General features: G+C 37.4%; 6 protein-coding genes, 5 long non-coding RNA genes, 1 other non-coding gene and 2 pseudogenes across 37 annotated transcripts; 5 read left to right on the top strand and 9 right to left on the bottom strand.

Annotated features, from left to right (window-relative positions):
* Nucleotides 1-10,771: 10,771 nt before the first annotated feature.
* Nucleotides 10,772-31,139, bottom strand: AFP (alpha fetoprotein). The gene is made up of 15 exons (XM_036078037.2): nt 31,055-31,139; nt 30,003-30,054; nt 28,945-29,077; nt 26,497-26,708; nt 25,244-25,376; nt 24,240-24,337; nt 21,899-22,028; nt 19,768-19,982; nt 18,039-18,171; nt 17,426-17,523; nt 16,688-16,826; nt 14,072-14,295; nt 12,798-12,930; nt 11,463-11,517; nt 10,772-10,902 (listed from the first exon to the last, which is right to left on the bottom strand). The coding sequence occupies exons 1-14, from the start codon at nt 31,137-31,139 to the stop codon at nt 11,473-11,475; spliced, it is 1,830 nt and encodes a 609-aa protein (XP_035933930.1). The 3' UTR covers nt 10,772-10,902; nt 11,463-11,472.
* A 13,575-nt stretch (nt 31,140-44,714) lies between these two features.
* Nucleotides 44,715-61,162, bottom strand: ALB (albumin). The gene is made up of 14 exons (XM_078068764.1): nt 61,028-61,162; nt 60,062-60,119; nt 58,860-58,992; nt 57,129-57,340; nt 56,431-56,563; nt 55,754-55,851; nt 54,253-54,382; nt 53,123-53,337; nt 51,819-51,951; nt 50,345-50,442; nt 49,164-49,302; nt 48,358-48,581; nt 46,792-46,924; nt 44,715-46,164 (listed from the first exon to the last, which is right to left on the bottom strand). Exons 1-14 carry the CDS (start codon nt 61,104-61,106, stop codon nt 46,123-46,125), a joined length of 1,827 nt encoding a protein of 608 aa, XP_077924890.1. The 5' UTR covers nt 61,107-61,162; the 3' UTR covers nt 44,715-46,122.
* A 2,863-nt stretch (nt 61,163-64,025) lies between these two features.
* LOC144381351 (uncharacterized) lies at nt 64,026-172,424 on the bottom strand. 10 transcript variants are annotated; one of them, XR_013446367.1, is made up of 6 exons: nt 171,610-171,936; nt 171,015-171,071; nt 140,230-140,269; nt 137,148-137,308; nt 116,600-116,679; nt 64,026-65,049 (listed from the first exon to the last, which is right to left on the bottom strand). It is a non-coding gene; the product is annotated as an uncharacterized LOC144381351 (long non-coding RNA). The 10 variants fall into 10 exon arrangements; XR_013446372.1 differs by lacking the exons at nt 64,026-65,049; nt 137,148-137,308; nt 171,610-171,936 and adding exons at nt 112,751-113,301; nt 172,113-172,423; XR_013446369.1 differs by lacking the exons at nt 64,026-65,049; nt 137,148-137,308 and adding an exon at nt 112,751-113,301.
* Nucleotides 172,425-172,531: 107 nt separating this feature from the next.
* On the top strand, nt 172,532-332,099 carry ANKRD17 (ankyrin repeat domain 17). 5 transcript variants are annotated; one of them, XM_036078040.2, is made up of 34 exons: nt 172,532-173,099; nt 247,462-247,615; nt 255,813-255,969; nt 259,541-259,688; nt 259,927-260,074; nt 261,888-262,121; nt 264,777-264,871; nt 266,788-267,025; nt 268,541-268,732; nt 269,113-269,222; nt 270,974-271,061; nt 272,569-272,696; nt 272,952-273,095; nt 273,509-273,611; nt 275,078-275,830; nt 280,143-280,288; nt 288,484-288,595; nt 288,748-288,893; nt 292,923-293,065; nt 293,637-293,850; nt 294,341-294,516; nt 295,882-296,044; nt 298,349-298,444; nt 299,969-300,085; nt 310,672-310,843; nt 312,210-312,657; nt 313,141-313,296; nt 315,424-315,573; nt 316,864-318,500; nt 322,421-322,618; nt 329,449-329,697; nt 330,076-330,254; nt 330,612-330,776; nt 331,497-332,099. In XM_036078040.2, exons 1-34 carry the CDS (start codon nt 172,674-172,676, stop codon nt 331,554-331,556), a joined length of 7,845 nt encoding a protein of 2,614 aa, XP_035933933.1. In that variant the 5' UTR covers nt 172,532-172,673; the 3' UTR covers nt 331,557-332,099. The 5 variants fall into 5 exon arrangements, with proteins under 5 accessions (XP_035933933.1, XP_035933932.1, XP_035933938.1 ...); XM_036078039.2 differs by having other exon boundaries at nt 280,140-280,288; XM_036078045.2 differs by lacking the exon at nt 275,078-275,830.
* Nucleotides 332,100-337,311: 5,212 nt separating this feature from the next.
* COX18 (cytochrome c oxidase assembly factor COX18) lies at nt 337,312-350,189 on the top strand. Of its 3 annotated transcripts, none has more exons than XM_036078054.2 (6): nt 337,312-337,841; nt 339,008-339,108; nt 341,216-341,379; nt 342,890-343,011; nt 345,115-345,222; nt 347,861-350,189. In XM_036078054.2, exons 1-6 carry the CDS (start codon nt 337,500-337,502, stop codon nt 348,032-348,034), a joined length of 1,011 nt encoding a protein of 336 aa, XP_035933947.2. In that variant the 5' UTR covers nt 337,312-337,499; the 3' UTR covers nt 348,035-350,189. The 3 variants fall into 3 exon arrangements, with proteins under 3 accessions (XP_035933947.2, XP_035933945.2, XP_077924887.1); XM_036078052.2 differs by having other exon boundaries at nt 342,887-343,011; XM_078068761.1 differs by having other exon boundaries at nt 342,887-343,011; nt 345,115-345,226.
* Nucleotides 340,221-340,361, bottom strand: LOC118526685 (U4 spliceosomal RNA). The gene has a single exon (XR_004912725.1). It is a non-coding gene; the product is annotated as a U4 spliceosomal RNA (small nuclear RNA).
* A 1,835-nt stretch (nt 350,190-352,024) lies between the features above and the next one.
* LOC118526665 (uncharacterized) lies at nt 352,025-374,198 on the top strand. Of its 3 annotated transcripts, XR_004912716.2 has the most exons (4): nt 352,025-354,753; nt 355,695-355,918; nt 371,495-371,660; nt 372,259-374,198. It is a non-coding gene; the product is annotated as an uncharacterized LOC118526665 (long non-coding RNA). The 3 variants fall into 3 exon arrangements; XR_004912715.2 differs by having other exon boundaries at nt 371,495-374,198; XR_013446365.1 differs by lacking the exon at nt 355,695-355,918 and having other exon boundaries at nt 371,495-374,198.
* Nucleotides 374,199-416,403: 42,205 nt separating this feature from the next.
* ADAMTS3 (ADAM metallopeptidase with thrombospondin type 1 motif 3) lies at nt 416,404-948,289 on the top strand. 5 transcript variants are annotated; one of them, XM_078068759.1, is made up of 28 exons: nt 416,404-416,904; nt 495,873-495,935; nt 595,394-595,440; nt 597,231-597,287; nt 608,744-608,821; nt 673,553-673,635; nt 699,078-699,105; nt 716,237-716,643; nt 810,508-810,664; nt 884,631-884,830; nt 906,354-906,437; nt 908,288-908,444; nt 909,209-909,314; nt 909,705-909,848; nt 910,491-910,623; nt 912,643-912,756; nt 914,773-914,918; nt 916,109-916,284; nt 917,520-917,653; nt 919,709-919,832; nt 924,130-924,210; nt 925,903-926,066; nt 930,785-930,950; nt 933,193-933,324; nt 933,731-933,863; nt 937,410-937,617; nt 939,397-939,514; nt 945,568-948,289. In XM_078068759.1, exons 7-28 carry the CDS (start codon nt 699,093-699,095, stop codon nt 946,122-946,124), a joined length of 3,654 nt encoding a protein of 1,217 aa, XP_077924885.1. In that variant the 5' UTR covers nt 416,404-416,904; nt 495,873-495,935; nt 595,394-595,440; nt 597,231-597,287; nt 608,744-608,821; nt 673,553-673,635; nt 699,078-699,092; the 3' UTR covers nt 946,125-948,289. The 5 variants fall into 5 exon arrangements, with proteins under 5 accessions (XP_077924885.1, XP_077924882.1, XP_035933942.2 ...); XM_078068756.1 differs by lacking the exons at nt 416,404-416,904; nt 495,873-495,935; nt 595,394-595,440; ... (1 more) ...; nt 608,744-608,821; nt 673,553-673,635 and adding an exon at nt 697,626-697,763; XM_078068757.1 differs by lacking the exons at nt 416,404-416,904; nt 495,873-495,935; nt 595,394-595,440; ... (1 more) ...; nt 608,744-608,821; nt 673,553-673,635 and adding an exon at nt 698,487-698,623.
* On the bottom strand, nt 584,809-585,258 carry LOC118526664 (peptidyl-prolyl cis-trans isomerase NIMA-interacting 4 pseudogene; annotated as a pseudogene).
* Nucleotides 667,518-668,061, bottom strand: LOC144381350 (uncharacterized). The gene is made up of 2 exons (XR_013446364.1): nt 667,895-668,061; nt 667,518-667,793 (listed from the first exon to the last, which is right to left on the bottom strand). It is a non-coding gene; the product is annotated as an uncharacterized LOC144381350 (long non-coding RNA).
* Nucleotides 696,059-697,390, bottom strand: LOC118526666 (uncharacterized). Its single transcript, XR_004912717.2, has 2 exons — nt 697,260-697,390; nt 696,059-696,432 (listed from the first exon to the last, which is right to left on the bottom strand). It is a non-coding gene; the product is annotated as an uncharacterized LOC118526666 (long non-coding RNA).
* LOC118526667 (uncharacterized) lies at nt 820,361-844,027 on the bottom strand. 2 transcript variants are annotated; one of them, XR_004912719.2, is made up of 6 exons: nt 843,899-844,027; nt 843,444-843,504; nt 842,295-842,415; nt 821,507-821,630; nt 820,949-821,140; nt 820,361-820,668 (listed from the first exon to the last, which is right to left on the bottom strand). It is a non-coding gene; the product is annotated as an uncharacterized LOC118526667 (long non-coding RNA). The 2 variants fall into 2 exon arrangements; XR_004912718.2 differs by lacking the exon at nt 843,444-843,504.
* On the top strand, nt 875,739-875,899 carry LOC118526683 (U2 spliceosomal RNA; annotated as a pseudogene).
* Nucleotides 948,290-1,046,636: 98,347 nt separating the features above from the next.
* NPFFR2 (neuropeptide FF receptor 2) lies at nt 1,046,637-1,150,595 on the bottom strand. Of its 4 annotated transcripts, XM_078068752.1 has the most exons (6): nt 1,140,534-1,140,809; nt 1,066,582-1,066,690; nt 1,065,274-1,065,371; nt 1,060,519-1,060,853; nt 1,052,724-1,052,823; nt 1,046,637-1,047,599 (listed from the first exon to the last, which is right to left on the bottom strand). In XM_078068752.1, the coding sequence occupies exons 4-6, from the start codon at nt 1,060,844-1,060,846 to the stop codon at nt 1,046,720-1,046,722; spliced, it is 1,308 nt and encodes a 435-aa protein (XP_077924878.1). In that variant the 5' UTR covers nt 1,060,847-1,060,853; nt 1,065,274-1,065,371; nt 1,066,582-1,066,690; nt 1,140,534-1,140,809; the 3' UTR covers nt 1,046,637-1,046,719. The 4 variants fall into 4 exon arrangements, with proteins under 4 accessions (XP_077924878.1, XP_077924880.1, XP_077924881.1 ...); XM_078068754.1 differs by lacking the exon at nt 1,065,274-1,065,371; XM_078068755.1 differs by lacking the exons at nt 1,065,274-1,065,371; nt 1,066,582-1,066,690; nt 1,140,534-1,140,809 and adding an exon at nt 1,150,511-1,150,595.
* Nucleotides 1,150,596-1,153,433: the final 2,838 nt, after the last annotated feature.

The following is a 1,153,433-nucleotide window of genomic DNA, read 5'->3' as shown; positions in this document are numbered from 1 at the left end:
GCTTTAATAGATAGAGCAATAAGCAGATTATCTAGTTTTTCTTGACTGAGCTTTGTTAGTTTGGTAGTTAATGGCATTTGCCCATTTCCTCTAAGTTGTCGAATTTATTGGCAAAATATTTTTCAAACTAGCCCCTTATCATTTTAACTTCTAAGGTGATGTCTCCTCTCTCATTCCTGATATTGGTAATTTATCTCTTCTCTTTTGTTTCCCTTGGTAAATCTGGTGAGAAGTTTATCAATATTATTGATCTTCTCAAAGAACCAGCATGAGGTTTCATTTATCTTTATCTGTTTTTTTGTGTGTGTTTTCTATTTTGTTGATTTCTCTTTTGATCTTTATTATTTCCTTTCTTCAACTTTCAACTTACTTTGTTTTAATTTGCTCTTTTTTTTTTTTAGTTTCTGAAGGTGGAAGCTGGGTTCACAGTTTGAGATCTTCCTTTTTTTCTAATATATGTGCTATAAATTTCCTTTAAGCACTGTTTTACTGGCATCCCACAAATTCTGATATGTTGCTTATTTTCATTCAGTTCAAAATATTTTTAAATGCCCTTTTTATTTTCCCTTTGATTCATGAGTTCTTTAGAAGTGTATTATTTAGTTCATGAGCATTTGGGGATTTCCAGAGATCTTACTATTACTCTTTATCAATTTAATTCCATACTATCAAGCAATTCTCTGGAATCTCTCTTAACTCTTTGAAAGCAGCATCACAGGGAGAAGACAAATTCATTACACGGAAATCCACCAGTGCTAGGGAACTGGGGAGTGGTAGGGAAGAGTTGGAAGATCTAATTCAGGCTGGTCTATATCCACCAGTTTTAATAATTTGTCATCCCAACAGTTTAGTCCTATCCTGATATTATGCTGTGGACACCAGGCAATCTGGGCTACTGCTTCTGATTTATGGCAATGGGACAAGTGACAGTCTCCTTTGCAATTTAGCATACAGACAAGAGCACAAGTTAAAATCTATCCCCTTCCCAAACCCTCTTACACTGTTGGTGGGAATGCAAACTGGTGCAGCCACTCTGGAAAACAATATGGAAGTTCCTCAAAAAGTTAAAAATAGAGCTACACCATGACCCAGCAATTGCACTACTGGGCATTTACCTAAAGGATACAAAATACTGATTCAAAGGGGTACATACACCCCAACGTTTATAGCAGCAATATCAACAATAGCCAATTATGGAAAGAGCCCAAATGTCCATCGACTGATGAATGGAAAAAGCTGTACACACACGCACACACACACATACACACACAATGGATATATATATATATAGTATGTATATAATGAAATATTACTCAGCCATAAAAAAGAATGAAATCTTGCCATCTGCAATGACATGGATAGAGCTAAAGAGTATAATGCTAAGTGAAATAAGTAAGTCAGAGAAAGACAAATACCATATGGTTTCCCTCATATGTGGAATTTAAGAAACAAAACAAATGAACATGGGGGGGTGGGGAGAAACAGAGTCTTAACTCTAGAGAACAAACTGATGGTCACCAGAGGGGAAGTAGGTGGGGGAGGGGTGAAATAGGTGATGGGGACTAAGGAGGGCACTTGTTGTGATGAGTACCAGGTGTTGTATGGAAGTTTTCAGTCACTAAATTCTACACCTGAAACTAATATTATACTGTATGTTAACTAACTGGAATGTAAATAAAAATGTGAGAAATAAATAAATAAATAAAATCCACCCCTCCCCCCATCACCTATCCACTGTCTTTGAAGCCAGCTACCCTAGACTGCTACACACACCAGATCTTAAGGGACTTTAACTTCCTCAGTGGTTTCTCACGTTTTTATATTAATTTCTTAGACCTATGTTTCTCCTTCTTCCTGGTGTGACCATTAGAAGATGGACCTAGCAAAAGAGGAAAAGATGGCGGAGGAGTAGGGGACCCTATTTCAACCAGTCCCCCGGAACTGAGCTGGGTATCTACCAGACCACTCTGAACACCCACAAAATCAGCCTGAGAGGTAAGAAGATATATTTGGATCTCTAAAAACAGAATATCGGAGGCGGTTGGCTTCAAGGTATGAAGCGGGGAGCTGTGATTCCATGGGCAGATATCCAAAAATAAACGGAAGGGGGAGGGAGCCATGGGGATCCTGCACCCCTGCTGAGCACAAGCCTCCTGCTCTGGGGACAGGGCACAGACTAGCAGACCGGTAGCAGTGGGGAAAGGATGTTAGGGCAGCCCCTTGGACTAAAACCCGGAGCAGTGGGCCGAGTGTGTGAACTGGGGGTGGCTAGCGGTTTTAGAAGCAGAAAGGGCAGAGATGTGCCCCGACCTGGAGGCAAGGACTGGGAGTGCTGCTGAGGGGCTCACAACCCAGGACGCTGAAATTTATAGCAGCACAGACAGAAACGGAGGTAGTGTGGCCTGGAGACCTCACTGAAGAATAGACTGTGATCTCTCTGCTCTGAGGCAGAGGGTTGGAAACGATCTCTTCTGCTCTGACTTTTGGAAGAGATGTGGAAAGCCGCCAGGGTAAGGCACCAGAGAACAAAAGCACCCCAAAACCGGTTTTCACTGAGCCCATCCCCCACCACAGGGGGCAGGGCAACTCTGCCCAAACAGGGTTGCCTGAGTAACAGCATGGCAGGCCTCTCCCCCAGAAGACAGGCTGGGAGAACAAGAGGCCGACAACCCTAAGGTCCCTATAAAACAGGTGCATCTTCCTTGGGTTGTGGTCAATAATTTGGAATCTGTACATTCCCTCAACCACCCCTCAACAGAATGACTAGGAGGAGGAACCCCCAAAATAGGAAAGACTCAGAGACTGTGACCTCTGCCACAGATTTACAAATGGATACAGATACAACCAAGATGTCGGAGATGGAATTCGGGGTAACAGTTGTGAAGACAATAGCTAGAATGGAGAAATTGATTAATGGCAACATAGAGTCTCTAAGGGCAGAAATGAAAACTGAACCGGCAGAACTTAAAAATGCTATCAATGAGATCCAATCTAATCTAGATAATCTAACAGCTAGGGTAAGTGAGGCAGAAGAATGAATTAGTGATCTAGAAGACAAACTGATAGAAAAGAAGGATAAAGAGAAGGCCAGGGAGAAACAACTCAAAGTCCATGAAAACAGAATCAGAGAAATAAGTGATACCATGAAACGTTCCAATGTCAGAATTATTGGGATCCCTGAGGGGGTGGAGAGAGAGAGAGGACTAGAAGATATATTTGAGCAAATTGAAGCTGAGAACATCCCTAATCTGAGGAATAAAACAAACATTCGTGTCTTAGAGAGGAGAGGACCCCTCCCAAGATCAAGGAAAACAGGCCAACACCCTGGCATGTAATAGTAAAACTCGCAAATCTTAGAACCAAGGAGACCATCTTAAGGGCAGTTGGGGGGAAGAGATTCCTTACGTACAGAGGGAGGAACATCAGAATAACATCAGACCTATCCACAGAGACCTGGCAAACCAGAAAGGGTTGGCAAGACGTATTCAGGGTACTAACCGAGAAGAACATGCAGCCAAGAATATTTTATCTGGCAAGGCTGTCATTTGGAATGGATGGAGAGATGCAGGGCTTCCAAGCCTGGCAGAAACTGAAAGAATATGTGACCACTAAGCTGGCCCTGCAAGAAATATTAAGGGAGGTTCTATAAAAGGAGAAAGACCCCAAGAGTGATATACAACAGAAATTTACAGAGACAATCTATAGAAACAAGGACTTCAAGGGCAACATGATGACAATAAATTCACATCTTTCAATAATCACTCTCAATGTAAACGGCTTAAATGCTCCCATAAAATGGCACAGGGTTGCAGATTGGATAAAAAGACAGGACCCATCCATATGCTGCCTACAAGAGACTCATTTTGAACCTAAAGATACATCCAGACTGAAAGTGAAGGGATGGAGATCCATCTTCCATGCCAGCGGACCTCAAAAGAAAGCTGGGGTAACAATTCTTATATCAGACAAATTAGATTTTAAACTAAAGACTGTAGTTAGAGACACAGAAGGACACTATATCATTCTTAAAGGGTCTATCCAACAAGAAGATCTAACAGTTGTAAATATCTACTCCCCCAACACAGGAGCAGCCATCTGCATAAGCCAACTGTTAACCAAAACAAAAAGTCATATTGATAACAATACATTAATTCTAGGAGACCTCAATACTCCACTCTCAGCAATAGACAGATCATCTAAGCAGAAAATCAACAAAGAAACAAGAGCTTTGAATGACACACTGGCCCAGATGGACCTCATAGATATATACAGAACATTCCACCCTAAAACACCAGAATATTCATTCTTCTCAAGCGCACATGGAACTTTCTCCAGAATAGACCACATACTGGGTCACAAATCAGGTCTCAACCGATACCAAAAGATTGAGATTATTCCCTGCATATTCTCAGATCATAATGCTTTAAAACTGGAACTCAATCACAAGAAAAAATTTGGAAGAAATTCAAACACATGGAAGCTAAAGACCACTCTGCTCAAGAATGTTTGGGTCAACCAGGAAATCAAAGAAGAACTTAAACAATTTATGGAAACCAATGAGAATGAAAACACATCGGTCCAAAACCTATGGGATACTGCAAAGGCGGTCCTAAGGGGGAAATACATAACCATCCAAGCCTCACTCAAAAAAAAAAAGAAAAATCCCGAATTCACCAATTAACTTTACACCTTAAAGAACTAGAGAAAAAGCAACAAACGATGCCTAAGCCACACATTAGAAGAGATATAATTAAGATTAGAGCAGAGATCAATGAATTAGAAAGCAGAAACACAGTAGATCAGATCAACGAAACTAGAAGCTGGTTCTTTGAAAGAATTTTAATAAGACTGATAAACCACTGGCCAAACTTATCCAAAAGAAAAGAGAAAGGGCCCAAACTAATAAAATTATGAATGAAAGGGGAGAGATTACGACTAACATCAAGGAAATAGAAACAATTATTAGAAATTATTACCAACATGCCAATAAATTAAGCAACCTGGAAGAAATGGATGCCTTCCTGGAAACCTATAAACTGCCAAGACTGAAACAGGAAGAAATTGACAACCTGAATAGACCAATAACCAGTAAGGAGATTTGAAGCAGTGATCAAAAACCTCCCAAAAAACAGAGTCCAGGGCCTGATGAATTCCCTGGGGAATTCTACCAAACATTCAAAGAAGAAATAATACTTATTCTCCTGAAGATGTTTCAAAAAATAGAAACAGAAGGAAAGCTTCCAGACTCATTCTATGAGGCCAGCATTACCTTAACCTCCAAACCAAGCAAAGACCCCATCAAAAAGGAGAATTTCAGGCGGATATCCCTGATGAATATGGATTCCAAAATTCTCAACAAAATCCTAGCTAATAGGATCCAACAATACATTAAAAGGATCATCCACCACGACCAAGTGGGATTTATCCCCGGGATGCAAGGGTGGTTCAACATTCGCAAATCAATCAATGTGATAGAACACATTAATAAGAGGAGAGAGAAGAACCATATGGTCCTCTCAATTAACACAGAAAAAGCATTTGACAAAATACAGCATCCTTTCCTGATTAAAATTCTTCAGAGTATAGGGATAGAGGGAAAATTCCTCAAGTTCATAAAATCCATCTATGAAAAACCCACAGGGAATCTCATCCTCAATGGGGAAAAGCTGAGAGCCTTTCCCTTAAGATCAGGAACACGACAAGGATGCCCACTCTCGCCACTATTGTTCAACATAGTACTAGAAGTCCTAGCAACAGCAATCAGACAACAAAAAGAAGTAAAAGGTATTCAAATTGGCAAAGAAGAAGTCAAACTCTCTCCCTTTGCAGATGACATGACACTTTATGTGGAAAATCCCAAAGATTCCACCCCCAAATTACTAGAACTCATACAGCAATTCAGTAATGTGGCAGGATACAAAATCAATGCACAGAAATCAGTTGCTTTCTTATACACTAACAATGCAACTGTAGAAAGAGAAATTAGAGAAATGATTCCATTTATAATAGCACCAAAAACCATAAGATACCTCGGAATAAACCTAACCAAAGAGGTAAAGGATCTATACTCTAGGAACTACAGAACACTCATGAAAGAAATTGAAGAAGACACAGAAAGATGGAAAAACATTCCATGCTCATGGATCAGAAGAATAAACATTGTTAAAATGTCTATGCTACCCAGAGCAATCTACACCTTCAATGCCATCCCGATCAAAATTCCAATGACACTTTTCAAAGTGATAAAAACAAACAATCCTAAAATTTGTATGGAATCAGAAAAGACCCCGAATCACCAAGGAAATGTTGGAAAAGAAAAACAAAGCTGGGGGCATCACATTGCCCGATTTCAAGCTATATTACAAAGCAGTGATCACCAAGACAGCATGGTACTGGCACGAAAATAGACATATAGACCAATGGAACAGAATAGAGAACCCAGATATGGACCCTCAACTCTATGGTTAAATAATCTTTGACAAAGCAGGAAAAAATATGCAATGGAAAAAAGACAGTCTCTTCAATAAATGATGCTGGGTAAATTGGACAGCCACACGCAGAAGAATGAAACTTGACCATTCTCTAACACCATACACAAAGATAAACTCAAAATGGATGAAAGACCTCAATGTGAGACAGGAATCCATCAAAATCCTAGAGGAGAACATAGGCAGTAACCTCTTCGACATCGGCCACAGTAACTTCTTTCAAGATACGTCTTCAAAGGCTAGTGAAACAAAAGCAAAAATGAACTTTTGGGACTTCATCAAGATAAAAAGCTTCTGCACAGCAAAGGAAACAGTCAACAAAACAAAGAGGCAACCCCCAGAATAGGAGAAGATATTTGCAAATGACACTACAGACAAAGCGCTGATTTCCAAGATCTATAAAGAACTTCTCAAACACCCAAAAAACAAATAATCAAGTCAAAAAATGGGCAGAAAACATGAATAGACACTTCTCCAAAGAAGACCTACAAATGGCTAACAGATACATGAAAAAATGTTCATCATCATTAGCCATCAGGGAAATTCAAATCAAAACCACATTGAGATACCACCTTACACCAGTTAGAATGGCAAAAATTGACAAGGCAAGAAACAACAAATGTTAGAGAGGTTATGGAGAAAGGGGAACCCTCTTACACTGTTGGTGGGAATGCAAGTTGGTACAGCCACTTTGGAAAACAGTGTGAAGGTTCCTTAAAAAATTAAAAATAGAGCTACCGTATGACCCAACTGATGCAATTGCACTACTGGGTATTTACCCCAAAGACACAGATGTAGTGAAAAGAAGGGCCATATGCACCCCAATGTTCATAGCAGCATAGCAGCAATGTCTTCAATAGCCAAACTGTGGAAAGAGCTGAGATGCCCAGCTGAGATGAATGGATAAAGAAGATGTGGTCCGTATATACAATGGAATATTACTCAGCTATCAGAAAGGATGAATACCCACCTTTTACATCAACATGGATGGGACTAGAGGAGATTATGCTAAGTGAAATAAGTCAAGCAGAGAAAGTCAATTATCATATGGTTTCACTTATTTGCAGAACATAAAGAATAGCATGGAGGACATTAGGAGAAGGAAGGGAAAAATGAAGGGGGGGAAATCGGCGGGAGAGACAAACCATGAGAGACTATGGACTCCCAGTAACAAACTGAGAGTTTTAGAGGGACGGGGTGTGGGGGGATGGGTTTGCTCGGTGATGGGTATTAAGGAGGGCACGTACTGCATGGAGCCCTGGGTGTTATACAAAAACAATGATCATGGATCACTATATCAAAAACTAATGATGTTTTGTATGGTGACTAATGTAACATAATAAAATAAAATTAAATTTAAAATAAAAAAGAAGATGGACTTAGTAACCCCTCTAGTTCACCATGTTATAAAAAAAAAAAAAATACAGCCCATGGCATGTGCGATTCACCCACATATCCAACAAATATTTATGGAATGCTTATTATGTTCCAGGAGATGTTCTGTATGCTGAGGATAATAGAAGTGAACAAAACAGACCAAATTTGCTCTCCTCAGGGCCTTACACTAGTGTGGATAGACAGAAAATAAATAAACAAGTAAAATCAAGTGTATGTCAGATGGTGATAAGTGGTGTGGAAGGTAGGTAAAGGGGTACAACTTAAAATAGGTCAGTCAAGGAAGACATCATCCTGCAGATGATAATGAGTTGAAGCCCGAGGAGGTGTTGGAGTGAGCCCCATATATCTGAGGGCAGTTTTCCAAGTGAGAAGAATCACAAGGGCAAAACTCAGCAGGAAATGAATTGGTAACTTGAAGAACAGCAAAGAACCAACCATTGTGCCTGAGCAAAAAGATCCAATGGAAAAGGGGAAAGAGAAGAGGACAAAAAGGTATCATCATGTAGGGTCAGTGGACAGACTTTTCATTTTACTCTGAGTGAGATGGGAAACATTAGAGGTTTTAAGCGGAAAAGTGGTATAATGTACTTAGGTGTAAAGGATCATTTCAATTACCATGTTGAGACCAGAGCTGGGGGTTGGTCAAGGGTACTTGAGGGGAGACCAATTAGGAAGATATTGCAAGAATCCATGTGTGGTATTATTGTGACTGGTACTAAGGGTATGGAGAAAGAGTCAAATTCCAGATATACTCTGAAGGTAGAACCAACAGGCTTTGCTCATAGGTTGAATGTAGGGGTGATATGGAAAAAGAAATCATAGATGACTCTAAGACTTCTGGCTGGAGCAAAAAGAAGGATGGACAAGACAAAGGGAGACACAAGTTTGGGACAGGATGGAGTCCAGTTTGGAATGTGTTATGTTTGAGTTGTCTCTGCATTATCAACATGAAGATGTCAGGGAGAAAGTGACACAGGAGCCTGGAAAGAAAGGAAGAAATCCAGGGTGGAGATAAAAATATGTGTTGTCAACCTCTAGATGGTATTAATACACTAAGTCTAGATGAGATCGCCTAGGGAGCGAGTTTAGATTCAGGAAGAGTTGCTCTGGGACACTCCAACATTTATAGGTCAAAGAGTTGCAGAAAATGCAGTGAAGACCGAGGAGACACAGCCAATAAGATTGGAAGAAAATGCAGATGCCAAGTAGGTGAATGTTTCAAGGAGAAAGGAGTGATCAAATGTGTCAAATTGTGCTGCGAGAAATCAGGTAAGGACTGAGAATTGACCACTGCATTTTGCAGCATGGAAATCATCGTAACCTTTACTATGCACTTTTCTACTTTATGGTTTACCCAACTTGTTTTTCCAAAGAAGTAGAAATGCTCTAAAATTTCCAGTTTACTCTTGTGTTTGTGATACTTTGTCCTCGTGTTTCCAATCATTTTCTTTCTTTATATATGTCAGTGAAATGTCATTTGGCTCATAAATTTTCCTAACAGTTTTATCTTCATTGAACTTTCCTCTTAATAATAAAAAAAATTTTTCCTGTTTAAAGCTTTTATACTGAATTCTACCTTGCCTTATTGTGATCTCTGAGTTAATACCTTTTAGAACTACACCAAAATCAGACAAGGTCCACAGATGTGACAATAGAACTGAAAGAAGAATATCAAGTACTAAGCAATTGAGTTAGATCTGAAAGCTCATTTTGTTGGTCTGGAGCAATTGTTTTCTCCTGGAGCAGAGGCCAAAGCATGAATGTAATTTTTAGATTTCTATTTAGAACTAAAAGGATAAACAGCCTCCCTATTGATGGGCTAATCTTTTTGTACCACTTGCTGACCTTGCCCCTCTTCTTCCCCCCCCCCGCCCCCGCACATACTCCCCATCCTCCATATCTCATGAGTTATCTTCCTAAAAACTAACCATGGTCACTCTTCTCTGCTTAGATATCACTTTGATCCCTGTTACTTATAAGATATTGTCCAAACCCTTTGGAATAAAACTTATGAGAATCTTCTCAATCCTACAGTTTATGTATCTTGCTTCATCTTCTAGATCTATATCCTTCCTACCCACCTAGTACTGCCCTAAAACAATTTATTGTGTTTTGTCATAGGCTATGTTTTCCTCTCTAATGAATTGGACTTCTCCTTTACGTGAACTGACGAATGCCCACTCATCTTCCAAGGTTCTTCTTAAAAGTCTGTCTCTTTCAGTGTGAACCTTTCCCCAGGCAGAGCTGGCCTCATCTACCCACTGATTTGCTCCACAATTTGTTGCTACCTCTATGGTGACCATAATCTCATTGCATTGCTATTAGTTGCTTTCTTCTCTACTGGAGCACCTGGAGGACAGTGACCACACCCAGAACGGGAACTTGTACCCAGTGAGTGCTCAATAAACACTTGTGAACTAAGAAAAGTCAATGGCTAAATATATTAATATTTAATCAAAACAACTACAATAAACCCTTACTTATATTTTAAAATGTCTGTGAATAAAGAACTGAACAAGATGGAGAAAAAAAGATGTTAAATTTTGAGTAGTATCATTCTTGATGGATCCCATAAAAGCATAATAATTTCTTTTTTCATCTCCAGTGTATCTGTTCGAATATATAAGTGGTCATTTAATGAGCAAAGTGCCCTGGCATCACAGTGCTTAACTTGAACATCTTTTTAGTGCACCAAGGCATCTAGTCTTTAGGGTTGTAAATCCATCCTTGAGTGGCTTTAATCTCCTATAACAACCAAGACCCAATGTTTTTTTATCAGAATCTGCTTCAGACAATGGTATACATAACTATTTTTAAAGGTCATCTATAAACTTTCATAAAGAAGCAGGCTAGGTAAAAAGGAAAAAATTGGAGATACTTTATTTATATGATAGAGAAATCTCACATTAAAGTCTTCATCATTTCATTAATTCACAAAAAGCACTATCTCAGTTACAATTAAAGGAAAAGATTCACACCAAACCATAAAGACTTATTTTGTCTTCTTTTCTTCCCCCTGTAATAAGAACAAAAATATACTAAGTACCGATTCAGTGAATGGGTGCAGAAGGTAACTGGTTCTATTATTTTACATCAGGGAAATACTAAGTAGAAGGGAAGGTCTTCTGATGGCATTTGCTGAAACCTTAGAAATAACCTAAAAAGAAATAACCTAAGAGAATTTTGAGGTTGTTGAGTCACTGATTTACCATGGTGGACACAACTTTGTTCCAGTGTTTTTAAAATAAACTTTCTGCTGCATTGCATTTATTTTTTAAGAAAAGAATTTAATGGGGGCATCTGGGTGGCTCAGTTGGTTAAGCGTCTGCCTTCGGCTCAGGTCATGATCCCAGCGTCCTGGGATTGAGCCCCGCATCGGGCTCCCTGCTCTGCGGGGAGCCTGCTTCTCCCTCTCCCACTCCCCCTGCTTGTGTTCCCTCTCTCTATGTCAAGTGAATAAAAATAAAATCTTAAGAAAAGAAAGAATTTAATGGTAGGTCTCAGGACATATTTCACTATGGATCAGTACTTTGGGAGAATGATCATTATATTTATCCTTGTCTGAATTTTTGTTACCTGAAGTAATTTAAACTCCCAAAGCAGCACGAGTCTTTGCAATCAGTTTTGGACCCTGAAAAATATAAACAAATAAGAATCAGCCGACGAAGACATGGATGACTGTGTCAGTTACACAGTGAACTCTCCACTATCTAGGGGTGAATTCAAGTACATCTCTGATGCCAACAAGCTGGGACAATGGAAGTCAGAGAAAAAAAAATCCACTCACCCCTACAGTATAGATAGTGTGTTCTTCCTATGCCAATCTCCAGATTGTGACCAATCGTCACCACACCCCTCACCTCCCTCCACATGTCAGTCATAGCAACTGGAAGGTTTGCAGAGAAAGTATAACCACTGTGTGCTAATGGTCTCTATATCTAAATGAATGTCTTCTCTCATCAAGGGACATTTTTCTTTTTGTAGCATATATATCAGAAATGGTTTGCATCAAACCTATGTTATCAGTTTTGTTTTATCTGATTTGGTTATCGGTGTCCCACCCTCTTCTACTAAAAACACAGACATATACTGGTAAGTGTACACTTGACAAAAAGGCAGAATTACAGGATATCTTTCAAAATTATAATGATGCGTGGCGCCTGGGTGGCTCAGTCGGTTAAGCGTCTGCCTTCGGTTCGGGTCATGATCTCAGGGTCCTGGGATCGAGCCCCACATCGGGCTCCCTGTTCATGGGGAGCCTGCTTCTCCCTCTGCCACTCCCTTTGCTTGTGCTCTCTCTCTCTCTCTCAAATAAATAAATAAAATATTTTTTAAAATAAATAAATAAAATTATAATGATGCTATATTCAAATATATCTAGTAACATAAACTAAAGGCTTACTAAATGTAGCCAATTATAAATCCAGTTAAAATTGCTAAATAATAAGATTAAGATAATTCCTAATTACTAGTCTGTTGGAATACCAAGGTATGCTCCTAAATGAGTTTAAAAATATTTTTAATAAATATTCCCCCAATATCTTGTTTGCACAATTAATTTGCTATTAAATCCTCTTAATCCATTTAGCTGAATTGATCAGTCTTTAGGCCAGAAACTGTCTAAATTATCTTCAATTAATTACATATTCACTTTATAGTTTACTCTACCAGGAAATAAATCAAACTTACTAATTCTCTTAACATATTTGAAAATTATGCTTCTTCCTAATATTTAGTGAGAAAATTGGGATTATTTCTTAAATATCATAAAATCCCTTAATCTATTTCTAAATTAATTTAAATCTCTCTGGCATTATTTTCAAGTTATAGATTAGTGGAAAATTCTTTTCATTATGCATTACAGGAAATGCCCTCCCAAGGATTTCGAATGTGAAAATGAGCTGCACGTACCTCTTCCTCAAAGCAGGCTTCCTGCTCTTGGCCTTGGCAGCACTTTTCCAGTAGACCAGAGAAATCTGCAATGACAGCCTCAAGTTGTTCTTCTGTTATTTGTGGCTTTTGCTTCACAAGGTTAATGAGAAACCTATAATTTAAACAAAATAAAAGAGAAATCTGTTATGCAAAGGTATTTTTCTAAAGCCTTCCTAGTGGAGAATTTTTAGGGCCCTCTCAACCCTCTGCCCCCAAACCTTACTCCATCAACCCATCACCAGACTTACAACCCCTACTCTGTCCAATGCCTTCATCAGAAAGACTGAGGCTAGAAACAGACAGGTGTTCTACTGGTCTGGATTTGTGCAGATTATAGCTGAAACATGATTTTATAGTTCCACCGTGCTTACGTGTGGTAAGACACGGTCTTTTTCTTACTTACCTGGAATATCCTTTCCAGTTCTCCACTCTAGAGTACATCCTATCCATACTCAAAGGCCCAGATTTCCAAACTCCTGCCGTCCATAATTATCACACCCTTACCTGAGCACTGGCTCCACCAATCATCTGTGCTACTCAGTTAGCAACACTTTCATATGGGAATTGATGTTGACCGGGGAATAGGGAAGAAGACCTGTCAGAGGAGGCAGCATTCTTACTGTACCTCAGGACATGACACGGATTGTGACAACGGAAAAGGGAAGAACAGGTTTTCTGAAATGAAGGAAGACCATTTCCAAAGCAAGTGGCTATTAAAATGCATGGGAATTTGGAGAACATAAGTTCCATTGACTTGGATTACCATCACCCCATTACAGGATGCCTCATACAATGAAATGAAATGTGCATTCTATCTCATAACACCCATACTTCATGGTTGAATCAAATATTATGGTTATTCTCTTCAAAAAGTAAACAGTGTGAAAAAAGGTTCAATGGTGTTTTTCCAGTGTTTTGGAATGGAAATACCCAAACTTACTGCCAAGACATATCCCAATTCTCCAAAATAGATTGCCCACTTTCCCTCAGTCCCAACACATATCACAACAATAGTCACAATGGAGACTATTTTTACAAACAAAAAATCGTCTGCCCTTGTGAATTTTTCCAGACCTATGTTCCAAGGAGGCTGTGAAGACACTGAGACAAAACTATTTTAAAAGCCACTTTCAGTGCTTTGGGGCAATAATTTCTCCTAATGAGCCCAAGATTGTTGGGTGTGTAAGGCAGAAATCTCAACTACTATTTATTGTTGTTAGTCTTCTCCATGCTAACAAATGACAATTTCTTACTGTTGCTTCATTCTTTGCAGTGCTACACCCTGAGCTTGGCACAGATCCTTATGGAAGATGAACTTGTCAGAAGAGAAGGGTGAAGGGGTATATGTTTCATCCACCACTAAGCTGCTGAAACACGGCCTCCTGTTGGCGTATGAAGAAGTGCAGCACTGACCAACACCAGGGTTTACAGGAGTCTCCTCGTGCCTGATGCATAATTGTCCAATAATAAGGTCAGCCTGGTTAGGAGAATGAGAAAGAAGACAGCAAAGCAACTCAACATTAGCCACTAAGTTGATTCAGGTTTCCAGAGAATCGTTGCGATTTTTGATGCCCAGTAATTTATAAATATTACAGAAAAATTTGCTACCTGTGTAGGGTCATGTGTTGCCACATTGCAGATTCTTTTTTACCCATTTGTTTGGGATAAACCTCACCATTTAGTGGCAGATTTTCCATAGGTAATGTTGAAGATAGTCCTTTCAGCTAGTTCTGTCAGCTATTTGAAATACACTTCCACTTACACACCTACTTCCAAAGGGGAAAAAATTATCTGCCCTGACCTAGGAAATCAATACATGGCTTAAATTTCTTACGTATACCTAGCTGAGCTTTCTATTTTATTTTGCAGATCCAGAGAATCGCTTTCTGAAGGTAAGAATAGCACAAGCCTAACGCATTCATATACATACATACATGCACACATGCATGCATACAGCTAATATATAATCCTAATTGAAAAGAAGTAAGGCTGGGGCACTGGGTGGTTCAGTCGGTTACGTGTCTGACTCTTGATTTCGGCTCAGGTTATGACCTTAGAATCTGGGATCAGCCCATCTGCGGCTCTGTGCTCAGCTCAGAGTCTGCTGGAGATTCTCTCTCCCTCTGCGCCTCCCCACCCCCTAAAATAAATAAATAAACCTTAAAAATAAAGAAGAAAAGAAAGAAGGCCAAAATGTGTGTGTGGGGGAGGTGTCTTTTAAGGCTCTCCTAATGTAGAATCCTCCTACCTTCCACATGTCAGAGATATTTCTTAAACACCTAGCAATAACTTGTAATAAGGGTCAACATGTTTTGTGTGTATATTGTGTATCAGGCCAGTGCTGAATGAGTTACAAGGATTACCTCATTTAAGACAGTGTGGGTGGTAACAATTCTTATTCCCAAATGTCAGATGAAAAAGCTGAAGCCTAGAGAAATAACTCGCTTTCCAGAGTGACGCTACTAACAAGTGGTGAAAGTGGGATGAGGACGTGGGCAGGAGGCTTCCAGAACCTACACTTCTGATCTGTTATGAAGTCCTGTGTCCCTGCAGCCTCTCAATGCGTGGAATTCAATAAATGATGAAGATGATTCTGAATCACAGGAATCCTTTCACTCCTAACTTTTGGTGGAAAATTCCAAGACACGATGACTAGCTAGCAAATAAGTCCTCAGTATCAGAAAAAGGAAAAAGAGGATAAGGGCAACAATAAATGTACAACTTTGTTCACAATTGTGATTTTAAGGGAAAAAATAATGAAAGAAAATTCAGACTATAATCTTACGTGTGATGCTAGTGACATTAGAAAATAAAGATGACTGGCATTACTAACTAGAAAGTCATGTTATTATTCAGAAGGACTTACCCTGCTCTATACTCTTTGCCTTGTTAAAGGGGGAAAATGTCCCTAATATAATAAGATTATACTACAAAAGGTAAATACGTAAGTATGGCTGAAAATAAAATGACTAATTTTCATCTCTCAGAAGTGAAGCTTTCTATTTTTTTAACTCAATGCACATTTTTTTCACTGCATCCATTAGACCAAAGCAGTGCTCATGGGTGCACAATGGCGTAACTCAGATACATGGGTGAACTAGATGCAGGGGGATAATAGCAGCAGTGGAGGTGTGTGAGACAAGCAAGGAAATTCTGAAGAAGGTATGGCCTTGGGTGCTGGAGCTTGGGCTCCGGGAAGAGGTGCATATACATTCAAATATCAGCCCCATCATTTCCTACCTGGGAGACATTGGTCCTAACATAACTTCTTTGAGCTTCATTTTCTCTATCTATAAAATGAAGATGATAATGGGGCATTTCAAAAGGGAGTAGTATAATCGTTCAATGAGAGAATACATTTTTTAAAAGAAGTGCAGTGTGGGTCTTTAGAATAATCCTGAAGAATTGCTATGTTGTTATTAGGGTGAAGTGATGGTCTCCATGTTGGTTTAGGAAAGGTGGCTGGTGAGAAGCAGGGCCTCAAGGTGTAGGGGAGTTTGAAGTCCAGTAGGCTCACTCCTTGGTTTTCTTTTTCTTCTTCTTTTTAACAATAAAGTATATAGTGAACAAAAAGAAGAAATCTTGAATTGAACGACTTGTTGGTTGTTATATCTTTCCCGTCCATAAATCTTGCTCAGACAGTGCTGGATACCCCGGCCCCACTCCCACCAGCCATTCTAGAAGGACAGGCGGCCTAGCCACATGCCAACTTTTCTGAGCTGAGTTCATGCCCTCTCCAACTGTAACGAGTTGAACAAGCCTGGTAAAGCCATCTCCACAGTGGTTTTTACCATTTGCCCTAGGTGGGAATCATGAGACTATTTCAAGCCACACGGGGCAGAAACAATGGGACTAAACAAAACACTCACCGCTCCCTCGCCACAGGCCAACTGTTTGTCCTCACTGAGTTGGCAACAAGTAGCTGCTGCGGTTGCCATCTTCCTGGTGAAGGCCATCAGCTCAGGTGGGGTCAGCTGAGGGGCCTTCTTTGTGTACGCAACAAGGAACCTGGAAGAAACATTTTTCACCAAATCCTGAGTCATTTGTGAGTTTTGGGACTCCTCACTCCTCAAAGACCCTCTTTTGGTATCAGAAGCCATGAGGTCAGCTCATTTGCTTTATCCACACGGCACTGGGACCACCTTTCGAGATGCATTTACTCTAACAACCACCCCCGTACTTCTATTCTATCAACATATCACAATGGGAAAACAAACGCTGGATGATAGGCTGACTTCTATTCCCAACCTCAAAGCTTCACTGATTGTAATTTTGATCTATTCCATGTTTTGACGATGACAGACTGCAACAGAATAAATAGCTTTTCTGCAAAAATCTGCACAATTTGGGGAACCCAAAGCCAGTACCAAAGATCAGACCTTCACAAATCATTCTTCCTCCTCCCTAAAGAGGGAAATGGGGATCCCCACCTTCTCCCAAGGGAAACTGGGTGATCAGATTACACCGATTTCCGATCTGAAATAGGGGCTGAAATTAGAGTAGTGTTGGGTGACTAATTTAGGTTGCTATTTCCCCTCACCATTTCATCATTTTAAATCACTAAAAATACTGTTAAAAAAACATACGCAAAAAAACAAAAAACATACGCATTTTGTAAGTAATATTCTCCTAGCTTCTGGAAGAGGCCACAGCTTCGTTTTGCCAATGCTTGGCTTTCTTGGATGTATTTCTCTAATTCTTCTTCCTGAAAATACAAGCATTATTACATACTTTTTTCTCTCCCTGAACACAAAACTTTGTAAAAATTGATCAATAATATGTTATTCTATTATGACACCAATCTTAGAAAAAACAATTTTAGAGGTTTTTTAATACTAAGGATAATAAAGTGTGAATTGTGAGAATTAAAACAAATGGACTTTGGGGAGATTAAAATTTTATGAATCACACAGAATTCAATCTTTGGATAAAGGACTACAGTTCTTTCTGTATAAATTCCTGCTTTTCTGGAACTGTTCAACAATGAATATTATTTTTATTCTGTGTGTCAAGGAACTTTTGGTTAACATTTTTACTTCTAAAGTAGGCCACTAGTTGTTGACTACTAGTTAATAACTACTTAATGTCTAGATGACTACTCCATAGATATAACTCGTTAGCTACTAGTTAATAACTAGATGCTCTCAAAAAAAACCAGTATTTTTAATGGGTAATATCCATGCAGGTTTTCAGACTGTCCCTAAAGCTAGAGCAAATTACCCCTTTATCCTGGCATTCAAGACGGTTTTCAGACTGGGAGCACTTCTCCAATAACTCCTGGTATCCTTTAGCGACTCTTAGAACAACTGGGACAGCAAGTTTCGTATGTCTTCTCGAATATTCATAAGTAAATCTGGAATATGTGTGAAAAAATATCATGTTATTGGAATTAAGAGACAATATATACCTGGGTTATATGGCATGTAGAAGTTAAAATTCAAATACATAAACCTGGAAATCAAATTATGACTTGAACTATATGCATGGTAAAACTAATACAAATAACAATCCCTCCAACTGTTTTAAATGGTGTTTTGTTTTCTTCTGCACTCTTCACCTGGGTTTTTCAATTATGAGCTTCACAGTCATTCATTCAACAAATGTTTTTCCAGTGCCGACTCTATGCAAGCATTTCTCTAAGCAGTAAGGATTCAATAATGTATAAGATAAAATGCCTGACTTCTCAAAAGCATACATTATTGAATAAATAAAGCATACAGAATTGAATAAGCAAGAAATAGGTCATCAAATTCAGGTGGTGATAATCAGTGAAGAGAAGATACAACAGAAGGGGAAAAGTGACTCCTGATTGACAGCATTGGTTAAGAAATGTCTCTTTGGACTGCTCTTTTGGAACAGAACCTGGGTGAAGGAAGCTACATAAAGATCTGGGGGAAGACCATTCTCAGCTGAGAAGATTTCTACTGCAAAGAACCTTTCTAAGTGAAGAACTGTTTCTGTTAAGCAATTAGCGTTGGATGTGTGGGTGGGTGAATTTAAAGATAATTCTTGGATTTACTAACTGTATTTCCAAGTTATAGAAGTAAGTCATATTTAGTTCTGCCACCAATAAATTGTCAATGCAGGTTTTTTCAATCTGGACTTTGTTCTTGTGTGCGTAATTTTATTTAGCAAATGATGTGTGAATGTCCAATCTGAAAGCAACGATAAAGTGATATCCTTAGGGAATATTAAAAAGAAAATCGGGCCATTATTTTCATTCTTACATTAGAACCAGACTCTTAAATGTATAAAGACTCTTGGAGATCATTAGGCATAATATCCTAAGAGTTGCAAAAATCTCTCCTCTGATGGTGTCCATAGGACACTGTACAATAACGGGCAATGTATTAACTTGACTGCTTGCTTCCCTTAAAGGCAAATAGAATGAGAACATGTGCTATCAATTATGTCGATACAATTAACTACTATACTGCAAGTGACTCAACATATGTTTTGATTTTCTTACAAAAATAAAACGTACATTAAATAAATAGCAAATAAACTGTTCTAATAAAAGCCCTTCTATCTACCATTATCTATTGAGTTATACTTTGGGAGAAAGTTCTTAAAACATGCACAATGAAAAAGCACGTTCTTAACCATGAGCCCTTCTTATCACAAAATACTCGGATCTTATTTGGAAGCTCAGTGGTGGTCTTTATATGAGTAAGCCATACAAAGATGACAATGCTTCTGATCCCAGAGAAATTGATACAAAATAAAATATAACTTCAGTTAATATAGTGAAAGTCCCATCAGTGTAAGATAGATCCCATTTCCTTATTCCCTACTCACCTGCTTAATATATTTTGACTCTACATTCTAGTATCACCCTCACATGCTGAGCTCAAAAACCATAGCTATCATTCCCCATGTCAGCCACACAAAGCTGTCAGCTACATCCTAATCTTTACTTATGTGAACATACATTTACCGAGTGTGTTACCTTGCCATGAAAAGATCTTTTTCCCTTGAAGAAAATTGGTTGAAATCTCTTTCTCCTAAAAACCTATTTAGATTTGGAGATAAGCCTTCAGGTTTGTCATCATTTTCTGCATGAATTATGCATTGACCCAGTTCAAGTATGGGCAATTTGCAGCATTCTGCTATTTTGCTTGACAGAATATCTTGTTGAGAACATATGTAAGACATAATTTTTTCCTGTAATAGGAAAAATGAAGTATAAGTTTTAAAGGTTTATTCTTTAATGCGGGACCTCAGGGCCAATTCTAGGAAGGAAGGGAGGGAGGGAGGATTGAAGGGTGGGAGGAAGGGTAGAAGGGAGAAAAGGGGGGGGAGCAAAGAACTAAGGAAGGAATAGAAAGAAGGCATTTTACTTTGTCTCCCATTTTAGTGCTTTCTCCCTAGTCTGCCTTTCCTCACTCCTTTTCACCTACCCCTGTTTGTTCAATTCTTCCTTTCATAGCTGTCAACTAAAACCTATTTTATTGTATTGGGAAGATTTTTAAAACAAGAGAGAAATATACGCTCCAAGCCAAATGACATGCACATTGGTATATATCTTTCTATTACTACTGAAATTTGCTACTGGACCTTTGCTGTTGACGTCCTAATACGGAGAGCAAACTTTCTGCTCCATTGTTAACAGAACAATCTGCAGTGACCCACTGTGACCTCCAGAGGGCAGGCTATAGATAATGAAATGGCAGCTCATCTAAGTGGCCAGAATGAAGCCGAGCTTACATATTCCCGTCACGGGACCAAAAATGCTATGCATTCTCAATAGGGACAATTAGAAAGCATTATTCAGCCATTAAAATCAATTTACATACCATACTGAAATTAATTTTGCCATTTTAAAGGAAAAGGGTGATTATGAGCTCCAAAAATGGAAAAATAATTTTTTAAGTGCCTATAGAAATTAGTAAAATTGTCAATTAAAACCAAGAAAACTAACTTCAAAAAAAAAAACAAAACAAAATAGTTCTTATTATGGTGCCTACTATGCAGGTAAAAACTTTTAAAAGGAAAAATAGGTGAAATCGGAAATCTGTCTTTGGGAATCTTCCCGGGCTCCTCGCACCAGGATCTCTGCCCGTGCTCAGAGACCGTGCCGCCCAGGCCTCTTCCAGCCTCAGCTTCCGGCTGCCTTCCAGGACTCTTTCAGCCAAACTGCGGAGGGACCGGCTGAAATAAGCATTTTATCCTCACGTTCGATCTTTTGGAAACCATGTTCAAGCCCAGATTTTCGAGCCATTTGAATATCTAAGAGCAAAAATTTTAAACCTTCTTGGAGAAGAAGGTGTCTCACCAGGGACTGGAGAGGGAGTAATTTGGGGATAGACGGGCCTCTGGTACAGTATCAAAGAAGCCTAAGGTTGGCCCAAAAGAGACCAATGCCACGCTGCTTAAATGGTGACCAACTATGGCATGCTTGAGGATTCTGTGTTGGGGGTTTTGGGGTTTTGGTTTTTAATTCTCCTAGAGCCCAATATCCACACCTCTCTTTGGCGCGGTTAGCTTTGTACCTTGTAGAACAGTTTCTTGTGTTATTTTTGTTGTTTCTTGTGCTATTTTGCTGTATTCATATAATAGATATCTCTATATGATAGAGCCCCTTCTGTGTGCCAGGCATCCTGCTGTCAGCCTTTGGAGATTAACAGTAAACAGAAGACAGTCCCCGAGCGTCTCATCTCTATCAGACTATAAATTCCCTGAGCTTAGCTTGTGCCTTCATAACAAGTGTCCTTCACAGTGTCTAGCACACAGAAAGTATTCGATATATATTTGTCAAATGAAATAATAAATGGATGGAAAAACAAATTTGTTAAAAGAGTCTGTCCCTCCCCCACCAAGATACTATGTGGAATTTACAATCTCCTTCAGAAGAAAGAATGAATGAACGGGGCACTAGTCTCATGAGAGGAGAACATCTCTTAAGTGAAAGGTAGGATCAACAGAAGATGGTTTCAGTTTCACTATCAAGAAGTCTGTGACTTTCCTCAGCCAACTAGTTACCCTACCCTGTGACCAACTCAAACAGCCTTCTCCCATTTAGAATGAGAGCAAAAGAAAGAGAAGTTAGTGGAATTATGTCAGGAGGCAAGACTCTTTACCCCATCCTGCAGACATTCCAGCACATTTCCTCTACAACATTCCTCATGTATGTGGGCCACATCCAGGACCAGTTTCTGAATTTCAGTAAAATTAGCTTTGGAAAACTTCTGACTCAGTTTTGTAACCGTTCTAAAGGAGGGAAAGAAATAGAAGTCAATCCTGGTTATCTACCAACATTAAATAATACTTAGAGTATTAGTGTAGTTGCTGCTCCAAAGAGAAAGAACTGAATGAAGTGTTCCTGCTGTCCCAAAAGAAAAGGAAAAGCATTCTAAGTCCAGTATGTTCCAGCCCAATCTTTCAACGCAGTGGCTTTCTAAATTGACCTGTCCCCACAAGTAGTTTGGACATGATTTATTTGTCTTTGACAGCTTTCCTGTGAATTGGGATGAAATCTGTCTTTTCGCTGCTCATCTATGATGCTGGGTGTTTGGAATCACCTTAGTGAGTGGGCAGGAAAAAATTAAAAGGACACACAATTAAGAAAGAGAAAATTCCATGAGAATAACAATCATTTTTTACTTGGGAGAAAAAAACACTTGTGGGACTACAGGAAGGGGTGTCTATGTGCAAATCAACGAAGTGAGACAAGAGAGTAGAGCAGACTAAACATCCAGACGTGTCAGCACGCCAAGCCACATAGTGTGTGGCCCAAAAGGGAAGTAAGAAGGAAAAAGTCGTGTGACTTCTACATATTTCCTTAAATTTTAAGAGATGTCTAGATGAAGGCTCTACTCCCTAGAGCAACTGGTGGTGTTGCTGCTTCTGATAAGGGTAGATTTTCTTTATGAATGTATAACATTTAAGTGTAATCACTTATGGATAGTAAATGATAAATACAGTCATTATAATAATATTTTAATTCATATTTTGTTAGTAATTCATGAGTCAATCTATGTTTCCAGTAGAGTTGGAAGGTAGTTAAAGCAACATCTGACCTATTCCAAGAAAAATTTCAGGCAGTCTTGGAACTAACTCCATAACTACAAACCTTATCCTAGATCTCCACTGTGTATAGTATGTTTAAATGTGTAATTTACCAAGCAAACAAATAAATAAACTGTGAATGCATGGACTTAATAGTCTTCCATTAGCATCTCAGATACTTTCCTCGACTAGAAACGTCTCATCATAAAAGTTGAAGAGCACTTCAAACCAGTGACGTAGTTTCAAATTTTCTAGTAGCCACATCAAAAGGTAAAAAAGAAACAGTTAAATCCATCTTAATAATATTTGTTGATCCCAATATATCAAAAATAATACCATTTCAACATATGATTTCCTTCTTCTGTGGAAGCTAAAAAATAAAACAAATGAGTAGCCCAACAGAAAACAGAATCAGACCTCTAAACACAGAGAACAAACTGATGGTTGCCAGAGGAAAGGGGTATGAGCATGAACCTGAGCAACATGGGGGAAGGCGAGTGGGAGATACAGGCTTCCACTTAGGGAATGAATAAGTCATGGGAATAAAAGGCACAGTAGAGGATAGTCAACGATAGTGTAACAGTGTTGTGTGGTGACAGATGGTAGCTACATTTGTGGTGAGCACAGCGTAAGGTAGAGAGAAGTTGAATCACTACGTTGTGCACCTGACACTAATGTAACTTTGTGTGTCAACTACAGGCGAATTAAAAAATTCTTTAAAGAAGTTATTTCAATATGCAATTAACATAAAAACCTATTAAGAAGATATTACACGTTCTCTTTTTCATACTAAGTCTGTAAAATCTAGTATGTCTTTTCCACCTGGAGCACAGTTCCTCATTCACATCAGGCAGATTTCAAACGCTCAGGAGCTGCACGGGGCTAGCGGCAGCCATGCCGTGTAGCGCAGCCTTCAACCATTGGTAAGTCTGATTTTTACATCTGATGTCCAAGTCTCAGCTGTCAGGAGACAGACAATTCAAGATCACTGACCTAGCAGACAGTAAGGAAAATAAATCCTGATCAAGACCTAGAAAACTGGGCTCTGCTGACTCGCAGTGTGGTCCTGCATAAATGGCTTTCATCTCTCTGGGTCTCAGTTTATTCACATGTAAAAATGAAGAGGTTGAGCTAGATGATTAACTGTCTGGGGGTTTTTTGTATTCCTCTTTATCCTAACAACAAAGATAGAATATGAGACAGAGGTAAATTAAGTAGGCTTTAAAAAGTGTTAAGCAGCAGACTATCAGTTAGCTTCCTTCCAATCCTGGGATTTCATGATCCTAATCGCATCAGCTCTCATCAAAGGAACCTTCATTCTTTACAACAGTGACAATGAGAAAAATGAGCTCAAACGGCAAAATGGTAGTTTTGCAGATCTCACCTTCTTCCCTAGATACAGCTTAAACTTACATGGCTCGGAAGGTTCGGGGTCCAAAATTTTTCATTACTGCACATATATGTTGATTTAACAAACTGCTGTCTCTTAATTCTTTTATAATCAATGCTGTCTAGATACAGAAGAAACAAGTTGTCAGGAAAGGATGTATTTTCCTTTACAGGCGCTAATATTTAGAAAAACAACCAATACAGGTAAAACATCAAACCATAAAAAATTTTACTAAAATTATAGATGTGATACATTTGTACAGAACTTTATCCATTCTTTCTTTCTTTTAGATTAGTTTATATACATCGAAGCCAGACAGATTTATTTAAAATACCTCAAAACAAGAACGTTATAACTTTCTTACTTGGGATAATGAGTAAACAACTGTACTTTTAAACAAATTGAAACCTGATAATTTCTTAAACGTTTGCTTTATCACAAAAAAAGATTGTCACAGCCTGTTCTGGGAATAGTCACAGTTCTTAGGAAGTTTTTCTTGTAGGACTTCTGGTGGCAAGTGATTACTTGTGGATGTTATTCTAGCTCTCCAAACCTAAGAAAGCTACTCACTTCTCTAAACCGAAGTTTCCTTTTGTTAGATAATGATGTTTACACCTCAAATTTGTTCTAAGGACCAAAAGAAATAATGAGCTTAAAGTGTTTGTTTTCTTTTTCTCCTCTCTCTCCTTCTGTACCTCCTTTTCTCCTCCTGCTCCTTCTACCCCATCTTCTTTCACCTCTTAGTCCCCTCTCTTTCGCTTATGTTATCACCCATACCCTGTCTTCTTTCATCTCCCCCCCCCCAATCTCCCGTCCTTAGTCTTATAATAATTATTGACCAAAGGAATGAATACAAAGCAGCAAGTCTGGCTGTTTTAGCCCAAAGAATATCAGACTGCTGAAATATGCTCAATTCTGAACATGGTATTCTGCATGCAAAGCATATTTCCATTTTTAACTTTGTTTGGTTTTAATGAGTCATAGTTAGATTAAAGTATTAGTTCAGATATCTATACAAATAGAATACCTTTGTTTGGAAGCATTCAACTGCATTTTCAGCTTTGCAGCAATGTGGAATTATTTTGCTATAGTGGGCAGCCAAAGAAAGAATCGTGGGTGCATACAGAAAAGGGTGCCTTCTTGCTATCTCATAGATGTACCTATGAAATGAAAAGGACCTGTAAGATTTGCAAACATATAAAAATAGGACTACTACTAGAACTGGACTCTGGAATTTGCTTAAAGAGTCAGAAAACAGCCACATTTTTTTCCACATGCTGAGAAAAATTTTACTTACTAGAGATCCCCAGGGCGAGAAACAACCTGACCACCAATACCATATTTTATTATGAGAACCAAATAGGCAGAAATGCTGAATATGATTCTTATCAAGGTGTCCTTTTCAATAAGCACATTCAGACATGCTTGGGGAGTCAGTAAATCCAGACCTCCACTAAGTAAGACAGGAAGGTGGAGTTGTTTTTTTTTTTTTCTTCATCAGTACAGAATGGAATCATCCTCCTTGACAGTCTCCATAGCAGAGATGGTCTAAGGGCAGGCTCTCTATTTCTCTGGCTCAGGCGTGCAAGAGAGCAGCATGCAAGACAGACGTGATGGAGAGTCAGATATAGGACTCCCCAATGGAGAACATGAGTTCAAGTCCCTGCTTGGGAATGTACAAGCACTGTGCCCTCAGCCCGCAGTGTGAATTATCTTAACCTTCTAAACCTCAGTTTCCTCATCTGCAAAATGGGAGGAAGAATGACAGGAAAAAGGACAATAGACTTCAAAGGCAGGTCATGAGCATTAACCCAAGCAGACGTGCAAGAACACATGGTCCTACAACATCCTAAGTGCTCGGTAATTGCTAGCCTTAAACCTTCCTGGAGCTCTAAAATTTTTTTATTTCCAGGCATTTTGGTGAACATGAAACACCAAATATTTGACTCCAGAAGGAATCACTTTGCGTGGTACTAAAATATTCTTAGGCAAGCTAAAATGGAAAGATTAAAAGGGGGGGGGAATGTACATCTCAAGAGACTAAGGGAAAAACTGGTGGGTCTGGTGTGTGGTCTGTACCACATCTACCACTCATGCTGTGGAAACAGAGTTGCACTCAAAATGGCTCACCTAATTTCCCAGGGCAGGACCTCAGCAGGTGCAACATTATTGCCACTTCTCCACATTTTAGAGTATATCCCTAAATTGCAGTAATACTAGATTCTGCTTGATACTGCTCTCCTACGGGAGTTTTAATTTACCTTTAAATTGGATCTTTACCTGTTCATGAACATATCCCTGTTTTCTTCATATGCTTTACAACTGGTGACAGGTTCTGGAACTTGGAAGGGTGGGATCGATGCTGGAGCAGCCTTTTTGTGTGCTAGTAAACAGTTATGTCTTTCCTCTTCACTTTGGCTGCAGCAATCTGAAAGTCCGTACTTTTCAGAAATTTCCTTCTCATGGCAAATTTCTTCCAGAAAGATAGATAGCTATAAGAAAGATTTGGATTTTTTGATTGTTTGTTTGTATGTTTTTTAAATGTATTCATTTGAGAGAGAGAGTGGGCGAGTGAGAGAGAGAGAGCATGACTTGGGGGAGGAGCCTAGGGAGAAGAAAAAGCAGGCTCCCCACTGAGCAGGGAGCCCAAGCAGGCTCCATCAAAGGACCCTGGGATCATGACCTGAGCTGAAGGCAGACGCTTAACCCACTGAGCCACCCAGGCGCCCCAAGAAAGATTTGCTTTTAATGAAAGACAACTAAGTTTACTTTGAAATTCTGTAAAACACATGAGAAGTTTTCTAATATCCAAAATCAGAACTACAGATTAAAAAACAATTCCCTAGGGGCACCTGGGTGGCTCAGTCGTTAAGCGTCTGCCTTCGGCTCAGGTCATGATCCCAGGGTCCTGGGATCGAGCCCCGCATCGGGCTCCCTGCTCAGCGGGAAGCCTGCTTCTCCCTCTCCCACTCCCCCTGCTTGTGTTCCCTCTCTTGCTCTCTCTCTGTCAAATAAATAAATAAAATCTTAAAAAAAAAAAAAAAAAAAAAACAATTCCCTATACAAATCCCAATATATTTAATTTCAGCCTATGAGAGCTTTCTTTCATGCCTTTTTGGAAATGGAATTTTGGTTTCCAACCTTGAGAAATACACATGACTATTAGACAAAATTACTTTATCTTAAAAGGAAAAAGGCCAGGCAATATTTTATTTCCCCCCAAAAATATTTGAAATATTTTATTTTTCCCTTTTATATTATCAGCAGTTTGGCTCCATGATGTCTAGAAGCTATTTAAAAAATACATAAACCACTTTTTTTGTTGCCTTAATTTTACCAAAATCAGATGATGACACCAGTAGTCTAAAGAATGCCTCTGAGAAATACAGGCTTCATTTTTCTCAGGGAAGTTTTATTTAGCTTTTATAACTGCTAAAATTTAGGAAACCCTAGAAATTTTAAGTAAGACTTTCAAATCCCAATCCACATAAAAATCATGCCTTTTAGTTTACAATGATAAATCATCAACCTATAACATTATTGTGAACCTCGCATTGGACATAAAATTGCAATACAGAATGTATTTTGCTTCTTTTATATATGCTGTTAGATTAGCAAGACAAGCCAAAAATAAAGATGCCAAACAGGGAGTTTAATTAAATCATCAATTTCAGAGTTGGAAAATATTTTATATCTTTAAAAGGGCATCTCCTCTACAATATTCCAGATATAATAACTTTTGGCCATTCATCAATTCCACCATGACAGAAGATTCTTTGGGCCTTTCATTCCATAACTGGGTCACTCTAATCATTATAAAGTTCCTAGTGTTCTCCATTGAGATAAGATAAACAATAAATGATTTTTTGACCTTCTACATTAAGATATACTAAAAAAACTATTCATTGTTTAACTGAAATTCAAATTTAAGTGAGTTTCATAGTTGGTTATGGCTTGTTTGCTAATCCTGGCAATCCTCCGTACATGCTGTGTTCCTCACATTCACTATCGTGTAGAGTGCAGCAAAGCCGCTTAAGGTGGTACTTTTGGAGCCTGATGGCCTAGTTTAAATCCTGATTCTGGGCTCCCTTAAAAAAGTTACCTCTCTGTGCCTCAGCTTCCTCAACTGGAAGAATAGCATTTATTGTAAATATTTAATAAATTTATATTTGTAGGCAAAGCGGATATTCTACCAGTGAGCCCAGCAAGGGTCTCCTGGCTCGCTGGACATCCACCTGATTCATCAGTGCTATGCTCTAGGTCATAAAATATTTTTATTATCAATGGGTATGTAACACTCTCTAGAATAATGCCTGTCACATTGTGTGATTAATAAAAAGTACCTTCTATTACTATTATTATATCTATCTTAATGACAACCCTGAAATGGAAGCTATTATTATTCCTTATTTTATAGGTAAGGCAACTAAATCTCAGAGAAGTTAAGTAACATGTTCATGGTCACCCAGATACTCGAATTTCAGAACCTTAGCTCTTAGTCACCGTGCTTATATTGTCTCTTTACAACAGGCACCCACTCTTTTCCGCCCTCCTCAGCAATTCAGAGTTAACCCAGTTCCTCTTTCATGCAACAGCTCTTCAAATATTTAAATGTATTTCTCATGCCTTCCCTGTGTCTGCTCTTCTGCCTGCTAAACTTTGGTCAAATATCACAGTGGGATATTATTATTATTATTGTTATTATTGTTACTATCATCATTCACTCACCTGGTTTTCTAAACACTCTACAGGATGCACACTGCCAGTGGATTTTTCAATTACAGTCAGCGTATCTTTCACCATTTTGCTTACTTCTTTGTAAGTGGCTTCTTGAACAAACTGAGCAAAAAATATGGTAGCTCTGAAACAAAAATACATATGAATGCTTAAGGAACAGACATGTCAAACTGCTTTTGCTCAAGAGTAGTTTTTGTTTGTTTTGGTTTTCTGTTATGTGACCTGTTTAAGGGGTGACTTTTGCTAAAAATGTATGTGAAATTAGGTTCTAGTCATCCAGAAAGAAATGTCAGTCTTTTTGCCCCTCCCCCTAAAATATACATATATCTATTAAAAAATCAGAGTGGATTTCCCATAAGAGTGGTTCCTGCTTTTGTGGTCACCTACCCACTGCAGTGTAGCTATAACTGAGGGCGTCTATCTTCTATAGTTCCTTTTAAATTTAAGCAAAGAATTGGTCATTAAACCTCTACCTGTATTGACTCCCAGCGTGATCAAGATCTGATCCAAGACAGTGCTCATGGATTGACCCAAAGAATTGTTTTAACAGGTTTCTGGGTGCAAGTAGTAGCACTAACATACTACTTTAAATTCCTTATTAAAAACTTCAGGAGTGTGGAATGGACAGCACTCAAAAGAAAAACACTCTCTACAAACAACAGAAAGTAGAATGTTTTACTTCTATTATCTGCTACTAGGATTTACATAGCATTCAGAATAGAGCATATTGTAATATCAATCTATCAGTATTGATGTGGGAAATTCCTACCTTTATAGATGGTGGTCACCACTGATTTGATACTAATCTTGAGTTTCTAAAATCTGATTTGGTTTTTCCCATGGAGTTTCAAGGAATCTAGAGGTTAATATCTAAGGCATGGGCCAACAGTTCAACCTCTTCAATATCAATTTGATATCCAATAAAAGAAACGTCTTCAATTCGCTTTTGTACTTTCCAGAACTCATAGAGCTATCCAACTTCATTGAATTTCCCCACTAAAATTATCATTGCTTCATATTTGAAGTGCATTTATATGAGCAAAACTTACAGGTCAACTAAATTCATCTCTGCAGAACATTGGGAAGAATCCAAAATGGAAGCTGAAAAGCAAAATAAACTCCATGAGAAATGGCAACTGCACCAGGAAAATGGACATTGTTACACAGAAATGTTTGTGTTTAAGTTAGAACTATACAATTTTGGAACCATACAACTGAGAAGACATTAAGGAGCATCTCTCCAAATACCTTAATTTTGTATTTGAGAAAACTAGGAGACTAAGGAATAGCTAAGTTAACGAGAATAATTTATGGTAGAGCTAGCACTAAAATCCAATTGTTTGGTTTCCCCCTGTACTGCGACGTTCTAATTAGCTTGGAAATCAGAGGATTAAAAATACATTTCAGGGGCGCCTGGGTGGCTCAGTCGTTAAGCGTTTGCCTTTGGCTCAGGTCATGATCCCAGGGTCCTGGGATCGAGCCCCACATCGGGCTCCCTGCTCAGCGGGAAGCCTGCTTCTCCCTCTCCCACTCCCCCTGCTTGTGTTCCCTCTTTCACTGTGTCTCTCTCTGTCAAATAAATAAAATCTTTAAAACAAAAATACATTTCAGTCCTCCTTTTGAACATGATTACACCACAGTTCGCTTGCCAATTTATATCCCAGTCACACCGTTTCTTCTTTAGTCAAATAATGGTCCATTTTTCGGAAGTAAAGAACAAAGATGTTACTTATTTTACCAGTCTGAGGGGGTTTTGTAGGTAGAGGAACAGGATTATAGACACATATATAGAGCTAGATAGAGATATAATATAGATACACATATTTCAAAGTTAATATGTATACTAATTAAATAAATAATATACAAAACATTAATTCAATGTTAACTATATAAGCCATTCATAGATAATGTTAAGCACCCCATGATTTTGTAAACCTCTTGTAAAGTCACAAGTTTATCATTCATTTAAAGATATTCACCATTAAATATTTTTCCTCCGTGTGGAACAGTAAATATAAATAAATCAGGACAAATGAATAAATGCAAATTTAAGAACTTTGATATAGAGAAAAGACAAAAAAGAAAACACAAAATATCTTACCAATTCCATATGCATTTCTATGCATTGTTCTGGATTCAGAAAAATTTAGTAGGAAAATTAAAGAAATTGATACCACCCACTTCATGGTTGCTATTTTGTTGTTGGCAATGGTGGGGGGGGAGAATATTGAAAATCATGCTGTAATTCTTTTATACCTTTCTCAAGCAATGCCTGTTAATTAGTAATCTTTTGTTAGTGTATGGGGATATCTGTTACTTTATTTCCTTAGGTTGCAAATGGGACAACTTGTCGATAATTAACAGCACAGGGATTATTTGCATTTTATGTTCAAGGACACAGACTTCTTTTGGGAGGGGAAAAAAAAGGGGAAAAAACTTGCAAGTTCATCCCATTTTGCAAATATAACAAATACTCTTCTCAATCTACAGCATGTTTAAAGAAATCTTTTTTTCCTAAATTGCATAATAATTAATTCCTTTCAAATTAAAAAGTTAATGGAGCCATAAAGATAAAATCCCCAGGCTTCTTATGAAATTCAACTAAAGGCAATCATTCATTTTAAAAATATTAATTGAATGCTTATCATATGCCAGGCACTGGACACCATATTTGACCAACTCAGATTTCATTGAAGAATACATTGCTTGATTATTACATTGTTTAGCTCAAAAATCCTTTTCACCTGATTTTATGTCAATAAGGTCCATTTTTAAGTAATCTATACTGTGTATGGCTTAACAGAAAACTTTGAGCACACACTCTGGTGAACGAAGCCCTATAATAATTTTATTTGTTACAAAATAATTTTGCATGTATATTCAAACTGAAGTGGATCAGTTGCACTGTTCATTCAGCAACTCAAAATGATTATGTTAATACTAAGAAGAACTTACGAACACCTGCCTCACTCCAGGAGCGGTTCCCCTCCTATCTGCCCTGTCTGTCAGGAGCTCTCTATCTTAGCTGCACATTTAAATCACTAGAGGAACTTTTAAAATCCCCATTGCCTAGACTGCACCCCACACCAATTAAATCAGAACCTTTGGAGGTGAGACCTACACGTCAGTATTTTCTAAAACTTCACAGATTATTCACTCTTCCAAAGTTAAGATTAAAAAAAATAATGAACTACAGGTAAAAATAAATAATATGGTGCCTTCATTGAGTACAGTAATACACAGCCATCAAAATAATTTTGTGGAAGAATATTTAATGATATGGAAATAGGCTCATAGTATGTCGCTAAGTAAAAAACAGGGAAAAAGATATCAAATAATCCCATTTTTTGTAATTCTCCTGTCTTTGCCCCTGCTCCAAAAAAAAAAAAAAAAAAAAAAAACAGTGTAGAAGATCACAAAGTTTTAACACTGGGTTTCTCTAAATGGTAGAATTACAAGTGAATTTCTCTTCCTCACTCTTTTTCTCTTTCAAAACTTGTTCAATGAAAGGTTGATTATATAATTTAAAAATAAAGTTTAAAAAATTGAATGTATTTTAAAAAAAATAAATTATATTGCATAAGTCAGAGAAAGATGAATACCATATGATTTCTCTCATACACGGAATTTAAGAAACAAAACAAAAAGCAAAGGGAAAAGGAGAGAGAGAGGTAAACCAAAAAACTCTTAACTCTAGAGAGCAAACTGATAGTCACCATAGGGGAGGTGGGTGGGAGGCAGGAGATACAAAGATTTAGCATAGCAAGATAAGTTCTTCATTGCTGGTCAAGTAAAATTCCCATTTGTTTGATAATTTTTGTTTATTTTCTGCTACATGTGGCCCCCCCCTAGGTTTTGTCTCCTAAGGAACACGCTGACAGGCACAAACCTTGTTCCTTCCTCCGTAGTGAGAGGCATGGCTGACCTTGTCTGCCCATTTGAGTATGAGTGGGTCACCACTCTCCTACTATCCTGAAGAGGGCTCTTTACTCAAATATATGAAAGAAACAGCATTGATTATGAAGAACTGAACGCATTTTATGGAACAAACTGTAAACAATGTTGCTAGGCAGGGGCAAAATATCCCAAAGCCTTTCACAGTGCCTGGTCCATAATTCACCCTTAATAACATTTACTGAATGAATGCTGAATGTATTTGTTCAAAGACAGGAACTAAAGGTAGAGGATGAGAGTGCATCTGGCAAATCTCAGATTCTATAAGCTCTGATATCTTTGTGACTTGACAAACCATATTTCAAGTTTTATGCTAATGTGTGTATATATATTATATATATAATCTGATTATTATTATATTATTATCTGATATTATATATTATATATATATATAAAATCTGCAAGGCTGGACCATCTAATCTCATCCTTTCATCAAAATATTAGAGGGTCATATGCAAAATGCCTGGCAAGTAGTAGGCATTTACTAAACGTGGTTATTTCAATATAATAAATAGACACATAGCTACAAATAATAGGTGCACATCAAGCTGAGGCATATTCTGTCACCACTGACTCATCAGGACTGACAAGACTAAACCAGGACTAACAACTCACCATCAGTCCAGGTCCTATTTGAATCTTTCTTGTGATAATGAGCTGGTTTGGTGCCGTCCTTTGATCTCCTTCCACGTTCTCTCTTGCGGAGCAGGTCTTTGCTCTTCCCTGCCCTGTGATCAGAAAGGCAGTGCAGTGTCACCGTTAGACAAGCGAGCTCAGGCACCCGGTTTGAATTTTTGCCCTACCCCTTAGCCCAGCATGACTTCGAGTGAGTTATTTAATCCTTCTGAGCTTTATTTTCATCATCCATAAAATGAAGGTAGTGATAATGCCTCCTTCGTGACTGAATGATTAATTAATGAATGTAAATGGCTCAGAATAGGGTCTTGCCCCGAGTAGCACTTAATAAATGGAAGTTTTATGTATTCATTCAAAAGTTGAAGTCTGCATACCAGACACTGTTCTTTGATGGGAATAATCAGCAAAACCTCTCAGTGGGGAGTAAAGGGCAAGGACTGTTTCTGTTAGCCTGTTCCTTAGGAGATGAAACCTAGGGTGGCCATGGGGAACAGAAAATGAACGGAAACCATCAAATGAATGGGAAGTTTACTTGACAAGTAACAGGCGCCATCACCGCTGTCACTGAACTACACCTAATAGGAGAGACAGACAGTTATGTTGGCAATCACAACATGATGATGGATACAGTGAGAAGAGGAGTGAAAAGAGGAACACCTGATATTTTTCAGGGGGGTTAGGGAAGGCTTCACAGAATAAGTAACCTCTCAGTGGAGACCAGGAGGAAAAAATGGAGGTGGGCCAAATAAAGAGAGTGAAGAATGTCCTGGACAAATGTAGAGAGCAATGCAAAGGCCTGGAGGTAGGAGCATGGCGTATTTAAGGAACTGGAAGAAATGCAATTTCTTTTTTTTTAATATTTTATTTATTTATTTGTCAGAGAGAGAGAGAGCACAAGCAGGGGGAGCCGCAGACAGAGGGAGAAGCAGGCTCCCCACTGAGCAGGGAGCCTGATGTGGGACTCGATCCCAGGACCCTGGGATCATGACCTGAGCCGAAGGCAAACGTTTAACCGACTGAGCCACCCAGACGTCCCAAAATGCAATTCCAATGAAACACAAAGGTTTAAAGATGGAGAAATTTACTCTGCAAAGGGAATTTCTGGCACAGTTTGCAGGGTCCCATCTCAAAGACCTTTTATATCAAGTTTACACCTCATCCTAAGAGAATGGCAGACTAAAGAGGGAACTGATAAAAATCACATTTGTGTTTTGAAACCATCTCTCCTGTTATAAAAGGGAACAAGACTATGAAGGAGACCACTTAGGAAGTTTTTGCAATAAAGCGGTCCAGGAAGCAGCCTGGATGAGAGTGGTACTGATGGAAAATGTCAGTGGTGGATAGAGTCAAGTGACACGAGTGAGACAAAACCGCAGGGACTTACTTACTGAACACACATGCAGTTTGGGATGAGCTCACTGAGCTTAAGAGAGAGTGGCCAGTTTACTCAAAAAGTCAGGGTTTTAGCCTATTGACTTAGTGTAATTATTAAGCCGAACACCTTGGTTTTGCATGTGGAGGTATCTTTAAGACCTCCAGGTGGAGAAGTGGATGGGCAGTTGAATAGTGCTCCTTGTCCTTTGGGACAAGATCAAGGCTGGAGATGGAGATTCAGGAATCATCAACTTACAGAGGGTCTTTGTAGCCATGTGATTGGAGGAGAAAAAGAGATCATCGTGAAGAGAGGTACCCTCTCTTTTAAGAGACAACAAAAAAGAAGAGCTTTGAACCATAGTTTGCCTACTAACTGCAAACAACCCTTGATCTATATGTGTCATTGCTCAAAGTGTAGCCCTGAGTACACAGTTCAGGTCAAACGCTTTTCCATTGCTGATTCTGTTTACTTTTTCATAAATCTATGAAAATGCTCCAAAGCAACATAGCATGGTAAACTGGATGTTGGTATCAGACAGATTCTAATCTCAGCTGTGCCAATTATTAGTCATATAACATTAGGCAAAGAATTTCTGATTCTTAATTTTCTTTATAATGAAATTATAATATTTCCCTTGAATTTTTTTATATATAGATGAAATAATGTATTTAAAGTATCTGATACCTAAAGACATTTTTTCAATAACCATAATTATTATCATGATTACCATTGCTATCAGTGTTAAGTATTAGATGTACTCTTCTTCCAAGCAGTTAAGCTGTACATGTGGTTACTAGAAAAATGCCTTCCCCTCAGACAATACCAGACGACTTATTCTTCTGGGATCTATTTTGATCCTTGTGGGTTTGAGTGGGTAGTTGTTTGAAAGTTTGGTTTTCATCTTTTAAATTTTATGTCACTTCCCCTCCTCATCAATGCTTGTAAAAACTTTATCCATCCTTTAAGATCTGTATCAAATAATTTTCCATGAATGTATATCTGATTACTCCCTAACTAGAAAAGAACCCTCTCGGGGCACCTGGGTGGCTCAGTCGGTTAAGTGCTTAAGCATCTGCCTTCAGCTCAGGTCATGATCCTAGGACCCTGGGTCGAGCCCCTGCTCAGCAGGGAGTCTGCTTCTCCTTCTGCCCCTCCTCCCACCCCCTCCTCGTGCTCCCTCTCACTCTCTGTCTTAAATAAATAAATAAAATCTTAAAAAAAAAAAAAACCCTCTCACCTTTAGATTGTTTTCACATGGGACTTCTTTGACCTTCTATCATGGTTGTAAGCTTATGCGATTCTTCCTAAATAGTTGACTTCTTGGATTCAAGGACTCCTCTTGGTCACTCCTACGATGCTTAGGACACTGTCTGGCACAAAGCAGACCTTTATAAGTAGGAAATGCATGGCACTGAATTAGATTGTTGCAGCCAGGATTTATGTACTAACTGCCCTCATGCATTCATTTGACTCAAATACCCTTCTCATGTTGGCATTTATATTTTCTCTGATATTTAGAGTCTAGAGGCCCTGGGACAGATCTAAGAAGAGGACAATACCTAGGGTCTCGGGAGGAAGCTGATGAGTCTAGCTGCAAGTCTGTAGCTTAAAATAAACTCCACAGAGCAGACATAACCCACATTCCAGTAGGATGAATGTCTTCAAAGACCTCCAGTCCAATTGGGTCCTCCCGTCCCTTCAGATTTAATTACATTTAGCCCCATGCTATCCTACCTATAGCGAGCAACCAGAATTGCCACCATCACCCTCCCCAGTTTTCTAAGAATCCAAGAGTAGGGGAGGACTGCTTGCATTTATCCTTGAAACCTCTGGCTCTTATTCCCTGGTGCTGCTAAATTCTCTTTCTCTGTGCTTTATCTTCTCTCCTATACGTGCTGTCTCTTCCCTGTCCTGCACCCCATATTGCATATCCCCCAATCGCTTTTTCAAAGAGCCCCCAACACAAGTTTGTATCAAAGAACTTGAAATCAAACATAAAAAGGACTTTTCAGCTATATCAACACCACCTGACTCCTCATAGAGCCCTGACCAACCTCCTCTTTTCTTGTGCTCTCTCCCCTGCTCTTTTCTTATCTTTTCTCATCTAGCTCTGCCTCCTACTCCCCTTCTTATTACTGTCTTCAGGCAGAGCATATCATCTCTCCCTTTGTTTCATTTGAGCCTGTCTAAATCATGCTTTGGAAGGAGGAGGCCACCTTTCACATTTGCTTTCCCTCTGCCCACACACGCCCCATGAAGCTATCAAAGTATTTTCCTCCATTCCTTCATCAAAGGGATTTTGCCTCTGGTTTTCAGGGAGAAAACATGTTTTCCTTCCCTCCTAGACCAAAAACAAAGTGAGAGGGTCAGAGTCAGAAAAAGCTGGCAATCTGCCTGCCCAACTTGAAAGGATCACAGTGTCACAAGGTCAGCAAGGTGAAGTAAGACATCAGTGTGAGTCAAGCAGAGATAGAGCAAAGTCAGTTAAGGGTCAATTGGAAATACATTTCACAAAAACCTATGTTCCATTAACAGCATCTCTCCTTATATGGGTCTGCTGCTCCTGCTAGGCTAGTCATGGGTCCTTGGAACAGCTGAGCTGGCCCACATACTCAAACAGATGATAAACTACTGGAGGGAAACCATCATACTTTGAGACCATCTCCCAAAAGTCCCAGCACAATAACTTGTACAGAAAAAGCACTTTCTATGTACTTTTTGGCAATGGCATATACTTTCTCTGATGAGGAAATACTTATGGCCCCTCTCTTCCTACCTGCTGTAGCCATGGCACATTATGAGTAATAGCAAAGGGAGTCTTTGGCCTTCTGCCATCATCAGGGTAATTGTTAGATACTTCCTTTCCATAGCAAGGTTGAGAAAAGGCTCATTGTCATAGGAAATGTAGAAAAATCATCTACATGATCCAGAGATTTCATATAACTGTTATGGACTGAATGTTTGTGCCCTCTCAAAATTCATATGTTGAAGCCCTATACCCCAATGTGATGATATTTGGAGATGGGGAGGTAATTAGGTTTAGACAAGGTAATGAGGGTAGGATATTCATCATGGGATGAGTGTACTTATAAGAATAGACACAAGAGAGCTCTCTCTCTCTCCTGCCATGTGAGGACATTGCAAGAAGACAGCCATCTGCAAGCCAGGAAGTGAGTGCCCACTGGAAACTGAATCTTGGACTTTCCAAAACTACAGGAAAATAAATTTCGGGTTAAGCCACCCGGGCTATGGTATTTTGTGTGGCAACCTGAGCAGACTAACACACACACACACACACACACACACACACACACACACACCCCTGTAAATATACATTCTTCTCATAGAAAATATATGGAATAAAAAACCTAGAATTATTATCTATTGTTCTTAAGCAAATCACACTGCTTCCCAGAACATAGACTTTGTATTTCTAAACAAGTCCTCTTTATTTAAGGCAATGTTGCTTGATTTTGATGTTCCTAAAAAAGAATAAGAACATACGTGTTTCCAGTATTGTGTAGGAGATAAGAAGTTTGTGAGCGGATTGCATTGTGGCCCCACAATTTCTGTCATGAGAAAGGTAATAAAACGGGCCAAAGCAGACCTCCAATTCCCTCCTCAGTATCTCACAGTCATCCTTGCATTGAGTCAGTTTTGTCTCAAGCAATGACTCTGTAGTCCACCCCATCACAAAGTTAGAGAGGTCAGCTCTCTTATCCAAGACTGTTCGGAATATAGAAGAGCTAATCTTTCAGCATTAAAAGAAAGCAGTGGATCCAATATCTGGGTATTTTTGGTGATGATCTACATTTTTTTCTTACTGCAATTTTAAAAAACAGAAATCAAGGGATCGTCTTTCCAGTAACGCAGAGTCATCTTAATTTTGGCACACATTCTGCTTGATAGCCACTGGAGCTAACTCTGCATGCTGCTCCCTCATGGCCTCTACTCTTGTGCCCAAGGGCCAAGCCCAAAGGCATGGGTTAGTCATATCTGAAACTTCAGAGTGTTCTCCTGCCTTGTTGATGTCTCCTTCCATCACTGGAAGTGTTTGTGACTCCTGATACTCAGCTGTGTGGCTCCTCACATCACCAAACTAATTACTTTACCGGAAGTGGGTAAGAGCCTTCATCCCCCCAAACAGGATGGACTTCCTCTCTCTGCCACTTACTACACCCCCAGGGATACTGCTCCTTAGTTTCCAGTGACACTGTCTTTAATTCAATTCCTCCCTTGAGATTCTTAAGACCAGCTCTTTAAGGAACCAGCCCTTAGGGTGCAGGTATCAATTGACTAAGTGAATAAAGGAAGAAATATGCAACAGACAGAACTGAGTAAGACCTGAGTGGAGACAAAAAGTAAATATGGAAAAAGAATCTGTTCATTTGCATGAGGTATTTTTCAGATGTTGTCCTCGTAACTGCTAATAGTCCAGTGTTAAAGAAATTACACGAGGTTCACATGAACTAAGTGGACAAAATACATCTATCTACAGGTCAACCATCATATGTAACATTTTATAAACAAAAACAAATTTATTAGTCAGAAAAAATATTCTACCTTTCCCAAAAGACATATCTCAAAATGCTAAAACACTTTCTTTGGTGTCATACAAGTATTCATGTACTTATTTGTCAGTTACTCACCTGAGAGATAACTTGGATAATTTTAGATCAATTGAGCTGATGCAAAACTGACACCATCATATGGGACATTACTAGAACTTTCAGTTCTTGAGGTATCATAATTTGGGGTAATCTTCATTATTTCACATTTTTTTAAAGATTTTATTTATTTGACAGAGAGACAGAGAGAGAGCACAAGTAGGCAGAGCGGCAGGCAGAGGGAGAGGGAGAAGCAGGCTCCCTGCTGAGCAGGGAGCCTGATGCGGGGCTCGATCCCAGGACCCTGGGATCATGACCTGAGCTGAAGGCAGCTGCTTAACCAACTGAGCCATCCAGGCGCCCCTTATTTCACATTTTTAAGTAAAATGTATCATTATTATTATCTTAAAGCACAAACTTGCATGATTCAAATTCGCATAAAATTCATTTTACTATATCTACTGTTTTGGAAGTTTGAGAAATTATTGTAACCCAGATTCCATAATTTGTAGTTTAGAATATTTATAGCCCTTAGCATAAATCAATTTATTCATCTAATTTTTATTGAATATGCATTATGTACCAGGTTATGTTAAGTGCCAAGAGAGACACATGAACTTCCAATTCGTGTCCCTTCTGGTGAGAAACACTATCTAGTTGAAGAGAGATATAGAAGTGAACTGATACCATTAAATGCGCTTGCTCTCAAGAGTCAGCACCATGTGTGTTCAAATTCCAAGTCTAGGTCTCAGATTTTACGTGTTTAAAGTAGTATACTGTGTTAAATAAAAGATATTATTAAAATTTTAAAAAATAAATATAAAATCTACCATAATTATAATAAAGTGCGAATGCTATAATAATTCAAGTTCAAAAAGTGAAGGGGCATCAGGGAAGGAAGTGACTAACCTAATGCAGGGAAATTTCCTCAAAGAAGGTGACCTTTGAGTTTAATTAAGCAGATAAAGTAGAGAGAGAAAGACATCCCAGGTAGAAGGAGAAAGCATCCATAAAAAAGCATGGTGTGTTAAGGAATAGCATGAAGTTCAAACTGCTTAGAATCTTGAAGGGAAGGTGAAAAAAGAGATGGGGACGATAATCACTTTATAAGGTGCCTGAAGAGGAGCAAAGAGAGTCATCAGGTGAGAAGCAAGGGTGGAAACTGTGTGATTCCATGTGTAATGTCCACATAGCCCACACATCTGGTATAAAACAGTGCTCATCACACTGTCAACCACCCTTTTGGAAACCAAATCCTTATAATGTTAACAATAGTGATAAAAATAACTGGACCCATGCTGTTCAACTCCAAGTGGCACTCTTCACATCTTAGTCCATATTAATGATGTCTTCTGGATTTATGCAACACCAGCATGAGCCCATGTGATTATATTAATTTATTACTTAAGATGTAAAATAGTGAATAGAGAGAGAAGTGATACTTACATGTTTGTTTATTGTCCAGTCAGTGCACAAGAAGATTCTTCCTAATGTCCAGAGAGCATATCTTCCTGTTCAGGTCCAGATACCATCTCTTTGTTGGTATATCTTCTTCATTCAAATGCATCTCATTCCTGGCTAATTTTCTATCTGCCATCTCAAGAAAAAGGTGGCAATGCTGTTACTATTCATGATATGATGGCCCTTTGGAGCCTATTTGTATTGAAACAAATAAATCTCCCTCCTTGCCTCTGTAGTTCTCAACTATCATCTATTTAATGCAGTATTGGTTACATCATTATTCACAATGATGCATCATTCATCATGTCACCATGAATTCTGGCTTCCAGTGATTCCCTTGAATGTTATCATTGTGCTTCATTGATGATAACCACAAATGCAAGTCTCTGGTCACCTTAAATTTATCATTATGACTTTCTTAGCATAAACATAGATCAGCACATCTTCCACCCATATTTTCTACTGAACTCTTAGATCATAATCACTGCATTTCTAGGAATGCAATCTCTTTCAATGTTAACTACACTCCTGGTTTCCACACACAGCCACCAACAGGGATGATAGGTGAGGGCCCTGTGGTGAAGCAAGAAGAGTGATTCCATTCCTATAAGGGATATTTGGCAGGGGAGCATGATATATTTTAAGTTTTTAAGATATTTGGCAGGGGAGCATGATATAACCAAACTGACAGAGGCAAGAGAGGACATCAACTGGAAAGGCCCAGTGGCATTGCAGAGCAATTGTCTCCAAAGCCCTTGGAAGAAATAGACATGTCCATTCCTGAAGACTACATGACACTTGATGTGGAGTTTGTGGAGGGACTGGAGTGACCATCCTGGGTGCCAGGGGAAGGGAGTACATAAAGGACTCCTGTCACCACCTACCACCTTTGCGTATAGTAGACAGAGGCTATCCTATTGGAACACACACAGGAAAAATCTGCTAGGTAAGCCCATGCATGCAGCTCAAGCCAAAAGTCAGTCAACCTCCCAGACCCTATATTCATCTTGTGTCCAATGTGAGTGAGTGAGTCACCCAAAACTCACCAGTCACAACCTCACTGAAGAAGGTAGGAGAAAAATGGAACTAAGTAACTTTGAAAAATAAGGTTTTGACTGGAAATTATAAGGCATATAGACACTGTACTCTAGTTGGTAAATTTGTTTTATATGGAGGTATGGGTCAATAATTTTGTATCCTGGGTTGAACAAATAAGTACATGCATGGTAGGTAATGGGAGCCAAGTTTCTCACTATCAAAAAGGGAAGTAATAAATATGCAAGAAAGGAAGGCTTGAGGGATGCCTGGGTGACTCAGTCGTTAAGCATCTGCTTTCGGCTCAGGTCATGATCCCAGTCCTGGGATCGAGCCCCGCATCGGGCTCCCTGCTCTACCAGAAGCCTGCTTCTCCCTCTCCCACTCCCTCTGCTTGTGTCGCCTCTCTCGCTGTGTCTCTCTCTGTCAAATAAATAAATAAAATCTTAAAAAAAAAAAAAAGAAAGGAAGGAAGGCTTGGATGAACTTTGTGGTTCTGGGAATAGTCAGAGATATCAGTATGAACTCATATGTAGATAGATAGATAAATGATGATAGATAGATGATAGATAGATGATAGATAGATAGAAAGATAGATAGATAGACAGATACAGAATAATTACAGGTATGTGTGTGTACATGGATTAGTCCACAAACCCACATTTCTTAGCTCTCTTCCCTGAAAGAGTCTAGAAGTGGTGAGACCTCATTAACAAGTACAACCAGTGCTCAGATTATTGTTTAAACACCATTATCTAGTCGATAGAACCAGAACTCCTTGAAGAAATGGCTGTTTCCAGGTCTGGGGAAGGGAAAATAACAAGATGAACTTGGATCATCTCAAAGTGCCAGAAAGTAAAGAAGTGCTCAAGAAACAAAATATGGGGGGCCAGTCAGAGGGACACAGAAGCCAAACTAAAAGCACTCACAAAGGCCAAAGCTGAAATAATTTGAGCAAAAAAATACATTATGTAGCATTGAATTATAACCCAAAGTACAAAGTAAATATACATGAATTCATACTAATATACAGTGAATAAATAAATAAATGGAGTGAAGTGACAAATCTTTCCTACAGAAGGATTCTAAATAATATATGTCAACACTCCCCCTTCGAGGAACTTCATCCTCTCCCTCCCTCAGTTTGAGTGTAGGCTAGATTTAGTGACTGCCTTCCAAAAATAGAGTATGAAAAGGGAAAAATAGTAACTTTAGAGTAGAAAAACCTGGCAAACACTACCTTAACCATGTGCTCAATCCTAACATCCCTGGCAATAAATCATATGAATATCATGTGCTCCTTCATATGAAAGGAAGAGAAGAGCATTTCTCACACACACACACACACACTCTCTCTCTCTCTCTCTCTCACACATTAGTGTGTCTGCACCATTCTGGTGGCCCAAATTCCTGCACTGTGAAGCAAAGGCGTACTGCAACAGCCACCCAGCCAGAACAATGTGCTTCCAAGGCTGCCCTGTCAGATGTAGAGCAGGCCTTGGGCTCCTAGACCACTCAGATTCAAATGTCTGAGCTCCCCAGGGGAATCTGACCCCTCAGGAAGCAGGGAAGCTGAACTCTGAGAGTTCTATGTTTTGGAGCATCTTTCTCCAAAAGTTTTAAGTCCCCCTTCGCTGGCTGAGTGACAATGCCATCCAGACAGGGCACCCAGACCTGGTCCTGTGTGGGTCCAGTTCTGTGAAAACATCTTACTCAAAATTTTCTAGATCTGTCTCCAGGGTCTTTGACGAAGTGCCTACCATCTCCACTTCTCCCCTTCCGGGCTCCCTCCCACCTTTGTGATGATTGCATCCAATGTGGAAAAGTATTTGATATAGTCAGCAGTGAGGTTAAAATGAGTGGTAGGTGGGAATGGGTAGGGTTAGGGAGTTGGGGGGCTGGGGGATGCAACATTCCAAAAATGGAAGGAGACTTTTTTAACTTGGTACCAAAACCTTTTGCAAGCATCATACTTAAAATGAAACTATAAAGCATCATTATTAGGGAAAAATAAGCAGGTTGTCAATGGCAGGTACATATGAAACCAATTTTATAAAAATTTCTAAAATACACAAATTAATAAGGCTATAAATGACTTTAGGTATGTAAATTCATAGATAATTGTCTGATATCAGTGGTTACCTCTGGGAACAGGGACAAGAGGTTCAGTTTTGAGTGTAACATCTCAGTTCTTACAAGAACATTTTACATGCCAACTCTTGAGCTCCCTCAGTCTTCTACATCTTGCTCACTCTCTATTGTACCTTCGTCCAGATCTCCTGATTCCCTCCTCCAACAAGGCTTCTCCAACCTGGTTAAGCTTCTTACACTGTTCATGTATTGCCATCCTAAACTTCCTTACATTTTTTTGAGGCTCAGTGTTTTTTTTCCAGTTCAATTAACCATCCTTACAATCATCTCTATCTTCTTTGTCCCTCACATTTCTTAGTCCTTAGTAAGGAAAAGCCTATACCAGTTTTCATTCTTTTATCAGAATTATGATAATGTTAAAATATTCCTTTGCATGTTTATGATCCATAACTCAGAAGATCATTAATGTTTCTTTTGATCAGTCAGTCCCTAAAGAACTAGACTGAAGTGGGAAAAGAGAGAACAGTGGGACATTCACAAAACCTACAAAATTTCCAGGATGGCAACACATCTGTGAAAAATAACAGTCCTGGACAATAATGTTAGATTCTTTTCATTTTTTATTAATTACAGCACAGAGAAAAGAGGCAAAACGTTTAAAGAAATTTGTGTTCTTTAGACAGAGGGTTGGTTTTACACCAACAGAAAAGAAAAACAGATGAATAAGCTCTAGGTCTTCATTTCTCTTTCTTTCTCTTATTCCTCAGGGCAGGCTGAAAGACAAAAAGACAAATATAAGTACTGTTTGTAAAATGGTATGAGTTTTTGAAATCTATTCAAATAAATGTTGAATTGCTTAGATTGTCTTCCTGCAATTTCCACCAAAGAAAATCATTCAGCCTGTCCTGGACTCTGAATTCTTCTGTTGGGCTGGGGGAGAGGACACACCAATAATATTGTAAAGTCCTCTCTTTGTCTCTGATGTCATCAGCTCCTCAGGTTTCAAAGTCCCAAGCTTTTCATCATCACTCCTCAGAGTCACTTGCTTAACACCTACTTCTTACCTAAATTAATTACCAATAAAACAAGTGTCTCTCAAAGACCTTTCAGAAGAAAATCTTGCCATTTAGGATGAAAACAAATCACATTTTGAAAAGATCAAATTTACAGGAGATACGAAGTTGCTTCCTCACTTGAATGCACAATATGTAGGTATTATCAGGTGGGCAAAGAGTAAGTGAAAACTTCATAGTGGGAACAGACCTCAGAGTTTGGAAAATATGAAAATAATTCACGCTAGAAAATAGTCGGACAATTTGTTTTAAAAAAGAGAGTTGATACTATCTTTTTTAATTTCCCACAAAATATTACAACCAAAATGGGTGAAACATGTTTATGTTCAAAGATTTAAATTTTAAAGTGGGCCTCAGTAGCAAGTTATTCACTACAAAGTGCAAGTTCACATAAGGCAGATCTGTCATACTCTCCAATGAAATTAATTTGTTACTGGGCTGTTCGATTGAACCATGTGAAATCGTTGCTATTCAACTGTTTTTTACCTTAAAAAATGCACTTTCATATGGTCCAGCCTAATACCTAGAAACCCCACTGCTAAGCCATTGCTCAGTTGAATGATTCTGTCTACTGTGTCACATTAGGTCAGAACAGGACACTGGTTAACTCTCAAGCTTTGGTTTGAATTTTGAATTGTGGCTCCACCCCTCACGAGCTGGGTGGTCCTTGGGTAAATTATGGAACCCATGTCTATCTGTGCCTTCATGTTCTCATCTGAAAAATGGGAAAAATAATGACACTCAACTTAGGCAACTATTTTGAGAAGTAAGTAAGTTAATACATATAAAGATCTCAGAACAGTGATTGGCACTGGTCTATATGGCTCTTGGTAAATGATTGGTCAACCTTTGCTATTTTAATAGTAACTATTATAATTACTTTTTTAAAACAAAAATCCAAAGTATAGTTACCTGAGATGCTTGTGATGGTGTTCTTTTAGGCTAAGGCAGCTTGAGCTGTGGCAACAAGTTTTGGACCCTGAATACCAAGAAATGACAGATTTGGGGAAAATATTAGCATTACTATTAAGATGAAAAGTTGATACTTATACAGCCATTTGTAATTACAAACTAATTTTACATGAATCACATTCTTTAATTCCAGTTTAGTACTAGAATCTCTACAAGGAAGCTTACTGACACCCATTGTTCCCAAAGGAATAAAAATATTACCCTCAAGTCACAGAGGGAATAATAAATGATTCAGACATTTAAATATAAACTTCCTTCATTAACCTATAAAATCAAACTCAGATTCAACCAAATCACAAACCAGCATTTTTCAAGAACATGTTTCAATAAATTAATGTTTGGCTCAAAGACTTGAGCCTTACAAATATTTCTCTCTATATTCATAAACATCACAACTTTGGAAACAGAGCAAATACTATGAAGATTTACTAATATACTCCAGTGCAGCAGGAGATTAAAAAAAAAAAAAACGAGAGCTATTTAAGTAATTTAGTCAGATAATTTTGTATGTGGAATAAGATTCTGGTCCGGAATGTACAGAGTGTCCTTCAGATATATAAACCCCTAAGCCCTGGTCAGATCAAATGCGACAAGAAAGGAAATTAGCCATATTGCAATGAAGAGACTCCAGTACCTCCTCGGCAAAGCAGGCCTCTTTGTTTTCAGCTGCACAGCACTTCTCTACAAAGGCTCTGAAATCCCCCATAACAGTTTTCAGTTGTTCCTCAGTTGCTTTGGGCTTGTGTTTCACCAGCTCAGCAAGTGCACTGCATTTGAATGAAAACAAAACAACAACAACAAAAATCAGAAAAAAAGTTTACTTACATAAAGAAAGTAATGGAATGAGTAAGTCTCGGGATTAAAAGGCACAGCATAGGGAATATAGTCAGTGGTACTGTAATCATATTGTATGGTGACGGATGGCAGCTAAACTTGTGGTGAGCACAGCATAATGTATAGACTTGTCAAACCACTATGTTGTACATCTGAAACTAATTTAACACTGCATGTCAACTACACTTCAATCTTTTTAAAAAAAGGAAAAAGAAAAGTGGAGATGGTAAAGACAGTAGTAGTATTGTTGGAGATTATGAGTCTTGGCCAGGCGACTCTGAGCTTGAGGCCCAGGCTTACCACTATAAGCTTTAATATTCTCATCTGCATAATGAGGACAATAAAAGTCACCTTCATAGGGTTGGTGGAAGGATCAAATGAGATAATCAATGTAAATTGCTTAACATCTCTAGTACCAATAAGTCTCAATAAATCAATAGATCTCTTTTCGGTAAGTCTCTGGAAAGGATGTCATTGTATTTATACGTTATTCAGATTTTAGAAATTATGCCATAGTAAAAAGAAAAAAAAGAGTTATACCACATCGAATTGAACTTTTAGTGATTTAAGAGCTAAACTGATCCTTAAAAGCTTAACTATCTTGTTGGACTCCATTAAAAAATTTCTAACCTGAGAGTCTTTATATTTGGTCTGTGAAATTTACCCCATTCAGTTAATACTGGGGAGGCCATAGGTAATAAAACTATCCAAACTTATGGGAGCTGGTGGTTTTCTTTCATTGACATTCACAGAGATAATAGTGCTAGAGGGAGAGGGGGTTTTTGCAATATTACTCACAAGTCTATGGCTATGATTAAAATCCCTGAGATGATAAATTTATGGTGCTAAATTTCATGCATTTCTAACCCCTGTGACAGCAATAGGGTGTCGAGCCTCAGAACTCATTTTTCTAGATGTTTTTCACCCAAGTTCCATTCTCAAAAGTTATATGTTGAGGATTTGCCTTGCCTGTGGGTTGCCATAGAACAAACTTAAAATAACCATTCATGCCTAGAAATAAATTCTCCTATGATTTCTACTAACTAATTTGCTATTTGCATAAATGCATCAGTTAATCGTTCATATTTTTCTACTGGACTTATGTTAAGACATTATTCCACTGTAGCTTTTAGCCACAAGATTATTCTGAATGATTTGTAGGCAAGGTTATAGTATAGAGGTTTTTTGCTAAGAAAACAAAAAGTTATCCATTTTATTCTTGACATTTTTATCAGCTTACTAACACCAATACTTAAATACTATTTTCTAAAGAATATAATCACTACTTCAGAAAAAGTTACCCATTTCAACTTAAAATTCTCACTCTCAAGACTCTAAATGCTTACAATAATGAAATAGTACTCACGATTGTTTCTTGACTTGTTTCTCAGCCTCAGGAAGTGTGCATAAGTCTGCATGGAAGGTGAATGTTTCAGCGTTAAACTCTTTGGGAACATATGCCTCATCAACTTCCAGGGCAGAAAAGCATGGTCGTCTGTTCACCAAGGATTCTGTGCAGCATTTGGTGACTCTCTCACTCACTGGGGTCTTCTCATGCAACACGCACAATCGGTTCAGGACCAAGGACAGCTAAAGGACAGGTGGGAGACCAGACATTCAAAAGAAGGATAATAAAAGTTTTCCATGAACTCCTACTTTCCAATGGACCAAAAGACGTGTTATATTTTAACTAGCAATATTGAATCCAAGGTTGATTTGAGGAAGTTATTTGCTTCACTTTAGAACTACAGATAATGAGGGACTTTTTAAAGTATTTTCTCTTTATGTCTACATTTTAATAATAGTTCCCTTGAGAAAATAATTGATTGAAATAATTTGACGTGAGTCCTGAGATATGTATTGGAGTGGGAATGAAACAGTCTTATATGGACACATATTTTTAAAAGACTCCAAAGAATATGAAAGGTTTTTTAAATGCCAGGATGAAACATTGAAAACTCATGGAATTTTTGTCAATTTATCATTTTGGGGATCTTATACAAATCCTCATTCAAGATAATATAGGTGACCAAGTCCTGGCTGCCACTACCAAATACACACACACGTGCATGCACACACATGTTAATTCACCCCTGTTTCTGAAAGTTAGCTTTGTCCTTACCTAAAGGCAAAAATTCATCATTATTCACTTATTATACTTAAATGACTCACATAGTCTTCAGCACAGGGCATTCTTTCTGAGTCAGGTTTCTTACAACACCTGGTGCCCACTTTTCCTAGTTTTCTTGAGACCTCCACGAGAGTTGGAGTTGACACTTGGGGTACTTTCTTGGTGTAACGAACTAAGAGCCTGTAACAAAATAGTTCATGTGTTTTCAGCCAGGCATGTCTTTCTCTAACATAGTAGGTCAAGCAGAGAACACTTAGGCAAAATTAACTAAAATGACTTTCCATCCATAAAATTACCTTTGTCTCCAGGTTGGTTGAATGGTATGGGGGAAGACCTTGTCCTGAGTAACTAGTTAAGCTTATCATTGTTTCCAGCTGTGCTGTATCATCTTAGGAAAGTGACTTATTATAATTCAGTGACATTAATATATTTATTTATTGCTTCTTTCTTTCCATAAAACCTACTGAGGTCTTAATATATATCAACACCATGCTAAATTTGAAAGGTATGTGTAAGTTTTTTCATCTATAAAACAGGAAAAAGTATATCTGACTCATAGGGATGGTGCAAGTATTAAATTAAAATAAAGTATGCAATCAACCTGGCATGGTATCTAGCACGTAATAATCACATACTAAGAATTCCAATCACCACTGAAAGTCATGTGTGACTACAATCTACTCGAGGGAAAAGATGATATCTGGTTCACTCTTGTTATCCCTAGCACCCATAGTTAGAAGAGTGGTAACATATTTAAACCAAACAATAAATATCTACTGAATGATGTGTCTCTTATCTTTACCTCCGTAGATAAGACTCTATGTGGATCAGGACATTAGTCTGTCAGCTTATATATTACTTCTTGAGCTACTATTATTCAAAGGCTACCATTTCCTCCTTTGTAAAGCATTGCTGCATTTTGTTTGCCCACAAGCTATTCCTTAACCTTCAAGGGGCATCCTCAGTTCCTATATTCCACGATTTGCTATTTTCCTTCCTGATCTCAAGAGGCCAATTTTTTAAACTACACTCAAATATAAGCTTCTCCATCCCACTAACCATTTTATTTCTCCCTCTCTAGTCTTTCTTGATGGAAAGAGATTAGAAGTATATACTGTATTTTCATGATTAAAATTTCTATCATAGGTGGTATATATATTAAGTCTTAAATAATTACAAATTGATCAAGAAAAAAAATCAGCTGATAAACAAAAATACTTACGCATTTTGGAAGTCATACTCTCCAAGTTTTTCAAAAAGTTCACAGTTTGTTTTGACTAAATTCTGAGGCTCTTCCACAAGAGGTTTAAATTCATCAAGCTGAAAGATAAAAGAATTGTGTTGACAGAATTCCACCCGAGGACCACATGCAGGTTCTTTTTCACCACTCTAGGCAGAATGAGATCCTCCCTCCTTTCTGCCCAAAGTCATGTAATTAGATCTTTGATGCCAAATCTATCATAATATGTCCAAACTGTTTATTTTATTTGGCAAGGGTGTATAGTATAAGAGATTAAGACTACTCAGGCTGTGGAGTGCGACTGCTGGTGTTCGAGCCAGGCCATCTGACTCATTTTCTAATTGTGTAATTATACCTCCTATCTCCAAGCTGCAGAACCCTCACCACTAAAATGGAGATTAACAAAAAAGAAGGGAGAAAAAGAAAAAGAAAGAAAGAAAATGGGCATAAAGATGGTACTCACCTCGAAAATTGTTCTACAAACCACCTGAGCTAATGAAATTAAAACAATGCCTGGCAGATAATAAAAGCTTAATAAATGATGACTATGACTGTATCATTATTATTAAGCCCTCTCTCCAGTTGGATTCTGAGCTCCCTGAGATAAGAGATTTTACCTTGGTCATCGGCTCTAGTCTGGTGCCTGGCATATAGTAGGTTCTTGATAGAGGAAAGAATTACTTTCCTGTGATTCTGAAGTTTGGAAACCACTACACATGCTGGGAGTGCTAAATATCTTAAACATGTTAAAATCCTCTTAAAGCATAGCTAAATATGGCAAAAATCCTCAAGGTTTCCTCTCCTTAATGACTTGTAAAGCAATTCCTACACTTTTCCCCCGAAATTTGAAAATATTCTAAATGAATAGATTTCACAATCTTCTTTAAGATGCTAATTCTTGATATTTGATAAATCTTGGAACCTGGTTAACTTTATATCTAAGTTAAGTCTCTTAACTAACATTTCAATTTATCAATTATTTTGTCCTCAGGAGTATAAAAAAGAGAAAAAGCATCGTCAAGATTTTGTGAAATTAGAGATTGCTCCCTTCAGATCTTTCCTTTCTAGACTCTTCTAGGTCTTATTAACCATTCCATTTAAAGCTATTTTTTCCTGTAAGGTTTAAGAGCACAGGATTGAAACCATGTCAAGAAAAGATCTAAATTGCACTATGTAGCAATTCACATTCTTGGGTTACTTTTCTTTCTCATTATTAAAACTGAGGGTTCTAGAGGGGAGGGAGTTGGGGGGATGGGTTAGCCCGGTGATGGGTATTAAAGAGGGCACGTACTGCATGGAGCACTGGGTGTTACACTCAAACAGTGAATCGTGGATCACTACATAAAAACTAATGATGTATTGTATGGTGACTAACATAACATAATAAAATAAAATTAAAAAAAAAAAAATGGATCATCCGCCGGAGCGCTACACTGTTTCCCTTTAAGAAACCTACCACTTTGCCATAGCAAGTAGGAGGATCATCGGTGGCACAACACTTCTCCAGAGTGGCTTCATATTCCTTGGCAAGTCTCAACAGCAAAGAGATAGCGTACTCAGGATGCCTTCTTGAGTATTCATACAAAAACCTAATTCAGATGAAAATAAAATAGATTTCGCTGGGTAAAGGAGCAAGAAAGATCACATAACTCACCTCAAGAGTAACTCATCTCCCACAGGTCTGAATTTGACTAGACCCCATGCAGGGAAGATTAGTGGCTAAAGGGTTGCAGTTCAGAATTAAAGCTACCTGCATTCAAATCCTGCCTCTGCCACTTAGTTTACTATATCACCTTAAGCAACTTATTAAAACCATCACAGCCTTAGTTGCCTTCTCTGTAGCACGTGGATAATAACACTACCGATCTCATAAGGTGGTTTGTGGGAAATACATGATGTAATCTATGCAAAGCACACGCTGTCTGGCACATATTAAATGTTTGATGAGTGACACCTGTTATTATTATGTATATTTTTATAATTTGGACTATACCTCAAAAGGGTTCTGATAGATAAATAGAGATGAATTCTTGAATTGTTCTTTCACCTCTTTGTAGGAGTGAAATCTTGAAGGGTACACAATTATGTAAAATATATTAGGGCACATTACACTATTATAATCCAAAAATAAAAATGCAAAGTTTATCACCACACTTACTGACTATATATAATCATTTATTTTGTCACTTAATTTCATGCTGCCCTGCCATGCTACTGTACTCCTGGTCTGTTCAACCAAATATAAAGCACCTGGTAGCAGACTGCATACTTCCTCTTATACTTCCTTATATAGATAAATAAATGGCAGGTAAATAGATCCAGAAATACAGAGATATAAAGATGTATTACGTATATTCACACATATCTATTGTAGTAAATTCATTCTTTGAATGAATAAATGAAGGAATAATATGTCTATAATTTATGTATACACAAAATGTTCCTAGAGGTATTTCCAGGAATATCCCTAAGGAGAAAATGAATGGGGCAGGAATAAAGATAGAAACTTTTATTTCTTCTCTTCCCTTCTCTATTCTCTTCTCTACTGATTGAGTTTTTGCCATAAGCATGAATTAGTTTATAATAATTTTTTTAAACTAATTAATTTTTCCCCCAAAATTTAAAAGCTAGGAGAGGGAAGGATAAAGAAGCATGTAGACAACATGGAAATTGTAGCAATGTCAAAGGAAAGCCTAGTTTATCTTCCTGAATCCTGAGGCCATATAAAAGCTATGGAAGGATTATTCTTGATCCACTTACGTGCCCAGGAACACGTCTTTTGCCTCCTGATAGTTTTTGCAAACCTCCTTATCTTCAACAAAGTCAGCAGCTATCGGGGACAGGTCAGCGGGCAACTCATCTTTTTCCACCTCAGTGAGGCAGTGGGATTTTTCCAACAAAGGCTTATCACAGCATTCCTTCATTTTAGCAGAGATTGAATCCTGATTCTCACACATATACTTGGCCAGATTCGCCTATAAGCGAGTTGATAAAAATTTTTCAATGTAAATTGACATCACTGCACTTTCTCCCCAGACCTTTATTCTGTTGGCAAAACATGTTTATTGTATTCTAAGACCATACACATAAAACATGACTTCTATAAATACTTTCAGTCCATGTTCCTAAGACTAGAGACTCAGAACTACTAAAATATTTCCACTTAATTACAAAAAATGGTCAGTAACAGGGACCCATCTCGGTTATTATTAATTTTATATCTCGACTGTCAAGGCACTTAAGTTTCTAAATTAAAACTCAGTACTATTTTTCCAAATACTCCCTTCAGGCATTTTGAAACCAAATAACTAAATAAAATGTGAGAGATCTTTCGATAATTAGTCAAGACCATAGTCACAGGCCCTACTTACACATGTAAAATCTTTGCCTTAAATTTTCCAGAAAGTATCCTGAGAGATTATGATGCTGGTATTTGGCCATATTTTTAAGTTTGGAGAAAAGTGATATCATGCTAAATATGTGTCTAGTTAACACAGATGGTTAACTGAGAGAGAATATAAAGGGGGCAATGAACTACATAATTTCCCAAGATCTCTGCAGGTAGTAGCCCTTCTCCAACTCCACCCACCTCCCAAAAATGTCTTCTTAGAAATCTCCCTTTGTAGCAGCCATCCTACTTCAGTGTAAGCCTTTGTTCTCACAATATGACTGAAAGGGTTACAAATTAGTGAATGTGTTTGTCAGATCATTTAGTGAGTGGGAAGCCAGGTTAAGAAAAAAAAAAGTACCACAAAGCAGGGAAAGAAGTGAGCAGATTGGGCATAGAATACAATCTCAACCCACTGCCGGCTTCGAGGATAATACTAAGCAAATTCATCCTACCAACTGAAGCATGTAAGCTACTACAGAGCATACTGCGGATTCTTTACCCTGTCATCTGCACATTCAAGCAGGTCACCGTGGCAGCATTCCTTGTGGATTTTGGTAAGATCTGTCACCAACTTGGAAACTTCTGCAAAGTCAGCTTTGGGGAATTTCTGGCTCATGCGAGCTACCGACCTAAAAAGAAAATTCCCCCATGAAAACGTGATTAACACGCAATATTTTATGTCAAAGCATTAGGAAAATAGTACTTATAACATGAAATTTCAGGACAAAATAGCATATAGATATAATTTGTGAAATCCATTTGTCCTTACTTTACTGCTAGTTCTGAACCACATGGTTATCTGAGGGCAAAATGTTTCCTTAGGGCAGATTTAGCCATTGTAAGAGTGTGTGTGGTGGATAGAAGGCCAGTGATTCATAAAAGTGGAAATCAAAGAGAGATTCAAAAAGAGGCAACACGTGGAGAGCCATCAGGTTTAGAACCCAGACCTGGCTTCTAGATCTGGCTTTATCACTCATTAGCATTGGGACACTAGGCAAGTTACGTAGCCTTTCTGACCCTCAGCCTCTACTTGGTCACAACAGCATGCTAAACTGCAGGACTGATGTGAGGATTAAATTAGTTAATCCATATGAAAGCCTTTTATAAACTGGAACCAAGACATTGATCCAGCACAGCATCTAAGCTTTCTGACAACATGGAAAAGGCTAAAATCCACATGCTTTCCCAAATCATGTCAGCGTCTCCTAATCGGATCAAAGCTGCTTCTTCCCCCAAACCAATCACAGCCTCTTTAACCGCATATCATTTCATGTTGGGGTTGTTTTGTTTACTGATTTAGGTAGTTGATCTTGGTGGTTGTGTAGGGGGTAGGGATGGCAGGCAAAGATAGCTCAAACTATGGTTTCTAGAGAGTTTACAGGATGTCTATTATTTTCATTTTATCTCCTGTTGCTGTGGATTCATTGTTGACTAGCAAGTGAGCGGTGGGGGAGGGGATTTTTCTTGGCTTAGAAATTGAAGGATGCTCCTAGAACCAGCTAAGTAATATAAAAACAGAGACCCAGACAAAACCAAGGGATTAACCACAGAGCTAGAGCTATGAGAAAAGGAGAACTAACCCTGATGGCTAAATTTAATTATCAGAACATAAAAGAACAAACATTTCCAGATAATTAGTGTTGTTTGGGGGGATAAAATTAAGAAATTAAGAAGACCCTCACGACTGCTCTATAAAAAGAGTGGATCATTAGAATAAGGTCCCTAGTCTTTCTAAATAAGTGGGAGTTTAAATCCCCGTCCTAGAATGACAAAAAAAAATACCCTATAAATTCTGTGACTACCTAGAAAAAATATGATAAAAAATAATGAGGAATTGTCACTGATGCTCTGATTTTCACCACTGTTAAATTTCTACCTTCAAAACAACCAGAAAGATGTATGCAAAAGCACCACATAAAATGCCATATAAATGTACATTTTTGTCAACTGAACCATAACCATTTACATCATTATAAAGATTCAAACTAAGTTTAAAATACCATGCTTTGAAGGCTCTATCTCCGAATTTCTGGAGGCTGGCACACTTGAATCTTTCTTTGGCAGATGAAACCAGTACTTTTTCCCTCAAAGCATCAATCTGCAAAAAGAAATGATTTTGGAAAAATTAGAAAAGGAAAATTCTATACAAAACACCCCTTCATTAGTTCAGATGAGACTGTGCCAAATTAAAATTTAAAGAGATAATTTACACCTAAATTCCCAAGTGCCCACTATTGGCAAATAATTATTTTGCAATGCAGGGGGAGCAAAATCAGTCTGGTCCTAGTGGAAGCCCCTAGGTAGTTAAGAACCGGAGTGGAGACATTGCCAAGGAAAAGGGAGCTGACAGGAAATGTGGAAGAACAGAGTCCACTAACATCCCAGAAAATATAACTTTGCTGACTTCTTAATTTTGCATATAATTTATCTCCACCCCTCCTCCACCAACTCTCCCAACATCACTAAACTCCCTAGAAGAGGGAGGAAGGGTTTTTTTTTGACCATGTAAAGGACTTTGTATCAGAGACATGAATTCCCTAAATCTAGCCATAAGGGTTTTTTTTTGACCATGTAAAGGACTTTGTATCAGAGACATGAATTCCCTAAATCTAGCCATAAGATGCTCAAAGTCTGAGGTTTGATGATGAATTGCTCCTCCTATTCTTCTGGGGAATACCTTGGGTGTCAGGCAGGCAGCCTTATCAGCAGCTTGGCAGCATTCTGCAAAAACTTGTTTATATTGCTGAGCATAGTAAAGGAGTTCTGGGGCATAAAAGTAAGGATGTCTTCTGGCAACTTCATACAGGTATCTACATTTTCAAAAAAGAAAAACAGGCAGTCACTTTTCTATAGCGAACAGTGGTATGGGAACCATTGTAATCAACCTTCTCATCTAATTTACCAGTTACTCTCAATTTGCACATGATGACCTTGCCTTTGTCATTCTAGAAGTCAGTGAAAGGTTGAACTTCTATATATAAATTGTGTACATACATATATATGTTTTATATATATGTACACACATATACACACACATAGATATAAAATAAACTTTGGTAATGCAATGTTTTTGACTAAGATGAAATCAATTCTGAGAATAAATACATATCTTCATAATATTTTAACACAGGCCAATCTCTGTTTTTCTTACACAGATCACGTCCTGTTTCAATGAACTCCAAAAGATCTTGGATCCAATTCTTTTCACCATGGAGAATTTTGTGGCATCAAATATTACTGCTTTGAAAACTGTCATTAGAACAAACGCTTCTAAGCCTTAATGTCCAGAATATTTTTTATTGTAGAACTGCCTATAATAAGTCTCGACCTTTGTCGTAATTTTTCATTTTGAAGCGTAAAGATCTGAGGACTTACTTTCCCAGAAACTTCTGTTCATTCTCCTGAAAGGCGGTGCACATGGCGTCCGGCTCCGGGGTCACCAGCGGAGGGAAGCCGGGGTTATCGTCTTTGTGAGTCAGGAAGCACTCATTTCTTTCAGGATCCTGTTTCTCACAGCAGTCAGCCAGCTCGCCATACTTTTCGCGAAGAGAGGCGACTGTACACAGTTTGTCTCCGAAGAGCGTGTGCTAGGTGGAAGAGAGCAGGCTTCGGGTCACCGGGGGGTATTTTATTTCCTTTGTACCCAAAGAACAGTATAAAAAATTGAAAGCATCGCTAAGCCTTGGTTGGGAACTCATGTACACGTACACTTTTTTCTCAGGTTTAGAGTTTCCCTTGATTTGACCATCCATGGGATTTTCCTAAGAACTGACCGTCACCCGATTCCTTAGGGTGGGTACAACAGAACGGCAGCGCGAAGCCATGAACACGGCTCCTATTTCTACCTCACGCTACAGGCTAGGAGAGCTGATAAAAAAAAAAAAAAAAAAATCGGAGCGCTTGGGTGGCTCAGTCCTTAAGCGTCTGCCTTCGGCTCAGGTCATGGTCCCAGGATCCTAGGATCGAGCCCCGCATCAGGCTCCCTGCTCCGCGGAAAGCCTGCTTCTCCTTCTCCCTCTGCCCCTGCTTGTGTTCCCTCTCTCGCTATGTCTCCATCAGTCAAATAAATAAATAAAATCTTAAAAAAAAAAAATCAAGGGAAAATAATCCTCTAAGTTGCAGGTGAATTCACATTAGGGAAGAAAGTATTCAGATAGTTTCTCATTTGATCTGCTTCTTTCCGAAAGGTCCAACTTTTAAGTAGGTACCATTCAAAAACTGAGTAACACAATTTACTGTATATTATTTATTATGTTAAAATATAGATCTTTTTTAGTCTAGAAACATTTGCCTCAAAACACATTCCATTAAATGTATTCTTCCTGTCCCCATTAATTTTTATTATGAAAGTAATTGGATCTTCAGGGAAAATAATACTGCTGACGATGGAATTTATTAATTTTCCCCCAAAAAATATTTTTTAAAATTCATGTTTACAGTGCTAACTCTGTGTTAAAAATATCGAGTTAAAGTACTGATTCTACCTTGAGGGAGAGATACATAGAGAGAAAGAAATAAGAGGGGGAAAGATTTCAGTGATACACAAACCCTGGCCTTGCCCTGGAAAGGTATATACAGGTCTGAGTGGTGAGAGAAACATAAACCTCTCCCTGAATTGAACACCTACTGGAAATACCAAAATTTCAAAGTCCTTCAAAGTGAATAAATGCCCTGATTTTTTATTCTATGTAAAAATATAACTATCCCTAAAATGAGGACTATATAACTGTACTATTATTTTACCAAAGAAACAAAATCAACCCAGAAATCAGATGAGTGTCTCCGGAAGATAAAAACCACGCTCTCACTGTTAGCCTCAATGAAAAGAAATCAAACTTCAAATTCTAAAAAGAGACTTTTACAAATCACAAATTTCCATTTAAAGGCACTGTTACTGTTGTGTGTGGTCTTCATAAAGAAATGTCTTTAAAACTGTGGGTATAGCTCGAACATCTGTGTCATAGAAGAAATAATGGCTACCCTCACTTTTGAGAGTTGCTTACAAATTCATAATTGAGGAAACAAAAGTGGGATTGCTCTTCCTTTGAAATAATCAGGACTACTTACAAAAAGAAGAAATAACACTCAAACTCAGAATGTACTTACCAGGGATTTACCACAGTCGGCCCCCGACGGGTCAGCAGCACAACCTTTTGCAAACTCAGTCACTTCCTTCGCTAATTTCACATGGTCTTCAAATGGGCACTGCTGGAGATACTGAGAAAAGGCAACCAGCACCCTGAAACAAAGGACATAGAAAAATGTAACATGGGGCGCCTGGGTGGCTCAGTCGGTTAAGCTTCTGCCTTCAGCTCAGGTCATGATCTCAGAGTCCTGGGATCGAGCCCCACATTGGGCTCCTTCCTCAGCAGGAAGCCCACTTCTCCCTCTCCCTCTACCCCTCCCTTCCACTTGTGTTCTCTCTCTCAAATAAATAAATAAAATCTTTTTTAAAAAAGAAAAATGTAACATGGTGAAATGTTAATATAAAGTAGCTTGCTACGCTGGACAACAAACTGTCTGTATATGTTCTACATTTTAGACACCTCACTATTAGCCAGAAAGTCTATTCAGATCAGCTGTTATCTGAAGCCTAAACACGCATATGTGGCTTCCTGAGCAAAGAGGACATGTATTTACACCATGTTTAAACACATGTGTGCGCGTGTCAGTAGATGCACAAACATAGAGCAGGCAAGCGAAATGTATTCTAAATATATCTTATCATTAAGACTAGGGACATTACATAGGCCCTTTGACTATTTAAAACAAAAAAACAAAAACCACACACACACCTCTCATTTAATCAGGCTGTAGCATGAGATTGACCTTTAAAAACTAAACTGTTTTCTCATTTTGTACTAGATTAAAAAATATTAAAATGCTCTCAAGAAACCACAGACCTATTTACTAGGTAAAGGAATTTAGTAAGTGAGCTGCAAAAGGAACCATATATTAAAGTCTTTCTTACCAGCAGGTTATGGAGGCGTTCTGGAGCTACACTGTCCAATACGGTAGCCAGTAGCCACACGTGGCTGCATAGATTTAAATAAATCAAAATTAAATGCAACTTTAACTTCTGACCCTCAGTTGCACTTGCCACATTTAAAGTATTCACTAGCCACATGTGGCCAGTGGCTACCTTACCGAACAGCACTGATATAGAATATTTCCATCAATGCAGAAAATTCTATTGGATAGGATGGTCCTAGAAGCTGGACTCTGATGACAAGGGAATATAAGAACTTCAGAGTAATAACCAACATTATTAGAAACATTAAATTTGACTGTTCAGTATTTTAACTTACAGGCCTCTGAAATGTTCTTCTCCCAAATCATTGTACCGATGAGCAACCTCACTCTGTTCTGGAGAGGAGAAAAGAAAAAACAAAACAGATTTGTTTACATTCTGAAGAAAACAACTTAGTTATGGTGTTACTTTTTGTGTTTTTCTTCATGTGACTTAGGTATTCATTTGCTCCAAAATATTGACCTCAGATCCCTACAGAATATCTTGAGATGATGATGAACTATTTCTTCTGCATTTAAACAGATGAGTTATTCAATCACTGATGGTACTATTTGAAAAATCATTAAAATCGTTAAATACTTTTAGTTTTATATTCAGACTTGGATAAGATCTAATGCTCTTGTGGTGTCTACTAACAGCTTCTGGGAGGACAGTCTGAAATGAAAAATATAAATACAAGTTCTGTTTATAAGATGAACAACACAGGTTTTTGTTTTTTATAAATCAAGGTGCAATAGCCTTTGGGAATGTGGAGCTATGAATTCTAACATCAACTATATTCTGTGAAGTTTAAGTCACTCTGTCTAAGTTCTTTCAGGTGCAGAAGGAAGTTACAGCTACTAAATCAATTCTCACCATTTTTTTTTCACCTAGGATATTAGAAATGTATTAATAAGATAACTTCCTGGGCGCCTGGGTGGCTCAGTTGGTTAAGCCTCTGCCACCAGCTCAGGTCATGATCTCAGGGTCCTGGGCTGCTCAACGGGGAGTCTGTTTCTCCCTCTCCCTCTGCCTATCCCCCACTGGTGCTCTCTCTCTGCTCTCTCTCTCTCTCAAATAAATAAATAAAATCTTTTTTTTTTTTTTAAAATAACTTCCTGAGGGATCACAAATACAAAATATCATCACACCTAGAAATAAATGCTAAAAGAAAACACTTCTTTAAAGATGCAGGGTTTTCTAAAATTTTCTCTCACTAGGAAAATAAAGTAAAAGCTGAACAATAGGAAAATAGAATTCTTACGTGCTTCTCGACGAATCACGCCCCTGGAATAAGCAGAGCTAAAGAGAAAGAGTAGGGAAATAAAAGTTACCCACTTCATTGTGCCAAAGGCTTGTGGGGTTGATACAAGAGAACAGGTAGGACGAACAGAGGGAAATTTGCACTAATATACTTCTTTAACCAATAATTGTAGATTATTAACCAGACTCATCTTTGTATTTCATTGGCCCCCGACTGATTACAAAATTCATATTATTCTTGCCAAAAAAATTGTTTGACTAAATCCGTTGCGTATGTTTGCCATCTGGACCTGTTTTCTCCACAAGACCTTGTCAATTCATTAGTTATGTAAAACACCTTATCAAATTTTACATAAGAGTTTAAACAATTTGTCCCTATTATTCATTACCATGTTCTTTATCTGTGATTTACCATTTGACATTTTAGTTTTTAATATTTGCAAAATTCTAACCAAACCAATGACTTAGCTTGAAAATAAGACTTACTAAAAGAGCTAAGGTTTGAACTGTATCTATTATTAACTCCAGGTATGCTTTTGTCAATAAGTAATGAAAAATTCACACACACACACACACACACACACACGAAGCCTCCCATGTCTTTTTCACTCTCCTAAAATTGTTCTGTCTAAAAAAAGCTGATGTTGCCTCAAATGCAAACTAAGAAAAAGCCACAGGAACAATAACAACGAAAATGGATGTTCAGAAGTTCCACACTCCCATCCCAGCTCTGGCCCACATGTGATTCAGGTCCTCTGGTAGGATACTTAGATGTAATGTAGGCATATCTCGTGGAATTTTCAGTTAAGGAGACATGGGGAAGAAAATGGGGGCGCCTGGGTGGCTCAGATGGTTAAGCATCTGCCTTCGGCTCAGGTCATGATCCCAGGGTCCTGGGATGGAGTCCCACATCGGGCTCCCTGCTCAGCGGGGAGTCTGCTTCTCCCTCTGCCTCTCTCTCTCTCTCTCTGTCTCTCATGAATAAATAAATAAAATAAAATCTTTAAAAAAAGAAAAGAAAAGAAAATGGACGCAATGACAGTAATGACAATCTTTGCCATAAAAATATATATAGGATAGGAGCGTCCTGGTGGCTCAATCAGTTAAGTGTCTGACCCTTGATCTCAGCTTGGATTTTTATCTCAGGGTCGTGAGTTCAAGCACCATGTTGGGCTCCACACTGGGCATGGAGCTTACTTAAAAAAAATGTAGGTTGAGCCTTGATTACACCTCTAGAGGTTGTAAGAATCCTAAACCTTCACCAGTTATCATATTCTTTCCATCCCTTCTTCACACTTTTTTCCTTTCTCCTTTTTAATGAAAACGTCACATGTTCTTCTTTAATGTTACTTTTTTATTTCAAAATAAATTTAACATTATGTCTGAAAACAAAGCGAACCAAAGATGATTATCAAAAACATTTTTTCAAACTGCTTCCCTTACTCTCCCCACCCAAGATTCTGATGTCTACCTATGAAGGGCTACTCTATCTCTGCCCTTTTGCTTTAAAGATAAAGAACCACAGATTTCAACCAGTAGGAAAATTGACTTTCTCTGATACTACAAAACAATAATTAGTTTCAAGCCGGTCATTTCACTTAATGAAACAACTGAGTCAGTCAAAACTGTCAGTCAAGTGCCCTATGGCACAGAGGCACAGACACTAACAAATACTGAAGAGAAGCATTACTTTTTTTCAGTCACATGATGGAAGAAATATACTTTCTATGATCATATTTTATTTCATGTCATTTTCAGGTATGAGTGCTAATTAAATAAACACAGAAGAGACTGTAGATACATAGAAGATAGGAGATAATAGGTAATAGATGGTAGATAGATAGGTGATAGATGATAGATAGATAGATGAAGATAGATGGCCTTTTCCTAAGCAGCACAAGGGAGTCCTAATAATGGAGTCCGACTTATCTTTTATGCCACAGATGAACAGAAATAAAAGAATGTCTGCCTGCAGAATTATTCCCATTGGAGAAAACTATTTTATTTAAGTCTGAAAGCCTATATTAGAAAAGAAAAAAAGGATCCTATCCTAGCTTTCTAACTTTGTAAATAGAAAAAATAATTTTTTTTCGTAAATTATATTTAATTTTTTTGGCTTCTGAGAAAGAGTAGGCATCTTTTATTTGAAGTCAGTGTCCAACCCTAGCTTTTTCTTTATATAAATCCTTGGGGAAGGCCTGATCAAACATGCTGTCCTTATCACTGAACGTAATTGTATTGCTTATTCACAAAACCAGGCCTTTGTCGTGCACACATATACTTTGTGCATGTTCTTTCATTTAACAAATGAAAATAATATTAGTCTCTCCATCTACTTTGTACAGCAATACTATACTGTAATACAATGCTAAATATAGAACACCAAAAAAAATCAAATTCATCATTGTTCTAGAAACTTAGAATTGATCTTCCTATATTTAATGAAGATCCCATAGTTTTCAATCTCATAATCTCAAATATAAAATTGAAAACACCTGAAAGAATTTTCCCTTACAGTGTCAATAAGGAGTTTCCATGGATGTATCCTTATTAGATATTAATAGATGGTTAAGAAATTAAAACATTTAATTCATAACATTATCTACATGCTTAAAATCCATCTTAATTAATAAGAAACCCTTGAACATTTACATTTTGTGGATTCCCAAAGTAAGAGTTCCTATATTTATCTTCTATTAGTTCTGCACGTACATTCTATACTGAAAGAAATAAAGCCACAAAATTGTTAATTATTTCTAAATCTTCTGTTCTTCAAGCTTTTAAACTCTTATGTCATCAAAGTTAGTCATCAAAGGACTCTGGCATGCGAGTAAATGTAAATGTTTAAACCAGGAGTTATAAATATGGCCTACAGAATCTAGTTTCTAAGTAAATAGGAAACTAGCTCCAATGACTTTTAAACATTTTTCCATTTTTGTGGGAGAAGTTTAAAAAGAGTGAGTGGTTAAGAAAATTACTTCATATGGAAAAAATAATAATATACTGATCATTTAGAAGAGAAAAAAATAGCTCAGTTGAAATATAACTGGAAATTAAATCTGAGTCTTAATCCCTTTTGTCCTGTGTTTTGTTTTGTTTTGTTTTTTGACAGGATAGAAAAGGCACAGTTTTCAAGCATATGAAACATCTCCTTGGACTAGTCCCTCACTTCCTTGTCACCTTAATCATAACCTTAAACCTATACCTTTCTACTACCTTCTGGATGCCAGAAGGTTCTCAGCAAGTCATTCAAACCAGGTTTCCCTCTAGCTGGCCATCTTCTTAGTCCAGTCCTTAATGCTATCTCCCTCTGAAATAGATTACTACTTCTGAATTACTTTCTCCTGGAAATAAAATGGAACATGCATAAAAATGTGAAAAAAAAAAAGTCTAATAACAGTCTCAGTATTTTAACAGAGACTTTCTAGAAACAACCGCTTAACCCAAAGTCACTCCAAAATACACGAAATGTGGATCCATTTGGAAAGATAATTAGTGACAGGAAAATCTTTCCTTAGCTTTCTTCCTACTATCCTATGGACACATGCAGATCCTTGCTATCATGAAGGACCTGGACTGCTATGTAAGGAATACAGAAAGGAGACCAGTGAAGACCATGAAGCATCAAACTAACCAGTTGAAACACTTAAGCAGTTTAATTTCTTATTCACTTGTGAAGGTACATTTCCCATTAAAAAACAAGAAAATAAATTGTCCAAGATGTATAGACTTTCATAGATGTTTCTAACGCAAATTAAAAAATTGTAATGTAATCCAAATATCAGTTGTCCCCTTATCTTCCTCCATAAGCCAGTGTTCCCCAAAATACCCTCTTGCATTAATGAGAAATGTAGAATTTGCTGGAGATATCACAGAAGACAATGGAAGGAAGGAAGAACACTTACATTATAAAAACCACACTAGATAACCATCTTTGGTTTGTTCCGTCTCTTAAGTATCTCTCTCCAAAACTCCCATGACAGAAGGATCCCTTTTTCTGCCTTTCCTCATGGTACAATGGGCCTGTGGAATATACTTCAAATTTCACAACTTTTTACTATGCAGTTTAATTCAGCTCAATGTCAATTTCTAGCTCCGAACTCGAACACACAGATCCATATAGACCTCCATGCCGTATGGGTCAAGTTGGATGAAATTATCTTTAAGAACTCTTCACCTTGAGCATTTTCTGATTCCATATTTCCAATGTAACAGTCTTATAGAATGACAAAATGGACTCACTGGTAGAAGGTAGAATTAATATATTAAGTTAGGGAACTGAGATCCAAAGTTGAGAATTTGTTCATTGCTGACCTGCCCAATGGCTCCTCGGGGATTACTCTCTATCTAGTTCAGGTTGTCATTTTTAAAAAATATAAAGATCCTTTAAACTTGCCTTGTACAAGTAAAATGATACTTTCCCATATCTTTTTATCATCTTTTCCATTCCAAGAAAAATATAGCTAACGTCTGAAAGCCATGCTTATTCATTCTTCATATAAGTTAACAACCAATAGAATCTATGAACATATAAATTGAAGTTGATGCTAGTGATTCTTCTCTCATAATAATAGCTACAAATGGAAATCAAATAAGTGAATACGCTACTGAGAGTTTAAATGTGCTTAGTCTACTCATAGTCTATATTTTTTTCCAAACATAATTCAAGAGACTTACTACATAAAAAGAGGTTAATTTAAAGTTACAAAATTGGACTTCTTAAAATCTCTTGCAAAACAACAAAGGTTAGGTAGCTAAAATATTCCTGTGCTAAAACTTCAGTGGATCATACACCTGAAACTAATGTAACATTGCATGTCAACTATACTCAAATTTAAAAAACTAACACAATAAATGAACGGATAAATAATCTGTGATACATATGTGTGTGTGTGCACACATATATGTATATATATAATGAAATATTATTCAGCCATAAAAAAGAATGAAATCTTGCCATTTGCAATGACATGGATGGAGCTAGAGAGCATAATGCTAAGCAAAATAAGCCAATCAGAGAAACACAAATACCATACGATCTCACTCATAGGTAGAACTTAAGAAGCAAAACAAACAAGCAAAGGGAAAAAAAGAGAGAGTGAGAGAAAGAAACTGAGAAACAGGCTCTAGAGAACAAACAACTGATGGTTACCAGAGGGAAGATGGGTGGGGGATGGGTGAAATAGGTGATGGGGATTAAGCGTACACTTATCTTGATAAGCACTATGTACTATATAGAATTGTTGAATTACTGTATTGTACTCCTGAAACTAATATAACACTGTATGTTAACTACACTGGAATTAAAATAAGAAACTTAATTTAAAAAACTAACAAAAACTAACAACAACAGGGTGCCTGGGTGGCTCAGATGGTTAAGTGTCTGCCTTCAGCTCAGGTCATGATCCCAGGGTCCTGGGATCGAGTGCCGCATCAGCCTCCCTGCTCAGTGGGGAACCTACTTCTCCCTCTCCCTCTGCCTGCCACTCCCCCTGCTTGTGCTCTCTCTCTCTGTGTCAAATAAATAAAATCTTAAAAAAAAAAAACTAACAACAACAAAAAAACTTCAGTGGATCAAGTTTAGAAAGTTTTCATTAAAGTATGATTTTTTTCTTGATGTGCTCTAAAGCTTAGAATTTGTTAGATGTTTTGTAATCTCCAGTGCCAGACTCTAACTAAAAGTTCTCTGGCCCACTACCCAGCTAAGTCTTGGAAGTTAAGTCTTGAAATTCTCATCAAATTTTCAAGCATCTGTGTATGGGCTAACATTAAGAAGTGAATTATTTGATCCAAAAAAACTTGTAACTCTTAAAAAATACATTAAATAAATAATCGACCTAGTTCTCTTTCAAAGAGAAATTCATTTGTAGCATAATTATAATAAACTGTATAATGTAAATGTTTTCAAAATTATATTTTTAAATATAATGGGGTGCCTGGGTGGCTCAGTCATTAAGCATCTGCCTTCGGCTCAGGTCATGATCCCAGGGTGCTGGGATCGAGCCCCACATGGGGCTCCCTGCTCCACGGGAAGCCTGTTTCTCCCTCTCCCACTCCCCCTGCTTGTGTTCCCTCTCTTGCTGTGTCTCTCTCACTGTCAAATAAATAAATAAAATCTTTAAAAATAAGTAAATAAATAAATAAATATAATTATTGCATATTTTGAATTTTTCAAAATTAGTTTTTCATTATATAGACATTGAAAAGAACAAAACTCTTTTATTAAAATAATATTTACAGGACTAAATTTTTTGTATGTAAATATAGTTCATTTAATAATTTATTACAACAAAAATATACATTCAAGTAGCATAAAGAAATAATTTCAGTAACATATGATGTGGATAACGGCACTCTCTTTCCAAAACACATCAATAGCTTAAACTATTAGACAAAATACATACAATTACTATTTTAATTTAATTTTAATTGTATATTCACACTAAATATTCATTCATTAAAATTACATGAATTAATCTCACGGCATTTAATGTCTTAAAGGCAAATGACTGTTATTGATGAGTCCAAATCTCTCTTTGTGGTTACATGAAAAGTTGGCAAAAAAAGGCACATCAAGAAAGATGGTATCTAAAGCAAACATTGTCCTGGCATCAACAAACCCAGTATTTATTTAAGAACACCAGTGTTCTTGCTGACAGGGCACAATCCAGAAAATAATTCTTTATACTTATTTTAAGTAGCACAATCTAGTCTTTCATTCATGCTAAAAATGGATTGACCACTGAAGGTCAAGTATTTGCTAGGTTATGAAGATACAAAAGATTAATAAGACAGTTGCTGACTTCAAGGAGCCCACAATCTAATAAAGGAGACAGACACATAGAAAGATCATTATAATGCAACATTGTAAATCACTGTGCATGTAGGATACAAAATACGTTATCCTGGGGTAGTAAAGTAGTAGTAGAGAAGGTCTAAACACAAAGGCAATCTCATGCGTAAATAAGATGTGTGGGCTCTTAACCTCTTAACTAACTATAACTCAACAGACTATAAAGCTTCAAATTTGCATTCTCTGAGTTCATTTTTGCTTATGAATTAACTCTTCCCAAAGAAAAGGAATGAGTAGGTATAGGACTAAGGGAAATAAGGAGTGTATGAACATATGTAATTTCTAAATGTTTGATGAAAGGCCAAAATGCAGAAAACAAAGAGTTAGGCCCCAATTTAGATGATGGAAATTCTTGCAGGAGGTAAGAAAGAAAAGAAAGGCAGACTAGCAGGCAGAAAAGAAAAGCAGAATTTGCAATTATTTGGATTTCCAGGTAAAGCTAAGGATGAGATTGGCCATTTTAATATTACAAGCACACACAATAAAAATTGTTTTTATGGAGAGTTACAAAACGTCCATGGGAAAATAGTTTATCTAAGATGATTGACGAAGTTGTAGAACACCCAAATATTTAGTGATGAAAAATTATTCCCGATTCAAGACCTATTTATTTAACAATACTATGTGCCTAGAAGTCAGAGAGGGCTTTTCTAAGGATCTAACTTTAAACTGAGAATTTTTTTAAACGGACATGAAGAATGAGGGAAGAAAATAGCCTTCCAGGCACAGGGGATATCATGTGCAAATGCTTGAGGCAAGAGAGAACATGAAAGAAACTGAGAAACTAGGCAGAGTTGGAGGGAAGCACTGTGTGAGATGAGATATAAGACTAGATGCCTTTGTATGTCATCCTGGCTACAATATTTTTGTTTTATTCTGAAAGCAATGAGAAGAAGTTGAATGATTTTATTAGCTCAATGATATAATCTTATTTATGTTTCAGAAAGATTAACTTGGCAGCAGCATAGGGAAAAGACTAGAGAGCGCAAGCATATATTTAGGAAGACTAGTCAGGGGACTAATGCAGTAGTCCTAGCAACATATGGTTACATCTTGAGTTACATCAATGATGTAGAAACAAAGACAGGTGGACAGATTGAAGAGATGGTTAGGGGTGGCACTGGCCTTGGACCCAAGCAAGAAATCCTCTTCTCTAAAATCCGTGATTTAGAAGGTCTCCTCTGGCTATGTTCTGCCTCAGAGGGCATAGAGTCAGTAAAACCAAGGGTATGTGCCCACCAAAACCTGTCTTCCTCCTTTCCTGAACCATGATACAGCACCCAGACTCTAAAACTCCCTGTCTAAACAACCCTGAAATTTTTTGAGAGCCTGAGAGGGCCTCTAACTTGATTATATCTTCCCAAAGGCAGACCATGTCACTGATGTATTTACTCTTAGGCCTGAGAAGTGGCCAAGAGACAACTGTTTGGAGGAGGTGTGGATAGAGCTGGGACATATGAGGAGGCATTTCCACATGTACATACCTGAGACCTCTTCATAGTACAGAATGAAGCCAGAGGTAGGCAGAAAGGAGAGATGGGCCAGAGGTTGGGGCTTGTTCTTCCCAGCACAAAACTCCAAGAAGATAAAATTAGCAGGATTTGATGGATTGAAAATAAGCTGTGAGAAAAATTGAGGTGTCATAATGATTTCTAGCTTTCTGCCTTGTATAATTCAATGATTGTGGTATGACTCACTGGTCTATGGCACATTGGACAAAGACCAGAGCTATGTAGAAAGATCATTAGTATGATTTAAACATGTTTGATTTCAGGCATCTTTGAGACATCTAAGAAGAGATGTCAAGTAGATGGCTATAGAGTCTAGAGGTCAGTGGTGAGGCCTAAGCTTGGAATATTATTTGTGAGTCATTAAGCAGTACAAGATTGAGATAGCCTGGGGAGAGTGTAGCATGAAACAAGGAGAGGCCCATTATGGAGTCTTGAGAAAGACCAAAGATCAAAACAAAGAACAGGTAGCCAAAGAAGAGGGGGAAAAAAAATCAAAGCAATGTTATACCAGGGAATGTAAGGGAGGAGGGTATTTAAAGTGGAATAGGTAAAGAGTTACAAATATTACTGACAGGGACAGTAGATAAGAATTGAAAAAAAAGCATCTGTTGCATGGGGGTTACTAATGTCCTAAATAGAGCTGTGTTTGGTAGAATGATGAGACTGAAAACCAGATTGGAATTGCTAGAGAAGTAAATAGGAGGTGAGGATAAAATCTGCAGTATACATAACTCTTCCAAGAAATTTGGATGTGAAGGGGGGCAAGGAAACAGGGTTGAGAGTCAATGACAATGATTACTTGTGATCATTTAGAAGCCAGTGAGAAGGGTTCCACTGATTGTGACTTTATTTTCTCTGTAAAAGAGTGATTGTTAAGAATGAAGTGTTTGGGTGTCAACTATGCTCAAAAAGCAAAAACAAACAAAAAAAATTAATAAAGGGCTTGGAGTTGAATATTTGGGGGAAATGGAGAAATCTGTAGTCAGAAGAAATGAGAGTGTGCACTGAGCAGAGACTTATTGCCTTGGGCTAAATTGAAAAGTAAGAAAAGTTCATCATGGCACTCATCTTCCTTTCTGACCCCTCATTGGGGCTCATAATAATCCCTTTCTCACATTCCACTGCCCTCTGCAAACCTCAAACATATGGCTTAGACTCACCCCAGCACTACTCTTCTTGTAGGTACCTCAAGCCTCCACTGGTACCCTGCCTCCAAGTTCCATGTGCCCCCGCTCTAATGGACACACCATGCCGAACCTGTCATGTCTGAATTTACAGGCAAAGTCAGGTAGGTGTTAAAGATCAACAATCGTATGAAACTGAATCCACAAAATCTAAGAGCCTCTCCTTATCTCAGGCCCATGCTCTCAATCTTCTCAACACTGTGTTTCCTCCACAAAACCACACCTAACTTTCCTAGAAATAGAGCCATTTTAGAAGGGACTGCTGTTCTGTCAGTGAATTCCTAGTGGATGGAATCTCAGAGAGCTAACAAAGTGAAGGAAAGAACCTGAGGCAGGGGTCCCATGGTTCTTCAAATCTCACCAGGTAGGTCCTAACCTACTAGGACAGAATATTCACTGACCTTATAAATACCACTGGGGCCTGAACAGGTGTTTGTACTTTGGAATCTCTATTTGGTTGTTCAGAAACTTCTCTCTCTCTTTCTCTCTCGCTCTCATTTGACCATTAAGGTTGTTAGGTCAATGTTTCTTTACAGATGAAATGCTGCAATTTATGTCCTACATCCCCAACATAATAAGGTCCTTGAAGGCATAAACCATGTCTTCTGCTCACCATATCTAACACTGGATCCAAGCATTCCTTGGTTATAGGAGCCATTCAAAACTTTCATTGAATGTCAGTTTAATTTGACTAATCAAGAGGCAACTCCACCCATATGATAAGAGGCCTTGAGTAATCTGATATTCCTACTGTATGTCCTCCCATACTCTTCATTCTCGTTGAACTTCAACGTGGGAATTCGTTTAGTTGGAGAGAGAAAATCAAGGTAAACAGGCTAGCAGAAGTTGACTTACTTTGATCTTGAACAATTTAAGAAACTAAAAACATTCTGTCCAGTAGGCATACCAGGTCTATTTAAATAGCTCAGTGATATACCCTGTTGGCCCAGGAGCCACATTCATTGCCCAGAATGTTGCTCAATTCTCAGCATATGCCATACAGCTGACATTTCTTTGCCATCTCCATCCATATCCATAACCATGTCCAAAGCCAATACTAATTCACATTTATATTCTTCTGTATTCAGTGTAGGTGAGTAAGCAAAGTTCAAATATGGAGTTCAAATATGAAAATCTTTCCAATGACTCAACCACCCTGTGAAGCAAGGCCATCTGTAGAGAAACTGTCTGGGCCACTGACCACATGAGTGCTACTGCTTCTTCATTAGCCAAATGAAACTGACAGCTAAGTTAACCTAAATCAATCCATGTACAAGTTATTCTTCAGTTCGTTCTAACTATACCTTAAAATTCTAAGCACTATCCTGGGAAATATAAAATATGAAATGTGTCTACCAGGATGGGGAGGGGAGGATATGAGGATCATTCCTTTACTCAGTAAGAAAAATCTGGTGCAATCAGACATTAACACAGACACCCTTCTTTTTAAACTCAAACATGTTTTTATAGGGAAAAAGTATCATATTGCATACTATTTTTAATATTATTTTTTATCCACACTCTGTGGTGTGTGTAACTAACTTATTCATATGTTGGAGTCTATTTGTAGCCATGATCATTTAGGAAGAATTTCTACACCCTGTGCACTTTTACTTATTTCCTGATGCCCTATATCACAATCCTAAATCTATATTAGCTTGTTCCTTATTGCCAAAAATCTCTGCAATCCATCAACTACAATAAGATACTGGTTTTCAACTATCTTTAGAACAGTTCTTCAAACAAAGTCATGAAATAAATTTAGAGTATCATGGTCAATATTTTTTAGTAAAATAAAATGAATAGAATGGATCAGAGTGCATTACATATAGTAGGGTAAATATTGTTTTGTGAAATTTTTGCTATATACATCCATATTAGGTCACCATGTAAAATGTATTTCTTACTATGGTCACCATCAAAACACTTAAAGATCATTTCCTACCTTTAAAATCTATTTCAAATAAGCTCAGTATGTCAGTAGGTTCAAAATCAATTTGGCATTTTCCCACCATGACCCTCAATCTAATTCTTCTCCAAATTTATCCATGTGGCTTATTATACCATAATTCTCCATGTCACTCATTTTATTCCCTGATAGTAATTTCAACACCTCTTTCTCCATAACCTCAAATATCCAACCTGTCCCTAAATAGTTCTGATCCATCCTCCAAAATCTCACATTTATCCTTATCCCAGGACACTGACACACCTTTGGTTCAGGCTCTCACCAAATCATGCCTGAGTTATTATAATAAACATTAGTTAATGTTCATACCTCGAGTCCCTATAGACTCTGATTAATCCTAAAATTTTCCTCTCCCTAAAGTCTTGTAATGTTTATTTTAAATAAATTCCAGGCTCCTTTCCCTAGTATTCAAAATATTCAAGAATCTGATTAGTTTATAATATCCATAAAAGCAGAGGCTCTATCTTGCCCCATCACTGCAATATTCCCAGTGATATTATGTGTTCAATAATATTTGTTGAATGGATGAGGAAATGAATGAACAAATAAGTGAAGAAACAGTCTCTGTAGCGTATCTTTTCTTTCTCCGTCACATGTCAGTTCCCTCATTAAGTCAGTGATATTCACTGTAACATTTTTGCAAGCCTACACAAAGTATACAACACTGTATAGGTGAGAAGGCTGTGTAAGGTGCTGAGAAGGCATCCCCATGGCTTCCTAGAATGCCAAGTTCATTTCCAGACCAAAGTGTCTGCATGTTAGGTTGTCTTCCACCATGATGGCTGCCCCCTGCTTTCTATTTATAGAAATCCTCCTCCTCTTCAGAACATACCTCAGAACCTTCTTTCCCTGGTCTCATTCTTTTCACTCTCTTCTGATAATCTCTATTACTTTTTTAGTTCTTAGTCATATATTTTGTATTTTTATGATTTTATTAAAAGTTAATTATTTTATGAGAATAAGGATTTTTTTCAATTCATTATATTCTCGGCAAAATCTCAGTTTAGTATTAGATACTTCGTAGATAGTTGTTAAACCCATGAATTAAATCAAATGAGTAAAAATTTGCCAAGTTATTATATTGTGGAAAACACTGAGGAAGGTTATTGAGTATCCATCTCTAGCAAACTTAAGATTCATGTAAATAATCACATATACTCCTGGCATGTAGTAGGTGATCCACAATTATTTGTTGCATGAATGAATGAATAGTTTCCAGTCTAGGGTCCATCAACTCCTTGATATCCATCAAAGCATAATAAAAGTTCATGAGCTTATTGTCAAAATTGCAAATAATGGTAATAGAAATTTTATGTTTATTCATGGTAAGGGTGCAAATGCAAAAATCTCAAGTTACTTTACATTAGGTTAAAACCATATCAACTCTGGGGTGCCTGGGTGGGTCAGTTGGTTATAAGCGCCTGACTCTTGATCTCAGCTCAGGTCTTGATCTCAGCATTGTGAATTCAAGCCCCGTGTTGGGCTCCACGCTGGGCATGGATCCTACTTAAACAAACAAACTATATCAACTCTGCTAAAGCAGTGCTAAATATGTCAGAAGGAAAATGACAGCTATTTATTCCACATTTATAAAGTGCCTACGATGTGCCAGTCCTTATTCTCAGCAGTGCTCAGCATTAGCTCATTTACTCTTCAGAACAAACTTATGAAGGCAGCACTGTTATTATCTCTATTTTGCAAATGAGGAAACTGAGGCTAAAGTAAAGAAACTGAGATTAAGTAACTTGCTCAAGGTCAAAAGTTAGTGAGCAACAAAGCAAGGATTATGAACTCACGCAGTCTTGGGACAGGAGGGTATAGATCTAATCTATGTATAGATTTAATCTAAGTATAGATCTAATCTATGATGTCTTTCAAAAACTAGGGCAGTTATTCTCTACTGATAGTCCCTAAAAACTTTCATTCTTTTCACAAAGCTACATCCCTTGGCACTGGCAGCTGAAATATGTTTTCCTTGGGTCTGAGCATGAGGATATATTTGTTTTATGCTTTATTCCTCATTCCCCTAAAATAAGGTCTCCAAATGTCACACAGGCCTTGCTTTTTATAATCCCAGTGGCTACAGCAGCAAGATAGATAGCTGGTAGAGGTGACACTGTAAGCCAGAGAGGAAGACAGGCAGCAGCTACCATGTTGGGCATTCAGCACTAAAATATCCATGAGTATTTCAAATTTCAGGTAATCTGACATCACGTTAAAGCTGGAATCTACTATTTCAAATTGTTTTATTCTACTCTTTTTAAAACAGTCATGCAAAGCTTTATTTTAAAAATATCTTAACCAATATTCTCTTCAGTTATTGCTTTCCCACTTCTAGAAGAAGTAGATGTAGAAAGAACACTCTTTCATAACTCTAAAAGCAAAGTCTTCTAACCCACACAAAGACCTGGTCCTCTAGGAGATTAGGTTTGAGTTTATTTTCAGTTTAGCTGTACTGATGATTGCCTTTTAAGCTGAGTAGGCTAGATGAGACATCTGTGGAATTTGTTTGAAGACAGATGGGTGCTCAGATACAAAAATGCTGGATTAAGCAGAAGCAGAGTGGACTGGAATGATAAATACAAATGTAAGCCACAGCAAAGGCAGACACCAGAAAAAAAACAAGGTACTCTTGGTAATGAGCATCTTTTTCATAATAATTCTCTAGGAGTGTTCTGAGTGAGATACACAGGCACTTCATAGAACTTCATAGAACTGCTACTGCATATTTTTCTCTCTCTCATTTTCATTCAGACTGGAGCAAAATCTTGGGACTGGAAATGTCCTTAGAGATAATTGGTTCCAGGCCCTCTGTTTTAAAGGTAAGAATATAGCACTGAAAAAAATAAATAAATAAAAAATAAATAAATAAGGTAAGACTATAAAAACCAGTTAGCCAGCCCATCAACAACTATTTTTTGATGGCCTACCACCACCAGCTTTTACTCTAGGTGCTAGAGATTGAGCATTGAGTAAAACATACATATTCCTTGACCTCAAAGAGATTATATTCCAGCGAGAAAGACAACAAACAAGTAAATAAATGAATAAAGAGCTAATTTCAAGTACTGATAAGCTGAAGGTCATAAAATCAGGTACTGAGAGAGAATCTGACCAGTGAAGGGCTACAGCTTTACAAAGTGGTATCAGACAAGGCCTGCCTGAGGAGGTGACATTTCACTTGAGTCTAAATGATGAAAAAGAGACAGGCATGGTGAGATTGGGGCAGGAGGCAAGGGATGTTCAAAGGAAAAAATATAGTAAGAGAGAAGATTCTAGAGGGGCTGGAAAGGAGGTCAGCATGGCTGAAGTACAGTGAACAAGAGGAGAGTAGGAGATGAGGTCCAGAGGAAGGCACAAGTTAGGTTCTCTAGACCTCAGTAAAGAGGCTGAACTTAATTCTGGCAGTTGGGCAAAGTCATAGGTCAATCTCTAAGCAACAGCATGGCAAGATCTAATTTAAGCTTTAGAGAGACCTCTGTCTAGATGTCCTAGAACACAGTGGGCAAGAGTGGATGTGAGGAAACCAGCACGCCATGGCACTAACCCAGAAGAGAGATGGTGGTGGTTTAGACAAGGATTCTAGCAGAGGAAATGGTGATCAGTGGACAGATTCTGAATATATGTTAGGAATAGAGCTGTCAGCTCCTACTGACAAACTGGATGTGAGGTGTGAGGAAAAAGAAACATTCGGTAATGAATCTTAGATTTTGACCTAAACAAATGAAAGAATGCTGGAGCCATTTATAGGGAGGGAAAAGGTTTAGGGGAGGGATGGAGATGGAAAGGTGGGAGAAGATACACCAGGTTTAAGGAAGGTAATTGATAGCGCCATTTGGCCCTGTTAAGTTTAAAATACCTGTTAGACATCATGGTAGAAATATCGTATTGTTTAATATGTGAATCTGGAATCAAGGGAGAAGTCCTGGCTATAGATAAAAATTTGAAAAAATAATACAGAGATGTGTCCAAAGGCATGGATTTAAGTGAGATTATCTGATCACCCAGGAGGAGAATGTGGACAGAGAAGAGATGGGTGCTGAGGACAGAACCCTCAGTACTATAAGATGTAGGGGTCTGAGGGTGGAGGAGGAACACTCATTAGTGGCTATGGAGCAAGAGGAAAACTCGAGAGTGTCTTTGATGTAGCAGTCTAGAAAAGAAGACCCAGACACTTATGCAAAGTAATGTTGCTGGTTACTGGCAGTTAGGACAGCTATTGTTACTTTGTAAGTACCTTGAAGACAGCGGAGGCCTTAAGTCTCTACTTCTCTTATTTCTGCATCACCAACAGCACTACAGAGCTAAATATATGGTGATAACTCACTAAGTAATTGTTGATTGATTATACATATATGTGACACAATCAAAACCAAGTTTACCTTGATAGGAAAGATAATAAATTTCTATTTTTACTTATCTGTAGTTCTCCTGAATTGCAAATGGATATCTCTGTGTAATCTCATTTGGTTATCTTTGTGAACAATTATTAATTATTGATTAGTCACATCACACTCTCTGATATAGTGATGTAATTGGTGACCAGGCCTGTATATCTTGACCCTAAGATTTAAATAGCCTTATGTAAAAAATGAGATTGATTTATAGTTATGTTTGACTTGGACAAATAATTAATTCAAAATCTTTCTTGAGAATATACACTATATTAAAATCAATTGGGGGCCTTTTTGAAATGCACAGCAATTTCTCCTAACAATTTTACAAATTAAAAAACAAAGATGGGCCAAACAAAATCTATAATACAAAACATTAGGCTATGAATGCTAAATAGAGATACAAATAATATGCACTTTTGCTCGTTCATGGTGCCTTAAAATTTTAATATATAGAAATAGTCAACCACTTAAGCTTTAGAATCACATCTGAACTTTTTCCTAATTCCTTTTGCACACAACCAAGTATCCTGAAGAAATCCTACAATGTATTAAAGAATGAATTCACTTAAAGATTTTTAAACTATAATATCAGACCATCCATTGCATTGAGGGTCAATGACCTGATGTTTATACTTAAACCTTTACCACAGATAATTTGCAAAACTCAGGTGGACAGCAAATACTTTACAACTCTAATCAACAAAGAGTGAACTATGTTCATTGAAAAGTATACTCTGGGCAAATGAATTACAGAAAGTCCACACAAAATAATGACCCTCAGGGAGTAGCCTAGCTTTTGGGGGAAGGGGGAGAAATGCTGAGTTCAGTATTTGTATTATCAGTAGGGGAGATCTTATGGGCAGAGACTCAACAAATGAGTCCCAACATTCTATAATGTGGGTGACAGCTAACTCTGAAAAGCACAAATGATAAATACAATAAAACAATCACTGACTTAAATATGATAGTGACCTAATTTGCAGAAATACTAAGAAATATTCGTTATGTCTCACAAGGTCTGCTAAGCACATTTTAAACATCAGTGGAAAGACATTTGTAAGGGACAATGTGGTAAGTAAAACCAGGGATTCTAATATTAGTTTTCTCTACCTGGGAAGATCGCTCTACCTTTTCCAACGTGAAATTTTTTAAAATATTGCAAAGGGTGGCCATAGTACACCCAAATTAGAGAAACAATTCCAGAGACATTAAACTTAGCTTGTAGAATTTCTTTCTCCCTCTAATCTGCTGTCAAAAACCCATGATGTGTTACAAGGAGAACACGTAGGTCTTACTTTGCCACTTTTTTTTTTTTTTTTTTTTTTTAGAATTTTATTTATTTATTTGACAGAGAGAGACAAAGCGAGAGAAGGAACACAGCAGGGGGAGTGGGAGAGGGAGAAGCAGGCTTCCCAACGAGCAGGGAGCCCGATGCGGGGCCCGATCCCAAGACCCTGGGATCATGACCTGAGCCGAAGGCAGACGCTTAACGACTGAGCCACCCAGGCGCCCCTGCCACTTCTATATTCAGATAGGGAAGTGACTAAGCACAGGGACTGTCTGGATATGATCCTGCCTCTGCCACTTGGTAGCTTTTGACATTGGACAAGTTACTTAACTTCTGTATGCCTCAGTCTCCTCAGCTATAAGTTGGAGATATGTATTAGTTTGAAAGGATTCAGTGATTTAATGCATGTAAAGTGCCTAGAAAGTACCAGGCACATAGCAAGTAACCTAATAAACTCCATTATTATTACATCTATTATTATTGTTACACATTGTCTGCACACAAGTACATGTGGATGTGGATATTTTGGTGTCTAAAAAAAACCAAGCAAACAAATGAGAACAAAGAGTCTAAGATGTTTAGCAAGCAGAATATACTTTAGCTGGCAAGAGGGAGAAAGAGGAGAAAATACACAGGCCCACTCACATATATCCTGTTCTTCATTACTACTATGTGGAGAGTAACTCTAGGAAATATTTGCAAGGTTAACCTACATACTCCTTGTAAAGAACCTTTACATTTTCCATTTCAAAGTCTTAGAATGATACATTTAAAAGCAGCCAGATAAACAAAAAGCCAGACTCTTAAATATAGAGAATTGGTGGTTGTCAGAGGGGAGCTGGGTGGGGGGATGAGCAAAATAGATAAAAGGGATTAAGAGGTACAAACTTACAATTATAAATAAATAAGTCACAGAGATGAAAAGCATAGTATAGGAAATATAGTCAAAAATGTAATAACATTGCATGATGACTACACTTATGGTGAGCATTGAGTAAGGTATAGAATTGTTGAATTAGTATGTTGTACACCTGAAACTTATATAACACTGTATGTCAACTATACTTCAATTTAAAAGAAGCAGCCAAAATTAATCTGGAATCCCTAAGGGGGGGTAATTAAAAAAAAAAACTAGAAAATCTTTTTATTTGTTTTGTTTTGTTTTGTTTTCTATATACATGCTAAGTGCCTAGAATAGTGCCAGACACCTAGCAGAATCCTAATATGAGTGTTAAAACACTTCTGACTGCCACTAACAGGCTGTGACCTTGGAGTGAATTACTTCTCTGATTCAACATTACAGCAACAAATGCAAGGGATAATAGTTACTGTGTATTATTCATAAGTTTCCTCTGGTGTTCAGCATTATTTAAATTTTTTTAAATAAGCTAAGGCTCACTGTTAGACAGTCCTATTTTATCATTCTCCCAATTATCATAGGAGAGATCATTTCTCTAAAGATTCTTACCTTCTATCCTCATGTGACAATAAAGAATGACTCAGGATCCCCTTATTTTTTATGGGGACTCCCAAAATCTTTGGGGTTGATGCTACTTTATATGGGGACTCCCAAAATCTTTGGGGTTGATTCTATTTCTATAGAAATAGAAATTGAAACTGAAGATGACCCATCCCCACAAAATGAAATACCAGTACCTATGCAGTAGAATAACATTTGATCTGGTAAATTTTCTTCCTTTCCCCAAAAAAATGTTGATTTTTTTTTTTTTTTGGTCATACATAGGCTACTCTGTTCTGAACGCTTAGGAAGAGGGATGTTACATGATGAAAAACATGGACAGAATTCCTTTTGATGTTGGCTTTTAAAACTTAAGCTCTTAGAGGAGCTGAAAGTATTCCTGAAGTAGACAAAATGCTTGGGAGAAATACTTGAGGAAGAGCAAAGGACATGGGAAGATACTAAAAATAACCTATCAGGCTGGGGAGAGGGAAGTGCAAGAATATGGATATGGTCCCTGGAGGATGGAAAGAAAGGCTTGCCTGAGAGACTCTCTTTTTCTTTAAGAGCAGAGGAAAGGTAAAGAAAAAATTAGTATCTTGAGAGAGAGGGGGGCCCTGTGTTCTACCCCAGGAAGGGCTTTGGGAGGGTACAAGAACTTAGAAGAAATAACTGTGTGGTGTGTCTTAAGCAATTTTAAATTGATGAAGATGAAACTTTCTCCACTTTAGCAGGTTCAAAATTGAAATGAATTTGAGCTACAAAAAATTTTAAAAAGTTACATTCTTACACAGCTACTTTATTTACAAAACACACACATAGACACATACACACATATACACACACCTACATATATTTAAGTAAATTAAAACTAATTTTACTTTGAAAATTGATCTATGTCACCCCCAATTTTTAGCAAATTCCAAGGTTTTCACAAATGCATGATACATGTAAGAACCAAGATATCACATATAATGAAAAAAATCACTTAAATAATTATTCAGATTCATTTTTTCTATTATTTATAAATTATATAATTTTGTGGAAATACATAATATTCAAACATTTTCAGAAGAAACCAGATGTAAGTGCCATTTTCAAAAGCTCCTTCATTTTGATTACATTAGTATCTTCAAATCAACCTTTTGAATATATAGTCACAAAACTACATATATTTGCACATATTCAATGACTACACATAAAATTTTTCAAGTTTCTACTAGTTATTATCTTTAAACAATGAGAATCAGATTTCTGATTCAATCTGACAACCTAAATTTGCTACATCTTTCTTTTTTATTTTACTAAGTATATTTATAGAATTTAATCATATACTCTTAGTTAAGGTTTTAGAGAAATCTTTAGTTCATTTGAAATATAGTAAAGATTCACTGTTTTAGTTAATTATCTCCCAAATATTTACCGAGGGCTTGCACAGTAAAGTAAGTAAAATGCTTTCTTCCCAACACACAACTGTTGAATAAATAAAGTTAAGAGTAAATATTTTCAACATGAAGTTTTTAATATGTTTTCATAAAATCCAGTGTATACGTAAAGATTATAGCAACATGAGATTAACTGCCAGAATTCTGTAATTTGCTAAAATTGTGGGAAATTGGAAATGCTAATGAAATGCCATTTATTTGAAAAATCCATAGAAATAACTGTTCAATTTGTCTTTTGAACTACATATAGTTCATGAAGTTAAAATGAAATGAAAACTGATCATCTCATATTGCATTTTATTTACGTTATTCTTCCATTTTACTATGACATCAGTTATAGACTTAATTTAATAATTTAATAATAATTTAATTTAATAGTAACCTTTAGTAACCTTTAATAGTAACCTTTAACCTTTATTTAATAGTAACCTTTATTATTATTTAATAATAAAATCCTTTAGGGGAGGAAAGAAGAGAAAAAGAAAGCACTAAAAAACACATCAAAAAAATAAAATTAAAAGCACAAATCAACTGATACTTCCAAATTTTAGAAATGTTACAACAATAAAACAAATGCACATCTTAGATTAGGGAACTATGGTATTTTAAAGGCCATCTTTTGAAGTTAGTATTTTACTTCCATCCAAGAGGATTATTTGTACTGTTCAGTTGAGTGCAGAGAATATAAATCTAAATGACCCTGTTCCTTAAAAATTAATAGACTTAACTTTCCTCCGGGAAAAATCTAGCAAAACAGGAAGCTTCAGTGCTTCAAATCACAAATCTTTTTGAACTTATCCATTGCCATCAGAATTGCTCAGCTGATTCCAATACCTAAGAGATCACACATACCCTCTTGTATACTCTATCAATTTTGAGTATACATCAAATTCATAGATCATTGTAGTATCTGATATTCTGGTCTCAATTTTGAAAAATTTTAAAGATTTTATTTACTTATTTACTTGAGGGAGAGCGAGAGAGAGAATGTGAGTGGGGAGGAGCAGAGGGGGAGAGAGAAGGAATCTGAAACAGACTCTGCACCCAGTGTGGAGCCCTACGCAGGCCTAGAGCCCTAACCAAGAGCCAGAGGCTTAACCAATTGAGTCACACAGGAGCCCCATAATTTTTAAAAATTTTAGAATAAATTGTAGAAAACCTTATGTTTATAAGCACACCCCATAGTAAACTTGCTATACCAACAGAGAAATTATAGAGCTAATGAGTTCAGGACATTTTAACAATTTAATTCAATTTGATTCAATTTAACACAAAAGATGGGATTCCAGGTGCTAGGAAAAAATAAACCAAGAGGTATGTGGTGCCATTCAAATAATTAGAGAATCAAGCAACAGAAATAGTGTATCAAACCCAATTCATCAGACCTAGTCACAATGACTCTTCCATATTAAATATCCTTTTAAAGACTGAACTATATGAGAGAATGTACAGTCGATCTTAAAATTACCTCCCCATCAATGAATTTGCTAATACCACACTCACGAGTCACTGGACAAAGCCATGAAAACTAGAAACACACAAAGCAATATTGAAGTATATGTGGGGCTGGCTAGACCTCTTAGGTGATTGGTCGGCATATAGTAAATGCACAACAAAACCTTGTTCAGTGAATAAGAAAGTGAGTGACTCACTCCACATACCAACATCCTTAATTAAAATGTATGCCTCGGGGCAGTGATAAACCTGTATATGCAAAGGACCTTTGGAGTTGCTTGAAAATAGTTAAAACTGTGAATGTTAAATCTGCAATTTCTAGAGATCCACCATCACAGATATGTATTGAACTCCAGAGAATGACATAAAAGTAAGATCGAGGGTCCAGAGACTCAACTGACTCCAACAAAGAACTAACAGATATCAAAATTTTAGGGGAAAAATACTTTTCTGGAAATGCTCCTTATAAATAATAGCTGTCCTTTAATACAACGCCACTGTTACTGCCTCTCTCTTCATGGGTGCTTCAGCCAGTATGGCAGGCAAGATTTCACATGGTCAATTGAATCAAATTGAATTTAGTTAATTCACACTTAAAAGTTTTCATGCTGACACAAGCATTGCAATAAAGTTACTTTTCCTGTTTTATCTAATACAGTGAGGATATTTTTTACTATAGATTTTTCTTGATCTTGCTATAAATTAACACATTGATAAAGTAAATTCCTTATATAAAATGTCTTAGACACCTACTGCTTTATCCTCAGTGTTCTGTGATTTTCATAATCCACCAATCCCTCTTGTTTTTTGGTTTTTGGTTTTTTATCAAAGAAAGTAGAAGTATTTCATTTAGCTGATCTGTTTTCAGCATCCGTAGCTTTACACTGCTCCGTCTAAACAAAGGTTCTCATCTTAGGACTCACGTAACCCACCAGAAATACCAGAAAACAAAAGTCAGAGTTGACCTGGAGAAGCACCACAAAGTAGGGGTTTTGAAATCTGAAATTCTGAAAAACATATGGACAAGGTTCTCTGCACACATAAAATCTAAATGCACAAAAAGAGCATCTTGAATCAGAGAAGGATGATAAATGCATATTGGGGAAACCTGAGGTTTGCTTAGGTTTTCTTATCTCCTCTGTTGCCTTGGGTAAATTGAAGCTCTTAGATCTCAGTTCAACTTTGTGGGTTTTTGTAATCCAGGGGGTGCAAGTCATTTGGATATTTTATAATCCCAGCTAGATTAGGATGACTATCAGTAACAAAGCTATATCAGGTTTACCTGCCTAACAGGAGTTTATTTAAAGTGATGTTGGACAAGTAATTCACTTCTTCGAGTCACAATATCCTCATCTATGAAATAAAGAGATAGAGCTGGGGGCGCCTGGGTGGCTCAGTCATTAAGTGTCTGCTTTCGGCTCAGGTCATGATCCCAGGGTCCTGGGATTGAGCCCCACATCAGGCTCCCTGCTCCACGGGAAGCCTGCTTCCCCCTCCCACTCCCCCTGCCCGTGTTCCCTCTCTCACTGTGTCTCTGTCTGCCAAGTAAATAAATAAAATCTTTAAAAAAAAAAAAAAAAGAGGTGGAGCTGGATGATTCAGAAGGTTCTTTCCACAATTTTGATTCCCCTGAAACTACTAAAAAGTGAAGAATTTTCTCTCCATGTCTAAAAAGTAGTAAGTCCCTAAGAGTCAAAGCTGGGTAGCATCAGGCAGGGGAAATGAGATTTTATTCCTAAGAAGAAACAATTAAAAAGCACTTATGACAGATCAGACTCTGTCCTAAACACTTTCCACATATGCATGAATTTAATCCTGACAACTGAGATGGGTACTATTATTACGTTCATTTAACAGATGAAAAACTTAAAGCATCAGGTTTAGTAGTTTAGCTTGTTCAGGGGTGTACACTAGTACGTAGAGGGGCCAGGATGAAAACCCAGTCAGTTTGCCTTCAGGAATCAGTTCTCTTAATTACTCCACTCTGCTATATGCCTAAGATTTGCAGAGCCCACAGACTTTATCCACGTAGTTAATTGGTTATTTAAGATGCATAGAATTCTTCCAGATTCCCTACATATTAACCAAGGTCAAAGGGCAAGGTTGATTATGTGTGGGTTGTCAGAACTCTGGAAGGAAATATCTCAAAACTCCTGATGTTACAAATTTGATCTAACTGTTGTTAAAAGTAACCTATCCTTGTAAAAATATCATAACCCTGAAATTCCATTCAACATTATAATGATATTTGCTATTATATTTTAAAAATGAAAGTTCCATGAGGAATTCAGCTCTTGGCCATTCTTCTTATTACAGTCTGAATTTCATCTGACTTTTCACCCTGCCTTTTAAAGGTCTTCAGTGGATTTGTCCTCACTCTTAATTATAAAACAACTCTCACTTTTTTTTTTTTAAGATTTTATTTACTTATTTGACAGAGAGATAGAGAGCACAAGTCGGCAGAGCGGCAGGCAGGCAGAGGGAGAGGGAGAAGCAGGCTCTCTGCTGAGCAGGGAGCCAGATGCAGGGCTCTATCCCAGGACCCCGGGATCATGACTTGAGCTGAAGGCAGCCGCTTAACCAACTGAGCCACCCAGGCGCCCCAGCAACTCTCACTCTTGACTGTAGGCTCCCTGAGAATTGAAACTTTATCCGTCTTGATTCTCACTCTATCCCCAGTGTGTATGATACTGGACATTTAATAAATATTTGTTAAATGAGTGAGTAGATGTCCAACAAGTGTTTGTTGAATTAATAATATAAAACATGTAAAATTATTTTTAGAGAAGTAACCAATTTCTTCTGCTCCCTCTTCTTATGACAAAATAACTACATTTAATGGCAATCTGTATTACCTCCAGTATTTTATTGATCAATTTACTGCTTTTGGAACCAAATTATTTGGTCCCTGTGTATAGCAAATCATTACTTGAATTTTCTGAGACAAATTAATTTTTATTTAATTTTATTCTGTTCAATATTGTTTTCACTTAAAAGAATAACTGAATATGATTTAATTTAATACATTTTAAAGCTTGCTATTTATAGTCACAAATAAAAATGAAATTGTTAGACCATGAGTATTTATTTTTAGTTCAAAATATGATCCACATAATTTAATTAACTAGGTACTAGTCTTCTATTCCAGGACCTTATAATGACTATAATAATGCTATATATCAATGCAACATAATTTCTTGTATAATTTTAAATATAATTCTTCCAACAACACTGGGAGACAATGAGAATAGTCCAGAGAGAAGAACAAACTTGTTTAAAATTAAAACGCAAATAGGTGTAGAGACAAGACAAAACACTAGGTTCTTCTTGTTGGGGTCTAGTAGTTTTCCATTACCCTAGTTTTCATTTAAAATACCTAAAATAGATAATCTATGAAAGAATAGTGTTGGGGAGGAAAAGTTTTTCTCTACTTTTTAAAGATTCTTCTGGCTCATCTCAGAATTAAACTGACATGAAACAGACTAACAAGAGAAAATAAAATTTAATTTCTTATGTATGGAACCCCACATACATGAAAGGTTCAAAGATAGAGAGGTATAATGAGGTATATATGCATCCTGAACTAAGGAATAGAGCAGGGGCCTGGGCCTTCAAAGGGGAAGAGGGCAATTCACAGGGTAATAAGTAGAGATGTTTGGTAGTTAGATGTTTGCCCTACCAAATCCTGAGATGGGCCTTTCAGATAAAACTTCTCTAGTAATAACTCTTATTCTCAGAAAGATCCCCAGTTTAGATTCTTCTATGTAGTTAACAGATAGGCAAAAGTTTCTCTTGTGCCCACAGGGTCTCTCAATTGCCTTCAGCTCAAAATAGTTCACATGCCAGAGTCATATATTTTGGAGATTCTTGTTCTGAATCCCTTCAATAGGAAGATTTACCAACTACTACCCAAATATCCAAGAAATATATATTTTAAATATATATGTCAAATAAAATATCTTAAGAGCAACATTTGAAAAAAAAAGATATATTTTTGTGTCATGTGAACGGATGAAATCAGAAGATAATTGTGGTTTGGTTATGCATTGTAGAATAGAAAGGCAAGTTTGTTCTTTTGGGAAATTTAAAGAAAACTCAGAACCTATCACATTAAAACTGGGAAAAGGGAAACTTGAATGAGCTTTAGGAGGTACTCAATGAGTAACTAAATGTGCTTGCATACTAAGCATCTATTAAATGAGTTTTGATGGCAAATTCAACCCAAACCAATTATTGTTGGTATGTTTTCATTGAAAGATCAGTCTTTGTTAACCAATGAGCAAAAGATCTCTTCATTTAAAAGTGAGATAACCAGTTTATAGAATAAAATCAAGTTTTATTTATCTTTCAGCGACTAAGAAACTAAACACCAGAAAGCCTAAACTTGAGTTCAGCAATTACGTTGCAAGCCTAATCCTATTGTCTGCACAGAGACTGTTGAAGACCCCTATTAACTATTTTAGGCCACCTGACATTGAGTTGAATAAATGGCATTAAAATTAAACTTGAAAAAGAACAACTTAAAATGGCAGGGCACGAGACAAAGCAAACACAAAATATAGTCACCCAGCTCTAAGAACCACATAAGCCATAGCAGAATATGATTACCTGACTCTTGAGGTAAACATTAATGATTAAATTGTGGATGATGGGTCTCAGATGAATAAATTTGTACTTTCACTGAAAGAGAGTCAAGGTTATCACTGCTTCTCTGAACAAATTCTAAAGCCCACGCATAGTAACCTTTGAAATTTTAACAGAACATCACCAGTCTTGCACTGATTGCTTCAGCTTACATGCCACTGGTCATAGAACTTTGAACTGGCCATTTTTGTTTGGAAAACTTGTAGATACTGTATCTCCTTAAGTTAAACAAACCCTTGGACATACACACATGCTGTTTAATGAGATTGTCCCCTACAAATGGAAAATTTCACTGGTAAGGAATTGAATGAAATAGTACAAACCAAACCTAATAGTCCCAAACTGAAGAAAAAAAAATACATTTCCTGTCTTTTCTCTCACCTACACTTTATTTGAAAAGACATCTCTACCTTCCTGCTATTCTTCAAGAGAATGATCTTGTATGATCTGGAGTTATACCTATTTAAAATTAATGTTAAAATATCTTACTACAATATCATAAATATCATAAAACTTCATTATTTTTGCTTTGCAATATCTTTTATTCAAATACAGAGGTGTTTCCTAAGTAAACTTCTGGTAGTGTAATTCCATTTTTCTATTGGATTTCATGAAAAATCATAGGCAAATTTTTATAGGAAAAAATATAACCCCTTGAAAAACTAAAGCCACATTTAATTCTGTAACAAATAAAATTTGAATTATTTAATTAAATAAAAGAAATTAATTTCCCATAAACATTGACAATAATGTTCAGAATATTAATAGCATTATTGGCTTATAATTACAACAGCTTGGAATAAAAATACTAAAGAGAAAATAAACAGCCATGTTAAACTTTAACGGTATTCATTTATATTTTTGTCTTCCATTGAGGTTTTAAATACATTTGCTTTTACTTTTTGTGTAGGTTTTTCTACTGCTTCAGACTAGGCTAGACGAAGATGGAGGTTAGAATGAATTCAAGTATTAACAATGTAAAAATTAACCTATCCCAAGCCCTAGCATAACACTGTGGCTAATCATAGCGACAATTCAATGAATGATTTTTATTGCTTTTTCATTTCCTAAACTTTTAACTCAATCACAAGCTAAGATGTGATATAAAAGCTGAAGTCACAGGGAGCCTGGGTGGCTCAGTCAGTTAAGCATCGGACTCTTCATTTAGGCTCAGGTCACGATCTTGGGATCCTGGGATCAGCCTGGGTTGGCCTCCATGCTCAGTGGGGAGTTTGCTTGAGGATTTGTCTTCCTTTCCCTCTGCCCCTCCCCCCTGCTCACTCTCTCTCTCTCTCTCTCTTTCTTAAATAAATAAATAAATAAATAGATCTTTAAAAAAAAAAAAGCTGAGGTCCAACCTGTCTATCCATATAGGGCATATTGTACGACTAGCCCGTAATGTCACAGTAGCAGAAATTCAGTGGGAAGTCCTTCCCTCTACACTTCAATCCAACGCAAGCAGTATTAAAACATGTTGTTCAAATGCATATATTTTCATGTTGTTTATAGTAAAGAGTATTTTAAGAGCATTTTAATTTGTACACCATTGGGTGAGGCTTCCCTTATCCAGTTTACTACTGGATGGCCAATCCCAATAATCTTACATCTAGCCTAATTCAGACATTTGGGCCACATCTGCCTGGTCTTGGTAGACAGTTGATTTTCCAACTCTTGTGTTAAACTGACTCATATTCCATCAGAGCAAAGACAACCTCAGGAAGATTCTCCTTTATCGTGACAAGTAAGAAGAAATTGATTGTTTAAAAATCTAGAAACATTTATAATTTTTTAATTGCCCCAATTAAAAAAAATATATATATATATGTAGCCACAACCAACAAGGGGAGTCTCAGGGCACCTGGAGCTTTGCAAACCTCACTCCTGCTCTGGAAAAGGAATCCTGGGAGTACAGGATGCCTGGACAGCAGCAGAGGCAGGCTTCCCTAAAGGTGACAGATTATCAAAATGGGAAGTCCTTCAAGGCACATGAATCAACACATAGGGCTCAGTTCTTAACAGGAATTTTCAGCTCAACTTGAAGTAAGATCCGACCAAAAGAAAAGTGTGTCATAGCCATGGATCCTGCACACACAATTATCTGCTAATGATGGCTATATGACAACTACTCATTTCCCCTTTAATTCCCTCCAAGTGGTTCCTGTCTCCACCACTGCTGGGAAATTGCATCTCATGCCAAGGGTTCACCTCCAGTAGGAAAGTTTTTGCTACGTGTTTCATACCAATGAAAGGACTCAGTCAGTGGCATTTGATTTGCCTCTATTATGTTGACCCCCATGAAACACCATTTATTCTAGTTCCTCATCTTCTTGAACCAACTGTTCTCTTTCTTATATGGTAACAGCTCTCCTTTTTATTTTCCAACCAAGGGCTTCTTTGTCTTCTACTGATTCAGTCAGAAATCATTTAGCTCTTTCTGCTTTCAGTCTCTTGTTTGCTCTCATTTCTGTTTTGCTGTTGTAATGTATTAATGGATGTACATACTTCAAACCACAAGGAATTCTGCACATTGCCCCCACAAATATCTTCCCAGAATGTCACGTGTTATCATTACTCTCCCTCGGCTCAAAAATTTGTATTGACTCTCCATTGCCTGTAAAATAAAATCCAAACTAATAATGCGCTGAACCCTGTGTTTGGTGCACAAAGAAAAGCTGCTTCTCTTTAGCCCAGAAATGAAAGCCTTTCAGAATCTGAATCACTCAACCAACTGGGATAAAAATGCCTCTTTTAAGGCAGTGAAAGCCAATGGATTGGTGACATACAACATGCCAAAAAGAGAAGATTGTACATAATTGGTGTTCAATGAATGCTCGTCCATGAACTGGAGAGCCAGCTTTCAATTAGGGGAAGAAAGTATATAGAAGATATAAGAAATATGCTTGGGATAGGTTGAGGATCCAATGTGACAGATTAAAAAAGGGGGGGTAGATAAGAGGAAACAGTGTACTTAGAAACAGCATGAGCTAGATGACGGTAAAAGAAGTAATATCCATAAAGATCTGGATCTCAACAGTAATCCACAAGTATCTCACAGAGACAGGGAGAGGAGAACCTTGAAGTGAGAGCATACAATTATTTCTGAAGCAAATGTTAAGGAATAAAGCCAATTTACTGAAGGCAAGAAAGCAGAGACAAGATAAATAGACACAATCATTAATATATATACATATTTAACAGGATGATTTTTTTTAATATTTTTGTTTTTGGCTTCCTTGTATATGATATCACTATTCAATGCCTTGGGGAGGATTAAAACTGTGATAGCAAGAGTGCAAAGAGAAAGAAGTGTTAATATTCATCTATCATTATTAGATTTTCAAGTGACACAATAATCTTGAGAGATTTTTGTTCAGAGAAAAGATTTACTTTAGTTTTGTTCATCCAAATATCAAAAGCAAAACTTGAATGGTCTCAACCTACATTGTCTTTTCTTCTTCTTCTTCTTCTTCTTCTTCTTCTTCTTCTTCTTCTTCTTCTTCTTCTTCCTTTACAGGCTTTAAATAGAACTCTGAGTGTGAATAAGGGACATTCCATTCTATCTAGCAATAAAATGTGGAGCCGCTTTCCAGGGGAAGAAGAGAAGGAGCAAAAGGGAAACTCAAAAGGAATGAATTAGGATGAATACATAACTAATGTCACTTGGAGACCTATTTTCCCCAATAAGGGTAATAAGATGAAAATAGAAACACAGCTAAGTTGAGGAGAAAGCCCAAAACAGTTTCTACTGCTTCCCATTTGAACTCTTAGAAGAGAGGGTGTTCACCTGGGCCAACATGAGGATGCCCTTGCAGAGCAGAAGTTAACACAACAGCATAATGACAGAGTTCTTTTTATGTGATCTACAACATTGTTTTGTTAATTTATAATTACATTTTACATGAATAAATGAAGTATGTGCAGTAAGCTTATATGTCTATCTCATGGGTTTGAAGTTGGGGTAGGGCAACCCTATTTGGTGAATTCATCTGTTACTGTATCTGAGTGTAGCCAAATATGGCCCTCACAGAGCTTTATCCTAAGTACATAAGGTTGAATTTAGCATTTTTTGCCCTGTGTGGACAGCACACTGTAGAATCTTGTGGAATAGGACAAGTAAATTCAGGAATACTAGAGAAAAGACTAAAAAGAAGTCTACAGCAATAACATTTGGGAAGCTAAATCCTAATTAATTATTCCTTTAAGTTAGTACCAAATCAAAAAGCAATGAAGTTCTGAACAGTCACCATCATTTTGATCATCAATACTGACCTTCTAGAACTGCCTTGTGATAAGAACATGTTGTTCTGGGCAGGTCTCAAGCAGAGTAGCCCAAACCACTAGAGAGTAATAGTCCCTTTGGCAACAGTTTAGTCACTAAGTCCAATGTCACATGGAAAATAGAGAACATTCACAATGTGTCTTATTGCAGAGAACTCACCCACACGTTTGTCTACTATGTGTTCTACCACAAAATTTTACTACTCCTACAGATAGCCTGTTGACTCTGGTCATGAAATACTAACCACGGGGTTAGAGGTCACATACTACCTCCAGGTAGAGCTCACTCACTCCACCCTCCACCACCCTGCTCTGAACACAAAGAAAGAAAGAAAGAAAGAGAGAAAGAAAGAGAGAGAAAGAAAGAAAGAAAGAAAGAAAGAAAGAAAGAAAGAAAGAAAGAAAGAAAGAAAGAAAGAAAGGAAGGAAGGAAGGAAGGAAGGAAGGAAGGAAGGAAGGAAGGAAGGAAGAAAAGGAAAGAAAAGGAAAGAAAATAAAAGAAAAAAGAAAAAAGAAAACCACCCGGGACAGGCATCTCTTTCTTCTACTTTTCCCACTCTTATTGCCAATATTTTCCCATCACTCTGAACAAAATGCCATATCTCCTTTTTTAAACAGACCTTTGGTATTTACTTTTAGACAACCTACAAGAATTACTAACTTTCCTTGTTTTTTTTTAATATGAGTAAAATATACTTTACTCATATACTAAAAATATACTAAAAATTAACTTTTCCTATTCTCACTTGCATGGAGAGAATTTCCTCTCTCTGACCTTTTTTTTACTTCTAAATTGCATTCAATGGGATTTTAAAATATCTGGCCACGCAGGAGAGAATATAAATGGGAAATAACCAATAGCATTTACCATTCTCAAGCCACCAGATAAAAGTGAACTAAAGCAACCCATGTGTGATCCCACTACCATTTTAAGGAATAGGTCTCAATTTTTCACGTGCTTAAAATCATCAATGGGGTGATAAGACTTCTCTTAGCAAATCATATTTTTCCAGCAATATTCTACACTAATAATTATTTATTCCTGACTTTAAAATGATTGCCCAGGAGGAGAGGAAAGATGGCAGAGGAGTAGGGGACCCTATTTCAACTGGTCCCCGGAATTGAGCTGGATATCTACCAGACCACTCTGAGCACCCACGAAACCAGCCTGAGATGTAAGAAGATCTGGATCTCTACAAACAGAATATCGCAGGCGGTTGGTTTTGAGGTACGAAGTGGGGAGCCGTGATTCCGCCGGCAGATATCGGAGGATAATTGGCAGAGGGAGGGTGCCTGGCCGTGGGGATCCTACACCACCGGTGAGCGACAGCCTCGCGCGCTGCAGAGGGGGCGCAGACTCGCAGACGGTAGCGCGGGGAAAGGACTTTAGGGCAGCCCCGGGGGCGGAAACCCTGAGCGGCGGGGTCGCGCCTGCAATCTGGGGGCGGCTGGAGGTTTTAGAAGCACAAAGGGCAGAGAGGAGCCCCGACCTGGAGGCAGGACTGGGGGCGCTACGGAGGGGCGCATGACCCAGGACGCTGCAGTTTATAGCAGCACGGACAGAAACGGAGACAGTGTGGCCTGGAGAGTTCACTGAAGAACAGACTGCGGTCTCTCTGCTCTGAGGCAGAGGGTTGGAAACAGTGTCTTCTGCTCTGACTGGCGGAAAAGACGGGGAAAGCCGCCAGGGAAAGGCGCCAGAGAACAAAAGCCCCAAAGACTGATTCCCGCTGAGCCCATCCCCTGCCACGGGGGGGGGGGGGGGGGGTAGAGCTACTCCACCAAAACAGGGTTGCCTAAGTAACAGCGCGGCAGGCCCCTCCCCCAGAAGACAGGCTGGGAAAACAAGAGGCCAGCAACCCTAAGGTCCCAAGAAAACAGGTGCATCTTGCTTGGGTTCTGGTCAATAATTTGGACTCTATACATTCCCTCAAACACCCATCAACAGAATGACTAGGAGGAGGAGCCCCCAAAATAGAAAATACTCAGAGACTATGACTTATGCTGCAGATTTCCAAATGGATGCAGATATAACCAAGATGTCAGAGATGGAATTCAGGCTAGCAATTGTGAAGACAATGGCTGGAATGGAGAAATCAATTAATGGCAACATAGAGTCTCTAAGGGCAGAAATGAAAGCTGAATTGGCAGAACTTAAAAATGCTATCAATGAGATCCAATCCAATCTAGATAATCTAACAGCTAGGGTAACTGAGGCAGAAGAACGAATAAGTGACCTGGAAGACAATATAATAGATAAAAAGGGAAAAGAGGAGGCCAGGGAAAAACAACTCAGAATCCATGAAAATGGAATCAGAGAACTAAGTGACACCATGAGGCGTTCCAATGTCAGAATAATTGGAATCCCGGAGGGAGTGGAGAGAGAGAGAGGACTAGAAGATGTATTTGAGCAAATCGTAGCTGAGAACTTCCCTAATCTGGGGAATGAAACAAACATTCGTATCCTAGAGGCAGAGGGACCCCTCCCAAGATCAAGGAAAACAGGCCAACACCCCGGCATGTAATAGTAAAACTTGCAAATCTTAGAACCAAGGAAACCATCTTAAGGGCAGTTAGGGGGAAGAGATTCCTTACGTACAGAGGGAGGGACATCAGAATAACATCAGACCTATCCACAGAGACCTAGCAAGCCAGAAAGGCCTGGCAAGACATATTTAGGGTACTAAATGAGAAGAACATGCAGCCAAGAATACTTTATCCGGCAAGGCTTTTATTTAGAATGGATGGAGAGATGCAGAGCTTTCACGACCGGCAGAAACTGAAAGAATATGTGACCACTAAGCTGGCCCTGCAAGAAATATTAAGGGGGGTTCTATAAAAGGAGAAAGACCCCAAGAGTGATATACAACAGAAATTTACAGGGACAATCTATAAAAACAACGTCTTCACAGGCAACATGATGACAATTAATTCATATCTTTCAATAATCACTCTCAACGTGAATGGCCTAAATGCTCCCATAAAACAGCACAGGGTTGCAGATTGGATAAAAAGACAGGACCCATCCATATGCTGCCTACAAGAGACTCATTTTGAACCTAAAGATACATCCAGACTGAAAGTGAAGGGATGGAGATCCATCTTCCATGCCAGCGGACCTCAAAAGAAAGCTGGGGTAGCAATTCTTATATCAGACAAATTAGATTTTAAACTAAAGTCTGTAATTAGAGACACTATATCATTCTTAAAGGGTCTATCCAACAAGAAGATCTAACAATTGTAAATATCTATGCCCCCAACACGGGAGCAGCCATCTACATAAGCCAACTGTTAACCAAAATAAAAAGTCATATTGATAACAATACGTTAATTGTAGGAGACCTCAATACTCCACTCTCAGCAATGGACAGATCATCTAAGCAGAAAATCAACAAGGAAACAAGAGCTTTGAATGATACATTGGACCAGATGGAACTCATAGATATTTACAGATCATTCCACCCTAAAACAACAGAATACTCATTCTTCTCGAGTGCACATGGAACTTTCTCCAGAATAGACCACATACTGGGTCACAAATCAGGTCTCAACCGATACCAAAAGATTGAGATTATTCCCTGCATATTCTCAGACCACAATGCTTTAAAACTGGAACTCAATCACAAGAAAAAATTTGGCAGAAATTCAAACACTTGGAAGCTAAAGACCACTCTGCTCAAGAATGTTTGGGTCAACCAGGAAATCAAAGACAAACTTAAACAATTCATGGAAATCAATGAGAACGAAAACACATCGGTCCAAAACCTATGGGATACTGCAAAGGCGGTCCTAAGGGGGAAATACATAGCCATCCAAGCCTCACTCAAAAAAATAGAAAAATCCCGAATTCACCAACTAACTCTACACCTTAAAGAACTAGAGAAAAAGCAACAAACGATGCCTAAGCCATGCATTAGAAGAGAAATAATTAAGATTAGAGCAGAGATCAATGAATGAGAAACCAGAAAAACAGTAGATCAGATCAACAAAACTAGAAGTTGGTTCTTCGAAAGAATTAATAAGATCAATAAACCGCTGGCCAGACTTATCCAAAAGAAAAGAGAAAGGACCCAAATTAATAAAATTATGAATGAAAGGGGAGAGATCACGACTAACACCAAGGAAATAGAAACAATTATTAGAAATTATTATCAACAACTATATGCCAATAAACTGAGCAATCTGGATGAAATGGAGGCCTTCCTGGAAACCTATAAGCTGCCAAGACTGAAACAGGAAGAAATTGACAACCTGAATAGGCCAATAACCAGTAACGAGATTGAAGCAGTGATCAAAAACCTCCCAAAAAACAAGAGTCCAGGGCCTGATGGATTCCCTGGGGAATTCTACCAAACATTCAAAGAAGAAATAATACCTATTCTACTGAAGTTGTTTCAAAAAATAGAAACAGAAGGAAAACTTCCAAACTCATTCTATGAGGCCAGCATTACCTTAATCCCCAAACCAGGCAAAGACCCCATCAAAAAGGAGAATTTCAGATGGATATCCCTGATGAATATGGATTCCAAAATTCTCAACAAAATCCTAGCTAATAGGATCCAACAATACATTAAAAGGATCATCCACCACGACCAAGTGGGATTTATCCCCGGGATGCAAGGGTGGTTCAACATTCGCAAATCAATCAATGTGATAGAACACATTTATAAGAGGAGGGAGAAGAATCATATGGTCCTCTCAATTGATGCAGAAAAAGCATTTGACAAAATACAACATCCTTTCCTGATTAAAATTCTTCAGAGTATAGGGATAGAGGGAAAATTCCTCAAGTTCATAAAATCCATCTATGAAAAACCCACAGCGAATATCATCTTCAATGGGGAAAAGCTGAGAGCCTTTCTGTTAAGATCAGGAACACGTCAAGGATGCCCACTCTCGCCACTATTGTTCAACATAGTACTAGAAGTCCTAGCAACAGCAATCAGACAACAAAAAGAAATAAAAGGTATTCAAATTGGCAAAGAAGAAGTCAAACTCTCTCTTTTTGCAGACGACATGATACTTTATGTGGAAAACCCAAAAGACTCCACCTCCAAATTACTAGAACTCATCCAGCAATTCAGTAATGTGGCAGGATACAAAATCAATGCACAGAAATCAGTTGCTTTCTTATACACTAACAACGCAACTGTAGAAAGAGAAATTAGAGAAACAATTCATTTACAATAGCACCAAAAACCATAAGATACCTCAGAATAAACCTAACCAAAGAGGTAAATGATCTATATTCTAGGAACTACAAAACACTCATGAAAGAAATTGAAGAAGACACAAAAAGATGGAAAAACATTCCATGCTCATGGATCGGAAGAATAAACATTGTTAAAATGTCTATGCTACCCAGAGCAATCTATACCTTCAACGCCATCCCGATCAAAATTCCAATGACATTTTTCAAAGTGCTGGAACAAACAATCCTAAAATTTGTATGGAATCAGAAAAGACCCCGAATCTCCAAGGAAAGTTTGAAAAAGAAAAACAAAGCTGGGGGCATCACGTTGCCCGATTTCAAGCTATATTACAAAGCTGTGATCACCAAGACAGCATGGTACTGGCACAAAAACAGACATACAGACCAGTGGAACAGAATAGAGAACCCAGATGGACTCTCAACTCTATGGTCAAATAATCTTTGACAAAGCAGGAAAAAACATGCAATGGAAAAAAGACAGTCTCTTCAATAAATGGTGCTGGGAAAATTGGACAGCCACCTGCAGAAGAATGAAACTCGACCATTCTCTAACTCCATTCACAAAGATAAACTCAAAGTGGATGAAAGACCTCAGTGTGAGACAGGAATCCATCAAAATCCTAGAGGAGAACATAGGCAGTAACCTCTTTGACATCGTCCACAGCAACTTCTTTCAAGATACATCTCCAAAAGCTAGTGAAACAAAAGCAAAAATGAACTTTTGGGACTTCATCAAGATAAAAAGCTTCTGCACAGCAAAGGAAACAGTCAACAAAACAAAGAGGCAACCCACAGAATGGGAGAAGATATTTGCAAATGACACTACAGATAAAGGGCTGGTATCCAACATCTATAAAGAACTTCTCAAACTCAACACCCAAAAAAGAAATAATCAAGTCAAAAAGTGGGCAGAAGAGATGAAAAGACACTTCTCTGAAGAAGACATACAAATGGCTAACAGACACACGAAAAAATGTTCATCATTAGCCATCAGGGAAATCCAAATCAAAACCACATTGAGATACCACCTTACACCAGTTAGAATGGCAAAAATGGATAGGGAAAGAAACAACAAATGTTGGAGAGGTTGTGGAGAAAGGGGAACCCTCTCACACTGTTGGTGGGAATGCAAGTTGGTACAGCCACTCTGGAAATCAGTGAGGAGGTTCCTCAAAAATTTAAAAATAGAGCTACCCTATGACCCAGCAATTGCAGTACTGGGTATTTACCCCAAAGACACAGATGTAGTGAAAAGAAGGGCCATATGCACCCCAATGTTCATAGCAGCAATGTCCGCAATAGCCAAACTGTGGCAAGAGCCGAGATGCCCTTCAACAGATGAATGGATAAAGAATGTGGTCCATATATACAATGGAATATTACTCAGCCATCAGAAAGGATGAATACCCAACTTTTACATCAACATGGATGGGACTGGAGGAGATTATGCTAAGTGAAATAAGTCAAGCAGAGAAAGTCAATTATCATATGGTTTCACTTATTTGTGGAACATAAGGAATAGCATGGAGGACACTAGGAGAAGGAAGGGAAAATGAGGGGGGGCGGAATTGGAGGCAGAGATGAACCATGAGAGACTATGGACTCTGAGAAACAAACAGGGTTTTAGAGGGGAAGGGGGAGGAGGGATTGGTTAGCCTGGTGATGGGTATTAAGGAGGGCAAGTACTGCATGGAGCACTGGGTGTTATACGAAAACAATGGATCGTGGATCACCACATCAAAAACTAATGATGTATTGTATGGTGACTAACATAACATAATAAAATTTAAAAAAGTAAAATTAAAAAAAATAAAATGATTGCCCATATCTAAAGGTAATAGTTATTCAATTCAATGGAATATCATGCCTTGTACAAAGAAAGAAAATCCCTGTAAAAATGTATGAAATAATATCTAAGGTGTATCATTCAGAAAAAAAATATGTATGATGAAATAAGGACAGATATTAAAAAGGGGGAGAGATATATATAAAATAAGAGCAGTGTATAACATTCTACCACTTAGGTTAAAAGGGGGGGCATGTTGGGAGGGACAGACTTAGAAATACTGACTAGTTCATGATAAAGCAATCTGTGGAAGGATATGCAACAAAATGGTAACACTGACTCCTTGGGGAGGAGCTAGATGACTATGGAACAGCTATGGAATGGATACTTTTCATTGAATACTCATTTATGACTTTCTAAAAACTTGAATTATATTAATGTAATGTCCATTTGAAAATACCTGAAACTGAAATTGAGCAAATATTTAAGACAAAAAAAAGATTGAAACTAAAATTAAGTAAATATTTGTCATAAAGTAGTCTTACAAATCTTAAGAACTGGCAAATTTTCTCCCACCATCACGTTAGTCCTAGGAAAGTATGGATGACGTCTGAAATCACATATTTCGGATACCTTCTCATATGGTTGACAGAAAAAAATTCTGGTCTCCTACTTTTGACAAAAACTGCCGGTGGGTTTGGTCCCACACATTGTCCTTTTGTTACCCTGGTTATAGGGACTGGGAAGTAGGAGAAACTTCAGGAACAGCTTTCAGAAATTAAATTCAACAATTAAATCGCAATCATGGCACATGATTTTTTTTTTAAATTTTATAGGCACTGAAGGATGATAAAAATGGTGTTTCAGAGAGTGAGGAAAAACAAAACAGAAAATGTACCCTTTCACTCTAGTTGGAAACTAGCCTTCAGGCTATATGGATGGGCACTTTATTGAGCAGCCCTCTAGGACTGTATGGTTTTCTCAGGTACTTACCACCTCTTATTCATCGCAGTTTACCCAGTACCCAGAACAGTAATTTTCAAGTTCTGTTCTATGGAACCCTGGGGTGTTTCAGATGTTTTGCAAATACTTGATTTGGCTTACTTCTTTTAAGATATATATAGTTTTACACATATAGAATTTCAGATATAAACATATATATGTAAACATGTTTTATATCCAAATTAGAGACTTGGGAGACAATGAAAAATTAACTTTTATGGTAAGGCAGCTCATTTTTATACAAATCAAGGAAAAATCTTCTCTTTGCATCTATTTGAACTTCTTGAAAACATCAATGCTTAGGAAGGTTGAAACTCTGTAATAGTATTTTTCTAAAATTCGGAACTGAACATATCCTAGTATATAAAATTCTATGTAAAGGATTTGTTTTGCTCTTCTGCTCTCCCAGCTGAGTAAGCAATTTCAAACTGATTCTATCTAGTCCCTCCTGGATCAAGAAGAAGATATGGCTTCAAGCCAGCATCACTCCCAAAGCTGGCTAAAGTCTTCACCTTTTTTGAGACTGTGTATTTGCAAGTGTCCTGGGCCACTTTCAGGCAGAAGATTATCTGATTGGTGGCTGAACAGAACCTTAAGGTACAGAGGATGTCATTCCAAACTGGAAAATGTGGAGAACAGACCATGTGACATTAATAAGAACAAAATAGAACTACCCAAGTTCTGTGCAGCTTCCTGATGCTGGAACATGTGATAAAGGGCACTGCTTTGGCTGGTTGATGGGAGTGGGCAGTGTATATCATTCCTTCTCTTCCCTCTTCTCTAGCTGTATTTCTTCTCTTAAAGATAAAGAAGTTTACTCTTCAGTTACCCAAATTTTTCTATATTCTGCACCTCACTCCCCTCCCCCCAATAATAGTGCACTGGCAGAAAGGAAAATAGCCTTAGGTTATGAGTGAAAAAATTTTGTGAGCCCTGGTTGACAAATTTGGGAGGAAAGAAGATACAAATTAATACTTAGAAATGCACGTGCCAAGTAAATGTCAATCATCCTTTATGTATATCGGCCTATTACCTACTTCTCTCAAATCGTAATAATCACATGTGCAAAGACCAGTGAACATCTAGCAGGTAGCATTTTGAGAGTATCATAGTTGTATCACTCACTGTAAATTTGGTTGGTTCTTGTATGACATTTATGATAAATAATGTAAATGATTACTAAATATTGTTGGTGAAATAGCTATGAAATAAAATTATTGCTCTTCTTATTAATGATATTTACTTTGAAATTGAAAACTTTTATTTTTCCTTTTGTCTTATTTTCTTTTAGAGAAAAAGAGAGAGATGGGTGGGCAGAGGGAGAGGGAGAGAGCGAATCTTAAACAGCTGTGATCAGAGCCGAAAACAAGTGGCTTAACTGACTGAGCCACCCAGGTACGCCCTTTTTGTTTTATTTTTAACTATTGCCATTTGCAACTATTTTTCTTTTTCTCCAGGTTTATCAAGGTATAATTAGCAAAATGGTAATATATTTAAAATGTATAATGTGATGATTTGATATATGTGTACATTATGAAAGATTCCCGCAAAAAGTTAATACATCCATCACCTCATATAGTTACCTTTTTTCTTTTATTGGTGAGAATGCCTAAGATTTATTCTCTTAGCAAATTTAAATTATACAATATAGTGTTATCAACTGCCATCAGTATTATAATCATCATGCTATATAGTAGATCCTCCAAATTTATTCATCTTATAACTGAAAGTTTGTACTCTTTTTCCAGCCTGTCCTCATTTTCCCCACACACACCCCTACCTGCCACTTGCAATCACTATTCTATTCTCATTGTTTCTATGAATTCAGTTTTTTGGGGTTTTTGGTTGGTTTTGTTTTTTGTTTTTTTTTGAGATTCCACTTGTAAGTGATACCAGGCAGTATTTGTCTTTCTCTGTTTGGCTTATCTCACTTAACATAATGCTCTCCAGATTTATCCATTTTACTACAAATGGTAGTAATTTCTTCTTTTTTAAGGCTGAATAATAGTATATTATACGTATATTTTATTATCATTATATTTTTATATATTTATACTTATATATATATCACATTTTCTTTATCCATTCATCCATCTGTGGATACTTATCTATGTTTTGGCTGTTGCAAATAAAGATGTAATGAATATTGAAATATAGATATCTCTTCAAGATAATGACTTCTTTTTATTTAATGTGTCATTTTGTTGTTGTTGTTGTTTCAAATTTTTATTTAAATTCTAGTTAGTTAACATATAGTGTAATATTGGTTTCAGGAGTAGAATTCAGTGATTCATCACTTACATATAACACCCAGTGCTTAACACAGGTGCTCTCCTTAACACCAATCACCATTTAGCCCAACCCCCCCACCCACCTCCCCTCCAGCAACCCTCAGTTTGTTCTCTATTGTTAAGAGTCTCTTATGATTTGCTTCCCTCTCTTTTTTTTTAACTTCTCATATGTTCATCTGTTTTGTTTCTTAAATTCCACATACAAGTCAGATCATATGGTATTTGACTTTCTCTGACTGATTTATTTTGCTGGGCATAATATCCTCTATCTCCATTCATCTCATTGCAAATGGCAAGATTTCATTCTTTTCAATGGCTGAGTAATATTCCATTGTGTATATATACCACATCTTCTTTATCTATTTGTCAGTCGATGGATATTTGGGCTTTTTCCATAGTTTGGCTATTGTTGATACAAGATAAAGATTTCATTTCCTTTGGATATATACCCAGAAGTGGGATTGCTGGATCATACAGTATTTCTATCTTTAATTTCTTGAGCAACATCCACACTTTAGTGGCTGAACCAGTTTACATTTCCACCAACAGTGTACAAGGGTTCCCTTTTTTGCTACATCCTTGCCAGTATTTATCTCATCTTTTTAAATAATAGCTATCCTAACACATGTGAAGTGATATCCCACTGTGGTTTTTATTTGCTTTTTCCTCAGGCTTAGTGATTTTGAGCACCTTTTCACACACCTGTTGGTCATTTGTATGTTTTCTTGGAAAAATGTATATCCAGGTCCTTCGCCCTTTGCTTTTGTTGTCAAATCCAAAAAATCATTGCCAAAACCAATATCATGAGACTTACCCCCTGTGTTTTCTTCTAAGAATTCTATAGTTTCAGGTCTTATATTCACATCTTCAATCCATTCTGAGTTAATTTTTGTGTATTGTGTAAGACAGGGGTCTAACCTGTTTCCTGTATGTGGTTATCCAATTTTCCCAGCATCATTTATTAAAGAAACTGTCCTTTCCCCATTGTATATCCTTAGCTCCTTCATTGTAAATTAATTGATCATATACGTGTGGGTTTATTTCTGGGCTGTCTATTCCATTCCATTGATCTGTGTGTCTGTTTTTCTGCCAATGTCATATATTACAGCTTGTAATATAGTTTAAAATCAGGAAGTATGAGGCCTCCAGATTTATTCTTCTTGTTCCAGATTGCTTTAGTTATCCAGGGTCTTTTGTGGTTCCATACAAATTTTAGGATTGTTTTTTCTATTTCTGCGAAAAGTACCATTGAAATTTGGATAAGCATTGCACTGAATCTGTACATTACTTTAGGAAATATGGAGATTTTAACAATACCAATTTTTCCCATTCATGAACACACTCCCACAGAAAATGCTTGCATGCCACTGAAAAACTGCTTATTTGATTGCTATGGTCCTGTGGGACTTACAAGTGTGAAGCCCCATTGGCTATCAGAGCTAAATGATTTTGGAGCCCTTTCCTCTGATGGTAGCCATAGAGTTGGGACAGTAGATGTGTGGACAGACTCCTTCCAGGAAGAAGCTGGTGACTGGGTTTAATTGTTGGAGTGAGCCGATGGAGAAGGCAGGAATAGTGCCCACATGCTCTTTCAGGATCCCAGGAGGATCTCAGCCGGCAACTAGATACAGGCTGATTGGAAGTCAGACTCTCATGCAGTGGCTAAAGAAGTATGCAGACCTCTTTGAGGCAAAAATTGGGAGGCAGTTATTTTTGCCTCTTTGCTCTGTGCTGACAGGGGACAGAATAGAAGAAGACCAAGGACTGAGCTCTGGATTTATACTACTAGTTCAAGCCCAGATATAAGGGAGGAGTCCAAATAAAAGAGAAGTGGCCAGTGAAGTAGGATGAAAATTAGGAGAGTGTGATATCCTATAAAAGATTAAGGATAAAGAAGTGATCCACCATGCCATACCCTCTTGAAAGTTTGAGGAAAATGAGGTCTGAAATTTGGCCATTGGTTTTGATAAGATGAGGGTCATGGTTGACATACTTCTAAGCTATGACTGCGATTCTTACTTCTCTCAGGATATAGACACAATCAGAACAGAACTACCTCATCTTTTCAACTCAGGAACTATGAGCCCACATGCCCCTATCCTTAACCTTTACTTTCTCCTGTTCAGTGACTGAACTATTCTGGCTCCAGTCTAAAGCCTATTCTTCAGCTTGCATGTTGGATCCCATGTCATCTGGTCTATTCAATAGTTTTCTTCTTTATTAACTCCTTTCTCCTGCATCATCAGTTTTTGCTTTTTCTTTTGGATTATTCCCATCAGAATATAAATGTCACCACCATCTTTGAAAGTACTCACTTGGCCCAAGACTTCTTCCAGCTACAGCCTCATTTATCTCCTCCCCTTTATAGAAAAATTCACCAAAAAAAAGTTGTTTTTACTTACTATTCCACTTCTACTTCCTCAGCCCTGCTCCCCACTTCTCTCTTCTATGCTTCAGTCAGGCTGATAGCCACATGACTCCACTGAGACTATCATTGTAGTCTCCCATTTATAATGATAGCCTAAATTCTGTGGCATATATCAACTTGATTTTCATTGACCTTTACATTAGTTTTCTAGGGCTGTCATAAAAAGTACTAAAAACTAGGTGGCTTAAAACAACTGAAATGTATTGTCTCAAGAATAAAGCCAGAAGTCTAAAATCAATGTATTAGTAGGGCCAGTTTCTCTACAAAGACAGTAGGGAAAGATCAGTTCTCTCCTAGTTTCTGGTAGCCTCAGGCATTCTTTGGCTTGCAGATGTATCATTCCATGTCTTCACATGACACTGTCCCTGTATGTTCTCCCAACTCCTTCCCTTTGTGTGTGCCTGCCTCTGTGTCCAAATCTCCCTTTTTTATAAGGACAACAGTCATGTTGGATTAAGGCCTATACTAATGACCTCATTCATCTTAATTTGGTTAATTCTGCAAAGACACTATTTCCAAATAAGATCACAGTCTGAGGTGATAGAAGTTTGGACTTCAGTATGTCTTCCTTTGGAGGACACAATTCAACCTATAACAGCTTTTCTCCCCATGTCTCTTAGGTTTCTGCTTTCTCCAGTTAAATGTTACATCTTTTCTGTCCACTTTCCAGATCTCAGAATATCGTTACATATTTCTTCAGTGCTGTCACTTACTTTCCAGTTCTCTTTGGCCTTGTAAGTTTATATTTTTGTTATTTTTTTTTTTTACTATTTTGATGGGGAGTACAGATAAGTGTGTGTGTTCAATGTTACATATAACAAGAATATCCAGAATAATCTTCTTGAAACTTAAATCATATTACATCATGACCCAGCTCACACTATCCAAAGACTTCCCATTACACTTACAATAAAATCCAAAATCCTTATCAAAGATTAGCACCAGCCTAACCCTCCAAAGGCATCTCCTATCACTCTCCCCTCACATGCCCCACTCCAGCCAGACAGTCTCCTTGCTATTCTTCAAAATTTCCAAGCATGTTCCCACCACTGGCCTTTTAGGTCTGCTCACTCCTCTTCCTTCAGATACTCAGAAGGCTTGCTCACAATAATGAGGCTTCTATTCAAAAGTCTCCTCCTGAGAAATAAATTCTCCTGGACCACTGTCTGACTTTGATTTACCCCAAACAGACTCAGGGACAAGGACTGGATGCAAAGTGTTTATTTGGAAGGTGATCTCTGAAGGCAGAGTGAGAAAAATGGAAAGTAAGACCAGAAAGAGAGGAAAGCTAATGAAGGATATGGATGGGTAGGTTGCTACTGTGGGGACATCAGGCTCAGTCTCACTGGAGACTCCTTGAGAGACTGAATGTAAAACACTTCAGAATTGTCATCATCTTTATCCCTCATTGAATGAAGATTGTTTCTGGGAACATGAATACCTGGACAGTCCTCATAAGCAGTCACAGCAGGTACTTAAGGATGCAACACATAATAGGCTCCCAACAAACATTTATCAGATGAATAAATGGGATGTATAGAATTTTCTGGAGACACTGGATAGAATAATAATAGAAAAGAAATATGAAAAGAAGATTTTTAAAGTGTATTAATAATTTAAAAACTAAAGATATAGAATAGTGTAAGAGTGCGCTTCTGTTTGTTTTTCTTTTTTTTAAGATAGATATGTATAATATTATTTAGAATACTAATCTTCTGTAACAAAAGGGCCTCAAAATACAGTGGCTTAAATAACATATTAACTTTATTTATCTGTAAGTAAGCTTACAGATAAATCTGTAAGATATAAGCAGTCTGGGAGTGATAGGGTAGCCATCCTTGACATGAACTCAAAGTAGTCATTCCAATCTTTCCATTCTCCAGCTGTGGGAAGATGGGAAAGAGCTAAAGGGAAGTAGCTCCTTTCATTTTAAAGGCATACGCAGAAAAGGCATAGGTCATATTTTACTTATATCCCGTTGGCCAGGGTGTAATTACATAGACAAACCCAGTCCCAAGATTGGCTTGAAATATAGTTGTTATCTAGGCCTAGAAGCTAAGTTAGAGACTAGTTTACTTGTTTGGTAAACCATTTCACATGACTTGGAATAATTGCCATATATGTATACCAGTGTAGCGGTATTAAAAGTATGCACCACCCAGGTTCAGAAATTATCAACATTTTGTGCTGATGTTTCATCCATAACTCATCTTTTTCTTCTGGGCTATTTGAAACAAATTCCAGATATCATATTAATTTTCTTTTCCTTTACATTCCTTCCATAAGTCCAAATTCTATTAAAAGTCCCAAAAAATAACAGTTAGGTTCCTTGGGCTATCTAGGATGAAAATTTTGAGCATGGAAATGCAAGAGAAAAAACTTTGCTGGCAAATTGGAGAATCACCAAAAGACCCATGGTTTTCATTGTTAAGTGCTTTACATAAAAAATATTTTTATTTCATTTTTACTAGTAAACGCTATTTTGTAATAATTTTCTCACTTGGACCTAACAAGTGTCACTTAAAAGTCTTTCATATTTAAAGCTTTATCATCCTTTCAGTGACCAATTTGTAATTGACTCACAGTTAAACAAAAATTATCTGAAAATATAATTTTCCCTTTTGAATTTTTTCATTTGAAAGTATAATGCTCGGGGCGCCTGGGTGGCTCAGTTGGTGAAGCCTCTGCCTTCAGCTCAGGTCATGATCCCAGAGCCCTGTGATCGAGCCCCACATTGGGCTCCCTGCTCAGTGGGGAGTCTGCTTCTCTCTCTGCCCCTCACCCCACTCGTGCTCTCTCTCACTTTCTCTCTCTCTCAAATAAATAAATAAAATCTTTTAAAAAAAAAAAAGAAAGTATAATGCTCATTATGTTATGATACTAAGTAAAGGAAATTCAGAATGGAAATTTTCTGTGTCCTGTGAGTATAATTGTATTTTTTAAAAAATAGATATATAGAGGAAAAGTGTGTGTAAACTAGAAGACAAAAGAGTGATGTGATAACATTTCTTGAATTGAGGCAGAATTTTTCCTCCCATTGAATTTTTCATAGATTCTACAATGTAGCTATAGCACTTCTATAGAGAAATATTATTTTTTAAATAGAAAAAATATAGTTTCTAAGGACTTTCTTGATGTAATTCCCTAATCCCTTTGTTTTTCACTTCATCTGATGTCTCACCAAATTACAAATTATTTCCAATGTTTACCCAGTTATGCAATGTATACCAAGAGCTCCAGGTGGCTTTTTACAACAAAATTAAGGCAATCTTGTTTCTATTAAACACACTTCATGAAAAATTTCAAAAGATAAATGATGCAAATATATTTTGACAGGGAGACCAAACACTTTAAAATACTTAAATCTCTTATTTGCCCTCGAGGGTATGTGAAAAGGCTCTGTACTACTATTCACATGGTGAGAAAATTCTGTTGAGTATACAAAGGAGACTGAACGGGGAGTTAGGGAACCTGAGTTCCGATCTCTGACCTGCTCCAAATGCTCTGCAATTTGATGAGTTTTCTAACCCATCTGGGCCTCAGTCCCCATCTGTAAAGCCTAAAGCTTATCGGCCTCTCTCACATCAGAGTGCTAGCAGGCAGACAAAGTTAGAGAACATTATCGTTATTTTAACATTATTGGTTGTGAATCACAATCCAAAGGCGACTGAAAAGGTAATGATGGAAAGTGTCTGATTAGCAGCCATCCTCAAGAGGCCTAATTGAGTTCTACAAGCTTAATGTAAATCAGAGTTTTGAGAGAAAAACAGCATGGTTAGTGATGAAGGGATAAGAAGGAGAAAAATAAGTTGGAAACTACCACAGAGTGCTCAAAAGAAAAGCATGGAATCTTTCAGAAACATTAGCTTTAATTAACAAAAAATGTGTATATTAATTATTCATAAATTGTGTTTGCTCAGAATGTCTCCCCTTTACTAAACTGATACCACCTGATGGTGGTTTAGACTGGTGAACTCTGCTGTCTTTGTCCATCAGTCCGTGCCCATGAATGCCAGTCCTGTCTGCAAGGCTCTTTGGCCTGTTCTAAGTGCTCAGATCACCTTTGTGGAAAGAAACTGAACTAATTACACACGTCTTTGCTGCTTAGTATATAGGCTTGTACAAAGAAAGCTACCCAGTTCAATAGGGGCTAAGGGCCCAGGAGAATTGCTGCTGCTTCTTGAAGACAATTATTTAAATGTCTAATACAGGGGCGCCTGGGTGGCTCAGATGGTTAGGCATCTGCCTTTAGCTCAGGGCCTGATCTCAGGGTCCTGGGATCGAGCCCCATATCAGGCTCCTGACTCAGCGAGGAGTCTGCTTCTCCCTCTGCCTCTGCCTCTCTCCCCTGCTCATATTCCCTCTCTCTCTCTCTATCTCTCTCTCTCTGTCACATGAATAAAAAAATAAATAAATTTAAAAATAAAAAAAATAAATGTCTAATACATTTTAAGTGGTACATAAATTATAAGGCAAGAAATTTACAAGTAATGTAATTCACATAAAAGAAAAATCTTTAAGATTTTAAGAAAAATCACTATTAAAAAATCTTTCTCTTGGGCTTCTAGGAATCAAAAAACTCTCAAGGTGAGCAAAACCTATACACTTACAATATAAAAATATCTTATTTCCCTAATTGTTAGGTACTTAAGAAAGAACTTAAAGGTAAAAAATATCACACCTCTAAAAAGAATGTTTTGCATTGCCTTTGTGCACCATTAAGCAACTCGAATTATGTTGTCAGCCAGCTAATATTTCAACCACCTTTGACTTTCTTGGTGTTTATCCAAATATTTGTTTTTTCACATAATGTTCACTCCATGGCCATGATAGCTTTTAAACATTAAGTTCCTCTACCTTTAGACTTCAGGGCATTAATAGATGATAGGCATTTCTACAGTGTTTTATATGAGAGGAAAAATATTCCATAGTGGTTGGGAATGTATAATTATAATAAAAAAAAAACAGCATTTACTGAGCACTCATCATGTTCCAAGCACTGACTTTTTACAGATATTATTTCATTTAAGCCCTCACAGCAAATAAGGACATTGAGGCTTGGAGAAGATAGGTAACTTACCCAAGGCCATAGACCTAGTTAGTAAGTAAGTCAGGATTCAAACCCAGATCTGACTTAAGCTCCTGGCTCTTAGCACTCACCATGCTGTTAGCGCAGGAGCAGTTCATTAAATCTTGCAGCAAATGCAGTGTATCAAGAATGCCATGTATACTGGGAAAGACTTGGATAGCATAACCTTTCCAATTCTTCTATATATAACTATTATTTTACTTGTGTCTAGAGCTAGAACAAAAGAAGGAGGGGGAGGACAAGGGGGGAGGTGGGGACAGAAGACGGGGAGAGGATAAGGGGAGGAGGAGGGGGAAAAATTTTGTGCCTTTCTCCCCTGGAAAATAAAAGTTAAATTCCAAAAATACATTATTTGGATCATATTAGCTGGTTTTTAAGGGATTGCTCTAAGATCCAAACCCATTCTTCTCTTCTCTATTTTGTAAAGCTGGGACCATGACTCTGAAAATTTCATTTCTCCTTTGCAAGCAAATTCCTGTCTGTCAAAAAGGGCTGCAGAAGGAGTTTAAAAGGCAGGAAAAGGACTAATATATAAAAGAAAGAGACAACATGGATAGAAGAAGAAGCCGGTGGAATAGGAAACAAAATGAAACAGAGAAATTCAGTAAACACAAAAAATGGTTCTTTAAAAATACAAATAAAATTTTCCAACCTCTGACACAACCAATCAAGAAAAAAGAGGAAAATACACACACAAATTGAACAGAAATGAAATGATGATAATAACGGGGGCTTCTGCCTCCAGGCATGATGCACCAGGTGAGTTAACTCTTACAAATCAACAAAACTCCCAACACCTAATGGAAAATGGACTAAAAATAAAAGGAAAATGTGAGATCATCAGAACATGTGATGGGAAACTTCAAACATATACAAAGTAGGGCGCCTGGGTGGCTCAGTCGTTAAGTGTCTGCCTTCGGCTCAGGTCATGATCCCAGGGTCCTGGGATCGAGTCCCATATCGGGCTCCCTGCTCCGCAGGAAGCCTGCTTCTCCCTCTCCCACTCCCCCTGCTTGTGTTCCTGCTCTCACTATGTCTCTCTCTGTCAAATAAATAAATAAAATCTTTAAAAAAAAAACATATACAAAGTAGAAGAATAGTATAGTGAATCTGGGAGGAGGCTGGGACCTACACGTCTAAGGAGAGGGCACCACTGCAGCTGTTCCTGCTTCTGCAGCGGCACAATACGGTGGTTCTGGAAATATATAAAGAAGGTGGACTCCCATCCAAGTACTAACCAGGCCGACCCTACTTAGCTTCCGAGATTGGAAGATAAGATCGGGCGCGTTCAGGGTGGTATGGGCATAGACATAACACAAGATGAAACCAGAGAGGGAGACAAACCATAAGAGACTCTTAAGCATAGGAAACAAACTGAGGGTTGCTGGAGGGGAGGAGGGTGGAGGGATGGGGTAACTGGGTGATGGGCATTAAGGAGAGCATGTGATGTAATGAGCACTGAGGGTTATATAAGACTGATGAATCACAGGCCTGTACCTCTGAAACCAATAATACATTGTATGTTAATTAATTGAATTTAAATTTTTTTAAAAATGAAAAAAAAAAAGGTGGAAACTGGAATCAACTTCTGTGGTCAGGGTAAAACGGCTATAGAGAAACTGACCTAACAGGAAGGAGGAAACAAAAATTAGAAAGTATCAAAAATATATTACTCACAGTAATAGTGAAAGCATGTGACATTTGTGTACAATAATGTACAACGTTTCTGAAGGCAATGTGGCAATATGTCTCAAGAACCATAAAAATGTTCATGCCATTTCACATGGTAATCCATACTTTGTATTTTATCCAAAGACAGATTCAGAAATGTGCCCCAAAATTTATTCCAGTGAGTGGTTCATGACAGGATTAAAATTTAACTACATGCACAAACATGTCCAATGAAGATCGGGCACTCCCTTTTACCCTAGTTCCCTGATTACTTGCATAAGTAGGTTCCACCTACGTAGAATTTCTTTAGCCCAGCTCCTAATTAAGCAATTCTAAAAACACTAAAATTTTCCCCAATAAAATTGGTCAAATAAAATAAGATCACAATGGTCATTCCAAGTGCAAGATGATAAAAATAGTGCCAGAGATTTGTATTGTACAAATTGCTGATCTCCATTTCAAGCAACTGATAAAGCATAACTAAGAATTAAGAGGGTAAAATTGGAAAAGAAACAAGGAAGAAAACCTCATAACCAAATAACTGACTATAGATCTTTGAAGGGTTAAATAAGAGTTAAATTAACATGGGGAAAAAAGAGAAACTAAATAATTAAACCTGACCAAGGCATTTGCCCAAATCACCTCCTCCAGGAAGCCTTCCCAGATAACCTCTAATCTGGGGGGTCACCGTGTCTGTGAGCTCATATTGCCCCTGTGCTTCCCCTAATTCATTATTGCTTAAGTGCTCTATAAGGTAAAGGTTGGTTTATTTCTCTTACCCCCTACCTAATGGTGACCCTTGAGATTGAACACTGTGTTTATTTCTGTGCCCCCAAAACCTGCTCAAAGAAGGATTTGATGGATGTTGATGGAATGAATTACAGATGGAAAAAGTAGGGAGGAGAGGCTTTTCTTTCATGAAAGGGGGACAGACTTGTAGGCAAGACAACAAAGCATAAGGATAAATTCATATTTCTTTCAGTTGCAAAAATATGAATCGCTACATTTCCCAGTTTCTGAACAAGACCTGTGCTGAGTTTCTTCCACTTGCTCCTCAGATCCATGCTACACCCTTCTCCACGCTGATCTCTGGCACAGGAGGCTGGCCTGTGTGAACTGCTTCAACTGAGTCTCTTGTCCTCTAGAGGCCAGGGGCTTCTGTCAATAGGAAACCCTGGGGCAGACTGGGATTGGTAGGAGAATGAGGTGAGGATATTAATTTCCCAGACTCCCTCCCCGCTGGTCACCACGGACTGGCTGCATCTCCCCATGGAAAGTTCAGCTCTGGTAAGACAGCCCCCTCCCTACAGCTAGCCTTTTTGGGTCCCAGTATCTGCTCCTTCCGTTTCTTCTTGAGGCCTTAGAGGAGTACTGTCCCCCCATTTTGCTAACCCGGGAAGAGTATGTTTTCTAAACCCTGCCCACACCCTTACAGCAGTCCTCCTCTCCAATTGCCTATTTGAGGTGCCTTCTGATTCTTGCTGGCAAGAATCCTGACTATTCAAAGGCCTTAGTACACAATCGTGCATAAAATCTTGAAAAAGGGACAGATTTTATGGTTGACATTAGGGTCCTCTAATGGGTTTTGGGAGGTTTTTTAATCAAAAGATATAATAATGAATATGAAGAGTATATTTTGAGGCAGCATTAATTAGCAGAAAAGTGTTAAGAGAATCACTGTGAGCAAAGGTTAATGCATTTGGGAAGTACTAACATGAACTATTAGAAACTATGACTGTAGTTAGAAAACAGTGGGAAACAACCTATCAGTTATAATCCAGGAAAAAAATTATTATTATAAGTATACCATCACAACTATGATGCAATTTAATCTTTTAATCTTAAAGAATAATAAAATATTAAGAATCACTATACAATAAGCTTCTCCATTATGCCGTCCATTTTTAAATCCTATACTCTCAGTGTTTAGAACAGCACCTTGTACATAGGAACTGAGAAAGTATTTATTGAATGAAATAATCAGGAAGAACAAAACAGAAAATGCCATCTAATACTTGCATATGGCATTCTGCTCATTATCTAACAATAAAAACATAACAGACCTGAAAACAAACCCAGAAAGTAGTAAATGCTCATGAATAAATAAAGGAAAATAATTGGTATATAAATAAAATTAAATTATCGGACCTGTACCATAACCACAGATACCATTTATTAGGTATCCATACTCTGTTAGGTACTTTAGATATGTTAACTTCAATCCTCACATTCCTGCCCAATTGAGGAGGTCAAGGAAGGCTTCCAGGAGGAGGTGATATCTTTGTTGACTTAAGAAGGAGGAGCAGGAATCATCTATGAAGATGAAAGGACAAAAAAAAGCTTTAGGTAGAATAATATCAACAAAATCACAGAGACAAGAGAACAGGATGCATTTCAGAAACTTTAGATATGTCAGTAATGAGAAAGTGTAAAAAGATTGGAAACAAAGTGGAATTTTATCCCAAATACCACGAGGAACCATTACTTCTACCTAGAAATGTCATTATCTAATATTTGTTTTAAGCATGCGTATGGAGCAGCAGTGAAAAGATGATTGTTATAAGGATGAAAATGCATTATAAAGGTAACTAATAAGTATACTATAAAGCACTGTCCAGACACTAGGTCTCATTTTACTTAGGCTGTCACCATGCTAAGTGACCCCCTGCCCTCCTGGACCAGTCTACTTTCTCAAGCCCACCTATGGCTTTGTGCTTGTTAACTGTTCAGTCAATCAGGCAGACTCCCAAAGGCATTCAGACCAACCCTATCTTTTGAAGTTGTGTGTCCTTTGTCTAATGTACTGCTCTACAGAACTCAATGGGACAAGAGTGCCACCTTGTGTTGCATCATTGACCATTCACAATCCCCAGCATGCTTTCTTTTTCTTTTCACTTGAGCTCCTTGTGGATGAGGCCATTGAAGTTTCCTCCCAGGAGTTAACTTGGAATAGAAAAATGTTAACAACTGTTCTCACAAATATATCAGAGGGGGAGCCCAGGACCTTTTCAATACAGTGATAATGCTAATGCTTGAGTTTAGTAGATTAGTTGCTACATGCTAGAAAATGCTTAGCCTATGTGCTTTAAATGCCTGCTATTATTGTTTTTAACATATTTATGGGTTTTTAAAAACTTATGTTTAAAAATACAATTGGAATTATAATGTAGGAACTGAAGTAGGTTGAATAAAAAGCTGCCCTGCTCTCTCTCATAAAGGCCCATACTCAATAATAAGTTCTGAGAAGGGATTCCAAGAGATTGTTTGAAAGTACATTCCTTGATGTCTGCAAAAGAGGCTGCAAGCCTTTGCAGGCAGACCAACTATTTAAACTATTTTAAAAGAATTATTGGAAAAAGAGTTTCCTTAAATTCCTGGAGAAGAACCATGCATGGATTCTATTTGCCTCCTCCTCCCCACACTTCTCCACAGACTGTTTTACTTTATTTTTCTCCTAGTCTAGCTTCATTTTTTCTCATATTTATTGAAAAAATGAGCTCCCAAAACCTGGGAGTTTATTGCTATTTCTTAATCAAAATATAAGCCAATATATTGTTACTGTATACACATGATGAACATGTAAATGCAAATTAACATCTGTCCAAGAAAATGAAAACTATCTTCACTGAGCACTTTCCATATATTAATTCATTTAATCCTCACAGAAGTCCATGAATGTAAGTATTACTGTTCTCATTTTAAAATGGGAAATTGAAACTGAGCGAGGATTATGCAAGTTCACACATCTAGGATATAGTACAATCAGTTCAAATCCAGGTTTCTCTGATTCTAAATACCTATGCCCATAACAATTATGATTTATTGACTCTAACCATAAAACCCCAAATCACAAGCATATACTAGTACCAACAACTTCTTAAGTATAACCAAAAGATAATCAAATTATGTGTAAATGTCAACACTTACATAAATTTGGAAGTTAGATATCATTCAAAACTTACTGCAAAACTATAGTAATCAAGATAATGTGGTAATGGCATAAAGATAGACATAAATTAACATAATAGAATTGAGAATTCAGAAATAAACCCATATATCTATGGTTAACAGATTTTAGGCAAGAGTGCCATGACCAATCAGTGAAGAATAGTCTTATCAACACATGGTTCTGTGGCAACTAAATAGCCACATGCAAATAGTAAGATTGAACCCTACCTCACACCGTATACAAAAATTGACTCAAAATGTATCAAAGACCTAAATGTAAAAGCAATGATTGTTAAACTTTTAGAAGAAAACATAGGCATAAATCCTCGTGATCTTGATTTAGGCAATGATTTCTTAGATGTGACACCAAAAGCACAATCAACAGAAGAAAAAAACAGATGAACTGGACTTCATCATAATTAAAAAATTTTGTGGCTCCAAAGTACACCATCAAGAAAGTGAAAAGTCAACCCACAGAATGGGAGAAAATTTTTTGTAAATCCTGTATCTGACATATCTAGAACATAAAAAGAATTATTATAACTCAGTAATAAAGTCATATAACCCCAATTTTAAAATGAGCAAAGGATCTGAATAGACAGTTCTCCAAAAAATATATACAAGTGATCAGTAAACACAAGAAAAGCTGCACAACATCATTAGTCGTCAGGGAAAATGCAAGTCAAAACCATAATGAGACACCATTTCACACCCAGTAGGATGATTATAATCAAAAAGACAGATAATAACAAGTGTTATGAATGATGTAGAGAAATTAGAACCCCCATACATTGCTTGTAGGACTGTAATATGCTGCAGTCACTTTGGAAAACAGTATGGAATCCCTCAAATGGTTAAACATAGAATTACTACATGATCTACCAGTTCCATTCCTGGGTATATACCCAAGGGAAATGAAAATATAGTCACTCAAAAACAGGTACACAAATCGTCATGGCAACATTATACAATGGCCAAAAAGTGGAAGAACCCAAATTTCAGCAATTGGTGAATAAATAAACAAAATGTGGTATATCCATAGAATGGCATATTATTCAGTAGTAAAAAGAAACAAAGTGATGATACATGCCACAACATGAATGAACCTTGAAAACATTATGCTAGGTGAAAAAAGGACCACATATTGCAGAATACATTTATAAGAATTGTCAGGAATGGATAAATTGATAGAGACAGAAAGTACATTAACAGCTGTCTAGGTCTGGGGAAGATGAGGAGATTGAGGGGTGACAGCTAAGGGGATGCAAATGTTTTTTTCAAGATAATGAAAATGTTCTAACATTGATTGCAGCAATGGATCCATAATTCTGTGAATATACTAAAGGCCCTTGAAAAGTATAGTTGAAATGGGTGAATTGTATTGCATGTGAATTGAGCTCAAGAAAACCATAAAAACCAAGTTAGTTGTATGTGATGGTCAATCAGGAATATTTTGCTTTGAACACAGAAGCAGAAAATCACATGCTGATTCTGAGAGAATGTCATAAGTCAAACATGAATGTAAAATATCGCAAGTCTCTCAGCCTCACGTAGCTGTCATTCAGAAACGTATTAAAGACATTATCGGTTTCCAAAAACAATAGAGTTAATGAGCAAACAAAGGAAAGGTACAAAAAGTAGTGAAACTGCTGCAAAACATAACCTTGGTGATATTGAAGATACAAGTTCATTCAGATAAGTCATTGCCGTAGACATTTAGAGTTTGCTTTCAGGGTCCCTTTGCTGTGGGAGTAAAGAGGAAAATGAGTCAATATTTTTGTGCCACAAAATGAAGCACTGGTAAGCTTGGAGACTTTTTAACTTCTTTAATCAACTTTAAAATTACAACAAATAGAGGATCAAGAAATCATATTACTTCAGGAGAACTGCTCTTGAATTAATATTTGGAAATCATGAATTGCTAAGGAACACTGTAATTTAGAGTAGATGAGTAATACCTTAATGATGAAGAATTACTTTTGAAAAATATTCACTTTTCCTTGGAAGAACCATTCAAGGATTCAAGGCAGAAATTACAAGGAATATTCTGAGTAGGTATATAGAATATTTATATATAATAGAAGTTACAGAAATATAGTATCTATAGTAGAATTTAATGTAAATTCCATATTTACAACATTTTAAGTGGCTTTATTTTATATATATATATAAATATATATATAATCATATATATATTTATATATCATATATATAATATATTTATATATAATATATATTTATATATAATCATATATATATATATATATATATATAAGAGATCCTGAAGGAAAGAGAAGGGCTGGGGGAAATGAGGATATTGAAGGGTGATGGCTGGGGATGCATATATGTACTAAGATATAAATAGATGCATATATTTATTACCTTTTTTCACTTACATTAAATTTTAATTGGAAGTTATTTTAAGTATGAACTAACATTCAATTATTGATGAATTTATAAACTAATTATCTTTTGCTAGATAATGCTACAATAACAAAAATCCCATTCTCTCAGGGGCTTACAATAACAAAGACATTATTTTATTTGTCAGTTGGGGGTTGGCTGTGTGCTACTCATTCTCTCCCCTTCAAGATCCAGGTAGAGAAGCAGCCTCTATGTGGAGCTTTGTCATTGTTGTGGCAGAGTGAAAAGGGAGAGAGCAGAACCTAGGATGGCTCTTAAAGCTTCTGATCAGCAGTGGCACATATAACTTCTGCTATGTCCCATTGACCAATGCATGTTGCCTAGTGATGCCTGGTATCACTGAGCTGAGTGTAATCTTTCCACAGGAAGGGTACTACTGGTCACATGGCTGAGCCTGACATCACAGGACAGGGAATTATCAACTTTTCACAGGAAGAAGCAGCAAGTATGTAAAAACAATAATCTACCATCACTGAATCATAGACTCTGTAGGAAACCTTAGAGATCATCTGTTTCATCTCATTTAATCTCATCTGTGGTTGAGAAGTCAGAGGGCCAGAAAGGGAAAAGTGATTTCCTTAGTTCTATAACTAACTCAAGACCGAATCTCTGATAATCTCTCCCCCTAGTAAGATTCACCTTTTTGTTTACATGAACAATCTATAAACAAAAAAGGAATGGTTGGGTGGAACAACTACGGAACCTGCACAATAGAAAAAGAGATGCCGGGGCGCCTGGGTGGCTCAGTCGTTAAGCGTCTGCTTTTGGCTCAGGTCATGATCCCAGGGTCCTGGGATCGAGCCCCGCATCGGGCTCCCTGCTCCGCGGGAAGCCTGCTTCTCCCTCTCCCACTTCCCCTGCTTGTGTTCCTGCTCTTGCTATGTCTCTCTTTGTCAAAAAAATAAAATAAAATCTTTAAAAAAAAAAAAAAGAAAAGAAAAAGAGATGCCAAGAGTAACTACTTTCAAACAGCAAATTCAAATTTATGCTACTACTGATGAGTATCATTTATATCCAACAGGGTACTTAAATAGAAGAAGAGAAATTATTTCTATTTATTTTTAGAAACACTATAAATCAGGTCTTGATTTGTTGTTTTAATGATAGATCTTAAACTTATGGAGATAATGTTAATAATGCAGATTCAACTTAGAAGTGCGTCATGTCATACCATGTTGTGAATAGCACAAAAAAATTGGAGAAATATTCTTTCAGCATTTGTAAATTATTATCTGATTCAGTAAAGAAGTCACACACTATTGAAAAACAAGCGAAGTTCTGACATCGGTCTTTGGGTTTTGAGTCTTTTTCTATCTTACTTGTTAAGGTATATGAACGTTATCAACTGACATCATGTTGTAACGCCTGTTCATCAGTTGCAACCATAGTGCCGCTATGGATATAAGAGTTTGGTAAAAATCAATGAAAGAATTCTGAGAATCAATTGGTTATATGAAATTCACAGTAAAGAACATTATTTTATTATTATTTATATTATTTATAAATTGTGTGCTATACATCCTTCATGTCAATAAACAATAATGAACTTATGTACATATACATGTATCCTTTTTTTCAGAGAGCTTGTTGTTTAACATTTACCAGCAAGCACTAGGAATATAGAAATCTGATATTCATCAAATGCTTTTTCTGTTCATACATTTAAGTACCTACAAAGTGGTAAAGATCTGTTTCCAATTGCTATGTCAAATACAAAAATGTAGTCTCCTTAGGGAGTTAAAAATCCAACAGAGGAAATAAGTGCCATAAATATAACTATAGTGCAAAGCAGTATGAGCAGCCGAAAAGAGCAGCAGAAGTCGTAATGAAGCAACGTTCTAATGCACTTTTATTAGAAACTTCAAATCTAGAATTAGAAATGATGTTTATACACATTCCTAGCCATGAGAACAGTTTTACTGCAAACTAATAATTAGAATTAGTGCTTATCACAGTGTTTTGTGCATAATAAATGATCGACATACGTCTCTTGAATTGTGCTAAAGGTCAATGTTCCAGAAAAATAAATAAATAAATAAAAATAAAACTGTAGAGTGAGAGAGGCTGGCAAAGATTGGGTTTAAAAAGAGGCCATGGGCGGGGGGTGGGGGGAGATGATATTTGAATAGGCACACCTGTGGTAAGACAGATGGTAGAACCAACTAATCCAGAAGGGAGTAGGTAGTTGGCATCCTCAGAAGTTCTAGGAACTGGGCTCTAGTTTGAGCAGTTTCTTCAAAGGAGCAGGCTTGAGGGGAGAGGGGAGATAAAGAGAGATAAATCAATTTGGCCCCCCATTTCAAGTTACACCAAAAGAGAAACTAAATATTAATATAAATAATAATAAAATAATGTTCTTTACTGTGAATTTCATATAACCAATTGATTCTCAGAATTCTTTCATTGATTTTTACCAAACTCTTATATCATAGCGGCACTATGGTTGCAACTGATGAACCTTTATAAACCTACAAATAAAGAGTAGGACTTAAATGCAGATGGATGGTTGAAATTCAAATTAGCTTCAGAATGAACATAGCCAGACAGCAAATAAGCATCAATGATAAATGGTCAGATTTTTCCTGGTTTTGATGGGATGAATAGATAAAGAAAAGAAAGCTTGAAGAATCTGAAGAAGGGAAAAGACTGCAAAAAGAAAATCTAGGAACCAAAAAACTCTGAGCCTTTACATTTTGACCTCAAAAGAAATTGTGAACACTGGATGTTGTACATAAGTGATGAATTACTGAACTCTACACCTGAAGCCAATATTGTACTGTATGTTAACTAGCTGGAATTTAAATAAAAAACTTGAAAAAAATATAAGTGAACTAAAAAAAAAATTGTGGACTAGGTTATTTTATGACAAAACTGCAATGATAGTATAGTATAAGCTTCATAAAGATTTTTTGTTTTTTATCTTTTTTAAGCTGAGAAATCTCCCTGGGCATTTAACTGAGGTATTAAAATTAGTAGATTGATTTTATTTCCTTGATTTCCACATCAGAATGATGTATCTATCACTCTGTTTTATAATGTGATACATGGAAATAAGATGCCATAATATATAGAGTCTAGTGCATTTAAAAGATTAACTTACATAAACAACAGAATTTGTTAACTTGTTAAAATGAATAATAAAAATGGCTTTGACAGTTTAAAAGACAATGAAGTGAAGTACTATATATTAAAGACACATAGGATGCACCCAGAGTGCATCTAAAGGGAAATTTAAAACTTTAACTGCATTCATGGGGAGTGGGAGAGAGGGGAGAAGGAAATTTGTTAAGTAAGTATTCAAATTAGAGAGATAGGAGAGAAAACCCAACAAAGTAGCTCCAGGAAGGAAATAATAAAGCTACACCCCAAACTGAAGAAATGGCAAAGACACAAAAAGAATAGAAAATCTAAAAGCTAGTTGTGAAAAGCCTAATAAAATAAATAAGTTTTTAGCAAACTAGGGGAAAAAGATAAAAAAAAAGAAGTCAACAAAAACAGTATTAGGAATAAGTGAAGAGGAAATCCTTAAAATCATAAAGAAATAGCATGCCAATACTTATTATATATTTCAATAGGTAGTGTTCACATGATTCTAAACTCAAAATACTCCCAAGTACATACAGTAAAAATTCTCTCTCCCACCATATTCTCCAACTACCCTGTATCTTTCCCAAAAGGATCTTAACATTTATCATTTATTTGTGAATGCTTCCAAGGACATTTTATTCATTTCCAAATTAATATAAATATGACTTCTCTTACCCCTTTTCTCACATATAAAATAAATTAAACTGGGGGGTTTACACTTTATTTTTTTAAGATTTTATTTACTTGAGAGGAAGAGAGGGAGAGCACAGAGGGAGAGTGAAAGGGAGAAGCAGTGCCGGGAGCCCGATGCGGGGCTCCATCCCAGGACCCTGAGATCATGACCTGAGCCGAAGGCAGACGCTTAACCCACTGAGCCACCCAGGCACCCTAACCTGGTGGGTTTAAAAGATTCTTCAGGACAAAATTTACAGGTATATCACAAAACCTTATAGAAACAAATCATTCCTGTCCGATACAAGTTGTTTTAGATCACAGAAAATAAGGGAGAATTACACACGGACACCAATGTGGATTGGCTCATTTAATACCTATTCCACCTCCTTAGAGCAGGCAGAAACCATATAAAACATTGCATTTCCCAGAATCTCTCTTGCTTAAATTCCAGATATGATTCAGTCTCTTCCATGTAACTTAACTTCTATGAAACTTCAATTTTGAAGTGAATCAAATGGGGAAGGAGGCAGGGTGCAGGGCATCCACTATGCTGCAAGTGGATTGTGACAAACTCAGGGTTGGTTCCTGAGCCAGTAGCTAGCAGCAGCATCTGAACCTTAGATGACTTCGTGATTAGCAGAAGTAATGTGATTTTGGACCTGGCAATAGAGAAGTCTCTGTATCCCAACCGGCAGGTAACTTCCTGAGTCAGTGGCTTCCTGATCATGGCGGAGATGGCGTCTTCTTAATTTTTCAAATTTTTGATTGCATCATTGGCATCATCTATCTTGATGACCCAGTTCTGCAATATAGATTTGAGTGTAATTCCTGGAAATTCAGATAAAAATCTCTTTCAGCCCTACTGATGTATCTCTAAGTAAGCCATTTAACATCTTACTGGATAAATCTCTTTTTGTGTAGCAGAGAACCTGTTGTTTTAAACTGAACCCTAACTAATATACTATCCAATTTATCTTAAAACTAAAATTGGACAAGAGCAATATGAGAATGGAATACTGTATGTGAATGCCATTTATAAATACAGGTGCAAAATCTAAATAAGAAATTAACAAGTCACATTCGACACTGAATAGATAGACATAGAGGTGGCCAAGTAGGGCTTATTCCAGGAACTCCAAAATGATTCAACCTCAGAAAACCAATTGATGTGATTCACCACATTAATAGATTAAAGGAATAACTTATGATTATTTCAATTAATGAAAGGATGCTTTAGAAAAAGTCAATACACTTTCATGATTTTTTAAAGTAGTAAACCAAAAATAGAAAAAAGTGTACTTAACTAAAAGTCTTTTTTAAAAAAACCTTCCATAAACATCAAACTTAGTGACAAAAAACTAGAAATATTATTTTTAAGGTTATAATACACAGATGCCAACTAACACCCCTACTTTTCAACAATGTACTGTAGCTCTCAGAAAATGAATTTAAAAGAAATTTTTTTTTAAATTATAAAAGTTATAAAGAAAGGACTTTATCCATATACTTCTTTGCCTTCATTGTGTAGCAATAACCTATTACCCTTCATAAATAGCATGGATCACCTCTGCCAACACCCAAACCTCCTTTTTTTTCTTCTTTTTCCAGTGGCATGAATTGCCCAAATGGCCAGTGGCCCTGTGCACTTTCAATTCAATTAAGCTTTACTTATGTTCCCTGATGACAGCATTTATTTTAGATATTAAGACCTCTAAACTAGCAAAAACTAATGTTCTGAAGACAAGATGCCAAAAAAATTATAAGTAGAGCATTGGGTATAATTTTGTGAACCACCACTTAAAAATGTTGCATCAGGGAAATACAAATCGAAACCACAATGAAATGCCACCTCACACCAGTCAGAATGGCTAAAATTAACAAGTTAGGAAACGACAGATGTTGGCGAGGATGCGGAGAAAGGGGAACCCTCCTACACTGTCGGTGGGAATACAAACTGGTGCAGCCACTCTGGAAAACAGTATGGAGGTTCTTCAAGAAGTTAAAAATAGAGCTACCCTAAGACCCAGCAATTGCACTATTAGGTATTTACCACAAAGATACAAATGTAGTGATCCAAAAGGACACCTGCACCCCAATGTTTATAGCAACAATGTCCACAATAGCCAAACTATGGAAAGAGCCTAGATGCCCATCAACGCATGAGTGGATAAAGAAGATGTGGTATATATATACAATGGAATATTATGCAGCCATCAAAAAAGGAAATCTTGCCATTTGCAACAATGTAGATAGAACTAGAGGGTATTATACTAAGTGAAATAAGTCAATCAGAGAAAGGCAATTATCATATGATCTCACTGATATGTGGAATTTAAGAAACAAGGCAGAGGATCATAAGGAAAGAGAGGAAAAAATGAAGCAAGACAAAAACAGAGAGGGAGACAAATCATAAGAGACTCAATCATAGGAAAGGAACTGAGGGTTGCTGGATGGGAAGGTGGTGGAGGGATGGGGTAACTAACTGGGTGATGGACACTGGGGAGGGTATGTGTTGTAATGAACACTGGGTATTATATAAGACTGATAAATCACAGACCTGTACCCCTGAGACAAATAATACATTATATGTTAATTAATTGAATTTAAATTTTAAAAAATGCCATGTGACACTGAAAAACAAAAACAAAAACAAAAAACATTGCTTCCAAAATTTGTGCATTCTGGCTGTGAGAAAAACAGCAGCACATATTGATTGCTGGTTCCAAGCCTATAATGCATCATACAAGACAATATCCTGACCTCTCAAGAGATGGCATTCCCACCTAGCACTATATGTTGGTGTTTAGTAGTACATTTTGACAACCTATAAGGCAAGTGGTAAGGGATAAACTATTAACTATAAAATCAATTCCTCAGAGGCAATGCTGTGTGGAATACAACAACTGTAAATAAGACAGTCAGAAACTCCATGCAATAGAGCATGGCAGGTAGAGATATCTGATCTATATTCTTTCTAGTGACCTGCCCTCTACCTACTCTACTCCCATTTTGGTATTGTAGGAGAAAGACTCCAGGGGTGGCCCTCATGATCCCCACCTCCTTGTAGTCATGCCTTTTTGTAATTCCTACCCCTTGAGTGTGGGCAGGTCTTGCGACTTGGTTCTAACCAACATACTATAGCAAAGGTAATGGGATGTCACTCCTGTGATTACATTACACAGCAGAAGGTGATGGATATCATTTTTGTGATTACATCATGTTATAAAAGACTACATCTTAGCATACTAAAGCTAGAGATTCTCCTTGCAGGTAGGACTGACTACATAATTTGTGAGGCTCAGTGCATAAAGCAAAATGTGGGACTCCTTATTCAAAAACTGTTAAGAATTTCAAAATGGCTACAGAAGAACATTAAACCAAGTGTGGGGCCTTTTAAGCACAGGACTTGTGTTACAGCATAGAATACATGCCCATAAAGCCAGCTCTGCTTGTGGTTTGACGAAATAAGTGCCCATGTTCATGAAGACTATGTCAAAGAAGTGTGGACAGCTTCCAGACAACAGTCAGCAGAAAGCCAGGGCCCTTAGGCATATAGCCAACAAAGTGAATCAGCTTGGAATTGCATTTTTCCCAGGGCACCTGGGTGGCTCAGTCAGTTAAGCAGCTGCCTTTGGCTTAGGTCATGATCTCAAGATCCCAGAATTGAGAGCTGTGTCTGGCTCCCTGCTCAGCAGGGAGTCTGCTTCTCCCTCTGCCCCTCCCCCCATCCCCACCCCCCGCTCATGCTCTCTCTCTCTCTCTCCCAAATAAATAAATAAAATCTTAAAAAGAGAGAGAGAGAAAGAATTGGATTCTTCCCCAATCAAGCCTCCAAATGAGAATGCAGTCTGTTCAACACCTTGCTTGCAGCCTTGTGAGACCCTGAGCAAAGGACCCAGCCACACCATGTGCAAACTTATGACCCAAGGAAACTGTGAAATAATAAATGTGTGTTATAAGCTGTGATCATTTTTATGCAGCAATAGAAAACTAGTGGATTTATCACATAAAAGGTTGAGGATAAGTTGCTGCTGTTGGCAAATTAGGCATTGAGTAATGGTGACAATTTCACCCTTCAGGAGTAAACATTGATATTGTTGAGTTCATGTATAGCCTCTATTCCTGCAGGATGGCCATTTTATTCACGAATGCATTGAAAAAGTAATAATGTGGCCATGGAAAAAGGTTGACTCACAGTTAAAGGAATTATCTTTTTGTCCATCTGATTATTAAGATACTCTTGAACGGTAAGAGCTTTTTGATGAACATTCACTCAGGACAATACTCTTATGTTTTAGGTCAATTAAAAAAGGTCTATCCATGTATTTTACTTCTCAAACCACCTTATCTCTAAGATTACAATCTTCTTCTTCCCAGTTCCATTAGCCAATGACCATGAATAAGTGTAGATTTGTGACTGAAACCACCCCTTTCATAAAAATTGGAAAATGATCTGAAATACTAAAAATTCCACCCATTAGGAGGAATTCCTCCTTATGATCCTTACGGGCCAACCCTGAATGGGGTTGTAAGGCAGTAGCAGTTCACTTCCACTTGGTGCCAACAAATCATCTAGACTAATCTGTTAACCAGAGTCACATATTTAGGTAATAAAGAATCTCCTATGATTCCCTAAATAAAGTTGAGGGAGAAATGACAGTGTTGCAGGAGTAGCATAGTCAGAATGTTGAGTCATCTGCAACTTATTTGTGCCTCTAGATATTCTGAGGCTTGGTTCCATATATATTACTTCCATTAGATGATGGAATACTGCTGGGCATGACCAATTTTTTGGTTATTTTGATTTGATAACATATTCATCACGGGCAGCTCTGATCAAATAGTTACTTGGTCTTATGGTCAAGAATTTATTATTACTACTGTGTCAGATACAATGCTAAGCACTGTGGACAGACACTGGGATGGGATGAGGAGATATTTAGAAGTACGAATTTTTAGTAAGACTGCCTTTGGGACTGTCCCAATGGAGTGGGAAGATAGACACATAAGTTTATCACCAGGACATATGTAACATATCAAAGGCTCAAATGGATCATGTATATGGTACTATGATGGTGCAGGGGGAAGAATATAACTGCCTGCATAAGTGGAAGGAGCATCACAGAGGAAAAAGATACACATGAAGTGAGACCTCAAAATGTCTACAGGAGTATGTGAGGTAAAGGAGGAGAGGTGCATTCGAAGCAGTACAAATTCTATTTGTGAAATCACTAAAGCTTGTTATATATAGCACAGTGTTGTTCTGAAAAGTACTTTTAAAGAGTTTTCCATGCTTGATGTTAAACAAACAATACTTGGTGGCAGTACTGTGGCATGAGGGAAAACCTCTAGGAAGAAATTTTAAGTTATTCATAAGAACTTATCTTTAACCTCAAACTAAAGTAAAACATAAGGTACACAGAAAAAGCAACATAATACTCCAATTTTTGTCTACTTAAATCTCTGCCATAGTTATATTACATCATTGAAAAACTTTCCTACAAATAAAGCAATTATAATTTGTTCAACCAAAGATAGTTTATTCAAGGGCACCTGGCTGGCTCAGTCAGTTAAACGTCTGCCTCAGGCTCAGGTCATGATCTCAGGGTCCTGAAATTGAGTCCCGCATCAGGCTCCCTGCTCAGCGATGTCTGCTTCTCCCTTTGCCTTTGTGATCCCTCTGCCTCTGTGATTGCTTTTGCTCTCTCTCAAATAAATAAAATCTTTTTTAAAAAAAAGATAGTTTTTTCATAGAAAACCAATCAGTAATAAAAGTGATGTCAACAAAGTGGAAAACCTAGAAGAAATGGATAAATTCCTAGAAACATACAAGCTACAAAACTGAATCATGAAGAAATAGAAAATCTGGACAGACCAATTACGAGTAAGAAGATTAAATAAGTAATCAAAAACCTCCCAACAAAGAAAAATCCAGGACCAGATGGCTTCATTGTTGAATTCTATCAAACATTTGAAGAAGAACTAATACCAACAAATAATCAAGGGGAGGAAACAGTTTCAAACTTATTTTATGAGGCCAGTATTACCCTGGTACTAAAACTAGTCAAGAACACTACAAGAAAAGAAAATTACAAGTCAAGATCCTTGATGAACATTCAAAGGATCATATACCATGATCAAGTGGGATTTTTTCCTAGGATGCAAGGATGGTTCAACATACATAAATCAATCAATGTGATATACCACATTCACAAAATGAAGGATAAAAACTATATGATTATCTCTTTATTTTTTTAATTTTATTTATTTATTTGAGAGCATGTGTGAGAGAGAGAGAGAGAGCACAAGCAGGGGGGAGGGGTAGAGGCAGAGGGAGAAGCAGACTCCTCGCTGAGCAGGGATCCGGATGTGGGACTCAATCCCACAACCCTGGGATCATGATCTGAGCCAAAGGCAGACGCTTAACTGACTGAGCCACCCAGGGGCCCCTGATTATCTCTTTAGATGCAGAAAAAGCATTTGACAAAATTCAATATCCATTCCTGATTTAAAAAAAAAAAAAGAAACTCTTCAAGGAAGTAGATATAGAGGGAATGTACCTCAACATAATAAAGGCCATAAATGACAAGCCACAGTTAACACCATATTCAATGGTGAAAAACTGAAAGCTTTTCCCTTAAGATCAGGACCAAGATAAATATGCCCATTTTTGCCACTCCTATTCAACATAGGACTGGAAGTCCTAGCCAGAGCAGTTAGGCACAAAAAAGAAATAAAAGACATCCATTTTGAAAACAAAGAAGTAAAACTGTCTCTATTTGCAGATGACATTATATTATATGTCAAAAACCCTTTAGGACTTTACCAAAAACTATTAGAACTAATAAACAAATTCAATAGGGTTGCAGGATACATAATCAACATACAAAAATTAGTTGCTGCTCTATACACTAAAAATGAACTATCAGAAAGAGAAATTAAAGAGACAATTCCATTTACAATTGTGTCAAAAAGAATAAAGTACCTAGGAATAAATTTAAACAAGGAAATGAAAGACCTGTGTACTAAAAACTATAAGACACTGATAAAAGAAATTGAAGAAGACACAAATAAATAAAAAGATATTATATGCTCATGGATTAGAAGAATTACTATTTTTAAAATGTCTATACTAGCAAAGCAATCTGCAGATTCACTCCAATCCCTATCAAACTTCCAATGGCATTTTTCATAGAAATGTAAAAAACAATCCCAATATGTGTATGGAAACAAAAGACCATGAATAGCCAAAGCAATCTTGAGAAAGAAGAACAAAGCTGGAGGCATCACACTTCCTGATTTTAAACTATATTACAAAACTATAGCAATCAAAACATATGGTATTGACATAAAAAAGGACACATAGATTAATGAAACAGAATAGACAGCCCAGAAATAAACCCACACATATGTGGTCAATTAATTTACAACAAAAGAGCTAAGGATACACAATGGGGAAAGGATAGTCTTTTCAATAAATAGTATTGGGAAAACTAAAGAGACATATGCAAAAGAATGAAATTGTATCTCATCTTATACTATATACAAAAGTTAAGTCAAAACAGATTAAAGACTTGAAATAAGACCTGAAACCATTAAACTCCTAGATGAATATAAAGAGTTGACTCCTTGACATTGGTCTTAGCAATGTTTTTTTTTTTTAATTTAACACCAAAAGTGAAGAAAACAATAGCAAAAATAAATAGGTAGGACTACACTAAACTAAAAAAGCTTCTGCAGAGCAAACGAAACCACAAACAAAATGAAAAGACAACCTACAGAAAGGAAAAAAATGTTTGTAAATCATATATCTGATAAGGGGTTAGTACCCAAAATATATGAAGAACTTATAACAGTTCAATAGCAAAAAGCAAAAATTCCCAATTTAAAAATGGGCAGAGGAACTGAGTAGACATTTTTCAAAGAAGACATACAGATGTCCAACAGGTACATGAAAAGATGTTCAGTATCACTAAACATCAGGGAAATGCAAATCAAAACCACAATGAGATATCACCTCACACCTGTTAGAATGGTTATCATCAAAAAGCCAAGAGATAACAAGTGTTGGCAAGGATAGGGAAAAAAAAGAACCCTTAATCATTGTTGGTGGGTATGTAAATTGGTGTAGCCGCTATGGAAAACAGGATGAAGTTTCCTCAAGAAATTAAAAATGGAACTACCATATGATCTGGCAATTCCACTTCTGGGTGTATATCCAAAAGAAATAAAAACAGGATATCAAAGAGATATCTGCATTCCCATGTTCACTGCTGCATTATTCACAATAGCCAAAATATGGGAACTTAAGTGTCCATCAATGAATGAATAAAGAAAATGTGGGCTGTGTGTGTATATATTATATATATGTTGTATGTATATATTTATGCATATATTTAGTATGTATATATACACACATATACAATTGTATATATAAATGTAATATATACATATAAGAGTACATATATGCATAAGTATGTGTATATATGTATATATATGCAATGGAATATCACTCAGCCATGAGAAAGAAAGAAATCCTGCCATTTGTGATAACACAGATGAATCTCGAGCATCTCATGCTAGGTGAGAGAAGCCACACAGAGCAAGACAAATACTGCACGGTATCACTTATAAATAAATCCCCCAAAAAAGACAAACTCATAGAAACAGAGTAGAAAAGTGGTTGCCTGCAGCTGGGGGGTGGGGCAAATGGGAAGAAGTTGGACACATTTTCAGCAGTAAGATAAGGTTTGAGGATCTAATGTAAAACATGGTGACCAGAGTTGATAACACTGTATTGTATAATTGAACTTTGCTAAGAGAGTAGAACTTAAGAATTCTAAATAAAATTAATTAATTAATTAATGGGATGATGGATGTGATAACTAGATGGGGAGAATCCTTTCACAATTATACATTTATCAAATCATCACGATGTACACTTTAAATATCTTACAATTTTATTTTTAATTATACTTCAATAAAGCTGAAATTTTTAAAATGAAAATGAAATAATAATAAAGTTTAGTTACTTTTCCACCTTAAATTTTCAAAAGTTTTATTAAAGCTTTTGAAAATGTTGCCATCTAGTGGTGTCAAACTTTTTTTAAAAAAAGTTAATAATTAGTAAATCATTCACCCATGTTCCCTAGGAAAAGTTTCCTTAGCATTTTTCAAAGAAATGTTACACTTGTGCCTCTGCTTTAAGAGAAAGTACTCCGGATTTAGGCTACTGGGTTTTAGAATTTCACTTCCAAATGATCAGAGGCAAGTTGCTTAATCTCTCTGTAAACGTACATAATAATAGTACATACCTCCCAGGATTGTTAAGGAGAATTAATGGGAAAATCCATAGAAAGTTGTTTAGCACAGTCTTTGGCTCATAGTATACACTCAATAAGTTATAGTAATTATTCTATTACTTTATGGGGAAAGAGTTGCAATCTTTGGGCTGTCCGCGGAATTGAAGTTTGAGTGATACAGCACTTAAAACTATGGGACTTTATATTGTCAATTCTGATTACAGTATTATACTTTTTTCTCGGAGTAGTAGAAACATTGTATTGGCATAAGGTTGCTATCTAGATGGCATGTATTAATGACTGGTATTATCTAATTTTGAAAGATTCCTGAATCAAACTATGATTGTGATTTACTGTTAAAATGTTTATAAAGTATAATTTACCCCTGATCTGGTCTGTTAGCTATTCTACAAGAAAATATAAATCATTCTATGAGAGCATGAATGAAAGTAAAGGAAAGACAGCTTCACTAGTTGGCTAAAAAACTTCAGGCTCATATAAGATGCAGTCAGCCCTAAAACTGCCTGTCAAGAATGCAAGGCAGATGGAACTGGTCCTCTTTATTTATGACATCCTTTGAGCTCTAGTAGTGCTGTGATTTATTTTATTCTTCAAGACAGTCGTTGAATCTTATTTTAACTTGATTTCACCTATCCAGTGAAGCATAAATAGTGTAATTTTAAAAATACGTTTGACAAAATTGTCTCCTGAGATCTCCAAGGATATGAAGACAAAATGTTAGTCCAATCACACCGGTATCGAGAATGTACAGCTAGGCATCCAGCAATATTCATAATATTAGTTAGTGGACTGGAGTCAGTTTGGAGGGTAAAACATGCCATAAGACTCTGTCATGAACACCTCTTCTCTAATATTTTTATCAAAACCTTGGATGAATAAAGCATGCTTTGTTTAAGTGGCAGAAAATTCTGGATGGACTGACGTGGTAAACAGCCTGTAAGATGGCCCCAGTGATTCCTGCCTCCTGGCATTCATACCTTCATGTAATCCCCTCCCCTTGTGTGTGAACTGGTCCTAATGACTCACTTCTAATAAATATAATAGAGCAAAAGTGATGGGAGTCACTTCTGAAATTAGATTACAAAGAGATTATGGTTTCCATTTTGCATCTTCTTTCTTATTCTCTCTTGCTAACTTGCTGTGATGGACTCTAGCTGCCTCATGGAGAGGCCCGTGTAGAAAGGAACTGAGGGAGACCTGTACCCAACAGCTAGTGAGGAGCTGAAACACTCAGCCCAACTAGTGAAGCTGTCTTTCCTTTACTTTCAAAACACATAGCCCATGAGGAACTGAATTCTGCCAACAACCATGTGAGTGAGCCCAGAACCAGATCTTCCCTCACCTGAGGCTTCAAATGAGACTGCAGACCCAGACAACACCTGCAGCCTGGTGAGGGACTTTGGTGCGGAGGCACCCAGATAAGCCAAGCCCTGGATTCCTAACCCACAGAAACTGGGAGATAATAATGTTTGGTATTTCTTAGCCACTCAGTTGTGAGCTGATTTGTTATACAGCAATAGATAACCAATAAAATTCACCAGGAGTCAGTGAACTATAGTCTGTGACTAAATCTGGTCAGAGGTCTGCATTATATGGCCTTTGAGCTAAGAATGCTCTTTACATTCAAAAGATTCCTTCCTTTCTCTCTCTTTTTCTTTTTCTTTCTTTCTTTCTTTCTTTCTTTCTTTCTTTCTTTCTTTCTTTCTTTCTTTCTTTCTTTCTTTTTCTTTCTTTCTTTCTTTCTTTCTTTCTTTTCTTTCTTTCTCTTTCTTTTTTCTTTCTCTCTTTCTCTCTTCCTTCCTTTCTTTCTTCTCTCTTTCTTTCTCTCTTTTTCTTTCCTTCTTTCGTCTTTCTTTCTTTCTTCCTTCCTTCCTTTCTTTCTTTCTTTCTTTCTTTCTTTCTTTCTTTCTTTCTTTTCTTTCTTTCTTTCTTTCTTTCCTTCCTTCCTTCCTTCCCTCCTTTCCTTCTTTCTTTTTTGGAACATGTAACAAAGACCTCTGGCCCACAAAGCCTAAAATATTCATGATCTAGATTTTACAGATCTAGATAAAGCTCACCAACCCCTGCAGTAAATAATATGACTGATAAAAGAATCAAGATTCAAAATGATTACCTTAATTGACTAAAATAAAGAAGTAAAGTAAATGAGATAAAATTTGGCAGTAGTTCAGAAAAAGTTCTGCCCTTAAGGTGAAAAATTCAATCTCAGAAACATCGGATAATGATCCTGTGAAAACAGAGAATTTTAGTAGACCCCAGGCTCACAAAGAGCTAAAATATAATGTAGATGTTTAAAAAGGTTAATATAATCCAAGATTGCATTAACATAAATATAAATCCAGTTCATAGAGAAATATAACCTTAAGACTATTCTGCATTTGGGGCGCCTGGGTGGCTCAGTCGTTAGGCGTCTGCCTTCGGCTCAGGTCATGATCCCGGAGTCCCGGGATCGAGTCCCACATCGGGCTCCCTGCTCAGCGGGAAGCCTGCTTCTCCCTCTCCCACTCCCCCTGCTTGTGTTCCTGCTCTCGCTGTGTCTCTCTCTGTCAAATAAATAAAATCTTTAAAAAAAAAAAGACTATTCTGCATTTGTCAGACCACATGTAAAGTACTTCAACATAGATCATTTAAAAACTAGAGACAATGGAAAAGGCTTTTATATTTATTTTGCTAGAAAAGGCTTTTAAATATATTTCTTTAAACAATTGCAAGATACAATTTTTCAAACCAACATGATAGTGGAATCACTAGTATCCAAAATTAAGCATTTTATCTGTATTAATTTCTCTATTTTTTTACTCGATTCTTCTTCTGATACCAATTTGTATTATATAACATGTTTATTCTTGTCTTCCTGTTTTCTTTCCAAGTATGCCCAAAGTTGTAGAGGGGAACGGAAAGACATCTAAGGACACACCTGTGTTTAACTATGGAGGTGGGAGATGATTTGCATATTTAAGGGTATTGTATTTTATGGCGAGGTGTGGAGAAAAAGGAACCTTCATGCACTGTTGATGGGAATGTAAATTGGTGCAGTTACTGTGGAAAACAGTATGGAGGTTCCTCAAAAATTTAAAAATAGAAATACTATATGATCCAGTAATTCTACTATTGGGTATTTACTCAAGGAGAACAAAAACACTAATTCAAAAAGATGTATGCACCCCTATGTTTATTACAGCATTATTTAGAATAGCCAAATATGGAAGCAACCTAAGTGTCTATCAATAGACTAGTGGATAAGGAAAATATGGTGTACACACACACACGCACGCACACACACACACAGACACACACACACAGAGGAATATTACATAACCACCTTTGATAAGATCATGGCATTTGAGACAACATGGATGGAATTAGAGGTTATTATACTAAGTGAAATAAATCAGATTGAGAAAAACAAATACCATATGATTCCACTCATAGGTGAAATCTAAAAAACAAACAAATGAATAAACAAACAAAAAGCAGAATCAGACCTGTAAATATAGAGAATAAACTGATGGTTGCCAGAGGAGAGAGGGGTGGAGGGTTGGGCAAAATGGGTGAATGGGAGAAGGAAATACAGGCTTCCAGTTATAAATAAATAAGTCACAAGAATAAAAGTCACAGCGTAAGGAATGGGTAATAGGGAGGTAATGGAACAGATGGTAGCTTCCCTTGTGGTGGGCATAGCATAATGTATAAACTTGTCAAACCACTAGGTTGCCTGAAACTAATGTAACATGTGTATCAACTATATTCAAATTAAAAAAAAAAAGAGAGTACTGTATTTTATAACCTCCTAAAATCGGGTCTATCTCTGAGTGCCTATGTTTGCATATGCTGTACACATCTGTGTTTACAAAAGTATCCCAGAGTTTTGAGGTAAAAGTCATTGCAGAATAAAATGCACCCAGAAACAAACAAAGAAAAGATAATTTTAAACTAACTCTAAATTCACATTTCTACATGTCATGAATGAGAAGCATAGAGATTAACCAAGTATGTTTCAACTTACTTGGATACAAAGTGTTTTAAGACTGACCCAGGATATAATATACCCCAGAGACTCAATTAGCTCCCTTCTTTCCTTATTTACAATAAAATCTACTCTCTCCTTGCTTTTCTAGAAAGCTACTGCAGTTTATTTTAATTTTATAGTCCATGACTCCTTGTTTACTCTTACCCGTGAGAAATTGTTCTGAATGTAGTAAGCAGTGCCTGACTCACATCTAGTCAGCTTCCACACCAGCCAGAGGGAGGGCAGTCAAGGAGGACTAGTGATAAAAACAGCTTTTGATGCTGAACCTTGGAAAGCAGAACTGTGGAGGCACTAACAAAGTTCCTTTGGGAAGATTATTTCTCCCCCAAAATGAGTGAAAAGTGACTGCTATTTTCATACCCTAGAGGGAGGTGCAGACTTGCACGAAGCTGACTCAGTGGTTAAAAAAAAGCAAAAAAGAGATTAAAGGAAAAGAATAAACACACCAAAGAAAGGAAAGAATTGGAGTGATGACATTTCTGCTTATATTGAATCCCTATTTGAATAAAATTACTTAAATACTTAAGGTTAAAATTTTAATTTCAAGCCTCCATTTGGGTAATGCTTACCTTTGACTTTATTTTGTTCTACTAGCCCAATACTGGTGGCCCTCAACAGTAAACTTTATTTAATATTTATGTCAGAGATCACGATACTCAAAAACCAAAAAATCCTTTAACTGCTAAGGGTGTAGATGGAAATCACCATATGATAAGCTTTTTAATTATGAGTGTCTGTGTAAACAAATTATTTCTTATAAATTTCAGTTTGATCATGAGAAACTAGGAGATGCAAATATATATATTCTCATATATATATAAATTATATACAAAATATGTATATTATATATATATTCTTTTAAATTGTTTTAATAATTGAGGGGAAAAAAGAGAAAACCAGGAATGAAATGAACCAGTAAATTAACCTGCTTGCTCAAAAGGAAAATTACAAGCATATATGGCCAGTCTTTCTATTTGTATATTTATTACAAAGTAATTCACCAGAAATTATTCAACGTCTTTAATGCATTTAAAAGATGACTCTTACTGCTCAATATGATTTCACTTTTCTGAAAATTGAGAAGCCACATGTCCACAAAATACTCTTTTTGTTTGTTTGTTTTAAAAATTCTATTTATTGATTTGAGAGCGAGCATGAGTGGGGGTGGGGGGCAAGGGGTGGACAAGCAGATTCTGTGCAGAGCCCCATGGGGGACTTGATCCAACAACCCTGAGATCATGACCTGACCCCAAATCAAAAATTGGAGGCTTGAGCCATCCATACGCCCCGGGAAAATATTCTTTTTGGTATGAGGTATATAGTTATGTAGCTATTCCAACTTCATTTTGAATTTGAGTTTTCTCTGTTACCATATTTGGCCTTAGCAGATTCATAGGTAAATTAGAAATGAAAATGCCTCTAAAATTAGCATTGCTTGATATATATTTTATCACTTTATTATTAAATATGCCATGATTTGTATTATTAAATATCATATTGTTATAAATTTTATATCCATACAATGCAGAACTTTTTTCTCCTGATTTTTATGATGTAAACAAAATAGCAATAAAGGAAATGAAATATTGGTATGCCCTTCTAATATAGTCACTGTTTCCTTTCCCTTGTTCTTTTATTTTTATGCCCATATTCATGCATATTTTAAGTTGTTGCTTTCATAATAGACAAAGTGTTATGCCTTACCTTTTTCACTTAAAATTATGTCAAAACTGTTTTTCTACTTGCTGTATGGTTCCTAATTATCATCTTAATGTGTAGATACTCAAAGACATTGTAAAATGAGATAAGGTATCACTTGTGGAAGGCCAGGTGACTAGCCATGTCCACAACATGCCACTTACCTTGGTAAGTTTTTCACTGTTCCCTTCTTTACAGACTGGGACACCCAATTTGTTCCTTGCCCCAGAATTAATTGGATACAGGGATATCAATTCATTCTATCAGTCCTCTGAGACTGACATATGATGAGACTAAAATAACAATTTATTAATTTACAATGGGAAGTAAAGAAGTAAAGGTACAAACCTACATCCCTGTGTTTGCTTTGACCTATCACATTTTCTCCCTTCAGGCAAGCTACATGGGAGGTTGCTTGATTAGAATGGACTACAAACACTGAGTCTCTAATGTAATTAAATGCCTGTCCCCATAATGGCTTCAAGTACTTCTAAGCAGGATAATAAAGTCCTAATCAGTGTTGAATGGGCAGACCTGTTTTGTCTTTAAGACTCCTCCTTTTCTGTTGCTTCAGTTGGGGAGCAACCCTATCTTCAATTGACACGTTCGTTAGAAGTGTCAGTAAGTTCATTCTGGTTACAGTTATATTCTTTAGGCCTGGCAGCCATTTTCCTTCTTCTGACTTGATCCATTATGTTTTAATTTTATTGTCTCCTTGCAAAAATATTATTTTTCTTAAATCTTAGTTATTGAAAAACACCTTACTGGGCGCCTGGGTGGCTCAGTCGGTTAAGCAACTGCCTTCGGCTCAGGTCATAATCCTGGAGTCCTGGGATCGAGTCCCGCATCGGGCTCCCTGCTCAGCGGGGGGTCTGCTTCTCCCTCTGACCCTCTTCCCTCTCGTGCTCTCTGTCTCTCATTCTCTCTCTCTCAAATAAATAAATAAAATCTTTAAAAAAAGAAAAACACCTTACTTATTGTATCCATGTGTCCCAAATATCCCTTACAAATGGCAGCATAGTATTCCATCGAGTTTCTCCATCATTAGTCATTTGTAGTTTTCCCTTCCCCATCCTATGCAATTATAATGCATGTCATTTTCTTCTTCCTTGGAATTTTTCAAAAGAACAAATTCCTATGAGTATTAGAAAATAAAAAAGAGAAGACATTATGTAACTTTTTATATTACTACCTAATTACTACACAAAATGGTTTGAGCAGTTTATCCTGATACCAGCAAAATACAGCAATTTCAAAATAATCTCAACATTAGTCAATTAAATTTCTCTGAAATTTTACTATGTTAATAGGAATAAAACTAGAATATGTTGCTATTTCAAACTGCATTTTTTTGAGGTAGGCTCCATGCCTAGCATGGAGCCCAGCATGGGGCTTGAACTCGTGACCCTGAGATCAAGACCTGCACTGAGATCAAGAGTTGGGCGCTTAACCAACTGAGCCACCCAGGCTCCCAAATTGCATTTTTAATTACTACTGAAACTGGTCACTTTTGCATGTTTCATTATTAATTTTTTCTCATTAAATAAATCAAATCACATTTTTTGTTCATTTTTTTGAGAACTTGATATTTAGCTTATCACTTTCACTGAACTCTTTATAAGATATAGATACTGTTTCTGTCAACATAGAGGCTGAAATTTCCCAATTTGTTGTTTTAATTTAAAATATCCAGATATATTCTTCTGTGTTTTATAAACCTCTTCAAATTCTGTTCTGGTCATTTAATACATTTTAACTTTTACCTTTTTGATAAAATCTTCCTCATTCACTTCTCCACTGTTTAGAAATACCTGGGTTGTCATATATTAAAATAAATGATTACATATAGCTAGTTTTCCTCTCCAGTATTGCTTAGGGAATTTATCAACCATCCTTAATTAATGAATAAATCCCTGCAGTCTCACATTGTACCATCTACTACATAGAGTTGCCCCTGAAAGAAGCAGCTCAGTTGCAAATCAATGCCCAAAATCAAAACTTCCTTTGTGAATTTTGATTGAAGCTCATATTCAAAACTTCTGTCTGTTCTCTTTGTTCATTATGTTTTAATATGTTTGACCTGTCTCTCACAATTGCAGTAGCATGGGCCTCGATTTCAGTTGTTCCAGAGAATGACTGTCTATCTTTTTGAAGTGCTCTCCACGAAACCCTCGAAAGTGATTTATTTAGATTGGGTCTTTCTGGGTTTCTTTTTCTGAATACATATTATATCATAACATATTTATTATGTCACATTATATTATATATTACATAATATTTTAGACACTTAAATTCTTTTGCATTTTGGTTTGCATCTCAGTAGTCTAAGGGAATCTTAAAATTAATAATTATACATATTAAAACATGTTAAGGATAATATTCCTCAAAGTACAGTAAATTCTCTGTTACTTAATCACCTAATCAACTCAACAGACAGATAAATGGATGGAAGGAGAGAAGAAGAGAGGGAGCAAGGGAGAATGAAAATAGAATTTACAATTATATTCATATAACTTTTTATAACATATAAATGAAACATAAACTATATTTCTTATATTATTTGTATATGACTACTGTTTGTACTTCTACAATGCAAGGCTCTCTATCATTCCCAATAATAAATACTGTATTAGATTCCAATCACGCTTAGACATCCTGCAAGTGTAAGGTATGATTTCGTGTATCTTCCAACCCTTGTATTCCCAAATTCTAAAAACAGGAATGTATAGATTTAGATATATACTGCCCAGGGCAACAAAAAGAGCCTTTCAGCTATGCAAAGACAAGTCTTTTCCTGTTAGTCTGGTCTTGTCTGTTTCACTAAAACTCTTATGTGTTTCTCTAGATTGCCACAATGTTCATCAGTAATGTAGTACCTGAGTGGGGAAACAGTGAAAAAAATTTAGAACAGAAGACCCTGGGATAATGGCTCTAAAATAATTAAGGCACTTAATATATTATTATAGTAAGGAGATATTGTTATAATTTCTCACTCTTAGTGTAATATATGTAAAAAAGGGAGGGGGGTGGGGACAGGGTGGAGAAAGCAATGGAATGCTATGATGCTTACACTACTCCTGGGTAAGCCCCATGACCATGTTTAAAGATCCGGTATTCACCTAATGCAGTCAGATTACTTTGGAGGACAATGATTTTTAAGTCTTTACCACCCTCAGCAAACATACTTGAAGGTGGAATTTCACACTTAGAGATTACAGCAAAGTTTTCCAGTTAAGACACTGGGCCAATACATGGCTTTGTCTGCAACAACAAAAAAGTCTTATTTGCCTTGTGAACATGGAACCAACAGAAGGTATTAAAAGTTATAGATAGTCACAGTTGATTTTATTATTTTGGATTTAACATGAAGCTTAAAATCCTAATTGAAAAAAAAATGTTTTAATAAGAGAAATCTGTCAAAAATATACACATACAAAGAGCTTTGGTAATAACATGTAACTTAAATTCTCAAAAAGATATGACTTGCTCCTAAACATCCTGTAGGAAGTGATTTTTTTAAAATCTATTTGTTTTTAAAATATAAAATATTAATAATCATGCCATAAACTATCTGAAAAATATACTTTCTTAAATGTATATGACCTTCAGTTAAAGGAAACAAAACATCAGCCTTTAGATTTTATGCACTATTACATAATTTTTCCATTAATGTTTCATCATGCCTTTTTCTAAATGTTCTAACTTCAAGTTGAAGGTTGAGGTAGAAGGCACAGAATAGAAGTTGCGCAAACTGTTGCCAATGTAATCTCGTTTTAAAAAGTGTTTTCAACAATGAATCCCTATTTCCAACCACCTCCAGTCTAAACTACTTCTCAGGGTCCTAGAGTTTCCATAATCTGGATCTAACTTTTCCACTTTATTCCCAATAATCCTCAGTGCCCTTCTTTTCTCCTGGTTGGGCCTATTAAATTCATGCATTCAATAAATATTTGTTGAGTGCCTACCATGTGGCAGGCATCAAGCCACAATGTAATGGTGGCACAGGCTCCAGAATCAGATAGACCAAGTCAAAATACAAGCTAAAATGCCACCTACTGTGAGATTCTTTAACCTCCATTTGCCTCTGATTTCTTATCTGTAAAAAGAGGATAATATAGTATCATAAGTTTATTGTAAAGATTATAGGAAATAATATGTGTCGAGTGTGTACAATCATTCCTGACACCTAGTAAGCCCTCAAGAAACATTAGGTGTTATTAGGGAGTGCATAGTGTTTAAGAAAATCAAAGAATTGAAACAAAATTGGGTAAGTGCTATTCCGGGGAAAGTATGGGGTGTTATGGCAGGGCCAAACAAAGCAACTACATTGTCAGGAAAGGTTTTCCAGAGGAAATGACATTGAAGGTGAATCCTGAAATATAAGTTGGAGTGACCTTGGTGATAGCAGAGAGTGGTCTAGGCAAGGAGAGCTATATGTGAGAAGGCCCAGAAGTACATTAACATGGTATTTTGGAGAAACTGAATGAAATTCAGTAGACCTGAGTAATGAGAGATGAGGACAGAGTAGGGGAAGCTGCAAGATCCAGATCTAGACATTAATATCCAGGTCCATATTCTTTAAGAGAATTTCAACTTTATACCAACAATAATGAGAAGCAATTTGGAGACTTTAAGAGGAAAGGCGGGGCACCTGGGAGGCTCAGTTGGTTAAGCATCTGCCTTCAGCTCAGGTCATGATCCCAGGGTCCTGGGATCAAGGTTCCCTACCTCCCCCGCCCTGCTCAGGCTTCCTGCTCAGCAGGGAGTCTGCTTCTCCCTCTCCCTCTGCCCCTCCCCCTCATTTGTGCACAGGCACTCTCTCTCAAATAAATAAATAAAACCTTTAAAGAAGAAGAAGAGGAAGAGGAGGAGGAAAGGCAATATGATGTTATTTGGGTTTGAAAATGAATGACTACAGATTGGAGAATAGATTGGAGGAGAAAAGTGAGAACAGGATCATGACATGATCTACTATCTTTCAAAGACCAGATAAATACCATGGTCCTTGCAAAGCTTTTCTTTATAGCTTGAGCTCTCCTTGATCACCACTGATTGCTTTCTTTCTTCTAAACTCTAATAGCACTTTTTTGGTTTTTGTTTCTTGTTTTTTTTTTACTTTGGCAATATATCTTGAAACCATAACCTCACCACAAGGTTAGTATCTGAGGGGAGACAGACTGAAAGAAGAAATATTCACCTGTCTTTCCAAGCATAACCCCGAGAGAGACTCACACCTATACAGGGGCTGCCTGTTGGATTCCTAGAAACAGTCTCAGATTGAGTTTAGTGTATAGGGAGTATTCATGGGACAAAGGAGTACCCATGGGATTGACATTTGTGCAAGAGAGGAAAAGGAAGCAGGAGTGGGGAAAGGAAGAATTCAAGCAACAGTCCCAACCAACCTCATTGGAACCTTTGGAGTTAGAACGGCCTCTCAGATGTCAAGGCCTTTATACCCCACATCAATCAGCTATTGGGTATAGGACTTCCCTGTGGCTCTCTGTAACTGAGGCCATCTTTGAAGGCTATTTATAGATAGTTCCTTCAGCAGCTGAGGCCTCAATCCTTCACTGACAGGGGATCCAGGTGGTATATCAGAGTGTCACTACATTGGGATAAGATAGCCTGGACTGCTTATTCAAAAAACCTGACCAAACCCAACAAAATCTTCATCAGACTTTATACATAGCCATCTTATCATACTTCCTAGTAGCCATGACCTCCTTCTCAGGAGAAAGATGAATTTCCAGTGTAAATAGACAAGTGAAGAGGAGGACTATGGAAGAGAGGAAAAAGAAGAAGCTGAGTTTGTACTGCGCTCCAAATTTAGCTAGAATATTTTGGGAGAATATGTCCAGGAACATATGTTAGATAGGCACTTGCTGTTAGAGGGCTATTGTCATCAACTAATCAGAGATACACAATGCTGTGAACTTCTGGAGTACTTAGACACTGAACTTCACCTGAATCTTATCTAGCATTCCCACAGGCCATGCACAGGACAAGTATTTTACGTGATGCTCTCATTCTTGAGGAGATAGATAGATAGATAGATAGATAGATAGATAGATAGATAGATAGATAGATAATAGATGATAGATAGATATAAACACACACATTTGTCCTATTAAATGGTGTTTTTGAAATAGGAAGCAGATATTAATTGTGAATAAATAGTTGACTGCATGATCCAGTTTGCATCTGTGGCTCAAACCCAAAAACAAAAAAGGAATGTAATCCACTCTTAGAAGACCTATATGTCCCTTAGAATTCCATAGATGAAATATCTATGACAACCTCTCAACCCTCTTTGCTTCTTTGCTGGCACCCTGGTACTCTTTAAGAGAAGAGTGAGAAACCCCAATTCTGCCAGGAACTGTTGCAACTGCAAATCTGTGCTGGTATGAGAATGTCCAACCCCAAGACCTTAGACCAGCTCAGAGGGAACGTGAAATCTAATCCATATTCAAGAGAACATTATCAGGAAGATGGTCTTCAGACCCACTTGGAGCAATTTAAGTATTGGGTAATTCTTGTTAGCCATTGGACCTTTTTGATTCTCCATGATCTAGATATATCAAAAAATGTAGCCTTATAGGATTGCCTGGGTTTTGTGGTCCTAGCACTACCATACCATCTCTGAGGAAACTCCAGTATATGTATCTTTGAGAGCTTTGGGTTTGAATGTCTGTGCTGGATTTTGTCATGTGAATTTAGACAATGCTGAAAACTACATTTCCCAAAGTTCTTTTCCCTCTGTGGTACAAGTTGACCAAAAGAGGAACCACATGAGATTTGGGAGGCAAAAGTGAAACAGAAGTCATTACCCTTAGAAGGTCACAGCAGTCAGACATGGTGACAAAAAAGACAGAGTATTGGCAATTCCCAACTTGTCCTCCCCTGCATTTGGCTCATCTTCCCAGCTGCTGGTTCTGCTGGCCAACTGTGACTCCAGGCCCTCCACCAGGTGCTTGCCTGTGGACCCATTGAGGCAGTAGCTACATAAAGGCAATAACTTCCCAGAACTAGCAATTTCCATGGACCTTACCCTCATTGTTGTGCTTTGGCTTCCTGAAGGGCTTGGTTTCTTGCTTTTCCCTTCAAGCTTTGACTTGTCCACCAGGCAAGTATTTAGAAAGTACAGATTGATGATGATTTTTTTGAGTCTCTAACTCTTGTCTTCCAGACTTTCATTTCCACAGGCTCCCTTCACATTTAATAAATTCCTTATTCTTATAAATTTTATAGTGGTTTTGTTATCCTGACAGAATCCTGAATGATATCCTTTCTAGCCAAGTAAGTTAGAGAAACTAGATATGATATTAGGGTCTACAAAAGGTAATTATCTTTCAGGAATGGAAGAGCTTCTTCACCTCAATCTCGACCATACCCTGCCTTCCATCTCCTCCTCTCATAAAGAGAGCCCTCCATCATCTCCACGGAGGAATCCCTGCCATATGGGTACCTCAGATTAAGGTGTACTCTGTCTATGCACATATTTCTAGAGAAAGCTGTTGATGGCAATAATTAATTACACAATATATGGGACTGGACATGTTTCCTATAAACATTGCCTCTAAGACCTGGATACACCTACTTGAGAGGTCTTAAAACTCCTCCGTGATGTTCTTAACAAGGAACAGCACAAATGACAAGAGAGCTAAGCATATGTCAGGTGCAGGTGTCATATTCTTCTTGAAAGTCAACTCCATATCATATATATGTCAGGTTCATATAAGACAAGAGGAACCTATAAATTTATCGATGTACAAGTTTATTCATGCCTGAAAGTCTTTGCTCAAAGACTGACATGGCCCTACAACCACAGCTAGAAGTGGAAAACTTCATCAGTGGGTGAGAGGAGGCTGACACATGGACCAAGCAGCATCTGAAGGAGTTGTAGAATTACTGGAAGCAGTCCTGAAGAATCAAGGTGTTGCTTGCACTAACATGAAGCCCAGACAATGTGGCCTGGTTGGATACTGAGGTCCATTCAAGCCCCTGAACATGACCCATGAGGATGTCTAGTAATCCTTTTTCTGACAAAACTTTCTGATGCATAGCACTATTTATAAGATTTGCATCTAGAAGCAAAGCAGGCTCAGGATGCCCTGGGAAAACTTATACCCTGATTCCTCAGAGCTCATTAAAAAGGGTTTGTCCTAGGGGTGCCTGGGTATTGCAGATCTCAGGGGCATGAGATCGAGCCCTGCCTGGGTTCTACACTGAGTGTGGAGTCTGCTTAAGACACTCTCTCCTTCTGCCCCTCCTCCCCCTAAAATAAATAAATCTTAAAAAAAAGTTTGTCCTAGCCCTTCCCTTTCATATAGATTTAGTACAATTCTTAGTGCTTCCACCAAGATGGGGCACAAAGTATTCTTTACATTGGATCATATTCTGCTTCAGAGCCTGCTGCCTTGCTGATTGAAAAGGTGTTTCCTCTCCATAAACTACCTGATAATTTACAGTGAGACCGTGTACAGTGACTAGTCTTGTGTTTTTAGAGTGCATCCCTTAAATTCTTCAATGTCTTAGTTCATGCCTCTCCTACTCACTATCCACAGATAGAGGTTAAAAGGAGTGACTAACCAGACACAGAAAGAAAACTTCTGTGGCTACATATCAAATAAATAATATGACTATGTCATCCATCTTACAACAGAGAAACTGGCCTTTAACAATTTTTATATACCCCTTCTTCAATAAATATGGATTTCATGTCCACTGCTTTCTTCTATGCCTAGCATCACCATAACCTTTGCCTCAACTCAATTCCTGGAAGAAATCCAAAACAACCCAGAGGAGTTATGGACATCTCCTGATACAAGGCTTCTGTGGTTTTCATATCCACCGTCACTCAGGCCCTGTAGCATGTGAGTCTTCAGTTTCTACAGCCAGACCTTCTAACGGATGGGTTGCCAATTTCTATGTCTATGACCACCTAAGTCAAATCCTCTGGCTACTTCCCACTGTCTGTCCCCCTCAAAGAAATTCCCCATACCTTTCTCTCATGCTTCCATTACGTGACAAATTGTATGGTCATCATCCTCTTCACCATCATCACCATAACACTTTTCATTTCCTTCTTCAGATAAGTCCCTGTTCTTTAACTCAAATCTGGATCTCCCTTGAAGATAACAGTTCCCCTAGGCCCCTCTCAAGTGCATGTTTTTGGCAGGTAAATGAGAGTTTTTGTCTAATGACTTCTATTCTCCTAATGAAATAGGAGATAAGATCATCTTCTAAAGTGATTTCAAAATATATCTTGAATCTAACCACTTTCAGCTACCTCTACTACTAACATAGTAGTCTAAACCAGCATTACATCTTGCCTGAATCTACTAAATAAGCATTCTGACTAGTCTTCCTACATCTTTTGGCCTCTTCCACATAAGCAACTAGGATGATTTTGTCAAAACACCGATCACAGAACTTTCTCGCTTAACACACTTCAGTGGCATCCTATCTTTGGGTAAAGACAGAAAGCCTTACAATGGCCTTCTATGATTGGCCTTTACCTGTTTCTTAGACTCATTTGGCAACATGCTGTTCATAGCTTTCTGACACAATGGCCGCAATAGCCATCTTTCAACTACTTGAAGCCACAATAATTCCTTTTATCAGAAGGAATTAGGGTAGGCATACTTTATCCATTCTTTATCTAGTTATCTCCTATTTCCCCTTATGATCTCAGATCAACCATAATTTCTCAGGAAAGCACTATTATACTCTCTTTCTTCCCTATAACATTTAACATAGAGTTTTCCATTAATTGTTTTAATTAATTAATAATTATTAGTTATTCTCATTAATTAGTATTATATTTATATTTGGTTATATGGATCATTACATTATCATATTATATTTATCATTATATTAAATAATTTTGGATTGATGTATAATGTCTTTCCCCCACTTAGCTTGTAAGCTGAGTAACAGTAAGGACCATGTTTATTTTTGTTCACCATTGTATTCTAATCCAGAGCCTAATACATATATAATAAGCATTCAATAAGGATCTGTTAAAGAAACAAAAGCTTAAGTTGACAGTTTTGAACACTAAGAAAGACAATACAGAGAAGAGACTCTGTGGCTCTTCATAATAGATATGTACCACCCATCACTACTTTCTAGCCTATATAAGAACAAGATTTCTGACTATAAAGTAGGAGCCTTCTACTTCCAGGTTTACCATTCTTGCATCCAAAATTCATTTTCACTAATCCCTATACACATGACACTAGAACTCCCCTCTAAACCCAATGCTTTGCAACTTACCCCAACTGCCAGAGACAAGGAGCCAAAACACACAGTAGGAAATGATCTGGACTTTGCCATTATTATAGCTAGCCCTGGTACTTCATCTGGTGGAGACGGTACTTAGTAGAGAAAAACACATCTGAACAACCACTGATGTGGACCTCCCGTGTAAAGTCCAGTGGTTTTGGTTGAGACACGGCTCCATGACCAAAAATGACGGTTATGTTTCCTACAGAAACAGGGGTTGAGTCCCTATAGAATAATGAAGTCGTTTGAAGTGGGAATGATCATTAGAACACACTTTTGAGAGCAAGCCAAGAATCAGAAAGAGGAAACCAAATACCAAAGTCTAGTTCAAAGGACAGGAGAACTGGGAATGGAGCCACAGTCAGAGGTTAGATGGACTATGGAATGAATGGGTGCAGATTAGGAACCAAGGAGTTGTGTACAAAATATCACAGTGAACAGATCAGAGTAGACAAATGCCTGGGGCCATGGCCATAAATGACTGATGTAAGGCACATAGGTGGACTAGAACATCCTACCAAAGAGAATTGATATCTATCAGGGAAAACCCTGGGAAAGTCTTCCCTTCCTTGAGAAAGAAAGCCTAGGTGTTTATGCAGGGTCAGAAGGAAAATCCCTCCAACCAGCTTCCTTTAATTGAGGCCCCTCACATATTCAGCTTGTGACCCATACCCAATAACAATTAAGCTTTAATAACGAGTATACTTCTCTGGTAACTAATAGGGAGATTCAGGTAATATAGCCCTTCTCACATCAGAAGTACTAAATCCTCTAGCTTCATTGCCATCTTGCTTCTTTCTCCCACTGTATTCTTGTGTTGACATAATTCATGACCTCTGATTTGTCTTCTAGCTTTTGGCCTAATATTTATTCTTTGTATTTGACAACAGATTGTTTTATCAACATTTTTTCTTGGGCCATGCTTTATACTTACTTTTCACCTCTTTTTTCTTCTAGCTATTCCAGATAATTAACTAATCTACTTGATACTTACTACCTCTGGAGTCCCTTTTCCACCTTAAATTTGAGTGGCTGATGTCTCTACCTAACCTGCCCTAATCCTTTGCACTCTTAGAGTATCAAGGGCAGGACTTATAGAGTATACAACTTAATATGCATTTAGTTATTATCTTATAATTATTTGGTCAATTCCTTGTTGTTTCCTGTATTTGAGCCCTATTTTACTAAATAAATCTTAGCTTTCTTGAGGAATGAGATTGATTTTATATTACCTCTCTGGTGCTGATAATATTAATCAATATACTGAATTTGAAATAATAACAAATTGTTGGTGAGGTGCATTGGGTATGGCAATGTATAACTTCATTCGAAGAAGCCTTCCTGAGAAGTTAAATGCTACCAAATCCCATTCAACACTTCTACAATTAAATTTAATAAAATATTGGGGTGCCTGGGTGGCTCAGATGGTTACACGTCTGCCTTCAGTTCAGGTCATGATCTCCAGGTCCTGGGATCAAGCCCCATGTCCTGGGATTGAGCCCCATGTCCTGGGATTGAGCCCCACGTTGGGCTCCCAGCTCAGCGGGGTGTCTGCTTCTCCCTCTCCCTCTGCCTCTCTCCCTACTTGTGCTCAGCACTGTCTCTCTCTCTATATCCCTCTCTCTCTCTCAAATAAATAAATAAAATCTTTTAAAAAATTAATTAAAAAATACTGTAATCTTAATAAGTAAGATAGTTTTCAAAATGATGTATTTGTTTTTAAAGAACATACATTGTATCAAATCATGGACATTTATAATTGGAAAGACCCTCAGAAATTATTTAACATAATACCCTGATAAATTAGAGAGTATCTCCTTAATGTTGATCTCTCGGCCTATGGGGGCAATCATTAAAACATAACTTAGTGAAAGAAGCCAAAGACAGTTTTGCTGAAAAAAGTGGCATTCAAGACAAACTGATTTATAGGTATGAGTTAGCTAGGCGAAGGGGGCACACAAAGTATGGGGTAAAAGCTGGGGAAGGAGAGGCGGAAGTGTCCACTGAGTTTGAGCAACCAGAACAAAAAGAATAAGGGGAGAGTAAGGGCACAAGATAACCTAGAAGCAGCCAGATTTTGAAGACCTTGTTGAGGATTATGGACTTTATTCTAAGAACATTGAGAAGCCATTAACAGGTTTTACGAGTAGCACAATATGAAAAGATTTTCCCTTTAAAAAACACCACTCTGGACTTTTGCTTCTGGTCAAGATGAGTAACCAGGATTAGATTTACCCTTCTGCCTGAAATAACTAGAAAAATAGATAATATTTATAAAACAATGGCTTTCAAGATACTGGTTTTCAGTCAATGAAAGACATTTATTTATTCCCTGTCAAATGAGAAGAAATAAGGTAAGCTATACCGTAGTCCCAGCTTACTCAAGAAAGTTTTCAGGCTGCAATGCAGGGAGGAATAACCCTGAGTTGAGGAGAAGGACCTGGGAGTCTGAGGAAGTCAAGTAGGCTAGAAGTGGCAGGAATAGTACTGGGAAGGAGAGAACTACATGGAGAAAGAATTCTAGAGATCTGCAGAGAGTGCCTCTTGAATATTCAGGTAAGTATTCATTAGCACATGTGTGTGAAGAAGCTACCTGAGGCTGGGGGGAGAACCACCCAAAAGGATTAGAGAAAACAGTATTCATAGTTCACATAGGGACTAGGATAGTGCCTGTTCCCAACAGCCAGAGTGGAAAACTTTATATTTTATATTTATATTTTTTATATTTATATATACTTAAATTTTAGAAGACATCATATCGGATACTAAGAAGAATCTTGCCTTAGTGGTGGGTATTATTTCATCTTGGACTAAATGTTGTTCTGGTCCTATCTAACACAGGTTGCAGCAAAATTTCTTAGAACTAGTAATAATAAGCAAATCTTAAAAGCAGCCAGAGGAAAAAGACTATCACATAAAGGAGACTAAAGATAAAGATGAGAGTAAATTTCTTATCAGAAGCAATTCAAGCTGATTATCTCAGCAGTCCTTGCAACAGCTATGAACTCTCTGCAGCTTTTTAGTGTTCATCAACACAGACTCCAGTGTCGTGGTCCACATAGGACACCCATATCTTTTTCATCGAGGTGACAAACAGCCACAGTAGCCAAGGACCTCCCAGAAAGGGAAATGTTGCTGTACCTCCCTCCCACAAAGAAACTACTGTGTCCTTCCCCAAAACTGGGGCTGCCATCCTCCCCACAACCTTGCAATTGCCCTGCACCCAACATTGGAGTACCTAAATATATAAAGCAAACATTAACAGATATGAAGGGACAAATAGACAGCAATACAAAATAGTAGTGGACTCAAGCTCCCATTTTCAACAATGGGTAGATCATCTTGACAAAATCAACAAAGGAACATCAGACTTGAGCTACACTATAGAACAGATAGGCCTAGCAGACCTACACAACATTGTATCCAATAGCAGCAGAATACACATTTTTCTCAAGCGCACATGGAACGTTGTCCTAGGCCACAAAACAAGTCTTAACAAACTTAAGAAGAGTGAAATCATATCAAGCCTCTTTTTTGACCACAACATTATGAAACAAGAAATCAGTAACAGGAGAAAACTGGAAAATAGAAATTAAACAATACACTCCTGAACTACCAATGGTTCAAAAAAAGAAATCAAAAGAGAAATTTAAAAATATCTTAAAGCAAGTGAAAATGGAAACACAGCACAGCAAAAGTTATGGTATGTAGCTAAAACACTTGTAAGAGGGAAATTCATAGTGATAAATGTCTACATTAAGAAAAAAAAAAGATCACAAATAACCTAACTCAAGGGAACTAGAAAAATAAGAACTAAGCCCAAGGTTAGCCAAAGAAGGAAATAACAAAGATCAGGGCAGAAGTAAATAAAATACAGACCAGGGGCGCCTGGGTGGCTCAGTCGTTAAGCATCTGCCTTCGGCTCAGGTCATGATCCCAGGGTCCTGGGATCGAGCCCCAGGGTCCTGGGATCGAGCCCCAAGTCGGGCTCCCTGCTCCGCGGGGAGCCTGCTTCTCCCTCTGCCACTCCCCCTGCTTGTGTTCCCTCTCTCGCTGTGACTCTCTCTGTCAAATAAATAAATAAAATCTTAAAAAAAATAAAAATAAAAATAAATAAAATAAAATAAAATACAGACCAGAAAAACAATAGAAAAGATCAATAAAAAAGTAAGAGCTAGTTTTTGAAAAGATAAACAAAATTGACAAACCTCTAGCTAGAGTAAGATAAAGAGAGAAGACTCAAATAAATAAAACCATATATGAAAGGGGAGACATTACAAATGATAACCCAGAAATACTAAAAATTATAAGAAACTATTATTAATAATTATATACCATTAATAGTTAATAATTACACACCAACAAATTGGGTAACCTAGGAAAAATGGATAAATCCTTAGAAAGAAACAACCTGTGAAGACTGATTCATGAAGGAATAGAAAATCTTAACAGACCAATTATTAAGAAGGAGATTGAATGAATAATCAAAAACTACCCAGCAAAGAAAAGCCAGGGACCAGATGGCTTCACTGGTGAATTCTACCAAACCTGAGGAGAAGGGAACACTCCCAAACTCATTTTACAAGGTCAACATCACTGATTCCAGAGCCAGATAAGAACACTACAAGGAAAGAAAACTAAAGGCCAATATCCTTGATGCATATAGATACAAAACTTCTCAACGAGATAAATAATAAATAAATAAATAAATAAACAAATAAATAAAGCAAGCAATATCATTTGAAGGTAGAATGTGATAAATTAAAGATATGTAATATAAACATTAAATTAACAACTAAAACTCTGTATTTCTTTATTGCAAATAATAAAGAGTCCTAGCTAAGAAGCCAATGAAAGCAATAAAATGGAATAAAAATTGAACAACTGTTCTAAAACAGAAAAATAAGAAAATGGGAAGAAAGAACAGATGGGACAAATGGAAAAAAAATGTAAGACAACATAAATCCAAAGACATCAATAATCTCATTATACGTAAATGTTCTAAATAATCTAAAATGAGAGATTGTAAGATTTGATAAAACACAAGACCAAACTATGTTAACATATAGGTTAAAAAGAAAAGGATGGGAAAAAACAAACAAACAAACAAACACCATGCTAATACTAATCAAAAGAAAGCTGGGGTAGTCATATAAATATCAGACAAAATAGATTTCAGAACAAATAATATTACCAGAGCTGAAAGAGGGCATAAAATGGACAAATTCTTTAAAATACACAAACTAGGGGCACCTGGGTGGCTCAGTCGTTAAGTGTCTGCCTTCGGCTCAGGTCATGATCCCAGGGTCCTGGGATCGAGCCCCGCATCGGGCTCCCCGCTCTGCGGGAGGCCTGCTTCTCCCTCTGCCTCTTTCTCTTTCTCTCTCTCATAAATAAATAAATAAAATCTTAAAAAATAAAATAAAAAATAAAATAAAATAAAATACACAAACTACACAAAACTCATTCAAGAAGAAATAGATAACCTAAATAATTCTGTAGCTATTAAAGAAATTGAATTTCTAGTTAAAAACCTTCTCACAAAGAAAACACTAGGCCCATATAGCTTCATTGGAAAATTCTACCAAACATTTAAGCAAGAAATAATACCAATTCTACACAAACTCTTCCAGAAAATTGATGAGGAGGAAATACCTCCCAAATCACTCTGTGAGGACCACATTACTTATACCAAAACCAGAAAATGACATTATAGAAAAAGAAAACCTCAAATTTATCTCATAAATATACATGAAAAACATCTTAACAAAATGTTATCAAATCAAAAACAATAATATGCAAAATGGATAATACATCATGACCAAGTGGAGTTTATCCCAGGAATGTAAAGCAATTTTAATATCTAAAGCCAATTAATGTAATCATTGTAATAACAGCCTGAGAGGACAAAAAGATATGATCATTTCAATAAACACAGAAAAAGCATTTGAGAAATACAAAATCCAGGCTTGATAAAAAGTCTTGTAAAGCTAAGAACAGAAAGGAACTTCCTCAACCTGAAAAACAATATACACGAAAACCCTACAGTGATAAATTGAATGCTTTCTTCTGAACAAGAAAAGAATGTTTATCTTACCACTTCTAATCAACTTTGCACTGCTAGCTCTCATCAGTAAAATCAGGCAAAAAGAAGAAGAAAAGGGAAAGGGGAAGGAAAAGAGAGAAAAAGAAAGAAAAAGAAAGAAAAAGAAAGAAAGAAAGAAAGAAAAGAAAGAAAGAAAGGAAGAAAGAAAAGAAAGAAAGAGAAAGAAGGAAGGAAGGAAGGAAGGAAGGAAGGAAGGAAGGAAGGAAGGAAGGAAGGAAGGAAGGAAAGAAAAAAGAAAGAAAGAAAGAAAGAAAGAAAGAGAAAAAGAAAGAAAGAAAAAGAAAAGAGGGAAGGAGGGAAGGTAGGAAGGAAGGAAGATCCAGACTGGAAAAGAAATATAACTCCCTTTATTCACAGACAACATGATTTCTGTGAAGACAAATCATTAGAACTAGTATGGGAATTTAGCAAGGTTGCAGGATATCAGATTCATATACAAAAATCAATTGTATTTCTATTTAAAGTAGAACATCATTTCATGTGCTTATTATACATATTCCTTAGTGAATTGTCTAGTCAAGTATTTTGCCCACTTTTAGAAGGTAAACATATACCTACCATATGACCCAGACATTTGAAAACATTCCTAGTCCCATCCTAATCTCAGGAACCTGTGAATATGTAATGTTACATGGCAAAGCGGACTGGGCAGATGTGATTAAGTTAAGGTTCCTGGAATGTGGAGCCTATACTGAATTATCCACATGAGCCCAATGTAATAATCCAAGGATCTTTTAAAAGATAGAAGAGAAAGAGAGTCACGGGAGATATGATAATGGAAACAGAGGTTGGAGGGATACTTCTTAAGATGAAGAGGCCACAAGCCAAAGAATTCAAGCAACTTCTAGAAGCTAGAAAATTCAAGTAAACAGAATTCCCCCAGAGCATTCAGAAGGGATGAAATTCTGCCAATATCTTGGCATTTTAGCCCAGAGAAACCCATTTCAGACTTCTGACCTCCAGAATTGTAAGATGATAAATTTGTGTTGTTTTAAGACACTGGGTTTGTGGTAATTTATTACAGTGGCAATGGGAAACAAGTACCCTTGACTTCTGAAAAGATTCTTCTGTGGAGTCTCTATTTTTACTTGAATAAATTTATATTTTGTACAAGAATGGAATGAAATTGAGAAGTTGCTTATTATTGTATAACATCTAAATTCAATATAATATTCAAAGAATCATAAAATAGAGATAATTTATTTGATGAGTTTTGTCTTATAAAAATATTGATCAAAGAAAGATACTATGAGGAAAGCAAAAAAGACAGTAACTGAAAATATTTGGGCTGAAATATTTATATATTTAATAAAACAAAATCTAACTTGAGAATATACTCCATTTGGAATAATTTGCCCTGAGTTTACCACGTACCTATATTAACTTATAGAGAGAGTACTTTCCCAAAGAAAAATACTAAGATCAACAGAGGACCGTCAATTGAGAGCATCAACAATTTTAAATTTGTTTACTACAATGTTAAAGAAGTTTAGAGATATTTTTATTAAAAATTACAAACATAGCACCATATTAAAATATATTCTTCACAAGCACTGGGGTTGGGGGAAAATGGGGGGATATTGGTCAAATGGTATAAACTTCCAGTTGTAAAATAAGTAAATTCTGGTGATCTAATGTACAGCATGTGACTATAATTAACAGTAACGTATTGTATATTTGAAAGTTACTAAAGGGAGTAGATTTTAAGTGTTATTATTACCAACAACAGAAAAAGGTAATAATGTGAGGTGATGGGGGATGTTAGTTAACTTTATTGTGGTAGTCATTTTGCAATACAGACAGTCTCCAACTTATGATTTTATACCATTGACTTTACGATGCTATGAAAGCAATACACATTCAGTGGAAACCATACTTCAAATTTTGAATTCAATTTTTTTCCCCAGGTTAGTGATATGCAGTATTGTATCATGTGACAGTGTGCCACAGCTCCCATCAGCCATGTAACCATGAGGGTAAGCAGCCAATATGCTTGCAATCATTCTGTACCAATATAGACATTCTGCTTTTCACTTTTAGTACAGTATTCAATAAATTACGAGATATTCAACACTATATTATAAAATAGGCTTTGTGTTAGATAATTTTGCCAAACTGTAGCTCATAGGAAGTGTTCTGAGCACATTCTAGGCAGCCTAGACTAAGCAATGATGCTGGGTAGGTTAGGTGTATTAAATACATTTTTGACTTACAATACTTTCAACTTCGGGTGGATTTATCTGGATATAACCCCATTGTAAGTTGAGAAGAATCTGTATGTATGTGTATCAAATCATCATGTTGTATACCTTAAACTTAACACAATGTTATACATCAATTATATCTCAGTGAAGTTGGAAAAAAATATATTCTTCAGAAGTTAAAAAAATACATGGTATAAGGGACAGATGTAGTCAATAAACTGATGAAAATGCATGAATATGTATAGAATAATTATTGATCATTATTTTTAATATACTGATAATCAGTATTAAGCAGTTTGTTTTTATTTTTCTCTAGTGTATCCAGATTTATTTTTGAAAATAGTTTTTAAAGAGTCTATTTTATAGGGCCACCAATATAATAAAACTAATTTGTCAGTTAATACATGTTTTAAATTATTATATAATTTTAATTTTTTGATGCTCTATTTCATTCTTAAAAGTGTCTAAGTCTGGCCAATAAATTGTATAATCCCTCCAGCCATTAGGTGTAATAGTGACTGATGCCATCCCACTGCCACCCCTTTGTTCTCAGACCCTTGTGTTCTGTTACTGGGAGAAACAGTATTTGAATCTTGTAAGACAGTATTTCCCAACTTGTTCCCTGTATCATAAATGAGTTCTTCAATAGATCATTCCACCATTCTATAAAGTCATTGCTTTATAGTTCAGTAATCACACAGGTTTATAAACCATTTAAAATCAGTGATCACATGGTTGTTATCCTTTTGCTTTAGTTCATTTACAGTAAAACTAGTTCTTTGGTCAGATGCAATGTTGTGTGAGGTTCCCTAATGGGGAATGAGGCGTTTTGTCATTTTATAAATAGCGTTGCTAGAGGAAGTATGGCAAGCAAGAAAGACAAATACAGCTGCACAATAATGACCCATTCTATGAGGACAAATTAATGCTACCTCCATGATAGAAGAAGTCAAATAAAATCAACCTATTACCAGAGGCCGACTGGGCCCCCTGGTATATGATGTTACAAATGTACAGCATTGCCTCTCTACTGCTGGTAGATTAGGCTCCCAACTATAGCAATAGACAGGTCAGCCTTGCAGTAGAGAAGTCCATGTTGTTCTGAGATCATAAATAACTTCTATCTATCTCTGCCATCATGATACTTTGTTCAGGGAACAATTGAACAAGCACTGACTAACTGGGGAAAAAAGCTAACTAACTGGTAGCCACAGAAGAGGTTATATTGGCTACCTACTTAATGATAAACCTCCCCGGTTGGCCTCTTTTGTTGTTATTGTTATTGGTATTTACATGAGATAAAGTATCCTCACACTTGCAGGATGCAGGAGTTCCATCTGCATATTGTTTCTCCAAGTTTATTTATCCTTCAATCTTTCAGTCTTGTTTTTCCCATGTCCCTGTCTGTCCAGCCAAACTATTAACCATTGCCCATAAATAGGCATAGGACATCGCTTGGACAAAGTAAACAAATTGGAAAAAGAGATACACTGACCAAAGTTCTTCCCCTTGGAGAATTTTCCCTTCTGTGTGTATTTCAGTCACCTCTGAATGACTGTAATATTACAGCATTCTGCTTCTGGCGGGGGCCGGCTCATTTTCCAGAACTATCTGCAAACCAGGCTTGAATTTTTACTTCCTAAGTCAACTGGTAATAGAAAATTCCCCATGTAGTCACAAGTATGGGTTGATGGAATGGTGGCAATATAGAAACAGTAGGCAGCTGGTAATGTGAACCACCTACTTGGTTGTGGTATTTACCAGTAGCTTCAGGACTAGCTTTGTTCCAATCTTCTATATGTCACTTCCAGTTGATTTTGCAGTGATTCTGGATGTATTCAGCTTTATGGCTTGTTAGATTACATAAAACCAAGTTTGTGATGGTTATCTAAGACCCCAAGTCCTTAAATTCTCATGGTAAGGTGTTAAGTCTCTACCAAGGCTCACAAAGCCAGCCAGGGACTGTTTCTCAAATGGAGAGTAGTTAATCATATGACATTGATCCAAAGCCTTAAGGGCCTACATTGTGATTCTCCTAATGGGGCTGCCCACAGGCTCCAAAGAGCATCTTCATCTGTTTTTGACACTTAATTACTGGTCATGCTACAGCATAGGCCAGCTAGAAATTTCTCTTGCTTTTGAGGACCTTTCAAGGTTGGTAATTTTCATTGAAGAAATTGAAGTAGTACATCCAATTATAGTATACGTTACTTAAAAAGAATTCAGAGGCTCATCAGGTGTTCTATCTCTCTCTTACTGATATGGGTAAAAGGTGCAGAACTTTTCCTATGCACTGGAGAGAATATCTTAAGATGCTCAAGACTGCCTTATCCCCAGAAATTTCAGTGAGGTCACAGTTACCTGGATTTTCAATGGAGTTCATCTCCCATTCTCTGAAATCTAGTCACTAAGCCCAATGAGCACATCATCAAAGTAGTTGACCAGTGTGATGTTTTGTAGGATTATGAGATAGTAAATGGGAAAGGTCTCTGCAGAATAGTTTGTAAGCCAGAGCTGGAGAGCTAAAATAGATCAATGAAAATACATTTGTGTTACCACAAGGTAAAAAACAAGTACCTTCCGGAGATCTCTTCTTATCGAGATAGGGAAGAAAAGCCAGATTAGTAGCCTTATTCTAACTGCTAGAGGTTGTGTTGATTTGCTTTATTCAAGAAGCCATATCAGGGATAGCAGCTGTTACTAAAGTCACTACCTGATTATATTTACAGTAATCTACTGTTATTCTCTAAGATTCATCTGTTTCTATGTAGGCCAAAGGGGATAGATAAATCTGAATAAAAAGAAATCATTGACATCCCATCTTTCAAGTCTTTTATGGTAGCACTAATCCTGCAATTTCCCCAGGAATGCAGCTTTACTAATTTTGTTGGGGAGAATAGTTCCACGGGCTTCCATTTGGCCTTCCTCCTTAAATGTCCTCATTCTACAGGTTAGGAAGGCAATCCTGGTATTTCTACAATGTTAAATATATCCATAAAAGAACTGGAGAATTAACAAGAGGATGAGTTTGTGAGCCATCATGAGGCAGACTCAAGCCCAAACTCTAATTTATTACCTGACTTCCATAAGCAACCCTTCTGACTGGTAGATCATAGTGGCATTTCAAGTCCTGGGGATTCAAATATGCTAAGAGTCAGTGTCCAGTAAATTCCTGAATAGTTCCCTTTTCCCGGTGCACAGGTATAGTATTGATCCACTACTGTTGCATAACAAATTGCTCCCAAATTCAGTGGTTCATACACTTATTCTTGCTTACATCAGTGCATGGGTCAACTGCTCTAGGCTGGATTAAATAGGTTGGACAGCATACAAAAATGCCATTTGTATCTTCAAAAATCCAAAAAGACCCACGGGTGGTGTTCTTCTTTTTTAGTGGTAAGTGTGAATAGACTTGCCTGGGTAGGTCTGGTGATCTCAGCTGGGCTTATTCCTATATCTGTAGTTTAGCTGAGGTTAGTTCTGCTTTATGCTACAGGTTTGCTGGTGTGGGTTTCCTCCACTGTCTCTTTTCTCTTGGATCAGTGAGCTAGCTGGGATGTGTTCTCATGACAATGACAGAGGAGCAAGAAGTCAAGTAAATGTGTGCAACTGCTTGCATAAGCTCAGAATTGGCACAATGTTACTTCCATCTATATGATGTTGGCCAAGCAAGTCATATTGCTGAGGGGGCAGGAAAATACACTCTGGCTATGGTAAGGACATAGCAAGAATGTGGAGGGAGATAGAGGTGAAGAAATAGGGTGAAGCATTAATGAATGTCTATGGGTTCCTTATGGAAAGTAAGGAGAAAGATTTATACCATGTACCTGTGATACACGTATCTTTCTCATGTGACCTTTTCTTGGGGTTCTTAGATCTAGAGATTAGGTAGAATATGCAATATTCAATTTTTAAGTTTTATCAGGGCCACCATTTTGCATAACTCACAGGTGCACAATTCTCATTGTAGGGGGTCTTATGCTCCAGGAAACTCCATCTGTAGAGACTACAATGTAAATATTGCTAAGAGCTATGTGCAAAGTGGCAACCCTGGTTATTCTTGTGAGCTGCCTATTTATTTTTAAATTTAATTTTATTATATTAATCACCATACATTATATCATTAGTTTTTGATGTAGTGTTCCATGATTCATTGTTTGCGTGCCTATCTATTTAAATCCTAAGGAGCTTCATGGTCAATTTGCCATTACCAAAGATCCTTTCATTCTCAATATCAATTGTAGTCTTACACTTATGGAAATCATACCTACCTTGCCTCTATTGCTTAAATGTTATAACTTGATCTGTGTTACTGTGGGATAACATCATTTTTATTAAAATCAGAGAGGCTTGGGGCACTTGGGTGGCTCAGCTGGTTAAGTGTCTGACTCTTGATCTCAGCTCAGGTCTTGATCTCAGAGTTGTGAGTTCAAGCCCTGCGTTGGGCTCCACACTGGGTGTGGAGCCTACTTAAAAAAAAAATCAGAGAGCCTCTTCATAGATCCTCAACAGCACTAAAAAATTTTTTGGCCCTAGATGAAAGATACTAGAGTGCTGAGCTTTTTAAGACTGCTGACCCTTTTCTCACTGCCTTCTCAATACCTTGCTGAAGGGTGTATTCTTTGAGCCTTTCTGGGAGAAGTGGAAAGTAGGAGAAAGAGTGAACATGATAAATCCATTCAAGTTTTCCTATTTCCTTAAGTCTTTCTATTCCTTCCTCTACATTTTGCTAAGGAAATTGTGATCTCAAATCCACATAACATTGTCCATCAGTGAAAACACATTTCAGTCACTCAAGCAAACAAATGATTATAACTACTCCAAAAGAATTATAACTACATTAAATTAAAAATTCTGTATCAATAAATTTGACTCTGTAAGAAGCTCATTGGTTGTGATGAGCACTGGGTGACTTATGGAATTGTTGAACCACTATATTGTACACCTGAAATTAATATAACACTGTATGTTAAAAAATGATCCGTCCACTAAGGGATACTACCCAAAATATATAAATATATAAAGAACTTAGACAACTGAACACCAACCCCGCCCCCATATAATCTGATTAAAAATGGGCAGAGGACCTGAATAGACATTTTTCCAAAGAAGACACACAGATGGCTAACAGACACATGAAAAGACACTCAATGTCACTAATCATCAGGGAAATTCAAATCAAAACTACAATGAGATATCACTTCACACTTCTCAGAATGGCTAGTTAAAAAAAAAAACACAAAACAAGAAATAACAAGTTTTGTTGAGGATGTGGAGAAAGAACCCTTATGCACTGTTGGTGGGGATGTGGTCACTGTGGAAAACAGTATGGACATTCCTCAAAAATTGAAAATAAAAATACCATATGATCCAGTAATTCTGATACTGGGTATTCATTCTCCCAAAATGAAAACACTAATTCAAAAAGATATATGCACCTCTCTTTATTGCAGCATTATTTACAATAGTCAATATATGGAAGCAACCTGTGTCCGCCCATAGATGAGTAGATAAAGAAGTGGTACACACACACACACACACACACACACACACACACACACACACTAGAATATTACTCAGTTATGAAAAAGAATGAGATCTTGCCATTTGCAACAACATGGATGGACCTAGAAGGTATAATGCTAAGTGAAATAAGTCAGTCAAAGAAAGTCAAATATCATATGATTACACTTATGTGGAATTTAAAAAAGAAAACAAATGAACAAACAAAGAAAAAAAGACACAGACTCTTATATACAGAGAATAAACTAATGGTTGCCAGAAGGGAGATGGGTGGGGGGGGATGAGTGAAATAGATAAAGTGGATTAAGAGGTACAAACTTCCAGTCATAAAATAAATAAGTCACAAAGATGAAAACAGGCAATCAGTTTGTAATAATGTTACTTGGTGACAGAGGGTGACTACACTTACTGTGGTGAGCACTGAGTAATGCACAGAATTATTAATCATTATGTCATACACTGAAAACTAATATATTGTATGTTAATTATACTTCAATAACTTTTTCTAATTTTAAAGAAAGGAGTGAGGGGGAAAATAATGGGTAATTATAAATTAAAGATTAAATATTTTGAAATAAAGATTATAATATAGAAAGAATATTTTAAAATTAAAATACTTTTTACTTAAAAAAGTAAAATGATCATTGATATAGTTGGAGTAATATTAACCACATCTGCTACTGTTTTCTACTGATTGCCCTTTTCCTTTGTTCCTATTTCGTCTTTCACACTTTTTCTGTCTTTTGTGGTGTTAACTGTGCATTTCATTTGATTCCATTTTCTCTTAAATCTTAGCATATCAATTAATTTTTTCTTTTTTTTCTTTTTTTAGTGGTTTTCTTAAACTTTCCAACATACATTTACAACTAATCCAAGCCCACTTTCAAATACCACTATACCACTTCATGGGTGGTGTGAGTACCTTTTAACAAAATATTCCTAATTCATCCTGCCCACCCCTTGTATCATTTCTGTCATTCATTTCACTTATACACAAGCTTATATATATATATACACACACACCCTACACACACTCACACATTAGTATACATAAGCAAATACTTTGTTGGTATTATTATTTTGAACCAACCATTATCTGTTAGATCAATCAAGAATAAAAAAATTTTATTTTTCCTTCAATTCATTCTCCAATGAATTTCTTTATGCAGATCCATGTTATCTATCTATATTATTTTCATTCTCTCTGAAGAACTTTCTTAAACAATTCTTACAATGCAGGTCTACTGGCAACACATTCTGTCAATTATTGTTTGTCTAAGGAAGTATTTCTCCTTCACTTCTGCAGGATAATTTTTCAGGGTGCAGAATTCTAGGTCAGTGGGGTGTTTTTTTTCAATGTTTTAAATATTTCACCCCACTCCTTTTTTGCTTGCATGGTTTCTAAGGAGAAGAACATAATTCTTATCTTTGCTCCCCTGTAGGTAAGATATTTCTTTCCCTTGCTTCTTTCAAGACTTTTTCTTTATTTTTGATTTTCTTCAGTTTGAATATGGTATGACTAGGTATAGTTTTTTTTTGTTGTTGTTGTTTGGTTTCTTGGGTTTTTGTTTGTTTGTTTTTTGCATTTATCCTGCTTAGTGTTCTCTGAGCTTCCTGGATCTGTAGTTTGGTGTCTGACATTAATTTGGGGAACTTTCTCAGTTATCATTGCTTTAAATATTACTTAAACCTTTCTCTGTTTTTTCTCCTGGTATTCCCATTACATGCATTTTCTACCCTTTGTAATTGTCCCACAGTTCTTGGATATGCTGTTCTGTTTTCTTGTTTGTTTGTTTGTTGTTTTTTTCAGTCTTTTTTTCTCTCTGTTTTTCAGTTTTGGAAGATTCTATTGTCATAACCTCGGGCTCAGCAATTCTTTCTTTAGCTGAGTCCAGCCTACTTATGAATCCAACAAAGACGTTCCTCATTTCTGTTGGTGTTTATTTTTTATTCCTTTATAGAATTTTCATCTCTCTGCTTACATTATCAGTCTGTTGTTGCATGTTGTCTACTTTTGCCATTAAAGGTTTTAGCATATAATCATATATTTTTGTTAAAATTCTTGGCCTAATAATTCCAACATTCATGCCATATCTGACTCCGGTTTTGATGACTGTTCAGTCTCTTCAAACTATTTTTTGGCTTTTAGTATGATTGCAGGTTTTCATTGAAAGTGGACATGATATACTGGGTAAAAGGAACGTAATAAATAGGTCTTTAGTAATGCAGGATAGGATGTGGGGGAATGGTTAGTGTTCTGTAGTCCTATGATTAGGTCTCAGTCTCTGTGAGTTTGTGCCACTGTGAACTTCAATAGTGCTTCTTAGCCTCTCCCCTTCTCACTCCACCTCACATGGGACAGGATGGCCAGAGTGACCTGGCATTAGGTTAGGCTCTGATAAAACCCCAACGGGTTAGGTTTTGGTAAAATACTTTCTTCTGAGGACAGGCGTTGTTAGGAAGAACATAATGCTCCAGTGTATTTCAAAATGGTTATTTTTGAAAGTAATCAGTAATATTAAATTTTCCTGCAATAGTCACTGTGAGGACCTAGTAAGGCTCCTGCAGGTAAAACTCATCAAAGCATGGGAGCCCCTATGATCGGATCCCCCTAGAGTTTTACACTCTCAGCTTTGTCCACACTAAGCCTCCAGCAACTTCTCAATTACACTTCAGGTTTTCCTACCCCAACACCAGTTGCCATGAAGATTTCTGCTCCAGTAAGTTGTGATTCTCTGTCCATTTGTCTGTGTCTTCAATTTTGGGGGCAGTGATTGGCTCTGTGACCTCACTTCTCTGACAGATCTAAGAAGAGTTGTTGATTTTTAGTTTGTTCAGCTGTTTACTTGGTTTGTTGTTAGGATGGAGTGGCCACTTTTAAGCTCCTTACATGCCAGACTAGAACCTCTGCCTATTTTTAAAACTTATTGTTACATGTGAAAATATAAAAGACTGGTTATAATTTACTGTATTTTCTGGGTTAAGTTATGTGATATAAAATACTTGCATATTTGAGGATTCAAGGTCACTGGGAGAATCCCTTATATGTCAAAGGTTTATTATACTATTTCTTGCATATAATGCACTCATAAACTATGTACTTTTTAATGAGCTATACCCAGTGTTCTAAGTAGTGTATATCACATAGTAGTTAAAAAATGTCTGTGGAATAATCAGTAAATGAATGAATAAGTTCCTTGGGATTCTGTCTTGTATTAGCAGATCAAACTTTTTAACAAGCTCAATTTGTCCTGAGAAAGATACATGGCAGGAATTGTTCTAATTTTTAATATTTCTGCTAGTTATTAATATACTTGCTTGCTCTACGTCTGAACTCTGAAAATGTTTCTTTTGATGTTCAATTTGAAAGTAAAAAATTGGGAACTCACAAATCTCTACGTAGGAGTTGTTCTATGAAATAACCACTTTAGGTTCTCCAAACTAAGAACAAAAATTGTCAAACTAACAGACATAAAATGGAGGACAAAAATTAAATGTGTGTAGCTTATTTGTTTAATAACCGATAGTTAGTACACATTATTTCGTTGTAGATTATCCTTGGTATATTTTAAATCTCAGACTGGCTTTCTCTTGCTATACAGGAATCTTTAAGTTTTCCATTCCTATGTTCCCCTTTACCCAACCTAGAACTACATGCTATAAGCAATATGATTTTAATTTTAACCGAAATAAACTTTAAGATATGAGACATATTTTTGGAAGAAAGTTTAGTGTAAAATATAAATTCATTACCCAATAACATTTAATTAAATTTGAATTGTGTAGCAACTGTATTCTACTAAAGTGACCAGTAGTAATCACTATTTGTGCTAGATTGCCATCCCCCTAGCCCTCAGCTTAACAATTTCTTACTTGGCTCTGCTTCCAAGCAGTAGACTAAGAAAATTTTAAGTTCCAAAAAAGAATGATTGGACGGTGAAAGAGATCTCAAAATCATGTCATATGAGTAACTGAAAAGAAAGAAAGAGAAAACTAGGGTCATTGGATGGATAGCAATTAAAGGGAGGCACATTTTTGTCTCAACATTGGTCTCAGATTCCTTCACGTGGTCCACAATGTCCTGAATGATTTGGCTTTTGCTAACTTCTCCAGCGTCATCTTGCAAAAATTGTTCCATTCACTTCTTGTGTTTCAGCTCTTTTCACACAATTTGATACCTCCCCTTTCAGGACTTTTGTACATATACCACTTTGACCAGCAATATTCTCTATTTTTTTGCCTAAGTGATTTCTACTATAGATCTCAGTTCAAACATTATTTTCTCAGGGAAGCCCCACCCTCAAACAAAAGTCCTAGGTCAGGTTTCTCTTTTAGTAGTTATTTCATTTATATGTCTCTCACATTAGACTATGTGTCAAGGTATAAGGGACCATGTTTGTGTTTTCACTATTTTCTTGCCTCACATGGCGACTAGTGCATAGTAGGTAGGGAACAGATCCCAGGTGGATTAATGAAAATCCATTCTTATGTTGGATAAATTGTCCATTTCAACTTAAATGCCAATATATATAAATGTATCATATATAATATCATATATTATGTTATATATTATATGACTATATATTATGTTATATATTATTATATGCTATATATATGTATTATAATATATATGTTTTTGAGAGAGAGAGTGCATGTGCATGACCTGGGGGAGCGGGGGCAGGGCAGAGGGAGAGAGATAATCCCAAGCAGGTGCCACGCCCAGTGCAGAGCCAATGCCAGGCTCAATCTCAAGACCCTCACTCAGACCATGACCTGAGCCGAAATCAAAAGCTGGATGCTTAACCGACTGAACCATTCAGGTGCCTCCAAGACAGTTTTTGAAAAACCACCAGATGAGCTGGGATCATTCTTTTCTCTTTGTAATAAAAGCTGAAAATTTAAAAAAAAAAAAAAAAAACCCACCGGAAGATAGCAACAACAAAATAAAAACACATAGGTGACAAAAGTGAAGGAATAACACTGGATAATAGGAATTTGTATAAACTGTGGGGAATTGAAGAAAGTGTGTGTTATGTAAAGGCATTCAAAATTCAAAGAACTTTGAAATGCTGTAATGACAGAATACAGCATGTCCATATAATGGTTTTGGTTATAGATTAGTATTTTGCAGTGCTTGTATTAAAATGATATATCCATTATATATTCAATACAAATGGTATTATAGAGAATACATAATGGCATGAAACTATGCTCATAAAATAAGTTTAAAATAGCATGCTTTTTAGATGTTTTACAATGAACATGAATTGTTTTTGTATTCAGAAATGAATTTTTACAAGGTAAAGAAGTAACTCAGGTGGCAATGTGGAGGATAAAATGGAGGAGACTAGGACCAGAGGCAGAAAGATTGACAATTGAAATAGTATGTGTGAAAGCGGGTAGAAGCCAAATTAAGGTAGTAGTTGTGAGCACAAAGAAAGTAATTAGATAGGAGGACATAGAATGAATAGGATTTGGTAATCTTAGATCTGTTTAGGTTGGAGATAAAGGTTAAGGAAACATTAGCTTAAACACAGTAATTCCACTGATAACCCTGAATCTAAATGGGTTGGAGATAAGGGTTATGAATTCATTAGGCTTAAACATGGTAATTGAAATGAGATTCCTTAGGGAAAGAATATAATATAGAAATAGGGCAGTGGCCTGAATCATGGGGAAAATTGTTCAGAACCTAGGCAATAAGAGGGAATTATTTTATTGAGACTCCTTGGAAAATGGAACAATTGATGTCAAATTCCACAACAGTCAGGTAAAGTAGCGGCTGAAAAGAGGCTAATGACTTTGACAATTAGGAATTAATCATAAATCATTACCTTCCTTAATAAAGTCAGTTTCTCCCAGGAAGGCAACTGAGGGAATGTCTCCATTGATGGTGTTGGTGGGGCATCTATAACTACTGCTTCAATCCTTGTTCTGTAAGATTCTCTAAGAATGGAACTATACCCCCCAGGGGACTACATTAGTCAGGGCTATTTTAATTGCAAATGAATAAAACCTACCTTAAAATAGCTTAAAGGAAGCTGTCAAGGGTGGGTGAAAGAAAAGGCAGAAGTTAGTGGCCACTTAATGGACAATGGATCTAATCCTGGATTTCAAATATCATCTGGACTCTACTCTCTATTGCTAATACCTGCTTTCTTTTGTCTTTGCTGTATGGTAAGATAGGCTCACTCCATGTTATGTCAGCAGCTCTAGCCTCAGTAAAATTTCATAGATAACTGGAAAGATTGACCTGGCTCATCTGCCTATCTTTATGACAAGGAAAAAAAAAAAGAGTCATATAATTGACAGCTTTATCAGGTAGAGAAAAGGCATTTCCTGAAGAGATGGACATACAAAAAGTAAGAGTTGGAGTCTTCTCCACATTCCATCCCTTGGCTACCTAGCATCTACACTTGTGCTTCTTCCAGTACATATAATTTCAAAAATGTCCTAGCCTAAGACAATGTAATGATCCCATGGACAACTGAAATACTCTCCTGGGAAACATGCCAAAGTCTCATCCAATTATCGCATCTTGCTTGAAAATCAAGAGTTCTGATGTGCATTTCTTTTGGTCATGTCTGGATGTAGCTCTTTGTGGTACAACACGGTAAAGATAATTTTATTGGATGGTGGTATAAACTTAACAAGGTGAGTTAAGGGCACTCACACCGGGCTTGATCTCACAACCCTGAGATCATGACCTGAGCTGAAATCAAGAGTCCGACGCTTAACCAAGTGAGCCACCCAGGCATCTCAAGGGCACTTTTAATTAGCTAGTGGATGAGGTCCTTGGTCAGCTAATATAATGGTCCTGAGTTTGCTCTCTGAAAGGTGCTCCCTTATCCCTTACACAAAAGAGGGCATTGGAATTAAGCAATCACAGGCCCTTGTTTGCAGGAGTTGGTGTTTCTTTTTTTTTTTTTTTTTAAGATTTTATTTATTTATTTGACAGAGAGAGACACAGCGAGAGAGGCAATACAAGCAGCGGGGTGGGAGAGGGAGAAGCAGGCTTCCCGTGGAGCAGGGAGCCTGATGCGGGGCTCAATCCCAGGACTCCGGGATCACAACCTGAGCCGAAGGCAGATGCTTAACGACTGAGCCACCCAGGCGCCCCAACAGTTGGTGTTTCTGTCAATACAATTCTCTTGCAATCTTAGTTAGCTGCTGGTCACTTTGCTTTTTGGTAACTGTGGTTTAGAAACCAAAAATGGAGATGGTATATGAACCTGTTTTCTGTCCTTAAGCAATGGGTTGCAAGGTTGGAATACATCTATCCTCCAGCCAACTAAATTTAACTACATATTTATCTATACTCCACTAAACTAAACTAAAGTATTTCTATTTTGGCCTTTGCATCCAAAATTTTAAACTGAAGAATGAGTTTAGGGATAGTGCAGCTAGGTTTTATCTGTCCCCTTGCCCCAAGTCACATCTCAGGGAATGGCTCCTCACAATAGGACTAATTTGTCAATCTTTGTCAGACAGAATACAGCAAGAGATGCATGAGGTGATAAAGGATCAAGTTTTTTCCAGGGTTCCAATTATACCTTTTACTGGGTGTCCAACTCCCTACCTTTATCTGCACTAACTTTAGCTCAGGATAAAGAATATGGGTTTTCCAAACCTGCAAGATGCAAGTTTATTTAATTCTCAGGCACATGGATTACTGAGTACACACAGAAAGAGTGTCTTAGAAATAGATTCTCTTTCTTCTGCATTCAGATAGCTAGCTTGGACTGAAGTGCATCCCTTTCTTGTAGGACCTCACTAAAAGACACACTCCAAAATCCTGACGTTTTCCTATCAATTCTCCTAGAATTTCCATCTTAATATAGACATTGCCTACAACCTAAAATTCAACAGGTTGTTGCTTGCTATATGTTAAGTACTGCCAAACCTCCTAGCTAGGGCTAAGGAAACTTATTACTGCGCATCCCACCTAGACTCACTGGTTTTACGTTTCAGACTGTGTCATTTGTTGACACCGGTACTATTTTATGCACTAATCAGGAATAAAAACAAGAACTTTGCCATTTTGAGATTCTTACTTGCTTCCAGTTTAACAGTCTGTTTTGAATTTCATATTAATTTTTTATTCAAATTCAGGGAATTCAGAAGTTAAGGTATTATGATTAGACTATTCTCATTTCTCCTCTAAGATTTTATCTGGTTGCTAGAGGTAAGTTCTTTACCATCATGGCATTGGCAGAGGGAAATATGGTTTGCTTGGTGTCTAAATTTGTTGCTGAAAGGTCTGTTGTTGATACAACTTATAATCTACTCTCTCAGTCGAAGTGTGATTGTTTTCCCTCTGCCCTTACCTCAAAATGTATGGATATTAGTGTCTTCTCAATAGGATCCTCTATCCAATCCATGGATTCATAGCACAGCCTCTGCCATGAGTTTCCATCACCCTGTCCTGCAAGCAGTTAGGCTTACTGTGAACCAAGTTTACATACCTCTTAAGAAATTCTGTATTTCCTTTTCAGTCCACTGTCATCAAGAAAGATGCAGGAGCGGAGTGGTTATCAATATTGCCTGGTCCACTCTGCTTAAACAGAGTATGTTGTTTCTTCTTGAGTGTAGTTGCCTGTGTTGGACAAACTTCCTAGTAGGAAGCAGGGCACAAGCCATAAGCTCTGTTTTTGAATTCTGGTCTTCCTGGCAGTATCTGCCCTATTTCTTTCTTATGCAAGCTTGGGGTTGAACAGGTTAATGATTTGATTAGTAATAAAATTCCTTAAAAAATGTAGTCTTATGATCCATTTGCTTCCAGTAACCATACCCAAAGTTTATTTGTTCTTTTTTCTTTTTTAAGTTTATTTATTTATTTAAGTAATTTCTATACCCAACTTGGGGCTTGAACTCATGACCCTGAGATTAAGAGTCACATGCTCTTCTGACTGAGCCAGTCAGGCACCCTGACCCAAAGTTCTTTCTTATATAATTCTCAAACCTGATTTACTTCTTTGCTTCCTTGACCCCATGTCTGTTTCTCTAGAACTTCATCCCAGCCACCTTCAGGCCATCTAAAATAATGGCTTTGGATGGGAACACCAAAGCCTCGATATGTTCTTTGTTCCTGTACTGTACTCAAGGCTTCCCCCATTTCATTTTTTACCACTCAAGGTCTAGAAAGTCAGCATTTCCAATCCTTCCAAGTATTCTTTTTTTTTTTTTAAGATTTTATTTATTTATTTGACAGAAAGAGACACAGCAAGAGAGGGAACACAAGCAGGAGGAATGGGAGAGGGAGAAGCAGGTTTCCTGCAGAGCAGGGAGCCCGATGCAGGGCTGGATCCCAGGACCCTGGGATCATGACCTGAGCCCAAGGCAGATGCTTAATGACTGAGCCACCCAGGCGCCCCACCTTCCAAGTATTCATATGCATTTTCATTTCTGCGATTCTTTCCTTGAGCTTATCTTTTTAGTAAAACCTTGCTAAAAGCAAAATGTAAAATTCAAAATACACTATTACTTTTATTCTTTTGAACTATTTCCTCTGGAGCTAGTCTCAATAGATAGGTGATATGCTTTTCAATTATGCTGCCCCTACAAAACCTGGGTCTCCTTCTTCTGGCCTCCTATATCAATTTCTCTAACATCTGCTATATCATTACTAAGCCAATGCAACATATTTTAGATTACTGTCCTAGCAGTATTCCCCTTCTGGTACCAATTTCTGGATTAGTTATGGTCATTCTAGCTCCTATAACATATAAATTCTCAAATCTCAATTTTCTCTCTTATAATAAGTCCAAAAAAGAGTTTTTCTAATTTGGAGGTGGTGATCTTCTAAGTAGTGATTTAGCTAATCATGCACCTCTTTTGTGGCACTGGCATCTCCAACATATAGTTTTCAAGGTTATGATACTCACTTGCTACAAGCTGACGGAAAAGAGTAAAGGAGGATGGAAGGAAGTTTAAGCCTGGAAATGAATGCATCACTTCCATTCACATTTCACTGGCTAAAAGTCAACCACATGGCCCCAACTAACTGCAAAGGAAATTGGGAAATTTAATCTAGCTGTATGTTCAGGAAGAAGAAATGTTTCATGAATGGTTAGTCAAGTCTGCCACAAGGCTCTAAAAAAAAAAAAAAGCTAGTCAAAAATAACAGAAAGTCACTGCAGGTGCTCTGTATTCTAACAGGCTGGCTTGACTGTATCCTACTAGTCCCAACAAAATAATTCATTTCACTACTACGTAAAAGAGCAAGAGTTTATTTTCTTTTAATAATGGGATTAAAGAGTATTTTTGACAGTGTGATAGGTACAGAAGTTAGAGTGTAAAGGGTTAATGAGTTAAATTCAGATAACAGAGACAATGAACAGAGACAATGAACATAGAATCCTCTTTAAAGAATTGTGAGGGAAAGGAAATGGAGTGGAACCAAAAATGTGTAGGATTGAAGACAGAAAAGTTAATAAATGGAAGAGAAAGAAGCAATTGGAACTAGAGTGCTGATAATTCATCTCCGCAGAGAATGTCTCATTCCTCTGATACTGGAGAAAAGGAAAGTTCTGAAAGTATCTAAGTCTACAGCATTTGTAAAGTTGAAGGAGTTAATGCCTAATAGCATCAATCTTCTTTTGACTTTTGAAGTAAAGTCATATAATGAAATGTGGCTAGGACTTAAGACTGTAAAAAGTATTTTGGTGGGAAGGGAAAAGAAGGTGCTGATGGATATACAGCTGAGATTCTAGAACCGATACCTGCAGTGGTATGATGCACAATGTAGTGTAATGTTCTGCACAGGAACTCAGCAACCACTGTAGGAGAGGAACAGGCAGATAGTTAGCTTAGTGTGTATATTTACTATAGCACTTATTATACCAAACAGCCCCTGGAAGCAGAGACTTTGATTTCAAAAACTATGCACACAGTAGGAACATGATGAATTTTTGTTTGAATGAATTGATTCAGTCATTGCCAATTCTGCCATAGTACTCTGTAGAGTACTGGCAACTGCCCACATTTCATATGGTATGCCAATGCTAAAAAGAAAAAAAAATGCTAAAAAAAAATTCAGGCACACTCAATTAAACTTAGCAGTCTTAAAATGGCAACTATGTCAGCTGAGACATACTTTTTATCCTGTGCCAGTACATCTGCCTTTGATGTTTTCATTTTCCTTATGCCACTGTACTCTTATTGGACCAGAAAGGGATAATTCTGAGTTCAATAAGCTACGCTATTATTTCAAAAGTCCTGGAAGTCCTTCATACATCTACAAATGAACTCAAACCCCCCTTCACCATACTCCTTCCAAGAGATGCACAGACAAGGATGATTATTTATAATGCTCACTCCACAGATAAAAGCTGAGTCGGTGAGGGCTGGAAGAACTAAATCAGGGTCATTCCGTGAATCGTCTGCAAACTCTGGCACAGATCCTGCTTCCTTCTCCTGTCTTCTCCCCTTTGGAAACTTCAAAGTTGTGGTAATCTCAGCCATCACCTAATCAAACTCCGTATCACACAACTGTAAACTCAGGCTCAGGAAGTCTGTAAAACTTAGGCAAAGAGGGCTCTTTCCCTTACACGACGCCACCTCTCAAAGATCCAAAGCCCTAATCACGATTTGGCGGTGGAAAAAATGGCCAGGAATAAAACTACATACGACAGCCCAGAAAGAGGCCCCACCTCCCGGATCTGGCGGTTCTGGCCTCCTGCTAACAAAGTGTCAGGAGCGCGCTTCCTCACCGGCTTCCCACCCGACCCCGGCCGCTCTTCTCCAGCCTGCCCGCCCGCCGCACGCACCGCAGCACCGCCCGCCCGCCGGAGCCCGGAACCCAGCCCTCGAAATCTCACTTTCGTCTTTCGGCCACCCGCGCGCCACCGCTCTGGCGACGGCTGATGGCGTCACCCGCACTTCCGCCTGCGGCTGCGTTCTAGTCAAAAGCGAGGAAGGAAGAGGGGAGGTCTGAAGGGCTGTATGTGTGGGGGAAATAGCGAGGAAAAAGAAGAAATCCGGGCGCTCGCCGGCGCTACGACAGTAATCGCGGGCCTCTTCTGCCCCCGCCGTCCCCCCATCGGAAGTCGCCCTAGGCACACTTCCCTCGCCTCTCCGTAGTCTCCCCTCCTCTGGGTCTCCAGACACCCGGCTCTCTCCTTACGCCTCACCCCCCCCCCTTTGCTCCCTCACACTCCCTCCCTCTCCCTCCCTCCCATCGTCAGGCTCCCCGCCCTTAGTATCGCGAGACGAGGTGAGAGCTGGCGGAGCGGCGGCGGCGGCGGCGGCAGTAGAGGTGACCGAGGCGGTGGCGGCGGAGGCGGCACCGAGCGCTGTGTCGGCCCCGGTGCGGCCGAAGTCGCGGTAGAGCGTAGCCCCCACGCCCCTCCCCCGTCCGCGCCCTCCCTCTTTCCCTGGGGATGGAGAAGGCGACGGTTCCGGTGGCGGTGGCGGCGGCGGCGGCGGCGGCGGCGGCGGCGGCTGAGGGAGAAGGGAGCCCCCCGGCGGTGGCGGCCGTGGCGGGCCCCCCCGCGGCGGCGGCGGCGGCGGCGGAGGTCGGCAGCGGCGTTGGCGGCGGCAGCGGGGCTCGCTCGGCCTCTTCTCCTCGTGGGATGGTGCGAGTCTGCGACCTACTCCTGAAGAAGAAGCCGCCGCAGCAGCAACACCACAAAGCCAAGCGTAACCGGACTTGCCGACCCCCCAGCAGCAGCGAAAGCAGCAGCGACAGCGACAACAGCGGCGGCGGTGGAGGCGGCGGCGGCGGCGGTGGAGGTGGCGGCGGCACCAGCAGCAACAACAGCGAGGAAGAAGAGGACGACGACGACGAGGAAGAGGAGGTTTCTGAGGCAAGGGCCTGGTTTCAAAGGAAGGAGGGAGGAAGGGACCGTAAAGGGTAGGGGCTGAAGGTGGGAGGGGACTTACGGTGGGACAGATTCCTGTGGGTTGATCTATCTTAGCGGCCAGGCTTTCCACTGCCCTCTTTCTTTCCCCGGCCTAAATCGTGAGGTGTGGGGATGTGGGGGAGGGTAGCTGACACGTGGGGGTGGGAGGACCACAGAGCCCACAGAGTTGGTGAACAGCAGGTTATCCTGGGATGGTTCACACGGTTAAGGATGGAGGGAATTGGTTAGATTCCCTCTTTGCACACCCGGCGGGGTCTGACTGGGGTCAGTAGGGCCATGTTATTCCTGGGGCGGGGGCGGGACCAAAGCGGGAGGGATAAGATAATAGGTAGCTGAGTCTCTTGGGGAATGACTAGGAGGTTGGTAAATTTCTCCCACTTGTGAGGTGGTAGGGAGCAGTTTTGAGGGGAGGTAGGGTTGTAATGGACTCAGAGCTAAGTATTTGTGTATGTGAGAGACACGTGAGAAGCTGTACTTTTCCATACTGTTCTGCAGGTTTTTGGTTTTGTTTTTTTTTTTCATAATTATTGTGGCTGCTGAAGTAGCCTTTAGTTCTTTGATCTCTCAGGGATTTTGGATGAACTGATCTTAGATCCATATACATTTATATATAACTCAGTGGCTGAAAAGTATATTTGACTCTTACATGTATATACATATACATCTTCAGATGCTTCCTTAGTGAGGAAAAATTAAGCCAGGCTGTGTCGTTTTCCAGATAATATGGGACAGCTGAAGAGTGCTTTGAAGCCAGCCTTGGTTGTGGTGAGTTGGAATAGGAAGGCCTCTTGGTTTGTCCTAGTGATCTGGTTTCATAACTGTTTATAATTTTTCCTGGGTCCACAGACAGGCGGCGTTGCAGGACCTTATTCTTCAAAGGCCACATATAACCCAAAAGCTCAGTAAAACATACCATACTGACAGAAAAAACTAAGAGTTAGCCTTATTATCAGCTCTTTTGTAACTCTCTTGTCCACTCCCTGAAATGGAAGCTAGAAAATCTTGGAGAACGAAGTTGTAACTTAAGGCAGCAGAAGGAAAACAGCTTTAAAAGCTGATTTTAAATCTTTTGTAAGAGAACAACTGAATTATCTAGAAGTACCACTTGCCATTTATTCTCTCCCACAGAGTTTATCTTGGTGCAAGGCTTGTTTTTTGAAAATTGTATTATTGGATCTTGAGTTCTGTTCAAATAGAGAAATACCTTTTAAAGAGTTTGAGACTTGTCTGTTGGAAGACCAGATTCTCTTTTACCTCAGATTGGATGAAGTTATATAGGTAGAGATGTAATAGTTCAAGTATGTATACCAAAAAGATGGACACTCCCTGCTATTCCATTATCCTATTGAATTCTGAGAATAGGTTTGTGTTGATAGATTTTGTATTGATTTTATAGTTGGACCTTTCCGTATAGGGTGTTGCTTGGGCTGCATTTGAAACAATGAAGAGGAGGATGTGATGGGATTCTTATTTCCAATAAAATCTATTATGGTAGTGAGAATCTTTCATTTGTATGATTCTTTGCAGAGATGAGAAACATTTTAGAAGTAATCTAGTTCAGCCTTTTTATTTTAAAAATGAGGAAAACAAGGCTTAGAGGAAACTGTGGTGGATAGTAGCAGAAGTAGAAATCAAAGTTTTCTAATGGTTCAGACCAGTACACTTTTTATGACAGCTTATTTCCCCGCCTGACATCTTTGAAAAATTAGGCAGTAAATTGCAAGGTAACACAATCATGCAGCTGTGGGCAAAATGCCAGTATTTTATTAAGATTTTAAATTCTCCCACAAAATATCAAGCTGTGGTTTGGAACTTGGTATAAAGTTGAGTGCAGTACTTACTGGAATATTATGCTGTAAACTTCATATACCTAGGTAGTTTTGTTCATTAGAATTTGGCCTAAGAAGCAAAACTTTTAGTAAGTTTATAGGTGTGTTAATTTTCTGAGTCAGGTTTATTTTCCTCAGAAAATGGGAATGATATATGTTGACTTTCATCAACTAGGGGAGTTTCTTTGTTTTTAGTGTGCTTTATTTTGTTTTGTGCACAGTGCTGTAAACAGTAGGTTTGTCAATTGTGAAGATGAGTCAGGAGAAATAAGTGTAAGAAAGTGCAGCCATTAAAAATAAATCTATATAGGTACATGATGAGGGATGAGCAGGCAGAAAGGAGTACAGTATGTCTCTGCACCTGCCTCTATCCTTGACCAAAATAAAGAAGTAAATAAACTTCACAGTCACTGTACACTATAAGCTAAATGGATGAGTTGTGCAGTGTTTTTCATTTCATTATCATTTTATTGACATGTCAGCACAAGTTTAACTTTCTACAGCTAGGAAATCTTGTGATTAATACTCATTGTATTTAAGTACATTTTCTAATTCATTCTGTTATTGGCTACACAATGAAAAATGTGGATAACATGATCCTTGAGATTATCCTTCTAGTAAAAGTCATCAAAAGGTTAAAAAGGAATATGAAAGGTTATAGTTTCTGTATATAGTTGTGGTTTCAGGTACTTAACCTGAAAAATTGAAGGAAAATTTAGCAAAAATATATACATTTGCTATGAAGAAATGTTAGCTGGATATTCTCTATATCTGCTGAAAGAGGAAAAATTGGAAGGAAAGGAAATTTAATTTAAATAAGAGTCTTACTTGAATCTTGAAGAACAAGCATCTAATTCTTATTAAATGTTGGAGTAGCTTATTGAGAATTGGATTTTTCTCTTCAATGTCAGAATAGGATAATCATGTTTTAGATAATTAATGTAACTTCGGCTATACCTGGAAACAAAAGTATAAGACCAAGAGCTCTCCTTTTCCCTCTCCTACTCTCCCACCCTCCCATTTGACTCAAAAATCTTAGATCAAAATGAAAAATGCGTAATTGCCTTGGCTTTCAGTGGGTGACTAATATGGAAAATACACAGAAATGTATTTCCTAACATAAAATTGTAATGCGCTTCTTTTCAAATTAGTGACTGAATTGCTTACTTGAATATTACAAGAAAAAAATGTTAACATCGCATGAGTTGATACTCCATTTCAGAAGAAACATGCATTCTATTGAATGCATTTTGAAATGTAATTGGATGATATCAGTGTTTGCTAATGCAGAATTCAAAGGGGAAAAATTTGCTATTAAAGGTAGGATTCGTGTTCAAAAGTAACTTTTATTAAAGATGAATAAAATATAAAGACAATAGGAGTTTTTCAGAATTCTGGCTATTTTTGGTAGGTAACTTGAGGCTTTAAATTTAAGAGACAAACCTAGTGGTGAAATTTTAGACAAGGGGAGCTCCCAGTGCATAAATTAGTACTGACTTACTCACTTTTGAAAGGATTTGCAAGGCCAGGGAGAATCCGTTTGTAGACATGGAAGAGGTAGGGTTGAGAATGAGAGAGAAAGAAAAATTATTTCAGTAGATTTTGTTCCCTCAAATTCACTTCTAAATCTTTTTGTTGTTGTTCTTTAATGGAAAAATGCCATCCAGGTTCCTTTGTTATAATGGTAGAATCCCAGATGAGTCCAGAGAAGCTTATTTGTTCCCCAGTTTCATCTCTTAATTGATAAAGCAGTATTTGTAAACTAGAAGTTAAGCTCTTTGAATAGTTCTGTCGTAATTATCTTGTCTCATAGTCTGCTTAAGCACAATACTTGATAAAAAACATTTTCGGTGAATAACTAGTATTTAAGGAGAATCCAGAATTCATTTAGGAAACCAAGAGAAGGAATAGAGTTTCTCCCTTCTTGGATCCAGGGCTGCCAAATAGCTGAAGTTTGTATTTCAGTATCTTTCAGTTACTAATTACTTCTCTTAGTGACAGTCCTCTTCAGTAGGGATCCTCTTCCATAGGTATTAACAGGGAAAGCCAGTTAAGCCAATATATATTGATTGTTGAATGCCTGATAAGTACCTTAAGTGTCCTAGGTATATTTACATTTTAAAAACATAGGAAACTATTACTTATTCAGTGCCTCCTGTGTGTCAAATCTAACATAATGGTTAAGAGCATGGACTAGAGCTTAGAGTCAGATATGATCCATCACTTACTAGCTTTGTGATCTTGGACAAGTTATTTAACCTCTCTGCACCTCAGTCTCCTCTTATGTAAATGGTGATAATGTAGATTCTGTTGTATATCATTGGTATGAGAATTATTTAAATAAGATAATACAGGTATCATGTATTCTCATTTTATTTTCACCATATCCCTATGAAGTAGGTGTTCTCATATTTGTTTCGCTATTCAATACATGTTTAGAGTTCCTACTATATGCTGGGCATTTTGTTGTACTGGGTAAGTAATGGTGAGCAAAACTATTTTAAGACACATTGATTTAAAAGTGCAGCAATGATTAAATACAGGTTTTGGGAGGTACGATAGTGAGAGTAAATGGTTAAACATAGATCCTAAATAAAATGGGTGAGTTTCAGAAGTATACAAATATACTTGAGTTGTTAACTTGGGATCTAGATAGGCTGTGAATACCTGAAATTAAACCCAAGATTTTGTTGAAGGTGCTTATAAAGTGTTTTATTCTTTCTCCCCTACCCCCATAGTGTGTGTGCAGAACTTTTTATAAGATTCTCAGAGAGATCTGTGACTGCCTCCTTCCTCCCTCCCACCTTGTTATTTTGAAATATTCTCACTGCAGTAGTAGTGGGGAATCAGGCAGGCATTTATGTGCATTGTTTAGAATTGGGAAACTACTTGTAACCAAGGTAATGTAGTAACACAGAAAGTCTATGTGTGTTGTGAAGTCTAAGACTTAACTTGTTCTTTCTGATAAACTAGCTCTATGCTTACTCTTGTCTTAAATCCTCATATTTTGCCTTTTAACTGTTTAATTAGTGAAGCCGCTTTCATCTAGTCTGCTATGGACTATCATATCTGAAGATGTGATGAAGATGAAGATGAAACCTTGCCTTACACATCTTTATATCTCCTCCTGCACTGTACCATATATGTTATATAAGTCCTAGTGTCTTAACCTCTGCTAGGCTTTCATGAAGTCAGATCTCTGAAGTAAAAATAAATAAGTAATAAATGAAAAAATATTTCTTCTTTAACCACTTACTCTGGAAATATTTGGAATCATCAGAGGAATACATTTTAATTCCCTGAAAGTTTCGAGACTATTTACTAGACTGCTTCTACTGGTGTCCAGTTATACCATCTGGTTGACTAGAAGTCTGGTTGACTAGAAGTTCAGTTTTTAGGTCTTTGAGGCAGCATATTTGCATTTATGGCAGTGGTTTACTCTGCATTATTATAAAGATGATTTAGTGGGTTAGGAAATGTATATGTAATGAATTTCCATATAATTTTTACATACTTGACCATAGATGAAAAAAATTTCACTTCATAGTAGTATGTGAAGTAGTGCCTGTTGATACCGTTTATGTTTTTGTTAGGACCAATAGGGGGCACCAACATCCATGGTAATCTATGCTCAATCTGACTAACTTCCTTCAACTTTCACCTTTTGGAAAAAAATCATTAGGAAATTGAAGGTGAAGGGTAAATATGAATACCCTTCTGGTCCCTGGAACCTTACCAGTCTGGTAGTTATGCCTATCCACTTGCCACACAGAATCAAAACACCCTTCCTCACGTATGGTGTTTAACTTCTTAATGTGTATATATTTTTGTCTTTAAAAATATCTTTTCCAGTCATGAGGGGAAGTGGAATTGTGGAACGAAATAGGTATCATTTTATCATGATTTATAATTTAGGTTTTAATTATTGAAAAGAGACATGTTGGATTTTATTTTTCCCAAAAATGCTTTGAAACTCGACATTATAATATAGACCTGATTGAAAGCACAATGCAGATTGCCTTCTGTTATTTTATAAAACTCATAAACATTACCTTGATCTTTTAAAAGAGTTGACTTAGGTTTACTTCTGGGTGAGACTAGACATAAAAGAGGGTCAGTTACCAAAAAATGTAAACTTCATAGTACTTTAGGAATTCCGTTTGCACCCAATATTATTTAGTATGTTTATAAACAATTTTGACAATATGATGAAATCCTTCTCAAGGTGTACAGATAGGTCAGACTGAGTTGTGTTTAATGAAATAAGATTGTTGAGAATAGGTTAAAAATGTTAAATAGGTTTTTATGAGTCATGGGTAAAAAATGTGCTTTTTTTGGGCAAATGATCTGAAACAAAGCATATTTTTTCAGTATGGTGTTGAACAAGATGAAATGAGGTATTGGAGAATCATAACTCTTAAATAATTCTTTGATACATCTGTACAAAATAGATTATATATATTTCTGCCTGCTGTACCATGAAAATGATGATTAAAACTAAACAAGTTCTAGAGTGGGATAGTTAAAAAATGATTGGATGGTTAGGGATGGAATCCATGATAAAGGAAAACTGCAGATTATACTTAATTATATTCTTACTGCTTGTTATTTAATGTTCAGATTAATCAGTTACTCAAACTTGAGTCATGGAGAAAAATGTGAGGTGTGTTAGATAATGTTATTTCAAATTTGAAAATAAGTAAATTCCTTATTTCTTATTTCTTGAGATTATTTGGAAGTACACACTAGACATGACAGATTTATGAAACTAGTCTGTATGTTTGCATCTCCAGCCGGACATATTCCCCTCCTGAGCTATCATTGAGTTTCATTTAATCTTTTTTTTTTCAATCCTCCCATACTCCCCAAAAAGAAAGGAACAGAAAAGAAAAAAAAAAAAATGAAGAAATAACCTGTCCTAAAATTAATTTGTGGTCTGGGTTTTTCCTCTTGAATCGTCTTTTAATTAAAGAACCTTTGAGAAATATCTCAGATCTGTAGAAAAACTAGTTTCATCAGTTTTGAATTTCGAATAAATAAACATTAACATATAGTTCTATTTTCCTTTCACTCTTTCCTATCACCCTAAATTCGAGACCTGAGAAGAAAAGGAATTCTTCTTTGTGTTATACCAGCTTTATTTCCAGTTCAGTCTTTGACCTCATTATTGTCTCTTACTTTCTCCATGCGGTTTCCCTCTTATTTTTTATTTGAATTTAATAACAGAAATAGTCCTGTTATAAAGGCTCTAGTACAGTTCTTACTAGTTCAAGATGTGGTGTAGGAGTTAATTTTTTTACATGACAAACATTTATTGAGTCTCTCCTATGTGTGGCTGCTTTCAGTATATAGTAATCTCAACCATTTCCCTCTCAGTGAATTGTTAAAAAGTTAGCTATATTTAAAATAATAGCTGTATATGTTGAGTTAAATGATTTTATTTACCTTGTAGGTTAGTAAAACTTAAATTTACATACATGAAAAATTAGAGTGATGGAATGGTTTTTTTTATGGTTTTTAGAAAATATCACTATTTATACTTTGCTAAATAAATTTAAAAGGCATTATTGAGACCTAGCAAAATCAGGGATTATGAGGAATTTGAAGAAACTGAAACATTGGGGTGCCTAGGTGGCTCAGTGGTTAAGCGTCTGCCTTCGGCTCAGGTCATGACCTCGAGCCCTGCATCAGGCTCCCTGCTCTGTGGGAAGCCTGCTTCTCCCTCTCCCACTCCCCCTGCTTGTGTTCCCTCTCTCTCTCTATCTCTCTCTGTTAAATAAATAAAATCTAAAAAAAAAAAAACACCTGAAACATTATTCCTAGTTCCATAAAATTTAAGTCATGTTGAGATAAAATTAATAATAATTTAAAACTGTGAAGATGGTTTTAGTCCTGTATAATTAATTTATTTGGGAATCTGTGTTAGTTTTCAGTGTAACTGTTCCTTTAGAATTGGTCTCATTATAGGGATTGTTTTATTTCTGTTTTTGAATATAAGTTGGGTAGACTTTACATCTTTTATGAGTGCCTCTTGTAATACTCACTAATTTGTGGTATCATGTTCTGATTTTTTTTTAAAGGTGATGTCTGTATGTGCTATTTTTCTAGAATATCCTTAACAATTAAATGACACCAAAGACATCCGTTCTAATTTTACCGTGAAGATTTTGTAGTGAGAATAGGGGTTATAAAGGTATACTTGTGGTTAATGTAGGTACAAATATGTTAAAATATGAGAAATTGAGTTATAGTAGTATAAAGTATAATGTTAAATATCTTCCAAATTAGATTTTAAATATAGTATTTCTATAGTTAAACATTATTAATTAAATGTATACATATTTGTAGAAAATTTGACAAAATCAAAAAGATCTAAAGAAGAATACAAAAATTGCCTATAATTTTACCCTCCAGAATTAATCCTTATTTGAAAATTTTTTCTTTTTTTCCCCTTGGTGTATGTTAATCAAATTATCGGTCACAGAGAACAAAGCTATCACTTACACATTTTGTCTGCTAAAAGTTTTATTGCTTGCTAAAAGATTTATTGATACATCAGTTGAAGAGCTAAGTCTTCAGGTAATGGTTACATACTTATTTAACTATAAAAACTAAGGAATGCATTCATACTTTAAAAAAAATCTTATACATAAAGGTTTTTATCTTATTCTTTCTCAAAGTAAATGCTGCTAACAGCTTGGTATATATCAAACATTCTAGTTTCTTTCTTGGTGGGAGTGAATGAATGAGTATGGGGTAGAGAAGGGGTATGTGTGTCTGACAGAGTGCATTAGATTTTGCCTCATTGTTCTTATTTACTTACGAATGTTCCATAGTATGAATGTTCATAATTTATTTGCTCTTTTATACTGGTAGACATTTTCTGAAAGATTGATTGATTTTAGAGAGAGAGAGAGTGTGCGCACTTGCAGGGGGAGGGGCAAAGGGAGAGGGAGAGAGGGAATCTCAAGCAGACTTGGAGCCCGATGTGGGGCTTGATCTCACAACCCTGAGTGAGATCATGACCTGAGCCAAAACCAAGAGTTGGATGCTTAACCAGTTGAGCCACCCAGGCGCCCCTATGTTGGTAGACATTTTGATTGTTTTCAGTACATTGCTGTTTCAGTACATTGCATGTTCACTTCATGAACGTCCTTTTACAGTTATTTTTGGGTATAAAAATATTTCTTTGGAATGGATTCCTGGAAAGAATTGCTGGGTCGGAGGTTATGGACATGTTAAATTTAATAAATATTCCCAAGTTTTACTTCTATCAACAGGGTATTAAGAATATTACTAGAAATGAGCAATCTTAGTTTTTAAAATGTGTTAAACAAAAAATCGTGTTTTGTTTTTGTTTTCGTTTTCCTGAGTACTATTGACATTGAGTAAACTTTAATTTTTATTTTTCATTTGGATTTCTTTTGGAAAATTTCCTGTTATATCCTTTACTTATTATTCTATTAGAATTGTCTTTTTCTTAGTGATTGTTGGTGCTATTTATATTTATGCATAATAATCCTTCACAGTATTATTTGTTCTTCTCTGTTTATAGTATTTTCACAATATAGAAACATTTTTATTTTTGTGTAGTAAAATGACTTACTCTTTTTTGCTTTCTGGAGACCTTCACCCCAATATTTTAAGAAAATATTCTTAGAAATTTTCTTTTGATACTGCTGTGCTTTGTTTTTGAAAGATACACAGATATCTTTTTGGATATAATATTTAATTGTTGTGTCCATTTCTTATTTACTCTTTTTAGTAGTATTTGACCTTGTTGACCAATTTTTGCCTCTTAAACAATGCTATTCTCTTGCTTATGTAATACCACCCTCTTCTGTTTCTACATTACTAGCTGCTTTTTTTGGTCTTCTTGCTTCCTCCTACTCTCCTCACTGTACATTCTTTGATTATTTAGTACCTCATTGCTCAGTCCTGGGCCCTTTTTGGTCTTGTATGTAGTCTCACTTCTTAGGTGATCTTATCTAGTCTTGTGTATTTATATATATGCTAGTGACTATCAAGTGTGTATTTCCGATTTAAACCTTTCTTCTTGAGTACTGGTATGAACCTTTTGGTCACCCAACATTTGTACAGACCTTTCTTCTAACATACTTTTCTTCCTTTCTCAAGAGTATCACTCCAAAGTTCCATCCAGTTACTAGGCATAGCTCAACACAACAGATATTTACATACTTCTTTTTCTCTTAATTCAGCCAGTAATCTATAAAACAATAAATAATGTGTCTCTCCTTTTGCCCAACCCATTGCACAGGGGTGAATAGGAATAGGATAATCATAATGATGCTTCTTTGGAGAAGGAAAGAATAGAAGTAGAGAGCAGTTGTTGGTCCATATTAATGGACATTAATGGCTGAAATCCTGATCAGAAGACTCTGCTTTGGCAACTATATAAATCCCTTGGTTAAACTTTGATTTTGCTCTGTGGGAGGAATGCCCTTTTGACTATTGTGTGTGTCCTTGGTTTTGTTCTTAGGTGATTCTTCCTTGTTTGTTATTTTCCTTTGCTACATCTGAAGTAGTAGGCATTCAAGAATATGACTGCCCTAGAAATTGCACAACTTTTATAGCTCCCTGCTAGTTGGTATAGATTAAGGAGCTGCAGGGTTATTTAAGGTTCATTCATAGGTTTTTATAGGCCAGTAATGTAGTTCGGTGGTAAAACTCTTTTAAAAACTTAATAGACTTCTATTCTGTTTTCTTTAAGTCAGTACCATATGACATTATCTTCAGCAGAAGATCTCTTTTAGTCGTAACTTGTGAAATCTACTCATTCCTGTACTAGTCTCTGTGCTAGGCCTGTTCCTCTTTCCTTATGTTACTGGGCTACCTTGAGGGCATCTGAAATAATAGGCTTGAATAGTCTATCAGTCAGAGTTTAACCAGAGAAGTAGAACAAATAGGAGATTTATATATGAGAGAGAGAGGGAGGTAGGTATTAAGAGATTTATTACAGGGAATTGGATTACAATTCTGGGAGCTGGCTAAGTAAGTCTGAAATTTGTAAGGTAGGCATTTGGGAAGGGAAGATCTCAGGCAGGCTAGAACCCGTGGGCATATGCTGATGCTGTTCTCCCTAGGAAGTTAGGAGAGGAGGATCCAGGGAAGGAAGAACAATTACAGACTCAGCTGCTATTTGGAGTCTCATTTGCCAGGAAGAGCCCAATCTCTTTTAAGACCTCACCTACTAGGTCAGGCTCACTGAGGATCATCACCCTAGTTTAAAAGTCACCTGATTAGGGACTTTTTTTTTAAAATAAATTCTTTTCTTTTTTTTTTTTTTTAAGATTTTATTTATTTATTTGAGAGAGAGAGAGAGACAGAACACAGGTAGGGGGAGAGGCAGAGGGAGAAGCAGACTCCCCCCTGACCTGGGAGCCGGATGTGGAGCTGGATCCCAGGACCCTGGGATCCTGAGCTGAAGGCAGACGCTTAACCATCTTGAGCCACTCAGGTGCCCCCTGATTAGGGACTTTAATTACATCTACAGATCCCTGCACAGCAGCACCTAGATTAGTGTTTGAATACCTGAGAGAAAGTATTTACAAAATGGCTGCTTGCCTTCCCTTCCTCTTAGTTTAGCCTAACCAAGTTGACACATCAAAACCCATCACAAAGGGACCCTCTTCACATGTTCTTTGCTACAAAGTTCTCTTGGTATATTTGGAGCACAAAAGTCCTGCCTTTCCTAACCTGAGAGGCCTCGATTTACTGGACTCAGGGTCGGGTTTGCTACTGAGAGAGCTTCTCTCAGTGGCTCTGTATTTATGTCTATCTCTGTTCACAAACTGCCTTACACTTGGTTGAGCTGATCTTTTTGCCAGTTCTTTAAACAGCCAATACCCACCAATATTCTGAGTTTTTCTAACTGCTTTTATTAGAGCTATACACACTTGTTAGTCATGTAATGTGCCCTCTCCATTATGGCAGGCAAGAGTTTTACTAAATGGTTTGGTACTGCATAACAGAGGTGGTTAGTTTTCCAGCCTGACATGTTTCCTTGCTATCTGTCCTCTGAGCCTTACCAGAGTTTTTAGGAATTTGTTATGGCAGCACTCTACTTCTAATTTACTGTATTGGTTAAAATAGAAGATGGGTTGTTGGAACAAAATGACTCCAAAACACATGTGGTTGAAGCAGGATAGATTATGTGATACTCTGGGGGTAGTCCTTCAGGTCACGCCTAAGTCCAAGTTCTCCTGTTTTGTTACACCATCCCTTAACCTGTGCCGTCGAGTATGGTGGCTGTGTACCACATGTGGCTACTCAGTGCTTGAAATATGCCTAGTACAACAGGATCTAGATTTTTAGTTTTATTTAGTTTTAATTAATTTAAATAGTCACATGTGGCTAGTGGCTACCATCTTGGAGAGTGCCAGATAATAGAACATATACATCATCACAGAAAGTTTTATTGCACAGCTTTGCCTTAGGGTGTTGACTTCATCTACAAAGTCTAATTTGGCTCACTAGCATCACATCCACAGTCCAGTTTGGTTATGGGCTGAGTTGTGTCCCTCCAAAATTCATGTTGAAACCCTAACCCACATTGTTGGTGGGAATGCAAACTGGGTATGCATACCGTGGAAAATAGTATGGAGTTTCCTCAAAAAATTAAAAATAGAGCTACCCTACGATCCAGTAATTGTACTACTGGATATATACCCCAAAAATACAAAAACACTAATCCAAAGGGATACATGCACCCCTATGTTTATTGCAGTATTATTTACAATAGCCAAACTGTGGAAGTAGCCCAAGTGTCCCAAGATGAACGGATAAAGAAGATATGATACACACACACACACCCCACTGGAATATTATTCAGCCATAAGTAAGAATGAAATCTTGACATCTGCAATGACATGGATAGAGCTAGAGAGAATCTAAGCGAAATAAATCATTCAGAGAAAGACAAATACCCTATGATCTCACTTATATGTGGAATTTAAGAAACAAAACAAGTAAAGGAAAAAAGGGAGAGAGAGTGACAGGCCAAAAAACAGACTCTTAACGATAGAGAACAAACTAATGGTTACCAGAGGGGAGGTAGGTGGGGGGGATAGGTGAAATAGGAAATGGGGATTAAAGAGTACACTTATGATACAAAAAATAAAATTGATAAACCCTAACCCCCAGTATTTCAGAATGTGACTGCGTTTAGAGGTAATGCCTTAAAAAAGGGAATAAGGTCAAATCAGGTCATATGGGTGGACCCTAATCCAATCTGACAGGTGTCTTTATAAGAAGAGGAAATTTGGACACAGAAAGAGACACCAGAAATACATGCACACAAAAAAGGTCATGTGAGGACACAGCAAAAAGGTAGCTATCTATAAGAAAAGGATGGAGACCTCCAAAGAAACCAAACGTTCTGACACCTTGATCTTGGACTTCTAGCCTAAAAAACTGCGAGAAAATAAGTTTTTGTTGTTTAAGCCACCCAGTCTGTGGTATTTTATAAGAGCCCTAGAAAAACTAATACACAGCACATGAGAAATAAGAAACAGAAAGGCAACCACAGATAGCTTCCTTTTAATGAATTGGCCAAGAAATTGCAAACATCACTTCCTGACCAGAACTTAGTTGTATGTCCATTACTAGGACCCAGCTCTTGCTAAATGGCCATCACACCCAGATATAACTTGTGGAAAAGTGTTTTACTAAAAGAAGGGAAGTATGGATATTGGAGGATAATTAATGTCTTACGCCAATATAATTCTAGGATTACATTGTTTTTATGGCTAGCAATCCAAGGAAAAAAAGTTACTCCTGACTCCTGAAATAATCTTGTTGGCCTAGCTTGGGTCATGTGTCCATGCCTGAACCAGCCATTGAAAAGGAAAAAGATGCTTTGTCTAGGTATAAGTCATGTCTTTCTGCCTCTCTAGGAGGTAGACTAGGAGAGGTCATTTTCACCTGAGTCTCATGGGATAGTTTCCCAGAAAGTGTTTCTGTTGCCAGAAAGGTGAGGTGGTAGAGTGGGAAGGATACTGGACATAAGACTTCCAAAGTATACCTTGAAACTTCCCACTTCTCTCCATCTTTGCTACCATCACATTAGCCCAGGCTGTTATCTTACTTGGACTTCATAGTAGTCTCCTAATTTGATCTCCTAGCTTTCTTTCTTGTCTCCTCACACTTCAATTCATTCTTCATGCAGCAACTAGGCCAATCTTTCTGAAATGTAAATCATTATTTGACTTCTCATTGCTCTTAAAATAATACCCAAACTCCTGCGTTGGCCTGTAAGACCTTGTATGGCTGATCCTTCTTATTCTAGCCTCATTTTATATCCTTTTTAGTTTATTCACTATCTTCTAGTCCCACTGGCCTGTTCTTAGAGCATGGAGACTTTCTCACCTAGGGTCTTTTACTCTCTTTCTAGGATATTCTTCCCCTGGTTCTTTGTCTCTCCTCTTTTAGGTTTCAGCTTAGGTATCCTTTCCTGTTCAGGGTTGTTGAAAGAAACTTTTCCTCCCTACACTTCTTCTCTTCTCCACCCTCCCTTTCAGTTTTCTGCCTGTGACTGCTACTGGGGTAAGAAATAGGAGGCCCTCTTGGCCTTTAACCAAGCTTTATTAGTATTAAATATTTTAGTGGACTCCTCTGTTTCTTAACACTTAGAAAGGGATTTGTGGGTGGTGGGAGTAGGGAAATTTGAGTGTTTAACATTCCCAGATTAATAATAGCTGTTTTTTTTTCTCCTATGTCCACATCAGTTTTAGTTATTAGGTTGGACCTTTTGATACTGTTCTTTTTATACATGGAGAGTCCTCAAATCTCTGTGATTTCATATGGCTCAACCTAGTATGTTAGAATGCTTTGATGTCTTAGAAGGCAGTTCTCCCTCATTGATCTGTCAAGAGTTTTAGATATTGTGCATTTAACTTGTCAGATGGCTTTTGTAAACTGCCATAAAATATGCCCATTGAGATTTTAATTGGAATTAGATTGAAATATGGATTAATTTGAGGAGAAATAGATGTATAATACTGAGCATTTCCATCCAGAAACATGGCATGCCTCTATTTTCTTCAGGCCCTTCATCTGTCTTTAATAAAATTTTAGAGTTTTCATATAGATTTTGCACATTTTGGGGGGTTTATTTCAGATTATTTTATAGTTCTTACTACTGTAATGCATGGTATTTTTTCTTCCATTACACTTTGTAATTTGTTGTTGTTGGAGTATAAGAACCTATGGATTTTGATATTTTGATCTTGCGTATATGGCTGCTAAACTGAATTCTTATATTATGTGAGTTTATTCTGGTGAGTTTTCATATTGACTCCCAACAGATGATTGTCTTTTGTCTCTGCCTTTTCAGTGCTCTTGTTTTTCCTCTTGTTGCATCAGTTTTGAACACTCCCAAAATGTTGAATAAAAGTGGTAATAGAGGCAATCATTATCTAGGGAGTGCTGCTGTGTCACTCTTAAGTATAATGCAAATATCCTCTATTTAATATATCTCTTTCTCTTAGCTCATTAAGTTTTATCAGAAATGTATACTAACTTTTATCAAATGCATTTTTGACATCTATTGGAATGAGTATTTCTTCTCCCCTCCAATCTATTCATATAATGAATTGTAATAATAAATTTCCTAATATTAAACTGTTTGGAATATTTAGTATGATCTAGTATTCTAACATAGTGTCGGATTTGATGTCATTAACATTTCAATTGATATTTTCTGGGAGATTATCCATTTCATATTAGATTTTTAAATTTCTTGGGAGAAACTGTATTTCTTTCCTACATCGTCTTGTAAAGATTTGTGCTTGACAGATGCAATTTTACGCATTCTTTTTCTTTTTAATCTTTGATGTTGTATTTTTAGCCATATTTGCCACTTGGATGTTAGAAAGGAGTTTGATCAAGCACTTTATTTGATCTCTTTATAGTTTCATAATTTTTAAAAGTGGCCTAGGTAATTTAATGCATACCTCTTAATTCTTTCATAATTGAGAAAAATGTAATTTTGGTAAACAACACAACAAAAAAAATTACACATTTTAACCATTTAAGTGTACAGTTCAGTAGTGCTGAGTATATTCACATAGTCGTGCAACAGATCTCTAGAACTTTTTCATCTTGCAAAACTGAAACTCCCCAGAAACTTAAACAGCTCCCCATTTACCTCTTTACTCATCTCCTGGTGACTACCATTCTCCTTTCTGTTTCTATGAATTTGACTACTTTAGATGACTAATATAAATGGAATCATACAGTATCCTTTTTTGTGACTGACTTATTTCACTTAGCATAATGTCCCTAAGGTTCATCCATGTTGTAGCATATGGAACATTTCCTTCCTTTTTAGTAAAGACTGAATAATCCTTTGTATGTATATACCACATTTTGTTTATTCATCCCTCAATGTACATTTGGGTTGTTATTCTACCTTTGGCTATTGTACCTCTTTTTTTTTTAAAGATTTTATTTATTTATTTATAGGACAGAGAGAGACACAGCCAGAGAGGGAACACAAGCAGGGGAAGTGGGAGAGGGAGAAGCAGGCTTCCCGCCGAGCAGGGAGCCCGATGTGGGGCTCGATCCCAGGATACTGGGATCATGACCTGAGCCGAAGGCAGACGCTTAACGCCAGAGCCACCCAGGCGCCCCTGTACCTCTTGTTTTTTTACACTTAATTCGTGTCCTTTAAATTTAAATTGGCCTATGGAGGGAGATAGGAACTTAATCTTACATTTCTGAATGGTTAATCATTTGAATTGGCTATTTCAGTCTATCCTTTCCTACTCTTTGAATTACTACCTTTATTTCATATATTTGGACAATAGAACAGTAGACTGGATTATATCTGCTCATTATATACATCTTTATGTGTGCTGCATTTGTATAACCTTAAGGCCCACATACTAAAATTAGTTGTTTGTACTAAACAGTTTCCTGTGCTTTTTGACACATAGCTAACATCTGCAGGGGTTTATGGTTAACAAAGTAATTTTCCATATTTTTCGTTTAATATAGTCAGTGGTCTTTTGAAACAATTTTTTTTTCCTCCTAACTCTAAAGCTCTATGCATGCTTGGATTCTTTCTTTCCTTTCTTCCCTCCCTCCCTTACAAATTTCTACTAAAGAAGTAAAGGTGCTTTTTTGAAGAAGACAAGAGCAGTGACAGCATCTATATAGTTTTTTTTTTTTTTTTTTTAAGATTTTATTTATTTGACAGAGAGAGACGTAGCAAGAGAGGGAACACAAGCAGGGGGAGTGGGAGAGGGAGAAGCAGGCTTCATGCAGAGCAGGGAGCCTGATGTGGGGCTAGATCCCAGGACCCTGGGACCATGACCTGAGCTGAAGGCGGACGCCTAACGACTGAGCCACCCAGGCGCCCCTCTATATAGTTTTCTTATTAATCTGTGATGTCATTAGTCTTAACCCGGCTGTCTTTGGACTCAAACATCTCCATACACATTTAAGGCAGGACTTAAAAATTCTCTGAATGTGTTTTAGTTCTTTTGTATTATCATTCCAGTGTTTAGTTTTGTTTCAATGTTTTTGAAGTATATTTCAAATAAACTAGGAATAATTTAAAACTTAATGTAGTTGATTTTCAAGAAATGCCAGAATGGAAGAGCTGCTATAAGACTCAAGCTAGATAAGTTGTAATTCCATTGACGGGATGACACATTCTTTTGAATCAAACCTGTGATAGAGTATGCATCCATGATACTAAACTGTGGTATTTTGTTTTGTTTTGTTTTCTTTCTAATTTTTTTGTGTGGGAGGAATCTTAAGGGAAATTGCATTATATCTTTTCTATTTTTATTGTCATGTAGTAAATGTAAACTGTAAAAATTTAAATAGTAGAGGAAGATAAGGTATAATAGTTGAAAAATCTCCCTTCTTTCATATCCTAAGGTATAAATCTTAAGTGTATGTAATTTCATGCTTTTTCTGTGCATTTTTACACATTTATCCACGTGTATATTTATGTAAAAAATTCTTGTTCTGTATGAATATGGTCATGATAAAAATCTTTTGAAATTTTTTTAAATTAATAGTTTATCATACTCTTTCCACATAAATACACATATAGTTTGTTTCCTTTAATGGTTGGGGAGTATTCTCTTTCAGGAATCATGACTTCCTTGGTTTTATACAGTGTTTGTGGCCAGTGTTTTGGTTGTACCCAGTGTTTTACCATTACAAATAATATTGCAGTGGGCTCTTTTTGATATACATATCTTTGTGTATATGTTTCTGTATTTTGGTAGGATATATTCCACTGGTGAAAGTGCTAGACCAAAGGTGAATGGGTCTGTTTCTATGATTCCTATTTTATTATGTGTGTCAATGCTGTATTTTTTAAACTACAGTGGTTTTGTAGTGGTTTAGTATGTTTTGGGATATGCTAGGTCAAATGTTAGCTTTCAAGCCCTATTAATATCTATTTTTTCTGGGTGTTGCTCTTGGTTGACTGCTTTATCCATAAAGAGCCAGATGAAATATCACTGCTTCCCTGAAGTTGTTCATAACATTTAGCACATTGAATAATTGTAATCTCAATAACTAATTTTATTTTATTTTTTTAAAATTTTATTATTTGAGAGAGAGTGAGTGAGAGAGAGAGAGAGAAAGAGGAGGGGGGAGGGGCAGAGTGAGAGGGAGAAGCAGACTCCTCACTGAGCAGGGAGCCCGATGTGGGGACATGGGGCTCGATCCCAGGACTCCAGGATCTATGACCTGAGCTGAAGGCAGACGCAAACCGACTGAGCCACCCAGTTGCCTTCAATAACTAATATTTTTAATGAGTGCTTACCATATACCAGGCACAGTTTGAATTGCTTTGTCTCATTTAATCCTCACAGCAACTCTATTTCTTGAGTTCACAGATTGCCAATAAAACTCTTCAGCTGTAATTGTGCACGTGGGTTAATTTATTTTAGATGGAGCCAATGTTAATAGGGAATGAGAGTCTATAACAGAGATTCTGCAAGTGATAGTCACATGGGTTAGATGCCCTTTTAGGATTATATTCTGAACTCATTAGATCTTTAGTATTTAGTATATGTGCTGCTGAAGCAGGCACAGATCTTTAGTATTTAAATAGAATATGTTCTTAAGGGGCGCCTGGGTGGCTCAGCCGTTAAGCGTCTGCTTTCGGCTCAGGTCATGATCCCAGGGTCCTGGGATCGAGCCCCGCATCGGGCTCCCTGCTTTGCGGGAAGCCTGCTTCTCCCTCTCCTCCTCCCCCAGCTTGTGTCCCCTCTCGCTGTGTCTCTCTCTGTTAAATAAATAAATAAAATCTTTAAAAAAAAAAAGTATGTTCTTAAATTCCCCCAGAATTAAAAAACTTACAGTATTTTGTCATAGTGTTGTTAATAAAGAGGGATTGATAAGAGTAATGCAAAATTCAACATCCTTTATTTACTTTTTAGCTCCTTTTCTGGGAATGGTGAAGCAATCCGTATTTCTGTGACTTCTTTGCTGTAACCTTAGCAGATGATTCTGTGATTCTAGATAAAATGGCAGAGTATCAATGCAAAGATTTGACCATGATATTTTCTAAATCTTGGAACCTTTAAAACACATCTCTAACTTGCTTTGTGGATTGTTTTTTCATTTGTACTTAATTTCTCTTCTTATTTTGCCCCCATAAAACCATTACCTCACGATCCAAGGTCCTCTCCCCCATTTGACCCAATTTTCTGCTCCAACCCAAACTCCAGTACCTGAGTTCTCTTGGCCAGATCCAAGTACTAGAATATGTTTTTAAGTTGTGAATGTGCCTTAGTGTGTGGGAGGTCTTTTCATATGTGGAAGTTCTTACTTTAGCCTTATCCGCAGATCCTCTTGTCTTTTATGCCAAAATATAAAAAAAACCCCAAGGGTTTGGCATTTCAGCTTTTTGTCCTTCATGCATGAACAACTTCGTTGTGTAGCCCATGGAACCCGGAAGAGTAGCTTTGCTTGGCTAGAGAACCCATTTGTTGGCTTAGGCAGCCTTCAGTGTTAAGATTCATACATCTTAATCAAATAGTAGGGTCCTCCTGACTTCACTACCACAAGCACAAGTTTTCCTGAATATCTTAATCAAAGGGCAATTAGGAATAAGGGTCAGATTCTACTTTCATTAAACCATAGGCATGTTAGTACTTGACAATTTCTGTGCCAGACATAAAATTACATTTCATTATGAAATAACCCATTGCCTTTGTATTTCTTTTCTTAATATTTCTCCTGGAAAAAAAGCATTTGTGAAAGAGTTTGAAATCAAGTTGGGAAACTTGCTTTTGAATACTGCTTTAATACCATGTGACTTTGGGAAAGTTACTGTTTAACTTCATTATTTTCATTCATATTGGGGCTAATGATTTTCTTCCTAACAGTTTTTTTTAAAGAATGGAAATAATCTATATATCTAAAATATGTTTTACATATTTTACATGTTGAAGGTATTCATTAGGTGTTTTTCTGGATTTAATCATTACATAAAATTCTTGAATGAAGTTGTCATTGTTCTTTTTCAGTCAGGAGCAGTTTTCTTTACCTTTTTTAGGTTATGAATTTTAGTTATTAGATTCTGATGAAAACTGTGGACCTATTTTTCCCCAAAATTTACTTAAACATAGATACAGCATTTTGCATATTGTTTTAGGAGGAGTTCTTAAGGCATAAATCTGTGAACCATGAATTATGAACCTTAGGTGAAGAGTACTGGATTTCATCTTTTATCCATTGAGGAGTTCAGTGACCATCTGTACTTTTTATTACCTCTAAAGTTAAAAACAAGCAACACTTTCCCTACCTCTGCCCCAATAATCACACCAGCAGCTACAGAATTTTTCTTTCAGGGGTTGTCACTATATAACCATTCAGAGAGATTTTTTTTTTTTTTTTTTACAGTACTAGATTAGAAAATTTTAAATTACTATCACCTTTCCTCCTTTGCTCTTTTTCTTTTTGAAACCACTGGAATCTTGACTCACAGAAAAACTCTTTGAGAGATAATTGGTTTTTATGTCTGCTTTTTTACTCCCAAGACGTATGAAGGATGTCTTATGGAATGATAACATATACTTAATAAAGTTTACAGCTTATTATATGTTTAACAGCAAACCATAAAGCTTTATTTTTATTTCTTCAGGCTTATTTTATAGTTATTGTCCTGAGTTTTCTTTAAATATGATGGATTGAGCACTTTCCTTTAACTTTTTTTTCCCGGTGTCCCACTGATACTGTATAAGGATTGAATTAAATGACAGTCCTGAAAAGCAGGAACAGATGTTATTATATTAGCCAAACTACCTTGAAGAGGAGCAAAAGGACCTCATTAGCTCTATGACTTTAAATGTATGTTTGCATGTATGTGGGGAACGACGGGAGAAGATCCAACCTGGATGTGGATAAATCCAGATTTGAATGATGTCATCAGTACTGTTTCTCTCAACATTTTTAGTCTCTCTTTTCTAATGTTTTAGCTTTATTTTCAGCCAGGCAATGGTGGCCACCAAAGGAAAGAGGGATGGGATATTCTAGCCAGACCTAAGTTATGTGGTCACCCCTGTGGTGGTTGGGAAGAAATCACCTCCTAAATCACATGGAATATTTTCCCCACAGACAAGAGGGATTATGTTACTAGAAAAAGGGGGAGGGGAGAAAGCATGTTGAGCAGCAAAATTACAGTTCACAGTCCACTATAGGTACCATCAGAGGACCAGAAATTTTGAAGAAGATAGAAAGTTCATGGGATCGGATTGACAGCAAAATCTCAGAAAAAATGGAACCCAAAATACCAGAGGTAAGCTCAGGTTTTCCTAGGGGAACCTCGGAAAGGCTCCAAGCTTGAAGTCAACAAATACAAAGAACAGTAGTGGGTAATTGGGTAATAATCAAGAATTTTTAGAAGAATTATTTACCAAAATGCTTTAGTTGGACCTCCTTCCCGCCCTTTCTCCAGCCTAAACTCTCGTGGCAGTGATGCCTGTCCTCAGGCCTGAAATCGAAGGACTATGCCCTTAGGAAGGTAGACCAACAATTCAGTAGGACATCTACTGAGATGTTGGAATCTGAGAGAGAAGCAGAGCCACTAAGGCATGCTACTCCAGAGGAAAACAGTTTTGACAGTACCCAGCGAGCTTGACTTCCTATGTAGGTGCCTTGCTTGGATGCCTTATTTATATGCCCTGCCTGCTTAAATAGTGCTACTCTCCCTTTTAAGGGAGAAGTCACTTGGGTAAACAAACTTGAACAATTTCAGAGAAAGCCCACTTTGGCTTCCAGCACTCTCTAAAGTAATCTTTTCATTTGCCAATATAAACAGACAGGGATAATCAGACAATTGAGGAGAATCAAGATGGAAGAGGATTAAGATGAATAAAAGAACAACTGATGTCAGATATAATTCAGAAGAAAACTTCAAAGAAAAACTGTAATTGGTATTTCACTTAAGATTTAAGAAAATGTTATAATCATTAATTGTAGTTTCATTGAAAAAAGGGGCAGAGAACCAGAAAAGATTTTGAAAATTATAAAGAAAAATTTTAATGGATTGGCTAAATAACAATTTAGCATGAATCAAGACTGAATTGTTGGTTTGGAGCGAAAGAGGCGGAAATCTCTGCATATATGAAGCAAAAAAAAAGATCTGGAAAAATTGAGAGAAAATTAAAGAGGTCCGGAAAATACGTTATATCATAAAGTTTTCACATCCATAAATATGAGTTCTAGAAGCAGAGAACAGAACAGTGGGAAGGAGAAAATAATGAAAGAAATAATTGAAGAAAAGGTCATGAGCTGGAAGAAAGATAATGAATTTCAGATTGAAAGAGCCCAAGCAGGATGAATGGAAAAAGATCTACATCTAGACACATCTGGTAAAATTTCAGAACTCTAAGGGTGAAAAGAAAATCCCCAATTACCGCCACAGAGTGGGAATAAAAGATGGAAAATGAAATGACTGAGTTCCTAGCAGCCTTGATGAATGCTTGAAGACTGTCGAACAGTATCTTTACATTTGGGGGAAAAGAAATTTGGACCTACATTTTCTGTACTCAACCACACTACTTATCATAGGAGGACAAGTACATTTTTATACTTGGAAAAACTATGCACCTTATATGAAAATATTTGAGATACTAGAGTACAATGAAAAATACAGTCCAAGATAGAGAATATGGTGGTAGAGCAGTGTGGGTGGGAGGAAACTGGTAGTTACAATGGCAATCTTGGGCCTATAAAAAGAACTGAAGAAACCTAGGAAAATTCAGGAGTGTCGTCTGACTGGGATACATGGACCGTTCTCTTTCAATCAGTAACGTCTAAATGATATAAAATTATATTTCCCTTGGTGATTAGTATTTACCTAAGCACATTCTAAATGTACTTAATTGATTTTTAGTTTTTAGAATCCCCTTAGAAGATGTATAAAATAGGTTTAATTAAGGTTATGGAGTAGAATGCATTATAAAACTTTATAATATAAAAAAGAATAACATAAAATTAGTAGGAGATTGAGGGCAATCGAAGAAGGGTTAGTGCTCATTTCGTCAGTGGACAGTCAATAGATAACATATAAAAATGCTGAATTAGGAAACAAGTAAAACAGTATTAAAGTTAAGCTGGTAACCACACTAGAAGTCCATTAACAGTGTAACAGTGTATTGCCAATTTAATGCAGGCAGGTACAAAAAAGACCTCATTTTGTGTTCATTTTGTTCATTTTGTGCCTTTGTGGCCTTTGAATTTTGAAAAAATCTTGTATGCATCACATTTACAACATTAAAAAGATTACAGAAGTTGCATCTACCTAGTTAGATAATAATGCTTTTATTTATGAAGTGACATTTCAGGGGTACATGGTTTTTAGAAACTGAGGTAGAAATAGAAGACACATAGGGATTAATTCCAGGAAATTAGCAAGTTGCATAGAATATGAATGTGGCTATTTTTATATAGAATGTGTAATTATTTATTGACTGGCATATATTCTTGATTTTATATGTCAATTCCTGAAACCTTTCCATGATTCTTTTTTAAAAAAGTATTTATTGTTAAAAATTTGGATATATAGGAACATTTGGAGCCTTTCTTCCTGCCAATGACTCTTAGTAAGTTGACATTTTCTTTGATATATTGAAGACCAGGATTAGAAAAAGCCTACTTGTATGTTTTGCAGATTTGATTTTAAAGAATATAAAATTTTATGGTATTATATGCCTTTAAGTATTGTAAGTGTAAACTGCAGAAGATTCTAAGACCCACATATAGTATCTACTTAAATTGTACATAGTTTTTAAAGTAAGTTGGAGTGCTAAAAAAAAAAAAATCAAGTTATGTAAATGTATACCTTTAAAATAATTATGAGAAATACTTTAAAAATTAAGTGTTTTACTGGAAATTGTGGAATTTGTGTAAGAGGGCAGTGGTTTCCTTAAGCATACAAAAACATACTAAGTATAAAATTATGTTTGGCAGTTAAGTTATGCTTTTAAATAATCTGTAAGCTTATTCAGTGTCTACCCTTTAAACTATCGACTGCCTTCATTGAGGGACATTGGCATATATGTGCTTTAGGAGTATGGGAGTTGATAGGCTTTCTAAAAATACTTGATTCTGATAAGAAATTGGTGATAAAGGAATCGAAAAATATGAATGTGGGTTAAATTTGATTTCATTAAGCATGCTAGTGAGATATCCATCACAGACATAAAAGTTGGTAAATACTGCCTTCTGTTTTCTTATATTGTGTTATTTTTTGTTGGAGATTTGGTAGTAAAACTGGATATCTGAAATTTGTGGGGGAAGTTGAAAGTAATGGTAACAGATAGTTGTGTTGTGAGATAGCTTCATAAGGACCAAAGAAATATTTCAGTTACATAGAATGAAATCTGTGTGTGTGTGTGTGTGTATGTGTATGAGGGTTGTGTTGGAATCCTATCTGTATATCCACTTTGGGAACTTTGGAAAGTCACTTATGCTTTGAGATCTCTTTATGGGAAGATCCTTAAAGATTCTTTAGCTATGGTCAGGATTAGGTTAGTGGAATAAAGAATGATACTCTATTTTGTAATTTTTGGCCCAGCCTTAGGTGGATAAAGAGAATTTAATGTAATGCATTTCTTAGGAGATGGAGTTGTGAATCTGAAAGAATAGTCAGTCTTTCGATATTTGCAGTAATTGCTTGCTGACAAACCATTCAAAATTTTTTATTAATAATTAGGCTAGAAATAGAGTGGTAACAGGCATCATGAGAGACCAGACTGATTGGAGCTTGTTGCCTGTGACCCCAAACCATCCAGGAACCAAAGGAGAAGAGCCAGTGACGGTATTAGAACGACCCACGGTTAGTTGGATAGTTTTTACACCCTAATTATTTTCCATGCCTTTGAAACTATCTTAAGCATGTTACCTGGAGCTGTTTCTTCAGTCTCCTAGAGTAGGATAGTTGTCTTTCACAAGGGTGGAAGAAATTGGTGACTCTAAAAAGTTGGTTTTGGACTTAAGTCTTTTCTTGTAATTTTTATTTTTATCCTCAGCCCCTCTTCTTTCTCTACCACTCTTCCTGTGTGATATGTATGTGTGTGTGTGGCGGGGTGGTTGTGTATGTGGCGTATTTCTTTTTGTTGGAGATACTTGTTGCTTTGGAGCAGAGGACAGCTGATGTATTGCTGACCAAATTGAGAGTGCTGTACTATCAGTAGATTTATCCTGTTTGGAACAAAAATAAACAATATTGAAATAGCTAATTTCTTTTATATATGTACTTTTTAAAATTTTATTTGAGAATGCACAGTACAGACAAATTTGGGGAGGTGAGTGTGACCTAAAATCAATAAATATTTTATCAATTTTGTATACATAGAACCTGTTGTGAAATACTGGAAAAAGAATGAATTCATGGTGTGACCCATCCTGGGTGGAGACAACAAATGCAACTGTCCAATGGGCACACTGTGCAAATGTGAAAAGAGGGACAAGCTGCTTTGTTTCTTACTTTGCTTACTATGTTATTTATGTTTGGACAAGACTGTGCTTGTATTCCATTCTATACATAGGACACATCTGGATGAAATATTTTGTTTAAATATATTGAAATTTTCTCTCCTATTCAAAGTGGAGTTTTGGGTTTTAATTATTAGTTGGATTAAAGGAAAATGGAAAGGGAGTATAAATCAGAGAAGAGGAAAAAGTCATGGAAGATTTTGATTTGAAACTTTGTGGAGAAACAGGTTCAAGTTTTTCTAGATTATAGACTCTTGGAGGTGGACTAACTTTGTCAATCTATATCCATTACGCAGTATAAGGCCTGTCACCTAATAAGCACAAAAATATTTTTATAAATGCATGATGAAAATGCTAATGATGATCTTTCCAAAAAAACGTTTGCTAGGGCTTTTTATAATATTAGCCTTGAAAAACATTATGCAATAAGATAAATTATTATAAAATAGTTCATACCTTTAGCCTCAATTTAAAATATACTACTGGATGGGCTTTGCATTATTTTATTTATGAGGTTACAATTTTAAATATCCTTACTTAATCACCATTTAGGTATTCCTGCACATATCCAGAAGCATGTCCAACTGTTAACATTTGGTATGGAGGTTCTAGTGAAGGTTTAATCATTCTTATTTTTAAATATTATTATCAAATTTGGCCCTGGAATGTGTGTCAAGAAACTAAGATAGAAACTGTTAGTGCTCTTTATGTTAATAGAAATTGCTTATGTGTGGCTCTCTCTTCTTATTGTGTATTAGATTTTTTTTTTATAATGATGGAAGGATTACTTTAGAATTTTTGCTTTAAAAATGAGTAGTTTGAAATAAATGTGGAAGGGAAACAAATATATCCAACAATATTTAATTAATTTACTTTAGTGAGAACATACCCAAAGAATTTTGTATCTTTAGAATACTAAATTCTGGCAAAACTTCACAGTTTAGTCCTAAGTTAAAGAACCATTAAACCTGAATGGATTTTGTATTTTAGCAAAAGTAGATGTAAAAAAGTTTTTTTAAATTTTAGTTTCTTATTTTATTTTATTTATTTAAAGTAGGCTCCACACCCAGTGTGGAGCCCAGCACGGGGCTTGAACTCATGACCCTGAGATCAAGACCTGAGCTGAAATCAAATTGGACACTTAATTGACTGAGCCACCCAGGTGCCCCTTTTTTAATTTTTTTTTTTTTTTTTAAGATTTTATTTATTTATTTGACAGAGAGAAACACAGCGAGAGAGGGAACACAAGCAGGGTGAGTGGGAGAGGGAGAGAAGCAGGCCTCCCGCGGAGCAGGGAGCCCGATGTGGGGCTCGATCCCAGGACCCTGGGATCATGACCTGAGCCGAAGGCAGACGCTTAACGACTGAGCCACCCAGGCGCCCCCCTTTTTTAATTTTTAAAAAGATATTTTCCTCCCCATTTTTTTCTCTTCTCCAAATACATGTATATAGATAGAATCTGCATTGTTGCCTTTTTTCTTTCTTTAATTTCTTTCTTTTCTTTTCCTTTCTTTCTTTCTCTTTCTTTCTTTCCTTTCTCTTTCTTTCTTTCCTTTCTTTCCTTTCTTTCCTTTCTTTCTTGTAAATAGCAATTGAAGTTCCTAATCTGTTGGGGAATGAATATATGTGATTTATTTTGGTAAGGGCAGAAATTAAATGAGAGGAGGTATAACTTTAATTTGAGATTACTTGAAAAGTGGAAATGATGAACTAAGGATAAACATAGATATGTGTTTTAAAAACTGTTGCTGATTTCTGATCTGGGTTTTTTAATAGATTTGTGTCATTAATACTTAATATTTCTATAGAAGTAGTCTCATTCATTGTCAAAATATAAATTAATTCAACTTCTTTAGAGTATGGTAGCATAAAAGTTTAAATAGATATATCTATCAAGAAATGCACCATACAGTTATATTTAGGCATGTGTATTATGTGTGCCCTTGCTCTGGGCATGCTCATCGCAGCATTATGAAACATTAGAGACAACACAAATACCCATCAATAGGGAACTGATTAAATACAGTATAGTTCTTCAGTGAAAATTTTAGCAGCTATCAAAATCAAAGTGATAGACCCACATGTGCTAACCTGAAACAATTATCATGGAGTGTTAAATTTTAAAAATGGGGATGCAGAAGAATATGCATAATATGCTTCCATTTGTATAAAAAGTAATCTTACACTAAAATATACATCATGTATGTAGATTATTTCTAGAAGAATACACTAATTGTGCCTTTTAAGAGTTGCTAAGAGGTAGGTTTACTGTTCTCTTTATTTTCTTATATATGTGAATGTTTTCCATGAACATGTATTACTTTAAACACCATAGTTAATAAAAAAGAAAGTAAACAATGGTCGTAATGAAAAGAATATCACTGTGCTACATTAAACTTCTAGAACCTTCAGTTATTATTATGGCATGATTGGTTCAGGAGAAATATAAGGTAAAATCATGGAGATAGTGTTGTTTTTTTTTTTAAGATTTTATTTATTTGTCAGAGAGAGAGAGAAGCCAAGTAGGGGAAGCGGCCGAGGGAGAAGCAGTCCCTGCTGAGCAAGGAGCCCGATGCAGGACTTGATCCCAGGACCTTGTCATGGGATCATGACCTGAGCCACAGTCAGACGCTTAACCAACTTGAGTCACCCAGGCATCCTGAGAGAGTGTTGTTTTAATAAAGTTGCTTTCAGAAATTTGACCAGATTTTATTAGTCTTTTGAGTTCTATTTAATTCTTTAATATCTGTATCATTTATGCTTGGTCCAGGTTATTTCACACTTGGGTTTCATATTTCTGCTAAAATATAACTTACAGGTAGAAAAGAGAAAAAGATACTACAAAGTAAGATTATATTTCACACATTTTGAGAGGTGAAGTTGTATATTTTTCTAGTAGTTTGCTTTTATGTAGGTGGGTGAAATTGTTACATTTGTCCTACCACCAATGATCTGTCCTTGCTTGGAAATGTGGATTTTGAAAAGAAACAAAAAAAAAATTTGATGCGAATAAACTCCCTTTACAAGGAATTTTTGATTAAAAATAGTTTTATATGGGGGAACAAACATCAAAGTGTTAAGTCACAAAATAATGTTGCTTGCTTGTCCTCAACACATTTCTGTGTGTGTGTGTGTGTATATGTGTGTGTGTATGTGTGTGTGGTTTTCTTGTTCCTTATTCAAAGAAACCAGTGCTGGTCCTAAATAAAATTGTAATATTAGAAGATTTCCTTCATCCAGTCTTGGTATTTATTGAGCTTCTTTTGTCCTTTCCCCTCTTTTTTATGAGAGGCTTTTCTCTTCATTTTGGACATTTGAATCTTACTTTTAGTATTTTCTTTTATGATTTGTTATTTACATATGTTGGCTTGCATTTGTTTGCATAACTGTTCTGTGTTAATTACTATTTGCACTTTAATGCTTTTGCTCCTGGCAAAAAATGAAAGACCTTGTGCCATTGAAATCAGTTTAGGCAACTGGAAAAACAGGGTGTTTTTTTTTTTTTTTTTTTTTGCCTAGGTGATGAGGTTGAACTAGAAGGAAGGTGGCTCACTTTAGTATGTAGGATTTTAAGGCTGATACATATGAATCACTTTCACACCCTTTGCCCAAGTATTTCATGCTGTGGCATAGGTCATCATATTAACAAAAAGGACCAGAAAATAAAAATAAATAATTGTTTTGCTTGTATAATAAAAAATTACAGAAATTCTGAAATATATATTCTGCTTGTTGTGTTATTTCTAATATCTTATTTCAGTGACCTAGTCACAGAACAAATGTTTTTGTTATGAGAAATTATTCCTAATGGTAGCAATAATTAGGATGCATTACTGGCTATCCAACAATTCCCAAATTCATGGCATTTGTTGTTCAACAAATGCTTAAGTGCCTGCTCTATGCCAGAGACTGCTGGCCCTGGGTATATATTGGCGACAAAATGTTACCTGCTTTCATCAAACTTCTGATGTGTAGGGGAGAGAGATGATAAATGGACATAAACATCCATAATCTTGGAGGAAAGCTGTAATCACATATTTTTTCATAAAAACTTAACAATAATTATCTAAAAAGATAAGAGAAGCACCCTGTAATCCTAGAACAGAAGGGAAGGAGAGAGTAAATGGTTTAATTGGCTTGAGGCATAAGGGCCCTGATTCCTTAGCATATAAAGTTGGAAAGCCTATTGGTTTGTGGGAAATAAAAGTGACCTAACATAAGAGTTCTTTGAACTCAAACCTGTCTTTGCTTGCTTATGTTGGAGAAAGGTTTGAGAAAGAAAAACATTGTCATTGACTTCTTTTAATCTAAGGGTGAAGCAATTTGATGCATAAAAATAATTGACCTTGAAGAAAGGAAATAGTAAAAGCCCTTTTGCTAGTTTCTCTTAAGCTAGGTCTTAACAATGCAAATTATTTTGTTTCAGAAGCCTCCACAAATGCCAGGCATACCCATACTTAGATGTAATCACTATATATGGCCTGAGGGAAAACCTTATTTTTAATATCATTTGTTTTCCATTAATTTCACACAGCCTTTGGAGTCAGACTGTTCTGGGTTTGAATTCTTACCCTGCTATAAAACTGTGCACACTTTCTGAGACTTGATTTCCTTATTCATAAAATGAGAATAATATTACCTGGAGGAAGTATATTAGATAGAGGACAGACTCTTGAGCCAACTTCCTGGGTTTAAAGTTTAGCTTCTCAGCTTAATTATCTTAGTTGGGAATAAGTTGGGCAAATCTCTTAACCCCTCTGTGTCTTAGTTTCTACATATGTAGAATGGAGATAATAGTTCCTACCTTTCTTTTGGGATTATTGTGAGAATTAAATGAGTTAATACATACAAAGCACTTAAAATGGCATGTGGCATATAGTAAGCATGATGTAATTCTTAATGTTATTTTAAATTATTATCACCTAGCAGGGTTATTATAAGGGTGAAATAACATGTTTATTAACAAAAAAGCCTCATTTTTTCTGACACATTAAGGGTACCCCCAAAATATCAGATATTAAGTAGTAGCTAATTTTTCTTATTCAATATTCATATATTAAGAAATCTTATGCCTTAAGAAAGATGCTGTTAAGAAATTTTACGCTTTACTGACTATATCTAGAATAGTTTCTAATATGCAGAAGATATTCCATGTTGAATGAATGTTATACTGTTTTAGAGGTAAATAATCTGAGGCCCAAGAGAACTACAAAATCCTTTTCCACTGAAACATGACATCATTTTGAGGAGACATTACTGGCAATGTCATTTGCTTTTCTCAGCTTAAATTTGGCCATATGTGTTAATAATAACTCCCTCCTCTAATTTTTTTCCTATATTCTCCCTTTCCTTTAAAAATTCACTTTCCTTAGGAAAATTTAGGCAAGAAAAACTGTTCACCTTAGAATTATAATTAGATTGGTTAATCAGTACATTGAGGAATCACTTCAGTTTTAGTTTGTGTGGCACTCCTACACGTGCACAGTTATTTTATTTCTGCCACAAAGCGTAAAGCATTGTTCCTTTTCCATTGCATTTTTTTCATATTCTAGATTACATAAGGAAGAAATTTGACAAAGTAACAAATTTTACTAAATTGAGGATCAGTTATACTAGTGAATATAATATAAATTGGCTCTGCTGTCAGTCACCAACTTTATTTGCTGTTTAATGGTCCAGATAGTGTTTCTGAATTTCATTTATCTGAAATCTCTTAGTCTCTTGTAGTATTTATGATAGGGGGTGGGGGAAGGGCCATTCCTCTGGTTAGTAAATGAAGTTAAAGACATTCTTAGAAAATGAATATAACCATGATGTGTTATGTCTTGCTTCAGTACTTGTAAGTCAGTTGAATGTTGATCTCATTCTCTTAGATATTTCCAGATTAGTTTCTAGAATACCAGTTTGCTATTAAAAAAATCTACATTAAAAATTATTTTTGACACCCTTAAGTCAGCACCTGTAATGTATATGTTATGTAATACATTTGCCTGATGTAGCAAATTCCTAATTTGGTATTACCTTGCCTCCTTCTTTGCGTATTTAATACAGCCATTAATCTCACTACAAGGCTTTACTAAGGATAAATTGCTACGTAACCCACTTCAACCTCTTTTGTTCAACCAGGAAGCCAGACGTGTTTAAATAGCTTTTAAAAAAATGTATAATTATTTCTTTTTTTGAAATTTTAGGATTTTAAAATTTGGTATGGTAAAATAGGGGACTTTATTTATTTTGTCTGTTGAAATTACTTGACAGAAGTTTGCTTTGGAATAGAGTTTCTGTATCTTTAAAAAATACACAGTGAGTCACCCCCTGCTCTTTTGGTAGATGCCTGGCTAGTGAACAGCTAAGCTGCTTTAGGCATGTAATAGAACATTCCATTTCCTGTTCCCTTGCTGACACAGAGGAGTGTTCCTGCTGGCAATGATCTAATCATAGTGCAGTAAGAAACATGGCAGTTTGATAAAACATGGTGGAGACAGCGGCTGAAATGGAAGCATATGTTCTAGAAGACATTCTTGAGGTAGGGCTAGGTTTGTAAATGAAATGAAAGTTGAAATCTGAACAAAGAAATCTTATCTGCCGGAATTATTTTACAGATGAATAGATTAGAGGAGAGAGCAAAGAGAGACAGAGCATAAAAAAGCAAGATATGGTCAGACCTTATTCCTTGTGAGAATTTGCCAGTCTGGTTCACATGATTACTAAACAAGTCTAGAATTATTTTGTTTAAACTTCATGTTTTGTAAATTGTAAATATATGTTTGATAGAAAAAAAAAAGAAAGGGCCTCGGACTTAATAAAAAACGTTGGCTGGTGGTGACCTTTAGATTAACTCATTAGAAGGTGGGGTCTACAAAGCAGCTTTGAGTAGGTTTAGTGTCATATGTCTTAGAATTCATTTACATATTTAAGCCCAAAGCTCTGCTTGCTGTTAACTATTAAAAACAGCTGATTATTTTTGTTTCTGGAATAAAATTAAGCATATATATCAATCTGATGCTTAATTTAGCTGGTACATTCTGGTTCTGGATTTTTCATGTGACTTTGACATTAGAAAATAAATTATTAAGTTAAAAAATAAAAGACCCTAAGATTAAGGCATTATGATTGAGAGCTCACAATAAAAATCTGCATTTTGAGTCATGAGAATTTTAAATTAATTTTCTTTTTTTCCTTGGTTGTATCAATTTTATAAGAACCTATTTGAGTATAAATCAGTTCCAGGAAATACATGTCAAAGTGAAACTATAATGGGCTTTGGCTTTGGTTGTAGTATAACTATCAAACATTTGTATTTGTAGATATAGATATATTTAATGCCCATTTTTAAATCTATGGATGTGTAGAGTTTTTCCCTCCCTCATTAAAAAAATACTAATAAGATAAAGAGGCTCATGATGGTGAGTGGTATTCCTAATACTTATACTTTTAAGACAATTTATTAAATATTTCACTATCTGCAGGAAGAGATTGTATTGGGGGAGAGGGCTTGGGAAAATAGGCTGCAAAGGGAAGCTAGGCGGGGTTAGCAGGAGAAAAAAAGCCTATGCGCATTATAAAGTGCTGCATGATCAATGAGCATTTTCTGGAGTCCCTCAGTGTGTGCTTGGAGCTGACATTGCAGCAAGTCTCATGGTTGTTCTGCAGAATGAAAACTGATTCCATTGTATTATCTCGCTCCTTGCAGACACCTGCCAACATACTTTTCCCCCTCTCCTAAGAGCTTATTGTCTGAGTTGAATCTTCTGGTTAATTTCCATTCTTTTTTCTCTCTCTCTCTCTTTTTAAACTTTGATACTACTGAGTTTTCTTTATTTTTTTTATACTATTGAGTTTTCTTAGAAATGGTATGAATTACCTACTTAGAAATAGTGGTATGTACTCTCGAGAGAACTTCAGTAATTAGGAATGGTCAGTGACTTAGTGGTTCAGTTTAAACAAGTCTGATTAGATTATAAAGTTCTAGTGGTATATTTTAACGTGCTTTTTAATTTTTGTGTGGATTTTAAAGAACAGTATTTTACAGATTACAATAAATCTATTTTTGATGTTTTCTTTAGCCATTTAAAATTTCAGTATATAACAGATTTTACAAGTCTTATTTATTTTCTGGGAAAAACCCACTTGAGCATAATTTTGTGCCTCTTATATAGGTTTTTCTAATACTGTCTCAGAAATTGGCTTTTCATTATTTCCACTAAAATTGTTTAATATGTTTTTACAGTACCTAATTTGTTCATATTACTGGTTATTAAAATAACCTCTGTAACTTTAATTGTTCTAATTTTCAATCTCAGTTTCTCATATACCTGTTGCATTAAATCATACTGAGTAGTTTTCTCTTTATTTATATTATTTAACTATTTGTCAATAATTGGCAGACTAAATGAGAAAAATTACCAAGTAGTAATAAAATATGTTTTTTTTCCCAAAATTATAAGTAGTCATAATGACCTAAGAGAGTAAACTTGTTATCTCTGGAGCTAAATGTACCATTTTTAAAAGTACCTCATATTGCAAGTGAATAGCATTTTACACTACAAGCTTTCCAGAGAATTATTTTTTCTTCTTTTGAAAAGAGTTAGCTCCTTGTATAAATGTCCAATAATGAATAATGAAGTTTGTCTATATACCACAGTGACAATTTTATTATTATACCTAAAATTGAGCTATTTTAAGTTTGTCACCATGATGTTCATCTTTGTGACTTTATTGAACATCTGGAATTTTATGTAGATTTCTGCTTATTTACATTAAACATTGGACCCCTTCTGTTTTTTTGTCTTCAAGTATAACGTGGTCCTTTGAATCAAATTTTTTGAAGGTGCTCTTATTAAATCTTAGTAAAAAGAAAAAAAATCAGTATCAGTGAATATAGTGCAGATTAATTTTCATGATGCTATAGTTTACCTTTTAAATTGGAATTGTTTATTATATATCCCCATATGTATTTAACTTGAATTTTTAAGTGATCTTCAATATCTTAAGTAAAATATTGTAAGTTTCTGAAACTTAAACTGGAAAAGGTTGTTTTCAACTTAATATCATTGCTTCTCAACTGCCCAAGATAATGGATTAAATTGAATAATTTCTTTATTTAAATTATCCATATAATCCAGTCAGTAATTTTCTTTTCCAAACCAAAGTGTTTGTGTTTTTGCTCACCTTAACTAATACTTGGGAAAATAGCCAAATACAGATGATAGAGCGAGCTTAGGAGTCTATATAAATCTCTTTCCCTCTCTCTTTTTTTTAATTCGTTAATGTTGTTTTTGCTGAGACAGGATTATAATTTTAGAAATTTGATGCTTTTCCTATAGGTCATATGTAATAATGGATCTTAGTACTTAGATCAGTGAGAAGAAATAGTCCTCCAAACTTTTTTTGTATATTTCAAATTTGTGTGACCAAATACTGTGTATATAAGCCAGAGAGGTTTATGTATAAGCTCTTTATATGAAAACATGAATCATATGAGAGGTCATTTCAGAAACTTGATTATATATATTCTAGTTTTGTTTATAATTGAACCAGTTTTGATAGTTTTCTGTAAAAATTATTTTAGAAATGAGAAAATTTCACAAATATTTTTATCTTAATTTTTATTAAATTCAGAATGCTTTTTTGATATATTTTTTATTTTAAAAAGTAGCAATTTTATGAAAATAAGAATGCAGTATTAAGTATAGTAACTCTAATGCCCAGTCTTGTTCCTTCATCAGACCAAAGCCACGGTTTCTAGCTTCATCTGTACTTGATTTTATAGGTTGTATATAAGCTAAAAGCCCCAACTCTGTTTTTTCCTTACAGAAAGATCCAGTGGGTTGAGCATTTGGCTGAATCCTTTAGGGTAGAACTAAATTAAGGGTCAGATTTAAACATAGGAAGTAGATTTATTATGAAACCATTTCTTACTCTGTATTTATCATGACATCAGAGGGTTTTTTGCTTTTATTTTCGTTTTTAAATAAGATTGAAAGAGTCGCAGGGAAGTTGTTTCCTTTTGATTTGTCAACATGATGGGCTAATGGTAAATAGTGCATTTTAGTTCAAACGGGTAATCCGCTTTCTATTTCCCATGAAAATTATTTTTAGTAATGATACAAAATCTCCATGAAGTAGACTCTTTGAACAGGTCCTTGCTATATATCTTTTTATTCTATAGAATATATTGGTTTGTGTAATACACATCATTTATATATTGTATCAGCAAGTCTTCAGTGGATTTCTAAAGTTCTATATTTAGTATAACCATGGCAACATTTTTCACAAGGAAGAATTGTAGTAACTCTTAGGACATAAGTATAAATTGATCTAGAGGCAGAAAAGTTAAGTTAAATATGTAAGTTTTTGAATTGATATAAGTAACATTTTCCATTCATTAAGAGGTTTTGGAAAGATTAGACATGTTGAACAGATTGAATCTTATAATTTCACTCCAGTATTTATTGAGTACCTTCAGTGTGCTAGGTACTTGAAATTCAATGAAATTAGTCCAGCTAATTTTGCTTCACAAACTAAAAGTTCAGAAGACAAAATATCTGCCATTGGTATTTAAATATTCTTGAATTCAGGATGCATTCAACTGTGTATTTGAATACTAGTATTTTACTTCATTTGTTCATTTGAATAATTTGAAACCCACGTTTTCAGCATTCTGAATTTTTCAGTAAGCATATATTTTCCTTAAGCACCTGTAGGTTATCTTTTTTATGCTTATCTATGTAATTGTTGAGCATATTTATGAATGTTGGGCTGTCCAGAAAGTCTCCTGGGTCCTGTTTTCTGTTTTTTGTCCTTAAAGATTTTTCTATTGCCATTTAAATCAGTATGTTATGTATGAGTGGATGTGTATGTATACATATAACACACTCATATATATGCTTCATATACTCTACATACACACATTCATGTTCCTGCTATATTATGCACTATGCATACTTTTATTTGAAAATTGTGTTTATCTTGGAGGGAGGGGCAGAAGTTGCAACATTGCTTTCATACACCAACTTTGGGGGAAGCATGGGGGAATAGTAGAGGATAGCTAAAAGATGCACTTATATTAGTTTATAATCCCTGTAAATACTAATGTTTCAGTAGAGTGTGAAAGCTCCAGACAGCTTGCAAAAATATAGTGTAACTAGAAGTGTATGAATTAATCTATTACTCTCATATGAGAGTAAGGGCAGACTTGTCCAGATGCCACTAGTCCCATGTTAATCCATCATAGTGCAGTAGTTAATGCATGCTGTGGTGTGTGAATTAAGAAGGGTCTACATCATGTATCATCTGCATATACATGCAAAAACATTGACACTTTCCTGGTTCCGCGTTGTTAGGGGTCCTTGTTTCGACACCTGACTAAAGAACTCATTCTGATAGGAAGTGAACTGGTCACTACAGAATTGGTGAGCATCAAAATTCTGCTTAACCACTGATATTTGGTTTATATAGCTTCCAGATTTTGAAGACAAAGGCCTTTCAGGAGGTGTTCATAAACGTTAAATGTCCATCAGATAACTTTTGGTTTAATGAGGGGTTAAATCAATATTGGTCATTAATAATTTGGTCTTGGATAGAATCAGGCTTCTAACTAGCTGGTTATATATGGATATATGTTGTACGTTGGATACCCACATAGTTTTATGGTGGCAGTAGTAATTGAGCACATTAGTTACCATTTATTGAAATTTTAAGGTGTATACAGAGGGACTATTCCAAGTACTCCACAAGCATTGTTTTATTTAATCCTCTAAATGACTCTCTGAAGAGGTAGGTATCCATTTCCTAGAATGTTTGTAAGGTATAAATGAGATAATTGGTATAAACATTTAGCACAGCTAACAGTTAATACTTGACTGTTAGCTCTTTTTTAAAGTGATGATAACCCTCATACACTATTTTATGTTAGTATCATCCCCCATTTGACAGACCAAGAAAACTTTAGCCTCAAAGATGATTAGAGTAGCAGTTCTCAAATTTTTTGATTTCAGGACTCTTTTACACTCTTAAAAATAATTGGGGACTCATTAGGATCTCTGTTTATGAGAGTTATATTTATCAATAATTATATTAGAAATTAAAATTAAGAAAATCTAAAAACATTAACATTTATTCATTTAAAAATAATTGATATAAATCCATTACATGTTAACATTTTTATAAAAAATAATTTCCAAAAGAAAAGAAAACTGTGAGAAGAGTGGCATTGTTTTGCATTTTTACAACTATTTCTGAAGTCTGGCTTGATAGAAGATAACTAGATGCACATTTGCTTTTATATTCAATCTATTGTAATACATTATTTTGGAGGAAGTCTAAGAAGATCTGATCTTACACTTACATGAGGATAAAAAAAGGAAGAATATTTTCATATTCTTTCAGATAATTACGGATATTCTTCTTCGATATCACTCCTAAAACTACACAAACGCTACTTTCCTAGAGGTTAGTTGCAGTGTGGAATATAAAAAAAAAACATTATCAGGGAGTTTTCTGAACTTTATTAGATTAAAATCCACTGGTTTAGTGCACATTTTGAATGGATCTTGTACTCATGCATGAGTTTGTAACATCATACATTGGTCATTTGGAAAATAATTTCTAACATACTTATTGACTTCCAAATATTGCTACATTTCATTCTGCAGTGTAAAAAAAAAAACACACATTTGCTAATATCAGCACTTACCTTACAAAAGTCAAAAACTGGGAAGCTGTCACATTCACAGTGTCAGGGGTAAATTTTCCAAAATTCTAATTTTTTGCCTGAAGGCTTGAATTTACTACTGATGACAAAGAAAGTGCGTTCTTTTCCTTGAAATAATAGGCTCACTTCATTCATTTTTGAGAAAATGCCAAATAAATATGAATAACCATAGTCTGTCTCAAGTAAAAATGGTATTCCACGAAAAAAGCTATTGGTTTAGCTCACATTTATACAAGTGTTTGTCTTGACATAATCACCATACATGGGTATTTAGCAGAAATGTTTTCCATTTTGTCACAAAGAATATTAAAATGTCATATATTCAAGGTTGGAAATTTAAAAATTAATACTTTTTACTACTTCATAATGGAAACTGGCTTTCTATCCTGCCACCCCCACCCCCTCCGCCTTTTTTAAATTATGAGTGCATGGCAGAAAGAATATGGTTGGTACCATGGCCTTGATTCGTGTTCAGGAGCCAGCAGTTTTACTCACCATTATTTCTATATCATCAGTGCAAATGTCAACACAGTAAGGCAAATAACATCTTAGTATTATAAGAATAGTTTTGACCTCACAGATCCTCTGGAAAAGTCAGGGATCCCCATGGATGTTGTGGACCACACTTGAGTAACTACTGGTTTACAGTATATTGCCCAAGTTCACAATCAGTAAGGACATAAAATTAAGATTTAAGTCTATTTGATTCAAATGTTTCTTTTACCATTTTATCAAGTTTCTTAATTCATCACATAGTCCCAACTTCTTTAATCTCTTTTGACACTCCCTCTAGGATTTCTTTACTCTTCAACTATAATAAAGCAAGTTTAAGAAGTGGGAAGAACTTTGTGTGGAAATTTAATAATTGCTTAAAATTTTAAGTCCTAGGTTAGGATTTTGCAATATAAATTCAGAATTTATGAAAAAGGAGTTTGAGGACTCCTCTAAGTCTGAGTGAAAGGAGAAGCTAGAATTAAGTAGAAAATGGTTTTGCTTGTAAAATAACATTAAATAGTAACACTTTTGATTTTGAAAAAGACAGTTATTAAAAACTGAAATGGATTTGTAAATTCTCTCATGTCTTGTTATGATTCTACTGAATAATTAGGAAAGCAGTTCATAAATTTATTTGAATACTCATATTTTAGCAAATGAAACAAATATATGAAGTAGTCAAATTTGAATATTTTTTTTAAAGATTTATTTATTTATTTGAGAGACAGAGAATGCAAGAGCAGAGGGACAGACTCCCCACTGAGCAGGGAGCCCAATGTGGGGCTCTGTCTCCCAACCAGAAAGATCATGACCCTGAGCCAAAACCCAAGAGTCAGGTACTCAACCAACTGAGCCACCCAGGCGCCCCTTGAGTATTTTTCACTTTAAAGGCTATTGGCTTCTTTTCTGTGTCCTATGACAGTTTGCAGCTGGTTTTCATCCAGTCAAGAGAAATTTTTTCTATGGGACTAGTTTTATTTTATATTGTCTATGAAAATGAAAAATACGATTCAGATAATCTACAGCTCGGTTATCCAAAGGCTAAGCTGTTTGTTTCAAATTCCTTTGCCTACTGCAAAATTATTTATTTTTTATTTTTATTTTTTTTAAAGGTTTTATTTATTTGACAGAGAGAGCACAAGCAGAGGGAGAGAGAGAGAGAGAAGCAGGCTCCCTGCTGAGCAAGGAGCCCAATGTGGGACTCGATCCCACGACCCTGGGATCATGACCTGGCCGAAAGCAGCCGCTTAACCGACTGAGCCACCCAGGCGTCCCAAAATTATATTATTTAAAATCTAATTTATACCTTTGTATTTATATAAACATGTATATTTTGTATGGCCTACATTTTTGCCACAGTTTAATTTTGAAATTGGCATTGAAATCATGTGTTCCCATAGGAAATGAGGAATGTCAGTAACATCTGTACCTCTCTTGTCTTTCCCACTTACCAAATGCTAGTAACTCTTCTCTGCTTCCAAATTCTAAAGGATTGTTGAGATGAGGAAGAGTGTTGAGCCAGTGTTAAACGGCTTGTTGGTTTTCTCTGCTGTCTTAATTTTTGTTTAGTTTCTGACCTTTTATGATTTAGCCTCTTTGAGTTTGGATACCTGCTGCCCACTTCATTTGTTTTTTTTTTTTTCTTCTACAAATTGTCTAGATTCTGATCCTCTACTTGATGTTTGGATATTGTGGTCAACCTGGCTCTTTGATTTCACACAGATACTCTCATTTGTTGACCTTCTCATTCCTCTAGCTAGTGTTTATCCTTAGCTAGTTCTAACCTTGAATTTGTCCTGTTGACACTTCCCCAGTCCTTGTCACATGTTCTGCATTTTTAATTTATGCCCTGTCATCATAACAAAGACCAATATATATTTGTGTGAACTGTTTAAGCAAGTTTGAGAAGTAGAGTTTCTAAATTCTTATATTTCATAAGGAAATACTGGTTAGGATTTTGCCAAAACATACTGGTGTTTAAGTGTTCACACATATTGGGAAGTTTTCCTTCTTAATATTTTGTCACATTTGTATAATATTTTGTTATCTTCTCAAAATATCTTTCTCAGTTTCTTTCCTGTTGTTCTTAGTTTTCTCTGTGAAATAAAATACATGGAGACAACAGTGGGTAGAAAGTTGCTCTCCCATAACTGTATCCATTTAAAGAACCAAAATATTAAGATTAAGCCCCACATATGTCATTTAAAAATATCTTGGCAGGTGAATCATCACTTTATAAATATTTTATGAATTATAAATATAAATCTTTTCTAAAGTGAGTGAGTGCTGAATTATGTTGACATTGATTTTTAAGTATTTTTAAATTATATTTAATGGGCTTTTTCATTGTCTTGAGTTTATAGTGTTGCCATATGATTTCCTGTGAGTAGTTTTATTCTTGGTGTCTTTAGTGACTTAGCATTGTATACTGAGCACTTAAATGCTTGTTTCTCATTTTAATTTGAGGTATTCTTGTACAGTGAAGGAGCCACTTCTTTTTCCCTTTAGAAGTTCTTTGAACTCTTAGCCTTGCTTAGGTGTATACTGTACATGGAATGAGGAAGAAGAAATAGTAATTCATACTACTCAAATCAACCCAGGTGATCAATAGGTTATAGTTTTATGGTATATAATCTTTCTATGTTATTTGAAATAAATATTTTTTTATTCTTGATTTTCTTACTCTCTGAAGTTAAGTTGTACCATATAGATTCTCTACAATCCCTTCTAGATGTAAAAAAAAAGTCTGTAACTAGTCCTCTTAAAGAATTGGCTTTAATAGCTTCCAAACAAGAAGTTTGAGATAATGGTCCCATATATTTCAGAAGCTTTATTACCCGTTTTACTGCTTTATTTTACATTAAAGAATCAAGTCCAAACTCATTTTTGCACTTGATTATTTGACTTCTTTTTACCCACCCATCTTTATCTTTACCATATCTTTTCTGAACTACTTCAGATTGCTAAATTTAGATCAAATTAGCTAGCAATCAGAGCTAAATTGGAAATTTGATGAGTTTTGAGGTTTGGATTGTCCATAAGTTCCTTAGGCATACTAGATGATCTGGAAAACTGATAAGTTTTGTGTACTTTAGGTCTCAGAAATAATTTCTGTTTGGGCCCCCCATAATGGAGGTACTTCATGTTATAGTAAATAATGTCTTAAGCATTCCAAAAATAGACAAGCTTCATATTGTTTCTATAGAATGTAAGCCTAGGATTTATGATAAAATGCAATTGGGTTTTTTAAAAAATATATATATATAATCTGAGTACTCAGTTTTCTGATGATCTGGTTTGTTCCAAGCATAAAATTGAGAACATCCGGAGCAGAGGTTGCAAACTGGTGGGTTCTTGGCCAAATCAGACTTAGAAATGTGTTTTGGATATCAGACATAATGTTGGCCCACAAGATGACCATTAATTTACATTTTCTTTAATTTCTTTCAGCACTGTAGTATTTTGTTTTTGCTTTGTTTTTATTTTTGTTTTGATTCCCATATCTGATTGAGATGTTCTCTTCTATTACTAATTTGCTAAGAATTTTTATCATTGGGCACCTGGGTGGCTCAGTTGTTAAGCATCTGCCTTCCGCTCAGGTCATGATCCCAGGGTCCTGGGATCTAGCCCTGCATCTGGCTCCCTGCTTGCGGGAAGCCTGCTTCTCCCTCTCCCACTCCCCCTGCTTGTGTTCCCTTTCTCACTGTTGTCTCTCTCTGTCAAATAAATAAATAAAATCTTTAAAAAATTTTTTTTATCATTGTATCATCAGGTACTTTTATCTGTATCTTTTGAGATGATCTTATTATTTTCCTTCTTTATTCTGTTATTTTATGAATTATATAAATTAACTTTTAGATTTTAAGCCAGCTTTGTATTCTTGGGATAAACTCCTTTGTGGTCATCATATATGACCCTTTTTTGGATATGGCCAGGTTTGATTTACTTGTTAAGGATTATTGTTCTTCACAAGGCGTAGTGTTCTTTAGTTTCCTTTTTTAAATAAAACCTTTGACCATTTTTTTGTATCAGAAAGATGTTAACTTCATAAAGTGACTGGGAGTGTATCTTTCTGTTCTGTTTTCTAAAAGCTTGTGTATAAATGAATATGTGATTGAATTGACCAGTGAAGTAATCTGCAATTAGTGTTTTGTTTGTGGGAAAATTGTTAATTAAAAATTCAGTTTCTTTGGTAGATATATAGAGAGCTATTTAGCTTTTTTCTCTGTCAGTTTTGATAATTTGTAAATCTTGTAAGGAACCTATTTCAATCTAAGTTGTTGAATTAATTAAGAGTTGTTTATAATAGTCTTGTACTCTTTAAATGATGGTAGGAACTATAATAGCATTCCTTTTTTCAGTTCTGGTTCTGGTAATTTACATTTTCTCTTTTTTTCTTGCATAGTTTAATATGAAGTTTGTCAGTTTTATTTTTGATAAACTAAGTTTTTCATTTCATGTCATCAGTGTTTCTGTTCATTTTCTATTTCATTAATTTCTGCTCTTATATTTCCTCCTTTGTACTTTCTTTCTATTTAATTTGTTACTCTAGTTACTTTAATTGGAAGCCTAGATTACTGTTTTTAATGTTTATTCTTTCCTACTATGAATATTAAAAGCTATAAATGTCTTTTATGCACTAATTTAGTTATATATATACTACAAATTTTGATGTGTTTTATTTGCATTATCATTTAGTTCTAAGTATTGTATAATTTTTCTTGTGATTTCCTCTTTGACTTAGTCTGCCTTTCTTACCTGGGGTTTCATGGGTGAATTAAGCTCTAATTCTTAAGACATCTCTCTTTCCTGTGCATGTAGAATAATACTGATTATCTATCATTCTTGGGAGAATTGAGAAAATAGTCACTCAAATCATTTTTGGTTATTTGTGATTCAGATGAGGAACTCTTCTTAAGAAAGGTTCTGTGAGTTATTAAAAATGGCATATTTCATTGTAATATTTTGGGATACTACAGGTTTCCAGTTTAGTTATGTGTGGTCAGAGAATATACTCTGCTTTCAGTTTTTAAAACTGTACTGAAACTTGTTTCATTATCCAAAATATGGTCCATTTGGTGAATGTTCCATGCACACTTAAAAAGAGCATGTTTTCTGCAGTTGTTGGGTGACTATTCCATAAATGTCAGTTAGATTATGTTAGTTAATAATGTTCAAGTCTCTTATATCCTTACTGATATTCTGTGTATTTGTTCTATCAATTACTGAGAAATGAGTTTTGAAATCTTCATCTGTAATTGTGGAGAAGCTCATTTTTTCTTTTGGATCCATCAGTTTTTGCTTCATGTATTTTGGAGCTATGTTAAGAGGTATATAAACATTTAGGATTATTATATCTTCTTGCTAAATTGATTCTTTTATGTAATTAAATGTCCCTCTTTATCTTTGTTAGTATTCCTGGTTTTTACTTTGATATTAATAATCGCTTGACCAGCTTTGAAACAACTAATGTTTTCATAGTATATCTTTCTGCATGCTTTTAACCTCTTTGTCTTTGTCTTTATATTTGAAGTATGTTTCTTGTAGACATCATAGACTTAGCTCTTGCCTTTTTATCCAGACTGTCAATCTCTGCCTTTTAATTGGTGTATTTAGTTCATTTTTACTTAATGGTAGTTATCAATATTTTATGTTTGAAATTACCATCTTGCTAATTGTTTTGTTTGTCCCATTTGTTGTTTTGCTCCTTTTTTCCTTTGTTCATGTCTCTTTTTTGATTATTTTTAGTATTTCATTTTATCACCTGTATTGCCTAATTACCTCTTTTTATTATTTTTTTGAGTTATTGTTTTAGGCTTGTAATGTACATGTTTTAACTATAGCTACCTTCACATAATAATATACCACTTCACATATAATATTAGGAACCTTACATGAGTGTATTTTATTTCTCATTTTATGTCTCTTGTGGGATTTTTGTCATATATTTTATTTCTATATGCATTGTGAATCTCCAGAATAGATTATTATTACTTAAGGGTATTTTTTTAATAAGGAAAAGGAAGACATCTATTTTTATATCATTTCTGATGTTCTTCATTACTTTGCATGAATCCAGTTTTATCAAGTATCTACTTGAATAATTTCCATTCACGTGGATGATTTCCCTTAATGTTTTTTTTTTTTTTTTTAATAATGCAGGTCTGCTGGCAACAACTTCTCTCAGATTTTATCTGCAAATGTCTCTTTCCCCTTATGTTTGAAGTATATTTTCACTGCATATATAGTATTCCTGATTGAAAGATTTTTTTTCTTTCAGTGCTTTAAAAGTGTCTTTCTTTTGTCTTCTGGCTTCCATTATTTCTTTTATTTTTTAATTTATTTTTTTTTTATTTTTTAAAGATTTTATTTATTTGAGAGGGTGAGCGAGAGAGTGAGCACAAGCCGGGTGGTGAGGGTGGACAGAGGCACAGGGAGAAGCAGGCTCCCCACTGAGCAGAGAGCCCCATAGGAGACTCAATCCCAAGACCCTGGGATCATGACCTGAGCCGAAGGCAGCCGCTTAACCACCTGAGCCTCCCAGGTGCCCCTGGCTTCCATTATTTCTGGTGAGAAGTCAGCAGTTATTCTTACCTTTCTTCCTTTTTTTTTTTTTTTTTTTAAGGTTTTACTTATTTGAGAGAGAGTGAGAGCGAGCATGCACAGGGGGAGGGACAGAGGGAGAAGCAGACTCCCCGTTGAGCAGGGGGAGGGGCAGAGGGAGAAGCGGACTCCCTGTTGAGCAGGGAGCCTGACGCAGGGCTCTGTCCCAGGACCCCGGGATCATGACCTGAGCCGGAGGCAGATGCTTAACCGAGTGAGCCACCGAGACGCCCCATCTTTCTTCCTTTTTACATAATGTTTTTTTACCCCCTCTGGCTGTTTTAAATTTTTTTTCTTTATTATTGATTTTCAGTAATTTTATTGTGACATGCCTTGGTGCAGTTTTCTTTACATTTATCCTGCTTGAAGTTTGTTGTGCTTATTAGATTTGTGAGTTAATATTTTGTGTCTAAATTTTGAGAATTTCTAGGCATTATGTCTTCAAATATTTTTTTTACCCTTCTTTTTTCCTGGGATTCCAAATACACACTATATTATATTCTCCTAAACATAATGTTGCCTCTGTACTTTTTTTTTTTTCCAGCCTTTTTTTCTCTTCATGCTTGAGTTTGGATAATTTCTATTGCTGTATATCAGGTTCACTGTTCCTTTTTTCTGCATTGTCATTCATTGAAATTTAATAACAAACACTGTATTTTTCAGCTATGGAAATTCTCTTTGATCCTTTAGGTTTATAGATTTCATTTCTCTCTTCATGTTCACATTTTTCTTTGAATTGTTGAGCACACATAAAAGAGTTTAGAAGTCTTTGTTAATTCCATGCCTGTCATTTAAAGGTCTATTTCTGTTTTTTTTTTTTAATGTTTTATTTCTGTTTACCTGTTTCTTCCCTAGTTATGGGACATATTTTTTTGCTTCTTTGCAGTCTGAGTAAGTTTTATTTGATGGTCGACATTTTGACACTACCTTGTTAAATGTCTGAATGTTATTGTCCTTCTTTAAAGAATATGGAATTTAATTTGGGCTAGCAGTTAGGTTATTTGTGAATCAACTTTATTCTTTTTATTCCCCCCCCTTTTAAAAAAATTTTTTTAAACTCTTATTTTTTATTAAATTTTTTCTTTTAATTCCAGTGTAGTGTACTCTTTAATCCCCATCACCTATTTCACCCATCCTCGCACCCACTTTCCCTCTGGTAACCATCAGTTTGTTCTCAGTTAAGAGTCTCTTTTCTTGGTTTGTCTCTCTTTTTTTCTTTGCTTGTTTGTTTCTTAAATTCCACATATTAGTGAAATCATGTGGTATTTGTCTTTCTTTCAACTTTATTCTTTTGAGGTTTTGAAGCATTGTTATAGCATCTTTCTAGTAGCCTGTACTCTAAAGTTAGAGTAGTCCTACTCTTATGTGTGGCCTTTCTGGATCCTCTACCAAATATCCGAGGTTTTCAGTTGAAATCCCTCTCTGGCTGGTTGGATATGGATATATCGTAATCCTGTGGGAACTCCTGTAGTTGTTTAACTTACAGTTCCCTAGTAGTTATTTTCTCAATTCTTCTCTCCAGTTTTTTCACACATACTAGCTTTCTTAGCTTTTCCAATCTCTGATCTTTGTCTCCTGAGCTAATAATAAGTAGCACTTCATCAGTTCTTTGCTTTGTTTTTTCAAATAGTGCTGGATATGGCAAAAAGATGGAAAGTAGTAGAGTTCACTTCTTTGTTTTTTGGTTTTTGTTTTTTTAGTTATCATTCCTCTGTTATACCTGTTGTACATTGTTTGAAAAGAGGTGGGACGCCTCATTAGGTGCCAGTTACCTTGTTATGACTATAAACTGTATAGTCACTGTATTTAAACTGCCAGGCTGTGGAGAGAATTATATTAAATAGACTGAGTAAGCTGTGGTAAGTTTGCAATGAAATATCTTTCATGACTAACAGAGTGCCACATCCTATAGTCTTCTAGCCCTCATCTATTTAGTTGTAAAGTCATTTACTCAAATGTAAGCAATATGTACTCAATAGATGCAGTGTCATTGCAGTTCCATTGCAGATGCTCCTGCCACAGATGACTGCCAATGTACCATGTTTGTATAGCAGCATCTAATATGCTTATGTTTCATATTTCATAGTACATTTTAAGAAGGCCTAACCCTATTTAGTTAAAAATTCTGAAAATTGCTCTCAACTATGTTTAGAAAAGTGAACACATTTTGAGGTAATTTAAAATAAACTGTTTCAGGTTATTACTAATGGCAAACATTCTATTGTCAGCTCTTTTGTAATGGGATGGAAAACTTGTGCTATGATGAGCGCTGTGAATTGTGTAAGACTGTTGAATCACAGACCTGTACCTCTGAAACAAATAATACCAAAAAAAACCACAAAAAACAAACTGTTTCAGGTTATTACTAATGGCAAACATTCTATTGTCAGCTCTTTAGTAATGGGATGGAAAGCTTCATTAATTACAATAAAATCTCATAGGAAACTTTGAATAGAATGGTTCAAAGAAAGTTAAATGAATGATGTTATATTCTGGTATATTTCCTTTCAGTCCATTCTTTATGCCTGATATGGGTATACACACATTTTTAACAAATTGGGATCATATTTAAAAAAAAATACTGTATGTCTTGATTTTTTCCCCTCATACATTATTTATATTTTTCTCTCTTAAATAAATGCTGAAAATATCAATCTAAAAATATGTCAAATTTATTTTTATATTTTTCTATTATAAATAATACTACAGTGAGTATTCTGTTTTCTTCTGGATTTCAGAAAACTGTGATTAATTTTTCTTAGAAAATTCTTTTTCCTTCTGAAGATTAGATAATATTCATCTATATATTTTTTATTTTATTTATTTTATTTTTTTTAAAGATTTTATTTATTTATTTGACAAAGAGAGAGAGCACAAGCAGGGGGAGCAGCAGAGGGAGAGGGAGAAGCAGGCTCTCCACTGAGCAGGGAGCCCGATGTGGGGCTGGATTCCAGGACCCTGGGATCATGACTTGAGCCGAAGGCAGACACTTAACGACTGAGCCACCCAGGAGCCCCAACATCTATATATAATTTTTTAATCAAGTCTTGCAAGAATTTATTTTGAATTGTAATACATGACCTGATAAGAATCTTAACTTTTTTTCCCTAGGGCCATTTAAGCAGATGATTAATTAGTGAGATCATACCTTTTGTATTCCAGGATATCTATTTTTTATAGAATAAATTTTTTTTCTTTAATATTAACAAAATTCTGTGACTAATCCTTGAGTAAAAACAGAGCTTGACGTGCAATAAACCTGTAGTTCAACCCCTGAACACTGGTCCCCAAAAGATAAACATTTGGCATTATAGTTGTACTCCTAATATAGTCTATCCCTTGATGGAAAGGAGAGAAGGATCATAGTGGTGGTTGAGATTGGGACATCTGAAATGTAGAGATTGATGCCCGATTATAAGAGTACAGGAATCTAGTTTCCTCATCAGTGCTTAGCATAGTGCTGAGTGCAGGTATTTTGAAGTGTTCGTTTAATACCCAAGAGAAAGCATGAGAAGGAAAGATTCTGATGTCTTCTATGTGACTTATAAAATGTTTGACTATTTTTGAGTATAAACAAAGCTAATGGCAGGCAGAATGATCAAATGCTTTTCCAATTAAGAAAAGTTATTTTTATCTTCATATAATAAAGCTTTCATGATGTATCTATTAATTCTTATCTGTTAAGCAGTAGTTTAACCTTGGTCTTGCATTAGTATCACCTCAGGTACTTAAATATTTATGCCCAAGCCAATCCCTAGAATGATTAAGTCACAATATCTGAGGATATGACCCAGGCATTAGTACTTTTTGTTGTTGTTGTTAATTCTAGTGTACATCTAAAGTTGAAAACCACTGCTCTAAGACTATGGATAAAGAGAATTTAAAGCAGTGTGTTCCTAAACTCTCCAAGTGTCTTAGTCAATTTGGGCTCTAAAACAAAGGAACAAAGACTGGGTGCTTTATTAAACAACAGAAATTTCTATCTTATAGTTCTGGAGGCTGGACGTCTGAGATCTCAGAGTGGCCCATGGTGGTGGGTTCTGGTGAAGACCTTCCAGGTTGCAGATTGCCAACTTCTTGTACCCGCATGTGGTAGAGTACAAAGAGAGGAAGCAAGCTGTCTCATGACTTATAAAGGCTCTACCCTCATGACTTCTAATTTTAATTACTCCACCTCCTACTGCCGTTATCAATCTTCATTACTGATAGGATTTCAATGTTTGACGTTTTGAGGGAACACAGCAAGTTTAGTCCATAACACCAAGGAAATAAAATTGCTTCTTTGTTAAATGCTGGATGGAAATAGACCGTTGAATTGGCTGGTGCTTTCTAAAAATTCTCAGATGGGGAGATTCCATAGTCTGTCATGGTAGACTTTTTCAGTACTTAGATAATCTGGAGAAAAGTGTTCCTTCTCTCTTTATTTTATTTTGTAATCCAAATTGTTTTATTACATAATCGATGCAGATAGAGACAAAAGCTCTTCTTTGTTTCTTTTTTTGGATTCTGAAATTCATGATGGATTGAAAATTTATGTAAATCTCAGTTAGCATGAGAACATTTTTGGTGTTTTACGTTTTTGTAGCTTCAAAAAGGATATATACTAAACCAATATAAATTTTCATTGCAATAGTACTCCTCTAAATGCAAAAGATACACTTCATAGATATACTCTGTTGTCAGAAACTGTTTTAAGGAGATGAAAAATACAGGAGGCATAGAAATTATTTCCAAGTCTCCAAATAAAGGACTTGTCAAAGTTAAATATCTTAGGTGATATAATAGTCATTCAGGAAATATTTATTGACCGCCTCCTAGGTGTTGTGCACTGTTGTTCTTGGCTTAGACTACAGCAGTGAAAAAGATGAAGTTCCTACTTTCATAGAATTTACATTGTTGGAAAGACTAACAGTGTACAGTTTGACTAGAAAATAATACAATTTATAGTCATTAATACCATTAAAAAATAAAGCCAAGGTGATGGGGCAGACCGTGACAGAGAGGAGGAGATACTGTTCATAGGGTCAGAAAATACCGCTCTGAGAATTGACAAATTTAGGTAGAAACCTGAATGTTGAGAAGAAGCTGGCCATTTGAAAATCTTGGTGAGTTCCAGACAGAGGGAACTGTAATTGTGAATTCCTGGGCTATGATCTAGTTAATGTTTTGAAGGACATTAGAAGAGGCAGAGTTAATAAGGGTATTTCGTGTAAGATAATGGGAAATTGAGACTGTTTTCTTCAATTAACTAGAAGACTTCTTTTTTTTTTAAAGATTTTTTATTTATTTATCTGAGAGAGAGAATGGGAGACAGAGAGCATGAGAGGGGGAGGATCAGAGGGAGAAGCAGACTCCCCGCTGAGCAGGGAGTCCGATGCGGGACTCGATCCCAGGACTCCAGGATCATGACCTGAGCCGAAGGCAGTTGCTTAACCAACTGAGCCACCCAGGCGCCCCCTAGAAGACTTCTTGCCAGGAGGTACCTGAGAGCCTGACTTTCTCTTTGTCCTGGGTTTCTTTCTTTTTTTTTTTGTTTTTAAGATTTTATTTACTTATTTATTTTTAGAGAGGGAGTGGTGGGAGGAGAGAGGAAGAGGGAGAGAGAATCTCCAGCAGACTCACACTAAGCCCAATGTTGGGCTCAATCTCACAACCCCAAGATCATGACCTGAGCCACAATCAAGAATCAGACACTTAACTGACTGAACCACTAGGTGTCCCTGTCTTTCTGGGTTTCTTTTTGTGTTTTCTTGTTTTACTTTCCTTGTCTCCTTTATCCCGATCTTCCCCCTCCCCCTACCTCCCACCCCCACACAACCAGACTATGTTACTTATTTAGCAGCCTATGGAGAAGGGCCCGGGGCAAGCATGGGGATGATTTCTGTAATAATCTTGAGGCATAATTTGAGGCAAATGAAGCCAAGACTAGAATGAGGTATGTTGGGAAGAGACTGGGAATTTTTAGGATGTGCTATAGCCACTTTCTCTTGAATTTGCTCTTAGGGAATAGGAGTTATGTGTTAAGTTTTTTGATAATGAACTCTTCAAATTCTTGTGTATCTTTTTATATGTTAAAAGTTTTAGGTCACCTTCCTTAACCAGGATGTTTAATCTTCATAGTTCCTAAAATTTACAGTATGTTTTTATCATGATTCATCTAATTTATTATATAATTCATGGAGAACATGTGTTAGTATTATTTTAGAAGTAAAGGATGACTTTGATCTTGTTGGGGGATATATGGTGGGGGCCAGATGTCCAACAAAAGGAATGATACAATTTTGGTTTAATCTCGTTGGTGAAGTTATAGTATACTAAAGTAAATTATCTTTTTTACTCTGATATTAGACTTTTTATACTAAAAAATTGAGGGTATAATATTGAATTATGTGACAGCATTCCAGTTCTCTTTTTCTTTTACAAAAATATGGATTTTGGATGAAATTACACATTTTGTATATATTTTAAAGCTATTTTGTCTATATACTATGTAGACAACTTAGCCACATTTCATAGGAATTCTTGGGTTTTTGAATGTCAAGTAGAGCTGTCCGTAAATAATCTAAGTCTTTATCAAATGAAACATTACTGATGGCTATTCAGTTAATTTGTTTAATGTACATTAGCAGTGTACCAAATGCGATTTTTCATTTGCTGTGAGAAACTAAAGTAAATGATGTGTTTGGATAATTTAAGGGTTTCAGTATATAGTCATATATTTTTATTGCTAATTAAATGATAAGTCATATTATTTTGTTATGACTAGGTAATAGATCAAAATTGGTGATATTTTAGCAAAACTGTTTTCCATCGAATGTTTCTATAAAGCAAATGTCTATATACAATTAGTAGGTATATGGAGTACCCATATGTTTCAGTTCACTTGGGACACTTCTAGTTTATACTTGTTTTCCTGGGGCAGTTTCAATAATGTTTTGATTTAGTTTATATATGTGGATACTCTAAAGTTAGGGAAATGCTGGCAGTATAACTCTGAATTTACATTAGTTCATACAGTTTTTCCCAATATTTTTAGGTTTTGTATCACCAGGTAACAAGTGCTGAATGCCAAATATACAATCACAGTTGAATACATCAAGTCAAACAGTAAATAATATGTTTAATGAGATGCTCATTCACCTGATTTCTTCGCCTTGGCTCAGTTTGGCTAATAGTTCTCTCTTGAAAGTACTTTTTACAGGGTTCTCTTCTTTTAAAAGTTATGACATATTTACTATGTAATTTCTTATTTGTGAGAACTTAATATGTTTTTTTAAGTATGCTAGTATTTTTATTACAGTTGTTATTTGTTTTTTTGTAATGTTTTGATTACAATTGCATAAGTTTTGAATGTCCCCAGTTCTATTTTTCCCTGAGCCATGTTATTTTAATGTGCTGTTTGCAGAATGTGAAGTTTGTCAGGATGCATTTATTGCATTACAGCACAGTTGTCTCTATTGCTATAAACATTACGTAATGTAAATACCATTCACTGTATGACTATAGGAATATAAGACTTGAGTGGTATCTGCTTTTCCACCTTCTACCACAAGAAATCTTACTGTAGATGGGATGTATTAGCAGCATAAGATCTAACAACTATTTCAGAGCTGCTTAATTTAGAGTGATTGGTGGGAAGTTGGGGGCTCAAAGGGTGCTACTCACAATACATCCTGAGTTCTAAATAAGCAGCAGACAAACAGAACATTTGAGTCAGAGAATGTTTATAGATCTCCTTCTGAAAATTGATTTTAATTTCTTTCAAACATTTTAAGTGCAGGAAATAAAATGTGCTTTTATGTTAAATTTTACCAGCATTTATGTATGACCTGTGATGTGTGAAGTGCTGTGGTAAAAACAGAAATGACATAGACATAGACCCAGACATAGACCCTACAACCCAGGAGTTATTGATCTTATCATTGAGACTCATGTCTAAATTAATTAGCTAAACAATATCCATTAAATTACTCATGGAGATTCTTTTTTTTATTTTTATTTTTATTTTTTTTTAAAGATTTTATTTATTTATTTGACAGAGACACAGCGAGAGAGGGAACACAAGCAGGGGGAGTGGGAGGGGGAGAAGCAGGCCTCCCGCTGAGCAGGGAGCCCAATGCGGGGCTCTATCCCAGGACCCTGGGACCATGACCCGAGCTGAAGGCAGACGCTTAACGACTGAGCCACCCAGGTGCCCCGAGATTCTTTTAATAATGCGAATGATAATTGATTTTTAATCTTTGTTATTTAAGATATTTTCATTTCATATTTGCTTAAACCAGCTGCAAAATAATCCTATCCCTAGGATGAAGACAGGTCTTTTGTGGAAACACTGTGTGACTCAAACCACATGCTTACTGCTTCTTGTCTGCCTGCAGACAACAAAATCAGTGAATTAAAAAAGTAAGATTTCAGTGGGGAAACCAAGACAGGGCAAGTGATGATGAATTCCCTTGGGCATGTATTTTTGTGATTGTGATTTTATTTATGTCCAGTAAAATTATTCCAAAATAAGAGTTACTTAATGATAGCTTGCAAGGAGCAGTATGATTTCCAGTGGCCATTTGAATAATGTTGTGAGCATTTTATTTGGCTTTGCCAAAAAAAACCCCACAAACTTAGTTATGGAAAGCTATTAATATATTTTAGTCCTTGGAAATGGTTCTTGAGGTCAGATGCTAAATAAGCAGGGGATCTAGTAAAGTAACTACTTAAATATAAATGTTAGGATATGGAGGAACTACTTAAATGTCTAACTATTTTATAAAGTAATTTTGAGAAATATTGGTTTTTGTCCACTCTAACATTTTATAAAATATTCTGATTCTTCACATACACCTTTGACATTAATGTCTTTAACACTAAATCAATGTTTTGGGTCATTAGCACAGTTTTCCAAAGCACATCTTCCCTTCAATTTAAGATGTGTAAGATAAAGTACTGTCACAGCTATGTATGATGATTGTATCTCAAGCCACAGACACCTATACCTTTTAAGACACTTGGAGTTTTCAGTTTTCTTCTGTGTAGCTATCTGTTTTTGACCTCCACAGTGAAATCATTTACTGATAGTTTTTTTTTAAAGTGGCCTTTAGGGACGCCTGGGTGGCTTAGTTAAGTGTCCAACTCTTGATTGTGGCTCAGGTCACGACCTCAGGGTTGTGAGATCGAGCCCCATGTCAGCTCTGCGCTGGACGTGGAGTCTGCTTAAGATTCTCTCTCTGTCTCCCATTCTGTCCCTATACCCCCTTCCCCTCTCTAAAAAAAAAAAAAAAAAGTGGCCTTTAAAAGGTTTCTTTATAATGATATCTGGCATTTAGAATTGAAGACCAGGAATACATTTTTAATCTTGTTAATTTGCTTGAAAAAGGTTGGCATGTGAATTTTATATATACTTTACTTATATCCTAGATATAGATACTATCCTTAGACTCAGATAAAATTAGCAGGTAGAGAAAAGTATTTATTGTAATAGACAGCAGTTATCTGTTTTGGTAATTACTGAAATTTATCAAGTATTGTACATATATACTCACTACGAGTGAGCAGGTCTCTTAGTGTTCTAATGTTATTTGTGTTCACTACTATTTGGTGTGTCAAGAATATTCTTTTCTGTTGGATTTCACCCAAGCTTGGAAATTATTCATTTAACAAATATTTTGGGTACCTATCCTGTTCTTGGAGTTTGGGTTACATAAGTGACTGAAACATAATAATCTTTGCCATCTTGAGACATTGTAAAAACTTTGGTCCTGATTTAAGTGTAATGGAAGCCATTGAACAGTTTTAAACAAAAGAATGATAAGATCTGACTTACATTTTAAAGGGAGTTGGAATACTTGGAAATCTGACTTTTAATTATTATTTGAGCTTGACTAAGATTTAGATACTTTCTCTCTCTCTATATATAAATCACATATATATGAAATTTAAGATAGGATTCAATCGTTTATTTGGGTATGATAGTCTATTAGAAATCTCCTGCTTTGCTGCCCTCTGTAGAGTATTCTTTGATCAGTGGAACCAATGAGAAGATCAAGATAGTAAAGGCAAGGCTCTGTATTTTCCTCTGAGAAAAAAAATCCCTGAGGAGGAAGAGCTCTCTTTTCTTGGAGATGAGGAAGAGAAAAAGAAAGATAGTATTTTAAGATGGGCTTAATTGAGGTATCTATAGCACATCCAGAAAGAAATTTCAGCAGTTTAGATAATACAGAACTGAAGCTCAGCAGAGAAGTCTGTTTGGGAGAGAAAAATATTTCAAAGTTATCAGTAGAATAAGTTATAATTAAAACTTGTGTTTATAGATGACATTACCCTGCTGTATAGGTTAAATAAAAAGGTGAAGGTGGAATGGAGGGAGCATATCAGTATTTGAATGCCAAGGAAGAGAAGCTCCAGAAGGGCCTGATCAGAAAATACTTGGAAAAACAAAAAAAGAAAAAAGTAAATACTTGAGGTGATGGGCACATTTAATTGTGAACCAGACAGGAAAAAATGATCTATAAGAGAACAGGTAAACTGAATGAAAGAGGAAAGATTTAGGGCCCTAGAATGCAGTTAAGAACAGATTTAATAGAGAATAATAAAATGAGAGAATTAGAGAGGCTAGATGTTAATAAAATGTAAAACTTCAGAGTTAGAAAAAGATACAAGTATTCAACCGTGAGAATATGTTCTTATTTTGACGAGGTTATCTTTAAGATACTTTCCTCCTTAAAAATTTTAGGATTTTTGGAATGGAGCATTCATATTTTTTCTCTTTCTTTGTTGAATTTAAAAGAAATATTGATACCAGCAGTCTTTTTTTTTTAATTGACTTTTTAACTTCCTTCTTAAATTTGGTGTATATTGAATAGTAAAATCTGCAAATCAACAATTATTTTTTTCCTGATTTTTTATGGTAATGTGTACATAACAAAATTTACCATTTTCACCATTTGGTTTTGGTACAGTATGCCTTTTTGTCAATTATCTTTATATTAACTTTATTTAAAATTTCTATGAACTTGAAAAATATTTTTATTTTGGTTAGAAATGTTCTTTGAGGGGTGCCTGGGTGGCTCAGTCAGTTGAACGTCCAGTTTTTGATCTCAGCTCAGGTCTTGATCTCAGGGTCGTGAGTTCAAACCCCATGTTGAGCTCCAAAAAAAAAAATGTTCTTTGACCATAAGGGAATTAAACTAACATAAAAAATAGATCTCTGGAAAATTCCCAAATATTTGGAAATTAAACAGCACATCTTAAAAATAACACATGGTTCAAAGGAGAAGCCACATGAGGAATTAAAAAATATTTTGAATTGAATGAAGTATATCTGAATTTGTGGTATGCAGCAAAAGCAGTGCTTAGAGGGAAATTTATGACATCAAATGCTTGTTTTTTTTAAGAGTTTTCAAATCAATGATTTAAAGTTCTGCATTGAGAAACTGCAAGAAGAACATATTAGATCAGAGCAGGCAGAATAAAGATAATAATAAAGATAAAAATAGAAAATGAAATTGAAAACAAAAATAATGAAGAAAATAAAACTGAAATTTGGTTCTTTGAAAGAATCATTAAAACTGATAAAGTTTTAATCAGACTGATGGGGAAGGAGAGAGAGACAGACACACAGGTTACTCATATCAGCAATTAAAAAAAGGGATGTTATCACAAATTCCACCCTTATACATTGAAAGATTAATAAGGGACTATTATGAATAACTTTGCCAACAAACTTAACTGAGATGAAATGGACAAATTCTGTGAAAAAATGCAGACTACAAATTTCACTCAATAGGACGCCTGGGTGGCTCAGTTGGTTAAGCGACTGCCTTCGGCTCAGGTCATGATCCTGGAGTCCCTGGATCGAGTCCCACATCGGGCTCCCTGCTCGGCAGGGAGTCTGCTTCTCCCTCTGACCCTCCCCCCTCTCATGTGCTCGCTCTCTCTCATTCTCTCTCTCTCAAATAAATAAATAAAATCTTTAAAAAAAAAAAAAATTTCACTCAATAAATAACCTGAATAATATTTTATCTAAGAGAAATATTTCTAATTAAAAACCCTCCAGCAAAGAAAACTCCATGTCCAAATGGCTTCATCTGTGAATTATATGAAACATTAAAGGAAGAAATAATTCTAATTCTGTACTAACTTTTCCAGAAAATAGATGATGAGGGATTACTTCCCAACTCATGTTATGAAATTAACATTATTCTGATACCCTGATAAGCAAAGACGTTATAAAAAAAGAAAATTACGGTCCAATATATATTATGAGCCTAGATGCAAAATCCTAATAAAGTATTAGCAAATAGAATCTAGCAACATATAAACAAGATTACACAACATGAACAGATGGTGTGTATATGCAAAGTTCATAGCATTTGCCAACCAATCAATGTAATTAACTATATTAACACTAAAGAAGAAAAATTATTTTACAATCTCGATAGATACAGAAAAGAATTTGTTAAAAATTAACATGCACTAATAAAAAAATTCTCAGTAAACTAGGAATATTTAGAGAACCTTCTTAGTTCTGATAAAGTGCATTTATGAAAAACCTATAGCCAATATCATACTTAATGGTGAAAATGAATGCTTTTCCCCTAAGATTAAGAACAAGACAGAGATGTCCATTCTCATCGTTCCTACTCAATATAGTACTGGATTTCCTAGTCAGGTAAGTTAAAAAAAATAAGGCACAATTATAGGAAAGAATCAAATAAAATATCTTATATTCACAGATGACATGATTGTATGTACAAAGTGTGATGGAACCTACAAAAAAGATAATAGAACTAATTCGTGAGTTTAGCAAGGTCTCATATTTCTATATATTAAGAATGAACATTTCAAAAATGAAAAATTTAAAACAAAATAAAAACAAAAAACATGCAACATTTAAGGTTAAACAAGCTAAGTATATAATTTATATGCTGTAAACTACAAAACATTCATGAGAAAATTGAAGGTGATGTAAATAAATGAAAACGTATATACTACATTCATGGTTTGTAAGACTCAGTACTTTAAGATGTAAATCCCCTCCTTCTTACCCCTCAAAATGGCCTGTAGAATTCAACATAATCTCAGTCAAAATCCTATCAAGGCCTTTTTGGTTTTGGTTTTGTTTTTAGTAGAAATTGACAACTGTTTCTGATAACTATATAGAAAGGAAAAGACCCTAGAATAGTCAAAACAACTTTGAAAAGAACAAAGTTGAAGGATTTCAAGACTTAACTATAAAGCTGTCTTAAACCAAGACAGTGTGGTATTGATGAAAGGATAGACACATCGATAAATAAAACAGAATAGAATATAGAAAAGATCTGTGTGTGATCACTTGATTTTTGACAAAGGTGCCAAGGCACCTTTTCTCAATAGAGAAAATGTAGTCTTTTCAGTGAATGGTGCTGAGACATATGGATATCTTTTTATGGAAGGAACTTCAACTCATGCCTTGCACTTTATACAAAAATTAACTTGAATTGGATAAGCCTAGGTGTAAAAGTTAGAACAATATAAATTCTGGAAGAGAACATAGAAAATCTTTGTGGCCTTGGGTTAGGCAAAACTATTTTAGATAGGGCACAAAAAATGCAAACATAAAAGAAAAAATTATAATATGGATTACATCAAATTTAAAAAGTTTTGTTCTTCAGAATATACTGAACAGATAAGCCATCAGCCTTCACAAAGTATTTGTATGTCTGATAAAGGATTTGTGTTCAGAATATGTTAAGAATTTTCACAACTCATTAATGAGGAAACAAACAACTGAACAGAAAATGGGGAAAATGTTCTTAACAGATCCTTTATTGAAGAAATACACTGATGGCAAATAAGCAGAGGGAAAGATGCTCAAAATCCTTAGCCATTAAGGATTTGCAGAGTAAAATCAGAATGTGATTCTGTCCTATTAGAATAGAGAAGAGGAATAAAAGAAAGGAAAAAACTGATTATACTGAATACTAGTGAGAAGCCAGAGCAACCAGAACATACATTGCAGGTAGGAAAGCAAAATACTACTGTCATTTGGAAAAGTCTGTCAGTTTCTTATAAATTTAAATATACAGTTGTCATAAAGCATGTCCATCTCATGTATGTACCCAAGGGAAATTAAAACATGCTCACATAAAGTTTCGTACTCAAATGTTCATTAACTGATGAGTAGCTAAACAAATTGCAGTACAGCCATATGATGAAGTACTATCCAGCAATAAAAAGGAATGAACTACTGTTGCATGCTATAGCATCGATGAATCTCAAAGGCATTATGCATTTGTGAAAGTTGTAGTCAGAAGTCTGGATGATTCCATTTCATTTTGGAAAAAAAATCTGAAAGTAACAGAAAATGTCATGGTTGCTAGGGGCTGAGGGTAGTGGTAGGGAATTGCCTACAAAGGGACAAGAGAAATTTCTGAGTGATAAGAAATAATTATCTTGATTGTGGTGGTAATGACATAACTATGAATTTGTCAAAATTCATAGATTTGTACAACTAAAAAGGTGACTTTTATTCTAAACTATACTTCAATAAACCTGACTTTCCAAAAAAAAACTTAATTGGATACAGAAGGAAAAAGATTGAAGAAAGAGAATATAATATTTTTCTGATTTTGCTTCTCTTGAGAAACAAGCAGTTGCTTTAATTGAAATTTACTATGACTTGATTTTGCCAGGACTTTTTTCATTCATTTAAAAATAATTAGGTTGCATATGCATACTTCAAACTGAATTACATATACCAGCAAGTTAATTCTGTGTATCTAAAAATAATACAAATTGTTAATGATAGCTCTTTTGGAATTTTTGTTAGAAATACGGAAATGGTCAGGTTATTCCTGATATTTTTCTTTAAAGGTCTGAAGGGTGTTTTTTTTCTTAATTATTTGCTAAAATCACATGGTAGGAAACTGCATGGTCTTTTTTTCTCTTAAGGTAAGCAATATAGAAGGGTACAGACAAATAAAAAGGTAAAATTCTGTCATTGATTTCACTCTTCAGTTACCACTGTTAATAACTTAATAATATCCGGAAATTTTTTTGTTTGTGTTCTTGCACATGCATACATTTTGGTTTTAAAATCAACTTAAAAGGATACGTACCATGGGCTTGTATTGCGTTTCTGGGCTTGTATTTTTCACCTAAAGTAATTTGGGTATCTTTCTGGATCAATATCATATATTCATTCAGTAAGTATTTTTAAGTACTTGATGTTTAACGCTAGCAAGGAAAAAAATAGGTTCCTTGCCCAAGCAACTGATATTCAAATAAGAAGATAAATTGGGGGAAAATGTTACTATTGATAAGTTTCATGAAGGTAATTAGTGAAGGCTAAAAAGATGAAAAGTGCATTAGATGGTTGTGGTATAGGATGTTATATCTAAATCTGCTTTATTCTGCAGATAAGTATTTACTATTTCATAGTATAATTTATTTAACCATTATTCTGTTGATGGGCATGTGGATTACTTAGAGTTGTTTTCTGTTATAGTCAATACTGTGATGAACATCCATGTACATATTTTTTTGCTTATGTGTACAAGTCTTTCTGTAAACTAAATTCTTAAAAAGGAACATTGCATTTTTAAATGTTGATTATACATTCTGCCAAATTACCCTCCAAAACATTAGACATTATCTGTCAATAAATGAAAAATGCCTCATTTTAATTTGTATTTACCTGAATCCCAATGAAATTTAGCATGTTTACTAGTCATTTGTTGTTTCTCCCATAAATTGCCTACTCATATGATTTTACCCATTGTGGGGTTTGTCTTTTTCTTACTGAGATTTTAGGATTTCTTTATTATTCTGTTTATAATACATACATCGTATTTTATAATATTTTCTCTTAATCTGTCACTTGTCTTACTTTACGGAATCTTTAGATTTTTCATTTTTATACTGTCAAAATCTATCACTCTTTTCTTTCCTAGCTTTTAGGTTTTGTGTCTTTCCAGAAAAGCCTTCTTATATTAGTTTAGTCTCATATTTTTTTCCTATGACTTCTTTAGTTTTATGTTTCTAGTAGATTTTAATTCATCTGGAATTTTATATATATATAAATGTGTTATAAATATATATACATATATATATGTATATATATTCTGTGGTAGGGACCTAACTTTTTTCCAGTTTCCTAACCATCCTACCAAAATAATTCATTGAACAATGTCTTTTTTTCCCCACTGACTTTTGAAATACTACCTCTATCATTTTAAAAGTCCAAAATATGTGTTTTCTGGATCTAATACTCTATTGTTTTAATTATTTTCATTTTACATTTAACATCTGATAGGGTACCCCTCCCCATTGTCTTTTTCAGAAAAATTTTGGCAATTTCTGTGTATTTTCTCTTCCAGATGAACTTTAGAATCAACATGTCAAGTTCCATTAAAAATCCCTTTGGGATTTTGATTGGAAGTGCATTGAATTTACAGATTAATTTGGGGAGAATTGACATCTTTACACTATTGAATCTTCCCATCCAGGAACATGGTATGCCTCTCCATTTCTTCAGGTGTTCTTTTATGTCCTTAGTAAAGTTTTATGGTTTTTTTCATGTAGGTCTTAGACTTTTCTTGTTAGGTTTATTCCTAGGTGTTTGTAGTTTTTGTTGTTACTGTGAATTACATCTTTTTTTCCAGTTTACATGTTGTTTTTCAATTGGTTATTGCTAATATATAGGAAATCTATTGATTTTTGTTGTTGATCTTACCATTTACTTAGTTTTCATTGGATTATCTTGAAATTTCCAGAAGGATGATTATGCATTCTGCACATGATGGCATTTTGTTGTTTCCTTTTTTTCAGTATTATATGTCTCTAGGGGATTTTTTAGTTTGTTTTTTTCTGGTCATATTGCATTGGTTAGGTTTCCAAATCTGTTCACTACTGGCTCTGATTTGAGCATCTTTCCTGATGGCATCCTTCTGATTTTTAAACTTTTACATTTGTATGTGACTTAGATTTCTGGTAGAGCATATTATCTGGAACAAAAGTTTCCTTCTTGACTTAATTATTTTCATGATAATGAATATTATGTTTTATTATGTGTTCTTGTTGAGATGATACATATTCTTATTACTTTAAATTTTAATGTAGTGAATTACAATAATACATCTAACCTACTACTGGTTATGATGTTTTTCATTTTTAACATGTATTCAGCAAGTATTTATTTGGATATTGCATTGTGCCAGGAACTTTGCCACACACTGGTGATAGTGCTAAATCTGAATAGTTCCTGTCTTTAATTGGAGAAGAGAGATAATAAACAGATACCCAAGAACAAGATAATTTTTACACTGTGGTGGTACTAAGGAGGAAATAAAGTTAGTGGTGTGGTAGAGAGATGAGTAGAGTACTTTCTTTGGTAGTACAATCTGAGAAGGTAATTAAGACCTGAAGAATGAAAGCTTTGGGAAAAGCATTCTAGGCAAGGGAAAATCACTATTTCTGTATGTACAAATAACTGTATTTCTTAGTACTCTCTTTATCCCCTTTCTTGTATGTGTTGTATGATATTCTTTACACAACTTCTGTATTTAATTTTCTAACAATGTGTTTCATTAAGTTTTTATTTTGTTTATTTTGTTATTCCTGTTCAGGTTTGCTATGAGGGTTATTTATGCTTATGAACTAGGGAGTTTTCCCATCTGTTTTCTGGGCTTTGTAAATAATATAATGTTCTGTTCCTTCTAAAGGATAGATCTGTGACTACCCTAAGATTTCTTCTATTGTTTCTACCTTTTCTTGAAAACCATCCATTTTGTTCAGACTATTCCTATTTCTTGATTTATAGTTTTGCTTAGTTTTCTGATTTTAATAACTCATTTTTTTTTTCTCTCATTTTCTGTAATCAGACTTGCCAGAGGCTTGTTTGTCTCTTTCATGCTAGACCTACCCAAGAAGCAGTTACTGGTCTTATTAATTACTTCTGTATCTCTTTTCAATTTCTTCATTTCTGTTATTATTACAAATTATATTGATAAATTTTGACTTGGATTTTATTTTTGAAGATTTTTATTTTATGTGTTTTAAATCTAAGGCTCTAAATTTTTCTTTAAGGACAGCTATGGCCAAATCCCATAGGAAATAATATGCTTACTAATTTTTATTTTTATTTTCTCTGTATTCTGAGAGTTAATTAGTAGGGTTTTTTCTTTTCTTTTTAAATTTCTAAGTAGAGTATTATTGTTAAATTTTAGTTTCTCTTAGCTTTATGGACTAAGAATGTAACCTGTATTTTTTTTTTTTTTTAATCTTTTGAGATTTTCCTTTGTTTAAGGTATGGTTAGGCTTTTGTTTGCTATAGAATACTGTGTATTCTCTGTTCATGATACATTAAATTCCATTTCACTATGATACATAAGTATAGTTCATTACAGAATCTATTTCTGAATCATCCATATCCTTGCATAATCTACTTGCTCTCCTCATTTTCTGACATAGGTATGTAAAGAGTTTCCTGCGAAGTTGTGTGAATTTTCCAGTTGCTTTTATTTCGAGTATATTTACTTTATATATTTCAATGTTATATTGTTAAGTACATAAAAATTTGGCTATTACACACTCTGGTGTATTAAATCTATTAATCATTACAAAATATCCTTTTTCTGTGTAATGCTTTTTGTCTTGAGTTCTTTGATATTAATTGCATCCTTGACTGGGTTTGCTTTTTCATGCTTCTGTTTTTAGCCTTACAACTAAAAATTTTAGCTCTCTTATGATAGCATATATTTGAGGGTTTTTTCTTCTTTTTTTAATCTTAATCTGTGTGCCATTTTTTCAAATAAGAGAAGTTTTCCCACTTGCTTTTATACTAACTTGATTTCTTGGTCTTTGGTCTTTTTCCTCACATTGAAGGTTATCGTGAAGAGGTCTTTTCCTGTTATCACTGCCCCCCGCTCCCCACCCCCCCATTCATGCCTGCTACTCCTTGTCTTTAGCTGAATTTATTGAGTTTTCTTTATTTCGTTTACTACCCATTTTGAAAACTATGTGTTTCATTTTTCTTTTTCAGCAGGCATTGAATTGAATTAAACCGTATCTTTAACTAGTTGGTCTCTTTGCTGAACATAGGCTTTTGGCATTGTATCATTCAGTCTTGGCTTAACTGATATTTTAGTAATATGTTTATGTTATAATATGTTTTTACTTTTCTAACTTTAAGGAATTATTTATTAACCTACCTGACATGATAAAGATAGCTTGTATTATACTGGTTTCTTTTCCAGATGCTTAGTGTTCTGATTCCCAAGGCTGTCCTTTTCTTAGATTAATTTTTGTTGTTGAAGGCATACATTCTCTAAGTTCAGAATTATTTGTGGTTTTAAAATTGTCAATTTGCTTACATATCTAAAAAATTACTTTATTCTAAAGTTTAGAATTTTACTTTCAAAATAATTGTACTTCAGAACTTTTAGTTGCAGAGTTGTCTTCTAGCATCTTGGGTTGTATTTGAGAATCTGATACCAACCTGATTTTTAATTCTCTAATTAACCACTTGCCTTACAAACTTTCTACACTTTATATCCTTGGAATGCTCAAATTCCACCAGGTTATGACTGTGTGTCTGTATTTGAGAATGAGTGTGTATATCTGCTCAAACATTTTCAAGCCATCTCATAAGAATCATTTTATTCTGAGGCAGTTTTTATGATAATTGATGAATAATGATAAATACCAGAGACAGGTTAAATTTATAATTAGATTGCATCGTACTATGGATATCTAGAGTTGGGGTAAGTTTTTTTAAATCTGTAGCCTTAATTCTATTACAGAAAAACCACTTACAAACTAGATTTGAGAATTCCATACAATTTTACTTACTTTAAACACTCATAATTGGTTCACTTTATGAAGTTTACAATTAATGTTAAAAATTTCATATTGAATTATAATTTCATACTGAGTTGTTATAGGCAGATAAGTACTTTGAAGCTTAAGAAAAGAAGTCATGTTTTGTATTAGCTCTGTGAGAACAGTGCCATGTTAACTATTGTATCACCAGTTTTTAGCACATTCCTAGATCTTAACTAAAATTTATTAGATCGGTAGATGGGTATGAATGAAAGACTGTAGGAATAAATCAATGTCTTCTTAATAGATTTTTTGAAAGCTAAATTTATTTTTAGTCAGGTTCACTTTAGTTTTATTTACTTGAATTTCAGGATACTGAAACCATAATGAATCATACTATTAATTGATACTCTTTTTACAATAAGGACTTTAAGTGGTTTTTATTTTATGCTATTTTATTTCAGCATATACATAGATCAGTGTTCAGTTACTGTACTGAAGGTTTTATCTTAATGGTACAGAAAAACTACATCTAAATATATTAATTTAAGAATTGTAGTATTTGGAGCACCTGAGTGGCTCAGTTGGTTAAGCTACTGCCTTCGGCTTGGGTCATGATCCCGGGGTCCTGGGATCGAGCCCCGCATTGGGCTCCCTGCTCAGCGGGGAGCCTGCTTCTCCCTCTGCCTGCCGCTCCCCCTGCTTGTGCTCTTCTGCTGTCTCTCTGTCAAATAAATAAATAAAGTCTTAAAAAAAAAAAAAAAGAATTGTAATATTTTAGCTAAAGTTTACCCTATTTAAGACTTCAAAAAATACAGATCAAAGAAATTTTTATTAGGTTTTGGAGTCAAGAACAAAAGAGAAGAAACTATTGTTTCTTTGAATTAGGTTTACATAGCCTGTTCTGCATATGACTGATTAAGTGACAACACTTGAGTTATTAGGTAATTCAGTCCATGATGATGACTTCAAGTCAAATCGTTCTAATGAATCTTTATTTTTGGTAGGTGAAGTGGTATCAGTTGTTATCTGTGTTCTTAAAACCCACTCGCTATCATTGAAATGACAAAATTGGTCATAAAAATCAAACACTGACATTTACTAAAAGTAAAAATCATACACAGTGTAAAAAGTTCATCATAAACATTGTTTTGGAGGGATTTTTCTGCATTGACTTGCTTAAGAGCTCTTCAGATTTTAAGTATTTTGAGTTTTGGATTGAAGATACTGTGTTTTCCTGGAGCAAGTATGAGAATTTTTTGTTATTATAAAAAATGTTTGTAATATAATCAAGATCTAGATTATCTTTCTTGGAATATAGATTATCAACTTGAAATTTAGATTACCTGCTTTAAATTGAATGAAAATGGACAGGGTAATTTCCAGAACAACAAAAACAGTAATTGGTGAATAGGGATGGGATGGGAGGATGGGCAGTGTTAAAGGTCAAGAAGTCCAGATTCTGGAGTTGATAGCATTCTCATTTTTTAAAGTATGTTTATCCTTAGAGACTGACTTTTTCCTGTCCCCACCTTGCATAATCTCTCATTTGATATATTGAAGTAAGTTATAAATAGATTTCTTTGTCTCTGCTGTCACATCTATATAAAACCATCTTTCGCATGATCTCTAATTGTCTTTTTAAAAAAATTGATTATTTGGGGTGCTTGGGTGGCGCTGTCGGTTAAGCGTCCCACTCTGTTTCAGCTCAGATCACGATCTCAGGGTCATGAGATCAAGCCCCGTGTTGAGCAGGCTCCACGCTCAGCACGGAATCTGCTTGAGACTCTCCCTCCCTCTGCCCCTACCCCCACCCCCACCCCTCCTCCCTGTCTCTCAAATAAATAAATAAATAAGTAAATCTTTTTAAAAAATTGATTATTTATCTTAATACTTAAATCCTTCAATAACCTACCATATAAATTCTGAACTGCGTACAATATTGAAAGGCCCCATCTTCCTTAAGCACTGTTCTTTTTACCATTCTCATTCAGAATTGTTTTTTCCTTTCTCTGTACAATCACTATATTAGTGTCTACCTTGTACTGTTTTTCAGTCTTCTTTGGTATAGTTCTTTGCACATAGAGTTGCCATTCCATTTTGTATATTTGTAGAATGCATTGATTATAATAAAATCATTTTTGTATTTCCTTTCTCCTTTGGTTGCCCTACTGCTTTTTGCACATTGTATGTAATTGGTGGTGAATATTTGTTAGATTGAATGGAACTCGTATATATGATGTCTAGTTAATCAGAATATATCTTTATCCTTTGAAATAAATGCCAGTTTATTACAAGATGGACTGCTGTTCTCTAATATAACAGTGTACTCTATTTGTTTTGACAGGAAGTTAGTTTGAAATGTAATGATAATGTTCACAGTTGGTCCAGATGGCCCTACATTTCCAAATTTTTATATGACTTTGTGTTTTACTATAGAAGGACAGGGAGTACCATTAATGGCATAAACAAATTCCTTCAGTCCTGACCTTTGTTAAAAGACCTTGGTTTTCATTGTTGAGTGTTTGTGTTAAGTTTATTTTGGGGAGGAAGTAAAAAAGAATTTTAATTACTTTGTTAATCTAAATAGTATTACTGTTAAATAATAATTTTTGTTTGTTTTTTTGTTATGTTATGTCAGTCACCATACAGTACATCATTAGTGTTTGATGTAGTGTTCCATGATTCTTTGTTTGCATATAACACCCAGTGCTCCAGGCAATACGTGCCCTCCTTAATACCCATCACAAGGCTAACCCATCCCCCCACCCCCCTCCCCTCTGAAACCCTCAGTTTGTTTCTCGGAGTCCATAGTCTGATCATTCATCTCCCCCTCCGATTTCCCCCCCTTCATACAATGGAATATTACTCAGCCATCAGAAAGGATGAATACCCAACTTTCACATCAACATGGATGGGACTGGAGGAGATTACGCTGAGTGAAATAAGTCAAGCAGAGAAAGTCAATTATCATACGGTTTCACTTATTTGTGGAACATAAGGAATAGCATGGAGGACATTAGGAGAAGGAAGGGAAAAATAATTTTTTAAAACAAAAGCAACCTCTGCAGTAAAACATCACCTTTAGTCTTCCAAAACCAAAAAGATTCAACTTGCACAAAAGCATAGAGACAGGTATGATAAAGAAAGCCACTATAAATCTTATTCTCAGATTCAACATTATCAAGAATGTGCCACACAACTTTGTTTTCCAGAAATATTTTATGGCAATTTTCTGACTCTATTTTTATATATGGCAGTATGCATCTCTAAAAGATAAAAGCGTTTTCTTACCTAACCAGAATCATTGCTTTATACAGTCTAATACCCAGTGCATATTCAGATTTCTTCACTTGTCTTGAAAATTTCATATAAGGTCTGTATTGTTTTGCTAGTTATGTCTTTGGTGTCTCTTTAATTTAGACCTTTTCTTCCCTTTTACTTTCTGTCTTTTTTAAAAAAACAAAACATGTTCCACATTTTAGTTGTGTCTGTTTTTTCCTATTTAACTTTGTGGTTTTCAACTTGTCATACTCCAGGGTCTTTTTGTTTGTTTCTGTTTTTCCTCTAAGGGTGCATTTGGCAATGTTTGGAGGTTTTTTGGTGTCACAACCTGTGGTAGAGTTGCTACTGGCATCTAGTGGGCAGAGGCCAGGGATGCTGCTAAACATTCTGAAATGTATAGAGCAGCCCCCAACAACAAAGAAATTATACCCCCCAAAATGTCAATAGTGCCAAGATTGAGAAATTGATTTAACTTGTTCCTAATATTTGCCTTATTAATTTTTATAAACTAGAAATTATTTCTAAGGGCTCTGTTAGATTATTGTTTATTTTCAGAGGGGCAAGAATACTTCATAGGTGGTACTGTGTATTTTATGTTACATAAATCAGAGGCATATAATGTTTAGTTACCTTACTTTGAGTAATTAGACAGTAGGTTCAGCTTTGTCCCTAAATACAGAATTTCAAGTCAGCTTTTCTAGAGCAGAGTGAAAAAAACCTCTTTTTACTCCAGCATGGAATTTTCTAGTGGAAAAAATATTGAACTAGTTAATTGGATAACTGGTCTCTTGGTACTAGATATTTAGAAACTTGCTATTTAAATAATGGTACTATGCTTCTATTTTCTCATCTATAATAATGAATTGAACCTGGTGATTTCTAAGGTCCTTGCATTATGATGGTTCTTTATATTAGACAAGAATTTGATGTCCAAGCACCATTTCATAAAATATCCATCTAGTGAAAACAATACATCCAAAATAGCTTAAATATAACTTGTCATGCTTTCAATTATTGGTAACTTTGATGTGTTATTTCCCTTAGGGAATAAATTTAATAAGGACATACCTTTCCTTCTGTCTTTCCCCTCTTCATGGAAATTATTTTTACATTTCATTTAAAGAAAACGTTTCAAAATATTTATGTGAATTTCTTATTCAGAGAATTTTTAATGTTCCAGAATTTGGCTGTGGTTCAAAATGAATCTTTTTTTCAGTAGAAGTATAATAAAAATGAGTCCGGTTTCAATGGGAAAACATAGTATTTAATCTGAATTATCTTAATTCAGTACATGGTAGAGCAGGATTTGCTCATAACTTAGTTGACCTATGAATAAAGGATTATTTTTGTATTTTTATGACTGCATGTCCTTATGTCAGTCTCTCTTCAGTTCTGTAATGTAATGCAAGAATCTTTCCAGTTGGGGAAAGAGGAATTACTGTTAAAGGAGGAAGTTCTCTTCTACTTCCTCTTTTAAATTCCTACAGCTTTCCCCCACTCCCATTACCTTCTATACTTTTTACCCTGTAATAGTGTTCATTTATGCACATACTTTGGCTCTCTCATTAAAGAAGTAAGTTCCTAGATAGTGGAGTTGATTTTACATGTCTCTCTATCTCCTCGTCTAGTAAACTGTAGTATCTCTTGCACAAAGACTGTTTGCCAATGATGGACATTTTGCCCTACCTGTTACTTAATGTACCATTTTTCAATAATCTGTAAGATATACCTTTAAATTTATTTTTTGTAACTACCTCTCCCTTCCCCAAATACACTATATAGCCTTATAGCCTTTTAGAATCTGAAAGGGAAGAATCCCTAAACCATCTTTTATTTACTCAAATCCCTGTTTCCATGGAGTTTAGAAAGGCAATAAATATTATAATAACTCATATGCAATGAATTTATGAAAAAATTATGTAGAATAGGGATCTAGAGATGGCTGAGAGACTTGCTTAGGTCACATAGGTGGCATCTGAACCAGTAATGGTACCTAGGTCTTTAGATCCTAACAGCATCTTTGAAATTAATTTCTTCATTAGTATTAAAGTGGGGGTGGGGGAGATAGAAATCCATTCCTGTTCTTTTCTTTCACCCGAATACATTTAAATCTATATATAAAATTTCATAGTCATTTGAATTTACTGTTTTTAACTTAAGTTTTTCACAAAGTAAGAATAGTGGACTTAAAAATCAATATAACTTTTGTGGAGAAGTTTAAAATCAGTAAGAAAACATATTTCTGTAATTAATATCCCTCATGAAGAGATTGAGATGCATTTTTCATAATAAATTTTCATCAAGCTCAGGACACAGTGTGGCATAGGGGACTTTATGTCAGAGAATCACTTTTAATTGAAATTTAATATCTCTTATGACCTAACTTCTAACTTTCTGACCTTTCCTATAGTAAATACTCTGTTCTATCATAGAGAAATTTTATAGCTTGTCTACCAGTGCCACATTCCTTCTTCTATTGTCTTATATAAATTAGTTAATTTGGTCAAAATCTTTTCATATTTATCTTTCTGTATGCAGTGTCTCCTTTGATTTAAATAAATACCTCTGATCTATACTTTTGACTTGGCACTTAACCATGCCCTGATCTTTGAAATACTTTTTCTAAAACTCTAGTCTGAAATATTATTTAATTTTTCATTTGTTTATTTTACCTATGTTCATTTTTCCATGTTTATTTCCTTTGTTTTCTTTCATCTTCTCCCATTGTATTGGAAAATTGTAGATACTTTCACAGAGAAAATTTCACTGGGAAGCAACTTTTTCTTTAAAGACTCATCTTCTGGACCTTTGTTGAAGATAAGACATAGTTTTTGTTACACTATAATTTTTTTTATAAATTTTTTTTTTTTTAAGATTTTATTTATTTGAGAGAGAGAGAATGAGAGACAGAGAGCATGAGAGGGAGGAGGGTCAGAGGGAGAAGCAGACTCCCTGCTGAGCAGGGAGCCCGATGTGGGACTCGATCCCGGGACTCCAGGGTCATGACCTGAGCCGAAGGCAGTCGCTTAACCATCTGAGCCACCCAGGCGCCCTACACTATAATTTTGAATCACACCTTGCTATGGCCAACTCATGTCCCAAAAGTTTACTTATTTTTTTTAAAGATTTATTTATTTCTTTCAGAGTGAAAGAGAGAACATGCAAGCAAGGGGAGGGATAGAGGGAGAAGGAGAGAAAAGCAGACTCCCTGCTGAGTTCACTGAGCCCTGGGCGGGCGCGGGGGTGGGGGCGGGGGGGGGGGGTGCTCAATCTTCAGAACCTGAGATTATGACCTGAGCAGAAACCTAGAGTCAGAGGCTCAACTGACTGAGCCACCCAGGTGCATCACCCCTCCCCCCTTTTTAAGATGTGTTTATTCCCAAAATCTACTTCTTAAAGTATAACACTTATGCTACTACCTTAAAAGATAACTTAAAACTAAAAAGAGTATATTCTTGTTGTTTCTTTTTTTTTTTTCCTAACTCCCTGTCATTTTAACAGGGAGTTGTTATTTGATGGGTTAAAGTTAATATACTGCAAAATTTTGTGAAAATTTTCAAATATTTACAGAGATTATTTACAGAGTATCCAGTGTCTATTGTATTTGAAATATTAGAAATCTGAAATCATGTTAAACTGTGTTAGTCTAATGGAAATTTGGAGAGAAACATACTATTTCCTCCCAGATTTAACATTCAGTATGAAATATGTGTTGGTTAAATATAATGTTTGTTCCTGGTTACTAGATAGGTGACTTTTAAAGATGAAATGACTCAGAGTTTCTCATGTTATAATAGTTAAAATTTTATTCCTTAAGGTTTTTTTCATATTTCTTACATTTAGATACTAAGTATGAGCATAATTGTGTTCTAGGTTAATAATTACTTTTATATCTATTTTAGTTATTAGTGTTAGAAGTACCTTAGATTTGTGAAGTAAATATCATGTAAAATAGTGGCAGTTTATGTAATGATTATCAACTTTTTCTCAGCAAACAGGAAAGAATATAGCTTAGTACTTATTTGTATAGCACTATAATAAGGGATATCACAACAAAACTTTTCCCCATGTCTTCGGTGTTTGCTATGTTCTAATTCTTTAAATATTTTTTAATTGAATCTGGATTGAATGGAACATTGGTTCTCAATGAATGATCCACAGGTCCCTCAGGGTCCCAGAGACCATTTCAGCATATCCAAGAGGTCAAAACTCTTTCACCACAGTACTGAGATGTTATTTGCCTCTTTTACTGTGTTGACATTTGCACTGATGATGCAAAAGCAATGGTAGATTAAACTGCTAGCCCCTCATTTGAGGCCATGGCACCAAATTGTATTAGTGTGATTATATTCTTCAATTCTCACAGTTAAAAAAAGAAAATAAAAAGCCAATTTTACCTTAGGAATAATCTCGATAAAGCAATAAATACTAATTTTATGAATCTGCACTTTTGAATACATGTCCTTTTAATATTACGGTGTGTGACAAAATGGGAAGTACACATAAAGCACTTCTGAGGTTCTTTTTGTGGTTTTTTTTTTGAGATGCAAGGTAAATTAGCCATTTTTTTCCCATGAAATACCATTGTTACTAGAAAATATAATTGACAGACCCACTACACTTATCAAACTTGGATATTTGGCAAATGTTCTCATCAGAAATGATGGGAATGAGCTTGCCACTTTAAGGAAAACGATTGGCAATATTTGTTGCCAATGAGAAAATTAAGCTTTCAAGCACAAATTAGAATTTTAAATTTTATTCACCTGGGCTTTACAGTACTTAAAACTTTCGGATGAAAATATCACTGGTGGTGATATTAACAAGTGTGATTTTTTGATATTGTAGTTTGTCTTAATATGGTGAATATTAATAAATTTAACCCTTATCTGAAGGTCTTGGGTGGGCAGTACTTTATAAGTGCATAAAAGGGTCCTGAGCAAAACATTTAAGTCCTGAGAGCAGAACATTTAAGAACAGCTGATTTATGGAAGGGAAGATGAACCATGAGAGACTGGACTCTGAGAAACAAACTGAGGGTTTTAGAGGGGAGGGGGTGGGGGGATGGGTTAGCCCTGTGATGGGTATTAAGGAGGGCATGTATTGAATGGAACACTGGGTGTTATACGCAAACAATGAATCGTGGAACACTACATCAAAAACTAATGATATAATGTATGTTGACTAACATAACATAATAAAATAAAAAAAAAAAGAACAGCCGATTTAGGTCCTCTACAAAAGTCAAATGTTTCAGTCTAATCATTAACCTCTTAGCTCCCCCTATCTCACCCTTATCCCACCAAATTAAAATAGAAAAGAATACATAATTTCAGTAAAAAAAAAAAAAAATGAGACTATGCTGCATATGAGTAGCACATTCTTAAATTCTTCTATAAATATAATTTTTTCCTTTAAACAGTGGGCTTATGTATCGCATTGAATTTATTTAGAATTGCATTGTATTTATCATGATATTTACATTAAAATACTTTTTCTCTCTTCTCCTTTTTCTTCTATTTCTCTTATCACTTTGCCTTTCTCCTTTTATTCCTCCCTTCCTTCCTTTTTTTTTGTATTTGTTTTCTAGGTGGAATCTTTCATTTTGGATCAGGATGATTTGGAAAATCCAATGCTGGAAACGGCTTCCAAGTTGCTCTTATCAGGTACTGCTGATGGTGCAGACCTCAGGACAGTAGATCCAGAAACACAAGCTAGACTGGAAGCTTTACTAGAAGCTGCAGGTAAGTCTGCAGACCTTACATACGTAATTAGACTATCTAATTTTCAAAGTTACATATAAATGTAATAAAAACTACTATGATTAGGGGCACTTGGCTGTCGCAGTTGTTAGAGCATGCGACTTTTGATCTCGGGGTCATAAGTTCCAGCCCTGCGTTGGGTGTAGAGTTTACTAAAATAAAAAAAAACTACTATGATTATAAATGTAAGGTCTTGGGGCGCCTGGGTGGCTCAGTCGTTAAGCATCTGCCTTCGGCTCAGGTCATGATCCCAGGGTCCTGGGATAGAGCCCCGCATCGTGCTCCCTGCTCAGCAGGAAGCCTGCTTCTCCCTCTCCCACTCCCCCTGCTTGTGTTCCCTCTCTCGCTGTGTCTCTCTCTGTCAAATAAATAAATAAAATCTTAAAAAAAAAAACAAAATAAATGTAAGGTCTTGGACATTTAGTCTAATACTATTCATAAGGATTAATGGATAGCTTTCTAGAGAATTACATGGAAATTTCATTAAAGAGTATTTTCATTACCCAAGTAAAATCCACATGTTGCTGCAACCTTGAAGAGAGATTTCTCCTATAGTCAATTTTCTTTAGTCCCACATTCCATATTCGTGAATTTGCCTCCTTGATAACATGTATTCATACCCTAAAATTGGTGCTTTCAGCACTTTTTCAGTCTTTCATAGAAATGCACATAATAGTGAAAAATTGTCCGACACACGTTCCCTGATGAGATGAAATGAGGTGAAGCTCTCAGTTCTCATACTGTAAACAAGTGTCCTTTTCACCTACTTAGAGCCATTTTTTTCACATTGTTGTGCCTTTTGTTGGCGATTACATTGTTTATAATGGTCCCCAAGTATAATGCGAAAGTGCTATCTAGTGTTCCTAAATGTGAGAAGGTAGTGATGTGCCTAATGGAGAAAATACATGTGTTGTTAGATAAGCTTCTTCAGCATGGGTTATAGTGCTATTAACCATGAGTTCAATGTTAATAAATCAACTATACATTAAATAAGGTCATCTTTAAACAAAAACATACATAAGACAGTATTTGGTTAATGCAAATGCTGTGTGACCAGAGGCTCACAGGAACCTAGACCTGTATTTTTCCTAGGAGCAATGGTTCAGTTATTCATTAATTCAGTGTTCCCAGTGACTTTATAGAATATAACTACCATGAATCATGAGAATGACTGTATATAATTTCCCTTCTTTTTTGTCATAGACTATCTCTTGAAACCTTGTAAAGTGAATCATTGTATTTTTGTAAAGTGGATCATTATTATATTGTCCCTATAAGAAGTGTTTTAATTAGAGATTATATATATTTTTAATTAGAGATTATATATATATATATAATATATATATATATGATAGGCCTAAAGTATAAGGGAATAGTAACTCTCAATCTCTGTGATCATTTTATATAGCCATATATTTTCTTAACTTTTCTAAAGTGGACATAAATATATTGTGAACATTAATTGATCATTTTTTTTTAGCACCCTGATTTGCTATATAGTGTACATACAATGCGTGTAAACTGCTGCTTTATTATAGCATAAAACCAACCTACTACTCTTTGGTAATCCTTTCAATAAATCCTTGTAACACAGCATCTAAGTATTTGAAGGACTCATGGTTAAATTTGATTTCTGTCCTGAGTAAAATTCTAGAATGGATTATTAAAGGGATCTAGACCAAGTACAAATGAAAACATAGTAGGGCACATGCAAGGTCCTGTCCTTGAGTATAAAAAACTATTTATTCAAAAGAGTAGATACAGGGGCACCTGGGTGGTTCAATCAGTTGGCCTTTGGCTCAGGTCATGATCTGGGGGTCCTGGGATCGAGCCCCATGTCGGGTTCCCTGCTCAGTGGAGAGCCTGCTTCTCCCTCTCCTCCCAGCTTGTGTTCTCTCTCGCTATCTCTGACTCTCTCTCTCTCAAATAAATAAAATCTTAAAAAAAGAAAAAAGAATAGTAGATACAGAATTTAGCATTTGCCAGAATTTGGTGTTGCTATAGAAGTTTATGTGAGAGAAATGAAGATTGTAAAATTATTTGAAAATGTGTCATAAGAGGAAAAGAGAATGTTTCTCCTGAAAATGAGAAAACTCAGGTTGCATATAAGAGGGATATTTGTTTTTGTGCACCCCAAGAGGCAGAACCAGGTTGAAAAGTGCTACAGGAAAGTAGACTTCGGCTGAGAGGAGTTACTTTTGGAGGTAGAGTTCCTTTTCATAGGATGCTAATAGTTGTCTCATTTTCTCATTTCTATGTTTGGTTTTTTTTTTCTGTTTTCTCTACAGTAGCCTCCCTCCTCCCTCCCTCCCTTCCTCATCTTCTTTCTCACTTCTCTCCCTTTCTCCCTTATTTCCTTCTTTTTTAAATGAAAAATGTTAATGTATAAGCCCTGAGGGAATACCCATCGTCCAGCTTTAACAGCCATCAGTGTATGGACAATCTTGTTTCATCTTTACTTATTACCACCTGCTGATGCCCCACCCCAGCAAGTTAATTTAAAGCAAACTAAACATTATATAATTTCATATATAAATACTTCAGTATAGGGGCGCCTGGGTGGTTCAGTTGGTTGAGCGTCCAACTCTTGATTTTGGCTCAGGTCATGATCCCAGGGTCCTGGGATTAAGCCCTGTGTGGGACTTTGCATTCATTGCAGAGTCTGCTTGTCCCTCTTCCTCTGCTTCTCCCCCCACTCTTACATGCTCTATCTCTAAAATAAATAAATAAAATCTTAAATAAATAAATAAATAAATAAATACCTCAGTATATACTCTAAATTAAGAACTATTTTTAGATTTATTTATTTATTTTTAGATTAAGAGAGAGCAAGCAAGAGCTAGCACACGGTGGGGAGGGGCAGAGGGAGAGAGGGAGAGAGAAACTTAAGTCCTACAGGGGGCTTGATCTCACCACCTTGAGATCGAGAACTGAGTGGAAACCAGGAGTCGGTTGCTTAACCGGCTGCACCACCCAGGCACCCCAAGAACTTTTAAAAAAATAAACATAACCATAATACCATTGCATATCTAAAGAAGAAAATAATAGTAATTCCTTGATATTGTCAAATATCCTGTCAGTGTTTATATTTCCCGAATTATTTCATAATGGTCTTTTTTTAAAGGTTGCTTTATTTTTTTTTATTTATTTATTTATTTTTAGAGAGGGAGGGGGAGAGAGAGAAAGGTGGGGCAGAGGGTGAGGGAGAGAGAGAATCTTAAGCACGCTCCACGCCCAGTGTAGAGCCCGGTATGGGGCTCAATCTCACAACCCTGAGCTTATGACCTATGGCAAAATTGAGAGTTGGTGGCACCCCATAATGGTCTTTTTATAGTTAGTTTATTTGAATTAGGATCCAAACAAGTTTTACATTTTTTTATTAAATTTTTATTTTTTTTAAGGATTTATTTATTTATTTTAGAGAGCGTGTATGTGTGAGTGGGGGGAAAGGGCAGAGGGAGAGAATATTCAAGCTGACTTCCCACTGAGCCGGATCCCGCCTTGGGGCTCCATCTCACCACCCATGAGATCATGACCTGAACTGAAACCAAGAGTCCAATGCTTAACCGACTGAGCCACCCAGACACCACCAAGTTTTTGATTTTAATTTCAGTAGTTAACATACAGTCTTATATTAGTTTCAGGTGTACAATATAGCGATTCAACAATTCTCTACATACTCAGTGCTCATCATAAGTGTACTCTTTAATCTCCTTCACCTATTTCATATTTACATATTTTGTATGTAAAATTTGATATTTTTCATGTTAATTATTTAGTTTAAGTGTCTTTTAATCATAACTTTTTCCTTTTTTCCCCGAACCATTTATTGAAGAAATTGATTGATGTGTCCCACTTTATCAATTTTGCTAGTTGCCTCTCTGTATGTTGTATTCCTGTAAATCAAAATTCAGATCCAGATATTGACCAGATTCAGATTCATTTTGTTTTTAGCAAGAATAGTCATTCATGGTGTATATATTTCCTGTGTATCACAGAACTACTCTGGTGGTTTCTCTTTTTGTGGTGTTGAGATTGACCATGGTTTAAGTATCCTGAGAAAGGATGCTTGAGAAGTAAAAGTTTTTGAGACTGTCTGAAAAATGCCTTTGATGCTATCCTCATACTTGATAGTTTGAAGGTATAGAATTCTGGTTTAAAAATCTCTTTCAGACTGTTGAAATTATTGCTCCATTATCTCCTAATTCCTGTTGTTGCAGTTCAGGAAGTTAACACCACACTTACTTATAGTAGTCTCTTATCTCTGCAACTTTTCCTTTCTCATCCTTCTCCATAGCATTAGAAATTGGGGCATTTTAAAATTTTGCTCACATTTTGAATATTTTTGGCTGTCCTTTACATTTCAGATTTTCTTCAAATACCTGGTGAATCCTAGCCTTTTTGTAGTCAGTAGCAATGCCATAAAACTAAAACGGAAAGTATATGTGCATGTTTTGTCAACTGGTGGGTTTCACTATGAAGTATTTATTATATATTATAAATTAATACATTATATAATTACTTTACTACTGCAGCATAACAATTTATTATAAATATAGCGGCATGACACAACACCCATTTACTCTCACTTAGTTTTTATAAATAAGACATCTGGGCACATAGTGTGGCTGGATTCTCTTGCCCAGGGTCTCCTGGGCTGAAATCAAGGTATCTGCTGAGTTGAGTTCTCATCTGTAGGCTGTCAGAGAAAATCTGCTTTCAGGTTTATTGTTGTTGGTAGCAGAATTTAGTTCCTTATAGTTACAGGACTGAGTTCCTGATTTCCTATGGACTGTCAGCTGGGGGCTGCTCTTACCTTCTTGAGGTTGCCTACCTTCTTTGGCATGTGGCCCCCTTCATCTTCATGTAAGCACAGTAGAATCCTTCTAATGCTTTAAATCTCTGACTTCCTTTTCTCCAATTAGCCAAAGAAATCTCTTAGTTTTTCATAGGCTCATGTGATAAGGTCAGGCCCACCCAAATAATATTCCTGTCTTCAGGTCAACTGTACCATATAATGTAACCTAATCATGGGGATAAAAGCTATCAAATTCCCAGTCCCAAGGATTACATAGAGTGAGTATACCAGAGCTGGGTAAAGTTGGTAATATTTTAGAATTCTAGTACACAGTGATTGGATAGAGACCCTTCCCTTTCTTTGAGAACTCTCCAAATGTCAGTATCTTTAAATCTTTTCTCTGGGGCTTTTCAGTTTCTTGAGAGACACATCTACCAGTTTTTATCCGGTAAATGATAAACCTGGCTACCTGTATTTTGGGAGCTTAGAGTGGGAGGGGGTTGAGGATCTCACTGTTTATAATGCATATATTCACTTAATCCTTATTTCCCTTTAGTATATCATCTCTTTTTCCTCTTTATCTAATGACTACTAATCTTGGGCCTTTCTGGTTTGGTTTCTATAGAGAATAATCATCTGGCTGTGCAGTTTGGAAATAGAGTCTTCAAGCATCTGACTACTTCTCACAGGTGTTCAGCTAGTCTCTCTGTTTTCTGGCCCAAGCCTCACCCCTGTGTCTGGTACCTATAATTTCTGAACCCTGTTGGGCTGCTCACCTTGTTTCTCTTTGATGTCTGTGTTTCTGTTTGTTCTGCTAAGTCAGTTACATCTCCTCTTAACTTTGTCTTCATAAATAGGAATTAAGTTGAGTAAGTTCTAAGAGGAAAAAAAGGGAGAAAATAATAATCTTAAAATCCGAAATCTAGGTAATCTTTAATGCACTGTTTCTCTTCTATCGTTTATAAAGCCTATAATGTCTTATTAAGACATTTTTGGTCACAAGTTACGTGGTTCTGTTGTTCAGTTGATTCAGTATTAGAATTGGGAAAGAATAATCTGATCATCACGTATCTTTTCTGTTTTCGATCTTCATTGATTAATACGTAGTAACTGGTTAAGACTAGTAAAAAAGGATCATCATAATCCAGAGTAGCTAGAATAAATTAATTTTCAATCACTATTTATTCATTTGAAGGATTACCATGTATATCTTAGGTTAATTCCTAATTATCTTTACTAAAATAGTTATCTTTACTTATGAAGACATGAGAAGTTCATAAAAATTTAATATGGAATATTTTGTTTTTGATGCTCTTTCTTTTTAAGGCAGTGATTACTTTTTACTAATCCAGATATATCTTCTTACCTAGTTCTGTTGCTGTCATTGGCAAATAGTTGTTATATGGCTGATCTGAATTGGCTAAAAAATTGGAGCTCATTCTCTCATGTGAAAATGCATCTGTGATCTTGGTTTCCATAGCGTTAGGATACTTAACTAACCACAGGTATCTTACTGAATAAATACTGCTATAGCAGATTCAGACTGTGGTTGGTTTTTAATATTAGTGACACAAATTATATAGTAGGATCAGTTTTATCAGACCGAGACTGTCTTTATTCTTTGCGCATCTTGATTGTAACAGATACCAACTTTGACTGCTCTGAACATTTGTTATATCTAAAACCATAAAAGCTTTCTGTCATTTATTTTTGGTTCCATAAAGATACAGTATTTGATATCTTGGATTTTTCCAGTAAGAAAACCAAACAAGTACAAACTTTTGTACACTTTAAACACAAAGTTATATGATGTTATTAAGCCCTTCTACTGTAAAAAGAAATCTGCACAGGTATGTTTATTATTACCATTTGAGTGGGGTTTTTTTGATTGATGTCTTAGGTAAGTAGTTTGTTTTAAAACCTGTGATAATACTTCTTAAACTTTAATGTGCATCTGAATTGCTTGGGAATCTTTTTTAAAAATGCAGGTTTGGGGTCAGAAAATCTTGGGGCCTGAGATTCTGCAGTTCTTTTTTTTTTTTTTTTTTAAGATTTTATTTATTTGAGAGAGAGAGAGAGAATGCATGTGTGCACAGGAACAGAGGGAGGAGCAAGGTGGGGTGGGGGAAGAATCTCAAGCAGACTCCGCTCCAAGAGCAGATCCCACACGGAGCCCTGACGTGGGGGCCCCAACATGGGCTTGAGGACTCGACCTTATGACCCTGAGATCATGACCTGAGCCAAAACCAAGAGTCGGATGCTTAACCGACTGAGCCACCCAGGCGCCCCCAAGATTCTGCAGTTCTAACAAGCTCCCAAATGATAACAGTGTTTGTTCTCCGTGTACCACTTACTGAGTAGCAGGGATCTATAATATGCATTATAACATTAGGTGTTTATCTTCAAGTTGGAGCAGAGGTTTTTAATCCTGGCTATGCATTAGAATCTTCTTAGTGCTTTAAAAATATTTAGATGCCTAGGCCCCACCTCCTACTTACTGAATTACATCCTTAGATGTAGGAGAGTTTAGCATCTTTATTTTTGAAAAGCTCCACTGATGGGCAGCACCACAGAGTTAGAATAATAAAAGTTAGAGAGAAGTTTGTTTTGTAGTGATAATCCAGAAAAGCAATAAGATATATTTCATGCAGATAGTTATTAACCAGTTCTACTTTTGAATTTTTATTCTTTTACTGTTCTGAATGTTTTTTAGATATGATATTGAGTACATGTAATAAGTTATAGACATAATTTGAAATAAATAGGTACTCATGTTATCTTTTATATGGCCTGTAATGTCTTATTAGGCCATTTTTGGTCACAAGTGGTAGTAGGCCACCTAAACAGTCTTAAACAAAAGTGGGCATCTACCAAAAATAATGGGCATTGTTCTGGCTTCTGGCACTATTGGTTTCAATGAGTCAAAAATGACTTTTATCTGAACTGTCTTCTTTCTGTTTCTCTGCTCTGCTCTCCTCTATATTGACTTATTTTGGATAGTCTTTCTCTCTTTGTGATCATGAAAGTGGCCATTAGCTCATGACTCACATCTTAGCAATTCAGTAACCTTTGAACATAGAAGTTCTTCCAAACCTATGGGAAAAGTCTGACTGGGGACTCCTAGTTGTCCCAGCATAGGCCAAAGACTCATTTCTGGCACCAGAGAGTCATGGGGTCAAGCACTTCTAGACCACATGGGAGGAATAAGGTTATTAGAGAATTGGAGAACAGTGATTTTCCAAAAGATTCCAGACAGACAGTATATATGTGAAGTGTAACATTTAAAGGTTATTCGTTAAGATACATAGAGTTAAGTAACTTGACTTTTGCTTTGTTTCTCCTTTTGGGTATATTCATATTGGTGTGAAAATCATGTAATAGGAATAGGCAAATTATCTACGGCTGATGGTAAAGCCTTTGCAGATCCTGAAGTGCTTCGGAGGTTGACATCATCTGTTAGTTGTGCGTTGGATGAAGCTGCTGCTGCACTTACCCGTATGAGAGCTGAAAGCACAGCGAATGCAGGGCAGTCGGACAAGTAAGTACATTTTCTCTGTGATCAGTATAAAAACATTTTCTTAAAAATAGCTAATGTTCACAGCCTTTATTTTGTGCTTGGCATGGAGCTAACCACTTTATTTGTAATATCTTGTTTTTACTCACAAAAAGCCTTAAGGCAATGGATTTTGTTTCTACTTTCCTTTTATTCTGAAAAGCTCAAGAGAAGTGAATAATTTAATCAAGATCAAATAGCTGACAAGTGGCAGACCTGGGGCACCAGTGACTGCAAGTCTGACTTCTTAGCCAATATGTTATAAAAACCTTTTGCCTCTTTAGATTTTGTTTTCTTTTAATGTTTTGGTGACAAAGAAATAAATGCTTTCTAATTAGTCATGCCATTTTCTAGTTAATATGTATAATTCTAATCATTTTAAAGAGCAAGTTTTTTATTTATTTGTTCTATTCATGTTCAACAAATGTCATAGATCTAGTTCCCATAATTTGAATGTAAGTGAGTCTCAGGTACTTTTTGTATGCCCTACGATTCTTTTTATATAGTACTTTACAGTTAGTAAGGACTCAGTTTATATTTTGTGACTTTGCTTTTTTAGGTTTTTCTGATGATCTTACACAATAAAAGTCACACCATCTCATATAAAAAAAACAATTATGGATAGTATATGAAAAATGGATATAAGCTCCAAGAAAACAAATGGAAGAGAATTATTAATATAAATTACCTTTTTTGCTTCCTCAGAGGCTTGTTTTCCTCTAACTAAAATGACGCCATTTTATTTATTTTAGCAGTTGCCTTTAAACACTTGAGAATATGGGAGGATTCTTTTATATATGGGTTTGGAGAATTAAAAAAATAGAATTTAAGGATTATCTTTTATATAATAGTGTTTTTATGTGACATCTTTAAAGAGCATGAAAGAGGGCGCCTGGGTGGCTCAGTTGGTTAAGCAGCTGCCTTTGGTTCAGGTCATGATCCCGGGGTCCTGGGATCGAGTCCCGCGTTGGGCTCCCTGCTCAGCGGGGAGTCTGCTTCTCCCTTTGCCTCTCCCCCCACTCGTTCTCTCAGTCTCACTCTCATGTTCTCTCAAATAAATAAATAAAATCTTTAAAGAGCATGAAAGAAAGGTATAGTATTAACAAGAATATGAATTTGCTCTTCCTCTTGGCTCTGTATTCATCTTCATTTGTCTAGATTTTTGTGTTTTTCTTAATTTACTATTCTCATGGATTGACTCTCCTTCAGTTAACTTCAAGTTCTATTTCTGAATTAATGATCAGTTTTACTACCCTGTGGTATTACTAATATTCTCTTAAATGTGGTGCCTGCTGAGACTGGCAAGAAAGAAAGTTACAAACACCTTGAAGAGTATATTAAAGCTAGTTCAAGCAGGAAATAGAATAGAAAAATAAAATGTTACAGATTCTTTGGCATTGAATATACTAAAAGAATAGTAGAGCATGTTTGTGACAGTCATTTAGTCAGCAAAACTTGAGAAATACAGTGGAGTACAGTGATGTTATGTGTTAGATTTTACATTAGTTAAGTGTGGTGCCATGTGCTAGATCTAATGTACCCTTTGCTCATAAGTTCGGAGTTTCAACTGTTGCTACAGTAGTTCCCATAAGCTTGTTTTAAAGCTAGCACACACAAGGAAATTGAATGCCAGTCTAAATGGGATTGTAGTGGGAAGGTATGTGTGTGCCTCAGGAAGAGAAAAAGAGTAAGAGCCTACTTGAAAGAGAGAAAAGGTATGTTCTTTATAAGGACATGTCTTATGGGAAAGATTTGTCTTAAATTTGTTTAAAGGTAATAGAGAACACTGGGTCTAGGGACTGTCGGTGTCCTAAAAAATGGGAAATTATGAGACAAGCATACTAAGTGCTATTCAAGACTTTGACTTTGGTAAGGGGATAATACAATTAACCAGTAAGTATAATATATAACATGGCACACAATGATAAGAACTGTGGGGAAAAATTGAATGGGGAAGTGCTAGAGCAGTATTTGGGGTTGGAGATCACAGTGCATTTTTAAGAGAGTAGTCAGGGAAATCCTCACTTAAAAGATGGTTTTTTAGCAAAGACCTGAAATTGGTAAGGGTGTGAGCTGTGTCTGACAGAGAAGCTGTCTTGGCAGAGGGACAGCGAATACATATATCTTGGAGTTGGAGCTTAATTAGCAGTTTTTATGGAAAGCAGGAAAGCCAATGAATGTGGCAAGAGTAAGCGTGAGAATAGTAGGGGATGAAATCAGAGAGGTAAAAATTAGGACTGTGGGACCCTACCACTGGAAAGATCTCATAAGTACTTTGGCTTTTAGTGTGAGTGAGATTAGAGGCCAAATGGAAGATTCTGGGCAGAGGAGTGACGTGATCTGCTTTCCTTTAAGTAAGATCTCTCTGGCTGCCTTGTTGAAAAGAGTCTGAAGGAAAACAAAGGTAACAGCAGGAAGACTGTTCAGGAGACTTTGCCATAATCTTGGCTAAACATGATGTTCTTGAATCTGGGTGGTAGTAATAATAGAGGTATAGAAAAGAGGTTACCCAGGGCGCCTGGGTGGCTCAGTCGTTAAGCATCCCAGGGTCCTGGGATCAAGCCCGCATCAGGCTCCCTGCTCCGCGGGAAGCCTGCCTCTCCCTCTCCCACTCCCCCTGCTTGTGTTCCTCTCTCACTCTCTCTTTCTCTCTGTCAAGTAAATAAATAAAATCTTAAAAAAAAAAAAAGAGAAGAGGTTACCCATGGATGCCTTTAGTATCAGAAGTGACGGGACCTTCAAGAGGATGATACATGAATTGACTTATATTTGAAATGAAGAGAGTATTAATAGCACTGGATTTAGTGTTTTTCTTAGGATGGATTTTATCCAAGAGTAGAGAGAATCTTTAGAAATGTCCATAGTTGGAATTATTTGGGGATGTTTATAGGGCAAACACTTTACTCTCAGTCTAATTTCTGTTGCTTCACTTTCTCCACCTTCCTTTTGCTTGAATTTAGCCTTTGCCTTGCCTGGATATTTTTCAGGCTTCACCAAAATATGCACAAGTAAATACTTGAAAAAAAAAAATCTCCTTATCAGTTATTCATATTTTAGTCAAAATTACATGCTCACAACTTTCCTGTCTGATTTCCCTTTAGTTGATTGAAGGACTCAGGTAGACCTTTATAATTAGTACAAGTTTTACCCATTTTATTAAATACATTTTTATTAACTTTTATATAAATTTTCTCACGACTGAACAAAGGGAAGTAAAATTATTACCTGTATTGTGTTCATGTGATTTTCCATAAATTTTATGTTTTAGAATTTTGGTTTTTTCCCCCAGGGATAGTAAACTGGACTTTATCCTTCTGTTGCATAGCTGTAATCATCTTATAACGTTGATAATTCTCATTCAGTGACTTTTATATATAGATTTTAAAATGAATTCAATTCAAGGAACTGAATCATTTTCAGTTTTCTTTTTGTTATGGATCATATTGAAATAATCATTCTTGTTTAGCACTACTGTTCAGAATTACCTCAAAAGCCAGTACACTGTGTAATTTTTCATATTTTTATATCCTGATATTATAATGTTCTTCCCCAATAGCCGCAGTTTGGCAGAAGCCTGTTCAGAAGGAGATGTAAATGCTGTGCGAAAGTTACTCATTGAAGGGCGAAGTGTAAATGAGCACACTGAGGAAGGGGAGAGCCTCCTTTGTTTAGCTTGTTCTGCTGGATACTATGAGCTTGCACAGGTTTGTATTATAAAAATAATCACATGGGTTGTTTTTGTTTTTTAATCTGGCCTACTTATTATGGAAATAATAAAACTCCACCGTTAGGCTCATTTCAACACATAGTTTTGTTAGATACACTTTGTGGTTGTTGGCTCTTTTACTTTAAATGACTAGGTAGGTGTTAATGTAAATATGTTCCACATGTTTTGATGAATATATCATTTTCTAATACCATTTAAACTTTTTCTTTCATAAGGTTTTGTTGGCAATGCATGCAAATGTGGAAGATAGGGGAATCAAAGGTGACATCACACCTTTAATGGCTGCTGCTAATGGAGGACATGTCAAAATTGTGAAGTTGCTGCTAGCTCATAAAGCCGACGTCAATGCACAGTCTTCAACAGGTTATTCTTTTTCAGTTTTGTTAAATATGAACACCCTTTGCTAGTAATTATTTCACATGAAAATCATCACTAGTAAAGCTCTTGCAGTTCTCTAATTATAAAGTGCTACATGTTTGTATAAGGCTATGCATTAGGTTTAAAGTAAAGAATATATTTTGAATAAAATTTTTCTTCTTTGGTGTATGAGGACGATTACTTGGCCTTTTAAAGTTCTTTTAGATTAAATTAAATACTGGCCCAGTTAGAAGGACTACATTCTTGGAAATGGGCTACAGTTCTCCAACCCAGATTTCCTGTGTCTCAGGGCAGAAGGGAAGGGAAGATAGGGAGAACAAGAAGGCTGTGGAACAAAAGGCAGGTCTGTCATTGTCTACTGATACTAAATTGTGGCCTACAGAAAAAGAAAGTATTATGAAAACATTGTGTCCCACAAGGGACATGACTTTAGTTTAAACTTTTATTTTTTTCAAGCTTGGCATAGATGGATTTATATGAAAGTTCTAAAATTACATGAAAATATATTTTGTGTATCTTCTTCATTTAAGATTTTTAAATTTGTTAAGTATTTTACTTATTTTTAAGGATTTTATTTATTTGAGAGAGAGAGAAGGAGCAGGGGAAGGGGCAGAGGGAAAAGCAAACTCCCCGCTGAGCAGGGCCCAATGTGGGGCTGGATCCCGGGACTCCCCAGGATCACAACCTGAGCTGAAGGCAGACGCTTAACCAACTGAGCCACCCAGATGCCCCAAATTTGTTAAATATTTTAAATAATTTTTAGGATCTTACAGGTTCTGGTTTGAAGGGGTTTTAGAAATCCTTATTTTACCCAGAATGTTAACATTTTTTTCCTTGTAACATGGGAGATTTTTATCATCAAGAAAGAATGTTTTTGAAATACTTTAGCTTTGATCAGTTAGCTGGTGATCACAGTGAAAACAATATGTATGATTAGTGAAAACAAATATGTATGATTAAAGGGACAGTATGAGATGTTGCTACATATGATGAATAATTACAATCACAAAAAAATCTTGTGAAACTTCTCTCTAATTAAAGTTAGAATGAACATAACTTTTTTCTCATATGAAGAGTTAAAGTTTTAGAATTGCTCAGTTCTTTTTTAACTCTACAGTCATGGCAAGCGTATCTATTTTCCACATGTATTTGACCCTGATACTAAATGGGGAGAACTGGGAGTTGATTTCAGTAAGCTAAAAGGCAATGGGAATGGAATTATATATATTATCTAAATTTACTAAGATTATAGTCTCCCCGTCTGCCTTCAGCTCAGGTCATGATCCCACCATCCTGGGATCAAGAGTCCCGCATTGCATTGAGCTCCTTGGGCTCCCTGTTCTGTGGGGAGCCTGCTTCTCCCTCTCCCTCTGCCTGCCACTCCCCCTGCTTGTACTCTCTCTTTCTCTCTGACAAATAAATAAAATCTTAAAAAAAATTATAGTCTCCCATTTCAGTTTTCTTCTTGATGCTAAATGAGGCTCTTTTTATTTTGGTATTTTATGTTAATATCTTTTTGTTTTTCCTTGAATGGGAAGAAATCAGAGAGGGAGACAAACTGTGAGAGACTCTGGACTCCAGGAGCCAAACTGAGGGTTACAGAAGGGAGAGCGGGTGGGGGAATGGGTTAACCAGGTGATGGGTATTAAGAAGGGCACGTGTGGTAATGAGCACTGGGTGTTAATACACAACTTATGAATTGTTGAACACTACATCAAAAGCTAATGATGTACTATATGCTGGCTAATTGAACATGGTAATAAAAAATATATCTTTTTGTTTTTCTTTATTAAAATAGGCAATACAGCACTTACATATGCTTGTGCTGGAGGCTATGTAGATGTTGTAAAGGTGCTCTTGGAATCCGGTGCTAGTATTGAGGACCATAATGAAAATGGTCATACTCCTCTTATGGAAGCTGGAAGTGCTGGACATGTGGAAGTAGCCAGATTGCTGCTAGAAAATGGGGCTGGCATTAATACGCATTCCAATGAATTTAAAGAGAGTGCCCTTACATTAGCTTGTTACAAAGGTACGGTATAAAACATTTTTTTAAAACAAAGTTTTTAAACACATGATATGACTATTATTTAATATAACATAGTTTTTAAATTAAAAAATAAATTAAGAGGTGGTAATAGAATATAGTATGTATTTAACTTAAAGAAATGTGTTTAAAGTGTTTCAGAATTTAATATGTAAACTTTTAAAATATAGACTTAATATTATAAATATATTGTCAATGAAAAATGACTGTTAAATGATTCAGTTGTTTTACCAGAAACGGTTAATTTTAATTATGCACTGTACTTTTTCATGGTTTTTGTGTCAGAATATTTTGCGTGGTTCTCACAAAAGAATCCTATTGACTCCAGAAGTATTCAGCCTGTAAGTTTAAAAGTAAATACAATAAAAGTAGCTAGGATGATCTATTAATAAGAAGGTGCTTAAGCTATTTCATGTGACACTAAGAAGGAGAAAAATTGAGACGAGGAGATTTGAGAAATGAAAAGTGGTGTGAGGGGAGTTTGAATTCTAAAGAACAATGTTAGAGTATCATCAACACAGTTAATAAAGTTAGAAGGAAGAGCTGGTTGAAACTGAGAAAAACACCTACCTATACATACGTAACTGTACAAAAGGGGTATATGATATTTTAAATGATGTCAATCAACCTGAAAATACTGGTAATACTGAAAAATGCCGTCCTTTGAGAGGGCAAGACAATTGTCTTAGTCTTCAGCTAGTTAATGCTCTAGATTCTAGATTCTAAAAAGATAGCCAAAGAGCCACATACTTCTCAGACTACCTTTTTGACAGGTAAATGGCTATAAACCAAGGAACTTTTTTAAAAGGCAAATTTTATGTCTGCATAGCCATTCAGTTCAGTGTTTCATACCATCTGCAGCTGTGTCATGTTTGTATCATAAAATAAATGATAAATTCTTGAGGCATCAAGAAAAAACTCTTATAAGACAAGATACAAAATTTAAGGGGGCACTCACTCTCAATGGCTGAATCACTTTCCCCACCAAGCTTGTGAGGGAATACCTTCTTAAATTATATACCTAAGGCTTTGATTGCCACACCCTAGTTGTGGCCCTAGTGTTGTTTTGTTTTATTCTATTTCAGAGTGACCAAAGTTGTGTGAGGTCCCCTGGAATAATTTCCTTTAAAAACATGGTTAAAATACATAAATGACTAAAATTTAAGTTAAATGTGAAAATATGCTCTATCTAAAGTGCTTTCGGTTGTCTGGTGTTAACAGAGTCTCAGATTAAGGAAGGTTAGGAAACACAGCTGAGGTCCCTTACTTCCCCAGTACTGTTTGGTAATTAGCAGAGGCTTATCTTCATCGGGAGGAGAGGAATTAAAGCCTTGGGACAGCCTTTCCAGGGCAGGCTGATTGATTGGGTGGCTCTCTCCCCTTTTCACAAATACTTTTGAACCTGGAACTGGCTGTATTTTACTACTGGGTCCCAGCTGGCCAGAAGAGCTTTGAGATGGGGCTACATATAACTACTCTTCCCTCTCTCCTTTGCTTGTAGCCCCACCCTGCTTTCCAAGGGGCGTCTGAGGTTGGGGCTTGCAGGCTTTAATTAGAAGCTGGATATAGAACTGAGCTGGTGGAGAACATCTCTACTACTTACAAGGATCCATGGACCCTCTCCCTTTCCTCTATTTCGGGTGAGGTCTTCTAGGACATAGATTGACAAGGAGGAGATGGGGAAGGGCTAGAACTCAGGCTGAGACTGTACGTTGATGTGGATCTTTGGGAAGGGAAAAGGACTGAGAGGAAAGGGAGGTAGGTAGTTAGCACAAACAAGATACAGCAGATGTTACAGTTACTTACTGAAGTTAGTTTTAGTTGTTTATGATTTTACCCTCCACTCCTTCCCCTTAGTCCTAATTGAGAATTGATTGCAACTCCTTCCTAATAAAGTTGGAAAAAAATTAGTCATTTTTCTACTGTTTCTTGCATAGTGTCTGAAATCCTTTTTAAAAAATACCTTGTCTTTTTAACTACTCATAAGGTGTCTTTATTTGAACTGAAGCATATGGTTTATTTGAAACTACATAAATATAAATATGAGTGTGTGTATATATGTATGTGTATATATGTTTATATCTAAATAGGTGAATAAGTATAAACTAAATGATGTGGTTTCAAAAAAAAAAATATATGCAGTTCCCAACTTATAAACAGATGTTCTTAAAAAGTTTATGAGTTAGTATGGTGATTAACATAACAATAAAAAATTTTTAAAAAATGTTTATGAGTTAGTAATTGAAACTTAAAACACATTTCCTCCTAGAAATAACTTCAATTATTATTATCCCAGGCTATTAATTCACGGAAGCTAATCTGTTCTGTAGCATAAATAAATATAGCATGCCCTGGCTCTTAAAAGGTTGTAGAGGGGATATTCTGGGTTTTGGATTTTAATAGCATCTTTGCTCACCTGCAGCAAGGATTGTAGTATTGGCAACAGAGTAAGGAGTAGAACAAGTATCACTTGTATAATTTATGTGTGACAGTTGAGGGTGGCTTGCAGCTGACTTTAGTATTATGCTTATAAATTTATTACTCTAAGTTAAATATAAATTTTCAAAGTATTATAAATTTTTCTTATGTTTTTTGGAATAATAAAATATTTTAAAGTAATCTTGCACATTTTTGGTTTAGGACACCTAGAGATGGTGCGATTTCTTTTGGAAGCAGGCGCAGATCAAGAGCATAAAACGGATGAAATGCACACTGCTCTAATGGAGGCTTGCATGGTAAGACTGGTGAAATACATACATGAAATATATCTATATATAATTCATAGAGACAGTGTTATTGTATGATGAGCGCCTTTTCCTTGAGTTGAAAGATTTGTTCATCATAGATTTATTGTAGAGCAGAACCTCAGCTGTCTGAATTTGTCAATAGCGTTCAGAGCCAGTTGGGCAACGTTAACTTCTTTCTATTAAAGGTGCTTTCTGGAGCTTTACAGCACTACTTTTATTTTCTTAGTCTCATATAACTATGCTGGTATTACACAGTTGGCACAAAAAGCAACTATTTAAAAAGTTGATCAACGATATTAAGAATATAGTCCACAAAGTATGTACATAATACTAAGCACAGTACATTCATCAAACCGATAATTTAAATTTGAATGAAAAATGAAAATTTTGAAATTAGAGTGTTATTTGTGTAACATAATTCCCCCCTCTGTGTATGGTCTTTTCTGAGCCCTTAATTCCTTTTTTAAGAACTTTCTTTTTAGGGTTTGTACTTAGAAACAGGTAATAATAGTACTCTTAAACTTCTGTATCTTAGTCTCTGATTTGTGGCACAGGAATGGATGAGAATAATATTATAGGCTGATTTATGAGAAAAACATGCCAAAGATAGAAAAAGGCCCCAAATGAATTTGTTTCGTATCTCAATGAAAGGATGTTAAATTTTAATTACTAATTTTTAAAAATATCAGATAGTTAAGACTTGAATTATCTTTGTTTTCTTTATTGCCATGCCAGTGTTTGCTTTAATAAATTATCCTTTGAAGAAACATGAGTTTTCTTTGAAGGTTTTAAGTTCTTATCTGTTAAAATTAGGGTAATATCCTTCTCTTAGGTTGTTGTGATCATTAAATAATATAATGTATTTAAAACACATCAATAATATCTCCATGGTAAGGAACTTAAAACATCCTTGTGACCCCCACTAGAGAACTATGTAGATTAAGAAATCAAAATGGAGCATTCTATAGACCTAATCTGCATGTACTGGAAGTGTTATAAGTAGAGGTAAGATATTGGTAGTGGCCAGACATTTCAAAGCTTGCTAAGGGATTGGGATTTTAAGCTGGACTTTAAAGGAAATGTAGGAGTTAACGATGGAGGGAGAAAATTTGGAGCCAAAGGAACACAAAGTAACCATTGTAATGGGGTATTAAAGTTGTGCAATATGGCAAGTACAGAGCTAAAAATGGGTGTGACATGTTCAAAAGAAGATGAAATGTCTGTGAGGTAATATTTAGAAGGAAAAATTACATCAAAGGCAAAAAAGAAAAGAGAGCCTTGGAGTTGCCTATAGTTAGGAAAGCTGTGGGAAAGGGAGACCAACAAAGGAGACAGAAGATAGTAAGAGAGATTCCTTTTTCTTTCAGTTTTCACTGGCATTTGAATGTTGAATAACAAAAGGAAGTACCGTGTACAAATTGTGTTCCCTTTCCCCTAACACATCATCCACATTCTCTGCCTTCTCCAGAAAGTATTGCATTTTTCTTTTTCTACCTAATCAAAAGTTTGCTTCTCCTTAAGGTTTCTACAAAAATTCTACTTTCCCTTTCTAATCTTTATCCATGTAGCATTTAAGTATATACCATGCGGGCTGTTGTTTCATAGTAGTCTTTTGTTGCATGTACTTAATGTCTTTTTTTCCCCAAAGGTTAATAAGCCTCTTGATTGAAGGAAGGTATTATTTTTCTATAAGTTTCATAGCCTCGATCGTTGTTTCATGGTCTATGCCACAGAAATATAGATGGTCTTACTTAATACTTGCTTTCTCAACTGTTAAATGTAGATTAATTCTTATTTGAATGGCGATCAGTAAACCTTCACTGTATAGTAATCAAGAAGTGTTCATATTTTTAATGATTTTTTTAATGGTGCTGATTTAATTTTTTTAATTGCATTGTAATTAGGATGGCCATGTTGAAGTAGCTAGGTTACTTCTTGACAGTGGTGCCCAAGTGAACATGCCTGCTGATTCATTTGAGTCACCATTGACTTTGGCTGCGTGTGGTGGGCATGTGGAACTTGCGGCTTTACTCATTGAAAGAGGAGCTAGCCTGGAAGAGGTCAATGATGAAGGTTATACACCACTGATGGAAGCAGCTCGTGAAGGACATGAAGAAATGGTGGCGTTACTTCTAGGCCAAGGTAACCATACCAGTGAAAACACTAAAGCACAAATATTTAAAATGTAAGATTACAGTATTATAAAACTGGGTTTTTGTGTTTCATCTTTTTAGTAGATTTGTAACGAGATGTTGTCACAAAAATGAATGAGAAAGTATTTGCTTTGAAAATAGCTCCAAACTGTGCTAAACAAAACCAAATAGACTTCTTTAATATAGAGCTTTCAGGCATCATGTGCTTTGTGAGTAAAAACAGAACTGGGGATGAGGTAGGGTTGTAGATTATGTAGGGGCATATAAGAGATTGAACATTTCTTAAAGTAATATATTGAGAGAATTGCTCTTGGGGCTGAACACCTATTAATAAATACTTAATATATCTAGTGTTTCATGAAACACAATGTGGGGAATCCTACCATAAGGACTAACTTGATGAGAATGCAAGAATGCATTTATAAGAAGCTGTCAAGGAGTCAGCACATAGCAGACTTTATGTTTGGGAAAAGTGACACAGTTATTTTACATTATTAAGATACCTTTAGTTTAGAAGTAATCTCCTATCTCTATATATTTGTAGCCAAGTTTTATATCTCTTTTAGTAGTAAAGTTTTTGTTTGGACAAATTTAAGAGGAGTGGCACATTTTTAAAAAACCATATTGGCTAGAACTTTAAAAGCAGAGGTTTTGTAGCACACTTCTTCCATTTGAATCACAGCTCCAATGCTTGCCAATTTTGTAACTTCAGGCAAGTTCCTAACCTTCTGTGCCTTAATTTTGTCATCTGTAGGGTTGTTGTGACGTTTATATATATTATATATAAAGCTTTTTGAACGTTGTTTGTCATATAGTGCCTATTAAGTGTTAGCTATGGTGATGGTGGTAGTAGTGATAATAATGTGGCCTTGGGCAAGTTAATGAACTTCAATTTCCTTAGCTGTAAAATGGAGCTAATATAGAACATGTAAAATGCTTTCAAATATTACCTGGCAAATAGTAATAGTGTATTAAATGTTAGCTGTCATCATCATCATCATCATTAATTTTGAATCTTTATAAAAAGGGAATGTAGTTTACTTTTCTAAGTCCTTTTATCACCTGGTTTGTACCTTCTGGCTGAATAAATCTTACTGCAGCTGTGTGCATCAAATACCGACTCAGGATGTATTTTTAATTTCTTTTTTTTTTTTTTTTTAAGATTTTATTTATTTATTTGACAGAGAGAGAGAGAGCGAGAGCAGGAACACAAGCAAGGGGGAGTGGGAGAGGGAGAAGCAGGCTTCCTGCTGAGCAGGGAGCCCGATGCGGGGTTCGATCCCAGGACCCTAAGCCGAAGGCAGAGGCTTAATGACTGAGCCACCCATGCGCCCCAATAATTTTCTTTATTTGTAATCGCCTCTCAGAGTAGGGGAGAAGCACTTTATTATTTAGTAAAATAATACGTTCATTTTTGAAGTATAGTTATTAGGAAACAACATGTTTTGCTTATCTCTGGAATAAGTTAATGACTTTCTTAAAATAATTAGAATTTTTATTCTAGGAGCAAATATCAATGCACAGACAGAAGAAACTCAAGAAACTGCCTTGACTCTGGCTTGCTGTGGAGGCTTTCTGGAAGTGGCAGACTTTCTAATAAAGGCAGGAGCTGATATTGAACTAGGGTGTTCTACCCCTTTAATGGAAGCTGCTCAAGAAGGTCATTTGGAGTTAGTTAAATACTTATTAGCTGCAGGTAGGCATTTTTGCATTTGGGAGGAGTTTTTACATGATTTATTCAAGTAAAAATGTTACAATACAAATAATTTTTTTCTTACACATTGAATGTGTATTTAAAAATGTGGTAAAAAATGTGGTGAACTATTGTGTGTATTCTGCATAAATAATTTACCTTATTACGTTTGAAGTATCTGTAGCTTTAATTTCAAGCAGTAATCTATTTCTGTTTTTTTCTCTTGCTTTTAAAGATGCCAGTAATATTCTCTGTTTCTAGAAATGGATAGGGCTATTTTATCTAATTTGAGGAGATAGGGCTTATGTAGAAGAAATTTATATGTCCATCATTTATGTCTTATGATTCTTTTATTAAGTCTCTATTGTTTAATACTACCACAGGAGCTAATGTTCATGCAACAACAGCAACAGGGGATACAGCACTAACATATGCCTGTGAAAATGGTCATACTGATGTAGCAGATGTCCTACTTCAGGCAGGAGCAGATCTGGTAAGCTTTGTCACTTTTTAAATCCTAATACTTAAAGCCAAGGCAAGAAATTAATTTAAAGTTCTATGGAGATTACAGACAAAAAGTATTTCTTCTAATTTTGTGTTGGGCTTTTTGCCATTTTTTCTCTCATTTGATCATATTTTCTTTCCACATTGTTTGGTGTCTGTTGTTATTCTTCTTGTTAACAGGGTTATCCAATCTATTACCCCTTGTCCATAATAAAGGGGAAATTTTATATTAATATTATAGTACAAATTAATTTTTTTTAGGTACTTAGCTATTTTTGGAAGATAAGTATTTAATAAGTAGTCTTTTCCCTCAGATAACTTATAATTTAGTAAAAAGGATGAAATACTGAAGTCATTGTAGGGTAGATTATAAAGAGATGTCATAGGGAAAGTACAGACAGTAAAGAAGCTCAGGGGAGGTCAAGAGGTCACCTGAGATATTATATTTTGGGTTGGGTAAGGTTTAAAAAGGTAGATAGGGCAATGTTAGGACAAAAGAGATATTCCAGTTGGAAGAAATAGTGTGAGTACAGCCTGAGAGGTAGGGAAGCAAAAGCAAATGTGTGGGGAAAATACTCTTCCAGTTTAGCATATGAGAGAGTAGAAGTGAGACATGAGAAGGTAGTTAAAATTTAAGTAACCATATGTTCATGGGGCTGAGATTAACAAGCAAATGTATATTCCTGCAGAAGTTCATAGTTTATGACAAAAATTCACACATGCAAGCAGAAACAGACTCCTCCATTGACTAGTTTTGTAAACTTTGTTTCATTTCTCTTTCCTCATTTATGGAAGGAAAGGGTGAAATTGGAAATTGGATTACTATTGTGGTGTCTATCAGTTCTATGTGTGTTAGTAGCTTTTGAAGTGGTTATGACACATGTTATACTCTTGTTAGTTGTGAGCATATTTCTTCCATATTAGATTTTGAACTTTCAGCTTAAGAACTGTATTTCCAGTGTTTACCACAGTAGCTGTGAAACATATAGCAATGTAACTTTGCTTAGTTCATTGCAATTTGAACAATTTAGTGTGTGGCTTAAGAGAAAAATCAAAAATTATTCATCAGATGTGAATGTTTATATATATAATGCTTTATAAACTATATTTTTTTCCTCAAACCTTTATATTCTAAGATCTGAAAATTTCTCCAGTAGTGTTCTCAATTACTCAGCAATCACAAGAATGCAATAGATTCTCCATCCTTTTGAGACCCACAAATCTCTAGTAATACCTTATAATTGGTGGTTTTCCAGATATTAGATCATTAACTTTGATGTTTTCATATAAAGTAACATGGAGTTAATGGGAATTTGTAAAGAAAGGGAATGATGTACTGCAGAAATTCATATAGGTAGGATACAAACTAACAAAAGGAAAATCACTTGGAGTGGATAAGGATAATGCTGATAATGCCGATTGGAGAGGGCTGTGCTAGAGTGCCATTCACTGTTCAAGTTACACAGTCCTTTTGGTAGAGAGAGAAGGAAAAATTACCCAGATGGATTTAGATGAGGGCGTCACAATCACATGAATATAACTTCAGTTCTTAAATTATATCTGTAGAGCATGTTTCTAATTTGAGATTTTTAAAATTTAAAGATGTATTCCTTAATTTGTTTCAAAGCATGATATTTAATATATTTAGATTCAGAAATTAGTGCAATTCTTTTCCTTTTGATTTTCATGAAAAAGAGCAATTGTTCACTAGCAATTAAATATCTGTGTTTTTTTTAACAGGAACATGAATCTGAAGGTGGAAGGACTCCTCTAATGAAAGCTGCAAGAGCTGGTCATGTTTGTACTGTTCAGTTCTTAATTAGTAAAGGTAGGTTTGTGTAAAACAGTAGTTTTTTCCCCAAAGATGTCTGTTCCCTGCCCTGGGGTATTTAGAGATTGAATTTTGGGGGTTATCACTGGTGGAGGGATGCTACTGAGATTTTGTGAGTGGGTGGTTGATAAACATCCTGCAATGCATAGAACATTTCCAAAAACTAGGGAGAATTGTCATACTGAGTACCACCCTTGTTGAGAAACACTTTTATAAAGAAAAATATCTCTATGTAAAACTTTGAGGGTTTAGATAACCTAAAGTCTGTTCTGTTCACTTAATAATATATCTTGAAACCTGGATTTTTATGTTTATGCCACTGAGATACTTAAGGGCAAGTTGCTCTTCAGCTTTACATTTCCTTGGCCTAAGTTTCCTTCTTTGTAAAATATAGAGAAATGGTCATAAATATAGCACAAAAAGTATTCAAAATTGAAATGTGACAAAAATGCCAAAATGCATGGAAGATTTCATCTATGGTCAGTAATTCTACTTTGAATATCAAAAACCATTTTAAATGACAAAAGTGGCATCTTATTCCTTTATTTGTTAGGTGTTCACTACATAAGCTCAACTTAAAACAGTTTTTAAGCAGATTTCATCATATTCTTAAAGTCAGAAGATGAAAGATTTTGATTCAATATTCATAAAAGAAAGGCTGTGCAAGCCATGTATAATTAAAAAGGCAATATATACTATTTCCTTCTTAGCATAAATACTAAAGAAATCTCAAGTTTGTAATTGTTTATAGGAAAAGAAAATAAATCAGAAATAACTTACTGGTCAGATTGTTTTAGGCAATTCGAACACTTACTTGTGATACATGTTTATACTATAGTATTATCAAGAACGGAATTATTTACATAATCACTATCCTCTCTCTTCTCTGATAAATTTCAGTGAGTCTGGTTCCATTTTCTTCCTGCTACTTTATTTCCATTTCCCACATTGCCTAGCACAATGCTTTAAATCAGGGATGAATTCATATCGAGGGCGCGGTGTACCCATTTTCATTCTCAGATATTTCCCAGTGAAAGAAATTGATAGTACTATTACTCTCTATTCGGTAGTACTATTACTTTGTATTCCTTGTTAATTCTCTACATAGTTAGCCTGTAGAGGGCAGTGTAATTTATTTTTATTGCTTTTTAATCTTTTTTTTTTAATGAAAGAACATGTAGATAAAATTTTTTGCTTTACTTTTTAGAACAGTGATTACATTAGGAGTAATGTATACATTTAGCCTTATCTTCTACCAGTGCATACTGAAATGTTTATGGATGAAATTATGTCATGTTTGTCTGGGATTTGTTTTAGAGTAATTCAAGATGGGAGAGGAGAATTGATAAGGGTTTATGTGAAATGAGATTGTGTATTTATAATCACTGAAGCTGGGTAAGGGGCATGTGGATTTTCATTATGCTATTCTCTCTTTATGATTTTGAAATTTACCATAAGAAATAGCAGTCTACCAACATGATTTTCCATGTCTTGTCTGTTTTAGGAGCAAATGTGAATAGAACCACAGCTAATAATGACCACACTGTACTGTCCCTGGCTTGTGCAGGGGGTCATCTGGCAGTGGTGGAACTACTTTTGGCTCATGGGGCAGATCCTACTCATCGTTTAAAAGTATGTAACTCATATGTTTCCAGTAACATTGTGAATTAATTCTTGCTCTTGAGCATTACAAGATATCATCTACCAGTTCCATTTATAATGGCATTTTAAGCATATTTATTTTTTTCTGTTTTATTAGAAGAAAATGTTCTTTACTAAACCTAAGATTTGAATATATCTGGGGCCTGTTGGCTTTATCTTCCTTAATGGTTCTGTAAATTAACTTATTTTTTAAAATATTTTTTCTCCTTCCATATCCACTCTTAGGATGGCTCAACTATGTTGATAGAAGCAGCGAAAGGTGGCCATACAAGTGTTGTTTGCTATCTTTTGGACTATCCTAATAACTTGCTTTCAGCCCCTCCACCAGATGTCACTCAGTTAACCCCCCCATCCCACGATTTAAATAGGGTAAGATTCAAAACTAAAGCATTTTATATCTTCTTTATCCCTCTTTGGCTCATAGTTTCAGTTTAAACTAGATTTGACTATTTTTTGTTATAATATGTAGTTCTCTTTATAGCTATGTAGTTGAAATGGTTAATGATATAATCTGGTATAACATTCAGATTGTAGATTGATGTGATTTTGCTTTGCTTTCTTACTATGGCCAGAATAACCATTTGAATTCAAAGTCCATTAAAAAAGTGTTATGGAAAATAATTTGGTGCCAACATATTTTAAGTAAATATGTCAATGTCTGAGATTAATACCATGTTACAAATATTTTGAAGAAGTCTTTGTAACTTATTCTTAATTTGAAGCCTATTATTTAATGGAGTATGTAGGAAAAGCAGAAATATAATCAGTTTCCTTTGTCTTAGGCTCCTCGTGTCCCAGTTCAAGCACTGCCCATGGTTGTCCCACCTCAGGAGCCTGACAAACCACCTGCCAATGTTGCCACTACTCTTCCCATCAGGAATAAAGGTCAGTTATACTTCTGAAGACTGTCTTTTACATGTTATCTGGGTAAAAATGATAAGATTACCAAAAAAACTATCCATTTATAATTATTTTTCCACAAAAAGTGAATTTTACTAAGTTGACAAAAAGATTTTTTTTACTGATGAATAAGGCATGTTATTGGGAGAGAAGATAGTTAATAGCACTAATTTATGCTAGGATTATCAATATTAGCAGGAGAAATTCAGATGCTCATCTTTGATGCAGTTCTGATTATCCATGATTTCCTCTAATAACTGGTCATTTCTATTCATGTTAAAATATTAGACCTGGGTATAGTTGGATGACATTTTTGTAAATTACTTAAATTTCTGTAGTGATATAAAGCTTAGCAATTTAGATCAAAATTAAAATATATTTTAGAATAACTGGTTTAATATAGATTTTATATCTGGGCTACCTTTTCTCAACCAATAACTGAAAGTTACTTCAGATATGCTTGTTTGTTTCTCTAGAATTCTGAGGTCCATATTTGACTTGTGGATGTTACACCATGCATGTTCTTAAATTACGTCCCAAAACATTACAGCTACCAGTTTCAATCAGTTTTTCTTTTTAAAAGTTTCACCTGAAGAACCAATGCAGTTTTAATTTTTTGGTTTTTGGTTACCTATATTATTTTACCAACAAGAATACTAAGTATTTCCACCAGCTCTTTACAGTCACTACTACCAATCTAGAGCCTTGGCACCTTTTTCAGTTGGTGTAGCAAACAACTGATTGCTATACCCATAGCCAGATCTGTTTATTCACCTGGCTGTCAGAAGATACAGTGGATGGCGTAGTCCAACATCTTTTCTTCCAGGGAAACTGAATCCCAATTCTCTACTGGCCAGGTAGCTGTGTGAATATGTGAATTTATATCTTGCCTTTATCAGTCTTGAAGATGGTAGGCCCCCAACAAAGACAAATTTTAGTTGGATTTAAATTTCCTGGTACTTCTCAGTGGTTTGGGTACTCTTTGTGTGTATGTGTGTGTGTTTAAAAGGCATAGACTATCAAATGTGGAAAAACCTTGACTTAGAGGTCTAAGTTTTCCCTACATCTTAATAATCTAGCATTATTTTTCTGTTCTTATGATAAGTTTTTACATCTTTATGACCAGATGAAGTGTCTACACATAGCCTTAGATTTTACTTTAATTGCACCACTTCGATATCACAGACCTGCATCCCTCTATTGTCTAATTTTAGCCATGTGATATTTTTAAAATTAATTTCCCAAAGATTACTCTATGCACATAAAATACATACATTCTATATTTATGATAAAGAAGGTGGATTTGTTTTTAAACTCCTTAACAGTGCATTTTCACCTTGTATGGATATGATAACTTGGTGCATAACTGTTGGCACTAAACCTCCCAACAGTAACTCTGTAATGAGGATGCCATTCATGTGCACTTCTGAGGGGGTTTCTTTTTCACACAGCTGCTTCTAAACAAAAGTCCAGCAGCCATTTGCCAGCAAACAGCCAGGATGTACAGGGTTACATCACCAATCAGTCTCCAGAGAGCATTGTAGAAGAGGCTCAGGGAAAGTTAACAGAACTGGAACAGAGGATAAAAGAAGCCATAGAAAAGAATGCACAGCTGCAGTCCTTGGAACTGGCTCACGCTGACCAACTTACCAAGGAGAAGATCGAGGAGCTGAACAAAACAAGGGAGGAACAAATTCAGAAGAAACAAAAGATTTTGGAGGAACTACAGAAAGTAGAACGAGAGTTACAACTGAAAACTCAGCAGCAGCTAAAAAAGCAGTATCTAGAGGTTAAAGCTCAAAGAATTCAACTTCAACAGCAGCAGCAACAGTCTTGCCAACATCTGGGACTACTAACTCCTGTTGGGGTTGGAGAACAGCTTTCCGAGGGAGACTATGCACGGTTACAGCAAGTGGATCCCGTTTTGCTTAAAGATGAACCCCAGCAGACTGCTGCTCAGATGGGTTTTGCACCAATCCAGCCTCTGGCCATGCCTCAAGCTTTGCCTCTGGCGGCAGGTCCCTTGCCTCCGGGGTCCATCGCAAATCTTACAGAACTGCAAGGAGTGATAGTTGGACAGCCAGTACTGGGCCAAGCACAGTTGGCAGGGCTGGGGCAAGGAATTCTGACAGAAACACAACAAGGGTTAATGGTAGCCAGCCCTGCTCAGACCCTCAATGACACGCTGGATGACATCATGGCAGGTGGGTTTATATTGTTATGAGCAGGTATCAAATATGATTTGCTTAAGGCGAGTAAGAGTGTACCAGAATTTTTTGCCGTTACCCAACTTGAGAACTATTTTTGGACTCTTGACTCATGTATATCCTTAGAAATACTAGTTCAATCTCAAGTTCTCAGACGGATACAGGTCGAATTAAAGATTAGTTCATGCAATACAAGTGACTGAAACTTTTTGGCTTAGCTGGGTAGGCTGGGAATCTAGGTTTTTTTTAGGAGTGGGGTTGATGTTTGAGTTTTTGTTTTTGTTTTTCTTTTTTCTCTTTAAGTTCAGAATACTAAGATTGAATTTTGGCTTTTGTGCTTCTGTATTCACACCAATAAACTGGGAAATTGATAGAAGTTGAAGTACAAAACTACTAGGACACATCAGGAAGCTTATTTGTGAACAGAAATACTTTATATCCTAATGGATCAGACTTCAAACCTGATGGATATTTAAAAAACAAACAAACAAAATTTAAACACCTTTACAAGAATAATAAAGTACCAAACCAAATAGGGTTTGATTATACTGTATGTCAGTGGTTTTATCCCCTGTGAATGTTAATGTGTAGTCTCTTTCTAATTGTATTGTGGGAAGGTGTGGTTCCCTGACAGTATCATAAATGATATATCTTTAAATGTGTAGCCAAAGAAATTTTATTCCATTATAATTAGTTTCATTGGCAAGAGGAAATATTTTAGAAGGTTGTTTTAATGATTCTAATTTTTGGTACTTATTTTTCACGAGTTCTGTAACAAAGTAGAATGAGATTTTATAGGATTATAAACCATAAGCATGCTATACTAAGAAGGATAATTTTCTTTATTTAAGAAAAAGGTAAAAAAAAATTCGAAAAGGAAGGAAAAGGGAAAAAGAAAGGTAGTAAATTGTTACATTTGGTGGTTTTTATCTGCTGTCTTCCCCTTTTTTTATTCTTTGGTCTATACTTAAAAGATGATTGAGTTTTTCTAATTTTGAAACTGTTGTGGCAGCGTTACATATTCTGATGAAATTATATATAATTTGTCTTTCATCTTTTAAAAGAATAAAAGAAAATTAAATTGTGTAGTGTTGAGATATTTAGCCAACATTCAGAAACTAAGCACCAGCTAATGAGACAGATTTTATACTTAACAAATTGCTCTTAAGTTTCCCAGTTTTCTTTTAGTATCACCCCAGCAGTATTATGTGGAATGAAGGTCTCTGCTAATCTTAGAGGGTGTAATAACTACCTTGGAAAAAATGCAATTAATCATTAGTAAGAACTGTAAGGATTCTTTTATTGATAAATATAAAACTTTTCTATAGATTTGAGAATTACTGTTAATCACCATTAGCTGGTTAAAATAATTGGGAATACAAGAAACATTAGTATCTTATGAAAATTGGAGCACAGTAGCCAAAAGTCCCAAATTTGCTATTACTTACATGGCCATTAGTCTAGGTCATCATGGTGTTCTTTTCTCTTATGTCAGTTGAACTACCAAAGAATGTATAGAGTTAAGTATTATTTATCCAATTAAATCAAGACTGGACATTCCTGCCAATGAATACTTAAAAATTTTTTGATATGCTATTAGAATTTACATGATGTTCTTGGGCATACTTATCAACGTTGATTTGCCAGTTGTACAATTTTTATGCTGATCAGAATTACCAGAGATTTGTAAAGTAGTTTTTCTGTTGATTGGTTTACCAAACAAAAACAATTAAATTCTGCCTATGTGTTCCAGGTGTTTTCATATACAAGAATTTCAAAAGCACATAATTTTTTAGGAAATATGACAAATACTTCTCATTATAAAAATACTTTACCCCTTTATTGTACCCATTTATATGGAGAGAGGAGAGATGACCAGAAGGAAGAACAGGATTAAAAACATCTAGCCACTTACCTGCAATCCATCCCTGTCATCATGCATGTGCAGATGCATAAACATACACATATACTCATGCACTCACTTCCACGACTTTTCGTTAAACAGCTTCTGTGTTAGTACTTGTTCTTTAGGTCGACTAATGATCATTTCCATTTCTTTCTTTGGGTTTCTTGATATTTTATAACCTCTTTAGGCTCAGTCTTCCTTCCCCACTGCAGCATAACTTGTTCTGTATTCTTTAGTTCCCATTTATTAGACTGCTCTTGTAAGGTTCAGTCTCTTTTTCTAGTACTTGGCTGGTCCAAATCTTCTGTCTTCCCTGTTCTCTGTACTTACCATAGCAAAATCAGTTCCTGTTTAATCAGTCTTAACACCTTGCCTTTGCTGTGCTCTCAAGTTCCTTCTTTCCCTACCTGATGTAAAACTTTTCTAGAGCATCTGGTTCTCCTTCTCTAAAATCTAACCCTAAAATGAAGTACCACATAAAAAGATCTGTACCAGAGTTCCTTCAGATCCCTGCATATTTACAAGTTGTTACTTTTCACTGTAGGGCATGGATGAGTGACAGGCAGTTATTTCATTTTAATAAACCAATTTCATAAGTACCCCAAAGGAAATGAAATGAGGAAACTGGTTTTTCCTATCTCCTTTTAGATGAGATGATAAGAACAAACTATTTGACCAAAAATAAGAAAACTCATTTTTGTATGTTCTTTAAAAGAACTTCTTCCAATTAAAATGTAAATAACAATATAGTCATTTAACAATAAAGCTTAGACTTTTTGTTCAGTATCATGAAATAAAAACCAGTTCTTTGGACAGATTGGTGTTCATTCTGTTTAAGCTAATTTTGGTATTTAGCATTTTCATTTGTGAAAATCAATCAGGAGATTATGGAACCTATTTTAAGAGGCATAGATTTTATATGGTTTTGAAATTTATATCTAGAATATGTGCATTTAAATTATCTTGATTTTTTTTTTCTTAACATACAAAACTATTTATATGGATTAACAATATCAAGGTCATTAGATGATCAATTTAATATATTAGTACATGCCCTTTCCTATTAATCTGGATCCCTAAGGATTCAAACAGTGTTTTGTTTTGTTTTGTTTCCTTCTTTGTTTTTCCTTTAGCTTTTAATTGGACTTAAAAATGTATAATTATAGAATGTGTGTTGCTATAATGTATATAGTGTATGTTTGTGCCTGAACTAAGGATTTCATGTAAAACAGATTTCTTAATTGACAATCATGTTTATAATTGTTAAATAAGGTCAATTTCAGTTTTATTCTTGGCAGGATCATAACCTCTTTTGCCTGGTTTCAGATCCAGTTGTGAATCATGATTGTTTTCTGTCTGATGTAGTTGATAAGTATGTTGGTAACACACATCCACACTACTGTTGACCATTCAAAGATTAATGCCCAGACTTCAGTGCTATAGCATTTTTAATTGGGGGTGGGGGGAAGAAAGGATTGATGTTCACATATCAACTCCAGAAGTGAATCCATGAGGGAGTAAAATACCCTCAGTTGCCACCACCTTTGGAGTTCTCCCACCCCAAGTACTGACCTAATCAGCCCCTTCTTAATTTGCATATATTGGTTAAAATAATATCAAGGCAAAATTATACTTAGAACTGACAATAATCTATATTTGAAGGTTGATTGCGTGCATACATTTATTTCTACCTTAATCTTTTAATTTTGTCCTCTTAAGTCAGTGTGATTGCTGGATTGATTGGTGGGCATTTTAACCCCCTCAGAATAATTCTACGTGTGAGAAACTATATTTCTGTGTAAGGATCAAATTTTTATATTTTACTATGCTGTCATAGTAAAGGGCTACCATTCAGAATATAATCATCCCCTTGTCTGCAGTTAGTAAAAGAGTAGGGAGAGTTTTAAATGATTCGAGAGTGAGGTTCACCCCAAACAATGAAATTACTTTCATTAGAATATGAGGTGTGAAAGTGGTAGGTTAAAACTCATACTTTTCTCCCTCTGAACTTGACTATTTTACCTTTTATTCCTTTTCTGATTAAGAAGATACAGTGGACAACTATCCATTTGCATTTATATTCAATTTTAATTCATAAAAATATTTTTGTTTTCAGGGTTATTTTGAATTGAGGTTTTATGATTATATACTGTAAGAGGGGAATTTTATTTTCGGATGGATTATTATTTAGAAAAAGGGTTATTCTCAATATAATTCCTATTTTTAGACTGTTGTCCAAAGTCAGAAATAAAATAACCAGAAAAATGAGTTATTAGTGCTATGGCAGTCTACTTATAGACATTTTGTTTTAAGAAGTCTTTAAATATTTTCTAATAATTATTTCTTACTGTTACCTAACAGTGTTTCATCCTTATTAAGTGCAGTTATTTTGTTCAACAGCAGTCAGTGGAAGAGCATCTGCAATGTCAAACACTCCTACCCACAGTATCGCTGCTTCCATTTCCCAACCTCAGACTCCAACTCCAAGTCCTATCATCTCTCCTTCAGCCATGCTTCCTATCTACCCTGCCATTGATATTGATGCACAGGTAAGCTCCAAATTCTGGAGGGATGGTTTTTAACTAAAATCATACCATCAGTAAAAACATTAATCAGTAATTTAAATCATCTTAGACTGCTTTTTCTCTAGGCAGAGATCTGAGCCACGTTATGAATAAATTAGAATCCACATTTTAAAAAGTTAAATACTAAGTACAGATTATTATTGATAATTAATGTGATGGTCTGGTTTCCAAGGTCATCAAGTAACTTTTTTTTTAACTTTAGAAGAGGATGTTAAAAGAAATAACTTATTTAAGATTAGTTTGTATTTTCTTCTGATCTTGAATTAGAAGGTATGCTTCTAATTCATAATGGATCACACAGAAAAGAAAAGATTCTTCCATTTATGTATCGTATATACTCATTTGCATTTATATTGTCTTGGAAAGTTCTGATCTTGCTGACTGAAACATGTAGTGAATCTGTGTGTCTATGTCTGCAGCACTAAGTCAAAACAAAACAAAAAGCCCAATTTTTAAAAAAATTAGTTTACCATGTAATCTCAGGGCAGAATGAAGTTGGAAAGGGGAGGATAGCTGGTGTTTTGTCCTGAAGAAATGCTAAGAGGCTTAGTTTAGAAGACTGCTGAACAAGGTAAAGAGTATATGGCCTTATTCAGGACTGAGAAATGTTTGCAGTTTAGTTTTGTGTTTTGATTAATACCTGGGGCAGGGAGGGTGGCAGTATACATGATAAAACTTTTTATTTTGTAAATGATCAGTTCTTTATAAACCTGAATTTCAGGAAGGATGTGTGTGTGTGTGTGTGTGTGACCTATTAACACCGTGTACTCTTAACCTATGAAAATAAAGCTTCCTTTTCATTAAAGTGTTTCTTGGTAATATTGTGAAAGAAAAAGAAATTTCACTTCTATTCTTAACTTGCTTTCCAAATTTTCATTGTGTTGTATGTGCTAACTTTTTTTTGAGCACTTAGAATTGTCAAGGGCAATTTTAAGGCATTGTCTAATCTTCAGACCACATATATGAAGTAGCTACTTTTAAATATCCATTTCCCTGATGAAGAAACCAAGGTTAAGAGAGAGATTAAACATTTTGCTTAAGATCATTTCATTTAGCGGGGCGCCTGGGTGGCTCAGTCGTTAAGCTTCTACCTTCGGCTTGGGTCATGATCCCAGGGTTCTGGGATCGAGCCCCACGTCGGGCTCCCTGCTCGGCGGGAGGCCTGCTTCTCCCTGTCCCACTCCCTGTGCTTGTGTTGCCTCTCTCGCTGTCCCTCTGTCAAATTAAATGAAATCTTAAAAAAAAGATCACTTCATTTAGCTAAGAAGTGAGGGTTGAGAGTCAAACTTAAGTGGGTCTGATTTTAAAGGCTCCCTCCTTAACTACCATACTCTATAGCCTTTTAAAAAATTATGAAGTATTCATTTGATGAACCACAGTGATTTATATTTAATAATGACATAGCATTATAGGGGTGCCTGGGTGGCTCAGTTCGTTGAGCATTCGACTCTTGATCTCAGGGTTGTGGGATAGAGTCCTACGTGGAGCTCTGTGCTGGGTGCGGAGCCTGCTTAGGGTTCTCTCTTTTCCTCTCCCTCTGCACCTCCCCCTGCTCATACTTTCTCCCTCCCCCCTCAATCAATCAATCAGTCAATCAATCAAGATACAGCATTATCTTCAACTGGGTTGAACTTGGATTGAATCTGTATTATTTTCCTCCAGTCTTTTGTGCTCTGAGGCTGTTAGGTTGTAACCTGCGGCTATTATGTTTTAAGGAGAGATACATGTTTTAGTTTTTATGGAATCAAGAATTGAACCATAAGCAAAACTAAAAACTTCACCAAAATATAAAAGGATTTTTAAAAAATGCGTTTGAATAAAATAGCCACAGAAAAAGTTCTTCCAACTATGATCATGATTTTATTAAATTTGAAATTCTTATAGTGATGGTGAAATTTTACTGGACTATAGTACTCAACCAGCCATTGCTCTATTATAAACTAATTTTTAAGAAACATAGAAATATTTTTAAATTTTTTTTTATTTCAAAAAAACTTACATTTGGGGCACCTGGGTGGCTCAGATGGTTAAGCATCTGCCTTTGGCTCAGGTCATGATTTCTAGGTCCTGGGATCTAGCCTTCTGTCAGGCTCCCGTCAGGCTCCCGACTCAGCGGGGAGTATGCTTCCTCCTCTCCCACTGCTTCTCCTCCTGTTTGTGCTGTCTCTGTCTGTCTCAGATGAATAAATAAAATCTAAAAACAAAACAAAAACCAAAAAACCTTACATTTTAATTGTAGTTGACATGCTTATGTAAAAAGATTTGACTGTATTCTCCTTAAATATCTGTTCCTTCTTATCTGGTCTCTATATCAAGATTTTTGAATTCAGTTAGCCTATCATGAGTTATACTACTTGTCGTGGAGTTTAGAAAGTTCCTGCTTTGGAAAACGTAATACCAAGTAAATATTCAGAAGTAATAGTTCACTATTTTTCTTCAGTTTTTGATGTTTTTAAATTTTACTAGTTTTTATGATACCAAGCAGGCATGTTAAGCAGTAAAAATAAAGATCCTTTTGTTCTCAGTTCATCTGAAGTTTTTTCTAGATTCTAAAATAAAAATTCCATGAGATTTTACATAATAGGTATTTTGATTTATGTGTGATAGTACTGTGCCGTAACAGACAAGTGATATGATAAATTCATACCAAGACTCTTCCTCTGTTTAGAAAGATTAAACTTTTTCTAATATTTGGATCTTTTTTTTTGTTTATTTAACAAACCTTAACATGTACATTCTTAACACTTTTGTAGATACTAATTTCTTTAACTTTATTACAACCTCATGAAGTGTAGATACTGTTATTATTCCCATTTTACAGGTGAGGAAGGTGAGACTTGTAGATATTAACTATTTGCCCAATAGGTAATTTATGGTGGAGCCAGCTTTCAAACCACCCTAGCATTCTGGCTCTAGAATCTCTGCTCTTAACCACTGCACTATGCTACCTGTTTTTCAATTTTTATCTTAGGTGTGAACATTGATTTTAATTATATTAAATCCTGGTAAATTAGATTATAGAAAATAGGTCTACCACCTAGATGGCAAAGGATCGCGTGTCTTTCATCTTTGCAGCTTTTCAGCATGTTTCCTTGGCCATACCACATATTTATATCAAATCTTAATTTAAAGAAGGACAAAAGAAATGTTAATTTTTTTAAACCCTCAGTGTGTCTCTTTTTAAAAATGCTAATGATTCTTAAAATGGTCATACTTTAAACTTCTTTAATTGATCATTATATGCAGAAACTAATATTTTTAACAAGGATTAGCAGAAGTCATGTTTAATTTCTGGAACTTGAAGAATGCTGAAGATGAGAGTTTGTATTCTTTATAAGGTCCTTCAAATTTTATGTAATATAACTAGTAGTTACCTTCAGTGTGCACATATGTGCCACAGGCTCTCTACCTTTCATGTAATGGTTTTATTGAATCAAGTTTGTCTAGATGTATTTTTTTTAATCCTTTTTTTTTTTTTTTTTAAGTAAGTTCTGTACCCAATGTGGGGCTTGAACTCCTGACCCTGAGATCAGGAGTTGCATGTTCTACTGACTGAGCTAGCCAGGCGCCCCTTGTCTAGATATTTTTAACATATTTATATTATTATATATATTATAATATATTCTAATACCATATACTGTACCATTATCAAAATTTATTGTAGGAAACATCAATAAATGATAATTTGAAGGAATTATTTGAGACTGTTTTACTATCTTTTAATAGCATAGCTCCAATTTTTATTTTGCTAGAATGGTATAAGAAATTTATATCTGGGTATTCTGCATATAGAAATTAGTAATCATTTACAAATTTTTAAGAACTGTTGGTTTTGTATGAAACAGTAAATCTGGTTCAAGGTTAGAGTTGAATACTGGTGAGTTAAGTATTTTCTGTATTTTGTGTGAGATTTTGATTGACTCTAACAGCCACTAAAAGTGAGAAAGTACCAGTTGTTCTGTTCATGGGTATAAAACTTGTGTTCCCATCCCCTCCTTCCCTTTTTCTTATCACATGTTTTTCATGTATTTCTGAACTGCTTGTCTTTTTTATTCACAAACTTCTAAAGGCTTTCCTTGAACATGGAATAAAAGGTTCTGGTACATTTCAAAAAAGAGAAAAATAAATACTGCCTTATGCAATTTTGCCTTTTTTCCAGTTTTTAATAAATAACATATATCCATGATTATTTTTTAAAGAGGGTAGGCATTAAATTTGACTTAGATGCCAAGACTGAAATTAGAAACTATATAAAATTATGTTTTGCCTTTAATGGTATAAATATCATTTGGACATTTTTCTCTTGTTTTGCAATACAGAGAACAGTTTAATCACAATATTTTAATGAGAAAAATTGAAGAGACCAGGAAAAATGAGTTAATGGTGATATGTAATATGCTGCCATTAAAGCATTCTACTTAAAATGCATGCATTCTGATTGTTTATGTGAGGTTTTAAGTAGGTTATTTGCTATTTTACTGAATATTCTCATTATTCTCATTCTCCCTAAATGCTATCCTTTTTATTTTTTTATCTTTTTTGAATCTTACATGTGACCTCTGACATGTTTAGAGAATGAGATGTCTAGAATTATGAAGGTTATGGAGGTCTAAAAAAAAGGTTAGCTCTTGAAGTCCTAATGATTTTTGAAGTAAATTAATTACTTAGATGTAATTGTTTTTTACAGACAGTTCAGGTGTGTTTTTTCGCCTGCATTCCAACTCAATCAAAGTTGCTTTTTCCAGTAATATTGCATCTGTCTTATGATTCCTTCTTATTTTTCAGTCTTACAAAATTGAATAGCCATGTCAATTTACAGAATACTTTCACATTGAATATAATTTTAGCATTTTTTATAAGCCAGAATCATCATAACAACATCTGTCATGTAAAAAATGGTATATTTTATGGCGTCATGGGCTAAATGGAAATTTTCTTTAGAATGTAAACCTGAATGAGCTCTTAAGAAACCTCTGGGCACCGGTCTCCCTTTCAGGTTTCTTTTAGTTATAGGTATATGACAATGTATGTGGCTTGTTAACCAGTATAACATAACATGACTTTAGTGATACATTACCTTTCAGAAAGCCATCACCTATATTGTTATCATTACTTCCTTGATTAGTAATATTCAAAACACATTTTTTTTAATTCTATATCATGTTAGCCATTGTTACTTTAACCCAGACTTCTGCTTCAGTTAATTTGTTTCTTGACATATTGCAAATCAGGTTAGTGTTTCTCACCATTTGGGGATTATGTAGGTGTTTATTAGGAAGGTGGAAACCTTACTTCAGAATGTTTAAATTTTTTCATTATTGTCCTTAGAAGATTATCATAAGGTATTAGTTAATGAAGTTACCCACTCTTAAGTTCCCCAAGGAATTTGACAAGCCCTCTTTACTTAGTTTTAAATATTTTTTCATTCAACTCTCATAATTCCTTGTTTATATGTCTTTCATAGTTTGAACCTAAATTTGCCCTGTGCTGTAATCACTAAGCTCCTAGTGAACAGGAACTGTATTTACTTATATTTGTCAACCCTGGAGTACCTCGCAGAGTACTTTGAACATAAAAGGTGCTTAATAAATATCAGTTGAACTGATGTTTTATAATGTGGGGGAAAAAACCCAATATTTTACTAATCCACTAAAATCTTCCATGCTTATCTTTTTCAAATTTTGTTTGTCTCTTCATTCTCTATTTAAGATGGGCACTGCTTTCCTAAATTACTCTTTAACCCCCAGAAGACTTCGAGAAACCTAATAAACTTCATCATAAAGCAGATTCTTCATCATAAAGTTGACTTTCTAATTGTCACTAATATAGAAAGCATATAAGGTAGATAGATTTAACATTATATTGACTTCAGTTGGCTGTGCCTTAGGACTGCTTTATGATGTAATGGGGAAAGCAGGATTTTGTTATCCAAGATCTCCTTGGTTTTTTTAAGCCAATCTTTATCAGTTATTAGCTTGTATGACCACTGGAGGATTATTTCTCTAAGGCTTTGTCTCTTTTTTTCTGAAATCAAGCATAATAATTCCTTCCTAATAAACCTGAAATGAAGATCAAATACTGTTAGACAGTCAGAGCTGTCACTCATTTAAGTATTCATGTCCTTCTTCATTGTTGTAGTTGGTGCATCTCTCCCTTGTGGCCATCCCTGATCTCTGCAGTCAGTAGCTCTGCTCTCTGCCAGCCTCTTCTGCAGAGCAGCTTTTGCGGTCTCCCTCTTCATCACTGGCTAGTAGGCTTTTTCTTATTTCTCGACTCTATCGATTTTGCCTTTTGTCTCTTGTTACTCATTTTTTATAATAGAGTTTGGTTTTTAGAGTTATTGACCTTCTGGGAGAAAATGCCTTTCCTTTTTGTATTTATTACATAAATATAATAAATATTACATAAATACATAAACACAATAAATATATTTCATATATGTAGCCTTTTGTTTTATTAGTAATAGCCTTTGAATCTGTGACCCTGCATAGCCGTTGTCATTCGTTGAACTTAACTATCATTTATTGTTTCCTAGACAAAGCATCACTTACAGGTGGAGAATGCAAACATGAATAAGACATGTTCATTACCTCCCAGGAATTTATAGTTCTCTGAGAGTGATAGGCACATACTAATGTTAGCATAAGGAAATTGGTGATAAGTATTGTAATAAAGATGTATATGTAAAAATGAGGGAAAGTAGCTTAGAACAGTGCTGTGTAGTAGAAAAATAATGCAAGACACATGAAATTTAAAATTTTCTAGTAATCACATTAAAAAAAGCAAAACAAAATAGGTGAAATACGTTATAAGAATATATTTTATTTAGCTTCATATATCCATAATATTATTGTTTAAACATGTAATCCATAAAACCAAAAAACTGAGATATTTTACATTTTTATTTCATCCTAAAGGTCTTCAAAATTCAGTCTATCTGTTCTACGTACAGCTTAGAGTGGTCACATATATAGCTATATTTCTAGTACAATAGCCACATATTGCTAGTGGTTACCTTTCTTCAGTAGCACAAGTTTAGAGTACTAAGTATGAAGACTTTGTTCATGAAATAAGCATTTTAAACTATAACGGAGTATGGCCAGTAAATCCAGTACTGGTCACTATCATTAGCAGAAGTCAGAGGTAAATCTTATATAAAGCATCGTGTGTCAGTTATGATTGTCTTTGTCTTTCAAAATATTCTGTATATTACGTATTTTTCTTTGTTGTTCTTCCTTTAAGTATTTTGGGGCTTTGTTCTTAACTGCAGTTAAGTTACTTGGAAGCCCTTTTTTCATATCAAGGCTTGCTTTTCAGCTTTGTTAGGTGGGCCTAGAACAGCTAATTTGGCCCCACTGCTGAGGATTTTACTTGATGTTCTGTGTGTTTTGATGTATCTCTGACTCTGGCTGGTGGGAACCAAACTATTGCCGGCCCTGTGTAAGCTCTGAGTGTTGTTATGCCTTCTGGTGGTCTCTCCTTGGCCTCTCATAATTTTCCTCATGCACATGTGCTGATCAGAACTCAGCTGAAAGCCTCAGCCGAAGACCCTCTGCAGATACCTAGAGTAAAAATTTTTCGTGCTTTCCTCTCCAGTAGTCCGCCCCATGAATTCTAGCCATCCTGACCGCTCCAAACTCTGTTTTCTCAACTCAGGGAGATTGCCAGGCTGTATTTGGGTACCCTCTCTGCACACAGCAGCCTTGAAACTCTCCAGGCAATAAGTTGAGTTTAATCCTTTCTACCCTTGGAGATCACTGCCATGCACTGCTTATCTAAACACCATCATTTCAAATAGTTTGTCCTTTTCTTTTTGGTTGTTTGAGATAGGAAGACAGATCTTTTCTATGCTACTCCATTAATGGCTAGAAGCAAAAGTGAGTCCAACGCTATTTCTTTTAATCATGTAGTTGTAAATAGCATATGGTTGAAAATCATACTTTTTTTCCTTCATGCTTAAGAATTGCCCATAAAGTTCAAATGTTATTTTATAGCCTTTACAAAATCACAAGTTAGCCACTGATGGAAAAAAACAACTTAATATCCAAATGTTTGATACAGTAGAATGGTACATCTGTGTCTGTATTTGGTATAAGTATATATTATATAATCTGTTATTTTAAAATTAATAAGCTAATCAAAAAATTAATTTTTTATAGACTGAAAGTAATCATGATACGGCGCTAACACTGGCCTGTGCTGGTGGTCATGAGGAACTGGTACAAACACTGCTAGAGAGAGGAGCTAGTATTGAGCACCGAGACAAGAAAGGTAGGGCTTAGGTTTGTTCATTTTTTTTCTGGAATATTTGTGTTCTGTGAAGAAATACTACTTCCAGCCCTATTGTGATAGTTAGATATAATGAAAAACAGTGGGGGTTTTTTGCTTAGCATGTAGTAAGAAGATCATTATTTTTTTTCCAGGTTTTACTCCACTTATCTTGGCTGCCACAGCTGGTCATGTTGGTGTTGTGGAAATATTGCTGGACAATGGTGCAGACATTGAAGCCCAGTCAGAAAGAACCAAGGACACACCGCTATCTTTGGCTTGTTCTGGGGGAAGACAGGAGGTAACATTTTCCCCAGTGAAATATTTGTCCATCTGTTTAGCAAATATATATTTTAACTTACATGATTTGATGGGAATAATGGATTGACATCTGGATTCATTTATCACAGTAACTGTTTTTTTTGCTAATAGGTAATAATTTCAAGTATTTTGTTAGCATAAGCCATCATGTCTGCAAAGTCATGTTTAAACATTATTATGTTCATCTAAAAGTAGTACCTGCCATAGGAATCCCTGTGTGTTACATTCAGGCTAAGGGAGTGATTAAGCCATTCCAAATCAAATCTGTAAACTCCTGATAAGCAGGGCCTATAGTCACTCATCTTTTCCTATCCCAGAGTACCTGGCATGAAAGGTACTTAAGCTCAGCTTCTGTTGCTCTCTATCTATAAGATTAGTAGGGAATTAAGAGAATTCAATTTTTAGTTGTTCTTTTCATTTTTCCCCCACTCCTTCTCAACTCTGGAAGAAAGATTCTCAGATAAGATTATACGACCTTTTCATTTTTTAAGTAGGGTAGAACGGCCGGTGCAATCAGGTATAGGCCCAAGAAGTTATAGCTTTATACCCATGTGTGTCTTCTTCTGGAATTTAATGATCAGCTGGACAACCTAATTTTTTAAATCCGTTTTTTAAATCCAGTTTTAAGGATTTTGATTAGCTGGTTGTGCTGTCTCTATGGACTGACAACTTCTCAGTTAGGGAGTTGTTGAATCTTAGACTTAAGAAGTACCCTAGATCATGCAGGTCAGTTTCTTACTCAGCTTAAAAATGTCTTGCTTTTTTTTCACCATCCTGTTACAAAGGTTTCCTGTTTATCAAGCCTGAGTTATGCCTTCCCTAAGTTTCCCCACTATTCTTAATTCTATTCTTTGAATTAATGGAAAGAGGTTTATACCCTCTTGTATCTACAGATATTTGAGTCTGTATCTGCCACTTACCTATTCTCTATTTGAAGTGTGTCCTGTCTTTTGATTGTTAGCTTGAAGATATCTTTTCCAAATCCCTCACCTGGCTGTTTTACCCGTTATGTCTGTATCCCTCCTGAAATATTGTGTCTAAATTATTCTGTCCAGTGAAGTGGTAGATTATTACCTCCCTGTTTGTGCATCTTAAACTGCCCCCCCCGCCCCCGTCCTTTGCCTATCATATCACATCAGGTTATATTGAACTCGAATCAGCTAAACCCACTAGAGTTTTTTAGTAAACTAGAAGATAAAAGTTCTTTAAGAGATAGAATAATTCTTGCACAGAAAGAATGGAAAATCTAATAAAATGGTACATGGATAGAAAGTGATCCTTTATCTTGTGGATTAAAAAGAATTGGAGCCTAGTGATAATACAGTTTTTTGTTTGTTTTTTTCATAAAATTTTTGCTTTGGCCGATTTATAATTTTTAAATGTATGATTTTTGCTCCTTTATATTTGGAATAGATAATTATATGTGTGGACAATTAGATGTACTTGTTTCTACAGATGTTCTGCATAGGAGACATCTCTGTCTCTACTATGCTGTTCCTTCTGGTTGATAATGTGAATACATTTGTATCATTTTTTCCCCCTGTATTTCACAGTAGAGGTGATTGGTATATTAAAAGAATTTTAACCCAAATGATAGGAATTAAAATAGTAAAAAAATAAGCTACTTGAATTGATAAATAATCTCTGCCACATCAGACAATGTAGAGATCCCCATTAATCTCAAATTGAAATGTTATGGCAGAACTTTTTACAATTAATAATAACATTAAATTGAAAAACTTAGTTGGAAATGTAAATGCTTCGGTTTTAGAATATAATGAAAGTAAAATTTTGATTTAACTGAAATTTTCAATCATTACATAGCTTGAAATAATTCTTGCTTTACATAAGAAATTTTTCAATGTTGAATTAAAAAGAAATCATTTGATTTCCTTCCTCTCAAAGCAATATTAAAACCTATAGCATACTATAATCTTTATATATTCTTATTAAAATGTAACAAATGAGGTTGTAACAGATATAGAAGTCTTATAGGGTAATAATTTTGCCTATAACACTCCGTTGCTTTGATTTGGTGTCATTGGAACAGTTAAGTATTTTGAAGTAATTAAACAGTGGAAACTGATTTTACTATAAAGTCACAAACTAATTTATATTGAGTGTTTATTACTTTCTCGGAATAGACCATTCCCTTTGAGAGATAACTAAGGTCAGTTATCTTTGCATAATGGAATTAATAGCTTTAGAAATTTGATTACGGTTTTTTACTTTCTTGCTTAAGGGACTCTGTAAAATAAAACAGCATAATGCCATTTTTTGGTCTTGTTTTTATAACCTTGTAGCATAAGCCACCTAGTGTTATTGGCTCTAAGAGCAAAAAAGTGATGGACAGAAGTCATAATCTAAAATTGGTCATAGCTTTATTCAAATGAGTAAAGTTTCAGCTTATATGTTAAGACAAAGCACTGTTCATTAACATTTATTTGTTATTTCCCAGTTAGTATTTTAGGATATTTTACTAGTACTAAGAGAAAGGTAAGAGCTGCGATCTTGGATAATCTTTAACTTTTCTTTGCCTCATTTGTAAAATGAAGGTGAAAATACTAGTACTTGTGTCAAAGAGTTGTTTTGTGCATTAAATGGCATAATGGAAAAAGATGCCAGTAAGTACTTCAATAAATGGTAAATATTTTTTAGCTATCAGGGAATGCAAATTAAGACCCCAGTGGGTTACCACCACACACCCAACTACAATGGCTAAAATGATAAAGACTGGCAATAGCAATCTTGCCAAGGATGTGGAGCAACCAGGACTTACTTATTATTTGTGGGAGTGTAAATGGTACAACGCTTTTGGAAAAGGTCTGGCAATTTCTTATAAAACTAAACATACATCCAGAAATTCTACTAGGTAGAACCCATGAGCAGTGAAAATGTATTTCTGAAAGAACAGCAACTTTATTCAAAATTGCCAAAAACTAGGGACTTCAAAGGTGTTCATCAGTAGGAGAATAGATAAATTGTTGTATATTCATATAATGGAATGCTACACAATACACAGAAATGACTCTCAAACACTGATTTCATCTATATGAAGATCTAAGATAGATAAAACTAATCTATAGGTGGGATTAACTGGGAAAGGGGCATGAGTAAATAACAGGGATTTAGGTTACATTAGCTTTATGCATTTGTTCAGTACTCAGTAAATGTACACTTAAGTTTTGAGCGTTTGCTGTAAGTTACAAATTTTACCCCCAAAATTTGAAAACAAGTAATATTCTAGATAACGATACATATGCTGATGTATTTTAAGGAAAATTGCAGCCGTCTACAATTTACTTTGAAATGAAATGTATCAAAAAAATGGACAAATAGATAATGATAAAGTAAGTGTAGTAGAATATTAATGGTAGAATCTAGGTAGTGAGTATATGTAAATTTCTTAAACTTCTCTGTATGTTTAGAAATTTTTGTAATAAAATGTTGGGGAAAAAATAAGCGTTAGCTTTATTCCAAGTTTTTAAACATTTAGCTATTGATTATAAATTTAAAAAAATATTTTAAAGAGGGGCACCTGGCTGGCTCAGTCGCTAGAGCATGAGACTCTTGATCTCAGGGTTGTAATTTCAAGCTTACAAAATCTTAAAAAAAAAAATCTTAAAAAAAAAATCCTAAAGACATTTACATATATAAATGAAAAACTCTTATTTTATTTTACCACTATGTGATATAATAACATAAATAGTAATTTTTAAAATAGCATTGCACAACAGCACACTGAGATCCAGCAGATCTGAGATCCAGACCTTGCATGAACACACTGTGTCATTTTAGCAAATTCCAAAATGGATATTAATTGAGAAGCTAGGTTTCTGTTGCTTCTAAGACCTATTGCTATCATTTGAGGCTGATTTTGTGCAAAGGATCAAAAAAGGACTTTCCTCTTTTTTTTCTTCTACGATATATCAGAAAAATAAATCAGAAATGCACACCTTGCAAATTGTTTCACCATAAGAAAACACAACTTTTCCTCTTTTCTTTTCAGGTGGTGGAGCTATTGTTAGCTCGAGGGGCAAACAAAGAGCACAGGAATGTTTCTGATTATACACCTCTAAGCCTGGCTGCTTCTGGTGGCTATGTGAACATTATCAAAATATTACTAAATGCAGGAGCTGAGATTAATTCTAGGCAAGTTTTATTCTCTCTCTATAAGCCCCTTAAGAGTGTTACGATAAAGCTATTTGTAGAACACTTATATTTTTAATGCCATATTTAGGAAATGCCTTCATTACAAATTTAGAATCCAAATTGTTGGAGATTATTTTAAGATTAATTTTATTTAAGTATTTAAAACTATTGATATAAACTTGAAAAAACATCACTTACTCTATTTCTAATGGTGCTAAGAGTAAACACAGTTTTCTTAGGAGTTTTTATTAAGCAAGTATATGCTTTAGGATGGAAAATTCATCTTAATAATAACTTAATAATTTAATAATCACTTTTCGGCCCAAGTCATTATGTTGAATGAGATACAGAAAGTATTCGAGTTCTAAGGTGGTAAACGATTTCTAGTGGAGTCTTGGTAGTATCTCACAGACTTACTAGGGCTGAGAAAAATTATTATTTTAAATAATCCTGTAAAACAAAGAATCTTAAATAAATCCTGGAATAGAATTCTCTAGAGTTCATCCAATTTTTCTGGGACATTTACAATTTTTATTCTTTCCCTTTGTTCTCCCCATACCTCCACCCCCAGAACTGGTAGCAAATTGGGCATTTCTCCTCTGATGTTAGCAGCTATGAATGGGCACACAGCTGCTGTTAAGCTCCTGTTAGACATGGGCTCTGACATAAATGCCCAAATAGAAACCAATCGGAACACTGCCCTTACCTTAGCCTGCTTCCAAGGAAGAACTGAAGTGGTTAGTCTTCTGCTTGATAGAAAAGCAAATGTGGAACACAGAGCTAAGGTAAGAAAAAGTCTGAGATTTATACATGGATTTATTGCTTTAATATTTAAGGTGTACAGTAGCATTATGCTAATTATATTATTTTCTAGTAACATATTTATCTTACATGTATTTAATCAGAAATCATTCTGTGTATTCAAGCACTCTTGAAAATACCTCAACAATAAATTTTTATAGGTAATAATGACATTAGGGTTATCAGCTAGAAAATATGTACTATTAGGAAAGAAGAGAGGAAACATTTATTAACGCCAGTTATATGCCAAGTGCTTTCATCTTACACAATTTTTTTTTTCACAATAAATTGGCATTGCATAGAATATCGTTCAGTAGATCACACTGTAACTCAGGCTGGTGGTGTCAGTGCTGAAATTTAGTTGTCAATCTTTGCAACAACTGTATCATGTTGCTCCCCAGATTGTTCTTTAAACATTTTAGCTCTTTTCAGTCTCTTATGTGTAGTTGTTGTTGTTGTTTTCACTAAACCTAGACTGGCCTCACACCACTAATGGAAGCTGCCTCTGGTGGATATGCAGAGGTGGGCCGAGTTCTTTTGGATAAAGGTGCTGATGTTAATGCCCCTCCAGTGCCCTCTTCGAGAGATACAGCTTTAACCATAGCAGCAGATAAAGGGCATTATAAATTCTGTGAGCTTCTCATTGGCAGGTATGATATTACCATACTCTTCATACATGACTGTGGTGTTACTAGTGATTTCTATTCTCTCTGGTCATATTGTACTATTAAAAAATCAAATGTGATTACTTCCTCTATAAACTACAAGTGCATGTTTTGTTTTATTTTTTAGACCTACTTCTGTTATTTCCCACCTATCCAGAGCTATGCTACATTGTCTGATTTATTTCAGTGCAACCTAAAAATACTTTTCTTCCTTTCTTGGGTGTGTATATACTTTTAAAGCACTATAATAAGCTATTTGAACATCCAGCTGTTGTCCTCCATATTCACATCTCCCACACAGTTTGAGTTTTCGAAAAAGAGTATCACTTGAAATCTTAAAAGCCTAGCAGCAGTCTAAGGTTTATTGTTGATTTTCTTGTTTTTTGTTTGGTTAAATAACAGGGCTTTTAAGTGACAGTTTTGGAACTGTTCAAGGTATCAGAAAGAATCCAGGAGAATTCCCGCTTTCAGTCACTTAGAAGTTGCCTGCCAGTCTTCCAGAGATGCTTGTCTGCGTACTTGGATTTCCTGCTTTAACAGTCTTGAAGACATTTGCATGGTGTCCTAAGCAGTAGTGTTTAGTAGTGGCTCCTATCACCTGTTATTCACCTTGAGTCTTACTTACCATGATGCCCACTGTGTGCTAAACCTGCATGTTATTTTTATTTTTATTTTTATTTTTATTTATTTATTTTTTTTAAAGATTTTTATTTATTTATTTGAGAGAGAGAATGAGATAGAGAGAGCATGAGAGGGGGGAGGGTCAGAGGGAGAAGCAGACTCCCCGCTGAGCAGGGAGCCCGATGCGGGACTCGATCCCGAGACTCCAGGATCAGGACCTGAGCCGAAGGCAGTCACTTAACCAACTGAGCCACCCAGGCGCCCCTGCATGTTATTTTTAGATTCATTCTTTTTGGAAGCCACATAATACAAATACATGCATACAAGTAATATGAGATAGATACAAGTGCCTCATAGGATACTGTTTATGTCTCTTTCATACTGTTTATTTAATGTATCGATTATGCTATTAACAGGATGTACTTTTTTATTTTTTACTAAATAAAATTCACATTTTCTCAGGATTGAAACTCAGAATTATGCAGTCATTATTTTTAAAATAAGAAAAGCAATTACTAGCATATGATTATTTTTTAGTTTGATGACTTTTAAATTTGATGATTAGAAATTCTTTGTAATTTTGAGAGAAGAATGTATTTTAGTCCCTCAATATTATAAATAATTTTTAATTTTCATAGAATATTTTTCATAATTTTATAGTTGATTTTTATTGTTAATTTCTGTCACTCCATTTCATTTTAAACAATGACATCTGTGTCATTCATTTAGGGGAGCTCACATTGATGTACGTAACAAGAAGGGGAACACTCCATTGTGGCTAGCAGCAAATGGTGGACATCTTGATGTGGTTCAGTTACTGGTGCAAGCAGGTGCAGATGTGGATGCAGCAGACAACCGCAAGATAACTCCTCTTATGGCAGCATTTAGGAAGGTAGAAGTCTTTCATCCTCATTCACTTGAATGTTTTTCACTTAGGCTAGAAGGTGTATAGTTTAGTGATTACTATGAAAGTGGTAAAATAATATGCAAATAAACACTGATGTGTTTCAGTGTTGATGGCAACACTTGAAAGGTAGATACAGGTATCCCAGAAAAACCATTAATGTTGATACTGATAAATAAAGCTAAGTAAACTTGTAAAAAGTTGTTCTAAGTATTTTCAAAATCTAGTTGCAAACTTAATCTTTCACAAAATGTAAATCCAATTAAGAGTAACTTATTACTTACGGATGAATGTTTTCTTGTATTAGCACAGCAGGGAAAAAATTAACTTAAATTGATTTTATTTATAATCATTTGCTTTAATTACTAGGAATAAGAGAATTAAATAATGAAAACCCAGCTACCAGTATTTTGAAATGACTGAAAATCGAACAAACTACAGTCAGAAGTAGAAATAAATTTTGTGAAAGAGAAACTTTGTTTTTCTTCCTATAATGCATAGCACAGAGCTGTGTATAAGTAATTTCATTTAATGATTTGGTTGGTCTCTTAAATGCAGTTTTAATTTGTTACTGGGAAAACTGGGTTACTATTTTAGGGTTTATAATTTTGAGCTTTGTCATTTTGAGGCAGGTAGGTAAAATCCCTTGGTAGATTACAAATTATTTGTTGTATTGAAAGTTTTTAATATATAATTGCAAAAAATCATCTTTCTCCTTTTTCTCTTATAATTCTCTCTGGCTCCTGTGCTTTATACCACCTCTTCCCTAGGTTTTCTAGACTACCTAGACACTGACTCTCTGTATGTTTTTTTCCCCACCAGTCAAACTTATGCTTTATCATTGACTATCTACCTCTTCTCCAAGCAAGCTAATATATCGTTATCAAGTTAATCTTCCTAACCTCTCCACTATGTTAGTATCCTCTTCTAGAACCTTTTCCTTTTTTGTCATCCTTTGAAATCCAATCTTAGTTTGTTATTCACAGCCACCATAAAGCTAGTGCTCTTCAAGCTCATCTCCCATTATGAGTCCTTGATGTGGAGAGTCTTCTCCTTGCTTGGTCTTTTCATTGTTGCTGTCTCTCACATCACCTTTGTTCTCATCTCAGAAATACTCATGTCCTTCCTCATTTCCAGAGTTATTCATTCTTTGGGTATAGTTTAAATCTCCCCTTCTGCAGAAACTCTTCCAATTCTATTTGAGCTCACAGTAAGATACTTAATCACCTAAAAGTTGTAGAAGTTCTGCAATGTTATTTCTGTCATTCATTTTGACTAAAATTGTCTTGTTATTACTCTAACATGCATATATCTTATCTTTCCAAATAGACTTAGTTCCTTAAGAACAATGTTCATCTTTTATATTCTTTTGTATTCATTCCATTATTTTTTTAGTACCTTATGCCATGTGCAACTGTAGTGGTTGGGATATTACATTGTACAGAGTGCAGCAGTTGCACTTTTTAAGAAATGTAGAATTTAATTGGGGAGGTAAGATCCACACACAAAGTCAGGTAACTGTGTGAGGTGTCCCATATAGTTTAAATACTGTAGAAGTGTTGGCGAGATAGCAAGGAATGATGCAAATGGCATTGAACTATTCATTAAAAGATAGGAATAATTTAAAAAGATGTAGGTGGTGGAAAGGAAGAGATAGAGAAATATACTAGACACAGTCTGTTTAACCAGACTGGCTAATTTGTAGGCGTTGTGTTCAGAGAGTAATAGCGTAGATTGGAGAAAGTTAGAGTCTCTTGAGCGCTGGTCTAAGGATTTTGAGCTTAGTGAACTGTGAATAATATAATCATAGCTCATGTTTTAGGAAAGTGTATTTTATTCCTCTTATGCTTCTAGTACAGTGCTGTACATTCCATTTTTATCTGAAATAAAGAACAAAATTGTTATTTCTACTATTTTAATGCTTAGAATTAGGATGCTCACTTATGAGTTAGCTAGAAACAAATGAGGTTTTGTTTTTGTTTTTTTTTTCTTTCAGACATACCCCCATTTCTTCATACTGATTTTTGGTTTATTGTTTTTTTATTAATTGTTGTTTAGAATTTTAGGTCAGGTTATTCTGTACTACTTGGAGGATGGGATGAAAATGAACAGTGTAGATTTAACTTATCAGAACCAAAGTCTGTCTCTTTTTCATTTACAGTGCAAATAATATCTAATTAAGACTTTATTTTGTGGCACTGATGTCAAAGTAATCTTAGATAAGACAGACTATAGATATACTGAATCCTGTTAGAATCTGTTTTCAATCTGACATTGGTATCTATTTTTTAGGGTCATGTGAAGGTGGTGCGCTACTTAGTCAAAGAAGTCAATCAGTTTCCATCAGATTCTGAATGTATGAGATACATAGCAACCATCACTGATAAGGTAATAATACTGATTAAACTCATCCCACTATATGAGTTAGGGATCCCATTTGGTTATACACACACACACACACACACACACACACACACTTGTATACATACACATATATACATATATATGTGTGTGTCTCGCACTAAGAAAAAAGCCTTAGTCTAAGCAATAATGTGTGTATATAGCAATTTTCATTTATCTAGTATTTGGAGATGAACTATTCTATTTCATAGATGCTTCAGATTATTTACTTACCTAAAAAAGCAATAAAACAGTCTCTGTAATAGAATTTTATTTTTTAAATAGTACTTGAACTAATTAAATTTTTATGTAAACACTAAACAGTCTAAAGCAAATATTGTCATTATTCATCAGTGTTATAATTTATATATATATGTTTATCCAAACTGATAACCTTTTCTGAGAGGAACAAGCCCAGTAGGTTTTTTTTTTTAAATACCTAAACAAAACTGAGCATAGTTCTATTTACAGTCATGGGCAAGAAAACTTTAATGTCTTCAGTATTGGAGTAATTGTCAGCTTAAGAATGAATTGGCCAGAATTTTTGCAGGAAAAGTAAAGAAGGTTAAATAAATCCTATTAGACCTCTAATTGGGATATTCCCCTGGTGATGTTTTGACTTGGGGTTTATACTTAGGTTTGAATAAAATCCTAAGACATGGCTCTGAAAATGCAAAGAGGTCAATGAATCCAAAAATGTCTTTCTACTACATAATAGTGAGCACTCTTTTTTTCATGGATTTTATTTAACACAGCTAATTCACTGTCTTCCCTGCCTGTACATTCCTCTGTGATAATTAACATTCCTGTTTTTTTTTTTTGTTTGGAGAGGTGGGGAGATAAAAAATAAGGCGTTAGTCTCAATAGGGAAATAGCCCTTTCCTGTTAAGTAGTGTGTTCTAAGAATGAAATCACTGAGAAAAGTATGTAAGTACCCATGTCTATGATTTCTTTAAGTGCGATTCTTGCACATGAAGTTGTAGCAACAAAGCTTAAATCTTTGAGAACAATTCCTGCCAATTAAGTACTTTAACATTTTTTAAACCCATTTTTTTGTTGACATTGACCTTTTCCTTTAGCCCATTAACCAGCTGGCATAAAGTATTGCAGCTCTGTTTGCTCTATGATTTTTTCCATTGAAATGTTAGGAGTAAATAATTTTAGTTTCCAAAGTACCAGTCAAATGGATATTATTTTGAAGGACAGTAGAGGCTCTTTGCTTGTGTATTTTAAAAAACATATACCAGGGTGCCTGGCTGGCTCAGTCAGTAGAGCATGAGATTCTTGATCTCAGAATCATGAGTTTGAGCCCCATGTTGGATGTAGAGATTATAAAGAAATAAACTTACAAAATATACACCATTCATATTATAATTGTACCCTTTTTTGCCCTACCACTAATTTTTATTGCTTATGTTCATTCAAGTACCTTAATTATCATCGTGTTTTCAGGAATCTCTCTAAATGTGAATTGTTTTTTGAGGCTGCAAACATCTTAATTTTTTATTTTAGGAGATGCTGAAGAAGTGTCATCTTTGTATGGAATCAATAGTACAAGCCAAAGATAGACAGGCTGCTGAAGCAAACAAAAATGCCAGCATTTTATTAGAGGAGTTAGACTTGGAAAAGGTAATGATAACCTTTACATATAAAAAGTTCCTTTTCCTCTTTTGCCTTCCCCCTAATTGTAATCTATTGTTTTTTGGTTTTATTTCATTTTGTTTTTGCTTTAACCAATGCACATGTTTTTTCCTCCCAAGTTTGGCTCAGGTAGAGAGAATTATGACTATTTTAAATATCATTAAAATAACTTTCTTTGTAATCAAATTAACAAAATTTTATTATAGGAATTGCATTGATCTGGAAGTCAGAAAACCTAACCTCAATAATCAAGTTTAGTCTTACCTCAACGAATGGTCTCTTAATCCCCATCCAAATTGATCTTTCATTGATCCTAGACCTTGTAATTTATTGCCAACAGATTTATCAGACGTACCGAATGCATTACCATCACATAACCAACCAGTGAATTACAACCACTTGGTGGAATGTTTAATGAGTACATTTTTTAAATGGATGATTTGTGTTATACTTTTCTCTTTCAGGTAGAACAGCATCATTCCCATCTATTTCCATAGGGAGTAAAATACTATAAACATTTGGTTTTGACAATCCTGTAGCTCCTTTCTCCCCCTTCCTATCAATGACTCTATATTCTAGAATGTAATACAAATAGTAATCACAGCAGGAAAAGAGTTGGAATACATATTCTGCCATATTTCATCTTTTATAAAAAGGTTAAAAATGCTATAAAAATTTTTTAACTGCTATAAAACTTAACAAGTACTGTTTAAATTTATAAAGGGTATCCAGTGATAATTTTAACTTTTTGACTTGAGTCAGTTCCCTTCTTTTTTACTGTATTTGCTGACTTTGTTAAACTATAAATTTCAACTTATGTAAACAAAAAATGAATTATTTTAAAGATTTTATTCTAATTTAAATGTGAAAATACACTGCTGTTTTTCAGAAAATATATTTAATATTGGAGGTTCTTCATTTAAAAAGATCTGGTTTAAATTCCGATCAAACAAATTAGCTTTTTTGGCCATTTTGAAATTTTAAAAGAATATGAGCACATTGAGAGGTAGATATTTATAATCATTATAACAATTACTTGACCTATTTTCATATTCAGTCTTATACTTATTTAATGCCTACTAAATACCAAGCAATATAATAAGGCCAAGTTGTATGATAAAATATGTATTATTTTAGTCTTCTCACTAAAAAATATTACTACCTTCCTCTTACAGATGGAGAAACTAAATCTGTGGGAAATTAAGTAACTTGCTTAAGCTATAGTAGGGTTTGAACCCAGTTTTTTTTTCATTCCAAATTCCCAGGTTCCCACTCTTAATTGAACATAACCTACCTCTTGGTTCTTTGTTCCCAAAGTATTATAATATCCTGTTTTGGCATTACTCTCCTATTTTTACATCTTAGAACTCTCCTGTCTCTAAGTTATTTCATGATACTGTTTCTTTTTGCATTTTTATAAATCTAGAAAGCATCCTTTCTATAGCTGAGACATACGTATCTGTTTTTACATAAAATCTTTAATTTTTTCATGCCTTGATATTTATACATTACAGTAAATACATCTAGGAATTTATTGCATACCTGTAGATTATAAAGTCAGGAAGCAATTTATAGGAGACATCTTTTTTAAAATATCTGTTCTCAATCAACTTCAGTTTTTTTCTTTATTACAATGTGTTCAGTTTAAACTGTGAAATATGCAAAGATAACTAAAGAAAAACATACGTCACCATTGTAACATTTAACGAAAGTTAAAAACCTGGTATGGTAACTGAAGTCTACACCTCTACAATTACCTTTTAAGAATGTACGTGGTCTGCCCACCCACAATACTTCTTACACCTCCCAGATCTTATATATATATTTTTTATTACTTTCTTTGGTCACTTAGCTCCATCCATACTGACCATCCTCTTTTTGCTCTTTCTGTGCCGTCTGCCTTAAATGTCCCTTCATTTGCCTCTTTTTTTAGTCTCCCTTCCCCAAGCACTCTTACTACTCTTCTTCCCTTCTCTATTTTCACTGTGTAACATTCTAAATACTGTATTTTATTTAGTTATCTTATTTCACTCTACCACTACAATGCATGTACCACAGAATGGTGCCTCGTATGTCATAGGCGCTCAATAGGTAATTCTTGAGCGAATGAATATTCACACATATGGAGATGGTGCACTTTTTTTAAAAAAAAGAATCATGTGAACACATTACTCTAATACTTGCTTTTCCCTCTCCCAGTAATTGATGGATATTGTCAGTTGATAGTGCTTTAAGTAACTGCAGAATATACTCCGTAGTAAGTTTGTTTCCAGTTTTTTGTCACTACAAATAATGTTACAATAAAAATCCTTATACATATTTCCTTGTATTTTGGTGCTTTTATTTTTATAGAATAAGTTTCTTCACTTGAGTCAATATATTTTAAATTTGATACTTCTAGAATATTTTCCTACGATTATCAACAACGCAAGTGTCATTTCCTTGAATTCTTTGCAGTATTTCTTAACCTTGATGTTAACGCTTTCAAGAACCTCAGATTTAAAGCAAGTCAAAAGGAACTTCTTTCAAATGTCATTTCATATTTTTCCACAATATTAAAACTCAAAGTGATAAATAATTCTTAATCATAAACTAATTAGATGTAAATTGATTCTTTTGCATGCACTGGTACTTTACAGTTTTGAATAGGGGTGGTGTAGAGATAAAATTCTAGATTACAGAGGAGGTTCTTCTCACCTGAACTCTAGACCAGTATTTCTATTTGAAAAATTATCAGACTGGGGCGCCTGGGTGGCTCAGTTGTTAAGCGTCTGCCTTCGGCTCAGGTCATGATCCCAGGGTCCTGGGATCGAGCCCTGTGTCAGGCTCCCTGCTCCTCAGGAAGCCCGTTTCTCCCTCTCCCACTCCCCCTGCTTGTGTTCCCTCTCTTGCTCTGTGTCTCTCTGTCAAATAAATAAAATCTTTAAAAAAATAAAAATTATCAGACAGATCTGATAGGGTTTGGTTCACTTATTTTTACTTATGACTTGTATCTGGGAAAATACACTTTTTTTTTTTGCCTTTGAAACAGTGTATTCTGGCTCCACCATATCTGATTTAGGAACATCACTGGAGTTGGTCTTGTCTGGTCTAAGTTGCATGTTCTGTATAGGTAATTTATTGCTTATATAAAAGTGCTTATTTGATCAGCCTTTCTAATTTGAAAATTTGGGTTAATAGGTTTATAAAAACTGCTGCTGAAAATACTACCCATTATATTTATCAGATTCCCTTATCCTTGTTCAGCAAACATTTATTTACTGAGCATTTATTATGTGAAAGAATCCTTGCTTTGGAGCATTTTATCTGGTCAAACTGTGGAATTCTCTTGCAGTTAATTGTTTCTTCTTTTAGGGTATTAACGACTAGGTTATACTCATGGCTGTTGGTATCCTTAGTGGATATTGTTGGTCTGCGTTTTTGACATATTTGTTTCACCCCTCCACTTTATTACTTATTGTTTCTTCCCCTACTTTTTTCTTTGTAAACTTGCATTACCTTTTAGGGAGCTGTATAGGGTATATTTTTAAAATATTCCTATTAGATGTTTTCAGTTGGGTTTTTTTGCCATCACCTGAAGCTTTTAATATGCCAATTCCACAATCTTAATTTTATACATTTCATTCTCTGATCATCTTTTCAGCTTTACTCCCTCTGGAATTCCCCCTCCAACAATCCAGACAACACTGCCTACCAATATATTGTAGGATTCATCTATCCTACCACTCTTTGCTGTTCCTTACTCTTTTCTTTCTTCTTATTCTTACCTGTATCCTAGTAACTAAATGTGTAGGAAAAAGAATTCAACCCTGATGACGAATTTTACTTTAAATGGGTGACAATAAATTCTTTAATGCTGCCTAGTAGTTATACTGTATTTCCCTAATTTAATTCATTCTCCCACTCATCTAGACCATTATTACTTTTTCTTTTATCCTCTGACTTCCAATACATCCTCTCCTTCACCTTCAGTTAATGACCTTGCATTCTACATCAGTGACAAAACTGAAGCATCAGAAGTAAACTGTCAGACTTTCCCCACCCACGAATTTCTATCCATATTCTTCCTCCCATTTACTAAGTAAACTTTTTGCAACCAGTCCATCTAGTGAACTAGATCTGGTTTCCCTTACTCAAAAACGTTGTGGCAATTCTTTTTTCTTTGTCCTATATCATTTTTCTTCTTCTCTTGGGTCATTCTTATCATCATATAAGCTTAGTTTCCAGCCTTAAAAATCCTTTTGATTCCTCCAACTCCCTCTTCCCAGTTTTCAGCTACAAGCCCATTCCTTTGCTCCCCTTTGCAGCTAAACAATGACAGCAAACTCATCTATTTTAGCTATTTCCAATTCTTCATCCTTTTTTATTTTTTTAAGATTTATTTATTTGAGGAAGAGAGAGCATAAGCGGAAGGGGCAAGGAGAGGGAGAGAGAATCCCAAGCAGATTCCATGCTGAGCATGGATCCCAACACGGGGCTCGATCCCACAACTCTGAGATCAAGACCTCAGCAGAAACCAGGAGTTGGACACCCAACCAACTCTTGCACCTAGGTGCCCCAAATTCTTCATCCTTTTCAAATCTATTCCTGTCAGGCTCTTACTCTCACAACCCCAACAAAACTGCTTTTATGGTCCCCAGTGACTTTCATGTAGCCAAAAGCAGTGTTCAGTTCTTTATCCTTATCTCACTAAGCCTAATAACACTTGATGTACTCTTTTCACTTGACCTCCATTGCTCTGCACACTCTTGGCTTTTCTCCTGCCTCCCTGGATGGTCCTTCTATGTCTCCTTTACTACTTCCTCCTTTTCTCCTACCTTAGTTGGCAAGCCCCTTAGCTCTTTACATGATCATCTTCGTGCACTGTTCATCTCATTCTGCTTCTTAAATTTAAGTATATACCAGCTGATCCCAAATATGTATCTTTAGCACAGACCTCTTCCCTAAACTCCAGTCTCATATCCAACTAGCTACTCAACCTGTCCATTTGGATACCAATTAGAGATCTCATAGTTGTGTCCAAATGTCAACTCCTGATCTTTGCCTACCCCAGACCCACAACTCTGTCTTGTAATTGCTTATGCTAAAAGCCTTGAAGTCATTGTTGATTCCTTCTTATCCTCCACTGTGTTGGAAAATCTTGTTACCTTTGCCTTAGAATTATATCTAGAATCCTAGTCACTTTTTTTTTTTAATCACTTTTCACCCTGGTTCAAGTCATTAATACTGTCTTTTACCTGTATTACCCAGTAGTAATTTAACTGACCTCCCTGATTCCATCAGTGCTTGGCAGTCTATTCTCCAACCTCTTAAATCATTTAAATCAAATCGTATCACTCTTCTGCTCAAACCTTACATGCTATTTCTCTCAGAGTAAAAGATAAAGTCTTTAAAACACCCTGCCAGGCCTTAGGTGATCAAGACTTCTGATACTCTCTTAGGAAGTCATTTTCTACTAGTCTCAGCCACAATGGCCTCCTTGAACATAAAGCTTATGTACTGGCTGTCCTCTTTGCCTGAAATACTTCACATCTTTTAGATGTTCACTTAAACCTTTCCTTCATGAGGCTTACACTGATCACCCTGTTTAAAATCGAAACCCCTTAGGGCGCCTGGGTGACTCAGTCGTTAAGCGTCTGCCTTCAGCTCAGGTCATGATCCCAGGGTCCTGGGATTGAGCCCCACATCGGGCTCCCTGCTCCGCGGGAAGCCTGCTTCTCCCTCTCCCACTCCCCCTGCTTGTGTTCCCTCTCTCACTGTGTCTCTCTCTGTCAAATAAATAAATAAAATCTTTAAAAAAAAAAAAAAATCGAAACCCCCTGGGACTTCTGGGTGGCTCAGTCAGTTAAACATCCAACTCTTGATTTTTTAGCTCAGGTCATGATCTCCAGGTCATAAGATCAGGCCCTGTGTTGGGCTCGGTGCTGGGCGGTGAGCCTGGTTGAGATTCTTTCTCCCTCTCCCTCTGCCCCCACCCCACCTCGTTACTGTCTCTCAAAAAAAAAAAAAAACCACCCCAAAATCAAAACCCCTTACCTGTCCCCATATACACACTTCTCTTCCCCTTCTCTAGTATCTTATATTGTACTTAACACCTTTTTGAAAACTGTGTAATGTATTTATTATGTTTGTCATCTGTGTGCCTCCCCTCCCACCCAACTAAATGTTATGTTTTATAAGCTTCATGAGGGTAGGGATATTTTATCTAGTCTACTGATTAGTTCCAAGACTAGAACCGTGTTTAGTACATAGCAAATTACCAATTGATTTTTGTTGGATCCTGCCCTTCCCTTCCCCTGATCCTCCCTGACCTCTTTTTCGGTTACTGGTATCGCTACTCATAAGTCAGTAATGAAATCTTGCTATCACTTTCAGCTGCTCATTTCATTCCCTATATCCATCAAATGAATTCATGCAGTAAATTAACTTAATCCAGTGCCTGGTACATTTAAACCCTCCACATATTAAACCATATCATTGTCATCATCATCGTTACCTTTAATTGAGCTTTGGCAGTCACTCTATGAGCCTCTGTTCCATCCTCTCCTCTCAGTTACCATTCCTCACCTGAAGTATTGCAGTGGGCTTCTTAATGGTCTCCCTATATAAATAAATATTTTTGTCTCTGTCACCTTTTGCCTTCATTTTAATCCTTCTCCATTCCAATGTAACTTTTCCACAGTTCCCATAGTTTTCTTATACACAGGTGGGATTACCTTATACCCTCCTCAAAAACTTTCAGTCTCTCTTCATTGTCTGCATGGGAAAATCCAAACATTCAGGTCCTCCTAGCTTACTACTTCTCCAGGCTCATCACTCATTATGGTTTTCTCCTACTTGCATTATCTCGTTTACTTTCATATATGTAAATTTGCAGATGGTATTTCTTTAGTCTGGACTGCCTTTCCCCAGATTCTAAAATTCTCATCTTAAAAAGCTTAACTCTCAAAGATCACTTTGTTTCCTGAAACCTCAATTAGAAATCACCAGTTGAGTTAGGGCCTTTTCCTTTTCCACAGTGAGGTTATTCTACAACTTGACTCTTTTCTTCAAAGCCTCTACCCTCCCCCATATATACTCAGAAACATATAGCAGTTCCCCAGTAAGTGAAATGAGGTCTAGGTTTGTACCTTGTGAAAAAATAGAGGATGTAGACTGAATTTCTAACCCTGTTTTCTGTACCTCCAGACTTCCTTGAATCTTCATGGTTTATTCTGCTTTCATCTGTTCTCTTTGGGATCTTAGTATCAGTTGTTACCACCTCCCCCATATTCTTTTATCTTTAGTGTCTGCAGTTTCACTAACTCCTACCCTCTGCCTACAACTTAATCAAGGTAACTTATAATTATAATGAGACTTTACCTCAGACTTAGTATTTTGCTCTCCTTCTCCAGATATTTTAAGAGAATAATCTATGTCTTGTTGACTCTACTTTTAAAATTTATAGTCCTCAGCCCAGGATCACTTGCCTACTCCCCCACTACTCCAGTGAACTAACTATAAAGGGATCACCAATGGCATCTTAACTGCCAAATTTTATTACCTCTTTTCAGTTCTTACTGATACTTAATGAAACTTATCAGTGTTGATCACTTTCCTTCATAAAACTCTTCTCACTGAAGCCATCTTCTCTTGATTGTCTTCCTCTATCTGATTATGCCTTCCTAAAGTCTCATTTGCTCTTCCTTTGGGTATCTCCCTCCTACATATATAATACACATACATAAATACACATTCATTTAGTTAATAACTTTTTCCCTTTGGTGATCTCATCTAATTGTTAGTTTTATATACCACCTGCAAACTTATGATGCCTCTTAATAAATGTGTATCTATATTTCTAATTCTGCCTAATTTTTTTTAGAGACCTTCATGCCTTTGTAGGTTCTTTTACAGCCATAGTCTGAGATATGTCCTTCAGAAAGCATTTTCTTAGGACCTCTGAATTTGTGCTCCACTTTTTAGTGAGTCGAAAGGGTTAGTACATCTGTGGGATTACCCAAATACTAGCCATAAAACTTTAAGATTTAGAGAGTAAATACCTTGCCTTAAGGGCTGAACTCATATACTATGAGTCTGATAATCCAAACTTATTATTGTCAAAGGACCAGCCTCCACTGATGGAACTCTCTAAGGCCTGAGGGTACTTGCATGCCTAAGACCCAGCTGCACCTACAAACTAAGACCTACCTTAGCCCATCACCCCCACCCACATCTAGGCCAAATGGGTCTGCTTTCTGATTTAAGTTTTTCTATTCTTAAAATAGTTCTTTTCCCCGTTGATAGCAGTCACAGTGACCTCCTACCACCAGACAAAAAAATCCAGCAAATCTAAAAATCCATCCTGGTTTAACCAAAAGTCTTTTTTTTTTTTAAGATTTTATTTATTTATTTGACACAGAGAGAGATAGCGAGAGAGGGAACACAAGCAGGGGGAGTGGGAAAGGGAGAAGCAGGCTTCCCGCCAAGCAGGGAGCCCGATGCGGGGCTCAGTCCCAGGAACCTGAGATCATGACCTGAGCCGAAGGCAGTCGCTTAACCAACTGAGCCACCCAGGCACCCCATGGTTTAACCAAAAGTCCTAAACTTCACTTGTTATTTTGATCCCCTATATACCTTTCCTAAGGCTTTTCTGTCCCCACAGACATGATATAGATAAAATGTTTTATTTGGCCACAGTTGCTTTGAAAATATTTTTCTTGGCATACCCTTCACCCCACTTCTACTCCTTCTTTTTCCCTTCCACTTAACCTATTCGTTTCGTCAAAGTCAGATCCAGACAGGACAACGTCACTGGAGTTCAGAGATAGAAAGCACATTTCCTGAGGGCAGGCAGCTAGCTCCATTTAAGCAAGGCCCAGTGAGCAGAGTCACATATGCTTACTTCCTTCTTTCAGACACTTCAGTCAGATATTATTCCTCTCCCTGTGTAAGGGAGTGAAGGTCACCAGTTTTCTTCTCAGTCCTTCTGCAAGGTGAAAAGCTGCTCTTTTACTGGTCTTCAGACTGGAGTTTGTGTACTTCTGGAGGACTAGCAAAACTTTCTAGGGCTACCATGCAGACAATTTTTAGATCTTTAACTTCCCATTTGTATTCTTTCCTGAAATCCCTCTTCCTGAGAAAGTATCAGTGTTCTACAGATTCTCTTTAATTATTACCCTTTTCAGGAACAAAAGATTTTTCTCTCACCCAAAAGAATGTAATTATGGTGCACTGCCCCACGGTGTAAAAGCTTTCAAGGTGGACAAAACCTTGAAAAAACCTGAAAGGTATCTAACAGGGATAATTTGAAAAGGCAGGAATGTCTAGCAAAAGCAAAAACTTAAAAAATCTTAAAAAATGAAACAAAGTCTGATTTGCCTTTTGAGCCCATATTTGAGCTCTGGTTTCATTAGTTAGGATATTGTGACATTTTCCATAAACTATGTGTCATTGTTTTGATACATATATTTAAAATACACACACACATAATACACAGAACACTGGATTATGGGCAGGAAGTACATAGTTTGAAAACGTCTTTTAGAGGACATGGAAATGAAAGCATTTGAAGATGATTTTCTTACTTTATGAATCAAAGGAAAATTTAATAGAGGACATGGAAATGAAAGCATTTGAAGATGATTTTCTTACTTTATGAATCAAAGAGGAAAATTTAATAGTTAACATCACTTTTAAGAGATGTTATACTTTTAAACTTATTCTTAATTTTTTTGACTATGAAAGTAACCATTTTCACAAATAGAAACAATGAACAACTTATATTAAGTAAAATTGAAAGCCACCATCTTTCTGCTACCCTTCTTGCAATCCCCCACTCTAGTCAGTAGCTTTGATTTGTATCCTCTTCACCTTTTTTCTCTATTTCTACAAATAGAGCCGCATAAAGGGTTCCTTTCCCAATAAGGGGGATCATTGGTCTGCGGTGTGTATTCTTTTCTTCTAACCAATGTAATTTGGGAGCATATTACCAAGTATATAACACTTTTAATGGCTGCCTCGTATTTTGTGAATGTATACTGTTGTTAATTTATTCCCCCTACCCTTGGCATTGATGGATTTACCTGTTTCCACTTGCCATTATAATCAGTTTTGCAGTGGAAATTATTTTTTCACTATGGTCATTTTATAGAATAAATTCTTAGGATAAACAGTTTGTAATTTTCATAGGAGGCTTTCGAATTACCTTTCCTAAAATATAAATATTTATAGCCACAGCAGTATAGGAAGGAACTTATTTGCCCGAACTTCTGTTGATATATGATATCTTTTTTAATTTTGCAAAATTAATGAACAAAACAGGATAACTTATTTTAATTTACATTTATTCAGTGATTAAGAAGCTATGTATCATTCTTCCGTTTTAAAATTAGATTGTTTTTATCATTAATTTGATCTTGACATTTAAAAATATTATTTTCTCTTTACAGTGATTTGACTATGATCTTGATCAAACAATAAATTGAACTAGATGACTTCGAATTTTATGGTATTCTAGTTCCCTTATGATAAAATGACATTATGTGAAAACTTTTTTTTTACAAGGTAAATCTGTTTTATCGATCCTTTAACAGTTAAGAGAAGAAAGCCGGAGGTTGGCTTTGGCTGCCAAAAGAGAAAAGAGAAAGGAAAAGAGACGAAAGAAAAAGGAAGAACAAAGAAGAAAACTAGAAGAAATTGAAGCCAAAAATAAAGAGAACTTTGAACTCCAAGCTGCTCAAGAAAAAGAAAAACATAAAGTTGAAGGTATTTTCTCTAAATTACCATCTAATTTGATTCATGTAATACATTGTATTCAAAATTATATTTCCTTAAATATCAATAACTTAAGGTAAAAGTAGATTGCTAAGTCATTAAGCCCTTGAAGTACTTATACACTTTTTTCATTTATTGACTTCTCCCTAGCTTTTTATTTTGAAGAATTTCTTTTTTTTTTTTTAAGAGTTTATTTATTTATTTGACAGAGAAAGAGACAGCAAGAGCAGGAACACAAGCAGGGGGAGTGGGAGAGGGAGAAGCAGGCTTCCCGCTGAGCAGGGAGCCTGATGTGGGGCTTGATCCCAGGACCCTGGGATCATGACGTGAGCCAAAGGCAGACACTTAACGACTGAGCCACCCAGGCGCCCCTATTTTGAAGAATTTCAAAGCTACAGACAAGTTGAAAGAATGATAAAATGAATACCTCAATACCCTCCACCTAGATTTTTAAAATAAACATTTTACCATATTTGCTTTATTTTTTTCTCTCTAAATATATATGTATATTATTTCTAAGCTGTCTAAAAGTAAGTTGCAGACATTCTGACATTGCACCTATAAAACTTCAACACGTATCCTAGGAATGACATGTGCTTATATAATCACAATACCTTTTATAATACCTAAAAAATTAAGAGTAATTCCGTAATATCATTTGTTATTCTAACCATATTTAGATTTTTTCTCAAAATGAGGGAATTATTTTAACTAGATTCTAACTAAACAATTATTTGATATGAAGATATTGTGAGGAGAAACCATTGCTTTTAAACCACCAAATATATATGCAATGTGTGTGTGTGTGTTTGTGTGTAATTTCCCTCTCCTCCAGCCTTTTGATTTTGAAAATGTCCAAACTGTAGAAAAGTTTATGGAATAGTATGATGAACACCTGTCTGTCACCTAGATTCCTATAACATTTTGGCACATTAGTTTAGTTTATCTTTTTTCCTCTCTTTTTGAACAGATTACATGTAAGTTGGACACCCCATGCAGTATCAGCACTAAATACTTAAATACGTATTTCCCAGAAAAAGAACATTATTTTATGTAACCACAGTAACATTACACCCATAAAATTTAATAATATATGTAATATACAGTACATATTCATATTTCCCAAATCGTCCCCAAAATATTTTTTATAACTGCCTACTCTACATTGTTTAGGACTTGAGCACAGAGAGGAGAATAGATGTCATATCCGTCTCATTACTAATGAATGCTGGAATGATTGATAATAGTTGCAGAGTAACTCCTGACTTTATTGTTCTTCAAGTGCTTGAAGCTAAATATACTCTAAAAACGCTTAGAACTTGCTAATTTGGTATTGCTGGTGTTGCTACCTTTACAGATGAGCCTGAAGTCTTGACAGAGCCTCCAAGTGCCACAACCACTACTACCATAGGTATATCTGCAACCTGGACAACTTTGGCAGGTTCCCATGGTAAAAGAAATAACACCATAACTACAACCAGTTCAAAGAGGAAAAACAGGAAAAATAAAATTACTCCAGAAAATGTTCAGATTATATTTGATGATCCACTACCAATCTCATATAGTCAGCCAGAGAAGGTAAACGGAGAGTCCAAGAGCAGCAGTACCAGCGAGAGTGGGGACAGTGATAACATGAGGATTTCCAGCTGCAGTGATGAAAGTAGTAACAGCAACAGCAGCCGAAAGAGTGACAATCATTCACCTGCTGTGGTGACCACCACTATGACCAGCAAGAAGCAGCCATCAGTTCTGGTTACATTTCCAAAGGAAGAGAGAAAATCTGTTTCTGGCAAGGCTTCAATAAAGTTAGTTCCAATCTTCATTTTTATTATTTATAGTATCATCATGAAATTCTTTGTTGCTGAATTTTTCAGTAAAAAAAGGCAAATTAACAACTGGCAAAACAAGGGTTTGTCTTTGTGCTAAAGAAGTCACAATTTCATTTTAATGGAATAATAGGCTATTTTTGAAGTTTTGTGTTAAAAATGAAAGATAAAATTATTTTTACTATGTAACTTCTTTATTTTGGTTGTTAAATTTTAGCCCATGAAAAATATTGATGATGGTTTCTCAGGGGTTATTACTATAATTCAGCTCTGCTAATTTTGACCTCTAATTGACTCTTCATGTTATGCTAAATATTGAAAAGTGAGAAATAAGTTACTCATTTGTTTACTATATTTATTCCAAGAATACATAAAAGAATAAAATTATGTAATAGATTGCCTCTTTCATTTAAAATTCTACATTTGTTCTATATTTAATGTATTTTCCTCCCTCTGTTAAAGATTGTCAGAGACTATCAATGAAGTAACCAGTAATTCTCTGTCTACTTGCACAAAATCTGGTCCATCTCCCCTTTCCTCTCCAAATGGGAAGTTAACAGTAGCAAGTCCTAAGCGTGGACAAAAAAGGGAAGAAGGATGGAAGGAAGTTGTAAGAAGGTGAGTGATTGTTTCTTTAATTGTTTTTCTCATTCTTTTTATGTGAGGTGTTGTTTACCTTACCCTTAGATTCCTCCAACTATCCCAGAGGTTGCAAACGAACTGGTGGCCCAAGGCTGAATCTGGCCAACAGAGATAGTGTGCGTACACTGTATTTTAGATGGGAAAAAAAAAAAGTAGATATTAGTACTTCTAAAATCAGGAGATTTTACATAAAAAGTACGTAGACTTTCCGAAAAAATTACATGGATGATTGTGGTATTTGCTTGACCCCCAGGTATTGCTATTTGGTAGAGAACTAATTTAAAGTCTTTAGGGTGATAGAGTGTGTCTTACTCAACTTTGTAATCTGAGAGCCCAGTATGTGGTATCTTTTACATACTTGTAAATATTTGAAGAATGAGTAAGTATTGGTTTCAAACTATTCTTGTCTTTAAACCACAGGATGCCTTTATTTAAAGGATTTTAGGACTGAAATGTTTAGTTATATTTTGTTTGGGATTTTTAGAATTATATATATCAAAAAGTAAAACAGTATCTCAAACTAAAAGGTGGTAAGATACCACAGAGGATCTATTGTAAATCTCTAATAACCTATTCTAAAGAACTTCCCAGAAATTTCAACAAAAATTTAAGCTTTTGATTATTTGAAAGAAGAGCTATAATGAACCAAACTTATTCCTGTTAATCCCAATCTTTCATATTTTTGACCAAAGCCTCCCCCTGCCACTATCTCTATCTTCATCTGTCTCTGTCTCTGTCTCTCATTCACATATACACACACACTCATTCACATATACACACTCTGTTAAACTAACTGAAATCAATCACATTAGAGTACTATCTATCTAAAAGTAAGGTAATGCAGTTTTTCTGCATGTATTTTATACTGTGGTATACTAAGAAATTCTTAACTAATTTGAAAATAATGATCGCTATTTTGCCCTTTAGAAAAAAAGGAATTATCAAGTAACTTAGTTATGTATATTAAAGGGCAGGGGTCATAGCTAACCTTTTAAAAAATACAATATTTTAATTTACTATTTAATCTACCATTCTAGGGGTGCCTGGGTGGCTCAGTAAGTTAAGCGTCTGTCTTCAGCTCAGGTCATGATTCCAGGGTCCTGGGATCGAGCCCCACGTCGGACTCCCTGGTCAGTGGGGAGCCTGCTTCTCCCTCTCTCTACAGCTCCCCCTGCTTGTGCTCTCTCTCTGTCAAATAAATAAATAAAATCTTTAAAAAAAAAATAATCTACGATTCTAAATAAATAATTTACTTGTTCAATAAAGCGTAGCTGGCTCATTCTCTTTATTGAGAATTATACTGTATTTCTTTTAGGAGCATCCTTTAATTTAGGCTGGTCAGAAATGTATATGTACCTTTTCTGAAATGTGAATGTTTAGAATTGTAAAGCAATTTTGCAAATGTTAGATGGGTTTTGCTTTTTTAAAATTCCAGCAGGCTCTTCTCTTTCCTCACACGATGAAACATCCTTTAAATGAGTTTCCATGTTGATGGATAATCATCTTAATGCCTCTAAAAGAATGAAAGGAAACAATGCATTTTTAATATCATCCTTTCAATTTTAAGAGAATAAAAAGAATGTGAGTCAAACACCCAGGAAGTGCCCACAAGAAGCCTTTCTTGTTTCCTCAGTCTGGATTAGGTGCCCCAACCAGTGTGTCTTTATGATACCCTATTAGAGCACTCATGGCATGGTGTTGTGGCTTTCCTACTTGCTGTCTACATAGTCAATATATGTGGGCAGGAACCTATGTTTATCTTATTTGCCATTAATATTTGCATTAACACAGTGCATGTGTATATAATATGTGCTTTATAGATATTAATGAAAGATGAAAGTCAAAAAAACCAAACCATCTTTGGTAATGAGATGAGAAGCTGTGGTAACATGCTCGCGCACTCTCTCACTCTGTCTGTCTCTTCTGTCACTCTTAGTTGCCTTTTATCACCTAGAGTAAGAATAGATAGAAGAGGCTGACTCAACAATAATCTATTCTGTATTTACAGAAATGTATTTTAGTATAAGCCTCTTTCCTCATATTTTAATCATAACCACTGATACTAATGATAAATCTTAATTTATCTTTGCAACTTTTAAACAGGTCAAAGAAAGTATCTGTTCCGTCAACTGTGATATCCAGAGTGATTGGAAGAGGAGGCTGTAATATTAATGCTATTCGGGAGTTCACTGGTGCACACATAGATATTGATAAGCAGAAAGACAAGACAGGAGACCGGATAATAACGATAAGGCAAAACTCTGTCTCTTATGTTTTCTCCCTTTGTGTTTTATTGCACTGTATCTTAATGAAATACAAGTATTTTGAGTTTTCAGTGGATCTTTATGTTTAATAGCATACTTTTTAAAATGGGAATTTGATTAGTATGAGAGAAGATAACCTTTACAATTTTTTTTCTCTAATTCATGTGCTCTTATGAAATATTTCAAAGGGCTTTTAAAGGAATTTTTCGTGTGTGTGTGTGTGTCAAAGGTTTAGATAATCTTTTCCTTACATAAACTGTTCATATGACATTCTTAAAATTTTATTGAGACTTTTTAAGAGGGAATAGGGGTTTCTCACCCATTTTAAGCAGTAGGCTTCCCTTTTTCCCCTTATTGGCTTTTGAGATTTATTATTCTGTGATTGTATCCTTAGAATATAAGCTCAGTCATAGATATAAATCTGAAGTGGATATTTGTCTTGTATTGACTATGTCTATACCTGAATACTCTTAAAATAAAGATATGATATTCTAAGAAATCTTAAGTTTGGTTGTGAGAGGCAGGTACCCCATTGCAGAGTCTGATATTTATATAGCCTACTTCGAAGGAAGCAGTTAGCTATTTCTATCTTGCACTTATCCTCCTCTCCTATCTTGTTTTTCCCTCTCCTGGGATAGGTGGGTAGTGACAACCTGCCTTATCTAGAGAAGAGGGAAGCAGATATCCTTTATGAGTAATTTCCCCCTTAGGGTTTCCATAAGGCTTTCCTTGCAGTCAAATATTTTCTTGAAGATCTAACATTAGGGTTTGACCTTTTGGCCATTGTTAGCATTATCAAGATTCCACTCTCATTTTGAGACATCTTTCCAGAGGAATTGTAACAATCGTTCTACTAATAGAGATTAGTCATAGATGGGGTCATTTTAGGTAGCAGGATTTAAAATAAAATACTGTTTTCTTACTCAATTTTTTTTTGTTCTTTGTTTACTTATATTGCTTTTAATAAAACATTGATCAACTGTTTGACTTTACAGTATCATTATGGATTAAAAGTACAGTGGTTTTTCTGACTAATATATTTTATAGATAGGAAAAGGACATCTTAGTGTAAGGAAACAGTATTAAAATGCATTTTTGAAAAGGGGCACGTCTGGACAGTTTATTGCTTTGCAGAATATCTCAAGAGTAGTCAGAAAATTGCTGCTTAACTTTTATTATTCTCTATATGTATGTGTACACATTCACGAATGAATTTAGGCTTCGCCTATTAAAAAGTAGGAGAAATTGGGCCTAATTCCTTTTTTTGGTCAATTTATAGGGGTGGCACTGAATCAACAAGACAGGCAACTCAGTTGATCAATGCTCTGATCAAGGATCCAGACAAAGAAATTGATGAACTTATTCCAAAGAATCGTTTGAAAAGCTCCTCAGCAAATTCCAAAATAGGGTCATCAGCACCTACCACCACTGCTGCTAACAGTTCCTTAATGGGAATTAAAATGACGACTGTAGCTCTGTCATCAACATCTCAAACTGCCACAGCACTCACTGTGCCTGCAATTTCTTCTGCATCTACTCATAAAACCATTAAAAACCCAGTGAATAATGTGAGGCCTGGTTTTCCAGTTTCTCTTCCATTAGCATATCCTCCTCCACAGTTTGCACATGCTTTGCTTGCTGCTCAGACTTTCCAGCAGATCCGTCCACCAAGGTTGCCCATGACCCACTTTGGAGGTACTTTTCCACCAGCTCAATCCACTTGGGGTCCTTTTCCTGTCAGGCCTTTGAGCCCTGCCAGAGCTACTAACTCGCCTAAGCCTCACATGGTGCCTCGCCATAGCAATCAGAATAGCAGTGGTTCTCAGGTGAATTCAGCAGGTTCTTTAACTTCAAGTCCAACAACTACAACCAGTTCATCAGCTTCAACGGTGCCTGGTACATCTACAAATGGCAGTCCAAGTTCACCTTCTGTCAGAAGGCAGCTTTTTGTCACAGTTGTGAAGACATCCAATGCCACCACCACAACAGTCACAACCACAGCAAGCAACAACAGCACTGCACCCACAAATGCCACATATCCTATGCCTACTGCCAAAGAACACTACCCAGTATCATCCCCATCTTCCCCATCACCACCAGCCCAGTCAGGAGGGGTTTCTAGAAACAGCCCTTTGGATTGTGGAACAGCATCTCCAAATAAAGGGGCATCTTCCTCTGAACAGGAAGCAGGTAGTCCACCAGTAGTAGAAACAACAAACAGTAGACTTTCAAACAGCAGCAGTTCTTCTGGGGGTTCATCAGTTCATTCTGCTCAGCAACAACCTCCGGGTTCTGTTTCTCAGGAGCCAAGACCACCTCTTCAGCAGTCTCAGGTTCCTCCCCCGGAAGTTAGAATGACTGTTCCTCCTTTAGCAACAACAAGTTCTGCTCCAGTGGCGGTGCCTTCTACTGCCCCAGTGACTTACCCTATGCCTCAGACACAAATGGGATGCTCCCAGCCTGCCCCTAAAATGGAAACCCCTGCTATTAGACCACCCTCTCATGGCACAACTGCCCCTCACAAGAATCCAGCTCCAGTGCAAAATTCATCTGTTGCAGTCCTCAGTGTCAATCACATTAAAAGACCTCACAGTGTTCCCTCTTCTGTCCAGCTACCTTCAACCTTAAGTACACAAAGTGCTTGTCAAAATTCAGTACATCCAGCAAATAAGCCTATTGCTCCCAATTTCAGTGCCCCCTTACCATTTGGGCCCTTTAGCACATTGTTTGAAAACAGCCCTACTTCTGCTCATGCCTTCTGGGGAGGATCTGTTGTTTCATCTCAGTCAACACCAGAATCTATGCTATCAGGAAAATCCTCATATTTGCCAAATTCAGATCCTTTGCATCAGTCTGATACTTCCAAAGCTCCAGGTTTTAGACCACCATTACAGAGACCCGCTCCAAGTCCCTCAGGTGAGTTCATATTTTCTCACATTCTGCAGCTTGTGATTTATGCAAGTGATAGGAAAACTCTTGGTCATTTTCTAATTTTTTTTTTTTTTAAAGATTTTATTTATTTGACAGAGAGAGACACAGCGAGAGAGGGAACACAAGCAGGGGGAGTGGGAGAGGGAGAAGCAGGCTTCTGGTAGAGCAGGGAGCCCGATGCGGGGCTTGATCCCAGGACCCTGGGATCATGACCTGAGCCAAAGGCAGACACTTAACGACTGAGCCGCCTAGGCGCCCCTCTAATATTTTTACTCAATGACTGGGCCAGATAGACAGAGATTGTTGAATTCATTTACCTGAAATGCTGTTTGAGTATTAGATGTGTTGAGTATGGCATTTAAAAAAAAATCTTTTTAGAAGCCGCAGTGGATTTTATCTTGAATTTACCATAAATAAATTTCATTATCAGGTATATTTTTCTCTCTCAAATAAAACCGTCTCTTATGTTTAAATTTAATAAGGTAATGCCATGAAAAGTTTATTTAAAAAATAATAAAGCTCTTAAAAATTTGATTTCATTTCTTTTTTTAAAATACTGAGAAAAATATAGAGCCACATAGTTTTAATAAGGTAGCTACTAATCATATGCACTATTTAAATTAAAATTAAATAAAATTAGAAATCTCCTCTCAGTCAAGCTGGCCATATTTTTTGAAATTTGTTTTCCAGTTTTATTGCAATAAAACTGACATCACTATAGGTTTAAGGTGTACAGCATAATGATTCGACTTACGTATTTTGTGAAATGATTACCGTAATAAGTTTAATTACTATCCATCACCATATAGATACAATAAGAAAAAAGGAAAAATATTATTTTTCCTTGTGATGAGAACTCTTAGGATTTTACTCTCTCTTCACAACTTTCATACATATCATGCAGCATGTTGTACATTATCATGTTGTACATTACATCCTTAGTACTTCTTTATCCTGTAACTGGAAGTTTATATCTTTTGATCACCTTCCTCCAGTTTCCCTTCTTCCTACTCCGCACCTCTGGTAACCACAAATCTGATCTCTTTTTCTTTGAATTGGTTTCTTTGTTTTTAGATTCCACATACGTGAGATCATACAGTATTTGTCTTTCTCTGTCTGACTTATTTCACTTGCCATAATGCCCTCAAGGTCCATCCATGTTGTTGCAAATGGCAGGATTTCATTCCTTTTTATGGCTGAGTAATACTCCTGTGTGTGTGGGTGTGCACACACGTATGCATGTGCATCTGTTGATGGACATTCATTCATCTGTTGATGGACACTTCAGTTGTTTCCATGTCTTAGCTCTTGTAATAATGCTGCTATGAACATGGGAATGCAGATATCTTTTTGAGTTAGTGCTTTTGTTTCCTTTGGATATATTTCCAGAAGTGGAATTGCTAGATCATATATACCAGTTCTATTTTTAATTTTTTGAGGAATCTCCATACTGTTTCCAAAGTGGCTCTAAGTGCTTAATAAGCACATATGGCTAGTAGCTACCATAATGGACAGTAGAGATATCAAATATATCCATTATCTTAAAAAGTTCTACTGGACAATGCTGATATTTATAGAGGATTTAAAGATCTCCTGGTTTTGAGTGATTGCTTTTTTTTTTAATTTTCTACTTTGAAATGTTTTTAGATTTATGGAAGAGTTTTTCTATAATTACCTCAACTTCCCCTAATGTAAATATTTTATATAATCCTTTATTTATTAAAACTAGGAAATTAATACTGGTACAGTATAATTAACTAGACTACAGACTTTATTCAGATTTCACCAGTTTTTCCAGTGATGTTCTTTTTCTGTTGCAGTGTCCAATCCAGGATACCAAGTTGCATCTAGAGCTATGTGTTTTAGTATGAACATTTCAAGTAATTAAAGATAAGCCATGCCAGAGATAGACAAACTATCGCCCATGGGCCAAATATGGCCTGCTGCCTGTTTTTACATTTGTAGCTTTTTAAAATTGAGATTCAATAATAGTGTAAGATTTTTTAATGACTTAAAAATTTTTTTTAAATAATAATACATGACACAAAAAAATAGGAAATTAAAAGTTCAGTGTTCGTAAATAAAGTTTTATTGGGACACAGCCATGCCCAGTCATTTACATATTGTGTTACAGCTGCTTTCATGCTGTAATGATAGCCTGGAAATACTGCTATTCAGCCTTTTGCAGAAAGGTTGCCAACCTGTGTTATTGAAGAGGTGACATTCTGGGACTAAAAATTTCTAAATTTAATGTGGACTGGGTATTATTTTTGCCTATTTCTATGACATGTGAATACAATGTAATGAACATGGTCAGTAAATATTTCTTTGCTGGGGACTGATTGAAATATTTATGTGTACTTTCAAAATAACATCATTTCTCTTAGAATAAATATAATTTTAAAAGAACATTATATGCTAATGCACTGGAAATGTTTTTATATTTCGTTTTTATGATAGTTGAAATTTATTGAAAATACTTCACTTTTCAGGAAATCTAGGTACTGTGTTGAGAAAGACTAAAATTAAGATTTAGAGAAAAAAATAAATTCTTATTTTGTGGAAAGGTATAGATAAAAGGCCAGCTCTATAAGGGAGGTGAGGTTTGGGGGGTGTACAGTTGATTAGAGCCAAAATTAGCATTGAAGTTTAATTGTAGAGCCCATTGGAGGGGAATACTACTTGATTCAGGTAAACAGAACAGGCATATTTGCCTTTACAGCTCCATCACTATTACTACACTCAAGAAAATTAACATTAATTCAGCAATACCACCCAATATTCAGTACCATCATCCCGGATATATCCATTATGTCTGTATGTTCCTTTTTTTTTCTGATTCAAGATTCAGTCAGGTTGTACACATTGCTTTGGCTGTTATGTCTCTGAGGTCTCCCCCAGTCTAAAATATCTCACTACCTTCCTTTGTTTTTCTTGACATTGAATCCTTTGAAGAGTCCAGTTGTTCTGGAGAATGTCCCACATTTTAGATTAGATTCATCTATTTCCTAAGTCTGTGATTACATTCAGGTCAAACATTTTTGGCAGAAACATCAGATGGGTGATGTTTTGAACCTCACACTGCGTTACATCAGGAGGCATTCAATGAAGATTGTTTCACTATTAGCTATTGCAAAGAATGGCCACTTAGTTAAAGCGCTGATCATCAGATATGTCCATCATATAAGTATAGCCATGTTTTTTTCCCTCTAGTTTTTTTTAAGACTTTATTTTTTTAATAGCACATTTAGGTTCACAGAAAAGTACAGAGGAGGTTGAGAGAAAAGTACAGACATTTCCCGAATACCTCCTGCCCCTAACAGGCATAGCCTCTTCCATTATCAACATTCCCCACCAAGAGTGGTACATTTGTTAGAACTGATGAACCTACATTAATGTATCATTATCATCCAGAGTCTATAGTTTACATTAGTGTTTACTCTTGGTGTTGTACATTCTGTGGGTTTGAACAAATGTTCAATGACATGCATCTACCAGTATAGTATCATACAGAGTATTTGCAGTGTCTTAAAAATTGTGCTTTGCCTAATCATTCCTTCCTTCCCCCTGAGTTTTTTAAAGATATATTTTTTATGTAATTCTTTGGCCATTAAGCCTATTTAAATTCCAGTGTTGATATGAAATCTACATGTATTCTGTAATAACTAATTAAAATATCAGATTAAAATTAAATATAAAAATAATTTTCCTTGATAATTGTCCTTTTTTTATAGTTATCTTTATAGAGGGGGAAATGACTAGTCAATAGACTGGAAGAATAAGCAAGGAGAAATTTTTTAGCCATCTAAAATATTTGGGGGTATTAGGGACCTCTTGGAATTTTAGGGTTTTTTTTAATTTTTTTCTTCTACAGGTAACAATTATAAATTATCTTCTAATTATAGGTATTGTCAATATGGACTCGCCATATGGTTCTGTAACACCTTCTTCTACACATTTGGGAAACTTTGCCTCAAACCTTTCAGGAGGTCAAATGTATGGACCTGGGGCACCCCTTGGAGGAGCACCCACAGCTGCTAACTTTAACAGACAACATTTTTCCCCACTTAGTTTGTTGACTCCATGTTCATCAGCATCAAATGGTGAGTATTATACATTGTAATTCCATAAGAAGAGTTTGTATATATGTTTCCTTAAAAACAAAAGGTTTTTAAGTGGGAAAAGACAAAAGATGATTTAAGAGCTATGAGCAAGTCTTGAACATATCAAGACTAATGAAATGGGAACAGAGGAGCAAACATTTTTGTAAATAACAAATGATTAAAAAGTCTGAAATAAAAATTTAAAAAAAAGTCTGAAATACATCATAATTTTTGAGTGATTTTACCTGCTTAGTTTTTTCTTACTCCTCTTAAAATTAATTTTTATCCCTAAATATATAACAGATCTAGGTTAGTGTCTTCTGTGTATGTTGAGCTGAAATTAAACCATCATAGGAATAAATAGATTCCTTAAGATACTACATATAGGTGATTCATATTCACCTATTTATATATAAAAATAAGGATAGTTTTTTATTTTCATGTTCATGAAAAAATAGGAATTGGGAGAAAAGGAGTTAAAATTGCAACATGACTGCTCATTGTAAAATGTTAACCTGAAATTTTTTGATAGTTAATCTTTAAAATAGAATGGATTCTCAGAAGCAGAGAATGTTTTTAAGCACAACTGGTATTAATGTTTATTACTTTAGATATTAATATTTATTTAGGAAATAAACTCAGAAATTTTTGGATGAAATTCACGAAGTATGATAGGTTGTTTTGCCCTATAAGTTCAGTGTGTGGGCTTTTCATTGTTTTTTGATTTTTTTTTTTTTTGTGGTTTTGTTTTATGTTCACTTGATTTTTGTTTTTGTTGAAAAACATTGTGCTTTTTGTAACAATGCAACCAATATAGGTTAGGTTTTCTACTACATTGCTAACTGATACAGAATGTCATTGAAGTCATTAAAATTTTCATTGATGCATTCCAACAACTTTTTGTTTCAAAAGTTTCATTAATTTTCAGACTTACAGAGAAGTTGAAAGAATAAGAAGCATCCATATTCCTTTGAATTGGTAATTCCTTAAAATTACCAATTTTTTAAACATTTTGCTCTATTTTATCTCTTTGCTTTTTTTATTGTTGAACCATTTAAAAGTAAGATTCAGATATAACACTTAAGACCTAAAAACTTTAGTGTGCATCTTAAAAATAAGGATTTTCTTACACAGCCACAATACCATTATCAAATAGCTAATGTATTAATATTAATTTAGTAATATCATGTGATATGCAGTCCCTATTCAGATATCCCCAGTTGTCCTAAAACATTTTTTATAGATGTTTTTCCTCTTTGAACCATGAATCACTCAAGGTAAACGTATTACATTAGATTATGTCTCTCAAGTCTAACTTAAAAAATAATAATAATTTTAAACACAATAGTACAAAGAACCCTTGTATATTTTTATCAGATTCATCCCACTCTCCCCCTACAGTGTATTTCTGGGTGTGTGGATGTATAGAATTTTTTTCCTGTACCATTTTAGAGTTGTGGATATCAAGCTATTTCCCCCTGAATACTCTAAATGATAGTATTTCTTAAAAACAAGAACATTCTCTTCCACAGCTATGTTACAGTTAGCAAATTCAGCAAATTTTACATTGGACAGTATTATCTAATAGCCCATATTCGCATTTCACCAAGTGTCCCAATAACACATTTATTATTTCCTCTCATCCAAGATTCAAATCAAGATCACAAATTGCATTCAGTTCCATGTCTTTTTAGTGTCAAATAATCTGGAACTGTTCCTTCACCCTTCTTTGTCTTTCAAAGAAAGTCTTTGGAAGATTACAGGTCAGTGGTTTGGTAAAATTCCCCTTAATTTTGTTTTTCTGATGTTTCATGATTAAATTTAGGTTATTTGTTTTTGACAGGAATATTACTATATAGTCAATGTTGTATCCTTCTTTCAGTACATGATATTGCATAATATGTTAGTTTGTACCATTATTGGTGCTGTTAACTTTGATCATTTGCTTATGATCATGTATGCCAGGTTTCTGTACTTCAAATTATCATTTTTCCCTTTGTAATTAATAAGTAATCTGTGGAGAGTTTCTCTGACACTGTGTTCTTATTCCTCATCAGACTTTGAGACACAGAGTGTAAGGGAATGGGGGAAGAAGTAGCACTTGTCTGAGTAAAAATAATAGTTTTGCTTTTGTAACCAGGTTAATGTTTATAAATTTCAAAAAGAAAATCAAGTTTGATGAAGGAAAAAATAAATGGATAAATGGAAATAAACTTATCTGTGTTTCAAGTTATTAACATAAACCTACTAAAAGAAATCCAATAAAACTCTTAAACCATAGTACTTTATATACTCTCAGTCTAAAGAAAAATAGATTTCAAACAAATCTTCAGTTCTACTTAGGACATTGGATTTTTATAATGTTATGGATAAGCAATTCTAAAATTATGGGGTCTATTGTAGGATTGGGCAAGTAAGTATATTTTAATGATGTAATCCATGGTCCTCACTGTGAGAAGAGGAGATGTGAAATGGGGTAAGGCAAAGAAGAACCCTATGGAATTGGATTAGAATTAGAGGATTAGTGTGAACTCAGGATTTTTCATTACCTGTATATTGGAGTAAATCCTATGAAATTGCTATTTTCCCACCAGCTCTATCTACTGAAAGGGCCTAAAAGCAATTAATTTTCATCAGGAGTGAGCATATCCAGTGTCCAGATCCATCTGTTAAATATTTTTGTCCACTGAAAGAAATAGGCTTTCTTGAGGAAATAGCTGATTTGAGAGCTGGGGCGTATCGGGAACTTGCAAAGTCTTAACGGTGTCAGAGAGTAATTAAGTGCTCAAAATGATGGGGACATGTCAGGAAACACAAAGCAGCTTTAAAGAGACTCCCACTGGCCAAATTCAGGAAAATCTGACCACCAAAGTGAATAATGGCAGCACACTGGATAAAATCTAAGAATCCATAAGTCCATAATGATTAAGATTTAAAAATTTTTTTTTAATTTTTTAAATTTTTATTTTTTTAAGAATTTAAATTTTTAGAAGGGAAGGGAACTCTCTTCCTTACAGTATAGGGACAACTCATACATGTAGAAGGAATTGTAATTAGAGTCATTGTTTTGTAATCATTAAAGGATTGATTTAGGCAAGACTCTCACTTTTACTTCTTTTTTTGTTGTTTTTGTTTTACAAATAATTTTGTTTATTTTATTATGTTAATCATCATCTCACTTTTACTTCTAATACTGAATTTTTAACTAGTCTGCATTTTCCCCACTTAATATAAATCTTAATACTGTTACTTTTTAATGACCATTTAGTTTGTTTTGTCAGACTTTCAGCTCTTTTTAGGTAATCTGTTTGCTTTTTTTTTCTAATTATATAATTAGAGATGAGAAAAGAAATTATAATAATTTGGCACTTTTCATGACAAGGAACATAGACCCACCAAAGGAATCTCAAGGAAAATGGTATTGACTTTTAAAGCTATACAGGACTGTCTGCAGAACCATGCAGGATTTGATCCAGGGCCGTCTTCAGAGCCATCCAGCTATTCCCTCCATCTCTCTCTTTAGAGGATTTATGACAGACTCGTGGTCTGTGTCTTGTGAGTCTCCTCTACGTTTAGCCTTCTTCATAATCTCATCTTGTATATGGTCCTCAAAGATTCAATTCATAATTAGTTAAACCAGTTTTTCTTTGTTTATCAATTGTACCTTTCTGAATGAGGAATATAATTTGCTTAGCTCCTACGTTCAAGTCGGGCCATGTCAGTCATAGATTACTGCTAGCCTGAAATGGATCATTCTTCAGTCAGACACCTGTCATTAGTCCAGTAAGCTTGCAGGGAGGAAGCAGAAAACAGTCATCTGATAAAAATATGGCTAGTGAGATGGCAGAATCTGTGAAGAGGGCAAATCTCTTAAGTGGGGCTGGTCAGCAGACAGGCCTAGTTACTCCATTCATTTAAACAGAATATGGAGGGTGTTTTGCTTTGCTTTGCTTTGCTTTGCTTTGCTTTTGTTTTTGGAAGGATTCGGGAAAGGAGAGAGAAACCAGATCTAACACTGACAATAGGGCAGGTTTCCAGGGATGAGTGTGGGAGAGGTAGAATTCATTTGTCTGACCCATCCATCAGTCCTTGCCTGCTTGTCACCTTTGACTTTGTCTTGGCATTACTTGTTCTGGGTTGATCCTTTTCAGGTGTGTAATTGTGTCCTTTCAATACATAGTTTAAAAAACAAAACCCACAACTTTCTTTATCCCTTGTGTTTACACCTTCTGGAATATTCTTTCATTTCTACTACTTTCCTGAGTTTTGTCATTGTTTCCAGTTTTACTAATTCTGAATTATGCTGTTCTTGCCTATGTTTTTCTTTCATTTCTTTTAGCTCACATTGGAATTTTAGAGTATAGCTTTCTTTCTGATACACCTTTGGAATATTAGAATACAGCTTTCTTTTTGGCATGCTTTTATTATCTGTAAGATATTCTGGATCCATATCTCTTAGTTCATATAATAGCTTTGTATGGAATTTGACTGCATTTCTATTCTGTTTTACATTTTAAATTAAATGAGTTTTCCTGAACTTTTAGAAAGGATAAGTGGATCAGTTATCTTCTCTAGCTTAAAGGCTCTAGAATTTCATCTTTTAGGCAAGTATGCAAAAATATGGCCTTAATACTTTATTAAATCTGGCTTTGTTATCCTTACCCTCCCACCACTCCCACCTTTGCCCCACTCTTGACTGGATCTTGTGTTTGCTTTGCATCTGTTGTCCCTTTCCTGCTCAACTTGGAATCCATTCCCAGAAGTTTCTTAGCAGTGTGAGGCTTTATCATGGATTGAGGCTTCAGCAGTATTTTTGAGAGTTCATAGGGTCACTATTGCTCCAGCTGCTTCAGAACTTTTTGTAAATCCCTTGCAATTACCCATGCATAGGCAGAACTCTCCCAGTTTCACCCACTCTTCTCAGATTGGCCTTCTCTCTGCTTTCCTTTGAGTACCTTTGACTGTTTTGTTCTCCTATTCTGTTATTAAGTCTGGAGAATTGCTTCTTTCCACACAGATTCTGATACCACAGAGGTCTTACAGCTTTTGGTGATTTGTCCCCATTCACTTGTATCTTTTGATTCATTTGGATATTTTGTTAGTTTTGTTATAGATGTTATCCAGGGGTGTTTGGCTTTGCTAACTTAGTAGCTTGTTTTTATGGAAAGGTTTGGGAAGAATCAAAACTTGTGCTGCTACACCTCCATCTTAGAATTCCTTCTTATACCAGTGCAGTTTTAAGGTGAATTTAGAAATATGTATAATTACTTCAAAGACACATATATGGCTTTTCTGTTTTCTTATGATTTATTAAAAGTAATACTGTCAAGAAATGCTAATGGATCCATGACCACAGAAGATATATTTTAATTTTTCATTAGAGACTAACAGTTCTCTTGGTTTACTTATGCCGATAAGCTCGTAAGTTTCATGTTTTTGTTCCCCAATAAAATCTATATCCTTATAATAAATTATAATTTATAAAGTACTTTCATATTCTTTTTTTTTAGTTAATAATATTACTACGATTCATTGAGAGAGGTGGTACTATCAGTTTAGCCAAAATAGACTTCTGCAAGCACTAGTAAGATGAAATTTATCTCCGCAGTACTTTCCAAATCTATACAATTCTAAAATAATACATGGCAAATCTTTTTTTAAGCATATTCAGACTAATACTATTACTGAATTTTTCTTTGTCTTTCACATTCCCTGAAAAGTACCTTGGGAAGTAGAGGCACTATGCTTTTGTGTATGTGTGTGTAGATAGATAGGTTGATTGATTTTGCAAATTTATTAGCTACCTGAATCCCTTTGGAGGAATATACACATACACACAGAGAGAGAAAGAGAGAAAACTTAAATGAGAAAAGATGGTTAAATGGAAAAGTATTATTAAGTGACTATCCCTAGGGCTTCTAGGGCATACAGTCAGGCAGTTATGAGTAAATTGTAGATAAGCAGGTAACTCTTTTGACTTTTAAGCTTCAGACTCCACCATTTACACCCTATTTAAATTTAAATGTGCTTGATATTTAAACTTCAAATGGGAAATACAATTTGGGTTGTTCTTGTTTTTTCCTCTCTCTAGTACATGAAGAAATTGAATCACTAAAGTATACTCCCAAATATTAAGAACCCGCCTTGTTTTGATACGTAAAGCTTAAATTGTCATTTTGAAAAGCTTGTTCTGTGGAATACCCATGTGATACATGATACAATAAAACAAGTTGGGCAGTGAGGCATAGCCCTCTGTTGGTATTTTATTAGCATACTAAGTTTCTGTAAAGTTCTGATTTAAAGAAACTTACTTTTTTTCTCAAGTTAGATTGTCCAAATTTGTTGGCTCCTTGAATCCCTTTGTTTTCGTCATAGTATACCAAGAGACTTGTGTTCTCAAGGAAACACTTCAATTGTTTGGAAATTGCCAATACAGGCATGATTTTCCCCACCTCTCTTTTGTTGTTGTTTAGCCTTTTTAATTTAAACATTGTCTTCTCATTGTTGTGGTGTTTATTTTACTCAGTGTCAAGCATTTATTTAAATATTAATTAGCTTAATGGGTTATATTACCTGTGTAGTTGGACATCTTCACAGTCTGCTATCACATAACTAAATGGAAAAATTGTGAATCAAATTAAAAAATGACTGCAAAATCATAGAACTTAACCAAATTATTTAATATGCATAATTTTTAAGCATTATTCTCATATTTCATTTTTCCTCAGAGAACACATATATAAGGTGTCTTCAGAATGTAAGATTTGGTTTTACAAAATTACACCCTCTGTAGATGACATTTATACTCTTTCAAAATATTTTTTCTCTAGATTCTCCTGCACAGTCAGTATCCTCTGGAGTTCGTGCACCTTCGCCTGCCCCATCATCAGTACCTTTAGGGTCAGAAAAGCCCAGCAATGTCTCTCAGGACAGAAAAGTTCCAGTCCCTATTGGGACTGAACGTTCTGCACGTATCAGGCAAACTGGAACTTCAGCTCCATCTGTTATTGGGAGTAATTTATCCACATCAGTAGGGCATAGTGGCATCTGGTCCTTTGAAGGGATTGGTGGCAATCAAGGTAAGACATGCTATTCTACCTACCAGAAATTAAGTTTTAAATTTATGCATTTAACTAAAATATTGTAAGTAATATTTAACAGTCATTCTTAAAAGATCTATATTCATATCTCTTGGTTTTCACTAATCAGGTTTATCTCACCTTGGCTTTTTTTCTTTTGTAACACAAAGTGTTTAGGTTATTTTATTAGGCTATTATATCACTACCTACACACATGGAAATACTGCAGTAAATATATAAAAGTAGGTCATTATTCCGAAGGAATGCACAATTCAATGTAGAAAATTCTAGATAGAAATATATTAAATATTTTATTTTACTGTCTTCTGGTTTTAAAGATCACCAGCTATCTTTTTCTACCATTTTGTTTTCCCTCAGACAAAGTAGACTGGTGTAACCCTGGGATGGGAAATCCTATGATTCATAGGCCAATGTCCGATCCAGGAGTGTTTTCACAGCATCAAGCAATGGAGCGAGAGAGTACAGGAATTGTAACTCCTTCTGGTACATTCCATCAGCATGTTCCTGCAGGATACATGGACTTTCCTAAAGTTGGGGTAATGGTGACTTAAATAAGCACTTTCATATTTCTAAATGTTTTTCTTATTATTAGCTTCATTTTACTTCCAAGTGGATAAGTGTGAAATAATGCACGGGCTTCAGCTTGTAATTATAGGTGAAAATCTGGCTAGAGAAATGTTTTTTGACCAAATATTTTGGCTGTAGTAGGCTTACATATAGTCTAATGCTAGAAGAAATCATATAATGGAAAATAATTTTTAGATTACCTAGATAACATACTTTTTCAAAATAAGATGAAGTTTCATTTTTAAGGCTATGGATTATATTGGGAAAAGTAAGCAATGACTTGAAGATATGACTGTGTGCATAATTTTTTCTTCTCCTTTTTTAAGGGTATGCCTTTCTCTGTGTATGGGAATGCAATGATTCCTCCAGTAGCACCTATTCCTGATGGTGCTGGAGGACCCATATTTAATGGCCCTCATGCTGCAGACCCCTCTTGGAACTCCCTGATAAAGATGGTTTCAAGCTCCACAGAAAATAATGGCCCTCAAACGGTAAGGCTGATCATTCAGGGAACATTTCTTTAGTGTTTATGAGATGCCAAGACAAATAGGATACAGGTAAATCATGGTAGTGAGGGAGTATGGTGAATACGGGTAATTGAGAAAGTTGAAGGGAATTTAATACAGCAGGAGGATATGGAAAATGGTACCAAAGGTAGTGATTGGAGCAAAAATTATAAAAGGCATAATATATTTCATTGGGTAGCAGATGGTAAGTAAAAGATTTTAAATTACAAAGTGTTGTAACTTTATACATCAGAATTTACTAGTGGTATGAAAAGGACCATCTAGAGGTTATTTATTATTATACGTATTATAAATGTCAGAACAGTGTATAATTAAAACTCCAAAAATTCACAGAAATGATTAGTGATTAGTATATTTTAGCTTATGTTGGTGTATGCTGAATATCTTTGACTCATTTTCTTTCTTTAATCAATCAGTCTGTATGCATTCAGGTAATGGTTTTTAAAAAATGACAATAAATCAGATCCTGTTTGAGAAATAAGAGGAGAGGCAGGAAAACAACAAATAAAAGTGGCTTATCATTGTTTTTCTTCATTGTTTCCAAGTATGTTGCAAATTGAATGAGATTTAGCTATTTTAGCTCATAGATATTAAGAGCACTTCCTTAGTTTTTAAGAGTTTTGTTTTAATCAAATATGTGTTAAATATGTAATACTTAATAAAATGCATGCTCTACATTCATAGGTGTGGACTGGACCCTGGGCACCTCACATGAACAGTGTGCATATGAACCAGCTTGGCTGATGAGGATCAGCTTGTTAGCCTGCAGATTCCTTTTCATTCAGAGGAAATCACAAGTGGCCGAAAAAAATTTATGCTCCCAAATCATTCTACTGATGTGCTTGACTGAAGTGTGTAGGCTTTTTGCAGAAGAAGTTACTAACTGACCTATTTTCTGTGAACATTTGTGACTGCCCATTCCCCACCAACATCCGTTTTACCTTAGTTAGCATTTTTCTTATCGTTTTTCTTTTTTTCTTTCCCTCTTCCCCTTTGGACATAACTTTCTGTTGAAGCTGTTCTTTGGCTGGTTGGTTTTAGTACTGTAAACTGCTTCTGAGCAAACACGGAAATTTAGCAAAATTATGTAAACTTGATCCTGAAGTTTTAGAATGGCAAATAAATGTACAATTGTTTACATAACAGAAAAGGCTAAGCAGAAAGTAAATTTCAATATGTCAGTATAGAGGCTCTACTTTATGTAGACTTAAATTAATGTGAGATATGTACCTTCATATTCAGAAATCTGGATGTTTCCTTCATACATTAAACTATTAATAAGCATAACTTTTCTGCTTGTGTAATTTAAGTATAAAGTAAACCAATGGGCATTATCAGTGATGTTTCCTGATGTTGGCTTTTAAAATACCCATCTTGCTCTCTTTTTTGCGTTTGTTTGCAGCAGGGCACATATAGAAGAAATTTATCACCTCTCCATGTCTTTTTATTACCTTGCCACACTTTTAAAACTAATACACACTTCTCTCTTCATTCTTCTCTTCTCACCTTTACCGCTAATAACAGTAAAATTCTCTTGCTGATCGTGAAATAATGTTTTATAAAGATTTTTATTGTAATGGCTGCTACAGAGAAGCGGAGCACCTTCATCATCACCTGTGGTTCTTCTAACCATAAGATGTTTAGTCTTTCTGAGAATTTAAAAAGCCACCACTGGTTCCTAGTCAGCATATACAAGCTCTTACTATACTGTTTATTATTAAATAATTCAATGTACTATTTTATATTGGATATATTGATTCTTAACATTGGCTTTCCAGTCATCAAGAGTCAACATAAAAATTCCAATTTTCAGTAATTTAGTGGAAAGTATCTTTTTTCCCCCCTAATTTTAAAGGCTCCTTATTCTCTACACTTGTATATTATCAGTGAAAGGGATCAACAGCTAGGGGCAAGTAATAAAGGAAATTTTGCATTTGTCATTAAGACAATTTATGGTATACATGAATATACAGAATACAAAATAACGTCTTCATTTAACCTGTTTATATAAGATACAGGGCCACACTAAACTACTCAGTGAGATTTATCTATTCCATTCACTTGAAACAATAAACAATAACATATCCAAGAAGAATATGTGTCCTACCCTGTCTCATATGGAAAAATAAATTATATGGTTGAAATAAAAAAGAAAGTAAGCATAAAAGTGAAATAATGAATGCATCAATCTGCCCTTTTTTTTTAATTAAAAAAATTCCACAGTAGTGAAACTCAAATTCAGATAAATTGCCCAGAGTTGACAATATTAATATGGTTCCTTGGCTGTAAAGTAAATGAAATGATTTCTTTACTCTGATAGCCTGAATAAAGAGTAAAAAGATTTCTCAAACATATCTAGAAGTTTGTAAACAACACATATATATTTCAATTTAGGAGGTGATCTTAAAATATATAAATTTGTTTTGCTACCTATGATCGATATGACCAAAGTTAGGGCAAAAGCTAAATGATATCCTGCAAACATACCTCTGAAATAAAATTATAGCACTTTACTAAGAAAGGTGTGTAATGCTGTTTAACAGAGTATTTTATATATGACTTTTGCCACTATCCTATAATTTCTTGTTTAATTTTTTTCCTGAGTTAATTATAATTAAAATAATCCTGCTAGATAATAGATACCACCCAGTATTTATTACAACACATGAGTTGTGTTGATTCACAAAACTGAATTTGTTAAGATGGGGGGTGTCTTAATAAGAAATAACCTATATTTTCTTGACTTTAAACCTATGGGACTGGGGAATATAGATTGCATGCTCCATATTTAGTTTTGGAGCTCCATCTTATTGAGTACAATACCATGATTTTAGAAGTCTGTATTAGGAACATTTTTCAAACACATTTTTTATATTTCAGATATACAACAGTGCATTTTTATTTGAAAGATTAAAAAAAAACCATAATCTTTTGAGACCATGCAGGTCTTTCCCCCTTTTGAAAGTATATGCTATGTGTAATTGCAGACTACATAATGTATTTCTTTCATTCTTTTTTTTTTTTTTTTTTTAGAGACAGTGTGCCCACGACCTGGGGGTTGGGGGGGTGGTTGGCAAAGGAATAGGAAGAGAATCTTAAGCAGGCTCCACTCCCAGCATGGAGCCCAACACGGGGCTTGATCTCACAACCCTGAGATCATGACCTGAGCCTGACACCCGACTGACCCACCTAGGCACACCTTTCTTTCATTCTTTTAAGAAGTGACTTAACTCTTCGAAATAATATTTGGCTTAGCTCACACCTTAAATAGCAAAATAATTAATATCCCAATTGTGTAATCTTTTTATACCAATCATTTCATTTTAGAGATGATTTTATTTACCAGAGCCAACAGAACCCCCATTTCATGAGTTTTCAACATGTATCAACATATTCACAAAAATTGATTGTAGTATTCATGTGAAAGATAGTTTTCCCTTCTGTTTATTACTGTAAAAATAAGTCATTAGTAGTTGAAAATTAACTTTTTGTTAAATAACTATACTTACTGTCATTTTTTTCTCAGGAAAAAAATGGAGCGGGGGGTAATTTACTTCCAGATCCTGTCTTGTTCATGAAAATATTATTCCATCTTTCTCTTGACTCAAATGACCTAAATACACATTTCATAAAAATTATTTTGCACACTATTTTATTCACTTTATACAAAGTGATAGACTAAAGAGGGAAACTCAAAATCACAAAACCTCTTCAGAGCCCCTGTTTTATTTCATCTGTTCTTCATTTTGAGCTTTTTAGCAACACTCTCATTCATGCAGATCTGGCATTACAGAACTTCCTTAATGCCAAGTAGTATAATGCAAACTTTTGGAAAGGAGGGATAACTCTGCTTTCCACTATTTGGGCCTATGAAAGATTTGGTAGGAAAGCTCTACTTTGAGATAGCGGAGAAACCTGTATACATCCCACTGATAAATGCTTGCTTCAAGTCGCAACACTCAATTAACTGGTGCTAATGCCAGGTGATGAATTTAGAATGAGAGCTTCATTAGTGCTTAATATGACTTACTATGTTACATACCTTGATTGCAAAAATACTATCACTTGTATTTTGGGTAAATGAGTGAAAAGTGTGCAACAATGGCTTGACATAAATAAGAATTCCTTTGTGATAGGACAGTTGGAATACATGACTAAGAGGTTTCATATTAGACTTCTATCTTTAAATGCATTCACACTTTTGAAAGGTAAAAGTCAATTTTGCATGCTAAGTAAGAACCATGATAAAGATGAGAGGATGTTTTTCAATAGAGATGAAAGGCTAATTTTACATTAACTTTGGTTTTAAAAAGCAATGCATTAAATAAGTAGGAAAGAAAAAGAAATTCAACCTAAATCTAATTCCAAGAGGTCACTTTAACAATTGCTCATGAAAATTATTTATCTTTTAAAAGTTCTTTTATCAAACATTTCAGAGGGCATATTTGGGAAATGAAAAATTTAAATGTACGTTTACACAGTTTATATGTGTAAATAGCCTGTATTCAAATTTTGAATTTTTGAGCCCACTCTGTTCAGCACTGATTCAGAAACTGCAGAAAGAAAATGAAACAAGTCTCTATTTTTAAGGAGCTTAAAGTTAAAAAAAATTAGTTGTGTGACATAGTAAAGACAAGAATAGGCTAATTACAAATGTTGAACTTTAAAAAAATGTTCTAGTATGCTGCACAAGTTCATTTGCAGTGTTAGACTTGACAAGATAATCAGTTGGTTTGTTCAATGTTTGTATGGTCATTTCATACTGTACTCTGCGATTCAAAAGAGGTGTTACCACAATTTTGGATAACCAGTACATGCACATTAGTGCTAACACTCTCCTTTTGTATTGTTTTATAACTGACAAATACTTCCCCCAGCATTCTTTACCAAGTAGAGAAGTTCTGATCATCCCTATTATATGAATTTAGAAATGTATGTTAATACATATGAAATTAGCAGAAGTTAAATATTCATAAATTTTTTTAGTTCACAATATTGAAACTTAAAGCAATGAAACACTCTAAAATGAGAATATAATACGTGACTCCAGAAAAGGTGACCTAATCAACTCCCTTTCTCCTGGGTATTAAAAGGTCAGAGTCCCTAGGCTTAACTGCTACTGTGGAAGGACCAATTTCCAATGACATCAGTTCTCCGAAAGGAGAGAAACGCAGTAGCATAGAATTTGCTTCTTTACTCCCACAATCTGTAGGCAAAGATATTTCCATTTAAAATTTGTTTCCACTTTGAAGTAGTCACTAGCTACCGGTGGCTTTTGTTTTTTGCTTTTTTAAAATATTTTTTAAAGATTTATTCATTTATTTGAAAGAGAGAATGTGAGTTGGGGGAGGAGCAAAGGGAGAAGGAAAGAGAATCCTCAAGCAGACTCCCCACTGAGCACGGAGCCTAAGCGGGGGCTTCATCCCAGGACCTCCACCGGATCCGCTGTGAGCCACACAGGCGCCCTGGTTGCTTTTTTTTTTAACTTAACAAATGGATAGGGAGATAGATTTGTACGTTTTTTTCTTTTAAAAAGGAACAGCTGTGTATAGCGTAAATTGGGATTTGTGTGTTTAAACACATTTCAAAATTCGTGTAGGTGCGTAATGAAACAAGAACCATAGTTGCAATTTAGCATTATCCCAACATTTGCCGGAGGCTTGTTTTAACCAGCATTTTATTCCGCACAACACAATTTGGGCTCTAGGTTTAGGGCTGACCCTTACGTAATTAAACTCCTTCACTCCATTCCAGTTTGTATACTGTTGCCAGGAACACAAAAGTCAAAACTAGTCCGTATAGATTTGGCGTATTCTTTTTAAGCCGAAGACGCTTAATGTTACTGTTCAGGCTCTTGAACCTTTATATAGGATACATGTAATCTCTAGTGAAGAATTGACCTCCCTACCAGTGATAACGCCTCAAGTAAGAAGATGGTATAGTACCCTTGAGTTTTGCTCTTTATATTGGAAGATGAAACACTGAAGGACACTCAGTTTGCAGTTGGGTTTGAAAATGTTAACTGAACAGATGAGCCAATTAAATCTTTATACCACAGACTGAACTACGCCTAGTGCATAATGGATGCTCATTAAAACTCAGGTCAGCCAGAAACGCATGCCTTTCTCCAACCTGGCAGTTCAGCAACGAGTTGACTCTTTGGCAGTGTAATCCATTTCAGTCTCCAGCAGAAGCAATCCGATTGCACGTAAAGAGGTGGGGGACTACCTTCTGGTCACAAAAACCACCTACCCAGTTTAATCCATTACAAATCAAACGACTAGTTTTAAGTAGAGGAATGCAAAGGCACACGCTTAAGACCGACTTAAAAAGGCGAGAGCTTCTAGAGACCGCCCAGTCGGGTGCGAGGCAGCAAGTCCCGCCCCTAGCTCTGCAATTCCGGGCGGGCCTCTGAGGAGCTCCAGGCCCGCAGCGGGGAAGTTTTGTGTCTGCGCAGTAGGCCTGCCCAGTGCCGCGTGGGAAAGGCGGGACTGTCCTACCAACTGCGTCATCGCCAGTGCGACGCCAGACATCACTGCCTTGACTGGGAAGGTCAATAGTGCCTGAGGGAAGGCGCGTGCCGATTTTTCGCCTGGGGTTACGGGCGCGTGCGCGTGGCTCCCCTGGCAGAGCGGAGCCCGACAGTAATCTGTGAGGTCCGTGGTTTGGCTCAGCCCTGGCGCAGACATGCTGTGCCGGCTGGGCGGTAGGTGGCTGAGGCCGCTGCCTGTACTGCAGCACGGGGCCCGGGACCGGCCGCTGGCGCCAACCTCAACGGGCGGCGTTAAGCGCTCTGCTCTGCCGGTGTGGGCGGTGGCGTCAGTCTCTGCAGTTGGCTCCGGCGGCCCCGGCAGCTGGTACGAGGCCCTGGCCACGTCGGCGCCGGTGCATGGCACGGAGGAGGTACTGCTCGGCGTGCACACCGCCACCGGTCTGCCCTGGTGGGCCTGCATCGGTCTCACCACCGTGGCCCTCCGCGGCGCCGTCACGCTACCCCTGGCCGCCTACCAACACTACATTCTGGCCAAGGTGAGGGGCACCTGCACCCTGCGCATCCGCTTTGGCGGTGAGGTGTGGTAGGCGTCTACCGGGGGCTAAAATCGCCGGGTGCTTCTGGAGTGCTTAGTGTAAATCATCGTGACCACTTTCTTGCTAAGAAATTTAACTAGCACTGGATATGTGAATTAAGAGATGTTTGGTGACACATGTACTTGTCATTTCGTTTACCCTACTGGGTTTGTGCTCAAAGCCCAAGGGGTTACTAAGCTTGCTGTTAGAGAATGAGAGAAATAAAGGAAGCGGTAGCAGAGTTGTTGTATGGAGAAACCTGTGAAATTGCTGTCGTAAAGACTGTAACAGTCTGTATGTCTGCAGCATCTTTTGTCCCCAAGTATTCCAATTCATCTTTCTTATTAGAAAAAAAACTGCTAAGCTAGCCATTTGCAAACTTGATTTCCTTATTCAGGCTGTACCACCTACAACTCTGGTAAGTCGCAGCCACTTGGACTTCAGTGCTTCTATCTCTTCTGTGGAATCGGGATAGTAATACCGTCCAGGCCTACTTCACAATGTTAAGAGATCAAATCAGATAATATGGGTTAAAATATTATTCAAATGTGAGACTTCAAAAATAATGGTTTCCATGTTTTCAGATTATTATAGGGGATGGGGGACCCAGAAACAAAGGGAATCATCAGCACCCTTAAGGCAGTGAGGTACTTTACAGAAAGAATTCCCACAGAGCAGAAATAAATGCAAACTTTTTGTGACTCTGTGGCTGTCACAGAGCATATTAAAAACTTAATTAATAATAGACTTCTGTTTTTTCAGTTACCATTACTCAGAAGTCCAAGGATGAAACACTAAAATATAGGGTTCAGTTCTTATTTAATCCTTATAAGAATTCTGTGAAGTAGGTGCTATTAAACATTTTATATATGAGGGAACAGGGTTTTAGAACTTAAGTAACTTGCCCAGGATCACATAGCTAAGAGTATAAGCTGGAATTTGAATTTGGTTGTAACTGAAGATATCTTAAGCAAATTTAACACCTTATCCTTAGACTTAAATTTTTTTGAGATGATCAGTAAACCACATTTTTCAGCGAGTTAGAAGAATAGAGGGTAAAATTATGAGTGGTTATGAATAAAGATCCTTTATGTGCTCGTAACAAATTCTACTTTTTCTTTAGCTAGGTGGAAAATTTACAGCCAGAAATAAAAAACATTGCAAGGCATCTTAACCAAGAAGTTGCAGTTCGTGCAAATCAGTTGAGATGGTCCAAAAGAGTTGCCAGGTAAGCTAATTCTATGAATATAGACTATATATGAATGAATATATACTGCATAAGTGATTATATTAATTATAGGTTTGGGTGTTCTATAGCTTTAGCAGCAAAGTAGTCCTTCCACTCCTTAATATTTTAATAAGTTTGTGTGGTATGAGTTTTTGTATAGTGAAAGCAAGAAATGGAGAAACAGAGCAAGTTCCTTCTTGAGGGACTCCAGCCTCCTGAAAAAAGACCTGTAATCAAATAATGACTAAATTAAGTACTATAACAAAGGTTATGTACAAGGAGTTCAGTCATAGTGGAAAGTCAGGGAAGGCTTCATGGATGAAGATACTGTGCCACTCTGTTGGGATTTTAGTCAGTAAATGATACAGATTATTTACACACTTGACCAGTTTGGAAAGAAGGGTACAGCAGCCCATAAGAAAGGGGAGGTAGAAAATGTGAATGCTCTGGTAGAAGAAAGTAGATAGCCAAGGTGCTGTCTGTCCACTGTGGTTACCCTGTGTAGTTGTCTGTCTGGGCTCTTCGAAAGCCCTTAGAAGGTGCTTGACCATGCATGCTGCAGTTCTGTGTCTGTAGTCATCCATTGGGAGCGTCTAAGTCCTCCTGCTTCAATCAGCCTAAGTTAGTACTTAGTCAAATTATAATCCTTACCAGGCTGTGACTAAGTGTTCACCAGTTCACAGCAATGAGAAAAATAAGGGCTTTATATTATGTATATATAATGTATATATGGTTATTGTATATTTTTACCTATATGTGTATAAATGTGCCAACTCTCTTCAATATGAAATTGCTTTTCTCTTTAATGTTAAAAAGATCTGACATTTAAAAAAATCATTATGGTAGCTTAATATCTTTACTTAATAAAATAAAAGTTGACAAACTTAACAGTTTTGAAGTTTTACTGATCAGAGAAATCTAAGAGTGACAACTCCAGGCCAAAAGAACAGATTAGTAAGCTGCTCGTCTGAATTATAAATGCAGCCTAGACACGACTGGTACCTTGTTTATGCAGCATTGGCAGGATGATTGTCCAGACACATCCTTGCACAGATAGATGACTTTCTAGGAAGACACATCTAAGAGTTTCTTGGATTTTCAATGGAACTGAGTCTTGTAGGGTTAAAGAGAGTTTGTCAGGTGGACAGCCAGGTAAGTGGACTGTCCACACAGATGACTTAATGACTTCCAATTAGCAACAATCGCGCCTCGGATAAACCTCATTGGCTACGATACTGCCACTGTGCAAAGCTTGACTTAATGACTTCCAAAAGCATGCTGATGTAGAAGTCTGATTTATTGGGTAGCTTGTGCGTGTAGGCACCAAATATACAGGTGTCTGTAGAAGAGTAACAAGAGATAAAGTTGGAAGAGTAGGCAGACTCTAAATTATAAAGCCTGGAATGTCTGTGTACTGTCTTAGTGCAATAATACACTATAGTTCTATTGGCTTCAAGTCCCTTGGATGTCTACATTGTAAAAGACATGCTACAGGAGATTTAAAGATGAGTAAGATCCAACAGTTGATCTTCAAGGGGCCTATGGAAAGGGACTTGAGACGAGAACGGGAATAACGAATAAGGTTAACAGAGAAACAGATTAAGAAAATCTTCATAAAAGAGTTGGCTGAAGGATGTAAACCATTTTGATAGGTCAAGAGCATACATATTACAAAACCACATTGCTACAAAAAGTATATTCAGGGATCAAGTAATTGAGCTTGGCTGGAATGGAGGGATTTGAGTTAAATGTGCTTTCACCTCTAGAATTTTTGATACAAACTGTAGTTATACCATGCCAGTAGTAAAATTTCGCTTGTTAAAACCTAATTAGCCAAAGACCACCAGAGCCAAAGCTTGTAGTTTGATAATGTCAGATTTATCAAATTGTTATGTAATTTGTGTACATTGCTAGAGAATTTTCAGTAAAAGACTTTTTTGCCTTTTGTAAGGCAACCCTTTAGTAAAATCTATGACAACTAAAAATCCGACACAGAATTTTAGCTAATAACCACAACATGGGTGTGTTTGTGCTACGGGTATGATGCACTATTAATAGTCAAATGATATTTTCTCCTTTCCCTTTTTCCCCCCTTCCCTCAAACTAGGCTCACTTATCTAAAGAATATGCGGAGGCTTGTTTCAGAGCTGTATGTTCGGGATAACTGCCACCCTTTCAAAGCCACTGTTTTGGTCTGGATTCAGTTTCCCATGTGGATCTTCATGTCTGTTGCTCTCCGGAATTTTAGCACAGGGGCAACACATTCAGAAGGTAGTTATTATAGAAGTCTGTTTCCCCCAAATAAGTTATCTAACATTGTCTTTGTACTCTAAAGAAAAAAAAAGGGCAAAAAAAAAAAAATCCCTATGCTTTTCATAATTAGAATGTTTTTACCATCTTTCTTACAAGAGTATAGATTTTAAAATATTAAGTGTAAGCAAACTAGCCGTGTTGAGAAAACATGAATGTAGGAAGGACAACAGTAATACAGTTGACCCTTGAACACAGGTTTGAACTGGGCAGGTCCACTTACAGGTATATTTTTTACAGTCCCGCACTGTAAACGTATTTTCTGTTCATTATGATTTTTTTTTTAATTTGGGGGGGGGCAGAAGGATAGGGAAAGACAGAATCTCAAGCGGACTCCCCGCTGAGCGCAGAGCCCCACCCAGGGCTGGATGAGCCCCATCCAGGGCTGGATCTCACAACCCGGAGATCATGACTTGAGCCAAAATCAGGAGTCAAACACTTAACCGACTGAGCCACCCAGGTGCCTCTCATTATGATTTTCTTAATAACATTTAGTTTTCTTTAGCTTTCTTGTAAGAATACAGTATATGATACTTACAGCATATAAATGCTATTGATAAGGCTTCCAGACAACAATAGGCTTTCTGTAGTTCTTGGAGAGTCAAAAGTTATGCAGAGGTTTTTTTTTTAAGATTTTATTTTTAAGGGGCGCCTGGGTAGCTCAGTCGTTAAGCATCTGCCTTCGGCTAAGGTCATGATCCCAGGGTCCTGGGATCGAGCCCCACATCGGGCTCCCTGCTCAGCAGGAAGCCTGCTTCTCCCTCTCCCACTCCCCCTCCCCTGCTTGTGTTCCCTCTCTCACTGTGTCTCTCTCTGTCAAAAAAATAAAATCTTAAAAAAAAAAAAAGATTTTATTTTTAAGTAATCTCATACCCAATGTGGGGCTTGGACTCACAACCCTGAGATCAAGAGTCACCCGCTTTACCACTGAGCCAGCCATGTGCCCCGTACACAGATTTTCAACTGCTCAGAGGGTCCGCACCCTTAAGCCCTGAGTTGTTTAACGGTCAATTATACTTCTTCATGGAAGTCATAATAAAATTCATGTTACAATTCCATGATTCAGTTTCCTGGCCAAGAATTTTTTCCATTTCTAAAATTAAGGGACCAGAAAAGCATTCACAGTTATAAATGTAAACATTTATTAAGAAACTATAAACTAAAGCATTTGCTTAAAGGCATTTCCAACCAGAAAATATCTGAACAGACTTGAAAGAAAGTAGCCTATGGACAAATAGTTATATAAATATAAGTTTGAAAAGAGTACTGCTATGTATCTTTATGCTCCTACATCTGTTTGCTACAGAGAGCTTCTTCTTTCTCAGTACAGGAAGACTAATTTATGTTGTGGATTGAAAGTGAATAAAATCAATGCAGGTCTCTAGTGTGAAGGACACCTTATTTGATTCAGACTACTAATGTGTTGTATATTTCCTTCTGCTATGTTTTATTTATAAAACTGTCTTAGCAGGTTTTTCTGTTCAGGAACAGTTAGCTACTGATGGAATCCTGTGGTTTCCTGACCTCACTGCACTGGATTCTACTTGGATTCTGCCTATCTCCGTTGGTATCATCAATTTATTAATAGTGGAGGTCAGTGGTTTTAAATGAGATTTGTTTGCCATTTAAATTATTGGGATTTTTGTTGCTGTTCCAACATCAAATATAAATGTGTTTGAGTTGGTAGTGATATTCTAGCTTTGAGCCATAATTGAGATTCCTTGGTTTCTGGTCATAGATCAGCTGTTGGCAAGTCTTAGGCCAGTTCCTTAACCTCTCTGGGGGCCAGAATGCTCATAATTAAAATGGAAGAGCTGAATTAGAACACTTCTAAAGTCTCTTTCAGCTTTACAGTTATATGAATCTAATACACACAATTTTGTGATTTGTTTTTGGTAAAGACAGTAATTAAAATGGTTAATCAGTCTGGTTTTATTCTCACATTAGAGTGGTATTTTGTGTATATGTTTAAAATGTAAATTTGCAAGTAGGAAACATAGTATCTGACTTTTTTTTTTTTTTTTAGCTGTATGACCCTAGAAAAGTCAGTACTTTATGTGATGGAGTAGAAAAACACATACATATAAAATATGATCTGTCAACTATGTCTTACCATTATCCCATGCTGTGTTACTCAACAGTTTAGGGGAAGCAAGCCTTTAATTGTATAAGGAGCTATTCTCAGTTGAGTAGAACATAGACTCTTTGAACTAGAAGAAACCTTAGAAATGATCCTTAGAACCTCATCTCAGAGACCCATCACTGGTCTCTGTTTCAGAAATCGAATACACCCCTTATTTATTTTTTTTTTTTTTTTAAGATTTTCTTTATTTATTTGAGAGAGAGAGAGCACAAGCAGGGGGAGCGGCAGAGTGAAAGGGAGAAGCAGACTCCCCACTGAGCAGGGAGCCCGACGTGGGGCTCCATCCCAGGACTCCGGGATCACGACCTGAGCCAAAGGCAGATGCTTAACTGACTGAGCCACCCAGGTGCCTCAAACCCTTTATTTTTTCAAATGAGAAGAATGAAGATGATACTCTAATGTTTTGGGTTAGGGTTTCTTGAGAAAAGACTCCATGTGTAGTCTTAAGTGTGTTTCCCTAAGGTCACCTAGTACCATTGAATGTGGTTGGTACTTAGTGAATATTTGTTAGAATGAAGAAAATGATCAACACAAGGTCACAGTGAATTAATGTCAGTCTTCTAGTCTTTCCTTTTACCAACTAACAACCCAGTATACGTAAGTTTAATAAAAACTTATTCTTGGGACGCCTGGGTGGCTCAGTCGGTTCAGCATCTGCCTTTGGCTCAGGTCATGATCCCAGGGTCCAGGGATCGAGTCCTGCATCCGTCTCCTTGCTCGGTGGGGAGTCTGTGTCTCCCTCTGCCTGCCACTCCCCCTGCTTGTGTGAGTGCTTGCTCTCTGTCTCTCTCTCTCTCTCTGACAAGTAAATAGTAAAATATTAAAAAAAAAAAACTTATTCTTACACAATATACACCATGTGCCAGGCACTATTTTAAACAATTTATGTGAGTTAACTCATTTAATTCTTAGAATAATCCTGTGATATAGGTACTAATATTATCCCCATATTAAGGTAGAGAAAGCGAGACACAGAAAGGTTAAGTAACTTACACAAAATCACATAACTATTAAATGCAGGGCTGCCATGTGAATCTAGGTAGTTTGGATCTGGAGTCTGTGCTCAAAATCATTTCATTATTCTATCTCTTAAATAAGTTATTTATAAGTCATAACTGCTTTTCCTAGCCTGGTTCTTCCCCTTATTCCATATAGCCAGATCACAAACCTTTGAGATTCCTATTATGATCCTTCTTTATGCCAGGCACTGTGTTTAAGTACCAAAACAAGGGTAACGATTCATACATAGCACCTATCTTGAAAGGACTTTCAGTCTTACAATCTTTAAAAAACATTGACTTGTAAAAATTATGCTCTTTAACATAGCTGAATCCCCTTTATTGCTATTGATTAAAGCTCCATTTAATAATTCTGCATAATTATTAAATTTTTCAGAAACATAGATCGTCAACTCTACATTTATCAGTGTTTTAATTTTTTTGCTTCTATTAAAATATAGGTGGAGGCCAGTCAGAAACAAATTGTATTTTAAAGCTTGTCTGATTTAATATGCTCAATAATTATTGTGTGTATTTATTATTCTACCCTCTCAGATTTTTGCTCTGCAAAAAATTGGAATGTCTCGTTTTCAGACATATATTACATACTTTGTTCGTGCGGTATCAGTGTTGATGATTCCAGTTGCTGCAACCGTGCCTTCAGTGAGTAAGCACCCACATTGTGTGTAGCATGTGCTAAGTCCTCTCTGTGCTTAGACTGGCTAGGATTCTGTGTCTTCTGTTGAGCTTCCTTTGACTGCTAAGTCCCTTATTGGTTTCCGAGTTTCTGTAGTAATTAATATCACCAAGTGACACTTCATATTTCTTGGGATTAGTTAGTCTTCCTTTGTGTGAATGTGAGTTAACTCTCAAACTCCTTTCTCTTTCTTTCTTTTTTTTTAAATCTTGCACAGTGCTTTAAACATAGTATTTGTTCTGTTTGATTAGTTGAAATATTGAATTCCTTCTGTCTGCATAGACTGGGCCAAGGAATTTAGCTCTTAAAAAAGAAACAAAACTTTGTGCCAAGTCCATATGGGTTCATATGTGATATTATTTAACCTCAACAATTCAGTGAGGTAGGTACACCGGCCCCCATTTATATGTCAATACACTTTGGTAGAAATAGAAAAAAAATAGTTACATTTGCAGTTATTTCACATTTTTAGCCTTTTGCTTATTTCCCAATGATACTTAGTGCAAAGAGGGCAAAAGCTGTCTTAGGTATTATCTCTCTCTGCTCAGGGCCAACACACTGACCATGAAGTAGAATTCATTTACTGGGGATAGATAGGGTTCATTAGCATATATCAAAGTACTTCATTGTCTTAGGAATCTGAAACAGTGCATTTTCAGCATCAAAAATGTATTTTTTAAAGCTGTCCCTTGGTCTAATACTGTCACTAATCCTGTGTAAAATAAGTCAGTTTCCACATTTCTGAAGTAGACCTCATAATGTCTGTGAGAACTAATAAAGTAGCATCAAGTGCTTATTATAGTACTTTTCATGTGAAAATAGAACAGTACAGATTCACTGCATTTCTGGGGAGAAATAATACCAGTTTATATATTATCAGGAAACTCCTGATCAAATGAAATAGGAGCAGTGAATTTTCAGCGAGGGATTGGGTTTAAAGTGAATAACAGAGATCTCAAAAGCAGTGTCTTAAATACCCAAGTTTATTCTCTCAAATATAGGAAATTCCGAGTTAGGCAGTTTAGTGTAGAGCTGATGTGGCAGCTCCATGAAGATACATGAGGAACGCAGCCTGCTTCTCTCATTATGTTCCACCATCCACTGCCTGTAATTTCTATCCTTAAGGCCACAGTATGGTCATGATGGCTGCTGGAACTTATCTTGCAGGAATGGTAAAAGGGTGCTTCAAGTGCATTTAGCCCCTTTAGGGAGCCTTGACAGATGTCACACCAAACACTTGTGCTAACATCCTAGCTACTTGGGCGACACCTGGTTGCAGAAGAGACTGGGAATTAGTCCTTTTTTTTTTTCTGATGGCAGTATACCCAGCTTAAAATGAGAATTTTACTACTAAGGAAGAAGAATTATTCTTAGGCAGTTCATAGTCTACCATAGTTGGTTTCAGAGTACTTTTTTTGTACTGGATAAGTCAAATGATGATGATGGCTAATAATCAATATTGACTTTGTGCCAAGCACTGTTTTAAAAGGTTTACATGTATTAGCTCATATAATTCATCCAGTGTGCACTGAAGTAGGTGCTATTACAGTCTCCACTTTAGTGATGAGGAAACAGACACAGAGAGGGTAAGTAGCTTATCCAAGGTCACTCATCCATTAAGCGACATGTAATATCACTTAAGTATCTAAGACCCATCCAGGCAGTTTAGCTCCTGCCCGTAACTACTATGCTAATCTGCTCTGAGGATGTGGTACTTTCTGCCCTGAAAAATTTGCTTTGGAACAAATCCAAGTGCTTAATATAGGCCACCTACTGTGCTTACCAGTCTGTGTGAGTTATCTCCCTTTTTCCTCACAGCAGCCTTCTGAGGCAGGTATAGTTCAGTCCCCATTTTATAGATGAGGAGACTGAAACAGAAGGAAAATAACTTCCCTGCAGTCAAATAAATGGAATTCACATTCAGGCAGTTCAGCTCCAGGACCTGGACTCAACCACCACAGGCTCGTGCCTCTGGGGCCTGATCACATTCTGATGCCAAAGAAAAGTTTGCAACTCCCAACTGTGGGAATATTTCAAAAGGCTATAGAACTTAGTCAATAACCTAAATAAATCACTCTGAATGGAAGTACAAAAGAAAGTTGAAGATAATGCTGAGACTGTTCATCTCTGAAAAAGGCAAAGATAATTCATTCCTAAGAAACCAGTTACTGGGAAAATTTGGGGTGATCACTATGTAGAGGAAAACGGGGTCTAGGGAGCCTAAATGGCTGTGCCCCCAGTACCTTACCTCCAGTATAGCAGCTTGTCAGGCCTCTTGATTGGGAAAAAGCGTGCTTACTTGCCAAAGAGGGGAGGGGAGATCTCTCTTGAGACTCTGCCTGGCGCTGCTCTCTGTCATCCACTTGCTATCATGAATACCTCTCCTCTTGACTTTCTTTTCACTTTTTAATCCTTTTAGCCTTCTTTCTTACCTAGTAGAATCGTCACAGGTATCAGATAGCTGCCACAGGTCTTGTTCAGTCCCTGTCCACGGTTGCTTTCCCACATTGTCATTTTCTCTTGTACTGCCTACCCGTCTCTGGACGTCAGTGTCCTTGGAGAGTTGAGAAGTACTAACATTCATGTCCTTTCTTCTCTTTCTAGTCGATTGTGCTCTACTGGTTATGCTCCAGCCTCATGGGCCTTTCACAGAACTTGCTGCTGCGCTCTCCTAGGTTTCGTCAACTTTGCCGAATACCGTTGACCAAGTCAGATTCAGACACTCCTTATAAGGACCTCTTTGCTGCCTTTTACGCCAAGTTCATTTCAAAAAAATGACATGCTTTCCATTAATTTTGAAACAATTGCCAGTGTCATTATCACAATATATTTAGGTTTAGAAATTCAGATTTGATTTAATTTGTCTTTAAAGCCATGAACTGTGTAAAGTACTATGGGTTAAGATATAGTCCAAATATATTTGACAATACTTAAAATCCTTTAAGTGCTAGAAATATATGTTTAATTGTATCTTAAAAATACAAAAGTAGAATCAAAGTGCCTGGTTCTGCTTATAAAATTACAACTTGGTAGAGGTGCCAGAGCTTTGGAAAATAGGATTAGATACTGAATGATGTCGAATTACACTGACCAATCTCATACATTAAAGTTTTTTAAAGAGAATACAGTGAGGTGATTCTTAAAATTTTGGAGGTGTGGAGGATCATAAACCCGTTTGCACGTCTGCTAAGGCTATGGTTTTCTTTTCAGAAAAATCCTGGGACTCAGAACATGGGGGCCTTGGTTGATGAGCCTCCCTTCCCATGCCCCGAGGCTTTCTGGTAATTCCTGGTTGAGAAATCTTATTCTAATGGAACACACAATGATGATGAGTTACTGTGTGACTTTTAAAAAATGGACTTGAGATACATGCAGTAGAGTAATCCTTAAAGAAAGTACCTAATATGGTAGGTGATACTGCCTTTCAGCCCTGCTCTGAAAGAATACAAGAAGGGTACATTCCTTTTTATGTATCTTAAGACTGAAAAAAAAAAAAAAGACTGGACTAAGTATAGCACTAAGTACTGATAGAGCCCAAAGTGGAAAATCTTAAGCATTAAGTTTGTTTTAGTCAAAGGAAGAAAAACTGAAGGGCAGCTATCTGTTATGGAGGTGATTTTATAAACTTCTTTATTTGGAAGGATTAAGTATTCTAATGGCTTTAGACTATGGTAGATGGAAAAACTAACAGGTAATACAAAATGTGGATCCAGTATTTTGTTTGTTTGATTTGAAAGGATGATAAAACTAATTGTGGTTGGGGTATTTATGAATAAATTTGACAGTCATTTGAAAAGATTATAAATTACAAGTTTTCATTGAGTTGGAATATGAAGCTCATTTTTGAGAGGCCCTGTATCCCATCTCGTGTTTTACAATAAAGCAAAAACTAAAGCAGAATTAGTCATTTTTTGAATAATGTCTATTAAATCTTAGCCATTTTGGTTGTCACCTCACCGGGTATTTAAAGGTAGCTGTTGGGACCTGGTTCTCTTTTCCTGACTTCCCAGTCCTGGTTCGTGACTGCCCTGTTGAGGTAACTGTCTTTCTAATCACAGTGAAGGAATTGAAGCCTCCGTACAGTAAATCCTCATTATTCTCAGACTTTGTATTTGCCAATTTGCCTACATGCTAAAATTTATTTGTAACCCCCAAATCAGTACAGGGCTTTTGATGTCATTCTTGGACAAACATGGAGTGCCAAAAAATTTGAGTCATTCGAGGTATGTGTTCCCAGATAGGTCAAACAGGGCAACACTGTGGCTTGTTTCAGCTGTCAGACTGTATAATAACCAAGTGTCCTTTTCATGGGCTAGTGCCATGTTTTTTCTCATTCAAGGGCTTTTTGTTGGTGATTTTGCTCTTTAAAATGGCCTCCAAGTGTTGTCATGCTGAAGTGCTGTCTAGTTTACCTAGGCACAAGAATCCTGTGGTGTTCTTTAAGGAGAAAGTAATACCTAAATAAACTTCATTCAGGCATGAATTACGATGCTGTTGGCCATGAGTTTACCATTAATGAATCAACAATATATTGTATTGATGGGTTGACAAAAATGTGACAACAGGCTCACAGAAATGTACCCCTGTAAATTCTCTAGGAGCAATGGTTTAGTGTTGACTAATTCAGAGTTTGTGGTAATTTTATAGAATATAACTACCTCAGATAACAAGAATTGACCTTTCGGAACATGTACAATCAGGGAAGGAAAGGCAGAAATGTGTGTGCTGGTTGTATTACACAAAAAGAGGAAAGAGAATTTGAGAAAAATTTTGGCTATCTCGAACAAGTTGTCTCGCCATGTGTATCATTGGGTACTGATTCATATATTTTTCTCATAATGGGATGAAGGAAATCAGCCCTCTTCCCCCCATTTTACTCAAAGAAGTTTGTCACTTTCTGAAAGTAAGAAATAAAGGAATGCTGTGACTCCCTTTTCCAGTAGGTGAATCTTCTTTCCATGAGCATGCTTTACCTTGTTTACTTGGATTCCCCTCGATTTCTAAATGTACATTTAACATCTTTTTTCAAGGGATAGTTTACCTTGTTTCCTATTGCTTTCCTGTTTTCAGACATTTTGAATTGCTTTGAAAATGTATGTAAATTTATTTGAAAATACAAGGTCCCTCCTCCCATATCTCAAAATAATTTCTGGTAGAGCTGAAGGTGGCTGGGATCTTAGAAAATACTCATGAATAAAGAAAACTGATACATTATGAACTGAGGTGAATTAGTCACCTGACTTCAAGCTGGTAAATATTCCTCTCATTTCTTTCTCCAGGCAGATTTTTTAGTAAATAGCAAGTCATGGTTCAGAAATCCCAAGTCTGTGGTCTTTGATCTTATTTCCCCAGCAGTTTGTCATAGTCAGGAGCACTTCCAGAGCCTAAGATTAGGGGAGGTGGGTACTGGATGGGAACAAGAGGACACATACACACTGTTGGATGCTTCTCCCTCCTCTACTGCTGAGGGACTGGCAGAGCTCTGTCTTGGACCCTACAGAGTTCAGGAAATCTTTTTTGTTTTTTTTCAGATGGAGACCATAGTCTATTTGTCTGTGACACCCTTCCTCCTCTCTTGAAAGGGAGTATTTTTTTTCTTTCCTCCAGGTGGGCCTTATTTTTGTCTCTAGGCCAGATTCACTTTTTTATCGGTGTGTCTCAGCCCAAGAGTTAGGAAAGGAAACTCCCTCCTGGATCAATTTATATTCTACTGTGATACTAGTGCTCAAACATATGTTAGGAGATGAAACTGGCATAACCAAACAACCCAAGTTTTCCCTGGAAGCATTGTAAGAGAAAACCTGAAGAGTCCTGTCTGGGCCAGATGTCGTAGGTGGGAAGATTTAAAAGCAAAATCCTTGATTGCCACCTTCACAGATAACGCAGGAGAGGTTTCCAAACCTCTTGGAGAGCAAGCCTTGCTAAGGTACCTCTTTAGAAGTACTCAAGAACTAAAAACCAAACCTTCACATCTCAGAAGAGGTACAACCAGTTCTCCTAGACCATAGTGGGGAAATTGTTTCTGGGGAAAAGTGGAAAAAATGAGGGCCCAAATGAGCCTCCATAATTTCTCTATTTTCCACCTGTGCTTAATTCATCCATATGTCTTCATAGGTTCCTCCTCTGAGGATTCCAGGAATATCTATCTATCTATCTATCTATCTATCTATCTATCTATCTATCTATTTTTGAGAATCACCTTTTAAATTGCTTCAATACCAGATTAAGCTCCAAAAGCAGTAGGAACTCAGATCTTAGAAACAAAGAATGTTGTTTGTTTTTCCCCTGGGTGATAAGTGAAGTTACCACAGAATGCAAAATTTAAGATTTCAGGTAATGACCTATGAATCCATGCAAGAATTTAGGTTCCTGTCTTAAAGCTAAATATGCAAATGTGACATAAAACATGAGACTAGTTACAATAGGCCATCATTACTGATGCTCTCTTCTTTTATGAGCTGATTCTACCAGGACACAGATTATGTGGAAATTATAGGAATCCATAGAAAGTTTTCCATTTGAACCTTATGAATATAGTTTTAAAGTTGTAATAACGGATATTTTTCTAATTATTGTTTTCCTTATATTTTTAAATACCGAATTTCGTGGAATCAATATTAGCTTTGGGACATTTGAATTTGTGCAGTAATAAAACCATAGATATTTCTGAAATTTTGGATTTCTGTACTGTGTTTCAACAAGTAAAATAAGAATTTATATATATATTCATATATGTTTTTAATGTATTCATACATATGAATTTTCATCCATGAACATTTCAAGCAAAACCTAAAGACTGAATTTACATGTATTCTTTTTTTTTTTTTAAGATTTTATTTATTTATTTGATAGAGACACAGCGAGAGAGGGAACACAAGCAGGGGGAGTGGGAGAGGGAGAAGCAGGCCTCCCGCTGAGCAGGGAGCCCGATGCGGGGCTCGATCCTAGGACCCTGGGATCATGACCTGAGCCAAAAGCAGACGCTTAACGACTGAGCCACCCAGGTGCCCTGAATTTACATGTATTCTTTGTAATCATATGAAAGACAAAGATACCAGGTACCTCTCATAATCTAAGAAAGTGAAAAACTAGTACTAGGGTCAAGCTAATGCTAATTGGGGGAATCCTTTATTTTATTTTATTGTTTGTCATGTTTTGTATTTTCATGATATTGGTCAAATTATTTTACGTTTGTATAATTCTTTTATTGTTTAAGATGTTTCTGTATCCACATATTTTTAAAAATTTTAATTCCAGTATAATTAACATACAGTGTTACATTGGTTTCACGCATACAATATAGTGATTCAACACTTCTATTCAGGATGCCTGGGTGGCTCAGTTGGTTAAGCGTCTGCCTTTGACTCAGGTCATGATCTCAGGGTCCTGGGATTGAGTCCCACATTGGGCTCCCTGCTGAGCAGGGAGCCTGCTTCTGCCTCTGCCTACCACTCCCCCTGCTTGTGCTCTATCTCTCTCTCTGATAAAAAAATTAAAAAAAGAAAAAAAAATTCTATCCATTTTTCAGTGCTCATCACAACAGGTGTACTCTTAATCTTTAATTGGGGGAATCCTTTAGACATGTAAACCGTGGTATGATAATACATAACATTAAGGTGGTATAGGGATGGGTCTTAATATTACAAGATTTATAATATGGCTTGGAAAAAGCAAATTAAATTTAAAAAGCTTGGAAGATCAGGATAGTACTTAGCAAATTTTTTAAAATAATGGCAATATATAAAAGTACATTGATTTTACTACTCCTAGAAATTAAATAATAGGTGAAGAATTAGCTTATTCAGCCAGAGAGTATGCATATGAATCATGTATTTATAACTATGTAGTCCGTCATTAAAAAATGTACGTAGATCACATAATTATGAAATAAGATTGTTTTGCAGATTCTGGAGACAGAGTTGTTTTGCGTGTTTTACATCATCTCAAAGTACAGTAGACCCTTCTCTGTCCTGGCTGCAGCAGACAGCCACAAAAGAAAGCCACCTTGTAAGAGCTTTGAACTAATCACTCCTATAATGCCAAGAAACAAAGCAAACTGAAACCTCATCAGATAAGGATGGACACTGCCGCAGAGAGGAAGCGATTTGGTGAACAAATTTACTTGAGGATCATTAGTGGACTATAGTCCAAAAGCAAAAGGAATTATTAGAAAATTTTTAACTTTATTCAGTAATTGTATTGCTCTTATTAATATTGCAGTGTTATTTTGGAACTTATTGTTAGGTAAAATATATAATGTCTATTAGGTATCTTAGTTTTCTTTGGATGCTGTAACAAATTCCTTCCTGCTTATGCTACCAAAGGGAAGATACTATTGAATGTATTTTTTGGAGTTTTTTTTTTTAAACATTTTTAAGTGAAGCATAGTTGACATGCACATATTAGTTTCACGATATTGCAACACAGTGGAGATACAGAAGATACTTTTTTTTCAAGTTTTTCTTTTAAGATAGCTTCAGGGATTGCCCCTGAGTAAGAAGCTGGCCCCACAGAGGGTCCTCTCTCCCCACAGTTCTCCACGCCCACACTCAGAAAGCCTAGCCTTCATATCTGTTTCACCGAAGACCTTCCACAATCTCAATTAGGAACAATACATAAAAGCATTTTGATCCTGGTTGATTCCCATCTGTAGGAACCACAAGGCTTGGCCAATATCACAAGAGAAAGAAGAAGTTACCAGCTGAGAAATGGCAGCAAAATCCCCAGGAATCCACTAAGTCAAGAAAGTGTGTTCATACAGAGGCCTTGCCTAGTTCTTAGAACAGTAACTTTTTGCTTTGCTGTAACTTGAGCATGAGGGAGATCTTGACACAACTATCCCAAAGAAATAGGTGCTGAGAGAACCTTGGCCCCTAGTGTTCTACCACTGACTGCCTTCTTGACCGCCCTGTATTTTGGTAAGTTTTACAAAGTAGCCTTACCTTTAATTGCCTAGTCCTGTACTGCTGGTTTCATTTAATAAAATGGACTTCTGGGTGTTTGGCAACAAAAGCATTAATGGACAGACCTGAAATAAAACTAAAAGTGCTCCAAGAAAACAGTCACTGAGTTATTCTACCTAAGGTAATGAAAAGAAATTTCTATCCTTGAGAATCTCTGCTAACTCCAGAGGGCCAAGAATTTCATGAAAAAGAGGCCTCTTGGAAAGTGCCCAATTTCTATCTTTTCCATTTTGAGAAAATATCACAGGTGTGCTTCTTTCTCTTTGTGTCCCTAAAAAGGCAATTTACATTTGTTTTGCCTTGGTTGGGAAGGCAGCACTGTATTTAATTTAGCTCTGATTTTTGTCTTCTGGCTAAATTGTAGCTCTCCAGGGAAACTTAAAAAAATGGATTGTGAAATATACTTAACCATATTCTTTTCATTGCAGCTGCATTTCTGCATGTTCCAACCATAGCACAAATAATTTGAGGAATTTCTTCTAATTATAACCTCAAGCTTCCTAGATCATCTTTGAGTGATGGATGCTTCTGAGGGTAAGGAGTATTAAAAATATAAATTCCGTATCTATGAAAGAATTTGCAGTTTCATATTCCATGCTATTTAAGATTTATCCTATGTGTTGCTACAGGTAAGAAACTCTCATAAAGTTTTATTATAAAAGCTTCAGTTGTGCTTGAGTTTTCAAATACAAATGGTCTATTTTGGAGTCCAAATTAAAAACTATGGTTCCCATTTAAAATTATAGTTGCAACCAAGTATAAATTTTGAAATGAATTATTTTCTTCCTCATCCTTAACTCTCGCCTATCTGATAGTTATTTTACTTTAAAATACAGCTGATCCACATTATTCACAGATTCATATTTGTGGGTTCATCTACTCACTAAAGGGCATTTGTAATATCCTCATGATGCTTTTTCTGGTATTAGCAGACATGCATGCATGCTCAGAGCAGCCAAAAATACGAATGGTGGGGCGCCTGGCTGGTATGTGACTCTTGATCTCAGGGTCCTGAGTTCAAGTTCCACACTGGGTGTGGAGTCTACTTGAAAAAACAACAAAAAAACCCAACTGTCCAATGCTCACACTCAGCTGAGATCAAATGAGGTGATGCTCTGCCTTTTTGTTTCACTTCGCGTACTGTAAATAAGTATCTTTCTCACGGTCTATTTAGTGCCATGTTTTTCTCATTTTTTTTTTTATTGATGATTTCTCTGTTTAAAATGGCCCCCAAACACTAAGTGTAAGAAAGGTATGGTGGTCTCACAGAGAGAATACGTATGTTTGATAAGTTTTGTTCAAGCATGAGTTATAGTGCTATTGGCCAGGAGTTCAGTGTTAATGAATCAGCGATATATATTAAATAAGATGTCTTTAAACAGAAACACACACATAGGACAAGATTATGTCTTGATTGGTTGATGAAAATGTTATGAACACAGGCTTACAGGAACCTAACCCTGTGTTTCCTTTAGGAACAACCATATTGATGCTGGATGGGCAAGGCCCCGAGAGGGCCTCAGGCCCCTCTCCAAGAGGGTTCTTGGCTTTGCACAAAAAAGAATTCAAGAACAAGCCATTTGGAGAAAGGGACAAGGATTTATTAAATATATAAAAGTAAGAAAGGAGCTGCTTCACAGACAAAGTTGTTCTGTCCTCCCAGGTGAGGAAGAGGACACCCCCTTTGCCTCTAAAGAAGGTTTGTTTTTTTTTAAGATTTTATTTATTTATTTGACAGAGAGATAGCGAGAGCAGGAACACAAGAAGGGGGAGTAGGAGAAGCAGGTTTCCCGTGGAGCAGGGAGCCCGATGCGGGGCTCGATCCTAGGACCCTTGGATCATGACCTGAGCTGAAGGCAGACACTTAACAACTGAGCCACCCTGGTGCCCCTCTATTGAAGGGTTTTATAAGTTTTTTTAAAATTAGCTAACTGGATAGGAGGGGCTTACTCTTTAACTTTGGGTTTATCACTTACATTGGGTGGTTGGTTTTTCCAGTGTCTTTGGGTTGTGGAATTACCCACAGGGAGCAATTTTAAGAATGTCCAGCTTTTATGACTTTTACTGTCAGAGGGAGTGGGGTCTTGTGGTCTTCAATGAGTTGGATCTCATGACTCTTTTTATGACCTGCTGACTTTCAGGTTAAGGGTCAGCCTAAAAACCAAAATGGCTTTACTTTGATTGACTTGCCCAAGCCTCCTTTGCCTCCTGCGTTAGTACAGTAGTCACAAATTCAGTGTTCCCAGTGGCTTTACAGAACAATACTACCATGTGTAATGAAAATTTACTATACTTCAACCTGTGTCTAGGGTATGATATTCATATGATAGTTTAAATCAGGGGTCCTCAAATTATGACACTGGGGTCAAATCCATCTCACCGCCATTTCTTGTACAGCTTAAAAGCTAAGAATGGTTTTTACATTTTTAAATACTTGAAAAAATCAAAAGAGTAATTTGTGACGTACAAAAATGATATGAAATTCATATTTCAGTATCTATAAATAAAGTTTTATTGGAATACAGCTGTGCTTATTTGTTAACATATTTCTGTGGCTTTCACCCTTCAGCTGCAGAGCTGACTGGTTGTCACTCTGCTCAGCTCACTCCAGTTTCAGTGATGCAGCTTTCATTCCACAGCATTTAGAGTGCGTGTGTACCGCCCTACTCTGACATTTTATTTATTATTTTAACCAGTTCATATTCAGTCAAAATAAGAAACGTAGACTTCAGATGTCATGCATTTAAGGCACAGTACAGTGTGGATTATGGTATCAAATTAGATGGCAAACATTGTGTTTATTATGCAGTGATACTATCACTGTGCTAAAAGTATACAGTATATGTTGACATTACCAGGCATCACGGTATTCCCAATTTACAGGAAAGTAATGGTCAGAAAAATAGAAAATTTAAAATGGGACAGCTCATTATAGCAGAATGGTTTTAAAAGAAAAATTCCAACTAACGGAAAATTCTGCTTCTCTCTACTACCCTCAGAACGCTTCTAGCCCCCAAATATGTGTATTTTTTCCCCACAACAAGCAATTCTCGCAGTTCTCTGCACCAATTGGGTGTCCTACAGTTCAATTCAGTTCCAACACTTCCTGGAGTTAGTGTCAGATTGCACAGGTTAAGGGCTCAGTCCCACAAGACTGCTGCCCCTCCTCAGACACCAGTCTCAAGTAGTGGATCTTCGGGTTACCCACAGCTTCTGTCTGACTTGGTTGCAAATCGAGGGTTTCCACAGCCTCTGCCTTGGGTTCCATAATATGCTAAAATGGCTCACAAAACTCAGGAAAGCACTTAGTATTATCCATTTATAATAAAGGGTACAACTCAGGAAAAGATGGATAGAGCAATGTATGGGACAGGGTGCACAGAGCTTCCATGCTCAGTATGGAGGCATCATTATGTAGGCACCATTGATTAAATCATTGACCACTCATTGGTGATTGAATTCAATCTCCAGCCCTGCCCTCCTGTGAGGTTAAGGGATGGGGCTGAAAGTTCCAAGTTTCTGGTTACCTTGTTGGTTCCCATGGCAACCAGCCCCCATTCTGTGGTTATCAAGGAGGGGCTTTCCTTTTTTTTTTTTTTAGATTTTATTTACTTATTTGACAGAGCGCAAGGACAAGTAGGCAGAGCGGCAGGCAGAGGGAGAGGGAGAAGCAGGCTTCCCACTGAGCAGGGAGCCCAATGCGGGGGCTCAATTCCAGGACCCTGGGATCATGACCTGAGCTGAAGGCAGACACTTAACCAACTGAGCCACCCAGGCACCCCAAGGAGGGGCATTCAAAAATTGCCTCATTAATATACATTTAGGTGTGGTCAAAAGGGCCTTTTTATTATGAATAACAAACTCAGCTCCTTTAAGAGCTGTTTCAGGAGCACAGAAGGCCAAATATAACAAAAGATGCTTCTATCACTTTTCACTTAAGAAATTACAGTGAGCGGGGCGCCTGGGTGGCTCAATCCTTAAGCATCTTCTGCTCAGGTCATGATCTCAGGGTCCTGGGATCGAGCCCCATATAGGGCTCCCTGCTCAGCGGGGAGTCTGCTTCTCCCTCTCCCACTCCCCCTGCTTGTGTTCCCTCTCTTGCTGTGTCTCTCTCTGTCAAATAAATAAATAAAATCTTTTACAACAATTTTAGAAACTGTGTGCCAGGAACCATGGATGAAGACCAAATATGTGTTTATTTTATCACAATATCACAGGGTTTTAGTTGATGAAATTGGCATTTTGCTCAGACAATGGATTATTTAAAATGGATTCTCATTGGTCAGATTAGTTGTATGAAGGCATTTGGATTGATTGAGATGTATTTAAGAGACATGCCTACATTTGAATGAATAGGGGATAAGAATCTGGTAAATCCTCAGGGATGGTCCTGAGGCTTAATCTGTATAAATTATTCTGTTCCTTCTAAGGATAACAGAATCCTGCCTGTATTTAGTCTTCATACAAGATGGGATGAGATCACCTAAAGGGGAGGGGCAGGGTTTTCTTTGAGCTCAGAGCACAGAATTATGAACTGTTTCTCTCTACACACCCTGCCTAGGGCACTGACATTAACATCCCACACAAAAATTAGAGGGATTACTCTAAATAAAAAAGCTGCCCTTCTCTCCCTACCACCACCATTGTAAGCAAACTGGGGGCTAAAGATAGAGAAAGGGAGGAGATAGAGATGGAGGGACTCCTTGCATCTGGAGAGTGCAGGATTATCTACCACTGTGACATGGAAGATAGAGTAGCTTTTCACCAGGTGATGACAGTTTGTACTCTGCAGGCCATAGATAACTGGATCTGGGTTGTTCATGTAGCCCAAGTAGGACCATCAGATCTCTCTAAAATTTGACCTAAGAGATACGAAGAGACCAGGTCAATTGGGTAAGTGGTTCATGCTAGACCAGCCATCACACCAGCCTAAACCCACAGGCATTATACAGCTAGGATGTTACTTAGAAAACAAGGGTAGCAGAGAAGGTTTACGTAAGAAGAGAAGAGACAAAATAACACCATCTTGAAAAGCTGAGACTGAGAGACCCCTCAGTCTACCCCCATAAGAGATAGAGTGGCCAAAATTCTAAAATTTGAAATTGCAACCACTCATTACTTTCCTATTGCTGCTGTAGCATATTACCATAAACTTAGTGACTTGAAAACATACAAATTTATTATCTGACAAGTTCTTGAGGTCAGAGATCTGACGAGGGTTCCATAGGGCTGTGTTCATTCTGGAGACCGTAGGCAAGAATCTGGTTTCTTAAGTTTTCCAGCTTCTGAAGTTTCCTTCGCTCCTGACCTGCCTCACTCTGTCCTTTCTTTCTGTTGTTGCATCTCCTTTCACTCTCACCCTCCTGCCTCCCCCTTATTTTTTTAAATTTTTTTTATTATTTATTTTTTTATTTTTTATTTGACAGAGAGAGACACAGTGAGAGAGGGAACACAAGCAGGGGGAGTGGGACAGGGAGAAGCAGGCCTCCCGCTGAGCAGGGAGCCCGATGCGGGGCTCGATCCCAGGACCCTGGGATCATGACCTGAGCTGAAGGCAGACACTTAACTAGACTTAGCCACCCAGGCACCCCCCCCTTATTTTTTTTTTTAAAGATTTTATTTATTTATTTGACAGAGCACAAGCAGGGGAAGCGGCAGGCAAAGGGAGAAGGAGAAGCAGTCTCCCCGCTGAGCAGGGAGCCTGACTCGGGGCTCCATCCCAGGACCCTGGGATCATGACCTGAGCTGAAAGCAGCCACTTAATGACTGAGCCACCCCGGCACCCCTGCCTCCCTCTTATAAGGACTCTTGTGATTATATGTGGCCACCCTGATAATCCAGGATAATCCTCCCATCTCAAAATGCTTATTCACATTTTAATCCTCCCATCTCAAAATGCTTAGTCACATTTATTGATCTTGTTCTTCAGGTCCGAGCACTTTTTGATTCAGATCTGTGGAGATGAACATGCTTCTCTATCTTCCACACCACAGTGGTAGATAATCCCGCACTCTCTAGATGCAAGGAGTCCCTCCATCTCTATCTCCTCCCTTTTTCTATCTTTAGCCCCCTGTTTGCTTATAATGGTGGTGGTAGGGAGAGCAGGGCAGCTTTTTTATTTAGAGTAATCCCTCCAATTTTTGTGTTGGATGTTAATGTCAGTGCCTTACTGCACTGGTGTGTTCTCTTCCTTGGGCAGGAGGTTATTAAAATGCCTTATTACCAAGATAATCCTGACCTTGATCTCTGATGCCGTCCATCTCGGGGAGACTGCCCCATTCTACCACAGGTATAATGAGCTTCCAGTGGTCAGTTATTTTTTATGTCTGTAATGTACAAATGCCATAATCTGTCTTGCCATACCTGGTGCTACACCTGAGTGACAGATATCATCTATATATAATATATTGGCTGCAGGAGTCACATCTTAGTCAAAATGGTCAGTTCTCTTTGGCCTGAAGAGTCATTCCTACATGAGCTCACAGTGTTCATTTGCTCCCCTACTTACACACAGAATGCTTGCCTTCAGGCTTCCTCCCACAACAGGACCAGGATAGAGTGACTCCACTCCTCCTCCAGTGCCCATGGCCTTCAGGGGTCATCAGGAGAGAGAAGACAAGGCGAAAGGGTAACCTCAAGTCAAAATAGAGAAATTAGAAATCCAAATTCTTGAAGAAAAAATAAAAAACCCCACCTGTAACTCCCAGATGTAATATCTCTAGTTTTCTAAAGTGAATGGGACAGGGCCAGTGTTTGAACAGAGGTCTAAGGGACTGTGTTTGTCCTTGGCTGAGATCATGCTGCCCCACATACTTCACAGGGAAACAGTGAATTGACAACCACTGTGGGAAAGTTTCAGATTTGCCTCTTGAAGGTGGTCTGCTGCTTAGAGTCTCCTCTTGTTCTTCCAAAGACTTACCAAATATAATGAGATTGTTTAGATATACCATTGTTAGATATACCATTGTTAGATATACCATTATGTCCATGGAATTTATATCCCCAAGCACTCTCTCTAGCTCAGCTGCTAAAAGAGATACAACTTCGAGATTTGGTGTTTTTGTTCCACCTTAAGTAGGGTTAGCACTTTTTTTCTGAGCTAGACCTTTATTTTATTTTAAGTTTCTTTTCTTTCCATAAGACTTCTGTTGATTGGTCTATAGGGTTATTCTTTTATTTGCAGGTATGTTCAGATACTAAATGCATACTGCCCTCTGTCTAAGGCAGGCGTCTTCAAACAGGTCTAAAATGGTGTCAGTTCAATTGGTCTGAAGGGTCAGATCTCAGGCCTGCCACCATCAGTCAGTCCTTTGTGTGCTGCTGGAAGAAAGTGTTCTTTCTTGCTTTCTTTCAGAAAGAAAGAATAGACCTGGGGAGATATTAAATCAAAATGTTCTTACCTTATTCAGTATCCTGAAGCAAAAAGGTTTTCCCCTCTCCTTCTCTTGTAGACAGTAACCACGCAGAGAGCACCATTAGCATAAATCTTGATTCGAAAATGCTGGGCCTAAGAACATTCTAACTTGGGGGGAGGGGACCGGGCATAAACTTTTTATTGAGGTTTACAGGAAGGGGCACTTGACAATTAGGTAGTTCTGAGAACTAGGCAAAGATGTTCTCCTAAGAGGGAGGAATAGTCTGTAGAATAGTAGCCATGGTTTGGGCAATTTGGATTTGATCAAGAGGAGTGGAGAACAGTGAGGGGTTAAGTCATTGTGTAGGAGGGAGTAGAGAAGAATAGTGGCAGGGTCTCAGTGGAAACTTCTCAGTTCTTCAGGGTCTCTTAGACTATTTTTAACATAAAAGAAAACAAAAATGTTTTGCAGATAAAAAGAAGGCTTTTTCATAATATTTTTGCAAGCATTATATATTCCCTTTCCTTGTAGCATAGGTACCTCTGGCAGGGACATACATATCCTTGTAGTATATTGTTGAAGAACAAGAAACAGTATTCACAATCTACCAACTCATTTAATTTCCATGCGAGGAAAGAATTGTTATATGGTAATAGCTGAGTGTCCCAGTGTTTCCCATACAATAGGATGAGTCCTCTGGGAAAAGACCCATTTCTTAAATTTAGAAATGCCCCTACCACCAATCACCACAAATGCCGCTACTAACATCACCACCACCACCACTGAGCACCTGGCTCAGCAGTTAGAGCATTTTGAATTCCCAATATGAAATACTAATCTATTTTAGCCAATTTGTCACATGCCATATTCTACATATATCTTAATTTTGCAGGCCTCCAAAATCTAAATACTCTGACATTAATACATTATTAATATGGTTTTTAAGTCAGCAATTTTCTCTAATGAAACAATTTTTTTCTAGGATACTCCCTAAAAAGTGGAGGGCCTTCATATTACTAATGTTCTTTCTCTTTAACACATATCAGATTCAGCGGTGGATAAATGATGATGGGTAAATTCTAATTGATCATTTGCTTTCCCATTAGTTCGATCACAAAGCCACTTCTTATTATAATGGATAGCAGCCTAATTCAATCTAACTTCGGCAAAAAGGGAATATTCATGTAGCTATAGAGTCTATAGGTAATGTTGGTTTTCAGCATGGGTGGTCCTGGGAGCTTAAACAGTATTCTCAGGACCATTTTCCTTTATCTTTCAACTTTACTTTCCCTTTGGTTGGCCTGATTCTTGAATCTCAAATGGAAAATATGGGCACTAGTAGCTCTAGGCTCATGATATCTCTTCAGTTAGTGCTTTTTATACTTCTAGAAAATGTTCTAGGAAAGACTTTGATAGGCTTGCATAGTAGGTGGAATAATGGCTTCCCAAAGATATCCATGTCCCCATTTCTAGAACCTGTGAATATGTTATCTTACATGGCAAAAGGAATTTTGAAGGTGTGATTAAGTTACGGCTCATAAGATGGGTGAGCATCCTGGAGTATCCAGATGGGCCTGAATTAGTCCCAGGAGGGAGGCAGGAGGTCAGAGAAGAGAAAAGATGCTAGCTTTGAAGATGGAAGAAGGGGGCCATGAATCAAGGAATGCAAGTGGCCTCTAGAAGCTGGAAAAGGCAAGAAAACACACTCCCTCCTAGAGACTCCAGAAGAACACAGACCTGAGGAACCATTATAGATAATGATCTTCAAAACTATAAAATAATAACTTCTTTTCTAAGTCACTAAGTTTGTGGTAATTTCTTACAACAGCGATAGGAAACAAATACAGCTTTTGATGATTGCCCATCCCTGAATTCAGCAACTGGTCAAACCTTGGTGTGGGAGTGTTAGGATAGTACACTGCTCAGATATGGGTTATGTGCACTCCCAGAGCCAGGGTTGGGGTAAGTCCAACCTAAACCACATGCATGGAGTTTGGGGAAGGAATGAATCCAGCATGCTTCTTAGCTGCTCTGCAGCATGCATATACATACGTGTGTGTGTGTGTGTGTGTGTGTGTGTGTTTATATATATTTATAGTCTCATGATCTAATTAGCAGTCTCTTTGTCCTCTCTTGCTGAGTGATCAGGCGGTATGAAATTTCTCAATATTCTTTAGTCTTGTATGAAGGCCACCAGTCCATTGCTCATCAAGGCCAATACATTTGTGGCATTTAACCCACATATAACTTTGAAGGCAGAAGCTGCCAATGTTTCATAGCCCTCTTCTGTTTATAGTTCTGATATATTTTGTTCTTACTCCTTATTCTTACCACAGCCCATAGTTTAGATTTAGCCGATCTGAGAACTATTTTGTGCTCCTGCCAAATACCTTTAGCTTTCTCTATCTAGTAGCATACAACATAAGCAACCTTACCTCTTCCCCTGACGATCACAGGCCATCACATTGGTTCTGATATAATCACTGCATTTCTATCCCCTGGTCAAGTTGTGTGGATGGATCTTCTCTTTCCAGAAGTGATCCAGATTTCAAAAACAAATTATTAGTCTGATAATGAGGCTCTATATACCACTTTCCATATATTGCAAGAAAACTCAGTATTGGGTTTGCAGAAGGCATGGTTCCAGTCTTCTCAATTTATATACTCACTTACTGGTTCCAGTGACCAGATCATAAATGATATACTATTTCTCTCTCCCTCTGTCTGAAAATTCTAAACCCCCAAACCACTTTATTCTGGAGCCACTTCTCTTGGTACCATTTTGCTAATATTTTGGCTGCCATGGTGGATTGTCTCTTAGTTCCTTTTTATGATTTGATTCAGGTACAACTGGACACTCAAAATGCCCCTGGAGACACCCCTGTGGGAAGCCGTGAACTATAACTCGGTCTCTCTGCCTATTATCTTGGGGGTGGAGGACTGTGATGGTAAGGTGAAATTGTTAAAAGACAGGCATTTGTTCCAACATACGGTTTTTTTTCCACTGGAGAAATGCAGGCATTTAATTGATGAAGGAAATTAAATGTTAATTGCTGTTAATTGATGAAGGAAAGCATGCCCTACCTCTTTCTCAGCTGGAAAAACACGTAACAGAGTTGCAAAGGAAGTCCATTCCGTTCTTAGTTTAGGTTTGCACTATATTTTAACCCATATAATATCCATAGGGGGTGAGAATTTAGGAATGGCTTTATTTTACTCATTTCATTCTGCATTCATGTAAGTGAGCTTTCACTTATAAACTCTAGGAGGTGGCTATAGGGTCTCTCTTCTGGACTCTCCTTCTTGAGCTATCCCCATAGACCTTGATCCTCATTAACTACTTCTCTTTCATCCCAATCCCAGCCTACTCTGCTCTGGGTGCCCCTGAAATAGGTGTCCTTTTCTGTTCCACAAGATTTCTGTGCTGAACAGAAGATAGGAGAGGTAGGTAAAAGTGCTAGTCTGACCTGAAAGTAGAATATAAATTTTAAAAACATCTGACACTTTATATTATAGACGTTTAATTCCTGTCAGCACATCCCTTTTCTCTTACATCTTATGTTAAGAGACTGTCCTCTGCCCACCAGACACCCACCATTCTATCACCTAGGTGTAGAAGCCTTCAGCTTCCAGGAAGTAGGGGTGGGTGGAAGAAAAACTCATCTCACTATGGGTTTTGTTTTTGTTTTTTTTAAGATTTTTATTTATTCATTTGAGAAAGAGCATGAGCGGGGGGGGGGTAGGGGTGGAAGGGGGAAAGGGAGAAAGAACCTGAAGCAGACTCTGCATTGAGCCCAGAGCCCACGCGGAGCTTGATCCCACGACTGGGAGACCATGACCTGAGCCGAAACCAAGAGTTGGATGCTCAACCAACTGTGCCACCCAGGCGCCCCAAAAACCCATCTCACTATGTTAAAAAAAACAAGGTGGTATATGTTAGTTTCCACAACTTCCTGACGCCAATTTACAAACTTCATATCCTCTATCTTTCCCCCTCTTTCTCTCCTGTACTCTAAAACATATGTCTTTTTTGTTACCCATTTTTGCTTATCATTAGTTATTCCTCCAGCAGGGACCTCACTGCTCTGCTTAACTTTATGGTGCTCCTCCATCATCCAACACTCCTTAATTCTGCACCTCTCAGTATTTCCATGTCATTCTCTCTCTCCTTCCATCTCTCTTCTCCCACTCAGAGTCCTTTTATTTATAAGTCATTCTTACCAGCTGCCTCCACTCTCTTATTCTTCACTCCCTCCCACTTTTCATCACTTTGACCTTTGGATTTGTGCTCTGGTTTACTAATTTGTTCTTCAGCTGTGTCTGTTCTTCAGGCACATCTACTCAGTTTATCTACTGTGTTTTATTTCAGTTCAGAATTTAAATTTTAATTATTCTAATCAGTTTTTACAACAGCCTATTTTGCTACATGGATGTGATATCTCTTTTATTAATGCTTCTGAAGATATTAATTATCCTTTAAAAACCACTCTCAGTTTGTTGTATTGTTTTTTCCCCTCAGGAGTTAGTTCTGCATATTTAGGTTGATGCTTATATTTTAGGGTGTGATTTTCTTAACTATTTGGTTATTCTTGGTTGTGTTCTTGCCTTTGACTTAACTTTCTCTGCTAGCTTCTGTTATTGTAGAACCTTCCAGTAATTGTGAGGAAAAGATATGCTATAAGGTAGAGGGTGTCAATAACAAGTCTTCTACAGAGAGTGCTCCTTGTGCCTCTTGGGTGTAGCTGGCCACTCAAGACACAGCTTTACTTTGTGTGTGGACATGGCAAGAAGACAGCTGTCTGGGAACCAGGAAGTAGGCTCTCACCAGGCACGGAATCTCTTGGTGCCTCATCTAATCTTGAATTTCCCAGCCTCCAGAACTGTGAGAAATAAATTTCTATTGTTTATAAGCCACCCAGTCCATGTATTCTGTTATAGCAGCGGAATGGACTAAGACAGCATCTGAGTTGGTGTAAGTCAAGATTAGAAAACTGTCACCACCAGGCTTCTTCAAGTATTCAGGAATCTACTTAAAGCAGTCTGTCTGAGACAAAGACATCTGAACTTTGAAATGACTGGAATTGTTGCCCAGTTTTTAAACCTACAGTTATGCTCAGATGGCAAAGATGTATCAGAGGCTTATCAGTAAGGATATTCATTTCTGTGTTGTGAAATTAGAAATATCTTAAGTTTACAAAAAGGCAGTTGACTCAGTTTTTTTCTATCTCCATAATGTAATACTGTGCAGACACTAACAAGGCTGATGGAAAAGATAATGTCATGGAAATATTCATGACATAATTAATGGGGGAAAAGCACATTATAGAACAATATGTGCAGAGATTCTTTAAAAGCAAAAGTTAAATGCTTATACAAAGGAAAAACCACAAAACATAAAGTATTTTCAAAATGTTAAGATTTGGTTGTATTTATATAGCCTTTTCCATGAAGTTAAAATTTATTGAGTGAAATGTATTACTTTTGTCATCGTAAAAAGTGTTATACCCATATTTTCAGAAACACATCTATTTGGATAAAGCAAGAACCTATATAATTGCTCTAGATCATTAAATAAGATACTAATTATTTCTTGAACACTTGTAGTTTTAATGAATTGATATAATAATTGAAGTGATTAATTAAAGAAGGAACTAAAACTAGTAGAGTGGAGTGGAGACTAATGATCAACTTACGGTGGAAAAAAAACCCAAATTCTAATGTTGAGCCTTTTATTCTTTAAATTTTGGTTGGTGTATGTATATAGCAAACACAGGATAGCGATTGCAGCAGTGGGTAGGTGGGCTGCAGACAATTCTGAGAAAAATATTGCAGAAGTTATTCTTCAGTGCTAGAGAAATCTCATTGCTCACCTTGCGGGTGTCTTAGGCAGATAGCCCAACACTGCCCACTAGTGATTTGTAGGAACAAAGCATCAATGCCAAAAAAGGGTAGGTGTTTTGTCTAAGCTTTTTTATACCTAAGACTTTTGAATTATAATGAACAATTTTTTATGCTTATAGAGTTTTACAATTCATAATAAACATCCTCTTTATTTTATATATGAGAAAAACTGAGGAGGTAAATGAATAGCCTTAGATCCCACAGCTACATCGTGACAAAGATGGGACTAAAACCGGGGACTCCATTGTCCCTTGCCAACATAATTTTTGCCCATCTGAGCTGCCTCAGCTTTAAATTAGTTTGCTGGTATCCTGGAAGTCCAAGGTATTTGTCAAACATATTTCTGAACTGCAGACTCAATTACGCATCGGAAGCTCATAGCTCCTCATTAGTTTCAACTCTCCCTTAACTTTGCCTGGTGATCTGTGATACTTTGGTTATAGATAGGCCTTTGAACTTGGGACACCTATTTATTTATTCCAGTTAATGCTACATAGATAAGATGTGCAGATGGTTAATTTAAAACATCACCCAGATATTTGGTTATTGCTAATGAGATAAAGCCAACACGTGAAGGCTGAACTTTCTGGAAATGCATTCCTTGTCCCTGATAGCAATGGTAACCGGCAGGATCTAGTATCATTTATTGCAGACATATTTTCATTATTAAAAGGGCATGTCGTTTATTGAGTTAAGCCTTGTGGTTTCAGTTTCTTGATCTCCTTGACACCCAAAGGTAGAATTGTGGCCTTTATGTCATGCATTTTCTTGTGAACTAGGCAGCAAGTGAAACCACAGAGGTGTTAATAAATAAGATGGTGATACAGTAAGTCTAACAATTTGACAGGATGTGTATATCTGCACATCTCCTCTTCATTTGGTCTTACTCCCTCCCCCTGACTGCATTTAGGTATGAGAGCACTTTACTTGATTAATTTTCAAGTCTGTGACTGGAAGGAAACTCACCTGCGTTTTGAACTGATTTGTATCAGAGTTCACTGAAATGAGAGACTTATGATTAATGCCTCTAGGTGGTGCCTGTGACCTGTATTTGGATTCAGTAGCTTTGTATGTCAGGCAGAGGAAGAACACTATAAAGGAGAGAAAGAGAGAGGGGGGAGGGAGAGGGAGAGAACGAGTGTGTGTGTGTGTGTGTGTGTGTGTGTGTGTGTGTGTGCGCCACTTTCCAAACTCTGTAGGGAGGCAGTGTTAAAGACCAACGAGTGAGCTCGGGTACCCTACGTGATTATTCAGTCCTCATTTTCCCAATATCCTTTGTTTTTTCCCTCCTTGGAAAGAGAGTTCACAAAGTTGACCTAAATAAGGGGGTGAAACCCAAGGAGGAAGTTTGGAATTTTTAAAACTTATGACTAGCAATTTATGTTTTTAGGGGTGATAAAATGACTCTTTCATGTATATATCGCATATAAAATTTGTCTAATGAGCATACACAGTAGGCATTCTGTTAGCATTTTACTGTCTTTCTTTGTAATGCATATGCATAGCCAGTCTTTTCCTCTCCCTTTATGTTTTAGCCCTCTTCACTGCAGCTTGGGGAGGTTGATTTGATCACTCAGGTGTTTTTTCTAAGTTGACATCATGTGATTGGAGGTTCTGTTAGTGTTACAGTGTAACTAAGGTGAATGTCCATGTGTCACTTTAGAAAGCAGAGCTGGAAGGACCTTTAGAGATCAGCAAGGAAAGGAGTTTTCAAATCTTTGGTTTTTGTGATCAATAACCTTTCAAGCACAGACTGCCTAATCACATCTTGGGCTTAGAATAATTAAACAAACAAGATCACGTAAGTCTGTAATTAACAGAGCCTGGTTAACTGTCTCCAGATTTCACTGTCTTTCTACCATATCCACTCTTTCAGTTGATTTCAGTGGATTTTCAGTGATTTTATAGACCCAAAATGTGGGGGGTCAGTTTAGGATTGGCAGTGTTTTACTTAGTAAGGACATTAAAGCCACCCCTAATATCATGTCACCACTGTTTCATGGAAGGATTTTTTTAAAGATTTATTTATTTATTTGTGAGAACAAGAGAGTGAGAAAGAACACGAGCTGGTTGGGGAGGGGCAGAGGGAAAGGGAGAGAGAGAATCCCAAGTAGACGGGCTGGGTGTGGAGCCCAACATAGGTTGAAACGGGGCTTGACTTGGGGCTCAGTCTCAGGACCCTGAGATCATGACCCTGAGATCATGACCTGAGCCGAAATCAAGAGTCAGACACTCAACTTACCTGAGCCACCCAGGTGCCCCAAAAGAAGGGATATTTTAACACCATGTGGGTAAGAAGGATTGAATCTCAGAATCGATGGCAATCTTTTAATTTAATAATTTAACTTTATGTAAAACTCTGCATTGTTCATTTTACCAAGGACAAATGAGCTCCTCTTAGTTTGTTGGTAATCCATGAACAGCAGTGGAGAACTACTGATCTAGGACAATCTCTTCATTTTTTGGATGGAGAGTTGAGGTCCAAATAAATTAAGTGATTTGTTTAAGGTCATATGTCTTGCATGTAGCAGAGAACTGAGTTTTTCTTATTAGTTCAATAGATAGAAACTTGGATGGCTCTCTCCCCATTTTTCTCTTTTTTCAACTTTTGCTGAGTGAAGTACACACACAAAAGCTAAGAAGAGGCAGTATATGGCAGGCAGAAAATAGATCCCATAATGAACTTTTCAATTCTGTGACATAATGGCATTTTTATTTTTGTGAAATCTAACTTGTTTCTCTTTTCTACTTGTCCTGTTTGCTTCTTTTCCATTTTTTCCTTCCCTGGCTTCATAGAGGTATAATTGAAAAATAGAAGTGGGTATATTTAAAGTGGACAACGTGATGATTTGATATGCATACACAATGTGAAATGATTATCATAATCAAGATAATGAACATACCCATCACCTCACATAGATACCATTTTTGTGTGTGTGGTCCATTTTGTTTCTGAGTCCTATTTAGAAATACATCAGTATGAATTCAAGGGAAAGGAATAATGTTTACTGAGTACTTGCCCTGTGACAGCGATTTTGCTAGGTGTTTTGCATGGTTATTTAATCTTTGCCTGTCTCACAGCGACGACTGAGATCTGGGTGAATAACATTAAATGCCAAAATTTTCCACACCATTGAGCTTCCTCGTATTTGTTCTTTTCTTTAGAAATACAGAACATACAGAACAGTATCTTCTTGCCATCTGGAATTAATGATATTATTGCCTATGTATCTACAAATTCTCCCTTGTTCTTCATTTTACTATAGCTGTGGTCAAAAGAGGGGCTTTTTAGAATTGCCAAACAGTGCTGGTGGAGGGAACTAAATCTAGATGAGCCACATGTGTATGCAAATTAATGAAGGGGAAGGAGAATCAAGTCATTGAATGCCATTTCATCTTTTGAAATCATTTCCCGTATAGAAAAATGGGTGAAAATTCCCAAGTAGCCAGTCTTTACTAATATGACCACCAGGGGGTGTTCAATACTGTCAGATTTTGGTGGTTCTGTCTCCAGTAGAATCACAGCACCACAGGTTTTCTGTAATTACGCCTTTTCTCTGTCCATCCTTTCTTCTTCAGAATGTCCATCCTTTCTAGGCAGATATTTTATCTTTAGTGTGTTGACTTTTGGAGCTTCAATAATATTCCATGGAAAATAAATAGTCCTCTTATGAGATTAGACTATATATTATATATCAAGTATTGAACTTACTGGTTACCTTGACCATTGCTTCTCAAGATAACCTTTCTAGAGCCTTCCATGAAATGATATAGGATAAACATGCCACAGGAATGCCCTCTGCCCCTCACCTCTAATTTTCTCATTTTCTTTGGTTCCAGCCCATCCTTTACAGCCAAATTTAAATTCCTTTCTCCTTAAGAAAATGTTTTCTGGCTGTTTGATTCTAGGGAACTTTCTTCTAAATTCTTACAGCATTTAGGGGTCAGTTCCTAATTCCCCACTTAGTCCTATATTGTCTAACACCATTAACGTCTTCATTGCTTTCCTTCCTCTGTAGGGTTAAGAACTCCTAAAGGAGAAGCAGTTGAAAACCTTCTCCCCAGGGCACAACGGTATCAGAGTGAAACTAGGGTCTCAATGACAATGGTAAAACGTACATCAGGCTCCATCCTCACCCACTGTGTGAGAACGCTAGCTGCCCCGGATTCTTCCAAACTAGCTCTGTGAGTCGGCCTGGGTTTCCTTCCACGGGCGCATCTCAGTCAGTTGCTGTCAGGACGAGTTGGTGCCCCCGGCCCCCCGGCAATGACGCTATTGTTGCTGCCCCCAAAAGCCTCTAGAGTCTCTGCTGTGCAGTCTCAGTGCTGCCCATCAAACTGGCCCCCTCTCCGGCTCCTTTTGCAGGAAAATATCTTAGTGTTTGTTGCCTTTCATTCACCCTTTTTTTTAAATGAAAAGCCGTGTTTTATTTTTCCCCCCAATTTACAAAATCCAAGGTCCTTGAAAGGTTTTAAATACAGAAATGTTTTTCTCTATGTTGAGATATAAGTGTATGTGTATGTGTATATACTTGTGTGTGTTTACGTTAGACTTTTTGTTTTTACAAAACAGGTATATTACTGTATAATTTAAATAATTTATTTCACAAAAGTCTGTGTCCACAAAATAAAACAATCTGTCTTTGAAACATCCAAATAACAATGGCTTGGGCACCAACCAGAGGAGCAAAAAGTTCATGCTTTTCCCTGGGTGGTTTTTTTCCCCTAGTGTCCTGAAACTTACCCAGGTCACTCACACCCCTACCTCAATTCTGTCTCCTAGTTACTCACCTGCAACTGCAGCCCTGAGGGCCACAGGCTGCATCCCCCTAAACCCAGGAGAATCCTGCCAGGAACTCAGCTGCCCCAGGCATTTCCTCGGTGTGGAGGCACCACTGTCGTGGTGTTCCTCAGACCCTACTTGCTCCTGGTGAAAATATCTACGGATCCACACTTTGAGGTGTGAAAGAGGATACTTCTCAGCATCCTGCTTCACGGAGGTGCCCACAACAAAAATGCCTGCCTTAAGGCGGACAATTTTCGATTTACTTGATTCGTTGACTCACTCATTTTTTTCTTTCCTTCAAGAAAAATGTTTGTTGAGTACTAACTCCGTGTCAGGGACAATGCTAAGAGCTGGATAGACATTTCCCACCTGCTGTCCTCAGAGGGCCTGAGGCGGGTGGGGAGTGGTGGTGAGAGTCTGTGTTGGAACAGGTTCCAGCATTAAGTGCACACTGGTCCTGAAACCCACATTCCCTTCAATGACTTTGGCCCTAGGTCTCAGTTCTGGTGATCTGTGGCCTAAGCTTTCTTATGTGGGTTTCCTTGTGGGCAGCAGCTTATCTTGTTGACATCTGGCTTTGGTTTAGATATCTCCCATCCTAGTTCATCAGACAAGTTTTTATATCTTTGACTCTCAAGAGTATGGCTTTGGGATTCGTGTCATTTTTTTACCAGGAGGCACCTTTTATTTCATACACATTTATAAAAGCAGATAGTTCTACTCAACTCCACCAAACAGACCAGAGCTCTAAATTCAATTGCTATGTTGAGAGAGAAACATAATTCTTTTAATCTACAGAATCTGAGTGTGATTCAGCTGTAATATCCTGTAATAACTATATATATATGTAATTTTGAATTATTTTCTCCTCCTCCTCCTCTTCCTCCTAACTTAACTTTATATATAATAAATGCTAGCAGATATTACTAAATATTCCTTGAAAACAGATTTCAAAACCTGTATAATCACCCACTGTGTGAATGTCCCATAAATGATTTCACCATATTTTTGGGGAGCTTGTGTTTTATAAATTTTTGCCGTTATATAAAATGTTGTGATGAGAAACTTCAGATATAAATCTCAGTCCACATTTGTTTCTTTAGGAATGGCTTCTATGAGTAGAATTACTGGGTCTTATTAAACAGGAAATTTTCTTTCCATTATTTTTCACCAATTTTCCTTTCTCAGTAATGTATGAGAACTATCCCACTGTATCTTTACTAACAATGACTTTTAGCCTTTATTATTTTGGCATTTTGATAGAAGCATTGTTTTAATTTATATTTTTTGGTTACCATTGAGAATGTACTATTTAATATGCCTGTTGGCTATTATATTTCTATTAGCTTTAATGCTTTTCGTGATGGTTTATGAAATTGTTTTATATGGTAAGCATAATGGCCCTTCATCATAATTGTGCCAAGAGTTCTTTCTCCATTATGTTGTCTTTTCATATTGGCTATAGCATTTTTGATAGGTATAAACTTAACATTTTTTTTTTAATTTTTTTTATTGTTATTAAACTTAACATTTTTATATGTCCATTTTTCTCATATTTTTTGTGATATCCTAGCAAGTATCATTCACATCCAAATATCAGCAAAATATTCACATATATTTTTCCATTTAATTGTTTTATTTTAAAGCATTTTAAAAACATGAAGTTTATTAGATTTTATAGAATAGCCTCTTTTTTTTCTCAAAGGTTGAAGTAGTATACCTTACATTCTTTGTTGAATGATTAATTTTTCCTCTTGTCTTAATGATGTTGCCTTTGTGATATATTACGTTCTTTTATGAACTATGGTTATTTTGGGTTTGTCAGTTTTGTTTGACTGTTGGTTTGTCTCTTTCCCAGTACAACATTGACTCAATTACTGTGATTTTAAAATAAATGTTAAGACTTCTTTATTACTGCATTAAAAAATTATTCTGCATTCTTGTCTATTTATAATTCTAGGCTAAACTTAGAATAATTTTGTAATGTTATCCAGTTAGGATTTTTCAGTACTCCATTTGATAACTTTTTATGGAGTCCTTCACTGTGCCAGGCATTCCTTATTCTAGGTGCTGGGGTTGGAATGCAATTGTGTACAAGATAGGCAATCACTGCCGTCATGGGGTTCCCAGTCTTTTAGAGGAGAGAGATGATAGACAAAAACAGGAGTAGCTATATAGCACAATGTCAGGTGGTGAGAGGTGGGACAAACAAAAAAGCAGGCAAAACAGAGAATGACAGAGATGGTATTAGGTAACATTGTTCGAGAGCATTTCTGTGAGGAGATGGTATTTGAATAAAGTGAGAGAGAGTGCATGGAAAAGAGTAGCCACAGGCAGAGGGGTCACAGGTGCCCGGTGGTCAGAGGAACGGGAAGAAGGCTTATGTGACCCGAGGGAGTGACGGGTGTGGTGATGAGGTCAGAGATGTAGTCAAGTGCCAGATCATGTGCAGCCCTGTAGGGCCTGGAAAACACCTTGGATTTTAGCCAGAGAATGGATGTATTTTCAGAATTCCATTTTTCCATTAAAGAGAAACCATAAGAGACTCTTAACTCTAGGAAACAAACTGAGGGTTGCGGGAGGGGAGGTGGGGGGGGGTTGGGGGAACTGGATGGTGGGCATTAAGGAGGGCAGGTGATGTGATGAGCACTGTGTGTTCTATGCAACTGATGAATCACAAAACTCTACCTCTGAAACTAATAATACACTATATGTTAATTGATTGTAAATTAAAAAAAAAAGAAAATATGTCTCTCACCATGTTTTCTTTTCCTCTTATTCCCTCCACTTCCTTCTTTTTCACACTTTATAGTAAAAATATGTCATGTTTTGAGGCACCTGGGTGGCTCAGTAGGTTAAGCTTCGGACTCTTGGTTTTGGCTCAGGTCATGATCTCAGGGTCCTGGGATGGAGCCCCTGCCTCAGGCTCTGGGCTCAGCAGGGGAGTCTGTTTGGGTTTCTCTTCCTCTCCCTCTGCCCCTCCCCCACTCTCTCTCTCGCTCTTTAAAAATAAATACATAAATCTTTAAAAAAAATGTCATTTTTTTATGTAGTTCCTCATATTTTTAGGGTATTTCTAGATATTTTATATGTGTTTAATAGCACTGTCAGTAGAATATATATTCTATTGCATTTTTCTAACATACTTTCTGGTATACAAGAAAATGTGGATATATATTGTATCTTAGACTTGAATACTAAAGTTGAGATTTTCAATTAATTATCTATCACTTTTGTGTAAACAGTTTTATTTATTTTTATTTTTTTAAGGTTTTATTTATTTGAGAGAGAGCACACATACTTGCCCATGAGCAGGGGGAGGAGCAGAGCAGGAGGGAAAGGGAGGGAAAGGGAGGGGGAAAGAATCTCAAGCTGACTCCCTACTGAGCCCAGAGCAGTCAAGGGCTTGATCTCATGACTCTGAGATCATGACCTGAGCTGAAACCAATAGTTAGACATTTAACTGACTGAGCCACCCAGGCACCCTTATGTAAACAGTTCTGATTTCATCTTCTAGTATAATGATAATTTGTCCTCTCCATTTGCATAGCTCTACTAGATCAAGGGTGATAGTGGGTAGATATCTTTGCTTGTTTATTATTTATAGAAATGACTCTAAATATATGTTTAACATAAGGTTATTATTTTAAAATATTTGCACATTAAATAATTTCCTTCTAGTTCTAGGGCTTTTTTTAAAATTATTTTTGCGAGAGAGAGAGAGAGCACGTGCGCCTACGAGCATGGGGGGGAGGGGAGAGGGGCAGAGGGAGAGGGAGAAGCAGACTCCCCGCTGAGCAGGGAGCCTAATATGGGACTCGATCCCAGGACCCTAGGATCATGACCTAAGCTAAAGGCAGACACTTAACCGACTGAGCCACCCAGGCACCCTAATTCTAGTTTTTAAGTTACTTTTTTTTCCCTTAAGAATGGGTTTCTGACATTCAGATTCCTTGTTAGTATCTTCTGATGATTGTATGATTTTGTTCTTTGACTTGTAGGTTTAAGGAAAGATTTATAGATTTTCTAATATTAAACAAGTATTGGACTCTTTAAATCAATGTTATTCGATTATGTTAGATGTTTGCTTCAGTCTGCTGATCAATTTACTTTGTTTTTATTTTGCCCTTTTCTAATCCATATAAGTAAGACTGATTTATAACTTGTATTTTGGACTCTCTTTGGTCACCTTTGCTATTTTGGTCATACTAGCTTAATAAAATGAACTAGATTACTTACCAGTAAAAATATCTGGTCCTAAAATCTTTTACTGGAGATAATTAGGTGATACCTTTCAGTTTCTTCAAAGCTTATTCATTTTTTCTTGTTTGATATTTGATTACATATATTTTCCCTCTCAACCTTTTATTTCGTTGAGATTTTGAGATTTATCAGCACGGACTTATACATAGTAATTATCTAATTTCAGGAAAATTCCTTTTCATTGTAAGGCCTTTCCTGTCCTTGTGATTTAGGCATGAGAGCACAGAGGCAGGATTGGGGCAATTTGAGACTAAAATTGGCTCTACTCATTTGTCCTTATTTCATTATCTATGAATGAATATATTCAGATGGAAGCAAAGGGAGGCAAAAGTAGATGTTTAATTATTCAACATGGATTTCAAAAAGATGCATATTCTGAATATTTTAACACCACAAGGGCTGGTACATGATGTAGACTAGCATGAGATTAAGATTGAAGGTTTTGTTGGCAGACCGCCTGGGTTTAAAACCAGACTTCATCACCGACTGTTTGACTTTGGGAAAATTACTGTGCTCCTCTGGGCTTCAGGTTTTTCATTTGTGAAATGAAAATGAATTCATTTACTGATTCAACAAATATTATATTTATTGAGAGTAGACACTGTTTTAAGATCTGCAAATTCAGCAGTAAAAAAAAAAAATACTTGATCTTTGAGTGTATCCTACTTGGAGTTCTTGGGCTTGTTGGATATGTAGATTAATTTTCCCCAAATTTATTGAGCTATAATTGACATATAACATTGTGTAATTTTAAGGTGTATAATGTATTGATTTGATGTATTTACATATTGTAATATGATCACCATCATATTGTTAGCTAAGACCTCCATCATGTCACATAATTACCATTTCTTTTTTGTGGTGAGAATATTTAAGATGTACCGTTTCAGCAATTTTCAAGTGTACGTCATAGAATCACAGTGCTGTGCATTAGATCCCCAGAACTTATTCATCTTCTAAGTTTGTACCCATTGACCAGCACCTCCCTATTTCCCCTACCTCCCAGCCCCTGTTAACTACCATTCTACTCTCTGTTTCTATAAGCTCAGCTTTTTTAGATTCCGTGTACATCATACAATATTTTTCTTTTGTGTCTGACTTATTTCACTTAGCTAATGTCCTCAAGGAACATTCATGTTGTTGCAAATGAAAGGATTTCCTTCTTTCTGATGGCTGAATAATATTTTATTATGTATAAATATAATATTTATATATCATTAAATATATTTAATAAATAAATTTAATATATTATAGAAATATACTAAATATGTTTAACATATAAATACATACACATATAAATATATTTAATTATATATTTAATACATCTTCTTTATCCATTGATATATCAGTGTTCACTTAGGTTGTTTCCATATCTTGGCTACTGTAAATAATGCTGCAATGAACATGGAAGTGCAGTATCTCTTCAAGATCCTGTTTTCATTTCCTTTGGACATAGACCCAGAGTGGGATTGCTGGATCATATGGTTGTTCTATTTTTAATTTTTTGAGGAACCTCCACACTGTTTTCCATAGTGGTGGGACCAATTTACATTTCCACCAGCAGTACACAACAGTTCTCTTTTCCTCACATCCTCACCAAGGATTTTCTTGAGGATAGCCATTCTAACAGGACTGAGGTGATATCTCATTGTGGTTGTGACTTGCATTTCCCTGATGATGACTGATGTTGATCAGTTTTTCATACTTGTTGGCCATCTGTGTGCTTTCATTGGGAAAAATGTCTATTCAGTTCCTCTGCCCATTTTCTAATCAGATTGTTTGCTTTTTGCTATTGATTTATATGATTTATTTGTATATTCTGGATATTAACTTCTTATCTGATATGTGGTTTGCAAATAGTCTCTCCCATCCCATAGGCTGCCCTTTCACTTTGTTGATGGTTTCTTTGCAGAAGCTTTTTAGTTTGATGTAGTCCCACTTGTTTATTTTTGCCTTTGTTGCTTGTGCTTTTGGTGTCATATCCAAGAGATCATTGTCATATCCAAGACTTAGGTCAAGGAGATTTTCCCTATGTTTTTTTTTCTAGGAGTTTTAGTTTCAGGTCTTAAATTTATGTCTTTAATTCATTTCAGGTTAATTTTTTGAGTGCTGTAAGACACTCAATTTCATTTTTCTGCTTGTGGCTGTTTGGTTTCCCAGCACCATTTATGGAAGAGACTATCCTTTCCCCATTGATTATTCTTGGCTCCCTTGTCAAATAGTAGTTGAACATTAGATCAACTTTTTTTAAAAATCGAATTTGAGAAGTTATTGGCCACTATTTCTTCACATTTTTTCTGCCCCTTAACATTCTATTCTTTCCTCTGTGATTCCTATTGTACATACATTGGTAGCTTGAGAGTTTCCCACAGCTGTCAGAGGCTCTGTTCATTTTTTTCATTCATCTTCCTTTCTGTATAATCTCAGATGACCTACTTTCAAGTTTTCTGATTCTTCTACCAGTTCTACTATGAAAAAGCAGTTGAGAGTCACTTTGATGTGGGCACTACTTTACCTATAATGTATATGGAAGGCCTCTGAGGAGGCGACGTTTGAGTTGAGGCTTGGTCATAGTAAAATCTGTTTCCTAAAGATGGTGGGCTATTCTCCAACTGAAATGCAGACTCTGCTTCCATGGATTGGAGAAGGGTTGATCCTTCCCTGGGCATCTCCATGAACCAGTGCACTTGATGGGAATTTCTGTGTTCCTACTTTAGCTCTCCAGATGTGCAAAACAGATAAATGTTCTAGTTCTGAGAACTTAATTTTTTTAATAACTCATTGCCAGTTGTTCTAAATCCCCTTCATTTGCAAAGGAACCTTCATTATTTAGGCAGTCTTGAATTTTTCATGGAGAAGTGGGAGGACTTAATTATAGTTTCAACACACGTTAGCATGCTTGGAACTATTCAAAACGAAGTCAAAGAATTTTGAGAATTTAAGCCAAGATACTTATTTCATTTTAATAATGTTGTGACTTGATGTTTATTTTACCAGTAAATATTCCCATGAGTATCAGGTAATTGGGCTTTATTCTATGGCCTGAAGGCCAATATTCCTGAACTTGGTGAAACCAACTGAAAAAGTGAATTCCAAAGATGGACTTTCTCCATGGAAAATATGTTGCTTCCAGCCCTTGGTATTCACACCTAAGGCCTGTTGGCAGCTGTTCTTTGGCCAGCTGAAACAGGCATGGTGGTACATAAAGGCAGTTTCTATGGAAACCTGAACCCAAATGATACCGGGGCTTTGAAGATCAAATTGTTTGGAGAGACCAGTGAAGGTTTCAGAACTTTATTGTTCTCCACAGAAAACACTATAGCCAAGACTTTGAAATGTTTTCTTCTCCAGGTGCATTAGAACTATGTGCACAGAATAGAAATTTCTAGTTTGCTCATGAATTTATCTGTTCTAATTATTTTACCAGGTATTTTATGACATCCATCTCTGCCATAAAAAAAATTATCTTCCATTTTTACTTTTCTCATCTTTATTTTAATAAATAGGTGAAGCAATAAGACACACAGAATATGCTGAGCCTATAAATTTGGTAGCAGATATTGATTTCTTTTCATAAATCACGGATAATCTATTCAGTATATTATTTTTCCACACACTCTTCTTAATATATACAAATGACCATGTTGCCAGACGCACATACAGCTAAATTGCAGTTCTACCTGTAAAGATTCCTTGTTTCTTTGTTTAGTATTTTGGTACAAACCCCATTATCACAACATTAGTAGAAATTAAAGTGGCAGAAAATATTTTCCCATGAATGTATCTTCCAAGAGTGCATTTTGTTTTTTATTTTGTGGAGCTTGATTTAGACTTGTTTCTTCTGATAAGTTCCCATTTTATAAAAGTCCTAATGAATGACAATGAGGCATTTTCTTCTTGGCTGGTGGAGACTGTCAAGATAAACTATCTGAACATACCACATTTGTCTGTGGGGATATGCATCCTTGATTTCAAGGATTTTAGAGTCAACTGGATAGATTATGGTTAGTTGCAGTAGTCAAAAGCATCATATTCATCATGAAAACTGGATATATTACACCAAGATTTACAATTATATTAATCTGTACACAGGAAATATGGAGAGAGGGGATGGTATAATTTGAAGAAGCTCTCTATGAATTATTTATTTAAACTTTCAAGGCCTTTCCTTCTCACAGACATCCGGAACCAAAGTAATGAAGCTACCTGGACTATATTTACTAAAGTCTACTTTTCTTACCATTCCTGAAGGGAGCATGCCATCTCTGCTCCTCCTCTCTGAGACAGATCCATTTACTGCCAGCCACGTTTCCAGGCTAGTTCTACACATTTTCTTTACTTTTCACTCCTGCTTTCTTCCCTCACCTGTGGGAGTGCACAATTGCCAGAATCTCCTCGCATCGTACTTCTGTTTCTTCCTTTCCCTACCACAAAGAAAGGACTTTTGACTAGGATTGTGATATACCTCAATCAGGGATTTTACCTTCTCTCCATGCAAAGCATTATGTTTTAATAGTGAGCTATAACTAGGGTTTAAATCAAACTGGCAAACTTGCTGTTTTCCATTTAATACAGAAGAATCATAGGATGAAAAGATATAGAAAGGATTTTGGAGAGTATCAGTATTTTGCCATCATTTTTCACTAGAGGACTTCTATTGCAGAGGAGAAAGGGCCAATTCAGCAGATGTATGGAGGCACAGAGAAAGTTCCACTCAGAATGAGCATAATATATAATGTCTTTGAAGTTCACTATTTTATCTTTAAGTATTTCTGCAACTTTAAGTTGATATCAAATTATATCTTTACTTGTTTTCTAATAAAAGTAGTTTTTAAAATTACTTACCATTAAGTATAATGGTCCCTATTTATCCTGCACCTTTGTGTAGCATCTAGCACATATCCACATACCTTGAAGAGTTTGTAAACCCTGATACAAAAAATACAGACTGGACAATTATGTCCTATGGTAGGTGAGTGAATTAAGATTTAGAAATGTAGAAATTTGCTTTAAGATCACCATGGTAGAATCAACATGAGAATTCAAGTCCAGTGACTTCCAGCCCAATGAATTTCTCATAAAACTCAGACATATGTTTCAACCTGATAACTTTTTCATCTGGGTTCCTAAGAAACTAAGGTTCCTGTAAGTCAGGAAAAGTTTTGGAACCTGACTGACCCTATTTAACCTGGTTCCGTGCTATGTAAGTATACCTGAAAAACTACTGTAAGAGTAATTGTGCATCTGTATATGCCTCTGTCAGCAGCCTTGCTCAAAAGGGGAGATGTAAGGATGTGTGTGTGTGTGTGTGTGTGTGTGTGTGTGACAGCAGATGAGAAGGGGACTGGTGAGTGGTGGTGGTGGCAGCAGGGATGGGTAGCATTCAACACTATATCATCATATTTTCTCATTTTCTGAAACCACGACTCTTTCCTGAAACCCATTAGACTGGTTTTGGCTTTAAGCTGCTGAAGGAAAGCATTATTTTTTTTTTTTAATTTTATTATGTTATGTTAGTCACCATACAATACATCATTGGGGTTTTTGATGTGGTGATCCACGATCCATTGTTTTCGTATAACACCCAGTGCTCCATGCAGTACGTGCCCTCCTTAATACCCATCACCGGGCTAACCAATCCCCCCTCCCCCTCCCCTCTAAAACCCTGTTTGTTTCTCAGAGTCCATAGTCTCTCATGATTCATCTCTCGCTCCAATTCCCCCCCTCCATTTTTCCCTACCTTCTCCTAATGTCCTCCATGCTATTCCTTATGTTCCACAAATAAGTGAAACCATATGATAATTGACTTCCTGTGCTTGACTTATTTCACTTAGCATAATCTCCTCCAGTCCCATCCATGTTGATGTAAAAGTTGGGTATTCATCCTTTCTGATGGCTGAGTAATATTCCATTGTATATATGGACCACATCTTCTTTATCCATTCATCTGTTGAAGGGCATCTTGGCTCTTTCCACAGTTTGGCTATTGCGGACATTGCTGCTATGAACATTAGGGTGCATATGGCCCTTCTTTCCACTACATCTGTGTCTTTGGGGTAGATACCCAGTAGTGCAATTGCTGGGTCATAGGGTAGCTCTATTTTTCGATTTTTGAGGCACCTCCACACTGTTTTCCAAAGTGGCTGTACCAACTTGCATTCCCACCAACAGTGTAAGAGGGTTCCCCTTTCTCCACAACCTCTCCAACATTTGTTGTTTCTTTCGAAGGAAAGCATTATTTAGTGAGAACTGCAGGGGCTGATTCTTGTGGAACTCATGAGAGTTAGATTTGGCTGATATCAAAATTTTCATAAGATTTTGAATTTTCAGAGACATTTTGTACTCTACTTGTGAGATTGATATTAAAAGTCTTGTTCTCTGTCTCCCAGATAAAACTCATGGATAAAAAGAAGAATTTCATTTGTTCCACATGGAAGATACAAAATATATTTGAGTGACTGAATAGATGGATGAATCTGTGGATAATCATTAATCAAACTTATGTAGCGTTTTCATGACTAAGGGAAAATATGCTCTTCTAAACTAAATTGATTAGAAGAGGTTAAATTATGTCCCTTGAAAAATTATAATAAAAGTAAAATGTACACACTCTCACCAACCAAGCAGAAATAAGGAAAACCCTTATTGCTTCCTTTCATAGATGAGATTAGAGAGTTCTGGCTCCTCTCTTTGGTCAGGTGAACTACTCATAGGTATTGATTATGTGAATGCATTTATCAAACAATCCTGGACTTCTCAGGATACCTATTTCAGTGCCAGCCACCCAGGTAGAAGTTGGGAATATAAAAATAACTAAGGTCAATTGGCCCCAAGCTTCTTACAGTCCAGTGGAAAGACAGCTACGTGAATAATAACACAACAAAGTTTCATGCTGGTGATAAAACCAGAAGAGGGATTGCATTAATTGCTGTTATCTCGGGGGGCTAAGGAGGGTTTCACTGAGAAGATAAGTTGAAATGCAAGGATGTATAAACACTTTCTTCCAGGCAGAAGAGGGAAAAGTGATCGTTGAAGTGGGAGAGTGCCATGATCTATTGGGGGAACGACAAAGAGAAAAGGTAAGTGCAGGTCAGATTGAGAAGGGTGCTTATGGCATGCCAGCATAAACCTGGGAGCCAGCCAAAGTTTTCAACCAAAAAAATACATTGAGTGGGTTTGGGCTCTTTAAAAAGATATCTCTAACAGGAGCTTGTAGAATTGATTGGGTGGTGTGAAAAGATTGGAGAGAAGGGGACCAGTATTACCTAATTCTGCAACTCTTTCTTTCATACAGACTCAAAAAAAAGTTGCTAAAAATAAAGGCAGATTTTAGAAAAGCTGATTTCATCTCTGACTATTAGGCAATGTGACAATAAATGGAGACAAGTTGCATGCAACGAGGAGACGTGTAGGTGCAGGAAATGTGTGAGAAAAGACTACAAATCTCTTTAAAACAAGACATTCAGAAACAGTGATTTTTCCAGGGATGCCTGGGTGGCTCAGTCGTTAAGCATCTGCCTTCCGCCCAGGTCATGATCCCAGGGTCCTGGGATCAAGCCCCATATCCGGCTCCCTGCTCAGCGGGAAGCCTGCTTCTCCCTCTTCCTCTCCCTTTCCCCCTGCTTGTGTTCCCTCTCTCGCTGTCTCTCTGTCAAATAAGTAAATAAAGTCTTAACAAAAAAAAAAAAAAAGAAACAGTGATTTGTCCAAAGTTGTAGGGATGTTGGAAGCCATCACAATGTGATCCCTTAGCCATTTAGAGAAGAGTTTGAGAGCAGCGAGAAGACGTAATGTAGTTTATTCCATATGATGTAATATTAAGTGAAAAAATATCCAGATAGAAAACTTTTTTTTTAAGTAGATGTACTCCCTGTCCTCCCATACTCACAGCCTCCCCCAGTATGAGTATCCCACAGTAGAGTGGCATGTTTCTTGCAGTTGATGAACCTGCATTGATACATCATTGTCACCCAAAGTTTTATAGTCTACATTAGGATCCACTCTTGGTGCTGTACATTCTGTGGGTTTGGACAGATGTACAATGACGTGTATCTACTATTACAGTTTCTTACAGAATAGTTTCACTGCCCTAAAAATCTGTGCTTTGTAAACTTTTAAATAATAATCATAACATTTTAAAGACATATATATGGCAGATGAGAATTAAATTCAGCTGCATGTTTTAAGAGTGCTGACTCAGATTTCCTGCTCACTTATAGATTCATATTTCTTGCTTGCCCACAGGGCATACTACTGTCTTTTCCTATGATCTGGCGCTTTACTAGATCACTCTAGGCCCATTGGGCATGTTTTATCATTTGACCTAAATAACAGTGAAATAGGATTACTCGTGTCAGGAGATAGTTCTGTTTTTTCATGAAAATTTACAATTCATTAAAACGTACTATATGCTGGCTAACTGAACATAATAAAAAAAAAGTGGGGGTTGAGGCTTCACTTGATTCAAGAGCAGTGAAATAAATGTGTTAAGAATGTCTAAATAATTTCAACATATTCATATTTGTGTTGGGGGAGGGCAGTCATTTAGAGTCCCAGACTCTCATATCTCCCATACTCTCAGACCCTACAGCAGCAGTGTGAATGTGTTAAGAAATCCCAGCACACCTGTTCTCCACAAAGCAACTATGGTAGTGTTGTGGTGGTATGGAGGGGATTGTATATGTGAAAAATCAGGTTCTATGATTTTTTTTAAAAAGTGTAGTTATCTAAATGGGAGCAAAAAAAATTAATGAGACTTTTTAAAATTTTTTAAATGATTTTATTTATTTACTTGAAAGAGAAAGAGTGAGCGCAGGAGTTGGGGGAGAAGCAGAGGGAGAGGTAAAGTAGAAGGCTGGATCCCACAACCCCAAGATCATGACCCTAGCCCAAATCAAGAGTCAGAAGCTCAACCAAATGAGCCACCCAGACGCCCCTTAATTTTTTATTTAAATTCAATTTAGTTAACATATAGTGTATTATTAGTTTCAGGGATAGAATTTAGTGATTCCTCAGTTGCATGTAACACCCACTGCTCATTACATCAATTGCCCTCCTTAATGCCCATCACCCAGTTACCCCATCCCCCATCCACCTCCCCTCCAGGACCCATCAGTTTGTTCCCTACAGTTAAGAGTCTCATGCCTCCCTCTCTGTTTTTATCTTATTTTATTTTTCCTTCCCTTCCCCTATGTTCATCTGTTTTGTTCTTAAATTCTACATGACTGAAATCATATGGTTTTTGTCTTTGTCTGACTGACTTATTTTGCTTAGCCTAATACCCTCTAGTTCCATCCATGTCATTGCAAATGGCAAGATTTCATCCTTTTGATGGCTGAGTAATATTCCATTGTGTATATATACTGCATCTTCTTTATCCATTCATCTGTCGATGGACATCTGAGCTCTTTCCATAGATTGTCTATTGTGGACATTGCTGCTGTAAACAGTGGGGTGCATATGCCCCTTCAAATCACTATTTTTGTATCCTTTGGATAAATACCTAGTAGTGCGATTGCTGGGCTTTAAGGTAGTTCTATTTTTAACTTTTTGAGGAAACTCCATGCTGTTTTCCACAGTGGCTGCACCAGTTTGCATTCCTACCAACAGTGTAAGAGGGTTCCCCTTCCTCTGCATCTTCACCAGCATCTTTTGTTTCCTGAGTTGTTAATTTTAGCCATTCTGACAGGTGTGAGGTAGTATGTCATTGCAGTTTTGATTTGTATTTCCCTGATGCCGAGTGATGTTGAGCATTTTTCATGTGTCTGTTAGCCATTTGTATGTCTTCTTTGGAGAAATGTCTGTTAATTTAAATTAATTAAATTAAATTAAAAAAACATTTAAAGGGAAAAAATGGTGCAGAGTAAAAAACATTCTAGAAAAAAAAACCTAATGATCTAAATAAAGCCTATCTCAGACTCTCATCATCGTTTGATCCTTTTAGTTTTGGGAGTATGCTCACTGGACCAAGAGAATAAAAATGAAGAATAAAATATTGTTCAGTAATGAATGGGGCAAAAAAGGATTTCCATAGCATTCTTTAAATAGGAATGATAGCTTTATCTGAAGATAGATGGACAGTTGTAGGGTTACAGCTGGGATAGACCATGTTCAGGGGTAGTTTTGGAAAATAAGAGGCTGATATTTTAATTAAATACAAAATTGGAAGGTTAAAAAAGAGGAAATGATTGGTTGTGTTTTGCTGCAAGAAAGAAACGGAATACTTCTCTTTTGTTTATTTACCATCCACTTTCCTCTGAATTAAATATGGGTACAGTTGTCTTCCTCAGAGACATTGGACAGAGACAGACATTGGAATGCCACTTTTTGGAATAATTTCCATTTTTTGGTAATGAGAAAGCAGGAAAGATTTGGCTATATGGAAATTTATATTTAGCTATAAATCCAGTATCTTTATCTCTTGATTTTTAAAGGCAGTGGTGAAAGGAAGCACAGCATATGGTGAATTATGAATGAAGACATGAAAGGACTTCTTGGTCTGATTTGAAGCCAGTTCCTCCCCCATCCCACCCCATTTCTGGAGTTGTCTTGAGTCCATTATAAATATGACTCTAGTGAACCATACAAATATGTCCTTTGGAGTGTGGTACATGGGCTTAATAAGTATTCTATCCCTGAGATGCTTTCATGCAAATAAGAAGTGCTACTTAATAAAAATCAATGTGTGCAAGGGTATAAACTAAATATCAAGTCTTCAAAATTCCTTCATGACATAGATTACCAATGATGACTCTAACTCATTATTTATGTAGCAAAAGCATGTGGATATGAGTATGTGTGAGCAGCCCTAGAGGAGTGGAGAGAATCTTTCTGTTCACATCAAAGATGTTAGGGTATCAGGGACTGTTATCAGGACTCCTTCTCCAAGACTTTTGGGGAAAGCTAATTAACTAACTAGCCAACTAACTAACAACAGTGAATGGATTCACTGAACTGGACACTTTGCTGTGAGTACTTTTCTGAATATACATTATACTTACCAAAGTTTACAGTAAAAAATAGTGGAGAATGATTAACAGGCACCCAGGCCACTGGGATTAAGGCATCTTAAGCAATTAAGAAAGACAATTATTGATTGCTAGTTTCTGGTGAAAATAGGTAGGCAACTCAGATGGAGATAGCTAACAACTGGTCCTAAAGCTTAGGATCTGGTTTGTTACAGGGGAGAAATGTTTTTGAGAATATCATTTATATATACTCTCCAACATAGCTCTGGGTGAATGTGTCCCACATTCCACCAGGAAGGGGACTGTAAAAATTGAAAGAGCAGTTTTGCTCTTTAGTTGCCAAACAAATACTTTTACACTTGGGATGGATGCTTTTATGCTGGAAATAGGAATTTATCAAAGGTGAGATAGGCAAATTAGTTAAAAAAGTGAGCTAACAATGATGGTAGAAGCATGGCTGCCAGGAGAAAAGAATGCAAGGGACAGTAGCAAAACCAGAAGTGGTTGGAGGATATAATCCAAGGAGAAAATGATCCCTGCAGGACTCAGTGAGACCGAGAAGTGTTAAGGATTTGAAAGAATAATCCAGAGCTCAATACTCAAACACCAGTAGGATTCTTTTTTTTTTTTTTTTAATTTAAATTCAGTAGCCAACACATAGTATATCATCACTTTCAGATGTAGTGTTCAGGGATTCATCAGTTGCATATAACACCCAGTGCTCATCACATCACATGCCCTCCTTAATACCCATCACCCAGATACCCCATTGCCCCACCCCCCTTCCCTTCCCTAGCCCTCAGTTTATTTCCCAGAGTCAAGAGTCTCTCTCTCTCATGGTTTGTCTCCCTCTATGATTTCTTTCCATTCTGTTTTCCCTCCTTTCCCCTGTGATCCTCTGTGCTGTTTCTTATATTCCACATATGAGTGACACCATATGATAATTGTCTTTCTCTGACTGACTTACCTAGCATAATACCCTACAGTTCCATCCATGTCAATGTAAATGGTAGGTATTCATCCTTTCTGATGGCTGAGTAATATTCCATTGTATGTATGAACCACATCTTCTTTATCCATTCCTCTGTTGAAGGACATCTTGGCTCTTTCCATAGTTTGGCTATTGTGGACATTACTGCTATGAACATTGGGGTGCAGATGCCCCTTCGTTTCACTACGTCTCTATCTTTGGGGTAAATACCTAGTAGTGCAATTGCTGAATTGTAGGTTAGCTCTATTTTTAACTTCTTGAGGAACCTCCATACTGTTTTCAGAGTGGCTGCACCAGCTTGCGTTCCCACCAACAGTGTAAGAGGGTTCCCCTTTCTCCACATCCTCACCAACACTTGTCGTTTCCTGTCTTATTAATTTTAGCCATCCTAACTGGTGTAAGGTGGTGTCTTATTGTGGTTTTGATTTGTACCCTGATGACAAGTGATGTGGAGCATTTTTTCATGTGTCTGTTAGCCATTTGGATGTCTTCGTTGGAGAAATGTCTGTTCATGTCTCCTGCCCATTTCTTGACTGGATTATTTGTTTTTGGGGTGTTGAGTTTGATAAATTCTTTATAGATCTTGGATACCAGCCCTTAATCCAATATATGATTTGCAAATATCTTCTCCCATTCCATAGGTTGCCTTTTAGTTTTGTCGATTCTTTCCTTTGCTGTGCAGCAGCTTTTTATCTTGATGAAGTCCCAGTAGTTCATTTTTGCTTTTGTTTCCCTTGCCTTTAGAGACATGTCTTGCAAGAAGTTGCTGCGGCCGAGATTGAAGAGGTTGCTGCCTGTGTTCTCCTCTAGGATTTTGATGGATTCCTGTCTCACATTTAGGTCTTTCATCCATTTTGAGTCTATCTTTGTGTATGGTGTCAGAGAATGGTCCAGTTTCATTCTTCTGCATGTGACTGTCCAATTTTCCCAGCACCATTTTTTGAAGAGACTATCTTTTTTCCATTGGATATTCTTTCCTGCTTTGTTGAAGATTAGCTGACCATAGAGTTGAGGGTCCATTTCCATTGCTCTATGTGTCTGTTTTTGTGCCAGTACCATGCTGTCTTGATGATCACAGCTTTGTAATATAGCTTGAAGTCCGGAATTGTGATGCCTCTGTCTTTGGTTTTCTTTTTCAGCGTTCCCCTGGCTATTTGGGGTCTTTTCTGGTTCCATACAAATTTTAGGATTATTTGTTCCAGCTCTGTGAAAAATGTCGATGGTATTTTGGTAGGGATGGCATTGAATGTACCACTAGGATTCTTATCTACACACTTGATTGTCTCTATAACTTCCTTCTTCCCATGATAGCCCTTCTCCTACAAGTGACCTGGGAAAACAGGGATCACATTCTGATTGCCATTTTAATTGTCATCAAATCTTGGTTGTGTCCTGAATTGGAATGATTTCAGAAAATAAGGTTTATATTTTAAATTAAAATAGAGTATGGAGGATGGACTTTATTTAAAATATGTATGTGTTTAATAAATATAAGTATATTTTATATATTTATAAATAAAAATATAACATTTATATTATAAATATACTTATTTAGGGTATTGTGCTAAGTGATGAGTGGAATATCAGGACCTAGTCTTATCTTTCAAGAAATCTAGTGAAAGAACTGGTAACTATTAATCTGTTCCCAGGTTTTCAGTTCTAGATTGGGTGGTAATTTGTGTGGTGAATTATTCAAGATAGGTTAACTGCTGTAAAAACAAAACAAAACAACTCCCAAATTGAACTGCTTACATATCATACTTTATTGCAGATCGGTGAGGGTGGAAGGATAATTTAGGACCTTACACTCCTGTTCCATGCCTCTATTTTTTTTTAAGATTTTATTTATTTATTTATTTGAGAGAGAGAGAGAGAAACAACATGAGAGGGGAGAGGGTCAGAGGGAGAAGCAGGCTCCCCGCTGAGCTGGGAGCCTGATGTGGGACTCGATCCCAGGACCCTGGGATCATGACCTGAGCCGAAGGCAGTCTCTTAACCAACTGAGCCACCCAGGCGCCCTGTTCCATGCCTCTAACATCACATAGGGCTTTGGAGTGTTCTATTGGATCCTCTGCATTCAGATAGGGGCCAGGACTGGAAGATTTTTATAGAGGCTAAGCCTGAATGTCACTTCTACTATATTCTAATGGCCACATGGCCCACTGACTACAAGGAGGTCTGAGAAATGCAGTCTTTCTGCATTCCCAGAGGAAAACAAAGTGGGATCTAGATGATACACAGCATAGTCTGTGCCATCAGAAGGGATCTCTCAGGCTGACCTTTTCTAATTTCTGGGAAATTGAATTAGAATTGGTCATCAGCCATTAAATTTCCCACCTCTTAAATGGAATGGAAACAGGGAAGACAATGAACACTTATCAGATAAGTCAATTAGCCCTTAAACAATCTACTGAGATGGGTATGTTTCTGGATTACAGAAGTAGTTGCTGAGGCTGGGAGAGGTAGGCAGCTTGCTCAAAGACACCTAGCTAGAGATCAGTGGATTAAGTATTTAGATCCACATGTCTATTTCCAAGGCATTTATTCTCTCATTGTCTCTGAAGTAGAAGTTTGGCTAAGGATGAACAAATATTTGTTGAATTAATTAAAAAGATAAAAGAAGTTATGCAGAAATGCAAAAGTAAGCAATGAAGAAAAAAATTTAAGAAACATTTATGGGGTTTAATAATTTTTTAAGAAAGTAAATGTGTGTGCTTAGAATTATAAGAAAAGGTACTCAGCACTTAGCTATTGTCCCACACTAAACTAAACCTAGGGAGCAGTGATTGGTTCTTTTTGTTTTTTTGAACCATTCATTTATGCATTCAACAACTATTTAATGAAAGCCTAGCGTGTGTGCTTCATGAGAATCAGGGATGAAGAAGACAAACATAGTTCTTTCACGAAGCAAGCTTATACACACATGTGCCTTAAAAACCACTCTCATGTAGCTTTTGTTGTGTTTGGGTAGCCCTTTCTTTTCTTTAGGTGCTGCATTGAAATCTGCTAAGTAATATCTTTGTTCTTTTCAAGCCAATGGGAGAACTCCTTCTTATAAAGTAGTATTTTGAGAATTCTTTCTGTGGGAAAGCACAGTAATGAGTTGTTCCGCATTACTGAAGGCTTCCAAATACCAGTCTGCTTTTCTAGAAATTGTTGGATGACTCCTCCCAGGCACAGGGGGGAGCTCAACATTTAAGTATCATACCAAAAAGCATCTTTGGAATGAGGTGGTTCAGTAGGTTCTCAGAGGTCGAAATGTGTCTTTTCAGCTTTGCAAAATCAGCTTCCTTCACGCTTATATTCCTCCTTCTCAACCAAATGCTGTGATTTTGCACTTGCTAAACTTATCTGTGGCAGAAAGGAGACTGTCCCTAAAGCTGGGGATAAAGAGGAGGAAATGTCAGGCGCTAGGCAAGATATTTTCATTAACTCTGCAGCTAGTGAGTCCCTGAAAAAAAACCATACAAGCAAAATTCAACATTACAAAAGAATTGTCATTATTTGTTTTAAAGATAAGATTCTAATTATAATTTTAATACATATTGAGGTACTAAAGTAATCTATAATACAATTTTTAAGTCACATTATGTTTAATATACTCAGTAGCCAATGTAGATAATCCTTCTAGATATAGGCTGTCTCTTCCTGAAGTTTTCTAAAATGTCAGTTTGGAAAAGCACTTTTCTCTTGTTGAAATAATAATCAGATGTATTTAACATTTCTGTCGCTTTTACAAATTATTAAATCTTACCAGCATTTCTTGAATTTTCCCAGAGTCACTTTGTCTTATTGTATAGTTAAGTTATTACTTCTTTTTCAGTCATTCAACAAATAATCATTCAGCATTTCCTCTATCTCAAGTCCTGTACTATTTGCTTGGGAGCCATCTATGAGCCAATTGGAAAAAGTCCTTATCCATTATCTTGGTTCCAGCAAAGGGAGATAGACAATAAACAATAAAGGTATTAGGTAGATGACATAGTTCACTTATTTCGGGGTAAGCCTCCTTCATTGAAAAGGTGACTGTAGAGCAAAGTCTTGAAGACAATGAGGAAGTGGCCCAGTGGATACATTGAGGGAGAGACTTCCAGACAGCAAGAGCACTCATTGCAAAGGCCCTGAGGCAGGAGCATGCTTGGCATACTTGAGGAACAGTGAGGAGATGAGTGCCCAGATCAGAGAGCCAGGGGAGATGAGCTCAGAGTGGTAAAGTGGGGTAGATGGAGGGATTAGATGGGTGTAGGCCACTGTAAAGATCTTGGCTTTTGTTCTAAAGGGAATGAGGACTCATTGCAGGTTTTATTTTCTTTTTTAAATATCTATTTATTTACTTTGGAGAGGGAGAAAGAGAACAAGCGGAGGTAGGGGCAGAGGGAGAGGGAGACACGCAGACTCCCTGCTGAGTAGGGGCCCAAAGACACTGGCTTGATCCCAGGACCGTGAGATCATGATCTGAGCTGAAATCAAGAGTTGGTGCTTAACCGACTGAGCACCCAGGTGCCCCTCATCGCAAGTTTTTGACCATAATAGGAACATGATCTTTCCCTGTTTTCCTCTATTCTTATGATTCTTTGCTTTTGGACATTTTAATAATATTTATAATAGTGTTATTAGTAGTCTCATTTTTATAGTTGTTATATAGTTAGTAGTCTCTAGTCATGAGTAAATTCACATTTTTATCTGGTATGTTGCCTACAAAATGCAAAACCAGATATTGTGACAGCTTAGTTATGTAAACAAACGATTCTTTTGTTCTGTGGATTCTAAGCGGTTAGGGAATTTCTGTGTTCTGATTGGTTGACTTTGTGACTCAGTTTGTCCAAATATCAGCTCTGATGCACATTTGCAGAGTGCAGATTTTAGTAACCAATCTTACAGTGAAGTGATGTCTGTAAAAGATTTTATTTATTTGTCAGAGCACAAGCAGGGGGGTGTGGCAGGCAGAGAGGGAGAAGCAGACTCCCCGCTGAGCAGGGAGCCCAATGAGGGACTCCTTCCCAGGACCCTGGGACCATGACCTGAGCCGAAGGCAGACGCTTAACTGACTGAGCCACTGATGTTTGTATTATTGTATAATTTTTCTGATTCTTTTTTATCTAGATTGATCTCTGAGCATTTACATTTTAATAAACCCCCTCAGATGAATGCATTCTTCCCGTACACAGTGGCTCCCTTACATGTTTGCAAATATGAGCAAGTTTATATTTTGTATTTGATGCCCACTGCCTGTCTGTCAGTGAAGTGTGTGACTTCACATTCTGTATTTTCCAGCTACGTTCGGAGGGTGTTTTTGGATCTTGCCCTAGGCCCGTGGTCTGGAGAGGTTGTGGTCTGGTTCACCTCACAGTAATGGCTCATAGTAAGGTGTGTGGATTGAAGTGCTCCTGACTTGGAGCACTGGGCCTGTCCAAGAAGAGAAGTTTAATATAATTCTGTTTTCATAGAAGGAGTCGAATGATTAGAGTATTGAACTAGGTCTTAGATATTTCTAGTAATGGAAGCAATTTTATTTTGGTAGCTGGTAAGATAAAGTGGTGTAGGGAAGGAAAAAGTTTTTCCCAATCCTCTTAGGATACCCGGCTTGGTCTGAAAAGTAAACTGATAAAGACAGATTAATAGGATAAAAGCATACTTATCTATTAACTTTTTACATGTATATAGAAGCCCTTACGAGAGACTGAGTACTGGAAGAAATGACCAGAGCAGGAAGCTTTTATACCTTTGAGGCAAAGAAACAATAAATTTGTGAAGAATTGAGGAAACAGAGGGGTTTGGGCTTGGGGTAGTCCTACTGGGGCTAGGTAGTTCTTATCTTCCTTAAGTAGGGCTAATTTAATAAGGTTTGTTTACAGATTCCTCTGGTGCCAACTCTGGGCTGATAGGAGTTTGTCTCTAGTAAAAGGAGAATTTATTTTCTGCCTTTAGAAAGTAGAAAACAGGGAGCTTTTTTCCCCCTGTATTTACTGCTTAATTGCCTTTAATTCAAGATAATTTTTATGTTAAAGAGGCATATTTTGAGGTGACATATTCTGGTTTCCTTTGCTGACAATCCCTGTACAAGTCTCAGACAAAGGGTAAGAGGAGCCTCAGTCTGCCCATCTGCAGGCCTTAGGCCAAAAGCATGGAAGCAATCCTTATGGAACCATATAGAAAACCATATGGAAATATGGTTCAACCCTCTCACCAGGAGTAGGGGCTCCATCAAGGTCCAGAGGTAGTGAGATGATCCCAACTCCTTAGCCTTGTCCTCTATGCATATATCACTTTTGAGACGCTCAGACGTTTTTGATTTCAAAAGAAATTAAAACATGTTCATGGGCTTCTAAACCTGTTGTGGACCCTGGGCACTGAGCTACTACAGGACCTAATGGGTAAATTGGTCCTGACCCTTCAGGGATGGCCCTTGTTGTGGACAGAGGTTAAGTACTCAGGATCCTGGTCTCAGCTAAGTATGCTCTGATAATCACTAACAAGTTGAGCATGAGAAGAGTCTAAAGGATTAAGCAAGATCAAGCTTCCATAGATTGTTAAAAAATAGCAGAATCTTCTAACAACTGTGAAGGGAAGTGTTTTTGTTGCTGTTCATCTTTTATCCCAGTTTCTTTCTTTATGCAATAGCTGCAATGAATTTGTCTTTTGCCAAAGTATAACTACATATAAATGGTCAAGGGGTAAATAGGAGGATTTGGGGAATCAACACCTGAGCCAAAGACTTTTCTACCTCCACTCCTGCAGCATGGGATATTTTAATTGACTAATAGACTGATTGAATCAACAAACACTGAGCACTTTGCATATGCTTTTTGTATGGTGTTAGGGTCATGGTGAGCAATATAGGCATGCTTCTTGATCTTAGGGCATGTAGTCCTGGGTTGGGGAGGCGGGTGGAGAGGATTAGACAGAGATGAGTGATGGACAATTATAACACAGAGTGTTAACACTTTATGGAAGGAGAAAGTGAGGGTTCTGAGAAAGAGCATGGGAAGGGAACTTAACCCAGATTTGCAAAGCACAGGGGCAGATCAGGCTCTCCAGATAAAGTGAAATTGGAATTGAGGACCAGCAGGATAAGTAGGAGTTAGCAAATGATGAGAAGAAAGAAAAGGAGGAGAGGGAAGAGAAGGAGGAGAAGTTGGGAAGATCTCAAGCAACCAGGAGAGAGCTTAAAGAGTGCAGTGGGAGTCAAGGGAGGGGTCAGGGGAGAACCAGGACACACTGGAGAAACTACAAGTAGTTTGGCATGGATGAATCATAGAATGCATGTGGGAAGAAGAGAAGAAGCTGGAGAATTAGGCAGAAGCCATAGAGGCAGGGTCTTGAAGGCCCTTTATTATAAAAGTATCAGGGAGCCATGAAGGTTTTTTAAATTTTATTTAAATTCAATTAATTACCATATGATGGTTATTTGTTTCAGTGGTACAGGTCTGTGATTCATCAGTCTTATATAATACCCAGTGCTCATTACAAGACATACCCTCCCCAATGTCCCAACTCCTAGTTACCCAAACTCTCCACCCCCCTCCCCTCCAGCAACCCTCAGTTTGTTTCCTATGATTAAGAGTCTCTTACGGTTTGATTCCCTCTCTGGTTTTGTCTTATTTCATTTTTTCCTCTCTTCCCCTATGATCCTCTGCCTGTTTCCTAAATTCCACATATGAGTGAGATCATATGATAATTGTCTTCTCTGATTGACTTATTTAACTTAGCATAATACCCTACAGTTCCATCCATGTCATTGCAAATGGCAAGATTTCATTTTTGATGGCTGCGTAATATTTCTGTGTGTGTGTGTGTGTGTGTGTGTGTGTGTGTGTGTGTGTGTGTGTACCACATCTTCTTTATCCATTCATGTGTCGATGGACATCTGGGTTCTTTCCATAGTTTGGCTGTCGTGGACATTGCTGCTATGAACATTGGGGTGCAGGTGCCCCTTCGGATCATTACATTTGTATCTCTGGGGTAAATACCCAGTAGGGCAATTGCTGGGTCATAGGGTAGCTCTATTTTCAACTTCTTGAGGAACCTCCATACTGTTTTCCAGAGTGGCTGCACCAGCTTGCATTTCTACCAACAGTGTAGGAGGGTTCCCCTTTCTCCGCATCCTCGCCAACATGTTGTTTCCTGACTTGTTAATTTTGCCATTCTGACTGGTGTGAGGTGGTATCTCATTAAGGTTTTGATTTGGATTTCCCTGATGCTGAGCGATGTTGAGCACTTTTTCATGTGTCTGTTGGCCATTGGGATGTCTTTTTTGGAGAAATGTCTGTTCATGTCTTCTGCCCATTTCTTGATTGGCTTATTTGTTCTTTGGGTGTTGAGTTTGAGAAGTTCTTTATAGATTTTGGATACTAGCCCTTTACCTGATATGTCATTTGCAAATATCTTCTCCCAGTCTGTCGGTTGTCTTTTGGTTTTGTTGACTGTTTCCTTTGCTGTGCAAAAGCTTTTTATCTTGAAGTCCCAATAGTTCATTTTTGCCTTTGTTTCCCTTGCTTTTGGTGATGTTTCTAGGAAGAATTTGCTGTGCCTGAGGTTGAAGAGGTTGCTGCCTGTGTTCTCCTCTAGGATTTTGATGGATTCCTGTCTCACATTTACATCTTTCATCCATTTTGAGTCTATTTTTGTGTATGGGTTTTAAGCAGTCAAGTGATATGTTTATGTTTGCATTTGAGAAAGACCATCTTTATTATAAAATAAATTAGAAAGAAATAAAAGTGTGGGAGGAGGGAAGGGAAGGAATGAGAAGGGACCATTATCATTAATTCAAGTGAAAGAAGATGCTGATGACTAGAGGTACACTGATGGCAATGGTTATGAAGAAAAACAGATGTATCTGAGAGAGTTACTTAGTAGCTCTTATTGACAGGACTTGTAATAGACTGGAGGTGGAAGCTAGGGATACCATTTAACTTAATGGGAAGAAATAGGGGGAGAATTGAAATAAAGATCACAGAGAAGATCCTCTTTGCAGGTTAATACTGACCACAGACTGTTCACATCTTGGTATGATACCCTATAAAACTGCTGCCCAATTTGGTCTTTGTTATGACCACATTGATGGAAGCAGCATATCTAGTGACAGTTACCCTCTCTTCTTCTTCCTCTGCTTTTTACGCTATAACCGTCCAAATTTTTGTCCCAACTCTCATCGCTTTCTAGAAGAAACAGCCCTGGAATGCCAATCTCATGGGACTGCATTTCAGCAGGAGACTTGACCTGTAGCCTCCGGCGGCACCTTGCTTTGGCTCTTGGATGAGAAACAAGAATGTGCTGTAGTTTATTTGGGCATCACCTGATCTTTGAATTAGCCAAGGAACACCATTGCCTCAGCAATTTGCAGAGGAAAGCAGATTGTTACTAAGTTGTCATCGTTCAACCCCAAAAGCTGCCAAACTTGCCTTCGTCTGGACTAGAAGTGATTCCATCTCTTAGACTAATTTTAGGGACAAGAGCCCTGGAATGGTGGGGAAGAGGAAGGTGTGTGGAAGTTTGAGGGACAAATCCTATCAGATGTTCTCTCTGAAGAGGATGTTCTTCTCTGAAGAAGATTTTTCTTCTTTTTTTACACATACTCTCCACCTCCTCTAATTGTAAAGCCATGCAATCCACAGATGCTGGCTTGGCAAGTGTGACGATGCAGTCAGAAAAGTGAAGCAGCAGCGGGTTCATTTTGCCAGGTACCAGGGCATGAGTTTTCAAGGAAGCAATACCTTCCCAGTGCACTGGTGAACAGTCAAAACATTTTACCCTCTCTCCTCGTTTTTCCTTTGGGGTGCTAGAAAAGGGTTAGGTGGAAAAGTTGGGTTGGACTGGGGAAGACTGCAAAGGCATTTTTCTGTAGAACAGCTGAGGTCTCTGTATCATATCTTGTGTTTGGTTTGGTTTTTATGGGTCCACGGTTGAAATACACAAAAGCATAGGTGCCAAAAGGATTGAAAAGTCATTTGGAATAAGAATAGGAGCTTGAACATGACTTCATGGGAAGAATGTTGCTCAGTGGAGACAAGTGGGAAACTTACATAGATGTGGGGGGCTGACACATTGTTCACTTTCCAGGGGAGAATTGGGGGGGCAGCATGCCAAATGCTGGTAAAAATGTTCTGGAGGGCAAATCTTACGTGGCCTGAGCATTTGGAATTTTTTGTTGGCTTCTTTCTACTGCTATATTTTCCAACTCTTTGGGTGTAGGAAAGCTCTTTTCATTCCCTTGCAGGCTGTTAATTCCCTAATATGTAGGCCTTTGTCTCATTGACTAAATCCAAGCCAAAGGTAAGCAAATGAGAAATTTATTATCTCACAGTTCTGTGAAGATTGGAATTCCGCTGCCACAGGCCAGAAAAGTATCAGAAGGGAGGAAAGAGGTGGGGAACAGATCCTTCCCTAGCACCTTCAGAGGGAGCATGGCCAAGCTGACACCTTGATCTCAAACTTCTGGCCTCCAGGAATGTGAGACAATACATTTCTGGTATTTAAGCTATTCATTTTGAGATACTTTGTTACAGCAGCCCTAGGAAACTAACACACCATCTGAACCCCTTTAACAAATTGAGTGCCTGAATCTATGCTTCAAGAGCCTTTCTTGCTGCCTCTTTTGCAAATGTTTTTTTACTAGATCATAAAGATACTAGCTCAGATGGAGTCTGTTTACAGTATCACTCCCAGTGGTTATGTTTCTGTGTGTACTCTGCATTTGTGGTTGAGGTGAACTTTGCTGAGTTATATGAATCTAAGTGTTTCAAAATGGACCTCAACATGAACTCTGGATGTGCTTTATTTTTGAATCAAGAGAAATAGTCTTTAAAAGATTTAAAAAATACTTTTACATTTTTAGATAGATTTCAAGGAATCAAATGTTTCCCACATTAACTGTCAGAATGAGTGTAATTGGGCAACCTCAGATAAGTCATTTACCTCTCTGAGTCACGTATTTTAAAAATGGTGGTAACAACAGTTCCCTGTTTCATCAGAGAGTTGCTTTAAAAAAACCAAACTAAAGAGTGTGAAACTACAAAATACTATACACTTCTGTTGACATTAACCAGATTTATGATTATGGTTTTATTTATAATTTGCACTCTGCATTCATTTAAAATAAATTTGAGACATAATGAAATACAGATAATTAAAATAGAAAATAAAATACAAAACCATCTAGGGGAAAGAGAACACAAATATACTGTAAGTCCTAAACTAAAGTAGTATGGTAGAAACTGCCTTAGCAAACAGCTAAATTACAATTCCCAGCCTTCTTTGCAGTCAGATGTGGCCATGTGATTTGGTTCTAGCCACTGGGTCCTAGTAAATGGAAATGATCTGTGCCACTTCCAGATCTGACTCAGAAAGCGTCCCACAGGGTGTTTTTCACACCGTAACCCATTCACAAAGGATGGAAAGGTGACCTGAAGACCAGAGTGATCTTGGAAGCCATGTGTTGAATATGGTAGAGGTGTGTTAGCCTAGAACGCATGTGTGAGGAGCGGATAGAGCCTTTCTTTTCTCCAAAGGTAGTAGAAGTACCTGCCCTGGGCTCCTCTCTGAGTGTGTAATGAACTTCTGCTGTCGTTATATTTTGGATCTGTTTTGTTATAGTAGTTTAGTTCAACTGATACATACAGTTACTGTATTTGAGTATTAAATTCAGCTTTCAACATTTCTAAATCACAGACTGCTAAACCTGGGACACCTTAGAGATCTAGTCCACCCCACTCATTTTTCAGGTTATCATCTTTCTCTGTTAATCCTGCAGTGTCTCTAGATTGCCTTCAAAATGAAATTCAAAATCCTTCACATGGTTCACAGAACATGTTCCGATTTCTCCCTACTTTTCCACCTTGTTTCTTGCCATTATTTATTTTGCAGATACTTCTCCAATTAAACAGAAAAACTTGCCTTTCCTCTAACTTTCTTATTTCTGGGTTTCTTGCTGTCCCTGAACTGCTTTCTTTTTTTCTTGCCTATTTTGAGATTATCTCAATTATCACCTCTGGAAAGCTCTTCCTAATTCTCCCTACTCTCCTCACTATTTATCTTATATTTTCTTGGATTTTCCCACAGCACTCCATGCTGTTCCTATAATACTTATTTTGCTCTATTGTAATCGTTGGTTTGATTTAGGGACTTGTCAACTAGACAGGAGTTCATTGATGGAGAAGACTTTCTTTGAAACATTTTTGTATCCCTGGTTTCTACCACAATACCTAGAATGTTTTGTTTTGTTTTTAAAGATTTTATTTATTTGACAGAGAGAGACACAGCAAGAGAGGGAACACAAGCAGGGGGAGTGGGAGAGGGAGAAGAAGGCTTTCCGCAGAGCAGGGAGCCCGATGCGGGGCTCAATCCCAGGACACTGGGATCATGACCTGAGCCGAAGGCAGATGCTTAACGACTGAGCCACCCAGGCACCCCAATACCTAGAATGTTTTTCAAATAAGTGAGCAAATTATTTCAGCAATATTTATTGAGTGCTTCACATGTGCCAGGTTCTTTAAGTGCTAGGGATCCAAAAATTGACAAGGCCCGGCCTTCATGGAGATTACAGTCTAGTGGAGGAGATAGACATCAAACAGATAATCATACAAAAAAATATGACCTTGGTAAATGCTGCACGTATACACATATCAGCCATTAGTAAGGTACTGTCTGATTTCTCAGCACTTGACACGTATACACATATCAGCCATTAGTAATGTACTGTGTGATTTCTCAGCACTTGACTACAAGAAATTTGTGATTTGGCACTCAAAATTATCATAGTTTCAGATGTTGCAAAATTATTGAATCCTATAAGTAATAATCAAACCTATCACATATTGAGCCCTTATTATGGGTGAGGCACTTCAAAAGGATTATCACCTTAAGATTTTGTTGAATCCTCAGGAAAACCCTCTCAGTTATAGACTATTATTACAGAGGGATGAATTTATAATTATGGTCTCTAGACCAAACTCAGAATCAGAACCATCTACCCAAAGGTGTAGTCAGGCACAGGTTGGGTTAGTTTTCAGCCATGACTTGTACCAAGCTCTGATCTGGGTAATACCCAGGGTTGTCTGGAATTGATCTACAACTTGCTTTTCTTCACAGAGGGAATTAAAAAGTGAGCTGCTTCTTGGATCTAGTGAAATTTCAACTCCAAACCATTGGAATCTGTGTATTCCTGTGAGTACTTGGGGAAGCCTGGGAAAATGTACCTACATGTGAGGGTTTACTGCATGTTTCCTCCCCCACCTTTCTTTTCTTTTTTCCCCACTGTCTCATTACAATCATCCCCCGTTTTCAGATAGGAAAGTTGGGGCTTAGTGGGATAGTAAGTAGTATATCCAGAGATGTGATGTGATTTGCCTTAATTCAGCTATGAAAAATAAAGCTCTGTTTTCATATATATAAGAATCAATGACTTATAGAGACAATTAGAAAAAATATAGGCTTATAATTTCAGATGTTTAAAAAAAGGAAGCACTCAAGTTTTTCAGGTGATACATTTCTGGCCTTTAATTGTAGAAGAAATTGTTTGGAATTTTATGATCATTCATTCATTTACATATGGGAGTCAAAATGTTTCCTAGAACACTGTCCTTGCTTTGGATTAGAATGAAACAGATATACCAGCGAATGTAGAAAAAGTACTAATTACTATGACAGAGTAGCTATTATATATTATGAACATGCATAGAAAGTGGTAGCTATATTTCCACGGATGGTCAGGAACAATGTTACTGAGGAGGTGACATTTGATCTGGTCTCATTAGTTTGAGTAGAAATTTGTGGAACTGAGAGAGAGAAGGTATATACAGAGCAGAAGTACAGAGTGTACAAGGGCTTGGAAGTGTTACAGGGCACATAGGAAAAGAGCAAAGAGTTGAGTTTGCTTGTTATAGAGGATGCATGCTGGGAGAGTGGTGGTGATGAGAGAGTGGCCAGAGGGAAGGTAGACCAAATCACAGAAGGCTTTGTAGGCTATGACTAGAAGTGCAGATATCATCTTATGTAAAATATAAAATGTGAGGTTAATGAAAACATTTAAGACAGGGAAAGGACATAAATATATTGGTGTTTTCAAATGGTAACAGTGAAGATAGGAAAACAGAACTGCTTTGAGAAGGCTCTTCTCAAGAAAAATTTAGGAGATAGAAACTATGAGAACTCATGGCAAAAATAATTTAGGTGAGAGAAAGAACTGGAGCTGTGCTTTCCAGTAGGATAGCTGCATGTGACTATGTAAATTAACACTAAATACAGTAAAAAGTCATTTCCTCAGCCATACTAGCCACATTTCAAATGCTCTATAACCATGAGAGTCTTGGACACCACATTGGGCAGTACAGACATAGAACATTTTCATCATCACAGAAAGTTCTATTGGACAGCACTGGATTAAAGACTGTTTTAAATTTGGGCAGTGAATGACAATGGCACTTAAATAGGGAGTATAAGAGAAAGTTGAAAGAAAAAGAAAAGGACTTCCATTTTGACACAATGCATTTAAGATATTGTTGGGCATCCAGGTGAAAATGTTAAGCAAGCTGTTGGAAATTAGGTCTGATACTCAGGATTAGAGACAGATATTTCAGGGCCTCCAATTTATAACTACAGGCTGAAACCATGGAAGTGGTTTGAAAAGAGGACCAGGAATACCCCCATAGACCTCCCTCACTTAAAGGGAAGCAGAGAAATAGTAATACAGTATGAAAAGTGATCTAAGGAGGGCAATCTGAAAAGGCAGAGAAGAATTCTGAGGGAGTGATAAAGTCAGTAATGACAAATTAGGCAAAAATGTCCAAAGCTGGGGTACTTGGGTGGCTCAGTTGCTTGGGGTTCTCTCCCTCCCTCTTCTTTTGCCCCTACCCCCACTCTCAAATAAATAAAATCTTTAAAAAAAATGTTCAAAGCCTTAGAGCATCCAAATAGGATTAACCCTAAAAAGACTCCTCTGGTTTGGAGGTCAGGAAGTCATTAGTAATCTTGCCTACAGTGGTTTCAATGAGTGGTGGGAGAAGAAGCCAGATTTCAGCAGAGCTGGAATGAAATTGGTGTACTGGGGGGAGGGGTGGTATAGAAGAGACCAGCCCTCCCTCCTTCGACAAATTTGGCTGTGAGGATGGCAAAGAGACGTAATTATCTTGAGGGACAGGAAAGGATAAAGAAAAATTCTTATTCTTTAGGAAGTGTGAAACTTGAATTTTTTTTACCTGTAAGGAAGGAGTGGGCGGAGTGGAAAAGACTTAAATGGCCTTGGAGTGAAGGTATAAATACTGAGCCAAGTGTCAGAGATAGTGGAAGGAAAGATGGGTGAACCTTGGGAAGGGAAGAAAGATACTTCTGTTTCTCAGAGCCAGGATGGATGGAGAGAGTGATTAATAGTTGGGGGTGGAGGTAGAGAAATTTGGAACTGTTCACATCTTAGTTTTGTAATGTAATGTTCTCAACTATGATTTATAGACTATACAGAAATAGTATATATGTGGCTGATATTGAACCTTGATAAAAGCCAAAGGCATGTCAACAGTGTGTAACTCAATTCGTATGATTTTGCATCGGGGGAAGCTAATGAAGTCTAAATGGACAATTTTCCAGACTGGAATGACTTATAGTAAATCCATTAAGCTAGCTTCTGATATGTCTGTGTCTAAATAGGACTTCTGTAGAACAGGTTAATAATCAGCTCAGGGTTGAATTTTGTGGTAAATAAGCTCCAAGGAAGACAAAATAAATAAATGAATAAGTCTGTACTTTATACATCAGAGTCAGACTGCAGAGCACCAAATACAGAAAATAAAAGAAAACCTAAAACACTAACAGAGAAGAAAAAAACATTAACTACAAGGGTAGTTAATTAAATTAGATCGGCAACAGACTTCTCAGTGGCAACAATAGAAGACAGAAGAAAGAAGAGAAATATCTTTAAAGAAAACATAGTTGCCAATCTAGTATACCCAACTAAACTATGATTTAAGGGCAAAGGTAAAATGAAGACATTGAAAAGTAATCTTGAAAGAATTTACTAGTTAAACATTCTCATGGAAAAAATGACTCAAGAACACACTTTAGGAATAAAGACTTGTGAATGTATAGAAGGAAAATATGAGAAGCAAGAGGCAATGTGATAAAAAGAAACTGGTAAATATGGCAGTATCTACATAATCACTAACTCTATAAAACAATAAAAACAGTACTGATTAGTTTAAAGATAAAACATATGTGGAGGTAAAATACTAAACAATAATAATGTGTAAAATAGGAGGAATGTGAGTAGAGTGAAAAGTTCTGCAGACCTTTTATTACCCAGGAAGAAGAGAGATAAATTATTTCAGATTTTAAGTCAAATTATGCATGTAGAAACTATAAGGGTAACCACTAAAGTTATAGAAATAGAATATATAAAATTCAAATAACTCAAAATCTGAAAACAAAGATCAAACTTAAGCCAAGTAAGAGAATAAAAAAAGAGAGTTGTAGAGAATTTTTCATATTGTGCCTACTGGCTCTTTTTTATTTTACTTTAAAGATGTTTCACTATCAGTTGTGAATGTCTTTGAGTTTACGGGTTTAGGAAAAGGGAGACTATGTAGTTTCCTCCATACCTGTGACATGCCAGCCAACATAGTGCTAAATGTTAGTGTCACATAGTGTCATTTTGGTGGTGAAATGATCATATACATAGAAATTCCAACAGAATTAAGAGAAATCTATTAGAACTGAAAAGAGTTCAGCAAAGCTTTAGGTATACGACCTATTTATAAAAATCAATAGTATTTTCCTATGCAATTATCCACTAGAAAATATAATTGAAATATGATGCTTTTTATAATATTACCCAAAATGAATAAATATCTAGAAACCAACCTAAAAAAGAAAGCCAGTATCTTTGTGTAGAAATATTTAAAGCTCCATTAAAAACATAAAAGAAATTTTGAATAAATGGATAGGCTGATTTAATGTGGTACAGATGTCAATTTTCCTCAAACAAATCTACAAGCTCAATACAATTCCAGTCAAAATTCCATTTATATTTTTTGAAGAACTTGAAAAATCTTTATAAAATCTGGGAGAATAAAAGTCTATGAATAGCTAAGCCACATTTGAAAAAGAAGAGAAAAGAGAGAGGATTTACTCTATCGGATATTAAGACACTTGACAATTATGTGGTTTAAATTTTTTTTAAATTATTGGTTATGGAACAGACAAACAGATCAGTGAAATGGAATATAGACTCAGAAATTGAACTGCGTATATGGGGAATTTATATAGCTGAGAGATAAAGTGACATATTAAAAAAGGATGAAAGAACAGATTATTTTAGCGTCACTGGAAAAATCCTCACATACGAAGAAGAAATTGGATCCCTGTTTTACACTGTTTAAGAGGCAATTCTGCATGAATTAAAGACATCACTTTGAAGGTTAAAAATTCTAAAGCTAATAGATAAAAATATTTATAGAAACATTTATAGAAAAACAACCACAAAAAATAGGTTAAGGATATGAAAAGGCAATATAAAAAGGGAAATCTGAATGGCTAACAGAGTCATAAAGAGCAATTTCAAATGTTGTAATCAGAGATGTTAAAGCGACAGTGAGATGCCATATTAAAGCTATCAGAACAGCAAACATTAGAAATGTACATACAAGTGTAGGTCAGGATATGTCACAATAGATACTTTAATGTTCTCCCATGGATGTGTGGAGTGGTATGTTCATTGCTGTTATGCCGTATGGCCTGGCAGATTCTTGGGTGTTTAAACCCAGAGAATTTCTTGCACATATCTATGAAGATACATATAAGTAATGTTAAAATAGGAAATAACGTGTGTGTTAGACCTGATGAAAACATAAAATATTTGTAGAGAAGAGAAAGTAGGGCAGCAGGTTGGTGAGATGTCTATAAGCTTGTTATTCTTTCTTTTGGGTTTGAGTTTTGAGGGAAGGCTATAAAACCATCTGGATAGGTATGGGGGAATCAAAGTGACTAGGCTATCTGTGCAGAATTTTATGCAAAGCCTTGCCTTTGGCCTGAGCCACATCTAACATGGTGAGAGAAGGAAATAAACACAGATGGAGGATGGTGTCTAGAGGAATGACCCTGAGGTCTTGTGCCTGATTCCACACTGCAGATGATATGGGGGCAATGAGAGGACTGGAGACATGGGCTTAGGACAAAGAGGCAGCAATGTGCAGGGACTTCCTGAGAACAAACTAATGGCTGTGTTTACTGACTTCAGCAGTGGGTGTCTGCATGATGCTCTGTAGGGCTAGGAGTGATCAGCCACATTTCAGGAGATGTCATCATAGAATTCCCAGGGGCCAAACCATATCCAACTACTTCATAAACCCAGATACCAAGAAAAGGCATAAAGACCTACAGGTGAGGAATGTAAGCACCCCTTCCTCTGATAGTTAAAATCACAAGATTTCCCTCATACCCACAGATAACATATTGGAGAGCAGAAAGGGGGAAAGGAGGTTGGCTACAAAGATGAATAACTTACCCCAAAGAGAGTTAACCTGAAAGAAATAGTTAAGCAGGAAGAGATGTCTTTAATTGGCATGGGAGATTAGAGCAGTTTTAAAATAAGAAGATGCTGTGTTTCCCCCCCTGCATATCGGGGTGTGAAGTTTGTGGCATGACCTTGTTACGTTGCCATATGAATTGTCATTGCACCAAATTAAGTATGGGATTCAGGCAGTTCTTTTTCACACTTGATCTAAACAAATGGAAACCCTGTGGAGCAAATTACAGGATGAATCAGAGCAGGAAACACACTTTCACAAGGAAACAAGAATCATAAGGCCATGGTAATCGTGTGTAATGGGTTCACCCACAACTATTAAACAGAGGCCGTTGTGGGATAAAAGCAGCTTCTATGACTCTTAATGGTTTTGACAACCTGAGAAACTTGAGTCAGCCTCACTCAGGTGATTTCAGGACTCCAGTGGCTTTCCTCATGCCCCTGCCTTTTTTTTTTTTTAAATCTCCTGACAGATGCTACTCTTTGCTTTTCGGTTCTTGGCTAATGCCTCTTTTTTTCCCTTAAAATGCACATACCTTAATTTAACACTGATTTAAAGCAATTTTCCCCCATTTCTTTTTGGTCACCAAATTTTCCTCTGATTATTTCTTCCTACCTTGTTTTGAGTAATAATGTCTACCAGCAGGGAGAACTTATTATAAGATAGTTGTTTCTCATTCTTAATTAATCAAAGATAAAGAACAGTTCAATTTAGAACTTCTGGTCTGCTTCTAGAGCTAGCCACTACCACTTCACTGCCTTAGGATATTCTAGGCTTACAGTTTCCCTTTATGCTCATTTATCACTTCTGGGACCTCCAAAATGGAGACACAGTAAACGAATAAGGCAGTACAGTACAGTTTGGGTGAAAGAATGTGACTGGTTATTGAATGAGTTCATATCCTAGTTTTGTTTTTCACTTAGGCAAGATACTAAACTGAGCCTCATTCATTTAAAAGATGTTGGAGGGGATGTGGAGAAAGGGGAACTCTCCTACACTGTTGGTAGGAATGCAAGCTGGTGCAGCCACTCTGGAAAACAGTATGGAGGTTCCTCAAAAAGTGGAAAATAGAGCTACCATACGATCCACAATTGTACTACTGGGTATTTACCCCAAAGATACAAGTGTAGTGATCCGAAGGGGTACATGCAGCCCGATGTTTATAGCAGCAATGTCCACAATAGCCAAACTGTGGAAAGAACCAAGATGTCCATCGACAGATGAATGGATAAAGAAGATGTGGTATATATATACAATGGAATATTACTCAGCCATCAGAAAGGAATGAGATCTTGCCATTTGCAACGACATGGATGGAACTGGAGGGTATTATGCTGAGCAAAATAAGTCAATCAGAGAAAGACATGTATCATATGATCTCACTGATATGAGGAATTCTTAATCTCAGGAAACAAACTGAGGGTTGCTGGAGTGGTGGGGGGTGGGAGGGATGGGATGGCTGGGTGATAGACATTGGGGAGGGTATGTGCTATGGTGAGCGCTATGAATTGTGTAAGACTGTTGAATCACAGACCTGTAACCCTGAAACAAATAATACATTATATGTTAAAAAAAAAAAAAAAGAAGAAGATAGTAGGAAGGGAAAAATGAAGGGGGGGAAATCAGAGGGGGAGATGAACCATGAGAGACTATGGACTCTGAGAAACAAACTGAGAGTTCTAGAGGGGAGGGGGGTGGGGGGATGGGTTAGCCTGGTGATGGGTATTAAAGAGGGCATGTATTGAATGGAGCACTGGGTGTTATACTCAAACAATGAATCATGGAACACTAAAAAAACAAAAAAAAAGATAAGACTTTCTGCATTATTGTGGGAAAATTTAGATGGTTCAATATGCGTAACAGTGAGGAGGGGAAAGCTATTTGATTTCCAATATTTAGGGTTATTTTACCGTAGTTTTATCTAACTCTAGCTCTGTAAACAAGAAGTTTCCAAATAAGAAAAAAAGGTAAAGTTAATAGTTACTTGAGAAGTTTGGGTAGATTCTTTGGTGGAATTCCTCCCAGAAAGTGAGAAAATGAATGACTCAAGTGAGTAACAAATGTTTCTCAAAGTAAGGTAGTTTCCAATTCTTTAACAAATCGGCTGATAGATCATTAAGCAAATTTTGGTGATAGACCACTGTATTAGTTTCCAGGGCTGCTGTAACAAAGTACCAAAACTGAGTAGCTTAAACAACAGAAATTCATTGTCTCGTAGTTCTAGAGAAATCTGAAATCAAGGTGTCAGTAAGGCCATATTCTCTCAGATCTGTGGTGGAGAGTCCTTCCTTGCCTCTCCCAGCTTCTGCTCTGTGTCAGTAATCCTTGGCACTCCTTGGCTTTAGGTGAATCATTCCAATCTCTATTATCAGATGGCTATCTTCTTCCTGTGTCTTTACCTCATCTTCCTTCTGTGAGTGTTGGGTCCAAATTTCCCCATTTTATTTTTTTAAAAGATTTTATTTATTTATTTATTTGAGAGAGAGAGAGGGCACAAGCACGAGCTGGGGGAGAGGCAGAGGAAGAGGGGGGGGACAAACAGACTCCCTACTGAGCAGGGAGCCCAATGTGGGGCTCAATTCCAGAACCCTGAGATCATGACCTGAGCCAAAGGCAGCTGCTTAATCAACTGAGCCACCCAGACGCCCCTCCCCTTTTTATAAGGGCACCAGTCTTATTGGATAAGGGGCCCATCCTGTTCCAGCATGACCTTATCTTAACCAATTATACTTGCAACAACCCTATTTCCAAATAAGGTCACATTCTAACGTATTGGGAGTTAGAGCTTCAACATATGAATTTTGGGGGACACAATTCAACCCATAACAAGAAGAAAGAATTCTAGAGGAAAGAAATTGCTAACTCATAGCCAGAGAACCTTGGTAAGTTTGTATATTCTGTTTTCTTTTAGTCCTGAGTCAATAAAAATTGGGGGTTCAACCGAGGCTTTGGGTATTCATTGCTTGTTGGAGAGCTGTTTGGAGGCCGGGCAGGTCCATCAGAAGCATAATTCCTTTCCAGAGGTGGCTTGGCATATGGAGCTCACTAGGGGTAAAGGCAGTCATAATGTGTAAGTGAGCCAGCAGGAGAGGTAGACAAGTCCAGACACAAGTTGAAAAGAACCTTTCTATTATGGACTCACTTCCCAACACATTATAGAAAGCAGTTCCTACTGGACCTAGGGAAAGCGCCTTCTCAATAGAATGTGACCTTCTCCTTCCAGAATCACAGATTTATGAATTTTCCTGTTGGTTTCTTTATTTTCATCTCCCTAGTTGCTCAGAGGAAAATCAGGATAATTCTGACAGTAGAACTTTCAACCTAAGGCCTTTTATTGCTCCTGGGTTTGTGGTTTTGGGTATTATTCATACATTTACATCCACAAAGTAACCTTGAGTTGTTGAAATGTAGTCTTTAATTAATCAAGTAATCTAAGTAAAATCTTCCCTGTTAGGCATTTCTTGTATCATTTTTCCAGTGAATTTTGAAACTGGGTTTCCAATAATTTTCTGATCATGAAGGATCCTCTGGCTTCGGACTCACAGTAGAAAAGTTCATGGAAAGCCTAGGGTGTTAACTTCTTTCTGGGCTGTATTCCAGCTGGTTTTAAATCACTCTGCTTGCTTTGGCTTTCCCACATTCCCTCTTTATGTGGGTGTTATAGGAACCTTCCACTAGTGTCCAGTAAAACTCACCCCTCGCCTCTCAATCTTGCTACAAAAGGTTGGAAAAAACCTGGTGGTAATCTTACCTTAAAACTCGGGCCAAAGGATAGACAGAGGTAACTGGAGGGGGAAGTGAGGTGTGGTGGTCATTTTTCACACTTAACTGTTTGTGAGGAACAATCAGGAAAGAGCTCCACAGAGGGAATGGCCCTTATGTAGTGAGCCCTCTGGAGGAAATAAGAGTCCCATGAGAATTCGAGGTTCACCTAGATGTTTAAGAAAGGATTAGCAATTCATGTGTGCTACCAGCCAAAGGCAAAAAGGAAGTTATTCTTGTGTTGTGGGTGGCCAATGTCCATGGAGCTATGGGATTATCTGACAGAGATAAATAACAATGAAGAAAAACAAATGAGGGATTATTTCTAAGCAGACAGCTCTACTATTAAGACATCTAGGTAAGCAATGAGCACATAGGGGGATGTTCAAATGTAGAAAGCATCACACCCCTCATAATATATTTTCATTAAAAAATTATTTTACCTCCCTTTTATAATTATGAAGGTAATACATGTACGTTGAAGAATAATCAGACTGTATGGGAAAAAAATTAAGGAACTTAGAAAAAATATAAACCTACCACAATTATTTTCATCATTGCGCATTACCTTTTAGTTTTTGTCTAATGCTTTCATTTTCCTTGAGTTGTAATCTGCTTAATATTAAATCATAAACATTTTCCCGTGTTGTTACATAGTCTTTATCATTATCATTTTACAAGGTAATATACCAGTTCATCGTATTACGTCTGTTAAACCATTTTCCTATGGTGAGATATTAAGAAACATGTACTTTTATGGGTAAGTTGAATTATATTCTTCATAGATGGTATTTTGATTCATTGCATTTGGGGGGAATGCATTTTCTAGGAACCATCTTGGGTTCATTAGACATAAGAATTTATTAAAAATGAGAATTACCCAGTACCTGTTCCACCAGCCATTTGTAGAAGTTGATACCATGGAGTTAGTATTCTAAAAAAAAAAAAAAAGAAAGAAAGAAAAAAGAAAGGAATGAAAAGTGCTCTTTGGGTGTCAAAGAGAGTCAAAGAGAAATTTAAGGCGTTAGTAGAGAGATTAGTGACTATAATAACGTATTTCTGTGTTCCGGATAGGAAGGCATTCAGCATGGTCCGTGCAAAATGAAGCCAGAATTAATTCCAAGTAGAAATGCAATTAACGTTAAGAAAACTTTTCTTGGCATTATAAGCTAACACATGTACTTTTATATGCTGCAAAGTTGAAAAAAAGTTAAAATTCTGAAGTATTGAGGCCACAGCTATAAAAAATTAAGGTTTTAAACTAGATTTATGAAAGTAAGAAAATATATGTTATGGTATGCTAAATGCTATTCTAAATAGTGCTGGCAAATGTTCAACTTCTGCCAATGTGAACAATTATTTTTGCTGGCCAAAACAGTTCAAACAAAAACAGAAGTAAGCCACCATTTCTTAACATAGTAAAGTTGAAAATTTCAAACATTTAATGGAAATTATTTTCACGTTTATTTCATTGGTATTCAAAGGAAGTAGTAGCAATTCCTTAAAAGTTTGTGTTTATGACAAAAGTAAATTGCTAGTGTAAAGTTATTTGGAGGTTAGAAGTATGATAAATGGAGATGGTTTAGAAAGAAACAAGTATAACTGTTTTAAAAACATTATTATTAGCTTCTTCCTTCTTTGGCCCTCACAGACTGTGTAAGGGTCTGAAAAGGATGCAGTGAGTGGACTACCAAATATTCGCTCTTTTTTCATGTTTAACAGAAACTGAATTGTTCTCAGTGACTTCCATGGATCCAGCTAAAATACTTCCCCAGACTTGCTCACAGTTTGGGGTAGTGGCATGACATTTCAGCTGAAATAATTGACAAAAATCTCCTAGATTCTACTTCTTTACTCTTCTTTCCTTCTTGTTCTTGCCTGGAAAGCACATAGTGAGGTTGAAGGTAACAGCCAACTGGAGATATCCCACAGTAAGGATGAGGAATTAGGCTACGTAATGAGAATGAGGAGTGAAAAGGAAGTAGGATCCTGGGCACTGATGACACCATGGAGCCACTGGGCTGTTTGTCTCTGCACTTTTTTTATGTGAGACAAATTATGCAAGGCAGTTTGGTTAAGCCACTGTCATCAGATTTCTGTTACATACAGTGCACACAAATGCTAAATGATGCAGAGCCCTTGATATAGCCTCTTTTTGTATCCTGTACTTTTATTTACAAACTATCCATAATGGATAATAATGTGCTTAATGGTTTTTGTCCTCAAATACTATTGAGTTATTAATTACATTAATGACAATATTTGTAAAGCATTCTCTCTTGCTCATCATTGTATTAAATGCTTATAAGTTTCTGACACATTGTGTGCACTTAATAAATATGTATTTCCAGGTAATTTGGAAAGCTGTTTTGACTCCAAAATGCACACCCACACACCCACACCCCTCCACACACACATGCACATCTTTACATAAATGTATGTATGTGCAAACATTCTATATAAGTTATGTGTTTTAAAACACTTGTATGGCTTTGAAATACTTAGATATTAAAGAAACACTCTATGAGAATAATTGTCACTATTTCTTTTCCAACTAGGTTTTGTATATTACTGTAATGATGGACATTTATGTGTCTCACTGAACTCTAAGGTCTTAGGGAAATGTAAGGGAACTGATGTGGCTGAAAGGGAGATAAGGAAACAGTGACTTTAAATCTCCAGCAGCATTTGTCAGGCCACCTGAATAAGCATTCTGTAAAAACAAAACGAAACAAACACACAGGATTTTAGACTCAAGGAACTTTTGGAAATACAGCATGTTACACCATCTTTTTCCTGGTGATTTATGGGTCCATTAAAATTGCCTACAGTAGAGAAATCTGTTTACTTTGTGTAATCTGGCATTTTCCAATCTTATGTGCCATGAAACCCTTCTATTCAAGTTATTCCTATTAATAATGCCCAGTGGAAATACTTCTGTGACACATACTCTGGGAAACCCTGCAATATAGGGACCAGAAACATGAAAAATCTCCATTATTCTATGGTATTGATCTAGATTTTTTGGTGCAATTGGTTAGTAATCAGAAATAAAACATATGACTTTTGGAAAAGAGAAGAAAAACGAAGCCTTTTTACAGAAGACCGAAATACCTAGTTTACTATAAAGGTGAGACATTTATTTTGTTCCTTATTTTAGCTCTGGTGGCCAGAGTATCTATGTGTAACACAAATGTGTTCAATAAGTTCTTATTGATGGAAGGAAGGCTTCATGGAAGGAAGGATTGATCGAGAGAGGGTAATGAATCTCATGGGATACCAGTATTCTAGAGAAACACCCTGGGGAAGCTGCCTAAGAGCCATGGTTTGATAAGCTTTCTGGAGACTTGAACATGCCTCACATATTGCTTTTTCTCCAAATTCTCATTGCTTAAAATTTTGAGTTTTGCGCCAATGACAGAAAATATGTGTACTTGATATCTGTCAATCAGAATTTTCTCAACATAGTACTCCAAGCAACTACTACCAGTTGATTGGCATAAGCAAGAGAGCTAAAATCATTTCTAATATAATGGCTGCCATCCCTAATGTAAGCCTTAATATTCCTTTTTCCCCAGTCAAGTAACTTATACTTATTTCATAATCACTAGCCTCATGTCCCTAGCATTATCTGAAGACAGATTATTTACTTTTTCCCTCAGGTACTATTGTTGTGGTTTTAAAATGACCACAAATTTGATATTTATCTTCACTAGATGGAAGATAATTCCTTGTCCACCTAGTGTGGGCTGGGGTAGACTTAGTGAATCTCTTCTAATGCAAAGAATATAATGAAAGTGATGGTGTGAGACTTGAAAGACAGGATATAAAAGACACTGTGACTTCCTGCTTATTTTTTCTCTTTCTCTTTCTATTTCTACTTTTCTCAAGCTCAGATAATTCACTGTGGAGGAAGCTAGTAGCCAGGCTAGAAGCCCATGTGGTGAGGAACTGAGGCGTCCCACAGACAGCCATGTGAGTGAACAATCTGAAAGTGGCACCTTCAGCCCCAGTCGGGCCATCAGATGAAACTGCAGTATCAGCCAGTATCCTAACTACAACCTCCTGAGAGGCTCTGAGCCAGCGCCCCCCAGGTGAGTGACTTCTGGTCTCCTGACCCATAGAAACTAAGCAATACATGATTCCTATTTAAACCATTAGCCTTCCTAATGGTTTAAATAGGAATTCTAGGAGTTAGGAGCTTTAGGATAATATTTAATATATAAATGGATAACTAATTCAGCAATTTGAAGAACTTTTAAAGAACTAGGACTCATTTACAGCCGCTTTTAAAACCCACCCTCCTCTACTCCCAATTTCTCCACTTCAGTATGACCAAGTTAGCTAGTTATCCATCAATTCCTGTTTTTTTTGTTTTTCTTTCTTTCTTCTAAAGCAAATGTCAGAAAGTTCTTTTAATACATGGCCAGATAGTAAATATTTTAGGCCTTGTGGGCAATGTGGTTTTTGTCACAACTACTGAACTCTGCCCTTGTAGCATGAAAGCAGCTGTAGATAATATTTAAATGAATGAGTATGGCTGTGTTCTAATAAAAGCTTATCTATGGACACTGAAATTTGAATTTCACGTAATTTTTACATCATGAAGTATTATTCTCCTTTTGATTTTTTTTCAACCACTTAAAAATGTAAAAATCATTCTTAGCTTATAGGTCACTTAAACCCAGGCAGTGGGCCAGATTTAGCCCATGGGTATAAGTTTGCTGATTCTTGTATTAATAGAATTCTTGATATTTAACTGTCACATAGTGCCCAAAATAAATACATATTTCAGACAATAATCATGTGACCAAATTATGGTTAAGGGGATGTAGGTGAAAATGATGTGTGCAAATTCTGAGTCATGCTCTTAAGGGAAGTGGTGGACTTCCCTACCCTTCCCCCACCTTTATTCCCTTTTCCCACTTCTCATTGGCTACAGTGAAGATCATCTTGGACCATGTAGATGACAGAAATGTCCTTGGGATGGTGGAACAAACAGAAAGAGCCAGCATTCCTAGCTTTGGATCATGCGCAGTCATACTGTTATAAGGGTGAGAAATAGACTCTATGTTTTTAGATCCCTTTCACACCTCATCAAATGTTAGTTCTCACTAATTTAGCTGGTTAGTCTTTGGCTACCATCTCTTAAGTAATAACGTTAATGTGTTATACGTTCAAGAATCACTGCAGACAGTGGTTAACAGCTATGTGTGGAGTTAAAATTCATCCTAGGATACTTATCAAGTCAGGGTAGCCTGGACATAGGATAGCTTTAACTTTTTAAAAAACCCAGAATTTCTAAAAAATTGCAGGTATTTGCCTTTTCTTCTGATTGTTGATTTCCTACAATTTGGACCTGAACAAATGTGCCTTTGTATCCCTTTTCTCCCACCTCTATCATATTATGGCCAAGAGTGGAACATTATTAATCGAGAGAAACATAAACAGTTCACTCTTTATAATCGCTGAGGAAGAATTAATTCGTATTGTCCTTTGTGGAGCTTATTTATATAAATGAATGGGTTTAAAATCCGCCCCCCCAAGATCCCATGGTTCTATGGATCTTCTCATTCATATCACTGAAAGAAAATGTAGTCATAATAGATATACTTATTTTGTAAACACTTTTTTATTTTCCATAGCAGAACTTGGGGGTCCCAGGCTGTGAACCACAGTGAACAAAAATCCCACAGCCAAAGTCTGCAAACCACTATGAGAATCATCAGCCATCACTTGGCAGCACCAAAGCATCAGGCATTGTCCAAACACAATTGTTTGAGTTCTTGTGCCGACACAGTGTTTCCCATTCATCCGCCCACCGCCCCCCGCCCCTCCCGCACTGCCACCCCTTCTCTCCCTGCCAAAAACCCAACTCGCTTTAAGTAGGCACAAGCTTCCAAGTCCTGGCTGTTAGTGTCCCCAAGAGATTTCAGGGAGATGCACCCTTGGCTGAGGGTTAGAGCCAGAGGCCAGCCAGTGAAGGGAACAGTGTCTGGGTTTTGAGAACAGCTGGAGCTTTGGAGGGAGAAAAGCAGTTTGGCAAATGAGGAAAGAATGTACTTGTCACTTCAAGAGGCAAGAAACTTGGATTTCTCTCCTGCTTCTGCCAGCAAGTGTTTATTGGAAAGGAGAGTGGTGGTGATGGCAGGTGAGTTTTGCTTAGGACTTGATGGAATGTTTCATGTTTATTTTAACTTTTCAAAGAGCAGATAAATGTACAAATTTGTGATGAGCATCACATCATGTGACCAAATTATGTAACCAATGTAACCAATAGTTATTCTGAATTCTGCTCTTGTTTTTATTGGATAAGTGAGTGTTGTTTTCAGAGTTATTTTTAAGAATGCTGCCCCTGGCCCATTTTGAAACTCTGCTTGCTTTCCTTGTATGTGAGCTAATATTTGTTGTAGGGATTTTGGAGAAAAGTAGCAGAGGGTATTAAATGGAAGGTGAAGGCCTAAGGGAGAAAAAATCCTGTTCTGAGAACATAAGCTGAATTTACGGATGGGGGAATCAGATGGGCCTGTTCAGACAAAATAGGGACGTGTTAGCTGATACCAAAGGTGAGCTTATGAAAAGTTTGATTGATGAAGTTGGGGGCAAATAAAGTTTTTAAGATGTCATATTCTTTGGTTGTGTCTTGAGTTCTCTGATTTTCTTGGATTCTTATGGAAATGGATAGAACAACAGAGACTATTTTCTATCTCTGAATTCCCCTTGTTAGACTTGGAAAGTGTCACCTAATTTTAAGTATCACTTACAAAATGAACAAGAAGTACAATATTAATATTCAAAAAATAATAATTGTTACCATTTTAAGGTCTCTTATCTCCCTTTCTCAATTCCCAACATTTTTGTCTACTTCAGGATTCTTCTTTTAACTGTATCTGCTGTGTTTTTCTTTTTGTTGTTGTTGTTGTTGTTGTTTTTTAATTTGACAGTGAGAAAGTTTGTTAGCTAGGTTTGGGAGCACAAATACATCTAAAGTTAAAATAGGGAATCAGTGGGAGTATTGGAAGGGCAACAAATATTTCTTGAGTTCTGTCTGTGTGACAGACCCCTGTACTAGTTCCTCTCCTTGTAAGAATCTGTGAAGTATAAAATATTATGCCCATGTTAAAGAAAGGGAGACTGAGGCTCATAAAGGGTCCTCATAAATTGCCTGATATTATCTGATGTTCTGTTAAATGGTAAAGTCAAGGTATCTGGATTTAAGCATGATTTTTATTCTGAAGTCCATATTATTTCCACTGCCACACTTTTTCTACATGATAAAAATCTGGGTCGATTATGTTTAAATTGATTAATCACTAAAAACTGATTGGTCACAAGTAATCTGTATATTACTCTTCTCTTGCTAGTGCGTTGTGATTCTAGGTAATGAGACTTAGTTGCAAGGATGCAAGGGACCACAGAGTCTTCAACTATATAGTCCCTTTGTGTCCCCAAATTTTCCCCAACTAGTAGTACTTCTTGAGAGAAAAATAATACACCATGGTCTATTTGTCACTAACCACAGTGAATTTCCTGGCCTGGCAAGGTTCATGCAAGCCACTTCAGAGGTATGGCCTCCTCCACATCAAACTGTGTGGTAGCCTAACCTTTAACTTGGGTACTCCTCTCTGAGGCCAAAGTGCCAGGTTTCACTCAGCATCCATAGTATGAATCGTAGCAACTGTTTTCAAAGTATCTTTTGGGCTGCTGTTCTTAGAAGGGGCTTGTGAGCAAAGCAGGAACTTAGAATTTCATTGACTCCTTCCCAGCACAAGAACAGACAATGGGCATGTGAAGAAGTCAGTGAACTTCAGGGAATATCCTTGTAGCAACATCTTTTGCAGTCTTCTTTCTCCATTCACCAGTATCAAGAACATCACCAGTGGGTTGATGTATTGTTGTTGTTTTTCTTTTTAATTTTTAAAAATGTTTAAATATTATTTCCTTATCTCTTAATTAGATTTTTCATTTTAATTCCAGTATAGTTAACATACAGTGTTATGTTAGTTTCAGGTGTACAGTATAGTGATTCAACACTTCCATTCAACACACGATGCTCATCACAAGTGCCCTCCTTCATCCCCATCACCTATTTCACCCATTCCTCCCACCCACCTCCCCTCTGGTAACCATCAGTTTGTTCTCTAGAGTTAAGAGTCTGTTTCTTGGTTTGTCTATCTCTCTCTCTCTCTTTTTTTCCTTTACTTGTTTGTTTTGTTTCTTAAATTCCACGTATGAGTGAGAGCATATGGTATTTGTCTTTCTTTGACTGACTCATTTTGCTTAGCATTATACTCTCTAGTTTCATCCATGTTGCTGTAAATGGCAAGATTTCATTCTTTTTATGACTGAATAATATTCCATTGTACATATATACCACATCTTCTTTAGCCTTCATCTATCAATGGACATTTGGGCTGCTTCCATATCTTGGCTATTGTAAATAATGCTGCAGTAAACATAGGAGTGTATGTATCCCTTTGAATTAGTGTTTTTGTATTTTGGGGATAAACACCAGATTGCTGGACTGCAGGGTAGTTCTATTTTTAACCTCTTAGGAACTTCCATACTGTTTCCCACAGTGGCTGCCCCAGTTTGCATTCCCACCAGCAGTACACAAGAGTTCCTTTTCCTCCACATCCTTGCCAACACTTGTTATTTCTGTGTTTTTTATTTTAACCATTCTGACAGATGTAAGGTAGTTTTACTGTAGTTTTGATTTGCATTTCCCTGATGATGAGTAATGTTGAGTATCTTTTCATGTGTCTGTTGGTCATCTGTATGTCTTCTTTGGAGAAATGTCTGTTCATATCTTCTGCCTGTTTTTTAATTGGATTACTTCGTTTTTTTGGTGTTGAGTTGTATACATTCTTTATATATTTTGGATACTAAACCTTTATCAGATATATTATTTGCAAATATCTTCTCCCATTCAAAAGGTTGTCTTTTAGCTTTGTTGGTGGTTTCCTTTGCTGTGCAGAAGCCTTTTATTTTGATGTAGTCCCAATAGTTTATTTTTGCTTTTATTTGTCTTGCCTCAGGAGACATATCTAGAAAGATGTTGCTATGGCTAATGTCAGAGAAATTACTGCCTGTGCTCTCTTATAAGATTTTTATGGTTTCATGTCTCATATTTAGGTCTTTAATTCATTTTGGGTTTATTTTTGTGTATGGTAGAAGAAACTGGTCCAGTTTTATTCTTTTGCATATAGCTATCCAATTTTCCCAATATCATTAGTTGAAGAGACTGTCTTTTTCCCATTGCATATTATTTCCTCCTTTGTTGAAGATTAATTGACCAAATAATTGTGGGTTTATTTCTGGGTTTTCTATTCTGTTCTATTGATCTATGTGTCTGTTTTTGTGCCAGTGCCATACTGTTTTGATCACTACAGCTTTGTAATATAACTTGAAGTCTAGAACTATGATACCTCCAGTTTTGTTTTTCTTTTTCAAGATTGCTTTGGCTATTCAGGGTCTTTTGTAGTTCCATACAAATTTTAGGATTGTTTGTTCTAGTTCTGTGAAAAATGCTATTGGTATTTTGATAGAGATTGCATTAAATCTATAGATTGCTTTGAGTAATATAGGTATTTTAACAATATTCTTTCAGTCCATAAGCATGGAATATCTTTATATTTCTTTGTGTCCGCTGATGTATTGTTTTGAGTGTCTACTTTGTGCTAATCATGGTGAGAATATTAATAATTTTTAGAAATTAGAAAAATCCTTAACTCTCAGAGATTGTCACTTTGCTGTGTTCACAAATATAGTAGTCAACACAAATACTGCCTAAGGAGTCTCTCAACCACTATAGAAATGTAGAAGTATTTCTTATAATCCAGAATGTTTAATTAATCAGAAATCTTATTTTCCAGGCATTCTGAGTAATCAATACTTCCTATCATTTGCACTATGACACATCTGGGTTGTTCAGTACACTTTATTCTGAATCTTTAACATTATGTGAGATATACACAATAAATATGCATTTAAATAGTCACAGCAGTGATCATAATAAATTCCAAGTGGGGATGGTGTGCTCTAATTCTCATGAATTGAGGGATAATATTTCTATATTATTGTTTTCTATAGCAAGACCTAAAAACAGCTGCATGTGTCTGGCAATTTAAAAGTTTCAGTAAACTGGGGCACCTGGGTGGCTCAGTCAGTTAAGCATCTGACTCTTGATTTTGGCTCAGGTCATGATCTCAGGGTCTCATTGATTGAGCCCCACATTGGTCTCCACACTCAGTGGGGAGTCATCTTGAGATTCTCTCCCTCTCCCCTTGCCCCTCCTGCTGCATGCTCTCTCTCTCTCCCCGTCTCTCTCTAAAATAAAAATAAATAATCTTTTTTAAAAGTTCCAACAAACTAATCCTTGATAATAATACTTATTTCTCTTAAGGATTAAATAACTGGAAGTTTAATTTTGCAACTACATTTAAAAATAGCATATATCACATAGAATTGCTGATATGGGTACAGTAGAACTTTGCTATTAAATCTACTGGATAAAATATGTAAAAAGATTTGTCTCTTGACCAAACTGTACTTATAGGGCAAAGTGGATCAGAGGAGTTATCCAGGGTAACACAACTCTACAGGCTCACATTGCTGTTGCTTTATTGTAAAATTGAATCTATTGTAATAGATATACTTTTATGTGTCTAAAATTGAACCTGTTTATAAATATTATACTCCAATATGTCAGTGATTCACTGAATTATTAAATAAAAGAATATTTATTAAAGGACTATTTTTAATAGGTTTCCTAGTTTGGGAGAAGATAATTTGCAAATGGTATATCTGATAAGGATATAAAGAACTTATATAAAGAACTTACACAACTTAACACACATAAAAAATCGAATTAAAAAATAGGCAGAGCTTAACTATACTTCAATTAAAAAACATGGGCAGAGGACCTGAACAGGTATTTCTCCAAAGAAGACATACAGATGGCCAACAGACACATGAAAAGATGCTCAACATCATTAATCATCAGGGAAATGCAAATCAAAACCATGATGAGATATCACCTTACACCTGTCAGAATGGCTGGAAAAAAAAGACAAGAGATAAGTGTTGGCAAGGGTGTGGAGAAAAGGGAACCCTTATGCAGTATTGGTGGGAATGTAAATTGATGCAGTCACTGTGGAACATAGTATGGAGGTTCCTCAAAACATTAAAAATAGAAATACCATATGATCCACTAGTTCTACTACTGGGTATTTACCCAAAGAAAACAAAACACTAATTTGAGAAGATATATGCACTCCCATTTTTATTGCAGCATTATTTACAATAGCCAAGATATGGAAGCAACCCAAGTATCCACCAATAGATGAATGCATAAAGAAGATGTGGATATATACACAATGGAAAATATTACTCAGCCATAAAAAGAATGAAATCTTGCCATTTGTGATAACATGGGTTATCACAAAGATAACCCATTATCACATTAACAAAGAGGGTATTATGCTAAGTGAAATAAGGCAGAGAAAGACAAATACCACGTAATTCCACTTATATGTGGAATCTAAGAAACAAAACAAAGCAGAACAGACCCATAAATACAGAGAACAAACTGATGGTTGCCAGAGGGGAGGATGATGGGAGGATGGACAAAATGGGTGAAGGGGAGTGGAAAGTGCAGGCTTACAGTTATGGAATGAATAAGACATGGGAATAAAAGGTACAGCATCGGAGGGGATAGTGTCAATGGTATTGTATTAGCATGGTATGGTAACAGATGGTAGCTACACTTATGGTGAGCATAGCATCAGGTATAGACTTGTTGACTCATTATGTTACACATCTGAAACTGATATAGCATTGTGTGTCAACTATACTTCAATTAAAAAAAATATAAATGTTGGGTATATCAAGTAGTCAAAACCAAGTCTGGGCTTTTCTAGGACTCTGGATTACCACCAAATGTGGTCTGGACCTCGCCTTTTGGCCTAGGTACTCAGTTTTGTTAATCCTTGAATTTCCTGTCATCCAGGAAACAGAGCTTAGCAAATCCGCCAAAGCTTTGTGTATAGCAGCATAGCAGAGAGATTAACCACGTGGGTTGCTGGAGATAGACTGCTTGATTAAACCTTGACTTTGCTTTTTACTAGATTTTGACCTTGGTCACAGTATTTGACCTCTGAGTCTCAGTGTCATCATCTGGAAAAGGTAGGGTAATAATAGTACCTCATATATTACTATTGTAGTGAAATAATGTGAATAAAATGTGAAGTGTGAATGAAATGATGCTTCTCAAGCACTTAGCCCATTTCTGGCAATACTAACCACTCAGTAAATGTTAGATGGCGACAATTATGTTATGTTGTGGATTTTCATCGTTTTGTTATTATCATGACTATTTTTATTATGTAAAGCAGGAAGTTAATATATAAATTTATAATAAAACGTAGTATAGTACCTGGAATGCTTGGGTAGCCTCTCAGTAGTACTTAATTTCTTGGTTTAAGGGTAATTTAGATATAGAACCGGTAGTTAGAAAGCTGTCTGATTAATGAGGTCAGAACAGATGAACATAGGGGAAGGGAAGGAAAAATAAAATAAGATAAAAACAGAGAGGGAGGCAAACCATAAGAGACTCTTAACTATAGGAAAAAAAAACTGAGGGTCGCTGGAGGGGAGGTGGGTGGGGGGAAGGGATAATTGAGTGATGGGCATTAAGGAGGGAACTTGATGTAATGAGCACTGGGTGTTATATGCAACTGAGGAATCACTAAATTCTACCCCTGAGACTAATAATACACTATATGTTAACTAAATTGAATTTAAATAAAAAATAAAAAAAAATCTTTAAAAAAGATTAGATTATGTACAAATTAAAGCCTAATTTTTTTGTTTATTTGTTTTGTTTCATTTTTTGCTTTTAGCTGCCATTACCTCACCTTAACATAGCAATCTCTGGTTATCCCTGCTGGTAGAATGCTGATTGGCCACTATATTTATTGTTGATTAATTCTTTTTATTGAGGTGAAATTCACATAACATAAAATTAACCATTTTAGAATGTATAATTTATTGGCACTTACTATATTCATAAAGTGCAAACGCTTCCTCCTAGTAGTTACAAAACATTTTTATCACTCCAAATAAAACCTCATATCCATTAAGTAGTCACTCCCTATTTCCTGCTCCCCCTAGCCCCAGGCAACCACCAATCTACTTTCTGTCTTTTGGGATTTATTTATTTTGGATATTAAATGTAGATGGAGTCATACAATATGTGACCTTTTATGTCTAACTTCTGTCACTAAGCCTAATATTTTTGAGGTTCATCTGCACTGTAGCCCGTATAGGTACTCCATTTCTTTTTATGGCTGAGTAATATTCCATTGTATGTATAGGCAATATTTTGTTTATCTGCTTATCTGTTGATGGTCTTTGATTAATTTTTAAAAGTAGAAAATTACTTAATAAATACAGCCCAGTAGAAAGATACTTTCAACATGAGATTCAAAAGGGAAAATGTTAGGATCATGAAACATAAGTGCTACATTTACCTAGCAACCATTGGATCTCCAGTGACTAGTACAGAATGTGACACACAGGAGGGACTCAATAGATATTTATTCTATGCACGAATGAATAAACTACTGTAATATGATGTTAAAAACTGACTTATAGGTAGAATCAGTGCTCCCCATTGCACAAAGCCAACTAAAAGGCAGAGGGTGAGGGAGCTCATTGATAGAGTCCGTGCAAGCCAGCCATAGAGGCACAGAGCAGTAGGGAGAAAGGGATCTGGAGGGGCAAACTAAGAAAGCCATCATATGCACCAAAAGTCACTCAGGTCAGAGAGGGGCAAGTAGCTGCCTCTCTCATCTTATCAGGGCCATAGAAGAATGAGTGATGAGTACCATACACTTACCCATGCTTGTGCTTTCCTCCATTAAACCTTACATTCTGGTTATAATACAGGAATGCCAAAAAAGTAATATATAACAACTAATGATTTTGATTAGTATACAGTTACAATTTTGGAAATTGCTGAAATTTAAGACCCACAGAGTGACAGTAATGATGCTAAATTTTAAGAAAAATTGAAACTTGCCACACTATATATATCATATGCCCTAGATCTGATTGCAAAGAAGTAAAATAAACTTTATAGAAACTGTGCCAGTTTAAGGAGTTTGGGAAAGGATCCTTGCTGAAAGAGCTCACCACACATTTGCAAACATAAATCAACTTTAAGACAAAATTTTCCTTGAATGTGGTAGTTGAAGAATGAATTTTCTTTGTTAGCCTATTTATGAGCATAATCAGAATACTTTCACCACCCAAAACACCATTTAGTTATTCTCAAGATTATAATGAATTTACTCTGCTTCAGGATTGCTTTATATCCTACATGCTATCATTTTTTTTTAAATCTGGGAGTAATACTTTTATCTGGCTAGCATAATTCAAGATTGGAACGTAAGTGCTTATGCATAGTTTTCAATAATAGTTTTGTGATTTATGGACTTGCCAGGAATTAGATGAGGTCTTTACACCCAGCAGTTTGACATATTTTATTAAACAGTATGAAAAATTAAGAGGTGGGGAGACAGAAACATATGTGAGTAGAAGATAGGAAAGTAAGTTCTATGAGGAATGGCTGAAGCAATGAATATAATTTAACTTAAAGAAGGGGTATTTGAAGAAAATGCTGACTAACTGGATCTTTCTCTTTATTGAGCACATGGGATAATGAACTTAATCAGTATAAGTTAAGAATATGAATACTGGATTCGAAGAGACTTAGGTGAGAGTCCCATCTCCAAACACTTATTAGCAGTCTATATAACTTTGGGCAGTTTCCTTAACTTATCTGATTTCGGTTTTCTGATATGAAAAATACAGATATAACAATAATTATCTGATAAGGTGGCTGTGAGGATTAAATGAGCTCAGCTTTGCACCCTGATGCACAGTAAATGTCCACGAAGCTATTTTTATTGTTCGAAGTCAAGGACATTTAAATATTGGACTAGATCATCAAAGGAATGGATGCTTCCCTTGAGAGCCGTGAGACTATGAGGGGGTCCCCTCTGCCTGCAAGCAACATTCTCCACATAATCCATTTATGTATTTTTCTAGCTCACAATCCTAGCAGCAAACTATAAATAAAGAGCAGCTGCTGTAAAAATCCTTTTTACTCTTTCATGTTGGCTTGCTACCTCTGGGAAGAAAATTTTTGCTATTTAAATTCCTTGTTTGTCACCCTGAATGTGGGTTGGAATCGGGGCCTTGCTCCTGATGGGGCTACACCAAAGCTTCCAGGGGGGAGCCACTACTGAGAGGTAGTCTGCTCTTGATGCCCTGCTCTTATTTCTCAGGCAAGCCTCACACCTCAGTAAGACAGATCAACTCTGCCTGATACTTTCTTTAAAGCCAAGGGTGGTTACTCTGCCAAGGCATGGGCCAGGGACTTGACATTCTCCAGGAGCAATCTCCCCCAGTGACTGTCAGAGTTGGTGGATGAGTTCTTGAGCTCCTTTACTCGTCAGGTGAGACATTTTTCTTTTACACTGTTTTCTCATAGGACTCCACCCCGGGCACCCACGTGGGATTCACTTTTATTTGCCGCTTCCTCTTTCTTGTCTCACTTCTCCCACTTTCCTCTTGGTGTTTTGGGGATTACCTCTCAAATAAATTGCTTGCATTAAAAATTCTTGTTTCAGAGTCTGCTTTTGGCGGAGCCAAACTGAGGCAGGGTGTCAGTTGCTATCTTTCATGATTTGTTGATTTGTGTTTTCCAGCTTTATTGAGATACAATGGACACATAATTGTGTAAGTTTTAGGTGTATAAAGTGTTCATTTGGTACACATATATAGTGTGTCTTCATCTTTTCAGAGCAGTGAACATCAAAATAGAGATTATGGGAGATTTGATGTGAATGGGAAAGGATGGGATTTATTGGGGGAACTGAGAAGATGAGTGTCCATTTACTTTAATTACAAACATCTTATTAAATATTAAGTGCCAGACACTGGTCTAAATCCTACTAGCATAAAAGATGGGTGCTGTCCTGGACAGAATCACGCTCTTCTAGGAAAGACAATCCTAGCAATTCATCATTAAATTCCAAGATGATCCAAGACTTAGAAAGCTGAAAACAAAGTGCTAGGGGAGTACAGAAGAGAGAGAAGCTCAGAAGGCTGATGGAGATGTACTTCAAATTCACAAAAGGAGTCTATTTTTGCTAAAGGATGAGCAGGACTTTGGTGGACTCAAGTTGGGAAGTGCCTTTGAGGCAGGAAGAGCAACCCGCACCAGCATGAAGTTTGAAGTTGCATGGAGTGTTTGCGTGGACAGTTGGAGAAAAGCTCATTGTGGGGTGGAGAAGAGGCAGGAGACCAGGGTGAGAGAATGTGAAAGGTCTGATTATGAAAAGTCTTGTCTCCTTCAACTGTAGAACAGATGACAGGAGAGGGAAGGGTTCATGCATCAGAAAATGCAAGTGCGATGCCTTGTCCCAGCACTTCCTTTTCTGCATGTCTCTAGTGCAAGGAGAAAAGAGAGAGAAGAGACTCAGGAGAGAGGCTGTGTATTTTCAGTTACATTCATTACTGATTATCACATGCCAGACACTATGCTAGTGTGTCCTTTCCAAACCTTATCCCATTTCATCCTCATGGTAAGCCTGTGAGGTAGGACTATTAAGCTGTTTTGCTGGGGAAGACATTGAGGCTTGGAAGAGGTCCAGAAAATTGTAAGATTTGGCATCATGACTACCTGATTCAAAAGCCCTTAAACACTGTACCATACTACTTCTCTCTTGGAAGAAGCAAACGTAGAGTGGGCAGAAGCTGCTGAGGTCACCTTTCCAAGACTGGGGTGACAGCTAAGTGGAGAGCACTGAGGGCAGAGGCCCACTTGCTGAGTTCTGCTCATCTGGAGCACCAAAAGTCAGAAGACACCAGAAGGAGTAGCCATCATGTTGAAAGTCATTTGTTTTGTTATTTACTTTGGCGAAGTCTCCAGAAAATATTTTGGATTTGGAGTATTTGTTTTTTCATTGGATTCATCCTTAACAACTGCTAAAAGCATCCAACAGATGACAAGAGAATAAAAAAATCACGTAAGCCACCAACAGGGGCAATGCCAGTGCCACAGAGTAGGTGACTGTTGGCTTTGGTTAACCATTTCCTGCACTTGCCCTCATACAGCACTATCATAATTCTGTAACACCTCAGAGTTGGTCTTTTCTTTTGCAAAAGTAAACAAAATTGTGGCTTTTCTGCTATGCTCCCAGCATTTTTGAACTACGTAATTTTTGTGAACTTTAACATTTGTCTTAAGAACACAGTTACTTGAATGAAAATGTTTGTCATTAACCTGTCATTTAACACTTGAGAAAGTTGGGCCTAATTGGTGTGACTTAAAGTTTTTTCTACAAAGAGAATTCTGAAATCTAGATAGATGAGACATATAAGATGGATCCTATGTTTTCATAAATAAATAATGGAAACCAGACATATAAATGGTTTTGAAAATTTTAAGCACTGTGCATTCTCTTGCTATGCTAGAATAGAAGAGGGAAGGAGTACGGAGACAATCTAGAAAAGGTCAAAGTACTTTTTTTTTTTTTTTTTTTTTTTTTTAAATAGGCTCCATGCCTAGCATGGAGCACAACACAGGGCTTGATCGCAGGACCCTGAGATCAAGATCTGAGCTGAAATCAAGAGTCGGACACTTAACCAATTGAGCCTCCCAGGTGCCCCCCAAAAGCCAAAGCATCCTTTAAACATGTGACTGAAGCATTAATGAAAAAGCTCTAAATTTCAGAATAATCAATTATTAATCTTCTTCTTCTAGATTAACAATCTTATTTTTAACAGAAGTCTCACAGTGGGGGCACCTGGGGTGGCTCAGTCAGTTAAACGTCTGCCTTCAGCTCAGGTCATGATCTCAGGGTCCTGGGATCCAGCCCCGCATTGGGCTCCCTGATCACTGGGGAGTCTGCTTCTCCACCTGCCCCTCCCCCCCTCATGCTCTCTCTCTGAAATAAATAAAATCTTAAAAAAAAAAAAAAAAAGGATTCTTACAATGGTCAGTGCAATGTAAAACTTTTTTTTTTTTTTTCAAATAAAACATTATTTGAAACATCCCATTTCTGTAATGGATGTTAAAACACCCACATCATCCGATTCCCTAAAAACTGCCATCCATAGTTATAAGACCATAGCATATGGGGACTGGACATTTTGAGCAGTGATTGTTTCAGGCAACAATCTTATAAAAAGGATTTAAGTCATTTTTCCATCAGCTACTTGACCACTGTCTCTCTGTTAGAACCGGAACAATGTTTACTCTGTATCAGACTCCCAGTGGTCTTTGAGAATCAACCTGAAAATGTTAACTGGTGATGCTTGATGGTTATTCCTCTTTAGACTGAAGAGGGGAAAATCTAATGCGTTCATCTAAAAACTTTATTTGCTATGGGAATTTGCTTTGGCTAATGCAATGTTTAAGACCTGCTGGTTCACTCAAAGGTCAAGGAACATTTATGTAAGGAATCTTCAATAACATTCTTTCAGCTTGGCGAGCAGAGAATACCCTGATGCCAGTTTTCCCCTCTTTTGAGTATTAAATTTGTGTGTGCCTTCATTTAAATTCCCACTAAATAGTGAAATTGTTTTCAAAATACACAGATAACATCATGTAAAGTTAGAGCATTTGTTTTACTTTCATTTCCTTTTCAGTGATTTTTTTTTTTTTTTTGGTTTATCAAAAGCACTGTTTTTGAAACATTGATCATAACCAAAGCCTGCATTATGAAAACATCTTTTACCAAACAAGTCAGTTTGCATTAAAATGCTCCCTAAGAGGATGTTTACCTGCATTTCCCAAAGTATGTTCTGCAAACTTCTAATTCTAAACCCTGGTTATTAGGATGGTAACAGTTGTCCTTCAATGAAAATATTCCTTCTGTGATTAAATAAGTTTGAGTGACTCTAGGAACGGGGTGACACAGCTTGCTTTCTTCTACTTCCAATTTGAAACCACTTGACAACCAAAAAAAAAAAAAAAAAAGAAACCACTTGACTCCCCTGAGCCAGGTATCTGTTGAGCCTGTGGGCCTTGGGGTGTGGGTGAGGCTTTAGGCACCGTCAGCTCCTTTTGGTGAGAACTGGTACGGGGCTTGCCTGGATTACAGAGCACCTGGTAAGCACGTGGCAAGCACAGGGCACTTAATCCTCAGAAAATCTTGGGGGAACATCCACCTCAGTTTCAGGTGAGTGTGCTAAGTCTCCCCTTCCCTAAGTGTCCACAGACCAAGAGAGAGCTGAAAGGCTAATTTGCGTCTTCCCTGCCATTCAGAGTGGGAGATGACAGGGAAATTCTGCAGGACTGGTACCCTATTTTTCATCACATGCCCCAGGTCCTGAGAATGCTTTGCCTATCACTGCCCATGGATCTCGCTGCCTTTTGTGCTTTCTCAACAATAAAATCCAAGTCCCAAAGATGCTACAAAGAAAGATAGCAGCCTAGCTGAGAGCCATCCAAGAGAGAAGGAACAAGTGGATCTATCAGAACAAATGCCACAGAAGTACAGAAATAGAAGCACTGGGGAGGAGATTCCGGTTCAAGATGGTGGTGTAGGAGGCTACCCAGCTCCCGACCTCCCATGGACAAACCCAGCCTGCAGCTACATATGGAACAAATTCTTCTGGGGGAAAAAACCAAAAAAACCTAAAAATTATCTGAGCAACTCCTGTGCATCTGGTGAGTGAGAGAAGTCCCACCTCAAAGCAGGTAGGAGAAGCTAGGACACAATCTTGCCATAAGCCCTGTCCCCAGTGCAGTGACCCACAATTGGGAGTGAACTCCAAACCCTGAGTTTCCTCCTGAGGAGGAGGGGTTGAACCCCACACTGGGCACCACAACTTTTAAGACCTGAGAGACAAGCCCCAAAACATCTAGCTTTGAAAAATACCGGGGCTTATGTCCATGGGACCCACAGGCTGTGAGGTTCTGAGAAACAGCTTCTGAAGGGTTTGAGCACTTGGACTTACCTGCCTTGGGGCTCAGTGCAGAGGCAGCCGATAGAGAGGTACCCAGACTTTGTGTTCATGAGGCTCATTTGCTAATTTTAAGGCCTTGGTCTGAGGGGCAAGCATCTAATTCGTTACACATCTAGGGGCCTGCTGGCTGGTGGGTACCGTCTTCACCCTCTTCCTCTGCCTCCCTCTAGCCAGCAGGTGCTATCTTTTTTCTCTTTTTTTACTCTTTTTATTTATTTTTTTCCCCTGCAGTCACCATCTATATGCTTCCCTTGTGTCCCATTCTGGCTGGCAGGTGCCTTCTTCTTCTTCTTCTTCTTTCCCCTTTCTCCCCAGCAGGCAACATTTGTATGTTCTCTCTCTGCCTCATTCCAGCCAGTGGGCACCATCTTGGTGCTCTCCCTCTGCCTCACTCCAGAGCATCAGTATTTTCTGGAAGGGAGCTTTTACATGTGTCTGGTGCTCCTGGTTTTATAGCTGCCACCCAGGGGACACCCCTTGATCACCTGGCTCTGGAGGCCAGGCGTGCTTATGATCCTGAGTCCCATGGGACTGTACAGATCAGAGAGACAGTTCTTGGCAGGCTACCACTCCTGGGTCACTGCACAGACAGCAGACGGAGACACACTCCAGTCTTTCTGTCAGAGAGGCCTGCTTGCTTGTGCTTGTCCTGGAGCTTTGGTCTGAGGGGCAGGAGTCTGGTTTAGCACACAACTAGAGGCCAGCAGAGGTGCTCTCGGGGAATGGAGACTGATGACATCATCCTCGAACTCTTCCTCTGCCCGTATCTCCCCCAAACAAGATATGCTTATCTGGTGCCCTGATTTTTGCAGCTTGCCACCAGGGAACATCTGTACATTGCCTGACTGGTGGCCAGTGGGGCTTACGCTTGCAGTCCTACAGTACTGTATATATTTGCATACTTTAAAAGCTGCTGCCTGAGGGTCTGGCTTGTAATCAGCTAGATGGAGATTATGATGGAAAAGATAAAATATTGGAGGGTAAATCCAGGAAACTGAACATATGGGTAGTAGGTATTCAGAAGCGGAAAAGAAAACAGATGGAGGAGACCCTGTCAAATTCCAGGGGAACGTTTCTCAAGGCTGAGCTGTCTGGAGCCGGCGGATTTAACGCACTCACAGGGTTCCAGGCTGAACTGTTAAGAAAAGATACCCAATTATTTTCTGGTAAAAACTTTTTACAGTCTTCCAGGAAGAAAGATTAAATTATCCACTGAGAAAAAAAGAATCATAACACCACTAGAGTACCATCTGTAAACAAAAGAAACTAAAAGACAATTGAATAACATCAGAGAAAAAGAATACCTCAAGAATGCTATATCCAGCCAAGATATTATTCACCTGAATAAAGACATTCAAGGATAGGTGACAAAATAGAGTCATCCAAGTAACCCCTCTGAGAAAAATACTTGAGATAGCTAACTGAGATATAAATGAACTCAAATTAAGAACGCAAGCCAGAAGAAAGATGAAGAGGACAGGAATAAATGATGAACAATGAGCCTTGCCATATGAACAGATTCACTCATTCAGTTGACAGGTATTTACTGTGTGCCTAATACGTGCCAACATAATTGTTGACAAGGGGGATACTGCAGTGAATAAGATAAACAAGAATTAAATCTTAATGGGTGAATATAATCTATCTGAGAATAAATAACATAATGTTTAATTAAGGATGGCTGAAACACAGGGAATACATTGTAATGGATTTTAAAATAAATACTAAAATATGCCCACAAAGCCTAAGAGAAGGGGGTGGGGAAGAATGAATGCATTATGAAATCCTCATGGGGGAGAGGGAAATGACAGGTGTTGGGGACTGGGAGGGTGAAATTAAAAATAAAGAACTTTTTCTACTGGGGAAGAGTGACAAAGCAGTTGTTTTAATTGCAGATATCAACTGTGGTTGGCTAGAATCTAAAGATGACTTTAGACATCTCTTGCCCTAATCTCTAGTACTGAACATCGTGTGTGTGATTCTGTTATCTTACATGGCAAAGACATTTTGCAGATGTAATTAAGGTTGCTAATTAGTTGGTTCTGAGTTAATCAAAAGAGAGATCATCAAGGTAGACCTAATGTAATCACGTGAGCACTTTTTTTTTTTTTTTAGGGAGGGAGGGACAGAAGGAGAGGGAGAGAGGATGCTAAGCAGATTCCATGCACAGAGCAGAGCCCGATGTGGGGCTCAATCCCACAACCCTGAGATCATGACCCCAACCAAAATCAAGAGTCAGACTGAGCCACCCAGGCCCCCCAAATCACAAGAGCACTTTAAAAGCAGAGTTTTCTCCATCTGATGGCAAAAGAGGAAGTCAGATAGATTGAAAGCTCAGGAAGGATTTGATGCACCATTGATGGCTTTGAAGATGGAAGGGGCCACTTGCAAGAACTGAAGGGTGGCTTCAACTTGCTGAGACTAAACTTTGGCCAACAGCCAGCAAGTAAATGAAGACCTCAGTCCTACACAGGCAAGAAACTCGATTCTACCAACAATGTGAAAGAGCCTGGAAGCAGATTCTCCTCAGACCTTCCAGATAAGATCCCACCATGGCCATCACCTTGATTTCTGCCTGTGAAACTCCAAGCAGAGATTCCAGGTATCCAGACTTCTGACATATAGAACTGCAAGCTAATAAATGGATATTGTCTTACACTGCTGAGTTTGTGGTAATTTGTAATGCAGCAATACAAAAACTAATATGTCAGCTTGTGAAAATATTAACTGATACTTGACCTTTCTTACATCGTCTTGATGCTTTTGACTAATCACAATTTTATAACTTAAACTTAATTTAATAACAGTTAAATAGTTTATAATAATTTGATAACAAATATCTAAACTGAAATAAATAATAAAGTAATGTATTTGGAAGCCCTTTATAGACCATAGAGTGGCATATAGTCTCTAGAGGCATATATAGAAATTTAGGAAATGCATACAGAGCATTATTCTTTAGTTTGTTGGCTGTTTTCCCTCAGCATGACACTTAGTAACATTAAGTGTGTTAACTCAAATGGAAAGTGGCCTTTAAGTTAATACGAAGTGTTTTCATGCAAACCTATAATTAACACAGAAAAATGTTAAATGCTTTTTACAGAGATTTGCCTGGTTAATAGATTTTTCTCATGCTTTATTACTGTTGTCTTTTATATTTAAGTATATATTTTATTTAAATTTTCATCCTGTCATTCTCTTATCATCTTCAGCTTTGTTTTCACTGTAATGGTTTATAGCCTCCTCAATTTTTACAAATGCAAATTAACCTTATTATTATTTCTATCTGGAATCTGGAGTATAGTATTTCTTAAATAACTAATATACAATTTCTGGGTTTACCTAATCTCATGGCTCCTTAATTCAAAGACCTTCCAAAGTTATCCAAAGCTCAAGAGGTAGTGTGAAATGGCAGAAAGAATATTGTACTATATTAGAAGCTGGAGAACTGAGTTCAGTCTTCAGACTTCCATTAGCTAGTATTGCCATCTTTGGCAAATCTCTTCTCTTCTCTCTCAGGCTCTACCTTTTAACATTTGTAATTCAGATCTCCATTTCTTTCTTTCTTTATTTTTAAGTAGGCTCCATGCCCAACGTGGGGCTTGAACTTACGACCTCGTGATCAAGAGTCGCATACTCTACCCGCTAAGCCAGCCAGACGCCCCTTAACATTTCTAATTCAAAGGAATGATTTCCACACTGTAGAACCGTAGGCCCTTCTTGGAGGTCCCCATGTTTGCTCTGGAAATCAGTCAGGAGCCAGTGGGGTGGCTTGTGGACGCCTGCTCCTGTTTTAGTTGGTATAGTTCTTGTATGTACTTCATGTAGTGGCTTCTGTATCACATTTCATTTCGAGAAATAGCTGTATAGCTTTTAAAAAATGAACACCAGAGTATTAGATGATTTCTAAGATTTATCCTGGTTTAAATATAAGTTCCCTCCTCCACCTGCATTTTCTTTTCTGAATTCGGTAACTGAATAGATTCAGATAGCAAGGAAGATACATTATACTATATATCAGTCATACCCCTAGAAACAGAACCAACAGGATGTGTTCATTTTGAGGAATTGGCTCACCTGATTGCAGAGGCTTTACGCATCCAAAATCATCAGAGTAGGCCAGGAGCCTACAGACTGCACTGTGAGCCAAGGAAAGAGCTGTACTTTGGTCCAGGCTGTTGACAGCATTCCCTCTTGGTTGGGACGGGATGGCGCTGGTGATGGTGTCTGTCTTTGTGCTGTTAAGACCTTCAGATGATTGGATGAGGCCCGATCCACAGGGTCATCTGCTTTACCTGAAGTCCACCCATTTAAGTGTCAATCTCATCCAAAAAACTCCTTCACAGAAGAAATATCCAGGAGAATGTGTGACCAATTTCTAGGCACTGTGGCCTGGACAAGTTGACACATACAATTAACCAGCACATACTATGAAGGGAAGAAATAGGGCATTATAGCTATGTAATTACTCTCTTGCCAATAGAGGAGAATATACACTAATAAAAGATAAAATAATGCATTTTATTTTGTGGAAGATGACAGAATTAGAAAAATCAAAGTTTCACTTGGAGAAGTAAAGCATGCTATTTTGGGCAGCTAAAATGACTGTGGATTTTTTTTTTTTTTAAAGATTTTATTTATTTATTTGACAGAGAGAGACACAGCGAGAGAGGGAACACAGGCAGGGGGAGTGGGAGAGGGAGAAGCAGGCTTCCCGCCGAGCAGGGAGCCCGATGCGGGGCTCGATCCCAGGACCCTGGGATCATGACCTGAGCCAAAGGCAGACGCTTAACGACTGAGCCACCCAGGCGCCCCCATGACTGTGGATTTTTAAGTTAAATTGCTTGGACAAAAAATTTCTCCTCTTTGAGTAAATGTTGGGCATAGTGTTATAAAGAAATAGCTCCTCCTAAATGATACCTATTTCTTTCAGTGAAGAACTATCTCTGTGTTCCTTAGAGATCATGGATTCATGATGTCCCAGTCTTTACTTCATCTCTATTTCTAAGTCTCTGCTTCCTATATCTACTTACTCTTTCCCTTTGTCATTCCTCCCATCTTTGTTCATTTGTTGCTACTGTCTTCAGCAACTTTTCAGTAAATCAGGGCATTCTGAAGAAATAAATGGACATGCTCTTAGTAGATTGTTCTATGTAAAGAATGTATGTATCTTTTTAATATTTGTTTATTGGTAATTGTCTTTGAGGCAAAACAAAGGGGCAAGGTACATTCATCTTACAGAACAACAGAGAAATGGAGCATTTGTTCAAATTTAGTGATAAACATAATGAATCTATTATTCAAAAGGTTCCCTTTTTTCTGAGGGCCAAATGAAACTTACATAATTTAGCAATGTATATCATAGAATAAAAAATAGGTTGTGTAGTACTGTAGCTCCCCTTGAAATAGGTTTTCCCCCACAGAATGACATTTTATTGCTAATTTTTTTAAGATTTTATTTATTTATTTGACAGAGAGAGATAGTGAGAGAGGGAACACAAGCAGGGGGACTGGGAGAGGGAGAAGCAGGCTTCCCACAGAGCAGGGAGCCCAATGTGGGGCTCAATCCCAGGACCCTGGGATCATGACCTGAGCCAAAGGCAGACCCTTAACTGACTGAGCCACCCAGGCACCCCATTTTACTGCTAATTTAATTATTCTCTTCTCTGTACCTTAAGAGTTCTAGTGCTATCCGGATGTTAAATATGCCTTAAACAAAGAAGTGTTTCATTATGGCAGGATGTATTTGCTTATAATGACACCATAAAGCGAAATTCCCAAAGCAGCAACAATAAAGTTTCTTAGGCCCTCCTAACAACTCATTTGTATTCTTTCAACATGATTCCTTGCTTATACGCTGCTTCCTTGTGTTGGGCCAAGGTTATAACTGATTTATCTATTTTGCAGCCTCAGGTAGAGACTGATATTTTATCTCCTAAAAAAAAAAAAGATGATGAATGAGACTTTCAGCATTTTTTAAAGACCGAAAAGATTGGACATAAAACTCTGGAATAGAGAGTACAACTTTTTCATGCTTCCAAAGTAAGTAAGTGCAAGGAAAAATACTTGGTCAGACTGAGCTGTGAAGACAACAGTCTGATGAGCAAGAGTGATATTCCAACTGTCAGGAAGTGGCCAAGGAGCCAACTCAAAACATCACCAGCTTTTAAGAAAGACACCATCACCTGTTAACTATATTGATTTGAGGTTCCTTTAGAGATGAAAATGGTATACTCACAGTTATCTTTGAGATTGTTCTAGAAAAAAAAAAGAATTTACCCATTGCCAGAGGTTCAAGGAAAGAGGAGCAGATCTTAAAAATTTGAATACAGTGTTCTGTAGTTTGCATTTCTTTCTCTACAGGACATTGTCTTCCCTCCTGCTCCCCTAGCTTCATTTGGACAAGGTCTGTTTTATTTACTGTTATGTCTCTGGAACCTCACATTGGTCTTGGATAAGATTGCATATTAAAGAAATATTTGTTAAGCTGAGCTAACTAAACTGATTTCTCACTATTAACATATTATTTATTCTAGCTTTTGCTTATTGTGCTATATTGTGAGATCTTAGAATTACTGTGATTGATATTTTTAAGGCCCAGTAGAAGCAACTAAGTAGCAGTAACATAATGGTAACATCATTTGTTTTTATGAATCAACATACAAAAGAAGACTTAGAGGCAAATTTCAGGATTGAACATAGGATGTCCATCTCTAAATAAGTTTACAGCTACAGAAACCTTGACATACTTCCAGCCCCTACCCAAAGAAGATAAAATGTTGATTTCTAGTGAGTTTAGTCCAATTTAAATTCCTCAGAATTTTTTTCCTAAACTTTCTCCTGAAGGCAACTAATAAATAGCTATGCCCCTTTGTGTCTACTCTTGCATTAGTGTTCCACTGTACCACCTACATTTGGTTATTTCTAACTTGTTAGGGGTTAGAACTAGAATCAGAAGTTGCAGACTAATGGTCTGCATCCAAATAGGGCTCGCATAGTTGGTTTTGTTTGGTATTTTAAAAATTAGTATTTGTATTTGGGGGTTCCTAAAACCATCCTTGGGTTCAGTGATTTTCTAGAAGGACTTACAGAACAAAGAAAAACTGTTATACACCTGGTTACAGTTTATTACATCAAAAGGATAAGATTAGAATTAGCCATGGAAAAAGGTATATAGGGCGATGTCTAGGAGACTCCTGGAGACTCACCAGCTTTCTTACTTTCCAGACTATCTATAATTTAATGCTTATGAGAGATGAACAAGTCATGTAATTGAGTGAAACAAACTGGGTATAATATTGAAGGACTGTGGTGTGCTGGAAAGACCATGCCTTTCTAAAGTAAAAACAGCTGCTCAGCTCCCATCAGTGGTGGCCAAGTTGACACATGGGCCAGTTTCCAGTTGTCCTATCCTAGTAGTCATGGGAACAGTGCTTAATTCTCCCAGCAATGATGTATGACAGCATGCATGAACTATTGCCAGCCAGGGACATTCACCTGAATCTTGGTGTCCAGTGTTTTTCTTGGTTGGTCAGGCTGATATCACAGAACCCTGCATCCATACCATAAATCACATTGTTGGCATAGACTCTCTGACATGGTCTAAGGCCCTTAGGTAAACAAAACACCCTTATCAGGCAGGGTATTCTATGGGCTTACAGGTCACCTTCCAGGAACCAGACAAAGGCCAAACCTTTCTTTGTAATGTGCAGAGTGTAGTCAACCCAGACCACCAGAGTGAATCTTTGGCCACATAGTATTAATAGTAAACCTATGAGGTTTAGGAAATTTGACATTAAATATGGATTTTTGGATTCACTTCAAAAACTGGACAAACTGACCCATGTGTCAACTTGGCCACCACTGATGGGAGCTGAGCAGCTGTTTTTACTTTAGAAAAGGCATGTTCTTTCCAGCACACCATAGTCCTTCAATATTATACCCAGTTTGTTTCATTCAATTACATGACTTGTTCATCTCTTTTTTTTTTTTTTTTTTTGAAGATTTATTTATTTATTTGAGAGAGCGAGAATGAGAGAGAGAGAGAGTACATGAGAGGGGGGAGGGTTAGAGGGAGAAGCAGGCTCCTCGCCGAGCAGGGAGCCCGATGTGGGACTCGATCCAGGGACTCCAGGATCATGACCTGAGCCGAAGGCAGTCGCTTAACCAACTGAGCCACCCAGGCGCCCCTTGTTCATCTCTTATAAGCATTAAGTTATAGATAGTTTGGAAAGTTAGAAATTTACTGAAGATTCAGAATCAAAAAAAGATCATTCTTTTACCTACTGAATTTGTCATGTGTCTCCTCAAGTTGTTTTTTCTATGCTACTTTGTTCACCATTTAATTGCTTAATGCATGGGATAAATTGTTATTCCTGAGAATATCATCGTTATCCAAATAAGAAACCCCCAGAAGATTACTCTGGAGCAAGTTTTCAAAATTTTTTAGTCCAGTGATGACTGCAACAAAGTAATTATAGATCATCTACTTTTTCTAACCTTACTCATCCTTTTCTCCTAAACTACCCTTACCTGAATCAAGGGAATAAATGTTGTTTCTTATTTTAATAAGATTTTATTCAATATCACATAGAAATTTTAGCTTGGAAGCCAGGACATAAACTTTTAGGCTACATATGGCCACTTTTTATTGGGACCTGGTCTCAGTTAATGCCCTAGAACTTGACTACTAGGTTAGAATGAAAGCAATTTGCGAACAAAAATGCCACATATTCAGGTACTTCTTAAATAAATGTTCTTTAGAAAATAGGTACAAAACATGGGGCACCTGGGTGACACAGTCGGTTAAGCATCCGACTCTTGGTTTCAGCTCAGGTCATGATCTCCGGGTTGTGGGGTTGAGCCTCGCATCAGGCTCTGGGCTCAGTGTGGAGTCTGCTTAAGACTCTCTCTCCCTCTCCCTCTGCTCTCCCACCCTCCCAAATAAATCTTAAAAAAAAGAAAAGAAAGAAAAGAAAATAGGTACAAAGCATTTTATATTCTTTGCTTGGTAAGCTTGATGCAGTCCCAGCTCTGTGTCCTTCTAGAAGCTTTGGCTGCTCATTACAAGAACAGTTTGCTCAAAGCACACATCCATCAGTACAGAGGCAGGAATAATGCTACTGAATTCCTTCTAATCCAATGGCTCAGATCAAGCCTTAGCATTCCCCATAGGGGTGCAGCTATAGTCTGAATTTTATAGAGTAATTGCTTGCCTTAGAGTTGAAGCTTAAACTAACTGGCACATCCATAATTCCATATCATCTCTGCTGAATTATTTTAAAGTAAATTACTAATATCTTAACACCTTTCCAGATTTCTAGTGATGATGATTACCTATTGAGGGAGTAGATATCATATGATCTGTCTCCTAGTCCAAAGCAGGAGTTGCACTTAAAATATCCATGTGTACAGGTATCTGTCATATCCTTAAACTTCTGTGGGCATTATGGAGGAAGTAGAGACTTTATTAGTGAGTTGGTGGTTATTATACTTTAATTCTTTTGCTGAAACTCATTTTGAGAGGAAAAAACATGCCAGTTTTCCAAACTTAAAAAGTAATGATTAATAAAGGACCATGACTTACATTACATAGAATATATGGATATGTGGTCATAATGAAAATGAATGTAGGGGTAAAAAAACCTCTTTGCTTGCAGCAGCTCAATTGACTGGCTTTGAGATTTGTCCTTAACAATAGGCAAAACAAATATAAAAATCTAAGAAATACTGTGTTAATCAGTGCAACATTATAAAAGCACAGTCTTTCTCTTGAGTTAGTAATTATCAAGAATTGGAAGTTCCATTTATAGCTATATATATATAGCTTAGAGCCATTAAAAAGTCAACTTTATTACTGAGAGTCCTGTAGGAAAACTAAATTCGTTGTTAAGACTCTGAAACTCTCTAGCTCCCAATCTCTTTTCCCTCCACTGAAACAATTGTTTTTATAGCATGATTTTAGATAACTAAGGTTTCTTAGGAACATAAGGATCACATTATAACAGAATAGATGGTATTTAATGCAACACTAATAGTATATATGGGACTAGTAAGAGACAGGTGGGAGGATTTGTGAATATCTGAGCCATTTCCTTTAACCCTGTGATTTTGTTTCACATGCAGGCTTTTAGCTTATTAAGCATTCGTTCTTTTGATGTTTAAAAACAGAATGATGATTTTTCTTTGTTTAAAATTTATATCAAACAAGTACTTGAGCTTACTCTTCTCTGTGGACATAAATTGTTACATTCTGTGTATGTGTATACTCACTGTACCCAATATACATATAGTTCTGCATGTACCGGTTCCGAAGGCTCTTTTCTTCTCTCAAAAGTTCTCCCTTCACATACTCAAATTGTATCCATCTTAGGGATTCTTTTCTTTGCCTACTCATGCAGCAACACTCCCGAAAGGGTTGAAAGATAAATGTGATTGGGAACATGCATAAAAATACAGTTGGCAAAGGAGCAGGGGAAAAAAGAGACACAGAAAGAAATTCTGTGTCAGGGAAAGGGATATTTTATGTGCAGAAACTACAGAAGGCAATAAGATGCTGGGTAGTATTTCTCCGTCGTTCGAAGGAATGTCATAAAATGTGTTAATCATTAAAGGAGCCAAATGCTTTTAGATACCTCATTCATGTGTTATCTTTAAATAAATCTGAAGCTGGTGCTTGTGCTGCCAGTGATTTTCTGTCTACGATGAGGAGAAACAAGTTACTATTCTTAATTATATGATAGTGAAACCCTTAGTCAGTAGGGCACATTGCCTTCATTTGAGAACTGTTTTATTGTTTTTATTTCAGGGATGTTAACAGCACATTTTGTCAGTTTTGAAAGTTTTCCAGTTAAAGGTTTAATGATGGGTGGGGTGAGGCTGAGGGGTAAAAGAGCCAAAATAGAATAGGTCTCAAAATTCTCTTTCTAGTGCTACCCAGAAAGTAGTCTGTATTTTGAATTCTCTACCTCTAGACAGAGAATCAGGGGAAATGAGGTATGTATTTTTAAAAATATTCATTAACTGAATAGGAAAAAAATTAATAGGGTATCAGTTATTTTTATTTTTTCAAATATGAAGATGCAGAGTCCCAACATTTAGAGAGAACTCTCAGTTCTCAATTAAGCCCGATCAATGCCTATTCATTGCTTATATTTTAAATTTTGATACTCTCCTAAGTATACCCTTTTATATAATCATAACGTTATTCAAATGTATGTCCTGAAAACTTCTAGCACATAAACACAATTGGCAGTCATTTGTGGGATTATTATTATGACCTGAAATTTTTAAGTGTTCCATTAAAGAGCCTGGTTAAGAATGGTTATGGAGAAGGGGACAAGACTGTGAGCTCAGAGAATGAGTACCGTGTGCATCATCTTCGCCGCTGTGTTCCTGGCACCTGGGATGGTGCCTGGCGTGTGGATAGCAGGAGTTTAATACCTGTTTTAGTTTGAATAACTGGAAAAGAAGATCACGTAAATGCTGTGAATGCTGTGATTGACATACACAATGCATTATCTCATTTTTTCCTCAAACCCCTCAAGTAGATACCATTTTTATCTGTCTTATTAATGAGCCTAATAACTTAATGACTGGTGAGTGTTTGTGGCTTGAGAAAGGTCACAGAACATAACAAGTGGTAGAGCTGAAATCTGAAGGCAAATTCTTTAACCTTCTGCTGCAATAACGTGCTTTTGCCACAGAGTTCTGAATACCTAAACTGTTTTAGAAGGAAGGGAGAAGTTCAAGATTTGCAGCCAGAGTGCTCTTGAGACCCAGTGGTTTTGCTGTCCCAGCGCAGTGATTGTTGCCTAGAATGTACCCAAAAGATTTTAAACGGATATAGGAGTGCTCTGAGTTTTTGCTTTGGGCAGGAGACTTTTTTTTTTAATACAAATATTTCCAAATGGGAGAGGAGAAAAAAAATCTTAGAAATCTTTATTCTTTCGTGAAAAGCCTTTTGAATACATGGGAAGAAAAATCTCGGCAACGTGAGGCAGGGGCTCAAATGGGGATGCCGATGACTGTTGATAGGTCACAATTACACCATTTATTCTAATAATGACACCAACTTATTTTCTTTTAATTTTCTACTCAATTTTCTGTTCTAAGTTTAGATTTTTGTAACATTAAACTGTTTCTGAAGCAGTTTCTAAGGAAACCTCTCAGGCGAGGCACTTAAATCAGTAATTAGAAAGTCGTTATGTGTAAATTAAGTGAAACAGGCTGCGTGCCTAGAGGAACAGATGGGAAGGGGCAGTTGCAGAGATTTCAGCTAGAGTGGCCTACGTGTTTTATTCCTTTTCTGACAGCACCCTGGAAAACAAACTTTCCAAGGTCCCTAAGGATGTTCAAGGTCAAAATGTACGAACAATTTTTTAGTTATCAAAACCATCTCTGCCCGCCTCCCCCCCTCCACGCCCCCCACAGTGCTCTTGCAGCCCCACCTTGTCCCCAGAACTTTGTACCATCCCTGATCCCTCTCTCTGCCACCCTCCTGCACATGTGCGATTTCAGCAGTAGGAAGGGGCTGCAGTGTCCCAGGCTTGGATCCTCTCCAAGTACTCCAGCTTTCTGGGATTACTTTACCTGTCAGATTTAACTGAAATTGATGCAGCTCCCTTGCTGTAATCTTGCATCACATGTTGGTGGAAACTCAAGACCGGTCCTGATATTTTGGGCAAAACCATCTTTTTTTTTTTTTTTTTTTTTAAGTGCCAGGGTTGGGAGGTATGGAGTACGGTTTCCCTTACTTCCTCTCTGGCTCTGAATGCCGAGCACTGCTCTGTGGAACCCTGTCTGCTCTGCATTTTGCTCCTCTCCACTCCATCCTTTGCTGACTGTCCCCAGATCAAAAATTCATCCTATTCTATTATTCAGAGCAATTCCACTTTCTTCAGCCATGACTGCAAACTTAAGCCCAGACCTACATTTGCATACTCAAAAGAGTCAAAAAGCTTGCTAAAACAGAGCCTCTGTGCTCTGTTAGCAGCATGAAGCACCCTCAGAGGCTTTGCAAGGAGAGATTTTCCTTCATCTTAGGCCAGCTCACGTTCTTGGGTATGGCCTCCTCTGGAAGGTAGAAGGCTACCTACCTTTGTTAATGCAGTATGCTTATCCCCGAGGTTTCTTTTTTCCAGGCAGAGGGACATTCATTTAGGTAACACATTTGGCCTCTCCTTGTCCCTTTGTCCTGTCCTTTGGCGAATCTGGGACAAGAGACTGGGCACGTGCAGCCCATATCCTTCCTGCTCCTGAGTCTTGGTGTTTGCCTGCCTGGAGGGAGTGCACATTCTGCACCATGCTTCCGGAACGTGAATTTTAAGGGGCAGGTTCTCCCCGCTCACTTTTTTTTGTTTTTTTACTCTGCTCACCTAAGGCATGTTCTCACATAGCTCCCAAAGTAATTTTTAAAGGGAACGATTCTGATCTCAGTTTATTTGACTTTTACATGTCACTCTCTCAGTTATTTTCAAACCTATGTGGAGAAAGGAGGGACTATTGGTTCCCTCAAAACCCATCTGGCTTATTTTTTTTTAAGATTTATTTATTTATTTACTTTAGAGAGCGAGCAAGCACAGTGGAGGGAAGGGCAGAGAGAGAATTCCCAGCAGATTCTGTGCTGAGTGAGGAGCCCAACATGGGGCCCGATCCCACAATCCTGAGATCAACACTGCAGCCGAGATCAAGAGTCGGGCGCTTAACCGACTGAGCCATCCAGACAACCCAAACTCCATCTGTTTTAAATAGCACATTGCCCCTCACCACTAATGTCATGTTTCCCTTTTAACCAATATCCGAAATCCCTAAAGCCTGACCCTGGTACCCATCAGTCTCAGAAGACAATATAACCTCCTACTTCACAAGAAAAATTAAGCCAACTGCCTCTTCCTTTGCCTCAAATCATGTACCTCCTTCCTGTCTTTCCTCTAGTCTTCAAAGAAGGTGTTTCACCCTGAGAGTAACCACTTTACATCATTTTTTTTTTTTTTAGAGTGAGAGAGAGAGAAAGAGAGAGGGTGGGGCAGAGGGAGAGAGAGAGATTCTTCTTTTTTTTTTTTTTTAAAGATTTTATTTATTTATTTGACAGAGAGAAAGAGAGAGCGAGCACAAGCCGGAGCAGGGAGCAGCAGAGGGGGAAGTAGGCTCCCTGCTGAGCAAGGACCCGACGTGGGACTCCATCCCAGGACTCTGGGATAATGACCTGAGCCCAAGGCAGACGCTTAACTGACTGAGGCACCCAGGCACCAAGAGAGAGATCTTAAGCAGGCTGCATGCCCAGGGTAGAGCCAGATGCAGGACTTGATCTCATGACCCAGAGATCATGACCTGAGCTGAAATCAAGAGTCAGACACTTAACTGACTGAGCCACACAGGCACCCTCCATTGAATTCTTAGTTACAAAATCCAATGCATCTTTTTTATTTATCATTCAATTTTCCTCGCTGCATCACTTAAAAGTTAACCAACTCCTTGAAATTCTTTCTTGGATTTCATGGCACTACTCTATAGTGCAGCCTCTGGAATCTACGAGACCGAGTTTTGTGTTCTGCCTCTGCTACTTACTCACTGTGAGGCTTTGCACAGGATTCTCAACCTTTCAAAACCCCAGTTTCACCATTTGTACGATAAAGGTAGTAACAGTATCCTCCTCACAGGGCAGGTGTGAGTAAAATAGAGAACAATACGTGCTAAGCTCTTTACCCTCGTTCGGGGCACTAAAGTCTTCAGACCCAAGCTTCCCTGCAATGACTCGCCCAGTACAGTTTGTGATTCTGTGTCCAGAAATCCCAGGCATTGTTCCTTCTCATCTCCTTGAACTCTCACAATACTCAATAATTTTGACCCCTCTATCTTTATGTCACTTGCTTCTCTTGGTTTCCTGGACACCATACTCTCTTTTTTCACTTAGCTCTCTGCCCCTCCTCCACTTTCAGTCACCTTTTCTGGCTCATCCTTTTTTTATTTTGTATTTAAGTGGCTGGAGTTTCTTGAAAGCCTCTTCTCATGTTTTATTCTTTCCCCGGGTGATTTCATCCATGTCCACAGATTCAGTTCTTAATCTATCCATTGATGGCTCCCAGATTCATTTTTCTAGCTCGGGCTGTCCTCTGAGCTACACAGTCACCTATCCACCTATGTGTGGTCACAGGCGCCCACAAACTCTGTGTGCCTCAAATGAAACTCCAGGTGTTCCCTTTCCTCACCAAACCCTGACTTGGATCCGAGTTTTCGAACATCCCAGAAATCCTTCCCAAACCTACCAGACTGGGCCAGGCTTCCTGGTAGGGCTCCCTGTTTCCCTGTCAGACTGCTCCCACAGTTACAATCACGTAACTAGTTCCTCCCCAGGTTGTACAAGCTCCAGGACAGCAGAAGTGTCTGTCTTGTTAACAACTAAATAAACAGCACGTGGCATTTTACCTCACATAAATAAACATTTCATGAGTAGATACAATATATTGTGTGAAGAAACAGTTAATAGAATCCCTGGCACGTAGCCATCACTTGAAAATGTTAGCGATTGCAGTTTTAGCCACCAGTCTGTAACTTCTCTCTATCCCTTCAAACACTGGTGTTTTCCAGGGTTTCTATCACTCATGTCATACTTTACACATCTTTTTTAAGCAATATAATCCTCTGGTTTTACCTATCCCCTATGTGCTGACATTTTAGTGGGGCACTTAATTTATACCAAAAGACTAGGGAGATTCTCTTTGAGGAGTGACATTAAGTCCTGAGACCTTCAGAATAAGTCTGAGACCCTCAGGATAAGTATGGGCCAGAGGTCTTTATGACCACTATAGGAAATTAGTTCTAAAAGGTTGCCCTGCCTTTAAGTCAGCCACCAAGCACAAGGTATCTGAAACGCGGCATTTCAAATACATTCATCGCTTACTGCCTCTGTCTCTTCCTGTGTTGAAGTCCTATCCTCTTTGATTTGGTGAAGCAATGTCGCTGGGCTTGACTCTGCCTTCATCTTCTATTTCTACTCATGCAGGCCATTCATTAAACTGCAGTGATTCTGCTAATCTGGAACACAGACAAAAGAGAAAGAAGTGTTAAATGTTCATGTAAAGAAATATTACTATATACCCTGAATGATGTAGATCAAGGCTTGCCAACTTGTTCTGTAAAGAGGCAGAGAGTAAATTATTTTAAGCTTTTCAGGGCCAAAAAAAAAAAAGAAGAATAAAAATAAATAAATAAAATGCATGCCCAGTGGCCAACAGGAAAAAAAACAACAACAAACTTGCAGTGATTCTTCCAGATGTTGGGAGGAAAAATTCCTCTCACCCATGGTCAGTGCTATAAACAGTCAAAGTGAGACATATCCATATTGTTCTGGGTTCCCAGTGTTAAATCTCTTTAACTGATAGTCATACACATAGCCATTTTTAGCAAAGCAAAAATTACTAATAGTATCCCCTTTCACTCTCAAAAATATCTTGATTTGGATAATAAATTATATGATCACCTTCCTTAAAGTTCACCCAACCTAGAGTGATAGGGTGATTGATCCCATAGGGGGGATGGGTTCTAATTTTGGCTTTTTGACAAGCTCAAACCCCGCCTCCCTCATGACAACTGAGGTCCTGGCATTGAGCCAAGTTCACCAATCCTTGACCATGTCTTGTCACCCTTAATGACTTCTTCACAGCCCTTAGTATACTTTGTAGAGAGAACTGGCCTAAACTGGGACCTCCTCAATACTGCAGAGATGTTCTATTTACATTTAATTCTAAGAGATGGAGAATCAGTTTCAATCTCTTTCATACAGGGATGCTCTCAAACTCCTAATGTGAATTCAAGCATCTTTTCTCTGGTATTATCAGATTCAGCATGCTAGGGAGTGTAACTTGGCGAAACCTGGAAACTCCAGTTCTACTTTCACCTTACATCATATGATCAAAATAGTCCACTGATAAGATTCAGCTAAGAATGAAGATTTGTCCAAGGTGACAGGTCATCATCACTGAGAGACTTCGAAGCAGCTCACAACTTTAAAATATCAACCTTTTGAGCTTTCCTTATGCACACATATTCACACACACATTCATAAATGCATAGAAATAAGCATAGAAGTCTGGAGGGTTATTCATTAAGTAATAATTATAAAAACTGTTTGTTTTCAAGTCAAACTGAAGAATGAAAAAAACATAAAAATCATTCTGGTTACATTTTCATCAAGAAGCATACCTGGAGTACCGGCTGTACGCTGGGCACCATGTAACTATTTTGAAATAGCATAAGCAAAAAAATGATGTAATCTGACAAAAAGTTGATTTTTTTTTGGTAGTTTGTAGCTCTCTGACCAAGTTAATTGCACATTTATCCTTCTCCCATAGAACATCATACTCCCTTCTAGTATGGCATGCATCACCCTACATTATAGCTCTCTGCATCCATTTTTATTGCCTCTGTCAGACTGTGATCTCCTTGAAGGGAAACTCTATCTTTTCATCTTTATAATGCCAACTATTAGCCCAATGCCTGGCTTATAATTGGTGTACTATTTTTTTTTTCTCTTGTTGCTATTTTTTTTTAAACTTTTCCTTATATAAAGTCAATTTAGAGCTAAAATAATTGAGTGGAGTTGAAATCTGTGTGGCATGATTTCAATAGCAGGCTAAGAAAAAAGATAGTTCCAGAAATACTTTCCTAAGTGAACTGAATTGAAAATAAACTCCCAGAACTTGATGTGAAATTAGCTTAAGTTTAGAGAACAATGTGTAAGTTTCAGAATGATTATAGGTTCCAGCAAACTTATCAGAGTTGGCATATGATGAACTTTAAGTTTATTTTGAGTAAGAACCATATCTCATCAGGGGCAGATTGGTGGCTCAGTTGGTTAAGCGGCCACCTCTTGATTTCAGCTCAGGTCATGATCTCAGTGTCCTGGGATTGAGCCCCCTGTAGGCAGGCTTTGTGCCCAGCGAGGAGTCTGCTTCAGGATTCTCTCTCCCTCTGCCTCTCCCCCCTGCTCGTGAATGCTCTTGTATGCACTCTCTCTCAAACAAATAAATAAATCTTAAAAAAAAAAGAACCATATCTCATTGTATCTGTCTAGTCCGTCTAGATAGTACCTTAAAGTAGGTGTTAAGCAAATGCTCATAGAATGAATGGGTCTACATTTATCACAGAATTTGTATTAAATGTTCTATTAGAAGTAGTATTTGTTTTGATGTTTAATATTTATCTAATAATAAGGAAAGCTATTACTTATAATATGGTTATAAATAAAACACTTGCTTAGGAGTTAATATTTTCTCATTAGCAGAACAATTATTAAGTGCTCAAAAAATATTTGGCAAAATAACAAAATCAAATGACCACAGTTTCCTCCTCTGTGACTGGTCTAGCAAAATTGGGCATTTTCCCTACTGCCATTTCTTATTCTATATCTATTATAGTTCTTAATTTTATGCTGATATTACTTGTATTTATTTACTTGTTGATTTTACTCACTAGGAAACCTTAAGAGGCCAGTAAGTGGCAGCCTCAGACTGTGGCACAGCCACATCCTGGCTCTAATGCCCTTGTCTCCTAATTCCATTAACTCTGTTATTTCCGGATTTGTTTCTATTGGTTGGTATTTTTCTTACTTATGGGTCATACTTTCCTGTTTCTTTTTGTGCCTGGTAATTTTTGTTTTGATGCCAGATATTGTGAATTTTATGTTGTTCGTTTCTGGATTTTGTTTTATTCTTTTAAATATTTTTGGGCTTTGTTCTGGCAGGCAGGTAAGTTACTTGGAATTTGTTTGATGCAGTTGAGGCTTGCTTTTAAGATTTGCTTGGGCATGTCTAGAGTAGGCTTTAGACTAAGGGTATGAAAGTACAGTTTTGAGGACTCTACCTACCGTCTCCTATTTTATGAGATCTTTTCAACCTGGCTTGTGGGATAGAAACTATTCTTAGTGCTGAGTGAACCCTGTGAATTGTTTGTTTGGCACACTCCCGTTTGGTGGTTCTTAAGATTATCACCTTGGGGAGTATGACCCATGCAAGCACAGATCAGTATTGAGCAAAAGAGTCAAGAAGAACTCTCTCCTCTCAGGTATTCTGCCCCACAAATTCTAGATGCTTTCACCTTCCCATATTCTGATCTGTATTTCCTTAACTCAGTGAGATGACTCAGTGCTCTGTTTGTGCTTCCTCTCCATATATTGAGGCATGGAAATTTTCCAGGCAGGAAACTAGGGTATATCTCATTCATTTTCATATTATCAGAGATCACAGCCCTGTAGTGTCTGTTGTCCAATGTCTGAAAAAGGTTGTTGATGTAATTCATCTGGTTTTCTACTTATTTAATGTGGGAGGGTAAATCCAGTCCCTGTTACTTCTTCATGGCCAAAAACAGAGATTCATATATTATATCCTCTAAAATTTGATGGCTGTAATAGGATTAAGAACTATTAATTTGCTGATTAAGAAAACAAAAGGAGGGGCGCTTGCTTGGGTGGCTCAGTCAGTTAAGTGTCAGACTCTTGATTTTGGCTCAGGTCATGATGTCAAGGTGTTGAGATCAAGCTGGGCTCCATGCTGGGTGTGGAGCCTGCTTAGAATTCTCTCTCTGCCCCTCCCCCACCCTCACTCACGATCTCTCTAAAAAAAAAAGGAAAGAAAAGAAAATGAAAAATTTATACTATCACCTTCATTTCATAGAAGAAAGGCTATTTAACAACAAAAATTTAAGAAATACCTACTCTCAGTATATAGGATAATCCCTTCTTTTCTATTTTTTTTTTTTTAAGACTTTATTAACTGTAAGGGAGAAAGAGAGAGAGCGGCAGGCAGAGGGAGAAGCAGGCTCCTGGCTGAGCAAGGAGCCCTATGTGGGACTCGATCCCAGGACCCTGGGATCATGACCTGAGCCGAAGACAGACACTTAACCAACTGGGCCACCCAGGCGACCCTTCTATCCCTTCTATTAAATAAATTTAGTACGTGAAAAATTTACATTATTCATTTTCCCCTTGTGACATATGAGTAGAGTTTACTTATGACCAGCTTTAATCTGTTGGTTTGTGGTCAGAAGCCACTGATCCAGGCCATGCCTTCCTTTTGCCATTTTACAGAAAAAGCACTGAGATTCAGATAAATTAATGAGAAAGTGATAAATGTTTAGCAATAGGCCAAGGCAAAAGCTCAGATCTCCTGACTCCTAGTATAGTCCTATATCAAAACAGGGTTTTCCCTGTGTGTGAATGTAGTCAATTGAGCTTCTAGACACTCTAGACATTATCTTCCCATTGAGGTGTTACATCTCACAAAGTTGTTTTGGCCCTTTGTCACTGGTCTGTACTCTGAGTTAAGTACAATTACTTTGATTAAAATGCTGACTGATACTATCTTCAAGAAATTAGGAAGTATGCTCAATGAAAAAATTAAAAAAAGAAAATTTAAATCTGTTCATGATTTGTGCCAGAGACAGAGATGCTCACCAAAGCTTCCATCTGCTCCCTAACATTTACCAGCCCCCTGCATGAGGCAGGCCATGTGACCAGTTCTGGCCAATTGACTGTGGGCAAAAGTGACATGTGTTGGTTTCATGCAGAAGTATAGAAAAACTGGAGTCTGACTCACCAAATACTTTTCCTCTGCTGTAGGGACCGTGGCATTTGCATGTTCCAGATGGTGAAGCTACAAAACAGTAAAATTTCCTTTAGCCTGGAGTTTTGAGTGACTCTTTGGAGAAGAGTCTCTACGAGCCCACAATAGGCATATAGCATGAATTATAAATACATTTGTTTTTTTCCTTAAGCCACTGGGATTTGGACGTTACTATAGCATAATTCAGCCTATGCTGCATTCTCATTAGTTACGGGATGCAGTCCTGAATTACTGATGAAGCAGTGAATGATTCTGAACATACCTGCCAGTCTCCATTTTCATCACCCCTCAGTCACTCTGATTTTTATCTGTCGAATATTCTTTCCTTCTTAGGCTGCTGCATATCCTGGCAGCTTTGAGGGTAACTGAGTGTCATCTTTTGTATACTCTTAGTCACTGTGATTGTGCTAATGGATTGGGGTAATTATAGCATGTCAGCATATATTGAGTGAAATTTTTATCAAATTGTGTATTTTTCTTGGCTGTTATAGAAGTGGCCTTGTGAGGCCATGGACTGACATAAATAGTTCATAGGGGAGGATGGGAAACACAGTATAACATGTATTTTTAATGAATAAAGCCAATCTGAGATAGTTCAAAAAATCAATATCAAGAAAAAGAATGTATTGGAAAATATTTTGCTATTTCATAGAACCCAAGAATATCTGCATGTATGGCCTACTGGAGCAGGAATTGAAAAGATAAATCTCTAATCCAGGCAACACTCTTTCTCTTCAGTCTCTGGTCTCTGATCTGCTCATCATTCTGCTTTATTCTTTTCTATTAACTGCTTCTTTGTGTGCATGGGGGGAGATGGCTACCCCCAGTTCTTAAGTTGGCATTATCTTGGTTCTAGTCATGTGGCAGAAGTTAATTAGCTGTGTCTGAGCCTTTATTGCAAATTCCTAAGAAAAGTATGATTGGCTAACATAGGGTCAGAAGTGTGTGTGTGTGTGTGTGTGTGTGTGTGTGTGTGTGTGTATTGGAAAGGTGGTGTGGTGTAATAAGCGGTTCTTAAAGAAGTCAAATCACTGTGAAGTGAGCAGAGACCCTGAAGTTATTTCCATCCATTTGAGATATGGGAAGCAGTCTCAAGAGCAAATCAAGGAGTTGGTAGACAAAATTCACCAAAAGCTTACCTAGAAAAAATGAAAAATCTTAAAATTAGCAACAGTTTATTTAAGAATGAAGGTAATTGAATTATCGATCATTAACTACAGGAGCAGAGGATGAGATACGTAGTAAATTTTGCTTAATTTATAGAGGCTTGTCTCGATTGGCGAAATGCTTATTAATTTAATGAGCTAGAAGAAGCAAAATGCGTGTCATGGAGAAAACATTCCTTAGTTTTACTTCTCCTCTCACACTCCTCTAACTTGGCTTGTCTTAAGGGAGATGCATAAATGCTGCAAGGGTTATTGGTTATGTGGATAGTAAAAACAACCTCCCCCCGCCAAAAAACAAAAAAAAACAAAGGAGAGGATTAACAGTCTTCAGAGTCTCCAAGAAAGGAATTATTGTGAAGGTGAGCCTGATATTTTAGCCAGGGGGCTCCAAAATGGGTGCAGACCCTGAAGAAGGATGAAATGCTGGGACACCAAAAGAAAATATTTATTTTCTATTTATACTTATTCTTTACCTAAAAATTAAGAAAGAAATGAAGCTTTGCTGATATATAAATCAAAGCTGGTAGCCTAACTTGGATTGCATGTTGGACTTGAGGTATCATGTCTGATATATGAGGTAGATACTGTGCATCATGGTTAGGATCACAGACTCTGCAACCCTATGTCTGGGTTTTAGTCCATCTCTTAGAGCAACTACTTATGGGACCTTACATGAATTTTTTAACTCCCTGTGCTTCTTTTGTCTCACCTATAAAAGAGGAATAAAAACAGTAGTGTTTGTTTCATAGAATTGTTCTGAAGGTAAATGAGCTGATGCATGTAAAGTACTTGGAAGAGTTGCTGATACACAGAAGCATGATGTGAGTGGTAGAAATAACTTTGATCCTGAGAAAAGAAGGGGAGTACTGCAGTATGGAGGAGCTGACGGTGGTACCTCCCCTCATTTGTTCAATTTCAGCATTATGTAACATCCTGCCATTCAGATGCACTTTATTAAATACCACAGATTACATCATTTAGTTCCAATGAGGGCAAAAAGGCTTTTAGTACCATTAATATATAGAAATAAGCAACAAATCATTTTTTTTCATGTAAACTTAGGATAAGAGCTCTTGATTTTGGCTTTCAGTGATTCTTTCTAAATTCCTTTCTTTCTCAAAATGATAGTTTATAGGCTACCACTTGTCATTCATATTCTCTTTATTTGGGATATATTTTAAGGCATTCCACCTAATGCAAGGAAAGAGATTGGAAAAGAATGCAATCACCTTTATCTATGAATCAGACTGATTGTGTCAAGCATCAGGACTATGATGGAATTTTTCATTTGGGGTCAAATTAAAGAACAGACATCATCTTTTCCTTGAAAAATGAAAACAGACTTCAAGGATAGAATGTGTGCATGTAATTGTAATGATTAGGAGGGCCAGAATGGGTTGGATTGTTCAGAGTTTGTTCTGCCTGGTTCGGAGTAGGAGCAGGTAATTCCCAGTCACGTAAGGGAAGCCTGTGCTTGCTAAACCCCTGGGTGCCCGTGCCGTTGTGGCATAGACAGGTAGGCGAAGAAACATTTCATGTTTTGTAGAAAAGATAAAAACTCAGCAGAACTCAGGATGCCTGGGTGGCTCAGTGGGTTAAGTGTCTGCCTTCGGCTCAGGTCATGATCCTGGGGTCTTGGGATCCAGCCCCACATTGGGCTCTCTTGCTCAGTGGGGAGCCTGTTTCTCCCTCTCCCTCTGCCTGCCACTCCCCCTGCTAGTGCGCTCTCTGACATAAATAAATAAAATCTTAAAAAAAAACAACTCAGCAGACCTGATATTGAGAAGTCTGGAAAATAGTAGAAAGTATTTTTACATGGTTTCCGAAGATTAAGGATCAGGGAGACCATTCTGGGTTGCTGTCCCTGTGTGGCCCTGCCATTTTCCTCCATGAGCAGAAAAACTAGAATTTGGTTCTTGGGAAGAAGAACCAAATCAAAGGATGTGCTCAAATGTTGTGATGGTCAATTCTGTGTGTCAACTCGATGGAGCCTCCGGGTGCCCAAATATTTGGTCCAACATTATTCTGGGTGTGTCTAGGAGGGTGTTTTCTGATGAGATGAACCCCTGAACTGGTAGACTGAGTAAAGCTGATTGCCTTCCCTTGTGTGGGTGGCCCTCGTCCCATCTGAAGTCCTGAAGAGAACAAAGAGATTGATCTTCCCAAGAACAACATGGAGCTCCTCCTCCCTGACTGTTGAGCTGGAACATTAGTCTTTTTTCCTACCTTTGAACTTAAATTGAAACATCAGCTCTTCTTGGGTCTCAAGCCTGCCAGCTTTCAGACTAGAAGTAACACCTTCAGCTCTCTTGGGTCTGTAGCTGACTGCAGGTCCTGGGACTTCTTAGCCTCCTTATGTGAGTCACTTCCTTATAATAAGTGTCTTCATATAATAAAACATACATATGTAATATGTTACATATGTTATATATATATATATATATATATATATATATATATATATTCTATCAGTTTTGTTTCTCTTAAAAACCCTGACTAACACAAGTGTCAACAGTACTAAGAATGATGATTTTCATTCTAATACATTCTGATAGGATTAGAATGAAGAAAAATGGCCTACATACTGGCTTAGGCAAGATCCACTTAAGAAATTTAATTTAGTGTAGAGATCTGAAAAACAAAAAACAAACAAACAAAAATAATTCTGAATCAAGACTACAAGGCATTCCAGAATACTGCTTTTCATGCTAAATAACACATCTTGGTGTTAAAAACAGCATATGACTGCTTAAATCATTTTATAGTATATTGATAAATAGAGAAAAGGAATGTAAGTCAAGCTTAAATGAAATCTATATGTGTATAAAAAGTGAATAACTTGATCTTTTTTTTTTTTTAAAGATTTTATTTATTTATTTAACAGAGAGAGAGACAGCGAGAGAGGGAACACAAGCAGGGGGAGTGGGAGAGGGAGAAGCAGGCTTCCCGCGGAGCCGGGAGCCCGATGCGGGGCTTGATCCCAGAATCCTGGGATCATGACCTGAGCCGAAGGCAGACGCTTAACAACTGAGCCACCCAGATGCCCCAGAATAACTTGATCTTTTAATAAGACAGGCTACTCTTCAGAATCACACCTTATATTTTTTGTGCATTTTATGGAGTTGAATGTTAAGAATAGTATTATTGAGTATTTTTTATTTGACTTTGTCTTTTAACAATTAATATGGATTTCACTGTTCACTTAACAATATGGCACTGTGATTTGGCAGTGCAGGAAATAAACACTCGTACCGTGGCTTTTATTATTCCCTAGGCAGCCATGAAACTGAATAAAGCAAAGATAAGACCCTGTGCTTTGAATTTTACCTCTTTTCCTATGTGTAAAATGGTCTGGGTTTAGTGAAAAAATGTTCCCCTGAAACCTCAGAAAATGTTTGCTTGGACTGAGCCTCAAGAAAATTTAGAGTTAGAGTAGGAAAAAGATGCATATTAATAATTTAAGTGAAAAAAAAAAGCCTAGATCCAATAAGCTCTCAAACGGGGCATATTGCATGTTTTCTATGACTTCTGTTATCTTGGCCTTTGAAATAATTTGGGTAGGGGCCTTGATAAGCAGCCAGACAATGGTGTTAGCGAAATTGATCATGTGGGCACTAACCCCAACTCTAGCTTTACCAGCTGTACTTGCCCGGGCTTTTCCACCATCTCAGGTATGCTTGTAATAGCTGGAGATTCTGGGATCAATTTCCTACGTTTCACGTAGCCAAAAGCCAAATAGTGTTCATATTTCATTCCCAGCTTCACCACAAGTCCAAGCATTTGCCAAATATCCCAGTACCTGAATCCAGAATGTATTCCTTACAGACTTTCTTTCTCATAAGGCTAAGTTATTTATGTGACTATCTTGGGGTTGGATAACATGACTTTTAATTTAACCAAAAGGCAATGGCATTGCAACTCAATGCTACTTGTGAGACATCGTCTATATGAGAACAGGGGTCTCTGGAGGAAGAATTAGACATGCATGTGTAGGAATAGGCTGCCTGACCATAACATAGTTATTCCTAACAATCAAGTCAGACTTCTTGGCAAACGAGCTCTGGGTAATATGTAGCTTACAGTGTCTTTTTACTTACAGATTGGCAGGGCCTAGCTGATCTGCCTGCTGATACATTACATTCCTCTTGAATAATAAGGAAAATCGATCCAGGAAAATAGAGTGTGGAGGAGATTGTTGCTATTTTCCCCAAATAGGCAACTACAAAGTACCAGCACCAATGGGAATGCTCCACTCTGAGAGCCACTTTAGTTTCTCGGTGGGTCCTAAGACACAAAGGTCAGGTAGGATATTTAATGCCAGAAACTGAAGTTGAATAGTTAGACTGGATGGACCTCATGGGGAAGGAGGAGCCAGGGCTTGCAATTTCATTTGTTAACAGAATCTCTGCCCTATTTTTAAAGATATAATGATGATTATATGGAGCAAGAAATAATTAAAATCATGGGTAAAAGAGCAAATTGATCAAGTAATTTTCCTCAGCTTCTTTCTCCTTTACAAAGCTCTACTCTCCTTTCCTGTTACCCCGAGGCATTACCCTTCATCATAATTACTCTTCCTGTGTCATTTTCCCCGAGGCTCTTCCAGATTCCAATGATAAAACTGAAAATTCTATTTTGGTGACAGTGTCAGTGATCGATTATCATTCAATGTGTTGTTCCTCCTAGGTAAGATTTGTAATTTAAACAATAGTTTTCTGCATCTCTATCCATGATAAGCAGTTTGGGCTCATTTTTAGTGTTATTCTAAATACCACACCTTGACCCTGGAAAGCAGATAGATTAAAATATTCTTCTGGGTCTTAGGATGAATTCAACACATGTTTAATAAAAACTACCATTTCCCAGAGACTGTTCTAGTCACATGAAAACAAAGATGAATAAAATACAACCCCTTGCCCTCAGTGAGCCACCGAAGATTTTACTAGAAAGGAAGTGTCATATCTTCTGTGCATGGTCTGAGTCCCCAAGTTGGAAGGAAGTCATGAACTGTGAGGAGACGAAGCACCTAAGCTAGAGGTAAGAGCTGTGAGGTCCGATGGGATATGCTAATCGCTCCTCTGCTTACCACCGCGCCCCCTCCACCACATCCTCCACGCGGCGCTGGGAGGTCCTTGCTCAGGAAACAAGTTACTCACGTTCGCACTTTTGGTACTTGCTGTCAGAGAGCCAATCTGATAGTTCAAACCTTGGATCTACAGCTTACCAACTATGACCTTGAACACCTTTATTTACCTCCGCAAGCCTCAATTTCCTCATCTGTGAAAATGAGGAAATGAAAATCTCTAAATGGCTTATTTTGGGGGAGGATTTAATGGGATAATTCATGCAAAGCACTTAGTGCAGTTCCTGGCACATAGGAAGCTCTCAAAGAATGTTGGCAAATGTAACATAAATAAAAATCGATGTACCACGTGGCTCAAACTTTACACGGAATTAAATAAAAGGAAATAGAAGAGGCATCCAGAAGCCTTGATGAATAATGTAGGCATTTGGTGTCATTTTCTGAAAGAAGCAGGCCCAGAGATCTTAGAGGGTCTAACGCATAAAGACGCTTCTAAGAAATACTCTAGAATATTCCAGTCATTTGTTCCATTGTCTCTCCAAATTCCATGCCATTGATGACAGCTGCTAAGAGCCTCTCTCACTCTCTCAGCTAAATTTGTCTTCCCATTAATTTCCCCCTGCCCTCTTCCCTGAAGAGCCAAGTCACAGATCATGTGATCGTGCTCATGCGCACACTTTCCACACTCAGGCACTGCCCCCACCCCTGAAGTGTGACCATGCCTATGAGGTGCAGCCCCTGGGAAACTTAGGTTTTTCTCTCATTCAGATTTATTTTCTCATAAGTGTTATTTCTCTTGAAATTGTGATGAATCAAATGTTATATATTACTGCATAGTACTAATAACATTATTATGAAATGAATAATCAATGCATGACTCTGCCATTGTAGCATGAAAGAAGCCTCAGACAATACGTGAATGAATGGGATATGGCTGTGTCCAAAACAGAGCAGGTGGATTATAATTTGCTGATCCCTGATGTAGCCATGGTGGGGACTTTGGCTTTTACTCTGAAGACAGAAGATGCTAGTAGAAGTTTCAGGGCAGACGGGTGACACGATCTTACATTTGAAAAGGATCCTTCTGGATCTGTGCTGAGGAGTGGCTGTGGGGAAACAAAGGTAGAAGGTGGAGAACAGGTAGGGGGATTATTGCAACAGAGAATGATAGCATGAAAGTGAGAAACAGTGGAATTCTGGAGATATTTTTGAAGATAAACATTTGTTTATGGATGTGTTTATGGATTGCATGTGGGGCTAGAAGTAGTAAAAGTCTGGGAGTGGGATGGCCAGTTAGAAAAGCAGTTAGGTAATACAGATGAGGGGTGATGCAGGCCGGAACTAAGGTGTGGTTTATGGGTTTTATGCAAAAAGCTGGCTATGCGTAGTTGTAAAAGGGTGTGGATACGGCGGGGAGGTATTCCCTGATACTCTTTACGTGGTAAAACTAGTCATCTGTCTCACTTCATACCTAAGCTTTCTTCTGGGCTGCCAAAGCACCTTGAAGAGACTAAAGAGAGAATGTGAGGGGTTCTTAATAACATCCCTCCTAGTTCTGCGCCTGCAAATTCTAGTCAGAGTGGAGAGAATCTTCTTAGCCTGTAGGGGGTGATGGTTGTCTGCCTAATAAAAAGGGAGTCAGCTACTGTTGACTTGGTTTCTTGTCTTTATTCCACAGTGTAGTATATGGAGTTCTGAACCTTAGTCACATTCCTAAGACATTATCTAAATATTATCAAATTTATGATCCTTTGCTTATGTGAGGCACCTTTATTTTTTACCCACTACAAAAGAAAAAAAAACACTGGTAATTGAAACACAATGCTTCCTATCACCTCAGTTGTGAGACACATCCTGATTTTAGAGCTGTCAAAATGTTAAAAATATGAATCTTAAAGATCAATGAAATATAGCATGCTATAAAAAACAATTGTGGGGGCGCCTGGGTGGCTCAGTCGTTAAGCGTCTGCCTTCGGCTCAGGTCATGATCCCGGGGTCCTGGGATCCAGCCCCACATCAGGTTTCCTGCTCCGCGGGAAGCCTGCTTCTCCCTCTCCCACTCCCCCTGCTTGTGTTCCCTCTCTCGCTGTCTCTCTCTCTCTGTCAAATAAATAAATAAAATCTTTAAAATAAATAAATAAATAAAAAACAACTGTGTAAGCTGAAAGCCGAATACAAATAAGGGACTTCTGTACTGGGTGTCTATATTACATCAGAGCACTGTTTGGAAACTCCAGTATTCACCATCTATGAATTTTCAAAATAACTGGGATAACTTATAAAGCCTACTTAAATTATATTTTAGTGAATATCTTTTTTAAAAAAAGATTTTATTTATTCATTTGAGAGAGAGCACATGAGTTGGAGGGGCAGTGAGAGACGCAGACTCCCCACTGAGCAGGAAGCCCGATGCGGGGCTCGATCCTGGGACCCCAAGATCATGACCTGAGCCGAAGGCAGATGCTTAACAGACTTAGCCACCCAGGTGTCCCTATTTTAGTGAATATCTTGTTAAAATGTAGATGTATTTTAACTAACCCCACCATTATATCTTAAAAAGAGCATACTGAATAATATTCCATCTTTTTATCAGTGGCTTAAAGTCATGATTATACATAACTTTGGTTTCCAAGACCCCACTCTCTGTTTGACTCCAGATTTAGTGGCTTCTCTGTCTCCTCTGAGGGTTCCTTCTTGTTTCCCCAAGTCCTAAACTTTCAAATGCCCCAGGCTCAGCCCTTCTGTGTCATCTTCTCTTGGTGAAGCTTCCTAACTTCGTGGGTTTCAAGCGCTTTAAACACCACCAGCCAGAACCTCCCTCTGAACTTCTCTCTTATGTTCAGTTACACAGTTGTCTCTTTCACTTGATGCCTAATGAACATCTCATACCTGACCTCTCCAAACGAGCCCCTCTCTTTTCCTTCTAAAAGCTCTTCCTCCTACTGTCATTTTTATTTCAGCAAATGACATTTCCACTCTTCCAGGTGCTCAGGTCAAAACATTTGGAGTCCTCTTTGGCACCTCTGTGTCTCTCACCCCACATATCTAAGCCATCAGTAAATTCGTTCTATCTTCAAAATACATTCAGAAGCCCACCCCTTCTCACCCCCTCCGCCAGCACCACCACTCTCTCTCTGTTGGAGTTCAGTAGCTAATCCCTGCTGTCACCCTTGCCTCCCTCGCACCCATTCTCTACATTCTCTAGGGTTCCTTTAAAAATGTCATCAGACTATGCCACCCTTCCGGTCAAAACCCTGCAATGGCTTTCCAACTGTTGCAGAGTAAAATCCAAAGTCCTTACCATGATCTACAAGGTTCTGCGTGACCTTGGCCTCTGCCTCCTCTCTGACTTCATCTTCAGTCTCTCCTCCACTGGCTTGCTCTGTGTGCTTCTGATACAGAGTTTCTCCATCTTGGCACTATTCGCATATGCTTTGTTCTGGAGGGGTTGTCCTGTACACTGTAAAATGTTTGCTAGGGTCCCGGCCTCTACTCAGTAGATGACAGTAACATCCCTGCATTGTGACAATAAAAAGTATCTGCAGATGTTGCCAAATGGTCTCCAAGGGTTGGGGGGAAAATGGATCCTGATGGAGAACCACTGCTCTAACATATCAAACACGTTTCTTCCTCAGGACCTTTGCATCGTCTGTTCTCTCTGCCTTCTTCCAGATACCACACAGCTTGCTCCCCTACTTGGCCAGGTCTCTGTTTCAAGTATCACGTTAGCCATCCTACTGTCATTCCTTTTGTGTGTGTGTGTGTGTGTGTGTTTAAGAGAGAGAGAGCACGAGCCCGTGGTGGGGAGGGGCAGAGGGAAAGGGAGAGAGAGAATCTCAAGCAGGCTCCATATCCAGTGTGGAGGCCAATGTGGGGCTCGATCTCATGATCCTGAGGTCATGACCTGAGCCAAAATCAGGAAGCAGGCGCTGAACTGACTGAGGCACTCAGGCGCCCCTCACTAGCATTCCTTATCAAGCTGACATGGTTTTATTTCCTTTGTTCCATTTACTGTTGCCTTGTTTTAGCCACTTACTCTATCCAGGTGTTTCCTTTAATGTGGAGGGAGCACAATTAGAGTAAAACTCTTGTCCTCTTTGTTCACTCCACCCCAGGGAAGGTGGAATGGCTTAACTGATTGGCATATTGGGTAAGAACAAACTGGGTGTTTTTGGCTCGTCTCTTTTTTTTTTTTTTCTCTTGGTGCGTTTCTCTCCAAGAGCAGGTGAGGTAACCTGCTCCCTTTAGTGCTGTCTGTGACGGTGTGGGTAAGTTTGCCTCAATCTGAGGTTTGATGACTTTTTGGCCTGTTTAGCCAGACCCTCTTATTTAGCCTTTATCAGTAACAAAGGTGCTATTTCAGCCTCTGTCTGCTTTGTCATTATATATGTTAATTTGTTCAGAATTTAGGGGAAAAGAGTGATATTTCCCGGACCCCTTGAGACCCTAATGTTTGATGCACTGAGAAATAAAGAAAGGACTGGAAACTGGGGGAAGCACAGTAATATGTGAACAATTGAGGTTTCTGGTGTGGTGAGAGTCTGCAGCTTTTTTTTTTTTTTTAAAGATTTATTTGTTTGAGAGAGAGAGCACACGTGCACACACACGAGTTGGGGGAGGGGCAGAGGGAGAGAATCTTCAAGCAGACTCCCTGCTGAGCACCGAGCCCCATGCAGGGTTCAATCCTCCCACCCCCACCACCACCCATGAGATCATGACCTGAGCCAAAACCAAGGGTCAGATGCTTAACCAACGCTTAATGGACTGAGCCACCCAGGCACCCCAGAGAGCATGCAGCTTTTGATTGGGGATTTTATTGTGTGGATAAGGTATAATGACTTTAGCTATTTGTAGAGGATTATACATGGGCCGTTTTTAACTGCTGTGGCTGAGGCAAGAGGCTTTTAGCCTTAGGCCATGCAATATTTTACCTTGGGTGGATGATTCCCTTGTAGACAGGTATTTCCAGAGTCCATTCTCTTTCTACAGTGTCAAGACTGTGGGTTGTAGGTCTCTGAAAAGAAGGGCTAAATAGGGGCCTCAGCAAGGGCACCGGGTTCTCGTGGGCCTTGGCACATGCTGACTGTGTTAGCCCTCACAAAAGTGGCAAGCAAAAGGGTAGGAGGTGCGGGCCCTCCTCAGGTGCGGGCAAGCTCGAGGACCTCAGCGGATCTGTGGGGCTCCGGTGTAGGCCACTGCCACTCAGCACACAGGTGCAGCTCTGCCTTGCATAGTGCTGGAGCGAGGATCCCGCAGTATAAGCGCTGGAGCGAGGATCCCACAGTAGGCTGAAGTGGTTTTCCAAGTGGTAGTCCTTTATGACATTAGGGGAAGGGAGCGCGTTCATTACCTTTAAACAGCAAAGCAACCAAGTCCCACAGACACTACAGAGCATTACTGGGGGAGGGGAGGGCGGAGGGCTGGGTCTAGTTTTAATTGTTAGTGCCAGGCCTGACAGGCAGTATGACATTCAAGGCCCCAAATTCCATTCAGGAAGGGATTGTGGAAGGTTAAGTTTGGATGTATGTGTTCTTTCCATACATAGGTCAAGAGTGCCCTCTCACTTCCTGGTCTCAAGTTGGTTCTTGATCGGTTAATTTTGTCTGAGGGAGACATATTCTCCAGGAGGCAGCTTTTTCAGGTCTAACAATCCTTTGATGAGAAGTAGAGGAAACAGCTATTGTGGCCTAGGACCAAAAAATATCTGATTTCAAGGGCCTGTGAATGTGACGATCCTGGGTTCTATCTAATGGGGTGCCATAATTGGGGTTCAAAGGGAAATGGAAATTAGATATGTACAAAGGGAAAATAAGGGTCTTTGACAAAGAACTGGTGTCTGGTTCTCTCACCAGCATAAAATTTCAGCCTTGTGAGAAGACAGTAACTTCTCAATGCCGCATACCTCTCTCCTCCTCCTCCTGCTAAATGTTTAATGCCAAAATTAACCAAACTTAAGTTCTCCTGACCCAAGGTAAGTCTCCAGGTCTGGGGCTTTGGGTACCAGGTTTAGCTGACTAACATTCTGGGAAAACTAGCCTCATTTTTTAAAGATAACATTGAGTCTTTGCAACACTAAATATTTAGTTTCAGAAACATAATTTTTCTTAAGATAACAGTTTTGGGGATGGGGGTGGGGATTTGTTTATTTTCTAATTTAGTGGGTGCTGGCTGGTGCCGTGATATACTTATGTGTCCAATTAACTTTTTGGACTCTATAATAAGGGAAGTACTTCAAAGACTTGGCATTGCGCTGAGCAGCCCTGAGGCAACCACTCTCTTCCCGTAAGAGACAGCACACACTGCGGCTGATTAAAGGACCCCCAACTTCACCCAGGCAACAAGAACCCCTTCAAAGCAGAGTGAGACACTTTGGAGGAAAAATTTGGATCTGAATTTTGTTGGCCTTTAACTTACATGGGCGAGAGTCTTTGGTTCCACTGAATTTTAGTACTTTTGGACACTAAGTCACAGAGTTTTAATCTCTGAACTTTGCATTTTTCTCTGAAATTACACAACAGAAAGGAGTTTATATCTAATTGTGGGGCATCTCCGTGTTGGCATATTATTATAGAGTGCTTTAAATTGTTTATTTTTACTAAAAAATCTCTGATATGCTTTCTTAGATAATGTGGCTTATCACAGTTGGGTACGAGAAATTGAATAGGGAGCTGCCAACCTTAGTACAGAGTGACTTGGAGTTGGTTTAATTATATTGTTGTAACCCGTTTTAGGGTTTTCTGGGAGAAAATTCTAAACCTCCCAAAAATATCCTCAAAAAAGTGGATGGTATTGGAGGTGTGGCCTCAAGAAGCCAACAGCAGGACTGTTCTAGTAAATTTCTTACCATGACTCTGAGAGAGATAGCAAAACCCATGGTTGACCATAGACTTACTGGTTAAGCCTAAGATTAAAAGATCAAAAAGTGAGCAACTGTTGGAGAAAAAGGTAGCAAATGCTTTTTCTTTAATGCTGATGTCGCCTTCCATGTTGAGGGAGTTAAATTAGTGTAATACTAACAGTGCCTCTCCAGTCCTCTGCTCAGAGCACAGCTAAGGAGGAAGAAATGACTTACCTAATTTGAACATTTGGAAAGAATAAACTGTGCATGTGTGGGGTTCAGCTCCTACACTTCTCTCTTGGGAGACAGATTCCTACTCAGCAGTCAGCTTTGTCCTGGTTCTACATGCCCTAAGTCTTAGCCTAAGCACTTCCCCCACAAGACGATGCCTTCCCTTGTCTAGGCTTGCCTGTGACTGGGTGGGGAAAGCCTGTCCGATTTGGGAGCTTAGAATTACTGGCTTATTTACTTGTCAGCCACATCCCGCAACTTAGTCTTTATCCATAATAAAGGTGATACTTGACCTATTCTCAATCTCTCATTTTTGCTTATTTTTCCATTTCCTCAGAACCACAGCAGAGGGAAATACTCACACTTGAAAATATCCCTATTTAGCACTTTCTGACATATTCTTTCTTTATGTAATGTCTCTCTTTTGTAGAAGACGAGTTCCAAGGTAGGAATGTGTTTTCTTCTCTGTTGTATCCACAGTGTCCCCGACTAACACAAGGCAGGCTCTCAATAAATATTTGCTAAATGAGGACCTCAATTATGATGCCTTATGAACTAGGGTAATGACCTCAGGGATGATTGAGTTTTTTTCTGCATTAAATATCTCCATGTAAATTATGGATTTTTAATTTCCTATCTCTGTTCTTTCTTATGAGTACTATAGAAGGGCATTCTTTTACTCGCTCCCCACATCTTATTTTCTAATCTTCTATATATTCAGGGTAAACAATTTTAAAAGAAGAGCCCAATGGGGCACCTGGGTGGCTCAGTCAGTTGGGCTGAGCTTTTTCTTTAATGCTGATGTCGCCTTCAGCTCAGGTCATGATTTTGGGGTCCTGGGATTGAGCCCTGCATTGAGCTCTCCGCTCAGCGGTGGGTCTGCTTCTCCCTCTCCTTCTGTGATCTCTCTCACTTTTGCTCTCTCTCAAATAAATAAATAAAATCTTTAAAAAAAAATAAAGTAAAATAAGAGCCCAAGAATCTTTCTTAGTAAAGTACATGCACCTTGTATATTTACTGAGGCTGTTCTGTAGTATTTCTCTTTCTGGTGTTTTGTTGAGTTTCAATGACTTCAGTTTGTTGGATAAATGACATCTGGGTAAGTGAGGTGTTCCATTTCATTATGGTGAAATGGAGAATGGCGCATACATGATCAGAAGTTAACAAGAAGGAGATTGTTTTGTCTCCATCAAGGCCAGCAAGCAGTTATCTTATCACATTTACATGTTTGGCTTCCATTCACATTGGGCTTTGTCTTTCAAATGTCCTCTTAAAACTCTCTTTGTCAGACTCATTTCCTCTTTTGTTTTCTGGATTTAGGCATATATAGTATTTCCCCCTTATCCACAGGGGATATGTTCCAAGACCTCCAGTGGATGCCTGAACCCATGGAGAGTACTGAACCCTATATATACTGTTTTTTCCTATACATACATACCTATGATAAGGTTTAATTTATAAAATAGGCACAGTAAGAGATTAACAACAATAATAAAATAGAGTAATTATAACATTACACTGTAATAAAAGTTATGTGAATGTGGTCTTTCTCTCTCTCAAGCTACCTTGTTGTATTGTATTCACCCTTTTTCTTGTGATGATGTGAGATGATAAAATGCCTACGTGATCAAATAGCATGAGGTAAGTGACATAAGTATTGTGATGTGACGTTAAGCTACTGTTGACCTTCCTACTATTTGTCAGAAGAAGAATCATTTGCTTCTGAACTGTGGTTTCAGCTTTGTTGTCCGAGTTTCCAGTTATCTGTTTAGTTATCACAGTTCAGAAGCAGATGATCCTCCTTCTGATTTATCATGAGAAGGTTAACAGTAGGCTAACGTTTTGTCACAATAACTATGTCATTTGCCTCATGTTATCTGGTCATGTATGCATTTTATCATCTTACATCATCACAAGAAGAAGGGTGAGTACAGCAGAATAAGATGTTGAGAGAGACCACATTCGCCTAACTTTTATTACAGTATATTGTTCTTATTGTACTGTTAGTTGTTCTTAATCTCTTGCTGTGCTTAATTTAGAAATTAAACTTTATCATAGGTATGTATGTAAAGAAAAAAAACAGTATTTATAGGGTTTGGTACTCTCCATGATTTCAGGTACCCACTGGGGGTCTTGGAATGTGTCCCCCGTGGTTAGGGGGACTATTGTATAAATTTGGGCATGTTCATGAGTATTCTCAGGTACTTTCATCTCTTCACTTTTCCTTTCTTCCTACATGGCCAACTCTTAGTAATGTTAGGGTTTTGAATTAGGAATTATTTTGAGGGAAAACCATAAGCTTAAACTTACTAGAGTGTGTGTGTATGTTTGTGTGTGTGTGTGTGTGTATGTGTATGTGTCTAGGGGTTTTCAAGTCCAGTTAAGAAAAAAATTTTACATTGCCTTTTTGTTGTCTTTGTTATTGTCCCTGAAGCTTATAATTCTATTTGGAACATCAGGAAAGGGGTAGCTCAGGGCGCCTGGGTGGCTTAGTTGGTTAAGCGACTGCCTTCGGCTCGGGTCATGATCCTGGAGTCCCAGGATCGAGTCCCGCATCGGGCTCCCTGCTTAGCAGGGAGTCTGCTTCTACCTCTGACCCTCCCCCCTCTCATGCTCTCTCTATCTCATTCTCTCTCTCAAATAAATAAATAAAATCTTAAAAAAAAAGAAAAGGAAAGGGGTAGCTCTGTTAGAATCTGGTATTCCCACATTTCAGTGGGGTCATGATGCCAACTTAATATCATCAAAACTCCACAGCAAACTAAATTAGACCATTGTTGTTGTGGTTATTAAAAACAACAGAAACAAATCTGTGGTAGGCAGCTTTTAAGCTAGTCCCAACTGACTCGCACCTCCCAACATTCACACCTTGTGTGGTCCCTTCCTCTTGAGTGCAGGCTAAACAGTGACTTGCTTCTACTGAATGGAATGACAAAAGTAATGTGGGTCACTTCTGAGATTAGGTCATAAAGGACTGTGACTTCCATCTGGCACTCTCCCACTCTCTCACTCACTCACTCTGATGAAGCCAGTTGCCATGCTAAGAGCTGTCCTAAAGAGAGGCTCACATGGCAAGGAACCACAGCAGCCTCTGGCTGAGAGCCAGTGAGGAACAGAGGCCCTTAGTCCAGTAGCCTCCAAGGAACTAAATCCTGCCAACAAGCACTAAATAAGCATGAAAGTGGATTCTGCCCCAGTTGATTCTTCAAGATGACATTAGCATTGCTGACACTTCGATTGCAGCCTCTTGAGATGCCCTCAGCTGGAGGACCCAGCTAAGCCATGCTTGGACTCCAGACCCATAGAAACTTTGAGCTAATGTATGGTGTCTCAAGCCACCAAGTTTGGGGGAAATTTATCACTTAGCAATAGATAGCTAATATACATCCTAAAATCTATCATGAAAAATTCTGTGTTAGATTACATCTCTTTCAACTTTAGTTAAAAGCAAAGACTAAGAAATCACTTGACTTGTAAAAGGATTTGTTATCCAGTCATTAGAATCATTTACTTTCTCAGTTCCTGGGAGTTCTACCCCAAAAGGCTCTACCAAGACTTACCAAATAATTATCAGTAGTATATGCTGCTTTTTAAGTTAGAAGCTCCTTGTTTAATCCAATATACTAAAAAGGTGGGAAATTTAGAATGTTAATTTTATGCATCTTTGCCAAAATAACATTTTTTAAAATTGAAGTGTAGTTGACATGCAATATTATATTAGGTTTAAGTGTACAACATGGTGATTTGACAATTACATACACTACAAAATGCTCATCACGCTGTGTGTACTCACCATCTACCACCATACAAAGTTATTACAGTTTTTTGAGTATATTCCCTGTGCTGTACTTATCATCCCCGTGACTTCTTTATTTTATAACTGCAAGTTTGTGCCTCTTAGTCCCCTTCACCTATTTAGCTCATTCTCCCCACCCCTGGCAACCACGAATTTGTTCTCCATATTTATGAGTCTCTTTCTGTTTCCTTTGTTCTCGTTTTATTTTTTAGATTCCACATGTAAGTGGAATTATATGGTATTTTCCTTTTTCTGTCTGACTTATTTTGTTTAACATATCTTCTAGGTCCACCCATTTTGTCACAAATGGTAGGATTTAATTTTTTTTATGGCTGAGCAATATTCCAGTGTGTGTGTGTATGTGTGTGTGTGTGTGTGTGTGTGTGTCTATGATGTATCACATCCTTTTTTTATTTAAGGGAGAATGTTTATTTATTGTCTCTTTTATTGAAGTATAATTGACACACAATGTTGCATTAGTTATTGGTGTACAACATAGTGATTGAACAAGTTTATACATTATGCTATGCTCACCCACAAGTGTAGCTACCGTCTGTCACCATACAACGTTATAATAATACCATCGACTATATTCTCTATGCTGTACCTTTTACTCCCATGACTTATTCATTCCACGATTGGAAGCCTGTACCTTACACTCTCTTTCACCCATTTTGTCCATCCTCCCATCCCCTTACCCCTGGCAACTATCAGTTTGTTCTCTGTATTTATAGATCTGTTTCTGCTTTGTTTGTTTTGTTTTTTAGATTCCACGTATAAGTGAAATCACATGGTATTTGTCTTTTTCTGACTGACTTATTTCACTTAGCATAGTACCTTCTAGGTCCACCCATGTTGTTGCAAATGGTAAAATTTTATATATGTATCTATCTATCTACCTATCTATCTATCTATATAATTATCACATCATCTTTATCTGTTCATCTATCAATTGACACTTGGGTGGCTTCCACATCTTGGCTATTGTAAATACTGCTGCAATAAACATAGGGGTGCATATATATTTTTGAATTAGTGCTTTCATTTTCTTTGGGTAAATACCCAGTAGTGGAATTCTGGATCATATGTTATTTGTATTTTTAATTTTTAACCTCCATACTGTTTTCCACAGTGGCTGTGCCAACTTACATTCCTACCAACAGTGCAGGAGGGTTCCTTTTTCTCCACATCCTTGCCAACATTTGTTATTTCTTGTCTTTTTGATATTAGCCATTCTCATTGGTGGGAGGGGTTATCTCATTGTGGTGTTGATTTGAATTTTCCTGATGATTAATGAGGTTGAGCATCTTTTCACATGTCTATTGGCCATCTATATATCTTTGGAAAAATGCCTATTCGGGTTCTCTGCCCATTTTTTTTAATTGGACTATTTGTCTTTTGGTGTTGAGTTGTATAAGTTCTTTATATATTTTGGATATTAACCCCTTATCAGATATATCATTTGTAAATATCTTCTCCCATTCAGTATGTTGCCTTTTTGTTTTATTGATGGTTTCCTTCACTGTGTAAAAGCTTTTTGTTTTGAAGTAGTCCCAACACTTTATCTTTGCTTTTATTTCCTTTGCCTGAGGAGACATGTCTAGAAAAATATTGACAAGGCTGATGTCCAAGAGATTACTGCCTATGTTTTCTTTTAAGAGTTTTATGGTTTTAGGACTTGAAAAAATATTCTAATCTTTTCACATTGCCTTAAATATATATTCCCCAAAATGTTGAAGTTGCAAATTTAGCTCATTTAATTTATAGAACATATTTGCCAAAATCTTAATTTGCAAAGTCAGCTTTATGTTCAAATTAATTAACCAAACTGGATTTACTTTCTGTTGGAAAAAGCCTGACTTTATTTTAAAATTTTAAGCATGATAGTACACATTTAAAGAATATTATATAAAGTACTGAGAAATAAATTGTGGTGCACATCTTACAAGATCCTATTCAAGAAGCAACTAGAGAGTGCTGGGTTTCTTTTTGCCTCAAACAGCAAAAAGATAGATGGATCTCTGATGGAAGAAGAAAAAAGTGTTTCTGCAGGCATTTACTTGGGAAAATGAGCTCCAGGAAGAATTTCTCAGTTGGGTAATAGAGACTATTAAGTTTCTTTTCTTATCACCAGTGTCACAATGTATAACTTTTCATAGTGACAGTCAAATCTCTTTGACATTTCTGTCATTGGGGAAAATAAAATTGTATAAAAAATAATGCCATTAATCTTATTCATAAAAATAAATTATTATACCTATTCTGTGGAGAAAGATATCCCTTATGGAATAGGAAGACATCCTCCAAAGAACATATATAATATTTTTTTCTCATTAGGTTGTATGAATTAGGTGGGATGCTCTATGTGAAAATGCCTAGTGTAAGTCCTAACACTTTGTAGGTACTAGTTTTTTTTTAATTAAGTTTTCAATTTATTTTAATTTATATTTTAATCTAAATTTAATTTAATTTTTAAATTTAATTCCAGTATAGTTAACATATAGTGTTATATTAGTTCCAGGTGTACAATACAGTGATTCAACAATTCTCTACATTACTCATTGTTCATCATGATAAGTGCATTCTTTAATCCCCATCCCCTATTTCGCCCATCCCCCCACCCACCTCCCCTCTTGTGACCATCAGTTTGTTCTCTGTAGTTAAGAGTCAGTTTCTTGGTTTGTCACTCTCTCTCTTTTTTCCTTTTCTCATTTGTTTTGTTTTTTAATTCTAAATACTACATGATTTCATGTAGTATTTATCTTTCTCTGACTGACTTATTTCACTTAGCCTTATACCCTCTGGATCCATCAATGTTACAAATGGCACAATTTCATTCTCTTTTATGGCTGAATAATATTCCATTGTATGCATATACTACATCTTCTTTATCCATTCATCTGTTGATGGACACTTGGACTGCTTCCATAATTTAGCTATTGTAAATAATGTTGCAATAAACATAGGGGTGTATGTATCCCTTTGAATTAGTGCTTTTTAAAAATATCTGTGTCTCTATCTATCTCTAGTTCCTTGTTTCTTGGCACAGGAGTATCTTTTGTTCTTTTTTTTTTTTAATTTTTAAAATTTAAATTCAATTAATTAACATGTAGTATATTATTAGTTTCAGAAGTAGAGTTCAGTGATTCATCAGTCTTATATAACACCCAGGGCTCCTTCCATCCTGTACCCTCCTTAATATCCATCATCCAGGTACCCCCTCCCCCCACCGTCCTCCCCCCCGAATTACTGCTTTTGTATTTTTTTTTGGGTAAATACCCAGTAGTGTGATTATGTTGTTTTGTTTTTTATGCATTGATTTAAGGCCATTAATCTGTGTTCTACAGGTAAAGATGATGGCAGCAAGGGGTTAGGATGTCTGGGGACCAAAGGTTCTGAGTGAAGCTTTGAGATTTCTGAGGATATTTCAGTCTCCATAGTTTATAACCAATATACATATGATGTCCAAGAGCCTAGGCTTTTTTTCTCTAGAAAGAACAAAACACTGGCCATAAGATAGTGTGGGAGAGAAAACTGGCTGACCCAATGGACTGTGAAACTTTGGAGTGAGCTACTGAGGTTGTGAAATCCCATCCTCTGGCTGCCTACAGAAGTGGAGTATTTTCTCATCTGTCTGGTATGTTAAGACAGAGATGGGGTAAGGGTGTAGGACAATGGCAATGACCTCTCAAGGTCTATCCAATACTAAAAGTGACTAATTTTTGCAAAGGAATGAATAGTATTGGGCAGTAGGGAAATAAAAACATCTATCTAGAAGACATGATATGAATTAGAATTTGTAATTCTTGGGGATTATTTCAGGAACTGATGAGTAAAATATCTATAATATATCATTACCTTTATTTGTAATCTCAATTTTAAAATGGTAGTGCCTATTTTATACCTTGCACATGTTGTGTTTGTACATAATTTGTATAGTGCATCTTATTGCCTTAGTATATACACAGATCCCTTTTCTCTACTAGCCTCTGTGCACTTCTAGGAAGGCACCATGTCTTTATCTTTACATTCCTAGAACCTGACATAAATCCTGGAATGTAAGGGGCTGAATGAACTTTTGATGGACCGAACTGATCTCGTCAGACCTGTTCTGAGCCTACCCTATAACACTCTGTACCTTTTCTTGTAGCATTTATTTTACTCATTTTGGGGTCATTGTCATTTCTATTTACTTTATCTTCAACATTAAGTTTTGCTCTTCTTTCGTCTAAGAGAAACAGTATATTTTAGTGGCAAAGGCACATACTCCACCAGACTAAAAATCTGCTTGGGTAATCTGCTGTGTAACTTTGTGCAAATTACTTAATCTCTCTATGCCTCAATATCTTCATCTGCAAAATGGAGTATTGACAGTACCCGTCTCGTAGGGTTTTGTGGAGGACTAAATGTGATGAAGCATCTAACAAGTTTAGCACAAGACTTGGCAGATGACAAGTGCTCAAGAAATGATGCCTATTTTCAATTTACCCTGTAGGCATACAAGCCCCTAATTCCCTATGGATGAGAGGCATGTAATCCAGGTTGAATTCAAATAAATCAGAATTTGGGGGAGAAATAGTCAATGGTTGCATTAGGTAGAGATTTGTAAGAGATGATTACTAAGTTAACGTTTGACTTAGTGTTCAATATATTTTAATTAAATGTGTTTTAGTTATTATCATGATAATCACTACTTGTTTAAAAAGTTGCCCTTACCTAAACTATCAGTCTTTTCTATATTCTACAAGATATATACAACCACACTTCATCTCATGTGTTTCCATGTGAGCTTTCTGAAGTTAGTACCTTATGCTTTCATAGGCGATCCATTCTCCCAGGCTATTATGGAATGCAAGATTTTCATTTCAGAGAAGCATAATTGCTATAACATATGGGTACATTTATGATGCTACATAAATTTTTAAAAATGCTGGGGTATATTTTCCCATGGCTGTACTCTGGGAATAGCTTTAAAACAGTTTTTGTTTCTAAGATAGGAATACTTCATATATAAGAACTGCTGATTCATTCATTAATCTTTAAAACTTAAATTAAGCTCCATGTATCCCATTGCATTTTAATGTCCCCAAAAGCATTAAAAACAAAAACTAGGATGAAAAGTGAGATGACTTCTACCGTAGAAGTGTTATCAACAATGAGCTGCTCAGAGTGGCCTATTTGTTCTTAGATCCATTTTCCCAACTCCCTTCTACCCACTCTATTTTTTTCCTTGCAGACACTTTCTGGCTAGTTTTGGCCAATGGAAGATACTGGTGGGAGATTGGAGGACAAGATGCCTGGGCATTTACACCTCCCTCATTTGCTTGGGTTGGGGAGAATCCCCTCTGGCAGGGGTTGTGTCTCATCATGGTTACAGGCTTTTGTAGGATGGCCCTCCATCATTGTTCCAGCTAATCCTGGGCAGTCAGCTCATGAAACCAGCCCTTACCGCATAGCTTGGCTTTTGGGATTGGTCCCCTCATCTTCTTCTCTTCTAGTCCCTCTAGACCTAAAGGTGGTCACAGATTCCTTCTGTTACTAATTTCTGGGTTGTCTCAAGGACCCATCCTTGGTTTTTCAGCTCTTCCAAACACATTTACATCTTTCTGTTGGATTACTTGACATAGACCTTGATCTTTACAGCAGGGTGTTTAGTGGTTTTAGCAATTTGGATAGATAAGCAGAGACCTTTGAGTTTTTTTCTATATGTAACAGGTACATAGTAGGTGCCTTAGCCCATTTGGGCTGCTGTAACAAAATGTCACAGACTAGGTGGCTTATAAACAACAGAAATTTATTTCATGCAGTTCTAGAAAGCTAGGAAGTCCAAGTCAGAGTGCCTGTATGGTCATGTTCTGGTGAGGACCTTATTCCTTGTTCATAGCTGATGGCTTCTCACTGTGTCCTCACATGTTGGAAAGGGCTAAGGAGCTCTATCAGGTTTCTTTAATAAAAGTGCTGATCCCATTCATGAGGGCAAGACCATTATGACCTAGGCACCTCTCAAAGGGGCCCCCTCCTAATACAGTCACATTGGGCATTAGGATTTCAGCATGTATTTTGGGGTACACAAACATTTAGACCATAACAGTAGGCAATGCAGAAGTTTCTGGAATCTTATTGCTTTGAATGCAGGGAGTAAAACTTTGTTTCTTAGATCACTTCTAAGGACTTGCATGCTTTAGACAAAGATTTATTAGGCTCTAGCTCTTTCCTTATCAAAATTCCTGCACTCCTTCTCTGTAGCTGAAATTTACACAACAATTTTTTTTTAGTTGATAAGCAAAAGGACAGAGGAAGAGAACATGAAGGTTCTGTACATCCCTCTTGTCAGCTCGGAAAATTTCCTTCAACTCAGGCTCTTCTGCATGGATTTTTAACTTCATGGAATAAGGAACAGCTCTTTTCAAAAAGTAGTAGGAGTGTTGGTGGACTGACTAACAGGTGCTGTTAGCTGTAATAAATTCTAGGGAGGAGGCTCATCATAGGTATGAAAGATCTTTCTCCTCCTGCTCTGATCTTCTCTTTCACAGGGGATATATTAAAAGTATTGATTTATGCCATGAGAATGTTATCAATAATGAGTTGCTCAAAGTGTCCTGTACGTGTAATAATCTTAAGCAGTGAAAGTGCCAGAGGAATGTTCAAGAACACCAGGTTACTTCTTGGCCAAATAATTCCCTTATTTACTGTTATTTGATAGCTATAATCCCAGGGATTGGATTGAGAGCATTTGCTGCCAGGCTCTACTTTTGATTGCTTCTAATTTCTTTAGGCTCCTTTGAAATAGCACAAAATCAGTTAATTAGGCAATGGTGATTCCAAGCAGATGAGGATTAATTTCTTCAATTTAATAGTATCATTCTTGATAAAAGAGGATGCTATTTTGGAGATAAAGGGCCAGAGAGACAGCATCTGTTAATTTCCAAGATGCTCAAGATTCACAGCCCAGCACATAATTTCCTGTGTAAAGAGAAACTCACAACAACTATGACAACACAATTCTCCTAAGTTTCAATGAGAGAATATTTCCTGCCAGTAACTTCATGACCCTCACATAACTTAAATTTATGGTTTGAGATAATTTTTTTGAAGGGAAAAATAAATTGGTACTAAACTCTGGTATTGGCTCCATGTTTCTTGGACATACTCTGTAAACATTTTACAAAGATGTTTTGGAAATGTTCTTCACAACTTTATATACATATTTTTTACTAGTTTCATTGCCAAAATAAATTAGCCCAGGGTCAATGGCTGTCCTTCAGTCTCTGTCTTCTTCTTTTTATTTTTTTCAAACATTTGGGAAACTTATCTGGGGAAGTTACCCAGAAGACTAGAGGTGTTTTTATTGAATTAAAGACTTGGAAGCTAACGTTTCAGCTCAGTAAACATTTGCTTATCATCTACTTTGTGTTAGGTATTTGGGATATGAGTAAAGCAAGTCCTTAGGACAGTAGGTTCTCAAATTTTAGCATTTATCAAAATCACGTGGAGAGCTTGCTAGGCCCCAGCCCCAGAATTTTTGATTCAGCAGCTCTAAGGTGGGAATCCCAAATTTGCAAATCTAAAAAGTTCCCCAGTAATGCTGGTGCTGTTGGCCTACAACTCACAAAAAAAACATAACATGTGATTAAAATGTGATTTGTATGCTTGAAAATTCACAAGGATATAAAGTGGGATAAATGAAAGAATAATTAAATCCATTATAGGAGGGGGATGTTGATCAGGAAAAGCTTCAGGAAAGGATGACACCTGAGCAGGATTTGGTAGCATGAATGGGAATTCAGAGAGGAACAATGGAGGATAGAGAGGGAATTTTTTTAAGCACCAACATATAGAAATATGCAGAGGCATGCCAGAGCATGATTTATTCATTCATTTAACACATTTTAGTACTATCCGTTATATCTTGAGAATAAATAGTAAAAAATAATGTGTTTACAAAAATACTCAATGATAGATCACTTGGCTGAAGCATGAGTAGCTGAGCGGCATGATAGGAGATGAGCCTGGAAAAATGGTTGAGGGCCATTAGGGATTCGTGGATGACATGAACCATGCTAAGGAGCTTGGATTTCACCCTGTAGGTAGTAAGGTGTATTTTGGGAAGATTACTTTGGTAGCAGTGGAGAATGGATTGGAGGGAAACAGAACAAGACCAAAGTAAGAAAGATCAGTAGGAAGGTTATTGCAGTAATCTGATCAAGAGATGATGAAGGACCCAGCAAAGTTTTATTTCATTTTCAAGTTATATGACATATAAACACAGTTTTTGTGCATCTTCTTTCTCCGTAAACTCACCACCTAGTTTCCTCTCCCATTAGAATATAAATTGTTTAGCGGCTAGGTGATGAGTTTTTTATTAAAGCCTACATGGTTACACATGTGTTCAATCAGTAGAAAGGAAAGAGTATTCTTGCATAACCACCTAAGCAAGTAATATGGAGTAATTTAGACAATAAGGAAAAAAGAATTGACTAGGGATATTTTTTGAAAACCGCCTTTAAAGAAGTTATTTCCTGTTAAGTTCTTGACCCTACATTTAGCCAGTGGCCTATTGTCATTCTAAATTTAAAACTGTCTTCAGATTTATGGAATAGCTGAGGCCTTTGGTAAAATGCTATGTAGAGTACAGAACAGAGCCTGTCTTTCCTCCTGCTAACTCCAAAGAATATCCAATCAGGGTGATGAGAACCACATGGGAGACTGTCCTCATACCCAAACTCTTCTAGGTCAATTCATGTCTGATTATATTTTTTATTTTTGGCATGCCAAAACGTTCCATTTGATGAAAATGTAGCTTCAGTATTTGTGGTAAGCAGAGTTTGTAAAATGACGTTCCAAAGATGTCCTGCTCTAATCCCTGGACTCTGTGGGTAGGAGTTGTCACTCTGACTAGACTATGCTGTGCGGCGTAGTTGACCTTAAGATAGGGAGAGTATCTTTTTGGACCTGATCTAATCACACAAACCCTTAAAAGCAGAGAGTTTTCTCCAGCTGATTGCAGTAGGAAAAGCCAGGGGAACTCAAGGTATGAGAAGTATTCAAGGACCAAATGCTGGTTTGAAGATGAAAAGAACTACATGAGAAGGAATATGGGTGGCCTTTAGGAGCAGAGAGTGGCCCCTTGTTGACAGCCACTAAGGAAAAGGGAGCCTCAGGCATACAAATACAAAGAACTGGAATCAACAGCAACCTGAATTAGCTTTGTTATGGCCTGAATTGTGTCCCCCAAGATTATATACTGAAGTCCTATCCCTTAGTGCCTCAGAATGTGACTGTATTTAGAGATAGGATCTTTAAAGAGGTAATTAAATTAAAATGACATCATTAGGGTGGGCCCTAATCTGATATGGTGTTCTTATAAAAGGAAATTGGGACACCAACAGGCACATGGAGAAAACCAAATGAAGACAAGCAGAAGATGGCCATCTGTAAACCACCCCTGACAGCACTGTGATCTTCGACTTCTAGCTTCTAGAGCTATGAAGAAAATAAATTTCTGTTGTTTAAGCCACTCAGTCTGGTGAATCTTTGTTATTGCAGGTTTACCAAACTTGGAAGTGGATTTCTCCCCAGCCAGGCTGACACCATGATTTTGGTCTTGAGAGACCATGAGCAGAGAACATAAAAAAACCCATCTGGACTTCTGACCTATAGAACTGTGAGATAATAAAAGGATATTTTAAGCCCCTAAATTTGTGGTAACTTGTTATACAGCAATAGAAGACTAATACAATATCCTAAATTATTAATTCATGAATATGCAATTTAAATATTTTAAATTGTATTTTAAGATTTTTACATCTTGAAAATGTGAATAAAATGTATTATTTACTTTGGGTAGAAACTTAACTGACTTTAGAATTAGTAGACTTGTTCAAATTAAAAAATATGTTGACATTTTTCTCTGTGGTAAGAACAAAGGGAATCCCATAGTGATCTTTATTGCTGTAAAACAAGTTTATGCTCAGGCTTCTTATGGAAGGTGGTGATGCCAAGACTGAATCCAGGTTGAATTGAAGTAAGTCAGGATTTGAGGGAGAAAGAGTCAGTGGCTACAGTTGGTAGAGATTGGTACTAGATGATTGCTAAATTAATGTTTAACTCTCTGTAATTCAACATATTTTAATTCTCATAGTCTAATTATTACTTTTTAAAGATGTAACTCAGAAAATCACAAGTTACTGGATCAATTAAAAACACATACTGGAGTGAGTATCTTTGCCGAGGCCCACAAATCCGAATCCCAGGACAAATTCAGCAAAGTTATACCATGAAGTGTATCACCTATGACCTGTAGCTTTCCAAGAATTTCCTTCTAAAATGTATTACAGCCATGAGGATTGAATTGGCCCCTCCTAAGTGGTTGACTGACCATACCAAGTTAAAGATAAATTTGTAGTTTTAGAAATGAAAACCAATGATCAAGGAGCACTTTTAGTTCTGGTATAAATCACCACTACAGAGGAGATGGACAGCGTCAAGTGCCAAATTTGTAGGACTGTAGGGAATATTTGAGTTTTTGTCACATACTGCAATTTCCTCTGAATAATTTTGGAGCCTGAGTAAGCAAGTCATAGACATTTATCAAAATAACATGTCTGTCTCATTTTTCCTAAAAAATGACTTATCTTTTGACTATCTATTTAGGAGTAACTAATTTTCTCACTTCCTGATCATTGTTCACTTACTCATAAAGTTGATGAATTTCAGTTAACTAGTCCCATATGTTTATCTACTTTGTGGATTATTATGCATAATTGCTCATTTTTCATATTCTATCTTTGAGTACTTTCCTAATCCTAAGCTTTTTTCACAAGATTTCAGGAAAGAATAAAAAAATGAGAGTGAGAAATATACTTGGCTGTTGTGAGGATTAATGACAGCTCTAGAAGAGATCTGAGATAGAGAGTGATATCATTGGCTTACCTTTGTTTACTGATGTATTATTATCACCTAACATAGCACATAGAAGGCACATGGCATTTATTGCACCAATGAATAGGAATTCTGGGTTACTTATGGGCCTTATTTCATTATTGAGCTTGAATTGTTTCTCAGCTATATATTGGCTTATATGTATATTTTCTTTTTTGTGAATTTTCTATTCACATATTTTGTCATTTTACTGATTGATGTTTTTATCATTAACCTGTAAAACATTACATATATATATATATATATATATATATATATATATATAGTAAAACTGTACCACAAATGTTACAAATATTTCTTTTAGCTTAGTTTATGTCATTATTTTTTAAATTATAGAACTCTTTTATTCATGTAAGAAATTTTTACTCGACATCCAAGAAAGACCTTCCCTATTCAGAGATCAGATATTCACCTATATTTTTCTCATTTTAAATATATTATTTTTAAACAGTTAATCCATTCATCCATTTGATATTTGGTGTATGCTTTGACATTAGGATCTAAATTGACCCTTTTTTGGTAAATCAGCTAATGTATTTAGTTGCAGGAAATTCACTCTGGCTGTTTGAGCAGAGAAGCAATTTATTAAATGGCTATTGGGTAAATCACAGAATCACCAAGAGGTTTGGAGAACCAGTGTGGAAGCTGTGCAGATAGCAAAGTCCAATACTAGGCTTCAAATCTTTCTAAGGGCCCACTGCTTCTCTGGCTGAGCGCTGAAACCTGTAGGTCCCACAATTAAACGACGAGCACTGAACATTGGATATTCCAGGCACTTGCAGACCAGGACACTCAATCTTGCTGCAGAAGCACTGCAACGAGAGAGAATTCTCTATGTGTCCTATTTCTTTGGTGTACTGGTTCTCCGTTCAAAATCTAGGGCAAGCATGTGTGTTATCTACCAGAGTCTAGGGCATAGCTCATACCCTAGCCGCAAGGAAATTAGTAAATGCCTGCATTTTCAATCACAATTGTGGGAGGTAGTTTTTTCCTGTCTCCAAAACTCATATGGTGGAGAGATTCAGGTGTGAGATTATATACAGTTGACCCCTGAACAACATGGGTTTGACTGTGTGGATCCATTTTTACATGGATTTTTTTTTTCAATACAGTACAGTACTGTAAATGCGTTTTCCTTATGTTTTTCTTCATAGCATTTTCTTTTCTCTAGCTTTCTTGTAAGAATATGGTATAGAATACATATAACAAAATATGTGTCAATCAACTGTTTATGTTATCAGTAAGGATTCTGGCTAATGGTAGGCTATCAGTAATCACGTTTTGGGGGAGTCCAAAGTTACACATGGATTTTTGACTGTACCGGGGTCGGCACCCCTAACCCCTGTGTTGTTCAAGGGTCAACTGTAGTTTTCTTTCTTGAAACTATAGATAAGTACATCATAATACACATTAACCATACTTGCAAAACACTTTTTAAAAAGGATTTTATTTACTTATTTGAGAGAGAGCGAGAGAGCACAAGCAGGGGGGAGGGGAGAGGGAGAGGGAGAACCAGACGCCCCCGCTGAGCAGGGAGCCCGATGTGGGACTCGATCCCAGGACCCTGAGATCATGACCTGAGCCAAAGGCAGATGCTTAATGGACTGAGCCACCCAGGCTCCCCTTCTTTTTTAGTTTGTGAGGAATACTGGGTTGTAGGGAAGGGGACCATGGATTTGAGTATATGCTACCCCTAGTGAAGAGTTGAAAATAGGATCTTTGTACTATAACTTCTGGCTTTGAATTCTGTCTCTGCCATATACTAGCTCTGTGGTCTTAACCAAATTAATTAACATCTCTCTTAGCTGTAGTTTATCTGTTAACCAGATATATCAATATCCATTATGTTGTGATGATTATAATTGAAATGAGGGTAAAGTGCATCATAGCACAGTGCCTGGCACAGAATATGCACTTAATGAACGTTATCATTATAAGTTTCGATCTTTATGGGTTCTGTTTCTTTCTGCTGCAGCTGGACTATTGTCTTTGGTCATCTACTTTGTCCTATTAAAAATATCAATGAAAGATGCAATTCTTTTTTTTGAAGGGTGGGGAGGGGCAGTGGGAGAGGGAGAGAGAGAATCTTAAGCAGACTCTACGCCCAGCACAGAGGCTGATGCCAGGCTCAATCTCACAATCCTAAGATCATAACCTGAGCTGAAATCATGAGTTGGACGCTTAACCACCTGAGCCACCCAGGCGCCCTGAAAGATGCAAGTCTTATTGTGAGAGGCTGGTGACAATTCCAACAGATACCAGATTCAAAAATCACTTCTCTCATAGTGTTTTAAGGTCTGTGTAACCTCGTCATGCCATCATGGGGCCATATTTTGGGGTTTTAAGATATATAGGAATATAAGATGTATCCCAATTCTGCATGACAGTTATTTTTAATGACAAAATTTTCAACTATACACAAAATTAGACAAACTAGTACATTGAATCACTATTTTTCACCCAGATTTAATGACTACCAAGATTTTGCTATATTTGCTTTATCTAAGTTAAATTAATATATTACATGTGATCGGAAGTTAGCTCTAGAAGTTTTCATAGATACATGTTTAATTTTTTTGGTAAGAATATTTCAGAAGTGGAACTGAATGCTTCATATTGTATCATGGCAGGAAGCATACAACATCTGGTTGTCTCACTTTTATAATGCTAAGATTGATCATTGATTTCAGGTGGTGACAGCCTGATGCCTCCATTATAATTCTTATGAACACTGTCATCTAATGGTTTAACACACTGATGACTTCTTCCTGACAAATATTACTTAAAAGGTACAAAATGGTGATTTTTCTAATTCTATGTTTTCTTGCACGTTTAATAGTTGGAATTTTCTTATCATTTAGAGCTGTTTGGCTACTCTGATATACAGGAAAAAGGCAAGATAAATGCTCAGTATTTTATTTAGTAGCTAATATTCAGATAGTTAAAATAAGGAGTTAGTGTCCTAGTTGCTTTCACTGGTGTCCAGTATGGTGTTTGTTTGCTTGTTTGTTTATTTTTCAGTAAGATATAGAGAGAAATTTATTTACAAGGCAAATAACAAACCATTCAATAAACTTTTATACTTTTTTTCCTGTTTTTTGTTTTGCTTTCCAATCGTGTTTATTCATTTACATATATACATCCTATGATTCTTTTTTTTATTGAGATACATTTGACATATAACATTATATCAGTTTCAAGTGTATAACATAATGGTTCAATATTTGTGTACATTGTGAAATGATCACCACAATAAGTCTAGTTAACATCCGTCAACAGGCCTAGTTACAAACATGTGTTTTTCTTGTGATGAAGACTTTAAAGATCTGCTCTTTTAACAGTTTCAAATATGCAATACAGTATTATTAACTATAGTCACCATGCTGGACATACTGTCCCTAGGACTTATTTATTTTATAATTGGAAGTTTGTACCTTTTGGTCACCTTTACACATTTTACCCACCCTCCACCTTGCCTACCAACACCTGCAGCCTCTGTTCTCTGTGTCTATGTTTCTTATTTGTTTTGTTCTGGTTTTCTTTTAGAGTCCACATATAAGTAAGATTATATAGTATTTGTCTTTCTCTGTCTGACTTATTTCACTTAGCATAATGCCCTTCAGGCCCATCCATGTTGTTAACTGGCAGGATTTCCTTCTTCATAATGGCAGAGTAGTATTCCATTGTATATATACCTACCTCTTCTTTATCCATTCATCCAGCTATGGACACTCAGGTTGTTTCCATGTCTTAGCCATTGTAAATAATGCTGCAATGAACACGAGGGTGTTCATTACTAATTGGTGATCTAACTAGTAATTTCTTTTTGAAATAGTGCTTTTAGTCCCTTTGAATATATTCCCAGAAGTAAAATTGCTGGATGATATGGTAGTTCTATTTTTAGCTTTGGGGCGAGCCTCCATACTGTTTTCCATAGCAGCTATATCAGTTCACATTCCCACCAACAGTGCACAAGGGTTTTCTTTTTTTCACATCCATGCTAACACTTGCTATTTTGTGTCTTTTGATAAGAGTCATTTTAATAGGTATGAGGTGATATCTCATTGTGACTTTGATTTGCATTTCTTTGATGATTAGTGGTCTTGCATACCTTTTCCTATACGTGTTGGCCATTTATATGTCTGCTTTGGAAAAATGTCTATTCAGATCCTCTGTGTATTTTTAAATTGGATTGTTTGGTTTTTTGCTATTGAGTTACATGTGTTTTTTAAAAACACATTTTGGATATTAAACCCTTATCAGATGTATGATTTGCAAATATTTTCTCCCATTCCATAGGTTGCCTTTTCATTCTGTTGATTGTTTCCTTTGCTGTGCAAAAGCTTTTTAGTTTGATATACTCCTATTTTATTTTTGCTTTTATTGCCTTTGCTTTTGGTATTAAGTCCAAAAAGTCTTCATCAAGATCAAAGTCAAGGAGCTCACTACCTATGTTTTCTTTTAGATAGTAGTTTTATGGTTTTAGGCCTTCTTATATTTATATCTTTAATCCATTTTGAGTTGATTTTTGTGTATGGTGTAAGAGAGTGATGCAGTTTCATTCTTTTGCATGTGACTGTCCAGTTTTCCCAACGCCATTTATTGGAGAGACTATCCTTTCCCCATTGTGTGTTCTTGGCTCCTTTGTCATAAATTAACTGACTATATATGGGTGGGCATATTTCTGGGCTCTCTATCCTGTTCTGTTAATCTATGCATCTGTTTTTATGCCAAAACCATACTGTTTTTCTATAGCTTTGTAATATAGTTTGAAATTAGGAAGTGTGATGCTTCTAGCTTTGTTCTTCTTTCTCAAGATTGCTTGTCTATTCAGAGTCTTTTGTGATTCCATACAAATTTTAGGATAGCTTGTTCTACTTTTTTTATTTTTGGGGGGGAGGAGTAGCTTTCTCTCTTTTATATGAATTTTTATATAGTTGATGTGTTTTAGTCAATAGCATTCAAAGTTTTTTTGATGCTCAGATTGTTCCATCTTTGGTTAATGGGAGCTGTTTCATATTGACTCCCGTGTTCTTTTGATATGGCCTATTAGAAATGAATTACATTGTACATTGTACAGTATACCAGAGTCTAGTAGTAAGTAATAAATTCTGAGTATGCAGTAATTTTCGATAAATTAGACAAAAGTATAAAATCACATAGTTAAAAAGAAATATATTTGTAGTAACACATGACAGTCAATAAAATGTAACAGATTTACTGATAAATTGAGTTCCACAGCACACATAGTACACATTCTAACACTTTATCTCAATGAATATTGGTGACTAAAAAGCAATCCACAAGATAAAATAAATGTGGACAAGTCTACATAAATTATGCAAGTAATGAAATACCTCAGTAAACTTTGTTACACATTAAATAGCAAAATAAAATACATTTACATGAATTCCTACACAGTCAGCAAAAGTATGTGAAAACAAATGATTATTCTTTAAAGATTTCTTTATTTTAGAAAGAGAGAGTGCATGCATGCATGTGCAAGTGTGGGGAGGGTTAGAAGGAGAGGGAAAGGAGACTCCTCACTGAGCTTGGAGCCCTATGTGGGGCTTGAACACATGACCCCAAGACCATGACCTGAGCCAAAACCAAGAGTTGGTTGCTTAACCTACCAAGTCACCGAGGCACCCCAGAAAACAAATTATTTGCTGAAATAACAGGTACAAAATATAAAGCAAAAAATTTTGAAGGAATTACAGTGCTATTCTCATGCATACACTAAAGGCAAATATTGCAAGATATATCAGAATATTTCATTGAATATTAGTATGAAGCCAAAAAAGGAAAAATGTTAGAATTCTAATGGAAATTTGTGTTCAGTGAAGATCATGCTATGTAACAAACAGTAAACAATAAAGATTTTAATTATATTCAAAAACTAGAATACAATAATCTTCAAAACCATATATAATTCCAATCACAAAGCTAGATAATCCATCATCTCTGTAGAAATTCTGTCATCACTATCTTCAAACTACTGTTTTGTAAGTATTCTCACTGTGTCCAATTGAAAAATCTATACCAATAAACCAGAACGTAATTTTATAGTGTATCCCATTACTTTTGAGAGCTGGATAATAGGGATGATAAATAATAAACCTAAATATAGGGGAAAAATCCAAATCTAATTTTGATGAGTTGTTTGGTTTATGGCTTGCTATTTTTGGTGAAAACAACAATACAAACTTATACTAAAGAATGTGAATTTCTTTCTTTGCTGTGATGTTTTCCATTGCTCTGTTCCTCTTTTAAAGATTTTATTTATTTTAAAGAGAGAGAGGGAGTGCATGAGCAGGGGGAGGGGCAGAGGGGAAGAGGGAGACGGAGCCCACAAAGGGGAAATTTAAGGGGGGGCAACGGGGCAGTGGGGGGGGGTTTCAATCACACAACCCTGAGATCATGATCTGAGCCGAAACCAAGAGTTGGGCACTTAACTGACTGAGCCACCCAGGCGCCCCATGATCTGCTCTCCTTTTAGAGGTAATATTATCACTGTGATTTTGGAATTAGTGGGTTAGTAGTCTTTGATGACCATCCCAGACCTATCAGCTGTGGATGGCCTTCCAACCATAATACGAGCTTTTCACATGCAGTTTTTGTACTTATTGTTGAAAATACTGGTGGTATGCTGGAAGATAGAACTATTTTCTTCAAAGTATCCAGATGTAGATCTTGTCAGGGATAATCATATATTCCCTAGTCTCATACAAATTAGCCCTGTATGCAGTAAGTTCCAAAGTCAGTGTTCCCCAGAACAGTATATAAAACACCCTCTTTAAACTTATGAAGAAGATTTTAAAAATATTGTTACAAAAAATGTTATTACACGATCAAGGCACAGATCAGATTCTTAGCTTTAAACAATTTCTAATATTCCAGTGAACCTTCTCATTTTAGTTTAAGATAGTGTATTAGTAAGGGTTCTCCAGAGAAACAGAACCAATAGGATACACATACAAAGCGATTTATTATGGAGAATTGGCTCACAGGGTTATGGAGGCTAAGAAGTCCCATGATCTGCCATCTGGAAACCCAGGACAACTGGTGGTGTATTTCCGGTCTGGGTCTGAAGTCTTGAGACCCAGGAGTGCTGTTGGTGTAAGTCTCAGTCTGAGGGCAGGAAAAGACGGATGTCCCAGCTCATTCAGTCAGGCTGAGAGAGCAAATTCTCCCTTTCTCAGCCTTTTTTGTCTTATTCAGGCCCTCAACTGATTGTATGTTGCCCACCCATATTGGAGATGGCAAACTGATTTACTCAGTCTACCATTCCAAACACTGATCTCATTCAGAAACACCCTCACAGATATGCCCCCAAATAATGTTTAACTAAATATTTGGGTACTTTATGACCAGTCAGGTTGACCTATAAAATTAATCATCACAATTAGGTTGATTAAGTTAAACACAGTAAGATATATATGTACTCCTATGTTATTTTCCATGTCTAGATCATCCTGAGAATTTTTAAGCTCTGGGATATTTGCTAACAAATTCTGAAACTGCAATGCATCCTACAAGTTCAGGACTTCCTCATTCTCTGTGTATCTTTACAAACATGGTATTCTAGGGAAATCCAGTGATTCATCAACTTTGATGCAAATGGATTGTTCTCACATTATCACTCAATATAGTGGGGGTTATTTGTGTGAGTATATGTTCATGTTCATATACATTCTTTTGGGGGTGGGGGAATATCATGCAGAAATTGATGACTTCTGAGTGGAAAAGCACGCAAGTCAATTCAAATTGCACAAATAAAACCAAAAGTGAATTTTCATTCTTAGTAATACATTTCCAAAATAAGGAACCTCCATACTGTTTTCCAGAATGGCTGTACCAACTTGCATTTCCAGCAACAGTGTAAGAGGGTTCTCCTTTCTCTGCATCCTCACCAACGTCTGTCATTTCCTGACTTGTTAATTTTAGCCATTCCAACTGGTGTGAGGTGGTATCTCATTGTGGTTTTGATTTGTGTTTCCCTGATGCCAAGTGATAGTAACACATGTGATTTTAATTTTTTGGTCCACAAATCAGCTCAACAATATATATATGGCACATGTGTTAACACAGTCTCTAATCATGATCTGATGCTTTTATCGGTCAATGTGATCAGTAACTTTGTAGGTTGCTTCAAAACAAACTTTGGGGGTTGGGGCAAATTGATGTTTCAGTAAAACAGTATTCTTTTCAAATTGAGTCTTCTTTTCATGGTAAATCCACTCTGCCCTTTGTACTTTCAGGATGGTGGTCACGGAGAATCATCTCTGCTTCTCTGACTAAGTACCAGTACAACCTCCCAAATCTCCATAGCTCAACAATATACATTCATTTTTCTCCTTAACAGGTCTGCAGGTCAGCTGAGGCAGCTGTTTTGCAGACTGCAGAGTGGGTTTGGCTTTGCTCTACTTGTTCTTCATTCTGGGACCAGTAGCTCCCCAGAGCCTGATTTTTTATGGCAGATGTCAGGGGCACTACAGGCCAAGACAAACTGAACGCCCTTTAAAGCCTCTGCTGGAGGCATGCTGGCTAGCACTCCATGCATGACTTTACCTCTTAACATTCTCCCCTCCTCTTCAGTGTCTTAATTATTTTAATTAGTGTAGCTATATATTCAAGTCTTATCAAGTAATGTGATTCCTCCCACCTTATTCATTTTCAGAATGTTTGAGCTGTTGTAGTTCCTTTACAGTTTCATATAAGCATTAAGATAAATTTTTGATAGAAATTGCATTGATCCTCTGGATCGTTTAGGGAAGTGACACCTTTATTATGTATTAATGTGCTATGTATGAAATACCTAAGCTATGACAAAGACCTCTGATTTCTTTCATCAGGGTTTTGTGATTTTCAGCATACAGACTCTATTCTTGCTTAGTTAGGTTTATATCTAAGAATTTTGTTTTCTTTGGAGTGATTGTATATGGCATTGTTTTCAGTTTTATTTCAGTTGCTTAGGAGCTTGTTTCTCAAACTTTTGCTGTATACTATAGGGTTTATAAATATATATAATATATATATAATGTGATCACACAATAAGGCCTATATAATTTTTACTCGTTTGAATTTAGGTAATTTTTCTGGCCTGGTACTTAATAGTTATGTATGTTCTCTGGATGTTTGCAAAGAAGGTATAAATCTGTTTATAGGATATAAAACTGAATCTGATCATTTTGAATCTGACATTATCACTTAATAAACTTCTTTGTGATCTTAAAATATGGTCTTACCTATTTCTAAGTACAATCTATAAAACAGAGTGATAGGTTCAAGTACCTGATTAAAATTAGTTTTGTTTTATTTATAAATTTTATTTCACAAATCTAATGTCTTGCTTTCTGCATGGCTTCTTTTTCATATGGTAATAATACATGTATTTCAACCAGTGAGTATCATTTGGTTTGTGCCTATTTTTTATAAACACATGTATTTGTATCTTATTCTTGCTTTTCTCTCAAAGCCTATGTCATTTACCTACGAGTTTAAGCTCTTTTAGTTATTGTATTTATAATCAAAATTTACAGGTTAAATTTTTTCCTCTTTGTACTTGATGTGTTTTCTTTTCTACATTGCCATTGATTGCCAACTTTCCATCTTTTTATGTAGGGACAACAGTTTGCTTCTTTATTTTTGAATGATATGAAAGATGTCTACTCGTAGTTCTCTCTATGGTTACCATGAAGTTTTCCAAAAAAATAATTAAGCTTTCATTTTTCCAAAAAATAAAGACATCCCTACAGGACAGGATATTTATTCACCCTATGTATCCCTCTTTCAACTTTCTTTTTCCCCTCTGTTTCCTGGTCATTAAGATAATCAGTAAATATAAATCTAGATTTTGTTAATGATGTAATACTTTATTTTCTGCATTATTATCTTTAAAAGTACACTATTTCACATTTTCATTCATTATGTAACCATTTTAACTATAATAACAACTACTTCAAACTAATTTTATGACTAAGACTTTATTGTTCACCACTCGCCCTTTGTAACCTGAATTCCCTATTTTTGAATTCTTCATTTTAATCCATCCCTTGATTGACTGGAAGTACATTTTTGAGTAATTTAAGAGTGGTACATATCCGGCCCATTTATGAAAGTAAAAGGAATTTTTTTCTATTGTCCTCACATGACTGATTTCTTACCTGAGTATATCTTTTTGGCAGCTCTGCAAACACAACTTGGTTGTCTTCTGAAATACTGATAAGGAGACATAGTGTTACATAGTCTAGGGTGAGATTAATTTTGTTGCCTTTTCCATTTGGCTGTCTGGATATAAGAGAGAAACAGAAGAGCAGAAAGGGAGAGAGAGAGAGACAGAGAAAGGGAGGGAGAGGAAAAGTGGGGAGGAGACAGATTTATTCTTGTATATTTTTATATAAACTATTTTGCTAGAATTTATCTAGGGATAGGTTACTTTTTGTCATCAGTTTTGACAAACAAATAGAGAGCATTTCTAATCTGGCCTCTTTTTCTTCTTAGAAAAGTTGTTTGTTTTTTTAACCTATAATAATAATTCTATTTTATTAATTTCTAGGGTCTTCTTTAGGACTCAGTAGTACCTCACAGGTTGGGTGTTTGTTCTCCTTTTCCCCTATCTTTCATCTTCTCTCTCAGATTTTTCCCCTTTACCTTTGTCTTCTCTGTGCTGGGAGAACTTTATAAGCTATACATTGACAGTACCTTTGACTTTTGACATGTGTAATTTCTACTCTTCAGTCCCGTCATGAAGATTTCAAATATTGAGTGTACTTTTATCTCCTTGTGGAATTTCTTTGTGTCATCCATCTTCTTTTTCATGTCTGTTTCTATCTTTGCTTCTGAGCCAATGGTCTCTTTTTCTCATCTTGATTTTTCCATATAAGAAATTCCTATTTTGGGGCATCCTTTCCTTTTCCTTAATTAAATATGAAGCAGTTCGTTTCTAAAAACTAATTTCTGGGTTTTATAACAAATCAATTTCAAAAGTAATCTTTTTGCTCTGAACCTTCTTACCTTTTTTTCAACCCATGGTAGATTGTTTTCTGTATACTCACTTAATTGCCCATGCATGAGGAAAGATTTACACAGACTCAGTATTTGTGAAAACACAGTTTGTAGCTATTTCAAAATGGCCCACTGTCTGAATAATGGGCATAATTTCCATGCCATTTTTTTCCCCATCAAAGATTCAATCTTTTCAGGTCTTCAGGACTGGGATGTGTAAGCTCTCTAATTCTCACTGTACAGTTCTCTGAATCTGTGAGTAGATGGAGTGTGTTGAATACCTCAGCCCGCAGCACACATTGCCCTAAGTACTCTTCTAGTCTATTCCTCAGGCCATTTTGGTTGTCTGTGAGGATTACAAATTGCAGAGTGGTAACACCCACCATGTTCCTCCACCTCTGGCCAATAATGCCAGAAATGCATTTTCTGAATGTGTATAAAAAGAGAGATTCTGAGAGCACATGGAAAGGAAAAGGAATATATCACTGAATGCCCCACCAGTGCAATTTTCATATGATAAGGTAATGGCTCTTCCTTTTTCTGTTTGGAACAGACCCAGCATCTGAGTTGTGATTAGATGGTGGAGGACTGGTGATGGTGGGGTTTAAGTAGACAGATGTGAGCTGATTAAAGCTTCCTTCAACCCAATTTTAGGATAGCTAGCTTCTACCCTTTGAGCCTATGAAGCATGCATAAACCTTTTATTGTGTTTCTCAACCTGGGTACACCAGCGTTATACTTAGAAATTCATCCCAACTTCTGGATTAGTGTCTCTTCCCTTAAAATTCACTGGGGCAGTGAATATTTTTTACTGTACTATTTTAGGTATTTTACTGGAAATTTGAAATAGGGGCTATTAATGAAATGCCATTGTTCAGATGTCTTCAAGAGTTTAAAACATTTGCTCCATTTCTGAACTGAGATTTTTTTTCTCTAAAAGAAGTCTCTAGGTTTAGTTCATCTGGATGGCATAGACTTATATAATTTTCTCCTAAAAAAATTTCCCCCTTGATTTATAGTGTAATTGAATTTAAATCGACAGGTTCTGGGCTTACACAAAACTTTCATATCCTGTCAGCAGTTAACTGTTGCTTGCTCTTTCTGAAGAGCCATGGGATTGACTCCACAGTGGTTTGCCAGATTTGACCTTAGAATTAGCCCCCATTGGATGTGTGATACTAGCTAATTCAACCATGCCTGACATCCCCGATTCTCTTGCTCATTATTGCAAATGTAGTCTCCTCTGTTAGCTCTTTTCTTCTCTTTGTTTCTCTTCATATTACCTTATGCTTTTTCTTCCCAAGTAGCTATTCCCCTAATTCTCACACAGTTGTACATTCTGGAAGCACTATTTCTTAGTAGCAAATTCTCCTCTATTTGCAACCTTTTCCCTGAGTGCTAGAAAGAAGAAATTTCTTTTATTTTCTTGCTTTAATTATTTAGTAATCAGAAGGTTGTTTCAAACACATATCCCCCCCCCCACACACACACAAGCTTCATGTTAGCCGTTTATGAACTCATGGGATGGCTCATCCACTCTAGTCATTTCTGTAATTAGTGAGCATTTATAATCAGAGAAATTGGCCTGTTTCTCATCATAAAGAGATATTAAAGGGATACTCAGCAAAAGTTAAGCAGGCCATATAATTCTTTCATACACTTCTGATTTGAATGCTACATTCTTACTTACTTTAGTGCTTTCTTATGGCATTTGTTAGTGTGCGGTGTAGCCTTGGCAACAGCCCTAACTTTCTCTGCTGTATTAAGCCTTGCTAAGGGCCCAAGTCCACCATTATTTATGTGTTAGCTAGCAATTACAAGAACATTTGCTTGGATTGACCAAATAAAAAGTGGCCAGGGAACAGTTCTATAGATTACCACTCCCCCACCCCCCAACATACACTGTGGTTATAACTGGGACCTTATTCTCCTTATGTCATCTTACTTAAGGGCATCTGTGTGATCTTGTGATTTATAAGAAATATATATTTGGGCTTTGTCCTCATTTCTGGTGCAGAGCTTCTAAAACCCTTGGTATTTCCTAAGCATTGAGAGCAATAAAGGTGTCTTTTGTTTTGTTAATGAGGTGACTTTTGGAAAGCACCTAAGGGTGGGGGCTGGTTGTCAGAAGAGCCAATCCTGTAATTAGAGGGTTAGAGATTTCACTCCCACCTTCAACCTCTGTGTAGAAGAGAGGGGCTAGAGGCTGAATCAATTGCCAATGGCCAATGATTTAATCAACTATGCCTATGTGCCCCTCCCCATACTTTGCCCTATGCACTTCTTCAATCTGGCTGTTCCTGAGTTGTGTCCTTTTATAATAAACAGTGATCTGGTAATTAAAATGTTTCTCTGAGTTCTGTGAGCCACTCTAGCAAATTAATCAAACCTGAGGAGGGGGTTCCTGGGAACCTCTGATTTATAGCCAGTTATTCAGAAGTATGGCTATGTGACTGGCATCTGAAGACCAAGGAGAGGGGTCATTGGAACCTCCAGTCTATAGCTAGTCAGAAGCATAGGTGATAACCAGGCTTGTGATTGGCATCTGAAGGGTAGGGGATGGCCTTGTAGGACTGAGCCCTTAACCTGTGGGGTCCTATGTTATCTCCAGGAAGATAGTGTCAGAACTGAATTAAACTCGACACCCAGCTGGTGTAAAAGCATTGCTTGCTTGGTGGTGTGATGGGAAACCCCATTCCATACAATGGAATTGGTGACCAGAACCTTTTAAATCTGCCTTTGTATTCTCTTCTTGGCTGAAATCCAGTGGCTGGGTGCTGGTTAGCTGACAACTTTAGTAAGGACCAACTTTTGTTTCACTCCCTGCACTTCTGCTTGGACATTTGTTGTCCTGACTGAAATGAAAATCTCTGTTAACTTGATGGTTAATCACCCCTCCTTCTTGAAAATTGACTCTCTTGGTTTCCATGGTACTACACTCTCATGGTACACGACTCAACAGAAGGGCTATTTTTTTCCAGGCATGTCTCCTTTCTTAAACATTGGTGGTTGTTGGGGTTTGGGGAGTGATAATCATGTCTCTTTCCAATGTGGCTTCTGAACCACTGGAGAGGTAGACACAGGACACAGATGGAGATCAACATACCAGTTTTATTCGGATAAGGCTGAATTGGCAAATGCAGCCTGAGACCACAATTGCATGACTCAGTCTTTTGACAGAATTGGATCAACCTTTTCACCCAGTTCTAGGCAGTGAAGCAGGAAACCCTCAGGCCTCCCTTTGCAAGGCAAAGCCTGTCTCTGCAGCTTCTAACAGGAGAAGTAAGAATCTGTACCCACGCGATACACCAATTAGTCTGAAGGTGAAGGAAGGTAGGACCCTGGGCCATACTTGTGCAGTCAGATATTTTGTTTTCTCAATCTGATAAATCACTACTCCTTCCTTGATGACTTCTCTGAAAGTGTGTGAGAAATACATTTTTAACTTTGTAGGAGGTCCAGCCTGATATGCAGATATTCTCCAAATATCTAATTAATTAATTCCGCTCCTTATTCCACAATAATAAGTCATGAATTCTTCATACACTCCCAATGATGGTGTCTGCCCCAACCCTAACTCCTCACGTTTACATCTAAGCTTGATGATCGTTCCTTTAGGTCTTTCATATTTATGTAGTCGTCATTCCAGATTTTATTCAGGTGTAATATGAGGATGTTTTCTTGAGAAATTATGCCATACTTTCCTAGGGACCCTTGTGCTAGGGTTTCTAATGGAAATAGAATCTCATCAGGCCCCAGAATATTGGCATTGATGGAGCCTTGTATTTTACATGAATCTGAAGCTAAATTTGGGAGGAGTATTCGGAAATCTGGGAAGATTTGTGATTCTGAGTAGAAAGTATGATATAACTAGGATATTTTTTAGTATTCCCAAATGAGTGTCAGCTGAGCTGGAGAAAGGATTCTGAATCACCTTTTTCTTAAAGACTGAGACATTGAATTACATTTTAACCTTTTTGCTTATAAGGCTTTTTTTTTAGACCCCAAACCTGAGCACATCCATGCATGTGTAGGATTTGAGCAATTTCCTCCATGTTGGAAATGCCCTTTCCAGTGTGAGATCCTTTTCTTGACATGCAGTAGGGTAGAGACCTACTTTGTATGGGGCAAAAAGCAAGAGACAATGAGCACTTTATGGCAGTTCAGGCCTGGAAGGCAGGAAATTACTAAGTGGCTGAATCAACATTTAATGAGCTTCTCCTGTGTGCAGAGAATGATTCAAGCCCTGAGGGGAATATAGAATACTCCATTAGTTCATGTTCTCTTCGTGTCAAATGCCTATTTTCTGATTGAAAATTTACATAAAGAGAAATTCTTATAAGTCTCTGTATTTATCACTCTGTCCAGTAATATTCTCAGATGTGGGTTACTGCACTAACTCCTGAAAAATATGTGCCATCTACCCAATCTGCAACATCACTCAACTTCTTGTGGTATTCAGGGTTTCCCCCCTCTAGATTCATGGATGCTTTTTAGATGAGCCATAAGAACAAATAACCCATTTGAGTGTCTCTTTTATTCTCTTGGTTGGAAACATATCTACAATCATTAGGACTAAATTTGACTTTGCAGTGCCTGACCAAAATTCAAGGTCTGCCTTTCACTAAGTTGCTAGATACCATACTGGTTGTATAACACCTCTTTCCCATTCTTTTTCCAGGAAATCCATTCAAATATTGACATATATGCTGAACAATTCACTGATTTCTTCATTCATTCATTCAATAGTATTTATTGAGTATCTTTTGTGCCTGGGCACTAGGGTTACCAAGATATTACTATATATGGCCCCTGACTTTGAGACACCATCTATGAGGGAAACAGACATAGAAACCAGCAGCGACAGGATGATTTGATGTGTAGGTTAACAAAGGTATGTACAAAGGTGAAGGAGTCAGCTGCCTTGGGATGAGAAGGGGAAATGGGATATTTTAATCTCATCTTAGACCACATATATGGAGTTTCCCAGGTGGAAGGAGGAACCTAAGGAAAGGAAAATGTGCTAAGGAATCAAGTAATTATTGAGCCTGTCATAGTGTTTCTTTGGAAATAAACAACAAGTGTTTAATTTACAAATTCGTAAACACTGAATGACAGATTTTCTTCTCAGTAGAGTGAGATCTCTAGAGCAAAAGGGGAGAAGAATGGTTTTTATCCAGAGAAACATTGCAAAATCAAGTCAGCTAAAGACAGTTTCATATTCGTGCATTTGGATACTTGTTTTGCACTTAAGTTTATTTATCAAGTTCTAATTTAAAATTACTTCAAGGCCCAAATATTCCTCTGGTTGTGCATATATTATTGAACTGGGACAGCATGACCAGGATAATCTTGGTTTGACCATATCTTTGATTTTTCTTTCCTTCTTCCAGGATTATACACTGAGTATGAGCAGCCAGACCAAAACCTCTGATGTGGCCAAGAACAAGGACTGGGTGAGCCAAAAGTGAAGGGGCGAGATGTTCGATGACTCTGTGGTCAAGCCAACAGCATGTTTGGCCTCGTTGCCATGAATGATTGCTGAATTCCTTAGAATAGGGGAACTCGGGTAAATGAGTGCTCTTGTACTCAATTGACAACTCTGGAGATTCATGTGGCCACTAGCCCTCAGCTATCTTGGATAGACTGAGAAACCCAAAGAACAGAGGAAGTGGGGACTTGGTACTGTTTGGGTTTTCTTTGTACAGTGAATTTGTTGTTGTTTAAATTTGTTTTTAAAGATCTTTCCCAATCCTGAGATTTCTTTCTACTCTCCTATTGAAATGGAAATTCTCCACATAATTGTGTAGGTCATTGGATATTGCTAAGGAGATAAGCAACATCCAATGTTTTGTAACAAAATTTAATGCTTGTTGTCATAAAATGTAATATAGTTATCATTTTGGGTGGTCAGTAAGGTAGATCAACTAACACACTTGCATATGAACATTTTTGCTCTAAATGTATTAGTTGAGGTGGGAACGTAATATGTCACAGAATTCGTAAGTTGCTTTTACTTCTGAAAAGATGCTGGTGCACTACGTTGGTGATATCAGCAACAAAAATTTCTATGTGAAGTATTTTTCAGTCTTTCCATCCTCTTTATCTCTAAGCATATTTTTGTTTACCCTGCATGATTGTAATGAGACTCCATAATCTCCCTGTTTACATAAACACAGGTAAAAATTGCTTCAATAATCCATGGTACCTTTCATTTAATAAATGATAGATACATTCTGGCCATTCTTTCTCTCCTCTTTATTAGGACAGCCATCATTTCTATCCCCTAAGAAAAATTGATAAAGAGAATGAGGAATCAGAATCAAGGCGCCAAAGCACTTTGCAAGACCTGCAGTGGAAATACACACATTTCAGTAAGCAGGATCAGATGACACACTCCTGGAAGAACTCTACATTTATTAATTCAATTCCTATAACAACCCTAATTCCCAATTTATAACTCCTAATTTTCAGATGAGGAAACTGAAGCCCAGAGATTTTAAGTAACTTTCTAAAGACACAGTGGATTTGGGGAAGCTTGAACTCAGGCACCCTGGTCTCTCAACCATTATGCTACAAATAGCTTTTGATTTTAGTGGAAAAAAAACCCATATTACTTTGCTTGATTGAGTTAACTGGTGAAAAAATCATTACCTTTTAAATCTATTTTTATTTTAATTCTTCTGATTTTATAAAGAGGACTAATTTAAGTGTACTTACAGCTACTGGACTTAGTTTCAGAGATATGCAATCAGGTGGCTTGTACTCTATGGTGAACTAAGCAACTGTATTGAGGCTCAAATGACTAACACTTGGCTGGACCTCACATCTGGTACTGGGCCACAGTAAACATGCCCCCCTGGCTGAACTCAGAGATTCAAAACATTCACTCTTTGCACATTAGCAGATTCTTGCTTCTTTCACACAAGTGGGGATTTTGCATAAAGTACAATGCAAATATGTGTGATATTTTTCAGAGAGAGATTGTATTCTAGGGATATTTATCTTCAGATTATATTAAATTGGACACTATTAGGTATTTAGTTAGAACAAATGAGAACTTACATATACTGTGTAAATTAGAAATTGTGCAAAACAATACAAGAGTGGCTATCACAACTCCCATAGAAAGAGAACATTAAATGGTGTATAATAAAGGGTGATATGATTGGATCCTTGGCTCGAAGTCCATCTGACACTTGCTGGCTACGTGATATTGACGTCATTTAACCTCGTGACTTAGTTTCTTCATGTGTAAAGTAAAGATTATAATAGCAACAATATCATGCAGTTATTGTGAAGATTAAACCAGGTAATATATAAAAAGCCTGAGCAGAGTGCCTGGTACATAGTAAGCCCTCGGTAAATATTAGCAATTGTTGCATTCTTGAGAATGTGTATTACAGATTGCTATTTGTCTTAGTTGAGCCATAAGTGACTTCAACCAATAAGAATTTATTCATGAGTCCTTTTTTAATACCAGCTATCAATACTCAGCCAATTAAACAGAGGTGATAGTTGATGTTCTATAGGTATGTTTACAGAGTAAATTACCATAGTGAGTGCTTATGATATACCTAAAAGGGCATATTCCCTCCCATAAAGTTCTATAATGAGGCCAGAAAAAAATTGAATTGATATATGTGAAATGTGAAAGTAAGATAAGTTTGGGAAAATGCAATTTGTCTCATGTCAGATTTTTGCCCAAGGCTAGGCTGGTTGTAGAGTTGACTCCAGCTTTAATTATTTTAGTCTATATTCCACTGGACAGGGAGGCATTTTGAGCTCAAAGATATTTTGGCTTAGATGATGATAATAATTTATAGGCCTTAAAAGTGTTCTCTTAACCATCCCAGAAAAATATACTTCCAGTAGTGCTAGTATTTGAGAGCAATCTATGAGAAATAGAATAGGCTTGTTTGTCTGTTAAAGCCCTTACTTCAAAGTGGATTAGAGGTGACTATACTAAAAAAAGACTGCAATGTTCCATATTTTGTGCATTGGTAATCAGTCCACTTTAAAACTTCAGGCTCCATTTTCAATGTTACATATTTTATCTGCTATTCATTAACATTTGCCAATGGTTACTACATAAATAAATAAATGAATGAAAAGAACAAAAAGGGTTTCATATGCCACAAGTGTATTCCGAAAAAGTTGGCCAAGTCGCCTGAAAATTCAGACTACTAATAGAAAGTATTGAAAATAATAAACTTTTATAGAATTCTTGCTTTATTGTACTTCTTTGAATTTTACTAAAATGCTTGCCACATGTAACTTATTAGAATCTTTGGATCTTGGTCAGCATACTGATTTTTCTCTTGTATTAGGAAGTTAGTCACCCCAATACCCAGGTGGGAGATACAACTCCTGTTTACTTGAACTTCTCAGAATTAATTTTGTATAAGCTGTGGATTTATAGCTCCTTGCCAGATTATAGGAAAGCATCTGGAATGCAAAAGTTAAGTGATTTCTGTAACAAAATTGAGCCATATATTGAAGGTGAGAGTGGGCTGGTCCCTTACAGGACATACCAGACTTGGAATGTATTCTGCATGCCCTCCCAGAATGGCTTAAAGACTTCTTTTCCAGACCCCGCTATTGTGCCTGTTCACATTTTAACTGTTGTCATTTTATGGGTGCGGGGTGCATTTGCTAATTTGGAGAAGAGAGAAACTAAGAAACAATTCACACCGTCTAAACCAATGTTCCATAAACAACATTATTCTTGAAAGGAGAGATGAGGACTGAGTTGTACCAAATGGAACGTGTATGGAGAAAGCACCCTGCCGACCCAATTGTTTGTGTGTGTTCTTTAGTAGACAGAACAGAAAAATGAAGACTTTTCCTTCAATGCTGAACTACTTAATTGCATACGCAAAACTTAGTGTGAAAAATTGACAGCCTTAATCTGAATAGACTCATCTACAAAGGGATGGAAGCCTAAAGTATGTGATTCAATACATGGAGAAATTGATTCAGGACTGTTGCTTATTCTCTCAGCAAGCCAGCAGGAATATTTTCCAGGTTTCTTTAGTAAAGCCATATGCTCTTGAAGGGAAAAAGTATCTTTTTGTAGTCATGTAGCATTGTAATGCTATACATTACCACATACAGTTGTAGGGTCTCACTTTGTATACATACTACCAAAACAGGATAACGATGATCTTATAGTGAAAAACCAAGGAAAGCAAAAAAAAAAAAAAGTCTAACAATCCTCTGCCTACTTTGGTCACACACTGTGCTAAGTGCTTTTATCTTCTATTTCAGTATATCCTCAGTATAAAAGGCCTATTATATTTCTCACAAGTAACTGATGTATTAGCATTATTGGATCTATTTTTTCAGTTTAGGAAATATTTGTATGGGGTATAAATTATTGTCCTAGGCAGTAAAGACTACTGCTAATCACATTTTACAAATGAAGGCACTGAAGCTAAGAATAATAAGAATAACTAGAGATAGCTAGTGTTTGATTCTGAGACTGGATGGACAATAGCCAGACTATATATAACAATTGAACTCTGACCCACAACTTGTAACAACCAGCTCAGGAAGCCAAATCACTCTCTGTAGGATGGCAGACTCATAAAGATTTATTCTTAAATTCTCTTCTAAAGGTTTTATAGTTTTATTTTCTACATTTATATCTGTGATACATTTTGAGTTAATTTTGTGTATGTTGTTAGAAAGGGTTCCAACTTTTTTTGAATGTAGATATCCAGTTCTAGCAGCACTTAATGAGAAGACTATTTTTCCTCATTGAATTGTCTTGGTACCCTTGCTGAAAAAATCAGTTGATAGTAAATGTGAGCTTTTATTTCTGGATTCTCAATTTATTCTACTGATCTGTATGTCTAACCTTGTTCTGGTACCACACTTGTTTGATTACTGTAACTTGTGATAAGTTTTGAAATTGAGAAGTATATGCTCTCCAAATTGTTTTTGTCATTCAAATAATTTTTTTTCTTCTTTTTGGCTATTCTGGGTCTCTTGAATTTTCCATATAGATTTTAGGATCAGCTTGTCAGTTTCTGAAAAAAGAAAAAAAAGCTAGGTGAAATTTTGACAGAGATTGCATTGACTCTATAAGACCAATTTGGTGAATACTGACAATATTAAGTCTGATCCATGAACATGGGACATCTTTCTGTTTATTTTTGTTTTCATTAATTTCTATCAGCAGTACTTATAGTTTTCATAGCTAAATTTTGCACTTACATTGGTAAATTTATTCTAAAGAGTTTTGTTGTTTTGATGCTATTATAAATAAAATTATTTTCTTAATTTTACTGTAGGGTTATTAATTGCTAGATATAGAAATCCAATTAATTTATGTATATTGATCCTTTACCTTACAAGTCTGATGAACTTATTAATTAGTTCTATTTTTTTTTTTTTTTTTTGGTGGATTCCTTAGGATTTTTTTATATAAATGATCATGTCATTAGTAAATAGAGATAGCTTTACTTTTTCATTTCAAGTCTGGATGCTTTTTATTTCTTTTTCCTGCCTAATTGTGCTGGCTAGAACCAGCAGTAGAATGTTGAATACAAGTAACAAGAGTAGACTTCCTTGTAATGTTCCTGAATGTAGAGTGAAACATTCAGTCTTTCACCATTAAGTTTGATGTTAACTCTATTTTTTTATAAACATCCTTTATCAGGTTAAGAAACTTTCCTTCTTTTCCTGGTTGAAGTTTTTGAAATCATGAGAGACAATTGGATTTTGTTAAATGCTTTTTCTGCATCTATGCAGATAATCATGTAATTTTTGTCCTTTATTCTACATATGTTTTATTATATTGATTGATTTCTAGATATTAAGCAAACCTCACATTCCTGGAGTAATTTCCATTTGATCATAGTATATAATTATTTTTATATGCTGCTGGATTCAGTTTGCTGATATTTTGTCAGGGTTTTTTGTATCTATATTCATAAGAGATATTGATCTGTAGTTTTCTTTTCTTGAGATGATTTTGTATCAGTGTAATACTGGATTTACAGAGGAAGCTGGGAATTGTTTTCTCCTATTGCATTTTTAGATGAGTTTGTGAAACACTGGTGTTAATTCTTCTTTAAGTGTTTGGTAGAACTCATCAGTAAAGTCATATGGCTTGGGATATCCTTGTAGAAAGTTTTTTCATTACTAATTCAATTTCTTTATTTGTTATAGGTCTACTCGGATTTTTTGTTTCTTCCCAAGGAGTTTCAGTAACTTGTACCTTTCTCAGAATTTGTCTATTTCATCAGTTATTTAATTTGTTGACATATTTTTTTAGTTTTCCATTACTCTTCTTATTTCTTAAGGTTGGTGATGAACTTTTTATTCTGGAGTTTAGTAATTTAAGTGTTTTATCTTTTTTTCTTGACTTACCTAAAAGTTTGTTATGTTGATTTTTTCAAAGAACCAAATTTTGGTTTTGCTAATTTTCTCCATTTTTTTCTCCATTCCATTGATTTCTTACTTTTGTTTGCTTTAGGTTCAGTTTGCAATTTTTGCCAATGTCTTTAAAAGTTATTGATTTGAGAGCTTTCTTCTTTTTAAAAAATATAGTCATTTATAGCTATAAATTTCCTTCTAAACACTGCTTTAAATACACTCCATAAGTTTTGGTATGTTGTGTCTTAATTTTTATTCATCTCAAAGTATTTTTCTGATTTCACTTGTGATTTCTTCTTTGACTTATTGCACTGGTTATTTAGGAGTGAGCTGTTTAATTTCCACATATTTATGAATTTCCTCAACTTCTCTTTACTGTTGATTCCTAATTTCATTTCATGTCAGTTGGAGAACATAGTTGGAATTATTTCATCTTTTAAAATATACGGAATCTTGTTTTATTGCCTAGCATATACTCTATGCTAGAGAATGTTTCATGGGCACTTGAGAAAAATGTATATCCTGCTGTTCCAGGATGGAGGCTGTTAGGTTGAATTGGTTTACACTGTTGTTCAAGGCTTCGCTTTCATTGTTGATCTTCTGTCTTATTATTGTAGCTATTACTGGAAGTGTGGTATTGAAGTCTTCAACTATTAATGTTTATGTATTTTCCCCCTTCAGTTCTGTCAGTTTTTGCTTCATGTATTTTGGGGCTCTGTTGTTAGGTAGCATATGGTTTGCAATGGTTATATCTTCCTGATGGTTTGACCCTGTTATCATTATAAAATGTCCTTCTTTATCTCTAGTGCCACTTTTAATTTTAAGTTTATTATTTCTGATAGTAATACAACTTCTTTTAATTATTGTCTGGGATTACTTGCTCTCAGCATAAAGAATTTTCTATAGTGTTTATTATAAGCAGAGTCTACTAGCAATGAATTTTCTGTTTTGGGAATGTCTTTATTTTACATTAATTTTGGAAAGAGTTTTACATGGTATAAGATTCTTAGTTTCTTGCTTCATAATCTTTTATGCTTTTCAACACTCTGAAAAATGCTATCCCATGGACTTCTGGCTTTCATTATTTCTGATGTGATGTCAGATGTTAATTTTATGGTGGTTTCCTTGTTTTGTTTTTTTCTCTTGCTGCTTTCAAGTTTTTTTTTTTGTTTGTTTTTTTTTTTTTGGTCTTTAGCTTTCATCATTTTTATGATGACATGTCTGGGTATGGATCTCTTTGTTTTTATCCTATTTGGACTTTAATAAGCTTCTTGGATATGTAGATTGTTTAAAAAATCAAATTGGGAAGTTTAAGCCGTTATTCTTCAAATATATGTCTCTCTATATATTATTTTGCTGCTTTCTCTCTCTCTCTCCTCTCCTCTGGCACTCCCATTATGTGTATGCTGGTGTGCTTAATGGCATTTCACATTTCTCTGAAGCTCTGTTTATTTTCTTCATTTTCTTTTCTTTCTGTCCTTCAGATTGCATAATTTCTACTGATTATCTTCAAGTTTGCTGATTATTTCTTCTGCTGGGTCAAAGCTACTGTTAAGCCCCTCTAATGAGTATTTCACTTCAGTTATTCAGTTTTCAAGTCCAGAATTTCAACTTATTTTTTTAAATATAATTTCTTTATCTTAATTGATATTCCCAATTTAATGAGACAGTATCATCATTACCTCTTCCATTACCTCTTTACTTAATGATAGTTGCTTCAAAGTCTTTTTGCTACATCTGGGCTCTTCTCAAAGCACTTTCACTTGCCTGCTTTCTCCCCCTTGTGTATGGGTCATACTTTTCTGTTTGCTTATACATTTTCATTGAAAACCAAATGTTTTAGATAATATATTATAACACCTCTGTATACAGATTCTTTTTCTTCCCCTGACACTTACTCTATGGAATTTGTTGTTGCTTCTTTATTTATTTAGTGACTTTATTGGAATATTTTAATGTAGCACTTTTCTTCCCACACTGCACTATTTGTCTCTTTCCATTGCCTTTCTGTTAGCCTGTCTGCCTATGTGGGTGTCACACCTAGCAGTTAAGCTTCACTGATTATGTTCTTGTTTTTGATAATGCCCTGGGACATAAATTGCTTCACAATTTGATCCAATTAAATTTGGGCCCCTTGGAAGGGGAAGTTTTTGAGTTGGTCTTTCAAGTTTGTTTTGACCCCAGGAAGGCTCTTCCTTGCTCTATTTTTCCCTGGTTTTCTCTGATTAACTTCTAGCTGACCTATGGTTTAACTTGTTGCTCTATGATGCTACTAGCCTATTCTTAATTACTTACTACCAGAATCCCCATCACTTTTGAGAGTACCCTCAGGTCTGAACTTCCCACTCTCTATTCCTAGTAAAGTCCATTCCCTTAGGGAGCAATTTGGAACTGTTTGTTCTTATATCTTGTCTCTCTCCTGGGCAAAACCTCTGCACCACTGCTCCAGAATGGGGGGAGGAGATAGTGGCTTGATTCTCTAGGAATGACACCCCGGATTTACAAGTGGCATGCAGTGCATGGGCTGTGCCTCTGGTTTTTCTCAGGCTACCTCTCCTGGCTTGGCATCTTTGCCCTATGAGTGAACTGGAGCAATAATCTTGGTCTGCTGCACCTGAGGTAGAACTTCTGTCATATGAATAAATATTGGGTAGAGGAAGTGAACCTCACACCCTTCAACTATTCTTATCTATGATAGAGCTTTTGCAACATGGATTTGAGGGAGATGGGGATGAGAAATGCTAGTGGCCTGCTTTCCTGGGACATACTGTAGCCCTTGGCTGGGAGCTTGACAGGGAAGAGAGCCCTCTGTTCTTGGCTGCTCCCACCCAGAATGGATTTTCTGTCACAATGAGCTGGGAGGGAGGTAAGGATGGAACAGATTGTGGTTCAAATGCTACAGACTCTCATTGTTGTTACTGAGATTTAGTAGATTTTTTTTCCAATAAATATGTCTTCATTTGCTGTATGTCCTTAAGACAATTTCTATAGAGTTTAAGTGGTATTGATTTTTTTCTTTTTGACAGTTATTATTGTTTTGCTGGGGATTATGTCTATGGAAATCCTCATGCTGCCCTTCTAGATCTTATCTGTCTCTAGTCCTTATTGATTTTTCTCTTTTCACTTTTTTGGCAGTCCCATTCTCATTGATTGTCTAGTCCTTGTCGGTGCAAGTTCATTGTAAAGTATATTCACTTGTCTTCTTCCAAGATAGTCCATCCACCTATTAATTGATATGTAGAAGATTTTTATAAAGATAGAGAATATGTAAACATTTAATAATTCAAATATCTTGTATTATGTGGTAATTTTCCCTTGAATAATCTGATGTTACTGGGATCAATTAACTTGGTTAAAGATACAGTTGAGTGGGGCACCTGGGTGGCTCAGTCGTTAAACATCTGCCTTCGGCTCAGGTCATGATCCCAGGATCCTGGGATCGAGCCCCATGTTGGGCTCCCTGCTCCATTGGAAGCCTGCTTCTCCCTCTCCCACTCCCCCTGCTTGTGTTCCTGCTCTTGCTATCTCTCTGTCAAATAAATAAATAAAAATAAAAATAAAAATAAAAATTCCTTCTAAAGATACAGTTGAGTAAGAAAGTAGAAGAGATTTTAAAACCTCAAATAAAACTGGAACTCCCAATCTAAGGAAATACTTCATATATTATTGAAACACTCCTGTGGCTTATGAGTTTACAAAATGATCAGAGGAGCATTCAAGTAGAAAGAAGAAATGACCAAAAAAAAAAAAATGTTAGAGGAGTATATCAGTTTGGTGTTGCATAACAAGCTATGTCAAAACTTAAAACAGTAATTATTACTTTTTATGACTCTGCCAGTCACCTTATCCAGGCTGAGCTCAGCTGGACAGTTTGGCTGGTCTTACCTGGATTCACTCTCATGTCTACAGTTGGCTGGAGGTGGCTCTGCTCATGTATGTCTCTTTGTCCTCTTCCTATGACCAACAGATAGCCCCAAGATGCTTCTTATAATGATGGAAGAGATGTAAGAGAGTAACTGGAAGCATGTAAGACCTCTTGAGGCTTAGGTTTGGAACTGGGCACCATGATTTCTACCTCATTCTTCTGGCCAAAGCAAGTCACATTGGGTATGGAAATATACTTTGCTTTAATGGAGGAACTTCAAACTCACATAATAGAGAAATAAAGAATTAGGGTCAGCAGTGCAATCAGTCTACCAAAAGGAATTAGGGAGGAAGTAAAAAGAGTTTTTCCAGTTCAGTTATTTCTGTCAAATATAAGTTAAGAGTTCCATTTGTGTTATATTAGAAAAGAAAGGAACAGCCTTTTGCAAAATACACTAATTCTGTCTTGTTGAGGGAATATGTACAATATAGGGAACTAGAGGAGCATGGAATGGAGCTCACCAACCATCATACAAGTGAGCAGACTGATTCTTACATGTGCCCTTTCATGATAACAGATGCTTATTTTGTGCTTTCTTATGTGGCCATCTTTTATATGGGCATAGAGCAGGTTACTTTGGGAAGCAGATAACTAAGCTTTTCTAATTCTTGGGAGGTTTAATCTTTACTTCTCTCAGGAATGTGCAGCATCAGCAGGTTTTGTTTGTCTTGAAAATGGGGAGGATTCTAGTGAAGCTGACTTGTTACTCCCCAAATAACTTAAAACTGTAGAACCTTCCCTCTGGAATTGTATGTGAATGGATTCCTACATTTTACAATGGAAAAGCATGAAATCATAGCCGGCTTGGCTACTACTATTATTCATTTAGCAGGTTTTATTCTTTTAACAGTTAAACTTCCATTATGTTTTACTATTTGTTACATACCATTTTTATGTGTTTCACAGTTTTATGCATTCTGCAGTTAACTATTTGAAAGGATGGGTTCAGACCTTGAAAGCAAGAGCGATTTACCATTCTTGTGTTTTTGTCCTTACTAATGCTGTATTTTTAAAAAGGTAATGATAAATTTTGCTATCAAAACAAGTCTAAATGACACTTTATTTTATTTTTTGCTACCAACAAGTCCTAATGTTTTAAATATGGTGGCTGTGTGTTGGGAATGTATATATAACAACATACATACCTGCAAATGTTAGATGCTGTATCAGCACACAGACAGCCCCAGGTGAGAAGGAACAGAAAGCTCTGTTAATCACTACACAGATCTTTAAAAAACACACACATACACACACAAACAAAAAGCTAAGTCGATAGTGGTATTCTATAATGCTAAGTATAGCAGAAAATAGATACAATTTTGAAGGAATTCTTATTTATTTATCAGAAGTTTGTTATTCATAATTAAAGACAGAATGAAATTTTTAAAAAGATTTTATTTATTTATTTGACAGAAAGAGAGAGAGAGAGCATGCCTAACCAGGGGGAGCAGCAAGCAGAAGGAGAGGGAAAAGCAGGCTTCTCGCTGAGTGGGAAGCCCCATGTGGGGCTCAATCCCAGGACCCTGGGATCATGACCTGAGCTGAAGGCAGACGCTTAACCGACTGAGCTACCCAGGCGCCCCATGAATTTTAAAAGCAGGCTAATTCTGATATTAGAAACAACTTGTTTACTTAGAGAATTCATGTTTTTATGCATTAGTAACAATAATTTGTAAAATTGTAGAAAAGTGAAGGGCTACTTTCTTCTGTTAGCTTTATTTTTATATGTTAATATATGTAAGCTATGACCCTAAGGTAATGAGAATATTGTACTTGTTAAAAAGAACAAACATCCTAGCATGTATACTTCAAAGTATGTGTTGTCATCAGTCTATCAAAGGAAGAAATCAAATCTTTTCTAAAAAAGAATTTTTAAATTGTCCATGAAGAATTAATTTGTGGGTTTCATAAGAGAATTGCTCTCATTTCCTTATTTTCAGTCTCATTCATAAATTTTTTTTTTTTAAAGATTTTATTTATTTATTTGTCAGAGAGAGAGAGAGAGAGAGCACAAGCAGGGGGAGTGGCAGGCAGAGGGAGAAGCAGGCTCCTCACTGAGAAGGAAGCCCGATGCAGGACCGGATTCCAGGACCCTGGGATCATGACCTGAGCTGAAGGCAGATGCTTAACCGACTGAGCCACCCGGGCATCCCCCCCCCTTTTTTTTTTAAAGATTTTATTTATTTATTTGACACAGAGAGAGAGATAGCGAGAGCAGGAACACAAGCAGGGGGAGTGGGAATGGGAGAGGGAGAAGCAGGCTTCCCGCTAAGCAGGGAGCCCAATGTGGGACTTGATCCCAGTACCCTGAGATCATGACCTGAGCCGAAGGCAGATGCTTAACAACTAAGCCACCCAGGCGCCCTCATTCATAAATATTATTTAGCTTGCTTTCTTCACTTTATTCTTCAGACTTTATTTGTAAAAACAAAACAAAACAAAAACCCCTTGATTTCATTAATAGTGAATACATTTACAAATGTTTGCTGTGTTTAAGAGAATCTGACACGTTAACTTTGTGATTTTGATCTTTTAAAAAGTGTAAGAGAATGGGATGCCTGGGTGGCTCAGGTCATGATCCCAGGGTCCTGGGATTGAGTCCCACATTGGGCTCCCTCCTCAGTGGGGAGTCTGCTTCTCCCTCTGCCTGCCACTCCCCCTGCTTGTGCACGCTCTCTATCTATCTCTGACAAATAAATTAATAAAATCTTAAAAACAAAAAAAAACAAAAAAAAGTGTAAGAATGAATATTTTAAAAAGTATTGGAATAGAAACTATTTAATACAGTTAAGAATTTAATTTATTAATTTAAAAAGAGTTATCTGACTACTTTGGGAAGTTCTGGTTGTTATAATTGTAAGTTTGTCCTGTCTGATACATTATAAAAATGTCATGATGTGGGTTTATTTTTATCCACTGTCCTGGGAACTTTCTAAGTCATTTTAATCTAAAAACTTATATGGGGAGTTTTCTTGAGTTATTTCATTAATAATTTCCTCCTATTGTTTTCATTCTTCTCTCTTTCTTGGGCTCTTATTGTTGAATATTGAATATTTTCCTATTTGTCATTTAATTTTATCTTCTATTTTTCCTCTATTTTCTATTCTTTGTCTTTTTGATTTACTTTCTGGAAACCTTCCTCTACTTTACCCTCCAACTTCTCTATTGAGTTTTCAGTTATGCTATCATATTTTTAATTTCCAGGGTCTCTTTTTATATTTGGAATTTAAAGAATCATTATGTTCTTATTTCATGAATGCCAACTCTTCTCTTAGCTCTTTGGAGACATTAGTAATAGAATTTGATTAGTTCATAGTCTGTATTTCCTTCAAGTCACATATTTCTGTTAGTTCAGGCTTCTGTTTTACACATTAGAGACTTTCTTCAAATGCCTATACATATTGGCTGGCAGCCAAATCTTTGGCTGTTTTGTGAGGTATTCAAGTGCTAATTGGGACCTCTGTGCCTGTAGGTAGGTCTTGTTGATCTGGTTCCATTGTCAGGTGGTTGATCCAGATCATTTCAAAGGAGAGCTTCAATGTCAGTACTTGTAGGCCTTTTTTTCTTGGGCAAGCAGGTTCTCCAAGGAAGATACTCTTGAACCTTTGTCTGGAGATCAGAATCTTCACTGCCAACAACAAGGGTGTCCTGTGCCTGGTGTGGCCTGGCTTCATAGAATTTTCCAGAGAAGAAACCTTCAGTCTTGTGTGGAAGAGAATTGTCAAAAAGATCTGGTTGTTTAATTGCTTCTTAGATCTTCAGCAATATTTAGTTCTACTTCTACTGTCTCATTTAGCAGTATCTGCATGCCACAAAATTGTAGTATTTTAGGGGCCATGTTTTCTTTCTAGGGTCTACATTCTTGTGTCTGTTAAGGCAGTTGCCACTTTCTATCTCTTTTTTGTTTCACTATAGACTCCTCTTCTATTCTCTTGGTCCTTGTAGATTTTTATTTTATCACTTTACTATCACTTTAGTGAAGTTTTATGACTGAGCATGAGTTTACCTATCATATTTTTTTAAAAAGACTTTTTATTTATTTAACAGAGAGAGACAGCCAGGGAGAGAACACAAGCTGGGGAGCAGGAGAGGGAGAAGCAGGTTTCCCGCTGAGCAGGGAGCCCAACGCAGGGCTCAATCCCAGGACTCTGGGATCATGACCTGAGCCAAAGGCAGACACTTAAGACTGAGCCACCCAGGCACCCCTTATCCATCATATTTTTTTTTCAATAGCATTTCTTTTTTTTTTTATGGTTTCATTTTTTTTTTTTAATTTTATTATGTTATGTTAGTCACCATACAATACATCATTGGTTTTTGATGTGGTGATCCACGATCCATTGTTTTCATATAACACCCAGTGCTCCATGTAGTACGTGCCCTCCTTAATACCCATCACCGGGCTAACCAATCCCCCCTCCCCGCTCACCTCTAAAACCCTATTTGTTTCTCAGAGTCCATAGTCTCTCATGGTTCATCTCTCCCTCCAATCCCCCCCCCCATTTTTCCCTTCCTTCTCCTAATGTTCTCCATGCTATTCCTTATGTTCCACAAATAAGTGAAACCATATGATAATTGACTTTCTCTGCTTGACTTATTTTACTTAGCATAATCTCCTCCAGTCCCATTCATGTTGATGTAAAAGTTGGGTATTCATCCTTTCTGATGGCTGAGTAATATTCCATTGTATATATGGACCACATTCTTTATCCATTCATCTGTTGAAGGGCATCTCGGCTCTTTCCACAGTTTGGTTATTGCAGACATTGCTGCTCTGAACATTGGGGTGCATATGGCCCTTCTTTTCACTACATCTGTGTCTTTGGGGTAAATACCCAGTAGTGCAATTGCTGGGTCATAGGGTAGCTCTATTTTTAAATTTTTGAGGCACCTCCACACTGTTTTCCAAAGTGGCTGTACCAACTTGCATTCCCACCAACAGTGTAAGAGGGTTCCCCTTTCTCCACAACCTCTCCAACATTTGTTGTTTCTTGCCCTGTCCATTTTTGCCATTCTAACTGGTGTAAGGTGGTATCTCAATGTGGTTTTGATTTGGATTTCCCTGATGGCTAATGATGAACATTTTTTCATGTGTCTGTTAGCCATTTGTATGTCTTCTTCAGAGAAGTGTCTTTTCATATCTTCTGCCCACTTTTTGACTTGATTATTTGTTTTTTGGGTGTTGAGTTTGAGAAGTTCTTTATAGATCTTGGATACCAGCCCTTTATCTGTAGTGTCATTTGCAAATATCTTCTCCCATTCTGTGGGTTGCCTCTTTGTTTTGTTGACTGTTTCCTTTGGGCTTTGCGGAAGCTTTTTATCTTGATGAAGTCCCAAAAGTTCATTTTTGCTTTTGTTTCACTAGCTTTTGGAGATGTATCTTGAAAGAAGTTGCTGTGGCCGATGTCAAAGAGGTTACTGCCTATGTTCTCCTCTAGGATTTTGATGGATTCCTGTCTCACATTGAGGTCTTTCATCCACTTTGAGTTTATCTTTGTGAATGGTGTTAGAGAATGGTCGAGTTTCATTCTTCTGCATGTGGCTGTCCAATTTTCCCAGCACCATTTATTGAAGAGACTGTCTTTTTTCCATTGCATGTTTTTTCCTGCTTTGTCAAAGATTATTTGACCATAGAGTTGAGGGTCCATATCTGGGTTCTCTATTCTGTTCCATTGGTCTATATGTCTGTTTTTGTGCCAGTACCATGCTGTCTTGGTGATCAAAACTTTGTAATATAGCTTGAAATTGGGCAACGTGATGCCCCCAGCTTTGTTTTTCTTTTTCAACATTTCCTTGGCAATTCGGGGTCTTTTCTGATTGCATACAAATTTTAGGATTGTTTGTTCCAGCACTTTGAAAAATGTCATTGGAATTTTGATCGGGATGGCATTGAAGGTATAGATTGCTCTGGGTAGCATAGACATTTTAACAATGTTTATTCTTCCGATCCATGAGCATGGAATATTTTTCCATCTTTTTGTGTCTTTTTCAATTTCTTTCATGAGTGTTCTGTAGTTCCTAGAGTATAGATCCTTTACCTCTTTGGTTAGGTTTATTCCGAGGTATCTTATGGATTTTGGTGCTATGGTAAATGGAATCATTTCTCTAATTTCTCTTTCTACAGTTGTGTTGTTAGTGTATAAGAAAACAACTGATTTCTGTGCATTGATTTTGTATCCTGCCACATTACTGAATTGCTGGATGAGTTCTAGTAATTTGGGGGTGGAGTCTTTTGGGTTTTCCACATAAAGTATCATGTCGTCTGCAAAAAGAGAGAGTTTGACTTCTTCTTTGCCAATTTGAATACCTTTTATTTCTTTTTGTTGTCTGATTGCTGTTGCTAGGACTTCTAGTACTATGTTGAACAACAGTGGTGAGAGTGGGCACCCTTGACGTGTTCTTGATCTTAATGGAAAGGCTCTCAGCTTTTCCCCATTGAGGATGGTATTTGCTGTGGGTTTTTCATAGATGGATTTTATGAACTTGAGGAATGTTCCCTCTATCCCTATACTCTGGAGAGTTTTAATCAGGAAAGGTTGTCGTATTTTGTCAAATGCTTTTTCTGCATCAATTGAGAGGACCATATGATTCTTCTCCCTCCTCATATTAATGTGTTCTATCACATTGATTGATTTGCGAATGTTGAACCACCCTTGCATCCCGGGGATAAATCCCACTTGGTCGTGGTGGATGATCCTTTTAATGTATTGTTGGATCCTATTAGCTAGGATTTTGTTGAGGATTTTGGAATCCATATTCATCAGGGATATCCGTCTGAAATTCTCCTTTTTGATGGGGTCTTTGCCTGGTTTGGGGATTAAGGTAATGCTGGCCTCATAGGATGAGTTTGGAAGTTTTCCTTCTGTTTCTATTTTTTGAAACAACTTCAGTAGAATAGGTATTATTTCTTCTTTGAATGTTTGGTAGAATTCCCCAGGGAATCCATCAGGCCCTGGACTCTTGTTTTTTGGGAAGTTTTTGATCACTGCTTCAATCTCGTTACTGGTTATTGGCCTATTCAGGTTGTCAATTTCTTCCTGTTTCAGTCTTGGCAGCTTATAGGTTTCCAGGAAGGCCTCCATTTCATCCAGATTGCTCAGTTTATTGGCATATAGTTGTTGATAATAATTTCTAATAATTGTTTCTATTTCCTTGGTGTTAGTCGTGATCTCTCCCTTTTCATTCATAATTTTATTAATTTGGGTCCTTTCTCTTTTCTTTTGGATAAGTCTGGCCAGTGGTTTATCGATCTTATTAATTCTTTCAAAGATCCAACTTCTAGTTTCGTTGATCTGATCTACTGTGTTTCTGGTTTCTAATTCATTGATTTCTGCTCTAATTTTAATTATTTCTCTTCTAATGCGTGGCTTAAACTTCGTTTGTTGCTTTTTCTCTAGTTCTTTAAGGTGTAGGGTTACTTGGTGAATTCGGGATTTTTCTATTTTTTGAGTGAGGCTTGGATGGCTATGTATTTCCCCCTTAGGACCGCCTTTGCAGTATCCCATAGGTTTTGGACCGATGTGTTTTCGTTCTCATTGATTTCCATGAATTGTTTAAGTTCTTCTTTGATTTCCTGGTTGACCCAAACATTCTTGAGCAGAGTGGTCTTTAGCTTCCAAGTGTTTGAATTTCTTCCAAATTTTGTCTTGTGATTGAATTCCAGTTTTAAAGCATTGTGGTCTGAGAATATGCAGGGAATAATCTCAATCTTTTGGTATCGGTTGAGACCTGATTTGTGACCCAGTATGTGGTCTATTCTGGAGAAAGTTCCACGTGTGCTCGAGAAGAATGAGTATTCTGTTGTTTTAGGGTGGAATGTTCTGTAAATATCTATGAGGTCCATCTGGTCCAATGTATCATTCAAAGCTCTTGTTGCCTTGTTGATTTTCTGCTTAGATGATCTGTCCATTGCTGAGAGTGGAGTATTGAGGTCTCCTACAATTAACGTATTGTTACCAATATGACTCTTTATTTTGGTTAACAGTTGGCTTATGTAGATGGCTGCTCCCATGTTGGGGGCATAGATATTTACAGTTGTTAGATCTTCTTGTTGGATAGACCCTTTAAGAATGATATAGTGTCCTTCTGTGTCTCTTATTACAGACTTTAGTTTAAAATCTAATTTGTCTGATATAAGAATTGCTACCCCAGCTTGCTTTTGAGGTCTGCTAGCATGGAAGATGGATCTCTTCACTTTCAGTCTGGATGTATCTTTAGGTTCAAAATGAGTCTCTTGTAGACAGAATATGGATGGGGCCTGTCTTTTTATCCAATCTGAAACCCTGTGCCGTTTTATGGGAGCATTTAGGCCATTCACGTTGAGAGTGATTATTGAAAGATATGAATTAATTGTCATCATGTTGCCTGTGATGACGTTGTTTTTATAGATTGTCCCTGTAAATTTCTGTTGTATATCACTCTTGGGGTCTTTCTCCTTTTATAGAACCCCCCTTAATATTTCTTGCAGGGCTGGCTTAGTGGTCACATATTCTTTCAGTTTCTGCTGGTCATGGAAGCTCTGCATCTCTCCATCCATTCTAAATGAAAGCCTTGCCAGATAAAGTATTCTTGGCTGCATGTTCTTCTCATTTAGTACCCTGAATATGTCTTGCCAGGCCTTTCTGGCTTGCCAGGTCTCTGTGGATAGGTCTGATGTTATTCTGATGTCCCTTCCTCTGTACATAAGGAATCTCTTCCCCCTAACTGCCCTTAAGATGGTTTCCTTGGTTCTAAGATTTGCAAGTTTTACTGTTACATGCCGGGGTGTTGGCCTGTTTTCCTTGATCTTAGGAGGGGTCCTCTCTGTCTCTAGGACTCCAATGTTTGTTTCATTCCCCAGATTAGGGAAGTTCTCAGCTACGATTTGCTCAAATACATCTTCTAGTCCTCTCTCTCTCCACTCCCTCCGGGATTCCAATTATTCTGACATTGGAACGCCTCATGGTGTCACTTATTTCTCTGATTCTATTTTCATGGATTCTGAGTTGTTTTTCCCTGGCCTCCTCTTTTCCCTTTTTATCTATTATATTGTCTTCCAGATCGCTTATTCGTTCTTCTGCCTCAGTTACCCTAGCTGTTAGATTATCTAGATTGGATTGGATCTCACTGATAACATTTTTAAGGTCTGCCAATTCACCTTTCATTTCTGCCCTTAGAGACTCTATGTTGCCATTAATTGATTTCTCCATTCTAGCCATTGTCTTCACAATTGCTAGCCTGAATTCCATCTCTGACATCTTGGTTATATCTGCATCCATTTGTAAATCTGCAGCATAAGTCATAATCTCTGAGTCTTTTCTATTTTGGGGGCTCCTCCTCCTAGTCATTCTGTTGATGGGTGTTTGAGGGAATGTATAGAGTCCAAATTATTGATCAGAACCCAAGCAAGATGCCCCTGTTTCCTTGGGACCTTAGGGTTGCTGGCCTCTTGTTTTCCCAGCCTGTCTTCTGGGGGAGGGGCCTGCCGCGCTGTTACTTAGGGAACCCTGTTTGGGCAGAGTTGCCCTGCCCCCCTGTGGCGGGGGATGGGCTCAGCGGGAATCAGTCTTTGGGGCTTTTGTTCTCTGGAGGCTTTCCCTGGAGGCTTTCCACGTCTCTTCTGCGAGTCAGAGCAGAAGAGACCATTTCCATCCCTCTGCCTCAGAGCAGAGAGACCGCAGTCTGTTCTTCAGTGAGCTCTCCAGGCCACACTGTCTCCGTTTCTGTCCGTGCCGCTAAAAACTGCAGCATCCTGGGTTGTGCACCCTTCCGCAGCACTTCCAGTCCTGCCTCCAGGTCAGGGCACGTCTCTGCCCTTTGTGCTTCTAAAACCGCCAGCAGCTCCCAGTTTGCTCGCGCGACCCTGCCGCTCTGGGTTTTCATCCCGGGGGCTGCGGTTTGCAGGCGCAACCCCGCCGCTCAGCGTTTCCGCCCTGGGGGCTGCCCTAAAGTCCTTTCCCCGCCCCTACCAGTCTGCGAGTCTGTGCCCGATCCCCAGCGTGCGAGGCTGTCACTCACCGGCAGTGTAGGATCCCCACGGCCAGGCACCCTCCCGCTGCCGTTTATCCTCCGATATCTGCCTGCGGAATCACAGCTCCCCGCTTGGTACCTCAAAACCAACCACCTGCGATATTGTGTTTGTAGAGATCCAGATCTTCTTACATCTCAGGCTTGTTTCATGGGTCCTCAGAGTGGTCTGGTAGATATCCAGCTCAATTCCGGGGACCAGTTGAAATAGGGTCCCCTACTCCTCCGCCATCGTTCCCATCAATTCCTTATCCATCATATTTATTGGGAAGTTTCACAGTACTTTTCAGACATGCTCATATTTATAAATAAAGAGATTTCCTAGCTAGTCGTGATGACATTTACTTCATTAACAACACCAATTGTAAAGACTAATATTTATTGTTTTGCATTTTCTCAATGCTACTTGTATACTTGGCAGTAGCCCATATATCTGTGGACATGCACAATGTGTTAGACTTATGTGAATGGTCATGTCAACATGATTGATGAGAAGTATTTTCATCAGTCATTTGAATGATGGCCAAATGTATGCAGTGCCCATGCATTAAATTCACTGACAGCATGGGTCATTGGATTCTTGGACAGTAGTGTCAAGAAGCAGAAACAAACATATAACTAGTCGAAAAGAGAGTCAAAGGACAGAAGACCATAAAAAATAAAAAAAATAAATCCATATTCATTGGTTATTGGAGATTGGTTGTATTTGAGAATAGAAGGAAAAGCTTGTAACTGATGACAAACTAAACATAAATCAACAATATATAAATTTTCACATATTTTTATAGATTAAAGCAAGTTATTGGTTTTTGTCATCAAGAAAACAGTTTGATTTAAAAAAAAAAAGCTCATTAATTCTTCTAGAATCAATAGTCAGACCTTTATCACAATTTTGTTTAGGAGCCCGCTATTTCAGAAAGATGTGGAAACTTTGGAAAGACTTCGGAAGAAAGTTGTGAAAAGACTTAATCTGTCTAGAACTACAGTTGAAGAGGAAAGCATAAATGATTTGTGGTCGTTTAGTCTGGTAAGGGAAAGGCTGAGAAGGCATAGATCAACAGTGTTTATATAAGTAAAAGAATTTGGTTTTAGGGATGCAAAGCATTATTTTCCCCCCACTTACATCATAGATTGGATACGAGGGAAATTTCTAGCCTATAGTCTCCTAACTTTGTCTTCAAATAAGGGATGCATAGTTCTCTCAGAGCAACGAGTGTTTAATGAGTTACTGACTGAGTTGGGGTGGCTGGAGAGGTACGAAGCCATCAGATGCAAAGGACACTGAGCATGAGACTGAGGAGGCTCAGATCAATCGCCTTCTCAGGCGTTAACAAATTTCATGATCTTTCATGAACCACTTGACCTTCCAGTGCCTGAGTTTCTTCTACTGCAATGCAAGAAACATCCCTACATCCCCATTTGTATACCATCATTGTGAGAGAAATGAGATGACAGCGACGGAATCCCATCTCTGTCACCTGCCAGAAATACAGAAAGCCATCCCTTTTTTGGGACAGGCTTTGGCTAGGCATCCCAACTCAATGGAGACTTTCCCAAACTAGGCAGTACAGTTAAGCATGCAGGCTCTGTGTGCTTAACTGATATATGTTCTACCTAGCTGTATCTATATCTGTATCTATCTATGTAGTAGATATGTATCATCTATGTAGCATATCTATTCTATATATAAAATCATGTCATCTGCAAATGAGACAATTTTGCTTCTTCCTTTCCAATTCTGATATCTTTTATTTCTTTTTCTTGCCTGTTTTGTCTAGCTGGGACTTTTAATTGAATAGGAGTAGTGAGAGTGGACACCCTTGTCTTGTTTCTGATCATAGAGGAAAAGCTTTCACCCTTGAGTATGATGTTAGCTGTGGGCTTGTCATATATGGCCTTTATTACATTGAGGTATGTTTATTCTATGCCTAATTTGTTAAGAGTTTTTATTTTGTATGAATGCATTGTGTATGAATGTTGAATTTTATCAATGCTTTTTCTGTATCTATTGCGGTAATATGGTTCTTTTCTTTTATTCTATTAACATGATGTATCACATTGATTGATATGCATATGTTCAACCATCCTTGCGCCCCATGGATAAATATCACTTGATCATGTGCTGTTGAATTTGGTTTGCTAGTTTTTTACTGAGAATTTTTGCATCTATATTCATCAGTGATATTGGCTTATAGTTTTCTTTATTAGTACTATCCTTTTCTGCTTTTGGTATCAAGATAATGCTGGTCTCATAAAATGAGTTTGGGAATGTTCCCTCCTTTTCAATTACTTGGAAGAGTTTGAGGAAGATTGGTGTTGAATCTTTAAATGTTTGGTAAAATTCACCAGTGAAGCCATTTGTTCCTGGGGTTTTCTTCATTGGGAGATCTTAGATTACTGACTCAATCTTCTTACTAGTAATTGGTCTATTCAGATTTCCTATCTCTTTCTGCTTCAGTCTTGTTAAGTTGTATATTTCTAAGAATGTTTCTATTTCTTCTAGATTGTCCAGTTTGTTGGCACATAGTTCTGCATAGTAGCTTCTTACAATCCTCTGAATTTGTGTGGTATCAGTTATATCTCCTTTTTCATTTATAATTTTGTTGACTTGGATCCTTTCACTTTTCTTTCTTGGTTAGTCTAGCTAAGGATTTGTCAACATTTTTTATCTTTTCAAAGACCTCTTAGTTGGTTAATCTTTTCTATTGTTTTACTGTTCTCTATTTCATTTATTTCTACTCTAATTGCTATTATTTCCATTCTTCTGGTAGCCTTGGGCTCAGTTTGCTCCTTTATCTAGTTCCTTAAGGCATAGAGTTGTTTATATGAGGTCTTTTTTTTGCTTCTTAATTGTAGACGTTTATTGCTATGAATTTCCCCCTTAGAACTACTTTTGTTACAGGGTGCCTGGGTGGCTCAGTTGGTTGGTTAAGCATCAGACTCCTGATTTTGGCTCAGGTCATGATCTCAGGGTCATGAGATTGAGTTCTGTGACAGGCTCCACGCTGGGCATGGAGTCTACTTAAGATACTCTCTCTCCCTCTCTGTCTCCCCCTCTCCCCCATGCGTGTGCACCCACACCTGCACACGTTCTCTCTCTCTCTCAAAAAAAAAAAAAAAAGAACTGCTTTTGCTTCGTCCCACAAATTCTGCTTCTATTTGTATGTTGAGTCCGTTTTCATTTCTCTTAAGAAACTTTTTTTTTGCCTTTTAATTTCTTCTTTGGTTCTTTTGTTGTTTAGGAGAGTGTTGTTAATTTCCATGTCTTTGTGAATTTTCCAGTTTTCCTGTTACTGATTTCTAGTTTCATGCCATTGTGGTTAGAGAAGATACTTGGTATGATTTCAGTCTTCTTGAATTTGCTAAGACTTGTTTTGTGGCCTAACATATGGTCCATCCTAGAAAATGTTACATGTGCACTTGAAAAGAATGTGTATTTTGCTATTGTTTGGATAGAATTTTCTATATATGTCTGTTAGGTTCATTTGGTCTATATTGTTATTCAAATCACTGTTTCCTCATTGATTCTCTGTATGAATGATTTAGCCATTGTTGAGAGCGAGGTATTAAAGTCTCCCACTGTTATTGTATTACTGTTTATTTCTTCTTTTAGCTCTGTTAGTTTTGCTTTATATTTTTAGGTGTGCCAATATTGGGCACATAAATATTTTCATTTGTTGTATCTTCTTGATGTATTAACTCCTTTATCATTATACAATAACTTTCTTTGTCTCTTTTTACCATTTTCAGTTTAAAGTCTATTTTTTTTCTGATATAAATATCACAACCCCCACTTTTTTGGGGGCAGGGGGAGGTTACCATTTGCTTGAAATATCTTTTTCCATCCCTTCATTCTCAGTCGATGTGTGTCTTTAAGGCTAAAGTGAGTTCTTGTAGGCCCTATATTGTGGATCTTGTCTTTTTTTAAATCCAATTTAATCTGGTTATGTTTAAAGTAATTATTGATAGGTAAGGAGTTACTATTGCCATTTTGATAATTGTTTTCAGGCTGTTTCTTGCAGATCCACTGTTGCTTGTTTTTTTGTCCTGCTGTCTTTTTGTGTGTATGTTTTGGTATCAGTATGCTTTGACTTCTTTATCATGTTCTTTTGTGTAATTACTTTTGTGTAATTACTATAGGATTTTCCCTTACGGTTACCATGAGGCTAACAAAAAATAACTTAAACTTATAGCACCCTATTTTAAACTGATAACAGCTTAACTTCAATAGAATTCATAAACGTTATACTTTTATTCCCCCCATCACATTTTAGGTTACTGCTGTTACAATTTACATGTTTTTTAATATTGTATAACTCACAACAGATTATTGTAATGGTTATTTTTACTATGTTCCTTTTTTAGCTTTCAAAGTAGAGTTTTGAGTGAATTAAATGAATTTTAAGTAAATTATATAACACTATTAACTGCACTACAAAATCTCAATGACAATATATTTACCATTACTCAAGTGAGATTTACACTCCCTTTTTATATTTTATGATGTTAATTAAATTCTTCTACTTCCACTCAAAGAACTTCCTTTAGCATTTCATGTAAGTCAGGTCTAGTGATCATGAACACCCTCAGCTTTTGTTTAAAAAAGCCTTCAACCATTTTTCATTTCTTAAGGACAGCTTCACCGGGTTTAGAGTTCTTGGCTGACAATTATTTTCTTTCTGTATTTTGCACATGTCATCTCATTCTCTCCTGGCCCCAAAAGTTTCTGTTGAGAAATCCACCAATAGTTTTATAGGGGTTCTCTTGTATGTAACTTCTCTCTTTTCTCTTGCTGCTCTTCAAATTCTTTCTTTGTCTTTGAGTTTTGATGATTAATTATAATGTATCTCAATGTGCCCTATTTGAGTTCAACCCATTTGAGGTCTTTTGGGCCTCATGGACCTTCCCAGGTTTGGGAAGTTTGCAGCCATTATTGGAGCTTTCTTAGTTTATAGTGGTGTCATATTTATCTGATTTTTTGTGATTCTTGATTTCTTATGTTGGCATCTGTTCACTTGAGTAAACAGGCTCTTCCAGACTTTACAGTTCGATTTGGCAGAGAAATTTTTCACCAGTCAGCTCAGTTTGGGTTTCTGGGTGTGTCTGCTGGTAATATTCTTGGTCAGGTGGGGTCTGCTATTAAGGTCTATTTTGGGGTGAGGCAGCTGCTCAAGCTCTGAGGATAGGGATGGTGGTTGTGCTGCTAGCTGAGAACAGGTGAATAGGACTGCTGGTTTGGTTCCCTACCCAAGTAAGGCTGTAGGATGGGTTCTGTGGTTGCCTGGATTCTCTGGTCAGGCTTAGTAACTCCTTGGGCCTAGGTACTATATTCAGTAGCTGGGGTTATGAATTAGCTTTCCTGTCCTGTCAGGGCAGCGGGACAAAACCCAGGGCCTCTATAGCTCATTCTTTGGGCACCCAAATCAGTCCAGAGTGTGCACTGAATTCTCGGGTCAGATGAGGCCACTAGCTTTGGTCTACAGATGAGGGAAGCCACAGGCTGTGCTCTCTGTTAAGTGCCACTGTACATAGTACTGTTGAATAGGCGATGAAGCTTCCCACGTGCTCTGGTTAGGTTCCCTGGTTGGAGAGGCTGAAGTCTGTATTCAGGGATGAGCAGGGCTCTGAATTAGATTCCCTGCCTGGGCACAGCAGGGGAAGCAGCTCTAAAGCCAGTAAAGCTCTTTGTTTCTTATCTTAATTTAAGCCAATTTGCACTCCAAGATCCCTGACCACACAGGGCCAATGGCTTTGCTTGGCCCATCTCTCACTCAAGAGCTGCTGGGCCACACACCCTCCAGGAGTTGTTTCCAGCCTTTCTGGTCAGATGGGGCTGGAAGACACTCTCCACAGTGGGTGGGGCTGTGATTCAGCTCCTTGCCTGGGTGTGGGCAAACTGGGCTCTAGGGCTGCCAAAAGTCCTTGTTTGAAGATTTGAATTAGGCAGATCTGAGCCCTGCCACGAGAGTGTACCACTGATTTGGTTCTGGAGAGGAGCAAAGCGTCTGGTTGGGATTACTACTTGGGCACTGCAGGTATGAATTTGGTCTGCCAAGATCCATGTGCTGATTGTTGCAAGCCCCTCCCCACTTCTCTGTCACAGTCAGATTCCCAGTGATTGAGCCCTGTGGATTCCGTTGCAATTTCTCTGGTGTGAGATCAGAGTAGGGGCTCCTGTAAAGCCCCTAAAATGCCCCTACGATGCTGTTTGATCACTGGTTGTCCTCACAGGTTCTTTTGTCCAACTGAAGGAACCGGAGGCTCTGGGGAGACCTCTCTGTGTGGTGCGGCGCTGGCCTGCAGGAGGGCGGTGCAGTCAGTATGGGGCCACTTCTCTTACTGTTCTAATGCAGTCTGTCTTAGTCTCTGTGGTGCACAGTGAGTGCTTCAGTCTCACCAGCATATTCTAGGATTCTCTCATTGGTGTCTTATTCTTGAATAGTTATTAGTTGTTCTTCTTGTTGGGGGTGGGGGGAACTCCAGTCAGAAACAACCTATGTCATCATTTTGGTGATATCACTTCTCAAAGTACTTTAAGGACGTGTGAAAGTGCTGCTGAAAGGAATTTCACTTGCTGGAGGAAAGCACCCCCTGAATGCCAAGTATGACATCAGAAGGTGGTCACAGATGTGTGTCAAGTGCCACTTTTACTTAATACTTCAGTATTTGCTGTTTACGTAGCAGCCATTTTATTTTATTTTATTTTATTTATTTATTTATTTTTTATTTTTTATTTTTTCACAGCAGCCATTTTATTTTATTATGAGAAAGTTTAGCAGGAGAAAGAAAACGCATGTAGTTTCAGTGATGTGTTTATTCATATATTAGGAACTTGAGGTAGATATTTATCCCTGGAGTGTAAGTAATTGTGGACTTTCAAAAAATTTTAAATTTAAAAGAAATTTTTAATTGTTTGGTCCTTATGTTACTTTCCTTCTCTGTTGTTTTAAATTATTATAATTTGTGGAACTGCCATTTCACCTAAATTTTTTTTTAAACTGTCAGAAAAACTTTGGAATTTGTGAGGAAAAGCAATAAATATTTCATATGCAGTTATTTTATAAAAGTTGACATTCTAGTTGTGAAAGGAATGCAAAATCTTTGTTAACTCCAAAGGGAAGGAGAGGACACATTTAGATCTGAGTGTAATTTAAGGCAGAATACTAGAAGCAAAATAAGCCATGTACAAGGAGACTGGTATATTCGGAAGTAGTTCATTTTCTGTATCCTTTTTGGTTCCTGAGACCTGAAGTAAATTTGTCCTCTGATTTGGAGGTGAGGCAGGAAATAAGAGGTGTGAGAGTGCTTTCTCCCTCTCCAGCCATCGCTAGAGCAGTCCGGGCACCGACCTTGTGGAAACCACACTGCCAGTGGTCTGGAGACATCAGCCGGAGCCTCACAAACAGCACATCTGAAAAAAAAAGATAAGGAAGATGTTGGCAATGGTTGAAGTTGGGTGATGGCTCATGAGGGGTCTCTATGCTACCCTTCTTTACTTTTGTGTATGTTTGAAGGTTTCCATAATGGAGGGAAAAAAGGGGGGGGCAGCCTCAGGGAACCTGGGTACTTGCTGTGAGAGAGCACATTTTCTTCTAACTTCTATACCAGGCTCAAAAATACTTATGGGGGAGAATGGTGTTTGCTTCCTTTCCCCGCATAAAGCCCCAGGAGATGGCAGCATGGTCCTCTGAGGGCCAATGACAGCCCTCTCTTGCCCTGTAGTTATGAGATTGGCTGGTTGATACTTCGTTAATGGAGTTTACATCTTATCTGTAGAGTCTGTGATGCAGCAGGTAAAGCACGACATTGGGAACTGGAAGACTTGGCTTCCAAGCCCTGTTCTGCCACTTGCCAGCAAATTTTGGAGGACATGAAACACAGTTTACTGTGTCCTCCCTCTGGGCCAGATGCTGTTCTCTAGGAAATGGTCATATATTACCTTGTGTGTGACGTTTGTAGGCTAGAGATCACCTCCACTTACATCAATGGATTGTTTGGTGACACAAGCAAGATAATACATGTAAATGATTAGAAAATTCATACACCTCACAGCTTATAAATATATAAGATATAAAGATTAACATTAGCATGTATTATTTATTAGAAGTTGAATATTTTAAAATAGCCTATAAATAGAAACTTGCCAGTAAATAGTTCTTCAAAATAACTAATGTCACATCCTGAAGTTTCCACATGGTCTTATTGAAAGGGTTTTCTTTTCAAGTCGCAAACCAGTAGGTATGAATGATGACTAATTAAGCTCTTATATATTTAAATGAAAGCATCATTACATATATGGGTAGTAAAATGGACTTAACTAAGAGTTTTCTAAGGATTTATTTCACAAAATTGTAGAGCATGCTTGATTTGCATGTAATACGTTATTCTTGTCCCAGAGACCTTGGCAGAAGCTTCATCCCGCTGGTGTTGCTCAGTGATTTTTCTTTAGTTGAAAGGAAGAGGAGGAAGCCAGCTGCAGCTTTGACACTTATAATTGCACCCCATGTAATAGCAATAGTTATGTATGGGCTGTTTAATTTGAAAGCAACATCCATCAGTCATGCAAATTTCACATCAACTGAAAAAGAAAGGAGAAAAATTTCTGTCAAACAGCAAAAGAGTTAAATTACCAGGATTAAGTGAAGGAAATTATTTCTAATATTCTGTGAAAGTGTAGCTAGCAAGTAATGCAAAATAAAAAATTAAAAAGTATTTTGATGTAAAGTTAAATGATACCTAATTACTAAATTGGGCTCATTTCCGTTTAGCAATTCAGAAAAATCTGGTAACTCTGGCTGGTGTCTGCAGCGTTTCTCAGAGAAAATTTTAATCCCTGTTTGGAAAAATACCAATTGTTATGATGTTTCTCCTTAACATAAGTTGGCTGTGGACCATAAGATTCTGAAGCCAGCTAAACCCACACTGATGTGAGGGTGATTATTTGGAGACATTCTATTGAGCTCTGGGGGTTGGAGAGTGATGGTAGCATGAATCTGTGAATCAAGTTTATGCATCTTGGTATACAATCTTTTGTTTCCTTGCTTAGAAAAGTTACTGTATTTTTCATTTTATAAGTGTATCTAGTTGGGCTGAAAATATGACATGTGTCTGTAATTTAAAAGAAATTTTCTTAATCTTACAGGAAATCAGATAATAATAAAAATGAAATCTGCAAACCACGGAGAAACCAAACCTAGTGCAGGTACATGGTTCACTCAGGGTCATCCAGCTCCTTAGTACTAAAGCTGGGCCTCAGAATGAGAGGGTTGGACTGTAGCCTGGCCGGGCCTCACTTGCCTTCACTGCTATGTGAATACTGAGGTCCTTTCTTGTTATTAGAGTACTATAGCCCACAGTGTAAAGCTCTCTTGCTTCTTACTGCTCTTCTTTCTTTCTTTCTTTTCCTTCCTTCCTTCCTTCTTTCCTTCTTTTTTTCTCTTTCTCTTTCTCTTTTTTTCTTTTTCTTTTTTTTTAATGTGGGACCCAGTGCAGGGCTTGAATTCACAACCCTGAGATCAAGACCTGAGCTGAGATCAAGAGTTGGACACTCAACTGACTGAGCCACCCAGGCATCCCCTGCTTTAGTTTCATTTTTAAAAGAATGTATTTTGAAAGAAATTATACTTAGATTGTACTTACTATAAAATAATGCCTTCTTTTATAACTCAGGGAGAGAGACGGAGAGGCTGGTCCTCACCTTTGGAGGATAGAATGTGCAACAAATCCGTGTCTTCTGTATTTAGAATACCATAGTGAATCACATAATTCAGCTTAAACAAGGAAATTACTTGGGTGGTACTACCAAATATCTGGGTGATGCTACATTAAAGAAAACTCTGAACAGTTTATCATAGACGCACAGTGGTTTAGGATTTATCATTCTGGGTCTATAGACAAAGATTTTGTTTCTTTTGAAAATCATTTAAACTGTAAGAGATTCAGTTTCCTCATTTGTAAAATGAGGGTCTCAAATTAGTTGACTTTAACATTTCTTCCAGGTCTGTGATTTGGGAGTTTTGGGATTTATATCAAATTAGAACACTGTAGTATAATGATATTTATTACGGATATTTATTTTTCATTTATTTTTGAACTTAATTATTGATACCTTTATCTTTAAAACTGACAACAGGAGCACCTGGGTGGTTCAGTTGGTTAAGTGTCTACCTTCAGCTCGGATCATGATCCCAGGGTCTTGGGATCTCGGCAGGAGCCTGCTTCTCCCTCTCCCTCTCCCTCTGCCGCTCCCTGCTGCTTGTGCTCTCTCTCTCTGTCAAATAAATAAATAAAATCTTTTAAAAATAAAAAAAAAGTGACAACAGAATATTTTTTAAAGTGACTTCAGGATATAGTTGAAAGGACTCCTTCCACATATGCGTTGTCAGAGCCTCACGCACTCTTCTTTCTCCATGAATCTATGGGACAGAGAGGTGCCTCTTGAGCCCTAAGGGACTCCCTTTTGAAATTAGGAACAATGGGTGCTCGCTTCGGCAGCACATATACTAAAATCGAAATTGGGAACAATGGTAGATCTTTAATACAAGCTTCCATGTTATAGAAGATTCTTTAATTAGAATAAAATAGAGTTTTACATATCTTATGTTGGGCACAATGAAGCAAGTCAAATTTCAGGAGCTTCGAGTTTGAATTAGAAACAGAAGGCTAAATAGAAGTGAAGGCTGAAATAACCCGGATGCTTACAAGACCAGAAGAGGAAGACTCAGACCCAAATACCCAAGTGCACACACACGTACACACAGACACCACCTACAAAATAATAAAAAAGGGAAAAAACTTACTCTAGCATTTGCCCCAGGATAGAGACACAGAAGGGTAACTCTCACAGCCTGCCTGGAGTCCAGGGAATTAGGACGTCCCGCAGGGAAGGGTGAAGGCTGGTGTCTGTGAGCATGCCCCAGCAAGCGTCACATATTGACTGCCATCTACTCTGATCATTAGTACTCTTGCTGCACTTGTCTTCTTTGTTCATATCACCTCATGGTCTAGGGGAAGAATTCCCTTGCCTCCAGTGGTAAGCTATATTCACTCATCAAGTTGTCTTTATTGTTCCTCTCTTAAAATCATCAGGGACTGGCTAGAGTAACCAGAACGATCATCTGGGTGAATAAGATTCTCAAACACAACGAAGAGCAAACGACTGAGAATTGCAAACAACTGAAGGGACACTATTATCACAAGAGCTGCCAGATTCACAAGTGGAGAAACTAACATTGAGGAAAGGGAGATAATAGAGGAGTAAAGAAACCTAAATAATAAGCACAATTAATATTCTTAGATTTAAATGGATAATGCATCCATAAAAGACAAATAGTCCCCTAAAGGGGGGAGGACCAGTTAGAGTTCTTGCAAATAAAAGCAATCATCACCAAAACACAACATTTCCATTGATAGGTTAAATAGCTGAAAGGACAGAGCTGAAAACCAAATGCAACAGTAGGGTATGAAACAAGTATTCCTGTAGAATGCAATGCAGAGTAACAAAGGGTTGATTAGAAAGTGCTTTAGTTTCCTATTCCTGGTGTAACAAAGGGCCACAAACTTTGTGGCTTAAAATAGACCAAATGTATTATCTTACAGTTCTGGGGGCTGCATTCCTTCCGGGGGCTCTAGGAGACAGTCTTTCCCAGCTTTTAGAGGGCACCTGCATTCCTTGCCTTGTGGTCCCTTCCTCTGTCTTCAAAGCCAGCAACATAGCATCTTCAAATCTCTCTGTCCTTTTGTCTCTGATCTCTGCCTCCGTTGTCACATCTTCTCTGGCTCTGGTACTACTGCCTCCTTCTTTGAAGAACTCTTAGGAGTATATTGAATCTACCCACATGATCGTGGATAATCTTCCCGTTTTAAGATATTTAACTTAATCACAACTGCAGAGTCCCATTTTCCATGTAAGGGCACATATTTGTAGATTCTGGATAGCACTTTGGTAGGGGGGTCGGGGACCTTATTTTGTCTACTATAGAAACTATGAGAAAAACATTGAAAGGATAGAATATAGATCTTGAATACCCATATCTGTGTAATAGCAATGCCCAGGAAGGTGAGGAGAGAACAGATGGGAGAAAAGGATGAATTAAATAAGAGGAGAAAATTTTCCAGACCTGGAGAAAGCAATAAGACTTTAGATCGAAAGGACCATGCAATACCAAACAGGATGTATAAAAAGAAACCTACAACGAGACACTAGTGAAATGTTAGATCTCCAAGGATGAGAGATGTCTCAAAGCTTTCACAGACAGAAGCTTAAACACAAATGAGTGAAAATCAGATTGTCACCAGGCTTTTATTAAGCAATACTGGGTATAATAAGCAAATAAATAAGGTCTTCAAAATTATTTTAAACTTAGAATTCTATTCCCAAAGTAGCATTCATGAGTGAAGGCTGAGAATATTTTTGGGCATGCTTAGAAAATTTTCCACCCACAGATTCCATTTGAAAGAATTACTTGAGGCTGTATTCTAGTAAAAACAAAAGGAAGTAAAAGAAAGAAAAAGACAAGGGATGCAAATAACACTGGAGAGCAAAGGTACCCGCAAATCTTATAAAGTCTAAAAGTTTGGTGCATATGACAAAAATAATAACAACCTGTAATTTAAACCACAGATGATTCTAACATGGATGCTGGCAGAACTGATAGGGGCAGGGTAGGAGGGAAGTGAAATAAAGCCAAGGTATTTTTTGTCTTGCTGGGGGTGAAAAAATATCTTAATATGGTTTATTTTTGCATTTTTCTTGATTAAAATTTTAAAAATTAAAAAGATTGGATTGATATTATTCTGTGTTAGTATATTTTGAAAGAGAGATTCTCATATGCTGTTGGAAGGTGTATATTTTGTTTAGTTTTTTAGGAGGGAAATTTGGTAGTTTCTTTCAAATTTTAAAATGAAGATATACTTTGCTCTAGCACTTTAATCTCTAAGAATTTATCCTGTAGAAGTTTTTTTTTTTAAGATTTTATTTATTTATTTGACAGAGAGAGACACAGCGAGAGAGGGGAACATAAGCAGGGGGAGTGGGAGAGGGAGAAGCAGGCCTCCCACTGAGCAGGGAGCCCGAGGCGGGGCTCGATCCCAGGACCCTGGGATCATGACCTGAGCCGAAGGCAGACCCTTAACTGACTGAGCCACCCAGGCGCCCCTGTAGAAGTATTTTTATATCTCTGAAAAGATTTGCAAGAATCTGTATATGGCATTGTTCATGACTGTAAAAAAATGGACAGTTATCTAAACCTATATGGACTAATTATGGACAACTATGTTCTGATTTTAAAAATCAAATAGTTTTGGGGTGCCTGGATGGCTCAGTCGTTAAGCGTCTGCCTTCTGCTCAGGTCATGATCCCAGGGTCCTGGGATCGAGCCCTGCATCGGGCTCCCTGCTCTGCGGGAAGCCTGCTTCTCCCTCTCCCACTCCCCCTGCTTGTGTTCCCTCTCTCGCTGTGTCTCTCTCTGTCAAATAAATAAATAAAATCTTAAAAAAAAATCAAATAGTTTTGAGTGTTTGCAGACATAGAAATATCTTCAGGTCATATATTTTTTAAAGATTTATTTATTTATTCTTAGAGCGAAAGAGTGAGAGAGAGTGCAAACGGAGGTGAGGGGGAGAGAGAGAGAGAGAGAGAGAGAGAGAGAATCCTCAGACTCCCCGGTGAGCCCAGAGGCCAACGCAGGACTGGATCCCACAATTCCTGAGATCATGACCTGAGCTGAAACCAAGTCAGACGCTCAAGCTCGACCGACTAAGCTACCTAGGTGGCCCCAAGTCATATTTCTGAAAAAAAAGCAACAGAATTACTGCTATAATTCTAGTTATTGCATATGATCATATATATATATATTCACATATGTATGCAATTATAGAGTTGTGTCTAGAAGAATCCAAACCAAAATGTTAACAATTATTATCTTTGGGGAGGAGAGTTATTTGGGAGAAGATTTGCTTTTAATTTCCACTTCCTTTTTTTTTACAATAAGAATATTTATGTATTATGTATATTACTCCTATAACATTTTAAAATTTCGAAAAGAAAATACCAAGATTCCTTGAAATCCCACACCCAAGGACAATTACTGTGAACAGTTTGGTGAGCATACATCCAGACTGCTTGATTACACATACGAGTATGCAGATATATTTAATTCTCCATAATTGGAAGCATACATAATACATTCTAAAGCCATTTTTAGTTAAGCTTTTAAATTTTGACGTAATTGTAGATTCACATGCAGTTGAGAAAAGTACTATAGAGATATTCTTTGTACATTTTACCTTGTTTATCTCAATGGCAACATACTGTAAATTGGTACAGTATTACAACCATGATATCAACATTGCTGTTGAAATAGAGAACATTTCCATCTCCAAGAGGATACCTCATATTGCCCTTTTATAGTTACACCCACTTCCTCCCACCCTCCACTTCCTATTTAACCCCTGGCAATCACTAACATGTTCTCCATTTCTATAATTTTGTCAGTGTTACATAAATGGAATCATACAGTATGTAGCCTTTTGAGGTGGGCTGTTTCATTCATAATAATTCTGTAGAGATTTATCCAGGTTGTTGCATGTAGCAATAGTTTATTCCTTTTTATCGCTAAGTAGTATTCAACCATATGGATGTGACCATTTGTTTAATTAATCACTTGTTGAAAGATGTCTGGATTGTTTCCAGTTCTTGCCTATTACAAATAAAGCTGTCATAAACATTGGTATACAGGTTTATTTTTTCTTTTAACATAAATCTCCATTTTTCTGGAATAAATACCCAGGATTGCAACTGCTGGGTCATATGGTAGTTATGTGTTTAGTTTTTAAAGAAATTGCTAAACTGTTTTCCAGAGTGACTGTACTATTTTACATTATTTCTTCCTTTCCAATCTGCATACCTTTTATTTCTTTCTCTTGTTTTATTGCACTGACAAGAACTTCCAGAACTATGTTGAATGAGAGTACTGGGAGCAGACATCCTTGCCTTTGTCCTGATTTCAGAGGTAAAGCATTCAGTCTTTCACCATTGAGTATCATGTTAGCAGTAGAATTTTTGTGAATATTCTTTATCAAGTTTAGGAAGTTACTCTATTAGTTTTCTGAGATTTTTTTAAAAATCATGAATTGCTGTTAAATTTTGTCAAGTGCTTCTGCTGAATCAATTAATATATATGATTTTCTTTCTTTTTTTTAAAGATTTTATTTATTTATTTGACAGAGAGAGACATAGCGAGAGAGGGAACACAAGCAGGGGGAGTGGAAGAGGGAGAAGCAGGCTTCCTGCAGAGCAGGGAGCCCGATGCGGGGCTCAATCCCAGGACCCCGAGGTCATGACCAGAGCAGAAGGCAGACGCCCAACGACTGAGCCACCCAGGCATCCCTATGATTTTCTTTCTTTAGTCTGCCAATAGTATAGATTATATTGATTGATTTTCAACTATTGAACCAGACTTGCATCACTGGAATATACTCTTTTTTAACTTAGTGTATAGTCCTTTAATATTATACTATAATAATAGAATAATATTAGAATATTACTTAATTCTATTTGCTAACATTTAATTAGGGATCATCTACATTGATAAGAGCTACTGGTCTATAGTTTTCCTTTTTTCTTTTTGTATTGTTTTTGTCAAATTTTGGTATGAGCTTCATGAAATGAATTAGGAAGTCCTTGCTCCCTCCTATTCTGTTTTTGGAGAGTTTGTTTTTCTTTTTAATTGGTTTTACTTCTTTAAATGTTTGGTAGAATTCTATAGTGAAAACATCTGAGCCTGGAAATGGCTATTTGGGGGAAGTTTTTAAATTATGATTTAAAAGTATCTATTTAAATTGTGTTTTAAATTATGATTTCAAAGTATCTATTTCACACTGGTTAGGTTGTATTTTTTGAGGAAGTGGTCCATTGTGTCTAAGTCAAATTTAGATGTGTAGAGTTTTTTTGTAGTATTTACTTATTATCATCTTGATGTTTGCAAGATCTGTGGTGATAATCCTGTTACATTGATAGTATCCATGATTTGTATCTTCTCCTTTTTTATTTGTCAGTCTTGCTGGAGGTTTGCAATTTTACTGTTTTTGTTTGGTTGGTTGGTTGTTTTTGGAAGAAACAGCTTTGTTTCATTGATTATTTTCTATTGTCTTTTTATTTTCCACTTATTGATTCTACTCTTATTATTTTCTTTCATTTGCTGACTTTGTGTTAATTTTGCTCTTTTTGTACTTCCTTGTGGTGGGAGCATAGATTATTGATTTGAAACTTTTCTTCTTTTTTAATGTATGCATTTAATTCTAAAAATTTATTCCTCAGCACTGCTTTAGCTATGTCTCCCATATTTTGACATGTTGTATTTTCATTTTCATTCAGTTCTGTCTTCTTTAAATTTACTTTGAGACTTCCTCTTTGATTATGGTTTATTTAGAAATGTGTTGTTTAGTTTTCAAGTGTTTGGTGATCCTCCTGTTACCTTTTTGTTCCTTAATTTCTAGTTTGAAAAAAATAATGATAATTTATAGTTTGATTCTATTGTGTACAGAGAACATAGTATGCATGATTTCAATTTTTCTAAATTTGTTGAGGATTGTATTATCACCCGGGATATGAATTTGTCTTGGTATATATTCCAAGGGCTCTTGAAAAGAATATACATTTTGTTGTTGTTTACTTATAAATGACTTTATAACCTGTTTGTTGATGGTGTTGGCTTTTTTCTCTGTCCTTTCTGGTTTTCTGTCCAATTGTCCTACCAGTTTTTGAGAGAGGGGTGTTAAGGTTTCCAACTATAATGTACATCTGTCTGTTCTTCCTTTCCGTTCCACCAGTTTTTTGCTTCATAAATTTTACAACTTTGTATTTGGTGCGTTCACATTTAGGAATGATATGTCTTCTTGGTGAACTGACCCTTTTATCATGATATAATATTCCCCTCTGACTGTGGTAATGTTTTTCTCTGGAGTCTACTTTAGTATTAATATAACCATTTTTTTTTTTAAAGATTTTATTTATTTATTTGACAGAGAGAGACACAGCGTGAGAGGGAACACAAGCAGGGGGAGTTGGAGAGGGAGAAGCAGGCTTCCCGCAGAGCAGGGAGCCCGATGTGGGACTCGATCCCAGGACCCTGGGATCATGACCTGAGCCGAAGGCAGATGCTTAACAACTGAGCCACCCAGGCGCCCCAATATAACCATTTTTTAAATTTCCTTTGATGTTTGCATAATTTATTTTTCCCAGCCTTTGACTTTAAACCTGCCTATATCATTATATTTTAAGTAACTTACATGTAGATAGCATTTAATCTACTTCACTAATCTGTCATTTAATTACAATATGCAGAGCATCTACATTTAATGTAATTATTGATACGTTAAGGCTTAATTCTGCCATTTTGCTTTTCTTTCTTGTTTGTTCTCTCTGTTTTTCATTTTTCTGATTTTTTTTTTCCTGCTCACTGTGAGTAATTGGAACATTTAGTTCAATTCAATTTTGATTTATTTAAAATGCTTTCAAGTGTATCTCTTTATATAGCTTTTTTTTAGTGATTGCTTCCCCTCTCCTCAGTCCACTGGTCTTGTTATTTTACCAATTTTAATGAAGTATAGTGGCCTTACCTCCATTTATGTCCCTTTACCTTCCCCCATTTATAATTACCTTAAATATTTCCTGTTCATATATTTAGAAATACATCAGATAGTGTTATAATTTTTGCTTCAGCCATCAAGTATTAAAAAAATGCAAGAGAAGGGAAGTTTATTGTGTTTACCCACATTTTTGCTTACTATGTTCTTTCTGTGTTTCTGATATTCCAAGGTTCTTCTTTTATCATTTCCTTTTTGTTTAGAGAACTCCTTTCAGCCTTTCTTTTAGGGTAGGTCTGATGGTAACAAATTTCTCTTCTCCTTCATCAACAAATGTGTTGATTTCTGCATTTCTGAAGGATGTTTTTACTGGGCGTAAGATTCTAGGTTGCCAATTCTTTTCTTTCAGCAAGTAAAAAATATTACAGCACTTCATTCTGACCTCCAAGGTTTCTGATGAAAAATCTGCTGTCATTCTCATTTTTTTTCCCCCTGAGAGCTCATCTCTTTTTCACTACTTTCAAGATTTTTTCTTTGTATTTAGTTTTTAGAAGGTTGATTATAATATGTCTTGGTGTGGATTTTCTTTGGTTTTTACTATCTGGGATTTGCTCATCTTCTTTAATCTCCACGTTTACATTTCTGGCTAAATTTTGGAATTTTTAGCCATCACTTTTTCAGGTACTTTTCCAGCCCTGCTTTCTTTCCTCTCTGTGTTAGATAATTGTAACATCTTGGTTGAGTCAGTATTGGCATCTCATTGATTGTCTTTTTTATTTAGTGTGAGATTTCCTTGGTTGTTGGTATTATGAGTAAGTTTTTACAAGAAACCTGGTCTTTTTCATATTATGTTTTGAGTACTGTGTTTTGTATGCTGTGTCTTATTTAAACTTTCTGTTTTAACTAACTTCTTTGGATACTGCTTCAGTGGGGGAAGGGTGACTCCACTTCATTACAGTCTCATGCCAGGTGGAGGTAGAAGCTCAAGTTCCCCATTTGGTCTGTGTTGATACCCAACAGTGATGATACTTTTCCTTACTACTGGGCAGGGGTAGAAATTCTGGCTTTTCTGTGGTCTCCACTGACTCCTTGGTAGGGGTGGCCTTATTACTGCCAAGGGAGTGACAGTGAAAGTCCTGAGTCTCTCCTAGGCCTCCTAGAAAGAGGTAAGGGGTGACTCATTAATGCTAGAGGGGAGAGGGAGGTAGGTTCCCCACATGATACCTACTGTCATCACAGTGAGTGGGCCTCATTATCAGCCAGCAAGGGCAAAGTTCTTTACCTGACCTTCTTTAATACTTGGTGAGGTATTGGAGAGATTCATTATAGTCTCCTGAAGCTAGAAATCTAGAGTCCTCATTCCACTTTTACTGCCATGCGTAGTGGCGGGATCAGAAGTTTTCTGTTGTGTTTGACTGGAGGAGAGCAGTATTTGTCTAAAAGTTTTGCTCTTGATTGGCTGCCCCTTTCCTGGTTATTTGGCCAGAGAGAATAGGTATTTGTTGAGGCTATTTTTGTGTGCAGCCATTGACATTATTGGATTGCTGGGTTTTTCTGCTCCAAATCTGAGATGAGGCAAAAAGAAAATTCAGGGACCTCACCATTATGTCCTTTCTGGGTCCTGGTATCCTCAGATTGTCTGACTTCTTTCTATTTTTCAGAATCTTATTATGTTTGTTTTATTTATAATGTACAGGGTTTTTCATTTTATTTAGTAGGAGGAATAGGGAAAAGTATGTCTACTCCATCATCCTAGAAATAAAAATCCTGATAATAAATCCTGGTAAAAATAAATAAATAAATAAATAAATAAATCCTGGTAAAGCAAAATCCATTTCGCAACCAAGTTTTCACTCAAAAATATGTTGTGAAGATCTTTTTATTCCAATGACTACTGGTAGATATTTCAGTAGATAAATATTCCATAGTTTCCTTTTAACTAATCCAGTAGTAATATACATTTAGTGACATAATAAAAAGTGCAGTGATGGACATATCTCAATTTTGAGGCCACATTCTCTAGTCTATATTTCTGAAATCCAAAAAGCTATGTAAACAAAAATATTTTACAATGTTTGGTGCAAATTTATTTTGTACAAAATCTTACTAGAATTCACATAACGCTGTTTATCATCTTAATTCATCCAACTTGCTTCAATACTTTATGGTTGCTAAAAAATATTAAGTTGTTTGATTATGGTTTGCTCTCCAGCCTGCTGGGGTTGTCAAGAAACATGTGATCTATGTATCTTATTACTTTCTAAGATGCAAATTTTTTTTTTTTAAGATTTCATTTATTTTTTTGACAGAGAGAGACACAGCGAGAGCAGGAACACAAGCAGGGGGAGTGGGAGAGGGAGAAGCAGGCTTCCCGCAGAGCAGGGAGCCCGATGTGGGGCTCGATCCCAGGACCCTGGGATCATGACCTGAGCCGAAGGCAGACGCTTAACGGCTGAGCCACCCAGGCACCCTAAGATGCAAATATTTTAAATCTAACACACGTCTTTCAAATTGTCTTTTCAAATTATCCCAGGAAAGTGCTTGTTAAATTTTGGGCCATGCTGTCAAATTGTACCCTAAAATGTTGTAATATGTGTTCTTAACAGAACATAAGAGTACCCATCATTTCTTCATGTTTTTGACAACACTGGATATTGTCATACAGTAGTTTAAACTTGACTTTATTCTTTGCAAGATTATAAATAGAATCTATAAATGTGCATTTCAGAAAAATCTAGAAAATAAAGAGCAGTATAAAGATGAAAATTAAAAGCACTTTAAAACATTTCATTTTGGAGGTAATAACTTTTAATATTTTGGCTTATTTTCATTGTATCTACTTTTAAAATACAAAATTGGAATTACATGTAGTTTACTTTTATCTTTTCATTAGTGTTGTATTGTGAACAATTTCCTCTTTCTCTAAATATTTTTATAAAGTATAATTTAAATGATTGCATAGCTTTATTGAATAGATATACCATAATTCATGCAACCAATTCCTTATTGTTGGGCAAATGGATTGTTTCCAGATTTTCCCCATGTAATTACATTGTAATAAATGTGGTTATATACATTCCAAAGCATGAGACTTAAAAGAATGAGGGTTGGCCTCTTAAAACTGAAATTCTCTCTTTTCCAAAGATGTTCCAGTTCACTCTGATTATGGTACTGTTATTTTCATATGTAACCCAGAGTGCAAATTGAAAGAAATTAGTTTTAGTTTCTTTCTCTCTCACTCCCTTTCTTCTTTCCCCTTTCTCTCCATCTGTCCCTCCTTCCAGAAATGTTTAAATACAAGTAACTGATTTCTTTTGTCAAAAAGCTAAACAAAGAAAAGAAGAGGAGATAGCCTTTTGGTTCTCACAATAACTCATCTTGGAACTGGGGAAAATTACTCGAATTTCTTCATGTTCTTCAACTATAAAGTGAAAAAGTTGAGTTTTAGTAGCTATCTAAGGTTATCCCCAGCTCCTACACCCTCATGTTTGTCCTTTTGTTAGGCCATCATAATGTCACCGAGGTGATATCTCCACCATTTTTCCAGTTTTTTCTGTTCATTTGTATGATTGGTGGGGGGGAATTATTGTTTTTTCTTTTCTTTACCACTAGTTTTCAGTTTTCTGGCAGGATTGTTTTATGTGTGAGGAGTATAAGCAGAATATTCCTCAGTTATACTGCCTTACAGAGTATGAAATATGAACCAGCTCTCTCCTTTTGTAGCGATTCAGTCTATCTGGGCTTCAGTTTCCTTATTGGTAAAACAGAGAAAATTATCTTGCTCACAGCTTTCCCTTAAGAAGTAAATGAGGCACTGAGTGGGAAAACCAACCCTTCATGAAAAGAATAGAAGTGGAGACAGAGCAGGAGCTGAATAACAGGCTAGAGGGACTTCTCACCACTAGATGGCAGAGTGGAGGCATCAAGTTTGTCCATCCTGCATTGAACCAGGTTGACCTTAGCTATTCCATACTCTTAGACCAGCATCTCTTTCTTTTCCCACCTTCATTAATCCACCCTTCTGATTCTACCTCCTTAGCTCCCAAGACCTCCAGACTGGTATTTTGAAGTTGTCCTCCCATTAAGCTGTCAAAGGAAGAATTTTTAGTCACATGTTTGCAATTGCCTATCCCTACTCCCCAGATACTTTGTTGGCTCACTAGCCTTGACTACTCAGGGAGGAGGCCAAGCATCTCAAGCCAGAAGGACTTGCTGCCATTCCTGCCAAGTTAAGGGCCAATGCCATAAAGCTTTCTCACATATCCCCATGTGGCTCTTGGCATTTTTTTGGAGGTCTGACATCAAGGATAGCCCTGAGGGACAGAGTGTCAAGGTAAAGAACACTCTACTCCCAGCACTTGGGAAGTCAGTTCGCGTTCAACCTGATCTCACTGGTGTGTGGGTGGTTTAGTACTTTATAACAGATTCCAAAACCTTCTGTAGTTTATGTGTAATTAGGACAGTTGCAGACAGAGTTTTCCACTGTTTGTTTTTTAGATAAACTTCTCATTGGCAATCAATACAATTAAAGCATAAATGGAAGAATACAGTTGCTTTTTTATTTGCTATGGTTAGAAGACATGCAGATATTCAGTGGTAACTGTTAGTCCTGGATCAGGACTGAACACTGACAAAAGTGCTCCAAACCAAGGGCTGTCTGTCCAAAAAGGCAAAGTAAGATGGTCCCCCAAAGATATGACCTACAAAAGAAGTGCTAAAAATTTCATTTCTAAAAATGTCTTCCTCATAGTAGAGCTGGGATACTCAAATTTCCACTATTTGAGTTTAAGGCGTTATTTCTGTTTGTGTGCCCCATAAAAGTGCATATCTCTTGGGGTTATGTTTTCATATGAATTTTTTTTTTCTAGATTTACTATGTTAGCATGAGGAACTGAATCCATGGATCTAGTAAGCTAAATAAATTAAGCTAAGTAATAGCTAAGCTCAAGTTAAGGTCTTGTAAACACAGTTAAAAGCTGTGTTTTGATGGGGTAAGAGCACAGGATATTTCAGAGGAAGAAGAGAAATCAGAGCACCAGATGGTATCCAACAACACTGAGTGTCTACAAGGAAGCAGAGTAGTGTAGGCTTAACAGTCATCAGCAAGTTAAATAAGATAATGCATATGAAGTCTTTAGCCTGGAACCTGACACAAGGTACATCCTCAATAAATGTTATTGTTACAACAATGTGCCCTGTACATTGATGCTAGGGTGACAACAGAGAACAGTACAGACTTGGTTCTAGCCCTCAGGAAGCTAAAGTTGAGTAGATGAGCAACTAACTAAAAATTATAGTAGAGTGAATGGTGAATACCCCTCCAGAGGAAGGTCAGAGTGGAGTGCTTGAGGAGCATGGAGCAAGGCACACAATTCAGTATTCTGATGAAGAGGGCTTTCCACAGCAGCTGATTTTCTATTCTGTGACCTCAATTAGGAATGGGTGATATGGGGAAGGGAAGAGAGGAGAGTTTCAAACACAGAGAACACGCACATGAAAATCCAGAACTGAGACCAAGCAAGGCATGTGCTGAGAGCTGAAAGGAGCTTAGTTGTATTCAATACAATGGGTCATTGTACCGAATGAGGCTGAAGAGGTTGGCAGCAGAAGGGAGAGTGGAAAGCAGCAGACATAAAGGACATACCTATAGTTGGTGGAAACTGGAACTGGCTGCTCCAAAGTGAGAAAAACCTTAGTCACCAGCACAAATCTGCTAACTGTTTCTGGAACTTTGATGCAGCAGTCAGCTTTTATTGAATTTGGGAGAAAACTGTGTATTCTGATTACCACTTTTATGCTCTGAATTATGTGCCACAATTGGAATGTTGGTGCTTTTCCCCTTGCAAATCTTCCTTTTCTCCTCTCCTCAGAAGGGTGAGAGCGATCAAAGGTCACTTCACTTGTATTTCTCAATGTCCACCATGTGTGGAACTACAGAGAAGAACAAGCAAGTGTAGAGGAGACAGAGCTGTGGGGTACCTGGGAGGTGCTGTTCATTGGGCGTCCGACTCTTCATTTTGGCTCAGGTCGTGATCTTAGGGTCATGAGAAAGTAAATAATATAATTCATCTCACCTTCACTCCTATCTTCTTGCTGAGTAAAGCAATGTGACTAGATTGGTGTGTATCCTTTTATACCTTTCTCCAAGACCAAATACATATAAAACTATGCATATAGAGGGGCACCTGGGTGGCTCAGTCGTTAAGCACCTGCCTTCGGCTCAGGTCATGATCCCAGGGTCCTGGGGTCGAGCCCCACATCAGGCTCCCTGCTCGGCAGGAAGCCTTCTTCTTCCTCTCCCACCCCCTCTGCTTGTGTTCCCTCTCTCGCTGTGTCTCTCTCTATCAAATAAATAAATAATTAATTAAAAAAAAAAAACTATACATATATAGAGAGCTATTTCCCTGTTTTTAAAAGGGGCTAAACTTCACACATTATTTTGAAACTTGCATTCTCATTTAATAATACATCATGGATAACATTCCAGTTTTGGACACAAAGATTTATTCCAATCTTTTTAATGCTGCATACTATTTTATAGTATAATGTGCTATAATTTAATTAACCACTCCACTCCTGATAGACCTTCAGATTTTTCTCAGGTCATGCTATAAAAATGCTATAATAGGGGCATCTGGGTGGCTCAGTCATTAAGTGTCTGCCTTCGGCTCAGGTCATGATCCCAGGGTCCTGGGATTGAGCCCCACATTGGGCTCCCTGCTCCATGGGAAGCCTGTTTCTCCCTCTCCCACTCCCCTGCTTGTGTTTCCTCTCTTGCTGTGTCTCTCTCTGTCAAATAAATAAATAAAATCTTAAAAAAGAAATAAAAATAAAAATGCTATAATAGTGGGTATATTTATAAATTCTTAGTTTTTGATTGGGTTGTCATAGTGGGTGCCAAAAAGTGGGTTGAATGAGTCAATGTGTGTATAGGAACTCCATATTTTCTCTTTTGAAGGTGCCAAGGGCTTTTCTTTCTTCTGAATCTTTAGGAGCAGCCAATACTTCAGTTTTGGGTGGAGGGAGTAGTGATTTTCAGCTTTGACTCTATTCAAGGCATCCTATAAGCCAGCAGCACCCAAACTTGGTCTCAGGACCCTTATGCTCTCCAAAATTAATGAGAACACTAAAGAGCTTTTTTTGTTAATAGGAGTAATATCTATCAATATTTACCATACTAGAAGTTAAAGCTGAGAAATTTAAAAATATTTATGATTTTCTTTTAAAATAGCAATAATAAATACATTACATATTATATAAATAATATATTTTTATGAAAAGAAGTTATGATTTAGTTAGATTTCCAAAACAAAACAAAGCTAAAAGAATGGCATTTTTTTCTTTTGCACATTTCTTTAATATTTAGCTTAATAAAAGACAGCTGGATTCTGATAATCTGCTTCTGCATTTTGGTAAGTTGTTTTGGTTGAATGATATTAAGAAAATTGGGCTCACACAAATATGTAGCAGGAAAAGAGGAGTACTTTAATAGAAAATTCAGATTATTGTGGATATTCTTCTTTGATTCTACATCAAAACTTGACAAACAGTAGTTTCATAAAAGTTATATACAATGTGGAATCTGAAATCATATCAATAAATGTATACTCTGTTACATTAAGGTTCATTATTCTATTTTGCTTTTTGAATGGATCTCTTACTCATACATTGGTCATTTAAAAAAATATTGGTTCCCTGAGTTATTTAGGGCTTTCAAGTGCAGTTGTCAAGCTCACCACCAATCTTATCAGAAAAGTCTTACAGTAGTTGGAAGATGTCAAGATGCTTGCAGTAAATACTAGTTTTCTAAAATCCTAATTTCCACTTTAAATCTCAAAGGTTATCATTGGAAACATATACTGTTAATTATTTTCCTTGAAGCTACAGACTATTCATTTTGAATAAAATATTTGCCAAATGCCCAATTATGAATAACCATAGTTTGTCTATCATTGGTTCTTTCAAACAAATGATGCTCCACAGAAAAGAGGCTAGTTTAGCTTGTAACTCAAACAATCTCATGAGTGATTTTTCTTCAGTCAATCTTTATACTTCCATGCTTTAAGCATACTTGTTTATTTCTTCCCACAGAATATGAAAAAGATGTCTATTCAGTGGTCAAGATTTAAGAAAATCTGTATGTTTTCCTGCATCATAAAGAACATTTTTAACTGTAACTAGGTTTTGTTTTTGTTTTCTTCCTGAAAGGGTGTAACAGTGAAGAAATTAATGATTACTTTAGTGGTTTGGTGCCAGTGCTTTGATTCATGCTAAGGCTTCAAAAGTTTTATATTCCATTGCTTTTATACCATCAGTGCAAATGCCAATAGAGTGAAAAAGGCAATGGATTTTGGCCTTATTTTGAAAATATTTTCACTTCATTAACCCCCTGAAAAGATTTTAGGCTTCCTCAAGGGTGCATCCAGTGTTGAAAACCACTCTTTTAGATCAGTGCTTCTCAAATATTAATGCACACACAAATTGCTTGGGGATCTTATTAAAATACAAATTTGAGGAGTGCCTGGGTGGCTCAGTCAGTTAAGCCTCTGACTCTTGATTTCGGCTCAGGTCATGATCTCAGGGCTATGAGATGGAGCCTTGCATCGGGCTCCACGCTGGGCATGGAGCCTGCTTAAGATTCTCTCTCTCGGGCGCCTGGGTGGCTCAGTCGTTAAGCGTCTGCCTTCGGCTCAGGTCATGATCCCAGGGTCCTGGGATCGAGCTCCGCATCGGGCTCCCTGCTCCACGGGAAGCCTGCTTCTCCCTCTCCCACTCCCCCTGCTTGTGTTCTTGCTCTCGCTGTGTCTCTCTCTGTCAAAAAAATTAATAAAATCTTTAAAAAAAAAAAAAAGATTCTCTCTCTCTCTCCTTCTCCCTCTGCCATGCCCCCCCACAATAATACAGATTTGAATTCAGTAGTCTTGAAGTGGGACCTGAAAGTTGCTTTTGTAACAAGTTCCCAGGTGAAGATGATACTTCCTGTAGATGGCACACTTTGAGTGGCAAGAACCTAGACCTGCACAGTTTTAAAGTAATTAAAATAAAATAAAATAAAATATTCAGTTAATCAGTCATATTAGGCACATTTTGAGCACTCCAAGCCACGTGAGGCTAGTGGCTATCATATTGGCCAGAATAGAGAATATTTCCATCATCACAGAAAGTCATCGGGTGGTTCTGCTCTAGATTGTTTACATGGAGTTAATAATGACAGGCTCACATAACTGAGTTCATTCAAATATCAATCAGAAGCTATTCTTCAAAACATATGTGGGGATAACTTCAGTATTTTTCTGATCAGTGCAACAGAGGCAAATAATTTAGAATTTTAAAAAATGGTTTAAACTCAATAGCTTCAAGTTGCCTGATGAATTTCTTACAAACTCCCTCGTGCCATGCCGTGTTCTTTATGAGCTGTGTGAACTGATATTGCCAAGACTGGTGCATGATATTCCACGTTTGTGGAAGGAGGGAATCTATTTAAAAGATAAAATGATTAAGAGTAACCGATATGGAGATAGAAAAATCCTTACTCCCTGTAAATGATTTTCATAATAAAAACACGGTCCTCCATACAACTCTCAAGTACCAAGTTCAGTGAAAAAAAGCTCCACTGGGGAGAATAAAAGGTTGTGCCTCAGAGGTTAGCGGGCGGGATAGTGTTTCTTCTGGGCAAACGCCAGTGCAGACAGCGTGCTGAGAGGCATTTCTTGGAGTTCACTTGGGCAGCTCTTGATCTGATGAGAGCTGGCCAAACTCTGCATACCCCACCTGCCTCAAGGAAACATTCCAAGGTAGGCTTTCCAGAAGCATTCCTCGTCTGCAAAGTTCGCAAGCTGAGACGAGCCTAGTTGGAGGGAAGAGCAAGTAAAAGCTAACAAAAATAAGAAGAGGGAAGTCAGGGAGGCTGTTCTGACTGCACTATGGGCTCTTCTCTAGGTTATTTTCTGTCACGTCTATATCCATAAGTACAGTTTACTATAGACTCATAAGGAGTAAGTTGCAAATGTAGCACACCTGAAACGTAGCTGGTTATTTGGGGCGATAAGAACATCCCAACAGCAAAGCAAGAAGGCTTTTGTCAAACATTCCAGTTTTAAAAAAGTGAATATGGTGCTGGATGTCCTGGGAGAAATGAAAATTCCTACCCTGCTATTGGTCTCTCTTTATGTACCTAACATACTTCCATTAAATTCTTCAGTGAGAACTAAGAGGAGGAAAAGAGAGTGTTCCATCCATCTTGGTACTGATCTGCCGGTGTCCAGAAGCACGAGATTAGCAGCTCTTGTAATTTCATCCTCCAGGGTAGGTGCAGATGTTGTTCTTGTCAGTTCAGTTCTCATTTGGGTAGATGTGTCTTGGCTTCGAAACTTCTCAGACATCAGTAAAATACCCCCACGAGGAACTGACTGATGAACTCTGCTGGAATTTACGTCTAGGAAACATGTTTTTCTGCTGCCGCATTAGCTGTCACTCTGTGGTTTTGAGAGTCTGGTACCACCATTCCCTCAGTCTCTTGGCTCCCATGTTCACAACTTCAGAGCCAAGACTTAACTCTGGGTTCTGTCTTGGACCCTGGAGTCAAATCTCAGTGGTCACCATGAATGTGAGAGACCGGGCTGGGGGCATTGTTTTTATTTACTTGAGACAAAAATAGGGACATTTTAGGTGAAAAGCAGGATTTCCTTTTGCTCTCTGGTGTGGAGGTGGGGGACGATGGGAGGCCGGTGGGCTGGCATGTTTACAGACAACCAGCTGGAGGAGCTCTGCGCACGGTGCCTGCCCCTCTCAGGCAGGTGTGGCCCCTGGTTCCCACTAGTTCCCACCTGGGTCACTTGCCTCAGTTACTCTATCTGCCTGGGCCCCACATTTGCTTGTGTGATTCCTGCATTTAGTGAAACACCGATCTCTTGTCAGTTTCATAATCTAATCTGCCTCTGGGTATCAGAGTGACAACTGTTCAGCAGTGACGTGGTAAGAAAGGCCAGTTTGTAAAGACAAGGAATTGGTGGCCAAGTTGTCCTCTGCAATTTCTCAATGAACAATTGGCATTTACTAAGAACCCACTATGTGCCAGGCCATGAGTTAGGTGCCAGCACACCTTTCAAACTTATTTGTCAAAAGAAAGCAAAAAAATAAAGGGATATCTTGTGGAATTTTTACAGCAACCAAATCCATGAATGTGTATTAGGACCAGAAAGGCTTAATGTTAAATATAGTGGAAAATAAACCCTGAAGGCAAGCAGGAATATTTTTAGAACGCTCCACCTTTTTCTTTTTAAAGACAAAATGGTTTGAGAGTTCACATGTCTACATACAGAATTTTCTTTTGTTTCTTGTTGGTTCAGCATCATTATCTTAAACTTTAATGTGCTTAAAAATATTGTATAGAATAGTGTATAAAACCATGGATTCTCAGACTTTATAGTCTACTTAAGGGATTATGCAAGGGTAATTTTCTCCCTAACCAAGTTTTGCCTTAAAAGATAATTTTCATTTCTACCCTTGAGTAAGGTGCTATTACACTATATTTATGAAAGATTCTAGGCATTAGCATTACTTTAAAATAGTATTTGAAGAGATTAGACAAGATTCTTGGAATAGGTGAAATTTTAATCCTAAGTAGTTTGACATGAGACTGTTAGTCCTTCTCCCCTTCCCAAAGTTTACATCACTTGGTACAATTATTAGATAAATGTGCTTGTTTTCCAGCTGAAACCAAAACACCATAAGCATTCTCTACACTTGCAAATGGGTTTAATTTTTTTTCAGTTAGGAACAAATGCCATAAAATACTTCTGTTCAGAAAGAGCAGCTCATCATCAGCGATAGAAAAACAAAGATGACAGACATTTGTGAATGTGTTAAGTGATTGTTCTAATATATTTCTACCATAAAAGCAATTTATTCAACTACTTAAGAGTGTGTTTTGCAACCATTTCAGTCTTCAAAGATGAAGTTCTACCTAAATTTGGTAGATCTCCAGGAGGCACTCCTGAGGTCATTTTGGCCAATGCAGTTGATTATTAGTAGAAGCTCTTAAAATGTTCTAGGAGAAAAATCATCCCTTCCAGTTTCAACCAAATCCTTGTCTACTGCTCACTCCACTCTAAGAGCTCATTTCTTAGTTACAGCCATGTGTAGTAGGTTGAAATTAAACTGGTTCTACCTGAAGGAGCACTTACAGGGCACCTTCAGGGGCCAACGAAGGTGTGCTAGGAGGACTTCACATTTAGACTTTTGCTGTCATCTTTAAATAATGTTGCACATCATTTAAAGGAAAATGAATGAAGGTGTGTGTCATTTATGTCCTTTGACTAGACAACATTGCCTAAGGTGATATTAACCTATTCTCTTGAAACTTGCTATTCACTTGTTAATAGCACAGTTATATTGCATTGAGTTTTTCTGTGTTAGAGATGTTACTTTGTCTACCATAAAGACTTGAAATATATCATAGTTTTTGAACCATATTTTGGTGTTTTTTATTATTAAATATGAATGACCTCAAAAAATAGAAATGCCCTGAGCCCGTCTAGACCTCTAAGTAGCCCTGCTTGCGATCTAAAGCAGGCAAAGTTATTTTTATTTTGTATTTTTATTTATTTATTATTATTATTTTTAAATTTAATTTAATTTTATTATGTTACATTAGTCACCATACAATACATCATTAGTTTTTTTTAATTTTATTACGTTATGTTAATCACCATACATTACATCATTAGTTTTTGATTTTTTTTTTTTTTAATTTTTTTATTGTTATGTTAATCCCCATACATTACATCATTAGTTTTAGATATAGTGTTCCATGATTCATTGTTTGTGCATAACACCCAGTGCTCCATGCAGAACGTGCCCTCCTCAATACCCATCACCAGGCTAACCCATCCTCCCAGCCCCCTCCCCTCTAGAACCCTCAGTTTGTTTTTCAGAGTCCATCGTCTCTCATGGTTCGTCTCCCCCTCCAATTTTTTTTTTAAGATTTTATTAATTTATTTGACAGAGAGAGACACAGTGAGAGAGGGAACACAAGCAGGCAGAGTGGGAGAGAGAGAAGCAGGTTTCCCGCTGAGCAGGGAGCCTGATGCGGGCTCGATCCCAGGACCCCGGGATCATGACCTGAGGTGAAGGCAGATGCTTAACGACTGAGCCACCCAGGCACCCCACCCCCTCCGATGCCCCCCCTTCATTTTTCCCTTCCTTCTCCTAATGTCCTCCATGCTATTCCTTATGTTCCACAAATAAGTGAAACCATATGATAATTGATTTCTCTGCTTGACTTATTTCACTTAGCATAATCTCCTCCAGTCCCATTCATGTTGATGTAAAAGTTGGGTATTCATCCTTTCTGATGGCTGAGTAATATTCCATTGTATATATGGACCACATCTTCTTTATCCATTCATCTGCTGAAGGGCATCTCGGCTCTTTCCACAGTGCGGCTATTGTGGACATTGCTGCTATGAACACTGGGGTGCATATGGCCCTTCTTTTCACTACATCTGTGTCTTTGGGGTAAATACCCAGTAGTGCAATTGCTGGGTCATAGGGTAGCTCTATTTTTAGCTTTTTGAGGAACCTCCACACTGTTTTCCAAAGTAGCTGTACCAACTTGCATTCTCACCAACAGTGTAAACCGGTTCCCCTTCCTCCACAACCTCTCCAACATTTGTTGTTTCTTGCCTTGTCAATTTTTGCCATTCTAACTGGTGTAAGATTGTATCTCAATGTGGTTTTTGATTTGAATTTCCCTGATCGCTAATGATGATGAACATTTTTTCATGTGTCTGTTAGCCATTTGTATGTCTTCTTTGGAGAAGTGTCTGTTCATGTCTTCTGCCCATTTTTTGACTTGATTATTTGTTTTTTGGGTGTTGAGTTTGAGAAGTTCTTTATAGATCTTGGATATCAGTCCTTTGTCTGTAGTGTTATTTGCAGAAATCTTCTCCCATTCTGTGGGTTGCCTCTGTTTTGTTGACTTTTTCCTTTGGGCTGTGCAGAAGCTTCTTATCTTGATGAAGTCCCAAAAGTTCATTTTTGCTTTTGTTTCACTAGCCTTTGGAGATGTATCTTGAAAGAAGTTGCTGTGGCCAATGTCAAAGAGGTTACTGCCTATGTTCTCCTCTAGGATTTTGATGGATTCCTGTCTCACATTGAGGTCTTTCATCCATTTTAGTTTATCTTTGTGTATGGTGTTAGAGAATGGTCGAGTTTCATTCTTCTGTATATAGCTGTCCAATTTTCCCAGCACCATTTATTGAAGAGACTGTCTTTTTTCCATTGCGTATTTTTTCCTGCTTTGTCGAAGATTATTTGACCATTGAGTTGAGGGTCCATATCTAGGTTCTCCATTCTGTTCCATTGGTCTATATGTCTGTTTTTGTGCCAGTTCCATGCTGCCTTGGTGATCACTGTTTTGTAATATAGCTTGAGGTTTTATGGTGAAAAAATTTATATTTATATTTATATTTATTTATTAGATTTATTTAGATTTAGCCAGCTGGACGGAGTTTAGATGATCCCAATTTTGTTGGCAACACCCAAAGCATCATAGTCAGGAGCCAGTTGAACATATGCCTTCTTCTCTCCATCAGGTCTGATCAAGGTGTTGACCTTGGCCACATCAATGTCGTAGAGCTTCTTCACAGCCTGTTTGATCTGGTGCTGGTTGGCCTTGACATCCACAATGAACACAAGCATGTTGTTGTCTTCTATTTTCTTCATGGCTGACTCAGTAGTCAGAGAAACAAGCATAATGATCAAGCTTGTTTCTCCTGGGGGCACTCTTTCGAAGATATTTGGGCTGCCTTCAGAGACACAGTGTCTTGGGTTGTTGGAATGTAGGTGATGGGCAGGTCTTTTTTATTTGTGACTGTGTACACCTTTCAGCACCACTTTCTTGGCCTTCAAAGCCTTTGCTTTGGCTTCCGCTTTGGGAGGGGCAGGGGCTTCCTTCTTAGCCTTTGGTGCCATCTTCATGGAAGGGATCCAGGCAAAGTTATTTTTAATTGACAACTTAGAATATTAGTGTCTAAGGTACATTTAAATAATTTAGCCACAAATTAATTACCATATATTTCTTGCCAGAAGCTCTTTTAGAGGCAGGCTAATGAACATGTTAACTCTCTCCAACTTTGTTCTTTAGCTTTGTCCCTAAGCTACCTGAGTAACAGTGATGTCAGCCAGGCTACGTTATTCCTGAAGAATTGTGTTAAGATTTCTTGGCTCTCAGCTTTTGTAGGATGCTAGAGACTCATAGATATCATTTATTCCAGTTCCTACATTTTAGAAATAAAGAAATTGATGTCCAGAGATGTGAAATAACTTATTCAAAAATCACAAAGGTAGTAAGTGGCAGAATCAATACTAAAAATTCATCTTCCTTTTCCTTTATGTGGCAACCCATTGGAAATGGCAGGCTCTCTTGCTCTCCTCCACTGTGTTTCCTTCCTCCTCCATGCACCTTATCTGTAGCTTCTGGTTTTGAACACCTTGAGTTAGCAGTGATGAGTAGAAAACATTCATTCTGCTAAATGTTTAGGAAATTCTTTAAGATGTTCCACATATCCTTGTTCATTCATTGCCAACAGTTACTTCCCAAAGGAATCTACACTCCACACATTGAGGGGAAACTTTTGACTGGAGAGTCTGTGTTGGGCCAGGTACTATGCAATATGTTTCTTTGATTGACTTTGAAATTAGTAAAAATTAAATGGAGCATAAAACTTAATATCACCACTGCCTCTATAACGAAATCATTCTAATATAAGCAGTACAACCAGACTATGTGGCTTCAAATATATTCTATCACATTAGGCTTGGGATCCTGAGTAAGTTACTTAACTTCTCTGTGACTCAGTTTCCTTTCATAAAGTGGGGCTATTAATAGTTTTTATCTAATAGAATTGACGTAAGGAATAGAGTAAACATTACATGCAAAGCTTTTGGAATAGTGCCTGGCACCTAGCCATTATTGGTATTTTTATAGTCCAATACAGGTTTTCTTACTGCAAGGCATGCATAATGGGAATTTTGGAGTATGCATCTCAAATCAATATTTATATTTATAGCATTGTATTTTTATGTGTCTTATATAAACTACAAAAATAGCACTTAAAATTGGTGAGATAAAAATTAAATCTTTTTGGATGACTGTCTTGCATATCCATTCCTACTGGAAACTCTGGACACCAGTGGTATATTCTCATGCCTTTTGTTTTATGTTATTGCTTGCTTCAACTTTATTTCACAGTCTACCATCAACCACAAAAATTCTTTCCCAAAGCAATCGTGCTTATGATAATATTGTTAACTTTAATCAAATTTAGTGGTTTAAAGTGCTGATAACCTTACAACATATATCTTCAGTAATTAAGGATTTTTCTCTCCATCTGGTACCAGTGGAATTATTCTGTGGTGATTAGTCATAGGCTGTAACAAATTACATTGTATGCTTAGTGGTTAGGTTTTTTTTTTTTTTATTGCTTAAATATGAAGGCTATAATAGTTTTTTTCAGTGTCTTTGTTTTTTTCTACAATGTTTTGTTTATAGATGGAAATGCATCAAAATTTTTCTCTCTTTTTTTTTCATATGTTAGTTTGTCAGTGGAGGATTGTGCATATGGTCCTAGTTACCATAGGGAACCAGAGACATTCTACTGAGGTCTTGGATGTTCCATATGTCAGAGTCCCAGATGGGCTGCAGATGACACTAAAATGAAGGTTGTCTTTGCATATCTTTCTACTAAGACATATCAAACACAAATTGTAGGATGATTAATGTTATAGGGGTTATTTTTCTAATTTTTATGTGGTTATGGAAGTTGTTGGTGTATCGCCAAGATGATAAGCAATTAAAAAATTCAAATCCATTTTTTATTTAAAGATTTAAGTTGAATACTCATTTTCATTTTGGAGGAAGAAAAAACACTCTCCACTTAATAATGATATAGTAAGTATGAATGTGTTATTGGGATTGTTAGGAAGTTTATTTCACAACTTGTCTTAGCCACAGTTTTAAAAAGCAATTATTCCATACTATTTTAGAATTATACTAGGATTATCCTAGATTTTATGTATATTATTTCATAAATAATATTCTACCTCATGTTACTTTAAGATAAAAAAGTTTTTAGTTAGCTAAGATTAATTCAATTATTGCAATGATAAATATTTTTGGGGAATTCTATGGAGTTTGCAAAGAATGTAGAAGATGGGGCACCTGGGTGGCTCAGTCGTTAAGTGTCTGCCTTCAGCTCAGGTCATGATCCCAGGGTTCTGGGATCGAGCCCCACATCGGGCTCCCTGCTCTGTGGGAAGCCTGCTCTCCCTCTCCCTCTGCTGCTCCCCCTCCTTGTGCTCTTCTCTCTCTGTGTCAAATAAATAAATAAAATCTTTAAAAAAAAAAAAAAGAATGTAGAAGACATAGTATACAACCTCATGTGAGTAAAAATTATATACAGAGATAAAATGCTTAGAAATACAAATAAACAGAATCTAAAAACATATACATAATTACATGTAATGATGATTATCTAAGTACAGAAAGCAGAAAGGTGGTTGGTTCAGACAGTGAATTGAGAATATAGTTAATGGAAACATTTGAATACAGCTATGATTAAACTAGAATGACTTTATGACTGAGGAGGATTTTTAATAAGTATATTTATGGTTTAGAGGAGAAGAAGAAACAAATACCTCTGCCCTTAGAGAGTTCATATGATCTAGTGTGGCCCAGGACTTAAATTTGTGCAGACCTCATATGTTGGCTATGATTTGGTGCCAGTCTTGCATAGGAAGGCAAGAGTAGGCTCCATCACAAATGTTGATATTCGCGTGAAACTATATTCTCCATTTAGTTATCTAGGCACTGTATTACAAAAAATTATGGTGTTGTTGCTAAGCATTCATAAATAATCATAAATGGTGATCCAACTTTGTTGGAGAAGATCAATGTAAGCCTCGGTCTCATTTTAAGGATAGTTTATGTGATGATTAGTTTTACACGTCAGCTTGGCTAGACTATGGTACTGAGTTGTTTGATCAAACATAAGGCTAGATGTTTCTGTGAAGGTACATTTTAGATGTGATTAATATTTAAATCAGTAGACTTTGAACAAAACAGATTATTCTCCATGACATGGATGGTTCTATCCAGTCAGTTGAAGGCCTTAAGAGAAAAGATAGATCCCATGAGGAAGAAAGAATTATGCGTCCCTACGGCCTTCACACCTGACACTGCAATATCACCTCTTCCCTGGGTCGCAAGCCTGCCCTGCAGATTTTGGGTTTGCTACCTTCCACAATTGCATGAACCAGTTTCTTCAACTGAATCAATCACTCTTTCTCTCTTTTTCTGTATATATATCTTATTGGTTCTGTTTCTCTGAACATTTGCTATTACTCATGGTGATTGGTCTTTCCCCCAAAGCACAGTAAGATTTTATCTTTTAGTGATCATACTACCTCCATCTATTCAAGAAACAATGTCAAAAAAGCAATCACTCAGTGACCTCAGTGACCTCTAAAAGTATATATTTCTTAGTTATAATTTGATATTTATTTGTAGCATGCTCCATAAAAATGTATTCCTTGAAATTAAAAAATATTTGATATCGTCTATTTGTGTTTTTATTACTTTTCAACTTAAGTCACATAGAGTAGAAGCATTATGTATTCACATTTTATTTAATTGTACATGGAACTGTAGTTATATTTTTCCTTCCTTCCCTTTTTCCTTCCTTCCCTCTCCTCTCCCCTTCCTTCCTTCCTTCCTTCCCTTCATCAGTTCTGTAATAATATTCTGAGGTCTGTTTATCATTTTTTAATATATGAACATTGTATTTGCCATTAATAGAATACAACATATTTTAATCACAACTTAATTTCCTGATTTTAGGTCTTATTTAAGAAATAATTTACTGGAAAAGTATGGAATCATAGATGATCAAGTTTCAAAAATTTTATTCTACCAAGTCCCCTGATTTGTTACTTTGAATTTTATCTTCAAATTTACTATGTTGAACCATATGAAATTGCTGATATTTAACCATTTATTATCTATAATTTTTTATTACAAAAAATGGTTTTTTTGTAATAAAAAATTGGTAAAAAAATTGGTAGTAATAAAAAATTCCAAATATTTGCTTTGGGATGGTTATTTATTTATGTTTCCTTTTTTTAATTAATTAATTAATTTTTTATTATGTTATGTTAATCACCATACATTACATCATTAGTTTTTGATATTTATTTATTTTTCTTTACTAATTATTGTCTTCCTCAACTTAAATCACATTATTAGTCCACACACAAAAAGAATGTTCTAAAAAAGATAAATAGGGTGAGAGTGAAATAAGAAAAAGATGATGATTATGTTATAATGTAATACAGTGTAAGTTTCCTTTTGGGGTCAGATAGGGTGCTGCTCTGAAAATATGTGGGTGAGCTATAATATTTGTGTTAAAATAATGCTCTTAATTTTGCTGTACTAAAACTCATCATGTAACATGTGGTTCACTGAGGGTCAATTCCCTCAAGTACATTATGTGCTGTGTGAAGTTTGAAACTAGTAATCTTAACGGTACATAAAATGGTAGGATTGAAATGTGGTCTGGACAAGATGCCACAAGATGAAATACCAGAAGGAAAGATGTTACCACAGTGCTGTTTGCCTTGTAATCATCCCTATATCCATTTACTTTAGTTTTTTGTTCGTTTGTTTGTTTGTTTGTTTTTAACTCAAGGATAACCTAAATATTTGAGTTAATCTAGTAGATTCTTAAAGCCATCTGCTTATTTGATTTTTGCCATATAAAAAATATAGCATAATTGTAAAATGTTTACATTAGCCAAGGAAATATAGATTAAGAAAAGAAAATTAGGAGAGATATCGTAAGTATTTTTAAATTCTGGATCCTCCAAGGGAAGATGGAGAAGGCTTTTTTATGATGCTTTGGACTAGAAGTTTATCAACCAACAGTCTTCAAGTTTTGATGTAGCCATATAGGGTTTTTTAAATGGAGACATTTCCCATAAAAATCTGTTCTTCAAGCTTCTCTTGAAAACCGAGAACACTTTGGCAACATTCAGTCTGCTTCCTTTCATGGCAACAATCATCAATTTTGGAATGGTAGTGACCTGCTTTAGACTAGGCAAGTGCTCTCTTGTTTGCCCCAATGCCACCACTCCTGGCCAACTTCACATAACTATTATTTAACTGATTTCTGTAGATATCTGAGTTTGTGACTCAGAAAAGAGGCATATTTTAGTTTAGCATGACAACTTTATTTTTTGAGGCATAATTGACATATAACATTATATTAGTTTCAAGTATACAACATAATGATTTGATATTTGCATATATTGTGAAATAATCATCATAGTAAGTTCCATCACCATATGTAGTTACAGAACTTTTTTTCTTGTGATGAGAACTTTTAAGTTCTACTCTATTAGCAACTTTCAAATATGCAGTACAGTATTATTAACTATAGTCACCACAGCTTGATGACTTTAACCTTCTAACAGTGAGACAGACTGCCTTATGAGGTAGTGGGTGCCCCTGCTCTAAAGTGTTAAAGAGGGTCTGGTATAGTGGGAATCAAGAAATAAGTGTGAGTGGGGCGCCTGGGTGGCTCAGTTGTTTGAGTGACTGCCTTCGGCTCAGGTCATGATCCTGGAGTCCCGGGATCGAGTCCCGCATCGGGCTCCCTGCTCGGCGAGGAGTCTGCTTCTCCCTCTGACCCTTCCCCTCTCTCATGCTCTCTCTCTCTCATTCTCTCTCTCAAAATAAATTTTAAAAAATCTTAAAAAAAAAAGAAAAAAGTGTGAGATTTGGTAGATGGCCTCTTAAAATTCTTTTCATTTCTGAACTCCTTTAATTCACTTCATTAACATAGCATCATTTTCTGAGAAGTGTTAGTCTTTACAAATTTCTTGTCATTTATTTAATACTTTAATTTTATATATAAGAAATCAAAACATACGACTAGCATGTTTTATTTTTTTTTTAAGATTTTTTATTTATTTTTTGACAGAGAGAGACATAGCGAGAGAGGGAACACAAGCAGGGGGAGTGGGAGAGGGAGAAGCAGGCTCCCCGCGGACCAGGGAGCCTGATGCAGAGCTGGATCCCAGGACTCTGGGATCATGACCTGAGCTGAAGGCAGATGTTTAACGACTGAGCCACCCAGGCGCCCCTAGCATATGTTTTAGATAATGAATGGAAAGTGTCTATCCATGAACCCAAGACCTATTGTCCCACATACATATTTGTTCATTTGGCATTTATTCATTGAGCACCTTATATGTGTTCAGGATCCTGTGGATGTAGGACTACAGTGAATAGACAAAGTATATGCTTTTATGGGAGTTTATATTTGGGCATGAGAAATAGAAAACAAATGAGTATATAATTTCAGAGAATAGTAGGTGCTATGAAGAAAATAAAACAGAGTGAGACAATCTGTGTGCTCCTTTAGAAAAGGTGGTCAGAAATGCCCCCAAGGAAGTAACATTTGCTCTGCGAGTGAATGATTAGAAAGGGTGAGCTACACAAGGATATAGGATTAAGGAACAGGAATGAGTTGACTTCTTCAATTCACAGCAGGAAAGCTATCATAGATGTTCCCTAGTGAGCAAGGGAAAAGGGGAAGAAATGAAGCCATACTGTAGGGAATGTTCTGAGTACAATGGGAAGACATTAGAAGATTTTAATCTGGGGAATGATGTGATCTGATTAGCGTTTGAAGGATTACTTTGGCTGACCTATAAAGAATAAACTGCCAGGGACAAAAGAGGATGCAGGGAGACCAACTGGGAAAACTGTTCCTGTAATCTAGGATGGGTTGTAATGGTGAAGTGGTGAGAAATGATGGTACAAGATTTACACTGAATATGGAACCAACAGGAATTGATCAAGGATGAACTGGGAAGAGAAAGAGAAAGAAAAGAATCAGAGATGACTCCTATATCTTTGGATTGAGCAACTGGATGAATGATTGCTAGTAAGTGAAATAGTGAAGATTGAGAGAAGCAAGTTCTCCCAACAAAAACCAAGTAACACACTAAATCTTTCCTGGAAATGGCAGGACATAAATACACAAGAGAAATATATTGGGTACTAAACACAAATATACAGTAAGAATATGGCACAGTCCCTGGGCCTGGAGGGCTCACAGTCTAGTAGAGGAAATACATGTCAAAAAAAGTCAATAAAAATTTATATCCAGGGATGCCTGGGTGGCTCAGTCGGTTAAGCATCTGCCTTCGGCTCAGGTCATGATCCCAGGGTCCTGGGATCGAGTCCCGCATGGGGTTCCTTGCTCAGCAGGGAGCCTGCTTCTCCCTTTGTCTGCTGCTCCCCCTGTTTGTGCTCTCTTGCTCACGCTCTCTCTGACAAATAAATAAAGTCTTTAAAAAAATTATATCATATGACAGAGATGTGAACAAAGTGGAAGAGGAAGGAGCTTTCAGGATTCTCATTTCCTTATGATAAAAGAGGTAAGCAGGCAGTTTTAACAATGAGCTTGATTGGATGTCTCAGAAATGGCTAGCAGCACGACTTGTGAACTTACAAAAAACATTGTTTATCACTGTTAACCTATTCTTTTATGGAGAAAAGATTGGATTTTATTTAGTCTTTTACCAAAGGCCTTATTTTCTCACACATCAATTATCCCAGTAATTCTCTGATTATCCCTTTACATCACATCATGGAAAGAATATGAAACATAAAAAAAAAAATTATTTCAGTCTGTTTCTTTCCTCTACAAATTCTAATCGTGTTTCCACTCCCCTATCTCTTTTCTGTCTCAACAGCAACCAAAGCCTACCAAGTGTTTCTTAAGAGTCCATTATGAGCTAACTACTTGTTTCTTTCCACATTTTCTTTACTTTCTGGCACTTTAAACTTTGAGTATGCTAAAATTTCCAGCTGTTATTTTAAAAGCATTCTTAGACTTCCTCTCTTCCTGACTTGAAGTTTTATTTTCCTCACCATCTCCTATCTGTCTCTTTCATCTTGTTCTTCATTTCCCTCTTTTGGCTTAAGTCACCAATAACCTGATAGTCAGCCATGGTTTTGCTTCCTGTGATTAAGCCCACTCCTTTCCCCCTGCCCCCATGCTCATCTTTCCCATTTCTTATTCTTCAATTGGAGCTTCCATATACTCCTTAGTTACCATTTCTCTTTATTTTTCTAGGTTGTTCCCTGTCCATATCACTTAATTCTGTTTTCTCTAACATGCTCTCTGCCAACCATTTCTTCAGTAAATCCATAATAAAAAATTAATACATGAACTTTTCATGCAACTTAAAATAATTTGATACATCGATTAAAGATGTTATGAACATCATCATGAATAGTTAATAATGCCAAACTGCAATGCCTACATTTTTTCCTTCTTGCTCACTGGGGTTTCCACTGATGTATTTTCTTAAAAAAAAAAAAAATCTTACAAACAACTGATCTGCTTGTCTACTTGGCTGGTTTTAGTTGGGCAGGGGCTGAGTACAGACTGTAATTAGGTGTGATCCAATAGTACCCAAAAAAAATCCAAATAAAAGGTTAACAAAATTAGATTTAGAGAATATAAAATGACATAAATGAAGACACACATGAAGAAAAAAAGAAAACAAAGAGTGAAGTACATTTCCAAGGTCCTTACTTTTTTTTTTAATTTAATTTTATTATGTTATGTTAATCACCATACAGTACATCATTAGTTTTTGATGTAGTGTTCCATGATTCATTGTTTGCCTATAACACACAGTGCTCCATTCAATACGTGCCCTCTTTAATACCCATCACCAGGCTAACCCATCCCCCCAACCTCCTCCCCTCTAGAACCGTCAGTTTGTTTCTCAGAGTCCACAGTCTCTCATGGCTCGTTTCCCTCTCTGATTTCCCTCCTTCATTCTTCCCTTCCTACTATCTTCTTCTTTTTTTTTTTTTTTTTAACATATAATGTATTATTTGTTTCAGAGGTACAGGGTCCTTACTTTTTAATGGATATTTAAGAGAGCCCTTTACTGGAAATTTCTGTAGATTCAGGAAGAATTGCATTTCTTTGTAACTGAAGAGTTTTCCTCTTTTCCTATGCACAGCTATAAAGACTAAAGTCAAATTAATGGTTCAAATTATCTATTTATGTTTCCACTACCCTGAAGACATTTTAAGCCTAAATAATTTGGGGGGTTTTCTTTCTCAGTTTACTTATTTTTAGTTAGTTTTTTTTTTTTTTTTTAACTTTAGTTGACACACAATGTTGCATTTATTTCAGGTGTACAATGTAGTGATTCAACTTCTCTCTGTGTTAGCAGCTCTCTGTCACCATACTATAGTACCATTGACTCGACTCCCTGTGCTCTGCCTTTTATTCCCTTGAATCCCATTAGGGCCCAAAACACTTTGTTTCCTTATCTATTGCCTACTTTTAATTTGTTATCTTGTTGCATAATATTTATCTCTTTAAGCCCCTCTCCCCCAATCGTTTCTGATGAGAGATGGGATATAAACACCCTTTCTTAATAAACACCCTTTTCTAACCATTTGGTGTCACTGTTCACCCTGTTTCTACTTCAGTCTTAACTGACTAGAATATGAGCCATTTGGTTAGAAAATCTGTCACATTTGGAAAGCAGGAGCCAGTCAGAGAGAAATTAAATTGTTTTTCTTTGTCTGCCTACTGTTCCAAGTTTCTGCTGGTGTTGCCAGTCATTTGGAGAGAGAAGTGTGGAGCTTGTTCAGCTGTCAGTGAGTGTGAAGGAGGTTGGGTGGAAGCATGCCAACCTCCACTTTTTGCCATGGAGTCAATAGCTGAAGGCTGGGGAGGCTCTCGGGAGGCTCCACCAGGTCATTCTTGAAGAAAGCAGCTGATGCTTTCTGAGGAAAGAATGCTTTGTCACTATTGTGAAACTGATGGCGTTGGTCTACTAGGCAAAGCTCATATTTTCCACTTTCATATCTCTGCCTTTGAAAGTCTTTGTGGACAAAACAACCCTAAGGAAGACTATTCACTGAAGCTGAATTTGCCATATGGTTAGTTCAGTCATCCGACATTGAGGAGATGCTGAAATAGTAAGAATTTCTTTGTGTGAGTCAGTCCCTTAAGATGGCCAGGGAGCGTTAGGTCAGATCCCTTTGTATTTGTGTGAGGAGAATGTGGCAGATATTAGAGGTGTAGCTCTCAAGTGTGAGATGGGAATGAGAAAGGCATGGATGGAGTGAATACATACTGGATTGAGAGAAGTTATTGAGGAAAATCTAGTCCTGTGGAGAATCGTGAAAAATATATGAACAATGGAGCTCACTAAAAAATACAGAAAGCTAATACGTGATATTTAAATTCAGAGACCAGTTTGTCAGACATTCAGTGTTAATGTATATCTATTTTCAGATCTGTAGCAGCAATCAGTGACTCAATTGCTGGGAAATTAGTCTTGTTGGCTTTAGGACTGTGACTCTTCCTATAGGTGAAGCATGTGTTGGAAAACTACTGTAGGGAGAAATTTCTCTCCCCCTTCCTTTTTTTTTTTTTTTTTAAGATTTTATTTATTTATTTGAGAGAGAGAATGAGATAGAGAGAGAGAGCATGAGAGGGGGGAGGGTCAGAGGGAGAAGCAGAGTCCCCGCTGAGCAGGGAGCCTGATGTGGGATTCTATCCCAGGACTCCAGGATCATGACCTGAGCCGAAGGCAGTCACTTAACCAACTGAGCCACCCAGGCGCCACTCTCCCCCTTCCTTTTGATGTTTATTTAGTGATTATCTGTATTATTATTCTAAGGGCTTTGGATGCATTATATCATTTAATACTTAGAGAAAGTTTAAGAAATCAACTCTGCTATCGCCTCCATTTTCTGAATGAAGAAATTGAAGCTGCAAAAGTTACTGAAGCAACTTGCCCAAGGTTACAGCTGGAAAATGGCCGAGCCAGGTTCAAACCCAGGCACCACTCAGGTTGTTAACCATTGTGCTATATACTTTCCTTCATGATATAGGTGCAAAAATGAAGGTAGAAAGTTAATCTTACCCCTAAATCTGTTAGTCATAAACTAACATTTGAAAGGGATCATTGAGACATTGATACATTGCTAAGGAACTGATGAGACACAGAGGAAAATGCCCTCAGCATAGAACTTTGCAAGACAATGTCAAACATGACTGCAAGATAAAACAGTTTTCATGCAGATGTTGGAGCTTGGCAAGGTATCATATACAACATTTATTAAGACCTACTCATGTACTAGGCTTATCTGCATCAGGTTTCATGGTTTTGAAAATGGATTCTATCACTTATTAGATGTGTGACCTTGTTCAGTTTACTTCATTTCTCTGGATTTTATTTTTCTCATTTGTAAAATAAGGATAGTAACTAGACAATGCTTTAGAAGGTTGTTGTGATGATTAAATGAGGTCGTATATGGTCTGATGCCTGGCAGGTTCTCAAGTGTTAGCTACCATCATTTTTAGCAGCAGCATCATCATCTCACTTAATTCCTTTTAATTCTCACAACGTTACTTACTACACGACAGGCAGCATTCTAAGCACTTCGTATTTATTAACTCAGTTCATACCTGTGACCTATGTGGTGGGCGCTCTTATCATGTCCATTTTATAAGTAAGAATACTGAGGCAGCGCTTCAAGATGTTTGGCTCTGGAGTCAGGTATTTTAACCACCACCTACGGCTCGCAGATACTATAAGCAGTCATTCCAACCTCAGACAGCTAGAAAGGGCCAGAACTGGAAATGGACTAGTATTTTCCCACTATGAGTCTAGAGTCTGCAGCTTTTTGCTATAATTTGGAGACCGATGAGAGTTGAAGAATTAAAAGCAAGATTCTCCCTAACAATCAGAGATGTACTAACATTGAATTCCAACACATGGTACCTCCCAGCATGCCCAAATCAGATTGTCTGGAAAAGAGAAATTAAATACACAGAAAAAATTAGCAAATAAAATACTCAAAACAAACAAGAAGATAAACTGTATTAATGAAACAACATAAACTAACAAGATGGATCAAAGTAATCTAAACAGACAGATTCCCAAATCTAAACCCTAAAAGCTCATTTTAACATGGCAAACCAAAGCAGAAGTAAAATAATTATATTCTGTTTGTTTGCTTTTTTAAAAAAATTTAATTCCAGTAAACATATAGTGTTATATTAGTTTCAGGCATACAATATAGTGACACTTCAACAATTCTATACATTGCTCAGTGCTCATAATGATAAGTGTACTCTTAATCCCCTTCACCGATTTTACCCATCCCTCCACTGAACTCCCCTCTGGAGGTATCTGGCAATCACCAGGTTATTCTCTACAGTTAAGGGTCTATTATTTGGTTTGTCTCTTTTTTCTTTGTCCATTTGTTTAGTTTCTTAAATTTCACATGTGAGTGAAATCATATGGTATTTGTCTTTCTCTGACTTATTTCACTTAGCATTATACCCTCTAGATCCATCCATGTTGTTGCAAATGGCAAGATCTCATTCCTTTTTATGGCTGAGTATATTCCATTATATATTTCAATATAATATACCACATCTTCTTTATCCATTCATCTATCAATGGATACTTGGTTGCTTCCATAATTTGGCTATTATAAATAATGCTGCAATAAACATAGGGGTGCATTTATCTCTTTTAATTTGTGCTTTTTAGTCTTTGGGTAAATATCCTGTTTGTTTGCTATTATGTTTTGTTTTTCAGATGATGCTGAGTAAGAATATTTATCAAGTTGTAACAGTCTTACAGAGACACAAAATAATTCAATTCTTAGATCAGTTTTTGTTCTCTTTGTCCAAGTTGATTTAGGGTGACTTTTATAAGCATGAAACTATTTTATTGAAAAGAAAAATATATACACCCACATACCAGATCAGTTTTTGTAACAGTTCAAATTCATTGAAAATGCCTTCCCTCTACCTTTGTGAAGATTAGAATTAGAAATTTCTGGGGCGCCTGGGTGGCTCAGTCGTTAAGCGTCTGCCTTCGGCTCAGGTCATGATCCCAGGGTCCTGGGATCGAGCCCTGCATTGGGCTCCCTGCTCAGCGGGAAGCCTGCTTCTCCCTCTCCCACTCCCCCTGCTTGTGCTCTCTCTCTCACTATGTCTCTCTCTGTCAAATAAATAAATAAAATCTTTAAAAAAAAAAAAGAGAGATTTCTTAATGTTCTCTTTAGACCAATTGGCACTTACTGAGTGTTCAGAAGACTATCAAAATTTCTCCAAATATAGTGCCTACAAAAACCAATATATAAATAAGACGAATGATTCTTTTACTCCAGATTTCTGCCTCCCTTTTCTGTCTTTGACTCCACTCTGCAAAACCAGGAAAGATTATTCTTTAGACATTTTCTTTTGTGTTGTTATAGAGGCTGGGGATCCAGTGATAAAAAAGACAAAGACAAACCAAGTCCCTGCTCTCCTAAAATGAAGGAGAAAAATAAAGCACTGAAAAAAATGTCTAAATGCAAGACAACAGTAACAAAAATGCAGGCAGTAATCTTTTTAATGCTGCAACTACTGAAAATAAGAATAATAAGATATAATATATATATAAGAATAATAGTACTAATAATAATAATAAATGATAGGTAACATTTATTGAGGACTTAGCCCTGCAAAGTACTGCTAAGCATTTTATATACATTATGTCTTTGAATACTCACAATTCATTCATTTAGTAAATACCTGTTGAGAGCCTGCTTTATGCCAGGAACTCCTCTAGAATCTCAGCCTTCCTCAGTGAACAAACGAAAGACTGTGCTCTGCTGAGGTTTATATTCTGGGACTAATAAGTAGTAAAAAATGTTTTTTTAAAAAGATCTTATGATAAGTGTTCTTATTACACACACAAAAATAATAAAAGAGGAAACTTTGGGAGGTAATGGGTTATGTCTACAGCCTTGACGATGGTGATGGTTTTATGGGTGTACACTTATCCCCAAACTCATTGAGTTATGTATATTAAATATGCACAAATTTTTACAGGTCCCTCATACCTCAATAAAGTGGTTTGATAAAAGATGTTTTGTGAGTTGGCAAGCTGAACTAATGGTGAAATCAAGGAGAGAAGTGGAGTGCTGGGGAAGGAGAGTTAATCTGGGGAAAAGATGAGGAGGTCAGTTTCTAATAGGTTGATGGTTGAATTTAAGATTATAGCAGGTCATACAAATGGAAATGCCCTGTGGCTGTTTGTAAGGAGGGGCTGGTGGGAAAATAAATAGTGATGAAGACTTGGGGATTATCTTCTCAGGAGATAGTTGATGGTGTTAAAAACTCACTGACTGAAACAGTATGAGAGAAAAGTATGGAGCACAAAGGACCTTGAGAAACGAGAAACAGCAGGATTGAGGAGCGGAGGACTATCTAAGAAGAGAGAAACAGAGCAGTCATCAGAGAAAGAGGAAGAAATCAAGAGAGTTTTGAATGCAGCAGGAAACTTAAGAGTAGAGAAGATAGGGGAACATCATTATTTTTTGGCAAGAAAATGGCTGCTGGTAATATCAAAAGAGCACTTTATGTTGAAGGGAAGCAGAGGAGTGCAGAAACCGAACGCCAGGGATGGAAGGGGGTGGGCAGGCAGGAAATGGAGGCAGCCAGTACCAGGAAGCAGAGATAGGATAATAGCTAGAAAGAGTAGAAGGACCCATTCCAAGAACAAAGTGGCACCATTCTCTTTACATCTAGTTTCTGGGTACATAAGGCGATTGAGACAGAAATTGGTATTAGCTCAATGAACACAGTTCCTAATGAAATATTGAAAAATCCTTTTTTTTTTTTTTCCTGTATAGCACTTGGCTCTCAGAACACAGCCAAAACCCCAGAAGAGACCTAGGTATCAGTTCTTGAATATGAATTGGAAATCTGTGCCCTCCAACGTGAAAGCTTTATTTTCCCATCTCCCTTCGCATAGAGATTTATTTTTGCTGTCAGTCAGAAGGGAAAATTGTCCTCTGGTAGCTAGCAGGGTTTGAAATAAGGGAGAAAATGAAACATACTCTGTCACAAGGTTGCATTTGTATTAGGAAAATGTCATTTTGGCAGGAGAGACAGTGTAATTTGTCAAGCAGATTAATCTCAGGAATGGAAAGTCCTGATCAAATGACAAAGACTTTAATAGATCCCTTGGATAGATAGATTGGCCACAGCTCTGTACCTGCTATGGTAGTGAAACGAGACTATCTGTAAGACTCTAATGGGTGGAAATCATGATAAATTTGGAGAATCTATATAATTAGATTTGTTCAGAGATGGTCCGTTCCCACTTTCAGCAATGCAGTAGAGCATGTAGAAAATGCTCATTTAGAGCATGGCCTATGTATAAAACATTCACATCCCTTCGATCTATCTATAAGTTCTTAATGGCTAGAAAAGTAGAGAAATAATCAGAATAATTTTTTCTCTTTCACCCTTAGTTATATTTGTTATATTTTTACAATAAGCAAAAACTAACTGATGGAGAAAATTCAAAACAACACACAGAGCTAATTTTTTTCTCAAACATTTTAGTGCTATTCCAACCAAAACTACATATTATTGGCAAACTGATACCAATTTTACTCTCTAATCGTTGTCTCATTAGGAAGTCTTTCAGGAAATATTTGTTTACTGATAGATGCACAAAAGCTATGCTTTATATGCGGGCACTTTTCCTCTTTTTAATTACTAAAATGGTGGTAGAGGTAGAGGTAAGTGGCTCTAGACCACTGAGGTACTTGGCTTTGTCAGTTTCATTTCATCTCCTCAAGGTTAGTGCCCACTTCTGTGTATCCTCCTGGTAGTTAGCAGAGGACTTTATGGGTAGGAAATAGTCATGAAGCATAGTTCAGCGTATTATCACAAAGAACACTGTCACATTTTCAACTGTAATAAAAATAGTTTAAAAATCCCATAAAGAAGCCAAATGGACAGAATTTGAGAGCTCAATATGTATTGCTAATTATAACATAATCATTATCCAATTCCTAGTTATTGCTGATTTGAGGATATGAAATTACAATTTGAATACAGACAGATTATATCCAGTGTTTCCAGCTCACTGCGGACAGAAATGTGACACTGTTTGAGGGATGGAGCCCCTGGGGGCAGGGGGCAGTCTACGGGAATACAATACATTCGCTGGGTGTTGCCTTAATGTCCAGAAACGGCCACTACTTTATCAAATTGTAGTATCTCTCCTTTCAAAATCTTAGACAGCTTGTGCATGCCATCTGCTCTTTGTCTGTGTTCCTTCTGTGCTTTTCTTCATCTAGAAGAATGGTTCTTGAAATTCTTACAGGACTCTTTAAAACGTTTGCCACATATTTTGAGAAGCATCTGGCTGGAAGAAGTCCTGCTTTCTGTGTTTGTTCCCAGTCGTCTGCTGTGTGCCATGGTTCTTGTGAATCTAGTTTTGTTAACTTTGGGGGTAAATGCTTTTGCATCTGCTTCAGCACATATTTACGGTGAGACTAATAGCCCAAAGCAAGTTGCTAAGGGTTGTGTAAGTGAAAGACTCAGTGTCAGGAAAACTTGATTAATTTACCTGCCATCTAATTTGCACAAGGTTACCTGGAAATTGGTGTTTGTTTCTTTTGCTTGATGATTTCAAGATGGACCTTGTCCCTTTAAGGGATCCTGGATACCCTGAATACTTTCTCAAACATCTGCTCTGGTTTCATCAGGGAGACTTCGGGAGAGCTATAATTCACATAGCTTTCCTTCAGCAAACAAGGCAACTTACCTGTCAGTAAGACAAATTTTCCAAGGAGCTAAAAAATGGAGAGCATTATAAAGGAACTCTGAATCTTAATAGGGACAGAACTTTCAGTTAAAGTAGAGTGGCAGGATGTCTGTTGCTGGTTACTTTTTATTATTTTCACAGTTGTTTTTTTTTAAGATTTTATTTATTTGCGATAGAGAGAGAGAGAGAGAGAGAGAGGGTGAGCATGAGCGGGGGGGAGGGGAGGGTCAGAGAGAGAGGGAGAAGCAGGCTCTCCACTGAGCAGGGAGCCAAATGTGAGGCTCTATCCCAGGACTCTGGGTTCATGACCTGAGCTGAAGGCAGACTCTTAACTGACTGAGCCACCCAGGCGCCCCTATTTTCATAGTTTTTTTTTTTATTAAATCATTAAATTAACATACATATATTCAAAATTTGGAAATTTTGAAGTATGTAATGAGGAAAATTAAAATAATATGTATTGCCTAAAAATAATCATCACTATAGGATGATAGCTAGCACTTATATGGTATTACCATGTAACAAGCACTGTTCTAAAGTCTTATATTAATTCTTTTAACTCTCATGATGATTTTAATGAGATAGATACTATCATTGTCCTCATTATAAAGATGAGGACATGGAAGCGCAGGTTAAGTTACTTGCCCAGTGCTCATTTGGTTAATCAGTGGCGTGACCAGGATTCAAATGCAGGCAGCCTAATTCTCAGGTCTCACGCTTAACTGCTATGCTGTGCCATCAACCCTTATTTATCACTATGCACACTTGGGTGAAATTCCTTCCAGACTGCTTTCAATCAAGTTTTTAAAATAAGGTTGAAATCAGAGACCATGTTTAATTATTTGTCTTAATTTTGTTTGTTTAATCTTATAACAAGTTTTCCCCTATGCTATCTATAAACTTTTGGTAAGCATCTTTGTAATAAAGATATTTTAATTCAGTAAGGCTGCTGAGACCCCCTTCTTCACATATCACCTATTTACAAAAGTTTGCTTTGCCTACTGAGCAGTAACAGCACAGAAGAAACAGTGCAGCAAGCCCAGTCAGTGCAGGGCGGGCTGAGTGAATGACCTTTGGTCAATCCCTCAGCCTCGTTAAGTCTCAGTTTTCTCATCTTCAAATGGGGCAGTGATATTGATAACCTGGAATGCAAGGTTGTCATGGCAACTGAGATATACCTGAGAAGTGTGTTTAGGAAAGTGTATAGCCATTTACAAATGTCAGTGATTACTTTTAATAAAAATGAACTTTTGCTGTGTCTCTCTCTGTCAAATAAATAAATAAAATCTTTTAAAAAAATGAACATGTTGAACCATAGCTGGCAATATCTAGAGGAAATTCTTAGGCAAAGGAGGTAAGAGAGGTTTGTTAAAGAAATGAACGTAAAACATTGTCAGAAACGACTGTAGAATACTTCGACAATGATGATGGAAGCACTGAAAAGAAAAATCACCAGCATAAATAAGATTTCCAAGTATTTCGTTCCAGCCTTTTTTCTATCAACTTATAAAACTTTTTAATTGAAAATTTTTTATTCAAGTATAGTTAACATATAGTGTTATATAGTGAGGTGTACAATATCATGATTCAACAATTCTATACATTTCTCAGTGCTCATCAAGGTAAGTGCACTCTTATTTCCCTTCACTCATTTCCCTTCACTTATTTCACCCATCCCCCACCCACCTCCCTTCTGGTAAGCACCAGTTTGTACTCTGTATTTGAGTCTGTTTTTTTTTGTTTGTCTCTTTTCTTCCTTGTTGTTCATTTGTTTTATTTCTTAAATTCTACATATGAGTGAAATTATATGGTATTTGTGTTTCTCGGACTTATTTCACTTAGCATTATACCTTCTAGATCCATCTATGTTGTTGCAAATGGCAAGGTTTCATTCTTTTTTATGGCTGAGTAATATTCTATTGTGTGTATATATCGCATCTTCTTTATCCATTCATCTATCAATGGACACTTGGATTGCTTCCATATCTTGGCTATTGTAAACATGAAATAAATACAGGGGTGCATATATATTTGAATATATATATGATATATATATGAATTAGTGTTTTTGTTTTCTTTGGGTAAATACCTAGTAGTGGAATTACTGGACATATAGTAATTCTATTTTTAATTTTTAAAGGAACCTCCATACTGTTTTCCACAATGACTGCCCCAATTTGCATTCCCACTAAAAGTGCTCGAGAGTCCCCTTTCTCCACATCCTTGCCAACACTTGTTATTTTTTGTGTTTTTGACTTAAGCCATTCTGACAGGTGTAAAGTGATACCTCGTTGTGGTTTTGATTTGCATTTCCCTGATGATGAGTGATGTTGAACATCTTTTCATGTGTCTGTTGGCCATCTGTATGTCTTCTTCAGAAAAACATCTGTTTAGGTCCTCTGACCATTTTTTTAAAAAGATTTTATTTATTTATTTGAGAGAGAGAGAGAGGAAAACCGAGAGAATGAGCAAGGGGTGAGAGGCAGAGGGAGAGGGAGAAACAGACTCCCCACAGACTCCTCGCTGAACAGGGAGCCCGATGTGGGACTCAATCCCAGGACCCCAAGATCATGACCTGAGCCAAAGGCAGATGCTTAACCGACTGAGCCACCCAGGCACACCCCTGACCATTTTTTAATAGAATTGTTTTTTGGGGGTGTTGAGTTGTATACATTCTTCATATGTTTTGGATAGTAACCCCTTATTGGATGTATCATTTGCAAATACCTTCTCCCAGTCAGTAGGTTGCTTCTTCGCTTTGTTGATGGTTTCCTTTGCTGTGCAAAAGCTTTTTATTTTGGTGTACCCCAATAGCTTAATTTTGCTTTTGTTTCCCTTGTGAGAGGAGACATATTTAGAAAAATGTTGCTGTGGCTGATATCAAGAAAAATAAAATAAAAATAAAGTTATGGCCTATGTTTTCTCCTAGGAATTTTATGATTTCAGGTCTCACATTAGGTCTTTAATCCATGTGAGTTTATTTTTCTTTATGATGTAAGAAAGTGCTTCAGTTTCATTCTTTTGGTGTAACTTTCCAGTTTCCCCAACACCCTTTATTGAAGAGATTATCTTTTCCCCATTGTATATTCTTGCCTCCTTTGTCATAAATTGATTGACCATATAAGCATGGGTTTATTTCTAGACTCTATTTTGTTCCATTGATCTACATGTCTCTTTTTGTGCCAGTAGTATACTGTTTTGACTACTACAGTTTTGATTATTACAGCTACTATATTTTGAAATCTGGGATTATGATACTCCAGCTTCATTCTTCTTTTTCAAGACTGTTTTGACTATTTGGGGTCTTTTGTAGTTCCATACAAATTTTAAGATTATTTGTTTTAGTTATGTGAAAAATGCTGTCAATATTTTGATAGGGATTGCATTGAGTCTGTAGATTGCTTTGGGTAGTATGGACATTTTAACAATATTGGTTCTCCCAATCCATGAGTATGGAATATCCTTCTGTTCGTTTGTGTCATCGTCAATTTCTTTCATCAGTGTTTTATAGTTTTCGAAGTATAGGTCTTTTATCTCCTTGGTTAAGTTTATTCCTAGGTATTTTATTCTTTTTGGTGCAAAAAAAAATGAGATTGTTTTCTTAATTTCTCTTTCTTCTACTTCATTGTTAGTTTATAGAAATGCAATAGATTTCTGTATATTGATTGTATCCTGTGACCTAACTGAATTCATTTTTCAGTTCTGGTGGTTTTTTGGTGGAGTCTTCAGGGTTTTCTGTATATAGTATCATGTCATCTGCAAATAGAGACAGTTTTACTTCTTCTTTACCAATTTAGGTGGCTTTTATTTCTTTTTCTTGTCTGATTGCTGTGGCTAGGACTTCCAGTACTATGTTGAATAAAAGTGGCAAGAATGGACATCCTTATCTTCTAGCAACATTTTTTAAACTTGTTATTTGGCTCCTTTCAACTATATGGTCAATAAATTGCTGAATCAACTGCTTTGATTTTCCTCCCTTTTTAACTTGCTACTGGCCTTTTAATTTCTCCCATTTCTCCCTTTTTAAATTTGTTCCTTGCTTACCTAATTTCTCCCTTTTCTCTTCTTCCCTACCCTTCCCAGCATCATCAGTGTACGAAGTGCTTCTGTTTGTAGGCAAACCAGGTTAGGACCTGCGGTTTTGTCATTGACCTTTGAGAGGTGCTCGTCCATTCTTCTTCTCCGCCTTTGCACAGGACCGCACCCAAGTGGTTTCAGACAAAAAAGGCTGGGTGCTTGTTATTGAGCCCTCTGGGGAAGGAGGCCTGACTCTACTCCCAAAGTACAGCAGCAGCAAGCAACCTATAACCACAAGAATCAACTTGATTTGTAACTGACCTGGCTTACCAACTTAAGGCGATAATATCCAAAATGCTAATAAAATAATGAAGAGGATGGATTGTTTTTAACTTCCAGTTTCTTCTAAAATTGGTTGAAAATAGCTATAAAAATTGCAGTAAGGACATTTTATATGAAACATTCTATTCTAATTCTCCAGCTTTTGCCATCTTTGGATATTGTTGGTAGTAGCTTAGCACATATGAACATGCTTTTATATTTTCTTTTAATTTGGGGCTTGACACTTGCCTTAGAAATACTAGCAAAACTGAATGGTAGATCCAACTGAGGTGGAATACCTGTTTTATAAACTTGTTATGGAGATATGCTTGAGGATATGTGAAAAGAGAACCTACCTTCTGGGATGATACCATCAGTGCCTGCCCACTGCCTTAGATCCGTGTTGCCCTGTCCAAAGAATGTACCATAGAAAATTTTGCAGTGGGTAAGTCTAGACAAAATATTTTTGGATGCTTTGAGTATATCCCTCCAGATTAAACACTGTTGCCAAAGGGTTAATTGGATTCAAAGATCCCTCCCATGAGGTTTGAGAGTCTGTGATATAAATTCCATCTGTTTCTTGAAGCAGTTTATGGGTTTGGCAATATGATGTGTTGGCCTGACAATTGTTTAAAAAATCCTTTTTAGCCTGATACAGGTATAGTTTTTTTTATAGTGTCCAGATTTATTTTCTTCAACATCTAATTTTAAATTAGAAACCACTCCAGCTCTGTGTCTGGGATACAAAATTTGTTCTGAATGTGAGTACTACATAGCCATCTCTTGACCGAAGAGGTGTTAACTTTTATACAGTCGTGTAGGAGTAGAACGATCTTTCTCCAACTTTAATGCTATGAGAATTGGAATATTATAAACAGTGAAAGTCAGTCCTGAAATATTTTTTGACTATACTTTCTTTGCTGCAAGGGATTATCTACAAATTGTCTTCAGTTGATTATGGGATCTGAGATGACCTCTAGGCTTATGTAGACTATGTGTGCTCATTTTTCATGAGTAACTTTCAAATAGCTAAAGCCAGGTTTAAACAAATAAGTAAAGCCAGATTTAAAAACAAAACAAGCAAACTCAACTTTAAAGGGTTAAAACTGGGAAAAGTCAGCCTGAGAGAGGGTGAATGTTGGAAGAGGAAAGAGATGGTTTCATCTCTTTGCCTTAGTCATGGAAGGAATCTACGTCCTTTTTGCCCCTTCATCACCTTGGATATATTAATTCTTGAATAGGGAATTCCTTTACGTCTGTCTGTTTCACCTTCTTCGTTTTCTATGAAACACTGAGCTTTTTCTCATGCCTCCTCTCCTCTTATACAGACCTATTTAGGCACATGATCAGAGTATAAACCTTTGTTTTGACCTGACTTCCCCTTAAATTGTAATTCTAATCAAATAATCTTTCCCTGGCTCCACACACCTCCACTGCTGGCAAGGGGTTCTGTTCCTTCAGTCTTCAGCAACCACTCAGGAGGTTTGCTGTCTGGACTGATATCAACCCTTAGGCTTCATTTATATGAAGAAGAAGATTAGAGAACATTCACTAATTGCTGTTCAGTTCTCAGAGAGACGGGGTCCCTGGGTTTTGAGAACAGTGTACCAACTTCTTTAACTGCTTACCCTACCAACAAAAGGTAAGAAGCCTTAGGTCTCCCTCTGTACCACAGGATGTATCATGTTCCATTATTTAGAACTAGGGGTAGCCAGCTTTAGAACAAGATAATGATGATCTCAGGAGACTCAGCTAGTTTTTTGAAACAAGTAAATAAACCTGGAACATCAATTTCTGGGAGAAATATTTGACTCTAACCCCTTACAGATACATGAGGATGCCCTATTAAGGACTAGTGCCCCTTGAACTCCTGTCCCCTTCTGGTCTTTTTAACGTATCTCTTCTTCTTTAGATCATAATTTGACATTAGCAATATTTCCTCACCATCAGTCCCAATTCCAGGATTTCATATTAATATGTTTATTAATATTAATATCCTGTTAAAAGGAAGAAAACAGTGTCCTTAACTCTATGAAGACTATTAGAACCATGACAGCGTTAGCATCTGGAACTGTAACCTGCTTTTGTGGATGCCTCTTGGGCTAATGTTTATTCCACCAGATGCCCTTTTTAACATGCCCAGCCTCCCAAGAGCCAGATAAAAAAGCTCTGTGTCCACCTGCTTTTTGACTCAGAACTGTCTCCTGGCTCCATTCCTCATCATCTCCTCCAAACCTCTCTCTTATTAGCCATCACCAGTCTCCATGTTCTTCAAATGTCACTAGGCTCCCCCTCTTTTCCTAGCTCTCCTTTGAAATAGTAGCTGGATTTAATACTGTCATGCTGGCTCTCATCTAATATCCCTTTGAGGTGGTGTTTTGGTAAATGCCTCCAACAAAAAGTCTCAGATCCATGATGCTATAACTATGCCTTTGGCTTCTTTGTGACTTTAGACACCAATTGAATACTGTGTTCTTTTATTGGTTAACTAAAAAATACAGTGCTGAAAATCATATGGCAGTTTCTGCCTCTAGGTCTAAGTGACAATCTACTCCAGGGCACTGATTCTATGTGATCAGCTGCATCTAGTGTGAGCAGACATTAAACTTCTGTGTGGCAATGGTTTTTATATGCCCGTCACCCAGTGTACGGTCTGGCAGACAGAATGTCAGCTGAACAGCTTCTGAATGAACAAACATATCCCAGGGACAGTTTGAGGGCATATGTGGAACTGTAGACTGAGCTCTGCATTCTATCAAAAACCTTAATTATGAATTTATAAAAAGATGATAAAAACTGAAGCTTCAACTCCAGTGAAATTGATATTCATCAGACATCAAAGTGAGTATGAAACAGATCTCCATATGCAGCTTTACAATTTTATTAAAATTATACCTGGGATTTAATTTATAGAGGCATGACTGAGGGATGAAAAAGAATGGCCAATGCCATTGAAAGAAAATTTATTATTTATGTTTCCCAAGGAAAGGCTGCATACCATGCCTCATAAGGTCACAAGCGAAACATCAGGTTTTGGTCAGGAGGCAAAGGAGAAAGCCTAAGTCGGAACCTTTATTGGGGTTTCTGGAAGAACAGCCAAGTGGGGTAGGGTAAATAGCTCATAATTGGCTGTTTTGTATAATGTCAGTGGGCTCTGGGCTGCAGGGATGGTCTCTAGTTACCTGGCCATGGGTTACTTAATGCAGGAAAAATAATGGCTTGACGGGTGAGAGTTTGATAAGGAGATGATTGAGGGTATAGGCTCTGAATTGGTTTGTTTGAATATGAACGATGTTCTTCCAAGTAAGTTGTTTACCATATTTAGGAACTGGCTAGCCTGGAAGGGGCAGTTTCTTCCCATGTCTGTAGGTCTCCCCAGGAAGTCAAAACGTCACACCACAGAAAATAAAAAAAACATGATCAATACTATGGAAATGGTTGCTTGCCTGTTCTATGATCCTTGAACCCCTCAGCCAAATCAGAGCTCTTAGAAGAGATCAGGAAGTGACTTTTGAAGATATTTGTTTGGAGAGGAAACTGTTACTATAAAGTGATCGTTCCCTTGCCCCCACATACATGCACACAAAAGAGGTGGAAGGATTAAGGGGTTCTGCTTTCTTCCCCTCAAACACAGTGCAAGGAGCTGCTACAAGATCCCTCTGAGGGCTTGTGGGGGGTGTTCACAGAAGATGGGTGCCTGACCCATGTCTGAGAAAACCAAAGCATTCTGTGTCCAATTTTTCAGGTCAAAGAAGCATGTAGACTTTGCTATGGAGCAGATGTGGGCAGACAGGAGAGAGAGCCAGGGTGGTATCATCTTAGGTCCTCTCCAGTGGGGCTGCCTGGAGGAAAGGAGGACTCTGGCAGCAAGAAGTTCCAGGTGAGCCCTGAATTCCTAAGGGCTGCAGAATGAGTTGCAAGGACTACCCAAAACAGAGACACATCTGCCTAGGTCAAGAGAACTGCAGGACAAGGGCTCTGAGAGATGGAAATCACCACAGAACCCTCAGACACACCCACTGAAAAAAGACCTTCAAATATCTGCCAGTCCCAAGGAGCCTGAAGGCAGCTTATAAGAGTATCTATTTAAATAAGACCATTCTCCCTTAATACTTCCTTCTTTCTGTATCTTACCTGAAAGGATCCAGAAGTGGTTAGTAAGCCAGGCAGGGTGGAGATTGAGTACAGAGAAGTAGGGAGGAGGCCATTCACTTCACCCCATTTCCACTGCAAGTTTCTAGCCTGAAGCATACTAGGAACCCAATTTTGATTAATTTCCTGACAGGACACTTCTAATTTCTGAATGAAGACTATGTTTTTTATTTTAAAGTGACTGTAGTACTGTCCATTACCAAAAAGCAAGCAGACAAGTCATGAGACCTACCAAAGTTGTCATTAAAGGACAAGAGGATCAAAGCAACAGAGGACACAAGGAAATAATCTGCCATATAAAAAAAGAGGTACAGTACCTTAACAGAGTTGAGGTAAAGCGTGTTTTTGACAAAGATCTGCCACAGGAAGGAGAAGAGACCAATAGAAGGTTCTGCTTGTGCCCCCAATGAAATACCAAGAACATGTGATCTCTCTGAAAGCAAAAAATTAATTGAAAAAACAATAAATTGGGAAGCAGGTTGAGAGAGGTAAGAGATGAGTGAAGGAATCAACTAAAGAATTAGAGAATTAAAATACCAAAAGAGTACATAAAGAACCAAAATCACATGCAGAAAACAAAATTGGTGAGGTAGAGGACTAACTGGAAGTGCTCAAAGAATACTGAGAAAAGAGGGCAATGATGGCTTCTGTTGAATGACTACTTCCTGGACACCAATGCGTTACAGAGGAAGAAGCAGAGACCTGGGGAGGTCACCTAATGGGTCCAGGAAAATAGCCAGGAGGTGACAGAGCGGAATTCAAACTCAAGTCTGTCAGACTCCAACACATGTCTGTTAACCATGACACTTTGCTAAACACAAGGATGAGACATTTAGACCTGAGGGAGAATGAACAAAGACCCAACTCATAGTTGATGGGTACTTAAAGGGAAAAAAAGCAGAATAAATTGAGCATGGACAAAAATAAAAAATAGAATAAAACTTTCTTTTACTGAAAAAAATAATTATACAAATGAAAGATCTTATTTAGTTAGAAAATTGGATAATTGATCTAAACAAATAAGAACTGGCTCCTTAGGCAGAAGTGAGGGTAGGGAATATGGAAATACAATAGTTAAACCATTTGCAAAAGAGATAGCATTTACTGCTGTTAAGAATGTGGTGAGACAGGCATTCATATTTATGGAATTATCAAGTAGTATATAAAAAATATTAGATTGTAAAAAATAATCTGAAATGCAGACAAGAAATCATCTAAAGGAGGGCGCCTGGGTGGCTCAGTCGGTTAAGCCTCTGCCTTTGGCTCAGTTCATGATCCTGAAGTCCTGGGATTGAGCCCCGCCTTGGGCTCCCTGCTCAGAGGAGAGCCTTCTTCTTCCTCTGCCCCTCACCTCGCTCATGCTCTCTCTCTCGCTCTCTCTCTCACTCCCTCTCAAATAAATAAATAAAAGCTTAAAAAAAAAAGAAATCACCTAAAGGAGGCAGGTATTAATTTTATAATCAGAAAAAAAGATTTAAAATAGATAAAAAGTTAAAAATGTAAATAGAACTAAATAATATTTTAATGTTTAATATGATTATTAAAATACAAAAATACTTATTAACAGAGCCTAGTATCTGAGGCTTTTCATCAGTGGAGAAAATTGTGGTATTCCCACAAAAATTCTAAGAGGAAACTATGGACACATTTGACATGATAAACTAACAGTGTATGACTATGTTGAGTTTGGCAATAATCTTTGAATTCCTTGCCTTGATGTAACCCTAGAGAAGCAGGATAGGGCAGGGGATGGTGGCTGGTCTCTAAGACAAAAGATGTGAGTTCTTTCTGGTCTGCTATTTACAGTGTTACCTTGTGCAAATCAGCTTCTCACTCTAAAAGTCTAATATCCAGCCTAGAAGACTCTCAATATTTTTCTTGCCCAAGTCACTCGTCCAAGGCCGCACAGGTATTTAGTGTTGGAACAAGTGAGGTTTGGTGGAGTCAGGCTGGCTGGAAGATAATCAGATTTAGGAAGAGAGGAAATTCCAATTAGAGCAGTGTGAAGAAAAGCTGGATTTCCCAGCCAGTACAGACATATATATCTACATAATATCTCAGCATAGTAATAATATCTCATAATAATAATATATTTATTATAATATATAATATATACTACCTCAGCTTTCTATTATGATTTATAGTTTTACAATCTAATTACTTATACATTTTTCTTATTTGGTCATCAGGAAGATCTTCGGAGTTTGGAAGAATTGTTACTATCATCCTCTGTCCCATCCTTGAATTACAAATAAAAAAAACTGAGGGACCAAGAATTGAAAATACTCTTTCCTAATTCTTTCTCTCCCTCTGTCCCTCCTCCTGCCCCCCAAAATACTCTTTCCTTAGTAAGTAGCAGGTCAAGAAATTCAGTTAGGCAACTCATGGCAATTTGATGGACAACACTGAAACACTGGAAACCAACTTAAAACTCAGTATTTGCGAATGATGGAGACTCAGTGGCACGCCCCAGAGGAGTGATTGACAGATGAGGAGGCAGCGCAAGTTTATATGAAGGTATTGACATATGAGGAGGCTCAGGGTCAGAATCCAGGACTGTGGGTAGTGTAAAGAAAAAAGAAAACAAACAATCCCCAAACAGCATCCTAGAAACTGGGTGGTAAACTTATCTTCCACAGTTCGGAAGGTATGAATGAAACAAATAGAACCATTCAAAGAGGAGATTGATTTGGCAATACTCTGAGTCTCAAAGACTGATGATTTGGGGAGACTTTCCCTTTTACCTTAAGGCAAGACCACACCTTAGCCATCTCAAACAAATACAAATATTCCCTAAGAAGACATCAAGAAGAGATTTCTCAGCCTTATACACTTCAAACAAGTCTTTTTTGGGCCAAGATGGGTCAGAATGATCCAAAGTCTGTCTGCCTCTTCTGCCTGAGCTTCAGCCAGGTAGGATCTCAGAAACCAGCTCAGGCATGATTGATATTGGATACAGACCCCTGTCAACCAAGAGGGCCCTGGTGCGAGCTCCAGAGCAGGGCAGGCTGGGCCTCACCTCTGGGTCCTGGAGGCACAGCTAACTCTTCTGTGTGTTTGTATAGGAGGCCTCTGGTGTCTGAGATCCTGCATTTCCCCAGTTGGGTGCTCATCCATTTGAAGCAAAAGTGTGGTCACTTAATTCCACAACTGACCAGAGAATGCCAGCCAGTATAAACATACTTTGAAAGTATATATTTTATTTACTAAGTACAAATATATTTGTACTGGTAGAGAAAATATCAATAGAGATCAAATAAATTTTTAAATGAGTTTCAATAATGTAAATATACCTACTTATACATACGAAGTGTGCACATACACACAGATCTATTGGAAAGAGGGCCTACATGTCTGTTAATTGGTCATGTGCTCAATGACCTGAGAAGTCATCTTTTTGTATTAGTTTGGGGGACAGAAAGTATAAAATGCAGTGGAGTTATGCCACCCATGAAATCCTTCCCTAATGGTAAGGGAATTTCCCCAGTCTCTTTTTCTAACTAGCAGAAAGTCACCAAGCAGGTGATATGCCAACCAAGTTTCTCCTTCCCCTTTGGATCACTCATATCCTTCAATCATCAATATTTGGAAACATCCCTATCGTTACTTGAAACAATGGTCTCCTCATTTGTTGGCTCTTGGGTGAAGAAATACTCCTCTTAGAAGAGAAGTAGTTTAGTTATGTTTTTGTTCAACAACAAAGCAAAAGCCAAAATCTTATTTGATGTTTAAAATTAAATAGCCAAGCAGTAGTTCTTCCTTACTGATGATTTGATAGATTCTTTTGAGGTTTCTCAAGTCATTTCATGTTGATTCCTATTTCCTGAAAAGCATCATGCATCCCACACTTGATCATAGTCCAAAAATTAAGAATTTCCTTGGAAATTCTGTAACTACATAAAAGCTGTAATATTAATTTCTTCTGATGCTATATCAGCATTCTGAAAAGTTTTCAGGTAAAGAGTCTGTCATTTCTGATGGAACATTTTACCATGCAAGAGGCAACAAACAGATGGAAGTAAATGTGGGTTTTGTTTGTTTGTTGTTTGTTTGCTTATTTCTAGATAATTTTACTAGAACGAGAGGCAACAGAGTACATACAAACTTAGAATCCTCTAAATGTTTGAAAATAGTTTTTATGGTTTCTATAAAAGTTTTTCCAAAATCTCTATTTGCCCCAAACACAAATAAAGTCCCAATTGCTAACCAGCTAGCCCTCGTCTGTAAGGAAAGAGTCAGCTGCTGAGTTTTTCCTTCATATGAGGGGCTCTTTCATTCTTCATTTAGATCCTTCCAAAGGAGTTATAAATATCTGTGCGGTGGCCGAGTACAACGCTCCACATGGCAGCATGAGTAAGGAGGTAGAGAGAGAAGGCATATTCACGTTGTCTGATGTGGTAAGAGTGGCTGAGGCAGCAGCAGTAAGATTCCCATTCATCAGGCCATGAAATAGCATTTACCTTTTCACTTGCCCATAAAGAGGTTAGTTATGGATCAGGTCAGGTCAAAGTCTTGCTGGGTCTCACCTGCCCTCTTTGTCTAACTAAGGCCACCTGTTGTGGTAGCTCTATAAAAGTCCTTAAATATTGATTTGTTCAAGTAGTGAAGGTTGGTGCCTAATTGCCTAGAACATGATTTTCCTTTTTCAAGTGATGACTGCTCTGAGTTGGTTGGCCATTATTTCTATCTTGGCCATTTTTCTCAAATTTGCCCTCTTCCTTTTTTGAGATCCTGTGGTACCTTTGTCTTTGATTTCTTGGCAGTAACATAGAATAGTAAAGAGTACATTGGATCAGAAACTAGGAAACTTGAGTTTCCCTTCAGGTTTTGCCATTACCAACTAGGTGAACTTCAGAGGAATCACCTAACCCTCCTGGGTCTCAGTTCCTTCATCTATGAAATTAGGGTGTTGAACTAGATGGCTTTTCCAGAAATCAAATTCTGCAAGTGGGCACAATCTCACACCACCCTTTGTTTCCACATTTTTGTGCGCTGGCAAATTTTGTATTACTATTTTTAAAAAGGAGATGATAAAGTAATACGTATATCTTGTGAAAATTTTAGAATAATACAGAAAAACAGAGGAAGGTAATTTTTTTAAAAGATTTTATTTATTTATTTGACAGACAGAGAAACAGCGAGAAAGGGAACACAAGCAGGGGAGTGGGAGAGGGAGAAGCAGGCTTCCCACGGAGCAGGGAGTCCAATGCGGGGCTCGATCCCAGGACCCCGGGGTCATGACCCGAGCCGAAGGCAGACGCTTAACAACTGAGCCACCCAGGCACCCCGAAAGAAGATAATTTTAAATACTAAAATCATTCCTACTCTAACCAGAGATAACTTCTGTTAACATTTGTTGTATTAGTTGCCAGTGTTTTTCTTTTGCATATGCACGTATGTATTTGACTTCCAGCTTGTAAATATATAATAAACATGTTTAATTATAAATATATTTTGTAGATAAATAAAATATATATTTACAAAACATGGAATCATACTGTATATATCATTTCATATGCTATTTATTTCACAGAACATTATGTTATGACTATGTTGTTAAATGTTCTTCAAAAATATTATTTTTAATAGCTGTGGAATATATCCTCCTAGCACAGTGCCTGGAGAGAGAAAAGATCCAGTAAATTTTAGCTTTAATTATGATATTGCTGTAAAATAATTCATTAAAAAATCCTTTCTATTTGGACACTTAGGTTGTTCCATTTTTGCTATTATAAATTAAGCTGTGTTGAACATACTTGTACATGAATCTTATTAGGTAACCTCTCTGATTATTACTTTAGGTGAGTGTATTAGTTATCTTTTGCTGCATAACAAATTACTCCAACATTCAGTGTATTAAAACAGTTACAAACATTATCTTGCGGTTTTTATGGTCAGGAATTTGGGAGCAGCTTGGCGAGGTGATTCTGGCTCAAGGTGTATAATGAGATTGCAGTCAAGATGTTAGCTGGAGCTATGAAGGCTTGAGTAGGGCTGGAGGAGCTGCTTCTAACATGACTGACTCTCATTTGCTGGTAAGGTGATCTTTGCTGTTGATAGAAGACCTTAGTTCCTCATCTTGTGGGCCTCTCCATGGGCTGCTTGTGTGTCCTCACAACATGGAGGCTGTCTTGCTCAGGGCAAATGACGTAAGAGAAAGTAAGGCAGAACCTACAATGTCTTTTATGAAGTTACCTCAGAACTCATGCTCCCTAATTTTTATTTTGATTACACAGGTCACCCTATTAAGTGTAGGAGGACATGAACATCAGGAGATGAAAATTATTGGGGGTCATCTTAAATATTGGTTACCACAGATAGATTCTCAGAAATGCAATTATGGTATCATATTAACAAGTAATTTTGTTGGAAAAAAATCACATTTTTGGGATCATATTATTTAATATCTGTGTATGCCTATATAATCTAAGTGTGTACAGTCTTACAATCTGAAGCTTTCTAGCCTTCTTCTTAGGCCACTTTGCCCTTTAATATTTAAAACAATTGGTTGAATCTCCTGTCCACATAAGGATATCGTGAGAAACTTGGAATTCTTCCCCTCCCACTAGCCAAGGAATTTTGTAAGTTTTATAGTATTCTGGTCACCTTTTCTTGTAATTTTATAAATTCACTGAATTCTCAGTCCCTTCTCTATATTTCTCTTCCTGCAATTGTTTTCTTCTGAGATTGCTTTGCCCAGCATATGCTATGACCCCCATTCCTATTTCAATCAAGGTGTTTCAAATAAAAGATGGTTATAAATAGCAGAATTTTATTAAATGTTTGGGGGTAGTGAGGAAGATTATAGTCTAGCATGATATAAAAAAATAACTTAAAGTTTATTATTAGACATCAGTGTACAGAAATTTCATTAACTGCTCTCTTTTCAAGACATTTCTTATTAGCTATTTCCTTAGGCCCCAGTTTTTAAGTTTTTGGTCTTTTTTCTTCCCTATTGCTTACTCACATTCTTCTCTTTTTTTTATTTTTGAGCCCCTGTCCTGTTTGTTTGCAGAAACTAAAAATTTCTCTTGCTTCATTATGCAGAATAATTCAGCTATTATTAAATTATACCATTTTCTTCTAAATTCTTTCATGGGAAGCTTCACATATGCTTCCCAAGAGGCCCATAAATAATTTCCCTAAGCAAGTAACTACCTTTCCTGGTATGAATTATACCAATCCTCTAGTATGTTAACATAACTTCAGTAATTTTCCTTCCTTCTATAGACAGAAATATTACTTTATTTTTCTCTTTTTTTTTAAGTTTTTTTTTTTTTTTAATTTCAATATGATTTCAAACCTCCAGAAAAGTTGCAGGAATAGTAGAAAAAATTCCTATATATACTTCACCAAGTTTCCCCACATATTAACAGTTTACCACATTTGCTTTACTTTCTTTCTGTGTGTGTGTGTGTGTGTGTGTGTGTGTGTGTAATTTTTTTTCTAAACCAGTTGAGAGTAAGAGGGGGACATGATGAGTCTTACATAAATACCTCAGCGTGTATATCCTAAAAACAAGGTCGTTTATTTGCATAACCCAAGTACAATTATCAAAATTAGGCAAATAGCATTGATATACTATAATTGTCTAATGTACAGTCCTTATTCAGATTTTTCAAATTGGCCCAAGAATGTCCTTTTTAGAAAAATGAAATCCGAGATCATGTGTTTCATTTGGTTGTCATGTCTTTTCATCTGGAACAGTTCCCCAGTCTTTGTGTTTCATGACATTGACATTTTTGAAGTATGTTGTAGAATATCCCTCAGTGTGGGTTTGTCAGTATTTCCTCGTGATTAGATTCAGGTTGTGTACTTCTGGCAGGAAGTGCAGAGGGATGTGTTTTTCTGAATGGACCATATCAGGAGACACATGGTGTTGATTTGTCCCATTGCTGGTATGGGAGATTTGTTTCTAATACCAATTTTTTCCTTAATGCTCATAACATGATTCTAATTAGTTATGATGTAATGCTTGGTAGGTTTTGCAATTTCTTCATAAAGTCACTTCACTGTAGCCCTATTTCTTAAAAAACAAAAAATTAAGCTTCTTGCTTACAACGTTCTTTCTTTTTTTGTACCTATTGAAACCTTTTAAGGTTTACTTAAATTCCATCTCCTCTTTGAGGTTCTTTTAGCTCATTCAGAGTAATTTTTTGTGAACTAAAATCTTTTAATTATTGAATATAAAGGACCTAACTTGAAGTCCGACATATTGTAGGCACTCATTAAATATTGCTTTTTTTTGCTTCTTTTCAACTTCTCATGTGACATCTCATGTATACTATGTTTTAAATATTTATTTGCTTCATTAGATTTGAAAGGAAAATCAGTAATAAGCTAATCTCATTTTAGTTTACATGTGAAGAAATTGAGCAAAGAGAGGTTGTATAATATTCTTATGTTTAAAAGTTAAGTTTTAGCACTAGAACTTGTATCTAGAGTTCCTAGATTCTTAGGATTTTAAAATTGACCAGAGATTTTATTCCTTGGAGATATTATAAGGGCAAAGGGAAGGGTTTGGTCATTGTGGATCTAGGTTCCTGCCAGCCAATTCAACAAAACTTCCCTGGTTTTATCTGTTTTATACGTTGGGTTCCCATGTTTGAATTCCTATTAAAAAAAAAAAAAAAAAAAAAGATTCTGCTACTAAAAAGAAAACAACAATTAAAAATTTGAAAACAATTGCTCTATTCCATATTAACCCAATGCACAAACACCCTGCCAGGAATCTATCTAATCTATACTTCAGATCCCAGAAACAAGGAATTCTGACTTTTCATTCAATAAATATTTGCTGACTATTTTGCATGTACCAGGCATTTTGTAGGCATTGGACTACAAAGATAGAAAGACATGAATAGATACTACTCTCACATAGCTGATAGATTTGACACTTAGAAAGTATTTCTTTATATTAAGTTGAATTCTCTTTATTTGTAATTCTCTCCTCAGGGTATACAAAGAAAAGTCAGTGGCTTAATCTACATAAAACTCTTAAATTTACTGAGGCAGGTTGATAGTATCCCAAGGCCTTTCAACTATTTTTTTTTTTTTTTGTCTGACATTTTCTTTTCTTTAAAAAACACAAACAAAAACAAACTATTTTTTTAGAGCAGTTTTAGGTTTATGATAAAATTCAAAGGGAGGTACAGAGATTGCCTGTGTAGCCCCCTTCCTGCACACGCATAGCCTCCTCCATTAGCAACATCCCTCACCAGAGTGGGACATTTCTACCAAGGATGAACCAACATGGACATATCATAATTAGTCCATAGTTTACCTTAGGGTTCGTTCTTGGTGTTGTACATTCAATGGGTTTGAACAGATGTATAATGACATATATCCATCCTTATACTATCATACAGAATATTTTTACTGCCCTAAAAATCCCCTGTGCTCTGCGTATTCAACTCTCTTTCCTACCCCCTATCCCTGGTAATCACTGATTTTTTAAAACTGTATCCATAGTTTTGTCTTTCCAGAATGTCATATAGTTAGAATCACACAATATATACCCTTCTCAGATTGGCTTTTTTCACTTAGTAATATGAATTTAAAGTTTCTCTATGGCTTTGTAGCTCATTTCTTTCTAGTACTGAATAACATTCCATTGTCTGGATACACCATAGTTTATTTATCCATTCACTTAAAGGACATCTTGTTTGCTTCCAACTTCTGCAATTGTGAAAAAAGCTGCCATAAACATTCATGTGCAGACCTTTGTGTAGATATAAGTTTTTAACTCCTTCTGTAAATACCAAGAAACACCATTGCTAGATTGTATGGTACAAGTATGTTTAGTTTTGTAATAAACCACCAAACTGTCTTCCAAAGTGACAAAGTACAATTTTGCACTCCTACCAGCAATGAATGAGATTTCCTGTCACTCTGCATTTCGGCCAGCATTTGTTATTGTCAGAGTTCCAGATTCTGGCCATTTTAATAGGTGCATAGTGGTATTTCAATGTTCTCTTTTGCATTTCCTCGATGACGTATGATGTGGAGCATCTTTTCTTTTCATGTTTATTTGTCCTCTGTATATCTTCTTTGGTTAGATGTCTGTTAAGGTTTGGCCCATTTTTTAATCAGGTTGTTTATTTTCTTATTATTGTGCTTTAAGTGTTCTTTGCATATTTTAGATAACAGTGTTTTATCAAATGTGTCTTTGCAAATATTTTCTCCCAGTCTGTGGCTTGTCTTCTCATTCTCTTGGCATTATTTTTTGTAGAGCAGTTTTTAATTTAAATGAAGTCATAGCTTATAATTCATTTCTTTCATGGATCATGTCTTTGGTGTTGTATCTAAAAATGCATCATTATAGCCAAGGTCACCTAGGTTTTCTTCTACATTACCTTCTAGGAATTTTATAGGTTTGCATTTTGCATTCTATGTGTATGGTATTTTGAGTTACTTTTTGTAAAGGGTGTAAGGTTTACATTTAGGCTCATTTCTTTGCAGGTCGATGTCCAGTTGTTTTGGCACCATTTGTTGAAGAGTATTTTTGCTCCACTGTATTGCTTTTACTCCTTATCAAAGATCAGCTGACTATATTTGTGGGATTCTATTTCTGGGCTTTCTATTTTGTTCCATTGATGTACTTGTCTATTCTTCACCAGTACCACAGTCTTCATTGCTGTAGTCTTATAGTAAGTGTTGAAGTTGGGTGGTTTCAATCCTCCAACTTTGCTCTGTCTCAATATTGTGTTGGCTATTCTGGGTCTTTTGCCTATCCATATAAACTTTAGAATCAGTTAATTGAATTCATAAAATAACTTGCTGGGATTTTTATTGGAATTTCATTGAATCTATAGATCAGGCTGGGAATAACTGACATCTTGAAAATATTGAGTCCTCCTATCCATGAACATGGAATACATCTCCATTTATTTCTTTGATTTAATTTGAGTTTTGAAGTTTTCCTTATTTATGTCTTGCATATATTTTGTTAGATTTATTCCTATTTCTTTTAGGGGGTACAAATATAAATGGTATTATGTTTCTAATTTCCAATTCTACTTCCCATTGTTGGCATATAGGAAAGCAACCAACTTTTATATATTAACCTTGTATACTGCAACCTTGCTATAATTACTTATTAGTTTCAGGAGGGTTTTTTTGGGTTTTTTTTGGTCAATTCTTTCTGATTTTCTACAAAGAAAATCTTGTCATCTGTGAACAAAGACAGTTTTTTGGGGTTTTTTTTTTTTCAGTCTTTCATATAACTTTATTTTCTCCCTTCAACCATAATAATATGATATCCAAATTTTGTCTTAGCCAGAGGGTCTGTAAACACAGGCTTATCCATCCCACTCACAGGCAAGGCAAATGTTGCTTCCTGAAATGGTCCCACCATGGAACCTCTGGTCATCCAACCCAAGTTGCTCCCTTGCCTGGCTTTATCTTCACTATACTGTGTGGCCACTTCATTCAATCTCATTCCAGACTTCAACTTTTCCATGGCTTCCATGATTTTCCCATGTTTTTCACACAGAATGTGTCTGACCTTTACTGCATTGCCACCACCTTTGGGACCCTGAGCCTTCTTGTCAGAACTGTCACTCCCAGAGGATGCTGCCCCTTTCCCCCCTTTCCCGGAACCACTTTTTCCCTTGGGTGGCATCTTCCGAACCTGCAGCAGAACCCTCAACGGCCAACAGTTTTAAGTAATCATTCTCAATCTGTATACCTTTTATTGTCTTTTCTCACCTCATTGAGTTTGCAAGGCCATCTAATACGATGTTGAAAAGGAGTGGTGAGAGAGAATATCCTTGTCTTGTATCTGATCTTAGCAGAAAAACTTTGAGTTTCTCACTATTAAGTATGTTAGCTGTAGGTTTTTTATAGTCTTTAGAAAGTTGAGAAAATTCCCCTCTTTTCCTAGTTTACCGAGAGTTTTTGTTATTAATGGGTGATGGATTTTTGTCAAATGCATTTTCTGTATCTTTTGTTATGATCATGTGATTTTTTAAAAAGATTTTATTTATTTATTTGAGAGAGAGAAAGAGAGTGAGTGAGTACACAAGCAGGGGGGAGCAGTAGAGGGAAAAGCAGACTCTCCACTAAGCAGGGAGACTGACACAAGGATTAATCCCAGGATCCTGGGATCATGACCTGAGCCAAAGGCAGAGGCTTAATTGACTGAGCCACCCAAGTGCCCCTGATTTTTCTTTTTTAATCTGTTGACATAATAGATTATATTAATAGATTTTTGAATGTTTAACCAACCTTGCCTACCTGGGATAAAACCCATTAGTTGTCATTCTTTTTTATATTTTTCTTGGATTTAATTTGCTAGTATTTTGTTGAAGATTTTCATATCCTTATTCATGAGGGATATTGAGCTATGGTTTTTTTTTCTCTTATAATATCTTGTAATGTCTGGTTTTAATATTAGGGCAATTTTGGTCTCATGGGATGAGTTAGGAAGGATTCCCTCTGCTTCTATCCTCTGAAAGAGATTATAGGAAATTGACATAACTTCTTCCTTAAATCTTGGCCTGGTGCTTTCTTTTTTGGAATATTATTAATTCTTTATGTAGATTTGGGCTTTTGACCTATATTATTTTTCTTCCATCTAAAGAATTCCTTTTACTATTTATTATAAGGCAGGCCTACTGGCAACAAATTTCTTTAACCTTTGCTTGTCTTTACTTTTCCTTCACTTTTAAAGGATAATTTTGCAGGACACAGAATTCTAGGTTGGTGTTTTTTTTTCTCTCAACAGTTCAAATATTGCACTCCACTATTCTTGCTTGCATGGATTTTGAGAAGGTGGATATAATTCTTATCTTTGTTCCTCTATAAGTAAAATGTGTTTTCCCCCCTTTGGCTTCATTTAATATTTTTTCTTTATTTTTGATTTTCTGTAATTTGAAAATGATATACCTAAGTATAGTTTTATTTATTTATTTATTTATTTATTTATTTATTTATTTATTTATTTATTTTTATGTTTATCCTGCTTACTGTTCTCTGAGCTTCCTGGATTGGTTGTTTGGTGTCTGACATTAATTTGGGGAAATTCTCTGTCATTATTGTTTCAAATATTTCTTCTGTTCCTGCCTCTCTTTCTTCTCTTTCTTGTATTCCCTTTTTTTTTTTAAGGTTTTATTTATTTATTTGACAGAGAGAGACACAGCGAGAGAGGGAACACAAGCAGGGGAGTGGGAGAGGGAGAAGCAGGCTTCCTGCGGAGCAGGGAGCCTGATGCAGGGCTCCATCCCAGGACCCTGGGATCATGACCTGAGCCGAAGGCAGACGCTTAATGACTGAACAACCCAGGCGCCCCTGGTATTCCCTTTATACATATGTTAAACCTTTTATAGTTTTCCCATAATCTTTAGATATTCTGAAATTTTTTTCAGTTGTTGTTCTCTTTGCTTGTTAGGGATTCTATTTATTTATCTCTAATGCAAAGATTTTTTTTTCTCAGCTGTGTCCAGTCTACTAATGAGCCCATTAAAGCATCCTTCTTTTCTGTGATAGTGTTTTTTATCTCTAGCATTTCTTTATGGTTCTTTCTTAGGATTTGCATCCCTCTGTTTACATTGCCCATCTGTTCTTACATGCTGTCTACTTTATCCATTAGAGCCCTTAGCATATTAATTATAGTTGTTTTAAATTGCCAGACTGATAATTCCAAAACCCTTGCCATGTCTGGTTCTGATGCTTACTTTGTCTCTTCAAATTTTGCCTTTTGATATGCCTTGTAATTTTTTCTTGACAGCTGGACATGATGTACTGGGTAAAAGAAACTGCTTTAAATAGAATGTTAGTAATGTGGTGGTGAGATATAGGGGGAAGGGAAGTGTTCTATATTCTTCAATTAGGTCTCAATGTTTTAGTGTGTCTATGCCTCTGGGCTGTAAATTTCACATGTGTTTTTAAGTTTTTCCTCCCCTTCTGAAGTGGGCTAGAGTTGGGTATTTCTCTTCTTTGTATCTATTAGACTCTGATAATACCTGAGCAGGTTAGGCTCTGGTTAACTACTTTCTCCTGAGGTCAGGACTTGATTATAGGAACAGAGTGTTCTGGCATATTTCAAAGTCATTCTCTCCCCTCCCTCCACTCCCATCCCCCACTTGCCAGAAGCCTGAGATGATTTTTCTGAAATATTGGCTATGGGAAGCTGGTAAAACTCCTGGAGGCAAATCTCACAATATGACTGGTTCTCCCTGGAGTCTTTAACTCTCAGAGTTGTCTGCACTGAGCCTCTAACAATTCATCAATTACAGTTCAGGTTTTCCTATCCCTTCACTGTTTCCCATGGTGGTTTCTGCTTGTGAGTCTATTCAGGTAAGCTACTACTCCCTGTTTTTGTCTGTCTGTCTCTCCAGTCTTGTGGGCAGCAGTTTGTTCTATGTCCTCCTCTCTCCTATGGAACCAAGAAGAGTTACCGATTTTTGTCTGTTCAACCTTTAACTTGTTGTTAGGATGGAGTAGTGACTTCCAAGCTCCTTGTGTGTGGAATTGGAAATTGGAAGTCCCTTCAACTATTTTTTAATGACATGACATCAAGTTGATACACCACTGGAGACACTTAACTCTATACATGTTCCATTTGCCAACATATCTCTGAATTATGTGATACTTAGACCTTTACAGAGGTAATCAAATTAAAAATGAGGTCTTTAGGGTGGGCCCTAATCCAACATGATTTGTGTTCTTATTAAAAGGGGAAATTTGGATACAGACAGACACACATAGAGAAAAGACCATAAGAAGAGACATAGGGAGAAGATGGCCATCTATGAGCCAAGGAGAGAGGCCTAGAACAAGACCTTTCCCTCACAGCTCTCACATGGAACTTACACCGACGACTTAAGACTTGATTTCAGGCCTTTAGGCTCCCAAACTATGAGACAATAAATTTCTGTTATTAAAGCCATACAATTTGTGGTACTTTGTCATAGCAGACCTAGCAAGCCCATACAGGCTTATATGGAATTGTTCACAAGTATTAAAAAATGCTTATTACAGATAAGATTTACTTAATTATGTCTATGTGCTAAGTTATTAGGAATATCTAAGAAATCTAAATATATCAACACATTTAATCTTTATAACAATCTATTTGAGGTAGGTACTATTAATCACTTCCTTTTTGTAGAAGAAAAAACCCACTCTCAGAGAGATTTATAAAATTGTTCTAAGTCACCCAGTTTAGATTTAGGTAGCTAGCGTGCAGAGTCTATACTTTTTTTTTTTTTTAAGATTTATTTATTTATTTGAATGAGAGAGAGAGTGGGGGGAGGGACAGAGGGAGAGAGAGACAAGCACACTCCCTGTTGGGTGGGGAGCCTGATGCGGGGCTTGACCCTGGGACCATGAGATCATGACCTGAGCTGAAATCAAAAGTTGGATGTTTAACCGACTTAGCCAACCAGGCACCCCCAGAGTCTATACTCTTAACACTACTTTGGATACTACCCATTGTCCTGAGAGAGTTTGCCAAATTATAGGATTATTTATTTATCTTTCCAGAATTCAGGAAGATCCCATTTTAATTGGTGAGTGTTAGTGCTTATATTAGTTTTCCGTGGTTGCCATAACAAATTGTCACAACTTGGGTCACTTAAAACAGAAATTTATTCTCTGACAGTTCTGGAGGCCAGAAGTCTGAACTCAAGGGCTACAATCTCTCCATAGGCCCTAGAAGAGATCCAGTTTTTTTTGCATTTTCCAACCTCTGGTGAATCTTTGCATTCCTTGGTGTTCCTTGGCTGCATTACTCGGATCTCTGCCTCAGTGATCACATTGTCTGCTGCTCTTATGTCTGTGAGCATCTCCTTTGTATGCCTCTTATAAGGACACTGCTCATTGGATTTAGGGCCCAGATAATCCAGGATGATATCTTCATCTTAAGATCTTTAACTTGATTACATCTGTAAAGACTTTTTCTTAAAAATGAGGTAACATTTACAGTTTCCAGGGATTTGATTTGACATGGACACATCTGTTGGAGGGCCACCATGCAACCCACTACAATGTTGTCTTGTATTTTTAAGTCAGCATGCTTTTCTTGTGATCATAGTGAACCAAAACCATTTAGGTAAACTAATGAGGAAATACAGTGACAAGAAGAAAGGAAAGGAGAGAGAAAGAGAAGGATAAGATGAGAGGAGAGGAAAGAGTTACCTCTAGGGAGAGTGACCATTACAAACCACTCTATGTTTCAATATTTGCTACCAAAGTTGAATCCCTGTTATTTGAGAGTAGTTTAAAACAAGTGAAAAAGTTATGGATTTGTTTGGGGAAAATATAGTTAAGTGTTTGAATAAAAAATGGGGGAAAAGGATTTTTAAGACAGCTGAGATGATCTATTTTAAAATTATAAGCCCTTCAAAAGAGCATTATCATAAAGAAATAGAATTTAAATCATCATCATAATCTTCAGTAGATCTGTCCCCCTGCCTCTGTTTCTATGGCAAACAAATAACATTTCAGCATAGTTTCATACTATTACTACAAGACTAAGAAACAGTTTGTCATTGGCAAGCTTTCCAAATGCTTAGTGAGTCTTCTGCATATGAATGTTCATACTAATTTGCCAAAACTTAGTTTAAAATCCAGAATTGTAAGAAACTGAAATGTTATTCATAATAAGAAAGTTGGAACTTTCTTAAAAGCTTTTCACACCCTAATAATAATATAACAACGAGCATGAACAGAAAATTCACAAAAGGAGTCCTATAAACCCTAAAAATAAAGTTCAAACTCAGTAATAATCAAAGAAATGCAAGTTACATATTTTTATCAAACATAGTGGCAGTGATTAGAAAGAATAATGATATCCAGCATTGTAAAATATGTGAACAAAAGGGCATTTTTATAATTACTGGTGGGATGTAAACTAGGACAAATTTTCCAAAGTGAAAGTCTTCAAAATGTGCAGATACTTTGACCCAACAAATCAGTTCTAGGCAATGTATCCTAAGAATATAAAAACACGTGAACTCAAAGATGTTTGCACAAGGAGGCTTATTCTGATATGCTTATATTAGTTACACATTATTTGTATGACGCCTTTGCTCATGAAAAAGGAAGGATACAGAAGGATATGAATCAATTTTGTGAAAAGCATATTTTATTTATGGATCTTATTCAAATATATATAATTCACATATTTATTACACAGAAATATCTGGCAACAAAGGCATTACGAATATTATCTAGAATAGATACTAAGGTTATGTGAAACTTTTAAAGTATTTATTATTGTTTTCTAATTTTTTAATAATTTGAACCACATGTAAAATAAACAAGAAAGTGTTTTAGAGATATTTAAATACACTCTTTAGTGGGTTCTCCATCATAGAAGGAACCAATATGTTAGGCATTGGTTTTATAAGCACATTTTTTAGATTTGCTCCATTAAATTTTGCACTGTGGACATACATAGTTTATAGAAAACACACATGGGGATTTTTTTCAGGTAAAAATTTGTAATTTGTTGCCATAGAGAAAAATAAATTTCCAAAACTAAAAACAAATCCCAATAATATGTTTCTGCTTGCTTCAAAAGGAAAGGCATTAAAAATTTACAATAGATATATACTTGGCAAGTTAAGAATGTTTAGGACTGGGCGCCTGGGTGGCTCAGTCAGTTAAGTGTCCAACTCTTGACTTTGGCTCAGGTCATGATCTTGGGGTCGTGAGATTGAGCCTGTGTCAGCTCCTCTCTGGGCATGGAGCCCACTTAAGATTCTCTCTCTCTCCCTTTCCCTCTGCCCTCCCCACCCCCAACTCATGCATGTGTGCACTCTCTCTTTCTCTCTCTAAAAAAGAAAAAAGAATGCTTAGGACTCAAATAAGATTAAATGAAGGGGAAATAGTCAAGTACTAAAGTAGAGATTTTCTACTTGCTACTGCTTGCTTTATATTGTAGAATAAGATATTGCAAGGACATTTCTTCACATTCAACTCAATTCAGTAAATATTTATTGAGCTCACTCATCATGTTCAATAATGAGGAGGTTAATGAGCCATAGTCACTATTTTCCAGGAGACCACCCCTGGACCCTCTCATATTCAAGTAATGTCCAGATTCACACAAGAGACACTTCACTAGTAGCACTCAGAAACACTGCCTAGGCAATGTGACTCTATGAAATTCTAATTTTTGAGTTATTAGTTTTCTTTCGTCCATGTACTGAATGTCATTATAAGCAGAAGGTTAATGTTAAAATCCAATACTTCCTCCAAGTAAACATTATGAAGGCTCTGTTCCTTTTCCTTCTTCAATAGCATATTGCTCTTAGTCCATTTGGGCTACTATAACAAAATAACACAGACTGTGTAGCGGATAAACAACAGAAATTTATCTCTCATGGTTCTAAAGGCTGAGAAGTCCAAGATCAAAGTACTGGCATGGTTGCATTCTGGCCCATGGACCCTCTTCCTGGTTCAAGCTGGCGCATTCTCACTGTATTCTCACATGGTGAAAGGGGCTAGGGATCTCTCTGGAGTCTCTTATAAGGCACAAATCCCATTCATGAGGGCTCCGCCCCCATAGCACTTCTGAAAGGCCCCACCTCCTCATACCATCATCTTTGGCATTTGGGATTGTAACACATAAATTTTGAGGGGACACAAACATTCACATTGTAGCATGCTCTAAGAAGAGCCATAAACATGACAGGTAGCTCTAAGGAATGGATTCTCTCTCAGTATCGGATATTGTGGTCTTCATTTACTTTGAACTTGATCATCAAGTTGAAGGTGATTATAAGTATAACACGTCTCTATCGTCTCATGCTTTGGATTTGTTTAATTAAACATAATTTAAATATTTATACAAAGATACACACACATTAGAAAGTAAAATAGAACCCAAAAGAATTAAAACAAAGGGGAAACACTTCTATTTTTTTTACTCTTTCCCACCCTCAATACAGTTGCTATAGAGGCAACCATTTTAAATTATTTTGTTGCAGTTCCCTCCATGTTGCTAAATAATACATCTATGCGTATTGCATTCTCTGCTTCCTGTTAGGATATTGAGGATTTAATTTCTTATACCTCCTTCCAGCTTTACACTGATCCTTGCGAAATAATCGTGTATCTTAATTTTAGGTACATCATTTAACAATATTTCCATTAGAGAGAAGAAATAAATGTTTCCCATAGTGTCAAGTATTGACCTTGGATTGCATTTCTTTTCTGGTAAAATTTTGTCCCCTAAAGTTGCTAATTGTTTTACATTTTGTTAGAGGACTTTCTTATCAAAATGATTATATTTCCTAACAGAGCTTCATCAGAACCATTTTGCTGTAAAAAAAAAAAAAAAAAAAAAATGGGCCCCAGTATTCTTGTGTTGCACTTTGGGCCAGTGGCTCTAGGCTGTAGCCACAGTATTAGGAGTTCCTTCATGTTTGACCCTGAATAAGATCCACTGTGTCTGGGGTCACAAAACTTTTCTTTCTTGGTGTACTCCTTGGTGTAAAGATTACTGCCTCCTTAAATACTTTCTAGAAAGGGTGCACAAAAGGCAAGTATATGCAGCCATGCATGCCTGAATATGTTTTTAATCAATCCACACTTAAAATTGATAGTTTTTTAGGATATAGAAACAGGCAAAGAGCTCTAAGATTTATGAAAAAAGTAAGAGACAAACTAGAGCTATCTAACATTTGACTAATAGGTGTCCCAGGAAAGAGACAAAAAGAACTTGGGGCAGGATGTTGTAAAAAGAAATAAAGAACCATAAAGCTCCAAACTGAAAGAGCAAGCTGCAATTTTTCCTTGGAATTTTGAAGAAATATCCCATTGCCATATAACATCCAGTGTTACAGATGACAAGTCTGAGGATATTCAGGTTTTCATTTCTTTGCAGTTCCTTCTACTCCCTGGAAGATTTTAAGATCTTCTTTTTGCCTCCGGAATTCTAAAATTTCATAATGATGTGCTTTGCTGTCAATATTTTTAAAAATCATATTCCTAGATGTTCTCTTTGCCCTTTCAAGGTGGGCCTTCGTGGTTCTTTAGCTCCAGCAACGTTTTGTTTTTGTTTTGTTTTCTCTTTTCCTTTTCTGAAACTCCTATCAACCAGATGTGAGATCTCCTAGATTTGTCTTTTATGTCTCTTGCTTTTTAAAAAAAAAAAAAAAAAATGTTTTCAGCTTTTGTTGTTGTTTTTTTTCTATTTTTGAGAGATGTTTTTAATTTTATTTTCTAAACTTTCTGCTGATTTTCAAATACTTAGTTTCCAAGAACTCTTTGTTTTCTTTCATTGCTTTTCGTAGTGGCATGATTAATGACAATCAATCTGTTTGGTATACACATTGGAGGGTATCATTTTTGTTATTGTTACTATTATTCTCTGATCTCAGTTTTTTCTTTTTCTTCTGGGATTTTTCCCCCTGTTTATCTTGTTGAATGTCTTTCACATTGTGGCCTTTTTTTTTTTTTTTAAAGCATGATTTTCAATTGCCCATTAAAAATCTGGCTGTGACCTCTGTGTTTGATTCCATTTTCAGTTGGCAGCCCTGTTAGTGATCAGAGAGCCAGAGAACTCACAAAATGTCAAAATACCAGACATATTTTCTCTGGGATTCTTTATTTTCTCTAGAAAAAGCCTTCATCCTCTTTTCTAAAATTAGATTCCCGACTCCTCTTTCTCCTGTTCCATGAGAAGTGGGGTGTGTTGGTGTGGACATGGGGTTGGGACAACAGTATGCAGACCTTCAACTAATCCCAAGTTTGTAGCCCATCATCTCCTTACCACTCCTAACATTGGTTTTCTGTCTGCAGTTCTGCCGGATATGTTGCTTCCTTTCTTCTGAACCCTTTTTCCAAGCATTTATCCAAGCTAAGGTCTCCCCTGAGGGGCTGCATCAGTTACCACTCTTCCACCTGCTTTTCATTTTTCAGTTTTGTGAAATCTGTCATCCATTGACAGCCCTCTCCTATCTTTTGGTGATTCTTGGTTTAAAAGCATATTTCTTAATCATCAACTATTCGTCAAGTACCTGGTTTGCTTATGTGCTCTGAAAGATACAAGAGAAGCTCAAGGGACAAAGACTCTGCCCTGAAGAAACTTATAACTAATGGAAGAGAAAAGACTGATACAAGTGACAGTGAGCAATGGATGGTATTATTTAGCACTGAATTATGGGCCCCAGTCTTACAGTGCTGTGCAAGTTCAGAGCACTTGGACGGAGCTCTGAGAGAAATATTTTGAACTTGTAGAAGAAAGAGAATTTACTGGAAGTACATATCATTGATCTTTCTGGGTCTTTACTCAGGAATGTGACAATTTTATAGACTAGTAAGGAGGCTGACTGGCTAGTGCAAAGGTTAAATGTTGAAGAGTAGTAGCAACAGATAATCAAGCTTTATGGCTTAAACTTCATGGGATAGTAGTGATGATAACAAAAAAAATGTAAAATTTATATATTGCCTGGAGGTTGATTTCTTATAACTCTGTTGAATAGATAAGAAAAAAAAGTGCTGATACTTTAATATGTCCTTGAGTAACAAAGGAAGGGATCCAGGAATCCAGCCTGGGGATGTAGACATTCCTGATGTATGGCCTGAGGCCCTTTTCAATGCAAGTGGTCTAAACCTAATTTCTGATGATAATTTATAGGTTCTGTTTCTTTTATGTAAGAATTCTTACACATACCCAGAGATGTTACTAGCTGAATATTATAATGCATAATTGTAAAGCAGAGGCATGCTTTATACAAAATTATTTTGAGTCATATCTCTTGCAGGCTTCATTGATCCATTCATTTGCTCACTAATGCATTCAATATTTTATTCATTCTTTTCACATAGGTGCTGAATGCTGGGAATACAAATATCAGTGAACCAAAGAGCTCATTGTATGTATGTAAAGAGACAATATTCATGTTTCTTTGTTTTATATGATTCAAACAATAATTTAGTTCTTTGGATTATTAGGGTTATTTCTAGCCCATGCTAGTGTTTCTTCTTTTTAAAATAATTAATTAATTAAAATTCCAGTATAATTAATATACAGTGTTATATTAGTTTGAGGTATACAATATCATGATTCAACAATTCTACATATTACTCAGTGCTCATCACAATAAGCATATTCTCAGGGCATCTGGGTGGCTCAGTCGGTTAAGCGACTGCCTTTGGTTCAGGTCATGATCTCAGGGTCCTGGGATCGAGCCCCGCATTGGGCTCCCTGCTCAGCGGGAAGCCTGCTTCTCCCTCTCCCACTCCCCCTGCTTGTGTTCCCTCTCTCGCTGTGTCTCTCTCTGTCAAATAAATAAATAAAATCTTAAAAAAAAAAACAATAAGCATATTCTCAATCTCCTTTACCTATTTCACCCCCACCCCCACCACCTACCTCCCCTCTGGCAACCACCAGTTTATTCTCTATATTTGAACTGGGTTTTTTTGTTTGTCTCTTTTCTTCTTTGTTCATTTTTTTTTTGTTTCTTAAATTTGGCATATGAGTGAAATTGTATGGTATTTGTCTGTCTCTGACTTATTTCACTTAGCATTATACCCTCTAGATCCCTCCATGTTGTTGCAAATGGCAAGATTTCATTCTTTTTTATGGTTGAATATATATATATATCCCCTATATACATATATCCCCTATATATATATATATATGTATATATACATATATATATATATATACACGTATCTTTTTTTCATGTTGATAAGGATATTCAATTTGAGTTTAATTATAAAGGATAGGACAACAGCCTAAATCACAAGAAGATAGCAAAACAAATTTAAAATATGGAAGATTCAACTGAGGGTTGCTGGAGTGGGGGGTGGGGTGGGAGGGATGGGGTGACTGGGTGATGGACACTGGGGAGGCTATGTGTTCTGGTAAGCGCTGTGAATTGTGCAAGACTGTTGAATCTCAGATCTGTACCTCTGAAACAAATAATGCAATATATGTTAAGAAAGAAAAAAAGAAGAAGAAGAATGTAGCAGGAGGGGAAGAATGAAGGGGGGGAAATCGGAGGGGGAGAAGAACCATGAGAGACGATGGACTATGAAAAACAAACTGAGGGTTCTAGAGGGGAGGGGGTTGGGAGGATGGGTTAGCCTGGTGATGGGTATTGAGGAGGGCATGTTCTGCATGGAGCACTGGGTGTTATGCACAAACAATGAATCATGGAACACTACCTCTAAAACTAATGATGTAATGTATGGGGATTAACATAACAATAAAAAAATTTAAAAAAAAATAAATAAAAATCTTTTAAAAAAATAAATAAATAAAAATAAAATAAAATAAAATATGGAAGATTCAGCAGAACAAATTACATGGAATCTTCAGCAAGTCTAAATGTTCTCACAAAAGCAACTATTGAAAATTTTTTTGAAAGTTGAGGCAAAGCTATGCAGCTGGTGTACCACATATTCTTTATCCATTCATCTATCAAAAGACATGGGTCGCTTCCATATCCTGGCTATTGTAAATAATGCTGCAATAAACATAAGGGTGCACTTATCTTTTTGAGTTAGTGTTTTCATTTTCTTTGCATAAATATCCAGTAGTGGAAATACTGGATCATATAGTCATTCTATTTTTAATTTTTTGAGGACCAGCAGTACATAAGGGTTCCTTTTTCTTCACATCCTTGCCAACACTTATTTCTTGTGTTTTTTATTTTAGCCATTTTGACCGGTGTAAGGTGACCTCATTGTGGTTTTAATTTGCATTTCCCTGATGGTAAGTGATGTTGAGCATCTTTTCATGTGACTGTTGGCCATCTGTATGTCTTCTTTTGAAAAATGTCTGTTCATGTCTTCTGCCCATTTTTTAATCAGATTATTAGTTTGTGTGTCTGTGTGTGTGTGTGTGTGTGTGTGTGTTGAATTGTATAAGTTCTTTATATATTTTGGATGGTAATCCCCTATTGGATATATCAGTTACAAATACCTTCTCCTATTCAGGGAGTTGTCTTTTTGTTTTGTTGATGGTTTCCTTTGCTTTGCAAAAGCTTTTTATTTTGGTGTAGTTCCAGTAGTTTGATTTTGCTTTTGTTTTCTTTGCCAAAGGAGTTATATCTAGAAAGATGTTCCTACAGCTGATGTCAAAGAGATTACTGCCTATGTTTTCTTCTAGGAATTTTATGGTTTTAGGTCTCACATTTAGATCTTTAATTCATTTTGAGTTTATTTTTGTGTATGGTATAAGAAAGTGGTCCAGGTTCATTCTTGTGCATGTAGCTGTCCAGTTTTCCCAACACTGTTTGTTGAAGAGAATTTTTCCCATTGTATATTTTTGCCTCCTTTGTCATAGATTAATTGACCATATAATCATGTGTTTATTTCTGGGATCTCTATTCTGTTGGATTGATCTATGTGTGTATTTTTGTCATTTTATTGTTTCTGTTTTGTTTTTTCATTGAAGTCTACCTACAATCTGAAAACCAGAGTTCACTTTTCCCTCTTCCCGATAACCCTCAGCAAGAACAACACCAGGGCCAGGTATTAGAGTTAGCAAACATATCCCAAAATATTTTTTCCAAAATATTTAAAAATTGTTTTGGATTTAGTAGAACCCAAAACACAATGTATTCAGAACATTTTCCCTCTTGATTTTTAAATCCTGACTCATTTTCATGTAACTCAGTGCTACATTATTTTGTGAGAGTGGTTCAATGTCCAAGATTTTTCAGGATTTTTTGGCATTTACTCTTTCTCAGTACTAACCTCCAAGTACCCCCACCCCACCCCACTCCCATCCAACCAGGAAATCTATTATATTTACACAGCCCTAAATATTCAAGTCCTGCTTAAAACCAAAAATACAGAAAGTTTGAAGTGAAAGGCATATATTCATGGCCCCATTCCATATCTGTCCCTTCCAATGAATGAAGAATATTTCAGAAAAACAAGGGGTAGGGAAGGAAGGGAAGGGCAGTTTCTTTCTACTAATATTTAGGCAGATAGGTGTACTGCTGGATTTTCCCCACATGCAAGTGTGATCATGAAGACAGAGCAGGACATTCTTTTTCCTTGAAGAATATATTGGCATGGGTATTTTTATTGGAACCTGGGCTTTTGTAAAAGCTATGCAGAACCAGAAGAAGAAACAGTGGTGGAAAGTTTCAGCCTCATTCTGTCTTCTCCTTTCCATCCCCAGGCCGGGGCAGGGTGGGGGGGGGAGGGACCCGCAGAGAATATGCAGCACATCCCAAGAGAGTTGATCATTACTGTGTTTTAGCAGTCCTTCACACTTATAAAGAAATACCTAAATTAACCTGGTGGAGCCTGAAGTTTCATATCCTTTGCCTTCCAGTTGCCCCTATTATTACTATGGCCATTGCCATTGTCATTACTGCAGACATCACACTGTGTCTTCAAACAAAAGGCTGGCTCCCATTTCTGAAAATGTCATAAGAATTAAGCTCTCTGTAAAATTTTAAGGAAACATTTTAAAACGAAAACTGCACAGGTTCAATCTGAACTTCATTAATGGCCTCCTTGGAGCCAAACAGAGTCTTGTGAGGCCTATTAGTGTGATCTGGAGATGCTGAAGGCCCACATAGTTTCTTAGAGTCCAAAAATGCCTCCCTTGAGCCGGCATCATTCCTGAACTGTGTTGTTTGAGGCCTTTGCTGGGTCCAGGTAAAATTCACATCTTGTTTTTTTCTCTTGCTTCTGTCAGCTAAGAGAAAATACAAGACAGCACTACCTTGCCTGGAGAATTAGCAGCCAGAGGAAGGGCCTTCTTTACTGGCAGGACTGAGAGGTTTTCTGCTTCCATGTAAGCAGAATGTCCTGATGTTGCCCTGTGTGCACGCATTTATGGTTCCTTAATTAAAAATGCACATTCCCTCATTCTATGGCCAAATACATTACAAGGTATTCATGGGAAATAGAATTCTTTACGGAGCCTGGAGTGTATCTTCATCTTCCTGGAAAGGAAAATTTATGAAGGGACTTCTGATCCTTAGGTTCGAGGATCACACCCAGCGATGAACAGTTGAATTTCCAACTCTAATAGTAATGACTTTCATTTACTCATTCAACTAATACTCATAAATGACTTCCTATGTACCAAGCACTATCCTACATCCTGGGAGAATGGTGGTAAGCAAGACAGACTTTTTTATAGATTCCTCAAGGAACTTGAAATAGAGTGATGGAGACAGACCCAGAAACACACAGTTGTTTTTTTTAAAATAATGCTTTGGGTAATTCCTCTAAAGAAAATGAAAGCAAGATAACAGGATGGAAAATAATGGGATGTATATATGGGTGGTAGGTGTGGCAGCTATTTTAGATATGGCAATCAGGGAAGACTTCCTAAGGAGCTGGCATTTAAGATGTATCTAGATACAATGAGAGAATGAACCATGGAATATCTAGAAGAAACCCATTCCAGAGGGAGAGAAAGGTAAAAGCCAGGGCCCTGAGGTTGGGATGAGCCTCATAGACTAGAGGAGAAACAGAAATCCCAGTCTGGATAGAGGGATTAAAATAGGAGAAAGTATTAGAAGATGAGGTTAAAGCATGTGATGTATCGAATGACTGGTCCCGATTCTGTACCTCTCTCACTGTCTCATCAAGATTAAAATATATCTCTTGCTCCTTGATCTGGGAATTGTCCAGAGAAATTAGATGATTTTCTTTGGCTAATGGCAAGTGAGCAGAGACAACAGGATGGCAGTTCTGAGCAGAGGATTTAAGAGGCTTGGCACATTTCCATTTCTACTGCAGCTAATTCACTGGTCCCAGGAGAAGGATGAGAGAAGCTGGTGGGACCTTCCAAATTGCTTCAACCTGAACAGTTCTGCTTCAGGAGTGCCTGGCTGAAGCAAATCCACTAGCCAACTCACAGATGTGTGAGAATAAATTGTTGAAGTCCTTGCGTTTTGTGGTTGTTTAATGCAGCACTACTGTGGCGATGACTAATCAACACATACCTGATCACTTAGGACCTTGGGAGTTAAAAAGTCAGACATTCCTGTAAGTGTAATGGAAAGCCATTTGGATGGTTTTAAGTTAAGAAATGACACGAATTGAGTTAAGTTTTTAAAAGATTATTGTTTTAAAAGATCTTCACTTTCTGAAGAATAGACTGTAAGAAAAAAGTGGTATCAGGCGGTTCAGGAGCTGTGATTCAAGAGGAAGATGTTGGTGGCCAAGATACCCCCTTGTTTATCAAAAAAAAAGTAAAAATAGTAAATTCTGATTTCTATCTTAGAAACTTGGCAATTATATTACAGTCAGTGAAATCAAAGGCATTAATTTGTTTTGTGTTAGAGATCTGTGCTTTACAACTAGTATGAGTGCTACCGTAGCATCATCATCAGTCAAATCTAGTAGAGCTATTATGTCTTTTCACAGGGGAGACAAGGGAACTCAAGAGTTTGAAATTAGGAAGAATCTCTTCTGATGGCAATTTTTAAGTATAAAAGGGACAAGTCAGGGCATGGAGAGAAGAGACCAAGACTTTCTGGTCTTAAGAACTATACAAATATAATGTGGTAAGAAGAATAGAACAGGAGAGAGAGAGAAAGAGAGCCCACTTGGTCAGTTAGACAAGATAACTCATGTCTACCTAATGTCTCTCTAAATAATCTTGAGCAAGTGGTAGTCTTAGATCTTCCTCAGGTTTCTGTTTACCCACCAGAAAGATGGGATAATAATTGCCTAACCTGCTTTTTAGTTTATCCTGAGTATATTCATATGCTAAAGTACTTTAAAGAAAAGTATAAAGTACCCTATCTATGGAAAGTACAATTATAAAACTTGAAAACTAGTCAAGGTCTTTGCTTTAGTACTATACATGCAAACATTCCTGCTAATTTACTTCAAATGCTGTAATTACTAACAAATCTAGGGAATTTCCATTTTTACTGAATGTAGGTTAGAATAATTCTGAGCAAGTGTGAACCACCATGTCTGCTCTTACATTTAAATTTTGAGCTAATATGTCCTAACACTGTAGCAGAAAGTACACCAGACTTTAAAGGTGCTTTGCTGTTGTGGAGGTATTAAGGAAGGATTTGAATTGTTCCAGACAGTGAAATTTAAATGCTTTTTTTCTCCCTCAGAAAAAAAAATCTACTAAAATTACAGATAATTCCCCAAGTCTAGGACTTCACCCACAGCACACATGAGTTGTCTATTCTAATGTTTGTGCTAAAAGAGAAGCAAGGAATAATGCGAGCTCTCGTGCATGCTTTTTTAATCTCTCCTGCCCACTTCTCTATAATCCTCATGTCCTTTGAGGGAAAATTCTCCTCCACCTACAAAGACAACTGTAAAATCTTCATGTGAACCGACATTTGCTAAACCAAACTGCCACTTATATTTTATTATTTGGTCAAAAATATTCTTGGTCTTGTGTTCCAAATTAAATGAAAATGAGGCCTTAATTGGAGAAGTTGGGTCAGGCAGTGAGGACACTGTCCCGAGGAGTGTGACCTAGCCAGCTGGCTGTCCTTCTCAGGTAACAGGGAATTTCAGATTTGCCAGCAGAGGTGACCAAAAGGCAGAAGTGTTTCTTCTGTTCCTTTACCCTTTCATGTCCAATAAGGTGGAAGGGAGTTCTGGAGGGAGCCCACCATCCAGTTTGGGGTTCAGCCTTCCTACTTTGCACTGTATTTATGACTGTTATTGTGGCCCCTTGCCTTGTTATAAAGCTGACAGCAGACTCTATGTTGGTTCTCCTGGTGAAATAGCTACAGGTTCTTCCTCTCCTTGGCATTCTGGCCTTCACATCATCAGATCTTGAGGGAAATGATAGGTGTATAAATCAAATATTTCCGTGACGGCTGAGATACTCACAAGTGCAGGTGTTGCCATGACTACCATTTCTCACTGGTAGCTGGAGGGCAGCCACGGTGACATGGATGGCTTTTTCTTTTAAGATATTAAGAGTTTAACACTCTTGTCCCAACTGAGTTATTTCTTGATTTCATGTTTGCTTTTGACTTTTTTTGGCACTAATACTGTTTATAGCACTTCATGAGCTGTGGCCTTTGAACTTTAAGGAGAATGCACAATTTTGTGTGTAAATGAATATGCCTATTGGGGTAGATTGACGATCAGAAGCTTTCATGATATTTTCAAAGAGATCTGTGATGCAAAAATGGGTTAAGTACTAGTAGCCTTGCTATTAAAGGTGTCACTCATACAGTTAGCCTTAAGCCATTAGGGCACCATCTGACCCACACTCCAGTGGGATATAATAAAATCTGGGGCAGTTACCAGTTTGCTCAGGGAATTGCTCCAGTTTCCATTACCTAACTATTTTTAGACCTGAACTTTGTATCCACCTTCAGATTTCACATTCTAGAATCTTTTACTTAAAAGCTAGATATTCTTTTTAAGCATACTACCTTATTATTGATAGGTTGTTTGACCAATTTATTGTTTTGACTTGAACCTTCTTTGCACCAGGATCAAAAGAGGGGAGAGGAATTGGGAAGGGCTAGCGGGGGGCTGAGGGGAAGAATGAGAAACTAGAAATGTTTCCCTTGTTTTTAATTAGGCTTCCTGGATGTCGCTCCCCAGTTCTGAATCCAGAACCACAGATTTCAAGGTTCCAGGGCCTCTGACTATATGAGAAAAAAATTTGGACTTATAAGTTTTGGTGGTTCTAAGAATAAAAAGGCCTTCAAGACCTATCTTTCATCTACTTCTAATTGAAAGACTCTATTCCAACCCTCCAAGCCATATGGAGCCTGTTTCTTTCTATGTCTAACAGATGAAATGGGTTACTTCCCTCTCTTTACTTGGATTGACTAGATTGGCCCCAGAAGGCATCTTTACTTGGTTTGCTGCTTCCTGTTGTCTAGTTTCTTGAAGATGATCCTTCCTTTCCAGGACTACTTAGACTATAAGAAGGTTGTATCTAGCCTTCTTTCTATCTTTGCTCAATCCTCCTCTTGAAATGCTTTATCAGACAGGATCTGACAATAGCTCTCTTTCTGATCTCCTGAAAGAAGTCTATTTAGCAGGTTATATCATCTTTTCCTGATCTTCTCTTTGAAAGTAATCCAGTGGATGGAAGAGCCCCAAATGCTTAGGCATTTCCTGCCTTTAGATATTCTAGAAATAAGCTACTACTCATTAATTTAGCACTTCTCAACTTTGTTTAAAAAATTTACAAATGCCAAAATGAACAAAGTTGGAATAATAATAAAGATTTTTGTGAAGCTAGGAGGAAAATGAAAATCACTTTTTCAAATATGTATCAGTGGAAAAAATAGGGTGAAAGTTTGACCATATAATTTATTCTCCAAAGGGAAGTGAGTCCTGTATCCCATGTTAAGTATATATATTTTTATATATGCATACTTTTTCCAGATTTTCCTCCATGTACACAATATTCAGCTACTCACTTTTCTTCCATTTATTACCTAGTCCTATTTTCTTTTTGTTTCTTTAAGTAAAGTATTTCCATTTTCCTTACAATATTAACTATTAGTATACAGCCATCCAAAGAATCAGTCAGTTGTAAGGGGAGGGTAGTAAGAGTGGCAATATATTTTTATGGCATTTATATTGTCTTCCTTTAGAGAACAATTAATAGGGGTGCCTGGGTGGCTCAGTCGTTAAGCGTCTGCCTTCGGCTCAGGTCATGGTCCCAGGGTCCTGGGATCGAGCCCTGCATCGGGCTCCCTGCTCGGCGGGAAGCCTGCTTCTCCCTCTCCCACTCCCCCTGCTTGTGTTCCCTCTCTCGCTGTCTCTCTCTGTCAAATAAATAAACAAAAATCTTAAAAAAACAAAAAACAAAAAGAGAACAATTAATATACCAAATGCTGGCATTCACGATGATTTCTTTTTCAAGAAGATTGTAGCCACTTTTTACTCAAAATTATCTAAGATGTTTGTGTATCTGGTACCTGTTCAGGAGAGTATTTTGTGTAAAGAGGGAGAATATAGATAGTGGATATGGATACATAGCTCTAGAAACAGCAAGAGGCAACCAGGCAAACTCTCCATTCAATTTTAAATTTTAATAACTTCTCCAATAATTGACATTTTGGGTTTGTGATGTGAATGGATAAACTCATTTAACTTGATAACACATATTTTACTAATTAACACTTTACTGTCATTCTGGGGTAATTCTAAGTTTTGTGGGGCTGGAGGCTTACAAAATTTAGGGGGCCCCCTTTTAAGAAAAAGAATACATAATTATATGTAAAATATTAAGTTACAGAAGTGAATAGCTATTTAAAATAAAAATACAACAAATTACAAATTTTACAAAGCTGACACATAGCATAAGTGTTACAACATCTAGAAAAATAACGTAACAATTCATACTGCCTTTTCATATGAAGTCAATTTTGTAAAAACATCTTTTATACAAAGGATAGAAAGATAATTTAATTTTTCTTTTAGAATGATTAATAAAATTGTTTTTTATGACTAATAGAAAATTTTCTCTCAGCTTCATAACTTATTAGAAATGTCATGTAAATTGTCAAATCGGGGAAAACCTCACTCATATTTCCTTCATACATGAGCTATGGGATTTCAAGTTTTTTTTGTGTATAATGATTATTTGTAAATACTCTCTGAATTGGTACTCATTAACTAATGTGTCATTGATATCCTCATTGTAGTGACATGTAAGTTTTGTATTTTCTTTGTCAATGTCAGTGTCTTATGTCAAATCAACAAGAAATCAACAAGAACCAGCGAAATAAAATAATTAGACAAAGAAAGAGAAAGAGCAAAGTATGTTTCAGAATAGGCGAGCAGTCCAGTTTGGATGGAGTAGAGTGTGCAGGTAAGATAGGAGGGGACAAAGAGGTGTAAAAAAAATGTCTCAGAGCCAGAGAGGAGTAGGGAAATAATATCACTTCCTGGAAGGAGCTTGAAGATAAACAATCATAAAAAGGTCTGTTGGTGGATCATTAAGCATATGAAGGGCAGTCTAATGGAAATGTTAAGAGCATTATAAAGTCAGACAAAGCCAAGTGTGAATCCTAGCTCTGCTACTTACTAACATAGGAGACCTTGCTACCAATAACTTAGGATACACGGAAATGCCTGCAAACCACAGACATATATCCCACTAAACCAAACGAACTGTCTTCACATCGCTCTTAGCCAGATGCCCAAAATGCTTGTGGCTCTTCCAATACCACCCAATATAAGGGGAAGTGTGACAGACGAGAAATTCGAGTGGCAAGAGTCCCTGGTGAATTCATCAACTGCAGTGAAAATATCTTACATTTTGCAATTTTTTTTTTTTTACACATTTCTAGGGCTCCTCACGTGGCCTTAGCATGGATTGTGCAAGGGAGAGACCCCGAAGGTTACGTTTTATCAGCTTCACAGTAAGTGAGGCTCTGTTGGCAATGTCATGGTGGAAACAGAATTTGGGTGTTTCCTATACAACCATGAAAACCACACGTCAAGGTAGAGATTGAGGCTACCTCTCAAATGCCTGCACGCTTGCCTTTTTCATCCCGTGCGCTTAATAGTAATATCACCTTTCTCTGTGTGGCAAAGATCTGTCTTTTAGCTGCCATAGAAAGTAAAAAGTGCTTGTTATGGGACAACTGAAAAGAGCTTCCAGAAATCACCGTATTCGTTTGCTGCTTCTGGCAAACTTCAATTGATTGGAAAAGGCAAGGGGCCGTGGGAGGTGCACACTAACAGATTGCCTGTAATACACGGTTGCTCTTAAAAACTCGACACATTTTTTTCAGGCCTGAGGAAGAGATTTTTTAAAATATAAAACCAAAATCTCTTACTTTCCAAAAATTAGGCAAACAGAACCATGTTTTTATAAATGAAAAACATTGTCTGCAGTTTTGTCTATCGGATGACATGCTGAAACTCACAAATGCTTGTTATAAAAGGCTTTTATTTTATGATATTACTGCTCCTCTGTGTTCTTACTTCTGAATGTGTTTTCTTTCCTCTACCAGGCCAGAGCTTGTTAATCTTGGCTGTAAAATAGTCATGGGAGTACTGTTTTAAAAAAATACCCATTTCCTAGGGTACCCCTAAGTATTTGCAACTTAAAAAAAAAAAAAAAAAACAACCTAAATGAGTTTGACCCACAACGAGGGCTGAGAACCAACATACCGAACAAATATTGGGGCAAGGTATCTCTAGGCTAAGCTTGAGCCGTTCCATTACTGTGCTCAGATTTAGAAAGAGGAAACAGAGTCAGGATTGCTTGTCCCAGTCTACTAGCATTATAGCTCCACCTACTGGGAGGACAAGCCCTAAAAAAAATCAGTATATACTCTATTTTCCATAAATACAGTTGGTTTCATTTAAGCTACTGGCAAAATAAATTCAATCTTGATTAACAGCAGCAACAACAACAACAATTACCAAATACTGTTTGGTAAAATATGGTTACCAAATACTGTATTTTATAAGTTAAATAGAATTCCTAGTTTTGTGGCCATGGTAAAAGGTAAGGCAGATTTGGATAAACATACCAACGTATTTCTTCAAATATTGAAGATTATTTGAAGCAGGTATTGCATTCTATCTTTACTTCATATCTCAATCTGGTATTTATTCCAAAGAATTCCAACCCGTACTTATGGATGCATGAAACAATTTTATCACAGAAAAATAGTAAAGAAGATAAAAACTTGCACTTTGGCTCCTGACCTATCCAACACATCTTCTTCCTCTAACAGTCCATTTGGAAAAGGTACTCTGACTTCGACCTCTACTGTTTTGCTTAAAATCAGTTTTGAAAGTCCTCCAACTTTCAACTCCACTGTTGGGGGGGAGAGAAGAAACCACAGTCCCTTGCTTCCCTTTTCCCTTGGGCCAGAGCACAAGGGACTGATGATCAGAGTTGAATCTTATTCATTTACATCCAACAAGTACTATACTATAGAAAATATAAAATAAAAATATGATCTGGTCCCCTTCCTAAGAAAATGCGTGCTAACATTTATTATAAGGAGTAGTATAATGTGGTAGTGAAGAGCAGTTTCTGATACCAGGCTGCTTGACCTCCAATCTGACTTCATCATCAACTAGCTCATCCCAAGCAAGTTACTTAATACAGGCGTGCCGTGGTTTCCTCATCTGTAAAATAAAACCAATACTGGTACCTATTTCATAGAGTTGCTGTGAGGATTAGATGTGGTAATATTTTTAAAAAATTATACATAGATCACTGCCTGGTACACAATAAGGGCTATATTTATTAGCTGTTTTCATTATATTACCTAATGCTTACTTAGTTATTTCCCTATATGCCAGGTACTCTTCTTAGCATATATTGCTGTATATTATTTTAAAATATTAACTTTTTTCTTCTGTGTATTTTCCTGGTTTGCTACCCGCCCCCCAATTCAGTCAATTTGCCTGCATTATGCTTATGACCTCAAGGGACACATGTGCGACTATAAATACATAGTTTTGAATTGGATCCAAATGATATTCACACATTGTGATTGGTTGGTGTGTCTCTTTTATTTATAGAGGTTTCCCTTCCCTTGTCTTTTTATTAAAGATACCAGATTTTATGTTCTGTAGTTTCTCATAGTCTGGATTTTGCTAATTGCATCTCTATAGTATCATTTCATATGCTCCTCTGTCCCTTGTTTTTCCTGAAATGTGTTATTTCTTTCTAGAGGATTGGTAAGATTCAGGTTCAATTCTTTGTTTATTTTTGCAAAACTACTTCATAGATGGTATGTTCTTTTTTTTAATCAGGGGGTACATGATATTTGGTTGTCTCTCTTGTGCTGTTACCAACCTTTAATGATCACTACCTGGATTTTTTAGTATCAATGAGAGTGAAAATTCTATCTTTTCTTCTTCATTTATTATCTGGGAGTATTTCTTTAAAGAGAAAATTTTCCTCATTAAATATTTGCTTGATGTTTGTGTAGGAAGACATGATAAATGCTTTATTCTTTTTCTTTTTTTTCACTGTTTTCAAAATAATGAATTGTTCCCTAATATCCTTCAGGACCAATCAGGGTCCTTTATAAGATCAAAATGAACATATGAATTTACATGTAAAAAAAATGAATGTATGTATCAATGTTTTCTAGTTATTATTTTTATTAATGTTCAAATTATTTCTATTGTCACCCATGGGAGCCTCTTGAGGATGGTTTACGAATTCTTTAGACTTAACCTCAGGAGACTTTGATGGCCTCCTTGCTTTCTGGCATGACTAGATGCTCTAACTCATATTGCATTTTTCTTTCTTAGATGTGGAATCAGCTATTTCTTCAAGGGGCTCTGGTTCCTTTTAGTGGAAAACAGTACAGAGAATAATCAGGATAACAGGTATTCTCTTTGTCATTGGGTTGTCATTGTTTCTAGGGAGATTCAATGCACAGAGTTTAGATTACATATATATATATATATATATGAAAAGATTATATATATATTATATATAATATATAATTATGAAAGATTAAAAGATAAAAGATTATATATATTGTTATATATATAATAATATATATATATGAAAGATTAAAATGTAGTATAAGTTCATTAGAATATTATCCAGATCATATTTTGGAGTTGTCTTAGCTTGGGCTGCCATAACAAAATACCACAGACTGTGTGGCTTACACAACAGAAATTTACTTTCTCACAGTTCTGGAGGCTGCAAGTTTGAGATCAAGGTGCCAGCATAGCTGAGTTCTAGGGAGAACTCTCCCTGGCTTGCACACTGCTGCCTTTTTGCTATGAACTAACACGGTCTTTCCTTGGTGCATTCAGAGACAGAAAGAGAGAGAGAGAGAGAGAGAGAGAGAGAGAAAGAGACTTCTTATAAGGCCATGAATCTCATCATGAGGGCCCCACTCCCTGATCTAATCTAACCCTAATTACCTCCCAAAGACTCCATCTCCAAATACCATAATATTGAGCCTTTGATATTATATTTCCAAAATCTGCACATTGACTCAACCTATGAATTTTGGGGTAACAAACATTCAGTCCATAACAGAGCTGCAGAGTTTTAATTAAGTTTCTTAATTTCTTAAAGATACCAATAAAATGGTAGACAATATGATAAACAACATAAATCTGAATTTATTTAAGATTAACCTTATTAATCTTAAATAAATGCCTCATTTATTTCACATCAAAAATCCTGGTTCTCAATTACATTAACATAATTACTTATTTGCTATAAGAAAAATCAGTGAGCTTGTTCTACTTTTCATATACTTTCCTCTTCTCTCACATTCTGATAGTTGTAGTGAATCTATATCATCAGAGCATGTAGCCACTTCATACTATATTACTTCCTTATACTATCCATTAATCTGAAGTTTATTCTCTAGCACATTCCTCAAGAAGTGTTCATGAGAACAACATTCTCTGAGTCCTTGCTTATCCTAAAAGGCCTTTAGGCCTTTATAAAGTTTCAATTTGATTAAAGTTCTTTGCTCACACTTTCCTTGAAAATCATAAATTTGGGGGGCACTTGGGTGGCTCAGTTGGTTAAGTGTCCGACTCTTGGTTTCAGCCCAGCTCATGATCTCAGGGTCATGAGATGGAGCCTCTCATCAGACTCTCTGCTCAGTGGGGAGTCTGCTTGAGATTTTCTCTCTCTTTCCCTCTCCCTCTCTCTCTACCCTTCCCCCTGCTTGCACTCTCTCTCTGTCTCTCTCTCTCTCTAAAATAAACAAATAAATCTCTTTAAAAAAAAAAAAGAAAATCATAAATTTATTACTCCATTGTCTTCTGGAATAAAGAATTTCTGTTGAAAAATATGATGATGATATCATTTTCTTACCTTTATGGGAGTCTTGTCTCCTTGGCTGCATGTCCAGGGCATTTTTCTTTTCTTTGAAAGTCCAGTACTTTTAGTAGAATATATCTTGATATTAACTGTTTTGTGTTGGTTTTCCCAGATATGAAGTATGCCATTTCAAAATGCAGTTTTAACTTTTTTTTTTTTTACTGTTGTTTCAAAAAAGTGTTTGGTGTTGGGGTTTTGAGGGTTTTTTTTTTTTGGTTTTTAATATTTGTTGTATTCAGTTTTTTTTCTTCAACTCCTATTATACACACTTAAACATACACATTTACATGTGTGTTAGATTTTATTTATCTATCTTCTAAATCTGTCCATTTTGCTTGAATAGTTTTCCATCTGATAGGTCTCTTGAAGTAGTTACCATTGTGTTTATTCACTCTTGTATTGCACCTAATTTAGTTTTCATTTCTGAAATAATTATTTCTATTATTATAATTCTTTCCTGAGTTTTGTCAGCTCTCTTCAAATCTTCCTTCTCTTCAGTCACCTCATTTTGGAGTTTTCCTCATTCAGATTTAAGTTGTTTTTCATACCGTCTGTCATTTTATTGGTGTCTGTAAGAAATTAAGAAATTGCTTCAAAATATGGTATTACAGTGTACCTATGTCTGATTGATATATCTTCCTGCTATGCTTTTTGTACTGTAAGCAAGGACTCAGAGAATGTTGTTCTCATGAACACTTCTTGAGGAATATGCTAGAGAATAAACTTCAGATTAATGGATAGTATAAGGAAGTAATATAGTATGAAGTGGCTACATGCTCTGATGATATAGATTCACTACAACTATCAAAATGTGAGAGAAGAGGAAAGTATATGAACACTGTAGGGACAGTGTTCCTCCCCACCCACCTTTGTTTTTGTTATGATACCTTTGTTTTGAATTCCACTGTGATCTTTTTCACTTCAAGTGAAATGGATTTTTCTGAACTTATAGGCAGGAGAAGTAGGCCAGGTTAGCTTCTCCAGCTCATAGGCCTAGAGGTCCCTGTTCTTTTGTTTGTTTTAGTACAGAACCACAACCTTCTCTTCTGTACAAACTTCTGTTGTAGTGCTCTCCTTGTACTAACCCAAAAAGTGGAACCCGCCAAACTGCTGTTTCAGCTACTGTTCTCAGAATAGCCCATTGTGCTTTTGCTGATTTGGGGTTCCTCTATCTCATGAACATCATATGCCTTATTTCCTTCCCCCCAATTCTTCTTACATAGACACTGATAAAGCAGTTCAGGTAGTGGTTTGATTCTACCAGCTTATGTGAGGATAGCTTGTCCCTAGTTTTGTGGGAGGTGATGTCTATGGATTTTTGGTTTTGCCATTGTTATTGCTCCATACAGTTTTATGGGGAGATTTTCAGAAATTCAAAACCACCTCAGCTAGTATCTTCTGAGAATCTGCTCTGTCAATTAATCCTTACTGCTGTTATGTGGTACAGGGTCCTACTCCTTTTATTTTGTAGTTCCTGATCTTTTCTGAACTGAAAAGTAAGCTTGTATGTAAATCAACATTAAAAAAGTCCTGAAAAATCTCAGGGAGAGGGCTATAAGCAAACTACTTGCATAGTGGTTAAGACTATGGATTCTGGAATCGAGAAAACTAGGGTTCAAATCCTATCTCTGTCACTTACTGTCTGTGTGATCCTAAGCAAATCACTTGACCTCTCTAATCCTCAGTTTTCTTATACTTAGTATACTTATTTCCTAAGAATATCATGAAGATTCATAAACAAGACATGTAAAGTATTTGGCATAGAAAGTACATAGACATCATAGATGTTAAGGTTTTAAATTGTCATTTGTATATTATTAAGGTCTTTTTTGATATCTTAGTTTTGCTGAGGATATATCATTCAGAGTGGAGAGAGGCATATAGACAAGTGTTACTTTATATTTGTTTAGCTACTGCATGAGGTTCTGCAAACATCTAATGTTTGATTGGTTAAGTTATATGATTAAGTAACTGAAGTAGCTTAAAACACAAAGGTGTAGGTTCTTTGCGAAGGTCATGTTTTTTAGTGGCAATGATCTACTTTTTAGGTATAATCTGAACAAGCTACTTGATTCTATGAAGCCTCATGTCCTCAATATAATTGAGATAGTGGACTGAATAATTTAAAAAATGCTTCTAGTCTTCAAGCCCTTTGATATTATATTTTTATGAGTTTTTGCTATTATTTTTAGCCACAGATTTCTCAGCTATCTGGGAGTAGAGGGTAGAAAAGTGGTATCTGGGAATGGGAAGAGCTACCTCACTATTGTGGGAGGTGACATAAAGATAGGTGAACCTGGGGCACCTGGGTGGCTCAGTCATTAAGCATCTGCCTTCGGCTCAGGTCATGATCCCAGGGTCCTGGAATTGAGTCCGGCATCGGGCTCCCTGCTCAGTGGGGAACCTGCTTCTCCCTCTGCCTGCCGCTCCCCCTGCTTGTGCACTCTCTCTCTCTCTCTGACAAATAAATTAATAAAGTCTTAAAAAATAAACCAAAAAAAAAAGATAGGTGAACCTGGAAATGATGAAGAAATCCTAAATGCCTGAAATATAGACCACTGAAATAATCAGTGGGTGATTTGGGTATAAGATTTGGGCAAGGAGTGTAAGAGAAGATAATATACTCAGTAGAAAGCAAAGATATTCCTTGGCTTGGCAAAGCAACCTCCTTGGAGTCTTCTAGAACTAGCATTCTAAACTCTTTAAATTTACAGAGTTGTTTGCTTAAGGTCAGATTCTTTGATCCACCAATGTCTATAAGTTCTAAAAGAAAATTTAAATTGCTCCAAGTGTATTACAAGGAATGACATAACTTTGTAATACATACAATGAAAATAGGGATTTCCCTGTATACAGTCTATAAAGGTAAAACTCTGTAGTTTCAAAAACAGGTATAGGGAGCCTTAAACTAGGACTGTCAACTGAAGACATTTGGAATTTGCTTTCTAATATGTTATAAAAAAATATCCAAAATGGTTTGGGTTTCAAAAGCACTAGACTAGAAGTCACAAATAAATCACCTGGATTTTCTTTTGTAAATCTGACCCTGGCCAATTTGGGCTATCCCAGAGGAAGCTGGAATATGTCCCCTGTTCTGGCTGTCTGAGCAGCTCCATTATCATTTCCAAGACCCAATTAGTTTCTATTTTCTTTTCCTTTTGTAAGACCTCAGCTAATATTAAAAAAATTCTTAAGCATTTTTATTGTATAAAGGTATAAGAGGTCATTTCCCTCTGCAGTACATCATTTTGAGCTCTAGAAAAGGAGACTTTTCCTTATTTTCTCCATGAAGGCAGTCTTGCCATTGGCTATTAAAGGGAAAATGTTGATGAATACTGTGGTGAAATAGAGTATGTTGAAATAAACACTAAACAAGTAGAGTGGGATAAGAATTTGGAAAAATTGGAACAAAAGCAAAGCTGGCTGTAGTTATAATTCTTTCCCCAACCCAGTCACTGGTTGTACAAAGGGGGATACAGAGCTTGAGGTGGGAAAGAGAAGAGAACAATGCATTCTGGTTCTATGTTGGCAACCATCATACCGTCTCCTGCATTTAGTGTTTGTGAATTCTCTGGGCACCTTCAACAGACGTTCTTTCCATTTTAAATTTATTTCTTTTCCCTTTTTCCACTTCTGCTGCCTTCATGTTACTTGAATCGGAAGTGGATGGGTAGGGAGGATTTGCACATGCCTTCCTTCATCAGATAGGTATTAAGTGCCTTCTACATACCACACACTATGCAGGGGGTGGTAGGTTTGTTGGGGAGCAGAGATGTGGGAGGTTATTTGAGTTCCTTTCTATCTTCACAGTTTAAGCCCAGAGGGATGATGACTAAAAAGTTTAATGAGATATTGGAAATTACTCAGACCTATCCATTTCTATGATGATCTTTTTATTTGGTGAGAGCATGAAGATGAAAGAATAGTATTAATGTGATGTGTACAGTAACAGCATATTAAAATTCTCCTAAGCAATATAAAGGGGGGGTTCCACCCCACCTTGAGCCCAAGTTGCATCTACCACAGATTCATGCAAACACAGGAAAATTTAATGAGCTAATATCATGGGTGGTCTGAAGGTATCTAGTTGCATGATTGATTAGTAAGGGAAAGACTGACTGCCAAAGAGGAGAATGGGATGGGCTACAGCAGAAGGCGGTAAGGTGTCTGTTTTAAGTACTTGTATCCTAGTACAATGTCATGGAATTTTTTCTGAGACTTAAGGAAAGAGAGACTTGAAGCAAATCCTGACCTTGTGACATCAAGGAGGGCTTTTTGGGCAGCACACAGTAATCTGGATGAGACAGTAGTAGAAAGAAGACTATTCCCCCCACCTCTGCTCAAATATAGCACCCTGGAGTTAGTAATATCAGGAGAATCAGGAGATAGTAGTCCTAGCACAATCATTAGAAATCTTTCTGTGCTTCCCACCATACTTTCAATGTTAAGGCAGCCTCAAATAACTTCATAGGCAGTAGACATGGAGGAGTGAGTGGAAGCAGGAAGAATGAGTCAGATTCCAAGTACTTAATGTGACGGACAGGATGGTGGTGACACATGTGACATACTATCTGAGCATTAGTAAACATAAATAGGTGAAACTCATAGGAAGATAAAGTCTTTTAAGATATGAATCATTGTTATTAACATGAAATTTAGATTACATATACCTTCAAAAAGTACTTGTATAGAAGGATAAAAAATATTCAACTTGTTCTAATTTGGTTATTTACCTTTTTTGTCTTTCTTATTCTTTTCATTGGCGGGATCTGAGCATTCCGAGAGCCTCAGTATTTCCCCCACCCCTCTAACTCCCATCTCAACACCCAAGCTCTGTCTTCACTTCTGGGAGCATTTGAGAAGTAAGCCTCTCTCTTTGACTTCAAAGAAAGACAAACCAGCTTTTTGGTAGTTAATCCTTTGGGTCTGTTTATAATGTGCCATCAAGATCTGTTAAGAAAGCAACAGGGAGAATTGACTAGGAGATGGGAGTAGAAGGATTAAGAAGCTATGACAGAAAAAGCAGACAGAGAACTGTGGGTAGGAAAAATAAGTGAGAAGACATTGGCCCCAAAGTCTGGAAAACTATCCTAGAATATTTGTTTAAGGAGCATGGGTGGAGTTTGAGAGAGAAAGCAATTACTGCCCAACAACTTCCAGGCTGATGAACCTAAGAAGACCACTTTGAGGGGCACACAGTTAGAAATCATAAACATCAAGAACAAAACAACAACAAAAAGCCCTCCAAAACTTAGTGACTTAAAACAGTAACTATTTTTTTTCTCACCAGGTTATAGGTAGGCAGGTGGGCTATGATGATCAGGTCTCATGGCAGAGACAGGGTTCCAAGGGAGGAAAAGGAAACGTGCAAGTACTTTTTTTCAAATAGCTATTTGAGTAAAGCTTGTACTCCCCATTGGTCAGAGTATGTCACACGGTCAAGCTGAGCATCACTGAGAGAGGGCGCTATCGAAGGCATGTATACAGAAAGAGAGCATTATTTAGATTTGCAGGTGCCATTTGGGAAGTTGACCTCTCGCTGTTTATACAACAAAGAGCCTCTCACCACGTGCACTCAAGAGCTGCACCAGCCGTCCGTACGGACTATAGCACAGGCACAGCAGGATGGTGGACGGGCTTGGCCCCTGTATCGCACTTTTGCCCTCGGCTCATGATGTTTAAAGATTTTGGTTTCATGTTTTGGTTAATATAGTTTAGTAGAAAGCTAAACTATACTGGTAATGATATAATCCTTCAAATACATTTAAAAAATTTATCTCATATTTTTGAATGGCTGAAAAACCTTAGTATTAATTAATTAATTAGCTAACAGTTTTGAGGCAAAACTGCTTTCTTAAAGATATTTGTCTTGTTCTTTCCATTCAGAGTGAAAGCATAATATTAGCTATCATCTTGGGCCAGCTTCATTTGAATTTAATAATAATATTTTCAATACTATACAAATGTGTTTAGCTGATATATGTCATCCATTTATTCTTCAAAAAACAATTTATAAGAATATAAAGTTTAAAAATTAAGAAAAAAAGCTTTAAAAGAGTCAAAACATAGAAAAAAAGTTTTATCTACAACTGACAATATGGATGGATGTTCATATAATACATAATATTTGTTAAAAAAAATTCCAGAACATTATATACAATATGATATACATTTAAAAACTTAAAAACAACAAAAATAAACAATATTTCTAAAGGAATACTTATAAAATAAAACTTTAGTATTTATTTATTTAAATTTTTAAAAAAGATTTATTTATTATTTATTTATTTATTTTGAGAGAGAGAGAGAGAGAGAGCAAGAGGCAGAGGGAGAGAATCTTCAAGCAAACTTCCTGCTGAGTACGGAGCCTGATGTGGGGCTCAGTCTCACGACCCTGAGATTTTGACCTGAGCCAAAATCAAGAGTTGGATGCTTAACCAACTGAGCCACCCATATGCCCCAAAACTTTTATTTTTTTTAAAAACAAGGGAATGATATGCAAGGGATTCAGGATAATAGTTACTTTGAGTGGAAGTTGAAGGGGAACAGGATGAGGGAGAATCATAGGGATATATAAATTATTGTTAAAATTCTAGTTCTCATGATGGATGTAGGAATACACAGGCTAATATTATTAAGAATATATTCATACATGTGTACCAAGGGGGGACCATATATAGATCAGTGGTGAGAGTATATCAGGAACCAAATATTATGATTAATTCAAATCTGTACATCCAAGTTATATATATATACATATATATACAGGAACCAAATATTATGATTAATTCAAATCTGTACATCCAAGTTATATATATATATACATATATATACACACACATATATATATAAAGCAGCAGGCTTTGGTATATATAAAATAGTCTATATGAAATAGCTTTAAATATCATTGGTCTTTAATTGCAACAAGTACCCAAACTATTAATAGCAATGATTACAAACCTTTTTAATTTGGTTTTATAGACTATGAGCAAAATGTGAATTTTATAACCATGGTTTGTTTATTTTCACATTAGCCATTCTAAGACAATATTACACACAAAGTCAGTTTTCCACATCCTACCATTTGGCAGTCATGGCTAATGAAGTTACATAGATTTGCAAGTTTATTTTTCTTAGATTTTAAAATAACGAGGAGAAAGACTTGGTTACTCTCCACTTGAAATTTCTATTTAAAACAACAAAGAAAAGGGAATGTAAGCAAAATGCTTACAAATGATTACAAACAATGTCAGTAGGACAAACAGAAATCAAAGAAGTGAATTGAACAACTGTTCATTGATTAAATTACGTGAGTTTTATTCCCAGGAGATGAAAAGGTATCATCATCTACCTCACCAACACAACCCCAAGTAAAGAAGAGGGAGATCAAGGCTGGGAGAGACCAGAAAAAACCCAAACCAGGCCCTCACCCTGAAGGCAAGAGCAGATGTTTCCCTTCAAAGATGATTACAACTGGGGAGCAATTAGTGACAGTAAGGTCCTACAGAGAATTTCCTCATTTAGAGGATGATTTAAAATAAGTTACTGAGAGAGGCACAAGTGTTACTGTGTGGTACTAAAATTAAGCTGAGTTAATTCCTCCAGGAACTGACCATAAGAAAGGCTCCAATGAAAAAGCACCCTGGGGACTCGAACACTACAAATTAGACAACAGGGGAAGCCTTTCCAGAGGATGGGCACCCAGTGGTTCATAAAGTTCACTAGAGATAGTGAGGGCAATTGTAAGAGCAGTGGAGGAGACATCTAAGAGCTCTGCTTGTGAAGACTGCTTTCCTGTTTGAGACATTCAGCCAGTTAGGAAAGAATACAAATGTGTCATACTCTGGTTTGTTCCAAAGGGTCTCTCTTCTGTGTTCTGTGCCATTTTTTTTCATTGCTCTCAAATATTCATACACATGACTATATATATATGTATATATTATATATACTACATATATGCGTATACATATTACAACAAACAAATTACATATTTATATTTATATTCATCTATATACTCACATGGGAAGTAAGTCTACTCTCAAAAAGACTATGATGGCTTAGTGTTTAATGTCTCTTTAGATTTTCTTTTCTTTTCTTTTTTTTTAAGTATCACTTTCCATCCTGAGCCTTGCAAGTTTGCTAAGGAAGGTGAGATTAAATAAGAAATCTCTCGGGCTCATCTCACCGACTTCAAACAAGATAAAAATTATGGCACTTGGCAGCAGATGCACAAAATGTCTTGATTCTTTGGCTTGTATCAAGGAGTTGGTGACCTCAGAAAACAGAGTACTAAACATGGTGATGAGACACTAGAGTATGGTCTTTTTAAAACAATGACAGACAGGCCCAACACTACATGGCAGTGACTCTGAAATCAGATCTTTCTTGATGGGAGGCAGCAATTGCCGATGCCCACAGGGGTCCTTTCAGAGTCAGTGTGGAACAATGCACATTGACGAGGTGCATATGTGCCCTGGAACAAACTGATTATCATCAGAAACACTAAATCAGCGTAAGCTAGGATTGAGAATTTTCCAAAGGATTTAGGCTTCACTAGGAATATGGAGTAAACCGGAACATGGAGCATTGTTGGAGCCTATGAGAGGCCCAAATAAACAACTAATTAATCATGAGAATGTGCAGGTCAGAAGTCTCTTAGGTAACAAACCTGGGAACTGAGACTTGATTTAAAAAAAAAATTCTGAATGTGAACTCCTAGATTAGCTTTGACAGGAACCAGGGTAGAGAGGGTTGGGGTTGGTCACGGTGGTACCATCTTTCTTCAGTGGTCATAGATATAGAAAAGATGGCTAACCTATGGGGTCAAGAGAGAAGCCATGGTGATTTCTGTGTTGTTACTAAGAAGATTGACACCAGGATGAGAAACATCTCTACTTGCTGATCTCTCTATTTGTAGTATTCTTCCCCAGGCTCACCTCTACCATTTGATGGCCCTGGCGAGACTACAAATGGAGGCCTTGCCAATGGTCTGACCCTTCTCTTCCCACCTTGGTCTGTCTTACACTGTGAAGGACCTTGTGTGTATACATTTGGACAACCCGTTGTAAGTTCATGTTCTATCCCAATTCCTCTCCACTAGGTAACCAGTAGCCTCTTGGCTACACATCTGCCCCAGGGGTGCAGAAGTGGTTCACCTCAGAGGTGAGAATCTGGAGATAAGGCCTGCACAGACCCTGAGCTTGGCCATTTGAGCATGAAATGTGGTCTATAACAGATAGGCCTGGACTCTGGTGGCCACCTCCCTTGGTCCTATAGACGTTTTGCCCAGTGAGAAGAGCATGACTGCACGCCTGAGTGGGGTCCTCTCAAGTGTAGACCCAGAGCAGGGGCCCTCATTGCCTGTTACCTGCTATATCCTCATGGTTCTTTCCCTCACTTGTCTTACTTTTTCTTCAGAGTGTAGGAAATTGGGATAATCTGCAATTGCTGTGGACTTTTTCCATTTCAGTTCTGGAACCATTTACTCCACAGAGTTGTCATCTGCAATGTTTGACAATGTAAACACAGAATATGCTCATATTTCAATAGTAAATGCATTTTTCAGAAATTAAAAAAAATTTTTTTTCAAAACATACTGTGCGTGATAAGGATCAAAGAAGTGTGTGTCAAGAGAAGTGGAGCACAAAAGAAGAAGGCTTGGTGAAAGTCTGCCATCTGGGTCTCTGTGGTATGGGCTAGCTCTAACTGGGTGAGCACCATAGACTATGAGAGCATTTTTCATTTCATGGAAATCTTCCATGCTTTCTACCCTGGGTAGTAAGTGTAGTCATGGTAAGTGAAGAAGGGGGGGTAAGATATTCTCTCTGCCAACGATCTAAGGTCAAAATTGAACCAATTCACAGGAGCTGATTGTTAAAATTTTGGGAATTTTGCAAGCCAAAATTGTGTTCAATGCAGTCATTATTAAAAAGTTAACCTATGGGGTGCCTTGCTGGCTCAGTCGGTAGAGCATGCAACTCTTGATCTCGGAGTTGTAAGTTCAAGCTCCATGTTGGGTGGAGAGGTTACTTAAAAATAAAATCTTTAAAAAAATGAACATATAAACTTAACCATTAAGTTATTTATATTCAAAACAAAGGTAGTAAATACTAAGACCTCACTAGCTTCTAATTATTAGGCTATATTTTATTCTTTTCTATGCTTTAGAAGTTATTTATATCTGTTGTATGTACATGGTAGAAATACTGCAAAATGATGTGCTGCTGCATTTCTCATCCTCACTTCATGTTGAGTGTTACATCCTAGACCACTGAACCCTAAAAGTTCATTGATATGGTGGGTTTATTTCCTATATATCTTCTAAGTCTTGTGTATATATCTTGTAGGTCTTGGTCTGATTAACATAATGTCACTGATATAATGCATCAGTGGAATGTTCTGCAGAACATTCTGACAATTGGATCCCTTTGAACTATATTATGATAGAAGGTAAGAGAGTTTAGCAAAGCTGTAGGGTAAGAACATAGGTGTTCATCTCACATGAACACAAACTGCTTCTGATCCTCTTTTCTGATAGGAATGGAAAAGAGCAAATTTGCTGGATCAACAGCTGTATACCACATGCCACAGCTGTGTTAATTTGCTCTTGTCAAGATATCACATTTAAACTGTCACAATTTGCAGATGACATGATACTGTTACATAGAAAACTCTAAAGACTCCATCAAAAAACTATTAGAAGTCGGGGCACCTGGGTGGCTCAGTTGTTAAGCATCTGCCTTCAGCTCAGGTCATGATCCCAGGGTCCTGGGATCGAGCCCTGCATCGGACTCCCTGCTCCGTGGGGAAGCCTGCTTCTCCCTCTCCTACTCCCCCTGCTTGTGTTCCCTCTCTCACTGTGTCTCTCTCTGTCAAATAAATAAATAAAATCTTTAAAAAAAAAAACAATTAGAAGTAATAAGTGAATTCAGTTTAGTAGCAGGATACAAAATTAATATCCAGAAATCAATTGTGTTTCTATACACTAATAACAAAGTAGTAGAAAGAGAGATTAAGAAAATAATTCCATTTGCAACTGTACCAAAAAGAATAAAATCTCTAGGAATAAACTTAACTAAGGAGGCAAAAGACCTGTACTCCAAAAAATATAACACACTGATGAAAGAAATTAAAGATGACACAAACAAATGAAAAAATATTCCATGCTCATGGGTTGGAAGAACCAATATTGTTAAAATGGCTATACTACTATAATACACAAAGCAATCTACAGGTTCAATGCAACCCCTATCAAAATACCAAAGCATTTTTCTAGTTCAAGAACAAATAATCTTAAAATTTGTATGGAACCACAAAATTTGTATGGAACCACAAAAGGCCCCAAATAGCCAAAGCAATCTTGAGAAAGAAGAGCAAAGCTGGAGGCATCACAATCCCAGATTTCAAGACATACTACAAAGCTTTAGTAATCAGAACAGTATGGCACTGGCACAAAAATAGACATATAGATCAATGCAATAGAACAGAAAGCCCCAAAATAAACCCATGATTATATGGTCAATTAATCAATGACAAGTGAGGAAAAAATATACAATGGGGAAAAGATAGTCTCTTCAATAGATGGTACTGGAAAAACTAGACAGCTACATGTAAAATAATGAAACTGGATCACCTTCTTACACAACACACAAAAATAAACTCAAAATGGATCAAAGACCTAAATGTGAGATGTGAAACCATAAAGCTCCTAGGAGAAAACATAGGCATCAGCTGTAACAACATTTTTCTATATTTATCTCCTCCAGAAAGAGAAACAAAAGCAAAAACAAAGTATTGGGACTACATCAAAATAAAAAGCTTTTGCTCAGAGAAGGAAATTATCAACCAAATGAAAAAGGCAACCTACTGAGTGGGAGGAAGACATTTACAAATGATATATCCAATAAAGGGTTAATATCCAAAATATAAAGAACTTATGCAACTCTACACCAAAAAAACTATAAATAATCCAATTAAAGATGTGCAGAATACCTGAGTAGACATTTTTCCAAAGAAGACATACAGATGGCCAACAGACATATGAAAAGATGTTCAACATCACTAGGGAAATGCAAATCAAAACCACAATGAGCTATCACCTTACACTCGTCAGAATGGCTAGACTCAAAAAAGGAAATAACAAGCATTGGCAAGGATGTGGAGAAAAAGGAGCCCATGAACTATTGGTGGGAATGTATCATTGGTGCAGCCACTATGGAAAACAGTAGGGAGTGTCCCCCCAAAAAAATAAATATAGAAAAAGATATCACATTCAGCACAACAAAAATGGAGGTTTCTTTGCTTAAGCTTTTATTCATCCACTTTCATCTGTCATGATCCATGTGGTTTTTGTAAGGACCAGACTTATGTATTAATTGGATATGATGGGACTATCAATTCTTTTAAGTCTTCAAGAGTGAAATTGATATCTACTATTCCCCTCAGCATATGATAATTTAAAAAATGCATTAGCTTTGTTGGAGTGGGCCAGTTTCAGACATTTCCACTTAGCCTTCACCACTAGGATAATTCTTACTCCACAGGTCGAGGAACTAATGTGGGGTTGTATGAACTTTCAACTATGTCCACCTTTTTTTTTTTTTAGTTCATTTCAATATGCTACAGCTTTCAAGGAAATGTCTACCAGATGGTTCTGTGGATCCAGTGGACCCACTATGAATTTCAGGTACTCCATGAGCTAGCTTACAGGTAATGATGTCGGTATGGTAGCACTGTGGATATCTGGGTATCAGTATCAGTTGATACCCCATATCAAATAACTTTTGAAACAACCTGCTATTATTCTTTCCCCAGTTCATGGTTACCCAAGTAAATGCCATAGGCCCCGGTATTTCAGGATCTCTCCTCATAGGGATCTGGCCTCTCCCTGAGTTACTGGATTTGAGGTGTGGACACTAGGTCAGACCTGGGAACTGGGCCAGGGATTGTGACTTTTTCATCAGGCAGCTTCTTTCAACCTCCTGAACATTCCTCCTCAATTTCTTGTCATAATATAAATTAAGCAATACCTATGTTGGCTGCCTTTGCACCATGCCTCTAGGAAGATCATATATTTTTAACCATCTCTATACTTCTCCATAGTTTGGGCCACTCCTGGCTACCACTTCAACCTTGCCTCTCATTGCAATAACTGCACACAGTTTGCTTCTAATGGTTAAATACCATCACCTGGCTTCTATTGCTTTGGGAATTTAGTTCTGTAATAACATCTAATGCCCCTGTCTCTGTTCTACAGAGGACACCACCACCGACCTTCCCAGTAATGTGGATGTCCATCTCACCACTGATTTCCTTACCCATTTACTAAATGGGGTTTCCTCTGGTCCTTTACAGATGGGTTTTATAGCCTTATGTAATATATCCACTCTAGAGTATCTACTTTTCTGAACATTTTAATCCATTTCTCCAGCATCTAACACAGTAGTTCTGCCATTTATGTTTCATTTATAGTGAGCCATTATATTTCTCAAGCTTCCAAGAACCATGCTAATGAAGTATTCTTTTTTTTTCCTCTTTTTTAAAATTTTATTACGTTATGTTAGTCACCATACAGTACATCATTAGTTTTTGATGTAGTGTTCCATGATTCATTGTTTGTGTATAACACCCAGTGCTCCATGCAATACATGCCCTCTTTAATACCCGTCACCAGGCTCACCCATCCCCCCACCCCCTCCCCTCTGAAACCCTCAGTTTGTTTCCCAGAGTCTCTCATGGTTCATCTCCCCCTCTGATGTCCCCCCTTCATTTTTCCCTTCCTTATCCTAATGTCCTCCATGCTATTCCTATGTTCCACATATAAGTGAAACAATGTAATTGTCTTTCTCTGCTTGACTTACTTCACTTAGCATAATCCCCTCCAGTTCCATCCATGTCAATGCAAATGGTGGGTATTCATCCTTTCTGATGGCTGAGTAATATTCCATTGTATATATGGACCACATCTTTATCCATTCATCTGTTGAAGGGCATCTCTGCTCCTTCCACGGTCCGGCTATTGTAGACATTGCTGCTATGAACATTGGGGTGCATGTGCTCCTTCTTTTCACTACATCTGTATCTTTGGGGTAAATACCCAGGAGTGCAATTGCTGGGTCATAGGGTAGCTCTATTTTTAGCTTTTTGAGGAACCTCCACACTGTTTTCCAAAGTAGCTGTACCAACTTGCATTCCCACCAACAGTGTAAGATGGTTCCCCTTTCTCCCCACCCTCTCCAACATTTGTTGTTTCCTGCCTTGTTAATTTTTGCCATTCTAACTGGTGTAAGGTGATATCTCAATGTGGTTTTGATCTGAATTTCCCTGATCACTAATGATGATGAACATTTTTTCATGTGTCTGTTAGCCATTTGTATGTCTTCTTTGGAGAAGTGTCTGTTCATGTCTTCTGCCCATTTTTTGACTTGATTATTTGTTTTTTGGGTGTTGAGTTTGAGAAGTTCTTTATAGATCTTGGATATCAGCCCTTTGTCTGTAGTGTTATTTGCAAAAATCTTCTCCCATTCTGTGGGTTGCCTCTGTTTTGTTGACTTTTTCCTTTGGGCTGTGCAGAAGCTTTTTATCTTGATGAAGTCCCAAAAGTTCATTTTTGCTTTTGTTTTACTAGCCTTTGGAGATGTATCTTGAAAGAAGTTGCTGTGGCCGATGTCAAAGAGGTTACTGCCTATGTTCTCCTCTAGGATTTTGATGGATTCCTGTCTCACATTAAGGTTTTTCATCCATTTAGAGTTTACCTTTGTGTATGGTGTAAGAGAATGGTCAAGTTTCATTCTTCTGTATATAGCTGTCCAATTTTCCAGGAAAAAAATATCCAATGGAAAAAAGACAGTCTCTTCAATGAAGTATTAATTCTAACTCCCAAAGTCTTTGCCTGAGTGTTAAATGCTGTATTATGACAAAATTCTCCCATTTTAATTGATGCTTCTTTATCCAACTTAATGTTTCACTCCCTTGATCTAAAACCCTCAAGATACAGTTTATTGCATAAATTCCAAGTTCCTCCTGAGATATGTTAGACAGATACTATAGCAACGTCAATATAAAGTCCCTCTACTCCCTTATCTCAAATTGGACTAGGTTGGGATTTTATCCTTCCTATTGGCTGGGTCACCAAGAGAGGCTGTAGAGGTAGATCTTGAGGGGACAAGCATTGTCTTGTAAGGCTCCTGCCTTATTTGAGGCCTATTTCAATCTTAAGCAATGGGCCCAGTATTTTTGTATAAGATGAAGTTGGCTGTTCATGCAGGTCTAGCATATCCTCCCATAAAGGATATTTGGGACTTTACATTTCTCAATGCATCTATCCAGATATCCCCATCCCAAGTCTCTTTTGTTCCACACTTTCCTGATTGGAATCCTGACCTTGACATAAGGGACCTGCTAGCATTGAGAATTCAGCCTTCCATGAAACTCTGCTACTCTTACAACTAAGTCCTGAGCCTCTTCTTTTACTCTGTCCTTTCATCTGCAAAAGATTATGGGTTTTATTAAATGCTGCCAGGACACCCCCTCCTCTGGCTTTTGCATGTTACCTTGAATTTTGATTTGTCACCCTGCACCTCTCATTATTTCTCTTTAATGACTCAACGATGCACCCAGTTCCCCAGTTTATTTTTTCCCTCATATCTCAAGCAAGTGAGTCCTTGTAAATTAGGGTGGCCAAATAATCCAGTCCTAGCCAGGCATGGATGGGGGCCAGGGAAGAATGTTTGGTGCTCAGTTAATCCATCAAGGTGTCTCTTGGTGCTGCCATACCCAGTTTTAACAGTGAGCAGTGAAGAATAGCAGCCATGGCCTATGCAAGGGCATGGTAACCCCAAATTCAGATTCCCCAGGGATGACAGCACCAGCAGAGGTGCTAGGCTCTAGCTGAAGCTGAGGGCTTCCAGACTGAGTTGTGGAAGAGGGGAATGGTAAGCACTAGTTACTGATTGCAGATCAATTACAGTCTTGAGGTATAGTTCCTACACTTGCTTACTCTCTTTTTGTATTTCCCTGGGAAATGAGAGCAACCAGCATCCTGGAGAAGCTGTTTGCAGATGGGCAAACTTGCTGTAAGAGCAAGTGGATCTGAGCAGGGAAAGGACACTCTTGCAGTGCATATGGTGGCATTCAGCCCTGAGTCCTTCTTCAGGGTGACATACCTATCATCTGCTGGCAAGTACAGCTACTGACTACTCAGAGATGTGTCCCTCACTGGAATAGCTATCAGCCATAGGAATTTCTGTGCTCAAAATTATGTCACCTCAAAGGGGGTGGCCTACAGGCAATGACTGTTGGATGTGGGGACACAAAAGCCCAAGCCCTTTGCCTTAAGTTGGGGCAACTTTGAAAGATCATTCAGCTCCAAAACTTGCTGGGGGACTGGCTAGAGCTCATTTGTAACCTTGTAGATTTGCTGCTTCTCTGCCCAACCTTGCCTTCCTCACTTTCTTACAGGTATACATCCTCAGAGGATTTTCTAGTTAAATCTTCCAAATGCAACTCTCCATCTACGAATCTGTTTCTAGGGAATCCCATTAAACCAGTGTCGTTGGGTTTCTCTTGATGCAGCCAAATACACTCCCCAATGGGGATAGAGTTTGAGAAATGGGGTCCTTACTGGTACATTCCAAATCAAAAATACCTATGTCATTCTTATTTTTAAAAGTAGCCTTGGGGTGCCTGGGTGGCTCAGCCATTAAGCATCTGCCTTCGGCTCAGGTCATGATCCCAGGGTCCTGGGATTGAGTCCCACATTGGGCTCCCTGCTCGGCGGGGAGTCTACTTCTCCCTCTCCCACTCCCCCTGCTTGTGTTCCTGCTCTCACTAACTCTCTCTCTGTCAAATAAAAAAAAAAAGTAGGCTTTAGTTAAAAGAGCCAAATCTCTTATAATTTAAGTGGCAGGTAATTGGTAAACTGAAATAAGGCAGAGACATAATTTCTTAGACTTCGGATCAAATGGGAGAACTCATGACTGAGTAGACTTCTTATAGACCCTGAGCAGACACACCCTGAGATAATTATGACTTAATTCAATTGTTCTTTTCTTTTCAATTAGCTCAAATTAATTTCTGCGTTTATATTTATGAATTACTTCTTCCTGCTTTATAAGAAAATATTTTTTCCTCTTTCTAGCTCTCAAGTTGAATGCATAAAGCATTTATTTAAATTCATATATTGGGAAAAATCAAAACCATAATTTTTTGGGAAATCAATCACATTTTATCTCAGAGAACACTAAATTGATTATTTCAGATATAACTTAAACAGCATATATTGGTGGATGTTAAGATAAAAAGATGTAAGCTCGCAGTTGGTTTTTTTTTTTTAATTGTTTCCATGACCTAACCACAGCTTCAGTATCTCAAAAAGATATTGTTTCATTTGTGTTTTTGCTTTTGCCCTATTTTTATTCCCACTGTATTTTAAGCAGTGTAGTCACTTGAAAAAGTCTCTCCTATATAAAATAAATTAATTTCAAAGTGTATGAAACTTCAATATAGTGTATAGTAAATCCAACATTTCTAGAATTTTTAAAGTTTGGATTTTATTACAGTGAATCATAGCAAGATGCTCAGCTCAGGACAGTATCTCTAGTAAGCTTGAAATCTAAAAATAATATTGATTTCTACCACAGTTATTTTAGTGCATTCACTAATCATTATTTTCACTCCCAAGAGAAATTGTGAAAAAAATATTGTGAATAAAATACTTTTAAGAAAAACTTCTGCAAACATCTGAAGATACTTTCATATTTGTTAGAAACTTTCTACAAAGCAGTGTTTGAATCTGAGATGCTTCTTTTGACAATAATATTTATAAATCCATGTATTTATATTCTCTGCTTCTTCCTTTCTTGTTTCCCTTTTGATTCCTGTTCTCTTCCTTCATTCAGTCTTTCCCACCACCAATTGTATTAATTCTACTAGTTGATGTCTAGGCTTGTCACTTTCATGGTAATGGTAGCCAAAGTGGAGGGAAAAAATTTTTAAAAAAGCAAACAAGAGAATGGAAAAAAGGGAGAAAAAGATCTCTCCTAGTATATTTTAATCCATAAGTGTATCATTTTCACAAATCTCAATATTCCTTATTCTGTTGTGAAATCCTTCCTGAGTTCAAGAACCCAAGAAATTGACAAAATATGCAATTTGATGTTGGATAGGCATAGAATTGAATCCAAATAGTAAAACTTAGTAGTGATGTGACCTTGGGCAACTGGATTTCAGTCTTCTGGTTGAGCTTATAATGATTTATCTGAAGACAGATTGAACTCTGACTGTATCGTGACTATTCAAATAGCCATACTTAAGAGTTTCAGTGTGGAAGGACAGCATAGTCAAGTGAATTGTCTGTGTTGGTAATTTTGACAATGTACACTCTTTCCATATGATTGTAACATAATGTTAGTTATTTCTCCAATTATTTGTGAATTCTAAAGCCTTTTTTCTCCAACACGTAACTGATTTAGCCTCCTTTTAGCAGCAGCAGTTGACTTGTGATTCGCTAGCTGCAAGAACAATTGTAGCAAGCCTCAGGTTTGTTTTGGAACAAAGAGTTAGCTTTGCCTGTATAAGGAAAGGAAGTCTACTAGAGGCCACCTTCCTAAATTACCACTGAATTTCAAAATGTTCATTTGCATGATTTTGGGTGTATATGTGGGTGTTCTTTGTCTGATATAATTATGTCTTGTCATTTCATTATGGAGTAGATAGCATCTCAAACATGGAGGGGGGTAGTCATTTGAACATCGCATGGCTTATGGCAGGCAGCTGGCATATCTTACAATTCAGAAGGTCAATAGCAAGCATGGGGGTGCCATTTGTTCTGAAAATCAAGGGACTTAGTTGTTAAATTCACCATCATACATACTTAACCAATTATGGTATTATGAGAAAACCTGACTTCCGGAAGGAGGCTACTTCACAGATTTAGAGCCAAGTACTGTATGGGGTGGGAGGATTACCAAATGCTGGGGTGTCGGCTCTCAAGTTTAACTCCTAAATCACCAGGCTGGGAATAGCTTATCAAGTTTCTCTCTCCGTTTCCATATTGATCTCACAGTAGAAATTATTCTCATATGGCCCAAATCCAGTCACTGCAGGGAGCTGGAGAGCTACAAAAACTGGCATTTACTACTATTTCACATTATCATTTTTTTTTCTCAAAAATTAGCAGAATTTTAGCTTAATTTGTGGAACCAAAGGATACCTGGCATATTAATGATGCTTACCACCGCCCCCTTTTGTATGTTTACAAAAGGGCAACATATCCTAAGTACCTTCTTTAAAAGATCCTCTGGTATCTTGCAGATACTTCCTTTTTCAGAGGAAAAATGTTAAAAATTTGTAAAAAGCATCTGACAGATGCCACGGAGCCGACTTCACACTCTGCCAGTACTAGGCGAGGCTGCTGTGGTGGAGTGATATTGGATGGAGGTGAGGAAGTTAGGAGTTGCAATAATTATCAAAGACTTAAGGCTAGAGGGACAAATAACTTTGCCCAGTGGCAATCAAACTCCAAGGCTCTGGGGCCACCTACATATAAAAGGATATTAGGTGATGCGTGTGTATGAGCACGGCCTGTCATTAAATCGCTGAGGTCAAGAGTAGTTCTTAACCTGGAAGAGGCATGTAGTCATTTGGTGTTGGAGCAGGCTCCGTAGGGCTGTTTCTCCAAGTTGTTCTCCAGACCGGAGGACGGCAGGGGAAGGTCGGTTTCTGAAGTAGCATTCCAAAGGGGTTTCCTAGTTTTTTTGATTCGCTAGTACCCCAAGCACATGTCTGTAATATCATTTACCGCATTACCTTAAAATGGCCTGCAGGTCCGCTTAAAGTACTCCAGAAACTCGAGCGCTACTTGAGATGGTTTTCTAGCTCCGGCACCTACCGCGTCTTTGCACCTCCGTTTTCTTGCTGTGAAATGGGGAGTAACCAGGTACCTCCCTTGTAGGTGGAGGTGAGGCTCCAGGGAGCCATATGTGCGCATGCGCGTGGACAGCGCCTGAGGTAGACACCTGCTCCGCCCCTCCCTTTCCCCTCACGTGCCTTTTTCTTCCCCCCGAGCCGGGCTGCGAGGGCCCCCAGTGGGGAGGGGGGTGTTGCCCGGAAATACTCTTCTTTGTGTTCTCAGTGAACTGTCCCGGCATTGCGGAATTTTCGTTTTAATCGGAGAGACCGTCTTGTATTGCGGGTTTTCTTCCCGTCTTGGGCATTTGCCGGGGAAGTGGTGCTCTGGTGGGGACTGGCGGGGGAGGAGCGGATCCCAGCGCTAGGGCAGGAACAGGCTGACAGCTTGATGCCCACACTGAAAAGTTTTCTGTTTTCTGTCTTCCTCCTCCGCATGCCTGCTGTGCAGCTCGGGAAGAATAAAAGAATAAAAGGAGAAGGACAGTGGCCTCTGGGTTGGGATTGAATGCGTGGGAACGTGGGAGGTAATGTGAGAAGGAGAATGGAGAGCTTTGGCTGTTAAAAATCTGTAAAATGAAATTTTAGAAGCATTGCAGCTATTGATTGCCAGTCTAGCCTGAGGGACCAATTAATCTTGATGGGATTTCCCAGCCAGTGTGGGGTTAATGGATCCTCATGGAAATCAGACAAAGGGCATCAGTTAAATTCAAATACCAAGTCTCAGGGGCATCTGTTTTACAGTCCTCCACGCTTGTATATCTATCTGTACTATGTCATGGATTATTTTGTACTTATTATATGTCACGACAGATATCACAGGATCATGACGTCTTCATCTTTTGATTCCCAGCGTCTAGCAGGATACCTTGCAAATAATAGGGACACAGTATGTTTGAGGAGAGAAAAATAAGAGGAAAGTTAGGAAAAGAAGGGAATGAAAAAGGACAGGAAGGCAGAAGTTAAAAAGGAAGGGAGGAAGGAAAATTCAGGCTAGTGTTTATTTTTATAGCTGTTGTAAATGACTGCAGACAAATTATTTTCTTAAAGAGTTCTAGGAAGGAGTATCATATAATCTTTCCCAATAATATATTCCAGAGAGCAACAAACTATTAAGCAGAGATGTTATGAAGACCATAGATCTTTATATAATTTAATCTTTACTCTGGAAGAGCAAGTTTTAGGGATATAAGAAATGTATTAAAGAGAAGTTAATCTGATTAAATTTAGACAGTACATACATATATAAAAAAAAGCCATGTTCAATGGGGGGAGAAAGGTGATGTGATCCAGCAAATATTTTGCATAATGCAATTGAAATGCTATTGTATTATTCATCAAGAGTCCTTCCAGAGTACAAATATGAACTTTTCACCTATTTTTAATTCCTTGGTACATTGTATAAACTAAACCATTGTGCTTTTGTTAAACCAGAACACCTTTCAAAATTTTCTTAGCCTCTTGAGGTTGATGAATTATTTATTGTTAACCAATTTAGTTGCCAGAAGGAGACATTCTAATGAGATTTTGGAAGCTAAATATGAAAAGTTTCATGATTTTGAAAGAAAATAGTGCACTTGTTGAGAAGTGTTTTTACTCCTATTCAGTGATTAGCTCAGCAATGTGCCATTTCTCAGCTCTATTGCTAACTATCTTAACTCCAACCTTGTAAGGGAGAAGCGGCACTGCCCACTGCTATTTCTACCAGTGCTCATTGAAAAATATCTTTTTAAAAAAAGTTTAATATTGTAAATGTCTGCTAGAGGTAAAATGGTGATTAGAAAGAAAATACAATTCCTTCATAAAGATGTTAGTTCAAAATAAGATGTCAAGATTTTAATTATAAAGGAGAGTATGCCCCTCAATTCTAGTTCCCTTGGATACTAGGACAGACTTCTAGACTTTTACAGTGTTTACTCCTAGATTGAGAAAATGTGAATGGGGTCAAAAATATTTTAGCGAACTCTTCAGTAGAGTGTTTGTATCTTTAAAGGTGGGATTATAAATGCCTACTTCCAACTCTTCTTGCTTTCCTACTTTAAAGGGGAAACTGGAGGCTTTTCCATGACATGTAACTCGTAGCTACATACTAATGGAGTGTGACTCTAGCTGTATATATATTTTTTACATATGGATACTTTAAGCACCCCAGCCATCCCAGGCACACAAGCAACATTCAGTAATTGTTTGTTGAGCTGAAATTAGTAGTTATACGTACTGTTTAAATGAATGAATGCTTGATTCCTCCTGAGTTATTCCCCTTGTGTTGCCAGTCACAGTTATTCAATGTGCATTAGCATGGAATATTGAAAATTCAGCCTTGTTCTTGGAGTCTGTTCATACAAAGTTTCTCTCTTTAAATTCAGTAAGTACCCCAATTTCAGGGACCCTAAATATATACTCTATAAAGCAAATAGCATTTAGTGAATAAAAACAGAACACACACTTGGCCTTCCCATCAACCATGTACCTACTTTTCCTAAGTGGAGACTCCTGCGCATGACTTTTTACATTCATTGGAAGAAAAGAAATGGTAAATGATCATTTTGATAATGGAGGAAAGTCTATTTCATTTTCTTGGAACTTAAAGATTGTTTAATTGATTCTCCTCACACTTTTCAATATGAAATTGGCAGGGATTAAACATGGAATGTTTCTGTTTAAAGTGATTGTTTTTCAGGAGTAACAGCCAACTGTGTATAAACTATGAGAATGGCAATCATATCCTCACCACACTGGTGTCTTTGCAAGATGCTATCCTTGAATCCTTTCCTGGGAAGACTTCCTACAGGTGGATATATATCAGCTTTGAGATACTCGGGTTAGTAATGACCTTGGATGGGGTTCAAATTAAGACTACCTTAGCAAAAGGTGTTATATCACATGTTCAGATTATCAGTAGCAATATTAGTGACTCCTGAATACATCCCACAGAATACTAAGCAGGCTAAGACAGGTTCTTTGAACAAAATTGACCAGAAAATGCTTTTTTAAAATGGGCTTAGTTTATACTTTGGGAAGTACGTGCAGAAACATTCTCATCTCTATTGGTCCGTAAATGTTTCAAGAAAATGACAAAAGAGAGTTTTAAAGAAAGATGATTTAATAATGGGGATGGAGAGTCTGTTTATCCATACTGAAGGAAAAAAGTGAAATAAAAGGAGAATATTAGAGTTGGAAAGGGCAACGGAGCTAATTTACATGTCGTTCAACTCCTCCATTTTGTAAGTTACCAAAATGAGTTCTAGGAAGACAAATGACTTGCCAAACTTAGTCTGTGGTGAACAGAGCTGGGACTTCAATTCTGAACTTCATGTTACTTCTTTGTAATAGGACACCTTAAATTAACGTAACCCCAAGCATCTGGAGTTTTTAAAGAATTATGTGAAACTGCGTGTGAGATATTTAGTCCTGCTGAGAAAATGGAGCCATTCATCAATGTTCTCATACTAGTGGTGCTGGTGTTGAGAGAGGAAAGAAGAATTGTTCTATTAAACATGAGTAAGCAGGTGGTAGGATAAATGTGACTCTACCACAGACTTTAGGACTGATAGTAGGGTGGATAAGTTGAAAGTATGGCATCCAGTGAAGAAAAGTTAAATTAAAAATAACACTACATGTTGTTTAATGCCCAGATAGTATATAAATAAAGAACTGCATGGAAATAAATGACACGCAATTCAGATATTTTTTAATTTAAGGGTGAGAGAGAGTGGCTCAATCTGGGAGAGGTAACTGGAATATTTTATTATAATAATATTTCATTTTAAGCTGCAGATGTGATTCTTTAAACCTGCATGTATCTTAAATATTGTATAATGACTTTTTATAAGTTTGTGCAAGAGCAGTCTTTAACTTAAGATGAGGTCATAAATGTTACACATGCCTGTGCTCATATGCATTCCTTTTCCCATCCCACCATGCAAATCCTGGTTTTAACACACAAAGGTATAATATTAATATATAATATTAATATTGTTTAAGTTGTCAAAACTTAACATTTCACATTATCAGCCTAATGTTCAGACTCTACTGAGTGGCCTTTCCTCTGTCTCCCACTCCAGTTGTCACTACCTATTTCCAACACATTTGTCCCCATCCACCAACTTGTACTTGTGTCAGCCTGGCACTCTTGGGCTCACACACTCACCATCTCATACAAATTCAGATCAGTACATAAACATGCTTACTTCTTGCCTGTCTTCCTTTCTCAATGATGGGGAGAATCCATTTCACTAGGTTCAAACCTCTTCTAGTATAAACACTTGAATGCTACAACCTTCAGATCTACATTCTTCATAGAATATACATTCTTCTTGATAGTTTCAATATTGATATATCCTCAGTTCAGTAAATTGAGTCAGTACAGTTCTGAATGCAAACAATACGAAGATTCACAAATGACTATTTTTGCACAATAAGTCATGAATTAACCTAACAGGCATGTGTTTTCAATTTCATTGAAATCTTCTCAACTCTCTGATTCCTAAAGCTCCATTGAATTAATGTTCGGAAAGTATCAATTATATACCAGGACATCACTAAGCGTTTCATCTAATTTTTTCATGTCAAGAATAGAGGCTGCTCCCTGTCTTTATCATCCAGCTCCTATTTTAACTGAGCCATCTGAGAAGAAAAAATGAAATTCTTCTTAGGTGCAACCAAATGTCTATCCAGGTTTAAAGATGTTATAATGCAGATTCCTGTCTCAAAAATCTCATGGGAGTGATCATACAGAGTGAGACTATGTGAAAGCACATGGCATTGCATTGCCTTCCAGACACAACATCGCAATGGTCTGACTTCTCAGGAAACACCAAAGGTACACAGGCAGGAATGAAACTGGAGGCCAAGTTTATGCCATGTCACGGAGGAAAAACCTAGTTGCTAGCAGAGTGATATCAGAAAAGAGACACTAGACCTGATCTCTTATTTTCTGTATCTCTTCTATCAAATCTAGCACGGGTAGCCTGTGTCATGAGGCAAGCAAATACCGTAAGAAGAGAGAACTAGTTTAAAATCTTAACTATGGCACCACAAGTGCAAGGTCAGACATTATAAACTCTGGAAATTCCAAGGAGTCCATGTTCTGCTTTGAGATTATCCACTCAAAAAGGACACAAAGGGGATCAGCTCTCCTGATTGGCCTCGACTGCTGGCCCTGCTTGCTGTTAACGACAAAACCGTCGATGCCCTCGTTTCCCCTCTGCTCGTCTCTGAACGCCATTTGTATGGAGACCATTTTCAGTGGAAGCATTCCTCTTTTACGATCCCATATTATTTTGGTTTAGCAGCCTGTGGCATCATAAAAGTCATTATTCAAAACAACGGGTAGCTAAACCACAGAGGCATGGGCTTTTTCACATTGCCAGTTGGGAGGGGCAGTCGAGAATTTGGCCTGATGTGGACTTCTAACGGGATTAAGCTGGACGGGAGAGACTATCTCAGCTACCCTCTAGTAGCTCTCTGGCTTGAAAGTTGGGAGCATCATTCAGGGGGCAGTCGGCTCTGAGAACGGATGCAGTATCACCCTCTGGCTTCTTTAATGTCACCTTAGGCTAATTTCCAGGCAGTGATTATTAATAAGGGAAAGAGAAATTATTAATAATGGAGGCAAGATCCCTGAGAAGCTTCTCAAGCTGTATGTTGGTTTTCGCATTGCTCACATAGGGCCTATGAAGGAGTTTCATGATGATGTTACGAGAGACGGCTTAGACCTTTTAAGATATAGATTTTTATTTTCAAACACTGACTTTTTTTCCTTGTTTGTAAATTATCAATTTTTTTCCTTTAAGTTTTTGTCTCCTATTGATTTAAAGAGTTACGTGTGTGTATATATATAGAGAGAGATTAGTATGAGTGTGTTTATTACTCGGAAGTTGTGACTCAGCACTAAAACCCAGGCACTGATTTACTCTAGCCACAAGAATAATATATTGCAGTTCTCACAAAAATCTCACAAAGATGTGAGATTTTGATATTTTGATATTACCACCACTATCTTATGAATGAAATTGACTCAGGGAAGTTAAAGAAGTTATTCAAAAATACACAGCAATTATGTAAAGTGCTGGATTATAGCTAAAGGAATCTAATTTTTACTTAGTTAAAATCTGTAGCCTTTAAAGTACCTAGATATTTATGATCGGGCAAATATTCCTCTATATGTTTAGGTTTTTTTTTTTTTTTTCTCTTTCTTCCTGTAATGGAAATAGAGTTAAGTAGTAAGTGAAATGTCTAAAGAATGGATAATTTGAGAGTTCTGCTTTCTTCCTAGTTTCCATCTGTACATGTGCAATTCTGTGTCTAATTTTTTTTCAACTAACATTATAACATAAGCATTTTCCATGTTGTTATAAAATCTTTGTAAACATCATTTTGCATGACAGTTCTTCAAAGAGTTATAATACCAGTTACCTATCCATTCTCCTATTCTGTAAATGTGTACAGTTTTGAATTTTTCTCTGGCACAAATAATGGCACAATAAATATCTTAGTGGCAAATATTTCTTGTATATTTATAATTACTTCCTTAGAACAGATCACAGAAGTGGAATGAATGGGTCAAGAATGAGTATTTAAAAACTATTGATGTACATACTAAACAATTTTCCTGTGTGCTATAAAAATAGTATGTGGGTGTGAGTTAGCTGCCTTATATTATCTGTGCAATTATATATATCTATATATCTGAACATATATACATATACATACTATATATATGTATATATGGGTGTATATATACACAAGATACATGGGTATATATATATATATATATATATATACACTATAGATATATATATCTGTGTTCTATTACCTGTACACTTATTTGTACAATTACACAAATTTGTACAAAATTAAAAGTAATGTTGTCAGTATATTCCAGTTTAACTAATAAGAGTCAAATGCTGATTGATGAATGAAACCCATGGAATATTTCTCAATAAATAACTGAAAATTTAGAAAAAGACACATTTGGAAAAAAACCTAAAATTATATTTAATAGATACACTGCTTCAGATAAACATCTATAGCATTGATCAAGGACCTATTTTTATCCAATTAAATGTCTACACCATATTAGTAAATAAATATGTTAATCAACCACAGAAAATTAGATAAGATTTTAGAAGTATTAGAACACAGACCACATAGTGGGCTACAAAACATAATAATTTGAAATGAAGCAAGAATTTTACTTATTTATTTATTTATTTAGAAGAAGGAATTTTAAAACTCTGATTGGAACTGAACCACTGTGAGTCACTCCTTAGCACTTGTGGGCACCCCACATTCATTGTTTTTCCCTGCAAGCAGGGAAATTCCCAGGTATGTGATCCTGAAACTGTCTGAGCAAACCTAATCACCATATATGATCCTTAAACCACTAAATTAATGTACTCCAAAAATAAAAAGAGTTCTTGAAGAACTGTCTTCAAAGATGGCATATGTCATAGATATAAATCAATTTAGAACCAAGATGTCTCAATATAGTGCCAAATAAGTGACTGAGAATATGTAAAGAAGATGGATAATCTAGTTGTGTGTTTGTTATTTCAACTTACATGAACTTCAGTGAAATAAAAATAAAATACTGGTTCCCAGCATTTTCATTTACAACTCCTAGATTTTTCTCAAATTGAGCTCAAAAAGCTATTATAGAAAATCAGATCTGGAAATTATGCTCAGCTCAGACAACTTAAGAGTGAGTTAAATAACATCCACCAGTTGTCATTCATTGTCAGTAAAAAAATGATGTCATGAATTTTCACAAATATTTGTATTTATATGTTACATATTATTATAGTTACTTTGTAAAGAAACTATTCCTCTTCTCTAGGGAATAGTGCCATTTGGACGTTTTCCTGGTCCTTTCTGAGACCCCTGAGACTAAACATACCCTGTCAGCCTCCGGACTCTGCACTCCACCATGTTGACAGGTATCCAAGGACCTTGCTTCCTTTCTCAGGGCGCTCCCAGGAAGGAAGGGCAGAGTGTGCCAAACTTCTATGTGTTCAATCACCTCTCCCTACAACACACACACACACACACACACACACACGCATGCACGTGTGCAATATTACCAAACTTCTATGTGTTCAATCATCTCTCCCTACAACACACACACACACACACACACGCACGCACGTGTGCACCCAATCTGCTCCATTGGGGCAGAGTGTGAATCCCTCTCTTTCCAACACTAAACAACATCTAACCCTGTCTGTTTCAACTCTCCCCCTTTACCCTTGGCTAATGGAACCCTGAGATTTCTCTCTCCTTTTCAGTACTTTCCAGCTTTGGCTTTTGGTTAGAGATAATGAAAAACATACTTAGTGTAATTCTTGAGTTTCAAGCAAGCCTTTCTCTAGGGAATTTCAAGACTCAAGTCCACTATGGAGTGTGGAGAACAGGCATAAATCACATCCTCACCATCCACATTTTTTCACAATGGACTCAACTTAAATGCACTTTAAAGATGCACTAAAGTATGAATACGTTTTTCTTGATGATGAATGGGTATCATAAACCATAGAATTAGTTTCATCAGGCAAGCCCTTTATTGACCACTCTCTATTTCTACCTCACTTCAAAACCTAACATACCATGTTACATATTGCAGTGAAATTGATATCAAGCTAATTTTCTCCTCTACTAGTCTGTAAACATCTCAAGAGCAAGAAGGAACTTTGTCTCACTCATTTTTCTATCCCCAGAACCTAGCAGGGTGCCTGGTCTTTAAGAACACTCAGTAAATACTTGTTGAATCAATGAGTGAATAAGTGAATGGTAGTATTTTTGGTTTCAGTGTTTGAACCACCTCAGTTTTACCTTACTGGCAGCTTTTGTGAATCACTGTAACATAGTCTGGCTGGAGTATAAAAATGCCAAGAGGGTAGACCAATGATTAGGAGATGAGGAGAGGAGGGCTTAGCAAGTTTAGTAACAGGATCATATTTTAACTTGTCTTCTTCTCATGAGCAGGTCCAATTCAGGGGTGTTCCAATTGTGGAATGAATTGGTCAGGTGTGTGATGTTATATAGAAGAATAAATCATCTTTCTAGCAATGTCAGGAAATAGATTTATTTCACTATCTATTTTTTCCTCTATAATAGATTAATATTAATCTGATATCATAAAATATATTAAACTATTTTATCTTCTACAGTTTAAAGTAAATGGTTTCATACCATTATCATATCTAATCTTAAAAATATATATTGAAATTTAGGAATTGATAGTCAGAGAGGTTAAGGGTCTTGATGATGATGACACAGCCAGAAAGAGGTAGACTTGAACCTAAGTTGTCTCACTCCAAATACTCTTTCCATCATGTTATAGCTGCAAGATCTTATAATGAAGAACTCAAAGATGAATCAGGCATAGACTCCCTAAGACATATACAATCCATAGGTGAGATCACTGACCACATTTTGAGGTAGAACTTGGAAGTCCCATCAGAGAAATATAAGTAACTTGCAATGGGAGGATAAAGGAGTGAGAGCTGATTTCCACCTGGGGGAGGAAGAAAGCTTTATAGATCGGTGAATGAAAAGGACTTTTAGGATGCCAAGAATTTGGAAATCTGGGTTGTAGAGGAAGATTATTTTGAGTTGAAGAAAGGACAGAAGCAAGCACAGGGCTTGGGTTGTGGATCAGGGAACAGCAAGTGGCTTAGTTTGGCAGGATCTTGAATGGGTGTAGTGCATAATATGGTTGGAAAGGTCAGTTGGGGCCAGATTGTGAAGGAACTTGAATTCCAGACTAAGGCATTCAAATTTGTTATGGAGACAGTGATCACTGAGGATAGAAGTTTTCTGTGTGGACCATGAAACTGTTGAGCAGGGTGAATGAGATGCCTGGACCATGCCCACTGCACTCGTATCCCCTGTTTTTATCAAACCAAATATGTGTGCACCTGTTTCTCTGGCTGATGTCAGGAAATCCTTTGATATTTCCCCAGGGTAATATTTTCCTTGTATACCTCAAAAAGGGAAACTGAAAATCCTATGAGCATTTCCAAGAAATGGGCTGTCCCAGGGCAATGAGCCCTGACTTCTGCCCGACAAAACAGGTCTGCTTTGGGCAGGGTGTGCACTGCACACATTCAATTGATAGCAATGGGAAAAGCAGATATTCCATCTGCCAACGATAAAACACATAAAATCACACAGGAATGTACAGTATGCTGGTTTGAACTACATAGGCGTTTGCCTCAACCAGAGAGAAAAGACCTGCCTATTTATGTCCCCTGGTAAGGACATTAGTGAGGAAAAGCTTTGATGTTTAAGCAATCATATAATTGACTCTACTGTTGGATCCAGAAGTCCAGGGTTGGTTTCAGGAATGAACACTGAACATTTTTAATGGCACTATGAGTAAAGGAGGAGTGTGGTGAAAAATGTTAGGCAGATAGACTATTATCTGAAATCTTCTGATAGCGCAGATTTTCAACTTTCCCTCTCAACAGGTACACTGCCAGTGTTGCTGAATTTTGGCTTTCGGTTCTATATCCCTGGGAATCTAAAAAACAACATAGATTCTCAAACATGGTGGCCAGCTATTTTGTACACGTTTTGAGAGGACAGGGTGGATGGAAAGGACTGAGATGGCTGCAAGAGGAAACATCTGTCCTATGATTCTGTGATTAGAATTGGAACCAATTTCTCATCCTTTCACTTCACCCCATAGAGCCAATGCATTTGCCCAGTCCTATCAATTCATCTTTGACAAAACGACAACCATCTGCTTCTTTCTGTCACCAGCTTACTCCAGAACTTCATTGCCTTCCTCCTGGATTAGTGTAATAGTTTCCTAACTGATTTTCCTGCCTTCGGCCTTCTCTTTCCCCTATCCAACCTGCAACCATTCCAGACTAACATTCTTAAAATACTATTCTCTTTCCGTTACTCATCTGTTCAAGCCACTGCATGGTTCCCCATTGTCTGCTCTACAACCTGGCAGTCAAGTGCTCTTGATTAAGTACACCAAGGAGCTGATACTCCTCCGTTCCAGTTTTTATCAGAGCACACCCTGCACTGGGCCACACTATTCACATTTTTTTTTTTTTGAGATATTTTACCCCCTTCATCCCGTCCTTTGTTAACATGCTCTTTTCTCTAACCTTCCCCTTTATCAGCCTAAATCTCAACTTTTCCATGGTTACTCCAGTCCACTTCGGTTTCTAAGTTTTCAGAGCATCCTACAGAATTTACGTCTGAATTGCTAACTCTGACACTAAATTATGGACTGCATTGTTCAGTTATTTAATCACTTTACATCTGAATATTGTCCCCCAAAATAGTTTTATGTGCTGTGAAAGCAAGGATCGTTTGTGGTTCACCTCTGTAACCTCTCATGTTCAGCAGTTTTATAGAATGATTTAAAAATAAGTGCTTTTTAAAATGAATTTAAAAGAATTGCATTATTTTCACACAAAGAAGGTATATACATGGTAACAAAGTTTAGCTAACTTACTTTATACCAAAACCAGAGAACTGATTAAAAAGTGAGATAAATATGACAGCTAACAATTAAATTGTTGTTCCTTTTGTTCGAGGCATGCTTTCATAAACATTAGATACATTATTTTATTTAATATCTTCAGCAATCTTGTGAAGTAGTGCCTACTACTGTTATTTTTAGTGTATAGAGCAGGAAACTGAGACTTCCAGGGATAAAAAATTTGTCCAAAGTCACAGAGCTGGTAAATGGTGTTTAAGCATATTCATTTAACTTCAGAAACCATATTCTTAATTACTTCTTGCAGTGGTCTGAATGTTTGTGTCCCCCCCTCAAATTCATAGGTTGAAATTCTAACAAGGTGATGGTATTAGGAGGGGAGGCCTTTGGGAAGTAATAATGCCCAGAACTGTGGGAAATAAATTTCTGTTGTTGACAAGCCACTCCGTGTGTGATATTTTGTTACAACAGCCTGAACAGACTAATACTCTCAGATAGTTGAGATTTCTCAGAAGGGCATCAACCCTCTGTCTGTTTTTAGTAGACAAATATATATTTTGTGATAGAGTATGATTATTTTACTGTTGACAATATTTTACCTGGCTAACATGTGAGACAATTGGTACCAGAATAAAAAACAGCTCTACTCGTGAGAAGAAAAATTGCGGGAAAATGATTTTATAGAAAACACAGACTCTGGGATGGATAAAAGTCATGGAATAACGGCAAGATACGTTAATATCAGCATGTCATTTAGGCACTGTGATTTATATTTTCCAGTCTGAACATATATCGCATTATTATTTATAACCAATAGCTATTACTTTCAAAAAGAAATGACTATTGTTTTCTGAATTTGGCCATAATGTGTCTTTCACTGGAATTTTTTGTTCAGTGTGAAATCTGATAGCTGAAAAGTTGTAAAGATAATAACATTTAGGAAAAAACTTCTATATTTAGAATTATTTCTTTTAAACCGTATTATGGAATTTTATAGAAAACAAGACTGTCCAGCTGTTCTAAATTTTCATTGAAAACAAATATGAGGAAAATGGATATTCTTCCAGCAAGAGGGTTTCAGGCAGTAAGTATTGTGAGTTTGGGAACTGCCTTCTGGTGGAGAATTATGGTTGCATATAAAATCAATGTTTATTATGTAATGTTTTATATGAATGTTATTAAAGAGCCTCAATGGGAGCATCACCATTCTCTTGAGAATATCTCCACAATCCTTCAATAACAGAGAAATCTGGAAAGTAGTTAGAGCTGGTGACCAAAAGCAGGGCCTAGTGGGTGTCCAAAATGGGGAGGGGACGTGAGCTTGGAAAGAGGAAAGTCTGTTCTTCTACTTTAGCTGAAAAACAATACAACTTTGAGTAGTTTCAGATGAACATTACCTAAACTAACAAGGCTACATGAGCAGCCTGGTTTAAAACAACAATTTAGGAGTCAAGAGCTTTGGAACCTAAGTTGACCAGGAGTGATGAATAGTCCATTTATGAAATCATTCACTCAAAAAAATAGCTTTTATCTAATACCTTTATGCACCAAGCACTCTACTAGGTATAGAGGTTATAAAAAATGTGTTATAAAAGTAGGCTTTGCCTCCAAGAGGGTCAACATGGTTTTGAACCAATGACTTATAAGGAGAAGTGGGTTAGGGTTGAATATAGGACTCTTAGGGCTTTAGATGTACCATGCTGGGGTGACAGAAATCAATGCTGCAAGGTTGCTTCACAGAATTTTCCCCAGGTTCATCATGGGTATTTCAAGGGGAAAGCCAAGGTGCTTATTCACTTCAGTATAAACCGGAAGCACTTAGTCGTAATGGCCAGGGGAGATGTGGCCTGTGATGAGAGCAGCTCTAGACCTGAGGCTCATCAGGGACCCTGCAGTAAGTTGTGAGTTCTAACCTTAGGAACCCAGAATTGGTGCTGAGGGTAGACTGGGTAGTATATCTCCTCTGGTCCATCACCTGACCAAGGATTGACAGCTCTTGTTAACTACTTCAGTGAAACTAGCTTCTCTAAGAAAAACTAGTAAGATTTAGAAGGTATGTCAGGGTCATCTTTGAATTATAGGATTAATTTACTTCCTATTATGTCCTCCCAGTGCCTCACCTTTATTCCATCCCTCTGTTAAAATTCATAAAACTGACCCATGAACAGAACAACTTTTTCATTGCTCCCATCAAAACGGAACAGAGAATGGCCTGATTCCTGATCCATACAGGTATGCTGGGCAACTTCTCCCTTCTTGAAGGGAGCTAATGTATTACCTTTAGGGAAGGGATAACTGGAATAATTGTAATCATAAAGGCTCTGCCATTTGGTCACTGCTTGCTCTGTGCCAGGCATAGTACTAGATATATTTCATATTTGTCTCAAAACACATCTTGAGGGCGTAGATCTTAGATTCGAGTTACAGATTTCTCAGGCTCTCTGCCTTTGTGCCATTTCCTCTGCTAAGAGCCCCCTTTTCTCTCAAAACCAACTGAAAATCTCATTCATCTTTCAAAACTCACAATTTGACATCAGCTTGAAGACTTTTCTAACTCCCCCCAATCTAAGAAACCCGATCTTTTGTTCTCTAACCCTCTGCGGTACGTTTTTATGTTTCTCACCTAGGACCTACTTTTTGCCCTGGTTGCAGTGCTTTAAGTTCACAAGGCATATGGCTGGCCTCCTTACTGGAAGATCAACTCCTTCAGAGTAGAAAACACCCTTTTTAAAAAAAAGATTTTATTTATTTATTTATTTATTTATTTATTTATTTATTTATTTGACAGAGAGAGAGAGAGACAGTGAGGGAGGGAACACAAGCAGGAGGAGTGGGAGAGGGAGAAGCAGGCCTCCCGCGGAGCAGGGTGTCTGATGCGGGGCTTGATCCCAGGGTCCCAAGTGGAAGGCAGATGCTTAATGACTGAGCCACCCAGGCGCCCAGAAAGCACCCTTTTTAAAAGCTTTATCTTCCCCAAGCAGCGTGCTTTTCAAGGTTTCCTCCGTATCACAGTCCTTTGGGGAGTCTGTTAAAAATATGGATTACTGGTCTTCATCTCAGATTTGCCAGGTTAAATCTCAGGAGGTAGGGCCCCGGGACTCACATGTCAAACGAGCATCATAAGTGAGTCTTGTGTCGAACAAAGTTCTGGACTCTGTCATGGTGTAGAGCACTGGTTCTCCACTGGAGTTGATTTTACCTTCAAGGGGACATGCGGCAACATCTGAAGACATTTTTATTGATCACAACTAGGACAGGAATGGGTGCTACTGGCATCTGGAGGGGAGAGGCCAGGGACAGTGCTCTGCATCCTACAATGCACAAAGAATTATCTAGCTCAGAATGTCAATGGTGCTGAAACCCTGGCATTGAGCAAACAACATCCTGTGCATGTAGGTGATCAATAAATGTTTCTTGAATAAACAAGTCTGTGGTGAAGTAGGCTGAGAAAAGTAAAGCTAGGTGCTTTTAATAAGGGTTGAGTTGCATTCTTCTGGGACATACCTGATGGGGCTGCTTTACAGCTTCATATGTGCCTAGTTGTGCGGGTCATGAAGGCCCAGGACCTCCTAAAGCCCATCCATTCCAGCGAGTATACATCACACTTAGCAACCTTTATATAAGAGAAACAATATTATTATTATTTTTATAATGTTCACATCATAGTGATTTTCTCCTTTTAGTTCTTTATATGCTTTCTTAAATTGTAAAACTACCTAACATGTATTTCCTTAGGTGATCCTAGTATTCCTGGGATAGGAGGTAGTGTGATTCTCTGAATTGCAGACAAGCTAACTCAGAGGAGCTCTATGATTTGCTGCCTCCATGCAGTTAATCGGGGCCCTCCCTAGGATTAGAATCTACTGTTTTCCACATACAAGCCATGAAGCCACCTTCCTTCCCAAATACTTATTTTGACATCTTTGGGCCTTTGTTTGAAAACAGAGTCTTCTGAAATCTAATAGCACATGCTTGAAATGTCTCCCTTCTTTCTTTTTGATTGCTCAATCCTGAATGAATCATCATCCACCAAAACAATGCCACATTTCCTCTGTCTGGAGAGAGGATGCGTTTAGATTTTCTATAGAAGTCAAGGATCAGTTCATTTTGAGAGTGGTCAGTTTGGGAACTTAATAGCTTATGATCCTAGCATGAGGGTTATTTTCAAATTAGGCCATGTGGAACTTGTGGCTATGTTGTGTTAATATGGTAAGCAAAGAATTTGTTCCATGAGAATAAACTCTCGGAGATTATGTATGTGTAAATGTGTATATACACATATCATTCTACAATACTGAGACCAAAGATATGAGACTTACATAAAAGACTTGGATAGATTCATTTCTGACTCTTCTCTTCCACCACAATTTCCCACTTTTGATTTTTGTTTGGGTTAGATGTCCCCAGCTAGGCTGCTCTGTGTTGAGGTTCGCCGGCATTTGGATAATGCTTTGACTCCATAACATCAAAAAAGAAAAGAATGAGGATTTGATTACAGTTTTCCATCTTAAAATAAATTCTTTTTTTTTTTAAGATTTTATTTATTTGACATAGTGAGACACAGCGAGAGAGGGAACACAAGCAGGGAGAGCGGGAGAGGGAGAGGGAGAAGCAGGCTTCCCGCCGAGCAGGGAGCCCGATGCGGGGCTCAATCCCAGAATCCTGGGATCATGACCTGAGCTGAAGGCAGACATTTAAGGACTGAGCCACCCAGGCGCCCCTTAAAATAAATTCTTATTTTTTTTAAACGATACTTATTTATGCAGAAACTTTTTAGGATATAACTATAATGTTATAACATATTAAAGATTCCTCCACAAGTTCTGTGAAGAATTTGGACACAGACTATGTTATTTTCCTTTTTTTTCTTTTAATATTTAAGAAATTCAGTTCTAGTCTGTTCAGGTCAGAAGTAAAAATGAGTTTAAAAGACTGGAAAGTATTTAATAGCATATAAAAACATTTTTCTTGGGTGGTCTCCCTGTAACTCATCTTTTTTTATTTTCCTTCTTCTTATCACCTTTATTTTCAAACACATTTCAGTGCCAGGCAAGTGAAATAAGGAGAAATAGCTTCTTTAAAAATCGATCTAGGGGCACCTGGGTTGCTCAGCTGTTAAGCATCTGCCTTCGGCTCAGGTCATGATCCCAGGGTCCTGGGTTCGAGCCCCACATCGGGCTCCCTGCTCCACAGGAAGCCTGCTTCTCCTTCTCCCACTCCCCTCTGCTTGTGTTCCTGCTCTCATTCTCTCTGTCAAATAAATAAATAAAATCTTAAAAAAAAAAACTATTTAAAAAAATCGATCTAAAGAGAGGAGAGGGGAGAAAGGTAAAGGCTAATTAATAAGGTGTTCTGCATTTTCTCTTCAGCATTTAGTACAAGGCTAACCTTCACTGCTGTCTAATAAAGTGAATCAAGAGTAAAAGTTCAAATATTAGGCTTTCCTGTGGAGCTGGTTTCATGAGGTCCTGAGAGCCAACATCAGCAGAGTGACAGAGGGGTGTTCATGTTTCTGTCTCATCTGTGGTGGGCTGCTGAGATCGTCACTGGAGGCAAATGAGAGTCCCCAAACCAAAGTCTAACCTGTGCCTCAGGAGTTCAGTGCCCTAAGGTGAAGGACTTTGCTTCAAGTCTCCACTGACTTCCTCTGCGTTTCACTAACCCCTCTCCCCAAATTGCCTCCTTAAAGCTAAACAAACAAAAACGTCAAAACACCAGACTTCTCAACAAAAGGCATTTTGTTTTCTACCCAACTGTTGTGTACAATATATGAAAGTCACAGTCATGGCAGAAGGAAACTTACATTAAATTAACTTCCCCAAAACAACTTAAAATCAATGGATGTGTTTTCCTCCAGAGAAATCCATAATTACCTTGGCTTTGGCACAGCAGAAAATAACACAGTATCATAGACAGTTTCTTGAGTTGACTGTAGTTCAGATCAAGATCCACATATGCTATAAATCTCTGTAATGGCAAATAACTATCAGGGACCTACCAAGCCTTTTAGCGAATTAAGCGGTCCACACCAGAACTTCCAAACAGATTGGAACAATAAGTGTTCATTTCTCACGGAGTACCCCGAAATGACCAGTAGACAAAATTAAAGTAACAGCTTAGAGACTTAAGCTTGTGTCCAGAGAATAGGTCTGCCAGATAAATGCAGGGCACCCAGTTAAATTTGAATTTCAGATAAGCAATGTATTTTTTTTAGTATAAATATGTCCCAAATATTGTATAGGACATGCTTTTACTAAGAAATTTTTGTTATTTATCTGAAATTCAAATTTAATGAGGTATTCTGTGTTTTTATTTTTTTTATTTGCTGTCTGTCAAGCCTACCCAAGAAGATATTTTCAAACTTCTATTTTAGAAATCCTGTTATTGAACACTAAAATAGTTGGATATTGGGCACTTAGGTGGCATAGTCACTTAAGCCTCTGACTCTTGGTTTCGGCTCAGGTCATGATCTCAGGGTAGTGAGATCGAGCCCTGCTTGAGATTCTCTCTCCCTGTACCCCTGCCCCTCCCTCTCATGTGCTCACTCTCTCTCTCCTTCCCTCCCTCTAAAATAAATAAATAAAAATAAACGTTTAAAAAATAGCTGGATATATAAAATATTTATAGCTAATGCTTATAATATAAATATTAAATATTTATATCAAAGTATGTAATACTTATATATTTAATTTTAAAAACTGTACGAGGTATAAGAAATGTGAGAAACTGAATGCCAGTGTTAGGAAACGCAATCTGTGCAAAATAATAATAATAAAAGGAGGTGGGGTTTTCTGAAATCTGAGACATACTTACCACATCTCATACACAGGTTGGCTCTTTTGGGGCTTAGTTATGACATTTTGGGTCGTTGGTAGACACCTGTCCAGAGACTGAGAGAACTGAACATTGGGTTTACCTTTGAGGCCCTCATAGGCACTGGTTAGGTGATCTAAATTTGACCGGAGCAGAATCATTTGATGTCTGCAACTAATTAGCTGTCCTCAGAAAATGTAAAGGTCCCAGAATAACATTCTATTTCTATGGGTTCTCAATAATCATGGTGTCATGGCTCATACATGATTTTGCTTCAGATATCAGCTCTGCCACATGTTAGTTGCATGAATTGCATAGGTTATTTAATCTCTCTAAGCCTCAGTTTCTTCATTTATGAAATGAAAGTGAAACACTAACTCTCAATAAGCTGTTGCTTATTAGCTTAATAAGCTATTAAGTGAGATAATGATAACAGTGCTTGAGACACGAGGAGGAGCTCACATTACTTCTATAAATAACGACAGTAGTAGAGGTACTCCTAGTAATTCACTAGAGTATCTGATAAATCCAGAACTTTAATATTTTAAATGAGAGAATTGCACTTCATGAGTTTCTGTAGGTTTGGGGCTTCTGGAGGTATAGAAGAAATTTTTAGAATTAAAAAAATTTTAAAACAGATACATTTTATTTTAGGAAAGTCACCAGTAAGACTCTTGAGTTACCCGACTGTAAAAGAAGTACCAATCCTCTGGGTGGTATTGTGAGGTGTCTTATCCCTGAATGTAGATGTTGCAGATCAAGATTTTTTGTGTTTGTTCACTAGCAGAAGCTGATATATTTTTTTTCTTCATTTCACTGTACTTTTAAAAATTAGTATAATGATTACATAAAACGCAGATTTTTTTAAGTGTTTCTTTAATTTTTATTTTTTTTAAGATTTTATTTATTTGAGAGCGAGAGAGCACAAGTCGGGAGTGGAGCTGCAAAGGAAGAGGGAGAAGCAGACTCCCTGCTGAGCAGGGAGCCCGATGCGGGACTCGATCCCAGGACCCTGGGATCATGACCTGAGCCCAAGGCAGACGCTTAACCGACTGAGCCACCCAGGCGCCCTAAAACTTAGATTTTGATCAAACTGTGGACATGTGTCATATGGTGTTAAGATTAAATAATATAGAGCTCAGGACATATTCCATCTATTAACTTCCATTATTATTCTGTTGAGGCCCTACAGATCACAACCCATAAGTTGAGGAGGATTCTGCCTTCTTTTAATTTTTAAAATTTTTAAAAATATTTTATTTATTTATTTGACAGAGAGAACACACGCTCATGAACAGGGGGAGCGGCAGAGGGAGAGGGAGAAGCAGGCTCCCCACCGAGCAGGGAGCCTGACGCAGGGCTCGATCCCAGGACCCTGAGATCATGACCTGAGCCTAAGGCAGATGCTTAACTGACTGAGCCACCCAGGCGCCCCTGGATTGTGCCTTCTTTTGGTGGAAATGATATTCCAACCGATGATTTCACAAGGATAGGAGACAAGAGATTTTCAAAGTGAGGAGGAGAAGAGCCTCCATTCTGCAAGATTAAGAGTCGTATGTAAGACTAGACTTAGAGACATGGACTGCCCTCAAACCGAACACCTTGGAGGCTAGAGCTGATGCAGGTTCATCTGATAACTGCTCTGAGGAAGCTGCTTGGGATGTAGGTGGGGCCCATTAAGTTGTGCTCAATTCCTATAAAATTCAAACATACTCACTACTATTAGCCATGTGAGACACTGAATAGTGTGCTTCTGTTGTCACTTTAGCATTGAATGAAATTTTGTAAAACACTGCAGCAAGGACCTAGCCACCTTTGGAGAATTAACCAAGCGATCTATGTCTCTGCCTGGAGAAAATTGGGATGGGGAGAGAGCAGCCCAGATAATCAACTTATGAGATGATGTGATGTGACCTGCAAGAGCTCCAGAGCAGAGGTTGGGAGGCCAGACACCTGGCAGATCTGAAAAGAGACCACTAGGTTGGATTGGTAGAACATCTAACAATTCCTCAGAGATTCCCAGAAATCACTTGGGAAGAGAAACACAGTATAAGAGTGAACTTCCTGAAATCGATTTGGATGTTAAAAGAAATGTAACCTTATTTTGCATTACAAGCTCGTGAGATTTGGAAGCATGTTGATTGCATTATGTTCATCTTGGCAGCCAGAAAGTTTGGGGCTGAAAGTATTGCTTAATTATAATAATAATCTCATCCAGAATGCCTAAAATCATTAGAAGCTACCAGGAAGGGAAATCCAAGTACAACATCTTCTCTCCCCTTAAATGGTTCATGACCCCTCTTTCAATCTTTATTACTGTAAAAACTTTTTGTGTGTACTATACTAAGGGGATTTGATTTGCACATAAGCTGGGATTTAGATATGCCTGAGCACGTGCAGTGAAAGTGGAGGGCAGCCTGCCAAGGGGCTGCTCAGATGAGTGACTAGGGAGTCTCCTGAGAAGATGGAGTCACTCACAAGCTGGACCCCAAGATGAAACAGCAAAGTTGGAGGGAAAGAGTGACTCTGGGTAGAATCGTGTTGTCACTTGTATTAGTTATTGGTTCTCCCCCCACATCCCCTACCATGGACACGTGTCTAAGTCTTCTGGGGACAAGTGTAAGTAAACCAGGAAAAAAAAAAAAGTTGTTTTATTAAAACTCCTTCATGGGGGCGCCTGGCTGGCACAGTTAGTTAAGAGTCTCACTCTTGGTTTCAGCTCAGGTTGTGATCTCAGGGTCGGGAGATTGAGCCCCACATCAGGCTCTGTGCTCAGTGTGGAGTCTACTTAAGATGCTCTCTTCCTCTGTCTACCCACCCCCCCAACACTTCCCCTCTCTCTCTCAAATAAATAAATAAAATAAAACGTCTGCATGAAGAGAAGTGGCTTTAGGTCTCTCCTAAAAATGTTACATCCCCCTAAATGTTTGGTCCCTCAAGTGTCCAGAATGATCGCCGTTGGGAGACATGGGTGCTTTGGAGCCTGGTAGCGGAGACTTAAGTGAAGGAGTAGTGGCCGCAAAAGGCAGAGACAGGCATGGCTCACAGGCACCGAGATGCTCACAAGCAGCAGCAGGGGGACCCCAGCTTGAGGAGTGGCCAGACTCTCCTTCCTTGAACTTGAGTCAGCCTTCTCTAAGCCCTCTGGGCCTAAGCTTTGGGGTCCAACCTCGTAGGGCTTGCAACACCCAGATTTACAAGAATCCTCCCCCTCGACATCTGATCACCTCGATGTCTGACCAAACTCCTCACCCCACACACTTGCCATCTGATCGTCCTGGCCTGCCCGCAGCAAGAAGCTCATCGAGTTGATTTCGCCAGAATCCCCCTTCCCCCCTGAGGTTTCCTCTTAAAATTGTCCATCCACTGGCACCCATCCTGCTCCTGGGCTATAAATCCCCGGTTGTCCATGCTGCATTCCGAACGGAGCCTAGTTCTATACTGAGGTCTCTTTTCCCTACTTCAGTAGTTCCTATAGGGATGCAATCTGATTTTACCATTCTCACTTTGGTCTGGTTCTGGTTCTCTTGAAGACAAGAGATCCTCGGTAGACCTGGAGTCAGGTAGAGCTTCTATTCATGGCTCATACATGATTCTGGGAGACGGTACCCAGTTCAGCTTCTGGGAGACGGTACCCAGTGGAGCTGATGTTGTCCGTGTTCACAGCAGTGCCAGCGAAGGCGGCCATGTGTTCCTGAGTGTGCAGTGAGACAGGTGACTGCCTATCCTGAGTGTGCAGTGAGACAGGTGACTGCCTATCCCGAGTGTGCAGTGAGACAGGTGACACATATCCCGAGTGTGCAGTGAGACAGGGGACTGCCTATCCCGAGTGTGCAGGGAGACAGGTGACACATATCCCGAGTGTGCAGTGAGACAGGTGACTGCCTATCCCGAGTGTGCAGTGAGACAGGTGACTGCCTATCCCGAGTGTGCAGTGAGACAGGGGACTGCCCATCCCGAGTGTGCAGTGAGACAGGTGACTGCCCATCCCGAGTGTGCAGTGAGACAGGTGACTGCCTATCCCGAGTGTGCAGTGAGACAGGTGACTGCCTATCCCGAGTGTGCAGTGAGACGGGTGACTGCCTATCCCGAGTGTGCAGTGAGACGGGTGACTGCATAGTTGGCTGGCACATACGAGAGTTACCCTGATGAGTCTCAGGATATGAGGAAAGAATCTTTCCAAGGAACCAGAACAAGAGCCAAAAAACCAGAAATTATATTAAGTCTGATAACATTAGCAGTACTGATTATAAATAAAATATTGTGCAGTTTTAAATATTCACATTATTATTTTATAGGTAATAGAAACTGAGACTTAGAAAAGCCAACTTGCGGGGCGCCTGGATGGCTGAGTCATTAAGCGTCTGCCTTCAGATCAGGTCATGATCTCAGGGTCCTGAGGTCGAGCCCCAGATCAGGCTCCCTGCTTGGCGGGAAGCCTGCTTCTCCCTCTCCCACTCCCCCTGCTTGTAGTTCCTCTCTCGCTGTGTCTCTCTGTCAAATAAGTAAAATCTTAAAAAAAAAAAAAAGAAAAAAGAAAAGCCAACTCGCCTTGAAAGGGCAGAATTAGAACAGAAATACAAATGTTCTGACACATTTTCAGGGCTTATTCTACTACAATACAGCTGTCCCTCATTTAAAATATTTCCTATACAGATTTTGATGTCTAAGATCTTTTGAAATTTAGATGATGTATCAATTAATAAATTTCTTATTTTTCTATATGTCAGGTGGGATATATGTCATACTTTCCTAGAATCTATTCATTACAATTTTAAACTTAGATTTAAAATTTTGAATTTAAATTGAATTTACTTATTAAAATATATTGAACTATATTCATTAAAAAGATGCTTCTGCTCATCTTCATTTGAAGAGAGATTTACTGGGGCGCCTGAGTTGCTTAGTCGGTTAAGCGTCTGCCTTTGGCTCAGGTCATGATCCCAGGGCCCTGGGATCAAGCCCCACATCGAGCTCCTTGCTCAGCGGGGAGCCTGCTTCTCCCTCTGCCTGTCGCTCCCCCTGCTTGTGCGCATGCTCTCTCTCTCTCTGACAAATAAATAAAATCGTTTTAAAAAATGAAGAGAGATTGACTAAGTTTAAAATTAGGATGTATATTCCAAAATCTGGCAAAAAGTAAGAAGGTACATTGCTTTAAGGGAAAAAAAGGGCAACTGGAGGCTCTAAAGAAGCATAAAAGAATTCTATCACTGTTTTTATAACTACTCTTGAAAAAGGACATCCAAACAAGATGGCGACATGGGGCTGGACAGGGTCAAAACTACAGATTTTGCCAGGTTAGTCCAGAAAAACTAGAGCAGGCACCCGACTCATTCCACAAGCAAAGAGGCCGCGGAAGCCAAGAACTGGAAGCTTGCCAGAAGCTGAGCAGGGTGGACGCCAGAGGAGTAGCCGGGAGAGCAAGCCAAGGATTAGTAAGTAGAGAAAGCAGCAGAGGTAATAGGAGACAAGAGCACAGGAAGGGGCTCCTAGGGCTATCTCCATGGCTTCTGGACAGTGTCTCGGTAGCAGGATAATGCCTCCTTTAACGCTCCAAGCATGAGCTCACTGCATAATGTCTTAAAGGTAATTTTCTACACCTGATACTGCACAAACCAAATCTAATCTCCTACCCGTTAAAATACAGGATTTGGGTGTGGAAACTGAGGAACATGGGCGTCTGAGTTATCCGGGTTGTCATTAGAGTGTGTGGCAGTCTTTCTGGTTGGTTTCTTAGACCTGTGTCCATCCATGTCCCCCCAGCCACTGCCTTGGCACTGAAGAGAACCGGACGGAGCCTGGAAAATATATTCCTATTTCTAGTCTATTGTTTTGGAACAGAAGTGAGATTCCAGATGGAGCGTGGAGACAAGGAGCCTGAGGGACAGTGTATTAGCCTCAAGCCTGGAGGAAGCCATAGAAAGAAGGCCTTGGTATTAAAATCTCAGAACTCAGGAAGGATAGTGGAAATTGATTCAGTTTTTAAATGACCAGGTAAAGGGATATGTCAGCAGCATTGTTAGACATGGTTCACTATTCTGAGGGACCCCAGGGTGTCTGAGTACCTGTGAATATCATCCTTGCCGTGGGAGGTATATGGTCTTGAACTTGTGTTATGAGAATCTGTGAGATGTGCCATCTCCTTTCTCTTTGACCTAGAGCTACTTTATTTGGCCCTAAAATGGATGATGCTCAGGACAAAACTTCTCACTATCAGTATTTGAGACAACTCAACTTTTAGGCTTTATTTACTCTTGCCCCAAACCTGAACTCTTCAAACCCAAGAAAGGGGGAAAGAGTAGAAGGCAAAGATGATGTAAAGGGCAGAAGTGATGGTTCTACTGTTCTAAGAATGCAGTGGGCACCTTCCGAAACACTGATCTTCCTCAGACTGGTGCGTGGGGGTAGGGGTGGTGGAGGAAAGAGCAGAAAATCAAAAGACACATCTCTGTAGGAGAAGTACGCATTGATCCATCTTTTCAAGATCTCTGTGCTATGTCATACTTCTAAAGTTGCTGTGGAGATATGCTGTTATTTTGCACTTAAGCAATCTTTTACATCACCAGCCAAATAAGTCTTGAGATCTTACATCATTCTCCCTGCAATATAAGCCCCCAAAACTTTCTTGAAGTGAAGAACATACCCCAGAGCAACTTAAAAATACTTGCATAAAGGGGCGCCTGGGTGGCTCAGTCATTAAGCGTCTGCCTTCGGCTCAGGTCACGATCCCAGGGTCCTGGGATCGAGCCCTGCATCGGGCTCCCTGCTCTACGGGAAGCCTGCTTCTCCCGCTCCCACTCCCCTTGCTTGTGTTCCCTCTCTCGCTGTGTCTCTCTCTGTCAAATAAATAAAATCTTTAAAAAAAAAATACTTGCATAAAAAAGAACAGGATTTACCTGGGCAAAAAAAAAGAAGCAAAATAAAAGAAAAGCAAAATACTCATTCAATCATTCTATGCAGAACGAGTGCTTTAATTTCTTATATAATCTGCACAAATTAAAAGGAGATGCATTGTATGGTGTTCAGGCAAGAAAACAGATTTCACTCTAGCAACTGGCCTGCTCAGAGTTCTGCTTCTCACTTGTTTATGACATTTGCTGGGTCAACAACTATGGTTCCAAATGGAAATGCACAGGGGCTGTAGCCTGGGTGTTCTTGGTGGAGGTCCAATTTTTGATACTAGGTTATAAGTTCCATAGGGAGAAGGAAGAATGACCAGTTGACAGGTGTATCCTTGTAGGTGTTGACAGAGTGTATATATTATTTATTTGGCCCCTTCTTTGGATTCTCGATAATAGCAGAGGACAAGAGCACCTTCGTTTGAGGATATTATGGCAGATACAGGCTTGCCTGAGAGAGGCAGCTAAGAATCACTGAAGAACAATAGCCAGTCATAAAAGATAGGAATATTGAAAGCGGTTGCTAAGGTAGTCTGCAAATTATATCACATGGGATCTGATCCATATGATTGTAACAGAGCAGATACAAACCAGGATCTCACAGATTCCGCTTCATTTAATGAATTGATCGTACTATGGTTAAATCTAAACAATACAAATATTTGAATTTATTTGCACTCATGTTTATTATCAGTCACATATAAAACATGGGACTATTGCTGAGAAACCATAAAGCATTGGAAAAGCAGTGGATTTTTGCTGTCCAATCACAGAATTTTAAAATGTGCTGTTTCTGTAGTGGCAAAGAAGGAGAAACCTTATTTTAGTCATTTCCCAGGAGACAAGGAACCAAAGTTCCCTATCCCAGTATAAACATTTTAGGTCTTCTCAAATGCTTTCTTTTATTTAATGGGGCCAGATCCACAACAGACAGCCCTAGAGAGGCTATTTCATTCCAGAAACGTTGTCTATAATTTAGAGTTTGATTGCAGCAGATGGATCACGATGCCTTGGTCACGGCATCATGACCCAAACAACCTGTAGGAGGGTGTGGCTGTCTGAAAAGAATGACAGCACGCTTTGCCTCTCGGTGGTGCTTCTTTGAAAAATGAGATGTGGGCGCATCATTTGTACAATATCAATAACTATATTTCCTTGTTAAGCTAACAGTATTAGAATAGGATTAAAAGAAATATTAGCTTCTGATAATTTATATCTATGCCTTTTCCAATTGTTCTTAAAATAGGACAATATTTACATATACACGCCCCAAAACAATTATAAAGCAAACTCCCAAGTGTCCACCATGCACCTTAAGAAATAGAACCTGTGGGGTGGGGAGCTCAAAATGGGTGGAAAGGGTTAAAATGTACAAATTTCCAGTTATAAGACAAACAGCCCTAGGGATAGAGTGTACAGCATGGTGACTATAGTTACCAATACCGTATTGTATATTTGAAATTTGCTAAGACACTAGATCTTAAAGTTTCTTATCACAAGGAAAAAAAATTGTTTGGTGATGAATGTTAACTAAACTTACTGTAACTATTTTGATATATACATCTATATAAATAGAAAGATATCTCAAATTGTCATGTTGTGCACCTAAAATTAATATGATGTTATATGTCAATTATATCTCAATTTCATTTTTTTATTTTAGTTTATTTTTTAAAAGATTTTATTTATTTATTTGAGAGAGAGAGAATGAGGGAGAGAGAGAGCATGAGGGGGGGGAGGGTGAGAGGGAGAAGTAGACTCCCCCCTGAGCAGGGAGCTCGATGTGGGACTCGATCCCAGGACTCCAGGATCACGACCTGAGCTGAAGGCAGTCGCTCAACTAACTGAGCCACTCAGGCACCTCAATTTTAAAAAGAAGAAAAAAATAGAACCTCACTGGTTCCTTTGAAGTCCCCTTTCGCTCAACCCATACTGAGCAGAAGGATGGCCACTACTCTGAGCTTTGTGTATATTATTTCCTTGCCTTTTGTTATATGGAAGTACAGGTTTCTCAACTTAAAAAATGGGATTATGCAGTACATATTCTATTGCAACTTGCTTTTTTCACCCAACATCCCTTTTTGAGATTCATCTGTGTCACAGCTATATAGTGTCCTATTGCATTAATGTATCACAAATGTATTCAATTGCCTTTCAATGGACATTTGAATTGTTTTTAGTTTTTTCAACAATGTCTATGCTCTTATGAACATTCTTGCACATATTTCTCAGAGAACAAATACAAGAATTTTTCTAAAACAGTGCTTCCCAACCTTTTTAACAAGTCATCACATATAAGAACTAATCTTCATTCTCTGATTCACTGGGACAAGTCCATTAGGTTGCCCTGGTCAAAGGCAATTGCCTCGGCCCTCCCAGACATTCCAAGGGCTAAGGGAACAATATTTAACATACCTGTCACTTAAAGCACACTATATAAGAAGCTCCACTGTATGGATTTGCTTTCTCTTATTTAATTAGATTGGCTCAAACCTTTATTGGGGTGTCAAATTATAGGAAAGATAATGGGCATCCTTGTATTGGTCTTCACTTTAGTAGGAATACATCTCATGTTTCTCCATTAATGAGGTGCTGGCTTTTGGGTTGAAGAATATATATATAATTTATCATACTATGAAAAGATCTACCAATTTCTATTTCATCAAATATTTTCTTATAATTTGAGGTCAATTTATATGAAATGCCTTTCTGGCCATATTTGGACATGATCAAATAAATTTTTCCCTAGATCTGTTAGTAGGATGAATTTTATTAAAGGATTTCCTAACACTGCAATCCCCATTTGGGGGGCACCTGGGTGGCTCAGTTGGGTGTCCAACTCTTGATTTTCACTCAGGTCATGATCTCAGGGATGTGAGACTGAACCCTGGGTTGGACTCTGTGCCCAGCATGGAGTCTGAGTGAGATTCTCTCCCTCTGCCCCTCCCCTGCTCTCTCTTTCTTTCTCTCTCAAATAAATAAATAAAATCTTTAAAAAAAAAAATACCCACCTGATCTTGATGTACTATTGGATTCTGTTTGCTAATATTGTATTTAAGATTTCATATTTATATTTAGAAATGAGATTGGTCTGTAGTTATGTGTATATACGCATGTGTAGGTATGTATGTATGTGTGTGTGGTTTTTGTATCAATGTTAAACTCACCTAATGAATATAATTTGGAAGGTGTACTTCTTTATCGATGCCCTGGCATAGCGTAAGTAGCATTGAGATTACTTGGTCTTAAAGGGTTTTTGTTTGTTTTTATTGAAGAATAATTGACATACAATATTGTATTAGTTTCAGGTGTACAACATAGTAATTCGATATTCATATACATTGTAAAATGGCCACCACAGTAAGTCTAGTCATCATACAAAGTTGTTTCAATATTATTGACTATATTTCCTATAAATATAGGGAATGTCTTATATAATTTTGTAATTATAAAATTTTATAATTATAAAATAAAAATTTTACAATTTTTCATTAATTCTGGAAATTATCGGGCATTTTCTTTTCAAACATTGCCAGGGGGTGTCTTTCAATCTGGGACCAGATACACTTAATTTCTCAGTTTGAATTTTCCATGAACACGTGAGTAATATAAATTTGAATCTTAGATCTCTGTGAGAGCAGTTTTGCTATTTTCTTTTTTTTCCCCCAGTTTTGAGATATAATTGACATATAATACTGTATTATCCCAAGGTATACAACATAATGATTTGATATATGTATATATTGTGATATGATCACCACAATAAATTCAGTTAGCATTTATCACCTCACATAGTTAAAATATTTTTCTGGTGGTAAGAACTTTTAAGCTTTGTGATTTTCAATTCTCAGTGGAGACTATTATTATTGCTATTATTATTATTGCACCTAGAGTTTCTGAGATAAATAGATTTTCTTTCAGTTTCCTGACCTGGTAGGCCAATATTTCTGTCAACATTTTTATAGAAGGAATAGCCTATTTGGTTGTACAAAGCAAGAGCTTTAATTCAGTTACCTTATGTTGGGCAGGCCCTAGGTTTGGATTATTGGTCCTTCATGTGCAACCATTTGTTCCCAATGATATTCGCTCCTGGTATTGTAAGGGATCCTCAGGCTGGCCTTGTTTTCTGCTTTTGCTTACTATGCTGGTTTCAGCTTATGATTGATTGATTGCTTTTTTGGTTGGTTGGTTGGTTGGTTTGGTTTTGCTTGATCTTTGTTGATTTTTTTAAAACTAGGGTATAAATGACATATTAGGTGATTTCTTTCTTTTGCTTTCTTGTAATTCAGCAATTCATTTAATGTTATTCTTTCATTTTTTACCCAGTGTCTTCGTGTTTTTATAGTGGGGGTATATTTTACGATATAGCCATATTGTTGCTGTAGCAGCCCACACTTTTAAACTGTTTTTAGTCATAATTCTTAATCTAGCCTTGGCTTTCGTCTGAAGATTCAGTAGAACACTTCTTTCTATTTACCCGGGACAGTCATCTTGCATCTCTAAGCTTTTCCCTCAGCTGGCTGATGTCTTTCATGTTCCAGCAAGTTTATCATACGACCAACAACCCTGCATTTGTTCATTTCTTCAAAGAGGGAGAACATCTTTTAGCAATATTTTTCACAATGAATCCTCTATTACAGGGGCAGGAGTAGATGGAAAATTGGTCTGCTACAATCAGTAGTTAAAATATTTTGTTAGTAAACAACTTAAAATATTTCCTTATAACTTTTAATAAACACGTAAATTTATTTGGTCACAACTTGTTTTCCCAGACTTAATACAATCTAATCTCTACTTTATAAATCTGGAAAATTAGAATAATTATTTTTGCTACCAGGAAAAATTTGTTATATCTTGAATTATGGTGGGAATTTGTCCGTAAACAACTTTATCTGTGATCTTTTTTCATCTTCTATACTGCAGAGTTACCTTTACAATTAAATCAAGTCCTAGAAGACGTGCAAACTTTAGTGAACATAAGAATATTTTGGTGTGCTTGATAAAATTGCTTATTCCTTCCCTACATATCTGTTCTGCTTCTACAGAGTAGATAAGACCATAACTTTTGCATTTTTAACAAATAGCTAGATGAATCTCATACCCAAGGACTAGGGATCATAATCTAAGCAACTCTGTAGTATATTGACTCAACAAATCATTCTAAAATCCCTCCTTTCTCTTTTATGTGTGTTTGCAGCATTTTCAACTTTAGAGGATAGCCACAAACTGGCAGCATACTGAATTGAATTAGATTTTAAATTATAATTTACCTACCCGCTGATTATTTCCAGGCCTGGATTAATTTGTTTCATGTTCTAGGTCTTTGGAATTTTTCTGACTTGCACATTTTTATTTTATTATGTTTTTAATATTAAAGTTATAAATTATAATTTTGACATTTGATAACTTTCTTAGGGATGTTTAAATATCTCCTTTGGCTGTCCAGTCTTACATTTTATGTTTCCAGTTGTCTCTGAGTACTTTTTTCCTTTTCCTTTTCTCTTTTCATTTTCATACTGTTGTGGATACAAGCATTCAGCACTTCCCATTGCTTTTCCTTCTAGTCATGCTACTTATATTTTATTGTGACTTTCTTTAATTATCCTATAATTTGCTCTGTACATTTATTCCAGTTATATCTCACTTTATAATAACATGCATAGCAGTGTTCAAACTTTACATAAAATGCAATCAATAAGTGTAGTTAATAAGATTTAGTTTTACATATATATAGTTTGCTGTTTTGTAATTAGATTTATTTGCCTTTTGCTTAGTACTATTTTATAACTTTAATAATATGCTTTGTTTGTTTGTTTTCTTGAATTCATATCCATTGTTTATCTAGTGTTAGACCGAAAGGATCATACTTTGATTTTCAGAAAAATTTGATTTTCTTGATAAAGTGAGTAACTCATTGTAAATGTAGCATAGAATATACATTGAATAAGTACCTCGAAGTAAGTTCTACTTGGCCACTGTCGGATAGTGAAATATCTTACACAGTTATGGAGTTTGTTCTCTGAAAAGGAATAGATTAACAGCACATGGAGTCATTCATATCTCATGCTTTTATTGTTCAAAATTAAGTCTAGGGTGATGATTTGCTAGAAAAGCTCAGCAGACACCGAGAAAATCAGAGTGGCCTGAGATATTAAATCTAGATGGCTTACATGTCATCCTATTGTAGGAGGGACGAGACCCACACAAAAAACGAAACATGAACAAGATGAACCAAGGACTGTTTTCTTTGTTAAAAACGTCCAGCAAATTTACCTCATACTGAAAAGAAAAAATACAACTACCCAGGGTCTTTCTTGAGCCTGTCTTCTGCTCTCCAGGGGCCACAACCAGGTATCTTAGAGATTTCACTGCAGTGCTCAGGCATCTGGGGCAAGAGCTCACCCTCTGAGAAACATGGCAACATGTGCTGGGAACCATAAGAGATTAGAAGAAAATAGCTTCAGACTAACATTGACACAACTATAGCCACAGAGTTTAGTTGGGAAGGAAAAAAAAAAAAAAGATGATCCAGTGGACTTTGAGCCTGTGTTTTTGTTTACTCACAATTTCATTTCATTATATTTAATAAATCTACAGTTCAATAGGCTTTTATACTAGAAGTGCTCATTTTCATAGCTTGTGTGGGCTTTTTAAAATAAAATCATACCACAAATACTTAGTTTTTCATTTTGATCAGGAAATTAAATGTAGATTATCAGCTATAGGAATTATTTAAAATATATTCATACATATATAATCCAGGGATGATGAATTTTAAACCACTACTAAATGTTTTTTTCTTCCCTTCTGATCATCCCAAAATTTTTAGGATTAGAAAATATATTTGAGGGAATCTCATGTCTATTTGGATTCCCATATGTATGAAATTAAATTTGATATTCTCCTGTTAAATATGGAAAGAAAAATGTTTGACAGATATCTCCAATCATTAGCTGTCATGTATTTGGTGCACTGTCCTCCACCTGGGATCATTAAAGTTATCATTAATTATAACAGTAGCAAATGTATTATTGAAGCCTTTTATGGAAGAGATGGTCCTAACACCTTAAGCCTTCAGGATTTCTCTACAGTTCTGTTTTACATTTGTTCAGTGACATTTATTGGTCCTGTTTCCTGGATCTCTCATTCAAGAGCATTTACCAAGTGCTATCCCTGTGAATATGTCAAAACCCGTTTATTTCAACTGAAAACTGCATTTTTCAAAAGAGAAAAAAACATACGTTCTTCAAGAATATTAGGAATATTTTAGGAATGAGAGCTCGGGTTTGAATATTAAATCTTTGAGTTGAGAAGTTTGCTCGTATTTTAAAGTCTAATGCTTGCTTATTTATACTTCAAATCCTATTTTGAAATTCAGAAAGCAAAGTATTTTAACGATGATGTGCTTTTTCACACCTATAGATTTCCTTTTTAGAGAAAAGACACCTTAGAAAGCAAGTGCATTTTGTTTCCATAAGTGTGAGGCTTGGAAGCAGAGTAAGAGATTAGAAATGAGATCGGTGGAACTGTGGTTCTGCTCCATTTGTGTCCCTTCAGCTCCACTGAATGTTTTTAAGAGTGTCTGAAGCACTATCCACCTGTCCTCATTGGAGCTTTCCGGGGTAGAGCAGAATTGAGGAAAAGAGCTCACACTTTGGAGTTTGCCTTCCTCGTATACTAAAATATATGGAATCAAATTCATTAGGAAAATCAGGCAACCTGCAGAGAAGAATTTCTAATATCTCAGATCCTGATCCAGAATGGTATATACGGAGAATGGAACACAATTTACGTTGAATAAAGTATCAACTTTGTTGAAAATGGATTGGCAGTAATAATAACAACATAATAATAGTAAGAGCAGCTAATTTTTGTTTACTGCTAGTTATGATATGCCATATATTTTACATGTATTATCACTCCCACAATAACCTAATAAGTTAGGTGCTGTAATTACCCAAATTTAAGGAAGTTTTAACTATAAAATTGATCTGTTTTACTATAGAACTTGCTTAGTAACAGCTAATCATTCTAGCAATGATCCAGTGTTTGAGTAGTTAATCCAAGTATAAATGCATAGGCAGACTGAATAACATTAGAGTGCTACTAAAAAACAGAACTCTGATGTCCTTTTTTTTAAAATAAAGAAATTTCCCCTCATTCTCAGACAAAGGTTGTGAACATAATAGACATAAGTCACAATAGACTTAGGAAAAATAGATAAATTTACATTTGTCATAGATTTCAAAAAGGTCAAACAGGCATCAGTTCAAATTCTTTCTCTCTGTCCTCTCTCTCTATCTCCCTCTCTCTCTGTGTCTCTCTCTCTCTCTAAATATATATAGTGTATGTATGTATCCCTGAATATATTATTTAATGTGTCCAAGTCTTAATTTCCATATGCATAAAAGCAAGGATGACAATACCCTTCATAGTATATTTTAGGAATTAAATTTGATAATATAAGGAAAATATTACCCAGAGTGCCCTTTACATAATCATTTTCCATTTCCTTCACCTGATCTCCTGATAATAAAGCATTTAGAAATCTCATGCTTTATGGATATTAATTTTTTAAAAAGTCAAATAGGCCCCACATAGTAATTTTCATGTAATTCACTCATTATCAGGAAACAGAGGCAATTTTATAATAGATACTGTGGGTTATAAAAGAGCTATGAGATATTTAATATTTCAATATATAGAATAAGTGATATGCATAAACAACTTAGCAATGAGATGACATTATATAAAATTATATTGATGTAGTGAAGTGGTGAATTATGTGTGGGCAACAAGAGGGCAAGATGATATACTAGGTGCTAAAAGTTCTGCAGGGATTGAAAAGAAACTTAAGGAAATAAAGGCCATTGAGGCCCTGGGCTTTGAGGGAAAGCCTTGAGTAGGCCCTGGGAGGGTAGGTGGTCTATGTATATATGGGCAAGAGATGGGAGGAAATTCTTGACAAGGAAAGTGCTTGAACTAAGGGACAAAAATGGGAATAGCTTCGTGTGTGTGTGTGTGTGTGTGTGTGTGTGTGTGTGTGTGTGTGTGTGATGTGTACACATGAGGGCTGGGGCTGTCAGCATACCTTGATCACAAAGTTCTTATTAGTCAGCAGTGAGAAATAAGATTGGATGGGTACACCGAGGGAGGATTATGCATTCCTGAGGTCTAAGCACAAGAGCAATATTTCATCACTGGCTTGGCATGAAGGGTCTCAACAATTTCAGTTAATAATGTTGATGTTGGTCATATGTTCAGTATGAATAATGGGCCATTTTTCCCACTTATATATGTATTTTTCCTAGAATATCAATATATTTTATTAGCAAAGATTTTATTTATTTATGAGAGAGAGAGCACAAGCAGAGGTGGGAGCCTGACGCGGGGCTTGATGTGGGACTCAATCCCAGGACCCTGGGATCATGACCTGAGCCGAAGGCAGACGCTTAACTGACTAAGCCACAGTCACTCAAAAACCAAACAGCTTTTAAGGGATTGTTGGGAAATAAGGTAAGCACATTTAAGAAAAGCATTAGAGGTAAGCTGGAATTTCCTTTTATTTCAGAGTCAGAAACCATCTAAACTGGGCTCAGCCATCACTGGAGGTGATGGTTGTTTCTAGATACCCCAGAGGGTTGTCTGTGTTGGTACATTAAACTCCTAAAGGACAGCCCTGTGGATTTTGGTGGTTAAGGCCGCTTGGTGGCTGTGGCCACTGCTCACATCTTAATATTAAGTTAGGATTCTGGAACATCCATGGTCCAGCAGACATTGGCCAGTGCAGAGACACACAATCTCAGCCCTCATGACAGCAGGATTGGTTTTTAGCGTATATTGCAGCCAGGTGTTTCTTCAGAGGTTGGAGTAGGGGATGCATTCAAGCCTTCATACAAAATTCAGATACACAGAGGCTCCAAAGTGTTGTCAGGAAAAATGCCACTTTTCTGAGACCTGTCAATAGGTATTTCTTTAAAAACTGTGACAGGAGGGGTGCCTGGGTGGCTCAGTCGTTAAGCGTCTGCCTTCGGCTCAGGTCATTGTCCCAGGGTCCTGGGATCGAGCCCCTGCATCGGGCTTCCTGCTCCGTGGGAAACCTGCTTCTCCCTCTCCCACTCCCCCTGCTTGTGTTCCCTCTCTTGCTGTGTCTCTCTCTGTCAAATAAATAAAATTAAAAAAAAAAAAAACTCTGACAGGAGAGGCTTTTCCTTGATTTTGTAAAGTTGGCAAACTCCAGATAATCAGGATCTTTCCTCTCGGTGGCCTGTAAATGTGTGTCATGACTCTTATACCGGGTTATGATACACAACATTTCCCGAAAGTAGTTCATTGTGGGCCCTGCACCAACTTGATACACCAGTGTTCATGCTCAGTTAGAAAAGTCTACAATAAACCCTAGCAGCCTGATCTTGATTATGGTGACATTTTTATTTCCCGACATCTATGAGGTCCAAATCAGTCTTTCTTCATTTTGTGCCCCTGACACAGTGCCTTTGGCCTACAGCTGAAACCAGTCTTGGCTTGTCAAAGGAACTGACTGAAGCCAGATTGAATGTTTTTTATCAAAGGATGCCACACACAAACTTTTAGAAACTTTACTCTCTGTAAGATACTACATCCAAAACAAATTAAATGCCTCATGCTCTAGCTTCAGTCATTTCTGATTCTGACCTCAGTGAAAATTCAAAGCAGCTGATAACTATTATATAATCATTCTCATATATTTATTTACTGTTAGCAAATCACTCCTTAGTTGTTTCTTTTTAAATAATGAATTATCCTAGTTCCTTTTAAATCTGTCACATTGAAACAAACACTTGTTTCATTTCTGGCAAATAATCCCACCCACGTCTGTCTGGTGCTATGAGCCCTGTTAGGAACGCACTTCAGAGGTGTGTTCGAAACTTTCTAGAAATCTTTTTGAAAGAAATTTGCTTATTACTGCCACATGTCCTTACCTATAGTTTAACTTTGGTGTGTGTGTGTGTGTGTATGTGTGTGTGTGGAATGACCACGGATTTTTGTGACTAACATTATTGTTTTTACCCCTAAATTACTGTTGCCAGACAAAATAAAGGATGCCCAGTTAAATCTGAATTTCAGATAAGCAACAAATAATTTTCTAGTATAAGTATGTCTCACATACCAAAAAACTCCTTATTGTTTATCTGAAATTCAGATTTGACTGGGAATCCTGTAGGTTTTTTTGCTGAATCTAGTAACCCTCATGAGATAAAATCACTCACAGATAGTAGCAACCGTTCTCCTGTTTTCAGGTTAAAACGAGTCACACACCTCTCCCCGTCTATATCAGAAGCAGAGAATATTCCAAAATACTTGAATAATACCTCTTATCTTCTAATGTTGAAACCTTACTACAGATGTCAGTGTTTGAAAGAGGTTCATACCTACCTTACCGAAAAGCTTAGGAATCATAAACACGGCCATGACCATGTCACCTTAGGTTTCTTAATTGCTCTGAATGTCAGATACCTCAGCAGTTAGTGGGAATAATAATAGCTACTTTTTAAGCCCATGGCAAGGGATGAGAATAATGTAATTTTTGTAAGGGGCCTGAAACAACCCCCAGAGCTTCCTTCTGCAACATCCCACAAATGTTGGTCCAGTGACAACATATGCCAAGTACCATCCTCGGCATCAGGGAGATAACAGTGAACTAGATAAAATCCCTATAGATGATAAACAAGTAAAGAAACAAAGAAGCAAGAGAAGTTTCGATAATGGTAAGAGCTAGGCTAAACATTAATCAAGTAAACATGAAGGACCATTAGAAGGGCTATGCTGCTCAGGATGGGCAAGGAAGGGTCGCCCTGAGGTGGTTACATTTAGGGGGATTGGAGTGGAAGAAGGAGCTGGCTGTGAGAAGACCTGTGGGCAGGGCATTCAAAGTAAAGGGAGTTCTAAGTGCAGAGGCAGAGAGAGCTTGTCTGGCTGGAAGAGTTGGGGCATGAGGGGAGGAAACAGAGCTAGAGCTTGAATGAGGGGCAAGTCTCTAGAACACTGTTTCTCAAACTATGTGTGGTGAAGAACAATTTTGTTTTATTCCCAGTTCCTCTACCAAACCCAAAAATTGCCATACAAATGAAATGAAGAAAACCACATACACAGTACAGGCCCATATTTCTTAGATTCAGCAACATAAAATTATATTTTAATAAGTGACATCAGAACAAACATGACAGGGAAAAAAATGAATTACAAAGGCTGTTGCACATTCATTGAAAGTGGGTCTAGGGGCGCCTGGGTGGCTCAGTCGTTAAGCGTCTGCCTTCGGCTCAGGTCATGATCTCAGGGTCCTGGGATCGAGCCCCGCATTGGGCTCCCTGCTCCACGGGAAGCCTGCTTCTCCCTCTCCCACTCCCCTCGCTTGTGTTCCCTCTCTTGTTGTGTCTCTCTCTGTCAAATAAATAAATAAAATCTTGAAAAAAAAAAAAAAGAAAGTGGGTCTATTGGCAAACAATATAACCTGTGTAATAAGATATGCCCACCAATCATACATGTCAACGTTGTGGCGATGCCTACAAGCTGTACGAGTTTATTACTCTCACTTCCACAGAGGGGGATTGGTGCACGGGCCACACTTTGCATAGCTGGAGGATTGTTCTGGTAAGAGAAAGGCAGAGGTCATAATGGCCATGATAAGAAGTCAAGATTTAATTCTAAGTTCTAGCCAAATACTAAATTAATAATAATAGGAAGAATAATGACAATAATGACGATTTGTTTTTATGGTCAACTGTGAAGGAAATGAGATTCCCTTTATCCTAAACTTCCCAGACGTTTAGGTGTCTAAGCAGGGTGATTCATTGTGGAAGATGCCCACAATGGCAAGATGTCCACATTCTTCCAAGGCTCCCATTATTTCCATAGTACCAGATGGTTCTTCCTTTCAATGATGTGCTGGAAAGAGAGCTCTTAGTGGGGAGACAACAGAACTCAATTCTAGTCTGGCTCCAATAGCAAGGCTTGGGCAAGTTTCTTCACATGTCTGGGTCTTAGTTCTCACTTGTAAAAAATAAGATGGAGGACTAGTTAATCTTTAAGGTACTTCTGAATTCTAAAATTTTATAAATCTGTGATTCTAATTGTGTCTTTTTTCAATGATGGAATAATCTTTTCAGAAAGAGAAGAACCTGTTAAATTAAAATCATATTAACAATTTCAAATTATTTTTAATCAAGTCAAAGTAGTTTTAATCAAACTGATCAAAATAAAACTAAAATAAAGATTTTTTTTTTCTTTTAGTGGAGTGAAACTGCTAGCAAATACTTGAATAGCTGAAATGTCTTCTAATTACTCTATCCTGTATCTTCACTGGGTTTATCTTAGTAGAACAGGGTTTCCAGCATACTTTGGTTAAACTGTCTATATATTCAGAAATTAGTATTTATTCACTTTCTAACTCTTTTATTCTTATCCCAGTATTCTTTAGCATGTTTCAAGCTTTAGGTTTACTGATTTCTATATAGGTTCTCTGTGGTAATTTGGGGAAGGTGCCCCCCCCAAAAAAATCCTTCCTAGTACGCTTTAAATGTACATTTCAAAGTGATTCAAATAAAGATGTTCTGGAAATTGTCCATTCATCAATTAGATATTTATCGAACACTTCACTTAAATATTGGAATAATATAAAAGTAAATGGTACCCAACTATGCCCATGAGAAGATCGCTGATGGGTTTGGGAAGAAGCCCCCGATTTAACGGGTCTTCAAATGAGAGACGCACTAAGTGCCGTGAGAACCCGCGGGCCGGAATGGTGAAACCCCCCGGCAGAGTTAAGACCAGACTTTTGGGGATACTAGAATGGGATCTGGACGAATGCCTGGAAAGGACAGGTCAGTCCAGGGGAAGCTCGCGCACGGGTGGGCAGGTGCGTGAGGCGCTGGGAGGCCCCAGGCCTGTGCTTCCGGCCCTGTAGTTTGAAGACGCTCCCTTACGTTACCAAGTTCGGAAAGGATTTCAGAGCGAAGGGGAATGCACCTTAGAGGATTTAAGCAGGGAAACGAAGAGTCCCCGAGAGCCAACAGCGTCAGGCGTTTTACCAACTTTACCTCAGCCTTCCAGGTGGTTTTGACCTTCTAGCCTCCAAAGGCGGAAACCGCCCCAGAGAGGTTTGCCAACACCCGTCAAGGAAGGAGCGGAGCTAGTTGAGTGGCAGAGCCGGCATTTGAATTTAATTGTTTGACTTCCCAGTTCCAAAGGCCAGGCATTTTACCCCTCAGCACGAGGCCTCCAGAAGGGGCAGACATGTTGCTGGTGGGAACAGTTCTCATCGGTCTTTGCCCTCAGGCCACCCAACTTCTCAGGCTCCCTTCAAAAGGTTATCCCCCAGGGCACTTTATGTGCGAGGGGCTGGGAATTTACCTAACCTCAGAGCGCCGTGCCCTTGCTTATCAACAATGGCCTCGCGGGGTCTGCCTCCAGGCTTTTCATCCCACTGCTGCAGGTCTGGCCCAGCAGTTCACAGGCTGCGGGGACAAACTTAATTAAATTCAAGAGAGTGTTGTTAGCAGGGCCTGTCAGGCGCAGTTGTGTGCGGCTGAATAATTGAGTTGTGCGCGGGGTTTCTTTTTTTTTTTTTTCCCCCTCTTTGCCTTCTTGGTGGTAGGCTTTTTTGGGGGGTTTTGTTTTGTTTTCTTTGGGTTTCTAAAGATGACCCTGACACTTTTCATAAAGCTGTTTTCTAGTAGGAACGCCCTCCATCAAAGAGACGCAGTTTGGTTGCCAGGCTACCGTGAGAAAAGAGAACTCCGAAGGGACAATGCCGACCTTTTCTCGGAGGATCCAGGGTCTATACTTGCTCAGGACAAAAGTACCTCCCAGAGACCTCACAGCTAGAACTCCGCAGTGTCCCTACCTGGACGTCAGACTGGTGGCCAGGAAGGCACAGCCTCGCCTGGAGGAAGCTCATCGCTGCGAGTGAAAAACAGACCGTTATCAAATTGGCAGTGAGGAAGGGAAAAGGTCACTGCGAGATCCAGTCTAAAAAGTCTGACCTAAGATAAGCCCAGATGCAATCAGTTAAGGACTGTTTTTCCAGTGCAGCCCTCGGGCGCGGGGAAGAAGGGTGCCTGCTTGGGAGAGGGGAGGCCACAAAGGTTTTGCAGCTAGTGGCTTCCGCGTTCGGGGCTGGATCACTTACAGTCTGTGCCTGCATTCTCTGAGCCTTTGGTACCTCCGATTTTAGCCTTTAGGGGGTTTTTAGATGATCTTTTTTCTTCTGGCTGCTTAAATACCACGAAGCTTACCACTCAGGGGTTCCTCAGCTCCTGCTTCCGCAAGGATGGTCAGTCATCAACCTGTCTTTATATTAATTTCCAGTTCTAATTAAGCTCCAGTACTGATTTCCTGTATGCAGTACAAAACAGATATGGAGTGAATATTTTTAAAACTTCTGTCGTTCTTGACATAGGAATCACTATTTGAAGGACTATGAAGTGGTAGAAATTTTTAGTTTTTCATCGGTCTAAGTAGGTTTTTAGAGAGGGCTTTTGGCTTGCCATTACTTGACCCTATTTCACTACAGTAGACCATGCTATGGTCCAGTTATTGACGTGCCTGTAAATTAAGTGTGCGTATTAATTTTTCTTTTTTTTTTTTTTTAATATTTTAATGTTATAGCTGCTTCCACCCTGATAATGGTACGGAACTCCAAAGTTTATAAAATGTTATCTTCCACATTTCACACATGATGAAATGGAGATTGACTATCCAAAGCTATGCCTATCTGTGCCAAAACTGGATTGTTGCTCAAAAAAGTCTCCTGATCCTTGCACTAGTGTGGGTAGGGAGGAAATCCAGGGACTCAGTTTCATCCTCTGCTTTTTTTTTAAATGGTTTTAGAAAGGTCCCTTCTCTCTTTCTTTGGACATCTGAGGACCGCTCTAAACTAATACAAGATCGGGCCATTGTGGGCCAGAGATAAATTCTTCCATACATCTCTACGGTTTCCCCTCTTCAAGCAGAGAACACCTTGACTTTTAAAGCAGTAATTGCAAAAAGTATCAAAAAGTGATTAATTTACAATTCGGTCACAGGTTGTTGTGGTGAAAATCCTGACATTTATAGATGAAATAACTAAGGAATCTAATATTAATTTAACCAAATATTTAATGAGCACCCACTATATGTCAAAAGTTGTTCTGAAAGTTGGAGCTATAGCAGTAAACAAAGTAAGTGCCTGCCTAAATAGGTTGGTGGAGATCAATTGCAAAGAAACATGAGGTCAGGGCTCTAAGAGTGACATAGTCATTGGTGTTGGCACACTTTCTAAAACACCCACAAGTGATTCTGTTGTTCTACCATTGGTATTTGGAATATAATGCAAGGCTTTCTCCTCACACTAGGGAACTTTGTTTTATTTAAAATGGTCTATAGAGGCTTGGGACATAAATACAAATATATTTATAAATATCAATCAAAAGATATCGTATTGAGAAAGTCAGAGAGCCTGAAGTTTGGGTCTAAAAACCAGCAGGCATTCTTCTGGGCAATTTTTCCCTGAGGAGATGTTTTGTGGAAGATGTCAATATTCGAAACAGGGAATTTAATCCATGGGATTGGTTAAAGAGATTCAGGAAGAGAGAGAAGCCAAACAGAGGTCAGTAAGGCAAAGATTAGCAAGAAGAAGTTGTTGGACCCCGGGCTGGAAGGCAGAAGGAGAAGGTCCAGGAAATGCCAGGGCCACACGGCAGAAGCTGGAGCCATGGCAGGACAGTCTGGCAGGAGCTAGAGTCCGGAGTGGAGTTGCTGCCCAAGGCAAAAAAGAGGGGGCAAATCTGCTTTGTCCCATTCTCCCATCTTCCAGTATCCCTCTAGTGCCTCTCATTACAAGGAGAAGCCAGTTAACAAAGAAGCTTGAGAAACACAGGCTGCAAGAATCAGATTCCTTAGGATGTAGAGGAGAGCAGATAAAAGAGAAGAAATGAATGTGGTAGACACCGACCCAGGACCAGCACATTTATCGACTTTTCTTGGTTCAGAGTGGGTTCTGGAACCAAACTGCTTGGGCTCAAATCCTGGCTTTGCTGCTTATTCTGTGTATAATCTTGGGCAAGTTACTTAGTCTCTCAGAGTCTCATTTTCATGATCTGTAAAATGAGGACCAAGTAGGAATGACATTATACAACTTGTAAGACTGGTCTTAAATGAAATAATGGATTTTAGTGTGTTATTTTTATCATTATTATTGTGTATAAAGCATTGCACTAGGTGATGTGAGAGGTGTAGTAAAAACCACTACTGTCCTCAAGGTCATATAGAATTTATTTGGGGAAGGAAACACATTAGTAAATAATATAAGAGACTATACCATACAGAGGGAGGAGTGAACGGTGTCTGTCAACTAAGTATGGAACCACTATATTCTGCTTTCAAGTTGTAAATCGAAAGGGATGGTATTATGTGAAATTACTTTTAAATCCTAATAGTATGATTAATGTTTAAATGTCCTATCTAGATTTGTAGGCAAAAGAGCAGTTTGTTTTTTATATATATTTTTTTGTATTATAAAAGTAACAATGTTTATTGTAGGAAATTATATTAACTATAGTAAATGACTTTTAATTGCTTATGGTTCTAGTTTTTCCTTAGGTGCATGAACTTCCTACCTGAATGTTAACCAACAAGTCTATTCAATTCAATATATGTATGATTTCTGTTATGCACTCAATAGCTCATGAGGGCCTTATCAGGGGTACTTTTATAAAATGTGGGTTGGAGGAAACTGAGTTAATATGATCACAGAATATAATAAATATAATGCAATTTAAATATGGCAATTTCCACAGGAGAAGTACAAACAGTATGGATTGGGAATTTAAAGAAGGGAGAAACCACATCCAATTTAGGAGGTGAAAGGTTTCAATTATGAAAAGTCATTTGAGATAAACTTTGAAGAACTGTAGACTTTTGATAATGTCAGTTACACCTGTTAGTTTCATTTGCTCTAAAACCATTTCCTGTCTTCTGGTATCATCACTTTGATTTTCCTCCAGTCATAACCTATCTTCCACCCTCAGGCTCTGTGGTTTGGGTCAGGTTGACCCCATTCTTGTTTCATGATTTGCATGTGGCCCAAACCTGACCAGTCAGATAACAGTTATTACCTTGAAGCTGTAAGACCCCGTGCAGTGAAAAGGAGCTTTCTCTTTTAGGGCTGCGAAACTTGGAGCTACAGGAGTTTCCTGCATGGAGAGATCTTGAAAGCAAGTTGAAGCCAACGCAAAGGAAAGCAGAGGTGAGAGGTGAAGAAAGTATGAGATGAAGCAGGGTGGAGGGGGGCTGAGATAGAATGAGAAAGAATCTCACATCTTGATAACATTATTCAAGCCTCCAATAGTTTCCTCAAACTGACATCAAGACTTTTCAGCTACACAGCCAATAAAATGTCTTTTTGGTTATGCTTTCTTGTATTAGGTTTTAGTTATTCCATAATGAAAGAATCCTGATAGGCAGGAATGGAAGGCAGGGAGCTGTATTAGAGGTGAACCACATGAGCAAAGGCATGAAAGTGGTGAAGACTGGGAGTATGGTCAGGGAATACCAATTGTCTGGACTGAATGGAGAGACACAAACTCACACCAACCTATATATAAATAATGGAAAAGCAGTTGGGAAAGAAACTTGAGAAATTATAGTAGATTTTGCATGAAAAGCTGAGTGTATGCTTACTTGTCTAGGCCATCACCTGTCCAAAGAAATATAATGTAAACCACATGTGTAATTTTAAATTTCTATTAATAACTTAATAAAGGTAAAATTAATTTTAATAATGTTCTCTAACCTAACACATCCATAATATTACCAATTCAGCATTTAACCTGTATAAAAATTAGTATAAAGAGATTTTGCTTAATTTTTTTGTACTGTTTTCAAAACCCAGTGTGCATTTTACACTTCCAGCCTGTCTCACTTTCTAATAACCACATTTCAAGGGTTCAATAGCCACAGCTGGTTAGTGGCTACTGTATTAAAGTGCACAGGTCTTAGTAATGCAGAGATATTGAGAGTTTTTGAGTAGCCTATCATTATGAGGGATGTGTTTTAAAATCTGTCATGATTTTCAAAATTATTAGGGAAGGAAAGGCTGAAGTAGGAAGCTATTCATTGAATTATGTAAATGTCCCAGACAATAAAGAAAGCTCAAATTAGAATAATAAAAACTGGAATTAAATGGAACCATATTAAAGACTACAGAGGTAAAAATGTATAGAATTTGACAGAGATTTGATATGAGGGTGATGGAGATAAAAATAGAAGAGATAACAATGATTTAAGTTTCCCATCGAGAAAGAGCAGGATGTTAAAAGGAATAATTTAGTAGGAAAGATGATGACTTCTACTTTGTAGATGTTTCAGGGAGTTGTAGGACATCTAAGTGCTATTGTTCACTAGGCGATTAAAGATGTGTGTCTATGGCTCAGGATATGACGAGGTAAGAGAAAAGATTGGAGAGAAATGTATATGACTCTTGAGGTCATGGAAGAGAACATCATTAATGAAATGAGATCAGGGGGACTGTTGAGCAGCTTCATGTGAAGCAGAGACCAATAGAGATGAGATCATGAAGGACTTTTGTAGAAAAAAGCTAAGCACACAGTAGTTCTATGTCCTTGGCAAGACATGGAACATTTCTTGCTTCAGCTTTCTCATCTGTGCAAAGAGGTGGTAGAAGTCTATGCCCCTCAAGCTCTTCCTAGTGCCAGCACCTTCTAGTGTGATCACCTTGAACCAGGCCAATAGGAGCTCATAGGCAGAAATGGATCAAGATTTTAAAACATTATGAAATGAGGGAATGATAATGAAGGGAGAATAAATAGGAATACGATGTTAAAATATTTGTTTGGTAACTTGAAAAGAGAAACCTACTCAAGGGAAAGATTTTCTCTCTTCAGTTGGAAAAGAGCTGAGCCTGTTTATAGGCAGAAGGTAGGAAACTTGTAGAAGGAAGAACTAAAGGTAAATACTAGAAGGGGAATAGGAAATAGAGCAAGTTTGGTGTGGAGCCAGGATGGGTTCAGATATAGATTCTTCTAGCATTTACTGTATGTCTCCTCTATTTTAAGCATCATGTGTGATGTTCTTGTAAATGGCATTTAATTCTTACTACAGCTCTGTGAGAGCAGAATTATTATATCTTTTACAGAGGCAGTTGTGGTATTGTTGCTAAGACCATGAGTTTCAAAGTCAGATTGTCTGGGCTCAACCACAGCATCATACCTGTTTAGCTATGAAAACTTGGGCAAGCTTCTTACCTTTTCCTTTACCCTTTTGTTTTTTTGTAAAATAGAATCAATCTATCTCATGGGATTTTTGTGAGTATTTAAAAAATGATATATTTGGAATACTTAATGGCTGACACATGGTAAGTATTCTGCAGCAATAGTTCTCAACGAGGGACAATTTTGCCCCCCAGGGAACGTTTGGCAATGTCTGGAGACATTTTTGAGGATCATGGCTGGTGCATGCTACTGGCATCTAGTGGGTGGAGGCCAGAGATGTTGCTAAATAATGCACAAAGCACATGCACAATTCTTACAACAAAGAATCCTCTTGCACATATGTCAACAGTGCCAAGGTTGAGAAGCCCCATTCTCTAGGAATTAGCTATAATTAATACTCCTACATAGGAGGAAGCTAAGGGGCAGAGACGCTAAATAACATAGCCAGGATAACATAGGAAGTGATAGAACCAGGCTTTGAACCTCTTTTTTTCTCATTCCAAGTTTGAGTCCAATTCAGGTGCACTTCTCACTATATCATGACTGCCACTTAAAAGTAAGGTTGCACCTGACCCCTTGATTTCTAACACCACTCTCCAATAAAAGAAGCCAAGGCCACGGCTATGGCAGGAAATATACAAGATGATCTTGAGGCATCTTGTAGTGCCATAATGAAAGAAAACAAAACGAACAAAACACAGATACCCATGATAGTAGTATGTCATAGGGACACAGCAACCAACTGAAAGAACTCCCAATGGCCAAAAGTGGCATAATTTGAGCAATGACACAATATAGTATTGGATCGTAATCCAAAATAGAAAGTAAGTGCCCACATATCCATACTGTTATGTATGAACCAATGGGGAGAAATAGACAAATCTCCCATGCAGAAGAATTCCAAGTAATTTACATAGATACTCTGTCCTCAAGAAAGAAGGGAGTAGGGGAATAGCTCCCTACTTCTTAAGTGTGTACTATATCTAGTGACTTCTTTCCAAAAAAAAAAAAAAAAAGATAATTTCACAAGAAAGAAACCTGAAAACACTACCTCAATCAGGTGATCAAGGTTAACATCTACAATAAATTCATGTTGATAGTATGTACCCTTGATTGATATGATGAAAATGACATTTTATTCTGTGGTCTTTCTCCCCACAACTTATAACTTGTGTAATCATTAGAAAAATACCAGATTTCATTTGTGAGACATTTTACCAAATGATCGGTACTCCCCAAAACTGTCAAGTCATCAAAAACGAGAAAAGTCTGAAAAACTGTCACAGCCAAGGGGAAACTAAGCAAACATGAAAACTGATGTGGTATCCTGAATGAGATCCTAGAACAGAAAAGGGGCATCAGGTACAAACAAAGAACACCTGAATGAGTATGGATATTAGGTAACAATGTATCAGTCTTGGCTCATTTATTGTGACAACTGTACCATCCTAAGGTAAGATGTTAACAACAGTGGAAACTGGATGTGGGGCTTATGGGAATTCTCTGCAACTTTTTTGTAAATCACGAACTATTCTAAAATAAAACATTTTTTAAAAACAGCAAATTTTCATGATTACCCTTGAAATGGAGGGCTGACCTTTACTTGTCCTCATAGACAAAGAGCAAGCTCAAGTACTGCTTTTGAGGAGGAGAGATGAAGTTACAGAAGAAGGAATGCCTTTGAGATTCTCAATAAAGTCGATATCAAGTGGGATATTCTGAAACATTAAGTGGTTGGAAGAAATTGTGTTCTTGAAGATAGTGTAAAAGATCTGAAGTAGTGGGGCACCTGGGTGGCTCAGTCGTTAAGCGTCTGCCTTCGGCTCAGGTCATGATCCCGGGGTCCTGGGATCGAGCCCTGCATTGGGCTCCATGCTTGGCAGGAAACCTGCTTCTCCCTCTCCCACTCCCCCTGCTTGGGTTCCTGCTCTTGCTATCTCTCTCTCTTTGTGAAATAATAAATAAAATCTTAAAAAAAAAAAATCTGAAGTAGTAAATTCAATAGGGATTTTATCAGTGAATATCAGTGAGTATATCATATAAATTATTTTAAATCATCCATGTGAAGAAAAATACATTTAATGTATTTAAGTGTACATGAAACAAAATCTATTAAGTGATTATTTAAAACAAATACAATATTCAAGTTGTTCAGATAGTGAGAGAGCCAATACACACAGCTCATGTGCTCCAATAGCAATCAGTTGTTACACAACCAGGGCCTCTAACAACGTGCTACTGAAAGCCTGTTTAGCAGATAATGTTCTTTGTTCAATATCTAATTTTTATTTTTGTTACTGAAAGTTCCCAATTTTGTTGCGAGCAGTTGAACCCACCTAAAATAATTCAATGTCCCAGACATCCTTGAAGCAGAGATGGCTATGTGACACAGCTGTGGCCAGTGAGTATTTGCTAGTTTTGGGGAAGATTTTGTCTTCTTAATTATGGATACCCACAGTTCTTCACTATCTTTTTTTTTAATCTTCCTCCCTGTAATATCAGTTCTATGCCTAGAGTGCAGCAATACTTTTGTGCCCGGGAGGCCATAGTAGGGAGGATGAGGTCCACACACTAAGGAGAGCAGGGTAGAAAGATGGACCGCCAGATCTTTGATAATATTTTTAAGTACCTACTCTAGCCTGAAGAGACTGCTGTCAGACCTCTAGTTGTCTGGGGCAAATAGTGTCACTCTTAGAAGAGCTTCTGTTCTATGAAGTCAAAATCATTCCTTACTGATACAGTTCCCTAAACTGATTGTTTGAATTGAACTAAACAATTTCAGGAAAAACTTTTCAACACGAGTGTAGGAGGGAGGGAGTATTAATTTAGCACATCAGATCGGCTCATAATCAAGCAATCAATGGGATGGCTATTGGAGACGTATCATCCTAATATCTGTAACCTGGCTTTTATTTTTTATTTTTATTTATTTATTTTTAAAGATTTTATTTATTTCAACTGAGAGAGACAGTGAGAGAGGGAACACAAGCAGGAGGAGTGGGAGAGGGAGAAGCAGGCCTCCCGCTGAGCAGGGAGCCCGATGTGGGGCTTGATCCCAGGACCCCGGGATCATGACCTGAGCCGAAGGCAGACACTTAACGACTGAGCTACCCAGGTGCCCCAGTAACCTGGCTTTTATATAGCCAGTTTTCTTTCTTGATTTAGATGAAGCTGATCCATAAAGGGATGGTAGCTTATGTCATCTCTGCCTGTGTTTCCTTGTTATCACTAAGCCTGTCTTCCAGTACCCAGTGAATATCCAAAAGGATTTATAGGAAAGGCATTTTCTTAGAACATTACAATCTGTTACATGTTGGTCTAAGATAATACATTTTGAAATGTACAGGTGAGGAAAATTCCCCCTGGCTGACTACATGAGCACAAAGGTGGAGTTGTTGTTTTTCCCAGAAGTGTCATGGCAGAGTGTAGTGAGTTGATTTATGGCATTTTTGTGAGTGGATCACTGAACATGCATGATCAGTACCTCCGAGTTAAAAGAAAAATGTTTGAATTATTGGTTGCATTCACAGAAGTGCCTCCTTTTTAAAATCGCATTGTGGTGTTCGGGTACAATTTGGTGGAATTGGGATATCTGTAAGGGATTGGATACCAGAAGTTTAAGAGGGAAATTTTGGGGGGAAAGAAATAGATTTTATTTATTTATTTATTTATTTATTTATTTTTAAAGATTTTATTTATTTATTTGAGAGAGAGAGAATGAGAGACAGAGAGCTTGAGAGGGGTTAGGGTCAGAGGGAGAAGCAGACCCCCTGCCGAGCAGGGAGCCCGATGCGGGACTCGATCCAGGGACTCCAGGATCATGACCTGAGCCGAAGGCAGTCACTTAACCAACTGAGCCACCCAGGCGCCCAAGAAATAGATTTTATAAATAAGGATCTAAAAGATATATTTCTGATGATTTATCTTAAGAGGATTTTATCTTGTCTTTTCCTTTATTTTCTTTATATTTTATCTGAAAATATTTAACTCATTCCTTCATATTTTTATTGCTTTTGCTGTCCAGAAAGTATGTATGTCTTACAATAATATTATTATTTAATTGTTTCAACCTACAAATGAAATTGTTCCTTTTGTTATAAAGAATGAACCTCCAATGTAGTCTATCTTTAGATTAAAAATACAATTTTTTTTTTCTGAACATTGTAGTGGAATGGATTATTGTTAATCCATTGAGAGAAATATATTTGAACAAAAAAGGCTAAAGGGATCTTTGAAATGCTGGAATAAAACTCTCTTTGCAGCTGTTTTGGAAGATGCTGGAAGCTAGGAAAAGGTGAAGAGAATAGCATAGAATTTTATTCCATTCATGGACCAACTTAAGTCTAGCATTTTCCCAGATGTCGAAAGACAAACTGACCCAGTTGTTTAACACTGTTTTCAGAAACTTCACAACCAGAGGTAGAAATATAAGAGAAAGCATGGAACTACATCCATTAGTACAAAAACAAAACAAAAAGTCCTATATTAACAAAGATGATTAATTAAGCACATATGACTAATAACTGTATGACTTGAATGGAAATGACCAGTGGATTATGAAAGTAAGAAATAACTTTTGCTGATTCTGATAACCCCAGAAGCAGGGATTTTCTCACCTGAGAAGCTTAGGAATTTTTAGTTGCTTGAATAAATAGGACTGAAATGAAGAAATGGTTGATTGGACACAAGATCCTCTATAGGTGAAGTATTAAGAGCAAGTGCAAAAGGCCTGGCAACATCCATGTTAACCACGAGCCTTTTCTCCTTTTCCCCCATCCAAAGTCAGCAGAACAATATGGATCCTATTACTGCTTCTGGGAAAAACAATTGGTTCCAGGAGGTCATGGCAAGCAGAGATGCCCAAAGTGGCATTTACTCCCTGCCTACTTGGCCCAGTAGGTAAGAAGTAGGGCTCTTCTTTGGCTGGCTCCTAACAAATGTAACTATGCCAGGCAAAGAATGGTGGTCCTCTGCCAGCTAATTCCTGGCTACTACTTGCTATCTTTGGCTTCAGATACTTCCTATTTCTCCCCAGGCCACTGTACCTCTAAATTAGCAAAGTATGATTACAGTAAATCTCCACTCTTCATATTTATGTGTTTTTATGCTAGAAAGGTTTGAACAGAGAGACTCATACAGTTTTTGACAGTTCCCTATCAGCTTCTAATTGTAGACAAGAGAATTTCCTTTGCCACAGGTGTGCCTGAGGAGACAGAAAAAAATATCAGGCACATAGTTATTTTAGTACAAAGGAAGGGGACTGCTCTGAAGCATTAGAACTTACTAGAAGAAACAGGAATACATTTTGAAATTTCTTGTGATTCAGCAAGATTTAAAAAAACACTACATTTATGTAACCAAAATGGTCACTGATCAAAAGAGACCTATCTAAGAACAACTTAACTATAATTTAAAGAAGATTTTTTAAAAATGGGTGCCAGGGGTGCACCTAGTTGGCTCAGTCAGTTAAGCATCTGCCTTTGGCTCAGGTCATGATCCCAGGGTCCTGGGATTGAGCCCTGCGTCGAGCTCCCTGCATAGTGGGGAGTCTGCTTCTCCCTCTTGTCTGCTGCTCCCCCTTCTTGTGCTCTCTCTCTCTGTCAAATAAATAAATAAATAATAAATAAAATCTTTAAAAAAATTGGTGCCAAATTAAAAGCAATGAAAGAGATAGTGAAGAAAGGTTTATATATTATAGCAAATTGAATTTTAAAAGTTTGACATGTCCAATAAACTAACTCTCCAAGAGCCTAAATAAAGAGAAGCAGAGATAAAAGCCTAAATAAAGAGAAATAAAGTGATGAAATATGAGGTATAGAGAGAAGTAAGAAATTCATTATACATATGATAGACACTTCAGAAAGAGAAAGAGAAGCCAAGGAGAAGAACTAATGATAAGGAAAATTTTAAAGAGCTGAATAAAGTCTTGAGTCTGAAACTAAAATGGGCTCACTGAACACAAGCAAAATAAAAAATAAAGGGAAACGAATAACATAAGCTTAAAGAAAATAAATTCAGTTACTGCTAAGTAACTTTTGAATAAAAGGGAAAAATTCCAGGTAGTCTAGATAGAGACTACACAGAAAATAAGAACAATAAAAATTCAATCTATCAAAGCTTACAGTAAAGGGCCAAAGCCATTCTAGAAAGTGATACCCTACATGTTTCTATTATTAAATACAAATGAGTGAAAATAAATGATTAAAAAAACCTCAAAACATTTGAAAATGAGTAATCAAATTTAAGGAAATCAGGAAAAAACTAATTAATACAAAAGGTAAAATAAGTAACTAGAAATTGAAAATCTATAGGCATTCATAAAAGCTAGAAGCTGGCTTTTTAAAAAACAAAAATATGTAATGTACTGGTAAATCTAAACAAAAAAAAGAATTAACATTAATATGATAATCTATAAAAAATTTAAAATAGACTTATAGAACTATGTTAATGTTAAACATCTTAATGATGTATATTATGCAACATTAATTATAAGATCAATTCTAAAATAATTAGAAAACCTCAAAAGACTAACATCTAGAGAAGCAATTAAATATTGCGGGGTTTTTTAAAGGCTCTTGTCCTGATAGTTTTACAGGTGAATTCTTTTTAAACTTTCAAGGAAGAGTTAATATGAAGAGCCTAGGAAAGAAGGAAAATTTTCTAATTCAGCTAATATAAGCCTAATAGCAAAATCTTACAAAGTGCAAAAAGTTGCAGTTCTATTTCCATTATGACAATGTAGGCATTCACAAATATTAGTGAATTTAATACAACATGATTTTAATATGATAACATACCATGATCAAATAGGAACTATACCAGAAAGTAAGAATGTCTTAAAGTCAGGAAATTTATGAAACAGTGCATAATAACCATAGGCCAAGGAGGAATATCTACAATAAATATTTGTTGGGTGTTTGGTGTGGGGAGAGGGCAATAAATGACTCTCATTACCTTACTTGCTACTCCTTCTAGAATGCTGAACCAATTGAGACGTATACAAAGGACTTAAGCAGATAGAAATTAAAATATCAGCTTTATAACTACTAGCGATTTGAAAAATACAATGAAAATAAAAGACCTCATTCACAATGTCAACAAAATCATAAACTAACTATGGATAAATTTAAGAAGTAATGAGCAGTAGTAATAAGAAGAAAATTTATGAAAATTTACAAAGTCCTGGAAAAGACCTAAATGGAAAGGCATATCACATTCATGGAAGGGAGGATTTAATTTTATAAAGATACAGTTCTTCACAAGGTAAGTTCCAGTTATAATTCCAATGTTATTTTTCTTTTTCCCCCTTCTGTTCTCCTCCTTTTCTTACCTCTCCTCCCTTTTCTTCTCCCTTGTTTGCTACTTTCCTTTTTTAAAATGTGAGGAACTTAGAAAGTTTTAGGCAAAAACAAAGTAAAACCAAACCCTGAAATATTATAATGCTACAATAATAAAAATTGCTAGATTTTATGTGTGTGTATAATATGTGAATATATAATGTTATATGTTTCATACAACATTACATTGTCACTATGTTGTTATGATAAATGAATATTCTTTTGGGTCCTGAACCCAATTCCAGTGTGTGTGTGTGTGTGTGTGTGTGTGTGTGTAGGCTTCCCTGTACCAACAAGCAGTTCTTAGATATCAGCAGGGTGTTTGAGAATTCAACTCAATTCAGCTCAACTCTGACAGTATCTACCCAGAGATGGCATTAGATTCTACAGGTGAAAGGCTCAATCCCACAACATAGCCCTCCACTTTAGATGTCAATCACAATCTCAGGTCGTTACCCATATTCTGACCATTTGGCTATAAATCAGAGGTTTTCACTATCCCCTCCTTGGGTTCAATTAATTTGCTAGAACAGTTCACAGGACTCAGAAACTTGTTTATGCACTAGATTACTGATTTATTACAAAGGATATTAAAGGTCACAAATCAACAGAAAGATGAAGAGATACATAGAGGGAGGTCCTGAACAAAAGAACTTCTGTCCTTGTGGAGTTTGGGACTTCAACTACCTTTGTTTTGACCTCAAACTTTCCAAATGATGAAATTCTTCTTCCCAGCTTATCTCTTAACTCAGGCAAAAGAACCTGCAGGCAAAACATCCTCAGATGGGAACTAAAACTACCCCCTCAAGGAATAAAGACTGCCCTGAGTCAGCAAGACCTGTGTGACTGACCCCAAGACAATGGTCAATTTGACCTTTACTGCCCACCTGCACGTACCCACCAACCTGTGCCCCATATAAACCTGGAAGTATTTTCAGCACTTTGGAGATAGTCTGAAACACTAGTCTGTTTTCCTGGTTTTGGCCTCACTAAACTAAATTCCTTTCTCCTTTCACCATCACTCGTTTCTCTGCCTTTGGATTTTATCGGCGGTGAGTGGCAGAACCTGGTCTCTTTGGGACCCCAGATCCAGGTGCTCTTGCACCCCTGCCCTCTGGCTACGCAGTGGTGCCTGAAAGCGTTCTGGTTCACCAACCTTGTATCTCTATGAGCCCCTCCTTTTGGGTTTTTATGAAAGCTTCATTACATAGGCATGATTGATTAAGTCATTGGCCATTGGGGATGGATTCAACCTCTAGCCCCCTTCCTTCCCAGGAAATCAGGGGGTGGGACTGAAATTTTCAACCCTCTCTTCTGTGGTTCTTACCCATGGCAATTAGCCCCTAACCTCAGAGGTTTTCCAAAAATCAACTTCATTAACATAAACCCAGTTGTGGATAACAAGGCACTTTTATGGCTCTGAAGTATTTTCAGGAATTGAGGACAGGACACCAAATGTTATAACAAAAGATGCTCCCATTGCTCTTATGGATCAATACCAGGAAATTCCAAGGTATTTAAGAACTGTGAGCCAAGAACTCACATGGATGAAGAACTGTGAGCCAAGAACTCACTTGGATGAAGACCAAACTTACATGACAAATATATTTTGGTCATCTGAATGACCAAATATATATATTTCTTATGGATCACAATATCACAAGTATAAATAATCTTTATATTTTAATTATAGTAGCATTATAGTATTTAGGATATATATATGTGATGTTAATATGATACTTTGTTACATATATGTGTATAGGTGTATATATATAATAAATATATACTATATTACATATATAAATAGATAAAAGTAATAGTTTCACACAGTAAAATGGGTAAATGAATTTAATTTGAAGTCAAATCAACTAACAAGGATACAGACTTTTTTTTTTTAATATTTTATTTATTTATTTGACAGAGAGAGACACAGTGAGAGAGGGAACACAAGCAGGGGGAGTAGGAGAGGGAGAAGCAGGCTTCCCTGTGGAGCAGGGAGCCCAATGTGGGGCTCGATCCCAGGGCCCTGGGATCATGACCTGAGCCGAAGGCAGATGCTTAATGACTGAGCCACCCAGGCGCCCCAAGGATAAAGACTTTATATCAGGTTTTTCTTTGCATGGAGGTAGGGGTTTGGAAAGAATTACAAGCCTAATAAGGTAGTGGGTAGAGTTACCATTTAGCCCAAAGGCACTGGGAGGAAGTAGGTTTGGCTCAAATAAAATCGTAACAGTTTTCATGGTTTTTCTGAGAACTCTGTTTACTGAAATAAATAAATAGATGCTGCATACTTAGTTATTCTTGTCAGTCAGCAAGTGAAGGAGACTCTAATTTGCATGTTTTTAAGGATTTTGTTTTATTTTTTTCGTTTTCACCAAGCTCTGAGTATGAAAAAGTTATAGTCCCAGAGCATTTGTTAAAATGCCACTCTAGAATGTTTTACTTACATTAATGCAATAGTTGTTTCAGACATCTTCCTAAGATGGCTCATCATTTATGCATTGCTTTTTGGTAACAACGGATTTTCTCTGACTGGTTAAAATAAGATTTCCCTTTTGAAGTCACTGATACTTATGGGAAAATATTTGGCAATAGACGCATATGTAAGGTAATGAACCAAATGTATGATATTCTTTTAGAACAAACTATACTACCTGAAGAACCGGAGTTTAGAATATGTCACTGAATTGGGCCTTGATGGGGTATTCTATGGAAAGCATTTTCATAGATGAATTCATTTCAGTGATAAATGACTTTTTCATGTTTAAATGTGGATTATCTGCCAGTGATATTTTCAGCTTGTCTTTGCCTACAGGAAATGGAGTTTCGTGAATGTGCTTGCTTAGCTTCATGCACATATTACAATGGAACAGTGAGGAGTACCTTGATAGTCCATGTGATAGTGGTTTTTTTAAAATGCACATTTGTGTTATGATGGGCACTGGGTGATGTATGGAAGTGTTGAATCACTACATTGTACACCTGAAACTAAAAGAACACTGTATGTTAACTACAGTAGAATTAACATTTTTTTAAATGCACATTTATGGGCAACTCCCAGCTATTCTGATTCAGTAGATCTGCTGTGGAAACTTGGCATCTGTATTTTTCCAAAGTTACACAGATAATTCAATCTAAATTGTGTCCAAAGACTTGCTGCTCAAACTTTTAGGTACCTAAGAAATGCAAATTCTGATGCAGCAAGTTTAGGGTGGGGCAGTTCTAAGGAGTTTCCAGGTGATGGTGACATAGCTTGTCCTGGGAAAACACTGTGTCACAAGACCCTAGCACACACTACTTCGAGATAATTACAGAAAATAGGACCAGTGACATTAAAACCAAGCATGAGCTATTTAGAATAACATCTAATTTTGTCCCCTATACCTTACTAAATATCCATTAGAAACAATCAACATATAACTCAGAACTGGGTAGAAATAAGCCCAGGGAAGCATCTCTGCGGCACTGATTGGGAGATTAAGTGTGCTTTTATTAAGAACTCACTGAGCCGTGTTCTTTCTTACACACTGAGCACGTTAAATAAAACCAGTTTAAGAATGGTTAATTATTAATTCTTAAAAAAATTAATCACAGTCCGCAATCTACAATCTCTCTTAGGCATGTTTGTTGCCCACAGGAACACAACAGACATTTCCTTTTGAGGTGCCACATTTCTGAACTATTCATGCAATGAGCATCCAGCACTGAGGCTAGAGATGCGCCTACAATTGGCTCTCCATTAGCAGCTGGCCCAAAATAAGTATTCGAATTCAAGGAACTCTCTGAAGCTATTCATCTTTAAGAAAAGGAAGCTGAAGGACTTAGTTGATTCTTTTATTGAGAGACTAACCACAAGGCACTTGGTACGTACGTACTGTAGTGTGGGGGACTTTGATTAATTATAAAATGATTTGGCTGATACAAGTCAGAGTAAGTCTTAAGTAATTCTAATATTCTAGCATATGATTCAAGCCCATATAGATGTTTCTTAGATTCATAATGCCCGTTTTTCTCTCAAATCCATACAATAGGGCCTCTTTAAATCCTGTTAATGGGAATATAAATGTTCCATTAATCTCTTTGATCATTCTAGAAAGTGCTGTTCTTTCATCCTCTGCAAGAATAGATGAAGTGTTCCCATGATTAATACACAGATAGAAGCCTTATTGAGAGCATTCTATACAAAGATGTGAACTATCTATGAAGCAGCACATATTTGTTTTCTTCTCTTACTATTCTTTTTCACTATATCCTCTCCACCTCCAACCCCCATCTCAACACACACACATACCAAGTTCTGTGTTCTCTTGCTTCAAGAAAAGGCTAAAAAGAGAAAGAAATGTCCCACATACCGCTTGTCTTCTTGCTTTTGTTTTCCAGAAGCTTAGGGGAAGAGAAGTGGGGGACCTCTCTTGACTGGTGAGACAGAGAGATTTTGGACATCTAGTTTCCCATAAAGCCTGGGAAGCCAAGGTCCATGGAGACAGCAAGGTGTTGGAAGGGTCGGGCTGTCACTGGGCCTGGGGAAGCTGAAACCCAGGCACCTGTGCTTCCCACCACACCACAAAGGCCGGGACATAGGGCGTCTCAAAGGTAACCTGTGCCACCCAAACCTAGCAAGGCTACTCTCTGTATTTTGGTGAGTGTGAAATTCCACGAAATAAGACCAAGTAACTGAGATTGAATTTCTTGCCAGCCCAGAGATCTGGGGATTTAAAGATGTTTTAACTAAATTTAAATAAAATAAAGAAAAGTAACATTGCTTGAACACCCCAATTATTGCAAATCATACATGCTAAACCTAAATCTGTCCATTCTAGGCATGAGGTTATAATAGGGAATTGGTGTCCACCCATATTTATAGCAATACTTAAGAAGGTTCACTAAGTTGAGACTTTACAAAATTAAAAAAAAAATTGGTGAGAAAAATCAAATCCATACCATGAATGAAGAGTTCATACGTATTTTACCACATGGTCAGTGTAGGCGCAAACAAATACAAAGTATACAGTGAAACTCTAATATAAACCACACTTACTTTACACTAAGGAACTGGTGAGAATCTTTGGAGTGGCTAAGGAGAACAGTTGCCTTACACCTAATTGGGTCTCGATTTACTTCCCTGCATTGTTTAAGCTTGGTTGATTATTTGTGTGAATCAAGCTAATTTGTTCCTTGTTAATTTCAAAGAGACCAGTTGCTTTCCTCTTTCAAGAACCTCTTTGCTGAAAGGTACTTTGCTATGCTTTGCCATAGCAAATGTTCACAGTTACATTTAAAATCATTACCAACTGATTTCTCTAGAGTTCCAGAGGTTTTCTGCTTCTTATAGACTTTAGAAATGCCAGTAATGTACTGTATTTATTCTGGGAGAGATGTCCAATTGCTTAGCCCTGCAGCATTCTAGCCTGGGGCCTCTTCATGCTGTTGTGGCAGAGAGAGGAGCACTTAAAATTGCAGTCGGTGGAAAGAATTAGTTCTAAATCAGAATCCCAGGTGCAAAGCAATTCTCTGGGGAGAAGAACAGAACCTCCATAACAGGGTCTATTCACATGTAATGATTTTCACTTTGAACCACTATCACATGGACTATCAAGGTACTCCTCACTGTTCCATTGTAATATGTGCATGAAGCTAAGCAAGCACATTCACGAAACTCCATTTCCTGTAGGCAAAGACAAGCTGAAAATATCACTGGCAGATAATCCACATTTAAACATGAAAAAGTCATTTATCACTGAAATGAATTCATCTATGAAAATGCTTTTCATAGAATACCCCATCAAGGCCCAATTAGAAGAAACGTTTCTTCTAATAAGTGGGAAGAAAACACCACAGGAAATGGAGATACGTTTTCACCATGAATTGTCACAAGCAGGTATTTAGTTCATATATTGGAACTTTTTTTTCCACTAAGTCAACAAATTTGAGGATTGACTGAAGTTTATAGACTTGCATTACTTCCTTATGCTATTAACAATTTGAATGATTAATAAAAACAAAATGGAGAATATTTTGGAGAATTTTTTCCCTAATGTGTAAAAAGCATTTAAGTGTCATTAGAATATTTGATTCTGTATGAAGCTACATTGATGGTAAATGTTTTTTCTGAAATGTTTGCCTCTCTTTGAGATGACATCAGACTACTAACATGGTTCTATAATTTCACATTTGAACTGTCTCCACTAAGCATTTATCATTTGAACTTGCCAGAATAGTGGTAGCTTCTGGGTTCTTGCTTTGTTTAGTGTGACAATAACAGAATAAAGACCCTAGACATAAATCTTAGTTTTTTTTTTCTTAAAATAAATGAACTTTTGAAATAATAGCAACCAAGTAAGAGCAGCAACAATTTCTAGATTGATGCATCTGGTTTATCATCTGGCTGAGAATCTCTTCAGATAAAAACCCAAGTTTTTCCAGATCAGAGTTTGGGCTTCTTTGTTTTGTTATTGTTTTTGTTTCGTTCTTTTTTTTTTTTTCCCTAAAAAAGCTAGATTCAGATAAAAACCTGTCTTTCCAGATCAGAGTTCAGGCTTCTTTGTTTTGTTTTTGTTTTTATTTCTGTTTTTTGTTTTTCCTAAAAAAGCTAGATTCTAAGATTGTGAATTGTGTTTTCTTAAGAGATAGTCTAAGACTGGTTGTTGATTTCATAACTAATTTTTCATTTCTGTGGTGGATTGTTTTCTGCCCATTTTCTCTATGCAAATTATTCCTAATTCTAGTCTGGAAAAAGTTAATTGCTGCCTAAGTGAATGAATATAACATGCCAAGAACTCAAGAACTAATCTTATTGAAAAGTTGTTTTTATGTGGTAAAATTGGGCATGAATTTTGATAACTCAGAGGAATGAAAGTTTGTTTTTCCCATAGAAAAAAAGATAAAACCCTTATAAACATTTTGTGAACACTTTGCCAGTCAATGGATACAAAATGTGGGTTCAGAAAGTTAGTAATAAAATATAAACTCTGTTGGTTCAAATGTGTTGCAATGATGTGCAAAATACACTTGCCTCACCATATAGCATAACTGTGATTTTCTGTGTAATCATTGGACTGGATATCCAGAAGATGTTTGACTCTATTTCTTTGCTTTTAGACATCATGGAGAGAGTCAAGTATCCTAATCTCAAAAATCTACAGGAAATTTTATTGCAGAACTTGCTTTGTTAATTAACAGTAGCAACTCTTCCTTAAGTGGAGGGATTCTCCCAACTGTAATTTTAATATAGCTTTTTTCCACAGAAAACCATTTCATCTGGTTTTGTCTCTAGCATAAATTCAGAACACTTAATTAAGTTTCTGGCTTGAAAGTAACTTACGTTCTCCTGTAAGACAACTCGATTTACGAGCTGTAAGTGCTAATTTGCTAGAGCTCTCTCTCCCTCAATACATGCTGTTGAGTTCCATTGAAAATGGTAAATTCTACTCTATTTTTTTAAAAAATGGTAATTAATTCATAGACTTTTGTACTGTGAAGTACCTCCCAAATGTTATGTATCATTGAGTTGAGAATTACAGAAAACAACATACAGTTTTGAAGTTAACAATTTGGTGGCATTTCAAAATATAAGGGTTGGTATAATTAGTAGGAGTCGGTTAGATATTTAACTAAATTTATCATATATTTATTGCATAGTCAACTATATGAAAAGCACTGTGCCACATCTCTGATTTTGAACTTCTCCAAGAGAATACATTGACTACATTCAGTAGTCCTAAATATTCATCTGTTTTATCCTGAGTTCCACTATAGTAGAGTTCCTTGAATTATCAAGAGGGAAATTATGGCATAAATGCAAAGTAATCTGATGATAATTCTCAATGCTTCACTAATAGAATAGCTATAACTATAGAGTTGTGCCATAGAAAGGAACATTTGGAAGAATTTTAAATTTTAAGTATTATCTTATTTCTGTTTAACCCTCAGGAAGACTGATCTTTTAAGCTTTTTTGCTTCTTCCAAGCAAAAAATATTTCAAAAACTTGAAGAAAAGAGAAAGATTATAAAAGTAATGGAACGTAGATGGTAATATCTGTTTATGTTAGTTAGGTATAAACAGTTAAATACATCATTAACTCAAGCTTTATTAAGGAAAGAAGGCTATTTATGGTGCTAATCAAAGATAAGGGTACAATGAATAATCCCAAGTCAAGAAAAAGGAAAATCAAGGAATATGAGGAATAATTTTCCCTCAAGTCTTGTCCCAAGGTGGAATTATTCTTCCAAAAGCAAATCATGAAATACAAAAAATTCTGGATGTCCAAGTTTATCCACATAAGATAATGGTTTTTCTCTGAAGGAAAAGACGGTGGGAACAACACTGCCTCAACCACAAACCAAAGAATGAACTTGATGACCTAGTAGGGCTTTTCCATTTCTAATTTCTTGATCCTTGTATTCATAAATTTTCCTGTTTAATTTTTTTTCTTTCAATGGGACTTCCAAAAACTCCTGTAAAAAAGGTCAAGTTGGAAATAGCTTATTCACTAATAGGAGGGAAAAAAAATATATATTCATTTCACTCTGCTAAGTAGAAACAGGAACTATTCCCTCCCTCATTTATTGAACAAATATTGTTTGAGTGCCTACTATGTGCCAGGCTCTATTCTATGGGTATGAAAAGTTAGCATCCTAACTCCTAACCAACCTAACAGCTTGGTTAAAAATACTAACAGTAATGTATACACAGCATGCCTGAGTCTCTGATCCACAAATGAAAAATCAGTATTACATAAAACAGGGGAGGGTGCTATGTGAGAGGAAGACTCTTATCCTTAATGAGCATCAAACTAATTCCATATGTGATGCTATCAGCCCCATTTTCTCATTTTGCTATGAGAAAATACATCTCACAGCAGTGTTCTTTGAGGCTATAGGGGTGGGAGAAGTGGAGAAGATAGCCAATAGGCCCAGCTCTCACGTTCTTATAATGGTCAGGTCCACGTACCTACTCTCGTGTTTCTCTGTGTTGGTTCTAGAAGCTAAGAATTCCAGGGCCTGGAATAAAGCTCATCACCAGGTAGGGAAAAAAGGACATGATTTTCCCTGGACATGCTCAGGAAGTAGTACAGTTCTCTGTAACTTACGTGGGATGGAAATTTGTCTAGATACCTGTAATTGAAAGTGAATAAAGCAGAGGTCAATGTCCTCAAGGAACTTGCAATTTAGAGGAAGGGGCAGATATAAATCTGATTAATTATGATGCGATAAATTCTGTACTTATATTTTGAACAAAGTTGAGTAGAGAATTTCTCAGATTTATTTGACCATGGGAAAGACATAAAAATTATGATCTATCTAATTAATATTGACAGGAGGTCATAGATATATGAAAAGTATGGGAAAACACTAAAACAATTAAAATTAAAAACTTGTGCTCTGTGGAAGACAAGGTCAAGAGAATAAGAAGACAAGCCAGAAACTGGGAGAAAGTATTTGTAAAATTTTTTTGCAAATAAAGATAAAGAACTATTCTCTAAAATACACCAAGAACTAAAACTCAACAATAAGAAAATAAACAACCCAATTAAAAAATGGGCCAAAGACCTTAGCAGACACTTTAGCAAAGAAGATATACAGATGGCAAAGAAGCACATGAAAAGATGCTCTACCTTATATGGCTTCAGGGAAATGCAAATTAAAACAATGAGATACCGATCTATACCTATTGGAATGGTCAAAATCTGGAAAACTGACACCACCAAATACTGACAAAGATGTGGAACAACAGGAACTCTCAAATATTCCTCACTGGTGAGAATGCAAAATGGTACAGCCACTTTGGAAGACAGTTTGGCAGTTTCTTATAAAATTAAATATACCTCTACCATATGATCCAGCAATCATGATCCTTGGTATTTACCCAAAGAAGTTGAAAACTTATATCCACACAAAACCCCACACATGGATGTTTCTAGCAATTTTATTTATAATTGCCAATCTTGAAAGCAACCAAGATGTCCTTCAGTAGCAGAATGCCTAACCTGGGGTATATCCAGGCAATGGAATATTATTGAACACTAAAAAGAAATGAGCAATCAAGCCATGAAAAGACATGGAGGAAACCTAAATGCGTACCACTAAGTGAAAGAAGACAATCCGAAAAGGCCGCACACTGCATGATCCCAACTATATGACATTCTGAAAAAAGGCAAAACTATGGAGACAGTAAAAAAGATGAGTGGTTGCCAGGGGTTGGGGGATGGGAAGGGATGAGTAGGTGGAGCATAGAGGATTTTTAGGGCAGTGAAAATACTCTGTATGATAATGATGGATATACAGTCCATCATACATTTGTCCAAATCCATAGAATATACAAAAGCGAGAGTGAACCATACGTCAACTATGGACTTTGGGTGGTTATGATGTGTCAGTACAGTTTCATCAATTCTAACTAATGTACCACTCTTTTGTTACAGTTTGGAGGGTGCTGATATTAGTGGAGGTTCTGTCGTGCAGGGGCAGGGGGTATATGAGAAATCTCCATCTCCTCCTCAGCTCTGCTATGAACCTTACACTGCTCTAAAAACAAATCTTATAAAAAAAAAAGCGTGGGAAAGGTAAATAGCAAAACAATAAATTATAAATGAATTTTTTTGCTGTAAGAAATGACAAAAATTTGTTTATATGTTTAAAACACAATACACATGGGGTATGAAATTATTGTCAAATTATGACAAAATATACAACATTGACCAGTCAGCCTCAAATGGAAAACACACACACACACACACACACTCCTGCTTAGTTAATTGTTGCCAATATGAGGATGCACAGATTAAAATGTCCATACATCAACTGATTTCATGAAACTTAAGTCTTAAAGGGACTGATTTCACAATTAGGGAGACTACATATATGTGACTACTTTTGAAATTGTTTCTCTACTTCAAATATATTTTGAAAGAAAACCTACTACAAGCATTGGTTTAGTATTTGAGCTAGCACATGGACATGAGTGTGGGAAACAGCACGAGCTAGAGGCAAAGAAACATGGAGGGAAAGGCAGGAATTTATTTCGAAGCAGGCACGTAGGGGTCAGTTGTGAAAGGAACTTAATAACAGCTTTGCTTTTGATTCCCTGCATTATGTCTGGTAAAATTAAAAGTTCGTCACATTTTAGGTCTTTTTTTTTTTTTTTTTTAAAGACTTTATTTATTTATTTGAGAGAGAGCACATGAGAGGGGGGAGGGTCAGAGGGAGAAGCAGACTCCCTGCCGAGCAGGGAGCCCGATGCAGGACTCGATCCAGGGACTCCAGGATCATGACCTGAGCCGAAGGCAGTTGCTTAACCAACTGAGCCACCCAGGCGCCCCGTCGTCACATTTTAGGTCTTTACATTTTCCTACTTTTCTTAGAACTCGCCATATTTCATTCCCATTGAGCCATCTGCACATACACCATATAGTTTCAAGTAAAAAAATATCTTCATTTAGGCCCTTATTATGTTCTAGACCACGGGCTAAACAGTTTACATGCAAGGTTCTGTTAATTTTCATAAACATTTTTCAAAAGCAGTATTATTAAACTAATTTTAGATTGATAAACTCAAGCTGAATCTGCATGTGAATCCTACCTATCTGACTCAGAGTTCATTTTACTTTAATAATTGGTCTTTGCAATGGCATTTCCCCACGTAGTGTGTTCTTCAGAGGATAAAGCCTAAGAAAAAAAGCATTCTGTGGTCAAATCAGTATGAGGACCATAGAGCACTATATCTCTCTCTGGAAGACTCACAGTGTGCTTAGGATATCAAAGTCCCTGTGAAGTTCTGAAATAAAGAAATCCATTTCAGGTTGTTTATCTGAGTACGTCACAAATTTTAGTTGACTGTCAGAGAATTTGTGTGTGTGTGTGTGTGTGTGTGTAAAACATTTAACATTCCAGGACATACTTTGAGAAAATTTGTCTTAGAGTATATTGGGAGAACCTTATTAATCTGAACTTAACTCATTTAGAATCCAAGAAATATAAAGCTTCTTGTAAGCTCTCAAATCAATGTTTGTCAGAATGAGGGTCATGATTCACTGGGTTGTGAAAGCAATGAAGTGGATCCTGACCAAAATTGGAGGGGGAGAACACAGGAAACAAATAGGACAGAAAATATCAGAGTTGTTGTGTGTAGCATGTACTGAATCATGAAATTTTTACTGGGTCACAATGTAAAATACATTTCTCTCTGTGGTCATGGCCCCAAATGTCTGAAGCCACTGTTTTCATGAAAGTCATATGAATTGCTTGTTGTGCCAGGGGTTATGATACCAAATGTCAGAACTTCGTAAAATTTAACACAAAAAGGACTACTGTAATGCCATGTCTAAATACAGTATTTGTTATTACTTAAAATCAGAGAATTTTTAGAGCTGAAATATCTCATGGGGGAAAACCAAAATAGTTTGGTGACTTCTCAAGGTCAAACAGACCAAGCTGGGCCTAGCACCCAGGTTTTCTGACTTGTACTCTAGTGTTCTTTTACTTGTCAGTGTAAATTGACATACTTTTTACTTATAGAACATGAGGATTCTTTTTTTTTTAAAGATTTTATTTATTTGTCAGAAAGAGAAAGAGGCAGAGGGAGATGCAGTATCCCCATTGAGTAAGAAGCGATGTGGGGCTTATGGGAGGACCCTGGGATCATGACCTGAGCCACCGAAACATCCAGAGGATTATTTCTTTTTAATGACTGAGAAAACTAGGTATAAAATTCAGCAAAGCACTGCCTGGATAGAAAGTCAATGACAGGTTACAAACATGCTGAAGGCTTTAACTGAAGGGAAAAAGTAACTTAGCATATTTCAGTGCTGGGGTCTAATTATAATTCCACCCCAAAACTAATGAACCTAATACCCCATTGGGGGTATTTAGGTTATCTGGTCATTTAGTTATCTGGTTTCTCATTTGTACATATAAGCGTCCCATATACATGATTTTGAGAAGACTTAGTAGATAACACACCAGTGAACACAGATCTTGCCATGTGTAAGTTAAAGATGCAACCCTTAAATAATGAATCAAAGTATAAGAAACCTCCAGACTCCGCACCATTTTTAAAAAAGAAAAGAACTATGATTTACTAAAGAATCCCTTAGCAAAATAAACATTAGCTTCTACACATTTTATTTTAGGTAGGCCTTTTCAAGATTCCAGTTGAAGTTTTGAGGATTATACCTAAAGTTGTGCCTAATCACCCCCCTCTCATGGTCTGTTCTGGGGAGTGAGGATCCGAAACTGGTCAGAGGAGGATGGAAATACTCTCTTTTCCAGCCCTCTGCTCCCAAGAAAGCGGCCACAGGGGTGTCTGTCTACCTCAGGAAGCCATCGTGGGCTTGGATTCCAGCCAAGTGTCTTCACATCTTCAGGGCTCTGGAGCCCAGGTTGGTGTCATCTCCTCCCAGGAAGCTTCGGCCACAGTGGGCAGAAATCATTTGATAACTTAATCTTGTTGGGAGGGAGAGACGCTGAGGCCTGTGTACTCTAGTGATAAACGGAAGCATCCGGGTGAGTCAAGGAAGAGACATGATATCTTTCAAAAGTAATATAAACGAGTAAAGCATAAACAAGAACTTAAAGTGGGGAGGGGCCACCCCCACAAAACGTGGTAGGCGTCTGAAGGGCATTTAGCCGCGTCGTTAAGCCCAGGAGGTTCTTGGGGTTCTCTCCGGGGAGTCTTTTCCCTAGCTGGGAGACACTGGAGTTTGGAGGAGGTGAATTTCCTAAAGCCCAGGAGCGGCCCTTGGACCCTCCCCCTTCCTATAATTAACTCAACGCGGGTCCCGCCAGTAGGGACCAGCGGCTTCCCTGGACCGCCCCCTTCCCCTAGCCCATCTGGCGGGGGCAGGAGAGGATCTCGGGGAGGGGGGTGCTCGACCCCCCGCCACACGAGTCCCCACCTAAGCGGTTTCAAACCCCGACCCTGCCTGGGGCCGGCCGCCTACGGGATCGTCCCCACTCCTCCCCACTCCTTGCCGTCCTCCCGCGCCGGCCGCGCCCGCCCCGGCCCTGCCGGCGGGCGCGGGGGGCGCGGGCCCCGGCCCCGCGTGACGTGGGCGCTGCGGCGGGAGGGGCCGCCCGGGGGGCTCCGGCCGCCTTATTAGCGCCCGGCGGGTCGCCGGCAGCCAGCAGACCGCCGCACTGAGAGCAACAGGAGCCGGCTAGCGACCCACTCCTCCCACCTCCTCCGCCAGCCTCCTCCTCCTCCCCTTCGGCTCCTCCCGCCCCCACCTCTGTGTGAGCGGCGGAGTCGCCCTCTCCCTGCCTCTTTCTCCCGCTCCCGCTCGCTCCTCTCTCTCGCTAATACTTACCCCTGCTGTGCTCCAGGGCATCCAAGCATTCTCCGCGCTAACCTTAGGAACCAATGGTGCTCGAAAAGCCCAGGAAAAGCCGCTTTGGGCAGAGATAGTTGGAAGCCCCTCGTCCCTTCCCCCTCTCCCGGCGCAGCCCGTGCCCGGCTCGCAGCACCTTCTCGCTCCTGCACACTCTGTTTGGGAGAACGGGGTGAGAAGGTGAAGTGGAAAGAACTGCAGAGCAGAGGGGGCCAGTCTCAGAGCTCAAATTTCATTTTCATTGAAGCAAATCACAGAAGATCAGTTTTTTTTTTTATTCTGCATTTTTTCTTTTTTCTTTTTCTTTCTTTCTTTCTTTCTTTCTTTTTTTTTTTTTTAAGAAACTTATTTTGGGGGGGGGTTTGCTCTGGGCATTTGCTTTGCCCAGTAGTTGAAAAGTGAACTCGACTCGTGATGGTTCTCCTGTCACTTTGGTTGATAGCAGCCGCTCTGGTAGAGGTTAGGACTTCAGCTGATGGACAAGTAAGTGGAAAATAATAACAATAAAAAACTCAAACCCAACCTTTTCCCGAAAAAGTTCCTCCCCTCTTTCCCCTTCTCTCTTTCCTCCTCCCCCCCTCCCACCCTTCCCTGTTATCTTGTGCCTTCAGGAACGGTGTTTGAGGGCTGGGCGCAGCGTGCGGGGTTTTCTGGGGTGGGGGGTTGAATTGCAGGGGTGGGTTGTGACTCCCACTCTGGGAGCCCAGGCTTGTCACACCTAGGGCTTCCCCCCACCCCCCTTTGCGGCATTCGTAACAATTCCTGGTGACAAACTGCAGCCAATTCGCATCCTCGCCGGGCCATCTGGGTTTCCCCTTTCCGGAGGGCGGTCTGGGCGCTTGAATGAAGTTCTGAACGCTGGGTCCAGGATCCCAGTGCTCTGGTTGCTGCCGCCGGAGTAGGGTTCGCGGGGTTTTCTCTCCTCCTCACTGACTCACAGCTTTTTCGGACAGCCGGAGGCGGGGGTTTCAGGAAGTCCTTGGGCCGGACAGGGAGCGATCCAGTAGACACGTGTCCTGGGAGGACCGCGGCCGGGCTGGGGTTTGACAGTTGGGGAGGGGGACTGGGGACGTTTCCTGCCCTGCATTTTCCTGGGCAGAGGCTGGAGGCGCCGGCCGCGTTACTCCCCTCCCCCTCCGCACAACTCCTCCTCTTTTAAAGCTAAGTTGAGTGCAGCTCTGTTGCTTTTCGGCCCAGCCCCCACCCTTTGGAGACTCAAGGTGAAGCTCGATGCTCTCTGAAGAGTCCTTGAGAAGGCTCGGCGGGACGAGCGGAGCCCCGAGCCGTTTGTTGTAAATCACATCAGCTCGGGGCCGGTGGGACTTCGGGCACAGAATTTCTCTGTGAGTTTTTGTAGCTTCTCTGGTCGGCCTGGTGTGGCCATAGGTTAAAAAAAAGTAGAAGATTGTCTAGTTGATTCTTGACCTCAAATCTGATATATCGGGCCCCCTTTTAGGTTTCTTTTCACGCATATGAATACAGAGATTTTCTTTGCTAATCCTCACCCAGTATCTGAGTTTTAAGAAAAGTATATTGAATGTCAGTATTTATTTTTGCTGGCTTTATAAATATTAAAATTAAAACGGGCAAACAACTCCCCGTTCCAGACTGTTATTGAATTGGCTCATTCTCTTGCCACAAGAACCTACAAACCAAGGCGCAGCCTTTAGGCACCAGTCCCCATCTCCCGCATCTCCCGATTAGCTCCTGAAAAGCATTACTGGTAGAAATAAAACGTACAAGTGATAAGATGAAACCCAGTAACTGTTTCTTTTTACTTTTCCCCCTCCTTTACAGGCTGGGAATGAAGAAATGGTGCAAATAGGTAAGCCTTGTTCTCAGATGTCATTCTTATCTTGGTAGAAAGTAGAGAATGAAATAAGCTAATTAAAATATTGTTTCTGAAATTTCTCCTATTTGTGGTTAAAAAAAATAATTCGTAGTTCAGGAGCGTTTCTGTTCTCTTCCTCTTTCGGGAGGAGGGCCCCACTTTCTTCAGACGGAGTTAAAGGGATATAAAAATTCTGCCGTTGGACTTGTAATGCATCAGTTTTTTACTGTCCCTGGACAAGCCACTGGTAGGTACTTGGAGGATGATGTGGAGGTTGGAAGAAGACATGGAGATAAGTCAAATCAAATCAACTTGTGGAGCATTAGGAGGAACACCTCTGATTAGAACAGAAGGCAAAGTGTAAGAATGCTACAAAGGAGGGAAAAATGAAAGAGGATGAAAATTTTTCTCTTAAAATTTTTCCAGCTTTGTATAAGACCTCTGATGACTTCTCTCATTCCATCTGCTTTACAATAATTATCTACTAATGTGCAAGATATTGTTAGGCACTTTGAAAATAATGTCTAAAACTTCAGTATTACCTGATGATGTGGGAATTATTCCCATTTTATGGGTGAGAAGACTGAGGCTCAGAGAGTATAGGTGACTTGTAACAGGTCACTCCCAAGTCCACATGATCTTTTTTTGAAGCTATTTATAATAGTATTTGTTCTGAATTCAGAGACTGAAAGTCATCTGGCCAGAAGCCAGGCTCCATTCAAAGTCTTTTTATATACATTTAACTTGGATTACTTTAAAAGATAAATTTTCCTTTTGGCAGTGTATTAGTCTCTTTAAATTCTGTATTTGTCAGGTGATATTGTGAAGTCATCTTTGAAGTGAAAAGTTTTGATTACTACAAACACAGTTACCTGTCATTGCCTGTGTGCTGTGCGTCGGGCACTGTATTAATTGCTTTGTGTGCATTGTGTCATCTAACTCTCACAAGCACACACGAGGTAGAGACACCATTGTGCCTGTTTCAGATTTGGAGAAAATGAGGCTTGAGAGGTTCTACAGCTACCAGCTAGAGTGCATAGTGGAGAGCTGGGAGGATTCCATACTTGTAAACTAATGCAGGGACCCGAAGATCCAGGCCCAGAGGTGTCCGTATGTAGCTGTCTGTCCGCATATGTCAGAATGCTCCCTTCCTGTGCAGTGTTTGGCATTGTTGGAACTCTTCTCCAAGCTTAGACCTCCATAGTAAGAGTAGGACAAAGGGGAGGACAGTGACTGAGAACTGTATTAAATATACAGTGTCTGTGAAGAGACATTTGTTATGTGTAGCTGATAACATTCAGTCATGAATATCTATCTTTTTAAAGAAGGACTTAAAAAAAAATCCTCAAACAAGTAAAAAAGAAAACTGTCTTCCTTTTTTATTGCTTAAACATTTGATTACTTAAACATCCCAACTTTTCAATATGTAAATTAAAAAGCTGTGTTAAGATGGCCCATCCTAGGGGCGCCTGGGTGGCTTTGTTGGTTAAGTGTCCAACTCTTGATCTCAGCTCAGGTCTTGATCTCTGGGTTGTCAGTTCAAGCCCTGCAAAAAAAAAGGAAAAAAGATTATCCATTCTATCAAAGATAACCCATTCTATAAAAAAGATTACCCATTCTATCAAAGGAATAAAATATATGCTTTGATTAAATTTTCAGACAGAATCAGCATGTTCTCCTGTAAGAGGCCCTGAGTTAGACTTTGGTCCAGTCCTTTTGTTAATATAAATTACTTCAGTTGCAGGTTTCTGCAGAGAAGGAAGTGGTACTGGTGTGCTTAAATTTGGTAGAGGAAGATGAGTAGCAGTGTGGAAGAGGGGAGGGCAGGGGACTCTTAGATTGTGTTGCTGGAGATTTTCTTGCTCCCAAGTTCCTCTGCTTTATAGGGTTTCTCTTTTTTATTACTGTCATTTTTATTTACCATTTTCAGGTTGAGTGAAGAGAAGAAATAAAGATAAAAATAGGTTTGACTCATGAGTCTTGTGATAGTAAAAGTATAGCTATCATTTGGCTTTGGGATATAATCATTTATGTAGCACTTAAAAGGGATTTAAAAATACGTTTAAAAAAAAAATCTATGTATAGGAATGAGATTTCTTTCCCTTGTCCCAACGTGCAAAGGGGTTGTTAACCTGAAAGTTTGGTAAAATGCCCTCCTCTACATATAATTAAGTAATTTTTTCCCAAGAATTATTTTAAAAGTGGTTTTATATAACTGCTTAGAGGTGCTATTTGATCAACGGTACAATTAGAAAAGATTAATAAGGCTTGTAGAATTATTTTTACTGGTCTCCAAATCGGCTAGAGAAAAGTCCATGGTTCTGAATGATTTCTGTATAATTTAATGTCTCAGGAAGAGATAACTATAGATTAGTGACAAACCACAGATTATTAGGAAGCTGAATTTAAAAAAAATAGTTTCTACTGAGATATACTATTCATGCAGGCTAGTGCGTATGAGTGTACACCTTGCTGACCCTTCCGGAAGGGAGCCCTCCTGGTGACTAGCGTCTGGATCGTGAAGTACAACATTACTAGCCCTTGTGCTACCTTCTTTGCACTGTCCCCACATGATGGGTAACCGCTCTCTTGGCTTCTGACAGGACAGGTTAATTTTGCCCGTTTTTAAGTGTTTTTAATAAATATAGTTATGCAATATGTGCTTAAGAAAGCAATAAAAAATGTGTCTAAAATGCTTCAACCCCTAGAGAGTCGGAAGGCTTTTATTTAGGTAGAGAGAAGGCGGTTGTGATGAGGGCAGGTTAGAATGTGTATAGAAATATCACCTACGTTGTGTGTTGATGGGCCTTTGCTTCTTTCCTTCTCTCTCCAGCCCAGTGGAAAAATGCCTTCTTGGTATGTGGGCAAGTATGATTCACCCTAGAGAAACTGGGCAAATAGGCTTTGAACTCCGACCTACTTCTCTGCTTCTTGGTCAACCGAAGAGGAACTGCTTACCTACCTACCTGTCTGCACCCACACATACATACACTCATACATGTATACATACATACACATATATACATATAGATACATGTGTGAGTGCGTATGCCTTGTGTATATATGTGTAAGTGTGTTTCCTGAGGTCATTAACATACTTCTGTGGCATATCAGAGAGCTCTTTCATTCTGACTCAGAGTATGGCCTTGGTAGGACACCTAGGGTAATTGTGGGCAGCTGGTTGGCTGGCCTGATTGGGTAAGTAGTCTTGCTCTGTGACACATGGGGCTTAGGAAATAATCATGGTCCTGTAGAAATTGGAGATTTCTGTAAAATCTGCAAAAGAATTCTCTGAATCCTTTGTTTCATAAGCTACCACTCTGAAATTGCCTGAGTATCATTAGAGGAAAAATCATTGTGAGGCTTTGGTGTTGGGCTGAGTTCCCTCACTTATCCCCCCTCTTGGAATCAGGGCATATCTATCTTTCTCTGCCCTATTTCTGTTTCCAGGTCTCAAATTCCATTACATTTCATTCTTAACAAAATAAAGTCGCTAATCATGTCCTCTCAAATATCCAGTTTACTGAGAAATATTGGTTCATCATTTGCAGGTACTTATTTGGTTTTCAAGGTTTAGTGTGAGTCACTTCCCCTCGTCCTTGGCTTATAGTAGGCATTTCTACTGGTGTAGACCTCATGAGAGCAAACACTTTGTCTTGATGATTGCTGTATCCCCGGTATATAAAATTGGGCTTGGTACCTCGTGGGTCCTCAAATATTTGTTATTCAGTGCATAGATCTAGTAAGCAGGGATTGGGATTCACCTAGTGTTCTGGCTTTTCTTAAATGCTCTTGTTCTGTGCCCCTCTCCAGGTTTAATTGGTCCCTAAGAAAATGAGGATGGTGATAATGGCTATACAATTAATTATTCAGTGTTATCAAGGCTCCTTGTGACTTCTCTTTTCATTCCACAAAGCTCACGGAGCTAGGTTTATTGGTTTCTTACACTTTTCTGTTTCTGTTCAATAAGATTTGGTAAATTGAACTGAATTATGTGCAGGTTGGGAATGCCCACTAATTTTGCACTAATGTCTACTTGAGATCTCTGTTTCAGGCATCAGGGGAAATAAGATAACCTAAGATTAAAATCTACTAATTTGCCAGCAGCAATACTGTGGTTTAAAGTGTGATTTAAAGGGGTTTAAAGGGATCCTTCGTAAAATTTAGGATTTTAGCTTCCTGTATAGCCACTGTTCTTTCTTGTACCTAAAGATCATGCATTTGACTTCACTGATTTAGCTTCCATCCCTCCATTGAACATCATAATGGCTAATATTAAATGCTTTAAGCTTTGTAGATGAAGATGTTATTTAGTGTAGCATGTTAATCTATTACCAGCAAATTATTATTGCTGTTTAGCTGAAATATTTCTTCCCCATACTTTCACTGTTTTTCCTTGTCATTATACCAAATAATCATAATATTGCTCAGAAATGTTAAGAAATCCCCATGGTCACTTCTGCTTCCAGGATGATTATCTCTAAGCATTCTTTGCTTGTGGGTAGCCAATCCAGATTACCTTGGAAAGCCATTAGGGACAATTCCAAATTGCCTGGTAAAATCATGAGTGGTTTCAATATGAAGGATTTGGTTATGTTACTTGGACTGGATATATTGACAGTGATGACTTAGATGGAACTCTAATGACAGAATTTTGGGAACCTTCTCTTTGTGTTGCTCCAGTAGAGATCAGCTTTTACTCCTAAACTGTGCTACGTCTATTATTAGAAATTATTGAATTATTCTTTTTCATTAGTTTTTCTTCTGAATATAGATGTTTTACATGTGCCCATTAAAATTGTCTTCTTTAGTTTTTCTGTATTCCCCAGCTTTTTGACAATCATCTTAAGTACCAAACTGTTATAATTTAGCATATTCTTGCTCAGTCATCTTTCAGTGCACAGATTGTGTGGATTATTTTTTGTATATGTGTTTTTGTTTTATTTGCTATTTTAGTATAGTTTACCATAGCATTACAAAATCCTTATAAACATAGTTTAATCTCATTATCCTAATAAACCTTAATTTAGGTACTTATTTCCCTAAGGACACCTATTTTCTCATGATAATGAATGTTACCACACAGTGTTTAATATAGATAGCTGCCTGCTTTTCAAATGACTACTTTAGGAGAAAGCCCTAGAAGCTGATTGCTGAGTAAAACCAAATTAACATAATACGTTTTGACAGATGGCTTTTAAAGAAGTTTGTATGATCTGAACTTTTACTAGTAGTATAGGGAAGTGTTGATTTTTAAAAATTTCAGTTTTAAATTAGTTTTGGCTCTGTTCTCCCTAAATCTGAATATAATTTTTAAATTCTTGATTGTGCAATCTTTGAAATATGTAATGAATTAATCATTTTTCTAGTTATCAAGTACCCAAAAGTATGATCAATTATAAAAACGTTTTGTAAACTTTAGTAGTACTATGAAAAGATTCATCCACCTCATAGAATTTGAGAGTTGTATTATTGTTTAGAATGGATAGTAAAGCGTGGGAAGAGTTTTTCTAGTTTAGGAATCTCTGTTCCCACAAGTAATTTATCCATCCTAATTTTCCAAATATGTTTACATGATTTTGCTGACTAACTGTAAATCCTTAGGAGAGATTTTGTGGTCACGTCAGTCTCTTGTTTATAAAAATGATTGCCACAAATTCAGACTGATGAATCTTTATGGAATTTAGAATAAACTGTGACCAGCATGAAACAGTCTATCTTGTTTTTGAAGTGACTGATAAAACAAAAATAACATTTAGGAAACTCGTAGGTAGTAAGATAGGATTAAATATACGCATCTTCAAATACTGGGATCTTAGATGTTAAATCACATATCCTACAATCTTTCTTTGTTATTTAGCATTTATATTTTTATATGTGTATATGCACATAAATTAAAAAGAATGATTGAAATCATTCATCATATGAGCTTGAGTTCTCTTTTATATGTAAAAATCTCTCTCTTTTACATGTAAAGTCCATTCCTTAATCTAAAACATAACCAGCCTATCCAGTAGAGGACCTATTAGTATTCATTGCCTTTCTTCCATTAAATGGTCAGGGGCACAGACTGTTGTTCACTGTGTAGTTTACTACTTTCTAGCTGACTTTAACCTCTCAAAGCATCTCTTCTGTGTAAACATAGGCATAATACTACTTCTTAGTTCATAGAATTGTAAAGGATTCATAAAGTGCTGCCACATGGGAAGCAAGCTAGGATAATAGCTATTATTAGTATATCTTAGTCTTGTGCTTTTTAAAAAACACTTTTACTCAATGAGAGCCACCCCATTCTAATCCATACATTTTTGATAGGTCTGCCTACCACCATGAATTTCCAGGAACCTTAATTTACTGTGTCAAGGACTTGTAAACTCTCCAACCACTCAGCTCACCATGTGACAGCTCTTTGAGAGTTCTATTTTCATGTATTATCTTAAAGTTGATATCTCAATATAGTATTGCTTAATTCATTGGAGTACGGCAGTAGGGGGGAGTTGGGTAAGGAATGAACAGTGCAAAACGATTACTCTGTACCGACTCCATGCCAACTTTATTTCATGTATACCGGACAGAATTCTTTCTTCTTTTCATCTTGTTTATGGAAAGTCCTTTCCATTTAATTGAGAGAAAGTTCCTGTATTAATCATGACTCTTTTGGATGCAAATAACAGGAACCCACTTGACACTGGTTAAGGAAAACAAAATTGATCAGGTAATCAGTCAGGTATAGCTGAACCGAGGGCTCAAACAATGTCAGAAATCCCTCTCTCTCCTCCCCCGACTCTTCTTTCTTTCTCATTTTCCTGCGTTGGCTCTGTTTCTTTATCAGGGTATGATTGGTGGCCCCTCAGGTTGTGGCAAAGACTGTCACCAGCATCTCTAGGCTTTCATTCTACCTTTCACCCCACTAGACAGAACACTTGTTTTTTGATAGCCCCAGCAAAATGTCCTGGGGGAGGGTGGTTTGATTGGCTACTTGGCTTGAGTCATAAGCTTATCCTGGAACCTTTCGCTGTGGCAGGGGATGCAGTGCTCTGATTGGCCTGGATTGAGTCATTTCACTCTTGATTTACAGGGACTAAGAGTGGAATTCAGGATGGTTAACCTGAGGGAACACTGGGGTGCAGTTAAAGAAAAAGGAGGATGGATGCTAGGGAGCACACATGTAATCATGCCGCAGCCTGAGGGCTTCCCAGCACACTGCATGGGAACTGGCAGCTGTGGTAGGTAGACTAATGGCCCCCCAGGGGTGTCTACATCGGAATCCCTGGAGCTCATGAGTATGTGATGTTACATGGCTGAGAGGAGTTAAGTTTGCCGATGGAATTAAGGTTGCTAATCGGTTGGCCTTTAAATAGGTAGATTAGCCCAGATTTTCCAAGGTCGGTCCTCATAAATAGAAGAGGGAGACAAAAAGGCAAAACTAGGGAGATGGCAGCATAAGAAAGGACTTGGTCTGATGTTTCTGGCTTTGAAGATAAAGGCAGGGACCTAGGAGCCAGGGAACACCTGTGGCCTCCGGAAGTTCGGAAAGTCAAGGAAACAGATTATTCCCAGAGCTTCTTGAAGAAATGCAGCCCTGCCAACACCTTGATTTTAGACCCCTGTGACCTATTTCAGACTTCTGACCTCCAGAACTGTAGGGTAATACATATATATTGTTTTAAGTCGCCAAGTTTGTGGCAATTTGTTACAGCAGTAATAGAAAGCTAATACAGTGGCCCAGCGCACTGTCCCCATTTCTCATACTTTTGTCATACTGTGAACCAGACTATTGTAGATTTGGAAAATGTAATCACCACAAGTAAGTTTCAGTGAAGACTTTTAAAAATGCTGTTTGCATTTCTTGCCTGTCATATTTTCCTCAGCCTTTGGCCCAGGGGGACAAATGCTTATTTTTCCTGGCTTTAAATTCTAGGCTCAATATTAGTCTTTAAAAGTATTATCCATCAAAAAATTGTGAGGTATATGAGAAATATTAATTTATAGAATGTTTAATATAGCTCTTGAATCTGTAAAACTTCCAGGGATGATAAATATAACCATTAGATGTGCTTCTTTAAAAACTAAGATTGGAATGTTAACATTTTGGCATCGGGGACTCATGTAAAAAAAAAATATATATATATATATATATATATCTTCTCTACTTGTTATTCTGTTATTAATTATTTGATCATTTTAAGATGTAGCAAACCAAGAAAATGCTTGGACATTTTTCTTCTTCTTCTTCTTTTTTTTTTTTTTTTCCTTGAAAGATCTTCTCTTACCTGATTTCATGTTCTGGAACACTAAAGAATGTGCTGTTCTTTCCTAAGTGACTCTCTCTAACGTAAACATTGTGCAATTCAACAAATATTTATGAAAAAGCCAGATTTAAAAAAATGAGAAGAATTTTTAAGTTCACAACGATTTGTTCTTTCTTAATGAGTAAAAGGAAAAAAAAAGCTTTCTCTTTTTTCTCCAATAGCTTGTTGAAAAATCTTTGACTGTGAAAGTAGGTTTGCAATTAAAATAAAAGACTTCAAAGAGGTTCTCTGCCTTGCGGTGATAAGAGCCTAGAGGAGATGAAGTGAGGGGAAAAAGACCTTGGCTCTGCTCAGGAGTTCAGCAAGTGTCACAACTAACTTTTAATTGCCTTTCAGTGAAGATGCGTCCCCTTCTCCGTTTGTGTTTACGGCCTTGGGAAGCCCTTCAGCGCTTGGTGTCCTCTTTAAGGTCCACTCATCACCCTGCTCACATTTTTCCTAGAGCAGCTGGCTCCTGTCATTTCTGATGAAAGTCATTCTCTGACCCTCAGCGAAGGATTTGGGAATGTTGTTGTTGGAGCGGCTTCTTTAGCAGATCTTGAAAAAGCTTATTCGATTTCCTTCTTGTGGCCAGATTGTTGCATACTGAGAATTTGTACCTGAAAAAGGAAGTTGCCTGTGTGAACTGCCTCTTGATAATCATCAACCAATTCTTGGGAGAGGATCCCAGTGTCTGGGCGAGGTAACAGAGTATGGGTTGTTAGGGCTAGCCTGGACTTCAGGCCCTCCGTTAACATGGAGCTGAGGATCCCTTCTACCCATATCAGAAACACCAGGCTGGGGCGGGAGTGGAGATGGGAGAGGCCTGAGAGGTGCCGGGATGTGGAAGGACTCGGAAGCCCACTTCCATCTTCTATAGCTCAGCTGGATGCGTATGGTCACGGTGATGATAACCTCAGCTAATTTTTCTTTTATTACATTGTTACTAGCTGGACTAAGTCTTTTATGTGCCTTACCTTGTTTGAGCCCATTATTTTACAGGCAACCTGTCTGAGCCTTAATTTTGATAATTTGCTTGCAGAGGCCAAAATGCACATCTGCTTGAAATCAGAATTTAAACGCAGTACTTTCCACTCCAGACCTTCGGTAATCAACCGTCTTACCCCACCTTCTCCCTTCCTTGCTTGGGAACTCAAGCCATATTGCATCAATCACAAGTATTCCAATATTTTGTATGCCAGGAGTAGCTTTGGGCTTCATTAGATCAACTAAAGATTACTATAATATGTGTGAGCTTTGTACTGTAGTCACTTGAGGTCTAAGTAATGTTGATTATACTACTGAACACTTCTGTTCTCTTACTGTTCTATAGTGTGGTCTTTGTAACATACTGGGGACATCTAGTAACCTCTAGGAGACATGTGGATATCATTGCACAACATATTAGATGGATACCAAGCTGCCCGTCCTCAGTTGTGAGCTTCTGAGACTGAATGCATGAGGGAATTAAGATGATGCCAGAGCATGGGCCACAGTGGTATACTGTGAAAGCACTCCTTCTCAAGAATCCCCACTTCCAAAAATCACCATTGATTTTTTCCCCCCAAAGATTGCTGTATGCTGGGGACATTTAAACATAGTTAAGATACCACACCTCCATCCCAAAGAGCCTAAAATCTCTGAAAGGACAAGACGTAAGCATATAATTTTTCTCCCATACAGATTTTTAGAACTTTTATACAGATAATGTGTGATGATGAGATCTAAGAAGCCTAGACCAGCAGGTCTATACTCCGGACAAGATAGCAGGGAAGGTTTCTTGGGAGAGATGGGACTTGAGGTAGGCCCTGTAGGCCAGGTTGGATTTGTATGGATGGAGAGAAAGGAGCAGTCCTTTCCCTGGGGGCGAATGGTGGAGTAGGACTTTGAGGACAGGCGTGATTAAGTTGGGTCTAGGCCCAATAGAATGTTTCAGTAGGCCAATATGGGAGATGATGTGGCAAAGAGGTTAGGGACGGAGTACATAGGGCCTTAAATGACAGTTCACTTTTGGGTTCAGTTACCCAGTCTGCGAGTTTCAGTTCCTTATTTGTGAAGTGAGAGGATTTGATTAGTAGAGGTCTTTAAAGCAATTTTCATGTCTAACATGGAAAAAAAGTGATCAGTTTTCTGAAACTATTTTATCTTTGAAGTAATGATGAGCCATTGAAACTGTTCAGAGAGAGTAATCCAGTAATATTAATACCTAACATTTATTGAGCCCTTCATATGTGCCAAATAGTGTCCTAAACACTTTGGATTAGGCCAGTTAGTTTTTACAAGGCTATGAATAAAATACTATTACCCTCATTTTACAGATGAGAACTGACATGGAAGTCTTAAGTGACCAAAATCACAAAGGTAGTAAGTGGCAGAATTTAGGCATTTTACATATGGGACTTTAAAACAGTTTTCCTGGCAGTAATTCAGATAATATTTTGGTACAATTTATACAATATTTGGCTGTGAGAAATTATGTTGGGGAGTTTGGACTTGGCACCTCGCGGTTTACAGTGTGTGGTGACAAGGACTTGAAGCAATTGGAAGAAATGGGATTAGTTTGACAGCAATTTCTAAGGAGAAAACAGTAGGACTTGAATGATATTAAATGGGGGGAAAAGTGGATATAAAATCAGTTTTCTAAGCTGGAGCTTTGGGAGAATCAGCACATCATGAACATAAACAGTGAAGTCAGGAAGGCAAGCTGAATATTTAGGGTGAAAATGAGAAGTTTGGTTTAGATATTTTAGGGGTGAAGAGAAGGGATGACACATTATTCTAGGCAGAGAACTGCCATGTTCAAGTTTCAGTGTGAAGCAAGTCCGTCTTTTTCCTTGAACCTGTATTTACTGAGGGTCTGTTATGTGCAGTACACGGACATGTGGAAAAGGGCCCAAAGTCTCAGAAAGGGTTACAATTTTGAAACTGAGAAAATTCTAAGGTGGTTGACATTAAAACGAAAAGTTGGATCATCCAAAAGGTCTTGAAGTATATGGAAACATAGAACATGGCCTCCTCAAATACTTATTTATTTATTTATTTATTTTATTTATTTGACAGAGAGAGAGGCAGAGCGAGAGAGGGAACACAAGCAGGGGGAGTGGGAGAGGGAGAAGCAGGCTTCCCGCGGAGCAGAGAGCCCGATGCGGGGCTCCATCCCAGGACCCTGGGATCATGACCTGAGCCGAAGGCAGATGCTTAGCTACTGAGCCACCCAGGTGCCCCTCCTCAAATACTTTGATGTAGGTTATGTTTAATATTAGTGTGTGTATGTGTGTGTATACAGATGTATACACATCTCTCTCTCTCTCTCTCTCTCACACACACACACACACACACACACACACAGAGGAATGTGTCTCTTTGATTCAGCCTGAGGAGGAAGAAGGCATTAAGTTAAACTCTCAAATGAGGACTTTAGAGAATTCTCTGACAAGGAGAATTGTCAGTGTTATAATTTAGTCATCCATTGAAGATACAACAATACTTTTTCTTAAAGGTAGTTTGAGTTTCTGAGGAGATCCTGAATGAAAACATACCCCTCTCACTTGCTTGAGTTAACAAGTTAGAAATAGCAGATATAAAGATGTAGTAAAAATATCTTTTACGAACAAGGCCAGGGTAACAAGAGGCTCTCCCTTTGATGGGAAGTGCCCAGCCGGCGTGTGTCAGGCCCTGCTGGGCTAGGACAGGGCTTGCCCCCATGACGTGGGAGACAACGTGTGCTCCTTATCAGGATCCTTCCCAGAAGAAGAGTGAGGAGGGAGGCTCTGAGCTTTGTGAACTTCTTATTTTTCCCAGGCTTACAAATCACAGACATCACTCTTCATTACCGGGAGAAGGGTGAGCTAAGAGATGGAGCGGCCCAGGAGAGTCAGAGAAAAATTTCTTTTCACAGAGAGCAGGAGCAGGTTAAAGGCACTCTATCTCTAACTTAAAAGGAAATCACCTACTTGAGATGCTTTCATTGTAAGAAAGAGGCAAAGATTAGATGATTTTCAAGGTCTTTTTTATTTTTGACCTGTATAGATATTCTGTGAGTATCTAAAGGGATTGCAGAGTGGGGCTGATTTCCTGCTGCTTGCTTCTAAGTATGAGGGGCACTGTGTCTGCATTCCAGGAGATCTGTTTTAATGACTACATCCACTTTCTGGTTCTTAGTAACTTAAATACAAGACCTGGATACTGCGAAATGTTTGATTTACTGGTCAGTAAGAGCCGTGAGAAGTAGAAATAACATTTGCAAGCAAAATTCTGGTTGTAGAGGTATATGACAACTTGTGTAGTTGGCTGTCATTGATCGCTTGGGGATAACTTGCTATTTGGGGAAAAGATGGTGCATTTTAATTCTAGATACACCCTCAGGCTCAAACTGCTCTCATCCATTCATTCATTCACAGGTATTTATTGAGTGATTTCAGGTTCTATTTTAGGCACTGGGAAACAGTAGTAAAGAGAACATAAAATCTGGGCCCTCATGGAGCTTATATGCTAGTGGGAGAAACAATAAGTAAATGTAAATACAATTTATGGTATGTCAGAGAGTGAGTGACAAGTTTTATGGGGAAAGGGGATGGAGAGTGATGAGATGGATACTGGTCAGGACACACCTCACTGAGACAGGGTCACATTAAAGCACAAACCTGAAGGAATTAAGGAGGGAGATCCCAGAGGAAAGCAATCATAGTGACCTTGAGATGTGAGAATTCTCAGTGCCAGGCTGAGACCACTGAGGGGGTATAAAGGGTAGTGAAATGCTGGGATATTAGCTAGAGCAGGATGTGGCATAAAGAGGGTTTTTATTAAAGGGGGGAGATAAGACGGCTGCTTATTTATTTGTTGATGGGAATGATCTAGTGATGTGGGGAGACTGATTGAGAAAGAGGAGAGGACAGGTGCAAGAACTGTTCCTGCAAAGGTGAGAGGGGTTAGGGGTTGGTGCACAAGGGGGGGGGGGGTTTGCTCCTTGGTAAGATCACAGACAACATCTCCGTATTAGCTGGAGGAAAATGGACCATGCATGCCTAGATGCCAGTCGGTTGTGGAAGGCTCACTGCTTTTGAGTCCTGTTCAGGTGACTTAGTGACCACAGTGTGGCTTTACGGTGGCTCTGGCCATTTGTGCTTGTAGAATTTATGGCCCACAAAGACCTTTATATACCAATTGCCGTGGCCCTTCAGCCATCTCTGCTGACAAGTGTATAGTTTCACATCTTAAAACCGCACATGGGCAATATTTTAATGAGTAGCTAACTTACATTTAAGTGTTCAATAGCTCATATTTATTGCATCCTCTGCGTAATCTCGTTTAAAGCTCTCACTAGACCTATGAGCTGGAAATATTACTAGCCTCCAGTTAACAGTTGAGGACACTGAGCCTAAGAGAAACCAAAGAATTTGTTCAGGGTCATGCGCTGACTTAACTTGGTGCCTTCTGACAGTGTAGTTCCTTCCTTATCCATAGGCTGTGCTGCTTTGTGGAAGGATTTGGGCCTGTGAGGTGTGTAATTTCTGAATACAGTAAGTTAACACTGGATATAATTTGATTTGCCTGTATGCTTGTGATCTGAGATGAAAATACTTTTGATAGCTTTGAGCTTTCCCCACCATCCCCCTCCCCTTTTTTTTCCCTCCCGAAGACCGAGAATTTAAGAGCCTTTTACAGAAATTTTTGAAACTACACTGGAGGAAAAATTGGTTGGCTGGTTGCGGGTAGACAGAACGTCGTCATTCTTGTGGTAGTTTTCCTTTATAAGTCAGATCTTAAATTAGAAATCGACAGCAAGATGTTCCATCTATTCTGAAGTGAATAAGAGCATAGGAGCATGGTCTTCAGTGTCAAAATGATCAAAATTGAATTTTTCCTTTGGCTTCTTGCTTGCAATGTGTCAGGCCTCCTAGGCCTGCTTTTTCATTTATAAACTAGGGATAATAACACCCACCTGCTGTGATTGCTGTGAGAATTAGAGATGGTATATTCTTTTTTTAAAAAAAATATTCATTTATTTATTTGACAGAGAGAGAGTGAGAGAACACAAGCAGGGGGAGCAGCAGAGGGAGAGGGAGAAGCAGGCTCCCCACTAAGCAGGGAGCCCACCGTGGGGCTCGATCCCAGGACCCTGGGATCATACCTGAGCTGACTCAGACACTTAACCAATTGAGCCACCTAGGCGCCATAGAGATGGTATATTCTTGAACACAAAGCACAGTGCCCAGTATTTATCCTGCCAATAGATGGCAGGTGACCTGGTAGCTCCTTTGTCAGTTCTGCTAACTATTGTCCAGGGGGATGGTAGCCTGATGGGTTACTAAGTGCATCTTTTCCCTTGGTTATAATAATTCCCAACTGGAAAATTACATTCTGGGTTTAATTTCAGCAATGTGTCTTATGTGTACATTTTAGGAATGATTTATTATTTAGCATCAGAGAAGACAAAGCTCTATAGAAATATGCCTTCTTTATTTTGAATAAAAATGCAGAACATACTGTCTGACAGTGGAAAAATGGAACTGTCCCAGAGAATCTAGGATGCATGGTTTGCTGTAAGCATGAGGCCCTGGGTGTCCTCCTGGGTGTGGAGGAGCCTCCTTGCATTCTTCCTAAATTTTCTAGTTCTCTAGTCACTTAATCCAGGCATCAGTATATTGTCTAGACTTTGGTTGTGTGAATTTCCTTCAGCGGAGATGGGAAATCTCCTTCACTTGAAACAGTAAATGAATAGAGAAAGAGTTATAAGTGGGATTACTGGTGCAGGCAGATGCCCTTGGACCTCAGGTAGTATGTCTTTTTTTTTTTTTTTTTAGGTAGTATGTCTTGTAAGTTAGTGTATAACAGCATAGACAAAGCAAAGGTTCTCTGGTTACCTGCATTACTAACTTAATACATGTTAAACAGATCCTACTGACAAGAGATCTTGGCGTGTACAAAATCTTGTATTAGATAGTATTGGAAATACCAAGCTGAATGGGGGGGGTTTCTTGTCCTTAAGGAATTTATACTTAATTGGGGATAGGCTTTGTCAGTCCACATCCAAGAGCCTGATTCATCCCTTACTGTGGAAGCCTTCCCCTCCATCACTCTGCTCCTGCGACACTCAAGTTCATTCCCTAAAATTTTGAGTTCTTTCTATAAGCCAGAAGTTACTAAAAGTATTCCCCAGGGATTTGGCTGTAAGAGAGACTACATCTTTGCATCTGTGCTTACGCTGATGCCTAGTGTGGGTCTTTGACGATGGTCCAGAGAAACCACAAAGTGGGGATCATGCCGTTGCTGCGCGTCCCAGGGCTGGAGGCGGGCTTCACTTCACTATGTGATGCGACAGTCCTCACTCCTGCCTAGTAAATATTTACAGCAGTGTTATTTGATCTGTGCATTTAATAAAGAAGGGTATTTTGTTTAAATTCATTGGCCATTCTAAATGGCATAATGATAACAAACATGCACTCAAAGAATTTCCAAGTTGTAAAATGCCTTCATTTGTCTTCTGGTACTTTATACACTGTGTGAAGTATTTAAAAAGCAGGAAAAGAGTGAACATATTCTATAAGGTTACTTTAAGATCATAGGTTATAGTTCAGTTATGAGTCTTAACACTTTCATTTATTGGATGACATCCATGTAATTGCTCTAGGGGAGAAGTATTCATGGATCATAGAATTTTTTTCAGGGTACTTTGACATACTGTGGGACTAGTCTTAGGCTAGAATCATGAAGGTGGGGGACTTTTTAATTTCTGTTATCAGATTTTGCTTGTCTTCTTTTCTCATCCTTGTCCTCATGTTCTTTTCCAGGATCCACTGTCTTGCTTCCAAATCATTTTTAATAAGGGATAAATGGTTTATTCAATGAGTTATCTTTCCCCAGCGTGTTTGCATTTTAGCAGACATAATACATTTGGCTAAATGAGGGGAATTAATTGTGAAATTGAGTTTAACCTGTAGCTGGCCACCGTGATATAAGGTGGACTCCAAATAGACATTCATATTAAAATGAGTATCTGTCCCATGTACGGAATTTGGTGCAAAATGACAATGCCATTTGCTCTTAACTGACCAGCATCTGCATATTTAATTTATAGATTATGATTTCTATTTTTTTTTTAACCTATTCTCCTCGTTTTCTGAAAATGTTCTGTGATTTATGGGGCACAACTCAGTGGAACAGAATGAGTGTATGGGCTTTGGAGTATGACTTGGATTCCTATCTGAGCTTCACAGTTACTTGACCTTGAGCACATACTTCCTGAATCTCAGTTTCCTCACCCATGAAATGTGATTGTTAGGTTTGTTATGATGGAAAAATTATATATAAACTACAGCACCATAAACTACAATGTATAAAATTACAGGCCAATGGTAAATGCAACATAAAGTAGCTATTATAATTAGTATAAATTCTAGGATATTTACAGGGAAAAAATTAAACAATAAAAAAAATTTCTTCTACATAATAGCAACTTTGTTAAAAATTTGTAGCAGGTGTCAGTTATGCCAATAATAAATGAATTGGGAGCATGTCTTGATGATAAGCAAACCAGATATCATTTATGGAAACTTATTATATTTATATCCTCAAACGTATAAATGAGATACGAATATTCACATTGTAGTACATTTTTTAAAAAGAAAATGATTCATTGAACCCAGAGTTACCTAAGTGTACTTGAGAAATGATTCGAGTTCTCAAAATTTCATTCTTAATGAGATGGTTCAGGAATATATTTATTATGCAAGTTGAGGTAGAGCCTTGTGAGGTGGGGCACTTTATGCCTATGCTATGTCCTCCTGTGTTCTCTTGTCACACAGGGTTCTACAATTCTATTTTTCACCCCACAGATTTACCAATAAAGAGACAGAGTGAGTATGAGCTGGTGACTCCAGTCAGCACAAATTTTGAAGGACACTATCTCTCCCATATTCTTTCTGCAAATCACAAAAGGAGGTCACCGAGGGACGTGTCTTCCAGCTCTGAGCAATTGTTCTTTAACATCACAGCATTTGGAAGAGATTTTCATCTGCGACTAAGGCCCAACACTCAGCTAGTAGCTCCTGGGGCTGTTGTGGAATGGCACGAGACGTCTCTGGTGCCTGAGAATGTAACTGACCCCATTAATGATCATCAAGCAGGAAATGCTTCAGAAAGAATCTGGAAAACAGAGCCTTTGCAGACTAACTGTGCTTATGTTGGTGACATCATGGACATTCCAGGAACCTCTGTTGCCATTAGCAACTGTGACGGTCTGGTAAGACTTATTCCCTCTTGTGTGTATGTGTTTGCAGGTGTGCGGGTGTGCGGCGTGGCTCCAGCATGGTTTGGAAGGTAGAGGCGGAAAGGAAGCCTTACTCTTATATTTTAAGTTCAGGAAGGAGCTTGGGAAAGCATTTTATAGTCAAAGATGTGTGCTTTGGCTTCATTTTGCCACAAAGACAGCATTATTCCGAGAAGCAAAAGATACCTATTTTAGCATTTTTTGCTTACATTTTCACTTGTGTTACATTGGGGAGTCTTATTTCCTTATTTCTTTCAAAGCATTCTGAAAATTTTCTGAAGAAATGTAGATTCCTCCAAAATGATAGCATTTCACTTCTTATGTGGAAACTTTGGATATCTTCTTAAAGTATTTTGAATGCATTCTTTCGCTTCCCCACAGAATGCTAAAATGGGAAATGAGCAGATCCTTTGTCAGAATTTGTTCAAATCACATTACTTTACAAACATGAGATGTAGTTATCTCTGCATCGTGGCTTTGAGTCAGGTTTTTCTTTATTTTCAACTAAAATACCCGTATGTTGCTCTTCAGTTTTGTTGATGAGGCCCAATAGTAACTGACCTTTCTCTACACACTCTGCCGATGTGAAATATTTTTGTTTCATTACTCCAGATGTTATTTGGAAAGTGTGTCAATGTTTATACCTCCTCCATCCACAGTTGACTTTGTTCAAAAAAGCAACCATTTTTCTTTCTAGGGTTGCCAGGCTGCTGTTTCTTGGGAGTTCAGAGCTATTCCCTTTGTTTTGCCACTCTTCTGGGAGTTCTCAAAATATTCCTTATGTTCCTGTTTATAATTATTCTACCTTAGCTGGTCCTCCAACAATACCATGAAGTTTTTGCTGTTGTTCTCTCTATGCATAGGCCCAACCCAGAGGAGGTATGATACATATGTTTTACCAAATGCTGGTGAGGTCATTGTTTCAGGCTTTATTTTTGCAGTCTTGTCCTGCCTCTTGATGCTCTGTAGGGTTTTAAGAGCCAGTGCAGAAAACTGAGCAGAGGACATATAGCAGGTCCAAGTGTTCAAGTGGGACTGCATTAGATTAGGAACTGTACATTTGCATTTGGTGCTAGACCGTATTCTGGGGTTTGAAGACATAAGGAATCGCTTGAATTCTCATTCTCTACAAAGGTTGAATAGATGTGAATTAATTAAGTCATTGAATAGGAAATAAAAAAGAAAGTACTTTCTAGAAGATGAAGTTCAAAGTATTCATTGAGAAAGTGTGATTCAGTAACTACTAAGATAGAAAAGAACACAAATCATACAAAAGGTACTATTTTGTAATACTTTTAAGTAAAATACATTGAATATAAAACTTAATTCAGTGTTATTTTTTAGTTTTATAGCGTAAAAAATTATGTATGTTTACCTTCTCAGTTAAGATTTGAAATGTGGGATATTGGCTTGAAAATCAGTTTAAGGAAGGTAAAAGGCAAGGAACTTACTTTAATGCATCATCACAGTGATTTTTATATCTGACTTAGCAACCAATATTTTTCTTACCATATATGTCAAATTATTGAATCATAGATATGAGAAATCTGGGGCCATAACAAGTTGTTATAAAGAAGAAGAAAATAGATGTAAAGTCTGAATGAATGTTAATTATTAGGATTCTTTAATTTCTCATTTTTAAGATGGTGTTAGCATCATGTGTAAATTGATATTGAGTGTGTGTGTGTACTATACACACTGCACACTGAAAGTACTCATTTGTTCCAATCTTTGGTCCATTAATTAATTAATTAAACAATATTTATAGGAGCTGGTGATGAACCAAGTGCTATTCTAGGCACTGTGAAATGGTGGAAGGAATAGTGGTTACCATCCTCATGCAGCTCAAAGATGTTAAATTTGTCATGAAATTTAAATGTCAAAATATCTGGCATATGTATATATACATATATATGTTAGAATCACGTTTAACTTGAAAAATTGTAGTTAAGGGAAATATGTTCCGGAGATATGAATAGGACAGAGTTTTAAACCAGAGATAATTGGCCTAGGCCTTCAGCTAGATCCAGGAAAAGGGTGGGTCTGGCCTCTAGAGAAGGCAGTGCTGACTCTGTGGGTAGGCGGAATGAAGCCTTTTCTAGAGTTTCCAGTTCACAGTAGCCATGTGCCAGGGAAAAGTGAAGATGATGGCAGGAAGAACAGCAAGCAGGGTTATGGGGATCGAATCAACAAACCAGAGGGATAACAGCAGGACTACTTCATTAAGTTGGGAACAAGTTCTTAGAATTGTAGAATTGCATTGGATGGGTTAAGTCCTTAGCAGAGATGAAGCAGGAAGTTTAACTGAAGGGAATGTAAATAAACTTGGCTGATTTGCTGATTCCTAAACCCCTTTTCCCTTTAACTGGCTATATAGGGATTCAGGCTTAACCTTCTTGGCCTCAGAAAGGGAAGCAGGGATACTGAGATAACATAGATGCCTGAGGATTAACCTGATGGGCTATCAAGCCATTGCCCTGGGAGACTCTGGGACTATAATCAAATCCAAATAGGTCTAGTAGAAAGTACAGCCCCATTTGGCCTAAAGATACCAATGGAAAAATACCTGCCCAGCAAGTATATAGTTAAGTCTCCTGATATGGAAGACAGGGTCACTGAAGCTTTACCTGGATGGGAAGTCGAATCCTTTTGGTTACATCAGTTTTCAATGGTATTCCCGTGATCTGACTTTCTCCATGTGTCCTTCGAAGCTGTTGCACATAAGAAACAGCCACAGGAACATAGATTTCACTAGGTTGGGGGTTTCATAATAAGGCTCTCTCCCTCGGTGAAACTCCTTACATCTCTTTTCTCTAACGGAAGCTTGTGGCATGCTCTGTGAATTTGAAATGGGTAGCACTCTCAGACAGAATTACTTTGTAGTAAGCAGAACTCTTTAATTAAATTTAAAAACGAGTGGTACTCAAAGTATGTCCACAGACTCAGGCTTGTGAAGAGATAAATACCGAAAGTGAGACTATATATAGAAACTCTTATACCAATTTGACAATTGTTGTATTTGTACCGGGTCGAATAATTTTTAAAAAATGGGGCTGGTGTTTTGTTTTATCATTTTTTAAAATAATTTATTTATTTTATTAGAGAGAGAGTGTGTGTGAGAGAATGCGCAAGTAGGGGGAGTGGCAGAGGGAGAGGGAGAAGCAGGCTCCCCGCTGAGCAGGGACCCTGATTCGGGACTCGATTTCAGGACCCTGAGATCATGGCCTGAGTTGAAACCAAGAGTCGGACAAGAGTCGGCTTAACCAACTGTGCCACCCAGGCACCCCTCTAGTAATTAATTTCTGTTGTGTTTTACAAAATAGTCCAAGACCAATTGGGAGAAAAGAAAACATTGTCTTCACCACAGATAGTTTGCCTGGGTGGCTCAGTCATTAAGCGGCTGCCTTCGGCTCAGGTCATGATCCTGGAGTCCCAGGATCGAGTCCTGCGTTGGGCTCCTTGCTCAGCGGGAAGCCTGCTTCTCCTTCTCCACTCCCCCTGCTTGTGTTCCTTCTCTCACTGTGTCTCTCTCTGTCAAATAAATAAATAAAATCTTTAAAAAAAAAAAAAAGAAAAAAGAAAAGCAAGCAGCGACACTTAAGCTGTTTTTACCCCTCTGGATATCAGCTACTTGACTGAAATAGTTAGAGTCTACCTATCCTAGGTAACTGTATGAAATGGTCAAAGGAAAGGTGCTTTAATAAAGGCTTGATTGAAGAGGACAGAAAGATGCCTTGAGTGACATATCCAAAGCCAATGTCTAGAATGTGATTTAGACATTGATATGCATCATAACTAAAATATTATTCTCTGGGTTTCTGAAATCAACATCAGAGTCTTCTGCACAAAGGAATTGACAGTGATTCTTACCCAGTGTGGCCAAGAATAATTAATCTGTTCTTGTCTAGTGTGACCTTTTCCTGTTCTTTGCAAGATGATCATTTATGAGTGACTGCTAATTCTTTACCACTTACAGCTTTATTCTTGCTCTAGTTTATCCTACCTGTAGGTAAGAACTACTAAGATGTTCAGTCATTGAATCGTCCCTGCTTTCTTTTTTTTTTTTTTTTGAAGATTTTTATTTATTTATTTGACAGAGAGATAGAGAGAACAAGTAAGCAGAGAGGCAGGCAGAGGGAGAGGGAGAAGCAGGCACCCTGCTGAGCAGGGAGCCCGATGCGGGTCTCCATCCCAGGACCCTGGGATCATGACCTGAGCTGAAGGCAGCCGCTTAACCGACTGAGCCACCCAGGCACCCCTCGTCCCTGCTTTCTGATTGCATCCAATCTAGAACAAAGCCCAGCTTCTCTAGACCTCCGCCCCCCCATCCAATTACCCAACTGAAGCTCAAGTCCTGTTAATAGGTTCTTTCTCACGCTCTTTTACTGAAATGCTCATGCTTCCCTCTGGTGTGCGTTCTCCCTCCGTGCAACATGGAATAAACCCAGCTTGTCCACTGCAGATGTGCTGCTGGTGGTCTTTGGCTGGAGGGTGTCGACATGCTTTTCCTCTCTGCTTCGACATTTCTGAAATTTCACACACTTTTTAGTGGGAAGACACTTCTGGCTGAGAATCCCAGCTGAAAATAGATTTCTTTATTCCACAGAGCCCTGGCATTTACTCTGGAACACCATTAAATCTCCCCTACGAGCAGTGGGAGCTCACAATCATATTTTGTGGTCTATAAATGTGCCAAAATAAAGGGTTGTTTGGTTAGTAGGCTTTATTTCATGTATTTCATAACATAAGGACACTGAATTTCTCTAGACTTGCTGGAACAATATTGCTCTGTTAATTCCCCTGGATTAGCATCAGAGGGACCTGGTTGGGAGTGGAAGAGCTGACTGCTAATGGCTTTTCCTGGGTTATCCAGCTTAGTGATTTCCTTGTGGGCTGATTTTATGATCAAGGGAGTCTATCTAGGACAAAAATTTTCAGCATTTTTTTAACATTTGGAATTCTTCCTTCAAATGAAATCACTAGGGGTTACCTACTAAAGTAATATGCGAAACAGATAAACTCGGGAAAGGCCTGCCTAAAACACAGGTGGGAGATGCTCTTTCTCTCCGTGTCTCTTCTTCCTGCCCTGTTCTCACTCTAGACCACTTTTAGTCTCCCGGAGGCGTCCAGCAGGGATCTTCACTGTTAGGGCAAGGGGTCTTGGAAGCTTGAGGTGAAGCATTTGGAAACCATAAATAGAGCCTCTTTTTTGAAATATCCGATAGTCACATCTGGTTGATATTGGAGGTATTTTATCTTTCTTAGATTTGGGGCATGGCCCAGTGAAGTCTTGGAGGACAATTGCAAACCTATAAAGAAAACAGCCTTAGGACTCCCCTGCCTTGAGACTTTTGCTTTGGGATTTGGTCCCCTTAACAGCATGTTCTTGCCATGCCTATTTCAGTAAGTCTAGCTGCAGAAGCAGTTTTTAAAAAGTCTGTCTAAAAAAGTATTATGAGCCAGTGTGCCCGGGATTAAGAACATTTGACCTGTGATTGTAAATACAGCTCAATCTAGTAAAAGAAATGTTTGATACTAAAAATGGATACAAGTCTGTAGTTATTTATAGTGGATTTAGAAAAGAGGGTTTTTGAGGGCTGATCTTTAGATGTTGATATTCAAACATCTGCTTTTGTGAGAGGAGCCTGATTTGCTGAAGGCGCATCACCTCCCATGGAACACGTCTATGAAAGGTGTCACGCATTTTATTGACTGGACAGGGGGAGATTTGTCTGTTTATGGTTCATATGCTAATTTCAGAGACATTAGACGGTTTGAGGAACAAAGGACTGAAACCTTGTTTTACCTCCAGGCACCTACACCAGGCTATTTTAGCAATGCAGGATTAGAAGGAGCTTAAAGCCCCTAAACCCTTTCATTTCCAGAAGTAGAAGGAAAAAAAAAAGCAGCAGGCCCTGGCCCCTTTCAAAATGAAGAACGGGTTCAAGTTCTCTAGTTCAATTAGTCTGGGAGAGCCAGTACCATGGCGGACCTCATGCTTCTCTCCTGAGATTTGGTTAAGCTGTGGCCCTTTGGGAGCTGTCACTGTTCACCTAGTTGTGTGTCTTCGAGGTTGGGTACATTTTCCACTCTGCCCCCTTTCTCAAATATAAAGGCAGCCGGTATGTGCTTATCTGGGGGAAAGAGGCAAGGTTTGGCATAGTCCTTGATCATTTTCACATTTTGTATCTGATTTGCATAAGTCGAGAATCATACATATGTCAAGTCTTTACCAATTTTTTTGGCTCTATTTCTCTTGTGTGATTTAGTTAATCTTATACGAAGAATATCCAAGGACATGAGCTGGGAATAGAGTAGGAAGTGAAAGAAAAAAACAAAAAAACCTGTCAGAAGTGTTTTTAAATTTTGCAAATATTTCTTCATAATAGTTATTTTGTAGTTAATCTAAATTATTCATGTTTATTTATGAATAGCACCTGTACAGTACTTATTATTTGATTTATATCATTTTGATGATGATTTGTTTCCATTATCTCCCATAACATTGGTATAGTAAAGTTTTTAAAAATTAAGTTTAAAGATGAGTTAAAAATTGGGGAAAATGTAAATATGATGCTGCAAATCTTTCTTTGGACAGACATGGAAAAACAAAATAAAAGGGGCAGCAGAAGTACTTTTTCTTACTGCTGTCAGCTTGACAAGTAATGCTTCTCCTTCCCAATGTCTTGACAACCATGACTTCTTTACTCCAGGACAGATTTTTCAAGATACTCAAGACATGCTTTAAGAACTGTGAAAATAGTGCTGACCACATCTTAAAATACCTTCTTCTGAGTAAATCATCATAAAACAAGAACAAGAGGACAGCTCGGTATTGATATGATGCCCTTGTGCATAATCAGGCTTTGAGGTCACAGAGTTCTAAACTGTAAGCAAAATCCAGCCTCAAAGTTTTTCACCTGTGAAAACCGTGTTCTTCTTTTGACTTAATCTTTGCTTCCAGGAGTACTGATCAAGTTAACAAAGCATTTTGAAGCACTAGGCTATGTAAAGTGCTATACCGACGGCTGTGGTAAATGCTGAAGGTAAGTCAGGCGTAACCTTGGTTTTCCAAGGGCACTGGAAAGGAGATGCGCCGTAGCCAACCGGAAGTACAAGGCACGCTGCTTCATATGTTGTAAGCCTAGACCGCATGAGATGTGAGAGCTCGGAGGGTGGAAAGATTGTTTCTGCCTGGAAGGATGGTGGAAGGCTTCCTGGAGGAAGCAATATTTGTGGTACAAGAGATTTGAAAAGATAAACATTTATGTTAAAATAATCCCCAATGACGGTGGGGATGGAGTGGGTGGGAGGAGGAGCCTCTGAAGAAAGTAGGAACCTTGTTGGAGGTCTGCGTATGCTGGCCCTAAGATTGAAGGGAGGACGCGGAAGTTGATTTCATGAACTTTGTAACATATATAACAAATACATAGGAGGGCCAGTGTTTATCTGAATATGATACAAAAGGGAGAGAAAGAAAGAAAAAGGAGCATAAATCAGTGACTGTCACTGATATTAACAGGACTGCACTGACATTCAGGATGGGAGGAGGGCTAGGATTCCTGTTCCTTAATGACATTGCTTTTCTTCATAGAAAAAAGTTTCTCTGGGGGCTCCTGGGTGGCTCAGTTGGTTAAGCGTCTGCCTTCTGCTCAGGTCATGATCCCAGGGTCCTGGGATCCAGTGCTGCATCAGGCTCCCTGCTCAGTGGGGAGCCTGCTTCTCCCTCTCCCTCTGCTGCTCCCCCTGCTTGTGCTCTCTCTCTGTCAAATAAATAAATAAAATCGTTAAAAAAAAAGAAAAAAAAGTTTCTCTGAAGTCATGGGGCCTTTTCCTCTGGAGTTTAGGGAGGTTTTTTGATAGTAACTTTTTTCTAGAGTTTGTTTCCCAAATTTTATCTCAGAGGGTTATGAAATTTGATTTTGAAAAATCTGACTTTTTCCATCATCTAGGTTCTTCAACCTTTCAAGTTTGATCAGTGATTGTGCCATTTAGTAAACCTGCTACGCCTATTATTTCTTCCACCTGAAGTGTTTTCCTCACTTTCTTATTCTCAGTGCTCATATCTCTTACTTCTTGCCATTCCCCAACAAGTATTACTAATGTCATTTAGTGATATTACTGATTTTTAGAGATTTTATTCATTTATTTGTTAGAGAGAGAGACAGAGTTTGCACACAAGTAGGGGGAACAACAGGCAGAGGGAGAAGCAGGGAGCCCGACGTGGGGCTCGATCCCAGGATCCTGGGATCATGACCTGAGCTGAAGGTAGACACTTAACTGACTGAACCACCCAGTTGTCCCTGAAACAAGGGACTTTAATCACTTGGGTTTTTTTTAAATAATTATTTTCAAAAAACTTGATTAATTTTTAAGCAATACTAGGCTATGCTAAATGTATCAAGACATTATTATTAGTCTTTTTTTTTTTTAAGATTTATTTATTTATTTATTTGACAGAGAGAGACACAGTGAGAGAGGGGACACAAGCAGGGGGAGCAGGAGAGGGAGAAGCAGGCTCCCCGCTGAGCAGGGAGCCCGATGCGGGGCTCGATCCCAGGACCCTGAGATCATGACCTGAGCCGAAGGCAGACGCTTAACGACTGAGCCACCCAGGCGCCCCCATTATTATTAGTCTTAATGTGGTTTGTGAGTCCTTTGATAAACAAATTCAAATTTTCCATAATTGTAATAAATTTCTAAAAATTCTAGTTTATTGATCTTCAACAGGGATATATAGTTGTACTGAGGTCTAACTTTAGAGTAAGTGATGTTCAAATAAAAAAGGACATTATATATAGCCTGATAGGTTTTGAAAAGCATGATCTAGATTGTTATAGCCTATTTCTACAAAATGTTTAGAAGATATTAAATTTTGAGGTTTGTGGTGAGAATAATCAATAAACACCAATGAAGAGGAACGCCGGCTAAGCTATTTAGAGTTATGATACTTTGAAAAAGTTCAGTTTGGAAAAATGTAACTCCTATTGATGACAGAAGTCTAAACTTCTGTAAAACGGTTGAGGGAAATGGCTCCTGATGAGAGCAGGTAGAGCACTGGTGTAGAATCAGACCTAACTCCAGTTCCGCCGCTTACCAGCCTGTGACCTTCAACAAGTGAGTTAACCTTTCGGAGGTCTCTTTCCTTCAGTAAAGTGGAGGTCAGGTCAAGACCATGCCAAGACTGTTAGGGCATCTCTCACACAGCCTGGTGCCTAGGAAATGTAGGATTTATTACTGCAGTCCTTTAACTTCTTTTTTTCAATTTAAAATGATTTGTCCTTCCTATTTTGTGATTAATAATAGTAATGATTAAGTTTGCAAAATAAGAAATACTGCAGCCTGTGACCTAATTTGTGGAAATTTCAGTCTTCTCTGAAGTGAATACCTCGGGGAAAATCCTGTAATGTTCACATCACCCTCTCCACCTGATGTAGGGCTCCTTTATCATCGGCTCCGAGGAATACTCTAACCTCTGCCCTCCTGAAGACTTCTAAGGATGGGAAACTCACTCTTCGCCATCTTATTTATATATAGCTCTGCCATATATAGAAAGTTCTTTCTTAGGTTTTACTTAGAAATAGGAAGTGAAAATATCTTGTTCCACTTACTAGGTTCTTCAGAGTTGACAAAGTTGTAGTAACCATTCATGATTGACCTCTTATCGTTATTATTATTGTAATACTTCCATTTTATGCAGTTGACCTCTTAGTCATTCATTGTACCTAATAGGCAGCAAACTACTTCAGGAAAATTTCCCTAGAATGGTGTGAGATAGCCCACACTCTGGCCAGAATGGATTTAACCAGGCATAAGCTGTAATTTTAACATTGCTCTCGTGCTTTTTGTTTTGGGAAATATTTTAAATTATGAATCTCAGAGTGAGACATTTTTTTGGTGAGTAGTGATAAAGAGTCCTATGGCATTAGGGATATAATACTGTTGTTCAGAGTCTTACCATCCTTGTTCATTTCATATCTCTTTCATCAGGTGATGGCAGTCAATATGCTGTCTTACATCTATTTTTTTTCCAGTCTGGAGTGTTCCTTAAAAAAAAAAAATACAGCAAAGAGTATGCATTTTCTACAACTTTGTGGAGGCAATTGCGGGGAATGGAGAGTAAGGTGGCATGGTGGGTCCCTAACTCTAGCTATGAGAAAGTGCATTTTTGAACTTAAATGACATTATCAAAGTAGACTTTAGGGGTCATGGTGAATTTTAAAGATATTTCTGGAAGACCTACTTCTGTCTAGTGATGTCCCTAAAAATGAAAGATTGTTATAGATTGAGAAGACCGTGCTATTAAATGCTAGGGTGTCATATGAACATAGTGGGGACCCAGTCTGAGCATGCAAAGCCCAAGAGAAAATGAAGAACAGCACTTAGTGAGAGATTCTGCAAATGTTAGCAACCCAAACACAGTGGGAAAAGTTTCATTTAGCATTATCTGTGAAACAGGATGCTTTTAACATAGTGATTAGAATCTTGGGGTAATACTTCCTTTAAGCTTGCAGGATACTTGATCTTGCTTAGAGGGTGCCAATATTTCCTGCTTTCCTGCCTGGTTTCATATAGTCCTTTATTTTTCATACCTGGCTCTGAGGATGGGATTAACTGGCCACTAGGACAAGAAAACAGACCAAAAAGAGTGATGTGGATCCAGATATAATTAAATCACTGTGAGAGCTCCGTCTCTGGTCAGCCACATGTCATTGTTACTTTTGACTTCAACTGTGGTACCAAACCTAAACTCAGGATAATGATGAGGTAAGATTCTGAACCATATTGGTCTTAGATTCTAACCATTGATCTAATAATTTCATGGGAGGCCTCTTTTTATAGCTGTGCTTGGAAAAATTTTGGAAACATGTGCCTCTAGGAGAATGTTTTAAAATTAGGGCTGTATTTATGGAACTTCATTGTAACTCCTCCCCATACTTAAAAACCCTAGAGTTCAAATTAGATCGGTGATTCTTTCTGTTCCACCTGGTGGACCTTATGTTTTGAAATATGATGTAAACCAAACTATGCTTATTAAGTAGTAAATCATTTTTCTTTTCTGTTAATAATAAAAACATACAAAGTTGCTGGTCAAAATCACCAGTGAGTACAACTTACTTTCCCTCTGTACCCATTGGTGATCTCTGATAAAAAGATTAAGTCATTCTTGGACTTAATTAGCATTTTGGTCAGCCTTATACCATAGTGATAACCATTCCCAGATTTCCATTACTGCCTCTACTGCTTCCTACAGCCCACGGATCTAAAATTAGGAAATTGTTGACTATAAGCTTTCTGAGATTCATGTTAGGACTGCTCTTCTACGACTCTATAACTAAGTTTGTAATGGGCAGTGTATTCCTGGCCAAGGAAGAAATTAAAGCATCATACTTGACCATTATTCGTCAATCATGGTCTAGGGTGGGGGACATTGCATGTATGAGTATTACTTTGCCAAATGTTGAGATATGGTTACTTTCTACTAATGCTTTCTCTGCTTACTTTTTTATAAAATTTATTTTTAATCCACTATGACTAAGTCTTGTGTTCTTGAAGGCTCCAAAGAACCCAACTATTACAACCCAAGCTATTACAATTTTGGGAGATGTTTCACCTTGACTCCCAACAAAATGTGGAAATAAGAGAAATATGAATATTCATATATATACACATACATATACATGCATATACACATACATGTGTATATGTGTGTGTATGTGTATATCTATAGAGAGAAATATAGTTATGTTTTTATAAAATATTAAGAGCAAGAGGGACTGTCCCTTGGATATGCTGTTAGGGAAGTACCTACCAAGTTACTTCAACATGGGAATGTTTTCCCAGCTCTGTTGGTGCCGCCTTTCCCTGGAAGAGCTCCTCATATGTTACATTTGAGGAATATGTAGTGAAAGTTGAGAATCATTGTTCTCTCCAAGGGGCTTTTGACCTTAGTGGGCACCAGCATCTCCTGGATAGCTTATTAAAACATAGATTGCCAGGTGTTGTCTCAGTTTCTGATTTAGTAGGTCTGTTGAGGGGTCTGAAAGTTTGCATTTCTAACAAATTTGCAGTTAGTGCCAGACTCCATAACTCAACTGTTTCTTGTTTGTGTGCAATGATACTGGATACTGGTTCTTCCCAACTGACCTGCTTCTCTGGTAAGGAGTTTCAAGGTTTTATTTTATTTTATTTTATTTTGATTTGTAGTACTGCTTTGGCCCTTGCCCACTGCCCACTCATAATCCCAGCCAATCTGACTCAGCACAGGTCAGTTCCAGTCCCAGATTGGATTAACTGTGCCTAGCTACAGCTTCCTCTCTTGGTCCCCTTGCCTGGAGGCTACATATTCTTTGGAAGCACCAGTGAGTGCCATCTCCAGGCCACGTTCTGGCAGAATACAGAAACGGTATGAATATGGACAAGCCACTTAATATGTCTGACGTTTGGATTCCTTCTTTGAATCTTGTAAAGATTTCCTCATGGTCGGTGGAGCTTTGAAGTGGATACTCATGAGTTACTCAGAGGCCAGTAGTCAAAAGAAGTGCTTGTGAGGTTCTAAAGCCACTTTGCTTTCAAGACCTGGGGGTGGGGCTATGCCATGAGGCAACACAGAGGCCTTAAGATCTTCAGTTGTCCTGTGCTTTAACATTCTGGGACCATCACTCTCCTCGGGTTTCCATGAATCAACCTTGTACTCTGTCCATACACCAGCTCCACCAGCTCTGTGCTTTACTCGCCCTCTTTTGTAAGTATGCTTTCAACTTAAGACAATATCATCTGATTTTAAGGCTTCAGAGATCATCTATACAGTGATGACTCCATGTGCACTGACCTCTCCTCTGTGCTCCAGACTTGTATTCATATCCTGCTGCCTATTCATCATCTCCAGCTGGGGGTCTAACAGCCATCTCAGACTTAAAAGGGCCAAAGATCAATCCTTGATAGCCATGCCTACATGATTTCCTCCAAAAAGTCTGGGCAACTATTTCTTAGGCCAAAAACCTGGGCTTCTGCTGGATGCCTTTTCTTTCCTCATCTCTCCCATCAAATCCATAGTCTTAAGATTTTTCTATAAAATATGTTCTGAATCTACTTATGAAATCTCCAATGCTACAACTTTGGTTAGTATAGTGACCTCCTAACAGGATAGTATAGTGTCCTCCTAACTGGGTCTTTTTGTTCTATTTTGCCCCTCTTCATCCTTCTGATAGGAGCAGAAGCTAAATTTGATGAACTTTGTTTAAAAGCTTTCAGTTACGTCCCGTTAAAATTCAAACTTCTTACCATAACTTTTAAGACCCTATGTTAGTAGTTCCAGTAATCATTGTGTATTGTGATCATCTAAAGAATTTTAAAGAAAATGTAGATACATAGACACCAAGCCCAGAGATACAGATTCATTTGCTCTGGGGTAAGGCTCAGCCTAAGTAAATTAAATGCTGCTCCAGATGATTCTAATATGCAGCTGGGTTGGAGAATCATTTTTCTTTCTAAGGGGTCTCTAACCGTAGTGGGCATGGTAATCTTATGGACAACTTGTCAGAACATAGATTTCTGGGTGCCACCTGGGGTTTCTGATTCAGCAGGTCTGCCCAGGAGCCTGACAGTTTTCTTTCCTAACAAGTTCCCAGGTGACACTACATTTTGAGAACCCGTGTTCTATAAAATCTAGTCTTAGCATACTTCTCTGATTATGCCCTTGTTCACTATATTCCAGCCACATTGGTCTTCTTTTTGTCTTTTAAATAATCCAAATTGTCCCCATCTCTGGCTTTTTGGAAATGCTGCCTTTTTTTTTTTTCCTGCTCAGAATATTCTGTTCTAGATCTTTATTTTTTTTTTTAAGATTTTATTTATTTATTTGAGAGAGAGAGAGAGAAAGAGCACATGAGAGGGGGGAGGGTCAGAGGGAGAAGCAGACTCCCTGCTGAGCAGGGAGCCTGATGCGGGACTCGATCCTGGGACTCTAGGATCATGACCTGAGCCGGAGGCAGTCGCTTAACCAACTGAGCCACCCAGGCACCCCTGTTCTAGATCTTTAAATAGAGGTTCTTCTCATCACTTCAAGTGTTAACTTAAATTACATTTCCTCAAAAAGGATTTTCCTGGCCCTTTTAGCTAAAATAGCAGCCCTAGTCACTTTACACTGTATTAGTGTTTTAAATCTTATTTGTATCCATTATCCATTATTGGCATCTCAAATTTATCTTTTTTAAAAAAAGATTTAACATTTATTTATTTATTTATTTAGCATGGGGGAGGGGGCAGAGGGAGAGGGAGAGAGAGAATCCCAAAAAGACTCTGGTGAGTGCAGAGCCCGATGTGGGGCTTGATCCCACAACCCTGAGATCATGACCTGAGCCAAAATCAAAAGTCAGATGCTCAACCAACTGAGCCATCCAGGTGCCCCATGTCTCAAATTTATCTTGAATTTATTTTGTACATTTATTGTAGGGAGAGCATAGGTTTCTCTACTGAGGATAAGAATTCTTTCCTGTGGGTCTTTAACAATGCTTGGCACATAGTATGTACTCAAAAAATCAATATTGATAGGCTGAATGGTATAAATATTGGAATGGGGAATTGAGTACCACTTTTGAAAGATGAATTATAGATCTTTCTTTCATGTGTTTAGAATTCCCTTTGTGTAACTTTCACAAATGAAGGGAGTGCTATGAACTTCAAAGTTTAAGGTCCCTAAGATCTCGTATAAATTAACTCTATCCTTCTGAATTGTGTTTTAGTGCTGTGGTTTTCATAACTAAGCTTTTTTCCCCCTCTCATTTTCTCTCTCCTCTTCTTTCACATATAAGCTAGTGAAGGGGCAACATCATCTTGACCCAAACCCACACTTAAATTCATAGTAGAAGTGTAGTGTGTCTCTTAAATTAATACACTCCTGTTAAGCAGCAAGAATAGATACAAATCAGTGTGGTAAATTGTTGCTTAAGAAAAGATAGAATTTTTAAAAAAACATTATAAAAATATTATTCTTTGGATAAATTCCTTGGAAGAAAACAAAATATGCTCATATACTGACTTTCCAGGCAACGTTGTTACTATAGCAACCTATAGTTCTCCTTTCTGAGTGCTGGTCACATATAAATTATCTGTTTAATGCCTTTTTCCCCTGTGCTCAACTAGAAACTCCATGAGCGTTGGAACTGTGTCTGTCATGCTTACTCCTGGTATCCATAAAACCAGGCACCATTCCTGATATATAGTAGGTGTGCAATAAGTATCTGATGACTTCCTGAATGAATGAGAACACGGAATGTAAGTCTCATGGCTCTATAATCTGCTTGCTATCACCTTCCAGGTTTCTTGAACCTTAATGGAATAAATGCATTCTCTGTGTAGAATTCCTCTCCGTCCTTCTCCGTTGGTACCTAAAACTCTGCTTTGTAACTTTTCATTTCTTTTTGTGGTTTCTCCTTGATGGAATGTTACAAAGATTCTCAAGCCAAGTACAAAAAGCCACACCTCTTCAGTTTCTTGGATGGTTTGACTTCTTTCAGGCAAGTACTAGTTTTTCCAATTTTTGTGTCTCTTGGTAACTCCCAGGATTCTTTATATTCCTGTGAGTGAATTCTCTCTCTTTGTGCTTCTTAGGAGGGAACAAATTGATTGGTTGATATCTAACTAACTCATTCATTCATTCAATAAATATTTATTGAGCATCGACTGTGTGCTATGTACTTTTCAGTGCTAGGGATGCTGCAATGAGTAGAAACAGGCATAGTATTTGCCCCCCTTGGAGTTTATCTTAGAGTGGGAAATAGAGACATTACTTTTTAAAGTCACCCAACTGAGTAAATAAAGATATAAAGGAAAGGGACATTGTTTTATGAAAAAGGTAACAAGGTCATCAGACCTAGGCTAGGGGTCAGGGAAGGTTTCCCGGGAATGGTAGATAAGCTGAATTTTAAAACATGAATAGGAATTCCCTAGATAAGGTACTTGATGAGCACATTTTATGAAGTAAGAGGACAAGGAGACTATGGCGGGGGAGGGGGGAGGGGGCGGCGGGGGAGATTCTGAGTTGGGTGAAATAAAATTTGACTTCCTGAAGAAAACTGATCTGTCACAGTAGTCCTCCTGAGCTACCATAGGTGTTTTATCATAATACTAATATGAGTTAAAATCTCTGAGCACTGACTCTGTGTGCCAGGCATAGATCTGTCCTTTATAGGAATGATCTTAATCCTGAGAACAGTTCCTGTTTATGGATTAGGAATCCAGAGAAGTGAGTGTCTTGTCTTTGTCTCCTGGAAGACCTGAATACCTGCATTCAGAACACGTACCTTTGATTGTTACCTAATCCTGGTTCCCAGAGGGTATTCCTAATGTTTCCGGTAGCTCGGGTAACCTGAATTCAAACACGGAAACATATATGGATCTCTCTTTATATATGTATTCCCTATGTATAATCATACGTATATGAAGATGTATGTGTATATGTTTACATAAAATAGTCCCTGTGGGTATTTAGGTGTGTGTGTATTATTATACATACACATGTAATTATTTTATATGTATATATATATATACACACACACAATCACACACAAAAATCATTAGTATATTTTGATGTTGGAAATTGAATCTAGGCATTTGAAATCAAGCAACTTCATTGTGAAAAAGTTGCTGGATGGGATAGATAGATGAGTACTAGTAATTAGTAAATAGAACTGAGCTGTTTCCTATCAAGTTTGGGTGCCTAGCCACAGGAGGTGAGTGAATTCTTTAGGGCAAGTGAAAATCTTCTGCGTCTAGCGTTATCCTCTGCTGCTAAAGCAGCTCATCTCCATTCACAGTAGCTGCTTATAGCTTTAAATAGCATGCCCTGGACTCTCTCTGCCAACTCCTCTCAAGCCAGCCAGGGTTACCGTGGGGCCAGGGTTGCATGGACGATGCCGTCTGTGCGAGGCCAGGGAAGGGGTTAGTGAATTGGCCAGCTGCCTGGGCACCGGTGGAGGGAAGCCGCGGAGCAGTGCAGCAATTTCCTGCTTGGGGTGAAGCCCTAGAAGGCTGGTGCTGGCTAAGCCCAGACTCTTAAATTCTTTCGTGATAACTCACTGACCCCCTCCTCCACCCCCATGTTTCTTTTCGGGCGGAATTTGATTCGTGCTATTCACAGGTACATGGAGATGATTTAGGGGGATCAGAAAGTCCCCCACCCTCCACTCCCAGCTCATAGTCCTTTTGCCTGGAATTTATACTGTTAGAAAACTCGGATATCATACTCTCTAGCTCTGAGTTTCTAGCATAGATGAAATCACATTAGCCGTGGAACAAACCTGCTCCTGAAGCACGCTGAAGGGATGGCAGAAAGGACAGGTGAGGGGGACCGTGAACGGGAAGCACACGTCAGGGGAGACTGTGAAGGATGGGGCAGTGCATGGCAAAATAGACCATCAGGAAAGAGATAAAGACAAGAAAAAGACCATACGTTGACTGTTCCTCACAGTTTTACTTAAGTCTGACCTTGACTTTGCCCATTTCCCTTTCTTTGGAGGGTGAGGGCAAAAGAAAGCAAATTTATTCCCCAAACTTGCTTAATTTAAGTGTCTCCTCTATCAAGGTGATCGAACTATTCCACATTAAGTATAGCTGATAGCTAGCCTCTTTTCTGAATTACCCTGTCTCAGTGATGGTTTTGTTCTGTCTTTCAAGTTCAGATGCCTCTCTAATAATTGGTGGGGTTTCAGGGAGAAATCTGAGGAGAGGGGATTTTCCTAAGTTATATTGGGGTGGTGGAGCACTTCTTGGTGGAAAGAGCATCTGGTCACTGCTTCCTTGTGGGTCTTCTGTCTGATCTATGGAGTATCCTTCCTCAATGAAGTGGGATCTCTCGAAGGAGAAGCATTTACTCTCACTAAATAGGATGGGGTCCTAAGACTCTCTCTGAGCCGATGCCCTTTCCTGGGTAGACCCCTCGGGAGCTGTGAGCTTGCCTCACGGGGATATAAAGGCCTGTGTGTCCTCCCAGAGTTTAGTTTTAGCGCTACGGGGTCTTTGGTGGTTGTAGAACCATTCCCGTTGTTTTATAGGTCAGGGAACAGATGCCCAGAGAAGTTGAGTGAGGAAATCATTGTCACACATTTCTGATGAGCAGCCAAGAAAGAACTGGAAACCAGGTCTCACAACTCCTGTCTCAGCGTTTTCCCTATCTAGCACCTGGTTATGAATCCGGAGTACTTCCAAGAGGTCTGAGCGCAGCTTCCCATTCTGCCCAATTCTATTTTTTCCCTTCTCCTTAGCTGACTCAAATGCTTGGTTTGGCAATATAAAATGCTTATCCATTTCTGTATTTTATTTGAGCTGGCTGCCCTGTGCCTCATTCTCATGAAGCCTAATACCAATTATGTACTTCAGAAAATACATATCACACTAACAAGACACATTTAGTTTAATAACAACGAAGACAGCACACTGGGTACGTGCATCGACTCTGGAGTTAACAGGGTAACTTCACCACTTACTGGGCGTGAAACCACCTTTAAGTCTCATTTCCTCCTTAGTAAAATGGTGATAATAATAACTAATGTAATTAGAATAGAACCTGTTGCACGGGTTATTGTGAGCCATAAATAATCCACGTAGCACTTGGTACAGTGCCTGGGACATAGTAAGTCTTCAATAAAGTTAGTTATTCTTCTTCTTAAATATGCTCAGTTTTTATAGTTTATACAGCATTGTTATTGCCTCAATTTTAAAAATCATAGGACATTGTCACCATGTACTGATTTAGAAAGAGTCTAGTGTTGTTTTCACAAACACAGCAGCAGATCTGTGACAGGTCTGAGGCTCAAGGGTGTCTAGGTGCCTACACACGGTCCTGCCTCCTTCCCGCCTGTCTTCCTCCCTCCCCATCCTTCCTTCGCTTTCTCTTTTTGTTGCAGTCTCTCCCTTTCACGTCCTTCTGAAAGGACAAGAGCATAGCCCATATTAGGATAATGCCAGCTAAGTCATTTAGGGAAAGATCAGAACAAAGACCATGTGAGGGAAGCTTAAAGGAATCTTTTCAGGTATATGAACTGAATAAGATAACACACTCGGGAAATAAAGGTTGCTCTAAAGTTATTGGCGGTCGAAGCTTAAAAGGAAATACAGTAGGTTATACTATTCTCGTTTCCTGACAATAGAAAACAAGATACTTTAAATCTGGCAGATTATTATTTTTTCCAGTTGGAGCTAAACTCAAGTTATAACAATTGTAGGCCCTACTTATATAAATCAAAGCTTGATCAATCATCTGTACTTGAGAGACAACTCAATATTTGCACATGTAAGTCATATTTTCATGTTATCATTGTCTTTTAAGATGGCCTTATTATAATCAAGTTACATGTTAAAGATATTGTTCAGATTATGCATGGAAATAACTCAGTGTCCAAATGAGTCATGTTTGAGTGGGCTGCATATTAATATTTTCGCTAATTTTTAAAAATAACAGAGGCAACAGGAATGAGTCATGCACTTATTTAAAAAACCTGTTTAAAAGTTTTCCAATACATTATTCATATTTAATCTTAATTAAAATTTAATGTAATGTGTAGAATTGCTTCACGTGTTACCTTACACAGGTAGATGATAAATTTTCTTGCAGACTGCATTCTGATCTGACAGTGACATTTGCATACAATTTTACTGTCAGGTTTAATTTGTCTTTGTAATACTGGAAAACAAAATGGTTGTCAAATTTATAGGATATCAGTGTCCTTTTTTCAAACAGGTAACTTACTTGTGTAAACAGGTAAGAACTCCAGAAATTGCTTTGCAGGAAAAAAAAGAGTTATTACTCTGGGCCTGTGTTACTTTTATAAAGTTGTAAAGAAATTGCCTCAAAATTCATTGGAAGTAGAATTTTTTTTTCTTTTAATGCATGTGCCAAATGTAGATTGAATATACACTCTGCCTACATTTTTCTTCTTTTCTCTGATTCAACTTTTAGAATAGTCAGGTCTTTACTCTTTGCTATATGAGAGATTATTGGGTAATGCCCAAGACTCTTATAAAGTTAACAGGTTATTAAATTCAGGCATTATTATTCTCTCTTATTTGTTTTGATAGAAGAGTGATCTTCTATCAAAAATATCTGAAAATAGGGGCGCCTGGGTGGCTCAGTGGGTAAAGCATCTGCCTTCGGCTCAGGTCATGATCCCAAGGTCCTGGGATTGAGCCCAGCATCGGGCTCCCTGCTCAGCGGGAAGCCTGCTTCTCCCTCTCCCACCCCTCCTGCTTGTGTTCCCTCTTTCGCTGTGTCTCTCTGTCAAATAAATAAATAAAATCTTTAAAAAAAAACTGAAAATATAAGAATACATTATTTTCTATATGGTGGGGTTATGGTTGGGATTTTATATTTTTAAGACAAAACAATTCTGTTAAACAATTGCTAGTGTTGGGAAACAAGCTCACTTTTGTATTTGCTCAGCCTTGGATATTTCTTTCTTCTTTTTCTTTAAGTTTGAAGTTAACGTTTTAAGCTTTATAATGGCTTTAACCTTTTAAAAACATTTTAACAGTTTTAACATTGTCAGAAATGAAGACTGTTCTTTTTTTGTTGGTTATGATTCATTTCTCTACCAGTTTCCAAGATAGCTGTTACACAAGGTGCAGTGATTGAATAGAATAGAACCTGTGTGGGAGAGATGTAAGTGTTCAGCTTGATAAGTATAATCGTCCTGTATTTATTCTAAAGTTAGTAATGAGAATGGTCTAATTTCAGAGGATCATTGTTTTCTCACCACAGTACCTGATGTGAATAATAGACTTTGTAGGTGGCTTGGATACCCTTTCTGGTTTTGGCCTCAGAGTCTCAACTAACCTTAAGTGTTGTGTGAACGTGTCCTCAACATGCAAGGGTTCTCTTCATCTCGTCGGATTGTTCCTAGGACAATGTTAAGAGGTGCTGCTTAATCTGTTCTGAGAGAGAGAGGAAATTTCCTGAAAGTGCAATGTAAGTTGAATGGAGAGAAACTAACTGGATTAAGTTTAATTTAGTTTATTTGCAGGCTGGACCAGGTGTTAAAAAGATCAGAATTTGTGGTGAATATTGAGGATGAAGTTTGGCCCACCGCTTCTACTCAGGTCAATGGTGGGAGGAAAGGTTTTCAGTCTGTTTTTCCAATTATAGGTTTGTGTGTAGGAGAGAGGATGTACCATTTCCTATGTGATTGTGAAATGTCCCTTCCTTGGGGTCTTCTTCGATTGTATTTGTTCCAGCAATTTAAGCTGCCGTGTCACTTAAGCTTGGTTTCTATAGAGTCCCCAATGTTTTTACTTGAAATTCTTGGGTACTCTTTCCCTGTATGTCGAAGGGGACATTTAAAGCTCTGTTTGAGGGGGAAGTTTTGGGGACATCTCAAATGGAAATCTAGATACCTATTCTGAGTTTATTTCAGAGATCTAGGTAGAACAATGGTATAGTTAATGAGTCTGGAAACTCATTGAAATCATTTTCTTTGCTTACTGAAAGCATTCATTTCTGTGTGGTTACTCTGGCTTGATTTTTCTGGTAACTGCTCTTTATTATAGTAATAGAGGTAAATAATTAAAAGCTATGAATAACTTCAGTTGAAATAGAGGAAATTATTGAGAAAGAATTTAGGCAATGTACAGTATTTGCAATTCTTTTATGTATAACTTAAGAAATAGTTACTTTTGAGGTGTTTCTTTATAGAATTTGTTTTGGAACAATTAAGTAAATCTTGCTTTTACAATGAGAATAATATAAACTAACGTTTACTTAATACCGATTACATGCCAGAATCTCTGTTAAGTACTTTTATGTATTATGTTTAATAACGACCCTGTAAACTAGGTACCAAGTTCTCATTCCCATCTTTTTAAACTGATTCCAAAAGATACTTGCTATTTTAAGGGAGTGTGAATATTAGAAAAATAGAGAAGAAAGGTTAATCTCTATGTAGAACTAGGCTCAAATACGGGCCTGCGTTATCTGACAAAAAGGTTATAAATATTTGGATTGATTTTTAAATGTTGTTAAATAATCCTTAATTTGGGTGACTTGTTTATTTTATTTTATTTTACCATTTAGAGCTGATTGTGTATTAGAAACTAGGTGCAATGTTTTGGGGAGGATATAGATTGTTTAAACATGGGTTTGGGGGAATTTATAGGAGAGCAAGGAATAGTGACTACAGTTTGAGTCTGGGCAGAAGTGTAGACAAATCTGGGGCACAGCTGGTAGACTGGTTGGCTAAGCCCAGGGGAAGCCTATTGCGTGAAAATCGATGAGCCTCCTGAGAGAGAGCTTACCTGAGGAAAGAAGAAAGCTATTCTGAGCTTGACTTGGTCTTGGGCATCGAGGGACAGAACAGTTCTGAGCATAGGATAATAATGTTTGTTATTCATGTATTTTTTTTACTGCTGTAGCCCTCAATGGATTTATGTCTGAGCCCCATGGAAATACAGGAGGGCATCTAAATAAAAACCGCAATGAGAAGAGGCTTGTTTACAAGTGTATGGGAAACATGTTTTGGAGTCTCCAAACAATACCTGTGACTTGTATGGGCCTAGGAATCCTACGTCAGCAGGTCCAGGAGTTGGTGACATTTAAGTTATTACCATTAATGAGACCCATCCATGTCCATAGATGGGTAAGCCCAGGCAACCTGGGGGGTTATAGAAATAACTGTCATACCAGTGAACATGAAAGGGACATACTGGGAAAGAAAGGGAGAGGGGGAAGGGGAAAGAGGCAGGTGGGCATTCAGAGGACAGACTGATAAGAATGATCCTAGGGGTCAAGGAAGACTTCAGGGAGGGGAGTCTTAAAGAATATTTAATACTGAAGCATAGAGAGATAGGAAAGAGAGGGAATGCCAGTCTGAACAGAGGAAAATATAGAAGTAAAGACATGGACATGGCAAGTATGGGGAAGGGAAGAAGATAGTGAAAACTTTAGTTGGCTTCATCATAGCACATACAAGGAGCTTCCTAGTGGCAATAAAGAAGAGTGTCCTGATTGGAATTATATTCAAGAAGTAATTAAATAGGTTACATGGTGGGGAGTGAACCAGAAGTGAAGGGGAAATAGTGGAGAGCAGTCTGAAGGCTCATGCAACAGCCACAATGTAACAATACAATACAATACAATACAATACAATACAATACAATACAATAATAGTATGATTAGAAACTAGGAAGTAACTGTGGACAGAGTGAAAGGGGAAAGATTGCATAACATTATTGAGTAGAATTCCTACAATTTGGCAACGAATTTGGTTGGAGAGAGAGTAGGAGGGTGTGGGTAGGGCCATCACAGATCAGCTGAGTTTTGAAAAGGCATGACTGGAGAATATGGAAAACCGAAGAACAGGAGAAGAAAAACGTTTGATAGATTCCCCCCCCAGACACACTGAATGTGAACTGCCAACAGGACGTGCAGATGGAGATATTTAGCAGACAGCTGGAGGTTGGGGGAAACTCTGGAGGGAACACATGGCCTGGGGGAGGAATTTGGAAGACAGGGGCATAAAGGAGGTAACTGAAGTGGGGACAGTGGATAGAACTGAGGATATCCAGATAGGAGAACTGAAGCATAGAGCCTATTTTTTAAGTAGATTTTATTTATTTTTTATTAGCAATGTTAGGTTCATAACAAAACCAAGCAGAAGGTACAGAGATTCTCTGAGCACCCTCTACCCCCACATACACAGAGAATACCTATGTTTAGGGAACATGAAGAGTAGGAGCTAGAGGAAGAGACCCACAGAAGTGGCTGAGCAAAGGAAACAAAATTCTGAGGGTAGAATATTTATGGAAACTAAAGGATTTAAACTTAGGGTCAAGTTTATATTGATGAAAAACATTAAATTACACAATACTTTTTGTTTCAAGTGCTCTTCTTAACTCAAATGATGTCAAAATAGTGTTCCTAGGAAGATATTCTTATAGAATCCACTAATGAATAGCTACAAGTGATTTTGACTCAAGTATTGGTATCATGAAATGATGTTTGTTCATGCCTAAATCAGCTAGATGATATTTCAGAGTTTCTCTCTTAAAAATGTAAAATATTTCTCCCAACGCTTCTTTTTCTGATATTAGGAAGTCATTTAAATTTTCTTTGACTCATCTTCCCCATGTGACCATACTTGTATTCTATAGTTGCCTTGAAAAATATCTTAGAAAAGTAAAATGAAAATAACTCAGTTTTTCAGTCCAAGAGTTCCTGGTGGGAGATTTTAATTGCTAATCTATTTTAACTCTCCTACTCTGCCTGCTTAGAGGCTTCTTCAAAAACCATTAGCATGAATGAGTCACTGCTGAGATAAAGAATAGAAGTTAACACCCCAAGGTCTTAGTAGTAGTGGTAGAGAGGAGATTTGGAGGCTAAGTGGAAATATATTTATATCGAGGGACTTCCATATTTATGTGTATTTTATAATGTGCATGTGTTTGTTTATTGCAGTGCATAGATATACTTTTTTAATTGGACATGTAACTGTGCATATTATTAAGCATGGTGAATGATACTGTGCATTTCCATGTTATTGTGTTATTTGTGTATACTCTAAGCTAAAAGTCATATACTTGATGTGAAAGGGCATATATGACTTTTAAAAATCAGCATAAGTACATGCACATAAATGCATTTATTTATATTACCCATGGAGATGGGCAATAAAGTATTTAACATGCAGGTCAAAGAGACAAGGGCATTTAAATCTGTATTGAGCATTAATAACAAGAGACGTCAAGCCCTTAGATAGAAAATAAACAAGTACTTAGAGAGTTTCATGTTAGGCTAGTAGGATAAATGCAAGGGTGGCTTTTGATTTTCCATCAATCCATAAAGGATTTTTATGGAGCAAGTGCTGGGCTTTTGTAGTGGTTTAAATTCTCATTGAGAAACAGTGCCCTACAAATAGTGGATCAAAAAAAGGTGTGTTCTCAGCATATTCCACCCTTACTGGTTGGGTTTATGGTTGATGGCAAGAGAAATCTATTGGTTAGCATGAAGAAAAATGGAATATACTGGAAGTTTATTAGGTGGCTCACAGAAATTGAAGGAAAACCTAAACAGCCAAGCTTCAAAAGGGCAGGAACCAGGATGCTCAAGGGCCCTCAGTCAAAATCCATTTCCTGGGAGATTGAGATGGTTGGGTTCCAACTGTCACTATCCTATATGGCCTTTCTCTAGATTCAGATTCTTGGGAGTGAAATTCCAATTAGGTCATCTTGAATTGGGTTACCCTTTGGAAGCTAGCATGGTGATTGAGTGGTCTACCAGAGCCACGTGGACTTCGGAGGGGTCGCTCTCCATAAGAAGCATGAGGTATGGTTACCACAAGAAGGGAACAGGGCTGCTAGGCAGGCAAACACGAGAAGCCTGCCATAGGCAGTGATGGCACTTTGTAGTTCTTTTAAAAAAGTGAAAATATGGGCTTGCATGGCCTCTAAAACTAAGTCTGAATCTATACCCACATGGATATGCAGATATACATACTCACGCATACATATTTTATATAGGGCTTTTGGGTGATCTCTTCCACTTTTTCCCTTAATTCACTACTCTTATGGTTGACATATTGAATGACATTCTACAGAATGTCTCTCTCTCAAAGAGAAAATTTAAAGAAATAAAAGTGTTCCCCAAAGACACATTATTTTGGGGTATAATACATGACAAGTGCTGAGGTCAGCCTAATATGGAAAATAATTTTTTGGTCATTAATGAAGACAGTTTATTTTCTTAGGCATGGAAGTGTGTTCTTACATCATTTTGTTTGAGTAGAAGTTGCATTGACTCATGTGAATAGTCTTATCTACCAGGAGGAGGAGATTCTCCCGCTGAAATAAACTTTTCCTTTTGGCGTACTGTTTGGTTTCTGACCCAGGACTTGATTTACTGTAATTAAAAACATGTACAAGTGCTCTCAATAAAAATCTGAAGCTTGCCACTTCATTCGTAAATAGATTGTTTTAGATAGAGTCTCATTATGCTTTAATAACGGGAAGAAATTTCTCATTGTGGTTGACACACTAGAGAGAAGAATAAAAAAATGTCTTCTGAAGTCATTTATAGATCTTTCAAGTTCCAGATCAGTGGTTCTCAAACTTCATTTGGCATGAGGGTTACCTTGGGGTGATTGCTAAAAATACAGATGCGTGGGTTGCCTTCCAGAGATTTTGATTTGGTAGGTCAGTGGGGGTTCAAGATTCTAGTTTTATCAAGCACCCCAGATGATTATGATGCAGGTAGTCTCCAGACCACACTCTGGAAAATCCTGTTCTAGGTGATTTCCTATTAGCTTATGAATAGTGTCAAAGAATGAAGAATTATTTATAATTAGTTCAAAGGTTTGGAATTGAATTATTGTAATATTGACCATTCAGATGATTTACTCTTAAACCATACTTCTATTAAAGTGAATAAGGATTCTGTTTTCATTGAAAATATTAGGTAACTTTATATGGAAGTTAATGAGAAAGGAAAGTTTATGAATGACTTCTACATTCTTGACTAACATTTTAGTTTTAGATGCATCTCATATATTAATAGCATATTTTTTTATATGAGAGTATTCCAGGGTGAGCTAGAATGTTTTATTTTTTCCTTGTTTTTGTTTGGAATAAATCAGTATTCTCTGATAAATATAGTATAGTAGATGCACCAAGACTATGGTTTCATCCCATATTCCCTTGAAAGTTGTTTTTTCATGCATGAATTTTTTCTTCTGAAAACAAAGTGTTTTTTCCCCAGGGTTTTCTAGTAAAAAACCTTTTTATCCCATCTGTTTTTCTCAACGTAAGGTGGTTTGAATTGTAACGTCACTTAAAAAAAATTAACCATGAGTGAAACTAACACTATTGGTTATATCATAGGAAGGATGCCAGGATGCCCACCTTCAGTTGCCAGAGGCACTGAGGGTTGCATAAAAAGTTACGGGGAGCAGTTAAACCAGGATGGAATACAGCAATCAGAAACCGAGTGTCTACTTTTGAGCAAAATAAATATTGCCAGCCTCAGCAGATAGTAGCTGGCTCTATAAGACAAAGGATGTGTTTTACTCTAGGTAATATTGGAGGGGGGAACTGGTTACATACTATCCTTTTAGTTATGCCTGAATATACATAGTTATAATCATCTGCAGAAGCATCCACATGCACAAATAGAGAGGCTAGACAGGGAAGGGCCACATAGCTGAAATCTGTCTTTTTCAAATTACCACAGCTTTTGAAAGTCTCAAGCAGGAAAAGCAAACCTAGTGGGTTTTTTATCTTTTGACTGAGCTAAGGAAAGATCCATAAAGCACAAATAATGGCTTATCTTTAGTGGCATAAATTCAGCAGTAAGTGTTTACATTTTTTTTTGTTGTTCAAATTATTTAGACAAACTTCTGGGTAATGTTAATATTAGCTGGCCAATAATTAATATAAACAGACATTATTTTTCTGATGATGATCATTAACCTAGAACAAGAAAAGATGAGATTTTGTTGGAGGACACTTGGTTATATTTTACATCCTCATGCTCTGTAGTCACAGAACCCTTGAATATTTGTAAATCCGATGATGTGGTATATTTAAGAGTATAAAAATACACTTTCCTTTAAAAAGTTCAGCTGATATTTTATGATATTCTTCTGGGTTCATAATTTTGTGAGCTGTCTTCTGATAAAATATTTTAATATTTAATATTCAATAATTCATAGTAAGTAAAAGATTCTCATTGATGTATCTTCAGTTATATAATTTCCATAAAAACATAAGAGATAGAAAAGTGTTTTATAAGTTCTACAAAAGAGTATGTTTATAGCTACATTCAGTAGAACAGAAGTAGTAACCTATTAAACTAGAAAGTAAGGAGTTAATTCTACTGCATATCGAGGACTTCCTTATTATACATTTTTAGTCATGACACAAAACATATTCTGGATTGTTTGGTAGTATTTCTATACCTATTTCCAGAGTAGCGGTTTCTATGGTGTTAAGTGATAGGATAAAATACATTTACGTTTGTCTTTAGGATAAAACGTTTCCAACAGCTTTTTCTTCCTTCCATCTTAAATTTGTGAATTATTCCAGGAAGAAAGCTTCAGTTATTGGGTTTATGCACTTAATATCTAATAACTTCCCTTTAGATAAGCGGAGTGTGCTTTGAATTCAAGGCTCTGACAACTACCAAAGGCGGGAAACTGGGATGACACCAGAGAGAAATACTGGATAACAGAGATTCTTCCTGTGCTAGGCGAAGGGAGGGGAGAAGTCCCTTGAAGTTTTGAGCTTTCAAAATATGGGATCAAAATGGAAGATTTTTACTAATGTCTGGTTGAGTGTTTATTGTTAGAACAGGTTATATCTTAGATGTGTTTGAGTTGAAATGTATAGAATCATAATTACCATCTTCAGAAATCAAATGGGATAAGAGTGTGCAGAAGGCCCAAATAAGGGGGGGGGGTGCCCATGTGCCCCCACTTGCCCATATTTCACTTTAAAGTTTACTTCCTCACTAGGTTTAGTATCTTCCCTCTTAGAAATGTCAGTGGAATTAAAAGTGATTAGGGCTGGTGTACCACCCACAGGAAAACCAACTACCTCTAACATTAAGCAGTGTTGGTCTTGGTGGGCTGGAACAGCTAAGTCTGATTATGGTGCTAATGCTGGGAGGGGCAGGCAATTTTATATCCCTACACAGAGGGATGCTTGTGAGGATGACTATCCAGTGGGAAACAAACATTCTCCAGACTGTGAAGGTTGGAAAGGATCAGGCTGATGCTAGTCCTGTCTTTATGAACTTGAAGAAAGGTGAGGTCTGAATGCCATGGTCATGACAATCCACAAGATGGAGTTATTTTACACTGGTAAAACATTTCCAAAATGAACACTTGTGTGAACAATGCTGCTTTCAGCAAGGTAAAGCCTGAAGAAAACCAAGTGAGAATGCATGGTTTATTACATTCAAGGATATGGGTAGAAAACCACACAAAAGCTACTGCTTTGATGACCCCTTCGTTGTTCCAGATTTTATCAGTTCATCTTGCCAAGCATGTAGGTTGAAAATTTCCTCTGTAAGATTAAGTACGCTCCTTTCTTATCCAGGTTTGTAGGAGGTACAACTGGACCTTGCGGGGGACGTCTAACGAATTCTTCTTTACAAAACTGTAACTCATTTCAAAAGATTAGATGGAAGAAATGAAAAAAACCCCACAAAACCCCTTCTCCATTATAGTCCTCTTCTATCCCTAGCACTTAGGTAATGACTACACGTAGTAGGTGCGTAGTATGTTTGTAGGTGAACAAGATGGCTTGCATAGGAAGAACTAGGGCAGAAACAGTGCTGTATTGAGCTAGGAAATAATGTGCTAATTCGTCTCTATGTAAAACTCTTCCTGTTCAGTAGATCTGGTTTATGCTTCTCCCCCCCGCTTTTTTTTTCTTTTTACCATGCTGAAATATACATTCCAGAGAAAAGCCCTTTCCCAAATTGTTTGTAATGTTCTCAAAATCTGGGTTGGCAGCACACCTAATGGATATAGGTTATTGTGGGAAGGGTGGGTTTTTTTGTTTGTTTGGTTGGTTTTTTTTTGCTTTTTGTTTCTGCAGGTGATTTAAGAAATAATTGAACTGAAATGAATAAGTGTGATTGGATACTTCTCTTGTTATTTCTTTGGAATTGTCATTGACTCATACATTGTAGCCTTCACTGTGTATTTCTACAAAACAAGGTTTTAAAGCTGTCTGATAAATAATTTCCCTTCTCTTTTTTCCCCATTCGTAACAAAATGTAGTGAATGTCACTTGCATTCTTTCCAGGCACAGAAATAACAACATATAAAGTATAAACTTATTCGTAATGTAAATGTAGCCTTTTTTAGTTTGAGTAATAAACGGATTGCATCACTTTTCTGGCTGTAATAATGAGTATAGAAATTATGGACTCATAGACAAAGGGCATGAGATTTAGACAATTATTTATATATTTTTTCCACTTTGAGTGTGGCCAAGAAAATAGATAAGGGAATGGCCAAAGTTTTTACAAATCGAGATTTATAAACTCATGAGAATTCTTATTGATGATAGTGCTTATTTGGATATTAAACTCTCGTAGCAGAATAGAGCTCTTTATATGTTGGCTAATTGAACATAATAATAATAATAAAAGAATAGAGCTCTTTACTAAATAGAAGTTGATGTCATAGTGATATTCTTTGTTGTATCTGTAAAGGGGGAAAATGAAAAAAAAAAAAAACAAACCTGAATATGTAGGAGAAGGTATTGTTAATGAGTCACTGCCTAATATGACTGTGCACTCATAGTGAATCTGGAACTTCGGTGATGGTTACAGAACGATGTAACTGATTACCTATGTATGTGGTCTGGGGAGCATGGACAGAAATGAGCATCTCTATCCCTTAGTCATAGCTATTCAAACTTCACTTTGCTGGTTGGTCCTGTAACTCTCTACACTCATCCAGTGAGTTGTTTTGGCTCTAAGCCACTTCCTAAGAAGGCCATTGAGTCTTGTTATGGAGTGAGATTACTTGCTGCCAATGTAAGGACCTATGTTAGTACCAGCATCCTTTTTTCCTTCCCAAGCAAAGAAGAAAATCCGCATTAGCTTTTTCCCTTCCTTTATTGTCTTCTGCTTATTTTTCTGAGCATTGAGCCAATACCATCTGTTAATGTACATATTTACAATGAATCATTTTTTGTGAAAAAGATCATTTATGAGTTGACATACCTTTTATAAAGAACATACAGCCTCTAGACCAACCTCTGTCTGGCATAGAGTAGGCACTCTGCTTCCTCTCTTGTGACTTAGGGAAAATTTCAGCCTCTCAGTATCTTTTTTTAAATTCTCATCTATAAAATAAAAGTGGTGAGCATAGATGTGATCTTCCTTAAAATAAGCTCTTACATCAAGATAAGGATGAGTACAGTTTTCATTAAATCTAGTCAACAGACACTTGATAGCTTATTGAGCATTTATTATTTACAAAGATCTATTTTCCCCTTCCACCCATTTAAAGCTAATGACGCTGAAGGGGAATAAGGATGTGATTGAGGGCATGAGAAGTGAAAAGCATCAGAGAGTGGGGGCGAAGCATTCCATCCACGCCAGCACACCGCCCGTTCTAAGTAGCGTATTAACCATCAGATGCCTAGATTCTTCCCTCAAGTTATGAACTGGATACTCTTCGTTCTTGAACTCTTTCTTCCATCTGGTAATTCAGTCTGTTTCAGAGAAGAAACATTTTTGTTTCTCCTATTTTTGATTCAACTTTTTGGTATCAGATATCTGCCTATTTGAAAATTTGGTTTTACTACATTTTGGTCCTCTTGATGCACTCCAAAAAATACATGCCCAAAGCCTTGTGTTTATTAGTATTGGAAGAGGCTACAAATTAGTATTAGAAGAGGTCCTTGCTGCAGAGACTTGATGGAGAGCTAGATTGTCAGTTGTCTTTATGAAATAGACATAGAACACGTGAATTCAAAACATTTTATTTTATTTGCAAATGGCAGCTGGATGGGCCTCTCTGCACTGGACTAAGCAGAGATATAAATAGAACGTATGAATATCAAAATATAATAGTTTTAACTAGGGTGGTCTCAATACCTACCATGACAATGAAATAGGTATTAGGTTTTAAAGTAAATTAGAACTGGGTAAAGCCTGGGTAAATTAGAACTGGTAAAGATAGGTATTAGGTTTTGAAGTAAGTTAGAACTGGGTAAAGGCTCTGCCATCTAGAAACTTTGTTACATTGGGAAAATTTAATTGATTTCTGTAGGTCATGTTTTCCTCATTTATAAAGCAGAAATAATATTTACTATAGGGTTTTTTTTATTTGTTTGTTTTGTTTTTTGTGTTTTTTTTTTGGTCTGGCTTAGAGTAGATAACATGTAAATCTATACACACAGTGCTTTCATGAGGGTAGATACACAGTTGTTGCTTCTGCTAGAAATTTAGAAAGTATTAAAAAGTGGCTAGAATCAGCGAATATATCTCCAGAGAGAAAAGAAAAGAAATCAGAGGTTGAAAATTAGAGTAACTTAAAAAAGAGAAAGTTGGGAAGAGAACTGGCAGAAAGATTCCTTAAATGATTTTATTGGGAACATATTTTCTCAATGATCTTTAACAAAATCAATAACCTGTTAAACCAGAACACAAGTAATTAATGCTTGAAGGTGATACAGGCAAAAAGTTACTAACATTCGGTATTAGAATGCACATAAAATTGATTTATTATCTATATTCCATGATCTCAAGTTTTTAAGATTTATATCAGATCTGAAATCACTACTTGATAAAGGGACTCTAGTCTAAACTACAAAAAATTTTAGCATAAGCCCTTTGAATGAATCACTGTGATCAACACATCTGTAGAGGTTCAAGAAATGGAATAACAGAATTGTAAGCAAAACCTGCAAGAGCAGTGTATTGGATGATACGGAGAAATTTTGGAAGATTGCATTTCTTTAAAATACAGATCTTGTTCCCCTGTTTTAGTGTTTGTTGTCATGAAAATAATCACAAACCCACATGCTTGAGGCTTAATGAAAACCTGGTGGCTGCAGAAATAATCAGAAGTATAACATGCTACATTTCTCCTTTTACTTATTTTTTTTTTAAAGATTTTATTTATTTATTTGACAGAGAGAGACACAGCGAGAGAGGGAACACAAGCAGGGGGAGTGGGAGAGGGAGAAGCAGGCTTCCTGCGGAGTAGGGAGCCCGATGCGGGCTTGATCCCAGGACCCTGGGATCATGACCTGAGTCGAAGGCAGGCAACTTAATGACTGAGCCACCCAGGTGCCCCGACATTTCTCCTTTTAACCCATTTCATCTAACTTAACATTTCACACAGTACTCTCAGAAAGTTTTCAGCATTCCAACCCCATGCAGATACTCAGTTTTTACAATTTTTGTAATGTGGGAAATAGATAAAAGAAGGAGAAAGAATTGAAAGGGAGTGGCATTTATAATCTAGCAGTTTTCAAGCTGAAGAGAATTTGGAGGGGCCTTCTACTTTTAGAAATTGATTTCCAGGAGTGGGCTCTAGCAGTCGTTTGGCTGCTTTGTTGCTTGAGCATCCTTTAGGTGCCCACCTTTAATGTGGGCTGTAATCAGAACAATAGCCATCACCCTCCCCACCACTTTCTGCATACTCCCTGCCATTGCAGGAATGGTGATATCTTCACCATCATCAGCAAGTCCTAGTTTTTCCTAAGAAGACTTGGTGGGCCTTACAGATTTGCTGTAAAGAGCCTAGGAGATCCAGTTCATTTCTGCTAAGGTAAGTATAGAAATTCAAGGGAATTGAATTTTCCTGGCCCCATCTCTGGTCTGGTGTAGGAATGCAGAGCAGATGCAGTGACTCAAATGTAACCCCATCTGTGCGTTAATGAGACTCAGACACACTCATCTGTCTGTTGGTCTTTTGTTCTTCTGCTTTAAGCCTGTTCTACTCAGGGAATACTCTGGTAGGACAGACAGGGTCCGGCTTTTGAGTTTTGAAAAGGTAAACATAGTTGTTTGTTTAATGAATGATATTGAAAAAATTACATATATGTATAATTAAAAAATATATATATACATATATTTAAAAAGGAGGCCAATAGCTTTCAGGACATTACTGCAAGAATTTCACGCATAAGGAAAACAAGGCTAGTACCCTTATATGTAACATGCACTATAATTTAGTGACTTAGTGTTAGGTTTCTAAAGGTTTATTATTCTTTTGCCTTTATTTTTTACACATTACAGCAATTCCAATGTGTTTAAGGGAGGAGAATAGGATTGGGTTAGATTGGATGGGGAAGGGGAGAAGGAGCCAAGGTTATTTTAGAATAGGAATGTGACAAATAAATGCTATATTAATGAGATTTGGGTACTCCTCCTCCCGACGCTTGTATCCAAATCATTGTATTCTCTATCAGTGAGGATGGATGCTTGAGGCAGTGTAAACCTCTCTGAAAACCACTGTTAGCAACAGATTTGTTCTCCGCCTGACACCAGGGTTGACCAGATGTATTCTGTGTCTACCTTGGAGGTACATGAAAAGTGTATTTCCTAGAATTCATTGTTGAGGGACTGTTACTCTTCTGAGAAAAAGAGAAATGAGAGAGGGAGAGGCTTACTACCAACAGAAATGAAACTAAAACTTTTATTAGAAGATTAATTACTGATACCGCTCTCGCCAAGACTAGACTAGTTTAACTTTAGAATTTAAAAAATCAGATTCATTGAGGTGTTACTGAGATACAGTGAAATTCTCCAATTTTAGGTGAACTATTTGATAAATTCTGACAGTGTTACACAATCATAGAGCTATCAGCACAGTCATGATATAGAAAATGTTTCCTCATGTTCCTTAACCATCAGTACCCTTCCTTTACCTCCAGCAACCGCTCATCTGCTTTCTTTCACTATAATTTTGCCTCGTCTAGAATTTTATACAAATGAAATCATACAGTAGGTATTTTGTGTGTGTGAGTTTGGGTTCTTTCAATTGTCATAATGCTCTTGAGATTCAGCCATGTTATTCCTGAATCCATAATTTGTGTATTTTTACTGCAGAATACTATTCCACTGTAGAGATACATCAAAATTTGTTTATCCATTCCTCACTTGAAAGACATTTGGATTCTTTTAATTTTTTTGGCTATTACAAATAAGGCTGCTATGAACATTAGGGTAAAAGTCTTTGTATGGACAGGTTTTCATTTCATTTAAGCAAGTATTTAGGAATAAAATGGCTGGATCATATAATAGGTATATATTTAACTTTATAACAGACTGCCAAAACTATTCTATGAATTGGCTTCACCATTTTTCTTTGCTCATAGCAAGGTAAGAGAGTTCCAGTTCCTCTACATCCTTGCCAACATTAGGTAATGTCAGTTTTTTTAAATTTCAGCTATTCTTGTGAGTGAATAGGGATATCTCATTAAGGTTTTGATTATTTTTATTGCTATAATGACTATAATGATGTTGAGGATTTTATCCATGTGTATACTTGTCATTTATATATCTTCTTCTATGATTTAACTACAAATCTTTTGCCAATTTTAAAAAACAGATTGCCTTCTTGAGTTTAAGAAATCTTTTACATTCTGCATACAAATATTGTATTTTCTTCTGTCTGTAGCTAGCCTTTTCATTTACTTAGTTTTTTTTAAAGAGCAAAAGTTTTTCATTTTGCTCTCTATTTTATTGATATTTTCTTTTATACTCATGCTTTTGGTGTCTTATTTAAGAATTCCTTGGGGCGCCTGGGTGGCTCAGATGGTTAAGCATCTGCCTTCAGCTCAGGTCATGATCCCAGGGTCCTGGAGGGATGGAGCCCTGCATTGGGCTTCCTGCTCAGCGGGGAGTCTGTTTCTCCCTCTCCCTCTTCATCTCCCCCTGGTTGTGCTCTGCCTCTCTTTCAAATAAATAAATAAAATTAAAAAAAAAAAAGAATTCCTTGACAAACTCAAAATACTTTGTTTCCTAGAAATTTTTGGAGTTTTTGTCTGTGTACTAATCTATTTAGATAGGTTACTCCCACTTTATTATTATTTTTTTTTCAAAATAGTTTCAGCTATCCCAGTTCCTTTGCCTTTCTGTATAAAATTTAAAGTAATCATGTAGCTATAAAAAATGTTGCTTGGATTTTTAAAAATGTATTTATTTGAGAGAGAGAGAGAGAGTGCACGCACAAGTGGGGGAAGGGGCAGAGGGAGAGGGAGAATCTCAAGCAGACTCCCCACTGAATGTGGAACATGATGCAGGGCTTGATCTTACAACCCCGAGATCATGACCTGAGCCAAACATCAGGAGTCTGATGCTTAACTGACTGAGTCACCCAGGTACCCTGTTGCTTGGATTTTGATAGGACTTATATTGAACTTACATAAAATTCTAGAGGGGAGTGGGGTGGGGGGATAGGTTAGCCTGGTGATAGGTATTAAAGAGGGCACGTACTGAATGGAGCACTGGGTGTTATATGCAAACAATGAATCATGGAACACTACATCAAAAACTAATGATGTAATGTATGGTGATTAACATAATAAAAAAAGAAAAAAAGAAAGAAAGAAATGCAAAAAAAAACGTCTGGAGAGAATTGCCTTCTGTACTATGATGTATCTTCAGTCTATGATCACAGTATGTCTTTCCATTTCTTTAGATCTTTTTTGATTTATTTCATCAGTATTGTGTAGTTTTCAGCATACACTTCCCATACATGTTTTCTTAGATTTACACCTACTAGTATTTTTTTTTTTTTTTTTTAAAGATTTTATTTATTTATTTGAGAGAGAGAGAATGAGAGAGAGCACATGAGAGGGGGGAGGGTCAGAGGGAGAAGCAGACTCCCTGCAGAGCAGGGAGCCCGATGCGGGACTCGATCCATGGACTCCAGGATCATGACCTGAGCCGAAGGCAGTCGCTTAATCAACTGAGCCACCCAGGCGCCCTACACCTACTAGTATTTTATCTTTTTTTCTCCTGATTGTGGTTGTAAATGGTGTTGTGTTGTTTTTTTAATTTTAGTGTCTATACATTCATCACTTATATAAAAATATAATTCATTTTTACATGTGTATCTTGTATCATGCTACCTTGCTAAGTTACTTATTACTTCTGAATTTTTTTGATAGATTCCTTGGGATTTTCTACATAGACAACCATATCATCTGGAATTAGGGACAGTTTTATTTCTTCCTTTACAATTTGCATGTCTTTTATGTCCTCTTCTTACATGTATTATATACGAGGGCTGAGAACAGACATCTTTGCCTTGTTCTTAATCTCTTAAAGGAAAAGCCATTACCATTAAGTATAATGTTACCATTTCATCATTAACTATATTTTACTATTAAGTATAATGTTATTTATATGTTTTTTGAAGATACTCTTTATCAAGTTGAGGAAGTTCCCTTCTGTTCCTATTTTTCTGAGCATTTTTATCATAAACAGGTGTTGAATTTTGTCTAATGATTTCCTGCATCAATTGATCTGATCATGTGATTTTTCTTTTTTGTCCTGTTAATGTGGTGGATTTTATTGGTTGATTGATTTTCTTTCAAATATTGAACCAACCTTGCATCCCTGGAATAAACCTCATGAGGTCATGTTGTATAATTCCTTATATTGTTATATTGTTGAATCCTGTTTGCTAATACTTTATTAAGAATACTTGTATTCAACATTCATAAAGATACTGATATGGAGGTTTTTTTTTTTTTTAACTGTCTGGTTTTGGTATTGGGTAATTAGCTTCATAAAATGAACTGATAAGTGTTCCTTCTTCCTCTTTTTGTTTTTTGGAAGAGATTGTATGAAATTGATGTTAATTCCTCTTTAACCATTTTGAGGGATTCTTAAGTAAAACTTTCTGGGCCTATAGATTCCTTTTGTGTGTGTGTGGGAGGGAGGATTTTAAAGTTATGAATTTAATTGCCTTAATAGTTATAGGAATATTTAGATGATGTGTTTTGCATTGGATGACTTATGTTAGTTTATGTTTTTGAGAAAGTAGTTTATTTTGTCTATGTTGTCAAATTTATGTTTATGGAGTTCATTGTATTCCCTTATTATCTGTTTGATGTCTGCAGGGTCTTGAATGAATCTCCTGTTTCATTCCTGATATTAGTAATTTGTGTCTTCTCTTTTTTTCATTGTCAGTCTTTTTGGAGGCTTGTCAATTTCATTGATGTTTTCAAAGAACCAGCTCTTTGTTTCATTGATATTTCCTGTTGCTTTTCTTTTTTCATTTCATTGATTTCTACTCTTTATTATTTCCTCTGTCTACATGCTTTGGGTTTATTTTACTCTTCTTTTTCTAGTTTCTTTAGGTAAGAGCCTAGATTATTGATTTGGAGACTGTCCTTCTCATCTAATGTATTCATTTCATGCTATAAATTTCCCTCTCTGTCCTGCTTTGGCTGAGTCCCACAAATTTTGATATGTTGTATGTTCATTCAGTTCAATGTATTTTTTTTTATTTCCGTTGAGACTTTCTCTTTGACTCATGGATTATTTATAGTAATTGTTTGGTTTCTAAGTGTTTGGGTGGTATTCCTATTATTTTTAGTTTGCTTTCATTGTAGTCAGAAAAGCACTCAGTCTGATTTCAATTATTTTAAATTTGTTGAGTTTTTTTTTTTTTGGACCAGGGTATGATTTATCTTGGTATATTTTCTGTGTGCTCTTGAAAGTATGTATATTTTCCTGTTCTTGGGTGGAATGTTGTATAAATACTGATTAGATCCTGTTGGTTGATGGTGTTGTTGAGTTCTTCTCTATCTTTGCTGACTTTATTATAGTTGTTCTGTCAGTTCTTGCAAGAGGCTTATTGAAGATAGCAACTGTAATTGTGGATTTGTCTATTTCTTCTTTCAGTTATATCAGTTTTGCGTAACATATTCCAGAGTGCTGTTATTTGTTGTGTACTTGTAAGATTGCTACACTTTCTTGATGGATTGATGATTTTATCATTATGTAATATCCCTTTCTGTGTCTGGTAATTTTCTTTCTTCTCAAGTCTACTTTATCAGATATTAATATAGCCACTCCTGATTTCCTTTGATTGATGCTTACATGGTATATCTTTTCCATTTTTTTTTGTTTTTTTTTGCTTTCAACTTGCATATATTGTTATAGTCGGTGTAAGTTTATAGACAGCTTGAAGTCAGCATATAGTTTGATCATGTGGGTAGAGGGAAGGATGCTTCATTCTTCTGGGTAGAAGGTGGGAGTTTTGTTACCAGTGGAGATCCCATGTGATCTCCACTGGTAACACAGGGGCTGGGGAAGGGCTGGTTACTGACTAGTGGAGATGAAAGTCCTACCTCCCCACTTGGCTTTTTCTCACACATCAGCTGGAGTGTAGTGGTGACTCATTATGGCATTGAAAGAAGGGAAGTCCAGGCTCTTTACTTGGCCTGTGTTAGTGTGGGTGTGTGTGGGGCCACATTTTTTTTTTTTCCTGTGGTGTTTGGCTGGAGTAGAGCTGTTATTATATAAGGTTTTCTGTCTTCTGAGGTTGACTTTCTCCTGGTCCTTTGGCTGAAGAAGCAGTCTTTTGTTGGGGCTTTTGTTTTTTGTCTGTCCCTATTTTTTCCAACTTGCCAGTTTTTCTACTCCAAGTCTGGAAAATATGAGGTAAAATGAAAGCTCAACATCTCACCATAGATCCTGAGGTCTCCAGCCAGTTTCTCTTCTCTCCATCTTCAGAGTTTTATGTTTGTTTTGTATATAATGTCCAGCGTATTCAGTTGTACTTAATGGAAAGAGTCCCTAGGTGGAGTAGAATTATGTCTACCCTATCTATCTTGCTGGATGTGCTTTTTAACGAGATCTCTAGGATCTGTTGCTTTGAGTACACATGTTGAGAAACAAGTCTCTGCATAAGCTAGTTATCATTGTACTTGTTAATATTGACATTTCATTCTTCTTAGAAGTTTGGAAATGGAGTACCAAGTTACCTTTGTTGTAAATTACAGATTTTTGTCTGGCTGTACTTCATGATAAATTTTATTTATTTTTATTTTTTTTAAGATTTTATTTATTTGACAGAGAGAGACACAGCGAGAGAAGGAACACAAGCAGGGGGAGTAGAAGAGGGAGAAGTAGGCTTCCCGCGGAGCAGAGAGCCCAATGTGGGGCTCGATTCCAGGGCCCTGGGATCATGACCTAAGCTAAAGGTAGACACTTAATGACTGAGCCACCCAGGTGCCCCCATGCTAAATATTAGATGAATTTTTCCCTCACACATATTCATGATCATCAAGTATTATAACAAAGTCTTTGGTACCTCAGATTGACTAATGTTTTAATGTAAAACAAATCATTAGCCAGTTTCCTAAAGCACTTAAGTCATTCTATAGCTGTCAGTGTGAACCATTTATAAATAAAGAATTACTCTTACGCTTCCTCTTGACTATTTTCTGTGAGGCATATCCAGTAGTTATTCTCATGAGAGCACTCGGTAGCACAACTTTGATATTTCTGTTTTACCTTGGGGGTTCACTAGAACTGCAAAAGGAGGCAATACTCCCTTTAAATGGAATCTAATTTTAATACCTTTCTTCAAATATATATTGGGGAAGGGACAAGATAACATTGTTAGAGTCTTAACTTGAAAGGAATTCATAACATGAACTTGTAGGTTAATTAGTCTATTTTGGTGAAAACAGTAAGAAAACAAACTGCTTTTCATGGAAGAAAAAACATATGAGTAACTTTTATGTTCAAAAACACTGTTTATGTCCTTAACATACTGTACAAATCTACAATGAATTGCTTTGCATGTTCTTAAGAGATATTTCACCGGGGAGCTTTCTGTATTTGGCATGTATTCTACCGTAACAGAGGATAACATTTTATTTTCAGAAGAAAAATGATCAGTATGTTCGTTTTTTATAGGCATCTTTTCTCCTATGGGGCATACAATTTTGGCCTTGGCAAAAAACAAGAGATGTAATGGAATTGAGAATGTATGAATATCAGAATATTTATGAAAACATTATTACTCCTTCTTTTCGTCATTTATATTGTCAAGCCTCATCTCATTTTTTCCTGGACCAAGATTTCCAGATGTGATGAAATAATATCACTTTCAGAAACTCAGTTCTCATTTCTAGGTCTTCCTTGTATTTATTTTAGGAATTTTAAGTATCTGCTCTCTGTCGCATAGTTTCTGACATTCTAGCTTCAAACTGAGGCAGAAGTTCTCGATCCCTATTGGTAGCTTTCTTCAGTGGGTGAGTGGGGAATCTTGGTTGCTCTAAGTGCAGTGGTTCTCAAACATTTGACCTTGGAACTCTTATACTCTGAAAAAGTATTGAAAACCTCAGGGACTTTGTTTATGCACATTATTTCTATCTACATATACTATGTTAGAAATTAAAGCTGAGAAAATGTTAAAAGATTGATTAATTCCTTTGAAATAAAAAAATAAAGCTATTATATGATAACATAAATAACTTTTTACAAAAAATAGCTTTATTTAAAAAATAATTGGAAAGAAGAATGGAATTGGTTTTCATTTGTGCAAACCTCTTTATTATTTGTCCTAATAGAAGACTGCTAGGTTTTTATATCTGCTTTTGCATTGTAAGATGTTGTTTTGGCTGACATAAATGAAGAAATTTGGTCTTGCAAACATATACAGTTAGAAAAGAAAGAAGTATTTTAATACCTTTTCAGATAATTGAGGATATTCTTTATTTTTTTATTTTTATTTTTATTTTTTTTAAAGATTTTATTTATTTATTTGACAGAGAGAGAGATAGCGAGAGCAGGAACACAAGCGGGGGAGTGGGAGAGGGAGAAGCAGGCTTCCCGCCGAACAGGGAGCCCGATGTGGGACTCGATCCCAGGACCCTGGGATCATGACCTGAGCCGAAGGCAGACGCTTAACGACTGAGCCACCCAGGCGCCCGAGGATATTCTTTTATCCTAACTAAAACTCAACAAATGGTAGCATTTTAAAAGGTTAGTTGCAGTATGGAATCTGAAACCATAACAAATATTTTTGTACTCTGTTATATTAAAATCCTTGTGGCCCTTTCAATGGATCCTTTAGCTATGTATGATTTTACAATTTCTTTTGGAACATATTGGTTCACTTAGTTATGAGATACTACAATATTAGCATTTGTTATTATATTCACAGGTCAATTCAGAAAAAGTCTTCCAGTGTTGGGAAGCCGTCAAGCTCACAGTGGCAGATAAAAGCACTCTCAAATTCTCATTTTCACTTGAAAGCCTCAAGTTTATCATTGGCAACTAGTCCTGTCGATTGTTTTCCTTGAAGAGGCAGGCTCACTTTATTCCTTTTCAAGATGTTTGCCAAATACCCATTTGAATAACCATAATTTATGTGAGTCGTTATTTTAAGTGAAAGTTGTGTTCCATGAAAAAAGTGGCTCATTCCGGTCACACTTCAAACAATTACGTAAGTGACCTTCCTTGAGATATTTCTTATGTTCTGGTATGCAATCCAAGTGGAGTATGCTTGTGCCCTGCCTTTTTATGTCACAGAATATTAAGAATTTTGTACTTAAGCCTAAATATTTAATAAAATTAACTATTACTGCTTTATTAAGACATTGTTAAGTTCAACCGGCTTTTTAAAAATTGTTGTTACTACTGTAAGTGTGTGGTGGTAAAGAATACAAGGACTGCTAGTGAGCTTAGGTGCCATGCCTAGATTCATGCTAAGCAGCCAGAAGTTTTACTCACTGTTGCTTTTGCACCATTCGTGCAAATTTCAGCACAGTAAAAAAAGGCAAAAACATCTGCATATTGTGATGAGAATAGTTTTGACCTTGAAGAGCCCCTTTAAGAGAATGGGTCTCAGGATTTCTAGGGGTTCATGGACCGGCCTTTGAGAACCACTGCTCTAAGTCATGGATATATAAGAGAATAGACATGCTGTTATACACTTATTATTATTATTATTCAATTTGAAATGTAGAAGAATTTTTTTTAAAAAATAGTCCTGGTAATTCTTAATTGTACCCATGAGAAAAGGTAGCAATTAGATTATATAAGAGATGGAGAAACCAAGTCAGTGTAGCTAAGCCATTTTGCCGGTAAAATAAATCAGAGGATATGCTGAAAAGGCTAGAATCCAAATGATCAGAATGAAACCAGCAAGAGAACCAGTATCTTCTGCCTGGGCTAAAATGATATTGAGCATGAGCCTTTCCCAGCTTGCTTTTCTCATCTTGTACACAAATTGAAAGTCTTCTCCAAAGAAGAGTATCTTAGAAAATAAGGCCCATAGGGAGAATGCTTGGGAGGGGCGGCCTGAGAGACCTGAGGAGGGCAGCCATTGAGATGTGAGGGGTGACACAGCATGAAGGGAAGGATGCTGATTTCATTAAAGGTCTGCTGCGTGCCAGCCACTGTGCAAGGCACTTCATATGCAGCTTCTTAATTCTCACGACAAACTTAAGAAGTCACTATTATCAGCCTCATTTTGGAGATGGTGAAGTGGAGCCTCGGATGTTAAAAAACTAACCTGAGTCTACATTGCTCCTGTGGGTTGCAGTTCGAATTCAAACCATCTTTCACTCCTAGTATGGCAGTCTTCATCTAAGTATTCATGAGCCTCTTGGACTGTGCTGTTAACTGGTCCATTGTTAGTGTATCTGTCTTATAAGCCTATTTCTGAATATACATGCATACACTTCAGGCTTAGGTTTTACCTTTCTGAGTAAAACAATCACAGTTTTGTATTCATTCATCCACTAGGGGGGGCAAGAGTGCTAACTTGTTAAGTAGATCATGATTGATGAGTAGGGTTTAAATTATATGATTGTGGTATGATTTATATGTATGTACTGTAGGAAATGGTATATGGAAAACTCTGAACATTTCTCTAGTGATTATTCTTGGTAGGAAAGGTGCTGTGCTATCTTCTTAGTGAAACCTAGGAGATTGCTTTCATCCCCTAAATGTGAAAAATAAATGAGGTGTAGTTTTTTTTTTTTTTAAAGATTTTATTTATTTATTTGACAGAGAGAGACACAGTGAAAGAGGGAACACAAGCAGGGGGAGTGGGAGAGGGAGAAGCAGACTTCCCGCGGAGCAGGGAGCCCGATGTGGGGCTCGATCCCAGGACCCTGGGATCATGACCTGAGCCCAAGGCAGACGCTTAATGACTGAGCCACCCAGGCGCCCCAAATGAGGTATAGTTTAACTCGAAAGTGTGACTGGCCCTCGAAGGGAGGGATCATGTCAAGTGGATGGCAAAATTAGCAGTAAACCAGTCAGGAAGATTCAAATTCTAGTCTCAAGTTTGTTTGCTTTTTTGTTTTAATACATGTGAAATTTAACATTCTTAATTTAACTTTATTATGGTCTGTTTAATGCATTGGTGTCTGAAAGAAATGATATGATTTTCCTAAGACATTATTTAAACCTTAAAGGGAAGTGTTACATAACTGTTTGTATTTGGATAGTGCTTTTATTAATCCAGTATTTTTATTCCAGACCTATCATTTACATATGGCTAGGTATAAAGGGTCCCTTAAAATAAATGATACATCTAGTTCCTCATTTATATAATAGCCGTGTGGGTAATTTATAGTAAAAATATGAAGCACTTTCAGACAATGAAAACTGAACTGTGAAATAATTACATTTGCCACTAAAGTATTTTTATTTGAAAAGAATTTTTGGCTATTGTCCTGATTTATTATTCTTCAAGACTCCTATAAACTTTGGGTGATGATTACTGTGAAAAAAATTAGAAATTCCATGAGCATCATAACCATGATAATTGTGAAACTTTGCCAACCAGATTCTTGCTCTGTATATTGTGCACATTTTGTTGTTGTTGAGTTATAGTTTGTAAATGAGGGGATTGGAAATAGTTTATCGGGCGCCTGGGTGGCTCAGTTGGTTAAGCGACTGCCTTCGGCTCAGGTCATGATCCTGGAGTCCCTGGATCGAGTCCCGCATCGGGCTCCCTGCTCGGCGGGGAGTCTGCTTCTCCCTCTGACCCTCCCCCCTCTCATGTGCTTGCTCTCTCTCATTCTCTCTCAAATAAATAAATAAAAAATCTTTAAAAAAAAAAAAAAAAGAAATAGTTTATCATTTGACTATAGATACAACAAAGAGCACTACATAGATTTTTTTTTCAAATTCTGAAAATTTCTGAAGGATTACTAAAATAATGTATCTTATGGGAAGCCTGGGTGGCTCAGTCAGTTAAGCATCTGCTATCAGCTCAGGTCATGTTCCCAGGGTCCTGGGATCGAGGCCCACATCAGGCTTCCTGCTCAGCGGGGAGCTTGCTTCTCCCTCTCCCTCTGCTGCTTCCCCTGCTTGTGTGCTCTTTCTCTCTGTCAAATGAATAAATAAAACCTTTAAAAAAAATAAAATATCTTTACATGATTCTAATTTTGAGAAGTTATGGCTGTTGGAGCCAATGGGCCAAGGTTCATAATCTTATTCGCTCTGGTAATACAGGCCATGTGATGTTGGTATATGTCTTCATCTCCTTGAACATCGGTATGTAATTGGACTACAGGGTTACTGTTTTGTGGTAGGCACTGAGGATACAAAGATGAATCCTGAGCTGTTTGTTCTATCTTCAAGGATGGTAGTCTAGTGGGGGCACTCTACAAGTAAGCAGACCATTCCAGTGAGATGTAGTGAGGGCAGTAATAAACCTACAAACCTACCTGGGACATGGTGCATGGAGATGTTTCAGAGGAGGTGAGGCTTGAACTTAAAGGGCTAATAGGTATAGAATTTGGGGATCTGCGAGGAAGGAACATATTTTAAGCAGAAGAAATAGCATGGGATGTATCATGGTGGAAGGGGACAGTGTGGCTTTTTTTTTTTTTTTTAACATCTTTTGATTTTTTCGTTTAATAATTTTACAACACCCAATGCTCATCACTACTAGTGCCCTCCTTAATCCATCATGCATTTAACCCCCACCCCCCCACCTCCCCTCCAGTAACCCTCAGTTTGTTCTCTGTAGTTAAAAGTATGTTTCCTGGTTTGCCTCCCCCCCTTTTTAATATATATTCATGTTTTGTTTCTTGAATTCCACATATGAGTGAAATCATATGGTATTTGTCTTTCTCTGACTGACTTATTTTGCTTAGCATAATACTTTGTAGATATCGCCACATCATTGCAAATATTGATGGCTGAGTGATATTTCCATTGTATGTATGTGTTTTTCTTTATCCATTGGTTGGACATTTGGGCTCTTTTCATATCTTGGCTATTGTAGACAATGTTGCTATGATCATTGAGGTGCATGTATCCCTTTGAATCAGTATTTTTACATCCTTTGGGTAAATACCTAGTAGTGCAATTGCTGGATCATAGGGGAATTCTATTTTTAGCTTTTTGAGGAACCTCCATACTGTTTTCCAGAGTGGCTGCACCAGCTTGCATTCCCACCAACAGTGTAAGAGGGTTCCCCTTTCTCTGCATCCTTGACAACACCTGTTGTTTCCTGAGTTGTTAATTTTAGCCATTCTGACAGGTGTGAGTGATGTCTCATTGAGGTTTTGATTTGTATTTCCCTGGTGCCGAGTGATGTTGAGCTTCTTTTCATCTGGATATCTTCTTCGGAAAAATGTCTGTTCATATCTTCTGCCCATGTTTTAACTGGATTATTTGTTTTTGGGGTGTTGAGTTTGATAAGTTCTTTATAGATTTTTGAACACGAACCCATTGTCAACTATGTCATTTGCAAATATCTTCTCTCATTCTGAAAGTTGTCTTTTAGTTTTGTTGATTGTTTCCTTCACTGTGCAGAAGCTTTTTATCTTGATGAGGTCCCTGTAGTTTCTTTTTTCTTTTGCTTCCCTTGCCTCCAGAGACATATCTAGTAAAAAGTTGCTACAGCCTATATCAAAGAGGTTGCTGCCTGTGTTCTTCTCTAGGATTTTGATGGTTTCCTGTCTTACATTTAGGTCTTTCATCCATTTTGAATTTATGTATTTTTTTCTCTCAGAATTTCTTCTTGTGCATGGTACAAGAAAGTGGTCCAGTTTCATTCTTTTGCATGTTGCTGTCCAGTTTTCCCAACACAATTTGTTGGAGAGACTGTCTTTTTTCCACTGGATATTCTTTCCTGCTTTGATGAAGATTAGTTGACCAGAGAGTTGAGGGTCCATTTCTGGGTTTTCTATTCTGTTCCATTCACCTTTGTTTTTGTGCCAGTACCATACTGTCTGGATCGCTAGAGCTTTGTAATATAACTTAAAGTCCAGAATTGTAATGCCTCCAGGTTTGCTTTTCTTTTTCGATATTGCTTTGGCTATTTGGTGTCTTTTGTGGTTCCATACAAATTTTTAGGTTTGTTTGACTCTTTTAAATTGTAAGAATATAGAGTGAAGGGGCACCTGGGTGGCTCAGTCGTTAAGCGTCTGCCTTCGGCTCAGGTCATGATCCCAGGGTCCTGGGATCGAGCCCCGCATCGGGCTCCCTGCTCAGCGGGAGGCCTGCTTCTCCCTCTCCCACTCCCCCTGCTTGTGTTCCCTCACTCGCTGTGTTTCTCTCTGTCAAATAAATAAATAAATAAAATCTTAAAAAAAAAAAAGAATATAGAGTGAAGATGGCATAGTGCAGGGGAGTAAGTTGGAGATCTACTACGGGGCTGATATCAGTGTATCTTTAGAACATATTATGTTTGAATCTTGTTTAAATGATCAGAAGCTATTCATAGCTTTTTTATAAGGAGTGACATGATTTTGTATTTTAGGACAATCCTTGGCATCACACTAGGGAGAAGTCAGAAGAAGGTACTGTAGTAGATTCAGTGAGAAGTAGTATAACCTGAGATAGGAAGAGGCCAGCAGAGCCTAGGGTGACTTAGGCTTCAGCTTTGGGTGACTGTATGGAAAATAGAGGAGAGGAGCAAGCTCTTTTGAGGGGGCTTTGAGCTGGAGATAGAGATTAAAATAAAATAAAATACAACCTTAAAATAAAGTTGGAGTACTTCTAGTGTGCCAGGGATTCGGTAAGGTTTTTAACATATTTAATTGTCTCAGTATCCCCTTGAGGTGTTGCCATCTATAATTGAGAAATGAGAAAGCAGATTCAGAGAGGTCACATATCTGACCTCAGATTATAGCTGGAAATGGTGGAACTTGGAATTGAGTCTTGGTCTACCCCACCCTAAAGTACAACCTATTCTCACTCTATTACTTGGGAATCATCCTTCAGCTATAGTTGAAGCGATGGGTATAAATGGAAATGATCAGGAGGAGTATATAGACAGGGAAGAGATGATGACCAAGGATAGAACTTGGGCAAATAGCATTAGATTAAATGGAACATCTTCTGTGTCTTTATAGAAGATGCATTCAGAGAGGTAAGAGGTTAACTAGAAAAAGCATCTCAGTCAAGACAAAAACATTAGAATCATCCTGCAAGACTCTTATTCTTTCTCACCCCCACATCCTGTCCATCAGCAAATTCTTTTGTCTTTGCCTTCAAAGTATATGCAGAATCTGACCATATCCTCCTGTCCAAGCCACTCAAATCTGCTCTGCTCTAACAGGAAATCCTGTTATCCTGTTCTTGTCCTTACCATCTTTTCTCCACCCAGCAGTCAGACCAGTGTTTTCAGAATGTAGATCAGATCGTCACTCCTCTGTTCACAGCTGTCCAGTGGTCTTCCTTGTCATTCAGAATATAATCCAAACTACCATGGCCCACAAGGCAGCAATGACTACCACAGGCTACCTCTCTAGCCTCTCCTTCTCCACTCCCCCCAGGGTCATAGCACCAGCCGCAAGCTAAGCATGCTCCTTTTCTGGACCTTTGCATGGATTGTTTGCCTGCCTGGAATGCTTTTTCCCTGATCTCTGTCACTCTATTAGAGTAATCCAACCAACCTGTCTGAAATAGCACATTCCATTATCTTGTTCGACCTCTTCATCCTCTTTTTGTCCATTTTTCGTCGCTGGACATATTAAACTTGCTTGTTTGCTTTGTGTTAATTGCCCCTAGAATCTCCATCCTGTGCCTAAACTTTATGAAAGTAGAGGTTTTGCCTTTTTTTGTTCACTCCTCTATCTGCAGGATCTAGAGTAGAGTAAATGCTCAACAAATATTTGGATAAATGAATGCAGCCAGACTGGCTTTTAAAAACAAGTAAATCGGATCATGCTACCCACCCTACCCCCGTCCCGTTCAACCTTTCCACCCCCATAGACTCTCATTACCATTGGAATAAAATCCAGACTCCTTTCTGTGGTCTACAAGGCCTTGCATGATCTGGACCTTGGCTGAGACTAACCCTAGTCTTGACACTCCGCCCTGCGGAACTACATTCCAGCCACATTGGCATTCTTGTTCTTCCTGGAGCTCATTAAGCTCATTTCTTCCTCTTGCTGGTCCCTCTGCCAGCCACTTCTTCTACATGGTTGGCTCTTGTTACGCCTTCAGATCTTTGCTCAAGTTCTGCTTCTGCAGAAAAGCTTCCCTAGACGACCCTTTCTTACAAGTGTTCCCAGTACTTGCCTCTTCACCCCAAATCTTCCCAGGACCAGGTTAATTTTTATCATTGAAATTGTCACTGCCTGAGCAATATTGTTCATTTATTTACAATATTCTTCCTTTCCACCTGGGTTGTAAACTCCATGAGGGTGGGGTGTTTATTGTCTTATTTATCATCATATTCCTAGCACCTAGAAGAGAGCACTTGGTGTATCTTAGAGGCCCAACCCTTAGAGGATGGATGAATGAAATACTCCTGCCACTCCTGTGAGGGCGGTTCATTATTACTGTGAATAGTTGAATATTCTTTTGGTGACACACGGTTTAAATAAATGCCTAAAACTTCTAGGATGATGGTTATGCAGTTTGAACATTAAGTCATGAGACTACCTTTCCAAACTGGCTCATGGAATTCCAGTACATTACTTTATAGAGATTCTTCTTGCACATTCTTGGGAACTCAAATCTCTCAAACTTTCAGGATGCTGTAATTTTTATTTTTAGTTGTTACGAAAAGTATTTGACTGAATTAGATTGCTACACCCTCGAGGAGAGTGAGGCCGTATTCCCTTTTGTATCCCCAGCACCTTCTCTAGAGTTCAGCACAGAGTAGGTGTTCAATAAATGTTTGTCAATGGTAAGCTAAGAAAAAAAAAAGACATTTCAAAAAAAATGGCACCAAAATTTAGAATTTTCTGTAAAATATTTGCAGTTTTTGTAGATTTCAAAACTGAACCCCTGCCTCCCCCCCCCCCCGCCCAAAGCTTAACCTTTCAGAAACGTTTGGTTGCTGAGAAACAGAAGAAGACAAATGAAGGGGTGATAGCCCATACTAAATTTAAATCTGTTCCCAGGTCAGAGAAACAGAGGGGACCTATAATCACTTATTCACCTACAGTTACTCCCTATTTGGATGAGGTTGGGGTGGAGGCAGGGAAAGGCTCTGTGGTCCAGCATCCTTCTTCACTCGTATTTTCTTTTTGATAAAACAGCCAGTGTTCAGTGTTGCTCCAAAAGTTTTGGTTTGGGGATTAAAAAAGCGAGCAACAGGTAGCAGTGACGCAGGTTACGCTCAGTCACTGAGCTGCACACACCTTAAGCCAACACACCCCATGAAAGGTGGCAGTGTTTGAACTGAATCTGTGCTTTTTAGATGGAGCAGCACCTTTTCAATAAAAGCACGCTTATACCGACTCCTTAAGAAGTTTAGACTGGAGGGCTGTCTCCAGCAACTGGCCCCCCTGCTGCCAAGCCCCATTTGTTTGTCTTGGCAGCTGGGCTGTGTCTGCTTGGCCGGTGCTAATGCTGGGATGTTAAATTGATGAAACACAGAGCTCTTGATCCTTTTCAGTGAGACTTCTATTTGGTTAATGGCAGGGTAGAGAATGGAGAATGGATACTCTTGTAGTGTAGCTAGAGATGTGGGGACCTGTGGGAAGATACTTCATTAGAATAATTAGCCCTGCGCTTCATTGTGGCTTTTGTCTTATTCTTTCTTTGGTCCAGATAGAAATTTTTTTCTTCAAATGGTTACAACATATGTTCTATTTGGTATAAATACTTAAGCATAAGATAACCTGCCAAAAATATGAAGGCATTTGGCTTTTTGAGAATTTGGACATTTCAGAACTATGGACCAAGAATACTGGTGTAACACGCACTCGTGTTTGGTGTGCTTGGGATTAGCTACCCTTTGGCTGTAGTCATCATGACTATACATTGTTCCAGAAGCCATGGGCTATGACTAGACTTTTTAGAATTAACAGCACAGAAGGGAAACAAGTATAAATCATCTCTCTGGTTTATGTTTCTCAAGAGGGAAGTATAATATTGCTTAAGTTGATACAAGTGTTGACAGTCCCCTGAGGTTGGTGACTGTATCAGTCCCTCCCTTTATTCAAGTTCTGCTCCAATGTTGCCTCTCCAAAGATTCAAAACAGCAAGTCCCCTCCCCTGTCTCTCTTTAACCACTCACCTGCTTTATTTCTTCATAGCAGTTATCATGACCTGAAATTATTTTTATTTTTATATCTCCTTACCTGCAATGTGAGTTCTACGAGGACAGGAATTTTTTTCTTATTCACTGCTTAACCCTTAGTGCTCGGAAGAGTATCCAGGATGTAACAAGTGCATGATAAATGTGTGTCAAATGAATAAGTAAGAAGAGGAAAGGAGCAATAAAAGATGAAGTAAAGAAAGGAAATGATGTGTGTTTTCCAGATAATATCCTTCAACACGTGGCTAGTTAAACCAGGACAGGGGAGTCCATCAGTCTTGCAGATGTGAAATGTTTATTAGGACTTTTAATAAAACTTCGGGTGAAAACTGGATTGCATGTAGCAAACACATCACTTAGCCCAAATAAATCATTAGGTTAGCCAAAGATCAGGGAATATGAAAACATTTCATTTTATGATTGAAGGATTGAGCAGAGAAATTAGATTTGTCTTAATAGAGATGTTAAAAGAGTATGAGCTTGAGACTTTTATCATTTGTCCTAAGAATATATTTAAAATTCTCTTGCTTACCAGGCTTTCTTTTAGAAGGGGTAGGTTTGTCAGTTTCAGAATCCCTATTAGTTGCTTATGTCCATTCTCTGAGCATACTTGCATTTCTGGTGCTGCTATAGCGCATGTGATGCTACAAACAGATGGAACTGATAGAAGAAAATATCTACTGTCCACTAAAACAAATGTTTAAGAATGATGTTTGATGCATAACAGATGGCATGAGAAACAGCCTGCCAGATTAAGATTGGTGATAATGGATTAGTGAACACCCTATAATTAACTACTAATTATTATTCTCATGATTGTATTTCTTTCCACTCCGTCAACTTTTTATATTGTACTATGTATATAAACAATTATATTTCATATTTTCTTTTTCATGTTTTTATATATTAACTTTTGCCATAAAGGTTTACCTGTTTTTACATTCTTCATAATACCTTTATCATATTTCATCAATTTCATATGTGAGAATTAGACCATGTTGGGAGCGAGACTATCATGTATTAGTGATGTTCCTGGCGTATAGAACACGTTCAACTCGTGTTTGTTGATGTTAATTAAATATTCCAAATTGATTTAGCCTTTGCTTTATTACAAGACATTTAGCTTCTTTCTGGTTATTGATATTATAGGTAATGATGTGTTGACTATACTTCTGAACAACCATGGCTTCATGATTCTTTCGATTTATCATCTTATACTGAATTCCCACAGGGAGCTATCTTAGTCAAAGTTTGTGAACATTTTTATATTTCTTGATTTGTGAATGGGTGACATTGTTTTATATTGATGTCTTCAATGTTTGAATATCCCTTTAGTCTTATAAAATAAATAAGGGTATTATTTTTTTTTTTACCTTACTCAGCGTAAGTTGTGGCAAATTCCTTTTCCTGACACATGATAGATAAAAGTATTTTTCAAATTAGATATAGGTAACAACTTATTTTTTTTTCAATTTTAGGCCTGTTTTTTATATGGTTGTAGCATGTTTATGGATTTTATTAATATATTATTTTGTTATAAATTATGAATCTAATTAATTTTTTAAAGAATTGGTAGACCTTTGAGCTTGTACACTTACTATTGTTGCAAGCTTTATTTTTTTTTTTAATCTTCATGTGGGGGCCTCTAAAACTGACATTCTTGAAGCCTATTTTTTTTCCTTCTTTCTTTCAATTTTTTGAAGTTCTGGTGGCTTTTGAAATTGTCTCAAATTTTTAAAACATACACACATATTCATGTGATATATGTTACATACTTATCATCCCTTCCTCAGCTCTGTAACTCTACAGAGGGGCAAGATAACTAGAAAATTCATCTTGACCAGCTCCAATAAAGAGAAACAGAAATCTGTGACTATTTAAGATGACCGAATCTGGTTAAAAATCAACTAATAACCAGTTTTTTTTCTCTATTTTTTAAAAATTTTATTATGTTAATCACCATACATTACATCATTAGTCTTTTATGTAGTGGTCCATGATTCATTGTTTGCGTATAACACCCAGTGCTCCATTCAATACGTGCCCTCTTTAATACCCATCACCAGGCTAACCCATCCCCCCACACCCCTCCCCTCTAGAACCCTCAGTTTGTTTCTCAGAGTCCATAGTCTCTCGTGGCTTGTCTCCCCCTCCGATTTCCCCCCCTTCATTTTTAACAAAAGGAAATACTTTTAATATTTAACTGTTTGTTCCTGGTTCTGTTTAAAAATTTGAAATATTAAAATCATCCCCTGATAACATAACTCTATGATAATAGTATCATTATTGATATTAGGGTTATAGCTCTTAGTAATATTAAGTATAATTGGAGACTTATATGTACAAAGCACTGGATTTCTTATTCATTTTCTCATTTAATCTTATCATTCTCCCATTTTCACAGATGATGAAACTGAGGCTTTGAGAAGTTAAATGAAACTTTCCCTACTAGTGGACAAAATGTTCAGACTTGGGTCTGTCCAGCTTTAAAACCCTAGGCTCTTGATCATGATGCTATGCTAAATACATTGGTTTTGACAATTTTATACTTATCCCTAAGGATTTCTTTTTAAAAGTCTTCCTTTCTGATCATGTGGATTTGTATGACCATTTCAGAGTTCAAATATTAAGTAAATAAATTTTTAAATTTTATCCAAAATATTCTTGATGACCAGGCATTGTTATACACTAGGAAAGCCATTTTCCTGTATCTGCACAGAGCAAATTGTTAACAGTTCTATCTTAGCTTCACTCCCTGGTTTCAGTCTGTTCCCTAATCCTAGGCTTCCTTCCCCTAACTCCAAACTTAAAATAATATTGATCTGGTTCAGCACATGTCTCATACATTCCTTATCTAATAGTAGTTTTTGTATTTAATGGTTTATATTATGTACCTTTGAAAACTCAAAAGGACTTTTTGTATGCAAAATTGTTTTTTATTAGCATTTTTCATTAATATTTCCTATGTTCTGCTAGTTTTTGGCAATTGCTGACCTATGGGCAGTAAACAAAGTGAACTTGATAAAATTATGTCACTTCTGGTCACAGTTTCCAATAGAATACTGAAGTGTTGTTTCAAGGTTCTTGTTACGTTTAGTCCTACGCTTACTGAAAATGGTGTAGCACCTTCAATAGAAACGCTTTCTGATATCCAGAGGTGCCACTAAGTACCTGTTCAAAATCATGATCACTGTTTACTTTAGAAGATCTTAACCGGGAGATCATGGAGAAGGCTTCAGGATAGCTTAGAAAAACCTGGAGTAATGTGAGAAAATGTGTTATAGGGCCATTTTTAAAAAGAGTTCATAGGTTTCATCATTCATTCCATTATTCATTGAATCATAACTCATTCAAATTCCCAAAAAGAAACTAAACCCAAAGAGTGTTATAAAATATCCCTATTCTGAAAACCCCATCTGCTTTTATTTAACCACTTACACCTCAATACCAGACCTTTTTAGATACCTATTTTGACCATATTTTTTGTTCCTATTCTTTTTTTCCTTTTTCCTTCCTTATGTTATGTTAATCACCATGCATCACATTATTAGTTTTTGATGTAGTGTTCCATGATTCACTGTTTGCGTATAACACCCAGTGCTCCATACAGAATGTGCCCTCTTTAATACCCATCACCAGGCTCACCCATCCCCCCACGCCCCTCCCCTCTAGAACCCTCAGTTTGTTCCTCAGAGTCCATAGTCTCTCATGGTTCGTCTCCCCCTCCAATTCTGCCCCTTCATTTTTCCCCTCCTACTATCTTCTTTTTTTTTTTTTTAACATATAATGTATTATTTGTTTCAGAGGTACAGGTCTGTGATTCAACAGTCTTACACAATTCACAGGCTCACCATAGCACATACTCTCCCCAGTGTCTATCACCCAGCCGCCCCACTCCCCACCACTCCAGCAACTCTCAGTTTGTTTCCTGAGATTAAGAATTCCTCTTATGGGGCACTTGGGTGGCTCGGTCGGTTAAGCGGCTGCCTTCGGCTCAGGTCATGATCCCGGGGTCCTGGGATCGAGCCCCACGTCCAGCTTCCTGCTCAGCAGAGAGCCTACTTCTCCCTCTCCCTCTGCCTGCCACTCTGCCTACTTGTGCTCTCTCTCTCTCTGTCAAATAAATAAATAAAATCTTTAAAAAAAAAAGAATTCCTCTTATCAGTGAGGTCATATGATAAAAAATTTAAATACAGTTGACACACAATGTTACATTGGCTTCAGCTGTGCAACTTACTAATTGGACATTTAATTGTTATACTGTGCTCAGCACAAGTGTAGTTACCCTCTGTCACCACCCAACACCGTTAGAATCCCACTGACTGCATTCTCTATGCTGTACCTTTTACTCCCATGATTTATTCATCCCATAACTGGAAGGCTGTATCACCCACTCCTCTTCACCCATTTTGCCCATCCTCCCACCTCCTCCCCTCAGGCAACCATCAGTTTATTCTCTGTATTTATAGGTCTGTTTCTGCTTTTTAAAAAAATTCTTTATTTAAATTCAATTTAGTTAACATATAGTGTATTATTAGTTACCCGGGGTAGAATTTAGTGATTCATCAGTTGCATAGAATACCCAGTGCTCATTGCATCAAGTGCCCTCCTTAGTTCCCAATTACGCCACCCCACGACCCACCTCCCTTCCAGCAACCCTCAGTTTGTTTCCTAGAGTTCATCATCTCCTATGGTTTGCCTCCCTCTCAGTTTTCATCTTATTTTATTTTCCTTCCCTTCCCCTATGTTCATCTGTTTTGTTTCTTAAATTCCACATACCAGTGAAATCATATGGTATTTGTCTTCCTCTGACTGACTTATTTCACTTAGCATAGTATTCTCTAGCTCCATCCATGTTGCCATGTCATTGCAAATGGCAAGATTTTGTTCTTTTTTGATGGCTGAGTAATATTCCATTATATATATGTGTGTGTGTGTGTGTGTGTGTGTGTGTATGTATATATATATATATATATATATATATGCCACATCTTCTTTATTCATTCATCTGTCCACGGACATCTGGACTCTTTCTATAATTTGGCTGTTGTGGACATTGCTGATATAAACATTGGGGTGCAGATGCCCCGTTGAATCACTATTTTTGTATCCTTTGGATAAATACCTAGTAGTGCAATTGCTGGGTTGTAGGATAGTTCTATTTTTAACTTTTTGAGGAACCTCCATACTGTTTGCCAGAGTGGCTGCACCAGCTTGCATTGCCACCAACAGTGTGAGAGGGTTCCTCTTTCCCTGTATCCTTGCCAACATCTGTTGTTTCCTGACTTGTTAATTTTAGCCATTCTGACAAGTGTGAGGTGGTATCTCATTGTGGTTTTAACTTGTATTTCTCTGATGCTGAGTGATGTTGAGTATTTTTTTCATGTGTCTTTTGGCCATTTGTATGTCTTCTTTGGAGAAATCTCTGTTCATGTCTTCTGCCCATTTCTTATTTCTGCTTTTTGTTTCTTTATTCATTTGTTTTATTTTTGGGCTCCACATATAAGTGAAATCATAAGGTATTTGTCTTTCTCTGACTTATTTTACTTTTCCTATTACCCTTTAGATTCATTCATGTTGTCCCAAATGGCAAGATCTCATCCTTTTTTATGGCTGAGTAATATTCTATCGTGTATATCTACATCTTCTTCATCTGTTATCTACCAATAGACACCTGGGTTGTTTCCATATCTTGGCTATTGTAAATAATGCTGCAATAAACATAGGGTGCATGTATCTTTCAAATAGTGTTTTTGTTTTCTTTGGGTAAGTACCCAGTAGTGGAATTACTGGATCATATGATATTTTTATTTTTAATTTTTTGAGGAACCGGTTCCTATTCTTTTGTCAATTTCCTATGCTTAACTTGAAGCACTTTTCCTCTGCTACTGTCTTTTAGGCAAGGAGCGTATGGGCATTTAGTCTTTGTTTTTAATTAACATTGTGAACATTTAGTATCTAGTTGCTATGTGGCCATATTTCAGAGGGAGGGAGGGAGGGAAGCAGTGGGGGGACACTATAATTTGGAGAATTTAGACCTCTGGGATGATTGGCTGGTGTTAACTGGATATTTGAAACCTGTTATTTCAGTGATATATATCCTACACTTTAGGAGTCTTAAACACAGCTCTGGGATTCTGTCTACTCTCCTGACAGTAAGAAAATGAGTTTATCAGTTCTTTTTTCTTTATCACCATGAGAACCACTACCTCCACCTCCAAATATTACCAGCCCTAGACTCACCCAATTAAAGTCCTGCTCTTGGGGTGTTGGGGTGGGACAGTCGGTTAAGTGTTGGGCTCTTGATTTTGGGTCAGGTAATGATCTCAGGGTCATAAGGTTGAACCCGGTGTTAGCCTCCAAGCTCAGCACAGAGTCTGCTGAAGACTCTCTCTCCCTCTCCCTCTGACCCTCTGCCCCCCTGCTCACTCACTCTCTCTCTCCCCTCCTAAAATAAATAAATAAATCTTAAAAAAAAAAAAAAGCCCTGCTCTCATGTTCGGTGTGGGATAGACTTTAGTCACTAAAGTGAAAAAGGAAGCAGTCAGTCAGTGCCAGGGACTCCCTGTCCTCTGTTGTTCTTCACTCTCTGCTTTGCATCCTCTCTCCTAAAGATCAGTCATGCAACCTGCCTTTCTTATAAATGAGTTTATTTCATGAACAAAAATCAGACTGTGAAAGAAGGATGTAAAATGTGCTCTATGTTTTAAGGATATAGGTTGGCTTGGAATCAGACTTTCATGATTCTAAAATAGTAAACATCCAGGCTGGGGAATCTGTTTATCTTAGACCTGCAACTGGTTATCTCTGTCACCTTTACATATCAGGATACAAAACAATAGTAGTGTACTACCTACAAGGGATCAGGATACAAAGGAATAGTAGTGTACTACCTACAAGGGATAGCGTGGGCAGCGTTCTTAGCACATAGCAAGTCCTCAGTAAATGTTTGCTCATTGGTGACATGGAAGCATCTTTTGACATCTCCCAGTTTTAGTGACTTACCTATCAACTACTGCATTCCACTGAAAGTAAACAACCACTTCTATTTAAAACACCCAAAAATCTATATTAAATAATTCAAGAAGCTTACTGTCTAATTTGGAGCAGTTCTCATTCCTCTCTGCCTGATGAGATACCAGATTGCTGAACATCCCAAACCTATAAAAATAAAAGTGATTTTGTTCCCACATATTGCAAATGAATTAGAGTTTTATTACTGTTTTTGTCTTTAGTGATTTTCAGCCTATAAATATAAATGACATTTCTCTAATCTTGGCTTTGTTCTGCCAGTTTCTTCTAAGTAATGCCTATTAACAATGAGCAAATAGAGCCTAATAAAATTCATTCAGTAATGTAGGGCATTTCAGGTTACTAGATAAAAGCCTACTTCATTTGTTTTTTGTTATAACTGTAGCACATCTTTATTTCATTTAGCATTTAGAAATGCTAAAAGATATTTCAAACTTCTAAGAAGAAAGAATGCTCACACCCCCACAACTCAAAGACCTCTACTGTTTACATTTTGGGTGTTTTCCTTCCATGGTTATTTCTACCAATTTAAGACTGTGATCTTCCAATAAATGGCATTTTGAATATGTTCACTTTAGTAAGTTTCTCAAGGACTTTCTTATGTCTTTTGATCCTTTTGTAATTCCTCCCTGTGTTGGTTTGGAGCGCTACACAGTGAGTGCTCTGTTTAAAAGCAGAACAGTGAAAAAGCAAATATACAAATATAAATAATGAACCAACAATACAAGAGCAGCCTACTATTCTAAGCAGCGTGGTATGCAGAAAATGCACGTTTTTCTCCATAGTTCCTCTTCAGCTGGCGGCCTAGCAGGGAAAGTTGGGATCATAAGGAAGTAAATGCTGGTAAGAATAAGTGGATGTAAGTGAATTATACAGCATTTTCAGCAGATCTAAGTACTTTTAAAGATCATTTAGAAATGGCTTAAAATGTATTTCTTCTTTGATTGTAGGATACAGCAGACATTTAAGCAACTGACTATGCACAGTATTCAGGGTATACAGGGCATCCTAAAATCAGGGGTGGATTCAGGTTTCGTGGGGCCTGGAACTTGTATAATTTTGCAGACCACATTTTAGAAAAATTAATACAACCTTATAAATGAAAAACGTTAGATACAGCAATGAGTATTTGGCAGGAGAAAAAATCATAAAAGTTACAAATTCGATAAAGCTGACAAATATCACTAATATCAGAAACTCTGGGAGGAACAAAATATTTTTATTAAGTAACTGCTTGACATATTTCTGTATGTTTTTTTCCTCTCTTTTTTGGCTCCCATACTTTGTCTCTTTGTCAGTGTTTGCACTGTATCATTTTTGTAGAGAATATAGAAAGTTAAGTCCATTTTTCTTCTGGCATGGTTAAGCAGAATTTGTGTTTTATTATTGATAGTTGAGATGCCTATAGCCTGGGCGGACAGTCCTCTTCACTGTCTGTAGTGTTGCTACTAGCTTGTGCCTTATGAATTCTGATAAATTCAATCTCATACATTTCTCATCAAAAAAGAAAAACACCAGGACACAGTGTTCATAATTACATATGTTGAATTTTCAAATATACTTCTGACAGAGGAAAATTTCCATTTTGAGCAGGCATTGGTGGAAATCAGTGTTTTACTTAAAATTGTACACATCTGGGGATGGGAAGACTTTTCCACAGTCCAGATTCTGGCTTCCCACATTTTAGACCTTGTTTCTCCTCCACTAGTCCTACAACCTCCAGGCCAACCACCGTGGACTATTTCTTTGTTTCATCCTCTTACAGCTGCTAATACTCATCCCCTGGTCTTCTTCAATCTACTGATTTTATTGAGGTAATTTTTAAGCTAAGGTATAGTATCTAGGAACAACTAGATAGTAAGTGTTAAGTGCTGTGTGTCAAGCTTGTGCTAAGCACTGCACCACGCATCCTTGAAGCAACTCTAGGGTAATTACTGTACTGATCCCAGTTCTGCAGATGAGAAAACTGAACTTGTTGGGATTTCTGTATAGGTTTGTCAGAAACCACAGCTTGTGTTCCAAACCACTATAAACCTCTTTTCAGCAATTTATACTTGCAATGGGGTGGAATCCAAACATGACCTTATATTTTAATATGAGCATATTATTTTTTTAAAGATTTTATTTATTCATTTGAGAAAGACAGAGAGAGCGAGAGCACAGAGGGAGAGTGAGAGAGAGAAGCAGACTCCCTGCTGAGCAAGGAGCCCCATGTGGGGCTCGATCCCAGTACCCTAAGATCATGACCTGAGCTGAAGGCAGATGCTTAATCGACTGAGCCACCCAGGTGCCCCTAATGTGAGCATATTAATAATAATATAATTAATAATGTAATCACACTCATTATTACTATATACTTTCTAATCACGATTCCCCATACCCTCGGATTTTCTTAATTTAGTAGTTCTAGTCCTTTCAACAACAAATTATAGCAAATTACCTGTAAAACCAAACCTATGGGAGAGGCTTTGAAGGAGGTGGTGGGAGGGTACCAAAGGCAAGGGAACCCGTTGTATTTTATAGGAGTGTCTAAGGCTAACTATACTGCAGAGACACCATCAACTCAGATACAGAAAATAGGCTCCAGTCTGCATATGTATTATGAGAACTGGAGGTGACCCAGACCAGTAGTGAATTTGATTTATTAACAAACTTAGTTGAAAGATTAAAGCTGGGGGCAACAGGCTGGCTCCATCCGTAGAGTGTAAGACTCTTTGATCGCAAGGTTGTGAGCTCAAGCCCCTCTCTGGTACTAGAGCTTATTTAAATTTAAAAAAAAAAATGAGGTTCGTTGCAGAGGCAGTTTCAAAGGGAGGGTCTTAAGTGTTGGTGGACTTAGGTGCTAACGTGGTGTTACCTAGCCAGATAATAGCAGCTCAAGCAAACAGTTTCATTTAGAAGCAATTTGAAATGTAAATTATCAGCATTCCAGCTTTCACTTCCTCAAGGTAATTGGGACTATTTTGTTTATGAGAAAAAAGAGAAAGATCAGTTTTATGAAAGAAATAATACCCAAATATATTCATGAACTGGTATACATACTATGACTATATTTATTTATTTATTTTTTAAATTTTATTTATTTATTTGACAGAGAGACACAGCGAGAGAGGGAACACAAGCAGGGGGAGTGGGAGAGGGAGAAGCAGGCTTCCCGCGGAGCAGGGAGCCTGATGCGGGGCTCGATCCCAGGACCCTGGGATCATGACCTGAGCCGAAGGCAGACGCTTAACGACTGAGCCACCCAGGCGCCCCTATTAAATTGTTATATTAATTATGTTAATAAAGAAAATATATTATATATATTATAACATGATTCTGTTGTTATAGATGATAACTTTACAGATGATAAAGTTTATAGCTGGCCAGTACTTTTAAAGATTTCAAAACACAAGCTTTTGTTTTTATAATCAGTTTCTGTTTTTATAAATGACTCCTTGAATAAAGGGAAAAAATCCCTCAAACCTTAAAAATATTGTTTACTGTTTAAGATCTTCAATAATGCTCTATTTACATATGAACACAGTGAGTGGATTGTATTTCCTTCAACATGCATAATTTATTTATGAAAATCCTTAGAAATATATCAGGCTTTGGTTTCATTACTTTGAAAATTTGAAAAATATTTGGAGCCAGTTAGTGTAACAAACTTTTTCCCCCCCCGGTATCATTCTACTTTTGTATCTGTAGTTACAAATTTCTGGGTCTGAAAAATGTTCGGTTTATGTCATAAAATCACACTGGCCTTATTTCTGAATATATTGGCACTAGAATAGGGCTAGCTTTTCCATTTGTGCTTCCATATACCTATCTTTTAAAATTTGGGTTTCATATATTTTCTTTTGATTGCCAATCTAGGATACTCCTGGTTTGCTACCATTTGGAATCTGCTAGTAAGAAATGACCTCAGACATGATTGAGAAATCTGTGTCATTCTTTTCCCATTAACAACTATTTTGTTTTTTGCTTTCTTTTTTTTTTTTGACTGACATCTCTTCTGAGTAGCTCAGATCCACTTTAGCCAGGCAGTCGCTGTGTGCTAAATGTTACTTGACCTTCAAGAATCTGTAGATCCAGCCAGGATTGGGTCAGATTTGATCCTCTCCAGTTTGGGATATCTGGCCAACTTCTCTGGCCAGAATTAGGCTTTGACACCCCTAAATGTCTGTAGATGATTTCATGCAAAGGTATGCTATCCTTTCACTTGTCTGCAGTCTGTCTGTACAGTGAAAATAATGGAAATTGTGTGTTAGTGCTATTTTCTTTTGGAACATCTTATTTGATGCTCTTTCTTTCCTTTTCCCTCCCTCCCTCCTTCCTTTCATCTTTCTTCCTTCCTTTTTTTGTTTTCCTTTTCCTCTTCCTCCCTGCACGCCCTCTCCTATTCCTCTCATTTCTTCTTTTTCTGAGGATAATGACGGGTGGCAACAGTTGACATACTGTTTTTATATATCTGGTTCCTCCTGCTGTGCTCTTAGGAAGGCCTCTCTAGCAAAGCCAGCAAGAGAGATGGTCCTGATGACCAGCCACCCAAATGGAATGGCCCAGTAATACTGACTGAGAAAAGGTTCATGTAGTCTACACTTCTGTAGTGATAAGACATTTGCCGCAGATTGTAGTTTACCATAGACTTTCTTAGATGGCACGATCATGGCAGCCTTTATGTGCATCTGTGGCATTGGCACCATTGAAAGCCTGGGACAAATTCTCTGCAACAAACCAACTGCTACTTGTACACAGGCCTGGTAAAACACCAGGTTGTGAAGGAATTCCACAAAGAACAGCAATTTAGGAATGTATTAAATGTAAGTTTTTGTAGTTTTTTAAAGATTTATCTATTTTCGAGAGAAAAAGAGAGAGTGGGGGGAGGGGTAGAGGGAGAGAGAGAGAATCTCAGGCAGACTCCCTGCTGAGTGTGGAGCACAAGGAGCCCAACGTAGGGCTCGATCTCATGACCTTGAGATCATAACCCTGAGATCACAGCCTGAGCTGAAATCAAGAGTCAGACGCTTAACTGACTGAACCACCAGGTGCCCCAAGTTTTTGTAGTTTTGATGCCTCTTGCAGAGACACAATAAACAAGTCTCACCTGAAAAACAAAACAGGGTGTCTTTTTTTTAGGGCAGGAGTGCCTTACTTGCTTTTCCATAGTTCCAGAGCCTGGTTGTATGGCTCCTGAAGTATATTTATGACCACAGAAGCCAATTATATGGTTCAGTGCCTCTCTGAAGTGAAAAAATATGGTTTCAAGCAGTGGTCATGTGAAGAAAGTTGTGGTATCAGCTTTGTCCACCTTTTTTTCAAACCAAACAGTATAATTTTTGAGACAGGCCTGGAGTCAGAGACACAGGTAGTCGAGATCATTAGTGCCATTTTTCAGAACAGTGTATTGAGGGCTTAAGAAGGTATGTGAAACACTGTTTCAGCTGGTGGGGACATCATGGTGAAAATTTCATACAAGGTTTCTAGGGAGAGACAGATAGTGAGCCAATAAACATACAGAAAACTCTCAGGCTAGCAGAGGTCTAAGTGTGATGCAGAGAAATAAAATAGGGTGATGTGACAGGAAATGACTGAGGCATTTGAGGTGGTCAGGAAGAGATAATATTTAGGTTGAGAGCTGAAGAAAAGAAAGTGCAAAGTGTGGGGAAAATCAGGAAGATCGGGGGCAAAACATATTTGGTGGAGAAAACTGCTAAGAAGGTCAGTGAGCTATGGGGATGGCGTTAGAAGGGAAAGCCAAAGAGATGGGAAGAAGTCAGATCTTGTATGGCTTTGTAAGCCAGAGTAAAAAGTTAATTTTAAGTGTAATGGGGGGTCATGGAGCATTTTAAGGAGAAGGATGATATAGTATGATTTACTTAAAAAAAAGAAAAAAAAGATCACCTGGCTGTGTAGCAAATAGAATGGGGGAAGGTCAAGAGTATAAGGCAGAGGCTCTTGTCTTCCAGGTGGGACATAATGGTGGCTTGGATTATGGTAGCAATGAGGGAGAGGGAAAGAAGTAACAGATTTGGGATATATTGAGGGTAGCTTGTCAAGACTTGCTGGTGAATGTGACCTGTGGTGTGAAAGGAAGAAGAAACAGTGATCACTCTCAGATTTTAGATTTGAGGAAAAGCACTGGTGGGCCATTTCCTGAGATGGGGACCACTGGGGGAGCAGTGGGTTTAGATAGGAAACTCAAGAGTTCTATTTTGTCCATGGAGAGTTTGAGACTCCTGTTAGATATTCTGTGGGGATGTTGAGTAGACAGCTGTGTAACCAAGACAGAGCCTCACAGAGAGGTTAGGGCTGGAGATGTAGGTGACATCAACAGTTGGAAGATGCTCTTTCGAACCATGAGATTGGATGGGGTCACCTACAGGAAGTGAATTGTCAGAAAGGAGGAGGCAGGCCAGAACAGAGTCTTCATGCACCTCTACTTTTATGGTTTGAGAAGGATCTAGTAAATGAGACTGACAAGGAGTAGTCAGTAAGGTAGGAGGAAAACAAGGAGAGTATGATTTCACAAAAGCCAAGGGAAGATAGCATTTTCAAGAATAAGACAAACATGGCTCTAGGTTTTGTGGGATCTGAAGTTTCATCAGTGTGGGGGTCCTTTTAAAGATAAATAATGCAAAACTGTTAATACAAAAATAGGTGCTAATGTGATTATTTAGAATGAGAAAGAAACCATGAGAAATTACAAGGTACAGAACTAAAAAAATGCCACAAATATCACAAAATTCTGGAAAAAACACAATTGTATCAAAACGCATGTTGTACTTATATAACACTTTTTCCTCGACTTTTTTTGAGGGAGGGTGATTACTCTTGGATTGCTTCTTCATATTATAACAATTTTGTAAAGTCATATTCTACAGAGATAATGGAAAGATAATTCAGTATGTATCATGACCCATCAAAATTATATTTTTATTATCAACAAATTTAGAGAAGTTATTTTAGTATCACAGCCTGTTACTGATAATGTCATGTAAGTTTTTAGGATTTTTGCCAAAATGTGGAAAGCATCTTTCAAATTCTTTCATATGTGAGCTCTGTGATTTCAAGGCATTTCAAGTTTTCACACACAGTGACTAATCATAAATAATCTTTGAGGGGCTCCTGGGTGGCTCAGTTGGTTAAGCACCTGACTCTTGATTTCGTCTCAGGTCATGATCTCAAGGTCATGAGATTGAGCCCCATGTTGAGCTCCACGCTGAGTTGCTTGAGAGTCTCTCTGCCCTTTCCCTACTTGCATACACTCTCTCAATAAATAAATAAAATCTTTTTAAAAACCAAACAAATGATCTGTGAGTTGATGACCATAAAATCAGTTTGTTACTGATTTTGTTACTGTGATTTTGTTACTGATTTGTGTTACTGTGAACCACAAAAATATATCCCACTGAACCCATACTGAATATATACCCAACTCAATTTCTATCTACGTAGATCCTGAAAATGCAACATAAGCCCAAGTGTGATAGAGTGAATATCAAAGTGAAAGAGACAGTGGTCTTAACAAGTTGAGGTTAAAGTATCTAATTTTTGCAAACTTGAGATGCATCATGGAAACATTGTTAGGACCCCTCCTTGGGCCTTAGCAGTGACCCAGTCAAGTGGGGTGCTTGTCTTAAACTTTGTTAACTTCCTCTGGTGGGGGTGAGCAATAGATGAAGGGCATACAGGATGGGCAGAAGATCAGGTAAGAGAAAGACAGAGAAGTTCCTATTGGGTTTATACTCAAGCAGTAGCTATTTAGGTTGGAAACAGTAGGTTTAGGTCTTTGGTGAAAGTTCTGTGTAAGTAGCAATATGATGTGCTTGGCAAGTATCACACTGGGGAAATCTCCAGGCAGCAGAGAGAAGTGGCTACACTTTTAGACATGAGCTAAGTGGGGTGGCTATGGATTTTCCTCTCTGAAAGAAAGGAAAAGACAAACTATCTCTGACAATTGCTGCATTAGGGTCAGAAGTTTTGCCTTTTAAAGCCAGTAGTGCTCATAGTTTAATATCTGCCATCAGATGTGTAAACAAATATGTAAATAATTAAGATGAAGGGGAGTTTGGATCAAAGGCTTTTCTCTCTTTTTTTTTTTCCAAAGACTTTTCTCAATTAAATTTAGGTCCTTTTTGTTTTACATCTCAAAATCTGAGTTGTTTTGGAGCACAGGAACAACCTAAGTAAATTTCACATCTACATTTTGTTAAATTATTTTCAAGTGTGGTGTCAGGGAGAATGTCCTGACTCAGATTTTGCAGTAATTGAATATAAACTTAATAACTTTGGTCACAATTGACTGAAGTTATGTTCTTAAAGCCAAATAAATTTGGGTTGAGATCATATTATTTGTCTAACTAATCATCAATATTAGCTGCATGAAAATAGGTCAGAATGGAAATGGGAAGAGAAGAGGAATGTGATCGGAAGTAAGGGTCTCCTCCACCCCCATGGTCTTAATGGCATCTCTTGCGTTGCTCCTTTTACTCGCTTATGTTGGCGGTTAGAGTAACAGCAAAGAAAGGCATAAGGAATTCTCAGATACTGGTATTTATTTAGTAAATTCTGGCTCAGGCTAGAGCCCTTGTCTGATCTGCAATCTGTTCGTCTACTTAGACCAGCCGTAGGAAGAGTTGCCTGTGATGGGAATGGAGCTGGGAGTGAAGAATACGAGAGGAATGAAAAGAAAATGGCACTGATGTCTACAATTGCTTTAGCCCTCTCTGAATTTTCTTTATTTTCTTTACTATATAGTCAGATTCAAGAAAAGGCTGTTTGACCTTTCTGTTGTTTTTTTTTTCTTGCCATTTACAAACATCATTTTAGGTTTTTAACTTGAATTGACAGATTTGTTAACGCAGATGAGGAAGGAAGTTATGGGCAAGCTTCCTACATGCTTGACTCAGCCAAACTTAGATTAGCTAGTTCAACCTTCTATCCAAAGCCTATGTTCTTCTCAATAGATGGTGAGTCAGCCTTGATGTGAATAGTCGAATTACTGCCCTCTCACGGATCTGCCCTGAATTTACTGTTGGAGACAGTTTGTACGGCCTCAGATTAATCAGGGATCTTCTCTTTCACACGATCCTTCACATATTTGAGGATTTAGTAGCCTTCCCCCCTGAAGGTTAAAGAGCCTTGTTTTATTTGTTCTGCATATTAAGGTGCTATTTGGCTCACTCACCACTCTGATCACCTTTCTTTTTTTTGATGGTTGCTCATCTTCCATCCTGGAAGAGCCCTGACTTTGTTCATCGTTCTACCCTCCCAGTTGATTTTGGGGGCTGACCTCTCCTTCCCAGCTCCAGGGACAAATCATGGTTGGAATGAGCCAGTCACTGTGGTCTCATTCCCTTTGCTAGGGATTGGTTTAAGCATGGTCATGAGGCCAAACCTGGCCCTCTGAGCTGAGGGCAAGTTGGCCAGTGGACGTTTGAAAAGAATTTCCCAAATATAAGAAAATGCCTTATTTGCTTCCCTGCCCTTCCCTTCCCTCCTTCGTTCCTTCATTTCTTCCTCCTCTTCTGCCTTCCTTTTCTTTTATTTTTTGAATGTGGACTTGTCAGTCGCTGACACCTAGAACTGCGGCCCTTGGAGACATCAGAGAGACTGGAATATGGGGCAAGGTGGGAAGATCGAAGATCCTGGGATCCTTGAGGTCAGGTTGAGCAGCTGAGCACTCCCTGCACATAACTTCTTATTATTTCCTGTTGCCATTTCTTTATTTCTTTTTTTTTTTTAAGATTTTTTATTTATTTGAGACAGAGAGGGGGATATGAGTGGGGGGGAGGGGCAGAGGGAGAGGGAGAAGCAGATCCCCGGATGAGCAGGGAGCCAAGGTGGGGCTCTGTTTCCATTTCTTACAGTTTTCTTTTCTGTTATTTGGCTCTCTAAGCATCCTGATGGATACAAATCCCTCATATTTTATTAATTTACCTGCAACTTCTTCCAATGAATGGTAGCCTAAGCATTGTGTATAATATTTTCTTCATGGAATTTTTATATTTAACTGAAATCTTTCTTTAATAATACATAAACCTAGGCAAGACACCTAACGTGGTTAATAGGAAAATCAAATTGTCTTCTGAAATTTTATCCTGAGTTAAGGTGGCAGCACTTGGCAGCATTTTTCTAAAGTGTATTTAACACTGGCTGGTGTGGGCCTTTGATTTCATTAAGGAAAGTCCTCCACCCCATGGACTTTACTATGTTTGTTTAGCTAATCTCTTTTTTGCAACCAGGCCTTGCTGATAAAAGTAACATTTGCTCTTTTGTTCTTACTGGCTCTGTTTTCCTATTCAACCTTTCAAAATAAAATGCATTTAAAAAATCCTTCTCTTTCACTCTTCTAGACCTGCTTTCCCCCAGGATTAAGGACTGTGTATATAACTGGGGCTCTGAAGCAGGTGGAGAAATTTTGCCACAGGTTATTAAAACATTTGGTGGCCTCACCAAACAGTTGGCTAAGATAAGGGAAGTTGAGTCTGTGGCATTAGGCTCAGAAGAAGAGTTCTTTTTCCCAGTTTTGCTTCCCTCTTTATTCTTCCAGATATATTCTTAAAACTTTGGGCAATTATTTATTTTGTGCCTTTTTTAATACACGAAACAGATACCTGTGTCATTTACTGCTACAAAGTCTTATCCAATTTTTATTGCCTTTATTGAACTATAATTCATGTATCATATGATTCACCTGTTTAAAATTAGTGGTTTCTAGTCTGTTTACAGAATTGTGCAGCCATCACCACAATGAATTTTGGAACATTTTCGCCCCCCTAGACAGAAACCCTGTACCCATTAGCAGTCAGTCCCCATTTCCCCCAGCATCCCTTTCCCTCCTCCCTCAGTTCTACGAGCCCACTCATCAATTTTCGGTCTCTGTGGACTTGACTGTTCTAGGCATTTCCTGTAATGGAATGGTACAATATATGTTCTTTTGTGACCAGCTTCTCTTACTTCGTATGTTTTCAAGGTTCATCCATGTCGTTGCACACATCAGCTCTTCATTGCTTCTTATTGCAGAATACTATTTCATTGTATGGCTATCTGGTCTTCAGGGGAGGGGCATTTGGCCTGTTTCCACTTTTTGGCAGTTTTGAATGATCTGATGTTGTGATCTGAATTTACCCTGTATTTCCTTCAGTTTGCATCCCAGCTTGCAAAGTCAACTTGATAAGCAACGGTCTTTTCCTCAGATTATATCCAGCATTCAGATAGGCCATTTTCACGTGTGAGACTTTGTTAACTGACCACTTAATTCCTTAAAATGTGCTTATAACTTCACACAAAACAAGGCGAATGAAAGAAAGAACACTCAGCATACATCTTAACACAAATGCCCATACACAAATCCCTGGATTTAAAAAGTTCAAGGAATTCACATGTGAGCACATTACTTTTAACACAGATGGTATTTATAAACCTGGGTTTAGCTTTAAATTGGAAAAAAATACCCCAAGGTGTTTAATGTTTATCCTTAAATGTCCAGGATAAGACCACGATGACAGCTACCAACTTATTTTTTATGATCTTGGAAAGACATGAGAGGAATAAATTTTTATCATGCGTCACACATGGAGATTTGCGTACCTCTTTCCCTTCTCCGTTTAGAATTTGGTGAGGGTAGCAGGGAATTCTTTCCTTACTTGTTTTTCTAGGAACGGGAGAAGGAAGTGTCTCTGCATTTATGTGTTTGTATTTTCTCCTCCGAAGGGAAGTGAGCACCGGGCCCATTTTCACTTAGACACACAGCAGTAGCTATGCGGTGTGTCCTCTTGCTGGCTGCCTCTGCAGCCCGTACCTGAGCTGCACTGGAAGTGTCTTGTGGGATGTGGTGATAAGTACAAGGACTATTCCTTAGGGTGATTACTCACCTGCGTGTTTCGATTCCATAATTACAGGACTTTAGCTTCTTTGGATAGCTGTTTTGCAGACCATTAGGCTTGTGTAGGTTGCAACTGGTCACCCATAGATCACAGCTGAATGACCACAGAGGACCACCAAAATGACCACTATCATTCTTTTCTACTGCCTGGATTTTGAGGAATCATGGACCTAATAATAGTAAAAACATGAAATAGGATTGGTTGAAATGGGAATATGAATGAGGTTTCCTGGATCGATTGATCTTTCTATATCTCTTTCTTTCTTTCTTTTTTCCCCTTCTTTCTTTTCTTTCCTTTCTCTTTCTCTCTTTCCCTCCTTCCCTCCCACTTTTTCTCTCCCTTCTTTCTTTTCTCCCTCCCTCCCTTCCTTCCTCCCTCCCGCTCTCTCTCTTTCTTTCTCTCTTTCACTTTCCATTCTAGTGTCTCTGGGATCTCAGATCCCCCTAAATGGAAACATTACCTGTTAATATTGCAGTAATTTATTTTAATACAGGTTGTGTTTGATTGCCTAACAATCAACTAGCTGTGAACAAGGATTAAGCTACTCTATCTTTTTTGGGAAATTGATTCAAAAAACATTTGTGAGAATTTACCAATGCCATGGGGTGAGCTGAGTAAGATACCGTGGTGACTCTCAGTCAAGGAATTGTTTGCGGGCAGACATTAGAGAGTAAACTTTGTGATCGTAGGGACTCGAGACTGTTTTTACTAAACATTGTACAACTATTCTCAAGCACAGTTCTTGACACATGGTAGGCATTTGACAAATATTCATTGAATGAATAACTGCATACTTATAACATCGTATTGAAGTGCTATAATGGACTTGTGGGGAACATGGGAGGAACTGACTTTGCTGTGGTGAGGGAGGGAGTTTTTGCTGTACATGTCTTTTAGCTGGGTTGCAATGACTGAATAGGATTTCACCAGGCAGATAAGAACAGGGAACTAAATCATGAAAATTACTTCTCATGTTCCAGACATCATGATGGCTAAGTTATTTAACGTTCACATTAATTGAGCAAGGTAGTATTATTGTTCAATTACATTATTATTGTAGCATTGTATCAGTATATACTATAATAATCCTTTTATTATTGTATTATTATATGGAGGAAACAAGTTTAGAGATCTTAGGTGACTACCCCACAGACAAAGAGCTTCTGGTGGTGGTCTAGTTTTGGAACTCAAGGATATTTGTCATCCCTTTCTATATGAGTGACAAGTAATTTCCCAAGTAACAGCCCAAGATCCAATTTCAAGATGAAAAAAAAAAACCCAGAAAACTGCCTCTTTCTGGCTACTAGTTAACATATCAGTAAGCTTTTTCATCTAATGCTGCCTTTCCTGGCATTCTGAGTAATCCCTCTTCAGTGCTCTCCATCTGGGTGATTCTCTTGGGTGCTCCCCTCAGGTGTCTCTCTTGGAACCCAGCCACCACACCGTGAGAAGCCCCAGTCATGTGGAGAGGCAGGTCTTTGATATATGGCCTTCTAGGTGCCAGACGTGAGAGTGAAGAGCCTTCAGATGATTCCAGACCTCAGCCATTCGAGGCCCTCACAGCCCATTGAATTGTCCCAGCTAGTCCCTAGACATTATGGAGCAAAGACAAGCCATCCTTTTTGGGCCCTGTGTGAAATCCTGACCCACAGAACCTAAAGCAAACATGATGGCTGAAGCTGCAGCAGTCATCTAGTGTCCATGAGGAAGAGGCCACAAGAGTGGCTCAGAGGCCTCAACATCATTAAGTTGCAGAATCAACAAATGTAGCCACTTACTGAGGACCTTTTGTTAAGTCTTCTGTTTCATTTTAATGTGTTTGGGAACACCAGAAAATTGTTCTGTGTATGGAAAGGCTATGAATATTTACGCCGGTAGCTATAGTATTGAGTTGACTGATGAATAAACCAAGACCAACTCTGTGTTTAGCTTTTTCTCATGACAAAGATGCAACCTCTGATGAGAAAACCATTCTAATAGGAGCAGGATGCTCCTAATCTGGAGAGGATTGTTGGCACATAGGGTGAATAATGGGCAATTGTAAGTAATGGTACTGCAATTTTTGATAACAAAAAGTCCAGAGAATAATTAAAGTGGGTTTGTGTAATCTGTGGGCATCCACAAGAGTTGGAAACCATGCAGTTTCTAAATCAACTCTTTGTAACGTGTAGACATCAAAGTGTTACTCCGTTCCTCTGCCTTAGCCTCAGGGTCTGAACCTGGTGGACCTGCTCAGCGTCTTTCCAGAGTGGAGAAATGGAGGGCTTTATGCCCCACTTCGTCCACATGGGGCTAGATCCCTGTCTCTCCCAAACAGTGATATAATTTAAATAATTATTCACGAACCCTCAACTACTGTCTTACTTCATGTATCCACTTGCTGTTACTGATACAAGACGTGTGGTTGAGCATCGCTGTGGGCCAGGTGCTGATAGGCATCTAGGCCTACTTGTTGAAGGAATGAATTGGCAACAGATGAGGTGTTTTGGGGACTGAATGAGCATTATATACCTAATGCTAAGAAGTTTAGACTTCATCTTCTAGGAACAGACACCCATGGAAGTTTTTAAGTGGGAAAGTAATTTTTCCCCCCTTGAGAAGTTGTTGGAGAGTAAGCTAAAATTTGGAGAAACTGGCAGGGACATTAGTGTGTGAGTGTGGTTTCTGCTATAGAGCAGTTGATTTACAGTAAACATAACTTTTAGATTCTACAATTTTACCAGATTTTGATGCGTGACTATCAAATGGGATTCAGACCTTTGTCCCTTTTGAAATGTGTTTGAAAAATACTGTGATGCTTACCTTATCTTTGCCTATTTGATGCTTTTTTACATTACTCATATCATGTAATTATTATTCTCTCAGGCAATTGCAAGTGACCTTTATCAAAATCGTGGAGTTTGAAATATTAGTGGTATTTCCTTGTAAAATAGTTTGCTTTTGAAAATTTGAAATAGAAAAGCTATTAAATCATGTTCTGCATATCTTCTGAAATTTTGCACTGACATTATGAGACATACTCCTTTATAAAAAATCATAAATATCCTTCTTAATGACCTTACAGACAATTGAAGAATAAAAAAATACCTCAAAAAAATAAAATTGGAGAAGGGAGACACATTTTTTCTTTTAGGGGATTATTGCTTTTGGAAATACATTTTAAAGTTTCAGCAAACACCTTTTCAGAAAATGATTTATTTAAACAAAATTACTATGCCAAGGTAAGGCTTATACCAGTAACATAGCAACTGTAGGTACACATTTAATTTTGTGAGAAAGATGGCAAGAAAAATGTCTTGAGCTTGAAATGAATGTCTTTTGCCAATTCAATAATGTAAAATATCTCACATGAAGGAAAATCACTGGTTACGATGGTGATTTCTTATAACATTTTAATCTAAATAATATGATTTTGTCATTCATGTTTTAAAAAAAAGGATCTTAGGAATTGTTAAAAGATCATACTAGTACTGTTAGTTGTTATATACATAACATTTAAGAAATCCTTCATCTAAAAAAAGGAAAAAATGATGGAAACAGATGACTGCATTATTTGACTAAAGACTTACTCATACACAATTTCATTTAAGAGGAACTAAAGGTGATGGAGGGAAAACATGTGGCTTGGCATTTGAATGTCATAAAGCAAAGTTAATATACTTTATTCAGTAAAGCATTTTAAAAAATGAACTAATTCTAAAAAAAATAAATAAAAATGAGCTAATTTTCAGGAAGCTAAATATTTTTTGTTGTTGTCCAAGGTAATTAGTTACTGTGATAGTAAGAATTCTGAATGATTGCATTTTGTGAATAAATACTTAATAAAATGGTGCAGACTACTTTTCTTTCAAAAAATAAATATATTTTAATTGCCATTTATTAAATTACATTAGTTCATTCCCAAGGTCCCAAACCACGGAAAAATTAAAAATAGTGTAATTTTGACTTTTCCTAATATACCATATCAAGCCTCTACTTTTATATGCTTAGTATTTATTACTTAGAAGATTCCACTGATTTCAAATTAGTACATTATTAATATGCACTGTATAAAACTCCCAACGAATACATGCATACCCAGGAGTTAGGTAGCCCTGTGTTTTTGAAGACATAGCAGTAGTCTGTGGATGTTGTGATCTTAAGCAACTTGATCTTTTAAATTTTGTTTTAGCACGCTATTCTTAGGGTGTAGTACCGTGACCAGTCTTCTTGGTTTGCCTCAGGCTAAGGATTTTCCCCAGGACATGGGATTTTCATGCTAAAACTAGCTAGAGAGTATCATGCTAAGCAAAATAAGTGAGTCAGAGAAAGACAAATGCCATATGATTTCACTCCTTTGTGGAATTTAAGAAACAAAACAAATGAACAAACGGGAAAAAAAGAGAGAGAGAGGCAAACCAAGAAACAGACTCTGAACTCCAGAGAACAAACTGATGGTCACCAGAGGGGAGGTTGGTGGGGGGATGGGTGAAATAGGTGATGGGGATTAAGGAGGGTCCTTGTTGCATTGAGCACCAGGTGTTGTATGGAAGTGTTGAATCACTATATTGTACACCTGAAACTAATATTGTACTGTATGTTAACTAACTGGAAGTTAAATAAAAACTAAAAAAGAAAATAAAACTAGGATAATCCTGCTAAACCTGACAGGTTGGTCACTCTTTGTCCTTGAGATCCTTCCAGGGATTCTGTGAGTTCAAGATTATTTCCATAATAATACTAAAACATCATTTGTTTCTTTCATTGTCATTCTCATTCAGGTACACAGTTGAGTTTCCAGAGGCTGCAAGAGGTGTGGTAGATATTATAACAGATTGAATTCAGAAGCAGGTGGGAGAATCCAGCTGTCTTCTCTTAAGTCAGACATGAAAAGATTTACAAAAATATAAAACAGTGCACTCTTTGCACTAAATTTTTTTTGTTTTGAAAATCATGGCTTTTTCCCCCCCATAAAATATATTATTTATTTTGCCATGTAATGGACTCATTATTTTATTTTTAAGTGAATTAAAAATATTTTATGAATTTTAGCTATTTTTTACTATTTTTATAAATTTGCTAAATTATTTCTATTAATTTTTAATAGAATAAATACCAAGAAACATAAGCTATACAAACACAGGCTCTTTGGGTTCCTCAATAATTTTAAAGAGACTGAAAGGGTCCTAAGACCAAAAAGTTTGAGAAACACTGCTTTAGAATTTTTCTACACAAAAGAAGGAACAATATCATACATTCAGCCTTTCAGCAGTCTTTGTTAATGGGACTATGAATCCTTGTCTTACCCCTGTTACCTCTGTGTGCAGCCACGCTGCTCCCCTGTGCCCTAATTTTCATACATGTAAAGGAAGGTACTGTCCATTTACTCTGGCTGAACCTCACTCTAAGTCACAATAGCTAAAACTCAAAAGGAACAAAAAACCAAAACATCTGTGGGAACTCAAAAGAATGAAACAGTTACATCACACTTAACACCCATCCTATTTAATAGAAAGAATCATATAAGTAGTAAGGGTACCTTTATTTGTTTTCTCCAAACTACCTATATTTTGCCATTAACTGCTATTAGTGTGTTACCTATTATTAATAAAATGACCTTAATAAATATACCACAGGACTTTACCTAGCAGGGTGAGACCAGAAGAAATTCTTGTTTTCTTCACTTTATGGGTCTGAGTTATTGTTAGTCTTGTTAGTACTCAGTATTGTTAGAAATAATCAAAGCCATGTAGCTCTAGGAGAGTTCATCCTAGTATTGCTTCTGCGGTCATGACCCCCTGGAGGACTGGTTCATAGTGGACCGATATTGAGACCTGGCTGAGAGCTTTGGAATATTGTTGACCACACAACCTTGCAGAATGTATTCTGTGTCAATTTTTCAACCTGTACACTTAACTTGAGAATGATCAATAGTGATAGAAATTGGATTCAGTTCATGGCCATAAAATCCATGGGCATACAGATCCATGGGCAAAAGACTAGCAGTCTGATCATCTTTGTTTCCATAAATTGGTGTAGAGGTTTGTTTGTTTTATATAAATATCCAGTTACTTTGAGAATATTTTAGGAAGTTGGTTGACAAGTCTTTGATGTCAGATGGTTCTCGTGATGCGGTGCTTCCATGGTGATTCTTATTAAAGAGACTAATTTTCTTTCCCAAAGATGACTTCCCTGAGGAGATTTAGTGTTAAGTGGTGATTTCTATGTGAAGGAGTTTTGCAAAATGCCCATGTCACAACTTTTAGCTCTACTTTTAATTGTTGCCTTATCGAAGAATGTTTTATAATATGAGCAGCATGGACAAACTGACATTTGAGGAAAAGCATCCATTCAGGAAATGCATCCATTTATGGGGCACCTCCTAAATGCCATGTACTATCTTGAAGGAACTGACAGCCAATTAGAAGTTTTAGAAGTTAACATATACTTCTAACAGTTAATGTAACTATCCACAGTTTAAGCAGAAGGTAGACTTTGCTATATCCGAACTGTGAAATGTATACCTCTTTATTCTTTCAAAATGGAAAGAAGCTTCTTTTTCTTTTTTATACATGTTCATTGTTGAGAAATTCAGGAATACTGTACATAAATGTGACTTCAGTTGACATGTTAATACATAGTCAATCCTCATTACTCACAGATTGCATATTTGCAAATTCGCTTACTTGCTAATATTTACTTGTAGCACCAGAGTCAACACTGGGGTGTCTTTGCCATCATTCACAGACATGCACAGAGCAGCAGAAACTTTGAGTTGCCCAAACGTGCATGTTCCTGGTTGAGGTCAAACAAGGTAACTCCCTGCCTTCTTGTTTCAGCTCTCCGGCGGTAACAAGTATCCTTCTTGTGGTTTACTTAGTGCCACATTTTTTTTTGCAGTTTTTTGTTTTTTATTGGTGATTTCACTGTCTGAAATGGTCTCCAAGTGGAGTGCTGAAGTTCTGGCTAATAATCTTGAGCGCAAGGAGGCCATGGTGTGCCTTATGGACAAAATACGTTAGGGAAGCTTTGTTTAGGCATGAATTATAATGCTGTTGGCCATGAGCTCCATGTTAATGAATCAGCAATGTATTTAAACAAGTTGTCTGTAAATAGAAACACATTGAAAGCAGAGTTATATGTTGATTGCTTGATGAAAATGTTGTGACCAGAGGCTTTCAGGAATTGAACCCTGTATTTCCCCTAGGAGCCATGGTTCAGCATTTGCTAGTTCAGTGTTCATTTGTTCTTTATAAAATGAAACGACCGTGATTAATGAGAATAGACTGTAGGTCTCTTAAGGGATATTTACATGCATTTATACACATGATTTTTAAAACTAAAATGAAGTAGAGCAAACTATTGATGGCATTTTGCTGTTTGCTAAACATTAGAGTTCAGCCTCTTTCCATGGCAGTACAAATACATGACAAAATTTAAATGTGGTTGTGCTATAATTGAAATATTTAATCCTTATTTATTATCCCACTTGGCACATGTAAATTCAAATTCCTACAAGTGGAAACGCTGAGTCAAAGGATATGTGCATTTTTAAGAATCCACGCTGTCAAACTGTCTTCCTGAAAGGCTGTAATAATTTGTAATTCCAATACTAATGTTTAAGAATGTTTGTTTCTCCATAACTTTGAAGAACTGAGGATTATTTTTCTTTTAAATCTTTGCCAATCATAAAGAAATTAATGGGGGCCACCTTAGCATTCTGCCAGCATAGGACCCAACCTCAGAGTGTGTGATTTGGTGGGTCTACCATGGAGCTCCAGGATTTGCATTTCTTATGGATCTAAGATCTTCCTTTAAATCATGAATGGAAGAGGAGAGATCACAACCAACAACACAAAAATACAAACAATTATAAGAGAAGATTACGAAAAACTATATGCCAACAAATTGGGCAATCTGGAATAAATGGATAAATTCCTAGAAACACATAAACTACCAAAAATGAAACAGGAAGAAATAGAAAATTTGAATAGACTCAATACCAGCAAAGAAATTGAATCAGTAATCAATCTCCCAACAAACAAAAGTCAGGGCCAGATGGCTTCCTAGGGGAATTCTACCAGACATTTAAAGAAGCGTTAATACTTATTCTTCTCAAACTTTTCCAAACAATAGAGATGGAAGGAAAACTTCCAGACTCATTCTATGAGGCCAGCATTACCTTGATTCCAAAACCAAAGACCCTACTAAAAAGGAGAATTACAGGCCAATAACGCTGATAAACATGGATGCAAAAATTCTCAACAAGATACTAGCGAATCGAATCCAACAGTACATTAAAAGAATTATTCATCACGATCAAGTCAGATTTATTCCTAGGCTGCAAGGGTGGTTCAATATTTGCAAAGAGTAGAAAGAACATCAGGTTAGGAGTTGAAAGATATGGGTTAAAGTCCTAGCTGTGTCACTTACTACATGACCTTGGGCATGTCATTTAACTTCAGTCCTAGTATTTAAATAGCACAAGAAGGTTTTAAAGATTGAGAGAACAAATAAATATGGAATGGGCTATATAAGTTTAAATTGATGTTGTTATCACTTTTACAGTACCATATATGTGGACCTCAAACACTTAGGTACATAACTAACTTCTTTTGGGGTACTTCCTACATGTTGAATGGAAGTGAGGCTCCATTTGTTTGTAGCATATGAATCTCAGGATGCCGACCAGCATTGGTCTCTTTACTCTTTCCTTAAGCGGCTATTTAAAGATCAGGATGTGCTTGGGTTTGAAAGCAGAGGCTTGTCATCTGTATTTGATAGTTAGTATGTACGACCAGCTATGGCCAGCTACGCTTTCGCTAGGATTTTATCTTCCTTATTAGTCTAGTCGGTTGATGTACAGAATAGTAATAGGGAGCAAGAGAGGGCAGCCATTCTATAAAAACCATGCTTTGTTGTTGAAAACAATCTTTTTTTCTAATCCCTACTCATATCTCTGTGATTTACATTTACAATTTAAAAAGAATAAAAAGCATTAATCGGCTGGCATACATAATGGAAAGCACAGCTCTTATTCTTCAGAGATTTTGCAAGAAATAATAACTATAAATGCTTGGAAAATCATTTATGCATAAGCATACTACTTAACAAAGTTTGTGACATTGAGAGACATATTTTAATGCCAGCACGTAACTTCGATAAATTTTGTCATAGAATGATACCATGTTTGTGTGATGTCACACTTTTCATATAGCACAGGTGTGCAAAGAAAGGTTCAGGAGGATTAAATAAAATTGTGCGAATCACTGGACTCTGTGCCTCTCAGGGCAAGAACATCAGAAGAAACTCAAGACATGAGGTGAGTGCTGCAGAGCAAGTGTAAATTTAGAGGCAAGGAGGGAACCAGAAAAAGTCTGTATCCACAGAGCTTGATAGTGGACATTGGCCGCTACTAAACTAGCTGGAGAGATGCTTTAGCATTTTAATGTGACTTGCAGGCAGGGTGTGGCTTTTGATCAGGAGCTGACATTAATGATCAAGGTCAGCTGTGGCTAAAGTTTGTTTTTTCCATCATAAGAAGATCATCAGGGAAAAAAGTCAGTATATTTCAGTACTGTAAACTGTTTGGGGCTGTTTCAGCCATTTGGCAGCTCTATAAACAGAGTCGGGTTTCACTGAAAGAATGAGAACTGAGAAATATATGTTCTTTCGTTCCAGCTGAGGTGGCTCCTGTTCCAAAGGAGAACTAGTTTCTGAGTGTTAATTTTGAGAATCGGATCTTGTTATTTTTTTTCCTGAAAATATTATGAATATCCTAAATAATTGTTCTGAAAAATATGAAAAACTTGGCATTTATTTTCTTTTGGTGTAAGCTAAATAGAATGACTAGACAATGTAAAAGGGAAATTCCATTATTGATTGTTGGTCTCATCGGTATGAAATAAGGTGGAAGGACTCAAGGTGATTTCCAAGATCACTCCTCAGTTTTAAAGTTCTGTCATTGTTACTAGTTCTCTTTAATACCTCAGTGGAATATTCTTTATTTAATGTAAACTTTTAATGAAGTAGAGTAGAATATCTATCAGGGTCCTGGTAGGGAGCAGTGCCATTCTATAAGAGGTTTAACTGAGAAGAGTTTCCTGAAGGGACTCTTTAAAGAGAGGTGGGCAGGGATAAGGGAACCAGTGTGGGATGATGAGGCACCCAGAGCCTATCAAGAGGTGGATGTTGTTATTGTCCCAAGGCCACAAGGGATAAGGTAGGGACATGGTATTAAAAATTGGGGCCATGGTAAAGGGTACCTGAGGCAATACCACTGTCAGATGTATGATGTGGCAGTAAAGGAAAATAGAGACAAATACCTAACCTTTCTCTTCTCTCATCCTCTGACATGGAGGATGCTGGGGGAGGGTATTACAGGCCAGACTAAGACGTGGCATATGTCATTTTCACCCACATTGCATTGGCTGGTATCTGGACATACTTAATTGCAGAGAAGGCTGGGAAATATAGTTCTCCTGTATGTCTAGAACGATGAGGGAAACACAAGTACTGGTGAGTACCAGCAGCCTCTGCTACAGAAGGATCAAGAATGACTCCCAAATTTTGACCCAACATCTGGTGGATTGTGGTTGGGGTTAGGAAGCTATCTTGGGTTTCCTTCTCATCTGTTGGCTACTTTATCCATAATGACTGCTGGCTTTTTCTCTCATTACTACTTGCTCTTCAGAGGCTCTTTTTTGTTTATATTCAGCATAAGCACATCTTCTAGATCTTTCCCATTCCTCTCCCCTTGAATATCTCTATTCCTTTATCCTTATTTTCTTCATAATACTTTTTCACTATATGAAAATACATCACTTATGGGGCGCCTGGGTGGCTCAGTCATTAAGCGTCTGCCTTCAGCTCAAGTCATGATCCCAGGGTCCTGGGATCGAGCCCCGCATCAGGCTCCCTGTTCAGCGGGAAGCCTGCTTCTCCCTCTCCCACCCCCCTGCTTGTGTTCCCTCTCTCGCTGTCTCTCTCTGTCAAATAAATAAATAAAATCTTTAAAAAAAAAAAAAAAGAAAATACATCACTTACTTACTTGTCTGTTGTTTTCACTAGTATTTTAAGCTTTATGGAGTGGTGACTTTGTCATATTCCTCACTGTATTCCCAGTTCCTAGAACAATGAATGACCCACAGTAGGGACTAAAAAATTTTTGTTCAGAGGAAGTATCACAGGATTCCATGAGTCATTGTAGCATTGCACCATAATTCTCTCTTTCTATTCTTTTTTTTTTTTTTTAAGATTTTTATTTATTTATTTGACAGAGAGAGACACAGTGAGAGAAGGAACACAAGCAGGGGGAGTGGGAGGGGGAGAAGCAGGCTCCCCGCCGAGCAGGGAGCCCGATGCGGGGCTCGATCCCAGGACCCCGGGATCATGACCCGAGCCGAAGGCAGACGCTTAATGACTGAGCCACCCAGGTGCCCCTCTCTCTTTCTATTCTTATTTATGCCCACTCAGTATTCTGTCTATTTGCATCACTTCTGTTTCTCTCCTTACAACTTTTTCTTTGTTTGCTTTAGTTTGATTTATGTTTTGCTTTATGGGTATTCTAGTTCGTCTGGTGAAAGAGTTTTCATTGATGTTACCGGAAACCACCCTAAAGTCTTAACAGTCCATGTTCCATTTTTAAATTCCTTTACGTGTTCTTGGGTTTCTAGTTGGTTGCTGTTTATTTGTTGCTGATGCCTTCTAGTTTCCTTTGCTATTGTTCCCACTCAGTTTCTGTTATAATCTCATGCCTCATCTCGGGACTTACCTTCTGTTCCAGCCAGACTTTTCCCTTGAGTTCTTGTAACAGTTTTGGAAGCTTTGTCTCTATCATCAGACCTTCCCTGTCTTCACTATACAACCTTGTCTCAAGCACTTCAAAATACTATGTAAGGATCAAGTATATTGCTTTTATTCACTAGGTATTCTTTTTCTATCTTAACTCTAACTCCATTCTTTCAGCTTTCCATTGTTGTGTACCAAACCACCCAAATTTAGGGTGTCAAATAACAGCTACTTTATTATGTTCATGGATTTTGTATGTCAGGAATTCATAGGACAAGTGTGGATGATTTGTCTTTGCTCCAGAATGTCTGGGTCCTCATCTGGAAATGCTCAAAAGACAGGAGTGATTTGAATAGCTGAGTGTTGGGGCTCTACGGAGCTGGGTTCTTCATTCGCATGTCTGGTGGCTGGGCTGAGTGATTCGAAGGCTTCAGCTGTTACCAGGGTGCCTGCACATGGCCTCTTCTTATGGCTTGGGCTTCTCAGTGTGGCCGCTGGATCTGAGAGGGGACATGTGGAGAGAGAGTGTTCCTTGGGACTGAGGCAGAAGCTGCAAGGCTTCTCCCCAGCTAGGCTGAGAAATCACACAGTGACACCTCTACTACATTATTTTGATAAATATAATAGTAAGTCATAAAAGCTGGCCTGGATTCAAGGGAGGGCAGTTAAATTCTACCTTTTGACAGGAAGTATGAAGTTCATACTGACAAAACCAATGTGGGATGGAAGATTGTGTTGTAGGCCATCTTTGGTAAATAAAATCTGCCACATTGACCTATATCTAATTCATGGGATTTCCTCTGTTTAACTCAATCAGGTTGAAATGTCCCATGACCTTGTTACTCAAAGTGTCATACAGGGACCAGAAGCATGAACAAGACCTGGGAGTTTATTAGAAATATAGAACCTAAGAGTGCTAAATCAGACTCTGCATTGACAAGATCTCCAGGTGATTCATTTATACTTTAGAGTTTGAGAAACACTACCCTAGGAAACATTGACCACGATAGGGCTTGCCAGTATCCACCCAATGGCAGAAAAATAGTTAAGTGCTAAAGGAATAGTTGAACAGATCTGGATTGAACTCCTATTTACAAGCAAAATTTCTATACTTTAAATTATACCTGTCATTACTAAATTTTAACACTATTAATGTTAATTGTGACCTACATTCTTTTCAGGAATAGTAAATATATCTTCAGTTTGTGTCCTCAAAATGTAATATGCATAATCCTAGGTTTAATAATTAATCTCTGTGACTCCAGAAGGTTTGGAATTATTATGTATTTTGGTATGTATTATAATGCTATTTTGAATAATTTTGAAGGTAAAAAAGTTAGGTTCTTTTGGATTTTACATTCCCCTTGAACTGTTTTTTAATTGTTGAATTTATAAAGCTTTTTCTCTCCTGTGACAACTGTTAGTAGATACTTATTTTATACTAAATGAAAGAATATGATTTTTAATTTGTTTCTTATAACTTTTTTGTTTGTTTCTTATAACTGTTAAGACACCCTGACTCTTTCTACAAACTCTTAAAAACCCAAGAAATGTATACATATTTTATTTTATCTTTAGTAGATGGCTGTTATGTATTTTAATTATACAGAGTTCAATTCATAGATTCCATTGACTCATGTTTCCTTTAAATAGCCATCTTCTTAAAATTTGTTTTAGAGTAAGGGAATAAATATCCAGAAATTCATTTTGATTGGCACATTATTTGTTAAGCAGTTTTTCTCAAACTATAATTTCCAGACTACTACTATTTGCAGGATGTGAAGTGCTTGTTAAAATTGCAGATTTCTGATCTCCATCCCAGTCCTTTTGAATCAGACTCTCTGGGTTGGAACATGGAAAGTCTCTGAGGTTGGGACCCAGTTTCTTTGGCACACTAAAGTTTGCGACCTACTTTACATTAGTCTTATAGTCATATTTCAAGTTATTTATCATGTGAATAAGCAAGTCTTGGGATATTGGCAGGGAACAGCCTTTCAAATTCCCATCTTTCCTGGGAGATCTAACATTGGAAGATCATTTAATTGGAGATCATTTTAGAGATTACCTAGTAAAACTCTCATAATTTTTCAGATTATGAAACTGAGCTCCAAAGAGTTTAAATGACTTTTCGAAAGTCATGCTAAGCAAAGCTATGTCCAGAACCCAAATCTTGTCAGCCAAGCTAGTTTCCTTCTTTACGCTAAGATGAGGTAGGTTCATCTTATCTTTAAGCCTAGTAGGTATGTTAATGGGTTAATGGTAAGATTATAAAGGAAATCCTGAGCATTTAGTCAGAAAGGATCTATTGGTTTTCCGAATTTCTCTTGTTAATAAAATGAATGTTTGCAGTCTTTGATTCTATCAGGGTTTTAGTCATTTTTAAGTGTTTTCTTAGCAATTTAAGTCTTTTCTTAGCAATTTTCTTGTATGTCCTTAGAAACCTCATCATGACTCAGGAAGATTACTAGATAAAATGCCTTAATGTGAAAACTCAACATGAGGAAAAAATCAGATACACTAAGGGGTGATTTATCCTCTTTCTGAAGAGGAATAAAGCTTTTCTTTAAATGAATACAGTATTTTATATGCCATAAAGTCCATAAATGTCAAACACTTATGAAAATCATTTTACTAGAGATTTTTAAGACTTTCTGAAAATGAGGATTAGGGAAAATTCTCCTCCCACCCATCTTGAAATTCAGTCCCCGTCACATCCTTCTCCCTCTCTTCCCTTTGTACCCCATTCTTTCCCTCTCTAATTGTGCAGGTACGGTAGCATAGTAGCTGTGGGTGAGCCACAGTCCACTCGCTTTCTTTTTAAGTTGTTCAATCACTACGCTGACTTTTAAACTGCAAAAGATACTTAAGAGTGTTGCATAATTTGGGTTTTTTGGTTTTCTTCCACGAAGAAAATTCTGTGACTTAACATTTTTGGATATTTTACATTTATGAATATTTAGTGCCAAACTTATCATGACTGTTGAGGTACATCATACCAGCATATATGTGAAATATTGGATAACACTAACCACTGTTAATATATTTAATCCTATAATTTATACATTTCCAGAACACTATGCTTTCTTGTTTCTGATTAAGCTATAATGTTGTCTTAGTTTTAACTTGAAGTATATAGGGCATGTAGTTTCATTCAACAAGTACCTACCTCTTTCAATATGAAAAGATACGTGGCAGTTTATATGTATTCACACAATAGGATATTGAAAATAGAATAAGTCAACAAGAAGGGAAAATAAGGGAAGGGAAACTGATGTCCAAAAGAGGGTTGATATCCAAGGATTCATGGCACAAGATTGTCTTAAAGTTAGAATAAAAATTTGACTTCGAATTTTCTTACAGATATTGTTAGTTACATAATTACAATGCTTTTGAAATAGAAATAAACCAGTTTTTTAGAAGAAGCAAAATTGTTCCTATTACTAAAATCTGAGAGATTTTTCTTCCTGGATTCTCATGTAGCAAACAATGTATGATATTGAGAGAGGTCCTCAACAACATGCTGTTATTACAATAATGGGCTTCTTAGGGCTTTTTGGTATAATCTCCTTCATAATAGGTCGATGCTTTAACACTTTGCATAGTTGAGTGAAAACTGTTTGATTTAGGGGCCAAAACAACCGTAGCATGGCTTAGCTGAGGCAGGGGCTGGTAGTAGAGGTTAGAGTAGATAAGAGGAATTAAACTGAATGTATAGAAAATCCTTTAGTCTTCAGGAAATCTTCCTAGAATTTTATTCCTTGCAATCTAGATTTTGATAATCAGGGAACTTGGAGGGTTGGAGATTATGCTTTTTAATTGAAGAACTGAAATGATTATATCTAGTATTGCTGGTTAAGGTTAGATCCATTTGCTTTAACAATTAATTGAATCAAAATTAATTGAGTCAAGATGGTTGCAATCTCTCTCTCTCTCTCTCTTTTTTAATTTAGGGCTCTAATCATAATACCTGCCTAAATAGGAGAGCCTATTCACCCCCTTCATAGAACAGATTCTGCAAATATACATTTAGTGTTATCAGTTTGCAAGGGATTGTGTTAGATGCTGTTGAGATTCAGAAGTCATCTCCAGGAGGATCATTGTTAAATGAAATGCCAGCCAAACCTAAATATAATTCTGGAATTTAATCAGATTTATATTTTGATTCAGCTGACACTTTACTCAGCATCTTTTAATCTCCAGGGACTTGCACAGTTAACATAAATGATTAAAATAAAAATTGACAATGATAAGTACCATAGACATAAAAATAAAATGCTGGAATCCAAAGTAGTAAAAGTTATTTCTGGCTTTGGAATAAGGGAAAACTTTATGGAAATCAGTGACATGGCTTGAGGAATATTTTAGCTACTTCTTCATTTTTGTAAACTCTTTCCAAATGCATCTCAAATAATTAGGTTTCTTTAATGTAAAAAAGAAATGTTGTCTTTGCTTACCAAATACAGCTTTGAATCAGTTCTACTCACTATTTTCTTGCCTTTCTCAACTCTTTTGTCTTCCTCAGTGTCTCCTCTGTAGAAATTTTAGGGATATCATTTAAATACTCCTTGAAATTCAGGAAAGATTTGGAAATTGTAATAACATCTGTCCATTCTAATGATAAAATGGGACCAGGCAATGTGTCTATGGGTACACTGATAGAATAAATGTTGGAGGAAACAGCATAGTGAAGTGGCGAGTCTCAAAATGTTTTTTCAAGGAAACTTCGTGAATTAAGATGGAGCTGTTGTGCCACTAAGGTATAATGATAGTCTTTCTTGAATATTATATTTACAATTATTCTCTCTCACATACACACACAACATTAATGTAAAATTTTCTCAGAGCCTCTTCTAGACATTTAAAACTAAACTAAGTTTAAATAAACTAGTTTAAAACTTAATAGACATTTAAAAAAGCAAAAAACCAAAAAATAGGTGTATGAAATTTATAATTGCCTTTCTATGCTATGACCTAGTATAACATGGTAACCAATTTAGCACAAAATCATGGATATCTGGTTGACTTCAGCTTCAATAATGTGTTGTATTATTTGGCACATGTTTCCTGACATCCACAAAAATCTACCTAGTTCTACTCTCTTTCCTTAATAGATTCAAGAATCACTGCAGTAAAACAGTATTTAGGTGTCACAGTGAAAAATGGAATGTTTCCATAGCGTAAGTTTTTTAGATTATCTGGCACAGAGTTTTCAAGAAAACCTTAGTAATTTTTGTTGGAACTCTTTAAAGTATCTTTTATACTGATTTTTATCTTAAACCAAGTTAACTCAATTTAGTTTTTTCTTAGTGACTGATGTTTATAGTTATCAACATATAGAGACTTGAGTTTTACCTTTTTTGTAGGGCTTTATAGTTTGCAAAGGGCATTCATAGACATTATCTCATCTGAAAGTCCCTATATCCCACACCCCTTACTCTTGTTTGCCATTTACACTCTGATGAGAATTAGGAAACCATCTAACCTGGTTTATTAGAATTGGATGTCAAATAAGGTTGTGAGGACCCCTCCTAGTGAGTAAGGAGTGTGGCCTTTGTGATAGCTGTTTCCATCCTCAGAGGCTATTTGGCTTAATTCTGGATTCTTGGCAGTGTTTGTTGAGTGATGTAGCTGGAAGAGTTGACCAGATGAGAGGGGAATTATGCAGCTGGATTTTTAGCCTAGATTATTGTTTTATAAATATCCCCTCCAAAATGCTGTCAAAGGGCCCATGTGAAGACTTAATTAAAAAATAAAATGTGTTTAATATAATGTACTTAACGCTGTCCTCAACATAATAAATATTTTAAAACTTCATTTGTGTTAAATTTTGGGAAATAGTTTGAGAAATACAATAAATATTTCCTGAATTGTTACATGGGAGTAGAGAATGGTAAATGTGGAGGGCTTTGTGTCACAAAGGGAAATTTACAAAATATTACCTTGATATCATACATCATTTAAGTAACATTGAAGATGGGTTAAAAATGATTGCATCTGTTTAACAGAATCTTCTAAGACCATATGTCTTCTTATGTGTGACATTTCTAAAAATTCCTAAGTTATAATTTCAAAGTTGTAAATACCTGGCAGCATGATACATAATCCCAGTACCTGGAAGGCCACAGTCTGAGACTTTTTTGTTTTATACATTGGGTTTTATTCCTCTAAGTCACTCTTTTGTATTCTATTGTGAAATCAAACTGGGGATCTGAGAGCAGGAGTATGTTATTTAATTTTGGGGTGTGACAGTGCATGGTCTTTGGGCTTCCAACAATGTTTGCTGAATGCATGACTCCCTAAATTAATATCTCGGTGGATAAAAGAGGCTTCAGTTCTTAATTTTCTTTGTGGGGTGGTCTAGTCTAAAAACATGAGTACTTTTTGAATAGTCACCCTATATTTGGTAGCTACTAAGTGAGAGAAATCAATACAGTGTGGTAGAAAGAGCAGCAGAAAAATCTACCCGTAATGGCTCTGACTAGGATCTGATATATATATGGTTTGACCACTTCCTCTTCCATAGCTATTTATTTATTTATTTATTTATTAAGATTTTATTTATTTATTTGACAGAGAGAGACACAGCGAGAGAGGGAACACAAGCAGGGGGAGTGGGAGAGGGAGAAGCAGGCTTCCCGCGGAGCAGGGAGCCCGATGTGGGGCTCGATCCCAGGACCCTGGGATCATGACCTGAGCTGAAGGCAGAGGCTTAACGACTAAGCCACCCAGGCGCCCCCCATAACTCTTTTTAATATCTCTTCAGCCCCAGTCACTCTAATTAGATACTTTTTAAAAATTTCCTTCCCACAGTCCTCATTCTTTGTGTCTTCTTTACTGCAGTTGCTTTTATTTTGATAAAATTCTCTCCGGCTGAGATGCCCATACACTCTTCTCTGTGTTCCTCCCATATCTTCTTGCCATTCCTTTTCAACTTCCCCTAAGAGGAAACCCCTAAGAGGGTTTATTTTCACTTGCCCATTGCTTACGTTGATTTCTTCTCCCTCAAATATTAGACACCTACGTTGACCCAGGCTCTGTTCTGGGCCCTGGGATGCAGCAGTGAATGGGACAAAAGCCATGCTTGGTGAAGCTTATGTTCTGAAAAGGTGACAATCACCTAGGCTAGGCCTTGTTAAAAAACAAAACAAAACAAAAACAAAAGGGATCAGTAAAGAGCCTGTGGCTGGAGTGGAGCTAGCAACAGTGAGTAAGGAGACAGGCCCTAGAGGTGGTGGTGCCAAGAGCAGGGGAAGCTCAGTGGGCCTCATAAGAACTTTGGTTATTCATCTGAGAGAAAAGGAGTCTGTAAAAGCAGAAGGAACTTAGGTTTTAAAAGGCACCAGGTATTTATTTTCTCCTGTAATTACTTTTCATTCCTTTTCCCTCCTCTTTCCCCTTTTCTCCTCCCATTGTCACTTCTACCTCCTGGACTTTGACTTAACCTCATGTTGCTTGCTTTCTAGTCTTTTCTTCCCTCTGGCAGGTAATTGTCAGATCAAGCTTCCCAAACCACTTTGTTCTCATCCACTGATCCACTGTTGTCGTGGTTGTTCTCATTCTGTATGTTAGAGTTCAGACTCGAGGGACATGAGTACTCCATTGCTTCATTTCCCAGAACTGCTCCCCACAGACTACTCTGAATGAGCGGGTTACTCACTGCCCTCAAGCATGTGTTAGGCTTTACTTCAGAACCTTGCTCAAGCCTGAACGGTCTCGCTTCTCATGCCTTCTCTCACACCACCTTTTGAAGACCACTACAAGTCTGAAAAGTTGTTATCCCCTCACTTATACCATTCATTCCTGTAGCTTTTCATAAAAAAATGTGTTGGAGACGTATTTTGTACTAACAGTAGTTCTGGGGCTTATGGAGGCCAAGATGAATGAAGAGAGTCTGCCTTAGGAGTTGGCCCTTGGGGAGACAGAGGATAATACATTTAACATTTAGGTAAAACGACCTGAAATTTGTGTGAAGGGTCATGAGATCAAAGAGCACAAAGCTCTGAGTCAGAATGATGAGCTAAGATGGGTCCTAATTTAGACGGGAGCACCTAATGTAGGTAGAGGTAAGGAAGTCATTTCTAAGGAATTCACATTTAAGCTGAGACCCCCATAGAATGAAAAACAGCCCACTAAGGAAAGTGTGGTATGTTGGGAGAGGAGCCTTCTAAGTAGAACCAACAGCATTTCAAAGGCCCGAGGCGACAAGGAGGTTGGAAATATCAAAGGAAAAACAGAACTGGGCAAAGGCCCTGAGGATGGTGCATAGTAAGCCAGGTGAGTGTGGAGCTGCCTGAGGTTGATGGGCAGGGCCAGATGAGGCAGGCGCTGAAGGCCATGAGAAGGGGTGTGGTTTTAAGTGCAATGGGAAGCAACTGAAGTGTTTTAAGCAAAGGCGTGACATGATCTTATTTGAAGTTGAGACTGCCATCTGTTCATTAAAATCCACTTGTCTCTTCTCCCTGGGCACCCAGCCAGATTCCATTTCCTGGTTCTCTTTGCAGTGGGCTTGGAGCCGTGTGACTGTATCTTATGCATGGAAGTAAATGGTAGTGGTAAATAGCTACATGGTGAGTGGTGGTGAATAGCCCCACAACTAGGACTAGCTCATAAAAACCTCCCGTGGGGACTTCCTCATGCTGTTTGCCTTCTGACTGGGCAAACTTGGGGACCCCTTATGAAATGGTAGAGCCACTTTCAGCATGGACACCTGCATGGCTGTGTGGAACAGAACCCCTTCCCAGCTGACCTAGAACTATCCTGAGCTTTTATGTGAGCAAGAACGAAGCACCTTATGTTTTGAGCCATTACACATCCTGCCCATTTGTTACCACATTCTCATTTGTCTAAAATAAAATGATAGCTTGCAAGAGCCATTATGGCTTCTGTGCTATAGGAGAATGTGAGACAGTGTGAACAATAGCAATGGCCAAAGTGAAGTCCCCATGGGGACTAGCGATATTTCAGTTGGAATAGATTTTAAGTCATTTTGGATATAGAATGAACAGCTCCTACTGACAATGTGGTGTGTGTATAGTAAACTTGTGGGGAAAAAAAAATCTCACTTGATTTGAGTCTCAAGGGCAGTATCACTTACTTTTTGGACTTTCCATAACATACCTCACTGAATACCAGTAGGTATATATTTTGTTTATTTGACTAGATTACCCTAAACTAGAGGGCAAACAAACCATATCTTTGAGAAGCTTTTATTTACTGTTGTGTCTAGAATGGTGTTTTATTTATTTAATGTTCTTGATCATATATATTTTCTTAATTAAAATTGTTATTTTGAGATAATTTTAGTTTCACACGCAATTATAAGAAGTAATACAGAGATAGCCCCCCCTTTTTTGTAGTTTTTGATGTAGTGTTCCATGATTCATTATTTGCTTATAACACCCGTGCTCCATGCAGAGCGTGCCCTCTTTAATACCCATCACCAGGCTAACCCATCCCCCCACTCCCCTCCCCTCTAGAACCCTCAGTTTGTTTCTCAGAGTTAGTATGGTGCTTTAGATAAGGTACTTTTTAAATTAAACTTTGCTTAAATTAATGAATAAAAGGGTAAGCTCTTAGATGTTTTGACCATGGAGTTACCGGGGGTCATGTGACCCAGCATTGCCTTGCCATTGATATCACCTCAGCTTGGCTTAAATTTTCATTGCCTCCTAAGGGAGAGGCTGAGCTGTGTTAAATTTTTGTGTTACCTGTGTTTGCCCAGTCATAATGGAAACAGCCTAAGGAAGCCCACATGGGAGGTTTTATTGAGCTAGCCCTATTCTTGGTATTCACCACTACCACTTACTTCCCTGGGTAGGATACAGTACCACGGTTCACAGCCAACTGCAAAAAGAGCCAGGAAATGGAATCTGGCTTGGTGGGGAAAGTAATATCATGGGGCCTGGGATTTGAATATTTGCAATAGGAGGTATGTAGAAATGTTTTTTAAAGGCATGTGAGCTAATCCTCACTGCCTCCCCATCACTTTCAAGTGTCCACACTAGCCATTGCCCAGTGCTCAGAGTTGCTTCATTGACCACTGTTTCCATCTACAGTTAGGCACTCATCTGGGAGAAACATTTTGATTTATGGGAAGTCTCAAGATAGGAGGCAGTTTCTGTAATCCAGATGAGCAATGATGAGGTCTGTAACTAAGGAAGTGGTGGTGGAAATAGAAGGATGGGATAAGAAAGTAAGAAACTTTATAGAACATGGTGACTGGATGGATTTGGTGCAAAGAAAAGACTAGAATAAAGATGAATAAGCCCCATGCTGATAAACCTCAATTTATAAACTTAAATGTATATCAACAGACCAGTGTTTTCAAGATAAAGCCAGTTAATACTTTAATACTGCCTACCACCAATGGATGGCATTAGTGATGAGCCTGGACATTTAAGCCTTGGACATGGTACTGTTTGTGCTTAGTTTGGATGTGTTTTATGAACGTTATTAAACCATACATGCCTGAGAGGGGCAAAAACAGTGATGTTGAAATTACTGGTAAAAAGAGATATAAGAATAGGACACCAATGCTAAAGAGATTAAAATGACAACCGGAAAGCATGAGAAAAATGTTGGAAATTATATTTGTAGAGGAGATCCATTGACAGTAGAAACAACTCTGAAGGGTAAAGATTAATCAGGCCCCTTGTAAAAAATACTGCATTTCATAGTACAGGAGTAGGGGAAGAGTGATTGACCAGATGAGAAAACAACTCCAAATATGGGAGTTAGGCCTCGAAGGTCAGCATGAATATCCAATGCCCATCAGCTCAGTGTTCTTTTCAGTGAAGGCTAGAAGTTTCAAGAGGGTAAGGACTAAGCATGGTGAAGGAGCAGTGGCGATGTTTTCTCGTGAGCCATGGTCACATAAAGTCAAGGGCTGTTTGTGCATAGCATCAGGGTGAGTGCAGAAATGCATGTGGGGACACCCTAGCTTCTAAGACCTCCCCATGAAGCTTACACAGGGGAAGGAGGGCATAGAGCATGCCAGGTGGAAGAAGTCAGAATGGAAACCAGGGAACAGATTTGAATGCAATAGAAAAGCTACAGTCAGGCATATTTGCTGCAGACAAATGCCATTTGGGAAGGTGTACCTACCTTTCATGTCTCTGTTGCTTAACAGAGAGTGGTGGACCCGTTAGAGCGACAGCTAGAAGGGATGAGCATCCCTAAAGCCCAGCCCATGTTTCATGAGAGCCAGTGATCCTGTATTTGAAAATGGAGAATAAGCCAAGGGCCTCAGAAGAAAAATATGACTTACTTCTAGATCCAATGTGTATTTCCAAAATAATTACAATTCCCACACTAATACATTATTTCTTCAACTTTATTTTCAAATAAAAGCACAGAAATTTAAATTTACTACATATTAATGTATGACCTTTAAATTAGAAATATGAGCTGTAACTAGTTGACTGTAATGTGGACTTGATACCTAATGAGGAGCCAATTTCAGACAAAAACCATCATTTCTATTCAGCTATAGTACTGAATATAGTCCTGGTATTTTCTAAGTAAAAGAGGAAACAGCCAGAAAAAGACTCTAAATATTAGTGAGGTAGAAGGCAATGAATGCAAGCATAACTTTTTTAGTAGGGAAGGATTAGGCTTGAGGAGGGAAAAATATGTATAAAATCATCAAGTGTTAGTTTAAGATAGGACAAATATGAGTTGGTTCTTCAAATTAATAAATATTGGAAATGCAGGGTTTCCACTAAAGCTTAAAGAGGCTTTTTAAAGGAACTCATTCTTCTCATACCATAGTGGTATGGAAGGAAAATGTAAATGAGTTAAAAAAAAATACTAACCATGCGTGGGCAGCAGCTCCACAATGGATGATTATGAGATATTGGAGATGTTTCTTGAGTTTATTTCCCCTATAAGATTTCTTTTAGAGGTAAAATACCAAGTAGAACATATAAATGCACTTCTTTTGCAGTCTAATGAAATGATACATTGTATGATTTTCTTATTCTTACCCTGTATAAAGTTCTTATTATACCTTAATGAATTATTTTATTCCTACCATTTATGAATTTCTATCTTATATGAATTACTTAACCACATTAAATTTATAGCCAAAAGTGGAAAGAAAAAGCATGAGTTTTCACAAATTATATTCTTGCCATTTAAAAAGGTACTTGTGAGCTAAAGATGACAGATATTTCTTTTTTTAAAATTAACACATTTTATGCTTTCTCTAGGCTGGAATGATAAAAAGTGATGATGAGGAATATTTCATTGAGCCTTTGGAAAGAGGTAAGCAGATGGAGGAAAAAAATGGAAGGATTCATGTTGTCTACAAGAGATCAGCAGTAGAACGGGCTCCCGTAAACATGTCCCACGACTGCCAATACAGAGGTAGGCATCTTTGACAAGGCTTAATAATTAACCATAATTTTAAGATATGATGAAAACAACTCTCCCAATCAGTTAAGAGAGTGTTATAGTCATGTGTTCTTGCATAATGTGGAGGTAGTGAAAGAAGTTTATAAATCATGAAATATGGCCTGCCTTTTTTTAAACCCATAGCGGAATATAGTATTATTGATATTATTTTATTCCAGTGCATTATTGTGTTCCCAATATGTTTGCAACTTATGATTTCTATTAAAGTTTCACATTAAAATTATCTTTTCTCTCACTTCTGTTAAAACTTGAAAATATTTTTGTTTTCTAGAAGTATCTAAATTATGAGTTATTAGTATTATTTTCAAACTTCTAAAATGAGATATATTGACATGGCACAGAGGTAGATATGTGATAGACACATTTGAAAATAAGAATGCTATTTGACTTTGAGGTCTATTTTGCAAACCTTTTTATAATATGGGAGAGAGAATGAGTTGAGTGATTCTGCCAAATTTTATTTCAAAATAGGCTGGACCACTAAAGTCAATTAAATTATGGCATGTGAAGCTTTTCTAGTTTTGTGTGTTTTAATGAAATCTGAAAGTAATTTGTTATTAAAGAGATGTTTTTATAAGTTGGGTATAGAAGTTCCCTTTATGGAAAAGAAAGGAAATTTGAGAATCTATGTTTTTTTAGCAAAATTTCAAAAAGTCTGTATTTCTTTTTGTTAGGCCAACTGTCTGAATTAGAGATAATAGAAATTTCCCCCAGGGAAAATGTCAGGAATATAAATAATCTTCTTAATTTAACAATCTGATTCTTGATTCATGATATCTTGCCTCCTGAGAGTTGTTACCAAGTTTGATTTTCAGATACCACGTTTCCCTTAATATGCTGTACTAATGGAATAGTACAATTTAAAATAAATTTGAAATTAACTCAGCCTGAAGAGTTTTTGAGAAATTTCTGATTTGAAGCAACAGCACTGAATTAATAGGTGCATTACTATGAAATGTGTGCCTATCCTAGGGGGTCACTGTGGTGTAATCGGAAGAGAGTACACTGTGCATTTAGACAGATGCGAATAATAGCTCTAAAACATCAAGTTGTTCTGTTACCTTAGATTAGTAGTTAACCTTTCTGAGCCTCAGTTTATCTGTGAATAAAGAATTAAAATACATTGCACAATTATAATAAGTCTTGGAAATAATATATGCAAATTGTTGAATGTAACCCTCAGCAATAGTAGGTGGTTAACCAGTGCTAGCTGTTGTTATTGCTATTAATTATTAATGTTACTTATTTTGTACAAAGATTTACATGTTAGGAGTTTAAAGTTGAACAGTTAGGCATTGCTTGCCTTCATGTTGTGAATACATTCCTATTAGCTCTCATTTATATTTTCATGTTTTAAAAATGTCATACTAAATCAGAAGACTGGTTATGTCAAAGGACAGATAATAGGATACAGTACTTTTTCTATAGTTTAGTTGTTAATGATATCTAATATCTTTTGTGAGGCAGTGGTTAAATATCTTTTAGAAAAGCGTAGCCCACATGTTATAGGATTGTAGTTGAGGACTGGAACGTCCTTAATACATAAGTCACTATGACTTTCCTCCCAATTGCTCCTTCCGTCATACCAGTAGTCTCACCAAGCTGTACTCTGTTGCTCCATTTCAGTCCCTGAGGGTGTCCATTTCTATAAATATCAGTCCTGGTACTTTTTAGTAGTCTAATATTTACGGAAAGGAGAGAAGATTTTTTCAATTGAAATAGGAAAATTGTGAGAAATACTATGTTTAATACCTATTGTATTTTTAGATACTAGACTAAGAAAAATAATTTAGTAGTCAGAGCATATAATTTATAAGAATTAGATGAGATTAAGGCAATTTTGGACATTAATTTAGAAAATTATTTAAAATATCAAGTAGCATCAGCCTCGACTTACTCTGATTTTATAATGAGTTGTTTTTAAGAATGCAGACACTGAAGACTTTATTTTTAATTTTTCAATTGTGAAAAGATTAATTTATAGTTGAAGAAAGCCATAAAATACATTTTGGAAAGGTTTTCAGCAATCATCGGTCAAAGGAGGAGGGGTTCCTTTCTTGATTCACGATTACTTTAAAACTTGACCCAATATATAACATATGTTCCATGATAAACTTTAGTATGAGCTTAACAACTTTTATTTTCTTACTTAAGAAGTTCTGATTGAACTGAGTTGCCAGTGATTATCAATTTACTTCCTTTTGAGAATCTTAAATTATAACCATATATTTCAGAAATGCAAATGTCTTCTTAGGGTAAAAAGAGATTCAGATTCAGAACCTTAAGTACTATACTTTAACTTTAAAATTCTTCTTTTAACTTCTTGGTCACATGACTGAGAGCCAAGCTTTTTCATGGACTACATACTTTCCAACCGAAATTAAGAATATATTTTTACACCTTATTCCATCATTCTCAAATGTAGAACTGAACAGATTCTAGGTTTAGAAGGTATATTGATTTATAAATGAGAGCTATAGTATCATATAAAAGTGCTTTGTCTGGATCAACTCAGGATATTATTTTAGGAGACACATGCAGTCTTTCTTCAATAAGTTATTAAAAGAGGATTAAAATACATAAGATGTACTTAGAAATGCATTTGAGGGACACGGTCTTCATAAATTTCTCTGACAGCAAGTCATCAGGAGTTGTTATCATAAATAAAGCACTTCTCACCCAACAGAGTTTCAGCATTAGGGCCCCTATAAATAAACATCCTGCTGTATTTTGCTAGTTGTCTCCATAATTGCATGGCCACATGTGTTGCTTTGTCAGCTTAGCAACTCAGAACTGACATTCATTTAATTTCTGTAGTTTGGAGCAAGTATGCTAAATTAAAACCAATTATGTTCTGAACTAAGTGATACAAGTGAGACGGAGAGAAGGAGACAAATTCGATTGAGACTGAAGTAGAACTGATGGGGTTATTTGATGTGGTATATATCGGGGTTGGAGAGAGAGAATGAACAAGGATGACTCAGAAGAATCCTGATCTGAAAGACTAGAGGATTCTCTTTCCAGAATTCAGGTATTGAAAATGAGAAATAGAAATAGGCTTGATGGAGGATGACAAGTGGGTATAATTTTGGATATTTGAGTTCAAAGATCCATTGGAAAAGTGAGTGAATAAAAAAATGCACAGTATATTTTCATAATCATGTGTCAGAGTCAATGAATGAATGCCCTTATATACATGTTGGGGTAGGGATGGGTAAAGGTTAGCTTGGAGTCAGGGGACACGTATTGGCTCGTGGATGCTTGCAATGTCTCTGCTTGCCTTCTTCTCTCTCTTTTCCAAGTTCATATCAATGAGAATCAGAAGGTGTTCCTTGCACAGAGTTGGAAGCCCATGAAAGATATTTGCTACCTATCACTATAGGAGAGGAGGACATTGTGTCCTCAAAACACAAACACAAAACTAAACGCAAAGCAGAAAATATGCTTCTACCACACTCAGGAACCCTAAGCTATTACACTTGATGAAAAGCAAACATCTATTTTGATTCCTTATCCTCTTAAGATATTTATCTGGGTTTCCAATAAAAGTCACCCGCAGCTTTGAACTTGTTGAGATAATATATGCTATGATTCAACAATAACACAAACCTGCAACCATTTCCATATATTACATAGATTCTCTTTCCTCAGCTCTTCATAAGGAAGTTGTATTGTTTTTTGAAATGTGGAAAAATGTGAAGAACTGTTTAAAAATATATTGAACTTGTAAAATCACAGATGCAGTACTCTCCTTTAGAATTACTCTTTTAAGACCTAAAACAGTTTTACATTTGGCAGTGTAAATAATCTCTTCCGGTGTAGAATTGGCAGGTGTTTGTAACATATGGTTCTGCCAGTTCCTAGCAAAGAAATACCATCCTTTCATCGTAAGCTGTTCATGTCTATGATAAAAAACTTGTCAAAAGAACCTTATCTACTTCATCATGGGGGGAGAGTTGAATTTCACTCTTTTTTTTTTTTTCTTTTTGATTTCTGCTTTGGGAGGATGGAAATCACATCCATTTCTGGACATTCAGTTTGGAGAAAACGAGTTTATATTTTACTGGTTTTTGAAATTTTATTTGGTAAAAACATGGTTAATCAACCTATAAAGGGTCATAAAGTTCACCTCCACTGTTAAATCAATCATCTGAGTCTAAACTTAGATGAAAAACAAAATATACCCCTGACCATCTCTGAAGAATGTCTACATTGTTGCCCATAAGAAGTTTGCTTTAGGCAGTCTTTTTTGGGGGGAAGGAGGGAGCTGTGCTTGGATGACATCATTCAGCTTTTCATATTTTTTATTTAATCCCCTAGGCCCTTAAGCTTCTCCCATCAAATTACGAACTATTCACTCACCAGAAGCTTTGTGTTAAAGTAATTTTTGTAATTACTTCCTACCAGTGGGAAACAAGGAATAGTAAGCCTTTATCTCCTAGCTTCCTTTCAGGATTTTCATTTTCCTGCACGAACCCAAGCGCTTGTGTTGCTGGTGTGGTTGTCATGGTGCTGTGAAGGAGTGTCTTTGTCCCAGGTGGGAAACATGTACAAGTCAGAAATGATTTGGGAGTTGCTCCTGGTTGCCAGGGAATGAAACTATGAAACAAGCACTAGAATAATGGGAAGACTATTTCTTATTTTAGTGACTCTAGGAACTTCCTAGGCAGAGTCCTTCCTTGAATCTATAGAAAAGTCAGTAGGTGCTATAACCTATTGTATTTGGAAGTTCTCATGACCTATGCCCCGATCAAAGAGAAACAGTGGTGGGCTTTGCAAGCCACAAAAAAAGAAAAAAAATCAAATGAGAGAAATTAATTTTTGCATCTTTTCTTGTTAAATGAAGCATGAAACAATATTACTGAATTATTAAGATCTGTCAAATAGCCGCCATTCTTTTAGGTAGATGTTAAGTGATAAATTTTACTCAATTTTACTCAGCTGCACAGTTTAGTTTATAATATAATCTAGGGTCAGCCATTTGTCAAAGCTACTACCAGTGATTCATATGGAAATACTACTTATATTTATGTTATTTCTTTTTAGGTTGTTTTTGCATATTTCATAAATCTATGTATTTATAATAATTATTGGCAAAAAGAAGGCGATTAAAGATTGAGTTGTTACATGAAATAATCAGGAAGCAGAATGATGGTTGAAGATCTTTCAGATGTGAAAGATATAGGCTAATACCTTATTTCCTTGTATTAACTGTCTTACGGGGCCTATTCTATCCCTTCATGGATACCAGGAAAGGAGTTTATTTACATAGACTAGGATTAAAGTGTTAAAAATGTAACTCCATTTTTTTTCTAATAAAGAATTGAATATGGAAAGATACAAACTGTATGGAGAATTGAGAGCTTCTGGATTACTATTTAGTTATTGATATGACATTAAAGGACAAAGAGAATTTGAAGAGTTTAGATATATCTAGGTGAGTGAAACAAAATTGAAAACAGTTAATTTATATTAGGGTACAAAGCTAATGCAGATAATATAGGCTGGACATTGATTCTTAAATTAAATGATTGCCTACTCAGCAGTAACTGTATCGGGGCACCTGGGTGGCTCAGTCTGTTAAGCGTCTGCCTTTGGCTCAGGTCATGATCTCAGGGTCCTAGGAATGAGCCCCATGACAGGCTCCCTGCCCAGTGGGGAGTGTGCTTCTCCTTCTGCCCCTCCTCCCACTCGTGCTCTCTCTTTCTGTCTCAAATAAATAAATGAAATTTTAAAGAAAGAAGAAGTAACTATCAATTTTTGGCTCATGAAAGAATGATTACCAAGAAATATTTGTTAGTATTGAAAATGTATTTGTTATTTCTGAATATAAAATATATCTTATTATCAAAATACACTTTAGTGTTTGGTTTCATTCACATGAACTGCTTTTACTTAGGAGGGATAGACTCTATTTTCAGTAAAATATTAAGTACATTTTGACCCTGCACATGCCAAGTATGCCTGCTTAAACACATTTTAAAACCTGTATGTAATTTCTTTCCATGTACAACTTATTTATAAACTTTCATGTTAGTAAGTGGGAAGGAATTCAAATATTTCTGGAGGTTTAGTAACCTTTTATTTCATTGTTTCTGTTTCTAACATGATTAATATTTTTAAAGAAGATAATTTGCTGTAAGGTAGATTTTATTTATATATGTCTTTCATTGCTTTCTTTTTCCTACTGGATCATCAGCTGTTAACTTTAAATGTAAAATTATTTATGAGGATCAATGCTATTCACTTCACTTTGGTATTTTGTAAATATATATATATATATTTGTGTGTGTGTGTGTGTGTGTGTGTGTGTGCATGGGTTCTTTACTTCCCTACGGAGGATTCAGGTGTGTCATGCTCAATCCTCTCTCTCTTTATGGAATCTTTATATCCCTTTCCCTGCAGGGGCATCTTTCAGGTCGATGAAGTGGAAGTTAGTGATATATGTTGAAGAAAAATAGAACAATTGGGAAAAATAAGTGTAGCACAGAATATTATTTCTATATGAAAATCATTGATGATTAGATTATGGGAACTGTGAATTAAAATGTGAGGACTTTAATCAGGCTAAAATAATTGTTCCTCTAATGCATGATTCTGCAAGGGGAGCTGAATCCTTGGTTTTGTTCTTTCTAGATAACCAGAAAATTCACTCTGATTTTCAGCTGTAGTCCATCTGGTCTAAATATCTATCTAAATTTAAAAATTCTTTTTTTTTTTTAAGATTTTATTTATTTATTTGACAGAGAGAGAGAGACAGCAAGAGAGGGAACACAAGCATGGGGAGTGGGAGTGGGAGAAGCAGGCTTCCCGCAGAGCAGGGAGCCCGATGCGGGGCTCGATCCCAGGACCCCGGGATCATGACCTGAACCGAAGGCAGACGCTTAACGACGGAGCCACCCAGGTACCCCTAAATTTAAAAATTCTTAATGGAAGTTCTTCAATTTGGGACTTTGTATAAGGTGGAAAGATTTATTTTAGGAATGATTGGAGCCATTTCCCTAAGCGAGACTATAAAGGTTACTGGAGATAAGTAATTATATATAGCATATTCTTATATTACTTTCCAGTACCTTACTGAGTATCTCGAAAAAATATTTGACAAGTCTGATTGAGACATTAGTTCAAACTGGTTTTGTTTGTCTTTTTTTAAGATTTATTTATTTATTTGAGAGAGAGAGAGAGAGAAGGGTAAGGGCAGAGGGACAGGGAGAGAATCTCAAGCAGACTCCCCGTTGAGTGTGGAGCCTGGCTCAGGGCTCAATCTCAAGACCCTGAAATCATGACCTGAGCGGAAATCAAGAGTTGGATGCTTAACCGACTGAGCCACCCAGGCTCCCCTGTTTGTTTATCTTTCACAACTATTATAACCACTTATGTGTCACATTAACTTGTTCTTTGCTTTTAAGCTGAGATATTTTGTCATTATTTCAGAGCTCTGATTAATAAGCCAAGTATCCTAAGCCTTTGTGTATATTCCTATTCAAAGGACAGTCTTCAATTGTGGGCATTTTTTAGCCAATTCCTGTGGAAGACTTTGTTTCTCTTGAGTGTGCTTTACAGATTTGCTGCGTGTTCTTAAAGTGTGAAGAATAAGGTCTGTGTGGTATTAACACTCTGCATTCTAACTTCAGTTCTCTGTCTCAGCACTTTGACAGGTTTTGTCATGTTTTCATGTTCTGTCTGGTCTTACTCCATATACTAAAGGGATAAAAACAATGTCTAAGCCCCTTTTGGTGAGATGAGTGGGTGATAAAAGTAGATTCTCTTTACATCCTATGCCATGATCCTCATACTAATAAAATGCCACTGGACAGCCTTCTAGTTATAAGAAATTAGGGTATTAGGACAGATTTTTAATTTCTTCATTCTCCATCTTGGATGACATTTTTAGATAAAGCCAACATAGGAATTTGATGCAAGTAAACATTGCCTTATTTCATTCTGTGATCTTGGGCTTGGCTTTTGAGTCCAGTGGGAAGTCCTAGGGAAACCACTGCTAGGTAGGGTATATGCACCACCCTATTTATATTTAAAGGAGGTATAATTAAGTTCAGCAGGCTAGATTTTTTTTTTTTTTGTCTTCTACAGCATCCTTCTCTCATTTGTGATGACCCAACATTGGAGAAGTCAGCAGAAGCATTTGTGTTGTTGTTATAGTGTTGCTATCATCTGAGTTCCCATGGGCATCCCTCCATCACTCACCAGTACTCTTTCTCTTAAATTTATGGAAGAAATGTTCTAACACCCTTGTCGTCTCAGACGTATACAAAATATTAATGAACATTTATGATATACAATGAGATTATTTTTTATAGATTTGAGATATGAAGCGTGGATGTTAATGAAAATAATTATTGCAATAATCATTCAGATTTTTATTCTCAATTAAACCCCAACTTTCATGGAGTTTTCATCTTTCCTAGTTATATGGCTCGTTTTATGTTGCAACTCAGACCTCAACTCACAACGTACATAAGAGCATCACTCCTCTCTGTTTTTTCTTTTTGTGACCTATGACAACTTTGATAAAGCACCTCAAGTAATTAGCATTAAGTTCAAGTTTTGTATCCCAGATAGACCTTAAGTAAATGGGAAGCCATGAATTTATTCTAAATACTAGGGATTATGAAAATTGACCTTCCTTTCATTAATAGAGTAGTTTACATTGTAGCACATGTTAATTCTATACAAATATTCATGGAGAAAACAAAGAAAAAACAGGGGGAGAAGCCCAGCTATCCTACAAGGTGGAATGCATAGCATTTTGATCTTGTACAGGAGTTTTCTATGTTAACTGGTATGTGGGTTTCTTTGGCTGGCTGAGTAGGCCCCACCGGGCTGATATTCCGCTTCTGCCTGGCTGCTGCCGCCCCTGCTGGCTTTCCCTGCAGGTGTTTCTCAACTTGACTAGAGGCTGCTCTCCCTGGTGCAGTAGACCACCCTGAGTTTGGCGAGGACCCTTATGCAGCAGCCCATGTGGTCCACTGCAGTCTGCTGTGGGACCACATTGAGCCTGGGTTTAGCAGCCCTTTTTACAGGCTCCCCGGGAAACTCAGATATTGCTCTTGCAGCACATGAACCAAGTGGAATCGTGGCTTCCTCGGCTGCAACCAGATGGATGGGCTAGCAGCCCCTGAGGTGTTCTCTTTCCAGAGCCCCCAAGACAGAGCAGGAAAAAAGGCTTTGGTACTTGGAGATCCCCACAGATCTGTATGTTTTAATACCATGTCCCTTCTCTCCTGAGACTTGGCCTAAAGGGAACTGGGAAGAAATCAGAACCACTGTCTCCTCATTCCCATTTGTCTCCCTTGTCCCAGAAACAGTGCAAGATCAAAAGGGCTCGACTTGCCTTTTCCTTCCTCTGATTAAATGCTTTCTCCTCACCACTCCAGTCTCATGCCTAAGACTTAGGATGGCCAGGACTTTCCTCTCATAGGAGGAAAACACAAATAAAAACCAAGCATGCATATAAAAAAACGCTGTTTTCTGGCCTCCAGGCCTGGTGTTGATTTGTTATGTGAGAACCAAGAGAATTACAACATCCTTTCTCTCCGTACAGCCTTGCTTACCAATCTCTTTTCTTTGGAAAAATCTTAACTTGAACTCCAGAAGCTGAATACTGAGTTTCCTTTTATTCCTTTTTTTTTTTTTAAGATTTTATTTATTTATTTGAGAGAGAAAGAATGAGACAGAGAGAGCATGAGAGGGGGGAGGGTCAGAGGGAGAAGCAGACTCCGTGCTGAGCAGGGAGCCCGATGCGGGACTCGATCCCGGTTCTCCAGGATCATGACCTGAGCTGAAGGCAGTCGCTTAACCAACTGAGCCACACAGGCACCCGAGTTTCCTTTTATTCTTGATGCAACAATCTGTTGGTCCAATGGCCTCCTTCTTCTCTCTTTACTCCCCCTCACTCAAGGCTCCCCAGCCACTGTTGGGGATGATCAGCGAGTCATCTACACACAAACACAGAGAAGAATAAACACTATATTGTCCAAATATCCTTCCCGCTGCACAAGTTGTCATATTTCTGTGGTCCACGTTGCTGTAGTTGCAGAAACCATATATATTTAAGGGTTGTTGAAAGGGTTCTTGTTAGAATCTTTTCCCCTCGTTTTATACATGTAAGTTTGGATGAAGAATGATAGAATGTCAAATGCAAAATAGTGAAAAACAGGGTACAAATGGAATCAGTGTCAGAAAAAAAACAATTTTACCTTCATAACTCAAGCATACCTTACCACATGATCTAAATTGGATCAGAGGGGTGTCTGGGTGGCTCAGTCAGTTAAAGCATCCAACTCTTGCTTTCGGCTCAGGTCCTGATCTCATGGTTGTGGGATTGAGCCCCATGTCAGGCTCTGTGCTTAGCTCGGAGTCTGCTTGTCCCTCTCCTTCTGCTCCTCCCTCCTCGTGCTCTCTCTCTCTCTAAAAGAAATAAATAATAAAAAAAAAATCTAAAAAAAAATAAATTGCATCACAAATGTGGCTTTGACATCCTGAGTCACTAGGAGAACCCTGGAATTTTCAGTTTGTCCGTGTCTATACCTCTAAACTTGGAGTCTTAATACTACATGGCTATTATTTTCTTTTTCTAACTAATATCTGCAAATATAGAATTTTATCCCAAATTCCACAGAATTTTATTTGTGATTAAAAGAAAAAAATCAGATCTATTCTCTTTGTGAATATAGAAACCTGATGTTTTATTCATGATAGGATTAAAACTAGTAGGTGATTTTTTTATGCAAAGCAGAGCATAAAAGTATAATCATCATGAGTCCATATACTTACTTTTGCAGATTTGTTAAACTTTTGGTCCAGAGATAGAAGAATGGTGTTAAAAGTGACAAAGGTACCATGTCCAGTCCTCCTTCAGTTGAAATAGGGAGGTCATCTGTTTTAGTCTTCTTCAATTCTTGGCAATAACAAAGGAAAAATTAATAAGGCCAGTCGTGAAGACAGTTTCTTGCTTCAGGTACTCAGATCCAGTGACTAAGGCTTAAAGAACAACTTGAATGTGATATACAGCAGGAAAACTAACGGGAATGGAAAACCGGAAGTGCTCAGTGTTTAGTCCCTTGAGAATATCCCTTATATTTCTAGGTATAGGGCCAGAATATAAGTGATTATTTCAGAAAACATATTTTGATTAATATAAGCACATGTTGCATTAAAATGGGTTTACACACATTCTCTGTTCAAACTCCTTTCCACACATACTCTAACCCCACCTTAATGGCCATTCCTGTGAAAGGTGTTTCATAGCCAAAGGAAGACAGTCCAACTGTGTTAAATTTTTTTAGCATAAAGTCAGCCGAGGATATCCTGTAAAAACAGATTCAAACATTTGAATCTGATCTTTCGAGCCAGTTTTAAAATTAGATCTTCAAACTGGATCTTTAGAATATTAAAGAAATCAGAAATCTCAGTGGTGACTTTTTTTTTTGATACAAGACTATCAACATGTATTTCTAACAATCTACTATTTCCTATCTCACAGAGAAGGAAAAAGAGCTTACATTTTTCAGCTAATTTATAAGAAAGCTAAAACATTTATGAGAGATGGAATAGGGGTCCATAGTTTATGCCTTCAAAAGCTATGAAGACAGGGGCGTCTGGTTGGCTCAATTAGTTAAGCATCTGCCTTTGGCTCAGGTCATGATCTCAGGGTCTGGGGATGGAGCTCTGTTGTCAGGCTCCCTGCTCAGTAGGGAATCTGGTTCTCCCTCTGCCCTTCTCCCCTGCTTGTGTTCTCTCTCTCTCAAATAAATAAATAAAATCTTTAAAAAAAACCTATGAAGACATAATAAGAAATTAAATGATGAGTTTTAGAGGAAAACCTAGTATATTATTGACACAAGATACATTATTTTGGTGTATTGGGTACTCAATGTGTGCTTTCCCATCCAAGAGTATAGTATACTTCAATAAAGATTGGTAAAGAAACATATAATTACATTAAACCATTATGTAATTAGCGTTATAATGACTGATTTAGAAAACATGTTTTGTGACTTTAGCAATACCAGTGAAGGCTGGAGTGTGTGAGGGCACGTGTATAAATCATATTACCTCAGGGCTTTTTTTACATAATAAGTAATTCAACCAGGTTGATTCAATGTCTACACTGTCATTGGATGGTAAACATTTTTTTTTTCCTTTTGTATAGTTTTAACCCAAAGTCTATCTGTTAAGAAGCTTTGTACCTATGTCAAGTTACTTAATCTATCAGTGCCTCATTCTCTTCATCTACAAGGCAGAGAAAATAATAGCACTTATTTCAAAGGATTGTTCTTTGGATTAATCTGGTATTTAATGTAAGGCACTCAGTTTTAGTTCTGGGGACTCCTGAAGCACTCAGTAAAAGTTACCTCTTACCATTCCTTTATTATGACTACATTTTCTCTTTGTGGTAGTTTTAAAATGTTACAAGAATCATCAGCTATTTTTCTTTGAGCATGTGATTTGTTATATTTTTATCAAAGCATCACTCTGTTTTTCTCCCTTTGCTATCATACACATGATCTCTTCTGTGTTTCTGCTTTCAGCTTCTAGGAAATTGCTTTCCAATAGAATTTTGAGATGATGAAAATGTTCTACATCAGTGCTGTTCAGTATGGTAGCCACTAGTCATATGTAGCCATTGAGATGTGATTAGTGGACTGAGGAACTGAATTTTTAATTTTAATTTAATTTTTAATTTTTTAATTTTTTAAAAGATTTTATTTATTTATTTATTTATTTATTTGACAGAGAGAGAGCAAGTGCACAAGCAGGGGGAGCGGCAGACAGAGGGAGAGGGAGAAGCAGGCTCCCCGAGGAGCAAGTAGCCCAATGCGAGGCTCGATCCTGGGACCCCAGGATCATGACCTGAGCTGAAGGCAGACCCTTAACTGACTGAGCCACCCAGGCACCCCTAATTTTAATTTTAATTAATGTAATTTAAGGAGCTGCCTGTGACTAATTGCTTTTGTAATGGACAGCACAGGTCAAGGATTTGCACCATGGTATGTATCGTCGTAATAGTTTTCAAAGTTCTTTCATAAGCCTCACTTCATTTGAGTCTCCTAAGAATTACATGACATAGAATAGGTGGGATTACTCCAATTGTTCCTCTTTGCTCAACATTGCTTATTTAAGGTCTAGTACAAAGCCTAGCCCAGAGAAGGTCTTCAGCACATATTGATTAAATAAATGAATGCCTGAACTTGATAGTCAGAAATGTTAAGTACCTTTAAAACTGAACAAAAGGAGCTTTCAACTGAAATTCATCAGGAAGGTCAAAAATGAAATGTCCAACTATGTAGGACAGCCAGTGTGACATCTAAGAAGGCCCACAGTGTTAAGGATTCATAGGGGAAAATGACAAGATGATCCAAAGGGGTGCTTCTCATCTCAGATGTCTATTTATCAAACCCAGACTATGTAAAGAAGTCTCCTGCTGATGGTTTAAGGGGACTTCATTACATTATCTGAGCGTCAGAGGGCAGTGGTTGAACGGGACTCAGGAATGGGATGCACAGCACAGAAGAGATTGTGGGGTGCTCCAGATTTAGGATGTAGAATTTGTTTACTTAGTCACTATTTCTTCCTCTTATTCTAAAGACTTTTCATTTTTCATCTTCATGGACTTTCATAAAGATATTCATGGGTCTCAAGTGGGAAATGCAGATGTATGTATAGATGGATGATCTAGGTCTCTTCTGTCTTCATAAATATTTGACTGGAATTTTGGCCCTTTTGCCCCTTTGTTGTTGTTGTTTTTCATCACCATCATTGCCAAATTTCTGTAAAGAACATATCTCCTTTTACTCCCTCCTTCTTATCACTTCGTCTCTCATCCAGCTCCCACTGAGCTTGGCTGTCATCCTCAGCACTTAAACGTAGTTTCCCCCAGATACTGAAAGACCCATACAAATTTCAACAGTTTTCTTCTCAGAGCTCATTCTCTTGGACCTCTTCATGACATTTGATAAGATATTGTTTCTCTAAGTTTTCTGTTATTTTGGCTTCTGTTGCACTCACGTTGGCCTCCTTATCTCTTCCTATCTCCGATCAGTTATTTGGACTCTTTTTTCTTACCATTTAGTAGGGCATTTCCCCTCATATTCAATTTTATTCTACATAGTTCCAAAAGAGATGTTCTTTTATGGTCTCAAGTATCATCTCCATTGAATATTCCATAAATCTTTTTTGGTGTGGGTTTTGGATCCTGACAGACATGAGTTCAAATAGTGGCTCTATTGTTGATTAGGTCTGTGACCTTAGGAACTTTGGACCACTTCTTCAGATACACTTGCCTCATTTATAAAATGGAAATTCTTCTTACCTCAAGGTGCCGTTATGATACGGTGCCGTATGCAAGATGGGCAGGCAACCCATCATGTCTCTCACGTCTTTCCCTTTTCCTTTCTTACCCCTGCCAAAAACAATAGTTGTGTCCTTTTCTCATATTTGTCTCAGGAAAGGCCGGTTAATGCTAGATTGCAAAGACCCTTACTTTACAAGTTAAAAAAAATAAAGCAAAAAAATAAAAATCTAATGTACTCACTGAAGTGATGTAGTATGTTATGTATTTTAGAAGATCTAGCTGCCATTCACTGGGGTACAGAATAGAGGGGTGGGAGATTGCAGGCAGTTTGGAGTTTGCTGGAGTAATCTAGGTGAGAGGTGATGAAGACATCTAATGTGTCTACTCTTCTGTAAAAAAGGAGGAGGGGATGGGGTTGAATGAATTTTGAGAAGCAGAGCAAATCATTTTTACAGGGCTACTTTCATGTGTTGCTGTTCGTGATCGTTATAACCATTGCATGTTTAACTTTTGAAATTTCAAAGTAAGGTGCACAACAGAATGCCTTACACCATCCCTGACCCGTATCTAGTCTCTGAGTATAGGATTCAGGGAGGGGGCAGAGATAAGGGTTCTTTGTTATATGTATTACTTAGTTTCGTTTGCTTGTTTTATTTTGTTTTGCTCTGCTTTTTATAAAATATACAGAAAGCATAATTTGTATCATTTGTTTTTGAAATCATGAAACAATTGTAAGTATCCCAACATGGTGTGCTTCAAAAGTAATGCCAAGTGCCCATCTTCCAGGAAAAAGAGAAAATTTGGCTCCTGATTAGATGTAGGTTTTTTTTTAAGTGAATAAATTTGATATATTTTTAAAGATTTATTTATTTATTTGAGACAGAGAGAGACAGACAGCATGCATGCAGCAGAGGGAGAGGGAGAGAATCTCAAGCTGACTCCCTGCTGAGTGCAGAGCCCAATGTGGGGCTCTATCTCATAACCCTGAGATAATAACCTGGGCTGAAATCAAGAGTCCGATGCTTAACCAACTGAGCCACCCAGGTGCCCCAGCAACTATTTTTATATATGTTTTGAATATAAGTACCCTGGTACTCTGTTTTAGAGATTACTGCTTTTGATTGAAGTTGTAATGATCTTTGTAAACTGAAATACTTTATGTCACTGTTTAGTCTAAAATTCTTTAGTCATTCCCCATTTGCTATTCGATAAAATACATATACTTTTAGCATTGTCCTCCGTGACTGGAACTCCCCTATTTTAGCTCTCTTGCTACTCATTAGGGACTCCCATTGCCCCACTATACACTATGTGCTTTGGCTCTACTGAACCCTAAATTCCCAAACACACATTTTCCCGCACCTCACCTTCTCATTTGTCTTTATATGTGCTGGGCTGCATAGCTCTTCCTTTTGAAATGTTGGAATGTATCCTTCTATCAGACTTTACCTAGAAAACTCTAGATCATATTTTTGAGAAGAGAATAAATATCTGCCTTGGGTTTTGTAGGATCTGAAACGTGGGGATAGTAATATTTGTTTCATATCTGAGGACTAAATGAGATAATTTGCTTCAACCTCTGGCACATATGGTTTGGCTGTTTTAATTCATATCCAACTCATTTTGTCTAACCTCATCTAATATTCTCCATTGAGAATAAAAATAAATATTTTATTTTTCTTCAACGTTCTTGCTTATAATAATTTAAGTCTACTTTTTCATAACTAACATTGTATATAATTAGAGAAGAGCCTACTATAAGACAGTTTAGAAGGGGAAATTAGAAAATGTTTTGAGAAAATGCTCACTCTATTAAGAAAGTTGTTGTACATAAATACTTTTCAAAAAGAGCTGGACAGAATTTTTCTTTTCCAATGAAATTGTACTCTGTAAAGCAGAGTTTCTTAGTCTGCAAGGGCACCAATTTTGTATGTATGTGCCTATCTGTATTGTCCTTTTTCTCCCCGAGAGCTTCCAAAGCTTTTAAAGGGTTTTGAAAAGGGTCCATTATTTTAAAAATCTGGGGGGAATAACTGTCCTCAAGCTGTTTTAATATTCTTTGGGTAATTTAATGTGCTTTCCCAAGCCATATGCATACATATATTGGCAACAAAAGGAGGGAGAAATGGATCTTGTTTATGTAACGATGTATGTTGCCTACCAACTAGTAGAATTTTAGTAACAGAATATAAATTGAACAACAGACCTATCTCTCATTAAAAAAGCATAATCTTTCCCCCTCTTAAACGTCTGAGTAAATCAGTCTAGTTCAATAGCATCTACTCGCTAAACTTAAAAAGCTATGTTTTGGTGAGAAGGAGATATGTCCCCAGATGCTTTCTTTCCAATAATGCAGAAAATAAAGCAAAAAGGTCTGATCAAGTAGGATTCTTTTGTATTTAAAAGCTTAGGAAATGTATGCCACCAAGATGATAATGCTCTGGGTGAAGAGATCTTCATTATCTCAGCCAAAAGTGGTCTTCCGAAGCAATGACATCATTGTTGATTCACTGACTTCAGAATTCAGGCAGGAGCCAGAAGCCTAGGAACTTAGGCAGCCTCTTTGTCAGACAGAGTGCAGAAAAGAAGACACAAAGAGCCTCCCTTTGAGTCATGGCGGGCTTTGCGACTCCTTTCTTGGCCCTTTGTGAAAGCACATGACTGGACTTGTAGAAGATTAACCCCTTTAACATTTCTGTAAAAAATTAAACAGATGCAAAGCAGCTCCATCATCTTTTTTCCTCTGTTGTGAATTCAGTATTATGGTGGGCAGTGAATTATTTTGAATTCCCTCAGAGAGGCCAGGGAGTGTCAATGAGGACTGTGAATGAGGGCCCTCTGAAGGGCTCAGTTGTGGGTTTTCTTGGGCTTTCACTGTTCTTTATAGCATTATTCCCCTGAAAGAGTTCCCTCTAAGAGTGAGGTCAGTCTAGAGACCTTTATAGTGCTTGAAGTAATCCACCCTTTAATCTGTTCCTTCCTGTGGGAAAATCAGTGTGAAAAAAAAGAGTGAGTCAGTATTTATGTCCAGATATAGACTGTTTAGGCTGTTTACTTTTAATTTACTACTATTCTTTGCATGAACATAGCTTCTTTTCAAGTTAAGTTCCTTAATAAAGCAAAAAATTCCAAAAACTTAATACATGATTTGTGCTGATGATTTTATCTAGTCATATGTGAAAATGGAAGAGTTGATATTCTTAACACTATTTCCTATCCTGGATTATCATTTTAATTGATCCAGCATTATGTATATTCTTAAAATAAGTGTATTTGATTTTATTGCTATGAGATAAATGTTCTCTACATTTTTTAATTTCCTAAATTCTGAGTTTATGTACATATTCTGTGTATGAAAGGATTGATTATGTATTTTATCATTACATGTCACAATATTATGTTTGAGAGTAACAAGATTTAGCTCTTGACTTTAATGACAAAATTGGTGGCAGTGAGAACACAAATAACAATGATTTCCTTTGTGAGTAGAATAATAATTGGGAGATGAGATGGTGAGAGAAGACTTTTGCTTACTTTTTATTGCTATTTTTAAAAATGTAGTCATACATTCATGCATTTTATGTTTAAAAAGTTAAGACAACAAAGAGAAAATTCTATTAGACTGAGAGAATTTGTGAGTATTTTAGTTCGGGTTCTCCTGCTTATTCTGGTTCCAAGTATTTAAAGATGGTATCTCTAAAGATAGATATACCATTATGATTGAGTAATTCCATTACTGGGTATCTATCTAAAGAAAATGAAAACACTAATTTGAAAAGATATATATACCCTATGTTCATTGCAGCATTATTTACAATAGCCAAGTTGTGGAAGCAACTGAAGTGTTCATCAATAGATGAATGGATAGAGAAGATGTCGTGTGTGTGTGTGTGTGTGTGTGTGTGTGTGTAATGGAATATTACTCAGCCATAAAAAAGAATGACATCTTGCCATTTGTGACAACATGCATTGACCTAGAGGTGTTAAGCTAATAAAATAAGTCAAACAGAGAAAGACAAATACCATATGATTTCACTTGTAGGTGGAATCTAAAAAAAGAAAACCAAACAAATGAACAAAGAAACATAAGAAACAGACCTATAAATATAGAGAAACTGGTGGTTGCCAGAAGGGAGGGGGCGCAGAGGGACAGGCAAAATAAGTGAAGGGGATAAAAAGGTACAAACCTTTATACAAACCAGTTATAAAATAAATAAACCACAGAGATGAAAAGTACAGCATAGGGAATATAGTCAATAATATTGTAAAAAAAGAAAAAGAAAAAAAAGATCATATCTCATGACAGGTTCCAATTCCAATCTAAAAACTCCAGATCATAGGAAGAAGGAAAGGAAATGGGGAATACTATTTCCACTGCAAAATATCTGAAAGATAGAAGTAGAATGTTTTCTAGGAGCAATTGTTTCAAGAGAAAGTGTGTGTCAAAATTTCCTTTCTAGTACCTGACTGCTAGAAATAAAGTAAAGTTGCTACCTCCAGTTATCTTTGAAATAACCTAGAGTGAAAAAACGTGAAAAAAGAAATAAATTGGGTTCAGGCAAAGAAGTCAACAGAAGAATTTCCTTTATTCTCTTGGCCTCTTTTTCTTGCTTTTCCTCTTCTAGAACTGTTCTTGGAGAAAATAGGTGATGTGCTTTAAACCTAGCTAGCACATTTCTCTAGAGCCTCTGTGAGGGACATGCATAGACAAAACTATAAGGGTAATTTGAATTTTCGGGTAAAGTGAATTTCAGTACAAAATGATGTTATAATGTAATCATGCAATGTTTCCAATACTGTGGATTAAGAGGGTGGAATTTTTTTGATTTGTAAGAAGGCAAGAAGAAATGGATGAGGTAGGGTAGTGATAGATGGGGCTCTACTTAGGGAAAAGTAGATCTAGACATATAGGCACCCTGAGCTCATGCAGCAACGGGGCCACCACAGTAGGGAGGGCTGTGGAAGGGAGCAGGATTGTGCTTGCCGACTTAATTTCCATCCTTGCTGCCCCTCTTATTCCTGGATGGCATGGCGAGGCTGAGGGACCTAGCTGTGGCTGCCTATCTCAAACAAAGCTTAGGAAATCTGTGCAGCACAGTACAATGCAAAGAGCCTGGGTCTCCAGGAGTTAGAAGGTAGGAGTTTTGGTCCTCATTTGCCACTAGCACAGAGATCTAAAGGGCTCACTTCTCTGTTGGGCTTGTAACCACCCTCCAAGTGGATATATCAGATTTAAAGCTCCTTAAAGCCTCTTTATAGTCACGGTGTTCAGCACAGAGCCTGGCACCTGGAACATACTCATAATACATTTTTTTTTTAAATGAAAGGGTGAAAATACACCATTTTTCCAATTGCAAAAATAAGGTAGGGTTGGGTGATTAGAGTTAGTTGTTATGTTTCCTAAGGTTCCTTCAAACTCTGGAACCCAGATTTTAGGTCATTTAGTTAACCTTTTTTTTTTTTTTTTGTCCTACGCAAGCAGCCCATCTGTAATAGCCTTAACATGTTGTCATCCAGCTTGTCTGCTTCAGTAACCACATGCTCACTGTCACTGTGTGGTGTTTCCTCGTTTTTTACCCACACTGTGTAACGGTTGTCTGGTCTCCAGTTCTGTTTCCTCTTAGGAACGTTTTAATGAGGTTGAATCATAGGTAATTGCCACTTGTGTAGGTCCAAAACAATTGAATATTGACAATTTCATTTGGTGCCCTTCAAGTTCATTATCCAAACTGTAGTCACAGTGATGCTTTCACCATTTCAGTGGCTTCTCATGATTCCTCTGCCCCTCTCTCCAGACCCTCTACTCCTGTCCCCCCCAAGCCCCTTCTTGTCCTGACTCACAGGGCTTTGATGATCTTTTAAAATTTTATTTATTTATTTATTTATTTATTTATTTATTTATTTATGAGAGAAAGAGAGCAAGCACGTGAGCAGTGGGGAGGAACAGAGGGAGAGGAAAAAGCAGGCTCCCAGCTGAGCAGGGAGCCACACGTGGGACTCGATCCCAGGACGCTGGTATCAGGACCTGAGCCGAAGGCAGATGCCCAACTGACTGAGCCACCCAGATGCCCAAGAGCTTTGATGATCTGACCCTAACTTTCCCAGCTGGCCTAGTCTATTACCACCTATTAGTGGTAGACACCAGAAATATATTCTCTTTTATTAATATTCATTCTTTGTCTCCCCTGTCCTGTGTCCCCTCTCCTGTTCCCATCTACTTTGTTTTTCTTTCTCTCTGTCTCACTGTCGAGAGTCCAGCTGTACAGAAATTTCAATTCCTGGACTGCTAAGCTTTCTCTTCAGTGTGGGCCTTTGGGAATACCATTTCTTTCTTTTTTTATAGACTTTATTTTTAGAGCAGTTCTAGGTTTACAGAAAAAGTTTGCAAGAGATATAGAATTCTATATCATCTCTCCCATGTCCTCTCTCCCCACATCTATACACGGTTTCTCCTATAATTACCATCTTGCATTGGTGTGGTGAATTTGTTGCAATTGATGATCCAGTATTGATAACTTATTATTAACTAATTGTATTGCTTACATTAGAGTTTACTTTTTTTGAACAGTTCTTTAGATTTTGCCCAATACATGTCATGAATCAATCATTACAGTATCATGTAGAAGAGATTCACTGCCCTACACGTTGTGAAATGAAATAATTCCCACAAACAAGTTAACACACCCATCACCTCACACAGTTACTTTTTGGAGGGGGGGATGAGGGGCTTTAGACCTCTTAACATCTACCCTCTCAGCAAGTTGCAAACATACAAAACAGCATTATTAACTACAGTCACCCTACTGTACATTAGATCCCCAAGGAATGCTATTTCTTTTGCCAGAAATCAATCTTCCTTCCTTCCTTCCTTTCTTTTTCTTTTTTCTTTCTTTCTTTCTTTTTTCTTTCTTTCTTTCTTTCTTTCTTTCTTTCTTTCTTTCTTTCTTTCTTTCTTTCTTTCTTCCTTCCTTCCTTCCTTCCTTCCTTCCTCCCTCCCTTCTTTCCTTCCTTCCTTCCGTCCTTCCTTCCTTCTTTTCTTTCTTTCCCCCCTCCCTCCGTCCCTTCCTCCCTCCCTCCCTTCCTTTCTCTCTCTCTCCTCTTTCTCTCTCTCCTCCTTTCCTTTCCTTTCCTTTCCTTTCCTTTCCTTTCCTTTCCTTTCCTTTCCTTTCCTTTCCTTTCCTTTCCTTTCCTTTCCTTCCCTTCCCTTCCCTTCCCTTCCCTTCCCTTCCCTTCCCTTCCCTTTCCCTTTCCTTTTTCTCCTCCAACCCTCAGCCCAGTACCCTAACTTGGCCAACACCCATTGTAGCAGTAGAAGAGAGATAATATACATAAACCATTTAGTATCTTAGAAGTGAAAAGTGCTATTTAGAGAAGGAGTTTATTCCCTGTAAAGCATTTCTCCTGTCCCATTTCGGTAATAGCACCCAAGACAGAACACAGTACCACAGATGCGGTGTGATGAGCAGAGACCGCTGTAGAAGTCGGAAGAGAGGAGTGCCCTTGTCTGGGGCCCTAGAATTTCATCAGTATGCTTTTCTAAGGTGGTTATTTATCCCTGTGAGCTCATAGTGATTTTCCATTGCCCTGGACATAAAAGGAACTAAAAAAAATGTTTGGCCCGGATTTCTGTTTTCTAGGAGCCCAGGAAAAAGGGGTCATCATTGGGAAGTTAGGAAGGCATGACAATTTTCAGGAACAGTTTATTTTATTATTTTCTAAAAATAGCATTCAGGTATTTATAGAACAGCTTAGGAAATGAGGCACTTTCCCACACAGGTGTTTTTGCTATGCTTTAGAATACTGGTATGGGAGAAATGCTACTGAGGCCTCCTTTTAATTCATAGGAGAAACATACCCTTTTGCTCCTTCCTGTATAATAACATTAGCTTTGCCAGAATTATGAGTAATCAGTATAGGAAATGTAGTTATTTTTGGTTGAATATTATGCTTTCATAAAGTATGAGATAATAGGAAATGAAGTGAGTGAAATAAGGAAAGTTAAAAATACAGGCTTTGGATCTAAGCTGCCAGGTGAATCTGGGCTCCAGCCTTACACAATTTACTTAAACTTTCAGGGCCTTCGTTTCTGCACATGTGGACGAGGGAAGAAACAGTGTCTTCCCCGTTGGGTTCTTTCAAGGATTAAATGAGATAAAATACTTTGAACATCACCTGGTGCATCATCATCACCACCATAAAATCAGTGTGCTTATTATTTTAAATATAAATGGTCATGCAGAAAACCTCAGGGGCTTCCAGAGTTGGTTAATATTTCACAATGTAATTCTTCTGCAGGCCTTCTCAGATTAATACTACAGGGCTGTGATCACTCTCTAAATCTTCTGGTACTTCCTACTTGCTTAAGTATGGCTTTAGTTGTTATTTTACATTCTTTTTATAAGCTGAACTTGTTCAAACATCTTGAAAAAGCATAATGAAAAAGTATTATTTGAAAACATAGGATGTTTGCACCTCTAGGGCATTTTAGATTTGGAAATACCAGAATTAGTGGTAGACACCAGAAATACATTCTCCTTCATTCATATTCATTCTTTGTCTCCCCTGTTCTGAGTCCTCTCTTCTCTTCCCATCTGTCTTTCTCTTTTTTTCAAGTGTATACACATGCATACATGTGCATGTTCCTAGCCTCCCCTGCTCCTCGCCTCTCCATCATTAGGAAAATGGAAGTAAATTGTTAGTTAATTAACTATTGTACATTGGAGTTCTGGGTGGTTTCCTCTCTTATTACTTTGTCCGTAATGTTTCTAGGCTATGTAAAGAACTTTGTGGCTTTATGGTTAGAATGATGTGTGGGGCATTCATGATTGATTGGCTGATGGATGACTGTTTAATATTGCTTTAAGCTCAGATTCTCTTTCACAGTACTCATTATCGTTCTAAAACATTTTTCAGGAAATTTTTTTTAAAGATTTTACTTATTTATTTGACAGAGAGAGACACAGCGAGATAGGAAACACAAGCAGGGGGAGTGGAGAGGGAGGAGCATGCTTGCCGCTGAGCAGGGAGCCCGATGCGGGGCTCGATCCCAGGATCCTGGGATCACGACCTGAGCCGAAGAGAGATGCCCAACGACTGAGCCACCCAGGCGCCCCCGTCAGGAAATTTTTTAAAAAATCACTTAACTTGATATACTTTTATCGACCTTACAACTTTTTTATCTTAATCTTGGGACATTTGGGTTGATTCATAGCTGTTTCTCCAGTTGCATAGTCATTTCTAAATGATATGCTCTGATGAGAGATAGTTTCCCTTTTGTATATTTTTAATTTTTTTACTTTCATCTTTTAATTTAAATATTTCAAAGGTACAAAATGAACACAAATAAAATTACAGACACTTACTTATGCATCATAAATTTAAATAGCTATCAATATTTTCCCATACATGCTTTGGATCTTTCTTTTCTTTTTAATAAAACATTATAGGTACAGTTAAGGCCCTACTATTCATTCCTTTGTACTTCTTCCTATCTGGGTATTCATTCACAAATTTTAATATGAATGATTCTTGGGAATGTTTTTATATTTTTACTATATTTTATTCTATGTGTGGAAAGAGTTAACCGCAATCCTAAGATTGCTGTCCTTTGAAAGGCCTGCCTGCAAGATTAGCCCTTGGCTGGCATCCGAGAACTTGAATTTCAGGTTTCCACCATCCCCAAAATGTGCTCACTGTGCCTAAAGTATATAAACAATGTGGTAGATGCTGAACACCTGCTTTCTTTATGGGAATCTGGGATTTGGGGATATGCCAGGCGGAGATAGCCTATGTGACTAACCCCCAATAAAAACCTTGGACACTGAGTCTCTAATGAGTTTCCCTGGCAGACAACTTTTCTTATGTGTGGTCACAACTCATCCTGGAGGAATCAGGCACGTCCCGTGTGACTCCACTCAGAGAGGACTCTTGGAAGCTTGTGCCTGGTTTCCTCTGCACTTCACCTCGTATGCCTTTTCCTTTTGCTGATTTTTCTTTGTATCCTTCCACTGTAATAAGTCATAGCCATAAGCACTGTAATATGTTGAGTCCTGTGAGTCCAGGTGAATCATCAAACCTGCAGGTGTCTTAGAGACCCCTGGCAGAATGTAGCTTTTTTTTTTTTTTCCTTCCGGTTAGAATATAGGCTAAACTGCTGCAACAAGAGATTCTAGAATGCAGTGACTTGAGCAAGAAAGAAACTTACATTTTTTTCTAATGTAACAGTTTAGAAGTTGAAAGACCATTATTAGATTGGCAGAGATAAATGGCCGGGCAGCACACACACATTACTGAAGCATGTTAGGGAAAACATATGGGATGGCAGGCACAGCCCCTCTGTTGCCCATCGCGTCCTAGGGCAGCGCAAAAACTCTAGCAGGTCCTCATGACAGGCTCTGGGAGAGGGATCTTAACATCTGGGCTGGAGTGCTTTTAAGCGGCATTGACTGCGGACCTACCAGTTCCTCTTCTGGTGCGATCATAGACTGAATACCCAGGAGTATGACCTGGCAGAAGGTTGGCAGGCCTATATTGCCAGATGAGGGTTTGAGGTTGGGAGAGCACCAGCCTTTGACTTGACATTGGCGGGTGGGGGCTGGGGTGCAAGCCTCCCAGTTGCAATTACAGCTATGACATGGCAGACCAGCAACGGGATTTGTCGTAGCAGCATTCAGGCTGAGAAGACTCCCTGTGTTCTGCCTCTGCTAATGGACAGGTTTTAACTATTCTCCTGTTTACAGATGGGTCAGTCTTTCCATGGTCCTGACTTGATCCCAGTCTCTGTGCCCCTGTACTTTTTTCCTAGCCTCCTTTGGGTCTGTAAATCTGTGCCCCGATTTTGCTGAGGTGGCTGCTAGTCTCCCTCTCCGTGCTCCTTCCCTGCCCTAACATCCTTCCTCACCTGGCTGCTGAATGTGGCTTACACCTGAAAGGCTTCCAGTTCTTTCTTAGTTTTTGGTACTGGTGACTTCTCTTTTATTGCCAGGTCAAGTTTCCATTTAAAATAATATTGGTTATATTTCATGTAGCATTTCTAGGTATTTTGGGGGCAGCATTTTAAAGTTCTTAGTATTTCTTTACTATTTGATTATAATTAGTACTTTTGTGGTAAAGATCTATACTGGAATGACACTCAGGATTTTGTTGTTTTTCAAAGCAACTTGATATGTGAAACTAATGATGTACTATATGTTGGCTAATTGAATTTAAATAAAAAAAGCAAGGTTGCCAATTAAATAATTGAATACTCAGCCTATTTGACTAGTTTATAGGGGAAAAAAAACAACTAACTGATCAGCTGATGAGTTGGTTGACTCCATCCACTGTGTGTTTTCTCGGGACCAAGCATAGCAAAGGTCCTCCATTTGGTCTGCTTCTTCCTTTTCTTTTTCTCCCCCTCTCCTCTTCCCCCCACCCCCTCCTTACTGTGATGCCTAGTGACCAGCCGCAGCATTTTTGGCTTTCTTGTCCAAGGATTTGAAGATGAATTGGTCATTTATGGACCATAAAACAAGTTTAGGAGAGCTATTTTTCTAATTTATCCAGATGTAAACACTGCAGGTCTTTCTTTTTAATTTGCTACTCCCTTCCAAAAACTGTTATACATTCACATGGAAGAAGGCCACTAAAGAAAATGTTATTCTCCCAGAGAGAAGATGCTTTTAGAATTGTATCTGTCTTACCTGGTATAAATGTACGATTAAACAAAATGTCCTAGCTACTTTTATTTAAGAGAGCCCACTCTCCTTTGCTTTCCTCTCTCCCTCAATCCCTCTGTCCCTCCCTCCTTTCCTCCCCTTCTTTATTCTTTTCACTGGAAGTGAAATTTGGAGTTGCCTAATGCTGACTGCAAATAAGACCATCTACTCTGATAACAAATGATTTAGAATCTCTTCTGTTGATGCTGATTGAGCTCTTGCAGTGGCTAGATAGATACCTTACACATTATTTCCATTTGTCCCAGAGAAATAGGAATACAATGAAAGGGTTTAGACAGGGTAGAACCATCATCTCTACTGAAAATGAAAATGCATCTCAGAATGGGTACATAGCTCTTCAATGGTGGATACTAATATTGTCTTTATATATGACAAATGGCTTATTTCTACAATAATGAGTAATATGCTTTCAGTTCTTTTCTATCTCACTGACAAATGAGACAGAGACTGGCTGCTAGTAATTAGTTAGTAATTACCTGGATTTATGCTTTTATTTTTTTTTTTTTTTTTTTTATTTTTATTTTTATTTTTATTTATTTATTTGACAGAGACAGACACAGTGAGAGAGGGAACACAAGCAGTGGGAGTGAGAGAGGGAGAAGCAGGCTTCCTGCGGAGCATGGAGCCCGATGTGGGGCTCGATCCCAGGACCCTGGGATCATGACCTGAGCTGAAGGCAGACGCTTAACGACTGAGCCACCCAGGCGCCCCTGGATTTATGCTTTTATACTTTGATGTTAGAAAATTACTTCTTTAGTGTCTGATGTTGCTAAATAACATTCTTTAGAACTTGTAAAAAAGCTAGTTTTTCATCTTTTGTTAATTATATACTTTGAGACAGCAATTAAATAGCATTTTTGAGTCTGAGCCTTTTAATCAACTAGGAAGAGACTGACCCCTTTGTGTTTTCTTTGACCAGCACCACTTATGTTGCCCTTTGTTTTTTTGTTTTTTTGTTTTTTTTGGACCAGCACTACTTATGTTGACTAGCACCACTTATGTAACCAAATTCAAGTTAATTTCAGTGGGAAATTTTGACAAATTTTTTGATAAAAAAATTTTCACTATAGCACGTTCACCCCAAAACTATAGATGCTTCTAGTTGTGGATTAACCTTGTGCAGCATAGCTAGAGTGAGAGAAGACTCACCACAACCCTAATACGTACCTTCCAGCAGGACTCCCTTCCTCAAAATGTCCACCTACAGGAGGCTTGACACCCTACTTTCACTTAGGAGGTTTGAACACAAAAACTGTCAGTTGCACAGTAACTGCTTTGTGATTCCATTGTTTGTGAGAGGTATTTGCCATTTAATAATTACTTATGATAAATGTAAGGGATAGCAAGTATGGTTGACTAAGTATGACGTTCAAAGCACAGGCTTAAGAACAGCTGTAATTCTGATAGTTACCAGTCATGTGGCCAGGGAGCATGTCTAGACTTCTGTGGGCCTCGGTTTCATGGTCCGAGAAGTGAATCTAATAACAGGGGATTCCTATCTCACATGATTGTTATGAGGATTAAATAAAATGTTCATTTGAAATGCATCTTGCAACCTGTAAATATCTTATAAATCTTAGTTATTTAATACTTTATATCAGCTAATAGATTTTAGTCCTCTAAAGGGAATGCACTCAGAATTTAAGAAGAAATTCTAAATGGTAATTTCTATTTTGATAATGTCTACTATCTTGAGAGATGAAGTAGCCCTCTTATTCTAAGACTTCTGAACCTTTGTTACGATTGGCGTCAAGAAAACACATGGCAGGTGGAATCAACCCACTAATCAGCTGATCAATTAGTTGATTTTTTTTTACCTATCTGAGGAACAGATTCTTGAGATTTTATATAGCATTAACTATTAAGAAGAGTCTTTATTTTTCCAAATGAATTCTGATGTTTTAAGTAGATATTGTATTTTTATCATTCACCTTAACTTTTAAATAGGAGGGGCAGTGGATAAAATTTCCTAAAATGCTAGCTCGCCATAAAGATACACTTCATTATGAACCCTTAAAACATCGCAGTGTTTTTATACCTTGATTATTTTTGATGAAATGGTACAATGGGTTTAAAGGGCAGACTCTCTGGTTAGACTGCCTACATTTGAATCCTAGCCTTACACCAAGTAGATACACAGTGTTGGAAAAGTTATCTACTATTTCATTTGTAACTAGCTCATGAAAACATTGTAATAGTTCCCTGGGTATTTGTCCAGTTGCTCCTCTCTCGCCCTCCCTCTCTTTCTCTTTCTTTCTCTCAATCACTCTCTCTATCCATTCTTTATTCTAAAATTTGAAAACAGATTTGAAAAATAAATCAGATTATTCCTCTCTTTAATTGCATTGATCCTAAGGTTAATGGAAAAAAAAAACCAAACAATTATAGAAATAAAGGAGCACACGATCCTTGCTTCCTGTTGCTTGCTTTTGTCTTTGCAAATGTTCTTTGCCAATACTTTTGGGTAAGCATTTGGTATGGCTGGAGTGACACAGATGGATGAAATGTGCTTTTAAAATAAGAAGACATGTATATGTATAAACATATGACCATATATATGCATCCATATACACAAACACAAATTTGAATGGAGTGAAAAAACATGAAAGAAAAAAATAAAACTCTGTTTTGGTTACTGATTATGGGAAATAATTTGGTTGGTAAATGATCTATTTAAGGGGGATTACCAAGAATTGTCATCTCTTGACTGAGTATGGAGACTTTTCAAGGAAATACCCAATATAGGAATTAGTTGGCTTTTTGTTATAACTTCATAGCAAGTGTGTATGTGTATAGATGATAGATGGAAATGAGCAATGTTACATATAAAACATGAGCACCACAAATGTAGGTGCACTAATTCAGGAGCATTTTCTCTAACTATTAGGTAATAGAATATAACAAGTATGAAAAAAAATACATGAAAGTCACTTAATTCAATGAGGTTTAAACGTAATTAAGTGCAATTTATTTTTATATGTTCCTGATAAATTGGGGATGTCCAAAAGTTTTAAGACTTTGTAATTAAAATTTTTTATAATTATGAAATTTTCATACTTTGCCTTTTTTTTGAGATCTGCTATTTCTTATATTAATATAGCCACTCAGCTATCTTATGCTTACTTTATACATGCTGTCTCTTTTTCCATATTTTTACTTTCAACCTGTATCTTAGCATATAGTTTGGTCTAGCTTTTTTTGTTATTATTTTTTTTTACCCCTTTTAATTATCTCTGCCTTTTATATAGAACATTTTATTTAAAGTAATTATTCATATGGTTGGAAGTCGGTGTAATGTTTTACTTTTTCTGTTCTGTTTATCTTTCTTGCCCTTTGTCCCTGTGTACCTCCTTTCTTGCCTTCTCTTGGATTAATTGACTATTTTATGTAATTCTATTTTAATTTATTATCTTTTTAGCTATGTCACTTTATTTTTTAATGGTTACTTAGGGATTCTATTTCTCTCTCTATATATATGTATATAATGTTTTAATTTTCAAGTCTGCTTGGAGTTAATATCGTACCAATTTATGTAAAACGTAAGAACCTTGCAATCATATAGGCCCATTTACTATTCCCCTCTCCATTATGTTGTAGTTATAACAGGTATTACCTGCATATATGTTATGAACTCCACAATTTGGTGTATTTTTTGCTTTAAACAATGTGTTTTTAAGAAATTGAGAGTACTAACGTGCTGTATATTTATATATATTTACCCACATATTTATCTTTATGGTGAACATTATTCTTTCCAAAATACCTGAATTTTACCTGGTATCATTTCCCTTCAGCCCTAAGAACTTTAGTTAATTTGTTGTAGTGAAGATCTACTTTATACCTTAATTTTTAATTACCTGAAGATGTTTTTCATGTTGCCTCCATTCTTGAAGGCTATTTTCAATAGATTTTTTTTTTATACATTTTCTTTTTTTTTTTTTTTAATTTATTTATTTGACAGAGAGATAGCACAAGTAGGCAGAGCGGCAGGCAGAGGGAGAGGGAGAAGCAGGCTCTCTGCTGAGCAGGGAGCCCGATGCAGGGCTCGATCCCAGGAGCCTGGGATCATGACCTGAGCCGAAGGCAGCCGCTTAACCGACTGAGCCACCCAGGCGCCCCTTCAATAGATTTTTAATTCCAAGTTGACAGTATTTTTCTTTAGCGCTTTATGATGTTATTCTATAGTTTTGGGGCCTCCATTGTTTCTGATTAGAGTCAGTTTTTTTAAGATATCATTTATTTGTCTGACAGAGAGAGAGAATGAGAAAGAGCACAAGCAGGGGGAGCAGCAGGCAGAGGGAGAGGGAGAAGCAGGCTTCCCACCGAGCAGGGAGCCTGACGCAGGGCTCGATCCCGGGACCCTGGGATCATGACCTGAGCCGAAGGCAGATGCCTAACAGACTGAGCCACCCAAGTGCCCCGAGTCGGAGATAATTTTATATCATTATTCTCCTGTATATGCTATGCTGTTTTTCCTTTACTGCTTTCAAGATCTACTATTATTAGTGGTTTTAGCAGTGTGACTATAAAATGCCTATGGGTAGTATTTCTCTTTATCCTTTTTGTAATTCACAGAGTTTCTTGAATTTTAAAATTTATATCTTCCACCAAATTTTAGAAATTTTTGGTCATAATTTTTTCAAATAACTTTTCAACCAATTCTTTCTTGCTTTATTCTCTTTCTTATAGTCCAGTTACATGTATGTTATACCTTTGGATATTGTTTCACAGATCACTGAAGTTTCTGTTTATTTTTTTCAGATCTTTTCCTCTGTTCTTTTTAGATATTTTTTGTTGGTCTGTTTTCAGGTTCACTTACTCTTTTATCTGTCATTTCCAATATATGTTAAGCCTGTTCCCTTGATTAAAAAAAATTATTGCATATTTAGTATTGTACCTTTTAGTTCTCTTTCATTTTCTGTTGTGCTTTTCTACATGTGCATTCATTATGAGCATATTCTCCTTTATATCATTGAGGAATTATATAATCTTTGTATTCTAATTCTGACATCTGTTTCATCTCAGATTTGGTGTCAGTTGGTTGCCTTTTCTCTTGATTATGCATCACCCTTTCTCACTTCTTTACATATCTAAGTAATGGGGGATGCATCTTGGACATTTTGAGGGATACATTATAGAGCTTCTGAATTCTGTTATATTCTACCAGATAGTATTGGTATTTTTGTTTGTTTGTTTGGCTGGAATCAAATTCTAAACTGTAATCTCTCTTCATTTCTTTTAGCCTTAGCTGGCTGCTTAGTTTGCCCCAAATACACATAGTACAAGGGTCAGCCAGAGATTTGAGCAGCGTAGAACTTTGAGATCACCTTCTGTCGTTTTTATTTTTGTGGATCAAACCTTTTCCCATCCTGAGCAGAGTAGAACTTTGTATCAAACCTTTCCCATCCTGCCCCAGTCTTTAGGTGCTTTGATGCTCAAACCCCATACTTGAATTTGAAGTAGTAAAACTATAGGTTCCCTTTCAAGTTTCAGCCATCCCCATGTGGATCTCCCTCAGAAAAAAAAAAAGCTGTAAAACCAGAAAACTTACCCAGTGTGCCATTCCATTCTTCCAAGTTTCAATTCCCCTTCAGTTTATTCCTAGATTTGCTTATTTTCCAGTGACTTCAGAAAGCTGTTTTATCGTTTTGTCTAGTGTTTATGGTTGTTATCTAAAAGAGAGTTGGTTGGATAGAAACTACTCAGCCATACCAGAAATGAACTGCTGTTATTTACTTTGTAATGTGGATGCACCAGCTGTAAATAAAAATAGTGGGAAAAACATTTCTTCTTGAAACAGAAGAAACTTTTTATTCACTGGATATACTGTAAGGCTATAAATTTTGCTTCAGGGAAATTTTGTCTAGTAGGAGATCATTTAAGTAAGAGTTAAACTATACTAAATTCTATTGCACTGCAAATCCTAGGGGTATTTAAAAAAACTGCCTAGATGAAAAGTTCAACTGTTACAAAAGTTTAAAAGTTATAATTTATAAATTGGTGATTGAAGATGTAAAAATATATTTGAATATGATACTGAATGCATTTGAATATAATATTGACCCAATTGTCCAATGGGTTCCAGATTTCAGTTTGAGAGTCTAATGAAACTGTAGGTCTCAATCCTTAATATGAAGTATATTATATACTAGTCCATAAGATTTGTGAGAAATACACCAGATATTCTGGTTTAATACGTTTGGGGGTGTTGCTTAAGTATATGTATTGTTAATACATTTTGTGGGTGATTCTTGCTCCATAGCTAGGTTCCAGAATTACTGGTATATTTTATAATCCCAACTCAGATTTGGGGCTTTCTGAGATAACTGTGAATGGGAATTTAAGGAGGAGGGAGTAGTTTGGCAAGTTAGATCTGTGAATTCTCAGGCATTTCATCTTACGATTATTTGCCTACAAACAACAGAATATGACTATACCACCTTAAACAAACAAATAAAAAAGAATTAATTGAAAGTATCCCGCATAGTTCAAAGAAGTACATAGCTGAACAAACAGGTGCTAGGTTTAGAACAATGCAGCAATGTTGAGATCTTCATTTGCAGAGAATCATGGCGATACTCTGAGTGCTAGGGTTGGATGACTCAGTTCCAACAGCCACATCAGTTCCTTCAGTGTTCTTTTAAAGATTAAATTTTTTTAAAAAGGAATCTGATTGGCTTAGTATGGGGTGTATGCTTACTCCTGTGTTCAGAAGCAAAGGTCCTATGGTTGGCAGCTTGTTGGAGTTGCCTTCAGAGATACTGAGCAGAAAAAAAGAGAAAGATCAGCAATAGATTCTGCCCTTTGGCTCCCAAGGACACTGTTCCCACCATATATACAATTCTGAATATCCCCTTCTTAGTGGAAATGTAGAATTCCCTGAATATAGCTACAGGTCCACTTATATCCTAAAGGGTGCTATCCTAAAATCATACATGTCAAGGGGCCGTGATCAGGTCTGGTTTTTTCCCAGCTTTGTTATATTATCATCTAAATATTCCATAACCTGTAGATCAAATGGTAAATATAGATACCTCCTTACTCATCGTACATACCATAATAGGGGAAATAAAGAAAAAGTGAGAGAAAATGACAAAGTGTGCATGTATATCATTGCAAGCTTTTTTCTTCATTGGCTTTTGGGTCATAACTTACATTTGTAGCTTCTTTTATCCACTCTGTGTTCTCCTTGCCTTCACCAAGCATCTTAGCCAATGAAGAGGTTAAAATGGCTTGGTCATACAGTTTCAGCTTCTCATACAGTGGAAGTATTGTGTTCCCTGCTGATATATTCCTCCCTTTTTTATTAAAATACCCAAGTCAGCAGTACACAGAATCACAAGGTCAGGGGAAAAACTGATATTTAGTCATTGCATATAATTTTTAAAGACTCACTCCCTGGTTCATGGATTTTTACACTTTGGCTCTTGTTGAATAGTATCATATGTCATTAACTGGTTCATAGCATAAAATTTCATGCAAGAGAGTAGCTCAGTCTCACAATGTTTTATTTCCCAAACTAAGCTTTCAAAAGGTCATTCTTTGGGACGCATACAAAAAAAAGAATGAATCTTAAATGATAGCCTATTTCATTATTACTTATTTATTTGTTTTTGCTCCAACTGAACTCATTTGTTGGAAGCATCATTATGTGAGACATACATGGTCGTCTAAGGAATTTGGATGGTGACGCTGGGAGGCTCACGTTAGGCAATAAAAATAAATCTAAATTCCAAACAAGTTTCTGTTTCTGTGAGAACGATTGCTAAATCTTCCACAGTGAAATTAGATGGTGTGATCAATCAGGTTGGTCCTCTTAATATATGATGGTTTTCAACTTGTTTGACATGGCACTTTCGTGTACCATGATCGGATCATCTGCATGTTGTGACAGTGATTCCCTTAGCTTTGCACCAAGTATTCTTGTCTGTTTGCTCTAGTGGGCCATACAAATTTCATCATAAAGTATGTGTGCCATGACGTGCAGTACGTTATGAAGCTATCTTCTTTAATGTGTCACATCATGGGGATGGATCCTGTACTTGGTAAGTTGGGCCATGAACAGAAGTGAGATCCAGACTAGCCTTGTCGAGATTAAGTTCATATTTTTGTCCCATGCACAGCTTTATTTACTGCCACTTGAGTGCTGAGCTGGTTTCACAAGGAGAATAACTGACATGTCCAGAAGGAGTTAGCCAGCCCATCTGCTTAAGAACCTCTTCTGCAGGGAGCCTTTTGGTTAACATTTATACAAGATACAGATATCCTCAGATCCTGGGCCTATTCCAAAAAAATCTCTCCTAACTTTTCCTTTGAACTTCTTGGTCACCAAAATTCCAATTTCGTTTCTTTCATGACTCTGATTACTTGACCAGACAACCAAGGAATTGCTATGTAGATCCTAACCTTGGGCTATAGCTCCTTCAGATGAAATAGAAAGTACGGCATAGTGCTTAAATTCAGCCAGCTGAGGACTGTCCTTCTTCATTGTTTTTATCTCTATCTCTGAATGAGCCTATAACACTTTCACAGTCCGCTTTGGCATGCATGGTTCCTGTATATCGTGTAGAAGCATCAATAAGAAAGGCTAGAGGTTTTTCATCTTTAGCTAATTAGTAAAGAGGAACTCCCCAGGAACATAAAAGGTATGAATTAAGGAAGAAGAAAAGTGTTAGGAGCATTTGTACTGGGTCATGTGAACAGAATGATCAACAATTTGTGCCATCAGGATCTGATCCCATATACCTCACTTTCATTGGTTGATGGAGATGGAGGTCTGTTAGATATGCCTGTCATAATATCAAAATTAATCAGATAACACTTAATTCAAGAATAAAAGGTCAACTTGCATGGTTATTTGGCATCCTGTAATCAGACATTCAGTTTTACCAGACATCAGTAGGAAGCTAGGAGATATTTTCTTAAAAATAAAAGTTATTTGCTTAGGTAAAGTTGGCCTTATTACTATACCATATAACAGAGGACTCTGCTGTGATTCTCTTATTAAACACAGTCATCTGATCATGAATACTAAAAATAAAGCAACTTGCACTGTATCTTGGCCAAGTGCGAGAATTTTTTTTTTTTACCCTGGGCCCCTCAAAACTGGCAACTTTTTAAAATAATCTGGAGAATGGGTCGGTGATAAAAGTCACTTCCAAAGTCAGAGTGGCTAACTAGATGTTCTTACTCCTTCTTGGTGGTTGGGTGTACAAGACAGAGCAACTTGTTCTCTACTGTGAAAGAAGTATGCTGATTTTCTCTAAACCAATGGACTCTTCAAAACTTCTCTGAGGTGGCAAGATCATGTATTTCTATGAGATTTCTTTCTCAATCTCTGCCGCACGTTTGTTTTAGAGAGTCATATGGAATAATAGCTATTTCCAGCTTTCTAGAACCTGTCAGTAACATAAGTATTAAAGACTAAAGTGGTACATACTGTGGGATTGTGTGAGATTTGTTGTATCCCTGAGGCAGAATGGCCCACATAAACTGCTGGCCTTGACAGGTGAAAACAGTTTGCTCGTGGTATTCTTGACAGGGTAGAGAAAAAAAGGTAATACATTTATCAAATGAAAACTGCAGAGGTGAAACAGGCTATGTCAGTTTTATCCAGTAACAGTATCTGAACAGCAGCTATAATTATAATCACCACTTTATTACTTGTATACAAACTCCCTATCATTCTTTAAAACCCATTTATCTTCTACACTAGCTCAGATTGGAGAGTTAAGTGGAGAAGTGACAGCAATCATCATTCTGGAGTTCTTTAGGTCTTTGTGTGTAGTAATCTTCTCTGAATGGCTCAATAAGAATACAGTAATTTTTTAAAGTTTACTCTTGTTTTTAAGGAGGCAGTGCCTCAATGGCTCCCACTGGTCTTTTCTATCGTAACAGCTCTTGAGCCACAGTTGGGGCATTTGTTTGGGGTTTGGGTAGCCTGACAACTTCCTAGCGTATCCATTTCAATATATCCTTAAGAATATTATAAATATGTATAGGATGTGTTTGGGCATCCCACTGGCCCTACTATAAAATGTGTTCCGATTGGAATTACGTGCATACTCTCTGACTGGTACACCGCAGAGGCCTTCCGCGTCCTCACCAATTACTACTGATTCACAGCAACACGTTCTGTTGCTTGTGTCCACCTCCACTGATACAGAATACATATGAGATGGAACAAGAAGGAAGAGGAGTCGGCCAAAAAAAACACTGGTTTTCCGTTGAACAAACCGGAAGGGTGCCAGTGATAATACTGATAATATACATAATAATTACACACGTATACCATTTTATACTATATTATACACATTATCTTATTCGATCTTCGTGATCATCTTATGAAGGTTTTTATTATTACTACAATTATTATCACCACTTTTACTGTGAAAACTGAAGTGAATGATACTCTAGATTTCCCAGAATTTCAGAACAAATAATTGGTATATGCAGAACTTGAGTCCAGTTGATTGAAAATTAAATGCTCTTTCACTCTATCATAAATTTTAGACGATAGGCTCTATGATTGATTTGAACTTATGTCTTATAAAATCATGGAATGTTAATGAAGGGAGAGGTTTTGGTAACTGGGTGATCTCTAAGTGATTTATCTGGTCCAAGGTTTATTAAACAGTTTTGTTTACCCGGATAACAACTTATTAAGGAATAATTATCTGTACAGGAAGTCCAGTATGTGAAATAGATGGAAGTGAGCTATTCCATTTGAGTTTCAGTCCCTGGCTTCACCTTGACCCTGGCTTCCAGGGAACAGGTGCATTCAGGATCACTGGTTGCTCTGTGGAGGAGAGTGTTCAGGAGAATTGGTGTGGTAAGTAGGATCCTAAGTTGGCTCCAGGATTTCTACCCCCCTGGCGCACATGCCCTGTATAATCAGTCTCCTCCCCCGAGTGTGGGCAGGACCTATGAATGTGATGGGATATCAAAAGGAAGATTTTCCTGGGTGAGCTTGACCCCAGTTAAAGAAGGTGACGTATTAGAGATATGTTCTCCTGCTGATCTGGAAGAAAGTAAGAAGCCACGTTGTGAGCTGCCTCTGGGGGCCTCATGGCAAGGAATTGAAGGAAGCCTCTAGCAGTTGAAGCCTTGGCTGAGAGCTGGCAAGAAAACTGGGATCTCTGTTATACAGCTGCAAGGAAATAAAGTATGCCAACCACCCATGAATTTGGAAGAGGACTCCAGTGTTCAGATGAGAACCCTCAGCATGGCTGACATCTTGATTTCAGCTTTGTACAAACCTGAAAAACAAAACAAAACAACCAAAAAAACCAGTTGAGCCCTGCCCAGACTCAGACCTACAAGTCTGTGAATTAACAAATGAGTGTTGATTTAAACTGCTTAGTTTGTGGTGATTTGTTACACAGCAAATGGAATGCTAAGACAGTTGGTGTAGCGTTAGTTATTGCGACTTCTGTGACTGCAAATATAAATTCCAAATCATGCTGACGATGGTTTGGAGATGTCATATACAGTTATATGAAAGAGCACTTATATTTTAGCAGTATATAATGAAAGCTGCCTTTTGCATAGGACCTCAGACTTACTATTAATAGCCCATCTAAGATGGCTTCATGTGGTTCTATTCAGAATTAGAAATGGAAGTTTCTGCTAATGATGATGATATAATTATAAAAATAGTAGGTAATATAACTAGGTGGTGAAAGCATTATTATTATATTATATTATATTATATTATATTATATTATATTATTTATTACATGATTTGAGAATTCTCTTTTAGGAAGGGATCAGCCTTTGTTGGAAAAAAGATACAGAAGCCTGCTTGGGTCAGAAGATGAAATCATACTGGACTTGTATGTAAGCAGGATTCCCATTTGAGAAAAAAAGATGAATTTGCTTGGGGCCCCAGAAAAGGAAGACAAGGAGGACCACTGAGGAGGTTGGGTACATTGAAAGGATAGAAGGCTGAGCCACCCTGCCCTGAAAAACTTAAGAAAGTAACTAAACTTGCGAAATATTTGTTGAAAGAGGATCTTCTTTGGGAGCCAGAGAAAGGAATGAACTTGGTATCTTAGCGTGAGATGTAAAGGACACATTCTTCAGGGAATGAGGGGCCATGAAAAAGTACTAACTAGTCCTTGGGAATTTGCTGAAATCCTGGGGAACACCCTGGACTCCCACAAGTCTCTTAGGTGGGGGGAGGTGGGACTGGACATCTAGAAACATTCATTTTAAGTTTACCATGTTTTAGGCACTTTGATAAACACTTAGCTATATAACTTTATTTTATTCCCCAAGCACTTAGCATAGTGCCTGATATTTTAGGTGCTTTACAAATATTTTCTTTTTTAAAGATTTTATTTATTTATTTGACAGAGAGAGAGAGATAGTGAGAGAGGGAACACAAGCAGGGGGAGTGGGAGAGGGAGAAGCAGGCTTCCCGCTGAGTAGGGAGCCTGATGCGGGGCTCAATCCCAGGCCCCAGGGATCATGACCTGAGCTGAAGGCAGACGCTTAACGACTGAGCCACCCAAGTGCCCCTACAAGTATTTTTTAAAATTTATTTGCCAAAGAAAAAAAAAAGAAAAGAAAGAACGTGTCTGTTATATACTGAGAACTAAGTTCATAAGGATGGACCAAACAGTCTTGGTTCTTCTCTTCAGAGATCTTACAGTCTAGTGAGTTAATACATAAAGGAATGATATATATGAAATAGATTGTATTGTTATCCTCATTTTACTGAAATATCTCAAGTTCAGTGAGAGTAAATAACTTATTTGCATAGCTAGAAAGTGACAAAGCTAGTAATGGTAATCCCTTTTGTCCAATTTCTAATGTATAGCCCTTGTTAAGTACTACATGCTGCCTCTCATCAATTTAAATGATATTATTTTGGATGTTGATTTTCAACTCAAGAGAGGAAATTCTGGTCATAAAAATCTGTAATTAACTGCCCATTCATATTGTTCAGAAAAACTGACATAGTTCACTGTAATCGATTTTAAAATACTTGGGAGCTCTATTTGTAAATGACAAATATTTGTGATTCCAATGAGTACAACCAGTTCAAGGCTCAGTTCCATTTAGGTATATTTTGTGGAAATCGAAACTTCTCTCCAGATGTAAAGGACCAGCCATTCCGTTCACACCTATGCCTCCACTCTTCCCCTGATTATCCACCTGCTTTGTTGAATTGCCTTTTTATTTTTTAAGTTATTACAAAGTTATTTGGTTAGGTTAAAAAGCTTGCACTGTCACACTAAGAGCCTTCTCTGCCCCAAAACATTAGTATCTATCTGCTCTTCCTCCTTTTACTCTTCTCTGAAGATCCTAAAAACACTGTCATTTTAAGAGCCAAAGATGCTCAACAAACACTGATTAAAGTGTTCTTATACAGATTTTCTGTACATGTGCCCCATTTTATGTTGTCCCACATTTGCCTACTTGTTCCCTCCCCTCTCTGGCTTTTAGAAATAGATATGTCATATTTCTGAAATGCCAAATTTGGCACCTTATTATTTTACTCTAACATTTATGCACTATTACTGTATTTGCAGTGTATTTTTCTGTTTTCCATTACCACTGAAAATTTGTGAAGGCTTTAAAAAGTTACAGTAAGATTCTGTCAATAAAAGGATACTGTAGATTTCATGCAATGCCCCAAGAGCACAGCCAAATAGTGACCCATCCTTTTATATAGTTCAGACTGGGTAGTATTTCTTTGTAACTTTCACTATTTACAGTACTGTGTTTTATGGATTTCCTCATTTTTTCTTAAGTTTACTTGTATTTTTTTTTTTAGTTAGTTTCCATATCTATTTAAGAACATTTCCTTTTTATTAAGTTTTAAAATTTTAATTCCTGTATAGTTAACATACAGTGTGATATTAGTTTCAGGTGTACGATATAGTGATTCAACACTTCCATACATCACCCAGTGCTCATCAGGACAAGTGCACTCCTTAATCCCCATCACCTATTTCACCCATCCCCCTGCCCACCTCCCCTCCGGTAACCATGTTTGTTCTCTATAGTTAAGAGTCTGTTTCTTGGTTTGTCTCTCTCTCTCTCTTTTTTCTTTGTTTGTTTTGTTTCTTAAATTCTGCATATGAGTGAAATCATACAGTATTTGTCTTTCTCTGACTGACTTATTTCACTTAGCATTATACCTTCTAGCTCCATCCATGTCATTGCAAAAGGAAAATTTCATTCTTTTTTATGGCTGAGTAATATTCCATCATATATATATTATATATATATTATACACACACACATATATACATACATATAGCACCACTTCTTTATCCATACATCTGCCAGTGGACACTTAGGCTGTTGCCATAATTTAGCTATTGTAAATAATGCTGCAATAAATGTAGGGGTGCATGTGTCCTTTTGAATTCATGTTTTTGTATTTTGGGGGTAAATATCCTGTAGTACGATTACTAGATCGTAGGGTAATTCTATTTTTAACTTTTTTACACAAGAAACAACAAGTGATAAGTGTTGGCGAGGATGTGGAGAAAAAGGTGGTGGTGGTGGGAATGCAAACTGAAGAGCATTTCTTCATAATGTTACACATGTGCCTTTTGCTCTGCACTAGTTGACCAACCTTTAGAAGTAGTTGTTTCTCAATCACAGAGAATACACAAGTGTTCTTACCACATTCTCTAGTGAATACAGGAAGGAAAATAGCCATTTTGACTCTTAACACTGATTGAAAATATACCATTTCAGTGCCTTATGGTTTACTAAATGCTTTAGTCATTGTATCCAGTGTCTTGGAGCTACAATTAGGGTAGATACAAAGAATGCTACCATTTTTTGTGGAAACCAAAAAAGGAATTTAGTCAGAGACACAAATCTTTTAATATGGGTGCGATTTTTATAAGTTCAGATGGGATCATTCATAATGATCCATTTCAATTCCATCTATGGAAGAGAATTTTTCTAGAAAACATTTCCTGGAATGATGTTTCTTATGACTGTAAGCATGCATTCTTCACCTCTGCATTACTCAGATTATGCATGAAGAGTCAGCTCAGTTTGAAGTAGTTTATTCAGGGATAAATATTTGAAGAAATTCAGAGCAATCATTCATTCTTATTTCCAGTTTTTTGTTGTGGGTTAGTGAATCACAGTTTTTGAGCTCAGAAATATGAACTGAGATAATGGAGAAAATGTCCTTTCTCTGAACACAAGTAGAGACCACATTGACCTAGCTCCAGAGTAGAGATTCCTTATTTTTGTCCACTGCTTGGCAACGTCAAAGGCCACTCAAAATATCAAGGCTGTAGACCTAACTTGCTCAAGGTGGCAGAGCTGCTGCAATGGAATTATGTCACACTAGATGGCAATTTGGAATACTTGTAGCATTTGCAGAGGAAAGTTTACATCGATTTGGAAAATGCTGGTACAGAGAGGCAGATGTAGACCAGTCATGCTCTGTGACTGCCGTGTCCTTTCTCCTTTAGGCCTCTCTAAATTGACTTAAATTGACTTTTCTGAGTAGGTTTTAGCAATTCCCAAGTTGAGTTATTCTGCAACAACATATAACCCTAAGTCCCTTTTCTACTTTGGTGTTTCTCCTTTCTCCATTATACTTGCCCGGTCTCCTGGAACTTCTTATATGATGGAAGATAATGATGCAGAGGAGGAACCCATTTGCAATGGAATGATCTAGAAAGATGTGTTCAAGGAGCTAACAACCATCCCATCCCCTCTCCTTTCTAAGGGTGATATTGAAAGCATTTAACGGCCAGTGTGGCAGGGGCGCACCCTCATCAGAAGAGGCATTGACCAGGGGCTGGGGCAGGGTGGTGGCAGTCCCTTGCTATGACAGGCATTTTCCTTTGAGATGCCTTGGTGGGCCTGCAATGCTCAGGGGATGGCATGGACAGCAGTTATTTGCAAGTATTTGGAAGAATTTTAATTTTTTAATATCTGGTAAAATAATGTTAAGAGTCCTGGCTATGTAACTACCTACCTACCTAGTCATCCTCTCTTTTTCAGTATTTGAATTCCTGTTTATCTATGTCACTTAAATGAATGCCACCTATGGAAAAATTTGTAGGTACTTGATCATTACTCTCTTATGCTCACATAGTCTCATTTTATTAATCAAATGTAGGCATTCAGTCCCTCAAAGATACCATCCTTGTATCATAGCGCGATGTAAGAAAAATATGAAACACTTTATATCCTTACAGGACATACTGATTTTATTCAATAACTCTGTGAGGTGGGCCTTGGAGGCAACAATATCCTCATTTTGCAAATAAGGAAACATACCCTTAGAGCAGAGACTCTCAAAATCAGAAATAACAGCCTCACCTAGAAAGGGGTTAGAAATGCACTTTTCAGGCTCCAACCCAGACCTAGTGAGCCAGAAAGTGTGGGGGTGGGACCAAGCAGCCTGTGTTTTCATAAGCCCTCCAGGTGATTCTAATGCACTGTCATGTTTGAGACTGTCAAGAGGTTCAGTGGCTTAGGCCTTCAGAGACATTCTGTCAGGACTCAAGTCCAGCGCCCTGTCCACCTTACCTCTCTGACTCCACGGTGACAGGTGTTTATCAGATGTCCAGGCTAATTTGGAATAATTGTGTGCAGCCTGCATTGGGGTTAATGTTGGGTACTCTCTTGATGATATCTGTGAATCACAGGAGCTGTCCAACTTAAATATAAAGCAGAGACAAATGAAAAAAGAACTGCTGTGTCATTCTACTTCTCTGGGTAAATATATTTTTCCCCCTGCATATGACATTGTGAATGAAATTGCTCTAACTTCAAATGCTTATTCTTTTGTGTTTTACTTATATGGAACAGTATATAGCACTGATATAACCTGTTACATATATTTGAGCATATGTGTTTAAAACTTGCAAACTCTGACTTACCTAAGGGCCCTCTTTTGATGTCCATCTTTTTAAAAAAATTATTTATGTATGTATTTTTAATTTGGGCGGTATAGTTGACACATGACATTACCTTAGTATCAGCTGCACAACATTGTGATTTAGCAAGTTTATATATTATGTTCACCTTAAACTTGCCTCTCCTGTTTCTATTACCGCCCTACCTCTGGTGTATGGCATTTTGACCCTGTCTGCTTCTCCATATAAAATGATACCTAACTTTGCACCTTTCCCCTTTGTCATCTGTATTTTCCCTTACAGAATTTCATGCCACATCATGTCCTGATCCCTGGGTCCTTTTTCAGTTTCTTTTTGGGAGGCACAGAGAGACTCTTGGCAACATTGAAGATAAGGGTGATTAGTTTTCTCCTTTGCAGTGAAATAATCCTTGCACTGGGATACATTTTAATTTAGTTCTCTCTTTCAAAATGTCAGCGTTTTCCCCCATCCCCTTATCTTTGGTTAATTATTTAATAATTTCCCAAAAGAAAGTTCCTCCCTTATCCTTATCCTGCTATGTAAGTTCCTGCCTGGTATGGCTCCCTGCCTAATTATCGTTCCTTAGATCTTGGCTGAATGTCACTTCCTTGGAAGCCCTTCCTGACCCTGCAGACTGGGGCAGGCCAACCATCGTATGCCCTCAGAGTGCTCGTATACCACGAACTTTCTCTTCCTAGCACTCATTACAGTCTGTGATCATGTATCCGTGCATTTACTCTTTTAAGCTCTGGCTTTTCCATCAAAGCTCTCAAAGAGCCAAGACTCTGTTTTACTCATCATTTTCTTTTTCAGCACCTGGCAGAGTGCTGGACACATAGTAGGCCCTCAAGAAATATTTGTAGTATTGAATGGACTGAATCCCCACAAGGGCATTAGCTGCTTAGGGGCAATTCCTTGTGGTAAAGGCAACCTGCTGGGCCAGTGTGCTAACTCACAGGGTGAAATATTTACTCCAGGTTGCCAGAGGCCGATTACTGAGTCCTCGTTGTGGGGCAGGCAGACAGTGCCTACCACAAAGTCTGAAGTGTGAGATAATGCTAGGAATGAAAGAAATGGGGGAATTGGTAATAAAATAGATAGCCAGGAAGGTCTAAATCAAGAACTGTAGTGGGAGGAAACATTTCGGGGCCAGTGGCTCAGAACAGAGACTATAGACAATGATCTCCTTTCATGTAGTAATCTGTGAGATGTGGGAAGCATTTCTTAAGACATTAATGTAGAACTAGAACAATAAAACTCAGGTAGTAGCTTTTGGGGTTTCTTAGAAATATCTACTCTCATTTAAAGCTAGTAATTGCTTGGATCAAGGGCAAGAGGTCTTAAATGATTATAATCACTAGAACTAAAGGTGTTGTTTAGAGTATTTCTTTGCTAGTCATTTCTGTTGTCATTTTTTTTGATACCATAGTAACAGCTTTCAAATTTAAAAATAATTTCTTTTCACGGCATTTTAAACCAAGCAACTATGCAAAAATATAATCAGTCACCTCATTCTCTTGAAATATATAACTGAAATAGCAATAAATAATCCACCAATGTGGACAGGATGGAAGAAACAGAAGTGGAAGAAAATTTAGTGTAAGGAAAAAATATAAAAATCTATTTATGGAAGCGTTTATTTTCATATTGCCTAGTTAATAATTAGTGACATCTTTTGCTCTTTTCTATTTATAACTTTCTTCTTCTTTTTGCCACATAAAATTATCCAATTTTTAAATAATTCATATGTGTAATAATTCTAGTACAGTCCTGAGGGAGATAATCTCTTGTGACTGGTTTTCTTTGCCTCTGGGTTAGCTGCTTAATGCTAAAAACAACTCTTGGCTTGGAAGACTCAAAGCATAGCAGGAAAATAATAATAGGGAATTCTATACCAAAAAAAAGAGAGAGAGAGAGATAGAGAGCTATTCCCAAACATGCAATAGAACAAATAGGCTACCACTCAGTTGTTTAATTAAATAAATACATGTTTTTAATTTTGTCAAAATGAAAAAATACACAGAATAACTTGCAAAGTATGTGCTTCTTATATATATATATATATATATATATATATATATATATATATATATTACTAACATAGCCATGGGCTTTGAAAGCATTTGTTTTTTTTAGATTCTTTTACCACATTCTGTCTGGGGAAATGAAGAAATGGGCACTATTGCTTATTTTAGAATATTCCTCACTAAGTTGTGGAATGATGAGTCTTTGCATGAATGTGTCACAATTTGTACTTGACCTACAGCGTTGTCAGCACCCCAAGACACTTCCTGCACCGCAATTTTGACTTCAAACACCATAAGTTAGTTTTGCCTGATTTTGAACTTTTAATAAATAAAATCGTATGGTATGTAGTTTTTTTTGTGTCTGGTTTCTTTTACTCAGGGCTATTTTTATGAAATTCATCCATATGTGTGTAGTTATACTCATCCTTATTGCTGTATAATTTTCCATTGCATGAGTGTACCACAATTTCTTTATCCATTTTATTGTAAATGGACTGGGTTGTTTCCATTTTGGGCTGTTGTAAACAGAGCTGTTATGAACATTCTTGTGCATATATTTGGTGCACATACATATATATTTTTGGCGGGTATATACCTAGGAGTGAAATTTCTGTGTCACATATTCAGCTTTATTAGATAGTTCCAGTTTTCAGAGTGGCTTCATCAGTATATGTTATTAACAGAAAGTGTTTGAGAAATCTACTTGTTCCACATCCTCATCAACACTTTGTATTGTTGTAATTGCTGTTATTGTTGTTATTATTTTAATTTCAGCCATTCTGGAGGTGTGTAGTGATATCTCATTCTGGTTATTAACATTTCCTTGTGATTATTAAGGCTAAGCATCTTATCATATGTTTATTGATCATTTGAATATACACTTTGGTTAATTGCCTAAGTGTTTTATCCACTTTTCTATTGGAGTGTATGCTTTTGTTATTGATTTGTGGAATAGGAGTTCTCTATGCACATGAATACTTTTTTAGAGAAATATATATACAAATATATATATATATATAACAAAGATCTTTGCTCACATTTGTGGCTTACTTTTCACTTAAATAGGGTCTTTTGATGAACAGATCCTAAAATCAAATGTAGCAAAATTTTCCTATAGTTAACATGGATTCTTACGTGTAGTTTTATATGTTTCTGTATGAAACTCCATTTTACATAGGTTACGTGGAGTTAACATAGGGTTTTTGTGGCCTCTTAAAGTCATGAAGTTGGTCTCTGTTTTCATTTAAATGCTCTCCTGTTTTTTCTTTCATATTTAGATTTGAAACCCTCTGCTTTTGTTTTTTTGTGTTTTATGTGAGGTATGGCTCAAGATTCATTTTTGTCCACATATGGATGTCCAGTTGACTTAGCAACATTTACAGAAAAGGCCATTCATCTCCCATTTCATGGTAGTGTTGTATTTTGGGTGATCACACATCTGTGGGACTGTTCTGGACTCTGTTCTTTTTTTGTTGGCCTCTTTGTCAATCTTTGCTTTAGCGTTGTGCTGTTTTAACTGGTTTAACTTTCTCATAGATTTTGATATGTGGTGGTGTAAATTTTTCAAATCTGTGTTAATTTTTAAAATCACCATGGCTGTTTTTGACCCTTTGTATTGCCCTGCAATTTTTTAAAATTTTTGCTAGCTTTCACAAAAGAATACTTACTGATATTTTTATTGGGATTGTGCTGAATCTATAGATTAATTTGGCGAGAATGGGCATCTTTATAATAATGAACTTTCCGAGCCCTGAACACAGTTAATTGTTCTACTTATTTAGATAGAACTTATTTTCTCTCAATACCATTTTATTCTTTTCAGTATACAAGTATTGCATATCTTTTGTTAGAGACATTCTTGGTCATCTGATGTTTTTTGATGCCATTGTGAATTCTATCTTTAAAAAAATTTTGTGTGTTTCTGGCATATAGAAAAATGATTTTTATATTGACTTTATATTCATTTTTCTTGCTAAATTCAGTTATTAATTTTCATAGTTTGTCCATAGAATCCTTTGAGTTTCAGGATAGGTTTTTAATGACATATTCAATTTTCTTAATAGATGTAATACAATTCACATTTTCTATTTCTTTTTGTGTCATTTTTAATAAAATGTGTTGTCCAAGGTATTTGTTTATTTCTTATAAAGTTTATTGGCATAAAGCTTGTGATCTCATCTTATTTTTACAGGTTTTTTTTTAAGGATCTCTAATGGTATTCCCTTTTTTATTTCTTATATTTGGGATTTGTATCTTGTCTCTCTCTGAAAGATTTTTGTAGAAGTCTTCTAATCCATCATTCTTTACACAGATTTAATTTTTGGCTGTGTTGATTTTTTTTCTATTGTATGTTTGTTTCTACTTTTTTCTGCTTTTCTATTACTTTATCTAGTTTAATGACTTAATTTGTTTTTCCTTTTCTTGAGATGAATATTTAGGAAGTAAATGTTTACTCTTTCTTCATTTTCCAATTTAGGCATTCAAGGTTATAAATTTTCCCTGTAAGTACAGCCTTATGTGCATCCCACAAATTCCAATATGCTGTTATTCAATTCAAAATATTTTCTAAATTTCCACTGTGATTTCTTCTTCACCACATGGTTAATGAGTATATTGTTTAATTTCCATGTTTGAAGATTTCTAGCTGTCATTTTGCTTTTGATTTCTTGCTCAATTCCCGGTGATTTCAGTTCTCTGAAATCTGTTCAGGCTTGCTTTATAGCCCAGCATAAAATGTTATGGTCCAGCAATAGACAAAAGTTCTATGATCACTTGAAAAGAATGTGAATTCTGTCATTGTTGGATACAGTGCTGTTTGTTACCAAGTCAGTTTTGTTAATTGTGTTGTTCATGTCATCTAGAAATGTACTGTTTTTATAAATCTGTTCTTTAGTGTTAGTTGTGTTAAAATTACCCACTATGATTAAAGGGTTTTTTTTCTCATTTTAATTTTATCAATTTGTGCTTTATATATTATTAAGCTATAAAATAAGTTGCATGTAAATTTAAAATTGCTATATATTTTTTAATTGCTGTATTTCCTAATGGATTGGATTTAAAAAAAATTTTTTTTTTTTTTAGTAAGCTCTTTGCTTTAAAGTCTAGCTTATCTGATATTAGTAGAGCTACATCTTTATTTTCTTTTTCCATACTTTGATTTTTAACCTTTCTTAGTATTTAAGGTATGTCTTTTGTAAGCAGCATATTGCTGCTTTTGGCGCGGGTGGGGGGCAGAGGGAGAGGGAAAGAGAATCTTAATGTACTCGGGGCTTGATCTCACAACCCTGAGAGATCATGACCTGAGCCGAAACCAAGAATCAGAACTTAAGTCACCCAGGTACCCCATACCGCCACTTTTTAAATTTTGTTTTTCTTATGTAGTATGACAGTCTTGGCTTTTTAATTCAAACATATATTCAGTTTCCACTTAATGTAATTGTATTCGTTTCCTAGGGCTTCCATAACAAAGTACTACAAACTGGGGGTCTAAAAAAAACAGATTTATTCTTCTGTAGTCTGTAGGCTAGATATCTGAAATCTAGATGTCAGTAGGATTGGTTCCTTCTGGGGGTTCCAAGGGAGAATCCATTCCATTCCTCTCTCCCAGTTTCTGATGTTGCTGGGAATCCTTAGCTTTCTTTGGTTTGTGGACACATCCCTCCAAACTCTGCTTCCACCTTCACAGGATGTTCTCTCCCTGTGTGTTTGTATCCAAATTTACCTCTCCTTATAAGGACACCGATCATTGAATTGGAGCCCATCCTAATTCAGTGTGATCATATCTTAACCTGATTACATCTGCAATGATACTACTTCCAAATAAGGTTATGTTCAGAGGTACCAGCATTTGGGACTTAAATATATCTTTTTTGGGAGATACAGTCCTACCCCAGAACAATCATTAATGGTATATCTGGGATTATATCTACCCATAGATAGATACGGGTATCTTTCTTAATTTTTTGTTCCTATTTGTCTTCCTCCTTCTCCACTTTTTTGCCCTCTTTTTCATTACTCAAGTATTTTTTTTTATTATTCCATTTCCCCCTTCAATTATCTATTTACATAAATATTCCTTTATATTCACTTAACGTTTATGCCAAAATTACAACACACAGACTTTACTTATAGTCTAATATAATTTTTGATACTTTCTGAGAAAATACTAGAATCTTACAACAATTTAATTCCATTTACCTCTCCCTACCATCATTTCGATTATTTCTGTGATATGTTTTAATTCTACATATATTTTTCAACACCCTCTCCAAAAAAGATCAAGATTGATTTTTATTTATCCACTTTGTCTGTTGCTCTTCATTCCTCTCCATACAAGTTTTCATCAGATATTACTTTCCTTTTTTTAAAGAATGACCTTTAGTATAACTTTTCCTGTGGGTCTGTTGACAATGGTTTTGACTGTTTATTTATTTTAGTATTACCTATCTGAGAATAACTTTTTTTCCCCTACTTTTGAAGGTTATTTTAATAGAATATGTTCTTTTAGCACCTTAAAAATATGATTCCACTGCCTTTTGACTTTCATCATCTATAGTGAGAAGTCAAGTTGCCAGTCACATTGTTGTTCCTTTGAAAGTGATATTTCTTTTTCTTTATGATTGATTCTACAATTTTCCCTTTGTCTTTGGATTTCACTTCCTTGGTCTGGTTTTCTTTCTGTTCATCTCCCTTGAGCTTTGTAATGCTTCCCAAATTTGTGGCTTGATAACATTCATCACTTTTGGAAATTCTAACCTATTTATATTTTTCCCTGCTGAGATTCACAATATATGTATGGCACACATTTAAATGCAAAGGGAGTTTACTAAAAGGAATTCTAAAGAGCATAGCTTGGAAAATCTGGATATACCCCTTCATTCAGAGTAGGGACCATGTGAAACCTGGATTTAATTATATTATACCTCTGGCAACCTGGATTAAATTTAAAAATTTCACAACATGCAGGTTAGTGGTATCTTCTATCCTACCCAACAGTAAATATCAAAATAGTGAAAAGCTATAATCTTGCTAAGGAATAAGTTTGGTGACATAAATCTGCCTAAGGAATGCTAGTACTCAGCATAGCATTTATATACAACACATAGTCAGAAAATACTGATAAAATGAAATAGAGCCAAGAAATACAGGCTATTTTGTCAGGTTGTTAATGCTTCTTGTCCTATTTATGGATCTCTTAGATATAGTGCCCTTGAAGATCTGAAAGTAAAAACATGTATTTAAGGCTAAATAGGAGTGCTAATCGTGCTTTATGACATGAAAGCTTATAAGCACTATGAGAGATGGAAAATTCCTAAACCCAGCTTCCCATGTTGGTACCATTAGCGTTGAGGTGTAATGATAGAACTTACAATACTCACTTTAGAGAGAATTTGCTTTACATGTCTTCAGACCATAAAATTCATGAATATTTATTGCCAAAATACCTTTCATTTTATCACATTTTAATCTGTGTTACCTATCATATTGAATTTGTTTTTTTCCTCACACGTCAATTTGAAAGATAAAACCAATATTTAGTATATTAATTTTTATGCATTAGTTATTGGTTCAGTTCTTGGTGTGTTTATTTATATAAACATTTTTTGAGTACCTTCTAAGTTCCAGGAATTTTAAATTAGAAAATGAAGTACTTTCTTTACAAGAAACTTCACTGTCACACACCAGAAAATTGATGATATAAATATACCAATCTATGATATCCGTGATGTTTACAGCATCTCTTTAAATGTGGTGCCCTTGTGCAGTCCACTACCTGCAAGACTATATGCAGGGGTCCTGATGTATATGTGCCTTCAGGGAGCTTCCAGTGCAGCCAGATAAAACAGTCACAAATAATACTATAACGTAGTTCTATTATGCATATAATAAAGGCAGGCATAAAGACTCATGGGAAACACAAATGACATTGTGGTGTGGGAAAGGTTTCTAAAAAGAGTTTGTCAAGTATGAGTAAAATATTTACCAGAAATACAAGGAGGTTGGAATTTGAGTGATTTTCCAGCTGTGCGAGAAATGCCTCTCATTTCTCTACCCGATAACCTGCTGTCCTTATGACCACACAGCTAGGTGTATCTGTATGCAGTTATGAGGTTATATCTGGTAGATTTTAGCCTCTGAGACAATTTGTTCATATGTGGTAGAGGACACTATTGTCCTTAGTTTCTTTTCCCCACAAGTACGAAATTCCTCAACAATCGTTTACTGACTGCCTCCTTACGTGCCAGACCTTGTATTGTGTAGGCGCAGTGGATGCAAATAGGATGAATCATGGTCATTTCCTCAACAAGTTTACAGAACGAATAGGGGAGGCAAAACAAACAGAAACTTAAGTACATGTACAAATTGCAAGGTAGACATACTTATAAAGTGCTATTGTAGCTAAAAAAAAAGCTTCTTGGAGGTAGTATATATTCTTGTACATATTAAATAAGATTCTTGAGAACTTGCACATAAATCTGCCCTTTTGTCCGTTTGTTTTCTTTTGTGTAGCATTTACTGATTTTTTTTCTAGTTATAATAGTACTCAAAATTGGGGGGGAAATAAACAACTTAAGGGGCAGCTGGCTGGCTCAGTCCATAGAGCACGAGACTTTTGATCTCGGGGTTGTTGCGTTCAAGCCCCATGTTGGGTGTGGAGCCTACTTAACATTAAAAAAAATAAACAAAAACATTTAAAAAAAGAAATAAGCAATTTAAAAAAGAAATTCTTCTTTACTACATATCCTTTTACTCTCTTCTTCCTATGTGCGTGCATGCATGTATGGGTCTGTGTTTTGAACTTGACTTTTTCATGTTTATTGATTCCTTGTATTCATTCATACATCGCTGTGGACTTGATGATGGTGAGGTTCCTTGACCTTTCATGTCCTTACTCATATTTTGTTATGATGAGTAAATCTTCTGTAAAATAAGGGTCTTCAAAATATTAAAGGATAGCCATCATTTTCATGTAATTTTTTGAGAAGTTTTTCTTGTACTCCTTATGTTGTTGTTGCTGTTGTTTGACCTGCAGAAGTTCAAACTGTGGATAGCTCAGAAAAGTAGGACCAGCCTTCCTGAGTTCAAACACCAGCATTTCTGCCTAATTGTGTTATTCTAGGCAACTCGCTTTATCTGTGACCTATCTCTAACATGGAGACAATAATATTTCATAAGGTTGCTGGGAAGATTAATTAATATTTTAAAACTGTTACAATGATGCCTAGACTATGAAGTATTAATTTTGTTGTTAATGAGGTGTATGTTAAATAAGGAAAGATAAAATTGGAATTTTGAAGAAAAATCTTTTATTGCAATAAATATAGAATATGCTTGTTTTATACCAAAGAGGGAAAATAGAGATATTTATGAGTATTTATATTTAAAATATATTTTGAAAGAATAGTTCAATTGGCAAATTTTTATTATACAATACAAATATTAGTATTAAAAATAATAGAAGAAAATATCTTAGGGTTGATAGTCTAGGAGGTGCCAATGAGCAAAATATAAATATTATGTAGTTTTTAATTTGAAATGTGTGCGTGTGTTGTGTGTGTCTGTGCAGTTCATAATACAGAAAACCACTGGCATTCTTCTCTTTGGTAATGCACGTCCGTTTGTGTAAAACTAAATTTCAACAAAAAACATTTATTACTCAGTCTCTCTTGAAAGATGTCTTTACTTACATGAAGAAATTCAAGCAGGTAATTGTGTTTGTACAAAATACTTTGCCATGTCAAGCAGTCAAAAATTAGGAAAACAAAAGTCTCTGAAAAGAAGTTTCCTTTTGACATGTGTTAACTCCTTTAGAATCTTATGAGACCCTGGCCTTTCAGGTTGAGCATGTATATCCTTTTCAGCAGGCTACAGCATTGCTTGATATAAGCTACATCGTGATTACACTCTTGGTCACTGTTAGAGAATAGGGGATTCAAGGGAAAATTCCATTGATAGTATAAGGCATTGTCATAAGATTGTATTGCACACAAGAACTATACAGGGATAAATAAAGGCAGAGGCCATCAAGGTAGTCAGAGTGATTCTGTAACTATATAGTCTTACGCCAGTGAAAAAAGGATTGGAAAAATTAGGACTGTCAAATAACCTGGTGAGATCAGCAAGCTGCAATTGCCTTTTTCACATTAGAAGTTGGGATAATGACTTGCTCCATTTTTCTGTCCCCCTCCCCTTAGAATAATTCTCCTTACAATTCTGTAATAAAAAGTAGGTATTAATTACATACAAATTAATCCTAATGATGATAATACTGTGTGGCTTCCTAAGTTTGGGAGCTTCTCAAAGCTAAAAGACTGTTTTGTTTTCACCCGGGATGATAATTCATTAATAATGTGTTTGTTATAGTAAAGTGGTGACGTGCATGAACATTGATAGAATTACTAATAATTGGGAATGTTTCATTCGTTTAGCATTTTAAGTGCTTGGTAGGTAGTATGTATTTAGTCAGCATTGCTGGGATAGCCTCAGTAATGTTATTATTAAACCAAACAAGGTCTTAGTGTTTCTAGCACCTTCAGATTCAAATGGTGTCCAGTATCAGTGGGGGGTTCAGTGGAAGGGGGGAAATAATTGTGTTCTTTCACTGAAAGATTTAGCAATTACGTATATATATATATTTTCATATGGCCTTTTCCCCATAGTAGATTTTCACTATAGCATTTGCTGATTTTTTCCTGCTCATGATACTAAATGTTATTAAAATATTAACTCATATAATTTAATTAGTATAAATTGAAAACACAGTAGTCTGAATAACTATATGCTGTATCTTGAGAAACTCAAAACAATTCACTGATCTTCATTCATTATTTGCACAATAATACCTTAAGGCCCAGGGTGTGTCTCATGGCTGGGCATCTCCTTTTCATATTGGGGCAGAAGCCAAAAAGTCAAGGGCATTTTCCAAGGCTCATAATATAACTAATATTAACCTGGTTCACCATTTTATTTTGTTTTGATTTCTCTTAGTTGCTTATTTAAGAAATTATTTTCCCAGCGGCAAACATTAATTTTGTTGAATGGTGTACCTCTACTTTCCACCATGTTCTCTGCATGTGTTCCTAGGACATTTTTGCTCTCTCACTTAAAACAACAATCAGAAGGTTCTGATTTTCATCTAGTCACTCCCAATTTAAATTGCAGGTTATTTATTCCTCTCTAGTCTCTTCAGTCTTTGTCAGATTTTTCTTTCTTTGTTTCCTGTTTTGTCTTTTTCTTTTCTTTTTGTTTCCTTTGGAAAGCCTCGCACCTCTGTCTTTCATTCAGCCCAGGTAAATTCACGTTATAATTTCTCCTCTATATTTTAACAGTGCACATTGGTCTTTTAAATGATTGAATTCCATTAACCCTGCATTTATGTGTTAGCAGATTCAGATAGCTCTGGTCCAAGTCTGAGTTATCTCTCTTACTAATAAAAAATTAATAATGAAATGAATGAAAAATCATTCTATGCATATAATGATTATTAATTAATATAGAAAGGCATTATTTCAGTTACTTTCCCTCTTGGATTATTGAATAGGTTAATGTTGTTACACTGAGGTGACAGAGAAAGATAAAATCTAAATAGCAGATAAGAGATTTATGGTATATTTGAAAGATAAGCACATATATAGTTTATTGCTTATTGTATTAAGTTCTGTCATCCAAACTAAGATCACATAGAGAAAAGACACTGTATTTTTAAAATAAACAAATGAACTGAAAATGAATAGTTGATACAGTAGTATAGAGCAGTATACCTCAAATGGGTAACCCAAACCACTTGACTCAGGGGGTCCTGGAGTGCTTCTTGAAATGCAGATTCTAAGGCCCATTGCAGACTGACTGCAGGAAAACGTCGGGGTGGAGACCCAAGAATTAGGGGATTCTAATGCACACAAGTGTGCTGCAGAGAAAACTTTTTTTTTTTTTTCCCGTAAGGGTATGTAAAGTGCCAGCTGGTTTTATTTAAAAACCTATAAAGTATACGGAAGAAGTGTCCAGCATACATAAATACCAAAGCAGTTTATATCATGTCAGGAGTACGGAGGAGAGACCTTATGAAGAATGATCTCATACGCATTCTGTGACGGAACTCTGGTAGACGTCCTGTGTACTCTACTAGGCTTATGTTCACCAGACATTCCACCCCCAGGAGCTACACTTTGTGGCTTGATTTAAAGTGTTTTCTTATCAAGTCACTTTTTTGGGGGGAAAGAAGGCAGTCTTTGTGGGAGGCCTTTTGCCACTCTTGCGTAAATTATTTTGCATCAATTTAGATTGCTCTATTTTATCCTTCAGGGAATTTTATGATGTTCTCCCAAGTTGCGTATTTCTAGACTTGTGTCAGACAAGGCATTAACATATGATAGAAGAGGTTTATGTTTAAATCTTGTTTTACTTTTTGTAGTTTTGTCTTGATCTATAATAAACATACAGTAACATTCACAAATCTTTAAGTTTTCAGCTCAATTAATTTTTACAAATCTAACCCTTACAAGTGGTGGAACATTTCCACCATCCCAAAAGCTTACCTTGTGCTGTCTCCTAGTTCACTATCCATCAGAGGTAATCACCATTCTGAATTCTGTCAACATAGTGTATTTTGGCTTTTTCATGAAATTAATATATATAATATAAATTGAATCAATCATACAGTATTTATTCTTTTTTTTGTCTGGTCTCTTTAACTTAACATTATATCCATGAGGTTAATCCATGTTGCTGCATGCTGTAGCAATTTGTTCTCTTTTATCACTCTATACTCTTCCATCAAACCCATTTACATAATTTATTCATCCAATCTATTTTCTAGTTTTAGCTATGATAAGTAGCTATGAATATTCTTGTACATGTATTATGGTGGGCACTCATATGCGCTCATTTCTGTTTAGTTTTTACATAGGAGTAGAATTGCTGTGTCTTGGGGTATGCATGTGTTCACCTTTAGTAGATAATGCCAAATGGTTTACAAACTAGTATCCTAATACGCATTCCCACCTGCAGTGTGTGAGTGTTCCAGTTGATCAAATCCTATTCCAATTTTAGTTATTGTAGCAGGTATGTTTTATCTTGCTTTAATTTGTTTTTCCTGATGTCTAAAGATGTGGAAAACCTTTATATACACCTCTTGGCTATAATGCATATAATAATTATTAACTAATATGGAAATGCATTACTTCAGTGATATGTTTGAAACATAAACACATAGATAGACTGCTGTTTTTGTGAAATGCAAGTGTTAAGGACACTTTTAACATTATATGTTAAAAAAAAAAAGAAGAAGATAGCAGGAAGGGAAAAATGAAGGGGGGGAATCGGAGGGGGAGACGAACCATGAGAGACTATGGACTCTGAGAAACAAACTGAGGGTTCTGGAGGGGAGGGGGGGGTGGGGGGATGGGTTAGCCTGGTGATGGGTATTAAAGAGGGCACGCACTGCATGGAGAACTGGGTGTTACACACAAACAATGAATCATGGAACACTACATCAAAAACTAATGGTGTAATGTATGGTGATTAACATAACATAATAAAAAAAAGAATTGAATGTCTATCTTATTATTGTTTTGTAGGAGTACTTATATATTCTGGATGTGAATACTTTGTCAGATATGTGTTACACAATTATTTTCTCCAACTCTGTGGCTCATTGTCTTTAAGTAATGTTTATAGTTCTCAGTGTAGAGGTTTGGCACATCCTGGCTCAATTTTCCTAAGACTTTCATTTTTTATACTCTTTTAAATGGTATTGTTTTTATTTGTTGATAAATTTTGTCATCCTTTGCTGTTAATATATAAAATTCAAGTTTTTTTTTTTTTTTGGCTTTGTATTCAGTGACTTGCTTTTAGTTCATTTATGAATTCTGATAGTTGACCTGTAGATTCTTTTGGATTTCTATAACCACAATCATGTCATCTGGAAATAGTGACACATTTATTTCTCCCATATAAATCATAATTTTTTAAAATTTTCTTTTCTTGTTTTATTGAAATTTTTTTGTCCACTCTGTGCATGTCCACAGATGACTGAGAAAGCACTGACAGTATTGACCTCGGGGTTATAAATAACTTTTATTGAATAAGCAAATTTACAAATAGAAAGATCCATGAATAATGAGGATTAACTATGTTACAGATGTATATGTACATGAATTATAATATCATAGATATAGTGTGTATTATAAGACAGAATTTATTTAATTGTATACCTACTTCTGGATATATGTCTCCAATTTTTCTTTGGTGTTATTTCTAGTACTGTCAGAAACCTCAGTAACAATTAGTTATTATATTTTTTTCCATTCTTCCACTTTATGTACACTGATAGGTTGTCATCTGTTTCTATCCCCATTTTCTTTAAACTAAGCAGTTTACCTGCTGTCTTACTCATTTATTTAACAAACATTTATTGATCGCTTAATGTGGCCAGGTTCACTGGACTACTTTTTAGCATATTTCCCCATTTTTAAAAAAATGGATGCAATCATTAATTATCAAGTTTTCTGCATTCAAGAACATTTATTTATTTCCCTCTGTCTACAGTACCATGAAATCAATATAAGGAAGAGTTCCAAAGTAAATAGGATAAAGGTGAAATAACTCTCATATATCATATGCTTATGTGAGTACAACTGTATTATAACAAATATTACGCAGTACATACCTAGCGTTCAGGTTTGCTGTTATATGAAGTTATGTGCTATGGTGAGTTTTATTATCTGTGACTATTCTTTGCTTTACCAGGGACTTAACTCTGATATTCATTGAGCAAGAGAGAAAATATAGCATATGAATTTACCCTTCAACACTTTTTTTATTTTTTTAAGTTTTGGCTTTACAAATATTATTAGGAAGTCCTCTAGGACTGCTTAATATATTGATTAGAGTCACATGAGGTGATCCTTGAACAGGAAACACTTTGGTCAATTCCTTTAAGGATTTTTTGAGATACTGTTTAGTTCAGGTGGACAACATTCTAGGCTGATGAAATAAGTAAAAGGGTAAAAATGAATAGATTGTGTAATGACAATTAGGTTAACTCTTCTAGAGAAAAAATGAAACCAGACTACAATAAGTGATATGTAGTTTAGGTATAGTGAAATGTTTGGCCACTGACAAAAGGTTTAGATTTAGTGAGGAAAGGAAGTTTGCAGTACCAAAGCTCTTGTGATAACATTTAAAGGAGATCATCTAAGTGGCCGAACATAGGATAGGTGGAGACAGAAAATAGGGAAAAAGAAGACAGAGTCCAATATAGAACCTGGGATATGATACTGGACGCAGAATTGCAGATAGAATGGCAAATCTAAGAATAGCGTGTAGCAAGAATTACCAGAATTTGGGAATGGTCTGACGAGGCAAGCAAAGTAAAAATGACATCAGAGTTTTGATTGCCTGGAGAGGAAGTACAAGAAGATTGTGGAAGGGTTATCATGTTGAGATAAGGTAATGCTTTGAGAATTATAGTGAGAAGACATTGAAACAGCAACATCGAAATGTTCTGTAACTCAGGATGTGTAACTTAAGGTTAAAATGGTATTAAAACTTGATGACTGAATGATTTGTCCAAGGGAATATGAAAGCAAAGGACCTTGGGTGATTCTCAGCCAATTGGTGGGGAGCACAGGATCCAGAAAGGACCACCTGAAGACACATACGGAAAACTAAGAATGGAGAAGAACAAAATGGTGGAGTTGAAAGACCACATCAGTGAAGAGAATGTGTGCTGATTCACACTATTAAGGAAAGCAAAATGGGCTGGAAATGGAGACACTGGTCTAGAGAGAAGGAAAAAGAAATCCTGCTCAGGTCATTTTCTATAAAGAAGCCATGGGACTGACTGAAGCCCAGAACGAAGAGGGGTAGAGAGGGGGTATCTAGAGGTTGGGGAGTGACAGTTATTATTAAATTGCAAACAAGACCAAGACAAAATATACTTCCAGGAATGTTTTGTCTAAACAAATGCTTTAACAAGGTCAAGGAGTTTATAAAATATTCCTTAGGAGCACCTGGCATGAATAGGTGCTCAATAAATATTTGTTAAATGGATAAGTGGCTATTTTGTACACATCCGATGGCTTTTGATGCATTTTCTGACTACGAAAAGTTTATTAATAGTGATCTTAGTGAAATAGTTATATGGAAATGTAAGCTAGAGGCCAGGTCAGAAGCAGTCCCTGAGGGCTGCAGGAGAGGAAAAATGGAGGGAGGTATTCAGCAAACCTGACAAAATTACAGAATCACAGAAGCAAATCCTAGAAGTAAGAGAGATCTTGCAGATCACTGAATAGCCCAGCCCTCTCATTACATGGTTGTGGATGTGAGGCCCAGTTTTGTTAAATAACTTACCATATATATGTCAAGGTTCAGTTCCAGGAAATTGAAACCACACTAGCTATTTTAAGCACGAAACGATTTAATATAAAGAATTAAGTGTGCATTAAATTGTTGGAAGGGTTGGAGGAGTGGCCGCTAGGCTCAAGCTCCAGGGCTTGTTCTTAGAATGATAGAGCCAGTGGCCCACCCAGGCAGCTGCTCTTACGGCCCAGGCCAGGGAAGGGGGAAATGAGTGAGCTGCCACCGCATCTGTGACTCCAAGGACGAAGACTTCTCTGAAGATGACAACAGGCTCTGCTGCTCTGCACTTTCCTCGCAGCCTCCACGCAGACCACAGCTAGACGTAGGAGGCTGCTACAGAGCACCCCAGTCCTGCAGCATCTCCCCAACCACATTCGCCACTCCTGATTTCAAAACTCAGCCTACTTGGCATAATCCAACGCTCACCTGGAATCCTCGCTGCAAGCACATTGGGGTGTAGTCCCCACCTCTGCAGGGGCAGGCAATGCATGGAGGTTGGAATGGATGTTGACTGCCACATAGTCGTATTCACCACCCCTGTTTGCACAACTAGGGAAGGAACATCACTGCAACAGAACATGGAAGGCCTGTTATTACAGTGCCTCCCTTATCATTGAACGTAAGTGCACAAAGGAGACTTATAGCTTTAGCCCTCCTTCTAAAAATCACATTCTGATACCAAGAGACCTATAAGTAAGCTGACCACTTGATTTGTTGTTCAAACTAGGCCACATTTGAGAGTGCAAGAAAACATTACTAATATATTATGCCAGGATAACAGGCATGATCCAGAATGACCCCCAGCAAACCCAGCTCTAAGCCTGTATATAAATGATTTAAGATTTCTTCATGATCTTACTTCAACCTCCCTTAGTGACCACATCTCTTGACAAAAATCTTCACTTATTTTTGTTCCATCATTTTTGGAGTTCTCCCCATTTGTCAGTCCTTTTCAGGTCTTCTGCACATGTGTCATCGCCTGGAATGGCCCTCCCTCTTTCTCCACATGTCTAACTTCTGTGAGTCTTTTAAAATCCAGCTCAGGTATCACCTCCTCTGTTGAAATAGTCTAGATTTCTGCTAGTAGAGTAAGTTGGTTCTTCTTCAGTTACATACTTAGCTAGTATCAAAGTATCTGTTTATCTATCTCTCCCCCCTATATAACTGTGACCGCCTCAATGACAGGAACTGGGATTATTCACCTTTTATTCCCAGAAGCTAGGTCAGATTCTATGCTAAAAAGGTGCTCAAGAAGTGTTTGGAAATAGATGGGTGCAAGGAAATGAGGAGGAGAGTAAGGAAATCAAGTACAGAGGGAGTGAGCTGAGAAAGGAATGCTAGTAACTGCTAGTAATCCTAGTATTTCCATTTGTGAGGCTTCTTTTTTTTTTTTTTTCAAAGATTTTTTATTTATTTATTTGAGAGAGAGAGAATGAGAGAGAGAGCATGAGAGGGGGAAGGGTCAGAGGGAGAAGCAGACTCCCTGCCGAGCAGGGAGCCCGATGCGGGACTCGATCCAGGGACTCCAGGATCATGACCTGAGCCGAAGGCAGTCGCTTAACCAACTGAGCCACCCAGGCGCCCGTGAGGCTTCTTTTTGTATAACCAAACTATTAGATCTTCAGAACTACTGAATGAGTTGAGATGAAATCAGCTCACATTCACTTAGAAACAAACTTCTCTGGATTTCCCATCTGATACTTGAAGAAAATATCAGTATTTATTGACTTTGATGACAGTCAGTGGTGAAATGTTTTCACTTCATCCATGTTAACCCATCAAATATGCTATTCCTCGATTTGAGCTGAATGTATAAATGTTTAGATTTCTTGAACTAAAAATGCAAAAAGGTCTCACTTTCCTTTTCACGAGATGATTTCTTTTTTGAGTGAGCAGTTTCATCCCACTTGTTGGAGCCCTTGTTGTTGATTTTAGGAAATGTCCCACAGTTAACCCTAATTTAAAGGATTTATTTCTTACCTTCACTGCTGAAACATGGCTTCCTGCAGTTCACCCCCAATTTTCTCTCATCTACATAGGTGATTTTTTTAAAAAAAAACTTAGTTTATAATTCTTTACAAAACTTAGTAAAAATATTTTCAGTCAGTATTTCAGACATTGTGTTCTTTGGACTGTAAGGTGATACCTATGTTTGCTAAGGTTTTGACTTTTTTATTTTCCTCCATGTTTGTGTTAAGTAGCAAGCAGCTTTTTTTGAGAGGGGGCTACTCTTGGAAGACAGTTTCTTTCTGTAAACACATTTACAGTACCTCCTGGCTCAGCCAGCTTTTAATGAACAAAGAAATTCAGATTGTTTTAGGAGTAAGGTGAACAGAGTATACATATTTTTTGAGATTGCCTAAGGGCTGCTTAACCTTTAAATATCTCTTTTTTGCATATGATATCATATGTTGCAATAACATATTCAAGGAGATTTAATATCTTATGAAAGTATGATTTTTTTTTTAATTAAGAGTGTTGTCAGGGTTTTTACACTGAACATTTTACTACTGCCTAACTTCCACAAGTCCAAGTAAATGTGTATAGAAAGCTATTTAGGGAAAGCTGAATTGCTGTAGAAACTTCTAAGTCATGTTACAGAGTAACATGCCTATAAATCCAAGTTTCTTAACTACCGTATGTTCTTAGCAAAACCGAATTAAGTGAACTTCTGCTCTTGGCCAAGATGGAACAACAAAGACTGATTTACCCTCCTGATTTAAACAACCAGAAATGGACAAAATATATGAAACAGCGGTTTGCAAGATACCAGGTATCAGGCAGTGAAGGATAGGGATCCCTAAGAGATGAGAAACAAATGAAGTGGGCCTCAGCAGTACTCCAGTTTACTGCCTAGAGGGTTTTTAGTCTGAATCTCAGGGAAGGACAACCAGGTTGAGCCTGAGAGATATTCAGAGTAGAGAAGCCAGAGCTAAGAGTCTGGGAGATGTAGGTGGCCAGAGTTTACAGATCTATATGCGACAAGAGAACTATGCAGAGGTAGAACTCTGAAGATCTGAACAGGTTCTCCTCTAGTATTTAGTCAAGTCCTAATCAGCACATATATGTGAGGAAATTTTGCAAAGGTTGGAAAAGAACCACCGCCTGAGGGGATTAGAGATAACAGTGCCCATGCTTGCATGGGGCTGGAAATAGTGCTTGTTCAAACTACACGGACTGGAATGTCTCATGATTCACCCAGCATTGGATGGAGCACACAGAAAAGTCTTCCCTCATTCCCTCAGTAGTGGTGAACAGTTAGCTCTAGATGAGCACTGCTCTGGTCCTTTCTGATTTATCTTAAAAGCAAGACCTGAGAGGACCAAACTGTTTTCAGGTAATTTGACTGCATCCAAGAATAAAGCTCAAGAATATTTACAGGAGGGGCGCCTGGGTGGCTCAGTAGCTGGGTGTCTGCCTTCGGCTCGGGTCATGATCCCGGGGTCCTGGGATTGAGCCCTGCATTGGGCTCCCTGCTCCGCGGGAGGCCTGCTTCTCCCTCTCCCACTCCCCATGCTTGTGTTCCCTCTCTTGCTATGTCTCTCTCTGTCAAATAAATAAAATCTTAAAAAAAAAAAAGAATATTTACAGGAATAGGAATACATCAGCAACCAGCAAGGTAAGATTCATTATGTCAGACATCTGATCGAAATTAGTAAGCATGCAAAGGAATAGGAAAATGCAACCCAAAATGATGAGCAAAATCAATCCGTCAAAACTGATCCATAAGTGACAGAAATGTTAGAAAACAATGCATGAAAACAGCTATTAAAGAATAGCTGTTTACAAAACAGAAGATATAAAAACATGCTTGATTTTTTGGCTTCCATATGATCAGGACTATGTGGGAGGATGTATTATAGGCATGTATTTATATGAATAAAATGTAAATATAACAATATTTCTTTCCCTCTGGTGGATTTTATTTGTTAGATTAAGAATAGTTTTATTTTAGCAAATAAGTGTCTTTAATGGAAATTCACTTTAGGAATGGCTCAACGATTTTTTTTAAATGCAAAACATGCCATGTTACTAAATTTAACTTGGATAATGTTATTTTTGGCTTAGGAGTTACACTATTCCAATCCTAGTATTTGATAGCAAATACTGTTCTGTCATAATTTATCTTAAATAATTACTATGGCTTAAATATATTGATGACATTAATGATAGGATTATAAAATTAACCTTTCTATATTTTGGATATTAACCCCTTCTCGGACATATCATTTGCAAATATCTTCTCCCATTCAGTAGGTTGTCTTCTTGTTCTGTTGATGGCTTCCTTCACTGAGGAAAAGTGGGTTTTTTTGGTGTAGTCCCAATAGTTTGTTTTTGCTTTTGTTTCTCTTGCCTTAGGAGACTTATCTAGAAAAATGTTGTTGTGGTCAATGTCAGAGAAATTACTGCCTGTGTTCTTCTCTTCTAGGATTTTTATGGTTTCAGGTCTCACGGTTAGGTCTTTAATCCATTTTGAGCTTATTTTTGTGTATGGTGTTAGAATGTGGTCCAGTTTCATTCTTCTACATATAGCTGTCCAGTTTTCCCAGCACCATTTATTATAAAGACTGTCTTTTCCCCACTGTATATCCTTGCCTCCTTTGTCATAGATGAATTGACCATGTGTGTGTGGGTTTATTTCTGGGCCCTCTGTTCAGTTCCATTGATCTGTGTATCTATTTTTGTGTCAGTACCATATTGTTTAGATTGATACAGCTTTGTAGTACATCTTAAAATCTGGAATTGTGATACTTCCAGCTTTGTTCTTTCTCAGGATTGCTTTGGCTACTCGGGATCCTCTGTGGTTCTATACAGATTTTAGTATTATTTGCTCTAGTTCTGTGAAAAATGCTGTTGGTATTTTCATAGGGGTGGCATTGAATCTGTAGAATGCTTTGGGTAATATGGACATTTTAACAATATTAATTCAATATAATTCAATTATTATCATTCAATATAATTAAAACAATATCTTAACAATATTAATTCTTCCAGTCCATGAGTGTGGAAGATCTTTCCATTTGTTTGTGTTATCTTCAGTTTCTTTCATCAGCGTTTTATAGTTTTCAGAATATGAGTCTTTCACCTCTTTGGTTCAATTTACTCCTAGGTATTTTATTCTTTTTGGTGCAATCATGAATGGTGTTGTTTTTTAAATTTCTCTTTATGCGACTTCATTGTTAGTGTATAGAAATGCTACTGATTTCTCTGTATAGTTGTGTATCCATCGTTTATTCTTTTTTATTGCTGAGGAGTATGAATAAATCACAATTTGTTTAAAAAAATAGCCTTTCATCTGAACATAAGTCAAAAGTGTTTGATCAGTATTATTTAAGTGAGCATACTACTTCAGATTTAAAAAATGTAGATGACCATTTCAGTATTTTCATTTTATGGGTAATATGCATTTTTAATTCCATATTTTTATAACTTTGGTAAAAACTTATTGGCGGTAGCATAGTAAAATTTTATTGCAAAACAACAAAAAGGCAAAAAATGAGTTTTTAATCACTTAGGATAAATTCTGGTTGGTGTTGTGGATGTGTAAATACTTAAATAATCTAAAAGTCCCCTTTACTAAACCTTTTATAGGTTGTCTACCAAATCTGGAAGCGTAGGTAATACTTTATTTTTCACAGAAGAAACTGAGTATGTCCTTGATGATATTATATACATTTTTCTATGCCTCCAGACTTTCTGAACACTCTGTGCTCTTATTTAAATGGTAAACGAATCGCTTCTCAGCATTTTGGCTAAGCTCAAGTGTAGTATCTGTTCTTACCAGTTTAAATAGTAAATGAGAAGATTATGTTTTATTGTAATAAATTACTAGACTTCTCCATTGTCACAAAGTATTTATATCATAATGCAGTTTGTCTTACAGTGTAGCACATTTTTCCATGTGAAATGTTTTAATTGTGAATCATACCCTTGACCAAGGATTTAGCAACAAGTTAATTATAAGAATGATCAATCATTTATGATCAAGAAAGCAACTTTAATCATCTAAAATAGTGAAATCATGGTCCAATGATTAATTATGGAAATTCAGCCAGGAAAAAGATTTTAGTGATCCTCTAGCACAACCCGTTTATTTTATAGATAAGGAAACTGAAGCCCAGATAAGTTTGGCGTCTCTCCCAAATCATTACAGATGGAGCATAGCAGAGCTGGGCCTAGAGCTCTGTTCTCACTGTATTATTTTTCTATTGTTGCATAACAAATCACCAAGAACTCATTTATTAACTTACCGTTCTATAGATCAGAATCCAAGGTGACTGGACTGAGTTCTATGCTTAGCTATCATGAGGCCAAAATCAAGGTTCTAACCAGGTTGAACTCCTGTCTGGAGGCTCTAGGAAAGAATCCACTTCCAAACTCATTCCCACTGTTGGCAGAATTCAGGTTCTTGTAGTTGTGGGACTGAGGTCCCCATTTCCTTGCTAGTTATTGACTAGGGTTCACTGTCAGCAACTAGAAACCTCTCTCTGATCCTTGCACAGCCTCCCTTCATCTTCAAAGCCAGCAGTGGTACATCATTTCCTTTTCATTGTTCACATTTTTGATCTTCTCTTCTGCAACCAGTCAGGGAAAGGTTTGCACTTTTTATGACTGACGAGATTAGATCAGGCCCACCTGAATGATGCTTTTATCTTACAGTCAGCTGTGCATATAACATAATTATACTGATGGACATAATTTGAGCTTTGAAATTGGCAGCTGTGAAATGGAATTCTCTCTCTCCTTTATGAAGTGGAGCTTACTTAGAAAACTTTACCTTCTAGCAATGTCAGATTACTAGAATGTACTCTCGTACATTGAATGTAGGGACTCCTTCCTCTACTCTTGGATTTAGGAGAGGTCATCTACAAAAACCAGAAGTTAGAAGGAATATAATTTAGTCAAGAAGAGGTGAGATGTTAATTAAAATGCTATTCAATGTACAGAGGGAGAATATTTGGAAATGAAAAACTGCTGTCCTTCAAACTTAAGGTTATAGTTTTAGATGAATAAGAGCAACAGAAGAAACACACTAGGAAACAGATCACTAGTAGCAAAGCCCTTCATTTCAAATGAGATAAAGAGAAGAAAATGATTAATTTGGGAAATAAAACAGAACATATCAACCTTTCAAAGGATTGTATAGCCCAAGAATAATTTATTAAAAAAGACTGGGAAGGAAGATGAGGACAATTGATGACTGTAGCAGGAAGGGTATCAATGGGTTTATTTATTAGGGTTATTTTAGTTTCAGTTGTTAGGAACTAACATCAAACTATCTTAAGCAAAAAAAAAAAAAAAAAAAAATTAAGTCGTAAGAGAGAAAATGAGGTGGCAGTAGTTTATTGACTCATGAAATTGAAAAGACCAAGGTTTTAGGAATGGTTGAATTCAGTGGCTGAAAGTTGTCAATGGAGCATAATCTATTCTCTCCATTTGTAATCTTCTCTTTCATCTTCTTGCATTAAACGCAGATCAACAACTATCCCCATGCTAGTCCCAAGCAGATTCCATGTTATATTCTTCCAGTTTCAAGCTTAGTAGAGGGAGTTTCTCTTTCTTAGTAACTACAAATAAAATAATCCTAGGTCATTGTTTAATTGGTATAACTTAGACCATTTACCCATCCAATAACCGATCACTAGAGTCAAGGAAATGGAATATAGTACTTGGCCATCCCTGGGTCAATACCCACTACCAGAGCTGAGTATACAGGGGTGGAGGAGGGAATTGAAGGCGGGCGGGCATAAAACCCTGTAACTATGTGGACCTCCTAGAGAAAGATAGATCACCCCACACCTACAGTTGCCAGATTTAGCAGATAAGATACAGGATTCTCATTTAAATTTGAATTTCAGATGAACATTGAATAGGTTTATAGTATTAGTCACATCCCATGCAATATTTGGGACATATTTATATTTTAAAAAGTGTTGTATATATGAAATTTGAATTTAACAGAGTATACTCTATTTTGACAACTCTGCCCATGCCCAAACATTTCAGTAATTTATTCAAGAAACAATTGGAATGGACTAGGCAAGCAGCAATGATGAGAGTCCCCTACCATGGGAAGGACTGTACCTTGCAAGAGAATGCAGAAATCATCTCTAGGCCAACAGATTGCAATACCAGAAATGAAACACAAACTGCATCAATACAAACTAAGAATAAAAGAGACCAGTGGAAGACCAGTGGTAGGGAATGCAGGAAGAGGAGGATCTGAAAAGGAGAATTCAGCAGTGTGGGTTGCCTGTACAACACTGGTTTTCCTCTCTTTTTTTTGTTTCAAGGCCTCCCCCCTTCATCTTCAGGGGAGGCCAGCCTCAGTTACAGGGGCTGATTTCTGATGGGACTAAGACGTAGGTGGGGTTCTGTTCTCCTTATCTGTGAATGATTTTTGCATGGGCATGGACTGAATTCTGGCCACTGAAACTTATAGTTAAAGGTACTGGGCTTCTACGAAAGATTTTTGCCTACTCCTAAGAAACATGTACGGGAAGACACAAGTTGTGGTACCTGGGTATGATGTTGGAATTGGTGCTGCCATTTTGAAATAATCAAAGAAGCTGATCTGGGAACAAAGTTGATTCACTAGGAATGGCAGGATATGAAAGATGGAGAAAACTGCTTACCTGGTGATCTGTCAATAAACCGATTAACCCAGGAATCACCTGACTTCTGGGCCTCTTGTAATGCAAACTAGTATGTTTCCTAGTTGCTTAAAACACTTGCAAGTTTTATTTGCAGCTTAAAACATTTTAACTGACATACAAGAGATTCACACTAAAAGTCAGAATGTCATATATATTGGACATTGGGGTGACTTTTCTGTCTTTTTTATTTGCTAATGATCATAAACTCAAACCATAAAAACGTTACTTGTTTCACTTGAAGGGTAAGACGTTTTCCATTTAAAAAAAAAAAAAAATGCTGTATGCTATCCCTTAAAGTAGTCAGTGAAAACAAAAGCAAACGTGTATTTTAGAATTAGAACTTGGGGAAAAGAAATCACGGAAACTAATATTCATTCAATGGTAATGTCTTTTTTTAAAAAAAGCAACAGTTACTTAATGAGACTTCGGAATTGACATCATAAATTGGCCTGAATATAGTTCTTTGAACTGTCATTATGGAATTTCCCAGTTGGTGAAGGATTCAGCTGTTTTTCATAGAAATCTTTTATATCTTGGTGAAATGATGCCCCCATATATAGAGGTGCTGTTAGTGTATCTTTTTAGGAATTATAAAAATATAAATTTTTTAAAAAGATGTCAATGGAAAAATCACTATTGGATGATTTAACAAGTCAACACAATTTAACTCCTCTCTGCTTCTGATGTTAACATATGACATTTGTTGAATTTTGCACCTATTTTTAGCTCTGATCTTAGGATCTCCACCTACTATTGGAAAATCCAGCTTGTGGCATCCCGGTCACTTCATTTTCACAACCGTATTCTGTTCACAAAGAATGTTAAATTTACACATATAGACTCATCCTATGTTTATGGTTACTGTAAAACATTTCCTTCCTCATTTCTGAAATGGGTGTGCTACAAAGAAAGCTGGGACATTTTGGTAAACTGAACCTTACTTTACCATTCACTTATCCACATGAAAATTAACTTGCATTCCCAAATGGAGCAGGAGAGCATTAGGAATTTATACAATAAAATTATTGTCAATGTCCTATCTATTAGGGCTAGATTCAGTGACATATAAAAGAAAACCCAAACTTACCCTAAACATGGTGGAAGTGCTATATCCCCCATGTGTAACAAAGTCTGGTGCTCGCACTGCAGGGCTGGGATGCCCGTTCCACAGTCATCGTGGGGTCAGATCTCTTCTTTATAGCTCCCCTATCATCCTAAGCACATGCCTTGATTCTAAGGTTACCTCATAGAACTCCTGACATCATGTCCATGTTCCAGGAAGCAGGAAGGAATACTGAGTAAGGGACCAAAGGGTCTAACCTACCAAGAGGAATCACACTCCTTTGAGGAGCCTTGGTGGAAGCCTTTCATACCAGCCAATTTAAGCCACTGAAGTATAAGCAATACTTCTGCTTATTTCTGATTGAATTATTCTTAGTCATGTGGGGTGCTTAGTCCCCAAGAGAGACTGTGAATGACTTTTAGCTGGGTTTATGACCACCTCAAATAAAATTAGCATTCTACTCCTTAGGGAAGAGAGAATGGATAGAGAATAGATGATTCTATCACAGTCTCTATCACAGTATGTTTGAGATTGCTTTCCAACCCCAGATGTATTTGTATCAGATTCAGAACTTGATGAAAACTTATATTTTTCCAATTTTAACTTTGTCTCCTATCAGTTTTTGGACTATAGAATTTCTTCCGGGGTGGGAGTGATTTCACCAATCTACACTTAGACTTCCTGTAAATATGATTAGGTATGTAAACATGCCATGCTCCATCCTGAAAATGTCTTAAGCCCATGTGTTCATAATCAGCAAAACAACTTATAAATTTACTTTATCTGTTTGGGAAGTTCAAAATTCTTATTTAACACTAGGTACCATCCTGTTTTTAACACTAAAAATAACTATATTTATTGTGACTTAGTTGATCACCAGAGTGCCCCCAATACATCTTCAATAAAAATAAACTTTGTTTAAAATTATTCTTTTTCTGAAAATTCATATACAACAATTGGGAAGCTAGAGGGGACAAAAATGGGTGTAATCAAAATGTTTCCAGATAGTAATTAATTCTTATCAGTAATTCAAAATACTGAGTTTCAAAGAAGTTTGAAGAAAGGAAACTCACTCTCAGTACTAAGGATGATTGCCTTTGATATTTCTGGGAAGCTTGAAAGGTACTCTGAGCATCACTTTTCTGGAATGATGCACACTGCACCTACTGCAGAGCCTTATTTATTTATTTATCTTAAAGATGCTCTTCCCACTGATTCTATTATCACTTCAATCACCCTCTGCTGTCCAAGCCAGCTATAGCCATTCAAGTCACCTTGAATGCACTTACTTAAGGGGATGCCAACAGAATGCCCCCACAGGTCTAGTTTGCTACTCCCAATGCAAAATGTCACTCTGTTTATGCTTCTGGAACTTGCCTATGGCCTTCTCTGTGATTCCTTTCAGTCCTTTTAGCAGTAAACAGATCTGATGGGTGGGTGTTTGGACATGATTAACATGATACTCACCTTTAATTATTCCTGTTCTTATATTTTATGGGGCACAGAAATAATGCAGAATTAGACATAGAGGCATCTTAAATTTTATCAAAGCAGGTGTCAGCTTTTAAACTTTGAAGCTTTATAAAGGTGTGAGCTTTTACTGAAAGGCATGTTCTAGTACCCTGATTAGATCTGCTTAAACTAGAAATGGTGTAAGTCTTTCAAGCCTAGATAATGGTTTGTGACTACATGATACGAACTCAGCTCCATTCTGAATGTAAACCCAGTACAACTGTGAGGTTCCCAGAGTTAACACCTAAAGAGGTACCAAGTAGTTTTTACCTTCTCAGGGTCTGAGACATGTATGGGTACTCAGTAAATATACACTGAGTGAAGATCGGTGCCATCTATTAGCTAACTCTTTCCAATTTCATAGTAGGTTTTTAATCTACTAAACAAGCTTGTCTCATTGGATTTCATCCTAATTTACCTGAAGGTAAACATTCTAGATTCTTTTCTCCTTGTACCTATTTAATGCTCTGCAGGAAATATTGTTAACCTTCATTCTTTCTAATGTTATTAGCAGTTTAGATTCCCTTCACTAAGTCTAGATTTTTTTCTTATCTCTATTTAGAAAAATGTAACTATTTAATTTCTGATATATAAAACAAAATGTAAAAAGCTAAAAAAAGGTGTAGAAGACTTCTCTTAATGGGAAATCACCACCACCACCATCATCATCGTGACAGTAGTAACAGTGAATACTATTTGTTGAGCACTTATATCTAAGCACTGTACATAGTGCTTTTACTATAATCATCTCTTCACAGCAACTCTGCAAAGTAGGGATTATCCCATTTTACAGGTGAGGAAAGTGAGGTTTAGAGATGGTAAGCATCTTAAATAAAATCATACAGGATAGCCACTGGCAGAATTTGAAGTCAAATATGTCTGATTACAAAGCCCATGACAATTACGTTACAAAGTGGGCCTACTGGGAATAATTCGTTATGAGTGAAGATATTTCACAGCCTCAGAAATGTCTGTAATTCCTACTGATGTGTATAGATAAAAAGTGCCAGAAATTCTTTCACTGTCTTTGCAATGTTTGACACTGCCTACTTTAGGAATCATAGACAGGGCACTGTCGTGCTCAGGGGGAAATAGGGACAGAAGTATTCTTGATTGAATCAGGGCAATGGTTGAAGGAAAAAGGCTTCCTTCTTCCTTTCCAGGTTCCTCATGCAATGAAAAAGATTTTCTTCTCTTACCAGAAAACCACCTATTTAAGGAGGGATTCAAAGGCCAAACCAAAGGTGTGTTAGAGCAGAATGGAACTGTCTTTCCGAAATAAGTATTCAGTCTTCTCCATTCATGCATCAGATTTAATGATATGATGACATGGCTAGTATATTTGCATTGGACACTGTCACTGGCAGTTCTGCCAAAAAGAGCCATTTTTAGAACTGGGAGCTCATGTGTGAGTTTCCTGTTTGTACCTTAGCTATCACATCCTTTCACTTTCTCAAGTGTGTGAGAGGCTTGAGGTTGGATTAGGTAAAGGCGTTTGCAGGTGTAGTGTCTTGCCCTCAGTGTGGGTTGCAGCTCTTAAAAACAACTTTTGAGGAAAACTTTCTGTTTGATGTGGATGGTGGTAAGAGCTATTTATGTATTGTGGAGTCAATGTGATTCCCCAATGAGAAGAAAATTCCGAGCTAATGATCTAGCATTTGGGCTTGGGTCAAAGTGAATTACAGGATAGCTTTCAAACCTGAGTAGTCATATTCAGAGCTTATGCCCATACTTGCAGGGGAGGGTGCTGGTGTTTCTGTGTGTGTGTGGTTTTTGTTTTTTTGTTTTTTTTGAAGATTTTATTTATTTATTTGACAGAGAGAGACATAGCGAGAGAGGGAACACAAGCAAGGGGAGTGGGAGAGGGAGAAGCAGGCTTCCCGCGGAGCAGGGAGCCCGATGCGGGGCTGGATCCCAGGACCTGGGATCATGACCTGAGCTGAAGGCAGACGCTCAATGACTGAGCCACCCAAACTCCCCTCTGTGTGTTTTTTAATAGTGGAAAGGGTGTGAGTAAGATCTGTACTTCTACCACTTCTAATCCCATATGTCTAGGGCTTGGTCATCAATCTTCCTGGCCAAGAGACACCTCCCCCAAAAACTTTGTTAAAACCGCAAAAGTGGGGAGGAAAATGCCTATTTGTTAATGTCAGACACCGATTCAAATGGCTTACGGGCCCCAGTGCAGCATTAAGTAAGCCTTCCATATAAAGCATGAGTCAGAATGGGTTCTGTCAAACTTGTTTTTAGATATGGGGGGTTGTTATAGACATCAAGGCAGTTTGTAAAATAAAATCCTTTCCAGCTTATATATATTTGAAATGGAAATGAATCTACTTTTGGTTTTATACCAGCAGTTTTGAATAATATCTTCTATTTTAGCATCCAAGTGATAAATTTTATTTTTCATTTCACGAAAACATTTTTCTTCACCAAAAATATGGAAATCTGAAAGCAGATAATTTAGAACCTGAGAATGCCTCTCTTACTCTCTATCTCGATAGATGAATAGATAGATAGATAGATGTATATGGATATTTGTATCTCGTGTGTGTGTGTGTGTGTGTGTGTGTGTGTGTGTATGTGTGTGTTGTCCATTGGGAAAGTAATATTAAATTCCTTTGACTGTATAAAATGAAAAAATTGTTTCTTCTTTTATTTTTCTTTGGATATATTTTCTGACTGACTTCTTAACTTTGATGTCTCACGGATTCACATATATAGCTATGGCACTGACCTGCTATCCAGATGATGGCCAGTACACATGTGGAGATCTGTAGTGTCTCCTAGCGGCATTCACTAGAAAATCATACTCATAAGAAATAAAGTCCTTTATCATGACTGGTAATTATACCACTAGCTGCTTTCGTATTGCCACGCTCGAATTTGGTTTTTAAATTAAGGCTACTGGCAAAGGAGTGATTTAAACTTATGTGATACAAATTCTATCCGCGCCCCCCCCCCCCAGGATTATAACAACTTCAATTAACCACAATAAACTAATCAACACACGATTTTTTAATTTATAATCTCCATTTATTTAATAACTACTTAGTAGCTGTTCTGTCTGTATCCACTCTCTACTCTGCGCTGAGGATGCAGCTACACGAGGATGAAAGTACACACTCTTATTCTCATGGAACATTCGGTCTGGCATGATGGCACCTGCTTTCTGTACAATAATCCTCAGTGTTGCTATTCCATGCTGAATTTATAGGAGGTCTGTCCGATCACATGCATGTGTTTAGTATTTGAAGAATAAACTGAAAAGCAGCATCTCAGTGACTATGGATTATAATGTTAGACCCCCTAGAAGATTCTTTTTTTGTAAAAAGTTGTCAGAAGGCCCATTGGGGAAGCTGAAATGCCTGAGTTCCTTTTGTTTCTTACTAGAGTCGAATCTGGGAGGCCTTGACGATGTAGGTCCTATTTCCAGCAGCATTGACCAGCAGCTGAAGGAGGCAGTGAGACGCCGCAGACACACGGGAGAGAATGATTACAACATCGAGGTGCTGCTGGGGGTGGACGACTCCGTGGTCCGCTTCCATGGCAAAGAGCACGTCCAGAACTACCTCCTCACCCTGATGAACATTGTGAGTAGCCCCTCCTCTCTGAGTCTTTGTGATCTTTTAATTCACTTCTCCTGTTGTGTTAGTGTCTTTTGGAATCCTATGTGAGGACCCACACCACTGCCCCCCACACCCAAACTGTGCACCTAATTGCATTAAATTCAAATCTCGATCTCCATATTTAACATACAAGAATGCAAAAATGAAGGAAGCATGAAGCAAAATTTTCTTTTGGGTGATCAACTAGTTTTCCATTGTCATCAAGGGGAAAATCATAAACTGAAAAAGTCGTAGTAAGATCGAACTATAGCAGGAATTACGATTTTCAGTTTGTTCTGGGGTTAATCAAAACTCTCGTGACTTTGTCCACCTGCCTTGATATGGACCATGAAGAATGAAATAGCATCATTTTGTATCCCGGGATGACAAAGAATGATTTAGGCCTGATAACTTTGTGTGGATGCTTGTTGCCAGGGCTTTTGAATAAGAGTGGTATCTTTCAACATCACACGACTGAAGGTAATATCCATACGGAGCACAGCCTGCCGGGGCGCACTGCTGCACTGCACTCGGCAAGAGCTCTTTACGTTTTCCCTTTTTTTCTCCTTTATGAGCCTTAATCATATGCAGAAGAAATTTGGTGCACATCCTAGAACTGGAATTCTCTTTCTCCTTGTGAATTGGCAGAGAGCAATTGAGGAGAAATAGTACCTAAACTACCTACTTCGAAAAGATAATTGAGATAATAGTGCACTCTGTTTTATATATTTTACCTCCTAGAATTATAAAATACCTATTTTATCGATCTAGCAAATTTTTTTACCCAAGCCTATTCTCTTTTTTTCAGCTTTTGATTTTTAAGTTAATTTCTTTGGGTATCTATATTGTTTCTTTCCAAGCTTAAGATTAGATTTCAAATAATTATAACAGAGAAGAATAATTATTAATTTTATTAATCATCATTTTATTTATACTAATATTTAAGCCTATATGTTAAATATATTTTTGTTTATTAAGATGCCAATTTATAAAATTATACATATACCTGCCATGTGTCTGTGAGATGGAAAGGGAGTACAGAAATTATTTCTGTTTGCTCATTGGCACCGCTTCCTGTTATGAATACTGAACATCACACAGAAAACAAATTACTAGCTTTGACAATACATGTGTATAGAGGATCGTTATTTGTGAATTACGTGAATGTCTTTGACTACTGATCATTCATTTTTTGTCTGGCTTGCTAGTGGAGAAACTCTGGGCATGCTGTTTCTCCTCTCTGAGCCTGCTTCAGTCTCTCCATCTGCATAATGAGAAAACTAATAAGACTTACTTTACTAGGCATGTTGGGAGGATTCAATGGATAAATACAAGTCACTGTGCTGTGTATACATGCAGAAGGAAACGATCATATTTTAGCTTTCCACATGAAATTTACTTCCAAATCCCTAGGGAGGTGCTATTCCCACTCACATCATTCATTGTGCCCCTAGGCTGCTTTGTCCTACCACCAGGGAGAGCAGCCAGTCGTTATAGGCTTATTAGGCTCCATCCTGGTGCTCAGGACTACAGATGGCTCTTGGCATCATGCAGCAGAGATTTGATATGGTCCTTATCTTCACAGAACTTATAATTTAGTCAAGCAGAAAAGAGAAATACATAGGAATTTTTTTTTTAAGTTGAGCCATAAAGACAATGCTATTGTTAAGACTTACGTGACAGGTGCTATACTATAAGTGCTATGAGACTGGAGAAGGCAGCTATGACAACTGTCATCCAAGGTGTCCGGTGTTGAGAGTATCAAATTGGGACTGAGGAGGCAAGGGTTTTCATTCTAGTTCTGTTACCCATTGGCTCTGTGGCCTTCGACAAAGGGATTTCATTTCTGAAATGTTTATAAAATCTGGGGGGTGGTGGGAGGGATGGGGTGGCTGGGTGATAGACGCTGGGGAGGGTATGTGCTATGGTGAGCGCTGTGAAGTGTGCAAGACTGTTGAATCTCAGACCTGTACCTCTGAAACAAATAATACATTATATGTTAAGAAAAAAAAAGTAGAAGATAGCAGGAGGGGAAGAATGAAGGGGGGGAAATCGGAGAGGGAGATGAACCATGAGAGACAATGGACTCTGAAAAACAACCTGATGGTTCTAAAGGGGAGGGGGGTGGGAGGATGGGTTAGCCTGGTGATGGGTATTAAAGAGGGCATGTTCTGCATGGAGCACTGGGTGTTATGCACAAACAATGAATCATGGAACACTACATCAAAAACTAATGATGTAATGTATGGTGATTAACATAACAATAAAAATTAAAATAAAAAAACCTGTTTATAAAATCGAAAGGCTCAGTAGGATTTTCATTAATTCTGTAATTCATGAAGTTGGGAGTTAAGCTGGGTCCTTAGGGCTTTGTTTTTCTATTGTGTTTTTTGCTGTTTGCTTTTGTCTTTTGAAGGGCCCATGAAAATATAAAGGATTTCTAAGTAGAATCTTTTGACAAGAAAGTAGAAATGGATAAAATACATTTGCCAGACAGTAATTCTAATTTGAAGGGTGTCAAAGAACAAAGTGCCACATTTTAGGTTTAATAACACTCAAAAGGGCTGTTCCATTTTTAAGTCCGTTAAAAAGTTTAGATAATAGACTGAGTCTTGTCTCAAATACTAGAAATTATTCTAAAGTTAATAGTGCATCAGAGAATGGAACTATAGTAGAGAAAATCTTAAAACTTAAGAAGTTCATTGCATCGGGAATAATTGATGTAGGCAGGGTTTTGGGGAGACAATAATAACACTCCAATAATAACACTTGAAACATAATATATGTCAGGAGTAATGTTAAACTCTGTTTTTTAAAGATTTTATTTATTTATTTGAGAGGGAGAGACAGAGACTGAGAGCGATCGAGAATGAATGGGCGGGGGGCAGAGGGAGAGGGACAAGCAGACTCCTCACTGAGTAGGGAGCCCCATGTGGGGCTCAATCCCAGGACCCTGAGAGCATGACCTGAGCCGAAGGTAGACGCTTAACTGACTGAGCCACTCAGGCGCCCCATGTAAAACATTTTTTAAATTTATCTGCTACTTTATTTATTTTTCCCCTATGCTGTCCATCTTGTGACTTATTTATTTTATAACTAGGTGTTTGTACCGCTTAATCCCCTTCACCTATTTTGTCCATCCCCACAGACCTCCCCTCATTTATCTGCTATTTTAAATTAGCCGTGTGAATTGGCCACCTTTTGGACACAACTGTATTTCATCTATTCCAAGGCCATATTGCCTAATGATTGTATATATGAGTGTGGTAAAGTTCTTAAGTGATATGCTATGTGAATCTGGGAGTTTGGACACAGGAAAGGCAGCTCACTAAATTAGCACTTCTCTCAGGAAGTTTAAGGGTCAAGTGAACAGATCTGAACAGGCCCCGAGATGATTTTGCTATAACTCTCTAAGAGGGAGAGGGGGTATCCTCTACCCACCCCCCTGGCTTCTCTGAATCTGTGAAGGAGGAAGTAGTTCAGCTGCCTCCATCTCCTTTTATTTTTAACTCTTTTTTTGTAGATCTTGAAATTTATCCAAGTCTCATCTATAAAGAAGAAATAAACAGATCTGAATATATTCTAAAACAGCATGACTAATGACTAGATTCTTGGCAAGCTTTTTATGTTTCAAATAAGATGTCTGTGATATGTGTTAAGCCTTTGTTAGGATCTCATATCATATCTTGTTATGTTAAGAAATTTTAGTTTTGCTATTTTGTAACATGGCTGACTTGGCCAGAAAGTGGTTCTCAGCAATGCAGCATGTCTCATTATACAAATATTGGTCCATTGCCTACTGTGTACAAGGCCATTTTAGGCTTAGAAAATTTCCCAAGAAACACAGTAGAAGATTCTCTGCCTTTTTGGAGCTTGAAAGAGGAAACAGGTGATAGTCAAAGAAGAGATAAATATGTAAGTCTAGGTAATAATAACTGTTGAGAAGAAAAATAAATAAGAGTGAAGAGATACTGTCAAGGAGAGAAGAGGCAGTGTGGGGAATATTTGGGATAGGAAGTTAGAAAGAGGAGGGATATTATGTGAACAGAGATACAGAGATTCTGTGAGGAAGAGAACTAGGCAAGGAGCTGGGGAAGGAGTGATCCAGGCTAATGGATCATTAATTGCAGAAGTTCTGAGTCAAGAAAGAGCTTCTGAATCAGGAGTGTTTGGGATACAGGCCTAAGAGTTAGTGTTTTCTTTCTTTTTTTTAAATTTTATTTTATTATGTTATGTTAGTCACCATACAATACATCATTAGTTTTTGATGTAGTGATCCACGATTCATTGTTTTTGTATAACACCCAGTGCTCCATGCAGTACGTGCCCTCCTTAATACCCATCACTGGGCTAACCCATTTCCCCCACCCCCCTCCCCTCTAGAACCCTCAGTTTGTTTCTCAGAGTCCATCGTCTCTCATGGTTCGTCTCTCACTCCTATTTCTCCCCCTTCATTTTTCCCTTCCTTCTCCTAATGTCCTCCATGCTATTCCTTATGTTCCACAAATAAGTGAAACCATATGATAATTGACTTTCTCTGCTTGACTTATTTGACTTAGCATAATCTCCTCCAGTCCCACCCATGTTGATGTAAAAGTTGGGTATTCATCCTTTCTGATGGCTGAGTAATATCTTCTTTATCCATTCATCTGTTGAAGGGCACCTCGGCTCTTTCCACAGTTTGGCTATTGCGGACATTGCCGCTATGAACATTGGGGCACATATGGCCCTTCTTTTCACAACATCTGTGTCTTTGGCGTAAATACCCAGTAGTGCAATTGCTGGGTCATAGGGTAGCTCTATTTTTAATTTTTTGAGGCACCGCCACACTGTTTTCCAAAGTGGCTGTACCAACTTGCATTCCCACCAACAGTGTAAGAGGGTTCCCCTTTCTCTGCAACCTCTCCAACATTTGTTGTTTCTTGCCTTGTCAATTTTTGCCATTCTAACTGGTGTAAGGTGGTATCTCAATGTGGTTTTGATTTGAATTTCCCTGATGGCTAAGAGTTAGTGTTTTCTAAGCACAGTAGATAATTTGGATGAACACCCCTGGCTAAAAATCACTAGTAAGACAATAAAAAGAAAGAATTGAGAGAAAAGATTGGGAGGAAATCTTTGAAAATAAAGAAATAGAAATGAAATTTCTTAGAGTGAAAAATATAAGTAGTTGGACTATCCTGGAAATTTCTCCAACAGTTTTTCTTTATATTTTATATTCAAACCCTATTGCCAGAAATCTGTTATCATGTGAATAACCATAAAGCATGCTTTATTGAACTCTGAGTATTCTAGGCAGGTAACAACTTTTCCTTGATTTGAATATAGTTTTTTAAAAACATCTTTTGATTTGCTAATTTCTACCTAATGGGCTTTAGTACCCTTATACTGTTTCTTTCTTTTTTTTTTTTAATTCTAGTTAGTTAACATACAGTGTAATATTAGTTTCAGGTGTACAATGTAGTGATCAGCTCTTCCGTACATCACCCCATGCTTATCACAAGTGCACTCCTTAATCCCCATCACCTGTTTAACCCACTTCCCCACCCATCCTCCCTCTGGTAACCATTGGTTTGTTCTCCATAGTTACAAGTCAGTTTCTTGGTTTGCCTCTCTTTCTTTTTTTTTCCCCTTTGCTCCTTTGTTTTGCTTCTTAAATTCCACATGTGAGTGAAATCATAAGGTATTTGTCTTTCTCTGACTTATTTTGCTTTGCATGATACTTTAGCTCCATCCACATTGTTGCAAATGTCAAGATTTCATTCTTTTTTATGGCTGAGTAACATTCCATTGTATATATATATACCACTTCTTCTTTATCCATTTATTAGTCATTGGACATTTGGGCTGTTGCCATAATTTGGCTGTTATAGATAATGCTGCCATAAACATTGGGGTGCATGTAGCATTTTGAATTAATATTTTTGTATTCTTTGGGTAAATACCTACTAGTGTAATTGCTGGATCATAGGGTAGTTCTATTTTTAACTTTTTAAGGACCCTCCATACTGTTTTCCAGAGTGGCTGCACCAGTTTACATTCCCACCAACAGTGCAAGAGGGCTCCCCTTTCTCCCCATCCTCTCCAATATTTGTTGTTTCCTGCCTTGTTAATTTTTGCCATTCTAACTGGTGTGAGGTGATATCTCATGGTGGTTTTGATTTGTGTTTCCCTGATGCTGAGTGATGTTCATGTGTCTGTTAACCATCTATATCTCTTCTTTGGAAAAATGTCAGTTCATGTCTTCTCACCATTTTTAATTGGATTATTCATTTTTTGGGTGTTGAGTTTGATAAGTTCTTCATATATTTTGGATACTAAACCTTTATCAGATATGTCATTTGCAAATATCTTCTCCCATTTCATAGGTTGACTTTTAGTTTTGTTGATTGTTTCCTTTGCTGTGCAGAAGCTTTTTACTTCGATGAAGTCCCAATAATTTATTTTTGCTTATGTTTCCCTATGCTTTGTTTTGAATCTGTTCAGGATTCAGGAGATCTATCTAGAAAGAAGTTGTTATAGGAAATGTCAAAGAAGTTATCACCTGTGTTTCCTCTGGAATTTTAATTGTTTCATGTCTGACATTTAGGTCTTTCATCCATTTTGAGTTTATTTTTGTGTATGATGTAAGAAAGTGGTCCAGTTTCATTATTTTGCATGTCGCTGTCCAGTTTTTCCAACATCATTTGTTGAAGAGACTGTCTTTAACCCATTGGATATTCTTTCCTGCTTTGTTGAAGCTTAATTGACTATAAAATTGTGGGTTCATTTCTGAGTTTTTTATTCTATTGATCTGTGTGTCTAATTTTGTGCCAGTATCATACTGTTTTGATCACTACAGCTTTGTAATATAACTTGAAGTCCAAAATTGTGTTGCCTCCAGCTTTGCTTTTCTTTTTCAAGATTGGCTATTCAGGATCTTTTGTGGTTCCATACAAATTTTAGGATTGTTTGTTCTATCTCTGTGAAAAAAATGTTGGTATTTTGATAGGGATTGCATTAAATGTGTATATTGCTTTGGGTAACATAGACATTTTAACAATATTTGTTGTTCTGATCCCCGAGCATGGAATGTCTTTCCATTTCTTTGTGTCATCTTCAATTTTTTCATTAGTATTTTATAGTTTTCAAAGTGGTCTTTAACCACTTTGGTTAGGTTCATTCCTAAGTATCTTATTATTTTTGGTGCAATTGTAAATGGGATTAATTCCTTAATTTCTCTTTTCATTATTGGTGTAGAGAAATGCAACAGATTTCTGTATTTTGATATTGTATCCTGTAACTTTGCTGAATTTGTGTGTCAGTTCTGAGTTTTTTGGTGGAGTCTTTTGGGTTTTCTATGTATGGTCTGATGTCATCTGCAAATAGTGACGGTTTTACTTCTTCCTTGGTGAGTTGGATGCCTTTTGTTTCTTTTTGTTGTCTGATTGCTGTGGCTAGGACTTCCAGTACTGTATTAAATAACAGCAGTGAGAGCAGACATTCCTGTCTTGTTCCTGACCATAGAGGAAAAGCTCTGTTTTTCCCCATTGAGGATGATATTAGCTGTAGGTTTTTCATATATGGTCTTTATTATGTTGAGGTATATTTCCTCTAAACCTACTTTGTTGAGGGTTTTTTTTTTTTATCATGAATTGACATTGTATTTTGTCAAATACTTTTTCTACATCTACTGAAATGATCATATGATTCTTATCCTTCCTCTTATTGATATGATGTATCACGTTGATTGATTGAACCATCCTGGCAAGCCAGGAGTAAATCCCACTTGATCATAGTGAACGATTTTTGTAATGTATTGTTGGATTCAGTTTGCTAGTATTGTATTAAGAATTTTTGCATCTATGTCCATCAGAGATATTGGCCTGTAGTTCTCTTTTTCAATAGAGTCTTTATCTGGTTTTGGTATCAGTGTAAAGCTGGCCTCATAGACTAATTTGGGAAGTTTTCCTCCATTTTCTATTTTTTGGAATAGTTTGAGGAGAATAGGAATGAACTCTTCCTTAAATGTTTGGTAAAATTCACCTGTGAAGCCATTTGGCCCTGGACTTTTGTTTGTTAGTTTTTATGATTACTGATTCAATTTCTTTGCTGGTTATCAGTCTGCTCAAGTTTTCTATTTCTTCCTCTTTTGGTTTTGGTAGTTTATATGTTCCTAGGAATTTATCCGTTTCTTCCAGGTTGTCTAGTTTGTTGGCATATAGCTCTTCAAAAAATATTCTCTTATAATTGTTTGTATTTCTGTGGTGTTGGTTGTTATTTCTCCTCCCCCATTTGTGATTTTGTTTGAGTTCTCTCTCTCTCTCTTTTTGATAAGTCTGGCTGGAGGTTTATCAATTTTATTAACTTTTTCAAAGAACCAGCTCCTGGTTTCATTGATCTGTTATGAAAAATGTTAAATTTGGAGAAGCTTGGTAAAGGGTATATAGGAATACTTTATATTATTTTTGTTCCTCTTTTGTGAGTCTAAAATTATTTCAGAATGAAGTTAAAAGTAAATGTAATAAAAGAACTCCTGATTTTATGCTTTTCCTTGTTTCATTTATTTTTCTAGTAACCATTAAAGATTATAATATAAAGTGATCTTTTTTGGAGAGTTCAGTTATGGATAGAGATAAGTAGTCAAAAGGAATGGCTTGTGTATTTTTGCTAACCACACATGAGAAAAATATGCAATGAATATGTGATTTAATAGTAAATAAAATCAGTATTGAAATACTATAAAACATTACTCTTGTACATCAACTTTTATTAAAGTATAACATACGACAAGATTGATGAGATTTTATTTAAAATTACATTTCTGTTTCAGTGTGGTTCTCTCTCAGTACCTTCAGAGATTATAGCAAACAAATTCAGTCTTGCCCATTTGTCCTTTGCTTTCTTAGCACCCTATTATTCAAGCCAGAAAACTTCTTTTATCACAGAAATGTTTTTCCCTTTGAGGATGCACTTCACTAGGAGAAATTAGGTTCATGAATATGTATAATGAAACCTAGAAAATACTCATTGATTGAAAGGAAGTATAGATTGGGTGCTATAGGGGAAGAGTATTAGAGATACCTTTGAAGTACGGGAATGAGGAATGATATGAGGAAGATGTATACATGAACTTGGCCTTGAATGGTAGGTAGAAGTTAGATCTTTGGAGATGGGTGATAGGGAAATCCAGGCAGAGAGGAGATTTGAAAGTCTCCTGTTTGAGTTTGGTGGCTGAAGGAAATCAATGCAAAATAAGAAAATCAAGATAGATAGCAATTATACAACTCCTCAGTGAGGGTTTCTCTTCTTTGTTCAGTTCTGTTTTAAAAACCAGTTATTGAACCAACAATGGATGGGTATTTACCATGTTTAAGACATTGGGAGGATACAAAGAAGTTCTTAGCAGGTGAAGACCAGGAAACACAGAGTTTGTAAAGGTGATGAAATGAAAACAATTCCTCTAAATATTAGTTTGATTTGAAAGAAGGGCAAGCTCGTTCTGTAAAATCGTGCCATTTTATTTTTTCATTGGAATTGATTAAACTTTTACCAAATTATTAAGTGAATGTCAATTAAAAAGACATAAAAGATATGTGTTCCATCTACTCTAATTCTTTTGGATTCTAGAGTTTCTTTCAATCACTGTAATACCTAACTAGTATTTACCGTATTTCACCTTGAGTGCAATTGCTGTCCATTATTAAGCTTCATATTTACAACATCAAAAACAGTGTCTGACACGTCAAATAAGAAAAACATCAGGGGATCAGGGAGAGGGAGAGAGAGATGAAGAAGTGGCGCACAGGGCATTTGCATGGAAGTGAAACTATTCTATATGATGAATATATGTGGCGTATAAAGACATTATGTTTTTGTCAAAACTCATTGAACTATAGAACACAAGGAGTGAACCCTACTGCAAACTATGGACTATAGTGGATAATAACGTGTCAATACTGATTCATCAATTGCAAGGCATGTACTACCCTAATGCAAGGTGTTATCCTAATATGTGAGGAGGTAAAGGGGTATATGGGAACTCTCTGCACTGGCCACTCAATTTTTCTTTAAACCTGAAATGGCTCTAAAAACTAAAGTCTAAAGAAACACACAAAAAAGTCCCAATAAAACAAAACAGTGCCTGACACAGAGTAAACATGCAGCAAAATTTTAATTGATTCATTGTTTTAACAAATACTTGAATGCTATATACCAGGTATATAGAGGTGAACACAAAAGATTTATTTTCTGTCCATCCCGAGATTATAGACTGGTGGAGAAATCAAATAAATGCATCATAGGTTATGCTAAAAGCAATGCATGGAACCAGCAGTTGGCTTGGAAAAGGAATAACAGAGCAAGTGAATGATAGAGATTTTACCTAACCGTGATGGTAAAGAAAGCCTTGGACCAAGAAGTGATGATTAAACTGAGAGTAAAAGAGAGAGCCCACCACTGAACAATGACCTGTGTTGTAGTTGCTAAACAAAGCCACTGTGCTTTGAGTCTGACACACAAGGAGTCAGGTAGAGCTTAAAGAAGATTAGCACCTTTAAGATCAGAGGAGGAGTTTGAATTCAGTTTTAAGTAAATTAAGGGAAAGCCATTGAAGGCCTCTTGCTGTTTTGTAAAGAATAGGTTGGAGAGGTTTAGAATGAAGGCAGACTAATAGGATATCAATTGTAGATGTGTAGGTAAGAGATGATGGCTTATTGGACAGTGGTGATTGCTATAACAAGGGAGTATTTATGGTAGAATCAATAGGATTTGCCAGTGGATCAGGTGGGGGCTGAGGGAAAGGGGTGACTTACAATTTTCTGGCTTGAACACTATTGGATGATGATGGTGCCATTTATGTAGATGGGGTGGTCTATGGAAAAAAAAAACCAGATTGTGTGGAATCAGGGTTAGTGATGAAATCTCTGAAGGTGTTTGAAATCATCTAGTTCAAGTGTAGGTTCAAAAGAATGATTTCATGTTGTTAAGCATGAAGGCTTATACCAAGTAACTTTTAACCTTTGCTCTGGCCTGGTCCTATGCTAAATATTTTACATGAATTATATAACATTCTTCAACCCTAAATATGTTCACTTTTAGTCTTAGTTTATAAATGAGGAGATTGAGATTTAGAGAGGTTAGGTGACTTTCCCAGAGTCTTCCAGCAATAGGTGGCACGGCCAGATCTTGAGCCCAGATAGATCTCTCTGCCTTCGGAGCCCAGTGCTCTGCTGCCTCCCTAAACTTTACTGCGTTTGTTACAAAGTCAAGGCATTTTGTGTATCCCTTGCCAGATCAAATTCTGATGTCTTTTCTTTTACCTGTTTCTGTGTCTTATTAAAATACCATTCAAGTCATTGAAATGAGAATTCAGTTACTTGCCTGACTGAATCAAATCAATTAGCAATCTTTTTTAAGATTCTCTGTAATAGGGCGATGAAGCAGATTCTTTTTAGGAGGGTGTGTTGTTTTCACTGTGCCATATGGTCCCTGTCATCAACACTTTGTTGTCTGTGGCAGGTGTCGTTGTCATATACTAAGATCTAGGAAGTGATCTGGGTCTTTTAAATTTTCAGTGTTCTGCAGAGAATTGAGTCCATGCTTTAATCTTAGGATTTATCAAGTGAAAAGAAAACAATTAATTTAAAAGTATGAGAAATAATCATACTTCCAAGTAATCATTAATAATTAAGGAGAAGTCATTAAGTCTTTTTTATACTGAAATTGGCTACTTATGTACAGTGAACTAATAACATCATTGTGTTATGTGGACATGGCAGGCTTCCCTACCTAATATTTTTAAAAGAAAATCTATACTCCTTGTAAGTACTCTGGTCCTAACAAAGCATTAATAATAGACTTTTTCAAGTGTTAGCAGATACATGTGGCTACTGGTTAATTAATGATGATTAAATCTCTGCACTGCATTTGATTTCTCAACTAATGATTCTTAAAACACTGAACATGAGTGCAAGGCAGATTTGTCTGGGGAGTATGCATGTTCAGGCAACCTAGGCAAATCATGAAGCAGTTGTCTATTTTGGGTCATTATCTTTAATCCATTTCTTACATTAGAATTGACATCAATCCTCTAGACATTGATTTCACACAACAGACATACCTTCCCATAGGCCAAGTCCTGTGTGCTTCTAGGGAGACAAAAATTAATAAAATTGTAGCTCCTTTTCACAAGGAGCTAGTTCTAACAGGCAGGTGATATCAACAAATAATAATAAAATTTGATAATTTCTTGAAAAGATTTAGTTATAAATGATTATGTAAACATGAATTGAGAAGAAAGGGATGTGGTTTGGCAAATAATGCTAATGGCAGGTGGAGTCTTCATAGAGGAGATGCCATTTGAGTTGGACTTTAGAGAATAAATTGGCATTTCCCTGCTAGAAAAGGAGATAATGGCTCTTAGAAGATGGGGAACAGACTGGAAAAAGATACTTACAGGGGTAGTTCATGGTGTCTTTGGAGCCAATGGAGAGGCTTGTCTATAGGTAAAATTGAAGGGTATTTAGGGGATATGACAGAAAATGAGGCTGGACAGGGAAGCTGGAGTTACCTTTAGAAAAATGTTCATGCCATTCTAAGGTATTTGAATTTCACCTTGGTAATGAAGAGTCAAAGGGTTTTAAAGATGAGTGATTTGGGGCGCCTGGGTGGCTCAGTTGGTTAAGCATTTGCCTTCAGCTCAGGTCATGATCTGAGCTGGGCCCCACGTCGGGCTCCCTGCTCAGCGGGGAGCCTGCTTCTCCCTCTCCCTCTGCCGTGCTCTCTCACACGCTCTCTCTCTCTCTCTCTCTCAAATAAATAAATAACATCTTTAAAAAAAGAAAAAGAAGATCAGTGACTTGATCACAACTCATAGTCTATCTGGCTCCAAACCCCTTGTGGTTTATACTGCATCATCCAGCCTCAACAAATTGTCTTAATTTCCCCAGTGTGGATTGACCATAACAGGTCACAGAGACAGACTGGAGTAAACACGGGTCAGTTTGGCCATCCCTTATATAAACATGCATACCTCGCCCTGGAATATCCTGGACCCATAGTTCTAGAAGAATCTGAACATGATAGGTTAAATTAACATCACAACAGGATGACCACACAGTGCCGCCTCAGAGGTCCCTTTGATTTACTGAAGCATCTCAGCTTCCTCTTTCCCCTTCCCTTTTGTTTCTTTTTTTTTTTTTTTAAAGATTTTATTTACTTATTTTTGAGAGAGAGAGAGAGTGCATGAGCACAAGCAGGGGGAGAGGCAGAGGGAGAAGCAGACTCCCCGCTGGGCAGGGAGCCCTTAACAGACTGAGCCACCCAGGCGCCCTTTTCCCCTTTGTTTCTGAAGCCCCAAATTTCCTTCCTGACATTCACTTATTTTTCCTTTGTTATGCTACAAATATCAGACTGACCTTATCCCTCCCAGATTTATAGCAGGCTTTATTTTTCCCAGGGTCCTAAAACACAGAAAAGCTTTTTAGTTTGTTGAGGGAATCATTCATTCTCATTCTTGATGAAAGGGAATCAGTTCTACCTGGGCTTTTGGTATGCTTTCACTAAAGGCCGGAAGAGTTTTTAAGTCCCTGTAGCTGAATTGCCTCTTCTTGGTCCACCCAAAGCTCCTTTGATGCTTAAAGAAGGTAAAGTCATAATTAACATAAAAGGACAGACTCATGCTTATTGAAAACAACCATCTGACCCTTATAATCTGCCCTTCCGGAGGACTACTGACATGGGCCCAAATTACCCAAACGCAAACATTTGCAAAAGACTTAACAGGTTATTGTGACAGTTCAACTCAGGATGGATACTAGCTCCTGGCTGTGGACAGAAAGAGATAGACTTGAGAGATGTCCACAGGACTGGGTAACAGACTGACTGCAGTATTTGCAGAAGAGGAGGGAATCAAGGATGGTTTAGTCTTCAACTGTATAGAATATTGAGAGAACAGACTTTGGGGAGAAGGCAAGTATACTTTGAGATATATAGATATATTCCCAACAGATAGTTCTTTTACAACTGGAGTTGAACAGATGGCTCTGGAGCATGGGAGAGATGAATCAGTGTTACAGACATCAACATTTGGAGCTCATCAACCTATAGGTATTGATTGAAGAAACAGCAGTGAATGAAATATTGCAGGGAGAGCGCAGAGAAGAGACGAGTGTTGAAAATAAAACTTTGAGGCACACTGACATGTGAGCTAGGCAGAGAAAAGGGAGCTAATATTGCTAAAGAAACAGAATAGTGTCATTGGAGAACATGCTTCTAAATAGTACTACATGGTGCTGAGCACTGTAGATGGGTTATTTTTTCATGATGAGGGAGAGTTGAGAACGTTAATTAAAGAGGAAAAGGAACTCCATGAAAGGGAGAGATTGAATACAGGCAATAAAGAGTTAATTTTTTGGAGCAGATCATTTGGAGCAGAAGCAGCTAGAGACTTAGCACTTCCACTGGGACAGAAAGAAAAAGGCAAGCAAGGTAGTTGTGAAAAAAGAACAACCATCAGCCTCACATAGCCTTATCTGAATTTATTTGTGCTAATCTTTTGGGGTAAAATCCTGTAACTTCTGTGGGTCTCAGTCTTTTTCTAAAGTAGTGATAAAGATGTCTCCTTTGCCGGGCGTTGGGCTGTTGCGATAATGTGGGTTGGGTTTCTTGCACTTGCTCTTCAGACATAACCTCGTGACTGTGGGTCTCCCTGCTCTGACTACTCAGTCTTAAGTAGCTTCTTCCTCTCCCTCTGGTCATCTGTCTCATCACTCAGATTTATTTCCTTCAGAGCACCAATTCCTATCTGGTATGACCTTGTCTGCATGTCTTTTTTTTTGTATTTACTGATTTTTGTCCATGCATATAACTTATTTTACATTTTAGAACATAGTCATGATAAGAACAGAGACTCAAACTCAGTTACTATTCAGTTTCCTGCCCCAAGGACAATTGGACACATGGTAACTGTTCAGTAAATATTTGATAAGACTGTTAATAAAGGTAGTTATTATTAGTCTGTGATTGGAGGTGAGAAGAGAAAAGAGAGTCAGCTACCTACTCTGAGTAAAAGGAATATAGAGAATGGGCTGAGAATCCACATAGGTGTGTGTTTGGAACTTTTTAGCTCTGCGAGAGATGAGTTGTGGAGAGAGTACTGTTTCTTCCCAGTTCGTTTCAGAATGCTTTTATGTCCAGCCCAAATTACCTAGGCTATCTTGTCATTACTTGTTTGCCTTCCATAAACCAAGTCTCTCTCTGTCTTTTTAAAAATCACACTTGGGTATCATTTATTTTCTTCTGTATGAATAATGGTATTAATGATGGCTAACACTTTTTTGATTTTTCACTTGCAAGGGCCAGCACTATTAAGCTCTGTAACATATATGAGCTCATTTATTCCTCTCAACAATCCTGTGAGGACAGTATTATAATTAGCCCATTTCACAGATGAGAAGACTGAAGCACAGAGGCAAATAAAATGCCCAAGGTCACATAGCCAAGATCAAACCAAGGTAATCTGGCTGCAGAGCCCATGCTCTTAACCACTCAGCCATACTGTCTCTCAAGACCTAATCCACCCATCTAAAAGAAAAATGAGTGTTGCTTTGTTGAAGCCAGACAAAGCTGTTCATCAGCTAGTCAGACAAAGCAGGTCAGACTGTCCTGCCAGGGAAATGTCCTGGAAGAAATTGTCCTGTCCGGGAACAAACCTGGAAGGAATTTTCCTTTCAAGGAAAGGAATACTTGACTTGGTTTTACCTTTTTTTTCCCCCCTCACATCATTGGCAACCCCTTCTAATTTAAGGTCATCTGAAAATTGAATTAATGTTCTGTTTACCCCTTCTTTCAGGTAACTTAATAAAAGCTCTGAGCTCAAACCTGAACACCTCACAGAAAATCTACACACATTCTAATAGATTGGCTCACGTGGTAAAAGAATATTTGGTTTTACATAGATTTGCATTACATTGTGTCAAATATGTGACTTCTTAGAATATTTATGCTTATATACCAAAAACACTGGTTATAAATTTCAGCCCTATCTTTTCTTTTCTTACTCAGTTTTTCCAGTGATCTGCTCTAGCATCTCTTTCTTTTTCCTAGTATTTTTAGAATACCATCATATTGATCATTTAAAAAAATCATTATTTATAGTAAATTCAGAGCCCAATTCCTCATTTCCTTAAAATTTACATGAAGGAAGATTATGAAAAAAAGTGAAGTTGCTAAGTCCTCTTTCTCAATATACTCACACACCAATTTCTTAAATTCAGGGATAGCAAATCACTATCGATTCTTCTAGAACCAGCTGTTTTGTGCAGAGTGATGGTGCTGTGGTCTGCGGGTCTGTGGAAGTATAGCAAGATGGTGAACACTACTGACTCTGGAGTCAGACTGCCTAGGTTTTTATCCTTTGCTGTGACTATCAACTGTGTGACCTTGGGCCAGTTACTTGACTTCTCTGGGCCTCAACATCTTAGATGTAAAATGGAAATGATAATATCTCTAAAGTTGTTGCAAGGATTACTTGAATGAATATAAAATATTTAGTGCAGTGTCTAGAATCTGAAAAGCTCTGTATAATGTTAGGTGTTGTTTTTGTTTGATGCTGTTGCTTTTACTTAGGAAAAAAATTGCTTTCCTTGTCACTAAGAGTTGTAAAAATGCTATCTTAACAAATATTATTTTAGTTCATCTTGACAGATTCAAGTGGTTCATTCAGTAGGATATGTTTTTAGTTCATTCTGTATATAATTTATTGATTGTTAAAAATCTGTGATTAATTTATAGTCAGATTCTGGGAGTTTCTCTATGCCTCTCATATGTTTTAATAGATGACATTGAAAAACAATCTAAATGAAAGATGTCTTCAATATTTTTCTTTGCTTTCAAGAGTCAAATGACTCAATGTTTTCCTTAGGCTAGAATATTTTAAAACTCTTATTTAATTTTAAGGAAGTTATTTTATTTATGTATAAATATAGGAAAAGGCAGACATTAAGCAACTGGTGAGTAAATACCTCCAGGTGTATTAAGCAGCCTTTACCCCCCTCAAAAATGTGCATACTGCCATCTGCTGGGAAGAGTTTTGTACACTATGACAGTATTTTTGAAAAAATTTAAGTGTCAAATGATTTTTCCCATTTTTTTTATAGATATAATTTAAATCACATCTTTCATTCAATTGAGATTTCAAGTATAAGAGTTTTGCAGTCGCTTTAAGATAACAACTAAGAAGGAGGCAGTTGTATTTCTTGTTCTTTTCATGTAGATTATGAAAATACACCCATAAGTCTTTAAAATCTTTCCCAAAAATAGATGGAAGGGTGCTAAAGTTCTTTGTGTTTTTCTGAGGGCAATTGTGTGGCATTTTGCTAGATTTGGACAACAACCCTTTGAAGCAGGCAGAGCAAGTCCAGTCATAATTTGCCAGTGAGAAAACAGAGGCCCAGAGAGGTTAAGTGATCAGCCCAAGGTCCCTCAGTTTTTCAGTGTCATAGCTGGGAGAGAATCCAGGTCTTTGTCTTATCCTGTGGTGCTGATTATTTCTTCAACTCATCATATCCTGTAGGCCTCTGAGTATAAAAACATTGCATCCTCTTATTAATAAGGCCTAGCAAGATGAAAAGTAGCCAAATTATTAAGTACATTTTAAAGAGAATAATGTATTCTTTTTAAACTTTGAAAAACAGGATAATAAGTGCTATCTAGCGCTTTGCACTGCCATCTAATGTGTGATGGTTTGCCATATTGAAGGAATACTTTCTGCTCTGTGCACAAACCATTGCCTTGTATTTGGTGATTTCTACCCATAATAATTTATGTATGTCCTGTGACAGTTTCACAAGTGTGTGCTGACCTAAAAGGTTCCCTGACTGATTTTTTTTTTTTTTTTAAGATTTTATTTATTTATTTGAGAGAGAGAGAATGAGAGACAGAGAGCATGAGAGGGAAGAGGGTCAGAGGGAGAAGCAGACTCCCCGCTGAGCAGGGAGCCCGACGTGGGACTCGATCCCGGGACTCCAGGATCATGACCTGAGCCGAAGGCAGTCGCTTAACCAACTGAACCACACAGGCACCCCTGACTGATTTTTTATTTGGTTTCTGCTGGCGTACCCTGCTATCTAATTAGCCTGGCATCATAGTGACTTTTGTTAAACAATACTTTTCATTTGGTGAATGGTAACTTTGACTTTTAAAGAAGTGTCCTTCTACTCCATCATTTTATAATGTACTATTACCATGGGGAACATAAATTTTGTCCATTGGAGTTCCTTGGTATTGTACTGATTTTAAAATTTCCCCAGTATACAGATGAATTTATTAATTTAGGGTGATTATACACTATACTAACTCAACTCTCATAAGCTATTTGTCATTGTTGCCACCTTTCCTCCATTGTACGAGTCTAAGATTTCTGATGTGTCTCCTGCATTTTAAATTTTTTCTTTAAAGATTTTATTTATTTATTTATTTATTAGAGAGGGAGCGAGAGAGAAACAGCGTGAGAGGGGAGAGGGTCAGAGGGAGAAGCAGGCTCCCCGCTGAGCCGGAAGCCCGATGTGGGGCTCGATCCCAGGACTCCGGGATCATGACCTGAGCCGAAGGCAGTCGCTTAACCAACTAAGCCACCCAGGCGCCCCATGTCTCCTGCATTTTAAAGTACAGTTGTCACTGCTGTTCGGCAGTGGCCCTCCTTCCATCATCTCTGCTCTAGAAATTATTTTTTTTTTACCTAACTACTTTTCTTTCATTTAAAATTTTATCGTTTCCCTATTTTGTGCTTTTGGGTTTTTTTTTTTTTTTTTTTTAACGTCGAATGCATTTACATTTCAATTACATGAAGCTGAGTATGTGTGATGCAGCTGTGTTACTAATTCAAAGCATCTGCCTTATGAGAAGTCTCTTGGAATGTCCCTGAGTCTCTGGATGAATGTGGTAGTGACATGCCTGTCTTCAGACTTGTATTGGAATTAAAATGTTAGGAATTTCTTATCAGATAATTAATCCAGAAGAGGAAGGGGGTTTGGACTACAATTAAGCATGTATGGAGTAAGATAAAACAATGTGCCCGTGACCAAAAAGGTCATAAGAAATCACAGTTTTTTGGTCCAGCATTTGGTCTTTTCTTATATTGACCTGGAATCTACCCCTCTCAGTTTAAACCCATGGTTTTTATTTATTTTCTGTAGATATATCGAATAAATTGAACCCCTTTTCCATATGGCAGCTATTAAGTCTTCTTTCTAGGTTTTTCTTTTCTGTTTCCCATATTCTACTGTTCCGTAACGTCCCTCTCTCCTTCTCACTCATGAATTTTTTTTTTTTTTAATTTTTTTTTTTTAATATTTTATTTATTTGCGAGAGAGAGAATGAGAGACAGAGAGCATGAGAGGGAGAAGGGTCAGAGGGAGAAGCAGACTCCCTGCTGAGCAGGGAGCCCGATGCGGGACTCGATCCAGGGACTCCAGGATCATGACCTGAGCCGAAGGCAGTCGCTTAACCAACTGAGCCACCCAGGCGCCCCTCACTCATGAATTTTTTGAACAATCTGTTTGCATGAGTTAAATCTTTTAATTCTTGCACTAGCCCAGTCTGGTAGTATTCTTATTATGCCCCTTTGACCGAGGCGAAGAAAGATGGAGACCACACAACAATGAGGGGTTGAACCAAGAGGTCAACAAGACTATTGGTGTCTGGTGTTAGGCTCTTGGCCACTGTGTCTCCCCTTCTTTATGTGACACATTTTCAAGGCTTCTTGCTTTTTACTCTTCTCTGGATACATTCATCTTTGTCAACTTCTCTTTTATAAGACATCATAGATAAAAGGTACTCAATACTTCCAAGGATACCCTGGCCCCAAAGGGATGGCTTCCTCCTGGGCTGCCTGTCCGCACACCTGTGCCACACAAGAGCACATTGCAGAGGTGTTTTTGTTTTTGTTTTTTTTAACTTGGCTTCTCTTGGATTGGCTCTTGCCATTCTCTGTGTGTATGTGCATTTGTAAACTCTATGTGTGTGTATGTCAATAGTGCATTTTTCCACTTTAGAGGATTCTACATCTTCTCTTGTCGAACTGTACTTAGTCTTCTTTAGTATATACTTGTTTCTGCTGCTTTTTTTTTTTTTTTTTTTTTTTAATCTTAGCTGTCCTTTCTTTCATTCCATACAAATTTAGTAAGTATGCCTTTAGTCTGTATTTCAGGCCTTGATTTTGTAAGGTGTTCTGTGCAGTCCCATTAGATTCTTGAAATATTTCAGTTGGGATTTCTTGCGCCTGTTTCTTGGTCAGTGTGGTAATTTGCAATTTTATGATTCATGAATTTTGTTGGGGAGCTTTTTAGAACATTCTATCATTCTTAAGTTAGATTTCTTTTTAAAGTCTCTCTCTATGAGATTATGGTTCTCTTTTCTCTATAGGTTTTCCATTTGCTGTGCTTATAGTCCAACAAGTCTCCTGGATCTCAAGTAGAATTGCAGTTAGTTTTCCATCCCTGTTTTAGTTATTGTGACAAATGTTCGGTCCCTGTCCCTGGGAATAGCTAAGAATTTTTGTAATCTAGTCGGGTAACTCCGCCTTCCCCATTCCTGCTAGCATTTGCCAACTTAATAAGCAACCTTTACACACACTGATTTTGCACCAGTTTAATCAGAAGATACAATGATGGTCCACTTTAGATTCATATCTGCCGACAGTTGACTGTGGGTTTTGCATACCAGTTAACCTCTACTGTCTTCATCTTGCTCATCTATATAAGTCTGTGTTGGGCTATGAACTATGAGGTTGCTTAAATTCTAATATCTATGATTTTAAAGTATACCAAATCGCTTTTAAAAAATTTCAGCCCAACTTTAAAAAATTAAATAAAAAGGAGTGACTCAACTTAGCTTTTCTGAGCTATACTTAAGGGTGATATTCATCTAATATGCACTCATACGTTCACCTTAGTAATTCAGATGTTGAAGGACTTCTAAATAATTGTTGATTCAGCTGCCCCACTCCTAGACGGGGAGCACTGGGAGGGCTACCCATTTACTGGCCTGCAGATAAACCACCATAGCTCCTGCATACCAACTCCATTTCCATGGGCTCTCCCAACCAGACGTAGGACCCCTGGTGGTGACATGAGCACCCAGACAAATGCCTGCTGTCTGTTTTCCTCTACAGGGCTGTGGCTACGCTCAGCTAGTAGACTCTTGTCAGAGTCACCCACTTGTGGTTGCTTTTGATGAACATTATATGTAAATATAACACATTGGACTCTTTCTAACACAACAATAGTTTAATGATGCCCTTTTAAAGTATATCCTCCATTATTTATTGTACTGTGGGGTTTACAAAATCAGTAATTCACATATCTGGGAATTGTTTCAAAGCTAAAGGTAAGAGAGTTCAGCTTAAGCCAAATTTTAAAAAAAGTGACTTGACTCTAGTACTTGTGATTACATGGCTGACCCCTGAAATGTTGTACACTTCATGAAGTCATCGTGCCACCTTTCTTTTAGCAATGATCTGCTTTGTTTCCAGGTGAATGAAATTTACCACGATGAGTCCCTTGGAGTGCATATAAATGTGGTCCTGGTGCGCATGATAATGCTGGGTTACACAAAGGTAAAATGTCTTAAAATATGTGAACTATGAACGTGAAGGACTGGGCTAGCAAACGGAAGACTAAATTTCTGTAGCTCTAACTGGCATGTGGTATTGACATCTCACGTAGACCTAACTGAGGAAGAGAAACTGCCACAATCAGCATGGATTGTGATAATGATTTTTGTGCTGATCCCATTTGCTCTGCTTATCTATCTAATGGAGTCATAGGTAGTGATCCTGGCACTAGGTATGACTATATGGGTGAAAACAAATGGATGCCAATGTGAGGAAAGAGAATTTCCTCAGTCTCCCATTATTGTCAAATTCGTGAACCGTTTATTCCTTCAAAACATCTATGCTGAGTGCCTACTATGTGTCAGATGCTTTCTAGGTGCTTTGAATATATCAGTGAAGAAAAATAGCAGAGATCCTTTCTCTCTCATGATTTGTTAAAAACGATATTTTACATGTATATCGTTCCACTTAAGAAAAATGAAGTATACAGTGGATATTCACTTAGAAGAGCTTTAATCCTTTTTGAAAACAAAAAGTTAAGTCAAAATGCACACGGTAGGAATTTCATGTAATGTAACTAACTTCAGCTGGCTTTAAAATGGCAGTAGATGTGTCCTTGTCCTTGGAAATAATGGAATGGATAACCATGGTTTCTTCCTTTGAGAAAGTGCCTAACTTGGCAATCTTCTTGATATTTAAGATTACATGCCCCCTCCCATAATTAATCCTCCTGATTATGAAATACTAAGGAAATCATGCATTTAGCAAACAGGAAAAAAATCCATGTGTTTGCATTTCATTATGTATTTAACACCCACTTATCATTTTCTGATGAGAGGGTGTCATTGATCTTTACTGTATTCCATAAACCTGACCTACTTTGTGTTACTAACACTAAATACAAGTCAACTCCAGCTGGAGATGTTAACAGCCTTCAATTGGTTGTTATATGATTTGTTTGGAGAAGTATGTGATCAGCATGTAATAAACCAAGCTAATTTTATTCAGAATGTAAACACTGATAATGATATTTGCTGAAATGTAACAAAACTCTCAGCCGGTCAGGCAAGTAGAGACTAATTTGGGGTTCCAAATTCCATTTCTTATTCTATCAGAACTATTCCGGGAAGTATGGATACTGGGTTCTTGAAGATGGGCCCTTTTCCCTCTGAACTTTTAACTCCTGATCATAATGTGGTAGTAGCAACATTCCAGGCAATGTCAATCCATTGCTTGTAACTTGCCAGATAAGAGTCTCTCTTCATTGCTCTGAGGTTAAAAAAAGGGGGGAGTTGCTTTCTTCAGTGTAAGGTTTATGTAATTTGACCACCTCCTGAAATGAAGATTTGACCAGCTTTGCCAGATCATTGAAGAATTTATGTTCTTCACATTTGTTGATCAATTCTGGGCCAATAAAAATAAAAATAAAAATTTTAACTAAAGACCTTTCACTTTAACAACTCTGGATAAGTCTCACACTAGAATCTTTTCCTTTTTTTTTTTTTATTGTTTTTAATATCTATAAAACTAAGAAATCTGAGCTGAATTAGGAAATGGACTACTAGAATTCTTACCCCAATGATTAACATTGAGTTGCCCCATGATAGCAAATGTCAGAGTTACATGTTCCCATAAATGTGTCAGTCACCTTTCACACAGGTACCATTGATCTTGATTGACCTTCATGGGCATTTAGAATTCCCAAATAAGAGCAGATATATGCATAAGCCCTAAATAATATTATTGAACATCTTTGAAATATTACACTCCCAAATGTTGACTTCAGAGCAAGTGATGAAAGGAAGCCTTTGGGAAAGTGTTATACACTTCTTCAATGCACTGTTTCCTCTTAGTCCATCAGCCTCATAGAAAGGGGAAACCCATCCAGGAGCTTGGAGAACGTGTGTCGCTGGGCTTGCCAACAACAAAAGTCTGATCCGAACCACTCTGAACACCACGATCATGCAATTTTCTTAACCAGGCAAGACTTTGGACCTGCTGGAATGCAAGGTATTTCTATTAATATGCAGAAGAAAAACTTAAGGGCATGACTTTTAAAAAATAATCCTAAATCAAGGAGTCTGTTCAAATGTTCAGCTCCCTTTCCACCATGCACCACTTTCCACCATGCCTCAGCCAGGCATACACTTTCTTTCTATTGCTTCCAGTGACTTCTGTGGAATTCACGATGTTAAATGCTACTTAAATGCTATAATATATTATACTTGCCTTTAAAATAATGACTGTGCATTTGGGGTGTGGAGGGGATGCTGTAAAATGCAGTGTGATTTCCACTAACTGCTCGGAAAGGGAAAGGAGATGCCATGAGAAATGATTGCTGCCAAAGAGCTTTCTTCCAAAGTCAGCTTCCATTTATCTAATAAATTCTGATGTAGACTTTGGAAAAAAAGTGGACTGATGAGTTCTTTTCAATGTTGATGGAATTTCTGGCTCCCTTTATCAGTACCATCATAGGAAGGGACCATTCACTAAAAACAGAAAGACAGGGCTTTGTTGGTGGGCAGAACAGAATAGTAACCCCAGGCAGTTCCTTCCCTTAGGGAAGGAGAAAACGCAGACCCAGTGAATCTCTTTAGAGACCATTACCTGTGTGTGGCTTTCCCAAGAGAATGTGGCACAATGCTAGCAGCGAAATAATACTGCCTCTGTTTCCTGAAAAGCTCTTTTTTTTTTTTTCTAGGCAAAGGTCCAGTAGTAGTTCTTAATGGGCTTTCTCATAAAATGAAAATAAAAGTAATTGTTATTCTCTACAGGATATGCTCCAGTCACAGGCATGTGTCATCCAGTGAGAAGCTGTACCCTGAATCACGAGGATGGTTTTTCATCTGCTTTTGTAGTAGCCCATGAGACTGGCCATGTGTAAGTCACTGTTGACAGCTATAAAGCCAAAAAAAAGGTCTTTTCTTTCCTGCTTCTCTCAGTATTGTTCACACTTTGGGCAGAGTACATGCCAGCATGCAGCTCTCATTCCTTGCCAAGTGTGAGGAGCTGAAAACAGGGAGGAGGTCACGCACTGAAACTAAATAAATGACTCTGGCTTGCAGAGATAACCCTGCGCTTTCCGTAGCTATGGGACAAGAAAGACATTTCTGTCAGATTATTCTCTATTTCACAGTCTCTGGGACTCCTCCGCAAAAGCCACGTTAATTTATAAAACGCATATTCCCCTGAATTTATTTCCAAGAGTGGAATCAAGCAAAATCCATGGCCCCTCTGATTCTTACCAGTGAGGTCTCACTTTTATTGTAGGCTGGGAATGGAGCACGACGGACAAGGCAACAGGTGTGGTGATGAGACCGCTATGGGGAGTGTCATGGCCCCCTTGGTGCAAGCAGCGTTTCATCGTTACCACTGGTCCCGGTGCAGTGGCCAAGAACTGAAGAGATACATCCAGTACGTCCCCTTCTGCGTGTCCTGAGAGCATTTATGTCGTAGCATAACACAGACGTGAAACTGTCTTTTAGGACCTCAATCTTAACCAAACTCCCAGTGAATGAGAATTGTTGCTCATGATAAACATTTTCTTATGACTCAGAGCTTTTGGCACAATGATCCCATAATGTAATCACAGTATTTTAAGCCGTAAGCCTAGAATTTAAGAGAATTTTTAACTGTGGTCTCCTTTCAGTAAACTCCTCATGGAATCTTTGACTGGTGGTCAAACTTGAGTTGGGGATGAGGAGAGAAAGGACGGTCATGTGACGCCTGCAGAGAGTGCTGCATATTCCCTGTAGGATAGGGGCCGGGATCTGTGCCACCATACTGTGTGGGGGTCCCGCGAGGGCCATGAATATAAGGCTGTCACAATTCTACTGTATTCCTGAGTCATGTTTGGCTTCTTTTGGGGGATGAATAAGGATGATGGGTCTTTTTCTGAATGGAAGTGAAACCAAAAACCTTAAAAGGTATGACTCTATGATCTTGCTATATGATTGGATGAAATTCCGGAGTCTGTAACCTAAGAATAGTTTTTCATTAGGATGTGTTAAAAAAAAAATGAACATTTAACGACATGAAATATTTTCCTTTCTACAGTTCCTATGACTGTCTCCTTGATGACCCTTTTGAACATGATTGGCCCAAACTCCCAGAACTTCCTGGAATCAATTACTCTATGGATGAGCAATGTCGTTTTGACTTTGGGGTTGGTTATAAAATGTGCACTGCGGTATGTCACTCACAGTCAATTGAGATTTTTGCATCTTGAAATCTATTTGCATAGCTCCTGTTTGGTGAGCTTTATGGACTCACTGGTGCAAGCGGAACAGCATCTATCAATGACTTTGTGTTTGTTGTGTCACTATGTGCTGAAGCTAAGAGCTTCGAATGTATTATCTTATTTAATCCTTAGCAGACTAGATGGGAGCTGGTATATTTTTACTTTACACATGAAAAAGCCAAGATTTACAGAGATTAAGCGATTTGCTTAAGTCACGCGTCTGGTCAATAGGGGAGCTAGACATTGAAACTAAGATTGTCAGGCTCTAAAGCTTTATGCCCTGTTGCCCCCTTAGTTTTTGTGACCTTCAGAGATGACTTCTAAGCCTTTAGTTGGTTGCTTTTCATCAGTTTTTTGGCCAGGATTTCATGTAGCTGTGACCATAGGGAAGGGTCATCCTCGTATATTCTTATGGGAGAGTCCTATGGTATAGCATGAAGGTCAGGAATATGGGTTTCAGGGTTTCATACTCAGGCTAGGTGGGTTGTCAGAATCTGGATCTCATACTTACTAAATGTATGAGTTTGAGCACTTTATTCAATCTCTCTTAGTTTCCTTGGGTGTAAAATAGGGATAATGATAGTATTTCTCTCATAGAATTGGGATCAGGATTAAATTTGATACCATAATCACAGTGCTTAGCACAATGCAGGCGCATGGTAAATGGGGTCCAGTGAAGCCAGTCCTCCATGTGGCTGTGCACATTAGGGCTGTGTTTCACTAAATTTCTACATTGAGCTTTAGTAGCTCATTAAAAAAGGGGGGGGGGAGAGAGGAGCGGCTTTTTATATGTTGGAGCAAGCTTTATATGTTAGAGCAAAAAATTAAGTATTTCAGGATACTGAAAAGAAGTTGATCTGCTGTTTGAAATCTTCCATATAGAGCTGTCTACAGCCATTTGGTCTGTGTATAAGGTACATGCTGTCAGCGCCTCATTACCTGCATTAATGCTTTCGACCTGAGAATTCTAAAGCTTTGGCTCAATGTCATGGAAAAGTACAATTTCTGCATTAAGTAATAGGGATTAGAACAAAAAAAACCCAGGTCCAAAATGAGTACAATTTAAAAAAAATAAAAGCTATGACCATAAGGCTATATTCAGGTAATTAGTGCTGTAAGCGATAAATATGTGGATAAACTGGTATTTGTTTTTTTTTTTTTTTTCAAATCTAGATAATGGTAAGATGTTTCTAGTTACAAAGAGATCAGACGAGTAAAGACCACACACAAATATGTGTGCTTCCACATCCATTTGGATATTATAATGTGGTGTTTTAGGAAAACAAAAACATTCTCACAAATAAGAATACTAAGACTCTAGTCTGACTGTTACTATCTCACTTATAATGTATAACCGTAACTAAAGCCTTACCTTATAACTTACAGTCTCAGTCATGGATTGTTTTGAGGATTAAATATATGGAAAGTACGTTATAAACTACATGAATATATTGAGATTTTGTTACACCTAGGACACCTCATCTCACGTAGCAAGACTTATAAATATTTTATGCTTTTAATCAGCTCAGTATTATTTATAATCTGGCCAGTTCATAACTACAAGGATAAAGAGAAGCAGTTTTGATAACTTGAGAGGGGCAAAACCATCTTAATAAGTTTTCATATTTAAAATGGTCATATTTATAAATTCTTTAAAATTCCCATATTGTCTGAAAACCATAAAATAGAAATGGTATGCAGAAATGTTGAAGTCAGCCAGAGAATCGCAGACAAATTATTTTTTCTCATTGATATTTTAGAAAAGCAGAATAAAAGTATTCTTTCCTTGGAATTAATTCTTAGGCAGTATTTTTTTTTTCTTATCATGCCACAACTATGACTGTTAATTTAAAATTAAAATACCCAAGGAACATGACATGAAGAAAGTGTCTAGAAGATACTCTCAGATATATGTTGGTATGACATGCCATCTCTATTTCATTGAGATCCTGATTCTCTCTCTTCCAGTTCCGAACATTTGACCCATGTAAACAGCTGTGGTGTAGCCATCCTGATAATCCCTACTTTTGTAAGACAAAAAAGGGACCCCCACTTGATGGGACTGAATGTGCTGCTGGAAAAGTGAGTATGTCTATTTATACAATGAAAATCTAATCTAGGTTTCATCATAATCATCCTTAGAAACCTGGAAAATTATGACCCTTGCTGTAGCCATTCTTATACCAACCGTGGTGTATGGGGTTTCATTATGATAATGCACTAGCATTGTTTCCTAGGGCTCTATGACAAATTACCACACACAACCTTGGTTCCTGAAAAAAACAGAAATGATATTCTCTTATAGTTCTAGGAGCCAGAAGTCCAAAATCAGTTTCACTGAGCCAGAATAGTTGTGTGGATCATACTCTCCCCAGAGGCTCTAGGAGAGGATCTCTTCTTGAGTCTTCCAGCTTCTGGGGGCTGCCTGCATTCCTTGATTTGTGGCTGCACCCTTCCAGTCTCTGCGTCCCTGACCACAATGTCCCTTTCTCTTCTGTGTGCAAATTTCCCTCTGCCCCTCTCTTATAGGAATACATGTGCTGTGCTGGCATTTAGAGCCCACCTGGATGATCCAGGATCACCTCTCCATCTCAAAATCCTTAACCAAATCACATCTGCAAAGACCATTTTCCAAATAAGGATATTTACAGATTTGGGGGATTAGGACCCACCATCTTTGAGACCACTGTTTGGCTATTCCTGATAGAATAGGAAGCAGCAGTTCAGCAGAATATCTGGGCCCCTGCTAATGGGATTTGATTTACTTGCTGGCGTCCCACTCCTTGTGAAAGTTGTCCAGAAATAAAGTCATGTGAATTTATACAGAAGATTTGGCCTTGCTCCTTGGGGAAAGATGCCCAGAGGTTTTAAATCTCAAATTGTGTAGTCAAGATTGAATGCTCAGAAAGTGGCCAGGGGCCAATCTATGCTACTCATAAGGGGAAAGATCACCAAACCCAAAACAAAGGCATGTTAAGAACTCAAGTTGAAGAGCCATGACTAGTTTGGAAATAAGATATTGTAGACAGGACTAAAAGTAGCAAGGAAGATTTATGTAGCTTTGAGTTCTTTTAAAGCCGTTTAGAGCTCTACTTCAAATGTGTATGAACTGTATTTGCTCTGAGAATTACAAGCATAAAAATGATAATAATAATAATAAAAATAAAATCTGCCATTATGGGTGTTTAAACTTTGTTACGTATTACGCTAAACATACTATATACAGTGTGTTGCTCTGGAAAAATTCTATGTTACAAACTTTTGACTAAAAAAACAAGAGCGACAATGAGTTGATTCATTTTTGCTTTATGAAAAATATATCCTGTAAATCAACTCTGAACATCCAATTTCTCTAAATATATTTGTGTTATGTTTAAATTTACCAAATCTGAGTATTAAGAAACATTTTTATTGTAGGTAGGACAAAAAAGGGAGTCAAAATGTTGAAAGGGAGAAGAACTAATACGTGTTGAGGACCTGCTCTGTCCTGGGTACTGTAAGCTCGGTGCCTCTGCACTGTCAAGGTTCACTAGTTCCCACTTCATTACATCCTGGGCAGTTGGTCTTGTCCTCTTCATGATCATTTCTGGGTCTCAATATTCCTCATCTAAAGATGTAAAGATAACAAATGACCTATCTATCTCTCAGAATCATTGTGATTGAAAATTTAGAAACATACCTAAGTGTTTTGAACACTGTATATGTTTAGATATGTTAATTAATTCCAAAGTAAAGGCGTATATTTTTTAAAAAACCCTGGTAATCTAGCTAATGAGGGATGAAGGGTAGAATAGTACCTACAATGCAAGTTGGGTCCTCAGATCATTATTACTGGTTTTGTTTGATATTCACTATAAATGTATCATTTAAAAACTTGTCTGAGTAAGTGATTTTTTTTTCATTTTATACTTAAAAATGCAAGTCTAAATTATCCTCTATAGGGTACCTTATTGTTATAATTGAGCTGGGTTCATTTTAAATGCATTTTTACCTGGGGGGAGAAAAGGAATAAAGGCCTTTAACTGGTGGTGGTTGTGTAATAACTTGAGCTTTGGCTTAGGCATGATTTTCATAATTACCTTTTGTCATTTTCCTCAGTGGTGCTATAAGGGCCACTGCATGTGGAAGAATGCTAATCAACAAAAACAGGATGGCAACTGGGGATCCTGGACCAAATTTGGCTCCTGTTCCCGGACATGCGGAACTGGTGTCCATTTCAGAACACGCCAGTGTAATAATCCCACGTGAGTAAACTCCTGTAATTCTAGTTATTTTTGGATAGACAGAAAACACTCCAGTATTCTGTTATTAATATTCTGTTTCACGAAGTACACGTCAAACACAAAACATGAAAACTAGGGGTTTAAGTGTCTATTTGGGATAAATCTCCATTCATCAATCTTGGGAAGAGTCGTCAATGGTGAAGATGAGGCTCAAGCGAAGAGTAGAGATTTTGGAAGCCGTTGCTATTTAGAAGTCTTCAGGAGCTAGGCAGGGAAGGCCCGTCCCTGTGCTGGCCTGGGCCCCGACGCTGGGAGGGCCACTGCAGGAAGCCCAGGTGTGTCAGCCTGTCAGAGCCGGGAGCAGCTCCAGCCAGGGGCTCACTCCCTCCGGGGTTAGGAGAGCAACACAGCCGAGCAGGACCACAGAAAGATGGTGAAAGAAGACCAAGGAACTGGGCGAACAGCTCCGTCTTCACTCACTCAGACTAAATATAGTGAATCCCTCTTGCGTGCTCAGCAAAAACTTAGGACCTTCTTTCTGGTCTAGGGTTTACCATGTAAGAAAAGCGGCTTCTTCAGTCTCTGGCAGCAGGATGGTTCTGAGAAAGTTTTTCATAAAAAAAATCAAATGTCATATACCTGTTTTCACGGGAAGAGATGCTGGTAGTATTAGTGGGAGTAATATAAACAATAAAAATTATCATAAGGGCAGCTAAAGTTCACTATGAGCCATGCTCTGTTGTAAGTATGTTAAATATGTTAACTTATGCAGTACTCTCCATGTTTCTCTAAGAAAGATGGGATTATTTTTCGCATTCTACATAGGAGAAAACTAAGACATAGAGCTGTGATCAAATGTTTTTGGGTTACATGTACATGTTTTATGCACGGGAGGAAATATAATTTTCCTTGGTCCATACATATGTTTTTTAAAATTTCTTTATATATTTCACTGTGCATTCAAAATATACTGTTTGAAATGCTGACTTAAGTTGAATTTTTGGTCCCCACTTCCCCACCCCGTCCAGACAAACACACATAGCGGGAGGATGGTGCTTTTGGAAAGGGATGGAAATTAGGAAGCATGAGTTCATTCCCTTTGTGCCCGCAGCTCAGCAGCTCTGGCTTTCTGCCTTCCAGCACTGTGTCTGCAAGCTTCAACTGCTGGCCCAGAGCCAAAGGGCCTTTTTCAATGTTGTCTTTTCTTTTAGGCCCATCAACGGTGGTCAGGATTGTCCTGGTGTTAATTTTGAGTACCAGCTTTGTAATACAGAAGAATGCCCAAAACACTTTGAGGACTTCAGAGCGCAGCAGTGCCAACAGCGTAACTCCCACTTCGAATTCCAGAATACCAAACACCACTGGTTGCCATACGAACATCCCGACTGTGAGTAGATGCTCACTGTCTTTCCCGCTGTGTGGATGGGGACTCAGAGTGTAAGCCTTGTCAACACCAATCCCTGGGACTCTGGGTCCTTACTTGGTAAATTAGAAAACTTGGTGTTTATAGGGGTAAGTCCTGCTGGGTTTCCAAGAACAAGGCTAGCTTAGTCCTTTCTCTAGAGAGGTGAGGACTGTGGGCTAGTTCCTGGCCAACGGCATTCCCACTGTCACTGCTGAAAAGACCTGTGGAGACATGTTGTGTTTCCTCGTTTGACTGACATCCTTCTACTAGGAAACGCTCTGGAATACTGTGATCTTTCCTTTCCAAATAACCAAGGAAACACCACATTTCCTTTACAACTGAGAAACAAGAAGAAGATCATGACTTGAGAACAAAAGGCACATCATAACCTTTTACTTTTGTACCGTTACGCTAGTTATTAGAAAAGACACTTGGGGATTCCCTGTTAGTGTTTCACTTCATACCTCTGATTTTTTTTTTATTATGTTATGTTAATCACCATACATTACATCATTAGTTTTTGATGTAGTGTTCCACGATTCACTGTTTGCATATAACACCCAGTGCTCCATGCAGAACGTGCCCTCTTTAATAGGAATGTCTCACCGTACTTCGTAGTTGGGTGGCTGAAACAAAATAGTGACATGGTTACCATATGACTCAATACACTGCCGAGTTCAGTTTAAAAGCTGTTTTAAAGGAAAGATTGCATCCACATAGGAATTCCAAGTTGCAGTGCATTAAGAAGAAATGCATTATTTTTTATCTGTTGCGGTGAAGCGAGTCACGTAAATTATATTACATTTAACTAATGAGATCCTACATGAGGCATAAACCATACTAGGTCATCGGTTCAAACAAAAGAGAAACGCTTTTAATTCTCTAAATGTCACTAAAATGAAACTGGTTCTGAATTAAAGTTTATTGAAGAGCTGTGGTTAAATCCATGGTTGACGTCCAACCTGCTTTGCCTGGGACAGTCCCAGTCATTCCTATGCAATTATTAATTCAGCCACTTTTCACTCTCAGAAGTTTCACAGTTTAGATCAGTCGTAAGCCAAATACGTATCCTTTTCTGCTACTCTTTCTTTTATTTATTCATACAGTGTTTTGTTTTCAGGACATCGTGCGGAAACTCTATTTTAAAAATAAAATCACTGTAGTGTGCAAATATGTCACTTTATGTACATGGTCGATTTAATCCTCCATCTTTGCAGCCAAGAAAAGATGCCACCTTTACTGCCAATCCAGAGAGACTGGAGATGTGGTGTATATGAAACAGCTGGTGCTGGATGGAACGCACTGTTCTTACAAAGATCCATACAGCATCTGTGTGCGGGGAGAGTGTGTGGTGAGTTCACATGGCATCCCTGGAAGCTTCCTATGCCGTTGTGCAATTCTGCTTTGACTGTCGTTCACCTGCATGTTTTCAAAAGATCTTAACCCTGTCTTATCTGTAAAATCACATTAAAATGAGAATCTAGGACTAGCTGAGGAGACCTAAACCAAACGCGGTAGAAATTTTCACTTTTCACATCAATGTTTGGCTATTGGCAGAATCGAGATATAAATATGGTTTTGTCCTCTTCCAGCCAGATGCCTTTTCTAAATTACTCTGATCCCTCTGGCTGGGGGATACAATAGCTCAGGATGGATAGTGCCTTTTTTTGCTTTGAGTATTTTACTAGTAGTCATCCACTTTTCCACTACAGAGCTGTTTTCAAAAACGCAATGCTAAATGTATTTTATCTTTTATTTAAAAAATAATAGAAATTCTCTCTCTCCCTCTGTCTCTCCTGCTCTGTCTCTTACTTTCCAATTGATTCTAAGTTTAAACACTGAATTCTACCTCAGAACAAAAGAGGTGAAGATGCAAAAACCGGGTTTTGCCCCACTGAGACTCTTTTTTAAAAAACTGTAGTTGACTTTCTTGTTCGTGTTCCCAAGTTGAATTGATATGAAATCAGCCTTATTAACTGAACATGTTACTCCTGTTTCTTCTTCACTTCAGCACAACCAAAGTGTTGTAGGAATGAATCTCAAGAATGCAGAGACCTCACATTTGAAATGAATTTCCCCTGAAAGTAGAATCTGACTTTTGTCCATCTCTCACCCTCCCACAGTACATCAAACGTGTGGTCATCATTGTCTCTGCCCATTTTCATTCCAAACTTCTGAGTGCAGTGGCCTATCATGTCCCCTTACCCTGCACTGATTTCCATGAAGGGGCCTGCCCCAGTTCAGAAAACCTTCAGTGGTTCCCTGTTAAGTTCCTGTGAAAATGTAAACTCTGCCTGATATTCGAGGTCTTTCATGGCCTGTGCTTTGCAAATCTTTCACTGTTCTTCCCCTCTCGTACAGTACTAACTTTCCATTGGCTTAAACATGGCTTCAGTATTGCTCTCAGAACCCACTTTCCATGAGCATACAATTTCCATGGCTCTGTTTTTATCCCTCTGCATTCTTGAAATGCCTTTCAACAGGGCCTTATGAAAATATCCAGCACTTCATAAAGTTTTTTTTGTTTGTTGGTTGGTTTGGTTTGTTTTTAGTTTCAGAGGTAGAGTTTAGTGATTCATCAGTCTTATATAATACACAGTGCTCATTACATCATGTGTCCATCACCCAGTTACCCCATCCCCTCATCCCCCTCCCCTCCAGCAACCCTCAGCTTGCTTCCTAGAGTTAAGAGTCTCTTACGGTTTGTCTCCCTCTCTGATTTCGTCTTATGTTATTTTATTTATTTATTTAGTTAGTTAGTTAGTTTTAGATTTCATTTATTTGAGAGAGAGAGACAGAGATAATGAGAGAGAGAGCACAAGTGGGGAGGAGAGGGAGAAGCAGGCTCCCCACAGAGCAGGGACCCCGATGCAGGACTTGATCCCAGGACCCTGGGATCATGACCTGAGCCGAAGGCAGACGCTTAACTGACTGAGCCACCCAAGCGCCCCGTCTTATTTTATTTTTTGTAAAGTTTTGTTTTGCATCCCTAGCCAGCTTATAAAGCTTATGCTAATGCCCAGCTCATCATTTTATTACTCATCTTTCCAAATAGGAGAGCAACAGGGGAAAAACACTTTTTGTCTTTTTGTCTTCTCAGCATCAACGACAATATCTGTGCTTAATAAATGTTCGATGGGTCATGACTATGTGTGATGGGGTAAATATTTAATTAGACTGGGGGAATGTATCCTAGAGTAGATTTTAACCTAGAGTACAAGTCATCTGACTTCATAGTAGCTCTTCAAAAAGATAGAGGCATTAAAAAAATCAGAGCTTGAGTCAAGGTTTGGTCAGACTGTGTCACTGTGGGCTCACGGTAAAACAAATGGTTTGTCCTTGTCTAGGATGCTGACCTTCACTTGGCACATTGAAGTTAGTCACATTTAACATCTTCTCTTTCCAGAAAGTGGGCTGTGATAAAGAAATCGGTTCTACTAAGGTTGAGGATAAGTGTGGCGTCTGTGGAGGAGATAATTCTCATTGTCGAACCGTAAAGGGGACATTTACCAGAACTCCCAAGAAGCTTGGTAAGATGAGGTCTCTCATGAATTTGGTATCCTTCTCCATGATTTATACTTTTTGAGACTTCTTTTAGGAATGTAGCATTTTCCCTATAAACATAACAAAAAATTAGCTGCTGATTTATTTTTATTCAGATTACCTTTTCTTTTCTTTTTTTTTTAAGATTTTATTTATATATTTGAGAGAGAGAGGGACAGCAAGCACGTGAGAGACAGAACGAGCATCAGCAGGGGGAGAAACAGAGAGAGAGGGAGAAGCAAACTCCCCGGTCTTTGGGGAGAACGAAGCAGACTCCCCACTGTTTGGGGAGCCCGACGTGGGGCCCCAGCATCATGACCTGAGCTGAAGGCAGACGGTTAACCGACTGAGCCACCCAGACACCCCCAGATTATCTTTTAAGGAACTAAAAACCAAAAACAAAAATAAAAACACTTGGACTGAATTCATACTCCATGGCATCCATGATGAAAGAGTGTCTACTTAATTTAAATAAGGAACAAATAAAATCAATATCAATTATAGTAGTTAGCTAAAATATGTGTTTTGTTTTATTTTGTGTTTTTATTTGTTTGTTTACTTTATTTATTTATTTATTTATTTATTTATTTATTTATTTTGAGAGAGAATGAGAGAGTGTGTGTGCAAGAGGGAAGGGGCAGAGGAGCAAGGAGAGAGAATCCCAGGCAGACTCCCCACTCAGTGTGGAGCCCAGCTCAGGGCTTGATCTCCCGACCTCTGAGATCATGACCTGAGCAGAAATCAAGAGTCGGACGCTTAACCAACTGAGCCACCCAGGCTATTTTGTGTTTTTAATAAACACAAAAACTATTTTGTGTTTTTAATAAAATACATTAGACCTAATTATTAGAATTGAGGCTTATTTTGAATTTTCTGTTCACATAAATTGTTGATCAGAAGTTACAAAAAAAATCACAAAATTTTATTTTATTTATTTATTTATTTTTTTAAAGATTTTATTTATTTGACAGAGAGAGAGAGAGCGAGAGCAGGAACACAAGCAGGGGGAGTGGGAGAGGGAGAAGCAGGCTTCCCACCAAGCAGGGAGCCCTATGTGGGACTCAATCCCGGGACCCTGGGATCATGACCTGAGCTGAAGGCAGACGCTTAACGACTGAGCCACCCAGGCGCCCCCAAAATCACAAAATTTTAAATACAACTTTTAAAATATTGCATGAGCTTTGCTTCTTTTATTTTAAAGGTTAACAAGTTCATCCTATTTATAAATCTACAAATCTAGACTCCATATTTCACATGATTTTAAAAGTTTTATATTACACAAAATTAGGTACACAACCAAAAACAACCCTGAGGTATGACTGTTTGTGTGTGTGAATGTTAGTGTTTATTTTAGAGTCAGTGACCTGGACTTAGGCATACAATGAAGTTTCAGTGATGGGAAAAAAAAAAAAAGCAGAAATAATATGTAAAATTATGAGTCGTTTCATAATCATTTGCTGGAATTTTCATAAGAGATTTGGATACAAACATTTATTACTGGATGATCTTTTTTAGTTTGTGACAAATATTATTCAGTTATTCAATAAGCATTTATGGGGAAAATGTCTCTGGGAATTCAGCATTTAAAGATAAATTTGATGTGGTGCTTCCCTTGAGAAGCTTCTTTTTCATCATCCCCACTCAGTTGGTATAGTCTTTGGTAGAAGGATAAAATAAGACAAAACAAAAATAAAGATAAGAAACTGGTTTACTTTGAGCACATTGTCATGGCGGTGATTTTCCCTTTTAGGAGAAGAGAAAGTATAAAAAAGGTAGTCTTCATCCAAATGGAATAATTCTCTAAGTTCTTTGTACTCTCGTTAGACCTCAGCTACCCCAGTGCAAGCCAAGTAGCACACAGACCAGTTTTGCTCTTTGACACATTGAGTGGGGCAGAGAGCTAGGTCACTCCAAAGTGTCTTTCATTACTGATGGTTTTGATATTCCTGTGTGATCATTTAATAGTTAAATGGTTAAAAAACAAATATTGCCATTTCTGGCTGATTATATTACTTTAAGAACATTCACAGAATTAAAATGATATATTATGGTTTTGGTGGAGTAACATGTAATTTTCTTCATCTTATTGTGAAGCAATTAACTGTGCTTTCTCTATGGCAGCTATATTATTCTTTTTAGTATAAAATCACTCATATTATTTTATTTCCAGAGTAAATTAATGTAAAGAAAAAAGTTTTTGCCACTAATCATCCATCCATTAATCATCCATTCTGTGGTGTGAGGTCGTGGTGCGTTTTTTTCAGATACGTCAAAAATTAGACTAAACCTGCGACTCAAGGTCAGGAGAGAAGAAAGGTTTCCTCAGTCGTAGAGATTCAGACTGTTCAAAGATAATCTAACACCCATTTCTCTGCACTGGTTTTATCATAGTCACTCAATAGACTAATTAACGTTTTCCAACAGGGAAACATTTAAGCAAGAGGTGCCATACAGAATTCAAGTTGCTGGAAAATGAAATCTGCAAGTATTCAACTTCCAATCACCTTTATCATTTCGCATTCATTCTTAGTCTTACTTTCATTGACTATTAACTTTTTATTGGCATTAGCTAACTATTAAAAATGCATTTTGACTTCAACACATAAAATTACCGAATTATTTGATATCTTACCTAATAGAATCTACATAGCTTATAGTATAGTCAATGAAACAGCAAGACTTTGATAAACATGAAACCTTCACTAATTAAAAACATTCTATTTAAGGGAAGACAAGAGGCGCCTTCACTTTACCCAAAGGAGCTCGTAATATTTCTCTTGCTGAAACAAGGGAAGCTAAAAATGTACTGGGTAAGTTGTAGCAAACTGCAGAAAGATGGGCATCCATAAATGGCATCAAGCTGTTTTGCTGTGCTTGGTCGGCATCTTAAACATGTTCCGTCTAGCCATTGCACACTCAGACAAACATGCTACGGTTCCCGGACTCGACTTTACCCAGACTCAGGTACTGAAAACCCTGACCCCAAAATGACTATGCCATTGAGTTAAGACAGTAATAAATATTGGGAAAAAGTTGAGTAAATCTACCCACAGGTAGATAGTTATTGTCCATATGGAAATGACAAACATACTTCTTTCTGAGAACATTGACAATTGTGTATTTACAACTGAATTTCTGTCAGACTCATCCTGTAGTATGTGAATTGAATGTTTCATATGTAAGGTGTCAGTTGCATCGTCTCCCTATATTAATTTATATTTCTTGGATAAAACGTCTTGATTTCTACTTTCCTATTGTTGATTTAAAGTTAGGATCTTAATTCTAAGTGATCTTAAGATAATTTTTAGGACATGTGATAATACTAAGATTTGTTTTATATGACATTGACTGTAATAGGATTGATATAAGATTTTATAACCCAAGGCAATCCATTAAGCATATTGATTTCATGATTTCTAGATTAGAAGATTGAGTTTAGGGCACATTTTTAAGTAAGACATAACTTGCGGCATTTTCCAACCAAATGGTTTGGTCAAATCTAAAAAATATACTTTAAAACTTTCCCATAATAAAACTTGTTCAAGGCTTTAAAATTAATGGCTGATCACAAGAAAAATGAAAGCCACTCACTGATCCTTCTTTTGAAATCTCTTTAGAACAAAGCAGGCTTTCAATATGAAGATATTTCATTAATTAGAAGTTTAGCTGTCTATACTTGCCCTGAAGCTTTTAAAATAATATACAGACAGATAAAATATCTCAAGAAGTTCACCAACTAAGTATGCTAAAAACTGGCCCCACTTCAAAAGGGTGGTTTAAAAAACATAAACTTGACAAATCACTATGTTGTACCATGTTGTGCACCTGAAACTAATGTAACATTATGTGTGTCATCTATACTCAAATATAAATAAATAAATAAATAAATAAATAAATAAATAAAAAGATAAATAAATAAATTTAACAGCAATGACAACAACAACAGAAAACCTAAACTCACATAGAAGGACACAGGAAATTTGCCTGAATTGTTGTTGACACAATTCACAGTTCAATACAAGATAAATGACTGATAGGTTAGAAACAAGATTAACTCCCCCCTCTTAATACCAAAAAAAAAAAAAAAAAAGGGTTTCCTCTAATCTCATGCCAGTTGTCACAAAAACTACCAGTGCTTTGAAGTTCATTCCTGAAACTGCTTCTTTGAGTTTATGGATGCCCTCTTCTGCATGCAGAAGCAGTAAGAATTTCATGCTCGGCTAACCATGGTTGTTGCTTTTGTTTTCTTCTTTGCTTTCTCCAATATTTACTACACATGCAAAGGGTACCTTAAGATGTTTGATATACCCCCGGGTGCTAGACATGTGTTAATCCAAGAAGACGAGGCTTCTCCTCATATTCTTGGTAAGTGTTTCTGTCTGCTGGCTTTGCTTTAGCATGCACTTAGAGAAATGTCAAAGAAATCATATATAGAGAGATATATATGTGTGTGTAGATGTATGTGTATCTGTATGTATATGTGTATGTATACATAGATATGCAAGATTCAGAATTCCATATAAATCATTACTATGTGGTTTTTGTTGGTCATTTCTCCCCACTCTTCTTTCTTTAAAACAAAAAATATTCAAAAATAGAGCTTTAATTTTTGGTGAAACCTGGGTTGGTTCATTATTTATATGAAGAAAGGTTATTTAACAAGTTTATTATGCATTTTTGCTCTGTATTAGGGGATGAGGAAAATAAATATGTTAATAAAATGCACTAAATTAAGGAAGAATATCAGAAAAAAAAATTTGCCATAGTTATGTTGGCAAATTAGTTCTGATATTGTGGTTGATGCCATACTATATGCCTCTCCTTACTTTTATTGCATTTTAAGTTCTTTTACTGAAAAGCCAGTATCTGTGATGTGTCTAGTTTCTGCCTGGCACACGTGGATCCATTTGCATGGCTGTTTAGAATTCTTTTCCTCCTTTACGAGAGGATCACATAAAAATGTCATCCTAAAGGGGTTTGTTTTCAAAGTGTATGTACAAATGTAAGCATGACTTCCACATATTCCCTGACCTATTAAAGCACGAGGAAGTTCTCTGAAATGAAAGCATCATCTGTCAACCCCATGAAAATTTGTCTCAAATTGCTTTTTTTTTAAATGTGTGACTTAAAAAATGAATTGTTTTATGGTGTTTCATAGAATTTTTTTAGTATTTAAATTAAATTCACTACTAGATTCCTTAATGATCTAGCAGTCAGCCATAGTTCTTTTTCCAATAATTCATATTCTCTTATTTTTTGTCCTAGAACTCAGATTATTAACTTTGGAAACATGAGATAGTTTAAAAAAACTCAAGAGGAATAAAAGTATTTAACTAAAATTACTCATGTTATCTACACATTTTCAGGAATGGTAATAACATGAAATTTTATTTTCTAACTTATTATATGCTGGTAAATACCTCCAAACTTTGAAATCCAATTTGTTATGTTTTATCTATTAGAGAAAGCATTTTTAAATAATATATAGTAGATCAATAATGCATTAAGAACTCTATCACCAATAAACAGCTTTTTCTAGCCATATTAAGTAGGGATGTGGCCTTGGAATTTCACAAACATAAGAACTAATTGTTAGTCTAAAAATTAGTTCAACTATGTTGGATACCTATCAATACTTTTACTAACTTGAAAGAGATAACACAGTAGCACATTATGTTATGTGCTATCTTAGCATAAATGATTATAGAAGTATCCATAATTTTCTAAATATTCCCAGCTTTCTGAGGAAATATATAGGAATGGGTTAGAAACTGTTAACCTCTTTGACAGTCCTTTCAAATGGGAATATTTGTCGATTTTTATCTCCCTTATTTAACCATCTTGCTATTGTTTTTGACTAGTTAGTAGTGCTGCTTGAGGATTTTGAAGGCCGAATGAAGGGAATGGGAGTCCTATCAGAACTAACACTCATTTTGATTGCTTTGATGCTAATAAACAGTCTTTCATTTATAGAAAGGGATAGACTTGCTATGGGTCATCAAACCTGTAATATGATCAAATAAAATGTATGCCGGTTACCCATTTTTCTCCCTCTAGCTATTAAGAACCAGGCTACAGGCCACTATATTTTAAATGGCAAAGGGGAGGAAGCCAAGTCGCGGACCTTCATAGATCTTGGCGTGGAATGGGACTATAACATTGAAGATGACATTGAAACTGTTCACACAGATGGACCTTTACACGATCCTGTTATTGTTTTGGTATGTGGTATCACAGGCTTACTATGTAGTTGGTTCTGAAATTTTATAATTAATTTATCTGAAAACACTTTTACCTTGAACATTGAATAGTCAGTTGCTTGTTTTTTATAATTTTATCTGCCCCTCTCTACTCTTTGTGCAACTTTGTCATATATTTTATTATATGTACATTATAAACCCAATAACATAGTATTATGATTCCTGACTTCTAGTAATCCATTATCTGTTAGAGACAAAAGATGAGATAGATTTTTATATTTACCCACGTATTTGCCGTTTCTGATGCTCTTCCTTCTTCCCTGTAAATCTGACTTTCCATCTAGTATCATTTACCTTTGATATAGAGAACATCCTTTAGCATTTCTTGCAGTGTGGGTGTGCATGCTAGCAAAGAATTCTCTCAACTTCCACTTATCTGAAAATATCTGTATTTCACCCTCATTCTTAAAAGATATCTTCAGCAGGTATGAACATTTTGGTAGCTAGTGCTGTGCGTGCGTGTGTTAGCACTTTAAAGATGTTTTTACGCTGTTAGAGGGGAGTTGAAGGAATCGGAGGGCCGATTAGGGAGGTAGATGTGACTACAAGGTGGCCGTAGCGCGCACTGGCTTTATTGACCCCTTCACAGGTTAGCAGGTCGGCTACTGGAGAGAAGCAGAAGGGAACTCCTGGGACAGAAGGGATTGGAGAGGGGGTGTTTTTGGTGAGGTGATGTCAATCAGCAGCACAGTGGGGAGTCTCCTAAGAGCAGCAGCAGCTTGGGATCCTTACAGCCACAGACTCCTCTATAGTTAGCAAATGGCCAGTGCAGTTTCATCGGGGTTTGCTAAGCAAGCAGGTTCTAACTGGTTAAAAATATGCCGGTTTGGGCTGCACTGAAAAGAACTGGGTATGTAAAACTTTGAGTTTGGTGCTAGCGGGCTTCTGAGCTAAAGGCTCTCAGCCTGCTGTGAAGAAACAAACAAAGTAGGGGCCAACATACAGGAGCTCTCTTTTGACTCATAACGTTCGTCTTCTACAACCCATCATTTATGATGAGAAATCAGCCCCGTTCATATTGCTGCTCTGCATGTGAGGTATCCATTTTCCCTGACTGCTTTTTAAAGATTCTCTCTTCATCTTTTTGTTTCGTTTCATTGTTAAGCCGTTTGACTGTGATATGCTTAGTTTGTGAGGTTCTTTGTATCTGGCTTGGGGTTCACCAAGCATCTTGGTGATCTAAGTTGATGGGTTTTTGTTGTTGTTGTTGTTGTTGTTTTACCAAATTTGTGTTGATTTTCCATTGTGTGCCAAGTGCATTTTTCCCCCATCTCTCACTCCTAGGACTCGTTTACACGTATGCTAACCCAGTTGAAATTGTTCCATACGCCTCCTGGGCTTTGTCCATCCTTCTGTAATCACTTTTTCTCTGCTCTTCAGATTGGATAATTGCTATTGAGCCGTGTTCAAGTTCACTGACTGTGTCTTATGTGGTCTCCAATCTGTTGTTGAGCCCATCCGGTAAATTCTTCATGTCAGATGGTGTTCTTTTCTTTTCTAGAATTTCCATTTGGTCCTTTTTTTTTTTTTTTTAAATAAAAAAATATCATTTCCATTCCTATGCTGAGATTTCCATATATTTCACTCATTATGTCTAACATTTCCTTTAAGTCCTGTGTCTTCATGTTGTCTGTTTCTATGGGCTGCTTTTTTTTTTTTTCTGGATTATGAGTCACATTTTCCTGCTTCTTACTATTTTTTAAATGTATACTGGAATTATAGTTAAGTGTATACCAATTATATAGTTGGTAAGTTGTAGGGCATTTGGTTGCCTTCTTTTCAGGCTGTGGGGTTTTGTTCTGGCTGTCATTTCGTCCTGATCTGTGAAGCCTGATTTTTTCTTTGTTAGGGCTGATCTGTTTCAAGTTTGTCCTTATTCTTATAGCATGGCCTTTTTGATGATTTAGCTGAATACCTGAAGTGTTAGCGAGGCCTCTTCATCTGGCTAGATAAGAACTCTTATCTCCCTAGCGCCACCTGACCTTGGGTGTCTCTGTCCTGCTCCCAGCCCCACGGCAGCTCCTCGCGGTAGACATCATGGTGTCTCGGCCTGGGCATGCACAGACCAGCCTTCCGTCTCGGATGCATGCAGCTTCTGGGTCATCCCTCTGTGCAGCCCCTTCTTCTTTAGGGCCCTGCCTACAAGTTCCAAGCCCCACTCTCCATCTCCTCAGCTCCTTGAGACTGCTGTCTTGGCTTAGGCTCGTGCTCCCTGTGCAGGGCCCACAACCTGACCCTGTCAGGAAGCCAGGACCTGGCCTATTTCTCTTTCTCATAGCATCACTGTTCTTCGCTGTATTATTCATTGCCCTCCCCCCCAAAAAAGTTCCCTCATCTGTTCTGTCCAGTTTTACTGTTTTTAATATAAGCAAGGCAACTCTATTACTCCCTCATGGATGAAAGCAGAAGACATCTACCTGGTTTGAAAAATATATTGGATTCTGTATGTAATTTATCAAATTCTCTATAAAAAATATTATCCTAATTTAAAACCAAATATCCCCACTCAATCCCAAGGATGTTTTTTCTTTCTTTGAAAATTATTTGGCAAAGTGTCTGTCCAAATCTTTTGCCCATTATTAAAGTAGGTTTTTTTTTAATTTTACTTTATTATGTTATGTTAGTCATAAAGTAGGTTGTTTTATCTTTTTTGTTGAGTTTTAAGAGTTCTTTATATATACTTGATATGTCCTTTATGAAATATATGATTTGTCAAATATTTTCTTCTATAGTTTCTTTTTGTTCTCTTAATAGTGTCTTTCACAGAGCAAAATATGTTAAGTATCCTGAAGTCTAATTTATCAATTTTTTTTTCTTTTATGGATCAAGATTCTGGTGTGATGTGTGTGTGTGTGTGTGTGTACTTCTGCCTAATCCAGTGTTAGAGCATTTTCTTATTTTTTGCTAAAAGTTTTATAGTTTTATATTTTACATTTTGAGTTGATTTTTATATAAATTTTGTGTGATGTGTCAGGTTCTTATTTTTGCACGTGGATGTCTATATTACCTATTGCTGCATAACAAATCACCCTGAACGTCTTAGCTAAACACAAACCGGCATTTATTATCTCATAGCCTCTGTGGGTCAGGCCACTGGGAGCTGCTGAAATGGCTAGCTGTGGCTCAGGGCATCTCATGAGGTCGCCGGTAACTGTGGCTGGTCTTCCCAAGGCTCCAGCGGGGACATCTGCTTCCCTGCTCAATCACAGGGCTGTTGGAAGGCCTCAGAAGATTGCCTCTAAGCTTTCCCATGTGGTAGCTGGTGGGCCTGCATTCTTCACTATATGGGCTTCTCCCTAGACTCCATAAGGGTCCTTATCACATGACAGCTGACTTCCACTGGAATGAGTGATCCAGGTGACAGAGTGCAGCCAAGACAGAGACCATCTTTTTAAACCGAATCTTGGGAGTAACATCCCATCCATGCTGCCGTTGTCTGTTTGCTGGAAACAAGTCACTGAGTCCAGACCACACTGAAGGGGAGAGGAATTAAGCCCTACTCATTGAGAGGGAAAATATCAAAGGGTTTGTGGACACATTTTTAAAGCCACCACAATGACTTGTTCTGGTACCATTTGTTGAAAAAAAATGGTCTTTTTTTCCATTAAGGTATCTTTTCATCTATGTCAAAAATTATTCATGTTTCTGTGCGTTTATTTCTATCATTCTGTTTCATAGGTTATATAACTTTATAGCAAAAATATACACTAATCAAAATTTTATTAAATTTGAATGGCTGGAGCTCAGAAGGTCCGTTTCACTCCCATAATTACACTGCAGTCTTTTCTGGTGGCCCAGGGGTCTGGCCTCAGAGCCCTGCCATTAACCGCCATGCTAGCCTACCTCAGGGCTTTGTCCACTGATAGCCGGGTGCCCGCAGGGAACAATGTGAGCTAGAGATACAAGGAGGGGATCTGTAGCTAGGACAGCGGGGTTGTGGACACGCACTGCTCTATCACCATGGCCTTTCTTTTCCTCTCTCAAGGGCTGGAACCCCAGGCTGGGAGCCCAAGAGCATGGCAATAGCTGTCTGGGGCTGGAAGCCGTAGGCGTCCGGCTAGAGCGTAAGGGTCAATGCTTGGTTTGTAATGTTGTTTTAAAAACAAAAACTAAGGGGAAAACAGAGAAAAGAACCTAGATAACCAAATCCTTCATCCTAGTGGGTTCAGTATTGCTCGATTTCTCAAACAAAAGCTATTTCTAAAAGTTTCGTTTTAGAAGTGACTTTGGTTTTCTCTGGTTTAGTAGAATCATGGACAATTTTCATTTTCTTTGTATTTCTCCATAATGTGTACATTTTCTGGAGGGAACATTATTATCTTTGTCATTATGACAAAACAGTTATTTTAAAGAATAATTTTCAAATGCAGTAGGGAGATATATAACTTAAGGAAATCCACAGTGAATCTCATTGAAAATGTATTATTTTTATTATATAAACTCTTATACCTCTATTTTTTATATTTTTTATGGTCAAAGTCTTATATGTTTACATTTTTTTTTTCTTAAACAGAGCATCCTTGTACTTTAGTTGATAGAAACAGAAACATTATATTTTTAGAAACTGCTTGAAAGTTTTCCAGTTTTAATAGGACAACTGTTCTGAAATAGTTATAACTTTTATTGAAAATGTAAAACCCCTTCAGGTGACTTACCTATCTATTTCACGTATCCATTAGATCATCCCTCAGGAGAACGATACCCACTCCAGCCTGATGTATAAGTACATCATTCATGAAGATTCTGCACCTACAATCAGCAGCAACAATGTCATCCAGGAAGAATTAGATACTTTTGAGTGGGCTTTGAAGAGCTGGTCTCAGTGTTCCAAACCCTGTGGTGGAGGTAACAATTGAACCCATTTAGTATGTTCAGTGTAATTCATAGAAGGCCAGTTATGGTGCTTTTCCCTTAAAGATTGCCTCTAATTGAGGCCATAATCTGAGAAATACCAAACATAACAACCAAAACATAAGTACAAAGCATTTTTACTGAAATCTCTGAATCTACAAAGGATGGGAGTCTATTCCTAACAACGGTAAACCTTCTTAAAATCCTCTTGCCCTTTTCCCTCATATTCATATGGTGGTACCTTTAATGACTTTACTTTTCCCAAACTCTCCCAAATGCAGTGTCCTGTGGTTCTGGCCTTTCTTCTTCTTTTCCACTTTTGCTTTCCATACCTGTGCATTTCTTTTCTATCAGTGTTAGTAATAAAAGAGCTATTAGTTGTACCAGGTAGCAGGTACTGTTTTAAATGTTTTAAATGTTCTCTATATTAGTGCATGAATACTCAAAATGGCTCTGTGAGGTCAGCACTATGATTATCTCTGTTGTAGTGATTGGAAAACTGAAGGACAGGGAGGAGTAGTTTGCCCAGACCCTAAGATACAGACCCAGGTGGTCTGGCTTCTGGCTACACTACACGCTCTTACTCCACTGTGCTGCCTCTCTGCCCTTTCTCCAGTAAATCCCATTAAGCCGTTTGCAGAGTTTTTCAGTTTCTCACTTCATCCGTTCCTCTGCTTCTGAACAATAAACACTCCAGAACTGAGCTGGTCTAGAGGGAATTTCCCCAACAGGCAGGAGAAGGCAAAGGGCTGAGTCATGATGCTGAGTAACCGAGAACAAAAAAATTATTCAGAGTAGGGAATGCATGCGTCAACCATTTATTTTATAATTCTAAATTCAAGGACGTATTATTTATTTATTTGTTTTTTATTTTTTTAAACATTTATTTGACCGAGAGAGAGAGAGAGCACAAGCAGGGGTGGGGCAGAGGGAGAGGGAGAAGCAGCCTCTCCACTGAGCAGGGAGCCTGATGCAGGACTCGATCCCAGGACCCTGGGATCATGACCTGAGTGGAAGGCAGACGCTTAACCGGCTGAGCCACCCAGGTGCCCCAAGGATGTATTTTTAAAGAGGCTTTTTTTTTTTTTTTTGAGGTGGATGGGACATAAAATGTTTTTAATTATTTAAAATGACACTTAATCTAAAAAAAAAAATAAAAAATAAAAAAAATAAAATGACACTTAATCTATTACAAAATGCATGTTTAATTTGAATCTTCTCTTTTGCTGCTCCCTCAGCATCTACTTGGTTACAAGGTTTGTCAGACACACCTTTTTAATATCTACCACATCTGTTCCTTCCTCACCAGGTTTCCTTCATGATTTTGGAAGGGAAGATTATTGTAAAAGTCTTTTAACTAGTCAGCTAATTTGATTTTCTTCTCTTCCTTTATTTCCAGGGTAATCTTGAATGAATGACTGAATGAATGACCGAATGAGTAGTTATAGTATTTGATTTAAATCTTGTAGCCTCCTAATGTGTTGTCCTGAAGACACAGCATCGTTTATGTAGTATTCTTGTCAAAAGCGTTTTTGACCTGAATCTAATCACTAGGAGGCAATTAAATAAACCTCAATTGTGGGGCATTTTACAAAACAAATGGCCTGTACATCTCAAAAATATCCAAGATAAAAAGAGGCTCAGAAACTATTCCTGCTTAATTCCATGACAGCTAAATGCACTGCATAATCCTTGATTGGGAAAACATTGCTATGAACATGATAGGGGAAACTGGCAAATTTTGAATTTGGTCTGTATATTAGATAATAGTACTATATCTGTGTTAAATATTCTGGTTTTAAGAATTATGTAGGAGATGTACTTGTTACGGGCAGTATGCCGAAGTATTTACAAGTGAAGGATCAGGATGCCAGCAACTTACTCTCAAAGGGTTTGGCAAAATTTTATGTGTATTATATATATTGCATATTATAATTAAGCTATTACATATGTAAAAATATATACGTATGCACCTCAAATATAGTGACACGTAATACAAGGTTAATTTAGATGCAAGGCATAACAATGTTCATTGTGCTTTCCTTACATTTTTGTAGGTTTGGAATTTTTTTTTTAATTTAATTAATTAATTAATTATTTACAGATGTCAGGGTTGGTGAGTGGGGAGACCTTCAAAAACTCCCTGTGACCGCCAAGATAAAAAGTCCAAACACTAGTCTGGCACTTGAGGCTTTTAGGATTAGATTCTTTCCTATCTCCTATCCCCTTCACACAGGAAACTTCAGCCATTCAAACAGACCTGCCATTTTTAACGTGTCCTTTCCTTCGCTTGGAGTATTCTTCTGCTTCCTTCCCTTTACCCAACACTGTTTGAACTTGAAGATGCTGATCAAGAAGTGCGGATCTTGTGAGCAGTCCCTGCCCCTCCTCTGGCTAAGTTGAGACCCTCCCCTCTGTGCTCCTTTGGCGCCCTCTACAGTAAATTATGTACATAACCCTCTAAAAGCCTGTGTCCCTGGTATTGTCACAGTGGTTGTTCAGATCTGTCCCTTACACTAGACTGTATGTTCGGGGGTCTAGTTCATTAGCACATGAACACAGCTATATTTAATCATTTGTACTTTATTAAATGTAGGCCCTGAAAAGTTAAGGATTTTGTTTATTTAATTGACTTCTGGACCTTCAGTGTCTACAGCAATGCCTGGCCTCCTGTGCGTCCTCAGTCAGTATTTGTTGAATGAATGACTGAATGACCAAATATGTAGCAGGATGAATAAGTGAGTAAACCCAAAGAAATGTGTTTCCTTTCCTAGGTTTCCAGTACACTAAATACGGATGCCGTAGGAAAAGCGATAATAAGATGGTTCACCGCAGCTTCTGCGAGGTCAACAAGAAGCCAAAACCTATTAGAAGGATGTGCAATCTTCAGGAGTGTACACATCCACTGTAAGCACTTACTTTATCATATCCCGAGCACAACGTGAGAGGGATTTCAATGTCTCTAGTTCTTTTTAGTTTTAATTTTATTTTTAGTCAAAGCTAATAAACGTACCTGGTTTAAAGAGTCAGATCATTTCACAGGAATTATATAGAGCTGTGTTTCCCTGCCCTTTACCATACTCCTGCTTCTCAAAAACAACCACGTTCCAGCTATGATGCTTCTTTTGATATTTGGTAACTCCTTGTTTCTAGCTCTCTTAAGTAAAATGTTTTAGCATCTACTTGGTTTTGGGGGGTGGGGGAGGTTTTGGATATTATGTATATTGTGTATATTGAATTTCCAATGTGGAAAGCGAAGGGTTGAGCATTCTTTTACAATCCGTCCCCAAATACACATCCAGAGCCCAGACTTCTCTCTTCCCCAGTATTTCCAATATTGTTCTCACCTACCTTTTACTGATATTAATCTTCAGAGTTTATATTGTCTTAATGACTTCTGTCTGTCCCAACAGGTGAGTCATTTGCTGCTCTTTCTTTCCTCGTGAAACTTTCTTTCTTGAGAATTAATGAATATTTTGATTTTTATGCTTTGTTTTCTACTACTTTTCACTAATTCATCCCCATACTGTCTTCCATGAGTATCAATCTCCTATAAATACTAAACACTCAAGTATCCTGTTACGTGCAACTTCTGAGAGATATCTCTTAGAGAATTTTGTGTGTTCCAGCTCTGCCCTGGACTTCTTTCTTTTCGTCCTGGGGTGTCTTTTTACCTCTTCCTAGATAATCCCACTGCCTCTCCTTTGCATCGGATCTCCTGATTCCTGCATTTCTTGTCTTCTTATCTTTTCTTGTATTCATTTGTTCTGGTAATCATGTCTTCCAGTAGCTTCATGAAAAATGTATATACAAAGTGAAAATTTTTATCTTAAAAATTCTCTTACACCTAAGAAAAGTAGCTAAGAGGTTAAAGTATAAGAGTATAGGAAGCCTTTCTTCTCTCACTCTTGATCGTTGGGATACACACACATAGAATTCCAAACCGTAATGTATTTTCCTTTAGAATTTTGAAACCATTGTTCCATTGTTTTCTAGATTCCCATGTTGCTGTTGCAAAGTCATTTACTCTTCTGGTTCTCAATGCTTTCTATTTTTGTTTGTCATTCAAAGTTTATAGGATCTTCTTTTTGTTCCTAATGTCCCGAAATTTCACAGTGGTAAAACTGCCCATCGTTGATGCTCTACTTTTCTCATCCATTGTGCTGTGTACTCAAAGACTTTTTAAAACACAAAACCAGTATCTTTCATTTCCGGGACATTTTCCTGTGTTTTTACTTTGAAAATTTTCCCCTATTTTTTCAATATTCTTTCTTTCTAAGATATTTGTAGTTAGGATTCTTAAACAGATCTGATTCTCTTTTCTTTTCTCATCTATTGTTTATTGTTCTACTTGCTGAATTTTTCATTTTTACTATTGTGTTACTATCCAAGAGCACTTTAATATCCAAACACTCTGTTTTATTCCTCACGTGTTCCTTTTTTAAGGCATTGGATGCTTATTTCACAGATGTAAATATTCTTTTATCTCTTTTATGATATTAAAGATTTTCTTTTCCATGCATTATTTCTTTTGAGTTCTTTTCCTCTGTTTCTTTTTTCCCCCTCCATGATTTGTGTTAGAGGCTTTTCTGTGTCAGCTGATTGTTGGCTCTTCACGCACGTAAGAATACAGTATTAAAAGGCTGCTTGGAAGTTTGCTTTATGGTCAAGACTTGCTTGCTGGTGGGCTTCACTGTAGGACAAGCTGGCTGGACTCTTTCATTGAAGATCCTCAATGTATACTTAGGGCTTTTCTAAGGAAATGATCCGATTCCAAAGAGCAGCATCAATCATCTGCCTAGGGAGCATAAGCCTATTTGATAGCTGTTCTGGAAGTCATTGCACCATTCCAGTTGTGGGTTCTTACCTAGCCCCCTGTTTTCACTCTGGTCTCTTTCTCTATTATCTCTTGACTGTGTCTGTTGTCCACAAGCTAAAGGTCTCGTTCATCTTCCACCAAGGATAAACGTCAGACCTTCTGCTGGGTTAGAGGAGGGGCAATCCACCGGTGGGGGTAAGGATCAGGAGGTGGACCTGTTTGCACGCAGACTTTTCCTCAGTCCCGTTTTCAGGCCTGCCTTCACCCAGTTTTGCAGTGCACACTTTCACCTGCGGCCACAATCCAGCACGTTCCTGAAGTTCTGCCGCTAAGTCAGTCTGCTTGCCAGCTTCTACAGCTAAATTAAACTTCATCCCTCTTAGGTCTGCTGAGCTGGTAGCCATATGTCCCACTGCTTATCTTTTGGTGCATTCTGTCCAATTTCTTTTTTTTTTTTACCTTTGTGGATTTATGCCATTTTTCTCCTTTGTTACCATTCTAGGAATTCCAGGGGGGACTAAACTTAACCAGGAGTATCTATGACTATGAAGTGTATACTTCTCATATAGTATCTGTCTTCAAATGAGAGTTGCTATTGAGGGCCTTACAGTTGCTTAGTTGCCACAAACATTCTGCTGCCAGTTTGACACTCGTCAAAGCCATCCTAAGCTGGGGACAGCAAAGACTGCCAAGGTTTTACATGGTTATATTTTGATGCCCCATATATGTGAAAAGAAAAAAAAAAAGCAGAGGGAAAGTAACTCTGGAAAGGATAAAGAGTATGCCTCACGTACATTCTGACAGATTGAGGAACCAGATGGAATCACTGGGGTCGGCCCCTTGGGACCACACGTAGCCACACATCATGGAGACCTGTCCCTAATAATGCAGCCACAGCCGATGTGGAGAGTGCTGGGGCCATTGACGTCGCCCCAGAATTGGGGAATGTCCCATGGGAAATCTTTTTTGAAAATATCTTTTTAGAAATCTTTCTGTCAGGTGCATTCAAGCCCTGGATGCACACTACCTTTACCTTTTTGTTGGGCCTCCTAAGGGCCACTATGAAGAACTGAATTTTCCAAACAGGATAGGTACCTCAGGCAGCCTTCTCGGGGGCAACTGTAGAAATGAAACTGTCATCTCAGAATCTTAAATCGTGAGGAAACTCAGGATTTCATGGAAAAGCAGCAGCTGCCAAAGCAGTTTGTCTCAGCAAGTATCAGATGGATTGTCTTTCTAAATTTCCTTTCAGATGATTAATACCGTGAGGCAGTGTGGCTGAGAGCCCGCTGGTGTGTTTCTGAAAAACTGCCATGCTGCCTGGACCTAACCCGGCAACCTTCAGATGAGTTTCAGAAACCCTCTGTCGGTGGATCCTCCTTTAGAGAAAGAGGTTATTCCAGATCACAGGGAGGCAGAAAAATACCCAGGCATTAAACACAGAAGTGTCGGGCCTATTGCTGTTAGAAAATGCTCAGACTTTGGACTTGGTGGATGCGTCCCTCTTTCTGAAACTGCTTCCTGAGCCGGAGCGTGCCCCCCCTGGGTTGCCCGTCACCCAGGGCGCAGGGCAGGAGGGTGCGCGCGGCAGCCGCTAACCGTGTGCCCCCCTCTCCCCCCCCCGCGCGCTGCAGCTGGGTGGCCGAGGAGTGGGAGCACTGCACCAGAACCTGCGGGAGTTCCGGCTACCAGCTCCGCACCGTGCGCTGCCTGCAGCCGCTCCACGACGGCACCAACCGCTCGGTGCACAGCAAGTACTGCTCTGCGGACAGGCCCGACAACCGGCGGCCCTGCAACCGCGTGCCCTGCCCCTCCCACTGGAAAACAGGGCCCTGGAACGAGGTGGGCGTGCGACGCCCGTGCGCGCGCGCGTGAGTGTGCGCACGCGTGTGTGAGAGTGTGTGTGGCCCGTGTGCGCGCGCGTGTGTGCGGAAGCGTGCGCGGCATATTTTAATTTGGCTCACGTATCAGGTAGGCATTGTGTGAGTTGAGATGCGGCCACAGATTGTGTCATCATCAAGCACCTGGAGGTGCCAGGAAGCACGGTTTTAGAGCAGTGCTGGCATTTAGGATGAGTTGGTCGGGGCAAACCACCTTTGGGTGTGTTCTGAGGTAGCGGCGCGTCTAAAGGTGACTGGTCTGTTTCCTATCTTCGTTGACTTCACACCATTCCTACGGGATGAATTCCAAACGCCTGATCGTGAATGCAGGGCCCTGCCCCGTTTGGCACCATGGTAACTCTTCTCCTCCTCCTCCTCTCCCTCCTCCAACCCCCACCCCCACTCCTCCTCCTTTATTTCTTCAGGTATAACTGACATAACAGTATATATCAGCTTCAGGTGTACGATGTAATGATTCAATATTGGTATATATTGCAAAATGTTCACCACAATAAGTCCCATGCTAACTCTTCTTGCTCTGTTGTTCTTTATTCCAACTCTTTGTTCCAGTTTGAGAACCTCCTTGCTATTCCAAAAAGACCATGCTCAATGGAGTCTCCCCACCTTTTAGCTGATGGCCCTCCCCAGACCTCCTGACTCACCATCTCCTCCTCCTCCTCCACTAGGGCTCATCTCCAGGGTCCAAAATACCACCTTCCAGGGCTGCCTTTCCCACAGTCCTCCCTCTACATTCCAAAAACAAAGAGGCTTACCTCTAGTATGCCATTCAAGACAGAATACTGTAACTTCTGTCTTGGAGTCGGTGCTGCCACTGGTCCACACATTTCTTGAAGACTCTGTGTTGCTTCCCCACTACAAGCCAGGACCTGCCCAGTTGATGTTTGTTTGCTGACTCAGCATCGTGTGGCCTGAATTAATCCCACACCTTTGGTATTTCTAAAGATTCAAAAGGAGAAAAGTTTATAGGAGGAAAGGACATCACAAAGCAGATAGAGAATGAAGGAGGAAGTGGAAAGCAGGCCCAGGAAGGAAGGAACAGGCGAGTGAAGGTCACCTGCATGGGGCCAGAAAGATAACTCACATCTCCTTCTCCTCAGGGTCCTGGAACAAAGGTCCCTCGTCTCTAGCTCCTACCTGGAACAATGGCTTAGATGGTCCTGGACTTAATTTTAGAGCAGTTAGCCCCTTCATTAAAGAAATTAATTGATGGGAATAAAATAATCGTAGTTCCAAAGAGGTTGAATTAACCAAGGTAGCCTGCCAGTAAGTTCTACCATTAGTTAGGAAGGTGAAAGAATGGGAAGGTCAGTAACAGGATCTCTCCCTGAAGAGAGGGGCCACTACTGTTTTGGGAGAACTTTGCAAGTATTAACATTACAATAATGGCCTCTTGCCTGTCACGTGCTTACTGCCTGTGGGGCACAAATGCTTTACAGACATTGTCTCCTTTGCCTTCATTTAGTCCTGAGGCAAGTGTTAACCTTCCCAGCTTTCAGAGAAGCTTCAATGTGCCCAGGCTGGTCAGTCTTGCAGTCAGGTTCTAAACCTATGATTATCTGTCTCCAAACAAAATGGAGAAGGAACTACAGAGCTGTGCAAGCGTGTGTGTGTGTGTGTGTGTGTGTGTGTGTGTGTGTGCACGCATGTGCATGTGTGTCCACAGGGAGAAAGGTGGTCTTGGTGGAATAAACCTCTCTAACCGTAGCCTTTGTTTCTCTAGTGTTCGGTAACCTGCGGGGAAGGAACAGAGGTGAGGCAGGTCCTCTGCAGGGCAGGAGACCACTGTGCAGGGGAGAAGCCCGAGGCCGTCAGAGCCTGTCAGCTGCCTCCCTGTAATGGTAGGTGTGACGCCGATTGGTTTCACTGTTCTGACAATGGTTTTGAAGCCTCAAAAAGCAGAATTTCAGGACAAACTCTGGAATTTCTGTTTGCTTATCCAAAAAGAACCTAAGGAGCACACCCCTGACACATGAGCCTAATCCTCTTCTTTCAGATCAGTGTTTGAGGCAGTGTCCCACGCCAGCGAGGTAGCATAAGCCCCGCGGCATCCCTGGTTCCTGTCAGGCGCTAATGCAGGGGTGAGGGCGCGTCGCGTATGTGAAGCTGCTGTCGATTTGTTTTTCTAGTAGAAGCTACTTATTTTCTCTCTGTGCCTTTGTAATTTCGCATCATTGTAAAAGGCATAATATTGCAGAAGGTTTTGAAATATTTTGCTGTAATTATCCAGTTTAGACATGTGGATGATCAGTGCCATTTACAAAGCCATTTCTGTGGGGCGCCTGGGTGGCTCAGTCGTTAAGCGTCTGCCTTCGGCTCAGGTCATGATCCCGGGGTCCTAGAAGTGAGCCCCATATCGGGCTCCCTGCTCGGCAGGAAGCCTGCTTCTCCCTCTCCCACTCCCCGTGCTTGTGTTCCTGCTCTCGCTGTGTCTCTGTCAAATAAATAAATAAATCTTTATAAGAACAAAGAAAAAAAAAAAACCCAAAGCCATTTCTGTTACCTCTCCATCCATATGCATGCCCTTCAGCAAGGCAGTTTCGGAATAGACACTTGCACGCCTGCAAACGTTTGCCTAACCTACCTCCTTGCTATATCCCAAGCGCAGAGCGTATTTTAAACTATGTATCAGTTTGCTGTTGTAACAGGAAATATGTATGGGATGGCAGCCGTTTCTATCACTCTGTCCCTCTTCCTCCTTTTCTGTGCTCCCTCTGTCTACATCCATCTCTGTCCTCTGCCTCATTTTGTATCTCCATTTGCTGTCCTCTGTCTCTCATTCTCTGTGCTGGTCCAGTCTGGCTCCCTGTCTGACTTGCTGTCGTCTGCCACCTGCAGGTTGTTCACTTTTCTCTGCGTCTATCACACGTGCTTTCTGACCTCATTCCCCCCGCGCCGTTCCACACTCTCCCTCTCCCCCTATCCTCATCCCCTGTCTTTCTCCTTCTTTTCGTCTCCTCTTCTCTCTCTCCTCATCTCTTCCTGTCTCCTTTTTCCTTATTGTCCTCTTTCTCTCCCTGATATCTCCCTAGCCTCTTTCTACGTCCTGTGTCTGTCTGTGTCCCTCCTTCACCCCCACCTTGCCCTTTCTCAGGGTCCTCCTGCCCTTTCTCCCCGTCCTTGTCCCTCTGCCTTTCTCTCCCACTCTGTGTCTGTATCTGGCTCTTCATCTCCCTCACTCCTGTCTCTCTCCTCTCCATCCCTTGTCTTCCTCACCTACTTTCTTCCTCCAAGCCCCCATGTCTCTGCTCTCTGATTGTGTCTGGCTCTCTTTCTTCTTGTCCCCCCCACTGCACCATCTGCTGTCTGTTCTCTCTCTCTCCCTCCCCCTTCGTCTCTCTCTCTTCCCCACCTCACACCATCTCCCCCTTCTCGTTTCCTTACCCACCCCACTTCTGCCATCACAAGCTTCCTCTTAAATGCCGCTTCCCTGAGTCTGTACCTAATGACGACTGGATGTTGCTGTCACACTAGTGAGACTTGGAACTAAAGAAGTTGCCTTTTTATGGCCTACAGCATAAGAAGCCATTAACTAAATATTGACATCTGCTGCATGGTACTTTCTTTTTTCAAGAAAATTGTCAAGGCACTGTTTTATCAAATGTCTTTTTTTTTTTTATTTTTTTTGAGGAAATTTCAGGTCAAGTCGTAAACCTTATAAACTATTTCATTATAAATTTTCATTTGAAATGTGTGGTAGCAAGAACGAGTATGGCCATGAGGGGGAGACAAAGGACTTAGATAGTTAATCTTTTTTCTGGAAAATATACTTGAAAATTTAAAACACAAGACAAAGCCAACAGAACAAACTTTACCCGGTTAGAAGGTGTAAAGTTTACTGTTGTCATAATATTTTACTCTTCTGTATTACTGCCAAGAGGCTAAAAACTTTGTGAGTACACTTGACTGTTCCTAATAGTTGGTAGAGCTATGCGTTTCTGCAAATATGCCCAACTGTCAGCAAGAATCGCTTGATTCTCTTCCTTTGGCTAAATGAGATTCTTTTTAATTGTAAAATAGAGGTACAGATGAGATGGCTTAACTATGTTAGGGATTCCACAGTCTTTTAGCTGCTGTATTGCCCTGACATCCAGGCCCGACAGCCAATTCTATGAGGTCTAAAAGGCCATACATTTCTTTTTTTTTTTGAAGATTTTATTTATTTATTTGACAGAGAGAGAGACAGCGAGAGAGGGAACACAAGCAGGGGGAGTGGGAGAGGGAGAAGCAGGCTTCCCACCGAGCAGGGAGCCCGATGCGGGGCTCGATCCCAGGACCCTGGGATCATGACCTGAGCCGAAGTCAGACGCTCAACAACTGAGCCACCCAGGCGCCCCAGGCCATACATTTCTATCACACATTGCAACTAAGTAATAATTCCCATCAGTCTCAAACTGCAATTAAAATCAAATGACTTTTTGAGACTATGTGTAATACCCTTTTCCTGAACCTTGTATAATGATCTGGGCATGGAACTAGAAGGCTGAAAAGCTTCCTTAATTTACTGATTGCGTTTGTCATGTGAATCCTTTCCCTAAGCCCCATTTTGATTGTACGATTTCATTGTTGCTGTTAAGCTCTGCCCATCTATCCTGAGACAAATTACCATAAAGTGAATGTATCCCTTTGCTCTTATCTCATTTTTCTTTTTTCTCAGAATATCTCATCCTTTTCCTCGTCTACATAGAATGGCCCTAACTAGATCCATGTTGTGAGCCAGTCCTTGCAGTGCTGAGGTGCTCACACAGAGGCGAGCCTCGTACATGAACTCCTTCTCTAACACAGAGAGACTAGGTTATGCTTTGAGCTGGGCCACAGAAAGGGGGTGAGGGGGTGATGGGTCAGAGGGAAAAGAGAGTACAGGGTCAAATAAAGTCCTCTCATCACAGGGCCTAGAGCCTTAAACATACAGGAAGAAGAAATTAATATTCTTATTTTAAGATAATAGGCATGGAAAAAGTAATTCCGAAATAATAAGGATATTTGAGGGGACTCCAATTAATGTGATGTGCAGGCATTCACAACATAATTAGATGATTACCTTAGCTAATAGGAAATATTCAGACATGTCATACTATCTAGTAGATCTGTAAATGCCAGGCAAACACAGGTATTTCCAAATTTTGGGATGGGACATGGTATTATAACTCTAATGGGTAGTTTTATAATTAATTTTATAATTTGTAATTGGAAACAGATACAGGTGGCAATTTTAGCTCTCTCGGTCTTGCCAACTGACCTCTTTTTTTTCAAACTTTAGGAAAAAAGATTCTTTAATTTCTTTAGCAATTTATATACAGGTTCCTTACCTAGCAATAGAGCAGCATTCCCCAGTAATACATTGTAATTTTAAGTGATTGTAGTACATAAGTGCCACAATTTACAATTCTTTGTGTTTACAAATCAGACGTAGCTGTTGCACCATGTTGGTGGGCGCTGCATAGGATGTGCCCTAAAATGGATGAAAATAAGTACAAACAAATGTGTCCATGAGTTCAACATTTGGATTTTTTGAAATCTAATTCTTATAACTGTACTCAAAAAAAATTTAAAAATAATAAAAAGAGTGTACACACACGTATCAAATGTTTTATGAGTGTTACTTTAGTACTCTTTAAACATAAAGTGTTATCAATTCAGTGAAATTAAATTTAAAAACTATGAATGATTCAAAAGAAAATTGGCACACTTTACCCAAATTTATGCTTTCAAATAATAGTCTGAGGATATTTGGTAGTAAAAATGAAACTATTGCATTGACTCTGGGTGTTACCTTGGTTTTTCTTTTGGTAATACGTTTTTAAGATTTAATTTGTTCCATGGGGCGCCTGGGTGGCTCAGTTGGTTAAAAGCGACTGCCTTCGGCTCAGGTCGTGATCCTGGAGTCCCGGGATCGAGTCCCACGTCGGGCTCCCTGCTCGGCAGGGGGTCTGCTTCTCCCTCTGACCCTCTTCCCTCTCGTGCTCTCTGTCTCTCATTCTCTCTCTCTCAAATAAATAAATAAAATCTTTAAAAAAAAAAAAAAAAGATTTAATTTGTTCCAATAGGGCCTTAGAATTTATTTTGATTTTTATTTATTTATTATTATTTTTTAAAAGACTTATTTATTTATTTTGGAGAGAGAGAGAGAGAGAGAGCAAGCAAGGGGGAGGGGCAAAGGGAGAGAGAATCTCAAGCACTGAGCCTGACGCGGGGCTCAATCCCAGGACCCTGAGATCATGACCTGAGCTGAAATCAAGAGTCAGACGCTTAACCAACTGAGCCACCCAGACGCCCCTATTTATTATGTTTTTTAAAGGTTTATGAGAGAGAGAGAGAGAGCAGAGGGGAGGGGCAGAGGGAGAGGGAGAGAGAGAATCCCACGCAGATTCCCCGGTTGAGCAGAGAACCTGATGAGGGCCTTGAGCTCAAAACCCTGAGATCGTGACCTGAGCCAAAATCATGAGTCAGACGCTTAACCAACTGACCCCAGGCGCCCCAGGATTTATTTTGATTTTAAATTTAAATTTAATGTAGAAGCTAATCTATTAGAAAGCCAGAAATAGCATAAAGTTTAAAAAAAAAAAAAAAGATGTCCCTTTATATCCTAAAAAATATCTGTGGCAAAATGAATCCTATTTTCTCATGCTAAAATCAGATATAGGGGCGCCTGGGTGGCTCAGACGGTTAAGCGTCTGCCTTCGGCTCAGGTCATGATCCCGGGGTCCTGGGATCGAGCCCCGCATCGGCCTCCTCACTCAGCGGGAAGCCTGCTTCTCCCTCTCCTTCTACTGCTCCCCCTGCTTGTGCTCTCTCGCTCTCTCTGTCAAATAAATAAAATCTTAAAAAAAAATAAACAAAAATAAAATCAGATATAGGTTCCTACTAGGAAGAGAACAGTACCTTCAGTCTGCAGACTTGATGGAGATATGAAAATGGTGGTCAACCCAAGTGCTTTGCACAGAAAAAAACTACTTATTTCAGTGAATTTATCTAAATGTTCGTATTTGTTTATTGAGGTATAATTGACATATAGCATATTAGTTTCAGGTGTAGAATATAATGATTTGATATTTTTATATATTGTAAAATGATCACAACCATAAGTCTAGTTAATGCCTATCACCATATATAGTTATAAAATTATTTTTTCTTACCATGAGAACTTTTAAGATCTATTCTCTTAGCAGTTTTTAAATATGCCATACAGTATTATGAACTGTAGTCACCATGTGTACATTACACGCCCGTGACATGTATTTTATAACTGGAAATTTCTACCTTTTGACCCCCTTCACCCATTTCACCCACTCCAACCCCCGCCATTGGCAAACACCAATCACCGCATCAAGGGGCTTTTGTTTTTAGATTCCACATACAAGTGAGACCATGCAGTATTTGTCCATCTTGGTCTGACTTATTTCGTTTAACATAATGTCCTCAAGGTCCATCCATGTCGTAAATGGCAAACTTTCATTCTTTTTTATATCTGAATAATATTCCGCTATATACATATACCACAATTTCTTTATCCATTCATCCATCCATTGATAGACAGTTAAGTTTTTTCCGTATCTTGGCTATTGTAAACAATGCTGCAGTCAACATGGGGGTGCAGATATCTTTTGGAATTAGTGTTTTCATTTTCTCCCGATACATACTTTTGGGACTTACTGGATCATATGGTAGTTATATTTTAAATTTTTTTTAAGAGTATCTATACTGTTGTCCACAGTGGATGTAGCAGGTTTACATTCTCACCACGAATCTTCATATTTTTAATGCAAAGGCTCATTTGGGCAACTCCAATTAATGTCAGATTTTACTTAAAATTTTTTATATTCCGAAACAGTTTTCATTTCTTCCTTTTGTTTTCTGTTTCAATGTGTGTGTTGTCTTCTTTGACCCTTTGCAGATGAGCCATGTTTGGGAGACAAGTCCATATTCTGTCAAATGGAGGTGCTGACGCGATACTGTTCCATACCAGGTTATAACAAGTTATGTTGTGAGTCATGCAGCAAGCGCGGTAGCACGCTGCCACCACCGTACCTTCCAGAAGCTGCGGAAACTCACGGTGATGCTGTCTTTAACCCTAGCAACCTCCCTGGAGCTCTAGTGATGCCTACATCTTTGGTTCCTTACCATCCGGAGCCCCCTGCCGAGAAGAAATCTCTGAGTAGGCTGTCTTCAGTGGGAGGTCCAAATGCCTTCACTGCTTCCAGGCCACACAGTAAACCTGATGGTGCTAATTTCCCCCAGAGGAGAGCTCAGCAAGCAGCAAGTAGGACTCTGAGACTGGTGTCCCCGGCCACCAGGAGCGGCGCCCTCAACTCCTCCTCAGAAGTGCCCACTGCCCGCCTCCTCGCAGTGAGTGATTCCACGGGTGCTGCTTCTCAGGCAAGAACCTCAAAGAAAGGTGACAAAATTGCTGACAAGAGCCATCCGGTCAGATCATCCGCTTTGGAAAGATGAGAATGCGGACCTCCAAGGCTCGAAATCAGCAGAGAACCCCGGACAGGCCCCCTCTCCCCATGGTGCATACAGCTTGTTGAAAGTGTACATCTCCGTAAATTGTCAACTCGTTTTGTCTGTGAGTGAAGAGCAAAAAGTGCTGGTTCACTTTCTAGTTGCTTTCATCCTCCTTTTGTTCCGCATTGACTCATTTACCAGAAGTCATTGGAAGAAAGCACCAAAGATGATTAATAGAAGGAAAGTAAGTTGCTAAGTGTGTTGGTCACTCTCTCATGCCGCAGAGGGACTGGAACCAATTATGTATCTCGGCTGATTTTTTTTTTTAAAGTTACACTAAAAATAAAAAAAAGAGGTGCCAACAGTTTACACTTTAACAAAATATTTTGGAAATGGAGCAAAAAATTCTTAGACTTGTATTCCTATTTATCTATATTAGAAGTATTGTATGAGCGGATTTGCAGCTGTTGTGTAAATACTGTATATTGCAGAAATCAGTATTATTTTAAGAGATGTGTTCTCAAATGATTGTTTACTATATTACATTTCTGGATGTTCTAGGTGCCTGTTGTTGGGTATTGCCTTATTTGACGTTCTATGGGTTGATTTTCGAAGCAGAATTTTATGAATAAGAAGTTAGAATTGTAGCTACTGACAAAGGGTTTTGTTGTGTGGTTTTGTCTAATCAACAGTGCGATACCTAAATTACAGAAAAAGAAAAGTCACAAATGCTGCAGATATACAGATTCCAGCTTCCCTATTACCTTCCACTTTTTAAATAAAAAGGAGTAGGACTGATGTGTCCGTCGACTAGGGGTCACAGGGACAGAGACTAGTCAGTTAGCCTGTGCCAGACAAAATTAAAACCCTCATACCAGGACCTCAGTAGGCACCACCGAAGTGTCCTGTGTTCTTGTGTTGATTTGTCTTTTCCCTTTGTTGACATACACAAACGGCTATACTCAATGTACTGTAATAATAACAAAAGAAAAATGTTTTGAGATAATTTGTTTGTATGTTGGTAGCTGAGAAAAGCATCATCGAACTAGAATTGACACCCGAGTATTATAGGGCTTTGGGGCTTTGGAGGAAGATTCAAGAAAGGATTTGTCAGTGGTCGCAATATTTATTTTCTGCATGGTCCGTATTCAAATGTTCACAACCACAATGCATCTGACTGCAATCATGTGCTAGTAATTTATGTCAGTGGTCACCTTGCTCACAGTGAAGCCAGAAATGCTCTCTCCAGGGAGTAGATGTAAAGTACTTGTATATAGAATTCAGAACTGAAGATATTTATTAAAAGTTGATTTTTTTTTCTTGATAGTATTTTTATGTACTAAATATTTACGCTAATATCAATGACATATTTTGGTAAACTAGAGAGACATAATTAGAGATGCACATTTTGTGCATGGAGGAGAAAGGTAAGCAAACAACAACAGCCAAATCGAAGAGCTAAAATACAACAAATTTGATGTCACGCAGACTTTTTGCATTTTTAAGGTAGTTGATACAAAGTTAATGACTTGTTCCCTTTCAATGAAACATAAAATAGTAGAGGCCCAGATAGCTGTTTAATGAAATAGTGAATTAGAAACATTTTTTTAATGGATATGAAAGAGATAAATACTGAAAAGAAAAAAAGGAAGTGTTGTGAGCATAATGTTCTTGAGGTCAGTTCCTGAACTGTCTAAAACTATATAATGCAAATGAACTCTAGAGATGTTAACCTCTATAAGCACAGAATGTGCAAGGACTTTGGCCTCAAACCATAGTAAACTCACAGCTTCACCTATTGCCTCTATACCTCTAAAGAATCGCTGCTACTTCGTGCAAGACTTTTAAAGTTTAAATGAATTAGGTGAATTCCAGATCGTCAATCTCTGAGCCTCAAGTAGAAGTCATTTTTTTTTTCCCCTCAAAGTTTCCCCAGAATGAAATGCTCTCTAGTTTGCTTGCATATGTATGCATCTGGTCCACAGGAGAATGCAGAGAAAGATGATCACACACATACACCTCCCAGAAAGATGTATATATTTGTTATACTTCTGATCTTTGAGCTTCCTTTTCTACTAAGCTAAAAATTCCTTTTTATCCAAGTGTACACTACTGATGCTGTTTGTTGTATTGAGAGCACGTAGCAATAAAAATGTTAACAAAATCTAGACCCGGCTCTATCTAGATTTTATCATCAGATTCAACGCTGAGTAATGCAAACTTTTCTTTCCTCCTACAAAGTTGAAATAGTGTCAAATTCATTAGCTACTTGGACTTTGTCTAAAGAGGCTCAAATAAAGCGACAGTGTCTCCTATCCTCACACCAAGGTGTATCATAATATTTTTTTTAATTAAAAGAAAGGGAGACTATGAGTGGTGGCTTTTTGCTTAAATCCATCCCCCAGAACTATGAAGATGCAAAGAGGAAAGGGCAGTAATGTAGGATGTACGAGGAGGAAAAGGGGGACTTCTGTCTTTCAAATGTGCAATCTCAGAGTGGTTTTTAAAGAAAAGCTGCCCAGCAGCTTTAGAACCCTGATGACCTGAGGACTGCTGGGAACACGTGACACCTGAGTCGGGAGTGTGGGCAGAAGTGGGGCATCAGGAGGTGGTGGGGGGTGGGGGTGGCGGCTTTCCTTATGTCACAGGGAGGTACTATATTGCCACGGTTACCAGCTTAAAGGGCAAAAGCAGACCAACTCAGGTTGGAACTGCGCCTGTACCTTTATACCTGAATGATCCTGGGTAACCAGACTAAATGTCAGCTTCCTCACCTGTAAAATGGGAGGCAGAACTGTCAAACATCATTGCGTGATTGCCGTGAGAAACGAGAAAGTAAAGTTGTTAGCACGGGGCTTGACACCTAGTAGCTCTCAATAAATATTAAGTATCATTATTGTCCTTATATTGTCCCCATCCTCCTCCTCCTCCTCTTCATTAAGTGACCAAACCACAGCTTTCCTGTAGGGTCCACAGCTAGTTTGAATCATGGTCACTGAGTCTCCTTAATGGTGGTAAAGAACATAGTGTCAGGAATCCTAAAGACAAGCACTTTGGCTTTAAAAATTAATAGGAGGGACAAACTCATTAAAAATGATCTCCAGTCATCGGTTTTGAAAAATTTTAGCTAATTACGTCCACTCTCCCTTCACAAACAATAAGTAGTCAAACTAAAGAATGACGATTAATTCTGTATTTCTGCAAAAATGGCCCGTGATGAAATAATGCTCCAGATTAGCAAATAAAATGTTTTTCATGTATTTACATTAATACACTTTGCAGAAATATCAAGTCATTCCTTTAAACATATCTTATCATGAATAAGCTGCTTAAATATATGCTAGAAAAAAATCACTTGAAGAATGAAGTGTGGACAACCAAAAGGGACATCACTTGTGACCGAAGTATTCAAACGGTAAAAAAGGTTAAAGTAAAGCTATTTAAAATGCAATAAAATATAAAAACCGCCTAAGGCTGCATAGGCACTATCAACACACCAACTAGTATCAGAGAACATTCGTTTTGGACCGATACTTGAGAAATTTATTTAGAGCTAACAACAATATTCAAAAATTCATTAAAATACTGCCTACTGAGCAAAGAAAGCATAATCTAAAATGAATTTGCCATCAAAAACAAATTCTAAAACAAACCAAAATGCTATCAGTTCTGCAAAATCATCAGAGAGTTCACCTAGGTATTAGAATTACTCCTTAAATTCCCGCACCTTGATAAATGGCAAGAGCATAAAAAGTTGCCCATCTACTTCACCGAGACGCTAAGGTTCCTCGTAGGAGCACTGAGAACATTGACTCCGCCTCTGGTCCTCCCCTCTTGTTATCCCCTCGGGCACGCAGGTGGCGCCACTTTAGATAACTACCCTGTAACCTCACCCCTGTGCTCCTCGCTCCATAAAAGCTGGGGATTAAGGTCCGGATAGTGGCGGCGGATAGGAGTGCTGCTTGGATTGTCCGGTGGTCCGACCGCCTCCTGATTGCCCCTGTCTGTAAGTTACCCGGGGTAAAACTGTGTGAATGGTATGGAGTGGCTCGCTTCTTTTTCTGGTATTGCAATGCCTTCTCAGGCTGGAGGGTACGTTTCTGACCCTCCTCCACCTTCGAACAATTGGTTACTCTGCTGGATACCGAGAAAGAAACAAGCATGAGAGATGGGGCTGAGCAGCCGAAAGCCCCTTGTTTCTGGGGGAGCTCCCAAGCTAGCCAGCCACTGCCATGTGGGGGCACTTGGCCAGGTGTTCTGAGCATTTCGGACCAGTGCTTGAGCACAGATACCCTAAAAACACCCGTGGGATTGCTAGCTATCCTGTCTGAAACGGGTGGGGAAGCACCGAGGGAAGGGCCGAGAAGGGGTGGCAGCTCAGGTGTCCTCACTGGGGGATCCTGGGAAGGTGATACTGAAGACTGTTTCTTACCGTCAGCGGGGGGGGGCGGCGCATGGCATGGTGCCTGTAGTATCTGTCCTTGCCCTCTGCTTGCTTGGCCGGTCACCACAGTAGTCTCTGGGTGGCAGACTTCAGGAAAGCCTAAAGAATCTGTCAAAAGGGAAATGGATTGAAAAACAGAGAAAAAGAAAGGATATTGCCTATAATAAAATGGAGAGGGGGCCCATCTGGTAAACAGTTGTGGCAAGAGCTAATATCTGGAACCCTGAGAGAAAATCTAGACAGACAACCCAATTTGGTCTTGCTAAGCCTAAGGAAGGTGTTGCCTAAGGGAAAGCAGTTTACTCCCTTGAAGGAAGTCTTAAAAAGCCAGGGGTGTCGCAGAGTGCCCCTCCAGTAAGGAGGTGGATACACCCTACCACTAGAGACTGGGGGCTAGGCCAGTGTCGCCCTCTAGTGTATGCAATAGGGGGCAGCCGGAGGCCCCATGGTGAATTAACCATTTTACTGGTCTAGCACTAACCGACAGACCCTACTGGCTCTAATAAACAGTGGAGCTGAAAGCACACTTATCTTTGGAAGCCCCTTCAAAATTTCAGGGAGACATAAAGGCTATTTATGGTGATGGGGACAGATTGGCAAGGCCAGACAAGCTAATCCCTACCTACAGTTGGCAGGCTTCCTTCCTGCTGTTTTGTTGCGCATATTTCCCCCATTCCTGGGTATAATTTGGGCACAGATGTTTTACAGGATCTGGATCCAACTGCAATGACAGGCAAATTCAGGTTGGGTATCTGAGGAGTGAAACCCATCTTCGTGGGTCATGCAAAATGGGAACCTATGCAGCTGCTGGATTCCCTGGAGAATAATACAAGTACAGGCCCTGGGGGGTATTAATGCTAGGTGGGGGCTGGGAATTAGATGTAAGTTCATATCTAGAAGGGTTTGGATGGGGCTTGTGGCAATGACAAAATGGGAAATCAATTATTTTTGTTTTTATTTCAATTCTAGTTGTCTAACAAAGTGGTATATTAGTTTCAGGTATACAGTTTAGTGATTCAACATTTCCATACATCACCTGGTGCTCATCACAAGTGCCTCCTTAATTCCCATCACCTATTTCACCCATCCCCTGCCCCCCCTCCCCTCGAGGTTCAATAAGAATCTGTTCTCCTTATAACATGACAGCACTGGAAACATTGATTAGATTACCAAGACTTTGAGTGGAATGTCATATTTGAGAAAGACCTGCATAGGCTCAGATATGACCAGACAGCTTTAAGGAACTAAGGTTGACTTTATGGAGCCAACGAAGCCCCTGGGGAAAAAATCAGCCCGATTTCTTGCTTACAGGGTTCCCGGGAACCTTACCAGGTGAATAAGGAAGGTCACCTCCTGGCAGGTTCGGGAATCTCAGGATATTTTGGGGGAACTCAAGAAGAGAGGAAGCAACCTGTATCTATAGGTATTGCAGGTGAGTCTGATTTGGCTTCACTCTTAACCTTGAAAGATGATTAAAAGCTCACTCTGAGGTTCCTTATGAAAAGTTCCAGAGTCCTGAGCGCCCTATGAAGGCCTCACACATGAGTTCTGTCTTTCCACGCAACAGCTTTATTCAATCACAAAGCAAGGTTAACCTAATTGTAAAGCTGGTCAGGATCCTAAGCTCAATGACCTTTCACCACATGTTTAACTTGGTTTCTATGGTGGGTGTTAGTCCCACCACAAGCAAGATAGAACAAGGGGTAGGAAGTTAATGAACCAAACGTGAAGTCAGTCTGTGAGCACACAGCTGGGATAAGGACTTGGTCTGCTCCAAGTCAGCTCTTGGCACTTGCTGCTTGTTACCTGCAAGGGGTGAAGGATGGCTGTTCCGCTCAGAAGTCAATTGCGCAGAGACTTAGGCAGCAATTGCCTTTTTGATGTGGTCAGATGTGAGAGGGTCAGTGTCTAGAACGTCGGACAGTTTGCTGCAAAATTCTCCCTTTTTAAAGGAGTTTCGTCAGTCTTGGACCTTTGCAGACCTCCTCTGGTTCTCCTGATTATCGGCGCTGGGTATGTTGTCGGCCTGTGTTGGTTTCAGCCATACCTGGTCTTAGCTCAACACCCTTGGCCGCTTGCTTCCCTGCTTGACATGGGTGATTCCATTTTGCTCTCTCTCTTCCACCCTGTGATTCCTTATGACTAATCTGTAAGGGTCATGCAGGAATCAAGTAGGTCTTAAACCAGGTCAATAGTGCTATTCTGCTAATATAAATCAGTTATAGCTAATAAGAATGAAGTCAAAAAGAAGAAAAACTAAATCCAAATTTAAGGTGACTTAACGATCAGCAAAGCAATCAAATAAATGAAACAAAAATCATGTTACCAAATATAGGTAGATCAAGGTCCAAAAATACATACGGAATCTTCAGTATAGGCTTTCAGTGCATCCAGGAAAGAATGGCAAATGTATGGTTAATCCTGGTCTTTCTGTGATTGTTTCTTTCTGAAGCCTGAGGATGTGTAACATTCTAATATTGTGTTTAATAAGATATTTAACAAAAATAATAGCTGAAAGCAATAGAACGATTTCCTTAATTCCCAAACATGAATAGAGCGAGAATTCTATCCCATTTCTAAAGTTTTTCAAAGGGCTATAGTCAGATCATGAGCCTATCACCTATTTGAAAGGTTTTGTCAACCATCCTAGAAAGGAACATTTATTGTGTAAGTTTTGTAGATCTTTGTTCAGTGCAGCTAAGCTGGCGCTGTTGAGTGCTGGGGCTGCACGATGACCTGTGCGCATGTTCAGAATGGGTTAGTTTGTGGGTCAAGGTTTTATGGCTGCTTGGAGCCCTTCTAAGTTTTCATCTGAAACTTTATCAATTTTGTTTTTACCCAAGGCGTTTCTGTTACTTCAGTGTGATAGGATTCTGGAAAATATATAAATATTCTGAGATAAAGTTACCCATTTTGGGTAACATCATGAAATGTCCTATTAATAGCATGCAATATTTAAATATACTCAGTGTCTATGGTGATGATAGTGTCATTCATCCTAGTATGACCGCAGAATGTGACCTCTAAGGAGTTATTAGCACAAATTATCCAGGTAAATTATCTCGTGTCTGAGGATAAATTTTCAATGGATATTTTTGTGAGAGGATAAAGATTAGCCAGTATTTTAAATCCATGCCAGGTATAATACATGTTATTAGACCATTGAAATGCCATCTCTTTGGGCAATAAATATCCATCAATCCACAGGAGTGTATGTGTTGCCAGAAATGCTGTGTTACCATGTATTTTACTGTGGTAGAACATAAGTGTCATCTGCTAATAAGCTTTGACCGCCCCCCCCCCCCCATAGTCCTTACAATGAATGTTGACATTGTCCTGTGTTGTCACACCTGGTGGTCTGGAGGTGTCTAACTGTAAGAGACTGTGTAGTCAGAAGAATACATTTTTCCTGTTATGGTAACATTTCTGTGATCATTCCATGCTTTCTCCAGTAGGTTATTGATTCTGTAGCAACGATTTTTTAATTGTTCTCTCACATAGAAATTTCTAAGATTAAGTAAATTTTGTTGGAGGGCTTGGACCTTTATGGTCAATGTTAAAGTTAAATTCCAGTTGGTAGGCATGGTAATCATGCATAGTTGAGACAATGGAATGTAGTTCTCTGAATGCTGAGGAGATTTTGGAACATAAATTTCCTACTGCATTAAGTAGAGGATTAACATGCTTTTTAAATGCAAATAGCTCCTGCTTAATTGTCTGGATTTCTGCTTCCTGAATTCCAGAGATAATTAAGTTAGAGGGGATGCCTCTTCCTACCACAATTGTAGAGGCTTTCCAAGTCTAATTCTGTTGATAGGTGGTAGGTTGGGCAGTTCCTAGCTCTGTTGCATAAATCTTACATTCAGATTGTATATAGAACAAATTGAATTGTTCCCTTTGTAAGGTTATTTCAACTCTCTGTGGCATAGGTTTGTGTATAATTCTCATGGGGTTAAGTGATATAGGTTCAAGCATATCTGGCTTGAGTTTTGGTGTTGAGTTGGTAATGCCATGTGTCCATTCCAGCTTCCAGTGGAAGGTTCTCATATAGTGTGTAGTATTCCAACATCCCTTCTCAATAATAAATGGGTCTGGACTATCAGGCAATACACCACATTTGTCAAAGGTGACTCCTTTAGCTGTGTAGATTGGTACAGATGAATTAGTTCTGGTTATATTATCATAGATAGGATGCTGTGCCAATCATGTATATTCTACCCTTTAAGCATCAGATGGTTGGATCAATGGAAAAAAAAAATATTGTTGCATACCTGGATCAATCTGTGTTCCTAAGCCTGCATTAAAATCCATTCCCAACATTTCCCACCATGCTGGTGATCTTCTTTGTATAACTGAGGTTTTTATTAACCAAAGGATAGTAAAAATACATTGAATCTAACTGGACATACTGGTATGATCACTTCCTTTGTTGTTGTATAGGTTGACTTCAGATTTGGATACTGAGGTACCATTATACTGTCAATCATATTAAATAATTTACAAAAAGATGTGTCAGGTGGGATAGCATTGGAGCAATCGAGTTGTGTCTTATACCATGTAGGTATGAAAGGACCTACAGTGACTGGACTCCTAGCTGCAAGGCTATTAAAATTATCTGGGGTTTGATCACAGGTAAAGATCCTATTACCCCATTTACCTCTCCTGTGCCAGATCTTATTTAGATAGGATTGAATGGGTGTCATAGACTATTCTGGGAACCCTTTAAACTACCGGGTGCTCATATTTCCAACCAATTAGTTATATTAACTGGTAGTTTAGAAGCTGTGATGTTAGTCCGCAGTCGCAGACTCCATAACAGGTAGTCCTTAAAGCCATAAACGTGATCCCTAGAAATAGTCCATGTAATATTGCATCCAATTTTTGATAAGCCTGGATCGTGTCCAAAAGTGTTCTCATTAGAAGAGCTGTCAGTTTCATGAGGGCATGATGCAATAATGATGATATATTGCTGTGGGGAGATCTCCAATGATGGAGCTGTTGTATGGCATCCATGTGGAACCCTTGTGTCCCCATTCCACTGTATACCATATCCTGGGTTATTGAGGTGTAAATTCTTCTATCCCATTAGGTGGGAGTTGCCTAATTATAGCATTGCTCAAGAGCTTTGATTCCGTCCTGTTACGATTTGGCATGCAGAAGGTATCAGCCCTGAATTTGAGCTTATCTGTCCTGCTGTAGAGCAATTTACTAGTCCATCAGGGTAATGCCCCCACCCTGCAAACCATTGTTTTAAAATCTCAATTGTTCCACATGGATAGTTTAGGTGCTTGTTCCCTGAATATTCTGTGTAAAAATATCCCTTTGTGTGTGCTGCTCTAAGTTTCAGTTAAAAGTATACAAGAATTGTTTTAAAAGCATTGGTCTTGTAGCACTGTCCCTGTGTAGATGTGTGGTAAAATGACTTTTAAGGCTTCTCAGGCATTTAATATCCAATGCTGGCATATAATATGGTTCCATATAACGCTTGTTTGGGGTACATGTCAGTCAGGTCTAGCTTGATGTGTGAAGCAGAGATCTGGCTGCACGAGCAAGGTTGGTCCTCTTTTTAACTTCCAATCCAATTAGCAGCTGTAAATGTTCTATTATCTCTTTTATAAAATTCTTCAGGTGTTAAATAGGTTGGTGAAACCTTGGCATACCAAGTGCCACATATGTTAGCCCATTATGTATCTTTATGTCTCCTATAAAAATTGCCAAAAAATGGAAAGCTTGGAAAATCTGTTCAATAACAATCATAGTATGTGAATTTTCATTTCTGGATATGTTGTAATTCCTTGGGTATCCCGTTGGCACTGGAACCTTGTCTAGGGGTGTATTAAAGTATGGAAAGTGATATGATGGTTTACTAGTAGTAATTTCAAGATATTAATATTTGTCATATTCATCAGTATTTATATTCCTATTTCTCCTATATATCCTCTTGTTCCATGTCCAGTTGGTACCAAAATTCATACCATGTGTTGACAAAGGATTTGTATGAGTATATGATAAGGGTTCATGCATGTGATGTCTGGATACCCTGCAGTATATGGCTCTATGTTCAGTACATATGTTTGTGTGGAAAGATTATGCAGGATGGTAATATTTTTCAATTTAATGGATATGGTGGATTCTATGTTTTCACTTAAAGTTTTCTTATTTATAATGTGAGTGGCCTGTTGGTTTGAGACACTAATAAAGTCTTCATTGAATGAACATAATTCTGGTGTTTCACACTTTATCATTTTGTCTGCAATCCTGTACTATGTGATTTATTTTATGTATGGCTTGGTAAAGGTGTGCAGTGAATAAAAATTTGTTGGCAAAGCTTAATATCCTCACTATAAGTGCGAAAGTGTCTTAAAGCTGCCTTTTTTTTTTTTTAGTAGAATTATGTGCATACATAATTAGCTCTGAAAAGAGGAAGAGGTTATTGTATAAAATATAGCCTGGTATGTGTACAGGCAGTACTGGTATGGTTGGGGCATGATTTGAAAAATTGAGTTTCGGTGTAGGCTGGTTTTGTGGTCTAGGGATGTTTATATGGTATTTAGGGCTAAAGTATTATTGGTATCTCCTGAGCTCATCAGGATATCGGCCATATTTATGGCTGTAATACGTAAGACCAGACACCAAATCTGGGCTGTCATGTGGTACAGGTGGGTATATTTGTAACCTAAAATTATGTCCTCCATTATCTTTCTGATCAATTGGCCCTTGTAGACATTGACAATAGTATATTAAAAGCCAATAAATATCAATTGAGTCATTTGTCCCTATAAAGTTGCTAGTGCTGCTGCTAGTTCAGTTAAGCAATCATTAAAATGGAGATGCCTCATGGGAGTCAACACATGTTGGCACTCAAACCAATTAGCAGGCACCTGTTGTGGCCAGGTGTCCTCATCTAACGTATCTTCTGAGAGGTCTTCCCAGGCTCCTTCAACCAGCGGGGTAATTTCTGGATCATCCTCCCACATGATTTGTGCCAAGTCTAGATTGTTGTCAGGAGATTCTGGGGAGTCTAGTATGGTAGAGTCCAGTATTTGGTGCATCTCTCTCTTTCCTAATGTGAATAATCTGACTCTTTTAATGCTGTGTTAATTAAGCAGATAGTGTAGTTAAGTTTCTGCACGATAGTGGGGTCCTGTTACTGCTATGGCCATTTCTGTGGTGGCAATAGGTGAAGTATTTGATTGACTTGGCAAGACAAAAAATTAGAATATTGGTAATTATGAGGAATATAAGCAGAAAACAAGATTGACTGCACATTTGTATCCTAACTGATGGTGCAATTGAGTGTGGTTATCTGACTTGTCTTATAAGGACAAGTGCAAACGTGGCCGTTGCACAAGCGAGCAGGGGCACAAGAATTGGATGAAGTCTATAGCAGTATTCTAATCTGCAATATGAGACCTAGCTGGTATGTCACTTTCCTCCACTTATTCTTAAGTATGTCCTTGGGAGAAGGGCCTGGATTTTCTTTAGTTGTAGCTGTCCTCCAGCCCCTGCAGTCCCAAAGTGTTTCCATGTCTGTGAGCAACTATATCCTATAACGAGACAAAATTGTCTCTGTTTCATTGCTGCCTTATACAGAAGTTTGGCTGTGTATTGAAGCCTCCCTTTTTCCTATATCTGGGGCACAAGTGCTTCACATCGCATGAGGACTATCTTTTGGTAAAACGTCTCTTTGATGTAGCCTAAAGCAAGGCACATCCAGGGCCTATTGAAAACTCCCTTGTCTATCAGTTGTAATTCTCTTTTTAATCATCCATTAAATCTTTCTATATATCCAGTGGCCATAGGGTTGTAGGCTAAATGGTAATTCCATAGTAAGTCCCATAGATCATGGAGCTTTTTAACTGAGGCAGCTGTAAAATGCATTTACTGATTATTTTCTGCTATCATTGGTGCTCCAAAGTGAGCATCCCATGATTTTAGAGTTCTTCTTTTTGCATGGACTGAAGGGCTGGAGGCAGCCATGTCTACCATGGTGATTGGTGGCATACTTTTTTTTTTTTTTTTTAAGAATTTGACAGAGAGAGAGCGCGCGAGACAGCAAGAGAGAGAACACAAGCAGGGGGAGTGGGAGAGGGAGAAGCAGGCTTCCCGCTGAGCAGGGAGCCCGATGCGGGACTCGATCCCAGGAACCTGGGATCATGACCTGAGCCGAAGGCAGATGCTTAATGACTGAGCCACCCAGGCGCACCTGGTGGCATACTTCTGTTGATAACTGATTTAAGAGTCCCATGAAATCTATTTGTATTATAAATTAGACATGGTGGGTTTATCTGCATCTGTTGGTGCAGTGGACCTGTATTTGTCTGTCCTCTGTTTACATATAATGCACCCTTGTAATGCACTTCCTATGTCCTACCAGATAAACTTAGGATTTCTTTCTGTGAACCACTTATATAAGGCATGTGTTCCTCTATGTCCTTGTCTGTCCATGTATTTACGTAATTGTATGTGGAGTTAGTACTTCTGTTTCCTTATTTATGTGATATTGGTCTTTTTTATTTTAGTGGTGGTACTTCCCCCCCACCCCCACCCCCACCCTCCAGAGGATTTTTATTTAAGAACATTCCAGGAGAAATAAATGACCAGTGCAAAGGCCCTCAGGTAGAATAATGTCTGGCATGTTCAGGAAACAGTGAGGAGTTTAGTGAGCTGGATGGGAGTGTTTGAGGGGTGAGTAGTAGGAGAGAAGGTCCGATGGAAAATCACCAAGACCTAATGGGTCATTTTAAGGACTTGTACTTTTCCCAGATTCTCCATAGCCTTTAATGGTCTAGTGAAAACAATCTAGGATTTGATCCCAGACAACTTTCCTTTCATGAACTGTGGGACTTTTAACCTCTCTTCGTTCCCCCAGCTACAAAATAGAATTAGGATCCTTTCTAACAGACTGCTAGTGTAAATCAAATGAGTTCATGTGTCTGAAAAGGTTTTTTTTTTTTTTTTAATGCTATTACAAATGTTTATTACAAGTAAACCTTCTTAATTTTCATGTAATCAGCTTTGCCAATTTCCCTTTTATTGACATTATGCAATCTATGAGTCAGGGATTTTGTAGGATCTCCAGGGAACTGCTCTCTGACTCTTCCGTCATAGCCCCTTTGGCTGGCTCCTTTAGCTCCTCACCACTTAAAAAGTTGACTCCCAAATCTCTGTGTATAAATTTTCTGTTCCAAACCACAGACACATGTGCAAATGTCTGCTGGGTAGTTTACCTCTGCTGTCCCCCCAGCACTGTAGCATGTTAAGACCAAATGATGACGTCCTTACACATAATGTTAGCTTGCTGGTCTGTGTGTTTCCCTAAACTTAGCCTCTGTACTTCCTACTCCTATTCTTCTGTTCTGCATATTTCATCAGCCTCCTTGTCCTGTTGATTCTACTTCTGAAATGTCTGTGTTCCCTCTTCTTTGCCCCCACGGTCTCTGCCTAATTTAAATCATTCCCTAAAGGGAATGATTGCAGTTGCCTTGTGATTGTCTGTCTCTGTTTTTTCCAACATTATGATCACCCTGCCATCAGATTTTCCTTTGTGGAGGCAACTGACCTACCAAAATGATGCCCACTCAGCAAAGCGTGTGTGGTTTCTCTTTCGTATCTTGGAGTCCCTTTGCAACTTCTTATACTCCTATCTCACAAGATCTCATCCCAGATCTATTTTGATACCCTTATTGTCCCCATAGAACCAACTCCAGCTTTTTTAGCCCCCGTAAAAAGCTTGTTGTTGTTTTTTTTTTTTTTGGTCCACTATCCTTGTGGTTTTGATTTTCGTGAAAGACGGCAAGGGCCATGTCGCAATCTTTATTTACGCAAAAGTCTTGCAGACACTGGTACTCAGCAGATGTTTACAGAGTAAATAATTGTGTGTAACCATTCCTTATAAGAGGCACACCTCTCTCACCTGTCTTATTCTCACTCCCTTCTCCCTGCCCTTGCCTTTCTCTGCTTACAGGTTCTGCAGATTTGCTTGGCCAGGGATAACCAATTCATTGCTCCCAGTTGAGAATATGATTTCCATGGGGTAAACTAAAATAATTAAGCCCAGTGACCTGAAATTCACAGCCCTTATTTTGATCACATCATTAGAATATTTTTAAACTACTAGGTGGAAAAAAAAATTGTATCCATACTGTTGAATTCACTTCTAAGCGATGACTGGAATCTGGGTAACTGGACTAAAGCAACCTAGACAGGGATTTCTAAATGCAGTAAGATAGTCTGGTGATATTGTCTAGCCTTCTGTCTTTAAAAAGCATCTCATAGCTGGTATTTTAAACTCCCAAATTTATTTCTCTAGCCCCTATGCTCTTCTGAACTCCATGTACTTACTTGACATTTCCACTTGAACAACTAATATAAATTTCTAACCTGAAAAGCCCAAATTTAAATTCTTCCCACCTTACTGTCCCCCAGTCTCTTTCTTCCAGAATTTTCATTCCTCTGTCTCATGCCCAAATCAGTCACCCATGCCTCCCTGTGTTTGTTTTCTATTGCTTCTATAGCAAATCGCCATAAACTTACTGGCTTAAACAATACAAATTATTGTTTGTGTCTATTTAATTGTTATCTTATAGTTCTGCCAGTCAGAGGTGTAACACAAGACTCGAGCCAGTATGAAGGTGTCAGAAGCCTGCACTGCTTTCTGGAGGCTCAAGAACAGAATGCATTTCCTTGCCTTTTCCAGCTTCTGGCAGCAACCTGTGTACATTCCCCTGCTTGTGATCTCTTCAAAACCAGCAGCAGCAACTCCTTTTCTGTCTGCATCATTATCACTTCCTAGCTCTTCTTCTTACTACCCTTGCCCTGGGTAACTCTTCGTTTTACTCAGAATATTTACGATGACAAATGATGGTCTACGTGAATCTGACCCCTGCATATCCTACCCCACCTCCAAACTCTTTACTTCACTCCTCTCCTTTCCTACTAGTCTCTCTGTGCCGGCTAGAGTAGCCTCTTTCCTATTCTGCAGACTTTCCAGGTATATATCTGCATTAGAACATGTGCATTAGCTGTACTCTCTGCCAGGAGCTCTTTCTGAAGATATCCATTGGCTGAATTTCTCCCCTCTTTCTAGTGCTTGTTCAAAAGTTACCTACTCAATGGGGACTCTTGGCCATTCTCTTTAGCACTGCAACCCATATCCCTCCCCACAGGACTCCCAGTCTTACTCTGTTCTACTTTTCCTTTTTCTGTAGCATTTACTACCTTCTAATTTATCACATTAGTGACTTTCCTTTATTAAAATATAAGCTCTACAAAGGCAGGGTCATCTGTTTTGTGTTCAAAGACTTAGAGTAACTGGCAGGCACTCATTAATTTGTGTTGAATGTCGAACGAATAAATGAATAAAACAATATAAAGACCCTGTTCCTCCCCCCCCCACCAACTTTTCTTTAATCCTCCAATACTTATATTTTTAGAGCCTCCTTTTTCTCTTTTCCCATGTCTATGAAGTCCTGGTTGCTGGTTATTGCAATATGCTTTTGGTTTCCCTCATATTTCATGACTATTTCATTCTACTCGATAGGATCACACGAAGGTTTTATTCTCAAGACTGGGCACTGGGGCTGTGTGGTCATCTCTACTTTGTCCTGCTTAACATACTTTTCTTACAATGGACTGCTCAACCCTCTGCCTACCTTCATATTATATAAAATAACTGGAATTGGTTGGTTTCTTGTTTTGGCACAATTCCTACTTCTCCTGGAATCATCTGCGTTATTGCCAATTCATTGTATCTCTTTAATTACATAGGTAGGTAGAGTAAAGACTAATAGACACGTACACATATAACATGTATTATTTAAAGGCAGATAATTAATAGAAGAAATGACATACCAATATTCATCATCATGTACAGAAAAACAATCCGTGACCAAATTTTGGTGGTCACAGAAGAAATCAGGGCTGCAAATTGTAGGACTCTGAAGTAAAGCTGATATTCCTATTGGAATCTCTTCTAGAATCTACCAGAACCACTGTCCTGATATCATACTAGAACCTCTGTTAGACTAAAACCATACTGTTCAGATTTTCCATTTGGATAGCTCTTTGACAGTGTAATGGAGAACATTTACTTTCTCAAGTTAGATCTACAGTATGAATATTCTCAATTGAAAAAAAACAAAAGCTTTCCAATGTACTCTTACAGGTAGCTATAGCATTTCAGATTTTATTTATTTATTCATGAGAGACAGAGAGAGAGAGAGAGAGAGAGGCAGAGGGAGAAGCAGGCTCCCAAGGAGCAGAGAGCCCGATGCGGGACTCGATCCCAGGACCCTGGGATCATGACCTGAGCCGAAGGCAGATGCTTAACCATCTGAGCCACCCAGGCGCCCAGCTATAGCATTTCAAAAGCAGAAGTCTGATCACCTCCTCCTTCTCCCACGTCTTCAGTAGCTCATCACACAGGGCTGTTGCTTCTGCTGCTCCTTGTCCTGAGTCTGTGCCTCCCCCCAAAACCACTCCCTATTCACCTCTTTTCACTCCTTTTCATAATGGAGAACTATCTCAGACTTTTTCTGCCTCTTCCCACACTGACTCTTTTATTTCCAGTGTACCATGTACAGACTTTAACTCCTTTAATAATGAAATGACATTTTTATTGCTTGTCTGTCTCCTTTATTGGACTGTAAAATTTATAAAGCGGAAGGCCTTCTTCCAGCTCAGTACTAGATGCTGAGGATGCTGAATAATGAATGAAGGGATACATCAATGAATGATTAAGTAGACACAATAACAGAAATTATAAATGCCAGCTTAACAGAAAAGACAGACTAACAGAAAAGATTAAAACTTCACACAGTAAATTTTATTGATAAGGTCACTTAAGTTTTATTGATAAAGTCATGATTTAAATTATGTTCCATCTTTTCTATCTGAAAAAGGAAGAAGTACTTGACATCCTTCTTTAATAATGCAATAAAAATGATTATAAATCAAGGATGAATTTACTTCATCGATAAAGTTAGCCATTTGCAAAATTTATCTTGTTGACTAACAATTTCAGATAAATATAGACAGAAATACATGTCTTCATGAAAACTTGATGCCTGATCTTTTGACATTTTGTAAGTGTTAAATGTTTTCAGTACTATTGTTAGGAGGGGAAAAAAAAAGACTAAGTGGTGGGTAAACTCTTAAAGTGAAAAGATGTAATAACCAGAGAAAATTTAAAAATCGCCAAAAGCTCATTTAGCTAAAAGATAGTTTTTTTGGCATTGGTTTCTTATATGACAAGTGATCACATTCAGGATATATATATCTGCTTTATGTTAAATTATTATCCACCCTGCACTTATGTTTTAGGTTAATAGTTGTCGGAATATATATTGTGTCTGGTACTCCTTACAAATTGTTTGTCACAATTTTAATTGGGAACATGCTGGGACACAAACCAAATGAATGCAAATCCTAAAATGGTCTTCAAAGCCCCTAAGTAGATGCCTAATTCTAGTTGAGAAAAGGTAGGGCCCTGAGGGACAAAAATGTTACTGAGGCCTTTGAAGGGCTTTAGGGTCCCACTTGAAGTGGTTATTTGAATGGAATGCAATATACAAAAATAAAAAATTGATAAAAACCCTAAGTTTTGCAATGCTGTTCTAATTCCAAGTTCTACTTACAGTGGCTCACTATATGTAAATTTACTTCAATATGAGTCGTTATGTTTATGTTAAAATTTTGCAGTGAAGCCTTAAGAAAGGTAAGGACACAGAAGAGTTAAGCCCCAGGTCTCAAAGCACCTGCTACAGTGTGCAATGGGGAAGAAGAGAAGCTTGAGTTTTACATAGAGACAAATAAAAGCAGTACTCAGCATGGTGGAAATTGGCAAACTAAAGATTAAAAACCAAAAAACAAAGAGGAAGATTTAGATAAAGGACCAAACACATTTTTTTTTTTTAAGGGCAAGTCTTCATTATGTGCATTTTCAGGGGAAAAAAAAAAGAATGGCCTTCAAGGGAGAGAGAGAATTGAAAATGTCTATCAAACAAGAGACAGTCAATGGAAATTGAGTGTTCTGTACTTTTCTTTATGAACAATGATTAGCAGAGAGATAAAGGGGCTTTAGCTAGAGCTAGATCACCTGGTTTTGGATACTGCTCTACAGCTTACTAGCTCTGTATAATTTCTGTACTAGCTTTGGGCAAGTTTACATAATCACTCTTGCCGCTGTCTACTCATTTGTAAGATGTAGAAACTACAAATACCTAGGAGAGTCCTACAATACGGTTATGAATAAAACACGTTGAGCGTAGTAAGCACTGTATGCCTGTTTCTGTTACCAATTTACGGTATATGAAATGTTACTGATTTCATTCAGCATACTATATTGAGTTTCATTGATATTTTATTCCTTCAAGTAACTAGTCATTTGTACCATGTATAGGTGGGCATATTCTTCTACCACAGCACCCCAAAAGTATCTGAAACAGATTACTCTAGTGTTATGCAACACTGAATTTATGCAAATTTTATTTCCTGCAAAGAGGTATTTAATAATTATAGTTGAAATTTAGAGATGGGCGAAATATTGTATCACATCCTAATTCACCAGGTGGGCTAGTATATGGTTGACAATCATGAAGAAAAGAGCACAGAGTAGAAAACAACCACCACAGCAAAGTAGTTTCCAGATACTTCTGTTACCATGTGGACTCTTTGTATTCTATGGTTATAGTCTTATCTTACCATTTATTACATGTCCGTTGCTCTCATGCAGTAGCGCGCATGCACACACACACGTTTCCCTTCCTGTTCCTGCATAGTGCAGCATTTGAGACCCCAAAGTAGTTTTACTGAAGTCTGTGGATAGTACCTGTGTGGGTGAAGAGGAGAGAGAACAGTTTGCCATACAACAAAAAGCGTATCTCTTTAAAAGGTGCTTTTCATAAGTGTCCTCCCCTAAACCTCACTATTTCAAACAGCTACTTCTGGAAGTTCTCTATGCTGCCCCCAAAACTCCTGACGCCTCTCTTTCCAGGCTTCTAAGCTTTCCTCTGGCAGGAAGCACCAGGCACTTTTCTGTGGAAGCCAGTCTCTCTTACCTGGCTGTCTTCATTTCCACCACCAGGAGGCTCTGGCAGTAAATCCTGAAAAGGGATGAAAGCAGTTAGAGTAAGTGATAGATGAAGTACTTAGAAGATGCATTTGAAGTGTTCAGTGGTCAACAGCATATGAAGGAAAAAGGGTGGAGATAAAATTGCTCAGCAGATTTCTGGCTTTATAACACATTAAGTACATTAAAATGTATACACCTCCTACATTACATATAATACTTGACACACACAAAAAAGATATTTGTAATATTGTTTTGAAAAATATTTGGCTATGAACAATTAATAATTGGCTCTGATTTCTCTCAAATCATGTCAGTGTGGAAATTCTTGCAAAGTGAAGAAAATTGAGTTTATAAATAATTCCCAAATATAATAGAAATCTTAATACCAAATGTGTTAATACCAAATAGTGTGGCTAGCATAAAGTTATGTTTTGTTGACCACTAAATATTTATTAATCCTTATTTTATAATTATCCTATTTGCTGAGCCAATATTTTCTGGTTTCAAAATTGTATAGGCCCCTGAAAAGCACATTGTCCCTGGGCACTGTGCCTATAGTTCCTAAAGAATAAAATGGACCCAGGTTTGGCAGACATCAAGGACCTGGCATCACCCGCAGAGCCTCATGTGTGGATTCAGTGGATTGTTCTGTATTTATGTCTAGGAGATCCATTTGAAGCCTTGCCAACTTGGTTAGGAGCCACGTTGATGCCCTTGGGGAGTTGCCTCGCTGTATAGAAATTTTATAAAGGAAAACAATCTTGGAAGATACTGTTTCATGTTTGTTATTTTAAAATAAGAATTCATGTAGAGCAATTTATCCCTTTTGGATGAGATTAGTTTAAGTACATATGAATTGTGATCTCTTTCTCCAAAGCCTCAGAATTCAGGCTTTCATTTAAGTTCAGGTATATTTCATCTTAAACTCCACTTGTCCTCTGGCAACTATTTTCCCTTTGAAAGGCCACAGATGAGTAATACACAGTCATACAACTCATTTCTGGTCAAATGTTAGATTGCTTTAAATCTGAAGGTGGAACACAGAGCTGTCAGCAATTGTTTTGAATGTGAGCTGTAGATTTCCTTACAATTTCTGATGGCTCATTATTTACATGCAAAGGAGAACAAGTTAAAGGAAGAAAGTTTCTACATACACATTCTCTCTCTCTTTTTCTCTCTCTCTCGTTGCAGCCAGTAGGTGTAACATGATGTCAATAATTATGAAAGCATGCATTTTATTTGCCCAGGAGAGTTTATAAAATCCTTTCTCAAACATAATCTCCTCCTTTTTCTAACCAGGTGATGAAGGTAACACTTGAGAGATTGCTAACCCTATTTATTCACTCACATAACATTCAAAATAAGAGTTAATCCAGGTTTTCAGGCATTGTTGCTTTTGTAAAAATAAAACATGTGACCTGCAAAATGTTATTTCACCAAGAAAGATGAGTAAACTTTTACAAATATATTGAGTGGAAACAAATGAAATGAGTTAATATCCCTATCATACAGAAGAAAAAATTTATACTTTTATTAATAACCTCTTGATTATTACCAGAAGAATAACAGCTATTTGAAAATAAACCAAGGGGCGCCTGGGTGGCTCAGTTGGTTAAGCGACTGCCTTCGGCTCAGGTCATGATCCCGGAGTCCCGGGATCGAGTCCCACATCGGGCTCCCTGCTCAGCGGGGGGTCTGCTTCTCCCTCTGACCCTCTTCCCGCTCATGCTCTCTGTCTCTCATTGTCTCTCTCTCAAATAAATAAATAAAATCTTTAAAAACAAAACAAAACAAAAAAAAAAGAAAATAAACCAAGAAAAACTGTGATAAGATTTTACCCCTGCTTTACAGTATTTTAAAAATTTCTCTGATTTAGACATGTATTATGATAAGGAGGAACACAATACAATTGTATAGTAGAAGTGGGTGATGTTAAAAGTACATTTCTCAGTCTGGCAGATCGAGTAGGAAAATATAATATGGAGGATCTGAATGATAGAATAATCTCAATTTATGGAATAAATGTTTTGAACAAACCCTTCTATTAAGTGAAGTGCCTTTTTTTCAGTACCTAAAGAATATCCCTTCTTTCAACAATTCTCTATTAGTCCACAAAGAACACTTACTGAATTTATGTGGGGAGGGAAGATGGTATCGGGTGGGGCTTTATTAGCATCTCATCAAATCCTGAAATCACTGAATAAAATGTTGATACATGTAACCACATTAAAACTTAAAATTCTTGGGCGTTGAAAGTCGAATGTCAAATCTAGGAAAATCAATTATATATGTGACAAAAATGAATGATAGCCTTCATACATAAAGAACATCTACAAACCTATTTATCTTTCTCTTTCATGTATTTTACTAATGGTATGGTAGTTTTGTAGGCCAGGTTGGGCAAACTTTTTTTCTTTAAAGGATTAGATAGTAAATATTTTTGGCTGTGCGGGCCATAAAGTCTCCGTTGCAACTTGTGTGCACTGTAGCGGGAAAGCAGCTACAGCGGGTCCAGGAGCGGTGGGCGTGGCTGTGCTCCAGCAGAGCTGTTAGAACCCGGCAGTGGGCTGTACTTGACCAGAAGCTGTTGCTTACCGATCCCGGGGCTAGACCATAAAAATAAATGAGAAAAGCAAAGTCCTCACTCTCAGGAACTTTCATTCAAGTGGTGAGACAGATGATAAATAAATATAAACATGTAAAATGTGAAGTGGTGATGAAGAGATATCAGGGTAAAGAGAATGAGAAGAAAAGATGAAAAACAGATTTGAAAAGATCTGGAAAAATAGGTAAAAGATAAATCTATCAAGAAGGCCTATAAAATGCTATAAAATCTGAAGCCTATAAAATCAGAGAAATTAACGGTACAGTATAATTTTTCACCTTTCAGAATGGCAATGACTAAAGTGATAATTCATAATGTTATCAAGAATCATAGGAAAAAGGCCTGGAAATTCATTGCTAGTGGGAGTGTAAACTGGGACAATTCTGAGAGCGATTTGAAAATATCAACATTGCAAATAGACACCCTTTGGGTTTTTTAAATTTTTTTCATATCGAAGTACAGTTGACCTACAATGTTATGTTAGTTTCAGATGTACAGCCCAGTGATTCAACAATTCTATACACCGCTCAATACTACGTGTAGTCCCCATCTGTCACAATACAAGGTTACTTCAGTATTATTGACTATATTCCCTAGGTTGTAATTTTCATCTGACATCTTTTTTAAATGTTTTTAATTGAAGTATAGTTGACACACAATGCTACACTAGTTTCAGGTGTACAACACAGTGATTTGACAACTCTCTATCTTTTGCTATGCTCAAGTGTAGCTGCCATCTGTCACCATACAACACTGTCGCAATACCATTGACTATTCCCTATGCTCCACCTTTCATCCCCTGACTTGTTCATTCCACAACTGGAAGCCTCTCTCTCCTCCTTCACACAGTTACCTTTTTGATCCAATATTTTTGCTTTTCAAAATGCCTTCTACAGAAACATAATTAAAAGTTGCAAAAATAGATGTACTAGGAGATTTGATATGACATATTTAATGGCAAAGAGTAGGAACAACTTGGTTATTAACAAAAGGATTATTGAAATTGTGACCATTTCATTCAACAAATGTCTGTCGACTGTTTAAAGTAATGAAGTAGGCATCAATATATTGACAGTTATGAGAGATAGATTACTATGTAAAAAAGGGTTTGGTAAAAATTATAGATAGAAACGTCCTATTTTTGTCTTAAAAACAAAAACTGTATGTGTGGCATTGCAGACTGGTAGGTAAAGAAGATTTTTAATAAATGGTACTGGGACACTTAGGTATCCATATGGGAGGACACTAAATGGGATTCCTGCATCACCCCGTCTATACAGGTAGGTTGAAGACTAAAAGACAAAAGTAAAATTTTAAAGCTTAAAAAGTTAATATAAATAAATATTATGTCCTCAGAATAGCAAATAATTTTTTAGCAAGATACAAGATTGATGACTTCAAAATTAAGAACCATTATTTTCAATTAAAAGACCTGCAGAGAAAAAGGCAATTAGGCTGAGATCAGCAGAAAATATTTGAAACACATATAATCTAAAGGATTTGTGATCTAGAATAAGGTATGTCTGCAGTCAATAAAAGAAAGATAATTCAACAGAAAAAGATTGGGGAAAAAACAGGAAGCCCTTTCACAGACGATAACACAAACACATAAAAATGTTTGATCTGGGCAATCATAAAAATTCAAATTAAAGCCACAATCAAATACTATTTTATACCCATCAGATTGACAAAATATTAAAGGACAAAAGTCCCAATGATGGCAAAATAGTAGAGCAATGGCAACTGTTGTACATTGTTTCAGGGAGTATAACTTGGTTATATTTATGAAAAACCACTGGGCATTTTAACAGTAATGAAGGTGCATATGCCTTCAACCCAGCAATTCTACTCCTGGGTGTATAGTCTAGAGAAATCCTTGTGTATTTGCACCAGGAAATGTGTCCCTAGCAACATGGTTTGTAAGTACAAGACATGGAAAATACAGAAAGATCATCTACAGTAGACCAAATAAGTCTATTTTGATATATTCACACAATGGACTGTCATGTAGCAGTGAAATGAATGAATGACAGTTACATGCATTAAAGCAGTACTTCCAGCAAAATGAGAAAGCTAATACATTCCTTTTCTGTCAGCGCTAAGGGGAAATTCTACCAATTGGCTATGTTTGAGACCTTGCTTTCTTTAATATCTAACTAATGTAATATAACCATTAATCATCAAAAAGCATAAAGAGCTGATTGCAAGCTTACCAGAAGTCCTAGAAGAGAAAATGATTTTAAAATAATAACTCACTAGCCAAAATCTAATGTGTATATATACAAAGTGAATACATGAATATTCTTCATATATTAAATGTACTGGCATCCTTCCGGTTTTTGAAGATCATTATGCTTTCTGTCAGACCGAACTCCAAATTCCAGGAACTTGGTCTTTTGTATTGTAATCTCTAGACTGAGAATAGTGCCTGCTCCAACTTTACTGATTATTTTCCTCAAATATCTGGTCTCTGTTATTAGATAGAAAATTTCTTGTGACCTTTGATAACCTCTCAACTCTTACTGCTCCATCTCACTCATGCATACTATTAAGACATATAGGAAAGAGGTTTAATGAATACTTACAGTAACAGGATTATGAAATCTCTAAAGATCAAAATGTAATTCTTTCATCTTCTTGATATTATCTTTTCCTCTAATGCATTCATTCTAGAGCAGCTATAAAAATGAGTATGACCACAGGCACAAATTAGAAATTAAAATAGACTTAAAAGACCATATACTCTGAGAAAGTTATGAGAAAAGAGATAAACGCAAGTGAACGTTTGACCCAGAACTAACGTTGCATTTCTCTATGCTGCTATTTCCCCCTGCCAGTAGTTTTGTAGCTTAAAATAATGTTTATTGAAGTGGCTTAAAAAGATGCTTGTGCAGAAGAAAAGAGTAAAAACCAAACCAATTGTTTAAGGTATGGTCAGACTGTTGGAAAAGAAAGGTCCAGATAAAACAAAATTAAACAGATTTCTTAGCTGCAGGACTTTACAGAGACTTGAACATGTTTAAGTGAATTATAAATCTTGGAAAGTATAACATAAGTTAGAATCGTATTAAAGCATAGCAATAGAAATACTTGCCCTTAAACCCCAGAATTTAGAAGTTGCAAATTTTTAAATGCTAGTAATAATTTTAAAATTTTAGCACCTTGTTAACAAGTATAATTTTTAACATAGGAAATTACTAGGTAGTGCATATTGTTAGTAATACCATCTGAGCTCTGCAGAACGAACCAACATGTTGATTCCAGAATAGTGTCCCATGGTACTTGCTCTCGGTACTACAAGAGGCTCCCATAATGTATATTTTCCCCAAAACTTATTTGACTATAAAACATCTTCCTCCTCCTTTTTTGAGAAATATCTAATGGGATTACTGTTCCTTAAAATGAATTTTGGGGAATGCTTACTATGCTTTGGGTCTATAAGTGTGGATGAGATATTTTAATATAATATTTTAATATTAAATACTTATGGTGACCTCTGGGTTTTTTTGTTTGTTTTTGACACAAATTCTGTTCATTTTAAACAAAGAGTAAAAAAAAAAAAAGTTTACTTGGCAATAGCAGAGGGATTGAATTTGGGAAAAGCAAACTATGGTGAACCATAGGCAAATCTAAAGGGACCAATGGAAGGTCAGCTTTAACTACGTTTTAGGAGGAAATTAGGGAAGGTTGTTTTGAACAAAAATTTTTTGGAGAAGAACAAGAGTTCACTGAGGTTGCAGTGGTCTCTCATTGGCTGCAAGCAGTAGTTAGTATATTGTTGCTGGGCAGGGAGGGATATTTGTTCATTTTCTGGAAGACAGGAAATAAAATTCCTGTGTGAAAGGTGCCCTTTCTTGTCAAAATAATTGTCTTCCCTCTACCTGCGGGTTGGTTATGCAGACTGTGAGTGGTACGTGGGTGAGAGCGCCCCCTTCAGGGAGTCTCCATTTTAAATGAGGTTCCCTTTATTTTCACAAGACAAACTTAATTTTATAAAGGTAATTGCGTTGGTAATTCATCAAGTGTATCACAGACCCCTCTCCCCCCCACACACACTTATTCTGAGTGTTTACTCTGTTTTTCAAAAAAAAAAAAAAAAAGGGAGGTGCTTGTTCTTCAGAGGTGGTCCAACGGCAAAAAAACATTACTGGCATCCACTCCTTTCTTTGGAGCAAAAATAAATAATACAACTCAACAGCAATATCTAGATACCTTTGATAACACATGGGATATGGCTAATTATCAGATTGAATTCATAATCATAATTTTAAAACAGTGTTTAAACTTCATTTTGGATTGCAGTTTTACCTATCCTTTCCCTGCCCCCCCCCGCCCCCCCCAGCTAATCCGTAGTTACTACACTAACAGCAACTTGACTTTCCTCAAATTTTAACTTTTTAATTAGGTGGGTTTTTTTTTTTTCATGAAAATACCAATGAATATTAAAATGATCAAAACCAACAAGAAACTGACAAAAAAGCCAAGTAAAAGTACAGCTCCTCTAAGACTTTCATTGTCTGATTTAATTAACTGAATATATATTCTTCGAGTTCATATTCAATTTCATTAAATGAAAAATTTCCTTATCTAGATTTTCCTAATCACAATCCTTGTCCTAAAATCCCATGATGAGGTCATTGAGGGTAGTCAGGAAAAATAAAAAGTGCAAGATTCATTCTAGAAGACTTGCCCTACATTCGTATCACTGCTGGTTGTGACTGGCAGCACCAGGTCACCAAGAACTAGGAACTCTTTGTAACGTATTCTTTAGCTCTCCTTTGCACATTCCCTTCTGGACATTCAGCTTCCAGTATCTTTTCTCCCATTCCTTCCTCCAGTGTTTCTTCAGTTCCCACAGGCCAATGGGCTTTCTTTTGTCCTCCCTCTTGTCTTCCCTTTCCCTCTCTTCTCTTTCTTTCCCTTACTTTCCCCCACTTCTGTCGGCTCACCATTCTATCTACCTTCAGGGAGGGGGATGCATACGTTTTCTTTGGAGTCTGAATGCAATTCTAACACGTTCAGATGTGATTTAGACCTCACTGTGTTGCACGATTGCTCGATTCTTGTCTCAACAGAGTCGAAGAATGAATCTCACAAAAGGTGAAGTGAAAGTTTATTAAGTGGAGGTGAGAGCAGAAAGGAAAGAAAACAGCTGTCTAGAGTGACAGAGGTCCCGAGTAGGTTGCCACTGAGGGCTTTTAGTGGTAGTCGTTTATGGAGAACTGACCGGGAAGCTTGTGGCCTTGAGATTCTTGTGCAGACTTGGTCTGAGCAAGGACTAGTGATCACATCCTTAATGGCTTCTTTGAGGTCTGCTCATTTTTCTGGGATTACAATGTAGCTGCCCCAAAATATGCTCCCTGACATCCAGGGCCAGGTGGTCTGCTTTGTTCCCCTATCTGTGGTTTTCTACCCCTCAGCATTTCTCCACATTTGGGATTTCTGTGAGCCTGGTCAGGGGAGTCAAGGGCCTCCTATCTCTCCCTGCCTATACCTTAACCCTTTCCTTACTCAACTGGTTTACTTTTTAAAGGCATATTTAGGACTACATTATGTTGTTTCATATTGGGTCTATTAGAAGCTATGTTTTCTTTAATTGAAGTAAAATTGATACAGTGTTGCATTAATTTCAGGTATACAATGATTCAGCTGTCTCTGTCCATGTCTTACGCCATGCTCACAAGCGTGGCTCCAGTCTGTCTTTGTCCCCATCCCCAAAATTCTGACTCACTGGCTTTGGGGCCAGATCTCATAATTTGCATTTCTAAAAGGCTGCCCACTGATGTTTATTGAGGGAGCAAAAGGCAAAGCTGAGGGCAAAGCACAAGCTGACATCCTACACCTCCCCCGCCAACTCGCAGGTGGGATACATGTGACATTCCTCAGGCACTCCTGGCTGCCCTAAAATTAAGGGAAGGAAAAACAAATGGTTGGCTTATAGAGATCACAGTCCTGTAGGACAGGAGTCTCCACCAGTTTACAAATGTCTTAGTGATTTACAAGGAAAAAACATTATCAGTAGCCTAACTTCCAGAGACTCAATTTCCTGGAGCCCTAGCATCACCCTCCCATACATAGTGATGTGGGAAACAAAGGTAGAAGGAAATGTAAATAAAATTAAACGTCCTTATAACCTGCAGCCATTGACAAATCCTTGAGAGGCAGAGTGTACCATTCCTTCAGGAAGCTCCCAGCTACCTTAATGCCGTGCCTTACTAGAAGGTAAAACACCCCCAACTTGACAATAGCAAGGCCTCCAGTATCCTGAGAGTCCTCTTTAGCAAATCAAAGTCCTTTTGGGCACCTCCCTTTTTCCTTATCTCCCCCAACTCCCAGGTATATAATCGGTCACCCCTGACACCCCCAGGGCAGCAGCTCTTTCTGCCCACGGGTCCTGTTCCCGGGCTTTAATAAAATCACCTTTTGCACCAAAGACGTTTCAAGAATTCTTTCTTAGCCAGGGGCTCCGGACCTCACCCACGTTCAAAAACTACATCAAATTGATAGTGCTGGTCTGAGGACTGCCTTAGATAGCACTTCCTTAACCTCTATATCCCTTGACTATATTTCCTTCCAGGAAGTTGAGAATATTTCTTATTTAAGTTGGAAAGCTAAACTACTTGTCCAAAGAATGCTGAAAATATTTAACTCAATTTTGCATTTTAAAATCTAGTTTTTGGCTCAAGAGTATACCTTCAACTGGCCTTCTCCCAGAAAGTTTTTAAACATAGATCCTCAAAAGAACTGTCTTTTTCATTAAAGACCATTAAACATGTTTTGAATACAGAAGAGATTTTAAAGCACCTCCTCTGTTCAATATATGCTAAGTAATATAAAATACACAAGTATAAATATAATTTATTGGGCATCTTGTGTATTGTGTGTTAGATTGTTTCTGACATGGACTTCAGAAGGTATATAAATTACCAATATGGTGGAGTAGAAAGTGGAGTGGCTTTGAACTCAAACAGCTGTGTTTATATCCTCCCTGTTCCATATACTAGCTTTGTGGGCATGCACAAAGTAACTGCTCGAGGGCCAGTCTCCCTTGCTTGCAAAAGCTTTTAGCTATTCAGTGACATCATGTATGCAAATCATTTAATACAGCATTTGCTAAGTAATAGAGTAAACACAAATATGTGGAAAACTATCCACTATTAACTGCTTGTGAACTTCAAATTCTTTTTCAAGATTCAGAAGATATGGAACTTTTTTTTTCCGTCTCTGTTCCCTCAACTATGCGAATATCAATTTTCTTTTATTATGTTCAGTTAGCAACATATAGTACATTATTAGCTTTTGATGTAGTGTTCAACGATTCACTAGTTGCATATAACACCCCGTGCTCATCACAACACGTGCCCTACTTAATACCCATCACCTGGTTACCCCATCCCCCCATCCCCCTCTCTTCTGTAACCCTCAGTTTGGTTCCCGGAGTCCAGAGTCTCTCATGGTTTGTCTCCCTCTCTGATTTTTCCCATTCCGTTTTCCCTCCCCCTGTGGTCCTCCGCGCTATTCCTTATGTTCCACATATGAGTGAAACCAGATGATGATTGTCTTTCTCTGCTTATTTCACTTTGAATAATCCCCACCAGTTCCCTCCAGTTTTAAAATATAACCTAGATAATCTTGGACCTCATCTACCTCCATCTGAACCTATAGTCGCACCCAAAGAAATAGTCCAACTGCCAAATAGTAATTAAACAGGAATTCCAAATTTTGGATCTTAAAAAAAATTGGCAGGAGGTAAATCGCCACCCACAGAAATATGAAAAGCCTCTTGCACACTTTTCAGTCTTTTTCACTCTGTACCTGTGGCAGTCCCTCTCAGCAACAAATCCCCAAGGCCATAAAGGCCCCAGTAGATTTTGCCAGGCTCTCTCTTACATGGCTTTTTATTATGTAGATTGCTATCACCACTCTGGGTGTCATCCTCCCTAGTTCCCAGCTGCCTTTCTAGTTGTAGCTCTCTGTACCTATTGCCTTGATTCTGAGTCAGTAAAAAATTCCAAGAGCTGAGTTAACCAAGATTCCCTTTTGGGTTCCAAAGCGAGAGGGGAGCAGTGTGAGGAACACTTACATGTTAGTAAATCATGACCCCTTCACAAGTAACAGTAGGATCCTGGTACCAATAATGATTGTGTTTTTTTTCCAACACCACTGAGCCATTCTTAGACACAAGCTGGGTCTCTACAACTGAACTCAATTCTGACATTATGTAATGTAAATAATGTAGAAAAGAGAAAAAGATTGTGAGTGCCAGGAAAATATAAAGGCATCAGGAATGATTTCTTTTTTTATTTCTAGTATTACACAAGAATTCACTTAAAATATCAAGATGTTAAGTAGCATGCTCATCAAGCTTGTTCAGTATGCTAACATGTTGCTTTATTAGGTTTAAGAAATTACTAAACTTAGTTCATTGGCTCTGAGTGACTTTTATGGCCAATATTTACTTGTCATCATTTCCCAACTATAGTGAGTGATAAGCTTTGCTAAATTAGATTGGATGGTAATGAAGACTCAGGAATTTATATACTCATTTATATAAATTGGCAAATTATGCATAGATTCAAATAAATCTAATTTATACAAATGTAGAAGCTTAATGAAGCTTCAGACAACCTCTCAATTTGTAACAAATTGCAAGTAAGAGTCAGCCTGGAGTGAAAATACAGTAGTCTTTTGGGTCAGGCAAACTTAGAATAGAATTCATACTCTATGAGACCTACACTGAAGGGTTTTGAATATGTGTTTCTTTGTTTTAACATGGGGGTGATTATCTCTACTACACAGTGAGAATTCAATGAGAAAATGGAGGAAAAAGGCCCTGCTGAGTTCCTGGTAGGTGCTCTCTAAAAGTTAGCTTAGGCCTTGAAGAGTCAGAATAGGTTCAGCCACAGTATTAATTTTTATGATAGCACTTCAAATGTCACACCAGTGATGTGTTAACTATAAATAGCAAATTCAAATAATTACTCTGGCAGGAAGGATTCCACAGTAAGATGAAGTAAGTGTCTATACTTAGGAAAACTCAATAATTAAAAAGTTTTCTGATGTAGGAAAGACATTAGGGTTCAAAGCCAATGGCCAAGAAAGAATTCTCGATACGTCTTCGGTGCAAAAAGGTGGTTTTATTAAAGCACAGGGACAGGACCCGTGGGCAGGAAGTGCTGCACGGGGCTCATGAGGAGTGGCCCATTATATACTTCCAAGTTGGGAGGGGGTTAGGGATAGCATAAGTCTCCAAGGAATTTTGGAAGCAAGGTTTCTAGGACCTCGAAGGGGCTAGCTGTTATTGGGAAAAGGTCATTTATTACCGTCTAATAAAACCTTAGTCATGAGACCCTTCAGATGTATATCGGTGGGCCATATGCTTGGGGGATGATTGCCAACATATATCTTGGGGGTTTAGCGATAAAGGAGGTTTCTAAAAGAATCTCTATATGTTAAAGTAGACTTACAGGATCCTGGGATGGGGGGTGTCGGGCTAGGATTGTCTTTTGCCCTTAGCAAAGTATTAACATTGAGGCAGTTGAGTCCCTAGAGGAATGTCACTCTGCCTGTTTTAAGGACTTGTCAGTGGGCTGTAAGTAGTAAAGAAATTTAATAATTTTTCTTCTGCCTTTGTTTCCCACATCATTTTCCTAAGTCATTTAGGTTTCCTGTTGTTCTCTGGAATATTTGCACTTCCACTAAACTAGTGACGCATTTAGCCTCAATATTTGCTTCCTGTCATTGAAGTACATCTTCCAAAGGACCTGGTCCTGACAGCCTGTTCATTAGATAGAGCCACAATTTATTCATCTCACCTGCCCTCACTTGCTGAATTCCTAATTGTAGAAGAAGCCACCTGAGTCTTGGTTACCATCATCGCTCACCTGGATGATAAATAATCTCCAACGTATTTTCTTGACAATCCACATTCCACGGCCCAGTTAAAGTGATTTCTCTTAAACCTCAAATCAGAATCCTGTTCCCCTCCCATCCAAACCAAGTGAGGTACTTCTAATTGCATTTAGAATAAAATCTCCAAGTATGGCCTGCAAGGTCCTCCATGATCCGGTGCTACCCATCTCTGCAAGTTCATTTTGCTTTTTCTTCTCTCCATCATGACTTTTCACCCAGTTGGATGCTTCTCAGTTCCTCTGACACAGCGAAACCTCCCATACCACAGGGCTGTAGCACACATTGCTTCCTGGGCCTAGAATGTTCTTTAAATGATTATTTTCCTCTTAGCCTTCAGTTCTCAGCATGAGAAAATGTTAGCTCTGCTGAAAGTTCTTTCTTTATGAATATATCTAAATGAGGTCACCTCTTGTTTTCTTTGTTATGTTCTACACAGTACTTTTATATCATTTTATTTGTTCATTGTCTTGTTTTTATTTGTAATTTATATATGTCACCGACTAGAATATATTGTACAGGGGGGAGGAACTACATCTGTCTTGCTCACCTTTGTATTCCCAATACTGAATTGTCAAATTATGTACGGTGGGTGACACAGATATATAAATTGATGTTTGCTGGAAGATATGCACACTGGGTGTTAAAGGTACAAAAAAGTTGGTCCCAGATAGGATGGCACATCCACATCCACAGATCTTTCCCTCTTTCTTTACAGATCATACAGATAAGCAAAGCTGAGGGGAAACCATTTCTAGGGGCAAATAACAGCATGCCTACACATTCATAGCTTTTGTAAGTAGAGCTAATGAGTCCTCCTATCCATTTTGATTTATCTGAATGAATGAGTAAAAATGAATGTTATTATCTAGTAATAACAGAAATTAAGTAATTGCAGTTTCTGGCCCAGTAGGAAATTGTGCTTGACTGGGTATCAACCAGCATATACTATTAAAATATTTGTTCAGTTAATTAAAATTAATGTTTCAAATTATATTTCAAAAGGTTCACTTCAAGCCTCAGGGCTCTGTATATATTTGTTAGGTCTTTGATTGCAAGAGTATTTTTATTAGCGAAAAAAAAAAATTTTTTTTTTTCCTTAGACAATCACTAGAAGAAATTGCACTGGGTTGAAAGAATAGCATGATGTGGGTCACTGATTTTACTTCTCTTCTCACCAGGCTTCTGTCTTCCCTGGTCAGAGATGTATTTTCCACCATTTTTGTTTTTTTTTTTTTTAAGATTTTATTTATTTGAGAGAGAGCTAGCCAGAGAAAGAGCATGAGCAGGGGTAGTGGCAGAGGGAGAGAGAGAAGCAGACTCCCCGCTGAGCAGGGACCCCAATGCGGGGCTCAATCCCAGGACCCTGAGATCATGAGGGCAAGACACTAAAACGACTGAGCCACCTAGGCGCCCCTCCCACCGTGTTTTTGAGAGAGCAATGTTATGAAGTTGTTCAGATAGGTTTTATGAATAGAGCAGTGTCATTTTGAGTCAGCATCTCAGTAGCTCTCAGGGATGACCATCAGAGGTTCCTCTGAATCCCCTTTATGTTCTTTTTTTTCTTGGGAAGTTGTTTGGGAAAGTACAGCATAGGCTTTGGGGTCACACAGATTTTGGCTCAAATCATGAATTATCACTTGTTGGGTATTTAATACTCTGTGCGTCAGTTTGTCATCTACAAGTCGGGGTGAAAATATTTATAAGATGCTAGCTATATAAAATAGTGTATGCATACCCAATCTAGAATCATTATTAATGGTTGCCTGTTATTATTCTTGGGATAGCAGAATACTTTGGAAACAGATGAGCCGATTTAAGTAAGATATGGAATAAAGCAGTGCCTTATGCTATTTGTCTTCTATTTTCAGTAGACTTGCCTTTCTTCTTTCCTCCTTTATCCTGACTACCCACCTCCTTTCTTCATATCCAATGCTTGCAACTTGCTTTCTGCCTGAGAGTTCCATGAATATTAATAAAGATCTACATCTTTTGGCTAATACTTTGATTATGCCATGCCCCTCCTCCCAGCCCCCCAAAAACATGTGAGGAAACTCCTGAGATAAAAAATTAGAAATCTATCTTGCTTGAACAATGATACTTGTGGTAAATTTATTTATCTTTAAAGATTTTACTTGACAGAGAGCACAAGCAGGGGGAGCTGCAGGCAGAGGGAGAGGGAGAAGCAGGCTCCCCTCAGAGCAGGGAGCCTGATGTGGGACTTGATCCCAGGACCCTGGGATCAGCTTGTGGTAAATTTAGATATACACCTAGTTTAAGACAAACATTGTGTAGATTTTATATTGGATATATTATGATACTGTACAGACTAGAATTTTCTTCTAGAACATGGAATCCCAAATTTACAGTACAATCTAAAAAGTTGCTGCAATTAGAAATAAAAATATTAGAAATTTTAACAAAATATGCATGCCTAAAGAAAAGGAATGCACAGCTTCAGGTAACACTTATGAACCCTACATTGTATACATTATATACCAAGCATTTAGTGAAGCCCTGTTTGTGTGTTCTGTCATTTAATTCTCTCAACACTGAGCTATGTGCTGCGATTACAGCAGATTTATAGAGGAGGACCTCAGGATTTAGACCAGAATGAACTTTGTTAAAGTCCTACAATGGGAAGAGCTAGGGCTGGAGTCCTGACAGGAGTCAAGCTTCGTAGTTCTTTCTCTTAATCCCTAAGTACGTTCATCTTACTTACCCTCTACTGACAATTGACTGTCTCCTCTGCTGTGACTTGAAAGCGTGTGTATGGAAGTTACATGCCTTTGATTAAAAGCATTAACTTTAACCTAGCTGAGTGCTTCCTTGGTATTTATATCCGTTTGAGGTATGTCCTTAGACTCATTTTTAAGGTAACACATGATTAAATTATTAAGTGATATAATGAAATTTGCATACTACCATGTTTTTTTTTTTTCTTCTTACTAATGAATTTGGTTGTTTTAAATACTGTCTTATAGCCATTTGAGGTTTTCCTTCTCTGCCCTATTCCTATCCTTTGTTTATTTTCTTTTTCTTTTCCTATTTTTCTTATGCTAGGAAAGAGTTTCTTGTATTAGGTCAAGCCATATGTAATTGCTATTCTTGTAGGTCAAAAATTGACAATTTCATATGCTATGATCTAATTTTAATACAGATTAAATGTCAGTTTTAAATGTGTAAGTATCTTTGATTATTCTGTCATCTCTATGTTAACATTGTGTATTTTTAATAGAAATCACTGATTTTGATATAAGCAAATCCATCAAAAATTTTTAAACATATAATTTCTATTAAGTCCTTCTCTGGTGCTAATTTCACAAATGTTGAATATTTTCCTCTATTGGATTTGTTTTCCTTTCTCATTCAGGTCATCAGTCCTTCTGAAGCGTACTTCCCCACATGATGTCAAATGGGGCCCAGCTCTATTTTTCTCCATATAAACTAAAGAGTTTTCTCAGCACTGTGTATCACAATCAGTTTGTTCTCCTTCAGTTAGCAGGGCTGCCTTGGTCATATATCCATATCCAATATAAACATAAGGCTATTTCTGTGCTGTCTGTTCATAAGATATCATCCTATTTTGATCTCAGTGGTATGACTCATCCCATTGCTTTGCTCTTTTTTTTTTTTTTTTTGCAAAACCGAAATTATCTTTTCAAACCCTTAACTAGTCCACATTAACTTTAGAATATATACTTCCTATTCCTCAAAAAAAAGTCCAGATGGATTTTTGGATGGGGATGCACAGAGTAGGCAGATTAACAAATTAATGAATATCAAATAGTATAGAAGATTAACACTAGTAATAGTTTGTATATTTACAACATGAATTCATACTGTCTTTGGACATAGTATACCTCCCCATTTCTTCAGATCATTTATAATAGCCTTTATGAGATCTTGAAATTTTTCTCTTCAAAAGTTGCATGTAGGGGCACCTGGGTGGCTCAGTCATTAAGCTTCTGCCTTCAGCTTGGGTCATGATCCCAGGGTCCTGGGATTGAGCCCCACATGGGGCTCCCTGCTGAGCAGGGACCCTGCTTCTCTCTCTCCTCCCCACTTGTGTTCTCTCTCTCGTTGTCTCTCTCTCTCTCAAAAAAAAAAAAAAAAGTTGCATGTATTCTTTGCTAACTGAATTCCAAACTACAGTGGTGATGAAGTACTTTTTTACATGCCCAATGCTGGTAAAAACTGGGAATATAGTGGATAATGTCAGATGTAAACACAGCAGTGGAGAAAGAGGAAACTGGGATGTGCTGGTGGTGGGAGTGTAGATTGGCACAGCCCTTCTGGAAAGCATTCCGGGGCTTCTTAGTACACCTGAGTATGTACATACCCTTTCAACATTTCAGTCCTGGACAAATTAGTGCATAAATCAATGAGGAAACATGACACATACAAAGATACATACATTCTAGAATATTATGTAATAATTATTAGGAAAATAATTAAAACTTTGGTTTTTTTTAACACATTTGAGAAAATAGGAAGCCACAGATCTATAAACATAGCCTTAATTATGTAAGTTAGCAAAACAGGCAAATAAGATAACATTAAATGTTACAGTAAGGCATTCTTTGAAGACATCCTTGAAGCACATAACAGAGACTGAGGAAGAAGAAGAAAAATATAAACAAGAGTGGGGCCTTGCAGGGATTGTTGATAATAATGATGTGCGCTGAACTGAGTATAGTTAATTCCATTTTTGGTGTCCAGGCTTAAAAGATAAATTTCTGATATTGTGAAAATCCTGTTTAGGAGGGAGAGGCATGCTTTTCACTTTAGAGCTTCAAAAACCTAGCCGTGAGAGTGCCTATCGTTTTCTACACCATTACTTCACAATCAGGATACCTGTCAACCTCTATGTGAGTTACAGTTGTCACTGTAACCGGTGGGCAGAACTCTACTAAAAATGATATTTGAATGCCAATTTTAATTAATTTATTTTAACTAAATCCTGTCTCAACTATTTATGTGATCCAAAGTCAGCAATTTTTGCATCAGATACTTAAAGAAGAACATGGGCTCATTTTTTGGACACTGTAGAACAAATTTTAAAAAAACAGAGTTGTACTTAGGATTTGTATTTCTATTTTCCTCCCATGGCCAGGACGCTCTTGTGATTTGACCTAGGTGTTTGTCGTGAAGATGGATGTGGCTGGCAATGCACGTGCTGCTAGTGACCCCTTTTGGGCTGTGGCACAGCTGCGCAGGCGCTTTTAAAAACCTGGGCTTGTGCTTCTGGGAGAAATCAGTGGTTCTCAAAGCATCCGCTGGAGAAGGAAGATGCGCCCCACAGCAGTCCTGCTCATACCTTTGGCTAATGACAAAACTTCCATGCCTCACTCCTATTTCTTTCTTTCAGAAGAAACCCACTTCTCACCCACTTGTATCTCCTAAGACTATCAGATCTTAGGTTGGCCTTATTATTACTGTTAATATTATTTTGCTTCCTTATGAGAGGAGTGGAGCTCTAAACTAATTATTGGCTAATGTGTTTTATCTTACATGGGCAAAGACTGGTTCATATGAGAGAGAAAAACTTTCTGAGGTCAGGTTTGTTGACTGGTCAAAATTATCACCCATTTGTGGTTTATAAAAATAAAAAAATAGACTTAATATATAGCTAAAATGATTTTTTTTTTTAAATCCTCAAGTGGAGATAATCATAAAATTCTTTAGGAAAGTGTCCATTCATGGGTTGACAACTGCTTTTTGTTTTCTCTTGCTCCAAAGTGAGATAATACAGAATATAGGAAATTTTCTAGAAAATCTTGAAGACTCTCTCTATAGAAAGAGGCAGGATGCGTACCGTACACAGAAAGGCACATGTGGTACGGCGATTAAAACATGAGCTCTTTGCTGACCAACAGCAGCCCAAGTCACTGGCTCAGACAGCGTCTTGACATCAGGTAAGTCACTAACTGCTCTCTGCTTTAGATTCCTCACCTATAAAATGAAAATAATCATAGTATATAGGTCAAAGGATTTTGTGAGAAAGAAAGGAGTTAATATATGTGAGATGCTTAGAACAGTGCCTGGCTGATAGTAATCAGTAAATGTTAGCCGTTGTGTTGTAGCCGCAGTGGGTAAAAGAACAGGCTCTGGAATCAGCCAGCCGGTGGTCATATGTGCTCCACCACTGGTTAAGTCTTGATCTTGGGTAAGTCTTGACAGCTCTATGCTTTATCCTATTCAGTTATAAATGCTGATAATCCTAGTACCTAATTCGTAGAACTGTGTGGAACATTAAATGGGATACCACATGTAAAATGTTTAACTAACATGGTCAGCATAGTATATGCTGGCCAAATATTAGTTATATTGACTGGGATTTTGTTAAATCTATAGATCAAACTGAGGAGATCTGACATCTAAATAATATTGAATCTATTAATTGATGAATACATTGCATTCTCCATGTATGTAGATCTTTTAGATTTTTTTATCAAACCACTTAGAAATTGTTTTCATTTTTCAACATACATAACCTTTTCATATTTTGGGGACATCTGGAGAAATTCAAAAGAGTGAATTTTACATGAGCTTGTCATTAGGTAAAACAAATCCATTGGTTTGGGATGAACTGGTTTTAGGTAAAGTGACTGGTTACTCTGCTCAACTAGAATTCACACTTAATGGGGATTCATTAAATATTTTTTAATCAAATTGAGCATGGTATCAAATTTTTTTATAAGAAGTTTTCATTTAATTACAGATTTAAACATAAAATTATGCTATGCCTAATTATTCTACACATCCCTGTAATAATCATAGTGTGATCATATTTTGATTTAATTGAATCATGATTTGAATTTTTGAGCTCAATAAACTTTTAGAAAGACTCTAATTTTATCACACTGAAAATACAACAGTTGGAGATTTTATGATCCTACCCCAAATCACATAGCTAATTACTGATGAAAACGGGTCCAGAACTTGGCTTCTCAGTGGGAGTCTGCTGCAATACAAATGATCTATCTCATTCCCCATTTTACAAAGAGAAGACAAGAAAGGTAATATGACTTGCTCTGGATGGTAATCCTAAAAGCAGTATCTGTACCAAACTTCAGGAAACCAAGAGCTTAATCATTCCCCTTAAGTAACAATCAGCATTTGAGTGTTTTCGTTTACTCTACAGAGAAAAGATTTTGTTATATCTACTCTTCATTTTAGTGTCTTTATTATTCTTTGATGGCAGATTGATTTAGTTAAAGCACAGCTGTGATGATATCACATCCCTGCTCAAACACCCTAGTGTTGACCCAGCCTAGGAAAGCAAAAATCCTCAGTCTGGTATTCAAGACTTCCACAGTCTATTTTCAAGCTTCCTTTCTAATTTTATTTCCCACTAGTCTTCAACATACCACTGAAAATGTTTGCTATTTGTTTTTCACTTTCTTATTGCCGAGTCATCGATTACATTGTTGTTTTTATTTGAAAATCTCTTCCTATCATCCACCCCACTCCTCTTACCAAACTGAAAGTAACATTTCCCTTTACTGAAATCAATTGTACTTTGTCTCAGGAATCCATCAAAATCCTAGAGGAGAACACAGGGTTAGTGTCCAAAATCTATAAAGAACTTATCAAATTCAACACAAAAAACAAATAATCCAGTTAAAACATGGGCAGAAGACATGAATAGACTTTTTTTCCAAAGAAGACATCCAGAAGGCTAACAGACACATGAAAAGAAGCTCAACATCACTCAGCATGAAGGAAATAAGTATCAAAACTACAATGAGATACCACCTCACACCAGTCAGAATGGCTAAAATTAACAAGTCAGGAAACAACAAATGTTGGCAAGGTTGCAGAGAAAGGGGAACCGTCTTACACTGTTGGTGGGAATGCAAGCTGGCATAGCTGCTCTGGAAAACAGTATGGAGGTTCCTCAAGAAGTAAAAAATAGAGCTACCTTATGACCCAGCAATTGTACTACTGGGTATGTACCCCAAAGATAGAGATGTAGTGAAAAGAAGGGGTACCTGCACCCCAGTGGTCATAGCAGCAATGTCCACAATAGCCAAACTGTGGAAGGAGCCAAAATGTCCTTTAACAGATGAATAGATAAAGAAGATGTGGTTCATATATACAATGGAAAATTCCTTAGCCATCAGAAAGGATGAATACCTACCATTTCCATTGACATGGATGGAACTAGAGAGTATTATGCTAAGTGAAGTAAGTCAATCAGAAAAAGACAATTATATGGTTTCACTCATGTGGAATATAAAAACTAGTACAGAGGATCATAGGGGAAGGGAGGGAAAACTGGGAAGAAATCAGGGGGACAGACAATGAGAGACTCTTGACTCTGGGAAACAAACTGAGGGTTGGGGAAGGGGAGGTGGGTGGGGGGATGGGGTAAATGTGATGGGCAATTAAGGAGGGCACGTGATGTGATGAGCTCTGGGTGTTATGCACAACTAACGAATCAATGAATACATCAAAAACTAATGATATACTATATGTTGGCTAATTGAATTTAAATAAAAAGAATTGTAATTTGTCTCTGTGGATCTGATGGCACGTGTTAGATTTTGTACCATATTACAGTTATTCATGTAAATGTTTTATTCTCTTCTGCATGTTCTCTAACGACAAGATTTCACTATGTTCTGAGATCTTTGGTGAACCATTTTTTGGTGAATAGGCTTTAGTCAAATTCACCCAGACTTTTGCTAAATGCTTATGTTTGGAAATAGGGGGGAAAAAATCACCGACTTAAAGGATTTTACAGTCCTATTGCAAAGATATGCCACATAAACAGAAAACTTTTAAATGGCAAATCAAGAGAGATAAGTAAATGCTCACATAAATAGTACATAGAATTTCAGAAGCTGGACAGTTCAGTGTAGGCTGAATAGATCAGAGAAGGTGGAATGAAATATGGAGACTTTAAACAGGTATTGAGAGGTGAGTGAAATTGAAAGGTGACAGGGTGAACTATGAGCATTTTACCTGAATTTACTGTGTTATGTACCATTTGTTGTTAACAGGCAGACATAACCCAAACAGCTCTAGACCAGACAGGCAACTTTTGCTGTGGAATTAAATCTATTCTGGCAAGTATCCTAAATCTTACCTTACTTTATCAGAAAAATCATAAATATATATAAGAGCTATCTATTTGGGTGGGGAAGGAATGCTCTCTCTGTAGAAAAGAGAAAATGGCTTCTTGAAAGATGATACTATGTCCGCAGAGAGCGTAGCATTGTACCTTGTGTCCAGCATTGTTGATTTATGAACTATTGAGAGTCTTTCTAAATAATCATAGAAATTTAGTGGGAAAAATTAATCTTTTTGCTTTTCTATCCTTAGGAACTTAGGAACTTAGAACTTAGGAACAAGAAGCATAGAGATCTTTGTGATACTGTTTGGGCTGAATCAATGAGATAAGTAGGTCATAATCTAGGAAAAAGTGGGAGAATCCAGAAATATATAATCTCTATTATACTATTTCTTTCCCTTTTCCTTCTATTTAACTGTCTCCTTTTCCATATGTCAGGCTCTAAGTGTGACTGACTAAAGAGTGTGTGTTTGCGCGCATGCATGTGTGTGTGACCTTCTAACATACTCTAAAACGTACTAATAGTATCCTTACTAGAATATATGCTACATTAGGAATTTTGGCTTATTTTGTTCACTGAAGTAGCCCTTGAGCTGTGCTTGATCCATAGTAGGTGTTCAATAAATATTTTTGGAAAAAAAACATGAATGGCTTCCTATAGAACTTGAGTATAACGTAAGAAAAACATGCCTACTTCTAATTCATATCGGTGCCTATATATATTCACTCATCTATAATCTGAATTCCAACAGGCATCATCTTCTTGTAATTAAAACAAACTATATTTGTCAAGCACCCATAATGTGCAAGACTGTTTAAGGCATGGTTGAAAATAAGTATAAAATAGACTCTTTGATTTCCATTTTTTGAATATCTGTTTCAAATAGCACACCTGCATTCTATTAACTCATGTAGTCCTAACATATTAGGTGAATATTTAATTATCCAAGTTTTACAAATGGAATAGGGAAGCTGATTTTTCAACAAACTCCTCCAAGTAGTTTGAATACAGCGTCCATAAACTACATTTTGAGAAATATCAAGGAAGGTTTTCAAAACCACATAAATATTATTTTCACCCAAGGTGCAGAAGAAGGAGCAGGTAGAGTCACTAAATGCATGACTAAGGACTCAGTGCCTATAAGTGTTTCTTGTATAGATATCTTCTATGGTGTTCTTAGCTTTTTAGCTCTAAAACAAATTTACAGAGATGAATTCCCTCATTTGTCACCTTCACATGAAGTTTGGCCTTTTTCTCATCCATCATAGAAATGGGGTAACATTATTCAAAGGAGTTGTAGAATTTCTATTATAAACAGAGATCAAAAAATAGTTTCCTTAAATATGATAAACCATGCAATAAAAAGTCTGACATTCAAAAAACCAAATATCTATGTTAATGAACGCAAGATATTCAAGCAATCGATACTCAATCTTTCAATAATTTAGATCCAGACATTTCCAGTAAGGGAATGGTATTGAGCTAAATGGTGACCAAAAAATGTGTCTTTAAACATTTCAGGAGGGCTTTTTACTAAAAGCATGGTTTTGTGACATAAAGAGATGGTAGTATGTGACATAAAGAGATGGTTTATAAATGGGACTTACCACTGTCCTTTAATTTGGGTACTCATTTATTCAAGAAATATTTAGTGGTCACCTATCATAAGCCTGACACTGTTCTAGGCATTGGAGTAAATAGACTTTTTTCATGGAAACTGCTTTTTAGTAGGAATAATAAGTATACAAGTAAATATATAGCATGTTAAAATGATAAAAAGAAAATGCATGGGAACGGGACTAGGGATGAGAGGGTACTTGACAGGACTTCAATATTTAATGCAACAAAATATTTTCTGGAACTTTCTCAGTGACTTCAAATAAGAAGTGTTTGCAAAGATAACTGACTACATTATAGACTGGAAATTCCAAAGAGATTGCTAAAGTATTAAGCAAATTTTAAAAACAAATCATTTTCCCCTTTGCTTTCAAAAGAAAAGAAATTTAGATTCTTAGGACTCTTTTGAGGAACACAGTCCAGTTTAGTTCAATATTGTAAACTCTTTAGCTGCTAGCAACTTTCTCTGCATCCCCTATTTCCAGTTTTAGCAAAAAAAAAAAAAAAAAACAACAGGTTGGAAATACTTCCTCTATACAAACAGCTGAACTAAATGAATATTTCACTGTAATATAAAACTTGTGAAAATTTTTATGGATCCAGTTTTTCAGATTAAAATTGAGTTAGAGGAATAAACTATTGAACAAGGAATGAAAAAATAGGAGATAGAATTTAAAAGAAAACAAAGAATTTCAAGTAATCAGCAATTCTGACTAGCCCTACATACAAAGTAGAGTTGATCCTCACTATTCAAGGCAACTATCTGTGAATTCACCTACACGCTAACATTTGTTATCTCCAAATCAATACCCAAAGTGCTTCTGTGTGCATTTGCAGACATGCACAGCGTAGCCAAAAATGTGAGTCACCCTATATCATATTTCCAGCTGCAGGGCAATGAGGTGACACTCTGCATTATCAGAGTCAGCTCTCATACTATGAACCAGTGTACTTTTTGGTTTTGTTGTTGATTTCACCGTTTAAAATGGCCCCCGCCAAAGATGTTGAAGTGCTATCCAGTGTTCCTACGTGTAGGAGGGCTGTGATGTGCCTTATAGAGAAAATCCATGTGCTAGATAAGCATGAGTGATAGTGCTGTTGACTGAATTCAACGTTAGTGATTCGACAAGATATACATTAAATAAGGTGTCTTCAAACAAATGCATATAATACAAAACAATGTATTGATTGGTTGATGAAAATATTGTGACCAGAAGCTCATAGTAGCCTAAGCATATATATCCCAGGAACGGTTGTTCAGAATTTGCTTATTCAGTGTTCGTAGCAACTTTATAGAACGTAACTTCTGTGGGTAACAAGAACTGACTGTATCCACAATCTGAACACTTTGCATGACTTCTGCCACTACCATCCTGGTTCACTAGCTTTAATTAGCCTCTTCTATCCAAGATCCTTTGTGTCTCTCCACCCAGCACCCACATTGTGCCTTCGAAAATATTAGCTGGGTCTTACTCTTCTGCTTAAAATTTTCCCAAAGCTTCATTGTATGGTCTGAACAACGCTGAAAGGTCCTGCACAATCACTCTCCCTACTTGAACATAGCCCTTCTCTGAACTCTCTGCCACGCTCATACACTCACGACCTCACCACTCTGCAGCCACATTGGCTTCTGTGCTGTTCCTTGAGTGTGTCAAACACACTCCTGCCACAGGACCTTTATGCTTCTCATTCCCTCTGTCTGAAATGCTCTTCCACAGATAAATAGTTCATGCTCCCTCTTCCTTCAAGTGGTCTTCCCTGACATCTTCTATTAAGTGGCGTCTGCTAGCACAGCCGTTTTAGCTTTACCATTGAACTCGGTGCCACATTGCATATTATATATTTATTTGCTGGCTTATTTACTGTGTGTCATCTTCCTCTAAATTGTCAGCTCCCTGAGGATAGATTGACTGCTGTAGGGAACAGCTCCTGACACAATAGGCATTAAATAGATAATAGCTGAAATAAAAAATGAGTAAATAAAATTGTGAAAGAACAAATCATCTAACCACAATCTCAGAAACAGAACCATTTTTTATATATATTTTTAAAGATTTTATTTATTTATTTGACAGAGACACAGCGAGAGAGGGAATACAAGCAGGGGAGTGGGAGAGGGAGGAGCAGGGAGCCCGATGCGGAGCTCGATCCCAGGGTCCTGGGATCATGACCTGAGCTGAAGGCAGACGCTTAATGACTGAGCCACCCAGGCGCCCCCATTTTTTGTATTTTAAAGCCACCGTAGTTCAATTAGACAATCCTCAGATTGTGTAGACAATCATTTAGAACTTAACACTTTAGAATAAACAATTACTTTTTGAGGCTCGCCCTGTGAGGACACAGGGATTGCAATGATGAGAAAGGCAGGCTTCCTTACCAAGGAACTCAACTTTTTTGTGGGAGAAAAGCTGCTACCTACACCTTCTTGGTGAGAAGTAAATCTCTCGATTTCCAAAATAATAATCTCTAGTCCAGCACAGTTGTTAGATTTTCCCTAGACCATAGAGAAAGAGCGAGAGAGAGAGGAAGACAGTGTGCAATAAGTTCACCTATAAATACAGAATTTATGCTGTCTGGAACATAAAATATATCTTCAAAGAAAAAGAAAAATGTGAAAATTATTTTATAAATCCAACTAGTGAATAAAGCTAAAAACAGACTTCAAACAATTCAGCCTCAGCCAACTGTTCTCATGGCAAGCTTCTCAGAATTTGTAAGAGTGAAGTCAACCCAGGACTCTGAACCAATCACTAGCAGCAGCTTAAGGTATCTGGGATGTGCCCCCCAAGAAATTATGGGAGGCTTCTTCTTATACCAGTTTGAAATAGTGTCTCCCTCCAACTGCCTTGAAAGTGCTGCTAAACTAAGGAGTGCTTCTGGTCTTCTGTAGCATTATGGATACAAAATGACTGTTCTCCATGGTGCATGCCTTCAGAAGTATAGCTAAAACTCAGTAGGAACAATGCTGAGCATTATTGTGTCTCTCCCTCACCCACCTACCCCATTTAGCAGCTCCTCATCTTTGGTATAGAATAGCTCCATACTTTGTTTCCTGGTCCTTGACCATAATCATCATTTTCTTCTTGTGCCTTTTTGGAAATAAAGAAGCAAAAAAGCATATTAATCTCCTTTTTGAAAGAGTGCTTTCATCTTTGGAAGTAGAAGCATGGAAGAGTGAGAAAAAGAGGAGATGATTGCCTAATGTACCAGGTAGATACACAAAACTATCTGGACATCAGATGGAGGAGAATCCTCTATATTTCCTACTTGATATGAAATCTTAGAGTTGCAAGAGAAATTATGATTATTATGCTCTAATGGTGACTGTTTTTACTGGGAACCAATTAATTTGAGCTAATCTTAATTTTAAACTTCTCTTAAATGTTCATTGTATGAATGAATATATGTGTATTCATATTCGTGTGTGCATGTGTGCAAGGGAGCTTGCTAGTAAAATGCTCATGTGCTTAATTTACATTATATACTTCATTGCTTTAGATATGCAAATTGAGAAATGCTTCATCATTTGAAAGCTTCTGGAGGACACTAGGTTGTAGCAGACTCTCCAGAAAATTATTCAAGCCCTTTCTGCTACAGCATTATCTGGCACAAGAACATTTATTTGCTATATAACAACAATATATACTGATTTTTTAAAAGAAAACAAAAAAAATTCTTAGCACTAACATTGATTGAAATGAATTTTGGATTACAGTAGTTTCAAATTTGTATTTCATTTCTCATGGGAAGATTTAGCTTTATATTAGCTCTCTGGGACGGTTTTATCAAGGGCTTAGCTTCACTTTGCAAATCAGGTCTAAGAACTTCTAGTTATTTGTAGCACCTGGATATGCTCTGCTGGCACATTAAAGTGAACTTGAGCATAAAAGATGAGCTGTTTGGGTAATAAGAATGACATTGAAAAATTCCTTTCACAAATGGGTACACTTATGATTAGAGTCTCTATATGTCAACTGATGCATGAAGCCCAAAATGAATATAATTAGGAGCTCTGTGAATCCTTAACTTTCTACCCTGAGGAGGAGTAATGACAATTAGTTGTAATAATATTTTTAAAAAACATTGTGGAAAGAATTACAATTCTCTTTCCCCTTATTTTCCTAAATGGGATGGGTAGATATTCTTTTAAGCTCTCCTTTTCATTTAACCACAGAATAGAATCCTACTCTCATCTACATTTGAATTTCTGAATCTGGTACTCTGCATTCAGCTTTTATGAAGATTCACTCTTAATTTCCAAAAGGAAACCTTGTAGTTCTGTGATACTTGCTATTTCCTCTGATATATTTCTTATATCTTTCACAGACTATCTTAGGATATTCTTCCTCTGATATCTTTTACAAACTGACCATATTTGGGAATATCTGCAAATATACATTTATTTTTACTTACAGAGGTTTTTTTATTGTTGTTGAATACTAATACCTTTAGACCGAGCATACAACCTCCAGTTTGATATATTCCTACTTTATCTTTCAGTTTTTAATTGGCCTATTTCACTCTTTTATGTTAGCTCTCTTATCCATGTAGCCAATTGAGTTTGAAAGACCTCTTGGAGCTTTAAAAGCCTTTACCTGCTTTGTATTACTCCTATGACTGGTCTTTTACTTATAATGCATAAGAATATAAGAATCATTTTGGCCTTTCAAAACTTCTTCTATGACTCTTTTTAACATCAAAGAAAAAAACATGAGAAAATATTGTGTAGTGTGAAATATTGTACTCTTCAAACATGGTTTGATTTATGTATTATAGTTACCTGAAAAAATGGAAAGCCTTCCCCCCTGATTATTACTTTCCTTACATAGGATTTATAAAAAGATTATAAATTAAGGAGCAAGATAAATATTCTACTTAGAAAATTATTTTATCCCCCAAATTTCAAGATATGCAATTCATTCATCAAACAAAAGTGTATTGAGTGATTACCATGTTCTAGGCATAGTAGAGATAAAGTCCTTACTTTCAAGACCTTACATTATGGTGGGAAGAGACTCCGAGACTCCGTAAACATTCAGGTGGTAATCTTGAGTATGAAATAATAAAGCCAGGGCACTGAGGAAACGTAGTGATGAGGGGTGCTATTTGATATATGGTAGCCAAGAAAAACCCCTCTGATGAAGTGACATTTGAACCAAAATCTAATTGACTTATTCTGGGAAAAGGAAACAATGTATGCCTGGAGAGAAGTATGTCTTATGTATTTGAGAAAGAACACAGAGGCTAGTATGGCTGCAGAAATGTGCACGAGGATTGATTAGTTGGAAATGAATGCCAAGAGAGAGCGTGGAGCTGGGCAAGGGTGGGTCACGTAGGTCCTTATACTCCATGGTGAGGGTATGGTTGTATTCTGAGACAGGTGGAAAGACACTGGAGGGTTTTAACCAGAAGAGTGATGTGACCTGACATCTTGCTTTAGAAGGACGGCTAAGGCTTCCAGGCCAACTATAATATAGTGGGGCAGAGGTTGAAACAGGGAGACTGGCTAAGAGATTATAAAAATAGTTAAGGTGAAAGACCAGTATCCTAAAATGGGTGGGTAATACTGAACTTAGGGAGAAGTAGTCTGATTCTGATGCATTTTGAAGCTCGAGCTGATAAGATTTCCTAATAGATTAGAGCAGTATGAGAGAAGAAGTTAAACCAACGGAGATTTTCAGGCTTTTGACCCAAGAAGTATGTTGAAAGGGGTGTAGTTAAGTCTTGTTGGATACATGCTACATCTGAGTCGTCTGTGGTAGACTTTCATGTTAGACATTCAAGTACCTTTGCTCAATAGGCATTGGGACATTTGAAACTAGAATTCAGGGTAGTTGTCTTCTCTAGACATATAAATTTGGGCTTGTAAAGTATTTTGATGGTATTTAAATTACAGGACAGATTTCTTTAACAATTGAGTATTTGAGGAGAGAAATCCAAGGATTGAGCCCTGGTCCATGCCAAGTCACAGAAATTGCTAATATTATAAAGGAATAACAAAGGACACTGGAAAGGAGTGGCCAGGGAGACAGGAGGAGAAAGAACCAAGAGAGGAGTTTCAAGGAAATCAAATGAAAAAGGAATTCGAGAAGGGAGTGACAAACCAAAAAACAAAACAAAACAAAACAAAAACTGTTAACAGCTTAAGGAAGGTGAAGAGTGAGAATTGACCACTGAGTCCGGTAGCATGGGTTCACGTGTGATCACAGTGAAAGGGTTTTGAGTGGAATGGTTGGAAAAAATGCTGATTGGAGTGTTTCCAGAGAGAATGAGAGAGGAGAAGAGGAGCAGCAAATGTGGATAACCCTTTCAAGAACTGTTTAAGGAAAACTGAGAATTTGGCAGTGCATGGGGGAGGTGGTAGCAGGGGGAAAGCTTCATGAACATGAAAGTTGTAACAGCAGGCAGAAGGGAATGATCCCAGAGAAGGGAAAGAACTTGATGCTACAAGAAAGAAGAGAAAGGTTCCAGGACCAATGTATTTCACTAGGTAGGAGGGTGGGAAGCAGCATCCAAGTGGAGGCATTGATCTACGGTATAACAAGAGATATGTTTGTCCGCTGTCACCCACATGGTGGGTACAACTTTGGTGGGTTGGTAAATATGGTGGCAGAAATGAGTTAAAGTTCTTTTCTGATGACCTCTATTTTCTCAAATTTTTTCATAATCTTCAGAAATTACTCAGTTATGCGTAATAGTGTATTAAGGAATAAATACCTAAAATTCTTAAACATATGGAAAACATTATACAATATATGTTAAATACTAATAATGTCCATAGAATTAAGTGTTAAATACTTAAGAGGGAAGCGTCTATCCAGTTCTCAGAGTGAGTAATTTAAAGAAAAAGACAAAGATAGAAATAATTTTCTTGTATTTTAAAGTAAATTTGATTACTATGGTTAGTACACTTAGAAATGTTTGGCTAACATTTTTAGTTAGGACTATGATTGGATTAGAAGAGTCTATTTAAGGTTAAAAAATGAAAGTGTACTTTTCATTGGAGATAGGTCAGTATCATTGTCTTTGCAGATGAAAGATAGCATATTACAATTTTGGAAAAATGAGACCAAAGAAAAGTTGTTTTAGGATTAGATTAAATAGGCAAAGGACTTACTGAGTAGCCTAAATTAATCTGCTTTGATAAGATAAATTTAATAACAAAGTTATAGCCACGAGAAGAAAATTACCATTAAAAACTTTTCTCTATAAGAAAATCTTCCTCTGGTGATGCCTGGGTGGCTCAGTTGGTTAAGCGTCTGCCTTTGGCTCAGGTCATGATCTCAGGGTCCTGGGATCGAGTCCTGCATCGGGCTCCTTGCTCAGTGGGGAGCCTGCTTCTCCCTCTACCTGCCGCTCCCTCTGTTTGAGCTCTCTCGCTGTGTCTCTCTCTCTGTCACATAAATAAATAAAAATCTTTAAAAAAAAATAATTCCTATCTCAACAAATGAAATAATATATGTAGAGTTGACCCTTGAATAAAATGGGTTTGGACTATGTGGGCCCACTTATACCTGGATATTTTTTATAGAAATACAGTACTGTAAATGTATTTTCTCTTCTTTATGATTTTCTTAGTAACATTTTCTTTAGCTCACTTTACTGTAAAAATACAGTATATAATACACATAAAAAATATGTGTTAATTGTTTATGCAATCAGTAAGGCTTCCAGTCAACAGTAAGCTGTTAGTAGTTATGTTTTTGGGGAGTCAAAATTTATTTATGGGTTAATTGTGGGGGAGGTTGGCACCCCTAACCCCAGTGTTCAAGGGTCAACTGTATATGGTACTCTGCTTCACACATAATAAGCACTCAACAATTTATAGTAGTTCTTACTGTTTTTCTTCCTTTTCTCTGTTTAAAATTATTATTGGGGCACCTAGGTGGCTCAGTTGGTTAAGCATCTGCCTTCGGCTCAGGTCATGATCTGGGGGTCCTGGGATCAAGCCCCGCATCGGGCTCCCTGCTCAGCGGGAAGCCTGCTTCTCCTTCCCCTACTCCCCCTGCTTGTGTTCCCTCTCTCACTGTCTCTCTCTCTCTGTCAAATAAATAAATTTTAAAAATAAAATGATTATTAATAAAAACTAAGAGAAAACGTTATGAACCACAAATAATAGCTATATCTGTCGAATACCTGAACTGCCTTATACCAGTTGGAAATGTATTAGTTTTTCTACTCCAACATTTTGTGATTCCATTTGGAGTCTATTTTGATAGATCACATTAATCTGCAGTGTTTGACAGAGGTTCTGCTCAGCCTCCTGCCCATATGTCCGTCCACCTGTCCCTACACCAAGGGACAGTATGAGTTGAGAGTAAATACTCAGCACCTTTAAGTTGTCCTGACTTGTAACTTGAACTCCCTTGGCTTATTCTTCCTTGTGGCCTTATTCCTCTTCTCTCTTGCTGACATCCTCTTGTTTTTTGAATATAGCCAACACACACTAACCCTTGCAGCTAAGAGAATGTTCTGTTGGTGCCAAACTATAAAACCCTCCTCAGTTACAACCACCAACTCTCCACTGAACCTACTATGATTTGGCACAATAAGATAATAAATACTTGTGATTTTGTGTGTCAACAGTCCTCTTCAATCTTGATAATCCAACTTCACAGAATTGGTTTGGTGGGAAAAATGTGGTGGTATCAGCACACATGAAACAAATGAGGGAGGAAGGTATTACCTGTTTAACAATTCAGATCAGCAAAATCATCCCTGCGGTACCTTTTCATCATTATTTATGGAAAACACTATTAATGGAAACAGTGACAGTTTTTCTTTCCTGGTTTTGATCCTATGTATCCCTAAAGACTCAATTATATTACTTTTTTTTTAACTTTTTTTGCACCTCGTTTTTATTTTTTTAGTTTTAGTTTCTTTCACTGGAACAAATTTTAATTCCCAGGTTCCCATACAAGACAGACTTTTACCCTGAACTTAATGCAGTGTGGGCTCCATGGTGGATGGAGGAATAGACAACATGTAAAAAAGGTAAGGTCAGAGGGGTGCCTGGGTGGCTCAGTCAGTTGAGTGGCCAACTCTTGGTTTGAGCTCAGGTCATGATTTCAGGGTCCTGGGATCAAGCCCCAAATCAGGCTCTGTGCTGATGCAGAGTCTGCTAGAAATTATCTTCCTCTCCCTCTCCTTCTGCTCCTCCCCTGCTCACTCACTCTCTGAGATAAATAAAATCTTTAAAAAATATATTTTAGGGACTCCTGGGTGGCTCAGTTGGTTAAGTGTGTCTGCCTTCAGCCTGGGTCATGATTCCAGGGTCCTGGGATCAAGCCCCCCCCCCCCCCCCACTTTGGGCTCCAGCCCCAGGTCGGGCTCCCTGCTCAGTGGGGAGTCTGTTCCTCCCTGTCCCTCTGCCACTCCTCCTACTGTGCTCTCTCTCTGTCAAATAAATAAAATCTTTAAAATATATATATATATTTTTTTAAAAGGTGAGCTTATGTATTTAGCTGCAGTTAAACTTTTTACCATTTTATTTTAATTCAAATTTAAATTATTATAAGGAAGTAAAATCATATCTTTGCAGCTCTAATTTTTAAGATATTCAAATAATTTACATACTATATTTTCATTAGGAGAAAACTTGGGTCTTAGATGAATTTTTATTACATTAGCAGACATTTCAACTTAATATAATTTTTTTTTGCATTCATCTCCATACTGATTATATCAATTATTCAGAATTTTTAGAAAAATATATATTTTATACCAATACATTTGCAACAGATAATAGGATTTAGATTGTTTAAACATACATATTAAAAATATCCACCATTTCCTAAATTGCTGTTTAATTTTCAACATATAAATTATATACAGATCAATACTGAGTTGTAAGGATAAAAGGAAAATTATCCCAGGGTCAACAATATATCTCTATCTACATTTTTTTCTCAGTTATAAGACCTAGTGTTTTACTATGAGTAATTGATTAATTGGTTAGTTGATTCATCCAGTAATTACTGAACATTTGTACAAGAACTGTGCTAGGCTCTGCAGAACATAATAGTGAACAGTACATGCAAGTTCCTTGTTCTTATTGAGCTTTGAATGGAAGTTGCTCCTCTAGAAGTTGGTTTGTAAACAAACAAACCAATGTTTGTGTCTTTTCCTGATAAATATTCAATTAGTGCGTAAAATTATAGTTGGAAAGATGTAGAGAGAAGGGTCAACTGGCTTTTTAAGCTGATTCTCAACAATGGTAGCAGTATCTGGAGATGTCACTGGGGTCAACGGTTAAATCATCAGTTCTATAGGTACAGGATGCTGATTTAACCAGAAATAATCTAATAATTCCTTCATTATGAGTGTGGCTTAGGAGATGTAGATAGACTTTACATATTTGGCATTTAATTTTTAACAAGTGCTAGATTTTAATGATTGCAGGAAATTATCACCATGCTTATCAATGGAGAACTGCCAATTTAGTAGTTCAACAGTGATGGAAATGCCTAATTCTGTGATACACAGCATCATGAATAAGCAGCATTAACTCATACTTAGAGTATAAGGGGTGAATTGAATTCCCCCCAAAGCATCATTTATTTGACTATAGCTATTAGCATATAGAGTCATTGCCTATTAGAAATAAAGCAAAAATAAATAAATAAATTCATTCCTGTTTCCACAACTCCCAATATTCCACATTCAAGGTCATGAGATTTGTTCTTAGGTCATTAGTGTACTATGGAAATAATTTCAAGCGGATCTGAATATTGTTGATATAACCACATAATGTAGCTCTAGGATTAATACTATATCAAGAAAACATTATTGATTATCAGAAATCTTGGGGTAACTGTATTCAAAATTAATGGAGGTGAATTACCTTGAGGAATATTTCATTAAACTATAGGATAATTTGAGAAATTATTCTTGACTCACAGTAGAATGTGCCTCTCGTAACAGAAACACTGCTTTCTACTGGATATAATATATTTATATCTACATGGCCATTGATTCGTGAAGTCTTCATAATTATTTTGGAAGATAGATATTGACATACTATCTTTTATTGAGAGTATATCAAATCTGATGCATCATCAATTTAATTACAGCTTTCTCATGGGCAACAGAGTTTTAAAACTACCGCAGAAAAGGTACTCATTGATGAAAAGTCACATTCTGATTTCAAAAACATTAGTAAGGAAAATGAATGTAGATCTTAGAATCAAGGTTATACTATACTATGCTAATTTAAAAAAAAAAGACTGTTACATAAGTTAAATGAATGTAATATTTCTCTTACAAAATGGGGCAGTTGAATCATTTCCCTAAGTCTTCTCAATAGTACTTTACAGATCCACCATTAGGATCCTGGTATGTCTCCAAGCTGGGTTAGACCCCAAGGCTGCTTGAGGAAGTATGAGAAAGATAATTTAGACCCAGCTGAGGTTCTATTTCTTTGCTTTTACTTGTTAACCAACTAACAAATTGGGGTAGGCTGAAAATTGCCCCCCCCCCGCAAAAAATATTTCCATGTCCTAATTCCTGGAATCTGTGAATGTTATCTCATAAGAAAACAAGATCTTTGCAGATATGATTAAATTATGGATCTTGAGATGGAGAGAGTAAACTGGATTACTAGGGTGGGCCTAAATACAATCCCATGTGTTTTTAAAAGGAAGAGGGAGGCAGACGGAAATTTGACTACACACACAGAAGAGAAAGTGGCATGATGGTGGAGCAGAGAGAAATTTGAAGAATGTGGCCTTGAATATTGGAATGGTGTGATCACCAGCCAAGGAGTGCCGGTAGCCCCCAGAAACAGGAAGAAGAGATGAATGGCTTCTCCCCTCTAGCCTCGAGAGGAAGTGTGGCCCAGCTTGAGTTTAGATCCTGGCCTCCAGAACTGTGAAAGAATACATTTCTGTTGTTTTTAAGTCACCAAGATTGTGGTAATTTATTACAGCAGCCATGGAAAACTAGTATACAAGCAATGCAAAATATGGACATGATATTAAGAATCTATGAAGGCGTACCTCCATGTTGCTTTCCATTTTATTCATATAAGTGTACCTGAGGATGACTGTTCTTGGCAACCCAAGTGGTATGAATAATCTGGCAAGGTCAGGCAATATCCAAAGTTCGTGTTTTTCTCTCTGTTATGTTGCTAATTTTTAGATAACGCAGAGTTAAGAAGATGGCTAAAATGGATGGCAAAATAGAAGTTTTTATTTACTTTCATTAGAGAAATCGACCTCAAAACACACTATGACCTTGGAACTGTGGTCTTGTATGTTAGCAGGGAGGTTGTTTCAATATTGGTGAAAAAGATTGACTGAGTCAAGCCAAAATGTCCTGCAAAATTCTACTGAGTTCTGGCATGGAGCTACAATGAGCAAGCTAGAATAGATATATAAGAAAAGAGTTATATATGAAGTATCTTTTCCTAAACATCCTTTTCTCCCACACCCTATACCACCCTTTATTTGTTACCCTGAACATCATACCTTAATTAATATTATCCAAAATGTTTTCTATCAGAGACAATATGTTAGTTCATGTCTCTGAAGCAACATTGCCTAATTCTTATTTGAGACAATCTGGTTACAATATAATACATCAAAGGATAAGAGTTTTCTTAGATCTTAGAACTGAGGATATACTCTTAGTTACCTTAATTGGAAATGAGTGTCTTCCCAGTCTCAGCATCACGTTCATGATGAAGTACCACATACAGTTCCACAAACTCTTGCTGCTGGGGGTTTGGGGTGGGGGGGCGGGGGGAGGAATTGGATTGTGAATTACCAATATCTTTGCCTTTCCTGAGATGCCTATGTACCTTGTAATGGCCATGGGCAGCTTTACAATAAACTCCATTTCTCCAAGTAACTTGAATAAGTGTCCGTTCTCTGAAACTAAATGAGTTGTTAGTGAAAACACTTGCAAACATAAATGCAGAATGAATACTATTCCAAGTCAATATTTATTTAGAAACAAAAATAAAATATGAAATGACATCTACTTAAGCGAAATTTCACAATTTCATGTAAAAACTTAAATGATTTCGTCCATGCTTTTCAATGACTTGACAAAAAAAATCAAGAAAAACAATTCTGTGAATTAATAGTAATCATATCTGTGAATAAATAGTAATCATATATATTATGTATATATACTAGTGACCAGTAGAACTTAATTTATATGTATGTGTTTTAAAGAATTCAGTGAAACTGTTGTGACATTGCAGATGATTTGTGTGATATTTGATGACAAAAAAAATTGATGTCAATCATCTTTATAATTTTTCAGAACATGAAATGCTTCAAGGCATTTTTCTCTATTGAACCATTTAATAGTGGTAGACATTCCTGATACAGTAGTCTATTTTAAAAGATTATTTTACATGCTTTTGAAATTTTTACTTTGGTAAGTGAGTAAATTGAGAAAATTTCAATGAAAATATTCTCCTCACTGTGAGTTTTCTATATCTCAATGTTGGAGAATTAAAGTGATAGTAATTAGTGTTCTCAAGCTAGCTGTTATTTTGATGTTAGGAATATTCTGTTTGCAGCTGAATCTTACCAGGATCTGGAGTTTGAGGTATAAGAATCCTTGATGTGATTTTTGTAGTAAAAATGTAGGCTGAAGATGATCGACACTGAGATATTTATTGAAGAACTAAGAGTTAGTTTTGTCGTTTCAGAATAAAATTGAGAAGTGTAATACATTTGAAAAAAAATCATGGATCTCAATGACTAATCAAATTAAGACATTCTTAACAAAAATATGTATATAATTGTTCAAATGAGAAAAGCAGCATATAGCATGGTGTTTGAGGACATGGTATTTGGAGTCAGACTTCTTGATCCCATCTCAGTTACAAGTTACGGGACCTTTGTTAAGCTACTTTAATTCTCTGTACTTTCATTTTCTCCTTTGTAAAATGAGGATGATAGTGAAAATATTCATGTCTGAGGATTAGTTGAGGCCATCTTGAGATGCATTAGAACTGTGTCTGACACATAGCACTTACGAAATGGGTGGCTAATATTATGAACTACCGGCTGATAATTTATCCATTCGATGAATCTTTATTAGGTTTCTACTCTGCCTTAGCTACTTAAAGGTGGGCACTTTTGCCATATGTAAAAATAAAGCAATAGATTCTGGAATATAGGCAGAATGCAGGTTAAAACAGGAAACCTAGAGTTTTACATAGATCTTGTCTTTTTCCAAATAGAATAGGATGGTGGGTCAGTTTATAAGTCTCATGTTCCGGAGAGCACTGGAGACAGAAGATCTGCCTAAGAATTGTAGAGGAAAAAAGATTTTACTCCCCTAAAGTGTGAGTGCACAAAAAAGGCATATGGTATGGTAAATGAATGGGAAAGATATAAAGTACATTGTTCCACTATTGTATTCTTTGGTGTCTATTGATAATTCTACTGGACCAGAGGAAAGGGCATTTCTCCTCGCCCCTCAGTGAATTCTCTCTTCTTACTTTTATATGCTGCCTGGGAGTAACCATCTTTACTAACATTTACATGTAGTATTTCATACACTGAAGATAGACATTTAAAATACCATTTGTATAGGAGTTAATTTATATATTGCATATATATAAGACTATGGTGTAAACTGTAAAGCACCACACAAATTGATTATTTTTATACTTTGTGTAAAATCTGTTTATAAAGATATCTGTCCTCCAAAACAACAAGCCTTCTTGAAAATATGGCTTATGTCATGTCACTTTTATTTTCTTAACATTCTCACAATGTTAGATGAATATTTGATGACAAAGTGAGTAAGCGCATGCTTCAAGGACTCTGAAATCTCATAGCCAGCTCTACCTCCTTTACTCCCTAACCGTGTCTCACCTGACAAAATCAGGCTAAATGAAACATGACTGATTGCTTTGCATATGAAAGGAAGGACATAACTGGCAAGAGAAGTACGTGAGTGTTAATAGGGAGAATTAGTTTATATTCTTTATATTGATTCTTTCTATTAATTTGTTAGTTCTATATTTTGCCAAGTTAATGGGAACAGTGAAAGAGGAGTTTCCAAGATATCTTCACATTAACTAAATATCCCCTGGTCATTTTTTTTTACTTAAAGTTTTTATTTTAATTTCAGCCAGTTTACATACAGTGTTATATTAGGTGTATAATACAGTAATTCAACACTTTCATATATCACCCTGTGCTCATCACAAGTACAGTCCTTAATCACCATCACCTATTTAACCTATCCTCCCATCCCCCTCCCTTGTGGGTTTTTTTTTCCCCCTTTGCTTGTTTGTTTTGTTTCTTAAATTCCACATATGAGTGAAATCATATGGTATTTGTCTCTCCCTGTCTTATTTCGCTTAGAATTGTATTCTCTAGCTCTATCCATGTCATAAATGGCAAGATTTCATTCTTTTTTATGTCTAAATAATATTTCATTATGTGTGTATACACACATACACATATCTCACATCTTCTTTATCCATTCACCGATCAGTGAACACGGGCTGCTTCCATATATTGGTTATTATAAATAATGCTGCTATAAGCATAGGGTGCATGTATCCCTTTGAATTAGTATTTTTATATTCTTTGGTAAATACTCAGTAGTGGGACTGCTGGATCGTAAGGCAAGTCTGCAGACTGAGGGTACTTTTCCCTTCCTACTAGGAACCTATATCTGGGGGCACCTGGGTGGCTCAGTCAATAAGCGTCTGCCTTCAGCTCAGGTCACGATCTCAGGATCCTGGGATGGAGCCCTGCATCGAGCTCCCTGCTCAGTGGGGAGCCTGCTTCTCCCTCTCCTTCTACTGCTCCCCCTGCTTGTGCTCTCTCACTCTCTCTGTCAAGTAAATAAAATCTTAAAAAAAAAAAAAGTTCTAAAACGGTAAAGAAGTGCAATACAATTTAAAACCAAACATAATCCCCCATAAGAAATAGGGACAGAAGACATTACAGTTGGAGGCTGTTCACTTCGGATTAACTGAGAAACACAAACTAAAACTAAACACTAGGAATACTATCCAGTGAGACAGTTACAGGCTTTGGAGATTTCCCTTTGTAGCTCTGCAGGACTAGCTTGTTGCTGACCAATGTTCCCACTAAGAACTGAAAAGCTAAAGGAGAACAAAACAAGACTCCATCTGTTTGGAAAGCTTTGGAATGCAACTAAGGCAGCCAACACTTAAGAAGCTAAGATTCCAGAGGAAAATGGAACTCACTGAGATGCGCTTGACATTCTTCTTCTTCTTCTTCTTCTTTTTTAAGATTTTATTTATTTATTTGAGAAAGAGCAAGGGAGAACACAAGCAGGGGGGAGGGTCAGAGGGAGAGGGAGAAGCAGACTCCCTGCTGGCCCCTGGGATCATGACTTGAGCTTAACTGACTGAACCACCCAGGCGACCCGAGCTTGACATTCTTTACCACCTTTCTTTTGAAGCATCTGTTGCTTTGTAAGCTGCATGGTTAGAGATACTTACAAGCCAAGCAGAAAATGGTTGTTAAAAAGTTAAGAAGCTAGAGAGGGTTTAGCAATCTTCTGGGCCTTTGAACAGAAAAAGTTCAAAACAGACAAGGCAACCCAAAAATCAGGTGAAAATACCCGAGAAAGAAACACAGAGAAGTGAGCCTAATCGCCTAAGCTGCTTTTTCTGCTGTAGGCATTTGGTGATTCCTAAGTGATCCTAACCCAGAGGCAGAGATGCTGACTAGGAAGTGGCTGCCGAGAGGTTGAGAAAGTCACCTGCAGTGGGAAGGAAGGGAGCTGACTTTAAGTCATTTGGTAAAGCAGCCTTTCTACTAGATACCATAGGGCCAAAGCCAGAAGGAACTATATACAAACAGTTGGTAAATCTTTTTCTCATGGAGGTTTGAGTTAGCAATTTTGAAATTACTTTCCACATGTACTATTGTTGAACAAGTAAGTATATATATTTTAGATAAACAGAGCCAGGTTTCTCATTGTCAGAGAAAGAAGTTCTAAATGAGCAAAGGGGGATACTGGAATTCTAGAATGGACCCTATGGTTTCGGATTGGAGTGGGAGATAGGAATTTGAATAGATGCAAAGATGTAGAGATAGAGATAGATATTGTTAAAAGAGAAGCTGAGGCACAATAAAATTTTCAGGAGTTTGAGCGTACATCTATTCCAGTATGACAGCACCAAACTGAAAGTGGTTAGGATTGCTCCCAGAACAGGAGCCAGGAGAGAGGTTTTTATAGAAAGACCAGAGAGACAAAGCAAGGAAATTATTTAATTGGTTATAGTTTAAGAGTTTGCCTTATTTGGGAAAACCTAGTTGAGTGCATTGACTCTGGCTTAGGTTTTGGTCTGCTTAAATAGGCTACCAAGGCATTAGAACCACCTTGATTTAATGGCTTCCTTGTTTAATTACTATAACAACATATATATGTTATATAGATAGCTTTGTTATATAGATAGATATGTTATATATATGCATATAGCTTAAAACAACCCAACTTTGTTATGTTATCATTCTTTTTTTTTTTTTTTTTTAAGATTTTATTTGAGAGAGAGAGAATGAGAGAGAAAGAACACATGAGAGGGGATAGGGTCAGAGGGCGAAGCAGACTCCCTGCCGAGCAGGGAGCCCGATGTGGGACTTGATCCAGGGACTCCGAGATCATGACCTGAGCCAAAGGCAGTCGCTTAACCAACTGAGCCACCCAGGTGCCCCTATTATGTTATCATTCTGTAGGTCAGAAGGCCAATATACATATCATTGAGCTAAAATCAAGGTGTCAGCAGGCATTCCTTTCTGGAGGCTCAAGAAGAGACTACATTTCCTTGCCTTTCCAGCTTCTAGAGACCTCTCTCTGGTCCTTGCACATAGTCCCCTACATTTCAATAACAGCAATGGGGCAGTATCAGATCTTTCCCATGCTGCCATCTTTCTCTGACAATAGCTAGGAAAGATCTGCTTTTGAGTACTCATGTGATTATATTGGACCCACCTGTATTAACCCAGGATAATCTCCCCATTTCTAGGTCCTTCACCTTAATCACATTTTCAATGTCCCTTTTACCATGTAAGGTAACGTAGTCACCAGTTCTGAGGATTATCTTACAGAGATCTGCAAATCTGTCAATATAGACTTTATATATTTGGGGGCTATATTTTTATCTGCATATACTTGCATATAAGATCAGAATTTTTATTTTTATTTTTTTAACATCAGAATTTTTAAAATTTTCTTGTGAAATACATCTTTTCTCATCCTGTAATTACTGATTTTATTGCTAGTAATGCTATTTGCCTTAACATCTAATTTGTCTCATGTTAAAATTAGCCATAGCAGCAAAAGACCAATGATGAATGCAAAGAGGAGGCAAATCAGAGGAGTGGTGGAAAAAATGTATGGCATAAAATTGGGATCAGATCTTAGAAAGCAAGCACTCCCAAGCAGGGAAAAAAAAAAAAAATGAAGCCAAAATAATAATGAAATGTATGAGAGAAGAAAAATTTTTTTATTAAAATAAGCGTATAAACAACAACCTTGAGCCTTGACACTGCAAGGATTCTCCATATTCTCATTAAATTTGATGAAAGCATTATTCTTGAAATTTAAAAACAAGAAACTCACCCAGAATTCAGTTTAAAAAACATAAGCAATAAAAAACAAAGACCAAAATAGATAGCCATGTGGCAGAAGTCAGTCTGACTAAATTTTCCTGCACAGTGCTAAATTTCGGAAAATGCAATTCTGAGAGGAAATTTACGATATCATAATTTTATACTCAGTCAATTTTCATTCATGTGTGAGGAGAACAGTCTCGGATATGCAAAATACAGCTGTTTTAGAAATCTTGCCACAATCAAAAGTAACTCCTTTTCCGCATCCTCCTTAATCACTTGATTCTTTTAAAAGTGATAGAGAATATATATATTCAGAATATCAAAAAAAAGAGCTTACCAAAGAAGAAAGACTTCCACTCAAAATAATATAAATAATACTAAGTGACTGCCAGGTGTTGTGTGGACTGGTGGCCCAGGTCCTGCCTTAGTTGAAATGCCCCTGCAGTCGGGTCCCTCTCTCTTAGGAACAGAGTCACTGCTGTTCACAGAGAAGCTTCGTGAACCGTGAGAGCCCGGCAACTGTGGGGAAGCTGTCCCGACCACCCATTTATAACCCAAATGACTGACGGTGATCATTTCTAATTACGTTTTTTTTTCTTTTTTAAGTAAGGGCCACTGAGAGCCAGCCCTCCCTATTTTCTAGTAGGCATGTCACAAAAAGAGCAAGATGCATAACTTTTCTGGACCTGGGAAGAAAAATATGAATTTTGCGAATGATTACATTCTGCCATCAGTCTTTCAAATGTTTTTGCAGCACTTCTACATTTTCTCCTGGAGGACTTATTCCAAGGCCTTGTGGTGTCCTTGCTCTGGAGTCAACAGCACAAGTTTATCAATTCCATCTCTTCTCAGCTGAAGGAAAATCACATCATGGTTATTCACTCACAAACAAAATTTTTCAATTTCCTAAAACAATGATTTATGTAAATTTCTGTTTAAATAAATACAAGATATCATTCAGCTAAGAGATGACCCTACTTAAAAAAGAGGAAATTATTTATATAAAAATTAATGAAGCCAGTAAAATAATAAATTCTTAACATATGAAGGGTTCTTATGCATTGATTTAGCTGAGCGGTAGTATCTTAAAAGATGTCTAAAAGACATATATAGATTATTGAGCAAATAATAATGGCTAACAAATATAGCAAGGATTCAGTGTCACTGACAATAGAAAATACTTAAAAATGGCTGTTATAATCATTTTTGTCTAGCAACAGAGAAAATACAAAAAAAACAAGAATACTTGCTACCAAGAAGGGAATGTGTTAAAGGATGCAGATGGGAGCAGGACCCAAGCCAGGAGGAAGAGACAACAACACATCAAGTTCACAATAATTTACTTGCTGGCAAATAAGGGGCCTCTTGGGGGATACTCGAGCTTGTTGGCTCTGTCTGACACATGAGCCAGTTAGGCCAAGAAGTCTTTGTGCGGAGGATTCAGGCCCCTTCTGTGAACACGAAGCCACAGTGAGCCCAGCCGGAACCCGTGATTCACATGGCGGCTGACACTCTACAGAGCCCCGCTGCACGCAAGCTGGAGGAGAAACGGAAACAGTTGCTAGGGTGAAACTTTGCAAACCACTGTGGACCAAGCAGGTGTCTCAGGGGTTTCCTCATTCACGCACTCATCCCGCCAGGGAAGGGTCTTCTACTTTCCTCAGCTTGTTTGCTCTGCGCTTTGGCAATTTGTGGGATCTAAAATACCGGTGGTGACACATGGTAGGGTGGCAGTGGTGGCCAGTGGAGACCACGGTGACCAGTGGGAAGAAGTGACATTCCATTTGGAATTGTGGCATTTGCAGGATAGCAGCACCCGGTGGGAGAACCATGTTGGCTGGGGCATAATGCTGGGCGTTTAGTTTACGTGCTAGCTTGTGCTGGATCTCCGTAGGGACTTTCAGAAGTACTTGCGCCTGGGGTCTTATGAAAACAGGATTCCATCTCTACCCACAGACACTGAAGCTTGAATGAAAAATGGTTCATATTTGTAAGAAAAAAGAAAGTCTGAGAAAAGACAGAAATATTCCAAAATGAAAATGAGAACAGTGCTAGCTCTTAGGTTATTGGTAGAATTTTAGGTGACTTTATTTTAGTGTCTCTTCAAGTTTTAAAATAAATTTAAAAAATTAAAAGGAAAGTATATGTAAAATATGACTAAACAGTGAAGCTGTGATGCCTGTCTTGAAGTGGGGCATTTCAAGTGGGAGACATTGACTGATTTATAGGATCACTGGGGAGTCTGCATAATGTAGTAGTTATTTGGAGGTTCTGGGTTCACATCACAGAGCCACCACTCCCTGTCTATGTAACTGTGGACAACTTAACATTCTGAGCCTCAGTTTCCTCATGGGTAAAATGGGGGTAGCAATACTGCTTACCTCATAGGCACATTCTTCTCTGACTTCTTTAATCTGATTATCTGGTGTATTAAATTAGTATTGAATGAGTTAATATAAAATCATTTGGAAGAGTGTCTGGCACATTAATTAGTCATTAAAACAAGGCATGTTATTGAGGAAATAATTGAAATTAAAAGCTAATTCACCAGGGGTGCCTGGGTGGCTCAGATGGTTGAGCACCTTCCTTCAGCTCAGGTCATGATCCCAGGGTCCTGGGATCAAGCCCCGCATCGGGTTCTGGCTCAGCGGGGAGTCTGCTTCTCCCTCTCCCTCTGCCTCTCCCTCTGCTTGTGCTCTCTCTCTCAAAATGAATAAATAAAATCTTTAAAAAAAAAAAACTAATTCACCAAAATTATGTGTTTGTTGTTGTTGTTGTTTTTTATAGTACCCTATGTTTTTGTCTTGTTTTACTCTGAGTTCAGCAAAGACAGTGACTTACAGTAGAAATAGCATTCAACTCTCCATTAGGGGACCTGATTCCCAGACTTGACTTATTACATACTATGTGTGTGACCTTGAGGAATTCTTCATCTGTAAAATGGAGGCTAATTTTGATTACTCATAAAATTTAACCATAATTGTTTTTAAAAGGTTGCTAGTAAGTATCATTAATCCTGTCTTTCTTAGTGGGAGCTAGAAAGAGATAATAATGAGATAAAAAATAAAGGCCCTTTGAAAAATGTGATTTTAATGTTAGAGCATGTTTTAACCTCAATTCAGGTGTTCAATAGAAAGTGAATGCAGTCCATGTAAGGTTCTTCTGTCTCTGCATTTGGTTCACTCTCTGAAGGAGAAAGCACTTACTAGGCAGAGAGCTTGCAGATGATTTTAGAGGTTCATTTGGATTCCAGCTATTCACATCTTTTTCTAGAGGTTTCATTTGGAATCTCATGATACAATTTTCTTGTATTCATCTTACATATATTTATATAAAAATTAGGTTTCTCTAAGGAGAGATTTGTGCCACTGAAAAATCCAAAGTAAATGAAGACAAAGTTAATGAAGGTTGTTTGCTATCTGTTTACTCTCTTGGTTTGGCAAAAGTTTATTTTCTATCTCCAGGCTCTCCATTCTCTATAGAACACAGCTTGTCATTCCATTTCATTTCCCTACCACCAATTAAATGCATCTGATAGTAAAGAAGAACAGTGCCATACAGCAAAGAGAAATGGTCAGGAGTTGGGAGATACATGATAGGGCCCTAACAGTGCTTCCAGCTCCATTGTTCTGAGCGTGGCATCATTTTTCAGAGTCTTAGTTTACATCTGGACAGGATGAACATCTACGGATCAGTGAACACAATGTCATTATGTCCTCTGTGTTGAGTAATACTGAGGAGGAATTTGGGGGAAGAGATTGCACTCTTGGTGCAAGCTGAGCCAGCCAGCACGGAAAAGGCACTTGGAATTCTCTCTACATGTTCTTGCTTACCTGATGGGCTCATCCCCAGGTCAGAGCGATCCATGTTACAGGGGAAGAAACAAGAGCCCAGAGAGGCTGAGCGTAGTTGACATAGGCAGAGGAGTAGGTGGTTTCTCAAATTGTTGGCAATCCTGTTCAGGCGCCTAGAGATTCATGACCTATCATTCACCTGAGGACCCTGTTGTATTCTTTGCTTCTCACCTCACTAACCCGTCTTGAGTCAGGTGTGCATTCTGGGCTTGCTCAATTATTTCCAGAAATGCAATGGTACAAGCATGAACATTGGTGGCTACACCTATGATAAGGGTTTTAAAAAATATGGGTGTGAACTTGATGGACACTTCAGAAGATGCCCTAAATTTTCCATGAGACACCACAGTATCCTTGTTTAAAAGCCCTTAACAATTCCTATTCACAAAATGGAATTGGGGGTAAAAAATGGAAGTGGGTAAGTGGGTAAGGCCTAGAAAATATTGTGAAGCTCAAATAGAATTTATACCCTCTAGTGATCTTGACAAACAATTTACTAAATTGCCTACGCCTAATTATGATGTATCCCCCTGCAGCAAGTGCATGGTTGTATACTATCTCTATATTTTCTGGGCCTAAATCAGTATGTTACAATTTTAGGAGTACACAGTCCTGGAATTTTCGACTTGTGAAAAAGGCATAACATGCTATGTGATGAAAACACAGAGGAAAGAACTCTCATGTCTTCTGCCCATTTTTTTACTTGATTATTTGTTTTTTTGGGTGTTGAATTTGAGAAGTTCTTTATAGATCTTGGATACCAGCCCTTTATCTGTAGTGTCATTTGCAAATATCTTCTCCCATTCTGGGGGTTGCCTCTTTGTTTTGCTGACTGTTTCCTTTGCTGTGCAGAAGCTTTTTATCTTGATGAAGTCCCAAAAGTTCATTTTTGCTTTTGTTTCACTAGCCTCTGGAGATGTATCTTGAAAGAAGTTGCTGTGGCCGATGTCAAAGAGGTTACTGCCTATGTTCTCCTCTAGGATATTGATGGATTCCTGTCTCACATTGAGGTCTTTCATCCATTTTGAGTTTATCTTTGTGTATGGTGTTAGAGAATGGTTGAGTTTCATTCTTCTGCATGTGGCTGTCCAATTTTCCCAGCATAATTTATTGAAGAGACTGTCTTTTTTCCATTGCATATTTTTTCCTGCCTTGTCGAAGATTAGTTGACCATAGAGTTGAGGGTCCATATCTGGGCTCTCTATCCTGTTCCATTGGTCTATATGTCTGTTTTTGTGCCAGTACCATGCTGTCTTGGTGATCACTGCTTTTTAATATAGCTTGAAATCATGCAACATGATGCCCCCAGCTTTGTTTTTCTTTTTCAACATTTCCTTGGTGATTCAGGGTCTTTTCTGATTCCATAGAAATTTTAGGCTTGTTTGTTCCAGCACTTTGAAAAATGTCATTGGAATTTTGATCAGGATGGCATTGAAGGTATAGATTGCTCTGGGTAGCATAGACATTTTAACAGTACTTGTTCTTCCAATCCATGAGCATGGAATGTTTTTCCATCTTTTTGTGTCGTCTTCAATTTCTTTCATGAGTGTTCTATAGTTCCTATAGATCCTTTACCTCTTTGGTTATTATATAAACCTCTTTGGTTTATTCTGAGGTATCTTATGGTTTTTGGTGCTATTGTAAATGGAATTGTTTCTCTAATTTCTTTTTCTACAGATGCATTGTTAGTGTATAAGAAAGCAACTGATTTCTGTGCATTGATTTTGTATCCTCCCACATTACTGAATTGCTGTATGAGTTCTATTAATTTTGGGTGGAGTCTTTTGCCATCAGAAAGGATGAATACCCAACTTTTACATCAGCATGGATGGGACTGGAGGAGATTATGCTAAGTGAAATAAGTCAAGCAGAGAAAGTCAATTATCATATGGTTTCACTTATTTGTGGAACATAAGGAATAGCATGGAGGACATTAGGAGAAGGAAGGGAAAAATGAAGGGGGGCAGAAATCAGAGGGAAAGATGAACCATGAGAGACTATGGACTCTGAGAAACAAACTGAGGGTTTTAGAGGGGAAGGGGGTTGATGGGTTAGCCCAGTGATGGGTATTAAGGAGGGCACATACTGCATGGAGCACTGGGTGTTATGAGAAAACAATGAATCGTGGATCACTACATCAAAAACTAATGATGTAATGTATGGTGACTAACATAACATAATAAAATAAAATTAAAAAAAAACAGAATCAACATCAAAAAAAGAAAAAAAGAAGATGTGGTCCATATATACAATGGAATATTATTCAGCCATCAGAAAGGATGAATACCTAACTTTTACATCAACATGGTTGGGACTGGAGGAGATTATGCTAAGTGAAATAAGTCAAGCAGAGAAAGTCAATTATCATATGGTCTCACTTATTTGTGGAACATAAGGAATAGCATGGAGGACATTAGGAGAAGGAAGGGAAAATGAAGGGGAATCGGAGGGAGAGATGAACCATGAGAGACTATGGACTCTGAGAAACAAACTGAGGGTTTTGGGGGGTAGGGTGGGGGGATGGGTTAGTGGGGTGATGGATATTAAGGAGGGCACGTACTGCATGGAGCACTGGGTATTATACAAAAACAATGAATCGTGGATCACTACATCAAAAACTAATGATGTATGGTGACTAACATAACATAATAAAATAAAATTAAAAAAAAAAAAAAGAACTCTCAAATTGTGAGTGAGCTTTTACAAGTAACTACTCCCAAATGTGGTTACAATAGTTTAGTACCCTTTTATCCAAGATGTGTGCTAAGAGAATGCAGAAATAAAGGAATAGCTACTAATCTGCATGTTAAGGAGGCCAGAAAATAGTTTTTTATGAAGGAGCAGGAAAATTTACTTTGGTGAGTTAGGATATTTCTCTATAAACGTACTGTCAAAAGAAATTAAATAGGTAGTTTGTCCATAAAATTACTAGATTTCCTTAGAGTTGGTTATTTGTCAGAAATGTCATATTTTATATTAATGATGATCTTCAGAGGGAGGAAGATATTTTATTATCTCTACTGAATAGTTAAGCATACATTACAAAAGGACATAAAAATCTTGGCATTTAATGTTTCTTCTTTTCTGTTAAATGTTAGTCACTGTTGTGTTCTGATCTTCAGTGTTATTAATAACTATATTTATATCAACATTTCCTCTGAAGTTACGTAAAATCTCAAATGAATTTTTTGGCTAAACAAAAAATAGGTTTCCTAGACTTTGGGAGTTACTTTGCTTATGTAAGTTTTTCTATATTGGAATGAAATATAGACTATCAGAAAAAGGGGTTTGGGTGCCATCTTTTCCAGCTTTGCTCACAAATCAGAAAGTTTCTGTTTCTGTCTAGAGAGCTCTAATTACTTGAAAAGTTTGTCTTTGTTTCTAAGGTGAAATCTTGCTCTGTTAATTTCTATGCTTGATTCTTGTTTTGGTCCTTTCCTGGATTAACTAATCTTAAAGTCTTCAAATGTTCTTCATATAAAATGGCTTCATTGTTCTCCTTGCTTCCTTTTGGATGTTCTAAAATGTATCCATGTTTCCCTTAGTGTACAATCCCTGTAATATATATATACAATGGAATACCACTCAGCCATCAAAAAAAAAAAAAAAGAATTCTTGCCATTTGCAATGACATGGATAGAGCTAGAGGGTATTATGCCAAGTGAAATAAGTCCATCAGAGACAGACAATTATATGATCTCACTCATGTGGAATTTAAGAAACAAGGCAGAGGAGCACAGGGGAAGGGAGGGAAAATAGAACAAGATGAATCAGAGAGGGAGACAAACCATAAGAGACTCTTAACCATAGTACATATTATTTTATGGCCAAAGAAAACCTGTATTCATGTAATTTATGTTTTCAGCATAAACCACTCTCCCATCTTGGGGCAGCAAGATAGGACCTGGGGAACTACACTAGAGATCCTAGATTTCTCCAGGCTCTACCTGTACTTTTTAATTTTTATACCCTTGAGATAATTAGTAATTCTTAATTCTGAGCAAGATTTCTGGTCTGTGGGTATCTGGACAATCCAATTCTTTCAATTATCAGATTGTCACTATGACAGGACTGTTTTTTAGACCCATGAATCACAATGACTAATACAATTTTTGGTAAGAAAAAAGGATGGAATGAGTTATGAACTGAATGTTTGTGTCCTCCTCAGAATTCTTATTTTGAAGCCCTGACCCTCAATGGGATAGTATTAGGAGGTGGGCCTTTAGGAGATATTTAGGTTTAGATGAGCTTGCGAGGGTAGTGCTCCCATGCTGGGGTCAGTGACCTTATAAGAAGAGAGGCCACAGTGAAAGTCTGCAAAGCCAGGAAGAGGGTCCTCACCAAGAACTGAATCTCCCAGCACCTTGATCTTGGACTTCCCAGCCTCCAGAACTGTGAGACATAAATGTTGTTTAAGCCACCCAGTCTGTGGTATTTTGTTACAGCAGCTCAAACAGACTGAGATGTAAAAAAATGATGAGGACTAGGATGTCAGGTTGGCTGCCTACCCAGCTTTGGACTGAAGTAGGAAGAGCCTTGGACAGATTACGGGGGTAGGGGGGGATCTTAACCATGGGATATGGTGGAAATAGATCTGGGTGAAATGCCTAAGTAGGTAGGAAAAGAGTAGGTAGAAAAAAGCAGGCAGAGAGGAAATTAGTGAACATTTTCTTCACAGCCCTCTAAAAGATGTGGCAATTGGGGGGAAAAAACTCAGTAATACTGTTTTTCCCTTGTAAAGCCTTCCAGTGCTCTTTTGGCTACCTGCAAAGATATATTCATTCAAAAGTAATTAAATTGCTAAAAATCTAAACAGCTAGGAGGAAGCCACGGCTATGTGACTACAGAACCCCGAGGGTATTCTGTTAAGAACTAAGCCTCTTTAAGGAGAATACTAGCAGAAGGCTGGCAAATCATTATTGGTACATTAGTATGACAGATACTGCAGAATGGAAGGCATTGTGCTTGATGACTGATGTCCAAGTGACTGAGAACTTCCTTGAGCAGGTCTCTCCAGATGGTATGACAGCTTACCTCCTCCATTTGACAAAGGCGGGGCATTGATGGACTGACTCTGAGAAGGGTAACTGACACACCTCCCCACAAAGTGAATACTTGTTCTGAAACAGTAGGAGTAGACTGTATGTACTAGGGAAACATAATTAAAAGTAAAATTGCTTGTCGAACCAGAAAACCTTTCCAAAATCATAGAAGAGAGAGAAGATAGTTTTATTACTGAATAAGCATTAAATCAGAATGTGATGTGCATTATAGGCAATTCACTACAGAGATTGTAAAGACAGAGAGAAATCTCACCCTCTTATACAGCCAGGCACACAACCCATTACATACATGTTCACAGGTGAGCAATAACTAATCCTCAAGTAAGAGGACTTGATAGCACCATATGTCACACAGTGTTTATCCTAAATCTACTTGGTAATTAGGGTAGCCATTGGTGTTAGCTAATTGGCTTTATCCCAAGGAAAAAATAAACTTCTAATCTTTATGACAAACTTTTGGATTTCAGCTCTTACTGTCCTGGAGATAAGTTAGTCAGGTGTTTGTTTGTTTGTTTGTTTTAAATTGGAATTACTAAAGCTGGGGAGAGGCTATAGTCAATTTCATTGTGTAAAAGCCTCTTGAGATTCTAGGGACAAAATCAGAGACTCCAGAGAATCATGCAATTAATTGCTCATTCAGAGGTTTTGTTCACTCTGCAAAAGCTGGACTCCACTGTCTACTATTCTGTACTCAGCCCGAAATTGTCTGGTTTTGTATTTGTTTTGTATAGTAGCAAGTGATTTTATCTGCAAAATGGGCTGACTCCTAGATTGTAAGGCTCTGTGGCCCACCGCTGATAACATGTGCCATAACATTTTACCTCAGTTTAGCAATATTACAAATTGTCTAGTGAGGTTTTGTGGCCGTGTGAAGCCTAGGATTGTAACAAAGCCAAAGAATCAATTTAGCATTGTTCTCTCCTTTCTGAGGCTACCAGCAGGTCATTTACATTTTGAATAATTATAAATCCCTCCAGTGGGACAGATTTCTCTCCCCCTGCTTTTTTTTTTTTTTTTTTAATGACTAAAGAACATAGTGGGAGAGTCCCGAAACCCTTGAGGAATCCTCTGACATAAAAGACTCCTTCATAAGCACAAGCAAAGAAGAATTTAGACTCCACTGCTAGAACACAAAGAGAGAAATAGAAAATGCAGAACATAAATCAATTGCAGAGAAAAACTTTACAGACAGTGGTATTGAAGTCAGAAGTCAGAATAGTTGCAGTTAGGAGCTACCGAGATTAATGGCTAAAATCTTGTACAAATGTATATTCAACAACTGCCCTCAGTAGAGTCAAGGAGAAGCGTTAGTAAGAATGATAATAGCTGGTTCTGTAGTTAAACAGCACCAAAAAGGCTGAGCACTGAGGGGAGGGGTTGTGTTAGGACTTGTTATCACTGGAAACTAGAGATCATAGCCAATGGAAGAGGTGCTCCTAAGAGTGCCTGACCAGGGGAAGGAATGAAGTCAGGAATTTCTGAGGGAGCACCTCAGAGCAAGAGATAATACTAATATTTTTATTTAGTTATTGATAGGTAATTTACTTATTTATTGGCATAGTTAAATAGTATTATAGTTAGCATTATTACTACATTAATATAGTTTACATAAAATTTATTAGTAACAAATCTATGTCTAACGGCTGATGCTAGGGAAATCGCTGGAACGGTATTCTCCAGAGAAGAACTTAAAAGCTTTATCTAAAGATTCCATCATAATTTTCTGAATAAATGTAGTGACACAGGACTGCCTGATGGCTCATAGTTTTGATGATCAATGCTGTAAGTGAATGGACAAATAAAGTGAGTTTAATGCTGGGAGATAGCTTGTGCCCTCACCCACGGACAGGCTATTGGCTATTCTGAACACTGTGGAATCTTATGTCTTTAAAGGTCAATCTAGGAGTGTGTGATATTGTGATCTATGAAAAGATATATATACATATATTGGTTTTTAACGCTGTCCCTGGTTCCCAACTCCTAAAACCCTTGGAATTTCCAGTGATAAGAGTATTCAAGGTATTTTTGTTATGTTAATGGTGACTTTTGGAAAGCCCTTAGGTAACCTAAGGCTGGGGGCTGGTTGGCAGGGCACACACCCTGTGATTAGAGGGTTGGAACTTTCAGTACTACACCCACATAACCTCTGGGGAGGGAAGAGGAGCTAGAAGTTGAATCAATAGCTAATGGCCAATGATGTCATCAATCATGCCTATATAATGAAGCCTCCTCCATAAAAATCCAAAAAGACAGGATTTGGAGAACTTCCAGGTTGGTGAACACATCCACACTAGGTGGATGACTCACCCCAACTCCAAGTGACAGAAGCTCCTGTTTTTAGGGTCCTTCCTGACCTTACTCATTTATCTCTTCATCTGGCTGCATGTGTATCCTTTATCATATCCCTTTGATGTAGTTTTGGGATGTTGGTATGTTTGGTGGGGTCCTAAGCCGACGGCCAAGAAAGAATTCTGGAGATGTCTTTGGTGCAAAAAAGGTGGTTTTACTAAAGCACGGGGACAGGACCCGTGGGCAGAAAGAGCTGCTGCCCCAAGATTGTGAGGGGAAACTGATTATATACTTTGGGGTGGGGGAAGTAAAGATAAGGGAACTTCCAAAAGGATTTTCATATGTGAAAGAAGACTTACAGGATACTGGAGGCCTTTGCTATTGTCCAACCAAGGTTGTTTTTCCCTCCAGCAAGGCATTAACATTAAGACAGTTGGGAGCTTCCCGGAGGAATGTATACTCTGTCTGTCGCGAGGATTTGTCAATGGCCTGCACGTTATAAGGATATTTAATTTAATCTACATTTCCTTCTGCCTTTGTTTCCCACATCACTTTAATAGACTGGAAATTTAAGTAACTCTTTCCCTGTGTTCTGTGAGTGGCTCTAGCAAACCTAAGATTGTTGGAATCTCCAGTCTGTAGCTGGTTGTCTTAAGCTCAGGTGATTACTTAGGCTCTCAACTCCAGTCTGAGGGGGAGGGAGCAGGATGGAGAGCAGTCTTGTGGGACTGAGCCTTAACATGGGTTCTGATCCCATCTCTGGGCAGATGGTGTCAGAATTGAGTTGGCAGAGTGAGAGTAAAGGAGACTCACAGGGAAGAAGCACCCAGAGAAGATCTGGGTTTTTCCTACATAGGAAGGAAAAAAGATTTTCAATTAAAGCCAGGCTAGGGGGTGCATTGATGAGAATGCTATATGGTAAGGCCCAGTCAGGGCAGGATATCTCTGTGTAAACCGAGTTAGGGGTCCCCAGACAAAGACAGACATAGCTTTGTGACACAAGTCATTTTAGTCCCCCAGCTACCCATCCCCCCCACCCCATCCCTTCCCTGAGCTTTGTCCTACATGCCCACTTGCAGAACTTCTTAGGAGGTGTCAGAATTACAAAGAAATGCAAAAACCTCAGTAGTTAAGGATTTCAAGGGAACATGGGGAATGCAAAAACTATAAAAGCCTCTACCAGACCAGGAAATAGCCTAACCATATCAGAGAGAACAAATCCATGGTAAAAACTCCCAGTGCTATTTCAAAGGTGAACAAGACCCTGCATTCCTTACCCAAGATAAGGAGCCCCATACCCCATCTAGTCTATGCCTGCTCTTGGAGCATGCCTGTAGCCCCTTCCCCTTGCCCCAGTTACCTCTATTTCATAAGAGTGTTAAAGTCTCCACCCTAGGAGGAACACACACTTCATTAACATAACCTAGGATGCACATACAGCATGTTTTCTAAGTTTGTCTGAGTAACCTTATGCCCACCTTTAGGTGCCAGGACAAAGGTCCCCTTTCCGAGTACTCATCCTAAATCCTAAATAAAAAGAACCCTCTCACCCCAGCACAGCTTTGGAAGTCATTCCCTGTGATCTCCTTATTTGCTGCAAATCAAGTTTCCTTTGTGTGACCACTCCTCCTGGCGTCTATCCTCTCTATCTATAACCCACCAAGAAGCAAACTCAGGTTAGTTCAGTTACCGTTGGACAGTTATGCCTTTATGATTTTTAACTAATGGCCCAAGCACTACAGATTTGCCTTCTTTGTGGTTAAGATAGATAAAGGGACAAAATTGTCCATAAGGGTAAATAAGCAACGTTACATAATAACATCTGGTAGCTGGGATCAGTAGAAAACTATGTAATGATATCAATGGTATGGTTATGTCTACAAGCAGCATAAAATAACAGAAATTATCAAACATTGACCTCTGGTCTCTATTCTAATCACCAGAGATGTGGATACATGGAAAATGTTTTTTTAGGGGAGGAATGGATACTTTCAACTGATGTATGGTACATAAAGTATTATTTCAATCTCTATGCCACAGCTCTATAGTGTGACAAAAGCTTGGTAAATTCATGTGTGGACAATTTTCTTCTAAGGAGAGATATCATTTAAGAAAGTTGATTTGAAGACCCAATTCATGTAATACTCAAAGAAGCTAATTGGTCAGTATCGTGAGCACACTGTGAAGGTGCACACACAAGTTGTGTCTTTCCACAATGTCCGCTTTATTCAGTCATTAAGCAAGGTTAATATAATTGTAAAGCAGGTTCAGAATTTCAAACTCAATGACATTTCACTGTGAGTTTAACTTGGCTTCTTACACATCACGCAAAGCAAAGCACACGACAAGTCACACAACAAGTAAGATAGAACAAGGGCTAAGAAGTTAACGAACCAAATCTGAGCACACAGTCGAGATGAGGTCTTGGTTGGATCTGAGTCAGCTATCAGCGCTTGCTGCTTATTATGTTCAAGCAGTGAAGGATCTCTTCTGCTCAGAGATCACTGGGCAGAACCTTCCACAGCAGGTGCCTTTTTGATGTGATCAGACACAAAAGGGTCAGCATCTAGAAAGTCCAACAGTTTGCTCAAAAATCCTCCCTTTTTATGGGAGTTTCATCAGTCTTGGACCTTTGCAGACCTCCTCTGGTTTTGCTGGTTATCAGTTCTGGTGTGTTGTCAGCCCGTGCTGGTTTTGGCCACACCTGGTCTTAGCTCAACACCCTTGGCTGCTTGCGTCACTGCTTGACATAAGTGACCCCATCTTGCTCTCTACAGTCAGAAACAGACATTAAATTTAGTATTTAAAAAATTACAGTTGAGGGGCGCCTGGGTGGCTCAGTTGGTTAAGCGACTGCCTTCGGCTCAGGTCATGATCCTGGAGTCCCAGGATCGAGTCCTGCATCGGGCTCCCTGCTCAGCAGGGAGTCTGCTTCTCCCTCTGACCCTCCCCCCTCTCATGTGCTCTCTCTCTCATTCTCTCTCAAATAAATAAATAAAATCTTTAAAAAAAAAAAATTACAGTTGAGGGACACCTGGGTGGCTCAATCTAAGCATCTGCCTTCCGCTCGGGTCATGATCCCAAGGACCCTGGGATCGAGTCCCGCATGGGGCTCCTTGCTCAGTGGAGCCTGCTTCTCCCTCTGTCTGCCACTCCCGCATGGGGCTCCTTGCTCAGTGGAGCCTGCTTCTCCCTCTGTCTGCCACTCCCCCTGCTTGTGCTCTCCCTCTCCCTCCTTCCCTCTCTCTCTCTCTCCCTCTGGCAAATAAATAAACAAAATCTTTAAAAAAAATTACAGTTGATAAACTGTCTCCAACAATACTTGTAAAAAATTTCTAATTACTCTGGGTGATGGAGGAAAAAAAATAATCGAGCTATAGAGAGAATATCAAAAGATTTGTGAAGGAATATGGTCATGATTAATACCCTTTGTAGAGGAAATCTAACTGTAATAAAGTATGACAGAAGTTGTTGTAAGACAAATAACGAAAATATATCTGAGAAATATGTAGCAAAGAGATCACCCACATCATATGGTGTGGGGCCATAGCATATCTAGATGTTGCATTGGGGGTTCCAGATGTTTCCTGCTTCACATGGGCCTCACAAATGCTTGTATCCTTGAAATTATCAGTAAAGCCTGATACAAGGGGAGATCTGATTTGTAGGTGTCTGGATAGACCATCTGATCCTTTATGTTATCTTCTCAGAGCATGTTTAGAAATTATCTGGCTAAAAAAAAAAAAGAAATTATCTGGCTCAAATTAATTTTGTTATAGATGAAGAGACAGTAACATTTTTTTTTTACTTCTTTAGAATTTTTGCTTCTTAACCATTGTTGCATATGAATAATTTTATTGATTTCTTATAAATAACCTATATTTGATCTATGTCATATTGCCATTTTAAGTTCAGTGTCCTCATCTCCGTGATACCAGTGACCTATTTGTCACTAGGAGTAAACACTTCAAATTCAGGTTTATCACCACATTGTGTGACTTGGCATATAGACCTTTAAATTCCAAATTATTGCTCCTGATACTTGGCTCTTTGTTTCCTACTAGGATTGTTTGAAAACATTTTCCCCCTATGTTGTACCTGCTCTGTATTCGTCAGGGTTCTCCAGAGAAGCAGAACCAATAGGGTGTGTGTGTATGTGTTAGGGTGTGTGTGTGTGTGTTTATTTTAAGGAATTGGCCCACGTGATTACATGATTATAGAAATTGGCAAATCTGAAATCTGCAGGGTGGGCTGGCAGGCTGGAGACCCATGCAAGCTATCTGCTAGCAAGAATTCTCTCTAGCTTGGAGGAAGTCAGTCTTTTGTTCTGTTCAGGACTTCAACTGATTGGGTAAAGACCACCCACAATATGGAGAGCATCTGCTTTACTCAACATCTGCTGATAATTTCATCCAAAAACAGCCTCACAGAGATGTCCCCAATAAAGTTTAATCATATATCTGGACACATGGCCCAGCCAAGTTAATACATAAAATTAAACATCACAGTTTCCATGGTACCCATCTTCCAGTTTTCTTTGGATATTTTCATCTCTTTCCTACAAATTTCATTCTGTATCTTTATTGATAATTTTCACAGTTCTCCAGCAAACATATTTGTTGAGAAAACATTGGGAATCACACACAGCCAGTCCTATCGAATGGTACTTGTGGGGACAGACTCAGAGAGAGTATCAGTATGAGGTGTGTGTGGGTAATAGTGCTGCCCATAAAATTCTGGAATAGTACATAGGGATCTTGTCACACCAGACATCAGATTCCAGGAGAGAGACTCTGTTTGTCATGATGTGGAACTTCAGCTTCATGATGAGTGAAGCAAGAGCCGCTGCTGTATCATAATCATGGGTTAGGATCCAGGCCAATTTTGCCACTTCACATTCATTGTTTGGAAGATCATGAGCCTCTCTTCTTGCATTGTAATGAGTGGTCTATGCTTTAAGTCTTGCATTTTTAGCTATATAGCATGGTGGGTAGGGGGCCTGAGCTGCCTCCTTGATATTCTTGAATTAATTGCCTTAAGGTTTTGGCTCTGGCTGGTTTCCATAAGGCTCTGTTGGAGGCCAACATCTTCTCTGAATAAAGAACCTGGAAGGAATCAGTCATGGACAAATTAACTCTTATTTAACCAAAAAAAAAAAAAAAAAGTTTCATCCTTCGTGAGATGGTTAACCACACGTGCCCAAGTTTGTTCTCATCGTTTATGATCTGAAAATCAAGATCCTTTGAAACTATCTTAGTCATCTATCTCTTCACTTTTCATAGTTAATGTTTTTATATCTCTGTCTCCACAAGACTCAGCCATCAGTTTGTCAGAGGAGTTTTGACATCTTCAGAAACTTGCTTCAGAAAGCCAGAACACGTCCCACTGAAGCTTGTCAGATCACTTAGGTGACACGCATGCTTTTTAATAGTGTCTCAGTCATTAATCACAGTGCCTGGTCTCCCCTCTGGGGGCCGGATGGAAGCATGCCTGCTGTTTGGTTTTGCCTGGATTTTCTTGAGTAGGGGATTCTGTTGTTTATTTAGAGTGGTGTTTTTCACTCCTGGCTGCATAGTTAAGTCATCTGGAAATTGTGTAAAACTATCACTGTCCCACTACAGACCAACTAAAAGAGTATCTGGGGATGGTCAGCAACTATCAGCGTTTCTCTAAAATTCTCCAGGTGATTCTAATGGGCAGCCAGCACTGGGAGCCACTACTTTAGTATTGCTTAACCTCAAACTCTTAAGATAAAATGAATCAGCTACTTATCTTGTTAAAATTCAGATTCTGATCAGTATGTGTGGCGCAGGGCCTGAGAGCCTGCATTTCTAGTAGGTGATGCTGCTCTGCTGACCACACTTTGAGTAGAAAGGCTTTTGAAGTTCTTGGTTCCTTCTTAATGGTTTTAATCTCACACTGAAACATGGCTTTCCTAATATGTCACTTTTATTAATCAATGTTCACCAAGTGCAAATTTTATGGACATGATGTATCTCTCTCCTGTTAAATAGCATAATCCCTTGTGAGTTGTGGCACTGGGCTTCCTGTTTTTACACCATCTGGATATTAAGAATTGAAAATAAACTTAAAGATGACCTGGCTGGTGGTTTCAGATGTGCTTTCCAAAGCACAGAGGCCTGAGAGGGACACTTGGGAGGTGTGGGAGGGTGCAGACAAGGCCGGAAGCTTCATCTCCATTCCAATGGGGAAATTCCATTTTTGTTGTTTGTTTTATACCTCAGTGTGATATTTCAGTTGAAAAAATAATAGAAAAACCACTCCTTTTGTCATTTCAAAGATGAAAAACTTGAGGCGCTTAAGTTTATTAAATGTTATGTACTTAAGTTTATTAAATATTCAGTAACAAATCCATAAAGTTTCTGAGAATAAAAAAAATTACTGACAATACTAAGTTACAGCACATGCTAAGTTTACAATATAAAATGGGATAAAACTATCTCATGGTAATTTTGCTTTTAGTGTCATTAAGATGCCTAGCACATTGGTGTTTGTTTACAGATGAGACATCAAAGACGTAATGGAAGCAATTCACAAAAATACTCCTAAGGCTCCAAGCATATAGCCAATGGTAAAGCAGGGAATGAAAAGACTATGTTGTCTGCGGATACCTAACAGTTCAGCAAATGAGCACAAAGCAAAACAGATATTGTCATGCCCTTCCCTGTCTCCCAGCTGTTGTAAGCACTATAGGCTTGTATACTAATTAGAAATTATGGTATGCAGTATTTTTCCTATTATTTATAATTATCCTGATTCTCTCAGGGAGGAGAAAATAAGACCTCGATCTGCACAGTAGGAGCAAACAGATGGCCTCGTGGTCTTCCTGTAATTCTCCCCTGTAGTGGTTGAGAATACCACGCAGTACAGCCATAGGGCAGTACACAGCAAAGCCGTACTTAAGCAAGTACCATAAGCAAAAGAACGTAAGGTATTCGCAAGGGAAGATTTAGCATACGTGGTCCTCCTTGATGCCTGTGATAGGCTTTGCTCATGTTCATATTCGGAGAAAAGGGAAAACAAGGGTTTTCGGCTGATGCACAGAATAATTCATTTGGAACTATAGTTTCAGAAGATGTGCGAGTGACTTTCTAGGTAGTAGCGAATCCAGGACAGAGTGGAAACAGTTATGTCTGTCTTCTGTGGTCCTTGACGTGTTGTCATTGCATGTGCTAGGAAACCTCAATTCCATCAGTTTTCTGTTTCTTTTAAAAATCTGATTTTATGTTTGAATTTATAGGGCATTGATCTTAAAGGACCTATTTCAACACATTTAAAACTAATAACTAAAACAGTTTATGTTTCTGTTTTTGTCAGCAGCATATACATACTGCAGTTATAATCCAGCCTATAGGCAAATGCCTCTGTATTTGGTGGTAGAAGGAGAGGACATGAAAGGTGAGGAGTAGGTTGTCAGAACTGGAAAACCTTGCTTGTTCAGGAAAAATGTTTCTCGGTTCTCGGCAATCTTCCTCTCTGTGTGTTCTGTATTCTTTTGTAGTTTATCCATCAGTGGGATTCTATCCACTTCCCATTTTCCATATACTTGCAAAAAGTATTTGATATGCTGATTACAATCTCCTGTTCTCAGCAATGCTATACATTTATTGCTTTTTGCATGTTTTGTATTAAAATTTTAATGTCATTATGAGATACAAGGAAGATAATCAGAACTGTTTCTCGAAAAACTTTAAGTACTTAAAATATGTTCAATTTTTAAAATATGTATCACACATCCTTATTTCATGCTACATGTTACATCGGCTTCCCAAGCATATTAAATAATAGCAAATTAATTGCAAAATTATTTAGAGATCAAATTCAGGTTTTCCCTCCCTTGAAATGGTAAATGCTGTAGACATAAGGATTTGTCTTTATGTGTCCATATAAATCTGTAAGACCATAAATCTACTTGACATTAGTGTTCTTTGGGGTTTATTAGATTCTCAAGGACAAAAGATAAAGTTCTGGAGTTGGCAGGAATCATATGCCAGCAACTAGCAGTTCCCATATATCAGTCTACTTTATTTTGAGCACTGGGGTAAGTCTGGGTGATCAAGAGGCGGCCCAATTTTCTCACTCCTCTCTTCATCTATAATCTTTCTTGGCACACAGGTTATACAGTATTGACCTTGATTGGAGAGCCCCAAATAAAACTCACTCTCTCTTTGCCCCAAGTTTGCTCTCTTATGCCCCACACTGAATTCCGTGAGCAGCCCTTGGCTCAGGCCTGCCAGTCAGAGCAGCCTTTGACTTTGCCACTTTGAGCTCATAATTTCAAGGCCCTTCATATCCGTACAATGTTTTCTATGTGAAATCAGAGTCCTTCTAACCTCTTGTGCTTATATGACACCTACTGAACCTCACCCTAGAAAAATTCAAAATTTTGTGCCACAGAAACCCTAATTCTCAGTTCCCCTCTTTCACAGCAGTAGATACAAGGACACTCTGAAGAAAACATCCCAGAGAGGATATACACAGAGAAGGGTGCATTTCTGTGATTTTACCAGATTCTCTTCTGAAATCAGTCAGAACGCATAATTCAACCCAGCACCTGTATGTTCAGCTTGGGGTAGAGCCAAAAGCATTTAAAACAAAAGCATGAAATCAAACTTATTTTCACTAGGGAAACAAGAAAAGCTCACGGGACCATTAGGAAACAGGGGATGACAGCAGATGACGGATCCAGTATATCTGCTGCTCAGAAAACGTGCTGTCATAATCCCAAAACATGGAAGGATCATTTCTTTCTGGATTTCTCAGCCAAGACTTCAGATGGAACTGGATTTTGAGGGGGAGGATATGATCAGGCTGCTGTTAGAAGTTGGCATAAATCCAAAGCACGTGTGCCCAGAGTATACTCACTTATAACTAAAAGAAACCCTTTTCCGTGCTGCTGTATATTTGAAGGGAAGCAAAGGGATACTGAGCCAAGGGCTGAACCAGAAATCGAACAGAACTCAATAGATGCAGATTCACAAAAAAGGGAGAGTCAGCGGAAAACTGCCGTCTCTGGAAACAATGGGGAACGATGAAAAGGCAGGTCTGTTTTTTCATTCTCTAACTTGGAGACAGAGATATCAATAGATGTCAGATTTAATATGCTTTGCAAATGCGATAAAACAGATGAATAGTGGTTTTAGAAAACTGCCCGATACCCCTATTAGGCTGTATTTCAAAAGTCATACCTGACTTCCGCTCTGCACTGACAGGTGACCCCACTCCTTCTCCAAGCCCTTCCATCTTCACTTTCTCCTTTGTCAGTAACGCAGTACTTTATGTCAGGCTGACCTCTTCCACTCTATGCCCGAAATTGAGAACTGATGCAGGACAGCTTCTAATTCATTCCCCCCAGAAAACCTAGGAAAGAGTAGCTAAGGCCCTTTCATGTCTTGTCCGGGAGCTCTGGCAGGTGTTCATTGAAGACAGCCCAGACAACACAGCTAGGGGATGTACCACCTGCTGAAAATGACAGCGCTAGTAACAATATCCAATGTGCATTTATTTTTTTAAAGAAAAGGCAACGTGGGCTTCTATGAAAGTATGTTTCTTTCCCTTTCAACCCAATTTGCCTGCAGCATCATCTACAAAAAACATTTCAACCTGTTTCTTCCACAAACCCCAGTAAGCCAAGGCACATTTAATTTGGTACTATGATTCTACTTGATTGTGGGATTTTCCCCTACAAATCGTTTGCCCCAATTGTTTTATGTATGTAAAGGTATAAAGCGAAAAATATTTCAAACCCTATTGGATTAGCTTATCGAAAGAACCATTATTTTAAATTATTCTGTTTTTTCCTCCCACTGCCTTTCAATCTCTCAGTGTTAGGGATTTTTCTCTCTTTAAGCTTTCAAGTATTTCTCTCTCCATGTCAGTTAAAGCAGTCTCAAAACAAGTAAAAAGTTCTTCATTTTTCCTGGATTGGGCTTTTGTCTGTTACTTCCATATAAATGGAAATAAATGGAATAATCTTCTAATCACATCTAATTACATCACCCCCGTAGGTCTACCATATAATGCTCTTAACTGCTATGTAAATTTTCTGTTGTCTGGCGTATGAAATTGAAGTCTCAGAAAAGAAAAAGAAAAAAGAAAAAAGAAATTGAGTTCCTGGTCTCTAACAGGAGAGAAGTGCCAGAAAGGACAATGGGAACGTATTTCGAGTAAGGGAGGAGATAAACTCCTTGGGAGTAATAATTAAAGGCTAAGTAGAAAAAGTGTTTTCAGGAGGAAGGAATGATCAACTGGCAGTAATGCTACTGATAATAAATAAGGCCTGATCGTGGGCCATTGGGCAGCAACATGGTGGTCAGTGGTGACCTTGACTGGACCTTGGCTAGAGCACTTTTGATGGAGTGGTGGAGGTGAAAGACTGACTGACGTAATCCTCACAGAGAATGAGTAGAGAAAGTGGAGACACACTCACTTTAACAAACCTCTTGAGGATTTTGCTGTAAAGAGAAGCAGAGGGACCTGCAAAGAGATGAGAAATCAGGAGAAAGTTTGTGTGTGGTGTTTTTAAGGATTGCAGATTATACAGTATGTTTGATTCTCCAGACAATCCAGCAAAGAATGAGGTGGGGAATTTATGATGTGTGAGAGAGAGGCAGATGATCACAAGAGACAGTCCTTGAACGGGTGAGAAGGATGACGGGCAGTGCGCACGTGGAAAGTTTGCCTCTAGATAATTGGACAAGAGCAGTCAATGGCAGTAAAATTGATAAATTCTATGGTAATTGTACATGGAGGATCTTTTCTGACCCTTTCAATTTCGTCTATAAAATAGCGAGATTATTAACAGAATTATCAGCTCTCATGTGTTCCAATATTTTTTTAAAACTTTTTAAAATCATTTTTTGCTTATTTATTAACAAAGACCACATCATGAGCAAAAATGCAGGCATGTGAGAAAAAAGTTTGTAGGCTTTGGGGCTAGGCTAATCTGGTACATAGCAAGAAATAGTAAGAGGTGAGCTTTGCAGAGTAGGTTACTGATGGATTGAGAGTTGCCTTGTACATTTGAATGTGTTCAGACCTTGGGCTTTATTGTGTAGATGCTGGGGAAATTATCATTAATCATTAAGTAGGAGAATGGACTGATCAAAAATGTGTTTTCAAAAGGGGGGTTGTAGATATTTGGATGGAAGTCAGAAAGCAAATGTGGTAAGCTCACATTAAAGCCTAAAACCAATAGATTTTTTTCAACCTGGGAAGTTTTGATATCTCTTTTGAAAATGTTTTCCTCAAGCTGAGACACCAGTAGACATTTGGGAATTTTACAGAAAAACACATGTATGCAAATATACACACAGAGCTCTGTGTATAATTTTGAATGAACTAGATTCAACATAATTGCCAATGTAAATTAGCTCAGCTTGTTTTGTTACAGATTCTCTGCTAAGTACAATATTTTAAAACAAAGATCCCTTTTAGTGTTTTAGTACAAATTTGTACCTTTTCATTTCATCAAATTGTAGCGGTAAATAGTAAATTGGGTTACTTGTATGATTCTTTGGAAAGCTTTATTTTGCTTCTTGCATGATAACGGTATCAAAGAGAATATCTACATCATCACAAAATCTGTCAAAAATTTGTAAACACTTTTCGCAATCTAATTTAAAATCAACATCATTATTTTCCTTCCCAATTTTTTTTTTATTTTTTTTAAAGATTTTTATTTATTTATTTGACAGAGAGAGAGACAGCGAGAGAGGGAACACAAGCAGGGGGAGTGGGAGAGGGAGAAGCAGGCTTCCCACCGAACAGAGAGCCCAATGTGGGGCTCGATCCCAGGACCCTGGGATCATGACCTGAGCTGAAGGCAGATGCTTAATGACTGAGCCACCCAGGCGCCCCTTTCCTTCCTAATTTACTCTTTGAATTACAACCTGTCATGAAAACACTTGACATTTGTGGGTACAAGGGAAAACTTCGTTTACACTGTTTCAGTTATTTGTTCAACCAGTATCTGTCGAGTGCTCCTTATTATGGTTCTACCACAGGACCGTCGTGATGGACATGCTAGTAGAAGATTGAAAACTATTACTCTGGAGAGGAGGGAATATGTCCACAGGCCATTGGTTGGGAAAGGGCCTTCAATTAGGTCCAGTCAAAGTCTGGCGTACCAGGATCCCTCCAAGCTCCTAGTGCTTTAGTAACTTTAGCTGGTTAGGATAGCCATAATGAAACCTAGAATTCATCTTTGATGTCTTCCAGGGAAAACCTGCTCTAAGTGGGACTATTTCTTAAAAGGTAAGGGAGCAAGCCATGCAGTTCTAAGGAAGAGACTTAGAAGCAAAGAGAACAGCAAGCATAAATTCCTGAAGGCAGGAGCATGGATATTTTTTCTTCTCAAAATGCCCTTTTGGTCCATAAACATAGGTTTGTAACAGCAAGTTTTGTATGAAAGCTGTTTCCATTTGATTCAACACATATCTCTTGAGTAGCGTCATGCCGAAGAGGACCCCTCCCTGCCCGGAGCAGTCCTACCAAGGGACCCCAGTATGAGGGAGACTAGGTATGCAGGACCGAATGCGGAAACCGAGTGTAAAAGTGGCCAGTGGGACGAGGCCAGCCTGCAGCTAGGGGATGGTCATGTATATTCTAGGTGACAATGAATTAGCTCCTCGCTAACTATGGCTGTCACACACAAGGCACATAAAACCAGATCGCTGGAAGAAATTCTCGCCCATCAAGTAGGACATGTTCTGTTTCCCAACCTCTTCTCCATCACTAACGTGGCCATTTCTCCAGGCTCAATGAACCTGAAGGAGCCGCAAACAGCCACTGGCAGGAGAGGAAAGGAGAAATGAAGAGGCCTCTGCTGCTCGGTATATATTTCTCTGCCTTGAGTGCACATGAGCTACAAGGGGAGCCATTTATGAGGGTTTTTAAATTGTACTTCATTGGATTAAAATTTTAATGCCCAGAAACATAGGTTATTTACTAACTGAGAATGACCAGGAAGGCTGTGGGACCTGCCGTAGAGACCCTGTCGAAGCCCAGGGAAGGAGGAGTCCACAGACCGAGTCTGGAGGGCATCAGGAAAACCAGTATGGTTTCTCTTATTTGAGCTCAGCTCATTGATGAAATATCTTTTGTTTAACTGTCCTCAATTGGTTCAGACCGCAGTGACCAGCCGCCGCAGAGCCAAATACAGCACATGCTCCAGTTGAGGTTTATTGCCAACGGCTGTGCAAAGGCAGCAACTGTATTTTTTTTTAAAGATTTTATTTATTTATTTGAAAGAGAGGCAGAGAGAGCACAAGCAGGGGGAGTGGCAGGCAGAGGGAAAGCAGACTCCCCACTGAACAGGGAGCCCGACGTGGGGCTCGATCCCAGGACTCTGGGATCATGACCTGAGCCGATGGCAGATGCTTAACGACTGAGCCACCCAGGCATCCCAGCAAGTGTATTTTTACTTAATCAAATCCGTTCTGTGAGAAGGCCAAAAGCAAACAGTGCTGTGATTAAATGTAGCCATGCTTTTCTCTGAAAAGATCTCAAGATGAAGAAAAGGAAAGAAGGTTGGAGGAAAACCAAAGATGCAATGTATGAAAATAAGAAGAAAACAAGGAGGAAGAAGAGACTCTACTAGGAAGACCTATTATAGGTCTTACTGGTTATAGAAGACCATTTGAATCTGGTTCCAGTTTCCTTTCTCACACTAATTGCTCCGTCTTCATGCCACAATTTCCTTCTCGCCTGAACATACCAGGTTCCTTTCCAGCCGTCCTATGTCCAACTCAATGCTGTTATGCCTGTTTACCCCTCTGCCACTTCTGCCACTCTGCACTTCTGAGCATTGGGTTCAATGTCACTCCTTCAATGTCACTCCTTCAATGCAAATGTCTTTATCTCCTTCAGGCTGAGCTGGACATTCTGGGCTCTACCTTCTCTGGGTTGTTATTTTCCCCTATTGCCCTACAGCTATTATACCAGAAGATACAGCATGCCTATCTTCTGAGATCCACTAAACTCTGAGCTGCCTGGAGACAGCTCTGTGCTTTCTGTATTTTTTAATCTCCAGAATCTGGTATAGTTCCTCACACATATTAGGTGATCAGAGTGTTTATTTACTTAATTAATTCACAGTGATCATTAGGCAGCTGACTAATGGCAGGAGAAGGAAGAAATCACACAGCTAGTATATGTCATTGCTAAGGACCAACCTCCATTTATTCATTGTTTTCAAGGACTCTCGACGACAGGAATAGAGAAACGAGTGGGATTTCCAACCCAGAGTTAGACAATGGCCCTGAACTTTTCTCCTGCTGTCCTTCCCGGAACTAGAGACTTCTTCCATGCAGCCCAGCTAGAGGGGGAGCAGTACCTTAGAATGGACAAGACAAGACTAGTCAACTCAGCTGCGTAAGGCTCTATCCCCATAAAAGGGGCGACTAGCAGGCTAAAGATGCAGAGATAATAGATCCAGGGCTGAGGAAGTGGACTCCCAGTGCCTAACTGAAGACTGTCTGCTCTGCAACTTACTCTGCAATCCCAGGAACAGGTGCTCCATATGCAAAGCCTTAATTATAGTCAAGGAAATCCTTAGCTTTCTAAATTTCTCTTGAGGGGAATGTTTCTACATTATCCTCTCTCTGTTTCTGTCTTCCCTCTTCTATAGAATTTATCTTTTCTTTTTGCTTTACTCTTCTTCAAAATAAAACCTTTTTCTCCCAAAGGATACAGGTGTTTTAGCTCTGAGATTCAGGCTAGTAAACTATTTTACACCAGCTTGGATGTTTTTAAGACTGAGTGAAATTTTTTGGAGTTATAAGGACATACTTGCTGTCTAAGCTTCCTTCGGATTCCTATATTCCATGACTCTCTGAGGGGAAAAAATTGTATATCCTTAAAATTAGAAAATATTTTCTCAGGATCTGCAGTTTTATTTGTCCCTTCAAGAGACTGGGTATTTGTTTTTAGAATTTTTAAATCACAGAATTAGAGTAATTCATGTGGCTTTATTTCTGGTAGTTTGGTGTAAATTTTACTTCCATAACTTAAAATTTATATTAAAACGCTTACACAGTAATATGTCTGCTAGAGTAATAAAACTTGGAGATGACTTGTAATTATCCAGCCTCCCTCAAAATTGTCTTCATAAAGAGTGCTTTGGAATATTTATCTAATGGCACATACACTTCCTATTATTCATGAGTAATAACAGAGTGCAATACAATCAGTCCAAAAAAAAAAAAAAATCTGAACATACAAAGCATCATTTCCTTCAGAAAAACTGAAATTTCATAAAAAGAAAGATAAATTTTTTTTGAACATTACAAGATGAGATACGCTGTAATCGGAACATGATCGATTTTAAGTACTTAAGATTGGAAAACATTTACTTATGTTCCAGTAAGCCTACTTAAGTCTTTTAAATATTGATAGACTATCTTTGCACTAATATCTCTGGTCCTTGGGCTTAAATAATAAGTTGTTACTTATGTACATTCAAACTCAAATATCTGGAAATTAATTGCTACTTATACTGGTAATAGCCACAGTTTTCTATATATATGAAATCCTGTGTTATTTGCTATAAATAATGTGATAAATGTGTTTTTTCTCTTTCATCAATAAGGAAAATAAGTCATAGAATAGCTTAGCAAATTTTCCGTAATTATACAGGTGGCAAGTTGCAGAGTTACAATCTCAGGGCCTACAAATCCAGTCTATGCCCTTTACACCAAACTGCCTTGAATGAGCAATAACATTATTTTTACTTTAGGAGATTAACCAGCAAACAAGAATTCTGAAAAGGGTTTTTTATTTTTTTCACAATGTTTAAATATGCAATTGACAAGGAAATTTGGTTATTTCTCTGACATACAGCACTTCAGGATAATAACTAGAATTATAAGGGATAACATACCAGGACAGATCAGATTTTTAGGAGTTCCCTACAATTTCTAGAATGCTTATTTTAATATTTATTTCTACAAATATAATCTAAGAAGGTTTAGCATCAATTATTTGACAATGTTTCCCATGTAATTTAACATATCAAATACATCTATTTAGTATCTCTCTTTTATGAGGAGAACATATCCTTTGACTTGTTCCAGGGACCCTTTTTGAAGTTATAAGACTTTATGTCAGAATTTGATTTTGGGAAGTGTATCAACAAATACCAAAAGATCTGGACATTTGATTAAATAGGATCACTGGTCATTATGAAAATAATACTTAGTTATCCATTTAACCAAAGTGGCATTTAAAGACATCATAGGTAAATTCAGAAAGTTAACTAGTTGTTAAAAAGTCTTAGTTCTTCTAATATTGAATAGATTCAGTTTTTTTTCCAGTAAATAATCAAAGGCCTGATAAAGACAAAACAGAATCTTTGTTTTTCCAGGTAGGTTATATAGAAGGTAAAGAAAAACGTTTGCTTATAATTTCCTATAAAAAAGACCAATAATCCTAGGGGGCACCTGGGTGGCTCAGTCGGTTGACCCTCTGCCTTTGGCTCTGGTTGTGATCTCAGGGTCCTGGGATCAAGTCCCGTGTCAGGCTTCTTGCTCAGCAGGGAGTCTGCTTCTCCCTCTTACTCTCCCTCTGTTCTCTCTCTCTCTCTCTCTCAAATAAATAAATAAAATCTTAAAAAAAAAGACCAATAATCCTAAAACATTTTCTAACATAAACAAATTTTAGTTTTGTATCAGCTTTCTTTTGATAGAAAACCCATTTTTTAAATTTTTAAATTCCAATTAATGTACAGTGTTATATTAGTTTCAGGTGTACAGTATAGTGATTGAACAATTCTATGCATTACTCAGTGCTCATCATGATGAGTGTACTCTTAATCCCCTTCACCTATTTCACCCATCCCCCTTCACCTCCCCTCTGGTAACCACCAGTTTATTCTCTATAGTGAAGAGTCTGTTCTTTTGTTTATCTCTTTTTTGTTTTGTTTTGTTTCTTAAGTTCCATATATGAGTGAAATCACATGGTATTTGTCTTTCTTTGACGGACTAGCATTATACACTCTAGATCCATCCATGTTGTTGTAAATGGCAAGATTTTTATGGCTGAATAGTATTTCATTGTGTGTGTGTATGTATATACATATACATACATAAATACACACACACACAGACACACATACTGCTTCTTTATCCTTTCATCTGTCAATGGACACTTGGGCTGCTTCCATATCTTGGCTATTGTAAATAATGCTGCAGTAAACATAGGTGTACATCTATCTTTTTGAATTAGTGTTTTCACTTTCTTTTGTTTTTATTTCTTTATTCTCTTAGTAGTCTTTGTCAGAGGTAAAATTGCTATATGGAAAAAAGTGGCCTAAAAAATGTATTCTAAGTAAAATATCGGATTCGTCTGAGATTAATTATGCATTGTTTATCATTGTGTTCTCTCCCCTGCAATTTTGGTGAGAAAACACATCTTTCTGGTTACTCTGCTGCTACTAGGTATTTATAAGAAATACTGAGAGGTAAGAAATATTTATGATGTTGGAACATTTAAGGAAGCTCCATTTGGAAGTATTAGCTGGTAAAAGAGCATAGGCTTTGGAAAACATGGACCTATATCCCATTCAGAGCTTACTTTGAGTTTGGCTGTACAATTTTAGGTAAGTTACTTGATGTCTCTAAGTTCCAGTTTTTATACCTGTAAGAATGGGGATAAACAATAACTTCTCTGATAGTTACACTGATTTCATATGTACAAAATAGTGATTCAACAATTCTATACGTTACTCAGTGCTCATCAAGATAAGTGTACACTTCATCCCCTCCACCTTTTTCACCCATCCCCCCCACTTACCTCTCCTCTAGCAACCACTAGTTTGTTCTCTATAATAGAGTCTATATTTTTGTTTGACTCCTTTTTTTCATTTTGTTTCTTAAATTCAACACATGAAAGAAATCATACGGTATTTGTCTTTCTCTGGCTGATTTATTTCGCTTAGCATTATACCCTCTAGATCCATCTCTGTTGTTGCAAATGGCAAGATTTCATTCTTTTTTATGGCTGAGGAATATTCCATTGTGTATATATATATACACCACTTCTTTATCCATCCGTCTGTGGATGAACATTTGGGTTGCTTCCATAATTTGGCTATTGTAAATAATGTTGCAGTAAACACAGGGGTGCACCTATCTCTTTGAATTAGTGTTTTCATTTTCTTTGGGTAAATACCCAGTAATAGAATTACTGGATCATATGGTAGTTCTGTTTTTAATTTTTTGAAGAATCTCCATACTGTCTTCCATGGTGGCTGCACCAATTTGCATTCCCACCAACAGTGCATGAGGGTTCCTTTTTCCCCACATCCTTGCCAACACTTGTTTCTTGTCTTGTTGATTTTAGCCATTCTGACAGATGTGAGGTATCTCATTGTAGTTTTGATGATTTCCTGATGATGAGTGATATTGAGCATCTTTTCATGTGTTTGTTGGCCTCTATGTCTTCTTTGGAGAAATGTTCATGTCTTCTGCCCTTTTCAAATCAGATTATTTGGCTTTTTGGTGTTGAGTTGTAGCAGTTCTTTATACATTTTGGATACTAATCCCTTATTGGATATGTCATTTGCAAATATCTTCTCCTATTTAGTAAGTTGTCTTTTAGTTTTGTTGATTATTTCCTTTGCTGTGCAGAAGCTTTTTATTTTGATGTAGCCCCAATAGTTTATTTTTGCTTTTGCTTCCCTTACCTCAGGAGACATATCTAGAAAAATGTTGCTATGGCTGATGTAAGAGAAATTATTGCCTGTGATCTTTTCTAGGATTTTATGGTTTCAGGTCTCACATTTAGGTCTTTAATCTATTTTGAGGGTTTTTTTGTTTGTATGGTATAAGAAAGTGGTTCATTTTTATTCTTTTGCTTGTGGCTGTCCAGTTTTCCCAACACCATTTGTTACAGAGGTGGTCTTTTTCCCATTGCATATTCTTACCTCTTTTGTCAAAGATTAATTGACCACATAATTGTGGGTTTATTTCTAGGCTTTCTATTCTGTTGATCTATGTGTCTATTTTTGTGCCAGTATGATAATGTTTTGAATACTATAGCTCTGTAATAAAACTAGAAATCTGAGACCATAAAAGCTCCAGTTATGTTTTTTCTTTTTCAAGATTGCTTTGGCTATTTAGGGTCTTTTGTGCCTCCACACTAATTTTAGGATTATTTGTTTTAGTTTTGTGAAACATGCTATTGCTATTTTGATAGGAATTTCATTAAATGTGTAGATTGCTTTGGGTAGTGTGGACATTTTAACACTATTTGTTCTTCCAATCTGTGAACATGGAATACCTTTCTGTTTGTGTCATCCTCAATTTCTTTCATAGTGTTTTATAGTTTTTAGAGTATAAGTCTTTCACATCCTTGGTGAAGTGTATTCCTAGGTATTTTATTATTTTTTTGCAATTATAATTAGTGATATTTTCTTAATTTCCTTTCTGCTACTTCATTATTAGTATATAGAAACGTAACAGATTTCTCTATATTGATTTTGTATCCTTACTGAATTCATTTTTCAGTTCTAGTAGTTTTTTTTTTTTTTTTTAAAGATTTTATTTATTGATTCATGAGAGACAGAGGCAGAGGGAGAAGCAGGCTCCCCGTGGAGCAGAGAGCCCGATGCGGGACTCGATCCCAGGACTCTGGGATCATGACCTGAGCCGAAGGCAGACGCTTAACCGACTGAGCCACCCAGGTGTCCCCTAGTAGTTTTTAATGGAGTCTTTAGGGTTTCCTAAATATAATATGCATCTGCAAATAAGGCAAGTTTGACTTCTTCCTTACCAATTTGGATGCCTTTTATCTCTTTTGTCTGATGGCTGTGGCTAGGGCTTCTAATACTATGTTGAATAAAAGTGGTGAGAGTGGACATCCTTGTCCTGAACCCGATCTTAGAGGGAAAGTTCTCAGGTTTTCACCATTTAGTATGATGGTGACTGTGGGTTTTTCATATATGGCCTTTATTATGTTGAGGTATGTTTTCCTCTAAACCTATTTTATTGAGGATTTTTGTCATGAATGGATATTGTACTTGTCAAATGCTTTTTCTGCCTCTATCAAAATAATCATGTTTTTTTCCTTTCCTTGTTGATGTGAGGTATCATGCTGATTGATTTGTGAATATTGAGCCATCCTCACATCCCAGGAATAAATCCCACTTGATTGGGGTGAATGAATTTTTAAAATATTGTTGGATTTAATTTGCTTGTATTTTGTTGAGGATTTTTACATCTATGTTCATGAGAGATACTGGCCTGTAGTTCAATTTTTTGCAGTGTCTTTATCTGGTTTTGGTATCAGGGTACTGCTGGCCCCATAGGTTGAATTTGGAAGCTTTCCTTCCTCTTTTATTTTTTGTAATAGTTTGAGAAAAATAAGTATTAACTTTTCTTTAAATGTTTGATAGAATTCACCTGTAAAGCCATCTAGTCCTGAGCTTTTGTTTGTTGGGAATTTTTTGATTACTGATTTTATTTCATTGCTGGTAATTGGTTTGTTCAAATTTTATGTATCTTCCTGAGTCAGTTTTAGGAAGTTATGTTTCTATATTTATCCATTTCTTCTAGGTTGTCCACTTTGTTGGCATATAATTTTTCATAATCTCTTAAAATCCTTTATATTTCTGTGGTATCAGTGGTAATTTCTCCTCGTTCATTTCTGATTTGGTTGAGTCCTCTCTCTGTCTCTGTTTTGTTTTTGTTTTTGATGAGTCTGGCTAAGTGTATCAATTTTGCTGATCTGTTCAAAGAACCAGCTCCTGGTTTCATTGTGGGTTTTTTTATTTCTATTTTGATCTGTTTTGTTGTGGGTTTTTTGTTTCTATTTTGTTTACTTTTGCTCTCATCTTTATTATTTCCTTCCTTCTACTGGTTTTGCATTTTGTTTGTTTTTTTCTAGCTCCTTTAAGTCTAAAGTTAGGTTATTTATTTGACCTTTTGCTTGCTTCTTGAGGTAAGCCTGTATTGCTGTAAACTTCCCTCTTAGAATACCTTTTGCTACATCCCCCACATTTTGGACCATTGTTTTTTCATTTTCATTTGTCACCAGGTATTTTTTGATTTCCTCTTTGATTTCTTGGTTGACCCATTTCTTGTTTAGTAGAATGTTATTTACCTCCATGTATTTGTGTTCTTTCCAGACTTTATTTTGGTTGATTTATAGTTTCATAGCACTGTGGTCAGAAAAAAACTTCAATCTTTTTGTATTTGCCAACTTATTTTGTGGCCTAACATATAATCTGTTCTGGAAAATGTCCCATGTGAACTTAAAAAGAATGTGTATTCTGCTGTTTTATGATGGAATGATCTGAATGTACCTGTTAAGTCTGTCTGGTCCAATGTGTCATTCAAAACCACTGTTTAGTTGTTGATTTTCTGTTTGGGTAATCTATTCATTGATGTAAATGGGGTGTGACAGTCCCCTACTATTATTGTATTACTATCAATTTCTTCCTTTATGTTTCTAAGTAGTTGCTTTATGTATTTAGGTGCTTCCATGTTGGGTGCATGAATATTTACAATTGTTACATCTTTTTGTTCGTTGTTTCCTTTATGATTATGTAGTGTCCTTTGTCTCTTGTGATAGTCTTTGTTTCAAAGTCTTTTTCTGATGTAAATACTGCTATCTCAGCTTTCTTTTCACTTCCATTTGCATGATAAATGCTTTTCTATTCCTTCACTTTCAATCTGCATGTGTCTTTAGGTCTGAAGTGAGTTTCTTGTAGGTAGCATATGGATGGGTCTTGCTTTTTTTGTTACCCATTCTGTCACCATATGTCTTTTGATTGGAGTATTTAGTCTATTTACATTCAAAGTAATTATTGATAGATATGTACTTATTGCCATTTTGTTACTTGTTTTATGATTGTTTTTTGCAGTTCTCTTTCCTTTGTTTTCTTGCTCTCATGGTTTGCTGGCTTTCTTTAGTGTTATACTTGTATTCCTTTCTTTTTATTTTTTGCATATTTCTGGGGGTTTTGTGTGTGTGTGTGTGTGTGTGTGTGTGTGTGTGCTTACTATGTTTATATATAACATCTTATGCATATAGCAGTCATTTAAATCATTAAGTTTGAACTCATTCTAAAAGTACTAAATTTTTACTTCTTTTTCCTCCCCACATTTTAGATATATAGTGTCATACTTTACATCATTTTACTTTGTGATTCCTTTTTTATAGGTATACTTAATTTTACCCCTGTGTGTCCTTTTCTTATTCCTGCTTATGGTCTTTCCTTTCCACTCAAAGAATCCCATTTAACATTTCTTGTAAGGCTTGTTTAGTGCTGCTGAATTCCTTTATCTTATATTTTTCTGGGAAACTCTTCATCTCTTCTTGTATACTTAATGATAACCTTGATTGATGGAGTATTCTTGCTTCTAGGCTTTTTCTTTCACCACTTTGAATATATCATGTCACTCTATTCTGGTCTGCAAAGTTTCTGCTGAAAAATCAGCTGATAGCCTTATGGGGTTTCCCTTGTATGTAACTGTTTTCTCTTGTTGCTTTTGGAATTCTTTATCACTACTTTTTGCTATTTTAATTACTGTATGTCTTGGTGTGCACCTCCCTGGGTTGATTTTTTGGGGGACTCTCTGTGTCTCCTGAATCTGGATTTCTGTTTCCTTCCTCAGATTTGGGAAGTTTTCAGCTATTATTTCTTCAAATAAATTTTATGCCCCCCCCCCCCCCTTCTCTCCCTCCTCCTTCTGGGATCTCTATAATTCAAATGTTATTATGCTTGATGGTGTCACTGAGTTCCCTTAGTCTATTTTCATTTTTTATTATTATTTTTTCTTTCTCCTGTTCAGCTTGATTTCCATTACCTTATTCTCCAGGTTGCTGATCCATTCTGCTTCCTGTAGTCTACTATTTATTCTCTCATGTATTTTTAATTTCACTTATTGAATTCTCATCTCTAATTGGTTCCTTTTTATGTTTTCTCTTTGTTGAGGGTCTCACTGAGGTCCTCCACTCTTTTCTCAAGTCCATTGTTTATATTTATGACCATTACTTTAAATTCTCTATCAGGCACATTATGTCCATTTCATTTAGCTCTCTTGCTGTGATTTTGTCCTGTTATTTCATTTGGGACCTATTCCTCTGTCTCCTCATTTTGTCTAACTCTCTGTGTCTGTTTCTGTGTGTTAGTAAAGTCACCTATGTCTCCTGCTCTTGAAAGTAGTGGCCATATGAAGAAGAGGCCCTATAGTGCCTGGCAGTGCAGTGCCCCCTAGTCACTGGAACCTGGTGCTTCAGGGGTGTCTCCTCTGTGTGCTGTGTGTATGCCCTACTGTTATGACTAAGCTGAATTAGTCTTCAGTCCAATTGTCCACAGTAGTTCTCTTTGTCTGTTGTGGGCAGTTTGGTCCCTGTGGTATTGGTGGGCCACCTGGGCTGCCTTAGGCTTGAGTTGGGTCAGAGCAGGGTTTGTCAGAGCTGGGGTCACACCAGTCTGCAGGGCACTCTCCCTGTGTTGTGCCCTGAGAAGCTTTTGTTGGTTGGCAGGGACTGCAATCAGATCAAATGTCTGGGACCCAAAGTTTTGTGTGTGGTTTTCTTCCTCTCCCTGGGTAGGAGTCACTTTGGACTGGTGCCAGCCCCTCTAGGTGTTGCTTGCACAATGCCATGCTTTAGATGGACTCTTGCTGATGGTGGGTTGGAGGAGTCAGGCTTACAAGACGGTGTGGGGTCAGCTGTGTGGTTTTAGCAAGGTGTGTTCTGGTCTGCTGTGGGAGGGATCTGTAGTTGTTTTGGAGAACTGGTGAGGCCCAGCTGGAGGGGGCAGGCTGGGGAAGAGCACAGGGACTGGGTGTGCTGAGGTGAGTGAGGGAAATAGCACCTGTCAGCAGTTCTGTTCTTAAAGTCTCCTAAAGATCCCTGTCCCTCTAACACATACTCTGAGATTAGTAAACAAATCTTTTTCCCATATACCATAGGTGTTTTTCAAACTTCTGTTTCTATGCTATATATCAGTGGGGCTGTTTGTTATGCTGTCTCTTTAAGGACAGGGATTCAGTTTCCTATCGCCCTCCAGCTCTCCCAGAGGGGAGTCCACTATTTTTAAGCTTCTAATTGTTAAGCCCCACTGACTGTAAGAACTCAAAAAGTTAAGCCCCTCTGGTTTCAAAGCCAAACGTGGGGATTCGTCTTCCTGTGTGGGTCCTCTGTGCCTGGGGTGGCTGATGTGAGGTCTGCTCCTCTCCCTTTCTCATGCCTGTGGTGTTCCTTCCTACCTTTTTCGATGTGGCCTACTTCTCTACATTTAGGTATAGAGAGTCTGTTCTGCCAGTCTTTGGGTTGTTTTCTGGGTTATTTACATGGATGTGGGTGTTATCTAGGTATATCCATGGGATGAGGTAAGCTTGGGATCCTCCTACTCCACCATCTTACTCAGAAGTCAGACTCTAAAATTTTTAAAATATATTTTCAGAAATTAAATAACTTATTTAAAAAACTAGTAATAAAATTCCTGGCAAAGTTCTTTATCTGAAATTTTACTCATCATTACACTTTGGATTTTACAGTAAAATCAAAAGTACTGTTCTGAGTCCTTCAGTAATGTATTTGTTTATGAGAAATATTTAATTGAAAAACAATAGTTCTTATCAGGGAAATGTTTTATTTTATTATAATTCACAGTTACAGATCATAATGTTCTATCCTAATGAAGATGGTAGAGTAACAAATGCATAAGAATACTTGTTCTGATATTCAATTTACTTAAAATCAGTTATTATTCACCTGCATGTTCAGGACAACATGCTGAGCTCTAGAGATGCAAAGATTAAAAAGCTGCTTCTTCACCCTCAAAAGCCCATAGTTTAAAGAGGAAGACAAATACATGAGAAAACACATATGCTATGTACAGAGAAGTGATGCATATTTCTTATCCATTTTTAGCCCACTGTCTTTCCTCCAGGCTTGAGACGTTCACTTACATTTACTTTTTTCCATTTTCACTTTATATGTTACATATATATGTCAGCCTCTGTAAGTCAGTCAGTATGTGACATAAGTAAAAGCTTATACACAAATACTCAGGGATTATGTATCAAGTGAAGAAAATCCCTTTACTTTTATTTTTTTATCCAGTAAGAAATTTGACTTTTTCCACTTAAATATTTGGTACATAAATTACACACATGATTATTTGAAGACTAAGAACTGTTTCAAATGCTTTATGTAATATAACTCATTTAAGGACAACCTTATGAACAGGTACTATTATCACTCCATTTTACAGACGAAGACACCAGCACACAGAGGGATTAAGTAATTTGCACATACTCATGCAGTTGGTAACAAGCAGAGAATCCTTGATTTGAACCTGTCTGCCCTTCTCTAATATCTGTCATCCTAACTACCACACATACTGCCTTTGTGCCATGCTGGCCTTAACCACTGACCATGCTGATCCTTGTTCCATGTTGTGATTAGAAACTGAAACATAAAACATATCTATACTGAAATTCATATAGCTTTTTATGTTCTTCGGAGTACAAGTTCATCAAAGCTGGATTTTTCTTATTTTATGAATTTGTTTGCTGAATTGAACTTGTGTTTAATCTGTGCGTGGTATAATTCAAAGGCCATTTCCCCGCCCCCCTCCCCTAAACTTCCTACCCAGAGGGAGGCAATGCATCACAGCACAGTCCCTAAGCAAGGGAGTAGCACAGGCAACCAATCCAGTAGAGCTGGCTGCTACCTAGAAGGGAGGGCATTCTCTGTCTAGAATCCCTTAATGAGCTAGAGCACAAACCAGGCAGAGAGATGATTGAATGGAAAAACGGCTTAAACACTATAAAAAAATTTATATTTTTCTCTTATGAAAAATACACTTTGAATGTACCAAAGAATTAACTATAAGAAAGAATACCACAAATTTAGTGGCACAATTTCTGTCCATCTATGGACCTCTAAAACTAAAGAAGCAGGTTATTTGCTCCCAAAACACAATGGTGGTACAAGCATAGAGTAACAGTTATATGGCATATCTGTTCAAAAAGGGAGAACATGGAAGAAAAAAGGATTCACCAATCCCAAGAAATTTTGAAATCCAGTCAGGCAAATTCCATTGGGTCTAAAGGTCTGGAAACAATACTCTGTGGCTTAGGTTGTCTTGAACAGGCTGTTAGTAAAAATATGGATATTAACAACTCTGCTTGTGAGGACTCAAGAAAATGAGCATGGTAAAGAAAATATATCACCGGGACACCTGGGTGGCTCAGTCGTTAAGCATCTGCCTTTGGCTCAGGTCATGATCCCAGGGTCCTGGGATCGAGGCCCACATCGGGCTCCCTGCTGGGCAGGAAGACTGCTTCTCCCTCTCCCACTCCCCCTGCTTGTATTCCTCTCTCGCTGTGTCTCTCTCTGTCAAATAAATAAATAAAATCTTAAAAAAAAAATTTAAAAAAAAGAAGAAAATATATCACCTTAGAGAATACCTGCACGGTCATAAGCAGACTGTTGGTGGAAACACACATGTGAAAGGGGGTTAAAGTGGATAAAAGGTAGGTTGATGACAGGTAAGGGTGTGGGATTTAGTTATGAGTTTGAGGTGCTGGTAGAATGTGAGGATGCCCATCAGAAAATAGTCTAACAAAATAGTCTTCAACATCTACTGCCCATAGTATTTTAGTAAATGAGGGCAAAGGAATATAAGATCAAATTCTATACATAAACTTCAGAAGTTGCCCTTCCTGGTTGCAGGAAATAACATGTGTATATTCAGATATTGCATAGCTCAATTCAGTTGAAAACTCAACAGTTATTTTCTCAAAGGCCTATAATGTTGAAAGACTTTTAGCTTGAACCACATAAATGACTGGAAAAACACAATAGGTCTAAACCAAGAGATTTATTTTTGTTTGCCAAACTATTATATTTTCAAATTTTCTAGGGACTAATCTCACCCTAGAGTAAAAGCTAGCATTTACAGCTGTTATCATTACATAATTGAAACATAGCAGAATCCATGGGTTTGCAAGTCTCTTTTTAACAGTGGTACTAACTTATAAATTCAGTAAGAGTGCCGGGCTTAAATGCTGTGCCCAGCAGGAAATCTGGAATAATTGGTCCTGTTCTGTACAGACTTTATGGGAGTCTTTTAATGATTGTTGAACATCTTTGACTAAGCACTAGAGAGGAGAGTTGTCATTCTTCTGCCAACTGCTGCAATCTTCAAGGATTTGCTTCTTTATGTCAGAGATTCTATCAGAGAGGGGGGCAAATTGGGGTCTTGAGTCATCTCTGTAAGAAACATGGGTTCAGCTAGGGCATGAATTTTATTTATGAAAATATTTTTTTTTTTCAAGATTTATTCATTTTGAGAGAGCACGAGCAGGGGGAGGGGCAGACAGAAGGAGAATCAGACTTCCTGCTGAGCTGGGAGCCCAACACAGGCTGGATCCCAGGACCCGGAGATCATGACCTGAGCTGAAATCAAAAACTAAAAATAATAAAAAATATTTGACAAGAGTAGGATGTTTAACCACTGAGCCACACAGGCGCCCCTATTTATGAAAATATTAAAAAGTCAACAATGTTATGATTTCACCAACTTTAACTATATTCGTTAAAAGAAAAAAATCAACCTTTAAACACAAAGAAATAGTGTCTATTTGCTATTGTAGTTCTTATTTCTAAGAAAGCTAAGTGTATTTTAAAAGCACAAATAATTCTGCAGTCTAAAATTCCAACTCCAAAAGTAAAGATGGAATTGACAAAATGTACTCTTATGCAAAGAATTGCCCATTTATCACCATTTGGGGAAAATGGGTGTGTGTGTATGTTTATTGGTATACCCATAATACACATGGTTGACTCATATACAAAAGGCTAAAATGGAAAAGGTCAAGCTTTGAAAATTATTCCTAGAAAATGGTTTTATCCAGGCAAATTTGTATGTGAGTATCTATCTATATATTTTATATACCATAAGATTGAATATGAACATAAGACTGCTTTTTTTTCATTTCTGTTCATAGAGGTCTTTCAGTACATTTTTAGAACAGTCTCAGAAACAATTGAAGTACAAAGCTAAAGCAAGAATATTTCTATATATAACACACAGTATAGTTAAAATCATCATACCAGCTCTTTTAAAATCTCATTGCTGTGGATAGCTTCCCCTAATTCTTCCATCGTCAATTCTTGTTTGGGTTTTTCAACACTTTTCCTACACGGCAAATTTTCCTCATGTGAATTTTGAACAGTAGGTCCCTGGGCCAACTGATGAGATGTATTTATAATCACATTGTCTTTAGCTCTTAGGGTGTAGGTTTCCTTGGGTTTTGCTCTTAGGGTGTAGGTTTCCTTGGGTTTTGCTCTTTTTTGGCAGAGCTGGAGGTGAAAAGCATCTTGGAAAGCACGGTGAAAATTCTCATTGAAGAAACCATAAATAATGGGATTGATGCTGCTGTTGCAAAAGGCCAGCCAGTGTGCAAAAGGGTAGATGTAGATGTTGATGACCCGCAGTTCATTTGGAGACAGGTCAGTGTAGTCTGAGAGCATCATCAGGGTCCACAGAGGCAGCCAGGAGAGAATAAAAAGCAGGGCCACGATCAGGAGCATTTTAATGACCTTCTGCTTCTTCTTGGACACCATGTGCCACTGTTCCTGGTTCCGTTTGTCTGTGTGGGGCACTGTCATCTTGAAGAGTGAAATTCCAATCCTTCCATACATTATGACAATGAGGGACAGGGGAACCAGGTAGATGTTGGCAAACAGCACAGTGGTGTAGATCTTCCTCATTTCCTGATTTGGCCAGTCTTCCCGGCACCAGTAGACTGGACTGGTTTTATTCTGGGAGTTGAGTCTCACTTGGTAATATTTTTCTTCTTGTACATGTAACATTATTGCAGATGGGGACATAATGGCAATGGCCAGGACCCAAATGATCACAATAATGACAAATGCTGTCTTGATGGTGAGCTTTGGTTTAAAAGGGTAGACAATGCACCGGAACCTGCAGTTAAAGGCAAGTATCAGTGGAGCACTGCCTTATACCTTCTGACCAAGTTGTGAATTAAATTTAATTCTCCCACTCATGTTCCCCTCAAAAACATAAAGTTACCATTAGCAATAGAGAAGCATCCATTGATATTTTTTGTGAGTGATACAAATTTCAACTCAAAATATGAATAAGTTGAGTATCAGACACTATATTAGTCACTATTAATAATAGGTGACTGTGGTAACTAGCAGATATTGAACATGAATATTTAGTATTCTGTTCCAGACTCTTTTTAAACTTCCCCACTTAAAAGATGGCAAAATAGGCTTAGAAAAAGTAAAAAAAATCTTGCCCACAACTACACATAATTCTAACGCAGGTAGTTTGGCTCCAGAGTCCATACTGTTAAACTCTCCTTCATGACCTTCTGTGCTCCCTTCCCATGTCATCTTTGTGCTTGGCCAATTGAACATTAGCAAGCATGACATAAGCATGACATAAACAGAAGCCTGAGTGATGACACAGAGGCACCCAGCCAAACCATAGAATCATGACAAATGTTTAAGCATTTTTGTTTCAGGCCACTAAGTGTTTTGGTGCTTGATTCACAGCTATAATAGTCTGAGAGTTTCCATTACGAGTTCTGATTACATGCCTTCCAGAAGTTCTATGTCCTCTGATGAGCATGGAAATTCAATGTCAGTACATAGCATAACCCTGATTTCATTTAACTGCAATTTTGCTACTGCGAGTCTTGGCATTATTCATACTCACTATGATAGTTATAATCATACCATATACATCTATATAATACTATATTTTTCAAAGTACTATCACCTATTTAATCTTTCATTTTTGTAATGACTCTGTAAAGTGGAAATATGAAAATTATTACTTTCCAGATCTGCAGATAAGAAAACAAAGCTTTTAGTGGCTCAGCAGCAACTCCATATTAATTTATCTGACATCTCTTCATATACTAATTAACTTGAACATTGATTCCTCTGTTGTCCTTTATTTCATGTGTAAAGTCTGCTGTCTTAACCTCCAAATTTTCTTTTAGTCTTCTAATTAATGAGTCTCCCCATCTACTCATCCTTAAATTATGGGTAACTTCATAGGCACAATTCTAGGTATCTTGTTCTTTTTGTAAACCAACTATTGGGACTTCATATATTTTTTCGTTTATTCAACAAATAGACAAAGATGAACATGAAGAAAATGCTGCCAGGAAATAGTCAATGAAAATATTGTATAATTATGCTAAAATCATGCTAGAGTTTAGACTTGGCCACTGCATTAGTCAGGGTTCTCTAGGGGAACAGAGCCAACAGTATGTATAAATATATAGAAAGATATTTATTTTAAGGGATTGGCTCATGCAGTTATGGAAGTTGAGAAGTCCCAAGATCTGCAGTTGGCAAAATGGAGACACAGGAGAGCCAATGGTATAGTTCCAGTTCATACCCAAAGGCTTGAGAACAGGACAGCCATGGATATAAGTTACACTCTAAAAGCCATCAGGCTCAAACCCCAGAAGTGCTAATGTAGTTCCAGTCAGAAGACAGAAGAAGAAAGACTGATGCCTCAGCTCAAAAAGTCAGGCAGGAGGAATACTCTCTTCCTTGCAGGAAGGTCAGCCTTTCTGTTTGTTTGTATTTGGGCCTTCAGCTGATTGAATAAGGGCCACCCAGATTAGGGAGGGCAATCTTTTACTCAGCCTATTGATTCAAATGTTAGTCTCACCAGACACACCCAGAATAATGTTTGACCAAATATCTGGGCTCCCCGTGACACAGTCAAGTTCACATATAAAATTAATCATGACAACCAGTTAGGAAAAAAAAAAAAAAATCTCAGTATTCTAGCTCAAGCAATGGGGGATGGTGACTTGTTCAGGACCAGTGAGCACCCAGAACTGATGGGATTTGAAGAGTGACTAGAAAGAAGTTGGAGAGAAAAGGAAGGTTCAAGGATAAATCTCAAGATTTTCACTTAGATTGGATATGTGATCCTGCCATTCCCTGACTGGGGAAAATGAGAAAAAGAGCTTTTCGTTTAGTTTTTTTGTGGAGGACTGGTAGTGAAGAAAGTTCAATTCTGGGTCTGTTTAGAGGTGGTTGTTGTTGGATGTTCAGGTGAAATTATTCAGAAATATAAATATGAAATTTAGGAGAAAGACTTAATCTAGAGAAATAGGTTTGGGAGATTTTTTTGTAGAAGAGACCCTGAAAAAGGCATTTGGGTGCCAGTAGTTCAGAGAGAGATGAAGGTGCAATGGTTTTAAAACAGGTCTAAATTCTTGAACATGCCTTCCAAAGTCCATTGAATGGACTTTGTGACTCACTTCTAATGAATAGGATGCAGAAGGGACACTGCATGACTTTCACTGGCATGTTCTCTTAGGACACACATGCTTGGACTGATAGGAGAAGTTCAGCTACCTTGAAGCTGCCATGCAGTGGAGCCCATGTAGGGCTTGAGAAGCCCCAGTTCTATCTCCTAGCTGTTCAAGTCTTCCCAGTCTGGGCACCAACATAAGGGAAAGGCTGCATTCCTGGCCCTAGAACTCCCTCTCTGATGCCAAGTGGAGCAGAGACAAGGTATATGTTTCCAATCAGTGAAGCTTCCATCATCATAAATTCATGAGCATCATGAGCCACTAAGTGGTTTGTCTTGGGAGGTGACTTGTTATATTGCAATAGATAACTGAAACTATAGAGAAATGATACATGGATGGGAAGGCAGAGAGCAAAGGGTATGTCACGGTAGGAGAACCATAGTTTCATCACTTTTTAAAAGACCTAAAATGTGACAGATACAGATGAAATTTTTTGGTAGCTCTATTCAATCCTAATCCTATTCCATTTTCCCCAGAAATCCTAAAGTTGCTGTATATCCTTCCTGTCGATGTTTTTATGCTTTGACAGTATTAGTCTGCATTTATAACATTTTAAATTCTATATTATGGCACCATATTATATGTATCATTTTATAGCTTTGAGATTGTATGCTTTTGAAATTTATGCATTTTGATATACATTGACCTAATTAATTGATTTTAGCCAGCATACAGTTATCCATTGAATATACTTATTGTTTTAACCTTTTTAAAATGAAATCTCTGTTTAGGAGGCATCCTAGAAACAGTGAAAGAGTAATTTAGGGATATTTAATACTAAATGCAATGTGAAAGTAAACCTGATAAGCTCAAGATTCAAGTAGGAAATGCAAAGGATATTTTTTTATTCACGGTAGAGATAAATAATTGTAACAGTATTACAAACATTCATAACAAAATAATTTAGTAGCATTATTTACTAGTATAAATTAGTATGCAAAAACTTAGTAGTAACAGGATGTAGTAAATTTGGAAATAATTAACTCCCAAATTTTAATGTAAAAAGCTATCTTTGGCATTTGTTGGTTAGCATATATTGTAAATTCTATTCTCTTTACATGGAAACCAAAAAGCTAGATCTATAAGATAGGTTCTTAGATTAATATTGAAAATAGAATCTACCAAGTTGTTTTTTGATGTCAACAATTCTATAGCATTTTACATATTTTGGGGTCATTGTTCAGTTTCCCTCTCAAATCTCTCTTAATTGCCATTGCCTTACATCCTCTCCCATCTTAGTTGTTACAAGTTTAACTCTTCTTCCTTTCTCCAGTCTTACATGACTCCAAACCCTTTCTGTTTTTCTAAAATGAAAATCTAGTCATTATTCCCCCGTATAAAAGACTTCAGTAGCTCCCTGCTGTCTTCAGGACAAATGGAAGAGGCCCATAGAAAACCTACGTGTGGTTACACCTAATACGCCATTCCACCCTCCCATGTTCTAGCTGGCCTGCCTCTCTGCACTTTTCTTGATAAATATCCTATTTCAAGTGCTATATATATATATATATATATATATATATATATATATATATATATCCCTTTCTTTTTTTTTTATTTGACAGAGAGAGAGACACAGCCAGAGAGGGAACACAAGCAGGGGGAGTGGGAGAGGGAGAAGCAGGCTTCCCGCCGAGCAGGGAGCCTGATGCGGGGTATATATCCCTGTCTTAAGAGATGCTCTTTCCTCTGTTTCTTCTCAAGGTTAATTTCTAAATCTTGAGGGATCAGGATGTGAACCCAACACTCTCTGTCCTGAGAGGCAACTTGATCACTTTCTCCTTTGTACAGTTGTTATGTTAGAGAGTATTATTTGTAAGTATTTGTTAATGTGTCTGTCTACCTCTACCAGAGTGTGGGCTTCTTTAGGCAGCACTTTGTCTAATTTGTTTTAAGATTTTATTTATTCATTTGAGAAACAGAGCACAAGCAGGGGGAGAGGCAGACTCCCTGCTGAACAGAGAGCCTGACCTGGGGCTCAATCCTAGGACCTGGAGATTGTGACCTGAGCTGAAGGCAGACACCTAACATCTGAATCACCCAGGTGCCCCTGTCTGATATGTTTTAGATGATATACAGCCCAGGACAGGCACACCTCAAAAATATGTGTAAATGAATGTATTAGTACATTTTCTCTTAAAATCTGGATAAAATTTCAGATTTATTTCACCACATTTTCCACCATTAGAAAATTGAAGGTTCTAGTGAAAAACAGTATAACTATGATGTTATGGACTTTGTTTGTGTCCCCCCAAAATTCATACCTCGAATCAGGGTTAGGGTTTCAAATGGTAGATGGAGGTAATTCGGTTCAGATGAGATCAAGAGGGTGGTGTCCCCATGATGGGATTAGTGTAAAAAGAGGAGACTAGAGCTCCTGGTTCCACAGAGAAGATGGCCTTTTGCAAACCAGGAAAAGGTCTCTCACCAGACACAGAAGCTCCTGGCATCCTGACCTTGGACTGCCCAGCCTCCAGAACTGTGAGAAATAAATTTCTGTTGTTTCAGACACATACTCTATGGCATTTTGTGACAGCAGCCCAAACTAAGACACATGTCATCCCTAATTATTTAATTTAAAAAATGGAAATTTTAATAGTTTTATTTTATTACTGAACCTTTAGCAGATATATGCCATGCTCTTTAAAGAGTAGATATTATAATTTTGGGCAGGTATAACCAAATTTAGTAGGTTATACATTTTTCACTAGATTCAGATTTTGGTGCTGACTTACCTATCCACAGCTATCGCAACTAAAGTAAAGACTGAAGCCGCAACTGATATTCCCTGGATGAATCCACTGATCTTGCACATTGTGCTTCCAAAGGGCCATCCTGAAAGGGATATGAAACAGTCTTTGAATAGATCATATATATTTTTTTAAATTTCACCAAAAATATGAACAGAAAAGCATGAAATCAAAACTGATGCAACTATTTCCTAAATGATGTCCAGGGAACATTGTTTTCCATTATTTTCATTAATATCTCCAGAGCTCTGTTTTTAGTATACTACTAATAATGTCAAAACTTAATTATAACTTTTTAATATACTACTACTAGTGTCAGTCAGTTATAACTTCTAGGCACTGTAGTAAGTGCTTTGTATCTATTAACTTATCTAATTCCCCAAACAGGCTTTCGAAGGCTTTATTCTCCTCCTCATGATATAGGATAGGTAATAAATACACAAATATCACATACCTTGCCACCGTTAGTTAGCATATTTAGGATTTCAACCCCCAGCTGTATGGTTCCAGAGCCTAAACCATTAACCCTTATTCAATAAAGCCCTTTAAATGAATAAGACAGGCAGAATATTGGTTTTATAATTTGGAAATATACCCCATAAATTATGAGGAACAGGAGGTACATGTAGAATAAATACTTATTCATATATAATATAGAGTGAATGTTTGTACCCCCTCCCCATTCAAATGCATATATTGAAGCCTTAAGCCTTAGTGTATTTGGAGGAGGGGCCTCTGGAAAATAAATATATTTAGATAGTGCCATTAGAAGAAGAGAGCTTTCCTTTCCATGCACATGCACTGAGGAAAGTCCATGCGAGCACACAGCAAGAAGGTGGCTGTCTACAAACCAAAAAAAGGACCCTCACCAACCACCTGACCATGTATCACCCTGATCTCCGACTTCTAGCCTCTGAAATAATAGAAAATAAATGTCTCCTGTTTAAGCCACCTAGTCTATGGTATTTTGTTATAGCAGCCTAAAACATACTTTGAGAAGCAAGAGCACTTACAAAAGTAGTCTATTTGAATTACTTTCTTATCAAACCTCATTTACTGAAATGTTTGTTTATAAAGGAAATAACCACCCATCTGCTATTACAGGAAAGTAAGCAACTATTCTAGTTTCCTAAAAGATAAAATTTAAAAATCTGAGGAATAGGCAACATTCATTTTTTTTAGATTTTATTTATTTATTTGACAGAGAGAGTGGCAGACAGAGGGAGAGTGAGAAGCAGGCTCCCCACTGAGCAGGAAGCCCGATGTGGGGCTCGATCCTAGGACCCTGGGATCATGACCTGAGCCAAAGGCAGACGCTTAACCAACTGAGCCACTCAGGTGCCCCTATTTTTACCTAATTTAAAATATTCCCCCCAAATCTAAATAATCCAAGCATATCTAAAAGAAAATATTTTGTCATCTATCCAGACCATCTTAAAATAGATGCTTGAGTGACTCTACTGAATAGAAACCAAGAGAGAGCATGTTTTCCCCGTCCTAAAATTATTTGGCTGTTACAATATTAAAAAAAGCAAAAAGGAGTGTGAATAGCCTTTGGTCAAAAAAAAAAAAAAAAAATAAGCATATGATTTATCTCACCTCCCTCACTAAATTCCACTAAAATGAAAGCACTAGGGAAAAGAAAACTCAACTAGAAAGAATGTGAAGCTGGGAAAATAACACAATGGGCTGAATTATGAATAAATGTAACCAGATGCCACTTACTTTTCCCCTGGCCAGCAGAAGGATGGAAGTTACTCTCTGAGGAGGTGGAAGCAAAGGGGCTCTAGACTCTGACTCACCAGGTACAGGTGGAGTGGGTACCACAATGATGCAGAAGGATTAAGTAAAAATATATGCTCTGCACTCAATTCTGTTGCCCAGGGACCCACTGAGCTCTGGAATGCAGCAGCCAGTATTATGATTCCTCTGGCAATAGATCAGAGAATTTCCTTCTGGGGAATGTGATCCTTCCAAGAACACTAATGTGCAGATTTTGACAGTCATGGATTTCCCAATGAATGGCCCAAACTAAAGAAGCTGAGAGTGGGCCGAACCTCAAACCTAAGGCACGCAGAGGTCCAAGACAGCCACACTGTGTCTCACTTTGAAACACAAGCAGCTAAGTAGCAGTTGACATAAGGGAAACCTCAAATATAGAAGTGACTATAACAAATAGGAAAAAAGAAACCTAACAGAAAACCAATATAAATCAAGTAGATGAAAATAGCCAGATGTATCAAGGAGAAAGGACACAAAATTACAAATGAGAGAAAAAAAAAACCAACCAACACCACAGAAATACAAAACAGTTATGAGAATATACAACCTAGAAGAAATGGATAAATTCCTAGAAACATAAAACCTACCAAAACTGAAACAGGGAGAAATAGAAAATTTGAACAGACCAATTACACAACAAAGAAATTGAATCAGTAATCACAAACTCCTGACAAAAGTCCAGGACCAGATGGCTTCAGGATGAATTCTACCAAACATTTAAAGAAGAGTTAATACCTATTCTCCTCAAACCATTCAAAAAAATAGAAAAGGAAGGAAAATTTCCAAATTCATTGTATGGGGCCAGCATTACCCTAATACCAAAACCCAATAAAGACACCATTAAAATGGGAACTATAAGCCAGTATCTCTGATAAACACAGATGCAAAAATCGTCAACAAAATACTAGCAAACTGAATCCTACAATACATTAAAAAAAATTATTCACCACAACCAAGTGGGATTTATTCCTGGGTTGCAAGGGTGGTTCAATATTCACAAATCAATCAACATGATATATCACATCAGTAAGAGAAAGGGTAAAAACCATATGATCATTTCAATAACGGCAGAAAAAGCATTTGACAAGATTCAACATCCATTCATGATAAAAACCCTTCAGGAAAGTAGGTTTAGAGGGAACATACCTCAACATAATAAAGGCCATATATGGAAAGCTCACAGCTAACATCATCCTTAATGAGGAAAAACTGAGAGCTCTTCTCCTAAGATCAGGAATAAGAGAAGGATGTCCACTCTCACCACTTTTTTTCAACATAGTACCATAAGTCCTAAGCACAGCAATCAGACAAGAAGTAAAAGCCATCCAAATCAGTAAGGAAAAAGTAAAACTTTCACTATTTGCAGATGACCTGATACTCTATACTGAAAATCTGAAAGACTGCCAAAAAACTGCTAGAACTGATACACGAATTCAGTAAAGGATACAAAATCAATGTACAGAAATCTGTTGCATTTCTATATACTAGTAATGAAGCAGCAGAAAGAGAAATTAAGAAAACAATCCCATTTAAAATTGCACCACAAATAATAAGATACCTAGGAAGAAACCTAACCAAAGAGGTGAAAGACCTATACTCTGAAAACCATAAAACACTGATGAAAGAAATTGAAGACGACACAAAGAAATGGAAAGACATTTCATGCTCATGGATTGGAAAAACAAATATTGTTAAAATGTTTATACTTCCAATGCCTATCAAAATACAACCAGCATTTTTCACAGAACTAGAACAAACAATCCTAAAATTTATATGGAACCACAAAAAACCCCAAATAACCAAAGCAATCTTGAAAAAGAAAAGCAAAGCTGGAGGCATCACAATTCTGGACTTCAAGTTATATTACAAAGCTGTAGTAATCAAAGCAGTATTGTACTGGCAGAAAATTAGACACATAGATCAATGAAACAAAATAGAAAACCCAAAAATAAACCCACAATTATATAGCCAGTTAATCTTCAGCAAAGCAGGAAAGAATATCCAATGGGAAAAAGACAGTCTCTTCAACAAATAGTGTTGGGAAAACTGGGCCACTTTCTTATACCATACACAAAAATAAACTTAAAATGTATTAAAGACTTGAAACCATAAAAATCCTAGAAGAGAACACAGGCAGTAACTTCTCTGATATCATAGCAACTTTTTTTCTAGATATGTCTCCTGAGGCAAAGAAAACACAAAAATAAACTATTGGGACTTTATCAAAATAGAAAGCTTTGGCACAGTGAAGGAAACAATCAACAAAACTAAAAGGCAAACTATGTGATGGGAGAAGATAAACAGCTCAACACCCCCAAACCAAATAACCCCATTAAAAAATGGGCAGAAGACATGAACAGACATTTCTCCAATGACAACATACAGGAGGCCAATAGGCACATGAAAAGATGCTCATCAACACTTACCATCAGGGAAACAGCCCAGGTGTCCATTGATTGATGAATGGATAAACAAGATGTGGTATATAGATAGATATAAAGAAGATGTGGTGTGTGTGTGTGTATATATATATATATGCAATGATATGTATATGCAATGTGGTATGTATATGTATATGCAATGTGGTGTATATATATATGCAATGTGTATATACGTGCAATGTGGTGTGTGTGTGTATATATATACACACATGTGTGTATATGTGTGTGTGTACATGCAAAGTGGTGTTTGTATGTGTGTATATATATATATACACAATAGCCATTGCATGCAATGGAATATTATTCAGCCACAAAAAAAAAAAATGAAATCTTGCCATTTGCAACTACATGGGTGGACCTAGAGAGTATCATGCTAAGCGAAGTAAGCCTGTCAGAAAAAGACAAATACCATATGATTTCACTCCTATGCGGAATTTAAGAAACAAAACAAACTAGCATAGGGAGAAAGACAAACCAAGCAACAGGGTCTTAACTATAGAGAACAAACTGATGGTCATCAGAGGGGAGGTGGGTGGAGGGATGAGTTAAGTAAGCGATGGGGATTGAGGAGTGCACTTGGCATGATGAGCACCAGAATATGTGTGTAATTTTTGAATCACTATATTGTACACCTGAAAGTAATATAACACTTAACTGGAATTAAAATAAAAACAAAAAAATAAACCTCAGATACAACAAATTTTATCCATGAAATGTGCATGACAGTATAAGAAACATGCAGAAAATAAAAATAGCTCAAAGAATTTAAAATATGACAAATGTAGAACTCAATATGTCTAGAAGAGAAAATTGAGAAAATCTTTGAAAATGGAATAAGGAACAGAAAATGAAAAAGATTTAAAAAAATGGCAAGCCAGAACCTCCACTATCTATTAGGAATTGAAAAAAGTAAAATGTAAGAGAATTATACAAGAAAATTCCCCAGGATTAAGAAGCATTCTATTTTGATTGAAAAGACCTGGTTTGTCTCCAACACAATAAATGAAAAATAACAAGATTTTTCCAAGGCATAATTGCCTGAAATTCAGAACACTAAAGCTAAAGAGAAGTTCTAGGAGTTTTCAGGAGAAAAAACAAAATGCAAATCAGGATAAAAGAAGCAAGAGTGTAAAGTCATTTAGATTTTTTAGCAGTAATATCAGGTTTCTCAGCAGTAACAATAGAGACATCTCTGTTAAAATGTCCAGCCTTGAATACTTTATACAGATAACTATAATCAAATATGAGGGCAGAATAACGATAATTACAGACAAACCAGATCTCAATTTTTTTTTTAAAATCTTAATGCACACTTTCTCAGGAAAGTGATAGACAAATAAACCAAGAAAGAAGACATGGCTCCAGAAAACAGGGGATTGAGCAGTAAGAGAGGTGAAGAGAATTGTTAGGTTCTCAGTGAAGGGACATCCCAGAGCAGTAGCTGCTGAGCTCCATGCCTGAGGAGCAAGATGTCTGAATAGGGACCGAAGGGTAGAGAGCACGGGGTGGGGGTGGGGGGATCTCTAGAAAAAAGATGCAATTCACATGTTGCCTGATATGTTTGAAGGTATTTACAAGAAATTAACACTCCTGGAAGAGAATTTGAGAATATATTACTTATACGTACATACCCCAAACTAAGTAAATCAAAACATGATGCCCTTATTAAATCCAAGAAAACATTTTATAAGAAAGAAATTGATGTCCTAGCACTCAACATGCCTCAGCAGGGCTAAGCTACATGAAACAACAGGAATGTATTCTCTGCGTACTGACTTAACAAAAAATTATAATTACATTGGGAAAGAGTGTGAATGTGTATTTGTATGTCTATATAAATGCATCTGATTGCATTTGTACATGATTCCAGCCAATCCTGCTTTCCCAGCTTCACACTCGGCAGTATCTGACAGTTTCTATGGATTTATGTTATTTTGCTCTATGTCATTTCAGTGGAGTCTGGTGAGGGACACTACCTTTTGTGGTAGGAGAGGATTAAGACAACTAAAGTACATCTCCCACAGTGTGAAGATAATACATAATAATGGAAACAGGTTGCTTAGAAATAGGAGAGTAACTACGGAAAATAAAGGCAACATGCTGAATGTGGCTGCCTCCCGCGAATGGGAATCAGGGGTAAGGAAGGGTAATAATGTGTATGGAAAAGTTGAGATAATAATTTCATTATAAATACTTACAGGAGGGAGATACTGAGAGCATTTCTTACTGGCAAAATAAGTTTCTTGAGAGCAATAACAATAATTTAAATCAATTCTTTCATTCTTTTTGCCTAGCACAGTATCTTAAAAATGTACATTCTTTGTTTTTAAAATGTGCATTCTTGATAAATATTTTAATGCTAGACCTCACAAAAATGCAGAATCTATGAGTACAGATGCTAAAAGAGGCACTCTTAAACTCTCCCTGGCTCCCACTCCAGAGAAAGGAAGGAAACAGAAGTCAACTCTAAAGAGAAACCTCTTATTCTTCAGTAAACTTGATAATGCTATGAAAGGCTAAGAACTACAATAGGGCTCATGGCTGCTCTAAATATTTTTGATATGCAACTATGGTATCATTTAAAATTTTTTTAAATTCAATTCAATTTAATTAACATATACTGTATTATTATCTTCAGAGGTAGAATTCAGTGATTCATCAGTTGCATACAACACCCAGTGCTCCTTACTTCAAGTGCCCTCCTGAATGCCCATCACCCAGTTACCCCATCCCCCCACCCACCTTCCATCATTTTTTTTTCTTATACAGATTTGGAATATGAATATCTTGAATACTGTTCATTAATTAATACAACAAATACTTGTTAAGCAGGTACTATGCACCAAAATGGCTCTGGGAGCTGGAGATACAGTGCCCCTGCACTTCCAGGGTATATAATGTAGTACTAGAGAAGTAGTCATACAGGCCAGAAGTACTCTAGGGTAGTACTCTAACCACCACTACAATGTGAAGTTATTTGTGTTGCATATGTACATTATCACTGATGAACTACCACTTTTTGAGAAATCACTGGGACTGCTGCTCCCTCTTCCCTCAAAAACTATTGGAAATCTTCCTAGCTAACCACAAGAGGGCCTCAATATCTGCCTGTTAAATTGAAGACATTGGATCAGTTGAAACCAGACTTAACACTTCCTTGAACTTTACAGTACATGCTATTACCAATAATATTTCTACCACATTATAGGTGCCCCGAACTATATCAAGCAAATTCAAAGTCTTTAGTAAGAAATGTTAGATCTCATTTTCTGATGACCTTCAGTGAATACTCTAAAAATGAGTTTCTACTCTTCATCTCTGTCACCTGCTTTATTTTTTATCCCTAATTCTTATTAACCTCTGACTACTTATGTTATATCTATTTGCTCATTTTCTTTCTCCTCCTCTAGAATGTAGACTCTATGAGGGCAGGTACCTGGAGCAATTCTTGGAACTCCATAAATATTTGCAAATGAATGGATGGCCCTGCCATAGGTGCAGGGATAGGGGACAGAGGTTTCCTGCTATCATCTTGCACTGTACACAAGTCAACGTACCTGCTATGATATTGTCCAGCAGCGTGATAGGCATACAAAATATGCCAACCAGTAAATCACTTATTGCCAGGTTCAAGATAAAGAGATTAGTGACTGTATGCATATGTTTGTTCCTCATTACAGTAAAGCAAACCACTGTATTTCCCACCATGCACAGGAAGAAGATCAGAAAGTAGGAAATAATGAAGATTGCTGCCACTTGAGGCTGGTGAAGATAGTAGTTCACATAGGTGATATTGATATCTGAGTATAGGTGATACTTTGTGTCATTGACACTCCAAATCTCATGCCAGTTTTCTGAAGAGTTTGAGTCCCATCTCTCACTCATGATGGACCTGAACAAAGGAGAGGTAGAAAAGAAAAAGCATAATTAGAAGCTGGTAGAACATTAGTTCTGTACCTGAGTTTAAAAAGAACACTTTTAAAATGCTAGGGGATTTTGATGGTCCTTCTATAATAATCCATTAATTTTGCATGGAACAGAGTTATAAATAAAGTATTCAAATTATTAGGATTTTAACCAAGAAGATTTGAAATTTCCACTTTGTTTCATAAGTAACAATTAGTATTATTTTTTTATGTCCTCAATATGCTCTATATTTCACTTTATTACACCTCCTATCCATTTGCAAAGTTTCAAGGGAAACTCTAAGTGAGACCTTTTAAAACTCCCTTTCTCCTGTCTCTAGGTATCATAACCTGTCAAAACCTACTTGTTCCTTAAAGGCTAAGTTATAGGTTTTTAGCTTGCCTGGCAATTTAAACAAGATGATGTGTCTACATCTTCAAAACTGTCTTTGAAATAAGCTTCTTATAGATTCCTTATTCTGCTTTGAGTCAGTTAATTGAATATTCTTTTTATATATGCATGGATAGCCACTACACTATGAATTTCTTAAAATAAGTTCACACTTGCCTTGGTTTCACTTTACATAATTCCATTCACATAGAATGTATTCAATAAATATTTTTATTTAGAATCTATATATCTTCACCTAGACATTTCAGTCACCCTTGTGTGTCATAGGTCCTCAAGAACATGCCCAGGTTTGATGATTTACTGGAAGGATTCAGAGGACTTAGTATATAGTGTATTCACAGCTAATATTATAGCAAGAATCCTTCCAGTAAATCACCAAACCTGGGCATGACATATCAGATAAAGGGCTAGTATCCAAAATCTATAAAGACCTTATCAAACTCAACACCCAAAGAACAAATAAGCCAATCAAGAAATGAGCGGAAGACATGAACAGACATTTTTCTAAAGAAGACATCCAAATGGCCAACAGACATATGAAAAAGTGCTCAACATCACTCGGCATCAGGGAAATCCAAATCAAAACCTCAAAGAGATACCACCTCACACCAGTCAGAGTGGCTAAAATTAACAAGTCAGAAAACGACAGATGTTGGCGGGGATGCAGAGAAAGGGGAACCCTCCTACACTGTTGGTGGGAATGCAAGCTGGTGGAGCCACTCTGGAAAACAGTATGGAGGTTCCTCAAAAAGTTGAAAATAGAGCTACCATACGATCCAGCAATTGCACTACTGGGTATTTAGCCCAAAGATACAAATGTAGTGATCTGAAGGGGTACGTGCACCCCAATGTTTATAGCAGCAATGTCCACAGTAGCCAAACTATGGAAAGAGCCAAGATGTCCATCAACAGATGAATGGATAAAGAAGATGTGGTATATAAATACAATGGAATATTATGCAGCCATCAAAAGGAATGAAATCCTGCCATTTGCAATGACATGGATGGAACTGGAGGGTATTATGCTGAGTGAAATAAGTCAATCAGAGAAAAGACATGTATCATATGATCTCACTGATATCAGGAATTCTTAATCTCAGGAAACAAACTGAGGATTGCTGGAGTGATGGGGTGGCTGGGTGATAGACATTGGGGAGGGTATGTGCTATGGTGGGCGCAGTGAATTGTGTAAGACTGTTGAATCACAGACCTGTACCTCTGAAACAAATAATACATTATATGTTAAAAAAAAAAAGAAGATAGTAGGAAGGGAAAAATGAAGGGGGGGAATCGGAGGGGGGAGACAAACCATGAGAGACTATGGACTCTGAGAAACAAACTGAGGGTTCTAGAGGGGAGGGGGGTGGGGGGATGGGTTAGCCTAGTGATGGGTATTAAAGAGGGCATGTATTGAATGGAGCACTGGGTGTTATACACAAACAATGAATCATGGAACACTACATCAAAAACTAATGATGTAATGTATGGTGATTAACATAAAATAAAAAATGAATAATAAAAAAAAAAGTTGAAAAGATTTTTTGGAGCCGACATAAAGAGAAACAAAACAAAACAAAACAAAAAGGGGGCGCCTGGGTGGCTCAGTTGGTTAAGCGACTGCCTTCGGCTCAGGTCATGATCCTGGAGTCCCGGGATCGAGTCCCACATCGGGCTCCCTGCTCGGCAGGGAGTCTGCTTCTCCCTCTGACCCTCCCCCCTCTCATGTGCTCTCTCTGTCTCATTCTCTTTCTCTCAAATAAATAAATAAAATCTTTAAAAAAAAAAAAAAAACAAAAACAAAAAGGATACAAAGCAAAATCAGCAAATAATAAGGCACATAAGGTAAAATCTGCAGGAAACCAGCTTCTAAGAGTCTCTCTCAGTGAAGTCACACAGTGAGTTAATCCCTCCAGCAATGGGTTTGACAACATGTGTGAAGTGTTGTCCACCAGGGAAGCTCATTAGAAACTCAGTGCCCTGGGTTTTTAATTGGAGAATGGTCACATGGTACCTTCCTCCTAGGGGTATCAAAATTTCATACTCCCTGCTGGAAAGTAGGTGTGCAGCAGGAACAATGTTGTTTGTACAGATTATGTATAATACGCCACTCTTGTCATTTATGGACACTTTATATCAATATAGGGAACTGTTTTAGACTTAAGTTCCCACACTCTAACCAAGGGCAGACTTTGCAAGCAGTCCTTTCTAAAGATAGCATGCTCAGGCCTGCTTGTTAACTCTTTTCTGCATACCTTCTAAATTGGTTGGACAGAAGGTTATATGTGCCTTTAAAGGAAAATGAATTTGACAGTAGACTTACACAACTGAGCTCCCCAAAAAAAGCTTCCCTTTTTTTGGCGGGGGGAAATAATTTCAGGGACTTTGAACTGGTGAGATAATCAGACCCCAGTTTGCAGTAGTGACCTCATTATCACTCTATTTTCCAGTCTTTCAAGTACATATCTGTATCATTTTAGGGGAGCATGTTTATTCTTGTAAATACTGCATAAAGATTAAGATATGTAGTATTCATTTCAGATACTTTGGGGATAGTTTTCTCTATTTTAGGTACAGGGAAGAGTGAACAAGATAAGTTACTATAAAACAAGTATATAAATATAAAACAAGCCAATAAAAAGTGATTTTTCTCCAATATTTTGCCATTTTATTTCTTCCCTTCTAATTTTTAAAGCTCATCTCTGCTTTTCAATATTTAATGTCCCTGAGCCCAGATAAAAATGAAAAATGAAAAGAAAGTGAGTGCAGGATAGGGTGAGGGCTTGGAGAGAAGAAAAGAATATGATTTGAGTAAGACTAGATGTATCCTGCTAGACAGAATCAAGCTGAGAATGTCTGGGGGTCTGTCACAGCCTGACAGAATAACCACTAGCTTGATAAAAATCGTTTCAAAGTAGCCAAAAGAAAAGCATTCAACAAATACTTAAAGACATTTGTATCTAAAGCAAGGAAACGCTGTAAACATAAATGAGAACTGCATGAGAACACTGTAGGTAGCTAAAAGTTATTGCTAAGAAACATCTGTCCACAGATTCAGGTACAGCTGGAAAATATATTGGGTGGAATATGTCATAAGAGGTAATGCTTTATATGTTCACATTCTTTTTTCTTATACCCTAACTGAAAGCCACCACGTTTCAGAAGCAGATATGCATTCATTGCGTATGTGTTAAGATAAGGGTATGAGGAAGGTTGAGATGGAACAAGGTTTTCAAAACCTTCCTGTGTATCAACTTAACCTCCATGTCAGTTTTTTGAGAGATGTTGCTTTTCCTCCTCTTTCAGTGAATTATTGATAAACTAAAATCAGATTTTGTTTCAGGGGCCAAAATGGATTTCACTATTCCTATTATTGGCTTGATAACTCTGTGTGGCAAGAAAACATGAAACATGCATTATGGAGGAGTAGCAGAAGGACATGTAATATTTAAGCATTCTTTCCTCCTGATACATAATTGTAAAAATGTTGTATGTGAGGTCAGAGCTTTGATTATTAGATTAACCTATAATGGGGGATGGGATAATATCATCACCCATAGTATTATGGTAGTGAGGCAGAGAAAAGCCAGGTTCTGATTGATCCTGAGAAGATCCCCTTATCTCAATTTAATACACCAAGGAAAACTGTTCTTTGGTATTCTTGCATCTGGCATCTTTTTCACTGGGCACTTAAAAGTTCTATCCAGTTGATTAAAAAGCTTTAAATAAAATCACCCTTCAATTGAATACCTTTAAAACTAGAATTAAAGTATATTCTTGCATCATATTAATTCTATAGGTGAAAAAATATAAAGACTAAGAAATTTGTGCATGCCAGTTTCTGGAATGCAGATTTATACTCTGCCTATATTAATGATTCAATAGTTTTAGAATATTCCCCTGAAAATGTGTAATGTGTAATGTCTTTTAGTAGCAAAGTCTAAATTTTGTAAGTTAGTATTTTACATGTTGAATAAATGAATTGTAAGCCATCTTACCACTAATTAGTCTTATATTCATTATTTCTACATGGAAATATACCAGATGAATAAAATACTTGGTGTGGGCTTTCTTTATCATTCCTTCATCTTCCACTCTGGGGAGGAAGCAGATAAAGGTTAAACTGCATGAGCTCCATTTAGAACCCAAGTTACTATGGCTTGTCCAGACCCTAATTCTTATCTTTAGAAAGAGAGTCTGGGTCTTCAGAAAGAGAAATCAGGAGAGGAAGTCGTTTAAAAATTTTCCTTCCTGTAAATGTATTTGCCAAAACACTAACAGTGAATTACTCAGTAGGAGATGGACTGGTTGGATATTATTATATATTTGTGTTTTCTTTATTTCTCAACTTTTTTCCTGTTTCCAGATTTTTTTTTATAATCTGGAAAAAATGTGTTATCATATCATTATCTGAATTCAATTATATAGAAAAAAACCAGATGACATAGCTTAAATTCTTATAAATTCACAATCATAGTAAGTCATACACTGGCTAGCAATGGTATTATTTTACCTAAAATAGATATGTCTCCCAATTTCAATTAAGAAAGAATCCATAAAGACTCTAACCTATGAAGTTTAAATGTACTGTTTCATACATATCATCTAAAGAATTGGTCATCTGAAAAAAGAGTCTATATTCTTCATTCCTGTATCAAATACTCATTAAAGTGACGAAGTCTGCAATAAATTGTCACCAATCATGGGCTACCCAGACTACCAGACACATGCAAGTGAACTATGGCCTGCACTCCCCATTTGGGTCATCCATCTCTCCTTGGGCTTTGCCCTGTTGCCTCTATTACTGTGGTATTTATTACTAATTTTACTGTGTTCTTAATTTTTTTTCCTTTTCTTCCCCCCCAAAGTACAAGGGCTCAAAGACAGGAAGGTGGCAGTATTTACTTCCATCTATGTTGGATGATCTAAACTAAACTCTGATGATTATCACTAAACAGTATTACAGTTATTAAGTAATTTATGACAACTTAAATTGCTAAAATAATTGAAAAGGAGAGATAGGGAAAATGGGAAGGACAGAAATGTTACAAATGCACATGCTCAAACTGGGGGTGAATCATTGGCAATCATTATGAGACAGTAATAATGCCTAATATTTAAATTTTCAAAGCACTTTCAAATGTATCACCATAGGACATTAGCATCGTGGAAGCATAAGACATCCCTCTTTTTGCATGCTCTTTTAACAACTAAAATTCAACATCTGTCTGTGAACAGAAGTGCTTCTGTGGGAGCTTGGGATCCAGCACCAAAGGCCAAAGCTGTGGAGGGGGAGTCTCACCCACCTGTGAACTGAGTAAGAGTCAGACCGACCTCATATGGCTGTGGACCCAGCAGGAGCACATGAGCTGGCCCCAGTCCCTTCCACCTCCCTGGGATAAAGCCTGGACAGGACTGGATGGGAAAGATGAGTGAGTCTTTGTAGAAGTCCAAGTTTCCTGAGGAGAGAGTCTAGCCCTCTCTTGGAGCAAAACAAACAAAAACCAGAAACCAGTCTGGAAGCATTGGAGAGGGAAGGAACTTTGCCAGTGCCACTCTCTCAGATCTGGTCCTGATTAATAGCCAATATTGGGAGAAAAATCAGTGGACTGCTTTTCACTGGAAAAAAACTGGTTTCCCATTAATCTGTAATCTGAAAAAAAAACCACACATGGCCCTGAAAGATACTGTAAGGTTTACTAATGCATGGGGTGCCAAATGTTGCATAAATCTCTGCTGCAGCTAAATCATATACTAGAGGGTCGGTAATTTCACTGGTAAAATTAAAATGAAAACCAGACTTAATGCAAATGATGCTCCCCAGGATAAGGTAATGCATTAGGAAGCTGAGCTGAACCTGATTGATAGAAAACATGTTAAAACTGGTTATCCAGGGGAGGAAGAGAATTGGACTTTAGAAACCTTGCATATTCAATTCAATGTCTCCATCAAATCATACAAAAAGTTTCAAGTAACTGCACAATTGAAGATAAACAGTAATTGAGATCGCAAAATGATACCAAGATAGAGATACAGTCACTATGAACATGCTTTATTCCTACTCCTCACTAGGCCTTCAAATCAAATCATGGTGGTCATCATGGCATTAGAAACGCTATTCCCTATTGAAAATATTAAAGAAAATGGAGTAAGACATATAATAACAATGAGAAATATGTGGCAAAGAAATACTGAGGTCAAAAGGAATTGGTGAAAGATGTTAAAGCAGCCAGCCAGTAATCCAATCCCCCAGACATCAGGAGAATGCCACCAGGGAAAGAAAGGAGGACTGATGATTCACACTAATGTACTTGTGGACATAGTAACTGTAGCTCAACGTAGGGTCATGATATTTGCTAGGATGATAAGCCTTCACCTATTTGAAGTTTTTAATAGGATATTCCTGGATAAATATTGCTTATAGTAAATAAACACAATCTCCGGATATATGCGGTGTGATTTGACTCCCTAGAAAATGTCATTAAAACGGGGATATAAAATGGAGAAATTTCATGGATGGAACACTCACTTTGCTGTTCGGTAATACGACTAAACCTTACTTTGAGACCTCATCTATTACTCTGAGCCAGAGAGTGAACATCTGATGCAGGAAGAGGGGTCCTAAAAAGCCACCCTCAATGTCCCATACCTTCTTTGATTATGCTCCTTGATTGCTTATTATCTTTGAACATCAATTAGTAAAGCATGAAAATGAGTAAGATCTCTGACTTTAAAAAAGTAATTCAGGTTTTAGCTATAAAATCCAATATGCATGGAGAATTAAATAGTCTTTCATACTCTTATGTCTGGAAATACACAATCTGATATTTTAGTATATCTCCTACCAATCTTTTTACTTTATATTTTTACATAAATATCCTAGAAAGAAAAATAATACTATTTACAAGGAAGTAACATATCCTATTGGGGTAAGAACTGTTTCATTTAGAAAAATACTTTGAGGAATTGCCTTTATATGAGAAGGAGACCACCCGCATACAACCTCACCCTCTAGGGCATAATAACAATGAGTAGAATATCCAAAGTACTTTATGATATTTAAATTATTACCTTAATGACTTTATTATCTTTTGAGTATTTTGATATCTATTCTGTGCTGAGCACTATATGAATTGCTTTATATGTGTTGACCTGTTTAATCTTCCAGTATGAAGTAGCTACTAAAAGCATCCCAATTTAGTATATAAAGAAGGTAAGACAGGAGATGTTAAGTAATCTGATCCAGGTTCCACAACTAATAACTGGAAGAGACGGAAAACCTATAAAGAGGGTCTCCTAAGAGTATGAAAGCAACATAGCTGGGGGTGGGCAACTTGAGAGTTAGAAACTGACCAGAATGAAGTTCCAGGAGATGGATATGGCCAAGGAATGTCTAGAATCTGCCATGTCTAACATTTAATTTCAAACTAACTTTTGTATTACACAGAAAACTACTCCCTGCTTATAACCCAAAACTGTCAGCAAGAGTCTATTAAACACTAACTGCCTTTGTGGGGGATATTTGTCAAATATCAAGGGAAGTGTTCTAATGTTTGGGTTAGTGTAAGGCAGAGAGAAAAAAGCATCTATAAAGAATAAGAAAGGAACAAGAACGCATTATGTAGATCTAGAGAATTCCTGGAGATACTGTGGGAGGGGGAGAGAGAGCTGGATGCTGGATTCTCCGAAGCACATAAGACAGTTTGCATATAACGGCTACAGTGAACAAGCATGACTTGTCTGATGCAGTGTGAAAGCAACTATATTCCTATTCTGTTGATCCTTTAATTTTATTATTTGAGGCCAATTTCTTCCTTGACTCTAGGTGAAATTTGAAAAGTTTTATTTTCTAATCATTTTCTGACAATAAAAGTAGTACAGTAATTAATAAATCTAGTCTAGTATAATAAACATTTTAAATTCCCACCAAGGATGCCTCCTTGTCTTTTCTCTTTGCTGACTCGCTCTGCAGTTATCTCCACCCCCATCTTGTCATTCTCAGTTCCCATCCTTGCCAGAGTTGTGGGTGGACAAGTTTAGGGTGGTAGAAAGGGGCAGGAAAAGTCCTACTTTTCTTTACAGGGTTGTTTGAGGTATTGGACTAGAAAGCATTTTAAAGCTGACCCTCACTTTTGTAGGCACTTTCCTGGGCTCTTTAGAGACACTAAACTATTGCTTTGGATCTCTCATCAACAGTTCTCTTCATGTGAGGAAATTTCATCTCTGGCTTCTGACTCTTTTTTCAGCCTTGAGAAATCCAGTTGTTCACCCTGCCATAAAGCATCTGTGTTAACCATCATGCAGATGGGCCAATCACCCTGGCCCACAGTTAACACATATATCTTTTGTCCAGAAAGACTCTAAGAGTGTAGGCTGGCCAATGCCACCAGCTGCTGTCAGAGAAACAAGCCAGCCAGGTCCTAGCACTTTGAATGTCTTGTGTGTGAGGCAGAGACAAGTTCACTGTGTTCTCTGAAATACTAGGTTCATATGTTAAACTCTCTGCATGTCTTTGTCAGTCCCTCTTCTAAGCACGAGTTGGGGGCAAGCGCCCCCACTTCTCCATCTTGTGTGATTCACCACACCTCAGCAAACCTCTCTCAATCCTTTTCTAATCTGTAATTTGGGACCTTTTAATCTCTTCAACCTGAGGAGAAATGTTCCTTGGTACCTTCCTTTACAAGTCTGTATGGTGGTCCTACATAACTTTCTTGGGGTTTCAGCTGAAACTAAAACCAGAATTTTTTTTTTTTTTTAAGATTCTATTTTTAAGTAATCTCTACACACAGTGTGGGGCTCGAACTCACAACCATGAGACCAAGAGTTGCATGCTCCACGATTGAGCCAGACAGGTTCCCCCAGAATAGTTAAATTTTAATATTCTGTTATATAATTATAAGAAGGATAAACCCTAAAGGCATGAGGATCTGGGAATATCCTAGCAAGCAACACTCACGTTTGAAATTGGAATTGTACTAAAAAGAGTTTATATTATTTTTGTCACTTAAGGATATACTGGAAGTTTTTGTTCATATCAAAAAGCACTCTTTCCAAGAATAATTTTTCATTCATAAATTGATCTGTTACAAGATGTATAATTTATTTGACCTTTCACCTGGTGTTGGACAATTTAAAAATTTCCAACTTTTCTGAAATTAAAGTAATATTTTGATATTTTATAACTTATTAGAATTTTCTAGAATATTCTTAGGATGGGAATAGATAAAAAAAATCATGATAATTTTTCTGCTCATGATAGATATTACTTATTGTCTGTTAAGATGCTGATCTTAATTCACATTTATTCCAGTGGTGTTTAAAAATGTTCCTTCTGTTGGGGTGCCTGAGTGGCTCAGTTGGTTAAGTGTCTGACTCTTGATTTTGGCTCAGGTCTTGCTATCAAGATTCTGAGACTGAGCCCCATGTGGGGCTCTATGCTTAGTGGGGAGTCTGCTTGAGATTCTCTCTCTCTCTCCCTCTGCCCCTCCCTTCCGCTCACTCTCTCTAAAATAAATAAATCCTTTAAAAAAAATGTTCCTTCTGTCTAGCCAATACTAGGCACTAAAATCCACCCCCCACTTTTTAAATTTTTCCAATTTACTATTTAAAAAAATGGTTAACTTATTTAAGTGTACTTTTAAAAATATTAATAAAGTTGAACTTTAGTTCCAGATGTTTGGAATTTGTATTTTAAGTGAACCGTTCATTTCTTTTGTCTTTTTTCATATTGAAATATTCATTTTTTGGTTGTTGTTAACGGTTTATAAAAGCTTTCTTATTAGACATTTTACCCTTTGTTACATACATTTTATATGCCATTTCCAGATAGCAATTCCCCACTTAAATTTTAGTGTTTTTAGCTTAAAAATATTTATATGTTTATGTAGTAAAATATATTATTTCTTTGTATTTTCTCTAAATTTTTCTGGAACCATGTAAGTATTCACATTTTATAGTATTTAAAATATGTTTTACATTTTATAATTTTAATTATATATCACTTCTATATTATTCATTTGAAGGAGCCCTTTAAAATGGAAATGGTGTTATCTTAAATCTGACTTTTAACTAAATTTCCTTCATGTTATGAGTTAGCATTCCTCAAATACATGTGCTCCTGTGAATCCTGCAGAAATTTGGCTGCTCTTTGTTTTCTTTCTGAACACCTAAATTTACTTGCCAAAGTGTATATGTTATGTTGAAAATTAAGAAGTTTTTCAGATATATCAATTATATATCCCTTGAAAATATTAAATATAAGTCATACCACTTAATTGTCAGGACTTCATATGCTTTTAAAATCTGACTAAAAATTGCCATTGTATTACAGTTGTTTATAATTCTTTCTTACATAATATGTTTCTGTAGCTGATCCTTAAATATTTGGACTACAGAAAGAGAACAGATTTCCCAATTTCCTGTGGCACCTAACAATGCCCTATCAATATATATACATTGCATATAAAACCTTCTTTAACTTGAATATTCCTTTGATATTAATAGCATACTTCTGGTTTTATGCTTATACCCATTTTGAGGGAAGAACTGATTTCCAGGAGTTAACAATACCCATATCTTCTAGAAAGACCATATGAAGAGAAGCACAAGGGAAGAATCAAGAAGAGAAACTATTTCTGAGTCATTCTAATGTGAACATAACTGGTCCTAGGTATCCCCAGCCCACTTTATCCCACTCCCAGCTATATATACTTTGGGGTTATGAAGTTTGAATCTTAGATGATTTGAGTGGAAAATGAACAAAGGAGCATTTAAACTAAGTAGTTTACCACTCTTCAGAAATGCATAAAAACATTTCACATTTTCAATCAGGGATTTCACCATACACCATGTTGTAAGCATTTGTGAAGAAGTAGTAGCCAGAATATAGGTTGTCCTGGCAGCTTCAAGAAATTGAGGTCCTACTTATTATGAATCAAGGTTCCATGCTCCAAAGAAGATGAATAAAAGCCCAAAATAACAAACTTATCGTCAAGGGGAACTTAGGCCTGTTGAGGTACCCTAAAACCTTTTATTCTCATGGTAGCTTCTTTACTTCCTGTGAAAGAATGTTTTACTATCTGCAGAAATGGGGAGAATTAAATGTGGCTGAAGGCTTGTGTGGCTACAGCAGAGATCCAGAAACCTGACTTTGCCATTTACTTCCTCATGGTTTTTACCATTCCAAGACCTCTTCATTCTGCCAAGGAACCACAAGTAAACTGCTCATTAAATATTCCACCAAGAATGCTAGTCCTCAAAAAACATTGCCACTTTTTGAGGTAATCCCTAATTTTTTGAGAATGATTTCAGAACACTGTTATTTTTCTTAAAAGATAGATGATCAGATGAACATTTGTGACTTAGGGTAGTTTATGATTGAGTCTAATTTCTCATATAAAATGAGATGTATTTCTTGAATGACATCTGATAAAATTTATTTGGAAGGCACTTGTTTTCTGATGAAGAATTCAATACAGATTATCAGTGGCTAAAATTTTCTATTAGTCCAGTTTAGAAATAACATAGCACTATCACTAATTTAGTGTCACTGTGTTTCCTTAAAGGCAAGGCTACTGCCTTTGTAGTATTTCTCTCTGACTACAAACAGTTCTTAGATTTTAAATTAGTAAGAAAGGGCCCTAGACAGTTTTTTATGAATCACACCCGGAACTGGCTTTCAAAACAGTGCAACTCTCAATAAATCATTGGTATTTGCATCTTCTAAGCAGGTCTCAGCCTATAATCTCTCCTTGTTCATCCATCCTGTATGTTAAGTTGCCTTAGTAACTTCCTAAAATACTTTTTCATGTTTCCCCAGCTGTTTAGCTTTTTTCAAAGGCTTCTCACTCCTACTGAGTGAAGTCCACTCATTTATCTGGCATTCAAGTTCCTCCACAGGCTAAACCCACTGGATCTCATCAGCCATGTTTCCTTCAAGTCTCAATACTCAGGTTTGTCCACAAAATGACTCAAATGGTTAAGGAGAATGAGCCCATACTTGTGGATTTTGTGGGAGCCATGGAACAGTTAAAAATGACTTAGATTACATTTAATGTATCTGTATATCTGAGTTTCTAAAAACAAAAGTCATATTTTCAATTCATTAACTCCTGTAAAAATGCAATATTTCAGGAAACTATGCTACATATCCTGTGGTTTTGTGGAAGTGCTGGCTAACAAGCTTCCTCAGGAATATCCCAGCTGGCGAATATATTGTAGTTTTCCTCAAGAGGAACACTTCACTCCAATTGATTTCTTTTTTTCTCACATTGTTCCTTGAAGGTGTCTTACTGTTTCCCACTTCTTTGCTTCTGTTCATGATTTTATGCCTTCTTTCATCTTTACCCAGGACATTTCCCTTCCCCTTTATCTTCTTTAAACCCCCAACATAAATCTTATCTCATCTAGGAAATTCTAACTAGTCTAGTGTGAAATATGTATTCTTCCCTCAAATTCCTAACTCAATTTTATGTCATGTAGTTGATTATTAATCATCATTGAATATCTCATGATCTCTCTTGTTACATATAACATCAGTATTTTAAATACCTGTGTACATATGTCTATTTCCTCTAAATGTTAATGTCTTGAGGGAAAAAAAGTTGTAAATATCTGTCTCCTCCTGTGCACCTACTTTGTTCTACTCTAGACTTTATTTTATGGATTTAGTATTTAATATATATTTATTTAGCTTTTATCTTTGGAAGCTTAGATTGCATGGGCTTAGGTATATCTTGTTCAAGAATAAACAGAAATCAGTGAACTATATGGTATGTGAATTATCTCAGTAAATTCATTAAAATAAAATGAAGTAATGTGCAGAACAAAGACTGATTTTTGCGACCAAGCATTTTTATTTTTCTTAATGGACCTTTATTATTTAATGTGTAAGTAAGTGGACATAGCATAGATATTTCTTTTTCCTGTGAAGTGAAAAATAGCTCTTGAAGACTGTTTCAAGTAATTATATTTTAGCAACTGGATACTATCATTGACAAGAAAATAGAACTATTTCTCTCAGTATAAAGCTCTGAGAGTGGAAAATGCATGGAAAGATACTTCTCAGACCTCTGAGTTCTGCCTAGATGATTTAAAATGATAACAGCCCTAAAATTAACCATCCTTCTGCTGGTAGTTTTCTAACACAGGAAATATTTGAAGTCTACATCACTTTTAAATCTCTGCTCTTCGTTATGTTCATTTACGATATAATTACTTCTGTGTTTGAATGACATATTTTTTACGTGTTAAACAATTTCAAGAAATTGTATTAATAGGAAACCTCCTTGCCAAAACTCGATCCACTAATAATGGTATGCAAAGGAAAACAAAACCAAGCAAACCTTCAGATATTATCTTAGTTTGAAGATAATTTGCTAAGTCTGCAACTGGAAAAAAATGACATTACTTTTACTATCAGAGACAGGAATTTAGTAGTAATAACTAAAATTCTATTGGGCCACGTATTAGCTGCTTTACAGTCATTATTTCATTTAAACATCACAGCAACTCTGAAATTCATGTATTATTATCCCTATTTTATAAATGAAAAGATTGAGTTAGGAAGATTAAATAACTTACACACCATCACACAGAAATTTAACAAAAGAACCAAAATTTGAATTCAAGGGTGTCTGAATCCAAAGTTTGTACAGTTTTTTTTACACTTTTTTTTCTTTTTCTTTTTCTTTTGCTTTGCTTTGCTTTCTTTCTTTCCTTTTTTTTTTTTTTGAGAGCGAGAGAGAGAGAGAGTATACCAGTGGGCGGGGGGCACAGAGACAGAGGGAGAATCTCAGGCAGGCTCCACCCCCGTGCGGAGCTCAGTCTCACAACCTTGAGATCATGACCTGCACAGAAATCAAGAGTCAGATGCTCAACCGACTGAGCCACCCAGGCGCCCCTCTTCACAATTCTTAACTTATCAACTCAAGTCTTGAGTTACTGATTCATCTTAGCCAGTAGTAAGCAGTTTCTTCATTTGTATATTATGAAGACCAAATCCTACATGGTTTTATTCTGTAATGTTTGGCTTATATTTCTTACGGTTATATTTGGAATGAAATTTTTTTTAAGATTTTATTTATTTGAGAGAGAGAGAATGAATCTGAAGCAGACTCTGCACTGAGCATAGAGCTGGACATGGGGCTCGATCCCACAACCGCAAGATCATGACCTGAGCCAAAACCAAGAATCTGATGCTTAACTGACTGAGCCACCCAGGCACCCCAAAAATTTACTTTTTGAAGCACAGAATGTGGAATGTTGAAAATATATTATCTGAGCAGAATTATCATATATTAAGTTAGATACCAAATTTGTATATAAAATATGAAGTTAGAATTTAAGCACAAGTGACCTAAACTTATTTTTAGGGATTAAAATATTTTAATAATTTTGAAGGTACAAATTCTGACAGTAGGTCTGTGCTAAAATTGCTAACTTTAAAAAAAATTCAAATGTTATGTACTTTGCAATAGTCTTAATTTTGTTATTCATTTTTCATGTCCTTTTAATAAAAATTCAAATATTAAAAATGAATAAAAATATTTGAGTATAGTTGATACACATGTTGCATTAGTTTCAGGTGTACAACATAGTAATTCAACTTCTCTATGTTATACTGTGCCCACCACAAGTGTAGCTACCGTCTGTCACCACACAACAGTTACAATATCATTGACTATATCCCTTATGCTGCGCCTTTTATTCCAATGACTTATTCACTACATAACTGGAAGCCTGTATCTCCTATTCCACTTCACCCATTTTGTCAACCTCCCCAGACCCCTCGCCCCTGGCAACCATCAGTTTGTTCTCTGCATTTATGGGTCTGATACTGCTTTTTATTTTTTCATTTATTTTTTAGATTCCACATGAGTGAAATCATATGGTATTTGTCTTTCTCATACGGAGTAATGACTTATTTCACTTTGGATAATAGCTTTAGGTCCATCCATGTTGTCTCAAATAGCACAGTCTCATCCTTTTTTATGGCTATGTAATATCCCATTGCATCTATACTTCCTTATCCATTCGTTTATTAATGGACAATTAAGTTGCTTCCATATCTTGACTATTATAAATAACGCTCCAGTAAACACAGCGGTACATATATCTTTTCAAATTAGTATTTTTATTTTGAGATTGTTAACTTTATGTGTGCCATTTGCATGTTTCTGTACTGGTCTCATGTATTCACGGTACACACATTTGTTCTCTAGGAATAGTAGCATAAAGACTTATTCCAATAACCCTTATTAAAGTAATAAAATGTTGAATTTTTTTTAAAAAGGAATGGTTCTATTGGTATTTCCTTAAAGGTAAAATAAGGAAAAGATAGACTTCACCCTATGTATCTCAGTTAAATCAATTTTTAACAGATGCATCATGTGGGTTCAACAAACATTGATACAATATTTACAAACAGCAATTTATCAGAAAGTAGATGGAATAAGAGCTCAACAGAGCTAAGATGCATATATGTGATTGTTATGCTTTCTTGCTTGGAGTGAGCTTTTTATATTTGTAATTTAATGATTATATGAAGAAAACATTTTGGAGTATAGTGGTAAGAATAAAATTGAAGGCCTTTTGGCCAAAACCACCATCTTCCAGTAATTTGACAGAATGACCAACACAAAGAGAAAGAGGAGAGGCACCTGCTGTATGTTCTCTAGGCCTTTTAGAAAACACGGAGTTGTTCCTTTGGCCACATACATGCAAACCTACAAGAAAGGTGATATTGTCGACATCAAGGAAACTGGCACTGTTCAAAAAGGAATGCCCCACAAATGTTACCGTGGCAAAACTGAAAGAGTGTACAGTGTTACCCAGAATGCTATTGGCATTGTTGTAAACAAACAAGGGTAAGACTCTTGCCAAGAGAATCAGTGTTGTATTGAGTATATATTAAGCACTCTAAGAGCCAAGATAGCTTCCTGAAGCACGTAAAGGAAAATAATCAGAAAAAGAAGGAAGCCAAAGAGAAAGGTACTTGGGTTCAACTGAAATGCTAGCCTGCTCCACTTAGAGAAGCATACTTTGTGAGAAACAATACAAAGAAGTCTGAGCTGCTGGAACTCATTTCCTATGAATTCATGCCATGATAGGTCTAAAAATAAATAAATAAAAGACCTCTGGATTGTAAAAAGAAGCAGGAGGAGGAGGAGAAGGGGAAGAAAATTGAAGAACTCTATAAGTAAACTGTCCTTTTTTAAGTTGCCTGTACAAATTGACTTAATTCTTATATACTTGGCAACTGATCTAGAGACAATAGGATATGCTAATCAGTAAATTTTTGTGTGTCTTTGTTTTCCTCCTAGGCAGACAGGAAGACATTTCTGAGCTTCCTGCATCTAGGCGAAGTAATGAGATACGTTTGGGCCAAATGAATGTGACAATGAATATGTGAGTATACAAGGGAGTGACCACAAATCTCTGATGTATATAAATGTGCTACTAATTAGTTCTTGCAAAATTCCCAGAGATGGGTTAACTTTATTAAAAGCATATTAATGTAGCTCTCTTCAAGCAGTATTTAAAGTATGTTTTCAAGAATTTTAATTTTGATATGTTCTTAAAACTATATAAATTCCATAATATACAGTTCTCAAAACTGTATATTGATTCAACATTTATGAAGTGTCTTCTATTTACTAAACCCTGTGCTTGATGATGAATGCACATTATGAATAGGAGACACATTATTGTTGCTTTAATAGAACATAGGCTTGTACGCTATATGAACACTATACAAAAACAGTAGGAGCATTACAATGTTTAGCTTTAGCTTCAAAAAAGACAAATACAGATATGATGTCCTATTCTAAAACCAGAACATATGCCCTACAAATCATCTTTCTTAAAATTACAAATCCTTATTTGGCATCTTTCATTTTGTCAAGGCTTCACCATCTAATTTTTGTAAAAGATGTTATCTATTTGAGAGAGAGAAAGAGAGAGAGAGCACAAGCACGTGGGAGGGGCAGAGGGAGAGGGAAAAGCAGACTCCTTGCTGAGCAGGGAGCCCAATGTGGGGCTCTATCCCAGGACCCTGGGATCATGACCTGAGCTGAAGGCAGCCGCTTAATCAACTGAGCCTGCCAGGTGCCCTTCACCATCTAGTATTTTATTTAATGCTTCAATTAGTATTTAAAAGTTAGAGAATTAGTGAAGCAGTTAAAGAAACAATGTTAAACTATCCATAGCAATAGCACAATTTGAAAAACAATCTTCTATTTGCATAAATATTAAGTTGGAGCTGCTGCTTCTAGCCAAGATAGAATAATGGGGAGGATTTACTCTCCCACCTAAAACAACCAAATAATGGACAAAATATATTGAAATAATGGTTTGAAATATAGTGGACATCAGGCAGGAAGGACAGTTATCACTGAGAGATGGGGAAAATGGGATGAGCTCTGTGATGCCTGTGGCTTTGAGAGAGTTAGGAGACTGCAGCACAGAGAATGGGAATCCTGGCAGAATCCGGTGGACTTCCTGAATTAGGAAGATGGAGTTGGAAACCCATGGAGACCAAGGTGACTGAAGCTTTCAAGATGGAGTACTGAAGAGGAACTGTCTCTTCTTCCCCTTCCAAAAGGATAAATAAGAGGCTCTTGGGGTTTACATAAGATCTGGAAGAGTGATTCTTCTCACCAACCAGATTAGAAAATCTCAGTAAAGTGTAGCAATTCCTTTAGTTTCACTTCCATTTTTTTCTTCTAAAATTTAAGAGTAATTTTAAATTGAATACATTTTTATTTTTTATTTATTTATTTATTTATTTTTAAAGATTTTATTTATTTATTTGACAGAGAGAGACACAGCGAGAGAAGGAACACAAGCAGGGGGAGTGGGAGAGGGAGAAGCAGGTTCCCGCGGAGCAGGGAGCCCGATGCGGGGCTCGATCCCAGGACCCTGCGATCATGACCTGAGCCGAAGGCAGACGCTTAACGACTGAGCCACCCAGGCGCCCCTGAATACATTTTTAAAAGATTTTATTTATCTATTTGAGAGAGAGCATGTGCCACACCTGTGAGCAGGGGAGGGGCAGAGGGAGAGAGAGAATCTCCAGCAGCCTCTGAGCCAAGAACAGAGCCTGAGACCATGACCTGCACTGAAATCAAGAGTCAGAAGCTCAACTGACTGAGCCACCCAGGCACCCCTTAAATTGAATACATTCTATTTAAAAATATTAAGTCTGAGATGCCCAAGAAAGATGGCAGAGGAGTAGGGGACCCTATTCCAACTGGTCCCTAGAATTGAGCTGGATATCTACCAGACCACTCTGAACATCCATGAAATCAGCCTGAGATGTAAGAAGATATATCTGGAACTCCCAAACAGAATATCACAGGCGGTTGGTTTCGAGGTACAAAGTGGAGAGCCATGATTCCAAGGGCAGATATTGAAAGATAAAGGGAAGGGGGAGGGAGCTGCCATAAGCGCTGGCACTGGGAAGGTGAAATAACACAGGAGCACAAAGGCCTCCCACGCTGGGGACCATGCACAGACTCCGAGACCGGTGGTGGTGGGGAAACGAATTTAGGGCAGCCCCCCGGACTGAAACCTGGAGTGGCAGGGCCGCGTGTGTGAACTGGGGGTGGCTGGTGGTTTTAGAAGCACAAAGGGCAGAGACCTGCCTTGACCTGGAGGCGAGGACTGGGAGCCCTGCTGAGGGGCGCACAACCCAGGACGCTGCAGTTTATAGTAGCACAGACAGAAATAGAGATAGTGTGGCATGGAGAGCTCACTGAAGAACAGACTGTGATCTCTCTGCTCTGAGGCAGAGGGTTGGAAACGATCTCTTCTGCTCTGACTCTCGGAAGAGACATGGAAAGCCACCAGGGAAAGTCTCCAGAGAACAAAAGCCCCCCAAAACTGGTTTTCACTAAGCCCATTCCCGCCACCCCCCCCGGGGGCAGGGCAACTCTGCCCAAACAGGGTTGCTTGAGTTACACAAGGCAGGTCCCTCCCCCAGAAGACAGGCTGGGAGAATAAGAGGCCAGCAACCCTAAGGTCCCTATAAAACATGTGCATCTTGCTTGGGTTGTGGTCAATAATTTGGACTCTTCAACCACCCCTCACCAGAATGAGGAGGAGGAACCCCCAAAATAGGAAAGACTCAGAGACTGTGACTTTTGCCACAGATTTACAAATGGATACAGATATAACCAAGATGTCAGAAATGGAATTCATGGTAGTGGTTGTGAAGAAAATAGTTAGAATGGAGAAATCAATTAATGGCAACATAGAGTCTCTAAGGGCAGAAATGAAAGCTGAATTGGCAGAACTTAAAAATGCTATCAGTGAGATCCAATCTAATCTAGATAATCTAATAGCTAGGGTAAGTGAGGCAGAAGGACAAATTAGTGATCTAGAAGACCAATTGATAGAAAAGAAGGAAGAAGAGGAGGCCAGGTAAAAACAACTCAAAATCCATGAAAATAGAATCAGAGAAATAGGTGACACCATGAAATGTTCCAATGTCAGAATTATTGGGATCCCTAAAGCGGGGGGAGAGAGAGAGAGGACTAGAAGATATATTTGAGCAAATCGTAGCTGAGAACTTCCCTGATCTGGGGAATGAAACAAACATTCATGTCTTAGAGGCAGAGAGGACCCCTCCCAAGATCAAGGAAAAGAGGCCAACACCCCAGCATGTAATAGTAAAACTCGCAAATCTTAGAACCAAAGAAAGCATCTTAAGGGCAGTTAGGGGGAAGAGATGCCTTATATTCAGAGGGAGGAACATCAGAATAATTAATGTGAGACCTATCCACAGAGACCTGGCAAGCCAGAAAGGGCTGGCAAGACATATTCAGGGTACTAAATGAGAAGAACATGCAGCCAAGAATACTTTATCCGGCAAGGCTGTCATTTAGAATGGGTGGAGGGATGCAGAGCTTCCAAGACCAGCAAAAACTGAAAGAATATGTGACCACTAAGCCGGCCCTGCAAGAAATATTAAGGGGGCTTCTATAAAAGGAGAAAGACCCCAAGAATGATATAGAACAGAAATTTACAGAGACAATCTATAGAAACAAGGTCTTCACAGACAACATGATGACAATAAATTCATATCTTTCAATAATCACTCTGAACATGAACGGCCGAAATGCTCCCATAAAATGGCACAGTGTTGCAGATTGGATAAAAAGACAGCACCCATCCATATGCTGTCTACAAGAGACTTATTTTAAACCTAAAGATACATCCAGACTGAAAGTGAAGGGATGGAGATCCATCTTCCATGCCAACGGACCTCAAAAGAAAGCTGGGGTAGCAATTCTTATATCAGACAAATTAGATTTTAAACTAAACACTGTAGTTAGAGACACAGAAGGACACTATATCATCCTTAAAGTGTCTATCCAACAAGAAGATCTAACAATTGTAAATATCTACACCCCCTACATGGGAACAGCCATCTACATAAGCCAACAGTTAACCAAAATAAAGAGTCGTATTGATAACAGTACGTTAACTGTAGGAGTCCTCAATACTCCATTCTCAGCAATAGACAGATCATCTAAGCAGAAAATCAACAAAGAAATAACAGCTTTGAATGTCACACTGGACCAGATGGACCTCATAGATATATACAGAACATTCCATCCTAAAGCAACAGAATACTCATTCTTCTTGAGCTCACATGGAACTTTCTCCAGAATAGACTACATACTGGGTCACAAATCAGGTATTATCCAATACCAAAAGATTGAGATTATTCTTTCTCTGCATATTCTCAGACCATAATGCTTTAAAACTGGAACTCAATCACAAGACAAAATTTGGAAGAAATTCAAACACTTGGAAGCTAAAGACCACTTTGCTCAAGAATGTTTGGGTCAACCAAGAAATCAAAGAAGAACTTAAACAATTCATGGAAACCAATGAGAATGAAAACACATCAGTCCAAAACCTATGGGATACTGTAAAGGCGGTCCTAGGGGGGAAATACATAGCCATCCAAGCCTTACTCAAAAAAATAGAAAAATCCCGAATTCACCAACTAACTTTACACCTTAAAGAACTAGAGAAAAAGCAACAAATGATGCCTAAGCCATGCATTAGAAGAGAAATAATTAAGATTACAGCAGAGATCAATGAATTAGAAACCAGAAACACAGTAGATCAGATCAGTGAAACTAGAAGCTGGTTCTTTGAAAGAATTAATAAGATCAATAAACCACTGGCCAGACTTATCCAAAAGAAAAGAGAAAGGACCCAAATTAATAAAATTATGAATGAAAGGGGAGAGATCACGACTAACACCAAGGAAATAGAAAAAATTATTAAAAATTATTATCAACAACTATATGCCAATAAATTAAGCAACCTGGAAGAAATGGATGCCTTCCTGGAAACCTATAAACTCCCAAGACTGAAACAGGAAGAAATTGACAACCTAAATAGGCCAATAACCAGTAACGAAATTGAAGCAGTGATCAAAAACCTCCCAAAAAACAAGAGTCCAGGACTGATGGATTCCCTGGGGAATTCTACCAAACATTCAAAGAAGAAATAATACCTATTCTCCTGAAGCTGTTTCAAAAAATAGAAACAGAAAGAAAGCTTCCAGACTCATTCTATGTGGCCAGCATTACCTTAATCCCCAAACCAGGCAAAGACCCCATCAAAAAGGAGAATTTCAGACCAATATCCCTGATGAATATGGGTTCCAAAATCCTCAACAAAATCCTAACTAATAGGATCCAACAATACATTAAAAGGATCATCCACCACGACCAAGTGGGACTCATCCCCAGGATGCAAGGGTGGTTCAACATTTGCAAATCAATGTGATAGAACACATTAATTAGAGGAGAGAGAAGAACCATATGGTCCTCTCAATTGATGCAGAAAAAGCATTTGACAAACTATAGCATCCTTTCCTAATTAAAACTCTTCAGAATATAGGGATAGAGGGAACATTCCTCAAGTTCATAAAATCCATCTATGAAAACCCCACAGCAAATATCATCCTCAATGGGGAAAAGCTGAGAGCCTTTCCCTTAAGATCAGGAACACGTCAAGGATGCCCACTCTCGCCACTATTGTTCAACATACTATTAGAAGTCTTGGCAACAGCAGTCAGACAACAAAAAGAAATAAAAGGTATTCAAATTACTAGAACTCATCCAGCAATTCAGTAATGTGGCAGGATACAAAATCAATGCACAGAAATCAGTTGCTTTCTTATACACCAACAATGCAACTGTAGAAAGAGAAATTAGAGAAACAATTCCATTTACAATAGCACCAAAAACCATAAGATACCTCGGAATAAACCTAACCAAAGAGGTAAGGGATCTGTACTCTAGGAACTAAAGAACACTCATGAAAGAAATTGAAGAAGACACAAAAAGATGGAAAAACGTTCCATGCTCATGGATTGGAAGAACAAGTATTGTTAAAATGTCTGTGCTACCCAGAGCAATCTATACCTTCAATGCCATCCCGATCAAAGTTCCAATAACATTTTTCAAAGTGCTGGAACAAACAATCCTAAAATTTGTATGGAGTCAGAAAAGGCCCCGAATTGCCAAGGAAATGTTGAAAAAGACAAAGCTGGGGGCATCGCGTTGCATGATTTCAAGCTATATTACAAAGCAGTGATCCCAAGACAGCATGGTACTGGCACAAAAACAGACATATAGACCAATGGAACAGAATAGAGAGGCCAGATATTGACCCTCAACACTATGGTCAAATATTCTTCAACAAAGCAGGAAAAAATATGCAATGGAAAAAAGACAGTCTCTCCAATAAATGGTGCTGGGAAAATTGGACAGCTATATACAGAAGAATGAAACTTGACCATTCTCTAACACCATACACAAAGATAAACTTAAAATGGATGAAAGACCTCAATGTGAGACAGGAATCCATCAAAATCGTAGAGGAGAACATGGGCAGTAACCTCTTCGACATCGCCCACAGCAACTTCTTTCAAGATACAACTCCAAAGTCAAGGGAAACAAAAGCAAAATGAACTTTTGGGACTTCATCAAGATAAAAAAGCTTCTGCACAGCAAAGGAAACAGTCAACAAAACAAAGAGGCAACCCACAGAACGGGAGAAGATATTTGCAAATGACAGTACAGAGAAAGTGCTGATTTCGAAGATCTATAAAGAACTTCTCAAACTCAACACCCAAAAAACAAATAAGTCAAAAAATGGGCAGAAGACATGAACAGACAATTCTCCAAAGACAACATACAAATGGCTAACAGACACATGAAAAATGTTCATCATCATTAGCCATCAGGGAAATTCAAATCAAAACCATATTGAGATACCACCTTACACCAGTTAGAATGGCAAAAATTGACAAGGCAAGAAAAAACAAGTGGTGGAGAGGTTGTGGAGAAAGGGGAACCCTCCTACACTGTTGGTGGGAATGCAGGTTGGCACAGCCACTTTGGAAAACAGTGTGGAGGTTCCTCAAAAAATTAAAAATAGAGCTACTCTATGACCCAGCAATTGCACTGCTGAGTATTTACCCCAAAGACACAGACGTAGTGAAAAGAGGGGCCATATGCATCCCAATTCATAGCAGCAATGTTGGCAATAGCCAAACTGTGGAAAGAGCCAAGATGCCCTTCAACAGACGAATGGATAAAGAAGATGTGGTCCATATATACAATGGAGTATTACTCAGCCATCAGAAAGGATGAATACCCAACTTTTACATCAACATGAATGGGACTGGAGGAGATTATGCTAAATGAAATAAGTCAAGCAGAGAAAGTCAGTTATCATGTGGTTTCATTTATTTGTGGAACATAAGGAATAGCATGGAGGACATTAGGAGAACAAAGGGAAAAATGAAGCAGGGGAGGGGTGGAATCAGAAGGGGAGATGAACCATGAGAGACTATGGACTCCAAGTAACAAACTGAGGGTTTTAGAGGGGAAGGGGCAGGTAGCCGGGTTAGCCCAGTGATGGATATTAAGGAGGGCACATAGTGAATGGAGCATTGGGCGTTATATGAAAACAATGAATCATGGATCACTACATGAAAAACTAATGAGGTATTGTATGGTGACTAACATAACATAATAAAAATATTAAATCTCTCAGCCATGTCTACCATGAAGAGGTGTTATCCTCAGGAGAAATTCCTTTTCTATAGCAACAACCAGTGGGAACTGCTCTTACTCTCTGCATTTGGTCCCTTTAATTTTCTCTTCCACCAATCCTAGCAAACACCTTCCAGAAAGCAAACAAATCCCCTTTCATCCTCAGCCTAAGGAAAGTTCTCAAATTCTTGTTATCTTATTATTCAGAAAGTTAGCTTATTTCTCTGAATCTTCTTCTAGATCCTTTAGAGGGGCCTTTGCCCATAACAACTGAAGAAAGGTTACATAAACAAGAGAATCATTTACTAATGCTTGATCATTTACTAACACTTAGCAACCCAAATAACCAGCAAAATTTCAAGTTTTAATATACATTTTTCTAGATTATATTTTTAGCCTGGTTTGTCTGCCCTTGCAACAATCCTGTAAGTAGAAGGCAATAAAAAATCGTATTATATGTCTTTCCAGGGAAAACACCAGAAGTCATGGAAATTTTTGTGTGTATGTGTTATTTTGTTTTGATTTTCTTTCCAGTGCATTAGGGACAGTGCAAACAAAGATTTTAGTAAAACAATTCCCAGAATCTCTAGTGGGTCTTAGACATATTTCTAGCAAGCTGCTGTGTGGACCATAACTCAGATTTTTCAGTGATCGGAGGTGAGTGTTAAAAATCAAAATCTACGAGCTGTCAAGTACCTTCAGGACACAAACTACATGTCAGAATACTCATGCACATCACCGAAGTAACATTAGCATGAAATAACCTCTTAAACTCCAGTTGGCATTTCTGATGGAGTCTAACACTCTTCTAATGCTAAATAAAGATTTTTAAAAGTTTTGTTTTTGTCTCCCAATTTTTCTAACACTGTTTATGAGGAAATTACAGACCCGTAAAAATAATAATTTTTTGGTCATTAAATATTCATATCAAAGTTTATCAACAGTTTAGTTATCTAAAAGACATATTTTTGTGTTTCCAAAGGATGCATACCTCTTTCTTAAGCACCGTGTCATCTTATACTGTTAATATTCAACTCAGTCTCTACCAACAATCATTTTGCCATTTATCATGAATTAGCAATAAGCTGTTAATACTCTTCCAAAATAACTTTAAGAGAATCCGTTTTGGAAGAGTGGCATACAATAGCAGTAATGTGATTTTAAAGTATTCTGAATACTAAACAAAATTAATGTAATAAATCAATTTCAAAGTTTTGCTCTGAGATCCAGTTTAAAATATTCAAGTAAATAGACATAAAATTATCTCCTTATAACCAGTAAGAAAATCAGAAAAATACATAGATTACTTCTCAATATCTGAATTTCCAGAATACCTTTACTTAAAATTAAGAACTAATTTTTAATTGTCAGTCTGTCAATGATATGCTAAAGGCCTTTATATGCTAAAAGGTGTAAATAGAACATTACAGGTAGCAAGAATAGTTTCAAATTATGTAGCCTGCCTACAGGCACACGGAAACACAGTTGTTAATGAGATCCATATTCTGGACCATTAAAGTAGTACTTACTTAGAAGACTTTGAGGGCTTCAAAAGCTAAAAACTTTTTCTTATTGCACAACAAAAGGGGTCTCAATCTTTGTATCCTATCTAAACTAGTTCATGGACTAAAATTACTTTTAACCTTCAACAGAGAGCAGTGAATGATACTCTGATCACCAAACAAGAAATAGGGGATACCAAAAAAAAAAAAAAACAAAACATTTATTTTGTGTGTATATAAATATATATATATATATATATATATATATATATATATATATATACACGCTTGGTACTCAATAATCTTATATGCTTTATATAAAGAATGCTCACAACGACCTTGTGAGGGCACATTGAGAACCAGCAGTCATTGCCAAGCATCTTAGTATGTATCACATAAGCCAGACACAGCCCCTGCTCTTCTGTAGCTTATAAGATGAGGAAAGCCACCTTTATACTTCATTCTTTCCTCTTAGATTTTGGCTTACTGTGGCAATATGCATGTACATCTAAACTGATAGTCTTAGAAATTACCAAAAGGTCATTTGATTTTTACCCATTAATTTCATCTCAAAATTTTATTTTCTCTACTAAGAAATCATGTGCTACAGAGTGGGGTGAAAGGGTAGTCAGTGTAGGACGGTTCAGAAGCTTTTGTTTTTAATTAGATAATGATTAACACTTCTTTGTGTCTAAATTGTCTTACGGATCTAGTTCATTGAACCTGTAATAATTCAGTTGCTCTCCTTAATCAGTAATTATATCAATAAAAAGTGGAAAAAATTAATAATAGAACACCATTTGCCAAGGCAATTAGGCAGAAACAACAACTCTAAAATTAAAAGACATGTTTTATGCTATGCTAACCTCAACATGGCCTATAACTACTTTTAACAGAAGAAAAAAATAGATTAAGGCATATAGGAGAAGGGGAGTAAGAACAAAACAAAATGAAACAAAAATGCTGGGAAAAGTACCACCACCAATACCACCACCAATCTTGAATCTTGAAATGCAAAATACAAAAAAGCAAAATCCAATTGTAAACCCTTTGTCCTATTACATTTTCTTTTCTCCTCTTTCATAGCTGAAGATTATTTAGTTTCATAGAAGTTTGACATAGCAATGACATAAGAAATAAATCTTGGAACAAATAATAATTCTATGATTAGCTGAAAGCCACCTCATGTCAGTTGTAATAACTAGGGGAAAAAACAGACATGGCTACAGAATGTAGAAAAGAGTGTTAATATTGTTGGTGTTTCTTTTTTGTCCCATAGATTTCTAATTATACTCTTAGAAGAATTGCCACTATTATATGACATGTCTTTTTAATGACTTTTTCTTAACACATTGCATAATGTTCTCAATAGTTCTTGAAAAAAGAATGGAAGGTATTTTGGGGTTCCACTTAAAGCAGAGACTAAGACAGGGACTTGGGTGCATGTAGTTTATTTGGGAGGAAATTCCAAGAATTAAGAATGAATGAGCAGGGTAAATGAGAAAGTAAAAGAAGAAAAACCAATAAAGATGAGTTGTCAAGCTGGTTACCACTGTGGATAAAGGAGGATTCTGAGTAAATGTGTTGAAAGCCTAACAGTCGGATGGCAGACTCCTGTTACTTGAGCATTGCCTGTCAGGACAGTAAGTGTTGTCTCATATCCCAGGCTGAAAGACCTGCTGCCTCCAGAGAAGCACTGAAACAGAGAATCCAGAGTGGAGAGACCTTGAAGATAGAAAGCTAGTATTGTGCAGCAACTGTCCACTACAGCTGCTGCTGAAATCAGAGGAAGGCTGATGGAATGAGTGGGTCACTTAAAACATCTACTACAAACATGAATCTAAACCATTGTTTAAAAAAATCACTATTTAAGATAAGAAAAGTTGGTTTCGTTACAATCAATTGGTCTTAAAAATGCTTATGTAATTTTTGATCTAGTCATTGTATTGCTCAAATTTTTCAGAGGATCTGAACTTTTAAGTTCCTAAGTCCTTCTCACTTTGATTCCTCCTATGTTTCCAGTGTCATCACTTTCCAAATTTCCACATGCTTTATCCTCAACCATATTAAAGTATTTGCATTTACCCTGCTGCAGCATGCTGTTTCCTGTTCCTTTGTAGAATTGAGACAAGAGGGCAAAGACAAAAATCAGGTAAATTCTTAGAAGTCATAATAAAAAGAATGAATTTTATTCTAACAGAAAGTTTTAAGCTAGGGAGGAAATGATCTGATCTACAATTTAATATTTTCCTGGTTGTTATATGTAGAATGGATTGGGCAGAGAAGGGGGCAGGAATGGAAGCAGGAAAATCAGTTAAGAAGTGATTCCAGTTCACGTGGAAGATGCTGATCACTTACATTAGGTGACAGCATTGCAAATATAGACAGAAAGATGAATTGGTGATCTTTGGTTGTGGTAGTACTAATTTTGTTTGCCAATGAATTGGATATGAGTTGGGTACAAAGGAATAGAACAAGCAAACAGACTCCTGGTTGGCTTGAGAACTGAATGGGATGTGGCAATATTTATTTAAATTAGGAAGTGTATGTGCTTTTGGACATATTACATATAAGATACCTTTTAGAAGCCCAAATGAAGATGGAAAGTATTGGCTATATGAATTGGGGCTCAGGGAAGAGATAAGGGCTGATGAGATCAATTTGGACATTATTTGCATGTTGATGGAATTTTAAGTTATGGAATCTGATGATGTCACATATGGAAAGGGGCAGGTAGATAGGAAGAAGAGAGGTCCAGAGCCAAGCTCAAGGTCCTCCGATATTTAGAGTTTAGGCATAGAAACCAGTGAAGGAGATTGGCAAGGGGGACTTAGTGAGGTAACAAAAAGCCAGGAAAGTGTGATGTTACTAAAGCTAAGAGAGGAAAGTATTTTAAGGACAGAATAGTCAATTATGTCAAATACTTAAAAGCTGCTAAGTTATTGAATAAGATGAGAATAAAAGAGTGGCCATTGGATTTGGCAAAATATATATTATGGATAAACTATACAAGATTATCTTTGCTAGAGTAGGTAGGAAGAAAGCCTGATTGCAATGACAAGGAGTAATTCCGAGAGAAGATACTCTCCTCTGTCTACTTTATTATATGGAACACTTCCAATCTTTTTGCCGAGCTCCTCCTATTCCTTGAAGGAAGCCATCTTGGAAGAAGATATTTCTAAACTAATCCCATGCTGATGTCTCTACAGTTCTTCTATCTGTTCTATGGGAAACATGCATCCTTATTGAAGTTGTAATGGGAGTACAGTTACTTTCCTAACACAGTCATCTATTTGGTACCATAGGCAGCATCAACCAGACTCCCCACCCATTAAGTCTGAATCAGTTACAAGTCTTTAGTTTCACATTCATGGTAGTTTCCTTAAATTTATTCTCACCTCCATCTCATGCCCTAACTAGGCTTGATGTTATTAGGAATATCCCTGCTTCTCAAGTGTGTATGTGCATTCATGAGTAGGATGGGACAACAGTGGACAAGGAAAACCCTACAGCTCTTCACCATTTTGTTCCAGCAAAATTCCTTCTCCAATTGTTACCTGCACTCTGAGCCTCTAAAATTTTGAGAGGTGGGTAGTGGAGGTCAACAAAGAATTACTAGGTCAATGATTAGCCACCTCCTTTATTTGTCCTGTTTAGGTGACATATCAGTAAGGATTCAGTCCAGAAAGAAGAACCATGTGGGATATGGGCTCTATTGTAGGAATTAATACTTTACACCACAGGTCAACAAATTTTTCAGCAAAGAGCCAGATAGTACATATTTTTGGCTTTGTGGGCCAAAAAGTTTTCTGTTACAACTACTCCACTCTCCTCTGCAACACAAAACAGCTATAGACAATACATAAACAAATAGGCATAGTTCTGTTTCAACAGAGGTTTATTTTAAAAAAGGAAAGCGGGCAGTGGGGCTGTAGTTAATATAGCCCCTGCTTTACAATAAGAGTGGGAGTTGCTGGGAAAGTGAACTTACAGAGGGGAGTGTTGTAGGATCACAGAAAAGTCACTAAACTGTCATTTCTGAAGCACTGGTGCAGAGGACATCTGGGAAGCCAAGCAAGTTCAATGGCTTTACAAAAACAGTATAAAGGGAATTACAGAGAGGTCTGTGTGAAGCTGGGGTCTCAGTGTGGCTACTGCCTCTGCTTGTTCCCAGGATCAGCAGTTGGGAAGAAGAGTTTGATGCAGAGCAGAGTAGAATGAGCAAAAGCTGAGCACTTCATCTATTTGTCACTCCTCTCACTTTTAGTTCCGTCCAAGAGTAATGGTTACTGTTTCCCTTTAACCTCCCTAATTTCCTGAGATCTCCTCTCTTATCCAAATCTAAGGTGGACATATACAGGTTAGGGAGATTCTAGGAAACACAGTTCCCAGTGTAATAAATAAAGTTGGCACTAGAACAAGTTGGTATGTTCTATCTTGGAACTGCAGATGAAAAAGAGACAGAAAGAGTCTCATTTTAGCATTATGTAACTGTGGGAAAATAAATCTTCCCTGGATTTTTCAGGGTTTCCATAACAAAGCCTTAGGTCCATGAAACATAGAAATGTATATAGTATAAATACAGAGAACGTTTGCTTTCACTTCCTCTAAAAACATTTAGATTAGATCTGTAGTCATTTGTTTCCCTGATGAAGTTAATTGCTCTCACAAAAAGCTAATAAATCTAGTGTCTCCCCAAGAGCCAAATGGTTACATCATGGGATAGACATTTATTTAACTCCCAAAGTGACTGAATATCCCAGAGATTTCCAGAAGACTTTAGTGTTATCCTCCTAGGTGTTTATACTTCAAAAGTATGGAGTAGGGTGATTATTGGCCCTTGGTGACATCTCTGGGTTGTGAATGCTGGACACACTGGACTTATTTGGCCCCTAAAGAGATTTATTTATATATATACAAAAGAACTAGAGTGCAGATTCTTTCCATTACATCTTCAGGAGTCTCTCTCAGGAGAGGGGGCAGGGATTTTTTTTTCTCTTTATAAATGCAAAAAAAAAAAATCATTTTTTTCTAATTCCTTCACCTACCAAATGAAATCTGCCAATTGTGTAGGTAATTTCTCCATCTGGCTCACATTGTGCCAATCTACAGAGTTGCTGGGCATAGGGGACCTATGTTGTAATGTTATTCTGGCAGCTGTCTTTCTGTGAATATAAATAAAGCTCTTTTCCCTGACCAGCCACCTCATGTGTTTGAAGTATCTGTTTGTCTATTCATCTACCTATGTAGAAATATGTATTTGCACAAATGGAGTGACATCTCAGATTGTTTTTAATTTCATAATACATTATGTCTCATCAAATGTAAGACATGGTAAATTGTAAGATGCAACTTTATTTTACATACTGCCAAGAAAGAAAAAATGTTGACAATTAAACACTCCACATTTTTTACCCCTTATATGATTTTGAGCTTATTAATAGTGTGTTTTTAGATTTAGACAGAGAAATGATAACAGTATGAATAGCTAAAACTGTCCAGTGTAACCAATGACAACTATATTATGACTGTCACCTTGCTGAAAGTGACTGTTAGGCACCACTAATCCTAAGACATGTCCTCATTTATGGATATTCTTAGATATTTATACTTATTCTTAGAATGGTATAATGTATTAATGAATAAAGTATTAATGAATAATTATTAGTTGAATTAACATATTATGAATAAAGTGTTACTGAATATTGATGAATAAAGTATTAATGTATTAATGAATAAAGCTACCAGTTGAGAGCAAAGTACAGGGAGAAAAGTTTACTAGAGATTCAAAGAGAGAAGTTAGGAAATTGTTATCTAAAAAAGAGAAAAATAGAACTTACAGAGAATTGTAGAATGAAAGGCAAAGACCAAGTCTTCATTAATGAAATTAAATGATCAGTTATGTAATTGTATGATTTTTTTTCTCCAGCAAAATCAGGTTACGCCATATAGACACAGATTAGAAAGACATTTGGTTTTAACTGTATTCAGAGTTTTTCCCAATTGAATAAACTAGGAAAATGCTTCTGCATCTGGGAAGACAGAGTATGCATCCTTCCCCTCGTTTTCCCACTAAAAACAATGGATGTTATATAAAACAAATACAAGAAGATTCTGAATAGGGGAAAGAAGAAAGCAGACCAGCTAGAAATATCTGGATTCAAAGACATGGTGGAGAGTTCCCTGTGTTTTCTTTGTTCTTCATGTATTTCAGACTTGAAGCTGTAGAATCAGGCAAACTGGAAATGCCAATGGGTGCTCAAAAGTCTGCTCTCCTTAGCCAAAGAACCAAAAATGAGACAGACTAGTATGACAACAGACTTTTAAACAATAATCACCCTACTCCAACAAAAACACACAAAAAACTTTGGCTCCAGCAAAGGCCAAGAGATTAAACTTCTAGCAAGGCCTACCCCTTACTATGGTGGCATCAGAGGAAACTAAGTAGAGAGCTAGGACTTTCATCACTGCAGGTGGTAACAAGCCCTCCCCATCCAGTGTCAGTGATGGCTACTTGGAAGCAGTTATGAGACAAACATAGCTCTCAGGGTCAGGAAGGAATCAATAGAGAGCTATTGGAGAATTAGGACTCCTACCCCCTACCCAGCAATAACCATCACCCATTCACCCTTGGACCCACTCTGAGTGGGAAACCTAGACTTCTATGTCTACCTGGAAGTAGACAGAGTTAATTGTGAAAACTGTGATTCACGTAAAGCACAGAATATTCCTTAGCAATAAAAAGAGATGAATTATCAGTAGATACAACAACCTGGATAAATCTCCAGGGTATTGTGCTCAGTGGAAAAAAAAAAAAAATCCCCAAATCACAAACTGTATGGTTCCATCTTTATAACATTCTTGATATGACATGATTATAGAATGAGAGAATGGATGAGTGGTTGCCAGGGGCTGAGGTGGTGCAGGTGAGAGGGAAGTAGATGTAGTTATAAAAGTGCAACAAGAGGGCTCTTTATGGATGGAAATGTTCTGTGTCTTAACTCTATCAATGTCAATGTCCCCACTCCACTGTTCCTGCTGGACTCGAGGAGACTTGGCAGGTGAGGACCTGGTCCTGACGTTGGATTCTGGTAAGGCCTGGGGCCCCAAGACCCAGATAGACCCACCCCCACTGGGGTGGAAGGGGAGCCTGATCACCTCCCAGAGACCTCTTAGAGGTCTCACAGGTAGGGATTCCCAGGGAGGGAATGTAATAACTTCTGGAGTGTGAATGTGTGAGTGAATGTGCAGTCCAACCCGGCTTGCTCAAGCGGACTGATTCTGTGACTCCACGGGTAGGCACCCTTAAGGTTCCCAGAAGCCTACGGAGTCTGAGTGGGCCCGTCTGCGATTCTGTGGTGAATGGCATACGGTCTATGGTGGCATCAGAATAGTTTCCGATCGTAAGTCACAACGCTGAGACCACTATGGCTAAGCCTCATCTAAGCTCCTTCAGGACACAGCCAGACGGGCATCTGATTGGTTTCCTTCCCTCAGGAGGCACCCCCACTTTGTCTGTCTCTGCACCACCACACACGGGGATGTCACCATGGACATCCTTTCTCCAGGACCAGCAGCCAGGCTGTGCCCCAGGCCGGGAGCAAGCACCCTCCAAATGCCAGTACAAGAGAGGCGGGAACCTGAGAGGCGTGATGTCTTAAGATGGGACGGTCCAACCTGGCCATTCCATGATGTATTATCAGCCCTTCTCCACCACCGACCTCCTCAACTGGAAACATAACACCCCATCCTACTCTGAGAAACCATAGGCTATGGTAGACCTCATATAATCCCTTTTCCAGACTCATCGGCCAACGTGGGAAGACTACCAACAGTTACTCCACACCCTGTTTAACACAGAGAAGAGAAGGAGAATAATGAAAAGTCCCTATGAGCCCACAGTCAGAATAAAGGTGGGGGGCCAACCAGTGACTTTTATGGTTGATACTGGGGCCGAGCACTCTGTTGTCCCCTCCCCAGTGGCCCCTTTCAGCAAAAGGACTGCTACAATCCTTGGGGCCACTGGGACGTGGGCTATACAACAGCCCTTTTGCCAGGCTCACCAGTGTGAACTCGGGGGCCACAAGGTCTGACATGAATTCCTTTATCTGCCTGATTACCCCATCCCTCTCCTGGGCCGAGACATACTCTCCAAGCTTAGGGCTCAGATAACCTTTGAGCCCACTGGACACACTAGCCTCTAATTGAACCAAAGGCAAGAGGAGACAGGGTCTATAATACTAGCAATTGCCACACCAAGGGAAGAAGAATGGAGGCTATTCTGTGCCCAGGCCCAATCGAGCAGCCTGCTGGAGTTCAGACTTGCCTTCCCTTCAGTATGGGCTGAAAACAACCCACCTGGACTAGCCCGGAATTGGGCCCCTATCATTATTTAACTGATCCCAGGAGCCCAACCTCAGAGGCAAAGGCAATACCCCCTTCCACAAGAAGGTAAGATCGGCATCCAAGAACATCTGACTAAACTCAAAGAAGCAGGTATTCTAGTTGAGTGCCAGTCGGCCTGGAATACCCCACTCATGCCAGTCAAGAAGCCAGGAGGGGGATACTGACCAGTTCAAGACCTGCAGGCCATCAACAAAGGGACCATCTCTCTGCACCCAGTGGTCCCGAATCCATACACCCTCCTTGGCCAAATCCCCTCCTTGGTCCTGAATCCATACACCCTCCTTGGTCGTCCAGATGGTTCACTTGCCTAGATCTGAAGGATGCCTTCTGCCTCTGCTTAGCTCCCCAGAGCCAGCCACTGTTTGCCTTTGAATGGACTGAACCTGATACAGGGCGCCAGAAGCAACTGACTTGGACGTGCCTCCCATAGGGGTTTAAAAACTCACCAACCCTCTTTGGGGAAATGCTGGCCGCGGACCTCACTAGCTTCCCAAGAGAGGCCACAGGATGCACCCTCTTCCAGTATGTGGATGACCTCCTCCTCGCCAGTGACACACAAGAAGACTGCACCAAAGGCACCAAGGCCCTCCTACAGCTCCTGTCAGACTCGGGATACCGAGCCTCATGGAAGAAGGCACAAATCTGCCAACAACAGGTCCAATACCTTGGTTTCCTCCTCACCCAAAGGAAAAGAGAACTAGGGCCAGAGAGGAAAAGGGTCATCATCTCCCTGCCACAGCCCCAAACAAAAAGGGGCCTACAAGAATTCCTGGGGGCTGCAGGATTCTGCCGCATCTGGATCCCTGGGTTCTAAGCAATAGCAAGACCCCTTTATGATCTCTTAAGGGGACCAGCTCGAGAACCCCCTTCCTGGACTGAGGAAACAGAAGCCGCTTTCACAGAGATAAAGACCGCCCTGGGGAGGGCTCCAGCCCTGGGCCTACCAGATGTAGAAAAACCCTTCAATTTCTTTGTGCATGAAAAGGGAAAAATAGCGCTCAGGGTCCTCACCCAGACTGTTGGACCCTAGCAACGGCCAGTTGCTTACCTGTCAAAGAAGCTGGACCCCATGGCAGCGGGATGGCCACCATGCCTCAGGGCGCTGGTTTCTTACAGTCCAACTCATCAAGGAGGCCAACAAACTTACCCTTGGGCAAGAACTTAATGTCAAGGTCCCTCATGCAGTTGTGTCCCTCATGAACGCACAGGGGCACCGCTTCCTTTCCAACTCTCGGCTAACACAATACCCAGGGCTCCTCTGCAAAAACCCACAGGTCACCCTCGAAACAGTAAGGACATTAAATCCAGCAACTTTTCTTCCCACAGAAGAGGGGGAACCAAACCATGACTGCTCTGAGGTGACTGATGAAGTCTACATAAGCTGTCCAGATCTGCGGGATCAAGCCATAAAGAATCCAGAGCTCACGCTGTTCAGCAATGGCAGCAGTTACCTACAAGAGGGTGCCCAGAAAGCAGGTTATGTAGTAACCACAACCACCGAAGTCCTAGAAGCTAAGGCATTACCAGCTGGATGGTCAGCTCAACGGGCTGAGTTATATGCCTTAGTCCGAGCCCTCACTCTCGGTGGAGGCAAACGAGTCAACGTCTATACTGACTCTCGGTATGCCTTTGCTACTGTACATACGCATGGAGCCATCTACAAGGAAAGGGGCCTCCTAACTGCTGCAGGAAAAACTATCAAGAACAAGGAGGTGATACTGAGAAGACTCCTTGAAGCCATCTGGCTTCCAAAGGAAGTAGCAATCCTGCTCTGTAAGGGACACCAGAAAGGAGACGACCCCATAGCGCGGGGAAATCATCTGGCAGATGAGGCAGCCATCTGGGGAAAACTGCATTAGAGGCCCTTTTCAAGAAGCACTATTACATCAGTCAGCTGCCAGCACTGTGCCGGGCAACGAGTGAACAATGCATAACATGTGCTAAAAATAATGCTCGGTCTGCACCACGGCCCCCTCCAGGTGTCCAGAGGATGGGAGCAACCCCCTTCGAAGATCTGAGGTAGACTTCACAGATGTGCAGCCAAGCAGGGGGTTCAGATATCTCCTAGTAATAGTATGCACATACTCTGGGTGGGTCGAAGCCTTCCCGACCAGGACGGAGCAAAGCCGGGAAGTAGCTAAAGTCCTCTTGCAGGAGATCATGCCCTGGTTCGGCCTGCCATTAACAATCCATAGCGACAACGGACCCACATTTGTGGCAGACATTGTACAGGTCTTGACCAGATCTCTCAACATCACCTGGAGATTCCACACCGCTTACCGGCCCCAAAGTTCAGGGAAAATAGAGTGAATGAATTCACCCTCGAGGGAACCTTAGCAAAGTTTTGTCAGGAGACTAACTTCCCGTGGCTGGATCAGCTACCCCTAGCTCTCCTGCATGCTCACTGCACACCTGGGACATCAGGTTTCTGCCCATTTGAATTAATATATGGACGGCCTCCCCTGTGCTTGGGAAGCCTTCCAGGAAACTTGCATCAGGTTGGAGATAAAGGGATAAAGGAGCAGCTTCAAACCCTGGGGGCCACCCTAAATAAATTACCAAAGTACACCACCGAGAGGGCCCCAATCTCCTTAGGGTCTAATGTACACTCCTTCCAGACAGGGGTCTCAATTTGGGTCAAAGATTGGAAGAAAGATCCCCTCAAACCGCAGTGGACAGGGCCCCACACTGTTGTTCTAACTGCCCCTACTGCCCTCAGGTCTCAGGTGTCACCCGTGGGTCCACCACTCCAGAGTGAAGAAAGCTTATCCTTCAGACGAGGAGCCGCACCAATGGAGAGTCCAGCCAGACTTCATGAACCCACTCCAGCTTCACCTTCAATGAGACACCACCAACTGATGGACACCTGCTCACCGTAGTCCCTGGCTCTCATTGGCGTGGTTTCCCTCATCTTGGGAGTCGGACTCTACACTGTTGCCCCTCCTGACTGGACTTTCCCCCAGAGGCTTACTATTGTCTTTGCTTATTGGGTGTCCCTAGGGTGTATTACTGCACTTACTTGTCCACGTGTTTCATCTGCTGATGGGTTGGCCATGATGGCTCCCTCTACCTAAGGTCATAGATCCCACTTTTACTGGCCCTCTGCTGTCTACTCCTGAGCGAATTTCACCATGGTTTTCCTGGCCCCAGTCAGTCCTGGTATTCTGCTACCTGGTGTGCGGTTCCTCCTCACTGCCTCTAGCTTGCCTGACCAGGCAAGGGGGGCAAACTCTCGTATCACCATTACTGGCAAATGGACTTTCCAGCTTATCCCCCTCAATCCCGCACCAGTGCCCCCACTGACTTCTTCCACCTGGGATGGGCACACACCAAAGGTTAACCTCCATTTTGATGGATGCCAGCTTCTTGATACCTCCTGGGAACCTCATAGATGGTGTTCCTACCATGGCCCTCACTCAGGTTACCAGCTGGTAGATATCTACATCTGTGGGGGCCCTACGCTTCAACAGCCAAACATCTGCCCTCAGTTCTGCTCGCAAGCCTGGGGTTGTGAGTCATGGGTGGCGACTTGGCCAGGAATGGAACAATGGTCCACCAGGTGGCACCTCAAACAGTCCAGTGACATCCGGATTTCCTTGTCATGCAACGCCACCCCATCCTCTTGCTCTAACAATCACTGTACACTGCTCACCCTCTCAGTCTTAGAACCCAATGCCACATCATGGGCTACAGGAATCATTCTCCTGTTGGGCCAATATCACCCTATGGGAACCGACCCCACGGCCAAATTTATGATTAAGTCCATGTTCACTCCAAGCCTTACAGTCAACCCCCAGAGTCAGACAGAAAATAACTCACCCTGGCACATCCCTGGGTCCCCCATCCACACACCGCAAGCATCTATAGTACAACTGTTAGGTATGATTAACACCTCCCCCCAAGTGCTTAACCACTCAAATCCACCCCTAGTGTCTGACTGCTGGATCTGTATAAAGCCCAGTCCCGTCCAATACCTAGGTGTCATCCTCAACCAATCTACCATGTCACCTCCCACCGTGGCACCGGGGACCTCAGATTATCCCTTTCTGGCTCTGGTACCACTGTATGGCAACTCTTTCTCTCCCATCATGGGCCACAGTTGGGTCTGTGTGCCTAACAACACTTTTTTAGCTTGTAATCAAGTTGTATACATCTGCATCACCCTGCAAAATCAATCCTGCACACTTGTAAGTCTCTTACCCGACCTTTCAGTCCTCCACAGGAGTGATGCCCCACTCATATGGAGACCTCCTAGGCACCCTCGAGGCTCCCCCACAGCCATCCCTCTTATTGTGAGCCTGCTGGCTGCATCAGGTGTTGCCCTCGGCACCAGTGGCGTCGGGATGTCTCAGGTTCAGTACCAGGGGTTAACTCAACAACTCACAGCAGATTTTTCCACCCTCACTCAGTTGGCCCTGGCCCTGCAGCGCCAACTCAATTTGCTGGCCGCAGTGGTCCTCCAAAACAGACACGGCCTTGACTTGCTCATGGCCGTGCAAGGGGGTCTCTGCCTCTTCCTACAGGAGGAATGTTGTTTCTCTGCTAATGAGTGAGGGGTGGTCCAAGAAACTCTGACCCAATTACAGGAATGAGTACATCACTGGTGGGAAACACTCCAGCAGACAACTTGGTGGGATACCCTCTCACAATGGTTCCCTTGGTTCGCCCCCCTCATTGGCCCCCTCCTATTGCTTCTCCTCATAGTGGCATTTAGTCCTTGTATTCTTAACGCCCTTACTAGGTTTATTACCACTCAAATTGCTAAAATTACACTCCAGTTACTCCTTACTCACTATTGCCCCTTAGAAGATGAAGATGATGCCCAGTAAACTAGGTGTATAAAGGGGCATCAAAAGGGGGAATGATAAGGAAAATCTGTGTCCTAAGATGGCCAAATGAGCCAGCAAGAGTCCCAGTCCTTTCCCCAGGGCTTTTACGGGTTTTTCTCCCTGCTCTACTTCCCGCGTGCACCAGTTCGGGTCCTTCTCCCTGCCCCACTTCGTGCACGTGCCAAAAGTGCCAAGTGTGCAGAAGTAGAAGTGTATAAATTGCCCCCTTTGTTTGTGCTCGGGGATCAGACCTTTGGAGACCACTGTCCTCTGAGCCCGCCAGTGTTAAATAAACCTCCTATCCTCCAAGATCTCCGAGTGCCACTTGGTTTTTCCATCAGGCGATCCAGTCCAGGTTCCGTAACATATAAAGTACTTTGTTCCATCCTTTCTGCCTTGGCTGTGTGATCTGTTCTTTTAGTCCACACTCTTTTCCTCACAACTATAAAATCCTATTCAATCTCTAAAAATCAATAAAATGTCAATTCCTGCAAGTCCCTCGAACTTGACAATTAATTACACTCTTCTTCAAGAATCTATAGTCTCTGCAGGGTGAGATTTACCAAACACTATTGACACTGGTTGCATTTATGTTTGTTTCTTATACTTGTTTGTATATGAGAAATATTGGGAGGGTGCTAAAAACACAGGTTCTGTGAGAAGTAACCCCAGATCTGTTGAATCATAACTTCTGTTGATGGTATCCAAATTTATGTTTTTCTCTCAATGAGTCTCAACATTATTTGCTTCTGATATTTTACTACAGATACTACAAAAAAATGACGGAAATACAAGAAGAAAATCTGATTCATCTTTTCATCAATTTTGTTCACAAGTATATTTAACTATTTTTACAACATCACTGATGTATTTTCTATTCCATGCCTTGATTAATTTATGCCTTGGATATTTTCCCTTTTGCTTCAGTGTTTTTTTCTTCTAACTCTTTCTTCCCATTTCTCACTACCTCAATCTTTATTACATGGCTACTGTGCATAACTGTATACTATTCTCCATCTTAAATTCCACAGTAACACATATATAGAGATTTTTAAATAAACATCATACAGAGAGTTCTCATGTACTCCAAACTTGGTTTTCCCTATTAACATTTTATATTAGTGTGGTGCATTTATTAACAAATATTGACACATTATTAACAAAGTCTATATTTTATTCATATTACCTTAATTTTTACCTAATGTCTTTTTCTGAAATTTTAGGATAGAACAAGGAAATAGAGATGTATACTAACTCCTGTATATATGCATACCTATAAATATTTCTAGTAACCATGTTTATCTATATTAAACTAAATATGAGTTGACACTGATGTTTCCAACTCTAATCCATTACCATATAGACCATCCCAGGCTCCCCCCCTTACTTGTCTGTAAACTGCCACTTACAGGGATTTTTTAAAAATCATTCATTTAAATGTGATATCATATATTCTCTTTTGTGTCTTGCTTTCTTGCTTTAAAAAATATTTCTTAGAACTCATTTTAGTTCAACTAAAACAGTTATATATTAATTGAAACACAATATTCCACATTACAAATATTGAATCAGTATATACTCAGATACAAGAGGAGACCCACCGCAGATGTGTTTAACAATAAGAGTGATTTTATGGCAATGTTACTGGAAAATATAGAAGTAAGATCAACTACAAACTTGATTGGATTCAGTAGATTAACATTAAAAAAACTGGTTTATTCCCACTTACATTGTCTTCAATCATGTCTACCTATTTTTAAAATAGCTACCTTTCATATTTCCAGAGTGGCTCCCAATTACTCCTGAGATTACATGATGCCTCATCCACATCTAGGGAGATTGCCAAAAGCATCTTTTCCAAAAGAGGAAGAAAAATTCTCTCTCTCAAGATCCTCAGAAAACTACACGAGTCTCAATGATCTGAGTCAGGTTACATGACCACCCTTGAAGCAATCACTGTGGTCAGATGATATTACACTGATTAGCTGAGGCTGCACTATCTACCATGACAGACACTACCACATCAAGTACTCAATAGCTTACTGTCTGCTGGCTACTGTATTGGATAGGAGAAATATGGAACATTTCCATCACTGCAGAAAGTTCTTTTTCATAGCACTGATAAGGCCTCAATTATATACCCCATACTTAAAACTAGGATAGAATCAGCTGTCACTTTCTCTTAAAGAGCAGGGACTACTGGAGTGAGCCCTCAACAAAGAGCTAGAAAATATAAAGAAGAACCAATTGGAGATGAAGAACTCAATAACTGAAATAAAAAACACACTAGAAGGAATAAAGAGTAGACTAGGGGAAGAAGAAGAATGGATTAGCAACCTGGAGGACAAAATAATGGAAAGCAATCATGCTGAACAGGAGAAAGAAAAATAATAATAATAATAAATGAGAAAAGAGGACTTCTGGAGAAAATGGCAGAGTAGGAAGATCTTAGGCTCACCTAGTTCCCCTGGATACACCTAAGTAACACCCACATTAGTGTAAATAACCCAGAAAATGACCTGAAGACTGGCAAAACGGACTCTCCACAGATAAATGTAGAGAAGAAGCCACATCAAGGAGGGCAAAAAGGGTGGAGATGTGGTCGGGAGCCAACTGACTTGTAGGACTGTCCATGGGAGGAAGGGAGGCTGCAAGTGTGGAGAGGGGAGAGGAACAGACCTCAAGTCAGGCACACCAGGTACCTCAGGCATGAGGGACCTGCACTGGGAAGACAAATCTCTGTAATATTTAACTTTTAAAATGAGAGGGGTGTAACCTCACAAGTTTTTACAATCAGTGGGGCTTAACACCTGGAATTTTAAAAATTAGTGGGGTCAGCTCTGGGAGAGCAGGAGGGTGAAAAGAAACTGAGTCCCTACCCTTAAAGAGACAGCATAAATAATAGCCCTGCTGAGATACAGCAAAGCAGCAGTTTGAAAAACACCTGGAGGAAGATTTGTTTATTTATTTCAGAGCATATGCTGGAGGGGCAGGGATCTTTGGGAGACTTCTAGAAGAACAAAAGAGGTGGAAGTCACCAATTCCTTCCTGTACCCCTCAACCTAGATATGTAGACACCTGTGGGAACAAGTGCAGCCTGAACACTCTCCAACTAGTTTGCTAACAGCATATCTTCACTCCTGCATTCTCCTGCAGGCCTGCCTCATCCAATCTGACCTTGGCAGGGGTCCATCCAAAGTGGTGCCACAAGGATGGCAGTGTGCAAGCAGCCCCCAGGGGTCAGCACCACCCCAAATTGATTCCTGCCTAGGGAGAGGGGAAGAAAACCACACACTTGAGTTCTGCTGTGGCCCAAGCAGTGGGCAGAGGACAGATGTGGCTGGCCTGAAGACCCAGTCCACCAGTGAAACTTCTCAGGACAACACAAGGACAGTGCTCTGAACTTTGGTGCTATCACAGCTGTGGCAAATGCTTGGTCTAACCCAAATCAAGCTCTAGCCAGCCCAGGTGGCCCACTAACAACACAGGGACTAAACCCTGCCCACAATAGGCAGAGAGAGCCATTGTAGATGATTGGACTGAAGGCAAATGCAGCTTAGCCACAATGGTAGGGAATACACAACACACATAGGAGACACCCTTGAAGTGTCAGATTCCAGTAATCAGGGAACACTGCAATGCAGGGCACTATAGAACCTCTTCATAAGGCCACTACTTTTGATAGCAGGAGACATAGCTGACTTTCCTAACACATAAAAATAGAGAGTTAGATAAAATGTGGAGACAGAGGAATGGGTCTCAAATGAAAGAACAGGACAAAATCACAGCAAGAGAGTTAAGTGAAACAGAGATAAGTAATATGTCTGATAGCAAATTTAAAGTAATGATCATAAAGATACTCAATGGACTTGAGAAAAGAGTGGAGGATCTCAGTAATACACTCAACAAAGAGATAAACATAAAAAAGAACCAATCATAGATGAAGAACTCAATAACTGAAATTAAAAATACACCAGAGGAAATAAATAGTAGATTAGAGGAAGCAGAAGAATGGATCAGCGATCTGGAAGACAGTAATGGAAAGCAATCAAGCTGAAAAATAATAAAATATGAGAATTGATTAAGAAAACTCAGTGACACCATCAAGCATAATAACGTTCACATTATAAAGATCCCAGAAGGAGAAGAGAGAGAAGGGGGAGAGGGGTGGAAAATTTATTTGAAAAAAAAAAAAAAAAAAAGCTGAAAACTTCCCAAATGTGAAGAAAGAAACAGAAATCCAGATCCAGGAGACAGAGTCCCCAACAAAATCAACTCAAGGAGGTGTACACCAAGATACACAATAATTAAAATAGCAAAAAGCAGTGATAAACAGAGAATTCTAAAAGCAGCAAAAGAAAACAGTTACATACAAGGGAAACCCCCTAAGGCTATCAGCTGATTTTTCAGCAGAAACTTTGCAGGCCAGAAGAGAGTCGCATGATACATTAAAAGTGCTGAAAGAAAGAAAGAAAAAAACCCTGCAATCAAGAATACTCTATCCATTGAAGCTATCATTGAGCATAGAAGAAGAGATAATGAATTTCCCACACATTTAACATAAGTTAAAGGAATTCATAGTTTCTAAACTAGCCTTACAAGAAATGTTTAAATGGGATTCTTTAAGTGGAAAGAACATAAGCAGGAGTAAGAAAATTAAAAAGCACAGAAGAGGTAAAATTAAATAGATCTATAAAAACCAGTCAAGAGATTGATAATACAAAAGGGAATAAAGTATGACACCACACACCTAAAATGTAGGAAGCAGAGGAGTAAAAATTTAGTGCTTTTGGAATGGGTTCAAACTTAAGTGATCACCAACTTCATATAGACTGCTATATGTATAAGATGTTATATATAAACATAATGGTAAGCACAAATCAAAAACCAAAAATAGATATGCAAAAAAATAAAGGAAAAGGAATATAAGTGTATCACTAGAGAAAGAAAGACTGTGAGAGAAGAAAGCAAGAAAGGGAACAGAGAAGAACTACAAAACAATCATAAAACAAGTAACAAAATATCAATAAGTACATACCTATCAGTAATTGATTTGAATGTAAATGGACTAAACGCTCTAATAAAAAGACATAGGGTGATGGAACAGATAAAAAAGCAAAACCCATTTACATGCTACCTACAAGAGATTCATTTCAGACCTAAAGATACATGTAGATTGAAAGTGAAGGGATGGAAAAGCATTTATCATACAAATGGAAATGAAAAAAAAGCTGGAGTAACAATACTTATATCAAAAGAAAATAGACTTTAAAACAAAGAATGTTAACAAGAAACAAAGAACACTACGTAATCATAGAGGGAAAAATCCAATAAGAAGATATAATAATTGTAAATATTTATGCACCCAACATGAGAGCACCTAAATACATAAAGCAACTACAACAAACATAAAGGAAGAAACTGATAGTAATACAATAATAGTAGGGGACTTTCACACCCCACTTACATCAATGGATAGATTACCCAAAAAGAAAATCAACAACTAAATGGTGGCTTTGAATGACACATTGGACCAGATGGATATAACAGGTATATTCAGAACATTCCATCATAAAACAGAATACACATTCTTTTATAGTACACATGGAATGTTCTCCAGAAGAGATTATATGTTAGGCCACAAAACAAATCTCAACAAATTTAAAAAGACTGTAGTTTTTTCTGACCACAGTGCTATGAAACTAGAAATCAACCAAAAGAAAAAGTCTGGAAAGAACACAAATACATGAAGGTAAATATCATGCTACTAAACAAGGAATAGGTTAACCAAGAAATCAAAGAGGAAATAAAAAAAAATAGCCAGTGACAAATGAAAATGAAAAAAAAAAAAGTCCAAAATTTGGAGGATGTAGCAAAAGGTATTCTAAGAGGGAAGTTTACAGCAATACGGACTTACCTCAAGAAGCAAGTAAAATGTCAAACAACCTAACTTTAGACCTAAAGGAACTAGGAAAAAGAATAAACAAAATGCAAAACCAGTAGAAGGAAGGAAATAATAAAGATGAGAGTAAAATTAAACAAAATAAAAACTAAAAAGAAGAGTAGAACTGATCAACAAAACCAGGAGCTGGTTCTTTGAAAAGATCAACAAATTGATAAACTTTCAGATGTGGTCCATATATACAATGGAATATTACTCAGCCATCAGAAAGGATGAATACCCAATTTTTACATCAACATGGATGGGACTGGAAGAGATTATGCTAAGTGAAATAAGTCAAGCAGAGAAAGTCAATTATCATATGGTTTCACTTATTTGTGGAACATAAGAAATAGCATGGAGGACATTAGGAGAAGGAAGGGAAAAATGAAGGAGGGGAAATCAGAGGGGGAGATGAACCATGAGAGACTATGGACTCCAAGAAACAAACTGAGGGTTTTAGAGGGGAGGGGGCGGGGGGGTGGGTGAGCCTGGTGATGGGTATTAAGGAAGGCATGTACCTCATGGAGCACTGAGTGTTACACGAAAACAATGAATCATGGATCACTACATCAAAAACTAAAGATGTATTATATGGTGACTAACATAACATAATAAAATAAAATTTTAAAAAAATTGATAAACTTTCAGCCAGACTTATCAAAAAACAAAAACAAAAACAGAAGAGAGGACTCAAACAAAATTAGAAAGGAAAGAGAAGAAATAACAACTGACATCACAGATATTCAAAGGATTACAAGAGAATATTATGAAAAATTATATGTCAACCAACTGGACAACCTAGAAGAAATGAATAAACTCCTAGAAACATACAAGATCCCAAAACAGAACCAGGAAGACGTAGAAAATTTGAATGAACACATTGATTAACAGCAATGAAATTGAATCCATAATCAAAAAACTCCCAACAAACAAAAGTCCAGGACCAGATGGCTTCACAGGTGAATTTACCAAACATTTAAAGAAGAGTTCATTCCTATTCTTCTCAAACTATTCCAAAAAATAAAAGAGGAAGGAAAGCTTCCAAATGTATTCTTCAAGGCCAGCATTACCTCGATACTAAAACCAGATAATGACACTACAAAAAAAAGAGTACTACTGACCAACATCTCTAATGAATATAAATGCAGAAATCCTCACAAAATATTAGCAAACCTAATCCAACAAAACATTAAAAAAATCATTCACTACGATCAAGTGGAATTCATTCCTAGGATGCAAGCATGGTTCAATATTTGCCAATATATCTGCATGAAACATCACATCAACTAGAGAAAGGATAAAAACGAAATTAAAAAAACCCAGGATTTTTACATTTTTTTTTATTTTTTACATGTCTATGCACTAATACGATGTAGCAGAAAGAGAAAGTAAGAAAACAACCCCATTCACAATTACACCAAAAAGAATAAAATACCTAGGAATAAACTTAACCAAGGAGGTGAGATACCTATACTCTGAAAAACATAAAACACTGATGAAGGACACTGAAGATGACACAAATGGAAAGATATTCCAATGCTCATGGATTGGAAGAACAAATATTGTTAAAATGTCTATACTACCCAAAGTGATCTACACATTTAATGCAATCCCTGTCAAAACACCAACAGCATTTTTCACAGAATTAGACCAAACAATCCTAAAAATTTGTACGGAATCACAAAAGACCCCAAATAGCAAAACCAACCTTGAAAAAGAGGAACAAAACTGGAGATATAACAATCCCCAATTTCAAGATATACTACAAAGCTATAGTAATCAAAACAGTATGGTACTGGCACAAAAATAGACACATAGATCAATGGAACAAAATAGAGATCCCAGAATAAACCCATGACTGTATGGTCAATTAATTTATGACAAAGGAAGCAAGAATATGCAAGGGAAAAAAGACAGTCTCTTCACAAAATGGTGGGAAACCTGGACAGCTGCATGGAAAAGAATGAAACTGGACCACTTCTCACACCATACACAAAAATAAACTCAAAATGAATTTAAGATCTAAATCTGAAGCCTGAAATGATAAAAATCCTAGAAGAAAGCACAAGCACTAATTTCTCTGACATTGCCCATGGCAACATCTTTCTAGATATGTCTCCTGAGGCCAGGGAAACAAAACCAAAAATAAGTTATTAGGACTAACTCAAAATAAAAAGCTTTTGCACGAAGGAAACATTCAAAACAAAAAGACAGCTTACTTAATGGGCGAAGATATTTGCAAATGACATATCTAAAAAGTGGTTAGTATTCAAAATATATAAAGAACTTATACAACTCAACACCATAAAAATAAATCAATTAAAAAATGGGCAGAAAACATGAACAGACATTTCTCCTAAGAAGACATACAGATGGCCAACAGACACACGAAAAGATGCTCAACATCACTCATCATCAGGGAAAAGCAAATCAAAACCACAATGAGGGGAACCTGGGTGGTTCAGTCAGGTGGGTGTCTATCTTCAGCTCAGGTCATGATCCCGGAGTCTCAGGATCGAGGCTGCATTGAGCTCCCTGCTCAGCAGGGGAGTCTGCTTCTCCCTTTGCCCCTCACCCTGCTTGCGCACACTCTCTCTCTGTCAAATAAATAAATAAAATCTTTAAAAAAAAAAACCACAATGAGCTATCACCTCATACCAGTCAGAATGGTTAAAATCAAAAACACAAAAAACAAGTGTTGGTGAGGATGTGGAGAAAAAGACACTTGTGCATTGCTGATGGGAATGCAAACTGCTGTAGCCACAGGGGAAAATAGTATGGAGGTTCCTCAAAAATTAAAAATAGAATTACCATATGATCCAGTAATTCTGCTACTGGGTATTTACCCAAAGAATATGAAAACACTAATTTGAAAAGAATATACATCCCTATGTTCATTGCAGCATTATTCACACACTTTATTTATTAATTGCTTGTTATTTCTCCATTACTTTTTCTTCTAGAATTTATATTATTTACATTTTAAGCATCCATTATTTCCATCTCATTCTATTTTGTGTCTCATATTATTTTCAGAGAACAATTCTTTAACTTGATAGTCTAGGTCACTGATTTAGTTCTTGATTCTTAACATTCTCTCTTTCCACTTGCCTACAGAATAATTTGAATCCATTATAATGATGTTTTTTTCTTTTACAAAGACTTTTTATGCTTTAATTTAAATTTTGTAATGTTCTCAGTACTATTTGTGCAAACTATGTCATGTTCAGTTCTGTTTTTCTCTGAGCCACCTGTGCCAGGTGCTTTGTTTCACATTTCTTTGACCACTGGGCATCCAGATGCATTGATATTGCCCTCTGTCATTTGCCTCTTATGTCCCTGTTCATACTTGGCAGGCAGGTGAGGCTGCAAGGATCTCTCTGGCAGCAGCACACCTGTGGGATAGGAACAAGTGTCCCCACCACTGCAGGCCAGTGCTGTGTTCCTCTGTAAGCTGTCAGGCCTTTGCTGAGGCACTTGAAGCCCTTTTGTTCTGGAATCTCTCTGGTGACAAATATTAGCATTCCTTAGCCTCAACACAGGAACAGTGTGTCTCTCTTATACAAGCTCTCCTGTCATTTCACTAAATATTCCCCACAATTTGCCACTTGCCTACTTCATCAATTTCATTTTTTCCCTATCACCCACGTCTTTTCTAGAATACCATTATTTCTGATGGAAGGAATTACTTTTACCACCTTGTGGAGGCTCTTTCTAAAATAACCCCCAATGACTTCTTCCTCCTGCTATCTATGCCCTCTTCCTTGAATGGGCACTGGACCCAGTGGTTTGCTTTCAAGGGACAGAATATGACAAAAATCTTATGAGAGATCATTTTGCTCCTCCAGCAATGAATGACAGGCAGCTGTATGGGCTGCAGCAGACATAAAGTCTTTCACTAACCTCTGAGTACTCTCTAAATTGTGAATTTCAGCTTTGCAGTCAGATAGGATAATTGGTTCCACACCTTCCTGATTTTCAGAAACCTGATAGAGAAACAGAGCCAGTAGCAGCTCTCCCTGATTATTGATTCTCCAGTACACCTGATGCTTTTGTGAACATATAATTCCCTGAATTAAGTGCCTTTCTGCTATTGGGAGATTGTTCTTCTGATAGAACTGTGACTGGCATTGTGTTAAGTATCTAAATGGTTTGACAAAATAGAAGCTCAAAAATGGCAATCAAAGATTGGTTATTTAACATAGTTTGATTAAATGATGACCTCCCTACCAGTGGAAAATGGAATACTTGTAACCTATAGCATGCAGAGGCAAACGAGTTAAATTATCACAGGTGTTTGAATGGAATGAAGTGCCTACTGAAGACAAGATTTAGAATGTCCAAGCAGCTGCTGTATTAGGGCTTTATGGTGGAAGTATGATTATAAGGACTCAGGTGATCTGGTTTCTGACCTTTCCCCAAATAACGACAAGCTCAGGGTTTTACATTCTCAACTCCAGGTATCACCTCCAGGATCTTGGAGGCACAGAGACAAGAGCAGCAAAACAAAAAGTGAGTGTGCTTATCCTAATATTAGAAGCATGTTCAATTTTGTAGTAAGAATTGTTGACTCACAGAGATCACTGCAAAATGCTATTGACTTGAGCTAAAGTAGGTCAACTTCTTAAAGTCATATTTTAGGAATGAAGATTGGATGCTTGCCTCAAGTCACTACAATGGAAAACCATAATCTTTCACCCAATTTCCAGACAAGAACCACATCACAGACTCAAAGTCTCTCAAATAAATGGAAAGTTGGATTCACTTGAGGAAGCATTATGCATCACTACCTCAAATATGTTCATAAATATTTTAATAAAAGAAATTGCAGTTAATTGTAAAGATAATGATGATTCTCTGGGCAACAAAATAACCAGATCTTCTGGGATTTCCTGTATTATTAATATGTGGATTTCCAAAATGGTAATATAAATCACAGGTCATAGTGGAGACTTAGAGAGGTCAGGTGATAATGATATTTCAGCCTGGGTCTCTCTTACAATGGGTCTGCAAACACACAATGGCTCTTTTCTCCCCTCGATTACTACATACAAATTTGGAATAGTTGTACTCAGTAGTTGGAATCATCCCCACTTTGGTTCCCTGATCCATAAATTTACTGATATTAGGGTAGGAAGAGTCAAGTTTAAGACCCTGTAACTTCCTCTTCCCAGCAAAGATAACAAACCAAAAACAATTACCAAATCCCTGGAAACAATGTAGAGATTGGTGCCACTATCCAAGACCTCAAAGACAGAGTTGTTCATTATAACATTCAAGTTTACCTATTTGTGATATAAAGAAGACAGATGGCTGTTAAATTTTTTAAATAATAATAGGTGTTAGTAGGTTGTGGAGAAACTGCAATCCTTGTACACTGTTGGTGGGAATGTAAATTGGTGCAGCAGCTATGGAAAACATGGATCCATAGAAATTTTTGGATTGTGTGTTCTAGCTCTGTAAAAAACTCTGGTAATATTTTGATGGGATTGCATTAAATGTGTAGATTGCTTTAGGTAGAATAGACATTTTAACAATATTTGTTCTTTCAACCTATGAACATGGAATGTTTTTACATTTCTTTGTGTCATCTTCAATTTCTTTCCTAAGCGTTTTATAGTTTTCAGCATAAAGATCTTTTACCTTTTTGATTTGGTTGATTCCTAGGATCTTAAGGTTTTGGGTGCAATTGTAAATAGGACTGATTCCTTGATTTCTCTTTCCACTGCTTCATTAGTGGTGTATAGAAAATGCAACAGATTTCTCTACATTGATTTTGTATCCTGCGACTTTACTGAATTCATGTATCAGTTCTAGCAAATTTCTGGTGGAGTCTTTCAGATTTTCTACATACAGTATCATGTCATCTGCAAATAGTGAAAGTTTGACTTCTTCTTTGCTGATTTGAAAGCCTTTTATTTCTTTTTGTTGTCTGATTGCTGAGGCTAGGACTTCCAGCACTATGTTAAATAACAGTCCTGAGAGTGGACATCTCTTTCTTGTTCCTGACTGTAGAGGAAAGATTCTCAGTTTTCCCCCATTGAAGATGATATTAGCTGTGGGTTTTTCATATATGGCATTTATGATATTGAGGTATGTTGCCTCTATACTTATTTTGTTGAGGGTTTTTATCAAATAAAATAACCTGAATAGCCAAAGCAATCTTGAAAAAGAAAAGCAAAGCCAGAGGCATCACAATTCTGGACTTCAAGATATATTAAAATGCTCTAGTGATCAAAACAGTATGGTACTGGCACAAAAACAGACATATAGATCAATGGAACAGAATAGAGAACCTAGAAATGGACGCTCAACTCTGTGGTCAACTAATCTTCAACAAAGCAGGAAAGAATATCCAATGGAAAAAAGTCTCTTCAACAAATGGTGTTGGGAAAACTGGACAGCAACATGCAAAAGAATGAAACTGGACCACTTTCTTACATTGTACACAAAAATAAATTCAAAATGGATGAAAGACCTAATGTGAGAAAGGAAACCATCAAAATACTAGAGGAGAACACAGGAAGTAAGTAACTTCTTTGACATGGGCTGTAGCAACTTATTACTAGATAGTCTGAGGCAAGGGAAACAAAAGCAAAAATAAATTATTGGGATTTCATCAAGATAAAAAGTTTCTGCAAAGCAAAAGAAACAACAAAATTAAAAGGCAGACTTCAGAATGCGAGAAGATATTTGCAAATGATATATCTGATAAAGGGGTAGTATCCAAAATACATAAAGAACTTATAAAACTGAATACCTGAAAGACAAATAATTTGGTTGAAAAATGGGCAGAAGACATGCATAGACATTTTCCTAAAGAAGACATCCAGATGGCTAACAGACACATGAAAAGATGCTCAACGTCACTCATCATCAGGGAAATAGAAATAAAAGCTACAATGGGATGTCACCTCACACTTGTCAGAATGACTAAAATTGACAAGACATGAAGCAACAGGTGTTGGCAGGGATGTGGAGAAAGGGGAACCCCCTTACACTGTTAGTGGGAATGCAAGCTGGTGCAACTGCTCTGGAAAACAGTATGGACGTTCCTCAAAATTTAAAAATAGAACTAACCTATGATCCAGCAATTCCACTACTAGGTATTTACCCAAAGAATACAAAAATACTTATTTGAAGGGATACATGCACCCCAATGTTTATAGCAGCATTATCAAAAATAGCCAAATTATGGAAGGAGTCCAAATGTCCATTGACTGATCAATGGAAAAATAGGTGGTACACACACACACACACACACACACACACACACACACACACACACACAGAGGAATATTACTCAGCCATCATAAAGGATGAAATCTTGCCATTTGCAATGACATGGATGGAGCTAGAGAATATTATGCTAAGCAAGTCAGTCAGAGAAAGACAAATACTATATGATTTCACTCATATGTGGAATTTAAGAAACATAACAGATGAACATAGAGGAAAAAAGAGAGAGGGAAACCAGAAAGCTGACTCTTAACTAGAGAGAATAAATTGAGGATTGCTGGAAGGGAGATGGGCAGGAGGATAGGTTAAATGGGTGATGGGTATTAAGGAGGACACTTGTGATGAGCACTGGGTGTTGTATTTAAGTGATGAATCACTAAATCCTACACATGAAACAAATATACTGTATGTTAACTAACTGGAATTTAAATAAAAACTTGGAAGAAAAAAACCATGGAGATTCCTCAAAAAATTAGAAATGGAACTTCCATATGATCCAGAAATCTGGGTATATATCCAAATGAATTGAAATTCAGATCTTAAAGAGATATCTGCACTCTCATGTTCACTGCAGTATCATTCATAATAGTTAAAATATAGAAACAACCCAACTGTCCATCAACACATGAAAGGATAAAGAAAATATAATACATACATATGATGTAATATTATTCAGCCTGAAAATAGGAGGAAATCTTGCCATTTTTGACAACATGCATGGAACTACAGGACATTATGCTAAGTGAAATAAGCCAGTCACAGAAGGACAAATAGTACATGAAATATCTAAAATAGTCAAACCCACAGAAGCAAAGAATATAATAGTGGTTTCCAGGAGCTAGGAATGAGGAGAATGGGAAGTTGGTATTCAATGGATATAAAGTTTGCTATGCTAGATGAATAAGTTCCAGAGATCTGCTATACAACATAGTACATATCATTAACACTTTGGTATTGTGCATTTCAAAATTTGTTAAGGGGATAGATCTTATGTTAAGATCTATGTTCTTACCACAAAATAAAGCCAAAACAAAGAAATACAAGGAAACTGGGGTGTGTTGGATAGGTCTACTACCTTGATTGTGTTGATGGTATCATGGGTGTACAGTGTATGTCCAAACTGATCAAATTGTGCACACTGAATTTGTGCAGTTCTCTATCAATTATCCACAAATCTTAAATAGATTGTTTTTAAGTGGAGAAATAAAGAAGACAGATCTTGGAGAATGACAGAGTCTTATTGTAATTTAAATCTACCATTGATTCTCATTGAGTTTACTATTCCAGAAGTACACGTATTACAGCAATGAATCAGCAAAGCCCCTGGAACCCAGTATGCAGTTCTTTGAAAAATCACTTTCTCTATGCCATGATCAAAGACTACAAGAACTAATTTGCTTTCACTGTGCAGAGACAATAGTATATCTTCATTCCTTTACCTCAAGGTTATGTTGAACTATGTAAATTCTTCAGCTCTGTTTCATAATCTAGCTTGCAGGGACCTTGCTCACCTTCCAGTTACTGGTCTACTAAAATGATGAAATCATATTAATCAGAGCTGGTGAACAGAAATTAGCCAATAGAGTAGATGCCTTGATAAGACACATAGGTGCCAGAGGGTAGGAGATAATCTCCACAAAAATTCAGGAACCTGCCACCTTAATGAAATTTCCAGGGCATGAAGAGTTACCCCACCAAAAGGAAAGCCCGTTGCTTCATCTTGTATCCAACAACTAAGAAGCACAGCCCTTGATGACCTCATCTTACTTCTATAAAAAATATTTACTACAGATTACTGATGTATTTGCTAAATAACCCTAATAGTTGCTAAATTTTAGCAGAGCCCAGAGCAACGGAAGGTTTTGCAGCAGATTAAGGCAGTGGCATGAGTTGCTGTGCCACTTGGGCCTTAAGATCATAGAGATCCAATTGTGTTTGAAAGATCTGTGACAGGCAGGGATGATGAATGGAAATTCAGGCAACTCTAGGGTGAGAAAAACAGAGCCAGTCCCAAGGGGTTTGCAGCATATACATATTCTCCTTTGAAAATCTCAAATGACCTTTTCAAAAACAGTTTCTAGCTTGTCACTGTGCTTAGGTTGAGACAGAACTGCTGACAATGGAAAAATAAATGACCATGTGGCCTGATTTTTTTATTGTGCTCTGGGTATTTTCTGATCTACCAAACTTTACAGTTGAATTGGAATATACATGATCAGAGTTGAGTAGGTCCTGAAATTACAAATGAGTTATACAGGTAAGCTCACACACCTATCACATCTCCTTTTGCTGTATTACCACCCCTCTCTCTATCTGCACTTAAGGCATCCTGCAGAATTCCTCATGAAAAGCTGAATGGTTCCATAGGATGTGGACACAAACCAGAAAAAGACAGTTTAGGAGTGGCTCTGAGGAGCATCAGGAAAAGGAAGTCTTCTTGGTGGATAGAAAATTGATTACTCATCTTGTGTAGTTTGTCTGCCATGAGAGATTACCAAAGATATGAATATATAGTGATTAATTATCAAAGACTAATTGACCAATGCTGGAAGACTGGTGATATGGGGTCTGGGAATGAAGTATATAGAACAGGCAATTTAAATGAACACAGGTGGGGTGCCTGGGTGGCTCAATTGGTTAAGTTTCTGCCTTCGGCTCAGGTCGTAATCTCAGGGTCCTGGGATCAAGCCCCATATTGGGCTCCCTGCTCAGTGGGGAGTCTGCTTCTTCCTCTCCCTCTGCCCCTGCTTGTTGCTCTCTCTTTCTCGCTCACACTCTCTCTCAAATAAATAAATAAAATCTTTTTAAAAAAATAAATGAACACAGGTTGTGAGGTCATGTTTCATGTGAATGCCCACCAAATGGAGACGCTCTATACTGAGGTATATAATATGACCTAATCTAGGTAGTTTCCCAGTCTCTTTCCCAAGCTACCCTGTGCTTAGTTAACTGGTTTATCAATAGAACATCCATGGATATTATATGTGGGTTCAATAACATAAGTTTCCCTTTTTGACGCAATGGCTAACACTACTGCAGTAAGATTTGTTCCTTACTAAAATAGACTCTTACTATGGATATCAATTTATCTTTCCTCCTGCAACACTTTTGTCAGTACTACTATCTAACACTTACTAAATACATGAGTCATTTTCAAGGCACATTGCCCATTGTACTTCTGCTCCAGAAATATTTTACAGAAAAAGGAAAGCAATCATATGGTATCCAATGGATCCACTGGTCTTTCCATGGAAACTATCACTCAGGAATAATAGACCAGCTCCTTGGGAAACAACACCTTTCAGAATGAAGTCAGTCCTACAAATTGCTCTATTTTCTCTGAAACACAACCAACCACTGTATGCTGTTTTTCCCATAACAGAATACACAGGCCTTACACCAGAGTACAGCAGTGATTCCTTTTCCTAGTACTCATAGTAATCCAACTGAAAAAATTTTTCCATTCTAGCCCTACATCTTTAAGCATTTCTGGTTTAAATTTTTGGTTCGTAATGAACAGTACCACCACCAGGGAACACAAAAATAGCTCCAATGAATGGGTAATTGCGAACTCATTTAACTATCATAGTGTCATCTAACCAGAAGGCAAAGAAGGAGATTGATTCACCATTTGAAGGGATTTATCAGGTTATTACGGGGATGTAGGGTTGTTGTTACATACAGTGAAGGTATGTCTAGATTCTAGATGATTTACTTAATACTTCCACATTCAGTGGTAAAACTAAATGGAATCTACAACAACCCAGTACAGGTGGGACACCAAGAATGAAAGTTTGGATCAGTCAACTTGGTAAAGAACAAAACCAGTAAACATCCCTACTGAGATCAAATTGACAATGAATAAGTAGTGAATGAAGTCACAAATATCAATTCTAATCTAATACTAAGTGCATAAATGAAGGCTATATTGATAATGAATATTTTCCTCTTGCTTTCTTAGGTAATATCTGTGTGTGTGCACTTTTTTTTTTATATACCTTCTTTCCCTTCCACTAGTATAACATAGAATGCATGTTGGCAGTGATTAAATTTATAATTAGTCTTCAGATTACTGGATATAAGGAGGATTATGAGTGAATTCAAAGAGGAATGAGCATCACACCGAAATGGATACAGTGCCTGATGGGTTTCCCATATTTGGAAAGAGGGTAAGCACATCTCCAATTCCATGAGAAAGATTTTCACCAATTTAGACAGAAGACTGATACTGTTAATTTTGTAATTTGGAAGTTCAACATGCATAGAAAGATGTGTAAGATGGCTGAGTAGCCAAAGGAATAGACTATCCCATATGGCTATTCCCAACTCATCAGCATTCCCATATCCTTCATTGCATTTCTTTGTACCTAACCTTGCCAGCAGAGCTCCATCTTAGACGCTGACAACAAGAGCTACTCAAATGATGTTTGGAGGGCAGAAGAGAGATAGAAGTGATACTATTTCTCCTCTCACAGCAGAGGGAAGTAGCATGTGCTTTGGTGGACTCACAGCATTCTTGCAAGCCACGCACCCTCTGTGACAGGGAGATTTGATCACTGGTGGTAGTTTCTTATGTGTTCTGCAACTTCCTGATTCTCTAAAATTTGGGAGTAAACCTGAAATTTAGCAGTAGCTTTCCCTGACTCTCATCCTCCAATACTCCCAACAATTTTGCAAGCATCTAATTATCTATATTAATCTCTTCTTGAGTAAATCTTTTTTTAAATTTAAATTCAATTAATTAACATATAGTGTATTATCAGTTTCAGAGGTAGAGTTCAGTGATTCATTAATCTTATATAATACCTAGTATCATTACATCACATGCTCTCCTTAATGTCCATCACCCAGTTACCATCCCCCTCCAGCAACCTTCAGTTTGTTTCCTATGATTAAGAGTCACTTATGGTTTGTCTCCCTGATTTCACCTTGTTTTATTTTTCCCTCCCTTCCCCTATGATCCTCCGTTTTGTTTCTTAAATTCCACATATGAGTAAAATCATATAATAATTGTCTTTCTCTGATTGACTTACCTTGCTTAGCATAATACCCTCTAGTTCCATCCACGTTGTTGCAAATGGCAAGATTTCATTTTTTTTGAAGGCTGAGTAGTATTCCATTGTATATATACCACATCTTCTGTATCCATTCATCTGTTGATGGACATCTAGGCTCTTTCCCTAGTTTGGCTATTGTGGACATTGCTGCTATGGACATTGGGGTGCAGGTGCCCCTTCGGATACTACATTTGTATCTTACGGGTAAATACCTAGTAGTGCAATTGCTGAGTCATAGGGTAGCTCTATTTTTTTTTTTTTAAAGATTTTATTTATTTATTTGACAGAGAGAGACACAGCGAGAGAGGGAACACAAGCAGGGGGAGTGGGAGAGGGAGAAGCAGGCTTCCCGCCGAGCAGGGAGCCCGATGCGGGGCTCGATCCCAGGACCCTGGGATCATGACCTGAGCCGAAGGCAGACGCTTAACGACTGAGCCACCCAGGCATCCCAGGGTAGCTCTATTTTAAACTTTTTGAGGAACCTCTATACTGTTTTCCAGAGTAGCTACACCAGCTTGCATTCCCACCAACAGTGTAAAAGAGTTCCCCTTTCTCCATATCCTCGCCAACATCTGTCCTTTCCTAACTTGTTAATTTTAGCCATCTGACTGGTGTGAGTGGTATCTCTTGTGGTTTTGATTTGTGTTTCCCTAATCCGAGTGATGTTGAGCATTTTTTTATGTGTCTGTTGGCCATTTGGATGTCTTCTTTGCAGAAATGTCTGTTCATGTCTTCGGCCCATTTCTTGATTGGATTATTTGTTCTTTGGGTGTCGAGCTTGATAAATTCTTTATAGATTTTGGATACTAGCCCTTTATCTGATAAGACATTTGCAAATATCTCCTCCCATTCTGTTGGTTGTCTTTTGGTTTTGTCAACTGTTTCCTTTGCTGTGCAAAGGCTCTTTATCTTGCTGAAGTCCCAATAGTTCATTTTTGCCTTTGTTTCCCTTGTCTCAGCACACCTATCTAGTAAGAAGTTGCTATGACCAATGTCAAAGACGTTACTTACTGCCTGTGTTCTCCTCTAGGACTTTGATGGATTCCTGTCTCACATTTAGGTCTTTCATCCATTTTGAGTATTTTTGTATATGGTGTAAGGAAATGGTCCAGTTTCATTCTTCTGCATGTGGCTGTCCAATTTTCCCAACACCATTTGTTTAACAGACCTTTTTCCATTGGATATTCTTTCCTGCTTTGTTGAAGATTAGTTGACCACAGAGTTGAGGGTCCATTTCTGGATTCTCTATTCTGTTCCATTGATCTATGTGTCTGTTTTTGTGCTAGTACCATACTGTCTTGATGATTACAGCTTTGTAATAGAGCTTGAAGTCCAAAATTGTGATGCCACCTGCTTTATTTTTCTTTTTCAACCTTTCTTTGGCTATTTGGGGTCTTTTCTGGTTCCATACAAATTTTAGGATTATTTGTTCCAGCTCTGTGAAAAAAAGTTGATGGTATTTTGATAGGGATTGCATTGAATGTGTAGATTGCTCTAGGTAGCATAGACATTTTAACAATATTTGTCCTTCCAATCCATGAGCGTGGAATATTTTTCCATTTCTTTGTGTCTTCCTCAATTTCTTTCATGAGTGTTCTATAGTTTTCAGAATACAGATCTTTTGCCTCTTTCATTAGGTTCATTCCTAGGTATCTTATGGTTTTGGGTGCAATTATAAATGGGATTGATTCCTTAATTTCTTTTTCTTCTGTCTCATTGTTAGTGTATAGAAATGCAACTGATTTCTGTGCACTGATTTTATATCCTGCCACTTTTCTAGTACTCATTCAGGAATTCAGCAATTTTGGGGTGGAGTCTTTTGAGTTTTCCATATAGAGTATCATGTCATCTGCAGAGAGTAAGAGTTTGACTTCTTCTTTGCCAATTCAGAAGCCTTTGATTTCTTTTTGTTGTCTGCTGAGGTCAGGAATTCTAGTACTATGTTGAACAACAGTGCTGAGAGTGCACGTCTCTGTTGTGTTTCTGACCTTAGGGGGAAAGCTCTCAGTTTTTCCCCATTGAGAATGATGTTCACTGTGGGCTTTTCATATATGGCTTTTATGAAATTGAGGTATTTTCCCTCTATCCCTACACTGTGCAGAGCTTTAATCAAGAAAGGATGCTATACTTTGTCAAATGCTTTTTCTGCATCTACTGAGAGGTTCATATGGTTCTTGTCCTTTCTTTTATTAATGTAGTGTATCACATTGATTGATTTGTGGATGTTGGAACCACCTTTGTGGCCCAGGAATAAATCCCACTTGGTCATGGTCAATAATCCTTTTAATGTACTGTTGGATCCTATTGGCTAGTATCTTGGTGAGAGTTTTGGCATCCATGTTCATCAGGGATATTTGTCTTTAATTCTCCTTTTTGGTGGGGGTCTTTGTCTTGTTTTGGGATCAAGGTAATGGTGGCCTCATACAGTCCGGAAGTTTTCCTTCCATTTCTATTTTTTGAAACAGTTTCAGAAAAATAGGTATTAATTCTTTAAATGTTTGGTAGAATTCCTCTGGGAAGCCATCCAGCCCTGAACTCTTCATTGTTAGGAGATTTTTGATTACTGCTTCAATTTCCTTAGTGGTTATGGGTCTGTTTAGGTTTTCTATTTCTTCCTGTTTCAGTTTTCGTAGTTTATACATTTCTAGGAATTCATCCATTTCTTCCAAATTGCCTAATTTGTTGGCATATAGTTGTTCATAATATATTCTTATAATTATATTTCTTTGGTGTTGGTTGTGATCTCTCCTCTTTCATTCCATTTATTTGGGTCCTTTCTCTTTTTGATAAGTCTGGCCAGGGGTTTATCAATCTTATTAATTCTCTCAAAGAACCAGCTCCCAGTTTTGTTGACCTGTTCTATTATTCTTTTGGTTTCTATTTCATGGATTTCTGCTCTGATCTTTATTCTCTTCTCCTGCTGGGTTTTGGCTTTATTTGCTATTCTTTCTCCAGCTCCTTTAGGTGTAGGGTTAAGTTGTGTATTTGAGACCTTTCTTGTTTCTTAAGAAAGGCTTGTATCGCCATATACTTCCCTCTTAGGACTGCCTTTGCAGCATCCCAAAGGTTGTGAATAGTTGTGTTTTCATTTTCATTTGTTTCCATGATTTTTAAAAATTATTCCTTAATTTCCTGGTTGACACATTCAATCTTTAGAAGGATGCTCTTCAACCTCCATGTATTTGAGTTCTTTCCAAATTTCCTCTTGTGGTTGAGTTCAAGTTTCAAAGCACTGTGGTCTGAAAATATGCAGGGAATGATCCCAATCTTTTGTTGCCCGCTGAGACCTGATTTGTGACCCAATATGTGATCTATTCTGGGGAAGGTTCCATGTGCACTTGAGAAGAATGTGTATTCTGTTGCTTTAAGATGGAATGCTCTGAATATATTGGTGAAGTCCATCTGGTCCAGTGTGTCATTCAAAGCCCTTATTTCCTTGTTGATCTTCTGGTTAGATGATCTGTTCATTTCAATGAGTGGGGTGTTAAAGTCCCCTACTCTTATTTTATTGTTATCAATGTGTTTCTTTAATTCTGTTATTAATTGGTATATATAATTGGATGCTCCCATATTAGGGGCATAAATATTTACAATTGTTAGGTCTTCTTGTTGGATACACCCTTTAATTATGATATAGCATCCTTCCTTGCCTCTTATTATAATTCTTTGGTTTAAAATATAATTTGTCTGATATAAGGATTGCTACCCCAGCTTTCTTTTGATGTCCATTAGCATGATAAATGGTTTTCCACCCTCTCACTTTCAATCTAGAGGTGTCTTTGGTCTAAAATGAGTCTCTTGCAGACAGCATATCAATGGGTCTTGCTTTTTTTTTTTTTTTAATCCAATCTGATACCCTGTGTCTTTTGATTGGGGCATTTAGCCCATTTACATTCAGAGTAACTATTGAAAGACATGAATTTAGTGCTATTGTATTACCTGCAAAGTCACTGTTTCTGTATATTGTCTCTGTTCCTTTCTGGTCTATGTTACTTTTGGGCTCTCTCTTTGCTAAGGATCCCCTTTAATATTATTGGAAGGCTGGTTTAGTGATCACAAATTCTTTTAGCTTCTGTTTGTCCTGGAAGCTTTTTATCTCTCCTATTTTGAATGACAGCTTTGCTGGATAAAGTATTATTGGCTGCATATTTTTCTCATTTAGCACTCTCTTCTCTGTTTTTTTTTGTTTTTGTTTTTGTTTTTTAACTGAAAGCTCACTGATAGGCTCACTCATAGTTTTTTTTAACTGAAACCCTTAGGCTACACTGCTTCTTCAGTATAAGGTTTTCTATTAAATAACCTCCCACAAAATCATTTATATTCTTTTTTCATGTTGATCATTTGGTTGCTAGAAAATAATAAACTGTGGAGTATGGTGTATTTTAATTCATATAAAAGTTTGGATATTTGCAGAGCTAATTCATATACTTCTACCTTACTAAATTGTGTTGGCATAAAAATATAAAATTTCTAAGGCTTAACCAAAAAATATGAGAAAACATCTTTAAATATTTTAGTAAATATCTTACATTTTAAAACTGCAACAACAACAAAAATGGGTAATTAAAATGTTTTAGTATATTTCAAAACTGGTGCTTGTGGAATCCTAAAAATGTTGGCCTATGAAAGTAATTTGTCTTAAACTTTTGTATCATATTTTAAAGTCTCTGTTTGCTTCTTGATGTTAATTTCACTTAAATTTTTCACATTCTGAAGTGACCTACAAAAGTTGAGCATATACCTTGCTTAAATAGTAAATATCTGTATTTAAGTGTGTTTATTTGTTTTTTAAGTTAAAAGAGACTCTTAATCATAGGAACAAACTGAGGGTTGCTGGAGGGGAAAGAGGTAGGTAACTGGGTGATGGACATTAACGAGGGCATATGATGTAATGAGCACTGGGTATTATATAAGACTGATGAATCACTGAACTCTACCTCTGAAACTAATAATAAACTATATGTTAATAGAATTTAAGTAAAAAAATTAATTACCATGTTTTTCTGAGTGACAAGGGAAAATAATAACATAGTGGAAATGAAAATGAAAAAAAAAAAACCACCCAAACATATAAAACAATAACAAACATAGAGGAATGAATCAATAGTAATACAGTAACAGTAAGGGACTTTAACATCCCCTTACATCAATGGACAGATCATCCAAACAGAAAATCAGCAAGGAAACAGTGGCTTTGAATGAGACACTGGGCCAGATGGACTTAACATATATATTCAGAACATTCCATCCTAAAACAGCAGCATACACATTCAAGTACACATTGAACATTCTCCAGAATAGATCACATGTTAAGCCATAAAACAAGTCTCAACAAATTCAAAACACTGAAGTCATACCATGCATCTTTTCTGACCACAATGCTATGAAACTAGAAAGAAGTTTAAAGCAATAGAGGCCTATCTCAAGGAGCAAGAACAATCTCAAACAAGCAACCTAACCTTACATGTAAAGGAGCTAGAAAAAGAACAACAAATGAAGCCTAAAGCCAGCAGAAGGAAGGAAATAATAAATATTTGAGCAGAAATAAATGATATAGAAACAAACAATAGAACAAATCAATGAAACCAGGAGCTGGTTCTTTGGAAAAATTAATAAAATTGATAAACCTCTATCTAGCTGTACTTCTCAAAAAGAAAAGAGAAAGGACCCAAATAAATAAAACCACAAATAAGAGAGGAGAAATAGCAACCAACACCACAGAAATACAAACTATTGTAAGAGACTATTATGAAAAATTATATTCCAATGAATTGGACAACTTAGAAGAAATGGATAAATTCCTAGAAACATATAACCTATCAAAACTGAAGCAGGAAGAAATAGAAAATTTGGACAGATCAATGACCAGCAATGAAATTGAATCAGTTATCATAAAAGCTCCCAACAACAACAACAAAAGTCCAGGGCCAGATGGCTTCACAGGTAAATTCTACCAAACGTTTAAAGAAGAGTTAAGGGGTGCCTGGGTGGCTCAGTCGTTTAAGCATCTGCCTTCAGCTCAGGTCATGATCTCAGGATCCTGGGATCAAGCCTCGCATCAGGCTCCCTGCTCAGCGGGGAACCTGCTTCTCCCTTTCCCTCTACCCCTCTCCCCGTTTATGTTCTCTCTCTCTCTCTCTCTCTCTCAAATAAATAAATAAAATCTTAAAAAAATAAAGAATACCTATTCTTCTTTGGAATAGTTTATTTTAAAAAAAATAGCAAAGGAAGAAAAGCTTCCAAATTCATTCTAGGAAGCCAACATTACCCTGATACAAAAAAACAGACACTACAAAAAAATAAACCATAGGCCAATATCTCTGATGAAAATGATGCTGGGGTGCCTGGATGGCTCCTTTAGCAGAGTATGGGACTCTTGATCTCGGGGTTATAAGTTTGAGCTGCACATTAGATATAGAGATTACTTAAAAATAAAATCTTAAAAAAATGATGCAAAAATTCACAAAATATTAGCAAACCAAGTTCAATACATTAATCATGTATCATTTACCATGATCAAATGGGATTTATTCCCAGGATGTAAGGATGGTTCAATATTTACAAATCAATCAATATCATACACCACATCAAGAGAAAGGATAAAAACCATAGGACCATTTCATTAGATGCAGAAAAAGCATTTGACAAGATTCAACATCTGTTCATGATGAAAAACCTCAAAAAGTTGGAGTGAGAGGGAACATACCTCAAAAAATAAAGGCCTTATATGAAAAACCCACAGTTAACATCATACTCAATGGGAAGAAACTGAGAGCTTTTACCCTAAGGTCAGGAACAAGACAAGGATTCTACTTTCATCACTTTTATTCAACATAGTACTAGAAGTCCTAGCCATAGCAATCAGAGAACAAAAAGAAATAAAAAGCATCCAAATTGCTAAAGAAAAAGTAAAACTTTCACTATTTGCAGATGACATGATACTCTATATAGAAAACTCTAAAGACTTCACCAGAAAACTACTAGAACTGATAAATGAATTCAGTAAGGTCACAGGATGCAAAATCAATATACAGAAATCTGTATATTGCAGAAAGAGAAATGTCCACAATAGCCAAACTATGGAAAGAGCCCAGATGTCCATTGACAGATGAATGGATAAAGAAGATGTGGTATGTATGTGTGTTGAGAGCGCACAAGCAAGGGGAGTGGGAGAGGGAGAAACGGGCTCCCTACTGAGCAGGGAGCCTGATGTGGGACTTGATCCCAGGACCCTGGGATCATGACCTGTGCTGAAGGCAGATGCTTAACCAACTGAGCCACCCAGATGCCTCCTTTTTACATTTTTATAAAATTTTCTCCACTTTGACTTCATTTTTTAACTTTTCAGCTTTAAAATTTTATTGTATTTTTATTTTTTTGAAAAATTTTAAATATAATTTTATATTATGAGTAAGACTTATGAGCTACTCTTGGTATCAAGAACCCTATTGCTTAGGAACTTTTAATTCCAGTTCATGAATGCATAGTACTTGGAGTCCTACAATTCTCTAGATGTTCTTTGTCTCTCAGGGTGTTAATAGGAACAAATGGTATTGCTAATGAAGTAAAATTCAAGTTGTGTTCAATAATCAAAATTTAGTACAATCAAAGAAAACTGATTTCTTTGAATTAACTGCTCTCTTGTAGCTCAAGATGACTTAGAAGAAGAGGTACCTCAGAGGATTCAGAATGTGATTATGGAAACCAATTTAGATAAAATAAATACCTGTGCTACTTTAGTTGTTCATAAATACACATTATCTGGAAGAAATGGAAAATATCAACAATGGGGATAATTTTACTACAGGTGTTGCTAGGGATTTTAGATGATTTCACTCATTCACCTTTGCCTTATTTGTTGCAAGATTGTTATTTTTATGAATGAAACAAAATGTAACTTTAAAAAGCCTTCCAATACTTTGTCCTTTTGTTTCAGGCAATCATTACATGCATTTATATATGATTACATTCCATTTTTTAACATTCTCCCTACAAATATTTGCAAACATTAAAATGTACTGATTTGTGGGGATTTGATTTACTATTGATTTCAGTTATCATAGTGCATATTTAACTCTGCAACTTTTTCCTTTGAACTCAATGTAGTGTTTTCAACATTCCTCCATGCACATATAGATAGATCTACTTCACTCTTTTTACTCTTAATAATATTTAATGAGCTCCCTCTGTGTAACAGCCGTTGTCCTAAATACTTTACATGGATTAACTTGTTCTATACTTAACTCTTGAGGTAGGTATTATTATGCACGTTTTACAGAGCTGCTACAGAGAAAGAAGGAATAAATAATGTTCTGACAGAGCAGGTCTTAAATCCACCCAGCGTATCTCTATGTAACCAAGACATCACAGCTGCCCTCTGACCTGCTTCTAATATTCACCATATGAATACTTACCCATTTTCTAATGACTTCTCCTTGTGTCCTTTACATCATGGTTTCTTCTGCTTGGTCCTTCCTGTTGTTGACACTCTCTATCGTATTTTTCATCTCATGTACTGTATTCCTCAGCTCCAGAATTTGTTTGGTTCTTTTTTCTGATTTCTATCTTTTTGTTAAACTTCTAGTTTTATTCATGTATTATTTTCCTGATTTCTTTGAATTAACTGCTTTCTTGTAGCTCATTGAACTTCCTTAAAACAGCTATTTTGATTTCTTTATTGGGTAAATCACAAATCTCTATGTCTTTGGGGTCAGGTACTGGAAAATTACTGTGTTCCTTTGGTGGTGTCATGTTTCCTTAATTTCTCATATTCCTTAAAGTCCTGTGTGGCTGTCTTCACATTTACAGGAACAGTCTTTTCCTTCAGTGTTTATTCACAAATACCAGGACAAAAACCTTCCATTAGTCCTGCTAGGTATTCTTAGGTTTTTGCAGACCTTACGGATACACTCGCTCCATGCTTCTTGTTTCCTTTTGTAGCAGGATTCTTAAGCTTATAGGTCTTCTCTTGATCCTGCTATTTTCCTGAGAGCACTACTAAATGCTCAAGTTTGTGATCTCTCCCAGGCCCACATATTAGGGCTAGCTTATCGACTGTGCCCACTTACCATCTGCAAAAGGTTTCTCTCTGTGCCCTGGAGCTCCCAATAGGAGCTGGCCACAAGGTGGGTGGGTAGATATGTGGGTGAGGCATGCAAAGTTCTGGAGGGTGCCAGTGGGCCAATTGGGCAAATATTCAGGCGAGGAGTCCCCAGTGGCTCATAGGTGGGTCTCCCAATGCAGTCTGTGACAAAATTACTAGGATCTGCATCTATTTCAAGCCCTGGCTGCTGTGCTCCCAGCTGTGCAGCTCATGACTCAGTACTCTGAATGGGGCAGAAGATAAAAGGGCCTTTCTGGCAGCATCACACACAGTTGGAAAAGCTGGGTGCTCACTCTCATGCTCTCATGTTCCCCGCAGGAGCAATCATGGGCCAAGAAAGGCTCCCTTGGGACTGAGCTGTATCCCCTTCATGGGAGGGCGGTGTAGGTAAAATGAACCCGTTCCTCTTATTCTCTCCAATGTGTCTAACCTCTGATATTTTTTCTCAGTGGTGTACTGGAATTTCTCCACCTGGATTCCTAGACTTCCACTAAGGCCCTCTTATTTGTGGCTGATTGCTTAAATCAGTGTTCTCCAGGGGCTCCTCGACCATGGCTGAGGGGGGCTAGAGCCAGTGCACAGGCCCCTTCAAGGTCCAGAAATTGTACTGAAGTCTGCATATCACTAAGTACATAAGTGAGACTCCCAGGTGCCTCCCAGGTGTCGTTGACAGAACGAAAGTCAAACAGCTGTAGCCAAATCCTCAGGGATACAGAACTCTTTCTGGGTCTGTAGCTGGGACCATATTTGACAGTCACCTGCAAGGGTGGGTGCCTTTTTTTTTTTTTTAAACTCTCCTTCTTCTTAGACTGCATGAAATTTCACAATCTCCTATCTGGATCCTACAGTTGCCAACAAGGTACTTGTTGGTGGATGCCAACTGGTGGATGGATGCCAAACTGTGGTTGTTGAGAGGAGTATATGAGCAAAGGATATCTTATTCAGTCATCTTGTGACATCACTCTCTTGTTTTAATTTGACTCCTCTGATTACTAGACCGTTTGAGCATCTCTCTCTTTTTTTTTTTTTTTTACATGTTTACATGTTATTCTCTTACCCATTTTCCTTGTTTATTTTTAATGGTCTCTGTATTAGTTTTAGGAGCTATCTATGAATACTTGGCATAATCTGTGGCTATACAATAATAAAGTTAGAAATAATTAAAAGGTAAACATTTGGTAACTAACAAGGTTAATTCTAGATAAACCTCAGATAAATTCAACATAATACAGGGGGAAAAAAACTACAGAAAGCAATGAAAAGCAGTTTTTAAAACAATATCGTAGGAGTTCCAGTTCAAGATGGTGACCTAGGAAGACTCTGTGTTCCTCCATGGCACACACCAAATTATACCTATTAATAGAACAATTCCTCCTGAAGAAGAACTGAGGGCTGACTGAATAGCTACTGAACAACCAAAGATAGAGAGTATGACAAGAGTATAGGAAGAGAGACAGAGATATGCCATGGTTTAAAAGAGTAACTAGCATATATGTCCATAGCTCCAGCCAACCAGGAAAGGTTGCCTAGCACACACAGTCTACATAGGGGACACCATACATAAGACCACTCCTTCAACTTTAGGAGAAGTAGCTGCTTCACCTAATCCATAGAAACACAAAAAGTCAACCAAATGGGGAGATGGAAGAATATGATCCAAAAGAAAGAACAAGAAAAAATCTCAGAAAAAGAACTAAATGAAATAAGCAATATACCTGATAAAGAATTTAAAGTAATGACCACAAAGATATGCACTGGGCTGGAGAAAAGAGTGGAAGAACCCAGTGAGACCTTCAATATAGAGATAGAAAATGTTAAAAAAAGAGTTGAAGAATACAATAACTGATATAAAAACCATACTAGCAGGAATCAATAGGAGACTAGAGGATGCAGAAGAGCATTTCAGCAGTCTGGAGGACAGGGTAATGGAAAGCACACAAGCTGGACAGCAAAAAGAGAAAAGATTTTTTTTAAATAAGGATATAGTAAGAGATCACTTGGACAACATCAAGTGACAAACATTCACATTGTAGGGGTCCCAGAAGGAGAGAGAAAAGTGTAGGAGAATTACTTAAAGAAATAATAACTGAAAACTTCCCTATCCTAGGGAAGAAAATAGACATCCAAGTACAAGAAGCCCAGAGAGTTCCAAACCAGATGAACCCAAGGAGGTCCACATCACAGCACATAATTATTAATATGTCAAAGGTTAAAGATAAAGAAAGAATCTTAAAAGCAGCCAGAGACACACACCACCTTACTTCCAAGGGAAAACCTATAAGGCTATGAGCTGATTTTTCAGTAGAAACTTTGTAAGCCAGAAGAGAGTGGCATGATACATTCAAAGTGCTAAAAGGAAAAACCTACGACCAAGAATACTCTACCCAGCAAGGTTATCATTCATATTTGAGAGATAGAGCTTCCCAGAGAAACGAAAGATAAAGGTGTTTATCACCATTAAACCAGTCTTATAAGAAATGTTAAAGGGACTTCTTTAAGTGGAAAATAAATGTCCATAATTATACATAAGAAAATATGAATGAAAAGATGTAAACTTTGACAACATATACATAAAGGTGGAGAAAGGAGTAAAAAGGGAAGGTAAGGGGACAAAGAAACAAAATATTTTTTCTTTTTCTGTTTTTATTTGTTTTAGAATGTGTTTGAACTTAAATGACCATCAAATTAATATGGACTGCTATTTATTTAGGATGTTATAGATAAACCTCATGGTAACCACAAACCCAAAACCAATGATAGATACACAAAAATAAAGAGAACAAAAGCCAAACAAAACACTATAGATATTCCTCAGTCACAAAGAAAGAGATCAAGAGAAGAAGAAAGGAACAAAAAGAACCACAAAAACAACCAGAAAACAAAACTTTAAAATGGCAACAAGTATATACCTATCAATAATTACTTTAAGTGCAAATGCCTAAATGTTATCAAAAGACACAGAGTGGCAAAATGGATAAAAAAGCAAGACCCATCTATATACTGCCTACAAGAGTCTCACCTCAGACCTAAAGATACATACAGACTAAAAGTAAAGGGATGCAAAAACATTCACCAGGCAAGTGGAAGTTTAAAAAAAAAAAAAGCCAGGGTAGCAATACTTATATCAGAAAAATAGACTTAAAAAAAAAAAGACTAACAAGGGACAGAGAAGAGCATTACATAATGATAAAGGGATTAATCCAACAAGAGCCTAAAACAATTGTAAATATCTATGCACCCAACACTGGAGCACCTAAACACATAAAGCAAATATTAATGGACATAAACAGAGAAATCGATAGTGATACACTAATAGTAGGGGACTCTAACACTCCATTTATTTATTTATTTTTTAAAGATTTTATTTATTTATTTGACAGAGAGAGAGAGAGCGAGAGCAGGAACACAAGCAGAGGAAGTGGGAGAGGGAGAAGCAGGCTTCCCGCTGAGCAGGGAGCCCGATGTAGGGCTCGATCCCAGGACTCTGGGATCATGACCTGAGCCAAAGGCAGACGTTTAACCGACTGAGCCACCCAGGCACCCCTCTAACACTCCATTTAAAACAATGGATAGATCAAAAAGACAGAAAATCAATAAGGAAACAATGTCTTTGAATGACACACTGCACCAGACGGACACAACAGATATATACAGACCATTCCATCCAAACAAAAACAGAATACACATTTTTTCAGGTACACATGGAACATTCTCCAAAACAGATCACATATTAGGCCATAAAACAAGCCTCAATATATTTAAGAAGATTAAAAGCATACCATGCATCTTTTCTGACCACAACAATATGAAACTAGAAATAAATCACAGGACAAAAAACTGGAAAAAACACAAGTGAAGGCTAAACAACATGATACTAAACAAAAAAGGTCAATGAAGAAATCAATGAAGAAATAAAAAAAATACATAGAGACAAGTGAAAATGAAAACACAACACGACATCAAAAACTAATGATGTACTGTATGATGACTAACATAACATAATAAAAAATTATATAAAAAAAAGGAAAACACAACAGTCCAAAATCTCTTCACATAGCAAAGCAGTTCTAAGAGTGAAGTAGATAGCAACACAGGTCTACCTTAAACAAGAAAAAACTCAAATAGTCTAATCTTACACCTAAAGGAACTGAAAAAAGAACAAAGTCCCAGGTGAGTAGAAGAAAGGAAATAATAAAGATCAGAGCAGAAATAAATGATGTAGAAACCAAAAAACAATAAAAACAATCAATGAAACCAAGAGTTGGTTCTCTGAAAAGATAAACAAAATTGACAAACCCTTAGCCAGATTGATCAAGATAAAAAGAAAATGGACCCAAGTAAATAAAATCAGAAATGAGAGAGAAGTAACAACTAACACCACAGAAATACAAAGAATTATAACAGAGTACTATGAAAAATTATATGCCAACAAACTGGACAACCTAAGAGAAATAGATTGATTCCTAGAAACATACAGTCTTCCAAAACTGAACCAGGAAGAAAGAGAAAATCTGAACAGACCAATTACAAGTAATGACATTGAATGAGTAATCAAAAATCTACCAAAAAATACAAGTCCAGGGCCAGATGGCTTCACAGGTGAATTCTCCCATTTAAAGAAGAGTTAATACCCATTCTTCTCAAACTATTCCAAAAAACAGAAGAGAAAGGAAAGCTTCCACATACATTCTATGAGGCTGGCATTGCCTTGATACCAAAACTAGAAAAAGACACCACAAAAAAAGAAACTACAGGCTAATATCACTGATGAACATGATAAACATAATTGCAAAAATCCTCAACAAAATATTAGCAAATGGCATACAACAATACATTCAAAAGATCATGCACCATAATCAGGTGGGATTTATTCCATAAGTACAAGGATGGTTCAGTACACACAAATCAATGTCATACACCACATCAACAAAACAAGGGATAAAAATCATATGATCATCTCAATAGATGCAGAAAAAATTTTGACAAGATTCAACAGTGATTCATGATAAAAAAATCTCAACAATGTGGGTTTAGACATACACCAACATAATAAAGGGCATATACGAAAACTCACAGCTAACATCATACTCAATGGTGAAAAACTGAGAATTTTCCTCTAAAATTAGGAAGACAAGGATGTCCACTCTTACCGCTCTTATTCAACATAGTACTAGAAGTCCTAGTCTCAGCAGTCAGAGAACAAAAAAAATACAAGACATCCTGAGCACCCTGGTGGCTCAGTTGGCTAAGTGTCCATCTCTTGATTTTGGCTCAGGTCATGATCTCTGGGTCATGAGACTGAGCCCTGTGTCGGGCTCCACACTCAGCATGGAACCTGCTTAAGACTTTCCCTCTCCCTCTGCGCTGCCCCCCAGCCCCCATCCTTTTGTGTGTGCACGCCCTCTCTCTCTCTCTAAAAAAAAAAAAAAAGGAAAGAAATAAAAGGCATCATAATAAGAGGCATATTAGTAAAGAAGTTAGTTTCATTCTTTGTAGACAACATGATACTACATAGAAAATTCTAAAGCCTCCACCAAAAAACTACTAGAAGTTATAAATGAATTCAGTCAAATGGCAGGATACAAAATACCTTAGTATTTAGAAATCCTTAGTGTTCTATACACTAACAACAAAGTTGCAGGAAATTAAAAAAACAACACTATTTCCAATTGCACCAAAAAGAATAAAATACTTAAGAATAAACTTACCCAAAGAGGTGATAGACATGTACTCTGAAAACCATAAAACACTGATGAAAGTAACTGAAGATGATACAAACAAATGCAAAGATATCCCATGCTCACGGACTGCAAGAATTAATATTGTCAAAATGTTCATACTACCAAAAGCAATCTACAGATTCGATGCAATTCCTATCAAAATACCAACAGCATTTTTCACAGAACTGAATAAGTATACTAAAATCTGTATGGAACCACAGAAGACCCCGAATAACCAAAGCAATCCTGAGAAAGAAGAACAAAGCTGGAGGCATCACAATTCAAGATATACTACAAAGCTGTAGTAATCAAACACTAAAATCTTAGAATTTACATAAGAATGCGTTGATTATAAAAACATAATTTGAATGTGCATAGTAAAAGTTATGAGCAAATACAGTAGACAAATTGGAAAGTATTTACAAGAGTTAATATTGACAATACTCAAAGAACACTTAAAAATTCATCAGAAGATGACAAATAGCCCACAGAAAAAATGGAGAAGGATATTGATTAAACAATTTACACAAAAGCAAATCCACATATCTGAAAAGCATGGAAAAATACTAACTTCACAAGTGAGGAGATTTAAATAAATGTAATAATTATAAATTGAGGAGTTATAACATCTATGTTTGTAGGGACATGAGTAGTTTCATAATTTTCTCATAAAAATGTGAATATTTGTAACACTTTAGAAGTAATAGGGCAACATACTTTAAAATTTGTATTTTTACCTCTTGAACTTAAAATAAGAGAATTTATGAACAATTTTTATTATAACCTTGTTTTTTGATAAAACCAAACCAAACAAAACCTCTGGAAACAAAGCGAATGTTTATAAAGTGATAATTGGTTGAATTGATTGTTTCTTATTATCCATATCATGAGATAATACATGGGATATACAGACATGTAAAATTTCAATTTCATGTATAGTAATTGGCAGGGAGGCTTTCCACAATGTATCAATGTGTAAGAAAAAAAGAGATGGACATTTTTGAAAAATGATGACAAAAAGACTGATATGCCTGTGTGCATACGCAAACATGTTTGTGTATGTATGTATGTGAATGGTTACAAAAGTGTAAAAAAATCTAGAATAATAGAACTCAGTTGCTAACATGGGTTATCTGTGATATGGAAGCAGAAGAGAACAAGGAGTGGACAGCAATTAAAGGAAACTGAAGAATTACAAATTCAAAAGCAATAGCATTGGGATATAATTTGGGAATTTATATAAAATTATATATGTATATATTTTTAAAATAAAATATTTTTCAAGATGAAAAATTACCATGCTGATGAAAATAATAGAATGGGTCGATTTAATTTAAATCTAAAGTAAATGTGGCATTTATATTTTCCTAGCTCAGGTCCAGATTTTCTTAAAAATCAACGTACAACAATACTACAGAACCTGAACATATATTAAAATCCTGCAATCAATGGTAAATAAACAGCTTTTTTTTCTCCCACATGAAAGGGAAATATATATATATACATATATATATATAGATTGGTCTTTTAGTTAAGGTAGGATCAGTGGAAAGGAGAAAATAAATAGCAAAAAGGGAGAATGGGACCAGCCTAAGGTTGAAATTTTAGCAACTTGATTGGACCTTTAAAAAGATTCAGGGGAATCTGATAGGGAAATGGAAATGAAATTTTCAAGGAGCAAATATTTGCTGAGTATCCACCAGGTACCAGACTCTGTTCTAGGCACTGAGGCCAGTGGTAAAAATGAAAGCACAGAGTTCATTATGTAGAGCTTAGATTCTCCTTCTGGAGAATATGATCATACACAAGTAAACAAGTCAATGGAAGTAGTCGCCAAGAGCATGTGGGCTCTGGGACAGATCAGATGGTACTGTGATGACGAATGGTGTGGGGAGACACAGCCGACCTGAGACTGACTGGGCAAAAGGAATCCCTCCCTGTGCGGCTCTGACAGGAACATTCCCAGGTGGGGAGAACAGTGAGTGCAAAAGCTGTAAGTAGGATGTTCCTGGCTGGAGGGGACCAAATGAAGACAAGAGGGCTGAGAGCTGAGGACGAAGTCAGACTTTGGAAGACTTTGCTGTAGAACTTTCAAGACCCCACTTCTGTTAGAAAACATGAATTAGAAGAAGTTGCTAAAATCTGGATAATCAAAATATCAAGAAATCAAGCTCAGGATGGGGTACTTGGCCAAGCTTAGGTTGGTCTTCCGTGAGCCCCCAGGACCACTAGCTTTAAGGAGCATAAAGTGCACTACAGGTCAGAAATCATGTGAGGTAACTATTCCAGATGAATTATGTACAGACGAAGGGAACCTCATCAAAGAAGCAGGAGTCTAGCCAAAGACTTTCAAGCCTGAAGTAGCACTGTGATATACATATGATATAATGGCTACCCGAGGACCAAAATAAAGCTTGCAAACCTGTTGAGATGGGGATTCCAGAGAGACGACCAGAAGATTATGAGGAAGGGACCAAGGCAGACACAAGGCTACAAACTGCTGAGCGGGTGCCTATGAACCAATTCGATCCATCCTGTTTATAAGAAGGATCAGAAGCTAAGTTCCTAGATAAAGCCCACATTCACTTCAGTACCAGTGCGCCAAGAATGCAGGGACAGGAAATAACATGGAATGGAATATTTAGAAACTTCAATAGGTACTTTTAATTAAATTAAAACTTTTAAATAAAGACTTTAAGTGAGATTCCCCTACGTTACGGGAAAGAAGGGAAGTTCAGTGAAATCCTGGGTACTATAGGAGAAACCTCTCTAAATGTCTAAATTTTGCAAGAAGACAAGGGTGTTTGAAATGACAGTCTCTGAAAGAGGAAGAAATTGTGTATGTGACAGATCCCTGCCCCTCCCCTCCTAGGTTATGGGGATCTTAAAGTCATAAACAAGCTCTTGATTTGAAATTTTCCCTTCTTGAGTTTTATGTTTGTAAGTGATAAACTCTAATAAGATAACTGATTTAACTGGAGTTCCGGCTAGACTGAAGAAATGTGTATCCTGTTGTCACATTTTCTTTCCTAGATGATTTAATTAAGTTTCTTCTGTCTATGGCTGCAAACAGCCATGTGGGTTAGGACCAATTTTTTTCACTCTGAGAAATCATGAGGAATATTTTCACTCAGAATCACAAAAATACATGTACACTCAGACTCAAACCCAGAACCACTGGTCTCCCATGGTGGGACCCAGGCACTGGCATTTGAAAGAGTTTCACGGGCACCTCGGTGGGACAGTCGGTTAAGCATCTGCCTTTGGCTCAGGTCATGATCCCAGCACCCCGGGATCGAGTCTGGCATCTGGCTCCCTGCTCAGCAGGGAGTCTGCTTCTCCCTCTCCTCTCGCCCTCCCCCTGCTTGTGCTTTGTCTCACTCTCTCTCTCTCAAATAAACAAATAAAATCTTAAAAAGTTTCACAAGTGACTGAGCTTCTTCCACCTACAAGAATGTTTGTCAAAACTATATTTATTTCTTCCTAGGTATGCAGCTTTTGTTTGGAAAAGCTTGGCATACAGAAATCAGTACTTTAGCTCTAAGCTGCTATTATTATATGTGTTGGGGGCCTGCAATATAGAATTTAAGCATGTGGGCCTAAAGTCTACATGAGTTCATTATCCTGATTTCTCAGCCTAGTTAATGTTTACTTTGGGCAAACAATTTCTAAGCCTCAGTTTCCCTATCAAAAAAATGGGACTTGTACTCAATTTCTAAAATCATAAAAATTAAATGAGTTAATGCAGATTATCTCATATTATAGTTAACAGCTCACTAAAGGTTAGCTATTACTATCTCATTTGGCTGTGGAAAATTGTTATCTTTTAAATTTTGTGGGAATGCAACCAGAGCTGTAATATTCTAAAGTGCTTGATAGACCTCTGCAGGCTTGAAAACGTAGGCCGACTGAGATTTCTGTGAGGGACTGGAAAAGGTGCATCTAGTTCTTGTCGAGGATGTGTTAGTTGGCTATTACTGCAGTAGAACCCAGACTCCATGCAAGCACTTACATGAGACCCTTTTAAGAGCCCAAGGAGAAAATAAGAAAGGTACTTTGGTAATATTTGGAAACATTGAATTTTCAGTGGCAACAAAGTTAAGAAAGAACCAATTTCTTGGCCCTTAAGGGTTTATTTTGTTTGTGTGGGGTTTTTTTTCTTCTATTATTGCCATGGTGTGATTTGGGTTGTACTGTTCTCCTGATGCCTTGAGGTAACATATAGGTGTGCTTACTTGTAACAGAGAATTGAACTTAGTTTGACAAGAGAACTAGAACAGGGCATGTCTTCTCAAGCATGTCTGGCATTGCAACAAATTAATTTTTGTGCCGTCCTGATTCACTTTGACTTTTTTGTGTGTGTTTAGGGGAGGGACATCAAAGAGGCATTCGTAACATGCTTGAGGTTCTCACCTTCCATCCCCTGCTCTCTGCTGCTGCCTTAGGAGCCATACTGGTAACGGCCACCAGACCATGTAGGAGGGACTTCTCTGCCCTTTGCTCATCACCTCCCCCGCCAGAGCCAAAAAAATCTTTAGATTTGTCAGAGATAGGAGCCTTAAAAAAAAAACCACTGTGCATCTCCTATATGCATCTCCTTTAAATTATTACAACAATATCTACTCTTTAATAATATTAATACCTTTAATACCTAAGCACCATTAGAGATAGTGCAATGGATAGTGAGGCTGTTTTCTTAAATGATTATTTTTAACAGATGAAAGACTTTATATTGAACTCTACACATAGATACCATCCTATTCACTTCTTTTAATAGTCCATTTTATACAGGAGGCATGGAGGTCATAGAATTTTCAAGTAGCTGCTCTCAAGGGGCAAAATAAGGGTATCTGAGCCTTCTCACCCTGGGTCCTCTGCCCACTTACTGTAGAAACAGGGAAAGCAAGAGGGGTGAAAAATTTTTGGAAATCTTATTCTAACTCATCCTTTTACATTTGAGAAGTCTGACTCAGAGTTAAATGATTTGCCTCAGGCAGAGAGCCAGTCAGAAGCCTGTCTGGGAAGAGCACCATATCTCTTCACTTTTGGAAGTCTTATATCTCAAAATCCCCCAAGGCACAGGAAGGACACAAGATCCATTCTGAACAGCTGTCTGCTGTGGCCACCTTTCCAGCTCATTGCTGGGGCAGTATGTTTACATCTGCCTTTGGTTCAGTAGAGTGAGGGACTTTCTGGACCCTTAATGTCCAGTTGCAAGGCAACTGGAAAATTCTTGTAAGAGCCAGTTTATCCCACAGAGCTAGAACTTGAAACTAAAGGGAAAGAAAAAACATTAGCTGTCAATATAGGGTTAGTGGTAAGCACAGAATTCAGGTGGTTAAGAAAACAACTGGTTAAGATTATTAAGAGAGCATATAGATATGTTTTAGAAATGTGAGGTTATATTAATCTTACTTTCTTTGAATATATATGACAGTTTTAAAGTGTTCACCTACAATCAATTCCCCTTTTCATAATAAGGAGGATAGTATTTTGCAAAAGGACTATTTTTAAATGTAAGAAGCTTTGAGGAAAATTCTCATTTCTTGTCTCTGACCACAGCTAGAAATTAATTTTAATACAATACAGTGAAAAAGTTCATGAATACTTATCACAGAGGCATTTACGTGGGATTCTCATAAAAAAGCAAACACATAACAGCCAAGAACAATAAATGAACTAATTTTTCAGGAGTAAATCATTCACTGATAATAGTGAATTTACATCTATACATTCTATAGCCTTCGACATCTGTGAAAGAGAATATTGGTGAGCAGCATGATTCACAGGAGCTATGAGGTAAAAGAATCAAATAAAACAACAAATTTCTAATATACACTTTTAAATAATTTATAATATATTCATAAAATCTTCAAGAATGAAAACGCCAGACAAGATGATAGAAATAACTTTGAGATTCAAGCTCTCCTGAAGATGCTTATAAACATCAAGAAAAAAAAAATGGCTAATAGATCTTATTGGATTAAATGGATTTTAGAAAAACTTATTATGTTGATAAAAAGCACAGGATAATGATACATGAGTAATGTGTCATTATTAAGCAATAATGAAAGAACATTTTAAATTATTACAACAATATCTACTCTTTAATAATATTAATACCTTTAATACCTAAGCACCATTAGAGATAGTGCAGTGGATAGTGAAGCTGTTTTCTTAAATGATTATTTTTAACAGATGAAAGACTTTATATTGAACTCTACACACAATTGCCACTCAACTGTCTGTTCATGATAATGGTTCTGTCTTTGGGCATTTCATAGCAATTTTGCAAATTCAACTGTAACTTAAAATACCATTATTAAGATAATTTTACGCAAGCCCTTTTGGTTTAATTAGGATTCTAGCTGAAAAAAAGTATATTCAGAATTTACAAATCACAGTTGGCTCATCTCCTCCCTCATTAGTTGTTATCAATCAAAAGTAATCTGGTTGTATAATGGAAAGAGAAATTTAGACACATGGTTAGAACAACTTTGAATACTTTGATCGGGGAAAAAAAAAACCCAGCATCTCATAATTTATATCCTATTATATTTAAAAGTCTTTAAAATAAATCAATCTTTTAAATATCCACAGCCTAGCTGAGGGAAAATGGGGGGATAAACAAGTGCATTTTCATTCCTTCTGGTTCTGTCTTTAGCAAAAACGACAGGGCAGAGCAGGTAATTTTCCTCTTCTCCCACACCAGACCCTAACTTTGCCCGAATGCTGCACTGTTGCTGGAAAATGCCTGGTGGTTTGGCGGAAGAGGGACTAAACCAGTATTGCCTGGAAATCCTATGTCAGCCCAAAGAAGAGCTAAAAATCTCTCCCAGTGCCTTCACGAGGGCTCTGTGGTGTCTGGTACCAGTCTAAGAAGCGGCATTTTAGCCTCTGTGACAAGTGCCAACGCACAAGATGCAGCCACAGACACAAAGATCACTGCTCAGAATCACCACAGTTGAAGAGAACAGTTTAGAAAAGTCTCGCTAGCACCACACACCCTCTCTAAGGCAAGGTTATATCAATATAGCCCTGGAGAGGGTTTTTGAACTTTATGGTTAAGAAAGCGCCGCTCGTCCCTCGCCCGGTCCTAGCGCTGCCGGCCTGGGAATAGGCATTCATGGCCTGGAGAGCCCAGGTAAGGAAGACCCCCAAAAGTTGGGCTGGTGGCCAGAGTGACACCTTCCTGGATTGTGGTCCCACAGAGGGTGTCCGAGGAACTAGAAAGGGATTGAGGAACAGTCGAAAGAGTAAAGGTGAAAAAAGGTGCAAAATCCAAGCTAACAGTCCCCAGTCGCTAACAGGAATCCTCCAAGCCAGTGGAAGCACCGGGGACCGCAGACCAGCCTGGCCGCGCCCTTACCTGCACCCCGCCGCGGATGCAGAGTCCCGGCCGCGTCAGCCACAGAGCCCTCGCCAGGCTGCAGCAACAGGTTCGCCTCTATTCCGGCTGCCGCCCGGCTCCGCCACCTGCCGCGGCCCAGCGGAGCGGCTCAGCCCCGGCAGCTTCCTGCCGGCAGGCCGGGGCACTTGTGCTCTGCGCTCCCTCACCGCCTCCTTGCCCCCTTCAGAGGAAACGTCACTCTCCAGGGGAAACCAGCCAGCTGCTGGGATTCCGGAGAAGCTATTCTCAGCCCACTAAGGGCCATCCGGATACCTTCTTGGGAAATTCAGAATCTGCGTGCAGCAAAAAAAAGGAAGCATCCCTATGACTGGTTATTGCGTGGTTGTTTGCCTCTCCATACCTTGGGCAAGTGATTTAGCTTCTCGGTGCCTCAGCTTCCTCTTTCATAAAATAGAGATGATGATGATAACTGGGGAAATCTGAGAAGTAAATGAATGTGTATGTGCAGAATGCCTGGAATGGGTCCTAGGACATATTAAGCATTCGATAAACGTTAGCTGCTGTTTTAAGGTTCCCAATCACATCTGTGAGTCCTTGCAAAGGCCTTTTAGGTTACAAGAAAACCTCTCTGAAATTCTGGAAATGTGAATTCACATCATAATTAGAAGGGGAAAAGAGAGAGCTGGGATAAATGCCCAGTGATTATGACAAGAAAATCTGCTTCGTTGGAATTTGCTAATAGATCATGCCTAAAACTCAATGCATTAACTTAGAGGTTTATACCATTACTGAGAAAGGAATATTTAAAGGTGCTTTAAGATAGTAACACAGGTAGGGTCAAGTGTGGGTAAAGCCTTTGCATATGCTGTCAGGTCTGATCCTCACAGCAGTAGGCTTGTTAAGCGGTTGGTAGTTACAATTATCCCCAGTCCCCACGGAGGCACCAAGGTTCAGTGGCTTGTCCAAAACTACAGAGGCAGTTTTCAAATGACAAAGCCAACTTCAGAAGCGAATTCAGTTCTCTCACTATTAAATGTCTCTCCTGGAATCAGTGATAAATGTGGGATACAGGAAAATCTGCTTGAGAGACCTTTTCAAATAGGATTCCATGGTCCTGGATTAAGGTTGTATATTCAGACCTGTGTGTGTTCAAACCTTAGTTATGACCATGTTGAGGATGCAGAAAGAGGTATCTCTCCCAAGACTTTACCAAGTTCAAGGTAGAGATGCCATTCCCACTTCCATGAAGTTTATCTATCCCTAGGCATAGAAAGTCATAGGGAAAAAAGGCATTAAACAGTAACTACCTGGAGGCAAGGCTTAGAAGAGTAAATTCAGGAAAATAAAGGTAAGAAGAGGAAGGCATTCTGTATTTAATCTGAGCTTCTCAGATCGAAGTGCAAAAAAAGAATGTGGGGGGTACCTGAGTGGCTCAGTCAGTTAGGCGACCAACTCTTGATCTCAGCTCAAGTCTTGATCTCAGGGTCATGAGTTCAAGACCCGCAAGGGGCTCCACACTGGACATGGAGCCTATTTGGAAAAAAAAAAAATGTGGACCAACACCCCATATAATCTCTCTTCCTACTTCTACTGGAAAAATAGATCATCAAAATAAATAGGGATAATAGCACTGCTTTTGATGAGACAGTGAGGTAATGTCTAGTTTGTGAGAATTCTGTTACAAATTAAAATAAATACAAAAGTTGCCATGCAATAGTCATTAAATTACGAGTCACTTGCTGTATCTTATAGAATAACAGTGTGAACTACTGTCCTGATTCTACCCCCCAAGTCCCCCAAAACCCATTGGAAATGTTAGACCATGTCCGTAAGCAGGAGAAAATTATATACAGAGAGGGACCTGAAATATACTTTTTCTTACTACTTCCCCCTAAAGCCCACACACCCTGCTTTAACCTCTACCCTTTCATTTATTCTGCTTTACCTTACCCAGTTCCAGTAGAAAAGCTTGTCTTCCTGCTAGCTAATGCTTATCTCTACAACTGTAAGCTTTACTCCCCACCTTCTCCCACATTTTCAGGATGCTCATACTCTCTCTCATATAGATCTCCCTTCCCTGTCAAATGGACTATTCCCACTGACTTTTAATGATGCTCAATCTCTCCCATTATAATAAAAAGTCCCCACAAGGCTTTAAGTACACACACCCACATCAGTCCTTCCCAGGCACAGCCATACTGTAAACTACAGTCCTGTTCTACCGTTTGCATGTACTCACTTCTTGCTCACTCATCAACCTGATCCAACCAAGCTTCTGTCTCATTCTAAATGTCCCATCTCTGCAACAACCTTGCAAAGATCATCAGTATCCTTCATGCTGATAAATACACTGGATTTTTTTCAGGCAGTATTTTTACTTGGTCTTTGAGTGCTTGGCTTCCTTATAAAACAGTTTCTTCTCTAGGCATCTGTTTTATAATATTCCTCTCTCTCTCTCTCTTTTTTTTTTTTGTTTACCCTGCATATCTAGCTGATGAATTTTTGTATCTTTTACAGGCTCCTTGTTTCCTACACAGCCATTTAATATATACGCTACCTTGAGGCTCAGTGCTAGGCTCATTCCTCTTATTCTGGACTAAACTACTAGGTATTCTTATCCACACCAGTGCCCTCTATTATCACATGTATTCAGGAGATCCAAACATCTATATCTGTAATTCCTCAGAGATCCAAACTCTTAGTTGACATTTCCAACTGCTGTTTTAACGTCAACCTCTAATTCAACATGTCTAAAATTAGAGTCATGATCTTCTTCCTAAAACATTGTTTCCCAGCTCAGTTAATAGCATTTCCACCCATCCTTTTCACTGCTAACTTAAATGTAGTGGAACCCAAGATACTACCTTGCACCATGGGACAGAAACTACATGCTGAGTATGGCAGGGAAGCAGGACAAAAGAAGCTGGAGTCCTTGGCTGCTTTGGAAAACTTTTCCAGTTTTTACTAACTTACCTCTGACTTCTTTTACATGTGAGAGACATAAAAGTTCATCTTTAAAAGAAACATATACATCTTCATGTGTCCTTACATATTACTGAGTATAATCCTCACATAAGTATAAAATCAGTATAACTTGATGTAAATAGAAGATGCATATTAATACATGATACAAAATAAGAATTAAATTTTAAAATAGTTTGTCCACATGGCACTTAAAATGGTCATGTATTCCACCAAGCAGATCCCACCTTGTACCCTATCTTTGGAAACATTGCCTTACATGGTATGATAATAAACTGATATGTTGTGGTACAGAAGGAAGGGTCAAACACGCTAACCATATGGTAGCTTTGGGAGAACAGGACCAAGAAGGCACAGCAGGAAATAGAAAGAGAACCTGGACCCCAGAAAGGAGCAGAAATGAATGAAGTGACTACGGGAAGGTAATGTATATAAAGATGTTTTAATATGTATGTAGCATTTCAATAAATCTCAATGCCTCAAGGCAAACAACAACAACAAAAAAGAAATCAAAAAACAAAACCAGATTGACTAAAAATATTTGCATTGAAGATGACAAAGGCTTATATTTGTATTAAGAAAAACCTAAAGACAAAGGACATAGATAAAAATTCACAATTAGATTTACAAAGAACAAAGAAATGGATATTGTTAATAATCAGAAAAATGCATACTAAGGCAACAGTCAAGCTCCATTTTCCCATTTAAATATAATAATATGTGTTTGTCATGTTGTTATGAAGGTAGCATAATTAACATAGGCCTTTTGAAAAGCAACTTGATAAAAACCAACAAAAAGTGTTCATAGACTCTGACTTAGGAAACAAATTCCTGGAAATATATACATCAGAAATAATTCAAAAGAAATAAATGCTTCAAGCAGAAAATATTCATTTGTATTAATTAAAAGGTAGAAAACCAGAGGTAATCTAGTAGACAAACTCAATGAAATTTATAGGAACATGAAAAGTTTTAATTGACAATGTACCAACATAGAGAAAAAATTAGAAAATTTTAAGTGAAATAAATAGGACATTTAGGTAAATTAAAACCTCATCTATACAGAAATATGAATTCTTCTAAGTAATGCCTGAATGAACACCTGAATAACCAAACAGTGTATATGTCATGGTGGTATGATTGTAGAGTGAGTATATTTTTTTCTAGAATTTTTATTAATTATTCTATAATAATGTTTGTAAAATTTAAAAAGATAGAATGTTACTTAATTGGATAAAATACCAGAATGGAAAATCAGGAGTCCCAGAATCTGGTTCAGTTTTGTCATCTTAGTGCTTCATGCATTTCAACTTTTCATATATAGTATAAAGGGATTCACCTAGTGTTTTTCAAGTTGTAAGGGCCTATGACCTAACTCTGTTAAAATCTAACTAGTTATCCTACTTGTCTCAGTAAAGCAAACCATCTACCTTGCTTTCCAAATTAGCCAATTACCTTTTCTTTCTAGAAAGAAGTCTATTCCATTCACTTAATAATATTTGTTGACTCTTTACCTTTGGGTAAAATCATGTGCTAATACTTTGGAGGGGCAGCAGGAGAGGAGTAGGACTTAAATACATAAAACACTGCTCCTGAACTCATGAAACTTCCATTTTTGCTTGTTATGGAGGGGCAAGATGCAGGTTAGCATGTGATTAGGAAGTTTGGACTCAAAGAGGAAAGGTTATTACAGATGGAAGCATCAAGGACTTGACATGTGAGCCAAGTATCAAGGAATAAGTTCCATTTGGACATGTGGAGATGGGGATCAGTGTGGATTAAGTTGGTCAGGCAAAGGAAACAGTATGAGCAAAGACAAGGAGCTAGGGAACTCAGGGATATGTGGAAACAGTTCCTTGCTTGGGTATATGAGAGAAGCATAGGTTGTATGAGAGAGGATAGAGGAGAGGAGAGAGGGTGTTGGACTCTTTAGGGCCAGGGCTACCCTACATTGTAAAACTGTCTGAACAGCTGCTCACAGAAGTGATGGGAGGGGCTTTTTCAGCTGCTTGTCATGAACCCTAAAAGGTGTTCCATGTTTGAAGCTCAGCAACACAGCCATCATGACATGGGAGGGATAGAACCACCATTATGGAGTAAGGTAACCAAATAGATGAGTCCAAAGTCTTGTTCCTCATTCCCCACAAATTGTGTGTGGAATGCCACAGAACCAAAAAAAACAAACAAACAAACAAAAAAAAACCACATTCTCTACTGAGGATATTCAAAGCACCTAAAGAGTCTGGGTCTAGATAAGAAGTCTCTGTGCACAGGAATTAGGCAAGCAGAAAAAGAGTCAGTCTCAGCAATGAGACAGTCCCTTTCTCTAAAAGGCCAGATGAAGTTGGTCTTAGCTCAAGGAACCAGACCTGACTCATTAATGCTTGGGGTCCTTTCTCTTTTACCTGTAATGAGCAGGTACCATCTTAGTAGGAAACAGGGGAGAGAAGACTGTATTGCCATAAGATCTTATCCAAACAAAAAGTGATTGTGATGTTAGGAATTCACATGTGTTACAGTTTTGTCCCTCCACTCCCCTCCCACTATGAAGAGCATAGCAGTTTTAGAAAATAAAGAAATTACATTTATGATGCACATCTGAGTATAGTACATAATTGTGTGACCCTGCTATGGAGATTTAAATCCTGGTGGCTTTATTTACTAGTTTATGATCACAAAGAAATTACTAAACTTTAAATTTCATTTCCCTCAAAGTGGAATAATGTCCTTTTAAATAGGAAAATCTCAAAAAGTGCTTTTAAAATTAATACTAAATATTAATTTACAGGCTTACAATATGTCATGAATTATACCAAACCCTTTATAATCATTACTCCCAGTTAACACTGACAAAATGGATTCTATTTTACCCCATTTTTACAGATGAAAGAATTGTGGCTTAGAACAATGATTCTCAATTTTAATGGAGAATTTTTTTAAAGTGTAGATTCTAACTCTGTACTTTTGGGTGGGAATGAGAGCCTGCATTTCTCACAAACTCCCAGATGATGCAGGTATTGCTGATCCAGAGACACACTGTGAGCAGCACAGTCCTACAGAAGCTAGTAATTAACCAAAGTCACACAGCTAGTAAGTGATAGGGGCAGGGTTTGACCCCAATTTTGCCTGAGGCCCAAGCCTTTGTGATTATCTATTATGCTAACTCTATAAGGAAATTGAAATTCATTCACATAATTAAAACACAGGGGCCTTTGATCAATAATATGGAAGCTATTTAAGGCCTGATCATAAATGCATGGGTGTGCTAAAACTTGGAATATGTCAAAGCAGTGGGGAGGTTAAGCACATGGAACAAAGTGAGGTTTAAACAAGTCTAGTTTCTTTCCTTTTACAACAGAAATGGTAGAGTCAGAATCGATCAAGGTACATTTGGCCCTTGAACAACTTGGGTTTGAACTGTGTGAATCCACTTATTATATGAATTTTTTTTCCCATAAATACACTATAGTACTGCAAATATATTTTCTCCTCCTTATGATTTCTTTAATAACATTTTCTTTTCTCTGGCTTACTTCACTGTAAGAATACAGTATGTAATATATATAACACGCAAAATATGTGTTAATCAACTGTTTGTGTTTTCTGTAAGGCTTCCAGTTAGTAGTAGGCTATTAATAGTTAAGTTTTTGGAGAGTCAAAAGTTATACATGGATTTTTGACTGTATGGGAGTCAGCGCTCCCAACCCCTGCATTGTCCAAGAGTCAACTGTGATTTCTAAACAATATATATTTGCCCTTTTTTATATGTCACCACAGTGTGATGAATGCTTTGCTAAATACTATGGAATAATGTTAATAAATCAAAGAATATTATTAGGCTTCTTTCCTGCTTAACCTCTCTTTTGTGTTAGATTGAACTGTAGAGAGAATTACAAAGTAATTTCTAGTTATATGCTTGATTTCTATTCTAACAGGTCATTCTTACATTTAAGCTACTGACTTAAAAAAATATGGTTTATCAAAGTTCCAGTAACAATTATGTGACAGATATAATTATGTGCTGCTTTTGGAAAAATATATCATGTTATGGTGAATGCTTAGGAAATAAAAATCTTATAGTTCTTAGAAAGATGATATTCCAAACCACAAGGAAGCATTAGAGTAAGAAGCATTTTTTCATTCAACACATTTTATTAACTCTAAAATATCTGTGTTTCTGGTTTTCTGAAGTACCCATAACTTTAGAGAATTTAGCTTAATCCACTGTATGTAAGAGTGGATTTATGTTGTCAGACTGTAAAATGCTCTAATCATCTGAAATGACTAAATCAATTTATCAGCCTTCTGCCAGAAGGAAGAGTTTCCTTTCTGGTAAAGGCCAAAACTTGTCATTATCAAAAGTTTTTGAGCTTTAACTCAGAATTACTACATATATAAAGTTGTTTATAAAGCAGCCCAAACGTGATCTCAATGCTATTGAACTCAGAAATGATGGCCAAAGATGTAGGAAGACAAATGTTAGACTCCAGAAGTTAAATTACAATAGTACTGCTAAAATTTTGCATAATAAAATTTCCAATGGCAGATCATCTAGACAGTCTTTAAAGATGAGATTTCTGGGACAGGGCCTCAGGAAACTCTCCCAGGTGATTTGGATGATTAGCCAAATTCCCAGAGGTTTGAGAATCTCTGAAGATCATTTTATATCTAATTAGAGCCTCCCAATAACTCTGAGAAGTAATCAGGACAGGCATTATTTCCATATTATATGAATGTGCAAGAAGGCAACCACAGACCCACTCAGAAAGTTGACCCAAGTTCATAGAGCTGACCACGATGTTGAAAGGAAAATAGAAGATATCTTCTGGTTCCAGATCTAATGTTTTTCTCTCAACATTTTTAAAAAAGATTTATTTATTTATTTGAGAGAGAGAGAGAGCACCAGCGGGAGGGGCAGAGGACGAGGGAGAGAGAATCTGAGGCAGATTCTGCACTGAGCACAGAGCCCCATGTGGGGCTCAATCCTACGACACTGAGAATACAACCCCAGCTGAAACCAAGAGTTGGACGCCCAAGTGACTGCACCACCCAGGAGTCCCATTCCTCTAAACGTTTTAAGCTGCTAGACCAAGCTATTCCTTTGACAAATGTCCCAAAGTAGAAACTTGAGGGAATAGGGAAGTGGAAAAGAGAATATAATCAATGGCGCTATCAGTGATTAATATGTTGTAATTTGTATGCATTTGATTTGATTACAGTTGATATGAGATATATTTCATGAATCCCTAGAATGAATAGGAAAAGAATTTTCTATAAAAGGATCATTTCTTAAAACATCTTAATAATTACTTTCAGCATCTGTACTGTATGTTCTATGCATTAGGTTATCTATAATTTAGGACAATTTGTGTTGTCTTTACTCCCATGGTTTGAGGATTATGGCTAGGGACCTAGGATGGGAGGATGGCTAGCTGGGCATGTGTGGGTCCCTATGGCCAAGGCTGGCTGAGGAGGAGGAGCCTTACCTAAACTTTGAGTACACCAAATCCTAGAGAGAGAATAAAGTTGAGAGTAGCAGTAAGCAGGAAGAGTATGTGGGCAGGGATTTTTCTGCAGTCTTGGTGAGAGAACTGCATTAAAGAGGCAGGGGAATGGAAAAGAAGGGATAGGGTAGGATGCTGGATGTAGGTACATGCTGCAGGAACTTGCTATATAACCACAGTGACTCCTGTACTAGATTAGAATTTCAGGAACTGGATGATGCTAATACAATTAATGTAAACAAAGTCCAGAGAAAGATGCTCACCCTGGAGATAATGCTGATTCAGTTTTAGACACTGAATTTAAGGTGAATCCAGGAGAGCCAGATGGTGATGCCAAATAAGCAGCTGAAATATGGAATTGGAGTGTGCCAGAGAGATTATGTTTCCAATTTAGAATTTGGGAGTTACCCACATGGAGGTGACAGTTAAAGCAGGAATAAGTTGACTCAGCAAAGGAAAAACTGAAAAGAGAAGCAGCTTGAATAAAGAACTTTAAGGGATATCTAGAAGATAGAAAAAAGCGGGACAGTCCTGGGAAATAAAGGAGGATAAATTAGAAAGGTGTGAAAAGCATGTGTCCAGTGTCATGGAAATTATATCAAAGCAGGCAAGTTTCAAAAAGGACACACTAGCATCAGGTGCCTAGAGAAGTCAAGAGAAAGAGCACTGAGAGAAGGTCACCAGAGGATTTCAGTGACAAGGGGTGGGGTGTAGGGGCATAAAGTTATGGGTCTGGCACCCATAGACTGTGGAGAATTATAGAGAGATCAAAGAGATCAAATAGTTCAGTTTTCTCTTTTTCCAGTTGAGAAGAGTAAGGGAGAAAGAAACTGTTTTACTCAAAATCAAATCTAAGATCTAGGCCTAAGCATCTCACCTGTATACTTTATGCTTGCATCTATTCAACTATACCTGAGATGTCCTATTCCAACCTGTGGATGCATGTATAGACTTATAAGTATTTCCAATGTCAAGAATCATCTGCTACATTTGGCCCAACTGATATACAAAGCCATGCAAAAGCTATTTACTGTGTTATTTTGGTAAACTCGGTCTTTCAGTAATACGATGTGTATATCAAGCATATGTACATGTAAATAAAGAACAGTGGTTGTGCAGGGGTCTGCAAGATTGATAGATTTTAAAAAGATTGATAAATCAGTTCTTAACTGGATGGTTTGTTAACCAATAGTTATAGCATTATTTCAGGCTCAGGGGTTATTAACACATCAAATCTTGGCTTCAAATATCAATAGTATGAACCAAATATTTGTTTGGATGTTCTTGTTGCTTTTATCTCTGAACCTAGCAAAGTGCCCTAGCACAGAATCCCAATGAATATTTAATAAATGAATGAATAAATGTGCAAAGATATCTGATTTTTGTTAGTCTTAAGATTATCTTGAGAAAAATAGCAGAAATTGGTAAGATGACAATAGTCAAGCCAACAAAACATCTACTTGAGCTGGTTGATAATATTCAGTCAACAAGAATTTATTGTGCACTTACCGTATTTCCAGAGCACAGCAAGTACAAAGAGTGTCCCTTTTCCAGGGCTCAGAAGCAGGCAAATGAATAATTCCATTCCTGTGATAACTACTGTAACCACTATGGGGAGATTTAATAAGATTCCCTAGATCCTCCTTCAGGACTCCAGGCAAGATTCCCTGGGAGAGGTGACATTTCAGCTGTTTGCTACTGGAGTACTTTAGCACATCAAATAATACTGAAGCGTGAGGAAAAAATTGTCAGACCAATCCTTGGGTAGAAAGAGGGTATTCCAAGAAGACAGAACAGCATATTTGCAGGTACGGAGAAGAAAAAAGACACAAAGTTAACAGTTATTAAACGCTAAATAAATGCCAGGAATTTGCAAAGTGCACGAGCTTATTTGCTTCTTACAAAAATTCTGCATATTTTTCTTTTGGAGCTGAGAATATGTAGTCTCAGAGAAGTTAAATAATTTTCTTAAAACTACACAGCTACCAAGTGAATTGCCAGGATATGAAATTAAGTCAGACTGAGCAGGTAGGCCACAAGCTTAACCACTAAGGTATTCTACATCTGCATCAGAATAACTAAGTGGTTCAGGAAAGCCAGATCCCAGTGTGCCTGCATTAGGTAGTAAAGGAAGAATGAAGGGGGGGAAATCGGAGGGGGAGACGAACCATGAGAGACTATGGACTCTGAGAAACAAACTGAGGGTTCTAGAGGGGAGGGGCGTGGGGGGATGGGTTAGCCCGGTGATGGGTATTAAAGAGGGCACGTACTGCATGGAGCACTGGGTGTTATACGCAAACAATGAATCATGGAACACTACATCAAAAACTAATGATGTAATGTATGGTGATTAACATAACATAATAATAAAAAAAAAAAAAGAAAGAAATGACTGGAAAGACAGATTGCAGCAGAAGGTTAAGAGCTGAGTGTGCTAAGAATTTAGCGATTTTTCCTGAGGGTAATAGGGAGATGTTGAAGATTAAGGCAGAGTAATGAAATGATTGCATTGGTATTTCAGAATGATTGCTTTCTATATACATACAGTGCATTGGAGGGAGAGCAAGCATAGGGGATTGTCTCAGAAGATGTTAAAGACAAAAGTAGTAATGAACTAAAGAGGGAGCAGCCTAGATTGAGAGATGAATGGAGACTGGATATTTAGGATGTAGAATCCATAGAACTTGGAAGCTTGTTGGTGTAAAATGAGAAGATAAGAGGCATTGAAGATGGCTCAAATATTTTTCCCTTGGTCAGTTGGTTAGTTTAGAGCTTTATTAACCAAAATGAGAACCACTACAAAAGGACATTTTACCAGAAGAAAATGAGCTCTGTTTTAAACATGTTTTCAAAGTGAAAAATATCAAATAGACAGTTGGACACAGTATACTTTCTGGTTTATGCTCTTCCTCCTTTGCATTCTTCTCTCTCATCAGTCTGCCTTTGCGCTTCACATTCCATCCCTTCTGAGCCTGGGCTTCTCTAAAGGAGCCCTGCTGTTTCAATCCTGGGTGTTTGCATATGCTGCTAGATTATCTTGGCCTTCCCATAAAAAGGGGGCCCTCTGAGTACTTCATGCATACATCTATTAAAATTCATCACATTTTATGGTTATATTTACCTGTCTGCCTCCTTCATTAAAAATCAGCCTCAAGGAAGGGGGTCCTGATTTAATCACTTCTGATTAAAATTGTTATTGGTATATAACGGGTGAGCATGTTGGTTGAACTAATAAATTGCTTTAGGAAGGACTAGAAAGACAGATATGAAGTCATCAATACATAGTTACTTTGATAAAAGTAATATTTGTTATAAGAACAATTGAGCATCATAGTTGAGGGCATGACTCTGGGACAAGACTACCTGGAATTGAATCTTAGTTCCATAGCTATCAGCTTTGTGAATTTTGGACATGTTATTTAACCTGTTATTTGGTTTCCTTATCTGTAAATTGGGGATAATAGTATTATCTATTCATAAGGTATTTGAGACCACTATGTAAGTTAGTATATATAATGTATAACAATGTCTGATACATTAGAGACCTCAAACATTAGCTATTAATTTCCTAATTGGTCATGACAGGTTTTAGTCATATGGTAGATATTAGTCACAGATTTTACTTTATTTCTCTCTCTCTTCCAAGATGATTGTCTCCCTTTTCTTAGGATCTGAGAGAAAAAAAAAGTTATACACTTAATAATGAAAAATGCTCTTTACCACCCAGCTCTGAGGGAAGTAGAATTTAGGCTACTTTCATTTAGATAAAATGGTTGTCATTACAGTGTAAATATTATCCTATTAATCTTCACACCAGTCTACCAGATAGCTGGATGATAAATATATCTTTTAAAATGTACTGATGCAAGAGATATAGGAGTCAATTACATAATTTAAAAAATTAATGCGAGATAGGTAACAGATCTGTACTTATTTCAAAATAAATGCTTTATTTCTGAACTCGTGCTTTCTTAAAGTATTTTCTTACTCGTCACCAAAGAGCAAATTTCTCAGCAGACTTGAATGAGGTTTATATCATTTTTAAAAGATATTGATTACATGTGCTATATTATAGTTTATTTTTTTATAATTAAAGAAGATATGAGGATTTATGTTTAGTGTCACTTTTCATACCCATGAAGAGTTCCCAATAGTATGCAAATGAAGAAATCTGGACACTTTAAAAGATGTAAAAAAACAACTAGCTAATATTTCTCTTTTTACATGTTTATAACAATGGATGTGGGCTATAAGAATAGAAAGTTGAGAAATTTCAATGCAATTATAATTAGATTAAGATTTTAACATGTTCTTCAGATTAGTGATTTATTCATAGTTTACATGCAGTTCTGTGGAGGGTGCCTCTTGACAACAAATTCATTTAATAATATCATTCTGCCCGACCCAGTAGTAGATCAAGATGTTCTATTAA

Source organism: Halichoerus grypus, chromosome 3 (genome assembly GCF_964656455.1).
Source record: "Halichoerus grypus chromosome 3, mHalGry1.hap1.1, whole genome shotgun sequence".
In the NCBI taxonomy this organism is placed as follows: Eukaryota; Metazoa; Chordata; class Mammalia; order Carnivora; family Phocidae; genus Halichoerus; species Halichoerus grypus.
The sequence above is the reverse complement of the archived record's forward strand: the minus strand, read 5'-3'. Positions and strand labels throughout refer to the sequence as shown.

Excerpts from the sequence above, each read along its gene's own strand:
- ALB (XM_078068764.1), bottom strand. The coding sequence starts at position 61,106 with ATGAAGTGGGTAACTTTTATTTCCCTACTCTTTCTCTTTAGCTCTGCT. Across the intron at positions 54,383-55,753 it reads GATAGAGCCTTCAAAGCATG|GTCGGTAGCTCGCATGAGCC; the intron begins GTATTTTAAACT and ends TTTTCTTTTTAG. Across the intron at positions 51,952-53,122 it reads AAAGACGTGTTCCTGGGCAC|GTTTTTGTATGAATACTCAA; the intron begins GTAAGTGGATCA and ends CATCTGAATTAG.
- ADAMTS3 (XM_078068756.1), top strand. The coding sequence starts at position 697,695 with ATGGTTCTCCTGTCACTTTGGTTGATAGCAGCCGCTCTGGTAGAGGTT. Across the intron at positions 924,211-925,902 it reads GGCTTCTCCTCATATTCTTG|CTATTAAGAACCAGGCTACA; the intron begins GTAAGTGTTTCT and ends TTCTCCCTCTAG. Across the intron at positions 933,864-937,409 it reads CAGGAGTGTACACATCCACT|CTGGGTGGCCGAGGAGTGGG; the intron begins GTAAGCACTTAC and ends CGCGCGCTGCAG.
- ANKRD17 (XM_036078039.2), top strand. The coding sequence starts at position 172,674 with ATGGAGAAGGCGACGGTTCCGGTGGCGGTGGCGGCGGCGGCGGCGGCG. Across the intron at positions 247,616-255,812 it reads AGCTTTACTAGAAGCTGCAG|GAATAGGCAAATTATCTACG; the intron begins GTAAGTCTGCAG and ends ATCATGTAATAG. Across the intron at positions 329,698-330,075 it reads AGGGATTGGTGGCAATCAAG|ACAAAGTAGACTGGTGTAAC; the intron begins GTAAGACATGCT and ends GTTTTCCCTCAG.
- AFP (XM_036078037.2), bottom strand. The coding sequence starts at position 31,139 with ATGAAGTGGGTGGTATCAATTTCTTTAATTTTCCTACTAAATTTTTCT. Across the intron at positions 26,709-28,944 it reads TAGAGTGTTTAGAAAACCAG|CTATCTATCTTTCTGGAAGA; the intron begins GTGAGTGAATGA and ends TCTTTCTTATAG. Across the intron at positions 16,827-17,425 it reads GAATATTACTTACAAAATGC|GTTCCTTGTTGCGTACACAA; the intron begins GTATGTTTTTTG and ends TGTTTCTTCCAG.
- NPFFR2 (XM_078068755.1), bottom strand. The coding sequence starts at position 1,060,846 with ATGAGTGAGAGATGGGACTCAAACTCTTCAGAAAACTGGCATGAGATT. Across the intron at positions 1,052,824-1,060,518 it reads GCTGGACAATATCATAGCAG|GATGGCCCTTTGGAAGCACA; the intron begins GTACGTTGACTT and ends TATCCCTTTCAG. Across the intron at positions 1,047,600-1,052,723 it reads GTTGCGATAGCTGTGGATAG|GTTCCGGTGCATTGTCTACC; the intron begins GTAAGTCAGCAC and ends CTTTAACTGCAG.
- COX18 (XM_036078052.2), top strand. The coding sequence starts at position 337,500 with ATGCTGTGCCGGCTGGGCGGTAGGTGGCTGAGGCCGCTGCCTGTACTG. Across the intron at positions 341,380-342,886 it reads AGGGGCAACACATTCAGAAG|CAGGTTTTTCTGTTCAGGAA; the intron begins GTAGTTATTATA and ends AAACTGTCTTAG. Across the intron at positions 345,223-347,860 it reads TTGCTGCAACCGTGCCTTCA|TCGATTGTGCTCTACTGGTT; the intron begins GTGAGTAAGCAC and ends TTCTCTTTCTAG.